General features: G+C 35.8%; 1 protein-coding gene, 1 long non-coding RNA gene and 1 pseudogene across 3 annotated transcripts; 2 read left to right on the top strand and 1 right to left on the bottom strand.

Moving 5' to 3' along the window:
* Positions 1-214,099: 214,099 nt before the first annotated feature.
* Positions 214,100-229,852, top strand: LOC122900227. 2 transcript variants are annotated; one of them, XR_006383203.1, is made up of 3 exons: positions 214,100-214,120; positions 222,184-222,554; positions 229,769-229,852. It is a non-coding gene; the product is annotated as an uncharacterized LOC122900227 (long non-coding RNA). The 2 variants fall into 2 exon arrangements; XR_006383202.1 differs by lacking the exon at positions 214,100-214,120 and having other exon boundaries at positions 221,926-222,285; positions 222,432-222,554.
* A 52,119-nt stretch (positions 229,853-281,971) lies between these two features.
* Positions 281,972-1,123,922, top strand: DPYD (dihydropyrimidine dehydrogenase). The gene is made up of 23 exons (XM_044238740.1): positions 281,972-282,116; positions 323,806-323,916; positions 386,940-387,022; positions 470,215-470,302; positions 496,700-496,861; positions 527,266-527,462; positions 534,451-534,532; positions 548,281-548,368; positions 642,394-642,501; positions 644,530-644,699; positions 664,550-664,760; positions 689,239-689,423; positions 714,945-715,160; positions 774,883-775,047; positions 834,400-834,468; positions 843,615-843,698; positions 893,510-893,630; positions 894,439-894,558; positions 966,677-966,819; positions 1,000,365-1,000,544; positions 1,099,904-1,100,047; positions 1,119,891-1,120,031; positions 1,122,510-1,123,922. Exons 1-23 carry the CDS (start codon positions 282,078-282,080, stop codon positions 1,122,681-1,122,683), a joined length of 3,081 nt encoding a protein of 1,026 aa, XP_044094675.1. The 5' UTR covers positions 281,972-282,077; the 3' UTR covers positions 1,122,684-1,123,922.
* Positions 500,875-501,858, bottom strand: LOC122900226 (annotated as a pseudogene).
* Positions 1,123,923-1,153,433: the final 29,511 nt, after the last annotated feature.

Here is a 1,153,433-nt window from a genome sequence, read left to right as displayed (position 1 = left end):
CAAAAGACCCCAACTAAATCTCTAAAATGTATCTATATCATAGTAAAAGTTATTGGGTTGTAAAACGCTTTAGAATATTTCACAGTAAATAACATTGGTCAAAAAAATGCAGGCAAAAATTCATAATAAAAATCAGACAATTCCCTATAATACCTTTATTTACCAAGTAAAGTAGACACTTGAAACTTGATAAAGGTTGACAAGGAGGAAGGGAAAGAGGTTAAAGCTATCTTTATCACTTGGTGTGTAAGGTGATGGTATTAACACTTTGGGTGATGAATGGGCAATTTTAAGCAAGTTATGAAACTAAGAGTGATGGATACAGATTCTCCATCATTAGGGTATTTGCAGAGACTTTTCAAGAGTTGTGACTTTAAAATTTTTTGATGTGTTTGGATAAAAAAAATGTAAGATGGGAGTATTACTTACATTTCCAATGTTTTTTGAATAAAGCTATAAAGGATGGACCACTTCAAAGAAGTAAAGCTTCTCATCCTATTATCCTCATGGTTAAGGATAATGTTTATCATTCCTTCTAAATATGATTCTATAATGCCTCTTAGTATCAGCAACATCAGAGATGAACATCCTCTTTTTGATATTTGGTTGGTATTCTAATACCTTACACATGATTTTGATGCTCTAGCAACTGTTTTTGAGTTTCAAGTTGAGATTTTTAATGCATATTATGTTTCTAAGAAAAATGTTTTATTGAGTTTGGTGGACATAAATATTAATTTTTCCTATGTTAGCAGAGTCTTAGAAATATATTACGAGATATGTGTAGAGTATGAAATGTGGGTATTAAAAAGTCAGAAGATGTTCTAGTGGGAAAATATGTATTAGAGAGATTTTGTATAGGAAGTGCCTGTAGGTTCAAAATTGAACCACTTCTTTCCACATAATACCACTACGAACTTCTTCTTAGCACCCTCTCCTCTCTGCTTAGACTAACCAAGGAGCCCTCTAGCTGTTCTCCTTACTTACATCCCTGTCCTCCTTCAGCTTATTACATAAGTAATCCATTGACAGCATAAGTCAAATAGTATTAATTCTCTTTTCAACTTTCTGTAGTGAATTCTATTTTCAAAGTAATAGCCCAAGTCTCTGAAAGTTCCATCTATCTTATACTCCTTTGACCCCCCCCCCTCACTTAACCCACAATGGCCTCATTGCTAGTCTTTGAATGGTCCAAACGTGCTTCTGCCTGAAAACCTTTGGACTTGCTATTGCATTTGCCTGGGTCACTCTTCCGTGGGGTACCAATAGTCCTCGCTACCCCCATTTCTCATTAAAGATCTTTCCCTCAGGCACCTGGGTGGCACAGTCAGTTGAGTGTCTGACTCTTGGCTCCGGCTCTAGTAGTGATCTCAGCACCATGTGTGGGATCGAGCCCCTCACTGGGCTCCACAGTCAGCATGGGACTTGGCTTGAAGCTCGCTCTCTCTGCACACCCCCCAACCACACACACTCTCACTCTCTCTAAATAAATCTTTAAAAATAAATGAAGAGATAAATAAATAACAGCCCTTCCCTGACATTCTGTATTAAAAGTAACAGTCTTCCTTTCACCACACTTTTTCTTTATCCTGTTCATTCTTTTCTTTCTTTCTTTCTTTTTTAAGATTTTATTTATTTATTTGACAGAGAGAGATCACAAGTAGGCACAGAGGCAGGCGGGGGAGGGGGGAGCAGGCTCCCTGCTGAGCAGAGAGCCGATGTGGGACTCAATCCCAGGACCCTGAGATCATGACCTGAGCCAAAGGCAGAGGCTTCAACCCACTGAGCCACCCAGGTGCCCCCTGTTCATTATTTTCAACAGTACTTATCATCACCTGATGTTTACAAAGGAAGACCCTATAAGTTACCACCTCCACTGGGACACTGAGACTGAAAGGGGCTCTATTCATAACTATGCCAAGATTACAAATTCAGTCTCTACTTATTTCTATGAGAATATAAGTTCTAGGAGGGCAAGCACTTGGTCTATTTTACTCACAACTGTACGACAAGATTCTTGAAGTGTCTGACACATAGGAGATGTTTAGCCAATAAATATTTATTAAGTGAATAAATCAATGAATACATGTACTGGTTTGATGTCTACTCTATTTAAAATAGAATCATGAAGAATGATCTGTGAATTTTTTCCCCAGGGAGCATCCTTTCCTCTCCAGATGTCCATGCTTTCTATGGAGAAAATTCAATATGGGAGATTTTTCCTAGGAAACTCAAAACTGGCAGTTTTTACACAAAATAAGGCTGTCAATCTTATTCTAATCTAGAGGAATTTAACTGAGACATCTTAATTTAGAATCTCATTTAAAATGCTAACCCAATATATGCCCATCTTTTAAGTAGGTAAATTGTTATGGTTTTATATAAAGAATTTCTTACAAACTGAGTTTTGTGTTGCATGATTTAGTAAAGGGAAGTGTAATTTTCATGAGACAGTGTTATTTTTCAAACTCTTAGTCCTGTGGCTTAAAATCTAGTATACTATATACTACAGAAGTCAAATCCTTTACTCTACATTTCAGTTTCATAACTGAAAATCATTTTATTTTTAGTGATCCTATAGTCTCCATCAAACAGCTAAACATCAAAAAGCTATTTGCTCTTCTTTATGGTGCACAAAATCCTAACCTGTTCACTCTCTGAAAGTGATGATGGATGAAATTTACTGGATGGATACTAAATGACTGTAGTTCAAACAAGACCATCTTGTTTGTCTGGCATATTCTATTTGGGCAGGAAAAAAAAAAGAAAGAAGGAAAAAAAGAAAAAAGAGAAGACTGAAGTTGAGATGCCTAGATACAATTATAGCAGATTTTAAAAGAATCACTATATTCCTCACCTGGCCTGTGTTTAAATTGAATATTTAATTCCTTTAGTAGCAGAAGTTCATTAACCTTTACTGGACTTTGTGCAGTAATAAGCACAAATCATTGCCATTTCCCCCTCTGATGGTCTGCAATATTTAAAACATAATAGGACATTTTTATAACCAAAGACACTGAGAAAGACAGAACAACACATGTAAACAAGAAATATGATCCTTAATACATTATAGGGTTATTCTATAAAATGTTTTAATCTTAATAAAAGAAACATTTTAAGCTGTACTGACTGAGCAACTATGCTTTTATTTCAGTGTGAAACAAGGCTGAAGTATTACTGTGTATGTATGCATGCTAGGCTCCTTGAGTCTTTGGGATGTCATTTCTAGAAAGAGTTTAAAGTACTAAACAGATGGAGTACAACAAGGTGCATTCATTTAAAAGTGCACACAAATATATGAGAACATCTGCCCAATTTTGTGGAGATCTTCCTGAAGCCCTATAAATCGTCTCTCTTTGTATTTGAGTAGAATACATGTGAATTTTGAAAATTCCACTTAGTACAGAATAGCTTCTTAAAAATGGTTATGGAATTTTATGGGTCTCCTGATATCATCTAAAAATAATGGGAAAGATTATATCCCAATCATTAATTTTGAGGAAAAGACTTGGAGATATCTAATTATAACACAAAGTGACAATAAATATGTTACCACAATATATAATTCTAATTCATATAAACACAAAACATGACAGCTTGTCTTCTGTGGTTTTCCCACTCCTCAATAACACAGCTGCTCCTTTATTAATCCCTATCTTATTTGTTTTTATTAATATTTTTTCCTTTCTAACATCCAATCCATAGTAAATAGTCTAACCTGGAAATATTGGGAATATTAGGAATATTCAAGGAATAGAGACCATAAATTTAACTTGAGAAGATCATTAAAAAGGTTTGTCATAGTGAAAAAAAATCCCTAATATTTAAAATTTGTTCCTTCCCAACTTTAACTTGCATGTGATTTTATATACCTGTGATACTGACACTGGTCCTAATGTTCTATCACCCTTCAGCTAAGGATCTAACCTACGACTGACAAAAGTGTCTACCTCTGAGTTCTCCATCTCATGAAAGAGAATAATTTGACTTCTTGCTGGTCAAGTGGTTAACCCTTTTATTATCCAGTAGATGTAACTGACAGCAATCACACGGTACATCCGGGTTTTCCCTTAGAGAGAATCTGTGAAGTTCAGATTCTCCACAATACACTCTTAAAAACGGACAAGACACACTAATACCTCCAGAATACTAATCATGTTGAAAGAACAGTGATGTCCTTCTATACGTAATTTATTCCTGTACAATATCTGATTCAGTTTTACAGAGAGTCTTAATCTGGAACAACAGTTGTCAAACTGTTTGTAATCCAGCACAAAAATTAATTGCACAGCCCCCCTCTAAAATTTATACATTACATACACAGATTAGTTGTCATCTTAAAAAGCACATTTAAATACAAAATAGGGAGTTTAAAAAGGATGAAATAAAATTTTGTATAAATTAAAATTTATTATTTTCTCTACATATTCATGAACGGAGACTACTTTTACTTAATTTTAGGTGTTATTTGATTAAGAAACCCAAACATCATACTATGTGCTGAGCACCATTTAAAGCTTTCAAATATTAATTCATGTAATTCTCATAACTACCCTGGGAGAAAGGTACCATTACTCCCATTTTACATATATGGAAATTGATATATAGAAGGTTAGATGATGTGCTCAGCATCACAGAGCTAGTAAGCAGTACCACCAAAACTTTAATTCAAGAACAGTCATGACTACTACTCTATTCTTATTAAGAATCATCTACCTCAGGATGCCTGGGTAGCTCAGTCAGTTAAGTGGCTGCCTTCAGCTCAGGTCTTGATTCCACAATCCTGGGATTGGGTGCCACACTGGGCTCCTGCTCAGTGGGGAGCCTGCTTCTCTCTCTGCCTCTGCCTGCCACTCTGCCTACTTGTGATCTCTCTCTCTCCCTCTGACAAAAAAATAAATAAAATCTTAAAAAAAAAAAAGAGTCATCTATCTCAAAAGTCATTTATCATTAAACCAATCCAAAATTCCCAGGTGCCCTAGAGTAAGTGGGTGGCTCAGTCAGTTGAGCACTCAGACCTTGGTTTCAGCTCAGGTCATGATCTCACAGTCATGTCCCTGCCATGCTCTGTGCTCGGTGCAGAGTCTGCCTCAGATTCTCTCTCCCTGTCTCCCTCTCTCAAATAAATAAAATCTTAAAACAAAACAAAACAAAAATCCCCAGGCGCCTTTATGGCCTTTGCCAAAAATCTTTCCATAATTTACATTTCTTTTTTAGAATATATTTTATTTTTACACTCCTTCCTACTCTCTATTGCTTACAAGAACATTAAATTCTCCATGTCTCACTAGAAGTAAGGATCTCCCAAAGCACTGACAAAGTGATTAGTGAGATCTCCAATAGTCAGATTACTACAGGAAAAAGTAGTTGAAGAAAACTCTCCAGTATATCACTGTAAGTATAACCATGGAGACATTCCTTGGTGGGCTGTTCTTAGTATGTGTATTAAGAAGAAACCCAGTGGGCAACATCCTGGGCAGCATCTTTTCATCTTTACTGACTGCTGTTTCTGGAGCAACTTGAGATATTTCTTCTTTCTCTCCAGGATGAACTTGATATTTTACATACAATGGGAAGTCAGACTACTTAGAAAATTACTCTTCTACTCCACTTTTCTAGTAGAAAATATGGCTGTGTGGTTCCAAAAGTGGTTAGATGATGCAGAACAAAACAAACAAAGAAAGAAAACCCTGTTAATCACCATGGGAGTGCTGGGTGTGTGTCCTTCATGTTTGTTCTTTCCTTTGCCTTCATGCTGTGACCGTTGCTTTTTGCTTTTGAGATTATTTCTTTGTCCTTGTGAATTATAAGACTAAGGTGCTTTCAGAAAATAATCTTCTATTGTTCTAAATGTTTCCGTGGTCATCTGCAGGGATCCAGGTTTTAGTTTGAAAGGGTGCTGGCAACACTTCCAAAAGCAAGTGCTTAACCTACTGGGCTCACTTCCCAGTATTTGTACAGGGGACAAATTGGTGAGGTTATGTTGGCCTCCCTAACATAGAGGACACTGGACACAATTCTTTCTCCCATCTCACAACCTCTATTTACTCTCGTGCTGTTTGGAGCCCATTTTAATTTATTACACCTTCTCATCATTTCTACCTCATCCTGAAGACAAATTCCTCTTAGTTTCTAATTGAATATAATCCTAAATTCTTTTGTAAGAAGAATGAGAATGGGATTGAATTGATCATGAGGCATAAACCACTGCTCGGTGGTTCCTTAAATAATTTCTATGGCTTTTCAGTCAAATCCTCTGCCTCTGAATCCTCCCCTCTTTAAGACCTTTATTTATGCTGCTCTTCTTTTTTTTTTTTAAAGATTTTATTTATTTATTTGAGAGAGAGAGACAGTGAGAGAGAGCATGAGCGAGGAGAAGGTCAGAGAGCGAAGCAGACTCCCCATGGAGCTGGGAGCCCGATGTGGGACTCGATCCCGGGACTCCAGGATCACGCCCTGTGCTCTTCTTGACCTATAAAGGGAAAAGAACAGCTCAACGTCATAGAATTATCTGACTCTCATTTGCAGTAAGGAACTATTCTCAGACTTCTCAAAGTTTGTGAATTTTATGAGTTTTAAGTTAACTCATGTGAATGAATTGAGTTTCTCAGGTAAGCAGAGGTCATCTGTTAATCTAAAGGGAGAAAAAAGTCACAAAAGTTTATGCTCCTCCCCTAAGGGAGATTGAGCCTCCTGCTTTCATTTCAGAAACAAGCCAAGAGGGTTGGGAAACTGACAGCCTTAAGAAATTGCCAATAGGTTTCAATATCTCTACTGTTTTCCCTATAGGAATTCAGCAGCAATGGAAATAGTCTGAATAGGCATTGGGCTCAGATCTCTGACTCTGCAAAGAAAGATTCTACAAAGCATGGTCCCCAGATGCCAGACACAGCTTCAGGGAAAGTTGCCTTTGATATGTGCATAACATGGCATGGTGAGAGAAATAATATGAAGTTCACCTTCCATTCCAGACTAACATAATGCAACAATAAGCAATAAACAGAAATGAGTTTTGGAAAGTCCACAGGGAAGGAAGGTTGTCAGGAAGAGATGCTCTGGTTGGCCGTAAAAACTAGCAGGAAAAGAAGGTGACTGCAATGAAATGGAAACAATGGGAATATGTCTCCCTTCCTAAGTCAAAGTTGTCAGGTTTTAAAAGAAGAAGAGCCACAATTTTAAAAGCATCCAAAGCCAGTCCCCAGACATCTGAGCTGGCCAAGTTCTAGTGTATTTTGCCTAGGATGCCATAGGTATAGAGCCTGGGGAGTGCAAGGAGAGTAACTGAAAAACATTTCTCACAATAAGGACATCTTAATGGTATGACTTCCTACATATGAAGCTGGTTTACATGAACAAACTGTCCTTTAACTTACTCATTCAACAAACACTGACAATTTCTAATACATGTGAATCCCTATGCTAGGTGAAGACATGAAGATAAAAAGATAGGGAATCTGTTCTGTCTTCAAGGATCTTATCCTTCAACAGGGAAACTGTTAACACAAAAAAAGTAACAAAAGGCAATGTTGCAAGGAACATGGAAGACTGAGGAAACTGAAGGAGTCAAGTGGACATTCATAGATGATACAGTACCTGTACTGAGACTTTTAAGTATTAGCGGAAATTTGCTTAGTCGCTGAGAAGTGAGACTGCATTTTAGCCAAAGGGACTAACGTGTACCAAAGTACAGAAGGAAGAGGCTGACTGGCCAATCCCAGAACAGGTAAGGAAGACTGGAATTCAGAATGATGGGAAAACAGGCAAAGGACCAAACCTTTGACGGTGTGAAGAAAAGGGGCACTTATCATTTTAGTCCAACTACTGAGTGCTTCCTGCTTTATAATTATTAAAAGTTTTCACATGACTTTGCAGTAAAAATAAATATAAAACTAAAATTAAGGTAGATAGTGACAGACAGATAGATTGATAGACAGAACCCTATTCTGTGGCTTTGATGGTCCCAAGGGGGTTAAAAAAAAGATTATCCTAATCCCTCAGCTTTTCCTGAAACCAATTAGCAATGACAATGCATAAGAATTCAATGACATTGAAGGAAAGGAAACAATAGGAAAAATAATTTCTCAAGCACATGACTTTTATTCATCTAGAAATTATTTTACCCTGAAACTTTTCAAACATATAGAAAAGAAGGAAGTATAATAATAATTCTCCATTTGTAAGCCTCAAAATTTTGCTCCATTGGATGCAGCTGGTTTTTTTTTTAAATTTTTGCTAAGTATTCTAAATTCTAGACCTCCTTTCATTTCACCTATGTACTTCAGTGTAAAACTCTTTAAAAATATGACATTTCTTTAACAATTATGATGCCATTAGCACACCTGAAAAATTCATCAGTTCATCACTGATGAAAATGTCATCATTCAATGTACACTTCATAATTAAATTTCCTGAGTGTTTCAAAAAAATCTCCTAGCCATTGGTTAACTGAATCAAGATTCAAACAAGATGTACCAGTTACCTTTCTTTGCTTTAAAATAAAGCAGTCCCCTGGTCTCTCATAATTATCCAACCCCTTTATTGCTTTATTACAGAAACTTGGCTATTTACCCTGTAGAATGGCTCACATTTTGGATTTATCTATACATTTTTGTCATGTTATTTATGTTTTTATTTTTATTTTCTATTTTTCTTGTAAATGGAAGTTAGTTCTGGAATTTGATTAAATGCAGAGTCAACTTATTCTGTGGTAAAACAGTCCCTCAGTGGTGCTATTCCTCAGGAGATACACACTGACTGGTCCTTCCATACAGGTGACATTCAACTGTCATTCAAAAATTCAGGTGTTAATAGCTGAACTCTCACTGTCAAAGCTCCCCAACAACCTTTCACTTAATTGTCTATTCCACTGGAGACTACTGTCCCAAAGAATTATTTCATTGGGGGTTCCAAGTTTTATGATTTTCTAATTCTTCCATTTATTCACTGGCATTCTTCTGGAGTAAGAAAAAAATAATTATCAGCTGGAGCTATCTGCTTACCCAAAAATATAGTTAGTAGGGTAAAAGTAGAGTAGCGCTTAATTATCAACCACAAATTATCAGAATAAGAACTTAGTACTACTTACTTTTTAAAAAGAGAATCACTTTTAAAAAAAGAGAATCACTAAACATTGTTCATTCAGAAAAAAATATGTGTGTGTGTATACATATGTATATACACACACTCACACACACACACACACACACACACATATAGTTTTCCCTCAGAACACTATGTGAACAGGAAACTTGAGCTTGACTGTTTTCCCTTTCTGTATTTAACACTCCTAAAGGTAAAATTTATGTCTGTTAAACTTGCTCTAAACCAGATTTAGTGGAGTTACATGTGGAAATTAACTCTGAATAAAATTTTAAGGCATCTCATATGATTTTGTCACTAACCAGCAGTACATTCCTAATCACCAGTTTTATCATTCTCTCCCACTCTAGAACTTTAACAATGATATGATTCCATGGAAGAAATCAGCCTCTGGTCCCACCTCCTGTTCACATGAGCTTAGAGGATATGAAAGCCAGAAAATATGCTGGCCTTTTCTTTTCTCCCATTGTAGGAATTGTGAGAAAATGTAAATTTTATAATATATGTATAGGAATTCATAGCATGTGTTCCATACTTAAAGAATTGGCATTGTTAATTTGTGACTCTAATCTAGAAAGCATAAAGATTGCCATACTACAGAAAGAAAGCATTTGAGAGGTTTCAGAGAATAATTTGGGGACCATGCCTCAATTATATTTCTTCCAAATGGTGTCATTAATAATTGGCATTGCTGAGCTCCATTTCTACCTCCCCCCAAAAAAAAAAATCCAATTTGAAAAGCAAGATTATAAATTTCTCTTCCAAAAGATAAGCAATTTTCATCTAGGTACAAAATAGCTACAACTATTTTTTTAAACCTGAATATTAATGTGTTGTGAAAAAAAGCATGAACTCCATAAGCAGATGGATCATCAACAAGGGGATTAAACAGACCTCAAAAGGCTCTCCAAAGAGCCATTAAAAATTGTCAAGGAATCAGAAAATTCCATAGTAAATGACCCAAATGACTTTGAGAGATGAAAAATAAGGAAGCTGAAATAGCAAAATAATAATAGTATTTGCCACTTACATAATAGCTTTCTTGAGAGAATTCTGAAACACTTTGCAAACATTAATCCAGTAATTTTTGTCATTAGTCTACATAGTACTAAGGGGGCCTTTTATGTTATTTCTCACTGAGCACTTGGGGAAACTAAGGTTTAGAAAGACAAAGATAGTGTGACTTAAATTTGCCCATCATGTAGCAAAATATCAATGCCAGAGATAAAGTGCTATCTCAATTTCCATTATAATATTACTAGATGGCACTGAACAAAATTAATTTGTTATGTTAGTAAAGAGAGCAGATATAAAAATATTACCAATAGTTATCTAAAACCTGGGGAATTCATTAATTCAGAGACAAGCATACCGAAGATGCAGACCTGGAGAAAATATGTATTCTTCATTTGGAAAACAGTTTTTGAAATAAAATGATAAAGAGTTACAACTGCACATGTATTTTTTGTTAAAAATTACATTATGTTCTGTTCTAAAATGACACTTAAGATAACAGCTCAATAAAACAGTTAATATAATAAAATTCCAAATGAAAATTAGCTGACTAATAATGGAGGACAAAGTAGGTAACTAAGACAAAATTTCAGGACAGAATCATAGCCTTCTGGTAGTGAATTCACAGCTTCTTTGACACAAACTCAGTTTAATATAAACAGCAAAGCATCTGAGACTCACAAACTGCTGTTGGATGGAAGTAAACCAGGTAAGGAACTCTACAGGGGAGAACAATATAAACCAGCAGTAACAGGGGGAAAATTCCGTTTGTAGTAGGAATTGTAGCAATACCAAAGAGCATCATACACAGAAAGAACAACTGCACAGTAAGGGGAGAGAGGGCATGCTTCCTACCGTTTGTAAAGAATGACAGCTGGGTGAGAGAAAAATCTATGTGCTTTAAATCCTATTCCTAAGAGCTAAGTTCTGTTATGTCTAAGAGGAAATATTATTTCTTACAATGTGCAATTAGTGAATACCATGAACCACATTCTGAAAAAGTTGACTAAATTTGGTGTGAAGTTGGTGTGCCTGACGGGTGGGTAGAAGTGGGTTGGGTGTGTGTGTGCATGTGTGTGTGTGTGTGCACATACTAAAGTGTGGGGTGGGGTGGAGAGAAGAAAGACAGAGTTGATTACTCAACAGAAATACCGAGAAAGCTGGGGCACCGCATCACCACCACCCAATAAAGGGGAGAGAAAATAAACTTCTGAACGAATTGGATATCTTTCAAATAAGGAAAGAAGTAATCACGATGGAAAAATGCCAAGAATTGTTGGGCTTTATTATATTTATTTATAGTTTGGTATTGTTTTTATTGTGAATTGCACACTGAAAATATGTCATAGCTTTACTAAGCCTCGGGACCTTCATCGGTCTATACCTTGGCTCTTAAGCCCCATGGAATATAAGATTTTCCCTTAGGGGACAAAAGCATCCCAGAATACTGGGGATCACTCTCTGACTTTGACAACCCCAGTGCAACACTGTGTGCATTGCCATGGATTATACACATTAGGAAGAATCCAGTTTAATGAGGTCAGGCTTGGAGCTCGCTCATTCCATTAACTTGCAATTCTTTTTTTTCCCTTCTTTTAATTTAGGGGGTGGGGTGGGAGGGAGGTGTTATTTGCAGAAATTGGGCTTAGGAGTCATGAGTTTCTTCTTTCTAATTTTGCAGAATCCACATTAGCTTCTTTTTGAAGGGAAACCCATGCCCCAGTGTCAGATTGCCTGGCTCAACCACATACTAATATGTATTGTATTGGGCTGATGAGACAACTAAATGCATTAAAAAGAAGTAATATATATTCCAGACTCAAAATGGTGCATAGGCCTGAATAAGCACCCAGGAGTATTAAATAATTTTAAGTCACTTCAGAGTCTATGACTGGCTGAGTTGATCAGTGCCTATGCAACACCATTCTCTCTAATCCTGACATCACCAGTTGGAAAGCATGATTCCTTTTGGTTGGAAGGAAAGCTCTGGTCAAAATTCTTATGCGATTTTGGGGCGCCTGGGTGGCTCAGTGGGTTAAGCCTCTGCCTTCGGCCCAGGTCATGATCTCAGGGTCCTGGGATCAAGCCCCGCATCGGGCTCTCTGCTCAGCGGGGAGCCTGCTTCTCCCTCTCTCTCTGCCTGCCTCTCTGCCTACTTGTGATCTCTCTCTGTCAAATAAATAAATAAAATCTTTAAAAAAAAATTCTTATGTGATTTTAGAATCACATAAGGCTTCAACTTTTCAGACTAAAGGAACAAGCAAATGCCTTTGTACTACACACTCATGGTTCCTTGCCCAGCTGCCCTAGGATCCCTTTCACAAGTTCCCTCAGCCCCTCGCCCAACACCACCTTTACTTCAGAGGACTGCCCTGGCACAGAGGAGAAGCATGATGCCTAGAGGTTAGTATTCCCTGCTTCCAGGCTCTTCCCTGTGCCATGTACTTCTCAACAGACCAACTGGTGTGAAAGTACAAAAGTCTTGCTCCTTTGCCTTGTAGGGGACATACTCTCAAACTTTGAGGCATACTCCAGGACTGGGCTGGGAAAAAACCTGCACCTGGTTTGGCTTCTTTCCTTTTCTCTCCTGCTGCCCCAATTTCCTTAATGGTTTCTCTAGAGAAATAAAATGACTTGCACCTCAAGCCTTGGCTCAGGATCACCTGCTAGAAGAACGTGATCTCAGACAGGCTTAATTAGAAATTATCTTGAGAGAAAAATGACAAGAAGGAGAGAAGATAATATATATTCCAGCTTGGGAAAAGTGGAGATTAAAGAGTCATCCGTCCATTAATTCTGTCTTTTATTCCTATTTTGTATAGTTGATTTCCTTTTTCTTGCAAAACTTTCATCAGGGCACAGGTAGAGAGAGGCAGAGGGTAAGAGTGTTAGGATACGCGGTGGTAATTTAGTGGCAGAAAAGAGTTATTCTAATTCCCTTTCCCCTTCCAGAACAGCTGTAGTGGATAATCTAACTGACCTAGGTGATGCAGGGTGAAGGAAGAAAGCACAGGGAGACAGGCCTTAAACACAAAGTTCTGTCCTAAAGGGAGGACTAAGGGTCAGGTCAGAGAAACATGTCCAAATAAGATGCTTAATGACAGAATCTAACATAAGAACTAGCAGTCAAAGAGCAGCGCTAAGGTCAGTCACACAGCCTGAGACTACAGAAAGGAGTAATAATAATTCGGTAAAGGTGAACTAAAGGTGATCTGAAAAAAACGGAGTCAGGGGAGGTAATGGGTTTTTATATATCCCTCATCCTCTGTGGTATGGATACATGAGGTTGGTTTGGAGAAACCCCCCTTCTCCAGAGTGACACAGAGCCAGGTTTTTTTCATGGTCACTTAGCCAAACACTGTAGCATATTCTATTGTTCCTGATTTAGAATATATGTGGTTGTGCCCAAACTCTTATCCTCAATTGCACGTGAAAGGGGGGAGAGTAGATTTATGCAGAGACAGGATTTATGATAAGTTACCTTCAACAGGTGGTTCTGGGTAGGAGGTTCTGGTAGGAGGCACGCTCTTGTTTCCCTTAACATGAGGGCTATGCACAGACTGAGAAGAAAGCATGCTGTCATCATTTCTCAACCTCTCAGACATCCTGAGGTAGGAACATCTGGAACATCTTTTTTTTTTTTTTTTTTAAAACACCCCCTGGTACAATGGAGGTGATGTCAAAAGACTCCACTTAAATAGTCATAGATCTTGCACCCTTGCTCAGGGTGCTTCTAGTACTGGGAAGTCCGGGAAGGAGCAAGGTTCTGGATGGGAGATTAGGTTGGTTGCTATTTGCCATTTCCTAAGTAGCTTGATGGGAAGACTAGCCACATCAACTTTATGAATAAAAGAGGCCGTTACAGTGTCTTTCAAACTTGTTTGACAATTACCCATAGTAGTAACTATATTTGAATCATGACCCAGTAAACAACAAACACACCCCAAAACACACACGCATGTATGTGCACACATACTAAAGCCAAATGTTTCACAAAACTGATACTCTTCCTTATTTTGTATATACAAGCTGATGCTTTCTATTTTATTAAAAAATACTGGTCAAGATTCATTAATTTGATATTACGAGCCTCTCATAATTTGGAAAATATTGCTTTACGACCCAGATGATAAATTCCATCTGGGCATCATTGGTTTTAGGGAAGGACTGGTGGTTGACAGATGGATGCTGAAGTCAAGGTTATTGGATGGTACCTTCCCAAACTGAGGTATAAACTGTAAATCAAAGTCTGAGACAAGAGAGTATAACTGAGATTAAGGATAACACAACGGGTGCTGGGCCCCTCCAGGATGTATCTTTTGTGAAATAGAAAGGGAACAGAAAGGGTTTGAAGACCCTCCTCTATCATGTTTGCCTCTCTCTTGCCTTTCTTGAGTCTCTTATTCCCAAAATATGTTTCTGATTCATCGTATCACTCACTAGTTCTGAGATACCTTGGGTCCTCTTTAATGTAGCCCAGGTATTAGAGGACAGTAGGGAGTGTAAAATGTGAAGGGTGGTTACTGTTTGAATGGATAAGAATGGGATAAAGATGAAAGGTCAAAGTGTCGATTCAGATATGGGAAGGGAAAATTAAAAAAAAAAAAAGGAACATTTTTTGAATAACATCTTTTTTCCACTAAAAATTCTTGTTAGGCATGTTAGTGTGTTTTGAAAGTTATCTCACGATTTTAAAAAAGCTAATTTATAACAAGGAATTATGATAATCACTGGCCAAAATAAAAATCAACTATCACTTTCCCACCTCCTAGGAATCAGTTTGAAAATCTCCTATCTAACTTATCTCTAGTCCTGATGATAGCCAAATCAATTAATGCCCTTTTATCATTAATGACAGGACACAACGTGTTTTTGAAATTATCCTTGGGGTCTTTATTGTCCATACAATGACATATTATAGCAAGCCGCCCTTATGGCCTTTTGCATCAATTATTTAAAATTAAAAAGCCATTAATTCATATATCTGTGCATCTGTAATAGTACTATTTTAAAAGGTGGAGAGTGAGAGAAAATCTGTCAATAAAATCATTGAACCTTTCCAGACTGATATGATTTATATGGAATCATTGCAATTCTATTTAGAGTACTATGATCTCAGTGGCTGGGTATGAGAGGGTTGAATTATTCATGCTTTCCTGGTCAATACACACACACACACACGCACACGCACACACATAGGCACACACACATTAGGAAGTTCTTCATTTTAAGGTTGCTTGCATGGATTTCTGAGTCTGGTTCCTTTTGGAGTGATTTAGAGTCCGTCAGTAACAAGCCACATTCTCTGCACATGGATACCAACAGAGGCTTAAAAATAGGAGCCATGTGCACAGAGCTTCTTGTGCCAACCAACAGATTCTATCTGCATCTGCTACATATGGATTGACAGGAGAGGGGCCAAGTATACGTTGGTGTGAAGCAGCTTGCTGCTTCTGTTTTGAGAAAAGCTCATCATTGTACAAGTCCTGAACAAATTAGCCTTCCAATCACAATGCAAGGATATTGAAATAGGGTGAAAAACCTAGATGTATCAGGCACTTCTTGCCAAATTAGTAGAAGATTAAAGAGGAAAAAAAAATCATTTGAAGACTGATAATTAGTAAGATAGAAAGATGTGAGAGTATGCTCAGATATGTGACTGGACCTTGAATTTTAAAAACAAAACAAAACAAAACAAAACAAAACAAAACTTGTTGCCACTATTGGAAAATAGGTGGGATCAAATGTGTAGAAAATATCAAAATAGTTTTGATTTGCTCTTTGGTTACAAACAAAAGAATTTTGGTTATGTCCTTAGAGCCAAGGTCACAAGGGCAGGTTACATAGAGCTCTGAATCTTGAAGTCATTCATCAGAATTCATTAGGCTAAGGAATTGATGACCCAAGGGAAAATTCATAACAAATAAATACTAAGACTTCAGTTATTGTAGAACAATTGGTATGAAACTACTCTGTAAAATATTAAACCATGTACAGATTTTTCTTCCAGTTACTTTACTATATGAACAATACACATTACAATCTTTTTATTACTATACTACCTTATGTTAAAGGATAACTTAATCATTTCCAAGTGTACAACAAGCAAATTTTAAGTTAAAGAGGGTGTGTGGACAAGACTCTTATTTTCATATCTTCTTGTGTTTCCTGAACAAATGGAAATACTTTTTGTCTTTGTGCAAATGAAAGAGGGGCAGCAGTGGATAAGGTCTGTATCCCATCCATTTTATTTACTTTACTATCATTACCATATGTGTAACCTTTCACTTCATAATCCTTAAGCCTATATTTCTACCAGAGGAGAACACATGTTCTTCAGAACACAAGCACTGAAATATAGCTACTTGCACAACTAGCCTGGCCCCTCAATCATTAACAACACCCACATGAAATTACTGAGTGGCCATTCTGTACCAAGCATTGCGCTAGGCACTGGGCAAACCATGTTGCCTATCTTTTCAGACTTACAGATTGGCATGGGAAGCAAGACAAGAAAACAGAGCAATTGCCATAGGGTGTGGTACCAGGACAGAAGTAAGTACAAGGTGCTCCAGGAGCACATGAGACAGACACTATGCCTGGACTTGGGTGGTCAGAAAAGCTTTCTTGAGAAGAGTGACTGGATTTAAGAGTCCACACGAGGGACACCTGGTTGGGTCAGTAGATAAGCATATGACTTGATCTTGGGGTCACGAGTCCAAGCCCCATGTTGGGTGTAGAACCCACTTTAAAAAAAAAAAATGTCCGCACTAACCCATCCTGGAAAAAATAGGTGAACAGGTGAAAAGAAATCACCATCTAAAGGAACTAGGAAGATGGCCCCTAGTGTGGAATTCATGGGCACATAGGCATGTTTACGGTATAAGCAAGACTTAAGAACATTTGGTTTTCTACTTTGTGGTGGGATTTGCAAAGAGTGTCTGTCTCCCTCCCCCCTCCTTCTCCCTCTCTCTAAGTCTCAACAATCCCAAAGGGATTCGTGAGGAAACTAAGAAGGGATATGAGCACCATGAATTTCTTGTAAGTTCTTCTATGGACACCAGATCTACAGAGTTCTCTATTTTTTCTGCCCCAGAGAGATCTAACAGCTCAGAACCTGAAACATTCCTTGCACTAGTGCACAGCACACACTGCCACTCTTTCAGAATTAATGTAGAACAACAATAGTCATAATTAATAACATATGCTGAGTGTTTAATATATGCCAGGCACTAAGTACTTTATATATCTTATCCATTTTAGCCCTAATAACACTGTACATAGATCCTATTACCATCTTTGTTTTATGAGAAACATGGAAGGGTTATATAATTTTTTCAAGGTCAATCATTGGCAAAGTTATATTTGGCCTCAGATCTCTATTAGTCTGAGCTTTGAAATACTCTTTAGTCTCCAATGCAGTAATATCATATTGCTACTATAATTTTTATCATCGTTACTAGGTGAGTCACCATTTTATCTCACTACAATTCACTTTGGAAAGTTTATGAAATATTTCTATTCAAAAATACAAACGAAGAAGACACTGGCATTTCCCAACAACTTTTTTTTTTTCTCCGAATTTATTTATTTTCAGAAAAACAGTATTCATTATTTTTTCACCACACCCAGTGCTCCATGCAAGCTGTGCCCTCTATAATACCCACCACCTGGTACCCCAACCTCCCACCCCCCCCGCCACTTCAAACCCCTCAGACTGTTTTTCAGAGTCCATAGTCTTTTGTATGTTACCTCTTGGGAAAGTTGCTAATATTGCAGAGTAAAACAACAACAACAACAACCAACTCTCTTGTCTGAGCTAGACGGGATACACACTGTGGCCTTAGTTATTAATTAAATGTTTTAAAACATTATTTATCAGTGTGCTTTTTCACTGTCAGAATGCCTTAGGGCTCCGCACAGCAGGTCCTCCACAGCTTTCAGGGAAGTGCTGCCAAGAGTCTTTGCCCAGTGTTCACGGCTACATTTGTTCATTCTATTACAATATATACTGTGCTTCTTCTAGTGGTTTCACTTTAATCTATGTAGCAATTCGTGCAAAAATATAGATATTTCAGTGTGTAGATAACAAAGGAATTGAGATTATGGGAACTGGAAATTTTCTGTCATTCCTCAAGAAAACAAAATATTTGCATACCTGTTCACTAAAAAGTGTCCAAAGGAAAGTTGAATGAATGCCATTTCCCAACCTCTGCACTTTCTTAAGGATTCAAGGTGCAATTACATATACTCAGTAAAAATATGATGGCGTGAGTTAATATTAGCAGGTGGGCACAATCTCTCATTTCTTCCAGAGTCTGTGTACGTTCCAATAAATATTTCTGAGATAGTGTTTGCTTCTAAAGGTGCCAATACTTTTATTCAATTTACTCCTTTGTGTTGTTAGTGCACTAGTAAGCAAAAGAAATATTGAGCTGGTCAGCCTGCAACATTTTTAGACTAATGAATTATTACTGGAATTTAAGGAACAGAGTGTATATTAACCCCTATCATCTATGAGACCATGTCAGCAAAGAGAAGAGAATCCAGGTCCCACTCTTCTGTCAATCCAAGTAACAAGAAAATGAAGAATCTGAATTAAACAATTTGCAACCTGTCAAAAATTAGCAAGATCAAGCACTTAGACCAAACTGAAAGTTTTTTTGGGGGGGAGGGATTTACTATTATTTTGTAACTGAAAATTGGTTGGGGGGATATAGAAAATGAAGCTTCTTTCTTAGTAGAGGATTCTGGATTGTCAGCATTCCATTAATACAAAGTTTCAATTAAGGTATGCCATAGAAGGATATGATTCCTGTGAACATATAATTTATGGACACATTCTTATTTCCTTATAGAAACATGGTTAAACAAAAACAAACAAACAAACAAACACACAAATAACTATAGCTCTATGCAAGCATTAGCTAATACAAACTAAGAAATGATTAGCCAAACAAAAGCTTCACATGAATGATGAAGTGATTAAACACTAAGAAACTCGACTGAAAATTTAAAGATATTACAGTTAAGGGAAGTCAAGACTGTTGGCCTTTTCATTTAAAATTGCTTCATATGTGATGCTTAACCTAAGTTACTGAAGCTGGGCTTCAGGGCAATGTTAGAGAAACTAAAAAGACTCAGTAGAAAAAGAAATCAACTGAGTCTCTTCTTTTGAATAGTGTGACTGGTGCCTCCATTAGCTTCACACCCTCCCTGCCTCCTTCCTAAAGCTCAAATACACAAAGTGGGAATAGGATTAATAGGACTGTAGAGCTATAAAATATGAAGGTGTGATGAAGTATGCAGGAGATGCCAATAGATCCCCCAATGACAAGACTGAAATGTTCCTCTACATAAGTAATAAACATCATGGTTAAACACTTTTCAGGTTGCTTTTACATATTTTATGTAATTCTGCATCTCCAACATAGCTAGAGTGGATATCATTTAGTATTTACCATGTGACCAATAAGACTGACAACTGTAACTTTGCAAAAGGATTCGTATATACTTAAAAGAATGCCTACTTTTTTTCCATTGTGCCTGGCCAATCTAAATTTAACTTTGCTTCTTTCCTCACTAACAATATTTTCTTATTAAAAGAAAATCCTATTCCCAATAGGCCCTCCCCAGTGGAAAATATGGGTTCATAATGTGAAAGACCACACTTAACATATATAGTAAGTGTACTATTCTTAAAGGAAGTTTCCCACACAACTTGGTCTCTGTCAACAGGCCACAGAAAACAACATAGTGTTAATTAAGTTTAAAAATTCTCCTTCCATTTTAAGACTAATTAGCATATAGCACTTTCATCAGGTTTATTGAAAATGTATACTAGAAAATGTTTCAACGAACACTGCTTCATGGCAAAGAGAACTCCTCCCCCCATAGTAATACATGGATTTAATTAGCTGTTACAGAAGGAACTTAGGATGCTTTAATTCCTATCATTTCTCTTCTATATCATGTTATCAATATCTAGTATTTTACTTTTATTTTGTTTTTAAATTCCTCCTGAGTTAGTCATCATGGCATAGAATTTATTGGGATTTGCTCCCACTACTGCATTGAGAACTGACTATAGGACAGTGGGGAGAAGGAGTCAGGATTGAAATAGGAAGTTAGTGCAAAATGCTGGATCAGAGATGATGATGACATGGGCCAGGATGAAAGCAATGGAGGTGGTCAGATGTACCTGAGTTTGAGATATATTTAAAAGATAGAGCTGATGGGTTTCACTAACTAGATAGGCAGTATTTTAGAAAGAAGCCATTCTTGACCCTGGATAGACAGTATGTTAGAAAGAAGTCAGTCATGATCCAAGGTTATCTGCCTCAGTAAATGGAAGGATGGTGTTAGTCAACTGGGAAAGAGTGAAGATAATAGCGGTGAGGAATTGGGTGATGGGGTGTAGAAGCTGGGAAATGCTAATTTTATGATCTGGTCAATATCTAAAAGGACATGCTGGAAATTTAATTTGGGGAGTAGCTAATATATAGATAGAATTTAAAGCCGTAGTCCAAATGATATTAAAAGGCAACAGCTAGTTGTTGTGGAGAAGAATAATTGGAGACAGTAATTATAAAAATCTGTCAAGGAGTTCTGCTACAAAGGGAGCATTAGATGGAGGTAAATTTAGAGTCAAGGAATTTTTTTTTCAATTACTTGGGAGGTAGGGCGTATTTTATGCTGATGAACATAATTCAATAATTGGGGAAACCAGAAATAAGAATGAGAGAGAATTGAGTCACTGAGAGAAAATGGGATAATGCACATGGGGGCTTAGTCCTGCATAATCACAGAGGAAAGAAAGAGTATATTTATACTCTAGTAGGTAGGTAAATGTAGTCAAGATAGCTTGCACCCAATTCTTCTCATTGCTTCCATTTTCTTACTGAAAATCATCAGCTGAGATATAGGCAAAGGAAGAAGTGTGAGAACAGTTGTGAAGGTACAAAATTGTCCTCCAGAGAACAGGAGAGCAAGTGACAGAATTTGATGGACACCATTTAGGGCCCATTTGAAGTCAGTGGTCATGCATTTGATGTGAGAATAGTCAGCATGATAGGATTTTGTCCAGCTGCAATCAGCTAGACATGCAGAAGCTGAATAGTGAAAAAGATAAATTTAACCATAACTGGGTATTGTCAAGAGCATACAATAAAGCAGGAGGATCATGAAAGATAAAGATTATGGGAAAAAAATTGAGTCTAACCATCCATTTTGAAAATCAGAATATGTAAGAAAAACATTAGGTCTGCAATACATAAGATGAGGATTGAAAGACAATGCAAATATGGTAAGAGCAATGGATTATGGGTTCTGGATGGATTGAAGGATTAGTGCAGCTGAGATACCAGAGGGAACATGGAAGGTTGTAATCAGAGAGTGAGATAACTAAAATTAAGATTATGGGAAGGCTACACCTATCTTAATCAAAAGTTTAATCAAAAGTCTGGGGTACAGGAAGAAAATTCCTAAGGTAAGGTAGAAGACAATTGCATTGAAGAAGACACAATTTAGGAAGAGAGAAGTCAAGGCATTAGAATAATATACTCATGTAATATATTTAAATTCTCTTAGATCAAGAATTAAAAGCTCAGCAGTGTTGTAAAGAGAGAGGTAGAAAGAGTGATCTAGGAACTGAAATCTTCAGAGAATAACAGGAAACAGTTATTGAGTGCTTACATCTATAAAAATACTGACTTGGGGGAAATCGGAGGGGGAGACAAACCATGAGAGACTGTGGACTCTGAGAAACAAACTGAGAGTTTTGGAGGGAATGAAGGTGGAGGGTTGGATGAGCCTGATGGTGGGTATTAAGCAGGTCACGTATTGCATGGAGCACTGGGTGCAGTGCATAAACAATGAATTTTGGAACACACACAAAAAATTAAATTAAATTAAGTTTTAAAAATAAAAATTTTTTAAAAAGCGACTCTTTTAGGGACGCCTGGGTGGCTCAGTTGGTTAAGCAGCTGCCTTCGGCTCAGGTCATGATCCCAGGGTCCTGGGATCGAGTCCCACATCGGGCTCCTTGCTCGGTAGGGAGCCTGCTTCTCCCTCTGCCTCTGCCTGCCTCTCTGTCTGCCTGTGCTCGCCCTCTCGCCCTCTCCCTCTCTGACAAATAAATAAATAAAATCTTTAAAAAAAAAGTGACTCTTTTAGCCTTACATAACTCTGTGAGCTACTACTATTATTATTATTTTTCAAACTAAGAAATTGGGGTGCAAACAACTTAAGCAATTCACTGAAAGTCACACAGCTAATAAGTTGAACTCATATTTGATCCCAAGCTGTCTAGATCCCTAATTATATTCTTAACCACTCTGCTCTAGCTTCACAGAACAAGTGAGGAATGACTCATGTGTTGTGTTAGACTGTAAAAGGGTGGTAGCAGGTGGAATATTTGATGATATGAGATATAAAACTGGGTATATTTAGCACGATGGGAAGAAGACTGGTTTGTGTCAGTGAAGAGCAAACAATCAACTGGTGTTTGATTTCTGCCTGAAAAATTCAAAAGAGAAGAGAAGGGAGTGAAGGAATGAAGGAGAGGTGGCTAAATTGGTCAGAATATTCTCCTGGAGCTTTTCAAGGACATTATGCCTAAATGTTTCTTGTATATCAAATGATGTCCACATGATCTAAGAGAGCTGAGGTCAGGCTGACCTACATCAAACCCCACAGGATCACCCAAAGGGACTCCAAAAGTCATTGAATGAAGAGGCAGAGAACATCATTCATCAATGAGGTTACAAGTGAATGGTTCACAGAATTGGGGGTGGAGGTGAGCGCTCTGATTAATCCACAAAAGTATTCAGGAGAGCAAGCATAAGCTCTAAACATTAGACAGACACAGAGAGAATGAAAGTGCCAGGCAAGTCAGAACTTTCCTGCCTTAGATCCCCTTATCTTCTTCCCTCCAACTTGCTTTCCAGGACACAAAAATCACAGACGAAGGAAGAAAATAAGAAAGGTGCTATGTGATTACACACCTTGAGTCCTGTTTCTTCCAAATACGAGGTACAGTTGTCTCTGCTTCCAGTCCTGCCCCGCTACCATCCATCCTCCTCCCAGTTATAAGAATGAGATTTAGAACTGAAAACACACCACAAGAAACTTAATTCTGGCATTGGCATTTCATTGCACTTAGAATAAAGTTCAAACTCTTTTCTGTGGCCTGTATGGTCCCACATTATTTCACCCCTACATAACTTTCTCCTCTCCTCCTTTCTTAGAATTTGCTAAGCTCTTTTTCCAAGTTAGGCCTTGGCCTATGGTGTCTCCATATGCCTGGAATACTCCAAAAATCTCCATAGAGCTAGTCTTCCATGTCATTTGGTTTCTGAAAGATGTCTCAGAGTGGCTTCCTTTGACCGCTCAGTCTTAAAAAAACTGCTACAACCAGTTATTCAATCTCAGATCTTCCTTCACAGTACGACGACTATTTGAGAAATCTTACTCATTTGTCTTTTGTTATCTCTTCACCTCTGACCAGAATGCTAAAATATATAAAATCAGGGATATTTTCATCTTTTGGAACCATGGGGGCAGAGGGAGAGGGAGAGAGAGAGAATATTAAGCCCACTCTACACACAGTCTGGAGCCTGAGGCAGGGGTTGATCTCATGGCTCTGAGATCAAGACCTGAGCCAAGATCAAGAGTCATACACTTAACCGACTGGGCCACTAGGTGCTCCATGGTTATTTTTATCTTGATTAATATTGCATCCCCAGTACTTGAGCTTTGCCTAGCACACAGTAAGTGTTCAACAGACACTATATAAAATATATTTTTTTTATTTTAAGTATGTTACACTGTATTTAATAATATTTATAATGAAAATTTCTTTATTAGTGCAGAAAACTACCTAAAGGAGCATTACAGAAGGCATGGGAAATAGTCCTTTAGTGAGCAATAGTGTTGAGCAAAATTGGCGAGAAATCACACTTCCGAGGCAATATTTTGACACAATTTGTATCAGTTTATCAGTCAGAGTTCAATCAGAGAAACAAAATGACTATGAACTATGGGACAAGAGATTTATTATAGAAATTATACCTCCCATAATTGTGGAAGGAGTAGGAAAATTAATGCCTAAAAGGGAGAAATAAGCAATCAGACAAGCTGCAAACCAGTTAGTCTGAGAAACCCAAGCATGCCCAGACATGTAAGTGGAACTCAATAGGGAAAGCTGATAGAGAAGTTTCTAACAAATATTTAGGGATTAGCCTGAGGTCCCTACTGGTCCGTAAAGCCAGCAGTTGGCAAGAGAGCTGGATCTGGAACTTACCACCTGTCCTCACTTAGTCTGTCACCACAACTAACCATCACAACCTTCAGACAGCACTGGACACTGTTATCTGTCTACCACGAAATCTCAATGCAAGTACCACTTTTAGCCAGCTCTAACCCACAACCATAAATGAAGGAGATTCTGTGAAGAATAGGCCCAATTTAGCTAAGTGGACAATCGAATTTTATCTCACAGTTAGTTAGAACTTATTTTTACTTGTACATAACCAAAAATAAAGTATCCCCAAACAAATACATTTATTATAAAGGGTAGGTTGGTAGATCGTAAAAGTGAAATGTAGAAAGGCTGGAAATCAGGAACTAGAAAGCCCTCTGACCTTCTCTAATCTGTTTTTCTCCGTGTATCTCCAGTCTTTCTGCAAAAGAAGTACTTTTTCCTTTATGTTGTGGCAAGCTTGGCCCAAGTTTGCCTCATATAGGTAAGCCACATAGAAACCAACAAATCTTTCTTTCTCTGTCATCCTACCTCCCTCTCAATTTCAAATTCTCAGGGAAGCATCTTATTTACCTAGGTTACCTATATACCAGCCACCAATCCAAGCAACTCTGGTCATCCAGGATTCACTGTATAGAACAGAGGCTGGGGGCCGGGAGGTCAGGGGGAATGTGTGTGTGCCTGTGTCAGTTAAGTGTTTGGCTGTTGGTTTTGGCTCAGATCATGATTTCAGGGTCCTGGGATAAAGCCACATGTCAGGCTCTGGCTCAGGAGAGGGTCTGTTTGAGGATTCTCTTCCTCTTCCTCTGTCCCTCCTCCTGTTCTCTTTTTCTCTCAAAATCAATTAATCAATGAATCTTAAAAAAAAGGGCCAGGGACCCATGACTATTTTCATGTAGAAAGAAGAGATAGTACACAGAAAATGACAAACCAAAAAAATGGGATAAGTATCTTCAAAAGGTGTGTGAGCCAAAACAAACTGAGGGTTGCTGGGGGGAGGGGGGTCGGGAGAGGGTGGTAGGGTTATGGACATTGGGGAGGGTGTGTGCTATGGTGAGTGCTGTGAAGTGTGTAAACCTGACGATTCACAGACCTGTACCCCTGGGGCTAATAATACATTATATGTTTATAAAAAAATAAAAAACAATTAAGAAAAGGTGTGTGAGTAGATATTAATATGTAAATATTGGTGTGAATATTGTATCCCTGGGATATATCTGATAAACTACTATGGTTATAAGCCTTTCTGTAATTTTTAATTATAAGTTTCTACTTTATGGCTCATTCCCTCATAAATAAATGGCAATAACAAATAATTATAAATAATTATAGTTAAAGAGAAAAAGCTGAGCTCCAAAAAAAAGTAAATACACCTGGATTCTAAAATGGGATAGAGGGATGAGCAGAGCTGAAGCTATAGGCCAGATCAATTTCTGATTCAGAAATAGACCTGAGACTAGAAGTTTCTGAAGGGCAATGAGTATCAAAAGTGCATGACATTAAGAGAATGACCAGGCTAACTGCTTAAAACCAGTCACTAGGATAGAGCTCTCCTATTCTAAAAAGAAATCTTTAAAAAAAAAAAAATTGCTTTCTGGGTTAGATAGTCCATGAATATGCGGCATAGAGAAGTTGGAGGGCAACCAGAAATATCTCCATGGCAGAATCCATGGAGATTTTTCCATCACAGGTAAAAAAAATATGAATTAATGATGCAAGATCTCCTTCTTAACCAGTGGCCCTCAGGAGGCAGGTCAAAGGAATGGGTACTGGAAAGAGATACAGAGAGGGTAGTGAGGAGTAAAGAAAAAGAGAAGGAATTGCCTATTTAAATGAGCCTAGTACCTGGGTGGCTCAGGCCTTAAGCTTCTGCCTTCAACTCTGGTCATGATCCCTGGGTCCTGGGATGGAGCCCTCCATCAGGCTCCCTGCTCAGAGGGAAGCCTGCTTCTCGCTCTCCCACTCCCCCTGCTTGTGTTCCCTCTCCTGCTTTATCTCTCTCTGTCAAATAAATAAGATTTTAAAAAAATAAAAATAAAAAAATAAATGAGACTAAAACACCACACTATAACACTATTTTGTTTGTAAACAAAAAATGTAATTCTTAGACAGTCAACAAAATTAATGCAAGTAAGAGGAAATAAAAATAATAGAACAGAGTTATAGTTCTTAAAATTAAATAAATAAATAAATGTAGGCATACATCTGCAAAAGAAACAAGGAATTCTGAAATTAGTAAAAGAAAATGATGACCTAAAAATTGATAAATATATGTATTAGCTTTCTATTTCTGAAAAACAGGTTACCACAAATTTATGGCTAAAGACAATACAGATTTATTTTCTCACAGTTCTTGGTGGTCAGAAGGCTAGGCACAGTTTATCTCGGTCCTCTGCTGAGGGTCTCCCTGGTTGGAATCAAAGTGTCAGGCTATGATCTCATCTGAGGTATTGGGGCCTCTTCTAAGTTCATGAAATTGTTGTTAAAATTCCTTTCCATGTGGCTGTAGCTTCTTCAAGGCCATGTGAAGAATTGTTTCTGCTGTTCCCATTTCTGACCTCTAAATTCTCTTTTAAATGCCTCGACTGTTTAGGACAGGCCCACTTATTATAAATTCCTTTTTGATTACCCTACTGTCAATGGACTTCAGAATTTGACTACATCTGCAGAATCTCTTCAACTTTGCCATGCAAGTAAACATAATAATGGGAATAATATTCCATCACTTTTGCCATATTTTATTGATTAGTTACCACCCATACTCAGGAGAAGGAGCTTAGAAAAGGACATAGTGGGGCTCTTGGGTGGTTCAGTGGGCTAAGCCTCTGCCTTCAGTTCAGGTCATGATCTCAAGGTCCTAGGATCAAGCTCTGGATCAGACTCACTGCTCAGCAGGGAGCCTGCTTCCCCCTCTCTCTCTACCTGCTTCTCTGCCTACATGTGATTTCTCTATCAATAAGTAAAATCTTAAAAAAAAAAAGAAAAGAAAAGGACTTAGTCATTGAGGGATATCTTAGAATTCTATCACAATATAAAAATAGATAATTAGAAATTTTGAATATAAAAATAGAGCAATGGTGAGGAGATAAAAAATTTTAAAAATATGGTCTACTATTTGGCCTAGACACAGGAGTAGACAGATGAGGAGAAAACAGGTGAAGTGGACGACAGTGCTGAAGTTTTCATCCAAAATGCAGCACAGATTCAGAAAGTGATTAAAATAACAGCACATGAAAGAGTGGTTAGGAGACATAGAAAATAGAAGAATTCCAACATGAGAGTTCTGTGTTTTTTAAAAAAGTGATAGAGATACAAAATGTGAAGTTTTAAAATAGATGGGCATCTTTCCAAATGGAAAACAGAAATGAAACATTAGTCCTCAAATTTAAAGTGTTCTTCACAAGATAAATGAAAATAATCCCATACCTAAATGCATCAGTGTGAAATGTAGAAACATCAAGGATAAAGAAATAATCTCAATAGCTATCCAAGGGTAAAGACAGATTATGAACAAAAGAATGAAGATTAATCTGACATAATATGTCTCATCAGCAGTAATATATAATAAAGTAATATTGTTAAAGTGATAAAGAAAAATAACTGTCTACTTCACATTTTGAAGCTGGGTTATGAAAAACTTCTCAGACATTCAAAGACAGGAGTTTAAACTATAGATGCACACTGAAAAGCTGTTGAAGTGGCAGTTCCCAAACTTTTTTACATAATGGCCCATTTAAAACATCTTAATAAGTATACACCATATGGGGGTTAAAAACAACAACAACAACAACAACAACAAAAAACAAACAAAAAAACAACCAAGGCTACATTCGGCTGGGAACATGTGGTCCTCAGATAGGGCTTGAAGACTGAGGACATCCATACCACCCAGTGTATTGAGGAACACCAATTTGGAACTCTTACATTTATACATATACATAATCAAAATAAACTGTACCCTGAAAAAAGGAGGAGATATTAAATGGGTAAATAGATTTATCCATGGATAAATTCACACAGAAGAAATAAGCCTATAGCTTATTCCTGGGAGAAAATATTTATAAATCATGCATCTAACAACTCATACACAGAATACACAAATAACTTTTAAAACTCAACAATAAGAAAACAAACACCTCCCCACCCTGCCACCAAATAGGCAAATGGTTGAATATACATTTTCCCAAAGAAAATATATGGATGATAAACAAGCCCATTTTTAAAAAGTTCAAAATTACTAACCATTGAGAAAATACAAATTAAACCAGAATCTGATACTACTACAGTCCAATTGGAATGGCTAAAATTAGAAATAAAGAAGAAAAGGAAGGAAGTGAGGGAGGGAGGGAGCAAGGGAGAAAGACCCAGTCCTGACAAGGATACAGAATGACTGAAATTTCCACATTTTGCAGAATGAAAACAGCCACTCTGGAAACACTGGCAAATTCTTATAAAGTAAAACAAATACTTATCGTTGGTATTTTCCCTAGAGAAATGAAAACATATGTTTCACACAAAAACCTGTTTAAGAATGTTTATAGCAGCATATCTGTAATCACCCCAAACTAGAAACAACCTAAATGTCTTTCACTGGTTTAATGGATAAATTGTGGTACATCCATACAAGGGACTATTACGTGGTGATAAAAATAACAAATTATTGACACATGCAACTACATGGCTGAATCTCAAATACATTACGCCAAGTGAAAGAAATCAGACTCAAAGGTAACATATCAAATGTTTCCATTTCTATGACTTCTCAGAAAAGGAAAAACTGTAGGAATAAAGAACACATCAGTGGTTGCCAGGAATAGAAAGAGAATGAGTACACAGGGGTAACATGAGGAGATTCTTGAGGTTATGGAACTGTTCTGTAGTCTGATTGGGGTGGTAGTTACACAAGTAACTACTGTAAGATACTGTATCTCACATAATGAGATAATGAACAATGTAACATACTGTAACATACATTTTTGTGAGCTGTCAAAGCTCACAAAAACTGTTCAGAAATAATTTTACTTCATGTAAATTAAAAAATACATTTAACAAAAACTGCAGATGAAACAAAGACCTAGATAGTAAAATTGATGCTAAACTTCCAGAAGAAAAAGAAATAGGAGAATATTTTTATGATGTTATGATTCTGATGATTCAATGATTCTAACCCTAAAATTTAATTACATAAAAATTTAGAACTTTCTGCACAAAAGAAAAAATTAAAAGGCAAGTGACTCACTAAAGAAAGGCATTTGCAGTATCTATAAACAAATAAAAGGTTAAAATCCAAAATATTATAAAAAAATACCTGCAAATCAATAAAGAACAGCCAACAGAGAGGAAAAAATGAACAAAAGAAATGAGTAGGCAATTCAATGAAAATGAAAACAACAGTTCATAAACATAAAACTACAGCTATCCCTCTAATTATGAGTTAAATACAATTTAAAGCAAGACACCTTTTTAAAAAAGATTTTATTAAATTCTTTGAGAGAGAGAGAGAGAGCGAGCGGGGGGGAGCACGGCAGAGAGAAAGGGAGAAGCAGACTCCCCTCTGAGCAGGGCATATGATGTGGGGCTCAATCCCAGGACCCTGAGACCATAACCTGAGCCGGGGGCAAATGCTCAACCAACTGAGCCACCCAGGTGCCCCCTAAAACACATTTTTTATATCTTAATAACTAACCATACTTAAGGTATCTGAAAATATGAAATTGTTGGTCAAATAAATGTACAAGCTAGAAATTCCAGTTTTGTGTTTAAGAAAAACCTTCTCTCATATGTACGATGATACACGTATTCATCTAATGAAATATTCCAGTAGTTAAAATAAACTAGTTTTAAATGCATCAATATGTATAAATCTTAAGACCACGATGCTGAGCTAAGTAAGCAAACACCTAAGGATGAAATCGCATATGACAATTCTCTTGGAGAGAGGGAGGGAGGGAAAAAGAGAATTGTTTGTAGATAAATATCTATGCAGATACAGTGTGAAATCATAAATGAGAGTCACTGGCTTACATTTCAGAATAACAGCTACTCTGCAGTTAAAAGGAAGGGACAAAGAACAAGGATTTGAAATGCTTCTGTAGTTTTTTCATTATTTAAGAAATTCTGAAGTAAATTTGGCAAAATGCTAAGATTCATTAAAGTTAGATGAGAGACAGGGGTTATAATATGCTTTAGGATAGATACTTCTTAAAGAAATAACCCTCAGAGCTGGATTTGTGTGTCCTATCTCTAGGCTTGTTATCCTCCACATATCAAGTCAATCTAACCTTTCTGTCAGAGGTACAAAATATAATTCTTGCATCCCAGAGAGCTTATAAGGCCAGTATAAAAAAGAAAGAAAATATTTAACTTCCAATTATATTCATATTTTTAACCTTAGTATATTTTTCAAATTTTGAGTATGTTTGACAATGTCCATCATCGACAGTGAAGAGATCACATACAACATGTGTGGGATGACGTAACAAGTTTACCAAGTGGATTGCTGGTCAAATATTTGGAAACTGCTGCTCTAGGTGGTAATTCTTCAGCTCCAGGGTACAAAAGTACCACTTGATGGGCAGGCTTGTTAAACATTCAGTTCCCTCCAGGAGCTCCCCATTGAAACACCCTGTGGTTCCATTCAGTCAATTTGGAGTTAGATTCTGAATCTACATTTTCAACAAGCACCCCAGATAATTGTGAGGCAGGTTTCAGAGAACCATAGTTGGAAAGCAACTGCTCTAGAACAATACTCTCATAAACAAGTATCACAAGTAAGAAATGTGGCAACTTAATTTCCTTAGATTTCTGCAGTAGAGCAAGCTGTATATGTTCTATATGATTTCAATGACAGAATGTCACATTAGGCCACCTATTTTCCACTTCCACTGACAGCAAGAGAAAAAGATATAGCTTTTAAGATAATTTCCAGACAAAAGCATAGGTTTTCTTTTCCTTTTTTCCCCCATCATGGGGGAAAAAAAAATGAGTGGGACCTCTTCCTCTGTGCATGTTCTTTTCAAATATACCCCATGATCAGAAGTTATAATTGCATTATCTTTATTCCCTCTTAAACTGTATCCCATTGTGAACTTGTTGGGTAGAAGCTAGACAGAAGCAGAGGAAGGAATGCCCCAAGCCAGAGTTCCAAGCCCCTGAAGGGAAATAATATAGATATGAGCTAGATGGAAGGAAGGTGATAAATAAGCTACACATTGAAAGCCCAGGGACACATCCTGACCTATGGCTTCCAAGACCTTGAGGCTGACAAACCAAGAGCCACTAGTACTCTCTTCTACCTCTGCCCCAGGGTAACCCCTAGCCTCATTATAAAGCATTTACATTGCAGGTACCACTCCCACCCCCACCCCACAAAGGAGAAAGGCTCCCATGATGGTTCTAGTACAAACCTTATAGGATCAAACCTTCTTCCTTCCAACCTGTGGGAGGAGTTTCCCCAAATGATTAGAAACAGCCTCCATTAGAGATAACCCCACAGTACCTCCCAGCTCCTCCCAGCCTAGAGGGGTGCAACAAATATCCAATCCCTAAACAATTTAGGACTGGTCCCACAAAACAGAACCTGCCTGCTCTCCCACCTTGAGTGTGTACTTTCTCTTTAATAAACTGCTTTATGCTTGCCACTTTTCTTCTAGTTGTCTTTTTTTTTTTTAAGATTTTATTTATTTATTTGACAGAGAGAAATCACAAGTAGATGGAGAGGCAGGCAGAGAGAGAGAGAGAGAGGGAAGCAGGCTCCCTGCCGAGCAGAGAGCCCGATGCGGGACTCGATCCCAGGACCTTGAGATCATGACCTGAGCCGAAGGCAGCGGCTTAACCCACTGAGCCACCCAGGTGCCCCTTCTTCTAGTTGTCTTTATTCCAATGTGAATCCCCATGTAAATCTTCTCATGGGAAATCCAAGCACTAAGACTCACACAACACAAACTCTCACTGGTAACAAACTTATCTCTGTTGACCTTCACAACAGTTTTTTGAGACACATATCCCCGTCCCACTTTACAGGTAGGGATACAAAGTACCAAGTTACTAGAGACAGAGCAAGAAAGAACACAAACCTCAGCTGACCAGATCTTAAAGGCCTTACACTGCTCCGTGCTCCCCCAACACGTTCAACAGGTGTGAAAAAGTATGAGCACTCTCCCTCCCCAAGGATAGTCCATATCCCTAAGGATGTCCACACAATGTGACAATTCTCCAGAAATCTAAAATTCCTGCATAAAGGGGTTCAAAATGCCAGATTGCATCTTGCAGCTTACTACTTCTAGAACTCTTGGGCATGCCTGGGAAAAACACCTTTTAGATCCCAAATCACAATTATGTTTATTGGGAATTAAGAATGAAGATTTTAGGGACAAAAATCGTTCTCTGAATCCTCAAATCAGCCTACCTCGAATCATATGGTTCATGACCTTGATATTCTTAGGGTTCAGCATGCTCTGTGGGGTAACCCACTGCTGCACTTTGGAGTTTTCACCGTAGAATCTCTGAAGAGGATTAGATCTATGCTTATGGTCCTCTAATTATCACCACATGGGAATTCAGAGAACTAGAGATGTGTTTATTATACCAAGTATTATGACGCTCTTAATCAGGTGAGGTTTTAAAGCAGTTATAAATGCCTGACTAGACAGACTACTTTGCTAAATGCTGAAGAGATCATGGTAAACAACACATAATTTTAAAGAATGTCTTTCAGACTGTTGGTCATGATGAGTTAAAAAGATACCCAACCAGCATCCAGAATCCCTAAATTTTTGACCTATGAATACCTCTGGCTGCTTCTACCTAAAGCAGCAATTGGAGGGGAAATATTGAATAAATGCAGCCCAGATTATTATTACAAATTGTATTATTATTTTTAAAAATATAATACTGGTAAACTTCATTGCTTCATATCTGGTATCTGATTCAAAGTCTGAAAATAATCATACGTTAAAATTGATCCTGAGAGGGATACCTGGGTGGCTCAGTTCGTTATGCATCTGACTCTTGGTTTCGGTTCAGGTTATGGTATCAGTGTTGTGGGGTCAAGCCCTTGTCTGACTGTTAGCACAGAGTCTGCTTGACATTCTCTTTCCTTCCCTTTCTCATTGCTCCTCCCCTATGCGTGCATGTCTCTCTCAATAAATAAGTAAAATCTTAAAAAAAAAAATAACCCTGAGAGGTAAAAAATACATATATGTACGTAAATACATTTATATATATGTGTGTGTATGTATATATATATATATGATACATTATCTATATATAAAGCAAAGTTCTCTCTAATAAGTACTTTACCCTGTGACTTAAGAAGATCTGGACTAAAAGCAGTTATTCTTAAATGCTTCTTCCTATTCTGACATGTACAAAATGGATCATTTTCGCATCCATGTTAAAAATGAATATTTTCTTGTCTTGAATAAGACATAAGTTAAGGAGTTTTGCTGTAATTATACATTTAAAAAATACATATATTTTTATGTACAAAAGAAGTTGAAGACTCCTATTTAATAAAGAAAATCCTAAGTCTTCCAGCTAACTTAAAGCACTTTTGGGGAGAAATATGGAAGGCTCAATTTAAATTTATCAGCATATGTTCTTAAAGCTGTGGAATAAAGTTATAGAATTTATGGGTAACAATGCCCTAATCAAACAAGTAAAGAGCTATCTGCACAGAGACAGAATGTGACTACATAGCTTCATGGTCTTTGAGGGAAAAGAATCTTGCCTTCACCATCAAGCATACATATATACATATGTGTGTGTGTGTGTGTGTGTGTGTGTGTATATATATATATATATATATATATATATATGTAAAGACTTTATTTTTAAGTAATTTCTATACCCAATGTGGGGCTCAAAGTTAAAACCCAAAATCTAAAGTTGCGTGCTATAAATCCAGCCAGGCACCCCAAGCATACATGTATTTTTTCTCAAATGTCATATACATAATAAGACAAACAATATTCTTTTTTTAAAACTTGAGTTCCTCTGGGTCCCTTTTGCTGAATTTCATGGTATTATCACATGCTGTTTTGGATTTGATCATTGGAAGAGAAATTTCTACTGGCAGAGAAATATAAAGTTTTAGAGTTAGGTCATTATGCTTTGTTTAAGCTTATTTTTAAATATGAGCTCTTTCTGGAGGAAAAAAAATGAATTTATTTTATCTAAAATATGCATTTTAAGTGCCAGAAAAGAAAGCAAAGGCAGCAAAAAAGTCAAAATGTATTGTACCTGAGAGAAATTACATCCATGCACTCAGTATAGTTAAGTATATAGATTCTACTACTCATGTTTTCAACAGATTAGTTATTTTGAAATAACAGAGTGTTCATTAAAACTGGGGCAAGGAGAAAAAACAAAGATCAAAGCAGCAAAATGCTTTATAGTTTACAAAGAGTATCTCCGTAACCCAGGGACTTATCTGTTTGGTACAGTCTAGGAGACAGAAGTCCACTTGCTTCCTCGTCTCATTTTTTATTTCTATGCATTGTTGTGTACATCTATCTTCCCTATTGATTTTCATGCTTCTTTGGTGTTGGAACCACATCATACTCATCTGTACACCTGCAATAACACTTAGAAGAGTGATTTGTTGAAAAGCTTATGAATAGTATCATTAAGTTAAAAAAATTAAATGTATTAAATAGAAAACAAAATGGAAGGAAATTTGCTGTAATATTTAAAGTGGAATAGTATAACTGAAACTAGCAGATCTATTATTGGCATTATCTATATTTATGATATAAAAAATGAAATTCAAGTATACCATACAGCTAAAAATTATTCCTGAAGATATTTGCAGATGAAGGGGAGCAACTTTTACCACCCCAAATTATGCCTTTTTGGCATACTAATTATTTTAAACTGGTTACATTTAAGAAACAATACAAAGTAAACCTCTGAAAACTTACTAGGAATTACCCTTTTGTAACAGATTTACATTTCTAAGGGGAATAACCATTTGTAAGGTTGTCTCCTCAGCCATACCAGGAAGAGCTGGACAACCCCAGTCTCTAGAAACTCTTATGAATGAAGAAGGCAAGGACTTAAATCTGCATGGTTGACACCCCTGTCCTTGTTAACTGTTCTCTTCTTGGTAACTGCTCATAACTAATTCTCCACCCCCAACATCTTTTGTCTTCAGCTGAAGGTGGTATTTATGATACAGGCTTTGGCCACTGCTCTGGAGTTACTCAGTTTTCCTTGATGGTTCTCCCCTGTGAATACAGGAGGTACACATGTGCTATATCCAGAGCAGTGAGCATTACAGATGGACACCACAGTCAGGGGGCCAGATTAAAGGAGTCTTTATTAAAAAGCCAGCTGATGCGAGGGGGCTAGCCCTCTCCTAACTCGCATGCAGCCCCGAATGAGCTCAAGGATAGGCTTATAAAGGAATAAACCACATCCTGTTGACAGTTTCTAAGAGTTTTGTCAAGCTCAGTACAGAAGCCAAAAAAAAAAGCTGGGTTAAGCAGATACCTAGGGTAGGGTACTTTTCCTGGAATCATTTTGGGTGGAGTCTTTTGCAGTTTTTCTGTTAAGGTTAGGACAACATGGATGCAATAACATGGCTGTGTTACAAAAATGGCCGCTTTTTACAAAATGGCGTGACTTATGCCAAGTCCATCTTCTAGGTGTCTCACATGTTATTAAACTTTTGTTTTCTCCTGTTCATCTCTCTTACATCAATTTAATTATTAGACCATCCAAAAAACCTAGAAGAAAAGAAGGGAAAACTTTTCTATCACTACACAGTCATAATTTTGGTAGTTTTTTCTTGCTGGCTTTATAACCATATAAATCAATGACAGAAAAAAAATTCTATTTGATAGTTAATGTTTGGCTTTTTGGGCTTGTAAAGATCTAAATATCCTGGGTGTCTTACCCAAAATAGTGTTATTAAATGTTACACAATAAATGGTGATTTTGCTATGTAAATGGACATCTTAAAATATTAAATTATTAAATCATAAGTTGGAAATTTAAATCCCATTTCTTTCACAAACTTGGAAAAGATGCCTTCCTCTATGTTGATGATCACATAAGTTCATATTATATGAGAAGTAGAGTGGGGTAATTTTAAGAGATGCTTTTCGTGTAAGCAATATTTCATGTAAGCATCCAATAAGCATCCAATTTCTCAATATTATTATGGATGCAGAACATGTGCAATGGTGAAGAGGTTCAACAACCTTTTAGATGTTTATGAGAAAGTAGCTACCATTTCTTATGATCTCACTATATGCTACATTGAATGTTTTATGTAAGTATCCATTATCACTTGCATCTTTATATGATCCCTGGAGATAATAATTATCATTCACCATTTTATAGATATGAAAACTGAGATTCAAAGATGTAACATGAATAAACTAAGGGCACATAGTAAATCAAGGATTTGACTTCAAGAGTTGTGCACTTAACCTTCCCAGGCAAAGGCAAAGTTGATGTTTGTTTTTCTGAAATAACTAGAAAATGCAACAGAATATGAGAAAGGGAACAGGCAAAAAACTGAGCACTTTAGATGATATGGGTGGAAATACTAACAAGGGCTTCAGTTACAAATACAGAAACCATACCAAATATAATAAAAAGCACAGCATACTTCTGAAATCTTAAAATTGCTTGCATTGTTCTTGTTTTAACATGGAGTACTAAGTACCAGAAGGCATCAGTGAAGGATGTACTTTTTAATGTGAAGTTAAAATCAAAGTAAACCTGTTATTACTGATCATACCCATCAGTCAGATTGTTTTTTTTTTTCCTTTAATTTTTGGTTTGAGGCTGATACATGAAGATAAATAACATTTAAAATTTGCTCAGTAATGTGGGTTCCTTACAGTGAAATAAAGAAAGCAACAGTAACACTTCCTAATTTGCATTTATTGAAAACTTATTTCTTTGTATTTACTCCTCCAGATATCTAATGAATACCTATATGTTCCTACTAAGTTTTTTGTTTTTTTCTTTACTTTGCACAAACTAACAACTGAAAAGAATGTCCAGAAGGAAGAAGGGAAAAAAATGAGGCACTAATGGATACAGGTTCCTCTATTTCTCAACCCTAATGAATGTTTACCCCGTAGATGTAATGTGTTCCATTATTTAAAAGAAAAAGACAATAAAAGGATTTTTCTGTGCTTTTAACCATTCATGACAATATAGCTTACTTGAGATTTCTTGATTATTTACCTCAATTGACATTTCAATATAACATGAAAATTATATGTATCATTTCCTCATAACATCTTTGGCCCTATTTTCCTGATGAAAAACTACAAAAGTCGGCAGACCTTGGTTCTACCTAACTTCTCTAATCCATGAATTTGCAATTATGTTAAAGTAAAGGACTTTGAAAGTATGTGTTTTCTTGTTGGTTGGCAAACTGGTTAATTAACACATGAACTACAATGGTCATTTGGCATTTACACAGAAAAGGGTTCCATGTTGAGCATTAACACTTATCAGTTATAAATGGTCACTGGTTTCCATTAGAAAAAGTATCACAGGGGCACCTGGGTGGCTCAGTGGGTTAAGCCGCTGCCTTCGGCTCAGGTCATGATCTCAGGGTCCTGGGATCGAGCCCCACATCGGGCTCTCTGCTCAGCAGGGAACCTGCTTCCTCCTCTCTCTCTGCCTGCCTCTCTGCCTGCTTGTGATCTCTGTCTGTCAAATAAATAAATAAAATCTTTAAAAAAAAAAAAAAAAAGAAAAAGAAAAAGTATCACAGTCAATAATAGATTTCATAATGGGCTTGTGAAGGAGAAATCTCAGGAGCAGAAACTGCATATGTATGTAAAATACATTTACATACAATTGTTAAAGGTGGGGGACTTAGAAAATGTAAGCAAACACAGTCACCCCAAAAAGATGAAACAGAACAGTCCATTCTATGTCAGCTTCAAACCATATCAAAGGGAAGCAAGGGGGAAATCTGTAATATGTTATAAAACATAAAAATTGGTGAAGACACCATTGAGGTATTGTGAAAAAGAAACTAAAAAAAATCATTTTACTTGAAAAACACCAATTTTATTGTTTTTAGAATCTGAAGTTCATCCTTTAATTTCTTCTTTAAAAATATCAACTCTTCCTTAAAAATCTCAAATAAGGCTCATGGAATACTATTACTATTACTACTATTAATGCTACTACTATAACTCCTGCTACTGCTACTAGTACCAACACCACTACTACTAGCTCTATTAGAATTACATTATAGCAACCATCTGTTGATTTCTGGTATAACATTTATATTGAGAAAGCAGTAATCTTGGGGTACAGTTACAAATAAAATTTTTGTCTCCCCGTATTTCCATTTCACGCTCATTCTTTGGAACTAGTCCTTTTCCTAAGGAAAAGTTAAACCCACAGAAATCCCCATGGCTTTTCTGATCACTGTAAGATAATAAAAGGACTTTTAAAAATTAAATATTAGTATATTTTAGTTTTCAATTAACTTTCACTTAGGTAACAGGAAGGTCTCAGATCATCAGGAGCTGAGGTGAATAGTTAGGTAGTGTAGAGGCCAAGGGCAGGCCACTCCAATTTGGACCACTTTGACAAGAACGTTATTTTGAGTTAAACACAGTCCAAACCCAGTAGATTCAGAAAAAGATCTTTACCTTCCCCTCAATCACCTGCTTTACCAGGAAAAGAGCTATTACCAGAGATTCCTCTTTGCCAAGAAAAGTTACCTGAAGAGGGCACCTTTGTTTTCCAAACATCTGCTTTTACCTTCCAGCTAATGGTCTTTCTCTCCTTTGTATCCTCAGACCCCTATTCCTCTCTTTAGCTCCTAATAAACATCATGTTGCTTGACTGTCTTTTGAATTCCCATGTGTGTATGGATTTCTATACATACACTATTAAATTTTATTTTCTCCTGTTAATCTGTCTAATGTCAATTTGATTCTAAGTCCAGCTAGAAGGATGCTGAGGGGCTGAGGAAGTGTTCTTCCACAACAGTAGGGAATTATACGCAAGGATTATTTTCTCTTCTATCTCTAACTATTTTACAATTTCTTGGGTCTGTATTTTCTGGCATCAATTTAACTTTTTAAAAATTACTCTATCAAGTTTAACTTACCAAACACAAAGGACTTAATTACCTGTGTTAAATTTTATCTAGCTGTGATTTATAATCCCATGCCAACACCAAGAGAACAAAAGTAATGTATCAAACATAAAACTTACCCCATTTCACAAGGGAGAGATCATCAAACATGACTGATGGTGGCATTTTTATCAAAGGTTTGTATTGTATATCATTGGACTTTCACCATTAACGTATAGTCTTATTTATTTATTTATTTATTTACTTACTTACTTACATACTTATTTTTGGTATAGTCTCATTTAAAATGCAACCTCACCATTTGCACACCCATATGGGTGGTCAGACCTTCTACCTTCTACTTTTCAATCCATAGTGCAAGAACATGATGCCCATGCAAGAGAGTAGTCTTGTTGAGCTGAGCAGGCAGAACTTCAGGGCTGCTAAAATGACTGAAACTTGCAGGGCAGGCCATCAGAGTCAGCCACGGTGGAAAGGAGAACCTCAGAAGTTTGACTGAGGATTTTTCACATCATTGGCTGAGGACTGGGTGTGTTCTTAGCTGAGACCTAAAACAAGGCTATACAAAGTATTAGAGTGGATGCTCTGACACAAAAAACTAAATGGAGATATGGGAATTATGAAGGGATGGGAAAAATGTATAGTTTAGGACCACCCAGGCAGTGATTAAGTCTCACTGGACACTTAGGGCATTCAGCTGAGACATCAAAAAACTATGCCTTAGGATCAAAAGCTGTACCCTGGAGGGAGGGCCATGCCCTAGGATTAAGAAAAAAAATAGACTGAACCTAACACAGTATAAAACTAAGCCTGACAAGATCAAGAGTACCCTAATGATAGTGTAACTGGCTGTGCCAGGACAAAATTTAACAGCAGTTAAAGGAAAATAGCACAATTCAATCTCTCTCCAATATATCATTAATAATGACCAACATACATTTAAAACTTGCTGGATGTGTGAAAAAGAAGGAAAATGGCCCTAAATTAAGGGGAAAAGCACAGTCAATAAAAATAAACCCAGAAGATGACTCAAATGTTAAAATTCACCAAGACTTTAAAACTACTTTTATGGGGGAACCTGGGTGGCTCAGTGGGTTAAGCTTCTGCCTTCAGCTCAGGTCATGATCTCAGCGATCTGGGATTGAGCCCCGCCTGTATCGGGCTCTCTGCTCAGAAGACAGCCTGCTTCCCCCCCTCTCTCTGCCTGCCTCTCTGCCTACTTGTGATCTGTCGCTGTCAAATAAATAAATAAAATCTTTTAAAAAAACCCTACTTTTATGAATACGAACAAGGTCTTAAAAGAAAAGACAGCTATATGAGTAAACAGGTCAGTAATGTAAGCAAAGAAATTTTAGAAATTTTAGAATTGGAAGTATCATATCTGAAATGAAAAACAAAATCAATGGACAAGCTTAATAGCCTATAAATAATTACTGACTTTTAAGCAGATTAAAAGAAGTTATCTAATCTTAATATCATGTTGGAGAAAGATGATAAACAAACAGTTTCAGTAACCTGTGAAATAATACTAAACAATGAACCCAAATCATATAAGTTCAAAGAAAACCACAGCTAGGTGCATCATTGTCAAATGATAAAAAACAGAGATGAAGAACAATCATAAAAGTGGCTAGAGAAGAAAGACATACTATGTACAAGAATAATTATAAATCTATTAGGTAACTTTTTATCAAAAACAATGAAGCCTAAAAGATAATTAAGTGTTACCTTTAAGTTACTGCAAGCAAACCAGATTTCTATATCCAGTGAAAATATTCTTCAAATATGCAGAAGAAATAAAGATATTTTTGGATAAACAAAAGCTTATAGTATTAGTATCTAGGAAAGCTATGCTATAAGAAACACTGGAGAAAGGGAAAAAAGGATACAATATGGAAATCTATACTTATGAAAAGAACAAATAACACAAGCAAAGATAAATATGTAGGTAAATATTTTTAAAACTTTTTATTTCTTTTTTTAAAGAACGAGTTACTATTTAAACAAAACAACATTATAGTGTGTGGTTTAGAATATATGCAGAAATAAAATAGATGACTACTGTAATATAATGGATAGAGAGTATACAGAATATATTTTTGTTAGGTATTTATGTTTTTAATAACTAGTGTAATATTTATTCTGAATACACTGGAGCAGGGTGCCTGGGTGGCTCAGTGGGTTAAAGCCTCTGCCTTCAGCTCAGTCATGATCCCAGGGTCCTGGGATCAAGCCCTGCATCATGCTCTCTGCTCAGCAGGAAGCCTGCTTCCTCCTCTCTCCTCTCTCTGCCTGCCTTTCTGCCTACTTGTGATCTCTGTCAAATAAATAAATAAAATCTTTAAAAATAAATAAATAAATACATACATACATACATACATACATACACTGGAGCAAGTTAAGAATATATATTGTAATGCTTAGAGCAGCCACTGGCTAAAAAGTTTTTAAAAAGGAAACAGACTGCGCAAAAAAAAAAAAAAATCAATTTACACAAAGAACAGGAAAAGATAAAATAGAGGGCACAGCCAGCAAAGACTGACTTAAACCCATAATTATTACTAATTACATTAAATGTAAATGAACTAAACGATTCAATTAAAGTCAGAGATTCTCAGGATGAATTAAAAGTTACTCTATACTTTTTATGAGAGATATACTTTAAACCAACATTTATCACACACCTATAATGTGTGGAGTACTCTGTAAATGCATTTATATCTCCAAAAAAGATAATCATCTTATCACTAGAGGAATATAAAATGTAGAGGAGGTGGGTAAGGGAAGATATCATTTAGAAACACCCGAAGCAACTAAACCAATCAGATCTTTCTTGAATGCAAGACACTGTGTAGTTTTTTAAATTCCCTAGTGACAAATTATATTGAGCATATTTTCATATGAATTTTTTGTCATCTCTGTGTCTTCTCTGGTAATGTTTCTGTTTAGATATTTGCCCATTTTTTAGTTGGGTTGCTTTTTTTGTTTTGTTTTGCTTTGCTTTGCTTTTTACTGTCTAATTTTAAGAATTCTTTGTAATAATTGTTATCTTACTTTTAATAATATTTTGGTTATTACTGGAGAAACTCGCATTAATCATAGCCATCCATTCTTTAATTATATGTTGTTTTTTTGCAGTATTAACTGCTTAATATGATGCACCTACCACCAAGAACCTTTTAGTAGTACTTTCATACATACTAATAATAATTTCATTGCTAATCACCTAATCATGAAGCACCAAACTCCCTGGCCTCTTTAAATAATTTATCACTACTCCACTGAGGAAATACTGCTTAGCCTATATAATTTTGGATGAACTGGTACTTGGATACTGCATATGTCCAGCCAAACTGCCCCAAAAGAAAAGCAGAGAGAATTATGGGTTGTGTCTGGCAGGAGAAATCACAGGAGATTTTTTTTTTCTTATTAAAAAAAAAAATCAAGAAAGAAAAAGGTTCAAAAATGGAGTAGAAGGTTATTCACCAAGTAGCTCTTCAGGCACACATAATCCATATTTTGATGATTTCATATTTTACAATCCCCCCAAAAATGCTTTAAAGTGCTTCACTTTTTATCCACATCCTCATAAATCACTCTTGCTTCAAACTGATAAAAGTGAAGGGGAAAAACACAGCAGTCGTTTTTCTGAAACTTTGCTTCTTTTTTCTAGTCTGTGAGAGACTGTGGGAACGTCTCTAGTCCTCTTTTACAAGGTGTAAGAGGCAGTGTAGCAAAGTTGTTAGGAGTCTAGGCTTTGAGGCAGATTGCTTGGACTCTTCCCAGCTATATGACACTTGAGTATTATAGCCTTGAGAAAATTCCTTAACTTCCTGTATCTCAGTTCCCTGCTCTCTAAGATGGAGATAATGGTATCTACTTCACAGAGCTAATATGAAAAGAAAATTAGTAAACACTTTGTCCTAGGAAGAGAACACCATTCAATAAAAGTAATGGAAATGATTAGTAATGTATTTTATCCTGAAGTGAGGAAGGTCTATCTTGGTCAGGAGTAGACTCACTGAATAAAGCAAATCGCCTAACTAAGGATAGTAGAAAGGTGCTTGATTTGAGGATGTCTTAGTTAAACAGGCAAGAGTTACTAACATCAGCCTTGGAAATGTGGTTTGTGTTGTAAAAGTGAAATTAATGTCCATGTTGGCTTTTATTCACTGGAATAAGCCCCCCACTGACTAACTTTGAAGGAATGATGGTATCAGTTGTTTGTTGGCTTTCAGAAGCATGTTAAATTAAATAAATGATCATTTATTGGTTAAATAAGTTTAAAACCAGTTGTGGTATACTTGTTACCCTGGTTAAATTGTCGTGTTTTTTTTTTCCCCCTATAAGCTTGAGGAATTATTTGTTTTTAACTTAGATGCCATACACATAGTAAGCACTCAATAAACCCAAGTTTCTATTATGTGGGGGATTCTAACATAATTTGGTTAATAATCAACAGATGTGGATAATGCATCTTTAGCACATTTTCCCTTCCAGGTCATGAATTTGCAATTGCATAGGTAGTGTGAAGAGTTTAGAAGCATGACTTATATAGCCTCTTCTGTCTTTCTAGAAAGTACAGGAGTCCTATACATTGATACAGCCACTGTTTCATGCAGAAGCACATGGCAATACAAATGAATGGGTAAGAAAGAGATGAAACACTGGCCTGGCTAAAAATGACTATGGATTAAAACATGTCCTATCACACATTTATGTGATATCCTTTGTATTAACTATAAGAAGAACAAAGAGGTGATTTCCTTTGGATAGTCTCCATATAGAATGTAGTCACTATAGACTTACCCAAAGGAAAGGATTCTGTAAGGTCTGAACCCAAGCTAAAGCTACAGAAAATAGTGTGGCAAAGGTATCAGCTGTGTTAATATGTACAAGATATTGTAAATACTGAATAGTTAATTGATTATTTTATGTACTTAGTATTTAACACTTACTGTAAACTTCATCCTACAAATCACACACAAATTGAGGCTTGCTTTTTCTTTTTTGTTACAGTTCTGCAAGAATACTTGGTATAATTCTTTATTGGTTACAAAGGGGAAAAAGAAACAGAGGGGAGTTTACTAAATCTTTATCATATTCTAAATTCCTTATAGCCCCCTGTACAAACCAAGCACTATTTTTCCTGTTGCTATTCGTTGCACTCAAATATTTAAAGGTATTTTATGTATCTCTTTCAAAAATTTTCATTAATCATCATATAACTAATAAAATGTCCATTGAGATTTCAATTTTTCAAATAATAAGAAAGCTAAAGTCATGTAGATAGTGATGACCTTCTAATAAATACATAAATCTGAAGAGAGTGCAGAATGTTTTTCTCTCAATGCTTTGAGGAAACCTATGATATCATTTTTTTTCTTTGGAAGAACAGTCTCAGAAGAATTTCTTTAAAAATTGGGGGCTTCTATATTGCTCTGCACAATAAGATATGTATAAAATTACAATTCAATATCACAAGTTGTTAGTCATCCAAAAATAATTTAACAAGATTTAAAAAGAAATATCTTGACTCTGCAATACAGCAATTCTAAATAATTTTTCCCATTAACATATGTGTATGTGGTGAGTGATAATGAATGTCTAAGGTGATGAAACATAACTATGATGTAGTGAGGTGTTGTCAAGATTTTTTTTTTAATTTCCAATTAGTGTTTGGAGAGCTTTCACTACAATGTCATCAGCTACAGGCCCGCGTGAAGGCATTTTCACTGCTGACGAAACCAGGAAAATATCATGTCTTTCCAAGACTTACAGAAAGTGAGAAATGTAATGTTGCATGTAGACTTTCTCAGGATGGTAAATGACATTTTAAAAAATTAACTTTTGTTCCATTGACTTTGCATTAACTCTTATAGATCATCACTGTTGCTTATCAGCAAGGTGGGAACTAATGAGAGAAAACATATTTTTTTGTCCCAAATTTAAACTGTTTACTGTGTTATTATATTCGGATTTTGCTAGTGTTACAGATAATCTTTAGCTTGCCCCTAATGAGGAGACAATATGAGGAGTTAGTATCTCATAGGTCATGAACAATTTCTTTCATTTCAGGAGAAGCTAGATTTCATGTGTGTCTCTCTATAGTTCAAAAGCTTGCCTTGTTAATTAAATATTGGTGAGTCCCCAAGTGTTACAGACCACGAACAAGACTTAGAGGAAAAAAAAGTCTTGTATTTACCAAAGGAATAATGACATAACTATTCATATTCTAGTATTTCCCCTTAATACAATAATATTAAGCAAATATATTAAAAAATGATTTTGAGGAAAATCCAATAATTTGGCAAAACATGTCATCTTAATTTTATTTCAGGAAATATCTTTTAATAAGCAAACTGTGGTAAGGTATTTGGATTTATTTCTTAACCTAAAAATCTGAATTCTACCTTCTAATACTATTCAATCTCCATTCCCTTTGCTTCGTAACTTTGGTAAATGTTGAATATCTAAACAGTTTGTTATTCTTTAAGAAAAAAAATATGATTTAATGTTCAACTGGAAAACATTAGCAAAAAAACAGGGACCTCATTAGAATTTTAGATCTAATTTTAAAGGGTACATTCAAGCCTTTCAAGCACTAAGTATTTACAATTGCTTGAATATGCTTAGCACTGAATGGCATGTGAAACACAATCCCTTATTTCTCAGAGTTTACAGAATAGAGAGCAAAAACAAACACATACAGATAAAATAGTTCAGCAATAATGCAAGGCAATATATCCATAATCACCAGCCAGAGAGTATATAAATTTTAAATACCATCACTTTTTCAAGCAGAGTAGAAAGGCAATAAGATAAAACAGGAAGGAAAGTTAAGGGGCTCAAATCACAGGTTTGCTTCTAAGCAGGACTGCCTCTAACTGGGACTAACAATTTTTTCTTGTGTACAATACAGGGGTGCATTTACATAGTTTCTGAGATTCGTTTTAGCTTGACAAATTGATCAATTGGTGCTGGGAGACTTGGAGAAGCTATGTAAAGAATTTAGGATTTCAGCTGAGTCATGAAAGTTGAGAAAAATCTGTTAAGGGACAAGGAATAACTAGAAACGGGAACATGGAACAAAAATGCAACTAAAGCTGAAAATGCCATGGTCCAGATATGGTGACTAGATGGGTTAGAATGAAAATCCATGTGGTTTGATAGACAAAAGCTGTATTATGGAAGATATTAAAGGCCATGAGAAGGGTTTGAACTTTTTCCTAGGCTATACAGAAACATTTAGCAGGGCAGTGATAATATTTCTATCTTGGTAATATTAATCCTACATATTTGGTTGGTTAAAGAGGTAGAAGACCAGGGCATAAATGAGAAGGCAATTGTTCTCTCCGGGACTAGGGTGATAGAAATGAGAATGCATAGGAAACACTGACATCAGAAAATATTGAAGAGAGTGGGAGGTGCTGAAAGTGAAGGAAGAGCCAAATATCCTCCAAGTTTTTGTTTTGTTTTAAGTGTACAAAAGAAAGGTAATACAATTGAAGAAATGGGAAAAAAATTAGCATGGGGAGGCAGGAGTAGGATGGAGTGTTATCAAAAGACCATGAATCTTCGTAGAGTTAACAATCTCTGTCCCCATATGATATACCATTCTAAGAAGTGGCTTGTAAAAAGTTGAATGCCGTCGTTAGGGAGTAATTATGGAAATTCTGAGGAGTCTTGACAAAGGCAGAAGGCCAAACAAGGAGTTATAATATCTTTAGCAAATTTCTGCTTACACATTGAAAAGAGGTCCTTATATACTTCCTTAAACTATGAGAAGAGGTATTTTTCCAGTATAAAACTCATTTTGACAACAATTAACACTGGTAAAGTTCATTAATTTATATCATTCTTTCATGAGCATTTTCACTGTAATAAAAAAAGAATATCAAGTTAAAACTTGGCTCATAGCTAACTACTTACTCTATATAGCATATATTTTGTTAAGCTAAAATAAATCTACATAATTAAGTTTACTAGCAACTTGTGCCATTATATTTTGTCAAAACCAAGAGGTGACATGCAATTAAACTTACTTGGCTTTGTAACTTTTCCTGTTAAAATGGGTCTTTTAAACATGTCACTGGCAACTCTTCTCAGAAAGAGGATTTTGATCTTGTAGAAGCGAATACATACTTGAGAAAATGGTATTTGTTAGCAGAGAATCTTATTACTTTGTCTTAATGAGACTCACTCCATGTTTACTAGGTAGAATTTATTCACTATATGAACATGAATGCAATTATATTCTCTACTTAGGACACTTAAATAATCCCCTTACCCAAGGAAGCTTCTGACTTAGAGATCTTATCATCATGAATGAACAAAATTTTAACACCTGTAATGAAGCTATTATTTCAAATTTTCACGTGGATACCTCAAAGTATAAAAAGAACAGCAAGATTTCAGTAACAAAATATTTTCTATCAGACCTTCTCAACTAAATAGAATAGGTCTTAAGACCTCCTTTCATATCTTTTATTTCTACACAACACCTAAGCACAATTCTTTTTTTTTTTCCAATTTATTTATTTTCAGAAAAACAGTATTCATTATTTTTTCACCACACCCAGTGCTCCATGCAAGCTGTGCCCTCTATAATACCCACCACCTGGTACCCCAACCTCCCACCCCCCCACCACTTCAAACCCCTCAGATTGTTTTTCAGAGTCCATAGTCTCTCATGGTTCATCTCCCCTTCCAATTTACCCCAAAGCACATACCCTCCCCAATGTCCATAACCCTACCCCCCTTCTCCCAACCCCCCTCCCCCCAGCAACCCACAGTTTGTTTCGTGAGATTAAGAGTCACTTATGGTTTGTCTCCCTCCCTATCCCATCTTGTTTCATGGATTCTTCTCCTACCCACTTAAGTCCCCATGTTGCATCACCACTCCCTCATATTAGGGAGATCATATGATATTTGTCTTTCTCCGCTTGACTTATTTCGCTAAGCATGATATGCTCTAGTTCCATCCATGTTGTCGCAAATGGCAAGATTTCGTTTCTTTTGATGGCTGCATAGTATTCCATTGTGTATATATACCACCTCTTCTTGATCCATTCATCTGTTGATGGACATCTAGGTTCTTTCCATAGTTTGGCTATTGTGGACATTGCTGCTATAAACATTCGGGTGCACGTGCCCCTTTGGATCACTACGTTTGTATCTTTAGGGTAAATTCCCAGTAGTGCAATTGCTGGGTCATAGGACAGTTCTATTTTCAACATTTTGAGAAACCTCCATGCTGTTTTCCAGAGGGGTTGCACCAGCTTGCATTCCCACCAACAGTGTAGGAGGGATCCCCTTTCTCCGCATCCTCGCCAGCATCTGTCATTTCCTGACTTGTTGATTTTAGCCATTCTGACTGGTGTGAGGTGATATCTCATTGTGGTTTTGATTTGTATTTCCCTGATGCCGAGTGATATGGAGCACTTTTTCATGTGTCTGTTGGCCATCTGGATGTCTTCTTTGCAGAAACGTCTGTTCATGTCCTCTGCCCATTTCTTGATTGGATTATTTGTTCTTTGGGTGTTGAGTTTGTTAAGTTCTTTATAGATTTTGGACACTAGTCCTTTATCTGATATGTCATTTGCAAATATCTTCTCCCATTCTGTCAGTTGTCTTTTGGTTTTGTTAACTGTTTCCTTTGCCTAAGCACAATTCTAAATACATAGTGGATGCTTGATATTTAATTTGTGAACTGAGAAGTTCTGGAATTTGGTTTTGTTTGTTTTATTTTGTTTTTGGTTTTGTTTTTTTTGTTTTGTTTTGTTTTTTTGTTTTTTTTTTTGACATTGCCCTCTCTATATATCCAGGGCCAAGCAGTGAGTACAACAGTGGGTAAGTAAGTACCAAAGAAATTGATTTTTGCATATGTGAATAAATGAATGAATAATGAATGAATGAACCTTTTCTTCTAAGATTAATCTTTCTATCCTAACTCTGTGTAATAAATATCTTAGCTAAAGAAAATGATTCTAATGGTGGAAATTTTAAGTATTTTTTGCCTATTAATAAGATTTCTACTAGTTGCTCTTCTCATCTTGATATATGGTAATGTCTGAATATAGAATTTAATATCAATCTTGGAATCAAAACACCCCTTCAGAAGTTTGACACCCTGTTTCCCAACTCTTTCCTCATTGCACATACATGACAAATATTCACAAAATAGCTGAAACTAGAGTTAGGGACAAAACTTACATACATTTCCTCCTTATTCCCTACATGTTAATTGGTATCAGCCCTCCAAGGATGAGACTCCAGCAAGATTACTAGTTTATCTGGGGTCCTAAAATGAGCTCCAATCCACAAAACTAATGAGAACACCAGGAATGCATGAATAGGTTGACAGAGCAGGATTAAATATGTCTAATTGCAGGAGGGTCTGTTACCTCCAAAGAGACATAGAGAATACATCTCCTGAAACTCACACCTAGACCTGCTCATTTATTAAGGAATTACTGCGATTCTCTAGCCTCCTAGGCTATGGTCTCACTATCTCACTCAGGAAGGACTGGAGGGAGGGTCAGAGTATCCAGGATTAGAGCTCGATGATAGGACAGATGGAAAATTTTAAAGAGAGCACATCAAAGTTCATCCATTTTTGTCTTCTGGAACAAATCTTTAAGAATTATTACATTGGAAGAAGAAAGAATGTAATGAACTGAAAAAGGCACACATCTAGAAGTACAACAATATAATAATTGCCAAAAATGACTTTCTCTTGCCCAAAGGATGTGCAAGACAATCCACTGGAATGTAAGATAATATGTTAGAATTTCTATTTTTTTTTTAGATAAAAGTAAGAAAAACTATTTTTTAAAGATTTATTTATTTTAGAAAAACAGAGAGAGAAAAAGCATGAGAGGCCAAGGGAGAAGGAGAGAGAATCTTGAGGAGACTCTACACTGAGTGCAGAGCCCAATGTGGGGCTCAATCTCTGGGATCAAATCCCTGGGATCAATCCCTGGGATCAAAACCTGAGCCAAAACCAAGAGTTGGATGCTTAACCATCTGCACCACCCAGGTGCCCCCCCAAAAAACTATATTTTTAGGAATTTTTATTGCACATCTAGATACCGATACCTGCACCAGGGTCATATGTCATCAGCCTTGTATCACACACAATATGCCAACTTGTCCAACATTGGTAACTTTCAGCACACTGTGATTCACTACATTTTAAAGTGATTTATGAGTTACACTGTCTTCTATAATGGATTTTCACAATTACTTGAAATAGGATGGAAACTATACATAAAAATGTTATCTACTACATTTATGTACACTAGATATCTTGAGTCAATGTATTTAAAAGAATCATCAAAATTAAAGGTTATTTATATACTTACCTGAATTAATTTATTCACATCCATCTATCCTCATTACTCTATTTTCATTAACCTACCCTATCTATGTATCTATCTGTGATGCATCTACCTACCTATCTATGAAGGAGTATTATACTTAATGTATAAATGAGGTACACACCCAAAATGTTTGAAGACCATTGCTATAGAAAACAAACAGCACAAACTTTTTCTGCCTCATGCTGATCTTTCCTTTTTTTAAGATTTCATGTATTTATTTTAGAGAGAATGTGTATGAACAGGGGGAGGAACGGGGAGGAGAGGGAGAAAATCTCCAGCAGACTCCATTCTGAGCACAGAGCCTGACCTGGGGCTTGATCCCCCAACCCTGAGATCATGACCTAACTAACTAAAACCAAGAGTTGGACACTCAACTGACTGAGGCACTCCTGATGCTGATCTTTCAAACAAATGAATGGGATCTCTTTTCCTTACTTCAGGAAAGAGTACTGTGATTTCAGTACAGAGAAAGCAATACTTAGCTCCAGGAAAAGTAAGACCATTCAGTGGGCCTAGCAACTATGGGTTAAGTGGAGATAGAGAAAGATAAGACATCTCACAGCTGAGATGGTGAAGATGTTTGTGCTAGGTGATTATGCCAGTAGCATAGAAAGTTACATATAATTATTTATCCATTGCATAATCAACTCACCCAAAATGTACTCATTTTGCTAATCCTTAAAATGTGAAAATGAAGACGATATATCCTTACCTTTAAAATGTTCATGGTCAATAAAGTTTATTCATCTAAATAAAATCATTTTATAATATCAAAATATGTCTATTACCTTAAAACCAAGATAAAAAGTTAAAAAAATAACGATCATTCATTTTGCCTTTTCCTTTGTAAGAAAAATTATACTCATACATACTGTGCTATTTTTGTTAAGGTGCTTGCAAATAGAAGCCTGAGACACTTCTTATTTCATTAGTCAGGAAACAAACATTAAATAACAAAAAAGTACATCATATAATACTTAATAATAGATACTTGAGTTTATAGTACAACATTCAAACTTAGTTATATAAAACAATGAAATTGTGAAACACATTTTTAAACACAAAGTGTAAGAACATCAAACATCAGCTCACAAAAGCAATCACTGCCTATGTTTAATATTATAAATACAGTTAGATTCTCATATGCCTTTTAATATACTTTTGATTCTCAATAGATATTTTAAAGTGTATTTGTCCATGAGTCATGCTTTTCCTAACAAAAGTTATCTGAAGTAAATGGAACAACCATGTTTGACATTTAATTGAAAAAAAAATCAAAATGTCTAATGTTTTGACTATTATTAGAGTATATTGAAATGCACTTTATAATGGAATCTCTAAAAGACACTGATCTGACATTATATATTTTTTTAAGTTTTTATTTATTTATTTGACAGAGAGAGAGAGATCACAAGTAGGCAGAGAAGCAGGTAGAGAGAGAGGGGGAAGCAGGCTCCCTGCTGCACAGAGAGTCCAATGTGGGGCTCGATCCCAGGATGCCAGGATCATGACCTGAGCTGAAGGCAGAGGCTTTAACCCACTGAGCCATCCAGGCGCCCCCTGACATAAAATATTTTATTTTAAAGTCATTTCTTGTTATACACTGAGAAAATTAGGGAATGAGGGAAACTGTCATAAGGATTGATAAAAGTTACTGCAGATGAAAGAAAAAGAAAGAAAAACAGTGGGAAGGAGAGGGGCAGGGAGGTGAGGAGGCAGGAAGGAAAGGGAGGGAGGAGAAAAAGACTATGAATCACTGCACTGTAACATGTTAGATAAGGGATACTTGAATGTAATATTTATTGAGCACTTGCTAAAAAAAAGCCAAACTCTGCAATACAGGCCTTCACCTAAACTGTTGGTTCCATCTTTACTCTATGTCAGAAGTAGGTAAACTTTTCCCCTAGAGGACCAGATGCTAAATATTTTGGTTTATGGTGGCCTGACTACCCCATTCTGCCATTGTGTTATGAAAGCAACCACAGACAATTTATGAAAGATGGGTATGGCTGTTTTCTAACAAAATTGTATTGACAGATATGGAAATTAAATTTTTCACAGCACAAAATGTTCTCCTTTTGATTTTTTTGCCCAACCATTTAATAACATAAAACACAATTAGGTGGCAGGCCATACAAACAAAAGAATCAGGACAAGTTTGTGTCCCAGACCACAATTATTATGTCTTTTCTATGATTTATCTACTGTTAGGATTAAGACATTTTAAGATTTCATCTGTCTGATGAAATGAGGCTATCCTTCCAGAAGTTTACTTGTGTAAGGTATTGAGAAGTCTTATCAGAAGACAATTATCATATGATCCAGACAATTATTATATGATCTCCCTGATATGAGGAAGTGGAGAGGCAACGTGGGGGATTTGGGGGGAAAGGAAAAAAATAAATGAAACAAGATGAGATTGGGAGGGAGACAAACCGTAAGAGACTCTTAATCTCACAAAACAAACTGAGGGTTGCTGGGGGGAGGGGGGTCAGGAGAGGGTGGTGGAGTAATGGACATTGGAGAGGGTATGTGCTATGGTGAAGTGTGTAAACCTGGCAATTCACAGACCTGTACCTCTGGGGATAAAAATACATTATATGTTTATAAAAAAAATAAAAAATTAAAAAAAAAAAAGAAGGAATTTCTCCCAAAGGTTTAAAAAAAAAAAAAGAGTTGGACAGACAAGCTTAGTCTAAGGGTAGAGGGGGAATGGACTTATACGTTATACGTTATAACGTATCTGCTGATATTTGTTCACATAGCTCTGCTTCATAGGTTAACCTCCATGAACTTGGGTTTGAATTCTTAGAGTTTAAGTTTAGATGTTTAGAGAGCTTTTTTTTTTTTTTTTGCATTGAGGAACTCTCTTAGACATTAGAGTGGAAGCAATATCGTTCTGTCGCCTGAGTGGTACACAAAAAGTTAAGGTCAACATTCACCTCTACCGCCATCAAATACCACTATACTTTGGCACTTAAGGACCCTAGAAAGTTCTGGCATTGTTTTGGTCCAACAAAAACAGCAGCCTACAGTGGGTAGGGTTCAGAACAAAGAGGAAGTGGCAGAACAGGCAACAAAGAACAAAAGGGAAGATCTTGCTTACAGCCATAAATGACGGAGAGTCATAAATGATGGAAATTACTGTGGCATAGAAAAACATGAGGACTCCCAAAATAGAGTATAAGGTGAAGAAAGGGGGAGGCACTAGGTATTGGCAATTAGGGCACTAAAAGAAAAAAAGAAGCAGAAAAAACAATGGCTATTATCAAAATAATCCCATTTTTAACTCAAGGTTGCCTAAGGAAATTTGGGATTTCTCACTTAATTTAATCTTTATAATACTCAAAGGAGGACTATGATCTTATTCCTCTTTTTGGCCCAAATGTAACTCTCATAGATAGCAGACCTAAAGGAAATGGCAGTAGTCTAAAGGGAACATATCCTGCCCCACGTTTTTGGTCCATTTTTGGTACAGTTTTTTTTTTTTTTTTAAGATTTTATTTATTTATTTATTTGATGGGGGAGGGGGCAGGAAGCAGGCTCCCCATTTAGCAGAGAGCCTGATGTGGGGCTTGATCCCAGGACCCTGAGATCATGACCTGAGCAGAAGGCAGAGGCTTAACCTACTGAGTCACCCAAGCGCCCTTTGGTATTGTTTTTGCAGGGATTTTTATATATGGAACTAAGTGTATCTGCTCCGAGTATATGCTTGGGATTTTATCATTTTTTTTAACCTAGTTTAATTGAGGAAGTAACAATCTAATAATCTGAACGAAGGTTTGAAGTACTAATTATTATGGAAAAAACCTACTTTCAAGATTGATTCTGATCTCTGTATAAAAACTGTTACAGTATGGGTTGGTTACTGAGCCCTTACAACTCAGTATTTACCTCATCAATAAAACCGTATTTCTTTTTTTTTTTTTTTCCAATTTATTTATTTTCAGAAAAACAGTATTCATTATTTTTTCACCACACCCAGTGCTCCATGCAAGCTGTGCCCTCTATAATACCCACCACCTGGTACCCCAACCTCCCACCCCCCCGCCACTTCAAACCCCTCAGATTGTTTTTCAGAGTCCATAGTCTCTCATGGTTCATCTCCCCTTCCAATTTACCCAAAAGCACATACCCTCCCCAATGTCCATAACCCTACCTCCCTTCTCCCAACCCCCCTCCCCCCAGCAACCCACAGTTTGTTTCGTGAGATTAAGAGTCACTTATGGTTTGTCTCCCTCCCTATCCCATCTTGTTTCATGGATTCTTCTCCTACCCACTTAAGCCCCCATGTTGCATCACTACTTCCTCATATCAGGGAGATCATATGATAGTTGTCTTTCTCCGCTTGACTTATTTCGCTAAGCATGATACACTCTAGTTCCATCCATGTTGTCGCAAATGGCAAGATTTCGTTTCTTTTGATGGCTGCATAGTATTCCATTGTGTATATATACCACCTCTTCTTGATCCATTCATCTGTTGATGGACATCTAGGTTTTTTCCATAGTTTGGCTACTGTGGACATTGCTGCTATAAACATTCGGGTGCACGTGCCCCTTTGGATCACTACGTTTGTATCTTTAGGGTAAATTCCCAGTAGTGCAATTGCTGGGTCATAGGGCAGTTCTATTTTCAACATTTTGAGGAACCTCCATGCTGTTTTCCAGAGTGGTTGCACCAGCTTGCATTCCCACCAACAGTGTAGGAGGGTTCCCCTTTCTCCGCATCCTCGCCAGCATCTGTCATTTCCTGACTTGTTGATTTTAGCCATTCTGACTGGTGTGAGGTGATATCTCATTGTGGTTAATAAAACCGTATTTCTAAACACATTAATAATTGCACTTTGCAATCCATTTTTGGAACTGATTCCCATTGGATCATCATCTTGCATTACCTACCAACACAGAATGCAACACTGCCATCTTTGAAGCTATCACTTGTGGCGGACTTTCATGAACACAGACAGAAGAAAAGTTTCAGAGAATCATTTTTAAATGATTATTGAAGTCATGGAAACAATGCTGAAATGTGTCATTGTTTTCCAAGGTTATGAGTAAATATATTGTTTTCAGGTCTGTAGAGCAGGTTTTAATAGAACCATAACCACAGAGCTTTCTCCTAGTGGTGTGGTGAGGAGCTCCTACGGTGCCCAAATCACTGATCCAAACCCTTATGTGCTTTCCCAGTTTACATCAATCTCCACTGGTGTAGCAATGTCATCTTTGTCCATCCCACTTGATTCTTAGCTTCCTGTATCTGAACTGAAATTTCTAGATCCCAACAATGTAAAATAAAAACAAACAAGAACATTCGTGAGTGATAAAATAATGCAGGCTTAGAGTAAGCCCACTCTTTCTATGATGGAGACCATTCATGTTCATAGATTTTAGTCTGGTGGCTATTAAGATCAATCATTGTTTTCTTTCTACCAAGACCCACTGTGATACTCTCAAAACTCTCTGAATCTGTGGTTAACACATACAATCATGGGATTACAAACCACTTCATCCATAACAAATTTTCAATCAAAAAACACCTAACTTATTAAGTTGCATCTCCAGCTGACTTTGTATTCCATTTTCTTCCTTCATTCAGCTGGAAGCATTCACAAATAGCAAAGTATAATACTTCCCATGTTATGTGTTGCCAGGCAATCAGGGCAGAAATAATTAACACGGAAAGTGGACTGCCAGTATCCTGCTGAATGGCTCTGGAAAGAGTTCAAATATGACAAACATTCTTAGCTGTCCCTTCTGGGACACGTGCTCTGAAATAACAGTTTGAAAGGACAACTGCCAACTCTAGTTTCAAACAGTTTGACAGCACTACAGAATTTCATTCTAAAATCTGACTCAGTTTTTATTTAAAGGAGAATTCATCTATGCACACTATGTCTTTCTGAGCCCCTTCCTAAAAGAGTTTTTCTTGATCTCCTGCCACTCTCTTAAAGTCCAACTGCCTAATGAAGCTAATTCTGAGCCCTAGATCTTTCTATAAATGTAGAATTCACACTGAATTCAAAAGCATACCTGGGTCTGTGAAAGGCCCTGTGCAGGTAGGCCAAGGGGCTCACAGATTTATTAATGCCTGATATCACTTTCTACCTACCTCTGTTCAAAGGAAAACCAAGTTGGAAAGCCAATCAATTCAATAAACACCTTCCCACAGAGAAATCTTCAACCAGAAGTACTTAACACACAAAGCAATGTGATAGATACCTAAGTAATTCTAAGGATTCTAGCTGAATTTATTGCAATTCAGGTCAATGAAGATTTGATGAGTACCCAAGTTAAGTGGTGGAAACTATTGTAAGGACACAGTCAGCCACAACTCACACATAATTTTCATCTAGTAGGAAAGATGGAGATGTAAATGGCTTTTTCAGTGCACTGTGGTAAATGTTAAAATAGAAATCTAGATAGGATGTAGCAGACAGCGAGATCGGGAATTCCTAAGCTGATTCGGTGTAATAGATGCTGGTACTGGAAAGGACTACAGTGACTAACTGGCACAATTCATTTCTAACACAGAACACCACTGGTAAATTGTCACAAACTCTCTGTTTAAATACTTCAGCTGAAAAAAAAAATTCAAGTTCTGGTTCCATTCATTCATTTGTTCATTCTTTCATTCAGTGTTTATTAAATCCTATTATGGATGCTAGGCCTGGAATATGAAAAAAGTAAGACCATGAAGACCCCTGACTTCATGGATAGAATTTATTACTTGGTGTGGAAGACAGATATTTGGTAAACCGTCAGAAGTTTTGGAGTTTACACAAAAGAAGGTCAGCTTTATGTTGCCCCATTCTTGCTATGCCTTTGGGTATGTGTCCTTACTTCTCTTGGCTTTAGCTCCTCATCCATAGCATGAAAGAGGTAGAGAATTCCATTTCTAAGGATCCCTTCCAAAACTAAAGATATTATAATTTCTAGAGACGAGAGCTAACGGCTTTGTGAGGAAATCTGATCTATTTTGAAATCGCTCATCTCTTCTGACAATTTGGTGGAGTGGCAAGAAGATGTACCTTTGGAACCCAAAAGAAATGGTTTAAAAATTGTAACACTACTACTTACTAGCAATGTAACCTTGGGTTAATTTGTAATACCCCTGAGCCTTCCTCTGTAAAGTAGGAATAAGAGACTGAGGTTTGCCACGTTGATTTAAAAAAAAAAAAAAAAAAGAAAGAAAGAAAAAAGTATGCAAAACAAATGGGATAGTGTAGGGGTGAATATAGGTGCAAAAGAATGCTAGTTACCATTCTCTGCATTTCTTTCCATCAGATCAAATTCTCTCTGTCTTTCTCTGTCTCTCTCCCTTTCAGTGAAATTTGGTATTTATTTAATTTGTTAAAAACTGGCATTTACTGAATGCCTACTTACTTGCCAGGCATTGTACTAGGTGATGGGAATACACTAGGGAACAAGATAGTCAATCAACTTCTACTCTCATTAGAAGAAGGAGAAGAAGGAGGATGAGGAGGATGAGGAAGACGAGAAGGAGGGGGGACAGGGAGAAGAAGACAATGCCACCACTGCCTAGTTCTCTCTAGCTGTATACCTTTTCTAAGCTAAAGCTCTTGTGGCCCTGACCTGCTTCTCTGGGGTGCTTGGACTTGGACCAATATCCCTACCGACTGTTAGCCACTTGCTAAGGCTGTGCTCCTACAGCAGCTCTTCCCTAAAAGGGACAGAAGCCTTAAACCTATTTGGAAAGAGATATCAACCCAACCCCTGCCTTATACAATCACAAATAAAACTTGGCTAGCTTTTGTAACCCGGTAACTTAAAATGAACCTGATTGGACAAACTCCCATTATTTGAGTGTATCTCCTTTTGATAATTGATAACTAAAACAGTGTTGCCTCCCTGAGAAATTGAAAAAAAGAAAAAAAATTCTGTCCAAGGACTTAGAATTTTCAAGTCCTTATAGGACTCATATCTGGTCTTTAGTGTCCATCTTTGAAGTTTCTTGTTCCAAAGTTCCATTCCTTCACTTAGTTCTCAACAGACAAAATTATTAGAGCTACCTTTAACTGTTCCAGATCAGCTATCTTCAGTTAAAACATTTTTAAATTCCTGAAAGATTTCTAGGAAAAGTATTTGTCCTGATGGACTCCCTCAAGTTATTTTCAATTACTAAATGGATTTTTTTGACCTGAGATTTAGAATTGGATGTCCCTCTTTCTAAAATACCTCAGGTTATGGGTGTCTTTCTCTATTTTAGAATTTCAAAAGTCTAACTGGCTATCTGAAATTGATTCATCATTTCCCTCTAATGACTTATTTTTTTTAAATTTTTGTTTTATTGTTTGTATGTTTGGGGGGGTTGTTTTTTATTTTAAGAATATCTATGTTGAGTATGTTGGCTACCATTTGAGTCCTTTTCTTCAGGCAATACTATTCCCATTGCTTGTGGATTAATACAAAGAGTTGCTTCCTCCTGCCCCTGTAAACCAGACAATCAGTGAGCAAAGCTGGTCAATGAGCCCTGATGAAGTGTGAGCAGTAAATTCTCTTATCACCATGGCAACCAATATACTCCTTAGACAGTGCCCTATTGGTATCTTGGGAAGAGAGCCTGATGACACATCACTAAGATCTCCCTCCACATTAACCTTGTTGTTTGATTCACAGTCTTTGGGGACACTGACCAACTACAAATTCATAAAACTGTACATATCTAAGCTCTGCATCTTATCTGCAGTGATATCAAAAGAAAATTTACCCTATGTTTCACTGAAGTCAATGTAGGTGATGTACAAATTTATTATTTTAATAATCCTTTACCAAAAAAGGGAAGTGGTTTAGCAGAATTGTTCTTTAAAACCTCAAGCTAGATCTTAGTGTTTTCTTTTCCTAAGGGATCACAGAACATTGGTTTAACTTATATCAGAGTTTTCAGTTTCTGGTTTAATCTTGACATAAGACAGGCTTTCTTTGATTTGATTTAAAGCTTTTCATTCTCTATTTTCCCTGAAATAATCAATATAGTTAGCCCATTTTCCAATTTTACGTAGAAGCTAGTTTTCCATGTCAGGTTCCATGTCAGTGGCTATCTTTGTGTGATATGATCCTCTTAGAATTCTCCATCCCAAGCTTTTAGAAACACAATAATTTGCAAAAGAATTTAGTAGTCTAGTTGTAAGGCTATTTGCTGATTTATATGGGGAAGAGCGCTAATTATCTCTTAATTAACCAATACAGTAAGGTTCTATGCCTTCAATCCATTGTTTCTTAAATGATTAGTTGTCTCCCAAAACCGTATCTGTTTCTGAGACAGTGAGTTTATCCAGGCTCTTCCAAGACATATCCCTACTGGATGCTAAATGCCCCACAGGTCTTGGGAGTTCACATTCTGCATGCACGATAATGTACGAAGTGATACACCTAGCCAAGACTAATGGCTTCTCTACTATAAACCATAGATGGGCATTGGCAGGTTTTCAGCTTTCCACTCAACATTTTTGCCATTTAAGGCAGACTCTCAGCATCACTTGAATGCACTTTTTGCAGTTTACTTTATCATTATGCAATGCCATGTGATTTCATGTCACAGCCAAATAAAGTGAATAATGGAATTTTCGCATTATTACTGGCCACAAACATTAACTCAAAAGTTCTGGAAACTTCACCTGCCTATGGTGGGTGCCAAATGGGTTGGTTTACAATCCCAACTTTAGCTACCATAACTCTTTATTTCTCTGGGGCTGGGATAGCTCATGAATGCTAATGGCATCAATTCTCTTGATATTCCTTTTTTTTTTTTAAGATTTTATTGATTTATTTATTTAGAGAAAGAGCTGGGAAGGGGCAAAGGGAAAAAGGGAGAATCTCAAGCAGACTTTGCACTAAAGCCCACTGCGGGGCTCGATCTCACCACCCTGAAATCACAACCTAAGCTGAAATCAAGAGTCAGCTGCTAAACAGCCACCCAGGCACCCCTTCATGTTCCTTATTCATGGACTCGAGCCATAAGTAGTCACCCTGTCATTGATGGAGAAATCACTTTTCTCCATCAGGTATTCTCTGTGAGAAATCACTTTTCTGTAATATTTTTACCAAGTGTTTCCCAACACTTTAAAAAAACAAACAAAACAAAACAAAACAAAACGAAAACTAATGGTACTAAACAACACTGACTTATTTTCATTCCTCATTCAAGATGCCAACCGATCTCTCGCATTTGACTGACAGCCAAAAGCTCTGTTCCACACTCTGGGTCCAGAAAGGGGAGAAAACCACTCCATCTTGTACATCTCTCCAGACTCTGACCCCACCCCCTGCAAAAGCTTCTACACAAGAACAACTTTTTAAACATTTATTGACCCCATGCATATCAATGAATCTAAGTGGGTGACAGCAGCCCGGAGGATCCTTTAGACACAATTTCATTCTATGTTTCGTCAGGTAGTCCTGCTTAAATGAATGGAAAGTACTCTTTAACAAAAAGGAATTCTGGGGGAGATGGCGAAAGGGACATCAGTTGACCTGTTTTTCCTTCCCAGCCAGGAGGAAGCAGCTTCCTTCCAAAAATAGTTAAGGGACAGAGATACTTGTGTCTGCTCTGAAGATAAGGGTTGCAGCTGGAACCATTACACAGAAATCTCCTGTGACTTAATCACTGTTTAGTGCCGGTCTGCTTCTTTATTCCTAATGAATCCTAGCCTTAGAATTGCAGAAATTCATCCAACAGAAGAGAGGCCTGCACTCATATGTTATTTGCCCATGAGTGAATCACCTTCGATAGAGTCTAAATTCCATAATTTTGCATGATGGATGCTTGAGTGTTTTGTGAGTGGGCCCTGAAAATCAGGTTCCAATTTGGAAACACTGGTAAGGAACCTACAAATGACTATTATGTTACTAACCACACATTTGTATACTTTAAAGCAATCTCAATTACAAGGGATGGCATATGTAGGATAAAGTGAAAACTGGCAAAATGACAAACATGAAGGTTTAAATCACTCAGGATTATATCAGATATCTGAAATAGTGAATTTTCTAGAACAGGGTTGTAGCGATTTCTATGAAATATACCTTAGTAAAGGAGGGTAATTTTCTCACCATCAGAGTATCTGTGGCACTGATGCCCTTGTTTTCAGAACAGAGGATCAACAATCATCCCTCTTAGAATGCTATGAAACTAGCTTTCTTCAAGGCAGATTCCTTTGTTTTCTGATCCCTATTTAAATAAAGGATAGCCAAGTCAAATGGCAACCAGGCAGATGCCATAAATGAGTGGAAATCATAAGGAGAGGAAGACATTCTAGTGAAACTGAGATGAAGTCCTGTCCACTCCAGCCCTTTCAGGATGCATTAAAAAAGAAAAGGTGGGGGGCGGGAGAGAAAGGAAGAGAGGAAAAATGAAAAGAATGAACAGAAATGAAAAAAGGAAGGAGAAGGAGACAACAAAAAGACTGTATGAGCCCAAGTAAGCTCTATTTGGTGGTTGCATCTTAGGGCTGCTGCTAGCTTCCTGTGTGCTATCCCACATGGCAATCAGTGGTCCTGTGTCAAACCCCACTATACCTGTTTGCAACTTTCTAAATGAAATTCATTCATATTTCCTTTTTCTGAGCCAGAGATACTACCTAAGAGACAAATTACATTCATTACATTCATTCATTCATTCATACCTGTGAGCCAAATTTCCATTACTTTCTATTTCTGTAAGAATGTTTTTAGGAAAAATGGTAAAAATAGTGATCAAATAAAACTATTTATAGTTAATCTATAGCTCAGCATCATTTACTCTTTTAATCTCAGAAAATGAACTCCTTCATTATGTGTCTGTGCAAAAGTTTAAGCCATTGATAAATTCAGATTTCTAGATTTACCTTGTCCAGAAAATGTGAATAGTACAGATAAAGCAGTTTGCTAGTAAGTATGGGTTATAGCTGCTAAATTGAAACTTCAGCAACCCTTTACAATAGTAATAGCAAGTCAAACAATTTTTAAAAGCTGAAAAGGGTGAGGACTGTGTTAATGTACTTCCTAATTTGCACATTTCACAGATTTTAACTAGTTATTATAGCTACTGCATGTTTAAATAAATACAGAGAAAGGATGTACTCCAGGAATGGTTATTTGATTTCACAAATAATGTAAGATTCAGATACTGTTTTTCTGTTTCAAAGTTAAGCCTCTTAGAAAATAGTTAAGAATAATGAAATGGTTCAGATGGCAGGATGAATTTTCAAGAAATAAGTGAATCTACCATAAATATTCATAATCATGTTAGGTTCACTTTTTAAACAATTTCCAAGATGTTAGCTTGCTACAGTGTAACTGCTGGTCAAATCAGTGGCATAAAGGTTAGGTTATGTTTCCTTCATTAATGATTTGGCTCAATGCACACAGCAGTATAATGTATTTTATGAGTGAGGGAAATGATATTGGTTTGAGAGGTCTCATGTAACAGTCATATCCTGTCCAAATATAATTTTGAAAACAATCAGAGCCATTATGGCTCATACAGAAAGAAAGATAAAGACAGATAGCTGTATATGGGTTTTTAATAAGTAATTCACCCTGGGTCTTGAAACATCAGATTGCCAAGTAATGTTATTAATGTATAAGCATGTTGGTAAAATCGTGTATTCTTTCCATTGGTTGGCTTTAGATATGTTTCCAATGCAAATATTGTGTAAATGTATTGAATCCAAGTTATGCAAATCAGGAAAGTAATTCATCTTTCAAGAATTTTACTTGATTATTTCACATGCCAAGGAGCATTTTTCTGGCAACAGTCTACTGACTATTTATATCTAACATTTTCCACTGGTGAAATTATGCATCTTTTGCTGAATATTGGATATTAATTGTTTAACATATTGATCACCTCTCAGTCTTTGAGGTTAGTGTCTTGTGAAATTTCTGTATTTGAGTCTCCCATAATGAAAATGTGTGGTAAGAGACTATTGATATTATTGAATTGGTTTTTTGCAGCAAGGAGTATGTATATTCACAGATGAGAACCTAAAGCGAAGACAAAAATAAAATGTCTTATATCCAGAAGGTCTGACCATCAATCATGTTGATGGGAGATTTCAGAGACACTCTTTCCATCTGGCTTGCTCTCCTCTCTTCATGCTTCCTAAGACACATGGGGTCATAGATACAGCTTTTTCCTCATCTTAACACCAACATTCTAGTTTGGAAACTTAAGATGGACATTCTCACATGTAGCGTGTACTCAACATCTACTCTGAGAATCACCTTCAAACACAGAAATACATATATTAATGACCTACATTATTTGTACATGTTAATCATCCTCAAGAAATTGCAAGCATCCTTGAGGACATTTCTCTGTCATATTCATCTCTGATACTTTGTTTCTACCCTGCCTCAACTTAATACGGTCGTTAGTACATAGCTAATAATCATAATGCAGTGACGTTTATTGAGTAATTATTGTGTGCCAAATATTGTTCTGAGGACTTTATGTTATATTTCATTGAATAATTAAAACCACCTTCTGAGGTAAGCACTATTATTAACCCCATTCTACAGAGGAAGATACTGGGGCACTGAAGTTATAGACCCATAGTTAGTAAATACAGAGCCAAGATTTGAAAGCTTGAGTCTAGCCCCTTCACTTTAAGTCAATAAACCTGGCTGTATTCAGTACATTCTAAATATGTTAAAGTATATGATAATAATAATAATAATAATAGCTAAATCTTTTAGCACTTTGTATGTGCCTGGGACTTTTCTAAGACATCTTTCTAATAATTTATATAGTAGCTAAAAACTGCTCAGGTATGGGATAGCCTTGATTTAAATCCCCACTCCACTTTTCACTAATAGTGTGACCGTGTTTACTGCTAGTATTATCCCATTTTGCAGATGAGATATCAAAAAGTTAAGTAAATCAAAATCAAAGTTTGCATTACTTGGTAACATCTTCCAGCTATGATTATTGAACTTAAAGCTGAATCCTTCTCCAGATAAGAGACTCCTAAGTTCTGGAACTAACACATGCCATTTTTGGGAAGCAGAAACTTTTGGAAAGTTTCCTGATTTATTGAGCAGAAAGCTCTTCCTTCTTCCAATTAATTCTAGTTCTAGTCTATTAGACTAGACTAGAACTAATGACCAAGTTTTATGTATTGGAAATGAAAATCCCAGAACCCCCAGCCCAGCTTCCTCACTGAATCCCATAACTTCATTAAAAATATAGCAAAATTGGGGGATGGGGTAACTAGGTGATGAACATAAGAAGGGCATTTGCAGTGATGAGCATTGGGTGTTGTATTCAACTGGTAAATCACTGAATTCTATCTCTGAAACTAATAATACAGTATATGTTAATTAAATTGAATTTAAATTTTAAAAAATATAGCAAAATTAAAAGAATTTATTTTCCACTTCATGATTCTTTAGGTATGTAATGATGGCCCCAGTAGATGTTTATCTTTACCAGGATAAACATCCTTCTTTCTTCAACCACACTTAATGGGAGTCTGACTCCCCCAATGTGTCCTATATTCTATAATTATTTTCTGTTTAGTAATCCTCAGATGACTTACTGTTTTTTTCTCACGCTGAAGCTCTTTAACTTGAATACTCCCTGACTGTGGCTACTGGCCACTATGCCACTATGGTTAGCAACATATATTATCTGCTTCTCTCATGTGTTCTGTTCCTGATTAGGGTCCAAACCAAAAAATGATTTTTACATGGGAGAAAAGTAGGGACTCTCTGATAATGTTTGTGTAGTTTCATGGCTCATCAATCCTGATGGCAGATAATTAAAAAGTTTCACAGTTGAACCATTTACTTCATATACATAAATATATATGGTATGCATATGAATATATATATGCACAAAGAAATACAGTTTAAAGATATGATGACAAGATGCAAACCTGACCTATTTAACAATATTTTTCACATACACCTGTCAACTTCAAGAATCTCTACTTAGTTGTATTAACCACTGGCCACCTCAGTCAATGGATTTTTTTTTTCTGTACGTGGAACTGCCTTTTTTTCTTCTCCTTTTTGGTGGTGCCATCCATTCTGTCTCTTTACCAACAATCATGCAATGAGTTCTACACTATTTTTCAGCCAGTTTCTCTTTAATTAATCTGAAGATTTCATTTCCTATAGTCTTCCCCATGATTAATTTTCAGCTTATTCCACAAACTCGCCATGAGTCAGTTGTGTTACCTGAAATTCATCATTAAAAAATTCATTTTTTTTATTTTGAAGGATTCTCATTTTCAAGAATACTTTACTGAAATGAAAGTTTTTGAGAAAGAAGAAACTCCTTAAAGATTATGCCAGCTGTGAATAAGGTCATAAGATAAGATAGGATAACAGCTTACAAGAAGGTGAAAACAAATATGGCCTGATTCACACCTCTACCTATGATTCTATCATCATCACAAAACAAATAAGAAGCAACCAAAAAAAATTTAAATGTTAATAGAGTCCACCTGCATATGCAATGAATTCTGCTAAATTTATAACAGAATGGATTTAACAGAAGATCTATATATCTTGACTCCTTACAAAGGAACAAAGTTACTAAAATTCTAGGAGAAGTCCATGGATCATGAGGATGGAAGCAGAATTATGTCTTAGTGTCTTGGAGAAATGTGGGATTTACTTGGGACTGAGAAGCATAAGCAGGAGGAGCAACATTTAAAAAAAAATTCAGTAAAATTTAGTTTTCCATTTAGGAAATGAATGAGCACATAATTTGTATATTTTACATGTGCATATTTAAGACTAGGTTTTAAATTTCCAACCATTCACTGCGCAACAGTGAGACAGAGATTATTTGACAGACATGCTAAAGTCTAAAGAAACCAAAGCTGAGGCTGTAAATGCCTGCATAGCTTTCATTTGCTAGGTGCTGTTGCTTTTTTAGGTTTTGTCTCTTTTTGTTTTTTGTTTGTTTTTACAGTGCTCTCAATAGTGGATTATATGATCCAAGAGAGGAGAAAATATCCACCCCAACATGTTATTTGTACTAGTAAAACACTCTCTTGAAATTTCAAATTTGATCACATCACACAAAGAATTCTAGCTTTGAAGGCTCAGTAGGGAGGGATATGGGAAAAAAGAAAAGAAAAGTCATAAAAAAAAAACTTTAAGTTCAATTATTGAAAATAATTAGTACATGAAATCAACACTCATAAATCTCACTAATGTGTTTGTTTATTCACTCATTTAGTCACCAAAGAACTAGTGATTGTCGACCCTGTGCCAAGCACTATTACATACATATCTATATTACAAAAAGCCAACACTACCAAAGTGGTACAATCTTTTTCTTTCTTTAAAGTGTAGTTTCAAGGTTACCTCCCCTGGAAAATGTCACTAACTCTTAAGCACCAACAGTTCAGGTTTCTTGTAATAGCCACGGATCTCTGTCTATATTATTACTACCAAGCGTACTTCCCACCACATGTTGTGATTTATCATAATAACCATATGCACTTAATAGGTCTTTAACAAATGATTAATCACTTTATTTTTAATTTTATTTTTTCAGTGTTCCAAGATTCACTGTTTATGCACCACACCCAGTGCTCCATGCAATACATGCCCTCCTTAATACCCACCACCAGGCTCATCTAACCCTCCTTTCCCTCCTCTCCAAAACCCTGAGTTTGTTTCTCAGAGTCCACAGTCTCTCCTGGTTTATCTCCCCCTCCAATTTCCCCCAACTCACTTCTCCTCTCCATCTCCTAGTGTCCTCCATGTTATTTCTTATGCTCCATAAGTAACCACTTTTGAGCTATGCTAGGCCTTCCATCATATCATACACTAGAACAATAACAACAACAAATGATTTTGCCCCATACGTGGAAGTCTGTTGAGAAATTTCAGAGGAAATATTGATATAAAATATCAAAGCAAGGGGTGTCTGTGTGGCTCAGTCAGTTAAGTGGCTGACTCTTAGTTTCAGCTCAAGGCCATGATCTCGGGGTCCTGGGAATCCCCCCCACTCCCTCCCACGGGGTTCCATGCTCAGTGGGGAGCCTGCCTCAGGATTCTCTCTCCCTCTGCCCCCCTCCCCCTTCTGCCCCCTAATTCACACACTCTCTCTCCCTCTTTCTCTCTCAAATAAATAAATAAACAAATCTTTAAAAAAATATGTATCAAAGCAAGCATTTGTGCTGATTTCTCTCCATGATCAACCTCTTGGGGAAAATTCAATCATTTTTGCTTGTGTGCCCTACAGATGCCCCAACTAGTGTCCTAAATTCTACCTCTTTTTATAGAGACATGTATTCCAAAGGAGATGGGTTCTCACAGGAATGGAGGATGAAGAGACATACGGAGTTTCAACGGCACTTAGACTCAAATAGATGACAAACGGCTTGGAAAAAAGAGAAACACAAACACCTAATTTACCTCTCTCCTGGAGGCATTTAACCCATTATGCAAATGTGAATAACAGACATACATGATCTTAAAAGAGGCAGAACTGCAAGGGTACTCACAGTAATCTCATTCCACTTACATATTCAGGTGCCCATAAAATGCAGAGATCAACTATCTACATATGCCCAGTATGAAGCTAATCCCATAGAGCCAACTAACCATGGCTGACTTTGCAATCATGATTTTACAAAGCTCTTTAGATTTTACTGGCTTAATTTTTTCATGAAATCTAACTTCCCACTGCAGAGCATGACAATTTCCCCCATTCTTTAATTTTCTGGATCTGTCCTTGTGTTACAAGTACACTTATATTACCATAACAACAGATTACAAAACAAAAATTGACTTAGTTTCTTAGCCAACATTATATTCTCTAACAACAAAAAAAATAGTTTCAAGTTGCATAAGGAATTCTAGAATTTTTAAAAAGGATTATAAATGCCTGCATTACTAATAGCAATGTAACAATTATGTTATAAGCACAAGCATAAAGACAAAAAGTAAAATGAAGATTCTAATACTGTCGCTCCAAAATATCATTGCAAATTACTCATTCTACAGATAAAGCAAAATTCTTATGTTCATAATTTTTTAGAGATAAATCCTATCTATGGACTTAGGAAGGAATGGGCTGGAATTTGGTACATCATGAAACATCATAAAGACAGTTCCTCAAGGGTATCTGGTGGTTCAGTCGGTTAAGCATATGCTTTAGACTCAGGTCATGATGTCAGGGTCTTGGGATCAAGCCCTGTTTTGTGCTCCCTGCTCAGCAGGGAGTCTGCTTCTTCCTCTCCCTCTATGCTTCCTTTCATGCTCTCTCCCTCTCTCTCAAATAAATAAACAAAATGTAAAAAAAAAAAAAATTTCCTCATAGTCAGCTCATGTTTCCTTCTTACATCATTCCTCTCTTGCTTATTTTCCACTAAACCAATTTTCCCCTAAAACCAGATCAAATATATCACTAAAAAATTTCTGCTTCTCTTTGTGTCTCCCTCTTTTACACTTACACACATATTACACATACACAGAGGTTTATGAGAATTTGACATCTTGCCCTATGAACAAATGAAGTGATGTTTCTTGTATGGTTCACCATACAGAACAAAATGCAGTTATGGCTTATACTTTTAGATACATAATACTTATGAGAAATCCAGTATAGGACAAAGAGTGGTGTCAAAGTTGGAATAGGGAATGGCATTTATAGTAACTCACCTGCCTAGACAACAAAGTATAGGAACCTGGAATTTGAATTGTACCATTATACCTTGCTACCATTAATATCATCAAACTCAAACTTCTCATTTAGAAATAGGAAAGCTGAAGCCCATAAAGGTTATAGTGTATGACCAAGATGATGATATTTCATTATAGATTGTAGAGATGTGAATTATGCCAGATTCCTTTAGCATAGGATTAATGACAAGCCCTTGAGTCACCGCTTATGGATGGCTAGTCCAAGAGGTGCTGCCTTTTTGGATTCCCATATTATTAGAGATAGTCTTTATATTAGGTTAATATATCTTCCATATTGTCATTGCTAAAGGTGTCACCAGGGTCTCAAAACTCAGGAGGAAAAAAACAAAAACAAAAACAAAAACAAAAAGAATTGCCCTAAGGCAGGCAAATGGTTCAGAACCATGGACAGTCACAAGTTGCTGACCCCATCTACCCTGCACAACCTCTGCCCACCCCCCCACCCCCCACACCCTACCACACCCCCGCCAATGTGGTTCTCCAGGCTGAACAAACACTTAGCAGTTTGCAGTCCATTTGTACTACTATAGGTGGCAACTCAGTAGTCCCAAGAGAGACAAAACCAACAACTGTCAGTGCATGTTAATTCTAAAGATATTCTGAAAAGCAAGATTTTCAATCATCTGGACATTTGTATACTATCTTACTTGCATCTCCATATTTTACATGATAGTCTAAAAGAAAAACATTGACTGTAGTTCCAGAAGAGTATAAAGGTAGCACCAAAAAACATATATCTTTAATTGACACTTCTGTTCTTCACAGAGAAATGGAATTTCTAATTGAAATAATTAAATAATTCCTTTACATTCACTTTACAAGGTCTTTGCAAAGGAGCATTTCAGAACAAACAGCATTGAGCACTTAATTATAAAGTAAAAATATCTGAACCAATTTGTTTAAACTACATATTATATAATCAGATTTAGAAAAACCTACCCCATTCTTTCAGGAGCATATGAGAAACTACTTCATCTTGCCCGTTGGTCCTAGTGGTGATGGTGCAGATTATATTCATGACAGGGCCTGAACCTTGCAAGAAATAAGAGATTTCAGTAATCTTATGCAAGGTCCACAAATCTTGTGCAAAATTCAGCAACAAAAGACAGGCTAGGAGCTATGGTTTTTTTTCTATTTTAGAGACAACACTTTATATATTTAAGTAACAAATACCAGATACAAATGATTCTCTAAACATACAGCTTCAATCATAGTGGGATTGTTATTTCAGTCAATATATCCCTTATTGCTATATATTTGGATGTGCCAGAAAAAATGAAGTCACTGGACATAAGCTTTCTATACAGAAAAAAAAAATCTTCCTTATAATTCTATGCTATATGAATATTGTTACAATAAAAGTTCCTTTTGGTTAACTTAACAAGATATGCTATTTCAGTCTTACAATAACTAAGTGTGCATTCATCCCTATTTAAAAAAAAGTGATTCTATTCATTTTAGAGAAAAAGATTAATTACAATTTATTTGTATTTTATTAATCAACTATTTGGACATTCAACAGTCCATTTACTGCAGTTGAAAAAAAAAAAAGGAGTGCTGAGGAAGTTGAGAATCTACTGCAGGCTTTGGGATATAGTATTAAATGAGGAAGACTGCCTTAATTTCTCTGCCCACTCTGTTTATCCTCTTCAGAGTTACCTAGTCTACCCTAAATCAGAACAAGCTGTAACTGCTAAGTATCCTCCAAACTGCCAATGTCTCCAAGAGCACTCCCTAGTTCCACATCAGCTTGAAAATTCCAGGAGACCTGTGAAAGCATGAGTCGGTTTTTAGGACCAGCTTCGGTTATAACGCACTTTGGAATTTGTCTCCTCTGCAGGAAAACCTTGAACTAACAATTGTTCTCTAGCCAAAGGGGAGATTATTTTTAAGAAGCATAGGGATACTGTCCAATATTTTTCGAAGTTTTGTCTCCACCTGAAGTCAGGATATAGCTTGATTTAACTAAATGTGGGCCTTTTCATTTAGGCATGCCACATGGCACAGATCAACTGTGGCAACTTCATAACATCTTTGTGCTTTCATGTTTTTTCATGAGAACTGATGAACTATTTTATAACCTATGAGTTTCCTCATAGGATGAGTGATAGGTTACAGCAGGAGAAAAAGCTCATGTTTCCTGAATAGTATACATCATCTTCTTTCTTTTCTGCTCAGTAGGAATGATAATGATAACTTTTGTCGATTCTCCTTGTCTTGTATAAATATTCCTTTGTCTTGTATAAATAGTCCTAATTTTTCTATTTGGTGATAATAACCATCCAGTGTGCTAGTGGTACAGTTTCAAAACCATTTTGCTGATGAGAAAACTAAGCATAAGTAAGGCTCAGTGCACAGGCCAAGGTTGATCAACTGGAAAATATGAGTCAGAACTTGATGCTCAATGTAAGAGAGATTTGCACTGTGTACATTCACTCACATATTATCTGTTATATAGTCTTAAACTCATGGGACTGTGCTCAATGATAAGAGTCTCATAACTTTAATTATACAAATATTTTTAAAGGGAGAAATACTGAGCAAATATTCACAGCATGCACTAGTGCAACAATAAAAAATACAATGTAATTTAGTGCTGGGACCTCCCAGGCGTGCTAGCATGTGAATTACATAGCAGTAAACACAAGATCAATTTTGGGATAGCGGGCATATGATGTTAGTGAGAACAAATATGTAGGTTTGATTTCTCACTTGGGCCAGTTGATGTAATTCAAACAAAAGGTGTATTCTACAGCTGCATGACAGTCCCAGTCAGTCAGTTTAAAGATATGTGAGCACAAAGGAATTCAGGTGAGAGAACTGTGTTAGCTCCATGGAGAAGAGGATGGAAGTCAGCCATTCTACAGACCAACTTCCAACTGACAATGTCTTCTTTTGTTTTCTCTAAAAATGTATTGATTATTTTGGTCTGCAGATATTGGAATGATATTACCATGTGGATTTAAGTACTTGAAGATTTTTACTTCTTGAATTCCACGTCCTGAGACTGATAGTGATACAACCAAATTCACACCAGATCGTTTTCCCAATGAATATCAGAATCCCAAAGATGAAATAAGTCATGGTTTATAGCTTGTCTCCGTTATCACCTTTGCATGTTTCTTGAAGATTCACAGTTAAGTTTGACAAAATTTTAGATAAAATCTCTCTAATCATGCAAAGTTAATGCTGGGAGGTTTGGAAAGCAGAAACTGTCACTATTTGTTGACCCTATGTTCATCTTAGTTTCTCAGATAAATTGTGATAATTCATTTATTTCTTCACCCCCTTCAGTTATCTCATTCATGTTTTTGCTCTGAGCCATGCTTACTTATACAGCTTTCATAAGCTATTCTGTCCTGGGCTTTCAAAGAATACCAGAGGTAGTAGGAAAGACTGAGGCCACATTTTTGCATTTGATGAATCAACCATAAAGGTCAGGAGAATACAATACTGGACATTAGGATTACAAGCCTCCTATAAATTTCCAGATTTGTGATTTATTTCTGGTCTTTCTGCAGGGAACTTCTTAAATCTAGTAATTCTTATACTGTTACTTATGTAATTCTTCCTGCTGCTGGATATCAAGGAATCTCAAATCTTTTCAACACCTACCTCATATGAATATATAGGCTTCCTGCTATCTAGAATTAGAAACCGATTTCTAAGATTCTGAGCATCTTCTGAATATGTCACTGTGCTTTGTGGAAATCTGTGCTCAGCTAACTGTACCTGCAGGAAAATCTCCCTGTGTAACAGATATCCTTGACACCATAATCAAATGTCTAAATCCTTTATGCTTTGTAAATGACTGAGCTATCCAGAGAAAATCCCAGATGCTGTCTTTACAAGAATTAGCCTGGACTAATCAACTCGTAGAATCAAGTAGAACCAAAGAAAAAAGAATCAAAGAGTTGTTTTGTTGTTTGTTGTTTGTTTTGTTTTTAAATGCCTACTGCATTGTTCTGTATTCTCGGAGAAATCTGTGCAGTCCTTTATTATCTAAACTTGGCTAATACTAATTTATGATTATATAATTTAGCTCTATTTTTGAAATATAGGATTCATATAAAAATGTTTCCTGAGTAAAGAACATTTGCCTTCCCAAAAGTAAAAAATAGAAATGTTGCTTTTGGCTAGTAAATAAATTTGCTTATTCACGACAGCCACAGCTTCTTTTAAAGCATCACAGTAACATTCCCCAGTTTCTGTTTTAGAATAATGTTTGTTTTTCCCCCCTTTGACACCTCGTACCATGGCTTTATGACACAACAGGGTATGCTTGGTTTGTGTGTTAATATCACAGTTTGAATGCAGTAAGCTATGAATTCAAAAGAGAGAAACTACAAAGGACCAGAAAGCGTACTACTGGTTGAATAAAGCCCATCCTGAAGTGGTAATTCAAGTTTTAGTTTGTCACTTTATTAATGATACTCATTATATTATAGGGTATTATATTACATAAAAAGGAATCATATGCCCCCAACTGTATATGGATAATGCTGTAATTCCATCAAGGCATTCCAGCAATGCTATAAACTACCTCAGCAGAGCTTGAATAGCTTGTTTATTAACACCAGAATCCAAAATGGAATAATAGCTCTGACTTTATATACATTGGGGATACATTATACACCACAATATGCATTTATATCAGCCAGGTAAACTAAATGAACACAATTAAAGTGAAAATGTGCAATGAAATAATCAACCACAGCCTTATAAAGAGAATTACCGCACATCCCTTTGGAGATCCAAATCCCTTCCCATTTCTGTCCATCAAAGAGTCAGGAATGTCAGGAAGAAGGGAAAAAGAGTGTACTTCACCCAAATGGGATAAGACTTGCTAGCTTATTTCCCCAAGTTAGCAATCTAAATGGCTACCGGAACTTACAAGTTTCTGTGCTGCTTAGAGAGAACACCCAGGAGTGTGCTGGGTCTCTGCATGCTTGCAATGATGCAAGGCAGAAGGGCTTGGCACAGTGTGTCTTCATTCCCTTCTGAGGGCCACATACACTTTAATACTTTTCCCATGAAAATCTGAGACAGTTTTACTGCTTTGAAAAATAAATCATAGGACACATTATTAGCAAGGATTGAGAAATAATAGCAAAGCACTTTTTTAGTGTGGTCACAACCTGTGCTTATTACATATGGAAAATGATGGAAATAAAAGCTAACATTTATTGATGATATAGTATGTCCCATACTGAGCCAAGTGCTATATATGCTTCATCGGGCTTACTCCTACAACTCTACGCATAGACACTGTTATTAACACCATTTGCTAGAGGAAGAAACTACTGCTTGCCATGGTCATGTAGCCTGACCAGGATCCCAGTGCTTATAAGCATCAGTCCGGTTTTCTAAGTCAGGCTGGTGTCTGAAACTACGGCACACAACGATACAGAAAATCCATGGGGATAGCATTTCTTCCCCTTTTCCAAGGTAAGGATTTGTACCAGGATAAGGCTGCTAAGCACTTTTATATTTCTACTTATAAGCATCCCCACCCATACTTGAATGGAAGAAAAATTCCTATCATTATGACAATTTTACTTTGTTCCAAGTTCCCAACATTCTTGGTTCTTTGGAGAAGCTATCCCCTGATATCACAACACTGAAAACTCCTTCATGGCATCTTTCTAGAGGTGTCTTAGGGGAAAGATGGGTACTCTCATCCGGAAAATGGGAAAGATTTGGAGTAGAGAAGCAACATTCAGGTGGCAAAGCCCAAGATCTGTGCTGGAATTTCTGAATTATTCAGTAAGATTAACTAAGGTATACAAGGCTTCATCCAAACACACAATGGGCTTTAAGATACACCTTAATTTAAACCAGCTTCAACACTAGTTATATGGCTTTAGGAATATTATTGAATAATTCCAAATCTCAGTTTCCTCATATCGGAACATTATCTACTTCATAATGTTTGTAAGCAACTGATGAATTACTGAACTCTACATCTGAAACTAATGATGTACTATATATCAGCTAATTGAATTTAAATTAGAAATAATAATATCGTACAGGATAAGCTTATAAAGTAACAGTGTATGTCTAGCATGCTAAAACATGCAATTCATTTCATCATACTAATGGAGAGATGTTTATCACAGGAGTGCCTTTTGTGATCTTTTTTGCCCCCCCCCCAAATCAGAGTTATTTCTGCTATATTATGATGTAGAAATTTTAGTGAGGATTCTAAGAGTAAGGATGCAGTCTTATGGACAATGAAAAAACTATAACCTTAGCATGAAGTTTGTTTTGGTGCTCATTTCCTATGGGCAAGAAGTGGATTCTGACATTCTCTTGGTCTTGACCTTGAACCAGCTAGCTGTAAAGTAACACCAGTCTGGACAGTGAGTTTTCCGCTGGTCATCACACAGAAGGAGATGACACACTTAGGAGAAAAGAAGAAGAAAGATGCCAGCAACTTGGAATAGCAAGTTCTATTTTTCTAAACCAGATTACCCATATCAGTACTGTCCAAGAGAAATAGAACAGGAGTCACAAACATGAGCCACATATGTAATTTTAAAATTTTTAGTAGCCACATTAAAAAAAAACAGATTAAATATTTCAATAACACATTTTATTTACCCCCAAATTCAAGACAGTATCATTTCTACATGTGAAATGTATGAAATTTATTGTATGAAAGTTAATGTATGAAATGTATTTAATGTATGAAAGTTATTAATGCAATATTTTATATTCTTTTTTGTATACTGTGTCTTTGAAATTACATCACATCTTTACTCCAGACTAGCCACATTTCAAATGTTCAGTAGTTTCATGTGGCTAGTTGCTACCATATTGGACAGCACAGAAATAGATAAATGTGGTTGCTTACCTCCTCTTTTTGCCAGTAGCCTCTCGTACAATTTAGTTATGGTGGTAGCCTCATCTTGGCCTTGGTCGTAAGGTAACAGCATCCTTACCCACCACCATTCACTGGTTCTGGTTCCTAGCAAGAAAGCAGTGTTCCCTGAGGCCAGTGGGATGCTGCTGATATTCAGTCAAGAAGAAAACCTTCAGGGAAGGTGAATCTCAAAGTACATTATTAGATCTATGGACCACACAACTCCTTCCCATCAAGAGAGTCTCCTTCTACAACTTTCTCAGGTGTTAAGGAGAGAGGAGTCTGTTTTATTATGCTTACATGAAGTATATTTCTGTATAGTATCATTCCATTTTGCATAATAGAAATAATAATCTTCACATAGGGCTATTTACATTCCAAACATTGTTCTATATGCATTGTATATATCAGCTCACTTAAAATATTAATTTATGAACATTTTTCAGATAACAAGCTACAATGAGTTCCAGGAATTGCCCAAGATCCCATAAATTGTGAGACATAGATGTGGAAACTGTACCCTGGCAGTCTGGTTCCTTACCATGGCTTTATTGCCCCAGTGCCTTAGTCACGTGCCCAAATCCCTAATTAACAAGAGTGATAGCAACAACAGCCACGATGCATGCAGTTTTGTAATAAAAACCAGATCTCCTGATCCTCATCAGCCTGGGTTTCTAACAAGCATATTAACTTAAATAAAACCCCAGACCCTTCACCACATCAGCACTTTTGTAAGCAACTCATTCAGTTTAAACGGAATCAGCTTCCTAAATTTCTTTGCATATATTCAAGAAGAACACAGCTGTTACATTTGGAAGATACTTGGCAGTTAATGGACAATTCCATAAAAAAAAAAAAATTGGCTGGGGTGAGATGCCTTTTGTTCCTTTCCTGCTTCAGTTTTTTCCACTGCCTCTCTTATTCCTTTTCTATACTCATGCTGTATGACTTTAAATTTTTGGTAGAACAATTTCAAAGGCTCAGAAACTTTAAAAATATCCTCATTCAAAGTTTTAGAGATCCCCCACATTGGAATGGAGAATAAGTGAGGAGTAAGTAAATGAGAGACTTCCTCCTCCCCAGTATGTTCAATGAGGTCCTGAGAAATTCACCTGCACATCAGCATGCAGTTCCCCCTTCCTTTCCACCCTGCTCCAAATATTCACCACTGCAACTACTGGGAAGGATAGCACGAAAACAGCAACTTTTCATCAACTACCTAATCCTCAGGTTCCCTAGTGCCTATTAGTGCTACTTTTCATCTGGAAAAGAAGTGAACTTAGAATGACAAACCTGATTTAAATGACTGTTACTTATGAATATTATGACGTTAATCAATGAAACATTCTGAGGTTCAGTATGAATTGGCCTCATATGGATAATAACACCAATTTCCCAGTCATTACTAAAATCACATGTGTGATTTTAGTAATCACATGCCAAGCACAGTGCCCGGCACCTTATTAGGCTACTCTTTAAATGATAGCCATTATTAATATGTTAAGGAGAGTAAGGTGAAGCAGCCCTCTCCTATAGATTCTTCTGGTCCCAAACTGATATTTTTAATTTATAGCATTCAGGTACTGTAAAGATACCAAGAAATCAGATCAGGCACCAACTGTGGGGCAGCCCTCCTGGAACATCCCTGCTGAATAGTGACCCTCCCCAATGGCCTTCCAAATTAAGGTAGAAGACAAAGCAGGAAAGGAAATACAAAACCCATGTATCAGAGTCAATTAAGAGTTGAGAGAGTTGCCTGCTACTCCCAGTATTCTTACACTCCTTTCTAAGCAGATGTGCAATTCCTTTTTGTGAGGACCTAAAATAAGTACACTAAGGATACAGAAAACATTCTGTCCTATGGTCCCTTTCCTTCCCCCATACGGTGTGCTAATTGCCTGACACAGCCACACAGCCAAGCAAGCATCTATGCTCTCCAGGCCTATGTGCCTATAAATTATGTCCAGTTCTATCCCAGAACCGCTGAGTCACTGTTGCTGGCCCACACAGGCCTGCCGACCACACACTCCTTTGATAAATGAGAGTAGAAATGATAGAGCTGGGAGCTAGGGGTCATCAACCCTGCTTGAGCAAAAGCAAGAGCAGTGTCCTACTCTCTCTGCTTTGATGACTCACAGGAATAGAGTGGTCATTTAGAGAACTGGGTCCTCCTCCACCAAGCTGAAGAGGTGTGGGGCTGTTGGGTTTCTTGCCTGTGCAGAGTCCTACGAGCTAGTTGCTGACCACTGGGAGAAGAGTTCAGCTGTAGGTCTTTCTCACAATAGATTTCATCCATTCTATAGTCACCCACATTACTGGATGGACACATCAGCATATGCGGCACCAGATGTCTACACCAGAGCATGAAGCCCTGTCAATGAAGTCCTGAGAACTAAAAGGACATAATATTGAGTTCATGTAAAAAATCCAGAATGAGGTATAATACTGTGATTTTCCCCCTATACTTTGCCTTGTGTTCTATATATACCAATTATAAAACCCCTTAATGTAAACCAGAGTAGACTAAATTTTAAAAACCCTTTGTTCATTCAGCAAACACTGATTCAAGATCATCTCTGGAGCAAGGATGAAATAAGACAAGGGTATTTTCTTAGTTTTCCCTGTATTGGTGGAAGTGGATGCCTCTATAAACAAATAGTACGATATGATATGTGCTACAGTGTAAACAACTGCAAACAGCACTGGGTTATTTAGGGAAAGTGTGAACCCTGGCAAATACCACAGATTAAGATAATGGATAATGGAAGAAGAGCCAACAACAAAACCTGAAAAAAGGAACTCCTCAAGAGCCCTACTCCATTTTCAGTGGATCACTTTCCCTTCTACTTCATGGAGAAAATCGAGACCATCGACTTGTCAACCACACACGAAGAAAATCTTAGCTAGATTTACAGACCCTTATCTACCTTCCTCTCATCTCAAAGGATGAGGTGTCCCTCCCACTATGATGACTCCAGTTCTGGCTTCTGCTCTAAGCCCCTCCTGCCTCCTCAGAAATACATTTAAACCAATTACCTCTTCTGTCTTCTCTACTCCAGCCTCTTTCCTAGCATTCTCCCATAGCTTATTAAAAGGCTCGAGATTCTCCTTGAATAAAAAAGCTCTCTCTCAGTGTCACATATTCTTTTCTTCACTGATTTCCACCCAAAATACTCAAAAGTTTAGCCTACCCAGCCAACTTTCTTATCTCTTCAATGAAACTTATCTTCTATCATTACTTTACTGAAAACACTCTTACCAAGTTCAAGTTCACGAATGGCTGCCTAGTTTCAAAAGGCAACGGTCATTTTGCAATCACTGTCTTATTAAATGTCTGTTGCATCTGCCACAATTCAGCATCCACTTCTTAGAATTCTCTATGTCCTTAGTGTCTATGACTTTAAAATTGCTGTGGTTCTCCTCACGCCCCTCTGATGGCATCTTCTCAGTTTTCCTTCCTGGGCTCCTTTCTTCCATCTGCCATTTAAATGTCGATGTTCCCCAAGGATTTGGCTGTGCTTCTAGCTGCCTGGCCTCTGCCTGCTCCTGTCTATTTTCTAAATTCCAGATTTCCAGTTGCATCTGTGAGCTACACAACACCTCTCAACAACTACTTTTATTTTCTGACTAAATTAGCCAGAGTCAGTTCTTGTTGCTAGGAACTGAGAATGGAGAAATCTGGCTTAAAAGCAAAGTCTGGTGAAAAAGAACATGGAACACAGTTATGTAGGAGTACAACAGGAGTAAACTGGAGTGCCACACAAACAAACAAACAAATAAGCACCTCAATAGACATACAGTGCTCAGACCAAGTGACCTGCCACCTTCCTCTGCAGCTGGAGTGTGGTATGCAATGTGGGGCATCACACTTTAAAAAAAAAAAGAAAAGAAAAGAAAGAAAAGAAGAAAGATGTATTAAAAAATGCTACTGGATTCTACAGGAAGAATTATAGTAGGGAGAGGGAATACCAAGATGAATAAGATCACTGACCTTTAGAAGTTTCTCTAGCGGGAAAGAGAAATGTCAGTGCTGTATATAAAAGAAGTGCTGGTGGCACCAATGAGGGGTAGCCAAAGCCGCCTTGAGGAGCAAGAACGGTTAACATTTGGGCTAGATACTGAGTGGTGACTATGATTTCATCAAGAGGGATGCCTGGGCGGCTCAGTGGGTTAAAGCCTCTGCCTTCGGCTCAGGTCATGATCTCAGGGTCCTGGGGTCGAGCCCCACATCGGGCTCTCTGCTCAGCGGGGAGCCTGCTTCCTCCTCTCTCTCTCTGCCTGCCTCTCTGCCTACTTGTGATCTCTCTCTGTCAAATAAATAAATAAAATCTTAAAAAAAAAAAAAAGATTTCATCAAGAGAAGGATGAAAAGGTAACCACCAGGCAGAGTGGATGGCATTCAGAAAACACAGAGCTGAGAGAGGGTCTAGGGTGTAGGGTAAAGTAAACAGAGGTACCCGCAGATGAGAAGAGAGATGAAATGTGGTGTTTGAATAAGAAAGACCAGACTATTAACTCAATCCTTAACCCTTCACAATCTGGATAATGAAAAGTCCAGATACCATACTTTATGGGCAATCAAGTGAAGAAAATGGGTTTGTTTTTATCCTGGGAAAAAGGTATAATGGACACAAAAATCTCTCCACACAGTTGAAGAGCTGTCTTTTGAAAATACAAATAGGCCAACTTTTTGCCTATATGTTTACACAGTTCAAGGAAGAAATTACTAATGATTGGATTGACTCCACAATAGAAGGGACTGTCTTACCAGAGAACTGAGTTCTCTGCCACTTGCTATATTCAAGCTGGTCAGGGAAATTATAATTTGAATTAACTGGTTAAGAATTCTGGTTATATGAACTTTAAGCTTACTACAAATTACAAGATTTCAACTATTTCTCTGCATTATTTTTGTTGCCAACTTATTTATGTTCTTAAGCAACCAGCTTTCCAGTGAAAAACTACTATGTGCATCCTATGGCTCTATCTCTGAAGGTTTGGGTCAATAACAGTAGCCAGGGAAACCTACCAGTCTTCTCTCCTTTAAGGAAACAGTTTTCTTTAGGACTCAGAACAAAACAGACTTCCACTCCAGAGTTTCAGATAAAATCTGACTTCAGCGACTTTTATTTTCATTCCATTTTAATAACCAGCTGCATTCAATTTTGTCATCTCCCATCATTACTTCAACCTTGAAGGAATAACAATACATATATTAATATCTGATTAATAATCGGTTCTTTCATTTCAAAGTAAGTTCCTTTACATCTTCAATGTTTGTCTATATATTCTGACTGGCTCTCTTTCTTACCCAACTTTCTTACCCCAAATTCCTCATTTTCAGAACAGAATCCCCATCTCCATCTTTAACTTTTTGGTGAAATGGTCTTTCAACCAAGTCCACATGATAAATTCTCAAACCTAAATTAATTCTAAATTTCACTTTTATACTCCTGCATATTTATTGTCAAAAAGATTTTTTAAAAAAGTTTTCTTTTCATAACTGCATCAGTTGATGCTACTGGATTTTTTGAGGTTTTCAGTCTTAGCTGAGCTCTCATCATGGTAGTTAATTTTCTTTAGCCAACCAATACTTCCCTCAGTAGATATTCTAAACCTTCTATCTCTTCAAGAGTAAATTCAGTATCTGCCTAGCAGATGATCTTGCCTTGTATTTCATAGGCAGATATGAGGGCATTTAGTAGTCCTCATTTTCTTTCTTCAACCTCTAAAATTATTTACATGCATCTTCATCTTTATCTTTTTTACATTTGACTAAGGCTTTTACTCTAGATTATGCTCTGAATCCCCTCCCATGTCATTTTGTATCTTATAACACTAATTAACACCTTCTTACTCTAACATCTCTTTCCTCTGGACTGAGAAATTCTGGTGATTTTTATTCTCATTTTCTATGGATCACTTAATAAGTTATAGGTCATGTAAAGAATAGATCTGAGGATATAAGGTGACAATTAAGAGACCTTTGTACTAGTTCAGGGAGAGTATAAAGTTACAAACTAGAAAATAGCCATAGTGATGGGGAGGTTGAAAAGTTTCAATAACTAATTAGGAAATAAACTCAGCATTGTGAGTAATATTACTATACATTACAAGAAGCATATTCTGTTACTGCCAACAGAACTTATGGGACCTACTGAAACCACTGATATTTTTTGTCCCAGATACTGCCACCTCCTACAGGATGAATCCTTCCCTATCTTTTCTTCTGAGTCACTGACTTCAGATTTAAAGACCTGGACTAGCACAGCTGATTGGCAAAAACGAGGTCATATACCAGCTTTTGAGCTGCTTGGGAACACTACTGCAGGAAGGCAAGTGTTTGGCATTTGTAGCTTCTGGTTGGAGGACAACTACTCAACACTGGAAGAGAGATCAGATCCCGGAGAGAAAATAAAAATGTGATTTGTACTTGCCACTATAGATTTTTGAACATAAAGGCAAATTTTTCTATCCATCCCTGTTAAGTAAATTTGTCCATCTTTTAGTCCCAATTTTAACATTTTTATCTTTATACACCTTGAATATATTCTAAAATTTGAGTTATCCAACAATTTAGTTATTAAATAAAATCACCTGCCCTAACACAAGCCTCTAGCAAAATTGTACAGAGCAAGAACAAGAACAAAGTTCTGCTAAATAAAGATAAAAATCCTCAAGCTTGAACTTAATCTTAATCAATCCCACTGAGAGAGTGGCTGAATGGGCTATAAAGATGCCTAACTAAGTTATTACCCAGCCATCCCCATTCTCTTATTCTTAAACAAGTATCTAGAACTCTCCTAGATATAGTCGCCAACAACTAAAACTCAGGCGCACCATGTTGGCAATGTTCTCTTGATTTACTGGAATAGTAGTACTATCCAAAAACGGAAGGGGGGGGTTAGATAATTTTAACATGACATTTTTTTTTCTTTTCAGTAAAACAAGGATGGAAAAAAAAAGAAAGAAAGAAAAGATAGGAAAATGCTTCCTAGGGGAAATAGAACATAGGAATAATCCCATAGTAGCTATTCAAGAACACTGAACCCTGAAAAAAAATGGACAATCCACCAACATATAAGCAAGTAGAGACTACATGATCTGATGATCTACCACTTTACCTATTGGCATAAAGTGACATGAAAGAGGATGTGTCAAATAATAAGTGTGACTAGAATCCCTGGAGCAACATGTTCACCAGAAATAATTTCCCCCAAACTTACTGCTTTGAAAACCAACAGGTGTCAAGTAATTCATAACTTCAGAGGGGAACCCAGAACTGCTGGCAAAGGGCCCTATACCTTTAGAATCACAATTTGTCCCAACTGGGGTCCCCTGCAGCTTCAGAACTGGCACACCAGGCGATGGCTCTGTAGCAAAAGGCTTTTTTGAACTGCATTTTTTTCAGCAGTTAAATCTGAGCTGTAACATTTGGCAGGTTTCCTTGCTAACATTTGGCAATAATTGTTTATCAAATGCTAACAAGGAATGCTGCCAAATGTAACAGCTCCGACTGAACCATCTAAAATATAATATTGAGGCAAAAGTCTACAGACATGTGCTCAATCCTTTCTGACTAATCCTAGAAATAGGATCCTGTGCCCGTGGTCATTAGACCATGCTGCACCACAGCAGGGATGCGCAGGGACCAGATTCTCTTTCCTCTGCACGGTGCATTATTTCCCTTGAATTCTAAGGGAGTTCACAAGCGAAGGATGCCTGATAAACACAGAGATGGAAATTTACAACAAGCTAGAGACTACATACATTATAACTTCATCAATTTGGATGCAAATTCACGGGAGATCAATCAGCAAAACCAAGGCTGACTTACCTTTGGTGGGCACACTACTTTTCAATCACACCAGTCCCTCAGCCAGTCCTTGTTATCTCCAAGTTCTCGTGCTTGGGCACATTTGGTTCCTTTCTCCTAGTGCTCAATGCAGTGTGGATCTAACCTTCCTTGTCCTTGCTAATCCAAATCTTTTAAGGGGTAGCTCAAATTCCAACTCCTCTAGGAAGTCTTCCCTATTCCACCTTCCCATTATTCTTTTCCTGCATTCTTGAGCTACTTTTATATTAGACCTTGATTGCCTGAAGCTTTATTGGTCCCTGGATACTCTTCCTCTTTACTGGCACATCCTCCAGACCATTCAGATAACTTACATCCTACCTTCCCCAGCCAGCCTACCGACCCACGGAGGGCTGGATCTGACTGCTTTGTTCTCACAACATTCCTAACATGGAACGGTATAAAATTCTCTAATGATTTTGTGGCTACTCTTAGAGTACAAGTCATAAGAACAAATGCTTTTCAAGTGCTTTGGAAGTCCTCATTTACATTCCGATACCTGATATGCTAACTCTAAAGGATGCTCAACTACTCATCAAAACAGATCTTTTCAGAAACTTTCCCAGGTAATTTAAGCTTATGGGAGCTAAATTTGGGTAGCTGGGTATATTTGAAAAGAATCAAGCTGCTCTTCTTCAGAAGAATTCTAAGATTCAAACTTTTAAACATTCAGTAATCTTTCATTGTTGCTTCACTAGATCTTTGGCATACAAAAATAGGAATGACATTACCCTACTTTTTTGCTGCCCTATTCTCATACCCTCAAAAAGTATGCTTGACAATGTCAACATATTACTTTAATATCTAAAAAATTTAGATGAGGGGTAGAAATAAATCACCCTTTTCTATATGTTTAGCAAAAAAATAAGTAAATAATAAAAATAATTCATTTAAGATCTCCCCTAAGATTTTGGGGGGATATTTCCCACTTAATACAAATACACAATTACATCAGACATCCACACAAAGTGCACATAGTACTACAAGCCAAAAGACTTAGAAGTGAGCTCATGGAGGCAGAACAGCCAGAATAATCAAAATCAAGGATCTCACCTCTACTATAGATCTGTGGCAAAATATTATCAAATGTAGGACTTTGTTACTGCAGAAAAGGTACCCAGATTCTAAGGATCTAGATTCTAAGGGCTTTCCACATAATAGCTAGGAATTATTAGATAATTTCATTAGGTTCCCAGATATATGGAGCCCTCATATTTAAAGTAAGGATATCAATGCCTTCTTTGATTTGTGTCAAAGGCCACTGCCAGATACTCTCCTAGACTCCACATATAAGACCAATGGACCTCTGATTTAGGAAACTCAGTAACACAACAATAAGTAACAAGAGTGATAAGCAGTTAAGACTGATGGACACCAATGATAATTTTTAAATCTTAGGTTTTTCACTTAAAAAGCATACTTCTATTCCAGTCTTAAATCTTGCCCAGGGATAAGAGCAGTTTCCCCTTATCTACATGAAAGGAGACACAGGTTGACTTTTCCAAAGTATTGTTAGAAGTCATCCAGGACTGCCCTGTTGATGCCTGCCCTGTGCTCTCCTCAACCCTAACTCTCCAAGTGAAAGACCTACTATATAAATGGTAGTAACCAGGCAGAAAAGTGAACCTTCACACAAAGGTTTTCAGCCCCATAAAGCACTTAATTTGGGCGAGTCTGGATCATTGCCAGCAGACTGATTCATAAACTTGTCAGGGCTTGGGCCGCCTCACAGGCTACACAGGTGAAATCTTTTTAGTGCCTCTCTGGGCTATGTTTTCCTACCAAACCCACGCAAATCCAGCTGCTGTTCAGGCTGTGGGAAGGCTTTCTGTTGCCTTTCTGACTGAGGAGACTGGAGTTTTTGTTACCCTGAGGACACTTAGGAATTTGCCTTTTTCTGTAAAAAGAGACCATCACAGCTTATACAGTGCCTCTGTTCAGAAGAACACCTCCTCATTATTTTTTCAACAGATGTCTTACTGAAGCATATCTTACTATTTATGTTAGCCTCCTGTAAAACATCTGAGAAAATCCAGAATAACAATGAAAAATGATTGTGTTCACAAAATCAAGTAAATCCAATAATATTTCTGACAGAATTGATTACAATAATGTCAAACGCCCCTCTCCACTCTCTTTGAAAGTTATTTCAAACATAAAGATAATGAAATATGTTGCCTGTCACTTGTAAATTGTGTGCTGAAAGTCTAAAGAGATAATTTAAAGATTTCCAGGTAGAACAACACACTTGCTTTATTTTATTTGTCAAAGAAATATATTAGTTAGGAACTTTCTGCTGTGGAGAGTTGGAAACCTCAAAAGAGGACCAGACATTTAAACGACAGTAGGAGTGTCTTCACGAGTCTCAATTCCTGAATCGTAGAAGCCTCTCTATCTCTGCGGTATCAGTGAACAGGAAACAGAATGGATATTTAGGAGATATTTCCCCCAAATTTGGATTTTCTGTTGTTATAGAGGGATAGCATAACAGTTAAGAGCATGAATGTTCAGGATTAAAAAAAAAACAAACTAGGATCAGATTCCTAACTCCGTCACTCACTAGCTGCAGGACTTGAGAAAGTCACTTAACCTCTTGGAGCTTCCATTTTCTCCTCTGTAAAAAGAGACAATGATAATTGCCTCATGGGTGTGTAAAGTGGATAAAATGTCTGTAATATATGTAAATTACTTTCAGGGGATGCAGCACATAGTAATCGTTCAATAATGATAGCTATTATTGTTGCTGAATGCAGTAGTGGCTATCATTGTCATCAGGTATCTAAACATATGCCTTCAACTCTCTTTTTTGTGTATTTACATTTTATTATTTTAATCTCATAATTACATTATAGTGTCATAGTCCTTCCACTTTGAGTCCTCATTAAATTTTGTGAGGAGGGGCTTATCATCTTGTTTATCTCTTCATTCTCCGTCTTCCTCCCTAACCTCCACACGGCCATGTCTTGATCGTGACCGGCGCCTCAGAACCTAGCACGTAGCTGTCACATAGCAAGGGCACAGTTCACTGCACAGTAGTTAAATAAATGTACCATCATGCTTTTTAGACAGGTGAGGAAACTGAGGCTCTCCTCAATAACGCAACAGTTTGCTTAAAATGGAAGTCATTTCAGTAAGTGGAGGAGCTATGTTCTGAACACGAGTCTTCATTACCAGAGCTCCCATCCACTTCCTGCACCTAAGTTTCTTGTTGAGCCTAGAGCTGTTCTTGGTAGAACTCTGGAAACCTAACCCACGGTCTTCCCTAACAATTCTTCAAAGCATACTTTCCCTCTACAATATTCTTAATGGACTATCAAAGGGGGCAACTTATAAATCTCATTTAGTGGAGTCCTTTCGAACGCCAACCACTGACATTCAAGCAGTTAGGCAATTACTGCTGCTGGATACCCAAAGGTCCAACCTGCATGTTTTCAGTACTTCCATTTCTAGTGAATTTGCCACCAGGGACCATAAAAAGGAAAATAGTGAAATGGTAAAATAAGTGTCTGATGGTTAAATGTCACAATGACAGGTTTCCACAGCTTAATTTTTGTTGGGGGGGAGGAAGAAGGGGTGAAAGGGAATGTTCCTTGAGAAACAGTAGAGAACAGTTAGTAGTTAAGCCAATTTAAGCTTGTATATTTTGCTGTCATCCGTAAAAGCCATTGCCTTGATCTGACTGAGAAGTTATTTTATTGCTTAGCTCTTCTAGATACATCAGATTAGATCTTTATTTTAACAGCTTTACCTCTGGATAATAATAACAGTATATACCTTATAGGGTAAAGTAGGCTCCTCACTGTGAGTACACATGGGTTGTCTTGCTGGATATTTGTAACATTACCACATATGCAGAGGGAGGCATTATTTCCCCTATTTTCAGATGAGATCATTGAAATAAACAAAAGGCTAAGTGATCCTTGAGATCACATAGACTATGATTATAACCAGGTCTGAGGCTGTTACTTGATGGGCATTTTCATCAAATTTGTGCGGGTAGGTTTGGTGTCTCCATTTAAATCCTGACTTAGGGGTGCCTGATGGCTCAGTCGTTAAGTGTCTGCCTTTGGCTCAGGTCATGCTCCCAGAGTCCTGCGATCAAGGCCCTCATCAGGCTCTCTGCTGCTCAGGAAGCCTGCTTCTCCCTCTTCCCCCACCCCCGCTTGTGTTTCCTCTCTCGCTGTGTCTCTCTCTGGCAGAAGAATGAATAAAATCTTCAAAAATAAATAAATAAACAAATAAATAAATAAGTCAGTCAGTCCTGACTTAGTTCTAAGCTATTCCTAATACGTCAGTTGTTTGCTGTTTGTCAAAGAGGAACCAGACACAATGCTGATTTTGTACTAACTTTTTTTTTATTCCCCTGCAGTAAATTCTACACTTAATATCAGAAGACAGGCCGCTTAATATCCTCCTCATGTTTATTTGGGAGTTTCAGTTTTTCTTGCTTTTAATAAAATTCTATAGATTTTTTAAAAGAAAAACACAATGCTGAGAATACTTTAAGGTCAGTCTCCAAATCTGATTAGTATCCCCAAATGAATACTTAGACTTATTTCACAGCCCAGCGTTAATTGTATTTACCTTTTTCAGAGCCAGAGTGTCAACATCACTCAGGTTGTTGATGTGTGGGGTGTGCTGTGAAATCACAATGGACCTTGGGGGGACTGATTAGTATGACCTGCTATTTATTAGGCAGCCACAGAATCTTGACATTGACCAGAACATAGAAAATAATTCCAAAGAAAATAGGTTTCTGGCCCCCGACTAATTAAATATAGGAGGGGGCTTCTTAGATAAATATCTGGTTTATCAGAATATCTACAATTCATAGTCAGAACATAGAATATGATAAGCTTGTGATTTTTTAAAACACCAAAATACAGTCCCTGTGAAATAGAGTTAAGTGGCTCATGTTTATGACAAACAGAATTCTATTCGGATCTCTTTGTTTCGTTCAAAATGAGACCGCACATGTTAACACAACCCTTCCCTTTGTTACTGATACTTTGCTAGGCACTATATGGGGAAACAAGATTAAGGTTAAAAGTCCTGGCCTGAAAGAAATTGCAGTGTCACTGAGGAGAAAACATTGAAACACAAAGTGTCCTCGGCAGATGTGCTCAAGGGAGGATCCGTTTGATGAACAGTCTAGAATTCTGGCTGCTTTGTCCCTGGCCACTCCCCCACCCCTCAACATAGATGCTCAGTATTTCAAGGTACTTTTTGTTAATAAGTCTTGCCTTTCTTGCAGCCTGGAAGTCCCTTAAAGGAACCAACATAATTCTGAGAAAAGATCCTGCATTTTCGATTTGAAAGTTCTAGGGTTAAATCCTGGATTTTCCACCATACGGGCTAAAATATCGGGCAAATTATCTAACTTCTCTGTGCCCAGATTCCTCATATTAAAAAAAAAATAAATGTTGCAAAGGTACCTGTAGGAGAGTGCCCTGCATGATATATGCAAACCACAGGTGCCCACTGAATGTGAATTTCCCTACTTCCTCACATGATACTGTGTTTCTGTAGCCATAAATACTCTGTGCTCTGTATTTGAGGTTGTGGACCCTGCTATGAAGTAGAAGGACAAGAATGCCATTAGGTGTCCATAAGAGTTAAGTGGTAATTTTAACCCAAGGAGGAGGCCCTAATTAGATTAATTTACAGATCTAAATGTAGGCCATTCAGTCAAGATGGTCGATTATTTCAAAAGAAGATTTTCCTTTGCAGAAGGACAGAACCCTACCAGAAAACAAACTCCCTTTCATGTTGTTCTTAGCCAAGAGCAGATGTCTGGCAATATGAAAACAGAGTGGTTATTTTCACAAATGAGATCTTTCTTTCTGCAGGCAGCATTGCAAAACTGACTCTGGCTCCTATCTGAGCCTTGCAGATTCCTATCTGTGCAGTGTTTTGAGCAGTATTCTTGCAGTTGCATTAAAAGGCACCATGACCTCTTTAAGTGTGTGGAGGATCTTCAATGTGCAGTTACAAGGGCCCGGAATTCACTACTCTTAAACAACCAGCAGGCTCCCAACTCTACTCCTTTGGGAAGTCCAATTAGCCTCTGATTATTTGCATATCAGTGTCCCCCTCACCACCCCTTTCAGTCCCATAGCCTTATTCTACTACTGTGAAACATATATTGAGTTTGTCAGGCCATTTTTCCTCCCAATGTTTCACATTAGTATTTATTTGTTAAAGGCTCCAGTTCCACTCTACCCACTTGCTCCTAACGGTAGTGAAGGGTCGTTTTACCTACCATTGAATATATAGTAATTTCAGGTACTTCATTAGTATGCATTATTCAAAACTGCCTTTCTCATTGTTTTGCAGACTGAATTACCTACTGTCTGAGCTGGGGAAAGCAGCTCAAAGGCACCAGCCCTGAGTCACAATCTATAGTGTAGCTCAAGCAAGTTCACCAGCCTCCTTTTCAGACATTGACGGTGACTTCTGGTAGACACAACTCAAGTTCCTTTTTTACCCCTTTCTCTCATTGGGCCCAGCCTTTGGCGCAGTCTGGTTTGTTTAAAGAAGCAACATAGCAGTGAAAGAAATGAAGGAGCTTGTATTATATGGTATTGATAGAAGAATCCAGATAATTTACACCAAAAATCTAAAAGTGAGATAAAACCAATTAACTCTATCCATATTGTATTTCAGTTCAGAGCCCCTCAATTTACAAATCTTGACTAAGTGCCTTGGGCATTACATTTCCTAACCTAATCTCAACTCCTTCGTCTCCCACTGCCTACTTTTCTACTTCTAGGTATAAGTTGCAGAAATGTTTGTATTTTTAAAGCTCTGTGGGTTTCATCTTCAGAAATCTGAAAAAACAAAACACTCTAAGGAGCTGACCCTGACGGTAGAGTTGGTATGTGTAATATGTCACTCTTGTCTAAACATTTTTTTCCTGAATTGTACAACATTCATTTTTTTCTACTGCCGAAGAGCCTAGATTCCATCCTTCTATCCATCCATTCATTCATTCAACAAATAATATCAAAAGCTTAACATATACCAAGCTCTATGCAAGGTTCTCTTATTTTTTCATAGGTTACATTCATTTGGAATAATAAGGCTCTTTTTTTTTTAAGATGCAAATACCAGATACTTGACACAGATAAACTAGTTTCCCCCACTTAAACACTGGTGTGAATTAACTCAATCAGAACACTTTCTGCTAACTTCAGCTTAAATCAGTGAGTGGTACGGATGTCAACTGTGATTACAAAAAAGGGGAGGTGAATTAGGAACACAGAAAACTCTGAAAGGAAAACTTAGCTTGGGACTTAGAGAAAACTAGAATTCAGGGTGAATAAATGAGCATGGAGAAATAAATGAGGCGGGAGAAAGGTAGAAAAAAGAAGAGGCAAAAGAATACCAAAGACAAACTGGCTGTTTAAATACTTTGTCCAACTCTGTGTAAGAAAGAAAGAGAAACCTACCCCCATCATAATGTCCCTCTAATCTTAGTATTTGGATCACAGGTTAGTACTTCTGGGGACATTACTAATTTCTACTAGGGCTAGCCTGGATACCTGATTATTGTTAAATTCACTCATCAGACATTTAATGTGAACTACCTACCATTTTCTTTCTATGAGAAAACACCTTCCCAGTCCAAATAAACACATATGTTATATTTTGGAATCCAACCCATTCCCTAGCTAGACAATCTTGGAAGAAAAATTAAGATTCGCTTGTTCACCTCTTAGACACTAGGCTTGTGAGGATATCAAGACAAGATGTACATGAAGGGCACCCAGAACAATTAATGTATTTGTTACTTAGGGGTTCTTTACAGATTGTTAACCTAAATTGCCATGTAAGAGACAATAATGATTATCAGTGAAGGACAATACATTCGAATTTCTACTTACTACTGTTCATGAATATTACTTGAGTAACACAATTTTAATTTCTAGGTTTCACCTTAGAAACCACAGATAGCATAAATAGGCTGCCAAGCCAGGAGCAAAATTTAGAAAGGAATGGGTAGAAAGTGGTTATAGGACCCTTGAAAATCTTCACCCTCATTAAGGATATAATATGGTCAGGTTTTTGAAGACTGAGAGAGGATTTGTGAGAAGGGTCATTGGTGCACTGTGAGTGGACAGGGAAGGAGTTATATATCCCTCAGCTCAAGCCTGAAGAGAGGGACTAAAGTGTGTGCTCTGATAGGTGTCACCTGGAGTTTGGGAGACACAGTGCTAGAGTAACCTAAGCAAAGAGGCTCAGCTATCAATCAGTCAGAGGTGGTCAGCAGTGATAGATCATATGGGCTCCATACTGCAGCTCTGTTCTACTGTTTACAAGGGCACGGATTCATCAATGTGGGTCAGGTAAGTAAGAGCCAGCCTGGAATCCGTGAAAATATGGCTGAAGAGGACTGTCTGGCAGTGGGGTGCAAGGTAACCCCAACTGGGGTACACTTATGAGGGGCTGATGAGGAAACAGCCGGGCAGAGAAGAATGCATCACGTAAGAGCAAAATTACCCACACCTTACGAAGCAAGATAAGAAGCCACCAGTGGGGTTCTATGAAGAAACTAACAAACAGTCTGTGACAGAAGAACCAGATTTAAACCCCCAATGCCACCTTACTGCAGTATCAGCCAAATAAGACCTCTTTGGCCTCTTCCCTGTCCTCCCTTCCAGAACTCTGACTCTGACAGAATCAAATATAACAACTAGCAAAACAGGAGGAGGTAAGAAAGAGAGGAGAATTCAAAATGCTCTTCTGCAACCAGCCCTTGTGAGGACGAGGAGTACCTCTAACTGTGAATGAAAATAGAAGTTTTGATTATTACACGAGGCCCTAGCCATTTCTGATTATTCAGTGGAGACTGTGTTTGTGACTTAAACTGACTGCAAGGCTTTTTGTTACTATGAGTGAATAAAAAAATCTTTGGACTGCAGGAGTTTTTATTCAGGGTCAGAAGAGGAACTTCTCCCCACTGAATAAATTTTATCAGAGTAGTGGGAGACAAAATAAACTTGCTTTTGATTACATCCCAGGAGTCTTGCTCATTGAACTTATCAGTTATTCTTACTTTTTAAGACAGAGGGAATTGCTTAAGGGAATACATGATGATTCTTCTCAATAACTTATAAACAGACTCTAATTCATAAATTTGCTAATGGTTCTTTCCTGCTAGACATTAACAGAGGGGGGAAAAAAATCTCTGTTTGGTCATTAGCTTTAATTTAGATATAGCCTTAGAGTTACAAGGAACATCTTGAGGACAGCAAATGGCTCTAGACTTTATTAAAACCACACTCCAATGAAATGCTCTTGAAGCAATGCCCATTAGAAATGAATGCTGGAAATATATAAAATGCAATCCTTTCAAAATTTGTCCAACTTTGCTTGCCCTTTTCCTCCCAGCTCATTTGCATCATCTGCCTCTTCTCTGCCTTTACCAATAGCCACCAGGAGACAGGGTCAAAGTAACAACCCTAGGAGTATATTTTTTAATCTCTGATGTTCACCTCCATCACACTGCACCCCAAAAGACTTTTTAAACAAAGGTAGACTAGGGTCTGGCAATGATATGAAGATGACTGAAATCTGCTTTCCCAGGACTACCAATTTTTGAGTGGAATTAGATATTTTATCTTTTTTTATTTTTTTAAAATATTTATTTATTTATTTTTGAGAGAGAGTGAGAGAGAGAGAGAGAGAGAGCGTGACCATGAAGAGGGAAGGGCAGAGGGAAGGAATCTCAAGCAGACTACCTCCTGAGCAATGAGGTCAACATGACGTTCCATCTCAAGACTCTGAGATCATGACCTGAGCCAAAATCAAGAGTTGGATACTTACTCAACTGAGCCACCCAGATGCCCTTAGAGTTAGCTACTTTTTTTTTTTTAAGATTTTTATTTATTTATTTGACAGAGAGTAAGCACAAGCAGGAGGAGTGGCAGGCAAAGCGAGAGGGAGAAGCAGGCTCCTCTCAGAGCAAGGAGCCTTACATGGCTCAGTCCCTGGACTCTGGGATCGTGATCTGAGCCAAAGGCAGATGCTTAACCAGTTGAGCCACCCAGGCGTCCCTGGAGTTATGTACTTTAAAAGTAAATCACTGGAACACCTGGCTTGCTCCATCAGTTAGGCAGCTGCCTTTCAGCTCAGGTCATGATCCCAGGGTCCTGGGATCAAATCCCTCATTGGGCTTCTTGTTCAGCAGGGAGCCTGCCTCTCTGTCTGCCTTCTATTCCCCCTGCTTATGCTCCCTCTCTCTCTCTCTCTGATTAAAAAAAAAAAAAAAAAAAAGCAAATCACTAACAGAAACCAAAGAAATACACAATGGGAGGGGTGCCTGGGTGGCTCAGTGGGTTAAAGTCTCTGCCTTCAGTCAGGTCATGATCCCAGGGTCCTGGAATCGAGCCCCACAGCGGGCTCTCTGCTCAGCAGGGAGCCTGCTTCCCCCCCTCTCTCCACCTCCCTCTCTGTCTACTTGTGATCTCTATCTGTCAAATAAGTAAATAAAATCTTTAAAAAGAAAGAAAGGAAGGAAGGAAGGAAGAAAGACACAATGGGGGCAAAGAAGAGGTGATTAACTCCACTTGGGAAAGTCAGGGAGGTCATCCCAGAAAGGGTCACAATTGGATATTAGTCTCGACAGGTGAGTAAAATGTTCAATAGCCAAAAGCAGGCAGGATGGAATTTTGGGCATTGTGTGAATGGGGCCAGTAAGAAACAGCAAGTAATGACAGGAGCCAAGTCTAGATGGCAGGGATCAGATGAGATGACCTGTGTTGTACATGTTCTTGGGTGGATCCTCTAACCAATAAATAAAAGGGAACCACTGGAGAATTTTCAAGTTACTGGATGTCAGACAGATGGAGGGGAAAAAGTGAACAAAAGAAGTTATGACTACATACATGGACAACATTCAGTCTTTGTCCTGCTCTTCATGAACTAACAGACATGTACATATCAAAACATGTGGACATTCCAGTGAAACTACACAGTAGCACCCACCTGAAGTCTACCTCAAAGAGTATTATTCCAGTTTCTGACTAAAATGTACCAGAAGAAAACTGGGTTTTTGTGCATCACATCTTTAGAAGGACAAATTCTTAAGAGGTAAAAAATATGTTATTGTTTATAGCTCTCATGACCCCAAAAAAAAGTACAGAATTAGAAATATAAAAATGCTGACAACTTTCTGCATGTGATGACAATCTGTTTTAAGTATCTGAGGCAGTCATGGCATGTACTCTTCCTTTTTATGGTGTTTCCTTTAGTCTTGTGTCTCGCCCCATACCTCCTGCATTCAGTATTATTTGTATTTTGCTATTTTGTTTTTGACAATTCTTATCAATAAAGTCAAAATTACATTCTATCTTGAGTTTACAAATTTACTACTTATTCCCATGCCGTTACCTTTTAGAGGCCCAAACACATGGTTTTAAATATTAAAGTGAACATTTATTATTCTTTCATGAAATTCTGAAGAGATTTCTAGGGGAAAACTAAGATGTTTGATTTTATTTTCAAGTTTTCTAAAACTGTGATTGAATTTAGGAATATAAGGAGTTAAATTAAAGGGCGCCAAGGTGGCTCAGTCAGTTAAGCATCCAACTCTTGATTTTGGTTCAGGTCATGGTCTTATGGTCATGAGATCAAGCCTCACACTGGGCTGACGCTGAGTACGGAGCCTGCTTAACATTCTCTCTTCCTCTCCCTTTGTCCCCACCCCCACAAAAAGACAGAAAGAGTTAAATTAAGATAAAGGCAAACTATGATTTTATTACACACCTAGTATGATGAATTATTTATATCTTTAGCTCTAATATATAAAATACTAAAAGGGCATTTTAATCAGTGATCTTTGACAGACTCTTTTCAATAAGAATTTATTATTTATAATTATTTTGACCAAAAAATTTATGTGGATAATAACAGAATAGTTTAGGTGTGCCTGGGTGACTCAGTCCCTTAAGCATAGACTCTTAATTTTGGCTCATGTCATGATCTCAGTGTCACAGAATGAGGCCTGTATCAGACTCTGTGCTAAGTGGGAGTCTGCTGGAAGTTCTCTCTCTCCCTCCCTACCCTTCCCCTCCCCCTGTTTGTGTTCTTTCTTTCTCTAAAATAAATAAATAAGTCCCCCCCCCCAAAAAAAACCCCAAACAGTTTATTCTACTTTATTTATAGCTCAGAGCTCATCCCCTCAGTAGAGAACTTTGTTTTACTTGTGGACAGCACTTTGCCCACTATAATACTTCTTGTGAGTGTAATGATTTGCTGAATCTCTCTCCTTCAAAAAACTACAGGAAGGACGATGTGGTAGACACACACACACTGGAATATTTCACACCCATAAAAACGAATGAAATCTTACCATTTGCTACAACATGAATGGACCTAGAGGGTATAATGCTAAGTGAAATAAGACTGAGAAAGACAAATACCATATTATTTCACTCATATGTGGGATGTAAAAAACAAAGCAAATGAATAAACATAAAAACAAAAAAGCAGAATCAGACCTATAAATACAGAGAACAAATTGATGGTTGCCAGAAGGAATGGGAGTAAGGGAATGGGCAAAATATGGGTAAAGAGGAGCGGGAAATACAGGCTTCCGGTTATGGAATGAATAAGTCATAGGGATAAAAGGCACAGTATAAGGAAGATAGTTAATGACACTGTAATAGTGTTGTATGGTGACAGTGACAGATGGTAACTAGTTACACTTGTGACCACAGCATAATGTACAAAGTTGTCAAGTCACTATGTTGTGCCTGAAACTAATGTAACATTGTGCGTCAATTATACTAAAATAAAAAAATTTTAAAAATATATTAAAGGCATTATAAGGCCAGAAGTCATATCCATCTCATTCATGCCTTTATTTCCATGCTTAGGTCAGTGCCTAATCCAAGATGGGCACTCACTAAATATTAATGAATAGAGAAGAATATTTACTATTTCTTGAAGTAACCTGTTAGTTCTTCGATGACTTTTCACAATACCCACATAAGTCATCACAACATGGAAAAACAAAAAATAAATGCTCTAGATTCAGAAAGAGCTGATGCTTAAATCTAGAATGTGCTATTTATTATACATTGTAAAATCGTGGGCAAGTTAACCTAAAGATCAGTTTCCTTATCTGTGAAATGTGAATAATAGTACAAAGTTCACAGGATGGTTTTGAGGATTTAATCAGATACCCACATAAGACAACTGGTATAGATCTCTAAAAATTCTGATCTAATCTTTTTGTTCTTTGTCAGTTACAAAATGGAAAAAAAAAAGTTTAAAGGGACAGAAATATAAGGGAATAAAGGAATGTGTTAAACATTTCTGTTGAGTGTAGCTTGACATTAGTCTTAAGCTTGAAAATAGGAATTCAAATGGAATCCAATCACTGCCAGGTCTTTTTCCCACACCAACAATCCAGCAATTCTGTCTCTCTCTGCATCATTAATATTTCCCCTTTTAACCCATTATTCTCATCAGTATACAAACCTAGTGACATCCTTTCCTTACATCCCCTTTTTGCTACCAATCCCTACATTCCCTATCTCTCCTCCTCCTTTTCAACACAACTTCTAGAAGGTATTATCTTTTTTGAAATGTCTCCTTTACCAAATTTTTTTAAAAAGATTTTAGTTATTTATTTGACAGAGAGAGAGAGTGCGTGTGTGCATAAGCAGGGGAAATGGCAGGCAGAGGAAGAAGCAGACGCTCTGCTGAGAAAGGAGCCTGACAGGGGACTTGATCCCAGTTCCTGGGATTATGACCTGAGCCGAAGGCTGACGCTTAACAGACTAAGCCATCCAGGCACCTATTCTTTACCAAATCTGATGATCAATTTCAGAGGTCATCTGAGCAATTTATACCCAGCATTTGAAACAACTGATCTCTCTCTCTTGTGCACTAAAAAAAAAAAAAAAAAAGGTGATTCAAATATCAAAATGATTTTTAAGTATATATTTGAAAAATACACACTCCCATTCCTATTCCTATCCATTTCGCTCCATATCCACCCCCCATATAGTAAACGCTTTGGCTGTTTTCTTATATATATTTCCAGTGTTTCTTTATTCATATACAACAGCTATGGATTATATTATTACTTCTTCCCTTTACTATAGAGAAGGTAGCATATCATGTATATTTTCACTCAATAATATAACACGAAATCTTTTCCTATTGGCTATATAGAAAACTTCCTCTTTCTCTTCTAAAACTCCATAATATCCCTTCATGTGCGTGCACTGTAGTTTACATAACCAGCCTCCTATAGATGAATCTTTTGTTATTACATCAAAATGCTTTATTGAATATTCATTATTCATACAAAATTCCATATTAGTTATTCATATGTGATTCCATATTATTGTGTTAAATAATATAGAAGTTCCTGGAAATGGGAGTACTAGGTTGAAGGACAAATACATTTGTAATTTTTGTTGATATTACCAGGTTGCCATCCAATACAGCAGATGAGATATAGTAGTTACATTTTGCATTGCTCTTATCATAAGTCTTTATTGAAAAACTTTCTTCTCTAGCCTTCCAGAAGACAATTCTCTCTCAGTTTTCCTCCTCAGTCACTGCCTAATGATTCTCTTTCTCCTTTGCTAACTTTTTCCTATGGCCCAACCTCTAAATGTTGGCATGCCCATGGTTCAGCTTCAGATTTACTTTCCTCCCTCACCTCATGGGTCCCTAGCTGAGCACTGGCTTATGGACACCAGTATCCAACAGTCTATTGAATACCTCAGAACAGTATCTAATACATATTTCAAATATAAGGCGTCTGGAACCAATTATTGATTTTCCTTCCACACTCAACTCTTCACATGTTACCAAGTGCCAATGCCATTCTTTCAGTTGCTTAGGGAAAACTAGTGAGATCATCTGCAACTCCTCTCTCTGTTAAATATCCTGCAAACTGTCATCAAACCTGTTGGTCATTTTTTTTTTTTTTTTAATAAATACAGAGTGGAGGCTCAGGTCACTTCTATTTACTTCTTTGCATGATCTTACTTTAAGCTACTACCATTTCTGGCCTGATTTTTACTTTAGTCTTTCAAATGATCTCCCTGCTCCACTACTACCAGCCTAGAATATATTCTCAACACAGCAGCAGAAAATGAATCTTTAAAACTTAATCAAGTTGTGGCTCCTCTTTGCTCACATCTCTACAGTAAGTACCATCTCACTCAGAGAAGAATCCAATCCTTTTAATGGCCTACAAAAACCATCAGAAACACCCCCCCCATCTTCATTTATCTCCAACCATATCTCTTATTCCTTCTAACTTACCTGCTTCTGCCTCATCAGCCTTTTTTTCTGCTTAACAAATATAACCTTAGGACCTTTTTACTTTCAGTCTTCTTCTGCTTCAATATTCTCCTTTACCCTTACTTTACCCACTATGATCAGTCAGATGACTTGCTCTACACTTTGTCATTCTCTGCTCTAATATTATCTGAGATTGAGACCACTCTATAGAAATACTTACCCCCACCCTGACACTCTCTATCTCCTTTGTACTATTTCTCATTTCTCCTTAGTATATATCATCTTTATATAGAGATATCTTATTATATGTTTCCCTTATGTAAGCAACATGATAGCTTAGCAGATTTTGTTTTCTCTAATGTAGTATACATAGAATTTGGAACAGTACCTGCCACAGAATATGTGTCCATTGAATACATGTGAAATGAATGCAATACTTCGGAATCCAATTCCCACACAAACTCGCAAGGTAATAAGCATTGACCACTTTCTATAGATGTGGACACTGATACTTAGCAAAGCTAAATAATGGGGTGAAAATCACTGTTGGTAACTAAAAATAATTAAGTTTAAACCTAGGCCTGGTGAATCCAAAACGAAAAGAAAGAAAAAAATGATTATTACTGTGTTTTTTTGTTGTTGTTGTTGTTTTTTTAATTTTTTTTCCAATTTATTTATTTTCAGAAAAACAGTATTCATTATTTTTTCACCACACCCAGTGCTCCATGCAAGCTGTGCCCTCTATAATACCCACCACCTGGTACCCCAACCTCCGACCCCTCCGCCACTTCAAACCCCTCAGATTGTTTTTCAGAGTCCATAGTCTCTCATGGTTCACCACCCCTTCCAATTTACCCAAAAGCACATACCCTCCCCAATGTCCATAACCCTACCCCCCTTCTCCCAACCCCCCTCCCCCCAGCAACCCACAGTTTGTTTCGTGAGATTAAGAGTCACTTATGGTTTGTCTCCCTCCCTATCCCATCTTGTTTCATGGATTCTTCTCCTACCCACTTAAGCCCCCATGTTGCATCACTACTTCCTCATATCAGGGAGATCATATGATAGTTGTCTTTCTCCGCTTGACTTATTTCGCTAAGCATGATACACTCTAGTTCCATCCATGTTGTCGCAAATGGCAAGATTTCGTTTCTTTTGATGGCTGCATAGTATTCCATTGTGTATATATACCACCTCTTCTTGATCCATTCATCTGTTGATGGACATCTAGGTTCTTTCCATAGTTTGGCTACTGTGGACATTGCTGCTATAAACATTCGGGTGCACGTGCCCCTTTGGATCACTACGTTTGTATCTTTAGGGTAAATTCCCAGTAGTGCAATTGCTGGGTCATAGGGCAGTTCTATTTTCAACATTTTGAGGAACCTCCATGCTGTTTTCCAGAGTGGTTGCACCAGCTTGCATTCCCACCAACAGTGTAGGAGGGTTCCCCTTTCTCCGCATCCTCGCCAGCATCTGTCATTTCCTGACTTGTTGGTTTCAGCCATTCTGACTGGTGTGAGGTGATATCTCATTGTGGTTTTGATTTGTATTTCCCTGATGCCGAGTGATATGGAGCACTTAAGAAAAAAATGATTATTAAAAAGGAGTGTAGAGACACCTGGGTGGCTCAGTGGGTTAAGCATCTGTCTTTGGCTCAGGTCATTATCCCAGGGTCCTGGGATAGAGTCCTGCATTGGTCCCTGCTCAGCTTCTCCCTCTGCCCCTGCCCCTACTCATGCTCATGTGTTCTCTCTCTCAAATAATCAAATAAAATCCTTTTAAAAAAGTATATTTCTACCACACCTATGGTGGAGACAACTGTTAACAATTTAATTGTCTTATATTTAGAGAGTGTTTAAATAAATAAATTAAGTATTAACTCGATTGAATTTTATGGATCAATTAAAATGAGAGCTTAAAGACTATGTAGCAACATGGGAAATTCTGATAAATTGGTAAAATTTGCATCTACGCTATGATTTAAAATGACTAAGAAATTAAAATAATTACATTTTAGTCTAGAAGGACTATGAGTGAATTTCTCCTTTTTATTTGGTTTTAGTGATTATACATTTTTTCATAGAAGTTCTAGACATGCATTAAAAGAGAATAGCAAAATCTTTGTTTTAAGTCTGATATAAGGGATGCCTGGGTGACTCAGTTGGTTAAGTGACCAACTCTTGACCTGGCCTAAGTCATGATCTCAGGGTTATAGATCAAGCCCTGTGTCTGGCTGGGCATGGTTAAGATTCTCTTTCCCTGGGATACCTGGGTGGCTCAGATGGTTAAGGGTCTGCCTTCAGCTCAGGTCATGATCTCCAGGTTCTGGGATCAAGCCCCATGTTGAGCTCACAGCTCAGCAGGATGTCTGCTTCTCCCTCCCCCTCTGCCTTTCCCCCTGCTTGGACTCTCTCTCTCTCTCTCAAATGAATAAATAAAATCTTCAAAAAAAAAATTCTCTCTCCCTCTGCTGCCCCGACACCCCCACTCATGCTCTATTAAAAAAAAAAAAAAAAGTCTCGTATAAATACACTTGTACTAGGAAAACATTCTTCTGAAAACGTATCCTTCTGAATAACAATATCTTATGTTAACCTTTATTTAAAAAAAAATGTTGAAATCATAATGTAAACATCACCATACCATTTCATTGCACACACTGATATAGAAAATGTGTTAAAGATATTGGCTTGGGGTTACTTGACAATTAACAACCTTAAATTGTAGATCACACAGTATAAAAATCTTCACCAACCATAATATTATGTAATAATTTCCTTTCATGTCAAAAACAGATTTTTTTTGCCTTCGTGTTATCATTTAAACTATCTTTAATTTGGCATCGTTTTCATCATCCTTTAATAGAATCTTCTATAAAATGTAATATTTCCAAAAATAGAGCTTCAGTTGCTTTTACCTTAATACTCTAAACTTTTCTAAACTAACAACAACAAAAAAATCTAGTTATGTGGAAATTAATGATGATATCTGCTGTAAATCCACAATTTTCTATGTATATCTCTGTTCATATTGTTGTTAAAATATAGCAGAGTACAGATGGTGATAACAAAACTGATATTATCTGACATAAATATATATTTGTCTGACAAATGTGCTATCTCGCTCTGTACTCTATGAAAAAGAGGGATAAACTACAGAGACTTTTAATCCAATCAGCAAATGTTTTTTAGAGTTATTAATCTTTGGTAGAGAATCAAAATATTCAAATATTTAACCCAGTTTGAAATCAGTATGCTTATATCTTCCGAAATGAATCCAAAAAAAAAAAAAAAAAAACTGAGTATAGTGCTACTTTCCCAGAACTTAGTTTTTGAAAGACACATATATTCAACAAACACAAATACCCTAGACAAAAATTGATTATGGCCAAATACTGCCAAACCTGACTATCTTCCTTATTCTGTGTCTCAAATAATAGTGGAAAATAGTAGTAAGGATCAAAATGTAGAAAATGCTTAATTAATTACTATGGTAAAGACTGCCTGAGCACCATTGCTCCATGAAACATCCAAAATAGATGAGGTTCCAGAGAAAACCATGTTTTTCCACATCTCCAATGTCTTTCTTTCCATCTGGTTTCACAATATTCTCTCCCTTCTCACCTGCTGAGGGATTGTGAGAATACATTCATCCCCTCTTTCTCTTATATCTTCAATCTCTTCTTCTCCATGGGCTCCTTCTCATGTGTCTCCAAATATGCATGAGTCTTCCTCATTTAGAAAGCAAAAATAATTTCACTTGACTTTTCTAACTCTTTTAACCTATTAATATATTCCCTCTCACAAATTTTCACAGGAATTGCTTTAATGAAGAAATAGCTAGTGAGATTATGCAGCAGTCCATTTATTCATTATTATATACAACACTGAGCAAGGCAGTAGAATTGTCATGTTCATTAATGTGGTACAGTAAGCCTACCACACCTCTGCCCTTTACTTGCTTCTTTGGAGAACACACCATTCTCATGGTTTCTCCTCACTGAGCTTCCATTAACTCTAAAAATCTCTTGATCTCTTGCTCATTCCTTATCTCTTCAACCACACTTTACTTTCTTTTATGACACTATTGCTACTGGCTATCTTCCTGCCCTTTGGAGTTCTCACTGAAGGTTACTTTCATTGCTCATCTTTCTATAGCTTCATCTACATAAAGATGCCTCTGAAAATCCATTATTTTCTCCTTAGCATTTCCTCTTTTGGAGAAATCCAATCTCACAGTTTCTTATCACAGATTCACTCTACAAACTTCAGAGAGTGTTTACTGTTTTGAATGGGTTGTCCTATGCAATGGGTTCACATGTATGACTAAGGCACTGTGTTCTTGTCCTCAAGGAAATTAGAACTGAATTGGGGAAAAGAAAAAAACAAAAATAAAAACATAAACAGTTATTGAGTTATAGCTAGAGCAATGATCCCAGAAGAGGATTTAAGGGGATATCTGAGTCATAACTGAATAGGAGATAATCAGTGTTTAAACACACATATACATACACATATATAGTATGTAACATATAGTATATGATTGTGTGACATATAATATATAATATGTACATAAGGGCATTCCAGAAAGCAACATGCAGAAGATACAAAGGGAATGAGAGCATGACAGGAAAATTTCTACATCTCTATGAGCAAAGCAGATTTCTTACACAAACTTAAACATTTTCAGTATTTCCTAAGACTCCACTTAATTGCCTTTCTGCAACATTAAACTCAATATGTCTAAACACACTCAAAAGCAATGCTATCTAATATATAATGAAAGCCACGCAGGTAATGTTAAAACATTTAGTATCCATAATTTTAAAGAGTTAAAAGAAGCAGGAAAAATTAATTTTTAAAAACATTTAAGTAAATATATCCAAACATTATATTTTTAATTTGTAATTAATATAAAATTATTAAAGGAATATTTCAAATTATGTAAACCAACTCTTTAAAATCCAGTGTCTATTTTTCAATTATAGCATGTGTCATTTCACACTAGCCACATTTCAAGTGTTCAATAGCCACATGTTTTCAGCATACCCAACTGGATAGCACAGTTCTAACAAAATTAAAACAGTAAAGTACAGGCACATGAATAAACATACAGATGAATGAACCAACAACAATAACAACAACAAGGTACCAAAAAAAATACAAATAGAAATGCCAAATTACTATATTATGAGATGGTATCTCAAATCAGTGATTAAAGATGAAATATTTTAAATGATACTATAACAAGTGGATAAGCATCAAAACACAAATGTTGATCCTCACCAGATAAATTCCAAATGGATCAAAGATACAAATGTAAAAGTAACATCACAGAAGTATTAGAAGAAAATATAGACACATTTCTTTATAAGCTTGGAGGTGTAAGTTCTAATACCGACTCAAAAATCCACAAACCAAGAATAAAAATTAATAAATTATATTTAAAAATGCTCCAGAAATAATTTTAAACACAAGGGATAAAGTCGAGAGAGAAATGTTACCTGGTGTCAGAAACAAAGGACTAATCCCCTTAATAAATAAATACCTTCAAGATACGGAGAAGGATCAGCGATCAGGCAGGAAATTGGGCAAAGGATTTGAATAGATAGTTTTCAAAAATCGGAAAGCAAATCCTTAAATATATGAAAATTTCTTACCTATCATACTAACAAAAATGCAAAAGTGTAATAATACACTCTGTTGTCAACGCTATGGAAAAATAAGTACTCCCATAAACTGCCAGTGAGAATATAAAGTAGTACGTGCCCTCTGGAGGGTATTCTGGCAATAGGCACCAAAATCACTAATGCTTTGTACTCTTTAACTCACTTGGAAATAGATTCAGATATCCTTTCATATGAACAAAATGACAAATATACTAGGATGTTATTGCAGCATTGCTTGTAATAGCCAAAAGTCAGATACGAACTAAGAGTTGTTCAACAGAGAACAGCTAAACAAACTATGGTACATATATACAATAGCACGCTATGCAGCTACTAAAAGCAAATGAACAAACAGAAAGGTTGAACGTCCCTGTACAGAGACATGGTAAGAATTCCAAAACATAACTTAAATAAAAAACTCAATGTGCAGAACAGGCACACATGTATACATACACGTATATGTATTTCCCAAGAGAGCCCTCTTTCTTTCCAAAAATATTACACGTAATGTCTATATACATATACATATGCACAAACATATATGTATATACACATACATAATGTCACCTTCTGTAAAAAAAAAGATGGATTAAAATATATATTTTTATTCATGTATATTTGCATAGAGAAACACTCAAAGTGTGCCCACCTAGAGTGGATAGGAGGGAAAGGGGTGGATGAAGAAGTAGTAGTGATTTTTATTTCTTTGTGAATATATTACCTGTTCACAAAAAGATTTAAAAATGCCAAATGTACATGTAGTTATGTGTGTGTGCGCGCATGTGTGTATGTGTACATACAATCCCTTTTGAGATAACAATAAAATAGAGATCATTTTTGGCAGTCAGGAAACTGTTCTAAGCCTGACTCTTGCAATTAGCTTGCTCCACTGCCTCTAATTTTTATTCTGGAGTCCATTAAAACAAATGAATGTTATACATTTCAACAATGTTATTATAATGATGGTTTAGCATTTTGGATGACTTACAACTTGAGAAATTAGAAATTTTAGAGTAAATTTTAAGGATAGAAATAATGAGAAGGAAGACCAGACGCAGGCAGAAGACATTTGAAAGAGTTGGTGCGAACAAGGGGAGAGAACACTGAAAAAGGAAAAGGGTGTACCTCTCTCAATTCAGATTGGTGACCATGACTCTGCCCAGTTGTGTGGTTTTCTGTGTTTGAGAAAGTACATAGATGAGCTCATTCATTGTTGGACTTGCTAGTCAAAGAAAAAGGACTATAACGGGGAAAGGGAGTATAGGATTTGATGAGAGAGTGGTTGAAGCCTGGGATTAGGAAAAATAAGCTTGGATCATCACTGGGAGTGGACAGTGGAAATCAGAGGGAGTGGACAGTGGAAATCAGAGGAAGTGGTGGGAGTGGACAGTGGAAATCAGAGGTAGTAATGAAGAAGAAAGGAGAGGGCCGATGATGTCACTGAGTGAATGAGGCAAAAAAAAATAAAAGTCAGGATAATGAATAGGGTATGGAAAATTTTCTTCAATGACACATCATTTAGAATGAGTTTCCCATTCTTCAAGTTTCTATGCTTTTTATATTTTATACTCCAAAGTCAGGCTTAGTTTTGCTGTCTCAGCCTTTTTTGCTGCTCAACTTCCTTGATCCAAATCCTCGTTCTACCACTGTTTACCTATGAGGCACTGGAAAAGCTATTGCAGTTTTTGTGCTTCAGTCACTCCATCCAGAACAGAGAGAATACAGGGATAGCCCTGATGAAGTTTGTTATCATCTTTATTATTGTGAACCGAGGACTATCAAATAATTAAATATGACAGAATGCTTTCTTACTGGCTTTGAGACCAATTCTGATTTCAGAGCTGTAATGTAAAAAAAAAATGCACATCTTAGATTTAATTCTTACTGAGTTTAGGTGGTTTCTTCACCATGGAATGTAGGCCTTCCAAATTAATATTTTTTAGACCAAATTAAAAATTTACTATAACAAAACTATAATCTGTTAATGTTCATTACCACATCCCTCTCAGAAATTACTCCAAAACAGTAAAATAAATTGGTCAAAATGTATTCACCCTGAAAGGAGGGACAAGATATTTCATGGCCTCTTCAGACAATACTCACTGATAAATGTTTCCAGTAGCACAATTACCAATTACAATGTGTCCTGTTTTCTTTATATTTAACAATTATAGCTTATTGTGCTCATTTACTTATGATCCTTTATTTATGACACTACAAAATTAGGGATAATAATGTTAATATCCCCAAATCAAAAGACTGTATATAAAAGAAAAAGGATAAGAATCTGAAGTCAAGCTTTTCTGTATTCTTATCCCACCTCTGTTATTTTCTGTCTGCATGAATTTGGATAAATTACTAACCTTAATCCTCAGTTTTGTGATATGTAAAATGGGCATATAGTACTATTTAAAAGAACTGTTGTAGGATTAAATAACATTTTTGTCTATTAGGCACATAACCACATTAGGCTTAAATATTTTTCCCTAACCACCTACATTGTTTTCTGCCCTGGCATCTCTAACAGCATAAGATTAAATAACAAGGGAAAATTTAGAAGAGTTTGGACCTATTAAAAAACAACCCTACAGTTACTGAGATTATTCTCCACCACCCCCCTCAACACACACATTATTTAGTCACTTCCTCTTTTCTAAATATTCCATTAAAAACAGTCTTTTTCTCTTTAGTTTATGATTGATTATCTGGGAGAAGGCCGGTAATGTTCTTTGTGAATAATGCCACATATTGAATTGAGAGCAAAATAGCTGAAAACAGTCTGAGGCAGTTGTAGTTGGCACACAAATCAATTATAGATCATCATTTAACAGAAACCAAAATACAGACACTCACTAGAGAACCAGTTTTGCCCTCAACCTCTTCCTGAAAGAACTGAGAAATACATATTTATAAAATTGTCAACCTACCCCACTGACTTGTAGTAAGGGGAAAAAAACACTTTGAAATATTAATATCACTATCATTTTTAGTCAGAAAAGGGCTGTCTTATGGTATGTGACCATAGGAGTTACAGAAACTAAATTCTCTACACCTTAAAGTATCATTTCATATTAAATACAGATGCAAGAGAATGGTAAGAACTTTTGGCACATATGCTAACAAAGGTCACAAAAAAGTACGGTGGTGGGTAGGGATCAATGCTTGTCATCTTTGGGTGGGTGCCTCTTTGAAATAAGACTTTGCTGTTCCTTTAAGCAAAAGGTACAGTTGATTTCTCTGCCTGGTTATATATGGATGGGCCTTGTGACTCGCCCTGACCAATAAAATGTGGTGGGCATTATGCTAGGGAAGTTCCAAGTCTATGTTTCAAGAGAACTTGAAGCTTCCATTGTCACCTCCTTGGAAACCAAATGACACCATGTTTACTGAAGAAGCCTGAGCTAGCCTTCTTGAAAATTATAGACAACAAAGAGAGAAGAGCCTTGTCAGCCACAGCAGGTGTGAAGGAGACCATCTTGGTTCACTTAGACCATTAAGCCTCTATCTTATTGTATTCACATGAGTAACTTCAATTGAGACCCCCCCACTCCCCTGAAAAGTTACCCAGCTGATTCCAACTAAAATTTCTGATCAAGAGAAATAAGAGCAAATAAAATGATTATTTTAAGCTACTAAGGTTTTTGGTCCGGTTTTGTTTTTTGCGAGGAAAAAAGAGACATATTTTATTAACTCTCAAAAAAGTTCTTCAGAAGATTAATATGTAATATATTAAACAGTAAATATATTATTAAAAATTGAGACCTTGGGGCCCACAGAAAACCAGACTATAAATACCAAAATCTGTTGGCTTCTATTGTTCTGGTTTATCACCTATAACTTGTTCTACCTCTTCTACTTCTGCTGAGCATGTTTTGAATTCCATTTCTCAGAGTAATGTTGGACCAGGGCAGCTAGTAAAGAACCTTGGCATGTCAGCTATACAGCAGCCTACTCCGGTCCTCCAGAGATCGTCACTTCTCCTTCTCACAGAGCTGACCATATTCTAATCTCTAACAATTTCTTATTGTTGCCATAACTTCATGTTTGGTTTTGCTTCCTGAACCTAATTCTCCTGGAGATGTTTCTTCAGAAACAAGATGCAAAAAATCCAAAACTCTTGCATAAATATCTGGCTTCATTATATTCCAGCCTACATCTTCACTTTCATTTGTGAAAGCCATGAAATAGGAGCTAAAGAAGATATACCTTTGGCTCCTTTAATCCTCAATATCTGCTTTGTCAGGAGGAAGTAAAATGCCACAGGTAGTGTGGGAAAATCCATGGTCCTTGTCTCTAAAATTGGTTTTCTTCTTGGGATTTGGGGTATTTTATGCTTGAACAAACACGTAGTTCCAGCTAACTGGTGTTCAATCATTGCCTTGGAGAAACAGAAATTGAAACTGAATGACCATATATTTTACTTATATCACTGTTGTATAAATATATAGATAAAGACATAGATATAGATCTCAATCACTTGGTGACTTAATCTTTATACATGATGTTAAGAGGCTGTTTCTTGGTGGTATCAAATTTATCATTGTGACAATATCACTAGCATAGCTCTACAGCAGTAGCCATGGCTTCTTCCCTAAGCCACCACCATATGAAATAATTTGTTATACAGCATTAGATACCTAATATACCCATGAAGAAGGAGTCAGCATATTGTACAGCAAAGAATATTGAAAAGAAAGAAGGTAATCTGGGTTTAAGTCCTGGTTGCACCATAGATTAGGCATGGGAAATTGGATGAAACTTTTCACCTCTTCAGACCACAATTTCCCCCTGCGCAAACAGAGATTGCGTTGGACAATCTTTTAAGTCACCTCAGCTATAAAGTTGATGCTTCTAAGTTACTGTAGCTGACAGCAGTTGTAGATCCAAATTAACCGAAGCTTTGATTTCGGATTTTTGCTCACAACTATCTAGAAAGCTCAGGTTCTCATCTGCTAAAGGAAGATGGCATCTGTTCTCTCTCTGAGAACAATGATTCTGCCAAAAGTCGTTGAGATAGTTTTCCTTTACAAACTGAATAAATGCAATATGACCAGGTGACTAGCATTGGCCTGTGTGTACAAAACTTAAACAGGAATGTACAGAACCTTTTAAACTTCTCCCTATTTCAAAGCAAAATTATTTTAAACAATCCTTAGCCATGGCAATAAATTGTTTAGTAAAGGAATCTACAGAAATACAGAAATATTAGACAGAAAATACCATAGCAAGTTTTCATAGTTCCCATTTCCTTATGTTCTCATATTATTTTAGGTAGCAAGAATTCAAAATGACACTTTGCGTCTTATCCAAAATTCAGTTCAACTGTAGACATCATTGAATCTACTTGTTTAATAGGTGGCTAAATGTTAGTCACGTTTTTTACTGTAAATATTTCTCAGACAAAACATTTGTAATTAGTTTCAGAAAAGGCCATGGCATCAGTGAAAGTGCCCTTTATCTGGAGTCACATATCCAGAGTTGAGTCTCAAATCTCTCAGCTGTGTGACCCTGGGCAAACAATTAACCTCTCTGAGCTGCAGTTTCCTGTTCCATAAAAAAGCAATGATGATACCTGACCTGACTACTTCACAAGGATATTGTAAAGATCAAATCAAAGGATTTAGTGGAAAGGTTTTTATAATGGTCTATTGTTAATATCCAAAGGAAAGGAAAAGTAAGGGGCCTAGACAATTCTCAAACCAAGGCAATGCCTGAAAATCTGCTGTATAGCCATAAAGCTATAAGGTTTGGGATAGAAATGAGTAATACCAGAAGTAGACTTTGTATTTTCATTTTTATGACCATTTTTGTTTGTTAATTGATTTTTTTCCTCATTTTCATTTCTCTGCCCTTTTGCTTCTTATACCATGTGGCCTTCTTATTCATGTGTTGAGTAATTCACCTTACTCGTGTGTTGAGTAATGAACATTTACTGAACACCTAGCGCACAAGGAAGGCAGAGATGGTCAAGATCTGATTCCCAGCTCAAGGAGCTCACATTCAAATGGAATGCACACGAGCAGTAAGTCATCTCAAGGCAATGAAATACAGGAATAATGAAAATATGGCCAAGATGCTAACAGAGCAGATAGGAATAACTACTATATTTTCCAGGGGCAGAGAAACACACTGGAACAGTCCCTCAAAGTGAGCAGTATATGAGCTGTATCTTGAAAGATGAGAAGAATTTTTCAAGGTAGACAAGGAACATTAGAGGTAAACTGTAAGATCCCAGTATATGCTAAGAACTGTAATTAATGGTGATAAAAATTACAATTTTAAGAGCTAACATCGACCAAGCATTTGTTATGTGCTATGGAATTTAGACTTTATATTTCAAAGGAAAGGGAAAACAATTTTTCCTACTATTTAGAGTATTTCCCATACCAAATCCTCAATTCTTATTTTTTTTAATTTACATATCTTTTGCCAAATTAATGCCACTGTTGGCACCTTGGTACCATGATGCCCTCCAATAAAAATTTACCTCAAGGCTATGCATTTAGCAATTTTTAAACTGCACCTTTCAGTTTAACGAAAAAGAGAAAATTATTAATTATTAACAACTATAAGTTATAATAACTTAACAATACATTTTAGGTGTCTAGTCTTTCTGTTTATAAGGCATCTCAAATAAAAATTGCAAATAAGATGTTAGCTATTGGAACCATTACCGATTTAACTTGGTCTTTCTCTGACATAGTGAAAGGGTAATATTTATCACACTAAGTATATATTATAATCTTCTGTTGATAGTAAAAGATCAAAGATTACCTTGCATCAAACAGAATTATGATGCCATAACATTTTATCTTGTTACAGCTGATATCAATCACTAGGTGACAGTGAGCTGCAGAACAGATTTTTCAGTCAATATCCCTGACATGCTCAAACATCTGAAATACAGCAACCAACTTATTTGTGCTTTGGTTGTGAAAGTAAAAAGGTAGCATAAACAAATAAGGGGCTGATTGTTAATACAAAACATGCTGCTAAATAACACTTGGTTTCTGAGCACCTAGCTAGTACTCTGACCTAGAACCTCATCAATAAAGAAAAATCAGTGTCAATAAAAGAGAAAGTGGGGCATTGTTTTAAATGGGGCTATAAGAATGGTAACATCTTCGATCACAAGATTAGGGCAAAGAACCCCTCCTGATGTAACTCTCTGGAGACACATATATTCCCACTCTTTCATCAAAGAGCTATACTAGGCTCTGAATAAAGTCACAAATCTCCCAAGCAAATCCTCTTTCTCAGAAAGGGTCACAGCCTCTCTCCTACAGCTATTTTGAGTTATAACAGTGCTTGTTCAATGGCTAATCTGGGCCAAATATTCCCCTTTCTTGTGATTTTGTAACTGCAGAAGACTTTTCCTCCCTTCTCATTATGTTGATGGTTTTGCCTTTTAGAGAAAGATAGAGCAGGGCCCTTGAGTTTTTTTGTAATGTTCAGTGTGCACTCAATGTTAGCAAATACTTAAGCTATAGAAAGGAAAACACTGTAGTTGTAAAATCTTTGATTATCTTCATATGTAAATTTTATAGACCACTGATCCATGTAAAAAACTCAAGACTATATTGATTCCTTTGTCATACCTGCTTCTTTCTTAATAATTTTTTTAAAACAGAAAGACAGAATTTTTAAAAAGCACTTTATTATAAATCCAAAACTAACCATTCTAAGGCCTGACTGGATAGTAAAATATTTAGCATTTGGAAATTGTTATATCATTTACCTTAAAAATAATAGTTGCCTACCCCATGAATCAAAATCATTTGCCTGAAAATTTTTCTCTTTTTACCTATGTCAAGATGCTCATATACTACATCATAGAGAAATATTCCCAAACTTACACAGAAAAACCTTCCCAAACTTGCAAAATTATTGGATAGGGGCATTCATTTTCATGCAAACTATATGCATATTCATATAAAACAGTCTGAAAAATGTATCAGATATAATTAGCATGTTTATGAATCTATTTGCTCTGCTATTAAGTAACAAATTTGTAGTAACCATGGCAACTGCAACATCACGGGCACAAGTTCTATTTTTGTAATATGAGTACCTTTCTTAAAGCAACATTCATGCTCAGACTCTACATTTTCAAAATATTAAAAGAAGAGTTTTTAGAACATTTCATTTTTCATTATGTAAGGGCACATTTTATATTTTCAGTTTACTTTAAATTAAAATCAGTTTCTTTTTTGTTGTATGATGTCTATGTGTGTGTTTGCCAAAAATAATATTTAAGTGTAAAGGAAAAAACATGAGATATTAGGGGCATGTTAATACCTATGTTTGTAGGATTGTTATCTTTTTTTTTTCATTTTTAAGGATTGCTACTTTTAAAATTCCATTTCATTTGAAGCACTAAAAGCTTATTCATTTTCCATGGTTTTTTTTAAATGTAAGTCATATATAGATTTCCCATTTGATTTTTATTTAGATTTTTTCTTCAGTCTTAGTCATTATGTTTTATCAAAATCTAAGTAGTAACATTCCTACACAATCAGTTTGGGGAGATGTTTTGGTTAATGCTTTTGTTAGAAGAAATTAGTTGAACTATTACTTGTTCTTATCATCTGAGGTGCCATCACTTATAGACACATCACCCTGGGCATTTTATGTAACCTTCCCAAACCTCACTTTGCTTCCCTGTAAAAGAGAGATAATAATAATACCAACACTACAGGATTATTGAGAAGGTAAAATCAGAAAATGCCAGTATAGTGCACATACTTTCCTATTTCTTTTAAAATTGTAATTCTACATTCAAGTGTATTTTATTCTGAAAATCAAATCTAATGCTGAACTAAACAGTTTCAAATAATACAAACCCTACAAATATCTGATTTCTGTATTTTCTCAAAAAGTGGCAGAAGTAAAATGGATGTTTGAGGAATTGGGGTAAAAAGACTGGATAAAGGAAGCAACTCTCTATGGGGGGTTGGGGGCGGTGCCTGGGTGGCTGAATGGGCTAAACCTCTGCCTTGGCTCAGGTCATGATCTCAGGGTCTTGGTATTGAGCCCAGCATTGGGCTCTCTGCTCTGCGAGGCATTTGCTTCTCCCTCTCCCTTTGCCCCTTCCCACACCTGTCTCTACCTCTCTCTCAAATAAATAAAATAAAATAATTCTGGTGTGGGTTTGAGACCTAAATCAGTTTCTCACTAAGCCTTTTTTCTCTCAACTGTGAATGGGAATAAAACTATCTATTTCTTTGGATTTTTACATGTATAAATGTTATATAAAGCAGGCATCATACTCTATGACATAATAATAGTCAACAACCCCACTTCATTTTAAATAGCATTGACCTGAAGAAGTAAACAGATAGCTTTAGAGAAGCTGAGAGGTTCAATTTGGCCTCTCAGCTGTATGTTTGAAAAGAGAAGAAAAAAAAAAACTGTAAGGGAATTTCACTAACAAACTCTGGTTGAACTAGGACTTAACTGATTAAGAGTGGCTTTAGTCTGAGCAGGAAAGGTACACTGTGGTCCGGAGGGAAAGACTTGACTCATCCTGCAAAGGGGCTGAGTCTAACTAGAAGGAAGACCGTGAAGACAAACTCAAAAGGCAAGCAGGCCAGTGATATGGAACCTGGGCTGGCCAGGGAATGGAGAAGCCAGGAAAGGGAGAGTGAGCCTGCAAATCCGTGATGTTCTTCATTTACCTGTATGGTCAACACTACACTAACTATTCAAACAAAAAAGTGCAGCCCTATTCTAGCACACCTTCCTCTCTTCTAACTTCCTTCATAGATAGTACTTACCACATTGGAACATGCTACATAATCTACTTATTTATCATTCTTAGATATTATCTGTCTCTACCAGCTAAGATATAAATTCTAGACCGCTGTGTCTTCAATGCCTGTTGGACACTGAGAAAATATCTGTTCAATGAATAAAGATTTGGCATCGTACTTGGCACAGAGTAGACATACGATAAAGATTACTTGTTATAACTGCTATGCTTTTTCTTTCTATTTGTTTTTTTCTCAAATTGTGTAAAATCAGGATCTTCCTAAAGCTACTGATAATGGGAATAAGGAAGATATACCTCCATCCTTTTTAGGAAAAAGAACCTAAATTTGGTTAGATCAATTACCTAAAAAAAATAATAATAAACATAAATACTACTCTCATCTTCAAAAAAAAACTATACTCTATGGCATACTGGCCACAAATTAATCCATTAGATTATTCAGTTAAATGAATTTAGTTGTTAAATAAAAATTATAACAAATATCTGAACTGGATGATAATTTGCTAAAATGAGTCTCATATTAACCTGTGGATTTCATACACATTTTTATCTCTTTAAGACATGTCGTTATTCATAAAAATAATTTGAAAAGTCTATCTCTTCTGCTGTATAATAATCCCAAGGCTGAGTTGCCACTTGAGAGTAGCTGCACATTTTAACTGATTTGTTATCATTTAGAAATTTAGGAAGAAAATTAATGATGATGGTAAGTATAAGTAATAATCTTTCTCACCAATGCAGTAGACATAAATTCACTCTACTCAAAGTCAGCATTTGTCAAACTGACCTACCTTGTCTTATGTTCTGGTTATATTTCAGAGGCATAGAAACAGTAGTAATTTGCTGAGCAATAATGTAGTTAGGGATGAACTAAACAGGACCTAACAATCTTCCTGATGACAGAAGGAAGGTACAGACTGTGACAGAAAGGGGAAGGAGCACTCCCTATATCTTATGAAGAACTGGAAAAGCGATTGTGTGGTAGGGCACATCCCTAACAGTTGGTGACAAAATCCAAATTAGATAAACCATTCGGTTGTATTTTAGCAGACTCCTTATGGGAAATTTAGAAAGGAAAATTTTAGGGGTACCTGGGTGGCTCAGTTAGTTAAGCATCTGCCTTTGGGCTCAGGTCATGATCTCAGGGTTCTGGGATCAAGCCCTGCATCAGGCTCCTTGCTCAGTGAGGAGCCTGCTTCTCCCTCTCCTTTTGGCCCTCTTACCCACTTATGCACTCTCTCTCTCAAATAAATAAATAAAATATTTAAAAAAATAAAAAAGAAAATTTCACTCTCGTTTTATATACTACAGACAATGAGGAAAATCTGGAAGCTTGCAGAACTATTTCAGTTGTCTCAACAGATTTGTACATTGGCTAGAAACTATGCATCATGATGTTTGAAAAAGATTCTGTTTAGTTATGCTGTACAGTCAACTCCTCTAATAAAAATATTTGAAATGCATCATGTCTCCACTTAATGTTTATTCATTCCTTCTAGAGAAAATATCTTGTTAGGGGTAAATTAGAAAATAACAGTATACATTGTGAACAATTAGCAGTTTCAAAGATAATGTTAACCAATGAATAATCAAAGCACAAAGGATTTTACAGACAGGTAGAAAAATTGGCTTTAATTCCTTCTCATGCTGTGGTGAAGACTGTTGCCACAATTTCCACCCCAGTAGTATCATAGGTAGGTCCAGCTATACTCATTTCCTACCCTCTCTTCTTCCTTGCCTTTAGATGGAGCTTCATGACTTTTCCTCTCTGACAGAATGTAAGCAAAAGTTATTGCTCTGTGTAAGTTATACCACTTCCAAGCCTGGCCCATAAATCTCTCCAAAACACACCTCTGGGTTCTTCCCTCCATCCCATGGGTAGGAATGATGATGATTTCAAGTATCAAGCATTTAAGATGGTATTGCTATCAACCTGGGTCCTCTAATTATATTTATTCCTTCAACAAATATGTACTGAGTGCTTCAGATGGGCTAGGTACTCTATGGTTCTAACAATTTATGTAATTTAGTTCATTAATTAACAAAAATAATTTAAATATTTCAATAAATTTCAATAAATAAATTCAATAAACCATGCCCTCCAAAAAATTTATAACTATTTAACTGAGAAATAAGTGATGTAATTTAAATTGGAGTGTGAAAGATATGAAACTGTCTCTATAATATAATTCTTATTTTGTTTGATGTTATAAGGGTTGTAGAGGGTCTCTCAAACACCTACTTGCTTCCACAGCAGAGGTTCAAAATCTAAAAACGACCTGTTCTAGACCCACTTGTAGTTGGGTCCTCACACGTGATGTGGATTCCTCTTTGATCTGATGGAGTTATACAGAAAGCAAGAGAGAGGCACGGTACGAGGCACCCATTCAGGTTGTGGGTGTTGATCAGGGTAGTAGCAAACGATGCCACAACCAGCAGTCATGAGGAAAGCTTTCTAATCTGCAGTTTCCTGATGACGGCAGACAGAACAGTCTTCTTGGTTCTGCTGTGGTATTATGTCATTTCTGAAAGCTTAGACTTGAGACTATTTTTACAACCCTCCAAAAATTGTGATCTACCTATTTTATATAGTAAAGTAGTTTGTGCTTAAAACTACATAAAATGGTGCATGTGTGTGCATGTGTGTGTGTGTGTGTGTGTACATTGGTATTTCTGAATCCTTAAAGGTTTCTTAAAAAAATTTCTGAGTCTGATTCATTGATCCCTACAATTATTATTATTTTGATCACATACAAAAAACTGATTCTCCCCAAATATTTTAACTTCAGATTTAATGTCCTAGTTGCTCCTGAGATTTTTGTTTAGCCATATTTTAATCTTACGATTTTGATAATATGGAATCACTGAAATTTTAACTTCTCTGAAAATGCTGTTACATAAAGTATTTATATTCACATTAGCTACGCTCCAAAAACATGTGACTAGATGTTTTTATGATTCTTAACAAAAAGCATTAATATAAATTGTAAACTCCAAAGATCAGGGCTGGTGTTGGTCCAGTAGAGTCATATTGATTGAACGTTCTAAAATAACAATTTTAATTTTTAAAAAATCTCATGTTTTTCTAAAAACAAAATATTCCAGAAACTGTTCAAACTATATATTTAGACACTATATGTGTATAGAGTTTCTGTACCAAAACATATTAGTATTAAACAGACATTTTTAATGCTTACATCATTTATGGTTGGGGTACCTGGGGGGCTCAGTCGGTTATGTGACCAGCTCTTGATTTTGGCTCAGGTCAGAATCTCAGGGTCATGGGACTGAGCCCAGCTTCGGCCTCCATGGTCAGCTGGGAGTCTGCTTGGGATTCTCCCTCTCCCTCTGTTCCGTCCCCCACCCAGGACCCGGCTCATGCACATGCATGTACACACTCTCTCTCTCAAATAAATAAATAAATCTTTAAAAAAAAAATGAGACAATGTATTGGCTTTCCTAGTACCATCATACATACTTCTTAACTTTAATAATTGGAAATTGATAGACCCTCAAAAAAGTAAACAGTAATAATAATATTGATGATGATGATGGTGATAATGATCAATTCCTTTTAAATAAAACACAAAACCTCTGAACGGCCTCTACTTCCAAACTTTCTACGATGGGCTTAAAAGAACTGACGTATAGGGAAAAAAGTTACATAATTCATGACTATATAAAATATTATTTAACTAAAGTTACTTTTATCCCATATACACCTATTACAGTAATCCTGTCATTTGTATAATCAATGCATATGAATTGTCTACTCTGAAGCTGTCATTTTGCCCTTTGCAGGTTATGTAGTGGTGCAGAGGACAGACACAGACTCATGGAGCTGGCAGGCTAGAGGGTGAGCCAAACAATAAAAAGATAACAGATAAATATCTACTTGCAAGCTCAAAAAATGTAGACAAGGTGCTGGGATAAAAGGTAACGGGCCCAAATCTACTTAGACAGGATGGCCAGGAAGGGCTCCAGGGGGACTTATCAAACTAGCAGTAGTCTGGGGGATGCACAGGAGCCAACCATACAAATACGCAAGGAAACCCCGTGAAAGGAATTGGTCTTGTGAAGATCCTCAAGTAAGAATGAGTTAATTTGAAGTGTTTAAAGAAATAAAATGTTATTAAATTAAATTAGAGCATAACAAATTATTATGTATACATAATTATATGTACATACAGTATGAAATACTAAGTCATAATACAATTGACCATGAGGTAAAATTCCTCCCCACTCCAAAATGCTAAACTTGCATGGAGAATGTAATTTTACTTTTCCTTTGTCCATATGTTTATTTGATAGGTGAGATAATCATGAAGTTAAAAACAAAACAAACATAAGATCTCATTAATTTCTCATGAATTTGTACATGTTGTCTGTCTATAGGGGAGTGGTGGTAGTGGGGAAAGCTGAGGGTCTTACTATTCTCCCTCACTGCAGGACCCAAGGAGAACAGAGAAGCTTCCCAGGCAAAAAGTGTGGTGCATTGCGCTCTGTGGTACACTGCTCTTAAAACTTCCATGGAGGACACAACACTTTTTTTTTTTCAATTTATTTATTTTCAGAAAAACAGTATTCATTATTTTTTCACCACACCCAGTGCTCCATGCAATCCGTGCCCTCTATAATACCCACCACCTGGTACCCCAACCTCCCACACCCCTGCCACTTCAAACCCCTCAGATTGTTTTTCAGAGTCCATAGTCTCTCATAGTTCACCTCCCCTTCCAATTTACCCAAATTCCCTTCTCTCTAACGCCCCTTGTCCTCCATGCTATTTGTAGCATGGAGGACACAACACTTTTGCTTCCATTTTCTTTCTTTCTTCCTTCCTTTCCTCCTTCCTTCCCTTCCTTTCTGTCCTTTCCTCCTTTCTTTCTAAGATTTTAGGTTTTCAAGATTTTATTTATTTATTTATTTATTTAGAGATAGTGTGTGTGTGAGCCAGGGGAGGGAGAAAGGGAGAGAGAGAATCTCATGAATCTCAAGCAGACTCTGTGCTGAGCTCAGAACTCAACATGAGGCTCAATCTCACAACCCCGAGATATTGACCTGAGCTAGAATCAACAAAGATAACACAGTCATGACTAACTCCATGTGCCCTGACGGAGAATAGGAAATGTATATTGAACAGCACTGATTAAGTCTGAATAATGGCAGAGGGAAAGAGGAGGGATGGGAGAGAAAAAGGGCAGGGGAGTGAATGATTATGATATTGTCATGAAAAACTCAAAATAAACATTCAATTCAAAATAAAACATTAGGTTTTTCCATTTAAGGGGAAATACGTAGCTTTGAAATGGGATGAATAAACACAAATCTACAATCTTACAAATTATCAAATTCTCTAAAGGTTGATATTTTAATTTCATTGTGAATTAGCTGATTTTCTTCTTAACTCTTTCTTCTTGAACTATGTAACTTCAGATCTAAAGAACCAGCGAATAAAGGCTGTTATCACCTGGATAATATACCGCCTTTCTTAATGACTTTCAATCTACTTCCACTATGCTCTTTTGAGGGAAGACAAGGTCATACTCCTTGTCACTAGTTTTTAGTAATTACCCAAATATTTTAAACATTTTGTTAACATTGCACAAATATTTTGCAATGTGTAACTATCTACCTTCTACCTATCTACCTTCAACAGAGTTTTATTCTCTTCCTTCAATATTCCATTCCTTTGCTTTGATCAGAACTGCTCAGGAATAGAAGAGGGTCACTGATCCTTTGGGAATGTTTGTGAAGTATGCCCTTTATGGCTCAGTCAGGTCTGATCTGGCTGCCGGCTCTGACAGGACGTGAAGTCCCATAAGTGGCTCTCAGTCCAGGTTCCCTTGCCTAGGACTCATTTCCTGTGTCTATCACTATTGTTTGCCCATCTCATCAACTGTGATGTGACTACCTTTTACTCAAACATTCTTTAATGTATATACAAATATGTGTGTATATGTATGTATATGTATGCCTATATAATCCATGCAATTATAATTCATTTAGTTAACATAGTCTACATGAATTTAAAATAGAATGTAATATCTAATTTTTTTGCCATGATGGAAATGTGTTTTTCAAAAAACCTTTGTTGAATTTAATTGACTTGTTACAACTTTTGTGTTTCCTAAAATAGAAATGCCTTTTTCTATAGTACCTTACTATGCATACTGTTCTGTTGCTTTCTTTTATAATTTAAAAAACATATCACATGTGTAATTCAGGGGATTGAGATCAGTCAAGCAATCTGTGACAAGTTGCTCTTTATCTCCTCTTTAAGAAAGCTTCCAGTAATAATTCCTGATGCATTCCAAAAAAAGCCAAATATATCACAAGAGCACAAGAAGAATTCTGGTTCCTATATGATAATGCAGCCATGTAAATCTTCAATTTTTCACACTATGTCCAAATGCCCATATATGCCAACAAAGAGAGTAAGTTAAACCATTCAAAACTCAGGCCTATAGAATAACTAGGATACAAGGAATACGACACATTTTAAATTCTGTGTTGGTACAGAAATAAATACCCAAATCTAGCAGAGGTAGCTTCTGAGCCTACCTCATGCACAAGCCACATAGACGACAAAAAAGAAAGATGCATGAGCTTTTAGATGTAGAATACAGATAAAACAACCCCAGAAAGAGAATGTCTAACCTGGAAATGAGGAACTATAAAAACAAATCTGAGATCTGCTACATCAGAGTACCACCCACTGGGAAACCAAAAGGAAAGATGTAAAGTGCCTAATACTAGAAGTAGTACCCTTGGGAAAGCACCATTTCTGGCAAGAAAATGGTTGGAGGGTAGGAGGTAAGAGAAAATAAGGAAGCAAGAAATGTAAGTTAATAGCTTAACAAACAAGAGTCACAAAATCAAAAAACATGATCATCTACTTCCCCAAGAGGGAAAAAAAAAACCAAGATTAAAGAAAATTAGTATCACCATATCAAAAGAAGGAAGTACTCTTGAACTAAGAAACCCCAAAAGCCACCCAAATGTATGCTCTTCGTATGCAATAAAATTTATTTCTGGTCTAAGAAAATCAAACACATTTAAAATTTTTAAAAAGGTAATGTCAAACAACAACATTCACACATGACTACTATACAAGGAAAATAGAAAATGCACATGAAAATATTTTGGTTTATGTTCTCCTTAACAAAACTACAATAAAACAGAAGGAAACCGAATTAAATATCCTTAAACAAGAATTTACATATTTATTACATATTTTATTAAAACTTAAGTCATATTTTATAAACTTCAAATCAGAAACAGACAAAATATTATAAAGAATAAGTGAGAATTGACAAACTGAAAGAAATGTATTTCTGAAAAGATAAAAATCATCGTCTTAGAAATAAAGACTAATTAAAGATGCTCAAGGGAGAACAGATTCAACAACAAAAACAGATTATAAAGGATATTGGAAAAATGCAAGCATAGAACTATGTCAATAAAAACAAAATAAAGCAGAACATAATCAGAGAAAACATCATTAATATATAAAATAGATATAGGCATCTAACAGAAATAGTTTGATCCCCTGGGGGGATGGGAATGGAATATAATATATAACATTATCAAAGAAAAACACCTGGGGAAAAAAAAAGACTTGACTCCCATTTTAAAAGGGTTTACTCTGTACCTGGGAAAACAAATGAAAATAAATTCTAATAAAACTAGTACATTTTAGACTTTACATTTTAAAGGTAAAGAAAAACACTCTAAGCCTAGGATACACATACACACATCTATATATAAATACACACACACCTATATAGCTTTCTCTATAAAAAAATAGATAAGCAGATGAAGGTGAGTGTTAATAAAATGTTAATAATCAATGAACCAAGGAGAAGGATATATGGATGTCCACTGATGTTCTTTCAAATTCTCTGTGGGACTAATTTTTTAAAAAATAAAAAAGAGAAAAATCACTAGTAACAAAAAAGGAAAAGGTAATGAACACATTTTTTACATAAATAATTTACTAATTTCCTACATAATATCATTATTTTAATGGTTGTACAGAATTCTTCTAAGGATTGTTACACTGTTGCTTTTTTAACCAATTGCTGGCAAAAAAAAAAAAGTAGCGAGCCTGGGGCACCTCAGTGGCTTAGTCAGTTAAGCATCTGACTCTTGATTTCAGCTCAAGTCATGGTCTTGGGGTCAAGGGGTTGAGCTCTGTGTTGGGCTCTGTGCTGGAAGCAGAACCTACCTGGGATTCTCCTCCATCCCCCTGCGCCTTTCCCTTCACTGTGCATGCCACACAGTCTCTAATAATTTTTTTAAAAAGAAAGTACTGAGACTGACTTTTAAAACAATTCCAGAAAAGGAGCATCTGGGTGGCTCAGTCGGTTAAATATTTGCTTTCTGCTTGGGTCATAATCCCAGGGTCCTGGAATCGAGCCCCACATGGGGCTCTTTGCTCAGCCAGAGACTACTTCTCCCTCTCCCTCTGTCTGCCACCCCCACCCCTGCTTGAGCTCTCTCTTTCTCTGTCGAATAAATAAATAAAACCTTAAAAAAAAAAAAGTATCCAGACACCTAAAAAACGTTTTCACAATACCAACATGAATAAACTGAAAATATGATGTTCTTGAAAGAGGAAATGATATTTGCTATATAAATTTCAGTTTGTTTAAAAGAATAAATAAGAAAAAGAAAAAAAGTTAGGAAAAAGAGAAAACATACCACTTTATAGTCATGCCCAAAAAAGCAAAACAAAAGGTACAACTATGGACATATCTGCAAGGATACCACCACTTCCTCTCAGCTTTTCTTTCTTTCCTTTTCTTTTCTTTTTCCTACACAAGTAGGTCAGTGTGGGTAGTCGACTGACTGACTGACACAACACTTAGGAAAATCTACCACAGAAATATTCAGTGATTACAGAATATATATATTCAGTGATTACAGAATATATGAGCCCTTCTTCATACAACATACATTTTTAGGGAACAAATATATACCTATAAGCTATAACATAGGTGTCATAGTCATGCACCTAAGTTTCTGTAATATAGTTAATGCAGACATGTGCATAATAGCTATTAACTAGGTAAAGTGTGATATATGACATAATAGCAGCAGAGAAAGTGCTGTGCAACATAATACAGAGAAGATAGTGGCTGCCCCAAACATTGCAGAGAACGCTAGGGAACAGTGATGGGAATGGTTTCATAGATGAGGTGAGCCTGTGGGCATGTCTGAAGTGTGAGAAGGGCTTTCCTGGAGTATTTGAGAAAATTTCTACAGTCAGTAAAAAAATAAATAAAAAAAAAAATAAAGTCTCCTAGGCCTTTGAGAATTTGTGGGTGGGTGCAGGACACCATGTATGGCAGCAAATATCCAGGACCTCATCATAAAAAAATATTTATTGAGCATCCATGATGATGAACCTTGACTGACATGCTCAGATTTAAAAATTTGTCCTTAGGAGACACAGAGCATTGAAGGCTTTGAAGCCGCATGTAATGGCAACATGATGGTCACACAGGTGGTTACGCAGAAGATAAGGACCTGGTCTCAGTTCAACATCAGATGTCATATCCTGCCTTCATTTCATACACTTGATACACCTAACCAGTGTATCTCTCACACTTGTGGCCACATGGTTACTGCTTTAAAAATGCACTCCTGGGTATTTACCCCAAAGATACAGATGTCGTGAAAAGAAGGGCCATCTGTACCCCAATGTTTATAGCAGCAATGGCCACAGTCGCCAAACTATGGAAAGAACCAAGATGCCCTTCAACGGATGAATGGATAAGGAAGATGTGGTCCATATACACTATGGAGTATTATGCCTCCATCAGAAAGGACGAATATCCAACTTTTGTAGCAACATGGACGGGACTGGAAGAGATTATGCTGAGTGAAATCAGTCAAGCAGAGAGAGTCAATTATCATATGGTTTCACTCATTTGTGGAGCATAACCAATAGCATGGAGGACAAGGGGCGTTAGAGAGTAGTAGGGAATTTGGGTAAATTGGAAGGGGAGGTGAACCATGAGAGACTATGGACTCTGAAAAACAGTCTGAGGGGTTTGAAGTGGCGGGGGGGTGGGAGGTTGGGGTACCAGGTGGTGGGCATTATAGAGGGCACAGCTTGCATGGAGCACTGGGTGTGGTGAAAAAATAATGAATACTGTTTTTCTGAAAATAAATAAATTGGGGGAAAAAAAAAAAAAAAAAACTCATTCCTGATTCAAAGTTGTAACTTTTGGGCACCTGGGTGGCTCAGTCGGTTAAGCGTCTGCCTTCGGTTTGGGTCATGATCCTGGGGTTGTGGGATCAAGCCCCATATAAGGTTTCCTCCTTAGCCAGGAGCCTGCTTCTCTCTCTCTCTCTCTCTCTCTCTGTGTCAAATAAATGATCAAAATCTTTAAAAAAAAGTTGTAACTTTTCTTTTTCTTAAGACAATTATCCTTTTGGACACCCAAGTTTTTTCAGAGCAGTCAGATGGCTGCCACACTGTAACAATGATAGAAGAATCAGCCCAAAGCTCTCACACTAAATATACAAAAGAATGATGAATAAATAGTTTCCTAAATAGCCAGGTGTTAGTATAGTACAGATTATCTATCACAGAGATATATAAATGACTCAGTTATTCATTTTTCTTTTCTTCTGCATGTTTCGATGTAGAATCAGTTCAATTCAAAGGTTTCTCCAGGCTTCTAAACATTCTTGATAAGCCTGGCAAAGGCACTTACTTAGTCTTATACTTCTTTGCCCCTTTCACTCACAGGGATGAAGACGGTGTACTACATCAATAATCATGACTTTATTGGAAGTAAATGTGATTTTCTGGGTCTTCTGGAAAGTATCGTACATTCAGTTGCTGTGTTTACATGATTTCAATTTGAAACCAACCTTTGAATGAATATCCTTTGGTTGAATTGCTTTTAGTGTAGGCCTCATTTGATTTAGGCAGGAAAAGAAAAATCATGTACTAAAAGAGCCAAATTTCCTGCACACAAAAGTAGAGATGTTACACTATTCCTCCCAAGAATGAAGTGCTAAGGTGCGACAATGGGTCAAGACTGTGGACACCTGGCTTATAGTCTCAATTCTATCACATTCATTCATGCATTCACTCATTCATTCAATAAATATTAAGCTTCCTATGTGGCAACAAGTACTGTCCTACGTTGAAAAGAAAAAAAATGACACTGACCTTGGGAAAAGAATAAAACTTACTTGGATTCGTCCTTCTCTCTCTCTCTCTCACACACACACACACACTTCTATGTCTATCTGCAGTCATAAATTAAAATGGTCTGAGGAACCAAGTAAGAGAATGTGTGGAACAAGGATGACCTATGGTAATGATGGTGAGGGGACACGCTGTATGGACAATCTACACCCCACCTAAAAGGTTCCATTTTTCATTTTTCACAATAAATTATATTGGAGAGAAATCACATTGTGGAGGACCCTCTTTGGAGGGCCTCCAGTTTCCTACCCTTAAACTATATGATTTCTAGGACATTCTCTAGTCCTCACAACCCTTTCATACTTTAAAATGAATGAATAAGTGAGTAAATGCACAAATAAATCAGTTTCTTTCATTTTCTAGATGCCCTTCATCAAATTCAAATTTTGGCAGGAGTATCTTACTCTGAAGGTTTTTTCTATCAGAATGAAAAGCAAACTTGGAGAAAGTGTAAAAGTGGAAAGGAAAAGGCACCAAAGATACCCCACTTTGCAAGTTTGGTTTAGGCTGTACCCCACCCTATCACTTTCACACTCAGTCTAAACCCAGAAGTACACTTTTTTTTTTTTTTTTAGTATTTTATTTATTTATTTGACAGAGAGAGATCACAAGTAGGCAGAGAGGCAGGCAGAGAGAGAGGAGGAAGCAGGCTCCCTGCAGAGCAGAGAGCCCAATGCAGGGCTTGATCCCAGGACCCTGGGATCATGACCTGAGCTGAAGGCTGAGGTTTTAACCTATGAGCCACTCAGGCGCCCCCAGAAGTACCTTTTTAATCACACTAAGATCTATGATATAGATTTGGTGCTAAAGAAGACACACTTTACAGCCTGTGAATTATGAAGTACAGTGCCTAGTGCATGGTAAGTGCTCAGCGGTAGCCACATAGCAACATATGAAGGCCCTTGCCTTGTAATTCAGAATTGGGTTTGAGACCGGGTTCAACTTTTTACTAGATGGGTGGCCTCCAACCAAGGCATTCAGTCTCCATCCCCTCAGATAAATCAGATAAGTCTCCATACCCTCAGAGTTGCTCCACGTGGGGTTGCTACAAAAGGCAACAAGATGTGTCAGGTATTCAGCACAACACCCGGCACTTAGCAAGAACTGAAGAAACACTGGCCATGTTGTCTGCATTCATGAAGGCACTGCTCATTTTAAAAAAAATACTCATTTATCTTTTTGGAAATTGATAAAATGGAAGCACATTATTGAAAACAGTATAAAAATTAGTCTAAAAGAAAGAAGACTTATATATCACTTGTAAAAATTATTACACATTGAATGGCTCTATGAAGAGTTAAATCAATGTTTTATCTTTCATAAGCCTAGTGAAAACCAAATGGCACAAGAATCAATATGAAACTTAAAAAAATTTTTTTTTTTCAGACAGAAAATCTACGTCTATAGTCAAGCACATTTTACACATCAGTGAAAGTTCCAATCAATATTTCTGAAACTTGTTGGCTGGCATAGATTTTCTTTGTAGTTGGAAAATTGTATCCAGTTAAATTGTGAAATGTTTAAACAATGGGACAGAAGAGCTGGTGTAAAAGTAGATAATATTTTAAAACTTTGTCATTAAAAAAAAAAAAAACTTTGTCATTAGCCAAAGTCCTTAATCTTTTTAAAGATTTTATTTATTTATTTATTTATTTATTTATTTATTTATTTATTTTAGAGAGAGTACATTCACACACACACACATACACACTTGTGCCTGCATGCGAGTGGGGGGAAGGGGTGGAAGTGGAGGGAGAGGGGAAGAGAGAATCTCAAGCAGACTGGGTGCTGAGTTAGGAGCCTGCCATAGAGGATTGTCCTCACAAGCCTGAGATCCAGACCTGAGCCGAGATCAAGACCTGAGCCGAAACCAAAAGCCGGAACCTCAACCGACGGAGCCATCCAGACGCCCCCAACAAAGTCCTTAATTTTGGGTCTTATCTGAATCTAGGGAAATGAATTTGGTTCTTTTAAGTCCTATTTGAGTGTATTCAGCATTTACATTCTATTCATTTCCTTGAAATCAAAAAAGAACATTTTACATGTATATGTGTGTGAAGGCTTATTAATCAACAAATAAGCATTGTATCACCGTTACTTTATTACAAGCTCTATTTAAAACATGAATTCTGTATTTGCACATTGTTCTTTCATTATTTACTTCTGCATTTTAAAGTTTGGTTAAGACAAAGCAAGATGCTAGGGTATTCCTTGGAGCTGAAGCTTATTATGATGATACAAGGAAGCCACTCCCTCTCTCCTCCACTCACATCCACACCAATCATTTCTGTGCCTCAAAGCAATTTTACACAAGTAGCATCTCTTCAACATACTATTTACCTGAACCTTAAAACTAAATACTGACAGTAAAAATAACCCCTCAACTTTAAAAAAGGAAAATCTTGGAGGTGCCATAATGCTAAGGGGATATCTCATCTCACCTTGGAATTTATTTAACTTTATTTTGACATGCCTCTTTTCAAAGTGGAATGCATTTCTAACATTCTTTGGCAATATTCTAAGCAAATGACTTTATTTCAATTATATAAACCATAAATAAACAGAAATAAAAGAGATGAATGAGCATTGGTACAAGTGAGTGACAGTTGTTAACTACAATTTTCCTTTATTGAAAACCCTCTCTTTGACTTTTGTTCCATTAAGGCTATATCCTAATTATCTCAGTTTCATTCTGCCATTAATAACCTTATTTTCTTGGAAGTAGTACTGATGGATGAGTTTTAAATCGTACTTTCACAGTAAGGCAGAATACAATCAAGGGGTTCCCCTATATAGTTTGTGGGAATACATGTGGAATGATCGCATTTCCTAAATGGTCTTGCAAATCAGACTTCAGCCAAATGTAGTACTCCATTATAAGGGACAGGGGAAAAAATTGAATGTTGGAGTTCAAATTCATATAATAATTAGAAGGGACATTTATTTCAAAATGTGGAGAACTTGACAGTAAGAAAATGACAGAAATTCAGCTCCACGGTGAATTATAAATGTCAAATTACTGGTATGCATGTAAAAAAGTATGTAGCTATTAGAAACCAGACTCTGCATTCATGTGCGGTGCTTCTGCCTTTATCATCTTCTTATATTCCTCTAAGGTGTTCTGTCATTCACTGTCAAATTTTCAGTATAAGATTATAAGACATATGTCAGATCAGTGTCCAAAGCTTTCCAGGTTCTGGACACACCAATGCAGCCCCATATTTTACACAATATTAAGTATATTAAATGGGAAAAGCTGCTCAGTTATTAGAAGTCAGTTACAGAGTGTACTCTAGCATGTGATATCATCTACTCTGAGGAATGCAAAGTGCAGGGGAGGGGGAGAGAGTGTGATTCTATATTGTGTGTGGACTCATGATGCTGTCAGAGTGTCAGCAGGATGAACAATGAAAAGGATGTTAACTAAATTTTGATGTGCAAGAACATGTGTTTAATTTGCAAGATGCTTTGTTTAATTAAAAGGTAAATACCATTTACAATTCCTCTTGCAGACAAATTTAGAGCAGCAACAACACCTACAGAGTGTTCAAATTGCCGGCAGAATTTCTTGGATGCATTTGATCAATTAAAAGGGTACACATTTGGGGAAAAATAATTATTTTTTCCATTTGTTTTCAAATAGAAATGGCTTTATTTTCTATAAACAGATTATTCCTAGAGTTTAATGCCTAGCTAAGTATGGATTTTGAGAACTATAACATTATATACCTAGTGCAGAGAAAATAAACCCGAGGGCTAAAAGTTCCTCTTGTCATTCAACCTCCACTTCAAAAGAGATTTTTTTTCCCTTCCTCTCTTCCTTCCCTACACTTCCCTTCCTTCCTCTTTTTGGTCTTGCTGGTTTTCCTTCTGCAGAGAACAGGCTCCAAAAGCTGTATGGTTCTCAAAGACCCTTCCACCCTTCCAAAAAGACAACCTTAATCAAGTCATTAGGGAGCTCCAACATAATTGTTCCATAAGTTCACTTGGATCTTATAGCAGATCGAAAAGATTTCAGGTCTCATGTTCTCCTTTTTTAAGATTTGCTATTTTTTTCAGTGATCATGGAAGGGACTACGCTGCTGCTTCTTCACCTGGCCTGCAGTCAGAAAGAAAATGGGAGGAGATTCAGATTTCTTTCCTTATAACTTCTAATCTCAGTACTACAGGTAGTATTTTTTAACCATTTGTGTACAACACAATACTTGCTGTGGTTGTACTTTGGTTTCAGTTATACCTGGAGGCAGGAAATAGATCAGTGACTCTCCCGAGGATCCGACTTAATCATATCCTTGGTTGATACTGTTAAAAAACAAAGTAAATTTAAAGATCTACTTGGCTTCATTCAATAATTCCTGGACCAGACCGAATCCCATCTAGCAAGTAGAAAGGGGGCTATAAAAAATGGAAGGGTTTATAGATAGAAGGGGGAGAAAAGAAAAGAAAAGGGAAAAAAGGAAAAGAAAGGAAAAAAAAATCTAGCAATGAGTGGATTGCTTCAGGTGAGGTAACCTTATTGTGGGGGATGGAAGGGATCTGTCAGAGAGATCACCTCACTGGCTCTGACCAGGTAATTCCAGACTGTGCGGTTAAAGTAACATTCTTGGGAGGGGATGAAATTGCAATTAGGATAGGCAGTAAGTCTTGGTTTGCTGACTTGGGGCTTAGGACAAGAGACTCCATTGTGGATCTGCTCTCTCTTCTTTAACATTACCAAGCATGACATCCAAGCAACATGAAAGAGAAATTCTGCAAGAGTTCCTCAACAGTTCACAATACAGTGAACTGGATCTGGGAGACCCCAGTTATGGAATTGCCATCCACTAGTTCACGTCAGCCAGGCTGGCCTATCATGTGAAGACCAAAACGTGAAAAAGCCAACTATTATATTACGTTATTAATATACTATACCATTATACTATATTATTAACTATATTGTAACTGATATATTATTGCTTTATTGGCTCTCAGAACAAAATAGAAACTAAATTGACAGAAAAGAGTGCAAAAGAAACTTCAGTGGGTAAATGTACTTTTCCCCCTTTCATTATCAGACAAAACACTCCTCTCCCTGCCCTGTTCCCTACCTCTTAATTAACTAAAAATGTCCTTCTGAATATCTACCAAAAAGGAACTTCATTTCATTTCTGTTTAAAAATATAACCTTGTTTAAAAAAAAAAAATGCCCCTCACTAGACATATATGTGAATATAAGACACCTGGCCTTTGGTCCTCATTGTTCAAACTTTGACAAGCTAAAATTCAGAACAGAAAGACAGCAAGGGAGGGATTTTAGGAAGCTGGTATACCCTAATCATTTGGTAAGTTTTTCTTTTCAATGTCCAGTGTGTGTTTTGTTTGTAATGTCCAGTTCTGTTTTCTGGAAAAAAACTGTTGTTGATGAATCTCCCAAGAGTTAAACCCAGGATTCTAGAGGATTGAACTTTTTGTATCTTTCCCTTCCCAGCTATTCCATAGTCGGGAGGAGGGGACTACTATATATAATATTCTAAAAGAGGAAAGTCAAGTTAATCACAAAAACCAATTATAATAGACCCTGAGGCTTCTGCCTTAAATTCTTGCGCTAGTGCTCTCCTGGCCTTTTGGTTCGTCTGCCAGGACAATCGAATACACATATGAAAATACGTCATTTTAAAAAACATCTTGTTGAATAATTTCCTCTTTAATCTCTTTATTATTTCTTTATTCCAGCTCCTGCTTGAGTCTATGTCTTCTCACAGGAACATAACCCCCAATCATGAAAAGACTCTGGGACAGAGTTATCCGTGACCCATGAATGGATCACCCAAGGGGATCCTGCTTAGCTGGTGAAGGTCTGCTTTATTCATATACTAATTTACCACCAATGATTTCACTATTTAGCATTAAGGGTTCCCCCAAATTCCTTTAACAGGAGATGTAGAAGAACATTAGCCTGCTTTTGTCTGCTTTGTACAATATAATACATTAAGGGCAGTTTTTAAGAAAAATATCTTTATAAAATGTCCTTATAACTATTTTAAGACCAGCATTTGATTTTGTTCGCCACTAGATTATAAATTCAAAAAATTAAGGCCTTTTCCTGGATTGTTTTTCTTTTACCTTTATTGAAGTCCTAATGCCTGAACAGTTGCCAAGTTCATGGCAATAACTAGTTTGTCAAATGAGTGCCTGAATCTCTGACAATCAAATAAAGAAGGAACATGGTCTTAGACTTTAAATACAAAAAGTCTGGGTTCTGGGTTCTCACTCTCCCCCTAACTGGATGAGTGACCTTGAAAATTCTGTATCACCTCTTAAGACAACAATTTATCCACCAGTAAAATAAAAGGATTAGATTAGGGAATTTCAAAAAGCCCTGCAAGTCTAAAAATCTGTGAAAATACAAATTCACACAGACAAGTAAGCTTCATTATATAACATAATAGTTCCAAACTGGTATTGATATTAAGAGTTTTAATGAGAGGTGGGAGGAAGAAAATTCGAACTTGACATTAACAATCATATTCAACTAAATTAAACCTTTGGAAAAATCACAGATCCCCAACATGACAGGAGGCCATGTGGCCAAATAATCTGCACACGAATGACCGAGAAAGCCGAGGCAGACGGGCCGCGGTCCAATCAGTGACTTACGGCAGTTCATCTGGCTTTGGCTGGTGCTTTGAGCCAAACTGAAAATGGAGGAACCTTAAGACCATTTTATGAAGCACATTCTGTACCTGAGCTAACTTTACAACACAGAGTAAATCAGTTCTACACAGTATACTTCAGGGCATTGTCAGTACGTGTTAAAATGTGGATGCCGGTCAAAAATCTCTTGCCAATTAATATCATATAATTTTTTTGCCTGTTAAAGTGGTCACTCCAGAGAGTTGTTTTGACATCTTTACTGTAACCATTCACAGAGCAAAAAAGAAATATATGAATGGAGATGAAAAGCACCAAAACCTTGTGAGTGTTCAAGTCTTCCATGAACAAAAGCTAGCAGAAATGTAATATGGAATGACTTTCCTAAGCCAGGGTAGGATAGGTCTTGGGGGTGGAGAATACTAAAATTGCACTGAGACAGGCCTTTCAGATATCTTTTTAACTGCTTTAACTGCTTTTCAAGTAAAGCTGATGTAGTTATTTTAGTCTTTTGCCATTTTTATGTCATTTAATTCACCACTGAGAATAGCATTATTTCAACATTTGCATCCTTTCAGTATAAAAAGGTATTCACAATTAATGTGAAAGAAATTTCTCACTGAGAAATGCGAGCTCTGAGCTATTAATGATTTACTGTTTAGTGTTTCAGATAAAAACAAACAAAACAAAAAACCAAGAATCTTTCTGTGTTTGGGCAGTGTAGTTAAGCAGAATGGATACAGGAGTTAGATTCAAAAAAATCTGGTTTTAAGACCTGGCTATGCACGTCACGCTATGGTAGCTCAGTCAATTCATTCTCTCAGTTCTCTCATCTGTGAAATGGGGATAGGGAAGGCATTTTTCAGAACAAATACACCAAATGTTCTCTCTCCAGAAAAGATTACCTTTGTTTTTTGCTATGAAAGGCTAAAACTCAGACCAAAAATATTACTTTATTACCAGCCTGAATTTAATATAATGAGCATGATCTCTCAAGATAACTCTTCTAGTGCCTGAGTTCAGATCCTTGCTCTTCTGGTTGCCACCTGTTGTCACTTTGGTCAAGTAAATAAAACTTCTAAGCCTTACTTCCCTGTTCTATAAAAAGAGAAGCTTATATTACATTATCCATAGGACTACAGTGAGAATTCATTAAGATAATGAAGGTGAAGGCTGCAGTACCTATGAGTTTTGTTATTATAGCTGCTGTTGTTATCTTTGGAAGAGTTCTAATTCTATGACCAGCTCAGATCTCCTGGACTGGTGGATACAGAAGAGAGAGATCAGCTCTCACTCCCTAACAGCCTCATTCCCTTCCTTTCACAAATTAGGAGGTCAAATATTGCCATCCATCTGAATATACTGAATAAGAAAACAGACATCATTTTTAAAAACTCTCCTAAATTTTACCTACTATAAACTAATCTCAGGGGCAGTCCAAATCCTTTAGTTTGTTTCTCCAGAATGAGTGTGTGAAGAAAACAGAAGCAAATGGCACTGACCCTTTACTGGACCTATAGTTATTATACGCTTGAACTTATAAAATAATTTTTTTTTAGCTATGCTCCTTCTCCAAAGACAGTAAACATCCAGAGGCAACAGACATTACTGAAAGTCACAATAATAAGATATTATGCCCATCTCTAACTCAAGGTTGCCTGAATAGAATGAAACATTGTGATTTCTAATAACCTTTACCTAAGCACAGAAAAACCTGCCACTCAAGCACATAGCCAATTTCAAGGTTAAACTAATTTCAGAAAGCCATACAGAACTAACTCATAAATTGTCTAGATAAATAAAACAATCTCTTCTCCCGTTGTCTGGTGAAGAACGGGCGCAGGACACAGGAAACCCAGCAGAAATGGCTGTATCTCTCTCTCTTCCTTCTCAGTAGGGGGATGAAAACTTTTCTTCTGGCCATGCTAGGACTTGAGACTGAAAGTAGGACTCACGTCCAGGTATGCGAGAGATGACTAAACTAAGGGGTATCTTCCTTCCTCTTCTCTCCCCTTTGCAATCCAGTTATTGCTGTAGCCTACAACCTGAAGTATTAGTAAACATTTGCTCCAACGGCTAATGAAATGCTTCCAGAAACATGCACATCAGTAGCCCTCTTCCGGATTGGTAAGTGTGGGTTTGCTTCAGTGGTGTGTGTGTGTGTGTGTGAGTGTATGTGAGTGTGTGTGTGTGTGTGTAAGAGAGAGTATATGTATGTTTGATCCTCATGCTTGCAAAACGTGCTTTCAGAAGCAGCCATGATTTCGTTTTTGGGGGGTGGCCCCTTTGTCTCCCCCAAACCTCAGCCCAGAGGACCAGAGGGGGGTCAGAGAGGGGCGTGGGAAAGGCTGGACTCACACTTACCTCGGAGCAGTCCACAGGTGAGAGTGGCTTTTGGCGCTTTGTTTGATTTGGTTTTCTGTTTCTTTGGACACGCCCCCGCGCTGGGGGCGCCGGACCGTCGAGGTGGGTCAGGGCGGGGCCGCGGCCGCCGGGCGGAGGAAACCTGGAGCGGGGTCGCCGTGCCTGCCGCGTCTGGCCAGCAGGGGGCTCCTTCGCTCTGCCTAAAACCGCGCTTCTGCCGGCTTGGCGGGCTCAGCCCGCAGGGCCCGAGATCTGAGGTGGGTGGTGCATCTGGAGAGGGGAGGAAGGCAAGGGCTCGAGCAAGACCAACAGGGGTGAGCCACATAGTGGGTTTCCCCGAAAGCTCGCGGAGCCTTCTTGGAGCTGCTTAGGACTTGACAAATCCTGGAGAAGTCGAGGGTTTTCAGGAACTGGGTCCGAGGCACCGCCTTGCTCCGGCTCCCGAGTCCCGCGGCGCCGTCTGGCTCCGGCCTCGGCCCAGGTTGCCTTTGGCCCGGGGCAGCCTTCCTCGCGAGAGTGTTAGGGGGCGAGCCGAGGTCGCTGGCGGGGGGTGCGAGAAGGGCGGCGACTCTCCACGCCCTCTCCCCCGCGCAGACCGCATCTAGCGCTTCTGGGGCTGCAGAGCGCGGGCCGGCTTGGCCAAGGGAGGCAACGCTTCCTCTACGGTGGTCCTGAACCACACCTTCCATCTGCGGTCCAGGCTGGAGGCGGCTTTCGCTCCCTCGCTCGCCCTGAGGAGGCCCGGTCCGGGCCGGCGCTGGCGGGATGCGGCTGCTGAAACTAGAGTCGAGGTGGCTAAACGGAGCCCTGGCTCTGCTTCGGGGCGTCCGAGGAAAGTGAGCCGAGCCCGGGCCCGGGGCGGCTGGCCTTGCTCCGCGATGGCGCACCGGGCCTGGCGACTGGCGCGCTTCCCCTCACCGAACGAGAGTTTAGCCCCGAGGCCCGCCCGCGAGAACTGGCCTCTGGAGGGCTTCGGGACCCTCTCTCAAAATAACGCGAGCGCTGGGACCTGCCTCTAGATCAGGAAGATACTGTATCTTTCTAAAGGGTCCCTCAGATCTTAGTTGTTTTCATCTGCAGTAGTAGTGATGGCCTTCAATTTGTATAAAGTTACCATCTCTCCCCCAAATCCCCCCATACCCATACACCGCACTCCACCACCGCCCCACCACTCCCAGTGCATTTGCATTTGAAAACCACTGGAAACAAGCTCTTTCGGGATGAACCTACACACACACACACACACACACACGCGCGCGCGCGCGCGCGCGCGCGCGCAAGCACGCAAGCAAGCGCGTGCCCGCCAAGTGGAAACTGAGTTGAGTCATAGGATGCATATGAATAAGATTGCCTGGTCTTTCGCTTCTGAGGACAAAAATGTCTAATAACTCAGGATTCCGGCAATAACAGAACATTACAAGGTACCTAGAAGCCTATTCGGGATCTTTTAGAAGCAATTAAAACAATAGCGGCGATAGTAAGAGGAACGAGAGTATGCTTTTCAGGGCACCTGCAGGCAATCTGCTGTTTAGTACTTGGGGAGAACTAAAAAAAAAAAAAAAGTTTTCCTTGATTCAGACCTACAGGTCAAATAACACCATCTCTCTTTTCTGGACACTAATTAAAAGCAACTCTGTGGATAAGCATTTGATAGGTATTTGAATCAAAATAGTTGAAATGTTCTGACTCAATAGCAATGTGTTTTTCTCTATAGTCATATGTAATCATACCATATATATATAATATATATAATTTTCAAAGAGGTGAATTTTATTTCCTTTAAAAATGTACACTCGAAGACAACTAGAAATGTCAGCTGCAAGCAACCAGTCACTACTCTGGCTACAACAAGTTGTGCAATTAATAGTCCAACAGCCTAGTCCAAAGCTTCTCTTTGCTTAGAGCAAGAGTGTTAATGAACTGCAGAGGCAAAGATCTTAATTTAGAGATGTAAAGTCTTTTTGAAATTTAACAACAAGCTTTTAAAATGTAATAAAACAATGATAGGCAATCAGGTTTTCATTGGTTGGTTGGTTAGTTGGTTTTGTTTTTGGGTTTGTTTAAAATGTGATATAGTCATCCCCAATTTCTATCCCATGTTTCTATTCTGAAAGATCTGGGAAAAGCATCAGTAGTTCTGGGGTGGGGAATCCCCCAAGAAAGCCCTGAGTCTTGCCACTATCGTTTATTTAAGTCTTTTGTGAGCATATCAGGTAGCCCCGAGATAACAGAAGGCATTTTACGTTTCTAACTACTTCAGCACATGTGGAAATAATACTTCTAACATTTGGGTAAAATTCTTATTGAACGTTTATTTGGCATTAGAATTGATGCTATTTTGCATAACGATATCCTATTGTTCGATGAGATATATATTTAAATAATAGGTATATAACATTGCAGGGTTTTTTATAACTCAGTGTGAATAAAGATATCATGAATTAGAAAATATAAAGGAATCTTTCCACAAACCTTCTGAAATCATTCCCATAAGCCTGCTCCACTTTCTAATACTGTGGAAGAGTTGATGTAATTTAATTTCTATTTTGTCAACAATAAATTTATATCATCTTGGCAAGTTTCTTTGTTTGGAAAGGTTGATTGTAGAAAAGGAGGATGGGATGGCAGGAAGATGAAGGTTTAAATAATGTTTCATTTTATAATCCAGAAAAACAGTGTAATTGTCCCTATCTTATTAGCAGTAGGAAGAATCCAAATGAGTTTGATTTGAATGTTCATCACTGAGTCTACAAAGAGCACACTGACATCAAGTAATAAACTGTCCCAGATTATTTCTTTATTATTAAGAAGTCAAAATTCCAGTTCTGTTACATTCATTTTTTAATTGCCCTGGACCTTGTGTAAAAAAGATCTGAGAAGATGAAGAAACTATATTAAGTGCATCAAGGTATTACCTGTGTGACAATAAAGTATCCACAGGTCTGTTCCACTCAGCAAAAGTCTCAGAAGGAAAATTAAAATTGCCTATCTTTAAATCTTATTTTTTTGTAAACTTACTTGATGTTTCTAAATCAATAGTTCATAATGCAAACAACTTAAAGTTAAAAAAAAAAGTTGACCCTACTTAAATATTGGGAGAGGACAAACATGACTACCATAAATTTCCAGAGGACTTGGCCAAATTCTGCCTGCACTTTCAGCCTAACCTGCAGGGGGCAATAGCTTGACACGAATGACAACAAAGGAGGCTGAGCTATTAGTCTTGGATTTCTGACTATGACCCTGGAATGTTGTGTAGGTTGGAAAGAGTGCTTAATTAATGTATATGGAAACAAAAGATCAGGTAAATTGTTTGATTTGTCTTCCAGCTATATTTTTAAATTAATCTAATTCATAACTGCTGGGGTTTTTTTCTTAAAGAGATTATTGAAGTTTCACTAGCCAAATTCAGCTATCTCAAGAATTATCCTAAACACTAATTGTTTACTATGAAATACATAATTTATGTTCTCAAAAAAAGGGAGCAAAACCAAAATGAACACAGTTTTCAATGTTCAGATAGGTGACAAAATTAGAGGAAATATGGAATATTTAGATATATATATATATACACAATGAAAGAATGTCACATGTAGATAATAAACTCAATATGCTCTTTTTTTAGTCTTAAAATTACAACAGGGTGGGTGACATCACACTATTGCTTGCAGTATATTTTCTGTCCACATAAAAAACATCAATTTTGAAAACTGGTTTATATTTAAATATCATGATGGGCAACTAATAAGTGATTTTTTTATTTCCATAATTTTCATTACAGATAGACTTGAATTTATTGGCTATTGATAACCTACAATCTCCCTCCCCTGTCCCATATCTTGACTCCTTCCCCAATCCTTATACCTCCCCCATCAGCTGATCAGGAGACTGGAAACAGACCAAAAAAGGGGTTTGGCTGGAGAGAATGATTGTAGAATTAAAAAAGAAAACTCTGCTCACTGCAATCACACTTAACATTCATTATGTCAGTTTTCAATAATGCAAAATGTCTTGCCCAAGAGGCATCCTGATTTCAAGAAGTCAAAAGGGTACCTGGCATTAAACAGCCTTGAGTCAATCCTGGTGGGATTAACTGGGCTGAGTTTCTATAAACTGCACATGCTATGGATCTACTTTGATCACAGTAAGGAAAAAAATGATAATAGTTTTTTTTTTTTTTTTTTTTAAGAATTGCTGCACAGGAATGTTCCGTTTCTTTTATATAGTAGAGTTTAATCTTGATAAAAACCTTTTAAACCATCCTTTTCCCTCCACTATGGTAAAGATATGGTATCTATTTTTGCTTTTCTTTAAAGAAAGAAGATGGGAATTGCTTATACCGAGAAAGAAAATTTTATTCTCCAACACCCCCCCTCCCATTCTACTAAACCGTTTTAGTCGACATATGTTTGTTATCAGAGAGAGGTGCTGTGAACACACAGCCATTTTCTTAGCAGCTTTTTGACTGTATGTTACCATAGTCCCACAAGGCATTGGTCCTTTCCCATTGGGAAGTCATGAATAAGAGACTATGAAGCTTGCACGTCAGATCTTCCTCAATTAATCCACCATTAGCATGTTTGGGATCCACTACTGGATGGTTAACAGCAGCTTTTGTAACTGTATGCCGACCATACCCAATTATGCTCTGCTAAAAATGAACTCTTTGCAGACCAACCCTCTCGGGCTGTCAGTGTTTTCCGTTTTCCTATTTTAACGTTTGTGTATAGTGGCAGGCGACAGATGGTGTAGATCAGATCGATTTGATTGCATTAGATGATTTTTTTTTTCCCTTTCCCCACTCCTTTCTGGAAGCTCGCATCAGCTGAAGGCTATCGCCTGGGACTCCTTGGAAGCGTGAGCAAGCCGCCACCACGCGAAGGCACTGGGGCACAGCCAGCGCGAGGCACCAAGGTCCCTTCCCAGGGCTTGTTAACACTGTAACCCGGCACTCGGAGGGAAGCAGCTCCCACTGCCCAGAGCCTACCTCACCGCTCATCAGATGACTCTGGCTTCTACACACGGTTGGAGTCCCGCTTGAAACCTGGATTTAGAGGGTAAGCACTTCAATCGAGATGGATTTGTGACAGTTACTTTGCTATACCGCAAGACAAATCTCAGCAAACGTAAAGGATGTAGGATGTGTGAAAGAGGGAGACTATGTTTACATCGATAAATGTGTTTCTTTTTGTCTGAGAAGGAGAGTATTATTCAGTAAGGATGTGTATAGTGTTTTTCCATTGATTGTAAGAGTCGACTACCATCCTCCTCCCGATTTTTTCCCTCTCCTTGGTGTTTCCCCCTTTCTACTTGAGAGGGAAGGAGAGAGGAAGAGGGAGGGAGGCAAGGGGGAGGGGGAGAGAGAGAGAAGCATTTCTGCTTTGGCTTAATTGGCTTATTTCCTCAAACCGATTGCTTTGTCGCGTTTCTTTATGTATATTTGGTTGCAAATTACCAAGCGTTTAACTGGGATGGGTGTTGGAGTGTGGGGGACAGGGTGGGAAAGTAGTGGGGACTGGCAGTCAGTCGCGGTGGCCTTGGGAGATCAAAAGGTGCTAAAAACCCCTGCCCGCAAAACACACCTCTGGTTATTGGGGAGCTAGAGAAATGTAGATTCTAATAAACATGGCTTGCAGGAGTCGATGAACAAAGGTACTTAATGCGGACCTAAGCCCCGGTTGCTATTGCTCCGCTAGCGGTATCTAAATATTCAAAAGCAAAGTGTAAGTTGATCAACAAACGCCCTGATGGTATTGGGCTTTTTCCCTTTTCTGTTTTTGTGTGGAGGGTGGAGAAGGGAGGAGGGTGGATGGGTGGGGGAAATCCGACAGCTTAAGGAGGTTTGAATTGAATATGCACCCAGCGGCAGTGGTCTCGTAGGAAATGGTGTTCTCGTAAGTCAGGCTGCCCCGCTGAAGCACGAGAGAGCTTTGGTTAGAGCTCAGAGCGTCAGTTCTGCTGCGAGTGCTGCCGGCAGTCGGCCCGGGCTGAGCTGTCCACTCGTCCAGGTGCTGAAGCTGGTGAAACACTTGGGTAGGTAGAGAAAGGGCTGGCAGTGGTTACTTGGATAAAAAGAAAACGTATCAACTACGTTGTTCTAGTTTCTTAAAGCGTGTGAATCTGTGGGTCAGTGTGTGCATGTATTTTATTTCAATTGTAAGGAAGCAAAACTAAAGGAGATTACTCAGGAAGCACTGAAAATCTGTGTGGGTATTTATGCTGTGATTATGATATGCCATGTATTGCTGTGTATGTATGTACTGTGTGTGTGTGTGTGTGTGTGGTGTATATATGTTTTAGTAATCCTTTTTAATTCAAAAGGAATGCTCCATTTAGTAAATCAAAATCTATCTGGATAATATGTTTTCCTTTTAACGTTAGTTGAGATTCAAATGGAAGAGTTCAGGAGCAAATGTACACTTTGCTCATAGACTATTGCATTACTTTCCCTAAGGGCTTTTGTTTCTAGGAGTTCAAGCTGAAGAGAACCTGTCAGCTTTCTCTCTCTCTCTCTCTCTCTCTCTCTGTGTGTGTGTGTGTGTGTGTGTTTGGTTGTAGCACCCCCAGAGAAAAGCTCCACTTTATAGCTATGTTAGATAATGACAGAAAATAGTGCTTATTTATTTGTTTAATTGGCATCTGTCTTTTTGTGAAAGGTGTACTTAAGAGTCATCTGAAAATACCATAAAATAGGCTATTAACTGGACAATACTGCTTTTTTGAGTTATCTTAAGCATCAGGTATTATATATAAAACAACTGATAATAAAACCTAGAATTCATGTTGATTTTTCTATTTGTAATGTGTTAGGAAAATGATGAGTTGGTGTGTCTGGAGAAGTAATATATTTAAAGAAAAAAATTATAAGAGCAAGCACAAACTAAGTGCCTTAAATTGCAACCAGGTCAGTTAGATATGAGTTGGGGTAGTGGGAGAGATTCTGTTATATAATTACTCCTTGATGAAGAGCTATTTGCACTTACATAATTTAAGGAATCATAATGTCTATTGCCATGTTTCCATATCCCCTCCCTATTTCACTCACATGGATGTTCTTCCATATATTTGAGAGTAAAGGGAAAAGCAAATAGAGAACTTTCTAATGGAGCTACAACATGTCTTGGGTAGTGACGTTGCACTTGTTCATTTTATTTAGTGAACAATAAACCCTTATTATCAGAATATTCACTGCAGGATCTTAAGACAAAGCTTTTACAGTAAGAGCCATATTGATCATCAAAGAATCTCTCTCTGAAAGCCAAAATTACAGTCACTTTACAAATGAGTTTTTATTTTTTTTTTTGTTTTTTTTCCCCTTAAAACAATTTTTATGAAGACAGAGCTTCAAAGGCTTTCCTATAGAGGTGTTCACAGCAACTGCACAGCAATGCATTTATATTGTATATTAAAAAGGTGGGCTATGGAATTACACATTGTGGTACTACAAAACGATGCCTACCTAAATCATATAAACTCTACCAGCTTGTCAACTCAGTGAGTTCTGATACTATGGAAAATGAGTTTAATTATTTTGTGCTTTGAAGCTTTTTTTTTTTTACTTTAAAAATCATTATGTTGTATAGCTGTAAGGCCTTCAAGGGAGAGATGCCTATTTTTGTAGATCTATAAGTATTTGATTTCAAGTAGTAAATTGAATGAGTGTTTATTTTCTGTGATCTTGGGCTTGAGAAAATGCATTTCCAAAACACACTGCTGAAAATTTCACCCATGCATGACCCTATCTTTATTTGAGCCTCACTTCTTCTTAAAGCCGTCTAGGCAAATACATTTGTAATATTTGTGTGCTTAACTATGCATGTCTCTTACAGGGCTCTCTTGCTGCCATGACACTCAATCAAAGCACCTAGAGTGGGCTGGCCGAGACCAGAGCGGGTACCAAGCAGAACAAGTACAGAGGAAGGCACTGAGAGAGCACCAGGTAAACTAAAGGTTACTTGTCACGCCCACCCTATGCCCAAAGAGCCTTCCCACATCCTCCTTCCTCACTGGGAAGAGAGCACTCTTCTCCTTCTGTGTTAAGTGCTTGGTTTTGTGATTTGTCTTTCAGAACTGGAAATAAAGCAGCCATTTGGATTTGGGCAGGAAGCAGCAGAGCACAGCTTTGGATCCTTCTTTAGGGAAATCGAGTTATGGATTTATGGTCCCGGTCAAGCTCAGCCCAGCCCCAGCCAGGGGCGGGCTCAGCAGCAAGAGTTCTGGTGGCGGCGGCGGCAGAAGCAGCGGCAGCAGTAGCAGCGGCAGCAGCAGCTTGGTCCTCTGACTCTCTTCGGTGACGGGTATTCTTGGGTGGATAATACGGATTACGTTGTTATTGCTTAAGAATACGCGTAGTCGAGGAGAGTACCAGCGGCAGGCGGGCAGCGGCCGCCCCTTCCAGCCCACCAGCTGGCCTCTAAACGCCTGTGGTTGCCAAGGTAGCACTTTTTTGATCTTTTCCTTTCCTCGTTGTTTTCGCTCTGGGTCGCGTGTTCCTTGATTAGAAGGCACACCCCACCAGAAAGGCTCTGCGCGCCCTGCCTCTGGTGACTGGGGCTGTAGAATGGGTCCGCGCCGGGGCGCGGGGGTCGAGGAGGAGGGGAGGGGCGGGGAAAGGATGGGGGTCTGCTCAGCGGAGCCTGCGCGGAGTTTCGGCGTCCCCGGCCTGCTCGCTTCCTCTCTTCGCCGGGGTGTGGCTTGGGGGAGAGACGGGGACTGAGCGAGTCTCTAAAGTTGAGAATGACTGAAAGGCCTTGAGCAGTTTGGCAGCGTCGCGAGTGAGGAGCAGGAGCTCGACAGAGGGTCGCAAGGGGCTGCCTCCGCAGAAAGGGCGTGTCCGTGGGCGAAGGTGCCCCCGCAAGCTGCGGAAGCTCGTGACTTCGCGAATCCCGGCCCGGGGCGGTGCCGGAGCCCCACCCCCCGGCGGTGCCACTGCGCAGCTAGACGTGGCGGCCGGGGCTGGGAAGGGGGCGGGGGACAGGGGCCTGGGTCCCCGCGGAACTTCCAGATTGGTAGTGTGTGGCGGGTCTCCTCAGGGACCCATACTTTCTTTTCGGATTCTCCGCGAAGGGGTGGAGAAACAGAATGGAAACCGGATTGGTTGCGGTGTGGCACAGAACTGGAACCTTCCTGAAAGTGGTTGGGGCAGGCAGTGACTGTTCAGTCGTCCAGTTTCTTTAGGACACCTCTTCAGCGCTGTCTTCCCTGCCTCTGCTTTTAGGACGAGTCTCAAACACCAACAAACCCAAGGCATGTTCCCCCTCTCAGATCTGCTGCGAAGGGACGAGAGGAAGAGCGAGCCTTTCCCTTTTTCTACTTGCAGTTTTGTTTGTTTGTTTCAAATCTTAATGGACGATAAAACCATACGGATTTGTCCCCTCCTAGTGAAGAACAAGCAACCACCCACGACCCCCTCGAGCACACCCAGACACTCCTGTGGACAGTCGGATGTAGCAGGAGTTGATACGTCCAAGATGGAGCTTGGAGAGATGATCCACCATAAAAGAGGAGGAAGGTCAAGAAGGCTGGAGCGCTCAGCTCTTGCCGGCGGCGGACCACGCAGCTCTGCAACTCTCCTTTTCCTCTTGCAAGACGCCAGGGCCCGCCCGGTAGTGGCGCTTCAAAGGTGGGAGGAGAAAATGCTGGGGACAAGAATGCACAGACGACCAGAAGGTTCCAGTAGGGTCAGCAAGAACCTGCTGGGACTCTAAAACCAGGTTTCCTCCCTGCGTGGTGCCTCGGTTGTGCACAGGCTGCGAAGACTGAATTCCTGAGAAGTGGAAGCTGCGGGAGAAAACAAACACACAAAAACAACAAAATGGGAAGCCTGCGACGCTCTCCCTCGCGGCGTTCCCAGACCAGCTCTAAGCTGAGCTATGCCCCAGACACCTCTTCTCTTTGGAGGACGCCTTTCCCGGGAGCGAAGTACTTGTACTACCCGCACTGAGATCTTGCTCCACAGGGGCAGCTCTGAACCCTGGAGAGCGAGGTGCCTCGAAGGAGGCAGGCGCGCTCTCATGCTTTCCCATCTAGAGCTTTGCTTTTCTTCCAGTACGTTGGATTCCTAGTGAGGGGTGCACTACGCCACTCCTCTCCTGTCCCTATTTCCACTACACCGGGTCTGATCCCTCAGTTACTCTCAGGGTGTCTACACTCACAGCTTTTGCGCTCAGGGAGGGTTGTTTGCAAGGAAAATGCGTGGGGACCTTCCGAGAAGCTCCCAGGGCAAGTCCCTTTTAAGAATGAGTTGAAGTAGAAGAGAAAAGCACAAATGATACCTCTGCACTCGACATTCTACAACTAGCAAGAGAATATGTAACTACTGTTCTTTCCTTCTTTGTTCCTTGAATTACCCTCTTTCTCTAGGGATCCACCAGTTGGTGATTAAGGGCTTGTTATGTATTTAACAAAATTCAATATGTCTGCTGGTGGCATTGTTTTATTGGGAAAGTAGGAAAGTAGAGAGAGCTACATAATCTAGTAACTAGGTGATCTTTGGAAAGTTGGCCTCATGCTGCTGGTTGACTAAATAAGTATGTAAGATTTGAAAGGTAGAAAGGGAGCTGGGGGCCTAGTGATAGAGTTTGCCAGAAATGAAAAATAATACTCTGGCATTCGTTGAGAGATTTGAGGAAGAACTTTTTAAAATAAACGATTTTATTCAGTTCTTGGACACTGGTACTTTAATTTATGATTGCAATTGCTTCATAAATGAATAATAATTGTTAGAATGGAATAATTGTAAATCCGAGTAATGAAATCTAAATGGTCAACAAAAAGTATTTGATTTTCTTGGTTCAGGTGGTTTAAATATTTATCTCATTGCTTTCTTTCCTTTGCAGAATTATATTCGTATAAAAGTTTCCATTAGGTGTCAGTCTGACTGAGCTGGTTCCTATTTAAATTGAAAAAAAAAAAAAAAAAAGACAACAACAACTCTGTGTGTGTGTGTGTGTGTGTGTGTGTGGTGTTTTTTGTTTTGTATTTAACTAGATAGGGCCTTTTTAGATAAGGGGGTGGAGAGAACCCAAAACTTTATTCAACTGAAATTGCTGTAGTTGTTTTATTATAGACAACCTGTTTTCCTCAGAACATAGAATTTTAAATTATATCACTACTAGCCAGTTATTGTTTTTGCCCTGTCAGTATTCATAGACAGGATTAAAGAAGTACGAAATGATTGAGTTTTTTTTCATACTAGATCCAGGTGATTTTAAGGAATTAAAATTACTGCATTTTTTCATTTAATGTCCAAATACAAGACGGCGATGCAACCTTTTTCTAAAATTTGTTTTGCTTTACAAAAGGGACAGAATTTCTACCTGAGAAAAGGATATAGATACAGCTTAGACTATTGTTTGACAGTAACACAGGGCTCCTTGGGGGGGGGGATGGTAGAAAACTTATGAAAATTCCCTTTGTTACTACTATTTTTACTTTAGTTAAGTCTACATAAGTACTCACATTTTATGAACACAGTTTAATGACTTATAGATGGAAGATTTTAGGTTTCCCATTGAGATTTGTATAATGTCTATGAACACTCACGTTTATACTGTGATATTCATTAGTAGGTGTAAGAAACATCATCTTGGTTGATGGTTTACTACTGACTCTCAGGTAAGGAGTTTGATGGAAACTGCGTTTTACAAAGATTTTACTAATTTTATTCTTTGTGTCTGTGAATTGTGTTCTTGTATTTTTGCTTGAACAGAACTCCAGGGAGTGGTGATATTCATGATTAGAGATCCGCTGAGGATCATGACAGCCTCTATGTAAATATAAAAACTATATATATATATTAGACAGATGATTCTGACCAAGGTCATTTTCAAAGAGATAATCATGTTTTGGAGCCAGGATTTTCCCCCAAGTCCACTGCTTGTTTTAGGATGATATGGTTCTTGTAGTCACAACAGGGCCAATCTAGAACCAGCACAGACCTGTCAATGAATGTCCAGGTAAAGGAGAGTAATGATGAAATAGCATTTCGATGGACAGAAAATTCCATAACCCATATAATCATTTTTTCTTCTTATATTGCATATCAGTAATGGTAAATTTTCAAATATAAAAATAGACTTTTGTGTGTGTGTAGGTGGAGGTGCTGAATATATTGAGGAATATTTTGTGTTTTTATGTAGGACATAAGAGAAAGCCTAAGAAAACAGAAGACAGTGTAAGAGCATCACAGTTTTTCATCAACTTTTTAATACTGTACAGTTTTAGCTATCATGATACCATAGGAATGACAGAATGATGATCTTACAGTGTTAGTAGAGTTATCTACATATTTGACTGACTATTTGAAAGTAAATCTATTTTGGCAAAAACATTTTTAATTAAAAAACATTAATGTCAGAATACTTCAAAACTTTTATTATTGAAGTTAGCTGTTACATTATCAGTAGTTATGTATCTATAAAGTAAATGCTAATTAGGTTTTAAACAAAAAGTTTTATAGTGTAATTTTTCTAAAAGATATTTTGAGATTTTTCCCTTGATACCAATATTTAAATGACTTACAGTTCTTAAATTTCAATCTACAAAATACTCTGTGTGAATGTATAAGCTTTTTAACTGAGAAGACATTGCAACTCATCCAAAAAGCTACCAGCTAAAAAATATATTGTGAGTTCTAAGTTTCTTGAAACATGTTTAGTACTTAGTGATTAGCTGAGTTTGGTGAGTGCAACTTAAGAACAGAACATTGTATCTCTAATATTTGTATTGTTGTCCAGATTATAACTATGTGACTACATAAATCTTTTGAGGGCTAAATTCTATTATATTCTAGTTAATAATGAGAGCTAAGTAAGACAATCTGATCTTCAAAATCAACAAAAAGTATTTTATTAGCTCTGTAAGTACGAAGACAATAATTTTCACTTTCTGGTTTGTGGAAATGCCCTTTGAGGCTCAGTGATATGCCACACTATCTGCAAATTTACATACATGCCACCTAAACTAGAACCAAAAGTTAAAATAAAGCAAAACAACACGGGATAACTATAAATTTTAAAACTTTCAAATAATGATTTTAAATAAGGCTTACCATATTTATTAGCTTCAAATCAATACCAAATCTCAGTTAAATTTCAAACTGTAAACACACATATTGCTCTAATCTATACACTAATACTGTGTTCTTGTTAAAATACAGTTTATATCATAATACACTTTTTTGTTGACAAATTATATTACAATAGTGGCATGATTGCCAAACTTGAAAATAGCGGCTATTTTAAAACTTGAATAAAATATATGCTCTAAGAGACACAGTTTCTAAAAAAATATTTTTGTAACAATAATATAATTTAATGGGTAAATTGATATTCATGCAATTTTTTAAAAATTTTTGTTTAATACATAAAACTAATTGTTTGAGGTCTTTTTTTTAAAGATTTCATTTATTTATTTGACAGACAGAGATCACAAGCAGGCGGAGAGGCAGGCAGAGAGAGGGAAGCAGGCTCCTTGCTGAGCAGAGAGCCTGATGCAGGGCTCGATCCCAGGACCCTGGGATCATGACCTGAGCCGAAGGCAGAGGCTTTAACCCACTGAGCCAGCCAGGCACCCCTTGAGGTCTGTTTTTATCTTTGTGAATAAAATGTGGCCAATTTCATGGATTGGTTCAAACAGGTCCCAAGATAAACTAAAGTTACTTATTTCAGATTTCAAGATAGTTTCTGTATATTTACCAAACATTACATTCGTTTTTGGACTCTAAGAAGAATGGATGAATGAATAAATGAATGTCGTAACTGATGTCCTATCAGAAGCATGCATGCAAAATTTTTTTCCTTTATAACAGCAATGTATTAGGGTAAGACAAGCATTCTGGATTGTTTTATGCATAACCATAGGGGAATTAAATTTAAGAATGGTTACTTTATGGGTCCAGTTTCATGCACAATTTGTTTTCATAACTTTTGTTTTGTTTTTTTTTTAAACAGGCTATGGAAGTGTTTATAAAGACAAAGCAAATTAGAGAATTGAGGCAGTTATGGAAAAACCTCAAATCTCATTTTTCTTTCAATTATAGGATACTTAAGGTAAAAAGGACTTTGGGATAAAAGCTAGAAAATCTGATTTTGAGTACAGGTTCAGTTGTGAACTATGACAACAGACTAATCATAGAGCTTGCCTGGCCCTCAGTGTCTCATCACAGCAAGGAGGGCTAGGTTTATATTCTCTCAAAGCCCTTCCACCTCCTATGGACTCCATTTCAAAGGAAGCCGTTCTGAGGGTGGGAAGGGGCTGAATTCTTCTCTATATTTTATATACAGATGATGTGCATATCAATACCACAACTAAGCAAGCAGCTTTAAAAAAGACAAAATCAAATGCATTCACCAACATATTTGTCTTGATATCAAATAGGAAATTGGTCTTTAAGATTTTTACTTAACTTTTTAAAACATGAAATACATGGAAATATTTTTGCCACTTCTTCATCATTCGGTTTTCATTTGAAGTTTTAGTAGGAAGGAAAAACCCCAAAGAATGAGTTATAGATTCATCCTAGTGTGTTATTGTGGGAATATATGTGTAAGACATCTGAGGCTCCCCGAACTAGGGATCAACCTCAGAAACTTTTCAGCCTAAAGAGATCAAATCACAAATAACTCTTTCCAAGTCAAAGTATATAATTGTAGTCGGTAAAGAATAAACACTGGGACTTTTAAAATATTTTAGTCTGTGTGCAAATGTTTATGCTGGTAAATTTAATTACAATTGTTAAAGAAGTGGAAAATTACTATTTTTTTCATTTTTCTGAAAAAAGAAGAGGGACTGATATCTGTCTAGGATATTTAATTCAGAAACAGCATAGTAGTGGTATAGCCTTTTAAAATACCTGATCCAGTGTCTGGCACAGGAGAGGTGTTCAAAAATATTTATTAATTTAGTAAAAGCAATTGTATTCTTTCAGGACATCTTTATACAGAATTTTACATCCTCCCCCCCCACCTTGCTTAATGTCCTTTAAAAAGTAGCTATTACATAAAATGGCTGAAATGCATACATTTTAAGTTTAATTTAACATTAATATAAATTATAATTCTCAAATTGGTGTACGGATAGTGCAGTTATTCTTTGTTCATATAGAAAACTTACTTTCTCTGACTTTCAGATATAACTCCTAAATAGTTGAAGAACCTATGAGAACATTTTAATAGTATTTTTTTTTGGAACTGTAAGTAACTGTTTAATCTGGAATTGTTTTATTCCATGTGAATTCTGATGTAAATATGTTACCTGATATATTCTATTTACTATTATATGTATAAATACATATGAATTATATGTATAAGTACATATAATTCACAAATTTTTAAACAAATAATTGAAATTCACTTTATCAGTATAATTATAATGATTGATATATTTTCAATGATAAGAACTGTACAATATTTTTTCCAATAGTTATTAGCAAAGAAAATTTAAGTTACAAGCAAAGTTAAATTATAGTTTTATTTGAAAGGTGTGACTGTCCTGTTCCAAGTATAGTATATACAAGTTGATTTTTTAACCACAAAATAATATTCCTGTTCTCTAAAAATTAAAATAACATGGTCTGTCAGCTATAACTTTTTTCAGATAATTTACATAATGTTTCTTGCACAGTTTAAGATGAATATGACACATTATGGCCATTTAGGACTTTGAGAATAGGTTCAGTACAAATTCTATAAAGTTTTCAAAAGCATTTGATTTGAAATAGATTTCTGGTGGTGGGAATGTGAAGTTTGGAAACCATTTACTTATATTTTTATTAAAATGTCTCCTATTCCTTTCTGTTGCTGGATGTGGTTGTCCAAAACAACTTTGGGAGTGTTTAATACTAGCTATTAGGACAGGTCAAAATAGGAGGATTCTTTACCCCGAAGAAAAGAGGTTTTTGTTAGTTTTGGCTGCTATATTAAAAATCAGGGTTGATGCTAAATTTCTGAGACAGTTTCACATTTAGATCTGACAATTTGTGCAGATAACAATTGACTTTGACAAGAGACAAGGGACAGTGATAGCAAGTAACAATATTAAGGATGTGGTCTGTGGAGAGGATTGTGCAGTTTTGGTGATGTGTTAAAGAAACAATAATGAAATTATTGGTGGCTATTTTACTGGCAGATCTAGTAGCTTGCGATAGGAAGTTGACAATTATTGACTTTATATAGTGTATTTCTATAGTAGGAATTCTTTCATAGTATTCAAAAGTCCTTGCTTTTTTTTCTTTTTCTTTCTTTTCTTTCTTTCTTTCTTTCTTTTTTTTTTTTTAATATATCAGAAGTCATGCTCCGGTATAGAGCTATGAATCAATCAAAATAGAAATAGTGTCCATGTAAAATAGGCCTAATTTATAGGTAGAACATTGAAAAAGGCATGGAATCTGGATGTTTCACGTCAAAGAAAAGATCATCAGTCTTGAAAAGACAAACTTACGGAAAATTAAGCCTAAGGGACACATAGCTTAAAAGAGAGAGCCTTTTGATCCATTTTTCTATGGAAAAAAGATACGTGTTATATTTGAGACTGTGCTTTAGAAATAAAGTAACCTCAGGGAATTTATTTAAGACTGTATTAGCACTATTTCTCTGACTATAAAATACAGAGTTCAGTTTTTCCTACTCACTGCAATTGATTAAGATTTTAGGGATGAGGGCTGTTTGTTAATTAGTTGTGGTAAAGATACAGAAGAGATGGACGTGCCTGTTCATCTCTGGATTGGCCTGTGTCTCCAAAGGCACAGCATTTCCAATTGATCATTTCTTTTTTCTTTTCTTTTCTTTTCATTTATTTTCTTTTGATAGAATTATTTTCCAGTCTATTATTCACATAGAATACAAAATTTCATGAGTCTTAGATAAGCCCATAGTAAATTCAGATGATATTTAGTTGTTATGTTAATTTTCTATCTCAGACTCAGTTATTTGGTGTATGGTCCTACATCCATGTTTTATACATGGTATTTTCACAATACAGAGAATCTAAGTAACTTCCCTATGGATACCCAAATATTTGGAACCCATTTTCTGAGTCCGTTTTGGAAGTTTTCTTTCTAATACATCACACTAAGACTTCAATATTGAGGTTTTTTTGCAACTCTACTCTTCCTGGTATCTGGCAATAATTCTCTTATTCCTCTTACTAGTCAGTGATTCATCTGACTTAACCTTTTTCAAGCTTAAATATTATATATACAGATGTGAACATGCCAATAGATTCCAGAGGTGTATAGTGTGCTTATTCATTTTTTTTTCAAAATCTAGGAAGATTTTATAGGCCAAATTAATATTAGTGTAGAAACAAATAGCAGTCATAATTACAGGAATAAGTTGATATTTTACCCAAGTTGCAAATATTTTTGTAAAACAAAGGAAATGTTTATCTCAATTAAACCAACTCAATTTAGTAAGCTTCCAAATGAAAGTACTGGCACTGAGAATGGCATGACAAGTACTTGTCATGTAGTATATTCGATGGAAAATTAAAAATAAGGTTAGCAAATGCTGACCCAGTGATGTTCGCACATCAAAGAACATAAATCACATATTAATATACAAATAAATTATATTTACTCTTTTATTCCATTTTCAAATATTCAAAAACTGTCTTGTGGAATAAAGAAAGACAGACTGACTATTGGCTCAGAGAAAAATCAAAACAAGATTCTCAATTTCACTAAACCCTAGTCCACTGCTGGTGTGCTATTTATGCAACTAGCATGGTGGTCCTCCATGGCCACATCTGGGTTAAGTGTAGTGTTAACCATTTGGGAGGCTGAGAGAGTGGTTTTTTGCAGTGGTCACCTAACCTATCAATCAAAGAAACATACCTCTTATACATGAAGGGCTACTGCTCCCAAATCAGACCCTATCACGGCATACGAGTTCACTTGAAAAAATGGTGTAAGTAACTTTCATCATTTTAAAATTCACCAAGATAGAAAGTTATCTCTTATCCCCTTCAAGAGTTTTCCTTTTTTTATTAACTATAAACACTATAATCATAAAGTAGTTACATCCACTGTTTTTCTCAATTTTTAAGAGCAAAATGTAGATATAACTGTAAGGTGGATAGAAATAAGAGGAGAGGGAGGGGTGGGAAAGAGAGAGGGAGAGAGAGAGAGAGAGAGAGAGCTTCTGTTCTACTTTGTTGCTGAATTGAAGGTAATATCGTGGCAAAACTGACTCTGAGAAGCAATACTTAAAATAATCAACATTTTGTCCAAGGAAAGATGTTTTAAGGATTCATATAATTTGGTCAAGAACAGAAGGCTTTAAAATTTGTGAAGAATAGATCTTAATCCTCAAACCAGCTAATTAAGCTTCTTCTGTACAGCATACAGTTTAAGTTAACAGTAATTAATATAGCCAGCTTGGACCCTCAGGAAGCTAAAGCCAGCAAGTGCTTTTCGGTTCACTCGAGAGGATGCGGTTTGATTGCCGGCGCCAGTAAACAGGTTGGGAATTGTCAACATTGTAATTAGCAGCAAGTTTCTGGATTCTCAGCTTGCCAGACTAGTGGGCTGATGCTTGGAGCATTTGCCCCAGGGGGGAGAGGGAAAAACAAAGGAAGGGAATCTGAGCAACCTTGCAATGCTCTGCCAGCATATGCCACTGGACCAGTGTTTTTCTTGGCAAAGGTCTATTTTAAGACATCTAGCAGTGGTTTCCACAAAATATGAAACTCACCATAGCAACCAAAATGGCAAGCGTCTCAAAGAACCTTTCCTTGATTGGATATCAGATCAAACTGTGTTCCGAGCTATATAGCCTTATGGGCCGTGTGTGCTGTATCTGCACAATGTGGTTATTAACAGCATGATTAAAAGGGTTAAAATCTGTTTTGGCAGCGATCCTGAAATACTCTGCTGAAACGACGTCAAGAGAATAAGGTTATGCAAACCTTATTAACCCTTCATATAGTACAAATAGAAAGGAAATGTCAACCTGAGTACCACCAAGAATCCAATCTTCAGTACTTAAGTGATCATTTAAATGTAGTTTCCTAATGCAAAGCCACGGGATCCTTGTGGAGAAAGTTTGTCATAGATTTGAAATCCGAACATCATTTGTAGTGCTTCTAAGACTAAGGACTAATAAAGTTTATGGGTAATTTATAACCCAACTGAACAAAAATTAGGCTAGCTTTTGGAATCTACTTGATAAAAGTTCGTCTGTGTGTGTGTGTGTGTAAAATTTCACTGATCTTCTAGCAGAACATGACCTGAAATAAATTACATATATATTCTGAGTAGTTACATGATAAGTACCAAATCCACCTACCTTGTGACAAAAGCATAATAACAAACGCTTTTACTTTTTCTTTAAAGCAACTCTGCAGTAAATTACTTTTACCTTCCACTTGAAAAAGGTCAAGGTTGCTGAGCATTGCTAAAATACACATATTAATTTCTCCCAAATAAAAAAGCCTGGAATCATATCAGGGATATTCTTACTGTCACTTTCTACATTTGCCAAAATATGAGGAGGAGGTTTCAAAGAGATAAACAGGATGTAGAAGCAAACAAAATAGCTTTCTTTACTGTAAAAAAAAAAAAAAAGCGTTCTTAAATGGATCAACCTGCTATATTAAGCAATTGCCATATGTGGCCATTTCTGCCAGTGGATTATCAAAAGTACCCAAGAAATGGCTGCGTAGATTTGGCACCCAGGTGTCTGGTGTTGCATTTAGCGGACTCTTTTGTGGGGAGAAGGATTACTCATATTTGTTGGAGAGAGTGCCGTTCTCTAATCCTCCTCCACAACAGAATCCTTGTTGGAGTGAACCAGCAACACGATTCTTATCCACTCTCCTCTAGACTCTGAGGAATTCTCCACAATTATTTATTATTTTCAGTGGAATTAGATGCCTACAGGTGGCCTCATAATGTGCCTCCAGGCATACAACCTGCTGTAAATTTTTCAGTTACATTAACTCAGCAGTATGTTGTCTTATAACAACAGTTCATTCAGTTTATGAGAAAAGGGAGAAGGAAGTAGAAAGGCAGTCTTTCGTGTTAAGCACCACTGCAGTTCTGTTCCACCCTGTTCTTTCTTTGACATTAGTAAAGGATATTTTCCAGAAGCGACGCTGCTGGCTTGTTAGTGTGGGCTGCGCATCTTTACAGAATCAGATGGGGCTGGGGGGAGACACAGGCAGCAGGCCTCCGTACAGAGTCTCAGGGACTGGCAGAGTGGGTGTCAATTAAAAACAGATGCAGAGCAATACTTTTCTTTTTCTTTTCCTTTTCTTTTTTCTTAAGGCCTTAAATGACTTCTGTTATTAAAGTGTTTTGTCTGTAGTGGTTTTCATATTGTGTTAGAAAAAAATTAGTTCAGCTCTATCAGGACATTTGGGTTTATCAGGTCCTTCTGCAATTTCTCCCCTACCACTCATCCTATATACTGTAATGTTTTTCTTGGCCTTTTGGGTTACCATTCAGTGAGAGAAGGAGGGGACTCCGTAACTTTTTTGTCATTGGGTTTCACGCTCATCCTGGCTTTATATTGATGCAATTGTCATTCAAGGTATGCAGATAATTACCCCTGTATATTTTGGGGTATAATTCTCAGAACTGATGGAAAACCGCAAATAATATCTGGGTTAATATACTTTAGGGGTAGAAATTAGATTAACATTTTAGGGGCAATACACAGGTCTATTTAAATCTCAGAAGTCCTAGTATGAGGTTATAAAGCCACTTTTCACAGTCATAAACAGAACAAAATCTGCCTCCTACCATTCTAGTCTCATTAAACCTGTAGCTTATACTACAAGTAACGATAATGTGCACAGTTTAACTATATATTTTATGTGTACAAAGTCATATCTATATTATTAAAAACAAAACTTTTTAAAATGTAGAAACACGTTCTTATTTTAATGCCTGTAGCAGAGACATGGGCAAAATTAGTAACCCAAAGTCAATTTGACACTAACCAAGTTACCTACCCCAATCCAAGGATATTGAGACCATTTTGGCTTTCATTTTATAACATCTGATGAACATGCTGAGATCAAGCAGCTTATATATTCAAGAGCTAGGATGTCTTTCAGAATAAATCAATAAATATACATTATGCATGTACTACTCATGTGGTATTCAGGTCTCCCAACATTTATTAAGTGCCTAATGTGTACCGGGAATTCTTCTCAATGTTGGAGTTATATTGCCCTGAAAGCGTTCGCGCCCTATAGGACAGGCCACAATCCAGGTTCTTATGAGCTCTCTGGGGAATTCAGAAGAATGTAAAGCAATATCCTCCTTCCAAGTAACTTCTAGTTTGTGGTTAATAGAGCAAATATGAGATAGTGTAAAAGCAAATGTTGCTACAAGCCATCACTGTTATCTCTGTTCACAAAAAGACCCTTACAGATCACAGATAATAATAAAGTTCTCTATAGAAATGGTTTTACTCGTATTTTCCCTCCTGAGTATAGACAATCTTTAACAACTTAATAGATCAAGGAAACACCTGATAGGAAAAGAATAAAATACACATATTTTCATCTCCAAGCAAGTTACTCTGTTAATATCCCCAAGTCATTGTAATGCATTTATAATTACACGAAACTATATCATCCTAGCAAAAATTGCTAATGTGTCTATGGTTATCATAAAATTTATTTTAGTAACTGTAAGAGGATAGTGAATGCATCTGATTCCCTAATCCATTAATAATAATAGGTTCCAGATTCCCTAAATGTCTTTTGAGAACTTGATGATCGCTTTATCAAAGAACGTGCTAAAAGTGCTATGCTCAGGATTTCAAAATGTGGTCCCTGATCAGTAGCCTCAGCCTTCCCTGGGGACTTGTGAGAAATGCAGATTCTCAGATGGCATCACAGGTCCACCAACTCAAAAACCCTGGAGCTGGGGCTCCTAACCTGTCTTTTAACAAGCCTCATTCGGATGCCTGCTGGAGTTTGAGAATCACTGCTTTCTACTGATTTTTAAAAAATCACAATTAAAGAGGTTCTGAGTTTAACACGGATCCAAATCACTTAGGTTCTGTTGTAGATTTAGAGTAACAAGTTTTTATTAATTGTTAATTTTAGCAGATATTTTAAATTAAAAATCAGGACTTTGCTTACCGGACTGGCAAATTCTATAACATTTTGGGAAACATTTTAAAGTACCAAATATTCTACTTTACTTGGAGTTTTATTTATATAGAACTTAGGTAGTACTCTTATTACTATTATATAATACTCTTACTAGTACTCTTATTGCTAATAGTTTTATACTTATGATCATATATATTGAGTATATATGACTTAAACTCTTCTTTTGGTTTAAGTTATTATTGTTGTGTTGGTATTATTATTATTAGGTGTAATATTATTATTATTATTCCAATAGCTGCCCAAATTTTACTCTGGTATTAAATTATGTCCCATTTTAGAAGCAAGGACAAACAGTTCCTTTGTACAGAAGGCATAAAACCAGAACTTTGGATCTTGTCTCTGTGTGTGTGTGTGTGTGTGTGTGTGTGTGTGTGTGTGATGTGACTGTCCCAAGGATCATCGTTACAATGTTCTCATTCATCTATGCCACAAGGAATTCTTAAATTCTCACGTAAGGGAAGGACCTGACCAAATTCTTTGAGCATTTACAAAATGGTCCAGTAATACCGTAGTATAAGTTTCCTAAATGTGTGTATTGGAACTATATTTAATAAAAATCTGCTCGCAACTTAGATTACTATAGGATGGTAAAAATGAATGTTATTGGTTAAATAATTAGATTATATCATTTGTCATTATGCCAGCTGAAGACTGTTTCACAGAGTTGTAATATGTTCTTAGTTTATCAGACCACAGCTTTCTATTCAAGCTTTCACGGAAACGTTAGACATTCAAAAGCTGAAATGTTTAAAATGCAGCTCCAAAGGGCAGCAAATTGTTTCTTGTTTACGCTTTTAATTTCAAATTTTAAAAACGTGACTATTAAACCATATCACTCTGGATTGTAAGGGCTAGAATGGTCCTCTGATACATAAGAGCTGCCTTTTGTATTTAATGCAGAAAATAATCTTAACCACCTTCGATTTAGTGTTAAAGTAACTCACTGACAATATAACCAGGATTTTTCTCAGTCTTGATTATACATGCTTGCTTATGTTAAAACATAAATTAATCACATACATTATAGGATGTCAGAATATATAAGGAAGTATTAATAGTAATAATAATATTTCTCAGTAAAGATACAACATTTACTAATATGTAAAGAGAGAAGGTGATGGCCTGATGTTCAAAAAATTTCTTGATGGAGAATGTGTGTAACGTTAAATAATAAATTAGGTAGTATTTTACTTTATAACTTTAATGCATTAATGTATTTTGTAAGATTCTATTTTCTCTAATATTTTTTTAGAGCTGTTCCATTACTTGACAGAATAATAGGACTTTCCCTCTCTAAAAATATATTCTGAATATAAGCATAGAACTGTAAGTCCATTTTAGAATATGACTTTTATTTTTCCACAATAGGGATGAGCAACAACACTGTCCAGACTTAATCGCGAACATTAAGAGAGTCTCGGTGGTGGAACAATTTATGCACACCCTGTTTTGATAGAATGATTGACAAGAGACATGCAAGAAATCCAAGTTCTTTCTTGTGGAGGAAAAAAAAAAGTCCATTATTTTGACAGTTAACATTTTAAGATTAAGGACTTCAGATTAACCAGAAAAGAAAATGAAATCATTTTAGTAGGACTGTAGTTTGATGGATTTAGTCATTAAATTAAGTAGACACTAATTTAATGCTTAGTACTTCAAACTTCAAATGGAGTTCTGACTGCAAAAAGGATGCAAAATAAGTACCAAATGGTTTATATTGGCAGAGAAGATACTTAAAATTCATAAATATCAAAATAGCTTATTTTTCCTTTTATATTTTTATTAAATGTTTCATTTTATTATTGATTCTAGTTCTTACAATGTACAGTGGATTCCGACGTATTCAGTAATTATATTGCTGATGTTTCATGTCCTTTTTTTTTTTTAAATGTAATCTATCTGCCCAACGTGGGGTGAACTCATGACCCCAAACCAAGAGTTGCATGCTCTACTGACTGAGCCAGCCAGGCACCCCCACATATTCTTTTTTTATGTAACAGATGTTAAATTTTTTAAAAAAGATTTTATTTATTTATTTGAAAGAAGAGAGAAAGAGAGAAAGCATGAGTGCAGGGAGGAGCAGAGGGAGAGAGAGAAGCAGGCTCCCCACTGAGCAGGGATCCAGATGTGGGATTCCATCCCAGGACCCAAAGAACATAACTGAACTGAGGGCAGACGCTTAACCGATTGAGCCACCCAGGTGCCCTTGAAACATTTTATAAAGGAAAAGTCAGTTTGAAAAAATTGTGTTAAATCATTATAATCTTTTACAAATGAGTATATAGATTTATTGTTTACTCTTATCTCCTTTGGCTTATTGGGGGCCTATATTGCTGATGAGCTTATCATTAACTTAATATATATTAGTTTGTTGATAGCTGGAAAAATTACCAGATGTGAGATTATTAATTATCAGCAACAAAATATTAGTTGCTTAACAGCTCTCTTCTAGAATGGTTTTGAAGTATTCTGCAAAACTGGTGTAATTACATCTCTTGACCATTTTATTTGCAGACTGATACTTTATACTACTTACAGAGTTTTTCAATATGCTTATAAAAGCAGATCTATGAGGGAAATTGTAAACAACTATTCAACTAAAAATGTTTTATTTTATAGTTTCTGAACTCTAATTTTAAATAATGCAAGTTTTAAAGTTTATAGTAAATGAAATTTCACATTTATTAAAAAACTAAGTATTTAATCTATTTGTTACAAATTACTGTACAAAAATAAATAGTGGATTATATTAGGAACTATTACTAGGGTATTTATTTATAATAGGGATCTGTTGTAATTATAATGATAAGGTAACTATACATTTATAAAGTATTATTAAGACTATCTTTAAAATGATTTTAATTTTTATATACTGGTTTCTGGCATAGAGTTCACAGTCTTCCTAAATCCTGATTTTTTTTCCTACTAAAACTTTCAAATAGTATTTATATATCATACATTTTATTTTAAAAAAGAAAACTTGAAATGTTTGGTCATGTAGAAAAAGATAATTGGAAAAGGTTATTAAGGTAATAAAAGTGAAAGCACACGTTAGGTATTAAGTCTAGGTATTAAAGTTAGCATACTAAAATGGGAAATATTAGGTGTAATGTTTGTTAAATCAAAGTATTTCGATTACCCTTCTTTTCTGTCATTTCTTTTTGATTTATATGAAAGTTTTTTTTTTTTTAATGCTATGACTACCACACCACTAAGTATCTGGCAAGATTATAATTTTAGCACTTACTTCAAATTACATGAAAATAGTATCCAAAAATGCCATACTGCAAGTAGGTCTATTTTCTTGGATCAAAATAGATTGTTGTACATTATAAATGATACTCCCTGATGTTTTTATAATGATTCACGAAACCATGGGGTTGACATTTTAGCTCAAAGATTTTCATAAAATGCTGATAAAACAGGAAAACTAATTGCAAAGTACTTCTAGCTATCATGATAAAGCAAGATATTGAATCCTTTCCTACTACTATGCTATTTGAAATGCTTTAAAAAATCAACAAATATAATTGAAAATATCTTTTACAGCTAAATTAATGGGGACTAGTTGTTACAAATCAAAGTTAGGCCACGATAAAACACCATCACATGGTAATTTTACATCTCTTAGGAAAACATAATCACTTACAGGATGTCCACTCTTCAGGGTGACTCAGTGTCTCGGCCTACAGTAGAAACAATTATAAAATATAATGACTTATCATTTACATCCTTTTTAAATTATGATCTATTTTTCTTCAAAGAAACTGTAGATGAAATTTGAAATTTGAAATTCTATTCTCATTCACTAACTTTTATCCTAGTTTATCTTTTTCTTAGTCTATACAAAGGAATCCCACATACCTTATAGTCCTTTCATATACATTAGTTGAATTTATTTAGAAACATTTAAAAATGTAAAATAACATTTTAAATAATATTCACATGTTAATTATATTGGTTTATTTGAAAACTAGGCTTATTGTGTCAAGAAAGGCACTAGTTATTTTTAATCAAGAGATAAAAATCCAGTTTGACTTAGAAGATTCTAAAATGATTTCTCAAAATGATATTTGGTACATGGTGATTACTGCTTTTATGTTCTTCTCTTTAACTTTATGTTGTTTATCAGCAGAAAGAACACTTATGGTAAAAATCTGTTTACAGAAATTTGTTTTAAAAGAATTAGCTTCATTTTGAATTCTTTCCATGTTTTAGTAGGAAGGGTATTTATATGAATTTTGTTTTTCACACTTATTATAATACAAAATTACACTGATTTAAGTAATAAAGTTTATATTCAGAAAAGATATTTTCTTTGTTTTTTTTTTTTAATTTTGCATTACACGTATTTTGCTTACTGTGGCCAGACCCATATGGGTATAGAAATTAATTCTTTTATAAAAGTGCATTAAATGTTAAGATGTAAGTTCCCCTAGTAGTTTTTTTTCAAAATTATTTATGTATCCTTAAATGTTGTGCATATCTATGTTATATGTATCTCTGTATTTAATTTACACTTTATTTATGAGGATTATTGTGTTTCCAACCTGTCTTTACTATGATTATTATAGTTCCCCCAAGGTTTCTGACCAAAAAATTAATCTGTCCATGTGAATTTCTTGGTATAGCAAATTAAAAATTTTATCTACAAATAGAGATAGATGGAAGTACACCTACTTAGTGTTTAATATGGTCTCAGTTTCTGTGAATTTCATGCTCACTTATCCTCTTCATCTCTTTTTGCAAGTGGCCACTTCGTCATATGTTTTAACTGTAAGAGGATGAAAAACTTGAAAAGTGCCCACCATCAGCATAAAGTGAGGCATTTTAAGCTCCACTGTGCAAAATGAAAGTATAATATTCACTGCAGAGAAGACTTAGAATTCTATTATCCTGTCACTTACACCTAAAGGCACTTCGAATTCTAGAATAGGTTAAACAAAGGAAATTTGGAATGGATTCTCTTTAAAATTTTGCGATTTTGAAATCCTGAAGCTTGAGGACTATTGAATATTTTCAGTCATATTCCAGACAATACACGGATGGAGGACCATTTGTGATGTAATTAGCTATAAATATCAAGATATGTGAGCATTAAAAAAAGAAGAAGAAGAAGAAGAAGAAGAAGCTGATTTTGTGATTTCACTTGTATCCCAGCCACCAAAAGTGGGCTAACGCATGCAACTAACTTCTCAGTTCTGGAAGACAATGCAGATCTGATTCTGGCCCTGAATTCGGGATTTCCTCTTGAAGTCAAAACTAGGTTTATGCTATCCAGAAGGGTCAGGACCAAAATAGGTAGTGATGATGGAAACAGTATCTCTGGGCTCACTCTTGACATCCTCCAATACTCCCGGGTATGATCTGATCTGTAACTGAACCTCACAGCGTGAAATGTTTCCCCACAGTCCTGGTCCCGGTCCTGATGGATTCCGGGTCCAGGTATAGGAAGAGAGACTGTCTTTGTATCAATGATAGAATTGTTTGCAGAGTTCAGTGCTGGAAGAGACTTAAATGGTCCTTTGGTACAATTCCTCTTATTTTAAATGTGAGAAACTCAGCTTTAGAGATCTGACAACTTATACTCTTAATATGACAGTATTTTCTTCAGTGAAAGTCCTTCTGATAGTAATAATAAAATTTTGCAAAGTCATGGATCACCTCCAGATCAACACACATGTGGTTTGGCCTCTCAAGTATTTTTCATTATCATCACCTTTATTATTCCAAAAGTGACCATTATTCAAAAATACTTCTTCCTCACATACATAGCTTATCCCTAATTTTCCCATTCTGTACTCAGTCACTGAATAGTCTTATGAAACATTTAATTTATAGATTATTTCAATGACTTTTTGAAGTAAAAGTATCAAACATAAAATGACCCACAAACATTAGATTCTTTTCTGCATTATGAAAGATACAGGCAGGAAGGACAACTCTATGTTCAGTTGTTACTGCTAATATTTATTTTACCATTAAACATAACTGATCTTCACATTCAGTGAATCTTCTCATTGACATTCACATGATGGCACAATGTCCTCCTTTTCCGTGTAAATCTGATTATCGGGCTGCTCCTGCTGTCATTTTGCACACAAAACTTCTATTCCATTTCAACAACAATCCTATTTACACAAGGACCTCAGGGTTGAACATTGAGAGTACCTAACCATTACTGAATATTGAATCATTCTCTCCACATAAAATTGCAAATGTGGTCTGAGAGCCAATTTCCAGATTACCTTGGTTGAGTAGTACTAATTACTTCTAAACTGGGTGCAGCCACGGTCTGCCAAACCAATGCTGGATTCTTCCAACGTCAGGCGAGCTCTGCCCACCAAGTGATGATTTCCTATTGTAGGATGCTAGTAAGATTACTCATGCTTGTAGTAATGATTTAACTACAAAAATAATGCCAATCACAAATAATCATAATAGTAATATATACATTTCATTTGAATGCCTACCAGGTAGCATTGTATACGGTACCTATTAGCTCTTTTCATTCATTTCTGAAAACGATCTTACGTGTCAGTTATTATTATTGACATTTTATAAATAAGAAAACTGAGTTTCACAAGGATTGTCCCATGCCCAAAGTCACACAGCTGATAAGTACAGGAACCCAAGTCTACTTTAATATTTTTTTTTTAAGATTTTTTTATTTATTTATTTGACAGAGAGAGATTACAAGTAGGCAGACAGGCAGGCAGAGAGAGAGAGAGGAGGAAGCAGGCTCCCTGCAGAGTAGAGAGCCCAATGCGGGACTCGATCCCAGGACCCTGAGATCATGACCTGAGCCGAAGGCAGCGGCTTAACCCACTGAGCCACCCAGGCGCCCCCAAGTCTACTTTATATTAAAGCCCTTGCTCACGTCTTCCCACCACACTGCCATGTCTGTGTCTTCCTGAAACGACCAGCAAAAATGAGTGTAATGCCTGAGAAGATCAGTTTGGGCACTGGTAGAACTGGGCTCTCTTCCTGCTTCTGCCACCAGCTGTAATGTAATCTTATATGGGTACTTGTGTGTCATTTTCTTCATCTGTCAAATTAGGTGATATAACTAGCTTAAGCCTTCTGTGGTTTTAGGTAAACTCGGAGAAGTTTTCTTTTCCCTTTTCCTTTTTTATTTTTTTAGAAAGAAAATTTAAAAAAATTATTCAAAGTAATAATACCATTGAACAATATTTCTCTGGTATTTCCCAGGTTCTCATCTGATTCATGGCTTCAATCACAGAACAGAATCCTTGTTGATATACAAAGAAGGCCACATTCTGACCAGATCAGTGAAGCATGGAGAAAGATATGAAATTGACTTATCGTGGGTCAGACTCTTACAAAATTTGAATTTAGCATCATGCATTTATTATGCTGCATATATAAAAAAATTAAATGAATGATGTGAAGTAAGGTGGGAATACAGTACAAATATAAAGAATATTTATAGTATGTGTGATGAAGCATAAAAATACATTTATCTCCCTCAAAAAGCAAAATGTTGGATATATTCATAAGAAACACCTTAGGCTATATCAAGAACACTATACTTAAGTACTTAAATGCATTTACATACTATTCATGTAAATATATTGGCCTAACCAAAGCAGCTCTAGGGATTCATGATAAGCTGTGAAAATTGTCTATAAAAGATAAGTGAATGACCCTTTAAAATAGAATAAAAATTAATTATAGTACACCAGCAATTTTAGACACATATACATACCATTTTGAAATCTGTGCTTTTGAAATGTTAGCCGTTCCTTATGTAGTTCTCATAGTGATGCATCCATATCACATATACAGTTTCCTAAACATATTGTATTTTTCTTAGAACATCAAACATTATGTCCTATGTCAATTTTGTAATATTTTGAAAGAACAAAATATGGTATAGTAAGCTGACATATTTTCCTTCGTTGAAATATTCTTTTGTGTGTAAACTCTTTACAGATTTTTCTCACCATTTTCTCCTTTTCTAAAGTTGACAAAAATGTAAATGATGGCAAAGTGAAAAGAATTATCATTTCTTTCAGCAGTTATTACTGTGTGTTTTCCTATAGCTATTGCATAAATATTGTCATAATTCCACAATTTTTGTATTAAAAATAATAATAAATAATTGCTTCACATAATCTGTGAGTCCCTAGGACACCCTCTTGGAATAAATGATTTTCACACACATGTTATAGTGTGTGAAAATCACTTAAGGTGATTTTGAGCTAGTAGGAATTTTGCCCAAAAAAGATGTTAAATTTGATTTCACTCATTAATGTATTCAGTGTGTATTTACTGAACTCCTACTGTGTGCCGGGTACTATGCAAGTTGCTGAAGCTATATTGCTAAGAAATACAAAGTTTAATGCCTATGCGAAGCTTCCCGCATGATCTGAGAGACCAATAAACAATTAAGTCAATAAAGAAAAAAATAATCATAAATTATGAAAACTTCCACAGAAAAAATTAATGCGTTGAGGAGACAGAGATTAACTGAGGGAGGCCAATTTGGATAAGGTGAAATGGGGCTATTACTGAGATCCTGATAGACAAAAATGAAACCAATCTTTGATGAAGTGCTCTAAGCAAAGGCATTGTTAAGTGCATAGACATTGATACATATCAAAATATTTTAGCAATATACTCTCCAGTTTGTCCTTCAGTTTCACTAATTAGTATGAGTCTCAGGAAGATCTCTGCTCTCTGCACAAAGATTTGCTGAAGAGATAGGCTTTTTTGAAAAGTTGTAGTAATTTGGAAAAATAAATAAATTACTCCTAAGAAACAACTTTAAGAGTGAGAATGGGTGAAATACTTAACACTTAAAATATTATTCTTTAGTAGATATTGTGTTTTTAAGAAATTAGTATCTCAGAGCAATGATCTGTGCTTGGATCTTCTATTTATAATAGTCGGTGAGAATGATAAATGTGTGTTTATTGAATATAACTTAACTTAATAGATTTTTGTCCTTAGAGTAATAACTACTTCTTATGTATGAATGCATTTGATTCCCAAAATACACACCATATTTGGGGAAGACAGAAAAACTAAAAATTCCCTGTCAAAAACATCTATAAATATTTCACATGAACTCATCATTTTGAGAAAAAATACATGGCCAATTTCAAAAATTAATTTGATAAGGATTCATCTTACTATATTATACATAGGTGCTAAAGAGTTTTTTATTTTGTTTTGAAATATTTACATTATACCACAAACAAATGAATTAAATAATATCTTATAAAACTATTATGGATGTTTTAATGAAAATTAATTTTAATAAATTTTACATACAAACTTATGATAATGATGACATATCTATATAACACCACAACAAATTAATGAACAGTAAAGGAAAAATCTATTAAATTGGTTTTTTGTACAAAATGTAAGGATCTGCCTTTTTAATGGTTACTTTGAAATTTTTTTAGGTCCAAATGTTCTTAACCAACTAATATAAAGTGACAAAAAATTGAACACAAAATTGAATGACTACACTCACTAACTGTACATTTTTAAAGTCATATGATAATGCTGCCAGATTTTGAATAGAAATTTTAAACTTTTAGTTTGATTTTAAGTAAAACTAGTGTGTTTTATAAAGCTTTCGCCAAGTTCAGTACTTGGAGTAGGCATCATTCAGTCTTCTAATTATTTCTGACAATTCTAATTCTCATTTAAGTACAACTCTAAAACACAGACATCAGTTAAATGTCATTTTTCAATCAATTTTGAAATAAACTTAAGAGTTTAATAGGTAGCTAACACATCTCTTCTGAGATAAAAGTAACAGAATCCAAATCTATTTTGAAGAAGGTAGATCCTAGAGCAAGCATTTTGCAAAACTTGGAGATATCAAGAATTTGTTAGTAAGGTCATAAAATAAGACATGCAGTAATGTAATATGAAGGCTAAAGCTTTATCTAAAAGGAAAGCTACATTCTGGTCTCATGTTAAGTGTTATAAAATTAAACCTTATACAAGGAATGAATAGACACCAGGTAAGAATCATGAACATCTTTTCCATTTTTACATAAGAAGGAATAATTTTAAGACAGAGGGAATAAATAATTCAGAGACATTTTATACATGTATTACATAGATGAGGTAAATTGAAAATTATGTTCCAATTTCAGTTAGGGTTTGCATTTTGAGGTTTTTAGCCAGCAGGAAATATTTTCACTTATAAAACAAATGATGTCATTGAACATACTTCAATAAATTTTGTGTGAAAGATAAAATAAAGCATGTATTTATGTGCAGATAGTGATTCAGGAAAACATGAAGATGTATTAATCTAGAATCCACTTGGCAGAGTTAGTGTCCTATTTCCTTATGAATCCCTTCTGGTGCCAATCACATTTTACTGTAATTATTGGTTCACATGCCTTCCTTCTCCTAAGAGCTCCCTGAGTACACAGTGGTCCCTCACCAAATTACCTGTTATCTTTCCTGAATCTCTGGTAGGTACTCAATAAGTGTGAAAGGAAAGGATAAATGAATGAGAAGAGAGAATGGGAAAAGAGATAAAATTAAAACCAGCATGAAGCATAAAGTGAGAAACAGGGGAGAAAACCACCTTTTTTACTCCGTCCTACTTAGAAAACCATGGAGAAATGGAGGATGTTAAATGATAAATTATGAAACTATACATTTTTAGTGTTCCAAAATTTACTAAGGATTTGGCTTATTTTGATAGGAAAGCACAAAGGGAGTTTGCTAAACTATAATCTCCTTCAGGCAAGTTTATATTTACACAAAGATATTCAACATATTTTCCTCACATCTTTACAGTATGGTTTTCTATCATATCTTCATGGTATCTATCATTAGGATCTGATCCCATTTTTCATTGATTGATTCTTATAGCTCTGTTAGGCTGCCTCATTGTTCTGCGGAAATTTAATCTCATATGCTTTCTTATTTTAATAGTTGTCCTTCAAACCACCAAGATGATCTGTATGTAAGGATGCTGTTTCCACTCAAATGTCATCTTAGACAGTATAGAAGGGTAAAAATAGAAACAATTTTAGATAACCAACACTATAAATGTAGCCATCTGCTTCTCAGAAAGATATGGATGTGTTTTCTTGTTTCTTATCTTTAACCAATCCAAAAGATTTCATTCCTAAAATCTAAGATTGTGGTATTTCTCCAAACAAATTTTCTGGTATTTTATGACTAGATTATTAACTTGTGAACACCCTGGATGAACCTTAAACAACCCGTCAAATATTGCTGATGGATACCTTATAGAATGATCCAGCAGCCATATGGAGACCTGATGGACAATCAAGCTACCATTTTCCAGATTGAGAAAGCAATCAAAATGGGGAAAATGGGAAGAGTACCACACCAGATGGTACTCCAGCTGAACTATACAAGTGTGGGTACACAGCAAATAGTGAATACTTGCACCACTTGTTCAAAACCATATGGACAAGAAAGATAGATGTAGATATTTGAGGGACACCTATTTCTTAAGAGGAAAAAGAGGATAAATGAGGGTACTAAAAGCTACTACTGTGTTAACTGACAGGAAGTTGCTGATTTAAATTCTGTTAAATTCTGTGTTATCTAAAATAATTTACTTTGGGTTATGATAATCATAACAATGTCCTAGAACTTCAAAAAAGTATCCTTTATGAAATAATAGGATAAAAATAGTTTAGAGAATATGTTGAAATGCATTAAGTTAATTTTAAGTGAATTTTTATTTTTTTCAGATCAAAGTTAATAAAAATGCAAAGACTCTAAATCTCAGGTGTTACATGTTATTTCTTTATAATAGGTATAAAACCCCATACTTGATAATATTTGAGGTCACAGTTTCTGGTTAAAATTTCAATGGAACAAAGTAACATAAAACAAACAAAAAATATCGAAAGGCCTAATATTTAGAATTTATTTAGTTTGTAATATTAGATTACACATAATCCTGTCATTGAGAAGAAAATTTAATCTAATAAAAGCCTATAGTGAAGCTTTTTTCTCTTCTTTTACAAAAAATATAGCGGGTGGTTTACTTGCTATTTATCACAGGAAGTCTGGGACAATCTCTGACAAAGCAAGGGATTATACTCTTGCATGGTTTTGACCTCTGAAATATGTGTCAATGCCAAGTTCACTAATTGTGCACCCAGCACAATATCAGAATAAAAATCAGAAAGCTCGGCCAAAAAACAGACCCCCTGATGTACAAAATAAATATACGTGTAAAGAGATATGTTTTGATTTTACTTTATGTTAGTTACTTTTCCCGCTAAGAATTTTATTATGAAGCTACTTGGAATGTTTACTATAAATGATGCATGATAACTGAACCAATGAGACTGTTTAAACCTATGCTGACTTTTGCAGAATATTTTAGCATGCAATGCTATACTTATCTCATCTACACTGGGGTAGAATACAAGCCAAGGAAACAGATAGAAGGCTTCTAAAGGTAATTTTAGAGATAGTATCTTAGAAACATATATATGGTAGTTCAGATGCTATGCAAATAACTGAAGTTCCACATCTAAGTTTGCAGGGAAGAGAGAAGTCAGAAATACGTTCTCCTACAAACATAATTGTCAACATTCTTAAAACCAGCACTCTTAAACTGATTATAAGTAAACATTTCAAATGCCACAGTCCTAAAATTTATTAATTTATTTTTAAACTGAGTTTACTTCTGGATGCCTGGGTTGTTCAGTTGGTTAAGCGACTGCCTTCAGCTCAGGTCATGATCCAGGAGCCCCAGGATCAAGTTGCTCGTTGGGCTCCCTGCTCAGCAGGGAGTCTGCTTCTCCCTCTGACCTTCTCCCCTCTCATGCTCTCTCTCTCTCTCTCTCTCTCTCTCATTCTCTCACGTATATAAATAAAATCTTTAAAAAAGTAAACTGAGTCTACTTCAATTTTAATGGCATTATTATTAATTATTATCATATGGAAATTGGAACATTTTCTATGTGCCGGCACAGTGCTTAGTTTGAATGGATTGTCTTATTTAATTCTCACAAGCACCTGTGAGATAGCCACTCTTCCCTTCCATTTTATGGGTAGAAAACTGGCACAGATAGGTTAAGGAATTTGCCCAAGAGAAAACATTAGAAATGTGAGAGCAGGCTTTAAAAAAAGCATTACAACTGAAAAGTCCTTTCTGGACTTTATCATCATGCTATGCTTCTTGCCTTGGAATAATCTACCCAAAACATTGTGGTGCTCATATATTTTTAATATTCATTCATTCTTTCATTCATTTTTTAATTGAAGTATATTTAACATACAATATTATATAAGTTTCAGGTGTATCATTCAACATTTACATACATTGCAAAGTGATCACCAGGATAAATCTAACTATACCATCTGTCACCCTACAAAGTTGTTACATATTATTAACTATATTCTCTATGTTGTACATTGTACCCCCTGTCTTTTTTTAAATTTTATAACTGGAAGTTTGTAACTTTTAATCCCCTTTCCCTATTTTGTCCATCTTCTCATGCCCCTTCCTCCTGGCAACCATCAGTTTGTTCTCTGTATTTATGAATTTGTTACTGTTTTGTGTGTTCATTTGTTTTAATTTATAGTGAAATCCTATGGTATTTATCTTTCTTTATCTGACTTATTTCACTTAGCATCATACCCTTAAGATTTATCCATATTGTCATAAATTTATTATTTAGAAATGAAGAAAATTTACAATATCTAAAAGGAATTTTGTCTTATTTCATAAGAGGCATTAAGATTTATTTGCTTTTTGATGATACTTGATACAGCTGATTTTTCCCCCTAAGGCTTGGCAAAAATTAATATGCTAAGAATTCTTGATATATGTAAATCATTTTGCCAATTCAATAAAAAGTTAACTTTACTGTTATTTTTACTGATCGATACACTCCTAAGGTATTTTAACCTTCGTATACAGTCTTTCTTTGTAGGAAAAATATTGATAATGCCTAGGTCTATATGAATAACTCATAAGATCTTGAAATCTTACTTCAAGCATCTGAGCCAGTGGATGTCATGAGAATTAATCAAAATATTGGCAGTCATGAATATGTAAAAAAATAACACTCTATGTTCTATGTTTAAATGGGCAACATCACTTATTCAAATAGTAACACTTCCCTTTCACCTGAAGAGCTAAATCTCAGCTATGAATGAAAAAGGGATATATAGATTGGCTCTGATAAAATTGATATTTTTTGCTAGTGAGATATTATTACACTGATGAACTAAAAAAATCAACTTAAAACTATACCATCAAGGAGTATACTTCTTTTTTTTTTTCATTTATGGTATCTATTTTAAGTTGAACATTTGAAAAAGAGGAAACCAGTCTTATGTCATACCTATTTTTTTATGGAGATGTCATAAGACTGATGCATTCACTCCACGTCTCTCCTTGTGACTGTGTGTATATCTGCAGTTGTCATTCATGAAAGCAATTAAGGCACAGGTGTTAGACACTATTCCTGCTTCATAATCTTACAGCCAATTCATTTGCTGCAAGTAAAGTTATGTAATGGATGTGTTTAATGTGATAGCTCTCTCCTTATTTCCCCCACTCTCTCCCCCTCTTTCCCTTCTTCCTCCCTCCCTTTCCCATTCTCTCTCTACACTCTCTCTTTCCCCCTGTGTGTCTTGAGCTTTTACTATGCATGGACAACTATTTTTCAAGATAACATAGGGGTGAAAATTCTTAACATGTTCTGTGTTTATTATAAGTAACAGTCCAATTTCCCTAACCTATGAAGACCAAAAGACTGCTTCCCTGAGCAACATTTTTATTTCCACTCCTCTATTACAAGTTCTATAAAATTAACCTGTTGGTAACATAAATAACATGCTCTAAATTATTCTTAACATCTATTTTCTTTATGATTAACAAATAAATATCTTTGTGGCGTTTGATTGCTCTGTCAGGTGGTATATAAATACTAAACACTTGCTATTTATACTACTTATAAAGAATATGAATACATACAGCCAACATCTGCTGGCTTCAGGGAGATATACTTTGAAAAAATCTGAAACATATACTCATATTTGGAAGGATTCTTATATTTTCATAATTGCATATTTCCCAGTTTCAGGAATTCAAATTCAATGACTATTTCAGATATCTAGTTAAAAAAAAATGTCCCTCATTCTGTTGTGATGTGGATTTTAAATAAATGACCGTTGACTTCTCATAATGGAACTTATTTTTTCAAAACAAAGAGAAGACAACATTTCAGTATTTTTAAGCAACTTAGAGATTTTAAAATTATGTATATGTACATATACTTTTTTAAAAAAATGTGATAACAACAGTTAACATAAGACCTATGCTAACATATTCATGAGTGTGAAATACAATATTGGCAATTATACACCCAGTGTTGTCAAGCAGATTGCTAGAACCTATTTATCTTGCACAACTGAAACTTTATAACCACTGAATATATATTCCTTATTTCTCCCTATCCCCAGTTCCTGGAAACCACCATTCTATTCCTACTTCTGTGAGTCTCACTATTTTAGATGATTCATGCAAGTGGAATCATGCAGTACCTGTGCCACTGTGGCTAGCTTATTTCGCTTAGCATAATATTGAGGTTCATCCATGTTTGTTGCATATTGTAAGATTTCCTTCTTTGGGAAGAGTAAACAATATTCCACTGTAGGTATAAACCACATTTTCCTTACCTATTCATCCATCCATGGACATTTAGGTTGCTCCACATGTTAGTTATTGTGTATAGTGTTGCCATGGGCATGAACATATTAGTAGCTTTTGGTCATCCTGATTTCAGTTCTTTGGTATAAGTGCTCAAAAATGGAATTGCTGGGTCCTGTAGGAAGTCTATTGGTCCTGTTGGAAGTTCTATTTTTAATTTTTTGAGGAACCTCCATACTGTTTTCCATGGTAGCTGCATGATTTTGCATTCCCACTTACAGTGCACAAGGGTTTCAATTTCTCCATATCCTCACCAACACTCATCTTTTGTTTATTTTGTTTTTGCTTTGCTTTGTTTTTGTTTTCTTGAGAATAGTCATCCTAATAGGTGAGTGGTGGCTTTGATTTATATTTCCCTGATGATCACTGAGGTTGAATATCTTTTCATATACAGATTGGCCATCTGTAAGTCTTTCTCAGAGAATTGTTTAAGTCCCCAACTCTTTTTTTAAAAATTGAGTTATTAGATTTTTTTTTTTGCTATGGAATTGTAGTCATTTCCTACATATTTTGGAAATTAATCTCTTATCAGATGTATGGCTTGCAAATATGTCCTTCCATTCCATAGGTTGCTTGTTCATTCTGTTGACTGTTGTTCCCTAGACTACACACACAACACACATACACACACACACACACACACACACACACACACAAACCAAAACCAAAAAGCATTAGCACTAAATAAACTAATTTACTAAAGTTGCAGGATACAAAATCAACATACGAAAATCAGTTGTGTTTCTATACTCTCGTAAAGAACTACCTGTAAATGATATTAGGAAAGCAGTCCCTTTATGAAATCATTATAATAAAATACGTAAGAATAAACTTAACTAAAAAAAAACTTAACTAAAGAGATGAAAGACATGTAGACTGAAAACTACAAACATTGATGATGAAAGAAATTAAACATGAACAAACAGAAAACTATCCCATGTCCATGAGCTGGAAGACTTAATATTGTTAAAATGTTCACACTACCCAAAGCTATCTCAGTGCAATCCCTATCAAAATCCCAATGTTAGTTAGTTAGTTAGTTTGTTTTTACAGAAATAGAGAAAACAATGATAAATCCTAGGGAACCATAAAGGGCCCAAATAGCCAAAACAATCTGGGGAATGATTAAAAAAGCCAAAGGCATCACACTTCCTGATTTCAAAATACTTTAAAAAGCTACAGAATGGTACTGGCATAAAGATGGACATACAGACCAAAGATACAGAGAAGAGCTCAGAAATAAATCCATACATATCCAAGGAACTAATCGTTGACAAGGGTACTGAGAACACATAATGGAAAAAAGGACAATTTTTAATAATTGTGCTAGAAAAGAATGGTTATCCATATCCACAAGAAGGAAAATGGATCCTTACCTTATACCATACAAAAAAAAAACCCAACTCAAAATGGACTATACACTTAAATGTAATACGCCTAACTGTAAAACTCCTAGAAAAACACAGAGGAAAAGCTTCATGACATTGTTCTTGGCAATGATTTCATGGATTGGACACCAAAAGCACAGGCAACAAAAGGAAAAAAAAAAAGACAAGTGGGACTACATAAAACAGTATGTGTATATTCTTCATATATATATGTATCTATATATTGTTAGTGTACATTCTCATATACGTTCTTTAAACAATATAATTTAACCTAGAGTTATGGAGCATCAGTACTATATTCATGCCTGAAGTTTGGCAAGCATTTAAAATAATATAAAATCAAATTATATTCTTAAATATTTTAGAAGTACATGACTTACATTGCTAGAATTGGGAAAATAGATCTTTTCTCTTACTGTATAATCAAATAAAATAGCTACCTTTTTTATTAAGTTGGAGTAATTAACTACAAATATATAGTATGTGATATTAATAATTAGTAGCCTAGTTATAACAACCAGATCACTTTTCCTATTAATATGATTCAAATATTTTCCCACAATCTGAGTTAAGCATTTCTAGAACATTTAGACATGTACAAATATAAATTATACAATATCATTCCATTGGAAAAGAAATGCACATTTCTTGGGAATTTCAGGTGGAACTTCACCAAATTGGAAATAAGTATAAATGTCTTGTTTTGTTATGAGTTTGTATTTTCATTTATTTCATAATGGAGAAGTCCTGGAAAAAGGTAAAGTTTTATAAGAATAGGGCTTCTAGTCCAGAAAATCTTGCTAAGGAGATTATAGTCTTGACTATATTGCAAGAGTAATTTATGACATAACCTCCCTCAAAAATATTTTTATCTAGATTCTGTAAAATCACTCAATTGGGGTTGAAAGTTAACTTTTAACATGCATGATTATTTCTTAATCCTACAAGTATATGAGGCTTTATGAGGTATATGAGGTTTACTCAGAAAAACTTTAAGAAACTGATGGGACAGTTTCAGGACCAGGAATGGATATGGAGAGCATTATTGATCTCTCCAGCCTATGCGTCTATCCTCAAGTTCAGGATTGTTTAACATGTTTAACACTCTAAGTAATTTATGCATTGAAATAGTCACGGAAGCACAGATGAATCACAGGTATGCTCGCTTGCTACCAACACTTACACGTGCATTCTTTCATTCATTCAGCAAGTTCTTATTGAGAACTATTCCCTGGTCTAGGAACTCTGGATCCAACTACATACAAAGTTCATGCCATCATGCAGGCTTTAATGTAAATAAGTAATAAACATATAGTAATAACTCCTCTGGTAAAGAAATAAAGCAGAATAAGGAGATAGAAATTACAGATTAAGGAGTACTGCAGGATATTTTTTCAGAGAACTGACTGAAATAAAAGAATTCACCATGTAATGTTCTGGGGAGAAGCATTCCAGAAGGAAAAAGAGCAAGTGCAAAGGCCTTGGATATAAACATGTTTGGTGTGTTCAAGGATTTGATTCATCAGATACCATATTCTTCAACCCCATGTCTTGGTACTTACTTTTTCCGTTACCTAGAATGCTCTTCCTTTCTCAGCCTCCTATTATCCAATATTAAAACACAGCGTCATCTCTACCACACATTCATTAGGCCTTCATACTGGCCCAAATGCTGTCTTTCTCTGCTCTCCTAGCACTTACACAAACCTCTCACTAATAATTTTTCAAATCTTGCCTTTTTCTGTTCTTGTGTTTATCTTGCCTACTTGACTATGAGTGCCTCAAAAGCAAGGATTTTCTTTAATGAATTTTGGTTGTCCTAGGGTCTAGGACTCTGTTCAGGATGTCACAGCACTCAATGATGAAAGATGAAAATTGGTGGTTATAAAATAATGTTATATAATCTATTTTTCTTTCCTCAGATTACAATTGGAAAATCTTGGTTTAAATCACATCCTCAGGCAAAAAACAAATAATTAGGTTCATTTTTTGGAGATGCTGTCATTACAGAAGATTCCCAATCTTAAAAATCAGCACTTTTCTGGGAAAATTATTTTTAAAAAATCCTGAAAAGAGCCCACACAAAATTAAGTAATCCTTTGTAAATAAAACAATGTGTTAAAGACTGTTTTGTATCAATAGACTGCAAATTACACTAAATGGCATAAACATATATATGCATTTTTTCCCTCAAACCTAGGGAAGCATAAATATAAATTTTTAAAGGAGAATCAAAAGACTTGAGCCATTCCAGGTTGAATCCTTGCTTCATCAGATTTTCATAATTAGAGTAATTATCAAACTAGGAAATAATTTGTCTGGAACTGTTATTTCTATTATTTAATATTATAATAAGCAAACATGTAAGAACACTACAATCATTACAAAGTTAAGTCAGCAGCCCAGGTAATAATTTCTCTTTTGACAGCACAGACATTACTAGGATTACATACATGGTTGAATTTTTTAATTTATGCATTTCTTAAAAATATTTCATTTGCATTTTTAAGAAGTTTGAAACATTTTTGGGTTATCCTAAATGTTTTATTTCCTCTGGATTTGAAACACATCTGGTAGGATCATTTTGACAAAGTACTGCCTGATAGGCCCAGGCTCAAACCCAATCATATGGTCACTGAACAAATGGCCACCATATTTCTTAGATTTGTTGCAAGTTTATCCTCCAGTGCAGTTGCTCTTTCCTCATTAGGCAGTGCCCTGTCAGCTCTCAATTAACTGCACATTTATACTCTATGCTGAATACTGCTGCCTCCAGCTTTTCTTAAAAACATCCAGGACAGTGTCTACCTCACCTCCTCATATCATTCTCCCTGATGGGCAGTTTCCTCCATCAAACTTTATCAGAAATTATATGAATCTTTATGCTTCTGGCACTTTGAAATGCACTGCACATACCCACTAATGAAAAACAAACAAACAAACAAACATGGCTTAACCCCTCATTCAGCTAAAGATTGAGGGATGGCAGGTGTTGCCAGAGTGGAGACAAGCGCACAAATGGATAATCTTATACAATAGAAAACATCTGACTGAGTGCTGGGTAGACTCAGGAAAAGATGCTCAACTCTCCTTGGCAAAGTTTCCTGGAGAAATTACCACCTGATCTGAATCTGGAGTGAAAATAGCTTTAGGCATAGAGAAAAAAAGACATATGCAAAAATACAGCAGAGTGAAAAGGAATGTGAATAATTAGAGGAACATATGACCAGAAAGAGAAGCCTTTAAATCTTGAGGGGAAAGAGTACCTCTGGAAGGAAACTTATTTGATACAATGCTTTGTTTTCCCATAATCTGAGTAAATAGGCTTTCAATGAATATTTTCTGATTTGACTGAAGATTAGACTGGCAAACTCAAGGCTGTGCATTGTTAAAGAGAATTGCTATTAAAAAACATACCAAAAAAAAAAAAAAACATACCAAAAGGACAGGGGACCCCTGAGATTTTTAATTTTTGAAATCTTAAGTTTCTACATTTGCAAACATAGAAACACTGATAGAGTTGGCCTATTTCAGCTGCAACGTCCTTTCCCCAGAAGTTAATCCTTTTATTTTTGTCTCTCTGAGTGCCTCTTTTCTTTGAAGACCAAAATTTTTTTTTAAAGATTTTATTTATTTATTTGACAGACAGAGATCACAAGTAGGCAGAGGCAGGCGGAGAGAGAGGAGAAAAGAGGAAGGAGGCTCCTCACTGAGCAGAGAGCCCGATGCGGGGCTCAATCCCAGGACCCTGGGATCATGACCTGAGCCGAAGGCAGAGGCTTTAATCCACTGAGCCACCCAGGCACCCTGAAGACCAAATTTTATTTCCACACACACACACATACACACGCAGACACACAAGTTGCATGTGCCTGCGTGTGTGTGTTTTAACCATACCAAGAGAAATGCTTTGTATACAGAGATGGTTGGAGAACAGACCGCAGTGATACCCAGTGAGTGGCTCAACTCACTTTCTAGCTAAGTTACCAGAGTTGAAAAGAAAATAATTCAAATGTTCAGCTTCAAAAAATGATCACAGTTCTTAAATGTCATAAACTTTTGGGCTAGTTTGTGAATGGTCCAATCTCAATTGGTAAATAAATGGTAAGGTGCCTATATAGGTGCCAAGTCTTACATTTCCAGAATCTTCCTAGGTATTGTTTCTGTTACCTACTAGGCAAAATTATTAAGTCTCTCAGTTGTAAGGACTGCTGCAGCAGGAAGAAAACTCTTGAATCAGTCAGTTGTGCTCCTTTTTGAGCTACCCTTGTCTATACTTTCATTAGGGTAAATATCCTAAAATTGACTTAATTGCAATACCTAAAGGCAAGTTTGCAGTATGTGAAAGTGCTTTGGAAAAAAATGAAGTGCTCTAATATTAGCAGGTCTGCCGAAAGATGAGTGACACATCAAAGAGATTTGAGCTGTTTTTTCCATGATAACATCCTCCTAAATAAAATCAGTTCTTTAATATATATACCCTGCTCTAAGCTTCGGTAAAGCCCCAGGAATAGAAATTTAGTGTTACATTTATTAGCCAACACAAATAATTAGATCTTGACATAGTTATTTATTTTATTCTTTTCTCAAGAGGAAACTTCCTTCAAGGCCCTACAGAACAGTAAGGACTTAGAATAGCTGGAAGTACTGTAACCTACTAGACCATTTTAATAACACTATCAGCATCATGACTCCATAGAAACACTAGAAAACAAAGAATTATAAAATGTGATGAACTAAAATGTTTGCTCATTTACGTTTTGTTCACATTATTGTTTTTAATTACAAGTGATATACAGATTTAAAACCAGTATCTAGAGAATCTAGAGACCAGTATCTAGAGAATAAAAAGAAAATTGATTCCCGCCTTCCCCCGCTCCTACTCCCTGTCTTTCTTATAGACAATGGGCATTAAAAATTGCATTTAAGGGGCGCCTGGGTGGCTCAGTGAGTTAAGCCGCTGCCTTCGGCTCAGGTCATGATCTCAGGGTCCTGGGATGGAGCCCCGCATCAGGCTCTCTGCTCAGCAGGGGGCCTGCTTCCTCCTGTCTCTCTCTGCCTGCCTCTCTGCCTACTTGTGATCTCTCTCTGTCAAATAAATAAATAAAATCTTTAAAAAAAATTGCATTTAATTGTGGATATCATTAAATGGTATCCACATAGCCATTGAAATAATATCTGGCTTCTGGATTTGATTTCATACTCATCGTGGACTGCCTGAATTCCATGCCGCTTACTGATTTGCCTTTAACCGGTAGGCTAAAATTCAAGTCTTTTTTTCTCCAGAGTCAAACTGGTATGAGTTCACACGAAATGTGGGAATTTTCTATTTACATCATTTCTTGGGAGTCTTAGCAGGCCCTGTGACTAGGAGTTTGTATCTTTAACATATGCACTTAAGAAGAAGTGACTTTTTCCTCATTGCAACATATGACGCATTATTAAAAATAACAGTTTTATTGTTAACTCTTCAGATTTCCAGGCCAGTCTTCTAGGGTTACAACTGTCAACAGGGGACAGGCAGGTACGGTAAATGTGTTAAATGGGTCTGCCGGGGGCCGTGATGCACTGCAACGTACAGGTCCTGTGTCGAGGGAACAGCTGCTGTTCACTTCTAGCCAATCGTCACCATGTGAGAATCTGAGCCCAGTGTTGTCAGAGCTTCCAAATTTTCAACAGAAGCGGAAAACCCAGAGACTCATGTAAAAAAAAAAAAAAACAAATACCCTGGTGTTTAAATACTGGCTTAAATTTTTTTTAAAAAATTACAAGACAAACAACATTTGTGGGCCAAGCTCAGTCCACTGGCAGTCAGCTTACCATCGCTGCCACCCATCTATAATCACAACTTTGTTCTTTTTATCCACTGATTAATTTATAATTCACGTGTTTGAGCATTGATCCAAATGTGTCTAGGGGTGGTCTCAATAATCTGGATCAACACATTTCCATTTTTGTCAGCTATTTGCCGATGCTGCTCAGTTTCCGTGATAAAAAACAATTTGCCCTACTTACCTTGGTTTGTGGAGACATGTTTTACTTTTCTTTTAAATCCTAACTCATTGAAATATTCATATAAAATCTTGATTGTGTAAATAACCCCTTAAGAAGCCGATGATGAATGCAGTGATAAGTCAGGTACAGTTCCTAACAAGCTTGCTCTCCAACATGAAGAGAAATCAACATTTTCTAAGGAATTGAACGCGTCATTATCTCAACTCAGTGTTTTTCAAGCTTTGTTCCATGGAACCTAAAGGGTTTGGCGTTCCTGAGAAGCCACATTATACAGATTAACTGCAGGCTGTCATTTGAAATGTGGATATTGCTTGAAAACAAAAAGTTTGAGAATATTTGTTCATCAGATTATAAAATTTAAAATTTGATCTGTAAGGAAAGGGGCCTTATCTTCAGACCAGCGGATTCCTTGCTGTCCACAGAAGTGTTTCAGAGGATCCATGAGCTACCCAACATGGAAAGAATCTGCAAATGGCATTTTTATTACTTTTATAATATTCTCCAAGGATCTGGTGAGCCCACATAGGCTATTTAGAATAAATGAGTAATGTTTAAGATGGATTTGAAGTTAGAGCTACATAAATGATTCATTTGGAACTAATTGCAAACTTCTTAAGCCTCAGTTTGTTCATCTGTAAAACAGGGGTAAAACAGCATCTATCTCATTGTGTTGTGTGAAGTCTAATTAGAGACAAGCAAATAGAAGGGGCACAGCACAACACCTTCCACATACTATGCACTCCATAAATTACTTCTGTCGCTGTCCTTGTTATTGTTGCTTAACAAACTGAAACACATAGGGAAAACTACAAGAAATTAATATACTATTTGTAAACAAGGTGATGCAGATGCATAGGGGGAAGAACTATTTTTTCTTGGATGAGTCAGTGTAGACTTCCAGAAGATGTGCCATTTGATCTAGGCCTTAAAGATGAGTAAGAGTCTGGCCAAGAGACAAGGTGGGCAAAAATCTTTCCAAACTGGGGGCCAGAAACGGTGTAGGTAAGACATCAAATATTTACAGGGATTGGAAAGCTCAGTGAGAGTTGACAAGGTTGCGTGACTTACTCAATAAGGGCCGGGAGAGAAGAGGCAGGAAATGAGACTGGAGAAGTAACCTGGAGATAAAATATCCTGGGGAGTATGATTTGTAAGCATTATAAAGTCAATGAAAATCTTTAATAGGGCAATACGATCAAATTTTTAAAAATATTTTATTTATATATTTGACAGAGAGAGAGATCACAAGTAAGCAGAGAGGCAGGCAGAGAGAAGAGGGAAGCAGGCTCTCCGCTGAGCAGAGAGCACCATGTGGAGCTCCATCCCAGGACCCCAAGATCATGACCTGAGCCGAAGTAAGAGGGTTAACCCACTGAGTCACCCAGGTGCCCCACGATCAAAGTTTTAAAGGAGGATAATTCTTATGGTGTTGTCTGGGATAAATTAAAGTAAAAAATGTTAACCTATATTTGTATGCATTTAATATATGCTAGGGATTGTTTTACACAATGATTTTCTCAATGAACCTAAAATGTTCAGATTATCACTTCATGTCATATGTGGCAAAACTGAAGCTTCAAGCGGTTCACTATCCAGGAGCACTAACTAGCCAGTGGTGCAGCTGTGCTTTTAGTCAATTTGAAAGATTACAACCCCTCTTTTTAATTTCCACTGGTCTGTGTGGTTGGGAAATAGGATATGAAATCTATTGCCATTCGTCCAGATGAGAGGTGATATAGGCCTGAAATAAGAAAGTGGCAATGAGGATTGATATTCAGAAGGCATTTCTGAGAAGAATGAGATGTAAAAAAACAAAACAAAAATCAGATTCAATATAAAAAGACAAAACAGAATGCACTAGTAAAAGATCATTTAGAGGTTATAAGATGGGAAAGTATTAACACAAGTGGAAACATTCATGACTAAGAATCTAGTAGAGGAACAATAATTTTTTTTTTTGTATAAAGGAGCATTGTCACAGAGAAAATTTAGAGTATGGCACAATGGGTTTTAAGTGCCTCAAGGACATCCAAAGAGAGATCCATATGGAATTGGATATAGAGCTGTGGATGAGAATTGTCAGGGCTGGCCAGTTCATACTACGGTCGAATTCCTGAGGATCAGGGAGATCATTCAGGTAAAAGGTGGGGAGAAGGGAGGCACTGATATCCATTTGGAATGATATGTTTCATGGTTTCCTCACTCATTAAAGATCAAGGTCGTCAGGACAGTGTCTTTGTTGCCTGCACTTTTGAATCCTTCAGATATTTTTACAGTACAATACACATAGTAAATAGTTCATAAAGTTTCTTTGAGTAAATAAATGAAAAGGACATCGAAAAATAGAATCTAAAGAAAGGGGCCCAGAAAGGAAGTTGAGAAAGACTGGTGATGGGATGAAAAGAGGAGAATGAAAGCCAAAGGAGAAGGGTATTTCAAAACAGAGAGATGCATCACAGGGCTGGAAATGCATCAGACGGGACTTAAAATAGGCCACTGGGTTTCAGAATAGGAGAACACTGGAAAATGTGTTTCGTATTCTAAACTTATCACTGAAACTAATCACTGGGATTTTGGAATACATCCTTTCATGAGTTGGGAGTCAATCGGGATAAGGCACGTTTCTAAACCCACAATTTAGCAACAAAACTTGTAGTACAGATCTAGTGTAAAAGACTAACAAGCAATTAACTGTACCTGGGTTTCATTACAGGTGTCCCAATTTAAAGTGCTTCCTGCTGATAGGGGAGCCTAAGTGTCTATTAAATGGAAAAAAATGAAATAAAATATATCTCTATTGTGATTCTTTAACAATTAGGATCCCCCAAGAATACATTGATTTGCTTAACTACTTAAAAATTTGGGAGTCAGTTAACATCTTCTCACACTGAAAAACACACTGAGAATGCAAATACACATAAATAAAAGGAGAGACAATTCTTGGGAAAAAAAGCAGATGTCTTGATATTACTGCTTTTATGTTTCATGCTTTCAGGATTTATATCTTTCCATGACAAGCAAATAACCACTTAAAAACTCAGTCTAGTAAGAATCAGTATGTTGTCCCTGGAAAATTAAAGACTCATAAATATGTTATGCATTTGTGTAACTCAAATATTTTCATTATTCTTCCTAATCAGGTGGACTTTTTGGATAATAAATATTCAGACATACTCAATTATGTATTATATGCTGTTATAATATTTCATTGAATACTCTGAGACTAAAGCATTTAGAGACTAACGACACTAAAACTGAATAATAATTACATTGAATAATACTGTTTTATTTTTTAAAAAATAATGTTAAAAAGGAAAAGCAAGTGTAGCCCTCTTCACAAAAATCAGGATATATGTCCCCTAGGGTTTGGATACGTAACAATACTTAACAATTTTATTTAGATAATAATTTATAAAGTCCAGAAATAACCATGATTCTTTTTTTTTTTTTTTAAAGCCCACAAGAGAATCTGACACCTCTGAGTTACTGAGCAATCATTGATCAAGAACTAGCACAGCCTCTTAAAGCCCGTAATAGCTAACGGGAAGTATAGCTATAGGCTATAGAGTTAGGGATTTAAAAATGTCAAGCAGCACTAATAATTCATGCATCCTGGGACCATAAAGCCAGCAGCATGTCAATAATAATGACATGCTCTTTGGAAAACAGGTAAAATTAACATGCTAGAGTTTTAAGAGAATATTACAGAACTTTGGTGAAAGAAATAATTTTCTCTGGCATATGAGGTTGCTGATTTGGGTTCTATATGTTGCTGCTACTTATATACCTCCTAGATATGTATCCCAAATACAGACTACACATACTGTCAGTTGACAGTCAGGGCCTGACATGACATAATAGCAAGGTGTGTAGGCAATAAAAACAAAGGCACAAGATAAGTATCAATACCTGAACAAGTAAGGTGTACTAGAGGATACAAGTGCCTTCACATACATGAAATATTTAAGAAAAGAGACGACAGAATAATGAAGGATACCTTTAGGAAGCGTACTGTTCTGTTAAAATTTACAGAGATTTGTTATTTTTATTATTTCAAGATAGCATATTTTAGAAGCCACACTTAGAAGCAAGACTTCAATCAGATGTTTAAAAAGCTTCTAGGCTCTTTAGAAATTCTTGGGGGTTTTTTTTGTGTTTTTTTTTTTTTTCTCTTCTCCCATGGTTTTCACTTTTGAAAGATGCTTTAAGAAAACAGCTGCATTTGAAGGGGAAGGGAGTACCGGACACAAGAGAAAAGGGAAATTGTGTTTTATTGAACGATTTTTTTATTACCACTCTGGGAAACAAAAAAAGTGACTATGGCTATCAAATAACTCTCCCTCAAAAAAATCTTTAGATCAATCTTTAATGAGAAAGAAAGGAAAAAAAATCACCCAGGTCTTGTTTTATGCACACAATTCTATATCTTTTTCTAACACGTCAATATTCTCATGGTTCTTAAATTTAGCATTTGAATTAAATACCCAAGAGCCTTGAATGACATTCACCCCCCCATTAAAAGATATATAGATCAATTATATGGCATTGATGAAATCCTTGATATGATTTGTGACCCTTTAACTAACGACATTTCCTCTAAAGTGACAAAATCACAAACAAAACATAAAAAAAGAACGCCTCATTACAAAGGAACCCGCCATACATTATTTAAATCTTTCCCTCTGAGAGAGCAAGAGCTAGAATGCATACTGAGTAACTGCTACTCAACATGAAATGATTCTTTTTCATGGAACTCAGAGCACTGATTTCTGACTGGTCATTATGAGAAAAACAAATACCATCTGCAAATAATAATTAGAATGTAATATTATTTAAGCTTCTGAAAGAACATAAAATATGTATATAGAAGCTCTAAAGCTAATAAAAATAGAATGTAGATTACTTCAAAGCATATCACATTTGTATTCCTCGACTCATAATAAAATGAAACAATGTTAAATCCACTTTCTTAAGTCCTATTAAAAAATCTCTCAGTTGAATCAAGAATGGTTCAGCTCACTAGAAGTTACAGCCCGGCTTAGGAAAATTGCATTTTACTGCTCTTCTATTGATTTTTAGCAAATTTAAAACTGTCACTATCTGCTGATTCTGCTTATCTTTGAATATAAAATGTCCATAGTATTTACATAGCATTGAAAAATTACTGTTTCAATATATTGTATTTTTAATGCAACTCTCTTTTTGTGGTTTATATAGCTAGCTGGCTACCAAGAGGACACTTTGATGAGCTCCTCCTTTGTAGCATACGATGAAGTCTCCTATTTTTCTTTAATCAGCAATGGCATTTTGACTGAAAAATAAAACAATTTCTCATTTCCTTCCTTTTCCCTCCCTCCCCCCTTTAAAAAAAATGATCAGTATTTCAGTTGCTTTGCATTTGTAGTTTTTAATAAAACTCAGTACTGGGTAGTTCAATTTTTTAAAATTATTTTCGAACAAACACAAATCTTCAAATTAGCTAAAACAAAGATATGAAAGTTCTTAGCTCGCTGTTGAAAATTCTACCAAAAATGAATATATCACTTGGTTCCTGCTATCCATAAAACCACGTATATAAAGTACATATAAAATTCAAGTTACAAGGCATTTGTTGAATGCTAGTCCCATCAATTATGCTTTATTTCCCTATGATTGTGCAAATGATCTGTTCAGAAGATGAGTTTGGGGGATCTTTAAATATCTTGGTAAACAATTAATGAACATCAATCAATATAAAATCCAATTTTTTTCTAACTCCTGTTGAATGTGAGTTTTTTCCTAAAATAGACATTATCAAACAAAAGCTATAGATTCGGGCGCCTGGGTGGCTCAGTGGACTAAGCCGCTGCCTTGGGCTCAGGTCATGATCTCAGGGTCCTGGGATCGAGTCCCACGTTGGGCTCTCTGCTCAGCAGGGAGCCTGCTTCCCTTCCTTTCTCTCTGCCTGCCTCTCTGCCTACTTGTGATCTCTCTCTGTCAAATAAATAAATAAAATCTTTAAAAAAAAATAAAAAAAACCCAACAAAAAACAAAAAGCTATAGATTCAATTGCTAAGCATCCATTAAAAATGTAGTAGCCTCATGTGATAAAAGTCATATCACTACGGCAAAAACAAAATTTGCATTCTTCATGCAAATTCATCATGATTGTCTCTCAATACAGTAACACAACTACAGAGGCATATCACTTATTTTATCGTAATCATGAAAACATATATTATGGGGTTATTTTTTTAGGTACATGTAAAATTTTCCAGTTTTCTGAGGCTTGAATTTAACTAAAAACCACAGCATTCTGCCTACTATTTGAACTTACTTTACTCTGGAAATTTAAAAATTATGCTAATCAAGATAAATTTAATTTTTGTTGGTTGGGTTGTACACTGACAAAATATTTGAGAGAGCAGGCACACGCATGAAGAGTGGGGGGTTGGGGTTGGGAGGGGCAGAGGTAGAAGCCGACTCACTGCTGAGCAGAGAGCCCCATGCCAGGCTCAATTCCAGCACCCTGAGATCATGACCTGAGCCAAAGGCAGACGTTTAATAGAGGAAGCCACAGAGGCGGCCCTGTTTTGTATTGTTTTAAATGTGAAATCTTTCAGGACCCACTGCAGACTTGAATTTTTGACATAGCTATCAGTTAGGGAAGAAACCGGGATGAAGGGGGAGGGAGTCAGGGTTCATTAAATGCCTATCATTTATTCATTCATTCCGCATGCTTTTCAACTTGTTCTTATTATGCATGGCACACTGTGCTACGGTGTGCCTGGAGCCCATCAAACTTCATACACATTAATTCAATTCAATTCATTCACAAACATTTTCCATACCTATATTTATTCAATAAAAAAGTGCTAAAATAAAGGCTAGCTGTGGTGTTCCACATGAACAAAAATCATCTGATAGCACCACTGTGTTCCATAGACTTCTGTTACTGAGACAGAATTGAAAAGTTATGCATAATTCCAAGTTATTCTTTTCCTATGACCATTTTTCTGTTCCTTTAGTTACCAGTTTAGGGGCAATATGACAAAACACAGTACGAAGTGTCTTCTTATTAGTACGAAGACAAAGATCCTTTAATAACTCTAAGATTTGGCTTTGATATATGCTAAGTGAAATTAAGAAACTCCAGTTAGTTACTAAACATTAATGATTCAAGTTCTCCAAAGTCAATATTGTTTGTAAAAAAGGCACTTGAGGTATACATTGAAATCATCTTCACAGGAAAAAAAATAATTTTATAGTATTTTGGCAAGTTATAAAAGTCTTGTTCTGTATGATTTTATATTGTTTCTTAGTTACTATTTTCACACCTTCTTTGTGATTTTAGAAAAATTCTCAACTTACTATTATTGTTCTAACACTTGACAAAAGGGAAGTATTGGGAATTTTATTATGCAATAAGCCAATTATTGATAATAATTTTATAAACCAAGTTATCAAATGTATCCCATCTGGTCACCCATGATAAGTAATAGAACTGTTCAATATATGGGGATGATCCGATAGTGTTTTTTGTGGCCACACAGGGCCACACCAGCAGATGAAGGATATTCTTCTTCTCCACTACCAAGAGCGGAGTCCATTTTTAAAATAAGATTTTTGTGATTATAAAAATAATTTCGGGACGCCTGGGTGGCTCAGTTGGTTGGACGACTGCCTTCGGCTCAGGGCGTGATCCTGGAGTTCCGGGATCGAGTCCCACATCGGGCTCCCAGCTCCATGGGGAGTCTGCTTCTCTCTCTGACCTTCTCCTTGCTCATGTTCTCTCTCACTGTCTCTCTCTCAAATAAATAAATAAAATCTTTAAAAAAAAATAATTTCATCTAATTTTATGCAATTTTGAGAATGAAGAAAAGTATAAAGAAAATTGAAAGAACAGACAAGTTATTTCATCACCTCTTTGAAGGTTGTTACCCACTTTAAATATAGTTAGATCAAAAGCTGCAGAAATAGGTGCAAATACAGATATGCACACCCATGCAGATATAATGATTCATAAATGTGTTTCTTTTTTAACAGTTGTTTTTTCAATTGTCAGTTTTCATTGTTTCAACACATTTCCCATATTGTAAATAATCTTACAGATAATTATTAGCAATCTCTCTTCCCCATATAGTGTATTATAATATATTTACCCAGTTCCATTTTATTGGATGTTTAATTTCAATGAAATATTTATTTTAATATTACAAACAACATTGTCATAAACACCTCTCAATACAACTTTTGATCAGTATTCTAGTTTTTCTTTATGATAGATCTCCAGAAATAGAATTCATTGCTTCAAATGATACAAATATTTAAAAGATCTTGATGCATTTTATAAAATTGATTTTTAAAGGGACTATCAATTCATTTCTACTGTCTCTGTTTTAGAGTGTTGATCCCACTGTATTTATATCATTTGTGTTTTCTAATTTCAGTAAAGTGTTGCTAATTTGGCAATTGGGAAGTGGTATCATATGTTATTTAGATGTGTATCAACCATTAGCTAAAGAGTAAGCCAGACTGCATTAAAAATATGGGCTCACAGCAGATGGTGGGGTCATGCAGGTGATCTGCTCTGGCTAGAATTTCTCACTAATAAAGGTATGTAATTGGTCTTCCAAGAGAAGCTTGGGGCCAGACAACTATGGGAATTTTACTGGGTAGTTTTTGAACTTGACCTCCAAACAAATAACCTCTCCTGGGGCAGAAAGAAAAGAATTTCCCAAACCCATAGATCAGGATAGCACCCCCTTTGTCTTCATATTTTTATTTATTTAAAAAAACATTTTATTTATTCATTTTTAGAGAAAGAGCAAGGGGAGGGGCAGAGGAGGTGAAACAGGTACAGGCAGACTATGTACGGAGCATGGAGCTCTATGCTAGGCTCCTTCCCAGGACCCTGAGTTCTTGACCTGAGCCAAAGTCAAGAATCGAATGCCCAACCGAGGGAGCCACGCAGGCACCCCCTTTCTTCATACTTTTAAAATATGGGTTTCATGTTAAAATGTCCTCATAAATCCATAAATGGAGAAAATTCTTCAGCATGCAACCAGAGACAGAATTTATCCATTAATACAACAGCAAAGCTTTTAAATGCAATAGAATTAGTTACTCTGCAAAACAGTATTCAATAAAAATAGAAGTTTTCTGTGTAGCTATTGAATGATTTAGAAGGAATTTCATGTGATTGTCTAAAAACAACAAAGTCATCTATAACTTTACTTTGTTTTATATAGCTTTATATACAGAAACTGGCAAGAACATCTAACTGTATCACTAATGACCAAGTTAGGAAATTATTTTGACTTTTCCACTTTCTAATGAATGCAGTTCACTAATTATATTTGTCCATATTTGGGGCAATCAGAATCAACTAAATGGGTGAACAGAGCTACACTTATGAAATAAAATTTTGTTATTTAATCCAAACTTACCTTAAAAAATCATTTAAACTAATTCCATATGATGCCAAAATGAATTCACTCAAATTGGTTACTGAATTTTAAAGAAAACTTTAGACCTGCCAAATTCATAGAAAAGGTAGTATTTGTAATTAACTGAAATTTCAATCAAGAATCTATAAGAAACAGAAAAATAGTAATGTTTTTTGATAGAAAATATGTTCACTTGTAAGGATCATAACTCAGAAGTGAACATATCAACTCAAAATGGTAAAATGGCTTAATAAGAAACATTAGTTGAGAGTGTTCTAGAAATAAATTTAACTATCATGGAAATTTATTTACAAGTGAAAGTTTTCTTGTGTGGGCATATGGAAATCTTTTCTCTAAACAGAACTTTAGAGGTTAAAAATGGAGAAAATAACATTCTCACCCAAATAATATCTGGATGGCATAGCTGGTTAAGCTTCTGACTCTTGGTTTCAGCTCAGTCATCATCTCAGGGTCATGAGACTGAGCCCCAGGTCTGGCGCCAAGCTTGGCAGGGAGTCCACTTTAGACTCTCTCCCTCTCTGCCCCTCTGGCTTGTGATCTCTCTCTCGCTCTTTAATAAATAAGTGAATCTTTAAAAAAAAGAAAGAAAGACAAAGGAAAATAAAGGTTCTCCTCAAAATATACTAGTGCTCAGGATTTATTTAATTATCAGTTTGGAGGGACATCTGGGTGGCTCAGTTGGTTGAGAACTGGACTCTTCTTGGTCCATGAGCTCAGATCATGAACTTGGGGTTGTGAGACTGAACCTCTCATCAGCTCTGTGCTGGGTATGGAGTCAACTTCAGGGTTTTTTTCTCTCTTCCTTTTCCTTGTTCTCCCTCACTCTCACATGTGCACTTATTCTCTTTCTCTCTCTCTAAAATAAATAAATAAAAATATTTCTAAAAAGAACATTAATTATCATTTTGGAAAAATCTGAGAGGAAGGACTTTCTAGATAATAAGTGACATAGCATGACCTCACCTTGTTTCTCTGAATGCTATAGAATAATGATAGTGTGCAGTGTTTAATAATTTCTAGACATTTGTACCATGTTTATATCAATTCAATGTTTGCAATAAAGCTCTAATAAACAGTGAATATATTGGGTAAATTTAATACATGATATGTGTTGAGGATCATCAGAAATCTTATGTTATAAACAGCTGGTATAGTTTCACGTGTTGTGCATTTCAAAATGAAAAAATGGATCTGTCCTATCCAATAAAGATGAGAAGAACCCCATTGTTTCAAAACATATGTTGAAACCAACAGTTTCTCCAAAACTTCCCAGGAGTATGACAAACTTCAAATATACTTCAGTAAGTTCCTCAGAAAGAATTTGATGTTGAACAGTCTTAAGTCATTTCAAGTACAAGAGCTGCCATTAAGAGGTCTGAGACAAATAGTTACAGACTGGGTATTTTTCTGTAATTGTGATCCAATTTCACACTGGTTTTAAGGTCACAAAAGCTCAGAGGGTATTCCTGATACATGATCTCATTCTTCATCGGATGAGACCAGCCCTCATGAGTACATGTTGCAATGAGACTATCTTTAAAATTGAAGAGATTGTTAGGGAAGTAGGAGCAGGATAATGTGTCAGGAAATATACAAAGGATTATTAATAAAGCACAATGAACATAAGAATCAATTACTTAAGTGTCACAGGTTACCAACATCATAATGATGACATACAACTTCTTTCAGCCTTCAGTTACGTTTTTAAAAGCTTTGGAAAGAAATACAATTGACCCAATCTATCATGGATAGACAGACTCATGATCCTTTTCCTCTGCAAAGCAAGGAAAACTTTTTTTTTTTTAATTTTCCACTATTGGACACTTTTCCAAAGTTTAAGGGCTGTAGAACAAGTGGAATAGCTTTTATTTTATAGTTGTGTCAACATTACCCAATCATAGTTATAGAGCTGGTTATTCTTTAACTTCTCTTACACTCTTGGGAACCTCTGCCCTCCAAGACATAAAAAGAGAAAATGAAGTTGCATTGTAGTAGAAGAGATTAAAGCTACATATAACAATTTCTAGACAGAAAGAATTGTTAAATTTTGAACACAGTAAGAGAAATTGATAAGTCTCTGCCTCTCCCACCTCCTCTCTTTTCCTCTCTTCTCTCCTTCTTACCTCATTAATCATCTTAAAGACATTTCTCTCTAAAGTTAAACTGCTTGGCAAGCTTGATCCCTTTTTACATGAGATTTAGTTAGATGAAAACATTATATTTTAGATTATAAAATAAAAGTTTAAAATAAATCAAGTTACCTAGTATGCCCCCTTAGTCTTTCTCCTCAAACCGTCAATAATTACCTCAGGAACAATTGCTTAGAAATTCAGTTTGTGACTTAGAACTCTCAATTTTTTGTTGAGAAATTTCAGGAAAAAAAGAAGAACCCAAGTCACCATGAAAAGATTCACATTTGCTAATTGCATTTACTGGAGACATAAAGCTCAAATATGTAGTTCTCATCCTCTTCATCACGAGGGACATGAAAACAATCTCAATAGAAAGGTGAGATACAAAATACAGAAATATCTCTTGCTAAAATTTGGGTTCAAGCAAACAAGCCAACAAAGGAGAATGTAGTTTTAGTTTTGTTTTTTAATGTTACCACTTCTTTCATATCAAATCCAGAGCTTCCCAACTGGTATGTCGATACACCCCAATGTGTGCAAATGGGCTGTGTGTGTGCCAGCATAGTGATGCCTACAAACCTCAGGGCTTCTGGGTTTGGGCCTGGGGCCCAGACCTTCCCTAGCTTTCAATCTCTGCTGGAAGAAGCCTTCTATTTTTTTTTTCACTCCAGTGTGCGATACAAATGCTATTTTCAATGAGTGTTATAATGTGGAAAAATTTGAGAAACCCTGCTGTATAATATACATGGTAGATGGCGGTGTCAGTGGTAGTATTGGGAATTATTCTAATTACAATGATAAATACATAAATGTAAGCTTATAAAAAATCCATGGAAAGAAGAGAGATACCTTTTTTTTTAAATTTACCAAATTAATAACTATATTTTTATGTGATGCAGTCCTCTTTAAAAGATCCCAGGGAAACGTGAACAGTGAAGGAATTTATTAAAAGCTTTAACTCTCTTACAACATGGTGATTAGTAAAAATCTCCCTCATTCTGATAAGTACAACAAAAAAGGATATTTATTTTGATATCCTAGTTTTCTTTAATTGCACCATTCCATGGACATATAGACCAGTTCTGAGAAAGCCCATTTTCTCCATGTCTTATTTTTAAAACTATAAATGAAATTTTAAGAAGTCTCCAAGTTAAGCTAGTTCATTTGCTTTACCGGGGCTCTAATGTGTAGGTAAGAGTTTATGTTTCTTAATTCCCATGTAGTGACTTGTATATTTTTTTCTGAACTTTGGAAATACATCTACAAAAATCACCAAAACATTCCCGGCTCTTGTTGAAAATTCTTCCATTTTCCAAAGCATCTCCACCTACACAACTGTTTTGCTCAAACACAACAAACAAACAAAACTGTTTATTATTTTGTTTTCAGTTTTTGTATGTGCAGAGTTCTACTCTTAAACTGAACTTATTTCAGTATGGTCTTTTATTGTCCTTAGATTTGATTTAGTAGACTTTGCTTTTGAAAGAATTTCCTTGTGAAATGTAGCAATTTGATTGTATGCATGTGCCATAATCTTTTTTTCCAATTTATTTATTTTCAGAAAAACATTATTCATTATTTTTTCACCACACCCAGTGCTCCATGCAAGCCGTGCCCTCTATAATACCCACCACCTGGTACCCCAACCTCCCACCCCCCCGCCACTTCAAACCCCTCAGATTGATTTTCAGAGTCCATAGTCTCTCATGGTTCACCTCCCCTTCCAATTTACCCAAATTCCCTACTCCTCTATAACGCCCCTTGTCCTCCATGCTATTTGTTATGCTCCACAAATAAGTGAAACCATATGATAATCTTTTTTTTTTTTTACATATGGGAGTAATACTGGAGAGAAATGAAATACCAAGAAATCTAAGCCTTGACTACCACATAGGATTAAAAACAAAAATGTAGATTAGAAAACATCACCTGCCTCAGGGCCATCATTTTAACTCACCACATTTCATATAAACATTAGGTGTATTAAGAAGCTGACGATGTCTGAAAACACTTCCATTACCACAAGTATACATTTACAAGTCATAGGCATTACAAACCTCTGTTTCTTAACATCCCATAAACTGCAGATAAATTACACAGAAATTTTAATGTATAGATTTTAAGTGCCAGTCACTATATTATTGTATTTTATATGTCATTTAATTTCACAGCTTGTGCAATAGGATCTATTCTCCTTACTTTCCTCTCCTACCTTGTACAGCTTGAAATATGCATAGGATTATCAAAGTGAGGAGAAAAATGCCAAGTTCAAAAGATAAAAATATCTTTAAAATGAGTTAAGAGACAATGAAATAATCCATTGCCCCAAAGACTATAATAGAGTAGGTACATTAAATTCTATTCTTAATAATTAAGTAACAGTAGTAGTATTTCCTACAGAAGAGGGCTAGGTTCAGTTCTATTTCTTGTGTTATATCCCTAATTAAATTGAGTATTTCAGCACGTGGTTGAAATCTAAACAGACCAGAGTCAATGCTCTTTCAAGAGAACGTTCATAAAATTCAACTTTCTTAAAAGATTTCTCTCAGAGGAAAGGCAAAATCTTAATGATTGAGGTCCCAAGGGTCCAGCTCTATCACCACAGACAATAATACAGTAGATGTCAATGTCAAGGTTTAAAATCCAGAGTGATGAATACCCATGGTTAAGGACAGGGTTTTAAGTAAAGGATTCATAATTATTCCATGTAACTGTACCCTATACCTGACATGTAGATTGTGGTATATGGAAATAGATCTAGCATGATTGCTATAATCAGTGTTTGTAAAATACATTATAAATGGATGCATGATTTTCCACACAATCCCAATAGTTCTTACCATTCTAGGAGAGCTCCAGAGGTCGAAAAGTATTTGGTTTAACCTTTTACCAACCATTTTCTAGCAAAATATAGAAGTCTTAGATAAAATAATTTTTTGTGCTTCCTGTAACATACATAAAATGTAAATGTCTGTTTACTAGTCTGTACACTTAATTCCTGTATTGGTTGAGACAATAAACTATTAAAATGGGGGGAAAAGGTAAAAATAAAAAATACAATGCATTTCCACTTAAAATGATAGGATGCTTAGTGGTCAGAGACTCAGGGGTTGGCCTAGAATGAATTTTTCATCAGGATGTAAATAGGTTCCAAAAGGTAAGAAATAGTGTCTGATTATCTGAACTCAACCATTGTACCTTCAGAGGACATAGGAACCCATGTGAAGTTTCCAGTCAGACTAAAAACACCTGGACACTCAGTTTTGACAAGGATACTGATGGCTCTTTGGGGATAATCATTTTCAACTTGCCTAAGAGCCAAGTCACTATGAAAATAATGCTTAACTGGAGAGTTCTGGAGACAAGCATACAAGTTGGGACACATTTGCAGAAAGAACATTGAGACCGTGTGTGTTATTATTCCTATATCGCCAACACCTGCAATTATACCTCATACATATTGGGTATGTAGGTAACTAGTACAGATGAGTCAAAACAAGTCATATTAGTACATACATAACTAGTACATTGATTAGTACATACTGGTCAAAACTCTCTATATCTGGCAATACTTGGATACAATCATTTGTCCCCAAACTCCTATCTGCATTCAGGTAAATCTCAAATCAATTACCTGAAATCTACACATGTAAAAACTGTGATCTCCACCAGAATCAAGTACCTTAAACATCATGGACGTGAATGAATTTAGGGTCATAAACTCCCAGCTTCCCACATTGAGTAGGCATCGTGTATCTAGATATTAACTGTTGCTCTAAGATCTTTCCCAAACCTGTCTAAACATGAGAATCATTTAGTGTAATTATTTTTATAAAAACAAAGGTTCTCAAGTTTCCTTTGTAAATTCAGACTCCAGAAATCTTTATTTTAAAAACAAACTTCAGATCATTTTTATGAACAGGCAAGTGTGTGAAAAGCTTTCCTAAAACATCCATCCCCATTTTCAGACAGCTCCATTAGAAACTTCTATGAACGAACTAACCTGTCCAAATTTTGGCACAAATGATCTACAATAGCCATCTTCATTTATTCAGTCATGCAGCGCTTATTCAATGATATTTAATGAGCACCATATGTGAGGCACCTGGGGGAAATGAAAAGAAGGGGCTTCACACATATTCCTGGAACTCCTGGTAAGATAACATCAGAATCTAGATTCACTGTGGAGTGATGGGCAGTCACTGAAGGGTTCGGAAGCATGAGTGTGACATAATCAGATTTGAGTGTTGAAAATATCACTCTGGGAGTAAAGTTAGACATAGAATGGAGTGGTAATATTTGATTATGTCAAGTAAGTAGTAAGAAGGCTATTCCTACAGCCAACCAAGAGAGGATGAGAATATGCACCAGGTATTATGCTGAGCAAAATAAGTCAATCAGAGAAAGACAATTATCAGTGATCTCTCTGACATGAGGAACCTGAGAGGCAAGGTGGGGAGTCGTGGGGGGGGCAGTGAGGGAAAAAAATTAAACAAGATGGGATCAGGATGAAGACAAACCATAAGAGACTCTTAATTTTAGAAAAAAAACTGAGGGGTTCTGGGGGGTTGGAGGGGAGGGATAGGGTGGCTGGGTTATGGATGTTGGGGAGGGTATGTGCACTGGTGAGTGCTGTGAATGTGTAAGACTGATGATTCACAGACCCGTTCCCCTGAAGCAAATAATACATTATGTTAAAAAAAAAAAAAAAGAATATGCACCAGGACAAAGGCAATCCAGACAGAGACAAGGATGGCATAGGATTGTTTCAACCAATTTTAGCAAACAGAAATAGTAGACAAAGACAAGAAAACACACTGAAAGTCATATTTATTAAAAAATAAGTGGATATTAACAAGCATCAAACATTGATAAATCATGCCATTCACCAAAAATTAAGTACTTAAAAACTTTGTGGCCAGGTTGGAGATACAATAAAAACCCCTATTCTCAGGCATCAACTTTCAGCAAGAGAATCACAATTATATAGAAACAATTATAATAACACAATATTTAAAAGAAGGGCTATAATGATATTATTAGAAAGTATCATCCCATTAGGAAGGAGGAGATACATTTAATGTTTTAGAGAATATATATGTGAGAACAAAATAAGTAAATATTCCCTTCAAAAATAGTCATTTCTTGCATAGTCTTCTGTTAATTAAGGAATCATTTTAAACATTTATCTATAGTCCATTCTCTTTGAAAAGGAGTGATGGGTGGCTGGGTCAATATTACTGGTCACAATAGATGAGATGAGGCATACAACTCCAACAGTAAAATTAAATCCAAAAAAGCACAGAAGACTTCCCAGAATATTATTTACAAAAATCAGTATGTTGTGAATCAAACTTCAATTTAAAATTGCTTTTCCATATTACTCTATTGAGGCTTTCTACTTAATGAGATGTCTGGCAGGGAAGATTTGGGGAACATTTATCCAAAATGCCAGAACTGCTTTCCACTTTGCTAAAATGCTAGCAAGAAGCTTTGAAAGTGGCAACACGTTTGCGAGACATCATTGTCAAACTTCCCCTAAAGGAATAATGTGAATAGATAGTTAAGAGAGCCGTGAATCAGATTGTCAATGCCCGGCTTATGCTATTGAGTTTCTGCAAACATGTTCCTAATTTTGCAGTCACTTCTCCAATTTAGGAATGAATTCCACTTTTCGAATTATTTTTTTACAAATGTTTAATCCCACATGACCCTTGATTCTATCATTCTATTACTCATCCTACTCCTGGATAATATGTACATAAGGAATGAAACCAATTTAAAGATTACCAGTCCAATACAAAAGTAAATAATAATTATAATAGGGACGTCTGGGTGGCTCAGTTGGTTAAACGGCTGCTTTCGGCTCAGTCATGATCCCAGCGTCCTGGGATCGAGTCCCACATCGGGCTCCTTGCTCGGCAGGGAGCCTGCTTCTTCCTCTGTCTCTGCCTGCCATTCTGTCTGCCTGTGCTTGCTCTCTCTCCCTCTCTCTCTCTGACAAATAAATAAAATCTTTAAAAATAATAATAATAATAAAAATTGTTTGTCAACAATCAGAATGCATTCAAGTTGAATTGTCTGCGAGATTGGATTATCCAGTGGGCTACGTGATCTCTCAGTGACTCTATATATCGGTGTGATAGATCTGCTACATTGTATTGGTGCTAATTTATTTACACATTCATATCATTTCCCTTTCTGATAAAAGTATCAGATCATTTACCTTTCTGATAAAAGTATGTGTTTTTGGTTGGGATTTGCTATGTAGTTTCATCTTTTATCTACAGAAATATTTGGCACAAAATTTAGGCTCTCAATAATTGTATAAAGGATGGCTAGTTGATTTCCTAAATGAATCAGTGAGATTCTTTTCTGTTTGATTGTTTGTGTTGGGCCTATGCGCTTTCATTTACATTAGTTTTTAAATTTGGGGGTTGATGAAAGATTTGATTTGAAATTCTTTAAACTTCGATATGAACTGAAATCCATAATGTAATAAATACTGAATTAGATGCTTTTCCATTCTAAATAAATGAACAGATATATTCTCACAATATTGATTTTTTTTAAAGATAATATTTATCTGAGCACTTTCACACTCTCAGGATATTTTTTTTCGAACAGGAATAAAAAAGTTACCAGCTATAAGCTTGAGAACTATCATGAAAAAAAAAAAACTATCATGAAAAAAATAGTAAAAAAAAAGAATAGTAACCTAGAAAAATATATGAAGGTAAGAAAAATAACAGTCACTGAGACTTCCAGAAATAATACAATTATTCAGTAATCCCTTTCCAGTATTCATCCATTTGTTCAACTGCATTGTCTTCCAATGTTCTCTAAAGTGTAATTAGGTAAATACTTAGCATTCTCATAATAATAATAATAATTAAAAAAAGGTATTCTGCCACTCAGAGAAAATAAACAATCTAACAAGGGAATGAATACTAAAGAAAAGAATAGTCAAATCACATCTAAGGGGAGAATGAGCATAAAAGAAGCAAATAACATAACTAAGATATCAGAATATAAATCAGTGAAGACATAATTGTACTTTAATCTATAAATAAGACAATGGCTCAAGATAATTTGTACTGCCTCCCCATGATCTCTATTATCATTTACAGTGAAAACAGTGCCATATGAAATGCTGTTATTTGTATATGAAGATGGTGCTGTGACCCATCAGCAACAAAACTACAAAACTGCTTTGTTTTTAGAGTAGGAAAGGGTTGGCAATAAATTCATCCACACACTCTCATCTGGTCCTCTTGTGAGCAATGGTGTACATTGGCAAGTTGAAGTTACAGCTGCAGTCAGTGAGCCCAGAACAAAACAAAACAAAACAAAAACCCAGTGAGTGAAAAATCAATCAGATTGTAATTAGTGCATAGGGGAGATTGAATACCCTAACCTGACATATTAGCCCCAAGTTCTGACCAACTAAGCTTAACTATCCATATGGTGTCAAAAAATGCATCTATATTTAATCCAGTGTTTAAAAAATGGTATTGTGATACCTTGATGAATTTCAAAAAGCATCCCCAATTCTTCCTCACTGTACATACTTCAGCATGTGTATTATAATAGAGCACCAGGCATCACTTAACACTAGAACTATGAGAAAATAAGAGGAAAATGCTTAATATGTCTCAACCTTTTTTGATGGGAAAACACAACCCAAGTAATATTTTGAGTGGTTGACTCCTATGGGCCAGCCCAATTACTGGCTGGTGAGTTTGATGTCCCCACAAAATAAAAAAAGCAAATTTTTTTACTGAATGCCTCTGGTGGAAAAAGGTATCTTTAAATGATAAAAACATAATCCAGCACAGGTCTTATAGCCAAACATGAAGAGGAACTGTCACTGATATTCAAAAACTACCCTGTGCCACTACCCTATCCCAGTTCCTTTTATAAGGATTTTGATTCTAACAACAGAATTACATGGTAGGTATTATCCTCATTTTCTAGATAAGAATCTAAATCTTGGGGTAAAAAACTTATCCAGGGTCAAAAATCATGAAGCCTTCAGAAGATGAATCAAAGAGTTTCTCCAAACTCCATGATTGTTTTTACATGGAGATGATATAAATATAACCAACCAACTTACTAAGATTCATATAAGTTGTATTATTTATATTTTCCAGTGGATATAACTAATTGACCTAAAAACCCAAGTGGAGAACATGGATTTCAGATGACAATAATCTGTGACCGAGAGCTTTATAGACATGGGACATACTGACAGAGATGATCTATTATTTATTTATTTATTTATTTATTTATTTATGTATTTCTTACTTACTTACTTACTTATTTATTTAGTTCAATCTTAAAGACTTTGCTAGACTGGCAGAATTCCTGGGTAGTCACAGGATTCCAGTGATTCTAATGTTTTAAGAGATGATTATAACACAGAAACTAAACATCTTTGATGGTAGAAATAAAAGCATTTCTTTGATTAATTTATCCAAGGCTTTCTAAAATGCTATTATCAAAGTGGTTTATCAAGACCCTGATTAAGATAGACAACCCAGTATCTCTCATATTAAACCATGCTCCAAGTCCAATCAAAGCAATTCTAATGTTCTCTGTGAGGGTCTTGTGTCTGAACAAACTTGGAAATATTATTTTATTTTCAAGTTCAGTGGCAACTCAGCAAATGTAAAGCTACATATTACATACCTATATATGTACATGCAAACTTCCAATCATTGATAAGAATTGTGTGCAAATGAATCACAGAGAAACAATCATTTCAAAAAGTTATTGGGAGTTGGGTTAAAGTTTTTTCCTTGGTACTGTCATGATCTCCAATGAATTCTATTGTTAACACTTACCATGTTGTATTGTAAATGCCTTTTTCTGCAACTAGAGTATGAGCTTTGTAAGGTCAGAGCCTGTCTTTCCTCTATGACCCAGTGTATGAACGTAGTTCTGGCATTCACTGATCACTTATTGAATGAGTAAATGAATAATTTAAAGTGAAATATGAAATTACATAATGGCATCATTGGTTATAATCCATGTTTGCATCTGTGGATGGATCTGGTTTCTTCCTACGCATCCTCGAATGCTTGAAAATACTTCACTTCATCCAGGCACAAATTTTATAGAAGAAAGTTGTGCTTAATCATGTATAGATGAAATAGAATTATTACTCAAAAGCAACAGGAGCCACCTATAGTGCCTGTGACAGAAGCTGAAAGGGGTTGACTTTCCTTGAATTCTAAGCAATTGTTGCATGCTGGTCCCTGGACAATAATATAAAGCTGGTAAAGTTTGTATTTAAGATGACCTTCACCCTTCATTTTTTGAACTTCTTTGACCTTTTGCCTCTGTTCCCATACATCCAGAGCCTTTGGGATGTGCTCTGACTGTCAAGACTCTGATGTTGTGGAAAAAAGCATCAGCTTTGCCTCTATGAGAACTAGGCAACTGGCTTGGGTGTAAGTTCATTTCTCTGGCACATAGTACCCACAGTGTAAATTTAGAATCATAATAATCTTCCTTGGAGAGGAAGGGTTTAGGCCCCTGTGAAAGAATGCAAGTGAGAATGCTCTGCAAACTATGAAACATTAAATAGATATTTGATGTTATAGCAAACATCCTTAAAATTGAAGAACTTCTAATGTCCTCTTTGGTCTGAAGTATCCATGACCTAAATAACTTCATTCTCTCTTCTCTCCAAATTCCTATCTCTCAGTACAATTGTTGGGACTGAAAATCTGATTGTTGCCTACATTTATCCACTTTAAGCTAAAGTGCCCAATAAACACGAAACCACCTTAATTTGTTAATATTTTTAGACAAGGTATTGTAAATCCAGTTATTCTGGAGGCTGCTGGGATGAGTCCTTTTCTGTCTAATTTGACTGCTAATTCCTACTCTAATAAACACAGGGGTTAGAAAAGGTGGCATCCCAGAAAGAAAAGGCTATTCATCTCAATTGTAAGGCTCCAATACATGAAGGATGGTAATTTAATTTCCTGGAATTTGCTCATCTGAAAGTTTAATTAACAGAAACCAAGACACTAAAATAGTTTTGTATCAAATATATAGAATAGCGGTACTTAACTACTAGATGACTTATGTTTCCATAGTGATTGTTAAAATTATATTTATAAAAGAAACCAAGTGTAACCATTTTAGCAATTCTGTAAAGGCATAGTCTAAGAGGTAAAATTAAAGTTAAAAAAAATGAGACCATTTATAATGGGTCGTTATGACTCTGAATAATGATGATTATTGGTTCTGCTTAATAAAACTGTCATCTAACACAAAATAGATATTAAGCTAAATTACATTACATTATCATTCTATCACGTTACAAAATTCAATGCAAAGCCTTTAAGAAATAAATCCACAAGAAAACAGGCCCAATATTAACCTCTTCTACCCATTTCCAAATGGTTTTAATTAATAAAGGAAACTGTATGAAGAATTAAAACAAAACACAGGTATGCTGTAAAATGCTTTTTCCTAGAGCAAACAACAAAGCATTCATTATCTGCATATTTCTTAAATGCTCTAGCTTTGGTATGATACTTGATGAAACCAGGATCAGCTTTTCTCACACTTTTCTCCTATTATTCAGCTTTTGCTTCTTCACTCCAAGGTGATTCTTTCCTGTCAGTCTCCACTGCCCCCTCTGCTGACTACCTCACATAAAGGAATCTGGTTTATCTATCACTACCTATCACTCCTAAAGCTGATTGCACTCAGGAATGCTTCTCTCAAGGTGCTTCCTGAGCTTTCAGGATAAAAATCATGCAAGTTATGGAAATAAGATTTCTAGATCTTTTCCAGGGCCTATTGGATCAGAAACTCCATGGGGTAGTAGGTTTGTGAATCTGCATTTTAATGTTCGCCCAAGGTATTTATACATATCTCTGGTTTGTGAATCCTTGTACCTGAACTACTGATAAGCAGTAAAGATGCTAGGGGGTATGCTACTGTTAGGTTTAATACTCAGTTGGTTTGCATTTAATTCATTACTGAAAACATTTACTGGAGATATATAATTCGTCTGGCTGTTTGCTAGGTACGAGGGCTACTAAAATAATGACCCATCTTTTTTCTCATTCATCTTGTAGCATAATCACAGGATTTTCCTTTCTGGAAATACAATCTCAATATTATAGTATTATTTCTTCCAGACTTAGTATAGAATCCTGGGTTCCCTGATTCCACAAGTATAAGTCAAAAAAAGAGCTTTCAAATAAAGCAAGATAGTCATTGAAATAAAACAGTAATAGATAGTATATAAAGTAGATTATGCATAGATGAAGAAAAAAAATGACTAGGAAGATTGAAGTGTGCAAAATGTAGCACAGAAAGAGAAAGAAAATAAAGATATAAAAGAGAATTTAAGAGACGTGGAGAAAGCAAAATCGAGAAGCTCTGACATATGTTGAATAAGAATTCTAGTAACAAAGAATGGTGTTTATAGGGTAGAGGAAATATTTGAAATGATGGCTGAAAAATTTCTTATACTGAAAAAGTGATGAGTCTTCATATCAAAAAGTTAGATAAAAATGAAATAAATTATACCTGGTTGTTTTGCAGAAGGATTGCAGAACATCAGGGGACAAAGGGATAATCTTGGAATCAACTAGAGCTAAAAGAGAAATACTCTTCATACACAAAGGAAGAGTCAGACTGACTTTATCAGCTTTAAGAGAGACCAGAAGACACTAGGGTACAACTTCAAAGTGTTGAGAAAATAACATTCAAAGTAAAGTTAATCATTTAAGAGAGAGAGGATAATAAAAAGCTTAAGGACATACAATGACACATAGTTTCTGACCCTCACTTGGAAGAAATACTGAATTGAAGGACATACTTCATTAAGAAATAAATGAATCCATAAAGAAGGAATATGATTCAGGAAGAAACAGGGTGCAATAAGTTGCTAAGATATATTGTTAAATCTAACTAGAAATGACAATCATATTAGAAACACAATTTTTTATTGTTTAAATAAAAAACTAGAACTAAATTATGGATAATGCAAATCTCTCTTGACAAGAGATTTATAAAAATGGATTGTCAACAGGCAATTTTATAGCTTAAATTAATTTGAGGAGATATCAAGAGGCACTTGAATTAACATTAAATGTGTAATCAAAATCAGTTTATTTTCCTTTATATCATTAATTTAATAGCAACTTAAACTCTAGATTTTAAAACAGATTTTTCTTTTACCAGTTTCCCCTAAAAAGACTGTTTTGTTTAAAGCAACAGTCAATTTTGTTATGGTAGTTTTGAACACATGAAATATGTCAATTATGCAACTGTAGAATGATTAACTCTTTACAAACAATTAAGGCCCTGTTTACAAAATAAAAATACTTATCAGAGAGAGTCTACTTTTTTCTTTTCTTTTCTTTTTTTTTTTTTTTTTGAGAGTCTACTTTTTTAATGTTGTACCCATCAGCCACTGTTACGGTACTATAGGCATACCTTGCTTTATTGTGTTTTGCAGATATCACAGTTTTTACAGTTTGAAGGTCTGTGGCACCCTTGTGTTGAGCAAGTCTCTTGGCACCATTTTTCCAAAAGCATTAGCTCACTTGGCATTTCTGGGTCAAATTTTAGTAATTCTTGCAATATTTCAAACTTTTAAAAAAATATTTATTATGAGGCTCTTTGGTCAGTGGTTTTTGACATTATCATTGTAATTGGGGGCACCACGATCTGTGCCCATATAAGATGCAGAACTTAATCAATAAACATTTAATGTACTCTCGACTGTTCCATCTGATGCACTGGTCCCCCATCTTTGTTAGCTTGGGCCTCCCTGTTCCCGGAGACACACAATATTGAAATTAGGTGAAATGATAACCTTACAGTGAATGCCTCTAACATTCAAATCAAAGGAAAAATTGTGTGTATCTCAAATCAAAGGCTAGCAATGATTAAGTGTAGGGACGAAGACATATCAAAAGCTGAGACAGACCAAAAACTAGGCCTCTTACGCCTGTTAGCCGAGTTGTGAATGCGAAAGAAAAGTGTTAGAAGGAAATCAAAAGCTTTACTTTGGTGAATACTCAAATGATAAGATAGCAAAACAATCTATTGCTGTGATGGAGAAAGTTGTAGTGATCTGGATAGAAGATCAAACCAGCCACAACATTCCCTTCAGCCAAAACCTAATCCAGAGCCAGGCCCTCACTCTCTTTACTTCCGTGAAGGCTGAGAGGTGAGGAGGCTGCAGGAGAAAAGCTGGAAGCTCGTAGCAAGACGTTGGTTTGTGAGATTTAAGGAAAGAAGCCGTCTTCATAAAATAAAAGTGCAAGGGGAAGCAGCAGGTGCTGATGGAGAAGCTGCATGCAAGTTATCCCAGAGATATAGCTCAGATCATTAGTGAGGTTGGCTACACTCAACAACAGATTTTCAATGTAGATTAACCAGTCTTCTAATGGAAGAAAATGCTATGTAGGATTTTTATAGCTAGAGAGAAGTCAATGCCTGGCTTCAAAACTTCAAGGGACTGGTTGACTCTCTTGTTTGGGGCTAGTGCAGCTGGTAACTTTAAGCTGAAGCCAATGCTTACTGACCACTCCAAAAATCCTAGGACCCTCAAGAATTATGCTAAATCCATTCTGGCTGTGCTCATAAATGGAATAACAAAGCCTGGATGACAGCATGTTCTGTTTACAACATGGCTTACTGAATATTTTAAGCCCATTGTTGAGACCTCCTGCTCAGGAGAAAAAAAATATATTCCTTTCAAAATATTCATATTTTGCAACTGGTCATCCAAGAACTCTGATGGAGATGTACAATAGAATTAATATCATTTTTATGCCGGCTAACACAACATTTATTCTGCAGCCCATGTCAAGGAATAATTTCAACTTTCAAGTCTTCCTATTTAAGAAACATATTTTGCAAGGCTATAGCTGCCACAGATATTGATTCCTCTGATGGCCCTGGGCAAAGTCAATTGAAAACCTTCTGGAAAAGATCTACCATTCTACATGCCATTAAGAATGTTCATGATCCATGGGAAGAGGTCACAGTATCAACATGAACAGGAGTCTGGAAGCAGTTGATCCCAGCCCTCATGGGTAACTTGGGGGGCTCAGGACTCCAGTGGAGGCAGGAAGAGCATATGTGGACTAGAAGCTGCAGGGGAGCCTGAACATGTGACTGGATGGCTGCGATCTCCCGATCAAACTTTCACAGCTGTGGGGCTGCTTCTTATGGATGAGCACAGACAGTGGTTTCCCGAGCTGGACTCTACCCCTGTTGAAGATGCTGTGAAGATAGTTGAAATGACAACAGAGGATTTAGAATATGACACACACTTAGTTGATAAAGCAGAGGCAGTGTTTGACAGGACGAACTTCAATTTTAAAAGAAGTACTGCTGTGGGTAAAATGCTATCAAGCAGCATTGCATGCTACAGAGAAATTATTTGTGAAATGAAGAGTAAATGTGTGCATCAAACTTTATTGCTTAATTTAAGAAATTGTCTCAGCCACCCCAGCTTCCAGCAGCCACCACGCTGGTCAGTGAGCAGCCAACCACACTGAGGCAAAACCCTCTGCCAGCAAAAAGATTATGACTCACCAAAAGCTCAGATGATGGTTAACGTTTTTTAGCAAGAAAATATTTTAAATTAAGGAATGTACATTTTTTGTAAAGATATAATGCTATTGCACACTTAATAAATCACAATACAGTATAAACATAACTTTTTTCTTAAAAACATCACTTTCCTATGGGTTGGGAAACCAAAGCGTTCATTTGACTTGCCCTATTGTGATATTCATGTTATTGAGGTGGTCGGGAACCAAACCAGCAATATCTCGGAGGTGTATTTGTTTTGACAGTGAAGTGGCCATTGTGGCAGATAAAGAGCAACTTGTTTATTATATAATTTAGGGGATTTCTTATGGAGCCAGATTGGTGTGCTCTCATTTATACTGTGGCTATACATAAATATATACATATATATTATACATTTATATGTATCATTTCAATTTTTTCCCTTAGTATAGAGTTTTCCCCTAAATTGAAAATAGTAACAATGACAAAAAATTTTGAGTAAAAGTTTTCAGTAAAGTCAAAGAAGTAAATTATGTTTTTCCTCTCTACGAGACGTTTGGCTCTGCTAAAAATAGAGCTACCCTATGATCCAACAATTGCACTACTGGATATTTACCCCAAAGATATAGACAAACTGAAAAGAAAAGGCACATTACCCCAATGTTCATAGCAGCAGTGTCCACAACAGCCAAACTGTGGAAGGAGCCAAGATGCCCTTTAACAGATGAATGGATAAAGAAGATGTTGTTCATATATACAACAAAATATTACTGAGGCATCAGAAAGGATGCATAGGCACTGTTTGCATCAACATGCATGTAACTGGAGGAGATTAGGCTATGTGAAATAAGTCAAGCAAAGAAAGACAATTATCATATGGTTTCACTCAGATGTGGAACATAAGGAATAGCGCAGAGGACCACAGGGGAAGGGAGGGAAAACTGAATCGGAAGAAATCAGAGAGGGGGACAAACCACGAGAGACTCTGGACTCCGGGAACCTAATTGAGGGTTACAGAAGGGAGAGGGGTGGGGAGTCGGGGTAACTGGGTGATGGGTGTTAAATTAAGGAGGGCAGGTGTGGTGATGAGCACTGGGTGTTATATGCAACTAGTGAATCGTTGAACACTGCATCAAAAACTAGTATGTACTGTATGCTGGCTAATTAAACATAATAATAAAAATTATCTAAATTCAAATACATACATACATACATATATCTTCTCACCCACAATAGAAGTGGGGGGGTCTCTTTAAGAGGACACCCAGGAAATAAATATGAACTTACACATTTAAAGAGAAATTTGAAGGATGCTCTCAGTTCAGTATTTAATTAAAAAGAAAATTGTTAGCAATGCTGACATCATACATTGTCAACATACATGAGGAGTTATCAAGCACTTGATCAGTTCACTTAGGGAAAAAAGAAATAGTTATTCAATTCACTGACAAAATAATTAATCGAATCATTTTGGTGTGGGTAATATTCTTTCAACTCTTTTTGTGTAGGAGGTGTGAAAATAAACTGCTGCTTGATTCAAATTTTCTTTGTTATGCTAACTGGTACAGAAATACAATTTTTAGTCTGTTTTTTTTTTCTAGATTTTTTTTCCTTACTACATTTCCTTATAATGAAGAAAATGATCTCTTATTTTTCTCTACAATTAATGGGTACATTCTTCTCTCAGACTCCCTAATCTTATATGCGTGATAAGCAACTCTCTGGTGATGTGACCATGACTTCCATTCTCCATTGCAGGGTGTGATTATGAAACATGAAGATAGAAATGTCCCTTTTATCCCTCCTGCTGCTACATTTGAAGTTTTTTTTTTTTCCTGCACAGTTAAGAGGCTAGAAATACACCAAAAGTGCCAACTTAATGAAAAGAAAACTATGAAAATACAAACATTCTACACATAAATATTCAAATTCAGAAACAAAAGAAAAATCTCCTTTTAATAGATAAAACTGAAGAAAATAGGTCAATAGAGACATTGGGGCCATATGGAATCATTCTTGCAGTACTCCAAATACATTAAGTACTCTTAATACATCTAAGATGATCTATGATGAAGAAAAGAATCTAAAGAAAGAAAAAAATAAATTGCGGGAAACTTTAATGTGTTATAGTTTTATGTGGAAGTAAAAAGCCAAATGGGAAAAGAATTGATAAATGTTGGAAGAAAGAGAACATGAAGAAATAGAGAATGGGCAAAAGGAAGCCATGGTAATAAAAAAGGCATGGTTCAGTTCTATCTATCTATCTATCTATTTATTTTTGCCTTGTCTCAATTCACCAAACCTAGGCATTCATATTTTTTTTACAAATTAATGATTGCTATAAATCTCAAAAAGTCATTTTCTTCAGATTTGCAATGTTGCTTACCATTTATTTCCTTGTTAAATTGTGTACTTGTGCAGCGTATGCTCCAATATGAACTTCAGGGTCTGTGTACTACCGTATTCATTTTTTTAAAAAAAATTCTGATACTACAATCAACTGGTTGATTATTCACTAATATTTGTTTGAAAGAAGTTAATAGTGTAACTTGGCAGGATACATGAAGCCTGGAAAGTATTCTAAATGCATTAATAAGAAAAAACTGCATGGATTTAAAAACTTTACCACTTAGAGATTGCCTTCTATACCTAAGCACTTTATTACTTACTCTTATATTGAGAGAATAAGAGAAAAGAGATTAAATTGTAGGCACTGGATGTAATGATAAGGAAGTTTTCTTACTTAAATTGTTCATCTTTATTTTACAGAGATAGATACTCATTTATTTTAGGTGATTTAAGGGTGGTCCTTCCTGGAGACTTATTCAGGTCAATTTCAAGCTAATAATTCTGTATCTGACAGGTTCTCAGATACTTTTACTTAATAGCAGATTTTCTAAACAATGATGTAGTCAAAATCATAAAAGCACAAAGTCACACAAAAAAATCTGTACAGCTTGATTTCTAGGTCTTATAGTCAGCACAGCATTTTGTCTAATTGAAACCACACAGATACCCATTACTTACTAACATGGTCTGTCTTTGTAATAATTTTGTAGTAAACTGCTTCCCTATATACACCTCAAATTTCTGATTTAGTGTATTATTGAAACACTCATTTTTCTTATCTCTATACGGACAGACTAAACTGGACCACAGTAAATGGTTGCGTAGGTTGCTCACTGCACAACTCTAGAGGAGCTGTTCACATTGTAGACTTTGCAGATTTAAGTATTATAACAATTTTCTGCAGGCAGTTTAGTACCATGTTCCAATACAATTAGTTCATTATGACAAATTACCTACAGGTGGACACGAAGTGTCTCGAGGAAGGGCTCCTTTTTCATATTGCACAAAAATGCCCTTTCAGGTCTGATTGTCTAGTGACTGGAACATAGAAAACCCTGGGGAAAATTTCATGTTCAATGAAGATAATCCAAGTAACAAGGGATTTAACAACAATAATAACTAGACTTTACTATATATGTATAATATTACAACTATTCCTCATTTGCACAAGTAAATATAAAAGTACTACCTATTTCCAAAAAATGTTTGCTAGCTGTAGCATTCAATCAATGTTAAGTGATTATTTTCATTAGTCTGAATATAAACAAGTCTTAAGTGAAATATGTCTACTTTAATAATAAAGTAATTTATTATTTGAAGATATTTTTATACCCATCTTTACTATTTGTATTAATGAACCTCTTGGTTAAATGTAAACTTCATCCTTAACTTTAATTTTCCATTATGGTGAATTTCTGAAGTCACCAAGTTTAATTTGCTATTACCTGGGCAGAGTATTTGATGATATGGTTGATTATTATAAGGAAATTGAGGTTTTTATGGTGGCAAACTCCCACATAACTAGATGTCTCACTTAATAATAGGTTGGGAGAAAGATTACAATGCAGATAATCAAGTTTTAAAAATAAATTACATTTGCTTTCACAGAGGAGTTCAGAGATTAAATCTGGGTCATCATTAACAAGCACTTGGTGGAGTTCCTGGTTAGTTTGTTTTTTTATAATGAACTAGCATTAGGTACTTCAATATACTAGAAACAAGTCTTATAAGTAGGAGTGAGAGAAGGCAGATGGAGCAACATATAAAGTGAGGGGTCATTAATTGTTGGTATTAAAGAAAAAAAGGAGTTCAGAGTGACTCTGTTTGGTGTGATGATAGCATTCACCAAAGCAAGCTATTCAAGAATAATAGGTTGAGGACGTAATAATGAGTTGAGCCATCTATGGAACATTTGGGTGTCTAGTAGAGTTGGATATATAGGTCCGGAGCTCAAGAAATTGGGAACAAAGAAAGAGATTTAACCATCATGAGAGGCACTATAGAGTAATCAACATCATCACCATCAACATCAGCAACAACTATTAAAGTACTTTCAAAATGCTGGTATTGTTCTAAGTGTCCTACATATGTTATCCCAGTTAACACCCACATAAACCCTGCAGGACAGGCATAATAACTCCCATTTTATGAATTAGAAACTGAGGCATAGATCTGTTAAATGGTTTACCTCTGGTCACATGGCTCCCAGCTAAACAGGATTCAAACCCTGACAGTTGACTTCTAAACACCACACTCAATATAAACCATTATGGGCACCCAGACTTCCAACCTTTCCTTTCCCATCTATGAGCTGTGTGACTTAAGTCATGTTACCTACCCATCCTCTGCCTCAGTTTCCTTATTTTCACAATGAGGGATAATAATACTACCTGTCTCCAGGGAGTGCTTAGTATATAGTAGCATTCAATTGATGTTAAGTCATTATTTTTACTAGCCTATCAATCAATGTTGAAACAATGGTGGAAAAGGAGATTGCCTGTGTGAATGTGAGGTTTGAGAAAACAGAAAGATCATTGATTCTTTAAGGGGTGGTGGGGTCCAGAACAGAATCTGGAAGCCTAGTCCAGTGCAGGGTGTGTGTGGGTATGGGTGTGTGTTCCACTCCATCACAGAAAGCACTGCTTGGTTCTAAGAGGACAAAATGGAAGAGAAGCCAAACAAAAAGGCTGGTATCCCATCCAAATATAAGGTCCATGTAGAGAGACTGAGCCAAGAAAAATGAAAAGATTCAATTTAAATGGTTAGTGGGCAAAACTTGGAGAAGTTTCTAAAGCAGGTTGCTGGGCTTTCTAGGATGCCTATGACCTGGATGGTTGACCAGAAGATAGCTCTTGAAGACAGTGGTCTTTCATGAGCTAAGTTTGGAGACAATAGCCAAAAGAGTAGGAAGGAATGAGGATGAAGCATCGTCACAGAGCTAAGGGAGGAGAAAGATGATGTGGTCTTTATGGGGAATTGGGAAGTTTGGGTTCTCTGTAGCATCATCAGTTAATCCCTGTAACAGTTTCATGAGAGACGTACTTCACTTATCCACATTATTTTTTATAGTTTAGAAAAATTAGTCAGCAATAATTGCCAATACCTTGCCTAGGGTCACATAGCTAGTGTGAATGCCAGAGCTGGCTTTTGAACTCAGGCAGTCTGGCTCAAGTCCATGCTTGTAACCATCTGTTACATATTCCTTATTTCCATCTGGTTTCTTTCTTTCTTTCTTTTTAAAGTAAGCTCTATGCCCAGTGTGGGGCTTGAGCTCACCACCCCAAGATCAAGAGTTGCACAAAGGCATTCTCCTTATTCCCATCTGCTTATTCTTTCAAGTGGCTCACTTTATTACATCCCTTCTATGTATCTGAAGAAAAATAACCTCTGTATGTGATTTCTGCTCCTCTTCTTTTATGCCCCAAAAGTCTGGATGCGGGAAAGGGAGTGGCGCGTTTTTTGGGTTTTAAAGAAAAATTTTTTTTTCCCCAAGAATAGAATCCTCTCTATTTCCCTGAGGGCTTTAGGCTTTTTTGTAACCAGTTACAGAAAGAAAAAAAGAAAAGAAAAGGAAAAACAAAGTAAATATTTTTTTCTGCTTTTACCTCTATATTATCCTGAAATATTGACAGTTTTGGAGCAAAGTTAGGGTAGAGAAGGGAGGAAAGTGGCAAAGGAGGAATTTGTTAACAACAACAAAAAAAATTGGTGGGGCGCCTGGGTGGCTCAGTGGGTTACAGCCTCTGCCTTTGGCTTGGATCATGATCCCAAGGTCCTGGGATCGAACCCTGCATCGGGTTCTCTGCTTGGCGGAGAGCCTGCTTCTCCCCGCACCCCACTGCTTGCCTCTCTGCCTACTTGTGATCTCTGTCAAATAAATAAATAAAATCTTAAAAAAAAAAAAGAAAGAAAGAAAGAAAAAAAAATTGGTTAGTACCTCAAAACTAGTTAATGAATTATTGAGTCATCAATGGTGTTATTAAAAAACATTCAATTACTTTCTATAACAAAAAAGGCTAGTTAAACTATACTGATTGGCTGTTTGATGATATGTAAGACATAAAAAGTATTTCCAAACATACATTGTATCTGTATTTAAAGAGAGAGCAAGACAAAATAATAAGAACATTAAAAAACTCAAAAGTCATAAAGTCATTTATACCCTTTCCCTCTTTAAAGGGTAGTTAAAGGATTCAAGACTCCAGAATAAGCTCGAAGTTCTTACCAAAGGGCCCAATGACTCCAAAGATAATTGATACTCTTAATGATCACATAAGATACATTGAAGATCAATCAATTCTGGAATTTAAAATAGCCTGATAAGAAACCACTTCTGTATGAATTAAAATTGCAACTATAAACAACCCCAAATAACTGAATATTAAAGTTGGCTGCATGAATAGATGACTGCATGAACAGAATAAAAAGCCCAGCAGAAATTATGATTGTTGGCTTTCTGATCTTATAACATGGTTTGCTTTCTAATCTGATACTCTTTTTTAACACTCTAATCTCAGGTAGCTTGTATATAGATTTTAAAAGTCTATTTTTCTACTAAAATCAATTTTTTATGTGTATTTTCAATTAGCTGTTAAGTATCAAATTCTGATGCTAGAGACAGTGAAAGGACTCATTTGGGTGGATTTGATTGTTGGGGTAAATATAGTATGTGAAAATTAATCTTAAACTATATTCAAAAATTCAAGTTTCCCAGCCTACACTTACTCTCTAGCTCAAAAGTTTTTAACTTAGGGTATACTTCAAATTGCCTGGGGAATGTTTAAAAATACCATTTAGTCAATCCTGCCCAGGAAATTTAAATCAGAATCTCTGGAGGTAGAGCATTAGTGTTTCTCAAAAATCTTTTCAGTGATTCCAGCATGCATCCAAGAACCATAACTCTAGTCTTTTTCATTAGCTTTGATCTTAAGAGAATTGTATTGGTTGTCTGAAATGACAGACTTTCTGGGATTAGGAAATGGTGGGAAACAGCTACTTCATTTATTTATTCATTCACCATGAAAACATGTTTTTTTTTTAAATTAATTTATTTATTTGACAGAGATCACAAGTAGGCAGAAAGGCAGGCAGAGAGAGAGGAAGGGAAGCAGGCTCCCTGCTGAACAGAGAGCCCGACGTGGGGCTCGATCCCAGGACCCTGGGACCATGACCCGAGCCGAAGGCCAAGGTATCAACCCACTGAGCCACCCAGGCGCCCCTGAAAACATGTATTGATCTTAGAATAAAGTATTGTGTGAAGGTCTCGGTGACCAAAATACAAATAACACAAAGCACTGGTTCTCAAGCAACTTATAGTCCACTATAAGGGTGAAAAGATGGGAACGGGGTGTATCTGAAAAGATACAGAATAAAAAATAAGGCTAGACAAGGATGGTTTGCCAAAGAGTGGTGGTTACTAAAAGAAAAATTAAAAAGGTGTACCTGGGTGGCTCAGTTGGTTAAGTGTCTGCCTTTGGCTCAGGTCATGATCCCAAGGTCCTGGGATGGAGCCCCTTGTGTTGTCTTCAGACACCCTGCTCAGTGGGGAGTCTGCCATTCCCCCCTGCTTGTCCTCTCTCTCTCTCTCTCTCAAATAAATACATAAAATATTAAAAAAAGAATTCTCATTAAAAAATCATTGGAGACTGAACATTATCAGTTATGTTTTGCAAGAAGAAAGCGGATATGGAGAGTTGAGTTATATAATTATTTTGATATTTTAGATCAAAGTTAAATGAGAGATTCAAGGCAAAAATGAGAATCCAGCAGGAAGAACACATGTTAGGAATGTTACGGAGGCAAAATCCACACATTTTGTAAGCTCAAGACATGTGGTGAGGAGGGTGGCGTGGGTAATCACACCCAAGTCCAATATTTAAGCCTGGGTTTCTGGAATTATGATCCAGCTACCCGAGAAATGGAAAGGTGTGTGAGGGGCAAGACAGATGCTTTTGGACATGTTGGATCTGAGGTGCTGGAGGGATGTCAGGCTGATGTCCAGCAGGCACAGGGAATAAGAGATACTGGTTTGGGAGAAAGCCTCATAGAGATTGACATAGGGGGAGGTAAGAGCTACATTGGAGAGAATGCTGGGAAAGGAAAGAAAGCAAGCTGCTCCTTAGGGAATCCCTGAATGCCAGGACAAAAAAAATAAATAAATAAAAAGGAGGGAGTCAGAAAACTGAGTTAAGAGACTCAAGGAACCCAAGAGAAATAATTTTTAAGGTGAGAGTGATTAATATCAAAAAGGTGATTCAGAATGAATTCTGAGACGAGGCCGTAAGTTCGATCACCAGTCTTGCTAACAAAAAGTTTGGACACAGGAAACCAAGCTGAAAGTTGTTGAGAAGTACATGTGTGATGAACAGCAAAGCAAGGAATACTGACTATTCTTTGATGAAATCAAATCTTTAAAAGAAAAATACAACTTTTTCTTCATATTATATAAGGATGTGTTTTTTTTTTAAATTGTAGGAATAAGTTTAATTGCTTCTTTGCAGAGGAATTTATGGAAGGGAGAGATTTTAAGTGAAAAGAATAAAAGTAGCAGAGAAGCTAGATAGCTGACTAAAAAAAATCACTTGATTACCATGATCTTCTTGCCACATTTTCCTTAATAGAGGCCTTGAATCAGATCAACTAGTATAGCTTAATTAATATTGAACTTCCATTGGACAGACAACTAATAGTAAGATAAAATGGTAAGACTGCTGCTATGGGTTGCACATTGTTAAAAAATAATAAAAAAAGTCAAAATTAAATATTCTGTACATTTTGAATACTGACATTTACGAGCACATTACAAAGCGAAATGCAAAAAAACCCCATAAATTAAGAAATGTAAATATTAAACATCATTTTAACAAATTATTTATAGATCCAATTAATAAAAGTAAAATATTATTAAAATAAACAAACATACTAGAAAAAATGAAGAAAATTTATTTTTTAAAGCAAACTGAAAGCAAAATTATATTATAATATTATTTGGTTTTATAAATTTGTAATCTTAAGAGACAAAGCTTCATTCAATCCATTTTATTGTAATTTTTCTAATTGACCAATAAACTCTTTCCTTATCTACATGGTCGGGGAAAAGCGCAGGGGAAGTTATAAGCTATTTCTACACATTTTTCCTCTGATTTTTTCATATTCAAATAATTCTAGTTCTTGTTTGGTAATTTGAGAATCTTTATTACCTCTTTGTTTTCAGGAATTGTAGTTTTTAAAATTAAATGCGGTATAGTTTCTATTAGTCTTTTTTAAACTATTCCAGTTTATCTTAACATCTTTTATTTTATGTACTTGAAGACTTTTTACAAAGATTTTACTTACTTATATTAGAGAGAGATTGAGAGAGAGAGAGAGAAAGAGAACATGAGCAGGGGAAGGGAGGAGATACGGAGAAGCAGACACTCCCCACTGAGCAGGGAGCCTGGCACATGGGGCTTAACCCCAGGACCCTGGGATCGTGATCCTAGTCAAAGGTAATGCTTAACCAACTGAGCCACCCAGGCACCCATGTACGTATAGGTTTTTATACAGTCACCTCTTTCACTTTTGATACTGTCTCATGTAGAAGACATCAGAGTAGGACTATTTCTGCAGTACGAATTTGAAGCACCCTGATGTATTAGGTTATTATGATAGGCAATGACCATTTGAGAATTGCAGACCATTTTCTTGGTTAATCCTTTTTGTATAACTTGAACAATTAAATTATTGGTTTTATTCTTCCAGTGTAAAAATCTCAGAATAAAAAATAAAACAATGTTACACAAACAAAATTACTAGTACCTTGATACTTTAAATTAGGATCATACAGCTGAATTCTGAAACACAATAAACTCACTAAATTACATTTCTAACAGTATCATAGTTGTTATGTCTTAAAAAAAAACGGCATTCAACGAGGTGGACTTTTCTAAGTGAGGCACTATGTGTAAAATAATTCAGATTAACGCAATGCTCTGTAATATTCTGTAATCTAATTATTATGAGCCTACCATAAAGTAGTAAAATTCCTTAGGTTATACAGGTGCTCTTTAGGGGAAGTGATTTCTTGCCACTTAGTTTTTGTTTTGTTTTGTTCTTAACATCAGACTGAGATGCCAAATGTCCATAGGAAAGTATATAATATTTTAATAATTGTGTTTTTATTACTTGAACTACTTATGAAATTTAAAATAAATTATCATTTAATTTATTGTGTTTTATTTGAAGAAAATTCTTTATTTTGCATTTATAACATTTGCATTTAACATTAACAGTAAATGATATTAATGTAAGAGCAATTCTAATTCAAGAGTCCCCTTTTTCTTTTTAATTAATTAATTAATGATTAAATAATGTTGAGAGAGTGAGGTTGGGGAGGGACAGGGGTAGAGGGAGAGAGAATCTTAAGCAAGTCCCATGCCTAGCATGGAAACTGATGCAGGGCTAGATCTCACAACACGGATATCATGATCTGAGTGAAATCAAGAGGTTTAACTGATTGAGCTACCCAGGAACCCTTCAAGAGTCCCCTTCTAATAATTTAATATCATGTGTTAGATGGGGAAAACTATAAAAAAATTAAGATTGTATATTACACTTTTTAGTTTTCAAGGCATTTATTTTGTTTCTAATTTCATTTATTTTCTGATAGCTACCACACATATACATAGATGTTTTGATTCCATACTTCTGCTTAAAAATTTTGTTCTGTCTAGGATAACTGAGTCTGTCCTTTCCATCTTTTCAAATCTCATCCATTCTTCAAGATACTGAACAAATCCTACCTGCTCTATAAATTTTCTCATCATCATAGCATGAATTCCTCTGTCCTTCCTTTGAATACCTTGTCTTTAACATTTGTATTATTTGTTTATTAAACATGTCCTTCCTCCGCATAGTTCTTAGAATGTTTCACTGCTTAAATATTTTCATTTATGTTTTATACCCAATGAAATAAATTATAAAATTATTATTTTTAAAACTACTTTATTTTTAAATAAATCCCTACACCTTACATGGGCCTTGAACTTAAAACTCCAAGATCAAGTGTTATATGCTCTACCGAGTAGCCAGGTGTTCCTAAATTGAAAAATTATTAAGAACAGAGTGCTTGCTGGGCGCCTGGGTGGCTCAGTGGGTTAAGCCGCTGCCTTCGGCTCAGGTCATGATCTCGGGGTCCTGGGATCGAGTCCCGCATCGGGTTCTCTGCTCAGCAGGGATCCTGCTTCCCTCTCTCTCTCTACCTGCCTCTCCATCTACTTGTGATTTCTCCCTGTCAAATAAATAAATAAAATCTTTAAAAAAAAAAAAAAAAAAAAGAACAGAGTGCTTCCTGAGTAAATCTGTATCGATTTGATGTCTAATTGTCTTTTGCAAAATCCAGCAAATACGACATAAATAACATATACAACATAAACAAACAATAAAATCTACATGATTGTATCTTATATTTCATATGGGAAAGTATGTATATATATCATATGTGAATGTATACATATGTATGTATATAATTGTGTATACTTGTATATAGATACTTTAACAACAGTGAAATATAGTAACTTAATTCTGATTAGCCTGTGAGAACTTCCCAAAATTCACTCTCCTGTATTATCTCATGACTTTTAATAACTTGGGAAGGTTAGTGACAGACATTATACTCCTTGTTTTGTTTAGGAGAAAACTGATATTCAGAGAATAATAACTCAACTGTAAAGATTTGATCATTATTACTTAGAATTAATCAGGGGAGCACCACAACTAGAATCTAGGAGACTTCTAATCCAGTGCCACTCAAACTATGTTTAGTGAAAGATCAGTTTCACACTCACTCCCATTCTGTCACCAACTATTATTTTTTAATAATAGAGTATAAATGAATTCTCTGAAAAAATATACAAAACACAAATCCATTTAAAAAAACTACTCGATTTAACAGCCATCAAATGACTTCAACAAATAACTTTAAGTTTTGAAATGGTTATCTTCAATGTGCTTATCATTTTGGATGGAGAACAAATAACACAGGGACCATCTCCAGTCTCTGGACCACACTTTGAGTATTGTCTCTGTCAATCATGACATACCCCTTCTAGGAGAATTATCCTCATCCAGAACATCTGCCACCTAAGTGGCCCTGTTGACTCAGAAGTGATCTCTGCCATCCACCATTTACAGCTGATTGGACTGAGACCAAAGAATGCTTGGCCAGAAAACTATGAACTCTGGCCAGGCTTGAAAAGATGAGCTGGACCCAGGAGTTTTTTTGTCTCTGTATTTAGGTCTAATAAGTAAAGAAAGGATTTTCTGTTACAGTCCAAAGTTTTGTACATGCTTAAAATATGAGCTAGCAGAAACTCTGAGTAAGCTTTGCAAGGTGGTTTGGGGCACTAAAGAAACTGGAAGATAGGAACTCTAGCTGAGTCATATTAATAGCAGCTCACTAAAGATTCAAAAACTGCTGATGCTGAGGCACAGAAAGCTGCCATAACTCCGGAATTACCTTTCAACTCCAATATCCCATAGCCCCAGGCTTTAAGTAGCATTTTCTTTCAATGTCCCAAGATACATATACCATACTTCTTGCAATGTACATATATATCCTAACTGGCATAAATGGGTCTCTGAATTATTCACGAAACTTAGTTTATTGAAGACAGAGTGCAAAGCTTTTTCCATTATACCTCATAAGCTTATGCCAGGAACAACAGATGTCACATTTGAAAGACAAGTTGGTAGTGTGTCCATCTCTAACTGATTTTCAGTCTGCAGTGAGACTTGTAAGCAAAACTGGGCTGATCTGGTGGAACTCTGGTAAATATCCACTCCTTCCTACCTACATAACTACTTCTCAGTTTCTTTGTTTCCAACATAATCCTGAAATATATTAATTACAATATTTTCCATAGTTAATTATATGGAGGGAATTCCTTCAAACGTCTATCAAATTACTTCAGTCATGGAGAAACTTTATTAGCTCACCTGCTCTTTGTATGGACTTCAATTTGCAGAGCTTTTTGGAACCAGGACCGCTGATCTAATGGACCAGACATGTGCTTTCAGTGTGTATGAATCCAGATACATATTATGTGTTAGTGGTTTCTGGAATCCTCCCAGAAATAAAGGTGCAGGTTTGAGATTGAGTGCACAGTGATTCTCAAAACATGTTTTACTGCCCTGATGCTTTTTTTTAATGAACATGTTCAGATTATTTTTATCTCTTTAGTTATATTATAACATACCTGGTTTGTAGTAAAGAAGTATCTTTTAGTATAAAAATGGAAGCATAACTTCTTTTATTATTCTCCAGTATATTTCAGATTTTAAATTGAATGGTTTATGTCAGAGGTTAACAATATGGGGTCTTAGATTAAAACAAGCCCTGTGTAATCTTATTGAGCCAGTAGGTCACAAAAATAAGAGAAAATGTGTTTGAATCACAGGAGAGAAGGGATGTTGGATGGATCTGTGAAATATTTCATGTTGTAGTATCAGCTGATTGATAGCAGTGATTCTCAGAAGGGTTCCAATATTATGCCTTTTAAAAGCTGGAGATTAGTGCAACCATGGTGAACAACACAACACTCTGGCAAAGAAAAAGGGTCAGGGCTGGCAAAATGTGGCAGGTGTCAAAATAAAAGGTTAGGCTCTGTGCCTGGGGACCCATCTGTCAGATATAAGTATGATAAGCAATTAATGTATTTATTTACATTGCTCATGAAAAACCATGTATTCCATAAAAGTGGTCAATTTAAATACCTTCCACTGTTCGCTAGAAATTAGAATATAAAAATAAAATGTTCAAGACAAAAAGTAAAGTATAATAATGAAATGGTTTGTTTCTATAAATAAGTAAAGGTTTGAAGAATTCTAGTAGTCTGCATTGAAGGATTAAATCCATTAAATATAACATTTTAACAACAGAGTGGTGATATTAAGGATCTACAAAATCAATGTTTATTTTGCAGGATAATTTTGGTAGCATTCCTTGTAAGTTCAGGATGCTTTATACTCCTTAGTCTAGATTTCATAATCGAATAATGCAACGAAGCCCAGAAAAATTATGAGGGAATAGAAATTTAGAAATCTAATGTATGTCTTACATTTTCTTTAAATGTTTTGTTCACAACCTTGTCATTATTAGAGCTTTCATTTGCACTTTGTGACTAATCCCGACTCCTCTTTATTTATTATTTATTTAGCTTTCTCACTACTTCTGCTTTCCAATCTGTTTAAACTAGATTATGTTTATATTTAACATTCATCAGTGAGACTTTTTTTACAGATAAAATACATTATAACTTTCAAATCATAATCATAAGCTTTTAAAATGTTACTTTATTTCACTGGTCAGTAAAAATCTAACCCAGAATATGAGTAAAACCAGACTTACTAAAATTTTATGGATAAACTGACCTCCCCCCATATTTTTCCCTGAATAAAGTTAAAGCTCTCAATTATGTTTTAGTAAGTGAAACTCACACCTTATGGTAATACCAAAATTTGAAGAGAAACAACATGTAAGTCTATACTGTAAAATGTTATACGGAGGGAAAATTCAAGTTCCTTCATTGTAGGTAGGGGGAGAAATGCCAATATGACTATGTTATTGCAAGTTGCACATCCTGTCTGCTAAGTGATGAAATTAAACAAGCAAAGCCACTGGAATAGTAAAGAGAATCATTTGGCTTTGGAAAGAACAGAGGTATTATGTTCAATAGATTTATTTTCTTTTTGTTGAAGCAATGTATATGCCATCAGTATGTTCCATTTATTGGAAAGGTACTGGTTAAACTTTAAGTCATTGATTCTTCTCCCCAGAATTCCCTTCTAGCTCTGATATCATTAGAGTCTTAAACTATCTGCTATTTTTACTATCAAACTTGGCTTCCCATGGTATAACAGCAATGTTAGAGTAGGAGTTGAGGAAGGAAATCTAAATTAAAAAAAGATACAAACTTTAAACTTTGTTTTATGTTCCATTTAATGGTCTGATATATGATTTACAAATTATGTTTGAAATTTAATTATAATTAACTGTTACTTAAAGTCAAATTAATTCATGGCTTTATTTCCTGATTGAATTCAATGTATTTCCTACTGCCAATTTTATTTCATTTGAACCTCAATCATCTAAGTTAGCTCTGTTTCTTATCTATTTACTTTCATTTGATTGAATGCCCTTGAAGAAAATGTATCAGGCCAAAAAAAATAATATATATATAATTCCTTATTTGCCATTCTATACAACTCTTCAAGATCCTAGGATATGCTACATAATAAAAATAATAACTTCAACAGAAAGTCAAGATGTCACTGAATTTTGCCAGAGAGACACAAGAATAATACATCAAACAGAAGGTAAGATTTTTGTTTTACTTCTTGACAGTGAGAATTATTTATTTTAAGTTATTTCTTTCAAAGCATATATAGGAAGAAAATATACATCGGGGTTCATATTTATAAAAAGAAAAATAAACTTAATTTTTACTTTTATTTTTCTACAGAAGTATATGAGAACAATTTTGCTGGGTATATATTTACTTCAATTCAACCATTTGGAGAAATAATGAAAATTCTGATGAGTTTTAAAACTCATAGTACAAATATGCATTGAACTATCACCACAGGTATGCTTTCATAAATTTCATCTTCTCAATCAGATATAAATTTATACCAATTTGCAATTTTTTTTTTTTTTTACTCTTTGAAAGCTCAATACATATAAGATTACTTGGGAAAATAAATGTTCTCATTTGTCATTTTTTCAATATTTGGTAATGGTAAATGGTATTCAAGATTACCTTAATTATTTTTAACAAATGATGAAAATTCTTAGTATAAAATCTGTTATGTGAATAAAATACCCCAGTACAATTTAATTTCATACTCTGAAAAAACTATTACTTTCAAAAGTTCTATCATTCCCAACTTTTTTTTTTTTTTTTTTTGAGAGAGAGCGAGAGAGCACAAGCATGAGGGGAGAAGAGAGGGAGAGAGATTCTTAAGCTGGCTCCATACCTAGTGTGGAGCTGGATGCAGGGCTTGATGTCATGACCCTGAGATCATGACCTGAGCTGAAATCTAGAGTTAGACACTTAGCCAAATGAGCTACCCAGGCACACCCTATTGTTTCCAAATTTTTAAGATGTGTTTCCATCAGACAGAAAATTGTTTTTCATCACATAAAATAATATTGGGTCTCACCCATTCTCAAGACATCATTCCTATCCCCATCTCAGGCTCTCTATGTTTGTTTCTACTACAGTTATTTTTAAAAAAATAGATTAACCATTCATGCAAAACAAGGTAGGTGTTATGATTTTGCTCATATACAGATAAAGATACTCTGGTACAGAGAGTTTAAATAATTTGTACAATATGAACCCACTTTATTTTGGTAATTTGACTTCTATCCATCTATTTACTTCCTCAAACAAGGAATGCCAAAATGTTGAAGAAATAAAGAGCAGAAGTGTGAAAGTTATGCCATAAGAGAAGAAGAAAAGAACTATGAAAATAAAAATAAAATAAAGTAAGAAGAAGCCATCTGAAGTAGCAAAGGAGTTTGTTGGGGGCCAAGAATAAAGATTTTAAGATAAAAAGTAGTAGCAGAATATGAATAAAATCCAACACTGGCAAAAATTCTGAAAGGTTAGGATGGAAATGGAAGACCAATGTAAATGGTGAGGCATGAAGCATAGCTTTTCTTGTCCTCTCACATATGCTTATTGAAAAATTCTGAGAGAACAGTCCCTGCATTCGGTTCTCAAAGGGAACAGAGATGAATCTATGTTTGTGGCATTATAGATGTTACTGACATCTATGATTTTTGTGATTTGTCAGGTGATTAGCCATTATTATCTGATGGCTTAGAGAATGGACTTTTGTAGGCAACCAGGAACAGAGATTCTGGCTCTCCAGCTTATTAGGATTTTGTTCTTGGCAGTGGCATGCTAGAGGCACCTCCTACAGGCTGCTGATTATATGTATCTTTTCCATCTCTTCCCAGTATCATGTTCAATGACATCACACACTGGTAGTTTAAAATCAGTCAAATTGAAATTACTTATATCCCCCAAACTGGCAAACACTATAGATATAGTCCTTATTCCTCATGTGCTGGCGTACCAGTACAGCACTGGACCTTGAGTGAATTTCCTAACCTTCTTGAACCTTAGGGTTTTTTTCATCCAAAAAGAAAAAAAAAATAGATATGACATGTCTTCTTAGAATTCTGCAGACCTTTCAATGGATGATATATTTCATATGGTGCTTGATACCTAGTAAGCATCAATAACAGTAGCACTCTAGTTATTTAATTCAGCTTATCACACAGAACATCGAACAATTCTGCCTTTTCAACACACTAGAAAGCATTTCAATGAGTTCATTAAAATTCTAGGAGAGAAGGATTTGTAGAAATTATTTTACTGACTTTACAGATGAAATGGTTTCCCTTACATAAGATTTTTGTAAAGAAGATAAACAATTACTAATACTTGCATAGTAATTTCTTCTATATGGTTAGTTTAGAAAACTTCTGTTTCCTATAGTAACTCATATATAAAAGCTGAAGGGCATCTCTTGGGGTTTTAACCCACTGTTCTCTGAATTAGATTAAATGCATGGCTTCGGTTATTCAACCTTCTTGATAAGTTAATACAAAGACTGATTCTGGCTATACACCCCACTGTTTAGAAAGCTCAAACAAAATTCTGAGCCAGAGGCCACTGTATCTATCAAAATGACAGGCAGTATGTATGCCTTGAAACTTTAAAGGCAGGCATTGCAGGAAATAAGGAATCTAAGAAAGGATTAACCAGTCTAGAGATAACCCTGCTTAGTTGCCTTTGCTAATAGTTCTCTCATCTAGATATTCTTTGATGTGGATTATTTATTCTTAAGATTGTTGTTTCATTTCTCTGTCCTTGGAATATAATTCTTCAGCCAATTTTATTTTTTATTATTTATTTATTTACATATTTCTGAGCTGGCTCCATGCCCAGCATAGGTCTTGAATTCATGACTTGAGAACAAGAGTTGCATGTTCCACTGACTAAGCTAGTCAGGCACTCCTATAAAATTTTAAAACAAGTTATACATGTACATTTTCTACTATACTTCACAAAGCATGTCTTTAAGGTATTTTAAAATTCATTTAACTATTTTGTAGTAGGAAAAAAACAACTGAAATTGAACTGAATTCTAATATTCTCTCTTATTCCAAAGACATGGTAGATTTTTTTTTTGCAAAGATGACTAAAATAATTTGTCCTATCTCTGTATATATATACCTTTGCAGTATGACTTTGCTTTTCCTCTCACCATAGGTGAGCTACATTTTCTCTACTCTTTCAGTGTAGGCTGTGCCAAGTGGCTTGCTTTGGTCAAAGCAAAGATGATGAAAGCAGAGGTTTGAAAAGCATTTGCACATTAGGGTTTGCTGTTTTTGCTGCCCTGAGACCACTATGAACAGCTTGAACTAGCTTTCTGGAGAATGAGACCACATGGGGTAGAATAAGCTCTACTAGCTAAGGACAACTAGACCAAGCAAGCTGCCAAACACCAGACACATGAAAAGCCCATTCTAGATGTTTCAGCCTTGGATGACCTATCTGCTAACTGGACAACCAACTTATTATCTCACAAAATTATAAGCAAAAATGGAATAGTTGTTGTTTTAAGTTAGGGGTCTGCCAATCTACAGCCTAAGGGCCAAATTCAGAACATCACATATTTTTGAAAATCAAATTTTACTGGGACATGGCCAAACTCATTTGCTTATGTACTGTCTCCTCTTACACACTATAATGAAAGAGTTGAGTAGCTGCAACAGAAACTGTATGGCCTACAAAGCCTAAAATATTTCCTATCTATCTTCCCCTTTATAGAAAAAGTTTGCTGATCCTGTTTTTTAAGGCACTAAGTTTGGGGGTGGTTTGTTAAGTAACAGTAGAAAAAGAGCACAGATGTATTTTCAAAAAAGGGATATGCCTCATTTCTTATTAAACTAATAAAGTCCTATGCTCATAAAAAAATACATTTTGGGGAGGGTCAATTATTTCTTTTATGGCAAAAAGCAATACTTCCAGTTTGCATTTCTAAAGTACTGTTACGAAGATTTTAGTTGTACACCAATATCTGATATTCTCCTTTTCCAGAGTAATACATTGAGCTGGGAATGTAGCCACTCAGAGATTATACTTATGAGTTCTATTCTCAGTTATGTACGACCACAGGCCAACGTTTCCTCCTGCAGACTACTAATAGAAGTGATGTGGACTACCATTTTGTGGAGTTTCTTTATGCTCCCATTCTCCTTCCCACTAACCGGAACTTACAGCAAACTGATTTATCATGGAGACAGGTAGCATGTCCTAGAGAATGGAGGAGTACACAATCAAGAGAACTTTAGTCACTTAAAAACCATGTGGAGTAGAGCCACCTTCCAACTTGGCCCATTCATCTTAGACTATTAACATGAGAGAGAAATGAACTTGAAAATTCCATAAGCCACTGAATAATTCTTAGGTTTTTGTTTTGTTTTGTTTTGGCGGCAGGTTACTCTTATTCTAACTAATACAATACTCTTACATAATATACTTGGCACCAAAATGATTTAGTTGGTAAACACTGGATCTTGGGTCAAAAACTCGAGGACACTTTGAAAGACTTTGCCCCAATTTTCTGAACTGGCCAGAGGCTAGTCACTTACAGTAACTGTGATATTGTTTCCCCAGATAAAAACATACAACTCTAGATAGGCTAAGCAGGAATTTTGGAAACTGGCCTTTCTAATTTCTACTTCTACCATGGAAGAGGGCCACAATAACTGGTGATTGCCCTAGGCATGTGTCATTTTAGTCCCAAGAAATGTTTACATACCAACATAGTGCCTTTGGAAATATCATGGGAAATAGTCAAGGTGAGTTTTTGGTACTTGGAGAGCTAGGGATGGTTCTCCCTTGAAAAGATGCATAATTTCATTTTGAGATTAGAAGAATTAGAAGAAAATTAGAAGAAAAAATTAGAAGAAAATCGGGGATGATTTTAGTTACATCTTGAATATATACTCAATGATGGCAGACAGTAAGGCTCAGGTTTTAGTGTATACGAAAGGAACTTGTTAGGAATGTAGATTTCAATTAGCTCTCTTCCTCTCCTCATACTTCCAGAGATTATTGATATATCCTCCTAGAGATTATGAAAGTATCCTCCTCATACTCCCTAAATCATAGGTCTAGTGGTGGATATCTCCATATTTATATAGTACCCTGAGTGAGTCTAAGATAGGAGGTCAGTGACTCTTTGAGAAACCAGCAGAAATTAAATTCCAATATTAAGACTCAGTTCCAGGAACTGGAACTCGATGTGGCAAATAAATTCTAGAGAATAAGAGTTATATCAAATATCCCAAAGAAGTATTTTATGAATGATTTTGTTGAAAAACTAATAAGGAAGAACTACCAAACACACCAGTGAAAATGAAATTGGCCCATTTTCCCTGTGAACCTCTTATTCAGTGTTCAGTGTCCAGTTTAAGAGTTTAAAATTCCTTTGGAAGTTATATGAGGTGCTTTCATCATACTTCATAATTTCTGGATCAGAGTATCTGGATCAGAGCACATTAAGTTTAGATATCCGATTGTATGTCTCCTCTACTAGATTACATGTTCTGTAAGGAAAAAAAAATGTTTCTTTCGTGCTCACCAGCATATCCACAGCTTATTAGGATGCCAAGAATATGCAAAAGACTTATCTAATACTTATGGAAGGAATAAATCTCTGAATGGAAAAATAGCTAGTTGGTTTTACGAACAGAGGAAATGGACACGAAGAGCAAGGAGACCAGATGAAAATAGCCTAAAAAATGTGTCAAACATATAATGACTTAAGCAATATAGATCTAACAGAGGTAGGTTCAGGAGGTAGTGTTGGGTCATGTCCCCTTGAGGGCATTCTAGTTTGGAAAAAGGAGTAGATTTTAGTGCAGAGCTGAGGATCAGAGATAAAAAGCCCTTATTCAGACCAGTCTCCCTGCAAGGACTATATTTAGCTTTGGGGAAGGGACTTTGAACCATTTTGATTTTCTGTTCTGTCATTCTTCTATTTTATTAAATATTCTTTTGGATAACATTGAGGATAATGTGCTTGTGAGAAATGGGGCTGCTGTTTCGATTTCCCAGCTATCAGATAAGTGATGTCCTAGATAGTAGGATCCAAACTTGAACAATTAGAAGCACAACTGAAATGTAGAATCTAAAAAAGTCAAACTATAGACATACAGAGTTAGAATGATGGTTGTCAAGGTGGGATGGTGGAGGAAATGGGGAGGTTGGTCAACAGGCACAAAATTTAAGTTATAAGTTGAGTAAGTTCTAGGGATCTAATTTACAGCATGGTAACTACAGTGAATAATACCATATTGTATACTTGAAATTTGCTAATGGAGGAGGTCTTAAGTGTTCTCACTACAAACAATAACAACATAAACTATGTGAGATGATATGTTAGTTTAATTGCAGTAATCATTTCACAATGTATATGTATAATCATCACATTATATATCTTAAACCATATACAATTTTTATTTGTCAAATTATACCTTAATAAAGCTGGGGTGGGGAATATAACTGACTTAAAAAATAAACCATCTCTCCAGATTATGTTTCTGACACAATTGTTTAACATTTAACTAAAATATATTATTTGTCTGCTCAAAACTCAGGTTTTAAAGTACTGTGTATTCTAAAAGTAAAAGAGAAAGAAATGAAAGACATTAATACATTAGAGGAGAAAACGGCAGAAGCTTGTGAAAAAGGTACAAATGCAGGCTGAAGTCATTTAACCTCTCCTCTACCCGGATCTCATTAGTAAAATTAGGAGGCAAGATGAAATAATTTATAAGGTTGCTATTAGCTTTAAAATTTTTAAGAGTTCAGAGCCTTTAAAAACATGGTGTCTTCAGCAAAAAATACCACGCAAAATTTTTTTTCAATATTCCCTTTTACCTATAATGGAAACAAGTTAAAAATAATAGGCCTAATGTTCACAAATCCATTAAATATTCACTACTTACTCTCTTGATGACCATTCTGATTCGATACACGGCATGTATAAATCATCAATATTTTCAAAATTCAAGAGTGTACATGAAGGAATTTTTCAGCTTCTGTGATGGCTTTGAACTAAAGTATAATATATCTTCTTGTTTGTGCAATGTTTTTATGCTTATCATTTGTCAGTAAGCCTAAGAATTTAAGTACAATATTATATATACATGCTAAGAGCTTAGTTTGTCATTCTAATTTCCCTCTTGAATTGCAAATGGCATAACTTCTCTAGGGTTCCCCCATTTATTTTTAAAATGTTGGTATCCAGGTAACAACCCAAAAAAGGAACTTCTTCAAACCATGTGATATGCTAACACTGAAAATAAAATGAATTATTTCCCTTGAGGGAAATGTTATTAAGGATAAAGAGGAGGCAGGTAAATAAACAGATAGATTGATAGTAGGTAGGTACATTTGTTTTTAGATAAATAATGTGCTAATACTATTTTATAGCTTTACATATTTTTCTTATTTTAATTCTATGTCCTTGCTAGTATTTTTCTTTTTTCAATAAAAAATTACCATTTATTTTCTTCTTAATGCTGTCTTTTTTGTATTTTCTGTGAATACTTCCTAAATATTCATAGAATAGTTCTCTGTACTAGATGTTATACAGTAAATATTTCCTGATTGATTAATCTTTTCAATGCTGCTTCCAATACCTCCTTCCCATCCTCAATGTAACAGTGTCATGTACCTTAACAGCCTTCCACCCCCACTTCTTCTAGGGGCATGTGATGTAATTGTGGCCAATGAGACACAAGCCAACATCTTCTAGATTTTTTCCACTCTTCAGACGAAAGGAAGAGATGTCTTTCATCCAACCTTTGAACAGTCTTACGAGAAGCTGTTTGAAGCTGCTGTAGCCATCTTGTAAGGCTGGAGAGAATATCAGACATTCTAAGGAAGACAGAGAAGACAATCTCTGAACCAACCCTGTACCACCCTACTTTTATTTAAAGTTCTTGATATGTGACATAATAAATTTTCCTTATTGTTTAAACCACTTTTAGTTGGGTCTTCTGTTTCTTGCAGCTGAAATTGATACACTCATGTTTATTTCCCATCTCCATGTACATAAACACCATGTTCTTATAGAGCCTACCCAGTCTGAAATCTTAGATAAGCATAAAATAACACAACAGCACAGTTTCCTTTGAGAAAGAAACAGGTCACAGGTGTAAGCCTACTCCAATTATATAATAATTATATAATAAGCACCACACTAATTATATAATAATAAGAGCAACAGCTTACAATTATTGAGCACTTTCAATGAATAAAAAAGGACAATGTGCTACAACCTTCACATACATTAATCTTCACAACAAATCTCTAAATTGGGGAATAGCATTATCCCTACTGTTAAAAATGCAGAAAAGGTAGCAAAGGGATTCTAAGTAACCTGCCAAGATCCTACATCTAATAAATGAATCAACTCAAGGAATGACTGGAATGAGCCAGTGATCATTAGGCTATCTCTTAATGCTTGTGTGTATTTCAGATACAGTCTATATAAGGACCCTTGACGGCATGTAGGAATAAAAGAAACAGACTAGCACATCATCTTGGTGTTCTCTTAGCTTGTCACTTAGAGCTTGTGAATGGACTACACTAACATCTGCAGGTATAAGGAAGATACATAGCACTGTATATATAGCACCTGCAATTAAAGAAGAACATTAAAATGACATCTAGCAAGACTGATATTCTTCTACACTGAGAAAATTTTACATGTTCACTGGTGGTTTCAAAGTTATAGACATCACTTAAGACAATTAGATAAAACATGCCATATTTCCCTGGACATACTATACATCCTTTCTATTAAAAAAAAAAAAGGTGAATTAAAAAGTAAACCATTAGCCAAAGTTTATTATTTTAAAAATTACTATCATCTTGATTTTGAGAATATAGGAGGCTCAGAATAATAAAGCATGACATATTTTGATATTTTTTGAATAGACCAAAACTCAAGATCTAGAGTGAATAAAATTAGGTAATGAAATTATTAAAACTTCTTTTCCAAAATTTTATCAATAATTATGGTCTACTTAATAGACATGATCTTTAAAACTAACTTTATAATTTTAAGCATTATTTTGTTATGTAGTATTTGATATGCAAAATTGATATATAAAATTTGATATATATCAATAATAATATTTGATAATAAAAATCATATCAATCAAAATAAAATAGTCATGAACATTTTGGGCAGCACAATACACAGAATATTATGCATATCACTGAGGCAGTACCTATGTTTTTCTCCAACCCCTACCCCCTTACCAATCCCCAAAGGTAACCAAAATCCTGAATGGTGGTTTCACTGTTACTTTGCTTTTTCAAATAGTTTCTACTATACATGTATCTCTAGAACTTAAACTTTATAATTTTGAGCTCACATAATAGGAGTTTTATAACGTCCACATGTGGTCGGTAACGTGGTTTTCTCACTCAAGGCTATGTTTCTTAGATTCATGATATTGCATGTAGCTGCAATCTGTTCATTTTCATGACTACATAATATTTCACTGGGTTCCTATACAATAATGTTCTAATTCAGTCACTTCCAAAATATATTGTTTTTTTCCAGTTTTTTAAAAAAATTATTATTAGTAATATATTACTTGTGTATTCAAATTCTATTTTTAAAATTTCTTTCAACTTAATGTATCATCAATTTAAAGAGGTGAATGGAAGTCTCTCACTATGATTGTGGATTTGTCACTTTGTTTCAGCCATTTTTGCTGTATATATTTTGAGAATGTTTTATTAGGTGCACACAACTTAAGAATTATGAAATATTTCTGATGAATGTGTTTTTATCATTACATATTTAGTCATTATATTCCTAATTGTACTATTTTATTCATTAAAGTTTATCTTCTCAGTTTTTTAACAGGTTTTTAAATTAATGTTTGCCTGCTATATATGTTTTTATACTTTTTTCAATTTTCCCTTACCTTATATTTACTGGTGGTCCCTTAGTGGAGGGGATCTAAAAATGTCTTCTTTGCTGATGTTTAGTCCATGTCTTAAATATACTTGTTTAGAAAACAGACTTTGAGGCGAAAGCTCATGTGTTACAGCTTTCTTAGGAATGCAATCCCAGAGAAGCAGGAGTGAAGAGAAAACTGAGGCTAATAAGACCTCTATCCTGAGCTGGTCATAGCTCTATATCACAGTTGACTGTTCCTTGTTGCAGGGAATCTCCAGAGGGACTATATGAAACTGTTTCAACTTGAAATAGTCTACTGGGGGGAAGGAAAGGCAAACAATTTATTTGCTGGCTCCTTCTGATTACTATTTTTTGTTGGTGATATAGCCTGCTCTATATAGTATTAACAACCCAAATTTCTGGGTTGTGTTAGCTGGCCCTCTGGTAGATGCTGGTGAAGCCAGAGCCTCTGGGCATCCAGTGCAGCCAATAGGTTGATGGAGTGTTTTGATGTCAGTTGGTGCAAAGTGTGGAAGCACCTAAATGTGGTGATGGAGATGGAGGTATCCAGGACGTCACAACTGTGGAAGGTGCACGTATTTGCTAGAGCCGCTCTCCTTCCACTCCATCACTAGAGAGGCAAGTGGCTGAGGCATAGGTGGTTTCATGCAGACATAGGTGGTTTTATGCAGAACTCAGGTAGTGCATAAATTGAGCCCAGTACAGTCCATCTCTGCAATATATGGATCTGCTTGCAGTCAATCGCATGTGAGTGTAAGTGCCCATACATTTTCTCTCAAAGCTGGAGTGCAAGTCCAGTCTGTTTAGTAGGTGGCGGATTGTAGGAAACTAAAAGACTGTAGTACAGAGTTTTAGCAGATCATAGTTACAGCCCTCACTGCTTCAGCTGGTCCAGTATTGTAATTAAAGGATTTAAGGAATAAAAAGTTCAGTGAGAAAATAATAGAAGTTCAGACAGAAGAGAAAATGGCATTATGCTAGGTTAAGAATACTAAAACTTTTAAGAATCCAGAAGTTGTATAAGCTCTAGGTTTTTTTTTCTTATTTTCATCCCCCTCCCACTAATCAGATGTCAAATATTTTTCACATATTATGGAATTAAACTTCTTAAACATTTGCCCCCAATAAATACTTTTAGAATGAATATATATATGAATATATATTCATATATATGTATTTTAAGATTTTATTTATTTATTTGACAGAGAGAGAAAGAACAAGCAGGGGGAGCAGCAGAGGGAGAGGGAGAAGCAGGCTCCCTGCTGAGCAGAGAGCCTGATATGGGACTCAATCCCAGAACCCTAGGATCATGACCTGAGCTGAAGGAAGACACTTAACCCGACTGAGCCACCCAGGCACCTGAAAAAACATATTTTTAAGCCTCTCCTAAATGTAGTGAGAATAGATTTGTTGTGTAATTTCTAAAATTGGTTCTTCTTATGAGTGGTCTGTCATGAAGCAAAATGTCAATTAGAAAATGAAGTTTTTCACGTATGTACTTGAAACTCTGAGGGCGCTATAAGTTAAGCCAATATAATAAGTGAAAAAAACAAACAGAAAGCTAATTGTTCTATACTCTATATACTTAATACAAAAATTCCTCTGAAATGTCAATGAAAAGGGTTTTGGGATATAGCTCAATATTGTAAGAGAGAAAAGGACAAATATATTTTAAAATAGGCTTAGTGGAAGGGGGATGGGAATAGCATTTTACGACAAGGAGAAAGTCTACATGTAAATGTAGACTACATGTGGAAATAAAACTTCAGAAGGAACAGAGAGAATAAGGAAATAAAAGAAGGGGATAAAAGAAGCAAAGCCATTGGAAAATTTTGTAGTTTCTGGGATACTTTGATAAACATTTTAAAGCTATCATAAGGGCAAGGTACAGTATTCTATGAAGAGGAATTTCAACTCTGTGAACCTTCTCCCAAGGTAGAGTATCTGAAAACATACTAATTATGTTGGTAATAAATATATGCCCAGGAGGATAGCAGGAGAGAAATAAGAGTTACAATTAATTTTCATCAATGTGGAAAAACTATTGGTGGTAAAAAAAAAAAAAAGTGTTAGGGCAATTAGATATATAGTGTTCATGCAATCAGTGTGGTTCTTTTCTGTTTGCTAGTTTTCTGCCTGCTTCTCTGACACCTTATAGATCCCCTTTCTGGCTGAGGGGCTCTGAGGGCTATGCCTAGGTTGGAGTTCTCTGAAATAGGTCACAGGGGTAAGGTGAAAGTCATCACAGCTTGTAGAATACAGAGAAGAGAAAGATTAGAAAGTCAATAACAAAGGGTAAGTCTGGGATTAACCAAAACATTCTATTAATACCTACATTGGAGGAAGATGGGTTGAGATGCTGAAACTGGGGCCAAGGTTACAGACAAGGAACCTGTGCCCTAGCTGGTGAGGCTCTGAGAGCATTCCTAAAATCACTGAACTGGGAGAATTTATCTTAGCTCTGCAGGGTAGCAGCCCTTCAAACATCACCAAATCCTTAAATTATTTTTTAAAGGATTTTATTATTTTCCACTTCTCTTAATGATAAAAGAAAAAAAAAAGTCATTTCAATGATTTTTCTAATCTATGCATCCTGACACCTCTCCAATCTTTGCCTGTAGCCTCATCATCTCTTCTGAAGTAACATCAATTTCCATATTTCCATTTAGGCACCTTAAAAGTAATTTAAAGGTAAACTCTCTAATATCTTAGAGCCCAAACTTCTTCATCTTCTTGTTTAAAATCAGAAGCTTTTAATACCACCATCTACCAAATATTCCAAAGTATAATTATTCTTCACTATTTCCTTACTTTCATGGTCCCTGTATTTAGTTGACCACCAATTATACTTCATGAATATCTCTCAGATCTTTTACCACCATTCCAGCATTCAGGCTTATCTCAATTCCTAGCTATATTTTGTCTTTAATATTAAAATTGTCTCCATACCTAGTCTTTCTTCCCTCTAATTCAGTATCTGTATGAGTGTTGTCCTTCTGTAATACCAACACGACTGTATCAAATTCTGCCATGATGATTTATCATTTCCTCTCTGTAGGATAACTGAGGGTAAAGAATCATTTAAATAGCATGGGTAATACTAAATTGTATGAATTATATGAATATACTACAACTGATTTACTCATTCTACTATTTTTAAAAAAATTTTATTTATTATTTTTATTTATTTGACAGAGATAGAGAGCAACACAGCAAGAGAGGGAACACAAGAGGGGGTGAGAGGTGGGAAAGGGAGAAGCAGGCTTCCAACTGAGCAGGAAGCCTGATGCAGGCTCGATCCCAGGACCCTGGGATCATGACCTGAGTCAAAGGCAGATGCTTAATGAGTAGGTGCCCCTACTCATTCTACTACTGATGAATATTTGAATTGTGTCCAACTTTTGTCTAAAGTGAATAGCGAGCTGTGATCATTAGAACATATGTATACATGTCATTAAAAACAATGAGGGATCACCTCACATCTGTTAGAATGAGTATCATCAAAAAGACAAGAGATAAGGGTTGTCAAAAATGTGGAGAAATTGAAACCTTGTGCACTGTTAGTGGGAATGTAAACTAGTAGAGCCATTATGGAAAACAATACAGATGTTCCTCAAAAAATTAAAAACAAAAACAAAAACTATCATGTGATTCAGCAATTGCACTTCTGGGTATATAGCCAAAGGAAGTGAAAACAGTCTTGAAGAGATATCTGTACTCTCCTGTCATCACAGCATTATTTACAGAAGTCAAGATATGGAAACAATCTAAGTGTCTGCAGATGGATTGATAAAGAAGAGGTGGAGCACACACATACACACACACACACCCCAGATATTATTATATACACACACAATGGAATATATAACACACATACACACACAATGAGATATTATTAAGCCACAAGACAGAAGGAAATCACTTTTCCATGTGGATATTCAATGGAACCAGTATCCCTTATCCGCCACTGCCCTGGAGTCATCTTTGCCATATGTAAATCAGCCAATTTAGTGTGAGTCTGTTTCTGGATTCTCCTCTGTTCCTTTGGTCTATTTGTCTATTATTTTGCCATTCTGTCTTCAGTTTCTAAAGCTTTACAATAATACATGCTAACTGATGTAGGAAGTTTTTCCATTTTATTCTTCTACAATATTACCTTGATTTTTCCTGGATCTTTGTATATCTATATAGATTTTAGAATCAGCTAATAAATTTCCAGCAGAAAACAAACAAACAAACAAATACCTAAAAAAAAACAAAAGAAACAGAAATAAAAACAAAAAACACCTTCTTCTGGGATTATGACTGGGAAAGCATTTAATCTGCAGATCAGTTTGGGGAGAATGGCCATTTTACACACTATTATTTCTTCCACTTCCTACACATATTAACTTTCATTTATTAAGGTGTTTAGTTTCTCTCAACAAAGTTTTGCAGTTTTCAAGATACAGAATCTACCCATATTTTGTTAGATTTATTTCTGGATCTTTTGTTTTATGCTATTATAAAAGTTACCTTTAAATTTTTATTTCATATTTTCTTGAGCTGGTATACAGGTGTACAACAGATCTTTGGTATATTGATCTTGCATGTAGTGATCCTGATAGATTAACTCATGCATTTAACAATTTGCCTACAAATTCTCTTGGATTTACTATATATATAATTATATTGCTTATAAATAATGATGGCCTTATTTCTTCCTATAATATCCTTATACTTTCCTTTATTTCTTCATGTCTTTCTGTACTGACTGGGAAATCCAGCCACCCTGTCTTATCCCCAATCTTTGAGGGAAGCTTTAAACAATTCACCATTAACTATGATATTTGTAGATACTGTACCAGAATTACCCATCCATTTCTTGCTTACTAAAACTTTTTTCCATTAATGGTATTTAATTTTTCTTTATCTATTTATATGATTATGTATTTTTTCCATTAATGTCAATTATACTGATTTTTTAAAAATTTAATTGGAGCATAGTTGACACCCAATGTTACATTAGTTTCAGATGTACAACATAGTGATTCCACAACTCTATGCATTACGCTATGTTCACCACAAGTTTAGCCACCATCTATCATCACATAGCTATTATAATTCCATTGACTATGCTGAATTTTTTTTTTTTGCCATGACTTATTCATTCCATAACTGGAAACCTGTATATCCCATCCCCTTCACCCATTTTACCCATCCCCCAATGCCCTTTTTTTTGATAATCATGTTTGTTCTCTGTATTTATAGGTCTGATTCCTTTATTAATTTCTTTATATTCAATATATAACTGAAATAATGTGTTATTTTCTTTCTCTAATATATTTAACTTAGCATAATAACCTCTAGGTTCATGTATCTTGTCACAAATGGCAGGATCTCTTCCATCCAAATTTTGTATCCACTAATCATTAGATTAGAGAAATTCAAATTTCAGAGGTGCCACGGTGGCTGTCTGTTAAACATGCAACTCTTGATTTTGGCTCAGGTCATGATCTCAGGGTCATTAGATTGAGCCCCATGTCAGGGTCCGCACTGGGTGTGGGGTCTGGTTAAGATTCTCTCTCTCCTATGTGACCAACCAAAGGAAGTAAATAATATAAATTATAGTATATCCATATAATAGAATGCTTTTCAATCATCAAAATTCTGTTGAGGATGAAATGACCATGAGAAGTTCATGATATAATAATTGAAAAAATGCTTAATGCCAGGTAATCTTTTTGTGTAGATATGTGTATATATTTATACAGACCAGGAAAATACAAATAATAAAGTTTAAGTCATATTGTACTTTTAAATTTTTTTCTTTTGTGTTAATTTTTCCAACTTTTTTTTTTAAAGATTTTATTTATTTATTTGACAGAGAGAGATCACAAGTAGGCAGAGAGAGAGAGGACGAAGCAGGCTCCCTGCTGAGCAGAGAGCCCGATGCGGGACTCGATCCCAGGACCCCGAGATCATGACCTGAGCCGAAGGCAGCGGTTCAACCCACCCAGGCGCCCAATTTTTCCACCTTTTAAAAATGATTTTGTATTCTTCTTTAAAAATTTTTAATTGTTTTATTAACATATAATGTATTATTAGCCCCAGGGTATAGGTCTGTGAATCACCAGGCTTACAGACTTCACAACACTCACCATAGCACATACCTTCCCCAATGTCCATAACCCTACCACCCCCTCTCTATCCCTTTCCCCTCAGCAACCCTCAGTTTGTTTTGTAAGATTACGAGTCTCTTATGGTTTGTCTTCCTCCCAATCCCATCTTGTTTATTTATTCTTTTCCTATCCCCTAAGCCCCCCATGTTGCCTCTCAACTTCCTCATATCAGGGAGATCATATGATAATTGTCTTTCTCTGATTGACTTATTTCGCTAAGCACAATACCCTCTAGTTACATCCACATCGTCTCAAATGGCAAGATTTCATTTTATTGATGGTTTCACAGTGTCCCATTGTATATATATACCACATCTTCTTTTCTTTATCCATTCATCTGTTGATGGACATCTAGGAGACTATATGTCGAAAACCCAAAAGACTCCACTCCAAATCTGCTGAACTTGTACAGGAATTCAGTAGAGTGTCAGGATATAAAATCAGGGCACAGAAATCAGTTGCATTTCTTTACATCAACAACAAGACAGAAGAAAGAGAAATTAAGGAGTAAATCCCATTTACAATTGCACCCAAAACCATAAGATACCTAGGAATAAATCTAACCAAAGAGGCAAAGAACCTATACTCAGAAAACTATAAAGTACTCATGAAAGAAAGTGAGGAAGACACAAAGAAATGGATATATGTTCCATGCTCATGGATTAGAAGAAAAAATATTGTGGAAATGTCTATGCTACCTAAAGCAATCTACACATTTAATGCAATCCCTATCAAAATCCCATCCATTTTTTTCAAAGAAATGGAACAAATAATCCTAAAATTTATATGGAACCAGAAAAGACCTCGAATAGCCAGAGGAATATTTGAAAAAGAAAGCCAAAGTTGATGGCACCACAATTCCAGACTTCAAGCTCTATTACAAAGCTGTCATCATCAAGACAGTATGGTACTGGCACAAAAGCAGACACATAGATCAGTGGAAGAGAATAGAGAGCCCAGAAATAGACCCTCAACTCTATGGTCAACTAATCTTCAACAAAGCAGGAAAGAACGTCCAATGGAAAAAAGACAGTCTCCTCAACAAATGGTGTAGGCAAAATTGGACAGCCACATGCTGAAAAATGAAACTGGACCATTTCCTTATACCACACACAAAAATAGACTCAAAATGGACGAAGGACCTCAATGTGAGAAAGGAATCCATCAAAATCCTTGAGGATTTTGGCAGCAAGCTCTTCGACCTCAGCTGCAGCTGAGGTCGTTGACAAAGGCAAGGAAGGAAGGGCAAAAATGAACTATTGGGACTTCATCAAGATCAAAAGCTTTTGCACAGCAAAGGAAACAGTCAACAACACCAAAAAACAACTGACAGAATGGGAGAAGATATTCACAAACGACATATCAGATAAAGGGCTAGTATCCAAAATTTATAAAGAACTTATCAAACTCAACACCCAAAGAACAAATAATCCAATCAAGAAATGGGCAGATGACATGAACAGACATTTCTGCAAAGAAGACATCCAGATGGCCAATAGACACATGAAAAAGTGCTCCACATAACTTGGCATCAGGGCAATACAAATCAAAACCAGAAAGAGATACCACCTGACACCAGTCAGAATGGCTAAAATTAACAAATCAGGAAATGACAGAGGCTGGTGAGGATGCAGAGAAAGGGGAACCCTCCTACACTATTGGTGGGAATGCAAGCTGGTGTAACCACTCTGGAAAACAGCATGGCGGTTCCTCAAAAAGTTGAAAATAGAGCTACCCTATGACCCAGCAATTACACTATTGGGTATTTCCCTTGAAGATACAAATATAGTGAACTGAAAGGGCATGTGCACCCGAATGTTTATAGCAGCAATGTCCACAATAGCCAAACTACGGAAAGAAACTAGATGTATTCTTTTTTTAAATTTATGTTGTTAGTCACTGTATAGTACATAATTAGTTTTTGATGTAGTATTCAGTGATTTATTAGTTAAGTATAACATCCAGTGCTCATCACAGCCCGTGCTCTCCTCAATACCCATCACTCTGTTACCCCCTCTTCCCACCTTCCTTCCTTCTGAAACCCTCACATTGTTTCTTAGAGTCTATAGTCTCTCGTGATTCATCTCCCTCTCTGATTTCTCCCCCTTTGGATTTCCCTCCCTTCCCCATGTTCCTCCGTGCTATTGCTTATGTTCCACATATGAGTGAAACCATATAATAATTGTCTTTCTCTGCTTGACTTAGTTCACTTAACATCGCTCTTTGAATTGTTTTGTTCTATATTTCAATATTCTATATTCTGAAGAAAAAACCTGGAGCTAAATTGTTATGTATGTCTTATTCAATTCCTAGCATGCTTTGTGAGAGAGCATACTGATTACTGAAACTTTTGATACCTGTTGACAAATTGGCCTCCAGAAAACTCATTCCAATTTACATTTTCATTGGTGGTAAAAGAGAAACTTTATGAGGCACCTGGGCAGCTTAGTCTATTAAGTGCCTGCTTTCGGCTCAGGTCATGATCCTGGGATTGAGTTCCGCATTGGGTCCCCTGCTAGGAAGCCTGCTTTCTCCCTCTCCTGTTTCCCCAGCTTGTGCATGTGCACACTCTCTGGCAAATAAATAAATCAAATCTTTATTTTTAAAAAAAGTGTATTTTTTTTCTCTCTTCCTCTCCCTCTGCCTTTCCCCTTGCTAAAAAAAGAAAATAAAATTCAAATCAAAACCATAATGAGATTTCACCTTATACTTGTTAGAATGGCTCAAATAAAAAAGGCTTGGAATGGAAAGTGTTGGAAGGGATGTGGACAAAAAAGCTCATGCACTTTGGTAGGAATGCAAATTCTTGGAGCCACTGTAGAAAACAGTATGGAAGGTCCTCAAAAAATTAAACATAGAAATACCATATGATCCAATAATTCCACTACTAGTTATTTACCTAAAGCAAACAAAAATACTAATTCAAAAAGATATATGCACCCCTATGTTTATTGTAGCATTATTTTCAAAAGCCAAGATATGGAAGCAACACAAGTGTCCATCAATATATTGATTCATTTTTGATTGCTAAAACACCATTATAGTTCATGGAATAAAATGGTCCCATTTCGATAAAGCACACTTTTTGGTGCAGGATTTTTTCATCTGTCTCGCTAAAGAGATTTTGTATGATTTTGATTTTTGTAAGATTATATTCAGATTTTGGTAACAAGGGAAAGCAGATTTCATAAAATGCATATGAAATGTAACCTCTGGTTCTTTTGTTTTTGTTGTTTTAACCTTCTAGAAGTCTGTGTGTAGAATTTGTGTTATTTTCTTCATAAATACTTGGAAGATACACTTGTGAAATCAACTTGACACTATGCTTCTTTGTGTAAAATTTTAAATAATGGATTCAATTTTTAAAATATTTAATTATTCAATATTCTATTTATTCTCCTGACAACTTTGACAAATTTTGTTTTTCAAGGTATTCATCCCTTTTATCTAAATTGTCAAACACACTTGTTTAAGGTCATTAAAAATATCCATTATTAATAGTTTTAAATATCAGTAGGTCCTAAAGTGATGTCTCCATCTCTGTTCCTGATATTGGTAAGTTAATGTTCTCTTTTTCTTAAATTGATCAGGCCTAAGGGGGGTTATCGATTTTATAATTCAAAAAACAAACAAACAACTCCACACTTTGTTAAATTTCACTGCTCCGTGTTTGCTTTCTATTTCATTTATGTCTACTTTCATTTTTATTATTTGATTCAATCTACATTTTTGCATTTAATGTGCTGTTACTTTTCTAGTTTCTTGAGATGGAAAGTTAGATACTGATTTTCACCCTTTTTTTTCTTTTTTAATATAAGATTTTAAAGCTATAAATCGTCTTTAGGGAACCTTCCTTTAGCTCTATTTCAAAAGTTTTCATAGGCTGTACTGTTATTTAGTTCATAAAACTTTCTAAGTTCCACTGTGATTTTTGTCATTCAACCATGCATTATCAAAAAGTACATTGTTTAATTTCCAAAAGTTGAAGATCTCCTAGTAATCTATGTTATCATTTTATAGTTCAGCAGTGGCTTTGGGCCTATACTCTGTATTATTGAATTATCTGAAATTTTTATTTTTATGAATATTTTATATTACTCTGGAACTTATTAAGATGAGTTTGAGAAGATTATTCAACACATATTTAAAGATAATGTATTTTCTATCATAATTGTACATACTGTTCAATTTCTGCCAATAAATTATAGTGTTGTCCATTTCTGTAGTCTTATAATTTATTTTTGTCTATTCTATCAGCTATGCATATTAATGAATTAAACTCTCACATGTTTTGTTTTCTTCTTTTTACTTGTCAATCTTTGCTTAGCTTGTTTTTTTGCTCATTTTCATTTCTTCCTCCTTCCCTCCTTTCTTTCCTTCCTTCTTTCCTTTCTTCCATCCATCCATCTATCCACCCAACTATCAATATCCATGGATATATATATACATATATATAAAATTTGTAGGAATTCTTCAAGCCTCCAAGTCTAGTTTGTCTTATTTTAATATAAGGCCTACCTTCCTTTTGAATAATGTTTTTATGATACATCTTTTCATATCCTTTTATTATTTGTGTTCTTATATGTAAGGTGTACTTCTTTTTTTTTTTTAAAGATTTTATTTATTTATTTGACAGACAGAGATCACAAGCAGACAGAGAGGCAGGCAGAGAGAGAGAGGGGAGGAAGCAGGCTCCCCGCTGAGCAGAGAGACCGATGTGGGGCTCGATCCCAGGACCCTGGGATCATGACCTGAGCCGAAGGCAGTGGCTTAACACACTGAGCCACCCAGGCGCCCCTGTAAGGTGTACTTCTAATGAGCAATATAGTTGTCTTATTTTTTGAACTTTTAGTTAGAATATTTAATCCTTTTATATTTAGTGTAATTATTGATATTGATAGGTATTATACCATTACTTGTCTAAATAACCCATTTGTTTTATAATTTTATGTCCTTTTTTACCTTCTTTAGGATCAATTATTTCTTATTATTTTACTTCTCCACTATTATATTCCCCACTATTTTTTTATGATTGCCATAGTTATTAAAATATACATCCTTGACCATAAATTATTATTTTTTCACTGCTGAGACATGCAAGGATCTTGGAATGGTTTGTCTCAATTTATTCCACTCTCTCTTTTTGTGCTATTATTTGTGCTCAGCTCTACTAAAGTATAATTGACAAAACTGTAAGATACTTAAAGTGTGTAACACTATGATTTTATAGACCTATATACTGTAAAAGAATTATCTTGAGTTTATTATTCTGTTATTATTATGCATTTAATTATATATACATTATACAGACCTCAGACGTTAGTATTATTATGTAATACCAATATTCATTTATATTTACTCATATATTTAACTTTTCCTTTCTTAATTATTTTTTTCCTTTTGATTATTTTCCTTCTGTCTGAAGACCTCTGTTTAGATTTTGATATGTGTCAGTTTTGGTTTAACTATGCTAGCAACAATTCTCTCTGTCCATATTTATCTGAAAACCTGTATTCATCTTAGTTTTTGGAGGATATTTTCTTAGGAGACAGAATTCCTTTCTAGCACTTGGGATATCATTTCATTGCCTTCTGGTTTTATTGTTTTTTTATTGTTTCTTTTAAGAATGCACTATTAATCTTGCTGCTCATTCAAGGCAACGTTTCTATTACCTTGACTGTTTTTATAGTTTTATTTTTGTTTTTAAATTTAGTCAGTTTTACTATGGTGTGTCTGGGTGTGAGGTGTGGATTGGCTTGTATATTGCCTACTCAAGTTTGGAAGAACTTCTGAACTGGATAGTGGATCTTCTCCTTATTTCTCTGAAAATTTTGGTCACTATGTATTCAAATAGTTTTGCTTCCTTGTTCTCTCTGCTCTTTTTATGAGATCCAAATACATGTACATTAGATCTTTTCACTGTCATACATTTCTTTTAGGCTTTCTGGATTTCCAATTTTTCTGTGCTTCAGGTGCATAATTTCATTAACTCATTTTGCAGTTTGTTATCCTCAATGCTGCTGTGCCAAATCTGCTATTTACCCCTCTTTAAAGTTTAAAGTTGTCAATTTGCTATTTTATTTTTCAGTTCTAAAATTCACATTTATTTTACATAATATAATTTGTTGGTGAAATTCTCAGTATTTTCACCTATTTTCCTCACCTTTACCTCTACTTATTTTAATATATTAACCATATTTACTTTAAAGTTCTTGTCTATAATTTCTCTTATATTTATCATGTTATTCTTTCCTTTTTTCTCAGTTTTAACCCTGTTTTTTTTTAATTCAAGTAGTTTTGTCTTTTTGCATGCCTAGTAATTTATAATTGAATGTCACCATATGATATCATCATCTGTGCACCTTCAGAAATTGGCAAATAGCCTGTGGGGAAAATTTGCCATGTACAAATGTCAGTTTTCAGCCCATCCCTTCCCACTAGGATCTTAACCCCACAGGTGTAAATTTCACCTTTATTATACTGGAAGCCTGCCAAAGGCTCTCCTATTTTTATTGTTCCTAATTTCATTCTGCACAAGGAAAGTCTGGATTTTAATTTCCTTTCCTGATCCCAGCATTGGCCAATACACTCAGGGAAAAAAAAAAAAAAAAAAAATATATATATATATATATATATATATATATATATCATCGGTCTATGAGCTGATGGCATATATTTATATATATATATTTTTATATATATACATATATATATATATTTTTTTTTTTAAAGCAATTTTAGGTTTACAGAAAAGTTAGGCAGGGAATGTGCAGAGGTCATATGTATATTTTAATCTCCTTTTATTGTTCTCAACAGGTCTACTGCAAGATACTCAATCATACCAACAAGTGGATATACCTCTTAAGTGGTATTTCTTGAAAGGATCAATACACTAATAAAGGAACATTAACTTAATATCTACATATAAGTCTCTAAGTTGTAAATAATTATGTATTTAAATAAAAAGATAGGAGAAATATTTTCAGCAAATATAAAAAAAAGAGTTCATTATACCAAGAGCTCATAGAGGTTGATATTAGAAAAATACCTCAATAAGTAGATGGACAAACTTTATAAAAGTTTTAATGTGAAGGCAGCTTTAGTTGGTTAACACTTAAGAATTTGCTAAACTGACTATTTATAAAAAAACACAAATGAAAATTAGTATTTTTTTGCCCATTAAGTCAGTTCAAATTACTTCTAGGTATGACTTCCTAGGTATTAGACCCTAATCCTTAATGCTGGCTGTTAGCTGGATTTTCCTTTAAACTGAAAAATGATGGGGGCTCCTGGGTGGCTCAGTTGGTTAAGGGCCTGACTCTTGATTTTGGCTCAGGTCAGGATCTCAGTGTTGTGAGATTGAGGCCTGCTTCAGGTTCTGTGCTGGATGGGAGCCTGCTTAAGATTCTCTTTCTTCCCTTCCCTTTGATCCTCCCCTGTACTCCCCCTCCCCCCACTAAAAAAACAGAAAAACAAAAAAACCTGAAAAATGATGTCATCAAATCCTGGCACTACCACTGGCCTTACCACAAAAATTAACACCATCCTAAAATTCCTGCTGCTTGGCTCCAGCCCACCAGTTTACACTTAGAAATTATTAACTCAGACCAAATCAAGCCTGTATCTGTCAAATCCTTTTCTTTTTTTTTTTTTCCAATTTATTTATTTTCAGAAAAACAGTATTCATTATTTTTTCACCACACCCAGTGCTCCATGCAAGCCGTGCCCTCTATAATACCCACCACCTGGTACCCCAACCTCCCACCCCCCCCCCCCCGCCACTTCAAACCCCTCAGACTGTTTTTCAGAGTCCATAGTCTCTCATGGTTCACCTCCCCTTCCAATTTACCCAAATTCCCTACTCCTCTCTAACGCCCCTTGTCCTCCATGCTATTTGTTATGCTCCACAAATAAGTGAAACCATATGATAATTGACTCTCTCTGCTTGACTTATTTCACTCAGCATAATCTCTTCCAGTCCCGTCCATGTTGCTACAAAAGTTGGGTATTCATCCTTTCTGATGGAGGCATAATACTCCATAGTGTATATGGACCACATCTTCCTTATCCATTCATCCGTTGAAGGGCATTTGGTTCTTTCCATAGTTTGGCGACTGTGGCCATTGCTGCTATAAACATTGGGGTACAGATGTCAAATCCTTTTCAACTATGATTTGGTTTGCTCACCACCCTCCTCAGTATTTAAGCTATTATCAGAAGAATCCCTTCCCATTCCTGATTGTCTTCCCCTTCCATGCCAAAGTCCTATTATTCCTAATATTAAAGTATATATGGACTATAATGATATCAATCATTTGTATGATAGTGGTAAAATTGGCAATTTTAAACATCATTAGTGTCAGAGCAAACTAGTAAGCTACATTAGAAAAGCAGAAAAATATAATGAAAGCAACTAAATGTTCAAAAATAAGAAAATCCTTAGGGAAATTATCAATTGCTATATTTTTATACGATCAACAGTTTAGTGCACGTACTATTTTAAATGGCTTACAAAAAATATTTGGAACATCATGGGTAAAATAAATACATAGAAAAAAAAGCAAAGAAAACTTCAAATGTTTAGAGAAAATACAATCAGAGACATGATTAGTTATAAACATTCAAGGGTTTTATAGGGTTCTGGAGAAAAACTAGTCTCTGCTCTTTGAGCTTCCTACCAGGCAAAGAGGAGAGTTGATTATGATACAAGTGTCTGAATGACTAAAACAAACAATCAAACAAAACAAAAAAAGTTGACTAGGAGCAATATGGTTTGTCCTGAGACCTGAGAGAAAACTCTGCCTTAGGTAAGTTCCCTCCCATCTACACGAAATATTAAAAAAAAATATTTTGACCAGCAAACTGCTTTTTCAAAAAAGGTCTATACAAAGGCCCAATATTTAAAACAATAAACTAGATTAAATGGACCTGCATATATATATATATATATATATATATATATATATATATATATAAAATTTCCTCAGCAAAGAAAAGCCAGGAAGAACAAAAAGGAAAGACATCACCTTCGAAGTGAAGCCGACTAGGAGAGACACCTGCTAAATCATTTATATCATGAGACTGAGCAAACCACTAACCTCTTTGAATCTCAGTTTCCTTAGCTTTGAAATGTAGTAATCCTTCCTTAAACGATTATAAAGCTTAAATAAAATGAGAAAAAGTATGTAAAACACCTGGTACATGGAATGTCCTACAAAAATAATGATTTCCTTCCTGCTTCTCTGCTTTTGGTGATTCACATTTCCAACATCTTAAATTGATTTTGTTATTATAACAGATTTATATATTAAATACTCTATAGACAAGGGCTCTTTGGGTGTGTGTGGGGGGAAGGGCCTATTAACTAATTAAAATTAAGATCCTGGTATTGTGTCAGGTGTGCTGCTAGGCATTGTACTAAGTGAAGAGATGATGATACGTGCTTTTTCTTTTTTTAAAGATTTTATTTTTCTTAAAATAAACACCCAGTGTGGGACTCAAACTCACAACCCTGAGATCAAGAGTTGCATGCTCTACAAACTGAGCTAGCCGGATGCTCCAGTATATGCTTATGATTACTAATCTCCCTTTATATCTGTGATTACAGTCTCTCTTTCATACATAATGTAAAGGACTTGCATCTTTTTGTGTTGGCTTGCATTTTCTGTAGCTTATCTCTTTTAATGATCTTTGGAAGAGCCAGCATTTACATTTATTTATCATTCTATGTTTTTTCTCATTTATAAATTATTAATCTACCATTTTATTAATTCTTCTATGCTTTTCTTACACTCATTTGAAAGAGTTATTTCTAGCTTCTCCACTTGAATGATTAATTCATATATTTTCATTCTTTCTTGTTTAATATAAAATCACTACATTTAAGCATTAAATTTTCTTCTGAGTATAGATTTGGCAGCATCCCACCAGTTTTAAACCTTCTGTAATTATAGTTATGATTTCATCTTTTATCTGAGTAAAGAGAATTTTTCCTCTTAAATAGGCCAAAGCTGGCAGCTACCCCAGGACCCCCAAATTTGTTATTTCCTTCTTATGAAGTAATATAATATTTAGTTGAGCACATGGTCTCCAATCTGAAGACTACTATTTCTTAGTCACTCCTGAGGCTAGGTGTTGCTGTGTGACTTAGTTCAACCAGGAATTGTGATGGAATGGTGAAGTGATGCTAATTTTTACTCTGAAAATGAGTATGTTTTCTTCTCAATGTCTGGAATACAAACACAAAGGAGAGAGGATCTGGTACAGTGTAGAAGCCACAGGTTGGGGTGTGTAGAATAAACAAATAGAAGATGGCTGGGTCCTGGACTTCGAGGAGCTACTCTATCTACCCTGATGGCTTATGACAGAATTGTTTGTGAGACAGAGACAAAAACCAACAGAAAACCCCCCAACTTCTATCTCATTCAATAACTGTTATTTTGAGACTCTGCATCAATGAGGATAATTATAAATTTTTATATAATTTAATAATTTTTAGTATCTTTGGATCATTATCAAAGTTTAAAGAATGCACGATTTCTGACTGGAATGTATTGAGATATTTTTAGGTACCTACTAAGTATCAAGTTTTGTAAATCCTGTATTGTTAGTTTTGTAAATATTCTTGTATTTTGTTAGTATTCAAAGATATATGATTATGTATGTATGTATAAGTTTTGCATATATTTATATTTGTATATTATTCAATCTGTCTCAGTAATCATGTTACCACTTCCCATATTATGCTCTATAAATACTACTTTTTAATAGGTTCACCTCAAAATAAAAAGTTTAATGGTCCCTATATTCCCTGCTTCCTGTCTTTATTGTAGAGGTTAATAACACAGACTCTGGGACCAGGTTATTTGAATCCTAGATCCCCCAGCTTATAGGCAGGCTGTGTGAATTTGGGCAATTTATTTAATCTCACTTTTCTTCAGTTTACATGCTAGTGAAATAGGAAAATAATAGCACTTATCTCATAGGAGTGTTATAAGGATTATAAGATGAATATGTATTGAACACCTTCAACAGTGCCTAACAGAGAGCAAGCATTTTAAAAAAGATCTATGTATTTGATACATTGCTTAATATTGATTATTCTAGCACTTTGCAAACTTGACTGTGGAATACTTTGGTTATAGCCAGGGGAAGAAAATGTCTTTCATGGAATACTGGTTTTGAAATATTGAACTAGATTATTCAGATCTACTGAATATGGCAAATTCTTCATCTTACCATGGGGGTACATGAATGCAGTTTGAAAGGTCTGTGAAACTCTCAAAATTGATATGGGCTTTTGGTATAAATGCATATATACATATATTTCTATGGAAAAGATCTACAGAGTTAATCTTATTCTCAAATTCCCCATCTGCATTTTTTTTAAGATTTTATTTATTTGTCAGGGATAGAGGGAGAGAGAGCGAGTGAGCACAGCTTGACAGAGAGGCAGGCAGAGACAGAGGGAGAAGCAGGCTCCCTGCCAAGCAAGGAGCCCGATGTGGGACTCGATCCCAGGATGCTGGGATCATGACCTGAGCTGAAGGCAGCTGCTTAACCAACTGAGCCACCCAGGTGTCCCTCCATCTGCATTTTATACTTAACCAAAACATCAAATTAAAAATAGTACAAGTCACTTTCTACTGTTTTATTGTACTTCTCTTTCTTGCGGACTGTTTTAGGTTTATTTTCTATGTTATCGTTAAGCTCTTGTCTTTTGTGTTTCTTTTTAATATTTTTTATTATTTATTTTGTAGAACATGTTTAAAAATTCTTTTTTGTTGAAGCACAGTTGACGTACAATATTATATTAGTTTCAGGTGTACAACATAGTAATTTGACAGCTATACATATTATAAAATCACCACCACTATGTCTAGTTACCATTTGTCATTACACAAAGTTATTACAATATTATTGGCTATATTCCCTATGCTGTACTTTACTTCCCTGTGACTTAGGTAATTTATTTTATTATTTTTTGTTGTTTTTGTTTTACCTTATGAGAAGTTAGATGTTTTATTTTTTTCTCTTATCCAGAATATGAAAACACTGGTGGCTTAGCAGTTTGCAAACATGTTGAACCAGGTATTCTTTTTTTCCCCCCAAATTTTTACTTAAATTCGAACATCTGAATATTAACATATAGTGTACTGTTAGTTTCAGGAGTAGAATTTAGTATTCATCACTTCATCATTAAGCTTTTTGAAGTATCAATAGATTTATTTTTCTTTTAATACAATTTTTAATGTCTTTAAATTTTCTTATTTTAACTCATTTCTTTTTTAATGTCTTTAAATTTTCTTATTTTAACTCATTTCTTTACCATTTCATCTGAACATTGTCTCTCTAAATGACTTTCTCCTTCTGTTTTATAAAAAGCAATGATTCTTGCATAATTGTATTGAATGCTAATTGTTTTCTAATATTTCTTTTTGGATCCCACAGCAAATCATCATCAGGAAAAAGAAAAAAAAGAAACTTTTTTTTTTTTTTTAAATGTAGGCTCCATGCCAAGCATGGAGTCCAGTGCAGGGCTTGAACTCACAACCCAGAGAACAAGACTTGAGCTGAGATCAAGAGCTGAATGAACCACCCAGGTGCCCTAGAAACAAAGTCTTTATACCAGGGTATCTAGATGCTGTTTCCTTTCCAGTTTTTTGAATTATCATACACTCAGATTTGGTCGTTATTTATTCTTTTTTTTTTTTTGGTAAAGATTTTATTTATTCGAGAGAGAGAGAGAGAGAGAGTGAGAGAGAGCAGAAAGCCTGATGAGAGGCTGGACAAGGGTCTGGATCCCAGGACTCTGGGATCATGACCTGAGCAGAAGGCAGACTCTTATGCAACTGAACCACCCAGGCACTCCTGTTTTTCTCATTCTTAAACAAGATAATACCTAACCCCACTTCAGATGAGTCAGTTTAAATGGTGAGTAAAATTTCTTGTTCCAGCACGTTTCCCAACAGTGCTTTTGAATAACTTTTTCAGATATAAAGCTGATGGAGAGGATATGTATTTTTCACACATTTCTTAATTTTTAGCAGATTTTGCCTACTAATCCTTATTTTAGAGAAAATCCTTTTATACCCACAACTGAGACTCTAATACTTCACACTAATGCAAATATCTTTGTATAAAATATAATCAAAATAACTCAGTGTACTAGGTTGGCATTACTCTGAGACACATACTGGACAATGGTATTAAAAGAATAAAAGTTTATCGCCTGGGTGGCTCAGTGGGTTAAGGCCTCTGCCTTCGGCTCAGGTCATGATCCCAGAGTCCTGGGATCGAGCCCCAGGTCAGGCTCTCTGCTTCACAGGGAGCCTGCTTCCTCCTCTATCTCTGCCTGCCTCTCTGCCTACTTGTGATCTCTGTCTGTCAAATAAATAAATAAAAACTTTAAGAAAAAAAAGTTTATTGGATATATCATTTGCAAGTATCCTCTCCCATTCAGTAGGTTATGTTGTTTTGTTAATGGTTTTCTTTGCTGTGCAAAAACTTTTGTATTTTGAAGTAATTCCAACAGTTTGTATTTGCTTTTGTTTCCCTTGCCTTAGGAGACCTATCTAGAAAAATGTTGCTACAGCCAATGTCAGAGACATTACTGCCTGTGCTCCCTTCTAGGATATTTACGGTTTCAGTCTTGATTCCATTTTGAATATTTTTGTGTATGGTATTAGAAAGTGGTCTAGCTTCATTCTTTTGCATGTTGCTGTCCAGTTTTTCTGGCACCATTTATTGAAGAGACTGTCTTTTTCCCATTATATCTGCTTGCCTTCATTATCACAGATTAATTACCATATAATCATGGGTTTATTTCTGGGATTTATATTTTGTTTCATTGATCTATGTGTCTATTTTTGTGCCACTACCATGCTTTTTTGATTATTACAGCTTTGTAGTGTATCTTTAAATCTAGGATTGTTGATACCTCCCATTTTGTTCTTTCTCAGAATTGCTTTGGCTATCCAGGGTCTTCTATGATTCCATACAAATTTTAGTATTATTTGTTCTATTCCTGTGAAAGGTGTTATTGGTATTTTGACAGGGATTGCATTGAATCTGCAGATTGCTTTGGGTACTATGGACATTTCAACAATAAAAATATCTCTAATCCATTATCATTGAATATATTTCCATTTGTCTGTGTCATCTTTAATTTCTTTCATCAGTAGTTAATATGTAAAATATAGTAAAAACTTAAAAACTCAATACCAAACAAATAAAAAACACAAACAATCTTATTTAAAAAATGGACAGAGGGCCTGAATAGACATTTTTCCAAAGACATATAAATGGCTAATAGATACATGACAAGATGATTAACATCACTAATCATCAGACAAATGTAAATCAAAACCACAGTGAGATATTATCTTACACCAGTTAGAATGGCTAAAATAAAAATGACAAGGAATAACAAGTGCTGGTGAGGATGTAGAGGAAAAGGAAACCTTATGTACTGTTGGTGGGAATGAAAATTGGTATAGCTCCTGTGGAAAACAGGGAAGAGGTTCCTCAAAAACTTAAAAATAAAATTACCATATGATCCAATAATTCCACTATAATATACTACCCCTGTGTTTATTGTAGCATTATTTACAATAGCCAAATTATGAAAGCAACTTAAGTGTCCATCAGTAAACAAATGGATAAAGAAAAGCCACTGCACACGTACACGCATGCACATACACGAATAGTACATAGCCATGAAAAAACACGAGATTGTGCCATTTCAGACAACATGGATGGAGCCAGAGGATATTATACTAAATGAAAGAAGTCAGAAAGACAAATAACATATGATTCCATTCATATGTGGAATTTTTTAAAAAAATATTTTAATGTATTCATTTGAGAAAGGGAGAGAGAGAGAGAGAGAAAGAACATGAGCAGTGAGGAGGAGCAGAGGGAAAAGCAAACTCTGCTGAGCAGAGGGCCCAATGCAGGGCTCGATCCCAGGACTACAGGATCACGATCTGAACTGAAGGCAGATGCCTGACTGACTAAGCCACTCACGCACCCCTCATAAGTAGAATCTAAATAACAACAATAACAACAACAAAACAAATAAAAGGTAGAAGCAGAGGTATAAATACAGAGAAAAAACTGATGGTTGCCACAGGAGAGGATGATGGGGGTTCAGCAAAATAGGTGAAGGGAAGGAGACACAGGCTTCTAGATATGAAATGAATAAGTCAAAGGGATAAAAGGCATTGTGTAAGGGGTGCAGTCAGTGATACTGTAGTAGTGATTTAATGAGACAAACTGTAGCTATACTTGTGATGAGCACAGCACAATGTATAAACTTGTCAAATAAGTAAGTTGTTCACCTGAAACTAATGTAATGTTGTGTGACAACTGTACTCAAAAGCAATCAATCAATCAATTAGTAGACTCTGAGTAAGCAAATTATCCTTCTTAATGTAGGTGGGCTGCACCCAATCAGGTGAAGGTCTTAAAAGAAAAAGACTGAGGTTCCCCAAAGGGGAAAAATTCTAACTCAAGTTGCAAAATAAATTCTAACTCAAGTTGCTTTCCAGGCCTCCATCCTGCTGGCTTGCCCTGTAGATTTTGAACTTGCCAGCTTCTACAATCTTGTGTGCCAAATTCTTTAAATAAATCTCTATTCATACATACATACACAAATAGAATAAAATAAAATAAATTCAGTTATTTGAAAAGAAGATAAAATTTTAGGTAATAGTCCTCATAAATATAGATGTAAGATCTGTAACAAATCATAATCACTAACATCTTTACTTTTTTGTCTATCCTAATATTCATTTGATTGCATTGTATATTTATTTCAATCTCTGCAATATCATCTGCCTCCTGTTTTCCATTCTTTCTGTTACTGCCCTGGTTCAGATTCTTAATGCCTATCACCTGGATTACTATAGTAACTTTCCAACTTGTCCCTCCACCTTCACTTCATTTTCACTGCTCTCCACTAGGGTTTTCTTTCTAAATCCAGTATCTCATAATGTAACCCCAGGATTTGAGTGTTGAAAGACATTTAATAGTTTCACAGGTTTATGTAATATGATTAAGTACCTCTTGTCCCAACATTTGAAATTCTCCATTACTATGGTCAATCATTTTTAGACTTTTATACCATTATACACATTGTATGCTCACTCAGGGAAACTCTATAATCCTGCTCTATCTTACCAAAGCTAATACCTTTACTACACTGTTCCTTCCACATGAAATCTTAGCCTATTAAAATCTTATTTCTTTTTTTCCAGTTTTGATCTCTCCACCTTTTATGTTCCCACGCTACTTGTTTTTTTTTTGTTTTGTTTTGTTTTTAATGAAGATTTTATTTACGTAACAGACAGAAAAAGAGAGAGAGGGGGCGGGGGAGAAAGCAAGCACAAGTAGTGGGAACAGCTGGTAGGGGAGAATCAGGGCTGAGCAAGGGGCCCGATGGGGGTCTCAATGTGGGGCTGGATGCCAGGAGCCTCGGATCTTGACCTGAGCCAAAGGCAGCTGCTTAACCAACTGAGCCACCCAGGCACTCCCTATGCTACTTGTTTTTAACACTTACCACATCCCACCTTACATACATATAGTACTTATTTTTTGTTATACATATTTGGAACATGGCAGGTGATATGGGATATTCTTTTCATTCCAAGGGTGTTTCCGGCTTTCTAATAAGACTGTAACATGTATGAAACTTGTCTGCTAATTCTCTGTCTTCTCATCCTTTAACATCGTATTGTATATACATATATGTGAGGTTATCAGTAAATACTTGATAATGGTATCCAATAGATTTAGTGGTAGATTAGAATAAAGCCTGAAATGCCTGTCCCTTCTTCCAGATGCCAGCCTCATTTGGAAACATCTGAGCTTGTTTCTCTGCTTCTATTTAGCAGCATCTTTTAAACTGAAACTAAGTCACACATGTCAAAATGTGTGGATTTTCTGCATCTTTGGTTCTGTAATTTTCTTGTCCAATGAATAATAAAAGTATATTTTCACACTTTTGGTTAATTCATGGCTATCCTTACGTACATTCCTATTCATCTTTGATTCTCTTTCTTCTCATCCTACTCAAACTTTACTGTAAACATTGCCTCTTCTATACAGTGGAAGAACTTCCTTAATGTGTAGAACTTGGTAAATGCTGATTTTGAATATTTTTCAATATTTGAATATTTAAGAACATTTCTCATTTAGTATATACACACCTTTGGAACTGATACTTCTACTCAGCCACAAGAAGTGCCATTTATTTTTCCATTTATTGCATGATGCAACGCACAATACTAACCCAAATATATACCCTACTCTTTAACACAGAGAAAACTCATTTTAGCATAATTTCTTATGCTGCTTTCAATTTGAATGGGTACAGCTCAAGAAATACTCTTCTAAATATTTCATTTAAAATCTAGACACTTTAAAAACTTAAAAAATCTAGACACTTTTATTGTTCAAGTTCATATATATATATATAAACATATATATTTTTAAAATTTTAAAGATTTACTCATTTATTTGAAAAAGAGAGAGAGAGGGAGCATAGGGGGCAGGGTCAGAAGGAGAGAGAGAATCTCAAATGGACTCCCCACTGAGCTTGGAGCCTGACCTGTGCCTTGATATCTCAACCCTGAGATCATGACCTGAGCCAAGATCAAGAGTCAGATGCTTAACTGAGTGAGACACCCAGGTGCTCTGATCAGGTTTATATTTTTAAATGTAAGTTTAAAAAGCATTAAGATTGGGGCACCTGGGTATCTCAGTGGGTTAAAGCCTCTGCCTTCGGCTCAGGTCATGATCCCAGGGTTCTGGGACCAAGTCCCGCATCTGGCACTGCTTCCCTTCCTCTCTCTCTGCCTGCCTCTCTGCCTAGTTGTGATCTCTGACAAATAAAATAAAATCTTAAAAAAAAAAAAAAGACACTAAGATCAAAGCATTTGATACATACACAAAAATAGTCCCTAATACTTCCTAGGAATCAGGTATCTGTACAATAGAAATAGAAATATTGAGTCGAAATGTTATAAATCACAAACTTGTTTCACAAGATCACCAAACATGGCATTAATGTTCATATCTCCTTGCTGTGGATAATCCATAAGACTGAAAAATAAACCATAATTTTCATTAATTTTAAATAAGGAACAGCTCAGAAGATTTATAATTAGAGTGCATATTTGCATCTAGTATTACTTTTTAAAAAGTATTTATTGAGCTTCTACTATGTGCCAAGCATTATGTAGCAGAGGATGAGTGTTCTCTTAGCAAAAGATACCAACATTTCATATCCATTTTAAAGAGAATACTTTAGTGAAAAAATGTAATCAATAATTTGTCTCCCAACCTCAGAAAAATTAAGTTGTCTCTGTTTCCAAATACCCAATTGGAGAGTTTCCAACTTCCCTACACTTCTATTGTATTATGAATAATGTTTCTAGCTCACTAATTTTGCTGCTAATCAAACCCGGAAAAGAGATTCTTTATACTTTCAGATATGCTTTGAAAAACAACAACAACAACAAAAAAACCCTCCCAACATATGCATAAGGGAATTAAAAGTTCATTAGTATACAGTTTTTTAAATGTTAGATTCATGGCTCATTATGTTACCTTAGAGATAAAAATATAATTTTACACTTATATGATCGCAAAAAGAATTAGAATTAACAACTAATTATGAGCTTTAATTTTTGAAATTAATCTACAGGCATCTCTAATTTAAATATTTCAAATAAAAAGCTACCTTTAATATTTTATCACAAACAATACTTAAAACTTAAATTAGATCCATTTAGAGTTATGCTTTCCAAAAATATGCAGCATTTTGAGATTTTTAAGAAATTCCATATTTTATAGTATAGATTCTAAAAGAGATAAACCTAAAAATACACGCAGACTTTGTAGTTTAGAAATTTTTACCACACTTCTTAACCAATTCAATCTTTTATTCAGTTAAAATTTGTGGGAGATGAACCATGAGAGACTATGGACTCTGAAAAACAATCTGAGGGGTTTGAAGTGGCAGGGGGGTGGGAGGTTGGGGTACCAGGTGGTGGGTATTATAGAGGGCATGGCTTGCATGGAGCACTGGGTGTGGTGAAAAAATAATGAATACTGTTTTTCTGAAAATAAATAAATTGGAAAAAAAAATTTGTGGCTATGTATTTCAATGGGATACAGATTATCTGTAATCCAGTGATACGATGTAACATTCTAAAACACAGAAACGCATGACACATCAATTCTGGCCATGAGTGAATGCCTCATGTTGTTTTTACAGGTCACTAAAGCCTAAACTAGCTTGAGACAAATCCAGGAAATTCTACTAATTACAAAGCCTTCTAGAAAGCTTTACCTAATTTGGAAAAGCTTTCACCAATTTCTACAAAGTTGTACATGATATAATGCAATATAATATAATATAATAAATCTCCAGGTTGTGTGTGAGAAAAAATACTAACCCAGCCCATCCTCCTAGGAATATAAATTGGTATTAAGTCTAGTCATAACTGAATACTAAGCATGAGGCCTACCCGTTGAATAGTACTTGCATACAAACAAATTCTTTGGTTATAAAAAGTTTACAAAAGCAATAAATTTCAAGAAGATATTGGTCTCTCAGTTCCTGTGATATTTTCTATATAGCTGCAAATAATATGAAGGTATGAATAATACGAATAGGTATGTATTGGTGTAAGATATCCTGAAGTATTTTGGACTAGACTGAGAATTAAAGAGGATATTTTTAATTTCATTTTTCATCCTGACTCCATTATTCTTTAGTGCCTAGCTCATTATTTTTTTTCTTGAACATCTTTTCTCATCTTAAAAAGAAAAATTCACATTTATTTTAGTGACATTTAAATATGTATGAAAATGCTCTGCTGTTTAATACCAGTCAAAATATGAAGAATCTTGTCCAGAATAAGAGACGAAAAAGGGACAAACACATATATACACATACATGCACAGTAGAGGGAATAAGGGAAGTTGCTATAAACAAAATTGTTCCATGATATTTAAGCTATGATAAAACAGCCCAGGATGATCACCAAAGATGTATGATCAAGAACTGCCTTTTTGATCAAGAAGATATGATAGCCTGTGGGGCTCCTGGGTGGCTCAGTTGGTTAAGTGAGCAACTCTTGATTTCAGCTCAGATCATGATCTCAAGATGGAGAGATGGAGCCCTACATCAGGCTCTGTACTCAGCACAGTCTGCTTGAGACTCTCCACCTCCCTTTGAGCCTCTCCTCACTTACATACTCTCTCTTTCTAAAATAAAAGAAATAAAATCTTTTAAAAAAGAAGATATGATAGTCTAATTATTTTTATTATGGCGTTACATGAAAGTATTTGACAAAACTGCAAAAGGAGAGGACTTATTGACATCTTTTATAAATATTTTGTATTTCTATTTTTAACAAAGCAAAACAAAAAAGAAACAAACAAACAAAACCCTCTTCTGCTGAAAATATTGGATGCCAGTAAAAATTTTTTTCATGATTTTGTCAAATCTTTTCCTATTCTTCTCTGTCCTGGGAACTACTGCTAAATTTGTAAGTCTAAAACATAGCCTAATCAAGTAATTTCTTTGCTAAGTTACCTTTGAGTTATTTTTAAAAAACCCTCCTCACCCATTCAGTGTGATTAAAAACCAAATCCTTATGTGCCCTTCTAACATGGCAGCTTCTCCCCTGCTGTACTTCTGAGCATGTCACACCTCATTTAGAATGTCTGTCTTGTTCTTCTATGCCTGGCTCATTCCAAGTCTTTCCTTCCAATCAGTTCCTGATACTAAAGTGGTTTGCATCTTTCTTGAATCATTCAGGCAGGTCCAAATTTCTCCCTTGCCTGAATTACTGCAATAATTGGAAATTATACCTTGAAGGACTGCATGTGATGATACAGGTAAAACCCAGTAAATTAGTGTGTTTCAAATATTCATTTTTAAGTTACTTAATAGAAGTTGAAAATCAAAAAAAATATTGAAGTATAATTGACAGCAGAAGTAAAAAATTACTTGCCCACAAAATTATTAAATATAATTAATATACTCCATGCTATATTTTAGATCATTAGAAATGTAGCTGAAATATACTACTGATAAAAATATAACTTTCAAAAATTCCTGTGAAAAGATGTACACCATACTCTAGCTCAAAAACTAGGAGTCATTATTATAAGGTATCTGAAAAAGCCAAATTCATAGAATTTAAGTGGAATGGTGGTTGCCAGAAAGTGGGGGAGGAGGAAATGGGGAATTAATAATCAATAGGCATAAAGTTTTAGTTAATCAAGATTAATAAGTTCTAGGGATCTGTTATATGACGTTGTACCCCTATGGTCAACCAGACTGTATTGTATCATTAACATTTAACAATTTTTTGAGAAACTAGATCTCAGGTTAAGTGTTTTTACCACAGTAATATATATTTAAAAAAAAAAGAAATAAAAAAAATAGAAAAAAATAGAAATCAATCTATTCTTTGTACCTCCCTGACAAACTGCAGCCCAAGAGACTCAGTACGTATTTTTTTTTTCCTGGGTATTCATTGCTTCAAAAATAAATACCCCAAAATAGTTGTTTCAAGTCAAATTACTGACTTGAAACAACTATTTTATTTCCTTGCAAGTTGGCAGTCTGAGCTGGGCTCAGCTTCTGATTCTTCTGCTCGACATACTGCCTGTCACTCCTACAGGTAAATTCAGCTCACTACTCAGGTAGTAAGGAAGTGGAAAGGGCTAGGCATCTATCTCTTTCCACATAGTCTCAGGGCTTCTCACTCTCCTTTGTACTTCTTCATATGGTCTTTCTAGAAGCATGGTTGAATTTCCCGTCTGGAGGCTCAAGATTCCTAAGAGTGCAAAAGTGGAAGCTGCCAGACATTTTAAGGCTGAGGTCTGGAACTGGCACAGTGTCATATCAGGCATATTCTTTTGGTTAAACACATCATTGCTCCATTCCGGATTCAAGGAAAGAGGATTGCACAAGAGGATGAATACCAGAAGACTGACTCATCAGGAACCACGAATGGAACAGACCACTACATGGCTTAATCACTACTTATTGAGTTGGCTGCTACTGATAGAGAACATGATATTTTCACCTCTACTCACTAAAATAAAATGAATTTAATACTCTACTAACAGGAAAAATTCAAGTATATCTGAATTAAACACTTTAGTACATACAGAACATGACCTGGTTGTTCTTTTAACAAAGTTCTACTTCTCTACAACTTAAGCTGTCATTCCTATCAATGGGACATAAGTTAAAAAGTTCTATTCCTGATTTATAATGTTGAATACATTAGCAAAATACTAAGACCTCTAAAACTAATGTTTCACATAGTGTGAATAAACTTGCAAAGTACTGGCTTTTTTCCTCTAACCATGTGTTCAATTTAAAGTTGGAGTTGAGTAGGGGGATGGGGTAAGTGGGTGATGGACATTAAGGACGGCACATGATGCGATGAGCACTGGGTGCTATATGCAACTGATGAATTATTTAACACTACATCTGAAACTAATGATGTACTATATGTTGTCTAATTGAATTTAAATTAAAAAAATAAAGTTGGCTTCAATTTTGGGAGCACATGGGTGGTTCAGTCTGTTGAGTTCTGACTCTTGATTTCAGCTCAAGTAGGGATTTCAGGGTTCTGAGATCGAGCCCAGCATGGAGCCTACTTAAGATTCCCTCTCCTCCTCCTTTTGTCCCTACCCCTACCCCACCTGCACACACTCTCTCTCCAAAAATAAAATAAAATGAAATAAAGTTGGCTTCAGTTTCATAATTTGGAGTGTCTTGAGAAACTAATTTGTTAGCATCACATAGGAAAAAAACAACTTACTAAAGTATCCCAAATAATGAGCCTGCTACGTTAATATTTAAAGATGCTACAATTATTTGTAATGTTTTAACCACAATGCAAATATTAGTACTACAGTTTATAATAAAAAACTTCAGAGTAAAGTGGGAATTTGAACTCCCTTTTTTAAACATCACCCTCTCCACATCTTTATGCAGGAAAAGTGCTAGTTGGCATCTTTTGATTGTAAAAATCAGACATTCATTTAGGTAATCTAAATAATATTTGGTAGTCAATATGAAGACACAAAATGCAAAGATGGAAAATAAGAATCTCAAAAAACTCAGAACTCGTTATGTAGAGGTACAAAGATGATTTAAGATGGAAGACAATTCTAGAAAGGAGATGTTACCACCTTTCAGTCCCAGAAAGTTGTCAAGTTAGCCAGTATTTCCCTTCCATGTTGGCTTTTATCACCTGCAAATTTTGAACCTTACTCTTTACTTTTCTATCTCTTGGTTTCTGCTGACTCATACGTCTGGCAATTATTTTCACCTAAGATGTTCAGTGATATTTGAGATCAGGCATTTTTTAATTGTGCAAGGACTCCTTCACACATTGCACAATATTGCTTGGGCCACAGACCCTAAATGCCTATAGCACACACTGGTTATTGTGACAACCAAAGCACCCCATTACTTTGGCAAACTCCCCTAGAGAGTGATATCTCTCCTCCCCACACTCAAGGAACAACTAACTACATAGGGCAATTTGAGCTTTCTGCCTCCTCTCTGGTTAACAAATGGCTAGCTTTCATAATATGGAACAGGTAGGCCTTGTTCCACAAATACCAGTTGCTATTCATATCACATGTCTTTGATTAAATAAAAATAAAGAAACTAAAGCTTTAACACATAATCTAACAACAGTGCTTCTAAGTATTTACCAAAATGACTTGAAAACTATGCTCCTATAAAAATCTACACATAGAAGATACGAAAAGATGACTGAAGTCATTATATATTAAAGAAATGCCAATCAAAACCCTGATAAGATAACCACTTTATAGCCATTAGATGACTGTAATTTAAAAAATGGACAATTAAAAGTACTGGTGAGGATGCAGAGAAATCACAAATTTCACATATTCCTGGCAGGAATCTAAAATGGCACAAGTGTTCCTCAAAGAGTCAAAGATAGAGCTACCATAGGATCCAGAAACTCCACTCCTAGGTATATATACCCAAGATAAATGGAAACATTTATTCATACAAAAACTGCACATAGATGTTTATAGCAACACTATTCTTAGTAGCCAAAAAGCGGAAAAAACCCAAATGTCCATTAAGTGACAAAGACATAAACAAAGCATGATATACCCATATAATAGAATATTATTCAAATATAAAGAGGAATTAGTATTCATACATGCTACAACATGGATGCATTTTGAAAAAATTGTAAGTTAAAGAAGTCAGACACAAAAGATAAAATGTCTGGGGTGCCTGGGTGGCTCAGTGGGTTAAAGCCTCTGCTTCGGTTCAGGTCATGATCCCAGGGTCCTGGGATCGAGTCTCACATCGGGCTCTCTGCTCACTTGGGAGCCTGCTTCCTCCTCTCTCTCTGCCTGCCTCTCTGCCTACTTGTGATCTCTGTCAAATAAATAAATAAAATCTTAAAAAAAAAAAAAAAGGATAAAATGTCTGAGTCCATTTATATGAAATGTCCAGATAGACAAAGACATAAAGACAGAACGTAGATTAGTGGTTGCCAGTGGCTGAGAGCAAGAGAGATTAGGGAATAAATGTCAATGGGTATAGCATTTCATTTTGGGATGCTGGAATTAGTGGTGTTGGTTGCCCAGCATTGCGTGTACTTAAAAATACCTAAAAAGAAAAAAAAAATATGTATTTTTATTTTTTAATTTTTTTTTAAAGATTTTATTTATTAATTTGACAGAGAGAAATCACAAGTAGACAGAGAGGCAGGCAGAGAGAGAGAGAGAGGGAAGCAGGCTCCCTGCCGAGCAGAGAGCCCGACGCGGGACTCGATCCCAGGACCCTGAGATCATGACCCGAGCCGAAGGCAGCGGCCCAACCCACTGAGCCACCCAGGCGCCCGATACATTTTATGGTATGTGAATTATACCTAAATAAGATTTTTTAAGATAAAGCCAAAAATCAATTTTGCACATGACTGTTTATACAGACTTCATAATCACCAAAGCTGGAAGCAATCAAGATGTCTTTCCGTAGATGAAAGGTTAAACAAGCTGTGGTATATGTATGTAACAGAATACTATTTGGTGATAGAAACAAGTGAGCTACGAGCCATGCAAAAATATGTATGAATCTTACATGCATATTACTAAGTGGAAAATGCCAGCCTGAAAAGGCTACATACTATATGATTCCATTTATATGATATTCTGAAAAAGGCAAAACAATACAGTTGGTAAAAAGGTCAACAGTTACCAAGGGTTCCAGAAGAGGAAACGTTTCAATAGACAAAATACAGGAGGTATTTCAGGTCAATTAAACTTTTCTGTATCCTAATAGTGAGTACATAATGCATTTGTCAAAACCCATAGGACTTTGTAGCAAAAATAGTAAACTTTAATATATGTAAGTTAAAAAGACATCATTTAAGAAATCAAGGGATATCAGGAGGGAATGCAAACTATGACAAAAGAATCTAACTGTATTATAAATACAAGAAATAAGCACACCAAAGGGAGTAGGGGAACAGGTGCTAGCAAAAGCAAAATTGGAAATTAGTAGTCTGTAAAGCAAAAGGCAAAAGTAACTATACATAAACATTGCAGTATATTTGGTAAAGTTGCTTCCTATAGGGTTTTGGGGTAACAATTCTGGTACTGTCATACATACATACTGACATACAGACATACAGACATACATACTGACACTGAATAAGTAAGTAAAGATGATGACAGCCAGGTTTCTTACTTTGGAAATAGGATGTTACAGAGAAAATCAAGTGGAGAGGGTTAGAGAATGATTGAGTTGGTAATGGATTAGAGATAGATTTTTTTTTTTTTTTTTAAAGATTTTATTTATTTATTTGAGAGAGAGAGACAGTGAGAGAGCATGAGCGAGGAGAAGGTCAGAGAGCGAAGCAGACTCCCCATGGAGCTGGGAGCCTGATGTGGGACTCGATCCCGGGACTCCAGGATCACGCCCTGAGCCGGAGGCAGTCGTCCAACCAACTGCACCACCCAGGCGTCCCTGGATTAGAGATAGAAACAGGAGTAGGAACTCATATTTAGCTTGATCTAGGCACAGATGAATACATAGAAAAATATTCATGGAGATTTACATATACAAGGGTTAGTAGACACACACATATTTTTTTGCTCTAGTTGCTGAGAAAACCTAGAAACAATGATACTCCACTAGCAATAAGCCCACCTGGTATACCAATCTTGGTCTCTAATACCATTCTCCAATAAAAGGGAGGGATCCTTGGAGCAATGACTGCTTCCAGAATTGGTGCAGGGAATATATGCATCTCGAACATCTTGTAGTGCCAGAAAGTAAGAACATGCTAAACATATACATACACACTGTTATGAATTGAATGCTGTGTCCCCCAAAATTCATATATTGAATCCCTAAATCCTCAATGTGATAACATCTGTAGATAGAGACTTTGAGAGATGATCAGGTTCAGAAGATGGTGGGGCCCCCATGATGGGATTTGTGTCTTATAAGGAAAGGAAGAGAGAGGAGCTTATGAGTGCTCCCTCCCTCTCTATCCCAACCTTTCTCTCTCATAGTCTCTCAATCTCTTTGTCTCTCCACCATGTAAAGATATAGGAAGCCTGGAAAATAGCTCTTTAGAAACACACTGATGGGGCTTCCAGGAACCAGATGAAGGGAAGGAGGAAATGATATTTACGGCTAATAAGTCACCTTTACCCAGTGACAGATAAAAGCTATAACCAACTGACAAATGAACAAATAACAACAACCCCTTGTCCCACCACCACCATTTCTAAAAATACACAATTAAATTTTATTTGGAACATCGGAGCCTCTAAGTAAAATTCTAAGGTTGAGAATATGATTGGATCACATATTATTACAGGAGAATTTTGGCTCCATGATCCCAACTAAACATGGACAGTCAGGTATTATAAGATAACATAGTTGCATGGTGCTGAATGTGACTACCTTACACAGAAGTAACCAGTCATGAGGACTTAGCCAGCAGGTTATAGAATAATATTTTGATAAACTGGTAAGTATTTTTCTTCTCTTCTTCTCTTGCCCTCCTTTTTTTTTTTTTTTTTTTTTTTTGCCTTCCCTCTATTCGTTTGGTGTGATTATAGCCTCAGATAAGGGTTACTAAACAGAACATGAGTAAAAAGAGTTACATTTTAGCTTTTTCATTCCAAAGCTGATATCCAAGAACAAGGTTATGCTATATCTTAAGATTTGGGATAAAATGTGATCCATCAATTTCTATATTGCTCATCTTCCTATCAAGGATAAAAATTAGTCACTGCCAGGTTTCTGGGAAAAGAACCTGATCCCTACATGTTTCATAACTCCTAACCCTCATCCCAGCTCTAACAAATTTCTAGTGTGGCCAGAGTTGCAGAATAATGTGTTCCCTGTGCCCCAGGGAAGAGAGAGCAGGATGCTCTGGAAGGCTTGTCTTCAGGAAAGAGAAGCAATCTGTACTTACATGTGTGGACCAAGAACAAAACAGATGATGGCCATGTCATTGTTCTTCACACAGAAAAGTGAAAATGACTGAAGAGCAGGTTTCTACACCCTCGTACTGAGACTTTGGCACTTTATCAACTCCCTAGAATTTAGAAGCAACTCTGGGAGAGAGGGAGAAGCAGCTTTATACTGGCTGATATTTTTATTTTTCCATTTGGCCAGTTAAGGATTCAAAATAAAAATTAAGTTCTAATTAGAGAATTAAGTGATATTTCTGGTGAATGTAACTGAGTCTAAAGTCTGGTTAATAACTACTACATTTTTATCAACACTTGAAAAAAGGAAAGGATGCCTTTCTTTCTTTCTTTTCTTTTCTTTTTTTTTTTTTTTAAGGTTTTATTTATTTATTTGAGAGAGAGACACGACAGTGAGAGAGAGCATTAGAGACAGAAACAGAGGGAGAAGCAGACTCCCCATGGAGCTGGAAGCCCGATGAGGGACTCAATCCCGGGACTCCAGGATCATGACCTGAGCCAAAGGCAGTTGTCCAACCAACTGAGCCACCCAGCTTCCCGAAAGGATGCCTTTCTTAATAACCATAACTTTGAGAAGTCACTGTAAATATAAAGTGAGAAGAGTTATATTAAAGGAAGAAATTGAGAAAGACTAGTTATATAAAATATTCCATGTGTTTCCTTACAGTCCTTATCCCCTTTGCAATTAGGCAGGGTGATGTAACTTTTTCTGGCCATTGGGCTATGAGTGAAAATGATATGTGTCATTTCTAGTTTAAGTGGTTAACTGCTCAGATGAAAACTCCCTGTACCTTTCATTTTTTTTTTTTTTCCCTGTACCTTTCAAATTTGATGAAGTAACTGAGGAGGTCACACGCTCCAGAAGGTGCTATCAAAAGAAAGTGGAATTTCTGGAATCTAGGTCCTAGTTACTATATGGAGCAGAGAGGCTCCCTGTCAACCCAAATACGGTATGTAGTATGAGTAAAGATTTATATTTCTGAAATTTCTGGAGTAATTTGTTATTGTAGCAGAGCCTAACCTATACTTACCAATATATTATTGAATACCCCACATTTAGAATAACATGAATCTATTAAATATCATATTTTGTGTTATGTAAAATAAAGCCAGAGTACAAATTCAGGTTATTAAAATAATATCAATTGTGTGAATTCACATAGATTAAAGCACTGATGGCAGAATTATGAGTATTTTATATTTCCTCCTTTACATTTTGTTCTATAATTTTCTTATCACAGATTCAGAAAAAAATAAAATGTGAGTAAAAAATGATCATATATCCCTCAAAACTTAAGAAAACTGAGATATATATTATATATAGTATTGGCTACTGTAATAGGAAGTAGGACATATATTTTTTTTCTTTCAAATTGAAACTGAGATTTGCTGGGGCACAAATCTCTGAATTTCTTTAACTTCTCATTATTAAAATATCAATCTGAAGCTTCAAGTACTTGTTGAGTATTTATTCAGTGGTCAGTAATATGTTATATGTTTTTAAAGATAAAAAAATAATGAGTTAATGGATTATTATACTCAACAAAATCTTACCTGGTGATGAAGACTTAGATAAGCAAGAATTGATATACAATGGCACAGAAATACAACTCTCCTTCTTCATTCTACTATATATGGATATATATATATATATATACACACACATATAGTAAATGCAGTACCTGGCATAAAGTCATCTCTCAATAAACGGTAGCTCTTTATTACTCAGTCCTACCCTGTAGTGTTACTCATGGAAAAAAACATACATATTCAAGATTTGGGGAACTGAGCAAAGTCATAAGGCTAAATTAATTCATAATATACTTGATAAACAGTATTAAATGTACTAAGTACCCCAGCAAACACATGGAACTAATAAATATGGGAAAAAAGACTATGAAAGGTAATCAGTCGCTATCTAGTTTTCCAACTAGGAATTCTCAGAATGTACCTTTTGATCTTACCTTCTTCTTCACACTTTTTATCCACTTCCTCTTTGATCTACTTTATCATATCAAATGAATGTCGATTTCTCTGGTTTTATTTAGGCTTTGTTGTACCCTTCATGGTTTAGGATAGATAGTACAGCAAATCATGGTAGGCAATGGCAAATTAAGGACAGAAAAAAAAAGTTGTCAAGGGAAGTGTTTTTAGGGTAAGAAGCCAGGTGAGATTTTGGAGTAAGAAGCAGAATATGACTCCATGGGATATGGTTAATTAACTATAGTGGAAACTGGGGAAGGAGAAAATGAAGAGAGACTGAGAATAGAGGAGTTTAACAAGAGTTAGAGGAATGGGGACATTTATTCTCCTATCTAGAATAGTGTTACTCACACTGGTAATCCATTTACTATCAGGTAACTGGATACCAAGCAAGGTCAGGGATGAGAAAAAGGTACTAATCACAGGGATTACTGAGAGAAGTAACATGGAGAGGGAGAAGGAATGAGTCGAATGACTTGAAAGGCTAGATTTGGCATAGAGAAAAATGGGCAACAATCCATATGGGAGCCACAGCATGAGAAAAGGAAGATTGAGGTAAAAGCAGACTGATTTGCTTTTGGGGTAATGAGGATTTTGCCCTAACCCTGTCCCTATTAGTCCTTCGGTTCTCCTTTAGGGTTGTCAATACCAGGGCATTTGAGAAAGACAGGAATAGCTATTTTATGACAAATGGACCTGACCACAAAGAAATGAGTTTGAGAGCACTGGCATAGCACGCATATGCTACAAACAACCGTCTTCAGCCGGTAAGCCACCCAACTGTGCCAGACTCAAACGAATGACCTTGGGGTGAAAGGTTCTATTACCACATTTCTGATCACCAAGGCTTTTCATGTTTCCTAAACTCTTTTCCTTAATATTCTACAGTGTGTTTATTTTCATGGCTATAAACTCGTACTCAGATTTGCAGTGATATTTACTACTAAATTGCAGAGTATTTTAACTGATGTTAGTTCAAATCAATTCTGGGGAAACTTTTCAGGCAAGGGAATTGCAAGCTAGCTGGTTGACATTGGAGGTCAAATACTCCAGGGTATGGGTCTCAAATCACTTAATTCTTCACAGCAAATTAGAAATGGGACTCCAGCTGGTGCTAAAGAATAAGACAGACTTGCTGTATAAGGACAAGCTGCTGCTTGGATTTCGAGTCTTTATATTCCTAAAATAAAAAATTTGAAACTCATTTTCCCTCCCCCAATCTCATTCTTTCAGAGTAAAAGCTTTCTTAACAACAGCAAAAATCTGGCCACCTGATTTCAATACATAAATCTTGCCAAGGTATAAAAATAAAATACGATTTAAGCAGCAACCTGTAATCTCCTGTTGACGACCAGCTGTGCCTCCTATTAGTATTAATGGAAGTTACACAGGCATAATAAGAAGGAGGGGAAAATGCCACCTTATGCTTTTTGCACACCTTAACATTTTTACAGCAAGTCTGATTACAAGGGTTTACTTGAGCGGCAATTAAACACTGATTGATTACTAAGTACAATTTGTATTCCAGGCAACATGCAAATGGCAATGAAATTCTCAGATAGGGAATGGAATAAATTCTTCTCACATCAGAGAGAGAATCACATTTTTTAAACAGCAAGTGTTTTCTTATATGAAGAAAAGAGGTTCACTCTAAGTTTTTTTTATAATATATTTTTATCCAAAGACAATAAGCCTTGATTCATTTTAGAAAGAATAAATGATATGATTTCTGCAAATTGTACTTTCCACTTCACCTTCAGACTACAATACTCTTTCCATGATGACAAACTATATGGACGGAAAGCATAATATTCAGTCACAAATACACTGACTTTGGCTCTAGTCACAGCTATAAACAATATGTTTTTTTCATCATATTTTGGCATTGCAGAAATAATGTGGATTTTAAACTGAAAGTGAAGTGAAAGGTTGATTTATTAAATGTCTATCAGGTGCCAGACACTATTCTAGGTACAGGCAATACAGTAGAGAATAAAAAAGTTAACAGTCCTTGATCACAGTACTTATGATCTGGAAGGAGACAATAAACAAATATACAAATACAGATATAATGCCAGTGTGTATGCAGCAGAGGAAAATATTTAGGAGAAAGAGAAAGAAGATGACATGTACGTGTGTCTATGCATGTTCAGGAGAAAATGATGGAACAAGAGAATTTAGAGCTTTCCATTTGCTGTTCCCTATGTGCAGAATTTCCTGATCCAACATTGTTGAATGGTCACCTGGTCTGTATCATGCTGGTGTTAATCCAAGGACAAAGAATAGAAAGAGCTGAGAATTTGGTATATTGGACAAATGGTTAAGAACTGAGTGGCTAAAGTGACATGAAATGGAGAAGAAAGGGAGGAGATGAAATTGAAGACATAGTGACGTTCAGAATATTATGATTTAAAGATGGTTTTAACCAGCCATCTACTTGCTATCTGTATGTTAAGGGATACATTATAAGTGTGATCTACCTTGGAATCTGCATTCTTCCTGAAAACTGGCTGATGTATCACTGTTTCCACTTCTTGACAACAGAATGAAAAGAGAAACTACAGTTAATGATCTTATAAACAGAGGTGTTTAAAAAGAAAAGCCAGGGGCACCTGGGTGGCTCAGTGGGTTAAAGCCTCTGCCTTCAGTTCAGGTCATGATCCCAGGGTCCTAGGATGGAGCCCCGCATCGGGCTCCGCACTCCGTGGGGGCGGGGAGCTTGCTTCCTTTCCCCCCTCTCTGCCTGCCTCTCTGCCTACCTGTGATCTCTGTCAAATAAGTAAATGAAGTCCTAAAAAAAAAAAAAAAAAGCCAGGAATTGTTACTGTTTAATGTATTGTTGTAAATAGCAGAGAAGCTGGAAGAAAAGTAAAGAAAGAGTGATATCTATAAAATAAAAAAATTAGAAAAGACTATTGAGATCATATTGTCCAGCAGCTTGCCTTTCTTAGGCAGGGATACACGGTTGTTTATGCTCTTTTTGTAGATTTCCAGATATAAATACTTAATATTTCCCTTAGTAGTCCATGCTCTATTTTATTACTTTGACATAGAGGTTGTTTTCTTTTATCTAATTAAACTATCTCATGATTTATTAAGCCCATTTCCTGATCTGATGCCAAAATAGAAAACAACTGCTTACTATTTCTATTTAAAAACTTATTTAAATATGAAAAATTATTCAAACTAGCTTTATCTTCTCCATGTTAAATGATATCAAATTCTCTCATCTTTCTCTATTTTTATCACTTTAGGCACATTTTTCTTATTTTGATAACAACCTATTTAAAAATATGAATTACTACTTCTATCGATGCATCATGAGTTGTTTAGAAATTCACGTTATATGTTTAGCAATTTAGCTTAGTTCAAATGATGGGAGAAAGATGGAATAGTATTTAATCATTATATTTGCATGAAAGTCTTTAATACAGCTCATAATCTAGGCATGGATTTACTATATGTATCAACCATAAATATATATATATATATGTAATTGGTATAGTCATATATGTTACTTATATGTACTCATATATATGAAATGTTTCATACTGTAGCACAGAAAAGCCACGATATAAATGATATGATTTCCCAAACATCAGGATTATTATGGGTCAGAGACAGAATAAAATAGAACAGAATAGAATAGAATATGATAGAGAGAGAGAGAGAGAGAGAAAAGCAAAGGCAGACAGACAGAAAGACTCTGCAGGGGAACATAGGCACTATTACTCCAATTCAAGATGGAAGGTATACTGAGTGAAAGAGTCCTGAGCAGGATCAGCTACCTAGAAACGTTATGAAAATATACAGTTAATCTTACTACGCCCATAGGAACTTTAAAAGTTAGTATAGGGGGGACACCTGGGTGGCTCAGTTGGTTAAGCAGCTGCCTTCGGCTCAGGTCATGATCCCAGCGTCCTGGGATCGAGTCCCACATCAGGCTCCTTGCTCAGCAGGGAGCCTGCTTCTCCCTCTGCCTCTCTCTGCCATTCTGTCTGCCTGTGCTCGCTCTCTCCCCCTCTCTCTCTCTGATAAATAAATAAAATCTTTAAAAAAAAAAAAAAGTTAGTATAGGGATGCCTGGGTGGCTCAGTTGGTTAAGCATCTGCCTTTGACTCAGGTCATGATCCCAGGGTCCTGGGATGGAGCCCCTTGTCGGGCTTTCTGCTTGGCTGAGAGCCTGCTTCTCCTCCTCCCACTGCCTGCTGCTCTGCCTGTTTGTGCACTCTCTCTCTGTCAAATAAATAAAATCTTTAAAAAAAAACTATCATTCTCTATGAATAAAACCAAAATTGCACTTTAAACAACAATGCATTCAAAACAAACAAAATCCACTAATTTCTAGTATTGTATTAATAATTCCTTCAAAAAATCAGTTATCACAAATTCCAGCAAATTCATAAGCACTAGTTTCTCCACGTTTAAATTCAGATTATGATGATGATTAAGTCAGAAATAGGTGTAATGTCCTAGGCATACAATTGATGATCAATAAAGAGAGGTATTTTATTAGCTCTAAGTAAAATTAATGATTAAGCATGCATGGTTCAACAGAGTACGTAATACAGCAATCAATGATAGTTAAGGCTAGTACAGATGGGAAGGTGGCTCTGTCCATATACTCTAGTCATTCATTATCCGGCAACAACAAGTGTGGGCCAGGAAAATCTTTCCCTAAAACAATAGTGGATGCCAAGATCCTAACTGCTCAATACAATCTCTCAGAAAGAAACATTTGGTGGCCTTTAAATAGAAAGTATGATGCCAAAAGAATGCTTTCGGTTCCATATTTTTTAATCTACAAATTGCAAATAGTTGTGTTGAAAAATGTTTATTGACTGAAAGATGTATTATATTCTTTAGGGGACCAAAATCAATCCTGAAATATGCTAATGTTGTTATATCCTAAAGGTGGTGCTGATGGGGACAAAAAATATCATAAAGCCCTTAAGAAACAAACTTTTGTGTGTGTGACACAGATGGCTGGAATAAATTATGGGGCTCAATAAAAAGCAGTTCAATTTAGTTTTAAAATCCATTTGGACATTTATCAAAGATCACATTGTGAAATGTATTTGTGCTACTTGGAAGAGTCATACTAATCAGCATCCCCCCTTCTTGCACCCTACCCCACCTTCCAAAAAAAGGAAAAGAAGAAAAAAACTAATGGCAGTTCTTTCAACTGAAGCCTAAAACAAGATTCTTGAAATGTATGAGTTCAGTGATGACAATAAATTGAGTAACTTATTGAAAAAGTATACTGGGTGGTAATATATGGATATACATACACACAGACACACATCACATCCAATGGCACAGACATGTAACGTATTAATCCTTCTAAAAGAATGTTAAATGGTTATTCTGCCTAAGATACAAACTACCAAAAATGCATTCTCTTGCACTCTGTAAATCGGATGCAAATATTTAAAAAAAGACATGATAAGGGCACTTCGGTGGCTCCAGTTAGTTAAGTGTCTGCCTGGGGCTCAGGTCATGACCCTGAGGTCCTGGGAGCCAGCCCCACATTGGGCTCCCTGCTCAGTAGGGAGTCTGCTTCTCTCTCTTCCTTTGCCCCTCCCTCTCCTACTACCCCTCCCCCAGATTATGCTCATGCAGGTTTCCTCTCTTTCTCTTTCTCTCTCAAAATAAATATATAAAATCTTTTTTTTATAAAGATATGATAACATTTTCAATAGATGGAGAAGATAATGCTCAGAATTCTTGAAAAAATAAAATTAATAAGACTCTATGTTTAAGACATGAAATAAGGAAATGTAAAATATTTTCAAATTTATTGAAAATATTCTAAGTACTTTAGATGGATGATTATACTTATCCTATATTGCTAAGTGAGCTTCCAAGACAAGAATAAGAGCAGAAAATATGCTGCAGAGTAAGTCTCTAGCTTAGAGTTTCTCTGATTGGCATACATGATAAATTTCAATTTTTAAACATCAAAAGATGCACTAGAGCAAGTACCACTGGGTAAGTACACAAGCAGACTGATTTTTTTAGTTCACTTGTTCATTCGATCAACATATATTAGAGCACACTTACTTATTTCCAGATATTATATAAGCTGAAGGGTTCAAAGATTAATAAGACATCGTCTTTGCCCTTGAATAATTCTTTCTGATGGGGAGAAAGACACATAAATGTATAATATTCAATATTAAATGCTAATATAGATGTATGAAAAAATGGTAAGGGTACTATAACCTACTAGCTGTTCCATGCATTCATCCAAAATACTTGTTGAGCATATACAGTGTGCCAAGCACTGGTCCCGACTGGGAATCCAACAGTGAATAAAACAACCTAATAGAATTAACATTTTAAAAAATAGATTTCCATAGGAAAATGTAGGCAATGAACAAATACATAATTAAAACAAACAGAATGTTGGTTTATATTAAGTGCTGTAAAGAAAAATAAAGCAGGAAGGTGGAAATAGTGAATGTGAGAAATGCACGTGACAGTGCATTTAAACTTGGTGGTCACAGAAGAACTTACCAAAGAGGTCAACTTTATGTCAGTGCTTGAACCTGATGAGAAGCTAGCCATCAAAATATCTGTAGAATATCGCAGGCAGAGGGAACAAGAAGTGGAAAAGCCTGTGTGGATGGAGTTGGAGAAAACAGAGACACCACGAATTAGAAGGAGAGAAAACAAGCAGCTACATTATTGATGCCCGTAGGCCACTAAGTAGAATTTTTTTTATTGAGTGAAGTGGGAAGCCTTGGTAAGTTTGGAGCAAGACAGACAGGCTTACTGTTTTACAGGGTAAATAAATCAATACATTCAAATGATTATTTTGTGAGAGACATTCTTCAAACACTCAGATTATTTTGTCTAGTGAGATAAAGCTTAAGTAGTTCTCACTATTTGCCCGCTTCTGTACCTTAAAAAATTTTACCTAGGACTATGAGAATATTAATATTTCTATTTACCAGTTTCAATAATGCTTAAAGACTTTCAAACCGGTAATGTGATGACATTAGTAATAATTTTCCTTTAATGGACTGTAGAACATTATAGATAATTTTGGTATATTTTCATATAAAATACTTCATATGTAAACTACAGAGTGCCTGACATGGGCCAAGCACCATAGTACAAATAATAAAGGCCTTACATGCATATATACACATTTAAATTTATAAAAGGTAAATGTGTTTCTGTATTTGCTTATAATACAATGGAGTTTTAAAAGTAATTTTTACGTTTTCCTATAATTAACTGAAACATGATTGTGACTTGTCCATATATAATTAGACCCTATAATCTCATATGCTCTTGGATATACTATCAGTATCATCCCCTGATGTTAATATTCCCCCTCGATTGATACAATTGAATTGTATGAATTCAATAGTTATTAATCAGTTATCTTTTATAGGACATTTATGTTGTTACATTTTTTATTTTTGCATAAAGAACTTTGGATTGAGCCATACTTTTAGGTTAATTTTGCATACAGCATAATCGTTCTCTCTTAAGATGACAATATCAGAAATAAAGTTGTTGGGTCAAAGAAAATGCACATGTTTAAATGTTTGGCTATATATTGCTAAACTGCTCTACCTATATATTGTATCAAGTTTTTGCTCATTATAGAATCTTACGTACCCATTAATTTTCTTACAACTTAATCACTCCTTAAAATATTTTTTGCCAGCCTAATAGGTGAGAAATCATGTCATTAAATTGTTTTTTTTTTTTTTTAATCAACCACTTGTATTCTAAAAGGGAATCCATTCTAGCATGTAGGATAAAAGGGTAAGGCATACTCAAACCACCAAGAGCCTTACAGTCTAGGGAAGGTGGCAATCATAGAAACAAACTACAGAACAAGAACAGCATGCCATTCATTATTCAGATGATTAAAAATGGATCATCATAGTTTTATGTTGGAAAACAGAAATAGAGACGCTGATCGAGACAGAAATCCTTCTGGGGTGCAGGTTTTTCTTTCCAGACTGATTAAAAACACAGGGCTCTGCTTCGTAAGTATAACAAAATACTAAATAACAATGGCATTAATATATGGTAGAAAATTCACTATTTTGGTTTCCAGTGACAATGATTACCACCCTGGTAGGCATATGGAAGAAGTAACTGATCCTATCCCCAGAAATCACTAGCTTGGTTGATTTTAAAACACTCACCCATGTGAATATATGAATATGCATTATACAAACGTTACAATCAGAGTGATACTTCAAAAATACGTATTTGATCATGTCATTCCTCGGCTTAAAAAAAAAAAAATCCATGGTTTCCCACTTCTTCTAGGATAAAGTTCAAAATCCTGAACTAAGGCTAAAATACCACATGGCAACACTCTGGGTCATTCTCCCCATACCTGTCTCCACTCCACCTATCAGAACCTCTTTTTCCTTCTACCAGGACACCTCAGCCTTGGAGCCTTTGCACAGGTGACTTTCTTGCCTGGAATGCTTTTGATCTCTTCCTTTTTGTCTTAACTTTGTCTCTCAGATCTTAGCAGCAAGGGCAATTACTTAAGAAGTCCTTCACTGATTTCCCAGGTCCCTCTGCTATAACAGTCCTCTCTTTTATGTTGATACTGTTATACACAGTAAATATTATATTACTGTGTGATTACTTGACAAATGTTCACCTCATCTAAATCATCTGCAAGCTGCATGAGCACAGAGTTCACTTATATTTTGCTCACCATGGTATCTTTAGTTTTTGTTATTGTAACTAGTGCATATTGGGCACACAGTTGTTTGTGATATTAATAAATGGATGAACAAATACAGAAATATGTCAGCACACTGAAATAAATAAGACTTTATTATGGGAGTCAATTTTTCTATATTCAGACATGTGGATAATTAAGTACATTTTACCTGAGATATATTCTATCAGTTAAACCATATACAGTGGTGAAAATGCAGCTTAGGTCCCTTAAGTAGTGGACTATGAGAAAGAAATGTACATGCAGGAAGTTTCTTGGGAAGGGCTGTCTCAAGGAGGACTTCTGGAGGTGGGAAATGAAGCAGGATGGATAGAAGGAGAAGCTGAACTCTATTGCAATTTCAACAAAAGTCTCAGATGATCCCTCAAGGGACCTCTAAAGTTGAGATGACCCCTCAAAGATGTCTTGAATAGAGGCAAGTGCCAAGCATTTATAGCCCTGCATCAGTGGATTATTGGATAATCCACTGGTATCATTGGATACCTGCTACCCTGGGCAGAGACATGATCCTTAGGTGAATGTCTCTTTAGCCAGAGGCATTTTCCAAAGAGGGACCTAACAGAGAGTTATCAACCACCAACACCCCCAGCAGTTGTGGGAATTTGTATCTCAGCTCTGAGTGGATTGGGCAGAAGGATGGGGATATGTGAGGCACAGCACTGGCATCCAATATAGATGACCAAAAGGAATAACTGTGAATAATTTATATCAAGGTTCTATCTCAATCCCAAATACAGATGTGCTCGAAATTACAAAAGAATAAAATTCCAGCAAGAAAACAAACTGATGGCTTTAAATGACAGTTGCTAGAATTATGGTAACTTTTGATGTTGAGAGAAAAGTCCAAAGAAAAGTCTTCAAGGTAATAAGGTAATATTCATTCTAGAGGATATTTTTTCCCTACTTTAAGTCAGATAACTCTATCAACCTCCTATTCACACTGCATTTTACCCAAAGTCATGCATGGTGAATCATGAGCCAATGATGCTTTTCTAGAATATGAGAATATATCTTTAAATTTTTAATATTTAACTAACATTCCATGGCATTTTACAAAATATAATCACATACATTTAACATTTAATTCTTATAATAACCCCATTTGGTTAGACCACTTACTCAAAAATCACTATATGACAGTATGTGTTTTGAACTAGTGGCTTAAATTTTGTAATAACAAGGGCAATGTCTGTAATATATAGTGAGGTATCACTCATGCCTATCACAGTGCCTGAAACAGCACTCAATAAACAATCATTGAATAAACTTCTGACAGGGATTTGTAGTTTCTGTGTTAGCTGTGCTTTTTTATGGCATTTTGATCGATATGCATATATGTAGCACCCATGTGTATTATGTGTGTATGGTTATAAAGGATACATGGTATATCTAGTTGAATAAATTATACCAAGTTTATTCCATATAATATGAACTAACATATACATACATTATGGTCTCTTTGAGTAGGAATACTAGAGATTTTTGACCCAGCTGATTTTTAATCATTATCTTGGTCAGTTTGGATAGGAGTTAATCTGGCCTTAAAAAAATCAGATAGGGGGACGCCTGGGTGGCTCAGTTGGTTAAGCGGCAGCATCCTGGGATCGAGTCCCACATCGGGCTCCTTGCTCAGAGGGGAGCCTGCTTCTCCCTCTGCCTCTGCTGCCACTCTGCTTGCCTGTGCACGCTCTCTCTCTCTCTCTCTTTCTCTCTCTGGCAAATAAATAAATAAAATCTTTAAAAAAAATCAGATAGGTAAGATAAGTCTCACGATTAAAGTCTCACTTTTTGGGGGGAAAACACCCTCCGTGGAGTGTCTGGGAAAAAAAAAAAACTGCTTAATGTTAGACTACAGGGGAAAAAATAAAACATATGGAAATCTGCATTTTTATTGTGTTTCTAAATTTGTGGTATTGTATAACTTTTCAGATATGAAAGATGATTCATAAGCTTTCATTCTGATTATGGTAATAATAATCATCATAATAATATTCATTCGTGTAATGTAAACTATTAGGCTGAAATGCATTTTGGTGAATTTGTACACTATTAGATGAGCTGTCTCTCCAAAGTCTACAAAAAAATTAATGTGTAACACCTGATATTTGACTGTGCTTCCAGATGGAGGGACAGCTTGACAAATGCCATCATAATTTACAACTTTTTAAAAAGTGTGGTGTGAATGCATTTGCAGTAAGCTTTAAACAGCTTGGATTACTTACAGGTACAACTGTTTAATGTGGAATTTCAATGGATTTAAAGTATTATTAGATTCAATCACTGATCACAGAATATAGGTGTGGCATGTGAGCAACGTGATTAAATCCTTGAATTACATATCTTAGTACCATGTACATCTCTTTGGTGAGGTCAGGGGGGATTGTAAAATAGCATTTGAATTTTATATTTGATTATTGAGTGCACTGAAGAAGCTCTTACCCTAGAAAGACAGCATATTTTGAACTTATCCTATGGTGGTTTAGGAGAATAATCATCACAAAAGGCGAATATGGAAATACAGTATCTAACTCTTAAGGATAATGTGGACACTTGTATCCATATAAAACTAAAATATGGATTGCTAACTGATAAGATTTGTAGTAGAGTGCAGTCTAAAAGAGCATCTAAGTCTCTATCTCTGGTGGTTAGAAATTTGACTATTGAAGCTCTCTGGTTAAATTGAAGAAGGAACCATGTACATTATAATTAAATACATCGTTCACATATTTATGTTATGTAGGTATATGCGCATATACCCTTTTTCTCTCCTCCATATATGTGTATGTATGCACATATATATGTGTGTATATGATAAGTACTATTATATACCACTTTAAAGTATTATTAAACATATATAATACATATATAGCTCATATTATATTCATTCAAAAGACTTCATTTAAAGAAGTCTTCCCAAACCACATATTATATATGAGCTATATATGTATTATATATGTTTAATAATACTTTAAAGTATATATAATATATATTATATATTTATATAAATATACAAAGTATATATAATATGAGCTATATATGTATTATATATATTATATAATACATTATATAATACAATAGCTCATATATATTACATATAAAGGATATAGATGGCTTTGGAGGTAGGTAAGGTATAGCTGAGGGAAGAGGCAGGAACATTTTACTTTGGAACATTACTTCATGGAAAGGAAAGTAGTTAGTGTGACACATTTTAAGTATAAATTCTTTGATAGATATTGTGATTTACTTTTCAGGAATAAGTGGGATGTTGAGAAAAATACATGGTAAGGTGAAACTAAAGCTTCTGAAATGAACTGCTTAATGCATAAACCACTTTCAGGATCTATTGTGTTCATTCAATCAGCAAGTGTTCTTGGTCTCTTATGCTGTAGTCCTGGGCTGGGAGCTGATTATCTGGTAGACAACCAAGTCAGACATGAGCCTCTCTTCCTGGAGCTTACATTCTACATGGAAGAGAGTTATTAAAGAAGTCACACTGAAATAAATATGCAAATAATATTTGATAGGGCTATGACAAAAAAACCCACAGGTGTTAAAAAAAAGAGAACAACAGAGAAAGGGTGAGTCTAATCTTGTTGATTGGATGGGTCAGGGAAGCCTTCTTTGAGACCTAAAGGATGAATAGAATGGAAAGAATCCTCCAAGTGGAGGACATGTGCAAAGGGAAGAGAAATGGTTGGAAGAAGGGAAGGTTACTTTGTGGTGGAACTTACTGAGTCATGGAAAGAATGGCCGTAGGCAAGGCTGGAGAAGGGTAGGGAGGTTATTAAGAGATCACTTAGGGGGTGCCTGGGTGGCTCAGTGGGTTAAGCAGCTGCCTTCGGCTCAGGTCATGATCTCAGGGTCCTGGGATCAAGTCCCGCGTCAGCAGGGAGCCTGCTTCCTCCTCTCTCTCTCTCCCTGCCTCTCTGCCTACTTGTGATCTCTCTGTGTCAAAATAAATAAATAAAATCTTTAAAAAAAAAAAAAAAAGAGGTCACTTAGGAGTCTGTGTTTTCTTCTGACTGCAGTGCAAACCACTGATAGATTTAAACAGTCCGTGTGTGTGTGTGTGTGTGTACAATACAAGTCAATTAATACTTTTAAAAACTCAGTCTTGAGTGGAGAAGGAAAAGACTAGAAGCTGGAATACCAATAGCTTGGGCCTTGGTGGATGTGTTGAAGATGGAGAGATGAACAAATATTCCTTAGGAGGCTGAACCTTAAGAGCTTGGGGTTGGATAAAATGTGGGAGAAAACATGATTCTAAGGCTTCTATAGTTTTTTTTTTTTTTTTTTTTTAGTAATACTATTTGATTTAAGAAAATGCACCCATTCTTTATCTAGTAAATTCCAGGTTCTGCAAGGTAATCTAATGGTTCATTTAAAGAAGTCTTCCCAAACCACTCAAGGTGGTGCGCACCCACACCCTAGCTATTCTGTCCCTTTCCTCTTTTATCTTCCAAGCAGGCAACACTGTTTCTTACTATTTTGCTTACTTGTTTACTCCGAGTATACTTTCCATGAGAGTGATGTATTTCCTGAAGACAGATTATATCCAGAGTATCTAAGGCGGTATTGGGTACACTGAAAATGTTCAATAAATATTTGTTGAATGAAATGATGAACAAACTAATGAAAGAATACGATATGAAGGAAATACCTAAATCCAAGGTTCTTGCAATTAGCCAAGAGGATTAAGAAGTCTGATAAAAGCCTCACTAGAAGTAAGCAGGTAGTGTTTGGGAGAAGAGGGTACGATTTATCTATCTCACCAGGAGAACTGAAGGAAGTCTGAAAACATATACTCAAAGATGAATATTTTTTTGGATTGAGAACGTCCCTAAACGAGAATCACTCCCCTCTCCACAGCAAGCTCTGCAACAAAACATAAAGCACTCTTCAAAAGAATAGCCCTTAGAAAGGATTGTCCTGCAAAAATACAACCTTGATTCTGTACCACCTACATCGCTTACTACTTGCCACTTCTGGCTGTAGAAATTTTGCTAGCCTCCCTCCCTCAGCCCCTCTGTAACCCTGCCCCCGCTCTCACGCCCCGGGCTTTGGCCACTCTCATTAGACCCACGCCCTTGCCTTCTCCTGCCTATTTGCTGGATGAATGGAGGAACGTTTGTTTACTACCTCATCCCTGATGAGTTCCAGAAGATACAGCGGCCCATAAGCCAATGTTTCTGCACCTCGCGGGGTTCGTGCGGAAGGAAAGAAAAGGAGCGATTTGTTACTTAGAGCACCAACTGCTTTTACCTTTCGTCCTGTGGGTCTCTCCCATCTGGCCCCCGCCTATCAAGCTCAGGCTTTAACAGTTTAGAGAGCATAGGTCAGTCCCGGGAGCACGCGCTCCCTCCTTCCCTTCCAGCCGCGGGTGGAAGAAAAACAAGCCTCCAGCTTGGGGGATGGGCCGGGCTCCTTTCCCCGTGGCTCCGCGGGGCAGTGCGGAGCGCCGAGAGGCGCGGGGCCGAGCCCGCAGCCCCGCCCCGGGGGTGGGGCCTCCCGACGCCCGCCCCGCCCCCTCGCCGCCGACCCTCTGCTTCCTATTTACTCTGTCGCTACGGCTGGCGGTCACTTCGCTCTCTGACTAGAGCCGGAGGACGCTAGGAGGGTCTGTCACTAGGAGACTTGAGGCTGTGAACACTGCCATGGCCCCCGTGCTTAGCAAGGACGCGGCGGACATCGAGGTACCCACTGCGCGCGGGGTCTCGTGGGGCGGGAGGGAGGCCCAGCTGGCGGGTGCGGGGGAGGGCGCCGGGGTCGCTCGGGAAAGAGGAGGAGACGCGGGAAACTTTGCCTTCGCGGGAGGTCTGCGGGGCGGGTGGCGGGGCAGGGAGCCAGAGCCCAGCGTGGGCTGCGGGGGAGAGAAGTGGAGGGGTCCCGCGACTGGAGGGGGTACCGTTTGGGTTGGGACCTGGGTTTACTTTGGAGGGGATTAAGGAAACCTGTCGTGTCCTGCCCGGAATGGCATGACTTAGAGGCACAAGAGTTCAGTGAGGCGGAGTCTGGAGGATAGGAGCTCCCATTTCCCTTCGACACTTACCTTTTCTCGCCTCCCACCCCTCACCCCCTGCTTGCGTTTCCTGGCACCTGTCTGCTGCCCCCACCTCAACAGATGAATCCTGAATAATGGCAAAGGTGGAGCATAGAAATAAAGGAGATCTGTGTGTCAGCTATTCTAGCAGTCCCCGCTGGCCAGTGTTGCTTATGAAATTATTTAACACAGGAACGGAACAAAGTATTGAGAACATGAAAAATGCAGTGCTGTCAGAAAAACAGAAACGAGCTGTATTTTTCTCTCTTTTCAACGTTTTTTGATTCCCTCTTGCACTGTTTTTGTAAAATGTCATCTTTCTTCCTGTGAATAAGGTCCTACCTGGAGTGACATGACCATTTCCTTTAAATTCAACCTAAGATCTTTATGTATGAAATGAGAAGGATTTAATTATAAACAGCGATTTTAGACATACTAATCCAGCTCAGCATTTGTGAGCTAAGATAAACTGCTTCTTATTTTTTTGTCATGTTATAAGCCTTTTTATTTTTGAGTCTCCCCTTGCTGATAAAATGTGTGTATGTGTATATGTGTATATTTTCTCTTTTTTTTCTAAATGACACAATTTTTCTCTAGTCAGTTCTTTTCAGTGGCTTAAGTAAAAGTTTAAAACCACCTGTTTGCAGAACAGCTGCTTTTGCCACATTTCCCTCTGTCATTGATTGAAGTAACTTTGTGTTCTCTTTGGGAGATAGTGAGTAGTAGTGTTTTCTCCCCACTGCATTCATTGGTTTGGGAAAAATCCATTTTAATAAAAAGTCAAATTACATTGTAGTGATCTGTTTGTTTAATTTATTTGTGGTTTCTTTGGTGGATAGTTTACTATTTCGAAAATATTGATGGATAAGATATATTTGACCCAATATTTATTTAGTGTGTTTAGGGTAGAAGATACTTGATTTATGTCATGGTCCTTTTTGGTCCTTACTTTGACTTAACCAAATCCTTTCCTTTCCTTTCTCTTTTCTTTTCTTTTTCTTTTTCTTTTCTTTTTTTTTTTTTTTAAACTAGCTAAATAGCAAACTTGACAGCATTCAGACAGTACTGATTTTAAAGAATAGAGTGTCAGAGGGCAGGTGGCTTTTGGCTTTTAGAATGGTGTGTAATTTGCTTAACTGATTTCTTTCTCTGTATTTCTCCTGCAGTTGTCTTTGAAATCAGTTCTTAACCAGATAACTCTAAGGAAAAGATGCCAGTAAAACATTAAATGAGTGGCTTAGTTTTGTATGTGTTTGAACCAAGACTGTTTAAAAAATCCAAACCTTCTCATTCACCTCAATCTTAATCTAATCTTAATCTAGAGGATTAATCTGTATGATATTACTTATAATCTAGAATGGTGGTATCTAAAGTTTTTCAGCTTTTATGTAGTTCATATATGCAACACATTTTAATCAGTAATATCTTTCATTATACATAGTACCTTCCTTTTCTCTCAAAGTAATACCCGTGACTCATGAGCTAGAGTACCATGAGAGAGCGTGAAATTAATCATTAAAATATAATGCAGTGAGGAAAAATACTTTAAGCCTAAAGGAACACAATCAAGCATAGAGGTCTCAGTTGATCCTATTGATTCACCAAAGTTCATTTTTGTTTGAAGAATCAGAATGAATTATGAAAGCTCAGTTTTCTATTAAATTTGAATGCATACATTGGATTTGCCTTCCTTGAATGAATTCATTAATACCATTGTCTAGAGATTGATCTGTGACCATTGCTCTAGTCTCAAGTACATAGAGTAATCTTAAAAAAAAAACAGTATGAAACAAAGTACATATTCACTTGATAAATGTGAAAGGAACAGAAGGTGATGTTGACAAGCTTCTATAATAGTGATTTAATTTTCCCCATAAGCTACCTACAAAATCTCAGGTTTCAGTGAAGCAGCCAAGAAATATCTTTGTTTCTGAGGAAAAAAGTTACTGAGATATACAAAGTTGCTTTGTGTGTTCACACCATAATTTCTAGCCTCAATTACATATTACATCAGGGCTTGAAGGATTGGGAACATGAAAAAAATCAGAACGTCACCAAATCCCAAAACTGGAATATTTCAGGCTGGAAGATAGGCGTAACAATGATGCATTAGTAAGTAAGTAATATATTAGACAATAAAACCTCACTCATGTACCCAAAAATTGTCATTGTAGTAATTGTAGAAGCTGCATGAGAAGCGAAGGTTTGGGGGTTGCTTGGGTGACTCAGTCGGTTAAGCATCTGCCTTTGGCTCAGGTCACGATCCTGGGGTCCTGGGATCTAGTCCTGCATCCAGGCTCCAGCAGGGCTCCCTGCTCAGCTGGGAGTCTGCTTCTCACACTCCCTCTGACCCTGCCCCTTGTCCTGCTCTCCTATGCACATGCCTGTTTTTTTCTCTCTCAAATGAATAGATAAAAAATCTTAAAAAAAAAAAAAATTAAGGTTTTTGCTTTTGTACTTGCTTTTTTGTTTGTTGGTTGGTTTGTTTTTTCTGTTCATTTTTTTCCCCTGACATATTGATGTGATTGAAACCACAGGATCTGGAGCGAAGTGTCTGGGGTTGAGGTCTAATTTAACTCTTTTTAGCTATGTGATTCTAGGCAAGTTATTTAGTTTCTCTGAGTCACATTTGTATAATCTGTTAAATAAAATCACAATAGAAAAGACAAAGAATGTCACAAATTGACATCTTGTTAGGAAAAAGGACAAATGTTAAACAAATAAGAATATGAAAAAATACCTTGGGAAAATTACTGACCATGAATAATTAGCATTCTAAAGTTCATTAATAGTAGCTATATACTTTAAAAGTCATTGTATTTTATGGAATTAGTTTTTGGATAAAGCTGAATTTTGTCTAGGTGATTTGAATAACAATTCTCCTTAGAAGGTTTCAAAGAATATTGATACCCAATGTTGATCACTTTCCTTGACTTCATCATTAGCTTCATAGTATTTCATTTAGTTTGAATTGATAACCAGTATAATATCAATATCTCCCCATTTAAAAGCAAGTAAGAATGATTCTGGAAGAATGGACTGTGTTCAACGTCTTGTTCCTCTCCACTGATGTGGATCATTGAGAATAGACTATGAAAGAATAGTTAAAGAAAAATGTATATAGCCACAGGAGGCCTTTAGTTTTTTAAATAACAGTAATTTTGGTAAATATTTACAGCCAAACTAAATTGCTACCTACCACTCTAATGCTTTCCCAATCACAAGTCAAGGTCCATTCCTTGAATTACCAGTTAGCGAGTATTAAAGGGTATAAACTCATTTCACATTTACCCTCAATCAAAAAAGGATTTCAGTCTGTTGTACAGAATCACAGTGCATTTCAAGTCAAATAGAAATAGTTTCTGAATTACTTATACTCTGGCTTCCATTTGAGAAGATAATTGAGAAGTTTTTGTTTATTAAGAAAATAAACTCATAAAATGGTGGATTTGTAAAATGGGAAAATAAAGGAAACAACTTGGAGAAAGTTCATTTTAAGGAGCATTTTCAAAAAAGGGAAGGTGTGGGTTAAGAATTAATTGGTAGAGAAGGAGCAAGGTATTTCAGAGTACCCTTTATCATAACTGCTTTTGTATCGGGGGGTAGGGAGGGTGGTGGATCCAAAGGAGAGAATAAAGATTCAACTTTGCAGAAGTTACAGTTATTTATTTAAAATTTTAATGTTTTTTATTCAGTGTATAAGTGACAGTTTTTTCTTGTCTCCTTTCTTTTATTGATTGGGCACCACTAATCTATGGGAATGCTATCTTGACTTGCTAAGGCTTTTAAATTTTTTTTAATTTAACTTTAAGCCTGTTTTATGAGTTTGAGTTGTTAAAAATTGCTTGTCCTCTGTTCTGTGGACCATATTTAAAGTATTTCTCTTTCTAAGGAATTTATCTTGGCAGTAAAAATGTGTCTCATTATGTGATTAGGGAAGTTACTTCATTCCAAATGATAGCTCCTTGCAGTTTTAAGGTACATTTACCTATGTAAGCATGGCCATATCTATATTTTAGTACATTAAAAAAAAATCTACCACATGCACACTGATTCAGTGACCAATTTTAGAAGTTTAATTAAAAACTGTGAGATTAATGACTAATGATTAATCTTTCACTAGGGAAATTTTTACATTGGATCTGCTTAATCTTAATCATAGCGGATACTCTTGTCCGATTGCTTAATTGTAAAAATGTGCTGGAATTCGGTAACCTTCTTTTTGACATTCTGGAAGAAAAATTCAGTTTTGGAAGGCTGAACATTTGCAGTAAGGAATTGATAAGAATGTGAAAGACATGTAGAATGATTTTTTTTTTTTTTTTTTAGATCTCTCCTGGGCACACAGAAAAAATACTGAGATAATTGGATAATCTTTGAGGAGTGTCTTCCATTAACTATTTGAATACAGCATTTTACCAAACAGGGAACAACTCAAGAACTAAAAAATAGACTTTTTTTTTTTTTTTAGATCTCTCCTGGGCACACAGAAAAAATACTGAGATAATTGGATAATCTTTGAGGAGTGTCTTCCATTAACTATTTGAATACAGCATTTTACCAAACAGGGAACAACTCAAGAACTAAAAAATAGACTTTCCAGTAAGGTAAACTTATCTGGCCACTGTGGGAGAATTTTTAATAAGCATACACTTAAGTTCTAAAATTAAAAACACTAAAATTAAAGATAACAAGACTGAAAAAGTTATAAAATAATCTGACAAAGAAAATCTGATACTTGTTATAATCCAGACTTCAGCGTGGTGATAGCGGATATTGAAAAATAGAATTGGTCATTTTTTGTGTTTTTTTTGTTTTTCTTTCTTAGATTTAGGTCTATAATGACAAATATGTGGTAGAAACCTTCAGTCCTTAAAACTGTAAGAAAAATTCTATGTCATTTATACCTTGCCTTAATTCAAAAATAATTAGTAAGGCATTCTAAGATTACAAATTTATCTGTAGTCAGAATTTTGATTTTCAAATGTGACATGTTTACCTTCTGAGTTTCATTTGCTCTTAATCCTCTATATCAAAACAGAAGATATTTTTTGGCCTCAAACATCAATAGTGTGGATGTTCACTGATATCCTGGAGCCAATTATACTACTGAGATAACTCTTAATAGGATTATATATTTCCTGTGGTTTATAATTATTACTTCTTCCATTGCTTGACATTAAAATGTTATGCTGGTTGAGGTGAACTCAATGTACTTTTATTTTAGAATGTTCACCACAGATATCTATTTATTGATATTAGGAAGTCAGTAATTTTGTATACAGTTATTTCTTTTGTATTTCAGAAAATCAAGCCCTAGTTCATGGTTTAAAAAGAAAGCATCATATTAAAACAGGCCCGGGTTCTAATGCTGGCTTCTTGGTTTTTGTTTGTTTGTTTGTTTTTGTGATTGTGGTCAAGTTCTTTCCTGGACTATCATTTCTTCCTCTGTCAATTGGATTTAAGCTTAATTACGTCATGCAATAGCTATAATGATTAATTAGTGTCCCCTATACAACCAGTGCCTCAGACAGCATGTGTTACATAACGTGTATGTTTTTTAAATGGCAGTACTTCTTTTAAATATCACTACTGCATGTATCATGTGTATTGTGTAAGCATCATTTGGCTGGAATTTTATTCAACTCCAGAAATTAAATAGTGGTATCAAAGTCTGTTAAAATATGTAAGGGAGGGGGCTAATGAAGATAAAAAGAATTATGATGAGAGCTCATTACAGATTCAGGAATGCCGCAGATATGTTTTATAAGAAAGTTCCTGAATTTTATTTGTCAATATTACCAATGAGGAGGGGGGGTTTCTGAAATTCAGATTAATTAAAAAGACCCACTTCATTTTCTATTTCTATTTAAAAAATATCTTTAATGCCCTCTGTATTGCTAACCTTCTAATGTAAATGGAGGAAGATTCAAAGGAAGTATGTGGCATAGGTTTTGTTTATACATGGGATTATCCACATCTAATACACTAGGGAATAAGATTCAAATCCAGGGCTGACCCCCCTGATCCTTACTATTTTACTGCAGTATACATATGGATTCGTTTTTTAGTGTTTTTCTGGGTTGTTTTTGAGACCATGTCAGGACCAGTCCATTGGTGAAAATTATTTCTTGGTATTCTCAACTATATTTAGAAGGGTTTAGTATTACCCTTTGTTGAAAAAGTATTTCTGCACAATTACTTAAAACAAAACAAAACAAAACAACTCAGATATCTCTTCATACAAACTGGATTAAACTTATAATTTCTCTAAGTATACTTGCTTGAAAGACGTCCCCCGCCCCAACTTCTAAGCATCCTTGCACATACTGTACGTTCGTGAAAACTTTTTCACTGCCTAGGAAGTAAACAGTTGGAGATCAACCTATTGTGCACCAGGAAATATAAAGTGTGCTTTTTCTGAAAGATGACTCAAATATTAAACTTTTTTTATACTAGGTTATGGTAATTTTATTTCTTTGAGAATTTCAGCTTGGTTGTATAATAGCATTCTTACTATCCTCTACCTCTATCATAATAATTAAAGAGACAATCTGTGTTCCTACCTCCCAGGTGCTTGGAAATTGATATTATGAGTGCTTATGAATGTCCCCTTGAGGCATTGCTGACTGGGCCACTTTGAAGAAAAATCTCTTCATCAATAATGAAGCCCTGAGGGCCACTTCTCAGGGGACCCACACAAAATTACATGTCAACTCCAGGCCTGATTTATACAGATGGTGCTCATGGATGGAGCCCTGACTGCACTTCCCCTCCTCCCATATCTTATTACCCACCACTCTGCTGATCCTCCCCACTTCCCCCACCCCTTACACTTCTCTCTCCAAACTTCATTCCCTAATTTTCAACTTGTTTTGCCCACCCACAACTGACTTGCCTAAGTAGATCTTTTATTTAATCTTTGTGAAATCCTTTGAATGATACTGAAAATCGACTATAGCAGCATGTTAAAAATTTAAAATGTTAGTATGTCTAATGTAAATGCCGTGTGAAAATCTTCAGCAAAGCAATAGAACAGAATCTGTATTCACTGTATGTTAATTAATGCAAGTATTCTAGGATAGGATAGGGGACAGGCCTGGAAATATGTTTGCTCTACGTGTTGGATCCCTTGCTCTCTGATGTTGTGGAAATCTTCAACCACTGTGAAGTTTGCTGACTTCTCAATGAGTTTGTAATTGATCAGTCTTTTAAGGTTGGTTTGTAATAAAATATGGCAGTGGTGAAATTGTTTGAAATGTGACCTGCTGAGTGATCCTGTTAAGGGAATGCAGACATGGTGTTGTCATAGCTACTCTATTTTACATGTTAGGTGGGATTAAGTATACCATCTGTACCTATTATATGGAATTGGTATACTTACCTGTTTTTTTTTTTTTTTTTACAATTCACCTATTTATTTTATTTTTTTTTTTTTACTTTTTAAATTTAATTTAATTTTATTTTTTTTATTTTTTTTCCAATTTATTTATTTTCAGAAAAACAGTATTCATTATTTTTTCACCACACCCAGTGCTCCATGCAAGCTGTGCCCTCTATAATACCCACCACCTGGTACCCCAACCTCCCCCCCCCCCCCGCCACTTCAAACCCCTCAGATTGTTTTTCAGAGTCCATAGTCTCTCATGGTTCATCTCCCCTTCCAATTTACCCAAAAGCACATACCCTCCCCAATGTCCATAACCCTACCCCCCTTCTCCCAACCCCCCTCCCCCCAGCAACCCACAGTTTGTTTCATGAGATTAAGAGTCACTTATCGTTTGTCTCCCTCCTTATCCCATCTTGTTTCATGGATTCTTCTCCTACCCACTTAAGCTCCCATGTTGCATCACTACTCCCTCATATCAGGGAGATCATATGATATTTGTCTTTCTCCGCTTGACTTATTTCGCTAAGCATGATACGCTCTAGTTCCATCCATGTTGTCGCAAATGGCAAGATTTCGTTTCTTTTGATGGCTGCATAGTATTCCATTGTGTATATATACCACCTCTTCTTGATCCATTCATCTGTTGATGGACATCTAGGTTCTTTCCATAGTTTGGCTATTGTGGACATTGCTGCTATAAACATTCGGGTGCACGTGCCCCTTTGGATCACTACGTTTGTATCTTTAGGGTAAATACCCAGTAGTGCAATTGCTGGGTCATAGGGCAGTTCTATTTTCAACATTTTGAGGAACCTCCATGCTGTTTTCCAGAGTGGTTGCACCAGCTTGCATTCCCACCAACAGTGTAGGAGGGTTCCCCTTTCTCCGCATCCTCGCCAGCATCTGTCATTTCCTGACTTGTTGATTTTAGCCATTCTGACTGGTGTGAGGTGATATCTCATTGTGGTTTTGATTTGTATTTCCCTGATGCCGAGTGATATGGAGCACTTTTTCATGTGTCTGTTGGCCATCTGGATGTCTTCTTTGCAGAAACGTCTGTTCATGTCCTCTGCCCATTTCTTGATTGGATTATTTGTTCTTTGGGTGTTGAGTTTGTTAAGTTCTTTATAGATTTTGGACACTAGTCCTTTATCTGATATGTTGTTTGCAAATATCTTCTCCCATTACTTACCTGTTTTTTAAACTTTCTTCCTGCTTGCCTTCTTTTTCTTTTCCGATCAAACGAATGATTTTTTTTTTTTTTTAGATCTCTCCTGGGCACACAGAAAAAGTCCAATCCTTTTACATACGATGGAGTTCTGTGAGGTGATCTGTAATTCATAAATTCATATTTTGTATCTCTTGGATGATTTTGTCTTTAACTAGAAATTATGATCAGAGATTCTAAAAAGGAGTTAGGAATCTTTTAGTGCTTCTCCAGTGTGTTTGTAGATTGATAACTGTCAGTGAAAGCCAGAGTATTAAATCCTTGGGTTTCTAGCCCGTAGGGGATTCAGGTTACCTTTCTCTGACTCCTTGTATCACAGTGACCTCAAAGCTTTGGGGACTTTCAGATATTCCTACATGACAAATATTGGGGAGTACTGGAGTAGAATGCTTAAAATTCTCATGCTTCAAAGAAAGCTATTCAGTTCTTCTCACAGATCCCTAGGGTTAAATAAACTATGGCAGCTTTCATAACAAGATGCTTTTGGGGGGGAAGGTTAACTTTTATACATTTTTTTTTCATTCTTCTGATTTAATTTTTAAAGTTGTTTTTCATGATCATTACAGGAAAAAAAATGCCAAAAGTGAAAAGTAGACCCCAAATGTACATAGTCACACCACCCAAAACAGCCTTGCTAAATAATTTAGTGTTTTTCTTTCCTATGCATAAGGAATAGTTTTTTCCTATTTTCCCTAAACTAAAGAACTATTTTTCCTAAACAGTTTTTATCAGATTGAGTTTTATATTTGCTTCCTTCTCCAATCAGAACTATTTCCCCTGATTCATACTACTTTTAAAATAGTTTTAAATAGCACCGTGATATTCCATGGCGTGAAGATACCAAAACTTATGCAGAACTCTCCTTTATGATCAGAAATTTACTTTGTTTTAGTTGTTTATAATAATGCTTCAGTATTTCTTTTCTTAAGACATTTTGCTTAAAATACATTGGAAAGGGTTGGCTTCATTGATATATAGTGCATAGTGCATTTCAGTTTGCCTTTTCCATCTACCTACATGATGCAAATGAACTAAAGTGTTTTTTTAAAAAAGTGTTTTGGAAAGGACAAAAGGGTCTATTATTGGGTGCAAAGACAGGACAAAATGCATTTGGAACCAATTACTCATTTGCTGCATCCCCCCATCACTTTCAAGGTTACAGAACACACAGGCTTCTAACTACACTTTCCTTTGATGTGGGTGTGACTTCATTTGGACTCAGTGCTTATTTGATGCTTCATTCTAGATTATGGCTTGACTGCCTGACTTTTCCATATTTTCTTCTTCCGAGGAGAACAGGAAGAGTAAAGCTGGGTTTCAGGTTGTTATTTTAAGTGGATAAATCTCAGGTTTTTATCTTCAGTGAATAAATATAACAACAACTGCAAATGTTCCAGTGTGTGAACAAAATAGAAGCTTTTATATTGTACCTGCCACCCTGTGCCCCTCCCTCTCCTTAAGCCACTCTAGCAGACCAGATTTTCGAAGTATTCTTTTACCCTAGGCCTTTGTATTAGACATATAATGTGGGGTGTGTGTGTGTGTGTGTGTCCATGCACGATTTTTCTTTTTCTTTTCTTTATGTACTCAAGAAGAGAAAGAAAGTGGTGACTGGCTTAATTTGGATTTGTTTGGTTAATTTGAAAATGTTTTCCACATTTTAAAATAATTTGGGTTTTCTTTTTTAAAAATTTTACTTTAATAGGATTTTAGTGTAAGAATAAAATTAAAGAAAAATAAAATAAATACAAATAAGAAAAATATAACCATCTCTGAATAAAGTGACTTTAGAGGGAACACACTTCAACTAATAAAAGCCATGTATGAAAAATCCTCAGTTAGCATCACAGTCAGTGGTGAAGAATTGAAAGCTTTCCTTTAAAATGAGGAACACGTCAGAGATGACTCTCTCTTACCACTTTTATTGAAGTCCTACCTGCAGCAACCAGATGGAAAAAAAGAAAAGGTACCAAATTGGTAAGTAAGAAGTAAAACTGTTATTATATGCAGATGACATGATACTAAATATAGAAAGCCCAGAAAACTCTTAGAATAAATTCATCTAGTGAAGGTGCAGGATACAAAATTAATACACTGAAATCTGTTATGTTTCAATATACTAATAATGAAGTAGCAGAAGGAGAAATTAAGGAAACAATCCCATAAAAAAATTAAATTTAACCAAGGAGATGAATGATCTACATTCTGAAAGCTATAAGACACTGATGAAGGAAATTGAAGATGGCACAAATAAGTAGACCATGTTCATGGTTTGGAAGAATTAATATTGTTAAGATGTTTATATTACCCAAAGCAATCTACAGATTCAGTATAATCTCTATCAAGATACCAGTAATATTTTTCACAGAACTTGAACAAATAATCATAAAATTTGTATGGAACCACAAAATGTCCTGAAGCAATTTTGAGAAAAAAGAAAAATAAAGCTGGAGGTATCACAATTCTAGGTTTCAAGCTATACTACATAGCTATAATAATCAAAGCAGTTTGACATAAAAATAGACACATAGATCAAACAAAGAGAATAGAGAGCCCAGAAGTAAACCCCATTTATATGTTCAATTAATCTATGACAAAAAGAGGCAAGAATACAAAATGGGGATAAGATAGTCTCTCCAATAAATGGTGATGATAAAACTGGACTCAATATGTAGAAGAATGAAACTGGACCACTTTCCATCACCATACAGAAAAATAAACTCAAAATGGGTTATAGATCTAAATACAGGACCTGAAACCCTAAAATTCTTTTTTTTTTTTTTTGTAAAGATTTTATGTATTTGAGAGAGCATGAGAGAGAGTGAAAGAGAGAGAGCGAGTGAACTTGAGTCAGGATAACGGCAGAGAGAGAGGCAGAAGCAACTTCTCTGCTGAAAGGGAGCTTGACACAGGGTCTTGATCCCAGGACCTTGGGATCATGACCTGGAAGGCAGATGCCTGAGCCACCCAGGCAATCCCTAAAACCATAAAATTCTTAAAAGAAAACATAGGCAGTAATCACTTGGGCATTGGCCTTAGCAATATTTTTCTGGATCTGTCTTTTCAATAAAGGGAAATAAAAGTAAAAATAAGCAATTGGGGGCTACATTAAACTAAAAAAAAGCTTTTGCACAGCAAAGGAAACCATTAACAAGATGAGAAAACAAACTACTGATCAGAAGAAGATATTTGCAAATGTTATATTCAATAAGAGGTTAATATCCAGAATATATAAAGAACTCATATAACTGAAAACCAAAAATATAAATAATCAAATTAAAAATGGGCAGGTGCGCCTGGATAGCTTATTGAGTTGAGCATCCAACTCTTGATTTTAGCTCAGGTCATGATCTTGGGGTTCTGGGATTGAGCCTCAGGTCAGAGTCTGTGCTTAGGAGGGAGTCTGTTTGAAGATTCCCTCTGCTCCTACCTCTGCTTACACATGTACGCATGTGTGTGTGTGTCTCTCTCTCTAAGGTAAATAAATCTTCAATAAAAATAAAAATGGGCAGAGGACCTAAATATTCATTTCCCCAGAGAAGACATACAGATGGCCAACAGTTAGATGAAAAGATACTCAGTATTACTAATCATCAGGAAAATGCAAGTCAAAACTACATTGAGCTATCAGAAAAACTTGAATAACTCACATCAGTCAGAGTATCTAGTGTCAAAAAGACAAAAAATAAGTATTGGTGAGAATGTGGAGAAAAGGGAACCCATATGTGCTGTTGGTGGTAAATTGGTGCAGCCTCAAAAAATTAAAAATTGAAATCTTGTGTGGTTCAGTAAGTCCACTTTGAGAATTTATCCAAAGAAAATGAAAACACTAACATGAAAGTATATATGCATCCCTATGTTCACTGCAGCATTAATTATAATAGCCAAAACATAGAAGCAATCTAAGTGTCTATCAACAGTTGAATGGATCAAGAATACTACTTAGCTGTACAAAATAATTAAATCTTGCCATTTGCAGCAACATGGATAGACTTAGTGGGCATTATGCTAAGTGAATAAGTCAGACTGAAAAAGACAAATACCATTTGACTTCACTTATATGTGGATTCAAGAAGACAAGACAAATGAACAAAAACCAGAAATAGACCCATAAATAGAGCAAACTAGTGGCTGAGGGGGCCCGGAGAATAGGGGATAGGCACAATAGGCGAAGGAGATTAAGAGGTACAAACTTCCAATTATAAAATCAATTAGTCATAAGGAGGAAAAAGTACAGACTAGGGAATATAGTCACTAATATTGTAATAACCTTGTATGGTGACAAATGGTAAATACACTCATGGTGAGCATTTCGTAATGTACATAACTGTTGAATCACTATGCTGTACATCTGAAACTCATGATACTGTAAGTCAGTTAAACTTCAATAATAAATGAAGTACACATATGTACAAAAGAAAAGTAGAAATAAAACAGATTTTAAGAAAATTAGATGCTAATTAATTATAAAATCACAACAAAATCAATACTCCTTTGGAAACATATAAACCACTAAAATTAACTTCAGGTAAATTCAGAATTAGCAATGGACTAGTAGGCTTGTTCTATTACAGTATTTATTATAATATAATATGTAATGGAACATTACTATTTATTGTATTTAAAATGGACTTGTAGCCCAGATTGGTTAAGAATGTATACTCTGGAATTAAAGTGTTAATGTTCATTGTATCCTAGTGTGCCACATTTTCGTTTTTGACATTGGCAAGTAACTTAACTTTCCGTGTTTTAATTTCCTCATCTGTCCAGTGGAGACAGTGATAGTACCTCTATCATCGGATAGTTGTATGGTTGAAGGAAATACTACATATTCATCATTTTTAATAGTGTCAACATAGAGCAAATACACAGTTAACATTAAATATTAAAATACTGATGTTGCTGGGTGAACTGGCGAGACCCCTAGCCCTGAGGCCTTGATCCAGTCTATCCCAAAGATGTCCCTGAATGCTCTCTATCTCCTCATGAGAATTCAAGGACAGACACAACACTGAATGAGAGACACATGTGGGGAAAGCATTAAGAGAGAAGTATGCTCTCAAGATGTGAGAACATGCAGTGGAGTGAGAGAGAGCTGTGGGCCCAGAGGTTTGGGTTTCATTTTTTACTGATGGTTGTTAACAAGGGGGTGGAATATTCATTATTTAGGGTGGGGATTTCCTGGAAGCAGGGTTTAGCCTTTCCTTCCTTATTTTGCTTGGCTTTCTGTCCTGCTTTGTCAGCCATCTTGGGCCTGTCCACTTTGATCCAGTTTCTTGTGACTTTGTTTTGGAGTGCTGCCAGGATAGGCCTCTGACTTTCCCAATAGCTGACCATGACTTTTTGTGGGCCTCCAGGCATCATGTTAGAGTCTAACTGCCTCTAATACTGATAATGTCTACCGATTGTCTTTTTGACTCCAGTGACCTATGTCTTTGATAATAATGAGGTTTTAATCTTTTAAATACAGAAATTTATTTTTTTCTTCTATGTATTAAGAAATATTATTAATTTCTTACTATGTGCTAGAAACTAGTCCAGATTTTTGGAAGCATACCTGCAAACAAGATAGAAAAGATTTCTGTTCTCAGTAAAATTGCAATGCAGTATGAAAATAAAGGACAGTAAAAATTTCAAAGTGTATCATAATTACAGATAGTATCATGAAATTTTGTAAAAGTAAACCACAATAATATGATGCAGAATGACTGGTGGGGCCTCCTTTATTTGGGATAGTCAGAGAAGGCCTCCTTGTGGAGGTGACATTTCAACTTAAACCTTAAACTTATGAGAAAGAGTCTGCCGTGGCTTTTGAGGAACAAAGAAAGAAAATTAAAGAGGCTGGAGTAGACTTAATCTGAGGGTCAAAAAGAAATAACAGGTGTATGAGATACAGGTGTTGTATTTAATGACATTAAGTTTTAAATCCTAATAGATACCAAAGTAAAGAAATTAAATAGGCCACTGGAAATGAGTATCTGAAGGTTAGTAATGAAATCCTATTTAGAGATGGATAGTGGGGGATTATTGATACAAAAATGGTGTTTAAAATCCTGGGACTGAGTAAAATCACTTAGAGACAGTGTAGCTAGACAAAAAGTTGGTGATTTAGGCATTTAGAAGAAGAAAAAGTAGCTAGGAGTCTGTGGTATTACAGAATACAAAGGAGGAGGAAGATGGTGGTATTGTCAATTCTTTATTGCTGTTGAGAGGGAAGAGGAGGGCATGAAAGTCTCGTAATTTGGTGGTATGGAGAAATTGTGAATTTAATAATAGCTATTGGAAAAAGAAGTCCAGTTGGAACAGATTGAGAAGGGAACAGGAGATAAAAAAGTGAAATAGTGATACTAGAAAACTAGTTCAGCTCCACAGTGGAACACAGAAAGTGGGACGTAGCTGGAGGGGGAGAATAGAGCATGCACATATGCTAATGAAAGAGATCCAATAGAAGGAGACACCATTGTTAAAAGACACAGAAGGGGTAATTATTTGTATAAAGGGATTCTTTTGGTATTTGTATAAAGGGATTCTTTTAGTGAGATGGAATAGGATTGATAAATTTAAGCATTAAGAGTCAGATGAATGGCAGAGAGGTGCCAAAGTGGGTGTTCCCATCTGATGGTTTTTAGTTTCTCAATAAGAGTGTGAGGCAAAATCATTAACTGAGGGTAAGAGGAAAACAACATGTAAATCTGAAAAATAGATGAAAGTATGAATAAACTTTCTGGAAAGTGGAAGTATGAAAATAATAAGGAACTATAGTAAGATTATTAGGCATTGTGTATTTTCCATTTGAAATTTGTTAAGAATTTAGCATGAATGTGATTGTGGGTTCTTCCAGCCATTTTTAATTGCTTGGGTTCAGACAAAGAGTAATTAATTTAGTTAAGATTTGTCTGGATAATTATGTCGGTGTGAGAGAGGGGCAGAAAATTAAGGGTGTCAGGAAGAATTCATAGTGGTGAATCATGGAATCTAATGTGATGGAATTCAGGATAGTAGGGAAAAATGAATCACGAGAATACCAGAGGTGATGTGCTCAATGGGATGGTGGTCTTAATAAGAATTGTTGGAAGGTATAAGAGTATGAAAGAGGAAGAAGTAGAGATTAGAATGGTGTGTTTGAAATAAAGCTTTTGGAGATGGTGTGATAATTAGTAATAAAAAGGTCAAGAACATAACCAAGGGGGATTGTGCCTTTGGTGATATGCAAGGAAAAATCAATTGGTGGTGAGATCTTAGAGTAAGCGGCAGATGCTGGATGATTCAAATGACTATTGAAACTAAGACTGCTGTAAGAGTGGTGGGGTGTGAAAGAGAACTTGATTTAAATTCTCACTGCATTTGGACAGGGTGGTGGGGTGATCAAGGAGTTGGTAGATGACAGAAGAACAGATATAAGGAGTAGAACACAGAGGAAAGATGATGTGAAGATACCTGAGGAAAGACAGTCATGTGGTGAGAGGCAGAGCTTGGAGAAATGTATCTGCAAGCCAAGGAATGACAGGGATTGCCAGAAGACAATGGAACCTTGAAGTGACAATGAAGGGGTCTATCCTGTAGGTTTCAGGGGGCATATGGCTGAGTTGACACCTTGATTTCATACTTGTATCTTCCAAAACTGGAAGATAATAAATTCTTGTTGTTTTAAAGGGCACTTAATTTGTGTTTTTTTTTTTTGTTTTGTTTTGTTTTGTTTGTTTGTTTGTTTTTATGGTAGCCCTAACATGCAGATAAATACAAATTTTGTTTTAAAGGTTTATTTCTTTTAGAGAGAAAGAGACCATGAAGGGGAAGAGTGGGACAGAGAGAGGGGTGGAGAGAATCAGACTCCTGGCTGAGCAGGGGGGCCCATGAGGTTTAATACCAGGACCTCAAAGTCATGACCTGAACTGAAACCAAGAGTCAGATGCTTAACCAACTCAGCCACAGGCACCCCTGCAAATAAATACAGTTTTCATATGAATTGCCAAGAAGCTGGGGTATTTGTGGAAGGAAGAAAGGGATGGAGGGAAGATACTTTAGATGTAAGGGTAGTGAGGCTGGTGATATCTAACATTTGTAAGGGAAAAGATCTTTATTGCATTCAAATTCATAATTTAAGAAAGTAATTAAGGTTAAATGTCGTATTTTAAAGAGTTCTAAATATGCTGTTAGAGTCCTAATTGTGCCACTTTTTACCTTTGTGGACTAAAGCTAATTTCCCTATCTATGAAATGGAGATCTTGACTTTTCCTAACTACCTTGTAGTGTTTTGTTTATAACAAATGAATTAAGAATAAATGCAAGTGCAGGCTGCTATTAATCATAATGTTGTTTGACTTATAGACATGCACAATTCATGTATGAGAGGAAAATATGTTTATTTATCAAATATGGCAATGAACCACATACATAACTTTTAAAATCCCATTAAATAAATAAATATTTTTTTCACCAAATCTTAAGTTACCAACAAAGTATACCTTCATTCAATTTTATAAGTAATTATTAAGTACTTGCTATATATTCTGCCCTACATTCAGTACTTGTGGGGACTGGCTAGAAAGATAAATGTGTCTCTCCTAAATGAGCTTATGATACTAGAATGGAAGATGAGGCAAATTCACAAATAACTATAAATCAAGATAGAAAGTAAAAAGTGCTTTGGGGTGATGGTCCAGAGTTATGGTGTTAGAATTAAAGTCTGCATGTTATAAATTCACATTCATACAACTTAATCATTTATTTTTACATTCTCTGATGTTTAATAAATGATAGTAAAGAAATTTGTGTAACTTTTGTTGCAATCTCCTCCCACCTTCACTCTGATCTCCGGTAATTCAAGGACCAAAAAAAAAAGAGTTAGGTGTCTATTTTTAGAGACAGGGCGTAAAGGGCTGCGCTGGCTGATACAGGTCAAGTGTAAGACAGGTATAAATATAGGAGCTGGCAGAGTTAGATTAAAAAGGGGTGAATGTGGGTCTGTGCACTTACATTTTTTTTCCCCTGTTGCTTTACTTATGAACATGTTTCCAGTCTTACAAAGATGCATTATTTTCAGAAATATTGAAACCAAGAGCATAGAAAGGTTAAATGGTTTGATTAAAGTCAGTAGTGAATTGGAAACTAAAACCCATGAATATAAGCTCAATTTTACATTGCTGTTTATTCACACATTAAAATACATGACAAGAAAACGAGGAATCAAAGAAGTATAGGAATGGGAAGTCCTTCAAATGTTATTTCATTTCTGCACTCCCCCTAGTAGGTATTCAGAAAATTTCTCAATAAGATAGTTTATAATGGGTTCTTCAAGGAGTCCTTCACTTGTATAAATGAAGCAAGGTGTGAATGACTTCTAATCCACAAACCAGATGGTTGTAGGGGAGGGAGCTGATGAAATATCATCAATCACTTCTCAATATGATGTTGACTGACCAGTTTTGCCCTTTTCCAGGTTACTTTGACCTCTGACAGGACAGATTATTTGTTGGGGAAATTAGGAAAAAGAAATAGGCACAGTGGACTAGAAGGCTGGAGTTGGTTTGGGGAAAAAGAAAAATATATATATATATATTTTTTTTTTCTTCTGTAGTTCCTCTATATTTGGGTATGTGTGATAAAACGTTGGTTCACTGGACTCCTAGACTGAAAGACTTTTTTTTTTTTTTTTGTATTCTACTTTATAACAATAATAATGTCACTGTAAAGACAACCAGTTTATATTTGAGGATTAAAAAATGTAATTAAAGGTTGTATCTATGGCTAATTTATATTAGCTTAACCCTTGCCTCTTTTGGATCTTTAGGACTGTGCAATTTTGAATTAATTATGGTACACGGTGAGTATTTAGAGGTACACATTGTGTAATCATAATTTGCAGTACTATGTTCAACATAAAGCAGTTTAGTTCTCAATCTGAAAATTAAATAGGAGAATCTATATAATTATTTAATTTGATAGTTTAAAAATAGTATACCTGCATAATAAATGTGGCTTAAAAATATAGTGTTTGATGTTTGATAACTCGTTTTTTTGAGTCCATTTTTCTGGGGAAATTTAACTACATTAACTGGTCATAAGAGTTCTTCTGTTATTACTCAAGCTCACCAGTGCCTTTTAATATCCATGGAAACTACTTTAGATTGACATGGAGTTTTGAGTTCCTTCCATTATTAAGGTGTTATTGCTGCAACATTATGATTTACTTACTGCCCAGTGAATCTTGTGGATAATCTCTGAATTATCCCATTGTTTTAGTAATGACATCTTTAAGTGTTACTGAATTTTTATCAGGATAATGAATACACTCACACAAAATTAAAAAAAATAAATTAAGAAGAGCTTTTAAAGAAAAGCAAGGCACCTTTTACTATTCTTACCAGTGACATACTGGTAAGCAACAATTAGGGGTGGGGGAAAAGGGAGTGAAGAGTAGGGAAGCCTTGATTTGTAGTATTTGTTGATTACCATGGGGTAAATACCTCTTCTGTGGCAGATTTTATTTATTTATTTATTTAAAAGGTTTTATTTATTTATTTGACAGAGGGAAAGTGATCACAAGTAGGCAGAGAGGCAGGCAAAGAGAGAGGGGGAAGCAGGCTCCCTGCCTAGCAGAGATCCCGATGTAGGGCTCGATCCCAGGACCCTGAGATCATGACCTGAGCAGAAGGCAGAGGCCTAACCCACTGAACCACCCAGGTGCCCCCTGTGGCAGTTTTAAGCCCTAAAAATGTGGAGTTTGGAAGAGGTTAACTATCAGTTTTCTAGAGCCCATTGGAGCTGGGTCTAGTACACCATTGACTTTTCTGTACCCCTTCCCATCTTCTCCCAGCTCTTTTTTAAGAGGCAACACTTTTAGCTATTTCTGTTTTTAATTTCCCTGCTAGTATGATTCCAATTTGTATTTATCAGATTTTTGGATATTTTCCTTTTTGTGTTTGGGATTTGCCTAGCAGTTTTGGAAAAAGTACATTTTTTTAAAAGGCCACTTGAAGTTTAAGATTTAAAACACTAGATATTTGGATATCTGGGTTCCTCTACTATAATTTAAATGACCAAATAACAAATGGGCTTAAAAATGAAAAACAATGAATTATAAGATAATACCAAGAAAAGTTTTCCGAGGAATAATTTTAGAAAATGTTATTGATCTTAAACATATTGCTACGTTAATAAAAGAATTAATAAACATAAGATATTTCCACAGCCTTGCCTATGTTATTGTTTTGCTACATTAATATATTTTGCCTGTTTCAAGATTCTGGTTGTAACAGAAGAATGGTGTAAGAAACACCATTTAGATTCCTTTTTAAGGTTATCAAATGCTTCCTGTAGTTCCATAAGGCATATTTTTAGGATGCTTAAATTTCACTTTAATTAAAACTTTTTTTTTTACTCTTTCCAATTAAAATGTTATATTCATTGTAACAAATTTTAAGCTAAAAGAAATCTAAAATACTACTTTTTTTGGATATTGTTAAACAGACTGTAGCTAGTTCTTTGAGTTATTTCACTTTGTAGTAAATACTGCAGGAGATCTGGTAATCATGTAGCCTTTGCTTCCTTAAATGTTAGTAAGTGTGTAAATGGCACATATGTTGCTCAAAATCAATCCTGTTAAGTAATTATGTGGCAAACTTGTTAATTTCCATCACAGAAAGTCTTCCATTAAGTTAAATTATCTTCTATACCAACACAATAACCTTAATTACCACCTAATATCTATCATCCTTGAGAAAAATGTTTGTACCTTTGAAGAAGTTTAAGTGCCCACAAGGCTTATACAAAGTATGGACCTATATAGTGATGGGAAGTGCCTTTTATCAAACACCTGGAAGTTATTAAAGTTATTTAGATAGAAATAGGGAATAATAGCTAATTATTTCCTAGTGGTGTGCCCTATTTAAGGAAAAGTCTTGAAAGGTAAATTGTTCTGTTTATTATGCTCCTTTTACAAAATATTCTGTGAATAAAATAATAAATCTCTCTAGGAGCTGAATGCTACTAATTTGATGAAATTATTACTCATTGCACAGCAATGTAACTCTGCTTAAAATTTATTTTCTTTCTTTTTTTAAAAGATTTTATTTATTCATTTGACAGAGAGAGATCACAAGTAGACAGAGAGAGGGGGGAAGCAGACTCCCTCCTGAGCAGAGACCGCCCCCACCCCCACCATGTGGGGCTTGATCCCAGGACCCTGAGATCATGACCTGAGCTGAAGGCAGAGGCTTAACCCACTGAGCCACTCTGGTACCCTTAAAATTTATTTTCAGTATGAATCTGTAAAATGACAGCTGAAGAACAAGAAGCTTTGTATCGAAAGTTATAGTGATAATTTACTCATCTTGAGATGAAGAGTATTTCAATGCAATGGAAAACTTTTAATGCTTAAAGAATTATTTTAAATATAGGGATCATATAATCTTTTGTGTGGAAATAAGAAAAATCTAGCTTTATCCAGTAAATCTAAAACACTGAACTTCTGACCTATTATGCCTCCCTCTCTGCTCTTGGTATTTATACATCTCCTGGTTCTTGCTCTATTTCTATTTTTAGATATGGTTTCCAATACGAAGTAGGGTCAGAAGTGATGTAAAATAGTGGACAATTCAAAATATTTGGGAGAACTTTTGTAGTAGTATTTTGCATGAGAGCAGTAATATAATGGAGTCAGGAGACTTTGTCCTGATCTTTACTGTCTTTTATTTATGTTGTCCTTTCACTGTATGAGGTCCATCCATAAAAGATTCTACTATCCTAAGGAGGGGCAGTTCAATTCATTGCGAGCATCCTTTATATTATGCCTCATACAAGCTACTGAAGATACTGCGATGAGTCATAGCCCGTCATTATACTCAATAAGCTCAAAGTCTAGTGGAAAAATCGCGAACATAAAGAGAAAATTTTAGACTGTGTGGATTTCATTTGGAATACATGATCTAATAATGTATGTAAAAACATTTTGTACATTTTAAGTGTCAAGCATGTAATTTCTGTTAAAATGGAAGTAGTGTTATTTGGCATTTCTGAGTTGTAAACTGTGTTTTTTGTACCAGAGCATCTGTGATTTCTTCATAATTAGGGGAAAATCTTAGCTTTTCAGATAACATGTCTGGACTTAATTCAAATCCAACAATTGAAACAGGGTATATTTCACTGTCAATTTTTTTTAGTGTATATATCATTTGCAAATGACATCAGTATTTAAGTGATATGCCAAAAAGAATTGAACATTTTTTTCCTAAGCTAGTTCTCAATCCCAACTTTTTTTTTTCTGTGATTACCAATTATAGTCATCAGTGTTTCTTGTAATCACCAAATTGTTGACAAGGGAGGTACATTTATTTTTCTGTATCTTTACAACCTATATTTATTGTCATCAAGTCCTGCTAGAGCTTCCTTAAAATATTTCTAAGATTTGCTTATTTTTCTTCATTTAAATCAGCAACACATAACCAATGTGTATCAGACAGATTGTTAGATGCTATGGCTAATAGATGATAGATTTGTCTTTAAGGCTGACTCAGTTCAGGTCTTGTTTACACTGTATGTCCCAAATGCAAAACTGATTTCAGTATTTACAATGAATATACAGCAGTCCTTGAGTCATATACATTAAAATAAATATGAAGCTATTATTATTGCTGCCCTTGGAAGAAGTATAGAGTAGTGACTAACAATATAAAACCTGAAGCCAACAAATGTGGATTAGAATCTGTCCCTTCTTCAATCTTCTCATGATTTTGTTTTGTCTGTATACTGGCAGTAATAATACTAATGACATCATAGGGTTATTGTGATGGTCAACCTGAAAAACATCGAGAAGAGTGTTTTGCCTACTGGAAGCCCTTATTCAACATCAGCTATTATAAACAGGCATCCAGTACAAGAACATTAGAAAAATATGTCTAAATATTTTTGTATTTTTTTTGAATGAGAGATATTATACAGTTTTGAGAAAAAGGAGTTAAACTGTCTTCTTGTTTGGAATATGTATAAGGCTGAGAACAAATCTTCAAATTAAGTCCGAGAATATTGATAGAGATGGGTATATCTTGAGAGCACAGAAGTGTGTTATCTAGTACAGCCCGGTAGAAGGGGCTGTACACAGTTTTTTGGTAGTGTGGATTGAAGGAAGGGAGTTGTGTACAGAGGGTAGTTATGGAAAGTTTCCAGAAAATAGTTTATAAAGGAACATGGGGTAAATTTTTATTCACATCATTGTGCCACGTTGTAAAAAATTCATGTCAGTTAAAGTGGAGAAAGCTATTAGCAGTCAAAAATGAATCACTTTTTTTTTAATGCTGGCACAACAAAATTTCCATTGATCATTTTTTGAAATGAGTAATTTTTGGTTTAGGATTTTTGACATTTTGATGGATTTCAAGAAAAATACTAACTTATGCTGATGTGAGTTCTCATTTGTCTTTTAAGTACATAAGCCAAATGCTTTCATTTTGACATTTATATACACTCTGGCTCTGAATGTTCTCCCTTGTTGATTGGACTATCAGTGCTCCCCACACCCAGTCGGCTATTGGGCACTATAAGAACCAGATTATGAGGCATTTAAGAGAAAAAAAAGGAAATTGGCTTAAAGAAGGCAGTAATTTATTTCTTCTGATGTGAAGAAGTCTAGAGATATGTGGTATAGGGCATGTGGCACCTTTTTCTTGTCAAATAGGTATCTCTCTTTTTATCCTGATATCCTCAAGTCCATCCCATTGTTCAAGTTGGAAGCCAGAGCTCCAAAAGAAAGAAGTAAGCAGAAATGTGCATTCCTCCTTTTAATGAGACTTCCCATAGGATCCAGACTTACGAATGTATCTTACTGGCTGGCACTTAGTTGAATATAAAACTGAGTAGAGATATCACTTTATTGCCATTTTGAGAACTTTTCTATATTTTTGTCTCGGTTCTTTACAAAGTTAAGTTCTATGGGAAGAAGTGGCCATTAAAATATGGTACTCATGTCTTTACTTCCACTTCTACTCGAGACAGAGTAATAGGGCATGGATTTACATTTTGTTTCCGGGGTTTCCCGGGCCACTCTCAGGGTCTTAACTCACTAGAAGTACTCAAAGAACTCACAATTTCTTATATTCATTTTATAGTTTATTGCAATGAAAGGATCAATTCAGGTCAACAAAGAGAAAAGCACAGGTCAAAATCTAGAAGAAACAGGCCCAAGCTTATGTGTATTCTCTCTTATGGTATTATATGGGACATGCTTAATTCCTTCAGCAACAATGTATGACAGCATGAATGGAGTATTCCAACCAGGAAGACTCACCTAAGCATTAGTATCCAGGGTTTTTACTGGGCATTAGTTATATAGGTGTATAGTGCTACATGACTGACGTCAGTTACTTGAGCTTTAGACTACCAGTGAAAAATCAGATGTTCATGTGATTAAACTTTCTAGTCAGCTGGTAGAGCATGGTCCAAGGCCTCAGGCACATAAAAGCACATTTGTCAGATAGAATGTTCCCAGGAGTGGATCAAAGGCCACTTCTGAAATAGGAATGTGCAGGAGTTGAGCAACTCAGGCCTATTGAATTAACCATTTTCTGCATACATTTCTGCCTGAAACAATGAAAAAGAAATGAATATAGAAAACAGTAGTTTTCAAGACATTAGCTATCAGATGACCAAAAATATACTGATCCCTGTGAGATGCAAAACAAATGAGGAGTGCCCTAGTATGTCCCCAGAACACTTTCTTGAGTTTATAGGCTTCATCTTGGGAAATGGAACTCTTACGGAGCCTGCTGGACTTCTTCAGTTCAGAGGACAGAGTTGAGAATCTGGGGAGAACAAGGCAGCTAGAGTTTGTAGAACATAATAATAGGAGAGAGCTGCTCAGGGAGAGACCTAGAGATCTGCACAAGTTTCCCCATGACTTTTTCCAGAGTAATGGTCAGTCCATGCATGTGAGAAAAATGACCCAAAGTTAGGTAGAGAAAAATCTGAGATAACTCAAAGGAAGAGTACCTGACATTCACACTGGTCTGCTCCCAGGGAGTATCTGCTCCCACCAGACTGGAAATCTTCATGATTCCCGGGACACTGGGTTCTCAGAAATTTCTTGACTCAGCAGTGGACAATAATTAGCCCTAGATCAAATACTGCCCAAGTATCTCCTCACAAGTCTTAAAGCAAAACCTGAAAAGATCAAACTGTCCCTGTATAACCCAACCATGTATTAGACAAAACTCAAGAGTATTTATAGGAATACAACAACGTTTCCCACCCATGAAGGCAAAATCTATAATACATGGCGTCCAGTTAAAGGTTACCAGCCATCTTTGAAAAGAAATAAAAATAATCTGGATAAAAATCAACAAACTGAACCAAATTAAAACTGACAAAATTGACACAGATATTAGAATTAGCAGAGTACATTAACAATTATGACTCTATTCTAAATGTTCAAAAAATTAAATGGAGATGTAGAAGATAGAGGAGCCAAATTGAACTTTTAGAAATGCAACTACAATGTCTTAAGAATCCACTGGATAAGATTAAAAAAAAAACAGATTAGATATAGAAGAAAAGATAGCAAACATGAAGATGTAGCAATAGTAGTTATCCAAAATGAAACAAACACAGAGAGAAGAGTAAGAGTATCAGTGAGCTGTGGGACAACTTCAAGTCACTTAATATCCATGTAAATGGAATTTCCCAAGGAGAGTAGAGGTAGAGGGGTGGGAAGACAGAAGACACATTTGAAAAATAAATCCATTTTAGATTCAAGAAGACCAAGGAAGTTCAAGCAGAGGAAACAAAGAAAACACCAAGGAACGTCATAATCAAACAGCTCAAAGCCAGTGGTAAAGTGGAAATTTTCAAAACAAGAAGGGGGGAAAAAAAAGCACACTAGGTATGAACAAAAATAAGGCAAAAACAAATTTCTTTTTGGAAATAATGCAAGTGAAAAGACAACAGAGTAACATATTTGAAATACTAGGAAGAAAAAAAACCAAAACACAAAAACTCTCCACCTAGAATTCTATACTAGTGAAATTAGCATTCAGAAACCAAGATGGGGTATGTGGGTGGCTCAGTCGGTTAACTGCCTGACTCTTGATTTCCACTCAGGTCATGATCTCAGGGTGCTGAGATCAAGCCCTTTGTGGGACTTAGTGCTCCACACACAGTCTGCTTAAGATTTTCTACATTTCTCTCTGCCCCTCCCCACGGGGCTCATGCACACTTTCTCAAAACAAAACAAAACAAAACAAAAAAGCAAAGGTGATGAAAGACTTTCAGAATTTGAAAGAAGTTATCAACAGCAGACCTGCACTCTAAGAAATGTTAGAGGAAGTCATGTCTTTTAGACAGAAGGGGATGATACCAGGTGGAAATACGAATTTACACCAAGAATACAAAACTGCAAAAATGGTAACTACATGGGTAACTGTATGATTTTTACTTATTATTTAAATCTCACCAGAAGGCAATTTACTATTCAAATAATGAATACCTGTAGCATGTCTATAACATATAAAAGTAAAATGCAACATGGATAAACCTTGAAACATTATGCTAAATTAAAAAAAATAAGTATGAAAGACCACATTCTGTGTGATTCTGTTTATATGAATAAGATGGCCAGGAGGTACAGGAAAATGTGCTCAACATCTCTAATCAGTGAGATGCAAGTTAAACTACAATGAGATATTACCTCATATTTCTTAGGATAGCTATTATCAAAAAGACAAGATAACAAATGTTGGTGAACATGTGGAGAAAAGGGAACCTTTGCACGCTGTTGGTGGGAATGTAAGTCAGAACAGCCATCGTGAAGGTGTATGGAGGTTCCTAAAAAGTTAAAAGTGGAACTACTGGTTGACCCAGAAATCCCAGTTCCTAGGTATATTTCTAAAGGATAGGAATCAGTATCTGAAAACATAACTGCACACCCATGTTCACTGCAGCACTATTTTTAATAGCCAAGATACAGGTATAACTCAAGAGTCTATCAATGGATGAATGGTTAAAGAAAGGCACACACATTCACACACACACACACACACACACACACAGAGAGAAGAATATTATTTAGCTGGAAAAAGAAGGAAATGCTATCATCTGAGACAATGCGGATGAATCTGGAGGACATTCTTCTAAGAGATATAAGCTAGGCAAAGAAAGACAAAGAACTGCATGATATCACTTACACGTAGAATTCACTGAAGTTGAACTCCTGGAAGCTGAGAGTAAGATGGTGGTTTACAGGGGTTGGAGGTGAAGGAAATGGAGAGATGATGGTCAAAGAGTATAAAGTTTCAATAATACAGTATGACTATGTACTGTATGGTGGCTATAGTTAGTAATACTATATTTTATACTTGAAATAAATATAATTTTTATTTTATTTATATAAAATATATAAATTTATAAAATTTATAATAATAATAATTATATTATATAAATATAATAATTTATTAATTATAACTCAATAAACTTGGGAAAAGAGAACCAACAAATGTATAGAGTCATAGTAGATTAATGGTTGCCTGAAGCTGGGAGTTTGGGAGAGTGGGAAATGACTGCTTATGGGAGTGAATTTGGGGGGCCATTGATGAAATGCCCTAAAATGTATTATGATGCCAATGGCACAAATAAAATATACTAAAAGCCATTGAATTATACACTTTAAATGGGTAAATTATGTGGTGAATTATATCTCAATTAAAGCTATTATAAAAATCACTTGAGGGGCACCTGGGTTACTCAGTCAGTTAAGCTTCCAACTCTTGATTGTGGCTCAGGTCATTGAGCCCCACTTTGGGCTCTATTCTGGGTGGGGAGCCTGCTTGGGATTCTCTCTCCCTCTGCCTCTCTGTCCCTCTCTCTACCTGTACTTAAAAAATTAAAAAAAAAAAAAGGCAACAAATATGAAAAAAAAGTAAAATGTATAACAACATAAGCACAAAGGGAAGTATTGGGCAGTGTGGTCATCATCAAAGACTTGGCAAGAGCATTAACAATAGTGATAGAAACAGAGACTTGCAATGAAGATCCAATGGGTAGCTAAATATTTCTCTTTTTGTCCCTCTTAGATTGGAAATACACGTGTCCTTAGAATGTTAATGCCCTTTTCCTATTTATTAGCACTTTTTTGTTTTCTTATTAATTTATGTAAGCCTTATATAAAAGGGACAAAAACTTTGTCATTTTTCTTTGACAGATTTGATTGATATATTTAGTTCAGTGACTGTTTGGAATAGGATTTCTGAATTACGATGGGCAATCAAATGTTGATATTTAAAATCCATTCCAATTCAAATATATTAAATATATTAAATCTGCAAAAATGGTAACTACAGAAGACCCAAAGTAGATGAGAAGAGCTAATTTTAATTCATCCTTGGAAGGAAACCAGTTTAGGTCAGGTAGTATTTAATTATAAATGCAGATTAGGAGAAGGGGCATAATTTCTTTATATCTTGCTTTAGGTTTAAATTTAGATTATTTAAAATGAGATATGGACTCTGAAAAACAGTCTGAGGGGTTTGAAGTGGCGGGGGGGTGGGAGGTTGGGGTACCAGGTGGTGGGTATTATAGAGGGCACAGCTTGCATGGAGCACTGGGTGTGGTGAAAAAATAATGAATACTGTTTTTCTGAAAATAAATAAATTGGGAAAAAAAAAATTAAAAAAAAAAATAAATAAATAAATAAAATAAAATGAGATATTGATGCCCCTAAGTTGGAATTGCTAGTTCATGTTTGTTAAAGAATTAAAGTATCTTGAGCTGATTTCATACTGAATATTTTCCACTACCTAATACTAATTTTTTTAACATTTTATTTTTTTCAGTGTTCCAAAATTTCATTTTTTATGCACCATACCCAGTGCTCCATGCAATATATGCCCTCCTTAATTCCCACCACCAGGCTCACCCCCCCACCTCCTCCCCTCCAGAACCCTCAGTTTGTTTATCAGAGTTCACAGTCTCTCATGGTTTGTCTCCCCCTCCAATTTCCCCCAACTCACTTCTCCCAGTGTCCTCTGTGTTATTCCTTATGCTCCACAAGTAAGTGAAACCATATTATAATTGACTCTCACTGCTTGACTTATTTCACTCAGCATAATCTCCTCCAGTCCCATCCATGTTGATAAAAAAGTTGGGCATTCATCCTTTCTGATGGAGGCATAATACTCCATTGTATATATGGACCATATATATCATTATTATCCATTCATCTGTTGAAGGGCATCTTGGCTCTTTCCATAGTTTGGCAACTGTGGTCATTGCTGCTATGAACATTGGGGTACAAATGACCCTTCTTTTCACTACATCTGTATCTTTGGGGTGAGTACCCAGTAGTGCAATTGCAGGGTCATAGGGAAGCTCTATTTTTAATTTTTTAAAGAATCTCCACACTGTTTTCCAAAGTGGCTGCACCAACTTGCATTCCCACCAACAGTGTAAGAGAGTTCCCCTTTCTCCACATCCTCTCCAACATAATACTACTAATTTTTAAATGGAGACTATTCTCAGTAGGCACTCAAAGAGCATTAATTAAGGATACAAGATATCACTTACTAATTAAGAGAACATAAGTGGCTTTAATAGTAATTACATACATGGATTTTATATTATTTTAAAATATTATTTAGTATACAAAGTTGTGTCTAATAGAATTGATTTTATTTCAGATATAGATTTTATTTCTACTCTTTTTAAAAATTTTTCATTACACCAACAATATTTGTACATATCATTAAAAATCTTCAGACGTGATTTTTAGTAGGTATATATATTAAGCTCTATGCAGACTCTGTAGGTATAGGTATACTCTACTGTAGACAGACTATAATTTAACATTTCTCTTTCTGCTAGGTATTTTCCAGCTTTTTAATGTTGCAAATAACATCGTAGTTTCTCTTAGTGGAGATTTCTTAAAGAATCTCCTTTTATTTTAAAGATTGCATATACACCTTTAAGAAAATAAATAGGAGCGCCTGAGTTGAAGCCTCCGCCTTCAGCTCAGGTCATGATCCCAGGGTTCTGGGATCCAGCCCCACATCAGGCTCTCTGGGCGGCAGGGAGCCTGCTTCCCCTCCTTCTCTCTCTGCCTGCCTCTCTGCCTGCTTGTGATCTCTGTCTGTCAAATAAATAAAAATCTTAATAATTAAAAAAAGAAAATAAATAAATCCTTTAAATTTAGCCTTTCCTAGATTCACCTTCTGAGTTCACAGCACCTTGTGGTATTCTGTGAATATACTGAAACCACTTTATTTTTACTTTATCCTGTCTGCTGCCTCCAGTGGTCTGCAGCTTCTTTGTTGTAGGGGCCATGCCTGTCTCATGTTGGCGGTATCTATGTTGCATAATAAAATCCAAAATTTTGTCCTGAGAACATGTGAAGAGCAGATAACAACAAGTAATTCATTTGTTTTCTTGTCAGAACTTGTTGCTGACTTTATATTACCACAGATTTCAAGGTTCAGTTCAAAGTGTTTCACTGCTGTTTCAGCAAGTGAGGTGCATGATTAAACCTTTCAGTGAAAGGGAGGAAAACACTGACTTCCCATTTTGGAGAAGTTAATGATTATATGGCTTAAAATTTGTGTAACTGCTGACAAGTACTGAATGGTGTTCTCTTTGTCCTCTGCAATAGATTGAACACAAAGAAGAAAACAGAATTCTATTTGACTTGGCAGCATTAAAATCCTTCTATTCTCCAGTGGAAGTTTCTTGCTGCTTTTTGGTATTATTGTTTTGCTAAGAAAAATATTCCATTAACAATTGTTTTTTTTTGCAAATTTTTACTAGTGAACTTTCCTTGGCTTACAGGAGGCTATATTAAATATATCCTCACTTTTGAGGGGTTTAGTGACTATTTTGATGGGAGAGGGCATATGTATTAATATTTACTTAATATCATATCCTTATGTACCATGAATGACAGTGGCATTAGAGTCTATAGAAGTTTATGGATACAATCTAAATAGGGGAAAGGACAGTGCTTCTTAAATTTTAGAGAAAATAGTTGTTAGTACTTAAGAAAAGTTAACATCTAAATTAACATAAAGTAGGTGTATTCTAGACCTAGATACAGAGTGATGTGAGCAGAGATATGGACGTAGGAGTATACATAGACTCAATAAACTACACATAGGGGAGGGACACCTGGGTGGCTCTGTATGTTAAGCACCCCACTCTTGATCTCAGCTCAGGTCTTGATATCAGAATTGTGAGTTCGAGCCTTGTGTTGGGCTCCTCGCTGGGTATGGAGCCTACTTAAAATACAACAACAACAATAAAAAGCATACACATAGGTGAGGTGGAGTTGTGTTAGAGTGGTAAGTGGATATGAGACTGAATAGTAAGGTGATAGTTTTTATTGGTGTTGTATATGTAATGGGGAGCCATTTAAGCTTTGTGTGCATCCACGCACACATGTATTTATATGTGTGTATGGACTGTTATATAAGAAAGAGGTGAAAGCACAGACTTGAGGTGAATGGTTTATCTAGGAGAGTACTATTATATTATAGTCCAAGCATTCTGTGTAAGGATCTGCAGTACGTTGGAGAAATAGAAAGTACTAAAGACAGGCCAAATGTGACCTACATTGACTGGTGTTATGTAGGTTTATGGAACAAAAGAAGTAGTATAGATTGACACAGTATAAAGTCCATTTTACTAGAGAAGTGATGGTATTGACAGGAGTCAAATGGAGTTAAAAAGTTGAGGGGGTAGACAATACATTGTTTTTTTGGTATTAAGAAATCGAGATGATGATAGAACATGGAAGTGGTTTATTTGGTATCCAGTGAAGTGGATGGCTGTAGATCTAGGCAGAGATCTCAGGGTTTAGAATATAGATATAAAGCTCAGATGTAGAAAGGTATTCATTAGTAGAAGGTATGTAGTAGAGGTCCAAGATCCTTTCATTATGATCAAGAGGGGATGTAGAAATTACAAAAATAAAAATAGTGAATAGAAAGAGTGATCTTAATACTATGAGGTCAGGACCAAAGCAATGAGTTTCTCGTTAGAGGAGTGAATTAACAATATTGAATGCTGTGCAGAAGTCATGGAGAGTTGAGAATTAAACTAAAACTTAAATAATACAAGTGTTTTCACATGTTTTATTTTCTTGATTATAGTCCAACTTCCTAACTCACCATTCTTTGTTCCACCTTATCCTTCTTAAAAGAGAAAGTATATTATGATAATCCTTCATACTAATGAGTTAAAAAATTTCATAGATCATTAAAAAATCATTTTAGTTCTTGTTTCTGATATAAATCACTTGATAGTGCATATATGTTTCCTTTTTGCTTTTACCCATATAAAGGGCAACTAGTCAATCCTTGATTTATTACATTTTTGTGAACCTGAAAATCATGGTACCTGCTCAGTTTAAATTTTTTTTAAATTAAAACTCAATTGGGCAAGATCCTACTTCCTTATTTCTTCTTAAGTTTTGTTTTTCCAGCTTTTCGATTTGCTGGTCACTATTGCTTTACCTTTGGCATGCTGGTATATACTTAAACCTGTCTTGATCTAAAATGACCCTTGGTCTTGTAAACACAGATCTTTTGAAAACCAGTGTTTGTTATCCACAGAAGTTAATGGATTAAAGGTAAATCATGGTAGTTTTTTATATTATTTAAAAAGACTCTCTAAGACGGATTTTACTTTGAGACAATTTCTGTAAAGCAAGTTTTAGGATAAAATAATTATTCTTGAGTAAAAGAAGCATGAATTCCAGAATATGAACTGTCATATTTACCCGGTGAACTTTTGCATTTTTTATGATAATATAATAATCCTTATCAATTTTCTCCCTTCATAATATTATCTTGGATTTCTGTATATTGATTCATATATATCCATATATATATACACATATATATATACAGATATGTGTGTGTGTGTATATATATTCAGTTCTTGCCAACATAAGATGCTATTTTAGCATGGATTTTCATAGTTATGCCTTTTCTAAATATTGGTTTTCATTTAGATATATAATGCATGGATATTTTATAACATATTAAATAGTTTATGATTACAGAAGTGAAATTTTTAAAGAAAATTTCTGTATTATAGGTTTTTATCTTTTTTTTCTATTTTTTTATATCATTTGGTGTTTGAATATGATACTTGATTTTCAATTTTGTAATGAAAATATATGGAGTATATAAATTAGTATCTAAGTTATTAATGTTTGCTACTCTTATGACTTAAAGAGTAAAAAGAGGATACATAATGGCTATTGTTAATTTCTTTTTTTTCTTTTTATTTTCTTTCTTATTTTATTATTTTTATTTTTTCTTTGTTTTTATTTTATTTTTAAAATTTATGTAATGCCATATCATACTGCTTTTGTTTTTTGAAATTTCTTCTTTTTTCTTATTGAAGTATAGTTGACATCTACTGTTACATTAGTTTCAGGTCTACAGCATATGATTCTCTGAGTCTATATGTTTTGCTGTGCTCACCACAAGTGTAGCTCCCATCAGCACTATTATAATACCATTGACTGTATTCCCTATGCTGTACCTTTTCATCCCTGTGACTTAAATTGTTCATAACTGAGAGCTTGTGTCTTCCGCTCTCCTTCGTCCATTTTGCCTGTCCTTCCTGTGCCCCACCAAAGTCTCTTCTTGATAAAATAAAGGTATAAACTCAATGTGGTACTGTTTATAATCTTAAGATAAGTCTATCTTGTAAGTTAATTCCCAGTATTTACAGATTTGCACGGATCTACAGAAAATAGAAAATTTTCCATGATGATTATGGACTAAGTATCTGTGTTGGTGCACCTGGGTGGCTCAGTCCATTAAGCATCTGCCTTTGGCTCAGGTGATGATCCCAGGCTCTTGGGATTGGGCCCTGCATAGGGTTACCTGTTCAGTGGGGCACCTGCTTCTCCCTTTTCCTCTGCTGCTCCCCCTGCTTGTACTCTCTCTGCCAAATAAATAAATAAAATCTTAAAATAAAAATTTTGTGTGTTGAAGCCTTAACATTCAATCCATATTATTTGGAGATTGGGCCTTTGGGAGGTAATTAGGTTAGATGGGGCCCTGAGGGTGGGCCCTCACATTGAGATTAGTGCCTTTATAAGGAAAGACTCAAGAGAGCTCTCTGTCTTTCTGTGCCCTGTGTGGACAAAGAGAGTAGGTGACTTTCTGCAAACCAGGGAGAAGTGGTCTCTTACTAGTAACAGAATAGGTCAGCACCTGCTTGGAACTCCCAGCCTCCAGAATTGTGAAAAAGAAATGTCTTTTGTTCAACTTACTCAGTCTAGAGATTCCCCACTCCCCCTTTTTTTTCTTTTAAGAGAGAGAGTGCACATACCAACAGGGTGGGGGTGGGGTTGGAACAAGGGGCAGCGGGAGAGGGAGAGAGAGATAGATAATCTTAAGCAGGTTCCATGCCCAGTGCAGAGCTCCATCTCATGACACAGATCAGGACCTGAACCAAAATCAGGAGTCTGACACTTAACTATCTGAGCCTCTGAGCCACCCAGGTACCCCTCTGTGACATTCTTTATTTTTTTTAAAAGACTCTATCCATTTATTTGACAGACAGAGATCTACAAGTAGGCAGAGAGGCAAGGGAGAGAGAGAGAGAGAGGAGGAAACAGGCTTCCCACTGAGCAGAGAGCCTGATGCGGGGCTCGATTCCAGGACCCTGGGATCATACCTGAGCCGAAGGCAGAGGCTTCAACCCACTGAGCCACCCAGGCACCCCTGTGACATTCTTTTATAGCAGCCCAAGCTGACTAATATAGCGTCTAAGCCAGAATCAGTCACCACTGTGGCATGCTCTGTTTTGTATTAGGAATTGTCAGATTAATATCAGATGTGTAAGTAATTGTTCCTGTGTTTGAGTTCTCAGTTTTTTCTGAAAGACAATAAAAAGGCATTTATTATACATAAAGAACACTGAGGTGCATGGTGTATGGTGTGTATTTTATAAGCAAAGGAGAGTCACATACTGGGCCTTGAAATGCAGGCAACAACTTCATGTAGCTGACCTTTCCTCATTTAGTTAAAGAGGACATGATGAATGGGATGTTTTAAGATGCTTAAACTATTTTATTTGTGTTAACTATTTGTTTAGTAGAAATGAATCAGATTCCCTAGGCAAAAGGACTAGCATTCTGAAGGGGCTCATTCATTTCCAGTTGATGAGTTTTTTGATGTTTTATAAATTCATCACTTTTGGTCTGACCTTTCTCTGGAAGGAATTGTAATGTGAATTCACCTAAACATGTTTAGAACAAAGGTCCATGGGTTATATACTGTTGTATGTATTATAAAATGATATCTGCATTTCTATTTATGTGTAGTGGATTTTAAAAATCTATATTTGAATTTCATGACCCTTCCCCACTGCCATTTTAATTTGTGAAGAGCTTATTGCATTTTCAGGCAGTCTCCCTTTGAAATTGTAGGCTTAGGGCACAGATAAGTTCAGGACCAATGATTTGGTTTCACCTGGATACAACTCTATTTTTTTCTTACTATCTCATTTATAGTTAACTTTTCACCTGTTTCCTTTATCTTTTTCTATACTCCTGTACTTAAGGAAAATGATTCCCTTGTATATATTCAAAATTGGCAGTATAGGAATATGAATATACTTTGGGTGAATGGAACCTAAAATTTAGTTCTGTCACATACTAACTGACAACAGGAATTAAGCATTTATAGCATACACCTTCTAGACATTTTTATGTATCATCTTATTTATTTTTATTTATTTATTTTTTAATTTAAATTCAATTAGCCAGCACATAGTACATCATTAGATTTGGTGTAGTGTTCAATTATTCACTAGTTGCATGTAACACCCAGTGCTCATCAGATCACATCCCCTCCTTAGTGCCCATTACCCAGTTACCCCATTCCCCTGTGTATCATTTTATTTAATCCTCAAAAGAACCCTCTGAGAAGGAGGGTACATTCCTAATCACCATTTTATTGTTGAAGAAGTACAGGGATTGAGAGTTTAAATACCCAGCAAAAATAGTAGAGCTAAAACCTAAACCCAAATTTAAGTTCAGATGTTATGTATATTGCTTAGTGAATACTTAATAAAATGAAAGTTTTAAGATTCAGAACTATCATAAACTCCTTCATTGATTATTTATTTACTACAGTGACTTAGACATTTGCATATAGGGAAAATTGGCCTTTGTGTAGAGCTGGTAAATGAAAAAAAAAAAAGAAAAAAGATCAAAGAAAGTTACTTCAGAAGGTACTTCAACCTAAGGGAAAAGAAGTCTAGAGGTTGGCCAAAGAATAGAAGTGCATTAAATGATAATAATAGTAATTAAGAAAATCTGAGAGTCCCTGACCGGGAATGATTAGCATGGATTTCCAAGCTTTTCAGACTTCAGACTAATTTATATCTTGATTGTTGGTATAGGATGCAAAATGAAGCTGCGTTCTCTCTACTTCTGCTTGCAACCCAGTAGGAGAGTGAATCATTATTAGGTCTGAGCTTATCCAAGAACCAAAGGTGCCTTTGTGAATTCCTAAAGATACTTAAACTCATACTACACTTTGACTAATGATGGACATGGGAAAGGGGGGTATAATTGGTCGAGATCAGGGCTTGTAAGCAAGAGGCTGTTAAGCGAGTAAGTAATGTAAAGTTCAGATCTTCATTGATCAACATTCATTAGATTGATGCCTGGATGAAGGAACAAATACTGAACAAAAGTATCAGTCAATAGATAATTCCATTTTCCTTTTAGTTAAGAATATTTATCGAGAAAGAAATGATAGCACAATAAAATGTTTTATTGAAATGAAGATACTTATGTCCAGTTATGAAAAAAATGAGAAAAACGTGGTTTTTATTCTTTTTTTTTTAATTTTTATCTGATGGAATGGGAAGTAGGAGACAACTTATGGAAGACCCAGAAGAAGCCATCAAAGACAAAATTTAAGCATAATCTAAATAAGCTAAAATCGAATTTACCAAGTTCAGCCTCTAAATCTAAAATGTCAGTATGTGTGTAACATGTTAATGGCTCAGGATTACAGTGGTGGCCAGGAATGAAGAGGAAACATTTGTTTATAATTTAAAATACAGAGGATGAGGAAAGCTTAATGATGCATTATGTTTAGATAACTGATATTGTGATATAAAACAAAGCCACATTTTTAGAAAGAGGACATTTTGGCCGACTGGCTTCTTGTGGTGGGAATTCAAGCTCTCAAATAATACTGCAGTTCCAGTATTTTTATTCTAATTCTTAATGCTTTTGTGAACTGAGGCCTCCTTTTTGTGCCCTTTATGCGAGTAAAGAAAGAGTCTCCTCAAATGCGAAATTTTAGCTTGTATGTTGTGGCATTCTTCACAACACTTCCCAGAATAGTGTTGATAGACAACACAGTGACAACACATAAACCTGATTTGCTCTCACATATAAATCTGTGTCTGGATCATATTCTATCATTTCTTAAACTAAATGGTATAAGGAGAATTTCTCAGATTCTGGTTTTTGTTTTCTGTTTGTTTGTTTTGCTTCTAGAATCACCAGTACATTTTTATTGTTTTACTGAAGATGATTGGGAAAGCCAAAGGCCAAATTCTTTGTAGGGGAGAAAATCCCCTCTATCAGTAATAAGCCTTATATCTGAAAGGGTTAACAGGCCTTTCAAAGTGCTGAATTTATTGGGAGAGTGGACTCTGCAACCCTGATAGGATCTGGCTTTGGTCATTTCTTAGGAAGAATGCAATTCAGAACTCTCCTATATTATTCTGCCAGCTATTTAGTTATTGATGATATTGACTTTTAATTTTAAAATGCCTTGCTTTAGAAATTGTTTTTAACAGCCCTCATCCACTTATATCTTGAATTTTTATGTAATATCACTTTTCATTTGGGATATTAAGTCAAATTCTTGGTAACTATTCTCCATAATCCAATTTATTTTTACCCAAGATCCATTGAATTCAACTCACTGCCTTTTCGTAAAAGGTTAACCCAATATTTCATGTTATGTTATACTTTCTACTTATGCTATGTAAAAGAAAAGTTACTGTGATAAGTAGCCAATAAATTGCATTCAGAATGTTTATTCTCAAAAATTACATTACTATGCTGACATAGATAAACATAATCATTTATCACAATATGGATTGTGAAGTAAAAGCTAAAATAAATGGAACCATCTTGCCTGTTACCCAGGATTTTTTTTCCTTTAAATGTTTGTCACAATATCTACCTGTAAAAAATGTCATCTTTGTATTCATCAGCTTGAATTAATGTATGAGATTAGTAATGGCTCAAGGTTAAATAATGACAAAAAACACATTTATTTTATAATAAGAAAGTATTTTTAACTTTTTTGTATAAAAATGATGTTATATTTTCTAGTATTGGCTCTTATTAATATGTTGTTTTATCATTATTTCATCATAAGGAATGAATCATTTAAAACCATAAAACTAATAGCTCTACTTGATGTTTGTTGTCCAGAAAACCTAGACATCTAAATTGGTAGATTTTGAAGAAATTTCATGTCTGTCATATATAGGAATTGCTAAAAATAATCTTCATTTATATTGGGCTAATAAATTAAGTCCCAGTGATGTTTATTAGAGTGAATATAGTACACAGTGAAATCTGCTGAACGTAGAATTTAGTGACTATTTATTTGATAACAGCTTTATTGAGGTATAATTCACATACTGTACAATTCACTCACACAAAGTATAGAATACAAAAGTTGTTCGTCTATTCATAGAGTTGTGTTGCCATCCCCACCCTCAGTTTCATCACCCAAAAGGAAACCAAGTACCCTTTGTCAGTTTCTCCATTTCCCCCTAGTTCTCCCTTCCCTGGCAAGCAGTCTGTTTTCTGTTTCTGTATATTTACCTACTCTGGACATTTTATATAAATGAAATCATATAATATGTGCTATTTTATAACTGGGTTCTCTCAGCTTAATGTTAACTATGTTCATCTATGTTGTTTGTGAATTTCCCAGATTTCTTTCATTATTGATATTTGATTCCATTCTATTATGGTTGGAGAACTACTTTGTATGGTTTTAAAAATTTATTGAGGCTTGTTTTATGGTTTAGGTTATGGTCCATCCTAGAGAATGTTTTGTGTATACCTGAGAAAAATGTGCATTCTGCTGTTGTTGGGTAGAATGTACTATATAGATAAAGTTTTTTGTGTGTGTGTTGAATTTGACACCTGCTCCCTCTGGAGGGGCTTTCTGTTGTCGGCTTTTTTTCTTGTGTGGATCACATAATCCTGTTTCTTTGAATGTCTTATAATTTTTTTTTTATCAGAAAGTAAACATTTTAGATAAAACACTATATTCTGGATATTAACCACCTCCTCTCAAAGATGGGCCTTGTTGGTGTTTGCCTATTTGTTTAGTGACTTGATGGACTATTTTGGGGAAGTCTCTTTCCCCTAAGGTGTGAACTTCTGATTGTACTTGCATAGGATGAAGTCTTGAGCTTGTGTACAATTACTCTGGGATACTAGTGGTTTTATCAGGGCTCTATATGCCTTTTCTCCTTTTGTTGTTGTTTTGTTTTTGCTGTTCAACTGCTCACCTCTGTTGGTATTACACCTAGCTCTTGGTTTTCATTGATTGTTGGCTGATTGTTCTATTATTTTTGACAGTGCTCTGGGATATAGATTGTTCCACAGTGTAAGTCAATTAAATTTGGGCCCCTTGCAGGGATAGTTTTTGAAGTGAGTCTTTGAGGTTTCTTGTGACCTTAGGGGAGCTGTTCTTAACCATTTCTTTTTGTGGTTCTCTGTGGTAAACTATCTGCTTTATGATTTAGTTGATTGCTCTCATGAAGCTATCACCCTCCTCTTGTTTGCCATGAAACTATTTATTGTTTTGGGAGTAACCATAGCTTGAACTTTCCTACATACTGATTCTAATAAGGTCAGTTCCTTATGGCATGCTTCTTGTGCTGTGAAAAGTCTCTAAGCCACAGCTACAGAGCTAGGAGTGGTTTTCGTGGCCTGTTTCTTTCAGATTGACACTCTTGCTGTATGTGTAGAGTATGAGTATGGGCAGTAGCTTCTGATCTCAGTTTGCTTCTCCTGGTATATTAATTCCAAATAGTGAGCAAGTTGAGATGAGGGTGATCAGGACCCCTGCGTTATTGGTATGCTGTTCCTCAGGTAGAGCCTCTGTTCTATGAATGGGAGCAGGGTGAAGCAAGGTAGCTCCTGACATCTCAGCTGCACTTTGTGGAGTTTAGTAGCTGCATAATGGATGGGGAGAAGGGTGTGAGTGGGAGGAGTTGGGGGTGAGAAATACTAATAGTCTGCCCTTCTCTGAGACATACCACAATTGGAAGCTGGGGCAGATGGACCCTTGTGTTCTTGGCTGCACTCTCTTGAGGTGGAATTTCTGTCATGCTGAGAGGGGAGCATGAGGGGTGGGGTGGACAGGTCATGCAATATACCTTCACTATTACCAAGTTTTAGTAGGTTTTTCTTGAAATAACTGTTTCTTCAATTGCTATTTGACTTTAGCACGATTTCTGGAGATTTTAAAGGGCTCTTATTTTTGCTAATTTTTATCAGTATGTTTGTTTTGCTGGGGAATTGATCTGCAGAGGTCTTCATACCACCCCATTCTAGAAGATCTCTAGTGGTTTTCTTTTAAATGCTTGCTTAAGACAGGACTTTGAGGGGCACCTGGGTGGCTCAGTGGGTTAAAGCCTCTGCCTTCAGCTCAGGTATGATCCCAGGGTCCTGGGATTGAGCCCCACATTGGGCTCCCTGCTCAGAAGGGAGCCTGCTTCCCCCCTCTCTCTGCCTGCCTCTCTGACTACTTGTGATCTCTGTCTGTCAAATAAATAAATAAAATCTTAAAAAAAAAAGATAGGGCTTTGAAATTCATTCTTTATTGAGTTATTCAGGTGCCATTTAATGTATTTGCACATGTGGTTAAAAAGGTTTTGTCTTCTACTTTTATGCTTCACAAAGTCACAGTAAAATATAGACTTTATTTTTGGATGAATTTGAATATAAGCTTAATAATGAGAAGAACTTATGTTCTAAGTCAGTACCTTCTGCATTTTAATTATGAGATCTCAAGTGGGTAACCTAAACACCATGAATTTATTTGATCATCCAAAATTTTGAGATAGTAGCTATTATTAAGTTAAATTGGGTACTGCATGTGAAAGCAGTTTGTAAATTCTAAAAACTTAAAATGGAGAGTACTGTTATTACAAGTTTAAATGAAATCTCCATCTTTTCTGATCTCATTCTCATGTAAATTCTATGAATAAAATTTATCTTAAGAAGTCTTTAGTATAGTTTGTGTGACTTTTAATTTTTTTCATATTATGATCAATATTCTTATAAAATCAACAAGTATATTGCCTAGTAAATGATTACTTTAGATAAGCTTATTGTGGAATTATAATAGCAGAAGGAGAAAACATTTTTAGTATGTCTTTGAGGTGTGTGGGGAAATCCTTAAATTTTTTTTTTAAAGATTTTATTTATTTATCTGACAAACAGAGATCACAGGTAGGCAGAGAGAGAGAGAGAGAGAGGAGGAAGCAGGCTCCCCGCTGAGCAGAGAGCCTGATGCAGGGCTCCATCCCAGGACCCCGGGATCATGACCTGAGCCGAAGGCAGAGGCTTTATTTAACCCACTGAGCCACCCAGGCGCCCCCTTAAATTTTCATTTTTTTTAAATGCTGCCAATATATATGATTATACATTGTTTTTGCTGTCTTCAGAGTATCCTGGCTTTAAATCCTCGAACACAAACTCATGCAACGCTGCGTTCCACTTCAGCCAAGAAAGTAGACAAGAAACATTGGAAAAGAAATCCTGATAAAAACTGCACTGTAAGTACAACTGGTAGATGATTTCACACTGAAAATGATCTCATCTTATATATTATAGGACCAGATTCTACATATACCTTGAAATACAATTAAATATGTGTAAAGTACAGCTATAATTTTTTTCATATTTTAAATACTTTATATTTAAAAAATCTCAAAAATGTCTTTTATTCCTTAAAAATCTGTTGAAACATTTAAAAAATTATATGGATTTAGTGTGGTGCCAAAATTAATTTTCTTAAAACTCTATAAGATTTCTTTTTAAATTGTTTTGTAAAATCAAAAACACAAGAAACAATGTGTTGGCAAGAATGTGGAGAAAAAGGAACCCTCTTGCACTGTTGGTAGAAGTGCAGACTAGTACAGGCACTGTGAAGAGTATGGAGGTTTCTGAAGCAAAGAATAATGGAATTATTATAGATCCAGTAACTCCACTACTGTGTATTTACCCAAAGAATATGAAAACACTAATTTGAAAAGATACATACACCCCTATGTTTATTGCAACATTATTTACAATAGCCAAACTATGGAGAAAGCCCAAGTGTCTGTTGATAGATGAATGGATAAAGGGAATGTGGTGTATATAAACAATGGAGTATTTATTATTCAACCCTAAAAAAGAATGAAATCTTGCCATTTGCAATGACATGGTGAGAGCTAGAGAGTATAATGCTAAGCGACATAAGTCAGTTGGAAAAAGACAAATGCCATGTGATCTCACTCATATGTGGAATTTAAGAAACAAAACAAACAAGCAAAGGAAAAAAGGGCAAACCAAAAACCAGACTCTTAACTTTTGAAAACAAACTGATGGTTCCCAGATGGGAGATTGATGGGTGGGGAGGAGGTAAAATAGGTGATGCAGATTAAAGAGTATATTTATAATGAAAAAGGCTTAATTAAAACCTTTAAAAATTGTTTTGTATAATAACACAAGGACACGGTAGAGTTCCCATATTACAGATATAGTTCAACTGAAGAAGAATACATTGGTATATACAGACTGTTGTAGGATAATGCCTTTGGGGAATATATTAACAGTATTTGGTGGACACTGTGAACAATGAATATTTCAAAGTGAGGTACAGGAGCAAAAATGTCTGAGATTACTGGTGGCTGAAATGTTATTTAGCTGATCCTATGAGGTTAACATGAGTCTGGCACTTGGAAGCCATACATGGGGATTAAGTACAACCTTGAAGGCAGTGTTTAAAATACCATTTTAGGGGGTATACATTTTTAAATTAGGAAAGTGATTTCCTTTTTACCCAATTTCTCAAAATTAATTTCCCCCAAATTAATTTTCTTAGGTCAGTTAGTGAAACAATTAATAGCATAAGTTTATTTGCATTGGCCTTTTTAGTACTTTGCTTATACTGTCTAATGTAATGATTGTAGTTTATTTTTTATGTACTTCTTTCTTCCTTACATATTAACTCTTTGATGATGGAAATTGAACTATGTGTACAGATGTGTATGTATGTATTCATGTGATTTTTAAATTTTTTTTTGGTCACTGGGCACTCAGCAAAGGTTTTTAAATGAAAAAAGGAAATAGAAATACAAAGAGACAATGTGACTTGAGGTGATAACACAGCCTCTTAGTAGCAAACCTGAATTTGGAGTTCACTTTTTTTTGTACCATTTGGGTGAGTTTTGCTTTCCACCATGTGGTCTCTGAAAGGAGACTAGTGTGATCCAAATTAGATCATTAGATCAAGTAAGAGACTGACTCTATGGCATGATCATTTTTTTTTAAGATTGTATTTATTCATAAGGTTTATAAGGTTTATTCTTATATAAATATAAGATTTATTTATATGTAAGGACAGACAGAGATCGCAAGTAGGCAGATAGGCAGGCAGAGAGAGAGGAAGGGAAGCAAGTTCCCTGCTGAGCAGAGAGCCTGATGTGGGGCTTGATCCCAAGATTCTGGGATCATGACCTGAGCCGAAGGCAGATGCTTAACCCACTGAGCCACCCAGGCACCCCTCTAAGGCATGATCTTTTATTATGATGTGACTAAAGAAGTCATGTAAATTTTAAATTTAGAAAGCCCTCAAAGATTATTAAGTCTAAATCATTTTAAAGGTATGAGAACTCTGATCCAGAAAAATTATATGACTTCTTCTCTAAGGTCGCATTTATATATTATTAAGCTATGTATGGTAAACATATGTTTATACATATGTATACATGTATACATACATACATACATACAATACATGTATGTATGTATTGAGAAACCTTTATTGAGAAAGAATAAGGTTTTATTGAGAAAGAGAGGCTTTCTTTGTTATCATCTTTATTACTTTTATGAAAATTAGCATTTTGTTCTAAAATATTAAGCTGTAAACTGTTTCATTTTACCATATGTGTGTACATACAAATAATATATAATATTACATATAAATATATGTTATTTTTTATTTTTATAAATATAAAAAACAAAAATGTATAAAAATATAAAAGTATTTCATTTTTATATTTTATTTTATGTTATTATTTATATAATATATAAATATAAACTTTATATATATGTATATAAATTATTGGCAAAGATGCAGTGAGGTGGGTTTTCTCCATTCAGTATATACTGGCACAAATTCTGAGAAAAGCAGTTTGACAGTATCTTTGACAATATTCATTAACACCTGTGTTTAGTTTGCTAGGGCTGCCATAACAAAGTACCATTAATTGGTGGCCTAAAGAACAGAAATTATCAATGTTCTGGAGGCTAGAAATCTGAGAGGGTTGTTTTCTTCTGAGGCTTTTCTGCTGCTTTTTCCTTGTGTATTCATGTGGTCTTTTTCTCTGTATGTCCCTATGTCCAAATTTCCTCTAATAATGACACTAGTCATATTAGATTAGGGTCCTGCCTAATGATCTCGTTTTATTCAGTTACCTCTGAAAAGACTGTCTCCAAATACACTTACACTGTGAGGTACTGGAGGTTAGGACTCCAACATATGAATTTGTGGGGGACATAATTACATCCATAACAGTATCTTTAAATTATCACTTACAACCCAATAATTCATCTTCTAGTAAACTATTCTAAACAAAGAATTAGGAATGCAGGTAAAGAAATAAGTGGAAAGAAACTTATCCCTATGTTATTTATTTGGTAGAGAAAAATGTGGGAGAAAACCCACTGAATTGCATCCAGTGAGTTGTGGTTAAATAAATTAGGGCAGGTCCATTCAGTGGAAAATTGTGCAATTGTGGAAATTATTTTAAAATAATAATCTGGGGACGCCTGGGTGGCTCAGTTGGTTGGACGACTGCCTTCGGCTCAGGGCGTGATCCTGGAGTTCCGGGATCGAGTCCCACATAGGGCTCCCAGCTCCATGGGGAGTCTGCTTCGCTCTCTGACCTTCTCCTCGCTCATGCTCTCTCTCACTGTCTCTCTCTCTCAAATAAATAAATAAAATCTTTAAAAAAAAATAAAAAATAAAATAAAATAATAATCTGGAAAAATACAATCTATATTACAAGGAAAAGGCATGAACATTATATTTAAGAATGGTTGTGTGCAGTTATACACACACACACACACACACACACACATACACACACACCAAGCCACACAGAAAAAGAAAATATAATGGAATGTTAATAGTGATTAGCTTTGTTTTGTTAGTACTTCTGTTTGCTTCAAGTTTTCTATGATAAGCAAGTATTAGTGGAAAATCATCTAATCATCTCAATTTGTAAGATCAGTTTTATTGGTCTGAGTTTATACCATTTTGAAAATTCTATTTGACACACTTGTATTAAAAAAGAGCAGTGAAATTCATACCCAAAGTGGAACGATAGAGCTAGGTTTGAAAGTTATCCTCAGTGAAGTTGAAGAATGTAATTCCTTTCCTTTTCATTAGTATGCTCTTTGTGTTTGCATGAAGAATTGATTAAAAGTATAACCAAAAGATTAGATTTATATTTTAATTTGTAAAGTTTCATACTTGTGTTTTATAATCACTCATCAAAATTAAAAAACCTTATGTGTATATAAAGCAAACATAAGACTTTGAAAGGTAGAGAGAAGGCCACCTACCTAGAGAAATGCAACCTAAAGAATGAAACAGTAGTGAGTTCCCGGGTTCCTTTTTTCTGCATTTATCCCAGTCTTGGTAAGGAGTGCTCAGCTGGGTCAGTCAGTAGAGCATCTGACTCTTGATCTTGGGATCATTCATTGAAGCCCCACATTGGGTGTAGAGCTTACTTAAATTAATTAATTAATTAAATTTAAAAGTAAAAATAAATCAAACATGTGTTTTGGGAAAAAAATAGAAATAGTAAAATAGATAAATAAAATGAAAAAATATCCCAGTCTTGGAGCTAAAGAAATTGGAGAACCGGCAGTGATAACTGTGTGTGCATGAATGCACACACCCACCCACCTGCCCCTATGCCCCCAAACACACACACACAAGTCCGAGCAAAACTCCGCTCTCTCTAACTAAAATAACAGGGAAGGAACAGTCTAGCAAGACCAAAAACCTTCAGATAGTAATTTCTCTATTCTAGCCAAACACAGCAAGAAAAACTATGAACCAAATACCTGGCCTGGGTGGAAAGATTAGGGAGCCAGTACTTTGATCCCCATTAGCTAGCTAGTAATCGAGTGGGTCCATATCTCCACTCACCTGTGTCATGTCAGTGGAGAGACCATTGGACTTCTGCTACTATCCAGAGGAAGAGAAGAAAGAGGGAAGGGCTCAAAAATACTAGAAAGGAAATAAAGGGTAAAAATTTCCAAATTTGGCAGGAAATTTAAACCTATAGATTCAAAAACCCGAGTGAAACCCAAAGAAATCTATAGCAAGATATGTCATAATTCAGCTTCCAAAAACTAAAGACAAAGACAATATCCTGAAGGAGGTCAGCCTATTCACTTCAAGGCGGGGACAAGAACTCTTGTGGGCTATTATGTTCCTGAGCCTTGCCCAGTTGCTCTGGCTATGACTAGACCATATCACTGACTGCATCCTTGCTCTGCAGGTTTCCCTCCTTCCCACCCTGCTTTACCCCTCTTATCCTTCTTCTGAGTAGGACTTACCATAAATCACCTGTACGCAAATCCCTGTCTCAAATTATGCTTTTAGGGAAAATCAATTAAAATTGCTAGACAAACAGTCAAATCTTGGGGTATTAATGAGCAGCGCTTGATACAAAAAGTCTCCTTCTCCTTCCTAAAATATTTTCTTTCTCTTCGATTGCAGGACATCAGACTCCTTTATTAAGCATTTCCTTGGCTTCTTTGTTCATCTTTTCACCCCTGAATATTAGAGTGCCCAAAGCTTAGATCATTCTCTCTCTTTTCGAGGCTCATTATGTTGGTGATCTCATTTTTTCTCTTCACTTTAAATGCTGTCTATATCCAGACTCTTATCACCTCTCACCACCTTCACCACTACCAACCTTTCTAAGCCCGTACCATTATCTCTCATCTGGTTTGTTTCAATAGCCTTGAAACAGTTTCTGTGCTTACGCCTTTCCTGGTAGAATCTTGTCTTAATACACATGAGAAATCCTTTTAAAATTCCTGTGCTCAGAATCTTTTAGTGGTTTTTCAGCTCACATGGAGTTTACACCATTTCCTTTGAACAGTTGTCACCTCAGCAAGACCTTCTCCAGCCACTTTATTTAGAACTCTTAAGACTGCCCCATTCTGAGCTCTCTTTAGACTTCTCTGCCTAATTTTTCTTCTAGCGCTTATTACTGATATACTCTGTTTTTCACTCACTAATTTATTTTTTGTCTTTTTCCACTGGAATATAAAGTCCAAGAGGGCAGTGATTTTTGTGTTTTGTTCATTGTGTGTTCTGTTTCATAATCTGTGTTCCCAGTTTCTAGAACAGCTGGTGCTCACTAAATATCTGTTGAAAGAATGCATGAATGAATATGACCATTCTTTTATGTATTCCTTATATATTAGACATAAGAATCACATTTTTCTTGTATAGTGCTGTACAGTTTCCAGAGTACCTTTGCATATTACATTTGGTTTTTACCACGATGTGAATGGACAACTCAGATTTGTCTCCTTGTTTTATGGATGAGGCTGAAAATGCTAAATGATTTACTTAAGCTTTTTGAAATCACTTAGTGTTGCAGCCAGATCTAGAATTCAGGTCATCTGTATCTAGTGCATCTTTTTCAGGATATCACCTAGCTTCTTTAGGAAAGACAAGTAAGAATATTAGAAAATAGAATCATCAAAGTAAGAAAAATATGGGTTGTAGTGGTTGTCCAATTTTTTTTTTAACCAATAATCTTATATCACTTCTGAAGATAGCCAAAGAGATCATTTTCATCTAACTTGCTGACCACCAAATACAAAGGTGTTATTTATCTATGTTTATTTTGTTTCATTTTCTAATGATTTTGCTTTGGCTTTACAATTTTGTTTTGATTTAGTTCAGATGATCACTGACTTATCACTCTTTACATATGTGCATCAGGGTTGTGGGTTGTGTTTCTTTGAATTCCCAGGGAAGAAGTTTTTCCTTGAGATTGCATAGTTTTCTGTCCCTATATTGCCTTTCTTTTAAAGAAGTCCATTTGGTCCTAAAAACAACCATATTTCAGGCCCTGTACTGAATGGCACTTAGAGATGAATAAATTACAAATTATAGTCTAAAATTGTCTATTAAAATAGATGTAGGTTTAGTTTTGGTGAACAATCTTTTTAAAAAAATTATTTTATTTTATTTTATTTTATTTTTTAGAGATTTTACTTATTTATCTGACAGACAGAGATCACAAGTAGGCAGAGAGAGAGAGAGGAGGAATCAGGCTCCCTGCTGAGCAGAGAGCTTGATGCGGGGCTTGATTCCAGGACCCTGGGATCATGACCTGAGCTGAAGGCAGAGGCTTTAACCCATTGAGCCACCCAGGTGCCCCAATAAACAAATTTATAGGGTTCTTAGAAGACAGGCATCTGTTTGACCTGTAAAAGAGCACTGCGAATGGAAATTCTGATTTTTTTTTTTTTTAACCCAGGAATTTCTTCCCTTGGCAGTTTGATATCATTCTAGTACTAATTGGAATTCTGAATTCAGTAGGGGATTTAAACTGGCAAATGTGTTTATACTGGTTAATGAAGCACGGAGCAGTTATTTCCAGTATTTTTTAAGCAGGTGTTCTATAACTGCTGTTTATTTTTGCCATTTTAAAAAATGTTGAACTGTCCTAATTGCATAAATATTTTGCACTCATTTTCCATTAACAATTTTTGAAGATCCGAAAATGTTACGAATCAGAAAACTGCTTGAGAATAAAAAGGGAAGGCAGTTAAAGACAGCCAGTTATTAGACATCCTGTCCAGGATTCCGCTATTGAGTGGTAGAATCAGAGGTTGCACTCATGCAGTCTGGCACCAGAACTTTTTAAGTAAAACTATGTAAAAATTACTCACTGACTTTTTTTTTTCATTCTAAGAAATGACCACAGTAATATATAGGTTTTCATAAATTGTTACTGTTTTCCTGTGCAAGGATCACAATCTTGTCACTATTTTTGTTTGTTTTGTATACGTTGCCTTTTGATAATGGGCCAACCATTGTGTCACTTTTCACAGTGGAATGAAGATGGATTTGACATAGACCTTGCCAAGAAGTTCTCACATTCTTTTTGAAATGTCAATAAATAACAATAGTACTCTTTCTTTTTTTTTTTAATTTTTTAAAAACATTTTATTTATTTATTTGACAGGAGAGATCACAGGTAGGCAGAGAGGCAAGCAGAGAGAGAGGAAGAAGCAGGCTCCCTGCTGAGCAGAGAGCCCAACGTGGGGCTTGATCCCAGGACCCTGGGATCATGACCTGAGCCGAAGGCAGAGGCTTTAACCTACTGAGCCACCCAGGCGCCCCCAATAGTACTCTTTCAAAGGAAGAACCATGAAGGAGTTTTAATTATCACTGTGATTCGGTCAAATTTGCCTTTGGCTGAATTTGTCTAACTTTCATAATAGAAGATGGATTTAACAAGGAAGATGGGAGGCAAGATTCAGATTATTGTAGAAGGCTAGTAGACAAAAGAAGACAGCGCAGTGGGTGAGTAGGAGAGTGGATAAACTTGAATATATTTAGGACGTGTCTCAGTCTGCTTGGGCTACAATAGCAAAAATATAAAACTGGTGGCTTAAACAACAGACATTTAATTCCCACACTTCTGTATTCTGGGAGGTCCAACCTCAGAGCACTGGCAGATTTGGTGTCTGGTGAGGGCCTGCTTCCAGGTTGATAGATGACTCATATAGCAAATGGGATGAGAGAGCTTTTTGGGGTCCCTTTTATAAGGGCACTAATCCCATTCATGTGGTCTTCACCTTCATGACCTAATCACCTCTAATATGCCCCATCTCTTCATATCATCACACTGAGGGGTTATAACTTCAATATATGAATTCTGGGTGGGGGGAACACAAACCTTCAGTTGATAACAGGAGGTAAAATAAATATGACTTGTGAGTTTACTTTATATGTGCATTTAGTTGTTTATAAGATAAATTGAGACAGAAATCACGAGTTCAGTTTGTGATCTTTTGTTTCTTGTAATATCCCTTGTGGTAGCTCAGTAAAACGATTCAGGAAAGGAGATGAAGAATTTTCAGTCATCAGAGTATATATGGGTATAAAGGCCTGCATATAGAGTTATCCAGGTAGAGTGTGGAGAGTGGGAAGAGTTTGAATCTTAGATCTTTGAGACTTTGGGTATGGTTAGAGAGAAACAAGTGAGGCACTGACTTGAGGTACAAAATAAAAGGGGCATCAAAAGACTTTGTAAGCAAGACAAGTAATACCAAAACATATAAAACATGTATATAGGAGCGTACCTCTTTACTTTTGCCTCAAGCTCTGGTGTGGCTTAGCATGACGCTGAAAAACATGATGACAAGAGCAGTGGAGATGAGAATTTAGTTAACTAGCACCATGTGGGATGAGATTCGAGAGCCATGAAAGAATCATGAGAGAGTTCCTACAAAGAAGGATAGGTCAATGTGTTTTCTCTCTAATACATGATTTCCAAATGTGGTGGTTTTTTATATTTTGGAAATTATCCTTATGGTTTACTTTGTGTGCCAGGGTCCATTTTTTTTTTTTTTCTCAAGCTTACATGACTATTAAGGGACAAAACCCACATAGTTAATATAGTCATCACTTAACCTTATTTAGAAAGAAAAGTGGAATCATTCTTGCTTCGATAACCAGCTACCTGGCTCTGTTAAACTTGACATAAAATGCAGGTCCCAGTGTTGATACATGGAAAATTCACAATATGAATTTTTTTTTAAACTCCAAAGTTAAACGAATTTTTGACCAGATTCACAGTAAGAAAGCAGTCCCTGTTCAACCCTCACCTCTTCTTATACCATATTTTGAAACAACTTCTTAAGCTTGAGCTTGCATTCCTGATTGCTGACAATAGCAATCTTCCAAAAATAGACCCAGTGCCTAAAGGAGCTTCTGAAATAAAATAAAATAAAATAAAATAACCAAAACCAAGTTTCTTTACCATTTAATGCCTTCTTCAATAGGTAAAAAAATGCATTGTTTATATAGAGAATACAAGTATCAGACTAGAAACTCAGGCATATAGGAAATATAATCTCCTTTCTTTTTTTTTTTCAATTTACTTATTTTTAGAAAAACAGTATTCATTATTTTTTCACCACACCCAGTGCTCCATGCAATCCGTGCCCTCTATAATACCCACCACCTGGTACCCCAACCTCCCACCCCCCCCCCGCCACTTCAAACCCCTCAGATTGTTTTTCAGAGTCCATAGTCTCTCATGGTTCACCTCCCTATCCAATTTACCCCAACTCCCTTCTCCTCTCTAACACCCCTTGTCCTCCATGCTATTTGTTATACTCCACAAATAAGTGAAACCATATGATAATTGACTCTCTCTGCTTGACTTATTTCACTCAGGATAATCTCTTCCAGTCCCGTCCATGTTGCTACAAAAGTTGGGTATTCATCATTTCTGATGGAGGCATAATACTCCATAGTGTATATGGACCACATCTTCCTTATCCACTCGTCCATTGAAGGGCATCTTGGTTCTTTCCATAGTTTGGCGACCGTGGCCATTGCTGCTATAAACATTGGGGTACAGAGAGGCAACCCACGGAATGGGAGAAGATATTTGCAAATGACAGTACAGACAAAGGGTTGATATCCAGGATCTATAATGAACTCCTCAAACTCAACACACACGAAACAGGCAAACACATCAAAAAATGGGCAGAAGATATGAACAGACACTTCTCCAATCAAGACATACAAATGGCTATCAGACACATGAAAAAATGTCATCATTAGCCCTCAGGGAGATTCAAATTAAAACCACATTGAGATATCACCTTACACCAGTTAGAATGGCCAAAATTAACAAAACAGGAAACAGCATGTGTTGGAGAGGATGTGGAGAAAGGGGAACCCTCTTACACTGTTGGTGGGAATGCAAGTTGGTGCAGCCTCTTTGGAGAACTGTGTGGAGATTCCTCAAGAAATTAAAAATAGAGCTTCCCTATGACCCTGCAATTGCACTCCTGGGTATTTACCCCAAAGACACAGATGTCATGAAAAGAAGGGCCATCTGTACCCCAATGTTTATAATCTCCTTTCTTTTTCTGTAACCAAACTGAGTTTTTGTTTTGAGCTTTTTCAGAGTAGAAATTTAGTCATTGTCACTTTCAGGATTTTTGTCCCTGCTGGTCTCCTTGCCCCTCCTTAGTACTCTGGGCTAACATCTGACTTCCATGGAATTCGGTGACAAGTGTGGTAGATGAGGTAAGCCCAGCTGATTCTTCATTATGTATTTCCATTAATAGCCAGTCATGGGGGATGTGGAGTCATCCTTCATTCCCTTTCACCAGATCCGTTTCTGTTCCCCACCTCTGTGCTACTTTTAAGTCACTCTTGAATGCATGACAGTTACTTCTAATATTCCACTCAATACTGGGGCTCAGGAAACTTCACTGTCTAGTCACCTCCTCCCAGGGCTTCATCATAGCTTCTCTAGCTCATGATCTCCAAGTACCTTTACCATCCCCCTATGTCTAACCTGAGTTGCTAAGCAATGATCCTTTTTTTCTGGGATTTACCAAAATTTCTGGGCCCTCCCCTTTTCAATCTTGCCTTTCCATTCTTAAAATATTTATATAGTTTATATGAAAAGGTAAGAGTGGAGATAAAAATTCACTTTTAACTCATCACACATTTCCTTCTAAATCCATTGTCAACCATTCAAATTCTTTCAGAGTCCTTGAAAAGCTGACTTCCAACATCTTAAGTCTCAGAAAAACTCTCTTTATCCCATTGATTTCAGTAGTTTTATCTTTTTCTTCAAGAAATGAAAACCGTTGGCCTCACTGCCTAATGTGCACATTTTAGGAGGAAGAGAAATTATGGTAAAACTTTCCTATCCCATGAAGTCTGATTTTGAATTTGGATTTAACAGAATTGATGATTATCTCCCATTCTCCATCCAGCAGGTTCTCAAATGAGGTCAGTCGAGGGTGGGAGAGAGGGTGGAGTAAGTTTCTATTTTGGGTCAGAGAAAGTAAGAAAGATGGGTTAAGACAGGCACATGGGGCACTTGGGTGTTTTGGTTGTTGGAGCACTGGACTCTTGTTTTCAGCTCAGGTCATGATCTCAGTGTCTCAAAATCAAGCCCATGTTAGGCTTAGTGGGGAGTCTGCTTGAGACTCTCTCTAAAATAAATAAAAATTAAAGAAAAAAAAAAGACAGGTAAGGCCATTTAAAATCCCATGTTGGGAAACTTAGATGGTATTTGCAAGACTCTGAAAGTGAGTACCTCCTTAAATTTTGTGCCATTGATGCCTCACTTTCCTCACTGTAATACTGACCCAGAAAACAGCTGCAAATCAAAGGACTTGTATTGCTCTGGAGGTACCAGCAGGACCTAGGGATGTTCCCATGAATGCTTAAACTTGGGTCGCAACTGGCAACCAGCAATAGAGACTCAGATGGCTTTGGATGGCACAGGTAGCCCCAGAATTCCAGGCTGGCTAACTGAGTGGGCTTGTCCGGTCATTACCTTAACTTCAGAGTAAAGCTACCACACATTGTGTATTACTGGATTTTTTTGGAACCATTAATCTGATAGGTACCGGTTTACCATTTATAAGAACAGTTATCCTGCTACATGCATTGAGAACATTGTAATGAATTAGAAAAAAAAAAGTTTATTTTTGGATAAGTATATTTTAAGTGATCTTTATTGGGCAATCTTTTCCATACTTCTAAGAGAGGTTAGAAGTTATCATTATATAAATTTAGTAATTAATTTTATGTGTGTTAGAATAGACATTAATTTGAAGAAACTATTTGATTCTTTAAAGAAAATACAAATTTAAAGTTTAGCAGAGGGAAAAATATATGGTGACTGTGATTAACTAAAAATCCTCTGTCAAAGAGTATAAACATTTAAGTAGAAGAGGAATTCTGAGCCTAAAATCTTGGCTGGTGGTCATTTAGACATATGTAGACTTCGTAATTTTGGAATTAGTGTGGGATCTTTTGACACATAACCAGTATTTATTTTAAAATAATAACTTATATTACTCATGGGAAGTCTTAAAATCTAGTTATGAATTCAAAAGGAGAATTTTGAGCCATTTCCATTTCTTTAAGAATATGAAGTATACCCTGAATCAGTAATTAAAATATGAAATATTGATTAATTTTTATTGTCTGTATATGAGATATGAACTCTTAAAAGCATTTTCTGAATATTTTTGGACATTAATCCGATGGCTGGAAATAAGTTACTTTTCATAGCAGTGAGGCCTCTTAAAGAATTAAAGTGTCACATTTTTCTATATTCCAACACTACTATAGAGCAGTTATTCTGCCTAATTTTAGGAATTACATAATATAAATATTTGCATAGAACCTGCCTTGTTCAGTTCCATTAATTACAAAATTAATGGCAGACCTACATACTATATGCCTGCCACTGTGAAAAGTGGTGGGGAAAGGGACAAACACTTTTCTTGCCCTGACAACTTACAGTCTTTTTCACAGGCATTAAAGTCATTCACAATCAGGCCTTGCAGGTGTAGTTAACGATGGGAATTACAGCTGTGGAATCTGGTCTCAGTATTCAAGGTTGACCTCCCTGAGAAACCAGAATTTAATATGAAAATACAGATGGAGGAGGAAGACAACAAGAAGCGGGATCCCACTAGAATGGAAAACATATACTGGAAAGATTGAGATGAGAGAGCATACTGAACCCAGGTCCTGAAACGGCTTCAGTACTGCATGGCAGAAGTGTAATGTGAAAATATGTACCAAGTAGTGAGAAGAGATCAGCAAAGACTAGTACATGTAACAATAACACTGATAGCGATGAAGATTATATTAATAATTATATTTATTGAGAAGTTCTGTAGTCTGGTGATTTCATTATAAGAAGTGCATGTCATCAGGTTAGGAAAGCACAGTCTTTGCGGCATGCTGTAATTTAGTTTTGTCACATATTAGGTTCTCTCTGTGTGTGTATGTGTTTTCTTGGTGCTTCATTCTATGCTAGTATTGTCAGAGCTTTATTATTCAGGCAGAAATATGTAATAAAATGTTAATTGACTAAAAAGAAGAAAAGTGTTAACTCTTGATTTCCTGAGGCTGTTACGAGAGAGCTTTGCTTTAATTATTTATTTCACACTGATCACAACTTTCTCCATATCCATGTGACACACAAATTAAACTCGTTTGTAATTGTCAGCCATCAGCTCTGTTACTTTTATTTTGCTCTTCTTTGTTTGAAATTTTATAATGGTTAAGTGATGGTTCTTTTTCTTTTTCTTTTTCTTTTTTCTTTAACCCACTGAGCCACCCACGTGCTCCTTCTTTTTCTTTTTTTTTAAACTAACTTTATTGTTGATTAGGATGGAGTGTAGTTATCTAGTCAGGGTTTAAGTTGAAATGGAAAAAACTTTGGGCTAAGTGTAAGGTGTGTTTCTTCAGCTTTGTTAGCAAAAGAAAGAAAACGTTCCTTTTAAAGTGAGCTACCTTACTTTTGAGGTGTTTTTTTTTTTTTTTTAGAAGACAGTGGAACCAAAAAGAATGACCTATCAGCAGAATGATTGGTTAAGAGTGAACTCCAGAGACAAATTAATTGGTTTCAGTGATTGGTTCTGCCATTTACTAGCTGTAATATCCAGGGTAAATTCCTTGATCTTCCTGCCTCCATTTCCTCTTCTGGAAAATGAGGATACTAATAGAATCTACCTGATACACTTGCTATTGGAATTAAATGTCTCAATTTGCATAGTATCCTTAGAACTGTGCCTGGTATATATACTCCTCAACAAGTGTTATTGAATCTAATTATTAGCACTGAAACATTGATGCTCCCTGGTCTGCTTCTGTTACTACAGATGTAGGTCCATTATGACAGTGGACACAGAACAGCATAACTAAATATGGAAAGAACATGGAGAGGTAAGGAACAGGAAGATATTAAGAATGATAAAGAAAAACAGAACATTTCCTATATTGCCCAAAAATATCCTGGCTGCAAATTGTGTGTGTGTTGGAGGAGTGTGTGTAAGAGACAGACAGAAAGAGGGAGAAACAGAAAAAGACATCGCTTTTTTGAACCCTAATAAATGCATAAAGTAGGAATGACTTACCTTTCTGCGAAAAAAATTGTTTTTAAACCACATTTTTCTTTCTCCAAAAATCCTTCAGCATGATGCTTTAGGCTTGCCCAGTTTCATCGGTCTATATGGGCCTGTATTGAAATGGGAACTCTAACCCTAGCTGATTCTTCCTAGGTGAGTCACTAACCTAAGATGTGCCCCTGTCTTAGAATGACTTGAGAATGAGATATTTTCTCTCAATATTTGACAAGGAAGTTTCTCTTTGGAGATGTCATGCATATGGATTGCATATTAGTCTATGGCTATTGAGAAGGGATTCAAAAGATCTGGAACCAAACTGATTTGTTTATACAGAAATTCTTTGGATAGTCATAATATTAAACTGGAATTGTATGATGTATTGTAGGTCAATAAGTACTATATAATAAAGCAGATGTGTGTTAAGACTATGTCTATAAAAACAGAATATGTATATTTTAAAAGATATTAATGAAGCATATTACTGTATTTGCAAATAAGAAGTATCTTTGCATATGGGAAAATAGAATGCTCTGAACAAAAGAAATCAGCTAAATTGTCTTTAGAGCCTAATAGTATATTTTACCTTTGCAAAACATTTATTTGGTGCTCATAGCAAATAAATATGCGGGTTTTGCTGTTTTCCGAATGGGCATACAATGGCAGCTGTCTTTCTAATCGTTCCCCTATTCAAACACTAATCGGTGGAACCTACGTAGAATGCTAGACGACTGAATAGGTAGACAATGGCAGCAGCGTTTTTAATCACAGTTCTATTCAGGCACTAATCGGAGTGATGATTAAGGGACATTAGAGGGAGCACTTTGACATCTGATCCTTTGAACTGATGTCTGTGCAGGCTGCACTCCACAGAGCTCACTTGGCCAGACTGATTTCCTTAAATAAAGTGCTGTGATTTGCAATGTAGGAAATATTACATTAGAGCCTATTGAAATGATTAGGAATTGAGGAGCTTTTCTTTCAGTAGGGGTTTGGTGTATGCTGTATACTTACAAAACTCAGAACATTAATGTTTCATACATTACGCTGAGTATCAGGGACCATTGAAAAATCGCATGAAAAAGATTCTCTTGTAGTCACACACTCAAAATTGAATATGAATGGAAATATGGAACTCTGCTGTCATAGTCCTCAATTATGGAAGTTTATGAATTTAAAAATATTTGGATTTTCATATAACCCAATCAAGAATCAGCACATCCTAACTGCACTGCATTTCTTATTTTCTTTAAAGCAGAATATTTTTAGTGTTCTGTCTCTTGAGTTGCATTAACAACCAAAAAAAAAAAAAAGAAAAATGTGTTACACCCTCTCTGCATTGGTCATGCTTTGGATTCAGTAGTTTTTAATAAGACAGAATGTAATTTTTCTCTTTTTTTCTTTCAGAATTTTTAATATCAATTAGAAATTGTCTGCCCCCTCAAACTGACAGATGTGTAGGTATGGGTTCTTGAAGCTATGTTTGTACCACCTGACTCAGCCCTCAAATCAGGTGGCCTGAATCTGATTGAGAAACTGACCAAAGCCAGGAGAAGCAGAATGTCCCTGAAATCAGAAGTGGGGGGGGACACGGGGTGGGGTAAGAGATTTTATTTCATTCTGAACTGTTTGAGCAGGAAACAAAACATTTGAAACCTGGGTGTTGCATGGTGGACATTTTCCACCTTCCATATGTATTTTAAAATGTTAGTCTGAAGAAAGAGTAGAGGCAGATGTAGACAAAAAAATCTGCCTGGGTTACACATGGCTTTTTATGGGGAAAATTTTGCAACTTTGGGGAAAGTTTTGCAACTTTGTGTTTTGTGAGATATTCTTATATCCAGATATAGTCTCCTTTTTTTTTTTTTTTTTGGCTTAAACTATCTAAAGCTGGTTTTATATATAGACAACCAAAAAAATCCCAAGAAGAATAGTGGCATATTTCAAATTCTAATGATTTAGGGGGAAAAAAAAGTGATTTTAGGGAATATGGTAAAATTATAACTAAATAGGAAAAGAAAAATGGAGTGAGGAATAAGAATAGTTAAATTTTATATTGTGTGAGATAGTAGAATGTAATATAATCAGCCTGTGCTTGAGACAGAATGCATGGGCGCAAATCATGTCTCTGCATTTACTAACTTGACCTTGGGTACAGTTCTTCACCTCTGTCAGCTAGCTTCAGTTTCCTTTAATAAAAAATGGAAATAATAATAATTATAATGACCTAATTAAATTATTCTGGGGATTAAATGAGGTAATGATTTTAGAGAAGGCATAATACAAGGCTTGGCACATAGTAAATGCTCACTAAATGGAATTATATTATTTTTTCTTGAATATGGGAAATGTCTCATGGTTCAGATGAAAAAGCATTTGTCTAAGATTTCTTTGAAGAATTTTACATCACTTAGTAATAATTTTTGAATATTAAAAGTTATGTAAAGTAATACTACATTTATTTATTTTAAGTGTGATTTTTTTTTTTTTTCAAATGTGATACTGTTGTTTTTAGTATTTGGAAGACAAATCCAGCTTCATATAGTTATGTGAATTTCATGATTAAATAAGACTCTTTATCATAGGGCCACTTAGTCTTTTTTTATTCTATAAGAAACAAAACTTTGGGGTGTCTGAGTGGCTCAGTGGGTTAAAGCCTCTGCCTTCAGCTCGGGTCGTGGTCTCAGGGTCCTGGGATCGAGCCCCACATCAGGCTCTCTGCTCGGCAGGGAGCCTGCTTCCCTCTCTCTCTCTCTCTTTCTGCCTGCTTCTCTGCCTACTTGTGATCTCTGTCTGTCAAATAAATAAATTAAAAATCTTTAAAAAAAACTACAGATACAGTATTTTTAGCTTATTTTCATGTCATGAAATAATTGTAGTTGGTTACTTTGGATTCCTTCAATTTTTTTTTTTTTTTTTCCTCCTTGGCTCCAATACGAATGCAGGTAGTATTTATGGTAAGTTTTTGCCCTTACTGTCTGTTGGTTTATCTGTTTTTAATCACTTTGTTTTTAGGTTTATTATGTTTTCTGTTAAATAATCTCTCATGTTTTTGAGAATTGAAATTCTCATAATTTTTACCTATCTCCATGTCTTTATTTTTATCTCTAGCTCATATATCTACATGACTTTTCAGTGATACTTTCTGGCTTTAAAGCTAGAAATATTATAAACTACAAATCAACAAGCACTTGCCTGGGTTACACATGGCTTTTTATGGGGAAAGTTTTGCAACTTTGGGGAAAGTTGCAAATCATTTCCTCCACAGCACTACTTAGGAAAGTTTGACAGTGTTGCTATTTTTCTTGCACATAAATAGAATAAACTTTTTAGACTATTGGTATATTTTGGTTTAATAAGGGAGGATATATAAAAAGGGATTAAAAGAAATAGGGCCTGCGGGTCCAGCAAGGAAAACAGGTTTGAGTGTGGAATATGCATGGTATTTGGAGGAGGCAAAGAACAAAGATAATTCAGGTTTAAGGAGGGATTCATGTTTGAGAGCAATACAAAAAGGGTTTTGGAAGGAATGGTATAGATGAAAATGTCTAGAAGAGAAAATAGATTCAGATTGTGAAAAAGTTAAATACACTTGAGGGATTTGGAATCTTTTTCTTAGGGCAATAAACTCATGATTTTGACTAGGATTTTATCATCATAAAAGTAGTATTTTAGATTTAATGAATAATCTTTTTTTTTTTTTTTTTTGAACCAACTGGTTTGTTAGGAGCATTGGCAAAGGTGAAATATCTGGGAAAAGAGAGAGTGGATTAAGGATTCTTCAGACCTAGTGAAAATTATTTAGGAAAAGTCTAGAAAATACAGCTGTGGTGCTACCTTGGCCTATTGTTCTCCCAGCTGGCATAGTTTCTGGCACATAGTAAGCATTCAAAGATATAGCTGTTATTTTTGTTCTTGGTAGATTTTATTATTATTGTTGCTATTTTTGTTGTTATTATTGTTCTTATTTAGACATCTAATGATAGAGAATTTTTTGGTTCAGTTGTTGACAATCATACCTTCTGTGGTTTTAGCTGCATCAGAATTACCTCTAGGTTAATATTAAAAAGGAAGCAGGCAGAAGAGAAGGTAACTTCACCTCTATCTAGAAACAAGCTGAAAGAATTTACCAGGCCTCAGACTTTTGGATATATTGGACAAGTTATCTGCTTGGTAGGTTTAGGCTTTATCAGATGTGCTAAATTTTTGTTTCTTTGTTTGTTTTACATTAAATATCTTACCCTTTCTCACAGGTTTTTCACTGCAAGTGTTCTTTTGAATACTCCTACTTATCATCCATAAAGCAACATTATTTCTTCTGGATACATTCATCTTATACCTTCCTTTTTTTTTTTTTTAATTTATTTATTTATTTGAGAGAGAGAAACAGAGCATGAGTATGAGCAAGAGTGGGGGCCAGAGGGAGAAGGAGAGAGAATTCCAAGAAGACTCTGCACTGAATGTGGAGCCTGACATGAGGCACCATCTCATGACTCTGAGATAATGACCTGAGCCAAAATGAAAAATCAGACACCTAACCGGCTCTTCAACCTAGACACCCCCATCTTATTTTCTTAGAAAATAGTTCATAGTACACATTCTCCAGCACTGAAACGTTGTTTTCCTTGTTAATGAATGCTATTATAGGTACCCTGGTTTTAATCATTTGAATGATAAATATTATGAATCAGTTGAACAAATATTTAATCCCCTAGAGAGAGAAATGAATGGAAGTGTGGAAATGGTGGACTTTCAGTCTTCCTTTCATTTATTTAGCAAACTGAGCATGGACCTGATGATAAAGAGATGAAGAACAAAGAAGAGCAAAACATAAATATAAGATTCTAAAGATAAATTTTAAAAAGATGAATTCTAAAACATCGGACAATGGTGGACATCCTATAAATAGTTGTTAAATAAATAACTGGATAATTACAGAACAGTCACCTTTGCCAAGAGAGAATGAATGGGTTCCTGGAGAAGATGAGCAGAAATTCGAATTTTGAAGGTGCAACAGAACTTTAACAGCGTGGTAAAGAGAAGCCGAAAAGGAGGTATCAACAGGCAGTTGAACATGAACAGCCTCACAGATTTATAAAGCAGTGTCGTATATTCAACAAACTGTGTATAGTGTCATGTTAATAGAATAGACAGGATAATAAAGACCAGCTTATGGTCTTCATAAGACCAGCTTATGAAGACCTTTAAATATATGCCGCTATGTACCCTTTGACAGAAGAAATCAAATAGCACTTATTTAATTTTCACAATAATTTAGTGATGTAAGTACCAAAGTTATCCTTATTTTAAAGATATAGGTACAGGGGATCAGAGTTATTTAATTTCTTGTTCAAGTCATATAGCTAGTAAATAAAATATTAACATCTGTGGTTGAAATTGGGCATCTGCAAGTCCTAGCATACTTAAGAATTTGTGAAAATATATTTATATTTTTATTTCTTTCAAGAGGAAATTAAACATTTGGAATATTTTTTGTACTAAACTGCAATAAGGTAAGAACAGTGCTGCATTACTTTTTTTTTTTTTTTTTTAGTTGACATTTTCATTACCAAGGTATCATCTGGGTTTTCCTAAAATTCAAATCAAGTGTTTCCAAAGAAACTTACTTTTAGCACAGCCATCAGAATACATTAGCAGCTTGATGTGTCTGACAGAAAATTGTTTCAACCTAATAATGTTATTGTATCGTCCCAAGGACAATAATTTGAAAAATAAAAATATTTCAAATTTAATTAAAAATAGAAACAAAGATATTTTAATAATGGGAATCAGCCTCTAGAAAGTTACATGTAAAAAAAGTCAGTAAAGTTGAATAGTATTACAGAGTGCTGAAATGCTGAAAATGGTAATGTTGATGAAAGAAAATGTTTTTCCTACTAAGACTTGTGTTGTATTTGAGTTTCACCGGCCCTTTAACTTTGCCATTCTGTCTGTTAACACACAGCGGCATCAGGCTAGGACTAAGAACATGTATGCAAAGAAATCATTTGAAAATGTCATAAATGTAACATTGAGATAGCAATTCTAGCTTGTGTTTATAGAACAGAAAATGACGTTCATAGAAATTAAAGTATTTTGGTACATGGAAGAGTTACTTTCCTCATTATAAAGTAGTAAAGTGGCACATTGAAACCCATTTTAGCAAGAACCAATCAGATCTATTTGTTTCAGAAATACTTCACCAACTTATTAGTGAGAACCAACTGGCTATCAATACCCAAATCCCACAGTGCAGTCTTTGTATCCTTTTTTTTTTTTTAAGATTTTATTTATTTATTATTAGAGTACATGCAAAAGAGAGACAGAGAGAGCAGGAACAGGGTCAGAGATAGAGAAGCAGACTCCCCACTGAGCAGGGAGCCCCCAGGAGCCTGGATGTAGGGCTTGATTCTAGGACTTCAGGATCATGACCTGAGCCAAAAGATGCTTAACAGACTGAGCTACCCAGGTACGCCAGTAGTCTTTGTATCTTGGCATCACTTTTAGGAACAAGTCTCCCTAAATCTCATTAATCTCATTCTGAGTTTAATGATTCCATAGTAGTGTTCCCTAGCACTCCGGTGTTAGTTTGCAGATTATTTCTCTTGTATCATAATCCTCCACTGACGGGGCTCCCTCACCAGACTAAACATTCCTCTTATACACCATAAATTATTGGTGTATAACCCAGAGCTTGATATATAGTAGATAGTCACTCTCCATTTATTGATTTAATTAATGAGTTATACTTAAACCAACTCTTCAGAAACTTTCATGCTGTTAGTTATGTACAGTTTTAAAAAATCTTGATTCAGTGAACTCCTTGGGCATTTTCATACTTAAGTTTCTGAACAAGGGGAGTCACTGAAAAGAATAATTAATATTTACTGCCAAATGTGGGCATATATGATGAGCAGCAACCTCCGTGAAGTTGGTGAGTACTACCTGAAGGCTCATTTTTATCTTATCCAATTTTGATATGTATTACACTACACATGGCCTAGGGTTTAGATTAGAATATTATTTGAATAAAAGTATTTAGTAAATGTCCTAACCTGTGTCAGCAGCCATAATTTATTTAACATTTTTCTTTCAAAAAATGTTTTACACGTCTTGAGTTATTTTCATGATATAATTTTATTAGAAGGTATGAAGGATATCATCAGATAATAAGAGATTATCAGATAATGTACAGTAGTCAAGGGACTTGTCTAACATTGAATAATTAGCATAATTAGGTATTTTTCCATTTTCCAGTATTGTTTTGCTTTCTGAAACTCTTTACCAAAAAAATAAACAAACAAACAAACAAACAAAAAACCACCACAAAACACCAAAAAGCCCAGAGTAATAAACCAGTCCACATGGAGACAAATCTATCTTATCCTTGCCCCCCGCCAATCAAAAAAGATCCTTTGGATGAATTCTGATCTTTAGAGAGGGCAAAGTTACTTTCAGAAGAAGCCAGAGAATGGAAAAGGGAAAGGGAGCAAATTTGTTAAACAGGATGAAATGTTAGAAAATGCTAATGTGTGTATGAAACAAATATTAAAAGTAAAAGATGAAACTTCTAGTTGAACACAAGCAAACAATGAGACTGGGTTATTGCTCTTGAAGAAGATGGATAGTGGGAATTTCTAATTTTGAATAATGAATGCTTTGGAAAAATGAAGACTTCTTAGAAGATGAAACAAAAGTCATTTTGAAGATATTGAGTTACTCATTTAAAAACTCGTACTGAAAAAAAGACATGTATACTAACTGAAGGTGAAAGGATTGATGTACTTTAAGCTCATATCAAAAATCTTTGAACTGATAAAGTTTCATTGCAGTTAGAAAAGACATACATACAAAAAGGGAGAGGGAAAAGACTCAGTGGAAAGTTAAACTCCTTCCAGAATGGAACCAAAAAGAAAAAAAAGAAAAAAAAAAAAGAAAAAAGAAAAGAAAAGAAATGCATTTTCACAAAGTATGCAGTTGAAAGTGAATTTATTCCATAAAATAGAGGGAGATCTTTCCAACATACCTCAAAAGATCAGTTATGTATGTGAAGAGATGGGCACATAAAATTATAGCCAGAAGTTTTTCAGAAATGTTATTTGAAAAAAATAATTGCCTATTATCAAAGTCATTTTATTTCCCATGAGAGGAAAAACCCATAATTGATTGAGAGCTTTGTTGGCTGAGAGAAACACTAGCATAAAAATCCCAAGTCCCTACACATTAGACCAACTATTAAGGATTTAAATATCCTGGAAAGGTTTCTGACATCATTGGTGATCCAAGGAGGTCATTTAGCTGAGACCCAGGAGACTGCCTGGAATGCTCTGGATGAACAGATCTCTGGGGAGGGAGGAACATCAAGGTCTGATGCTGTACAGATGCCGTGCTTTGTCCAGTATGGACCAGATGCCACCTTCCCCCAGCCCAGGGTTAGAGCTACAGGAATAGTGTTCTTCCAGCAGGCCAACTCTCTCCTCACATAGTGTGTCTTCCACAAGAGCAGAACTGAGCTTTTCCTGGTGCTCCTTATTCAAGGAAATATCTGACTTTCAGGGAGCTCAACTCTCCTACCTAATGTTGATTTGTTGGTCTAAACTCTGGTGGTCTGAGTCTATCCTATCCTTCAGTCAGAGGAGTCAGATAAAGGTACTGAGCAGAGAAACTCTTGACTTCCCCCCAATTCTGTAAAGTAAAGATGAACCTCCTAAAGAATTCACTCCCCTGAAGGACTTTCCTCGCCCAGTGCATTCTGCCTGAAAGTTGCAATACTAAGTACTGGATTTTGTTCAGATCACGCAGTCTGAAAACAGAAGTAAGCCAATTTCCTAGTTGATCCCACTTTCCAGTGAGTCAGCTTTTGAAGATCCAGAACCATAGCAAGATGCTTTTCTCTCTCTTTCTACTAAATTGATATGATTTTTCCCCTTTTTAATTTTTTCCTTTTACTGTCAATTTATTATACAGTGGTTCAAATTAAAGTTTCGTAGGATTATAGTCTATAGGAAGATGTTTCATGCCTGTATATTATTTAAATGTGAATTTTATAGGGTGCCTGAGTGACTCAGTTGATTAAGCATCAGACTCTTGGTTTCAGCTCAGGTCATGATCTCAGGGTTATGAGATTGAGCCCTATGTCAGGCTCCATACCGGACATGGAGCCTGCTTAAAATTCTTTCTCTCCTTCTCCCCTTGTAAATAAAACGAACAAACAAACAAACAAATAAATGCGAATCTTGTAAGTAGTAAGTGTGAATCTTACAGGTAGGCCTTAGGGAAAGAAAAGTAGACATCACTGTCTAGTTTAAATGATCAAATCTGCACTACTGTCAAAACAGTTTTAATACTAGTCATAATATATACTTAATGAATATATACATGAAATCTTTAATCCCAAATGCAGAATATATTTGACAAATATTATATAGCAATCATTCTTAACTTTGATTCAACATAACGTGCCATATTATAGTTCTGTGAATTTGCAGTGGTCTACCTCTAATGTTTGATTTTGTTTTTCTAATTTTTACTTGATTTTTTTTCCCAAATACATTCATTTTTTTTACTGGTAATTTTTAATCTTCCCCCCCTTATTGATTCATATATTTCTTTGTTTTTGAAGATATCAAGAAAAATTTTTAATCACTGTTTTATTCTTCAGCTTTATATCTTTTTACTATTACCCACATGACAGTAGGTAGTACTTTGTAAACCAAAAAATAAGTAAGTTAAAAGAAAATACTCTTTATGACACTGTTGTACTGTCTACTCTTTTTAACATAGGACACTAATAAGGATTTCTTCCCTTTCTGTCTCTTTTATACACCTTTCCTTCTTGTGTTTCTATTCATTGGTAAATACTAGCAAAGATATAAATAACAAAAATATGTTCCACCATTGATACCATTCTTGTGACAATTTAACCTCCTCCCCAATTTTTGTCTGGTAGATTAAATGAGATACATCCTAGATTTTCAGCATTATGGGTGATAGTAGAAATTCTAAGTATTTTATGAGATCACATTTTATTTATTTTATTTTTTTAAAGATTTATTTATTTGACACACAGAGAGAGATCACAAATAGGCAGAGAGGCAGGCAGAGAGAGTGGGGGAAGCAGGCTCCCTGCTGAGCAGAGAGCCCGATACGGGGCTCGAGACCCAGTAGCCTAATGGATAAGGCATCAGCCTCCGATACGGGGCTCGATCCCAGGACCCTGAGATCATGACCTGAGCCGAAGGCAGAGGCTTAACCCACTGAGCCACCCAGGCGCCACTGAGATCACATTTTAAAACATCTTAGTTACTCCTAAAAACAATTATAAGGAGATGTACAAGCATGTTATGTCAAAAGTATGAAAGAAAAGAACAAACAAAAAAATTAAACTTAATATAGGACAAGACATAAGGAACTTTTATTAAACAATAAAATAAAACAGGTATCTATAATACAAACCAATACACAAAGAGAGTTATACACAAAATAAATAAAAATGTTTATGTAAATTCTAGTAAATGTGGAACATATTATTTTATAACCACTGACATCCTCAGTGCACAACAGTAATGCAAATGGCTAACTAGGAACTGAATTTCGCAACTGAAACAGCAAACAGAGTCAGTTAACAAAATTGGGTATGAGTAGACTATTTTTTAAAGAAGACTATTTAATCTAAGACATGACCAACAAACAGATAATAAAATTATAGCTCCTACCCCCAAGGATCACACAAGGTGGATCTTTGGAAAGAAAACACTACTCTAAAAATATTTAGTGATAGAAAAGAAAATGTTGGGTCTTTTCAGACAAGAAAACCTACATTGTAAAAAAGGGCTTCACAAGGAGATAAGGGTAGTATATATATATATTTAAAAGCTGACATGTTTTTTGAGATAAAATGGAGCTAAATAAGGCGAGGGTGGGGTGAGGAAAAGAATAATGGGGAAGTTACTTACAGAAAAGTAAAATGCAGTAATAGAAATAAAAATCTCCTTTGAATGCCTCAGACAACAGGACTGACACTACAGATAGAAAAACAAATTTGCTAATATCAAAGATCAATTTGATATTATTTCTCAAAGTATACCACGAAGAAATAAATGTAAAATAAACTAAGAGAAAATAATATACATTATTTTCTGTATTCTAGTAAGGGGAAATCCAATCTGTGCAGATGGAGATCTACGGAGAGTGAAACAGAACAAATAAGGCAGAAACAGTAAGGGAGTATAGCGAAAGAGGGTGCTCCTCAGCTGGGGGAAAAAAAAAACATTTCCTATAATTGAAAAGATATGATTTTTTTATGCAAAATTAGTGGGAAAATTTCATAGCCATAATTTCATAAAAAATTAAATAAATGAATTCAATAACTGTAAAATAAAAGTGTGATAAATTCAACCTAATTAAAATTAAGAACATCTGTTCAACAGAACATAAAAAGGATGTAAACATAAGCCACAGATTGAAAGAAGGTATCTATAATACATATAACTAACAAGTTATTTCATTGATGATATACAAAATACTCTTTCATATTATAAGAAAAAGACAGTCCAACAGAACAATTGACAAAAGACGTGAAGAGGCATGGACAGATGAGGAAACATGCATGGCCTTATACATGAAATGATAGTCAAATTCATTAGATTCTTCCCTCAGAAATAACCAGGGAAAAGGCAAATTAAGAATGTATCACGAGGGACACCTGGGTGGCTAAGTGGGTTAAGCCTCTGCCTTCGGCTCAGGTCATGATCTCAGGGTTCTGTGCTCGAGCCCCACATCAGGCTCTCTGCTCAGCGGGGAGCCTTCTTCCTCCTCTTGCTCTGCCTGCCTCTCTGCCTACTTGTGATCTCTATCTGTCAAATAAATAAATAAAATCTTTAAAAAAAAAAAAAAGCTGCCTCTTCAGAGTCCATCTGATGTAACTTCCTTGTCCAGTTACCTCCTCTCACTTACCTTCTACTTTATATTCACCATAGTTTATTTACAGTACCAAAAATTAAAACTTTTTTATTGTTCATCTTCCCTAACTAGAATCACCATGTGGTCCATCCTCTTTAAAGAGAGATCTGATAATAGTATTTAAACATTGTAACTGAAAGGTTTAAATTTAATATATACCAACATGATATTCCACATGATACTTTACTTTGGGTTGTTCTTAGGACTTTAAAAGGAAACAACTTACCAGACACCAATTAAGAAATAATATTTTACTGTTAATTCAAAAAAGCAATTATTCTATAGGGTTTTTCACTACCATGTGTCCTATGAGAAAATGGTAACAAGTATTAGAAGTATAAGTACAGGAAAAATATTATTTGGATAAAAGTACCTGTTGTTCCCTTGAGCATTTATTAGGCAAAGTATAACAAAAAGAAACTTTTAAAAATAAGAAAACTTCATGCTTAAAGACCCATCCAAGTTATAATTACTTTTTTTATCTTGATGTATTACTTAAGAGATAATGATTTTGAAAAGCAAGAATGATAGTAAAAAAAGTGAATGACATAACATAACATCATTATGATGTTAGTCATTAGGATAAAATGTAATGTGGTATATTGTGAGGACATGTAGTAGAGAGATATGAGCTAGGCTACACATTCAGGGACAGTTTCCTTTCATAAGGAATTATTATATGATCATCAGAATATGAGAAAATTAAATACACACATTTGCATCTACACAGGATCTGTAAAGAAGGAAGGGAAACAGCAGTTACATTATTTTGGAGGTTATGAATTGGCAGACCCTCCCTGAAGGAAATTTGTCAGCATTCATTGTTTGAACTAGCAATTCAACTTCTAGGAAGCTAACCTATAGAATCATTCAGATAAGTACGAAAGAAGGCAGATTCAAGGAGCGTCACTACAGTATTGTTTGTAATGATAGTGAACTGAAAAGTACTAAAAGTCCTTAAAAATGATTAAATACATAATTACTTATGTATAAATGGAATATCATACAGCCATTAAAGTTGAAGTAGATCAATATGTGCTGCCCAGTAACTAGTTAGATTCTGTTTTATATGTAACAACTAACAGTAGACAGTTCTAAAAGTCTGTAACCTGATGAGCAATCCAATATGACATCAAGTTACAGTGTTACAGATAATTATTTATAATACTAAGTTTCTGGAGGGCAATCAATAAACAAAGTAAACTCCCAAAGTGGAATAAAAGGCAAATAATTAAGGCATGGAACACAATAATCTAGATCTGTTCAGAAAGAACTTCTCTTTAGGGTCCTAGTAAAACATTAAGGTGTCATTAGTCTAAAGTGAATTTGTATAAAGCTCTGGAGTATGGGAATAGACTAATCTGTAGTTAGTGGGAAAGGCAGATTCTAGATTCATTAAATGTTTTTAAGTACCTAATAAATGCTAGAAACATGGTAAGTGAAGGGACTTATGGTATTGTTTGGGGAGAGAGCCAAATAAATAAGCAATATTAATACAATGCAGCTATTTTAGTGTAATAAAATTTACTTATTTGTGAATTTTTGTCTCTCCCTCGACTAAAATGGAAGTTCCATGTAGAAAAGATTTTTGCCCATTTAGTATTATTCCAAATGCTTGTAGCAGTGACTGGGAATTAATAAGTCCTCAATACAGATTAGTTGATTAAATGAAGAAAGGGAGGGAGAAGAAGGGAAGGTAGAAAGGAGGGTAGATGGGCTACATTAGAGGTAGATTCAGGGTGATGGGGCTTTGGGAGTAATCACATGTTTTCCAGAAGCTATGAAACCTTGGCTAAGACCTGAAGGACAGGGTTGGATTTAGTGGATGTATTTGGATTGTGTGAGGTTGCTTCTGTTCCTAGGTCAAATGGGAGATGGCTGAAAGGGAAGTAGAAATGATTTCTATGAAAATATTTGTTATTTTGCAATTAATTTTCCTGTGGGCTATACAAGGTGAAGATGTCCAGTAGATAGATAGATAGATAGATAGGTAGACAGAACTATATATAGTTTCTAGTAAAAAAATGATCAGAAATATGTTCAGTGGGTTTTGCAATGCAGAGGCTATTTGTGACCCTGATGAGAACAATTTCATTGAAGCAAAGGGAATGGAAACTAGTTTGTGGTGGGTTTAGGAACAAATAGAAATGAGCACTTGGCATTTCCAGAGTATGGGCAGTGTTTTTGAGATCTGATTCTGGGTGAGTGCTGGAGATGTAACTGGTTACCTCTATGAATGTCTCTAGTTGTCATACATACATACTTCAACTGATTTTTTTTTTGAAGGAACAAACCTACATTATGTGTTTGCATGTGGAAGAGGAAGTATTACTGTAGAAATAGAGGAAAAATATATACTCCATTGTACATAAACTTCTTCCATAAGCTTTTAGATATTTTCACTAGGAGCTTTGAGAATCCAACAATATAAGATTACTTACTGACACTGTTTGGCAATGAGAAAGATTTGCCTGCCTATTATTTGGATTTGAAAGGAAAAGAAAAATAAACAGCTTAAACAAGCAGAGTAGTCTTGTTCACTGAACCACATCAAATGCATTTAATTTTTCTCACCACAGGTGTACAATCTTGTATATACTTTGTACTTTTGGCTGTTTTAGGACACTGTGAAAATAGGGAAATATTTTTGAGGATATTTGAAAATCATTTATTTCAAAGAACATGAAACATTGAAACCTAAAATTCATGATTTATTGATTACTGGGTACTCATTCATTTATATAATGGAAAATTACCATAGAATTTCCACCACTCCCATTTTCTTATTCTTTTTGTGTTTCAATTCTAACGAATCCTCCTTCACTCTCTGATTATCTATATTCTTTCATTATCTATATATATATATCAAAATATATTCTCAGTAAATATTTGTTGAGAGTTAATAATGAATTTTTATATATTATAGCATTAAGAGATAGATTTCAAATGAGCATAAGAATCAATAATATATTTACTTTGTTATATTTAAATTTATTATGAAAGTAACTCAGAAGCATCCACCTATCCCACATAAATATAAGGACATTGCTTTTACTTTTAAAGTTACCTTCAAAATTACAAACTATCTGACAATTTTATAATGTGATAATTGGCACACTACTTTTTAAGCTTGTTTTACACTTAAATAACAATATTTGGGAATATGTAATTGGGAGAACTATATACAGGGAAGCTAACAAGACACCTTTGGAGCTATTCTGGTTGAACCATGGCCAAAATATGTCTGCCTGGTACTCCAGGTTTTGTCTTTATGTGTTTATATATAATGACATATTTATATTATGTTTATTTATATATAAATAGTTTTATTTACATAAATTTACTTATATGATATAAAGAAATTAACTAATTCATTCACCAAGCCATATATATATATATACTGCAAATTCTCCTTGGTACTTCAGTGTGACATGCAAATATTATCATTATCTGTGCCATGGTATTCTAAAACGAAAGAAAAGAAAAAGGTCAAGAAGTACTATACTAAATAATTTCTCAATTTGTAATGATGAGAAAACAGGCATATCTTTTCAGTAAAATCAGCGGTGCTCTCATTAGCTAGATTTTCCCATTTATAAAATTTTACCTAAAAATACGTTGTGAATCTCACAATTTTATAAAATGTCCACGTTTTAAGTATATCTGAGTAAGAAACATTATTACTGATTTCATTTGGGCACCGTAAAAAAGCACAGTATTCTCCGTACAAGTCTTTTATACAGAAGGACTATCTGTATATTTTTCTTCTTATGACCTAAAACAGTCTTTTCAGTCAAAAGCCTTAATGGCAGCTATACACACACACACACACACACACACACACACACACACACACATATATATATTTATTTTACATTTTATATGGCAGCTATATTTTAATATTTACTTATAGAACTTGAGGTCATTTTCCTCACTAAAAGATACTTTAGATGGTATCCTAAAAGAGAAAATCAGGCATTCTATTGCAGTCTTTTCTATTGAATCCCTTGGGGGGCTAAACACTTTTAACTTCAGTCTACCTCAATATTGATACAACCTGAAATAAACAGTGTTCTAAGAAGTAAGTGAATTAAAAAACAAACAAACATTAAATGTGAACTTCCTTTTTTTTTTTTTTGAAGATTTTATTTATTTATTTATTTGACAGAGAGATCACAAGTAGGCACAGAGAGAGAAAGAGTGGAGAGAGAGAGAGAGAGGAGGAAGCAGGCTCCCTGCCAAGTAGAGAGCCCGATGCAGGACTCTATCCCAGAACTCTGAGATCATGACCTGAGCCGAAGGCAGAGGCCCAACCCACGGAGCCACCCAGGCGCCCTGTGAACTTCAATTCTGATACATGTATGCATGTATGACTATATTTACTTTTTTTTTTTCCAGTAGATGTGTGAGAGTGGCACGGTCTGGCCTCTAGAATCTTTGTTTCATTAATTCGCTTGTTCCTGACAAGTGTTTGTCTCAGCCCTGAGAATATAATGAAGAAGAGCAACAGAGCTACTGCCCTCAAGAAACTTGCATTCTAGAAAGGGACAAAGGCAATAAAAAAATTTAAGTGAGCAAATATAGAGATGATAAATGCTATAAAGGAAAAAAAAAAACCCCACAAGTATAGTTAAAGATAATGAGGAATGCTGGGTGATGTTATATGACTTTGGGAGTCAAGAAAGATCTTGCCAGTTATATAGCATAGGAGTAGAGTAAGAGAATATGCTTTGCCAGATATCTGGGAGAAGAATATTCCAGACAGAAAGAAAAGACAGTGCAAATGCCATGATACAGGAAGCTTTGGAATTTGTTTTTGAAAAATCAAGAAGCCTGGACTTCTGGTTTGTAGTTTCACATGTAAAGAGCTTGGAAGTTGCCACCCTGCATGACCAGGCTGAAAAATCAACAACTCTTCTTGGATCAGTATGAGAGAAAGGGACCCAGAGCAAACCCCTTTCTTTCCTCAGTATTGGAGAGAAAAACAGGGGCATACAGTGAATCACAGCTTACTGGAGTGAAGACTCATGAGAGGAAACTGCATAGAAACTAGTGCCAGAGAGGGAAACCTGATGTGTAATTGACAAATTGCTGGAGGCTTAGTGTGGACAGATCTGAAAGTAAAAATCTCAAGGGAAACCCAGTCATAGGGAGGCCTTTGCACAGCAAAGGAAATCATCAACAGAATGAAAGGGTTCAACCTATGGAATGGTAGAAAATACTTGTAAACCACCTATCCAGTAAGGGGTTAATATGCAAAATATACCAAACTCTTACCAAAAAGCACCCAAAATAATCTAATTTAAAATAAGTGAAGATTTTGAAATTTTTCTAAAGGTATAAAAATGGCCAACATATACATGAAAAGTGATTAATACCACTAATCATCAGGGAAATACAAATCAAAACCATAATAAGATATCAGCTCACATTTATTTGTAAGGACATTTATTATTAAAAAGATAAAAGATTAAAAATGCTGGAAAGGATGTAGAGAAAAGACAAAAGATGCCTAGCTTTCAGCCTATCTTGGCTTTTGACATACTTTCCTCACTAAGCTTAATCATTTCTAGTTTTTTACTTAAAGGAGAGACATGTAAGTGTTCCTTCCACTTGAACACTTAGAGGCCATTGGCTTCTTGACCAATTGACCCAATTTCAGTATTGTTTTGTCTGAGGGACTAGAGAGGCCTGAGGATGAGAGAAACAGGAAGAATGGTTGGTCAGGTGGAGTGGTCAGAACATACGCAACATGTATGGATTAAGCTCTCTCCCTTATATGGGTGTAGTTCATGCTCCCCCAAAACAGTTGTCAATAGTAACATCAGAGATCACTGATGACAGATTACCATAACAAATATTGTAACAATGAAGAAGTTTGAAATGTTGCAAGAATTTTCAAAATGTGACACAGAGACACAAAGTGAGCAAAAGCATTTGGAAAAATGGCACCAATAGAGTTGCTCAATGCAGGGTTGCCACAGACTTTCACTTTGTTATAACTTCTAATGCAATATCTGTAAAGTACAGTAAAGAATAATAAAATGAGATATGCCTGTACCTTCTTTTGATTAAGAATATCAAATAAAGGGCAACAGAAATCATACACACACACACACACACACACACACACACATACACATACATACATGTATGGGGATTAGACAAATAATTTGTGTTTCAAAAGTATAATTTGTTGGAGATTTATTATAATTTTTAAATCTAAATTAAAATCTTCTATTTTTTATGTTACTATAGAAATGGCTACTTCCATTGTCAAGTATTTTCTTCTTTAGCATCATTGCTTTGTCAACTGATAAAACAGTGATAAAAACTTAGGAAAGATGTTAGATAAAGTTCTCTTCCACTCTGTGATTTCCATAAAATGTATTGTTTTGTTTTATTCCATGAACTATTGGAAAAAAAAGACAGTAGATTTTCTTTTTCATTAGCAAATTGGTATAGAATCATGGGAGATAAATTGTACAAAAGAACATGTATTGAAAAAATCATCATTGATTTGATTTTTAATATATCATTTATAGAAGAACAGATGGTAGAGTTATAGTTTTAAGCAATGAAATAAAAAATCACCTAGCCTGATGGTTTTAGTACACAATTTGCATGATCAAATTAAGTTAAAAAAATTAGGAGACTTAATTCTATAGATGACATTATTGGTAGTTTTATTTTCCCTCTGATCTTATGTATTTCTTATCTCTCATGATTGCACAGCACCCTTCACATTATTCCTCTTTTTATTTTCCTTCCTATTCAGTCACTCCAGTATTCTAAGGCTAATTTTTTAGAGATTTAAAACCAGATTCTGGTGTGAAAATCCATTTATGTTAAAGAATTCACATGAAATAAAAGGACTATTGAATCAAAGCACAAAACAGTTCATTAAGATGTATTGTGGAAGTGAATAATGTCCTAATAAATAATTTGAGACTTCATTTTCATAACTAAGAATCTAGTTAAGCATATCTTAATTTATTTCCTTAATTAATACCTACTTTGGAAGTTAAGTAAGATAAAGGTGGAAATTTAACCTGTATTTTACTATTTGTAAAAGAGGTGCAAAATATTCTATACCAGTTGTAATCGTGCATGACTTTAATCAGATATTTGGAGACCTATTTCAATTGCCTGCAGTGTTAGCTATTCAAACTGAAAGTATTCTGTAAGATTCTCTTATAACTTGAGAACCAGATGACTCATTTCCCTTAGACAGCTCGGCTTGTGCAATTTTAGCTGTGGAGAATGAGCTGTCCATTACTCTTTATCACCATTCTCTGCTGAATGCGTTTGCTCTTTCTTCCTTTCCATTGCTTGTGTTTGTTTATCTAATTTGGATTATTAGCATGCCATAATGGTCTATAATTTTTCCTCCTCAGTCATTTACTTCTCAGGCAGGAAATTTCTCAGTGCTCCTGAGGACAACAAACATGTGATATTTTGTTTTTGTTAAAGGAAAGTCACAAAATAAAAAGTTTGGAAGAGACTCATGCCTTTAGGAAGAGCTTTATTCAAACATTGCTTTAGAATGTTTGCCTGTGCTTTTTCCTATAAATATGTGTAAAAGGAAATACAGTGATCCTGGTGATAAATTCCAGGCATAGCAATCCTTAAATTCATCAAGTTTATTTCTTACCTTTTTAATATAATTATTACAGTGCTTTAGAAATTATGAAAGATAACTCAGTTCTTATTTGTGGAACACTTAGAGTGTGGGGCGGGTCCTTGAACTAAACTTAATAAGGTTCAAATCTAGATTGTCAGTTTCTACTGAGGAAACTGTAGGCAAATTATTTAACCTCTCTGCTTCTGTTTACTCATCTGAAAAAAATATGAATATAGTAATGGTTCTCTTATAGGGCTGTTGTAAGGTTTATAAGAGTTATGACATAAGAAGCTCGTAGAACAATTCCTGGTATAGAGCAAGATTTCTGTTAGTGTTAGCTATCAAAGGATTTTTGATAGTGTAGAGTATTTTAGGAAGTATAGATAGATGGAACAGAGAATCATGAAATCATTTGAAATCTTACCACTGAGAAATAAGTCACTGACATTTTGAAGTGTGTTGTTTCAGTCTTAGTCTGTGCCTCTATATTTTTATGAGAAATGAGATTATAGCATACATCTTAGTTTGTAACCTCATGTAGTTCACTTAAAATAGTATGTAAATTTCCTGAGTAATCATATATCATACTACATACTATTTAAATGCCTTTAGCATCACAACAATGTGATAATTATATATCCAGTACTTTAGAACTGAACATGATGTTTTCATACAGGATTAATCGATTGATTAATTGATTGATTGATTTAGCTATGGTCAGCAATGTCTCCATTGTGATATTGTTATAATGGCCATCATTTTACATATTTAAATTTTTAAGATTATTTTCTTAAGACATGTAAAACATTTATTTTTCATTTTAACCTTCAGTTCTTAGTTATACTTCAAAGAATACCAAAATTGATCCCATTTTAAATGTTTGGAAACATATGACTCATAACTGCATAATACACAGAAAAAGTTCTTCATCTTTCTTTGTTGTTTTCTTCGAAAAACTCTTGATGTTTATGGGAGCATCTCCAGAACAAACTTAGCCCTCAAGATGCTGACCAATGGTGAGATACTAGTTGCTATTAATTATACAACACATTTTTCTTTTATAAAATAACACTAAATCGTATCTAATTAAGCAGAATTATATAGTCACTTTATATATTATAGATTGACATTAGTATTCTTAAAATAGGTAATTTAAATCTATATTATATGCATGTATATTTTGAATGTTCATATAGTAATGGACTCTGATATATACATGGTATATGCATGTAAAAGAAAACTTTTAGTGTATCTGCTGCTACATAATCTGCAATTAATGTAATTGCATTTTGTTATTACAGCCCAACCTCCCATATCCTCTATGGTGATACTTTTTACATCATCTTAAAGGATGAATTGTTTTGGATTTATTTTATTTATTGAATGTGACATTTCAGGAGAATAGTTACTTATAATCTCTAAAAGTTCTTAAATAGAAATTATATTTTCTCATTGTTAAACAAAGTAGATATACTAAAATTTTCCATTGATAGGACTATTTCAAAAATATTTTAAAAAAGCTGTTTTCATCTCAGTTTCCTATTGTTGTATCTTTTCTGTAGATTTTACTATTTATCAGTATAAATAATCTTGTGCTTTGCATTTTCCTGGCCCATCCATTTATTTTTTAAAATCATTTGGTATAGAGATGTATTATTATTATTATTGTTATTTGATTCTGAGACTCTTTGGCTCTAAGTATAGAAGTCTAACCACTTGACATTTGCATTTGTATGCTATCTCAGTCCCTACCCCATCCACCCTCATCATGTTTACTTTTTACTGAAATTTTCATTTTTGTCTCTTGATTAATAAGTCATACTTGATTTGATTCTATAACTGTACAATATTAAATTTTTAACATATTTGAATTAATTGACTTCTCTACTGTAGTTGATAAATATCAGAATCAATAAATGGAGTCAGGCTGTTTTGAGTCCCTTCATTTAATCTGATAAATTTAGCATGCTTTTATTTCCTGCCTAATAATCCCTTCTGTAAGGATAAGCTTGTTTAAGGTCTGTTTCATTTTTTAGGTTGCTTTGAAATTTCTCTTTTAAGAATAATTTTAGGGCACCTGGGTGACTCAAGTCCTTAAGCCTCTGCATTCGGCTCAGGTCATGATCCCAGGGTCCTTGGATCCACTCAAGCATCAGGCTCCCTGCTCAGCAGGAAGCCAGCTTCTCTCTCCCACTCCCTCTGCTTATATTCCCTCTCTCGCTGTCTCTCTCTCTCTCTCTCTCTCTCTGTCAAATAAATAAATGAATAAAACCTAAAAAAAAAGAAAAGAAAAATTTTAAATATTTTCACTAGGCTTCTTATGTATGTTAAAAATAATTGTAATACTTCAGATTTCTAAGTTTTTTAATAACTTTATTCATTTACCTTTTTTATACTACATCTTCTCTCTACTTAAGAATTAAAACAAATTGAAAGATTTCTTTCTGAATAGTTATTTGAGATTTTTTTGTAAAAATTTAATTCTTAGTTTTCAACAATCACTGTATCCCCCAAGTATTTTGTTGTTCCTGGAAGTAATATAACTTATTTTGAAGAAAAAATATACAGTTCAGTGTCAAACACATTGTGTGACATAGCATAGTTCCAAATTCTAGCAGTCAATTGGAAATAGAAGACTGACTTTAAGTGAGTGATCAGCAGGGCAAGTTAGGTTTTACAGTGAAGAACTAAAAATGATAGCTAAGGGGATTATTTTCCCAAAAATCTCCTTTATTCTTCTTACTTAGTTCTACAAACCAAAAAGCAGTATATCTCATACTGTTTGTTTAAGAAGTTTAATATTAACACACATGAATAAGAAAGAGAATAGAGAGTATAGTGCGATGTTTTTTCTATGCTTTTAAGACAATTATGCAATAACTATTGCCCCCATAAAGGTTTCATGTTGTGATTTGAATAAATTACAAAATTTTATCATGATTTTGTTTAAGATTCTATAAGATCTGGACCCTGTCCACCTCTCCTATTTTATTTTCTACTTTTATATACTTTATTTATCATGCTTTAGGCACACTGACCTTCTTACTTTTCTTAGGATTAGCCAAGTTCAAGGCCATCTCAGGGTCTTTGCAATTCCTTTTCTCTCTACTGTGACCTTAGAAGGGCCTTCCCTGACCATTCTGTTTTTGTACTAGACCTCCATCTCCCTCACTATCACATTATCCTCCTTTCTTTCCTCAAAGTATTTAGTATTTAACTGTCTGAAGCTATCAATGTTAAATATTGACATTTGAAATGTGTATGTTTACCATATCTCAGATAAATATTTTAAGTAGATATTTGTATTAACTTTCCCCTTCATAAGAAGGCATCCTTTTCTCAAAAGAAGACAGAGAACTATAATACTTAGAATAAACTCTATAAGTCTTTTTAATTTATATCTAGTAAATCTATACAAATCAAATTCAGAGAAGTGATTTATGTATACGTATATTATGGAGTGTCTATTTCAAAGTATTGCTTCTTAGTTAATAAATATTTGCCTTCTGAAGGAAAGAAATGTGGTTATTATTTAATCTAGTTATTACTAGATTATTATTAAACAAGATCAGCCTGATTATGTGATATAACAAGTGTTTAAAAAAAAATCAAGTTTACATTTTCAACTTCGCCGGGGGAAATAAAAGTTCTCTTGTAGCCAATATCATATTGTTCATTGGGGATTGTGAGAAACCTCCATAGACAGTGGATATGGCCAGACAATGAAGTAAGTCTAAGCCATAATATAATGGTATATGGATATTTTTTACTCTGTTTTATTTTGTCTTAAAATTATATTCAGTTTACATGTAATCAAATTATGCTGAGGAAAATTATGATAAAATCCTGATGAATATACTGAAGAGAAACATATAATTTGCCATGAGGAAAATAGCTTCTGCCACTCAATGTATATGTTCTAGTGATTTAGAGTGTCATTCTGATTCCTAAGAATATCTAGACTGGGGGTTGAGGAGGGACTTACTGCTATACTGAGAAGCTGTAAAGCAGTATTTGGTTGATTATGTACAAAATTGGTTAAATGCATAGGACAGGTTGTCCAGTTTTGAGCTCCATTAATAAAAAAGGAAGTTGAGAACCTGAAGTGGATTCCTGAGATAAGCACATGTATAAATTGAGAGTTAAAAACAAATCAGAATGATGAAGCAAAGGATTGGATTGTTCAGGCTCAAGACTAGAAGAGTGGGGAGTTAATAACAGTCTTTAAGGATGAAGGGTTCTTACAAAAGAAAGATGACTAGCTGTTTTTCATCTCTAGTGAGTATAGAACAAGAGGATGGGATTTAACAAATATTTATTGAACATCTCCATTGAGTGCAGAACAAGAGGATGAGAAGCATAAGGGCTTTAGATTAGAACTGAAGAATATCCTAAGAGTGAAGGTTTTAATTCCTTGAGAGGTTGTGAATTTTGTTTTTTGGAAGTCTCTTAAACAATATAGATTTTCACTTCGTAACTCTGCCAATAGGCAGTAGTGTCAATTCAACAAACATTTATTGCATTCTTAAAGCCCCCTCCAGTTCAGTGATCTTAGTAATCTGTCAATGAATGGAATTCTGAGCAGATTTTTGCGGAACTAGCCAAAATGTAAGCTATATAAGATAATAATATTTATAATTATGTTAATTATGATTATAATAATTTAATTAAAAGAATGGAAGTAAAGGGTATTAATACCAGCACTTAGTAGAGAATCATTACACAAAGTTAAGTAGCTATATGAATTTCAGGGCATATATAAATGTTTGTAATATATGTATATGTCATATGTTTTTACTGCTTAATTGGTACAGTAAGATATTTGGATTATTCAATACATTATATAGATGTTTTCTCATAGGAATAAATATTAGTGAGAGAAGAAATCATCTTGAATTGCAGTGTAGTGGGATTTTCCTTAAAAATGTCCATTTGAGGGCACCTGGGTGGCTCAGTGGGTTAAAGCCTCTGCCTTCGGCTCAGGTCATAATACCAGGGTCCTGGGATTGAGTTCCGCATTGGCCTCTCTGCTCACCAGGGAGCCTGCTTCACTTCCTCTCTCTCTCTGCCTGCCTCTCTGCCTGCTTGTGATCACTGTCTGTCAAATAAATAAATAAAAATCTTTAAAAAAAATGTCCATTTGAAAATTAAGCTCTATAATAGTTTTTTCTTCTTTGTAATTTTAAAGCATTCATTGACAATTTAATTTTCTTACTCTTGTTATTCTATTAATGATTGCAGCCAATGTTTAATTATTCTAACAAGGATAGCAAGAAAGTACCCAGTTTATCAAGTTGAAACATTTAATATGTTTAATAGAAATATTTCTTTATATACTACTAATGATCATTAAAAAGTGAAATTAAGATACACTTATCTTCCCCTGTGAAGCAGGTCAGTTAAGAACAATCAATAAGGCAGTGCTTACCAAAGGAGCTACTGACTACCAGAGAACGTCTGAGACTTTAGTCCACAAGGGATAATGTCTATGAAGTTTTTCCTTTGTTTAATTTTAATATTAATGAAAATTTTGTATTCTACATATCATATGGTTTTTATTCATTCATTGAACACCTAGTATGGGTCAGTCACTGTTTAATACCCTGGGGTCACAACCCTGACAAAATAGAGGAAAATTGCTTCTCTTGTGGAGATTGCATTCTAGCCTGATTAATGACAAAATAAGTAAAATATATGATGTACCAAATTAGTTTAAGATCTATTCGTTTGATTAAAATATCTGAATTGCTCATGCTGAAGAACAAACAATAATCCCCTCACCCCCAGCTACTCCTTTTCAGTAGCCAGTAGGATACTGTTTCAATAATCCTATCAGCGGATTATTGAAACCTATCCAATCACCAGAAACTGATTTAAATTAAGAAGTACTTATGTCATATATTCATTTCAGGAATGCAGTGATTATTGTTCTTTCTTTAGCCTTTACCATTGGACTTGGCACACAGTCCTGTGGGGAGAGATGCCTTTTACACTGCTTACTAAGTACATCCAGATAATCACTAATAAGAGATATCCAGAATCAAGTCACGGAGGCAGTGCAGTGCAATATTTCCAGGATGTGTTGATGGAAATTTTGATAAGTATATTTTTTTGATGACAAGTTAAGCCACTTGTGGTTTATGATGGGATGAAAGGGTCACTAATCTTTTGGTCAATCTTCTCTTGTCTCTGTGATAATCTCATAAAAGGACCAGTTCAGAGAATAATGATGACTGATAATGCCATTAATTTAAAAACTGATACTGTAATTTCCATCACATGTAAATTATCTCAGCCTTGCAATCTACATAATCAACTCTCTCCATTCAGTTTTCAAAATGCATTTTTGTTGCAGCATTTTGGTTACATAAATATACCATTTTCCTTATAATTTTGAGTCATTTCCAAACTTGTAAGAATATTTAAATAGGTCAGATTTGCCAATCTCTACATTAGGGGGAGCAATATATTTAAGTTGATTTACTTAATTTCAGTTTTTAATCTCTGACAGAGCATCATTTTTCCTTCATGAAGAAAACCTCTTGGACAAACACTTCCTCCAGTGAAGTGCAGCAGAGAACTTTATGCACATTCCTGTCTGTTTCATTAAACATTTACTAAAAATACAGTTATTGATACTTCAGACTTAAAAAAAAAAGTGTTTTGCCATTAACACCTACCAAGAAAAAAGGTCAAATTTTTGGAGACAAGTTATAATTTGAGAATGGGGCTATAGCTCCTTGAGTATTCAGAAGGTGATATGACCTAGATGCAGGTGAATCCTTTTATAATTCTGCCTTTCATGAATTTGACATCACTGTGCACAGGAGTTCATTCATTTTTTTTTTTTTTAGTTAATACAATTTTATTTAATAATGAAAAGGAAATAAAAGGAAAAAAACTTAAAATGCTTACTGAATTCTTCATTTTTTTTTTTTAAGTGTGTTCCACACCCAACATGGAGCCCAATGTGGGGCTTTAATTCATGACCCACAGACTGAAACCTGAGCTGAGATCAAGAGTTGGACACTTAGGGGTGTCTGGCTGGTTCACTGGGCTAAAGCCTCTGCCTTTGGCTCGGGTCCTGGTTTCAGGATCCTGGGATCTAGCCCCTCATCGGGCTCTCTGCTCTACAGGGAGTCTGTTTCCCCCTCCCTCTCTGCCTGTCACTCTGCTTACTTGTGATCTCTGTCTGTCAAATAAATAAATAAAATCTTTTTTAAAAAAAGAGTTGGACACTTAAATGACTGAACTACACAGGTGTCCCTCTTCATTGATTATTTGAACTTCATTTATTTAGGAAATGAACACATGACAAATAGTAGAATAAGAAGGATAAAAATGGCAAATAGGGAAAATTAGTGATGTTCATGCTTTCATACAAGAAAAATACAGTATCTGGTTACCCTCTCATTTCAACCAGTTATTCAGATGTCATTTGAATGTATTAAGTTTTATGGTTTAGACATATAAATAAATAACAACCCATATTCTGCTGGGATGCTTCTTTTTGATCCAAACATAATTCATCCAGAATACTACAAGACTGGGCTTCAAAAATTTAGTCTTACTTCATTAGACAAGTAGAGAGGGATTCTCTTTTTATTTTCTTTGTTCTAAATTGTTTTAACCATTCACTTTATAATTTTTAAAACATTATTGTTTCTTTCATAAGTTACTTAATTCTATAAATTTTTGTCTAAAATCAATCTTACCTCCATCTCACAGATTTTTATGTCATTTTTTGGCTATTGTTCTTGGCATACGTTAAAAACAAACTAACAAGGGAAGATTTTGTGGCAAAATGTACCCTAACAAGTCAAATAGAAACAGTTGGAGAAGATATTTGCAAATGACATATCTGATGAAGGGTTAGTATCCAAAATCTATAAAGAACTTGTTAAACTCAACACCCAAAAAACAAGTAACCCAGTAAGAAATGGGCAGAAGACATGAAAAGACGTTTTTCCAAAGAAAACATACAGTTGGTGAACAGACATGAAAAGATGCTCAACATCACTGATTCATCAGGGAAATGCAAATCAAAGCTGCAATGAACTATCTCCTCACACTAGTCAGGATGGCTAAAATTAACAAGAGATGTTGGTGAGGATGTAGAAAAGAGGAACCCTCTAATACCACAAACTGGTACAAGCCCTCTGGAAAACAGTATGGAGGTTCCTCAAAAAGTTAAAATTATAACTACCCTACTATCCAGCAATGGTACTACTAGTTATTTCCCAAAGGACACAAAAATGCAAATTTGAAGGGTTACATGCATCCTAATATTATAGCAGCATTATCAACAATAGATAAGCTGTAGAAAGAGCCCAAGTGTCCACCGGCTGATGAGCAGATAAAAAAGAGATACACACACACACACTTATACATATCTCTCTCTATATATATATATGTATACACACACACACACACACACACACACACACACAATGGAATATTTCTCAACCATTGAAAGAATGAAATCTTGCCACTTGCAACTGTGGTTGGAGCAAGTGTGTATTATGCAAAGCAAAATAAGTCAGAGAGAGACAAATACCATATTATTTCACTCATAATGTAGAATGTAAGAAACAAAATAGATGTACATAAGGGAAGGGGGAAGAAAGGGAGGCAAAACACAAGTGACTCTTAACTATAGAGAACAGACTGAGGGTTGTTGGAGGGGAGGTACAGGGAATGGGCTAAATGGGTGATAGGTATTAAGAAGGCATTTGTTGTGATGAGCACTGGGTGTTTTATGTAGTTGATGAATCACTAACTTTACTCATGAAACCTATAGTGCACTGTATGTTAATTGAATATAAATAAAAACTTGAAACAAAAAACAACAAAAAAGAAACAATTGTGTGGGAATATATTTATGATGTAAATGATTAAAAGTATGAATAGGAAATATCTAAAAAACTATAAACAGCCAATAAATCTCAAATATGATCAACCTCATTAGTAGCCAGAGAATTCTAGAATGTTTTTCAGTCTCAAATTGGCAAATGTGTAGGAGATTACTAATATCCAACACTAACAAAGTTTCGGGTCACTATGCACTTTAATACTTTGCTAGTGTGTTTTGAATTGGTACAAACTTTTGGTGAATTAGCTAGTTTGTATGCTACAATGAAAAAAAATATTTCCACTATGAAGAATTTTTCTCACAATAAGAAAAACTACCATCCATGGACAATGGTATATATATTATAGCATTATTCATAACAAAATGTTATGTTAAAAGTACATTTTTAGGAGCACCTGGATGGCTCAATTGGTTAAGCATCTGTTTTCAGCTCAGGTCATGAACTCAGGGTTCTAGGATCCAGACCTACTTTGGGCTTCTGCTCAGCAGCAGGTCTGCTTCTTCCTCTCCCTCTCTGATCTCTCTCACTCTCTCAAATGAATAAATAAAAATATTTAAAAAAATAAATAAAAGAAATAATTTAAAAAGTACATTTTTATCATTAAATTCTTAAAATATGGAATTTAAACTGTTTTGGGGGTTTTAGACATATTTATTGGTGAAATATCCATGTATTTATGTTATGAGGAAAAAAATGTGCTGGCTTTTTTTAAAAGTTCATCCCTCAGAAAAAGTTACACACGCACACACAGCGTAACATAAAGCTTGTGTTTATGTGAGCATGGAAATCTGTGTAGAAAGACAGTAATTGTGCTTAAAATGGTTAGCACAGAGAAGTGAAATTAGAAACTGGGGAATGAGATGATAAATTTTTATATAATTGTATTTTTTTCCTAATTTTGGAAGGACATGTATTTTGTAATTGACCATGTATTTTGTAATTGACCATCTATTAAATAAAATTTGAAATTAAAGAAAAACTAAACTTAAAAATGCTTATTCAGGGGTACCTGGCTGGCTCAGTTGGTAGAGTACAGGACTCTTGGGGTCATGAGTTCAGGCCCTACACTGGGCATAGAACTCACTTAAAAATAAATAAATAAACATTTTAAAAATGCTAGTTTGTTCATAATATGCAGTATTTTCAGCATATAATTTTTATTAGGAGTGTACTGTAAGAGAAGTGAAACTTGATGAGTGTATTACTAAAACATTTTTAAGGAAGTTATGGAAAATGTTGATGTATTTTGTAGGAGAGAGTTTTGTCTGTTAATTAGTTTAACCAGAAAGGAAAGAAGTCTGATTTCTAAGGCTACGAACTTACTTCTCAGAAAATCGGTGTACAAGGATCTGATGAAGTCACTGATTCTAGCTCCTATACTCTTTTTTTTTTGGGCTAGCAATGCTTCTGTTAACTTGTGTGACTTCAAGGTTTATAATGTTAAATTTAGTAATAATACTCAGTTTCCGTTATTTATCAATTAGCTTAATTCACATGGACACACAAATTTATATATATATCTGGGATTTTTTTTTTTTTCCATTCTGAGATTTCATGGAAAGGACACAATACTGAGTAACATGAAAATGTGTCTCTATTAACTGTAGTTGACAGGTGATATTTCAAAACGTTTTTTTCCCTAAAATCTTTTTCATGAAACTGGTGTTCCAGGGAAGGACACCCTTTTTCCATTTGTTTCTTTAGTTCTTTTCTTTGTTTTTGAATGTGCTTATACATTTTTAAAAACTATTACATCCAACGATTCTGATCAGTTACAGCATGAAAGCAGAGAACTGGAATTATCTTTGCTAATTCTAAAATCCTTGATACAGAGAGAAACATTCCAAATAAAATGCTTCTGGGTATAGCTAACTAAATATAAAGACCACTGTCTATGGCTTTGGTTTTTATTCTGATTACTGAACTTATATCAGAATTTCATCTTTTGGTCTCACCTGTTTAGTCAGAGAAAAATCAAAACACACTTATAATTTATGATTATCAAGAAGAGGAGATAATTTATTTTTAATTTCATACCTTTTGAAATAAAAGTCATATTTTTATTAGAAAAAAATCGTATCTTGGCAGATGTTAAATAACTTGATACGTATTTCAGAAACACAGATATTATTTCATGTGCCTCTGGCATTGAAATGCATAGTAAATATATCTTAAAATTTCTACTCAAATCTATACTTCTGTATGACTACTATCTGCCATGTCAGATTTTTACCTAATCAATATTTTTTAAAAAATTGTCACATCACATTCAAGTGTTTAGTTTCTTAGAATGGAGAGTTCATGAACACTGAATTTATACCTTCCATATTGATCTACTTATTATTGATACTTAAAATTTTAGAACTGAAATAATTTATTCTGGAGAATATGAATTATTTAATCAGTTCCAAACTTTTGAAATAACTGGTGTTTCAGAAGCCAGAAACAAAAATTATAATAGGAGTTTAGACTATAATATATTGCTGTAAGGATAATCATTAAGGGAAAACACAGCTGACATTTTCTGATTTATGCACACAATCAGAGATGGAGTCCAAGGACTGTGACATAATTATCTTCATGCTAACAATTTTTGTAAATCTCTTGACAGAATTTTTGCTAATTTTAAAATGCCTTCTGAAGATTAGCACTTAAAATTGTTGGGGAAAATAGCACAATTTATTAGCAAGGGTATAATTGTAAACCTTCTAAATACTCATTGTGAATATCATTTAGACAGTAACTCCTGCTTTAGCAGCTGGTATATAAGACACCAGTTTATGGAATCTTGAAACAACAGAGAGTGGAATCTAATTAAAGAGGATTACATGCCAAAGAAAAATTATTAAAAACAGACTAATAGACAATTGTTATGAATTTAGAAGTCTCTGCCAACTTCTCTTTTTCATACAAATTTATGTAAGTAACTGTCAAGTAAAAGCCTTTCCCCCTCCCAAACCAAATGGATGTTACAAAGCTTTATGTTTTGCAACTTAACAATGATGGCATTCCTGAATTTTAAGTTTACTCAAGAACTTAAATAATCCTAGTATTCTTTTCTCACAATGTTAAATATACCTGTGATTTAAAAGATAAATGATTAAAAGTACTATTTTAGGTTTTGTTGTTTGTTTGGTATCTAATATCAAGCATTCCACAACTGCATATAGGGAATTATGTATTAGACATATTTTTCCTTTTTTAACAAAAACCAGTTTATCAATTTAGGTACGGTTAATGGAGGTTTATATTGAATTGACTTGCCTATTTTTCTTTGTAATGTACATTTAAAATTTGTGGTACACTAAAGATAGTTTAAATATCAGTATCTTAATCTACTGAATTCCTTCTCCCTATTTGAATTGACTCACTTGCTTTGAACTCAAAGGGGTTTTGTTTCAAATCAGAGAACTAAAATAACTTAAAATGATACATAGGAAGCTTCTAATTATTTTTATTTTTAAACAGAATATCAAAATAAGTGGTCCTTCTCAGTCCTAGAGAAAAGACTATGGTCATGTCTGTCGTGTCTAGCTTTACATTGTACACAGCCTGCACAATATTGTTGCAATACGTCCTGCATTGCATTTACAAAGCTATATAGTCTAAGTGGACTTTTGTAAATTTTGGCTAAATTAAACATACTGAAAATTAATTGTTAAACACAGAGAATAATGTGTTTCCTACGTAATAAACACATGAACACCTTGGGTTCAGTTAATGAGATATTTGTGTGACATTTTTGTGTAATATTCCTAACAGTATTCCTTTATATGAAAAACTTCTATCTGAAATTGTCTTTGAGATATAGGGAAAATACTGCTGTTGCCCAGTGAGGTAATATTGAAATTATTTTTACTATGTACTCCTTCACCCCTGACTCCAAAGTTTTCCTCGTCTGTTTAGAAGGCACCTATGCTAGAATCTGCCCACTTTCTCAGAGAGAGATCCCTCAAGGACAAGGGATTGTTTTAAATTTAAAGCCTTCAGATTATATCAAATTTTTAATCTAGAATAGGTTCAGGATCCTATCAGAGTAGAAAAACCTATGGTTTTCTAGTGGTAATAATTCAGTGATATAATTAATACTGATGTTAGTGAAGGCATTAGTAAATATATATTTTTTAAAGTGTCCATATGTCAAATAGCTGTTGGATCATGGTAGTTGATGACCATTTCAATATGGATTGCTCAGTGATGGCATCTATTCTTCTGTATGATAATAAATCAGCCACTACATGAAGTGTTTGGTACTGTGAATTTGTTAGTATTAAAAAAATGAATTTAATTTTCTGTTTTGGTACAAGGACTTTTTACAGAAACAAATTCATAAACATATCATCTGTGAAGACTTACCTTTTGGGAAAGCTTTGATCTTCTTGCAATTAGTATTCTCATAGTAGCCTCACTTAATATAGCGGGGCACAAAATATCCACCAGAAGGACATTTGAAGGTACATGAAGTCCTCTCATTCATTTGAAGATCGTAACAAGGAACTGCCAGCAGGGAGCTAACTTGTGCTGCTAACGCTGGTTTGTACCCACCCCAGTGCTAAAGAAGTGTCTAAATGTGAGTGCACACAGATAAGCTTAGGAGACAGATAAAATGATCAAAACTTCCATTCCTTCTGTAGCTTTCTGTCAGTCTTCCACTGTTTCACTGAATGTAGCAAGTTGAGTTTGGCTAATAGGTTTTTGCCATTCATCAAAAATACATATACAAACATACTATTTTTGTAGGTATCATAAAGCTGAACTAGAACAAGAAGGCTGGAAATGACTAGAAATTGAAGCTAAGTCTGAGAAAATGATACAAATATAGATTATGATTTACAATACAACTTTCTCCCCCACTCTTCTTATTTTTTTTTTTTAAGATTTTATTTATTTATCTGACAGACAGAGGTCACAGGTAGGCAGAGAGGCAGGCAGAGAGAGAGGGGAGGAAGCAGGTTCCCTGCCCAGCAGAGAGCCCGATGTGGGGCTCGATCCCAAGACCCTGGGACCATGACCCGAGCCGAAGGCAAAGGCTCTAACCCACTGAGCCACCCAGGTGCCCCCACTCTTCTTATTTTTAGCACATTTTATACAAGACCAGTGCTCTAACCCCTGAGCTATGGAGCCTATTTTTAGCACATTTTATAAACACCAGCAGTTTCTGGCATTTTCAGGGTGGTTTTTTTTGTTTGTTTGTTTCATTGCTTTTTTCTTTCTATAGTAACAATTTGTAAAATACTTATTTGGAAGTCCTTGTTTTCTTGGTATATTTGATTTGCAAATAATTTTTTGATTTATTTTTCACTAGAAAGAACATTTGAGTATAACTTATAAGTATATATAGGTAACATTATCTTAAAGAGTTTCAGAGGTTCAATGGCAGATCAAGATTTGTTTTGGGTTAACTCCACCAAAATTTTTATGAGGAGGGCATAACTCTAGAATGATAGGAAAAGACAAGTTATAAATCTTAACAGCAATAAATAAATAAATAAATAAATCTTAACAAGGGCAGTGTCTATTTAAGCCAAGTGTTATTACTGGTATGGACCCATCTGTGTGGAATGCAAGAATATTCTATGCAGTCTTTCTGAAGTAAAACTTTTTAAAGATTTCTGATTACTTTTTATTAGAATTTATGCTCACTAAGCAGCACTTGATTTTTACTTGTCATTCCATAGTGGATTTCCTAAAAGTTAAATTTCACTGATCGTGTTATCACTATAGCCTGCTCCTTCTAACAGTTTCATGTAATAACTGAATGCATTTCCACTCTAGTTTTTATATCTGTTTCTACTAACTTGGTTAGTGTGGGACAGAACAGGAAAGGCAGACTCATCGTCAGGGACTGACAAAATTATTTGTTAGTTTGTATGACTGAAGAACCAAAGTTGGACCATGATGTTGTCATCAAGAAAAGGCTACAGTGGAATGTCCTTGAAAAGAAAGATAGCTACTTTCACTGACTTAACTTTTTACTTCTAATTGAAGTGAGCATCTGATTCATGTATGACAAAATGCATGTAGAAGTTTCTAGAACATCCACCCAACAAACCTTTAATAGTTAACTACTATGTGGAAGTACAGTAGTAAAATAAAACACAAATACCTCTTTCTTTCATGGAGCTTACAGTCAGTATTTAAAACATACCATAATATAATATGTTAAGTATAAAAGATGTTATGAAGAATAATTAAAAAGTAGGACAAAGGAGCAGAGAGTGAGTGAGTGTGGGTTCGTTTTTAGAAAATGGTTAGGGAGAATGTTTCTAAGGAAGTGACATTTAAACAGAGACCTGAATGAGATGAGAGAGTAAGCCATGTGAATGAATTTTGTGGGGGAAGACCATTTCAGGCACTGGGGACAGCAAATGTAAAGGAGAAAGGGTGGTTTTGTGCTAAAGAAGCAGCACTGTGACTAAGGGAAATTGAGCATAGGAAGCCTGGTAGCAAATGAGATTGGTCGGATCATAAAAAACATGAAGGTGAACAAACTTCCTTATTGAAATAGTATATTTTTATTATTTAAATTCCTCTTTGAAAGCCTTTCTCTTGGGGCGCATGGGTGGCTCAGTGGGTTAATGCCTCTGCCTTCAGCTCAGGTCATGATCCCAGGGTCCTGGGATCTAGCCCCCTATCAAGCCCCCTTTTGGGCTCTCTGCTTGGCAGGGTGCCTACCCCCCCCCCCAACTGCCTCTCTGCCTACTTGTAATCTCTGTCAAATAAATAAATAAAATCTTAAAAAAAAAAAAAAAAGAAAGCCTTCCTCTTGTCAAGATTAAGTGTATAAGTAAATAATAACATCTTCCAAGAAGCAAATACTAAGGTGATTTGTGTGATTTGAGATTGGCAGTATTTGGCACATAGTTACTCCACAATATTTGTTGAAGGAATGATACTGTGATTCATTTGATTTTCCTATAAACCATGTGAGACTGAATCAAAACATAACCATGCATTATGTAAAGAACTGTGTGGTAATTTAAAAAAAAATCCTTAATCTCAAATTTTTGTCAGCCTTCCTTAGATACAAAGAACAACTATCATATGATCTCCCTGATATGAGGAAGTGGTGATGCAACATGGGGGCTTAAGTGGGTAGGAGAAGAATCCATGAAACAAGGTGGGATAGGGAGGGAGACAAACCATAAGTGACTCTTAATCTCACGAAACAAACTGTGGGTTGCTGGGGGGAGGGGGGTTGGGAGAAGGGGGGTAGGGTTATGGACATTGGGGAGGGTATGTGCTTTTGGGTAAATTGGAAGGGGAGATGAACCATGAGAGACTATGGACTCTGAAAAACAATCTGAGGGGTTTGAAGTGGCGGGGGGTGGGAGGTTGGGGTACCAGGTGGTGGGTATTATAGAGGGCACAGCTTGCATGGAGCACTGGGTGTGGTGAAAAAATAATGAATACTGTTTTTCTGAAAATAAATAAATTGGAAAAAAAAAAGAATTAATGATCAACAGATAGGATTCTGCAGCACAATTCTTTCTATTTTGGCTTACTTGGGAAAGTACTAAAAGATCACTTAAATCTTACCATGAATGAAAGTTAAAATATTAACATATTTCAAAGTAAATGTAACTAATATACATTTTGATTTAGACTTTGAACCTGGAAGACTTTGAATCTAGAAATGGGATTTATTCTATCCATTTAAAAATGTATTTCTTCTTTAGCAGGGCACCTGGGTGACTCAGTGGGTAAAGCCTCTGCCTTCGGCTCAGGTCATGATCCCAGGGTCCTGGGATGGATCCCCGCATCGGGCTCTCTGCTCATCAGGGAGCCTGCTTCCCCCTCTCTATCTGCCTGCCTCTCTGCCTACTTGTGATCTCTCTCTCTGTCAAATAAATAAATAATGTCTTTAAAAAAATGTATTTCTTGTTTAGAATATATTTCCACATACGTGATCTCTTTTAATTTATCCTCACAATAGTCCTTTAAGTGGGTATTATTACTTTTATCATTTTCATTGATAACTTTATTCCATGAGGGAATATTTCCAGATTGAGATGTTAAGCATTTTCCTAAGAACACATAGCAATTTAATTGCAAACCCAGAACTTAAAAACAGATTTCCTGTCTCTATAGCCCCTACCTCTCCTACTATATTATATTCCATTTCACTGTGACTCAAGATTCTCCTAGACAGGGCCTGATTGTAACTGGCCACCATTAGTGAAATGACATTAGCTAAATATGATTATGTCTTAATGTTCCCTGAAAGGATTAAACTAGTTAAGGCATACCAAAGGGAAAAGTAATTATCTATTGAAATATGAATCTCTTGATTAGAACTGGAAATTATATATTGGTATTAGAATGTTCATCTAGAATTTTTAAAGATCTGCATATAATCATTTCTTATAAACAATTTCAGTGGGGCTGGTTTTACTGGAAGAATGAGTTCACCTAATTTACTTATTCTTTACATGACCTTAGACCTTGGGAATTTCCAGCTATGTAAGAAACATACGCACTGGTTTACCTTACTGTCTAAAGAAAACTATTAAATTGATCAATGTCAAATCAGCGTAGAATTGTAGTAGTAGCTTAGAGTATGCTATTTAAATTCTTCAGATTTGAAAATGTGTCTGTTATTGCTTCCATAAAATTTGTGCCCACCCTGGTGAAAATTCCCTGTTGGTCCTTCAAAATATAAAATGCTGCAGACCTTCACCCGTCTGAGATTTACAATGATCATTAATGCATGATTAATATGTGCAATGATTCCCCCACTTGACATGGAACATACATGCCTGATAAAAGATAACCTATTGAATTGAAATTCCATTTTTTAAAAAAATGAGGATTGTTTGTTTGTTTGTTTTTAACTTTGGTATCCCCAGTGACTAGCATAGTATGTGGCATATTAGATTCTAAGTAAGTAACTGAATGAATGAATAAGTGATGACTGGCTTTCATTTCTACCTTGGTAACAGAATTGGCTTTTGCATTATATTCTTTTTTTTTTTTAAAGATTTTATTTATTTGACAGAGAGGGGACACAAGCAGGGGGAGTGGGAGAAGGAGAAGCAAGCTTCCTGCTGAGCAGGGAATACAATGAGGCGCTCTAACCCAGGACCCTGTGATTATGACCTGAGCTGAAGGCAGATGCTTAATGAACGAGCCACCTAGGCACCCTGCATCATATTCTTAATAGTTGTTTAAAAGCTTGCACTTAAACGTCACTATCAAACTCTAACAGAAATTTGCCAACTAGTGTACCGATTGCTTCTCAGGATACTTGGACAACTAATTATTATGTAACTTTCATTTTTATGTCATCTGGGTTCATTGAAAAAATGTATTTCTTGATATTAAAATTTGGTGAACAGAGACATAGGGCCATAGATGGTTTTTAGGGGATTCAGTGACTCCCTAAAATGGTATACAGCATGTGGGGTGTGTGTGTGTTTAATTTTATAAGATGAAAGGATCGTGATTTTTATTATATTCTAATAAGTATCTTATGGCCAAAAAGTTAAAAATCTTTTCTTTTCATAGGTTTGTATTTATTTTATTTTATTATTCAGAAGATTTAGGTGGAAAACATGAAGAATGCACATTTTTTTATCTCACTTTATAAATGTGATCCCTTGGAATTATGATGGGTGATATTCCTCCTCTTTAGTTTTTTCCTCTTCTTCCATCATTTATTTAAAAGTTTCTATTCAATGTATTAAGTGATTTACATATCTCATTTTTTTTTGTTCTTTTATTATAGTGTTGGAATAGGATCCATAGGCAGAAAGAACTCCACTGGGATTGTGAAGAGTGACTGATCACTTATTTTTTAGTTAGTGGGGGTTAGGGACAATCTCAAGGAATTTGGAAGCAATACTTCTAGGACCTTGAGAGGCTAGCTACTGTTAAGAAAAAGTCATTATTGTTGTCTAGTAAAACATTAGTCATGGAACCCTTCAGATGTCTATCAGTGGGCCATGTGTTTGAGGGATGATTGCTATCATATATCATTGGGGTGGTGGGGGGAAGAGATGTTTGTGGTTATCAGAGCAGAATAACACTAACCAGAGCAAAGCTGTAGTGGCAAAACATTAAAGGAAGTCCTTGAGGTTGCTCTATGTAGTGATACAATCTATATGTCTCAGGAATCTTGCCTGGAGACTATGAGCTGCAGCAAAGTCTGGCCTTTGTTCCTTTCCCCCATGAACAACTTTGATCCTTAAATCTTTAAGGTTGCTGGGAGTGGAAGGTCTCATCTTCTGTAACTTCTTTCGGCTGAATAGGGGCATAGAGATATCCCTCCAGCCCTAGAAGGTAAGGAAGTATAGTTCACTTAGTATAAACTGAGTTAAGTGTCCTGTTGGAGGAAAGTAGCTAGTAGTCAGGCAGTGACACTGAAGGATGAGCCAGTTCTACTATTTCAGCTTCTTTTCCCCCCTTAATCTAGAAAAATTTGAACCATTTCAAAGATGTTCAGAAGTAATAAACTTACAGACATCTCTGCTCCAAGGAGAATTAATTCCTCTGTCTGTTCCATATTCTCACTGTACTGTGATCAAATTGGGGGACTTATTGACCATTATATCCCTGGTGCTTAGCATGATGCCTAATATACAGTAGAATTTTCAAGAATTCTAAATTGAAATTTAATTGACTAATGAACTTTTATGATTTAGTAATTCCAAGACTTATATTTTAGTAGCTATGCCATCAACTCTCTATGACCTTAATAATACAGAAGTTTCTTCATTTATTACACTTAGTCTTCTAATTTTTAAAATTTAGGTTAGTATGTAAATTTTAGATCCAACCTATTTAGTGTTAGTTATTGTGATTATTTCATAAAGGAAATGCAGTCCTATAAAAGTTAAGTCACATGATAACATAATTTTTTTTTAAATTGAATAATGTAATTTGCTAACTTTATGCTTATTTCCAGCTCCATCTAGCATATGAATCAGTAGATATTTGGTTGAATTTGTTATTGTTTGGTATAATTTAAGCAAAGATAACTCAATAATCTTATTTAAATTTTTTAACATTCAGAAATCTCCTTGTATATTATTTTACTACCATCTTGCTATTGATATTCTATTTGTTTGTTTTATTATACTTTTATATAACCCTTAAAACAGATGAAATATAAAACACTATAAAATCTATCACAGTTGAATCTCTAGACCTTCCTTCAACCCATGGGAATTCATTTGGCAGAAAGCCACCAAAACCAGTTCTTTTTGATGCTTAGTTTCTAGTTTCTGCTTTAATTGCTGCCAAAATCTGAGCACTTGGGGATTTAATTGCTCATTATATTTGTCACAGTGGTGTCACAGACCCAAATAAAGACTGTTGCATGAAAAATATTTATGGGTATTAATGTGGCCTAAACATGTGTATATTGGATTCCTTTTTTTTTTTTTTAACATTGTAGAGTATAGCATGTCAGAAATAAAACAATTCTTTAAGAATTTGGGCCCCACTTTACTAATAAATTATTATTATCCATCCAGTCCAGTATCTAACCAACACCTAGGGGAGGACCTATTCAGAACTTTTTTATATTCGTTTTATTCAGTTTACTATTTTGAAGCAATTTCTAGGGGATTTAAGTCTGGCTCTGAGGATAGACCAGTTGGGTTACAATCTCTGTGTCCCTTACTAGTTATATGATCTTGGGCAAGTTATCTTAGTCTCCCTGCACCTGTTTCCTCATTTATAAAATATGAATCACTATGTTGTTGTGAAGAGTATATGGGCAAAGTTCCTAGAAAAGTGTCTAACACAGAGAAAGCCCTCAGTGTTTGCTAGTTACCATAATTCAACTTTATATGCCAAAAAACTAAGAAGTTTAGCATAGTTGTTGATATGAATTTCCAGTTTCCTTCTAATTAAGTAGGGATAACCTTTGCCTGCTGTAGCAAACAGCATGCCTGGTCAGCACTAAATCTAGTATTTCTCATGTCCTTCCCTTTTTACTGTGTTCCCACTTGCTTGTTCCATAGCCGTAGGCTAGTAGTCTGCTTCTTGTTCCAGTCTTTTATTACTAATCACTTATTTTTCTTGTTCTTGTGCTTGCTAATCTGAGGAGTAGTTTGTTTATTCATTTTGTGTGTTCCCTTTTCCCTTTTACTTACTCTCTGCCTTTCCCATCTTTCTTTCCTATAAAGCACAATGTGTCTGCTGTGATGGTTGCAATTACCTTGAGCAAAGAAAATTATTAAGCACTTGAAAAGTAGGAAAGGCAAGTCATCACCATGGCCAAGGTTATTTTTTTTTAGAATAGTTGGGAAGTTTTTGTATCCTGGAAATTAAGTCCCCTATGTCTTTCTTATGCCTAAAATTGTCTTCTGGGATAGTCCTATAGTACAATATAGAATCCCCTAGAATGAATAACATATTAAGTATTTGTTGCATAAAAATAAATTTATAATTTTTCTCAGATTCATACACATGTGAACTAGGCCAAGAATAGATTTTGACTGGACATTGGCTCCACTTAACTTATAGTTGTCCCTAACGTTAGGGAAATGTTATTAGTGAATAGAACACTAAGTCTGTTTTCCTCTCACCCAATGGATTTGATGTTTAGTTTTATTTATGGGTAGGATGAAGAGATAAAGGTGTTAGCTGCTTGAGATGTTTCTCTCATTATGGTAAAAGAATAGCATTTGTTTGAATTAGAGTTAAACTCATATATCTCTTCTCTCAAACATTGTTCCTGAAGAAAAAAAAATTGGATTTGATTTCCATTTCAGGACATTGAAGTATTTTGGGGGAAGCTAACATACCATTAAATGCTTACAGGGTTGGCTGGCCGGCCTGCCTGCCTTCCTTCCTTCCTTCCTTCCTTCTTTCCTCCTTTTTCATTCTGTTGGGTACAATAAGCTTTGTGCAGGCTCAGGGAGTGTGAAACATGGAGCCTTCTTTCCTTTTCTTTTAGTCAACATGATACTCATTTTGGGTTCCCACTCTACCTCATAGCAAAACATGTAATTTTAAACACGTCCAGATAAAATCTCTGCTCTAGGGGCACCTGGGTGGCTCAGTGAGTTAAAGCCTCTGCCTTTGGCTCAGGTCATGATCCCAGGGTCCTGGGATCAAGCCCCTTATCGGGCTCTCTGCTCAGTGGGGAGCCTGCTTCCTCATCTCTCTCTGCCTGCCTCTTTGCCCACTTGTGATCTCTCTCCTGTCAAATAAATAAACAAAATCTTTAAAAAAAAAAAATCACTGCTGGGGGCGCCTGGGTGGCTCAGTGGGTTGAGCCGCTGCCTTCGGCTCAGGTCATGTTCTCGGGGTCCTGGGATCGAGTCCCGCATCGGGCTCTCTGCTCTGCAGGGAGCCTGCTTCCTCCTCTCTCTCTCTCTGCCTGCCTCTCTGCCTACTTGTGATCTCTCTCTGTCAAATAAATAAATAAAATCTTTAAAAAAAAATCACTGCTGAAGTTAAGCGTTTCTGTCATTGAAATGAAGAAATACTTATAGATGCTCAAGAATACTCTTTGTTCTGAGAACTTATCCTTAATTTCTGGAGCCACAGTGAGTTTGCTGGGTCCACTTCAGGGCTCCCTGTTCAACTTTCCTCTTTCTTCTGCCTCAGGAGAATGTTCTCATTTCCTATCCCTGTGCCCAGAAAAACTAGATAGTCAAATAGTCTTTCACTTCTATGGTTTATGCTCAGGATGAGCCTTAAAGAACTCAAAATCCAATAATTTTTCATTTTTTAATGTCTTTCATTAGCTTATCCTACTGCAACTATGGAGGCTAAGATAAAGTTTAAAATTATGAAGAGGAGGGAAGTCATGAAGGATTTCAGGGTCAAAAGACAAAACAAGCAATTTATTTCTTCTTTATGTTCTCAATTCACTGCATAGAAAAGGAGGCAAATGCATTTAATAGCATCTATATCTGTGTGAGATTCCAAAAACATGTATTTTTGAAAATATGAATCTGAAAAAAATAAAAATTTCCTTAAGAATCATGTTTTTTAAAAGGTTATCTATACTTGGATTTTACTGTAATATGAACTTTTCCAACATTGATTAGATTAACATTCATTTTTTGGAAGGATCTATAAATTGTAAGAAATAATAAAAGCTTATTTTTTATTTTTGTTTATTGTATTTATTACACAGCTTTTCCCAGGGGACTTCTGACATGGATATTGGGATGACAAGAGGCTTTCGTGGACTTCATCTGTGTTTGCTTTTGATTCTAAGCTGCTGTTACACTGTTGTAGTGGGCTGCCTTAAATATTTGTTATCTGTGACTTTCTTTTGCCATGAGCATTATTGCTCTAGTCTAGGGAGTAACATTAAATGGCTAAACTGAGATCTTAAAATTCTCTCTTAATTACAGTAGTGCAATTAGCAGGCCCTTCCATCAGTTTTAACAATTAAATCTCACATTTCCTATAACATTGTGGGTCTTAAAGACAGTACCCTAATTCAATACACTTGTTTTTAAATAAAGAGATTCAGATACAGTGTTTGATTTTGTTAATCCCTATTGGTAAATGCAAAGTGTAGAATATTTTGAGCCATACAAAACAAATATATCCTGTCAGGGGACAGATTTATTTCTATGAAATGACTCCATTTAGCAAAAATGTGTGTGTGTGTGTGTGTGTGTGTGTATGCGCGTGCGCTTGTGTCTATATATTTAAAATTAGCGATTTATTACCAATATGCCCATAGCAATTAAATAGAAATATCTATTCTCACGTCTGATTTAGAAACCATCTGTGAGAGGCATCAAATAAATGTAGGTGCTGTTTTTCATATCTAAAATCAAGTAGTAAATTTTGAAAAAAAGAAGGGTTATGAAACCTTCTGCTTTAAGATTTAAACATGTCTATTAGCAGTAATTCACCTAAATTGTTAGAGTTGGCAAACCTAGTTGCAGAGGAAAGTAAGTAAGATTATATGATGAAAGAGAAAATATGCATTGTTTTCTATTAATGGTTGAACTGGAGGAGTGAAGGAAATTAGAATCAGAAATCTTGAATTTGAGTATCGACTTTACCATAGAATACAATAGTCAAATACTTGGAGTGCATTTTAAGTGAAAACAATTTGAATTACATGGGAATAATCTCAGTCAATGAACATTTGTTTTTCTTTTTGAAATATTTCTAACCTTTTAATTAATTTTCAACCATATATTCCTGTCCTGTGTTTAAAATATCATGAGCAGGGGTGCCTGTGTGGCTCAGTGGGTTAAAGCCTCTGCCTTCAGCTCAGGTCATGGTCTCAGGGTCCTGGGATCGAGCCCCACATAGGGCTCTCTGCTTGGCGGGGAGCCTGCTTCCCCCCCACCCCCCGCCTGCCTCTCTGACTACTCGTGATCTCTCCCTCTGTCAAATAAATAAAATCTTAAAAAGAAGAAAAAAATATCATTAGCAAACCAAATAAAAAAGAAGTTGGCTGAATAAATAACACCACATAGAGGCACTGGAATATTATGTAACTTTAAAAATTGCATTGTGAGATGTGTTTAGAATTATGGATAGATACTATTCACATATTAAGTTTAATTATATGAAGGTTAAAAATAGTGCATTCCAAATACCAGATAACTATTAGTTGTGCTTGGGTCTTTTTAGGTATTCATTTACTCCAAAAGGCATTATTTGAATAGTAGTTGTTAATAGTAAGCTATGTTGTAGGTTGCATGTAGCAAATGGATGTTACTGAATTTATTACATGACTTTTTTTTTATTACTTTGTGTACATTGTAAAAGTAAAGAAAACTGATGATTAGAAATTTCCTAGACAATTTGAAATAAATGAAAACTTTCATGAACTCACTGGTACACAATTAGTGGAGGAAAAATCTTAATAAATTGCCTATTTAATAGAAATGTTAAGAAATACTGAAACGATCCTGTTTTACATTAAACTTCTTTTATTGTTAACATTTATTTTATTGTAGTGTATTAAGAAAGCAGCATAGTCAACATAATATGTACAGATATTTCCAAAAGCTTTAAAAATTTTATTTGTTTCTGAATTATTTTGAAATCAAAAGAAATATAAAGCCACAACTCAACTTTGAAAAACATTGGTAATTGTAATTTTAGAGAAGTGCCCTTGTTTATTCAACATCCTCTGGTAATCTGAATTACTTATTTCATTTCAAATAAGGGTGAGTTAGACTTTGTTATAGGAATTGGTTGTTTCATACAGAATTTTAATAAACAATAAAATGTTATTCTATGATTATTAGTTGATAGTTAATATTTACTGTGTTGGATACTTTGAACTTCCTTATATGCACTTTTACATTCAAATTGTAGTGATATGTGATAGCATTATGATTTCCTAACCAGAATTCAAACTCTCTCCTAAAAAATTTTTATTGTATTATAATTACACATGGAAAAATCGAATGTTAGTACTCAGTTCCATGAATTTTCATAAAATGAATTAAACAGTGCTGTAGAAGACCCTCTTGTGTCTCCTGTAGTCACTATTTTGATTAGCTTTGCCTGTTTTTACAATAACTTCACGGAGATGTATTTACATACCATAGAGTTCACTTTTATGTATATTCACATATTTTTATTCACATATTTTCATATGCTCATATTCACATATTTTACATGCACAGAGTTGTGCATCTATCACCACTAATTCCAGAACACTTTTATCTCCCCCAAAAGAAACCTCATTATCATTAGCACTCATTCCCCCACTTTCTTCAGTCTTTGGCAACCACTGATCTCCTTACTATCTCTGTGTATGTGCCTGTACTGGATGTTTTATAGAAATGGAATTATACAGGGGCACCTGGGTGTCTCAGTGGGTTAAGCCTCTGCCTTCTCCTCAGGTCATGATCTCTGGATCTTGGGATCGAGCCCCGCATCAGGCTCTCTGCTGAGCAGAGAGCCTGCTTCCTCCTCTCTCTCTCTGCCTACCTCTCTGCCTACTTGTGATCTCTGTCAAATAAATAGATAAAATCTTTTAAAAAGGAAAAATAAAAGAAATGGAATTATACAGTGTGGCCTTTTATATCTGGCTTTTTCACTTGGCATATTTTTAAGTCTCATCTATGTTGTAGTATATGGCAGAACTTTATATTGCACAATAATATTCTGTTACATCATTATACTGCATTTATCATGTTATCAACTTTCTGAGGTTTGGATTTTTTTTCCTATTTTTTGTCTGTTATAAATGACGACAAAAATATGTATACATGGATGTATGGTGCCTTTCATTTCCATTCTTATACCAATACCACAATGTCTGGATTACTTTAGTTTTAGTATCAGTTTTGAAGTCAGGAATTCCTTTATGAGTCTTTCAACTTTGCACTTCTGTTTTTAAGAATTTTTTGACTATTCTGGTCCCTTGTGTTTTTGTATGAATCTTAAGATCAGCTTGTCAAAATCTGCAACAAAATGTCAGCTGGGATTTTGACAGGAATTGCACTGAATCTTTAGATAACTTTAGGACATAGCACCATTTTAACAATCTTAAACCTTATAATCCATGAACATGGGATGTCTTTCCATTTATTTTTGTCTTCTTTAATTTTTTTCTTGATATGTTGTGCTTTTCAGTGCACAAGTCATATGCTTCTTTGTTTAATTTATTCAGAAACATTTATTCTTTTTTATTCTCATATAAGTGGAGGTTTTTTTTTCATTTTTTGGTTTATCTTTGTAACTTTATCTGTTTTGAACTTTATATAAGTGGAATAATTTTGTTATGTGTTCTTTCTCTTTTGTGTGTCACATATTTTGCTCAATATTATGTATGTGAAATGTATCCATGCACTCCATGTAGTTGTAGTGTGCTCATTGCTATATAGTTTACCATTGTATTACTATATAATGATCTATTTATATATTCCACCTTGATGTACATTTGACTTGTTTCAGGTTTTGGCTGTCTTGAATAATGTTACTAGTAACATTTTTGTACATGAATTTAGGTGAACATTTTATAAATCTATTCTGGGTATATTCCTAGGCATGAGTTCAGCTTCTAAAGTACTTCAAAGAGCCTTACAAAGTGATTGTAACATTTTACAGTTCCAGTGGCAGTGCTTCACTTGCTTTCTATACTAAAAAAGCAATTTGTATGATCTATATTTTAGTCATTTTCACAGTGTGTAGTGATAATTCCATTGATGTTGAACATGTTTGTTTGTTTTTGATTAGTAATTTTGGACATTCTTTTGTATATAGTGTTTATATAAGTCTTTTGCCCTATTTTTTATTGAACTATTTGTCTTTTTTATATTTATTTGTAGGAATTATTTATTTATTATAGGTATAAGTATTTAAAATAGTGTTAAACTGGCCTAAGTATAGAAAATTGAGTACTGGCTCATAATGGAATCCAGAAATAGAACATATATATACTGCGACTTACTTTATGGAAAAGATTAATTACAGTGGGGAAATGATGGTACTTTAAATAATTAGTATTGATTTAATTACCTATATGGTGTGATTCCCTATTTCACATCATATACAGATATCAGTCCCAGAGAACTGAACATCTAAATGTGAAATCTAAAATAATAAAATTTTATAAAAAAAATAGGAAAGTATTCATAACCTTGAAGAAGTCAAGTATTTCTTTAAAAGGCAATAATTATTAACCACAAATTTAAGTAATAATAACTTTGACCTCATTAAAAATAAATTTTCTTTGTGAAAAGACACTATTAAAAAATTGAAAAGATAAGACATATAGCAGAAGGAGATATTTGCAAAAAAAAAAAAGGAGACATTTGCAATTTATATATCCAAAATAGGACTGTTATTCAGAATTCAAATTATTTTAGATATTTTGGTAATTTTCACCATTTTCACTGTAAAAACATGCTAATGTGTTAAAAATCTTTGCTCTAATTTGACTGCTTTAAAAAAAGCAAGATAAAAATAGTGGTCTATATATTTCAGTAGATTTTAAATGAGTTAATTGTTATAAATTGGAAATTACTAATCTAAATTCTGTAATTTTCTAAAAACAGTATTTTTAGTTAAAATTTAAAATGGAAGGAATGCATTCATATTTAACGTTTTAGCTTATTAAATTAGCTAAAAGCTGAATCTAATTATTTTATTACCTAAATGCCCCTAAATTCTATATAAAATCTAATATGCCAAAAGATTCATGGATACATTTTTAGTTTAAAACTTAATTCTATACTATGTTATGTTTTCAGAACTTATTTGGGTCATGTAACATTTAGTTTTATATATAAAAATGTAGTTAAGATTGTAATAAAAAATAAAAATTGTTAGAAAAATCAGTCCAGTAATGCTGAAAACCTGATATAATGTCACATAATTTTAAAGAATTGAACTTATTTATTTTTAAACATACCTATGTATAAAATATATATTTATTTTTAAACATATCTGTATACATGTATTTATAAATATCATACATAAAATTGTTATTTAAAGATCACACTCTAAAATTTTGGTTGCAAATGTTGGAACTTTTATAATTATACCTGGGCTGTATCTTTCCATGTCAGTAACTGCTAATTTTTTTAGAACTAGTTATTTATACTATATAGTTTGTCATGATTTCAAACTTACTTTTATTGACTTTCTCTTTTGAATTCAAACTGGTTTTGATATGCTTGAGATCATTTTAGAGAACTAATTTTTAAACCTCAAAGCTTTAGGGGTTGTTCTGATTTTATATAAAATGAATTTATTCTATTTACCCCATTTTGAAAAATTGACAAAAAGACTTCTGTGATAGCTGTATCATAAGACATTTTTATTTTGTTACTGTTGAATTCACACTGTCAATTTTAATGAATCCCACCCAATTAAAGTGGTGTGCATATTTTTCATGAGTCCATAATCAATATAATCAAGTATATTTTTACATAATTGCATAGATATAATTTTATCTCAGGATGTTGGAGGATTAATGTGTTTTTTTAATATGTTGCAGAAATGCGAGAAGCTGGAGAATAATTTTGATGACATCAAGCACACGACTCTTGGTGAGCGAGGAGCTCTCCGAGAAGCAATGAGGTAAGTCTGGGTCACCATAGCAACAGTCACAGATGTGGTAAAGAAAAAGTCATTCTTCATTATTGGGGGAACAAATGAGTTCATTGCCACCATTCAGCTCTGTTCTCTAAGGTATTAATTTGTCAGTGGAGAGACTTCCCTTGAGGCTGTACTTTGGTTTTGAAGCTGCATAAATGTTAAGCCTCAGTGCACAGTAAAAAATGTAAATGTTTAATTTGTTACTTAAAATGCTTAAGGGGTGTCTTGTTTTATATTTATACTAAACTGTGTGATTGAATGGAAATATTGTTCATCTAAATTCTGCCTGAATATAAAAAAATAAACAGTACAATGGTGGTTAAACTGAGTAGTATTTTCTCCTAATTAATATTTAATTTAAAAAGAGGTACTTAAAATTTCATATTCTATTAGATTTTATAGGATTATATCATAGTGTTTTTAAACCGATTTATATTTTCACACTTTTATAAAGCATATGGATTAACTTTTTTCAAATATAGTAAGCTTGTTTTTTTTTCCACTTTTTAACATTACTATTCTAAATATTTCTCTGAAATCTTCCCAAACTTGATACCTTTTAAAGAACTTTTAGGAAGCTATCTTTAAATCCATCTTTTACTCGATATGAAATATGTGTGAGGAATAAAACTCATCATCCTCAGAGCTAGAAAACAACAAATGAGATTAATCTTAAAAGTTCTGAGCTAAACATTTCAGTGGGATAGTTTCTGTTATATTTGTATAGAAATAGTGTATTTACTTCTATTTAGTCTGAGAAACTATAATTGATTTTTAAAATATATCTCTTCCTATAATTTTTTTTTTTAGGATCTTAAAGTTAAAAATAATTTAAAAATAAGAGAAAGTATAAACCTATGAGGCTTCCTAGAAGGGTAGCTTGGGTACAATTTTGTTATTGCTAGGACACAGTTACCATATACTTTAGTTTAGAAGCTGCTCTCATTTAGTAACCTTCCTTTTACCGTGCAAGCAGCAGGGGAAAGTAATTAAATTTAATAGAAGCTGCCCTCATTTTGAAGCCACTTCTATTTAAAACCACAGGGGGAGGTAATTAAATTTAATGGAAACAGTAGCTTCTACACAAAGATACATGGTACTTCTGTATAGATGATTATGATGTCACAAAAAGAGGAATAATATATTACTAGTACTGAGAATTACCAGCTGGAGCAAGTGAGCCTATTTTATTGTTAATGTCTTTACTAATAAAAAAAAAGAGGGAAAAATAGAACTGAGTATACAATAGAGAATTTGCACCTATAAAATGCAATCAGACATTCACAGAAGTTTTTGAAAAATAGTAATAAATTAAAAATAAGGTATAAAATAGATTGTAAAAAAAAGCCAGTGTAGAAATTATGAATGAATTCCTGTTTTTCAACAGTCTTTATCCTGTATCCAAAACTACCACAGTTATAAGTTGAAGACATCGTTTTTGTACATGTTTGTTACAATGATTTTGAATATATTAAGTGTCCACCACAATATTTATCTAGGAAACTACATTTACTCTCTGCATCTTTTTATATGTATGCAGTTTGAAGTAAACATATAGGCACACAGGAAGACAAAGAGAATGCCAGCTCTGAAGCTCTGAATAAAAGAAGTGAATCCCTAAAATATAGAAGGAATTACAGAGAAGCAATGTGAATGAAATGGATGTGACTGAGGGAAATATAATGAACAAGGAAGGGACATGTAATTAGTATAGAAAATTGGTTAGCAAGGAAAACCAAACTGAGTTATGGGAGTACTGTGTACAAAGAGATTATTCTGCCAAATTTGGTAATACTTATATTTTAGAAAATGCCAGGATAATCTGCTTTTTAAAAAGTGGAGATGAACTAATAAGAAAAACAAGTATTACCTTGTTGGAGTAAGCTTTCAGTCTCTCATGCTATCAGATGAAGCAGTATTCTAGATAATTTAAATTAGCTTTTAATTATATGGTTGTACAATGTACTTTGTTTACATAAGCTGCGTTTTTGACACATACACACATATCCATAGTGTTTAGATTCACTAAACACGAATAATTCAGTAACCAAAGTATTCAACAATTTAGTATACTGTGGGCCTGCCACTTTTGTTTTTGCTTCTGTTTTTTGCCTTTAGGAAATGTAGCAGGAGCTCATTCTTTTATATGTAAGATTATAGAAGCATAGGGTAAAAAGTCGTGATGCTCTGTGACTAAGAATAAGAGGAGAATGCATAAAAGGGCAAAAATTACTTGTTCTCTCATCTGTGATCAATTTTTGCCTTATATGAAGGGTGTTTGGATCACAGAAAACTATGGAGAGGGTGAGAAATTTGATGTAGGCCTTCCAAGACAGCCAGTATTACAGGTAGAGGGGATAGAGTTGAGCAGTCATAGAGGCCTGCAGGTGCAAGGTGTACATCGGGAACAGTTAGTAGCTGATGTAAAGCAAAATTTTTCAAGCTCTTTTAGACATACGTTTCCCTACAAAACTCACATAGGCAGAATGTTTGAATCGGTAACTTGTCTCCTTATAGGTCAAGAATCCTTGGGTGGAAATGAAGCAGTGTGAAGTTGGCAAAGGTGATAGGAGCAATTCAGAAGCTCAGTGTGCAAGAAGGGACAGTGGGAGACTGCTGTGAATAATTTGCTGAAATCCTCAGCATTGGGGCTGTCCTTAGAAGGCTGGCTGGAAACGTGTTCGTTACTATATTCTGGAGGCCAGTTACCTAGAATCTAGCTTGCTGTGATAAAGGATAAAGAATATAAATTATGTCAAGAAGTCAAGTTTTTATGGAAGGGGGTGACAGAACTAAATATAAAATTAGAATTTTGTAGAATTCTAATGGAGAAGTTACAGTGCAGGGATAGGTAACAGTCTTTCATTTATTTAATAAATGTTTATTGGGTTTTTGTAGTATACCAGGTGACAAGAATATAGAAATGAGCAAGAGACAATTCCTGCCCTCAAGTAGCTAATAGTTGAGTGGAGGAGACAGGTATAAAAATCAAATACTTGATGTAAAGACTCAAAGTTCCAGTCTTGAATCCTTTCTTTGGTTCTCCGTATTTCATGATATCTTTGGTCTTGGTCCATGACATGGCCTAGCTTAGCTCTGGGAACATTCTCTTCTCTTGGAAGCTTAGCCTCTGCAGCAGCCCGTGGGTGGCTCTGGACACCTGCAGTGATGTTCTTGTCTTGAGTGTGTCTAGCCTGGAGAAGCTAGAACAGAAGAGGACAGAATCTGAAGATTGATATTTTTTGAGTGCTGTGTTTGGGCACTGTCACCAAGTTAGATATCCCTTCCTGTTTATTAAAGTTCTACCATTTTTTATGAACATAGAACAGGAAAGAGGATTCTGTTCTTGCTTGGTTCTCTGTCATCTTATCCAATCTCTCTTCATAGCCAGTCTTTGCCATGAATTCTTGAAAGTGTTCTTTTCTCAGTATCCCAGCTCATGAATCATTTTAGGCCCCTCCCATGCTTCCCTCTGATTCCAGATACGAGGACCTGGAGCCAGAATCTTAAAACACAAGATGCTACAACCTACTCTGGAATGTACTGGCTAAAAATAGCCAGATACCTGATCAGGTTTTAGCTAACCCTAGAATGGGAAGAAAAATAATTTAAAAGTTTGTGTTTGCAGCAGAATAGAGGGCACAGTGGAGGGGATAAGAGAGCTAGAGAAATCAGTGACCTCACTAAGATAAAGGTGGAATGGTGTAGAGATCAACAGAGCAGGGACATATTTTTGAGAAATATAGAAATATTTAGAATGTAGATCTGATGAGACTTTGGCTTAGCTTCAGTAAATCATAACTCTGACTTAATCTGTGCTACTCTATTTAAAACCTTTTAAAGTATCCTTACCCTTTTTGAATAAATTATAGCTTATTTGTGTGCCCAACTTGAAAGTAAATTCCATGAGAGTAGGAAGATTGCTATTTTGCCCTTGTTTGTTTTTAGGCTCATCATAGTATTAGCGTATAATAGTGCTCAATAATTATTTGTTGAATTCTTGATAAAGATAAAGATAAGGAGAATCACTAAGGGCAAGTCAAATGTTTTTATTTTGAAAATTTGGATATACATTAATATCTATAGAGAAAAGAGGATTAAAGAAGAGTATCTTGGTTTTCAGATGAATTTGGGATGGCTATGGCAAACTCATGTAAATTTGCGATAAGCAGAGGAAAAATATAATTCTACAACTCAAGAAAAATACTGGTGGTTGATGTGCACATTTGGGACTTGTTAAATATCTTGATTCTTGTAGCCATAGGAAAGGATATGATTTCCAAGAATAGGACATCAAATCAGACAGGAGGAGAGTCTAACCAGATGCCTTAGAAATTATTGGGCTTAGGAAAATGTGTGTCACAAAGAAACATATTTTGAGATTTAAAAATTATAAATAACTTTCTCCAGCAGAGTAAGTTGGAACTGTAAAATGGTGTGCCTAAGAAAAAAAGGGTGGGCGTCATTTCTGGCCAGTGTTCTGTGGCTCCTGGAGATATCCAGAGCAGTGCTGCACAGTAGAACTTTCTGTGAACTGGAGTAGAATGGTCTTTAGTAGAAATGTTCTGTCTGTGTTTTTTTTAGCATGATTGCCCCTGGCCACCCATGGCTCCTAGGCACCTGAATTATGGCTATTGTAATTAAAGAACTGAATATTTAATTTTATTTAACTTTTATTGATCTTAATGTAAATAGTTTTATGCAGTTAGAGGCTGTGGTTTGGACAGCACCCTGCAGGGATATGTTTGAGTTGCTAACCTGATGTTCGTCTATCTCTCACCAGTGGGATTCTCATCAGTGGAGTGAGTGGCTAGGGTAAGGACAAAACCATGTTCACACACATCACACATATACATCACACACTGGCTTTCAAAAAAAATGAAGGGTACAGGATAGATTCATTACATGGTAATGGTTGTAAAACCAAAATTAACAACAATGACTTGATATGGAGAAGGTAAGTGACTATTATTCTTTAAGAGTATTAACATCAAGACCACTCTATAAATTAATAAAATAACTTAGTAATGTGGTCAGATTTAAGATAAAGATGGAAATTTATGAGGTTTTCTATGTATTACCCATAACCAGTTAGTGGTTGCAATGCACGATCCTGTGATTTTATTATATTTATAAGGTACCCTGAATCATTCAGGACATGCTGAATCACTGAGTAGGTGGTATAAGAGGTGGTTGTTTTGTTATTTGGAAAAAAGAAATCATTTTACATGTTCACCTCACAGGTGCCAAAGGATGTTTCATGTATATTAAAGAGCTAAGTAAAATAAATGAAACAGCCAAAGTCTACTAGACATGGAAGAGACTTTTTTTTTTTTTTGGAGGTTTGAATGGAGAAAGAGATGATAAGCTAAAAAGTAGTTGAAGAAATCACTAAGCTTTGCCTGCATTAAAAAAGCTTCTGTATGTAGAAAGAAATCATGAAATTAAAAGACAACATCAGTGTAGTATATTGCTGTGTGTTTAAAAGATTCAGAAAGATTAGGAGCTCAGTGGATAATTGGCAAAGTATGATTAAGAAATCTTTGAAAATATTCAACTGTAACAGCCAACAAAATATAAGTTATGTAAAAAATGTACTAATTTCTTGATTACTGACATTACTGCAGTTCAGGGGAGAGATTTTTGAGTCCTAGCACTGGAATAGCAAGACAGCCATTTCTCATTCTCAGAGCTCAAGAAGAGTGGAAATGATTGCTGCATTTAAGGAAAGGATTGCACCAATAAGTACGAAAGCCTTAAAACAAACATACCCTTTCCACATTAATTTAACTTCCTGAAATAGATTATACAGAAGGCTTAGAAATTATGGACAATCTGAATCTGTTTCTCAAATTATTAGACCATAACAGCAAACAAATTGAACAGAACCTAGTAATATACTATTAAGGAGACAAGGAGAGATGAGTATTATATATGTAATACATATGACTTATATTTTTATACACATGCATATGATTTTATATTTACATATAGATATATAAAGTTAAATATATTTATAATATAGATTTAACATGTTTTATATTTAACATGTTAATATATTTATAAAATATATTTAACATATGTTATATATACACAGTGGTAAATTGTGGCATATTTAATTCTATCTAGATATTAAAAATGATCTTTACCACAGTGTTTTTAGTAACACAGGAATCCTCATGTTAAAATGTTCACTGAAAAATGCCAGGAAACAAAATTGCATGTAGAACATTATCTCCACTGAATATAAAGAATGCAGAGGAAGAAGATGAGATTAAAATGTAGTAAAATAGCTATTATATTTAGGTGATGGGCGAACAGATACTTTTTTCAGGCTTATAATTTTCTGTTCTAAATTTTCTATAATGGAAGCATATTATGAATGATTTGAAAAATAATGAAGTAAGAAATGGAGAAATGGAAAGAATAAAATATGAATACTAGGATAAGTGGTAAAAATCAAATTTTAGACTCCAACTGTGATTTTAGGTAAATTAATCTTTTTTAGTCTTACTTTTTTATAAAATAGGATTAAAAACTTAATAGGATTGATATGAAAAACAACAATAATGTAGGAGAGGATGCTTTGTAATTTATGAAACATTAATAAAATGAAGGTATAAAGTATTATCTTTGTATACATTATTTGCATTTAATGGTGTTATACTGATTATTTCTAAGAATTTACATATGTCATACATAATGGAATTGCCTGGAAAACTTCAGTGTAGCCTTCGAATGTAGAATACCAGAGGGAATATTTCTTGTCTAACTTATGCAGAGTTTACTATAGTTCCATAGCTGTGTAGAAATATTGTATAGGATTTCTAAAAATGATGACATAAGAAAAAACATTTTAAAGACAGGAAAAACTGCATCTCTGGTTTAAATCTCTGTCTTTTGTATGATACTAGGGAATTTAGAGGTAAAATTCACAACTTCTTTTCATTATATTTTTTTTCCATATTGCTGCCAGTTCAACCTTCTTATCATTGCCAAAGTGATCTGATTTCTGTATTATCATATTTTGCCCCTTTCTTAGACCCTGTAATAAATTCTAAACATCGAGGGTGAAACGTGGAACCTTTTTAATATTGTGTCTCTCTGTCCCCCTTCCAGTTCCAGAGGCAATAGTGGGACATGTTTAGTACATATGTGAAATTGGAAGGTAATTCAGTTGAATAACTTGAGAAGAGGGAGGGTCAAATTCTGAAAAAGGAATGGTACATATAGTTCATTAAGAAGAAAAGTAAAAATATGGTATGAAGTTTTTAGATAAAGACTTAATACATAAAAATAGAGATTGGTCAGATTTATGGTTATACCTCTATGGCAAGAATATAAATTATATTTTTGGAATATGAGCATTGCTAATAAGGGGTCAGTATTTTAATTGCAGAGCCAAACCTATTCAGTGACACCATTTATATTTAGATTTTTATTATTAGAGATGAACTTCCAGGATATACATGAAATTTATTCTTCCTTTTTGCTTGTCTTCGTCACGTGTTAGGAATTCTGTCACTAGATGGTGATGTTGAGTTGCACAGTTTATGTTTCTGGCTTTTTTTCTGGTGTGTGTAATAGTAATTGTAGATGGGCCATAAACACAGCCGTTTATACAGAGTTAAAGTATAACTATATAAGCTTGGAAAATAGTTTTAAGAGATACAACCACATTCTAAATATTATTTAAGTCAAAAGGTTAACATTGCTTTAATGTGCTTTTTTCCTTCAGACTCATTAGACTTTGGGAGGTGGGAGACATACAAATAAACTTTTCATTCAAGGCTCAGGTCTTAAGGAGAGATCCAGTGACATTTAAAAAGAAGTATTTTCCAGTTTTTCTCTTCTATACGTGTTAGTCTAAAAAGTACATCTTTAATTTCACTTCTCTGTTAATATCCAGTGGTAATGGGACTGTTTACCAACTGAACTAAGGGTTGTGTTACTCCTGGTACCTAGCTGTCTATTGTTACATTAATGTTTTAGTTATATTAAGATTGCATCCCTTACTAAACATAATGGTTAAACTACACTGATACTTCTTTAAGTAGTACCTCTACATGAACTGTGTAAAAACTGTTTCTATGAGTAGTTTTGTCTATCTGAATAAGATTTGAAGATAAGAATATTAACATTATCCTACTTAATCTTATTTTTATAGATAAATTTGTATGTATGCCTATATTATATATGTGTAAATGGGTATGTTTGTATATGTAAATGTGTACTTTCTATCTCTCTGTTTAAATCTTCCTTCCAAGTCAAGGAAATCTTGCAGTATTTTGAATTTGGAGATTCCTGTGCTTTTTAGACATATCTCTTAGGATTACAAAGACTTATGTACAAGAGGGTTCAATGAAATTCTTTTATGACAGCAAAGAAGGAAAAGGGGAGGAGAAGACAACCTAAATATTTATGAATAGTGAGTTGGATAATTTTAAAAATGAATGTAGGGCATGAAAAAAATTGAAATGTCATTGAGGTAAACTATAAGGTGAGAAAGTATTAACAAAATACTTATAGCAACATCATCAGGTTTTTAAGTAGTATGGACAGTAAATACAATTTTTTCAAAATTCTGGATGCATTACATAATGTTATCAATGATTATAGATGACAACATCTGATACATATTTTTGGCTTTCAAAGTTTTTAAAAATAAACACTATAATCATAAATGCCATGTATATTTGCATATTTGTGTTCGTTTTTTAACTATATGAAAAGTTTGACCTGTGAGATTAGATTCAGAAGCAATGTTTAGTTTTCTGTTTCAATCAGATTTCTTGATCCTTCATAATTACATTTCTCCAAGTCCTTTTTCACTAATGGGTTCAGCAAGTATCTCTCTTGAAGGTAACCCTCCTCAACTAGGTCAGCAAATTATAAGAGTATCTTCTTGTTCTTCTATGCAGAGGAGACTATCTTGTCTTTATCATCTCTTACACAAAGAGGGACATATTCCACAATGCCCAAAGTAAGTTCCTACATTTGGTCATCTAACATATGCAAGTGACAGCCAAGCTGTGAATATCTTAAGATTTTGTGAAATCTAAACACAAAAGTATGCTATCACTTTTTCTAGATAATGATGATATGACTACTCTAATAAATATAGTACTGGAATACAGCTTAGAAAATGTTGGTTAGGCATTAGGGAAATGATTAATTACTTAAAAAATATGAAATTAATTCAATTTGGTTATATATTCTGTGTAACTAAGTTTATGCAGTTTGTGTAATATGAGTCTATGTGTATATATATACATAGACTCATTTGACACACAAATACATATGGGTACAAACAAACATACATTTGGTATCATCTATTTATAGCATAAATTATGAATGTTCCTTTCACTCACTTTAGAGGCGAAAGAAAGCAAGATTTGTCATTTAATTTTTGATGGACCAAAGATATTTTAATTTTTTCACTATTCATGGGAAATAGGAGAAAAGTCCTGTATTAATTCGCAGTCATGTTTATTAGTAAAATTAAATATATGCTTAGCATTAATACCTCTGAATTATTTATGGATTTGGTGGTGATTGATATATATGAATTTGGAACTATGTTGATTTACAAATCTTTTTCTCTACTTTGAATTTTAATTAGAACTTGAATATGAGAAATATTGATAATGTACCTATCAATGATAATTTTTTTAAAACAATAGCGCAAATGAAATCAGGCATACGTTCATTTAATTATATGCTTATAAAATGCATTATCATGTTTATTAATCTAAATATTCATTCACTCATTTAACCTGGTACCTGCTATGTATTAGACACCATTAAAAAGGAGTATTTATAGAAGAAAATCAAATTAAAATGATAACTACCATTTTATGACAACTCAGTAGCTTTAAATGATAGACCAGAAAAGAAAATATAAGTCATTGGTAAATTGGATGTTTATCTTTACTATGGACTCTGAAAAACAATCTGAGGGGTTTGAAGTGGCAGGGGGGTGGGAGGTTGGGGTACCAGGTGGTGGGTATTAGAGAGGGCACGGCTTGCATGGAGCACTGGGTGTGGTGAAAAAATAATGAATACTGTTTTTCTGAAAATAAATAAATTGAAAAAAAAAAACAACAACAAATTAGCAGCAGTATACATAAATAGAATTTAGCCATGCTAACAAGAAAATTTCATTTTCCCCTTAGTAGTTTAAGATTGTGTATTAAGGACTAGAAAGGAAGGGATACAGCTTTTGTTTTGCTACCAAAGAAAAGTGCAGAGCTAAGTCTTACTCTAGAATGCTTATCATTTTAGATACAGACTTTGAATGAGCAGCTAATAGCTAAAATTATTTAGGAGATAAAAATTGGTACTGTGAGGATTAGCTTTAATTTTAAGTATCCATAATTGAAGTGCCACATTATGATTTTAATGTTATGATAATCTTGTTAACAAGCTGTTGTGTATATACTATCATATTTTAATGTAGTTGCAAAGCTTAAGTAAACCATAAAGTAAATTGCTTTTTGAATCAGGCTTTTACAAGTGGAAAATTAGTGGTTTACATGTTTTGAATACATATTTTGTAATTATGCTTGGCATTTTCCACAACTTAAGAAGAATAATAGAATAGGTTTATAGATAATACATTATTGTTCATAACACATTGGCATATTTTGTTATTGCCCATTCTAATTAGCTTGGGTTTATTCCACATGTACTATAAAATAATAACTGATTCTGTTTCTTTTTCTGTATAGTCTTCTCTTCTGGAAGATAGACATTGTAGTTTAGTTATGCTATTTCTCATTTCTCATATATTAGCACATTGCTTTTAACAGAAAATTAATACCTTTTCTTGTCTTGTATCTGTATAGGTTATTATGACATACACTGAATCACATCCATTGGGGGTGTTTGTGTTTATTTGTCTTTGGGGAAGGAAAAATGTGTCCAATGCTAATAATTGGTGAAGATAGCTAGTAAGTTAGATACATTTTTTTCTAAATTTCTTGCTTCAGTTGACAAATACAAAGCATGGCAATTTGATAGTCTAAAACAGAAATAAACAAACTTCTGGGGTGCCTGGGTGGCTAAGCCTGACTCTTGGTTTCAGCTTACATCATGATCTCAGGGACCTGGGATGGAGCCCCCCAAGGCAGGCTCTGTGCTCAGCGGGGAATCTACTTGAGAATTCTCTCTCTCTCTTTCTCTGCCCCTACCCCCTGCTCTTCTCTCCTTCTCTCAAATAAACAAAATATTTTTTTTAGAAGGAAGAAACAAACTTCTATATAAAAGTCCATATAGTAAATTCTTCCCTCTTTCTGGTTCATACAGTCTCTGTTGTAGTTATTCAGCTACGCTGATGTAGTGTAAAACCAGCCACATAGACAATATGTGAACTAATATTCACTGCATTGGTGTGGTACACTGGTGCATTGCTGGTTGCATTGGTATGGCTGTGTTCTAATAAAATGTTACAGAAACAGGCAGCCAGGTGGATTTATCCCGTGGGTCATCACTTATTGACCTCTGGTTAAGAGCAGATTTGACATAAATCAATTAAAATAAATATCAGGGGTGCCAGGGTGGCTCAGTCAGTTAAGAGTCTGCCTTTGGCTTGGTTCATGATCTCGGGGTCTTGGGATGGAGCCCTGCCCACCAGGGAGTCTGCTTCTCCTTCTCTCTGCTCATGCTCTCTCTCTGTGTCTCTCTCAAATAAATAAATAAAATCTTAATAAAATAAATTTCAAAAAATAATTCAGTAAATATATTATGAATCTGATTGTCTCTGATAGATTAATACTGAGAAATAGTACAAAGCTCTTCCAATTTTATTAACAAAGATGACTACAGAACATTAATGAGTGTCATTATTTCCCAATTTCTGAGTCATTCCTTGAAATTGAGTAAGTTGCTCTACCTAGATTACTCATTCAAGTATATAAGCATAATTCACAGATAAATCACCCATTGCCATTGTAAAATCACCAATACACAACCAATATGAGGTCTTAATTTCAATGCCACTGAATCAATTAGCATTAATTTGCTATGTTTATGGTTTAGAGTTAAAATGTGGACTAACCACTCAAGAACTGTCTACATTATGAAAGAGTATAATGTTACTCTTCAATTTGGCACTAATTTGCCACAGTGTGGTACCTATAAAAATGCAACATTGTGATATCTTAGTTTGTTAATCATTCACAAATATGTGGAGAATCAAGGCTGTCTACTAAAGTTACATATATAATATCTTATATTTATTGGAAATATTGTGATGTGTTCCATAAGTCATTATTTTAACTCCTTTATAATGTTTTATACCCATGGAACTAGATAAGGAACTGCCTTCATTTCAAAAATTTAACCAATCTATATTTAATAAATCTGTAAATTATAAATAGTGATTTTTCTTCTAGTCCACAAAGAATTTTTTTTGTATTAAATGAGATGTCATATGGGATACTCTGAGCTCTTTTTAAGAAGTGCTCTTGATGTTTAAATTTCAGTCATCTTAATGTTTTCCAAAGAGCATCCGAAGAAAATTAATTTAATTTAGTACATTTTCTAACTTTTAGCCCTATAGTTCTCTCCCACTAACTTACAGCTCTATTGTTCTCTCCCATTTTAAGGACCAATATTTTGGAATGCAAATAGAAGAAATAATAGCCATTTTATTTTGAAATCTTCCATAATATCAGCTTTCATCAAGTTTTAGTACAAATAGGTGTTTGTCACTGGACTACAGAAGTAATACTTTTAATGGATATCATTGCTGTTTACAGACCAATTATCTTGCCAGTATCTTCCTCTATCTTTCAGGAGACTTTAGAAAAACTTTTTTCATTTTTATTTTTATTATTATTTTTTTAAGATGGGAAAGAAAAATGATTTACAATAAGGTTAAATTACTTACTGGTGTTATATTTGTCATTGTCATATTTCCCCCCCATATTTCATTTTTCCTTCATCCTCTTAGAAGTTACTTATAATTTCATATTCTGTGAGAGAATATTGCTTGAGACATTTCTCACCCAGGGGTAAGAATTGTGTTGAAATTTAAACAGTTTGGATGAAAAAGCTGTTTTGGAGTTCAGATTTTTTCTTTTTAAGAGACCAAAACAAGTATAAGATTTTCTTTCAATGAAAAGAAAAGACTTTCTGGTTTTGACACATAATTACAATTAAATGACTAAATATGAGTAAAATATATTAACAATTCACTTTTTCTTTTTCAGTTTTTATTTAAATTCCAGTTAGTTAAATATAGTGTAGTATTAGTTGCAGGTGTAGAATTTAGTGATTCATCACTTATGTAAAATATCCAGTGCTCTTCATAAGTGTGCCTCTTAATACCCATCATCAATTTATCCTATCAACCAACCCAACCATCCTCCAACAATCCTCAGTTTATTCTTTATAGTTAAGAGTCTGTTTTATGGTTTGTCACATGGCTTGAATAAAAGAGACAAACCACAAATAGTTTAAAAAGCATTAGATGCCAGTTTGAACCAGCCACTACCATTAATTAAAATCTGAGAATCATTCTTTGAGTTGGATCATTCCATCAAAATGAAGATCAACTATTACTTGGTGTTAGTAGAAGTTTTATACTGCAATTCATATTTATTCAAGATTATTCTACTCATCTGAAATCTTAGAGAATTGATGTTCTTTCACTTCTTCTACCAAACATCTGCATGGTTTTAAGGGCCATAACAAATATATTCATCACATGATTTTTCTATAGATGAGACAGTTATTTCAGAAAGATATCTATATCAATTCTAATAAATTCTATTTGTAACCTATAACTATAAGCAAACTATGATCTTTCTAGATATATTTAAATTATTAAATACCTCTTATTATTTATATTTATTATAATTTATATTATTTTATCATTTTGTCTGATTATATATAACCACAAATGCAGTTTAAATGTGATGATACATGGAACCTTGAATGCACACTGGAATCATCTTGGGGAAGAAGGGACTTTTTAAAGTATAGTATAAGTAGGTATGGTAATATACCTTAAGAAAGCAGTATACCTTAAGTATTTATACCAACCCTAGTACCTAAGCCAAACTCCTAATTAAGTGAAATTGTGTGTGTGTTGGGGGGGGGGTGCTTAGAGCTAGTATTTTTAAAGCATCCCAGGTAATTTCAGAATGCAGCCAAGTTTGAGGACTACACTTCCATTTGGTCTCCATGAAGGCTGTTCTGCACACAGCAGTAAGAAACATCTTATGTATTTATCAGATCATGTTTCTTCTTCATTCAGAACGCCTCAGTGACTTCCTACCTCACTTGGAGTAAGAAGAAAAATTCCAACAACATCCTATGTAATCTGGATCTTCTCCATCTCCTTGACCTTATATTTTAAGACTCAATGTCTCACTTACTTACATTTAGCCACAGTAGCCTAAATACTTAGAAATTATACAATACATTTCAAAACAACCATGAAACAGAGACGAAATCACAGGGATATTAAAAATATATATATTTGGAGCTGAGTGATAGTGAAAATAATACATCAAAATTTTACAGATGCAATTAAAACAGAATTTAGAGAAAAGTTTACAGTCACTTTTGACAGTAGTTTTACAGCTGATTATAAGACTAACTGTCCTTACCATTTTTACTGTAATTAAAATTATGGATCTATGTCATTATTTTAAATAATAAAAAGATTTAAAAACCCAAATATAAAAAAATGTTTTACCTAATAGGATAAGGAGTAAGATGAGACAGTACACTATTAACATTCTATTTTAATACCTTGCTAGAATCCTAGCTAATGCAATAAGATAATGAAAGGAAATAAAAGGTTTACTAATTGGGAAGGGAGAAATAGAACTATATTTGTTTACAGATGACATGATTGTTTATTTAGAAAATCTGAAAAAATGATGAAAAAAAAACCATTGGAATTCACAAGGAATTATATTAAGGTTGTAAGAGAAAAGGTTAATATACAAAAGTCAGTTTTTCTAATATCAGTAATGAATAGTTGGACTTTGAAAGAAAAAAAATAGCATTTACATTAGCAACCAACAAAATAAAATATGTAGACCTAAATCTAGTAAAATATGTATAAGGTCCATAGGAAGAAAACCATGAAACTCTAATGAATGAAGTAGAAAGGAAGAAGGAAGGGATGGAGGGAGGGAGGGAAAGGAAGGGAAGGAGGACGGAAGGAATGCAGGAAGGTAGATAGATAGATAGGTATCCCATGTTCCTAGATAGGAAGACTCTGTTGTTCAGATGTCAGTTCCTTCCAACTGTGTCTTCATATTCAACATAATCTGAATCAAAATCCCAGCAAGAGGGGCACCTGGGTGGCTCAGTCAGTTAAGCATCTGCCTTCAGCTCAGGTCATGATCCTAGGGTCTTGGGATCTAACCCCACAATGGGGTCCCTGCTTGGCAGGGAGCTTGCTTCTCCCTCTCCCTCTGCCTGCCATTCCACCTGCTTGTGCTGTCTCTCTCTCTCTCTTTCTCTTTCTGTTAAATAAATAAATGAAATCTAGAAAAAAATTAAAAAATCCTAACAAGATATTTTTGGTTATGGGCAAACTGATTCTACAATTAATGTGGAAGGTAAAAGACTCAGAATAGGAAATACCATATTGAAGGAGAAGTATAAAATCAGAGGACTGGCACTACTCTACTTTAAGACATTCTATAAAGCTACAATAATCAAGATGGTATATTGGCTAAAGAATAGACAACTCAATGGAACAGAATAGATTTTTCACATATAGACCCACGCAAATGTAGTCAACTGATCTTTGATACAGGAGCAAAGACAATACAACAGAGAGGGGATAATCTTTCTGGAAATAGGGCTAGAAAAATGATACATGCAAAAAATAAAATCTAAATAGACCTTATACCTTGCACAAAATTAACTCAAAATGGATCATAGACTTAAATGTTAATTGAAAAACTAGAAAATTCCCAGAAGACAATATAAGAGAAAACCTGCATGATTTTGAGTTAGCAGTGCCTTTTAGATACAATAGCAAAGCATGGTTCATGAAAGAAAGATTGATAATCTGCACCTTATTAAAATAATAAAAAGAACTAACTCTTTCTGAAAGACACTGTCAATAGAATGAGAAGACAAGCCACATATTAGGAAAAGAAGAATTTTCAAAAAGATATTTTGATAAAGGACAGTTACTCAAAATATACACTGAACTATTAAAATTTGATGATAAGAAAACAACCTGATTGAAAAATGGGCAAAAGATCTGAATATACAACTCACCAAAGAAGATACACAGATGGAAAATAAGCATGAGGAAAGATGATGAATATCATACATAACTTGGGAGTGTCAAATTAATACGTGAGGTACCATTATACCTGTTAGAATTCATGAGTTTCAGAAAGTGAAAACACTTTGTCAGCATTTGCTGACAAAGAGGTGGAACAGAAGGATCTCTCATTCTCTGCTGATGAGACAGCAAAATAGTACAGCCACTTGGGAGGTAGTCTGACAGTTTTATAGAAAACCAAACATAGTCTTACTATATGATCCAGCAATTGCACTAAATATCTACCCAAATGAATTGAAACTTCCTCATGAAGACCTGTGCATGGATATTTATTGTAACTTTATTCATAATTGCAAAAGTTGGAAGGAACCGAGTTCTTCTTCAGTGGCTGGATGGACAAATAAACCATGGTACATATAGACAATGGCATCTTATTCAGCACTAAAGAGAAGTGAGTTATTACACCATGCAAAAACAGAGGTAACTTAAATGTGCATCATTAAATGAAAGAAGCCCATCTTAAGGCTATAAACTATATGATTCTAATTACGTGACATTCTTGAAAAGGCAAAACTATTGAGACAGAAGATCAGGAGTTGTCAAGAGTTTGGGAAGAGGGGTGAATTTTTGGAGCACGGGATTTTAAGGCAGAGAAACTGTTCTGTATGATACTATAATGGTAGATACATGTCTTTATATATTTGTCAGAATTCATAAAATTTTTATTGTAAACTTATATAAACTGTGGACTTCGGTTGATAAAATGTGTTAAACTTTTAAAGGCTGACTTTTATCCAGCATATAGTTTATTTTTGGTGAATGTTTCATTTAGACTTGGTAGGAATATTTATTCTACAGTTGTTGGATGTAGTGTCCTATAAATATCAATGAAAGGTTGTTGATAATCTTATTTATATCTTTTTTTTTTTTCTTTTTTTTTTTTTTTTCCTCCCAATTTATTTATTTTCAGAAAAACAGTATTCATTATTTTTTCACCACACCCAGTGCTCCATGCAAGCCGTGCCCTCTATAATACCCACCACCTGGTACCCCAACCTCCCACCCCCCCGCCACTTCAAACCCCTCAGATTGTTTTTCAGAGTCCATAGTCTCTCATGGTTCACCTCCCCTTCCAATTTACCCAAATTCCCTACTCCTCTCTTTTATATCTTTAGTATCTGTGCTGATTTTTGTTTACTTTAGTATTTATTTTTTCTGAGAGGAGGTTATTAAAGCCTTCAACAATGATTTGAGATTTGTCCATTTTCTCCTTTCGGTTCTAACATGTCTCATTTCATTCTCATTTACCCCTCCCCTGCCCCTCTTCTGTCTGCTTTTAGAATCATTCAGTCCCCCTCTTTAAGCTTCCTATGTATGTCCAGTATGGAAACAGACGTGTGTATGTCTTCTTAAGTTTCCAATTACAATACCTCTTTCTTCATCCCAATAATCACTAAAAGTTCTGCTGATTTCTCCTCAGCTCATTTTGAGAATGTTCTCCCCTCTCAGAAACTTTAGTTTGTGTAGTTTTCTTTGCTTTCTCAGCTCTCTGATGTCTCTAAAAACATGATGTTTGTGGTTTGTCTAGCTTTTCCTGGTTTTTGGCAATGGGAGCATTGATTGGCATTCTGTGACCTACTACATGCTGCCTAGAAGTTGACATTTCTGTTTGTCTTCCTTAACACATTGTTTGGGTAATGAGTTATGTCCTGAGTAAATATAAGCAATTACATGTCATTATAATTTTAAGGAAAAACAGATATCTTATTTATTTATTCATTTCAAGCAGAATATTTAATCCACTGCCCCCTTCCCCACCATCATTTTTTCTAAAATAAAAAACTCTTAATCTCACGAAACAAACTGTGGGTTGCTGGGGGGAGGGGGGTTGGGAGAAGGGGGGTAGGGTTATGGACATTGGGGAGGGTATGTGCTTTTGGGTAAATTGGAAGGGGAGATGAACCATGAGAGACTATGGACTCTGAAAAACAATCTGAGGGGTTTGAAGTGGCGGGGGGGGTGGGAGGTTGGGGTACCAGGTGGTGGGTATTATAGAGGGCACAGCTTGCATGGAGCACTGGATGTGGTGAAAAAATAATGAATACTGTTTTTCTGAAAATAACAACAAAAAAAAAAAAGGCACATAGGAAGTTTTCTTCCCTGGTCCTCTTCTCACAGCTTCCATGCCTTTAATGATATAATCTACTTCTTTTGCCTTTATCCACAGTCTGTATATTAAGGTCTCCAAATCTGTATCACCTGCCACATTATTCTGTTGAACCCCAGAGCCATGGTTCTAAGGCTTATTTGATCTTTTGAATGTTCCTGAAGAACCTCAACCTCAACTGCTCAAAACCAAAATTTATTTTCTTTACTTTTCAACTGGCTCCTACAGTCCCAGGGTTCTAATTTTGGCTCTGTTACTAGGACTATCTGTAATTTTTAGTAATCTCCTTAACCTCTATGAATGCTGGTTTTCAAAACACTTTTCAATTTATATTTCATTTAAATGAATCAAAATAGAACAAGGTTATTGCTTATTTTAAGACATTTTATTAAGGGTCTAATTAGTATTTACCTTTTTTTCAAAACAAAAATATTGTATGTTCAGGTTACAACCTCACATGCAAGTGAAGTAATTCATACTTTGAAAAGAATTTATTGGTCAAGTTAAACAAGGAAAGTTTAAGGATAACTTGGTCCTGTCAACTCAATTCAATGCTCAGAAGTATAGGTTTAAAAATCCTAAGAGACAAAACTAAATTAGTTTCAATGGAGTCTTTTATATGACCATTTAAGCACTTACTTTTCCTGAAGTATCTGTTTTTACAACTGAAATATGCAACCTGTTGTCTTCTAATTTCTTTAATTCCATCTTCTTTTCTCAGGAGAGAGTTCTGTATCATTAAGTATGCTATACCTGGGTGAACCCAATCAAATGACAGACTTCAGTGTAGAAAAATAAATATCAGTGAGATTCTGTAGGGATAGATAATGTCAAAGATACATTTAGGAGGTGTCTAATTAAAGTTTTATGAAATAAATGCATTGATTTATTTTCCCTAATGAATTTGTATAGCATGTTAAAACCTCACAAATAGTTTCAGGGCAGAGTTTTAGGACATGGTACAATAGGATATAATTTGCAAAATTATGTTTAATTTCTTTCCATTTTTTATTATCGTAATATTCACAATGGTGTGATTCCTAAAGAAATCATATGTGTTTTTATGTGAAATAAAATCTTTTGGTATCTTTACAAGCTGATCCTCAGTTAATCCTGATAATACTTAAGGAATAGGTGTTATTTATATGAAACTCCAAATTGGATATTATATCCCATTATATATAGTCCCCCCTCAAAGATGTCTGCATTCAATGAGAATTAAGATGAAAAATGACATTTAATATTAACAAATTTTCTTTTTCTAAGTAAGATGTGATAGGACTTTTTATTACCACTAGAAATTTTATTGCTACTTAGCACAATTGTTCATAAAGCTACCACAGCTTAAAAAACATTTGAATGAATTTTATTACTTCAGTGACAAAATAACTTCATTAAAAGTTATTTTCACTTTAAAGATGGTCTTAACATGTGGCATCCAGGGGGAAATGAGGTGGAGTTTTCAAGTATTTTCTAAAGATTACTTATAATTCTTCAATGAAGATATTAACACCTTCATAAAAGTGTTTTTTAAAATCTTGACAAGATTAACCATGGAATACATGATAATATATAAGCAGTGTTAAATATAACTCTAAATGACAGTCTCCACATATAAATTTCAAAGCTACTTTGTATAGAAGGCTATATTTTTGGGACATGCTTTATTTAGTAATCAAAATGTAAAAAACAACAACTTGGTAATCTTTAAATAGTAAGATATATGCTGCTATCATTTAAAAAAATTCAAAGAAGGCACAGCTTTTTTTTTCCAATTTATTTATTTTCAGAAAAACAGTATTCATTATTTTTTCACCACACCCAGTGCTCCATGCAAGCCGTGCCCTCTATAATACCCACCACCTGGTACCCCAACCTCCCACCCCCCCGCCACTTCAAACCTCTCACAGTTTTGTTTTGTTTTTCTAGAATGCTTTCCATCTCTCTGTTTTTGGGTAGTTTTATTTATAGATATTTATATATAAATATGTGAGCCCATAATTTCATTGTCAAAAATATATATTCAATCATATTATTAGGAGCAGTTGCCCTCATTATAAGTAATTATAAAACCCCTATAAAAGATTAATGTCTTTTAAGGGTTTTTTGATCATACTATTTTTAGCCTGAATATAAAATGATAATTCAGAAATTCTTATGTTGTCTATAAAGGAAGAACATGAAAGAAGATTATTTTAGTAACTCAGTGATATAAAGAAGAGTATTTCTTGTAAGGTAGTCCTATTACAAAATAGTAAAACAGGAACAAAACACAATAAACTATTTTTTCTATTTGTTTCAGTAAGTTTAGCACAGCAGGAACTGTGGCATTCCTCCTGGCTGGTGTGTCAAATCTGCGGTTTGAAATGTAACTGCAAATGAGAATTATTTTAAAGACATCATATATAAACTAATAACCTTAGCCATATAAATGAGATAATTATATAGCATTTAATATATGTAATTGCTTTTATTAAAATAATTTCATACCTTTGGTTTGAGAAAATAATGTGTTTATTTGAAACGATTAATAAACTTGTATGTTGAAGATAGTTAAGAACAAAACTTTGAATCATTTAAATGCTGCTTTTGCCCATATCAGCTTTTCTTTTTCTTTTTCTTTTCTTTTTTCTTCTTCTTTTTTTTTTTTTTGCATATGTCTTTTTACTTGACTGTCTTCTTGAGCCAGTTCAGTTCAGGAAAAAATGCTACTGGTGGTATAAATTAAACAACAAAAATGAGTATGCCAAAAATTGATATATGATCCAGTAGAATTTTTGAAAAGTAGCCTGAAATCATTTTAGGGTTAGACTTGGGACTATAGCATAAGAGGAAAAACATGTCCACTATATAGGTTTGTAGAAATTTAAAACATACATATTTTTAATGCTAAGAGGTCTAGTTTTCAGAAATGCCAGCCAAGGCAAGAAGGATAAGTAGAAGAGCTGAAACAAGTGCAGAAGAGAATAAAATTCCAGAAGTCAGGGTATCAGAAAGTGTTGACACCCTGAATATATATACCTGAAACAATATACCTGGTATTTTTGATACCAGAAATTTCTGAGGGAACGTACGTGGGACGTCCAAAGGACAAGTGTACTTCGAGTAGTAGAAATTACTTCTCACTCAGTGGTGCCTTGTCTTTTTTTTTTTTTTTTTTTTTTTTTTGGCAAGCTCGGGGTTCTTACTGCAGCAGTAATAGCCCTCTGCCTGTGTGAGAACATAGTTGACGGTTCGTGATAGCATGGCACAGTGTACAGTCTGTAAATGGGGAGGCTAAAATGGTTTAGACAGAAACTTTTAGTCTTGCCCTCTGACATCTTGGTGGTTTTTATTCAGGCAGAAGAAGGATTTGTCTTAATTAAGGCTTATACTCATATGTTCATAATTAAATAGTTTTAAAAGCTTGAAAGAACTCACTAAGAGCCAACTGACAAAATTGTGCTGTATCCAACTACAAATTTATCTGGAACATGTTTCACTGCCAAGCTTTTGGAATGTGTAGTCTGAACAGTGTGACTCTATGCCTTTACCTCCCAGTCATACCTCAGCCCACCACAATCTGGCTTCTTTGCATCTCTTTTTCTATTAGGCATAGTGCCCTTCACAAAGTAAAAGCTCAGTTGACATACTGATGTATTTTGATATGATTTATTTTGTTATCTATCATTTATATCCTGCTTCTAAAAGAAATTAAAAGGGGATCTGCTTGTGTGAAGGTAAGATACTACTAGTCAAATAATAAAATAAATCATATTTATCACTTATTGCAAAGTAAACAATTAAGAAAAGGAGTAAGAGGGGCACCTGGGTGGCTCAGTTGGTTAAGCCGCTGCCTTCGGCTCGGGTCATGATCTCAGGGTCCTGGGATCGAGTCCCACATGGGCTCTCTGCTCAGCAGGGAGCCTGCTTCCTCCTCTCTCTCTCTCTGCCTCCCTCTCTGCCTACTTGTGATCTCTCTCTGTCAAATAAATAAAATCTTTAAAAAAAAAAAAAGAAAAGGAGTAAGAAAATATAAAAAAACCTCGTAGGCAGTGGGTAGTTATTGTACATGACTGAAAATTCAATAAGAGAACTGGAGGCAAACCATAAAAAAAGTTTCACAGAACATAAGAAAAAAAGAAATAAAAGAGACAAAGTGTCCTTTGCATTTGCTGTTCCTTTTGCCTGTATATATTGACATGACTTACTTCGTCTCAGTCTTCATTGCTTGCAAACGTTACCTTCCTAGAAGGTCTTCCTTGGCTACTATCTAAAAGTAATCCAACTTATATCATCATCATTTCTTGTCCATCTTTCCTATTTTTTTTTCCTGAGAACCCATAACTAATTTACTATATATGTTTCTTGTTTATAATCCTTAATGTATCTTTCTCAGTAGAATGAAGCTCCGTGAGGGCAGAAAGTTGTGTGTGTTTGTTCACTCTGTATCTCAAGCATGGAGAACTGCTCCTGGAACATGGCCAAGTGCTTAGTAAGCATTTGTTGATGAGTGAATGGATGAATAGATTTAATAATTATATTTGACACACAGCCCGAAGATAAGGACAGAGATGGTTTGTGGTGTGGGAATCTGAGAATGCTGGACAAATTAGATAGGTCTGGAGATGTAGTTAAAGGCATGGAACTAAATGTGAAATGAAACAAATAAAAGAGCAGAGTAGAATCTTAAAGAACTCCAATATTTAAAAATCGTTTATGGTGCCTGGGTTGCTCAGTTGGTTAAGCGTCTGCCTTCAGCTGAAGTCATGATCCCAGAGTCCTGAGGTGGAGCCCACATCATGCAAGGGGCTCCCTGCTCAGCAGGAAGCCTGCTTCTTATCTTTCTCTGCATGGTGCTCCCCCTGCTTGTGTGCTGTCTTCTCTCTGTCAAATAAGTAAAATATTAAGAAACAAAACCCAAAAAACCAAGAACAAGGAAAGAAACCAAAACCAGTCATTTAGGAAAAGAATGGGAAAACTCTGGAGAATGGCCAAATAGGCAACAAGAAAAAGGATTTTTTTAAAAATTCAAGTATAATAACATACAGAGTTATAGTAGTTTTAGGTACACATTATAATATAATAATTGAACAATTCTATACCTTTCTCAGTGCTCATCACCATAACAGTACTCTTAATCCCTTTTATCTATTTCATCCATCCCTTTTATCTGCCATTCTATTTAAAAATAGAATATTTTTAAGGTGAAAGAATTTTTTTAAAAGATTTTATTTATTTATTTGACAGAGATCACAAGTAGGCAGAGAGGCAGGCCGGGGTTGGCGGCGGGGGGTGGGGGGGTGGGAAGCAGGCTTCCCCTGAGCAGAGAGCCCGAGGTGGGGCTTGATCCCAGGACCCTGGGATCATGACCCGAGCCAAAGGCAGAGGCTTTAACCCATTGAGCAACCCAGGCACCCTGAAAGTGAAATAATTTTTTCAGAAGCGGAGTAGCTGACTTTATTGAATGCTTCCGAAGGATCAGGTAAGAGGATATCTGAATAAATATTCTCTAGAATAAATGGCATGGACATAATTAGTGACATAAGCCATATCCATGGGAAAACAGGAGCTGAAACTCGATTGGAATAGATGATGCATTGTATGAATAAATTAATGGACAGGAAGGAAATGGGGACAGTCAGTACAGACAACAAACTTCTTTTGACTTTCTGGCTATGCATAGGAGGAAGGAGATGTACGATTTGGGGAGCCATGTTACCGGATTGGCGTGACCAGAAATATTTAGATGCTAATAAGATAAGTTCTAGGAAGTAAAAGAAGAGGTAAAAATTGAAAGCATGTGACTTTAGAGAAGGTAGAAGGTAGATTCTAGCTCCATCTGTGGGGATTCCACTTTGACAGGAAGAGGACCAGAAACACCATTTTGTTACGAGGCAGGAGAAAAGACAGTGACCCATCTTTAGAAACAGATTTAGAGAAGTGGTAGCAGCACTGTTAGGGAACACCACCTAAAGGCTTTTATTTTGTCATAAAAATAGAAAGGAAGGCAATCTGCTGAAGATGAAGGAATGGAATAGGAATGACTTGGAAATCAGAAGGAAAGATGAAAGTTTTAAATAGTTGCTCTGAAGAATGGAATAGTGGGAGATTGACTAAAGAAATGTGTTTCCTTGATAGGGAGTCATGAGAGCTCAGTTAATCAGTGACCCTGGCTATATCATGATGATATTTTTCTTGTATTTATGTATAGCTTTCTCTGTGAACATGGGTGTTTTCATTTAGAATATGAATTTTCTAAAAAAGTCAGGATGGAAAAACTAAGTAACAAGGGGTTTCACATTTTTACAAAAAGATATTTGAAATGATTAGAAATAGAGCTTAAGTCAAGTAAAAATTGGGACAAACTAAATGGATAAAGAAAAATTGGAAGAATCAATAATAATAATAGTAACAATCATCATCATCATCATTATTATTATTAATTACTTACCATGCCAAAAACTCATCTAAATACTTAACATTTGTTTATGCATTTAATTCTTATGACAATCCTGTGATGTAGGTATTATTACTTAAATGTAAGATGTTATTATTTATTTATTTATTTATTTATTTATTTTATTTGACAGAGTTAGAGAGATCACAAGTAGGCAGAGAGGAAGGCAGAGAGAGAGGGGGAAGCAGGCTACCTGCTGAGCAGAGAGCCCAATGCGGACTCAATCCCAGAATCCTGGGATCATGACCTGGGCCGAAGGCAGAGGCTTAACCCACTGAGCCACCCAGGTGCCCCTTAAGATGTTACTCTTACATTAATTTTGCAGTAAAGAGAACCGTACCTAAGATTATACAGGTAATAAATAACAGATCAGCACTTGGAACCATTAGATAGTATAAGTTCTGATGTCTTCAATTTAACCACTTTGGAGCAGAATATAGCAGAAGTCTTAAAGAGCATGAAGACTAGTACTAATCGGGAAATTGCATGAGCAAAGTGGGAGGCTAAGAGATCCACATTGGAAACATGGGATATTTGAGTTAGTAAATTTAAAAGGAATACCCTTTAGACTGACAACAAGGTTCTAGTCTTGGCATGTGAACTTGTATTTTTTTTCTTGCTTTCCTCCAATAGAATGATTCCACCCTGCAGGTATAAATTACTTTATTCACACTTACTGAATATTATATTTCTTATGTATCATTTTTGAAACATAGGAGTTTTGATAAGTCATTGGGACCCTAGTGATTTGTTATAGATTTTTAAGAAACTGGATTAAAGTATACTCAGTGCAAACTCCATGGGAGAGCATCTTGAGGTAACAATCTGAAGAAATGGGTCAGACTGGGATAAAGACCAAAATCATAGAGTAGCAACACATGTTTATTTCACGTTCTGATGGATCACAGAGTTTGTGTTTCACCTTTGTTATTTCAGATAACTAGCATGGACTTTCAGAAGGTGATTTTTTTTTTCTTTTTTTAGGATGAGATCTTATTCATGCACTTAGAAATTTGCCTCTGGAAATTACTGTCATATAATCAGTAACTTCCTTAAAAATTTGCTGAGTGATTACACAGTTCAGGGACATGTTATATTGCAAGGCAAGGTAATCAGTAGAGTTTCCTAAGAAGTACTCAAGTTCGGGGCACCTGGGTGGCTCAATGGGTTAAGCATCTGCCTTTGGCTCAGGGCATGATCCCAGGGTTCTGGGATGGAGCCCTGCACCGGGTTCCCTGCTCAATGGGGAGTCTGCTTCTCTCCTACCCCTCCTCCCTGCTCCTTCTCTCTATCTCAAATAAATAAATAAAAATTAAAAAAAAAAGTACTCAAGTTATTCAGACACACAAACCATGTTATTCTTCGTGATAAAATGTGACTAATCATTATATAAATCCTCTGTGTCTCCATGTTGCTTTCCATGGGTGAGGGGAAGGTACCAGTGTGGTATTGTACATGGAGTTCCTGGCCTATCCTGACAGGGGAACAAGCTTGGCATGTTTGAGGACTCTGAAAAAGGAAATGTGAATGTAGCTTCATGGAGAAAGATGAATTCTGAGGCAAGATAGGGTCTGTTGGTTATGGAAAGGAGTATGGAGTATGAATTTCATTTTAACAGCAATAAGAAGCAGGTAGAAACTTATAATCTCTATCTTTTTATAGATAGAAAATTATGATTCAAAAATTTTAATATTTTATAGATGGGAGCTCTTAAATGACAAAGCTGAAACACACTTTTCTCTGACAGTTAAGTATTTTTTTTAAAAATATTTCCTCTAGTTCCTGGTATATAGTAAACAACTTAGCAAAGGTTTTTGAATATGTATGAGCTACATTAAATGGCAGATAAAAAATTTAATCACTGAAATATATCTAATAAGCACCTTGAAACTGTTTATTTAATAAATAGTAACATAAATGTTTATTGTGATCTCTTTTTTTCAATACTATGCAAATACTTTGCATGGATTATCTTGTTTCTTTTTAACAACAATCCCATGAGGTAGGTATTATTATTATTTTTTTATTATGTTAGTCACCATACAGTACTTCATTAGTTTTTGATGTATTATTATTATACCCATTTTATGTATCAAGAAACTGAAATATAAATGGGCTAAGAAACTTGTTTGTGGTCATATACCAAGTAAGTTATAAATTCATAATAGCAAAAATATTTATGCATTTTATTGTCACAGAGAATTCTGTTAAATCAGAATTTATTGGCCTAGTTTGTAGTTTAGTAATTAAAGTAAAATAAAATAATATCTTTTAATTCTCATTTTCAGTGATCTTTTCTAAGAAAATTGCAGAGAGAATATCCAGAAATCTAAATTAAGAAAATAATCCTGGAGAAGTAGATGACAGAGCAGAGGACTCTAAATATAAAGTTAGAACTATGTCCTTATTGGGAATATGCTCAAATAAGAATTTTGAAAATACTTTTTCTTATTCATCAACTATTTAAACTTTCTTATTCATCAACTATTTAAAGCCTACTATGTGCCAGGTTCTTGGAGGATAAAAAGGATTGGTGGATAGGAGCTAACTGAGATCAGTAGCTACCTGGCTGTGATTTAACTCTTCTTCTAAACTTGTCAGAACCTAATAATCCCCAAGGTTAGTTGTTTTAGTTGACAGGAATCTATGATATGACAAATAAAACAGCTTCTAGGGATGCTTGGGTAGCTCACTTAGTTAAGCAGCTATCTTTGGCTCAGGTCATGATCCCAGATTCCTGGGATCAAGTCCCAGGTTGGGCTCCTTGGTCATTGGGGAGCCTGCTTCTCTCTCTGCCTGCAGCTTTCCTAACTTGTGCTTGCTCTCTCTGTGACAAATAAATAAAATCTTAAAAAAAAAAACAAAACTCCTAGTAACTATTAACCTTGCATTACATGTATAAGGGAAATATTACTCATCAAAAGCTTATCATAAATCTTAAGAGGCAGTCATTACTCTAGGTATGGTTTGATCATTTCAAAAGCAAAAATATTTGTAAAAAGACTTACTGAATTCTGAAGAGTTCATGTCTGAATTTTGTCTGAAAAATGACAAAATAGTGTCAGTATTATGATGCTTGGTTTAGCATAGACACATAAATATTAGCTAATTAAGCAGTATGTCCAGCCAATTCATTATCATCCCGGAATGATGTGCAGCCTGGCTAGTATCATGAAAGAAGAGGTGAGGAGAAGCTCACCTCTGCCTCTAGGCTGTTTAACCAGAGAAAGCCTGGGATACATGGCTTCTTAAATGCACTCTTATATTTCAGGATTTCTTATGATGTCATATAATTATGCTCTTCCATCTTAGTGTATGCTCTTTTGAATATTTCATGTTGAAAAAGAAAAAAGTAGAAACCTAAGTTATTATCCTTTTGGCCAAATGTTCAACTTTTCTTTCTGTGACTTTGAAGGTAGTAGACTGCAGATATAACAGATTTTCCCTCTCAAATGAATTTCCTTAAACAAAGTTGTTTTTAAAATATACCTGGCATCTTTGTTTATAGCTGAAGTTTGCCTAGCTTTCAACTACATGCATGGTTTTCATTGAAGTGTGTATGTGTATGTGTGTGTGTGTGACTTCTAATGGCATAGTAATAATTTCAGGCGAAGGAAAAAAAGAGAGTGGAAGAAATATATTACATTTTTGTACTTTCTTCTTGAATTTTTCTTTAAATATAGGAAGGCCCTATTGCTAAATATAAGCTGGTAATTTGGTCATTACTTGCTATTCATTTGAACTACTACCGTCAACAGATAATGGACAGTGAACAGAAAGAACTCTTTCGGTAAGCCATGTAGTTTTTCCAAGGGTGATTGCTATGCTATGTGTATTTAGATGGAAGCTTTTCCCTATATAATCAGCTTGCTGCTGCCCATTTTACTGCCAAACATTCCTTCTCTGTGATAGCATAATACTGTTACCAAGGGAACAGCTTATGGCCGACACTTACAGTAGTGCCACAAATTAATTTCACAGTTATCAGGATATAGGGCGATAACACTAACGTGGGCTACTGTGAAATTACCATTGTTCCCATGGAGTTACAGTGTAATTATTACTTTCATAGTAACTAAGCAAATAATTCATATTACTACTGTTGGATGTTTGTTTTCTCTTCTGTTTCTCTGTCTCACCCTTTGTCTTGTCCTTTTCCTTCCAGTGTTGCCCTCTTTTGTTGATTCAGAATCTCTCTGACACCTTTTTTACAAGTTATGATATAGAGGAATATTTTATATTGGCATTAAGAAAGGATTTCAGTGGCTTGAGGTGAGGACTTACCATTTATGTAAGTTGTGTTCATAATTAGGATGTTTACTTACATTAAAAATATATAAAGACTAAAATATAGATTTTCCTGGTATTTTGAAAGGATATATTCAATTTGTAATGAGTGTGGAATGAGAAATTAGAATCTTATTTTCATAGAGAATTAGACCCATGTGTTGAATAGACGGATCCATTTAATGTGATTGAAAGCACTGAAGAAAAACGAATGTTGTCTGACTTCCTTAATTAGCTATGTGATTTGACATAAGCCAGACAACTTCCTTAAGCCTCAATACTTCCATCTATAAAATGGGGTTGATAATATCTACCTAACAGAATTGATAAGTAGGTTTGATTAAAAGAGATATGGGTGAGAGTGAATTTTAATCCATACAGTACAATAAAATTTTAAGATGTTATCATCATTGCCGTATCTTTAATGGGAGCATCTGTTGATGAAATACTGCTCTTGTTAGTTAGGAGAAGTTTCTAGGGAGACTTTGAAATAAGAATAATAACATTGGGAAGGATCAGTTTTCATTATGTTTTATTAGAATAAGATGTACTATTTCATTATGTCTAAAGTAAAAGAAAATGAGACATATAATCATTACATGTAACAATAATTTTTAATAATTCTTCAGAACTTTTATACCATATTGAGCATCATGTATGTGTTTAAAAGTTAAGCATTGAAACATAAAATAATGACAAAGAAGTGTGTATAATATGCTTATTATTAAAATAACAATGATGAATGTGTATGAAATTATAATTGTTTATTATGTCAAAAGGAAGTCACTGTGATAAAGATAGAAGTAGAGAAATGAAAGTCAAATTTATGTAGGAAAATCTCTTCTGATTACTGTAATTTACAATATGGCCTTCATTTTTTATTCTACTTAATTCCCTTTTAAATCTATTTTATATATTATATTATTAGGATACACATACAACTTGGAATTAACATTTTTCATTAAATGTTTCATAGTTGGTTATATATTTATTATTCCAACACTGTAAATTACATACCTCTAGCATTTTGAAAATTGATGCATGATAGAATAAAATAATTTGATGAAATTTGTTGTAGGTAGATCCATTTTTTGAATGAATGAATGAATAATGATGAGTAAGTAGTAAGCTGCCTCTAGGTGCTTAATACCTTTTTAGGAAAGATAGAAAATTACAAATAGGAAATTTTTTCTCCCCTATATTTTTCTGGTAACCATTTTGAAGTTACCCAACACTGATAACTTACATAAAGAAGTTGAGTTTAACTAAGCTTTCTGCTTATCTCATTAATCATTATTTTCTAATATTGTTTTAATGACACTTATGGATAGAGTGACATTATGGATGCCTGGTTTTATTATTGGTAAAATGGAGATGCTGCTAAGGCACTCTGAGAACTAGGTTAGGAAATGCTATATAAGTAAAGTATTTGGCACAATGGAGGTGTAATGCAGTCTATGAAGTTCAGGAGCTGTATTTTTCTCTTTTTTCTCTTCAGAAGATAGACAGTCATAGGACTAAATTGGTGTCAGGGAAGTACCTATGATTAAGGTCTTCTTACAGTACAGTCCTACTGGCTGTCTATTGGGCATAAATAAACAGTTGTTAATTGAAGTATCTTCACTTCATTCTGCATTATGACTCTGCATAAGAGAGGTTATGGGGGACACCTGGGTGGCTCAGGCAGTTGAGTGTCTGCCTTTGGCTCGGATCATGATACCAGGGTCCTGGGATGGAGCCCTGCATCAGCTTCTGTTCAGCAGGGAGCCTGCTTCTCCCTCTGCCAATTTTCCCTCTGCCTGCTGCACCCCTGCTTATGCAGTCGTGCGCGCTCTCACTCTCTCTGACAAATAAATAAATAAATAAATAAAATCTTAAAAAAAAGAGGTTATGAATACTGTGCTTTCTCAAATAACAGAATTGAGAAGGTTCTGTTTTTTTTTTAATCTTTTCCCATTATTGACTTCTCTGTATTCCTATTTCCTTGTCTTTCCTCACAATTTAACAAAAAAGAAAGAACTAAGAAAATATTGGTGTAGCTAAGTGTTCAAGTACACAAATTTCAGCAATCAGAATAGCTTTAGACAAGTCTATAAAAATACTTATTTTCTTCTTGTCCACAAATGTGGTATTCGAATGAGATGAATTAGCTTAGTCTATTCACTATCATTTAAACATTCTTTTTTCTCAAAAGAAAGGGGATTTTAAAGTAGCAAAAAGAACTCTACCTGGAGCCAAATGACTCATGTACAGACCATGATGTAGGTACGAGACTTAAGCATGGTTTTTCCATAAGGTTTCTGCATTATCGCAAATGCAAATTTCTCACTACTTCAAAAATGTTTAGCACAGCTATCCTATAAATATAGGCTAGACCATAAACCTTGTTACAGTATTGCTAAAGCTAAAGTAGTGAAAGCAGATTATTATGGTTTCCAAGTTAAGTAGAGGTTTCAGTGGCTTTAGTTTTATAAAAAATGTTTTCCCTCCTGAATCATAAAGTGAATCTAGCAGTTCTTAACTGGGGGAGTGGGTGTTATTATTCCTCAGGGGACATGTGGGAAGTGTGAGGAAGCGTTTTTTGTTGTCACAATAATGGTTTTGTGCTTTGACATTTAATAGGAGGGGATCAGAGATATCAGATATCCCACAAAAAGGAAGAGCTGTTCCTTATAAAATGTGAATGTTGCCTCTTGGGAAACTGTGGGTATAACTGATCTATTGTATTGAATATTTATATTATATATTAAACTTTTATTTAGACACACTGTGGATGAACCAACTGCCTATTTCCTGACAGAATGTATAAACGCTAATAAGCTAAAATATATTTATAAAATACATTACAATAATTTAATAGGTAAAAGGCTATTTTTTGATAGCAGCTTTTATGAAAATAAAGATGTGATAATTGTAGATGGCATTAAATTTATCTGTTAATTTTCTTTTTCTAATTGAATATTTTGAACTCAACAGACTGTCCTCTGTAGTAATTCTGCTTTTTCCAATTTAAGTGACCTTACATGAGCCTAGTCTTTTGAAGAATTCTAAAGAAGAGTAAAGAGAAGATGCAAAGATACTAATAAGTAGTATCAAAATGATAGGAGAACACAGAAAATAATCACACTGTTTTTCATTTTTCCAACATATGTTATCCACGTTTTACAGAAAAATAGAATGTATCCAGGCACTTTCTCTGAAACAAGTGTCAAAAAAGTAAGAGAGCCATATAAATCACATTGTTGCAGAATATTCTATGCCCTCCATGGAAACATAGTATTTTTTTGTTGTTGTTGTTTGAAATGCATAGATTCTGTGGAAAATCCATTCTCTTCAGGGTACCCTGATGCAGAATCCCTCTGGGCATTGTACCATCCCTTCCAATATGTTTAAGAAAGAACTTTTAGAGACAAAAATGTTAGTATCATTGCTTTCCTTCTTATTCAAGCAGCAACTTTCCTGTGTAAAATGTATAATTGTGAAGTTGGCTGAGTCTAGGAGTAGTGTCTATTTTGAGCTTCAATCAACTTTGAGACAGATTTATCACTTTTTCCATCATCAGAAAAAGTCACTTTAGAAATATTAGTTAGCAGTACAGAAATTACTGAAGGTTTCCTGAGAGAGGTGGATGAAAGATTTACAGCATAGGTTCCAACTTCCTGTTAATGTAAATCCTGAGTAGCCTTGTCCCTTCTCTGAAACTGCCCCCTTCTCCCACACACACCCTCATGTGTTGCCAATATGGTTCTTTTATGATCTTTGCCTGATTCTCTTTCTTGTAATCTGGAAGGCCTTCCTCCTTTATTTTTTGAAACCATCCCTCTCTGTGTCTATGAGAGATTTAAAGAGGTATGTACATTAATAATTTTATGTTGAAGCTTTCTTCCTTATAACTAGCTGAGATCAGCTGTACTCAAGAGACTGAGTCTGTTGATTTGGGGAAAGGAGTTGAGTGATTCGGGGACATGGAGTCCTTTGGGATGTATCTGAGAAGACATATTTGTGTTATTCCTCATTTTGTTATTCAAATATTGCTTTTCTGGGGAATTGAGAAAATTGTGAAGTAGCAAAAGGAACTCAGGCCAGCATGAGATCCCATGGGCTGAGAAAGAAGTGTGGGAGGTGAGAGAAAAGCGGAGAAAAAGAAATGGGACTATTTAAAATTTTGCTTAACATCTATAATTAAAAAAAATATGATTTATTTTTCTGGGAAGAAAAGCCCAAAATTCATATTCATAAGCTATTTTCCCAGAAATTAAACTACTAGAATTTACTGTGCACATTTGTATATTTTAGTGACTAATAGTAAGCATGCGAATAATAACTTATCATTATGTTTTACAAAAGAAAGAAATACTGTTCAATGACTGATGCCCCCAGTATAGTCAGAAGCCATATTGCTAAACTATATCTCAGGTAAAGCAATTCTGAGGGAGGTTCAGCGTATATTGCTCAGTTACATTGGTTTCTGAATTGTAACATGCAGATAGTATATTAAAATTTAATACTAAAAAAGAGCAGATTAATTGTAATATTTCAAGTTGGGGCTTTTATATGAACCTTTGCACATTCTGGATCACTGTGAATTTATTACTGAATGAGAGTACCTATGTGTACCACCAGTGCAGGCCATCTCTTGTAATAATTACGGTGAGTCATACTCAGCCGCAGGATTTTATGTTCAACTTGAGAATTGAGCTTATGTTTTTGCTTTTGCACTCTGCTTCAGTCCTAGGTGAGAATTCAAGGAAGTTGGTATTGGCTTTTTGTCCTTCATTAGCTGATTATTCTTGGAAAAATCAGGTGGCATTCTGTATGCCTATGTGCTTCATGATCCCTTTTTTCTTTTTAACAGTTATCCAGTGCTGCATTAAAAAAAAATAATAATAAACAACCACTCTAAAACTTAGCAGCCTAAAACATCAGTTTACTGTTTCTTGTGTTTAATCGGACTGGACTCCATGGATCGTTCTTCTGCTGGTATTGCTTGGGCTCACTCATGTGGTGGCAGTCATGTGGGAGCTCAGCTAGTGATAGAGTGACCAACATGGTCTTACTCGTATGGCTGGCAGTTGCTGCTAGCTATTGGCTGAGGTGCCTTTGTTGTCCTCCGAAACACCTCTCATCTTCTGGTAGGCTACACTAGTATCTCATAGTTTAACACTTGGATTCTGAAAGAGCCGAAGTGAGAGCCATTAGGCCTTTTAACGCCTGGGCTCAGAAAACGCCTGGGCTCAGTATCACTTCTGCCACCATTTTGCTTCTTAGCAGAAGTCACACAAGTGGTCCATATTAAGTGGAAGCAGATTCCATCTCTTAGTAGGAAAAGCGGCATGCACACGTGGAGATGAGAGGAATTGTTGATTCCCCCTGAATAAAACTTACCATGTATCACCAAGATAGTAATTGTTACATTGTATTGCTATTATTATTTCAACCTAGTAATTGTGTGTTTCCTGCCTACAGTGTAATTTTCCTAGAGGAAGATTTATTATTTGTCTCTCAGGTGTGTCCACAGTTGACCAGTAGTGGTCAATGGCAGAGTGGATTCCGTGCAGACACTGTTGATAATGGTAATATCAGTATTAATATACATTTACAGTTTAACACTTGCATATAAATCTCTCTTTTTAAAACGATTTTATTTATTTCAGAGAGAGAGAGAGCATGATCAGGGGTAGAGAGGGGCAGAGAGAGTAGGAGAACTTCCTGCTGAGAAGGAAATCCAAGGAGGGTTTTAATCCTAGGACCCTGTATCATAACTTGGGCTGAAGACAGATGCTTAACCAACTAAGCCACCCAGAGACCCCAACATATAAATATTGTTTATTTTCAGAAAAGAACATTTTTGAGAATTATTAACTATATTTTACTATAGCTTTACTTAACAGAATCCAATTAGTTCAGATTTTCTTCTAAACTTAGCTTTTTTTTTTTTTTTTAAATGGAAGGCATCGTAAAAATTTCAGAAGGATCATTATTTTGGATTTTGTATCTTAGACTTGTACTCTTTGCCAAGAGTTGTTCTTTAAAGTGTTTGCTAGTTCTCTGCCCAAGGGTAAGTTGAATATTGTAAATAGAGTTGTTTCTTCTTCATGTATTACAGAGTAGCAGGGGGAGCCTTGCCATGGGATACTGCCACTATTCTAAAAGAAGACTAGAAATGCAGGTTGACAATTTAAGTTAGCAGTTATGGTATAGCATCTTGAAACTTCTTTCTTCTTAAATATTGTCATTATGATCTATTTCACTATTTAGGATAAAAGCCTAACTTTAATTTACTTTAGATAAAGGTACAGTTATGACTTATTAAGTTATGCTTTCAAATATTTTCACTGCCCATATGAAGTGTCCCACTGGGAGGTCTGTGAAATGAGAGGACAGGCTTGATTTTCTTCCTGAATTTAGGTATTATTTGTGTGCATACATAACGCGAAATTTTTTGGTAGTCTTTTCTGTAATTGAACCCAATGTTCAATTTTCTCATTACTATTGTATGGAGAATAGAAGGCAGCATGAATATTTTAAGGACTGTTCTTGGTTCACAGTGACCTGTGTATTTTTTCCCCCAAAGCCAGGGAAATAAAGCATAAAATATGAAGCTGTGATTAAGTAGTCTCGAAGTTAGGACCTTCTGTGCAAAAAGAGAACAATTTATACAATTTACACACGTAACAAGCAGTTAGGGTAGCATTAGCTTTTATTTCCACCTCAGTTCTTGCAGGTATATGCTATATTTTAGCAAAATTTACCTATGCAAGTTTTTGCTATTTTTAAAGCAAGCAAAATAAGTGATAACTGCTTGTTGCCAAGATAGCGTAAATTAACTCATTGGCCTCAGGATGTGTAAATTAATAGCAGCCCTCCGAAATCACACTCTTCAGCCTAAAAAGAGTGCTACTCTTTAGGTGTAAACTTCAGGTGTCTATTCTAAGTTTCATTCAGAGAAGAGCTAATAAAATGACTAATGCTAACATCTTCTCAGGTAGGGCCCTGATCCTATGTGAGCATATTTCTAGGATGAGGAGGATGAATATTTAATGGATGTTCCCTTGGTATAAAATAAGATAATCTCTGACAGATGGTGGTTTTAAATGAGCACACTACAATAATTCAGAGTGGACTGGGCACTTTTATCTTTATGCCTTATAAAAATAATCATTTACAAGGGTGATGTCTTTTGTGTAGAAATTAATGCTAATTATAATTCATAAATGTACACATTTTCATATATCACCCTTTGTTTTTCACCTGCATGTTAAAAGAAGGCATGTATTTCTTTAGAAATATCACTTAATGTTTTTTAAGTACCAACCACCATGTTTCATAAGATTAGTGAAGTAATAGTTACTAATTAGCATGTTTTTAAAAGAAAAGGGAATGCTTTTTTTAAATGATTGTCTTTGTTCTTTTTAGAGTAAAAAAAAGTAAATGCCATTTTCTGTGATTGTCTTAAATTGAGCATTTTGGAAGAAATCCTGAGGTTTTTGTTTTGTTTTGTTTTGTTTTAAACTTGGTTGAGGCATATTGTTGACCTAAGATTTAAAGGCCAAATTGGGCTCACATTAGTAAGGCAGCAGTGACCTATAAAGAAAGGTTATCTTTCTCTTTCAATTAGCATAAAGACCTATTAATAAACACAGAGATATCTGATGTGCTTGCAGGTTATTGCATATTTAGGTTCTCTTCATGTTTAGAGAATTGCTATAAAAGCATATGGCATGAAAGCTGTTGATAGATGGGTGCCATTGCCTGAATGAAAGCTATGAATCACAAATGTGTAAAATGCTTTTCTTCCATTTGTAAAATACTATTCTAAATATGTATTCAAATTCAGTAATATACATCTCATAAAACAATGGCCCACATTACTTCATGCCATACTAGTAGAGGAAATGTGTGTTCTATCTGTGGTATGTAGTCAAAAAGATAAATTTTGACCTTTCTCAAATTCAGTAAAATCCTTTTAAAATATGCTAAATGTTATCAAAACAACCAATGAAATATGTATATATTCAGTAAATTAAATGGTTAATGGAATTCATGGTGTTTGAAGCTTGCTGGAAAGGCAAGTACATTTTTTTTCCTTCTTTCTACAAATTAAAGTCTGAATTAGATATAGTCTCATTTAATGAAAATCTCATTCTCATTAAACAATGAAAATTTAACAAATACATTTATATTTACTAAAATCAGAACACCATGAAATTATAATATATCTTTTACAAATAGCTTCTTGCCGTTCTTACTTTTAAGCATGGTTGTACAATAGTTCCTGACATAGAAGTTACCAAGACAAGGATTATTTTCCCAGTTTCTATTTGTTATTAAAATTCCTTTGAGCACATGTGTTGTTGTTTTGTTTTTTGTTTTTTATGTATTGGCTGCCTTTGTTTGTGTGTGTTTAACACTACAAAAAATGGGGACATTAAGAAGTTGAGAAAAACCATTAATATCTCATAAAACTGCCACTGTGGATAGCGTATGTCAGTCTAGTCAGGTGGCTATATGAATCCCTCATTTTTTTTTTTTTTTCAGAGAAATAGTTAGAAAGGACATTCTAAAAGGTAAGCAGAGGGAGGAGCAGTATTTGAATGTAGACCATCTATGAGAGAGAGCACTTCACTATTGCCCTTATCGGTAATAGGAAATATAATGTGCTTTGTTCTTCCTCAGCAAGTGAATAGCCCTATTGTATTACATGAGAACCACCCAAAATACATTTTGTACTCCATTTCTTTCTTTTTTATTTTTCTACTCCCTTTCTTGAGGACAGCAGTTTAACCTTCAAAATTGTCTATATTTACATTTTGTTAATAAAATACTTAGAGACAAGTAAATGCTTTTGTTCTGTATGTCCTTCTCCTGTAAAGGGCTACCTCATATATGCTCTGGATCTCTTTGCCAGGGAGTCTTCATTACTAAGTAGATATCTTTCAACATTTAGCATTAAAAGCTGAAAAATTGTTTTTATTTACATTGTAAGATTAATTAAAAAAAAAAGGAAAAATGTAACTTATACCTAAGGAAAAACTACTGCTTGGAGAAATACTGATCACTGGGAATTGAGATGTCTGTAGTTTTGCTTTTATTTATTATCCCTCTCATATTAAACATTTTAAATCTCTTGAGAATAGAAATTCAAATGAGATCAAGTATTGCATATCAGATTGGTTATACCATAATGTGACTCTTGTCTCTTGCGTATTCTTTTTACTATTACTAACAATAACAAAAATGTAAAAGGCTAATAATGTCATTGTTGTATCATTTCTGCTGCTTAAGCCACAATATGTGTATTGTTTACTCTGAACTTGCTTCTCTTGAGATACCATCTGTTGCCATGGGAAACATAATTTTATTAGAAGTATGAGGGATTGTGTGGTGAAGCTGATGCTTCGTATTTCTATAATACAGGGTCAGGCTTGGGATTTAGGATACAAGTGCTGATCTTGAGAGCTTTCCACTGTATAAGTTGTCGTTTGAATCTGTTCTTTTCTCTTTCCCCAGCTTTGTGACTCCCAATAAATGATGTCTTCTTATTCTTGCCCTAAAGTAAAATAGTGTAGATTCTTCCCTCATTTATAAAGATCATTTCTAGAGTAACAGCCCCTTCCTCTCACTCCCAGCCCAATAAAGAAGGAACATCTGATTTTCAATGGTCTGAGTCAGTTTGTATGAAAATATTATTTTTAAATAGGATGATCGATACATATCCATAAAAAATTGGGCCATGGAGTTCCTTATATTGTAGAAGAGGCTAGTCATTTATAGTTATGACTATCAAAAAATTATTTCATCAAAATTAATACTTTGTATTATATTTTATGTTCAAAAGCCTTGATTCTGTAAGAAATAAGAAGGGAACATTTGAGAGATGGATAACACAAGAACTGTAAAAATTAGCATTTTGTGCTTCTCCTCTAACCTAACCCTCCCCCACATTCTTAGAATTCTCCAGTGCCTGCCACATTGTTGCACATTTCTCTAGGATTGTACCTTCATTATGTTGTCTCACATTTTATACTTTTAAGTTATAAAGAACCATAGCAACACCCTGATGGTACTGCCAGTTCAGGAAATATTTTCTCAGCCTTGATTCATACGGATAAATGCAGAAAAGGAGTTTTGAGCATTTGTTGTTTCACAAATGTAGCAAAGAAAAAATAGTTTACTCTTTATAAATGACTGAAGGCAGTTAATTTTGTTAATGACTGATTGGATGTATGTACAGTAGTAGCTATGATTCTGTGACCTATTTCTTTTTTTTTTTTTTAAGATTTTATTCATTTGACACACAGAGAGAGATCAGAAGTAGGCAAAGAGGCAGGCAGAGAGAGAGGGGGAAGCGGGCTCCCCGCTGAGCAGAGAGCCCGATATGGGGCTCCATCCTAGGACCCCAAGATCATGACCCAAGCTTAAGGCAGAGGTCTCACCCACTGAGCCAGCCAGGCATCCCCTGTGACCTATTTCTGAGTGGTCCCTTTTCCCCTACTGGTCTTGCCTTTGCAAAATTTCCACTTTCTGTGCTTTTGTTGGCAGTTCAAAATGTAAATCAGAATTGAATAAAATTAGAGTGCAGCTTAGTAGGGTGGAAAGAAAAGTAGTGTCTCTGGCAATATCCTCAGCAAATGGGTAGTTCCCAATGCAGGTATTCCACCTATAGATAATCAAAAGACCTCTGTGTGGTAGGCTTCCATTCTTCAGGAATGAGGAGACTGCTAGAGATGAGGACCTTCCATTGGGCAAGTGCCAAAGAAAGGTACTGTGGTCGTTGTCTATTGTATTTTTTTTTTAGAAGGTTTTAGTTTTTTTTAAGATTTTATTTATTTACTTGAGAGAGAGAGAGAATGAGAGAGAGAGCATGAGAAGGGGGAGGGTCAGAGGGAGAAGCAGACTCCCTGCTGAGCAGGGGGCCTGATGTGGGATTCCATCCAGGAACTCCAGGATCATGACCTGAGCCAAAAGCAGTTGCTTAACCAGCTGAGCCACCCAGGCACCCCAATTGTATTGTCAACCACTACAACCATCTGGTGCCACAGAAGGAAATGGGATGGTGGTCAAGCCACCAGTTAAAAAGCAGAGATTACAGAAGTAGCAGAGTTGCAAGTTTATCTCCCACAATGAATTACGTAACTCGTAGTTACCAGGTAGTATGAACAGTGAGTGCCTTCTACATGAACCTTCTTTATCTGCAGTGGCTTAGTGGTACATGTGTTAGTGTAAGAGGATTAGGAAGAGAGAAAACAGAAAGTAGTGGCTGAGTCTCCAACCTCGACAACTTGAATTCAACCTTTCTGTCCTTTCATGATTCCCTTACACCACATACAAAAGACCATCTTTAAGTATTTAACTTTTCTGCCTAAAAGCTTTATTAGGGAATAAGAGACTAAGGTGACATGGGTTAGACCGAAACATGAATTAGTCCTCTCACTCTCCATATGATCTTAGGCAGCTCACTCAACCTTTATGAGGCTCAGTTTTCTTATCTGTAGTGTGGGTATAGAAGATACCGATTTTTCGTGGATATTGAATTAAAATAATGTTATATAATTATGAGCATTTGAATACTGGACAATATTATTGATAAAATATTTAGCATTTATTAACCACAACTGATGTGTTTTTATGGTATAAAAATGAGGTTGACTTGTTAAAATAATTTATATAACTCTTAGGCTTTCTTTAGAAGGAAACAGTTTTGCCATTATGAACCTATTAGTGGTCTATACCAGAGTTGTGGTAACAATGTTACAGATGCTCACAGGAACTCCGTGATCTTTACCATACCATCATACTCTAAGGAGACTATTTATGACATGGTTCAGGTTCTTGATATAAATCATTCTCTTTCAGAATTCATAGGGTATTTTTCCTGCCTTGCTTTAAACAAGATTCCAGCTGTAAAATAAATACTTAATGATGTTGAAAGGATGGCTCCATATAAATAAAAATGCATGGTATATATTGTGAGTACTCAACAAATGTTTTTATATAGGTACACAAAAATGGATGAACAAATTAACAGTTCCCAGTGGCACCTCAGGAATAGTAAAGCTTGAACTCTGAATATAAAATAATTATATATGTCCAGTTTTCTGAAGAGCCCTTTGTGGTTTCAAAATTATAAGTACTATTCAGTACCACAAATATAAAACAAAATCACTAGCTTCTGATCCTTGTGTATATTCACATTTAAAAATTATGGTGAGTTCATATAATGGATAGAAATAGAAGTCTATAATAGAGGTTAACAGGTAGATGTTTAGCCATACCAGCACAGCCAGGACTATTATATCATACATGATACAGCTTGTGTCCTGATTTTCTGTGGCTGTGTACTCTAGGCAGGGTGCAGTTAACTGTTGTGAGAGATGGCTAGTCATGCTGTAGTCATAGTCATTTTGGACAGTACTAAGCTTCTAAAATGATTCCTTTTGTTTCTTCACTCTGATATTATGTTAAAAATGTAATCATATACCCATTATCTTTACCTTTGTTGTATCCTCTTAAAGATGTGTTATTGTCTTTACCTGAAATAGCATCAAGCATCTTTAGTTTTCTTAAAATGCCAGTGAAATTATTCTGAAAATTGAGCATCCAAGTACTTAAAGCTGAACATAACAGAGATCTATGCAATACGATTTATAGTAATTCTTCATTTGCAATTTGACAAGTTGCATGTTTCCATCTGGCTTCTTTTCAGTTAAGAAAAGGGACAGAATGGGATTTTGTGGAGTACTACTTGCTTGGTAGAACTTAGAATATACCTCCTTCTGAGTTGACAGCTGTTGCAGTATGTTCAAGAAGTATCCATGATTTCTTCCCTGTGGCGTCACCAGGTGCTGCAGTGCCTAGAGGAGTTAAACGTGGCACTAACTTTTACAGATGTCTTCATTGTCATCCACATGTAAGAACTCTATTGATTAAAACTTTGGGCAAACAGCAAATCAGTAATTAAACTAAACAACATGTTATTGTGCATGGATTCCTTTTTTACTTTTATTTGTTTATAAAGTTTAAACAAAAATGGAAGACTGTAGTGAATTGCCAACTTTTTTTTAAAACTACAGTGCCAATATGTTTATGTTCTATGTTTAGTTCCTTAGTTTCTAATTTTCATGATTTAACTTCAACTGAGCATTTCATTGAAATATTTCTGTTAATAATTCTCTTTGTTCAAAAAGAGCATGAGGGTGATTATAAAAGTACAGCACAATAAGTTAATACTGATTTTCTTTGTTTCTAAGACATCTCTGATTTAAAAGCTGCTTTTTCAGGAGAACGCTACTGCACTAAATGTAATTATAAAATAGAACTTGATTTCAGAAACTTTACTGAAATAAAAATGTAGAAATATAAGTAGCATCTATATGTGAAATAATAAGTATGAGATATCTCTAATCATTATCTCTAATCATTAGACTAATTATGCAAGGAAGGTATCTTTAGCCTGAATTTGTAAATGGTTAATCTGCAATTAGTCAGGGCTCTACAGCTAGTTAAAGTTAGAGCTGGGTTTGGTTGCTCAGCTTCTAAAATCCATATGATTTCTACAATACCAAGTATATACATAAATATGAAAGTAAATGGTACTATCAGGTCAAAGTGGAAATAATGCAGAAAAATAAGATGTAGCCAAGAGTGATAGCAGATTACAAAATACATACAATAACTTCCTATATACTTGATAGATATGAACTATAAATTCCTCTATAAGTACCTTAACAGCTAATACAAAAAGGGAAACAGAACCTATTACAAGCATGAATACTGAATCCATCGAGCAAAATAAACCAGCTACTGGGTAAAAGTTTCATGTTTTCTGGTACAATAAAAATATCTACTGCGGACACTCAGGAAGAGGGTTCTATATAAATAGGTACTTTATTTTGTAGTACTAGTAAGTAGTAATATTTTTAAGTGGTATTTAATTGAGTTTATTGTGAATTTCGCATAATAATGAATCTATTCAGGTATACAATCTTTTCTTTCATGTCCCTTTTCCCTATACTTTCTTGTATTCTGAACCATTGCATTTTTTATATCTTTTGAGTATATGTATGAAATATTATAGATCCAATAAGGGGCAAATACTTTTGTTACAATCTCTAGAACTATAACTGGAAAATAGATTCAAAATTTTCGTTTTATAGGCAGCATATTATCAGTTGTATCCCGGCCTCTTGGGTTTTAAAAATGCTTATATAATGTCATAGAAATCATTGTGTTATTCAAAAATCTAAAAAAAATATTCTCTTAAATGAATTACATTTCTTTCAGACTGCTTTCAGTAGAGCTAATAATTTTGTTTATTTATTTTTAAGTAAGATAATTTCTGTAAGTCATGTCATATTCCTGGTGGGAGTTTATTTTTAAAACATGTTTTTCTGAACATTAAGATATAAAAAGAATTGTCATAAGGTGGCAGTATGTTTCAATGATAACCATCAGTATAGAAAGAATGCTTGTTACACCAAGTGGCTCCTTAGCCAATGTTGAGCTGTGTATAAAAATTCACTGTACATAAGTGTGTGTGGTTTTTTCTTTCTTTCTTTCTTTTTTTTTTTTGAGGAAAATTGAGCAGCTATTTCTTAGAAAATATATGGAAAATTATCAAAGATACTGCTCTTGAATTTTACAATTACTAACTTCAAAGATTGTTAGGGAATAGATTTAGTAATTATTCAGTGCTATATAAAGGGCAACTTCTCCTTCATTGCATTTATGCCAATATGCAGTTGCATAGCAGTGAAAATGAATGCTTTCTGCTGTAATCATTGAAATGTTTTAGTGAGAAGTGATAACTAAGTTAACATGTTTTTAAAAATATAAATTTTAGGATATAGTCATTTTGTATGTTAAGTATAATTATAATTTTCATTTCAGTGATGTTGAATACAGGATTTTTAGGACATGGTTTAATAAATGGCATTTGTCTGTAGAGAAGTGATAGAAAGAATTTAAGCTTTTTAATGAATTGGACTAAGTTTAATTTCCTGTCTTCCCACTCATTAGCTTTGAGACATTGAGCCTGTTACTTTGCCTCTGAGATTTTTCTTCTTATTAGTAATTTGGAGATAGTAATAATGCTTCCCAAATAATGCCACTGAAAGTTTAAATTAGATGATGTTGTTGATGGGCTTACTAAACTTTGAGATATCTTGTTAATTACTATTAGAACCACTGAAACTAATCCTATTTATTTCTAAATATTTTCTGATGTGACCTTACTTTGTGATAAGAATTTGAGGTTTGTCACATTTATTTGTCACATTATTATGATATGGTACATAATTACTACTTAACCATGCAGCCAAGCTAGAACAATAGAAACACAAAAACAAGTCTCTCTCATCAGCAATTAGATATCAGTGCTTAAGCATTTGTCACTCCCTACCATTGTTATGAGCATGAGGGAGGTTACTAGGACATACAGGACATGATCTCTGTCCTTAAATACCATGCCATTTGGCTAGTAAAAAAAAAACTAGAAAAGAAATTGGAAGACCTGTGTTTTAGCCTCCCTCTGACATTAGCTAGCTTTGCAGTCTTGAATAAGTCTCTACAGTTCTGTTTTCTTATTGGTAAATTGAACTTGATAATCTGTAAGGTCCCTTCTGGCACTTCTATCCTGAGAACATTTCATACTATGAATTTGCAAATAATTAGGCAATAAATTGCATGCTAGTGAGTGAACATGCAGTAGATGTTCAAAGAGAGGACAGATTAGTGTGGGCTTGGTTATTTGGAATACCATTGGCACTGTTTTCAAAGGACATACTTAGAGTTGCTCGTAAGCAAAAGGAAAGACATTTTCATGACCAAATCAGTTTTTCTATCTCATAAGTAAAAAGCATAAATACATTACATTAAAAAAGCCTGGTATATTTTATTTTTAAAATATGATTAATGTTTTAAATAATCTGAGTAAATTAATCATTTTGGATATTCATGACCAGCTGTTAGGTGGCAAATAATGAGTATCAGGAAAGAAAGATATACAAATAAGTAATTATTAATTGTAGTTATTAGTGACTTAATCATGGTAAATAATATCCTTTACATGGCATTTTAGATAATTTTCTTAAAACTATATAATATCTGTCAAAAAGCTTGAATATTGCCTTATTTCAAATTCATACATGCAGGTTTTTCTAGCCTTTGTGTATTCTTAAGGAGATACACCAAAAATGTCGTATCTTCCAAAAACAGTGACTACTAAGTCTGATGGATGATCTAGTAGTCTTGAAGAAATATGTACTAAGTGTACATCAAAAGGAATTCTCCTAAGAAAACTTTCATCAGGTTTTATCTTTTTGCTGTGCCTCAGATTTATATCATAAAGACTTCCCGGGACTGAGGGAAGAAATTACTTTGCTGCTCATACACATTTGTTGTTAACCTCACACCTGTGTTAAGGAGTATCAGTTCTTTTGTGCCTTTCTATAACCACATGAAACACAATCCACTCGTGTTCCTATCCCTACCATTCCTCCTTCCTCTTTCTACATACAGTCAAATCTTGAAAATCCTTGAGAAATCAGACTGGAAATCTGGGAAAATTAATCAAGTCTTAGGACCTTCCTTTGAAAGGTAGGCCCAAGATAAAGGTTTGGTCATGTGAAGCAGATGAACCCTGGTAGCAGTGCTTGTAACAGTTATGCATTATCTTCTGATATCCTGGAACATATTAAAAAAAAAAAAAACTTTACTATAAGTACATAGACATGCACTTACCTTAGCAGAAGTTTGGGACCTCAACACGGTCAGGAAGGTGTGACTTCTTTGGAGGGGAAAAAGGCAAAATACAGGTTGAAATAAGGCAAGGGAAAGAGGTAAGACAGAATTGCTAAGAATCTAAACACAAACCCAACTTTGAAGGCAATAATAGGTAAAATTAGGGCTAAAGAAAATAAGTGATAAGAAGAAGAAATTTGATCAGCTTTTAACACTGCAGATGAAAATGATAAAGTGTAAAATAGTGTGAGATAAAATCAATATTAAGAACAAAATGATGACCCATTATTTGTTTTCAGAGATTTATTCAGAAAATATTTGTATTCTGTCTCTACTAGTTTTAATTCAGTTCTCTAGGGACACAGCAATGAACAAAGCAAAAATTGTACCTGCTTTCAGAGAGCTGAGAGCCTATGGATGGAGGTTATAAGGATGGGAACATAGGGATATAAAATATGTAATAGGATGATAGCGTTTTTGAGTAAAAACAAAGAATTAAGGGAGTAGAGAGTAGGGAAACAAATAGATTTGCCCCCAAAAGAAAACAAAATAAGTGGACTGAAACAATAATGAAAAACACAATAGAACAATATTTTCTTTACTTAAATATGTAGCTTGAAACAATTTTTTTCTGTTTTACTATTGTCAAATTATTGTGTTACAATAATTAAGAAAATTTCTGCCAATATCCAGGCTAAAGAAATAAACTGATTTTAAATCAGTTAGCTTCATACATCTTTTCAGTTCCATATGTCAGAGGACAATGGAGAAATTCTGTATGTGGAATTTAAAAAAAAAATAAAGGAACAATATATTGTGATCTAGAAGTTTTATATACAGCCAAGATGTTTATGTATGGGGAAGATAGAAAGATTTTCATGGACACTTAAGTGTTCAGAAAACATACCATTTGTCTAATCTATTAGGAAAAAAAACTGGGAAATATTTTTCAATGGAATGAAAAAAATTGAGATATCAAGAGTGACATTTAAAATATCCTTTGTATGAAACAATGTAAAAGACATATACCCTTTTTTTTCAAATATTCTTTAAAGAATAGACTATAATGTAAGCATGTCAGTATAATGATGATAATCTACGTATAAAATCCCAGACTATGACAATGAAGAATGAATAATTATGGAGTAGGGAAATGTAGGCAAGTAAATACGTACTAAATTTCTTGCATCAAAGTCAAATATTCTAACTGACCATGAGAAAAATATGTTGATTCATGCTTACCAAGAAAACAACTAAAAAATTAAAAGCAGAATATGTGCCCTGTAAAACACTGTAGAGACAAAAAAAATTAAAGAAACATGTTATATACCAATGAATATTGCAGTGATATTTGTAATGAGAAAGCTATTAGAATTGGAATGGTATCTTGATAGAAATCCAATAGTAGGGGGCAGTTTGATAGAAGTAGGCAAGTCAGTAAAAATTAGTTATCAAAAAAATTTTTTTCAATGATCATTCCATCTAGGAGCTGCTTTTTGAAAAGACAAGTCAATTATTTACCTAGAGCAAACCAAATGGATAAATGGATAAAACTAAATGATATAAAATATAAATTCAGAATAGTAAGAATAAGGATATTATGGAATGTATCCATAGATTCAGAAAAATTATTATAACTTTATAGAACTCTAGACTCCTATATTTTGAAATCTGAGTATTTAGGAAAATATAAACAAATTAGAAAATGTGCATGAATTATATCAAGTCAGTAAATTAGAATGTGGAGAGTTAGGAAGGGGAAAAAAAGATACAAAAATTAAAAAAAAAAAAAAAAAGGGAAAATGAAAAGAAAATTGCCTATAGGGGCTCCTGGGTGGCTCAGTCATTAAGCTCCTGCCTTGGGCTCAGATCATGATCCTGGGATCCTGCAATCAAGCCCCAGCATCAGGCTCCCTGCTAGGCAGGAAGCCTGCTTCTTCTTCTCCCACTCCCCCTGCTTGTGTTCTCTCTTGCCCTGTGACTCATTCTGTCAAAGAGAGAAATAAAATCTTTTAAAAAATACATAAATAAATAATAAATAATAAAATTGCCTATAAAAACTGTATTACTTTTAGGACAAAAACACTAAGGTTTAAAGTTTCAAGTCCACTATGTTATTTATTTATTTCTTAAGGTGTATTATGAAAATAAGTTAAAAAGAAATTATATATTCATAATTATAATCTGCTTAATTAATTTAATTCAATTAATAATAATATAATTATCATGCTATACTAATACATAATAGCTATAATTATAATTATATATTCATCATTAAGATCTGAATTCCAGTTTAGATTCTACCACTTGCTGGCTCAGTTGCCCCGTGTGTTAAATGAGTTAATAATTGTATCAGGCTCCCAGGCTAGGTGTAGGAACACAAAAGTTGCTGTATTAAAGAACCTTGCAGGGTGTTTGGCATGTGGTAAAAACTCAAATATATGTTCTACAAGGATTGTTTAAGATAGAATAAAACCTTTTATTTTATTGTTTTGGAAATTAAAAGTTAATAAAAAAACCGATTTAAACTTTTTGGCTCTTGGGGCACCTGGGTGGCTCAGATGATTAAGCACTGTCTTCAGCTCAGATCATGATCCCAGGGTCCTGGGATCGAGTTCTGCATTGGGCTCCCTGTTCAGCTGGGAGCTTTCTGCTCCCTCTGCCTCTGCCTCTCTCTCCCTGTCTCTAATGAATTAAAAAAAAAAAAAAGTCTTTAAATTTTTTAGCTGTTTAATTAGGTTACTGTTTGTTTGTTGGTTGGTTTTTTTCAAAGAGGGCAGGGAGGGGCAGAGGGAGAGAGGGAGAGAGAATCTTAAGCAGGCTTAGTGCCCAGCTTGAAACCTGACACAGGCCTCCATCTCACCAGCGCAAGATCATGACCTGAGCCAAAATCAAGAGTTGAATGCTTAACTGACCGAGGCACCCAGGCGCCCCTAGATTATTGATTTTCTGTTCTCTTAGGAGAAGTAAGTTTATTCTCTAAGTGAGTCTCCGTCCCAGGTCCTGAAAAATCATCCTTACAGGGCTCCCCTATTCAGAGAGTTCCATGCTCTTCAGAAAACCTGTCTTCTCATCCTTTCTTATACCTGTAGTAGAATAAATACTTCTATTTTGAGTTTACTTATTTCACCTTGCATTTATAGTTTTAGACGCCCCCTGCCCCCAGGATCTTTGTCCTCATACAGAGGCTTTTTTTTTTTTATTCTTATCATCAATTCCCCTTTCTCCACTGCTTGCCAGTTTTCCTCCATCCAAAATTATGTGTGATATACTTAAGGGAAATGCTTTAGCTTGACTTTGCTGTCCTCCCTAGTTACTGTCTGATCTTTCTTTCACAAGGCAGACTCTTTTGAACAAATCTGCATGTGGAAACTCTGTATCTAATTCTTTATCAAATACTTCTTAACAACTTTTTGGTTTTCTGCAGACAAGAGGTAGAATGCTGTTGTTATTAACTGTGAGCAAGCTGTGTAATTAATTTATCTTCTATTAAGAGGCAGGAGGTACAATTTCTGGTTTGTGTAAGGTCAGATGTGGATCCATCTTGTCCATTGCTGTATCCCCAGGACTTTATACAGCATCTGGGAAGGTTGTGTAGACATGTCAATTTGTTGTATTTATTGCATATAGAGGGCTCTTGACAAAGTCTTCTCTTTTCCTTCCATTTTTTTATATCCACTGATGAGAATTAGAAAGTGTGACAGTGAGTGGTATAGAGAGAGGTGAAACAATTTGGAAGAACATCATTGGGTAGAAAGATTAGAGAGCATTAGTTAATAAGTATTTATTATTTATTTTTTTGCAAAGTAGTATGAAGAATACGAAAGGAATATATAAAAACTATTTACCTTTTACTTATTTTTATATTTGACTTTGTAAGCTTTTTTCTTATTTTTTTTTAAAGATTTTATTTATTTATTTGACAGAGAGAGATCACAAGCAGGCAGGGAGACTGGCAGAGAGAGAGGAGGAAGCAGGCTCCCTGCTGAACAGAGAGTCCAATGCAGGGCTCAGTCCCAGGACTCTGAGATCATGACCTGAGCCGAAGGTAGCGGCTTAACCCACTGAGCCACCCAGGCGCCCCAGCTTTTTTCTTATTAATAAATAGAAATAAATTGAGGATAAGAAAGGATTATGTGGCAGTTAATATTGGAAAGCATTTTGTGAGATAAAATGAAAGATACTGTTTAAAATGGTGAGACTATGTCATCAAGCACAGAAGCTATCATTTTCCTTCTCTTATTCAATACACATGAGCATTATTGGTATTTAGAAAATATTAGAGGTAATGTACTGCTTATTTATCGTTTTGGGAAGGGAAATTGGAGGCATTGTTAATCTCCAAATGTAGTACCTATAACTAGTTTTTTTGTTTTTTTTTTAATTTTTTATTTTTTATACACATATATTTTTATCCCCAGGGGTACAGGTCTGGAATTGCCAGGTTTACACACTTCACAGCACTCACCAAAGCACATACCCTCCCCAATGTCCATAACCCCACCCCCCTTCTCCCAACCTCCCTCCCCCCAGCAACCCCTATAACTAGTTTTAATGGAGACTAACACCATTTATCTGTTTTCGGTCAGATATAAGGGAATATGATGTCACATAAAATATTTCTTTTCAAAACTGTACTATAATTTGGGCCTCTGTCAGAAAGCTCTCAGACAAATATAATATCTGTCTTAGTTACTCAAAACAGTATTTTCTTATATAAGGTGTTAGCCACTACAGTTACCTTCAAATTTCAGTGTCTTTTTGTTGACATGTACAATGTTAATTATGCAAATGCATATAATTTTATATTCCAACTTGGAATATGTTCATACTTATAGAAAAAAATACATGCAAAAGTTTTATTTTTGTTAAGACTGGGTTTTGTTACGGAATTATTTTACTAATTTACTTGTTTATATAACTTGAATCATAACATTTTATCTTTTCCTAATAGCTAAAGTCAATATACATACTCATATATTATAGTCCTATAAAACAAATGTGTTTTTTCAGTAACTAATAGACTTTTATTAATCAACTGTTGGGAATGTAGAGTCATACTGATAATAATGTTCATGTAAAAATAACTAGGGCGTATGATCTCTGAACTCAGGCAGCTTGCCGTTTAGTTATAGAAGTACAGCATGATGTGTTCATGAGCAGTGACCCTCTGCATGTGCATTTCCTCCTGCCAAAATGCTCTGCCCCCACCAGATCTTCTGGTGCCTGGCTTTTTAATATCATTCAGGCTTCGTTCAAATTTGAACTCCTGAGGGAAGTCCCAGTTATGTAATCTAAATGATACCTGCTCCTATTAATCAATCACTGTTTTTTGTTTGTTTATTTTAAAGCAGTTATCAGAAGCTAAAATCATAGTGATCATTAACTTGTTTACTGATATATTATGTCCTTCCCAGCCTCTACTTCCAGCCCAAATGGAAGCTCCAAAGTTCTTCCTAATGTCTCCTATTTTCTGTTTTATTTCCCTAGACACTGTGTCCTTATAAGTTATGGAGAAAAATCAGGCTTACACATCTTTTAAGCACTGTCCCATTTGGAATATGCAGTTAATATGTTGCAGAAATTTGAGAATACATGTATTTATATTTTTATGGCTAAGAAACATTTCTGAACTAAGTGCACATTTGACTTCAAAATATTTTCCACAGAATATTTTGAGAGCTAATTTTGAGATCTTATCCCACACTTTGAAAAATGTTTTTAAAAAACATGTAAAAAAACTTTTTTCTAATCCAAAAAAATGGAATGATTTAGCATTCATAATTGTTCCATAATTGTTTAAAACTAACACATCAATACTTAATGACAAATGTTTTACATATGGTATGTTGAGTGTTCTTTTATAATTCAGATATATTATGGAGATTATTCAATGCATGAAGAATGTTCAGAAAGTTGAGTTTTTTTAAGGTAAAGAAACCTATTACAACTTAGTTGAAAATTGCCGTTCCATTGCTTTAGAAAAATGTGTATAATTTTATGGAGCTCTTGTATTCTTTGACCATGAAAATTGTTATATCAGAGAAAACTTCATTTCTTCCAAAAAAAATTTTCTGTTCCTGCAGAATTGTACTAGTAAATGGAAATCATGGCAAGACCAGTAATTTCTAGATCATTTGTAAGAATCTGGGACATTCTTTCAATAGAGAGATGAACAGCTATAGAAAGCCCTCTCTAAGGTATACCTTAGTAAATTTTTTTTTGTAATTTCATATGAAAACTGAACAGAGTTTTCATTTTTAAAAAGTATTGCTTTCTTTTTTTTATTTGGAAGGATTCTATGATATGTTAGGGTTAATATTATAAGTATAATTTTATTTCACATCTCTTTTATTGCTATAATATGACAAATATTGATTGTATCTTAAAGTTACATTCACAAAATTTATTTGGCTATATTTGAATGAGCTCTCATTTAACCTTCTCTTAAGTGGTAGACTGATAGCGAGTTTTCTCATGAGGAAAGATACATTTTTTAAAAGTATTTTTATTTTATTTTATTTTTATTTTTGAAAAGATTTATTTATTTATTTGAGAGAGATAGCAAGCACAGGGGTGTGGGCAGAGAGAGAAGGAGAGAGAGAATCCCAAGCAGATACTGTGCTGAGTGAGGAGCCCGACACAGGGCCAGCTTTCAGGACCCTGAGATCACAACCTGAGCCGAAATCAAGAGTAGGACACCTACCCAATTACGCCATCCAGGCATCCCAAAAAGATGCATTTTAAAATAAATATTTGTGATTTTGACGGTCCTGCATGCATAAAAAGTAGTTTTACTTACAGCAAAAAATATTGGGCATTATTCCTCTTGTAGTAGGAGTTTAGCTTATAATTGAATTATTCCAATTTTTATATGACAATAACTGCTCAACTATCTGAACTACAAAGAAAGTGATTAAGTTTAAGGTCACTAAGGTCACTTAAGGTCACTAAATTTTTAATGTGAAAGGATACTTGAAATTTTTATATTATCATCACAGATCTTAATGTCTTTTAAAATGCAAATAAAAAGGATGAATGAATTTCTTTTACTGTCAGTCTCTATTCGTGTGAAATTCTTGCCTATAGAAAGATGTTTGGCAATGCTTACACAAAAAGAACATTTAGAATCAGTTAACATTGAGATAAATGCTGATAAGAGCACATTCAAGACAAAAGTACATGTTTTCTGATTCCCAGGCTCATAGCTTCATTATAGTAATTTTTTATTATTATTATGTTGAATACACATGTAGGTATATAGCAGATTTTAGAAAACTATAGATTATATGTCTCCTTGCATTAAAAATCTAGATTTTTTTTTTAACACGAAAGGCTGCTCAAGAAGTTCCATGGTTAGAGATTATGTACATATTTGAGAGAGTACTTTTCACATTCCCGAAATTTACAAGGAACTGATCACTCGTTCTCTGCGTTGTCTCCTTTTTAAGTCAAGCCATTATGAACTTATTAATGGAACATTTAAGTAAAAATCAGAGAGTTTTCTGTTGTAAATAGTGAGTTTTCTCTTAACTTTGTCAAATCTCATCCTCTCCTTAGTGCATTGGCAGGAAAAGCAAAGACCCAACAAGAAAGAATCTAAAATGATCATCTGGTTCTGGCCCTACTTAAAGAGGAGACTATTGATATTAATTCTAGAATTGTTGAAGATTTAGTTGTCATTTAGTTTGCCATTGAAATTTGTAGAGATTTATTGTTGTATCAGTTAGCTATTACTGTATGACAAGCCAGTGGTTAAACAGAGGTTAAAACAATAGCATTTATTATTTTTCATGAACATACCTACGCATCCTGTTAGGGCTAAGTTGTGCAGTCAAGATGATTTTCACTAAACTCTTTTCACATGCTTAAGGTTGGCTGCCTATAGGGTGGCCTGGGACTTTTACCACTGGCTCTCCTCCCTGTGGTTACTCTTATACTAACTCCATTGAGCTAGTTAGGAGTTGTTCAAATAGGAGTGGCAGGTTTCTAAGAGAGGGAGCATAATTATGCATGCAAGGTCTCTTGAGGCCTAGGTTCACAACTGGCACATCTTTTGCCACATTCTCTTGGCCACATCAGTTCACAACATCAACTTAAATTAAAAGAGTAGGGAAATAGACTCTACTGGTTTTTTTTTTCCTTAATTTTAAAATTAAATTAAATTTTTTAATTAGAGGACGTCAAAGTCACATTGTAAAAGGTGTAGACACAGGGAGGGGTAAAGATGGGCCCATTTTTGTCACCAGTCTATTAGAGCCCACTTATGGCCTCAGTAACATATATCTCTCAAAAGCAAAATTATGGTAACTCCTAACCCAGCGCTGCCAGAGGTTTCATCCCATGCTAGCATTAGGTTCATTCCAGGATTTCAGAAACGAATAAAATTCTTATGTGACTCCTCAGATGAAGCTCCAAAAGGTGGAAAATGAGAGGCTCCAAGCAGTCACTGGTTTATAGTAATTCTAAAATTATGCTGGAAAAGTATTACCAATTCCATCAATTTCAAAAATAGGGAATGTTCTTTGATTAGCTTTTGGCTCTTCTTCCTGGAGTAACTTTCTAATCCATTGCTTCCCATGGCCCCCTCTGGTTTCTGTGATGCCTTTCCTAGTCGGTTGCTCTTCTTGACTACTTCTGAAGAAATGGTCCATTATGGCATATATGTAGTTTTCTTAAACTTATTCCTGCCCATAAAAAGTCATTCTGACCACAGAATGTTTTTCAGTTTGAACAATTTAAGCCACTTTTATTATAAGTTGGTGGCTTTTACCTATGTAACTTACTATAAAATGTTGTGGGCTTTCTCTGTCTGGTTATAGACTAATCTGCTGTGAAAGCTAAATCACAATCGTTTTTGAGAAATGCTTCTCCTTCTGCACTTAACTTGTTGCTGTTTTGTATTTGACATCCTTGAGACCACACCTTAAAGATTTCCAGATGTTCCCATCCTTTTTTTTTCTGCTCCCACTGGACACCACTTCATTCTTTTAGAACTCTTAGCAAAGGGTCTTACAGCTGCAGCTTTGATCTGAGTCCCTGGACATCATTTTGCTTTGAAAATCTTTCGCCAGCCGGGCAAACTAGTGACAAGAAACAATTTTATTTTCCAATTTTGCCAATTTTATTTTCCTTGCCTTCTCTATTTACCCTCTAAACTTGCCAAATAGATAATGTTTTTCTTGACTCTTTATCAACATACCTGATCACATGCAGTAAAATCAATTGACATTCTGAATATATCACCCAAAAAATCATCTTACCAAAGTCCATAGATTCATTAGGTTTATCAGTTTGTTTTAAATTTACCATAAGAAACAGTTTTACATTTGCTGCTACATAACACAGGTCACCATTTTTTCCAGGACTACTAATGATTTTTCCATAGTAATCCCATGACTTTTCCCAGACTTTACTAATAATTTACTTGCTATTTTTCTAGCTTTTGCACCAATTACCAACTTCTGCCCAACACCTTACTATAGACCCAGTGACACATAATTTTAGATATTTGTTATGATAGCACTATATTTCTAGGCATAGTTTTTCTATCAAATAGCTGCCGTCACATACCAAATCCCTTTTAGCTCATTGGTTTAGAATAATATATTGATTAATCACATCCATTTTTCTCACCAGGTGTCAGTACCTCCCTAAGAGTAAGGCTGACCATGCCACAGCCCACATGAGAGGTGTGAGGTGTTGAGTAGAGATAGAATTTGGAATTCTTCAGGTAAATACATGATATTGACTGCTAGAGCTGTTTTTCCTCCACAGTTGGTTGTGTGCCCTCTAAGCTTGCACCTTGCATCACTTAGATATTCCACCTTAGTGCAATGGGCCGTGATTATAGTGGCCTAATGGCCTATCTGTAGCCAAAGCCCATAGAAATGTATTAAGCACAAATTTTTGAAAACACTTTGCTGACATATATTAAATACTCAAGCAGTGAAATATAAACTGAAAAAGCATTTTCTTCCTGCAAACTCTATAAAGATCACCCATACCAAGTTTAATGACAGATACAGTACTTGAAACCAAAAGCGGAGAATCTCATCAGAGTGAAAATTAAGTATTAGAGAACATTTAAATTTGTGAATGGTAGGAAACAAAGCATTTAAACTGTCAAACTTTAGAAAGGATGTTTCTTTTTTTTTTTTTTTTAAGATTTATTTATTTTAGAGAGAGAGAGCGAGTGTGTGTGCATGCAGGGGTGGGGAGGAACAGAGAGAGTAAGAGAGTTCCAAGCAGACTCCCCACTGAGCAGGGAGCCTGACACAGGCTCCATCTCATGACCTGGAGATAATGACCTGAGCTGAAGTCAAAAGTCTGATGTTTACTTGAATGAGCCACTCAGGTGCCCCAAGGATGATTCTTTTTAATGTTTCTGGACAGGGGAATATCATTATAAAATGAATATGTAAAGAAGATTGGCTTCGTTGGTAAGCTAAGCTGAAGAAGCAGACACAAATGTGTTACACACAAATTAGTCAAAGTATGTGTAAGCATAACATCTCATTGATTTTTCATTCATTATCCATCCAATCATTCATTCGTTCAACCAGCATTTGTTGAGTGTGTAAACTGTTGGGCACTGTACAAAGAATGTGACTATAATGAATTAGAATTTATATTGCTTTCAAAAATTTTTCAGTCTGTAAGAATAGAGGACACTGTATAATAAACTTATAAAATAAATCTTACACATAAAAGATAAGATATTCATAAGCCAGCATTGTAAGTCAAAATAAAATAAGTAGTTATTCTTAGGAAAAATAGTCTGTCTCTCTTTTCTTTTTCTCTTTCTTCCTTTTTTCCTTTCTTTCTCTCTCTCTCTCTTCCTCTATTTGAGAATTGTTAACAAACAATGTTATACAGTTTCAGGCATACAACTTAGTGATTTGAAAGTTTAAAATATTGTTCCATGTTCACCACAAGTATAACTACCATCTGTCCCTTTACATCACTGTTATAGTATCGTTGACTGTATTCCTTATGCTTTGCTTTTTATTCCCATGGGTTGCTCATTCCATGACTGGAGACTTGTATCTCCCCTGCCCTTCACCCATTTTGCCCACACCCCACTTCTCTCCCCTTTGGTAACCATCAGTTTGTTCTCCATATGTGTAGTTCTGGTTCTGCTTTTTATTTGTTTATTCTTTTTTTAAGATTCCACTTAAGAGTTAAAATCCTATGATATTTGTCTGTCTTTGTCTTATTTCACTTGTCATAATATCGTCTAGGTCCACCCATGTTGTCTCAAATGGCATGAACTTATCCTTTTTTATGGCTGCATAATATTCGTGTGTGTATGTGTATGTGTGCAGTTCATTTTTAAAATCCATTTGTCTATTAATAGGTTGCCTCCCTATCTTGGTTATTATAAATAGTGCTACAATAAACATAGGGGAGCATATAGATGTATCTTTTCAAGTTAGTATTTTTGTTTCCCTGGGTAAATACCAGTAGTGGACTTACTGGATCATGTGGTATTTGTATTTTCTTAGGAGTGGGGAGGCAAGAAGGGGCAGAAGGAGGGAGAGAAAGAGAGAGAAAGAGAGAGAGAGAGAGATTGAGATTGATTGAGAATGCAGGACTTGATCTCACAACCCTAAGATCATGACCTGAGCTGAAATCAAGAATCAGACCCTTCACCGGGTCTGAGCCACCGACCGAGCTACCAAGCATCCCATGGATCAAAATGGTAATTCTGTTTTTGTTTAGAGAAAACGCCATCCTGTTTTCCATGGTGACCGTACCAATTTACATTCCCAAGCAACCAAACTTACATTACAAATTTACATTACAACCACAAAAAGTTTCCTTTTTCTCTGCATTCTTACCAGCACTTTTATTTCTTGTCTTTTTTATTTTAGCCATTTTAACTGGCATGAAGTGATATTTCATTGTGGTTTTGATTTTTATTTCCCTAATGGTAAGTGATGTTGAGCAGCTTGTCATGTGTCTGTGGGCTATCTGTATTTCTTCTTTGCAAAAATATCTGTTCTTGTTCTCTGCTCAAGATTTAATTGGGTTTTGCGGGCTCTTTGTTGTTGAGTTGTATTAAGTACTTTATATATTTTGGATATTAACTCCTTACCAGGTATATCATTTGCAAATATCTTCTCCCATTTAGTAGGTTGCCTTTCTGGTTTGTTGATGGTTTTTTTTTGTTGTTGTTGTTGTTTTTTAGGTTTATTTGTTTTGTTTTGTTTTTTCTATGCAAAAGCTTTTTTATTTTGATGTAGTCCCAAGATTTTGTTTTTACTTTTGTTTCCTTTGCTTTTGAAGTCCGATCTAGAAAAATGTTGCTATGGCTAGTTTCATAGCACTTTTTGATGCTATGACTAGTTTCAGATGCTATGACTAGTTTCAGATGCTATGACTAGTTTCAGAGCACTGCCTGTGCTCTCTTCTAGTATTTTTATGGTTTCAGGTCTCACATTTAGGTCTTTAATCCATTTTGAGTTTATTTTCACTTTGATAAAAGAAAGTGGTCCAGTTTCCTTCCTTTGCATGTAGCTGTCCAGTTTTCTCAGACTCATTTATTGAAAAGACTGTCTTTTTCTCATTGTATATTCTCACCTCCTTTTTCATAGATTAATTGACCATATAAGCATGAGGGGTTTTGTTTTTTGTTTTTGTTTGCTTGTTTGTTTGTTTTCTGGACTATTTGTTCTCTTCCATTGATCTATTTGTTTTTGTGCCACCTAATTACTATAGCTTTGTAGTATATCTTTTTTTTTTCTTTTTTTTTCAATTTATTTATTTTCAGAAAAACAGTATTCATTATTTTTTCACCACACCCAGTGCTCCATGCAATCCGTGCCCTCTATAATACCCACCACCTGGTACCCCAACCTCCCACCCCCCCCGCCACTTCAAACCCCTCAGATTGTTTTTCAGAGTCCATAGTCTCTTGTGGTTCACCTCCCCTTCCAATTTACCCCAACTCCCTTCTCCTCTCTAACACCCCTTGTCCTCCATGCTATTTGTTATGCTCCACAAATAAGTGAAACCATATGATAATTGATTCTCTCTGCTTGACTTATTTCACTCAGCATAATCTCTTCCAGTCCCATCCATGTTGTTACAAAAGTTGGGTATTCATCCTTTCTGATGGAGGCATAATACTCCATAGTGTATATGGACCACATCTTCCTTATCCATTCGTCCGTTGAAGGGCATCTTGGTTCTTTCCACAGTTTGGTGACCGTGGCCGTTCCTGCTATAAACATTGGGGTACAGATGGCCCTTCTTTTCACGACATCTGTATCTTTGGGGTAAATACCCAGGAGTGCAATTGCAGGGTCATAGGGAAGCTCTATTTTTAATTTCTTGAGGAATCTCCACGCTGTTCTCCAAAGAGGCTGCACCAACTTGCATTCCCACCAACAGTGTAAGAGGGTTCCCCTTTCTCCACATCCTCTCCAACACATGTTGTTTCCTGTTTTGTTAATTTTGGCCATTCTAACTGGTGTAAGGTGATATCTCAATGTGGTTTTAATTTGAATTTCCCTGAGGGCTAATGATGAACATATTTTCATGTGTCTGATAGCCATATGTATGTCCTGATTGGAGAAGTGTCTGTTCATATCTTCTGCCCATTTTTTGATATGTTTGCCTGTTTTGTGTGTGTTGAGTTTGAGGGACTTCATCAAAATCAAAAGCTTCTGCACAGCAAAGGAAACAGTCAAAAAAACAGAGGCAACCCACAGAATGGGAGAAGATATTTGCAAATGACAGTACAGACAAAAGGTTGATATCCAGGATCTATAATGTAGTATATCTTGAAATCGAGAATTGTGATACCTCCTGCTTTTTATTTTTTTCTTTCTTTCTAAGACTGTCTTAGCTGTTGGAAATCTTTTTCTTGTTCCATACAAATTTTAGGATTATTTGTTCTGTTTTGTGAAAAATTCTATTGGTAAATGGGTAAGGATTGCTTTGACTTTGTAGATCGCTTTGGGTAGTATGGTCATTTTAACAATATTAATTCTTCTAACCCATTATCATGGAATAGCTTTCCATTTGTTTGTGTTGTTTTCAGTCGGTTTTGTCAGTGTTTTATAGTTTTCAGAGCAGAAATCTTTCACCCTCTAGATTGAATTTATTCCTAGGTTTTTATCCTTTTTCGTGCACTTGTAAATGGGATTGTTTTCTTAATTTCTCTTTCTGCTACTTCATTATTAGTGTATGGAAAAACTACTGGTTTCTGTGTATTAATTTTGTATCCTGCAACTTCACTGAATTAATTTAATACTTCTAGCAGGGTTTTTGTTTTGTTTTGTTTGGTGTTGTTTGATTTTTGGTAGACTCTTTAGGATTTTCCATGTACAATGTCATGTTGTCTGCAAATAGTGACCACTTATCTTCTTATTTTCCAATATGGATTCTTCTTGTTTCTTTTTTTGTATGGTTGTTATGGCTAGGATTTCCAGTCTTATGCTGAATAAAAGTGGTGAGAGTGGACATCGCTGTCTTGTTCCTAATCCTAATAGGAAAGCTCTGTTTTTCATCAAGTATAATATTAGCTCTGGGTTTTTCATATATGACTCTTATTATGCGAGGTATATCCTTCCAAACCCAGTTTGTTGAGAGTTTTTATCATGAAAAAACATAGAATTTTGTCAGATGCTTTTTCTGTATCTGTTGAGATGATCATGGGATTTTTACCCTCCATTGTTATCATGTTGATTTGCAAATATTAAACCAAACTTGCATCCCTGGAATAAACACTACTTGATCCAGGTGAATGTTCCTTGTACTGCATTGTTAAATGTGGTTTGCTAATATTTGTTGAGGATTTTTGCCTCTATGTTCATAGGGATGTTGGCCTGTAGTTCTCTTTTTTGGGGTGTCTTTGTCTTGTTTTGGTATCAGAGTAATGCTGGCCTAGTAAATGTTTTTGGAATCATTCCTCCCTCTTCTATTTTTTGCAGTAGTATGAGGAGAATAGGCCTTAACTCTTCTTTAAAACTTTGTAGAATTCACCTTTAAGTCCATCTGATCCTACGTTTTTATTTTTAGGTTGGTTTTTTTTTTTTTATTGATTCAATTTTGTTACTCATAGTCAGTCTGTTCAGATTTTCTATTTCTTCCTAATTTAGTTTTAGAAGATTGCTGTTCTAGAAATGTATCCATTTCTTTAGGTTGTCCAATTTGTTGTCATATATTTTTAGTAGTGTTCTCTTATAATCCTTTATATTTCTGTGGTATCAGTTGTTACTTCTCTTTTGTTTCTGATTTTATTTATTTTATTCATTAAAAAGATTTTCTTGGTGACTCTGGCTAAGAGTTTATCAATTTTATTTATCTTTTCAAAAGAATCAGTTCTTGGATTCATGTCATGCTAGAATCTTGTACATTTAAGTGTAAGATATATCTTTGTTTGTAAGTTTTTTTTTTCCTTTCTCTAGTCTCTAATTTTTTCTTTTCTTTATTTCTGTACTCTTCTTTCTTGATTCGCTGTTACTTTTTATTTTCTTATTCCCCCCTTTTTTTCTTAATCTATTCTTTTTTTCCTTTTTTTAATTCTGTTTTATGACCTCTTCTTTTCAGTTTCCCATTCTTCTTCCTCTCCCCCTTTCTCATTCTTTCTATCTAACCTGAAAAGGTTGTCAGCAGTGTTGTCCTTTTATTTTTTAACATAATGATTATATCTTATTTTATGTTCATTTTAAATTGATGAAATATGTAATAGATACTCATACAAACAATTATGAATTGACTAGAAAAATGTCAAATCCTTGAAGATGTTTTTGCACATGATAAATGCATGCTAATTAGACTGGTATGAATCTTTACTTTTAGAAAAAATAAGATTCATAATAGATATTTGGATAAATATTGAGGACCTTAACATCCTATTTGGATTTGAAAGTTTTCATTACAAGTTCCTTGAAATAAATCAAAGTAGCCAAATTAATAAATCATAATAACTTAAAATATGCATTACCTTTTATGTGATGTATTCTGCTCCTATGCAAAAACCTTTTAGTTAAAAGCAAGATTATTCAAGTCAGTTCAACAAATTTGAACTCCTACTATGTGTGAGAAACTATGCTAGGGAAAGGAATATGTTATTGGATATGATAGATCCTTTTTCTTTCCTTTTCTGATTGAGTTCAGAGATAGGATAGGTTTAAGGAACATAGTAAGTAATACTGGTGGAAGAGGTATATTGGATATATTTTTGCCAGAAAGAAGAAAGCTAGAGGGAATGATAGAAGAACAAAAGAGGAAGAGAAGTATACAGATAATTTTGAGAGTCCATATTGTGCAGCGTGAAGAAGAAATAGTTGCATTTAGGGGCAGTGTGTGGAAGATAAATTAGACTGTAGCTACACTAATTTTTTTACCTAGCATTTATTAAAGTTTTGCTGTTAATTGGGTACTGTGCTAGATATAGATTTATACAGAGAAGAGGAAAAGCAGGCACTCCTCTGAAAGTATTTTACAAACTAGTAAAGGAGATAGTTGTGCAAATAAATTAATTTAACCAAATATAGAAACAGACAAAGGTAAGACACAATGAAGGAATTGTATTTTCTTTCTTAGGAAAGTTAGAGAATGAATTTTTTGCTGGGTGTTGTTAATGGGGATAAGGAAATAACATTTATCGAGCACTTACTGTATTACAAGACACTCTGCTAGACTCTGTGGATATCTAATGTCCTTGGTTCTTATATAATTCTGTGCAGTAGGGGTTTTTCATTCTACTTATACAGGTTAAGAAAGTGAGGCTCATAGTAGTTGTCACTTGTTACATAATTAATTAATAGGAAAGACAGGATTTGAACCCAGATCCATTTGACTTTAAGATAGTGTTATTGTTACCATATTTCAGGAGTCTGTGCTTGATTTGACAGTTACTGAAAAAGAGTATGACAGACATGCTTAAAACAAATGGGGGAATGGGGCGCCTGGGTGGCTCAGTGGGTTAAAGCTTCTGCTTTCAGTTCAGGTCATGATCCCAGGGTTCTGGGATTGAGTCCCGCATTGGGCTCTCTGCTCAGCAGGGAACCTGCTTCTCCCTTCCTCTCTCTCTGCCTGCCTCTCTGCCTACTTGTGATCTCTGTCTGTCAAATAAATAAATATAATCTTTAAAAAAAAGCAAATGGGGGACATCCACTCATTTCAAAAAGGGGTAATATCCTGGGCAGTAAATAATAACAAGGCTCTGTGTTAGGTAGATTGGAAGGAAAGAATGTAGACAGGAATAAATATAGATAAAGAATCTGAGGCCAAGGAGGAATGACAGAGAGAAAACTAAAGTTTTTTTGGTTTCTTTTTTTCCTATAATATTTTAAAATATGGAAACTAACTTAGTGAAGTCAGAGAATAGCTGGGGGAAAATGGGTTTCTCCATTCTTTCTGTTACCTATTTGTTCATTACCTCGTCATCCTTTGGCAGGAATGTGACAGTAGCCTGTTGTTCATTCTGTGTATTGCCACTAGAATTGAGTGTCTGAGGACACTGAAGAGTATACCTTTTTATGACTCCCTGAATAGTAACCTTTTGATGACTTCCCATTATCCATTATACAATGATGTGTAAACTCCCTCATCCCAGAATATAAATGTTAATCTCTGTCACTTTGTGCTATATTTTGTATGAATTCCCAGTGCCATATTATAATTCACTAAATTTCTATGTCCTGTCTAGAATGTATGCTATGATATTTTCTTTTTTAGTGACAAAATTTTCTACTTCCAAAATTTCTATTTTGTTCTTTTATTATCCTATCATTTTTCTTTCATTTTGCTTATTTTTGATACATACATATTTGTTTTGCTTTTAAGGGACAGTAGCCACTCCTTTATTTTATTTTATTATGAGGGTTATAAACATAGTAACTTTAAGGAAATTTTCAGATTATTATTTTCACTTTGTAATAATTTGAGTTCCTGATTACTAGAGCTCTCTTAATGTGAATTTTCCTTGTTTTTTAGAAATTTTGTGTATTTTTTAACATGAGTGATTTCTGTGCACATTTACTTTACTCTTGTTGTCTCCCTGCCCCATATAGCAATTAATTCCATGGTTACCTCAATATGGATCTTAGTGTCTTGATCTAGAATCATGTCTTATATTAGTAGCTCTGGGTGTAATCCCATGTAATATTGTGTTGATGTATCTGTGGAAACCACAGGAGGGATGGCTTGACCCATGTCTGAGATTCAAGTCTGTGTTGTCTCCCTCCTGTCTCTCTGTAGCATAGAGCTTTATGTAAGTCTTTATGTAAGTTAGCACATCAGTATTGTCCTAGCCCCTTACATGTGCAAAGGTAGTACCATTCATCCAACCCATGATTTTAAGCAGAGAGTCTTATTCCAATCTTCTGCTTCAGGTTGGGCACTTTTGGTCTCAATTATACCAAAATAGTCAGGTGTAGACTGTGTATGCTTACTTCAGAATCTGGAGGCCATCAGGCCTGTTGCTTCAGTTCTGCTTGCTACTGTCTGGTCTATTGAGGTATTTTGTGTGTGTGTGTGCGTGTATGTATGTGTGTCTGTATGTTTTGAAATTAAGATAATTTCAAATCAAAATTTTACAATTTTATCCAAAATTCTTAGAGGACTACTAAAGTTTAGTTTTAATTCTGATTAGAATTCTGTGCCTCATTCCTTGTTCCCCAGCTATTCTCTGTCAGGTACCTATTATCCTAATTCTTCTGATGACGTGAGATATTCGTCGAATACATCTGAGTACATCATGTACTTTTATGTTCCCATGCCTTTCTCATTCTGCTTCTTCCACCTGAATACACCCTTTTATTCTGTTCTGTCAAAGTCATTATTTTTTAAGACCCAAATCAGAAGGCACTTTTCATGAGACACTTACTTCCCTTGATTCTTCTCACTATGAAGTTGTCATTCCATCTTTTTTGCCGATGAAGCATTTTGTGCGTTCTATAATTAATAGAAGGTATTATATCATATGCACCCATGGTTGAGTGTTTAAATACCTGGTGCCCAACATTATGGTTATTGTATGAAGTTATAGGTCACATTCTCTTGTATTCATCGTGAAACCTTGGTGTTTAATATGGTGTTTGTCACATAACAGGTATATAGAAAATGCCTGATAAATAAATACATACTTACCACTAAATCAAATGGGTTAGTCATCTCTTTTCTTAATATCATCTCAGTTAAGGATTGTGAGCTTAATACCCCCCATATATACACACACACAGATATATATATATATATATATATATATATATATAGTAGAAGGTGACAAGACAATATAAAATTTGTGTATCTTACAAATATTCATCTAAAACAACATCTTTATAAGTATGTAGTCCTTTCTATGTAATAATAAACAAAAATATAGTTCATTACCTGTCTTATAGTATACCAATCTTAGTTTGGATAAATGCAAGTTTCCACTGTTATATGATTTGATGGCTAGAGGGAAGAAAAATTCCAGACAGTTACGAGGTTAAGAAGAAGCCATATGGATAAATTTGTTAGATTAAGAGCAAATAGACATAACATTAGAAGGCATTGAAGAGGTCATTGAAGATTCAAAATCTGAACTATAGCAATTTTCAAAAGCATAGACTAGAAACAAGGAGAGCCAGGACAGCATGAATAAAAAAACCTGACCTAATGAGTAGTCAGCATATACCCTAGAGTTTTAGGGCCTTAGGAAATGTTAGTGAAATATTTCTGAATACCAGTCCAGCAAAGGTTTGCGTCTTTGGGATTTAGTAATGCTGGGTTATGGGTAGGAGAGTAAATAAGCATAACATAAACCAAAAGTCTTAGCTCCAGAGAGATGTACTATAGATAAGGTGTTGGGGGTGGGGTACGTATGAACGCTATCAGACAGAATGTACAGGTGAATAAATAAGTGCATTCTGAATAGCTGGTTGTGTTTCAGCACTTCCTGTATGTCTCATGATTCTAAAATAAGTATTATCTCATTCCCCAGCTGGAGAAAGTGAGATATAGAAAGATTAGATGGCTTCTTTCAATCCCTACAACCTCCTAGTGGTGATGACAAGATATAAACTTGTGTTTTCTGACTCCACCCAGTGTTCTTTTGATTATTTTGTGGTACACTTTCTAGAAAGGAGCTTGATGTTTCCTTTGCTGGATGGTAAAATGGCATGATGCAGGTAGAAATAAATGGAAATTTCTTACTGTAGTGTAGGTACAGGAGGTCAGTTCCTAACATTTAAAAATGGAGTTAAATGCTTTCTTAAGAACTTTAATCCAAAATTAAGTCAGACTCCCAAGAAATACAGAGTGGAGAAATTGGAACATTCTATATCCTCATCATTTAATGTAGCTGAACATTTTGGACCTGAACACAGTTGCCAAATATTTTACAATTTTTATTGCTGTGGGTGGATTTTTTTCAAGTTCTTTGTTTCTTTTTAAAATAAAAATATCCAGGGCACCTGGGTGGCTCAGTTGTTAAGCATCTGCCTTCGGCTCAGATCATGATCCCAACGTCCTGGGATCGAGCCCCACATTGGGCTCCCTGCTCAGCAGGAAGTCTGCTTCTCCCTCTCCCACCCCCCTGCTTGTGTTCCCTCTCTTACTGTCTCTCTCTCTGTGTCAAATAAATAAAATCTTTAAAAATAAACAAATAAATAAATAAAATAAAATAAAAATATCCATACTGCTTATGAAATTTTAAGAGAGGTCTCACTCTAAGTCTCAATCTATGTTCTATTTATTGAAAGTTTTTCTCATTCAAAGAAAATATTCAGAGTTTAAAGTTTTGGCGATTCTTAACATTGACTTTCCCTCTGAAAACTGAACGTGGTTCTTACTGTTTTTTTATAAGGTTTTTATTCTCATAATCTTGTAACATTTCAGAAACATGTGAAGAAGACATCAGACCATGGGTCTTTTGTGTTAGAAGGCACTATAAAAACTACCAAACAATAAGAAAAGTGAGGCCTAATCAGGTTAATGATTTGTTCAAGGTTGTATAATTTGACAATAACAGAGTAGGAGCCAGAAAGCACTCTTTTCTCAATGCTTTTTCAGTGTAGAGGGTTGGTTATGTATTAGATTCTTGAATGTATCTTTATTTTTACTTTATTTTTAGGTATTTTTGTCACATGACTGAATCTCTTGTGTGATGGGAGATGTCTTTAAATGAGATAATCAGGGCAGGTGTTCTCTTGTACTTGGGCAGTGTGTATTATGGGACTTCAGTAGTGCAGACCAAAAAAAAAAATAGATTAGGACCAAGCTTCTTCTTTGGATATTCATTTGGTAAGGCTGTGTGGAAGACAATCATTTTTTCTTCCTAAAGAAAAAATCCTTTGGAAGCAGATGTATGTAAGATGCATGTTTTTCAAGTTAGCTGATCATAAATACTTTATATACTGTATTTAGTGCTGAATTATAGCTCTCTAAATTACTTTTAAGTATATAAAAAGGGGAAAGTCTTAACAAGGCAAAAATATTTCTGTTTGTAGTAAAGGGAAGCAAATTACCTTGTAAAGATCTTAATTTTCCCAAGATAGGAATAATACAATGCTCAAAATTCAAGCTAGTGCGTAGTCCTCCTCTAATTATTATTATTACTCATTTACTTATTCAACTGGCATTTGTTGAGCACCTGATCTAGCTAGCTGCTGGAAGTACCAGGACTAAATCAGCAGTATCCCTGCCCTTGTCAACCACCCTCCCCATTACTCTCCTGCTCCGGGCACCAGGACCTTCCTTCAAAGCCTCCAACCTGCTGAGCCTCCTGCCATGTCATGGCATTTGCACATCTGTTTCCTCTGCCTCCTCCTTTCTCTTCTCACTCTAGGTGATTCCTACTCATCCTTGAGATGGTGGGAAGAATTTCCCAGATCCCCTGATCCCATTGTTCTGTACTATCATAATTCATCTTTGTTTGCAGTAAAATGTTTGTCAGTTTGTTCAACCCTAAGCCTACTGAGGAAGTATCTGTGGTCTGTTTTACTAGCCATTATTTTCTCTTGGCCTTGCACCTAACAGGCACTCAACGGATATTTGTTGACTGAATGAATGTCCTCGTGAGACCCATCAGCTATTTGTGGATACAGTTTATTTAAAAAATAATTGTAATAAAATGTGAAAAATGTGGGGATATGAAGAAGTAAATTAATAATCTTTAAGAAGTGAGAGGAGGTAATTGGAAGACTTCTCAAGAGGAAATGATACCTGTGTTAGAGCCTGAAGGATACCCAGAAATTTGTTAGATGGGAAGTATGAGTTAGGAGTTATGCATTTTGTATTGAAGGAGAAGCAAGAGCAAAGGCAGGAAAATGGGAAGAATATAACATGTTTAACTGAAAATACTGCTTTTGTATTAGTATTACCAAAATCAATACTGTACTGTCGTCTTATATATAGAACTTTAACACCACCTCTTCAATAAAAAAGGATTTATGCACCCACTATGCTGGGAGAACAGATTAATATCTTCCTAGCTTGCAAAGCAATTTCCTCTCAGTGGGATTGTTCTGAAAAGTTCACCTTAAAAAAATATCAAGAAGGGAACAGGCGGGACAATTCACAGCTTGAATGAAAATGTGGTACATAAAGAAAAATTTATTCTCCAAAATTATTTTTTTAAACAAGTTTCTTTTCTTTCTCCTTTTGTATACTTAAAGTTGAAAACTTAAGTGTGTCTTATGAAATGCATTCATGTCCTAGAAGAATATTCATTTTAGATGTGGGAAATAAAGGAGGCAAAAAATTAAACCTCTATCAGAGACCTTCCCTTGACAAAGGGAGATTCATTTGCCTCCTTGCTGCTCTCATCACCCTGGGTTCTAATACCTCTTTTCATTGTTGACATGTAAGTTTGCCTACACTAACTACCCAAATGTGAAATTCGTTACTGAAACAGTCTCATCAAAACTATTAATACTAACTAAAGAAGGCATCACTTGGAGAAATGAGGTAACAATTGCAAAGTTATTGCTAAGTGTAACTCATCATGCTAGTGATGTATCCATGGAGATCACTTCATGCTTGGCTTTATGGTGTGACTGCTCACTTCATTATGGATGCAGTAGCACTTACAGCTTACATATTTTATCCCTCATGTCCTCTCCTGGTTACACTTTTTTTTTCCCCCAAAATGATACCACTTCACTTCCATATTCTACAAGGTCCCTTGAATTGACTTGGAAGATATTTTTCAGAATGTTTCCTATGTTTTTCATTTATTGAGAAGCTACTATAGGCATGCATCATTGGTATTCTTCATAATTATCTCAGTAATTATTATTTTATAATTTCACCATAAAACTGTCCTTCCCAGTAACTACCGAAAAACAGTGCTCATTTATTCCATTGTATTCTCCATTGTTTTTGGGTAATAATACATACAATTTACAGTGATTTACATTATTGAGCATTTACTATATGGCAGGCGCTAAGTGTTTTATGTTAATTTATTTAACATTCCTTATAATGGTATGGTGTCTAGCCTGTAATTAGCAACTTATGGGAGGACTGGGGACACAAAGAATTTAATTAACTTTCCTAAAATAACAAAGCTCATAAATGATAGAGCTGCCTTTAATTCCAGAAGCCATCATACTACATTATCTCTTACAGTATTATTTTGTGATAGGTACCTAGTGGAAGGTGTATGAATGAAAGAAAAGAGATCAGTTAAAGAAGAGATGATCTGTTTGAAAGAAAAGAGATCAGTTAAAGAAGAGATGATCTGTTTGTGGTCAAGGCAAATCTAGTAGCTGGGCAGAGAGTCTCTGCCACTTTCAGTAGATAGTAATAGATACTTCCAGTTTCTCACGTATCTTCCTCAAACCCTGTATTACTGGGCCTTCCCTTAAGAGACACATATACACACCAGCACACAGACACACACACAGCCTGAAGAAACAAATCCATTTATTATGTTTTTATATTATATTGGCGTTGAAGATAGAGAATGAACAGATGGTGCCTCTGAACTTAGGGCAAGTATGAACATCTCTTAATCTCTCCATTACCCCACCTTCACATCACAAGAATGTACATTCATGTGTCTGACTTATTCACTGTGAGACTCTCCAAGGCACAACCCATATCTTCCTCATTTTGGTATCTATACCATCTAGTGAAATACCCAGCAAATAACAAGTACTCTGTAGATATTTGTTGAGTGAGGAAGGAGGAAAGGGAGGAAAGAACAAAAAAAAAAAAAAGAAAGAAAGAAAGAAAGAAAATTCCACAGACCATGAACACGTTTAAATTCACTGAAATTCTTCATTGAGCTTTCCTAAATTTAATGGTATATGTAACATAATACCATGACAACATTGTCAGTGTTATAATGAGAAGCACAGTCAATGGAATTTTCCCATTTTTATAGAAATATATATTATTTGCCCCTAGCTTTTCTATTTTCCTGTTTTTACACTTTAAATCATGTTAAGCTGTAGGCAGCTAATTTTGATGACTATGTTCAAGATATTATTTCTGAACATTGTGTCTTTTGGCCTTTAGGCTAAGTTTTTTTAGACTAAATTTTATAAAAATATTCTGATAATTATCAGGCCATTGTCACATTAGTTCATTTCCCATGCCATTCCGTTGCCTGAAACTTTGGTCCACCTTAAGATATGAATTAAATTGAGAAGATTAAACATTTATATCCTTATCTGTTTTTCTCCCATGTTCATTAACTTCCTGAAATTTCTGCATACTCTTCATGTGCAATGGTCAGCATTGCATTTTAGGCATAAACTCCTAAGAACTGAAATAATGTTTAAATCCCTTTATATAGAGCCTAGTATGAAGTAACAGTGGTCTGTAAAACAGTTTTACTTTTTGCCACAATATATATAATGTTCCAAGTGTTATAGAGTGACATAATTATTTTGGGCTTGGTCATGATTGTAGATGTCAAATATGTTTTTATATGTCAAATATGTTTTTATTTTATGTATTATTTTATGTATTACGTATGTGTGATATTTCTCCAGAATGTTTCTGATTGCTTTTATTTTGTCTTTCTGGTATTTCTATTAGAAGTTTCTGGTGTTTCTATTAGAAACACTGATTTCTTGATAGGTGATTTATCTGTAAGAAAATGCTTTGTAAAGAGTAACATGATCATGGGTCTCCCGAGTGGCTCAATGGGTTAAGCCTCTTCAGCTCAGGTCATGATCTCAGGGTCCTGGGATCAAGCCCCACATCAGGCTCTCTGCTCAGCAGGGAGCCTGCTTCCCCCTCTCTCTCTCTCTCTCTCTGCCTGCCTCTCTGCCTACTTGTGATCTCTCTCTCTCTCTCTGTGTCAAATACATAAATAAAATATTAAAAAAAAAAAAAAGAAAGAAAGAAAAACATGATCAGAGCACCTGGGTGGCTCAGTCGTTAGGTGTCTCCCTTTGGCTCAGGTCATGAACCCGGGGTCCTGGGATGGACCCCTGCATCAGGCTCCTTGCTCAGCGGGAAGCCTGCATCTCCCTCTCCCACTCCTTCTGCTTGTGTTCCTGTTCTCACTATTCTTCTCTGTCAAATTAATAAATAAAATCTTAAAAAAAAAAAGAATAACATGATCTGCAAGTATTATTGCTAGGCATTTTGTAAAGTAAATGAGGAATTTGTTAGATTGTGTTTTAAGGCAGCTGTTTATGGATTAAATTACATAATAATGACTATAACATGCATGGCTTTTATCAGAAACTCTTTACATCGGAAACTCTTTCTCAGAAATGAAATGAAATGATGATACCCATAGGCTGGGCTTTGGGGAAAGTCAGACCTGTGTAAGAGTCCTGACTCTGGATTTCACAAACTGGGAGGCAAGCCCTGACCATTTTCATACACTATTAAGATTTTAGAATGAAGTAAAAGAGAAAACTGGCAATCACCCTTAGAAGATTTTTATTAACTTCTTAATGATCACCAATATTACAAAAAATAGGAAAAAAAGATTTCAAACCTGAAACAGAGAAGGAAATTTTGTCCCTTAGTATTTTTATCTTTAAAATGAGAATAACAACAGTACCTACTCCATGGGGTTTTTAGAAAGATATAGTGATTTAATATTTATATCTACCTTATTGAGTGATTATGGAGATGAAATGAGTTAATTTTAAAAAATGTATAAAATAGAGCTAGCATATAGTTACTCTTACATAAGTATTTACTCAATAAATTAAACCAAATATAAACATTTTTTCACTAAAGGTGTATATTATTTACATAAGTTTGAAGAACAGTTATTTAAAAATGTATTTTTTCTAAACATTAACGGCAGTAACTGGAGTATTACCAAAATTTTGGCTGTCTTTTTCATCCAATTTCAAATTAATCTGTTTCCAAGCAAACCAACAGCAAAGAACAAGGAACCTAACCATTTTCTCACTGGAAGAGGAAATCTAAGAGACACCAGGAAAGTGAATCAGCATTGCATTTCAATGTGATAATTGTTTTGATAAAGGAACCCACAGGTTGTTCTGGGAGATCAGAATGGCAAGAACCAGGGAGCTCCATGAGAGTCACCTGAACTGAATTCTGAAGTAAGCTTGAAGTGTAGTTTTTGAGGCAGGGAAAGAACATACTAGAATGCATAGAGGTTGAAAAATGACTCATGTGCTCACAGAACAACAGAGTTCTAGAGTGGGGCAAATGTTGCAGCTGAAACAGTAGGAATAAAGTGGGCAGGTGCCAGTGCTTACAGATCATTTTGTGAGAAACTTTCCCTTCAGGCAGGAAGATGTCATGATCTTTAAAGAAAACAAAACAAAACAAAACAAAAACCTTGTGGAAAATGCATTTTTCTTTTACTTAGGGTAATCAGCATAGATTTTGATTAGGAATGCATATGTAAATTTAATTTAAATGTGTGCAGGGGTGTGTTTACTTTTTCACTTTTTGAAAAGGGGAAGTGGCATCTTTTTTATGGAGGAAAACATTTACATAAATTTGTGTCGGATCCACACATGAAACTGAATAGTTCCAACAGGAAGAAAATCCTGATCTGGCTGTTGCTTTCCAAATCTGTTCTTCCAGCACCTGAAATATTAGTCACTGTTATACTTATAAAGAAGAAAAAAGAAGTCTAGACAAATCTCTTTTGCATGAAGTAAGTCCAGTATACTTTTTTTTTTTTTAAGATTTTATTTATTATTTGATAGAGAGAGATCACAAGTAGGCAGAAAGGCAGGCAGAGAGAGGAGGAAGCAGGCTCCTCGCCGAGCAGAGAGCCCGATGCGGAACTCGATCCCAGGACCCTGAGATTATGACCTGAGCCGAAGGCAGCGGCTTAACCCACTGAGCCACCTAGGCGCCCCAGTCCAGTATACTTTTATGTCACCATCTTCCAGTAAGTTTCAGTAAACCCTTCCCTTCACCAGCACAAACTTAGAATGTAGTGGCTTTTTAATAAGTAACTTAGAGTTGAATTACTCCTACTATGCTCTGATATCTAGTTAGCTAAGATTTGGATAAATTTGGTTCTAAATTCTATCATTAGTGAATGATATAGTATAATTTTAAGGCCAGATATTTTCTTCCACAGTTGTTTTAATGACATAATGGATCCCTTCAGCTCTGTGCTGTCCCTCACCCATTATTTATTTGACAAAACTTGACCCTTTGTTCTTTTTACTTTTCTGAACTACCAGATACTCAGAAGTGTATCCCGTTGTTAAAACTCTTATTAAAACTTTTACCTGGATCTTTTTCATAAGATTTATGGAGTTTTCAGGTACAGGAAAGAGAATATGGGAGCATCATGGGTTTGTTTTTGCCTGATTTGATTCAAATGACCAAAGTAAAAAAAAATAAAATTACACAGGATATTGTAATTTTAGTTGTCAGTCAACATCAAAGTATGTTAATTTTTCTATTACATGTTATCCTTGCCCATTGCAAAAAAAAAAATTTAATGCAGTATAACATTGTATAAAGTTAAATCTATCTCAGATATTAGCCCACTATGCTTAAGTAGGTTTACATATTTACACAGATATTTTTTCATAATCAACATATCACATAAATCTAGAAATCATATAATAAATAGCCTATTTTATGCATTGATGAAACCATTGGACTTTGTTTCTCTTTTATATCTTTATTAGAATTCAGACAGAACTGTGTCAGTATTGTTATTATTGTTATATTATTCTGAAATTGCCTTCAAATAAGTCGTAAAATATATGGTATTTTCCCTTTTGGAATTTACTGAAAGGTTTACTTTTAGAGCATCTATGACTAATATATATTACCTTTTTGGTTATGTTTGTATAGGGGCTTCACTGATATTCATTTAAACATACAAGAAGTGTTTTAAAATTTGAGAAGGTTATTTGCACAGCATCTGGATATGTTATAAAGAATAATGTCTTTTTTCTAAGAAGCCTTAAAGATCCTCAATATAAATGAAAGAGTTCATGACACTAGTGGGGAAATGGTCCAGGTGAAATAAGATTATTGAGTAGCAGGAAAGCTATAATAAAAACTGTCAGTACTGTCACCCAGTTCCCTTTAAGGTCTGTAAAGGATCAAAGGTATATTGAGAATCATCTTACAGTTGTTTGGAATGGGAGGGGAACCACAGTTGTGGTGAGCAACAATATGCTGCTTTCAAAAAAATACCTACAGCTTGTTGTAGTTAAATTAAAAATGGTATGTTGGACTATAAAATGTGTTGGGAGACTTGGGTTTTTGAAAATGGCTACATGCTAACTAAAGTGTAACTGTATTATGGATATATGTAGTCACATGTATATAAACTTACTCAAATTAAAGTGACATATAAATCAGGTAGTTTATTAATTATAAATTGCTACTTAAGGAAAGATCATATTGCAAGGGGAAAGTGCTGCCCTACCCTGGAGGATAAGAAATTATTTGTTACCACCTCACCAAATGGCAGCAGCTGAAAAGAAGAAAGGAGAGCTTTTGGGTTTCAGCTTGGCTTAGAGGAGGGGAAGGTGCAACTGTCTTTGGTAGCCCCAAATCCAGGTTCATTCAACACCTGCTGCCTCCACCATGCTGCCCAAATTCTACCCCAGTGAACCGTAGGTACACCAATGGGGAAGTCAGTGCCAGGTCTGTGCTGGTCTTGAAGATCGGCCCCTTAGTCTGTCTCCAAAAAACTGGTGATGACATTGCCAAGGGAACCAGTGATTGGAAGAGTCCGGGGATTATAGTGATACTGGCCATTCCAAAAGACAGGCGTGTTTTTTTTTTTTTTTATTTATTTAAGTTCAATTAGCCAACATATAGTACATCATTAGTTTTAGATACAGTATTCAGTGATTCATCAGTTGCATATAACACCCAGTGTTCATTACATCACCCAGATTTTAAGTGGTACTTTTTGCTTCAACTCTGATTATCAAAGCCCTCAAGGAAACAACAAGAGACAGAAAGAAGCAGAAAAATATTTAAGAACAGTGGAAATAATCACTTTTGATGATACCGTCAATGTTGCCTGACAGATGCGGCACCAGTCTTTAGCCAGAGAACCCTCTGGAACCATTAAAGAGATCCTGTGGGCTGCTGTGTTGATGGCTGATGTCCTCCATGACCTCATAAATGACAGCAGTAGTGGCGTGGTGGAACACCCAGCTATTTACAAACCACAAAGGAAAATATTTCAATAAAGGTTCATTTGACAACACCCCCCTCCAAAAAAAAAAAAAAAAAAAAAAGGAAAGAAAGAAAGAAAAAGAAAAGAGGAACTGAGAAATATGCCTAACACAGGCACTGGTACTAGGAGGTAATGTATGAAGCAGGAATGAAGGAAATCATCTTTTATATCACATAGATTCTCATATTTAATGATTTGCATTCCTTAGTTTGCACAACCATAAGTTATACCTTTAATAAAGATATAGCCATTTTTAGGGACGCCTGGGTGGCTCAGTTGGTTGAGCAGCTGCCTTCGGCTCAGGTCATGGTCCCAGGGTCCTGGGATTGAGTCCCACATCAGGCTCCTTGCTCGGCGGGGCTTCCCCCTCTGCCTCTGCCTGCCATTCTGTCTGCCTGTGCTCGCTCTCTCTCCCTCTCTCTCTCTGATAAATAAATAAAATCTTTAAAAAAAAATAAAGATATAGCCATTTTTAAACTTTGCAGTATATATATATATAATATAAATATATAATATATATAAATATATATTTTTTTAAGATTTTATTTATTTATTGGCAGAGAAAAAGTGCAAGCAGGGGTTGCTGGAGAGAGAGAGCAGACTCGGGAGATCCCAAGACCTTGAGATCATGACCTGATCCAAAGGCAGGCACTTAACCAAGTGAGCCACCCAGGCGCCTCAAACTTTGCAGTGTATTGTTGCAGTATATTGTTGTGGCATCTTCTCTTGAAAGTAAGAGAAGAATCTAAGTTTGTGAGCAGCATCCTCAGATACCACAATTTACTCTCTTTGTGTAGTAAAATAGGACAGTATGTTTAGAATTTTTCAGAAGGTGACATGCCCGAAGTTTTTATGGAAATATTTTATTTGCTGTAAGGACAAGATGTACATGAGTTTGTGGCTTCTTATGCTGTTGAGGTTTTTAGAGCATACTTATTTTTTTAAATAAAAATGTGTTTAAAAACCATCTAATACAACTGGCTATTCCAAGGTTATTTAAAATGGAATAAAATCAGCCTCCTAATTTTAGAAATTAGTGCCTCAGTGACTTCTGAGGTTATATAAGCCTTTGAAATCTTGTGACAATTTTTTCGTCTTGACTCGAGAAACTTCTCCTTGAGGAGACTTTTTACTCTCTTTTCTTAAACTAAAATTGGACTCCAGGAGAGAGGATACTGTAGCCTTTTTCTAGCTGTGACTTCTAAACTGCTTTTTTCTCAGTCTTCAAATTACTCTGGCAAGGAGGCAGTGATGTTGCGAAGAGATAAGGTCAGTAGAACATCACCTTTTAAAACTCTAACCTGTCTTCGTACGTGAATGGGATAGTCCTGGGTGTAAGATGGTAAATATGTTCTAGTAGTTTCCTCAGCTGCCCTGGTCACTGGTCTTATTATGCTTCTGGGAGATTTCTGGACCCTCAGTATTCTCCATGTGTGAAGTGGAGATAAAAGCCTTCTTACTAATTTTTAAGAACCAGTTATAGATGAAAATAAAAAATGAGTATCAAAATGTAACGTAAGTCCTTCCATTCAATTCAAAGTAGGCAAAAAATGTAAAACATACTTTTTTAGCCATTTGTTTCTGAGAAAACCAGTAATTCTCTGGTATAGAGTACAGAAAGATTGTAGAAATGTTTTTAACTATGTTTTATTTCCAGACTCATGACCATGATCGTTCAACAAGATATTTTGAGTATCAGTTATATGAATTGTGTACTGTTTTAAATTTTGTTTGTTTTGAATTATTTTGAAGTACCCACATATGAATGGAAATTTCTAGTAGATAAATAGCTCTATTTAAAAATTCTGTTTTGGCATTAACCTATAAATTCAAATAAATATTAAAAGTCTTAAAACATGAACATCATTGGTTCACCATCACCAAGGCAGAATGGTGCACAGCATTAAAAATTCAGTTATTTTTCACAATGTTGCCATAGTTTCCCAGCCCAGCAAAATAGAAGCTGGGCCAAGATGCATGTTAGGAATATTCAAAATTAGTGCCAAATACCCCAGAGCTAGTAAGAATCTGTTGAGTAATCAGAGAAGCGCAATCAGAAAGAATATAGGAAAGGCTATTAATTGAATATTGAGAGAAGTGGAGAGAATTATTAGAATCTGGGAATTGCTCTTGACTGTTTAATGTATCAGAACATTTTATTAGTCTCATCATGTTTTAAAGATACCAACCATCTTTCTTGGTTGTTTCTGTTATGATGGGGTCTGGTATAAGGATTGCAAGCTGTGGAACTCAAACTTGCATTACACACTTCTAACATCCCATTTCCTTCTTCCTTTCTTTTTTAAAAATTAACATATATTATTTGGTTCAAGGGTACAGGTCTGTGAATCATCAGTCTTATATAATTCACAGCACTCACCATAGCACTTTTTTTTTTTAAAAGATTTTATTTATTTGAGAGAGAGAGAGAGACAGAGACAGAGATAGAGCATGAGCGGGGAGGAGAGGGAGAAGCGGGCTCCCAGCTGAGCAAGGAGCCTGATGCAGGGCATGACCTAAGATGAAGGCAGATGCTTAACCAAGTGAGTCACCCAAGTGCCCTTAGGCCCCCATTTCTTGATTTACGTACCTTCCATTCAATTCTGTGGAAATACTGCCAAATTGGGGTAGAATATTAGTCTGTGTATTTACTTATACTGGTGATTATAGGGTAGGGGAGTTAGATCCTATTACCCCTCTGCTACATTTCAGTTAATTAGACCTTCCAGAGGAAGGTACTAAACATGAAAGTTCTGAAGCAATACAACATCAATATTAGGAAAATATCTTGTTTTGTTTCCATGTAAATACTAACTTGCCCAATTTGATTACATCTAGACTAATACAGATTATACATAGCCTGATCAAACATTGCTAACTTGATTGAACCAAAGTCTAACAAAAGACCAAAAACAATGCAATATGATGTTTTAATGTTTTCATATAGATTTTGTGTGATTTTTTTTTAACTGAGGAAGAAATTGTTATTTAAACTTATGGATTGGAAAATTCTTTAACAAGCATAGGTTACAATTCGAACTGCTCTGGATGCTTAACAATAAAAGCACGCATCTGTTTTCAGATGCGTGAAGAATGAAATGCTGTTCATTTCATGACTTACTATAATTTTTTCAGGTGTTACGCTATAGAGTAAAACTGTCCAGCCTCACTAATATTTGGAAAGAGGAATCATGGCTCTCTTTCCCTGGAGAAAGATCTGTATATCTCTAATAGTTTTTGTCCCTTAAATAGCAGTACTAAAATTTTCATACATTTTTTATGGTCATGCTGAATCATGAAGGATTAACATTATTAAGGATTCTGTATTTGCTTTTAATGAAATCCATTGTTATGCCCTCTATTAAACGTGGAAATGAAAAAAGTTTATCACTAGTAAAAAATCTAAGGTGTTTCATTGCTTAAAAAATAATCTAATATTCTGCTTTTAGTATAAATATAATTATTTCAGGATTAAAATATTACATAATTGTTTATCTGAATTAACTTTTGGCTCTTACAATGCATTTAAAAATAAACTGCATTATAACAGAGTAACTTTGAAACATAAAAGGGGAATTAAACAAATGAAGATAAAAACAAGCACAATTTAAATGTTACTTCTAAGGAAAAATTTATGTAGAACTGTGGTTTACAATAATTGTTGACATATTCCCCTAAGTACTGTGTCTGTGATTTTTCATGGTATCAATCATTTAAAGCAATTTAGGTAATAACATTCTGACATGCATTTCTGCAATTTTATTTACACCATTTGCCTACATCATTGTAATGCAGTACCTTTCTGATTTGGTACAGTAAATGCACTCTGTAATATCTATTATGTCATGGTCAAAGGATAATTTATTGTCAAATAGAAAAATAGGTCAACACTAATGTCACTTGATGATCAACCCTCTCCCCCCACAAGTTTAATAAAACATCTCACCAGTATGCATTCCAGTGCAGTGGTTGATATTTTATTAGGACTACCTGGCTATAGCAGTAGTGTAATTACTGAGCTGTCAGAGTGATAAGTGGGATTAATGGCAGCCTGATGCACTTTAGTCTGCAGAGCGCTTAGAGAATTGCAAGATGGTATTATTATCAGAGTCTGCCCATTCTGGCATATTCATGGCACCAAAGGAAAAAAAAAAAAGAATGCTACAATTCAGGTTTGCATTGCCCTGCCTCATTAACATCTGACATTTCCAACAGCTGTTATTTGTGAACTAGCTCAATAATAAAAAGGGACTTATTTGGTAAAGAGGCTTAATAACCACAACTAAAAATCCTTACATTGTCAGTGCTGTTAAGTGAATCTGTTTATGTTGAATTTAAGATTTCTCTAGAAGAACAGGGAAATACACTATGCATTAATTTGGCTCATTCATATCTGCTGACAATATGACTTTATTTTTTAATTGCCTTATTATTCAAGCTGGGTATTAGAAAAAAGAAAAGCAGAAAACTTGTGACTTCATTAAGGATGAGCAGAATCTATATATCTATATGGTATATATATATACACATATACAGATATACATACACACATATGTATATATAGACATAAATATATACACACACATACACATATGAAACAAATAAGTACATTTGTTGCTTTATTACTGGGAATTTCCAAATATTTTTAAAACTGTTGAAGTGACATTTTTAATAAATTAGAAGTTATTTAACATGGCATATTATTTGCTAATTTTTTAGCTATTTTATTTTATCACCTCAGAGGAAATCATTTCAGATCACTAATAATGTTCAACATATTTATCCATGTGGAGATAACACATATAATATCACCTCATTTCAACATCATAGACCAAATTGACCATGCATTATGTTCTGTTGCACTGTTGTGCAGTGTATGCTGCTAACTGTACTTTTAAGAAGTTCTTTTTGAACTCAGTGACAGTGTGTTAGGAGAAAAAAATCATGAGTATGAGAAGATAGGAATTCAGCTAAATGATAGATGTGAATCTAACAATGGCATTTAGAGGAATGATAGGGGAGAGGTTTAATGACTACATTTCAGGGAGGACAATTGATTATGAAAAGCCTTCGGTACTCATTGTGTAAAATTTAATTTAGAGAGAAGGCTAAGGGCACAAACCAGAGAAAAGAGATCAGATTTAAAAACAAGATATTAATTAGGTGCTGAGAAATTGGTTCAGACAATGAAGAGGACTCTCCTACTCACAAAAGAATGACAAGGAGACTGGTATTGTTTTCTCAAAGGAAATGAAGCAAGGTCTTTACACATGGAAGTAGATAGAAAATGAGCTAGCTAGTCACCTTTGTCACTGAGCAGTGTAGGATTCATTCTTAATGAAATTCTTGGAGAATTCTGGTCTTCTGACAAATGTGACAATGGTATACTTTAAGTTTTAGATCTCCAGCCTAATTCTTCTCTACTCCTGTTGTCACTGTGTGTCTGACCAACCTGGATTAGTTTACGTACCTTGTCATGTTCTCCAGGCCTGGGCACATATTGGGTCATTATCTTGAGTGACCTTGCACTCCAAATCCCACCCTTTCCACTTCCCTAAGGCCCATTCATTCTTCAATGTTCTGTTTGAGTAGTACTCTTCCCAAAGAGCTTTGCCTGCCTCTCTCCCTCCAGCACTACCATTCCTCTTAAATGCTCCCTTCCAATAATATTTTCACCCAAATTCACATTGACAATGACAGTTGCCTTTTATACATGTCAGCTTCCTCCAAACCGCAAAATACATGAGAGCAGGACTTGTGTCTTGTTTATCAATTTTATATCCTCATATCCCAGGTTCCGCCATGTAGTAGGGGCTCATTAGATATTTATTAAATGAATAAATAAATAAATAACACACATTGATATGAAAATTAAGGACCATTCTAGCCTGCAGTTTCAGTCCTGATGTAGTAATTACAGAATTGTGATTCTTGCTGTGTAGATCCAACCATATATATCAGAATCACCTCAAAGACTCCCCCCCCAAATACAGATTCTCAGGCCAATAACTCGGACTCAGGAGGGGTTTCCCTGTGGAAACTGTGATATTTATCAAGCTGATTCTTAGGCACACTAAAGTTTGATCATATCTCTGGTTGGTTCCCCAGGAAGCAGATTTTGAAATGAGATTAGTATGCAGGAAGTTTATTAGAAGGTCAATATTTTTACATAAGTGAAGGATTCAGGATTGGACAGCCAGCCATAATAAAGGCTGCAGTGGTGGGGAGGATGTGGAGAAAGGGGAACCCTCTTACACTATTGGTGGGAATGCAAGTTGGTGCAGCCACTCTAGAAAACAGTGTGGAGATTCCTTAAGAAATTAAAAATAGAGCTTCCCTATGACCCTGCAATTGCACTACAGGGTATTTACCCCAAAGATACAGATGTAGTGAAAAGAAGGGCCGTCTGTACCCTAATGTTCATGGCAGCAATGGCCACAGTTGCCAAATTGTGGAAAGAACCAAGATTTTCTTCAACAGACTAATAGATAAGGAAGATGTGGTCCATATATACTATGGAGTATTTTGCCTCCATCAGAAAGGATGAATATCCAACTTTTATATCAACATGGACGGGACTGGAAGAAATTATGTTGAGTGAAATAAGTCAAGTGGAGAGTCAATTATCATATGGTTTCATTTGTGGAGCATAAGGAATAACACAGGGGACACTGGGAGATGGAGAGAAGAAGTGAGTTGAGCGAAATTGGAGGGGGAGAAAAACCATGAGAGACTATGGACTCTGAGAAATAAACTGAGGGTTTTGGAGGGGATGAGGGTGGGGTGTTGGGTGAGCCTGGTGGTGGGTATTAAGGAGGGCACGTAGAGCATGGAGCACTGGGTGTGGTGCATAAACAATGAATTTTGGAACACTGAAAGAAGAAAAAATAAAGGCTGCAGTGGGTCTTTGCAGACTTGTTCCCCAAGTCTGGGCAAGGGTACTGGGCCTCTAACCTCTTCATTGACCTGCAATTGGAAGCAGGCGGCCATTGGAAAGGGGACATGACCTTGGTTGAGCCTGTTCTTTTTGGCTGAAGGTACAGCAGCAGGGGAATAAATGCTTCATTCTGGAATGGGGTGGATTTGAACTATGCATGAAGGATGTACTACAAAGACCAGTGACCATGTGAATAGTTTGTAGGTTAAAAATCACAAGAAAGTTGGAGGGAGGGAGAACTGATGGGAGGTAAAGAAAGAGGGAGAGAGGAAAGGTGGGAGACAAAGTGGGAGAGATGACGGAAGGAAAAAAGGAAGTTACAAGTGGTAAAATGAGAGAGACTTTGCTTGTTTGCTTTGTATTTTTATAATAATTGTGGCATAAAGGCATACACAACTTTTATCTTAAAAGACTGTATTCTCTAAGTTCTGCTCAGTTTAGGAGAGATCAAAATAAGACTGGGTTAGTAAAAGAATAAATGATGTATCTTAAATAAGTGTGGTTCTCTTAATCTCTAGGAGGAACACAGAAAGGATGGGCAGTTAGCCCGAGTGGTGGTATTTTATACATCTCAGGAGGTGTACAAAAAACGAAACACAGATGTTCTTTGTTTCTTGCTTAAAAAAAGATTCTGTATCTAAAAAATAGCACTATTTTATTTGTCCTTACTAGAGGCTAACTCTGAATGGGTATCAGATAAAGATTATATAGAGTATTACCTCAGTTACCTTAGAGTTTCTTTAATCTGGTCATTTTTTTCCTTAGGTGCCTGAAATGTGCAGATGCCCCCTGTCAGAAGAGCTGTCCCACCAATCTAGATATCAAATCATTCATCACAAGTATTGCAAACAAGGTAAATTCAGATTTAGCTCTGCAAATGAAAATAACAGCGCTGATCTTGGTATCTATGACTTGTGATTAAAGCATAAAGCTTGTCTTAGTAAATTGGGTTAGGCTATTAAAGATATGATTTCTAGAGGCATGTAAAAATGCAGTACATTTTGTTAATTAATCTCTCCCAAGTTGTGATATAATTATTACAAAAATGCATATTCATTGTTTATTGATTTAAAAATTAGTTTTTGTTAAAATTAATGATTTTTAAATCCAAGACACTCCCTGAATAGATTGACTGTAGCTTAAGCTTGCTAAATGCTTATAGATAGGAACTGTCATTGATTAGCAAAATGCTTTCCAAATTTGTGAAATATTTTTGTTTCAAAATGTGTTTTGGTATTAAGTCTGGCACTTTCCCTGTTGCTAAAATTCAGTTAATTTGTTTAAGATATGGAATAAATCATAAAGACTAGATAGAGTTATAACCAAAAAACCCCCAAGACTAAAAAATACAAAACAGGCTTTTATGAGCATGAGTAGAACAGAAGGAATTTTAATATATTTTTTTAAACCAGTGTGAAACTAAGCCTAGTTTTTCATTCACTAAGTGAATGTTTGATTGATTGAATAATTAATTAATAGTATCTTTCAGTTGTGAAATCAGTATTGTGAGCTCATAGCCAAGTGTTTGATGCTTTAGCAGATGGACAAAAGCTGAAGGAAGTCTTTCCTAAAGGATGTAGAGAATCCTTCTTTTCAGTGTTTGACACTTACGTTCTAAAATGCTATACAAATCCAATAAGTACTCCTTCACCAACCAGCTACCTTTTTTTTAAAGATCATTTCTCAATGTCAGTTATTCAAAAAAATATTTCAGGGGAAAATGGTACATTTATATAGTTTTAGGATTTCAAAAGAATTAATGTTATTACTTAGGTATATGTTATGGTATTAATCTACATGGATATATTAATTATATTTAATATATTGTTATTTATAAATATATTTATTTTTTAAATTTTTAGATTAACCACTTATTGGGAACCCAGGGAAAATTATTTATGAAAGAAAGACAGCATCTGTCTTACAAGGTTGTGGTATAAATGAAATGATACTTGTGTGTGACCATCCCCAACATAGTGATTATTTAACAAATATCTTGTTGATGTGGAATTATTAATTTCCCTCTACATTCAGTATGGTGCATATTATACAAGGGATTACTATTTTTGCAGCTGGTATTATTTATTGAGTAGCTGCTATGTACCAAACACAGTGACATGTATTGGGTTTCTGTTATGGCCCTGCCTTGTAGAAGTTCATAATTTGTGAGCAGAAATGGATACATTAAGAAAAAAAAAAAAAAAAAAAGGGACGCCTGGGTGGCTCAGTTGGTTAAGCAGCTGCCTTCGGCTCAGGTCCTGATCCAAGCGTCCTGGGATCGAGTCCCACATCGGGCTCCTTGCTCTGCAGGGAGCCTGCTTCTCTGTCTGTCTCTGCCTGCCATTCTGTCTGCCTGTGCTCGCTCTCTCTCCGACAAATAAAAAAAAAAAATCTTAAAAAAAAAAAAAAAAAAAGACACCCTAACCATATTGAATGTGGCTGATGCTGCAGTCTATGCAATCCAGGAAGAGTATTCCGCATGGGCAAAGGCAGCCATATGAGTGTGTACATGACAAGTTTGGGCAAATGTAGTAACTCCAGTGTGGCTAGGGTAGGGCCTAGATTACAGAAAACAGAGTGATGGAAAAGAGACAAGGCCATTAGACTGGGATTCAGTTGTGAAAATATTGTCATTCTATGCTCAATATTTGAGACTTAATCCCATCCATAGAAGATCACCAATTTCTTTATATTTGTTTTATAATTAAGAAGATGAATTCTAGGAAGGGATCTCATTTATTAACTTTATGGTAATCCCAAACATCTATCATCACAAGACCTTTGTCTTATATGTGAAAATAATTCATTATGTGAAATCTTATTTGTTTACTAATGGCTTCATAGGAATGGGATGAAACCAAATGTCCAAAGTTTGAAGTCTGAAGTGTTTTGACTAAAATTATTTCCATGCTTGACTTCATGCATGAGGAGATATTACAGTTATAATCCATCTTAGCTAAATGTTCCCTAGATATTCCAAAGTTCACTAGTGATATTAGGATTCTGCTTAGTGTATACCCCATTCATTCAAGGTCTATACAAATTTATAGGAAAAAATAAAAGACCTGAAGGGAATAATGGTATTCTTTGAGAAGTTTATAAAATGTCTAAGCAAATCAGAATCACCTCTATTTTAGGAAAACTTTGTTTCATTAATTTGTCTGTATTCCTTACTGCCTAATGAAGCGATTTGCTTAGCTATTTTTGTTTAAACAGATTTTTATTTGAAGAGAAGATATTTGGAGACTTTTAATTGAAAATGTGATCTAAAAAAAAAAAAAAGAAAATGTGATCTTTTGCCAGGCATTTAGGGAACTCTATCATTAAATAGTGTTTTGTTGAAGAACACTGAAGTAATCATAAAAGGTCAGAGATTCTTGTTCTTTAAAGCCTGCAGGTTTTTAGATATTTACCAGCTGTGTACAATGTAGGCTGTCCCACATTGCTCTGCCAGTGGACCTCAACTCAGGAGGGGGATTCTTTCCAGGTTGAGAGGGTAATTGAATCGCCAGACTCAATGAGCCTTGTGCCTCTTTGAGAAAAGGATGTCACTTGTATTGTATTGTGTTAGGTTTCTGTGATTCAGGGAGTTTAGGCCAATAGTTCCATTCTTTATTTTCTTACAAACTGGATTACAGCTCTAGTTTTCAAAGGTACACTCAATTCTATTGTACCCCCTCAGTCAGTTTTTCTCTGTTTCGTTCATGCAGGCTGTTGTTTGCAATTGTATCTCTCAATCGGAAGTACACGTTTCAGAGTCATCAAACTGTGAATACTGGGTTCTATTTCCTGATCGCTTTCCTTTGGGGGAAAAAAAATACAGTATATCAGAATGAGTGAGACCAATCTATAAATATAGCGAAAAAGAATGACTTTTTTAAAATGTTCCTTCATTTTGTGATACTTTATTTTAAACAATGGAGTTGCTTTCTCTTTTCAGACATTTCCGTCAAATTGTAAAGACTTGATTTTTCCACTGATTTGTATATTGTATAGAATCTGTGTGCCCAGATTTGCATGGCTTTTATACCTAGATAAATAAACTTAATAATACATATTAGAGGAAAGCTGACTAAATGATGCAATGGAAAAAACAAAACAAAACAAAACTCTTCTTTATGATAGATCCCCATGGAAAGTATGAGTAGAAGTCAGGGAAGGAACAGATGTCACCAGCAGAATTCATTTGATAACTATGGGCAACAATATTTTTATTTAAAAGAAGTCATCTCAATATATGTGCATGTGTATATGTGTGTGTACACATGCACACACACATGCATATTCCTGACACAAGTGTTAGAAAGCAGAAGCGTAATCAGTAGTTTTACTTCATCCTCCTTTGGGGTTTGCTTTTCAGTTATAATGGCTAAGTGGTTTAATACCGTTATCAAGTAAAATGTTGATCATTTCCAGAATAATTTCCTGAAAACATAGCTCTAATTATATCACTGCTTTGTTCAAAAAATGTCAGTGGCTTCCCAGTGCCTAGAAATCAGTGTCCAAATACATAGCCTATTATGTAAGCCTATTGAGCTTTTCCCCACTATCATGACAGAGAAATTAGGAGATGAAAAAAAAAATTAGGACACCCACAAATTACTTCCCATTAGTATTTGAAAATATGATTATTTTAGATATGTAAAATAAAAAGGTAGTGATAAGGTTTCTTTAAGTGTGCAAGGCTAGTTTCCTCACTTGTTTTGCTAAACAAGAACTATGAGCACCTTTGTCCTAAGAGGACTGTTGGAAACTTACTTACACGCTGCCATAAAATGATGCTCAAGAGAACACAGTTTTAAAACACAGAGTTTTAAAAACTCTGTTATGCTTTTAGAGGGCAAACAATTAGAGCTGAATATGCCATTTGGCTTAAATAAATAGTTCTGAATTCATGTGTTAATTTCATTTACAGTTGAGATGCCAGTATTTGAGTAATGTGAAAAATGTATTTTTCTAGGACTGAGTGAATTCAAATTTTTACAACTCCTTTATGGTATGGGTCTGTGTCATTTAGGATGTTAATTTGAGTGGGTCTTCTGGTAGGGAGTAAAGTACTATATATCCAATGATCTCATCCCTAAGTCAGAAAATACTGTTTTATGTATATTAATCTTAGTTTTTTAAAACTTATAAGATAATATTGTTATGCTTTATTAGTCTATGTGAATAAAGCTAATCCAATATTAGTCTATATTTCTTCCAATATTAGTCTATATTGGATTAGCTTTATTCACATTTTTGCCAATTTTCTTCATTTTTTTTCCTTTTTTTTCATTTTGGAATTGCCATGGGAAAGTGGTTTAGTTTTGCTTATACTGATACTATTGGAAAATTAGCAGAAACCTAATTAATGCTTATTTGAGTGTTACATGTCTTTGGAGGGGGGCTGGGTTTTTTTTTTTTTTTGGTTTGTTTTTGTTTTTTTTTAAGATTTTATTTATTTATTTATTTTTATTTGACAGAGAGAGAGATCTCAAGTAGGCAGAGGGGCATGCAGAGAGAGAGGGGGAAGCCCGATGCGGGCTCGATGTGGGGCTCGATCCCAGGAACCTAAGACCATGACCAGAGCCAAAGGCAAAGGCTTAACCTACTGAGCCACTCAGTGCCGGAGGGGGTTGTTTTAAAGAACTTTTTATCTTTAGTGTTCCACTAAACAGTGATTTATCTATGTTTGGATTTCTTTCTTTCCTTCTTTCTTTTTTTTTTTAAGATTTTATTTATTTATTTAAGAAAGTGACTGAGAGAGTACATGAGCACGGGGAAAGGGAGGAGAGGGAGAAACAGTCTCTTGCTGAGCAGGGAGCCCAACATGGGCTTGATCCCAGGACCCCGGGATCATGAGGTAAGCCGAAGACAGACTCTTAACTGACTAAGACACTCAAATCTACGTTTGGATTTCTTTTTGTTTATCCTGCTTACTTTTCACTGTAGTTGTTGAATCTGTGCACTAATGACTTTCATCATTTGGGGGAATTTCTCATTGCCTCTCTATCATCTCCTTATGGAACTCTTAATTAGACATATGTTAAACCTTTTTACTTTATTCTCCATAACTTAACTTATCTTTTATGGTTCCTTTCCTTTTCTCTTCCTTCCTTTCTTCCTTCCTTTCTTTCTTTCCTCTGCTTTTCCTTAAAGTTTGTAGAAATTTTGGGGAGAATGCAATGAATACATTTTTCCTTACAAGGGTTTTGTATCGGTTATGTTCTTGGAGGACAATATTCTCCTGGTTTACTTACCAAATGCCTTTAGGGTGATTACACTTATTTTTCTTTCTTACTGCCTTGTCATTTTCAGTCTTGGACATGGCAGCTCAAGAATACATTCAGATGACTTTTTAAAAATACTTTAGCTATAATTTTACCTTTTAAAATCTAATCTAACAGCAGATAATTATTTCTTAATACATTTATAAAAGTATAATAATTACTAAAGATTTAATGGGTAGTCTAGATTGATTGAAACCCGGATTGACAAATACTGAAATAGTAATTGGGAAGCTATATGGAAGAAAGAAACTTTTTTTTTTTTTGGAAGAAAGAAACTTTTGAAGAATAAGACAAAAAGTTTTGCCACATCAGATCTTAAACTCACTGTAAAGCTTCTATAATCAACATGTACTGTTGGTACAAGAATACACATTTTCTGGAGCAGATGAAAGTCTGTAAAGAGGATGAAGTAAGTAAGAGAGCATAATATGTAATGAAGAGTGCATTTCAGTTTAGTGGAAAATGATGGGTTTTTTAAAAAATCGTTCAGGTATAACTTTGAATTTACTTTTATAACCCCTCATTAGGGGCTGCCGGGTGGTTCAGTGGGTTAAGCCTCTGCCTTCGGCTCAGTCATGATCTCGGGGTCCTGGGATCCAGTGACACATCAGGCTCTCTGCTTGGCAGGGAGCCTGCTCCCCCCAACCCCACTTGCTTCTCTGCCTACTTGTGATCTCTGTCTCTCAAATAGATAAATAAAATCTTTTAAAATAATTTGGAAGCTATAAATTATGTGAGAACAAATTTTAATGCACACATTTTTAAATAAAAGCTAATGCAACTTGAAATGATTTTTTTTTTTTTTTACTATCCATTAACATCTATTATCAAAGTGTTCCTGGGTATTTAAATAATAACTAATCCAGCATGCACATAGGCAAAGGTCATAAACATTACATAAGAGGTAATGCAAATGACTAATTACCATATTAGAGATGTCTTAGTTCAGTATTAGCCAGAGATATATATATCAAAAGATGGGACACCACTTTCCTCTCATCAGATTGTTGAAGTTAAGAAGTTTAATAACCTCTTATGCTCTTCATCTGGAAGAAAACAATAAGTGTCACATAGTAGAAATTTATTTGTAAATTACAAATATATATACCATTGTGCCAATGTGCTTTATTATGTGCTCTTCCTAGAAAAATAAAAATGCTACCATGTAATGGTATATGTACACTACATTTTATTGTAGCAGTTGTAGCATCATTTGAAGTGGCAGATACCTGAAACAACTATAGTGCCCATCATTATAAAAACTGCTAAGTCTATTTATATTATTTATTATATGTTGTATATTACTTATTATTTATATTTTTATTACTTATTATATTTTAATATTTATGTTATGGAATGTTGTGAGGTTATTCTTAAAAATATATTATTATTTATTGACCTAGAGGGGAATCGCTATTAAGCGAAAAATATAAGTTGCATATTAAAATGAATAACATATTATCTTTACAAAAAATCTGATTTATATCTGAGGAAATATGGCATAGAACGATATAATTTAACTTTAGTTTCCTCATTTGGTTGAGGTAAAGGAGGGGTGAAAAGAAGTTAACATTTTTCTTAGAAAAATGAGCATGTACTTCTACAATGAGTATGTATATTTTTCTACAATGAGTATGTATTTTTTTAAGTGAACATAATTAAGTTAAAGTCACTAGTAGCATGATATAATAAAGCAGAGAGGTTACAGAGTAGCATGTGACAGACCGTATTCTAAGTTGGTTTTTCTTTTTTTTTTTCCCTTTGGTGTAAAGAGTGAAAGATCCAGACTTTCTCTTTTTTCTCTAAATGACTAATAATTTCAAATCTGCTTAATAATATATTTTTCCACTGTCCTAAAATGCCACATTTATCATATATTTAATTCTATATTTATTTAGGTATATTTTCAAATGCTGTATTTGTCCTACCAATCTATATATCTTTGACAGGACCAAGGTGTTTTAATTACTATACTGTGTAGTATACTTTATCATCGATTAAAGCCATTTCCCTGATATTATATTTATTTTCAGAATTTCCTAACTTTTGCTGCTTATATGAAAAAAAGCTCTACAAAATAACTATTGAACACTGTGTTCAGACTATAATAAAATAACAATTTAAAATTATTAATGAAAATGAAAATGTATGTCCATTTAGCCTCATTCATTTATCAGTTGATATAACATTAACTGCATAAACCAAAATTCAGTCGTTAATTTTAATATATGACTTCCTAGTGTTGAATCTGGCAAACGATAGGGTACTAAATTTACTAGTGTTAAAACACTGGAATATTATTTTCAAAATGTCCCATCTTCTTTAATGTATTCTGCTGAAAAAGATAAATGGATGTTACATTGTCTATTGAATCATTAATGCCTATGCAAAAATCTATCTTGTTTCTGTTTTGCAATATATATCTTCAGGCCTTTAAAGGTTACATTTTTACTTTTAATCACAGCTAATAGAATGTGTAATAGTAACTTCTTTTCTTCATATATGTTTCAAAAGTTGAACATTTAGTTCTGGAAAACCTTCTGTAACTCAAAGCACTGTTAGTCAATTTATTACAAAACCTAAGTGATATAAAACCTAAAAATAATGTCCGTTTAACTAACTGATAGAAGATTTTCATTATACAACTTAAGCCAATTTTATAAGAAACAAGTAATACCACATTGTTTGTGGTTGTATGTTACGTATGGACATATTTAAACATATGTCTTTGTTAATATTTTTTAGAACTTAAATTATTTAGAAAAACAGAATCTAGTTTTATGTATGTATGTGAAAATTAAACTGGAGTCATAATTTTTTACTTCAGTATAATCAAGACAAATGAAAATCTGTATAGACACATAGGATACTGTTTAGAATATTTTGTTGTTGTTGTTGTTGTTAAATATTTTATTTATTTATTTGACAGACAGAGATCACAAGTAGGCAGAGAGGCAGGCAGAGGGAGAGGAAGGGAAGCAGGCTCCCTGCTGAGCAGAGAGCCAAAGCAGGGCTAGATCCCAGGACCCAGGGATCAGGATTGGAGCCAAAGGCAGAGGATCCAACCCACTGAGCCACCCAGGTACCCCCTAGAATATTTTTTAATATTAACAGGTAAAAATAAATGTAACGGAATTTGGATGAATGGCATTTTCATTTATCTAGCTAGCTATCTTGTTGGTTAGAAAGGTAATTTAAAACCCATCAGGCTAAGTAATTTATCCCAGATCCCATAAATACTTGATAGAATAAATAAATTTCTTGATTTTTTTCTGGTGTGCTATTGTCCACATAACACTACATAATCTATATGAATAATTTATGTATATAATGAGTCATTATTAAACTATAAAGTTTATATAATATAAATGTAAAATATGTATGTAAAAAAGAAAATATAAGTCATAAAATATAGAGGATATTATATTTATATATACATATAAACAACATATTTTCCTTTTTTTAAAAATTTTATTTATGTATTTGACAGACAGAGATCACAAGTAGGCAGAGAAGCAGGCGGGTGCTGGGGAATTTAAGTTCTAAAAAATATTAACAAAGGCATATGTTTAAATATGTCCATACATAACATACAACCACAAACAATGTGGTATTACTTGTTTCTTATAAAATTGGCTTAAGTTGTATAATGAAAATAATACAACTCTCTGCTGAGCAGAGAGTTAACTCATGACCTGAGGTGAAGGCAGAGGCTTTAACCCACTGAGCCACCCAGGTGTCCCAAGCAACATATTTTCTACCATGACAATTTTGTAAGTGCTATCAATATTTAAATGGTGGGTAAAATTTATAACAGTATTTTTTAAAAAAATTTTATTTAATTTTTTTAAACTGTAAGACTTTTTAATTTAAATTTTTTGAAGTTCTTAAAATTTTTTATTTAAATTCATTTGCTAACATATACTGTATTATTATTTTCAGGGGTAGAATTTAGTGGTTCATCAATTGCGTATAACACCCAATCCTCATTATATAAAATGCCCCCCACCCAGATGCCCTTCACCTGATTATCATATCCTCCCAACTTCCTCCCCTCCAGCAACAGTAAACTTCATCTTAAGGAAATTTGGGATTACTTTTCTAAAAATTGGCAAAGTGAAAAATTTAGGTAAATTATTATCAAAACTAGTTTTGCTTTTAAAAGTAGTAATGGGTTTAAATTAATGTACTCAGAATGGAGAGTTTTCTGGTAAGTACCCATTGTACAAATAGTGGCTGGCTGCTGGTTTTACGAGCTACAATATAATAATGCAGTATGGTAGACACTGCAGCACCCTGTCAATTAAGAAATCTCACATTCTTGTCAGTGAAGAACAAATTCTCACAAAATAATCAGATGTTATTTTGTTTGAAAAGAAGAAAATAGAAGTGTTATAGTCTAGTTCTAATAACATAAATAATGAAATTTTGTCTTTATTACTAATTGTCTTATACATGCAACTTTTTTGCAGCAGTCAGTGGATTTGTTGTTTTAAATCTTATTTGCGATAAGGTTATTCAGTTATTTTTCTTCATATAGTTTTTGCTTCTTTTTTGCTATCTTTCTTATTGTGCTTCCTAATATGAATTTTCTTTAATAAACTTTAAAATCTTAAACTCTCAGGATTAACATTATAAGAAAAAAAATTATTTTTAAAGATTTTATTTATTTATTTTGCAGAGATCACAGGTAGTCAGAGAGGCAGGCAGAGAGAGAGAGGGGGAAGCAGGCTCCCCGCTGAGCAGAGAGCCCGATGCAGGGCTCAATCCCAGGACCCTGTGATCATGACCTGAGCTGAAGGCAGAGGCTTAACCACTGACCCACCCAGGTGCCCCAAGAAAAAAATTTGTAGCCAGAAAAAGCCTAGGGGGAATGTGATGCTGACTTAAATTTGTTAAATCTGTTCTGTGCTGTATAATGTATTAGGCATGCTGTCTGTGTCAAGTTTCCTAGTTCAGCATCTCAAGGTCATATTAAAAAAAAATTGTTTTCTACAAGAATAATTTTTTTTTAAAGATTTTATTTATTTATTTGACAGAGAGAGACCACAAGTAGGCAGAGAGGCAGGCAGAGAGAGAGAGGAGGAAGCAGGCTCCCCGCTGAGCAGAAAGCCCGATGCGGGACTCTATCCCAGGACCCTGAGATCATGACCCGAGCCGAAGGCAGCGGCTTAACCCACTGAGCCACCCAGGCGCCCTTACACATTCATAGTTCTAAAAGTCTAATCATATTGTGCAAAACTTTTCTAAAATTTAGTGTGTCTGAGTTTTGAAGGGAGGGTTTTCTGAGTAAAACCAGGCAAACATATTCTGTATCCATTTGTCCCCAGAAGAGTGAGTACTGTGAGGGCAGGAGTTTTTGTGTGTCCTGTGAATGATAGGTTCCCACTCTCCTTTGCCAAATGTTTGAAGACCAGTGGGTTGTTTACTGAGAGATGGTGATAGCTTGACGGTGTTCCCTATGCCTTTATTTTCTATATGTGCTATTAGGGACATTTATATTAAATTAATGTACATTAATTTAATGCACACTCACCATTAGACCCTCACCATTAGACAGCTCAGTCTAGAAGTATAAGTGGTGTTAATTCACCCTTCTCACACTTGCAAACTTATTGAACTTTCCCAAGTATTTTTTTAAATGTAGCAGATTGAAGTTTATCTTGGAAGGGTGCTTCCATCTGTGAAAACTCTCATTGGAAAAAGCAAGAACACTTTAAAATAAATTCACCAGCTGTTTTGATAATGTTGTGGTGATATGAAGGCCTGAATATGATTGGACTATTGGTTAAATTCGTTATAACATATGAGACGTTAGCTGGCTTGTGAGATTTTCATGTTTCTTGATAATGACTTTAAAACCATTAAATTGTATAGAGATGACACTAATGCAATTTCAAGTTACAACTTTAAAAATAAAAAGCAAAGAATAAAAGTTAAAGTTGTCTTAGAATTAACCCACATGGAAATGGCACATATTGTAGCTTCGAACAAGCTTTTAAAAATCCCATTGAGTAATAGAAAATTCAACACCTGCAAAATACGGGTAAGTTAATGGACTAGGGAACATTCAGTGCATGTTCTTTTGTGTTGATATAAAAAAAACAAATATATCAAACCACTTGTGTTTTAGATTTTTGCATAAGGAAGGAGTAAGAGTCCCATAAAACAAATATGTGCACAAAAGATCAGATATTTAATTTTTATTCCTCCTAACATGACTTGGTACATTTTTCTTCACACAATTGAAGACTAAAATACTTGTGAATGATTGAATAACCTGAAGAAACCAAGTGAAGTGATTGTGTATTTTCTAGAAGGAGACTACTGGGGTGTCTTTAAAGTACCCTTCTAAATTTAAATTTTATAGCCTTTGCTTTTAGAAAGGTTTAAAAGCTCACAGAATAGGAGTTAAACCTCTTGTTTAGAAGGAGAACTCAAGAAATCTCTCCACTTACTATGAGAGAAAAAAAATTGATATGGATCTTGACAGTCTTGATGAGAACAGTTGAGGAGGTGTTCCCTTTCTAATAGGTTTCTGAATGTCTTTGACTCTGAGTACCCAGCTTCCTACACAGTAAACTATCATTTCTTCAGAGTTATTTGTGAGAGGTAGAGTGCAAAGGTGATTTCTGAATCATTGATGTTGGCTCAGACCATTTTCAAAACCATTTTTGTGTATTCTGTGATACATGCTGATGCATTCCTTTTTTTTATGTATCATTGTGTCTTCTTCACTTTTCCTGTTTTTCCACTCTATTTCTGAGAGTTTCCACAACATTTATACAGTAATCTTCACAATTAGTCCTTTAATACTAGCACCTTTCTATGGAAAAGCTTCAGTTAGATACTAAACCCTTAGACTGGAAGTCAAATTTCTCCATAATTTGTTCCAAGCACATTAAAAATATATCTTCTAGTCATCATTTCCTAAGTGAATCAGTGAACATCTCTAGCCAGTTGGCCAAGTCATTATGCCAAGACATATTCTGAAGTTTCTTGATTTTTTACTCGTGTCAGTCCAGGATAACTCAGATGCCGTTTCTTCTCATCTCTTAGTCCTGTCACTTCAGAAACATTTTGATTACCACACATTTGAAGCAGATTCTGAACCTCATTCTGAAGTGACTTTTCACTCTGATGCCAAAATGTCTTGATGTCAGGGAGGTTTCCTCCCCTCCTTTCCTTTCCCTTCCCTTCATTTCTCTTCCCCTCCCTTATCCTTCCCTTCCTTTTTTTAAGTCCATCGAGCTTTTATTTAAGAAACATTCAGTAATTTTAGCTAATTTTTTGAAGTACTTTTTTAAAAAAAAGTTATGGTCTCCTACAATTTTATTTTGGTGTAAGAGTTATACTAGGAATCATGAGATTATTGAATAAAACTAGAGAGTTTTATTGTCAGTAATATATTGTGATATATCAGACCTTATAGTTTGACAACTATAGCAAATCATGAACCATAAGTGTAATTCTAAATGGTTTTTTTTTTAAACATGTATTTATTTCTTATGTCATCTTTTTAGGTACAATTTTGAAACTCAATTTGTGGGTCATAAGATAATCAGTATTCTTGTGGAAAGATCCTTAATTGTTTAATTAGATTATATTTCTATGCTACTCCCCTCCCCCAAATATCCTGAAAAGTAATCTACAATTGACATTTTTTTCCTCATGATGGAATTTTATGTTACAAGAAGTCTTCTAATTATGTAATTAGGTCATTTAGGCAGTGTGTCAGTCATTAAATATTTTTTAATCAGTCATGTCAGATGTTACTATGCTATCAAGTAAGAGGAGGAAAGAATAGTGACAGTGACTTTGAGATTTTCTCTAGCAACTGTTAAATGCTTAGTTGCAGGTGCTGAGCAAGGGGATCAATGGGCTTAAGCAGGAACAAAGGATGTTTCCTAAGGAATAGACTGGTAATTTAGTTAGTAATTGTTCATTATGAATGTTATTAAGTAAAATTATTCAAAAACAGAAAATAAGGCCAAGGAGATAAGGCTGTATCTGTTTACTGTTATACTAAATGAACATTTTTAAAATAAATGCATGGTGACACTTAAGCATTATTTAATTTTGAAGGAAAAAAGAACCATTGATTGACTATCTATTCAATATTAACTAAAAGTTTAGATTGTGAGTACAATATCCATTCATGGTAAAACCCTCAACAAGTATATTTAGAGGGAACATACCTCAACATATTAAAGACCTTGTGTGAAAAACCCACAGCTGGCATCATACTCAATGGAGAAAAACTGATAACTTCTCCCTTAAGGTTAGGAACAAGGCAAGGAGTCCACTCTTACCACTTTCATTCAACATAGTACTGGAAGTCATAGCCACAGATATCAGACAAGAAAAACGAATAAAGGCATTGCATTGGTAAGAAAGAAGTCAAACTTTCACTATTTGCAGATTACATGATAGTATATATAGAAAGCTCTAAACACTCCACCAAAAAACTACTAGAACTGATAAATGAATCCAGTAAAGTCAAAGGAGACAAATTTAATATACAGAAATCCATTGCATTTCTGTACACTAATAATGAAGAACAGTAGACAAATTAGGAAAAACTCCCATTTATAATTACACCAAAAATAATAAAATGCCTAGGCATAAACTTAATCAAATCAAGGGGGTGAAAAACCTATAATCTGAAAGCTATAAAACATTGGTGAAAGAAACTGGATGACACAAACAAATGGAAAGACATTATACGCTCTTGGATTGGAAGAAGAAATGTTGTTAAAATGCCTTTACTACCCAAAACAATATACAAATTTAATGTAATCCCTATTAAAATACCAACAGCACTTTTCATAGAACTAGAACAAACAATCCAAAATTTGTATGGGATCCCAAAGACCCCAAATAACCAAAGCAGTCTTGAGAAAGAACGAAGCTGGAGGTATCACATTTCAGTATTGTAAGTTATGTTACAAAGATGTATTTTTTAAATGTAAAGTTTTTTTTTTAAATTCCAGTTAACTAATGTACAATGTAATATTAGTTTCAGGTGTACAATTTAGTGATTCAGCACTTCCATACAACACCTGGTGCTCATCACAAGTGTACTCTTTAATCCCCATCACCAATTTAACCCATGTCCCCACCAACTCCCTTCTGGTAACCATCAGTTTATTCTTTATAATTAAGAGTCTGTTTCTTGGTTTGCTGCTCTCTCTCTCTCTCTTAATTCTTTGCTAGTGTGTTTCTTAAATTCCACATGTGAGTGAAATCATATGTATTTGTATCTCTCCAACTGACTTAGTTCACTTAACATAATACTCTCTAGCCAGATGAGTGATGATGAGCATCATTTCATGTGTCTGTTGGCCATCTAGATATAATTGGAAAAAATTTCTCTTCATGTATTTTGTGCATTTTTTAATTGGATTATTCATTTTTGGGGGGTGTTGAGATTTATAAATTCTTTACAGATTTTGGATACTAACCCTTTATCAGATAATGCCATTTGCAAATATCTTCTCTCATTCTGTAGGTTGCCTTTTAGTTTTGTTGATTAATTCCTTCTGTGCAGAAGCTTTTATTTTGCTAAAGTCCTGATAGTTTATTTTTTGTTTTGTTTTCCTTGACTCATGAGACCTATCTAGTAAGAACTTGGTATGGCCGATGTTAAAGAGGTTACTGCTGTATACTCCTCTAAGGTTTTAATGGTTTCATGTCTCATTTTTAGATCTTTCCTCTGCTTTGAATTTATTTTTGTATATGCTGTAAAAAGTGGTCCAGTTTCTTTCTTTCTTTCTTTCTTTCTTTCAAAGATTTAATTTATTTGACAGAGAGAAAGAGAGAGTGCAAGCAGGGGGAGGAGCAGAGGGAGAGGGTGAAGTAGGCTCCCCATTGAGCAGAGAGCCTCACACAGGGGTCCATCCTGGAACCCTGGATTGTGATGTGAGCTGAAGGCAGATAGATGCTTCACCAACTGAGCCACCCAGGCACCTCTGGTCCAGTTTCATTCTTCTGCATGTTGCTGCCCAGTTTTCCCAACACCATTTGTTGAAGAGACTTTTTTTTTCCCCCCATTGGATATTCTTTCATCAAAGATTAATTGACCATGTAACTGTGGGTTTATTACGGGGTTTTCTATACTGTTCTATTGATCTCTGTGTCTTTTTTTTTTTTTTTTGGTGCCAGTACCATATTGTCTTGATCGCTACAGCTTTCTGTTATAGTTTGATGTCCAGAATTGTGATGACTGCAGCTTTGCTTTCCTTTTTCAAGATTGCTTTGGCTCTTCAGGTTCTTTTGTGGTCCCATACAATTTTTTTTCAATGTTATGTTAGTCACCATATAGTACATCATTAATTTTTGATGTAGTGTTCCAAGACTCATTGTTTATGTATGATATCCAGCGCCCCATGCAATACATGCCCTCCTCAGTACCTGTCACCAGGCAAACCCATCTCCTCCCCCAACTAAAATCCGCAGTTTGTTTCTCAAAGTCTGCAGTCTCTCATGGTTTGTCTCCCCCTCCATTTCCCCCCCTTCATTTTTCTCTTCCTTCTCCTAATGTCCTACATGCTATTCCTTATGTTCCACAAGTAAGTGAAACCATATGATAATTGACTTCCTCTGCTTGATTTATTTCACATGTCATAATCTCAGCCAGTCCCATCCATGTTGATGCAAAAGTTGGGTATCCATCATTTCTAATGGCTGAGTAATATTACATTGTGTTTATAGATCACATCTTCTTTATCCATTTGTCTATTGAAGGGCATCTTGGCTCTTTCCACAGTTTGGCTATTGTTGACATTGCTCCTATGAACATTGGGGTACATATGGTCCTTCTTTTCACTACATCTGTATCTTTGTGGTAAATACCCAGTGGTGCAATTGCAGGGTATAGGGTAGTTTTCTTTTTTTAATTTTTTGAGGAACCTCCACACTGTTTTCCAAAGTGGCTGCCCCAACTTGCATTTCCACCAACAGTGTGAGAGGATTCCCCTTTCTCCGCATCATCTCCAACATTTGTTGTTTCTTGCCTTGTTAATTGTTGCCATTCTAACTGGTATAAGGGGGTATCTCAATGTGGTTTTGATTTGAATCTCCCTGATTGCTAAGGATAATGAACATTCTTTCATGTGTCTGTTAACCCTTTGTATGTCTTCATTGGAGAAGCATCTGTTCATGTCTTCTGCCCATTTTTTGACTTGATTGTCTGTTTTTTGGGTGTTGAGTTTGAGAAGTTCTTCATAGATCTTGGATATCTGTCCTTTGTCTGTAGTGTCATTTGCAAATATCTTCTCCCATTCTGTGGTTGCCTCTTTGTTTTGTTGACTGTTTCCTCTGCTGTGGAGAAGCTTTTTATCTTGATGAAGTCCCAAAAATTCATTTTCTCATATTGGCCACAACATCTTCTTTCAAAACATGTCTCCAAGGTTTCATACAAATTTTAAGACTATTTTTCCTTGCTCTGTGAAAAATGTTGGTGGTATTTTGATAGGGATTGCATTAAATGTATAGATTACTTTTGGTAGTATAGACATTTTAACAATATTATTCCAATCCATGAGCATGGAATGTTTTTCCATTTTTTTGTGTCATCTTCAGTTTTTTTCATCATGTTTTTTTTAATTTTCAAAGTACAGATCTTTTACCTCTTTGGTTAGGTTTATCCCTAGATATCTTAAGGTTTTTGGTGCAATTGTAAATGGGATTGATTCCTTGGTTTCTCTTTGTGCCGCTTCATTACTGGTGTGTAGAAAAGCAACAGATTTCTGTACAATGATTTTTATATCTTGCAACATTACTGAATTCTGTATCAGTTCTAACAATTTTTTGGTGGAGTCTTTTGGGTTTTCTTTATGAGTATCATGTCATTACAAACTATGAAAGTTTGACTTTTTCCTTGCCAAGTTGGATGCCTTTTATTTCTTTTTGTTGTCTTGATTGCTGAGGCTAAGAATTCAGTACTATGTTAAATGATGGTGGTGGGGATGGACATACCTGTCTTGTTCCTGACCATCTATGAGAAAAACTCTCAGTTTTTCCCAGTCCAGGATGATTTTTTTTTTTCATATAAGGCCTTTATTATGTTGAGATATTCCCTCTAACTCTACTTTGTTGATGGTTTTAATTGTGAATGAATGTTTTATCTTGTCAAATCCTTTTTCCGAATCTATAGAAAAGAACATATGGTTGTTGTGCTTTTTTTTTTTTATTAATGTAGAGTATTATGTGAATTTATTTGCAAATATTGAGCATCCTTGCACCCCAGGAATAAATTGCACTTGATCGTGGTGAATGGTTCTCTTAATGTACTGTCAGATTTTATTTACTAGTTGTTTTATTGAGAATTTTTGTGTATGTGTCCATTAGGGATATTGGCCTATAATTCTCTTTTTTAGTAGAGTCTTTGTCTGGTTTTGGAATTAGGGTAGTGCTAGCCTCATAGAATGAATTTGGCAGTTTTGTTCCATTTTTATTTTTTGAAATAGTTTAAGAAGAATAGGTATTAACTCTTCTTTAAGTGTGTAGCTGACCTCCCCTGTGAAGCTATCCGGCCCTGGACTCTTGTTTGTTGGAAGATTTTTTGATTACTGAATCAGTTTCTTTGCTGGTTATTGATATGTTTAAGTTTTCTATTCCTTCCTATTTCAGTTTTTGTATTTTATATGTTTTGTCCATTTCTTCTAGGTATGTCCAATTTGTTGGACATACAGATATTCATAATATTCCTTATGATTGTTTGTATTTCTGTGATGTTGGTTGATATTTCTCCTCTCTCATTTCAGATTTATTTAATTAGAACTTTCTCTTTTCTTCTTGATAAATCTGGCTAGGGGGTTTATCAATTTTATTTATTTATTTATTTTTTCAAAAAAACAACTCTTGGTCTCATTGATCTATTCTCTATTATTTTTGTTGTTGTCTTTAGTTTGTTTGTTTTTTAGTTTTTGTATCATTTATTTATGCCCTGATCTTCAATATTTCCCTTCTGCTGTCCTTGAGCTTCATTTGTTGCCTTTTTCTAGCTCTTTTGAATGCAAGGTTAATTTGTTTATTGAGATTTTTCTTGCTTCTTGAGGTAGGTTTGTATTGCTCTATACTCTTAGAATTGCTATTAATTGCATCCCAAAGGTTTTGGACCATTGTGTCTTATTTCCATGTATTTTATTTTTTATTTTTTCTTCGATTTTCTGGTTAAGCTGTTCATTGTTTAGTAGCATATTTTTTAACCTCGCTTAAGCATGTTGTGGTCTTTCCAAATTTTTTCTTGTAGTTGACTTCATGTTTCTTTGTGTTGTGATCAGAAAATTTGCATGGGGGGCCCCTGGGTGGCTCATTCAGTTAGGCCTTTGACTTTTGATTTTGGCCTAGGTCATGATCTCAGTTTCATGAAATTGAGCCCCACATCAGGTTCTGTGCTGCACATGGAGTCTGCTTAAGATTCTCTTTTTCCCCCTTCCTCTCTCTCTCCCGGACTCTGGTCACCCAATCCCTTTATTCCCCTCTCGCATCTTTTTCAAAAAGAAAGAAAGAAAAGAAAATATTCATTGTATGATCTCGATATCTTTGTATTTCTTAAGGTCTGATTTGTGACCTATTGTGTGATCTATTCTGGAAAATGTTCCATATGCACTTGAAGAGAATATGTGTTCTGTTGCTTTAGGATAAAATGTTCTGAATAGATCTGTTAAATCCATCTGGTCTAGTTTGTCATTCAAAGCCATTGTTTCCTGGTTGATTTTCTGCTCAGATGCTCTGTGCATTGATATAAGTGAGGTGTTAAAGTCCCCTACTCTTATTGTATTATTAACAATGAGTTCTTTTATGTTTGTTATTAATTGTTTTATATATTTGGGTGCTCCCATCTGGGGGCATAAATATTTATAATTTTTAGATCTTCTTGGACATGTAACTTCTTTGTATATGTTGGAGACTAAGTCCTTATCAAATACATCTGTTGCAGATATTTTCTTCCATTCAGTAGGTTTTCTTTTAGTTTTGTTGTTTCCTTTGCTGTGCAAAAACTTTAAATTAGAGGTAGGTCCATTAGTTTATTTTTGCTGTTTTTTTCCCTTGCTTCAGGGGACATATCTAAAAAGATGTTATTAGGGCTGATGTCAGAGAAATTATTTCCTATGTTCATTTCTATGATTTTTATGGTTTTCAGGTCTCACATTCAGGTCCTTAATCCCTTTTGAGCTTATTTTTGTGTATGGTGTAAGAAAATGGTCCTGTTTCATTCCTTTGCACATGGCTGTCCAGTTTTCCTAACCCCATTTGTTGAACAGCCTTTCTTTTTCTCATATGTTCTTGCCACCTTTGTTGAAGATTCCTTGACCATATAATTGTGGGTTTATCTCTTTCTTTTTTTTTCCTGTTCCTTTCTTCTTTGTGTTTATTTTTTTGCCACTACCATACTGTTTTGATTACTGCAGCTTTTTCTCCTGAGGCAAGGGAAGCAATCTTAATCCAGTGTTATTGAAATATTTCTTTATTAAATTCCCCGTATAATTTCCCATCCTGTATATGTACTTTTAAAAATATAACACCTTTATTGAGATAAAATTCATATTCCATACAGTTGGCCAGTGGAAAATGTACTATTCATTGATGGTGAGTATATGTTCAGAAGTGCACCCCTAAGCACAATCAAATTGAGCATATGCTTATCATCCCAAAAAGACATTGTAAACCCCCTTAACAGCCAATTTCCAGTTTTTCTCAGACTCCCAGGCATAGGCAACTACCAATCTACTTCCTGCTTCTTTACTTTTGCCTGTTCTGGATATTTTCATTAAATGAAAACAAAATCTGTGGTCTTTTGTGAATGGTTTCTTTCACTTAGCATAATGTTTTCAAAGTTTAACTATGTTATAGCACATATCATTACTTATTTTTATTCCACGTTTTTAGCGGTTCATCAGAGATGGGCATTTAGGTTATTTCTACATTTTAGCTGCTAGGGGTACACTGCTTTGAACATTAATGTATGAGGTTATACATGGACATATGTTGTAAATTTTCTTGGGTGTATACTAAAGAGTGGAATTGCTGAATCATATGGTAACTCTGTTTTTATCCTTGTGAGCAACTGCCAAACTATTTTTCAAAGTACTGACACCATTTTTCAATCCCATAAGCAACATATGATTGTTCCAGTTTTTCCACATCCTTGTCAACATTTTTTATTGTATGTCTTTTTTTTTACATAAAAATTATTTATTTAAAACACTTGAAAAAATTTTTCTTCACATTTTTCTTTTTTTTTTAAGTTTTTATTTAAATTCTAGTTGGTTAATATACAGTATAATATTGGTTTCAGGAATAGAATCTTGGTGATTCATATAAGAATCATAAAAGATCTTACATTTAAGATCCAGTGCTCATCTCAATAAGTACCCTCCGCAATACCTATCACTCATTTAGCCTCTCTTCTGCCCACTACCCCTCCTTCAACCCTCAGTCTGTTTTCTATAATCAAGAGTTTCTTATGGTTTGTTCTCTTTCTTTCTTTTTCCTCTTTCCCCTTTATCTGTTTTGTTTCTTTCCTTAAAAGCTGTTCTATTTCTTAAATTCCACATATGAGTGAAATCATATGGTATCTGCCTTTCACTGACTGACTTATTTCACTCAGTGTAATACACTCTGGATCCATCCACATCATTGCAAATGAGAAGATTTCATTCTTTTTGACGTCTAAATAATATTTCATTGTATATATTGTTATGTCTCTTTCAGTGTAGCCAGCCAAATAGGTTAAGAAGTGGTATCTCATTTTGACTAGCATTTCTTTGATAGCTAATAATGTTTAGCCATACTTCTTATGCATATTGGCCATTTGTATATTTTGGAGAAATGTTCATACCAATCCATTGTTCATTTTTTGATTGTCTTCTTATTAGTGAGTTTTAAGTCTTCATATATTTTAGATGAAAATTTCTTATCAGGGGCACCTGGGTGGCTCAGTGGGTTAAAGCCTCTGCCTTCGGCTCAAGTCATGATCCTAGGGTCCTGGGATCAAGCCCCACATTGGGCCCTCTGCTCAACAGGGAGCCTGCTTCTTCTTCTCTCTCTCTCTCTGCCAGCCTCTCTGCCTGCTTGTGGTCTCTGTCAAATAAATAAATAAAATCTTCCAAAAAAAATTTCTTACCATATGTGACTTTTTTCCTGTTCTGTTGGTTGCCTTTTAACTTTCTTGATGGTGTTTCTTGTAGCACAAAAGTTTTTAATTCTTATGAAATCCAGTTCATCTCTTTTTGTGTGTGTCATTGCTTGTGCTTTTGTTTTTATGGCTAAAAACCATTGCCTAATCAAGGTCTTAAAGATTTATTCCTATATCATCTTCTAAGAGTTTTATAGATTTATCTCTAACATTTAGATCTATAATCTATTGTTAGTTAATCTTTATGTGTGCTGTGAAATAAAGATCAACTCCATTCTTTTGCTTATGGATATTCAGTTATCACATCATTTCTTAAGAATATTCTTTCTTTATAGAATTGTCTTGGAACCCTTGTCAGAAAATCAATTGAACATAAAGATAAGGTTTCTATCTAGACTGTCAATTCTGTTCTATTGGTCTGTATCTGTGTTATTATGCCAGTACCACACCATCTTGATTACTGTTGCTTCATAATAAGTTCTGACATCAGGAAATGTGACTCCTCCAGCTTTGATCTTATTTTTCACAGCTGTTTTGCCTATTCTGGTTCTGGGTCTTTTGGTTTCTCATATGAATTTTGGAGTCAGTATGCCAGTTTTTGTAAAGATATCTGCTATGATTTTTGATAGGGATTGCACTGAAGCTGTAGATAAATTTGGGGAGTAACATTATCCTAATAATAAGCCTTCTAATTCATAATCATGGGCTGTCTTTCCATTTATCTAGGTTTTCTTTAGTTTCACTCAGCAGTGGTCTGTTTTCAGAACCTATGTTTGACACATTTTTGGTAAATATAGTTTAAATAATTTGTATTTTGATCCTCTTAGAATTATTTTTTATTTCATTTTTGTTTTGTTCATTGTTTCATACATTGTGTGTAGATATAAAATTGATTGTTTTATATTGATTGATCTCATGTTCAGCATGCTGGCTACAGTGATTATTAGTACTATATTAGTCAGGGTTCTTCATAAAATATGTATATATATAAAATATAATGTATAACATAGGTATATAATATTAATATATTATATATATTTATATATTTTACAGATTAATATATATATATATAAACATATAATATAAACTATATGTATATGTATACTGATGTCCAAACTCAACCAGGCAGGTTCCAAATTTTCTTCCTGTCACCTTATCTTGTGCTATTCAGTTCTTCAGTGGTTGGATGTTGTCCACCCAGTTGAGTGATAATTGGGGAAGGCAGTCTATTTTGGTGAGTCCACCAAATTAAAAACCAATCTCATATGGAAATACCTTCTTACACCCATCCCAAAATAATGTTTAATGTGGACATCCCATGGCACAGTCAAGTTGATACATAAAATTAAGCATTATTTTGCAAATAGTTTTTTACTGGATTTTAGGATTTTTTATATACAAGATCACTTCTTCTATAAGTAGAAATAGTTTTACTTCTTACTTTGCAATTTGAATAGCTTTTGCTTCTTTTGTTTGCCACATTATTTGGATAAAACTGCCAGTATTGTGCTGGATAGATGTGCATCCTTATATTTTCCTGATGCTAAGGTTGGAAGGATTCAGTTTTCAGCGTAAAGTAAGAGGTCAGCTGTGGTTTTTAAATAAATATTCTTTATTAACCTCTTAAATGAATTAGTGGCTCTTTGTGGCCTGTTGTGAGTTTTTATCATGAGAGGTATTGGATTTTGTCAGATGTTTTTCTGCATTTTTTGAGATTATTGTGTAAATTTGTGTCCTTTATTCTATTGATGCAGTGTACTATATTAATTCATTTAGGGGATATTAAACCAACCCTGCATTCCTGAGATAAATTCCATATGTATATTTTAGAAGTATTTGTGAAGAATTGGTATTAATTGTTAAATACTTTGAAGAATTCAGCATTTAAGCCATTTCAGCCTCAAATCTTCCTTGAATCACTTTTACTATCTTAATGATTCCTTATTTGATGATTCTTATACATTAATGAGTCAAGTAAAATCTTTGATACATGTTCTTTCTCTCTATGTAAGGAAATCCTGTCTTATCTTTTGGGGAAGTGTACTTTGACAGCATGGTGCTTTACTGTTGTCCCTTATCAGTGACATTAACAAAGACTATCCCAAAGACAATGGCAAATATGACCAAATTTGAGGGAAAAAAAACAGATTAATCTTTAGTTAAGATAAAAAAGACTTTGCCTTATAATAACTTTTCATTGACTTGATGGAACGATTAAAATTAAGGGAAAGGGGTGCCTGGGTGGCTCAGTGGGTTAAAGCCTCTGCCTTTGGCTCAGGTCATGATTCCAGAGTCCTGGGATCAAGCCCTGCATTGGGCTCTCTGCTCAGCAGGGAGCCTGCTTCCCCTTTTCTCTCTGCCTGCCTCTCTGCCCACTTGTGATCTCTGTCAAATGAATAAAATAAAATCTTAAAAAAATAAAAATTAAAAAAAAAGAAACTAAGGGAAATATACAAAAAACTCATCTAATAGGGATGGCTGTGTGGCTCAGTTGATAAAGCATTTGCTTCCTGCTCAGGTCCTGAAGTCAAGTCCCACATTGGACTCCCTGCTCAGCAGGGAGCCTGCTTCTTCTTCTCCCTCTGCATGCTGCTCCCCCTGCTTGTGCTTTTTCTTTCTCTGACAAGTAAATAAAATCTTGGGGAAAAATCTATTAAGATATAAAGTGTAATTAATGAGCTAGCTACATGCTGTCCAATTTATACTGAAAAGAGCTGTGTGTGTGTTTTACATCAAGATACATATTATATATGAAAGATAATGTTGTAACTAGATTTTATAACCTATTTAGTACTTAACAGTATTCTTTAGTATTAGAGTATATCTTGGTCCTTATGAGTATGTGGTCATATATATGGCTTTGAATCCTGGCTCTGCCACTTTATATGCTCTATGATCCTTTGGCAAATTATGTATCCTTCCTACCCCAGTTTCCTTATTTATAAGTTGAATTTAATAACACATTCCTATTATGTATTCAGAAAATATGTAGTGAAGAACCATTCTTACATGTTAGACATTATTGTTGGTTGCTAAGAAGACCCATTGAATAAGATAAATACTGTTAAAGCACCATGAATACTATACAAAATAATACTATACATGAATACTATATAAAAACCATGCATTAAGATCTATTTTTAAGTGTTTTATTCAGTTATGGAATGCCAGTTTGATTATTTTTAAATAGATCACAGTATTATGGTTATATATTGAATTGGTTAATCTATTTTGTCTATTTTTTTCCTAAATCTTCATGAAGTTTTTTAAAATCTTTTTCTGTTAACTCCAATTTCTGTATCAGACCTATGGGTCTGCTTGATTGATTCATTTTTTTCACTGACTATCAGGCATTTAATCTGTCTCATCTTATGCTTAGAAATTTTTGATTGGGTGCTGGACCAATTTATATAAGATGATTGATGGTAAAGATTAAATAAAAGCCTAGCAAACTTCTGGTAATGTATCAACGAGTCGAGAAATAGTTAAGGTTATTTCTGTTGTTTATTACCATCAGTATTCTATAATGTCTAGGAATTTGTATTTATGATCATAGTCATGGAAGCAATGTATGTGTTGTCAAAGATCTTCAAAAGTATTGTAAACAAAAACTAAAGGAGAAATTAATACATTAGTTTCATACCACTAACTATATTCTGCCATATCTTCTTTAAAACATATTTTTATAGCAGTTTTGTATTTACAGAAAAGTTGTGAAGATAGTACAGAGAATCCCTATATAGACCTGTAAATTATTTTCTCTACTATTAATAACTGACATTACTATAGCACATTTATTACAATTAATGAAACATTATTTCTGTTTTATTACTAACTAAAGTCTGTGATTTCTTCAGATTTCCTTAGTTTTTACCTAGTACCTTTTTTCCTTATCTAGGATCCTGTCCAGAATAGCATAGGACATTTAGTTGTCATATTTCCTTAGGGTTTTCTTGAGTTTTATATATTCTCAAAATTATCTGTATTTTTTATGTACTTGACAGTTTTGAGGAGTAGTGGTCAAGTACACTTCTTACTTTTGATTAGAGAAAAAAATACTCCCCAAATATTCAAGTTAGTCATTCTTAGTCAATAATGATAGGATTGTACAATGTTTGAACAGGTTTGGTTCTAAAAACTCTTGATAAAGTGAGTAGGATTTTAAGTTATTCTATATAAATCAAATGTATGAAAGGAAATAATGAGAGATGAGCTTGACAAGGTCTCATCCAAGAGTAGTGGTTAGTTTCATCTGCTTATTTGCTTAATAGTATGTGATTGAAGAATTAGATAATCAACACAAAGTGTCATATATAGCCTCTCTGGACAAGCCAGATGAGAAAAAGGGAAAGAGGATCCTAGATGCTTTTAATTTAGTTAAATGAAAGATAACTTGAGTTTAACCTTTTTTTTTTTTTTTAACATTTTAAGATTTAAATTTGTTCAGTCTACCTAACTTACCTAGTTAAAAATGAAAAGAATAATTCTTGTCAGGGTATAGTTAGATGCTTTGTGAAAGAAAGCTATTTACAGAACATTTATACTTTAAATTTTGATTTTCCAAATTTGATTAATTGTTTATTTATTAATATACCATATATTGAATAATCCTGCATGTCAGGTTCTCTGCTAGTTATTATTTGATGTTTTCTGATGGTAAACATTATTTTAACCTCTGTATTTTATACATGACTTAATCTTCAACTTAATCTATCACCTAAGAGATTACTTAATAGAGAACTCAGTCTATTACCTGATAGAAAATTGGGTCACATTTTGAATGTTTAAGGTGCATTGTTACATAATAAAATTTTATTTTATTTTATTTTTGTAGAACTATTATGGAGCTGCCAAGATGATTTTTTCTGACAACCCACTTGGTCTGACCTGTGGAATGGTATGTCCAACTTCTGATCTTTGTGTAGGTGGATGCAATTTGTATGCCACTGAAGAGGGACCAATTAATATTGGTGGATTGCAGCAGTTTGCTACTGAGGTATGTAAGCTGTACATATTGCTTTTTTTTTGTCCACCCCTAAAGCACAAAAATCTTAGAATGACTTTAATTCTTGGTGCTCTTTTGATATCTAGCATTTTTTTTTTTAAGATTTTATTTATTTATTTGACAGAGAAAGATTACAAGTAGGCAGAGAGGCAGGCAGAGAGAGAGGAGGAAGCAGGCTCCCTGCCGAGCAGAGAGCCCAATGCGGGACTCGATCCCAGGACCCTGAGATCATGACCCGAGCCGAAGGCAGCGGCCCAACCCACTGAGCCACCCAGGCGCCCCGATATCTAGCATTTTTAATGTAATACACAGCTAACATGTGTTTTATGCCATAAATAATATTTTTATTCAACAAGGGTTATAAAAATTAAACTTCATTAAACCCTATGTCAAATTAATTGCAGTTCCAGAAAGTCATTAAAATATTCTGAGTGAAAGTTATGTAAATTAGAGGTTCTAAAGAAAAATGTATTCATTAACTATACATTGGAGAGTGACAAGAGGACCCCATTATAAAAAGGCTATCGTGCCTGATTCTTTTTCCTGAAATTCTCTTTGACTTTTACAGCTTGAAATAATATGTCAGCATTATTTTGTGGGTTTTTTTTATTAATAGACGTTAGAGAATTTTCAAAACCCCTAACTGAATAATATTCTTTAAAATTACATTTTATAAACTTTTAGATTAGGAGCATGTGTATTATTTGGATACAAATTATAATAAAACAAAAGCTTTTAATCTCACTATTTTGATTCATAGCTTTCTCTTTTATGAATCCTTCGTCAGTAACTGATTCTCTGGGACATCTCATGCTCTCTGATGTGCCCTCTTTGGAATCAACTACCAAGTTATTTTCTGTGTATCATTTAAATGATCAACTTATATCAAGGTTACAGTAGATTGTATAATCCTTGTGGTCCATTTGGCTAGAAGGCCAAATTAAATGCCTGTCAACACTAGGTTTTTACTTAATGACTTCCCTGTCTGATTTTGTCAACTGAAACACAATGTATTCTTTCCTTTTAAGACCCTTCCCATAACATCCCTCAAGATTAAGTCTCACTTTGCTGTTAGTAATAAATCAAGGTTATTCCTTCTCTGCTCTCTGACAAGTTAATTCTAAGCAAGGCCTCCTAGGAATGAGAAAATAGAAACAATTTGATGTTGTACATTGTCGCAATCAATTATTGGAATTAATTTGTTTTCTTACTAAATTCAAAGTTGCATTAGGCTTACCTAAACATTGCAAGGTATGATCTTTATACCCTGGGAAAATCCTTAGTTGATGGAGATTAACTTGAACTCTTCCGTATCTTTTTTTAGGGACTCATTGTTTCTTTATTATAGCAGGGCAAGTTTGCACAGATGTAGTAAGTGAAAGGGCATACAATATGTGTATGAACTAACACTGCATTTTAAAACAAAATGACTTAAAATAGTATTATTACTTTGTCGGTGTCCTGGATGACAGACACCATTCCTCTGAGAACTCTCACTTGTTGTTGATTTAAATTGAGGTACAATTGACAAACACTATTATAATGGTTTCAGTTGTAAAACACTAATTCAGCATTTCTATACATTGTGAAATGGTAGTTATAAGTCTAGTTACAACCTGTCACCATACAAAGTTAATGCAATATTATTGACTTTATTTCTCAAGCTGTACATCACATCTCAGTGACTTATTTATTTTATAACTAGAAGTTTTTACTTCTTAATCCCCTTCACCTATCCCCTGCTCAGCACCCCATTGCTCTGGCAATCACCAGTGTCTTCTCTGTATCTGTAAGTCTGGGTTTTGTTTCATTATGTTTGTTCTGTTTTTTAAATTCCACATGTAAGTGAAATCATTTGGTATATGTCTTTCTCCATCTCACTTATTTAAGTTGGCATCATATTCTCAAGGTCCATCCTTGTTGTAGGAAATAACAAGATTTCATCCTTTTGTATTCCTAAGTAGTGTTCCATTGTGTATACATGTTACAGTTTCTTTATCCACTAACCTGTTGATGGTTAGCTTCCATATCTTGGCTGTTATAAATAATGCTGAAATGAATATGTGTGCATTTCTTTTAGAGTTAGTATTTTAATTTTCTTTGGAAAAATACCCAGTAGTTGAATTGCTTGATCATATGGTAGCCTTAGTTTTTTAGTTTTTTAAGGAACCTCCATAATGTTTTCACAGTGCGCCAATTTATATTTCCACTAACAGTGCACAAGAATTACCTTTTCTATATCTCCTTGCTGATACTTTTTTTTTTTTTTGATAAAGGAAATTCTAGCAGGTGTAAGGTGATATCTAATTGTGGCTGATTTTCATTTTATTCTTGATTAGTGATACTGAACACCTTTTTGTGTTTATTGACCATCTGTATGTCTTCTTTGGAGAAAAATGTCTATTCAGATCCTCTGCTTAATTTTTTAACTGGATTATTTGGGTTTTTGTTGTTGTTATTGAGTTATCGAACTCAGTGTATATTCTTTATATGTTGTGTTCTTTATGTAATTTTGATATTAGTCCCCCTTTGGATATATGATTTACAAATATTTTTCTCCCACGTAATAGGTTGCTTTTTCATTTCATTGATTTTTTTTTTCTGTGCAGCTTTTTAGTCTAGTGTAGTTCCATTTGCCCATAGATTTACTTTATTTTTCTTTTGTTTCCTTTGTCTTTCGAGTCAAATCTAAAAAAACCATTGTGAATATTAATGTCAAACAGCCTGCCAACTATGTTTTCTTCTAGCAGTTTTATGGTTTTCGGTCTTACATTCAAGCATTTAATCCATGTTGAGTTTATGTTTTGTGTATGGCATAAGAAAATGGTCCAGTTTCATTCTTTTGTGTGTAGATGTCCAGTTTTCCCAGCACGTTTTATTGAAGAGACTGTCTCTTCCCCATTGTATATTCTTGCCTCCTTTATCATAAATTAATTGACTTTGTATGTGGTTTATTTGGGGGCTCTGTATTATGTTCTGTTGATAATATGTGTCAACAGAATATTGTTGATATATGTGTCTGGATTCATACCAATAGCATTTTGTTTTTATTGCTATAGCTTTATAGTATAGTTTGAAGTCAAGGAGTGTGATACTTCTGGCTTTCAACCTATTTCTTAAGTTTTTTTTGCTATTTGAGGTCTTTTGTGGTTTTGTATTAATTTTAGAATTATTTGTTCTAGTTTTGTGAAAAATACCATTGGAGTTTTAATAGAGATTGCACTGAGTCTCTAGATTGCTTTGGATAATATGGAGAATATTTAACAATATTAATTCTTCCAATTCATGAACAAGGATGTCTTTTTGTTTGTGTCTTCTTCAATTTCTTTCATTGATGTCTTACTATTTTCAATGTACAGGTGTTTCATCTCCTTGGTTAAATTTATTTTTAGGTATCTTATTCTTTTTGGTGGGATTGTGAATAGGATTGTTTTCTTCATTTCTTTTTCTGATAATTTGTTGTTGGTTTATATAAACAACAGATTTTTTCTATATTAATTTTGTGTCTTAGAACTTCATTGAATTCACTTGTTAGTTCTAACAGTTTTTTGTTGGAATCTTTAGGGTTTTCTATACATAGTATCACATATTCTACAAATAGTAACAGTTGTAGTTTTTTCTTTCCAGTTTGGATGCTTTTTATTTATCTTTTTTTTTTTTTTAAAGACACATTTATTCAGCGTCATGATCAGACTATTACATTTAGCAATCAACAGCATGGGTGCAAAAAAAAAAAAAAAATCTACATTAAAACCCTTTGTTGGAATGCTTTACACTTTCCACAGAACAGAAACTAAAATAACCTGTTATAGAATTAGCCACAAATACAGTCCTTGAGTTTTTTTGCCCATACACATGAGTATTGTCTAAAACATGTCTTCTTTGTAGCAGCTAGGCCCTGCCACCACTGTGCTTGGCTGAGTTCACAAATCTGTTGTAACCTGTAGCTTCCCTGTCACTGCTCTGGCTCTCCTCTCCTGCTAAGCTTTGTTTCCTGGCAGTAATTAAAACCTTCTGCCATTGCCATAGCTGCTGCTGCTGCTGGAACCACCATAGCCACCTTGGTTTCATGGTTTGGCGAAGTATTGGCCTCCACCACCATAAGGGCCAGAGCTTCTGCCTCCAAAATTGCCTCCTTTCATGGGTCCAAAATTTGAGGATTGATTGTTGTAATTGCCAAAATCATTATAGCTTCCGCCACCTCCAAAGTTGCTTCCATCATTACCAAATCCGTTATAGGCATCCCCACTGCCACCATATCCACCACCACTTCGACTGCCACCAAAGCCACCTCAACCACTGAAGTTTCCTCCGCGACCAAAGTTGTCATTCCCAACGAAACCACCTCCACGACCACCACCAAAGTTTCCAGAACCACTTCAACCTCTTTGGCTGGATGAAGCACTAGCCATCTCTTGCTTAGAGAGTGCTTTCCTTACTTCACAGTTGTGGCCATTCACAGTATGGTATTTTTGAATGACAATCTTGTCTACAGAATCATGGTCATCAAATGTTACAAAAACAAAACCCCTCTTTTTGCCACTGCCTCGGTCAGTCATGATCTCAATCACTTCGATTTTCCCATACTGTTCGAAATAATCTCTTAGATGATGTTCTTCAGTGTCTTCTTTAATGCCACCAACAAAAATCTTTTTCACAGTTAAGTGGGCACCAGGTCTTTGAGAATCTTCTCTTGAGACAGCCCTCTTTGGTTCCACAACTCTTCCATCTACCTTGTGTGGCCTTGCATTCATGGCTGCATCCACCTCCTCCACAGTGGCATATGTGACAAACCCAAAGCCTCTGGAGTGCTTGGTGTTCGGATCTCTCATTACCACACAGTCCGTAAGTGTTCCCCATTGCTCAAAATGGCTCCTCAGACTCTCATCGGTTGTTTCAAAGCTCAGACCTCCGATGAAGAGCTTCCGCAGCTGTTCAGGCTCTTTGGGAGACTCTGACTTAGACATGAGGGCGGTGGGAGGGGAGACTTTAACGATGCTTACTCGGCGGCGTCCATGGGCAGAAAGCTTTTTATTTATCTTTATTGCCTTATTTTTGAATAGGATTTCCAATATTAAGTTTGATAAAAGTGGGGAGAGTGAGCATTCTTGCTTTGTTCCTGATCTTAGAGAAAAAGCTTTTAGGTTTATAACATTAAGTATGATGTTATCTATAGGCTTGTCATATAAGATCTTTATTATGTTGAGGTGCATTCCTTCTATACTGACTTTGTTGAGAGTTTTTGCCATAAATGAATACAGGATTTTATCAAATAATTTGTTTGAATTTATTGAGATAATCATATGACTTTTATCTTTCAGTTTGTAAATGTGATGTATTTCTTTGATTGATTTGTGGATGTTGAACCATCCTTGCATTTCTGGAATAAATCCCGCTAGATCATGATGCATGATCCTTTTAATGTATAGTTGAATTCAGTTTGCCAGTATTTTGTTAAGGATATTTACATCTAAGCTCATTATGGAAATGCCCTGTAATGTTTTTTTTTTGTGTGTATATCCTTGTCTAGGTTGGGTATCAGGGTAATGGCCATCTCCTAAAATGAGTTTGGAAGTGTTTTCTTCTCTTTAATTTTCTGGGAAGAGATTAGGGAAGATATGTATTAAAGATTTGAATGTTTTGTAGAATTAACCAGTTAAGCTATCCAGTGCTGAATTTTGTTTGTGCCAAGGTTTCTGATTTCTGACTCAATCTCCTTACTAGTAATTAGTCTATTCAGATTTTCTGTTTCTTCATGATTCAGTCTTAAAAGATTGTTAAGTTTCTATGAATTTATCCATTTCTTCTAGTTTGTCTGTTTTATTGGCATACAGTTGTTCAAAGTAGTCTCTCAGGATCTTTTGTTTCTATGGCATCAGTTGAAACTTCTCTTTCATTTCTGATTTTATTTATTTATACTCATCTGCGTGAGTCTAGATAAAGGCTTGTCAGTTTTGTCTGTCTTTTCAAAAAATCAGATCTAGTTTCATTGATCTTTTCTATTGCCTTTTTAAAGTTTCTATTTCATTTAATTCTACTCTGATCTTTATTATTTCCCTCCTTCCAATAACTGTGGGTTTTGTTTGTTCTGACTTTTGTAGTTTCTTTAGAAATAAAATTAAATTGTCAGTTAGAGATTTTTCTTCTTTCTGAGGTAGTTCTGTATTGTCATGAACTTCCTTCTTAAAACCACTTTTGAGGCATCTCATAAATTTTGGTATGTTGTGTTTCTGTTTTCATTTGCTCTAGGTATTTTTTAAAATTTCTTTCTGTTTTTTCTATGACCCAGTAGTTTTTTGGTATCATGTTGTTTAATTCCCATGTACTTGTATTTTTTCCAGTTTTCTTCTTATAATTGATTTCAAATTTCATACCATTGTGGTTTAAAAAGATGTGTAATGTAATTTCAGTCTTCCTTAATCTATTGAGACTTATTTTGTGGCCTAGTGTGATGAATCCTGAAGAATGTCCCATGTGCATTTGAGAAGATTGTGTATTTTGCTGCTTTTGGATGTAGTATTTTATAGATATCTACCAATTAAGTCAGTCTGGTCTAATATATCACTTAAGATTAATGTTTCCCTATTGTTTTTCTATTTAGATGATCTATCTGTTGTTGTAAGTGGTGTGTTAAAGTATCCTATTATTATTTTATTGCTATAGATTTCTCTTTTTAGGACTGTTAATGCTTGTTTTATATATTTTTGTGCTTCTATGTTGGAAACATATATATCTATAAATGTTATGTCTTTTTGCTGGTTTAACACCTTTCTTATTGTGTAGTACCCATCTTTGTCTTTTATTACAGTCTTTGTTTTAACGTCTCTTTTTTTTCTGGTATGACTATAGCTATACCAGCTTTCTTTTTATTTATATGGAATATCTTTTTTTATACTTTCACTTTTAGTCCATGTGTCCTTCCTTCTGAAGTGACGTAGGCAGTATAAGAAGGTGTCTTGTTTTTTACCCAATCATCCACTTTATGTCTTTTGATTGGAGAATTTAATCCACTTACATTGAAAGTGTTTTTAATAGGTGTGTACTATAGCTGTTTATTTTGTTAATTGTTTTTGTAAGATTGCTTACATATTTCCTCTCTGTATCTATTTTCTACTCTTTCTCTCCTTTGTGGTTTGTTGATTTCCTTTAATGTTATCTTTAGATTACTTCCTCACCTTATCTTCTTTTGTTTGTTTTACTCTACATTTTTGATTTGCAGTTATTTTAATGTTCACATATATCACCTTATGTATATTACAATTATTTAAAGTTGATAGCAAAGTAAGTTTGAACACATTCCAAAACTCTACAGTTTTACTCTCCCCAGTACATTTATATTTTTATTGTCACATTTTACATTTTTTATTTTGTGTATTAATTAATTATTGTACTTTTAAAATTTTGCTTCTTTCATGTTTTAATCATAGTAGATATATAAGTGGTCACTCTACTACCTTTAATATATGTACTTTTTCCAGTGAGATTTTTTACTTTTGTATGTTTTCCTATTATTAGTTAGTGTCATTTTTTTTCAGCTTGAAGATGTTCCTTTAACATGTCTTATAAGGCTAGTTTAATAATATTGAGGTTTTTTTTTAGCTTTTGTTTGTATAAACAACTCTTTATCTCTTTCTCTCTCTCTCTCTCTCTCTGTCAATTCTGAATGATAACCTTGCTGGGTAAAGTATTCTTGGTTAGACGTTTTTCTTTTTATGACTTTGAATTTCATATCACTTCTTTTTGGCCTGCAAAGTTTCTGCTGAGAAATAGCCTTATGGGATTTTATTTGTATGTTGCAATTTGATTTTTTTTTTCCTCTTGCTATTTTTAAGATTTTCTATTTTTCTTTTAACTTTCCATATTTTAATTATACTGTTTCTTGGCATGGCTCTCTTTGGGTTTACCTGAACTAGAAATCTCTGGGCTTCTTGGGCCTAAATGTCTTTTAGGGAATGGTTCAGCTATTATTTCTTCAAATAAATTATCTGCTCCTTTCTCTCTCTTTTCTTTTTCTACCAATGCCTTCACCTCTAGGGAGCGTTTCCATTGTTCCTTGTCTTTCTAGCAGGTATTTTTAGATTAGGAAATAAATTTCTTCACCTATGGTAGACATGCTTTTCAAACTGCTGTTTTTTCATTGGGTTTCAGGGTCAGTCAGACTGCAAGTGAGTCCTTTAAAAGAGAAATCTCAATTTTCTATATGATTTTAGGTCCCTTGGATTTTAGCCCCTCTCGTTTTCTAATTTAGATGTTGGGGTTCATCTCTTTGGTGCAGATCCCAGGGGTTAGGATACTTGATTTGGGACACCAACTCTTCACTCTTCCAGGGGCAAGCACTAAACTGGTGAGATCCCTCCCTACCGTGTATTACTGACCCAGTAGTAGGTTTTTTATTTTGACCATATCTACTTCTTCTACCTTTCTCAATATGGTCCTTTTACTCTTTGTTGTGGAGAGTTAGTTCATGTAGTACTTTGATTTTTTTTTTTTCCCAGAGGAAAATAATTCATATTTAAATTTAGATTTGGTGTGGGGCACCTGGGTGGCTCAGTGGCACCTGAAGGCTCTACCTTCAGCTCAGGTCGTGATCTTGGGGTCCTGGAATCGAGCCCCGCATCAGACTCTCTGCTTAGTGGGGAGCCTGCTTCCCCCTCTCTCTCCCTACTTGTGATCTCTCTCTGCCTGCCTCTCTGCCTAATTGTGATCTCTCTCTCTTTCTCTCTGTCAAATAAATAAATAAATAAATAAATAAAATCTTTTTTTTTAAATAAATAAATAAATTTTTTTATTATTTTTATTTTATTTTTTTTATTTTATTTTATTTTATTTTTTATTTTAATTTATTTAAATTATTTTAAATAAATAAATAAATTTTTTTAAAATTTAAATGTGCTGTGTCCCTGGGAAGAGGTGAGTTCACGATCTTTCTATTCCACCATCTTGCAAAAGTCCTCCTTTCCAACTCTCACGTGGTTTTAATGAACTGTTTCCACCTCTTCCCAAAGCAGTTTTTTGTTTGTTTGTTTGTTTTGTTTTGCTGTGTGCGTGTGTGTGTGTGTGTGCGTGCGTGCGCACTTGTGCGCTTTGATTTTGTTTTTTAATTTAAGGCAGAGCATAGTTTAGGATGGTATTAAATGCATTGTAAATGAATTGTGGAATTTAAAATGTGAGTGTATCTTACTTTTATATTTCAATTATACTTTATAAAACAGTGACTTCAAATATAACTCAAATTATAAATAAGTCTTGTAATGGAACCGTGAGGAAAAGCTCTCTTTTTTTTAAGAAGACCTCTTAGGGCAAGATACTTTAAAAAGTTTTGTTATTTAAAAGTCAGTGGATGGTTTACTTAAACTTTCTCAACTGTCAGTGTTGTTACAAAGATAAGCAAAAGACAATATATTAATTGACTGCAAGTGAAAAGAGAAAGCACAATGTGCAGAATACCATTATTATTTCAAACTACTAAACTATTGATACTTAAATTGAAGCAGAATATGATGCAAATAATTTTATTTATTTTGGTTGTTTGATAAAACAATGATTGATTTTTGACCTTTAAAGAAATACAAATCTATTTTTCAACCAAATTAAGGAAAGGTTAGGAAAGCAGAGTAAAATAGTGTGATATTTTTCAAAATTGCCTTTCCTGTAATTTATAAATGATTTTTTAAATAACAACTTTGTAGTTTGCCATTATTGGTTAAATCCATACCTTTTACTTTTCTATTTGAACATGGGCATATGGAACATAGAGATTGTAGTAGAAAACAAATAAATCACACAAAGAATAGCCTGCAGTATAATCAGGAGACCAGCTGCTTTTTTGTTGTTGTTGTTCTATCTTGTCGTTATTATTCAATCCTTTACTATCCCCCCATCTGTAGTGACCTTGCTTCAGACATTTTTGTGTGCCTATGAAAACAGGTAGGCTATGGGGTGATTCTGACATTAGGAGGCAGTTTTTCCTAGTTCAGTTAGATATAATAATATTGCCTCAATAAAATAACTTGAAAATAATAGTTTGGTATGGATTCTCTTTTCAGTCTCATGAGGATTTTAAAATTTTTCTACACAAATATGGCCCTTGAAAATTTTATTTTGAAATGTGTTTGTATATGTAATTGAATTTTTAAGAAATCATTACCTTTATCCATGTATAGACCAAGAAGACTTACATCATTTCTCAAATTTAAGGAATTGTTATAAAAGGAGAATGAAAGGAGAACACATCTTCCTACTATCTTCTAAAGTTTGAAAAATAAACTGTAACTACATACTTAGATGTGTGTTAAATCAGTTCCCTTCTGCTAATGTTAACTAGTTATGCAGGCAATTTAAAGAAACCAAAATTAAAAGGTCAGGATTCTGAAGTTTGACTTTAAATGTTAAGACGAATGAGGGCCGTAAGATCACTACTTAAAATTGCTGCCTCAGTTATGAACTTTTAGAAATACATTAGATTATGAAGTTGTTATCTAAAAACATTATTTGGTTTTCACAGTCAACATTCTATGAGATTATCTTAATACTTATTAAATGTACTGTTTTATGAGGTATATACTTCTTAACACTGCAATTTCAGTTTTGTTTTTATACTTTTAGTTAAGAATGGAATTGATAAATGGAATCCTAGATTAACTCAGGTGACCCACTGAGGACAGAATTACTCTTTAGATTTTTTTCTTTTTTTTTTACTGTATCTCTCAGCACATTTCTTATTTCACTTTTCTTTTGCTATAACCCAGTTCTTGTCTCACCGTCATACATTATTTATATACTATCATATACTATTTGTTTTTATTTCTATATTTTACTGATTAGACACAATTCAAATCAAATTGATGAGTGCTAATAATACAATAACAAATACAGTAATGCAATTCCAATAGCCTACTTTAAGAGATACCTTACACTCGTTTAAGTAACATCAAGATTTATATTTTGCTTGAATACAATAAATATTTTGAAGAACTGTGAATAGAGGAGGAGCACAATTACTCAAGTTAATTGTGATTTAATAGGACAAATATTATTTTTGTCATATCTTCATTTTGAACATGGAGGTCACCAAAAGCCTTAAACTTTTGCCTTCTACAAGCGTAAGTGAGGAGAATATAGAAATATGTATACTATTATATAATAGAGTATTGCATGTTCTCTCTCAGGTAATGTATTTTTGTGGTACATTTTATCTATCAAATAGAAAAGTAGAGACAAAAAAAGAGTAAGTGTAATTCTCAAATTAAAGCCATTGTCAAAGAAATGTACATAAACTGTAATATTAGATATACTCTGTGTGTTATGTTGGTTGTTTTAAAGTAACATAAAATGACTGCGATACTTCGAAGAGTAAGCAAGGACATTATTAATAATTAATTCAGTGCAGCAGGCACAAACCAGGATTATCGCAGGCAGACTGACTTGTATGAACATCTAGTGTAGTAAGTTCCTACTGGGTAAGGATTCAGTTAATCAAACAAACATTGATTGAAAATTGATTAGAATTAAGTTTTGTTTTAGGCTGTTTCTGAACTATAGGTCTTGAGAAACTATAACACCTTTCAAGAAATAATACAAGCCAACAACTAAAATTTTGTTGCAAACTTGAAAATACATATTGTATTTGCGTTAGCATCCTTGGACTGATAATTCAGTCTTCATTTATTTTTGTCACTTGGTTTTGGAGGTGATTAGACCTTTGTATGATGGAAAGGATCAGGCAAGGGAAAATGTAGAGTTACAAAAACACACCATACTTATATAGCACTTCAGTGCATTTTTGTGATATCTCACTTTAAAATGTTGATAAACCACCCTTGAGACATGTAAACTAGGTAATGTTTTTCCCATTAGGAAAAACATTTCCCATGAGGAAACTAAGGATCAAAGTGATTAAAAAATAGTTAACATTAAACAAACTTCTGTTGCACTGGGCTGTATTAGGTACTTCACTTAGCACTTGCTAACCTTGAAAATAACCCTTCAGGTAAATGTGATCATGTCCATTCTTTGCAGCAAGGAGCTACATGGAATTAAATTCCTCAAGTTCACATCTAGTAACAGCAAATCTAGAATACAAAGCTAGTGCTTTAATTTCCATCATTTCACAAATTCTCACTTGCCCCAGATATTGTTGTAAGTCATCAATGCAAACTCACTCTAAACCCAGGTTTTCTGGCTGCATGTTCACAAAACTGTACTTTGTTGGTTTATATTTACCTTAGTCACTGTACACAACTCACAAAATGAGGTTTTTGTGTGATATGAATCAACTATATTAAAATAGGTGTTTTTTTTTAATTTTTTAAAAGATCTTATTTATTTATTTGAGAGAAAGAGTGAGCAAGAGAGCAGTGAGTGGGGATGGGGGTAGACAGAGGGAGAAGGAGTAGCAGACTCTCTGCTGAGTGGGGAGCCTGATCAGTGGGGCTTCATGTGGGGCTTCATGTCGGATTCTGTCTCAGGACCCTGGGATCACTCTCCAAGCTGAAGGCAGATGCTTAACTAACTGAGCCAACCAGGTTCCCCTTAAAATAGGTTGTTAAGATGAGTGCCTGTTTTATTTGTTTTCTTTGTTTATGTATGTTACTAAAAACCTTTTATTTTCTTGTTATTTCATTTTTCTGGCTAGTGAAGGATTATTGTAGATCCAGGACCCAGAGTTTGTGGAGCCTAAGATGATAAACTTTGGGTTCCTTCTATGAAAAATTATAAGAAGCACTACTATAAAATTTAAATAGAGAGCTTTGAAAGGGGCCTATTCTATGAAGGGCCCTGAAGCTCAAGATTATATCTAAAGTTTTATTTTATTTTGGAGAGCCTAAGGCTGATTTGATGGTAGCTGGCCAATAAGTAAATTTAGGAAAGAGTCTAGCACATTTATGATACAATTTGGTAAAGTGGTCAATAAAATCTATCAGTTAACATAGCTAATCTAAAATGAAGATAAACTACCATGATAATGAATAATAATCAATATTTATGGTTAATCCCTTGTGCAGGTCATTTATAAATAGAATATGGATTAGAGAATAGTAATTAGATTAATGATACTTCACACTTGCCTTTTTGTCCCAAACTTGAATTGCCTTTGAATAAAATTTCTCTATCCTTCTCCTATTTATTTCCAGTATTACTAGTAGTTTGTGAATACTGTTTGTACAAAAATTATATTTGTAGGAGAAATAAGATGTACATGAATAAAATACATTACACATTAATAAATCAGTAATTTGTACTCTGGTGAAATGTTGCTCTCAGGGATGCAGATACAAGTAGTATCTGTTAAGGCTTGATTTGTGTCTCTCCTTTTGGTCTTAATGCAGTAGTTAATATAAAATAATAATGTCTTGCTAGATTTCACTGAATATCTGACATTCTTCTACAAAAAGCTTTAGAAATCTATTAAAAATACTCAGTGCTGGCACAATGCTTGATAATAAAAATGTAGGATTGGATAAATTGCTAGATGATTTTCATCACAATATTAATTTATTTTAAAACTATTTGTTACCATCTAGAGCTTTAAGACATAAGAATATATTTCTGAGATTTGGGGGTAATAAATTTGAAATTTGCCAAAATTGTATACTTGTTAAGATTATTTGCTACAACTTTTTTCCCCTAAATTTGTTTTTTTTTTTAAAGATTTTATTTGTTTATTTGACAGACAGAGATTACAAGTAGACAGAGAGGCAGGCAGAGAGAGAGAGAGAGGGAAGCAGGCTCCCTGCTGAGCAGAGAGACTGATGTGGGACTCGATCCCAGGACCCTGGGATCATGACCTGAGCCGAAGGCAGTGGCTTAACCCACTGAGCCACCCAGGCGCCCCTAAATTTGTTTTTTAAGTTCAATATATATACTTCTCCAGGCTGCTTATAGTTTAGAATGATGTAGTTTTATTGGTTTGAGTTTTAACACTTAAAAATATGTATTTTCACAAATATACTTGACAAATTATAAAGTAGTAGCAACAAGTGATATTGTACCAATATAGATCACTTGTAAGAGGTGTGAGTTAAGATTTAAACCACATATTTTACTCCAAAGTATAATGATAAATGAAATACAATAAGCATATAATAAAAGTTAAGAGCTGAAATTAAAAAAAGGAATATAAATACCTTTCGGGGCCAGAAGTGTAGAAACTTTCAACAGTGAACAAGGGACTTCGGTTTCTCACTGCTAGGCTATGCATAAGCAGTCAGGAGCTGCTGGGGAATTTTAGTGGTGTAGGTACTGAGTACCCAAACATTATGAGGGATAGAAAACAAGACTCACCTACCCCTGGTAGAAAGTTAAAAAAGTAGGTGCAATACTTTGCAGGGCGGGGCCTTATATGAAGCTTCAGAGAGAAGTAGTGACAGCTGTGCCCCAGTGGTTTAAGCATGTGCTTAATGGCACAGTAACTTGTTTCTGTAATATGTCTAAGTATTGCCTGGGGACTGGAGCTCTGGGCTTCCAGTAAGAAACCTGGTTGGGTAGTTGGGGAGAGGAGAGAGAAAGGGGAGAAAGAAGGCTTGCTGGGTGGATGTCACTACATACTTGATATAAGGAAAAAGAGAGCAAGTGCCACGACAGAAAAATTCCATTTAGATGAAGTCAGAAAGTTCAGAAGTACATTAGAAGAGTGAATGCTCCCAGTGATAATCAAGACTCAAACCAGAGATGATGACTGTATCCTAATGAAGCACAAATACTACCATAATCAGGATTTTAAATAAATAAGCATAAAACAATAGCCCTGAAAATAAGATAAAATTATGTATAAAAAACCAATGAGTTTTGTATGAAAAATAGTTGATTAGAAATATTCAGTGAAATTAAAATATCAGTAAAAAATTTTTAAAGTGGTTATAGACACAGATAAAATTTGGTGAACTAAAAAAAAAAAAAATCCGAGAAATTTGCAAGGGTGTAGTAAAAAGATATAAAGAAAGGAAAAGTATAACGGAGAAGTTAAGAAGCTTAGAGGCTCCAGTATACATATTAAGAGTTCCTGAAATAGAGATTGGCAAAGCAGTCTTAAAGCAGTTATGTTAGAATTTTCTAAAAAGAAAAAAATTTGGGGCACCTGGGTGGCTCAGTGGGTTAAGCCTCTGCCTTCAACTCAGGTCATGATCTCAGGATCCTGGGATCGAGCCCCACATCGGGCTCCCTGCCCAGCGGGGAGCCTGCTTTCGCCCTCTCTGCGCCTGCATCTCTGCCTCTGCCTCTCTGCCTAATTGTGATCCCTCTGTCAAATAAATAAATATATATATTAAAAAAAAAAAAAAGGAAAAATTTAAGTCCATCACCTACACCCATGGTTGCAATAATGTGAAATACTGAGATCACAAAAGAATCAAAGCTTCCAGAAAATTATTAAAAAGATCACTTTAAAACCAAATGACAATTGAATGGACCCCACACTTCTCATCATCATTAATAGATGTGAGAAACAAAGGACACATTATTTTTAAAGGTCTAAGATAGGACATTAATAGAAATACTTCTCATGCATTTTAAATCTAAGGTGGCTTATTATTTACCTTGTTATTTATAGAGAACTACTAAAAATGAGTTAAGTATGAATGAAAGGAACCTGGAATAAAAGAGAGTCAACAAACAATGAGCAAAGAAACCAGAAAAATGTGGTGGTAAATATAATTAGTGAGTGTAAAGTAATTATTAAAAACTCACTTTGGAGTGCCAAAAATAAAAACAGAAATAAATTTTATATAATATTGACAAGGAAGGCATTTGAGGTGGAGATGGGGAGTATAGTCGGTAGTTAAGTGTCCTAAGTGTCTTCAGTGTTGGGAGGATAAGGGAGTACTCAATAAATTGAGAGTATGTTTTTAAAAACATTGAAATATTGATGTTAAAAATTTAAAACTAATCACAAAAATATGGAAATACAGTCTGTAACTTTCACGCAATCGTAGAAACAGAGGTAGGTATGGAGAAAACAATCCAGTTTCGAGGAAAGCAAAACTAAAACCCAGACGAGAGAGAAGCAAAGAAAAAGCAGAGTAAATAGGAAACATAGAAGAGATAGTAGAAACACATCCAAATATATAATTAACCACAATAATTTGCATTTATTAAATTTTTTATGGAAACATATGTGACTAGTATCGATTTAAAATAAATACTGTGAACAGCTGTGTGATGTTTAGAAAAGAACAACCTTAGCAGAAAGTTGGTTGAAAAAAGATAAGCTATATAAACACTAACTATAAGGAAAGTTAATGCAGTGTTATTAATACTAACATAAGTAGAATTTGGGGGGGGAATATTAATAAAACTAAAGAGAAAAATAATCAAAAAATGAATAAATGTCTTAAAGGATATAACATTCATAAACTGTTTATGTGTTGCAACACAGCTTTACCCAAAATTAGTAAGGTTTTTATTTGAATAAGGTTCATTAGATTGATTTAATACATCAAAAGTTTCCTGTATTTCCCTAATATAAAGTAAATATGACCTTTTCATACACTTGTGTAACGTTTATCAAAATTGACCATGTACTAGGTCAGAACAGTTACATATAATTTCCAATGAGTATATATGACTGTGCTTTTTCTATTACCTAACTAAATTAGAAATAAAAAATAAAAATATTATAAAAATGAAACAGTAACAATAACAAATTTTTGTGTGGGAATTAAAAAAAAAACACACTTATAAATGATTGATGGGTTAAAGAGGTTATCATAATAAGAATTACACAATATTTAGACCTGAAGGAAAATTTCTGTTGGCAACATCTGAAATGCAGCCAAAGTCATTTTTATGTGAAAATTTATTGTGTTAAGTGTGTGTAACAGGAAAGATAAAGCAATGTCTATCTTACGGAACTAGTAAGAGAGCAAAGGGAGTGGGGATGGGTGTGGTGGTGATGATAGTGGTGGTAAATTTCAAAAAAGAAGAGAAGAAATGAAAATTATAGAAAAATAATGAAACAACATAAAAGCAAAAATAAAGATGATCTACAAAACAGCTGGCCCTTTGAAAATAGTTTAGTAAATGCTTGTATGGCATATCATATAACAACCAATGCATTTTAGTTATGACTGCCTTCTAATTACTGTTGTTTTATTACTTTCTTAATCTGCTTACAAGTAGCTTTGGCACTATAGTTAATCATTATGGCTGTTTCCCCCAAATCTCCTAAATACCGAATATTCAACTGAAGCAGATAGGACTGGGGAGGGTCTCTTAAGTCTACCATGTCACCACCACTTCCTTTGGCCTCTCTGCTAGCCTCTCGTCTCCAACAAGCAGAAATGCGGTTTGCTTGGTCCCTGGCAGCTTTATTCCAACTCGAACTTTGAACACACATCTGAGTGACTGACTAGGTACTAAGCAGGGTCTGGGTGCAAAGGATAGAGTGATGAACAAGATAGGAATGATACTAGCCCTTGGAGAACTTACTTCCTGGTAAGAAAAACCGACAGTTAAGCAAGCGAATTACAATGAAGAGACTGCACCATGGGAGCCAGTATCTAGGAGACCTAGTAGATAGCCTAACAAGGACTGAAAGTTGAGCTGAGAAAGTGAAATTTAAACCAGGTCCTGAAAGGTGTTCATCAAATGCAGCAAAATTAAGAATAGGAGTGTATTCCAGGCACAGAGAATAGCATGAGCAAATCCTGAAGGCAAAAGAGTTCATGTGCTGGTTAATATGAACCTGCATATGGTTTTGGATCAGTAAGGTTGCTCATAGCTGAACTACATACATATGTTTTCAAATTGTATTTGGTCAACTTCAACCATTTAATTCAATGGCAGCCTCCAATCCCAAATATAACATACATTATATTTATAATAAAAATAAGAACTGTAATATAAGAATAATAACTTAGGTGTCAGTTCCATTGTCTATAAAATGAGCAATCTTACCTAACTTTGAAGACTGTTAGAACTGGAGATATAAATGTTAAACACCTAAGAGAGTGCCTTATAAAGAGAAGGCATTAATTTCAGGAGTTTTTCATCATTGATTCATTCGGTCTTCACAATAAACTGCTGAAGTAATTAGTACTTTCTTAATTTTAGAGCTGACATTTAGAGAGATGAAGTCATCTCCAAGATAACATGTAACTTTTTTTTTTTTTTTGGTTTAAAGATTTGTCTTAGGCATTATCTTTCCTTCTTTCTAAGTAAGTTTTCTTTCTCACAGGCTCACAGAGTACCATATGTAAAAATGAAGCCTGCATGGGAAAGGTTGATTGTAATAATTTTTCTGTATTTAAGACATGTGAATACTCTCTTACCTAGAGAGCTATTTAGTAGTGGATCTTTGTTTTATTTATACTGGTTTCCAGTGCATAAAGGGCATGTAAAGATATTTACTGAATTAAGGTGGAAATTGAATGAAACAGAGTAATCTGATCTTAAAGTAGAAAGTATTTTGACCATGCCAGAAATGTTTCACAATAAGATTTATTTTAATAAGAAAACATGAGATAAGATCTTTAGGAGTTACTAATATATTAATAATTTTGGTAACTGAAAAGTTGACATGACATGGAGTTTTTCTTTTTTCCCATATATTTGAAACAAAGTTCCTACTTTTGGTGTCCCTTGTTTAATGTGAGTAGACTAAGAATTTTTCTTCTCAAAGGATGGCTGCAGTGAATAGTATGTACTCAGTATTTCCTTTCACTTCTTTTACAAAAGGAAGCAGATTACAAAGAAAATTACATAGAAGCCTCTCTTGGAAAGCATGTAATTTGAAGTAACTTACTTTGGATGCACAAATAGCAATCTTTCTTTATTTAAAACATTCAAAAGTTAACCGGACTGACATATTGCTAATAAATAACTCAAGGAAACTGAAACCAACAAGATAAAAATCTGTAACTTTTATTAAGGTTTTCCTTAGACCTTCACTGATAAAATAGTATTTCTTAGAAATTACCCGAAGTTTTGTTTTATTTCATAATGAAAGCAAGTTAAATGCTCACAAAAATATAAACTTTTTATGAGGGCACAGAATACAACTACTGTCACACAATTCATCCTTCAATTATGGAAGTATCCCAAAATTTCCAAGAATATTTTATCTGTTTTCATTTTGCCATAGTTTAATTTTGCTGTTACTTGGTTAATAAGAATATATGGAGTAATTGAGGAAGAATTATAGCTACCAAACATTTATTTCTATTTTCATTTTGTGCCATTTTACAAAGTTAGAAGGATTAAAATGAGGAAGAGTTACTGTCCAATCAGAATTAGTAAATATTCTTGCATTTGCCATGTTATGTCCTTTTTCACTGAGAGAGCACTACATAATTAGAAAATTATTATCTTTCTTTCTCAAGTATGTGAGGAGGCTTAGGGGTACATCTCATGGTCTCTGTGTCTGAAACTTCTCATTTTTATAGTCAAGATAATCTCTCCATTGCTTCAAAACAATGTGAAAATTATGGACGAAATGCTAGTAAAGTCAAGTCAGTTTGGAGTTAGGAAAGAAATACACTTTTCAGGGGAGTGAAAAGTCAGAAATCACAGATGATTTATGCAAGGAAATCCTCTTTTAAAAAGTTCCTCAAGAAGAACAAACACAAATAACTGTCCTTCTGTATCAATGAACAAGAACTATATTCCCTTGGTTACTGTTACTCATTTGTTGAGAACTATCATATGAGTTCAGCAATTTTGAAATCCATCCAAATCTTATTGGATGCCTGCTCTGTGGTGGAATTTTCCTATGCCCTGGGATTACAGATGGGAGGGGAAAAAAAAAAAAAAAACAACTGTGATTACTGCGTAGCATATAGGGAAAGTCAGATTGCAAGCTATGCTAAGTGAAAAAAAAAAAAAAATGTGAAATCCCTAACAAAGTATGTAGAAGATGGGCAGTGATCCATTACTGGTATCTAAACATAATTTCAACAGCAGTAAACCTAGTAATCAGCCCCTAACTAGCTCCTTTAGGGCTAGTTGAAAGCCTTTTTTGTTGTTTTTATATAACACGGTGGTTGTTTCATTTTAGGGTTCTATAAATGTTTGTTATATGCTACTGATGGAAAGTAAAATAATCCACAGACGCCAGGGTGGCTCAGTTGGTTAAGCAACTGCTATCCGCTCAGGTCATGATCCTGGAGTCCTGGGATTGAGTCCCACATAGGGCTCCTTGCTCCGGGGGAGAGTCTGTTTCTCCATTTGTCCTGTCCCCTCTCAAGCTCTCTCTCTCTCAATCTCTCTCTCTCTCAACTAAATAAATGAAACATCTTAAAAAAAGAAGAAGAAGAAGAAGAAGAGAAACTAAATAACCTTAAAATACTCTAACTGCATTAGTAGGAAAAGGAACACTTTTAAAAGGATAGAAATATAAATTATTTTGGTTGAGTATAAGATCATGTTTCTCTTGATGCAGCTAACACCTCAATTTCTCAAGTTGCAGAAAAGAATACAGGGAAACCAAATGGTGTAGTGCAGTGTTTTTCAAAGGCTTCCTTAACAGTGTTGGTTTGTAAGTTTAATTTATTAAGTATAACCATCTTTTGTTAATTGACTATATTAAGTATGTTAGACTTACAAAAGATAAATTCATGTAATAGTTTTTTTTTCAGTTACGTATTTCCTGTTGAAAACTGTATGTGCATAATGATATCTTATTGAAAATCCCTATAAAAATTTGACCATAACAGTAAGAGTTCAGGCTCTGGAGTAGAATGGTCTTGGTATAAAATCCTTACCTGTGAAAGTGGCTTCCACATCTGAGAACTGGAAATAATAATTGTACCATTATAACAGAATTGTGAAGACTAAATGAGATCACATATATAGTGTCTTAGTATAAAGCCTGACACATGGTATGTGCTCAGTGTATACCAGCCTTACTATTGTGGGGAAATACATATTGAGCATACTTTCCATGCATCTTTAGATACTTGAATCACTCCCTTGTGATATTGATTAACCTATTTGTTTCCATTATTAACTTGTTTTGGCACTTGAATCTTCTGTTTAGAAAAATATTCTCTTAGAGAGTTTAACAGTGGAATGACAGCTAAAGTTTGTTTTAAAGAATGCGATCTTTCTCACCTTAAGAGTTTAATTGTCTTGCATTAAGTTTTTGTTGTATTATGAAACAATAGGAATTATACTCCAAGAAAATCTATTAGGAAATGTTCTTTTGATATTGTAACAAGTAGACTTAATATAGTATTTATATATCAATTATTTGTAATTTTGAGTTACATTTATTTGAAAACTGATCTGGTTTAAAATATGCTTTATTACTTAAATTTTAGAGATTTGTTTTAATTGACTGAATTTCAGGACAAAATTCATTCATGCTCTTTAGTCAATAGTCTAAATTATTTCTTCCACTAGTACTATCTATGGATAGGTAGTCTTAAGAAAAAAAGTCACAAGATTTGTTATTGTAAACATAGTTCATCATTAACTTTATTAGATCTATTAATTACTTTTATAAAACAACAATTTTAGATGTATGAATAATTGATTCACATCTCTTAGGTTTATAAAGTACTTAGGTATATATCAGCAGCCCCCCAAATGTTTATGTAGCTATTTACTTGACTTCCTAGCAATTTTTAAAAAACATTCTGCAATAATCAAGCAATATTCATGAGAGTGTATTATGTACATATGAAATTGTTCATTTTGTGTATTTCAGTTGAAAATGAGTTGAACACTGCTGTTTTATTTATAAAGACTGGTTTATTTATTTGAGAGAGAAAGATTGAAAGTGAGCGATGAGTAGGGGGATGCAGACGGAGAAAATCTCAAGCAGATCCCCACTGAGTGCAGAGCCCCACACAGGGCTCAATCCAAGACTGAGACATGACCTGAGCCAAGATGAAGAGTCAGATGTGAACTGGCTGAGCCGCCGAGGCACCTAGAACACCACTGTTTTAAAAGCATAGAAGGAAAAAAAAAAAAAACAAAACAAGCATAGAAGGCCACTTAGTCATTCTGGTCTTGAGGAAGTTGGCAAGTATAGCTAATATATCTCAAAGTTTGTGCTTGATGATACAACTTTGCCAGCGGTTTAAAAAAGAATTATATGAATGCACACATATTTTCTGAGTCCAATAATGTGATGAAGGCAGTTAGGACCAGCTCTTGAGAAGGTGAGCTGGTTGTTAAATACAACCATCATGAAAAATTAAAAATTAAGTGATGTAACATTATAATCATATATATCATATTAAAAAGAAATGTAACAAATACTAAAACTCATTGCTTCATAATTATTTCATTTTTATCTTCATTGTGCTCTTGAGGTCATGTCTATTATATGTTAGAAATGTTGGAAATGTTCTATAATACATTAATCACTAACCACATACAGTTATTGAGTACTTGAAAAATGGCTATTATTAAGAACTAAATTTTTATTTTTATTTAATTATAATGAATTTAAATATAAATTTGATTAGTCACATGTGACTAGTGGCTACCATGTTGGACAGTAAGTGTTCTGCCTTATGGAGTTTGAACATGAGGTGAATTAGGAAGTAACTTTTGCTATGTGACGAAGAACTTTTCTAAGTGCTTTACATGAGTTAACTGGTTTAATCCTCGTAGTAACCTATGAGATAGATAATACTAACCCCACTTTCAATACCATGCACCATGAGAAAGATGGACATCAAGACTTGACCCCAAGCAGTGTCATTTTAAAGTCAGACTTCTAAAAAAACAAACTACTGTTCTTTGTGATAAAATTCACAAAATTTTGTTCACTTGTTTCATTAGAAACTATCAAGGTTGATACAGCCTTTTACAAAGCCAAGGGAGAAAATCCAGTGCAATAAAAAGGTACTTAAAAAGAATAAAACATAACAGGAAAAAGAATAATTCATTCATAGATTAGTGTATTGAGAAAGGTAGTGTATGGTGTATTTATTAACCAGCTCACGAGCTCATGAGTGTGGGGTTGCCCATTTCAGAAGCTGATCATAGTACATGTCTTTGGTGTTACACGAGTTGAGAAGTATGCTTGCTCTCATTCCCTCCATCCCCTGAAAACTTACAACTCTGTGTTGACAGTAGCAGAGTTTCACTAGATATATCTATTTGGTTCAATATTTGACAGTTTTCTTTTTTCTCTTTTATTTTTTAAAGATTTTATTTATTTATTTGAGAGAGAGAGAGAGCGCTCACAAGCAGGCAGAGGGCAGAGGGAGAGGGAGAAGCAGACTCCCCGCTGAGCAGGGAGCCTGATGCTGGGCTCTATCCCAGGACCCCGGGATCATGACCTAAGCTGAAGGCCGATGCCCAACCGATTGAGCCACCCAGGTGCCCCGTATATTTGACAGCTTTTAAAAGAACACTTAAAGCTTCATTGAAAAATAATTAAAATGTCCTTAGGAGCATTTGTATGTATTCTGTATTATTGAATAATTACTACTTTATTTGCATACCATTGGATAGAATTTGTCAGGTATGTTCAGTGTCTCAAAACTAAGCTATCTCTTGCTTCTTGGTGAGTGAGACAAGAAAGACATTTCAAAAATCCTATTTGATTGTCACAGCTTACTTTCAGATTTAAAATAAACTTTTTGGCCTTTAAAGTCCTAAGTAATCACATTAAACTCTCTTTTGTTATGTAAGGTATCAGCAGTAAATGATTCTTTTAAGAAAACTTGTGTTTTCTACTTCTAAAATTTGTTAAAATGAAATATCAATTTATAAATGCTACTATATTTTTTGTTATAATTTTTAAATTTTCATTTCAGCTGGCATACACTTCCATACCAGCCAGTTCTCATCAAACGAGTGCACTCCTTAATCCCCATCACCTATTTAAACCATCCCCTACCCACTACCCATCTGGTAACCATCAGTTTGTTCTCTATAATTAAAAGTCTGTTTCTTGGTTTGTCTTTCTCTTATTTTCTTTTTTTTTTTTTTTAATTTTATTTATTTATTTGTCAGAGAGAGAGGGAGAGAGAGTGAGCACAGGCAGACAGAGAGTCAGGCAGAGGCAGAGGGAGAAGCAGGCTCCCTGCCGAGCAAGGAGCCCGATGTGGGACTCGATCCCAGGACGCTGGGATCGTGACCTGAGCCGAAGGCAGCTGCTTAACCAACTGAGCCACCCAGGCGTCCCTCTTATTTTCTTCTTTTGACTGTTTGTCTTGTTTCTTAAATTCCACAAGAGTGAAATCATACGGCATTTGTCTTTCTCTGACTTAATTCACTAATCATCATTTGTCTTTAGCTCCATCTGCATCATTGCAAAGGGCAAGAGTTCAGTCTTTTTTTATGGCTAAATTAATATATATACATATATGTATGTATGTGTACGTACACACACACACACATACATATACATGTACACATACATACCACATCTTTATCCATTCATCAATTGATGGATTCATGGGCTGGTTCGATATCTTGGCTACTGTAAATAATATTGCTATCAATATTGGGGTACATGTAATCCTTTGAATTAATTTTCTTGTATTCATTGGGTAAATACCCAGTAGTGTGATTGCTTGATCATAAGGTAGTTCTGTTTTTAACTTTGTTTTTCGTTTAAGATTTTGTTTTTGTGTATTTGTCAGAGGAAGAGAGAGAGAGAGAGAGAGCGCGTGCGCACAGGCAGGCAGAGTGGCAGGCAGAGGCAGAGGGAGAAGCAGGTGTCCTGCCGAGCAAGGAGTTCAATGTGGGACTCGATCCCAGGACAGTAGGATCATGACCAGAGCCGAATCCATTTCTTCTGGATTGTCCAATTTGTTGTCACATAGTTTTTCAGAATATTTTCTTATGATTGTTTGTATTTCTGTGGTTTTGGTTATTTTTCTCTCTCGTTTTTGATTTTATTTATTTGAGCACCCTTTCTTTTTTCTTGATAAGTCTTGCTAGAAGTTTACCAATTTTATTGACTTTTTTTCCCTAAGAGCCAGGTCCTGGTTTCATTGATCTGTTCTAGTTTGTTTTTAGTTTCTACAACATTTGTCTCTGCTCTGTACTTTATTATTTTCTTCCTTCTGCTGGTTTGTGGTTTTGTTTCTTATTCTTTTTCTAGCTCCTTTAGGTGCAAGGTTAGGTTGTTTGAGATTTTTCTTGCTTCTTGAGGTAGGCCTGTATTGCTATAAACTTCCCTCTTATAAAAGCTTTTGCTTCATCCTGGAGATTCTGAACCATTGTGTTTTTATTTTCATTTGTTTCCATGTGTATTTTTAATTTCTTCTTTTATTTCCCGGCTGGCCCATTCTTTATTTAGTGGCATGTTATTTAACTTCCATGTATTTGTGGTCTTTACAGGTTTTTTCTTGTGGTTGACTTCGGTTCATAGCATTTTGGTTAAAAAAGATGCATGGGATGGCTTCAGTTTTCTTGAATTTGTTGAGACTTTTTCTGTGGTCTAATATGTGATCTCTTCTGGAGAATGTTCCATTTGCATTTGAAGAGAATGTGTATTCCGCTGTATTCAGGTGGAATGCTCTGAGTATTATCTGTTAAATCCATCTGTTCCAGCATGTCATTGGAAGCTGTTTTTTCCTTGCTAATTTTCTACTTAGATGATCTGTCCATTAATGTTGAGTAGGGTGTTCTTGTTGGATTGCCCCCTTTATTGTTATATAGTGTTCTTTTTTGTCTCTTATTACAGTCTTTGTTTTAAAGTTTATTTTGTTCAAAATGAGTATTCCTGCTTTGGGTTTCTTTTGACATCCATTGGATAATAGATATTTCTCCATCCCCTCACTTTCAATCTGCCAGTGTTTTTAGGTCTAAAATGAGTCTCTTGTAGAGAGCATATAGTGTCTACAAGGCACTATCGTATACTGTGTGTGTGTGTGTGATTTTTTTTTTAATCCATTCTTTCACCTTATGTCTTTTGATTGGACCATTTAGTTCATTTAATGCTAGTAAATGGTAATAAATTTTAACATAGGAAAGTTCTTAACTCTTCACAAAGCTATGAATACTGAACTAAATAAGAAAGATTAGCATTTATTCAATTCCCTTATGAAATAGCTATAGCTCTCCCTGGTCATGTTAAAGTTTTGTTTTAAATATTGATTTGTGAAAAGTATATGAAATCTTATTTTGTGAAAACATAATAGACCATACATTTCTATTAATGATTCATTAAAATAATTTATTAATTTTGAATTAGAATTTCATTCTTTTTCAGCTTGTTAAAAAGAAATGATAGGTAAAAAGATGTGTTGATTCAAAATAATATGAGAGAAAAATCTTTGCTATTTGGATAGTAAAGGAAGGAGAAACAAGATACATCTGTAATTTGTAAAACCCTAAGTTTTTCTGGAAATTAGAAATATTTATAATACTTAGAATAATTAATGATTAGAAATTAGAAATATTACTAATTTAAACTCATTAATATGTACACTCTCTTCTATATAAATACACTAAAAATTAGAAGATGAAATAAAATATGATGTTTGCTTTTAAAGCTCTTATAGTTTTAGGAAAGTACCTGATAAGTGAACCAGTAAAATATGATAAAGTAATAAGACAAAAAGGACAAAATGGTGTGGGGACATTTGTGAGGGCCATTTAGCTTAGACTACATTATTAGGTCATGTAGTACTTGTTGATAGTAATCTCTTTAATTTTTTAAAGATATTTATTTATTTATTTGAGAGAGTGGGAAAGAAAGGTGGGGGTAAGGGGCAGAAGGAAAGGGAGAGAGAATCTTGTGCAGACTCCATGCTGAGCATGGAGCCTAACACTGAGCATGGAGCCTAACTTGGAACTTGATCTCACCACCCTGAGATCATGACCTGAGCCAAAACCAAGAGTTGGACACTTAAATGACAGCACTACCCAAACACCTCATCTCTAATTTTTAAATGAGATATTTGGATACTCCTTAAATATTTTGAATGCCTTTACTTCATTTTGAGTAGTTGGTGATGTATAGGGTAGAATTTCAAGAAAAACATCAAGTCCTATCTCCCTGATTCCTTACTCCCAAGGAAAACTACCTTTGCTTGAGCTACCTATTAAATGCAAATAACCTTGTGAGGTAATCTATTAAATTTTACATAATTAACCTTTAATATGTATATTTATTCATAGGCCACTTCTACTGACAGTCAAGTTTTGATGAGAAGAAAATAGTGAGAAAATACTGAACTGTTTCTCTTTATAGATTTTGAAATTGTTATTAGGTGCCTGTAACTTTAAAATTGGAAAATCTTGCTGACAGATTGACATTTTTATTATAATTTAACTTTAGTAATGCATTTTTGCCTGAAAGTCTAATTTGTCAGATACTGGTGGTATACCTATACCAGCTTTCTTTTGGTTAGTATTTGCATAGAATAACTTCTTTCATCCTTTATACCTTTTTGTGTCCTTATGCTCAAGGTTTATAACTTTTATAATCTTAATCTTTATTTGCAGTTTTAATCCACTTACATTAATGTAACTATTCACATGTGTGTATTTATATTCATTATCTTACTACTTGTTTTCTACTCTTCTACTCTACCCCTCCACCCAATTATTGCATTTTCTGTCTTTTTTTTCTTTCTTTTGTATTAATAATTTTTAAAATTCTGCTTTCCCCTCAAGAACTGAGCTATTTAAGATTCTTTCACTATTCCTTTAGTAGTTACTGTAGACATAAAACATGCATCCTAAATTTATTACAGCCTATTCAGTATTAGTATTTTTACCACTTCGTAGGCAATGCTATGATCCAGTGCACTTTGACTCAATTTAACCTCTGATACTTTTTATCATGCATTTCAGTTTTCATTTATAACTCCATCTGACATTATTACTTCTATAGTCTATATATAGTCTATATACTTTCCTTTATATTTACCCACATATTTATCATTCTCAGTGCCCTTTATGTCTTCCTGTATTTCTGTGTTTCTTTTTTTTTTTTGTCTGATTATTTCTGTGTTTCTATCTGTGATATGCTTTCTTCCTGAAGATCTTCCTCTAATACTCTTCAGTCTGTCTTTTATTGTTGCCAACAGATAATCCTTGCAAATGTCTTTATTTGCCTTTGCATTTGAAGGGTATTCTCCTTTTTTTTTTTTTTTTAAGATTTTATTTAATTATTTGACAAGAGATCACAGCAGGAAGAGAGGTGGGGGAGAGGGGCGGGGAGCAGGCTCCCTGCTGAGCAGAGAGCCCCATGCAGGGCTCAATCCCAGGACCCTGAGACCATGACCTGAGCTGAAGGCAGAGGCTTAACCCACTGAACCACCTAGGCACCCAGATATTTTCCTTCTAGATAGAATTTCAGGGAGAAGATATTTTCTTTCACTGCTCCAAAAAAAAAAATACCATTTCATTGTCTTCTGTCTTTCATCAGTTCTTTTGAGAGGAAAGATTTTAGCCCTTTTTTTGTTGCTTGTTGACAGTATTGTGTCTTTTTGGCGGTGAGGGGAATTGTTTTCAATGCTTTCCTTTTCTTTGTTTCATAACAATTTTACTGAGATCTTCATGAGTTTCTCTATATCTACCTTTTTAAAGGTTTTAGAACTTCTTGCTTTTATGTCTTTTATTAGTTTGGAGAAGTTCTTTGTTTCTCTTTAAGTATCGCTAGCTATTGTCTCATTTTCTCTCCTCTGTTTTAATGATCCCAATTACGTATATATTAGCTCTGTATATGTTGTCTTTTTTTCTCATGTTTGTTTGCTGTTATTTTTTGTTATTTTCTTTCTATATTTTCCTTCTGGTTTGCTTTTCATTCTTTGGTCTAGATAGTTATTACTGACCCATTTTTAATTTGCCTGCCCTTTTCTGTTCCCCTGTCCCATCTGTTGTTAAATACATGTGTTTAGGTGGGTTTTTACCCCCTTTTAATTTTCACTTTTTTTTTTCTTCTTCAATTTCTTTTATTTATTTATTTATTTTTTAACAAATTCCAGTTTCCTGGTAAAGTTCACATTCTGTCTCTCTTTCTCTCTTTTTTAAAGGTTTTATTAATTTATTTGAGAGATGGAAAGAGAACACAAGTAGGCAGAGCAGCAGGCAGAGGGAGAGGGAGAAGTAGGCTCTCCACTGAGCAGGGAGCCTGATGTGGGGCTCGATCCCAGAACCCTGGGATCATGTCCTAAGCCAGAGGCAGCTGTTCAACCAACTGAGCCACGCTGGCGTCCCTAAAGTTCACATTCTTAGTATGTAGCTTTTGAACATATTAATCCTTGTTATTTTAAAATCTGTATTTGGTAACTAAAGTTACTGGATTTTATATGCATCTCTATCTCTTTCTCTTTTTTTCTTTTTATTTCTAAGCAGTTTTTAATTCTTAGTTGTTGGTAAGCCAAGGCTTTTTTTTTTTTTTTTTTAACCCAAAATTAGGCCTTGTCTATGAAAATTTGTAAAGACTATGGTTAACTTAGTATCCTTCACAGAAGGTCCAAAAGGTCCATCTTATCATTGCGTAAATAAATGCAGTGTGGACTAATCACTAATCACTTTCATTCACAGGACTGAGATGATTCAGGCTGCTTTTCTACCTCTGGTTTGTCCCACTTGTAGAGAGTAGCTTTCCAAGAGTTTCAGCTGACTGTTTGCCAAGTTCTCCCTTCTTTAGCTATTATTATACTTGTTTTTTTTTCCTCTGGATCATCAGAGTACAGCAAGTTCCTCTCTTCTTTACAGAGATTTTCTATTTAGATTCCTAACCTTTTACTCACTCATGCAGTTAAAGAATTAAGCTTACTTTTCTGCACTTTCTTCTGTTTCTGATTTCTGGTCTCTTACATTCCCCAAACCCTGTGTCTCTATAGCTCTAGGAGATTGCCAAAATCTCTTTCTGTCTCTTCTGAGCTGTTGTCCTGTACAAGAGTCCCATTACTTCAGGTAGCTCCCCAGTGCTTCCAAAACATTCTTAAAACTTGTCCTTTAAAAGCTAACCTATCATAATCAAAAGCAAATGTCAACAAATTATTTACTGAATGTTTTCTATGTGCCAGGTTAGTGCTAACTGCTGATAGTACAATGGTAACATGATGTAAAACTACCTAAAGCATTATAAGTTGTGTGTGTGTGTGTGTGTGTGTGTATGTTTATAAATGATATATTCTCTGAGTCAACGAACAACTGTTCTGCTGACAAACATGGAAACATGACACATAAACATTGGTAAGTGGTTATGTTGGAGGCATATAACATACACTGTAGAATCTCAGAGAAGGAGCACTTAAATTGGCCTGCAGAGAGGTGTAAGTAAAATGAGCCAAAAATGCTTCCCGGAGGAGGTGCGACCCTGGAAAGGAATTCCAAAGATTGAGAAAGTGTCAAGTATAGGATGTCCTTTACTTGACCCAATAGAGCTTCTAATTATAACATACTAATACTGAAAATGTACTCCCTATTTCTATTTAAAGCATTAATGCATTTGAAACATTAAAATGTGTTTGAGGATATAAAAGTTAGTTTACAGTTTTTAACCATGGCAATTGATTTCTTCACAGGTGTTCAAAGCAATGAATATCACACAAATTCGGAATCCTTCTCTCCCTCCTCCGGAAGAAATGCCTGAAGCCTATTCTGCAAAGATTGCTCTTTTTGGTGCTGGGCCTGCAAGTATAAGTTGTGCTTCCTTTTTGGCTCGATTAGGCTACTCTGACATCACTATCTTTGAAAAGCAAGAATATGTTGGTGGTTTAAGGTAATGCCTACATTTTTTTCATGTTTATAGTATCTAAAGTGATGGCACAAAATAATTATGAATATTGTTAGTTTATGATCATATAGGAGCTTCAAGCTCACAGATGGTATTTTAAATGTTCTTTTTCCAAATGCTCAATTTTTATTTCATTATTCATATTAAATTTACAGTTGGTGTTAAGCAATGTTTATTTTGAAAATTTCCCTATCTAGTTCTGTGAATTTAAAATAAATCTCAGCAAAATATTTTATGGATGGAGGAATCAGTCATATAAAAATGCATTTCATCTCTGTGAATCTGTCCTTTAATGGAGATACATCTGAAAGTTATAGGAATTAGATATGGGGCGCCTGGATGGCTCAGCTCCTTCGGCTCAGGTCATGATACCAGGGTCCTGGGATCGAGCCTTGCATCGGGCTCCCTGCTCAGTGGGGAGCCTGCTTCCTCCTCTCTCTTTCTCTCTCTCTGTCTCTGCCTACTTGTGATCTCTGTCTGTCAAATAAATAAATAAAATCTTTAAAAAAAATTATATCAGTCTACTAAAATTGTTCCATTTTAATGTACATTTATACAGTTTTCCTTACGAATATTCTATATTTAATCAGCATCATTGTTGTAAATCAGTAATCAGTCATAGTCTTTAGTCCCATGAAAATTCATTCATTGAAATGAAAAATATTTATTTTGTATTAGTGACTTTCAGATATTCAAACCACATTTAGCAATTGGATGGAGAGGAGGTGCCTGGGTGGCTCAGCTGATTAATCGTTTGACTTGATTTGGCTCAGGTTATGATCTCAGGATCCTGAGATCAAGCCCCACCTTGTGCTCTACACTCAGCAGGGACTCTGCTTGAGATTCTTTCTCTCTCTCTCTCCCTCTCTCCCCTGTACTTTCTCTCTAAAATAAATAAATACATATTTAAAAAAGGGAATTGGGTGGAGAAGTTTGCTTTATGTAAAGTAAATAGAACTCCATAGTGAACATATATTATTTTTGTGATTAGAATGAAATAAAATTTATAATAAGTAGGTAATGGATATAGCTTAAAACATTTGATGTAAAAATGAGAAAGGATTTTGGTGGGAAGTTAATAATATTACTTAATCTATTGTTATTTTTCATGAATATGTCATCTTGCATCAGAAAATTATGAATACTAAAATACTATCATTTGGCATATCTGTTGTACTTAACATTTAAATGTAATGGCTACTGAACTATTCTCAAAGTAAGTGTATCATATTTAAACTTCATAAGGAATACATTTAATCAAATTATGACCAAATGTGCTTATGTTTTTTATATTTTACGAAACCTACAAATTTGTGTCAATAATGATAAAATTTCAATATTGTTTAGATGATTATATGCTAAACCCAAGATAAGCTTTGCATTAATATAAAACTATTTGACTGAATTATCAAGCCAAGGTATCATATAATAGGGAAACCTGTTAAAGAGGTTCTGAAGCATAAACTGAAGAAAAAAATAACCTGATTGTCAAGAAATAATTATTTTTTCTGACGTTTCACCACTATGACTATTAAGGGATTATGCATGTCTTATAAATTTTTTTATTTATTCCTGGAATGTAAATACCTAATACATTATTTTGCTGGGATGATTTAGACTATCTTTTTAATAGTGTTTTACCATAGCTTTATTAATTAGGAAAAACATAATCTATTAGCAACATATGTATAAGCATTGTACATTTTTTTTCAATTATACACATCAATGAATATGTGAGCTAATTTAAAAAATATGAACTTAATTGTTGTATACCCTAGTAGTCTAGGGAAAAATCTTTTTGCCCCTTAATTGCATTTCCACAGGAAGCCTAAAATGGAACAGGCCCTGTTTGTGAATTATTCTGTGTGGACAATTTTGGTATATTATTATAGTTGCTAGCATCTCCATCTCCCTGTACCTCAAATGCAGAATGGACATTTCTAAATCGTATAAACTAACACTAAACTTGTGTATTTTTATGTATTTGCTGAACACTTTTTAGTGGGACAGATTCTCCTGGATTAATGGCCAAACATTTTTAAAAATTCTTTTTTGATTTATTTTCTTTCCTTTGCCTTTGAACATTCCCAGTGTCTAGGGACAGTATGAAACGTTGAATCAGCCTCGTTTGGACTGTCCCTTGGAAGACGCATTATGTGCCACTGTTACGGATTATAAAAACTGACACTGGAATTTAGCCAGCATTGCAACTACAACCTTTTCCTGTTAATTTATTTTCTCACTTACAGATGCCTCTCATTCTCTTGTATCTTCAAAGTGGCTAAAAAAGATTAAATTAGCTTTGTATTTGAAATCAATTGCTTAAAGAGGTGATGTCAAGTTTTATCTTTCTTTCTCCTTTGCATCCAAACAGATTCTTTTATCCCTGGTGAATTAGTATCACAACCACTTTTAAAAAAAAAAAATCACTAAAGTTGGTGAAAGATAGCAAGGACTTAATCCCTATTGCATTGAACATGATTGATTTTTTTGACGTGGCAACAATATTAAATTAATCAGTAGTTTTGCTTTCCTCCCACTGTGGCTTTTTTTTTTCAGGACATGAGTTTAAAAAGGTTAAAGCCCTTGATATTATGGTAACAAAGAGAAATAAAGACGGTATTAACAGACCGTAAGTGTGCATGCATAAATATATACTTTTGATTTTGTATTTTCCTTATAAAAATTAATATACATGAACTATGACATTTTTGTAATGTCAGAGCAGTGGTTTCCTTTGCTTTAGTTATTTCAAACATTTTCACTATGTCTGTTGCATATCACATTAGTTCACTCACAATAACGAAAAATGGGATTTAGGTGAAATAGTTATAACAATAGGAAATATTTTAAGAAAATATGTGATGTAACACAAATTTAAAGTGTGGTACCTGTACCATAAGACACAGAAGCAAAGCTCTATTAAAGTATAAGAATTGTGAGTTGAAAAGAATGGGAGTTGTTACAGGTTAATCCCACTCACTTGAAAGAAACATGAACATGGAATAAAGTTTTTGTTTTGTTTCATTTGGGCAGTGGTTGTTTTAGTGTTTCTGACACTCCACTGACAGTACTAAAGGATTTTTGGTTGCCACAAGAATAGTTTCTTCAACACTTTAGATTGTTAGAAGAGCACAGATAGAGGAATATAAGTTTGTTTTCGTAAGCACAACAAACTTGGGGAGTAATCCTTCCAATGAAATTCTGTATTCCATTCTTTTATATCCTTTTTCTTACCATGTAGTCTTGCCAGTGATCTCATTTACTCTCCTTGTTTCAGTTATCACTTACATGCAAATTATTTAAAAATCTGTATCTGTCCTAACCCCTCTCTCTGTCCTGGCCATACATTCACATCCTGGACATCTCTTCATAAACTTCATCATACCAATATTGCTCCTCTTCCTGAGTTTATTCTCTCAGTGGATAGCATCATCAAGACATAAGGGAATTATTTGCACTACTCTTCAGTATCCTGGCAATTTATGTTTTGTGAATACTTTTTAAAATGCCCTTTACCCCTTTCACCTCTATGCCCCTAACATCTCACCACTACAGTATAGATTCCAAATGGTTCTCTTTGCTTCCTGATTTGTCTTTTTCAAATTCATTTTTCTTGTAATTTTTCAAATCTGATTATATCAGTCTTCAATTTGAAATCTCTCAGTAGCCCCTCGTAATCTAGGAGACAGTGCATCTAGTTTGGCACAGAAAGCCATGACCTGACATTACATACCTTTTCCCTCCCTCCTGTCCTTCCTTCCTTCCATCCCCCCTTCCATATTTATTGATCTTCTATGTGGTGGTAATTATCTCAGGCACTAGAGCTCAAAAGTAGACAAAACAAAGTTCTTGTTCTCATAGGGCTTACACTCTAGTGATAGGAGGTAGACAATAACAAACAGTAAACCAAATATAGAATATTTCAGGTGATGATAATTGCATTAGGTTTTTTTTTTCTTTTAAACATAGAATATGTCAGGTGAGGATAAATGCATTAGTTTTCCTTTTTTCTTTTCCTTTTAAATAAATGCATTAGTGTTTTTTTTTTCCTTTTCTTTCAGTTTATTGATGTGTATCTAGCACATTTGATGCCTGGAATAGATTTTTTTTAAAAATATGTTTATTGCCTAGTCTATGCAGTAAAGTTATTTTCAGAAATAATCATGTAATAATCAGTAATAAAAATTAGTTTGGTTCATTCTTATAAAAAAGACATTAACAATTGAAATAATTTCAATATTAAAGATATAGTTCACATGGTTTCACTATTTTAATTTTAATTTGAAACAAAAACTCCTCATAGTTGGCCAAGATTAAAGAGTTGAAGTAATTCATATTGTGTCATGTCTATCATTTTATCAATTCAAATCAACTGTTTAAACATTAGAATGTAATAGTGAGGGGTGGAGACACAGGCCACTTATGGGCAGTTGGAATAAGGAATGCTTATAACTGAACCAGCCTGTGCCAGTGGCCACTATTTAGTTGGAATTTCCCACATTAACTTCCCTGTAGATCTCAATGTTTACTGAAGGATGGATAATAAAAATGGGACAATTTAAAGCATATACACATGTTACTAGAACTCTACAGCAACCAGAGTGATTATTTAGAATTTAGATCTACCAAAGATTTTTGGTAGACTGACTTTAGACTATCAGTGACATTGTTGAGAGCAGCTTATGGTGAAAATACAAAACAGGTGTATTTTAATCAGTCTTATAACTATTTTAAATTGTCTAAATCAGTACACCCACTTATGGCATGCACCTGGGTTTGGAATTATGCTGGTAAGGGAATAGAGATGATGGGATTTGGGGCTTGAGCAACCCATAAAATGGAATTGTCTGAGGACCAGTGTTAGGATGGAGGACCCAAAGTTTAGTTTGGGGCATGATAAATCTGAGAGAACTATTAGACATCCAAGTGAACCTGAAGGTCTAGAATTTAGGTCTGAGGATAAAAATGTGAAATTTATTACATGTAGATGACATTTAAAGCTCTGAGACAAAGAGGAACTCATCTAGTAATCAGAGAATCTGACTGCAGAGCTGTGATGTTACTGCTAGAGCCTCCTGACACTCCTCTGCTTCATTTGCCATTCCCTGAACACAGTATGCATGCTCTTGTCCTCCTCCCCTTTCTGTTCCTCCTCCTTGTCATTTTCTTTGTCCTCGGATGCCTTCCCTCTTTTCCACTTAACTGAAAGTTGATCATTTATCACATTTCACCTACCGGATTATCTCATCCCATAATAAGCCTCCCCTCCTTTGAAACACTGTTGTTCACATTGATATTCTACATTTGTCAAATAGTTCTGTGTATGTGTATAATCTCCCTTCTCTCTGCTGACCTCATCCATTGGTGAATAAAATGTGTCACAATTACAACTGCCCATATTCCCCTGTAATACCCTACAAAGCCCCCTCTTTGGTGCCCAGAGCATTATGATGACTTTGACGTAGTATGGCTAGGGTCCACAAGTCAGCTTAAGAGATTTTTATCTTTGACCTAGGCCCAAATTTACTCTTAATTATAATCTTATGTCCTAATTAGATGGAAAGCTCCTTTAGTGTAGGGCATTGATTTTTATACCGTTTAATATGTTGCATTTTCTATAGCACTGAGCATGGTATCTTGCTAATTGTTTTATGTATGAAAAGTAATTGAACAGTTAAGTTCTTAAGTCACCAAAGAATGAAAAATCTGCAAGCACTTTAGAAGACTTAGAACTGAATGATCTGTCAGGTTCATCTTCAATAATTATTTATTTATTTTACAAATTTATCTCCATAATCCCTGGATATATCTCTTTCATTGCATGTACTACATTCTGTTGTAATTATCTGTTTATGTAACTTTACCCCAGGAGAGTATATCGAAAGTGGGAATTTGGTAAAATTCACCATCAAGTCCCTGTAGCTAATGCCTGTGTCTGGCTCTCTATAAATGCTTATTGAATAAGTAGATAACTGAATAAATGAATTACTATATGTTCATGAACATAAATAGTCTTCTAATTGCTACAAAACATGAAGAGTTATTTGCCCTTAACTCTGATAATCTATAAACTATTATAGTATTAAAATGATTATATTTTAGGACTCATTTTTTTAAGTGCAAACAGCAAGCGCTACTATTACATAGGATTACTTTTTAATGACTGTATCCTTTGGGACACCTACTGCTTTAATAGAAGAAGATTGGTTTACTATAAAAAGTGTTCTATGGATCACACGGAACCAATCCCATAATATCGAAACAGCATAGTAACACAAAGTTTAGATTTGAATTTGAACAAGCTTGTGGTGTATTTGTGAAATATATATGTATATAGGTATATATATATATATATATATATATATATATATATATACATATATTAAACACTAAAAATAAATTTCAGCTAATTTTTGTGGTTTTTAAAAATATTTTATTTATTTATTTGACAGAGAGATCACAAGTAGGCAGAGAGGCAGGCAGAGAGATAGGGGGAAGCAGCTTCCCCGCTGAGCAGAGAGCCCGATATGGGACTTGATCCCAGGACCTTGAGATCATGACCAGAGCCAAAGGCAGTGGCTTAACCCACTGAGCCATGCAGGCGCCTCTAATTTTTGTGTTTTTAAGCTTTTGTCTTTTTAGGAATTCATAGGATTATTGGTAGAGAATTCAACAAAATACTTTAATAAATTTTAAAGTGTTGGAATTGCTTTTGACCAATTGTTTTGACCAATTTGTTTTCCATTGTTTATATTTATTTACATATCATTTGCTACTATATCTACTGTTGTTCATATAATATTGTGTCATGTGTGTAAAATTTGGATGTTCTCACACTTATGTGATGTGAACATACTCTTAAAAAAGGTGTTTGTTCCTTTAATACTGATCAGTATAAACATGTTGCATTTTTTAAAGATTAGTGATTTTTTCCACAAATGCTTCTTTTACTTTTCTTTTTTTTCCCCAGTATTTCTGAAATCCCTCAGTTTCGGCTATCATATGATGCAGTGAATTTTGAGATTGAGCTTATGAAGGACCTTGGTGTAAAGGTAAATGAAAAATATAACACATGTATATTGCTCAAAGAGAAAGGAATAAGCTCTACACTAAAGATTAACAGCAAAATGTCACACATTTTAGGAGAGAACAATTAAAAGCTACACCAGGCAGAATCAGAAAGATGCTTCTCCTTGCTTAGGGCATTTGTCTGTCTACTGTCTGAATGCCACTAGCCTGGAAAAGGGCAATCAATAGTTCTCATCTGGCACGCCTGCATGTGATTAATTGTCTGTAAGAAACAAATTCCTAAATTGCTTTAGGGGTTCACTGCAGCTAATAGAAGGATTCGTTTCTTTAATCACATTTTTTTTCATGCAAGTTGTATGCACTCTGAAATATTTGTATTTCACAATTTGGACCATAATTTCTTAGAGAGGTTTATTTTATTTATTATATGCATCATGTCAGTAGTGTTAATGTGATAGTCCTTTCTTAACATAAGCAGCAAATCAGTGTGGTAGAAAGCAACAGCTTTGTGTTTTTCATTGTTTTGTGAAATAAATGTTATTCTTTTAAAGGTGGCCAGAAGTTAACATTTATACTTTCAGAATTTGTCTGTAGATATTCCTATTCCTTTCTATGAATTAGGAATATTAAACTCTGGCTCTTCACTTGAACATATTGCTATTTTGGTTTCAAAAATGTTAATTATATACCATAGATATACACAGTACATTAATAAAGTACTGTGGTTTACATAATACATTCTGTAAGTGCATGCAAAAGATATTTTGAAAAGTGATTAACAAACTTGTGGCTCTTGCATTTAGAAATAAAAACTAAAATAATCAAAAGGGTTTAAACACTCAAAACAAATTTTGTGCTTTTGCACTTTTAATTACATTTTGTTTGGCAGTGGCTGGGATAAAGCATTTACACATAATCACTAAACAAAAAACCTTATAACAAGTAAGTACACAGAACAACTGTGCACAAGTTTATGAAAGCTTGGCATTCAAAAATAGTGTTCAAAATAGATCATTTAAGGATGATTATTTGATTTTTTAAAATATATTCTGGAAAGTTCTTTAAATGTCTTTCATTCTGAATACAAGTGCCTACCTAAATCTCATTAAATAAGGAAAGTATTTATTGGGACTCAAACTAATATATTAAGTGTAAACTAATATACTGGGTGTTAGTACCAATTGAAGATGAATCAGAAATTAATTTAAAGCACTTCTAAATTTATCTTATAAGTAATTGCAAAATCACATTCAATTTTTGCAGTACCAGATATATTGCATAAATTAGGGCATACCCATTACTCTCATTAGGAAACCCATCAAGGACATAGTAGTAGCGAATGTACTAAGTGCCAGAAAAATACACATTTTAGCTTTAGTCATGCAACTTTCTAATTTTATAGTCAGATAACTAGGACAAAGTCAATTAGTATCCCTAGATTTGGTCCATATCTGTTCAAAGGTAACAGTGTGTACTACCATTTGTGTAAAATAGAAACTTATCTGCTTATATATGCAGAGAATATCTCTAGAAAGAGAAGAATCTGAGAGCATAAATTTGCTTTTGGGAAGGTGTGGAAAGAACTTACAACCATTTTGAACATTTGGTTTTTAAACCTTGTGAATTTATCATATTATCAAGAAAAATTAGAACCTAAATTAAAGAGAAGGTTAATATTATCTTGTCCACCTTTCAGGTTGTTTTAAGATGAGAAAGAGAGATGTTAAAACTTGCTTTGTAAAAATTGAGTTATATGTATAATTACTAGGAGAGACAGCAATGAGATTCCTTTTTCGCTTTGAGGACTTGCAGGATAGGACACTTGCAGCTTTTATGACTTATAAATTTCAGCCATAAGAAGATATGTATTTTTTTAAAAAGTCTAAACTTATTACCTCCTTTTCCTCCTCACCAGATTCTTCTTAACATTCCTTCTGTTTCTGCTTCTCAACTAACATTTTATATTTTTAAGTCAACAATAATTTCCTGGCAATGAAGTGAATTTTGCTCTGGGTCCATACTGTTTGATTCCTGCACAGCATATGGCATATCCTCATGTATGTGTGTACGTGTGTGTATGTGTCTGTCTGTCTGTATAGATGTATGTATGCATGTGTTTCTGGCTTTCAAGGTCTAGCATTATCTTGGTGTTCAGTTTTTCTTTCTAATAGGTTTGTTGCATTTATTCAAGAGATAATAACTGAGAATTTACTTTTGCGAAGTGGTATGATTACTATTCTAAAACCATCCATTCAAACTCCAGTTCTATATTCTTTTTTTTTTTTTTAAAGATTTATTTATCTTAGAGGGGAAAAGAGAGTGAGAGAGCATGAATGGGCAGTTGGGGCAGGGGACAGGGCGAAAATCCCAAGCAGAATCCCAACTGAGCTTAAAGCCTGATGTGAGTGAGGCTCAGTGCCTCAACCCTGAGATCATGGCCTGAGCCAACACCAAGAGTCAAGGGTTGCCTGGGTGGCTCAGCGGGTTAAACCCTCTGCCTTTGGTTCAGGTTATGATCCCAGGGTCCTGGGATCAAGCCCCACATTGGGCTCTCTGCTTAGGAGGGAGACTGCTTCCCCCTCTCTCTCTGCCTGCCTCTCTGCCTACTTGTGACCTCTGTCAAATAAATAAATAAAATCTTAAAAAAAAAAAAAAAGAGTTGGATGCTTAACCGACTGAACCACCCAGGAGCCCCAAACTCTAGTTCTATATTCTTAGTAGTTTAATGAGTACATCTATCATCCAAATAACATAAACTCATCATACACAAAGCCAAGTTTAAAATCATCTTTACTCCCGGGGGCGCCTGGGTGGCTCAGTGGGTTAAAGCCTCTGCCTTCGGCTCAGGTCATGATCCCAGGGTCCTGGGATCGAGCCCCGCGTGGGGCTCTCTGCTCTGTGGGGAGCCTGCTAACTCCTCTCTCTCTCTCTCTCTGCCTGCCTCTCTGCCTACTTGTGATCTCTGTCTGTCAAATAAATAAAATCTTTAAAAAAAAAAAATCATCTTTACTCCCGAATCTTAAATTTCCTTTTGAATAGTTTCAATTTATTCATATCTAATACCTTGACAGATTGATTCTTCTTAATTTTAAATTTTTACATTTTTCCTGTCAGATATTGTCACAAGAAAATAATGAGAATTTTATTTGCTCTCTATTTGTACATTATATATTGTATATTTTTTCTTTTACATTTTTTATATGTCATTTTTTCTTCTACTATTTCTTTGGCTGGAATCTCTAGTATGTTAGAAAAGAGTGTTAATACAAGGCATCTTTTTTTGTCTTTGAGATAACATTTTTAATTATATTGAACAGACTTTATTTTTCTAGACCTAGAATATTAAAATTTTATTGGGGAAGGGGTGTGAAATTTTTTTTTAAAAGATTTTATTTATTTATCTGACAGACAGAGATCACAAGTAGGCAGAGAGGCAGGCAGAGAGAGAAGAGGAAGCAGGCTCCCGGCTGAGCAGAGAGCCCGACGCGGGGCTCAATCCCAGGACCCTGAGATCATGACCTGAGCCGAAGGCAGAGGCTTAACCCACTGAGCCACCCAGGCACCCCAGGGTGTGAAATTTTTTAAAGGCCATTTTAAATACATTAAACATTAAATGTTCAGTTAATGTATTGAATTATATAAACCTTTGCATTCTGGAATGTATCCACTTTTGCATTGTTTTATTATATCTGTACATATACATTTGCTCTGTTAGTCTTTTTAAATATTTTCTATTTCCTATATTTATTTACGTAACGGGTATGAAAATGGGAAATAGGCAGAGGATAGTCAAATACCATTGATGTCCTTGCATAGTTTCAAATATACTGTTTCATTTATTTATGTTTGTTATCTTTGTGAGTTTTGGTAATAAAATTATGGTAACCTTATAAAAATAAATTTCTCAGCATTTCATTATTTCCTTATTGGTAAGAATATTGTTTTGAGATGAGACTTAACTATTTTACTAACTTTGAAAATTTTGTCACTCTGACCTCAAAGCCTTTTTATGAGAGATGGAACTTTTACCTTTTAAAAAAAATGTTTTAAATTTCACTAATTTAACTAATTTATATACCAAGTGTGGGGCTCAAACTCACAACCCCGAGATCAAGAGCCCCGTGCTCCACTGACTGGTCCAGCCAGGTGCCCCTGACTTTTTATTTTTAATGGTTATTAGTCTTTTCATGTATTTCATTTTCATATCAATTTGGCCAATATGTATTTTCCTAGAAAAAAATTGTTTCACTGAGACTTTTGGAATAAGTAGCACAGATTTAAATACATTATCCTCTATGCAATAAAAATATCTCATCTATGTCTCTGATAATCTCCTCTGTATCCCATCCCTGTCTCATTTCTAAACTTCTACATTATATTTTCTTAAGTTTTTTCTTGAAAAGAGTAGGTAGTAGTTTCTGTAGTTAATATATGCTTTAAAAGAACCACCTCTAGGGCGCCTGGGTGGCTCAGTGGGTTAAGCCTCTGCCTTTGTTCAGGTCGTGATCTCAGGGTCCTGGGATCGAGTCTCGTGTCGGGCTTTCTGCTCAGCGGGGTACCTGCTTCCCAACCCCCTTTCTCTTTGCCTGCTGCTCTGACTTCTTGTGATCTCTCTCTCTGTCAAATAAATAAATAAAATCTAAAAAAAAATAAAAAAGAACCACCTCTCAGTTTTATGTGTTCTTATTCTCTAATTGCTGACTTTATTAATTCTTTCTTCCTGCTATCCTTACATTTATTTGTGTTTTAATGTTTTGTATACTTACTTTTCTTTTTTCTGGGTTGAATAATGAAATGATTTTTAATTATTAATTTCTTTTTTAATAAACCCTTCTCAGTATCTCTATAGTTTCATTAATATTATTATTGTTATTTTTCTTGAATAATTGTAGTTTTGTTTTTTCCTTTTGCACAGAATTGCTTAGGGTAATATTTTTATCTGTTCATATATTCTTGTGATAGAATTCAAATTTTTGTTTTTTATTTTACTTAGGAGCAGAATACACAACTTTTAATTTCTCAAGTATACTCAGCTTATTTTGCTTCAAAGGATCTAGTATAATAAAATTGTTTATTCTTTAGAAGAAATAGCATCTTAGCTGTATTTTTATAAAACTTCTTTATTTTATATAAACATTTATAAACATTTATATTATTTTTAACCCTAGTAGAGTTTTACAAACCCTCTTATGATATTCATGTCAGTGTCACTAACTTTTAGATTAGATACTGTTTTTTTATATGTTTTGCAATTCAGAAAATATGTGGATATAAATACTTTTGTTTCAATCTTTACACTATTTCTAATGACTTCATTATTAAAAGCTAAAAAATGTAAATCTGCTTAAATATTTTTTTATTTTTTCTAGCTATTTTTATATTTGACATTTCTCAAAATATTTTGATAGAATTTAATTAAAGTTAATTTGTAATTACTAGGTATGTCTTCTGCTTCATAATTTGAGTAAAAATATCTGAGATCTTGTTTGTGATAACCTCTCTACAGCATCTTCTTTCTTATTATAGTTATGTGAAGAATTTCTATTATTATAGAATGTTATTGGAAAATAATATAATATCATAACTCTACTGGAAGGAGAGAAATGTATCAATACCTACAAAATAATTTTTGTGTCTAAAGAAGGCAAATACTATTTTTAAAATTTTTCCATTTGATCTCCTATCTTAGGGATTCTGGAAATATTTTATCTTTAGCTAAATAGTCTATCACAATGTGAAGATCATATATATTATTATCTGTATTTTTATTTTACTTTATTACTTTTTTTAAATTTTATTTTATTTTTTTAGTGTTCCAAGATTATTGTTTATGAACCACGCCCAGTGCTCCATGCAATACGTGCCCTCCTTAATACTCACCACCAGGCTCACCCAACCCCTGACCTGCATCCCCTCCAAAACCCTCAGTTTGTTTCTCAGAGTCCACAGTTGCTCCTGATTCATCTTCCCCGCTCTGATTTCCCACAATTACTTTTCCTTTCCTTCTCCTAATGCCCTCTGTTATTCCTAAAGCAAGTAAGTGAAACCATATGATAACTTACTTTCTCTGCTTATTTCACTCAGCATAATCTCCTCCAGTCCTGTCCATTTTGATACAGAAGTTGGGCATTCATCCTTTCTGATGGAGACATAATATTCCATTGTATATATGGACCATATCTTCTTGATCCATTCATCTGTTGAAGGACATCTTGACTCTTTCCACAGTTTGGCAATTATGGACATTACCGCTGTGAATATTGGGGTATATATGGCCCTTCTTTTCACTACATCTGTATCTTTGGGGTAAATACCCAGTAGTGCAATTGCAGGGTCATAGGGAAGCCCTATTTTTAATTTCTTAAGGAATTTCCACACTGTTTTCCAAAGTGGCTGTACCCATTTGCATTCCCAACAACAGTGCAGGAAGGTTCCCCTTTCTCCACATCTTCTCCAGCACATGTTGTTTACTATCCTGTTAATTTTGGCCACTCTAACTGATGTAAGGTAGTATCTCAATGTGGTTTTGATTTGAATCTCCCTGATGGCTAATGATGATGAACATTTTTTCATGTGTCTGTTAGCCATTTGTATGTCTTCTTTGGAGAAGTGTCTGTTCATGTCTTCTGCCCATTTTTCGACATGAATATCTGTGTTTTGAGTGTTGACTTTGAGGAGTTCTTTATAGATCTTCGATATTACCCTTTGTAGCGTCATTTGCGAATATCTTCTCCATTCCATGGGTTGCCTTTTTGTTTTGTTTACTCTTTCCTTTGCCGTGGAGAAGGTTTTGATCTTGATGAAGTCCCAAAAGTTCATTTTCGCTTTTGTTTCCTTTGCCTTTGGAGACATGTCTTGAAAGAAGTTGCTGTGGCCGATGTCAAAGAGGTTACTGCCTATGTTCTTCTCTAGGATTTTGATGGATTCCTGCCTCACACTGAGGTCTTTTATCCATTTCGAGAGTTTGTCTTTGTGTATGGTATAAAAGAATGGTTGAGTTTCATTCTTCTACACGTTGGTGTCCAATTTTCCCAGCACCAAATACTGAAGAGACTGTCTCTTTTCCACTGTATATTTTTTCCTGCTTTGTTGAAGATTATTTGACCATAAAGTTGCAGGTCCATATCTGGGCTCTCTACTCTGTGCCACTGTTTTATCTGTCTGTTTTTGTGCCACCATGCTGTCTTGGTGATCACAGCTATGTAATAAAACTTGAAATCAGGCAACGTGATGCCCCCAGTTTTGTTTTCCTTTTTCAACATTTCCTTAGCAATGCGGGGTCTCTTCTGGCTCCATACAAATTTTAGGATTCTTTGCTCCAGCACTTTGAAAAATGCCAGTGTAATTTTGATTAGGATAGCATTGAAAGTATGGATTGCTCTGGGCATTATAAACATTTTAACAATGTTTATTCTTCCGATTCATGAGCATGGAATGCTTTTCCATCTTTTTGTGTCTTCTTCAATTTTATTCATGAGTGTTCTGTAGTTCCGCAAGTATAGATCCTTTCCTCTTAGGTTAGGTTTATTCCCAGGTATCTTGTGGTTCTTGGTGCTACAGTAAATGGAATCGATTCTCTAATTTCCTTTTCTATATTTTCTTTGTTACTGTATATGAAAGCAAGTGATTTCTGTGCATTGATTTTGTATCCTGGCACATTACTGAATTGCTGTATGAGTTCTAGTAGTTTGGGGGCGGAGTCTTTTGGGTTTTCCATATAAAATATCATGTCATCTGCAAAGAGAGAGAGAGTTTGACTACTTCTTTGCCAATTCGAATACCTTTTATTCTTTTTGTTGTCTGATTGCTCTTGCCAGGACTTCTAGTACGATGCTGAACGATAGTGGTGAGAGTGGGCATCCTTGCCGTTTTCCTGATTTGAATGGAAAGGCTGTCAGTTTTTCCCCTTTGAGAATGATATTTGCAATGGGTTTTTTATAGACAGATTTTATGAAGTTGAGGAATATTCCCTTTATCCCTATACTTCGAAGAGTTTTAATCAGGAACGGACGCTGTATCTTGTCAAACGCTTTTTCTGCATCAATTGAGAGGATCATGTTCTTCTTCTTTCTTCTCTTACTGATTTGTTCTATCACACTGATTGATTTTTGAATCTTGAACCACACTTGCATCCCATGGATAAATCCCACCTGGTCATGGTGGATAATCTTTTTAATGTACTGTTGGATCCTATTAACTCGGATCTTACTGAGAATCATCTTGGCATCCATATTCATCAGTGATATTGGTCTGAAATTCTCCTTTTTGATGGGGTCTTTGCCTGATTTGTGGATCAGGGTAGTGCTTGTCATAGAAAGAGTCTGGAAGTTTTCTTTCTGATTCAATTTTTTGAAACAGCTTCGGGTGAATAGGTATTATTTCTTCTTTGAATGTTTGGTAGAATTTCCCAGGGAATCTGTCAGGTCCTGGGCTCTTCTTTTTTGGGAGGTTTTGATCACTGCTTCAATCTCATTACTAGATATTGGTCTATTCAGGTTGTCAGTTTCTTCCTGTTTCAGTCTTGGAAGTTTATAGGTTTCCAAGAATGCATCCACTTTTTCTAGGTTGGTTAACTTATTGGCATATAACTGTGATAATAATTTCTGATGATTGTTTCTATGTCCTTGGTATTATCATGATCTCTCCCCTTTCATTCATAATTTTATTAATTTGGGCCCTCTTTCTTTTCTTTTGGATTAGTTTTGCCACTGGTTCATCGATCTTATTGATTCTTTCAAAGATCCATCTTCTAGTTTCTACCATATCCCTACTTTCTAACTCATTGATTTCTGCTCTAATCTTGATTATTTCCCTTCTTTTGTGTGGGGTTGGCTTAATTTGTTGTTGATTTTCCAGTTCTTTAAGGTATAAAGAGAGTTGGTGTTTTCGGGATTTTTCAGGTTTTTTGAGTGAGGCTTGGATGGCTATATAGTTCCCCCTTAGGACTGCCCAAGTCCTAAGTTTTGAACAGATGTGTCTTCATTTTCTTTGTCATTGGTTTCCAGAAATTGTTTAAGTTCTTTTTTGACTTCCTGGTTCATCCAAACACTCTTCAGCAGGAACGTCTTTAGCTTCCAAGTGTTTGAATTCCTTCCAAACTTTTTCTTGTGGTTGAGCTCCAGTTTCAAAGCATTGTGGTCTGAGAATATGCAGGGAATAATCTCAGTTTTGAGATTGAGCCCTAATTTGTGACCCAGTATGTGCTCTATTCTGGAGAAGAATGAATATTCTGTTGTTTTAGGGTGGAATGTTCTGTATATATCTATGAGGTTCACCTGGTCCAGTGTGTCATTCAAAGCTCTTGTTTCTTTATTGATTTTCTGCTTGGACAATCTGTTACTGAGAGTGGCATGTTAAGATCCCCTACAATTAATGTATTGATAGCAATATGACCCTTTATTTTGATTAACAGTTGGCTTATGTACCTGGCTGCTCCCATATTGGGGGCATAAATATTTACAATTGTTAGGTCTTCTTGATGAATAGACCCTTTATGAATGATATAGTGTCCTTCTGTATCTCTGACTACAGTCTTCAGCTTAAAATCTAATTTTTATGGTATGAGAATTGCTACCCCAGCTTTCTTTTGAGATCTGTTGGCATGAAAGATCATTCTCCATCGCTTCACTTCCAGTCTGGATGTATCTTTAGGTTCCAAATGTGTCTCTTATAGAAATATAGATGGGTCCTGTCGTTGCATCCACTCTGCAAACTCGTGCCGTTTTATGGGAGCATTTATCTGTATTTTTAATAATGGGTCTCACACATTTTCTTTGAAGAAAGAATTATATTCCAAAACAAAGTTGTAAACCTTTATCTCCATTAAAAATATTATTATTATATATATATGAAGGCATATTATGGATATGTAAAGGAAGTTCCATGAAGTCCCAAAGGGGATCTTAGATGGAAATTTGGCTCAGGGCTTACTATATTTAGCCCTTAAATTTGAATAGTAATAATTCTTATCCTGAGCTTGAAGTAGAGTGAATTTATTCTGAATTTAGCTACAAAGCTTGAGTACTCAGCCCCGTATTACTAAAGCCACTAGAGAAAGGTACATTATATGTTGTAATCCATGTTTAAGAAAAATCAAGATAAACTATTACATATATAGAAGTACATAGGACTAAAAGGAACAAAAACAGAAACAAAATGCTCAGCATGTGGCATTTTTCTAATATCATATCTATTTAACAAATAATATTACGATTTCATAGTCTATCAGCCACAGGAATGTTTTCGGTAGTTGTAGTTGTCTTGTAATAATAGCTTTAGTTACATGTTACACATTTCATCTCAGTTTATTCCCAAGGCATAAGGTAAACAGAATTTTAACTTTTTTTTGTCAAAGAGTCTTTTCCCTTGTTCTTTCTGACTGAGATTTAGTTACTGATTAAATGACTAGGAGTCCGAGGCTTTTAGAAAAGAGAAATTTGACTAGATTCCCACCACAGGCAGAGAAAAGTACTGGGGCCTATCATTTCACTGAATATTATTATTATTGCTGTCTCATTTCCATCAGGGAGCTGCTACCCAATGGCTATTATCCGTCTTTCTCACAGTGTCTGTCCACAGTATAGTGAAGTCTTCCTGGTCCCAGTTCCAATATATTAACACCAAGAGTCAAGTGACTTGTCTTTCCAGTTTTCAGTACACTGAAGTATAATTCAGCTGTATTTTTTCTTCCCAGTTGCATAGTATTGCCTACTAAGGTGGAAATGGGCTGCAGAAATATGAAATATCTGTATTTCTTTCCTGTACATTATGAACTCAGACATGTTCACTCTACTAGAGTGGAAGGATTGGGATGTCTTTGTTTATGTTTGATAAGTCACGTGGTGCCAATACTAAACTAAACTGCACACACACACACCACCTCAGGGAGGATAGGGGTCTTTAGTGAATCTTTCTGCTGAAGCAGTAGATAAACTAAACCTAAAGTCAGGGATTCTGAGGATCACTTCCATGAATTAAGCCATCAGCGGGGCATTCCACAGCTCAACTTTGGAGATGGCGGTTTTACTCTTTTTGCTAAAACTTTATTTAGAATGTTTGGACCTAGAGTTTTCTTTTATGTCTTGCTTTTATTATATATTGGTTTTAAGGTTATTTATTTAATAAAATAAACAGTAAAACTTTCTATCTCTACAATGAGAAGTAGTTTAATAAAAGAAAAATCTTCTTTAAAAATTTAGAATAAATTGTAATTCAGAAACTTTGGTATTAGGTACATTTAGTAGTGTTTAATTCTAATATTAAACACTAATATTAACACCCTCTGCAGTTAGTGTTTAGTTCTAATATAAATACACACTATTAGATACTATAAAGCACCTTTAATAGTATGTGCTTACTTGATGTTTTAATTTGTTCTGTAATATTTGATATGTTCCAGAGTTGTGAATGTTAGTTATTAATCTCACTTTGTCCTCTCCTTATAAACTTCCAGACATTTATTCTATCTCCCAATATAAAAGTAGATTCGTATTTTAGGAGAACAAGATGGCCCTGTATGACACAATCCCAAAGATCTTCTTCTCCTACTTTCTCTTTGTGTTCTTTGCTTTGCCCTTTATATTCCAGAAACACTACATTTCCAGTAGGTCTAAACATGTAATCTGTTTTTCTATGCCTTTGAAGATGGTGCCACTTCTTTCATTCTCTTTTTACCTCAGAAACATAAGATCACAGTTGTTACTCATGCTGGCTCTGTAGTTAGACTATAGATGCAATCTTGATAAATGTTGCCTAAGCCCTCTTGCTCCTTAGTATCATCATCTGTAAAATGAGGATACCAACACTACTTCACAAGGCTAATTATAAGGATTAAATGAGTCCATATATGAGGTATTTAGAAGAAAGCCTTGCACTTAGTTAAGTACTCTGTACCAGGTATTTTAGATTATTGTTTCATGGGTAAAGTTTGTTCTTACTCTGTGATTCAGTTTCGAGGCTTTTGTTTTTAAGAACATGCTATCTTCAGAACCCAGAGAAGCCTACCAGGTGTTATGCCTCCTTCTCTATAGTGGTAAGTGAGAATAAAATTGTAACAAAATATTTTACTTTAGGAAGCCTATACTGTCACACACCTGACAAGTGGACATCTCAACTTTAATCCAGTGACTAGTCCTTGATCTTCTTAGGAGTCATTGTCTGCCCTCTCAGTGCATGTGTCTTAACAAAGTCTCCAACATACTAGCCACCTCTTGCTCATGCTGTCCGATACACCCGGTGTTCTCAGTGTAATGGATCACTGTGATGTTCTGTGGGATGGACAGATAATTTCAGATTACATATATTATTACAGCAGAGAGTCGGCATATTCCTGAGGCAAAACTATAAATGAATATTCTTATCTTTCCCCTGTGAATGTGAACTCTTTCTGATTCCTTTTTCTCAGAAGCAGGATGGAAAAGGATACCCCATGCAGTGTACCTGTGGCCTTATTAATCTGCTTTAGCAATAATACCACATCCGTCACAGAAACTGCAATCAGGGGTGCTCTTTGGTTGCGCCTGCAGTAGTTTACAGTTATTCTTCAGGAATCATCTGGTCTCAGTAGGAGCCAGCCTGGTGAATTACAGAGAAATATAACATGGGCCACCACCATCTCTCCTCATCCTCCCCATCCCCAGGATATGGTGGTGTGTTTGATTTACTCTCTCGACTGGGATTTCAAAAGTTCTCTGGCCTTCCCAATTATTGTAGCTGTTATAGCTCTTACTGCACAGACCAGCAAGCGACCCAATGTGGGGATTACTTCAACTGACAAGTATAGCAATTTTGCTTATGCAGTTGAATACTGGGGGAATGATCAGTCCCTAGGGCTATGATCTCAGTGGTCCCACAGGGAGCCAGAATTTTACTAGGGTCCATTTTTTACCTTTTCCTTGTAGTTCCCCACTCTTGCATCTCTAGGTATAAATATCAGTGAAGAATCCGTGTCCCATGTCCTTGAAGCATGTGATTATTTGCCCTTTCTCCAACTTACAGTCACCTGGGTAAATGGTCATAGTTCCCTTTGGAGAGGGACTAAGGGAATCATTACAGTATTAATGTGACAGGATGTTGCAGGGTCCTTCTTCCTGGGGACGTGGCCACCCTCTGCAGTTAGTAGGTTCCAGATCTGAAAATCGGCTCTTGTCTGGGAACTGAACAAAGAATCATGACTTTTAATAATGGTGTCTACCCTCTGCCTTCCAACTCTATTCATCTTCCCTAGACAGTGTCCTCTGTCAAAATTCTATCTATTATTTTAAAAATCCCTGTTAAAATCCTTCTACCTCTATTTATTTTCATTCTGTGAACTCAGCCATAACGAATCTCTCTGTCCTCTTGAATTCCTGCAGACATGTGCTGATCACACTTTGTTTTATATTATATTTATTTATGTACATCTTTTGCACAGATCTTCATTATACATTGAGGCAGAAACTGTGACTCATTTATCACTTTATTGTTTAAAGTGTCCCACATAGTACCTTGAACACACTAATCAAGCTATGAAAGTTTACTGACTTGATTTTAAATACACTAGCTTTTCTTCTGCTACTTCATTAAAACGCAAAACTGCATTTAGTCCTTAAGCAAGACATGTTAGTGTTCTACTTATATACCATTTTGTATATGTAAGCCTATATACTAGAAGACAAAAATATATCTACATGTATATGGAATTTTTTATATATCAAGTTTCTGTTCTTTTTGATGTTAGAGTTTTAATTAATCAAATGCCAAAACATCATTATTCAAACATTTTTTCTTATAGATAATTTGTGGCAAAAGCCTTTCAGCAAATGAAATAACTCTTAGCACTTTGAAAGAAGAAGGGTATAAAGCTGCTTTCATTGGAATAGGTGAGTAGCTTGCTTTTAAATATTTTTTCTTTGTAATTTTTAAAAAATTTCTTGACGGTGTCCAGAATAACTGCCTGCAGACATTTCCACAATAAAAGTTACATCTGTTTGGAGAACAGACAGGAATGAGTGGCTAAAGAAAGTTTTCTATTTATAACTGTGTTGTCTCACCTTCACTGTGGGTAGACAGTGCCAAGACCATTTTTAAACTTCCCCTTCTCTCCCTATGCCATCATTACCAGTGAACATCTCTAAAACACAAGATGTTCTTCAGTCATGCTATGGAAGCTCAGAATTTGGGCTTAATGATGTCTAGATGCTGTGGCTTTCTCTTTATGATAAAACCAATTGGCCAAATAGATAATAAAGGACAGAATTGGCTTGGGTTTTGTTTGTTCTATTCATCTTTTCCCAAAATTTCCTAAAGAATTTTCATATTTAGATGAATTTTAAAGATGCTCAATTATACTTCGGAAGGTCACATGGACAATGTAGAGCTGCTAAGACACTTCACGTGTACCATAGCTGCCTGTTTTGTCTGCGTGTTACACAGAGCTTGAGTGGTCTCCCTCTTTCTCCATTCACTTATTGTTTCATGGAAAGATCAGAGAGAGCAAAGAGTTGATTTAACTTAGTCTGTCTCATGAACTCTGTATTCATTCTTTCCTGTCCCCATACCGGGGACCATTATGGCATACAAACTGAACAAGTCCATCCTCTTGTCTTCCAGCTTGTCTTTGCTTCAGTTCACATTCCTTAAATGTGAATAGCTAAATAATAAAGCTACATGCAATGAAAGTTGTTCCACTTCTTTGAGTGATCTCACACTGGATAGCATTTGTTTTGGGACTGTCCTTACTCAGATCATATCTAGAGTGAAATTATCAGGAATGCTTCTTAGTTCACTAAATTTTTCTTAACAAGATGCCATGTGTTCTCTTACTAGATAATTGCTACCAAGTCTAAGACGATCTCTGTCCCTCTGTTTATATAGATGAAAAGTTATGGAGAGGAGAATAAATTTTTACTGTAGCTTCTAGCTTCTAAATGTCTGTAACGAACCTCCTTCCCTTTGGGAACCTGAGTCATCACCATTTCTCTATATTATCTTCATTCAAATACAGTAATCACTGTGTAGATCAAGAATAGGGAGAAAAGGTCTGATATTTTCATAGGTTTCATTTTTAAAGGCACTATGCCAACTTTGGTTTTACTTTCAACGTATGTTTTTGTATGGTGAATTAAGATACAAGAAGTAACATAAAGAAATAAGTCAGGCACCTCTGAAGTATATTCTACTAATACCAGCAATTTTCGATCAGTAAGTTGCTGTTACTTTCAATAAGTACAGGTTCAAAGACACTTTGTGAATAATGAATGGAAAATTTAGTGAGGCAATAGGTATGAAATTTTGGTGATGTTTTCAAAATAGCTATTTATAATTCACCATTGTGGTTTTCTACAGCAGTTGTATAAAAAAGATAGGTTTTCCATTGATGGGATAGTATATGTTAATGCAGTTTTGTGATCTCTAGAAATGTTGTTTACAAAGAATCTCTGTATTGGAGAGATTAAGTGCCAAGTAAATACATTGAAATATCTCCAAATTAATTGCATAATCAGATTATAATAAAAATTTGAAACAATTAAGTGGTTTACCGGTCCGAGTGGTTTTAGCTGTAGAAATATCTTCCATCTGTTAGAATCAATAATGTTTTAATTTTTTTTTAATTTCATTCCATTAAATCTCCTTACATATGTTATTTGATAATGCCACATCCGTTCACAATACTCCATTTCACTCTGCACTGAGGTGTGAATTCTGCATTTAAAATGTGGAGTCCTTTCATATTTATGTTGCTGTGCATTTTCACGCTGGGAAGTGAATCTTTTGACATTTTGGTGTAGTGATGTGTAGAATGCAGTTATGTTCTATTTCAGTATTTTATATGAAATATATACAAGAAAGTTTCATCTTGTCAAAGAAAAAAAAAAAAAAGCTCTTGTCTATAGAAGACAAGTAGCGTTACCTCCAGGAATTGTTTATTTGACACTCTTGATTGCCGAGTTGGGAATTTATGACCTTTCTATTACCATATAACTGCCTATTACTTGGACAGCCTCACATCCTTACATGCTTTTGTTCATTAACCATGCTTCTATATTGTAATTAAACTTCACTCACTTCATCTACCTTTTTCCACTCAGTTTGGAGAAGTCAATTTTGGAATAAGACTTCTACATTATTTAGTATGTGGATTTGGCCACTTTTAGAAAGGAAAATGTGGTTCAAACAAGATATATGTTTTGTCTCTCTCATCTAACAGTGTGAACCATCCTCAATGCTTGACTTCCATCTTTGGTCAATAGATAAGCCACTCTGCCCACATTCCTAACAAAAATGGGAAGTAAGGAAGAGAGCTCTTTTCCTTTTAAGTTTATGACCCAGAAGTTGCACATATCAGTTTTGTTTTAATCTCACAGTCCACAGCCTGGTCACATAAACATGCCTAGCAGCAGAGGATGCTGGGAAATATAGTCTCTAGCTGGGTGGACATATGCCTTCATTAAACTTCTATTACTATAGGGAAGGGAATGTGTGATCAAAGTAGAGATTGAAAAGAAATAAATGTCTCTATGCCAAATGTGTGCATCATCATTGGTATTTGACACTTGGATTCCTTATTCAGGGAGCTTAGTAAAGCACTGAATAGCAAAGAATTCATTCTTAGAACTTAATGCTTACATATTGTTTGCATAGGTCACTTAATGAAAATGGAGAATTTTCTCTTTCTGTAGTCGTAAATACTATTTATAGATCATCTATATTCATAAATATTGTCCATTCTATGTTAGTTTGTCTGAAAGAAAAAAAAGCCTTTTTTGTGTTAAATAAGACTTATGAAGGACAGCTTGATAAATTAATTGCATTAACAAAAATATATTCTCATGTTTCCTGATTTTTTTTTTTTTAAGATTTTATTTATTTATTTGACAGACAGAGATCACAAGTAGGCAGAGCGGCAGGCAGAGAGAGAGGACGGGAAGCAGGCTCCCACTGAGCAGAGAGCCAGACGCAGGGCTAGATCCCTGGACGCTGGGATCATGACACAAGCCAAAGGCAGAGGCTTTTACCCACTGAGCCACCCAGGCGCCCAATCTTGTTTCCTGATTTTTAACAATACGTATGATATTGCTGGTGAAAGTTGCTCACTTTCAGGTTTTTCCCTAACTAATGCTAAGAGAGCCCATTAAAGAAATCATCACATTGAATATATACCATTGTGAGACTTACGTTGCTTTACCCATGACAGCTTTAGTTTCTTCTAAGTGAAACAAAGATAAGTGATAGGAAGCTTTGTATCTTTTTCTAACCGGAATGAGTTGTTTTGAGACAATTGGGATTTCTTAAAAGGCTAATTTTTTTTTTAAATAAAAGCACTTGCAGAGTGTGTTACTATAAATGTTGAGAAATAAGTTAGAACATCTACTGTGCAAGGCTTTTTCAAACTATTTGGTCGTTCTCTTTGGTTGGTATTGAAATCTATATAATGGATTCCAAATATTGTTCCTTTTTTAATTTTACAAAAATAAACACAAAAAATAGAAAATATCTAAGTATGTTGCTTATTGTTAGGGTAAGTGTTAATTTGTGAAAAATGTTTTCAGTTTGGTGTGTATTTGTTTTGGGTGTGTGTGCTTGCACATCTACACTGCATATTACCAAAAAAATGTATTTTTTAAATGTAGCTTTAATAGTTAGTGTTTAAAAGCCACTGATTTATGTTGTAAAGATCCTGAGATACTAATTGCCTTTTTCCCATACCATGCCCAACACTTATCAATAAGTAATTGATGAGTGATATATGTAGGTATTTAATAACTGCAGTATTCTAGGCACTGTGGTAAAGATTAAAAATACAGAGAAATCAAATTCAGTTTTTAGCTTAATTTTAATTCAATCATGAAAATTATAAGAGATTCAAACAGAACAATAGTATCATACAATTTGAGGGGTGTGATGTAGTCAGAGTGGGCTGGACATAAGTATAATTTTTTCTTTTTCTTTTTTAAAGTTCTTTGGGTGATTTATTCTAGAGTCAGATTTTAGAATATCTGATGACTTAGAATTTAGATGACTGAAGAGTTGACTCTTTAGCCTTTGCTTCAGAGAAGCCCATGTTCTTTCCCTTTTCCAATAATTTACCTCTGGTATTAGCAGAAAACATGGCAGTGGTGAAAAGATTAAACAACATATAAGGGAAGGATCATCCACTAATACACCCTCAGATAAATGGGAAAACTTTGTATATTCTTCTGATGAGGTTTATTGATTTTTGGGTTTTTTTTTTATTTTTTTCCTGAATTTTTTTTCCCTGAATTTTTGATTTTAATACTTGGAAGAGGATTACAGAGGAAATAGCAGTAAAATCCATTATTGCAGTCACAATAGACACAAAGGGAGCAGGAACCTCAGGAAGATTTTATAGAGATAATCACTGTCTCACCACCAAATGCTTAAATCTGTATCTATTCCAAAGATTTCTCTTAAACTCACTTTTCACTATACCATTCCCCACCCTTACTGATACTGGACAACTGCTGTAGCCTCCTAACTAGTTTCCCCAGACATCATTATCCTTACAACAGAAATAGTGATCTTTCTAAAATGAGAGGTCGTGATGCCATTCCCTCATTAAACCCTCTCTCCTTTGCCATAGCTTCCTATTTCCTTTGGGGTAGAGGAAAATAAGACTTTCAAGGCTGCTCATGATTTGGACAACATTGAGCTTATGTCTCCAGTCACTTTAAGTGTTAAATTGTGTGTTTCAGCCATCTTGAACTGTTTTCAGTTTTACCTCATCTAAAAATTTTTTTCTCAATATTTGGACATGGTATTGCCTGGACCTACAACTGTCATTTTCTTATTTCAGTTGTTAGCCTACATGTTCTTTTTTCTACTTCAAATAGTACTCTTCTAATGATCTAACCCTACCCTCACTCTTTAGTCTGGATAAATGAAGCTACTTCCTTACCCTAATTCTCACACCACTGTGTTTTTGTTCCCTATCTGAATGTCCAGACTAGACTATATACTTTATTATAGCACTTCCCTGTGACTAGTTATATGTTTGTTTTAGTCATTAGAAGTCAAATTCTTGCAGGCTGAATATTCTTTCTGGTTTGTCATTAGATCTGCAGTCCTACAAAACAGTCTGCCACATACTAGAAACTCTATAAGTATTTTTTTAATTATTGATTTTTAATGCAACTCTTTTAACTGTTTGCCAAAATAAATTGATAGGATATTGAAACATGTTGGCAATTTGGGGGGGTACTACAATATTTGGCCAAACCTAGGAAAAAGTAGATATTACATTATTATAGAACTGATATTGTACTATAAATGAACTAAGTAGGATTAGTAACACTGATGGTAGTGATATTGGTAGTAGTAGTAGTAATAGCTAAAATACTGCATGCCCAATTCTTTTTTTTTTCTTTCAACTTTTAATATAATCCATGCCATTAACTCTTAAAATGGCCCTTAAGTGGATAAGAAAATAAAGATTAAGAAAGCTTTAAGGAAACTAGGAAATGCAACTAAAGCATGGAAAATGGGTTTTATAGAGAAGGTAGGGAAAATGTAACAAATGCAAACATCCATATTTGAACAGCAAAAGCTGTTACAGACACAATGATTGAAGGCCAGCAACTTATCCGATGACACCTGCCTACGCTGAGTTGTCCAATTTAAGGATCATGAACATGAGGACTGCATACTCTTGAAGAATTATTCTTTATATTTAGCCTCACTTTTCTTACTGTTACTACCAGTTGGCTTTTTTCCCCAGTTACCTTAAGAAAATATTTTTTAAATATGATGAGTCTCAAATATTTTAACAGCTGAAGAAGAGATAATTACAATTAAGAAAGTCCATTGAGAAACTGTGGTATTAAATTTGCTACATTGTGGCCTTTAGTTAAATCTCTTGTGCCTTCTTAGAGCCAGAATTCTTCTCTGTAAAAGTTATTCTTAATTAGCTTCTTAATCAGGAGTTTCTAAATTATACACAATCATGTATACTTTCTATTTATTTAGCAGAAAATGGAATAAGGTTTTTAGACCACAGTCTTCTGTCCACAGATTAAAAACTGAAGTTGTTTAGGGATTGTGCACAATTATAGTAGATTATTTTAAAGTAATAAAACTAATTTAATTTTTAAGCCAAAAAAAGGGGCATGATTTTGACAGTCCACTTTTTAAAAAAATTTGTAATATTGTCTAATCTAGTGTCACTTATAAGTACTCAGGTATAATTGTGAGATGGCTCCCAAGAATTCAAAAATGAGGGAAATGGAATTCCAACTGAGAGTCCATTAAATCATCATTTAATGAGTTCAAGCAAAGCCCCCAGAAGGAGATAAAATAGATGTAGGGTAATTATTCTTTGATCATATTAACATATCTATAGGAACTGCATCTTGTTCTGCAGAAGCAGGTAATAAGGACTGGCCAATTTTGCAAGTATAGAAAGGAAAAAAAATCTGAGGAAATATTGGTGGTATCTCTTTAAACACACCTGAATAAATGGACCTGGAGTTCTTGGAGCCCATATCATGAAGATAAACAGATAAGTTGCTTTGCTTTAAAATGTCCTTGTTCTGATTCCAAGTTCACTAAGTTGGCACTGATTCCGGAACAGTTTGATTATATTAGGAGACAATGCTAATCATGTCAGGCAGAGTAATCCTGGTCCCCATGGTGGTTATCTCTGTTGCTCAAAATAATTTTGCTTCTCTTAGGAATATGGTACTCTAACATGATGAACTTTCCAAACCAGGTAACACTTCTTAAAAACAAGTTGTAACTGTCTCAAATATTTTTAGTGGCTGTCACTGCTTTCAGAATAAGTCCAATTTTCTTTGTATGACTTTCAACAAGCTATAATAGCTGTCCAAATCTACCCCTTTAGCCTTAAATCTACTACTATATAGATCTTGCTTGCCACCAAATATCTGGATATCCCTCAAAAGTAACCTGTACTCTTCTATCATTATATCTTGGCTCATAGTTTTGACTACACTGAGAAAATTTTTTAGTCTGTCTCCATATGGTAAAGTCAATACTTACAATATTCATCTCAAATGCCACTTCTTACATAAGACAGTCATACTCATCCTGCAAAGATAAATGTTTATTCTGTGTTCATATATAGCAAAATGTTTTCTACGTCATTTATAGAACTGAATATAGTTTTCCTTTTATTATTTTTGGTTGTGTGCATATACCCACACCCTTGCCCCACACACAAGCACAGTATATTAAAAGCCTTTGAGTGCAGGGATTAGATTAGTTTTTTAAAATTGTTGTATTTTACAGGTTAGCCCATTTTGTAACATGAATATAGTATTACATCAGTAACATTTTTTGAAGTAAAATAATTGGAAGAATAAAAAGGAAAAAACAACAAAGGAAGAAGTGAAAAACAATGTAATAATTTCTTGGGAAGTTTCAAACTATTTGATCATTTAGCTCTTTTTTTTAAAGTCATCTATCCTTCCAAGTATCTTCTTTTTTCTTTTTTTTTTAAGATTTCATTTATTTATTTGACAGAGATCACAAGTAGGAAGAGAGACAGGCAGCGGAGTTGTGGGGGGAGGGGATGCAGCAGGCTCCCTGCTGAGCAAAGAGCCTGATTCAAGGCTCCATCCCAGGACCCTGGGATCATGACCTGAGCTGAAGGTAGAGGCTTTAACCCACTAAGCAACCAAGGTGCCCCTCCAGGTATCTTCTTATAGCTTTCTTGCGCTCGCTCTCTCTCCTTTTTTTTTTTTTTTTTAACAAAATACAAAAGACATATTCATGGTTTTGATTACTTACTCAAAGACAACGAATTAAATTCTAAATATTACAGTTCATGTCGTTCTTACACTTATATCTTATCATTGTATTAAATAGTATACTTCTGTGCTGAATATTAGGTATTATCTTTGAGCATTTTGGTAAAGGTAATGTTATTTGCTCTAGGGTATTTAATAAGCATTGTATGATGAAAATGGTGGTATAAGAAAATCCTTTTATTTCCCCCCTGCTCGTAGAATTCCTGGAATATTGTAGATTTTCCTAAATATCAATTTTATTATTGATTTAATTAACTGAAATATTCTATTTCTCCCATTTAACAGTAAAAAAGGATATAATTCATTTAGCCAAGAGGATTATTTTAAAATATTCTATATGCCATATTTTAAATTAAACATTTGTATGAATGTAAATTTTATTTTAAATTATTGAACATTTTTATCCTCTGAATTTTTTTTTTTAAAGACTTTTATTTATTTATTTGACAGAGAGAGAGAGAGAGACTGAGAGAGAGGAAATACAAGCAGGGGGAGTGGGAGAGGGAGAAATAGGTTTCCCACTGAGCAGGGAGCCTGATTCATGCCTCCATCCTAGGACCCTGGGATCATGACTTGAGCCTAAGACAGATGCTTAATGAATGAGCCACCCAGGTGCTTCTGGGTTTCTTTTGATGGAGACATGGAGGGATTATTACATATATATGTATATATATGTAATATGTGTGTATATAAATATATATTTTTTTCATGGCATGAAAATATATTTCACTTATATTAGTTATTTAAAGAAGGAGGGAAAAACTTTTTTTTTTCTTTTTTTTTTTCATTTTCATTGTTCAAGCACTACCAAGTAGTGCTTTTTCCCAAGTAGTTCCCAATAACTTGATCAACTCTTGAAGAGCAAGCAATTGAAAAGGTGGTTCAGTTGGTTAAGCATCTGCCTTCAGCTTAGGTCATGATCCTGGGTCCTGAGATCCATTCCTGCATCTGGCTCCTTTCTCTCTCTCTCAAATAAAATCTTAAAAAAAAAAAAAAAAAGAGTTGCAAAATTATTGAACTAACCAAAACGTTTTCTTTCAACTGCTGCTTATGGTTCCTGGTTACCTTTTTTTTTTTTTTCCCCTTCATGGGTGAAAAATGTCATTTGAACTTGGAAGGGGATATTGTTGAACATACACTGTGGGCATCGTGTTGGGTTCTTTTTTTTTTTTTTTTCCCACAAATGTAGTAATCATCATGTATATCTTAAGTTGTCCTCTGGAAGTAAAATGTTGATGTTGAAGAATAAACTTTGAGATACTTAACAAAATTATAAGTCACTGGGATAGTGGTTTTGTCATACAAGAATCAAGGAACATCACAATATACAAACTCTTTCCCACAAGTCCCCAATTCAATGAAGTTGAATCTGGAATTCATGACATTCAATACATATGTATGATATGTTAGTGGTTTTTAATTAGAGCTAGGAGACATACCACTAGATACCTTTGTTCATGCTATAAACTGTACAACCCTGCTTATCTTACACTTTTACAAATCACTATATGCAAAATCTGGTAAAATTAGGGCCCACATTACACACAAGGAAAGAGGGACTAATAAGAGAGGCATGAAAAATGGTATGGAAATGGCAGAAGTTGATGCAAATTAGAAGAAATTAGGTATATTTCCACATATGCTTCAGATTTCCATCTACCAGTAATCTTTCCAAAGAATAGAAATGAGAAAATTTGCAGGCTAATTTGTGCATCTTATTTATCACTTATTTCATATTTATATAGGTTGGGCTATACTATCTTTGGCTAAGTAGCATTAGATCAAATTCAATAATATTATTTTCATTGACATTTAAATAACACTTTCTTTGACATGAGATACTTAAAAACAGTATGTTTTAAAGGAAGATGATTGCTTTTAAGAGGAGACTTCATTAAGACATTTTAAGTAATAAATCTGTTTTAGAAGAAATTCAATTAAAATTTATATCAAATCAGGTTTTCACCAACCCTGCCTTTGAACTTTTTAAGGGGCGTCTAGTGAATTCATATTGTCCTAAATTCCCAAGGCTGTATTGTATGACACAGATTTACTTAAATGAGTAAATAGAAATCAATGGGATAGAGCCTAGTTTGGTTATCCTTTCTCAATTGTTAAACTCATATATCTTGGCAATATTATTTAAATTATATAAGAATTAAAAATGGGGAAAGAATACTATAATCATAATTAATTTACATTATCAACTCAAATAACATAACCTTTTAAAGTAAATTATTAACTGTAGTTACTATTGACATTTAAGAAAAAATTTAAAAAATTTTTTGATTTATTTATTTCCTTATCTCCAAATACATAAGAAATCTTGATGTGTTTTCATCTTCTGATTAACCATGCAGTGCCACCTGGTGTGCAGATGGAAAGAATATTACACATCAGAGGCTCTGTTCACACCCACCCTCCCAAACATAAACTTAGATGGCAGAAAGTTAACAGATGTTCACTTTGCTAGTGTTATGGAGATAAATTGCACATAAATCTCTTAATTCATAAATTAAATTTGGAGAAGAAGATATTGGTATCTGGATGAATCAAAGATTATGTGAATATGTCCAGTTTAGTGGAAGAAAGTCATACTTTATTGGAAAATAGCTTTCTTTGATCTCTAAGTTCCTATTTTGTGTTTCTACACTTTATTTTCTTGTGTATACAATATTTGTGTTTGTTGAGCCTTAGTATCTCCATTTCACTGATAAATCTGTCAGTGCTCAAATAGAATGTTTCTTTTAATTTAACCACTGACTGATCATATTTTAACATATATTGTTATACTTCTACCATGTATTTGTCTCTGGCTGTTTTCTAGGGATAATAGTTTGCAAAATAAATTTAAAAGGCTATTATTTATTTAGAAAAACAATGAAATACTTTTATGCAACTAATAAATACAAATTTTGTATATGCAAATATAATAAATACAGTTACTTAATTTCTTAGAGTATTGGCTAAATTTTTTGCATAAATTAATTCTCACAGTGTAATATCAGATTGATATTGGTGATATCTCCATTTCCTGTGTGTATAAATTGTGTCGAGAGATGTTAAGTAATAGGCTCAGAGTACAACCTGGATAAATTGAGGTACATCTGAAACCAAAATGATACTCTTATCCAGTCCTCTAAATTGGTGTTACTTATAAATAATTATTTTTTCTCAATTTATATATTTCCTTTATAAAATTCATTTTTTTAAATTGTGATAAAATACACATAAAGTTACTATCTTAACCATTTTTTAAGTGTACACTTAGGGCATTAAGTACATTCATGTTTAATTAATAGAATTGATAAATCCCCAGCCAGATTTATCCCCCCAAAATTTAAATAAATAAAGGAGAAGAGACCCAAGTAAATAAAATCATGAATGAGAGGAGATATCACAACTAACACCACAGAAATGCAAACAATGATAAGAGAATATTATGAAAAATTATATGCCAATAAATTGGGCAATCTGAAGAAATGGATACATTCTTAGACACATATAAGCTATAAAAACTGAAACAGGAAGAAATAGAAAGTATGAAGACCCATAACCAGAAAAGAAATTGAGTCAGCAGTCAAAAATCTCCAAAAAAGCAAAAGTCCAGGGCCAGTTTCTCAAGGCAATTCTACGTTTAGAGAAGAGTTAATACATATTCTTCTCAAACAGCTCCAAAAAATAGAAATGGAAGGAAAACTTCCAAACTCATTCTACAAAACCAACATTACCTTGATTCCAAAACAAAACAAAGGCCCCACTACACTGAAGAATTATAGACCAATATCTCTGATGAACATGGATGCAAAAATTCTCAATGAGATACCAGCAAATCTAATCCAACAGTATGTTAAAAGAATTATTCACCACAATCAACTGGGATTTATTCCTGGGCTGCAGGGGTGGTTTAATATTTGCAAATCAATCAACATGATACACCACATAAATAAAAGAAAGGATAAGAACTATAGGATCCTCTCAGTAGATGCAAAAGAAAGAAAGAAAGAAAATAAGAAATTGACAAAGTGCAGCATCCATTCTTGATTAAAAAAAAAAACCTGAACAAAGTAGGGATAAATGGAATGTTTATCAACATCATAAAGGCCATTTATGACAGACCCACAGCTAATATCATCCTCAATGTGGAAAAACTGATAGATTTTCCTCTACAGTCTGGAACAAGACAGGGATGTCCACTCTCACCACTATTATTTAACATAGTATAAGAAGTCCTACCCTCAGCAATCAGATGACAAAAAGAAATAAAAGGCATCCAGATTGGTTAGGAAGAAGTCAAACTTTCACTATTTGCAGACGGCATGATACTCTATGTAGAAAACCCAAAAGACTACCAAAAAACTGTCAAAACTGATACAGAAATTCAGTAAAGTCATGGGATACAAAAATCAATGTACAGAAATCTGTTGCATTTCCATATACCAATAATGAAACAGCAGAAAATGAAATCAAGGAATTCATCTTAATTTATACCCAATTGTACCAAAAGCCATAAAGATACCTGGAGTAAACCTAACCAAAGAGTTTGTAAAAGACCTGTAATTCCAAAAACTATAGAACACTTGATGAAGAAATTGAAGATGACACAAAGAAATGGATAAACATTCCATGCTCATAGATTGGCAGAACAAATATTGTTAAGTTAGCTATAGTACCGAAAGAAATCCACATTTAATGCAATCTCTATCAAAATGCCACCAGAATTTTTCACAGAGTGAAAAAGAACAATCTTAAAATTTGTATGGAACCACCAAAGACCCCTAAAAGCCAAAGCAGGCCTGATAAAGAAAGCAAAACCTGAAGCATCACAATTCCAGATTTCAAGCTATATTACAAAGCTGTAATCATCAAAACAGTAAGGGACTGACAGAAAAACAGACACATAGAACAGTGTGATCCCATCAGAATCCTAGAGGAGAACACAGGCAGTAACCTCTTCGACCTCAGCTGCAACAACTTCTTACTAGACATGGCTCTGAAGGCAAGGGAAACAAAAGCAAAGATGAACCATTGGGACTTCATCAATGTAAAAAGCATAACAGAAGAAACAATCAACAAAACTAAATGGGAGAAGATATTTGCAAATGACATATCTGATAAAGGGTTAGTATCCAAAGTCTATAAAGAAGTTACCAAACCCAACATCCATAAATAAAATAATCAAGATAGAAGTGGGCAGAAGACATAAAGAGACATTTTACCATGGAAGACATACAGATGGCTAACAGACACATGAGAAAATGCTCAGTATCCCTCACCATCAGGGAAATATAAGTCAAAACTATGATAAGATGCCCGCACACCAGTCAGAATGGCTAAAATTAACAACACAGGAATCAAGAAATGTTGGCATGGATAAGAACGGGGAACCCTCTAACACCCTTTGTGGGAATGCAAAATGGTGCAGCCACTCTGGAAGATAGTATGGAGGTTCCTGAAAAAGTTAAAAATAGAACTACCTTATGATCCAGCAATTGCACTACTAGGTATTTACCCAAAGGATACCAAAATGGTGATGCAGAGACACATAAGCACCCTGAGGTTTATACCACCATTATCAACAATAGCTAAATTATGGAAAAAGCCCAAATGTTCAATCGACTGATGAATGGATAAAGTAGCGATGATACATGATATCTGTCTCACACACACACGTAATAGAATATTATTCAGTCATAAATAAAGAATGAAATCTTGCCTTTTGCAATGCTGTGGATGGAGTTAGAGTGTATTATGCTAAGCAAAATAAGTCAGAGAAAGACAAATGCCATATGATTTTATTATATGTGGAATTTAAGAAACAAAACAGATGAACATAGGGAAATTAAGAAAAAAAGAGAGAGAATGAGACAAACCATAAGAGACTATTAATTGGGCGTGCCTGGGTGACTCATTTGGTTAAGCAGCTGCCTTCGGCTCAGGGGCTCAGGTGGTGATCCCAGGGTCCTGGGATCCAGCCCCGCATGGGGCTTCCTGCTCAGTGGAGAGCCTGTTTATCCTGCTGTTCTGCCTTCTTGAGCTCTCTTTCTATCTTTCGGCCAAATAAATAAATAAATAAAATCTTTAAAAAAGGGGAAAAAAAGAGACTACTAACTATAGAAAAGAAACTGAAGGTTGCTGGACGGAAGGTTGGCAGGGAATGGGCCAAATGGGTGATGGGTATTAAGGAGGGCACTTGTGGTGGTGAGTATCAAGTGTTATATATAAGTGATGAGTCACTGAATTCTACCCCTGAAACCAATATTACACTATATTTAATGAACTAGAATTTAAGTAAAAACTTGAAACAAATAAATAAAATCCTCTTTCATTAGGAAAAAAGGGGTTTTCTTCCTGATGTTATGCCTATATTATTTTTTAAAAATATTTATTTATTTTAGAAAAAGAAAGAGAGCATGTGCACCATGAGTAGGAGGAGGGGCAGAGAAAGAGAATCTTTAAGCAATCTGCCCACTGAGCAGGAGCCCAGTTTGAGGCTTGGTACAGGGCTTTATCCCCTGACCCAGGAGATCATAACCTGAGCCTGACATTTAACTGACTGAGCCACCCAGGTGCCCCTGCTTATATTGTTTTTTTTTAAAAACATTACTAACAAGTAAACTTGCTGTTTTTGTTTAGTTCTTAGTTGCAACTTTTTATCCTTTTAAAGTAATTCAGGAAATAAGTACATACTTAATTTCACAGAGAAAAAAACAAGAACATATCCAAGATTAAAATCATAGACGGAATTAAGAACTGAAATTAGTTTTCTATGAAGTGATTGACAGTTCTAAAGGTATAATCTTAGAAATTACGATTAACGCTAGTTTTGTGTCTTCTCATCAGTTTTTGATAAGTTAAGAATAAAGGAAACATACACATACATAACACAATAAAAATCTGCTTCTAGGATAGGACTTGATCTATGAAATCTTTGTACCTTTCCCTTCTACTTTATTTATTTCTCTCTCTCAAGTTTTTATTATAAATTCTAACAAGTAGCACCTACCAACTCAGCCAGGAAGTAACAAAGAGCCATTCAGGCCATAGTTCCTCTTATTCTGTGTGCTCAGGGAAGTAAACTGGTCATTATTTTGGCATATCCTTAAATTTGTCTGCAAGTGTATCCATCATTTCAGTGTAAAAGATAAATGTTTGTTACGTAGCAAAGTTTATTAAAGACCATAGAAAAAGTATTATTGATAAATGATTTGATACATTCAACTAAATACTAAGTAGGAAAAAATGTGGATATTGAGTAGAATTTGTAATTTTCTTAATTTTAAGGATAGATCAGGTAGAAGTGCAATTTTCTGTACCAAGTGATAGAGCAAACATGTTTCAGTTCAGTATCTGTTTGACACACTGTAAAAATATATTGAATTCAGGAATGATCAGTTCAATATTGTTCTTTCTGACTTAAACTGGATTCAAGCTTGCCTTTATGGTACTTTGAAAAATGTTAAGAAAAACAATAAAAACCAGGGTGTTAACCAAGATTAATAATGAAAAATACTATTATCATTTTTTGAAAGTATAACTAGTTATTATACTAATTACAGTTGATAATTGAGCTTTATGGAAGCTAAGGTGCTGCCCCTCTTGCTGTCAAAAATCCCTGTATAACTTTGACTTCTCTAAAACTTAAGTACTAATAGTCTGTTTTTGACCAGAAGCCTAACCAATAACATGAGCAGTCTGTTAACACATACTTTTATACAGGTACTGTATTCTTATAAACAAAGTAAGTTAGAAAAAAGAAAATGTTATTAAAGAAAACCATAAGGAAAAGAAAATATGTTTATAGTCCTGTACTGTATTTATTGAAAAAAAAAATCCATGTTTAACTGGACTCATGCAGTTCAAACCCACATTGTTCATGGGCCAACTGTACTAAAACAAGAATATTTTAAGTATGCAAACTGAAGTTATTTTGTAAAGAACATCACCCTAACATAATCAAATAAATTATTCGAATTGTTCATATGTATTTATGTAAATGTTCCTCTGCTACTGACTTTAGATATATTGATTAATAGAATACTCCAGGGAAAGTTGAATCGATTTTATGTGTCTTTTTTCCCCTTCTGAAGCATTTTTGGTAGCTATTGACCAGAATTTCTGGTAGGAATATTCTGGGCTATAATATGGGATCCTATGAATTAGAGAAGAGTGACTAAATCTCCAATGATTGGTCCAACAGTGAGCTTTCCTATTAAAATGGTACATATTGTAACAGGTTTGGCCCTAAAATGATTTTATGTTCCTCTCAGACTGTTTTTCTGGTGCACCAGAGTGGCTCAGTCGGTTAAGCATCTGCTTTCGGCTCAAGTCATGATCCTGGGTCCTGGAATCAAGCCCTGCATCTGGCTCCCTGCTTGACAGAGAGCCTGCTTAGTCCACTCCTCCCAGCTCCTGCTTTTCTTGCTATCTCTCTCTTTCTCAAATAAATAAATAAAACCTAAAAAACAAAACAAACAAACAAACAAAAAAACCACCTGGTTATCCATTATATTTAAATGTGTTCTTTTCCCCCCTCATATTTGTGTGTTTGTGTGTAGGGGTGTATGCATATTATGCTTATATATATGTTATGAACCCATCCCTCTTGGTTCTTGGAATTTGGGGGGTTTTGTTTGTTTTGTTTTCTGATCTTCCGGCCTTTTGCTACTTTCAGTCAACTTTCTGAGAAAAGGAAACTTGAGGAGAATAAAGTGAGAAAAGAGTTAAAATTGTTAAGGCAACATTTTCATCGCATGGCTCTTTTTTTTTTCTTTCCTATAGAAGGAGAGTAAGAAAGCTCGCTTATAGATTTTAAAGTTTCCTAATACAGCTCAGAACAATACACAAAATAAGGTAGAGATTTTAAAAAAATTTGACTCAACATTATATTAAACATTATATATAATATATGTCATATATATTGAACAATTAATTAAGCATTATATTCATTTTTAATAGTTTAGCACACATAGCTGTATATTTTTAAATTATGCCCATACAACCTTAAAATGGTATTGGAAAAATCTAATATTTGTGAGTTGTCTTTACAATCCAAGTCTGGCATCACTGACAAAATATTAACAGACATATGTTTAAGGTATTAACAAACATAAATGACTTTCATTCTCATAATTTTTTACAATGCTAATGCTTTTACCCCCATTATTCTTTATATACTCACTCATTCAGTAAATACCAAGTTCCTGGTAAGTGACTAATATGTCCTTGCTATCAAGAAGCTTACAATTTTGAGGGAAGATAGACACACAAATATTTCCTACTTGTCACCTGGTTAACTATTTCCCACAGTATGTAACACAGCAGCATAGCATCTGAACTTTCTATTCACATACTTATATGCACTTCTGCTAACTCATCCTACACTCTCAGCCTCTGTAGGAAAAAGACAAATGAAGGGGGCAGAAGATGAAGCGTGCACTGAGATATGGGGACTATCGTATGTGACAGCTCCATAGAGTTGCAGAAGCTTTTACTGCCAGGGATGTGTGCTAGTCAGTAGGACCCAACAAATACAACAGAAATAGATTCCACAGATGTTGCATGGTATACACATGAATTTAGTTGAATTAGTATGTTTCCTATTTACTGTGGAGAATGAAGGATTTCGACACGAGATGTCAGAGATTAGGGAGGTTCGTTCAGTGGTGCTATGAAAATGGGTTGGAGAAGGACAAGACCAGGTCTTGGGAGATTTTATGTGTGGCTATTACAATAATTCAGATTAAAGAAAGTTGAGAATCTGGAATAGGGCTGAGAACAAGAAATACAATGAGTAGGTCTGAGCATCCGATTAAATATAGTAGGTGAAGATTAGAAATAAGCAACAAAGCAGGTTGAGAATTTAAGGAATGTCTTCAGCACTCCTTTTGACCAATTAGATGGATGGTGATGACAATTTACCAATGGAAAAATGAGTGGAAGATTATGGATTCTGATTTTACCTTTTTTGTTTGGGATTTTTTGTGATATCCTAGTGGAAAAATCCAGTAAACCCTCAGGAATACTGGGATAGGTATGGAAATCAGCCCAGAAGTTTGTGGGTAGGAGATGTATAGTTGCTGTATGCTCTAGTAGAAAAATTATGAGCCTTGAAGTCAGTCAAATTCAGTCAGTATCTCATCATTTATGGTTATTGGGAGTAGTAGAAATAATATAAAATAATTTTTCACTGAATTGGCATATGGTAAGATTTTTTTAAATGGCAGTCATTGATTTTATCAGCTTATAGGTATTTTTTAAACACTTTTTTAAAGATTTTATTTATTTATTTGACAGAGATCACAGGCAGAGAGGCAGGCAGGGAGAGAGGAAGGGAAGCAGGCTCTCTGCTGAGCAGAGAGCCGGATGTGGGGCTAGATCCCAGGACTCTGGGATCATGACCTGAGCTGAAGGCAGAGGCTTTAACCCACTAAGCAACCCAGGCGCCCCAGGTTATAGGTATTACATGAAGTCGTAGCATTGGTGAGATCATGTAGTCATTCTTCATATCCACCCTCGGTAACATGAGTAAACTAAATCCCAGTGAAATTCTGTCACTTGTCATGTTCACTGAGTGTGATATTCAGACATACTAGAATGAATATGTTCTAAATCTGTCTATAGATATTATTTCAACATGACTTACTCATATTGTATAATGTTATTATCACATCCTTTATTTTAACATAGTATATGTATATAACTCTTTGGGTTTAGAGAAATCTTTTGTAGAAACAGAGAAAAAGTAAAGTAGCCCATATGAGGGGCTGAACTTCTTTAGCATAATGTTTTACTATGAACTCTTGGTGTGCAAAGCCAATATTTTTTTTTTTAAGATTTTATTTATTTATCAGAGAGAGAGGGAGAGAGAGCGAGCACAGGCAGACAGAATGGCAGGCAGAGGCAGAGGGAGAAACAGGCTCCCCGCTGAGCAAGGAGCCCGATGTGGGACTCGATCCCAGGACGCTGGGATCATGACCCGAGCTGAAGGCAGCTGCTCAACCAACTGAGCCACCCAGGGGTCCCTGCAAAGCCAGTATTTTTGAAAACCATTGAACCTGGTTATTATTTACTAAGGTGTGGACTTCAAAATACTAGATATTTGTGTTAAATAAGTTTGGAATACTAAATGAGTACACGAAAATAAACCTTTCAAAAGAAAATGTGGTATAATAAATATATATTTAGAAGGGATACTTGGGGAAGAAAATCTTCTACTTTAAAAAATATTATCTTGGGACTCTTAAAAAGGCAAATTTCCTTAATAAGAATTAATATAATATATAGTTTACAAAAGTGACAGGATTTTTTCCCATAGAGATATGTTAATCATATAAAGTGAGATGTAAATTTATCCCTTTTCCTCAGTAACCAATGACTTTCTTCTGCAAATAATAATAATGATAATCAGTTTTGCCACAATTTCTTTCTTTCTAAGTTTGTGTCTTCCTTAAAGCATTGTTCCAGGCTTTCTATATATTTTATCACCATAAGTATATGTCATAACACATTTAAAAATTCTCTTAATTTTACGACTATTAAATAGGACTCAGAAATTAACTTTTTGCCACCATCATAGTTAAATATTTTATTCCCCTGTTGTCTGATAAGAAAATGTGTGTTATGCATTAGGGAAACATAAAATCAGTCCTCACAGATTCTATGTTTCTATAATGCTGAATAATTGAACATATGATCTGCAGTAACTATTGATTGGTACAAAAAATAAAAAGGGGGAAGGTGGAAATTTTTAGGCAAGCCTTTGGTTTTAGGATTTATGTTTCCCTTTGTAACAAATGACTTTGTAATAGTGAGTTGCATTAAATTCCACTTAATACTTATTACTACATGTATAATATATGTTAGATTAAATAAACAGAACTTTTCAAACATTGGATATTGTTATGCTAAATTATCCACCCCCGACCATTGTAACTTTTTATAATTCTGTAATAATATATAATGTTATTAACCAATGGCATTCATTAAATGTGCTCAATTTTTAAAATTACACTGATTTTTATTTCTATTAAAGAAAAACTAATTCTCTAACAATGCTCCAACCTGCTATTACAACCACTTACCTTTTAGCTGAGAAGTGATATACACTTTTCTTACTGAATTGGCTTTTGTGGAGAGTTCCTTTTTATTTATGATGGGATGCTAAAGGGACTCTGGGATCCTTTGGGAATTCTTATTGTGCTCCTGGTCATTCCACCCACCATGAGTGGCATGACACTGAACAGTTAAACATGGGCTTTTATCATAGATGTGAGCTTTCCTCACATGGTTACAATGGAAATGAACAAAAGTCCCGAGCCAAGTCATTCAGGACATTGTAAATATCTATTAATCAGGCTAGTGAATGTTTCATGATTACTTTATGAGGATTATTTTGAAATGCAGCTTTATTTCAGGGTCCTGAATTTAAGTTGTGGGAGGTACCCTTGTTGAGCCTTTTGAAAGAGCATTAAAAGCTTTATCAGAACCTTGATAAGCTTGAGAAAAATAAGAAGAAACAATTATTCTAGCAAGTATACTCTGTGCTTCTTAGAGTTTTTCTTTCTTATTTTTTTTTTTAAAGATTTTATTTATTTATTTGTCAGGGATAGAGGGAGAGAGAGCAAGCGAGCACAGGCAGACAGAGAGACAGGCAGAGGCCGAGGGAGAAGCAGGCTCCCTGCTGAGCAAGGAACCCAATGTGGGACTCGATCCCAGGACGCTGGGATCATGACCTGAAGGCAGCCGCTTAACCAACTGAGCCACCCAGACGTCCCTTCTTAGAGTTTTTCTTATCGTAATGCAAATAAATCACACTTACTAGAACATCTGTCACATTGTAAATATCAAATTTGGCATTTAGCCATCAATGCCTGAGAGTTTTGCCAATATTTTTTGCAAACATACTATGTGTTAGGGACTTTGCACACTTGATCTCATTGAATCTCGTTCAAACTACACTATAATCCCAGAGAATATGTATTAATTGCCCCATTTTGATGCTGGAGAAGCAGTACCAGGTGTGGGTAAGTGGCTTGCCTAAAGTCACCAAAGTTCTCAAGAAATCCAAACCTTGTAGTTTTCCACCATTCCAAAGCACCCAATACAATAGTCATGGGGAAATAAGGAGTGGTATAATGGTTTAAGGGATGAGGAGAGGTGAGAAAGTTGTATTGTTTTTATAGAGAAATATGGAAACATTTTATGGCAAGGTAAAGAAGAAAATGGAAAACAGAAGTTTGAAATTGTATTTAAGGGGGCAAAAGGGGAAGAACAACAGGAGACTAGAAAAGAAGAAAAGAGGTAGATGTGTTAGTTTTTTGACAGTTGTTAGGATACTTTTTCCCTCATTGATAGAGAAATAAAATTTGGTGAAGATGGAAAGAATTCCAAGGTGGAACATGTTAGCCAAGTGAGTTTCACTTTGCTTTTCAGAGAAGAGGAGAGAGAGGGTTAAAGGGAGAATAATAGCTCCTCTCCAGGAATACACGCAACAGCAAATGTTAAGTGGGGAGAAGAAACTGCAAAACAAAGTAGAAAAATACAGACAAAGAACATTAAATTGTTACTTAACTTAATTTTACATTTATATTAGGTCTTAATACCAGTTTACTTTTATGGGGTAGAAGGAAGAAAAGAATAAAATAAAGCATTTTATTATAATGGAGGAACAAATAGGGATGATATATTTATTGAACATTGGTTTTATTGTTTATTTATAATTAAAACAAAGTAAATAGTTCTTGAACTTCTTACAATGAAATTAGTGATTATTTATTTAATGGATATTCTAGGAAACTTCCAACATTATTATCCCTTTAAGGATATGAAAATAAAACCAACACACAAAGCTGGTTTGAGCCAGTTTGCTCAACTATAAATTATACATAGGTTACAATTAATTGCTTTAAAAAGGAGTTAATTTTATCAGGTCATTAAATAACCTCATTATTAAATTATTATGACAAACATATTATTTGAAAAAATATTGGAGCAGTAGCATTATCACAAATTATTAGTCCTTAGCAACAACTTATGTTTTGCTTAAGTGTAGTGATGGAATCAGCCACTATGCCATTAGAGAATATTATTATTAGGAAAAATATAGGGCATTTTATAAGTTGAAGATTGAAGATAGATTCATCTTTAAGCATGTTATGCTGTGTTACCAGAGCTTTGTACTCTGGGCTTGTGTGAAAATTGGATAAGTATAAGAATATACAATATTCATATATGGTGATGTGGGAATGGAAGAAATGAAGGTGAATGAGAAGAAAGACACAAGAGAGCAAAATAAATACACATAAAATTCAGTGAAGGGCAACCTAATTTAGCATTCATTCAAAACTTGAGTTCTTATAATATGTGCATATATTTAAGTTTTAAATATTCTAGGTCAATGAGATAAGATTAAAAACAGCAAGTTGAGAAGTCTTATTTACTGATTTGAAGAATGAGGTAATTCATTTTGAGCTAAGTCTTTAGGCCAAAATTTTAGTCAAAGGAAAAATGTGGGTTCTGATTTCTGCCAGACTTAATTAGCCATATGTTAAAGAACAATAGTTCAATATATGTAGTGTGGAAAATACTTCTCATTATGGATTGATCTTTTTAAACTGTAACTATTCCAACTATTCAGAGCAACACAGAAAACCAAAGAATTAACATCACTGAATATGTGGAGCAGATACCACCCACATACCCATGTACAAATTGTATTTTGTAATATAAAAGTGATCATTGGATTCTTTTCCTTAAATTTCCAGAGTGCCAATTTACAAGCAGCCTCTTGGGACATATCTAATTATATCAAAATTATATATTCATTCTGCAAATATTTACCATGATCTGTGCTAGGAGTAAAAGCCTTCTAGATCTTTAAAACTCCCAGTGATCTTTAAAATCCCCAGTCTTGGGGTGCCTGGGTGGCTCAGTCAGTTAAGCTGCTGCCTTTGGCTCAGGTCATGATCCCAGGGTCCTGGGATCGAGTCCCAAGTCAGGCTCCTTGCTCGTCAGAGAGCCTGCCTCTCTCCCCACCTCTGCCTGCTTGTGTGCTCATTCTCCACCTCTCTCTCTCTCTCTCTCTCTCTCTCTCTCTGATAAATAAATAAAATCTTTAAAAAGATAAAAAAATAAAATCCCCAGTCTAATCACCACCTGGGTTTAAAATTATAAAGGCAGTGAAGAATAGGAGCAGGGCGTTCCAGGTTAGACTTAAACTTAATCCCATTTCTGTCCCTTACTAAACCTGTGCCCTTGACTAAGTTATTTCAACTCGTGTTTAGGTTTCCTTATTTTTTAGGTAGAGATGGTAATTAAAAGTGGGGTTCACTATGATGATTATCACACTGCTTGGTGCCAAAGGCTTAGTGGTTGTTAGAGTCATTTTCATTGAAATTATGGATTACCCTTAGAAGAAATCTTTGTGTTTATTAAATGGTTTAAAGAAAAACTTTTATATAAGAAAACAAAAAAAAATTAATATTTGAGAAATAAATTGTACTTCACCGAAATTAAAAACATGGGATCTTTAAATGAAATGGCAAGTCATACAATGGGGGAAAAATACACATACACACTTGACAAAACTAGTTATGTAGTTTCAAAACATGCAAAGGGTTTTTTTTTTTTTAAACAATATATAAGACAGTCCAATTTTCAAAATGGGGCAGAAGGTTGAAACAGGCAGATGAATATAGAGGAATAATTAATAAGCACTTGAAAAGATGCTCAGCATCATTAGTCATTAGAGAAATGCAAATTAAAACCACAGTGAAACCACTTCACACCCACTAGAATAACCAGAATTAAAAAGACTAATAATACCAAAGGTTGGCAAGGGTATGTATGAAGCAACTGGAACTTTCACGCATTGCTGGTCCAAGTGTAAAATGTACTTTGGAAACAGTTTAGTACTTTTTTGTATAGTTAAACATACAGCTACACTGCAGTGAATACCACTGTTAGATATTTAACCAAAAGAAATAAAAATGTTAACTGTAATGAGTCCTACGTCAATGTTCCTATTAGCCCAAAACAAAAAAAGACAAACAAGCAAACAAAAAGTCAATCAGCAGATAAATGGATTAAACACATTTTGGCGTACTCACTGAATAGAATACTACTCAGCAACAAAAGGGAATGAACTACTGAAACATGAAACAACATGGTTCAATCTTCACAGACATTTTGTTGAAAAAATGAAGTCATAGGTACTGCTTGTTAAGCATTTAGTGACAGGGAAAACAAAAAACATTTTCCTTGACTTCATGAAGACCCAAGGCTCCCTAGGTGCAAAGTAACATAATTACAACACAGTGTGGTAATGTATGTAGTGATTGAGAGATCCCCAGAGCTTTGTGAATGCACAGTCCAGATGCCGAATGCTAACCATGACCCTGATGAATTTAAGTGTAAGAATGTTTATTAGGGTAGGGAAGGAGGGTCATGGAAACTTACTAGAGAGAGTGGCACCTTTACAGAGTTGAAGGATCATTAAGAGTTATCAGGAAAAGAGAAGTTGGAGGGATAGGGTTATTACTGGTGGAGGGCTCAAGAGAACAATTTTTCAGTGAACTAGCATGATCACTCCTGAGTAGTTTAGTATTTCTGTCGTGCATGAGTCTCTGATGAGTTGAGTCTCTGAGCTGGAGAGTTAATCAGATCGTGGAAGTCCTATCTAGGATGCTAAAGACCTTGGGCTGCTACTCTGTTGAATATGAAAACTGACTGAAAGGTTTCAAGCAGCGATGTCTTGCTAGATAGGGTATGAACATAAGAATAACAAGACTGGACATGTTGAGACAGCTGGAGAGCTGTTATAGAATGCAGATAAGAGACGATTAGAGCTTGAACTTCCACAGGGAATGAATTAAATAAGTAGTACTTAAGTCTAAGTGCTTAGGTCTTTTTCCTTATGATTTAAAATCAGTAATCTTAATCAAAAATTGGAAAATAAATGACCACTTAATAAGTAGCTATTGGAAATATACAGTATTTCGCCCCTTAATTCCTGTAGCTTAGGATTTTAATGTTGTATTAATCTTTGTGTACATAGGATAAAACCTAACATTATCATAAAGTCAAAATCATTATTTTCAACCAAATAAAGCTATATTGTCCCAGTGTTGGCATTACTAAAATAATATACTTTGATCAGCATTTGCAGATTACATAAGATTATTTCTTATAATTAGTTTCAAAGCATTTTCTCATATTTATCTCCTTGAATATTAAACTCATTAGGAAATGTATATTTAGATATGTAGAGAAGATTAATTTATAAAACTAAAAGTAAACATAACAACTAATTGAAATGCTTAATAGAGCATTAACAAGAATTAACTTCTGGTATAACCAAACAAAATGTTTTCGTGATTTGTTCTTGTGGTTTATTTGATGCAAACTGCAGGCATGGGTTGCAGAATAAAAGTAACAGAATCTTATGACTAGAAACAAGCAATTGAGTAACTTTTAAGTGTGGTCTTACAGGAATATTTCAACAATTAGTTGCCTTAATTTTTTTTTTTTCATGTGAAATTCAGAGGCATAAACTTTGTCTGTTTTAATAATTATTCAGGAACAAGTCTAATTAACCAATTTTTATAGTTAGATAAGGATGGTCTCAGAAGAATTTAGGAAGCAACTAGTCATCAGTATTCTCCATTAGTTGTATAATTAATATATTTGTAATTGGAATATATTATTGATGTTAAATTACCAGTTTTTTGTTACCTCTCATGGGAGTAAAATGTGGTATGAACCAGTTTTTCTGGATACCTGTTGTTCCTTTATTAGAGAACCATCTTTTAGCTGATGTATCTGTGACCACAAAAAGATGAGTAGTTGTTGATTTATATGTGATATATTAAAAATGAAACCAGGTTCTTAGTAATGGTGATAGGGTGTGATATCTTTCATTGACAGGAGCCCCTAACACTGTCAAAAAATAATTTGGTTTTATATTACATTTGTCTAAATAAAAGACTGACAAGTGTAAGTCATAAGAGTGAGGCAACCCATGCACAAGACTACATGTTAGAATTTAGAAATTTAAAAATGCAAATTTTAATAGTCTCAAGAATTTTTAGTAAATAAATATCTACAGGAAGCCACAGCCGTTTTTGTTTACCCTGTATCTTGCTTGCTGGTGTGCTAACTGAATAGTGAGGCTGCTAAAGAATATATTTATGCAACAGGACTTAAGAAATTGCAGTTGAGGGACGCCTGGGTGGCGCAGTTGGTTGGACGACTGCCTCCGGCTCAGGGCGTGATCCTGGAGTCCCGGGATCGAGTCCCACATCAGGCTCCCAGCTCCATGGGGAGTCTGCTTCGCTCTCTGACCTTCTCCTCGCTCATGCTCTCTCTCACTGTCTCTCTCTCTCAAATAAATAAATAAAATCTTAAAAAAAAAAAAAAAAAAGAAATTGCAGTTGAACTTGAAATCAAGCTCAAGTTCATTTCTGGAATGTAGACCAAAGAAAGAAAAGTCACACCTACAAATAAATTTTCTGGTTCTATTCAGTCTTTTGAAAAGAAAATAGAAAAGTTCCTAAGCATTAGCACAAAATAAGATATGGGTATTCTTATTTTTTTGTAATTATAATTAGTTCAGTGAGACTTCAATTTGAAAATGTCAGGCTGAATACAAGTATATCCTTCTATCCTGTCCTGAATTGCCACTAAAATGAAAGAAGCAGGATTTTTCAAATGCCGTAAGCTTAAAAGAAAAAAGAACAAGACAGAAAACAATAAAATGTCGGAAGCTGAAAAGCAGATGGCTCTATGAGATTGGGACTAAGCAGCCCCAAGAATCTGAATTCTGAACTGGACCCAAGAAGTACCATGATTTACACTACTGAGTCTACTTCACGTTTCAGGATTAGTAATACCAGGTAGCTGTGGGAGTAGGAGTAAAGGAGAGGATCTGTCAAATTTCTGGTAAGAAGCAGCTATATCCCTTCATTCCCTTGTCCACGTTGAATAGCTCAAGAACCCCTTTGTTCAGCAGAGAGAGTTACCCAGTGCCTGGACTGGAGGACACAAGGCAGAAGGATACCCTGGTGAGAAAAAGGGGATTCAGTGAATTCTTGCATGCTACAAGCTGAGAAAATTATTCTCCCTTGTCTCACCTGGCTTGTAGAGCAGCCGCTTTGCAGGTACAATATGACAGTTGGGCATGGCTGTTTGCTGCATAATATGAGTTGTTATGACTCACAAGGAGATCAATAACTAATGTAAAGTGGTACATTTAGAATAAGAAAAATGGAAATATGAAAAAGCCAGAGCCCAAGAGATGTTGCAATTTTGAAAAGTCCTTAACAATCTTCTTCTAAGCTGTCGTTCTTTCAGAAAAAAATGATATTCTTAAGCAGTTATTTTTCATTAAAAATAAAAGAGAAAACTGTGTCCTTGCTTTGAGTTTCCTAGGCATGCAAATCCCCTTTTTAGCTATATTCCCCCCCAAATGATGAAAGTTAAATGACTCAAAAGAAATGCTTTAAAAGCCAGTATTTCTATTAATTGGCTCACTATACAGGATAACACAAGTTCATTCAAATTTGTATTGAATATGTACAATCTTTAGAGTTTTTGTTTCCTCAGGTAGGGGAAGATGCCAGTACTTTGTGTATTCATGTGTGTGTTACAGTCATTTGATTTCTTCTCCTATACAAAGACTGGTTTTAAGTAATTAAGTTCCAAATGTTTTCTTTTCCGTGACCAAGCTGAATTTTGGATATCAACTTGGTTAAGCAAAAACAAAACAAAACTGAGAAAGTCCATGAGATAACCTCTCTTACTTTGGAGCTGGGATGGTTGGATGAGTTTTAGCAGGCAACACTCAGAGTAACTCACAAAAAAGCATCTTCTGAGAGCTAGAACAGCAGTCACAAATCAGTCTCGCTCTGTTTGAGGCTTAACAAAGTAGTGGAGATAAGCTTCAGAGAGACCATATCTCAGCCTGAAAGGAAAAAGAGACACATACTTTTTGTGTGTGTGTGAAAAAATTGTGCAGTTATTTTAAAAATGAAATCCATGACACTTCATTGTGGATTCACATAGGATTTTATTTTCAAAATGCCTCATTACAATACTAATTGCCAAGATTTTTTAAGGAAATACACAGGTTCAAGTATATTTGTATATATTCAAGTAGGTAATAATACATAGAAACATATCCCTTTTATGATATTCCCTATTTGATTTTGATTATTCTTTAAGCTTTTTTTAAAATTGTCATTTAATGGTATGTTTTCATTTCTTTTCCTAAAAGATATTTTTGACAAATAGGACAAGTTACTCATCAGATTATTATTCTAAAAATATACATTTGCTGCTTAGGTCAAATAATACTTACTAGAGATTCTGTGTAAAAAAGTTATATCCAGTAAGTTATCTCATGTAGTGTTGAAAATTATATGGAAATATAGTTATTTGATTATAATTCCCTAAACTTTTTATGAATATTATAAGGCCACATAAAGAAATATGTCTTTTGTAAAATAACTATTACACATTATTTATTATATTGGTCAGTAAATTTTATGTATTGATTGGCATTATGAAATTCCTTAAAAGAATTTTGTGTCACAAAAATAGTTTGTCTCTCCTGATAACATGGTATTGTTTATTTCATCAGATATTGATAGTTATGTAATTTGTAATAATTTTATTTTAACTCCATTACCTGGAAACTCAGAGTTAATTTTGGTGTTCAGTAATTGTAATTATTCAACTATTAGATTACCTCAAATACCTTATAAAAACAGAAGAGTTATATATTATAGGGACATAATGTGTTATGCATTGGCCCTACACAAATTTGTGAATGGCATGTTTACTTATCCCATTAATTCTTTAGGTGTTGGGTTAGTTGAAGGAAGATGGATGTTTTGAACTATAGATGACACCATAGTAAGTTATTGTTTGTTTGTTTGTTTGTTTGTTTGTTTTAAAGATTTTTTATTTATTTATTTGACAGACAGAGATCACAAGTAGGCAGAGAGGCAGGCAGAGAGAGAGGAGGAAGCAGGCTCTCCGCAGAGCAGAGAGCCCAATGCGGGCCTCGATCCCAGGACCCTGGGACCATGACCCGAGCCGAAAGCAGAGGCTTTAACCCACTGAGCCAATAATCATCTAGAGCCTACACACAATATTGATTATTTCTAGACATTAAGTTCAGACATAAATTGAAGTCTTATTCTGATTTTTCTCCTTCAGGCTCTTTAAGCTCTTTCATTTCCAATTTCACAACTATAAGCTTGTTATTTAACATAAAAACAACTCATTATACTTATCCTTAGTTAAATGCATGTGTGTGGAAAGAATAAAATTCTAGCATTATCACTTATTTAGAAATGATACAAAACTATTTCAAATCCTTTCCTATAAAGGGGGATGGGGAATGATCTCATGAAACTATAAGGACAACATACCAAGGTACAAATAAGAAAATGAAATTCTGACCACTGAAGTCTTATTTATTTCCATTATTTTATTCAATTATGTCATATTTTTTAAAGTTTTATTTGAGAGCAAGAGGAAGAGAGCATGAGTGGGGAGAGGGGCCAAGGCAGAGGGAGAAGCAGACTCTCCACTGACAGGCCTGATGTGGTGGGTCTCAATCCCAGGACCCTAAGATCATGACCTGACCTGAAGTCAGACACTTAACTGCTTGAGCCACTGAGACGCCCCTGTTGTACTTTTAACAATTATTACTGGTCTTGGCACTATACTAGTCACTGGAGATTATTCAGTGGTTAACTTAAGTATATTCTCTTACCAGAGAAGCTCATCAATTTTTAAGGAAAAAATAATTACCATACTAAAGTAAAAAGGGAAAAACAGAAAAGATGCCTAATGACCATCTTGAGGGCTGAGACTTTAACCTGGTATGTTGGGAGTTTGTTAGACAAAAGAGTTGAAGAATTGAAGCTAGTCCATTAGTGGCAGATAAAATGTGCCCACCATAACACAGAGGTTTGAGAGAACAGAGTGAATTTGAAAACTGACAAATATGGCATGGCCTCTTCCTAAAATGCATGCTGACAGATGAGAAAGTAACTGACAGCAGATAGGGCATGAGGGTAGGGCATGAATAAACTGTTATATGTCATACACATGAAGTTAAGACATTTATGGAATGTGGATATATCCCAGAGGCAGTGAATGGGCATCTGAATTTCTGGATTGATGTCATCAATGTATTGCTTTGGCACCCAGGCTCAGGAATGTCACCATACAAAAACTGCAATGGTACTTCCTCTGCCCTCAAACTAATATTCTTTAGGGTTAGTTGAGACCTGACTGAAATACTTTTCACATAGCTTTTCTTATCAACTTTGAATCCCTCAGATGTTGATCTGGAAAATGAACTTGCAAAAAATCACATAATTTGTATTATAAATGCACTGACAAGGGGGCCATATCAACATTTACAGCTTTCACTGCCATACCTTAATGGGAAAAGATTTATGAATAATCACTAATGATATAAATTCATAATGATGAAATGAAATATTTATAAAGCATTTTCTTTATATTTAATTGCATGGTAATCTCCAGTTCATTAATTCATTATAAGATCAGTTTTGAAGTCATTGTTGGCTTTGAGTTATCATTGTTCAGGATTTGTTAGTCAAAGAGGATGAGTAACATGAAACTGTTTGTTTTTTAAGTTTAAACAGCTTTATTGAGTTATAATTGACATACTGCATGATTCATTCATTAAGAGTGTATAGCAGTGATTTTTAGTATATTTGTGGATATGCATGGCCATCACTACTGTGTTCATCATTACTGAAACTGTTTTTGGAGAGAAAATGAAAGTGCTGAAATACTTTTTTGTAGTATCTATATTATTGGGCTATTTTTAGGGCAGTGAAGAAATACAGTTTATATCAGTTGTCTTTTCTTTAGTTCATAGGATGTTCTAGGGTGTCTTTAGTCATCTGTGAAATCTCGTATTATAAGTTGATTCATTTTCTGTATTTCCTTAGAGAGGAAAAAATTATGAAAGATTTTACAGTTGTCTCAAATTTTGTTCCAGTTTCATTTTGTGGGCTTCAAAATTAATATGGATAGACAGATTGTCTTTCATTGTCTTCTGAAATGATTTAAATCGCTTAAGCTAAATTTTAAAATAGGATATCACTTCACCTGTGTTCTAGAAATTTGATGTGTTAGATATATTCATAGAAACACAACTTACATTATGGATTTATTATTTTTGTGGATCTAATTTTAAATGGATATTATGACTGCATTTATTTGCCATTTTAGACATACAGTTTGATTTAGCTCAGGATTAAGGAATGTAGAATTTAAAAAAATATAATACCATTTAGGATTTCCACTATAAAATCTATTACACTGTAGGAGGTTTTACATTTCTAAAATGCAAGCAGTAAGTACTATGGGGTCAGGGACTAACCAGTGAATGAAAGTCAGAACTCAAAATGAAGTGCCTTTTCTGTTTAACATTGGGCACTGATAGAAACTGATAATGTTTGATTAATGAACGGCAGCCTTGCAGCGGGTGAAAACATCTGCAAAAAGTGATTTATTATTTCAAAGGTATTGGGAGCTTGTGGTATCTTGCAGATTTAAGTATGTGTGCCTGAATAAAATAAATGAGATGCAACATGTGAAAAATGAAAACACATTACTTGTAAAGGATGTGTCACAAGCAGGGTATTTTTGTTCAAGTACACTTTGTCATGGGGACTTTTAATGCTGTTCTGAATACAAATCATTTAACTGGTTCATAAAATCGCCTCAGTTGGAATTCTTGCATCTATCATCCAAGACATAAATGAGGGTTAAACTTAATGTGGTGTAACATCCCCTAAATGTTCAAATTTTGCATCATATACAACTATTAAAATTGCACATATGTTTTATGTATAAAGATGAATAAATTGTGGGTACTTAAAACAATGGTCCCCAAACAGAAATAAGGTTTAAAGTCTTCAGGGTCTTAATTGAATGCTCATCAGATACTCAGAGTTGAGGATTTTCATGCAACTATTATGGTTAGACATTTGGATAATCTATCATTTTATGATTGAACAATTTTTAGTTAGGTGACATGTTATATGATAAATAATAGAGTGCAATGAAGGAATTGGTGCTATTTTAGGTACTGCTATCGGAGCTGTAATTATTGTGTGTGTATGTGTGTGCATGCATGTATACACATACCTTGAATCATTCCTGTTGCTTAGTTGAAAATTGTACCCTTTCTCTAAATTTAGTTACATTGTATTTCATATATACTAGAGAAGTATTTATAGAAAATAAGATTTTAAATTCTTTCAAGGTACTAATGGGTTATACCTAACGGAAAACAATGTGAAAATGAAACTGGAACAGTCTGTAGGAGAGTCATGCCATCAAGACTACTAATTCCTTCTTTTGTGGTTTATGAGATGTATCCACTTGTTTAACTTACTCCTAAAAGGCACTTTTGCAAATTTGGGTGTTGTAACTATGAAGAACCTATGCTTCAGATCAATAGGATGAAAAAAAAGTTACCATCATGAGCAAACTAAGTTCTATGAAGAAAAACACGTTTGTTTGTTTTTTTGAGAACATTATGGAAATTTATAATTGCATATATAATTTTAAATAAATTAGAAACTGAATTGGGTCAAGGTTTCAGCATCCCTTTCAACCATGATAGCCTTAGGACTGAGCATAAAATAAATCCTTATTAAATGTTTTGTTGAATGATTGAATAGATGAAGGGATTAGTAAAGGAAATACTACTCACAGCAACTTTACTCAGCCATTTAACAGTATTGAGGAGCCTGCTTTCTGCCAGGCAGTGTGTTGGGTCTGGAAATATAATGTTGGAGAGAACAGGCATAGTCCTGGCTCTCAAGGAGCTCCTAGGCTATGGGAAACTAGTATTAAATCTATCACATAACATTTGATATGAAATATCAATGAAACATTTTGAAAAGTGATACAGAAATACAAGGGTCTTGGAGGCTACCTTCCAAGGGGTTCTCCCCTGAGTGGGAAAAAAAAGGAGAAATCATGCTAGCTGAGGTTGAAGAGAATAAAGAAAGGAGGTGAGGGCAGGGATGCTAGAAAATTGGGCTGGGAAGGAAAATGATCAGATTTGCATTTTAAAGGAATCACTTTGTCAAATGTGTGAAGAAAGTGAGAATGTGAGAAAGTCACTTAAGAGACTTTAGTAATAAGAACAGAAAATGGTGACATTGATTCTGCTCTTCCCAAGAATACAAATCTTTGCCTATTATGATATCTTTACCTGCTCCCCCCCGCCCCACCACCGCACGTGTCTTACTTTTTTCTGTTCCCTGAGAGTGGTCATGACCTAAAAGTAAGGGGTCTTTTGTCACTCCTTTTTGATACTCCCTATTCCCCCTTTTATATTTTGCTCATAATTATTTATTAAATCTTAACTACCACTTAAACTACCACTTAAACACAATGGTATTTGTCAGGCAATAAGACAGTACCAATAGATGTTCTTATATTTTGAGCTTATTTTTAAAATTTGTCTCCACTGAAATGTCAAAAAATTTTGATGCCATTGTTTTACTGCCAAATGATATATGTGATTAATAATGTGATCAGATTTAAATGCTTTATTTCCAATGACAGAATCTTTCAAAATAGGAAAATAAACATTATATTTTAAGTAATATTCATGTACAGACAAGATTATAAGTAGAATAAGAAATATGATGAAGATTTAATAACATTCATAGAAAGAATTTCTATAATCTTTCTAATTTCTAAAATTTACTAACCTTCACTGTCAGGAATATTTTCCTTATCTCTTTTGCTATCTTATAAATCAGTTTTTAAGTGGAAATAGGCATGATCATCTTGAGAGCTCCTTATGTAGCTGAAAGTCTTCATTAAATTGACTTCTCCAGGCTGAATAATTACAGTTCCAATTAATTAAAGACTAAAAATTGCTTCCTCAATTAAACTGAAATATGTAGGCAAACATATGAAAATACAAACCTTCTAGATTTAGGAGTTTTCTTAGAACTCCTTGCTAAGATGTCAAATATTAATATAGCCTAACCTCCTTAACATCAAAGAACATATAGAGATATGTTCTTCTTCCTAATTATGTAGATATAACATATGTAAAACAAAATTAAGATCCAGGGCATACTTAGTTGGAATCTAATAAGAATTCAGAAAAAATATAGGACACTGGTTTCTGGTTATCTCTGTCTTTAAACTGAATCTACAACCCTAGACTGATAGCATTCTTCCCAGGTTCCAAACACAAGGTTGTTGATATGAGGATGAAAAGAAATGGCACATGTGAGAACTTTAATAATTATATCAGGCTATAACCCTTATAAATATTAAATTGTTGGAGCTGAGATTGATTCTCAGTTTTCATCTCCCATAAAACTGAATGCAGCTTCAGGACCATGGTTATAAGTAAACTCCATGTCCTTACTTGAATTTTTCACAAGACAATTTGAATACCAGGGCACCTGGGTGACTAGTCAGTTAAGCATCTTCCTGGGATTAGGTCATGATCCAGAGTCCCTGGGTCTAGCCCTGCATCAGACTCTCTGCTCAGAGGAGAGCCTGCTTCTCCCTCTGCCCTTCACCCTGCTCTGCTCTCTCTTACTCTCTCTTTCTCTCTCAAATAAATGAATAAAATCTTTAAAAGAAAAGAAAATTTGAACATCAACCAAAGACTCCTAAAGATTACTTTTCCCCTAGGTTTTGTACTTTCAATTTAGCATTGCGGGGGCATTTTGTAGGCTAGCTGTGGGGACAGAAGGTAGTACTTGGTGATTTATACAGTTAGAAGCTAATTGTCAGTATTGAGAGTTATTGATAGTGGATGAAAATTTAACAGTTTACACTTCTCTTTTTTTTATTTTTTAAAAGATTTTATTTATTTATTTGATGTACAGAGAGAGAGACACTGAGAAAGGGAACAGAAGTAGAGGGAGTGGGAGAGGGAGAAGCAGGCTTCCTGATGAGCAGGGAGCCTCAAGCGGAGCTCTATCCCAGGACCGTGGGACCATGACCTGAGTCAAAGGCAGATGCTTAATGACTGAGCCACCCGGGCATCCCAAGTTTACACTTTTAGTAGGATTCCTATCTTAGGAAAGCATCTCAGGGTAAGAAAGGAAAGACACACAATTTAGGTTATTTTTTAATGTATGAGAGAAATTAATGCATGCAAAATGATACCTGTATGCTTTTAAAGGACACAGTTTAGATTCTGGGCAGTAAATATTACATTATTTTCTCATGGTTCTAAGGGTTGGCAATTTGTTCTGGGCTGAGCTGGAAGCTCTGCTACCCCATGGTGTTGGATGTTCTTACATGCATTGGAATCAGTTGGGGGTTACTTATGGGCTGGAGTCCCAGGATATCAGGCCTCAGTTGGGAAAACTGGATCTTTTTCTCTACTTCTGGTATCTCTTTTAACATGTATCTATGTCATCCTTAAGGAGGCTAGCCTATGCTTATTCACAGGTAGCCTTGTACCAAAAGAAGGAATGTATATGTTTCAAGTCCTCTTCAAACAAAGGCCTAGTCACCTCATTATGTTGGTCATGGCAATTCACCAAATAATACCAGATTCAAGCGAAGCAGAGTAATAGATACTCCTCAAATCTTTTTTTTTTTTTTTTAAGAGATACTCCTCAAATCTTGAGAGAAATGGCAAAGTCCATCTGCAAAAGGAAATACATACAAGGATGGGACAGATTCTTATGACCTTCTATGTAAACACTTTACAAAAATCGTGCATTTTATCAAGGAAAAGTAGATTTTTTTTCAGATGGTGTCTCTTTAAAAACAATTTTCCTGGGGCGCCTGGGTGGCTCAGTGGGTTAAAGGCTCTGCCTTCGACTCAGGTCATGATCCCAGGGTCCTGGGATCTAGCCCCACATCAGGCTGTCTGCTCAGCAGGGAGCCTGCTTCCCTTCCTCTCTCTGCCTGCCTCTCTGCCTACTGTGATCTCTGTCTGCCAAATAAATAAATAAAACCTTAAAAAAAAAAAACAAAAGAAAACAAAACAAAACAAAAAAACCCCACAATTTCCCTACATGGAAATTTTCTTAAAAGAAAATTGTTCTGTAAAAATTCTCATCTGATAAAAAGAGATAGCAGAGGTATTAGAAGATAGAGGAAGGGCAGTTAAGTATTCTCTAAACTGAGAAGACATTTTGAACCCAAAAAGCGAAGCAAGCCACTCCATACCATTTACACGGAGTTTTATTCAGGGCATCTTATGCAACAGAGAGTATCAGGCGGACAAAGATCCGGGCATCTCACAGCTATTCTCTGCAAAGTCTGGGCCTTAATCCACAGATATTGTAGAGTGAGAAGTTGTGCATTGTGGTGAGGTCAAGAGTTAAACATTTGAAAGACTTTTTGGCACCATCTGTGTGCCAGAGAGGAGGGAGGGGGGACCTCCTGGCAATGTCTGTGTGCCAGAGGGGAGTGTGGGGAAGAGACTCTTATCTCTGCTAGTTACACAAACAACTTTAGGGAGGATAAGAAGAAGCCTTCCTGCATTCTGTTCAGGGCATACATCCACCTCAGAGGGACTTGCAATGCCTAGTTCCCAGGGGAGTCATTTAGTGCACATGAACAAGATGCTGGGCCAAAAATGGAATTAGTCATCAGCACTCCTACAGGAGTTATATGCTTATACATAGTTTCAAACACTCTTGTATTCCAAATGATTGTGATTGAAGATTTCAGAGCCATTGTGCCTGCTTTTAAAACCCAGATTTGTTATTGAGCAAGTTGCTCTATGACTGTTTCAGTCTTCCAAACTTCAAGTCTGAAAAATAATGTAATTATATCATAAGATCATAGAGAGGATTAAATGATTTGATACTGATAAAATGCTTAGAATACCAGTACTTGGCATAAAAGAAATCCTTAATGTGTGTTAGCTATTATTATATCATATTCCTGGTCTTTAATAGTGAATAAAACTATGTGTCCTTATGGTATAAATCAATGTAATCTCTAGTTCTAATTCTGCTTCTACCTGCTCTCTCTTTATATGAGTACTTTCTTACAGTAATTATGTTCTAAACTTCATTCTCAAAACACTAAACTTACCCATAATCATAGAACAGAAAATAAAAGTTTATTCCCCAAGTATCTGGGTTCCTGTTAAACGCAAGACTTAACTATTGAGATGATCCACAGACACCAAATTGCTTTTAAATCCCAGCTCCCTAATTTCTCTTTTTATTATGTTAACATAGTTCTGGCCCAATTTTACCTTAGTTAGTTTTAGATCAGTTTGCCTAGAAAGCCTCAGACACTCACTCTAAACTGCAGACCAATTTCCTATCTCCAGCCTATCTAAGACTGGATTTTTGAATGATGGCTGGAACTTGATTGAATCCATAATGAATCCCTTCACCTAGATTTTTTACCTCTATTACTGCAAGACCAAAAATATCCTGATAGCCTCAAACTATCACCTAGTTATACTTGTACTTAAATCCAGAGCTGATATTCAGTGGTCTGGTTATGATTGCAAGGTTTCTTTTAACAGTTACTTTCTACATTTCTATGAGGCCATACTCAAGGTGAGAGATAAAGAAAATTTGATTTGGTAGTTGCAGTAGAAATGAAGATGCGAAGATGAATGGAAAAGAAAGGACAGAGTTGAATCATCAGTAATCAAAAATCAAAGGCTTAAGTAGGAAAAAAGATAGAGGAGATTTTGAGGAGATTTTTGTTTTGGTAATTCCTTAATGCACAAATTTTGGTTATGATGTAGTACGTGATACGGTAATGATTTTAATATTTTATTAGGAGAAACTTCAAATATAGAATTATTTTATGTCTTTATTCTCAGAATTTTTATTATTATACAAAGATACTATACAGATATAATATGACCTGATAACAAGTAGTTTGAAATAATCTTTCTTTGGCTCATTCAGAGAAATTATAAAGATGTAGCATTGAATGCAGTTCTGCTCAGTGTTTTATTTTATATTGTAATACCTAAAATTTTAATCTTTGAAAATATGTAATATTAGACTTAAAGTTATCTGCCTTTAGTAAGGTACCCATGCTATATTGGTATATATTATATTAGAATAAGAGCTGTATATTATATTGTTTTGCTGTTTTCTTCATGGTCCTCTACATGGTATTTCTCCAGGGAAATTGTCTTCCATTTCTAATCAGATAAATATTTGGGCTTTTTACTTATACCCCATCATTTTGGGCTACCAAATATAAGATTTACTTTACTTAAAATAAAAAATTTAAAATCATGCTAAAATTTAAAATTAATTTTCTTTCTTTGTGAAATGGTCACCAAAATGTTTGAATTTGTATTTTCTAGTAAGTTACTTCTTATCTCTCCTTAAAGACAACAACAGTAGTAGCAAAATCATTCAAAATTATTTCTTACCAAAAAATCAGAAAATAAATTTTTAAAAAAAGGTAGAAACAAAGCTGGTATACTCCAAAGTAAATTTGAGACTGCTAAAAGCTGCTTAAATCAGATAAAAACTATAGGGGAGAAAGTAGAAACAAATATTATAGAGTCTTAGGAAGCCAATAGGTGGTAATCTCAGCATACTACTTTGCCCTGCTTGGCATGAATAAGTATGAAAGCTGGGATGAACAAGTAGAAAAGGGAAACAAACAAAAAACTTTCCAGTACTTTATTCAGAAAAACAGAGCAGATGAAACTACTCAAGGGTCCAACACAAAAAACCATATTTGCAGGAAGTAGTCAATCTATGTGTTGGCAAAATAGAGGACCTTTGGGTCATCGATCTTGGAAAGCTGCCTTCTCTGTGCCACTCATTATAACAAACTGTCTCCAGGAACATCCTGTAAATAACCAATCTGAACAAATTCAACTCTGATTAGTGATAAGATAGTATTGTGGCATTAAAATAAGAATACTGTAAGAAAAACTGTGGACAAAAGCAACTAGGTTTAGCAACAGATGAATTACACTCCCCAGGGGGGAAAAATATATGGCAATCAGAATTTTAAAATGATGAATAAATACTTTGCTATTTATTTAAAACCAGAAAACTTAATGCAGTATTGTCTATATAAGTAAAAGCCATAAAGCCTAAATGCCAGAACTGAGGCAGGAAAATAGGAGCTGGAAAATGAGTTGGCAAGATGTAAGAAAGATGTATAGAAAAACCAATACATTTACCAAAATAAAGACAAATTGGAAAGCCTGAAAATTAATAAAGATTAAAAACAAAACAAAACACTGCAATGGACATCTAATATGGAAATTGGAAAAGTGAAAAAAATTTTTAAAGGGAAAGAATAGAAAGATAAAATGGTAACTATTGGGAACGTTCAAAAGAGATCTAGCATACATATAATTGGAGTTCCTTGGAAGGCGTCTCTCCTTCTAATGGAACAGAAGAAATATTTGAAGCAATATTTCAATACAAAATCTACTCATGAAATAAAAGATTGGAAATTGGAAAAAAAAAAAAAGATTTGAAAGTCCTGCCAGGAAAAATTGCTCTGGAATGCATTAGAATATGAAATATCCTAGGAAAATTACTAGATTTTTAAGAATAAATATTTCTTTGAATATATAGGAGCAAATATCAGGCCACATTTAAGACAGAAGATATTAGATTGGCTTCATACTTCTTCTCAACAGCATCAACAGAAAACACTGAAGCAACACTTATAAGATAATCAAGGAAAGAAAATATGAACTAATTTTTTATATTCAGCTAAACTGTCTCTAAGGTATAAGGCCACAGACAATTTTTTACATTCATGAATTCAAGAAATTTGTTTCCAGAAGACCATTCTTGATGAAACTATTAGAGAACAAACTTCTGTCAATTAGAGAAGATGCTTCTGCCAGAAGCGTTCACACTGCACGTTTATAACTGAACAATTAAGTCTAAAGCAAATGTGGTGATTATGGTGACAGACTATAATGTGAATGCTGCATGCTCTGATAATGCCAAAATGATAATAACAACAGAATTGAGGAAGTGAAACAAATGTGGAGCTTTATCTTCAGAAGTATAGGCACTTGGAATAGTGTAATGGAAAAAACAACAACAACAACAACATAATAACAGAAATAATATTGACTAAAAGCCAGTGGTAGAAAATGGATGTTAGAGGGAGAAATCTTATCATTTTTTTTTAATTAGGGACTGTATATTCTATCTAAAAAATTAGCAAATTGGGGGTATTAGATTATGTGTGTAAAACTATAAAAAGAAATATGCACTTAAGGTTTTTAAAAAACAGTGGACCAAGTGGGAAAATGTGAAAAAACTAGATAAAAGAGCATGAAATAGTATGACTGACCTGGCCAAATATATTGGCCATATCATTAAAAGCACAAAACAAAAACAAATCCTTGAGATTATATCTTAAATCAAGACCCAATTCTTTGGTATATTCAACAGGTAGATCTCAAACAAAATGATTTGGAAAGGCTGAAATAAAAGGATGGTAATGTTACACCAGGTAAATTGAGTTCAGAGAGCCTTAGGGTTGGTGAACATGTGGAGATGCAGGAAAAATGGCCACATGGAGAAGGCATGCAAGCCCTGTACCCTTCCCACATACCCTTACCCTTTGCATCTCTTCAGCTGGCTGTTCTGGCGTTATATCTTTTTATAATAAATCGGTGATGAAACAAGTGTTATCTCTGAGTTCTGTAGACTCATCCTCCGAGGAGGTCCTGGGAACCTCTGATTTATAGTCAGTTAGTCAGAAGTCTAAGTGATAATCTGGACTTGTGACTGGTATCTGAAACCAAAGAAGGGAGTCCTTGGAACCTCCAATCTATAGTTGGCCAGTCAGAAGCAAAGATAACAGCCAAAGTGGGGCAGGGAGGGCAGAGTTTAGGACTGAAGCCTTAACAAATCTGATGTTATCTCTGGGTACATAGTGTCAGGATTAAGGTGGGTGCTTTAGCATTATTTAATGTTGTTGAGGGGACCTCCACCACCCCTTGCCAATGTTGGATCTGGGTAGGGTAGAATAGCATGTTTCACAGATAAGGGAATAAAAAGGGCCCTTGAACAGTTAGAAAATGCTAAACTTCACTCATAATAAAAGAAATGCAAACACTCCACTGAGTCACCATTTTATTTATCAGACTGGCAGATTGTTGATAAAGCTGTAAGAAAACAGACACTCTCATACAAAGCTTATGTAAAACCTTCATTTCCACTTCGGGAAATTATTTTACACACATGAAGTGATGAGTCTTCTAGCTTATTAACTGCACCATTGTTTGTAGTAGCAAAGTAATGGAAACAACCTAAATGTCCAGCAAGAGACTAACTAATAAACTGAAAAATAAATTCTGGTATATTTACACAATAGAATACTAGGAAGTTTTAAAAAATATTGAAGAAGATCTTTGTATCCTGATGAGAAAAATCTCTGAGATGGAAGAAGAAAAGTTAGTATAAAACAGTAAATGCTGTCATTTGTACAAAAAAAGGGGGCAATATGAATAATTCTTTGTGTATGCATTAAAAAAATCATACATACAATGTTAGCCAAAAAACTCAAAAGAGGAAAGACAACAACAAAGGGAGATTTGTCACAATATGTCTTTCTATATCTTATCTTTGAATATATGAATGTATTGCATATTCCAAAATGTAATTTAGAAATATTTTTCTTTTATTGGGTGCCTCGGTGATTCAGTCACTGAAGCGTCTGCCTTCGACTCAGGTCATGATCCTGGGGTCCCGGGATAGAGTCCCAAGTTGGGCTCCCTGCTCAGTGGGGAGTTTGCTTCCTTGTCTCCCTCTGTCTCTCTTCCTGCTCATGCTCTCTTTTCCTGTCTCTCAAATAAATAAGTAAAATCTTTTTTTTTTTTAATTGCTTAAAAAATATTTTCCTTTAAAAACATGTGGTTTTACTTTGGAGTGCGTTACCATCTGATGTATATACAAAAATATTGGCAACACATAGAGCCCTGATAACTGAGGGTAGAAGGCAATGAGAAGAATTTTTAACATGACCTTTTCATAGTTACAGAAAATTACTTTGTTTTTTGTTACATCTTAGGAATGGAGACGCTTGGGATGTTCTAGTTAAAATTCTCCCTTTTTACAGGTATAGAGGACCAATAAATAATCAATAAATATGTTGGCTGCTATTCTCAGTGGTAGTCTTCTTTGCAGAAAGCCACCACAGTTAGCTCAAGTAAAGGGTGATTCGTAGAGAATACGGAAGTGAAATGTTGCCGGATTTTATGGGAACTGAGAAGCTTCAGGAATAGAAGTGAAGTTCTTTATTCCTTGGTGGCCAAACTGCTTTTATATTTGAACTTTCACTTTTTTGGTCCTGCTGTCTCCATCCCCGGCCATTCCCTGCACTTTTGCATGTAATTATTGCACATGTCTCCAAAAGGAGTCTTTAACTCTCTGCAAAGCAAGTTTCACCCCCATTCCCCCATTGCTGACTGCAGATAGGATCTGAGTGGGTCGGTCAGTGGTTTAAGTCTGATTAGGCATTCATCCCCTATCCAATCAGTTGTGTCCAAAGGAAGGATCATTTGTTTTGTCTCCAGTATAAGAAGGGGCAGACTAAGCAGTGCCTTGTGCCTTTTACCTGCCATCTGGTGTCGACCAGGCAGTCATACCCTTTATCCAAGAAAGACAGGGAAGCTAAAATTCACTTTTCACGTATAAAAGGAGAAGTGAAGCATGGGCTTCATAATAAGCACTTTTTGTTAGACGGCCTGTTGCTGGGATCTATGGCTTGAAGGGGATTGACCCCTTAAAGTCAAAGCAGGCAATAATAAACAATATATTTAAACTAACTTTCAGACCTTAACAGCTAGAGCGACAGAGTCAAGTCTTGAGTCCTGCTTCTCTGCTCTCACTGTATTGGCCTCTGTGACTTTTCTGTAAAAGTGACCATTTTATTCACCAGGGGAAAATTTTCATGATGCATGGCTTCATGTGGAAGGGCAGGAGCCACAAAGCAGAGGCGAGTGTTGCAAATGTATGCTTTGTCCTACTCTTCCTGTGGGTCAGAGAACCTCTTGCACTGGTTAGGCCCTGTGATGCAGCTAGTGCAATTAGAACCTCAGATCAACTTCTAACAGAAAAGCAAGATGTAAATAAAAATGCCTCTGCAAGGGGCTGAAGGTTATACTAAAAATTTAAATGTGACAAGGGGACTTAGAAAAAATCCTGCTTAGGAGTTCTTTTTCCTTAAAAACAAGTCGGAGAATTTGTACTCTTTAAATTCTGCAAGTCACTATGTAACTGGACTTTATTTATATATATTCAAATATTTTGATGAGTTGTCAGCTAAATATGCAGACTAGATAAAGGGATATATATATATTGACAACTTATAGCCCTGAGTTACTTTTGCTTTGATAGTTAACTCCTTTATTTGTGTTATAAAAATATAGTTTCCATCCCTATGTTTCAATTAGGTTGAGTAGCAAAAGAACCAGCTTTCACATGACCGTTGACCTTATCAGTGTCACTCAGAAATCACGCTGACTTGCATAGGAATTTGAAGCATTGTCTAGTGATGCGTATATGAGCTTAAGGATCTAATTTGGTCATTTTTTTTTAATGGATCTTAAGTCTCCAGTGGGCTTCTTAAATTAACAATGAGATAATTGGAATCAATGTCATAGCTGAAAATCTTATTTCTTTGTTTACTTACCAATTATATAAAATTAAATACACACACATACACCACTGAAACTCAAGAATCCAGCTTCACGAATGGTTTGTAAGACTGCTGTCTTGTTTTTAATAAGACCATTGACTATGTGATATAGCACACCACTTCAATGATCATTAAAAAGATTTTTTTTTAACTTTCAGAAAACTCAGCTTTCTTATTTATACTTTTTTAAAATGCTCAGTGCTTACGATTTCTTTTTTTCCAGAATTTACATAATAGGTAAGAAAAGACATTATGGGAAGAAGCAGCGAAATATACATGCATAAAATAATGGTTACTATTGAGTACAACACAGTAATTTTGCTTAGTGTCTGACTCATGGGGTTATAGACAACAGAAGGTAATAGAGTAGTATTTTTAATTTAATACACGTACATTTATTTTATGATAATGGCATTGTCAATAAGGGGTGAGTCATGAGCATTTACTAAATGTTTATATATATATAATATATGATGTCTTTTGAAATCATTATAGCAATCCAAGAATAGACAGTCTTATCATCATGTTATAAATGGGAAGAAAATTAAATTATTTTAAAACTTTCTTTGAGCCGCACAATTAAATGGTGAGAGCTGGTCCATAGCAATCCAGTATCCATATTCTTTCAGCCTCATCCACTGCCTGCAGATAAGATTTGCCTTACTACATTGGCAATTGAATAGCATAATCCAAGAGCTATTCTCTGGAGAAAAATATGTGCTTAACGCTTCAAAAGTATATATTGAATTCGTTATGATATCGTCTCCCAATATCAAAGTTATCCTTCATACAGTATCAAGAGCTTTATACTTAATTCTTTAATTTTCTCAGCTGCTTAGCCCATATCATCAATAATAAAGATTTGGTAAGCATGTGGCTGGTCTTCTATTAGAAACTAGCTTCTCTTAGGTGATTTAGCAATCTGCAGCAAATACCCACACATGCAAAAACATGCCCGTTTTACTGTGTCACACATAGCTTCTTAGGACATAGTTCTCAATGGAAGGAAAGTGGGAGTATAATTTAAAGGTGTAGGGACCTACCACATCTGTGTTCTCCTCTTCCCCAAATCCTGATTCACTAGTCAGGGGGTCAGGAGAAAGTGTGTGCATTTTGGGAAGAAGTTATCCATCTAATTCTTATCTATAACTCTGCCTTCTGCATAAAAACCACATCTTGTTCTAGATATTTAGACCAAGGAAGAAAGCTTTTTCTGGAACACTGTTAGTATTTAGTGTTATGTGAGGTATCTGTGCTTTGAGTGAACACTAAGGGCTCATGAGGCAAGTTCAGAGAGATGATGCCAGGCACTAAAAAATTGTTATGTTTAAATAGAATACATTCCAAGTATAGGGGACACTGTTAACAAAGCTGCTTGCTTTTTCTGTGCTATACCATGCTTTCAAGTCAGTTTTTAATAGTAGAATTTCACAAACTTCATGATTGAGGTTAGTATTTCATGGAGATACTTGGATAGAATATGGGAAAGAGATATGTATCAAAGCCCTGAAAAAATTAATGGAAAACATAGTGGACATCATCGTCCTTAAAGTTTCTTTTGCCTGGCCAGCAACCTTCCTGGAATCAAGTGTAAGCCACTCTTTCATTGGTTTCATTTTTTTTTTTTTCTTTCTTTCATTGGTTCAGACAAAAACCTACTTTTCTATTCTCTCTTTTCACTTTTTTCCTTTTCTTCTCTTCTTTTCTTTCCTTTTCTACTCCTCTTCCTCCTCCCCCTCCCCCTCCACCTCCTCATCCTTCTCCATCTCCCTCCCCTCCCCCTCAGTCTCTTCCTCTTCTTTCTTCCTTTTTTTCTTTCTTTTCTTTTATTTCTTTCTTTCTTTTTTTTTTTTTTTTGGACTTTAAACAAAAAGCAAATCCTCACCTGGTCTTAGGCAAATCCCTTTAGCCCTTTGTCTTATTTTCTGTGTTCTTGCCAACTTTAGGACCCTTTGTGTTGTTAGAAAGGAAGAACATTTCCTTTACCTTCTTAGGTTTGTGACTGTGGCCTATAAATTAAATTGACAGAAGAAAGATTTATGGGAGAAAATAAGTTTATTTGTAAACATATGGGAGCCAGCAAAAGAAGCAGCTAGCTCAATAAATGGCTGTAGTTAGAAGCTAACTTAATGGGGGGAAAGAAAGGGAAGAGAAAAGGCATCTATGGGAAAAATAAGTAGATTTCTTTAGGAAAGCAATAAGGTTTTAAGAGGATAAACCACAGATAAGTTTGTAATTATGTTTGTTTTTGTATGTATTGGTGGTCTTTCTGATTTATTTATGGCCATGAGGTGAATTTACAATAGTTTTGCTCTCTATTTTTCCCTGGCTGTAGAAACCACTCCAAAGACAGAATTTATGGCTGCCTGATTTCCCAGAAGTTTCTGCTTTTAGTCAGATAGGGAAAACTGCCAGAGGACATCTTTCTTTATCTGCTGAATCTGAAATTTTTTTGGCTTAAAATAATCTTTATACCACCTTTGGAGCTCCAAGAGGGTCCTCACAATGTGAATGGTACTCATTGGCACTTTGCAGTATAGTGGGCTGTCCCTCCATACATATGGGGTTTTTTACTGACCTTGAGTAGGTGTGTCAAGATATTTCACAGGACAGACAATGCCCTCACCCAAAAGGAGTTCTCATGCCTGGTATAAAGATAATGAGAATCTGAAAATTCCACTTGTTACAGAAACCAAAGAATTCAAACTCTACAAGGGAGTCATTGAAGTCCTTTGAGTAAAAAAATAACATTTGGAAAGCAATGGTTATTTATCTTAAGAGCAAAGGAAAAGTTGGATTAGGAGAAGCAGAACTTTGTTGTTGATAATGATGATGATAAAAATGATAATTTATATGTCTTCACTTGCCCATGTCCCCTTTCATATAAAAGTAATTACTATAAGTAATCCCAAAAGTATTATTGTCAGACACCAAGAACTTTAAATGTTACTCCTAAATTGTCAGTTTTATTTGGAGTAGTGTTATTTTTTTAACCTGTATTTTATAGAAAGAGAGAGAACATGAAATTAGAAAGGTCAAGAGACTTACCTAATGTCACACAGCTGTAAGTGCTGGAAGCAAGGTTCCGCCATATATGCTTGACTATAATCCATGAGAGAGGGACAGAGACCTGAAAAAGCATAGGGCCCATAGGCATGGAAAGGCAAATGGAGAGGATGAAAGAGATCAATATTATGACTTGATTGGTTGATAGTAGTACTTATTACTTGTATATTAGTAGTATTACATAATACTTATTATTAGTATTATTAGTATTACATATAATATACTGATATTATAACTTTGATGATTGGCTTACCAAATACCTAATGCTTGGAATAAGGAAGTGGGACTAAATACATGAATGATGCTAAAGGAACTTGGCTTACTATTTATTTTGATAGAAATTGAGGGAATCAGAGGAGAATCTAGTTTATAGGAAAGGTGACAATTTCAACATTAGACATGTTGAATTGAGTTAATGGTATCAGTATCTTTTCTTTTAAATTCTTTGACTATTTATTTATTTACTTACTTTAGAGAGAGAGAGAGAGAGAGAGACAGCAGGTGTGCACACCTGCGTGAGCAGGGGAGGGGTAGAGGGAGAGAGAGAGGGAATCCTAAGCAGGCTTCTCCCTCAGCACAGAGCCAAACACGGGTGTGGATTTTATAACCCTGAGATCATGACCTGAGCCAAAGTCAAGAGCTGGATGCTCAACCGACTGAGCCACCCAGGTGCCCCCACCTTTGACATTTATTTTTAAATATTTTTTATTTATACAATATATACCCTGAGGATACATATTTCTTGTCCTTGAGGAATTCCAGGCTAGTTGATTAAGAAACATGTAAGGACTTATTTATAAACTGTCCCTGCACCCCTTCCCCCAGGGGATATACTTGGAGACAAGTCCAGGAAACCAGCTTCAGGTAACAAAGCCCAGATACAAAGGTGGGTTAGGCCAGGTGGAGACATCCGATCAGTGGTGGGGAAGCATACTGTCTCCCTGGTTACCAAGGAGTATGGGCCCCGCCTTTTGGGCACCAATCCCAATCAAGGTATAATAGACTGGTTCAAATATCTACTAGGGTAAATTGTAACTCAGTTGGTCACCTAGCATCACTGTGGAGTTGCCTGTGTGTGTTACAATCTCATTGGCCACCTGTGTGTGGCCAGGCCCTACCGCATGGCCTTTGCCCTTAAAAGCTAGTCTGTGAAACAGAGAAGGGTCGCCCTCTCTTGTAAGAGGTGCGGCCCTGAACATTCGGTTAGATTCTTGATGCTTGGCGCGAAATAAAGCTTTGCTTGACCTTCGCTTTGTATCAGTCTCGCTCCTTTAATCACGGACCCATTATTGGGGCATAACAAAACATATTCATGTATTTAATAGCTAGAGATAACTTCAAGGCAGTTTGTAGGCAAATCCATTCCTTGGGCGGGAACTGCACTGGTGGTCTTAACCTGAGGTTGCCAATTATGTGGTTCACATATAATCCCATAGAGGCAGAGCTGAAGAAGTAAGCAATGTACCTCCCACACGATCATCTGCGCTCAGGCCATTCCTAGCACTTGGGCAGAATTGTCATTCTAGAAACAGAACATTAATCAAGGAAGATGTTGCAGACCTGGGAAGCATTCTCAGGCCTTCGGGGAAAGGAATTTCAGGCTTCTAAATGGGAGAGAAGATGTGGGTTCCTGGTAGGTCCATACCTAACCTCCAGGGAACTCCTCTCCCTGTGGAATAGAGCCAAAGAATTGCCTCAGCAGTGTCTTCTGAAGTCCAAGCCTTTTGAAGACTAGAGCAAGGGGCCCAGGTAGTCCGGGCCTAAAGGCATTCTATCCATTCTAGCCTCTTTCTTCAAAGCATTGTTTTCCTCAACAGTATCTCTTCTGGGGCTTTGTGCCTCTTCACGTTTTTGAACACTCCATCTAAGTAAACAGAGCATGGACTGAACACATTCTTTCTCTCTGGTTATTTGCATTTTAAGCCCTTTATCTCTAGCTATAGATTGAAAGGCTTTGTCTCCAGTTAAAGGAATTGCAGGCAATTGCAAAGAGATGGAGGAGATTAGATTTGGTCCTGAGGGGCTTCTCTTTGTCCCTAAAAATCCTCCTATTGTCAGTTGTACTACAACCAGACATGAATAGGCTTTGTTCTGAAACTATTCTATAAGCTTTGTGGAAACACGTGTGTCCTCTTTGGCCACCAGTATTCAATACTGTAAAATGCTTACTGTTTTTTTTCAAATCATGCTTCTCTCTCTTTCCATTTTATGCTTGGAATCTTTCCTATCTTCTACCTGCTTGCTCCTGTTTGGTTTTTTTCTTTTTCTCTTCTGCCTGATGGATGAGTTCTTCAGTATCATAGCCAGTTATCTCTTCGGCATCTTCACAGCCAGAGTTATCTTTTTACTTGTTTTTCTATTTTATTGATTATATTGTATTTCCATTATTTTATATAATTTCCCCTCGAATCTGTGGTTTTATATCTAATTTCCCTCTTTTTGTGTCATAAATCAGTGGTTTAAGAAATGCCTATATATCATTTTCCATGTTGAACATCATGGACATGCTCAGTATAATGTTTTCATTAAAATTTTTTTAAAAATTAATTTTTGTGAATTCATGGCTTGTGTATTGATTTAATTGGTTTTCTTTCATAGCATTAGAATCCTTTACATAATTTAAGTTTTTTTCAGGCTTATTTTAAATAGGATTCAAAAAATTTATCTTGGTTTTACTTCCCCCTTTATCCTCATCTGTATCTAGTTTTGCAGTTTGCTCACCTGTTCCTCTAGGTCTCTTATCCAGTCTTGAATCAAATCTTTGAATGGGATCAGAATATGTCACTCAAAAATATGACATGTTGGCATAAAGATCATTTTGAATTGAAAGGAACTGAGAATCATAGTTTTAGCAAGAGTTCTTTTCTCTCCCTTTATCTGGCAAATAACAGAGCTTAAATTTCCTTTTGTGAATGTGCCTCTCCCATCCCCCACTCCCAACAAGGATGTATAACACTTAACACCAGAGAAGGGATTCAACACATAAATAGACCCTACTAAAATCACCTTATCTTCCTTTATTTTCCCCATATATTTCCTAGTCACTTTACCATAATTTATCCTTCCTTGAAGACTAAACCCCTTTTCCTTTGTCAAAACAGTGCATAAGCCCCCAAGTCTAACTACTTCCTTGAGTTTCACTTCTTTTCTGTGAACTCCTGTGCTTGTAAATGTTAATAAGAATTTTATGGCTTTTTTTCCTTGTTGATTTATCTTCTGTTAGTTTAATTCACAGTCCCCTAATTACTGAATTTAAGAGCATAGAAGAAAAACTTTTCCTCCTTACATCTTAATGTGTTTGAGGGCTTTGTCCCATAGTGATCTAATACCTGATGTGGCTGATGTTTTGGTCTGATCAATAGTGAAGAAGCTTGTCTATGCTCAGCTTTCTTCTCTAGGCCCACATTGTAAGCTGTCATAGTTCTAGTCAGACAGTTGGCAACAGATCTGGCCTCTTTTCCCTGGTGGGTTAGCCCTACTCCAGGCTCGGGCTTTCAGGGGAAACTTGGTTATCTCATCTCACTTTTAGTCCTCTTATAGAGGGTTTCATTTTGCTTGCTATTTTGCATTTCTGTCTCATTTTCTGATCCAAGATAATCTTTATCTTATAGTTGATACCAAGTCTTTTCTTTTTTTTTTCTTTTTTAATGTAACTTATTATTGATATATCCCATCTTGACCCAAAATTCTTATAAACATGTTTTACTTCACATTTTAGAATTATCTTTCAGATCTCTCAACTATTATTATTATTATTATTATTATTAAATTTTTATTTATTTATTTTGTGGAGGCTCCAGTTCAAAAGCATGTAATTAGCAAGGAAACCAAAAGAAGCTGTGTAGTTTGAACAAATTTGATAGTGTTAAAAAAGCATATCTGTCATTTTATGTTAGAATTACCTGTATTTTTGAAACTTGGAAAGAAGTCAGGGACATTTTTCTTAGCAATGTGCACATTACCTATATCCTTAGGCTTTGAAGACCAAACTAAAATTAACCATCCATTGCAAAAATGTTGACTTTCCTGAAACAATTTTGAATATTTTACCTTAAAAAAAAAATAGCCCATCCTCAAACCTAGTTATATAGTTCATATAGATAAAAATACCTATGTGTATATTAAAAATTCTGAGACTATTGTTCTGACTAAGGATAGTGAGCAGTTGTTTCAGTAAAGACCACACCACCCAACATTTTTTACGAGTTGAACTTGTGAAACTCTTAGGTAGGATTGGGGCCTTTATTTTGTTTAAAAGTTTTTCAGTGAGAGTCAAACGTGAATGATAAATTGCAATGGTTAGATGTGATTATTATTCCAAGAGATTTTTTTTTTTCACATATTGTGGTCTTAAAATATTTTGTTAATCTCATTCATGTCCTGCTTTTGAGCAGGTTTGGTTGTATATCTGTATATCTAGAGTAGTATGACTAATTATCTCTACATACATTTATCATTAAATAAACCTCACAGGAGACAGCAAGATTGTTTACTTAAGCAGTGTAATACTAGGGATGGTAGATAGCTCTAGAACACAGGATTACTTTGCCAGAATGGCACTATTTATTAAGCTATGATAACGCTAATGTTCCTCTTTGATGTATAGCATGTGTGACTTCAGCTGAACTTGTAGAGAGCCTTAAGGATGTTTCATTGAACATTTAGTATGGCAGCCAGCCAGAATACATTTAGCCTAAGCCCAGATGACGGGCTGGTAATGAGGTAGTGATTGATGACCACAGCTTCCTTATGAAAACCTGCTTGATATGCTGGGGGGAAATGCATTGCCAGCTCTTTTCATTCCCTCCCTGTTATATCAGTTATTTTTACTGTGGAAGAAGTTACATGGGCTTGTGCTTGCACACTCTTGGCGTTACTTTTAGGTTACAATTGGGTGGCAGTATGGAATTTTAGAAGTCCAGTCCTGTGGCTATATTTATGTATAATTCAAATATCACTTTCAAAGGGGTCTTTAAAAATCATTTTTAAAAACTCTTGTGTTATCTGTAAAATGCTCTAATACTCTTATTTTGCATCTTTTTAATGTTATGGTTTTTCTGACTCTTTTATCCTTACTGTATTATAAAGCTCTCTTTACAAATTTCTCTTTCTCCTCTCATAACTTTAAATAGCAGATATTTGTCCAAAATTGCAAAATGTATTTCAAGAAAATCCTGTTTTCAAATCTTTTACCTTTTGTCTATATGTGTATCCTTTTTCTTCAATAAACGTAGAAAAATTATTAATTTGTGTCTATTTTTGTTCATGAAACTCTTTTGGCTTAGTTCTGAATAGAATGTGCCTCAGAAGCACTTTTTTTTTTTTTTGTCCATCTCTTTATTGCTTTATGCATTTGCTCTCTTACTCTTTGTCAACATAAATCATGTCTCAGATTGGTTTCACATAAGCGCTTATGATTACAAAATGCCACTTGCTAAAATGACCACTTTGGTTGCCTACTGACCTGGGACAAGGTGGAGCAAGGCCCAAGACTGACATTTCACCCTTAATAAATCTTGCTTGTTGAAATGCCAGCAACAAATAGGATTTGCTGAGATTGACAAGAGAAAATAAACTATGCTTTAAGCTGGTTTGATCATGGCTGGCTGGGCTTTCAGTTTCACTGGTCAGAAGAGGATTTGTGCCCTCTTGTGCATTGCAGCCATTATTCCTCTGGGCTTGGGGAGACCAGAAGAATATCCCAAACTCCCTGATCCCAATCCCATCATTGCAGTGGCTCAGACAGTGATAGTTTGAAGCAATTGGGAAATTCTCCTGGGATCACCATAACCTCCATTAGGTGTTGTATCAACCACATGAGAATTGGTCAGCTGCTCTCAGAGGCCCGTTACTTACTTAATTTTTTGGTACTGGTTTAACTACCTCTGTTTTTTCAATTATTTCAGTTATTAGAGAACCTGGAAAGAAACACATTGAAACCACAAGAGTACTGGTGTCCATTGAGGTTGGGCTTATCTCTTGAAACTTATTTTCAGGCTTTGTAAAGGGCAGGAAGTTGTATTACCACTGTAGTTCTTTACTTTGCTGCCATTAAAAAAAAAAAAAATGTAGCAAAATCAGTGTTGTACCAAAGTGAAAGGCTCATGCCTTCCTATTATAGAATTTATCTTTTATTAATAAGTTGCTTACCACTATTATCACCAAACCATACTTTCTTACTGGAGATAAAGAAACTTGTTATTTACTGGGGAAAGTTTCTGGTAGCAAAAACTTGACCTGAAATGAATTATTTACAAGTTTAGAAGAAAGAGTTGCTAAGTCAATGCTGCAGCTGAGAAATAAGCCAACACTTTCTCCAAAACAGCTTGAAGCTGACAAAACACTAAGCTCCAAGGTCCTAGAGAAGCAGCGGTTCAGGGTCTTGTTAGCTTCAAGCTACAGGAGAGACAATACTGGCAGAATGCTCAGAGGAAGGAATGAGCCCCGCAAGAGGAGGATGTGAGGGGAGCTAGAAATAGAATGACTGAGAAGTCATGAAGAAATAGAGCAACACTAAATTAGAACATAAGAGATGGTGAAGCATATAGAGTATTTGAAGGAGTTTGAGAAGTAAACAACAAAACAACAAAAGTAAATGGTTAAAAGGGAAAATGGGAAATGGAATAAAACAAACTTGGAGAATCTGAGAACAAAATATTTCCTTTAAATGTTAAGTAAGTATAAGAACATTACATTTGATTTACATTGATAGCATATTTGTCTTACTCAATTTTCACTGGCCTGGGGTATAGATTTTATTATCCCCATTTTACAGGTGAATAAAAATTTAAAAGATTCGTATAAGTCGTAGTGTTGTCTAGATCCTAATTTCTAAAACCATTCATAGAATTTGCTGAATATATTGGTCTAGGACAAGGATTGCTAACATTTTAAATACATTTTTGTCTCTTAAGGGGAATAGAACACTATTTTAAAAAGGATTATCAGAAATGGCCTCTTTGAGGAAAGTCATTTGAGTAATTGAATTATGTGAGGGTGTCAGTCATGCTGGCTTTACTGCATTTCATAAAATATCGCTGCATCAAACTGAAGTATAGGGCCAGTATGTGAAATGACAGTGGAAAGGTAGGATGTACCCAGAGAAGTAGTGCTGCTTTGAGCAGCCGCCAAACTATGAATGATGCCCTCTAAGTGCCCCAGTTTCCTGACCCCTGGGTCAGATAGCTCTGAGGCATGTGTCCTGCATTGGCTCCCAGAATCCCTAGCAGGACTGAGCTCATTACCCATGGTGTTAACTTGCTTCTAAACACTCTTTGGCTGCTTTCTTCCCTTCTCTGTCTCACCTCCTCATTTCAAAACCTATGCTTCCTGGAATCTTCTCCCAAATAGACTATTGCCTTTTTTGGGGGAGGGGGGGTGTCTCAGGTTCTGCCCAAACTAAGATGGTGATAGCAATGTAAATGGTAAGAACTTGTCGGATCCAGTGTATAATTCAGAGGTGGAGCTGATAGCATTTATTGCTTGATTAGTTATGGGGTGGGAGGAAAACAGAACAGCAAATATATCAATGATTTATATTTTTTTAAAGATAACCATTAACTTAAAAGGAACAGCAATAATATCTAATGTGTGTGAGAGTTTATTAATTGCCAGTCACTCTTCTAATCCTATTTACATGCTAAGTCCAATTAGTTATGCCTAGATCCACCTCATTGTGATTCCCAGCTGAAAATTCATTCCAGGCTCTTCGGTTAGCATGTAGAGGCTGGGATTTGAACCCAGGTGTCTAGTTTCTAAGTCTGAGCACATAACCACTATGCTCTTTTGCATAGACAGTACCTGAGCCATAAAACAGCACAGCTGTGCATTAGGATTTACTAGGCCTATTTGCATAATGAAATGATAGTTCTGAATTTTTCTTCTTCTAAGCTTCTCCACCACCACCACCCCCCGCCCACCCACATAAAGCATTTTGTAAGTCTAAGTAGGATTTGGCTATCATTTCACAAATCATGGCTTTTCTCATCTCATAAAAATTATGAAGAAGTATTATTATTATCATTATTGTTATTATTGGCAAGATTTCTAAGTGGTACTGCATTTCCTATAATTAACTGTTATTTAATACAATTGTTTGAGAATATTGCTATGTGCTTGATTACAGGACCTAAAACAGCAGGCAAAACATATATGATGCCAAAGGCATTTTTCTCTTATTACTTGCTGATTTTCAAATGACAATTTATTAATTTCTGAGAATATTTTCTCTTTGGAATACACAATAAGAATCACTGTGCATACTGGCTGATATCTAGGGATGGAATATGTATTACTCAAGGTTTTAGTTGCTTTAAAATTGACATATAGAGAGGAGTGATGAGTACACATAGAGAGCTAGCTAAAGTAGAATGTGGAAATAGGTTCTTAAAGCAAAAACCCATCTGGACCTAGAAGGTAGATGTAGGATATTAGATCGCTGGGTTAGTAGGATGGGTAAACCCAGGAAATAAGAGCTCATTGGGTATTTGGTCCATAAAAGTAGCCAAGATTTCAAGACTCTCCCTTTCCTTTTTCTTCTGTATCCAGGCAGTTTTCACATCTGTAGGCAGAAGGGTTTACTTCTAAATGCCTCTAAAATGGGTCTCTTTCTTTTCATTCTTTGGTCAAGGCATTTTTCTCTTAGATGCTAGATAGTTACAACTCCACTTGCAAAAAGATTTCTCAGGATAGCATTCAAAAAGTTTAGCATGGCTCAAATGGTCTTTATTATTTTGCCTTTTTGAATCTAATAGTATTATAATTATTTTATTTGCATATATTATTTACACTATGTATACACATAAAGTATACTTATATAATAAAATGTTATTAGCAATGAAATGTTGCTAATGTTCAGTCCCCCTAGGGTCATCTAAGATGGGGAAATGTTCCAAAGAGTGTAGGGAATGAGTATGAGTGTTCTTTAGAGAACTTTGGAGGAACTTGGAGGGTTGCTGGCCCTGGAGCATAACTGGCACCCAAATGCAGTGTTATAACTAGGAAGGCAAAAGGGTCATAAATTCTTTGATACCTAGAATCAAGAAATTGAAGAGTAAGAAGGTGATCTGGAGAAAATAACTGAAACAATAGGACTTACCACAGGCTGGATCCTCATGTTCTCAGTTTACATTAGATCAAGGGGTAATTTGGCAGGTAACAGCAATTAACTTACTTGGAAGAGATAATTGAACACTTTATGAAAGTGATAATATTTATCAAATTATTATTGTTAATATTTACATATAAGTGTGTCATTGATCCTGAAAGGATTGTGCTGTAAATTAAAGTATGTGGTCTTTGAATCCAAATCTTGGATCTGGGGGTATAGCTCAGTGGTAGAGCATTTGACTGCAAATCTTGGATCTGCCACTTAGTAAAATGTTTTACCTTGGAAAAGTGTTTCAACCCATTTAAGGTCCAGTTTTCTCTTAAATAACCCTAAAGTAATAATATATTTCACCAGGATGCTATGGGAATTGAATATTAGGTCATCTAGAAAATACCTGGCACATAAGATGCATCTCAAGAATTATAGTTTCCTTCCAGTCTCTTCCCTTTCTGTCCTTTCGTTTTGACAGTTGTCAAGGTAATACAAAAGAATATGCTAAGACTTGACCCTTTTTATCTGTATAATTAGGCAAATACTAACAAGTGATATCAGGTTAACATTGCTTTAGAAGACTGTTGTTTATGTTGGGAAATCTGTACTTCACATTTAGAAACTGTACACTGAAATAGAAATGTGAGAGAAAATATGAACCCGTTTTCGGTTAGGCAGAGGGTTTTGTAGGAGTTTGTAAGTCTTTGATGATTTCTTTTCTTTCCTTTTGGAGTAACTAATTGTAGGCATTGGAAGTATTCATTTCCAAATTAAATTGAGATTAAAATCTTCTTAAACTGAAGTACTTTAAGTAGCTGGGTATTTGCTTGAGTTTTTCCATTACTTTAATAATTGTTTTCTCATATAAGTTATGTTGGTGTCATTGACATTTAAAAATAATTACACTTTGAGTAGAGCTTAAAATGTTTTTTTTTCCTTTGATCTTTTTCAACAAACATTAATGAAGCACTGACAAAAGCAAGAGACTCTGGGCTTGGCACTTTGGGAAATATGAATTCATTTATTTAACAAATATTTATGTATTTTCTGCATGTTGCAGGATCACAGATAAAGTGATGAATAAGAAATTGTCTCAGATTGACTTTGTACATAAGCTAATAGGGCAGGAGTCAAGAGGCCAAACTTTCTTATCATTTTTTCAAGGACCCCAAGAGGACAGTGGTTTATTTGTGTTAAGGGATTAACCATCTGCCATAGCCCACATAAACTCCATTCTTCATTTTTTAAGGGATGTCACATCTACAAACTAGATTGCAAAACTTTGAAATTTAGTATTATTGCTTTGTCCCTGTATTAGGTAGCCAAGGTTGCCATAACAAAGTACCACAGAGTAGTGGCTTAAACAACAGAAGTTCAATCTTCGTGGCTAGAAGTCCGAGATTAAGGTGTTAACAGGACTGGTTCCTTCTGAGGCCTCTCTCCATAGCTTGTAGATGGCTTTCTTCTCGTATCTTCACATGATCTTTCCTCTGTATGCCTTTGTGTCTTAATTTTCTCTTCTTACAGGGATGCCAGTCTTCATGGGTTAGGGCCCAAACCAATGACCTTAACTCATGACTTCTCTCCAAATACAGTCACCTTCTGAGGTACTGGGGTTAAGATTTCAACATACGAACTTGAGGAGACATACCTTAGCCCGTTACAATTACCATTCTGTATATCATGTACAGTTAGTCTGTCAACATTTTTATATCCTCCTTTTCTTCTGTCATGTCAGCTATTACTCTAATCCAGATGCTTAATAAATGGCAGTATTAGCTCTTATAGACAGTCACACTATCTCAGAATTTCTTCTTTCTTTTCATCCTTCCAACTAGAATTGTCTTCCTTAACAGTTTTGTTTGTTTGTTTTTTTCATTGTATTATAGCCCTGATCAAAACCTCCTCATCAAAATGCCTGTGTTGCCCATGGCTGAATTTATGATGTCTTGGTAACAACTGAACACTCTGTTTCCAAATTTATCTCTGATTATTCTGCAGTGAATCATCTCTACTCTACATTGATATTCTTTTCACTTTCTGTAATAGACCATCTTTAACAGCTTTCATTAATCTACTTTGCTAAAGTGGTGTTACACCATGTTTTTTCACTATAAATAAGTTTTGGCCAATTAAGTTTAATTAATCTTTATTTTTATTTTTTTCTTTTCAATGTTTCAGAATTCATTGTTTATGCACCACACTCAGTGCTCTATGCAATACATGCCCTCCATAATACCCAGCACCAAGCTCACCCACCCTCCCACCCTCTCCAGAACCCTCCGTTTGTTTCTCAGAGTCCACAGTCTCTCATGGTTCATCTCCCCCGTCCAGTTTCCCTCAACTCACTTCTCTTCATCTTCCCATGTCCTCCATGTTATCCTTATGCTCCACCAATAAGCGAAACCATATGATAATTGACTCTCTCTGTTTGACTTATTTCACTCAGCATAATCTCTTCCAGTCCCGTTCATGTTGTTTCAAAAGTTGGGTTTCATCCTTTCTGATGGAGGCATAATACTCCCGAATATATGTGGACCATGTATTCTTTATCCATTCATATGTTGAAGGGCATTTCGGTTCTTTCCACAGTTTGGCGACTATGGCCATTGCTGCTATAAACATTGGGGTACAGATGGCCCTTCTTTTCACTACATCTGTATCTTTGGGGTAAATACCCAGTAGTGCAATTACAGGGTCATAGGGAAGCTCTATTTTTAATTTCTTAAGGAATCTCCACACCATTTTTCTTTTCTTTTTTTTTTTTTAAAGATTTTATTTATTTATTTGAGAGAGAGACAGTGAGAGAGAGCATGAGTAAGGAGAAGGTCAGAGAGAGAAGCAGACTCCCCGTGGAGCTGGGAGCCCGATGCGGGACTTAATCTCAGGACTCTGGGATCATGACCTGAGCTGAAGGCAGTCGTCCAACCAACTGAGCCACCCAGGCGTCCCTCCACACCATTTTTCAGAGTGGCTGCACCAACTTACATTCCCACCAACTGTGTAAGAGGGTTCCCCTTTCTTCACATCCTCTCCAACACTTGTTTTTTACTGTTCGGTTAATTTTGGCCATTCTAACTGGTGTTAGGTGGTATCTCAATGTGGTTTTATTTTGAATCTCCCTGATGGCTAGTGGTGATGAACATTTTTCCATGTGTCTGTTAGCCATTTGTATGTATTCTTTGGAGAAGTGTCTGTTCATGTCTTCTGCCTGTTTTCTGACATGATTATCTGTTTTGTGTGTGTTGAGTTTTAGGAGTTCATTATAGATCTTAGGTATCAGCCCTTTGTCTGTAGTGTCATTTACGAATATCTTTTCCCATTCTGTGGGCTGCCTCCTTGTTTTGTTGACTGTTTTCTTTGCTGTGCAGAAGGTTTTGATCTTGAAGAAGTCCCAAAAGTTCATTTTTGCTTTTGGAGACATAGCTTTTAAGAAGTTGCTGTGGCCAATGTTGAAGAGGTTACTGCCTATATTCTCCTCTAGGATTCTGATAGATTCCTGCCTCATATCTCATAATGAGGTCTTTTATTGATTTTGAGTTTATCTTGTGTATGGTGTAAGAGAATGGTCGAGTTTCATTCTTCTACACATAGCTGTCCAGTTTTTCCAGCACCATTTATTGAAGAGACTGTCTTTTTTCCACTGGATATTTTTTCCTGCTTTATTGAAGATTATTTGACCATAAAGCTGAGGGTCCATATCTGGGTTCTCTATTCTGTTCCACTGGTCTATGTGTCTGTTTTTGTGCCAGTACCATGCTGTCTTGGTGATCACAGCTTTGTAGTAAAGCTTGAAATCAGGCAACGTGATGTCCCCAGTTCTGTTTCTCTTTTTCAGCATCTCCTTAGCAATGTGGGGAGTCTCTTCTGGTTCCATACAAATTTTAAGATTGTTTGCTTCAGCTCTTTGAAAAATGCTGGTGGAATTTTTATTGGAATGGCACCGAAAGTATAGATTGCTCTAGACAGTATAGACATTGTAACAATGTTTATTCTTCTGATCCATAGAGCATGGAATGGTCTTCCATCTTTTTGTGTCTTCTTCAGTTTTATTCATGAGTGTTCTGTAGTTCTTCGAGTACAGATCCTTTACCTCTTTGGTTAGGTTTATTCCCAGGTATCTTAGGGTTCTTGGTGCTACCGTAAATGGAATCGATTCTCTAATTTCCCTTTCTGTATTTTCACTGTTAGTGTATAAGAAAGCAAGATTTCTGTGCATTGATTTTGTATCCTGCCACATTACTGAATTGCTGTATGAGTTCTAGTAGTTTAGGGGTTGGAGTCTTTTGGGTTTTCCATATAAAGTATCATGTCATCTGCAAAGAGAGAGAGTTTGACTTTTTCTTTGCCAATTTGAAGACCTTTTATTTCTTTTTGTTATCTGATTGTTGTTGCTAGGACTTCTGATACTATGTTGAATAAGAGTGGTGAGAGTGGGCATCCTTGTCGTGTTCCTGATCTCAAAGGGAAGGCTGTCAGATTTTCCCCATTGAGGATGAGATTTGATGTGGGTTTTTCATAGATAGATTTTATGAAATTGAGGAATATTCCCTCTATCCCTATATTTTGAAAAGTTTTAATCAGGAACGGAATGCTGTATCTTGTTAAATGCTTTCTCTGCATCAATTGAGAGGACCATGTGGTTCTTCTCTCTTCTCTTATTGATTTGTTCTATCACATTGATTGATTTGTGAATGTTGAACCACGCTTGCATCCCGTGGATAAATCCCACCTGGTCATGGTGGATAATCTTCTTAATGTGCTGTTGGATCCTATTAGCTAAGATCTTGTTGAGAATCTTCACATCCATATTCATCAGTGATATGGGTCTGAAATTCTCTTTTAGGTGGGATCTTTGCATGGTTTGGGGATCAAGGTAATGTTGGCTTCACAGAAAGAGTCTGGAAGTTTTCCTTCTGCTTCAGTTTTTTGAAATAGCTCAGGAGAATAGGTATCATTTCTTCTTTTAATGTTTGGTAGAATTCCCCAGGGAATCTGTCAGGTCCTGGGCTCTTGTTTTTTGGGAGGTTTTTGATCACTGCTTCAATCTCATTACTAGATATTGGTCTCTTCAGGTTGTCAGTTTCAGTCTTGGAAGTTTATAGGCTTCCAGGAATGCAACTATTTCTTCTAGGTTGCTTAACTTATTGGCATATAAATGTTGATAATAATTTCTGATGATTGTTGGGACGCCTGGGTGGCTCAGTGGGTTAAGCCTCTGCCTTCGGCTCAGGTCACGATCCCAGGGTCCTGGGATTGAGTCCCTCATTGGGTTCTCTGCTCGTCAGGGAGCCTGCTTCCCCCGCTCTCTCTCTCTCTCTCTGCCTGCCTTTCTGCCTATTTGTGATCTCTTTCTGTCAAATAAATGAATAAAATATTTTTTAAAAATAATAATACTTTCTGATGATTGTTTGTATTTCCTTGGTGTTAGTTGTGATCTCTCCCTTTTCATTCATAATTTTATTAATTTGGGTCCTCTCTCTTTTCTTTTGCATTAGTTTGGCCAACGGTTTATTGATCTTACTGATTCTATCAAAAAACCAGCTTCTAGTTTCGTTGATGCATTCTTCTACATCCTTACTTGCTATGTCATTGATCTCTGCTCTATTCTTTCTTATTTCCTTTCTTGTGTGTAAGGTTGGCTTAATTTGCTGTTGATTCTCCGGTTCTTTAAGGTGTAAAGAGAGCTGGTATATTCTGTATTTTTCCATTTTTTTGAGGGAGGTTTGGATGGCTCTGTATTTCCCCCTTAGGACCATCTTTGCTGTATCCCACAGGTTTTGGACCAAAGTGTCTTCATTCTCATTGGTTCCATGAATTGTTTAAGTTCTTCTTTGATTTCCTGGTTGATTCAACATTCTTAAGCAAAGTCATCTTTAGCTTCCAGGTGTTTGAATTCCTTACAAACTTTTTCTTGTGGTTGAGTTCCAATTTCCCTAAAGCATTGTGGTCTGAGAATATGCAGGGCATAATCTCAATCTTTTGTTATCAGTTGAGTCCTGATTTATGACCCAGTATGTGGTCTATTCTGGAGAACATTCCATGTGCACTTGAGAAGAATGAGTATTCTGTTGTTTTAGGGTGGAATGTTCTGTTTATATCTATGAGGTCCATCTGGTCCCATGTGTCATTCAATGCTCTTGTCTCTTTATTGATTTTTTGCTTGGATTATCTGTCTGTTACTGAAAGTGGCAGCATTTTAAGATCTCCTACTATTAATGTATTCATATTAATATGACTCTTTATCTTGATTAACAGTTGTCTTATGTAGGTGGCTGCTCCCGTATTGGAGGCATAAATATTTACAATTGTTAGATCTTCTTGGTGGATAGACCCTTTAGGAATGATGTAGTGTCTTTCTTTATCTCTAAGTTTAATTAATCTTAAGAGAGTGATATATAGATGGCTGTCAATAAACCATGAGATATTGTTAGTAAGAAATCTAAATCAGAATGGGTGTGGACACACCAATGCATAGCAGAACTTGAAGATTCTATCTGATGTATGCCTTGAGATAGTGATGTAGCCAACTCTCCCTGGAATCTGACATCCAAGGTAGTGATTCTAGAGTTCTTATGTTTTTCTCCACTTACACTAGGGGATTTTGTCAAACTGTAAAATTAAGTAAAAACACATGACTAAAAACAGATTTCATAGCATTCAGTCTTTTTTGTATTTAGAATCAGTCATGACAATCACAGATGTTTGAATTTAACTTCCTTGAATCTATTTTTCAACATGAGAAAAAGTTGTCAAACAGTATAAGCACAAATGCCACTGACAATATTTAAGAAGATGTTAAGCCCATAAAATAATGTTGCCATATGAAAAATACTTATTTTAAAAAGTTACCTCCAGATTTCCTGGAAACCAAGTGAAATTAGAAAGTTTGTATATATTGTAAAGATATACATAATACAAAGACTAAGGAAGGACACCAAAACTTTTCAAAGAGATAAGAAACATACTGCTGAATTGTTGATGATAATCATGTTGTAAAAATAGAATTGATGGTTCTAACATTCACATTAGTTAGCTTCTATTGCATTGATTAAAACATGAGTAGAGATTGAATATATGCAATACATTTTTAAAAAAATGAATTATTCTTTTAAGATTCTTGACAGTCTAAACAATTAAGTACAATATTATGCTTTATTCCAATTTCGTGGAAGGTAGTAAACTTGTTATGTTTACATACTACCAAATGCTAATGGCAACTGAATCACACAGAACACTGTATTTTATCTTGTCAACCAGCATATCCGTTTTGATCATAAAGTAGTTGTAAGTTTGACATAAGATGCCTAAATATAATTTAATTCAAATTGTCTAAAATATGAATAATTTGGGGGGTATCTCTAGCAATTCTAAAAGAAAGGAAAATATGTTGACTACACTTGACTTGAAATCAGACAATTGTTACATTTCAATAGAACATTAGATTTTATAAATTACCAATCTGCTTGAAATAAAATAATAAAACTTTGTCAAAGTATATAATACTTATAACAACCCAGTGATGTGTGCTGTATTATCCCCAGTTACAGTCTAAAGTATATCATACACCAAATATAAATGAAGTAAAAATAATGAATATAAAAATATCCTCATAGAGGTTATTTACTAGTATTGCAGAACTGAGGCACAGAACTACATCTTTTGATGTTTCCAGTTACTATTATTTCTTCTCTTTTGCACTGCCTTGTGATATGATCTGGTTTATTGACAGAAGCTAAGTGTAGATTGATAAGCAAGGAATTCTGTGCTTTAGGCTGAACTGTGCTCCTCACGAGGACAGTGATGGTGCTGTGGTTGAAAGCAATGGTTCTAAAGCTATCTAGATTCAAATCCTCTATTTACTTCTGAAGCAAAAGGCTAACCTGGGTTCAAATTTTGTGTGATCTATAGCAGTGCTGTTGGTAGTATACCCATATATTGTTTACAGTTCCTGTACTCGTTGTCCCTATTCTGTAAGGACATAGCCCACACTCTGAGAGTGTGTGTTAAAAACCTTTATAGTAACTTATTAGAGTAATTTCATGTCTGATGAATCAAATAATAAAATAACCAGGGCATGCATTTGTATGCTTGCTTGTTTTTACAATTCATGGCTCTAATAATTAACTTTGTATTGTTTTATACAAATAATTTTTTAAATGGATTAGAATTAAAGAAGACTAGTCCTAGGGTGTCTGGGTGGCTCAGTGGGTTAAGCAGCTAACTCTTGGTTTCAGCTCAGGTATCATCTGAGGGTCATGGGGTGGAGCCCAGTGCCCTGCGTCAGGCTCTATGCTCAGCAGGGAGTCTGCTTCAGGATTCTGCTTGAGAATTCTCTCCCTCTTCCTGTACCCTCCTCCCCATTCTCTCTCTCTCTCTCAAATAAATAAATAAATCTTTTTTTTTTAAAGATTTTATTTATTTATTTGACAGAGAGTAATCACAAGTAGACGGAGAGGCAGGCAGAGAGAGAGAGAGGGAAGCAGGCTCCCTGCTGAGCAGAGAGCCCGATGCGGGACTCGATCCCAGGACCCTGAGATCATGACCTGAGCCGAAGGCAGCGGCTTAACCCACTGAGCCACCCAGGCACCCAATAAATCTTTTTTTTTTTTAAAAAAGGACTTTTCTCTCACCACAGAGAGTTTGGGAAACATTGATATAGGACAATGCTTTAATTTCCTCATCAGTAAAATGGGATATAAAGTAGAGCAGGGTAATGACTTTATACTAATCAAGTGACAGCATTCAAAAGAGTCACATGTAACATTTCAGAAATTCTTTTTCTATATACTTGCCCATTTGCCTGTTTTATGTAGCTGTCAGGCCTAAAGTAAATCTTACAGTTTTTTTTGTTTGTTTTTGTTTTTGTTTTGTAATGGAATCGATGTGGCTGGGGAGAAAGAAACTGGGAAACTACTTGGAAACCAGATTTTTTTTTTTAATTTTATTGTTATTATTATTTTTGAGAGAGAGCGAGAATGCACACACACAGACAGGAAGTGGGGTGGGGGAATAGGGAGAGGGAGAATCTTAAGCAGGCTCCATGCCCACTGCAGAGCCCTACACGGGGCTCCATGCAGGGCTCAGTGGGGGACTTGATCGCAGCCCTGAGATCATGACCTGAGACAAAATCAAGAGTTTGTCACTTAGCCAACTGAGCCACCCAAGCACCATGATCTAAAAGTCTTACTACACTATGTGTGACTTATGTTTCAGGTGGACCAAGGGGCAAAAACTAAGAGATGTTTTCAAGAGAAGGCTTCTTTAGACTTATTCCTTTTTTTCATAAAGTTTATCCTTACCTCAAGATGAAAATTTTTGGTTTACTAGTGCTTCTCAACTTTAATGTACATATGAATCCCCTGGAGATCAATCTGCTTCCAGATCTAACTCAGTGGGTCTGGTGTTGGGGTCTGAGGTTTTGCATTTCTCAAAATCTCCTGCATGATGTAGATGCTGCAGAGAAGTGAGGATTTTACAAATCTTATTTCTCAGCTACATCCTCTCAACTAGTACCTGGCAGTGAAACCACTCAGAGAAAAAAATCTCCCTGCAAATATTCTATAGTTTTCCCTAGATCATAGGACACATTTTATCCTCAGCCTGGCCTCCTCATCGATACTGGTATTTTTCAGTGGTCATGGAGAACCACCCAAAGCCAAAGATCTAGCAAAGCTAAGGGTTTAGGACCTCTACTGTAAACCTAACTTTGTTTACAGTTAAGTTTTTTTTTTTTTTCTTTAATGCTAACTTACAAATGTAACAAGTTGACAGGTCTGATACAGTCACCATTATCTTAGTTATCTATCACCCTGCAAAAATACATTTGCCTGAAATCACTAGCCCATTGCCAATTAATTTTGTTTTAGTATGGATTGGTTTAGTGTTTTATATAGTAGTTTCCAAACGGACTTCTTTGGAGTCTTGGTCTTGTGTTTCTGGTGAAGAAAACATGGGGTTATAAACATGTACACTGTGTGTTTTTTTCTCATACTTAAGTCGTCTTAGTATGTAGGAATTGGGTCTTTGGATCATTTATGAGAGAAAGAAAGGTGGAAAAAGAAAGAAAGAAAAGTCAGGGGGGAGAAAGAAAGAAAGGAAAGAGAGAGGGAGGGAAAGAAGGAAGGAAGGAATAGAGAGGAAGAAAGAGAGAAAGAAGAAAAAATATTTTCATAGCCTTAACTTTAAAATAAATCTCTGCTTTAATGAACTCGGGAATTTCAATGCAGCAGTAGAATATTCATTCTCTGGGCTTTCTTTTTGTCCATAGCATTAAATATTGAAATGAAAAATTATAATTATTGTTTAGTATTGTACAGATCATTCATCTAGGATATATATTTTTTCTTTTTTTATATGAATTAGTTATCTACTTACTGAAGAGTGTCTCCTCTTCAGTAAGCAGTCAAGTAATTTGAGCTGATATATGCATAGATATAATTATTAATATTTGTGATTCATAGATTTATAATATTGCCATACTTGGAAATTTTGATTTTAGGACCACATTCAAGTTATTTGTATGAATAAAAAAGTGAATAATATGTAAGTGTCTGTCATTTTTGTATTGTCCGAGGTAATCCTATCTTGTCTCAAAAGATAATATTTTGAATAAGAATTTTCTTCTTAGTTTAATTTTCAGTCTCATTATCCTAAAATTACATTTTGATCCTTAGATATTAAGAAAAAAAGGTGATTCATTCACATATGTAGGAATCTTTCTTTTATGATGCTGAGAAAAACTGGAAAATGGGTGAACAGCTAAATTTACTATTTCTTCTTTGGGATAATATTGATTGAATAACATGTATTAGGCAGAAGGAATACAGTGTAAAGACCAATAGACTGAAACACTGGTTATAAGAATAATAAAGGGGGAAATACAGAGTAGGAATCTGATATTTCAGTTTCGGGTTGGGGGCATTGGTCTGTAAATCTTCTGAGAGTAGTTGATTTATCATTTACTTCTTAAAGACAAGGTCAGAGATAGCCAGGGAAAGGAGGAAGAGAAAGGAGGAAGGAGGACCATTCTAATCACAGGGAATCAGTAATGCATGGAGTCATGAGAGGGAATGCAGTATTTAGGGCACTACACAATGAGATTCAAATCGGTCTATCATAAGTGAAGTGTGTTAAAGGAATGAGAGAGTTAAGACGAGTTCAGATAACAAAGAATCTTATGTTCAATGCTAAGGAGTTAAACACTGGGGTATCCCTAATCAGTGATAATGGTGAATTTTCTATTTCAGAAAAATTTCTCTGCTGGTTTGGTGGGGGAATGATTCCAGGTATTCTAGAAACAGGAAGGTCCATTTGGGAGGTTATTCTTGTTAGCTAGGATAGAAATGATCAGGGCTTGAACTGGGATTGAGAATGTTGACCTCAGAAATTAAGTGAAAAGAAGAGAACTTTGTGATTTAATAGAAATGAGGATGAAGAGGGAGATGCGTAGGAGGATGATTCCTAGTTTTCTACATATCTGGTAAGCTGAATAGTGGTGTTTATGTCACACTACATATATATTTTTTTCTGCACATGAGGCCTGGATTCAATTCAACATTGGTTACTATAGAATCTCAGCACTCAGCACCGTGTCTGGCTCATAGTAGAAGCTCTATAAATATATTTTGAATGAATGATAATCTTACTGTTCATAAAAAGTGAATGTCTTTTAAGAGTACATTTGGGAAGGAAAACAATGGATAACATTTTGGACATGTTGAATCTGATGTGTTTCTAACTGGTGGGAAATGCTCAGTAAGTACTTAGATGTTTGGATATATGGATTTATTTAAAAAAAAAAAAACAGGAATCATGGCTTAGTCATCTTTTTTTTAATCTGCCAAAGCAGTAATATAAGTCTCTAAATGTGTGTTAACTTGAATCATAGTAAGCAGCAATATTCAAATAATATTTCAGACTTTATCAGTCTAAACTAGCTAATTTAAGCATATATTAAAAATTAGAAATGGCTCTATATTTTTAGAAACCAGAAATCTTAACCATTTATTCATTAATGAAACCTTGGGTTGTTTCCATATCTTATCTATTATGAACAATGCCATAGGGAACATAGGAGTGAACGTATGACTTCATGATACTGATATTATTTCTTTTGGATATATACCCAGAAATGGGATTCCTGGATCATATAGTAGTTCTATTTTTTTTTTTTTTTGAGCAAACTTCATGCAGTTTTCCATAATGACTATATAAATTTATATTCTCATTAGTAGCATAGAAGGATTACTAAAGAAAATGTTATATATATATCTATATGTAAATATACATATATATTGTATATAATAGAATATTATTGAGCCGTAAAAAGAAGGAAATCCTGACATTTACAACAACATGGATGAACCTAAGGGACATTATGTTAAGTCAAATAAGCCAGACACAGAAAAACAAATACTATATGATTTTACTTATACAGTTCTTCCTAGACTTATGATGGGGTTCTATATGAATAAACACATCATAAGTTGAAAATACTGTTAAGTAAAATGTGCATCTAACCTACTGAACACCTTAGCCTGCAAGTGGGCAAAATCATCTAACACAAAGCTTATTTTATAGTAAAGTGTTGGGTGTCTCATGTGATTTATCAAATACTATACTGGAAGTGAAAAGACAGAATGGCTATGTGACATGGACGGAACTAGAGCGTATCATGCTTAGCGAAATAAGTCAAGCAGAGAAAAACAACTATCATATGGCTATGTGGATATAGAATGATTCTAAGTATGTCAGTTGTTTGCCCTTGTGATCTTGTGGCTGAGTGGGACCTGTGGCCCATTGCCACTGCCCAGCATTATGAGAAGATATCATATAGCATATTGCTAGCCTGGGAAAAAAAATCAAAATTCAAAATCTGAAGTGCAGTTTCTACTGAAGCCATATTACTCTGGACTGTCATAAAGTGGAAAAACCGTTAAGTCAAACGAATGGTTCTAAGTCAGGTGTCATCTGTATGTGGCATCCAAAAAAACTGAACTCATACAACCAGAGAGTAGCATGGTGGTTACAAGGGAATCAGGGGTGGGGGAAATGGAGAGATGTTGATCAAAGAGTACAAACCTTCAGTGATAAGATGAATGAGTTCTGGGAATCTAATAAAAGAAGAAATAAGACAGAAATAAGGTGGCTCTGATTGTGGAAAGGGCATGGGAGTTTGAATTAGAAGATCTCCAGGTATTAGTTTTGCCTAACTAGATTTTACTAGCTAAAAATAGTTTTTTCCTAGGCCTCTGCATTAGAAAAACCTTCAGTCCTTCCTCCTTTGTATGGAAAAACCTAGTTTTCCACTTCTTGTGTTCTTCCTGTATATCTCCTTTACTACTCACACAAACACAACACTTCTGGTACCAAATGTGTGGGTTTGTTTTTGTTTTGTTTTGTTTTGTTGTTTTGTTTTCCTCACACCAAGAAATTCTCTGCAACATCAGCCAGGTGTCCTATGATTTAACTCAATTATGAGTTACCTACCTAGAGATAGCATCAGATCTCACAGGTTAAGGACTCAGTTCCATAAGACTGATCCCACCCTACTTCAGATGCCAGTTTCAAGTAGTAGGTCCCCAGGTTGTTACCCTAACAACCTACAACCTACAACCTACATCTAATTGTAGGACTTATCTACAAATCAGAGTTTCCCACCACCATCTTCTCAGGTTTGATTAATTTGCTAGAGTTGCTCACAGCATTTAGGGGAACACTTACTTGCATTTACCAGTATATTAAAGGATATGGTAAAGGATACAGATGAACAATCAGGTGAAGAGATACATAGGACAATGTCTGATAGAGTCCCAAGTGTAGGAGCTCCTGTTCCTATGGAGTTGAGGTGTATTACCATCCTGGTACGTGGATGTGTTCATGCACCTGGAAGCTCTCTGAACCCTGTACCTTTGGGATTTTAATGGAGACTTCAACATGCAAGCATCATGGATCATTAACTCCATTTTTAGCCTTTCTCCCTTCTCAAGAGAAGGAAGGCTGGAAATTCCAGGCTTCTAATCATGCCCTGGTCTTTCTTGTGACCAGCCCCCATCCAGGAGCTCACCCAAAGTTATCTCATTAGAACAAAAGGTACTTCTATCACTGAGGAAATTACAAGGGTTTTAGAAACCAGAGCCAGATTAGAACAAAAGATGCTCCTAGTTCTCTTACCATAGGAAATTACAAGGGGAAGTTTCTGTGATTGATTTTACTCTCTGAGAATTACAGGGGATGACCTTACTGTGTTCAAATGTAATTTACTACAATATCTACTATAGTAACTCTTGAGCTACTGAAAACATAGAGTAGACATACTTAGATTATCAGGCAGACACACTGATCTTAGATTAATTCTTCTAGCACCAATTATGTATTCCTTATAATTCCCTAGTACCTACCCATCCTTTTTTTTTTTTTTTAAATGAAATCTCCTGGAGTTATCCCAATTTAAGTGTGAAATATGTTTCTTGTTCAATGCATCCTGTTAAAAACCTTTTTTAAAAAAACTTAAATCAACCTTAAAGATTTGACTCATTTAAAAACACTTAAGTTTTATATCACTTATTTCAGTGCCATGAGTCAAACTATGTGGGTGATGTATAAAACTTCCATTTATCTATTATTTGAATATCAACCCCATGAGAGATACCTCTGGGTTTACTACTAAGGTCTAACCCTCTCTGGCTCTTCATGAGACAGATAGAGAGAAGGATGATCTAATAACTAAAATTCAAAAGAATGATCTAGTAACTAAAATTCAAAATACAATAATGTTGTATGCATATACAGATAATATAGTGTAGCTAAACTTTCATGGTGCTGGTAGTTCCTGGCTCTGTGATATTCTCTGTATTTCAAGGAATTTAGGTTCTTTCTCTTTTCTATACTTTTTCCTTTACTCAGTAGTGGTGTTGGTTGACATGTAATGATACCCACTGTTATTTATCATATTTCTGTATCATGTCTTTTTTTTTAAATAGAGAGCATGAGAGAGAGCATGAGCAGGGGGAAGGGGCAGAAGGAGAGGGAGAAGCAGACTCCCTGCTGAACAGGGAGCCCCGTGCGGGACTCCATCCCAGGACCTCAGGATCATGACCTGAGCCAAAGGTGGACACTTATGTATCATGTCTTTTGTGCATAAAATTCACTCATTGTATATGTTTATATTTATATCCTGACTCTTTTCAGTTGTAATTTTAATTAGTGAATATATATATTAGGTAAGTGGACAAATTTAGACATATACGGCAATTAGACAATGGAATCAGACATTTTGGACAGTCTCACCAGCACATATCATCATTTCTTCTCCTCTGTTCTTTTCTCATTTCCCACCTACCTCTGACATCATGGGATCTCTCCTCCAGCTGACTCATCCCTTACTTTAACCTGCAACATAGTGAGAAACATTGATCATATTTGCCTTAGACTATTTAAAGAGAAATGGCTTATAATCCAAATTTCTAGATACAGCATCTAAATGTTATCTACCATTATGTGGTTGAAGCCATCTAATTGTTTATGTAAAACAGATGATGAGCATTGTGTTAACATGAATAATCATAAAAAATTTATTCAAGATTTTAGTGACATGCCTACTCTTTCCTAATCATTTTCAGAGAGGTATGATTGATTTCTCTGAGCACACTGAACGAGGAGCTTGTCCCCTTGAATTACCAAGACATAAAATATTTTTTTCTTAGGAAAGAGAGTTTTCAGACTTAAACTACTGACAACTGAAATTATACTTAGTGCAAATAAACTTTATGTTTAATTAATATATGATTTAAACAAATTTAGAAAAATTTTCCCATAAGAGAACAATGCCTATCATATCCAGCTACTTAATAGATATTTGTTGAAAGGAGGGAGTAATCAAAGAAAGGGGAGAAAAAAGGAGGGGAAGAGGGAGAAAGGGAGGAAAAATATCTGCCTGACTTGGCTTTAATCTTTTGATTTTAACATTTCACATTTTCAAATAGTAGTGGAGACCTGATTCATAACATTCACTAGATTGTTCAATACTCTACGCTAATCGATAAAAATGTGTCAAAATTAGATACAAGACTCTAAATGGAAAAACATTCATATGGTGTTGTCTTGCCCTTGATTGTTTCCATATTTCAGAGAAGTACATGCTTATAGAAAGGAAGCGTGAGGTTAATTACAACCTTGTTGAGCACCGAGGGTGGGTGGATGGTAGTGGGTAGAGAAAATAACCCTATTGCCATGGCATGATTTGTCCTGGGGTTTTGGAAGATATTTTTCATATAATCAGTAAAGCTAAAATTAAAGATATATTAAAGCCCAAATTAAAGATATAATTTGCTGCTTAATAAATGATGTACATTTTATAACTTCATTAAGGTTGCTACTTCCCTTAATTTTTGTAGACCATGAGATTTTTCAGTGAGGTGCATATTAACTGCAGAGATAATAATGTTTCTATATGTTAATAATTTTAAATGAAAAACACTTGAGCTATTTTCCAGCCACATGGGAAGCATCATTTACATCCTTAAAGGCTTATTTTACCATTAACCCCTTCATTTGGGTAGAGTGGATAGCCATATGTAAAGTATTAATTCTTTTTACATTAGTGCTAATAGCAAGTATTTTAGACCCACTGGTGTGAGAGGATTAAAAGCCACAGCATTAGGCATGCACCAACATTTCTGAGATTAATCCTTGTTAGAGAAACCTAGCGGGAACATATAACTTGATTTTCTGTTTATTGATCATATGCTGCTTGTTTCTTTTATCATGTGAAATGAAACTTTGTGGAGACAATATCATATTGCATTAATATGCTGAACTTAAACAACACAACACTGGATTAAATTGGTCTGTGTTACCCTTTCTGCTTGTATTACCACTTACTATAAATGCAGATTTTAGGGTTAGATCTGTAGAGATGGTATATATCCTAAATATTCAGCATGATGACCCAAATAATAGGTAAGCCATTTATGCTTTTTCAAGTCAGAAAGTCATATTAACAACAAAGCTCTGGGGTGGTGGCTCAGATGGTTACGTGTCTGCCTTCAGCTCAGGTCATGATCCTGGGGTCCTGGGATCAAGCCCCACATTGGGCTCCCTGCTTTGGAAGGAGCCTGCTTCTTCCTCTCTCCCTCTGGTGTCCCCCCTGCTTGTGCTCTCTTACTCTCTTTGTGAAATAAATAAATAAAAATTAAAAAAAAAAAAAAAGCTCTGGGAATATTTACTTGTATTTATTAGAAGGGGTGAATAGGGTTTCTGTGAATAATATATGCATTCTGAGATTTCATTATATATTTTGAAGGGGAAAGAGTAATATTTCTGTGTCTTTTCATTTCTCTGTTATTCCCACCCCCCAACCCATCCCACCCAACCCTATCTTGGTTGCCATGTTAGCTTAGAAAATATTTCCTGGCCTCTTATCCTGATTTTCACTTTAATTTGTCTGGATCCCAGGAGTGGCATTCAAATATTGGCTAACTAGCAGAGCATTAGGCACAGACCAATCAGGAGGTACATCAGCTATAAATGACTTGGTGGTAAATGACTTGATTGTGTGGCAGAAACTTAGCCTGGCGTGGTGGTTGGCTTATCTTAATTTATCTGGATATCTTAACCACCTTGGATAATGGCAGCCAATGGATTCTTAGTGATTTCTATACTAAAAGAAAGTTAAGAGAGAATGGGAGATAAAGGTTGAAAAGGGGAGACCATTGTACGTAAGGCAATTGTATCTGCTGATTCTTGTGAGTGGTTTTGAGCTGTTAAAGGCACCCATGTAAGTCAGTTGTCTTACTTTTTCATAAAGTTTATTATTAAGAAATAAAATATACACTTACACATACGTATACAGATATATGGTTACATATAGATCTTTCCTACATACCTGTAGTTAAGTTGGTGAACTTAAGTTGGTGTGTATATATATATTATGAATATATTATATATATTATACATTGTAATCTATATATAACATATAAATATATATATATAGTATACACACATGTACACACATATGCAAAGTTTGTCCTCAGTTAACACATGAGTTGGGTCTCCCAAAGTTTTACAAATGGGCATTTACAATAGTAAATTTATAATATTTTTTGTCAGATTGTATAACATTTTTAAGATATCTAAAAACAATTGTTTTTAGTTCTATAAAAGCTTCCCTGAGCAGGGAAAACATCATCAAGTCATCAAGAAAAAGAGTTTTATTTTGCTCTGAATTCCCATCTCTCTCCCTCTTCCTGCCCCTTGTTGATCTGTGCCAGCTCTGGACTCCGAATCTCATGTTCTTCCACTTGGCTCTGGGAGTCTTTTTCTTGAACATGGTAATTAGATTTATCCTTCTCACCACTTGACTAGGTCTGATATTCACCCATTTCTTTACCATTTAAGATGTTGCCACAATCTCGGTTTCTTTCTAAATTTAGCATGGCATTACCCATGGGAAAAAATGAATGGCTGCTGGTATTACCCTTATAGAACAGCTCATTAAAACTGATCAACTTTGAGTGTATACAGAATAGGATTGGACTGGATTGGCACACTGGATAAGTTTAAATGTTACTATGTTTTCAAATTAATATATGTGTTTTGACTATTTGATTAATATTAATTTTGAGACAGACTAATATAAATTTCCATTACCAAAATTCATAGAGAAACAGATTCCATTTTTAATTCACTTCTGTTGGCAGAAGCAGTCATTGTTCTTAAAATAAAAATGTCAAAGTGATTCCCATCTCTCTGTTTTCTTGCTTTCTTTTCAGAAACTTTTAAACCAATCAAATTTTCACAGCCTACATTAAATATTTAAAAATCTAATGATAGAACAAATCACCCCTGCCTGGTTAAAATCACCATCCTCTGTTCTATTGGTTTTAGAGTACCACTACCAAATTTGGGCTTTTCGAATTGGGAATCTATTACATAATTAATAAACAAAGATAAGACAGCCCTTGTGAAAGGAATATATATATGTTTTACATTTTCACTGGACATTGATTTCTGTGTTGGAGGAAACAAGACAAATGTACTTTTTGCCAGGAGTTCATATAAAACCTCAAGTTACCTGTTTCATTTCAATTTTTTTAGTCTAGTATGCATTTTACTTATAAATGTGTGCTCTGAGCTGATGCCTGATTGATCCACTCTTATTTTTTCTCTGACCTGAAGCACAGCATTTATCCATCCACCATACATCTATCCAGTTCTTTGTCCCTTCCTTTAGTAAACATTTAACTGACCATTGCTTATATGTAGCTGCCATTATGATTGGCACTCTATGTAATTTCATTTGATCCTCACAGCAGTCTTCCAAGACAAACCCTAGTATTTTAATTTTGCAATTAAGAAGGCTAATGCCCAAAAGTTAAACAACTTGTCAACACCATATTGTTAAGAGTTTCCGGCTCATCTTTGTTTCCTAGCGTAGACCTTGCAACAGAGAGAGCACTTAATGCTTATAATTGAATGAATAAGTGAAGTAGAATACATTTTACTACAGCTAACACTTATTTAGTGCGTATTAAGTGCTATAAACATATCTGTGCTTTCTGTATATTCTTTCATTTCCTCACTACAAAAGCTCCAGTAAGCTCCACGCTATTAGTTACCTTCATCTGTTTTATAGATGAGGGACCTGTGGAAAAGGTGGTTAGTGTGCTCAAGATCATATAGCAGAGTCAGGTATTTCGGCAGTGGCTCTGGAGTCTATGGCTCTGCCACCAGTTTATCACTGTACTTGATGCATTGTGAATGCTCCAAACTGTTTGCTACAATGATGGTAATGATGATGCAGAGTGGGAAATTTTGTCTGATGTACTGAGAAAGCTATTTTGTAATAATTACAAAATTTTCAAATTACAGTTACATGGATTCTCTTTAAATCCCTAGAACCACGTCATATTCATTTGCTTTTAACAACAAAATATCCTTTTTTATCTTTATAGAAAAATAAGAGTATATCTGCTTTATATGTAAGTGATTATCATACACACACACACACACACACACACACACATCATATATATACAGAGAGAGAGGGAAAAGGAGGGAGGGAGAGGGGAGGAAAATGGGTATAGTAGAGATACAAAACTAATGCTTAAACTGGTGTGTCTTCTCTTTCTCCCATCAAAGTCATTTTGCATTTTTAAAACCCCCCCAAAGTGCCAGTGTACCTGGATTTATGGTTTGGAAACTACTAATCATGATTTTAATAAGCGATGCATTCTTTTAAGTGCTTAAAAATAAAGGTCACATGAAGATGCTGGGCACAAAGTTACAATCTTTACAAAGAAATTTGAGGTGGACAAGGTAACCTCACCTTAAATCACATAGCAATAAAACAAACCGATCTGGAGTCTCTCTCCTTAGTCAGGTGACCGTATGCCCTCAAAGATAGCTTTGCTTTTTAACCCATTATATACACATTTTTCAGTATTTCATTCTGTCAGTAGAGGACCCTGAAAGCAGTGAGGGTAATGAAGAGGAATGATAGTTTAGATATATCCTTTCCTGGAATGCCAGTTGAATTGAATCTTTCATTCCCACTGCAGACATACAAATCTATAATCTCCTTTCAAGATGAATCCAGAATCAGGAGTCTGCATTCTTTTATTCTTGGTCAGGAGATTAAAATTGATCACAGGCCACACAAGGGAGTCAGCTGTAGTATCACAGCTCAATGTGGTTAACGAGGACAGCGCTTGCCTTCTGTTCTCCTTAACTGTGCACTTACAAGTCACAAATATTATTGATTTCAGGGGTCATCCGAGGCTGTGGGGAGGTTGTGTGACTTGACAATATTTTGCTGTTTTTAGGGGATAAGAGCTATGAGTCCTGAGAGCAACTGGGACAAGTATAGTTTAAATTGGGCAAATGAAGATTTATACTTTTTGAGCTGGCAAAGTCCTTCATGTAGAAATAATGAATGAAAATTTGAGAGTTGATTTAGCATAGGTCAAATGACTTACAATGAAAGAAGGAAAATAACGCTTTAATTATTACCCTTTCACCCAAATGAATTGATGATAGGTTTGTCATTGTAGATCTGTGCTTTAAACAAATGAATAGTGCTTAGAAGATCCTTTTACAAGACATCATTTAAATTTAAGTAGGCATAGTTTACCTAAAATCATTTGAAACTGTAGTGTAGGTGGGATGATATGTGAGTCATTACCTACTAATCTTTAAAGCATTTTTTTTTCCTTTCTGGTGAATAAAACTAATAACATTCAGAAAATTAAAGGTGCCACAGATCATTGTATGCTAAATTTTCAAAGACTAGGTTCAAGCTTCTCTTATTTTTCTCTAATAATAAAGATTATATACTACCCTGAATATATATTTTATGTAATGGTAGAAGAAACACTTTATTTCAAACTTTTTATTAGATTAAATTTGCACTTACTAATTATGAGATTTTAGAAAACTTATTTTACTGCCTTCAACCTCCGTTTGCTCATCTTTAAATGGTCATAAAGGTGTCTAGCTGATAGAGTTGTCATGAGGCTCAAATATAAAAGAAATGTTTTTAAGTAAAACACTCTACAAATGTAAACTCTTAAAATATTTATTATTACTGAGCCTGCACTTAAGACAGTTGGCTGTAGAAAGATCTTCTGAAATACATTTTCTTTCTTTTTCCTTATAATCTATAGAACACAATGGCACGATAGCAAGTTAAGGTTATGAAAGAGTCCATTCGGACTACTATGTGAAACTTATTGGACTAGATTAAATTACTGATACTGATAGTTTATATGCATTGTGCTCTAAGAAGCAGAATTCAAACAGCTTAGCATCAGGATACTGTTTTAAAAAATATGAAAATAATTATTAGAAATGGCTCTAAAACCATATATTGGAATAGAAATCATGTGTTCAGAAACTGAAATATATATAATATATGTGATTTTATATATATATATCATATGTATCATATTTATATATATTTTTATATATGTATGGTGTGTGTGTGTGTGTGTGTGTGTGTGCGTGTGCATAGTGGGTGTGTATACATGTACACACACCAAAGCATTGACTACTGTCCTTAAACCAAAGGTGTTTGGGATAGAATACATTGATTTTTTTTTTTTTTCCTTAAGTAGGCTCCTTACCCAGCATGGAGCCCAATGTGGGGCTCAAACTCAGGACCCTGAGATTGAGACCCAAGCTGAGACCAAGAGTCAGACACTTATCTAACTGAGCACACAGGCACTTCAACTCCATTTTTTTTTTAAGATTTTATTTATTTATTTGACAGATAGAGATGACAAGCAGGCAGAGAGGCAGGCAGAGAGAGAGGAGGAAGCAGGCTCCCTGCTGAGCAGAGAGCCTGATGCGGGGCTTGATCCCAGGATCCTGAGATCATGACCTGAGCCGAAGGCAGCGGCTTAACCCACTGAGCCACCCAGGTGCCCCACAACTCCATTTTTTTTTTTTAAATTTTTTAAATTTTTGTTGATTTTTTTTTTAAAGTGTGAGATTTTTATTGATACTGTCAATATATATGCTCTATCCACTATGGTTAGAGTGCTATAGGTGTTTTTGAATATAATTTAATTTTTGAATTTGTATATAGTGTATAGTTCATAGGAAATTTAAGTAATTTCCAAAGAGCAACAAGAGTCTCCATTTGATCTCCCTGATTAAGCCACCATCTGCTACTACTATAGTTTCTTCATCTAATAATAGGAAAAGAGATGAGACCATTTGCCTATATAATGGGCTCCAATTATGATGAAAATAATTTTAATTATTATTAATTAAATTTCTCATGTCTGTATAATACTTCATGATTCAAGAGTCCTTCAAACAGCAACAAGCTTAATTTTACAGAGGAGGAAACTAAGGCATAGAGAGGTAGGCTGATTTGCTATGGATCACACAGCTAGTAGGTGAGGAAATTGAGAGCAAACCTAAGTATTCCTTTCTTGGTCATGCATTTCACCTGCCTGGGAGTATTTGGTTTTGTCTCAGAGGTCAAAAAATTTGTTGCAGGGTGAACCCACATGAATGTGCATTTTTGCAGAATTTCCAAACCCAGTGGAGGCAGAACAGTACTTCCCTAATCCAAAGCTTCAGTTTTAAGAGAAACCCTTCTAAAAATTGTTTAATCAAATATTATATAAGCTAAGTTAGATCCATGTTGTATTATCCACACACAACTTAATGTGGAGTTGTCATTATTGACTAATTCTTTCTTTTTGAAATATTCTGTTGTGAATATATTCTCCATTAATACTGATTCCTAGGAGGACATGTGGTATATTCCTCCTCTAGCAAAATCTCTCTTCCTATACTTCAGTTGCATTACCACTAGAAAATTTGCAGTGTGGGTATCAGCATAGGATTTATCCTGTTGCCTCTCCTGATTTGCCTAGTTTAATTAAATTGATTCTCATAGTTGCAATGTATTTATTTTTATTTTGTTATTTTTTTTAAAGATTTTATTTATTTGACAGAGAGAGATCACAAGTAGGCAGCGGCAGGTGGGGGAGGGCAGGATCCCTGCTGAGCAGAGAGCCCAATACAGGGCTCGATCCCAGGACCCTGAGATCATGACCCAAACTGAAGGCAGAGGCTTAACCCACTGAGCCACCCAGATGCCCCTATTTTGTTATTTTTGTTCTATTTTACATTCCCTCTCAATAAATCTACTTTAGTTATATTATTTCTAAAATTAATTGTAGGTCAGTAGCCTTGCATTATACTTGAAATTCAAGGATGAGTCCTTAAAAAAAAAAATACTCTTTCGAACATCTGTTTCTCTGTGCTTTGTAGTATATATTTTTATATACCAGATAATTTTTAAAAATTTTATGTATTCTGTAGACAAGAAAGTTTGAACTCATACCTCTCTTCTCCTGGCTTCCAGCATACCACTTTCTCCTGGATCACTTTTTAACTGATATACCCTCAATCTGTTTGGGTTCTTCTTCCTCCTTCCTTCTCTAAGTGTTGGTTATGTTATCTAGGGCTCTGTTCTTAGCTTTCTTTTCTGTTTACTGTATACACTTCACTCTAGGATTAGCTTATTAGCATTCATGACTTCTAGTGCAATTATTTTGCTCATAATTTTCAAATCTGTTTGTCCAGACCAGATTTCTCCCATGAGCTGCAGGCATGAAGTTTTACCTGTTTATTACTTAAAGGACAACTCTCTTGGATGTCCCACATTCCATTACAGTATATCCAAATGGAACAACATTATTCCCCTAAGACCTGTTCCTCCTCTAGTCTCCTGGGTTAGTCAAGCACACCACTCTTGAGGTACCCACCAAAACAGAAAAGTAAGACTTACTTTACCCCCATCTTTCCCTCTAAATCCTAAAACTACTAGGGACCAAAGTCTAAGAAATTAACTCCTAAATATCTCTGGGGTGTGTTTTTATTCTCCTGTATCCCCACTGTCAGTATTTCAGTGTGAGTCCTCTTCTTCTCCCTTTAAAGTTAGTGTAATAGAAGAGAGTAAAAACATACCTCTAGGAAATCCAGAGTCACATTTTCAAATGCCATATACATATTTTCTTTGAAGTATAGAATTTCATTCAAAATCTGCATTTCATTCCTCAGTATCTCCATATTTGTACTAATACAAACACCATAATTTAAATTGGTTATCTTTGAGTGTAATTCTTGCTCTGGAAGGGTAAACTGTGTTTATACTGAAGTTTTGGACCCTCCCTGCAAGGCTATGCTAATGGAGATGACTAGCAATCCAGGTTGAGGAGAACAAATGTTCCTTTCTTATCTAGATTTATGCAGCATCCCCTACATGGTCTACTCCCATCATTCTCACTGCATTTTAATCGATTCCACATGCTACTACCAATTTGTCCTCCTTGATATACAAAGCTGATTATATAATTTCCCTGCGATATCTTCTCAACATCAAATCTAGATTCCTTGGTGTGACTTGCATGGTTCTTAATGGTCTAGTGTCCGTCCGTCTGTCAGATTTTAAATTTTGCCATTCCCTGTCCCCTCCTATCTGCTCCCCTGATCCCTAGTCTAGTCAGAGGGACATCTTACCCTTTAATGCCTTTGTATATGTCACTCATTATTACCTTCCCCCACCTTTTTTTAACCACTGGAAATGTTCATCTTTCAAGACTTAGATTGAGCATCCTTGTCTCTTTTCAGGTGAAATGTGCTTTATATGTGCTTCTGTGCACTTACCTACGTATTCCTCTATCATAGTGTGTACCTTGCTTTATTCTAAGTTTTTGATTGCATGTTCTTCTCCCATTTGATTGGAAACTGTTCATCTATGTATCCCTAACACCTAATATGTAAGGTAGCACATAGTAGACATTCAATAAATATTAATGAATGAGTAGTTAAATGAAACATCAAAGATTTCTATTTCTATATCTCAATCACAATTAAAAATCACAGCTGGTGGGATGCCTGGGTGGCTCAGTTGGTTAAGTGGCTGCCTTCGGCTCAGGTCATAATCCCAGTGTCTGGGGATCGAGTCCCACATCAGGCTCCTTGCTCAGCAAGGCTCAGCAAGGAGCCTGCTTCTCCCTCTGCCTCTGCCTACCACTCTTTCTGCCACTCTCTCTGCCTGTGCTCACTCTCTCTCTCTCTCTGACAAATAAATAAATAAAACCTTAAAAAAAAAAATCACAGCTGGTATCCAAATCTAAAAATTGATCGTAAGAGACCATGGGTTTGTTTGGCTTTTTTATGTAACAAAAATTTCAGAACTCGATATTCAAAAAAGAATACATTGAACCTGCCAAATTTTACATCATGGGTTACCAATATTTAAGAAATGTCAGTTGGCACTAAGTTTCAAATGTTATATATAGTTTTGTTGCTGTTATGGTTGTTGTAATGGTGTTGTATATTAAAATTATGTTAAGTATCAAGGAAGGTACAAGTATGAAAATAATGGGATTTTAAAGTTTGAAATACGTGAAATCCATTTTATTTATTAGCCTTTGCCATATGTCAGTCACTGTGCTAAGCAATTACCATATTATTGAGATACGTTACCTCAATTAATCTCCCTATAAGGCAGGTTTTATAGATAAAGAAATTGAGACTTAAAATAACTGTGATTATGCAAGGTTACTTGGCTAATGCATAAAGGAGTAATGATATGAACATAGTTATCTTTGATGTTAAAACCATTACTTTTACACCAGGCCCAACATACTTCTAGATTCTTGTATACAGTGGTATTCATTCATGGTGTATAATGATTGTCAAATATGGATAATTACATTGCATTTTGGCATTTACAGTCACACTCTGGGCATTTGGAATAGCATTTGGATAAATAGTACAGTGTAACTGATTTAATCTTGGTGAATGTGATTCTTTAACCACTTTTGAGTCACTTAGAGAATGTAATGAAAGTATAGACCCTCTGCACACATACACAGTAAAATGATATTGAAGGGGTTCAGAATGGGCCTCCCCAAAAATGTCATTTTGGGATGTGGATTACTTTGGGCTGAAGTCAGTCAAAGCCCAAAAAACTCAGGAAGAGCTTTTATTTCCTATTAACTACCTAAAAGAAATTAGAGGACCTAGTCCAAAAAGAGAACTGTCACCAGAAATAACTACAAAGAACATACGCTAGCTCTTGGGGGAAACTTGGCAGGACTTGGAGATCAAAATCTTCTCTATGTCCCATTGTCTCTGTAGAATAGGACATAGCAAACATTTGTTTACTAAACATTTGCTCTTCCCATCATCCTATAAAATTGTCTTTCTTTCCATTGCAGTTTCAGTCCCCTGTACCTTTCACAGTTAGCTCAGGATGGCATATAAGCCTCAATTGCTTGACTTCCTGTGGGTTTCATATTCTTCTGGGAGGGGTTTCCAATATGTATGTGATTAAGATTGTTTTTCTCCTGTTAATCCATCTTATGTTAATTTAGTGAATTAGGTCAGCTAGAACTAGAAAGGCAAAGGAAAAATTTTTCCTTCCCTATAATACATACACAAAAATGTACTTTTTTGAATGTATTGGTTTTCTTGAGAAACTCAGGCAATGTTCAGAACTCCATTTCTAGGTTATCTCCATATTTTGTGGATGAACAAACTGAAGTTTAAGGTTAACCACATGTTTCTGAACTGATTGACTATTTCTATCCACCAAGAATGTCTTTTGGAGAGTAATTACTTTATGGAATTTCCTGAATTCCTAGAAAAGTATTCTAATTTTGAGACTCTTACTCAGCAACATGTTGTAAACACAAAATAGAGTAAAAGCATATTTAAGGATGGAAATAATTTATACTTTTCTTACATCATACACATTTCTTGAAAAAGATGTATTGAGATAAGTATTTTCTTGTGAAATTTACAGAATTACAGTAGTGATTCAGAGTAAGATAAATGAATTTGCACAGAAACGTATTACTTGTGTTTAAAAGGAAAATGCATAATTAAAGTGGAATGACTCTGAGGTGTATTATTGCAAGATAAAAGAATTATATAGTAATAGAATCAGTATGTGTGATTGTGAATTGCATATTCTACTTGTAAAATTAAGTTGCTTCAGCAAGATAGAGCTATACTATCCTTACTTATCCACATAACAGTTCTATAAAGAAATATATTTTTGTAAGGCTTTTCATTTTAGAGGTGAAAAAACTGTGGTTTAACATCTTGGGCATGAACTTCGACCTAATAGCTGGTAAGTTATAGGATTAGGAGTCCATTCAAGGTCTTCTACTTGGGACCCACACAGCATTACATTGTTCCACAGACCTGCCTGGGGAGAATTGCAGAGACCCAAAAACCTAGTTCCAGCAGCTGAGTCACCAAGCACATTTAGTGTGTGGTCTTTATTTTAAAGCCTGCCATTTGCTTCCTCAGGCTTGCATTGTTCCACTTTGCAGAGCTATGAAGGCCAGAGCGTACTTGGGTGACTCAAAATGATTCTTAGCTTTCATTTCAGTTTTAATCCATGACCCTGGCTCTTACATTATGTTTCACTTCATTTTATTCTGGTAATATAGCAATGATTTGTTTGGCTTTAAAGGAAACAGTTTAACTGCATCATCTAAATGCATGTTATGTTAAAAATTATTAAAGTTTTCGATAGAGAATACCTTGGCCTCACAATATAGTTGTAAATTCACTAGAACAATTACAAATAAAGAGGCTACTGGTGCCTGTACTTAAGAATTTATTTGAATAAAAAAAATGTAGAAGTGCAATTTTATAAAGACCTTTGAGAAAGTAACTAACAGAATACAATGAATGTGCTGTACCTTTACTGGTGATTAACACATTAGTAATACTTTTGAGATTACATTTTTAAAGGGTCTTCTCCCTTCTACAGAATGTGTGTTTATGGTGGCAGCTTTAATGCTATTTCCTGCTGTGCAGTTCAATAGAGTATGTTTTTAGGTGGTTGGTTGAGGGTTTTTTTCCGTTATGTATGTCGATGGAGATAAGTGTTTTAATTACTTTTTTAATGTCTGTGCTTTTGTATTTTTCTCCTCTCTTCCCTTTTATTTCCTGCTGTTGAGATTACTGCCTCATCTCCACAGCAGGTGGCTGTTGCAAATTTGTTTTCTTTGTAAGCCTGGTAGATTTATTTTGTAATATAACTGTTCCTTTTTAGTATTTTATTATTAATGATTTCTTTACTTTGGAATATAGTATACTTACATAGTCCTAAATAGTAATTTCTTAACACATCTAAGAATTCCAATCATTAAGGAAAAAACCTTTGCCCGAGGCATATTGTTTGAAGTTTTTCTTTTCTTTTCGTTCTTTTTTTTTTTTTTTTTTTTTGCTTACTCTTACTTCATGATGTGAAGATTAAAATTTAAGGAAATTGTTTTATAGCAAGAGCCAAATGCGAGTGAGAAACGGAGAAAAGAGAAGGGAAGGAAATAAAGAGTAAGAGGCCCAAGAGATAAAGCACACTTTAATAAATAATACCAGAAATCAAAGTGATAGGTAGAATTTTGTGACAGAAATAGGAAATTACATTAATATATCTTTTCTAGAAGAGAGTTTTTTTTTTCTTTTCAGCGTAACAGTATTCATTGTTTTTGCACCACACCCAGTGCTCCATGCAATCCGTGCCCTCTATAATACCCACCACCTGGTACCCCAACCTCCCAACCCCCGCCCCTTCAGAACCCTCAGATTGTTTTTCAGAGTCCATAGTCTCTCATGGTTCACCTCCCCTTCCAATTTCCCTCAACTCCCTTCTCCTCTCCATCTCCCCTTGTCCTCCATGCTATTTGTTATGCTCCACAAATAAGTGAAACCATATGATAATTGACTCTCTCTCTGCTTGACTTATTTCACTCAGCATAATCTCTTCCAGTCCTGTCCATGTTGCTACAAAAGTTGGGTATTCGTCCTTTCTGATGGAGGCATAATACTCCATAGTGTATATGGACCACATCTTCCTTATCCATTCGTCCGTTGAAGGCATCTTGGTTCTTTCCACAGTTTGGTGACCATGGCCATTGCTGCTATGAACATTGGGGTCCAGATGGCCCTTCTTTTCACTACATCTGTATCTTTGGGGTCTACGGCCATAACACCCTGAACGCGCCCGATCTCGTCTCATCTGTATCTTTGGGGTAAATACCCAATAGTGCAATGGCAGGGCCATAAGGAAGTAGAAGAGAGTTTTGTTTTTGTTTTTTTTTTAAAGATTTTTATTTATTTATTTGACAGGCAGAGATCACAAGTAGGCTGAGAGGCAGGCAGAGAGAGAGAAGGAGGAAGCAGGCTTCCCACTGAGCAGAGAGCCCGACGCAGGGCTCGATCCCAGGACCCTGGGATCATGACCTGAGCCAAAGGCAGAGGCTTTAACCCACTGAGCCACCCAGGCGCCCCTAGAAGAGAGTTTTTAGGGAGATCTTGTTTGTATTAAAATTAAATTTTAATTACTAAAATAATTTCTACTAATTATAAGACAACTGGGATATCACAGAAGTATAAAGAAAAATACTTAATCTTTTTTTTTTTTTGTCCAATATTTTGTTGGTTTTCTTGTTTCATAGGTCCCATTATATAAAAAGAACAGTAGTTAAGATGGATCCTGAGTATAGGGAATTATATTTGTCAGGAAAGTAAAACACATTGAAGGATATTTTGTCCATTTTTGAATTCTTCGGCATTATTTTATCAATTAAAATAGTCTCTCTTCTCTATTTTATTCCAAATATATAAAGAGAACAAAAAATATGAGACCAAAATGCACAGTGAACCATAATCACATTTTGTTATATGAAATTGCTGAATATTTTATGACAGGTTAAAAAGTTCTCTAGAAAAATTTTAACTACTTAAAATCGGTTTATTTCATATGTTTTGCACTTGTGAACACATTGCTTTCTTAATATATTTATGTTGTTTTTCACCCATAAATACTACTCTGAGTTGGAGCCTAGTATTCAGTTCTAATGCAAAGTTATATTTATTGATCTCATTGGTGTGATAGAACTTGTACATGTCTTCTACGTGAAATCATAAAAACCAACTGAAGTATGTCCAAATAGCATAGTAGGAAGTATCATCTTTGGTTCTTTCATTCTCTTCTCCAGTGCTTTTTGAAATTTACTGTTTTGAACGTAAATACAAAAAAGACCATAATCTAGCATCATATTTTCAAAATTGTATGAGTGCTCAGTACTTCTCTTGATTCTGGATTTCATTGTCTGTTACATGTGTCCGTATAGAAAAATAACTTATATAATGGGAAAAAATATGATTTGAGATGGTGACTTCATGCATAGCATTTTTTTTTAAAGTCTTCATCTTGTTAAGTGCTAACCGTTGTGTGATACACATGATTAAGGCATGTGGTCACATTGAGAAAGAAACTAGACAGCAGTTACATGAAACAGATGTTTAATGGGGATTTGAAAAATCAATGAAATGAACACTATTGTGATGCATGGTGATCTGATTTCATATGTGTTATATTGAATCACTCCATTCTTTCTGAATTCAGTCTGAACTAAATCTATTTACAGTGGGGCATTGGGGAAAAGATGGGGAGTTTTATTGAGGAAGGAAGCACAATGGGCCATCATTGATCTGTTCTCTTTCTAGTCAATATATAGATCCTAGAGTGATAACCCATATGGCACTGTTGTCTCTGGGAAATATATAAATCCTTTGAGTCATGTAAGTGATCTTTAAGTGCAGATGAAAAACTTTATAATCCATTGTGGAATTCTGGAATACTTGGGTCCTTGAAAGGAGTGTTTGACTTCCATGGTATAATCCCAGCACTTTGGGCTTGATATAAGACTAGTTTACCTTTTCTAATAAGTGTAGACACATCCAGATACAAATGTATATCCATAAATACATGTATTTATCACTTTATTCCTACATTCACATCTTACATGTAGTCATTTAAGTGTCTTTTTTATGATTAATTGCAATAGCTTCTATATTTGGAAGTATTTACTGTGAATCTTTTTACCCCATGAGTCTTTATTTTCCATGGTTTTTATACTTGGCCTAAGACAGTAAGAATGACTAAGATTTCAGTGGTGTTTTAGATTGACCAGAGTGCTTTAATGTATATTTTTCTACCTAATTTTGAGAACAAATCTATACATCAGTAGGGTCATTTTCATTCTAAAATCAAGGAATTTGAGAGCCATCATATTAAGTAATTAAATCCAAATATAGCTAGAAAGGGGAAGTAATGAAACTAGAACCCAATTCTTCCGACTCCTAGGTCAGTGCTCTTGGAGGCTTGATGTTACTCTAACTGCTCCCATTTGAATGCCAAATTAAACATGAGAGGGTCTGGGGCGCCTGGTTGGCTCAGTGGGTTAAAGCCTCTGCCTTCGGCTCAGGTCATGATCTCAGGGTCCTGGGATCAAGCCCCACATCGGGCTCTCTGCTCAGCGGGGAGCCTGCTTCCCTTCCTTTCTATCTGCCTGCTTCTCTGCCTACTTGTGATCTGTCTGTCAAATAAATAAATAAAATCTTAAGAAAAAAAAAAATGAGAGGGTCTTAATCTTGCTAATTTCCTGGTCCATTGTAGTCTATACAATGAATGAGGTCAGAATACCCTGGTTTGGCTACTGTCTTTTATTCTAGCCAAGGTTGCTACATTTTATGGACTCTGATACCAATCTGCCTAACACTGACCACTTAAATGCATAGTAATATTAATTGTGCATATCATGGATTAGGTGAACCTTTAATTTATGTCTGTACAAGTGTATCACTTTATTATATAAAAACAAAAGCTTTTTTTAGGGAGAAGATGCAAATAAAAGGAACCATTTCACATCTCTGCAAAGAGCTTCACATTTGTATTCATTTTATTCTCCTAACAATACTATGATGAGGCTGCTGCTGCCCAGAAAGAGTAATTTACTGGCCCAAGGTCATAGTAGCTAGTAAGTGCTAAAACTGGAATTTTAATGCAGGAAGTCTGACTTTAGAGGTTTTGCTCTTATTCACATACTCTCTTTACCAGTAATGATAGAAATAAGTCAATTGGCATTAAGATTTTTTTTAAAGGTTTAATAAACAGAAATAAAGAAAAGCAGTGTTTACACAGGGACATTTCTCTTACGAAGACATGGATGGATCGCTGTGGTGGATAGCTTGGTGCCCCTCAGTGAGAGTTTTTTTTAATGAATCCATGTGTAATCTGCACATTTTAGTGTTCTTCCTCATGCAGCGCCATTCCCCAGAGGAGACTTAGGAAATGAGGACTGCGAGCACACAACATGTTTCCTTCTGTGAGAAGAAAGTGAAATCTCAGATACAAAAGTACTTGGAAAAGCGAAAAACTTAGGACATTTGCCATCAGACGCATTTTGCTATTTTCAGCCACTGGTGAATAGTGACATAATCAGTGGAATTTTGTCTGCTAACATCTTCTTACCGACAGAGCAAGAATTGACAAACCTGTAGAGGATTTGGTATGCTCTCGACCCATTTCTATAATCCTGTTTCTGTAAGCCACATTCCTTTGCCAGGAACTTGGGGCAGTCTCTCAGTGTTCTGTCTATGTCTGTGGGATTCGTGAGGCATCTGGTCACTGTCTTTCCCATGACAGCTTAGCTGTCATTCAAGTGGATGTCATCAAGAATGAGAGGCATCACATGAATGCTTGCTCCCTTCAATTAACACCAAATAAGTGAGCCAGTGAAGTAACACAGGCGGATATTATAAAATCTGGGGAATTCTTAAACATGTCCTGCCATACCTGTGAGAACCCAGCCTTAAAAGCTTAGTTCTCTTCTATTACTTACTAGATGATAACATGAAACAGAGTATTTAATATCCTATTAATGTTAACTGAAGTTGTGCAGAACTTAACATGAACACAAAAATTTATTATATACACTGCTCTTATGTATTCTGTAGTTGTTCCAGAGAGAGGTGCTTTGGAAACACAGCAGAGATACATATTTCAAAGACTATCAAATATTGAAAAATAACTAGCAGATACCCAAGAGGAATACAGTTAAGAAGGAAAACAATTCAAAAATGAATTGTACTAGAGAAAATAATCACAAAACAAAGATACAGCCTAGAGAAGCAACCTGTCTTTTCTCTATCACTGGGTTGGAACCTGGCCACAGACACATTCTCTGTTGTGTGCGTGTCTTTGGCCTCACAGTGAAACATTTAATGCATATCTGTTAAGTGATTTAGGTATCACTTGTTAAGTAACATCACATTATAACAGGGCTCAGTGATGACATTGTATATTTAAAAAGGCAGCATTTTGAAGTTAATGCATAGACTCTATAACCAGAATGTCCAGATTAGAAATTGGTACTGCTACTTACTTGTTCTCTGACTGTTTGCAAAGTTACTTAAGCTCTTTGTGTCTCAGTTTCTTCATATCTAAAATGCAGAAAATAATGTTCTTTGTTTCACAGGATTGTTTTGAGAATTAAATGAGTTAATATGTAAAAACCATCTATATGCCAGGCATCTAGAACAGTGACTATAATCTAAATAATCTAAATCTAAAATCTAAATGTAAATAATCTAAATCTAAAAAAATAAAATATGCGGGGCGCCTGGGTGGCTCAGTGGGTTAAGCCGCTGCCTTCGGCTCGGGTCATGATCTCAGGGTCCTGGGATCGAGTCCCACATGGGGCTCTCTGCTTGGTGGGGAGCCTGCTTCTCTCTCTCTCTCTCTCTCTGCCAGCCTCTCTACCTACCTGTGATCTCTCTCTGTCAAATAAATAAATAAAATCTTAAAAAAAATATAGTAAATTATACTTTCTGTGATATAAGCAGAATTTTATTTATTTATTTTAGTAGAAGCTGAAATTTTTCATTTTGCAATAGTTCTTAAGGTGGTGTTCCTTTTAATAAGTATATGCTAAAACACCGAAAACTTCAATAACTATTCTAGAGGAACAAAGAAACTCTCTGGCCTTCTTGAAAGACAGAGAACATTGTACCTCTACTAAGCTGAGCTGTTTTGTTTGTCAAATCTTTGTCAATTCTTCTTTATTCATAAACCTCCTTCTTCCCACTGAAAGGTGAATTAAAAAGTCATTTCAGTGTCATTTTGAAATCATTCTGATAGAGACACATACCTTATTTATTAATATGCCACCTACTCTCGCGGAAATCTTCCTTTGATAGATGGGTATTTGCAAGTTTCATTATCTCTCATATTTCACTTAAGATTGCTTCATTTTTCTTTTTTTGTAACACTTTGTTTAAATTTGCTAAGGTTTAATACTTTAAACTCTATTCTTTCCTTGCCATAAGATGTGAAATTTGGGAGAATTGATAAACTACAGAATAAATAAATCTATCTTAATATTAATAGTTAATGTTTAGTGAGCGTTCATTATGTTTTAAGTCTCAATGCTTAATATAGATGGTTGGATGGATGGATAGATGGATGGATAAATACGTAGATAAATTCCTTTAAATCTCACATTAGTGAGAGGTGTGTAATTGTTGTCCTTAGCGGAATTATTAGGAGATCTATAGATACAGATACATCATATTATAGAATTTATTTCAAGGAGTTGGCTTATGTAATTGTGGAAATTGGCAAATTTGAAATCTGTGGTCTGGGCCAGCAGGCAATATTTCTTCTTCCTCCGGGAAACTTCAGTTTTATTCTTAAGGCCTTTCCACTGGTTGGATGAGGCCTACGCACATGATCAAGGCAGTCTCCTTTACTTAAAGTCAACTGATTATAGATGTTAACCATATTTATAAAATGCCTTCATAGCAATATGTAGATTAGTCCTTGACCAGATCATCTGATAGTCTAGCTAAGTACATGTAATTACTGGCACTCCCAAAAGATCACAGAGATGGTAAATGAGAGAGGAAGACCTCACACCAGAGTCTGGCTAATGATAAAGGTCCTGCTCTTAATCACCCCACAGAATCATGGTTAGCAGACTCTAGGGCACTTTTGCAGCTGGGCCAGACTACCAAACATTCTGTGAGGAGGTCTTCAGATGCATTGCCCTAGGTCATAAGGGATGACCTGCCACCCAAGTCAGGGAGAAGACTTCCCCGACCTTGGGACCTTAAAAGGATGTGTGCCCTGGGGTGTGGCTAAAGAGGCTGCAAGAATGAATAACACATGGATCCTGCCCCGTTTCTGGCTCATTGTTTCTCTCATTAAGCCATTATCCATAAGTCAGAACATCTAACTGGTGCCCTCCTGAATATTTACAGAAAGAATCTGATCCAGTAAATGTTAAATTCATTAGAGTGATAAATGCAGAATGGGGTAAAAGTGCAGGAAATTCAGTTGTCCTTGTCAGTCTCTTGATCCAAGTGAAAAAATGAATTTAAAGTTTACCAAAGCTTTTTTCTTGTGAAATAATCCTTGCAGGATAGGAAAAGTCTTCCCCGTGGATCCAGTGGTATATTCAGTAAGAATGCCATGCATTTCTTTAGAAACATTTCAGCTGTAGGTCTATAGAAAATAATCACAATGTAAATTTCTCTCTGTCTTAATCATGGCAAGTATTGAAAAAAGCTCAGACTAAGAGTTAGTAAAGGGAGGATATTAGACTCTATTGACAGTAAATGCAGAACTTTTATCTGCCACGTACATTTTCTGTGCTTTGTTTTTGATCTTCTTTAAGGATTTTTGTTTACCATATCTCCTTGAAATTGCACAGCACTCCATGTTGTTTTTCTTGTGTATGTGTGTGTTTACAGGAAAATGAAGTGCTATAGAACATATGCTATCTCTATAATATAGTAATATATGTAAGAGGGGAGACAGGGTCCTTATTTAAATTTCAAAATGGTGTGTGTGTGTGTTGGTTAGACTAATCAGATGTACCTAAAACTATAGTCATCTTTTAAAGCTTTCAAGAAAAATTGTTTTGTTATTAGAGTCTTCAAGTACATACTCCACTATTTTTATGTAACCGTAACCATTCCCTATCCTAGTCTTTCTAAAAGAATTATATAAATAACCACACATTTATGTAATAGTTTCCATGTTATAAATATACCCAAGGAGTAATCCTTTGTGTTAGAAAATGAGGAAACAGTCTTATTTCATTTATAAAGAAGCCAAAGCACGGTATGTTAACTAACTGGAATTTAAGAAAAGCTTTAAAAAAAAAAAAAAGCCACCAAAGCAAAGTAAATCAAATGACTTGCCTACCTTCCTAGATAAATAAAATAATTTTAATGACAAGTGATCTTAAACTAATAATCTATGAGCAAAGGGCAAATCCTTGGGAGGAAGCAATGCTGGACAGGGAAGAAAAATGTTTGAATTAATTTGAAGGATCAAAGCAGTCTGTTGCTGGTTATACACTCACTCAATCCACAGACCCCTTCAGCTTTCAGATGAGATAGGGTACCTACCTTATCATACATAAGAAAGTCATTCTTAGGCCATCCTTATTACTTTAGGTATCCACCAACATACTCATTGCTTTTCATTTACAATAAAATGAAATCCTACATCTCTAGAATAACCCAGAGCTTGGGGAAGTAAATAAAGTTAAACTATAAATATTCCCCTGTGTTTATGGATCTGAGATGAGTTAATTCTATACTTTTCTATGGTAGGGTGATTGCTGTCAGATTTGCTTTGTTTATACTTTGAAAAAAAAATAGTCTGCTATTCATTTTCTTTTCAAAGGAAGTTAGTTCCTAATTATATGGTTGATGAATGCTTATTGTAGAAAATTTGGAAAATAAAGAAATAATGAAAAAATACATTATCCACAGTCCCACCACCAGAAATGATCACCATTCAAATTTTATGAAACTTGAGTCAAACTATATAGTTTTGTATCCTGCTAGTTCATTTCAGACTATATTTTGACTACAGTTCAATTCCCATATTTTTCAAATATTCATTTTAGTGCCTGCTTTGTGGTCTTTTTTTTTTTTTTGCCTTGTGTTCTGTTGCCTTTTTCTTTTTCAAAGTAAGCTCACTCATTTTATTGGCATTCTGGTTTTCCTTCATTCTCTCTCTCTCTCTCTCTCTTTGCACTGACTATTTATGCACATTAAGTCTTTATTTGCATGTTTTAGTGTTCCCTTAGTATAGATTCAAAACTATTTTCTAGAAATCGAGCACCAATACGTATTTGCACCAAAGAGTATGAGAAGTCCCATTTTCACCCTTGCCATATAGTCTAATTTTCTTAAATTTTTTTACTTTACTTCTTAATAGGCAGGAAATAATATTTCATTGTTTTAAATTATAGTTCCTAAATTACTAATGTATTTAAAGTTTTGGTGCTTAGAAGCTGTTTGTATTTTTCATTATCCCTATTTGATTATCCATTCTTTTATTGTTAAAATAATGCTCCAATTAATCAAATAGCTGATTTTTTGTGTTAAAATACATCTTTTCTTCCAAGTTTTTTTTTCTTTAAATGATCTGTCATATTCAGGACTAGATACATATATATCCATATTGTGTTTAGTTTTTAATTTGTGATTATTTTTTATATTTAGTACTCTAATACTCTAGAAATTTATTTTTATTTATGTCATGAGGAAATAATATAACCTGATTTTCCCTTAAACACTAAATGTACGTGTATTGTGTGTATCCATGTTTCTGTATATACCCATATGTGTACTTGAATGGATGATTTATGGTGTGTGCTTAGTTATATAGTAAAGGTATACACTGAGGTCTGTCACAATGTATTATATATATTTTTATGTTGGTTTGCTTACAGATTTTTTTTTCCTCTCAGAACCACATTATTTTCATGATCTCAGCTTTCTACTTTTTAAAAATATAGAGTAGGAAAAGCCGCCTTCTTCTGCTAACGAGATTTTATAAATTTTTGTTACTTAGGTTTGCCAGACCCCAATAAAAACCATATCTTCAAAGACCTGACCCAGAACCATGGATTTTACACATCCAAAGACTTTTTGCCACTTGTGGCCAAAAGCAGTAAAGCAGGTAAAACATTGTTTTGTATTCCTACTGTTGCCTATGTTGTTTATTTATTATAAATTTATGTTAAATCTAGGCTCAGGGGGACACTGTTCAAATCTCAAATCATTTTTGCTACAGCAATATAAAGTTTAAAACAAGTATGATGTAATCATTTTTCAGGATCATCCATTTGTTTTAATCTTCCAATCAAATATCATCATAAGGATTTTTTTCCATTCTGTCATATAGAGGTCTACACTGCATGATGTAAAGTTTCTTCAAAGGAAGAGTCTTAAACAAATATTGGAAGATGTTCTTTTTTTTTTTAAAGATTTTATTTATTTGACAGAGAGGGAGAGTACAAGCAGGCGAGCAGCAGGCAGAGGGAGAGGGAGAAGCAGACTCCCTGCGGAGCAGGGAGCCTGAAGACATGGGGCTCCATCAAGGACCCTGGGATCATGACCTGAACCCAAGGCAGATGCTCAATCGACTGAGCCATGCAGGTGCCCCAGCTGGGAGATGTTCTTAAAAGAAATGGCAGGAATGTCAGTTTAGGAACTATTTTATATTTTATATGTATATATAATGTAAATATATATATATATGTATATATACAATGTAAATATATATACACAAATATACATATATATGTATATATTAATTTTAAAGTAGGACACATTTTCACATACCTTTCAGCATTTGTGTCTAAGCAGGCAGAAAGAGTTTCTTGCTGAACAGCAGATATATGAAGCTAAAGGAAAACACTGATAGACACCCTAATATGTGGTCTCTATGTAATATCACTACATGCAGCCTGAGGAGCAACCAGAAGCTTAAACCAGTCCTGTGCTTTGGTTGGATGAGAGTCAGTCTTAGTAATAAAGAAACTATAATATATTCTCTACACAGATCATCTAAATCCTTTAGACATATATTTTTAAAGTCTTAAAGTTCAGCTATTCTAACATCTAATTGCATGTGAAAAGATAAAACCTTACATTTTTATCCTACAATTTAAAAAGATAAGAAACTTTATTAGGTCATTCTGCAGAAGTTTACAGCTAAACACATGTAGACCATGTCCACCTTCCTCCTCCCAGGAGAAGGGGATGCTTCTGTACCTGCAGCCCTTTCTAAAGAAGGTCATAGTACATGTCTTTTTGAGAATTACAGAAGGCCAATTACATAATCCCAAATGTACTCTTCCAAGCAGGATGATTACACTTATTGAGATTATAGGCCTATGCTGCCCGTGGTGCCATTTCATTTATAGTAATTTATCTTCTCAATAGTTTTACTAAATCAGATAACACAGCAATACCTGACACATACAGAACCTGCATCTTACTTTTTTACGAGAATCTTCATATGGATATCAAGTCTTCATATATATGTCCTTGAGAAATGGACATGTAGAAAGTCCTGTTTCTTCTATAGCTCTATTTTACAAACAAAACCAGGGAAAAACTATAAAGGAAAGAAAGTTCATTTTAACTATTTCAAGAAAATACTTGTTAAAAATTCTTCAGTTACATAGAAAGCACTTATTCAGTGTGTAAATTTTCAAAATTTCCTAAATATAGTATATAGCAAGGCTATACATTAGAAATCCTAGAAAATAATATCTAAGTAAAATATTTTCATGAAATGCTGTCAATTATGTTAACCCAGATGATAAAGATCATTTTTTTCCTTCTAACAAACAGAATTTAATGACACTAAGTTAAAAATACATAGCATGACTTTGACAAAGCATGTTTTAATTGATTGATTCCAGTTTGTTAGTACCTAAGCTATTCAAAATGTGTTGTAGCGATCCTTCTAGAAGAAAAAAGAAGTTAAAGGTACTGACTATGAAATTACATATATGAGCATATTTTTAAAATGGGAATAAAACTGTCTTTCAATGAAGCAGAATAATTTGATAGTGACACTCCATCCTCAGCAACTGCAAGATGCAATTTTACACTGCTTTGAGTACAAGTATCTTTTGAGCTGTCATGCAGAAATGGTTTCTCTACTTGAAAATGGGGTTTTCCTTTCATCATTCAGGAATGTGTGCCTGTCACTCTCCATTGCCATCGATACGGGGAGTCGTGATTGTACTCGGAGCTGGAGACACTGCTTTCGACTGTGCGACATCCGCTTTATGTTGTGGAGCCCGCCGTGTGTCCGTCGTCTTCAGAAAAGGCTTTGTTAATATAAGAGCTGTCCCCGAGGAGGTAAAATGGAATCATCAGAAAATAGGGAGTTGTAATGCAACAGATTTTAGGACATGAAACTGTTAATGTGCAGTCTCCTAGCTCAGTCATCAGAATGTTCTTGAAATTATGAAATGCAAATTTAAAAAATTTCTGGGCGACCCATGGTTTTTTTTTCCCCCCTAATTCAGACATTCAAAGTAAAAAAGTTATTTTATAATACTTTATTGGATAAAATGAGAAATTTATCTTTGTCGATATTAAGTGCTTCTTTTTCTTAGCGTTAGTATCTTTGAAATGTATTGTATTTACCTAGTAACAGTGGAATGTGCTAAGTTGTCATTTCTGAACAATAGGGATTCATCACAAAATGTAGGATATTAGGAGAATGTGGTAATTAAAGACAACTGGAATCTCTATAAGCCATGTTTACAAGCTGCATTCAAAGTCATATGCCTGAGTTATACTTTAAGTCAGTTCATTCTGTGGTGAAACCAATAGAACAAAGAGATTGCCATTTATTATTTTTTTAAGAGCCTCAGGTAAGCATTATTTAGAATTAATAATGAGTTACCTTACTAAAAATGACAGATTTAAAATGATTTCATTCTTTCAAGTGACTGGTGATGAATCTTTGTTGAGGCATCCACTGGATACTGTACCATGGACTTCTCAAATTTTAATGCTATTAGAGGAAGATAATGTCTTATAAAGGATATTAGTTCTAAGAACAAGAACAAAACATATTTATAGAAAGGCAAATTATTAATTTTATCCAAATCAGTATTATGAATATGATTTGCTTTAGAATGCCTTAATATATTTGGAGTCTCGATACCAGGTAAGAATTATAACTATAGTCAGTAGGTAATTTGTCACATGTAGATTAACTACATTACAGATTAATCTTACTAAAATATTAGAGTCACCACTGGTTCATGGCTGCGTTTCAGATGTCAACTTTATTCTCTGGGTTTTCTTTTATCTATTATACCCATTCAGACTTTTTTTTTCCAAAATCCAAGGTGGGCATGGTCATACCATCTGGAGAGGTTTTTTTCTAGAGTGAAATCTATAGTATCAGTTAGTATAATTTCATTATGTTGCAAATAAAAAGAAAACATCCATCCTGGAATTAAATGACTTTCCTAAGATAAAAGGAGGACAAGAGCTAATTTTATTCACCTGTATATCTCCATGCATATCACAGAGCCTCAGCAAAGAATAGAAAGTTGGCACATTTGTTTTGAACTAAATATTTTAAATCTTGTTCTTCTGATTCCAAAATCAAAAAGTTTTTATTATAAAAGCTGCACCTTGAGAGTTGGAAGGGAAGATGTCCCCACATGGAAATGGCAAGTTACTTTATACTTTATCTTATAGTCATCTTCCATTAACAGTGGTAACTGGAAGTGAGTGATGACTGTTTCTTCCACCCTCAGTAGAACACAGACACAAAAGGAGATCAGGTTATTACTTGTGAGGGTAGAGGTAGACATTTGTTACTTATTTATTGATTTATTGATTTAATCAACCTACACATATTGAGCACCCATTATGTACCAGCCATTGTCTTGGCAATTTTAATACAATTTTAATACAGCTTGTACTTACTGAGGGAAGACACTTGTTGGTCAAACTATCACATAAATAGTGTATTGAAAGGTTATTAGTGCTATGGAGAAAAGTTAATGAATGTAGAAGTATAAGGCATGTGTATTTGGGGTGAGGGTATGGTAGAAGAAGTGGTAGGATTTGCCTTTGTAAATGAGATAGCCCAGAAAGGCCTCTATAAGGTGACTTTGGGGCAGACAAATGAAGAAGTGAGGGAATGTAGAGATCGGGGCAAGGCAATTAAAGAAGGCTGTTAAATGTCTGGGAATATAAAAAACATAAGTCAGTGTGACTGGAACAGTGTAAGAGAGGACAGTTTGTGGCACACTAGGTGAGGTCTTGTAGGCATTTAGCTTTTGGTGTGAGAGAGGATGCCACTGAACTGTTTTGAGCAGAGAAGCACCAAGATCTGAATTAATTTTTAAAAGGACTGCTCTGTTGAAAGTTGACTAAAGAGGTTTTGGTCAGAAGAAGGGAGGCTATCTGGGGCTAACTGGAAGAGTAGGCCATTAGTTAGTGGACTGGCTTACAAAATGCAAAAGATCAGAGTCCAGTCACAGCTGGCCCTAAGGCCCTAAGGGCTGAGCCATGGTTTGCAAACTGTTGAAAAACAACGGGTCTGTGGAACAACAGGTCACCCAATTGCAGTACAGCTTAGTAGAACTAAGGTGGATCTGGGGCCTAATTAAAACCATGAAAACAAATGGGTGTTTATTATTGGCTTACAGGGAACCACATTTTTTATATGATCTTCAAACTACTTGCCTGTAAGGTCCATAAGAACAGGGGCCATGGTCAGCTCTCTTGGTTCCTTTGTTTCTTCCCCCAGCCTAGCACAGTGGGGCCACATATAAAGTGTTCAGCAAAGAATTGTGAAATGAATGTTTTTTGGAGGGAATTGGCATCAGGGCCTCTGACATTAAGAGAACTAATACTTTTGGGGTGCCTGAGTGGCTCAGTTGGTTGAGGGCCGGGCTCTTTATTTTGGCTCAGGTCAGGATCTCAGGGTTGTGAAATAGAGCCCAGTAAGGGGCTCTGCACTTAGCAGGGAGTCTGCTTGAGATTCTCTTTTCACCTCTTCCCCTTTCTCCTTACCCCTCCCGCTCCCCCCAGAATAAACTAACAAAATCTTTTTCTTTTTAAGATTTTTATTTATTTATTTGTGAGAGAGAGAGAGCACACAAGCAGGCAAGGTGGCAGGCTGAGGTGGAGAGAAAAGCAGGCTCCCTATCGAGCAAGGAGCCTCAATCCCAGGACCCTGGGGTCAAGACCTGAGCAGAAAGCAGCGGCTTAACTAACTGAGCCATCCAGGCGTCCCTAATAAAATCTTAAAACAACAACTAATACTTTCCAGGTTAGACCAGGGTTAGAATAATAGGCTTTTGAAAGTTCATTTGGTAATTTTAGGCAAAATTCCTCAGCATGAGAGAAGAAATAATATGTAATGCATTATCAGAATATGCATAGATTTTAGGGCTGGGTTATTGACCAGTGCCTGTGCTCTTTTTAGAATTCAGGGCTTTCAGAATTACCAGAGGTTCTGGTATTAATGCCTCATGTCTGTTACTTGGTTTTGGTACATCAGAAGAGGGCCCATGACATGGCAATGCTAAGTTATGAACCTGTCAGGAGGAAGTTCAGTACTTCAAGACAGGATTTTGGGAGAATATACTCTAGAAAAAAATTATAACCAACATGAAAAATTTAATGTTGTGCCCAGTTTCTTTGTCTTTCTCCTATTCCTCCCATGCTTTCTGATCCCAAAACACTCATACTATAACTACGGTTGGTTTCTTTAAAGTCAATGAAGGATGACAAAAATGGATATTTAGGGTTTTTCTCACATGCGTGTGTTGTTTAATGGGGTTAGCCTCTTGGGTGGAATTTGGGAATAACGTGATTTTTTTGTTGTTGGTTAAGGTCCTTACTGTTAAGCATGTCAGTGTGCCTATATGCAAAGCTTCGGTCTAATTCTCAGATGGTTTTAGAGGATGGGGAATGCAGAACGGTATAAAGTTCTCTCATCTTTTTGTGGCAAATATGAGTTATTATAAAAGCCAGTTACATTTAACATCATGTGGTTAGTAACCAAGCACAGTGCGATTGGATCTGGAAGTGCTTTAATCTGCTTAACTTGGAGGCAGTGCCCAATAGATTCAGCAGTGACACCCACATCCCATTCTTCCAATGCAGATGTTCTCAAACTTTAGTATGCATCAGAATCACCTGGAGGGCTTGTTAAACACAGCTTGCTGGGCCTTGGTCCCAGAGTTTCTGACTCAGCAGGTCTGGGAGGGGCCTGAGAATTTGCATTTTTAACAGGTTTCCTGGTGATGCCAAGACTGCTGATCCACTGCTCTTACATATCATCAGTGTCGTTTCCAGCTGTCTAATTAGAGCTGGAAGCAGTGTGCTGTTCGGGGGCACTTTCCATCTTAGTTAAGAAAGCATTAATGCTACGGGATACAGGTTTGATGAAACGAAGATATTGAGGCATCATCAGCATATTGATGTAATTCTGATTCCAAATGTCTTTCAGTCTCCCTGGTGGCCTCACACACATGCTAAATAGGATGCTACTGACAAACTAGTGCTTCTCAGCTGCGGGTCCTCAGGGAAACCAGCCAATCACTCAGCACTAGCCTCTAAGAAGATGAGGGGAAATCTGTTAATAATTCCCTCCAGTACTTTCTGCAAGCTTAAATAGGTGAGATTAAATTTCACAGGATAACAGAATCCCCCAAAATGCTGGTATTAAAAGCTGTTGACAGATCAGATAGAACTGCAAGAATGCTTTAGGCAGTCGGGAATCCCTAAAAGGAGGCGTGAAGGTCAGGACTCAACAGACCTGCTTGAGTAGATAAATTTAAAAGATAAGGTTGGTGAAGGACTTTGTAGTTCTTATTAATTATTACTGAGAAGAATATGGTACAAAATTATTTTAACAGTACCATCTCACCCACAAATTTTAAGAATCTGTTGTTCATGTATTTAATTTCCCAATATTAGCAAAAATATGATCGATCTTTTATTCTGCCGTGGTTTAAATGGGCTCTTTAGAGCACTCTCTAGTGCCCTTTGGCTTCCCCCTATTCATTTGCCAAAATATTAACTGATTTACCTTTGATGTGTCTTTTTCCCCATATTTGAGCTATTCAGAGGGTCAGTTGTTTTGATAATTGATGCTACTTTACTATTTTAATAATAAAAATAACAGCATCAGATTGCCTAGTTCGGTTAGTTGAAAATTTCTTTGTTACTGCAATGCTGAAATAATACATCTTCTTTTCTTTTTTTGAAATAATAGATTTTCATGTGAAAGAATGTGCCTTTTTGTTGACTCCTTCTGATACCGTATAGCATACCCCATAATAGATCTCTATGTGGTCAATCTATAGGCCTCCTCTCAGACATTTATATCAAATGATGTTTAAGGGGGTGCCTGGGTGACACCCGGTTAAGCGTCTGCCTTCAGCTCAGATCATGATGCCAGGGTCCTGGGATCGAGGCCCAGGTCGGGCTCCCTGCTCAGTGGAGAGTCGGCTTCTCCCTCTGCCCCTCCCCTGCTCATGTGCTCTCTCTCTTGCTTTCTCTCGCTCTCAAATAAATAAAATCTGAAAAACAAGCAAACAAATGATCTTTGAGCTACATCCATTGATACTTTGATTACCTACATCTTGCTGGCTAAACATTGATTTTCTTACCAGTAAGTAATGCTTTCTAGTTTTTATTTAATTATAAGAAATATGAACCTGGGACTGTTTTTAGAAAATAACCTCTATATGCTGACACAATTAATTTTACTTACTAAGGTTGATGCTTATAGGAGCTCTTCAACAATTTGGCACCTGCACATCATTTAAGTTGGTATTCTTCACAGAAAGTAATCAGATTCAGTTAGCATGATTGGCAATATGAAGATACCTGCACATAAACAAATAAATAAACACACACAATTGCCCTCAGCCTACAGTAAATTGGTGGCAGCTAGGGGCTCCCCTGGTACTAAGATATTAAATATATCTTGAATACTTTAATGATGGCATGGGAATGATGTTCCATGAATCTAAGCGTGCTTCCATTTTTGAAAAATATGAAAAGTATGAAAATTCAGTGTCATATGAGAAAGTAAAATGGAACAGTTGAAAAGCTTTTAACTAAACATTGTTTGAGAAGTTGGTTCTAAGTTATAAACCCTAATCTGAGAATGCCCATCTATAAAATTACTGCTGTAATTTTATGGTTCTGAAAGCTTTTTATATGCCCCAAATTCTATATTTTGAACACTGAGAGAAAAATATGTGAATGATGTGGAATCTGGACAGGAGGTCTATGTCTCCTCAGAGAATAACAGCAACTCTGTACTGAAAAACTTGACCCTATCTAGAAATACTACTCTTGAAGCAAGTTGCAGTTAATGTATCCCTAGTCTATTGGTAGGTAAAATCTGCTGCATTCAAGACATGATATCAAAAAAACTGACAGCTGAAGTTGTCAGAATTCTACCCTGAATGCAGTAATTCAGGTGGCGAGTAGGACCCAAAACAAACCAACCAACCAACCTATAAATAGTGCAGGAGCCAACAAAAGCCCATGCTCATCCAAGATTATATACTTAAAAGGCTTAACTGTTTTCAATAATTCCTAGAGGAGGGAGGTGCCTGGGTGGCTCAGATGGTTAAGCATCTGTCTTCAGCTGAGGTCATGATCTCAGGGCCCTGGAATCGAGTCCTGCGTCAGGCTCCCTACTCAGGGGGACATCTGCTTTTCCCTGTGCCCCTCCCCCTGCTTGTGCATGCGTGCGCTCTCTCTCTCTCTCTCTGTCAAATGAATAAATAAAATTTACACAAAATAATTCCTAGGGGAGGATGGTAACTACATTATGTTGACAAGGAATAGCTATAGAGCTGAAAACTACATCTCTTTTAAAAAGGTTTAATAATCATTTATGAACCATATGTATATATGTATGTATTTATATGCATCGAGATGTGTGTAGATACATATGTAAACATAAATTCATTATCAGTGAACATTTATGTTGTTATTAAGTCACTATCAAGCTTTATTACATGGCAATGTGTTATTACTTTATTAACGTTTATGTGAAAGCTAGAGGGCTTTCTTCCATTAGTAATAGTCCTCTCAGTTTTTCAATGTCTTCTTTTCTTGTCTTATACATTGAAAATATTAAAAAGTAACTATAAAATAGTTATAAAATGCATAACTTTAAAAATATGCATGTTGGTCAGGCACAAAATCCAAGAGATAAAAAGAAAACATACATGAATTAATATAAAAACAAATAAATATTACTTTTAAACCATTTAAATCATTTAATCATTTCTTTTTCTTTTAAAAAGGTGAACTCATCCTTCAAGGCCTGCTCCAAATGTCATTTTTTTCTTCGACAGCTTCCTTAGTCTCCCTCCTGTGAGATCTTATAGCTCTTTATGCTTCCTGTATAGTAGCACTTGTCACATAGGAAAGTTATTACTTTATACTCACCTCATATATTAGAATGCAACTCCTTCAGATGGATTGGTTCATTCAACTTATATCTGATTCAAAGTATAGAATGATGTTTGATCCAAAGCATCAAATCAGTGAATTGTGTGGAATAGTATTTTCTGGGCATTGAAAGCCTATAGGAAGACTTTACATGAAAATGAAATACTCAAAATATATAATTTATACATATATACATACACCTCAAAATTACTACTGATAACTTTTTTTTTTTTTTAAGATTTTATTTATTTATTTGACAGAGAGAGATCACAAGCAGGCAGAGAGGCAGGCAGAGAGAGAGGAGGAAGCAGGCTCCCTGCTGAGCAGAGAGCCCGATGCGGGCCTCGATCCCAGGACCCTGAGATCATGACCTGAGCCGAAGGCAGCGGCTTAACCCACTGAGCCACCCAGGAGCCCAACTACTGATAACTTTTAAATAAGTAATTAGTTTTCAAGTTTTAAAATATACCATGTTACAATATTAACCTAACATTAAAAGTAGATTGAATAAAAATCATCATTCCTGGTCTTCAGTGTTTTAAAAGATAGCTACAGAATTTTTAAAAAAGAAAGAAAAAAACTATAACCAATAATATAAAAGGTAAAAAATTAATAAACATTTATAGATATAAATAAACTCAGGATTAGAAATAAGAGACCATCCTTGTTTGGCCAGATTTATATAAAGAGGGATTTCAAGATTGAAGAAAGATCCTGAAAAGTTATGCAGAAGAAAATTTTGTGAGATACTCTGATAGCACCCGGGAATGCTTGACTGCAGAAAGGTCTAAGATGAGAAATGTAAGAGTTAGTCAGATTTAAGGAAATTTTGTCAATCATGAGTAATATTAAAAATAGACTCTCCTTGGGGCACCTGGGTGGCTCAGTCAGTTAAACATCTGCCTTGGGCTCAGGTCATAATCTTGGGGTCCTGGTATCCAGCCCTGAGTCAGGCTCCCTGGTCAGCAGGAAATCAACTTCTCCTTCTGCCCCTCTGCCCTCTCATGCTTTTTCATATTCTCTCTCTCTCTCTCTCTCTCTCTCTCTCTCCCCTTCTCTCTAACAAATAAAATTTTTAAAAAATAAAACAAAAATGCATTCTCGTTAGAAAAAAATGTATTTTGTGATGCTTGTACAAAAGCATTTAACCCCCTAAATTATCCCATGAATTGTGTTTCTGGTTTTTGAAGCTCAGTAGTATCACAATAAAATAGTTAAGGGGCAGCTGTATCCACTGCATTGTACAACTCTTACATGGAAAAATATTTCTTTCAGCTCAGGATTCTTCAATTTTAAAAGCTTAAGTGTTCTACTGTATCTCTAGTTTCTAACTCATTGATCTCTGCTCTAATCTTAATTATTTTCCTTCTTGTGCATGGGGTTGGCTTAATTTGTTGTTGATTTTCCAGTTTTTTAAGGTGTAAAAAGAGTTAGTGTATAGTTTTTTAGTTTTATAGGCTTGAATGGCTATGTATTTTCCCCCTTAGGACCGCCTTTGCTATATCACATATATTTTGGACCGATGTGTCTTCATTCTCATTGGTTTCCATGAATTGTTTAAATTCTTCTTTGATTTCCTGGCTGATCCAAACATTCTTGAGCAGGATGGTGTTTAGCTTCCAAGTGTTTGAATTCCTTCCAAACTGAGTTCCAGTTTCAAAGCATTGAGGTCTGAGAATATGCAGGGAATAGTCTCAATCTTTTGGTATCAGCTGAGCCCTGTTTTGTGACCCAGTATGTGGTCTATTCAGGAGAAGGTTCCATGTGCCCTTGAGAAGAACCAGTATTCTGTTGTTTTAGGGTGGAATGTTCTGTATATATCTATGAGGTCCATGTGGTCCAATGTGTCATTCAAAACTCTTGTTTCTTTGTTGATCTTCTGCTTTGCTGATCTATTACTGAGGGTGATGTGTTAAGATCCCCTACAATTGATGTATTCATATCAATATGACTCTTTATTTTTTTTAACAGCTGGCTTATGTAGTTGGCTGCTGCCAAATTGGGGATATAAATATTTACAATTGTTAGACCTCCTTGGTGGATAGACCCTTTAAGAATGGTGTAGTATCCTTCTGTATCTCTGACTAAAGTCTTTAGCTTAAAATCTAATCTATCTGATATGAGAATTGATACACCAGAGACCCACTAGCATGAAAGATGTTTCTCTATCCCTTCACTTTCAGTCTGGATGTATCTGTAGGTTCAAAATGTGTCTCTTGTACATAGCATATAATTGAGTCCTGTCATTGTATCCAGTCTGCAACCCTGGGCCATTTTATGAGAGTATTTGGGCCATTCACATTGAGAGTGATTATTGAAAAACAAGTTTTTATTGACATCATGTTGCCAGTGATGTCCTTATTTCTAGAAGCTGGTTCTTTGAAAGAATCAATAAGATTGATAAGCCACTGTTCAAACTAATCCAAAAGAAAGAAAAAGAACCCAAATTAATGAAATTATGAATGAAATGGGAGAAATCATGACTAACACCAAGGAAATATAAACAATCATCAGAAATTATTATCAACAGTTATATGCCAATAAGTTAAGCAACCTAGAAGAAATGGTTGCATTCCTGGAAACCTATAAGCTTCCAAGACTGAAATTGACAACCTGAAGAGACCAATATCTAGTAACGAGATTGAAGCAGTGATCAAAAACCTCCCAAAAAACAAGAGCCCAGGACCTGACAGATTCCCTGGGGAATTCTACCAAACATTAAAAGAAGAAATGATACCTATTCTCCTGAGCTATTTCAAAAAACTGAAGCAGAAGGAAAACTTCCAGACTCTTTCTGTGAAGCCAACATTACCTTGATCCCCAAACCATGCAAAGATCCCACCTAAAAGGAGAATTTCAGACCCATATCCCTGATGAATATGGATGCGAAGATTCTCAACAAGATCTTAGCTAATAGGATCCAACAGCACATTAAGAAGATTATCCACCATGACCAGGTGGGATTTATCCACGGGATGCAAGCGTGGTTCAACATTCACAAATCAATCAATGTGATAGAACAAATCAATAAGAGAAGAGAGAAGAACCACATGGTCCTCTCAATTGATGCAGAGAAAGCATTTAACAAGATACAGCATTCCGTTCCTGATTAAAACTTTTCAAAATATAGGGATAGAGGGAATATTCCTCAATTTCATAAAATCTATCTATGAAAAACCCACATCAAATCTCATCCTCAATGGGGAAAATCTGACAGCCTTCCCTTTGAGATCAGGAACACGACAAGGATGCCCACTCTCACCACTCTTGTTCAACATAGTATCAGAAGTCCTAGCAACAACAATCAGATAACAAAAAGAAATAAAAGGTCTTCAAATTGGCAAAGAAAAAGTCAAACTCTCTCTCTTTGCAGATGACATGATACTTTATATGGAAAACCCAAAAGACTCCAACCCCTAAACTACTAGAACTCATACAGCAATTCAGTAATGTGGCAGGATACAAAATCAATGCACAGAAATCTTGCTTTCTTATATACTAACAATGAAAATTGTTAGTAACTAACAGAAAGGGAAATTAGAGAATCGATTCCATTTTACTGTAGCACCAAGAACTGTAAGATACCTGGGAATAAACCTAACCAAAGAGGTAAAGGATCTGTACTCGAAGAACTACAGAACACTCATGAATAAAATTGAAGAAGACACAAAAGGATGGAAGACCATTTCATGCTCTATGGATCAGAAGAATAAACATTGTTATGATATCTATACTGTCTAGAGCAATCTATACTTTCAGTGCCATTCCGATCAAAATTCCACCAGCATTTTTCAAAGAGCTGGAGCAAACAATCTTAAAACTTGTATGGAACCAGAAGAGACCCCGCATTGCTAAGGAGATGCTGAAAAAGAGAAACAGAACTGGGGACATCACATTGCCTGATTTCAAGCTTTACTACAAAGCTGTGATCACCAAGACAGCATGGTACTGGCACAAAAACAGACACATAGACCAGTGGAACAGAATAGAGAACCCAAATATGGACCCTCAACTTTATGGTCAAATAATCTTCAACAAAGCAGGAAAAAATATCCAGTGAAAAAAAGACAGTCTCTTCAATAAATGGTGCTGTGAAACTTGGACAACTATGTATAGAAGAATGAAATTCAACTATTCTCTTACACCATACACAAAGATAAATTCAAAATGGATAAAAGACATCAGTATGAGGCAGGAATCTATCACAACCCTACAGGAAAACATAGTAACTTCTTCGACATTGGCCACAGGAACTTCTTTCAAGATATGTCTCCAAAAGCAAAGGAAACAAAAGCAGAAATTAACTTTGGGACTTCATCAAGATCAAAAGCTTCTGCACAGCAAAGGAAACGGTCAATAAAACAAAGAGGCAGCCCACGGAATGGGAGAAGATATTCGCAAACAATACCACAGACAAAGGGCTGATATCCAGGATCTATAAAGAACTCCTTAAGCTCAACACCCAAAAAACAGATAATCATGTCAGAAAATGGGCAGAAGACATGAACAGACAATTTTCCAAAGAAGACAGACAAAGGGCTAACAGACACATGAAAAAGTGTTCACTGTCATTAGCCATCAGGGACATTCAAATCAAAACCACATTGAGATAACGCCTTATATCAGTTCGAATGGCCAAAATTAATAGGAGAGGAAACAACAAGTGTTGGAGAGGATGTGGAGAAAGGGGAACCCTCATACACTGTTGGTGAGAATGCAAATTGGTGCAGCCACTTTGGAAAACAGTGTGGAGGCTCCTTAAAAAATTAAAAATAGAGCTTCTCTATGACCCTGTAATTGCGTATTTACCCCCAAAGATACAGATGTAGTGAAAAGAAGGGCCATCTGTAACCCAATATTCATAGCAACAATGTTCACAATCGCCAAACTGTGGAAAAATCCAAAATGCTCTTCGATAGACAAATGGATAAAGATATGGTCTATATATGTAATGAAATATTACACCGCCATCAGAAAGGATGAATACCCAACTTTTGTATCAACATAGATGGGACTGGAGGAGATTATGCTGAGTGAAATAAGTCAAGCAGAGAAAGTCATTTATCATATGGCTTCACTTACTTGTGAAGCATAAGGAATATTAGGAGAAGGAAAGAAAAATGAATTGGAGTAAATTGGAGAGGGAAATGAAGCATGAGAGACTGTGGACTCTGAGAAACAAACTGAGGGTTTTGAAGGGCAGGGGGTGGGGGGATGGGTGAGCCTCATGGTGAATATTAAGGAAGGCACGTATTGCGTAGAGCACTGGGTGTGGTTCATAAACAATGAATCTTGGAACAGTGAAAAATAATGACTACATACATACATACGTGCATACATACAAAATAACGAGCTTAAGGTGGGAAAAAAACCCCAAAGCCTATAATATCATAGTACATACTAAAAGGAACCTCAACTTGTGGTCTCAGCAAACTTGTTTTGCTAAAGAAAAGAATAACTGCAGAATTCGCTTCAATAGTCTAGAAATTAGTAAACATATCAGAATTGTTCTGATTTTACCGCTGTCTGTGAGTCTATACAAACTAAAAAGTATAAAAGAGGTTAAGAACTATTTAGTAAATTAAGGAAGATGAGCTCTAGAGTGGGCAGGCAGAATTCACTGCCTCTTTCTTGAGTTTTCTTCATCTCCTTGGTAACCAGATTCACTAGAAGATTGGATCGTGAGATCAGACTCATACCGAGAAAGAAAACCTGCATCAAGCTTTCTTAACAAATAAAATATAAATATAAAAATATGTTTATAAAATATATAAATATATAAAATATATAAATATATATTTTATAAAATATATAAAAATATTTTATATAAAAATATAAATAAACATGAAGTATAGGGTAAATGAGAGGTGCAGGACCACCAACACGGTTTCTCAGGTCCCACCTTGGTGTATCAAGATGCACTTTAACCCAGATTAATTTGGGGGTTTCTAAGTAACATCAGTAGTCTCATCACTTACACAAAAGGAAGCTAATTCAACTATAAAATATCTCCAGTATATACTCAGTTGCATAGTTTATATACTCTTTAAGAGATCCTTACCCAATAAGTCCAGTTCCCAGGTTTTCTTGTTTTGTTTTGTTTTTTACCATAGCTATCCTAGACTAGCAGGTATATTTTGCTAAAAGCATGCCACAGATAAGGGTTCTCCTACTTTTGAATGCTGATTGATAATCTGTTTCCCAATAGCATGTTCACAAGGGGATTTAACCAGGTGTCTTTCCTTCTTTCTTTGTTGAAATAAACTCCTTTACCTTCCTACATCTTTCCTCACCTAAGGGAAATAATCTATTGTATACTATAATTTCCCAGTAACTAATTCCTTTCCAGTAATTACTTCCTACTCATCCTTCAAGGTTAGTTCATACAGTACGTTTTCTAGGCTTCTCTTTCTTGACCTGCTCTGCTGCTGGACAGAATGCCTTTTTATATGCCATTGGTGCACACTGTGTTTATATGTGTTATCTCTGAATTTGATTGCTGATTTGCCTGCCTCTGTGAACGTTTTGAAAGCAGGGAATGTTTTATTAGCTATAGAACCTAGCACCATTTTTTTTTTTTTTACACAAAGGTCTTAATAAATCTTTGGTAAATTTATAGATGAGTGGAACTCTTATTGTATGGTTATGAATGTTTGTGGGATATGCAATAATTTCGCAGTGATGAAGTAAAAGCTAATATTTTTCGGGATTATCACTGACCAAAACAGACTACCAAACAACTTTAATTTGAAATCCTATCTCTTAGGTCCTCATGTTCATATAGAATTGACAAGTTGTTAAATACCTAGCTATTTAAGGGTAATCTTTACAAAGAATATTGTTTCTTCATATTATTTCTCAAACTTTATATATTAGAATTTAATGTATGCTGGGTTTGAGTTCTCATTATAGTTTATAACCTATGCTTACTTTGCCTATATGCAATCTAAAAATGAGTTGACATCATGCTTTTAATTATAGTAAATTAAGTTGTTTCATAATTTCCACAGTATGATGCCTGTAATATTAATCAGACCAAATCATCACATTACATAAAGTTAATCATTAAAATGATCATCATTACTGCATGCAATAGCACTCTATTTTTATTTCACTCAGCATCAACCACGTATCTTCCCTGAATATGGAGATAAAATCAAAGCTAAGAAGGTTCTTCTTAACTTTCCTTATATGGTATGAAAAGAAAGTAACAACTTGGTTTATTGAGCCTCCAAAATAGAACCTTATAGATGTTTCTCCTTCATTCCCTTGGGTAATTATTGGTGAAGATAAGGATGAGAGGTTTGTATGTTTGCTTCATGTACCACTTGTCCCTCATGAGAACACATACCATCAAACAAACAAACAAATATGTGTGCCATGAACAGAAATATTATGTACCAAAACTACAGAGTTGCTGATTATTAGCGATCATTAACAAACATAGATATTAAAAATCACTAACACTGACATCTGTGAACAGAAGGCTCATTAAACAGTAAAATTTTTTTTTTAAGATTTTATTTATTTATTTGAGAGAGATTTATTGAGAGAGATCACAAGCAGGCAGAGAGGCAGGCAGAGAGAGAAGAGGAAGCAGGCTCCCTGCTGAGCAAAGAGCCAGATGTGGGGCTGGATCCCAGGACTCCGAGTTCATGACCTGAGCCGAAGGCAGCGGCTTAACCCGCTGAGCCACCCAGGCGCCCCTAAACAGTAAAATATTAAGACTCACTGTGTGAGGTTAGACCGCTGGTCAGTCTGGCCCACCAATTTGTCATGGCAGTGTAACTGACAGCTGAGAAAGAACATCACTTACTTCGTATTTCAACCTCACAACATTGGATGCTGTGGTCAGGTAGCATGTCATTTGCATACCCAGTGTTAACGTGCTTTGTGATGTGTATTTAGTAGTCATTGACTCCATATACTACTAGTTGATTGTCCTTTCATTAACTTGAATGCCCTCTGGGTTTTCATATTAGTCATTCATCTTGGTAAACAAAATGTTATTCAGAGTCTACTGCGTGCTCGTCATTTTGATAGGGCTAAAATTCACTTGATGTCCTTCCATGTGGCATATTGGCTAGAGTATATGCTGATTTGCCAGGCATCTTTTTGACCATTCATTGGCTTATATTCATCATTTGTTAAATATTTTAATATCACTCCTCAACCCTGGGGATAGCAAATTAAATAAGATATTCTTTCTGTATTTAAAGAGTTTTGTGAAGGAATTTACTGTCTAAGAAGTAAATTTATTTAAATTCTATCTTTATTTTTCACTTTTGTATCTTGAGTTATATATTCTATGTCTCAATTATCCACTTTAGTCTATCACTTGGTTCCTGTATTTCATGATTTTACTGTACTTCTGAACTTAGAATAGGAAGCTTGAATGTCTTCTTCCCACTGAGGGCAGCCTTTTTTTTTTTTCCCAAAGATTTTATTTATTTATTTGACAGAGAGAGTGAGCACAAATCGGCAGAGAGAGAGGGGGGAAGCAGGCTCCCTGCTGAGCAGAGAGCCCAGTGCCAGGCCCTGAAACCAGGACCTGAGCTGAAGGCAGAAACTTAACCCACTGAGCCCCCCTGGTGCCCTGAGGGCAGCCTTTATCAGGCCAACCCCTTGACCTTTAATTTGCCTTAGACTACATCCTTTCCTAGTCTAATTAACCTTGTTTTGAGATTCCCTAACCAGTACCAAAGTCTCATTCTTTCAAATATATAGAGTTGCTCTCTTTGGACATTAATGAATATCACCCAGGATTTTTGTCTAGCCATATCAGGATTTTAGCTAAGCTTTGTCATCTCTTAATATATCTTTGGTTTCTCTGAACATTAGTTTCTCTTCTAAGCGAAGAAATAGTGCTTCGTCCTACATGGGATTAGTTGTGAGGACAGCAGGCAGCAGCGTGCCTGAAGTTGGGTGCCAAAGCTGTAAGTCATAATACCCAGCATGTAACTAGGTTTTTGACCCACAATAAGGAAAAAATGTTAGTTTAAGTCTTAATATTAAAAAAAATAACTAATATATAAGTATCATAATATGTCTTCTGTCTGAAAGTTAAAATGAGCCATATGTAAAGCAGTTAAAAGAATACCTGTTATCATGGCTCCTGGGTGGCTTGTTCCATTAAGCTTCGACTCTCAATTTGTGGCTCATGTCATGATCTCAGAATCCTGAGATTAACCTTCTGTCGGGCTCTGTGCTAGGCATGGAGCCTGCTTTAGATTTTCTCTCTCTCTCTCCCTTTGCCCCTCCCCTGACTTATCTCTCTCTCAAAAAAAAAAAAAAAAGAAAGAAAAAAAAATGTCTGCTATGTAAGTATCCATTATTGTTATTTTTGTCTTGTTAGATTTCTTAAATAGTGAAAGTAAACTCCTCTGTTGTCCACAAATAACTCAAAGGATATTTCATTTGACACATGACTTTACTTATTTTGAATTCTCGTTTTCCTAATATTTCCTTGTTGACTGAGATAAATCTTATCATCTCAAAAAAAAAATCATTATCATCTCAGCTCTCCTTTTCCCAATATAATATGAATACTTTCCAAGTAAATACATATGTTAAAGTGATATCTTCCTATCTTTCCCTTAAAAGTTTTTCCATCTCTTGCATAAAATGAAAAATAGCTACTTAATAGCAAAATAGCAAGAAGTGGTATGATTTATGTCTGCTGCCCAATCGCCTAGTCTAACATGTTTTAGGTAGTATAGAACATATCGAGTTTCAAAAGTAGAATTTCAGAGTAATCTTTGTGGGAGCCACTGTTCACCCTCTCAGCTTCTGTGCACTATCACATAGTTGGCACAAATACAAGCTACCTAGTGCATATGGAAAATTATAATGTGAACTGAGGAAATACTAAAATCGGTTTCTTCATGTTCATAATGGCATGTAGTTTTTAGGCTCTCAAAAGTAAGAATACAACTAAAGCATGTTCAAGCAATAAATCATTGATAATCATTGCTTTAAAAGTTTTGATTTGCTTGCAATGCCCAATTTGGTTTTAATTCAATGCCAAATTTGCCAAAAAACGTATATGAGATGACCAACACAGAGTAGTAGATACTATCTAAGTATTAATAGAGCAAAAAGTAAAACGGGACAAAGTAGACCCTAAATGACTCTGAGACATTCTCCCAATATGTGCAGCATAGCTCAGGATTTTATTTCTGCCCTTCACAGGAAAGAGTACTATTATAAATATGCATCATGTATTGATTTATTCAAACCATAAACATTTGTCATTGTTATTCAATCAAGTTTGGCATTATCATTAAAATTTAGCATCACTTGACATTTTTGAAACACAATACACTGGTTTATATTGATGAGTTACAAGGCGCTAGATAAGGTAACGCAAATGTGACAGAAGTGATACAGAAACATATCTTATGTACAAGCCATATTTAGTTTGTAATTAGAACTGTTCGAAGACTAGTTTGCCTTCTACAAATCATACATTTTATTTTTTGGAAAATTAAAAAGGCATCTGAGGTTCTTTGGCCTTTTTTTCTTAACCTTGTTCTTGGGCCACCTTTCTATTAGAAGCATAAGCCCAGTGCTAAGTGGTATTGAATAGTTTGAAGCATGATTGAGAGGAGAAATTAATTCAGAAAATTGCAACTACAAATAAATAATATTTACTTACTTGCACCTTCCATATGTTAAATTCTGCTTTAGGTGCTTTACATTTCTAAATTGCTTTAAGTAACCCCATATACCAAGTAATTAGGTATTATCCCCATTTTACATATAAGGATCCTCAAGATCAGAGAGATTTTTTTAGAGACTATCTCAAGTAAGCAGTGGAAGCTGGTTTCAAACCTGATTCAATTCCACTTACCTGTGTAAACAATTTTGAGATCTATTGTTTTGTATATTTACTACCCATGACATACCAATATCTAGTATTTTTTATATCAGTAATTTCTTAGTTTTCCAAATTTTAAGGCTTTAAGGCCAGTATTCAAAACATACCTTAAATAAGACATAGACTGAATAGTTTCATGCCAATATATAGTAATGACCAGTGTTCCTCAGGTTTTTTTAAAGATTTTATTTATTTGAGACAGAGAGAGCACAAGGGGTCAGAAGGAGAAGCAGACTCCTCTGCCTAACAGGGAGCCTGACTTGGGGTTCAATCCCAGAACCCTGGGATCATGACCTGAGCCGAAGACAGACTCTTAACCAACTGAGCCACCCAGGTGCCCCATGTTTTTGTTTTTGTTTTTTAAATTATCCCTCTAGGAGCCTTTTTAAACTTTTTTTCCTAGTTAACCGCCCCCCCCCACACACAAACACACTGTAATTTTAATACTCCCGATATCATGTGTATCTGTTTATGTACTACTGCTCTTATGGGGCAGGGTGCCACAAATTATTATGACATCAAAGATTCTTTCCTTCCTTAAGAATCCGTTTTTGCTCCCTTATGGGTGATATTACTCTCATTGAGAACGTATGGTATAGATGCATGCATGGTGTAGACCAACCAACTAAGTTCAGAGCTAGTCAGCTATAGTCTGGTAAGACAGTGGTTCACAAATTGTCATTTCTAAACCAAAGCATGCCATCACATAGGAATTTGTTAGAAATGCAGATCCTCATGCCTTATCCAATCCTATAGAACTAGAAATTCTGAGGGTGGGTCCATGCAGTCTGTTTTAACAAGCCCTTTAGGTGATTCTGATGCATGCCAAAGTTTGGAACCACTAATTATGGACAAAGTGTTGAGAGGTGGGTTTATGGCTTGATCACAAGATTGAGCAGGTCAATTTATGACTCAGTTTTTTCATCTTGATGTTGCCCAGACAACTCCTGGTTTGGAGCTTACACATATGACTTTCTCAACCTCATTTGTCAGGGCCCTACTAAGAACCCACCTGTCTTCCATGAGGGAGGGAAAGAATGAGACTTGATACCCACTTCAGCCTCTCCGGTAGTACATTTAAAAAAAAAAACAAAAAACTACTCAACATACTACGTAGGGTTATATTGACAAAGGCCTGGATTCCCCAAAAAATAGTAAATGGAAAAATGAACAGATATGTAAGTATTAACATTCTGTCTTGATAGACATCCCATTATGAGAATAAAAACGAAAACGAGGGTGTTCCACATATGAGGTAAAAGATGTGGAAGAACTGGGAGTTTGTCAAGGACACGCTCATTTCTCTTTCTTAAATTTCTCATTTGCCTTTTTATGAAAGTAAGATTAAAATGTTATTTATTTCTTGATTCCACAGTTTCTCAGTCTTCTTTTTTCTACCTACCATTTTAATCACGTACTTGCCAAGATTGGCTCACCCACTTTATTAACTTATTTCCAGTTTAGCTAATGCAACCCATTAATAATCAGAAATATCTATTTTCATACGTAGCATGATTTAAAAGAGAACTTCTACTACAGAAGTGAAAGCATATGGAAAACCGGGCTGCTAGAGCCAAAACCTTACATGCCACCAACCATAGAGCAGGCAGTCCAGAGAACTTGAGAAATATCTTGTGATGCCATGCTCTTTAAACTTCCATGTGACAACTCCAATTGATGGAAGACTCCCCTGAGTCAGTGATTTGCAAAATGTAAATAGCTGATAACCAACCTCAGCTTTGATGAAAGAAAAGGTTTCATCTTGGTTTAACCGTCATAAGCTGTAGAGTGCATAATTGAATTAAAAATCAAACATTCAATACAGAAGAAACATTTTCAAGTTTTTCTCTGTTCTGTTTTGTTTTAGGTGGAACTTGCCAAGGAAAAAAGGTGTGAATTCTTGCCTTTTCTGTCTCCACGGAAGGTTATATTGAAAGAAGGGAGAATTGTCGCCATGCAGTTTGTTCGAACAGAGCAAGATGAAGCGGGAAGCTGGCATGAACATGAAGATGAGATAGTCACTCTGAAAGCCAATGTGGTCATCAGTGCCTTTGGTTCAGTTCTGAGCGATCCTACAGGTAGAGTGTCAGGAGCTGAAATGTGTTAGCAATTGTCTGTTATTTTAGTGCCATAATAGTTTCCAGTTTTCAGGGAATTGTTTTTCACTTTAACATTCATTTTCTTCTTCTAATATAAAATCCAAGCAATCTTGATTTAAAAGGCTTAGAAATGGCATTTAACGCTTATACAGAATTATTTTTACAGTGGTGGGAATTGAAAATAACATTAATCTTTCTCGTAAACTGATAATCAAAATACATATTCTATTTTGCGGTAACGTTTGCCTATTTCCTCTAAGAGTGGCTTTTTCTTCAATTAGACATTGAGTAAGAAAGTGTGACAGAGAAGGTACCTGGGTGGCTCAGTGGGTTAAAGCCTCTGCCTTTGTCTCAGGTCATAATCTCAGGGTCCTGGGATGGAATCCCATATCAGGCTCTCTGCTCAGCATGAAGCCTGCTTCCTCCTCTCTCTATCTCTCTCTCTGCCTGCCTCTCTGCCTACTTGTGTTCTCTGTCAAATAAATAAAATCTTAAAAAAAAAAAAAAAGAAAAGAAAATGTGACAGAGAAGTTATAACAACCAATCATCAATGATTCAGACAAATTAAGACCAAATGAATAGGCAAAAATAGAATTCAGGTGTACTGCTATCTTCATGCCAGACCATCACTAGAAAAATCAAAATAATCAAATTAGAAAGTTTGAACTCCTCTCATTTCATCTGGATGGCATAAATGGACTTGCTATGGAAGAACAAAATGCTTTAAAAAAAAGTATAATAAGAAAGGGAAGGGAAATGTCTTATGTAGTATTCCAACTGAGTAATAAGTCAGTCAATTAAGGAGGGGGTAGTGTATTTTCACTACACTCAGTGTTTTTGTGGGTCACTGTAGATGAAAGCTTAGGTATTTATGCATCTTCATTTTGCAAATTCTTTACCTTTTAATACACATTGTTGAAATGGTGATTAACTCTTTTATTTACTGAAAGGAAAATAAAAGGCATTTCTCCAAGTCAGAGATTCACTGTGAATAGTAATAACAAAAAATCGAGACCTGACAATTTCTATGACTCCCTACTATATCCGTGCTAAAATTACATTTTGTGTCTAAAATAAAATTATAATCTGTGTCTGAAAAATCAAATGTGCATAAGTAAAAAATTCAGCCAGTCATCAGGATATTTTATCTGCAGGACATCAAACATCTTGATATTTGGAAACATCCAGATGTTTAATGTCATCAAGATAAATGTTTTCAAATAGCTGGATGATGGCCTGAATTTGTCACTTTTCATCTAGATGTTTATGTAATATGTAGACACAGTCACAGTTTGGTTTGTTTATTCATTAACTGGGTTCAGGAAGAAAAAAAAAAGAAAAATACATAAATTGCATTCTATCATCTAAAAAATCATACTGTTCTTATTACTTGGCACATCACCTGAAGCTGAGTAAAAAGTTGAATCATATTTAACTAGCAATTAAATCACCTGTTGATGATTCACTTATCAAGGACTAATTTAGCTTGCCCATCGAAATTTATGTTTCACAACTGACATCTCTAATATTAAGAAAAATGTATTTTTTCCCAAAAAAACCTAAGTAGATGTGACTCAGATCATATAAAACAGCTTTTGCAAAACTTGGGCTCATTTGCATGAAAAATGAAAGATATAACTTAGTATTTAAAATATGAAATTCAAGAAAGTTTGATCTAGTCATGTTTATTTGACAAAGTCATTCCAGATTGTATTTATGTATTCTACTTGTGCATGTTTCTTCCAGGGTTTCACATGTACTACTCGTATTCATCTAGACAAGTAAAGGGAAAACGGCCTGCACTTTCCTCTTTTTCCCTTCTCCTCTTGTCTTGAAATAACAGATGCTTGAAAAAATTATCGTTAAATAGAATTATTTGCTTTTCCAGGGCCTTTCAATGTTTGCATTAATAAGAAACTACTTTCCAAGCAAGAGGGGTGCTGGAAAAGCTGGAAGGTGAAATAGCATTCATGCCACTCTTTCCCTCTAGAAGTTTTCAGTACTGTTTTTTGAGTGGAAAACATCAAAGGGAGGAAGGGAATCAATAATTGTTAGAATTTTACCAAGAAGATCTTACCCAAATGGCATTTAAAATTTTTGTTAAAATTTCAAAGTCAGCAAGTTTTCATATGGACACGCATATTAGTTATAGTGAAAATCAGTTTATAGGAAGCAAGTTGTCCATTCAGGTAAGAAGAGAAACTGTTCATGTCTCCTCTTCTACCTTAAATCTTATTCCATCTTGATACCTGTGTGATGCGATTTATGTGTGACACTATTGTGAGCATCACACATGTGATACTATGTGATTTAATATATTATCTATAACACCTTTCTTAAACTGTTGACCTGCCTTTCCACCCCTCTTCCCTCTTTCCCAGCCTCACTTTGCACAGGCTTCTATGAACTGCATGCCTAACTATATGACATTTTCTCAGTCCTCATTCCATTTTCTGCATTTGACAATGTTAAATATTTCTTTCTATTTGAAATGCTCTCTCTAAGTCACTTAACCTTTCTGAGCCTTAGCTTCTTCCTCCATAAAAAAACAAGCATAATAAAACCTTCTCCCCTTACCTTTCAGGACTGTTGTCAGAATTAAAATGAAGTAACGTGAAAGTGCTTTGGAAATGTAACACATTATTATTGTTTATGACACTCTGTTTTCTTGTTTTTTTTTTTTCTTTTAACTATTCCTCTTCTGAGCCTATCACTGAATACTTTTCTCCCTCTAGCTTATTACTTTTTAGTGCTCTCCCAAGTTCAGACTTCACCTATTATCTCTTAATACATTTAATCCTTCAGTGTACCAATCACCTCATCAATTCATTTATTATTCATACACACATTCATTCCTATAAGAAAGACTTAATAAACAACTTCTGTGTGCCAGGTTGAGGCTAGACTTACAGTAGACACTATTTCACTTCTGTGTAACTAGGTTCAAAATCTCTCTCTCCACTCTGTGTCTCAGAAGACATTTCATCCTTTCTTGTATGACCTGTGTGTAACAAACATTTACTCAGCATCTCATGGATACCCGGTACTAAGTTGTATTCTGGAGAGTACTAAGATGAATGAGCTATTCCTTCTACTTAAAAACCTCACAGACTGGGGCATGGGTCAGACTTTTAAACAAATAATTGTTTTACCAAGTGAGAAATAATATATTTAGAGACATGTACAAAGTAAGGAAGGATCACCTCATGAGGTTTCCCTAAGGCAGATTGCGCCTCAACTTTGCTGTTATTTAAATGGTACTGTAGTTCTCCCATCGCTAATGTTCAAGATGTTTTCCCAGATTCAGATATCTAATTCCAGTTTTCTTTTCATTACATTCGCCAGTGTTACTGTACAGCCTGCATACTGTAGGATGAAGCTCTTTGCACTTGAGAACTTCAGCAAGTGGCTCTATATATACTATGAACCCAGCTTTATTTCCCTTTCTTCCCTGTAGGAGTCCTCCCAATATCTTCACACAGGTGGATTCCATACTGGTTATTCAGAAAGTCCTCGCTGAATGCATTATATAAATATAAATATATGCTGAAGAATTCAAGGCATGAAATAAACTTGACAGAGAAAGTATGGTGATAACATTTTCTCAGCATTCTCTGATTATAGTATTTTAAATGAAAATACTTGTAGCATCTCAGTTATATCAATAACATATATTTATAAAAGTAACCTAAATTGGGAAATTTCAAGGAAATTAAATTTTTAATATCAGGGTTTTTTTCCCCTTGTACACACCATGTTACTTTTGCAAGTTCTTAATTTGTGAGTCTCACAAAAAATATAAAATAACTTTACTTAGTATTAAGCACCCAATATATCTGTAATAAATCCTTCCTGTTGTAAAAATGGTGAAAGCCTCAAAGTTTATAGAAAAGTATATCAAATTTATAAAACAAATATGGATAATATCCTTGGATTATAGTTGCTAATTATTTCATTGCTAATGAGGCTAATAACATATATGAGTGATCATCATTATTTTATCTAATTCTATTTTATTTCTATTTCATTTTTTGGGTTGTAGCAGTGAGTGGTAAATAGGAACAAAAGACTCTATTCCACATCCCTCTGCATGGAATATATATGTGCTTATTAGGAACACAATTTAATTGAATCCTTCATTAACTACTGTCCCAAATTCTAAAGGCAGTGTGGTGTTTGATTTCTAATTTGATTGCGACAATAAAGTCTCAGCCTTATTTGATATCTTTCCTGTGAAAAACTAAGAGTGGTTCTACCTTTTAAAAATTCTCATCCATTTGCTCTAAGTATGTAAGATTCCAAATCACATTAAATCGGGATTTTATTGTTCAAGACTGATTTTAAAGTCTGTCAGCAAATTAATCACAAGCTACCTCTACTGGCATTTCTAGTCCACAAACATTGCCCTTCAGTGGAAATTTAAAAACCTTTATATATTTCAACAATAGGTATTTTGGGATACATGAAGTCTCCTCTTCTGCTAAACACCAATGTCAAAGTTTATTGAATTGAATGTTCTCTTATTTTGTTTGTTTGGACAGTCTCAGGTTTAAGAGACTCCTTGATTATTCTAAGTTTATCTTCTCTTCTCTTTTTGCTTGGAACCAAATGGCCATTTGTGGAAGTGTGCATATCTTTTCTGTTAGTTTCGAGCTGATGAGGATAATTGTTAGCATTTTCATCAATCTCACAGCTTCATTTTTCCAGTGGAGTTAATAATAACAGTTGGCCTTTTCCTCACCTTCCAGCAGATCTAGGTGACGTAATTTTATGTGGCTTTGAATATGCTTCCAGACAACTGAAGAAAGGCATTCTAGCCCTTGCCATGACCTCTGTGCCCCTTCTATACACTGCATTCAACCATCCTCTCATTTTTTGAAATGTTGACTTTAAAAAGAGCTGTATGCTTTGATCTTCTAGAATTTATTGCAATTTATCTTCCAGTTAGATTGTAAACCCCCAATACATAAAAACTGTACCTTTATAGTAAGTTGGAGTCCCAAGAGTAGCCAACATATTAGTGTGCCTATAGTAGATGGATAATATATAGTTGTGTAATGGACTTGATCCATGTTAAGTTACTAATTTTTTACACCTATTTGTCATTTCTTCCCACTATGTGGCCAGTTTGGTTTATTTATTTTTTTATTTTTTATTTTATTTTTTTTTTAAAGATTTTATTTATTTTTTGACAGAGATCACAAGTAGATGGAGAGGCAGGCAGAGAGAGAGAGAGAGAGAGATTGAGAGGCTCCCCGCTGAGCAGAGAGCCCCATGCGGGACTCGATCCCAGGACCCTGAGATCATGACCTGAGCCGAAGGCAACGGCTTAACCCACTGAGCCACCCAGGCGCCCTATTTATTTTTTTAGAAAATAGAAAAGTTAGATACAGTTCTGTTTTCTTATTGTTATTGATTTTTTTTTCTGTTTTGGCATAAATTTTTGCATTCCTTATAATCCAATATATACTATACCTAATTAGAGGCTGTCTGGTATAGCAGCTCAGAGCATGGGTTCTGGAGCCAGGCTGCACAGCTGGGAACCTGGCTCCCTTAGTCTCTTTGTACTTCATGGTCCCGATCTTTTAAGGAGGGTTGATTATAGTATCTACCTTCTCAAGTTATTTTAAGAACAAATGAATGATATATGTAAAGCACTTAAATATCTGTCTGGCATATGGTAAGCATCTCCTAGATGTTACTATCCTTACATAACAAAGCATATTTTAATAATTAAATTGCATTATATTATGTCCTTGTGATAGTATGAATGTTGTCTAGGAATAAAAGCATTTGAAAATCAAGACTTCATCTGGGAACGTACAGGTTCTGTGGACATGTCTTTGTAAATAAGTAAAGAATGTGCTTTTACATTTATGATCTTTTAAATATGAAAAAGTTTCGTATATTTGGTTAGTTTTTTGCAGAAAAAGATTATATAGACTGTAACTGTATCATACATTTTAAAATGTTTTATTATCAATTCTGATGTTTTTCATACTATCAAAGGGAATGAAATCTTTCAGTTAATTTTTAGTAGTAGTTAGAAATCTCCATTTTGAGTTTCTGCAAATCATTTTTTTTGAAGATTTATTTATTAATTTTAAAGAGAGAGAAAACACAAACAGGAGGGGCTGGGAGTGGGAGAAAGGATCTCAAGCCAACTCTGGGCTGAGTACAGAGCCCAACCTGGAACTCTATCTCCCTCAGGATCCTGACCTGATCCTGACCGGAGCCAAAATGAAGGGTCAGACACTTAACTGACTATACTACCCAGGTGCCCCGAAATCAGGTATATAAAGAGAAAAGGATTTTTTAATAACTTCTTTTCCTCTTAAAAAGGGTGAAATTGGGCCAGGTTTTCATTTGTTTAAATTTTTGATGGATCTCTGTTTCTTTTAAGGAGAGGGAAAAGCACTTTTGAGAATACTAAGTTGGAGTTTTAAGTGCTTGAAAATTAGGGGATGATATAATTAAGATTAAAAGTCTGTGTTTCTGGAAGGGAGACATAGGATGAATGGTGGCAATAAAGCTGACTCAGAATAGTGCTACATGGCACTGCTCTGGAGAGCAAATGACAAAGTGAACTCTCCTGGTATAGCAAGGAATGTGTGGCCCTTCTTCTAGGAAAGGAGTTTATCTACTTCACCGAGTGCCTACATTTTCTTTCTGTTCAGGTTGCTAGAAATAACAAGAAAACACAAAGCCTTCTTTAGTTCTTTCTGGATCTTCAGTGAAACCCTCAGAAACCAACTGCCTTGATATCATTAATTGAAATTAGTTTCATAAAGGGAGTGTTTTGGGGGGGAAAGGATTTTAAAATCACTTACCAGTTCTTTTTATTGGAAAACTCTAATAAAAGTTTTTTAAAACCTCATGGGGGGCGGGTGCTGGGCGGCTCAGTGGGTTAAAGCCTCTGCCTTCGGCTCGGGTCATGGTCCCAGGGTGCTGGGATGGAGCACCGCATGGGGCTCTCTGTTCAGCAGGGAGCCTGCTTCCTCCTCTCTCTCTGCCTGCCTCTCTGCCTACTTGTGATCTCTGACTGTCAAATAAATAAATAAATCTTAAAAAAAAAAACAACCTCATGGGAGTAAATCAAAGGTTCTGCCAATACCAGCTTCTAGTGTAGCTTTGATTCACTTGCCCCTGTACTGAGAAGAAGTGCAGGCCATGGGTTAATGTGCCCTATTCTGGCCTAAGTCAGAGCTAGAAATTGCCAGTTAGGCAAGAAATGGTGTGCACGAGACCCTGACAGTGCAGACTTTCAGGAATTTTTCAAATGTGTCCATTTGTCCTCAGTTACTTATGTGTTAAAGCAAACCTAGGGAAAAGTTTTTTAAGTGAGCACTGGGTGAGCCTGGTAATAATGATTATCTGTGCTTTAAGACATAGCATCAATATGCTTTGCTTGTTTTATTCCTTATTATGGTAATTCACTGAGAGAGTTGGAAACACTATGCCATTTTAATAACTCCCCCTCCCTTTTAAACTAGTGTTTCCACTTTTCAAACAAGGAAACATCTCTTGCAGAAGCTACTGGTTGCACTTAGAGATTGAGCAAATTTTCTTTGAACAATTGTCTACTCTTTGTGGCCTCCAGCTTACAAAATTCCTCTTCTCCCTTACCAAAGATAAAGAGGAGGGGAGAGGAATGGGTACCAGGTTGAGACTATGCCATAATTGGTCAAATTTTCACTGTTGTATGCATTTTTTTTTTTTAAATAAACGGAAATACTGGCAACAAAGTTCCAGGGAGCAGACTGTGGAGTACTGGACTTCATTAGAGACAGGAGAACTTTTTGGTTGACAGCACAAATGTCAGAGTAAGGGGCTTACTGAATAACAGAACTGAGAATGGATGAGATAGAATTGAGAACTAAAACTGGCAGTCCAGTGTAACTTACTGGACATGTTATAGCACAGTAACTCGCATGGGACTTTTCTTTCTACTTCTAAACGTGCTGGGAGGGACTTCAAAAATCTTATATTCTGCTGCCTTCATTTCGCAGGCGTATTTGTTTAACTAATAACCACTGATAGCCTGCTATTCTAGGTGCTGAGCTTAGGTTCTTGGGATAAAGTGCTGAAAAGGCCAATGCAAACATTGTCTCCAGGAATGCAGTTTAACAGGGGAGAGAAACAATGAAGATAAACTGTGCTAGAGGGAAGCACAGAATACAGTCTGAGGGTTCAGGGAAGCTTCCTAGAGGAAGTGGGTTATAACTTAAACTTTGAGGGGTATGTGGGAGTTTACAGGTGGAATGGGGGTGGGAAGGGAGGGAGCCCCAGGGAGATTATGCAACTAGCTCAACAGCACACTGTTAGATTAAGCAGTCATTTTACAGTCATCTTAAAAAGCTATATATATATATAAAAAATCATGTCTTTTTGAAAGTTGTCATCAGCCTACTTATTTCATGCATGTTCTCATCTTTATAAATGAAGGTCTGAATTTTCCATTTTTATTCCTAAAATTGAGCTTTTTATTTTATGATTTTTACCACTCATTCTCTCATGATTCATCATGCAGCAAATATTTCTTAATGTCCAACTATGTTATATGCACTGGCCAGGTGCTAGGAATACAAATAGGAGTAAAAGAGAGTCTTTGCACTTCAGGGATCCATGGGCTAATGGAAGAAACAGGCACATACATGCATACATTGTAACACAATGTGCTAATTTTGAGATCACATTTGGACTGGGTTTTAGAACTTCAGTAGGAGTAACCCTGTTAGAGGGAATATCATACACAAAAATGTAAGCTGACAAATGGTTTCATGTGACCAGGCAATGGTGAGAAATTCTGTTTAGCTAGAGCAGATGATGTGTGATAAAATAAGGGTGGGACATGGGTAAGGGATAGGATGGCAGGAAATTTGGCTACAAGCTTATGTAGACTCCAGAGACTTATATGCTAAACTAGGGATTTTGAATTGTATTCTATAGACATCCGTAACAAATGGAAGTTTTAGATATGGGGGAGATCTTTATTGTTAAGGAGATAATACTGTTAACTGCTTGGATCTTTTTTTTTTTAATATTTTATTTATTTATTTGACAGACAGAGATCACAAGTAGGCAGAGAGGCAGGCAGAGAGAGAGAGGAGGAAGCAGGCTCCCTGCCGAGCAGAGAGCCGATGTGGGGCTTGATCCCAGGACCCTGGGATCATGACCTGAGCCGAAGGCAGAGGCTTTAACCCACTGAGCCACCCAGGCGCCCCAACTGCTTGGATCTTGCACCATTTGTGTATTCTTCAAATAATTGGGAATTAGAAACCATGAAATCATCTTTGAGGTGGTTCATATCAGAAGGCAAATGTGTTTTCTAGTATTGAGCACCTGAATTAGGCAGTTATTCACTCAGTCATGGGTGTGATCCCACAGTGTAGATCCCCTAATGGGAAGGTGCCCCAGTAGGATTGTTGGTACTAGGGAAGGGGGAGAACCTGTGCCCAAAGGGGCAGCTCCTGAAACTATATGAATGACAGAAGTGAGTTATGTATGGCTAATTTCTCCTTCCAAATTCACAAATTATGATTACTAATTTCAGCTTTTTGAGGACTGGTAAGATACAGAGACACCACAATTGTTATAAAAATGATTGTTTCCCTACATGGAAAGAGGCATCAGGAGTATGGAAGAAGCATGTTACTCCACCACAGGTGCAGTAATGTTAAAAAAAAAAAAAAATGGCCTGGAATTAAGATAGAATAGTATCAACAAAACCAATTAAAAGATGGTGTTAGTTTAAGTGGCTTCTGATTAAGGTTCAAGTAGGTGGATCTCCAGAAGAACATTCAGGACAAGACCTATTTCTTTTTTTTTTTTTTTTTTTAATTTTTAATTTTTTTTTTAAGATTTTATTTATTTTGACAGAGAGAGAGATCACAAGTAGGGAGAGAGGCAGGCAGAGAGAGAGAGAGAGGAGGAAGCAGGCTCCCCTCGGAGCAGAGAGCCTGACGTGGGGCTCGATCCCAGGATCCTGGGATCATGACCTGAGCCGAAGGCAGAGGCTTTAACCCACTGAGCCACCCAGGCGCCCCAGGACAAGACATATTTCTTAAATAGAAGAATCATGATTTGGTCATCTGTTTGATTAAAAAGCTTGCATGTGGAGTATCTAGCATGGTAATTTGATGAGATGTTCTTAATGCTGAGAGCGTTCAGGAACACAGCAGATGGAACAGATCTGAGTGAAACAGTGACTTGTTGCATTTGGATTTCCTCACCCGTTCAGCTGGAAAAGGGACTAGAACTCAGGAAATAGAGAATGATTGAAAAATAGACATTGGGAATTATTATATATCATTTGTCTTGTTTTTTTACTGTCACAACCCAGTACCTAGAACAGGGCTATTCATCGATTGACTTGAAGAATGAAAGCTATCATAGCCTTCGGTTGGATAACATCCTCTTAAAAGTATAAGAGAGGATATGTGGTATTTCTTCTGGAATTCCAGAAATATCTCACCTACCACATTATGAAGGGGAAAAGTCAATTTGTTACTGCTGCTTTTCAGGTGGTAAATTATCTTAAGGAAGATATGCTGTCAAGCCTCCTTTATTCCATGATTCTGAACCTTTGCTCTCTTACTGATATGTGTGGTTCTTGACACTACCATTTCATTTTATAAAGCCTAATAATAAGGCATTAATATCTCCTTTGTAATATTTGATCTTATCATGAGAATGAACTCTTTTTAATATTCCCTGTATACAGTCTTGCTTTTAACTATATTTTGGGCAAGAACCGTTCTTAGGAACCCAAAGGTAGAACTGTACATGTTTTCTTCAAAATTGCCCTAATTATCAGATACTTTAATGGCTGGAAGTGAGGATAAAGTGGTGGAATCTATGCAAGTACTGGCATTTCTGCAGAATAACCAACCAAAATAATGGAATCTTTGCAGAGTTTTTCTTTGGAATTATTTTAAAAGGGTGGAGGTGATGGGGAAGGAGGTCAGACTGATAACAGTGTTAAAAGTGGTTTGGAATCAAAATCACATCACTTACAACTGCCTTAGACATCCATTTGAAGTACAACATGATATTTCTGTAATTATTTTACTTCCCTCTAATAACTGCATAGGAATAGGTTTGTTTCCCCAGTGAATAGCTCTGTTCAGAGCCTTCCCTTATCTTTATTTTCCAGGTTTCACTAGTGGTTGATATCATATGCATTCTTACAGGGAGACAGTGGATAAATCAGTAGTTTTCCATCAAATCAAAGATTACATTCAAGAGGTAGAGCAGTGGCATGAAACAACTTTTGCTGGGGAAAGAAAGTAGAAAATGGAAAAATAACATAATTGTTTCAGAGAACAGAAATCACAAGACATAGACGATGTTATTCAACATTTAGTGAATGTAATAGATGTCCGGGGCTTTTCTGACCATGGCCAATTATATTTGTCTTTTAAATGCTAGTTAGCTATTATATACTTAAAGTTTATTCTAAAACCTAATATTCATGTGAAGTATTAAACTACACTAAGCTGCTACACAATGTGAAATCAAGATGTAAAATTTAGTTAAATTATAAAGTAATGATGTATATTTTATACCAATATACTTAGTAATAGGTATTTTGTTTTGCAGATTGTTTTGTTATTGGTTACTTTGCATTTGTATTTTTGGCTAACAGCACAAAATAAAAATAACAATATACCTAATTTAAGATAGTCTTTGGTTAGGTAAGTCATTGACCCGCAAAAGTTGGTGTTTTTTTTTTTTTTTTTATAATTTTTTTTCCTCCAATTTATTTATTTTCAGAAAAACAGTATTCATTATTTTTTCATCACACCCAGTGCTCCATGCAAGCCGTGCCCTCTATAATACCCACCACCTGGTACCCCAACCTCCCACCCCCCAGACCCGCAAAAGTTTTAATTGTATCAATTAGAAAATTACATTGGATCATATTTAATATCTATCTTCCAAAAATGGAAGCTACTCAATTCAAATGGACTATATATGTAATTTATTAGGTGTCCCAAATGTGCAGGCTTTGCTGGAGGAGAAAGCCAGCATTAATATTAGTATCCATTCAGAGGTCCCACCCAACATTTATAGAGACTAATGCCAACCTTTTTTTTCATGTTAGCCATACTTACATTTTGTAATTATGAATCTCTCTAAAGTGTTTTCAAAGGACCTTTATTTACTAGCCATTTGTTCTTATATGTGAATGAATGAAAGAGTGTCAAGCATATTATGCACTATATGCTTGACAAATATCCAGTGATTATCCAAGTCCTCTGAAAAGTGTATTGACAAATCACTTGATTTAATATGTCCCCGTTATTTTCCCCTGTATTTGTACACTGCTACCTATGAACTTCTACCTCCTTAGTATTGAGGCATTATTCTCATACGTTAGAATCTAAAATTAGCCCCCTTCACCCATGGTGGGATTGAAACCAAATACCTCAATTTAATTTTGATACCCTTTTAATATCCCCTCCTACATACTCATGGGACCTTATTTCCCATTCTTTCGTTCTGTATTTGCTAAGTATATTCGTTTCTGTATTAGGTCCTCTACATTGTCCCTGTCTACTGGAGCTTTCAGTCTAATAGAGAGAGAAAAATATACCTAAATAAAAATGCCATTAGATAGATAGTGACACAAGGAGAAATAGATAACCTGTTAGTGTAACACTCAAGGTGGAGAGATGACTTTCAGCTTTAAGAATCAAAGAAGGTTTTATGGAAGCAATGGCATTTGTAGAGATGAGGATTGGGGAGGACTTAAGAGAGCAGAAATAGGGAAAGCACATTTTAGCACAGTGAACAGTTAGATATGTACACAGAATGGTCACTTTGGCCAGATCATAATGAGTTGCTGTAAAGGGGGAAAATATATTGTTGCTAACTTACAACTTGGTTTTAATGTTAGGCTAAGGTATCTGAATTTTACTCAGAAGTTGGTGGATACTAGAAGTCTAAAGGAGCATGCTGATTAAATATGTTTTCCTCATACACAGAGGGAAGATAGAAATACGTGTGTCTGTTTTGGCTCCTGTTCTTCTCCTACTTCTCTCTGTATATCTTATATATTCTAAATTATATTGACAGTAGGACTTTAGGGTAGTTTATTAATATTTTAAAGATTTTATTTATTTATTTATTTATTTGACAGAGAGAGATCACAAGTAGGCAGAGAGGCAGGCAGAGAGAGAGGAGGAAACAGGCTCCCCGCTGAGCAGAGAGCCCGATGCGGGACTCGATCCCAGGACCCCGAGATCATGACCCGAGCCAAAGGCAACGGCTTAACCCACTGAGCCACTCAGGCGCCCAGTTTATTCATATTTTAATCCAAAGTACCCAGCACAGTCCCAAGCGTTCACTGAATAAATGGATGAATGGATGAAAAAATGAAGAGATGGATGAATATTAGGATGACCATGTTGGGAAGGACCAGAATAGAATGAAATGACTGTTTTATTCAGAATGTCCCTACAGAAAATCCATAGTAAAGACAAAAGCATATGAAAGTGGTATTTATATCAAGGTCAGCAAGTCTCCCTTCTGTTGAGGGAATCATCAGATGCTGGACACACTCACTTGCATTGAAAAGATAGCCTCCTGACTGGTCATTTTGCTTTTTTCCTCACTTCTATATAATCCTACCAATATCAAACAGAAATTATACCATGTCACTCCCCTATTCCAAACCCTGCAGTGGTTTCCTCCTTTATTTAGAATATAGTTCTTCTCAGAACTTATAAAGGCCTCCTTGATGAAGCCCCTACTTCTCCCTCAGACCCCTCTCACCTCTTTGCTTGCTTCCTTTCATCTGCATAAGGCCTCCCTTCCTCCTGCTTGCTTCACCCTAATGCTTCCACAGTGCTTCCCTCTGCCTGCAGTGATCTGCCTCGAGATCTTCACACGCTGGCCTATTCTTAGCCTTCCTGTTTTAGCTCAGATGTCATCTCATTAAAGAACCCTCCATGACCCTCCATCTCCCTAGATCTAAAGCACTTCTCCCCCCTTCTTACTCCCCTCAGTATAACACCCTCTTCCATTAGTCCTCTTCATAACCATCTTCACTATCATCAGTTCACTTACTTTTTGCTTTCTGTCTCCTACCTTCTGCCAACTGAAATGTATACCCCACAAGGACAGATCCCTTATTACAGTTTACTATAGTATCTACAGCAAGATTTAGTACATGGTAGACAATCAAACAGTTGCTCATTGAATGGATGAATGCAAGCTAGGACCTTAATTTTTTCCTATGCAATCGTGATTAAACTCCGGAAAGAATATCCTGTGTGTACTGCCTTGCTGTCTTTGCCAGATCCTCTGTCCTTAGCCCCTTTAACTGCCTTTTGTTTTCATCATTCACCTCATATTCCATCTTATACTGCTCACTGACCTTCCAATCACCAAACTTAGTTACCTACCTTACATTTCTCTTGTATTTTACGTCTTGAAATTATCCTTCTTGGTTTTTGTGGCTCAGAAATGCCTTGAGTCTCACAAAATGCTGACGATTCCCCCTCTGGCTTTAATTCAGGTTGTGCTTGCTGCCACTTTGAAAACTAACTGGTTGACTCTTACCTGGATTTATGTTTTTGATTAACTTTATCCATCATTGTGACTATATCTAATCCCAAAGTACAGAGCTCTCCTGAGTTCTAGGTGTATACCTATCTCCAAATGTCCCTGAAGACCTCCAGGCTTTTATAGTTGGTACCTCTGTAGCTAATTTGTAGTTAGGTTCAAACCCTAATACTGTGACTTGGGTCACTTACCTCACTCTCCGTTTCCTCAACTGTAAAACTGAAATAACATCTATTCTGTGTGCATTCAAAGAAACCATATATATATATTGCCTAGGTCTGAGCCAGCCACGTGTTCATGGAGGCATTCTCAATAAATGTTTGTCATTATTATCATTGTGAATGCATAACCTTCGCCAATACCAAAGGTGTTTCTTGACTGCATGGTAATACCACTCATGTTCATATAAAGAAGTTGTATTTTTGAATTATGCATTTAGTTATGTATTAAAATTGTTTAAAATATATTCTACTATATGTTTTAAGTTTGCATTGAAGTATGCCTACAGCCGATTGACAAGGGAAAAAAAGTCGTAAGATGGATATCAAAAAATAACATTAATGAGCTGCTAAAGCTAAAATTACAGGAACTTATGAAATTGGTTAAACATAAAAACCATTAAACTGTTTACTGAAGCTTCACAGATATACTGCAGCTAATGAGCATTTCTGCTATTTAAATAAGCCCAAATTGAACACACATTACATGGATACATAATTAGTCATGGCAGTCAAACACACATAGACTTACTTTTAAAGCTCTATTTAGGGAATCTTTTCCATTTGATTTATTTTGTTAATTAAAATATTTTTCAGTATTCACTTATATTTTAATAATATTGTTTTCACCAGTAGTATAATTTACTACCAGCTTTCTGTTTGTTTTTATTTATGCTTTAAATGCAGCAAATGGGGATTTTATATTAAACATTTTTCTTAATCCCTTTCTTTAATTATTTATATCACTTGATGGTATCATTCAGCATTTTAAAAGGTTCTTTCACTGGGAAGTATATATAAAATATATCAGTAGCCTTTCTACTTTTTTCCACTGACTCCTAATTATCAAGAAGTATTAAGCACCCAAATGTGCATAGAATTATGATGATTATGGTCCAAATCAGATTAAAGGATGATCTATTCCTTCCAGGAGTTTGTAATCTTAAGTAGATGGTATCATTGAATATAAATAAGCAAATCAAAGTACGGCATTTGGGAATCCAACAGAGAATTTGAAAACAATCCCCATATATTTCCTTCAAGGACACTGACCTCCTTGTGGAGATCTCTCCCAGATAAAATGAAATCAAATCTTCAAGGAGTTTAGAGTTTTAAGTAGATGAAATTATTGCAGAGAAATAAGCAAATCAAGGTGAAGTGCTTGGACAGTTTTAATTCTTAATTGATTAGTTGGTCAGTTTAGGAAATGAGAATAGGACTCCCTGTAGAATACAAGTAAAACAAAAGGAGTTGCTACAGGCTATTATTGACATCCTTTTTTTTTTTTTTTTTTTTTTAACTTGGGGAGCCTAAGCTTAGTCTACTCATGGAGGGGAGGAATATTAAATCAGTACTTCCCCACTGCCTGAATTCTACAAGCATATATAAACTGAATATTATTTAACTGTAGCAGTAGGGAAATTGAATAGTTAAATCAATCAAAAGAAATAACCAAATGCCTATTGTTTCCTAGTCAGTGTGTTTGTCACTAAAGAAGTTTTTCTTTTTTTTAGAAACTTTTTTTTTTTAAAAAAAGGAAAATATTTGGATTTCCTCTCTACAGTGAGCTATCTGTAATTGTGGAAATATGATCTACAAGAAAAATAATCAAGACAGGACAATGTGAGTGCTGAATAAATGGAATGGACAACTATTACATTTTTCATCGAGTTCCTCTCTTACCAGTTTGTGCTAGATGCTGGGGAAGGAGCAGATATGGTCCCTAAACTCAAGGAATGGTGGAGGCAAAGTAACTAGAATGAAGTCACATAGTGGCTAGGTTAACAGAAAGTGGTTGTGGTTAATTTAACAAAGTAGGAAAAGAAAAGTTTCCTTAGGAAGAGTTGACCTAAAGGCTATTATCTGTAAAGCTGGTCAAGATTAGAGTTCTTCGCTGTCTCTCTACACCCCCTCTGCTTCATTTTAATTACTCTGATGGCTCCCAGTTTTGAAACTTTAGAAGACTATTTTTTGGCCCATTCCTGGCTTCTTGTTCCTATACCAAAGGTCAATTGCAAGGAGGTTTTTGGAGTCAGAAATAACTGGATTCAAAAAAGAGCTGTGCCACCCCTTGGCTATATTTAAGATGATAATACCTACCTTAAAGAATTATTTTGTGCTCTAAATGAGACTATTATATGGGAATATACAGCATCATACCTGCCTCATACAAGGGATCAATAAATGTTCATTGTTTTTCTTAATGTTCTTCATTAGGTGAAGAGATATAAATGAGATGTAAGAGGTAACTAGGAGAGTTTCCTTTGCATGAATTGTCAGAATATGGTAACTGACTGGAGGTTGAAATCAATGGAGAGAAGAGTCAAAGATTATGCCAAGATTTTTAAGATTGATTTCTGTGTCCTTTGAGAAAGGAGAATAGGAAAAAGGTGAAGAGTGATCATGGAGGTAGGTGGAAAATCAGAAACTGTGGTGTCTTTGAAGCCAAGCAAAGGGACATTTAAGAGGAGGAAGTGATCATCTGTTCAGTGCTGCTAAGAAATGGAGGAAGGCAGTACCACCGTTAGGGTGAGACAAGTGAGGTGCCCACCTGCACTTGAGCCTGAGGTTCTGAGCCTGGGGACCTTCTTAAGTTTTATTCTTCAGGTACCTTTCTCACCTCATCCTGGCCTGGTCCTAAAACAAGGTAGTCACTGAGGAGAGTCACTGGATGTGGCAACTAGAGCTAATTAATCATCTTAGTGAAAAGAGTTTTAGTGAAGTTTTTGGAGGCAAGTGGAATGGTTTAAAAATAAAAAATACTGTACATGTATGTACATGCTTATGAGAAATAATTTAGAGAGAGTGGCAAATAATAGAATATGTAATCTAGAGAGCAAAATGCCTACTAAGTAAGAGGAAAAGATCCTAGGGTTCATGTGGAGGAACTGACCTTTGATAAGAGGGAGAGTTCTATAATTATTATAAATAAGAAGGAAGAAAAGGCACCTGGGTGGCTCAGTCAGTTAATCATCAACCTTTTGATTTCCATTCACGTCATGATCATAGGGTTGTGAGATCCAGCCTCACATTGAGCCCCATGTGGGGCTCTGTATCCGTGTTGGGCATGGAGCCTGCTTAAGATTCTCCCACTCCCTCTCCTTCTGCCCCTCTTCCCCACACCTGGCTCTCTTAAAAAAAAAAAAGGAGAGAAAGAGTGGACACAGTTCCAGTAGGTTTATAGTTTGGACAATGGGCTCCCATATAATGGATTCAATGTTCTTTATGAAATATAAGAGAAGGCCTTCTCCTACAGTGAGGGCAAGGAAAAGGAGCTTGGTTGATCAAAAGTTTGAGGAGAAGAGAAAAGGTATAAATGGCTCTCACAATGAGTAAAAGATATGTATGAAAGAGCAAGCTTACAAGCTTACTAGTATCAGTCATGAAATAGCGAAAGCCGGATGGAGAAGCTTGTAAGCTGAGTTTTGGATTTAGTAATTGGAAGGGACAGTGCAGTGTCCACACTGGAATCTCGAATAGGCAGCTAAAAGAGCCAGGACAAAAGAGCTTGAAGTTGTGACTGAAGTCATTTTCATAGAGATGATATTAAAAACACATGACTCAATCAGAGAAGAAGAATGAGATAAGGAAGAGCCCAAGCCCAAGACGGACAGTTTAAAGATAAGAAGAGCCTGAATAGAGTAGCATTGTGCAAATCAAAGAAAGAGATCAAAATGAATGTGATATAAATATCAGATGCTACCGGAAGGCAGAAGGGAGGAGGACTGAGGTCACAGAGTTTAGGGACCATTGAAGATCATATTTCCATTAGAGGGACAGCCTGGAAGGAATAATTGGGTGGTGAAGAAGGTAGGTAGTCAGGGGAAATGACTCTAAAATTAGGTAAAGGGGGAGGTTAGAATAAGAAAAGAGAACCATGCCAAAACTAACGTTTTTCAAAATAGATGAGAGGAGAGCGGAAATATGGGAAATACAATATTCTAAAGAGAGTTAGAGATGTTTGAGGTCCTGGCGGAGTGAGAAGGTGCAGAATCAACGTTAACATTTGAGGGTTTTACAGTAGGACAATGATGAATCTTCACTGTGGGTTCCATTGTGTCTGTGAATGGACTGCATACTGATTCCAGTACTTAGGCAGAAGGGAGACGTGAAGAAAAGCTCATGCATGCAGACTTGATATTGTGAGTAGAAAGCATTCTCTGGGCCTCTCCCTTCCTTACCCCAGGTTATTTTATTGAAGCAGAACTCTGATATCCTGGCCCTGTAATTAGAATTCATTTGCTCTTGGTGAGATTTTGCTTTCAGCTCTGAATTACTGAGATTATCTCCTCAGCTCGCCTTTTTGTTTCATTGTGCTTTGGTCCTATTGGCTAATAGGTTATGCAAAATTAAACAACAAGCATATAGATGAATCCATCCATGTTTTCAAGATATCATTTTATTATAAATGCTGAAATTTTTTAGCCCCCCCATTGTTTTACAGCATTGCAAGCACTCCAAAGAATACTAATAATCCTTCTTCATTATGATTTCTGTTGTATTGTTTTATTGTTTATGCAGAATTAACTTATATTTATGTACTAAAATATAACATTCTTGACATCTTTTTATAAATACTGAGAAATATACTTGTCATATGCTCGTGGGTTTCTCTTCTATGTATATGACAGCACAGCTACATCAGTTTAATTGACCTTGGCAATCTGCATCTGCTAGTGATGTGTCCCTGAGGGACGGTTTCTGCAATTTTAAGCTGTGGCTTATTGAAGAACTTGTGTGTCACAATACAATTAAGTCTATATAAAAAAATCATTTCATGCATAACATTAAATTGACTAAAAGTTCTTATTTCAAAACCATTTCTTGTTTTAAAGCCACCTCAGAGTGTCTTTGTTTTTTAAATAAGCTCATTTGAACATAGTAGTAATTAAAGCAGAAAATTAACATAAATCTTGAATGTTTGGTATGAATTAAGGATGTTTTCGTTCTTTTTAAAGACTGCATAAAATTCCAGGCACCATATCACTTAACACATTTCTCTCCCATTTGCAGAATAATATAGGCTGTGAATAAGCATGTTTTAGGGTTCTTTTTCAAGTTCTTTTTCTGTTCAACTGTGGAGCCACTGGGACATATGCTGCAGCCTCCATCAAGATGCAACCTCATGGAAATCTGTGGGAAAAGTGCGCATATCATAACAGAAAATCCCTCTCCCCTCACTCCCGTTATTTTATAAACAAGGAAGAAAAAATACAATCCTTCTATTAATATTCATTTAACACTTCATAGGAAATGGCAAGCAGTTATTTGGTTTGCAAATGTAAATATACATTTTTCATCCACTTATGCTTTCACTCCTTCCAAGCTAGATAAAGTCAGAACAGAAGATGTGCTTCTGAGATTTATTTTCATTGTATTTCAAGTTAAATCTATCAGCAGAGATGTAAGGGAGCTGTGAGGAGTTCATAGAAGTATAGTTATAATGATGAGGAGGATGAAAGTCTTCCTCATAAGAAGCAGCTAAATAAATGAACTTCTTTCTGACAAATTATGCATAAAATACATAGGGATTTTTTTTCACCGTATCCTCAATTTGAGTTCTAAATTGAATACTTTGAAGCTTACAAAATATGGTTAGATAATAGGAATTACTATATCTCAAGAGTCATTGAAATCATGAAAGGTGTTATTTGGATTCGTAATCTGAGCCAAAATTTCAATAAATTAATGGATTATCTCCCTCTTCCTTTATGTCTATTTTATTATAAATTTTGGAATTTATGTATATACAAATATACAGATGGATGCATATAGATCATACACTTAAATACAGAGCCCGCTGTGCCAACAGGGAAATTATCCTAGTCATTTGATATTCAAGTTGTAATGAACAGTCATTCTTGCATTAGCTCCTTAATGCCACTGATAGAAAGCTTTTTTTTTTTTTTTACCTACTGTAGCATTTCTTTTATAATCATATAAGTTGTCTATATTCTATTTTGCCAAAAATCCCTTGTAGATATTGACAAATCAACATATGGATTTTTTTTTAAGATTTTATTTATTTATTTGACAGAGAGAGGGAGATCACAAGTAGGCAGAGAAGCAGGCAGAGAGAGAGGGGGAAGCAGGCTCCCTGCTGAGCAGAGAGCCCGATGCAGGGCTCGATCCCAGGACCCTGAGATCATGACCTGAGACAAAGGCAGAGGCTTAACCCGCTGAGCCTTTCAGGTGCCCCAATCAACATATGGATATTAAAGTGGAAACAAATGATCTCTATTTTGAGTGATGTAAGCTTTTCTGTAATGTATTAATAACATCATAACCTACTGCTTGACCTCGTTTTTTCTACTTATTTTTAAAATGAAACTATGGACATGCTAGACTTGAAGTCTTCTAAAAAGATTAGGGAGAAAATTGAGTAGAGAGTTTTTAAAAGGGGACTGAGATAATTTTCAATACGAGAGAAAAATCCTTTTTTGGAACACAGTGTCAGAGAGTTGTTTGATTATTAGTGAAGTTAGCTGGATATTACAAATGATAAAATAATTAAAACAGTTAATATTCACATCCAAGACTTCAAGGATAAATGAATCAAATATTGAGGAAAGAGTATATTTTCAAAAGTAAACATAAGTATGTATGAATGTTTGAGACATAGACTCATACAATGCATACATCATGGAAAGACCCATGAATGAAATAGTGCTTTTGAATTCACAAATAAATGCTTCTAGGATGGCTTACGGTGTTGGTGCTAAATATTTTAAGAAAAGCAAGATTTACTTAATAAACTTACAGAAACAACTCCTGACTACTTATTGACCAAGTTAGTGATGGAGCTCTAATATTAAAGTAAATCACACTATGTACCTTTTTAAGTCACAAGGAATTATAACGCATATTACTTAAAGAACTTCCCTTTCATTCGGCAGGCATTTAGTCAGCACCTGGTGTGTATAATGCACTGTACTCAAGGGTTAATTCAAGTTTTGTGAGGACTGAAGCTTATTAATAATTTGAGGTCTCCTTTATTAAAAAAAAAAAAAAAAAAGAAAAAGGATTACAAATTCAAATTTAGGCACAGGGCCTTAAAAGAGGACCATGCAAGTGAGAGACCCTGAAGCTTAAGCTTTAAAAACTTCACAGTATATATGTCTTTGACTGTAATAGCTGCTATGGGAAATCAAAGATAACTAAGGCATAATCCCTACCTTGCTCAAGCTTAGAGTGAAATCTGTCCTAACCTTCAAGGATACTCCTGTTAAAAAAAAAAAAAAAGTGAAGAATATATATAAAAGGGTTTGATCTCCTGGTGAAATAATTTTGGATTCCTTCTCATTTAAAAATCTTTATTTCAGTTCTCTATATAGAACAAAGGCATATCAAAGTCTTGGACAAATAAGGTCATTTCTTACAGGAGAATTATTTTTTATTCACTCTATCTCACATTATATAAACCATTCAATGGTGGTGTGTTCCAGTTACCATTATTATTGTAATAGGTTGAATTGATAAGCCATGCTCACTATTGACTTTTTTGCAACTCAAGTAACTGTCAACAGATGGTGGTGATGATCTGTTAAGCGTTGGAGAAAAATGATAAAGGTATCTTTTCATGTGACCTTTAAAGACATTAGAAAGATCTTCTCAAAATGCCGTTCTGCATTGAAAATAATTACATGAATATTTAATTTTACTCTCAACGAAAGGTGAAATCACATCAGAGATATTATCACTATCAGATTTTTAAAATAAAAACCTGAGCACAATAACATTACCCCATCTGTTCATTCATTCATTCATTCATTCATTCATTTATCCATTCACTCATGCATTTACTTGAGTGTCTCCTATGCTGCAACTATTGTAGTAGGCTTTGTGGTACAGTGGCCAGCAGCATGGACACATTGCTATTCTCATGGAACCTACAGTCTTGTGGGGAGCAGATAATCAACAGTAATTCTGTAAATAGTTTTCTAAAATTCTAATATTCTGCAGATAGAAAACTACAAAGGTTTATTTTTATGTCTTGCTTTTCTATTATTGTTTAGAAGAAATGGTTTTAGGATCAGAATTTTTTTTTTTTTACATTTGGTGGTTTTATTTTAAACTTGACTCATTAATTTATTTAAGAAATAACTTTTGTGTTCCAAAAATTTACAATCTATTTATATTCTCTTTTGAATGAAAGTAAAGAATAGCACCGAAAGTCTGTCCCAAGATGCTGTATTTAAAATTCATGACATGAATACCTGGAGAGAGCATTTAATCTGGAACACTGGCTCAGCTTGCTCCATTATAGATGGTGCTACTATCTTTATGCCCTTCTTCTCTTGATGAACCCTTTTGGTAACTTTCATCTTTGACCTCTTCCAGTTATTAGAATTATGTGTGTACTCAAGGATATTTCTTTAAATATTTTTCTTAAAGGAACTCAAAATCTTTCTTGTCCCATAACACATTTAGATTCATTATAACATGACAAATAATTTAAATTTTTTTTACAAAGCAATATGCACAAAGAACCAATGGTAGTGTGTGCATTTGTTGATTTTTATAAAATAGAATCTGATAGCTAATGTAGCTGTATTCTGGGTCCACTGAATTGCTTAACATTAGGTGCAAATAATTTGGTTAAAATGTAGAAGATTTTATAGCAGCAATGTCTATAATAGCCAAACTATGGAAAGAACCTAGATGTCCATCAAAAGATGAATGGATAAAGAAGATGTGGTATATATACACAATGAATACTATGCAGCCATCAAAAGAAATGAAATCTTGCCATTTGCAACGATGTGGATGGAACTAGAGGGTATCATGCTTAGTGAAATAAGTCAATTGGAGAAAGACAACTATCATATGATCTCCCTGATATGAGGAAGTGGAGATGCAACATGGGGAGGTTAAGAGGGTAGGAGAAGAATAAATGAAAGAAGATGGGATTGGGAGGGAGACAAACCATAAGTGACTCTTAATCTCACGAAACAAACTGTGGGTTGCTGGGGGGAGGGGGGTTGGGAGAAGGAGGGTGGGGTTATGGACAATTGGGGAGGGTATGTGCTATGGTGAGTATTGTGAAGTGTGTAACCTGGCGATTTACCCCTGGGGATAAAGATATATGTTTATAAAAATTTTTTTTAAATTTTTTTAAAAAGTAGAAGATTTTGTCTTGTTTTATTTATAAAATTTCTTATTGTGAAGGGAAGAGACTGGCCATTGACCCAAATTCACAGTATAACTTTTACCTGTTACACACAGGAACAAGTTTAGGATTGTATGAGTAATATCATATTCATAAAAATAATGGTGTGGACAAAGAAATTTTTAGAAAATTCATTTTATGTTCATTTAAAGAGATTTAAATGGATTTTATACACATTAAAATATTTGAAAGGATGTGCTTCCCTTCTTTTTGGATCTGTACTTTCTAGACAATAAATACTAGATCTGATATATTGCCCAAATCTGTAATCTTTAAAATCTACATGTGAGGTATACTTTGCATTGATTAAGTCAGTATGCTTTAGATGTATTGTTAACTCAGGTATTTCATTAACTTTCCATTTTTATGGTTCATTAATAACAGTTGTTTGAATCCCGAGAACAATAATTAAGTCATAATTTTTCTTAATTTTCAAATTATTGTTACGTGATGCACTGATTAGTCATTGCCTCTTGTCTTTCATTTTTTTTTCTTCCAGTAAAAGAAGCCTTGAGCCCTCTAAAATTTAACAGATGGAATCTCCCAGAAGTAGATCCAGAAACTATGCAAACCAGTGAACCATGGGTGTTTGCAGGTGGTGATATTGTTGGTGTGGCTAATACTACAGTGGAATCAGTGAATGATGGAAAGCAAGCTTCTTGGTACATCCACAAATATATACAGGTGGGCATTTGTCATCACTTTTAGCCATTTTTTTCCAATGGATATATACTTCTTCATTTATTTTTTCTATGCATTCATATGAGCATTTATATATGGTAATATATGACATATACCTATACATATATCTGCTTGGACAAAATTTTTTTAACATGGACTGGATAGCACAACTGCTTAACTGATTGAAGATTCAGTGTGCATTTCTATAGGGAAATCCCATGAAGTTATTAGTTCTGCTGTGTTCAAAATATTTATCAATGACTTAAAGACATAGATAATACATTTATCAAATCTGAATGGTACACAATGTGATAGCAGATAAGATCTATATTCCTAATGATCTTACACAGTCCAGAAAACTATGTTGTCTGACCATTTGAATGAGATGGATTCCTATCCATTTCCCCAATTATATGCACCTAATTGAAAAGAAAACAAATATTTTTTAAATTTTGATTGTAATTTTTTCACTCTTTAATATTATGAAACAAACGCAGAATATAAAAATGATAAAATATAAAGTTGAACATACTCTTACAGTAACTGGGTGGTTATGGGGAAGAAAAAAGCCATAATTACTACATCTCAGTTGTCTACTTTTTGACAAAATGCTTTGTTTTCTTCTTGCTCTGTAATTGGATTAAATGTAGATATAGTGTTCTCCTTTATACAAAATGTTTCTGGAAAGGTTTACTCTTATAAATACAATTCTTCTTTCTTTCCTATTTGGGAAAGACTCTATTCATAACATGCTGTCTGCCTTTCTTTCAATTTCTTTTGTTTGTTTCCCACACACTGACAAAATTCACTTTGCCTTTAATGTCTCCCTGAATATTTCTCTTCCTCTTTGCCATGACCATTTAGTCTTTACGGTTGTCCTCATATCCTTTTTCTGTAACCTATGCAGGACTTCTTACTACCAGGTACAGCCTGGACTTGGTACTGATTGTATCATATTTTTTATGTTCAATTCCCTGACCTAATCCCACCTCAGCCCAGCATCTCTGAGGAGTGGGGCTTGGGTTGTTGTGGTCTGGGTTGTAGCTGGTTTCTAAGGTCTCTAAAAATGGGTGTAAACCAGCTTACAGGTCATGCATAGAGGTAAAAATGTGATTTAGGAAACAACATTGTGTGGAGATGACAAATCTAAAATTAAGAATGCTGTCCAAATCAGTCCTAAGTCCAAAGGGATGAGACTTAGGGAAAAAAGGGAAAAGGAATGCAGTTTTAACAGGCAGAAACCTGGGAACCCAAGAGAGCAAAAGCTGGTAGTAGCTTCTGCTCCAGTCTTTGTCACACCTATATTTTGGAGAGTCTCCATAGCCTCCAAGATACACAGTGGAGAGGTTCAGCTGCCCAAGATGGACGCCTGATTTGGCTCCTCTTGCTCATTCTGTTGCAAAAATTATCACCCTGTATTTCTTTTTTTTTTTTTTTTTAAGATTTTATTTATTTATTTGACAGAAGGAGAGCACAAGTAGGCAGAGAGGCAAGCGTGGGGGGAGCAGTCCCCCCCACTCTCCCCCAGCAGAGAGCCCGATAGGGGGCTTGATCCCGATAGCAGAGGCTTTAACCCACTGAGACACCCAGGTGCCCCTCACCCTGTATTTCTATCTCCTCATTTTACTCTTCTTGTCACAGCACTCTCAATAGTCCCAGTTGTCCCTCTGTATAACTCCCTCATCTGTATTTCCATCTCTGTTCTTCCGTGATCCAGCTGTCTGCTGATAATCTTCACATGTGTGTCTCATTATATTTCAGATTTACTGGACATCACTTGGTTACCTACATTTCTACTTCACTGCTATTAAACTAAACATACTCTCCCAAATCTGTTCCACCTCCAATATTTAACATTTCTGATACCCAGCTTCAAAGCCTCTAAATCAGTGTTCATTATACATCTAATTACTGACTTCTAGATTACTTAAGACTAATACAGTTTTCAAATTCCATTTTGAAACCAAAATAGGCCTCACAGCTTTTTATTTTACTGTGTAATGGCATTAAAGCAAGCACTTGAATACATGAAATTATAACAAATACTCTATTATATATACAAGAAATAATAAAGTTTGATGAGAAAAGTAGAAAACAATATAATCTCAGAATAAGCTACTTCTTAAAATATAGGTGAAAAATTTATACTAGTGTGTTTATGCATACATATTTTTCTCATTATAAGATAATACTGTTGTACACATCTTTACTTATGAACTATTTATTTAAATTTTATTCTCTTTCTCTCTCTCTCTCTCTCATGTATACTCTTTCATATACTTCCGTTAATTTGCTTGCTTTTTTGTGCTGAATACAATTTTTGGTTGACCATACATCTCACTTACCATTCTGTTAACTTCTTGAAGAAATGAGACTAGAATCAGGAGATAGGAGAAAAGGCCCTTGTGCGAGGCCAGATGACACCTAGTGAATGCATAAATTCAGTCTGCAAGAGTAAAAATGGTGGGAAGTCAGAGATACTGAACAGATCTGAAAAGTAAAATTGAATGAGGGACAGTGGAAAATGGCATGTGTTAATGTTTTTTCTAAAGATTTAAATCCATTTATAGCTTTTAGATTAAAGTACTTAGAGAATATTTACTGTATTTGTGATGATTGTGATTTTGTCCTACTTCATAGTTATCATTCGAGAGGATTCCTAAGGGTGTTTTTCTTTTGACTTTACTTTTATCTTCTACATCCCTGAATCTAATAAATGTGTACTGAAAAAAAAAATGAGAAATCATTTTATTTAGCTTCCACTTACTCATAAAAGGAAAGAAACAGAATTTTAGGTATGATGAAAAAGAAAAGTGTGCATGCTTTAAAATACATATTGCTAGGAATGATAGTGTTTGAAATATAAAATTAAAAAAATTCCTGACCAGTAAGAGTTTTGGTTTTGGCTGAAAGCTTTGGACTTGTCAAACAAAGTATTGAATTGCATTTTAAAGATGGAGTAGAAATGGAAAGCAGGTAAAATCTCTGTCAAGTAAAATCAACACTTCCACCTTCCTGCCTGTTGGTTGCAAAGTGCTAAGCAGTGATAAGACTAAAAAGGAACATATAGACAAAGTGAAATTTTTCTCTCTCCACACTGTCATTAACTTAGCTCTGGTCTCTTTTGCCTCTTAAAATTGCCTCCACTTCTTCCGTTTGTCAAATCCAAGGAACCTATACTGCAGCCAGAGTCATCCTTCAGGAGTAAAAGTCTGATCCTCATTTTTTCATGTAAAACCTTTCAAAGGCTCCTCTTTGCACTCAAGATAAAACCTGATCTCCTGGGCTTGTGATGCTAACTTGCATTTCCCCTAGCACACCAAGACCTCTGAATCTGGGACTTTTCCCTACTCCCCTCATTTCTTCTGTTTCTATCCTACTTGTCCTTCAGGTCTTTCTTCCTCCTCCCCTTCCAAGAACATGTTCTTCCTGTGTGCTCTGTGGCACCCTGTTTCCCTGACGGAAGCCTGCTTACTGATCTGTCTCTGCAAAGCCATTTGCCATGCTTGTGTATTGTTATGCCCTCAAATTAGTGTATTCATCTATATTTATTAAATAGGAAAAATATGTAGAATGAGATAATTCATTGTAAAGGAATTTAAAGAGGAGTTAAGAAAATGAATGATTTTGTTATATAAGTTCATTAACACTGTAAATAAATAACGTTTCCTTCAAATGCAACATCCATTAAGAAAAATTTCATAATGCCTAAAGTGTATTCATGAGTGAAGGTTTATCACTGCTTGTCTTGTGTTTTACATTAGTTTTGGGGGAAATGGGACACTAGATAGTGTACTTTAAAAATGATTTAATACACACATTATAGTATTAATTCATGCATGCAATCACTGCAATTGGATATTTTGAATTTATTTGTAATACGCTTTTTCAGACTCATGTGATTATTTAAAGATACCCCTGTTGGGATTTCAGTAATTCTCATAGTTGTCTGAAGAGAGCTTCACTTAGATTTCATTAGTTAACTTGATCAGTTACCATTTATTGAGTACCAGCTGTTGAGCCCAAGATACTTGACTTTGGGAGAGTATTGAAGTGAATAAATGAGGAGAGGTAAAACACAGCAGTTAGAAATTTGGCCTCTGAATTAAACAGACCTGATTTCAAACTATGTGACTTGAGGGCTTACTTTGTCACTTCAGGACATGGTCTTTTCAAGGGTAAATAAACTATTTATTAATAAATGAGCAATAATAATTAGAGATATTAAAATGGTATTAGAGGACATTTACAAAATAGGACATTTCGAAGGGAAAGCATAGTTTCGGATTTTAACAGACAAAGATTCAAAGAGGCTATTGCTGGTAATTATGAAAGCATTTTATTTAGTCATTTGTTACTTCATTCATATACATCACCTAGCTATCCCTGGAGTCATTCATGCATGGATTCATTCATTCATTCATTCAGTAAATAATTTTTTAAAAAACATTGCTGTCATCTTTAGATAGTACTAATCTGTAGGTTTACAAATGTGAATTAAAACATAAAACTTGCCATTAATAATCTCACAGTCTGGTAGAAAAGACAGTGGTATGAACATACATCTAATACAATATTATAAACTTGGTAATAAAAAATGTAAAGGCACAGGGTAGCATGAAAGAGATAATGATTGATTTTATCTGGATGTGGGTATCAATCAGGATGTGGAGTCAGCAAAGGCTTCCCAAAATCCAGACACAAAGAGGGAGGATAAGAAAAACAGTGATTTGAATTGGTGGAACTTAAAGGGGCCTGCTGGCTAAGATTGTAGAGCTTGCTTACTGCCCAGGGGCACCGAGATAAGGGTCCTAGCTGGCTGAAATCCTGACCAAGCTCCGCTCCCGGAACAGTGGTATCTTTGGTTGTGCCGCTTCAATTCAGAGGAGGGACTGCCTTCTTGAATTGTCACAAAGGTGCTTTCTGCTTGCGCTATAAGACTTACACCTGTGCAGTGGCTTCTTTCAATTTCACCAAAAGGCATTCTGAGTTTGTGCAGGCCCTGAACATAGAGAATATGTAGGAAAAATGGGAGAAAAGATCTGTGATTATACTGGGGTTAGGATATGATAAGAATACCTGGTTTATGATTTTAATTTGGGGTGTATAATGAAGCAGAAATGTGATAGGAGTTGTTTGCATAAGAAGTGATAGTGTCATATCTTGTATTAATATAGAGAGAAACATTTCCCAATTTGTTAACATTTCCCTCCTTAAAATTCTTTATTTTATTTTATTATTTTTAAAAGATTTTGTTTGAGAGAGAGAGAGAGAGAGTGAAAGAGAGCATGAGTGGAGGGGGGCAGGGGAGAGGGAGACGCAGGTTCCCCACTGAGCAGGAATCCAGATGGATGTAGGCCTGGGCTTGATCCCAGGACCCTAAGATCATGACCTGAGCTGAAGGCAGCTGCTTAACAGACTGAGCCACTGAGGCATCTTTAAAAATCTTTATTTAGTTGTGCTATTAAATGATCCCATATGACTTCACCATTGTTATTTATATTACTATGATGTTAGTAGGAGTTGAGGCATATTTGAATTATTTTCTTCTGCTTGAATAAGAATTACTGAGTATCTAAAATGATTTTGAGTGTACCCAAAGAAAGAGTACGTAACTGAAAGAATGATTGTTGAATTCTATTGAATTTAAAATTTGTTGCACTTTCACTTGCATCTTTCCAGTGGATTTATTTATTTATTTAGCCAATGTGCATGTCTTTGTCTTTGTGTGCATGTCTGTATGCGTGTGTGCGTGTATGTGGACAGACAAAAAGTTCTGTACTAGGAAGAAAAGAAATTAACTACATGAACCCATCAACCTTTCTTCAAAAGTTGCTTTTTAGCAATGTGTAAATGCAAAGATTACCCATGTGACATAGAGAACAGACATATAATAAAATCGAAAGCTAATCTTACTACAACCAATAAATTCTAAAGTAGTCCAAGAGCAGAGATCAGTGTTGACTAGAATTATTGGAAAAGACTCATGAAAAAAGTGCTTCCTGATTTTTACCCTCCTTGGACATACCTGTTATATTTACTGTCATTGTAATAACAGCTACTATTTGTTTAGCTTCTGTTATATATTGTGTAGGTTTTGGTTACAATGGGTATCATTATCTTTATATTTTTATTTCCTTAAAGATTTAGTTTATTTATTTCACAGAGAGAGAGGGAGAGAGAGAGGGAAAGCCAGGGGAGGGAGGGGCAGAGGGAGAGAGAGAGAGAATCTCAAGCAGACTCCACCCTGAGCTTAGAGCCCAACAGTGGGGCTGGATCTCGACCCTGTCATAATGACCTGAGCCAAAATCAAGAGTTGAAAGCTTAACTGACTGAGCCACCCAGATACCCCCATGGGTATCCTTATCTTTATTTCATAGCTCTTAAAAATAAAGTCTCAATCGTTAAAGTAGACTGTTCTAGGTTAAGTATCCTCTTGGTCTCAAAGCCAGGATTTGAACATATATATGTCTATTTGTTATTTTCCCCTGTATTGAACTACTTTCCTAATATTTTTCAACTCTGGTTTCTTGTTCTTGCTAATCATCTGCAGGCCTAGACATCTTCCCCCACAGTATGTGTTAATTTAAAAATAAAATAATGCATTAGAACTCTGCCTAAGAGTCCCTCTGTAGTTGAAATTGAAATCAGAAGATTGTGATTGGAGACTGTAGCTTATGTATAACTTAGTTCTGGTTAAAAATACACCTTAACCAGAATGATTAAGTGACTAGAAAAGTTCTAAGATTATTCCACATCTCCTAACTTCCAGGGAAATAAAATAGAGGGATAATTAGCTCAATTAATATAATTAAAGACCTAAATTTAATTGTTAATTGAGGATAAAGAAGAGGCACTTTAATTACATAGGTAAATCCAGACATTCATTAACAATAAGTTGGTTAAATCCAGAACATTCATTTAAAAAACAGAGGAATATAAAAAAGTGCTCTTAGTCTAGGAAACAAAAATCAATAATTAGTTGATTAATCTGAAAAAGTTAAAATGGGGAGTTACAAAAAGGATATACATGTATATTAAACATGTCATTTCATTTTAAAAACCATAGGTATGTTCTCTTCATTTTTCTTAAAAAGAAAAAAAAAGCAGAGTCAAGTTCTTTTTAATCTTATGGTTAGAGTTCTATCATGTTTCTTGTGTAAACCTGTTTATAACATGCTGCCTACAACTTCTGGTTTTGTTTTCTAAAGTGGAGCTATACTTTCAACAAACAAAGAGAAATTTCCTGGATTTTTGTAGGATTGCCTGTCAGTCATTTCATTTGTTTAACCCACATCTAATTTCATAGCAACTTCTTTTTTAGCAACTCACCTTTATCATAGCTTTTGAAAATATTCAATTTAGTTTTCACAGACTCAACCCCCTTTCTTTTCACATTCATAGAGCTCTTCAATTTATACAATTTTGATTTACATTTATAACCAACACAAATGGGGTGAGGACCATACAACTGATTCCGTAAGCACAGAACTCAGGGGGGAGGGTAGAAAGTTCATAGACACACAGGTACCCTCCTCATAACAGAGACTCAGCACTGCTTGTCCTTCCTTTGTACCTCACAGAGGAACAGGAGGGAAGATATTATTAGTCTAGTGAGTCTGTTAGGTGCAACCAGCTTGTTAAGGGAAACCATATGATGCCCAATGTCCTTCTGTACCAAAGATAAGTCTTAATACAAAATATATTTACAAAATGGTATATTGACAAAAATGTCAGTAATGTACCAAAATACAATTGTTTAGAAAATTGAGCACTTTGTTTTAGTATTAACGTAGAAACACATTTTGTCACAAAAATGTAGAGGAAAAAAGACTATGTGTTATCTCACTGTGCTATGTCCTCCATTAAGAGAAAACTTGTAAATGGAATATAGGCTAAATGCTTCTAAGCTCTGATCCTAGATAAGAAACTCCTTTTTTTTTGAAGTCATCATGTTAGTTCTGAGAAGATGATCTTACCAACATGAGACATTTTGTCAAATAAAATTGGTCCAAGTATATGAAAATTATCATCTGTAAACCCGTGGATTTGATTACATCATTAGAGTATCCTCCATGTCATTATTCTGTGATTCAGAATTCTATGTTAAATTTACTATCTTTTAGATGCAACACTGAAACACCACAGTATTTATAACTAGTAGTGGAAGGGATCAAGTAAACTTACATGTTTCCGCAAGAGAAGCACTTGCAGTGTTGTGAAGATAAATATTGAGGGGCAAAAGACAAGAGTTATTAGTGGAAGGATAAATATGGAAAGGATAGGTAGGGATAGAAATTCAAATAAAGGAGAGGAATTATATAAGGAGTCTTCAAATATAGACAGGAAATGAAAAGGAAAAGAAGACCTCCTTTCTTTCAAGTAGAATTCTTTCTGTGAAATTCAAACACGATGAGAAACTGCAGAGGATAGGAAAGGAGGCATTGGAACATTAAACATATTGAAAAAAAAAAGTTTTGGTTGCTGTGTTTACAAGTGAGTTTAGGAGTCACTGAACTGGGGTTGAATGGTTACACAGTACTGTTTATTCACTGCCACCATTTGGGGTCAGCTTTCAGCAAGAACAAAAAGTTACTTTTTTTTTTCATTTTTGTTTCATTTCGGTGGTTCTACTACATACATGAGTTTGCCTACCTGCATCTTTCCAAATGATATTCTTTTTGTGTCTTCCTCAAAATTTATCCTTTATTAAACATGGTATATTCCTATAATAAGTATCCATGTTAAGGGTTTGATTATTTTGATACTATTTGGATTATTTTAGTTATGAATCTGTGTTATTCTTTCCAACTTGTCATCCCCCTCAAAACAAATTCTTGTGGCAGAATTATCTTAGAACATATACACAAGATATACACATAAATATTCTGCCATCTTACTGGGTCTAAAATGTCTTTCTTAACCCTGTAAGATCACAGAGTGCAAGTGTCTTTTAAGATTTAGCTTTTTACAGTGTTTTCCAGGTCTACAGTGAAGCTTATATGATATTTTAATGAAGGTCGTAGTGAAGTTCTCTAATAGTTAATGTGGTTCTACTGAGTTGTATATAGTGTATGGGTACATTTTGAAATAGGAGTTTGCAAAGTTCGTCAAAACTATTACAAATTCCTTGCATTGATGGCCTACTTTTCTCTTGCTTGAGGTTTTTGTGTGTTTTCTTTTGGTTCGATTGAGGCTCAAAAGAATCAGTAGTTGTTGAGGGGACTAGGTATCTCAGGGGATTGGTAATGAGATACAGAGCCTTTAACCTCTTGGTCACTAGTTCAAATCTGCCCCAGGTCAAGAGTGACAGAAAGTCATTATCATCTGATGACAGTTCAATAGGCTATGTGAAATGAATTTGTGATTTCAGTACCCAGTGGAGAGAGATTCATGCCATAGTCTCACCATTGAGTGAGGACAAGATGGTGGTTGTGATTTTAGTCTGAAGAGAAAGGAGTCCAGTCATATCTAAGTATTCCATTTTTTGGAGCTAAGACTTTTTTGGTGGATTTGTTGATGGAATGGCATAGGGAAGCAAGGCTTGCCCTTGTATTGGTTTGTGATCTGAGGCCATGAGGTGCACATCTCTAGGAATCCCTGTCTGTCATTGTTGCTGATGAGGTACAATTCGGCATCACTAAACTGACTTCTAAAAAGTTATTTCCGTCCCAGATGCTGATTAATTCAAGACTGAAAGTGACATCATTCATGTCTCCTGTTTCTTTAGTGCCCTTCTGCATACACTTTTTAAATGTTTCATTTTTCCCTTTTAATCATATTATTAATTTTATCTACATTTGGACATACGACTGAACATTTAGAGAGGCCTATTCATTCTTGTCAATCTTTCACATGAGAAATACTGAGTTAACAAACAAGAATAGAAAATTGTAAGGTCACTTTGAAGATGGGGAATTAAAAACTGAGCGCAGTGTGAAAGGATCATTGCTATAAAGCTAATTGAATTATGTGCGTTCATATCAATAAATGAAATCTTTCACCTTCTGCCACTTTTAGGGTTGAAGATTATGTGAGGGATTTTGTCTTTCTAATATCTTTCGTGAACAGTCAGGTTATTAAAACTTTTTGATATGGGGATCTCTTTTAAAGGAATTACCTTTCTAAAGAGGACAAAGGCATATGTTTATACTTGAAAGATTTTTAAGATCACAGCATTGTCTTCATAATAGAATATTTACATTTTTATTTTATAGCAGGTTCACTGATTTTCAAAAAGAGCCCACGTTGTTGGATTGTAAGGATTTTAAAGCTATCTCTGGTAATTTTTATATGCGAAAATCAAATCTAAAGAATGATAGCCTCTGTGTCTCATATTAAAGATTATTGCTCGGTACAAAGATGAGCATTTGCTGAAAATGTAACAGTCTGGGATTTTAGAAAATAAACTTGGAGGAACTTATCTATGCCCAAGTCTCCGTTGCTTAGAAGAACTTCAGTGCCAACTTTGAAGACACTTGTTATCATTATCATTGCTTAAAATATCATTTTAATTTCACATCTTCAAAGGCATTCTTTTGCCCTGAAATATTCCAGTGGTTTCTACAATATCTGAAGAACTATGATTTGAGAATTAGAAATTTAAATTGCCCAGGCTTAATATTAGAGCATTTCCGTTACCCTTTGCAGGTTTTGAGGCAGCTTATTCGACCTTACAGTCTCACCAGGAAGCTAATGGGAAAGCCTTGCAGCAATCTTCACAGGAAAGTTTCCAAATGTCAAGTGTCATCTTTCCAGCTGTTAGATGAATGGGTAGCCAAGAGGCATTTATTTGGGTGTGCAGCCCCTGTGAAATCTGGGTGAGGCAAGAGAAAAGGCTATAATTTGGTGGTTAGTTTACCAGTATTGGTATAGTTGCAGATCTCTTTGCCAGGCAAAGGACTCCATTTTGTGGTTTAATGATTGACAGCCAACTGCAGTGTTCCTGCACTTAGAGAATAAAAATGTCTTAAAAAAAAAAAAAAAGAGGCATCATCGATATGTCATACTAATTTTTGAATCCTTCACTGCTTCAGATAAAAACAATCTAATCGACAGAGCTGGCTTCTTCTTTTCTAAACCCCTCTCCAACTGAGAGGAGGTAAGGCTTTTCAAATGACAACTGTATTAAAATCCTGAGACCTATTGAAAAAGTGTCCTTCAGTTTAAGATATATGGCAAACTCTTTAATTCCTATGTTAAAAGAAGATTGATATGAATCATTGGCCACTGTCAGGTTGAAAAACAATGAATATCAATAAAAAGACACTTTTAAATCATAATGGATTCAGTTTGAGATAGTGATAGACTCCAAAAAATAATATTGAAGTATGTCATGGGTAAATGCTGTTTCCATGCTAAGTTTTTCCACTTGGTCAGGATCACCGCATTGAAATGACTTCAGCCCAATTTCTCTTTGGTAAACTATGCCTTCAGACTGAACTAGAATCGGAAGTGCATGTGATCTCATTTTTATCCCTTCCAGTGAGAAGTAGTGAAGTTAAATTGCTTATAGTCACTGAAAAATGAAGTTTGTTTATAAGCATACGATAAACCCCATAGACTATCTGTAGAGTTTGCCTCTTTGATGGTAGAGTCATGTTAATTTTTGACGAATTCCCTAGCTAAATATTTCAAAATAATTATTACGGATCAGAAGCTTGACTTTTTTTTTCTACTGAAATTTGTTTGTAAAATGGCATAGCTTTTTGTGTATGAAGGGGGATTTACTATTTGTAACGTCTATATGTTATAAAAGGAAATCAGGAGAAAAAATGAGGAATGAGCCTATATCCAATGGAGCTATGAAAACAAAACTATCTAGTTGGTGATAGGGAAAGAAAATACCATGACTAATAAGGGATTTTAATGCCTTTTATTGACTTTATATAGGGTTCCAAACCTTTATTAAATGGCAGCGTTTGACCTGAAAAGTAATTTAAAATGAAATTGTCTCCATAAAGGCAGAATATATCCTTACCAATACAGCAGTAGATTGCTACTTCAGGCAGATAGCGCCAGATTAGAATGGTTAGAAAAAATAACTGAAAAATCTGATCCATGCCGTACTGAACCTGACCTCCGTGGGTGCTAAGGGAGTATGAAAGAAATTAGCCACTGCTAAGTCACTTGGTCTAAACGGTCTATAGGTGTTACGAATTCCATGCCAAATCTCCAACCTTGATACCTGGGGCTGCGTGGAGCTCCTGAAAATATCACAGTAGAACAAAGCACTGAAAATCTTTAGCTTGCTGGTGGAGATTTAAATACAAAAATTTTCTTCAGAACTTTGTTCTTCTACATTCAATGATTTAGTAAATTTGAGTCTTATATAAATTATAAAGGACTAAATTGAAAATATCTAGATACAGGTGATATAATGAAAGCCTGAAGGTCAGGAGATCTAGGTTCAAAGCCTGACTTAATTATTCATTAATTCTGCCTTTGGACCTTTGGGAATGTCACATTGCCTTTTGGTTATCTCACTTATGGCACAGTATAGTCACAGAGGTGGAGTTTTCAGCTCAAGGACTAAAAATGTTTAAAATCTCAAATGCATTATCTTGATCCTCACTATCTTTATCCATATAAAAGACAAAATTAGTTTTTTATGCTTCTGAAACCCTAATTATATATGTTAAAAATAAAGAATTTAATTTATCAAATACCTATGATATGCTGATTATCTTTTTTAGAGGCTTAACATTCACATCGTACTCAAAATTATGCCTGCCAGAGTAAATATTTTTCCCCCGGTTTAACAAATTAGAAAACATATGCTAAATTTTGTTGAGAGGGCTATGGCCTTGGAAATATTTGACTCAACCACTTAAATATGGGTCAGAAAGCTGAGGAATATCCCAACACGTGCCCCCTTAATGCCTATCACTGGGCTAACCCATCTCCCCACCTCCTCCCCTCTGAACCCTCAGATTGTTTCCCGGAGTCCATAGTCTCTCATGGTTCTTCTCCCCTTCTGATTTCCTCCCCTTCAGTTTTCCCTTCCTTCCTCTAATGTCCTCCATGCTATTCCTTATGTTCGAAAAATGAATCACACAACACTATGTCAGAAACTAATGATGTACTGTATGGTGACTAACGTAACATAATAAAAAATAAATAAAATAAAATAGTGAAAATAGAAAATTGTTTAAGCTATAATAAATATAATAATAATAATAATAATAATAATAAATTGTTTAAGCTCCCAGGGCCTTAGTGTCCAAACTTATCGATAAAGTGTTGATAAAATGATTTAAAAAAAAAAAAAAAGAAGAAAAGAAAGAAAGCTGAGGAACAGATTTTAAAAGAGTCAATTCAACTCACAGAAAAATTCACTCAGGAGAAGAGAACCATAATAGAATTCTCTGAAAGGGATTTAAAATAAATATGTTAAAGACCCCCAAAGAGATAAAGACAGCAATAGCATCCATAGAAAAGAAGAGGAGAAATATAATGCCTTTGTTAAAGTGCTGATGGTATGGCCTGCTAGGGCTAGAACCCAGGTTTTTCCATTCTTAGCCCTACTGTTGTCAGTAATCATCCTGCTCCTTCCTCACCATGTCCTGTGGTTGAGCTTCAGTTGAGCATATAGAAGGCAGAACATATGGAAGGTAAGTCCCTCCCAATCATCAGAGAACTCTGTGCCAGAGTCAGGATGAGAACAATGACACTAGACTTTTCTAGTCCATACAGCTAGTCCTCAGAATGATCTTACTTCATTTTCGGATCCCTTCGCAGGCATTATATGATCACTATATGCCAGACACATCCCATGGGAATGTAATCTTCAAAGTAACTCTTTGTCAGTTTTGTTTTCTAGTGTTTCTGTGCCTAGAACAATGCCTACCTGATAGTAGGTGGTTGACCAATAAAATGCCTACCGTGTGGCAGGCACTTGATACTATGACTGAAAAATTGAATGTACTGAAGAAATATTTTAAATTATGGGGCACATGAAGCAGACCATACAAATTCACATGGCTCAAACAGGTGGTGGGGTACAGTTATCATGTAAAGAGTGGACAAAAATGAGCATACCCGCGCATTATAATTTTTCTCCTGTGATCCTCACTGCCATCCTTTACAATAAGTGTTTTAGCGGTGAGACAAAAGAGTTTCAAAGTGGCCTAACTGACCTGTTTCAGGTTCAAAAATAACATCTGAGTGACTGTATTAGTTTTTCCCTGTGTCCCATCCTTACCTTAGCCTATTTTAGCGACTTTCCCTCCCAGAAATACAAGGGTTAATAGGTTAACACAAAAGCAGTATTGCCTGGTAGGTTGTTGACTTACAATTTTGAGCTTTTTATTCCAAGTCTTAATATTTAACATTGCTGTTGTCACCTTTCTTAAATGTCAGCTTCTTTTATTTACCTTCATCACTCTCACCTTGATCATGCCGACTTCTTTGTGCTACATGGATTTGCTGTCAGCACCACCCTGTGCTGGTCACCAGGCTTTTCTTACAGTAGTCATTGACATCTTGTCAGCAGTGTCACCACCTTTGGCCCCAGGCCTGTGAATATGGCAATTGTTACCTTATTGATTGACACTTTTGAAAATTTGTCAACATGTTATTCATGATTGGGGGGGGGCGCTTCGCTAACTTCCAAACCACTTCTTAAAGTTAATTCACTAGTTTATCCTTTTACCAAACCCTTTGGGTTTTATGACATGGGGCCTCTGTGTAATAGTCTATGTGATATTTTCTTAATTAATGATAATATAATTAGTAGAAGGTAAAAGAAACCAATGTTATTGCAGTAGCTCAGTTGATAAATTAAAACCATTCATTTTAAAGTCAGAGTGTATACTAAAGTTGCTATATGCATGACTCTGCTCACATCCTTCTCACATCTGCTCACATCTCACATCTTATTTTATTAAAGAAGCCTCCTTGGGCACAATGGAAACTTGTGTCCCTCTAGCCACACTACTGCCCAACCCACGTATAGTCTGCATTCTGTTTCTGAGGAGAAGCCACTTGAAAACACACTATTTTGGGTTCCTGGACCCAATTGCAGTATATGTGACATGAGTTCCCCATGCCACAAAGCAATACTTGGGACACCAGTTGGGTATTCTACAATTTAACTCAATTCCAACACTATGTACCTTGAAATAGGATCCCACAGGGAACCACCATTCGGTAGATTGTCCTACCTTCTGCCTTCCCCTGCCACTTCACATGCCCAGGTTACCACCTGTGTTTTTAACCAACAAGCTGTAGACTGAAGATTCCAATGACCCCTTCCAACACAGGATGCCAGTCCTAAATCCAGGTTGTTATCTGTACTTCTGACCAGCTGGCTATAGATCAGAGGTTCCTCTGACTGCCTCCTTGGGTTCAGTTTTTGCTAGAAAGGCTCACAGAACTCGGAGAAGCATTGTACTTAACTAGCTCACTGGTTTATTATAAAAGGATATAATTTGGGAGCAGCTGGGTGGAAGAGATGCATAGGACAAGTATGGAGAAAGGGTGCAGAGCTTCCATGCCCTCTCCAGGTGCACCTTTCTCCCCTATCTCCACCTGTATACCAACCTGGAAGTACTCTGAACCCTGTCCTTTGTTGTTGTTCCTTTGTTTGTTTTTGTTTTTGTTTTATAGAGGCTTTATTACATAGTCACAATTGATTAAATTTTGATTCAACCTCCAGACACTATCAAATCCCTAGAGGTTAGGGGGTCAACGGGATGGGTCAGAAAGTTCCAACCCTAGAACCATGTAGTGGATTTTCCTGACAACTGGCCCCCATTCTTAGGTGCTTTCGTCTATTAACATAAAAAAAAAAACAAAAACCACCTTCATTGCTCTCATCACTGGGGAAATTCTGAGGGTTTTAGGAGTTAGAAACAGGATGACAACCAAATAAAATGACAAAATAATGACCAAATAAAATGACAACCAAATAAATGGAATTAGAAGAATAAAAAAAGGAGATGCCAGGAAGAGAAAATAGCAACTGCAAACACCCATGGAAAGACAGAGTTTAGTGGATGTCATATGTGACTGATAGGTGCATTAACATTGATAATGGCATAAGGTCAATTTGGATAGGGGAACAGGAACCACTTCCTGAATGATCTTGTAGGTTATAATAGTTTGAATACTAATGGGGTGCCTGGGTGGCTCAGGGGTTAAAGCCTCTGCCTTCAGCTCAGGTCATGATCCCAGGGTACTGGATCCAGCCCAGCATTGGGCTCTCTGTTCAGCAGGGAGCTGGCTTACTCTTCCCCTCTCTCTGCCTGCCTCTCTGCCTACTTGTGATCTCTGTCTGTCAAATAAATAAATAAGATCTTTAAAAAAAAATAGCTTGAATATTAACAAAATGCAATGAGAAGTGAATGAAAAGTTTTTAAAAATCAAATTTGTGTTTTTAAAAGGCTCTGGTGCAATGTAAAGAGTAGATTCTAGCAGGAGGCAAGGAAAATGGAAAAAAAACCAGTAAGAAATAATCCCAATGAGATAATGATGGGAATGAGTATAGATAGAAGTATATGGACTCATATATTTTGAAGATAAGAGTCATTAGATTTGCTGTGGAAGAAAAATGGGGAATGAAAGAAAAGAAGTATCAAGAATAATACACAGATTTTTGGCTTAAGATGAATGAATGGTAGTGTCATAAAGTAAGTGGAGAAAACTGGGGGAGGAATAGTTTTTTTGCTGAAGAGGAGGAATTTTTGTATGATACTACCTTAGGTTGCTTAAGAGCTGGTAGTTGGAGATGGAGATAAAGTTTAGATGAAGAAAAAGATCACATGGATTTGAGTTAATGTTTAATTTTGTAGCCTAATTCTGCACTCAGGTTACAGGTATCTTATTAAGAGCAATATGACTATAATCCTTTAAAGAAGTGAACAAAATGGGATTATTATTTTTAGAAACTTTTCTGTAGCCTCATATCTTTTCTAAAATTTTCATTACAAATAGTAATTTCTCAAAATGGAGAAATGAAATCTGATTTTATGTCATAATTGTAATCACTCTACCTAGGCCTTTCCACCATGGAAGCAGCTAATCCAAATTAATTTCTGCTTTGCAAGTTTTTCTCCTCAATAGATATTTCTTCAAAGGGCAAAGTAACTGACCTGGAGTTAATTAATGCATAAAACCAGCCTATGAATTAATCTAGTCCTAAGTAGCTATATAATGTTATTTATTCTTTGCCTTAAAATAATCTCAGAATAGATGATTCTAGAGCAGCTGTACCTTAAGATAGGGAACATTGTAGTTATATCACAATGAAATATAAATAAAATGAGTAAGTGAAAGCTGTTTGATGATTTTAAATTGGATGGAACATAGTGGTAGTTATTTTCTCTTCTTCAATCAAATATAACACTACCAATAGTCTTGCTTTTAGCAAAGATTTTTTTTGTTTTGTTTTTTAATTTTAATTCTAGTAAAACAAATTAGGGAAAAATGCAATTGGGATACATAATTACAATGTGATTTTCTTTTCCTCAACAACATAACCATTATATATGCAAATTTCTCTGTGTATAATTCCATGACCCAGCCAGGTATAGTAGGAGACTACCAGTGATGAAGAGTAATAATGTAATAATAAAATAATAGGCCATTATACTTTAAGATTGTATTTGTTTTTATTTCCATTCTGAAATGAAAGGCAGCATACTTGATTATCTTATCAATATCTGAATGGAATATACTTTTTATTTATGACAATAGATTTTTCCTTGTGTGTGTACATGTGTTGCATTTGTTCAATCAAACAATTGTGAATAATTTTCAGATCAGTTTCCAATTTGGAGAACATTAGTGCTTCAGAAGAATATTGTTTATGTAAATAAGAAGAATTTGATATAACGTAGACTGTGTAAGCTTTGAATTCAAGTTTCACTCTATTACTTATTGGCTTCGTATCCTTGAAGAAGTTGTTTATTTTCTTTGAATGTCATTTCCCTCATTTTCAGTAAGAGAATAATGCCTAATTTGAAGAGTTGTGATTATAAGGAGAGAGTAAGTACAAAACACTTCTCACTGGGTCTGACATAAGTATTCTTTACAAGTAGACAAGCATCTTATTGATTCTGAGAATAAACTAAGTGTCCTGTTTTTACAGTAGGCCTTAATATTTGGACAATATAATGATGGCTGTCAGAATCGTGACTTTATAAGCAAATAAAAGTCCCCATATGGGCACTTTGTAGAGTATCTGCCCACCTTATAATAATACTTTATTCTCTTGAACAGGCCCTTGATAGCCATTTATTTTAATAAAGTAGACATGTAATGCAATCATGACCAAACCTGAATTTCTCACTTGAGAATTGGGAATTAAAGGGAGCTTTGGCATGGCTAAAGAAACATTTCTCAGCCTTGGATTCACAGTTCAATTCCTTGAAGTGAGTTCGAAAACTACTATTCCTTGAGCCATACTCTAAGCAATTCTGATGTAATTAGTTGGAGTCTATCTAACCAAGACTCTTTTAAAACTCTTCTAATGTTTTTAATATGTAGAGTTAGAAGTGACTGGGCTAGACCTATAGAATAGCAACCATTCTGCATAAAGAATCAGAGGAAGCCAGTTGGCAGAGATGGAAGACTAAACTAGAAGCATGTAGAAGAGTACAAAGAGGGAGAGGCAGATTATATGGCTTTCCATGAGGGTTAGCTGCATCCCTGAGTTTCATGAGATGCTTCTGTACCCTTGCTCTTAGCAGCTGCCTGAGGCTAGTCTCTAGTGCTTGCAATCAAATCCAATCTAAGCTGGAAGTTAAAAATCATGTGAGGCAGGGGCGCCTGGGTGGCTCAGTTGGTTAAGCAGCTGCCTTTGGCTCAGGTCATGATCCCAGCGTCCTGGGATCGAGTCCCACATCGGGCTCTTTGCTCGGCAGGGAGCCTGCTTCTCCCTCTGCCTCTGTCTGCCATTCTGAGTCTCCCCCTCTCTCTCTCTGATAAATTAAAAAAAAAAAAAAAATCATGTGAGGCAGAAAAATGTTTCATTTTCAACAGGATCTTGGCAAAATTGTGAGGTCAGTAAATGTTTATGTCACTTTATGTGCCTGATATAGAATGTATACATTTATATTATTAACTTAATTGCCTGGTGTAGTTATTTACCATTGCATTAAATAATTCTTTTTAGTGCCTTTGCTAAACTCAACAGTCTTCCAATGGTAAGAGTTGAAAGTTACTCTAGAATCATAGAATAATGGAATATATATCTGGAAAGCATTTGATGATAATTTCATGTAAGTTGATTATCATCTTACTGGGGGACTAATGTAAAAAAGAGACTAGGTAAAGGTCACTAGTCTAATGTATTCAACTAATATTTTGAGCATCTTTCTGCCGTGTCTTATGCTAGGTGCTTAAATTAAATTAGGAGGAGACACATATATGGAAACAAATGAGTACAGAGTATGATAAGAGAACAACTTTGTTTGTGGATAGCCAGGCAAGTTTCATAGTGAAGATGACAACAGGACTGACTCTTGAAGATTGGTTGCAGCTTTCAAAGCAGAAAAGCCAGTCAGGAAAGGACATTTTAGAAGGGGGAAAAAAAAAAAAAGTCAAAATGCATAGGTATATTAATGATACTGTTTTGTTTGAGAAATTATAAGTAGTTTAATAAATGGAAGCATAAAATGTTGTGATGGAGTGGAAGTAGATGAGATAAGAAAGGCTAAAAGAGGAGACTAGAAAGTGTGGGGAGTGGGAAGAGCCCAGATCACAGCTGGAGTTATATAATGAATGCTAAGGAGCTGGTACTATATTCTGCAGGTAGTGAAGAACCTTGAAGGATTTTGTAGATGGAAATGCAATGAGAAAATTTAAGTGTAACCCATATAAATTTGGGACCTCTCATGGTTTATGCATGCCATGCAGATAATTTTTTATGTGGAATTTTAAATAACTAAAATCTTCACTCAAATCTCCCCTTAAAAAATTCCTAGAGGGAAAAAGCAAACTTACTAAAAAAGTCATCTTTAGACATCTCTCTCGTTTACAATGCCTCTTAACGTCTGACAATGACTTCTGTAGAAGAAATGTCACTTTTTACCTTTATACTGTAAAAATCTGCTCAACATCTCACTTTTCCTTAATCTCTATTTTTACCTCCCCCTCTCTGTCTTTCTCTCAATTCTTTATCACTTTACCCTCTTTTTTTTTTTTTTAAAGATTTTATTTATTTGTCAGAGAGAGAGAGAGAGGGAGAGCAAGCACAGGCAGACAGAGTGGCAGGCAGAGGCAGAGGGAGAAGCAGGCTCCCTGCAGAGCAAGGAGCCCGATGTGGGACTCGATCCCAGGACGCTGGGATCATGACCTGAGCCGAAGGCAGCTGCTTAACCAACTGAGGCACCCAGGTGTCCCCACTTTACCCTCTTTTAATTCTATAGGTTTTTTTCCTTTGGCATTTCCATTAAGTATATTTTGAAAAACCAAAGAAACCGTGGTAATGTCCGGATTATAAGATAGTCCGTGTTTTAGAAAGAGAAAGGATGAAGGAAATCACATAAATTCGAGTGCTTGCATTTAACCCTTTCAATTATGTTAGGACAGTTCTCAATTTCAGAACATAAAAGGCAAATGAGATATTCAACAAAGGACAATTAAAGTGTCAAAAAGCCTGGGGAAAAAGGAGATTTGGAAAGAATGTAATAGTTATTTAAAACATATCTGAAGATGACATGTGGAAAAGTGATTTTATTTACCTTTGTCTCTAAGAGGGCGGAGTTGCCTTTAAGGGTATTTTATATACATGTATATGTGTATATGTGTGTATATATAGTACGTAATACATACATATTTACATATATTTCTAATTCTAATGGAGATGCTGATTTTTTTTCACTTTTTTAAATTTAAAAAAAATTTTTTTTAAAGATTTTGTTTATTTATTTGACAGAGAGAGAGAGAGACAGTGAGAGAGGGAACACAAGCAGGGGAGTAAGAGAGGGAAAGGTAGAAACAGGCTTCCCGGGAAGCAGGGAGCCGGATGTGGGGCTTGATCCCAGGGTCCCGGGATCATGACCTGAGCCGAAAGCAGAGGCTTAACAACTGAGCCACCCAAGTGCCCCTTAAATTTTTTTTTTTTTAAAGATTTTATTTATTTATTTGACAGACAGAGATCACAAGTAGGCAGAGAGGCAGTCAGAGAGTGAGAGAGGAGGAAGCAGGCTCCCTGCCGAGCAGAGAGTCCAATGCGGGGCTTGAGCCCAGGACCCTGGGATCATGACCTGAGCTGAAGGCAGAGGCTTTAACCCACTGAGCCACCCAGGAGCCCCTCACTTACTGATTTTAATAAGGTATGATCACTGCCCTCAAGAAGCTTGTGTTTTTTTGAAGAGAAAATCAACATGCACCGTTTGATGACTGTTTGATGACTACCGAGGTACAGGCATATTTTAAATTGCAACGTAGCAGAGATGACAGTAAGATATGTTAGACAAGGGAATGGAATGCATTAAGGAAATGCCCCAGGAAGCATATACTTGAGTAAATGAACTGAGTTTGGAAAGATGAATAGTCATTTGATGGGTGAAGAAAGACTTGGGTTATATGTTAGGCCAGTGGAAATACATAAAATAATTCATGGAGACATGTAGCAGTGTGATGAACTAGCCTTAGTTTTAATTCTGTGTGTCGTTGGTTGGTTGGTAGCTTTATTTGCATTCTTCTGTTTGTGAGCTCCAGAGACCTGTCTGTTTTGTTCATCTCTGTAACCTCAAGTTCTCAATAAATATGTGAACAAAAATAGTTCTATATGAATGTTAAGAATTGTGTCTGAGTTCATGGGCCCCACATTATGCCAGCAGCCAGTATAAGCCGTGAAAAGAAATTTGAATTTGGCTTCCTGAAGATGTGGATAAGTTTTAGCATATTAGTAATTAAGCATATAACCAGATATTTTCAGTGTAATCAGTGAATTGAAATAATGTTATTTTTTATGCCCTAGGAGTAGTCAAGATAAAACTATTTATCTATAGTGGCCAGGGAGTGCTTCAGATTGGGAAATTTTATAGTAGGTGAAGAGAGATGAGATGGGAAAAGGTACAGAGGCAGGATGGCACAGAGTATTTCTGAGGAAGAAGGACTCAAACATTTGATTTCTGAGAGATGGCTTAAGGTGGTGGGAGGAAAACTGACCAAGAAAATAGAAAAAATACACACTTTATTCTGGCTCTGCCACTAGCTGAATAACTTACAGGTACTCACTTAACCTCCTTTACCCTTAGTTTTTTCTTCATAAAGTAAAGCTTCTAAGGTTGATTATCTCTTTGATTATTCTAGTTCTAAATGTTTTTAAGTTTATGTGTAATATTAAATATAGCTGAAAGGGTTGATTTGGGGCAGACAATCTGTGAAGGAAGCTAAAGAGCATCTATTTACCTCGATCTTCACTTACTGGTTTTTCATTGATTCTTTTATAAAACTATTTTAGTATACCTTTGATTCAGTTTGTCTCATATAAATTAATTTATGTTCACTATTGAAAGTATAAAAGGTAAAATGAGCAAAAATCTAGAAATTAAAGGTCATCCCAGTCCCACCTAGTTCAGATAAGACTAGTTACATACTGATATTCACTCTTTATGACAGATGGTAGAGAGACGTATAGCAATAGATGTAATAACATATACTATTGTAATAAATATATATATTACATATTTATTTGCTTCCTTATTTTTTACTGAAAACTTTTGGACTTACAAATAATGTTAACCCACTATTTTTTCACTTAGTACAGGATAAACACTCTTTCATGTCAGTTTATTTTTTTTTCTTGTTCAGTTTCTGTATTAGTCTGATGTCAGTATAACATTCCTTTTTACAATGGTATTATTGGGGAACTGATTTTCATTGTTCAACATTTAGGTTGTTTCCTTCTTTCTTTTTTCTTTTTTAAATTAAGTTTTTTTATTTTAATACCAGTATAGTTAACATAATCTAGGCTGTTTCTGACAGCTGTTATTTACTAACACTAGTGGATGATTGGAAAAATAGTATTGTCTGAAATTGAAAATCTGGATGACATATTCTTTAAAAGAGAATATGAGATACAATTTGAAGCAGTTGAGTTTGAATTAACAGCAAAGCATCCATATCCAAAGGTCTTGAAGTCTCTTGGAAATCTGAGTTTGAAGGTTATGAATGGGATTTGAGAGGAATTAGCCTCATGGTGAGAGCTGAAATTTGAAATGCTGAAGTTGTCTGAGCAAGGGTACAGAGGGGAACAGGCTTTTAAACTTCAGAAAAGGAAGCATACACTGGGCAAGAGTAAATTACCAGGTTGGACAAACTGGGTTGTTGTAGCACCACACTGTGGTAAAAAGTCTCAAAGACAAAACAAAACAAAACAAAAGCCTTGTCTGGGCACTAGGAAGAACAGCTGCCTATTACAAGTAAATATTTTAGATTATATCATATATGCATACACATCAATAGTATTTTTGTCAATAAAAGAAATACATATTTTATAAGAAGCTGTACTTCTCATTTAAAAGAGTTTTATATGTATGTTTACTTTTTGTTAGTTATTTGCTTTGGCTTGTTTGTTTTATATTTTTGTTTTGACACTTAAGGAAAATCTTGCGAAGTTTGTCCACGTCATTCCGTTTTTAGTATTAAGGCAGCAACCTTCTTAAGAATTTCAGGGCAGCGCCTTATTTATTTTAAACTATGTAAGTTAAGAAATGCATGTTGAACTGTACATCTCTATCTGCCTCCTTGGACTGTTGCCTGATGCCATACAGCTAAGATTATAACAAATTCATCTGTAAGATTGAGAGATTAGATATTTCAGTACAAATCCTTTGAAAGAGAAGAAAACTAGCAGTGTCATTCATCTCACCTAAATAAGAATATGGAACCATGTGAATATCTGCTATTAGCATCAGGCACAAACTTGCCTGAAATATCTAAGATTCCTCAGATACGAAAAGTACATCTTGATTTTTTCCCAGTGTTGACCAGTCCATACTGTCTGGAAAGTCTTCCTTAGTCTAACCTAAATTTGCCTGATTAATTTAAACCATGATTACACGCTGAGAAAAATCACATCAAAGGTGTATTTCCCCTCATGTACCTGTACAAATTCACACACACACACACACACACACACACACACACACAGATCAAATTAACGTATTCCCTATATTATACATTATACCTTTTGTCTTTGCTAATCATTTTAATAGTATTACAGTTCCACATGAGGAAAGGAGAAGTTGTATTCACAACCGGATTGACCGATATTCAGAAATGTGCCTGGAAACCCAGAACATTCCTGGCAGAAGATGCCTGCTGTAGTTGTACTTTGATGTGATCAAGCACCTCTTTGTAGGTGCAAGAAACATGTTAGTCTTTCAATTGACAAGTTTGATGCCTTTTTACATATTAAGTGAACTTTACTTTGCATTATAAATGGTGGAAGTCCAGAAATAATTTGTATGCAAGTCATGGCAATTTTTATCTGCATAAGACACACTCCTGTAAAATTAAAGTTATGCTCAAACAACTTTTCCTTTGAGTGATGGTTCACAAGGGAAAGGAGTTCTTACTTTGGTATTAACTAGCCCTATCCATTCAGTTTGGCTTGGAAAATTCATCCTTTTTTATATCTGCCAGTATTATTTGTCTTTCAGAGATAAACAGAGAGAAAGAGAAGGAGGGAAAAGGAAAGAGACAGAGACACTTTATGAACTAAAGTCCTGATGAGATCGTTAATAACCCTCCCAGTCAGGAAGAGACATTTAGCAAGTACCTACCCTCTTCAGTGTGCCATGCACTTTGCATACGTGTTTTCGTAATGCAAGGTAACATTATACAGTGTTCCTTTAACAAAGGTAATTTCCCAGTTTTGAGAGGTGAAGACATTAACTGTTTTGGTACCAGTTTGGGTTCTAAAAAAGAAACTCTCCTCCTGCACATGAGTACATTCCCCACTTTCCAAATTAGATGTCTTCCTGTGGCTTATGATCTCCTACCTTTTCCAGTACTCCTGGGAGGTTGGAAATTAGGCACCCAGCATTCCTGCTGCTGTACTGAAAATGGTTGAGGAGAAAAAGACATGGACATATTAGGTGGCTTTCCTAAAATCTCATAAACAGACGTGAGACTACTGGAAATTGAATTTGGGCCTCCTGACTTGCTGTTGCCCATATTTCTGAGCACTAAAGACATCTTCCAAAAATTAAGTACAAAAGGGCTGGTTTATGGGACCAGGGAGATAAATTCTGAAACTTTTCCCTTTTGTGTTTGAATCTCCGTATGTTTTAAATAGAGTTTTTTGTTTGCTTATTTAATTGATTTTATTTCTGTTAATACTCTCTATATTGCCTTTTAAATTAGAAAAAGGTGGTAAAAAGGTGGTATTATATGAATTTGGGTGACTGCTAACTGATTTTTTTTTGCCAGTTTTCATCATTGTAAACACACCGATGTAATCTATATTAATTTGAATGGTGTGTTGAAGTGATTTTTGTCAAAGAGTCTATGGAAAAATCAGATCTGATGCAAGAACAGTTATTGACTGTTTGTTTTTTACAGTCGCAATATGGAGCTTCGGTTTCTGCCAAACCCGAACTGCCCCTCTTTTACACTCCTATTGACCTGGTGGACATCAGTGTGGAAATGGCTGGACTGAAGTTTATAAATCCTTTTGGTCTTGCTAGTGCAACTCCAGCCACCAGTACATCAATGATTCGAAGAGCTTTTGAAGCTGGATGGGGTTTTGCCCTGACCAAAACTTTCTCTCTTGATAAGGTAAGAAAATATTTATGAGGTCATGTTTAAATGTCTATAATGCATTTTAATTAGAGCAGAGATATTATGATATCACAATTTTTCTGACCAAGAAATAATAGTTACTCAACTAGAGGACAAGACCTATTAGTCCAGGCTAATTTTTTCTCTTACCCATCTTTCTGTCCCGTGGAAGGCCATGAATTTCCCATTTTGTTTTATCTAGGAAGCATCAAAATATATATATATATATATTACAAAAATGGCTATTTCGTGTGATAATCACAAACTCATGATTTTTTATTTTGGCACTAATTATTTTGTGATTTCTGGATGTGTGTGGATGAGGACATCTGTCCGAACTGAAGGTTGGAGAGACTATGAATTTGGTTTGTACATATTCCTGGCACACAAGTTAGGTCAAAAAGAATCACTCTGTGTACCTCATTTGTGCTGGTAATAAGATTCTTCTTGAATTTTTAAATATAGAAAGATTTTCAAAGTACATATACCTGAGTTTAATTTGGCACGATGACTTTGTACTCACACTGTAAGTGGACATACTCAGTAGAAAATAAAGTACGTATTATGGTTGAGATTGATTCTTTAAGGTATACAAAACATATAAATTCATGTTTTTAAAGTAGTATGAAATATACAGTAGAAGGTTGCATCCTTATATGGTTTTGAATTAGAAAAGCAGAGCAGAATTTAACATTCTTAGATCCTTTATTGATAAAATTTTAAATGCTAAATCTATCAATGTATTTAGTACTAACTAACTGGTAGTTAGTAATAATTAATGAATAAGAATGTGTGAATCTAGTGACTGAGAAAACTGTATCATTATTTAAATCAGCCTTATCCGTAGGCAAAGAAAATAATAGAAAACAAATATGCCCCATTAAGCACATTCTCTCCTTCTTTCTCCTCTTACTAGGATCAATAGCTAGCATTAGTATGGCTAAAACATTACGGCTGTCTTATTCTGACAGCTTTACAAGATGCTATGTGTAACTGTGATGAAGAAAATCTAGAGAATCCTCAAAAGTTAGAAAAACTGGGGCATAAAAAATTTCATAAATGTTTTTATGTTTAAATAACTAAAGAGAGGTTCTTTTTCAAATACTTTGGTTAAATAAAGTGTAAAGATAAACAGAACTTACTGGATACAGCTTTAGAATATCATTAATCAATTATTTACAGCTTTGTAGAATATTGATAGTACATTTGTCTTTGTTTCAATTCATCCTTTAAGAATAACTTGGAAGCTGTAATCAAATGTTTAATCCATTGAGAAAAACTGAGTCTCCAATACCATCTAATGACTACATTATAGTTACTCTTTTTTAAAAATTTTATATGTAAACAGAAATAGGTAGCTAATCAGGTACAAGTAAAGAACTGTAGGGAAAAAAAAGGTGTTTGCTTTGAATTTGCTATTTGCTTGCAAAAAATTGAATTCTGATTAATCAGAGACATTTGTCTTTACTCTGTTGGTGACATGCATTGATTTGTGATGCTGTCTCTTTCAGTAACCTAGGAGCAGTTGCCTTTATTAGGATCACCAGCAAAAATAAATGTGGAAGCTAACTTCCTTCTAAACCTCCAATTTGAATTTAATCTATCAATTCACAAGTCTGTGATGCTGGTTCAAAGAGAGAGTAAGGAACAAATGCAAATTAAATTTGGCATATAAAACATTATGTTGGGGGCTTTAGGAAGCTCTCTGTTACTTGCTTTGATGGTGGGTAGAACACAATATTTGTACAAAGACTATTTTAAATGTATTTTTACAGATTATAATGACATAAATAATGATGCCACCTTGGGCTTATATAATGTCATTTTCAAAAACAATTGTTTCCCATACATGTTTTTGCAAAATAGTCAGTTTGCTTCATAGAGATCTAGGGTTTTGTTTTGTTTTGTTTTCCTATGTTGTCCCTAATTAGTGATTAAACCTGTTGTGAATGTGAAATTGTCTTATGAGCGTCTGATGAAATGTTGTAACATACAACTCAGTGGGTAGAAACACGTTTTCCCAGCCTCCTACTAAAGACTATATGTACTATACATTTGTGTGACATTATAGTATCTAATTTAGATTAGCCTTATTATAATTTATTATGCCAAATCAAGAATCTACTTAAAATGTATTAAAATTCAGAATCTTGACATTTGAAATTTGGATGCTCTTAATATGACAAAGGTTATTCTATGGAGTTTTGTTATCATATGAAATATTAATATTTCACAGTACAGTTTTGATGAAGTACAATTTTCCGAGACTGCATATGATAAAGAAATTAAATGCTTACCAAGGGAGTTCAGTAAAAATTAGAGCCCTGCCTGAACATCTGCTGGAAATTTTATTATCCTGTCCTACTGACAGGGTGGCTCCCTTGTTGTTTTTCTAGATTGACAGCTGAATATTGCACTGATTTCTGCAGCAAATATGTTTAGGTGAACTTTGTTTCCCTTTTTTTTTTTATTTTTTTGGGAGTTCGGAACATGCTTTTGATTTTCATCCTATACTTTTTTTTATACTCTTGACATTTGTAGATGCCAGATTGAGGTCTAATATGCTGTAGCAACGATAGACCATTGACTTACACTGAAATGCCAGTTGATATCTCAGTAAACAGAAATATTATTATTCCTTACTGTGCAGTCTGTATAAAAGCTGTATGTGGTTTCTTTAGGGAGGCAAATGATCAGATTTTTAATGTCAAGTATAAAAAGATCTGTGTTTGCTTTTGTATTAAATAACATCAAAGAGGGCTTTTATTAATTATATTCTTCCTTCCCAAATCAGTCTTCCCTGAAATGTCCCAAAATACATAGATTGCCTTTCTTGAGACTCTCTTTATGTATTATAAAGATGATATTTAAAATACCATCATAAAATGAAATGAAAATATAATTAAAATTATTTTTACATATAAATATATACTGCGTTCATGTTTAAATTTTAAAAAGTGGGAGAGAAATAAGTGTCAAGCTTAATTAAAGCTAAACATCATGACAAACCAGAGAGATGCTATGTTTAATTGGTAATATTAAAAATTATTTAGACTGCACATTAAAGAACCTCCTCACCAATGTCCATTGAGAGGAAATAGATAAAAATATTTTATTTTTGGAAATTATATCATAAATTTTGTTCTCTCAGGCATCTACATATTATATACTGCAAATGTGTAATCTGTGACTGCAAGTTGCATATATCTTTGTCACTACATAGGTAAACTCAGAAGTGTTTGCTATTATTCCAAATCAGATTCAAACTTAAGCAGAAATTCACTTCATTTATAAGGTATATGGTATAGATATTAGATTTTTAGTGAGAAAATATCTTGATTGCATATATTTTGTTTTAATATTTTTAGTGAGAAAATATCTTGATTGCATATATTTTGTTTTAATAAGTATCAGATGACTAGACAAAGAGGTGCACATATACAGATTCTCTCAACATAAAATGCCAAAAACTGAAAACTGAGAAATATTTAAGGTTCTTCATTATTTCTTTGGAATCAAATATTGATAGTGGCTTTTTCCATAAAATACAACCTTATACCACATAACATAATGCTTAGTGTACAGGAAGAGTTTGATAAATGTTTCATAAATATTCGCTGGATAAATGAGTCAATAAATGAATAAATAGATTTTTGGCAAAAACATATTGAGTTCCTTTTTTTTCAGTCATATGAACAGACAGTTAACACATAAAAAATTGACTGTTCTGAGTATTGATCTCAATCAAGGGAGAAAAGGCCAATTTAAAATTTTCATATCCCATGTTGCTTTCTGTGGTGCATCTATACATGTCTGAAAATGAAAATGTCAGTGGAGTTTTTAAATGAATGGGTAGTGTTTTAAGACTTGAGAGTCTTTAAACTATAGAGAATTTTTGAGAAAACAATATGTATTGCACAATTTTAGGAAGGGAAATAAAAATCATTTGGCCAACTATCTAAGCTTATGTGTCAATAGCTATGACAGGGTAAATGTAACTTGTTTTGGAGTGGCTTTAATAACAAGAAATATGCTAGATCTTTAAGGCAATGCAGCTTCTTATAGCTATGGATAACCCTATTTTAGGAATATCTTTTTTTATTGACCCCAAATTGGCCTTTCTTGAATGTTCCATCCATGTTTTATAGTTCTGCCCTCAGAGACACCATGCAATAAGTTAGTCTAGCTTATTAACATAAATGAATTGTTGATTTTTAAATATGGTAGGTTTTTTTGTTTTGTTGTTTTGTTTTGTTTTGTTTTTCTAAGTGAATATACACCCGAGAGAAGGGCTGACAAGTGTGGAGAGGCAGTGATGTCTAGTGAAAACAACTTTCGCCTGGGAGAATCCAGTCTCTGTCCAAAGCTGCTTCTAAGGCTCTACCTTGCACAAGTTATTTAGTAATGTACATTGTTGTTGTTAGAATGATCATTACTATACACATAATTAACTACCATTTGTTAAGTGCGTAGAAAGTGTAGACATTGCCAAATGTTTTTTGGAAGTGGTAAGATAGTATTTAAAAAAATTTTTTTCATATGAAATAAAAGAGTGAGAAAGTTAAACCAATTGCCCAGGACTTAGAACAACAATTATTTATCTGCTCACAGTCACATACTGAGTTCACATGGGCAGTTCTTCTGCTTCACAAGGTGTCACTTGGACTCATTCATGCATTTTCAGTTAGTTGGAGGGATGCCCGGGTACTGGCAAGATGGCCTCATTCATACATATGGACCCTCAACTGGAGTTACTGTAATTGCTCAGATTGCTGAGTCTCTCTCTCCATTACTTTATTATCTCTCTTGCCTTGTTGGGGGTAAGACAGTGTTCCTTGAGTAGGACCCCATCCTGCTCCCTGGTAATGGTTCCACAGTTCATTTTTCCTATCCACTGTTGGCTCGGTTCTCAGGGCTCTGATTCTACCCTCTGAGTTTTGTTCTGTTTTAGTTAAGAAATGGCCAGTGTTGGCCATTCTTGGCAGTTGAGTATCTTTTTCAACCTATTAGTTGCCGTGGAAAGTTAAGAACCCCTATTATCTTTATTTCAATTGCCCCCTGTAGTCCTAGTTCTTAATCATGTCATCAGAAAACTTTCTTAAAAACTCTTTGAATCTATTAAGGGCTGACTACATACCCTAAAGCCACATTCATAATCCTTTTTGAGATAGATTTTTATCCATTTTGGGTATGTCTTCTTGCTGTGATTCAATGTTTTTAAGATTCTTAGAATCAATATTGTCTATCTGAGAAAATCAACTAGGACCTGCTTTAAATCTTTCTAAAATCTTAACAAAGGATCACAAAGCAACACTCTTGATGTGATCTTTACCTGAAGGTCATTTCTTACTTTGAAAACCTCTTCCTTTCAGGGTAGAAAAAATACTAAGAATAATTTTACTTTCTAACACAGCAAGTCCTGGGCCCTTTCGCTTTGCTAAGTTTGCTTAGCAAATTAAATATATCCTTTTTTAGCTAATTTCTCTCTTACAGTACCTTACTATTCTTGAGTAGAAACATTCAACTGACACTTGCAGTGTTTTGTCTAGATATTTCTTTAGTCAGATCCACACATACATTATGTACATTTTCCATCTTCTGAATTATCACCAGAGATATTCTTGCCAATTGTTCTGTCACTACATAATACAGGCCACCCTTTCCCAGTCTCCAATAACAATTTTCACACTGCATTTCAAGCCTCCACTAACAGTTTGTTCACCATTTTTCCAGCCTTTACTAACAGCTGACTCTTGATTCTCCAAGAGAGGTCTCTGCCCCCCTCTCATTTCGAAAGCCAATGCCACATGTTTTAGATTCTGTTATGTTAGCAAACATAACCAGTTTCAGTATTACTTGTCTCTTGCTGTATATCAAAGCACAATTTAGTAGTTTAAAACAATAAGTAATCTGCTCTTGGTTCTATAGGTTGGCAGTCTGGTCAGGGTGCAGCTGTGTGGGCTTGACTTTGACCCATGTGACATTAGCTGTTCTTACTCATGCATTTGCAGTGAGTTGACAGACTTGGTGGCTGGTGGTGCTTGATGGCTTTATTCATGTGTTTAGGACCTCAGCTGGCATAACTGGGCCTAGATCTCCATATGGTCTCATCTTCAAAGAGACTGCATGGAGCTTGTTCACAAAGTGGCCATATTCTAAAAATGCAAGAGTGGAAATGATGAGTCTGAGACTCTGAATTTGTGCAATATAATTTCCACCCTCCTTCTGTTGGTTAGAGCAAGTCACTAGTCCAGATCAGGATTTGGGAACATGGAAATTGTTCCTCCGATCCAAAAGCTGACATCCTCGGCAGCAGGATTGAACCAAGGTCTATTTGATACAAATCCAGATGCTTTCCTGTATATCACATTTTCTAATTTATCCTCTCCAAATCTTCTTATTTTATGTCTGAATTGAAGGCAGTTTGACTTCATCAGTGTTTGGCAGAGACGTGGGGTTCAACTGAGCAAGTATACTGAAGGTTTTCTATCCCCTACCTCTCAAGCAGAGCAGCACCCATGATTTTATTTCTTTTTTGGTTTTATGTATAGTGTCATGGAGAGAGACTTTTGATTTATAATATTCTGGGAGTGATGAATCACTAAATACTACACCTGAAATGAATACTATATTGTATGTTAACTAACTAAATTTAATAAAAACTTGAAAAAGAAAAAAAAATAATAAAATCCTTCTGGAAATCCACTGTCTATCCATTGTCCAAAGCCAGTCTCCTTCTGTGCCAATTTTCTTTAGGCACACTGGCCATCTTTGTACTCCTCCAACATGGCAGTGTCCTCCTTCTCTTAGGCCGTTTTGCTAGTGTCTGCTCACTTTGGAGTGCTATGCCCTCAGATCTTTAAACCTAGAGCTCTTGCTTCTCATTCAGTTCTCAAATCAAAACTTACCTCATCAGAGAAGTCTGTGCTGACTGTCCAAAACTCAGTCTTCCTGTGTCATGTTTCCCTGGCTGATTTTGTATTTTTTCTTCACTGCACTTACCACCATATGAAATTATCATTTTCTCGATCATGTATTTGTTTACTTGTTTATTTTTCTATTTTGACCATTCAAAGTAAGGTTTACATAAGAGGGATGTTGTCTTTCTTGCTCACTACTGTATGCCCAGTGCCAAGAACTATGTCTGGCAGATAGGAAGGATGCAATACATACTTGTTAGATGAATGAATAATTATAGGATTCTAATTTGAACCACAATTCCACATGACAGCTCTTCAGTTACTTGGAGACAGCTCTCATGTCCTATCAACAAGCCTTTTCTTTTCCTTTTCTAAATAGTCCTGTTTTCCTTTCTATAATAAGGTTTGCAGACTTTTTACCATGTAGGTTGTCTGTTCTCCCATGTGGATTTCAGGAACCTTGTTTCGATCCACATTATCTTAATTGAGAGGAAGTTGCCTACATTTGCACAAATTGCTATAGCACCTATCAACCAGACAAGAATTCAGGAATAACGTTGTCAGGACTATAAATGCTAAAAATAATATCTGGAGCTGTTAAGAAAAATTTCACAAAAATGTTACGTAATAATATTTTAGAGCTCAGTTAATTCTCTTTGGATTACAATACGAAAGACTATAATTTACTCTTGTAACTCATTCAAAAGGCCTTATTAGAAATAAAGATCTGAATCTTTTTAAACATTAAGTCAAACTGATTTATTTTATTGTTATTGAGTTTCTGTATTACATTATTATGAAAGTCTATGAAACAATAAATAAACAACTGTCCAGTGCATTATTTTCTCTGTTATAGTCCTAGCTTCAAATTTGGTGCATAATTAACTTCTATTTATCGTGTGGTATTTTTCTCATGGTATATACTTATGCATTAACTAAGAAGTTATAATTATTTAAACAAATTCAATGTAAACTTCTCATCTGGGAGACTTTTAACATTTTAAAACCATAAGTGATTCCCATGTACTAATAGTTTGATTCTCACCTGGTTAGGTTCTTTAATTGTTATTTAGTTTTATTGTATTGAAATTATTAAAATTGACTCATCCTCAAATTATAAAGAATGGGTTTATTAAAAGGCTACAGTTCACATGTAATAGTCCTATGGGAGATTTCATCCAAATGCTCACTTCAAGACTATTTAGCAGGCTTTTCTATGAAGAAACAGTGATCTCACCAACAGTAAAAGAACATGTGTATCCTTGCATGCCCATTTGTGTCTACACTTGCAATATTGAAACTAAATCTTGCAAGTTAGAATCTAATTAAAAATATTCCACATCTTTCCCCAAGGTTCTAAACTAATCATTGTTTTCATCCATGCCATGTATGCCAGACCTAGTTTGTTCAATAGAAAATATAGATTATGATGTTTCCAAACACAGGCTAATGCATGTACTTCTAATATTAACTATAAATACTTTAATTGTAGCCAAAGTAATGTTTTTAACCAGGTACATTATTAAAGTTATTTAAATTGCTCCCAATCTTTTTTACCTTTTACTTCATAACTGGGCTAGTTGACTAGGAAGCAGAGCAGTCAATTTTCCAATATAATTACGTCTTCACTTCTTTTCCATTTCAGGCTGTGATTTCACACTTGTTAATTAGTTAATCATTTTGTAGAGTGGACAAGGTGAGACTCAAATAGACTTTTTAATAATATAAATTGATGTGCACAGTTTTGATTTGGGTTAGCATGTAGAGGAACCAAACCTGTACTGGAAAATACTTTTCAACTTTGGGGGTTTTATTTGTTTTTGTTTTGTTTTGTTTTAAAGTAAATCATATCAGGTTGATGGAAAATCCTTGTAATTATGGCTAACAGAAATTTTCATAAAATACAGTCCTGCTAATTGAGAGAGTGATTTTACACTTTTCCTGTCTTACGTAATTCTTTTGCAGGTTTTTAATTTAACTAAGTCAACAATATCCATATTCTGACTTTGTTTGGATGATTTAGTCTTGGTTGAAATTAAATGGCTTGAATTCCATAATACACTCCTTGCCTCTGTATTTTCTTCATTGATTTTTAAAAAGATTTTAGCTATTACTACATAAAGATATTCTTTATCCTTCACTAAAATACTTGAAATATAAAACCAGTGATTACCTCACTGTCAAGTTTTTATTAAAGACATACCTACATTGTCCATTTTGTTTTAAGACTTACTCAGTTTTAAACTGCAATTCTCTCCATACTCCTTCCTCTTACATGACTCGCAGTTGGCTTCATATTCAATCAGCACTGTTTCTAAAATGAAGTGCCATTAGATGCTTAAGGAAGTGACTGCTTTTTAGAGAAATATTCAGGCAAGCTTCCTTTTCATATGCCAGTTATCTTTAGTTGCTGGACTTCTCCATTTGCTACTTAAGTAAACTTCAGCTAAGTCCACTGCTCTTTTTATCCTACTCTGTTTACTCATTTGTAAGTTTCTTCCATGGTATCCCACATATTTGGAACAATGTATCATTCCTCTTCTGCCAGTTCACCCTCAAAGTTAAAATTTATCTAAAAGTATCATCAAGTGTCACTTTTAGGTATATGGTCTAGACTAGATGTATTCTGAGAGCTGTTGCTAATGTCCTTTCTATACCCTCTTTTTTATCTCATTCACTCGACACATATTTGTTAGGTGCTGATCATTCATATAGTGTGTGTGTGTGTGTGTGTGTGTGTGTGTGTGTGTGCTCTAGAAAACTTGAACTCTATTTCAGAGCATACACCAAAAGACTGAATATTGACATAAGGCAACAGAGATTCTTAGACTAAAAATGTTACTTAATAAGCAGTATTTTCCTCCTTTTTTTTTCATCTCTAAGAGGTTTTTTTTTTAATTAAAACTCTGTATTGGATATGCACAGTGAGGGTGGAAGCCACCTCAGTATATAATTCCATACTTAGATTATAACTACAAGATGAATTGGAAAAATGTAGAGGGCAGACAATATGATATATCTGATAAAAGTTACAAGGACTATTTGGAAAAGAAGAAGAAATCAAATTATCATTACTAGTAAGGTGATCCTTGCATGGTTTTAGACAGTTCATCAGAATCATAAAATTATGTCTTTGGTCCAGTCTGTCCTGTTCCTTGTGTTTCCTCCAATTGTTATAAAGAAAAATGACTTCATATTTGAGCTTCATCTTTATTCTAGGCAGAATGGATAGCACATGGCCATTCATGGTCATGAGAGTGCCATGCATATTTAAGATTCAGCAGCTAAATCTTAGGTAAGATTCAGCATATGTATCACAAGGTAGTGTAAGTAGCTGGATAGACTATGGGAAAGGTCTGTTAGGCTAGGAATTCAAATGTGTTTGTATAGACAACAGGGAACCTGAAGAGGTTTTAAGCAAAGTAATTACTTAATTCAGTTTGGAATTTGCTGTGAATCATAATGTAACTCCTGTTCACCATTTTTAGTAATATCTTTTACATTTTCTCACACAGTCTCTCTTATCTGATTAAACCAGTCTAATCACTAGGTTTATTATGTTTGTGTCCTCTATACCTTAATTTTGCATTTTTCCTCCTAAAATAATTTCTTCTTTTACTCAAATATTAAAAAGTCATTGATGATCCAGTGGTTGTTGACCAATGGTTATCTTCTTCTCAGTCTCTTAGCTTTTATAAAATTTTGTTCAGTTGATATAAGATAGAATGAATTCTTTATGTATTCGTTTATTTTTCTCCTTCTTGAATATAAACCCCTGGAAGGCAGGTCCTGTGACCTTCAGGCTTTGCAAATGAAGGAACTGGAAAATACATGGTAATTGACTCTTTTCCTAGTCTAATCAGTAACACAGATGTGTTTTGGAATGTAGTGCATTGTTTAGCAATACTGTGAATATTAAATTGGCAAATATCACTATTTCATGATGAACAATTTCACTTTTTTGGATAAATATAATTTTGGACAGCTATAATATTCTTCTTTAGGAGACATATTTTTAGGCTCTTTTTTCTTGGGTGTTGCCATAGGTTCTTCAAAAATTTCTCCCACCCTATGGCTCTCCCCTATGGCTCTTTTGAATCTCTGGTTATAACTTATTTCCTACACAACTCTTAGGAGCCCTTGAGTTATTTACCTTATTTTTTTATCCCCCCTGCTGAGACCTCTTTGCTTTTTCAGGGTCCCTACTGAAAAGACCTTAGAGTGACCTCACATTAACTTATTTTATATGGGTCCCTTAACTGGTCCACAGGAAAATTTTACATTTGCTTTGCCATGAAAAATCCTAGGAATGCAGGCTAGTCAAAATATATTTGCATCTCTTTTAACTCGTTTTTTCAACAGCAGATAACCCATGCTTTACCATTTAGATGTATCAAAGAGTACTGTACACTACACTCTCCCCTTCCAGAAGGAAAAATAAATTGCAGGGAATACATATTGAGTATTCTCAGGGTCTCTCTTTTAACCCCTCTCTTGTGGCTTGGGGTTACCAAAGAGGCTGAAAACACAGAATTAGTATGATCCAAAGAAATCATCTTAAAATCTCCAGTATCCCCAACTTTTGTATCCTTATTGAAGGAGAAGTGTATAAGAGCTCTCTAAGCAGATTTTTGTCATGTACTTGAATACTTCTTCAAGGGGAACATTTATTTTTTTGTAATTTATTTCAGTTCCTCTTAAGATCTCAGCCAAAATCCACATTTTGATACTGTTATATTACTAACATCTGTCAAACTTTAATTATTGACATTAATTGCATTACGGCCCATTATAAAAATTTCTTAAATTTTACAAAATTTACTCATACTCAGATTTTTTTTTCTGGATTTTGTGGGTAGCATTTAATTGATCGCTGAGGTTCCATTTAACATAACATCAGAATTGTTTTAGTCTAGGTTTCCCACTAACCAGTTGCCAAGATGGGATTAAATGTGCAAGAATTTTATTAGGTGAAATATGCATGAAAACAAATATTGAGGAAGGTATAGAAACCTGGGAGAGTCATAAGGCAGTAATATAAGTCTGGCTGCAGGTGAAGGAGAGAGGAAGGGAGGTGGAAGGGAAGCATCCTAGAGTGGCTTACATCTAAGGAAGTTTCAGTGAAGTCTTTGAGAAGTCCTCAGATCTCAGGAATGAGCCTGCTTTAGTCTCTCTGTCCTGTTCAGTTATTGGCTGAGTCATGGTGCAGTACAATGCAGGAATGGATCTCACAGCAGAAGAGCTGGGCCCTTGCTCAGTTATATTCCCTGTAGATGGAGTTCTGTGAAGTTGCCAAAAGGATACTTGGATTTTCTGTCACAGCCAGCGTTAAGGTAAGCAGCATAAGGTAACCATACATTCAGTGTATAGTTTTTCAGAAGGTGAATAAACAAACATTGCATTGTATTTTGAAATCTTCTCTTGATCAATACAAGAAATGTTATGGCACCAAAGTTAAAATGAATTTACACAAAGAAAAGGATGTATTAAAAGAGAAAAATGAGATTGCATGCAGAAGGCTGGAGGGTTTTTTGTTTTTTTGGGTTTTTTTAAAGATTTTTATTTGTTTATTTCACAGACAGAGATAGGCAGAGAGGCAGGCAGAGAGAGAGGGAAGCAGGCTCTCGCTGAGCAGAGAGCCGATGCGGGGCTCGATCCCAGGACCCTGGGATCATGACCTGAGCCAAAGGCAGAGGCTTTAACCCACTGAACCACCCAGGTGCCCCTGGAGGGGTTATTTTAATCCTAAATTCTCAGTTGTGGTTTTCACAGCAAATCACAGTAGTTATTATTCAAGTATTACAGCCGTTTCTCTTTATTTGGAAGAAAGTGTTGAGGGTCATCTCTTTCCTAAGTAATATGACTGTCAATAAATTACTTAACTTCTCTAAACCTCAGCATACTCACTAATAATTTAAAACAACACCTGCCTTCCCTTTCTTAATTTTAGCAATAACTCAGTTGGAATTTTTTAAAAATACAAGATGTAAAAATGATTTGTAACATGTAAAACACTGTATCAATAAAAATATTGTTACCATAATCTGCATACAAAATTTAAACACAAATAGTTATGTAATCATTTATTAAAGCACATAAAATCATCAAATTTTGCCCCTCTCATTTAAGGATTCTTTCTCAGCGGTACACCCACATCCAAGTCCCCATCATTTCTCACTGAATACTTTTCCAGTCTCCTGCAAGAGCCTCCCTGCTTGCACTCTGGTCTGGTCCTACATTGCAGCCTCCAGACCATGGCCTGGATGTTCTTTTACAACATAAATCATATCGTGTCCCTCCTTTGCTTAAAATATTCCAGCAGCTTCCCATAGCCTTTCAAATAAGATCCAAAATCCTGTATAATCACTTTATCATCTGGCTCTTGCCTATCTCTCAGACCTCATCTCATTCTACTTCACCTTGTACCAATTAAGCTAGAGCCATAATGGCCTTTTCTGGGTTGCTCCAATAAGTCAACCTCATTCTCACCTTCGCTAACTGTTCTCCTTGCCCAGAATTTTCAGACCCTTATATTCAAAAAGAAAAAAAAAAGAGAGAGAGAGAGAAAATTACTGCTAATGGAAACGTGTAAATAACATAGGAATTTGTAACAAGTAGTTTATTCTTATAGCAGTTGGCCAGATATCGGGAAATGTAGATGCCAACTAACCAATTAAACTACGAAGGGATGGCCATGTATTCTTCCTTTCTCTTCCTTTCCACTAATAGGAGATTTTATGACTTTTAAATCATTCAGTAAAATTTATCTTCTTTAGTATTTCTAGAAAGAAAAAAGGTGCAGAATTGTTCTTCCTTCTAGCTGTTGGGATCTCATTAGTTACCAATCATAAAATCTTCAGAAAATGGGAAGTAGCTTATAGGGATCAGAAATTTCACTGCAAAGAGCAACGGATGTTATGCGACATACACATGGACTCAGCGTAGTTTTTAAAAATGCTTTTTCATGAAAAATTAATAAGTGTTAATGTAAATGTTAAAACACCCAAGTTGTGATTCCTGGTGTCTGGCCGTCTTCATATTTCACTGAAAGAAAATGAGAAAATGCTGCTCTATCCTAGAATACCTCAGTGTAGGTGGGATTTGTGTCTGTACCTGCTATTAACATTAATGGGATTTAATCAAATAGGGCTGATACACACATATCAGAAAAGTCACTCAAATATTATAGGCATAGCCAGTCATGGAACGTAATTCATAGTACACACAATGAAAAGTGTTTTATGTAAAAACATGAAATAAAACTTACTAAGAAGTTGACTTTATAACCATTTTTGGAGTGGGTACTTAAAATATCTTTAATATTGGACTTCCTGTATTAAATAAAAGACAGGTTTATAAAGAGCTCAATAATTGGACAGGCTACATATTGATTTTTTTCCTTAGTTATATAATACTACCCACTTCTCCATCCAGAGCTATGTCGTTCCGGGTTGAAGAGTGCTAGAAACATGGTCGCTGTTGTGTATTGGAATGTGGAGAGACAGAAAGGCTGTCACAGCAGTCAATAAGATCTGAGAGGTGTTGACTAATTGCCTGCTAATTACACAGTAAATTGTCTAATTAAGCTGATGGTTAATTAGGGTACGCTTGCACAGCAGTCTTGTGGAATTTGTGTCTGATGTCTGGGAAGCAGCTTGTATAATTGGCAAACTGGTAAGGACTGGCAGAGAACATGACTGGAAAGCTCACTGCCAGTGGATGACAGAATAAGGATTTAGTGGAAACAAAAGGGTTGTCATTTTTATACTGAAGGTTTTGTTTCAGTTCTGCAGCTATTCTGCAGTGAGCAATTGACAAATACATCTGAAGCCTAAATTACGTGAGTAAAGGAAGGCTTAAAATGTGCTTCAACATGTAAAATATGCTGCTTCCTTGCCCCGTATCAGCTCTGATACACTATATCACATTATATTACTATACACATTGCGTTTTTGCAGTTCCTCTTTTTAACATATGTTATTTGCTGTTCATGTGCAAAAAAATTTAAAAAATCCCCTGCATCTAAGGGAAAAATTATCTCTTTTATGAAAAAATGAAAAGATGACAAATACGACTGTAATAGACAACTGAAATAAGAACTTTGGGCTCATTATTTTTTAATTTATTCATCACTAAGAACCATAAAGTATTAGACATAAGACAGATATGTTTGGATAATACTTTAAAGAAATAAAACAATTAATTAATTAATTATTTTAAAGCAAGAGAGAACGCGCCACATGGGGAGGGGCAGAGGGGAAGGGGCAGAGAGAGAATCTAAAACAGGATCCATGCCCAGTGCCGAGGCTAATGCAGAGATCTGTCTCACAACCCTGAGACCATGACCTAAACTGAAATCTACAGTCAGATGCTTAACCAACTGAGCCACCCAGGCACCCCAAGACATTTTATTTTTAATTAGAAAATCTCAATTTTGTCATTTATATGATTTTATCATGCAACTAGCTTTTGCTTATAATTTAGTAAAATGTAAAAAAACAGACTATTTCAATATTGTATTAAATGTTTTTCACTTCTGAGTGGATATGAATTACCTGCAAATTTGAGTGCCTTTAAAACTAGAAGTTCCAGGGGTTAGTTTTCCTGCTATTATTATTCTTTATAGCTGAGGAAGTTTAACTTCTATTTCAGAAGTTATCTATGATTGAAATACGTGCAGATTCTCTCTGTAAGTAAACTAATCCCTTACAACTGAATTTAGGTACACATACATGTCGCCTCTTTGTAAGGGACCCGATACAAATGATCACTTCTATTACCACTTACCACCCAGATTTCAGCATTTTTGTGGATTATAGGTTGTAGTTGAAATGAAAGGTTACAGGTGCACAATAAATCTTGGATTTGTACTTTTGTGTTAAGAAAGCAAGAGAAAATTCTGAACATTTCAAAGCTAGATATCTAAAAGATAAGAAGGCCTTAAATGAAATTATGATATCAGATTTTTTTCTGCTTTCTTAGCGAATAAAATATATGTCTGCCTATGATTGGGTGGATATGTATATATTTTTTCTCACTGTTTTCCATGGACAATTTGAAGTTCTGTATCTACTATGTTTTGAAATAGAAAGAAAGAAATACATACTATGTGCTCTCTAAAATGTCTTTGAATTAGCATTAACTTTGGAGAGATATGCATGGTAAATGAAAATATTTACTATTTGAGAAGAAAAGGTGTTTTTCAACCTGTTTTAAAGCAATATTTTAAAATATTAAATCACAGATATAAAAATGATGTAAAATAAAAGTACTCTTTATTTCAAGAATAAAGAAAAAATCACATTCATTCTATGTGGAGTCTTAGGTTATGAAGTCTTTATAAAGAAATTATGCAAGATAGAAGCAAAGTGAGTTTACCAAAGGGAATACAAGGCTAAACATTGAAATTGCTTATTTAAAGATATATCTCTTGAGGGGGAAAATCAGATGGAGGTCATTGTTGCAACTTCAACCATTCTATATTTTGATCTACTCAGTTTTTCATTTTATTCCTCAGGGAGATAACATGAAAAGTATATTTATTATAAGTGATGAAAGCTTGCATAAAAAGAAATCAAGTAGATCTATCATTGTAATTAAAGTTTTAAGGAAGAATTTTTATAAGACACAAGCTTAAAAATTCCTCCTTTATGTTTACATATAAATTTCAATGTTTTTTTCTATTAAAATCTAAATGATTTCCATTAATATACAGCTATCAAAAGAATATGTTCTACATGTCATGAGATCATATAATCCTCTGTTAAGAACTTCTTATAATACTCTAAATTAGCATATATGTGTTTATTTATATTTATATATACACATGTACCTAACATATGTATATATGTGTTATGTAATCAGTTTATTTTTTTCAATTCCTTAGAAAATTTTATACCTATAATTTAAAACATGAAAAATAAAGAAATAACAATAATTAGTAACCTTAGCCAAAACCTGATTCTGAAACTCTTTTGTTTTCTTTTATAATTTTGATACCATAAAGTTCACTCTTTTAAAATATGTAACTTTTGCCATTATTATCTAGTTAATTTCAGAGTGTTTCTATCACTCCTGAAAAGAAACCCATATCTATTAGCAGTCACTCCCCATTCTCCACATCCCCTAGCCCCTGGAGACCACTAATGTACATTCTGTCTCCATGGATTTGCCTATTTTGGACATTTTGTAAAAATGCAGTCATACAATATGTGACCTGTATTATTATTATGCCAATATTATGCCAAGTAATATAATACTGGAAAATAGATTGAGTCTAAGAGGAATCCTGAGCCATGCCTCTAGGAAGAAGAGGGACATGGTGTGACGGAGTAGCATGTACAAAGTTAAGCAGAGAGGGAAAGCCCAGTGGAAGTGGGTGTTTAGCTTAACTAGAAGGATGATGTAATGAGAAGAGGGAAAATTAGGCTAGAACCAGATAATAAAGGGCCTTGTTTGTTCATTGAGAAGAGTTTAGACTTCATCTTAAAGGATAACAAATGGACATTATGCTGAGAATGATAAGACAGGCTTGGATGTCCTTTTGAGAAAGGTTTCTCTGATGGCAGGGTATACAGTATTTAGCAAATAACCACATAAAAAGAGTGGGAGAGGATCCAAGTATTCATTCTACAAGTGTTTCATAACAAACTACTCTATTTCCAGACACTATGCTCAGGCACTGAGGTTAGTGTGGACAAATGGCAATGTTGTGGTTCATACAGATAAAAATATACTAAGGAAGAAACACTGTTGTCTCCAGGTTGGGGCCGGAGTAAGGTGAACCTGTTTGAAATGTATAAAGGAGACTCAAGTACCAGCTTTGATGTTTGATTTCATGAAGATAGAGATGGGAAGGGAGAAGGCATGACTCCAGGATCTCCAGCTTGGCAGCTGCTTATGGTTCTTCCATTCACAAAGAAAGTGAATATAGGAGGTGAAAAACATGATTCTGCTGTTCTGTGCCATTCACTGAAGCAGAACTTTTCAATATCAAAAGAAAACTGTCAATGGGTACTTTTATTCTCCAACTATAATTACTTCAAATATTTGGAAAGAAAAGGTCACCCTAATAGAGGAACTGCAGTTATTAAAATTGAACTGAAAATGTTAATAATTTCTCAGATGAGATATAAGCACTAATGTAGAGTTCCAAAGTTTGAACTCAATTTAATTATTCTAAAATTAGATCTAAAACTAACATCTAAAGGGGAAAAGTTAACAGAACAGGATGTTAAATCAATATGATTAATTAACTTGATATAAATAACTTGAGTATTGCTATGTTTATCTGTAAATCATTTATCATGATACCAGCTGTAAAAGAAAATCTTAATAATAATGATAATGATGTGTGTCATCCTCCCACTCAGCAGAGGTGTCATGACAAATTGTTAACAAACTGTCTTACAGCACTTCACAGACTCAAATGCTAATGTACTAATAACATAATCAATAATAATAAATTCAACAATAGAACAAATAATTTCGATGCAAGCTTCAAAAGGCAAATTTATTAAAACTTTGAGTTCACATGTGAACTCTCTGTCTCTCCCCCTCACTCTTCCCCCACTCCCTCTCCTCCTTCTGTCCCCCACACCATCCTCTTTCTTTCTCTCTTTCCCTCCCCTTCTTTCTCAAGAAGGGTATTGATCATTTCCATAGAATAAGTTGCCCAATCCAGAACAGTACATAAATATGTATCTTCCATCCTCACGCTGACTTTCATTACTCAAGACCTCATTTATCCTCACTTAGAACACTGCATGAACCTCTTAAAAGGCCTGATTTCTGTGTATCTACTGACAGAAATCAATGTACTTATTTGCAACCAAATTTATCTCCCTAAAGTATATTTGGACATGTCTCTTCACGGTCTACCTATAGGACAAAGTTCACACTCCTTAGTGTGTCACACAAGGCACACAATATTTTCTTTTTTTTTTTTAGAGATTTTATTTATTTATTTGACAGAGAGAAATCACAAGTAGGCAGAGAGGCAGGCAGAGAGAGAGGAGGAAGGAGGCTCCCTGCTGAGCAGAGAGCCCAATGTGGGGCTCGATCCCAGCACCCTGAGATCACGACCTGAGCCAAAGGCAGAGGCCCAACCCACTGAGCCACCCAGGTGCCCCACAACACAATATTTTCTTAACCTTCATTTCATCTATACCTTTTCACAAAAAGACTTAGTAACAGAGGGCTAAGATTTTTTAAATGTAAGTATCCCCTCAGTAGCCTAATGATGTTTCTTGGACCCCACATGTTCTTGTTGTTATATGGTCTCCAGACCATCCTTGGACACGTGAAGTTCTGGCTGCTCAAGAAAAACCTTCATAAGGGGAGTCTGCATGTTCATGGCAGATGCTGTCCATGTTCTGCCTCCCACCAGCACGTGTTTATGCGGGATGCTCCCGTCTGAAGAGCCTTTCCCACGTCTGACCTATCTGGCACTTCTCTTGCTATCGTGAGTCATTATAGATGTGACCCTCTTTGAAGAATTTCTCTTCCCTTTAAACTATGTTCCCATATACCTTTGAAGTTCTAGAACTTCCTGCTTTAATAGGAGGGAGACAAAAATTGCAGCTCTGTCCCTAACACACCATTATGTAGCCTTGTAAAATGGAGTGGGCGAACCAACTATTCGCTCCCTTCTGTTCTGCCATGCTACATGCTTCATTAGAACATTTTAATTTTTCTTTAGAATCACTTGAGTACCAGATCCATCTCCCTCTAAAAAATATTAGCACTGGGTATTTATTGTTTAAATAGTACATTTCAGTCATTCTGAAAACATATAATGTACCCTTCCTCTTTTACTCCCAGTAACTCACTGTGTGAGATGTCACAATCCCTACTGCATGGATAAACTGAGGCTTAACGATTTCCGAATTCCCTTGTTTTTTTTTTTTTTTTTTGTGTGTGTGTGTGTCCCCTACAGTCATAGATAGTTCAGTGCCACAAAGACAGCAGACACTCAGCAAATACTGAGTTTCTCTCTTTGATTTCATATTGGGGTTTTGTATCCTTCTAGATGAAAATGTGGTATGATCTATCATATGATAAAAATTGATCGGAAGGGACGCCTGGGTGGCTCAGTTGGTTGGACGACTGCCTTCGGCTCAGGGCGTGATCCTGGAGTCCCGGGATCGAGTCCCACATCAGGCTCCCAGCTCCATGGGGAGTCTGCTTCGCTCTCTGACCTTCTCCTCGCTCATGCTCTCTCTCACTGTCTCTCTCTCTCAAATAAATAAATAAAATCTTTAAAAAAAAAATTGATCGGAAGTGTTCTTTTGCCATCATTTGGCTACAGGTTGAATTTAAGTAGCTGCAGGCTTTCAGGAAAGAAATGAGAAACCTGTTATAAGATGGACTATGGGCCTTCTTATGGACCCTATTTTCTGGGACAAGCTTTCTCCCTCATAAGTCCACAGCTCTTGGTCATGTTTCACTATTCACTGATTATGATTGTTTTGTTGGTTTTATTTCCCTGGCCTACCTTCTGGGAAGAACGTTTCACATCTCATGAGTGACACCTGATTTGGGATGAATATGATTTTACTCCAGAATTCACCCACTTTACTAGCAAGATTGTATGCCAGGTAAAGCAGATTCAAATCCAGAACCCCCAGAGAGAAGGAGATGACCCTGAACTCACCCCTTCATCTCTTAAAAATTTAAACACTATAGATAATTTGACAGGCAATGAAAGTTTCTTCTGAATTGAACTCCTCTGGGCCCTGGATTTCCATGGCTTCCTTCACTACTTGTGTTTTAGTACAGTGATATGAATATGAAAATCCTTGGTACTAGGGGATTATCTTCTCCCCAGTGTTCTGTGCAATATTTTAAAGGTGTCCCGACATCATAGACTATGCTGAAATAATACAGTCTACTTGATATTACATTCTGTATTCATATTTACTATAAAATGTCTTGCTCCAGCACATTCCTTAACTTCCTATAGAGAAGGATATAATGTACAACAGAGAAGTGCATTTTTTAGAAACACTGAAATGAAAGTTGTTGATTTTAAAAGACATTTTGTCACAGATGAGTGAGGGAGAAAGAGATCAAACCAGCAGGTCTAGCCAATCCAAGGTTTCATTCATGCATCTCTTCTGCTTAGTGCTTTCCCCTTCGGTATCATTAGCATTTTCATTTCGAAAAATGACAGTCTGCCGTGGAAGCAGTAAAAATGTTCAACCTGTGGTTTAAATTATTGATTTTTTAGAATATTGAAGCAGTATTTCAAATGGATTTTGTTAGAGATACTTCTGGGTGGGGGGTTTCAAAGGTAATTTGATATCCAAAACCTGTATATTTCAAAGACTTTCCATTCTTTGAATTTCTTTAGAATCTGGTTGATTGGATAAAAATGTTTATTGTCTTCGGGATTGTAAGTAGCAGATCATTGCTGCTTGAACTTGAAACATATATCTGCAGACTGTGCTCTTCATGATTTATGGTGTATGTTCAGACTGTGATCAACTGGCAAAATAAATCTTCATTTGGCAACAAAAGCTGATTTTAAAGGGAAGGAAAACATGCTATGATTTACATGCATAGAAGGTCAGTAGTCCAATTGGTAGCTAATTTGTTGTAAAAAAGCATGCAAGGTGTGGTTCTAGAAGAAGAGATTTTAATGAAGCTACTCAAATTTTTTATGCTAATAGGGAGTAGAGTGTGGCTTCAGTGATTTTCCTTAAAATCTTTTTAAGTCTCTCACCACAGTCAACACTCACATATGAACAGAAAATGTTTTGACAAGGAGCAGGATTACTGACTGCTGTGTGATGCTGTGCAGGTAGTTTGCTATTCGCAGCATGTTTCTACTTATGGAAAAAAGCTACTTAAAAAATTACATTATATCAAAATGACTTGATCTGCAATCATTCTAGTAGTCGAAGACCTGTTGAAGTCAATGAGGGCTTGGAGTGCAAATTTAGGACTGTATCGAGCTTAATATGTGGAGGATTGCATCATATCTTGTGATGTCAAGTATCACACAGCAATGGGATGGCACACATTGAAAATAAAACCTGATATTCTCTCTTTGACGAGTGTAAATGAATTAAAAACACTGTATCAGAAGAGATCTTTTTGAGGCATTGGGATATAAAGGGAAGTCTGCTACTAAATACATCAGATGTATCCGTAGCTGTGAATGTTCTAACCAGCTTAAAAAATGCCTTCCCAATGGCAGTACTACCATGAAAGCAGGTTGGAGAATCTGCTGATGGTGCTACTTTTGGGGGGAAAATGCTTAATCTGAGGGAGTAAAACCCGAAGAGCAAATATTTTTGTAGAGCTTCCTTCCTCTAAAAACTGTACAGTTGAAAATATGACCAAAACAATTTATATATTATTATGACATAAACCGTCTGATTTAATCTTCATGCCAGAACTTAGAAATAAAAATTTTACATTTTTCATATTGCTTAATAATATAACAATTAAGAAAACAAGAGTCCCAGCAAAGTAAGTAAATTACTCAGGGTCACACAGCTATTAAATAGTGAAGCTGGAGTTCTTGCTCAGGTTTATATAACTCCAGAAGCAATGGTTTTCTACTATACAACATGCCTCCCATTAGTCTTTAACCCACTGAGCCACTCAGGTGCCCCGTCCTTTTAGTCTTTAAAAATAACATCAGTAGCAGTTAAAAAAGAAAATAAAGATATAGAAGAGTTGTGAGCCCTCATAGTTACACAGTATTTGTGATATTTAATTCCAGACTTACGTCTGGTCTCTTCCCCCATCCATTAAGTGCTTACCTGATTGAAAACAATTCCTATAAAAAAAAAAAAAAAAGAAAACAATTCCTATGTGTTTAGGTCTCAGGTGCTGTATGTGAATTAACTCACTAAATCTCCACAAAAATTTTATGCAGTATATATTAATATTAATCTCGTTAAATAGAGGAGGACATGAGACATCGAAAGGTTGCTCTAATGAAACCATTAGTAAGTGGTAAAGCAGGTGAGATATCTACCTAAGGAATTGTTGTGAATATTCAGTGAAGTAGTGAAGGTACATAAATTATCAATACTTTATGGGAAGGAAATTGAGTGACAGAAGGGTAAGTGGCTTGTCCAACCAATATCACATGGCAGTCAGTTTTGCATAATGATAAAGTAATAGATATATGTCTTGGTATTTAGCAAGTTATTAAAGTGCAGGCTTAGAGGAAGAATCACTTATTTGTTGAACAATGAACTAATAATTAAAGCCTAGTTCTCCAGTTTGGTAGGGGATTTTGTGTAAGTTATTTCAATTCTAAGTTTTAGTCTCTTTGTAAAATTGTTGTAATGGAATATTTGTAACTGTAATTTACTGAGTTTGCCCATATGTCAAGTACTTTTAAAGCATATGATACGAGTAAAATCTAAACAAGCATTTAGGACATAATAATTGCTCACCAAAGGCTAACATCATTAATGTATTTTTTCATTATCATTATATTAGGAGAGGATTAGCTTTTTGAGGAACATACATCATGTTTTCCAGAATGACTGAACCAATGTACATTCCCACAAACAGTTCACAAGGGTACCCTTTTCTCTGTAACCTCACTAACACTTGTTATTTCTTGTCTTCCTGATTCTAGTCATTCTGACTGGCATGAGGCAATCTCTCATTGTGGTCTTGATTTGTATTTCCCTGATAATGAGTGATACTGAGCATTTTATCATGTGTCTGTTGGCTATCTGTATTACTTCTTTAGAAAAATGTCTAATCAATTGGATTATTTCTGGAGGGTTTTTGGTACTGAGTTGTATAAATTCTTTGTATATTTTGGATATTACCTCATCAGATGATTTGCAAATATATTTTCCTATTCAATAGGTTGCCTTTTTGGTTTTTTGTTTTGTTTTGTTTTGTTTTTGTTTCCTTCACTGTGCAAAAGCTTTTTCTATTTGGTATAGTCACAGTATTTTATTTTTGCTTTTGTTTCCCTTGCTTTTGGAATCAGATCTAGAAAAATGTTGCTCAAGCCAATATTATAAAAATTACTCAGTATGTTCTAAGATTTTTATGGTTTCATGTCTCACATTCAGGTCTTTAGACCATTAAGCTTTTTAATTTGATGTAGTTTTAATTCGTTATTTTTTTTTATTTTGTTTCACTTCCCTGGGAAAACATATCTACAAAAATATTGCTAAAGTTGATGTCCAAGAGACTGCTGTATACCTTTTTAAGAGTTTTATAGTATCAGCTCTTAAATTTATATCTTTAATCCATTCTGAGTTTATTTTTATGTATGGTATAAGAAAGTGATCTAGTTTCATTCTTTGCATTACCTGTCCAGTTTTCCCAACACTATTGAGGAGATTTTCTTTTTCCCATAGTATATTTGTGCTTCTTAGATCATAGATTCATTGACCATGTAAGTGTGGGTTTACATCTGGGCTCTTAACTCTGTTCCATTGATCTATGTTTCTATTTTGGTGCCAGTACCATGCTGTTTTGATTACTATATACTTGTAGTATAATTTGAAATCAAGGATTGTGATACCTCCAACTTTTTTTTTTTTTTAAGAATTTATTTATTTATTTGACAGAGAGAGATCACAAGTAGGCAGAGAGGCAGGTAGAGAGAGAGGAGGAAGCAGGCTCCCTGCTGAGCGGAGAGCCCGATGCGGGACTCAATCCCAGGACCCTGAGATCATGACCTGAGCCGAAGGCAGAGGCTTAACCCACTGAGCCACCCAGGTGCCCCTCCAACTTTTTTTTTTTTTTTTTTTAAGATTTTATGTATTCATTAGAGAGAGAGAGAGAGTGCATACAAGCAGGGGGAGAGGCAGAGGGAGGAGGAGAAGAGGGAGAGCAGACTCCCCACTGAGCTGGGAGCCTGACATGGGGCTTGATCCCTGGATCTAGAGATCATGATCTGAGTCGAAGGTAGACAGTTAATCATCTTAGCCACCCAGGTGACCCTCCAGCTTTTTAGTTCTCTGAAGACTGTGTTTATTAGGGTCTTTTGTTTATCCATGCAGATATTAGTTCTGTGAAATATACTATTGGCGTTTTGTCCGAGATTGCATTAAATATGCAGATTGATTTGTGAATATGGACATTTTAATGATAGTAATTCCCCCACTCCAATGACATGTTCTATGTTTCCATTTATTTATGTCATCTATAATTTCCTTCATCAATGTCATATAGTTTTCAGCATATAGTTTTTTCACTTCTTTGATTAAATTTATTCCTAGGCATTTTATTCTTTTTGATGTGATTATAAATGAGGTTGTTTTCTTAATTCCCCATTCTGCTATTTAATTATTAGTGTGTAGAAACACAACAGATTTCTATAGATTGATTTTGATCCCATAATTTTGCTAAACTCTTTTATTAGTTCTTACAGTGTTTTGGTGGAGACTTTGCGGTTATAGTATGTAGGATCATAGCATCTGCAAGTAATGACAGCTTTGCTTCCTTAGCAATTTGGATTCATTTTACTTCTTTTTTCTTGTCTGATGGCTAGGATATCCAGTACCTTGTTGAATGGCAGTGGTGAGAGTGGACATCCTTGTCTTGTTCCTGATCTTAGGGGAATTATTTGTAGATTTATCATTATGTTAAAGCATGTTTTCTCTATACACACTTTGTTGAGAATTTTTACCATGAAGGATGTTGCATTTTGTCACATGTTTTTCTACATCTATTTGAGATGATCACATGATGTTTATCCTTCATTTTGTTAGTGGGGGGTATCATGTTGATAGATTTATGCGTATTTAACCATCCTTGCATCCCTAAATAAATCCCACTTAATTGTGGTGAATGATCCTTCTAATGTATTTTTGAGTTTAGCTTGCTAAAATTTTGTTGAGGATTTTTGACCTATGTTCATCAGGGATATTGCTCTGTAATTTCCACTTTTTGTAGTGTCTTTGGTTTTGTATTAGGGTAATGCTGGCCTTATAGAACGAATATGGAAGCTTTCCTTCCTCTTCTCTTTCTTAGAATAGTTTGAGAAAGATAGGTATTAACTCTTCTTTAAATGTTTGGTAGCAGGGCACCTGGGTCTCCCAGTCAGTTAAATGATTATCTTCAGCTCAGGTCACAATCCTAGGGTCCTGAGATCGAGTCCCACATCTGGCTTCCTGCAGAGAGCCTGCTTTTCCCTCTCCCTCTGCCACTCCCCCTGCTTTGTGTTCTTTCTCTCTTTAAAATAAATAAATTTTTTAAAAGTCTTTATAAAATAAATAAATAAATACATGTTTGGTAGAATTCACCTGTGAAGCCATCTGGTCCTGGACTTTTGTCTGTTGGGAATTTCTAACTGCTTCAATTTCATTGCTAGTAATTGGTCTGTTCAAATTTTCTATTTCTTCCTGATTCAGTTTTTGAAAGTTATATATTTCTAGGAGCTTATCCATTTTTTCTAAGTAATCCAATTTATTAGTATATAATTTTTTGTTGTAATGGCATAGTTTTATGGTTTTTTTTTTTTGCATTTCTGTACTATCAGTTGTAACTTTGCTTTCATTTCTGATTTTAGTTATTTTAGCTACCACTTTTTTTTTCTTGATTAGTCTAGCTAATGATGTATCAATTTTGTTTATCTTTTTAAAGAATCATTGTCTCATTGATCTTTTCTATTACTTTTTAGTCTTCATTTTATTTCCACTCTGATCTTTATTATTTTCTTACTTCTATTGATTTTGGGGTTTCTTCTTTTTTTAGTTCATTTAGGTGTGAAGCTAGATTTTTTATTTGAGATTTTTTTCTGTTTGATGAGCTATGACTGTATTGCTATAAACTTCCCTCTTGGGGCACCTGGGTGGCTCAGTGGGTTAAGCCTCTTCCCTCGGCTCAGGTTGTGATCTCAGGGTCCTGGGATCAAGCCCTGCATCTGGCTCTCTGCTTGGCATGGACCCTGCTTCCCACTCTCTGCCTGTCTCTATCCCTACTTGTGATCTGTCAAATAAATAAGTAAAATCTTAAAAAAAAAAATGAAAACAAAATAAACCTTCCCTTTTAGAAGTGCTTTTACTATGTCTCAAAGATTTTGAACTGTAGTGTTTCTCTCTTTCTTTTTCTTTTTAAGATTCTATTTATTTAAGAGAGAGTGAGCTAGAGAGAGAGCACAAGCTAGGGGGGAAGGGAGGCAGAGGGAGAAGCAGACTCCGCACTAAGCAGGGATCCTGACATGGGGCTCAATCTTAGTACTCTGGGATCATGACCTGAGCTGAAGGCAGACATTAATCAACTGAGCCACCCAGACAGGCACTCCTATAGTGTTTCTTTTTTTATTTCTCCAAGTATTTTTTTAATTTCCTTTTTGATTTCTTCTTTGACCCATTAGTTGTTTAATAACATGTTATTTAGCCTCCTTTTCTTCTAGTTTCTTCTAGTTTTTCTTTTCATGTAATTGATTTCCAGTTTCATACCATTGTAGTCAGAAAAGACACTTGATATAATTTCAGTCTTCTTATATTTATTGAGACTTATTTTGTGGCTTAATATGATGCATCCTGGAGAATGTTTAATGTGCACTTGAAAAAAGTGTATTCTGCTGTTTTGGGATGCAATGACTCTATATATCTGTTAAGTCTCTCTGATGTAATGTGTTGTTCCAAGCTATTGTTTCCTTATTGGTTTTCTGTCTGTCTGAATGATTTATTCATAGATGTAAGTAAGGAATTAAAGTCCCCTAATATTTTTGTATTATTGCCAATTTCTCCCTTTATGTCTTTTAATACTGCTTTATATATTTAGGTGTTCCCTTATTGGGTGCATAGATATTATAATTGTTATATCCTCTTGCTGGACTAATCCTTTCATCATTATATAAACATCTTTTTAATCCTTTTTTGTCTCTTATTAAAGTCTACACTATGTGATATGAGTATTGCTACTTCAGCTTTTTTTTTTTTTGCCTCCTTTTGGATGGTATGTTTTTTCCATCCCTTTAATTTTAATTTGTATGTCCTTATGTCTGTGGTGGGTCTCTTGTAGGCTGCATTATAAATGGATCCTGTTTTTTTTTTTTTTTTAAATCCAGTCACCTTATGTCTTTTGATTGGAACATTTAGACCATTTATAAATAAAACCATTTTTGACAGGTATATACTTCTTGCTATTTTGTTAATTATTTTTAGGTTGTTTTGTAGTTACTCTCTGTTCCTTTCTTCTTCTCTTGCTCTTTTTCCATGTAGTTTGATGACTTTCTTTAGTGTTGTGGTTAGATTCCTTCCTCTTTATGTTTATGTATCTATTATAGGTTTTTGGTTAATGATTACCATTGAATGCATATATGACACACTATATTGTATAGCAGTCTATGTTGACTTGGTGGTCTCTTAATTTCAAGCACACTATATAAGTACTAAATGTTACTTCCTTCTTTATGTTTTATGTATGTGATGTCATATTTTTTTTAATTTTTCTTTAAATTTCAGTTAGCTAACAGTGGAATATTAGTTTCAGGTGTACAATATAGTGATTCAGCACTTCCATACATCACCCAAGGAATGATGTCATATTTTACACCTTTTTATTTTGTATATTCTTTGACTAGTATCTGTATATATACTGATTTTACTACCTTCGTGTTTTTTTTCTCACATGATTGATTTACAACCTTTACTATATATTTGCTTTTACCTGTGAATTTTTTTCCTTTTTTATAATTTTCTTATTTCTAGTTGAAGCCTTTTCTTTCCACTTAAATAATTCCATTTAATATTTCTTATAAGTCTGATTTAGCAGTGAAGAACTCCTTTAACTTTTGTTTCTTTAGGAAACTCTTTATACCTCCTTCAGTTATGAATGATAACCTTAATGGGCTATTAAGTATATTTGGTGCAGATTTTTTTTATCCTTTCCTTTCAGCTTTTTAAATATATTATGCCACTCCCTTGAGGCTTTAAATTTTCTGCTGAAAAATCAACTAATGACCATATGGGGTTTCCCTTACATAACTGCTTTCCTCTTGTTACTTTTTTTCTTTTTTTAAAGATTTTATTTATTTTTTTGACATCGAGAGATGGCAGAGAGGCAGGTGGGGCAGGAGGGGAAGCAGGCTCCCCGCTGAGCAAAGAGCCTGATGTGGGGCTTGATCCCAGGACCCTGGGATGATGACCTGAGCCGAAGGCAGAGGCTTTAACCACTGAGCCACCCAGGCACCCCTTCTCTTGTTACTTTTAAGATATTCCCTTTACCTTTAATTTTTGCCATCTTAATTATTATGTGTGTTGGTGTAGACCTCCTTGGGTTCATCTTATTTGAGATTCTCTGTGACTCTTGGATCAGGATATATATTTTCTTCCTCAGGTTAGGGAAGCTTTCAGCTATTATTTCTTTAAATAAGTTTTCATCATTTTCCCTTTCTTCTGAGATACCTAAAATGTTAATGTTTTTATACCTGATGATGGCTCAGAGTTCCCTTAACCAAATCTCAGTTTTTATTATTCTTTTCTCTTTTTGCTCTTCAGCTTGGTGGCTTTCTGTTACTCCACCATCCAGATTGCTGATCCATCTTCCACATCTGTTTAACTGCTGTTTATTTCATCTAGTGTATTCATTTCAGTCATTGTATTCTTCAGCTCTGACTGAATCTCTTTTATTTTTTCCATCTGTTTGTGAAGTTCTCACTGAGTTTCTTCGCTCTTTCCTTAAGTCCCATGAGTGTCTTTGTGACTATTACTTTGAACACTTTATCAAGCATATTGCTTATCTCTGTTTCATTTTATTCTTTTTCTGTTGTTTTGTCTTTTTCTTTCACTTGTCATCTTCTCGGGCCATCTTCTTGTCTTCTCATTTGTCTAAATCTCTGGGTTTGTTTCTGTGTATTACATAGACCAGCTACATCTTCTAGTCTTGAAAGTAGTAGCCTTGTGTAGAAGGGATCCAGTGGCGCTTTGTACCACAATACTTGTTGGTCATAAGAACCAGGAACTCCAAGGCTATCACCCGTAAGGGTTGCATGCTCCCTCTTGTTGTGGCAGAGCTGTGACTGCTGTGGGTACAATGGTGGGCTGGACTTGCCCCCTGTGTGGTTGGCTGTGAGGCTCAGTTGCAGCTGTTGTGGATGTGCTGGTGGGCAGTGCTTGTTCCACACACTACTGACCTAAAGACCTCACTACATGCTTGATGGCATGTGGGGCTGGCCCTTAGCCTGGCTGTCTCCAGTAAAGCATTACACATACTGCAGGCACACTGTTGGGCAGGAATTGATTCCCCCTCCTTAGGGCAGAAGTCATCTTTTGAGGAGCACCAGTCCTGGTTGTGGTTGCCCACCAGATGCAGTGGTGTGAGAGCTGCTTTGGAGGGGATGTGCCAACGGGAGCAGGTTGGGTGGGGCAAGCATCAGGGTAACACTGGAACCAACTTCTTCCAGATTCCTGTTAATGAAGATATTTTGACCTCCTCCCTTGTCTCTTGAGTGCTCTTAATGGCTTCTAGAATGGTGAATCCTTTCCAAGTTTTCAATTTACTTTGCCAAGACCCATCAGAGGAATCAACATCTATAGCATCTATAGCTTTATAAAGATTTATTTATTTATTTTAGAGTGAGGGTTGTCATGTGAGAAGGTGACAGGGACAGAAATAGAGGGAGAGAAGCAGACTCCTGGCTGAGTACAGAGCCCAACCCAGGGTTAAATCTCATGACCCTGAGATAATGACCTAAGCTGAAATCAAGAGTCTGATGCTTAACCAGCTTAGCCACACAGGTGCCCCAATCCTAAGATATTTTAGAGATAAAATAAGCAATCCACATACAGTGGTCCCCTCCCTTGTATTCCAAGACCCCCAGTGGATGCCTGAAACCACAGATAGTACAAAACCCCAAATATACTATGCTTTTCCTATACATATATAGGTATCATAAAGTTTAATTTATGAATTAAGCACAGTAAGAAATTAATAGCAATAACTAATAATGGAATAGAGCAATTATGACAATTATACCAGAAAAAAGTTATGTGAATGTGGTTTATCTGTCTCTCTCAAAATATCTTATTGTGCTGTATTCTTCTTCTTGTGATGATGTGAGATGATAAAACACCTCCATGATGAGAAGAAACGAAGTGAATGACATAAGCAATGTGATACAGTGTAAGGCTACTATTAACCCCTGTCGTTATTTTGGAAGGAGGATCATCTTCTCTGACCATGGGGTAACTGAAACTATAGAAGCAAAAACTTGAATAAGGGGGGACTATTTAAAAAGGGAGAATCTTAATAAATACATAAATAAATAAATAAATAAATAAATAAATAAAAAGGGAGAATCTTAAAAAGCAACCTTGGGAATTAGAAGACATTATCTTTAAAAAAGATCTAAGGAATATTGTTTTTAATAATGAATTCTGCGCTAACCAAAGTATCAATCAGAAATGAAGGAAGAGTAGCGCATTTGCTTCCCATTAGCCCTTTCTCAGGAAGCTACTGAAGAAGATGCTGCACCAAACAAGGAAATAAATGAAGGGAGCCAATGCTGGTCTTAGTCAGAAGGAATTTCTGGTAGGACTGCAAAGGAAAATTCCAAGATGAGAGGTGAATTTCTGGGAAGAATTTCTCAGGAAAGAAATGAAGCTGCTCAGTTATCTGATAAATTTGACTTTGTAAGAAATCAGATCATGAGCCCTTTATGGAGTTACTATGGCATGTGGAGACTCTCAGACTGTGATTCAGGAAAAGCCAAGTAAATGAAGAAAGAACATTTAACCTGGGTGGGAGTGGGAGGAGAGAATAGTACAAGAAAAGAAAGGGAAAGATTGCAGACCACTGTTACTGCAAGGAACCAATATTTACATAGCTACAAACATAAAATTGTTGATTGTAGATTTAACTGAAAATGTCTTCAGATGTGTTGGGAGGTTGGTGGAGAATAAATGTGTGGGAGAGGTTATACAAAGGACTAAAACCTTAACTTCCGTAATTGGAAGAGGTGACGTCAATGGTTGGCAGGGGATTTTCTCTGTGGTACCAATCAACACAGAAATGTAGACTTTTTCCTTCAGTTGCTACTCATGTCGCGAGAACTGAATTTACTATCTCTGATTCCTCAATATTAACAGTAAAATTCTTCCCTGTCATCACTAATGAAACTGGTCTGCAAAGATCCTTTATTTATCCAAACCAGTTTTTTAGCCATATGTGCCTAATCTGGCTCAACCCTTACTAAAAACAAAACAAAACAAAAACAAAAAGCCACCACCAACAAAAAACACACACAATGGAATTGAAGTGTGTATTTTCTATTAGAGTACTCACATGGAAACAGTATCTTTGCCTCAAGTTCTTCACCCTAAATAATCTAATGATGCCAGTCAATACTTATAGAATTGTAGCAATCTTAAACTCTAATGGAGAAAGAAAAATATAGGTGTCTGTGATGTGTGCATTGATTTTAGCAGTTCATCCTTAGTGGAAAATGTAATTGAATATGTGTTCAGGTGGATAACACCACTTTAAAGGAGGAATAAGACAGTTTAATGCAATGGGAAGAACTGGATACATCCACATATTAAATAACTGTATAGTTCACTGATTGACAGTAAATCTTTGTATCTGGAATATATATTCCCCTGAACCCCTTTCTCAACGATGGTATTGTGTTTCTTCAATTGTTGTCAAGTTGACATGTAATATACCTTTTATAACTTTTAACGTGATAGACCTTTTATTCCTCCTGCTCCCCATGGGGAAAACGAATGCTTCTGCTTTAGTAAATGCAATGTGGGGAAAAGTACTTTCAGTGCAGTAATGATTTATAATCCACCCTCAGTGCTCTGTATCATTCTCTAGGAATATGTGTGACTGTGCGTGTATCTAAACATATCTCTGTGTGTGAATGAAAATACATTCAAAGAGAGGGAGAAGTAGAACTCATAGAGTTTTATAAGAGCCACTGGTAATTTAAAATATTTGTTAGGTAAAAATCAGTGTCAGTGCAGGTATCCATGAAATGAAACAATAAAAGGAACCATAGCTTTTTCTTTAAGAGATAGTTTTAACTCCATCAAGGTTTTAAGGTTCCAATAAAATAGTTATATTGGAACATGTGATTTTATTGATCTATTTATTGTCTATCGCTTATAGTAGAATGTAAGTTCCATGAAGGCAAGTATATCATTGATATTATTCACTCATTTTTAAAAAAAATAGCTGCATAGTTCTTATACAATGGATTAGATATGGCACTGTTTATCTAACTCTTTCTTTCTTGATGCACATTTGGATTTTAGGAATTTTTGCTACTAAAAAATGTGCCTACTGGTCCTTGTACTATTACTTCTTCCTATACTAGATGCTTAAAAAGGGAATGGTAGTTCAGAAGTGTAGTTGACCCTTGCATAATTCAAGGGACTGGGGGGACGCCAACCCACACAGTAAAAATCCACGTATGACTTTTGACTCCCCTAAAATTTACTACTAATAGACTGCTATTGATGGAAGAAGTCTCACCGATAACAGAAAAATAGTTTAAGACATATTTCGAGTGTTATATGTGTTGTATACTGTATTCTTACAATAAAATAAGCTAGAGGAAAGATGTTATTAAGAAGATCATAAGGAAGAAAAGTTCAGTTAGAGTACTGTATGTGGATCTACTGAAAAACATCCATGTATAAGAGGACCTGCACTGTTCGAATCCATGCTGTTCAAGGGTCAACTGTATATATATTATTTAATTTGAAAAACACTGAAGATTAGTTTCCAAAAATGTACTAGTAGTTCACACATTCAGTAACGTAAAAGCATCCATCCTCACTACCACCTCCAACACTGTTTATTATTCCTCTTTTAAACTGTTTCCATCTTGTAAAATCCGATGAGCAAAAAAGGTATCCCTTTGTTCTGTTTTCCTGACTGCTAGTAAAGTTGCACACTTCTTCACGTTGTTATTTCTTTTTCTTCTATAAAATGACTGCCCATCCTTTGACTATTTTTCTCCCCCACCAACCTTATTGGGGAAGAATTGACAAATATTGACTGTTTTTCATTTGGGTCAATTGCCTGTAACATTTGAGGAACATTTCTGCATATAAAGGATAGTAATCTTTAACATACTGATTTTTATATCATATTTTCTTTTAGCCTACTTTTTATAACTTTTTTAAAAGCAAAGTTTGCCTTTAGCAAAGTAATATGTACACTAGGTTAAACATCAAATAATACTAAAAGTACGTTCATGAAATTCATTTGTCCCCTATCTCACCTTTTCACACTTTCTGGTTTTGTTCTTGCAAAGCAACTACTTTCAGTTCTTACCACATTTTAGGTTTTTTAAATCCATCCTTCTAAATAAGGTATTTACATTGCAATTTTTTAAAGCTAGGTATCTCCCATTGTCGTCTTGTTATAATTCTTAAGGTTTTAGTTCTTGATTAATGTTTATCTTACTATCTATGTAAATATTATTCATTGTTGACCTGAGGCAAGTACAATGGTTATATTTCCTTTGTCTTACAAATATTCATTTTTTTAAAAAAATTTTTTATTTTTAAAAACATATAATATATTTTTATCCCCAGGGGTACAGGTCTGTAAATTGCCCAGTTTACACACTTCACAGCAACAAATATTCATTTTACATGGACTTAATAATTGCATCTTAGAAACTTTTTTTAATAAAACTATCATTAATTTTTAAGTATATTTTACCTGATTTTTTACATGTATATATATATAAGTACTTTTCTCCACAGAGTTCCAAAAGCTCAGTCAGTTTTATTCTGTCTTCTGCAGATCAACTTCTCTTGTTCTAATCTAGACTCATATATCTGAGTCTTCAGATTACTGTATGCTACTCTCCATGTTTCCTGAATCCTGTTTCTTTCTTTCTTGTTTTGAGCTCTTATTTTCCTAAAACTGAGCCTCCAGAAACTTTATCAGAAAGAGTGTATAGTCAGTGTATTTTTAGAATTTTTGCAGATATAAATTTTGTAGCTTAAAAATAATTTCTCTTCAAAAATTTGAAGGCATTATTTCTTGCTTTCTAGAGTTTAAATGGTGCTATTTAGAAATGTTTTTCAGGCAGAAAGAAATAGAAGAAAAGCAAGAAGTTGCAATATGTATATCAGGGAAGCAAAGCTTTTTCAGAAATTCTCAGATTGTTTTTCACTGGCCAGATGATGGCCTCCCCTGGGTGGAAAGGATTTTAAAGAGGCAAGTCTTAAATTGCGTACATTGTCCCCTAGAAAACGTCAGGATTCTGTTAGTAAGAGCAAAAACAGAATTTGATTTTATTTATACTTTACAGAATTCTATATAAGAAAAATACCAAAGACCTGTTATAATAATATTATATATGACTCATTCAGATTAAGCAAAAAATTAGGGAATATATTCATAATGATAAAATTACATATCTGTATGCATTTTCTACATTATATACCAGCATGACACTTTGTACCTAAATATGAATAACAAACACATGTCTCATCTCTGTCATTTATTTTGATGTCATTTATTAATTTTAATGGATAAGAACTGATACAGAGTAATTACCCTCTAAATTGCTGCTAAGTGAATGAATAAGTACAATAAAAATATCTAATATACAATAAGTAGGAGTAATATTAATCTGTACATTGTTTTAAGGATAGTTGACTTCATACCTACACACTAATTAAAGAATATCAAATTCCAGAAGTTACTAGACAGAGTCCCCAGAAATTTAAAATGTGAAATATGTCTGCCAGTACTCCTGATCTTTATCTAATTTTAAATATATCTTTGGTATGTTTTCATATATTTAGCCTAACGTTGAGAATGTGTAGAAGTTGGCTATATTAGTATTTGCACTTCACTATGTTAATGTTCATATTTGCTCAGAAAATGAAATGATTACGCTTCCATTCTTTTTCACTAAATTGCATTGTTCATCATTAGAAGAAGAATTCATTATAACTTGGAATTTGTCATGTGAGTTACTGATGATCAATATTTATTTATTGATTGATTTATTGATTGATTTTAATAATTTTTTATTTTTTATAAACATGTATTTTTATCCCCAGGGGTAGAGGTCTGTGAATCACCAGATTTACACACTTCACAGCACTCACCAAAGCACATACCCTCCCCAATGTCCATAACCCCACCCCCCTTCTCCCAACCCCCCTCCCCCCAGCAGCCCTCAGTTTGTTTTGTGAGATTAAGAGTCACTTATGGTTTGTCTCCCTCCCAATCCCATCTTGTTTCATTTATTCTTCTCCTACCCACTTAAGCCCCCATATTACATCACCACTTCCTCATATCAGGGAGATCATATGATAGTTGTCTTTCTCCGCTTGACTTATTTCACTAAGCATGATACGCTCTAGTTCCATCCATGTTGTCGCAAATGGCAAGATTTCATTTCTTTTGATGGCTGCATAGTATTCCATTGTGTATATATACCACCTCTTCTTGATCCATTCATCTGTTGATGGACATCTAGGTTCTTTCCATAGTTTGGCTATTGTGGACATTGCTGCTATAAACATTCGGGTGCACGTGCCCCTTTGGATCACTACGTTTGAATCTTTAGGGTAAATACACAGTAGTGCAATTGCTGGGTCATAGGGCAGTTCTATTTTCAACATTTTGAGGAACCTCCATGCTGTTTTCCAGAGTGGTTGCACCAGCTTGCATTCCCACCAACAGTGTAGGAGGTTTCCCCTTTCTCCGCATCCGTGCCAGCATCTGTCATTTCCTGACTTGTTGATTTTAGCCATTCTGACTGGTGTGAGGTGATATCTCATTGAGGTTTTGATTTGTATTTCCCTGATGCCGAGTGATATGGAGCACTTTTTCATGTGTCTGTTGGCCATCTGGATGTCTTCTTTGCAGAAATGTCTGTTCATGTCCTCTGCCCATTTCTTGATTGGATTATTTGTTCTTTGGGTGTTGAGTTTGCTAAGTTCTTTATAGATTTTGGACACTAGTCCTTTATCTGATATGTTGTTTGCAAATATCTTCTCCCATTCTGTCAGTTGTCTTTTGATTTTGTTAACTGTTTCCTTTGCTGTGCAAAAGCTTTTGATCTTGATGAAATCCCAATAGTTCATTTTTGCCCTTGCTTCCCTTGCCTTTGGCGCTGTTCCTAGGAAGATGTTGCAGCGGCTGAGGTCGAAGAGGTTGCTGCCTGTGTTCTCCTCAAGGATTTTGATGGATTCCTTTCTCACATTGAGGCCCTTCATCCATTTTGAGTCTATTTTTGTGTGTGGTGTAAGGAAATGGTCCAATTTCATTTTTCTGCATGTGGCTGTCCAATTTTCCCAACACCATTTATTGAAGAGGCTGTCTTTTTTCCATTGGACATTCTTTCCTGCTTTGTCGAAGATTAGTTGACCATAGAGTTGAGGGTCTATTTTTGGGCTCTCTATTCTGTTCCATTGGTCTATGTGTCTGTTTTTGTGCCAATACCATGCTGTCTTGATGATGACAGCTTTGTAATAGAGCTTGAAGTCCGGAATTGTGATGCCACCAACTTTGGCTTTCTTTTTCAATATTCCTTTGGCTATTCGAGGTATTTTCTGGTTCCATATAAATTTTAGGATTATTTGTTCCATTTCTTTGAAAAAGATGGATGGTACTTTGATAGGAATTGCATTAAATGTGTAGATTGCTTTAGGTAGCATAGACATTTTCACAATATTTATTCTTCCAATCCAGGAGCATGGAACATTTTTCCATTTCTTTGTGTCTTCCTCAATTTCTTTCATGAGTACTTTATAGTTTTCTGAGTATAGATTCTGTGTCTCTTTGGTTAGGTTTATTCCTAGGTATCTTATGGTTTTGGGTGCAATTGTAAATGGGATTGACTCCTTAATTTCTCTTTCTTCTGTCTTGTTGTTGGTGTAGAGAAATGCAACTGATTTCTGTGCATTGATTTTATATCCTGACACTTTACTGAATTCCTATACAAGTTCTAGCAGTTTTGGAGTGGAGTCTTTTGGGTTTTCCACATAGAGTATCATATCATCTGCGAAGAGTGATAGTTTGACTTCTTCTTTGCCGATTTGGATGCCTTTAATTTCCTTTTGTTGTCTGATTGCTGAGGCTAGAACTTCTAGTACTATGTTGAATAGCAGTGGTGATAATGAACATCCCTGCCATGTTCCTGACCTTAGCGGAAAAGCTTTCAGTTTTTCTCCATTGAGAATGATATTTGCGGTGGGTTTTTCATAGATGGCTTTGATGATATTGAGGTATGTGCCCTCTATCCCTACACTTTGAAGAGTTTTGATCAGGAAGGGATGCTGTACTTTGTCAAATGCTTTTTCAGCATCTATTGAGAGTATCATATGATTCTTGTTCTTTCTTTTATTGATGTGTTATATCACATTGTATCACATTGACTGATTTGCGGATGTAATAAATCCCTGGAATAAATCCCACTTGGTCGTGGTGAATAATCCTTTTAATGTACTGTTGAATCCTATTGATTAGTATTTTGGTGAGAATTTTCGCATCTGTGTTCATCAAGGATATTGGTCTATAGCTCTCTTTTTTGACGGGATCCTTGTCTGGTTTTGGGATCAAGGTGATGTTGGCCTCATAAAATGAGTTTGGAAGTTTTCCTTCCATTTCTATTTTTTGGAACAGTTTCAGGAGAATAGGAATTGGTTCTTCTTTAAATGTTTGGTAGAATTCCCCTGGGAAGCCGTCTGGCCCTGGGCTTTTGTTTGTTTGGAGATTTTTAATGACTGTTTCAATCTCCTTACTGGTTATGGGTCTGTTCAGGCTTTCTATTTCTTCCTGGTTCAGTTGTGGTAGTTTATATGTTTCTAGGAATGCATCCATTTCTTCCAGATTGTCAAATTTGTTGGCATAGGGTTGCTCATAGTATGTTCTTATAATAGTTTGTATTTCTTTGGTGTTAGTTGTGATCTCTCCTCTTTCATTCATGATTTTATTTATTTGGGTCCTTTCTCTTTTCTTTTTGATAAGTCTGGCTAGGGGTTTATCAATTTTATTAATTCTTTCAAAGAACCAGCTCCTAGTTTCGTTGATTTGTTCTATTGTTTTTTTGGTTTCTATTTCATTGATTTCTGCTCTGATCTTTATGATTTCTCTTCTCCTGCTAGGCTTTGGGTTTCTTTCTTGTTCTTTCTCCAGCTCCTTTAGGTGTAGGGTTAGGTTATGAACCTGAGACCTTTCTTGTTTCTTGAGAAAGGCTTGTACTGCTATATATTTTCCTCTCAGGACTGCCTTTGTTGTGTCCCACAGATTTTGAACCGTTGTGTTTTCATTATCATTTGTTTCCATGATTTTTTTCAATTCTTCTTTAATTTCCCGGTTGACCCATTCATTCTTTAGAAGGATGCTGTTTAGTCTCCATGTATTTGGGTTCTTTCCAAACTTCCTCTTGTGGTTGAGTTCTAGCTTCAGAGCATTGTGGTCTGAAAATATGTAGGGAATGATCCCAATCTTTTGATACCGGTTGAGTCTTGATTTAGGACCGAGGATGTGATCTATTCTGGAGAATGTTCCATGTGCACTAGAAAAGAATGTATATTCTGTTGCTTTGGGATGAAATGTTCTGAATATATCTGTGATGTCCATCTGGTCCAATGTGTTGTTTAAAGCCTTTATTTCCTTGTTGATCTTTTGCTTGGATGATCTGTCCATTTCAGTGAGGGGGGGTGTTAAAGTCCCCTACTATTATTGTATTATTGTTGATGTGTTTCTTTGATTTGTTATTAATTGGTTTATATAGTTGGCTGCTCCCATGTTGGGGGCATAGACGTTGAAAATTGTTAGATCTTCTTGTTGGACAGACCCTTTGAATATGGTAAAGTGTCCTTCCTCATCTCTTATTATAGTCTTTGGCTTAAAATCTAATTGATCTGGTATAAGGATGGCCACTCCTGCTTTCTTCTCATGTCCATTAGCATGGTAAATTCTTTTCCACCCCCTCACTTTAAATCTGGAGGTGTCTTCGGGCTTAAAATGAGTTTCTTATAGACAACATATAGATGGGTTTTGTTTTTTTATCCATTCTGATACCCTGTGTCTTTTGATTGGGGCATTTAGCCCATTAACATTCAGGGTAACTATTGAGAGAGATGAATTTAGTGCCATTGTATTGCCTGTAAGGTGACTGTTACTGTATATGGTCTCTGTTCCTTTCTGATCTACCAGAGAGGCTCTCTCTTTGCTTAGAGGACCCCTTTCAGTATTTCCTGTAGAGCTGGTTTGGTGTTTGCAAATTCTTTCAGTTTTTGTTTGTCCTGGAAGCTTTTAATCTCTCCTTCTATTTTCAGTGATAGCCTAGCTGGATATAGTATTCTTGGCTGCATGTTTTTCTCATTTAGGGCTCTGAAAATATCATGCCAGCTCTTTCTGGCCTGTCAGGTCTCTGTGGATAAGTCAATTGCCAATCTAATATTTTTACCATTGTATGTTACAGACTTCTTTTCCCAGGCTGCTTTCAGGATTTTCTCTTTGTCAGTAAGACTTGTAAATTTTACTATTAGGTGACGGGGTGTGGGCCTATTCTTATTGATTTTGAGGGGCGTTCTCTGAACCTCCTGAATTTGGATGCTCGTTCCCTTTGCTATATTGGGGAAATTCTCCCCAATAATTCTCTCCATTATACCTTCTGCTCCCCTCTCTCTTTCTTCTTCTTCTGGAATCCCAATTATTCTAATGTTGTTTCGTCTTATGGTGTCACTTATCTCTCGAATTCTCCCCTCGTGGTCCAGTAGCTGTTTGTCCCTCTTTTGCTCAGCTTCTTTATTCTCTGTCATTTGGTCTTCTGTATCGCTAATTCTTTCTTCTGCCTCATTTATCCTAGCAGTGAGAGCCTCCATTTTTTATTGCACCTTATTAATAGCTTTTTGGGTTTCAACTTGGTTAGATTTTAGTTCTTTTATTTCTCCAGAAAGGGCTTTTATATCTCCTGAGAAGGTTTCTCTAATATCTTACATGCCTTTTTCGAGCCCGGCTAGAACCTTGAGAATTATCATTCTGAATTCTAGATCTGACATATTACCAATGTCTGTATTGATTAGGTCCCTAGCCTTCAGTACTGCCTCTTGTTCTTTTTTTTGTGGTGAATTTTTCCACTTTGTTATTTTGTCCAGATAAGAGTATATGAAGGAGCAAGTAAAATACTAAAAGGGTGGCAACAACCCCAGGGAAATATGCTTTAACCAAATCAGAAGAGATCCCAAATCGTGAGGGGGGAGAAAGGGGATAAAAAGAGGTTCAAAAAAAAGAAAGAAAGAAAAAAAAGGAATTAAAAAAAGAAAACGAATAAAGAAAAGTATGAAAAAGAAAAAATATATATATTAGCTAAACTAGTTAAAAATGTTAAAAATGAAAAGGGTAAAAGTTAAAAAAATTTTTAAAAGTTTAAAAAAAAAATTTAAAAATTTAAAAATTTAGCAAAATAAGAGAAAAAAAATGAAAAAGAAAAAAATTACTTTAACTGCAAGACTAAAAAATCACAGGGAGAATGCCATGAGTTCCGTGCTTTGCTTTCTCCTCCTCTGGAATGCTGCTGCTCTCCTTGGTATTGAAACTGCACTCCTTGGTAGGTGAACTTGGTCTTGGCTGGATTTTTTGTTGATCTTCTTGGGGAGGGGCCTGGTGTAGTGATTCTCAAGGGTCTTTGCCCCAGGCGGTATTGCACCGCCCTTACCAGGGGCCGGGCTGAGTAATCCGCTCGGGTTTGCTTTCAGGAGCTTTTGTTCCCTGAGCACTTTCCGTAGAGTTCCGGAGGACGGGAATACAAATGGCGGCCTCCTGGTCTCCGGCCCAGAGGAGCCAAGAGCCCGGGGCCCCACTCCTCAGTGCGCCCTCAGAGAACAGCACCCAGTAGCTCCCGTCTGCCTGACCTCTGGCTGCGCTCTGAGCTCACCCAGCCTGTGACCGGTTCAAGGTAACCCCGAGCTGCGAGCTTACTGTTGGCTCTGTCTCTGTAGCCGGCTTTCCCGTTCCAATACCCGCAAGCTCTGCAACACTCAGACACCCCCGATCCTTCTGTGACCCTGCGGGACCTGAGGCCACGTTGACCCCGCGTGGGCTTCGCCCCGGTTTAGCCTCTGGAGCGATGTCCCTCAGCGGAACAGACTTTTAAAAGTCCCGATTTTGTGCTCCGTTGCTCCACCGCTTGCTGGGAGCCGGCCCCTCCCCCCGGGGTCTATCTTCCCGTTGCTTTGCATTCACTTCTCTGCCAGTCCTACCTTTCAGAAAGTGGTTGTTTTTCTGTTTCCAGAATTGCTGTTCTTCTTCTCTTCGATCTGCCAATGGATTTGCAGGTGTTTGCAGTCTTTAGATAAGCTATCTAGCTGATCTCCTGCTAGCTGAAGTAGTCTCAGCCTGCTACTTCTCCGCCATCTTGACTCCTCCCCTCCGATGATCAATATTTAATATCTGTTCAAAAATTCAGTGTCATTTTTTAAGTTTTATTGAGGTATAGTTGGTATACAAAAATTTGCATACACTTAATATATACATCTTGATGAGTCTGGACATATGTATTTACTCATTCTATCACCACAACCAGGATACTAACATTTTCTTTATCCCCCAAGATTTCCTTGTGTTCTTTTGTGGATTTTGTTTTGTTTTGTTTTGTTTTTGGTAAGAACACTTAACATGAGATCTCTCCACTTAATGTATTTTGAAGTGCGCAATACCATATTGTTTTAATTATAGGTGAAATTTTGTACAGATCTCTAAAACGTACCCATCTTACAGAACAGAAACTTTAGAGCCATCACTAATAAACAAGGAAATGTGGATCAAAATCACCATTAAATATCACCTCATACCTGATAGTTGGACTGTTATAAAACAAACACACACACACTCTAGTCATAAGTGTTGGTAAGGTTGTGGAGAAACTGGAACCCTTATATTGTATTGGTGGGAATATAGCATGGTATAACTACTGTGAGAGATATTATGGAGGTTCCTCAAAAATTTAAATAGAGCTGCTATGTGATCCAGTAATCCCACTTCTGGATATATATCCAAAAGAATTGAAATGAGAATCTCAACGTTTTAAACAAGGCTCTCTGTACCTTTGTGTTCATTGCAGCATTATTTGCAATAGCCAAGATATGGAGATGACCCGTATGTCCATTGACAGATGAATGGATAAGGAAATTGTGTTACATATCTATGTAATGAAATATTATTCAGCTATAAAAAGTGAAGGAAGTCCTGCCATTTGTAACAACATGGATGAACCTAGGGAACATTATGCTAAGTGAAATAAGCCAATCACAGGAGGACATATCCTGCATAATTCCACTTACATAAAGTATCTAAGATAGTCAAACTCATAGGGAATTGCTTTTCAAAAATTCAGTATCAGTGAATTGGAGAATATTTTATTTTCTTCTTTTTCTAAGGCTATTTGGATAAAAGTTGGGATTTGTGATAAAATTTCTAAACCCTTCTCTTTTTTAAAAGTGATGTTTATTAAAAATAGGGTATCACACAAATACAAAATATCAGCTGAATATGGATTTATAGGCTTAATTCCATTACTAGTAATTAATACACTTGACAGTAGGTATGTCAGTCTCATTTTGATTGCAACAACTTAAGTTGAAGTGAAAAATATAAGGGGATGCCCCACAGATCCCAAAGACATGAAGGCAGTTGTTTAAGGAAGAAAATACAATAAAAAATTGAAACCATATCTGGACTCTCTGAAATTATTGCCGCTGAATCAATCTAAAGTTTTGTGTGTAGCTTTTGTAACCAAATAGATGAAGGAGAGAAGAGGGGGTTATTGGGAAAGAAGTGCTGCATTGATTATCCAATAGGTGTCTACTACACTATTCTCAAATACTTTAGTTAAGAAGAACTCTAGAGACAAATGATTGCCTCTTTAAATAGCTTTGGATGTTAGAAAGTACTGAAATACTTTTGAATAGTTTTTAATTATTGTGCAGGTTACCCCATCTTAAGGTGATTCAGAAAATGCCTAAACTTCCTCTGTATGACTGTCCTTCAGATAAGTGATAAAAGCTTTTATGTATCACTTGTTTTAGTTTATCAAGCTAAATATGCTTATTTCTTTTAACTGTTCCTTATATGATGTAACTTGAAGTTTCTTAACCTTTTCTGTTCTGTTTTTTTCCAATGAAAATGTTCTCATTTGCCCAAAACTGGAGGTAGTAATCTGTACAGCTCTGAAAAGGGTGGGAATCACATTTCTTTTCCTAATACTACTTTACTACTAATATATGCACTAAATTTTTGTGTAGCCTCCTTTGCTTTTCAAGCCGTATTTTATATATATATATATATATATATATATATATATATATATATCTTTCCATCATTTATTTGTAAAAATAATGCACATGACCTGGCTGGGGGTAGAGCCCTTTTGTATGATATTAGAAAGCATTTTCCATGTGAATAAGCATTTAGTTAAGCACCAGTTCTGATTTCTATTCTCCATCCTATCTAAGGTAGCAATCAGATCCCTTGCTTGCTATGGTTACCTTACCTTGCTAAGATCCTAGGTACCTGGGATCTTCCAGATTTCTCTGCATATTAAGTTTGTAACCACTTTTTAAAAATAAGGTTTTGAAATTCATCCAATTACAAAACTGATCCAAGAAATTTTAATCCAATTATAAGATCTCAATATGGTATTGTGATTAGTATCTCCAGTCTAAGTCGTTAACCCTTAGTAGAATTTAATTTTGTTATACAAAGTTATCCATATGCTGATGAATGAATTTCAAAATTTTCTTCTCTATAACTAGTATTGAACAGTGGTGTTTATAACTATCATTTTATTTTTGCTACCATAAAATCAGTCATAATACCATTACAAACAAACAAACAAACAACAACAACAACAACAAAAAACCCTCAACCAGGACCAAAAAGATTTGTGAGAAAATAGTGACATTTTATTTATCTGTTCTTTGTCTTTTCAATTTTATCTTCCCCTAGAGCTATTTTAGCAGAGAAGTTGTACTTCTGTAGGCCTGCAGTGTGTAAATTACTCATTCTTTAGCCTTTGGTAGTCAGAGAACCATGAGGTTTTATTACATTTAAATTTATCACATAAAAGGCTTCTGGAAATCTATGATGTTTGTGTAACCCTCACCTAAACTTGAAAATAATTTTATATAGTGCTATGAAACATTACAGATATTACCACTGCATTTTGTTCCTAATGAGGTTGATATATTAAAAGGCAATTCACTTATACCATTTTTGTAAAAACAATTCCTGCTGATAAACATTAGTACTGACTATCCACAAAGGGCCAAAAGGACCATGGAGCCAGCTCCAATTGATTTTGGAGATTTCTGAAAGCTTGTCAAGAAACATCATCCTTTTTAAAAAATATTTTGAACTCTCTTTCTATATAAATTTTATTTTATAATCAGTTGTTGCATATTGGCCAGTTTACTTTTTATTGCTACTTTTTGTCAGATAGCTTAAGTGTTTTAAGCTCTACTAAACTTTAAGAAAAAAAGAATCACTTTTGACTTCCTATTTTACCCTTAAAGTTTAGTAGGAAAATCAGTATGGTACTTTACCTCATCCTCTGTAGTCATCCTTGGCTTTCCTCTTTAATCTCCTCCTTCACATTTGGGATAAATGTTCTGTGAATTTGGATCACTGGCCAAATCTGGCCTCCAGCCCATTTTTTGTACAGCCTATGAGCTAACATTGCTTTTTACATTTTTTTAATAGTTGGGGGAAAAAAATCAACAGAAGAATAATACATGTGACTTGTGAACATTATGTGAAATTCATATAAGTAGCAGTAAAAATATAAACAGCTGTTCAGTACATAACCTATAAAATTCAAATTTGATTTTCCATAAATAAATTTTCATTGGAACACAGACATTCTTATTTGTTACATTTTGTCTATGACTGCTTTCTTACAACAGTGACAGAGTTCAGTAGTTGAGTGATAGATATCATATTACCTGCAAACCATGAAATATTCACTGTTTGACTCTTTACAATAGAAGTTTAATTTTACTGACCACTGCCCTAGACAAATTCCTAATCTATGTAAGGCAAAATTTTCTCTCTGGACAGATACTACTTTTTGCACTCCAGACATATCTTTTTCAATACCCTCCTGTCCACTGTGGGTGGGTTCAGAGGTCTCTAAAGCAATAGGTAAGAATGTATGAAAATATCTATTAATATTATGTTTATCTCTTTTTTCTGATTTCTTTTTTTGTAAATGTTTTACTTGGAGATGCATGGTCCAATGTTGCTTTTATTGATGGATATATTATCAAAAAATTTTGGAGACATATATGTCATAATCTGTTTTCTATAAAATGTAAGTGTCCTGCAGGATATTAATTGGTAGTACATGAAAAAAGTTTTAGAATTCAACAGGTTTGTGAGAAACTGGGTTATAGACAGGTCAGTCTAGTACTGGATCCCTCAAGGCCTTTAGGATGTTGAGATACATTGTGAGTCACCAAGAGAAGCTGTCTCCTCGATGGTTTCCCCAAGTGGTCTGGTCACAGAACTCCCTATTCATGCCCAAATAGCTCAGCAAATACCACTGAAATGTTCTCTTATTTCATAGGCTGTTGAAGAATGTTAACTTTCATTGTATATGTGGAATCACAGATGATAATTATAAAGCACTATATAAATGTAAGCTGTCATTAGAGATACTTTTATCAATCTTGACACCCAGACAAGCATTTAAGTGACTAAATTAATTGCCACTTACAGGTATTTATTACTGTGTTATTCCTAATTAATTAATTAATTTTGAATACACTTAAAGTGAAAATGTGATTCCAACCCAAAGGAAAATTGACCATGGCATTGTTTCTTCTTACCATCTAAAGATCTCCAAGGCTACTGTAGTAAGTTAGTGGTAGAGTTTCAAATCAGTATTTTAAGCCAATGATCAGAAGATTTTGATTGTAACATCTCTATCAGGAACAAATTTATTTTCAGGTTAACCATAAGAATGTTTATTTTATGGTTATATCCAGCATTTCCATATGCCCACATCATTTTTGTTATGATTTTTATAAGGTCCTATTTAGCCAGAGCAGCTCCATCCTGACCCTGCCCGCCCCCACTCCCGGGAACTTACTTAAAACTTAAAAAACAAGTCCTGGAAACCAGTCCCAAGTAACAAAGCCCAAATACAATGGGTCAGGCCAGGTGGAGGTATCCAATCGGTGGGGGCGCATACTGTCTCCCTAGCTACCAAGAAGTGTGGGCCCCACCCTTTGGGTGCCAATTCTGACCAAGGTGATAGGCTAGTTCAAATATCTACTATAGGGCAAGTTGTAATTCAATTGGTCACTTATGTGTGACCTAGCAGGACTGTGCAGCTTTCTCTGTGTTACAATCTCATTGGCCACCTGTGCGTGGCCAGGCCCAATCACATGGCCTTTGCCCTTAAAAGCTAGTCTGTAAGGCAGAGGCGGCCCTGGACAGTCCAGTTTGATTCTTGATGCTTGGCGTGAAATAAAGCTTTGCTTGACCTTCTCTTTGTTATCAGTCTTGTTCCTTTGACCATGGACCCAACAATTTTAATTATACCATTTTCAGAATTAATAGCTATCATGATTAAAGTAATTCATTAAGTAATTTAAATGGTAAAATTCTACATTTCATAATGTCTTTTGAAGGATGAATAGATAAGAATGTATATTATCTCAGAGGACTGGGTCTGAACGAATTGACAGTTCTACTTACAGTTTTTCTTAACCCTCTTAGGGTCCCTGGCTGGGTCTGAAAATTAAACTGACAAAGACAGATTCACAGGAGAAAAGCATACACATTTTATTGAATTTTTACATGTACATGGGAGGCTTCACAAGAGAATGAAGACCTGAGATGACCAGAGCAGGAACCTGTTACACCTTTTAGACAAAGAAACAATGCATTTGGGAAGAAGTGACAAGACAGAGGGATTTAGGTTAAGGAGAGTAAATGGTAAAGAAGTAACTAAGAAGATAAGGATGTGTTTAACAAGGTTTGTCTCCACAGATTTCTTGGCCCTAAACTCCCCATCTCTAGTGATAAGAATGTCTTCCCTCCTTCTGCTACAGGAAGAGTATTTTTCACAGGGGCATTTTAAGACCTGTGTCAGAGACATAGGGCCAGAGTGTAAGCTCAGAGTAACTTTCCTGCCTCTACCACTTTTAAAAATTCCTTCAGTTTAAGATCTTTAATATGCCAAGATGCCAATTTTGGGGATAGCATATCCTGAATCCTACCCAATGCATAGACTTTGCCATTTAATTTTCCTTTCTACAGTAAAGCCTAAAAAGTGGTTCTGATAATTAAAATAGAGTCCTATTACAAATAACACATTCTGAAGTCCAGAATGCTGAGTTTCATTGTTTGCTTGGTTATTTTTTTTTTTTAATCTGATTTGTAAAATCTTTCCCTATGTAGCCATACTGATCACCTTTAAATGTAACATGATTATACCCATCAAACTAAAAAAAATTAAGTCAAATAAAATAAAAATTGAAAAAACTTTAGAGGACAAAGACAGGAAGTTTTTCAAATGTCCTTCAGGTTACTTGTTTGCATTTCCTCAAAAGAGACTGTTGCAAGGCATTTTGGAGTTTACAATAGCTTTGGAAGAATTTATTGTTCCAAGGCTAATTTTAACCTGTGACAAAGATTGCTTTTTTATTCAGTTGAATGTGATACCCAGTAATTGTTTGTCAAGGCTAAGTGCAGTAGGACATAATACATTCTTTAAATGGAGTTTTATAATTATAATATAAGCATCTTTATGGCCTAATATATGAAAGAATGCTATTGGGTAAAGGTGTTAGAATTATAAACTTCATTATTTAGAATTTAAACTTCATTATTTCAATTTCTAATTGAAACTTTCTAATTATTTCATAATTAAAATTTAAACTTCATTATTTCAATTATTAAATCTCATGGCTGCTTAACTTACATTTAGGGGAGTATGACACTATTTGCTCAAATGAATGATTTTTTGTTAACTGAATGGTTTTGCAGATCTTGGCAGAAATAAACTTTTTTTTTCCTCCCTCATACTGCATTTTCCCATTTTGGTCATTAGGGTATTGGTGGGGAAGATTACCTAAAACAGCCAAGTGTATGTGTTACCTGAAGTAATTTTGATGAATTTGAGATTACCCCTAAATCATAAATTTGTGTCATAGGCCAAAAAGATTTCAGGTCCTAAGGCTTCCATTCTGAGATGTTTTGATTTGTAGGTTTTATAGATAAATTACTTTTGTTATCCTAATGAGTATCAGCTAAAAGTGGTGTAAGACGAAAGAATAGTTTAGATGTACATCTTAAGAAATAAAATGAACACCTTTTTTCACATTTCACACAAAAGGAGAAACCTAAGGTATTCCCGTACCTTTGACACAGTGTACCCCTACTCAAATATAGCCCTGTCTCTTACCTCTAGAGGTCATGATGGTGTGGTTTTGGAATATAGGTAAGGTTCATTAGGGTGAGGTCCAGAGCCAATGACCAAGATAGAATTCTTGAGATGTCTTTGGTGCAAAATGGTGGTTTTATTAAAGCACAGTGACATGACCAGTGGGCAGAAAGGCTGCTGCACTGAGGTGTGAGTGGTGACTGATTATATACTATGGGATTGGGGGCGGTAAGGAAATGGGGAAGTTTTCAACTTTCATATGCTAAAGAGGACTGATCTACAAGATATCAGATGCCTTGTCATTGTCAGGTTAAGGGTATTTTCCCCTCTAGCAAGGTATTATCATTAAGGCAGTTGGGAGATTTCTGGAATTTCTGTCACACAAATCCTACCCAGGAGAGGGGATAGGATAGAAGTTGCAGAGTGTCAGATCAATGCTTTGTTTTCAGCCAGGCTTCTGCTCCCTCATCAATGACTTAGATTTTGTCATCATCGTTTTCTTGCTTTTGTATATGTTTTAAGGAAAAAGAAAATTACCCAGAGCAGGTCCCGAAGATCTCTAACAATAAGCTAGAGATAACCAGAATTCCTACTGGGAGCAAGAGATAACCAGCTGCTTCTGCTTCTGTTAACAGGCTTCCTGCCACAGGCTCCCTGCATACTGCTCCTGCCTAAGGCAGCCCCGCGCACCCCCCTCCCTGTTTAAACCTACCAGCAGACAGCCTAGCCCTTGGAAACTGACTGCCTGCGGTCCCCTATAAAACCCCATAACCCTGAGACCCCAGGCCCAGAACTTTGAGTGGGAGCCCTTCTGGGTCTGCCAGCACACGTAAAAGAAATCTGAGTTCTCCCATTTCTTTGAGTGTCACTTGGTGTCTCTCCAGTCTGATTTTCATTTTTACCACAACATTACCACATATATATCTCTAAATAGTATGCTGTTCAGTTTTGCCTGTTCTTATATTTCATTTAATATAATCATACAGCTTACATTTTTTTGCAGCTTGATTTATTCTTATTATTCTTTCAATATTTTGTTTTTCACATACATCCTAGTAGAATCAGCATTAACTCATTCATTTTTCTCTGCTGTCTACTATTTGCTCATCTTTCCTTTTGTTTAAAAAATGTAATTATTTTATCCTCATTCTTGAATTATGATTATGAAGTTATGCAGTTCTCAGTTAACATTCCTTCCCTTTTTTCATTTTTTAATTATTATTTTTTATTTTTTTATTTGAGCATTCCTTCTTTAGAGAAAATATTTTACTCTCTTCTGACTTCCATTGGCACTGTCAGGAAATTCACTATCAATCTGCTTTTCCTCTGTAGGTAATCTTTTCTTTATCTGGCTACTTAAGTTTTCCGTCTGTTTTTGGTATTTTATTTGCAATTAAAAAAATCTTTTTCCTTGAGTTTGTCCTTTTCCCTGAATTTGAAGATTGGGGTGTCTCATTAATTCTACTAAATCTCTAACAATATCTCTTGAACTATTGCCTCTCTCAAGACTCCCCATTATCTTTGCTGGGAGCCCCAGTTAGATTTCTCCTTCCATTCTCACTCTATTTTCCATGCCTCTCAACCTCCGTATCGTGTTTTGCATTCCATTTAATCTTCCCACACATATCAAGTGGACTAATTCCCTTCAGCTAAGTCCAATCTCTTGTTTACCCCAAACTATTAAAGTTCTGTTTTCCCAATTTGTACTATATGTATTTTTTTTTAATTTCTAGAAATTCCTTTTGCTTCTATTTTAAATTTTCATGTTGTTTTGAGTTTCTTATTCTTTGATTATACATTCAAGTCCCTCTTTTATTTTTCAAACATATTAACATTCATATTCTATATCTTACAATGTCAGCATCTGTATTCTTCTGTGGATCTGATTTTGTAGCTTTTTCTTCCTACTGGCTCTTACTTATGATATTTTTTTTCTCATTTGTTTAGCAGAATTCTTCTGTTACGAGTCCACTTTCCATGGAAATTTATTTATGAGAATTTCTTGATACCTGGGGTAAAAATCCCTCCAGAGACAGTTTGAGATTATTTCTCCTAGTTATCTGTGGATACCATAACCAGGAGCCACCTCTAAACCAAATTTTCAACTTGAAGTTTTGCAGCCCACACAAATTTGAAATCGTAAGGGAGACTTCTTTTCTTTTTCATCCATAATTAAGGCTAAAATGGACATTTACCCCACCATTGTCCTCTGGTTGTTTCCTGGTTCACAAATTAAGATCTTTGCTTTTTGTTTATCCTACCTTATGGTTAGGCCCTGACTTTTTCTGCTCTCTCAGGTGTGTATAAGCCATTAGAAATCAGGCTCTTGGGGCACCTGTGTGGATCAGTGGGTTAAAGCCTCTGCCTTCAGCTCAGGTCATGATCCCAGGGTCCTGGGATCAAGCCCCACATCGGGCTCTCTGCTCAGTGGGGAGCCTGCATTCCCCCCACGCCCCACCGCCTCTCTACCTACTTGTGATCTCTGTCTGTCAAATAAATAAATAAAATCTTAAAAAAGAGAGAGAGATAAAGATATCAGGCTCTTGGCCACCAGGGACACCAGCAGAAACATTGAGAGCAGATACCACCTTACAGGTTAGTTTCTCCTTATGAATCTCTGTTTTGTCATTTTTTATCCTGAAGTGATTCCCTTATTTTGATACCAGTTCAGTTGTTCCTCTTTTGTTTTTTTTCATATCCCAGTCCCATATGTTTAAATGTACTATACTGTGAGAGATTTTTGGTCAATATCTTGTTAACCATACTGCAGAAATGAAAAACTCATGTCTGATGCTTTTAGATGCTTCCTTCCTTAAATAAGAGCCATTTCATTTACAGTGGCTTCTAGAGTAAAACTAGAGAATTTATACAAGTTTGATAAAAAGTAAAGTTTTTTAAAAATATTTATCATTTTCAATGAAAAAAAAATTCTGCTTTAATACTTGAAGGTGATTAATAATTATTAAAACTGACTCATGCTTACACCTTCACAGCTGCTGTTCTAGGCCTTAAAAGATTTCTTCAAAGCATATCACATGATCATCTTATAAGCAGGCCAGCAGAAATTTCTAAGTTAATTACAGTTTGGCAGAGTGTATCCAAAACCTCTTATCTGAACAGTGAACCCAATAATTTAATCAGTCTGTCTGTTGATTAATCACGTTCTAATCCATCTGATATCAGCTCTGAAAAAGCTCTTCATCTGTTCCTTGTAAAACTTATCTCTGTGAATGCACAGCTGCTGTGAGCTATTGGTATTAATAACTTGAATAGGAGACAGAACACAATGGATTCCCCAAGCCTGCAGAAAAAAGTTAGAACTCCTTAAAACAGTCATTCAGGACTCTCTAATCTGACCCAACTCTCCAATCTTCCCAACCTCATTTCCTGTTGCTTTCTCAGCTTCAGCCCACGTACTGGTTAAGGCCAGGTGCTGAACTCTTCCTGAAGCATGAATAAATATGTATTTATCAAATACCTGTGTCAGATGTGTACTGTTTCACTTACCATCCTACAACCTCTCTGTCGTATAGTGAAGTGTATAGTGAAGCCGCTTTGACAGATGAGAAAGTCAAAGAGCAAAACAAATTACTTTCTGGTGTCCTGTTTACAAAGTTATAAGCTCTTTGAAAAAGGGCTCGAGGAAAGACAAAAGACTACACAAAGTGTGACTGAATATTTTGCTCATATGACATAAATAAAATTTAAAAAGTTCATCTCCATGCTTGAGCGGTGTGAAATACCAAATCTTCTAGACTATGTTTGACACTAAGAGGTGGGGGACGTTTGATCCAAAGTGAGCACTAGAGAGTGTGTGAGTAGAAGTCCTTCTCTGACATACAGGAGATATTCAATATATTCAGCTTCTATTCATTGTTCCATTCTTTAAGCCTAATCAGGTTATAAATAGTTTTTGCAGTCATTCTAGAACAGACTGTGTTGTTTGTTTTTCCTTTTACTTCTGTTCTCTTACTCTTCACACACAGGGTATCCATCCTGTCAGTTCAGTCCAATATGAGACTGAGACTGATGAGTGTACGGCAGGCTGTCTGTGTGGACAGTCTTCAGCGCACCAACGTACTGGAATCCCCAAATTCCCAACGTAACCTAAAATGTGAAAGGATTTTTAAAGAGTTCTTACAATTTTGATCTTGAAAGGTTTCGGGCCACAGGAATAGGAAATGGGTTGTCAGAGTTTCATTTCATTACATGATAATAATTTTGTCCATTTTGCTCCACTTTCCTAGTTAATTATACTTTCTCAGTGTCCATATAATATTTTCTTCTAAGTTTTCTAAGGTGAATGGTGCAAAAACTAGTCCTGGTGTGGATTCTTTAAGACTCCTTTACAACTATTTGCTTAGCTCTCAATTACTCCATCTTTGTTTATATGAACATATATAAGAATCTTAATTTATTCTACCCTGCTAGATATAGTTAATTAGACAAGGGGTGAATATCAAACCAAAATTAAGCCCATTAGAGTCTGTGCCACTGGGGAAAAATTGGGCCTGAGAGATTATAAGGTTTGAATGTGACTATACCTATACCTTCTAACCTGGAACCTGCCAGGGGCCTATGGTTCTATCATATGAACTTGAATTCTAACAGAGGAAGCCCTCTATAGAGAGAGGGAAGAATGAAGAGCAATGCAAATAGAAGCAGAGAAAAGAGACAGAGAAACATTTTGAAATGGATTTCCTTCCTGTTATGGGAATTATTCCTTTTCCTTAAACTAAATACCACATTCCACTTTTGGAAAGAAAAAAAAAAAAACTTGTTTAAGTTGACTTGTTTTTCTTGCAATGAAAATTAGTGCTAATTGGTATCACCTGCATCAAATGTTAAGCGGTCACTAATATTATTCATATCACATAAATGCACCTGAATTCTAGTCTCATGTCTAATGCTCACTAGCGCTGGGCACAAGTGGACAAGTCCTTTTAATTTCTCTAAGTCCCAGTTTTAGTATTAGCACAGTGATGAAAGAATCATGAAGATCAAGTAAAATGATGTATGTGAAAGATCTGTACTATAAAAATCTAAATTGTTATTTTTTATATAATCTCAATGTCACTACTTCTCTGATAATTTATCTTATATTTCTAAATAACACCCATACTCTTGGTTGCTATGTTTTCCATGTGGGTAGACAGATTTTAAAGTTCCTTATGACAAAGGGGTAAATTTTGTCACAATTTCAGGTTTTTGAGTGCTATCTTTATGTAAGACACTGGGATGGAAAAATTGATGTATTAAGAACAAATTCTCATCCTACCCATTCCACACCCCACCCCAAAACAACCAAGTAGAGACTATTCTGACCATTATAACATGTATTTTGGGGAGTAATCAAATATTAATATACTTAGTTCATGAAGAAAATAAAATGTTAGAGAGTTCTTTCATAATAGTGGAGTTGCACTGGAAACTGGGCCACTGTTGAATTTTATTTTACTTTTTGCTATTCCCAGGGTAGCTGTATGCCAGATTTATAATGATAGAACTATATTATGTAACAGGATATTTGTTGTTAGATTTATTTGCAAAATGATTCTCCTCTACCCTGAAATAACGTATAGATAAATCCCAGTTATACAGAAAGCGGTATATTTTAGAAGACGGTTTGTCATGCAATACATTTAATTTTTGAAATTCTAGCTTACAAAACTAATTAATTAAAAGATATGTTTGCCAAAATCAACCAGTTGACAGCAGAATTTTGGAAATTAGAAAAAGGAAAACTTACCCTAAGATTTAAATGACAGATTTTCAGGTAAACCAATATAATTTTCTCTGTAGCTCTTAACAATATGCACTATGATACCACAAAATTCGTTAAACAGATTTCTCATTTTACCAATGTGTTTTTGCAGTTCAGGAGTAAAACTTCTTTAAAATTACATATAATTTTAGAATCATATTTATTCTATTGAGTTTTTAGAATTCATATTTATGTAATTACTACAAGTAATTATTAATACTTTTAGAATCATCCTTGCTCCACCACCCCCAGTTCTCCACTAGCATCCACTCTCCTGAATTATTTTTAATTATTCCCTTACTTTTATTTGGTCACATAAGTACTTTTCACTAAACGGTGTGCTGTGTTGTTTTGTTTGTTTTAGGTATCATATTCTATTTATTTTTCCATAGCTTGCTCTTTTCACTCAACAAATTCTAAGTTAATCTGTTGTGGTACAGGAGCTGTGGCTCACTCTGAAAATTTTATTTTTTCATTTTCATTGAACTTTTGGGGGACCCAGTTCTTTTCCTAGCCTCTTACCAAGACATCTCTGCAAAGTTTCTTTTTCTGTTCACTGGGGCCATTGTGACTATCTTGATCCAGTGGTAACCATGGAAACACGATAGGGATTTTTTTAGTATAAGAGAGGTCAAGTAACTGAACTTAAACAAGCAAATATAATCAGCCTGTTTACCATTTAAATCTCTTTACTAATGCTGAAAAATCACTAGCATCACTTCAAATGTTAAGAGGTCACTGACGCTCGATTTTATAATGGTACTTACAATATCACATAAAGCAGAGGTATCACCTAACATTTCCCTATCTATAAACATCAATTTAAAAAAATACATTGTTAACTCACTGAAGATTAGAACTATGGTAATTCATCTTCTTTGTTATAGAGAATGAACTCACTTGTTCTAAATATTCTGAATATGTTTATTTTGTTATATTAACTCCCTTAAGCAATGCTAATATAATTTAGCTATTAAATATTAAAGCAAAATATTATCTTATAAAATCATGCTCAAATTCTAGTATTCCCAGGTCAAAAGCTTTAGTAAGTTATTGCCCAATTATTGAAGCTCTAACTCTATAATCATATAACCCAGGATAATTGGTTGTATCCATTTTCATTCATCTTCCACTTAATTTAACAATTCTAAGAAGTCTTAAGTCAGTGGAGAAGGTTTTTTTGACAAAGTAGAAAATATGAATGAATTTGGGAAAGAAAACCTAGAATAAAATTTCTATTACTGATTCATCACTGGGTGACAGTCTTGGAATCTGTGCACTTTTGTTGAATTTGGAATATGTTGAATTTTTAAATTGCTAGGATGGCAACAATCGAGTCACTGATAGTTGACAAGCTCTACACAGTAGGCATATGTAGTTTCGGCAGTTGTTCAGAATCTTTTTTTTTGCTTGAGTTAAGGAAAGAGAAAACTGACCTGTTCAGAGAAACACTGCCTCTCATAAATTAACATAAAGGAATAAGCAAGCCCTATTATAAAGTAGATGAAATTTCCCCTTGTTTCGCCTTGCACTTCCTGTTTAATCTTTGTTAAAGAGATATTGAAAATTCTCCTTTGGTATATTTAGAGTTTAATACCAGATTATGGAAGAGAAAAATAAAACAACCCTAACAATAAAATTACTCCTACGTCACAGTAAACAAAGGGAAAATCTCTAATGGCAAAATTTTAGGTTTTAAGTTACCACTAAAGTGGGGCATTTTCAGAAAGAAGCATTTGCTTGACTGTACTCCAATTAAATCTTGTCAATTTATTGACCCTTTGGCTGTTGTGAGTTGTTGACCTAATTATTATGAGGAGGGTTACTGTGAAAAAGCATATGGCTTAGAATTACTGGACCATAGAGATTTTCCTTACTCAGTATAGGTGCAGTTCTTCCACTCGGTCTTCTTTATTTTATGATATTTAAAAAATCCTAAGCATACTGTGGGAAGATGTGAGCCCAGCCTAGTAGGGTGTGGACACAAGATGCAAAAACAGTTGGTTAAGATCCTAATGGGTTCATTGGCTAATAAATCCCCTAGGTAGTCATGGACCAGGTTAGGAATTCACATCCACCTGATCTAGAAAAGCCCTAGAGCGGATTATGTTTGATGAGGCAATGGTATTTAGATCCTAGAGATTGGATAACCCAGAAAGTTAGGGTCAACAATCAGGGAGATCTTCGAAGTTTCAGGGTGATGAAGTTCAAGCATGCTTCCTGTCATTGAGGCTCTGCAGTAGGCTGAGATGGCTGAGATGGGGAGAGGTGGAGTAATGGACAATCTGTGTCAAGCACACTACTTCCAGGATGTAGCTGTATTTGGTAGTAGGGAGCTATTCAGGGAAGAGGTCCCTGAGCTATCAGGGGAAACAAGGAAAGTCCCCAGTTCTAGAGTAACAGACTAGTAGGAAAGGATCTAAGCAAAGAACGAATTCCTGAAATTTGAATACAATTCCAATCCCACATGTCTGTTCAGCAACAGAGTAAAGCCAGCAATAAATCCTGTATAGTTCCCATCCCTCAGGACAAGACCCATTCTAGTGCCTAGAATTTTGCTCTAGGCTTCTTTAAAAAACATTATTTGAGCACCTACGAAAGGCCAGGCTAGAAGCTGGGCATGTAATACCAAAGATAGTGTCTTCTTCCATACCTTACATTCTCATGGAAGGTTCAGACCAGAATATAGACAGTAACAATGCAGGATGTTAAGAATGCCAATTGGGGATGGTATATATTGCTATGATGGCATAAGTCAGAGCAACTTATTAAGACTTGATGATGTTGGAGAGATCAACATGTTTCTCAAGGGACTGACGTTGAAGCCAAGACCTGAAGAATGGGCGAGAACAGGGATGCTGCCAACATTAATCCATTTCATCCAGTAAACTGGAGGTATCACTAAATTATATAATGGTCATTTAAAATAGGTGCCCCTTCCTTTGTGGAGCTACTCAGTGCCAAGACTCCTGAGTTGGTGAACTGAACTTTCCTTGGCCAAGTTTTCCTATGCAGAGCACAACCTGTGGCCTAGAATTGATTTATCTAGGTGAAAGGCTTTTAGAGTAGGGGATAAAGCAGAGGGAATGAGGACCTCAAGGCTTAAAAGGTATGGCTCTTGAAAATTGGAGTATAGAGGAAAACCAGTTTTACTTGTTGCTAGAATTGTCTCCTCTGCCCATGATTGCAAGAGAGTACCGACCTGGGGGAGCTGCACAGAAGCCACCTGCTGGGTTGCAGGGCACATATTGAAGCATTTGCCAAGACAGAAATTTGACCCACCAGGCTTGAGCTTCCTGCAGCGACTCTACTTGTCATTTTATCCATTATAAGATTGTGGAACACTGTTTCACAATAGCAAATCAAAGTAAGGCTGTGGTGTTGCCCACAATTACAATAGAAGTGGAATGGCTTAATTAGTAAAACATTAACTGGCAGGATTCCTATAAGTAAAAATGTACATATTTAAGGAGGCTTATTGTAACATTTATACCATTTATTTTATAATATACTAATTCGAATGTAAAAGTGAATGTAAATTACCAGAAATTAACATGCGATGTGAAGAAAAGTCCTTTCATCCTCTGCAACTGTAGCATTTGGCAGATTCAGGAATAAATAATCTTTTGTGGCAAGGGTATGCCTTATCAAACATATGCAGATCAGCACTAATTAATGCTAATTAAGGTTTCCTGTCTATCTAGTTGGAAAAACGTCCAAATGTTATGAAATCCAGTTAGTATGCCTATTACGCTAATTGTTTTATATGGGGTGGTTCTTAATTAAAATATGTAAATTGACCTTAATTGCTATATACTAATGGGGGTTCATGTTATCTCACTAAAAGTGACAAGATGGTGAGGAGGGGTACTTAAATGACTAATTCTGATAAATCCTTAACTAAATGACCTTTGCTCAAAATTAATTTTAATTGGAAGTTGGCTAAAGAAACATTTTTCTTCTTTGTTTCTTTCTAGTTTTTAGTAATGTAAGAATGTTACTCTTCTTTGTTAATACAGCTTTAGAAGCAGTTGTGCATTGTTAATTACACTTAACAAGCAAGTTAATTTGACTGTTTACTGTTTATAGTTATCAGGAAGTTATTGATATCCTCATTTCAGTCTGGGGAGAAGTGAATTCTCATTGAATGTGTATTTATAGTTAGAATCCTATAGGTAAGTTGGCCAACCCAGTTAGTTTGTTAGAGTATGTGTTGAAGTTTGATGAGCCAGTAGTATTAATGTGTACTCCTTGGCTGATTTACATTGCAATTGCTTTTTAAAAAAATATTTTTCTTTACAAAACATTAGCTTTTATTGGAGTTAAAAATCTCATTGAAGGTATTTGCATTAAATAGACTGAAATGATATTCTTACATTTTACTTACCAGGTTTTTATTTATTATTTAATTGCAAACAAATTAAAATATGTATGCCCCAAACCAGTGTAAATTAATTTACATATTTTACTTATTTTTTTTTTTTACTATGCTAACCTTGCAAGTACAGGAAGTAATTTAAATAAAACTAACAAATATTTTACGCTTTCATCTGGAAGTAGTTTATGTTCACATGTAATTTAATAAGTCCTTCTGTAAAAATGTGAGAAAGGACTTAGTAAAATATTGTCATATGGAAAAGAGCAAAGAATAAGGATTGTCGTTTTTCTTTGTCAAAAGGAGACCCAATATCTTTACTCTTTTATCAGGACATCGTGACAAATGTTTCACCTAGAATTATTCGGGGGACTACCTCTGGCCCTCTGTATGGCCCTGGACAAAGCTCCTTCCTGAATATTGAGCTCATCAGTGAAAAAACGGCTGCATATTGGTGTCAAAGTGTCACTGAACTAAAAGCTGACTTTCCAGACAATGTAAGTGTGATTTAACGTCTAAAACAAAAGAATTGGCATAAGTTGGTGAATGTTTATTTAAACATCCAATTCATAGGCTTATAAATATTAATGTGTATAATATATTTTATTAAAGAATCTGCCAGTTGCTTTGCTGATGCATAGAAAGATAAAAAAGAAAGAAAAGCTCAAGAACTCATAAAAATCTGCACAATGTGAGGCTTTGTTATAAATGGGTGCCATGCAGATGGAAGAAGTATCTACATAAGCAGGAGGAAGAGAAATGAAATACTCATTTTATTGAGTTGATTTTCACTGGATGTGGCTAGTATTTATGAAGGTGATGACCTTAGGAAGAAATTGCAGACTATAAATCATTTTAAATATAAATCTGAGGCAGAAGCAGAGTATCTGCGCATATAGTGTATTTATGTTTTTTCAGTGGGAAATAATTCACCAAATAATTTTAATACTTTTATACTAAATGAGTCACTATTTTTTATAAAACCCTTTCTTTAAAAGTACTGTATATAAAGATTACATATATTTCATTTCTTTATGGATTTTTATATGTTGCCAGTAGTTTTTTAACCTATAGATGGTATTTTCTCTTCAATAGATGGTTACAGTTGTTCTTGATGTCATTCATTCATTTTTTTCTCCCCTCCCCTCACTTCAGTGCACATATGCATATACGTGCATGTGCACATACACACACACACACATACACACATTCCCTCTCTCCATCTTATTTTCTGTCTCAGAGCTGGTGATGAATGGAGGTTGAGGTTTGAGCCATGTGTGTCTTTATTTGTAGAAAAGATTCAAAGACAAATTGGAATGGTTTAAGTATCTTAATGATAAATGTTTTAAAATCTAATGAAAATCTAATGAAAATTGTTTTCCCACAAACTGGTAAATTAGAAAACCTTACAAAGGGACTTTTGCTATCATACTGTTGTCTAACCCATCAAGTTTTGTTTTTCTTTTTTCTGTTTTAGAAAGTCCTAATTGTTTCAAGGTTTTCCTATATTGAAACAAAATTTAGACACTTAGAATATAATTAATCTTCCCCAAGTCAAACCTTCGGATATGAAGGGAACTATGAAGACCCATATGAAACCTATAGCTTCCGTTCATTAGGAATTTTTCACTTTCTGAAAATGATGTTGCAAATCATCTCTGTGTTCACATAATACAATCAACTCTAATAACAGGTTGAGCTGTTTGTTTTTTAAAGGACCCAAATTTCGTGGGAAGTTTTTCTCAGAACGACTAGGACAAAAAGTGGGTCAATCATAAGAAGAATCATACACACACACACACATACACATGCACACACGTATATATATATTTATTATATATACACACAATTATTATTGTGTATATTATTATATATACATGCATTACATATATACACATATTTATATATATTTTATTTTATTATATATATATCTATATATACTTTTTAAAAGATTTTATTTATTTATTTGTCAGAGAGAGAGAGAACACAAGTAGGGGGAGTGGCAAGGAGAAGATTGAGAGGTTGAAGCAGGCTCCCAGCTGAGCAAGGAGCCCAATGTGGGGATTGATCCAGGACCCTGGAATCATGACCTGAGCTGAAGGCAAATGCTTAACCAACTGAGCCACCCAGGCATTCCTATAAATAAATTTTTAAACATGGTCTGCAGGTTTGAGTATTATACCAGGTACTGAACATGCAGTGACATAATACCAATCACAATAAGTTTGAGTTCTTATAAGATTAAATTGTACTCGGTACTGTTACAACTGCCTTATATATTTTAACACTCATTCTTTAAACAATATTTTTTTTTTTTTAAAGATTTTATTTATTCACTTGACAGAGATCTCAAGTAGGCAGAGAGGCAATCAGAGACAGGAGGAAGCAGGCTCCCCACCTGCGGAGAGCCCGACGTAAGGCTCGATCCCAGGACCCTGGGATCATGACCCGAGCTGAAGGCAGAGGCCCCAACCCACTGAGCCACCCAGGCGCCCCTCTTTAAACAATCTTATTATTATTACTTACTTATTACTTACTATTACTTTCCCTATTTCACAGAGAGGAAACTGAGAGGAAACACAGAAGTTAAGTAGCATGCCCAGAGTTACACAGCTAATACAGTGTTCCCCACTCACCCACAGTTACAGTTTCTGTGGTTTTAGTTACCAGTAGTCAAGCCATGGTCCGAAAGCAGGTGATCCTCCTTCTGATGTATTGTTTGGAAAGTCAGTAGCTGCTTAAAGCTCTGTCACAGTGCTTATGTCTTTCACCTCACTTCATCTCCTCACATAGACACTGTCCTCTCACATCATCACGAAGAGTGAAGACAGTACAATACAGTATTTTGAGAGAGAGAGAAAGATCACATTCTCACAACTTTTACTAGAGTATGCCGTTATAATTGTTCTATTTTATCATTAGTTATTATTGTTAATCTCTTGTTGTGCCTAATTTATAAATTAAATCTTTATCGTCGGTATGTACGTATAGGAAAAAGCACAGTATTTAGAGGTTTTAGTGCTACCCATGGTTTCACGTAGCCACTGGAGGTCTTGGAACATATTCCCCATGGATCAGGTTAGGATTATTATATACAGTGAAACCAGAATTTGAACTTGAAACTTGCTTTTAGCATCTGTGCTCCTTTCTAACGATAGTATTCTCTAATGTACCTACTATAGTGTCATTTCAGGCCTTTAAAATTTCAATATGACTTTTAATGCAGCATAAGAATAGTATGAAATATAATTTTCCCCAAATATTGCTCCTATGGGTATCTGAAAAAAATTTTTTTTTTCCCTGGAAGAGAACTCCTACCAATGGCTTAAGTTCTGTCTACCCTCTTCTGGGCAGGAGTGAGATGTTAAATAATGGCCTCCAAGAAATGACAGTAAGTAGACAAGAAAGCTGAGATGAAACCTTCGCTTTGTGATTCCACAGCCAGGAAGAAGAGGCACATTTAAATGTTCTTTTCAATTTCCCTGGAAACAATTTTCTTCTCCTATAATGCTTTTTCTTCAGAGGAAACAATGCTTGCATTTCTTGTTTCTAATTCTTTCACCATTTAGATTATATTCATTATTCTTTTTCTATATTCTTAGAACTAATTTCTAACATTTTTATTCCCCATATCAAAGATAACATTTTAAATACAATTAAAATGGCATTCCCATTTGAACCCATGGAAATAATGTGTTGCACCTAGATATTGCCATGCTGAGAGTAGAATATCCCCCACTGTTTTGGAATTACTCTGATGCCAAACCCAATGAGCTGAATGAAAGAAGGTGACCCTTCATTTTCCAAGTTTAATTATCACTCTCACTGGAGTTTTCCCACATCATTCTCAAGTGCGTGGCTGCCACCTTTAATGACAGGGATCAGATAATTCAACCCACTGTGGCAGCTTCTAAGCAAGGGCTAACTTTTGAAAAAGAAATTATTCTGGAGGTTGTGGAGAAGGGATGTAGGTCAGCTGATATCAGCAGCTAGTATCTCTCTTTCCAGAGAGAACAGGCACCAGTTGACCATGAACTTGAGGAGACAGCTGGAAGAACATCTTGAATATAAAGAGATCCTGAAATATATTGTAAGGGCTTGTTTCTTAACTATCACAGAGTTCCACCAAAGCCTACACTTATACTAGACTTCTGCCCAGCTTTCAAGGTTTCCTTTTATTTATCTGTGAATTAAATTTGGCACACTGATCATTGTAGTGACAATTATTACTAAGAGGGTTTTTTTTTTTGTTCCTAAGCTGAGATTTTGCAATGCTTATTATGAAATGTACTGTATAATTAGGGCTTACAGAAATCAATTTTAAGTGAATCCTTTCATTCTCACTGCAAAAGCCTTAGAAACCATATATTTTAGACTTTGAAAAAAAATTTTTACCAAAAAAAAAAAAAAAAACCATGCTGCATTTTGTCTGAATGCACTGAATTAGCAAACAAAGACTGACATTTTCTATCATTTGTGGCAGCTAAAGTAAGAGTTAGGCAAAAGATAGGGATTCAGCAGTAAATTAGCTGGTGAAGATAGAAAAGGGAGTGATGGCTTTGTTAGAGAAATTAATAAAGGAAGAACAATTGATATGTAAATATACTTCTATTACAATACACCTCATTCTGCTGAAACCCTTTCTCAGTTCATTACTGGGAAATCAGCATTATGCACATTAAGTTCAAAATTTATTTCAAAGAAGTTGTTCTTCATCAGCATTCCCGAAAGCACTTTCTTGACCAATAGCCTCTAAATACAGAGTTCTTAACTCTCCATGTGTGCGTGTGTGCCATGGACTCCTTATACACCCTTGTGAAACCTAACGGCCTTTCTTCAGAATGTTTTTGAATGTGTAAAACCCAATTTGGTAGTTTGCAAAGGATTCCCATTGTTGTAAAATAGAATGCTCAACTCATTTTTTTTTTAAGATTTTATTCATTTATTTGACAGACAGAGATCACAAGTAGGTGGAGAGGCAGGCAGAGAGAGAGAGGAGGAAGCAGGCTCCCTGCTGAGCAGAGAGCCCAATGTGGGGCTCGATCCCAGGACCCTGGGATCATGACCTGAGCCGAAGGCAGAGGCCCTAACCCACTGAGCCACCCAGGTGCCCCTGCTCAACTCATTTTAAAGAATACCTTATAGTAATGCATGTTCCTCTTTAATAAGTCACTAGAAATACAGCCTGGTGGCAGTCTAATAATTATTAGATTACTAATAGTTATTAGGGTACTGTAATTTTGACATATAATGGTGACTGTCAGTGACATGGTGAGATATCTGTGACAATTGTGTGATTTTCCATGGCTTCTGTCAGTGCAAAGTTAGAGGTATTGATAGCACTACTGTGGTTTGTTGTATACAGGAGGAAATGCTAAATTTCAGCAGAGGTTAGTGAAAATAAATGTCTAAGTTTTTCCCATCCAAATTCATGAATTTCCTGCATTCTATCAAGAATTCTATGTACCTCAGATAAAGAACCTTTGTCCAGTGGTTCTCAGTTCTGCGTGCATATTAGAATCGCTTGGGAAGCTTCAGAAAAGGTATTTATGGTTAGACCCTGTTCTAGTTCAGTCATTTCAGAAATTCTGGCACGGGTACAATGAGTATAACTCTGTGTATGTGTGTGCACGCTTGGCATGTGTGTGTAGGTGGTGCGTGTGTGTATTTTTTTTTAAGATTTTATTTGTTTATTTGACAGACATAGATCACAAGTAGACAGAGAGGCAGAGAGAGAGAGAGAGAGAGAGGGAAGCAGGCTCCCTGCTGAGCAGAGAGCTGGATGTGGGACTTGACCTCAGGACCCTGAGATCATGACCCGAGCCGAAGGCAGCGGCCTAACCCACTGAGCCACCCAGGTGCCCACGTGTGTGTATTTTTTACAAAGTCCGTTGATTAATTTTACTGTGTATAAAACTAGCATCATTCATAACCCTTGACATATATCATTAAATATTTATTAAAGTCCTGTATCAGAACTTGAGAGCCATTTATAGGTGCTAGGAACCGTGGGCTTCATATATCTGTGAAGCAGAGTTTTTCCTCAGTTTCTGGATGAGGAAACTGACTTTTCAAAACATGACATTGCACAGGGCACTGTGTCACACAGCTAGTAAGTGAACTCACTGGAACTGAAAATCTTCCCCTTACACCTAGAAGAGGTATTTAACTTGGCTCTAAAGAACCTGCAGAATTAAGAGTAATGTTATTTCAGTTCCCTTACCCACCCACTCAGATGGGTCAATTATATTGAGCTCTCTTAACCACAGACTCTCAAAGAGAAAATAAAATCTTTTTTATTGGACAAAGAAAGAAGTCTGTCATCAGCCAACCATTATTTTGTCATTAGTCCCAGCACGGGACATTTTATAGCTCAATATATACTGCTTTGCAGGGATGTAGCTGATTTTAGAAAACAAGGTCAGTGACACAATGTGGACCTTGGTTTGAACTGTTACCTAGTCCCATCTTAAGTTCTGTATTTGAAAATAGGGAGTCAAGAGATTCAGGTGGATCTATGGATCCCCTAAGCAAGGAAGATGCTCACTGCTTATTCAGTCGATGTTCATCACCCCATAACTCCTGCAGTCTTCCTACGGCACCATGAAGCCTGACTCAGCAGGAGCAGGCTTTCTTTTCTTTGGATTATTCATAATTAAGTCTTACTCATTAGAAATAAGGGGATTTGGGGGCGCCTGGGTGGCTCAGTCATTAAGCGACTGCCTTCAGCTCAAGTCATGATCCCAGGGCCCTGGGATCAAGCCCCGCATCAGACTCCCTGCTCCACGGGGAGCCTGCTTCTCCCTCTCCCACTCCCCCTGCTTATGTTCCCTCTCTCACTGTGTCTCTCTCTGTCAATAAAATGAATAAAATCTTAAAAAAAAAAAAAAGAAGGGGATTTTGTTATCCCCCTCTCAATCTATTTAGAAAAATAAAATTTAGTAACAGATAACACTATAATATATATGTTGTCAGGCCAACAATGATCCGTACAGAGTTGTTATTTTTGCTTTATTTTTTTTTTTATTAAACCATTGCTTTCTTATCACAGACCTTATAAACCATAAAAATGACCTTGGCCCTTTCCCCCTCATATCCTGAAGAGGATAGTCACCAACAGAAATGTAAGCATCCCTGCACTGGAGCAATTCCTCCTTTGCTCCCTCTGGAATTTTTTAAGCTTCTCAAGTCTCTATTTCTGTCAATTTCTACACATTCCCATGTTGATTTATTTTAAATAAATTAGGAAACTGCTAGAGCAGTTATTGAAGGGAAGGTTAGTATATCCCTAGGAAACTCCTTCCTTCTTTCCACCATGAATTCTAGAGGACATAGATCCCAACTTCCCTTCTTTGCTAAAATCCAGAACAGTTATCTGATGACATTACTTTAATGATTTTTTAAAAAAAGATATATCTAGTCTACAAAAAAATAAAAATGAATCATAATAGTAATGGAAATTTTAAGTTAGGGTGGATGGAGGTAATCTAATCCATATCCAGTTACCCTAACAAATACCTATTTTCATTTTCCTAGATGTGATAGAGTCAAAAGCTAAAAGCATAAGTTTTAAGTCAGAATGGATTTGAATTTCAACTTGTCTTCTGACTTGCTATTTATTGGCACTCTCAACCTCAACTTCCTCATTTGTGCAATGACAATAACTATTCTCAGAGGTTGTACAAATTAAATGAGATATTATATGTAATATGTTTGGTGTAATATAGTTATTCACCACTATAAATTACTTTGCATAGGATACCTTTATGCATTTAGCTTTTATTCCTACTTAATATAATAATTGGTTTCCATAAAATATTCTGAAAGAGGGATTTGGTAGGTCAAAGGTAACTGCCTATTTATAGTTCTTGAAGTATATTGGCAGTTGATTTTCAAAGCATTTTTCAACAATTCATATAAAAGTCACTATTATAGAAATAACTACCAACTAAAAAATTAAAAACTAACTCACTAAATATGCTTTTTAATGATTCTTCTGAACTTGAGTTTATTATATGTCATATAGAATTTAAAGTATGATTCTTTGTTCAGTGTTGTATTCATTATACTTCTGTGCTTTAATATCATTCATTCTTTTGACTTAGTTACCAATTAAAACAAGACTTAAATAATGAGTTATTTTCTTAGCATCAGCATAGAAACAAAGAAAATTTAAAATATGTTTAGTTCTACAAAGCAAGAGTAGCCAAAATAAACCAGAATACATAATGTAGCTCATAGTTCTCTGATTCATTTCTGGCTCCATGTAGCCAAGTTGTTTTTTTGTTTGTTTGTTTGTTTTAGTTTTTGTTTTTGAGATAAAATATTCCTAGTTCCTTAAAAGAAAACATTAGCTACAGTTTAGATGGAGTAATAGGCACTAGATTTACCATCCCAACTGAGACAGCAACATAAAAGAAAACTTATAAAATATATGAAACAACAGTTTTTAAGATCTGGAATATCAGTCAATAAAGATAGTAGTCACTGAGAGATGGAAAACTAAGGAACTGAGCTCTACCTTTGCTCAAGAAGGTTTCCAGGCCACATTGCAAGGAGGAGAACCCAGGTATCTCTCTGAGTTGAGACAGAACTCTCCAGAAAGACCAAGGTGGGTAGGATTCACAAGAGAGAACACCAGAAAGCAGAGAGCTACATACAGAGAACTCTTTAGAGCCCTGCAGAATGTCTCTATTGAGTATTCAGCAGAATGAAGATTAGCTCATGCAAGTGAGTGAATTAGGGGGGACTATAGAAAGAACTTTCTGAATGGATTAGAGGGACAAGTAGTCAGTTCTCAAATGCATCTGGGAATAATGACTCTTCCTGCTAGCCAGACTAGAAAACCCTGTGATTCAAAATTAGCCTTAGGCTGAGGAGCACTGCTTTAGTCATGCCCAACAAACTTTTTTTTTTTTTTTTAAAGATTTTATTTATTTATCAGAGAGAGAGAGAGGAGAGAGAGCGAGCACAGGCGGACAGAATGGCAGACAGAGGCAGAGGGAGAAGCAGGCTTCCTGCTGAGCAAGGAGCCCGATGTGGGACTCGATCCCAGGACGCTGGGATCATGACCTGAGCCGAAGGCAGCTGCTTAACCAACTGAGCCACCCAGGCGTCCCATGCCCAACAAACTTTAAAAGCAAGACCTGAAAGGATCAAAATATCTCCAAGTGACTTGACTGAAGCTCAGAATAAAATTAAAGGATATAGGAATACAAAATATCTAGGACCAAATAAGATAAAGTTCACAGTGTTTGGTATTCAATTAAAAATTACCTATCAATGGGGCACCTGGGTGGCTCAGTGGGTTAAGCCTCTGCCTTTGGCCCCCATGGGCCTCTCTGCACAGCAGGGAGCCTGCTTCCCCCTCTCTTTCTGCCTGCCTCTCTGCCTACTTGTGATCTCTGTCTGTCAAGTAAATAAATAAAATCTTTAAAAAAGATTACCTATCAGAGAGGAAGACAAACCATGAAAGACTCTTAACTGTGGGAAACAAACTGAGGGTTGCTGGAGGGAAGGTAAGTTGGGGGATGGGGTAACGAGGTGATGGGCATAAGAAGGGCACATTACGTGATGAGCAGTGGGTGTTATACACGACTGATGAATTGTTGAATATTACATCTGAAACTAATGATGTACTATGTGTTGGTTAATTGAATTTAAATTTAAAAAAATTACCAATCATGTAAGAAAGTAGGAAAATACAACCCCAAATAAGAGGAAAATCAATGAAAAATGTGCCAGAACTGATGGGATGTTAAAATTAGCATGCAAATGTATTAAAGTATCATTACAACTATATTCCATGTGTTCAAAAACTAAGAGAAGGAACATAGATAAAAAACAAACAAACAAACCCCCACTAAAACAGACTTCTAAAATGAAAACTACAATGAATAAGATGAAAAATACACTGGTAGTTATTAACAGCATGTTAGGCACTGCAGAAAAAATGATTAGTCAACTTGAAAATGTAGCAATAAAAACTAAAGTAGAATGCATGCAGGGGTGGGGGGGTGTTGGGGAGTGGGGAGTATACATACTGTTAGTGAGCTAGGGACAACTTCAAGTGGCCTCATATGTACTGGAATTTTCAAAGTTTGAAGAAAATAATGGCCCCAGTTTTCCCAGTTTTACATAAAGCTACAAACCTTCCCATTTAACAAACAAACAAACAAGAAACTTGAGTTCCGGGTATAAGGAGCATGAAGAAAATTACACCAAGGAGTATATCATAATCAAATTAATCAAATCAGTGACAAAGAGAAAATTTTAAAAGTGAAGACAGAAAGCATGTTCCATATGGAAGAATAAATATAAAGGTTATTGTTTTGATTTGTTGTCAGAAACAATACAAGCTAGAAGACAACTTTCAAGTGCTGAAAGAAAAAAATGACAACTGTTCATCTAGATTTCAAAATTCAGCACCATATCTTTCAAAAATCAGATGAAGGGAGCCTGTGTGGCTCAGTTGGTTGAGCGGCTGCCTTTGGCTCAGGTCATAATCCCAGAGTCCCAGGACTGAGTCCCACATCGGGCTCCCAGCTCCAAGAGGAGTCTGCTTCTCCCTCTGACCTTCTTCCCTCTCATGCACTCTCTTGCTCTCTCTCTCTCTCTCTCTCTCTCAAATAAATAAATCTTAAAAAAAAATACAGATGAAATGCATTCTTTTTCAACCACAAAAAGACCAAAAGAATTCATCACTGAGATTGACACCACAGGAAATATTTTTTTAAATGTTTTAGGTAGAAAGTAAAATGATGCTAGGTTGAAATGTGGACCTACACAAAGGAATGAAGACTGCCAGAATTTGTAACTATAAAATTAATTTAATTCATGTTAGAAGAGAATTGGTTGCTTAAACGAAAATATAAAACAGTCTGTGGTTTATAAAATATATTAAGGTAAGATATATGATAATCGTACAAAAGTTGTGAGGAAGAAATGAAAGTATACTACTGTAAGCTTCTAACTCCTTATGTAAACTTTTTTTATCACTTGGAGATAGACTGGTGACTTCAAGATGTATGCTCTGAACTCTAAATAACCAATAAAGTAATGCAGGAGAATTATGTTAAAAAGCTAACAATATGCTGGAGGGAGGGGGGTTTGGAGAAGGGGGGTAGGGTTATGGACATTCGGGAGGGTATGTGCTTTTGGGTAAATTGGAAGGGGTGGTGTACCATGAGAGACTATGGACTCTGAAAAACAATCTGAGGGGTTTGAAGTGGCGGAGGGGTGGGAGGTTGGGGTACCAGGTGGTGGGTATTATAGAGGGCACGGCTTGCATGGAGCACTGGGTGTGGTGAAAAAATAATGAATACTGTTTTTCTGAAAATAAATAAATTGGGAAAAAAAAGCTAACAATAGCTAAAAAGCTAAAAAGCAACGTTAGAGATATAAAATAGAATCATACAGAGTACCAAAAGAAGGCAGAAAAAGAGAGAAGGCCTATAAAAAAGAGACAATGCAGATAGAAACCCTATAGTAAGGTGATAGAGTTAAACCTAACTATATCAATAATCACATTAAATGTAAGTGGTCTAAACATCCCTCATTAAAAGGCAGAGATTTTCAGATTGGATGGAAAAGCATGACTCAACTATATGTACTGCTTACCAATATAATAAAATAAAATTTGAATATGAAGACACAAATAGAAAATTGAATCAATGGAGAAAGATATATCATTATAACTCTAATAAAAAAATCTTGTAATATTAATAGCAGACAAAATAGATATCAAAGCAAAGATTATTACCAGGGACAAAAAGAATCATTTTATAATGATGAAATGGTCAGTCCATCCAGAAATGATAACAGTCCTAAGGTTTATGCACTTAGTAACAAGATTTTATGATACATGAAGCAAAAACTGATAGAACAGGAAGGAACAATAGCAAAACTCAGAATAACTTGATCCTAATACCTACCAGTAAATAATTAATAAAACAATGGAGTGAGGTTGTTCAGAATTTGAAAAATGATGTCAACTTATCTAATTGACATTTATTGGACATGTCGCCCATAGCAACAGAATACACAGTCTTTACAAATATATCCATACCATTTACTAAAATAAGCTATATTCTGTGCAATAAAAGAAATGTTAATAATTTTTAAAAGTTCAGTTCATCTAAGGTATGTATTCTGACCACAACAGGGATGTATTTGGAAAATCCCCAGAATATTTAAAAAATAAATAATACATCTAAATTACCTTTGAATAAAGGGAAAAATCATAAGAGAGATTGAAATTATTTTGAATTGAATAAAAATTAAAGTATTGAATATTAAAATTTTTGGTATGTCATAAAAACATTACAAGTAGGGAAATTTATTGCATCAAACACATATAATCAGAAGTGAAGAAAGTTCTCAAATTAATTATTGCAACTTCCATCTCTCCATACTAGAAAAAGAAGAACAAACTAAACTCAAAGTAAATAAAATAAGGATATAATGAAGATCAGTGGAGGAAACTGATAAGATAGCAAGAAAGACAATAGAGAATATCAAGGAGAGTAAAGCTTTGCAAAAGTCATTGCAAGAATAACTGAAATTGATAAAACAGCCAGATTGATGAAGGTAAAAGGAGAGAAGAAACACAAATTATCAGTATAGGAAATGAGAGAAGTAGCACCACTGCAGGTTCTATGCATATTAGAAGAAAAACTATAGAATATTATCAATAATTTTATGCAAATAAACTGGTCCATGAAAGACAGAAATTATTAAAACTTAGTCGAGAAACAATAGATAATATTAAAGAAATTGAATTTATAGTTCCAAACATTTATATGAAGAAAACTGCAGGCCCAGATGGCTTCATGGGTAGATTCTACCAACAATTTATGAAAAAATAATGCCAATTCTACACACACTCATTCAGAAAAGTAAAACAGAGGAAATACTTCCCAACTAAATCTTTGGTACGAACACCCTAGTATCATAACTTGACAAAGACAGGACAGGAAAAGTATAGACCATTGTCCTTCATGAACATAGATGAAAAAGTTCTAAACAAATTTTAACAAATATAACCCAATAATATATAAAGATTATTAATATATTATGACTAAATGATGTCTGTCCCAAGAATTCCAAGTAGGTTTAACATTTCAGACTATTGTAATTCACAGAAATGACAAACTAAATAAAAGCAACAATGACAACAACAATATAAATTATATAATTATCTCCATAAACCAAACAAAAAAAATTTTAAGAAATCTAAAAATCTGTTTCTAATTTAAAAGAAATTTCACCAAACTAAGAATAGAAGGGAAATTCCTTAACTTAGTGAAAGCATTAAAAACAAATAAAAAAACCAAAGGTAATATCACAGTTGATGGCGAAAGACTGAACATTTCTTTCTAAGAGAAATAAGATAAGGGTATCTGTTCTCACCACTACTATTCTGCATTGTGTTAAAGTTTCTGTTCTGTTAAGTAAGAGAATGACAGTAATAACAAAAAAAGACAAGCAGATTTCAAAGGAAGAAGTAAAACTGTTTTTCATTCACAGATGACATGATTGTTTATGTAGAAAATGTGATTAAATGTACCAGTAAAACCACTTTATTTACAAAAGCAGGCAACTAGCTTACAGGCTGTTGTTTTTGGATTTGATTTTTTTAAAAGAAAGATTTTATTTATCTATTTGATAGAGAGAAAGAGAGAGAGGGAGAGCACAAGCAGGGGGTGTGGCAGGCAGAGGGAGAAGCAGACTCCCTGATGAGCAGGGAGCCTGACATGGGGTTCAATCCCAAGACCCTGGAATCATGACTTGAGCCAAAGGCAGACGCCTAACCGACTGAGCTACCTATGTGCCCTCAGATTTGATTTTTTAAAAAATATTGCATTAAAATCATGTTTATCTTCATTGTACTCTCTTAAATTTTTACCCCAGGAGAACGCCTAACTCACCTCATCCTGGACATGGCCTGTTAAAATACTACTTTAAATAATAAATGAGTTTATTGGCAAGGTTACAAGACCTATGATCAATTTATAAAAATCAATCAAACCTTTTTTAAAGCTTTTTTTTATTTATCAGATAAAGATCACAAGTAGGCAGAGAGGCCAGCAGAGAGAGGGGGGGAAGCAGGCTCAATCCCAAGACCCTGGGATCATGACCTGAGCTGAAGGAAGAGGCTTTAACCCACTGAGCCACCCAGACACCCCCAATCAAACTTTTTATATGCTAGCAATAGACAATTGGAAACTAAAATAAATATATTAATATATCAATAACTAAAATAAATATATTAATATATCAATATATAAAATAAATATATTAATATTAATATATCAATATCCCCATGAAATACGGATAAATCTGACAAAGATGTGAAAGACATGAACTCTGAAAACTACAAAATATTGCTGATAGAAATCAAAGATGACCTAAATAAATGGGAGGCTATACTGTGTTCAATGGTTGGAAGAGTTCGTATTGTTAAGATGTCAAGTATCCCCATACTGATGTAAAGATAAAATGCAATCCTAATCAAAATGTTAGCTTGAGGAGCGCCTCAAGTGGGTTAAAGCCTCTGCCTTTGTCTCGGGTCATGATCCCAGGGTCCTGGGATCGAGCCCCATATCCGGCTCTCTGCTCAGCGGGGAGCCTGCTTCATCCGCTCTCTCTTTCTGCCTGCCTCTCTGCCTACTTGTGATCTCTGTCTGTCAAATACATAAATAAAAATCTTTTTAAAAAAAATGTTAGCTTGATTTTTTTTGGTGGGATTTCACAAGCTGATTTTGAAATTCCTATGGAATTTATAATAGCCAAAATCATTTAAAAAGAACCAATTTGGAAGTCTAAAAATCTCTCTTTTCAAGACTTATTTTAAAACTATAGGAATCAAGATAGGGTGATACTGGCATAAAAATAAATATACAAATAGACTAATGGAGAATAAGAAGCCCCAGAACAACTCACACATTAGTTGTATGAGCAATTGATTTTTGACTATGCTGCAAAAAGGAAATCCAGTGTACAAATTAGTCTTTTCAACAAATGATGCTGGTAAAATTGGGTATCTGTATTCAAAAACAGTATATGTTGACTCATATCTGTCATGATATATAAAAATTAATTCAAAGTAGTCATAGACCTAAACGAAAAACCTAACACTATAAAACTTCATAAAGAAAATATCGGAGAAAGTTCTTGTCACCTTAGGTTAGGCAAACATTTCTTAGATACGTACCAAAAGCACAGTGCTTCAAAGAAAAAAAAAATGATATGATTAGAATGTTTTGCTCTTTTAAACCTATTGTTAAGAAAGTGAAAATATAAACCAGAATAAAAGAAGATATATCATATATTTGATGAAGGACTTATATCCAGAATATTCTTTTAGTCCAGAATATTTAAAGAACTTTCAAAACCCATAGTAAGAAAGGAAATAATCCTCCTCACTTTGAGCAAAAAAATTTGAGCAGATACTTCACCAAGGCAGATTAGGAATGATAAATACGCAAATAAAAATGTGCTCAACATCATTAGTCATTATAAAAAAGCAAATTAAAACCACAGTGAAATATACACCTATTAGAATGTCTAATTTTTTTTTTTTTTAATTTGACAGAGAGAGATCACAAGTAGGTAGAGAGGCAAGCAGAGTGAGGGGGGAAGCAGGCTTGCTGCTGAGCAGAGAGCCCGATGTGGGGCTCGATCCCAGGATCCTGGGATCAAGACCTGAGCTGAAGGCAGAGGCTTTAACCCACTGAGCCACCCAGGTGCCCCAGAATGTCTAAAATTTAATGTTAGCGAGGATATATGCAGCTACAAGACTCCTATACGTGGGGCATGATAAACACGTTAATCATCTTGATTGTGATGGTTTCAAAGTAAATACACCTGCTTTAAATATGTACAATTTATTTTATGTTATACGTTATAACATATAAAGAATTGTACATATATAACATATGCAATTTATGTATACATAACATATGGAATTATATATAGTTTATATAACATACTACATATAACATATATAGAATATGTATATCATATGTAAAGTTATATAGTTATATGCCAATAAATCTGTTTTAAAATAGGTTCAATTTAAAATTATAATGCCACTTTTCATGGATTGTTTCCTGGTAATTAATTCTGAGTTTAGTTGGATGGGTAAACTCCTGTCACTGAGCTCTTCAATCCCTACCCCATTGTCTGAGCCACCAGGCAATTATTATCCTCCACAAAATTGTGGCTTTCTGGTATAGTTTTCTGGGTAACATTCACTTTGATATTGACTCATGGGAATTAACAGGTTAAAATGACCTTATGCTGTTTTAAGAAAAAAAAGAAATGTTGGGTCAATTTTTGAGCTTCTGCTTTGTGGGAGATTAAAATCCTAGCCATTCATGTCTTTCAGTAAGGGAAAAATCAGAAGAAAATTTATCAAAGCTTTTTACATAGTCACATTTTACAAGCATTAACTGACTACAACATACTTTTTCTCAAACTCCCCTTTACTTTGTAATTTGTCAGGCTGCCTTTTGGGTAACACTAGTCTCCTCCATACGAAAGTATGGCATGGAACACACTGAACCATGCAGAAAGAGACCCCAGGGATGGTGATGATGAATTGAGTTTAAACTCTTTTTTTGGTATAAACTAGCTCATGAGAGAGTCAATGGAAACAATTTATAAGTTACACATGTTTGCTACGTAACTGTAACCGGACCATGTCTTAAAATGAAACCAAGTCCATACTCAAAACAGCTGGAGTTTCATTCAGTGGGCTCACTTAGTTAATACCAATTTGATAATCTCTCATCCTTTCTAATGTTTTTGTGGAGAACTGAACTCAAATGTATTCTTCTAAAATATTTGGGAAACCAGGAGAAAGAGAAAGGATAAAGTAAAAACTTCTACTCTCCTCCCCTTGCTCCTGCAAATCCCTAAAATATATTTTTTTTTTATTTAAAGATTCCGTTTAGGGGCATCTGGGTGGCTCAGTTAGTTAAGCAACTGCCTTTGGCTCAAGTCATAATCCTGGGGTCCTGGAATTGAGCCCCACATCGGACTGCATGCTCCTTAGGGAGCCTGCTTCTCCCTCTTCCTGTTCCTGCTGCTCCCCTTACTTGTGCTTTCTCTCTCTGTCTCTGTCTCTCTCTGTCAAATAAATAAATAAATAACCTTTAAAAATATAATAAATAAATAAAAGGCCTATTTAAAAACATCTTAGAAAAAAAGCACCACTGTTTTATGAGAGGCTTAAAAGTAGGAGGTAGTATAAGATACTGCAATTATATGTGTTGGATTTACTTTGTCAAAAACTACTTATCCTATTTTACTTTTGGGAGGGGGGATGGGAGCTTGCTGGTAGACAACATTTTTCCCCCAGGTTCTTTTTTTGCCACTAGGTATTTTATTCTTTTACATTGCACCCTACAGGGAATATTCCAGAGATTTATTTTTCGGAAGGAACTATTTTCATATTTTCCTCTTAGGTCTTTTAAGACATTTACTTGAAAGTATTCTCTTTATTCTTTAAGATAGTTAAACAAACAAAAACTTAGCAGTGCTGTTTTAAAGGTTTGTACACTGATATAATGACTGTTTTTCATTTTTAGCCATTATTTATGGTTGGTTAGTTGATTCATTTAAGCAGAATTTGAGGCTGTATCTGAGACCCACAAATAAGATCTAATTAATTAAAACCAGCTAAAAGGAGAATAGTCACAGAAGCCTTGGACAACTAATTTAATCACCAGGCAAACCAATCATTCCTACAAGTGAAGTAAACTTTGATAAAACAAACATGTACAATGAACACTCCAAATGATTGAAAATTGTATTCTGTGGGATTTGTCTTCATTTTAAGAACCAAAGTTATGAAAATATACATTAGATAGAGGGCCATTTTAGTAGGAATAATACATATTTATAGGCAACTTGCAATTATCCATTTCAGTAACAGGGAAGAAATTCAGCAATAAGGATATGTTATTTTTACCAGTATCTTCTAGTTTTATACCAACAGTGCATTTCATAATTGTGTTAGAGATAAAAGCAAAGATTTAAAAAAGAAAAGAGAAGAACAAAAGAAAAAGAAAAAAATCTTTTGGCAATGAGCCTTTTCCCAAGGCAAACCCCAAATCTCAAGGGAAGTATAAGAAGCAAGAAGTGAAAAAGAGACTTTAGGAAATGAAGACATAATAAGTCACTAATTTTGTATAGCCATTTGTAGAACACATCCAACATAGCTGGATGAAGGTAGTAATTTGTAAGTGGTAGAATTTCTGTTATGTTCAGATGTTATGTTATCTGTTATGTTCAGATAACAAAACATCTGATGTGTACACACAATAGAAAATTAATATTTCTTAAAAGTCAAGCTTTAGAGATTTTCTTCCCCTTCTGGTGGAGGTGCTAATGAGCAGAGAAATGGTAAAGGTAATCAGCCAGAGGGACGAGAAGAATCAAAGACCTAGATAATTCACAAACTGGAAAATGAGCTCCTAACTAATCAGGACTGGATTGTAAATAGGATAGAAAGAATTTATGCATCCCTGGTATTGGCCTGAATAGCATTTGTACCCAATCCAAGAAAAGTATGTGTGAATTTCACAGTTAGCTATTTTTTCTCCCTTTGAGATTTTTTCCTGAACTAATTATCCATTGTGTACATGAAGCAAAGAAATAACTTACCATTAAAGTCATTTTTGAGGTGGATATTTCACTTCGCATGTTGTTAAAATGCCTAGAGCATTAATAAGGAATGAGTTAACTTTATTAATATAGCTTCTTTGGGGAGTTTCTGATCTATATACTGATCACCCAAAAGGAAATTTTGTATAATATTTTATTCATGCAAAATTTAGGGAAGTAACTAGATTGACTAATCTTTCCATAATAAAAAATTTAATTTAACTTTGTGCTGCTTTTTGCATTTTAATTTCTTCATAATATGTCCTTTAAAATCCCCAATATTAAAATGATCAGTGACTGTTTGTGGTTGATTTAGTTTAAATTGTAAATTTAGTTACGGCTCTGGGGTTACAAGGTACTGGGGAAGGTGCCTTAATATAGGAAGTGAACACATTTAAAGACTGGAAAAGCTATGTGTACAATCAGATTTTTAATGAGTTGTTGGAGACAGCATAGAAATCAAACAAACAATGACATATAGCACTACATAGCAGTAATTCTTAGTGTTAGCTACACTGTAATTGCACCTCAAATACTTTACATTTCATATACTTTCATACCCACTACTTAACTCCAGGATTTTATGTCATGTCTTTTCTTTTCTTTTTTTTTTTTAAGATTTTATTTATTTACTTGACAGAGAGCAATCACAAGTAGGCAGAGAGATAGGCAGGGAGAGAGGGGGAAGCAGACTCCCTGCTGAGCAGAGAGCCCGGGGGCTCCATCCCAGGACCCTGAGATCATGACCTGAGCCCAAGGCAGAGGCTTAACTCACTGAGCCACCCAGGCGCCCCTTGTGTCATGTCTTGATACAGAGTTGTTGCCTTTGTCTCTGCTTAACACCTTTTGCGAACTTCTCAGCTCAAACTCAAAAAGCCAGAATAAATGCAGTATGGTTAGATTGTGACTTTGAAATTCAGGCAGGACTTCTGCTTCTCCTTCAAAGGTAGAAAACCAGAACCTGCCACTCTCAACCTAACAAGCAGAACAAGTCAGATAAACTGCAAAATGAAGTTTTTAAAAACCTCGCAGGGGGGTGCCTGTGTGGCTCAGTCAATAAAACGTCAGACTTTCAGCTGATGTCATGATCTCAGGGTCCTGGGATCAAGCCCCTTGTCAGCAGGTTCTTTGCTCAGTGAGGGCTCTGCTTGTCCCTCTGCCCCTCCCCCGTACTTGTACACTCTTTCTCTCTCTCAACTAAATAAATAAAATCTTGAAAAGAAGAAAAAAAAGAAAAACTAGCAAAGATCTGAGAATGCAAATTAACCTACATGAGCTAAATTCCAGAGAATGGTTAAGTTTTTTTGGGGGGAGAAGAAACACATGACTGCTTTGCTCATGTGTTTGCTCAAGACACATAAGTGGTCTGATGTGTGAAAATATAAGGAGCCCAGACACAGACCTTGTCAGTCTTTGGCAACCAAGTCTTTCCCATGTTACTTCTTTGAGTAGCCTACCAGTTGTGGGCTAAGGCAGCCTAAGCGAGAGAGAGCTGCTCTAAGGTAGGTACAGTCTTCTCCAATTACAGATCAGAACCCCGCTGAAGGCTTGGGTTGCAAGACATTCTAGGCCTTCACCCATGCGCTGCAGTGGCTCTTTTGAAGGTTTAAGGAAGGAAGGCTCAGCAGAAAGATACTCTGAAGCACAGAAAGCCTGTGTGGACTGCAGAGCCAAGAGAACGCCTTAGCAACACAAAAAACTGACAGCTGGTCTGTAAGCAGCAAAAGATATATCCGATGGTTTGGAAAGTTGGTGGCTGGCCTAATCGTAATAAAGAGGCCCTGGAGGCTTTCTGAGGCTCAGTTCCCAAGTCCTACTGAAAAGAAGAGTTCTGATTCAGCCATCAAAACGTTTGAAGCCAGTGGAAAGCTGAATCTAAGTAAAACCACAACAAAGCCCAGACTCAACAACAGATTTCATCAACTCAGTCTCCTACATTAGCAGCCTGATAATAGAAATGATGCACTCTTTTCTGGGGAGAATTATTGTTTAGGTAAATCTCTACTGTTCTTTTTTGGTACGGGGAGGACCAGAGGGAGAGAGAATCTTAAACAGGCTCCACGCCCAGCCTGGAGCCCAAAGTGGGGCTCTCTCTCACAACCCTGAGATCATGTCCTGAACCAAAATCAAGAGGCAGACACTTAACTGACTGAATTACCCGGGCATTCTTCTATTGTTCTTTTGTACAAGCTATCTGGCATACAATAAAAAACTATAAGACATGAAAAAAAGAAAAAGACAATGTGACCCAGCATCAAGATTAGGTTTTCTTGTAGGTTGTCTATAGAGCCGATCCAGAGATAGAATTGAAATGATCAGATAGAGACTTTAAAATTACCATGATAAAAGCAAAAAGAAAATCCAATGGAAGAGCATTCATGAAAAGATACAGAATTTTATCAGAGTTGTAAAGTGTTAGAAATATCCAAATGGAAATAAATGAAGAATACTGTGTCAGAAATGAAAAATTAATGGGATAGGCTTTATGGGAGCCTGGATATGGCAGAGGGAAGAATCAGTGAAGTTGAAAGAATAATAGATGTTGCGCAAACTGAAGAATCAAAAAAATACATGTCATAGTGTTTATGATCTGTGGGACAGTATCAAATGCTCTATAATTGATGTAATTCAATTTTATAAAAAATAAAGAGATTTGGACATTAATTATTAAATCAAATGGTATCATCTTACAGTGGCCTTCCTTGACCATCATGTGGAAGGCAGTCTCCTATCCCAGACCCCAATAATACTCTTTACTTTTGAAAGTATCTATTTTTATTTTATTCTACCAATATTTTTCATTAATTTTTTATTTTTATTAAAATATAATGTATTTTTGGCCCCAGGGGTACAGGTCCGTGAATCATCAGGCTTACACACTTCACAGCACTCACCATAGCGCATACCCAATGTCCAAACCCAACCACCCTCTCCCTACACCCCTCCCCCTGGCAACCCTCAGTTTGTTTTGTGAGATTAAGAGTCTCTTATGGTTTGTCTCCCTCCCGATCCCATCTTGTTTCATTTTTTCTTTCGCTAACCCCCAACCGCTCCACGTTGCCTCTCAAACTCCTCATATCAGGGAGATCATATGATAATTGTCTTTCTCTGATTGACTTATTTCACTCAGCGTAATACCCTCTAATTCTATCCACGTCATTGCAAATGACAAGATTTCATTTCTTTTGATGGCTGCATAGTATCCCATTATACATATATTCCACCTCTTCTTTATCCATTCATCTGTTGATGAACATCTTGGTTCTTTCCATAGTTTAGCTATTGTGGACATTACTGCTATGAACATTTGGGTGCACGTGCTCCTTTGAATACATTTGTATGTTTAGGGTAAATACCCAGTAGTGTGATTGCTGGGTCGTAGGGTAGCTCTGTTTTCAATTTTTTGGGGAACCTCCATGCTGTTTTCCAGAGAGGTTGCACCAGCTTGCATTCACACCAACAGTGTAAGAGGGTTCCCCTTTCTCCACATCCTCTCCAACATCTGTCATTTCCTGACTTGTAAATTTTAGCCATTCTGACTGGTGTGAGTGGTATCTCATTGTGGTTTTGATTTGTATTTCCTTGATGCTGAGTGATGTGGAGCACCTTTACATTTATCTGTTGGCCATCTGGATATATTCTTTGCAGAAATGTCTGTTCATGTCCTCTGCCCATTTCTTGATTGGATTATTTGTTCTTTGGGTGTTAAGTTTGATTAGTTCTTTATAGATTTTGGATACTAGCCTTTTATCTGATATGTTGTTTGCAAATATCTTCTCCCATTCCATCAGTTGTCTTTTGGTTTTGTTGACTGTTTCCTTTCCTGTGTAAAAGCTTTTGATCTTGATGAAGTTCCAATAGTTCACTTTGCTCTTGCTTCCCTTGCCTTTGGCAATGTTCTAGGAAGAAGTTGCTGTGACTGAGTATTTTAGTATTTTAGTGAGAATTTTTGCATCTGTGTTCATCAAGGATATTGGTCTGTAATTCTCTTTTTTGATGGGGTCTTTATCTGGTTTTGGGATCAAGGCAATGCTGGCCTCATAAAATGAGTTTGGAAGTTTTTCTTTCATTTCTATTTTTTGGAACAGTTTCAGGAGAATAGGAATTAATTCTTCTTTAAATGCTTCGTAGAATTCCTCTGGGAAGCCATCTGGCCCTGGGCTCTTGTTTGTTAGGAGATTTTTGAGAAAAAAAAATTTTTTTAAATTTAATTAACTTTGCGAGTCTAAAGAATCATGGGGAGAAAGCCATGAATTCCATACTTTGCTTTCCTCTCTTCTGGAATTCCGTTGTTCTCCTTGATCAGTGAGCTTGGTCTTGGCTGGATGTTCTTGCTGATCTTCTTGGGGAAGGGTCTGTTGTAGTGATTCTCAAGTGTCTTTGCCCAAGGTGGAATTGCACTGCCCTTGCCAGGGGCCAGCCTAAGTAATCTGCTCATGTTCGCTCTTGGGAGCTTTTGTTCCCTGAATGCTTTCCATAGAGCTCTGGAGGATGGGAATGAAAATGGCACCCTCCCAGTCTCTGGCCCAGAGGAGTCGAGAGCTTGGGGCCCCACTCCTCAGTGCACCCTCAGAAAAAAGCGCTCAATCACTCCCATCTCCCTGGTCTCTGGCCGTTCTCCGAGCTCACCCAGGCTGTGCCGAGCATTTCTGTCACTGGCACACAGTCCCGTTTGTAGTCTCCAAACGCAGCAGATTCCTGCCACTCTGCTCTTCTGGTGGGTCTCCCCAGATCTGCCACTTGTGGAGTCCCTGCTCAAAGAGCAGTGGTCTGACTGTGCCACGGATCACAGTTTAAGGTAACCCCAAGTTGAGAGCTCACTCCTTGGATCCATCTCTGTAGCCTGCTTCCCTGCTCTAATACCTGCGAGCTCTGCTACACTCAGACACCCCTAATCCTTCTGTGACCCCGCAGGACCTGAGACCACATTGTCCTCATGAGGGCTCCATCCCTGCTTAGCCTCTGGAATAATGTCCCTCAGTGGAGCAGACTTTTAAAAGTTCTGATTATGTGCTCTGTTGCTCCACTGCTTGCTGGGAGCTAGCCCCTCCCTTCGCGGTCTATCTTCCCATTGCTTCAGAGTCACTTCTCCACACATCCTACCTTTCAGAAAGTGGTTAATTTTCTGTTTCTAATTGCTGCTCTTCTCTTTGATCTCTTGTTGGATTTGTAGGTGTTTGGAATGGTTTGATAACTATCTAACTAAGCTCCTGCAACCTGGTGTTATCTTAGTCTGCTACTCTTCTGCCATCTTGACTCCTCCCTCTATATTACCAATATTTTTTTAATATATACTAAGTATTAGACACTATTTTAGAACAAAGTACTGAACTAGAAAAACAGGGTCTCCTTTCTCATGAAACTTATTCCTTCTCTAGAGTATAAGTTTCATCATATTAGATATCTTTTTAATTTTTTCTCTTTTGTTCCCAAATCTCAACCTCCTAGAATGGTAGCTAATGCATAGTAGGAGCTCAATTAGTAGATCTTTTTTTTTCCAATTAATATTTCTTAGGAAAAGTGAATGAATGAGTTTTTCTAGGGATCAGTTCTAGTTCTTACATTCCATTTTACATTGTCTTTCCCAAGATTATCTAGCAAAAACTCCTAAGCCTTTTCTGCTATGTATTTTTTCTCTTAGACTCACAGGCTCCACTTTTTCTACATTCTGAAAAGGCTTGATTCACCTATAGGCAATTTTTATGGATATAAAAAGGTAGCTAGATGGTAGATAGATGTAAACTAAAACTTTGATAAGGGGAACCATTAACCAATGTTAATATACATTGAACTTCTATCAATGTATATTATCACTGTCTTGTCATCCTATCATGTAGGTCTTTGTTCCCTGAAGACAGTGGTCTTGGTGTTCATATGACTATGCCCTATGCCCAGCCCAGTTCAATGGCTTCTCTTTCATATACATTATAACATTTATTAAATTTTATATAGAAGTGGACATTTCTTAAAATTTTCAATAATCTATAAAAATCAGCAACATAAATAAAGGACACTTGTCATAAAAGATTGTGTTTTTTTTTAAGGCAACTGTCAGAATACTTTGTTTAAATTATTATTCTTATTTAAAATCCATGTCCCCTAGGCCATGCTGGCTGAGTCTAGGAAACAGACAACCAAATCTGTCAAAGTCTATCAGTAATTGATCACATAGAATATATCAAATCACACATTAGAATTCCCCAAGGGCAGTATTTGATGTGAATAGTTCTAACCGAAGAACTTCTATGCAACTCCTGATTTTCTGATTTATATTAAAATTTACTCCCAATTATCACTAGAACAGCCTTCAGAGGGAAATCTGATATTAGTAGAAAAAACTGGAGTTGCCATTTTTTAGCATTCTCAATAAACATAACAGTATTCTTAATCAGAGTCCTTGAATGCCAGAGTATCTTTGAATCATTAATTATCAGCATCATCTGGCTCAATCTGTTTGTTTATTAAGGAAAAAAATGAAGGTTAGAGATATTTGTCCCAAAGTTATGCAAATTAACATTCAGTTTGTCCACATTTATTAAGGACTCCATGCCTCTTTTTCTAGATCTACATTTTTGGTTATTGCTATTCTCCCTTTTCCTTCTCCTGCCATCAAATAAAACACACCGAAGAGAATAGCATTAAAGCTCAGGTGCACATCCTTTAGAATTATATGTTGCAGATATCTATTAATCAGAGTATAATAATTAATGATGACTAAATTCGTTAGTAATAACTATCCTTCATGTGCCAGTTGCGATGCTGAGTAACAGACACACTTGATCGCTAAGACTCATCACAATTTTAAATGGAAGGTATTATTTTCCTCACTTTACAAATGTGGAAAACTAATCCTAAAAACTAAAAAGTAACTTACCCAAGATAAAAACACGTGAAGGGGCAAAGCCAGGAATCAAACTCCAAAGTTTTTAGTCTCTCCAGTAGAAAACAGTCACCTGTGACAGTATCTATGTAATCATACCTTCTGACCCAAAAAAGCATAAAGCAAAAAAATGAAGAAGAAAGGGGAAGGAAAAAAGGAATAAATTGCAACCTATGATAACCATTTCTTTCTATTTAGGATTAAGGCAGACAAATTTATGCTAACTTTATTTTTTATATAAAGATATTTTAACAATATGTTACTGCTTTACTAAAAATTTGAGGATACAAGTTCATTACATAAAATAGAAAATGAAATTATGTGAAATAAAATGTTATAAAGCATATTCATCTTTCCAATCATACTCACAGTACAATTTTATTGTCTTCATTAATTCAAATTTGCTAAAATGTATATCATGTTACACGATTAATACTTTGAGCTAAACATTTAACATTTCACTGCATAGTTATAAAAGCTTCATGATAATTTGTATTAATTCTATCAAAATCCAAATTTATGTCTCATATCCAGTTCTAAAAATGCACTCTTTTACCACTTAACGCTTTTAAATTTTCCTGAGATGATGTTTTATTGTCATTTGCATCCTTGTAAAATTTTCTAAATGCTTTAAAAATTGTAATACCTTTCTTACCCAATATTAACAAAGCAAGTCATTTTCTCAATTCAAATTAATACAGCAGTTTTATCATAACCATATGCACATTTTGAAAAGAAATTTTCCTTATTGGTACTCACATGATAAATTTAAAAACACCTACACACCCTGAAAAAAAAAATTAAGGGCTCATTAGACTTTAAACATGTTTATTTTCAAATTACATGAATTATTTATTTGTGTAAGAGATGTTATTAAGTTACTCTTTTGAAGACCTCAGATAGAGTTTGTTGTTTTGCTTTTAGTTGTTGTTTCTTGGCTGGTCAATTGGACTTTTCATTCTTAGCTACGTATTAGCACATAATCCCCTGGTTACTTATAAGTAATGAGCTCAAACTCTGAAACCTCTCTTGAACAAAATCTGCCGTCCTACCTCCACTGCTTCCATCTTATTAGTTTTGTTATACAGTGCCTGGTACATTATAATCACATAAATAATTATTTTGTGACTATTAACTTTTGGAGTGTTTTTTGTTCATTTTTCATGTTCAGAATTCAAAGAACTGGCTTTCTCTCCAAAAGAATTTCAAGCAACTAGATCATGGACTAGGAAGGCCATGGTTGGCTGGGGGAAGGGAAGGATGGATATGGGGGAACATCATGGAGATAAGGGAATAAATGAATAAAAGCTGGGCCAGGGTCTGGGAGACCTACAGCCTTTCACAGTTCTGTTGCCAACTAAATGGACTTGGGCAAGTCCATCCTATATGGACTTGGGTAAGCCCATCCTAAACAAATTTTATCAGGCTGTGGCTCTGAAAATGCTACATTTCTGACAATGATTTGATTAAATGGATCTCTCCCCATGGCTGAGATATCACTTTTGTAATATGTAACTTACATTGCAGTAGTATTTTTGCAGTAGGTATTGAATAGTAGAAGAAAAAGCTTTCACATTTTAACTGAACCATAAATACTTAGTCATTTCTTTAGGCATCTTTGAATTGCACATAAGAGAAGCCAGTGGGATCTCTAGCTCAGAAAATATATGAGATCATTCCAGAGGTGAATACATACTATTTTCTATTCCCTACTCCATTTTAGTCATATGTAATGAAATGGTTTGATGGGAGCAACATAGAAAATTACTGAGAATTTTTATATTCTGAGGTTCTTTGACTATTGGCTGAGTGGGCAAAGGGGCAGGATTAATATCTATTTCTGGAAAAAAAAATTTGAGACAGAGGTACATTTTCAGAGAGAGATTTTTTTTCTTCTTGCTTCATTGGGCAAGAAAGCTTTATCTTGTCTGTGAGGTTAACTATGGGAACAGACCACTGCTGGGAGCTGGGGAACACACTGCAGAAAGAGGAAGGGAGAGAATGGTTTGTTAGTTTCCTGGCTAGACAGGTCACATTGTACTTGGGGCATGAAGATGAGGGTAAGAGTTTTAAATCAGCTGTGAAATTATTTTGGTACCTAGTGTAGAGTGAAGGATTGGGGTTATGTTTTCTTAGTAATTTCCTAGAATAGACAAACAGGAGTTTTGTATTATAGCTTGTTCGTGATGAAGGTATAGCTCTTTGGGCACACAGAAATGTCAGTCATTTGGCCAAGCAGAAATAGGAATTGTTTTATGTTAGGTCTTGAGGTAATAATGAGGGGCGGGGGTAAGGTCATTTTTGTCTAATTCTCAATGCTTGCAATATCAGAAAGCTTTTCTTTCAGATGGATATACTGACAATTAGATAATTAATTTAAAAAACAAGCAAATACAGAACAAATCCTTGGCTCTCTGCCTCTCCTTTTGTGCCATAGTGTCCAAAGTCAGTGGTTGTTAATAAGAATTTTCTCAAAGAACATGTTTGAAGATTAAATATGAAATAATGCAGGATCAAAAAAATTAATTTGCATATTCTATGCTGCATTAATGATAAAGTCCTACTACCAAGTCTGAATCTGAAATTGCCCATGTCATAGGCATTTGCAGGAACATTTATAAAACAAAAGCCTAAATAATCTTAAATGGCCTGAATATGGACAGGTACTCATTTATTTGCACCCCTTATGTTGTCGTAAGAGTCCTACACCATTGCTGCAGATTAATTCCCTCTAATCAGTTATCACCTGCTAGGACTTAAATTTGCTCTTTCCTAGAGGAAATTCCTTCTATTTACTCTTCCCTCTGAAACCTGTATCCTTTTGACATTTCCTGATAACCTTAATACTTTTCCTGGATTCTTAGTATCTACCTCCATAAAATATCTATTTCCTCTGAAAAAAGGGAACGTTCTTCAAACCTCTCTCAAACTGAAGTCATTTTTTTTCCCATTCTGCCTGCCTCCCTTTGCCCTCCCCACCCGTACATATCCATGTATCTGTTCTTAAGCCAGTAGTTGCATCCAGCACCCTTTTGGATTCCCATTTCCACTTCTAGATATGTAGTAAATTATGCCCTGCCATTGAGCCATATGCCATGAAATTTAGCCGCACTCTTCCTGTCCTACAACCACATGTAGGTCTTTGCTCTGCATTGCCTTCTCTTCTTATTTCTCACCTCCACATATCCATGAGAACTTTATCATATGACTTTTGATCTTTATCTACAATCATCCTAGGCAACTGTAACATCAATCCTTATGGTTTTTGTTACCACGTCTTGACTTTTTATCCCCTGGTTACTTATGCCATCATGTCTCACTAGTTTTCTTCCATAGATAGCTTCCGGCCTTATTTTCCCAAGTAGAAATCCTACCTCTACCATCTTGAAAGCTGAGATCCTGTTATCCTGACTAAAGCCCCTGCTTTCTGTCTCCCCACCACATGTGCTTTTTGAGTCTCCATGAGCTCTTGCCTCTTAATTCCTCTCTGTTCTCTCCAACTCTCAGCCCACTCCTGGTTCTACAACCCTTGTTTTATAGCCCATATTCAATAAACACTAATTACAATTAATGCTTTTAATTTTGAAAAAATAGTGAAAATTATAAAAAACATCATAACAAACATCTATGTGCACTACTCAGAGGTAACATGTTACAATTTTTTATGTTTGCTTTACTAGGTTCTTTGAAAAGAACTCAGAAGATATAGATTTATTTTTTAGTGAACTACAACCAGTATGTGTATGTATGAAACTGTGCATTTAAAGTGCAGTCAAGGAAAGAAAGTTGTGAAAAAGGGAATAATTAAAAGAATTCTGTCAAATGTTCAAGAAAGAATGTTTTTAGGATCTTATGCAGAAGGATTTGACCAGAGTGGGGGGATTGGAATGAAGCCATTGCACGCTTGGATGACGTCTGTTTTGTAAAATGCCATATACACTTTTATCTACACTGAAGTTTATCTGTAATGTAGAAGTACAACCACATATGAAATTACTAATCATAGACATCTGTTTCTATAAAATGTCTTTTCTAAATTTTCCTCTGGAGTAACAGAGAGTTGGATCATTTCAGGAGATTACAGTCTTCAAAAAGTTGTCATAAAAGGAGAGTAGAAATTTCTAATTTTTTCTTTTCTTCTGATATATTTATAGTTTTGATAATAAATATTCCTGGCTAATATTTAATTAATAAGACAATACAATAATTCTGCTGTCTACTTTGATAATTGTTTTTATAGAATTCTCATGTTACCCTGGAATATCTTGATTTGCCTAATTGTGTTCTACCAAAAGGTTCTAAATAGGCAAATCATCAGTTTAATAAAGAAATCAGCTTAATAATCTATTGTATTGTATTGTATTGTTGTAAGGAGGAGACCAGTTATTTTGCATTTGTTTTTCTTAAGTTGAAATATTTGGGTAACATCTAGTTATCCTGCTGGTTTTAATCTATAGTTAATAAAACAAAATTAATTATGTATGCCAAATGAACACATATTTATTGTCTGGGGATTTTTAATTAATGAAAACATTCTCCAAAAAATTTTGTCAATTTTTTATAATATACTACCTTAGTTATCACATACCCTAAATCTCCAAGGCAGACTCATTTTCTATGTAATTTATATTCAATAAATGTGATTCTATTGTCACAACCTTATATATTTTTAAACACAAAAATACTTCAAATCTGAAAAACCAAATTGGTTAGTCAATGCATTTGGAACACATTAGAGTGAAGGTCTTATGGGAAGTTCCAATGGCCAGCCTGGAACTCTTAATTGTTCAGGCTTGTATGTTATAGAAATCTCTAAGAAAGATTTATCCTTCAATGAAACCGCATTTGGAAAAGGGTTTTGTTCACTGTGGGCATTAAAATCTAGAACACAGGCCCACTAGATCATATATTAAAATTAGTGTCTGGAGAAGGGGAAGAAGGCTCTTTAGAATTGATCTTATGAAGGTGGTAGAAAGATCCTGTCAGAATTATAAGCCCAAACTCTGTAATGAGTGTTATAGAGAATTTCATTGTAAATATTTGCATGAAAAATAATAAAAGGTATATATAGTACTATAACCAATTTCCATTTTCTCTGTACTATGATTCTGGTGAACAGTTTTAACCTGTGTGGCCAAAGAATTCTTCTCTCAGAGTCTGGCAGCTCTTGTTTCCTAACTAGGTTTCTCTTTCTTTCTTTTTTTTTTTTTTTCTTTTTTAGTGGTTTTGTTCTGTTTTTTAAATTGTTTTGTTTTGTTTTTTTAAAGATTTTATTTATTTATTTGAAAGAGAGAGATCACAAGCAGGCAGAGAGGCAGGCAGAGAGAGAGAGAAGGAAGCAGGCTCCCCGCCGAGCAGAGAGCCCGATGCAGGGCTCGATCCCAGGACCCTGAGACCATGACCTGAGCCCAAGGCAGTGGCTCAACCCACCAAGCCACCCAGGCACCCCTAGGTTTCTCTTTCTTATCTGTAGCTTATCTTTGGTTTTTTTGGCCAAGAGTATTCTAACTTCTCAGTTGTTACCTCTACTCCTGTAGACACATTTCCATCCTGCTTCCATCCAGCACTGTCATGGCTGTTTCTGCATGAACCACCCTCACAGAAGTTCTGGAGCTTTCCCATGTAACCCCTGAATACCTTTTATTACAAGGACTACTTTTTCACATGTCCTTCTATTAAAAGAGTACCAAGTTTTTCTAGATGTAATTTTCATTAGTTTTATGAGCTTCTCTAGAAGCATTTTCTTCTAATTGTTTTTGACTATATTTGATTGGAGTTGTATTTTATCATCAGTAGGTAAAAAAATGTAATAATTACTACAATTACAATTGTTACATTATAATTATTATACATTAAGAAAGTTATACACAAAGAAGACAAACAGATTTGACATAGTACTGTGTGTTAAAGAGGTACAAATCTTAGAATCAAAAGGATTAACTGAACTTCTGGTTGTGTATCTGTTTTCATTGCAAGCTTATAGGCTAGGTGTTGCATTCATAGGCTAATAGATAAGAAACAATATTAATATCTTATTTTAAAATGAGTGTCAAATAAGACTTTTTGTGCAAAATGCCTGAAAAGAGAAGAGGACTGGAAAGTAAAGGGCACATTAAGCTGGAGCCTGAAGTGACAGTGCTGTGTTACATTGCAGAGATTCTACAATATGTCAAAGGGTCAGTGATTTAATTGTCTGAATGCATGATTTGGTGAGTCAGTTTAGACTAGAGCAAACCGGACCTGTCACTGAAATCACAATGGGTAAAAATGGACCTATTCAATCTGCCTCTCAATGCTCCAGATTCTTCCTGGTTGTAAATTAGAGCTTCTGGACAATGCATTAACTCGTTCAGGTCACCAGGGTACTATGTCAGCTCAGCGCTCACAATTGCCCATGACCAATTCTGCACTCTTCCCAGCAGGAGGGATGCAATGTCATTTTGTTCTCTCTTCTTTAGGATAATATCAGGTCTGAAAGGAAAGGAACAAAAGAAGTTGCTGCTTTCCTTCCACCCACTCTGCTTAGCCATAATCACACCCCTCCTCCCACTTGGCCAGACTACAAACCAGACAGAAAATGACCTTACAGGATGGATGTGTGGTTACCTACCCACTTGAATAAAATCAAGAATTCAGTTCTGTTTAACTCCATCCTCGAGTCGAATAAAATGGACATACTGCCAGCATAGGAGAGCTAGAGAGTTTTTTAGTCATCCCTAGTGAAATCATCTCAATATGGTTTCTCTTGCTAGGATCAACATTTTACTGTGACTACTGTCTGCTTCTCTGACAGCATCGCTTTTCATTTCCTCCCTTAGTTACTACCATCCAGCAAAACTAGTCTTTCTTTTATGTATTTATACATGACTATTTCTTACTGCCTCTGGGCCTTGGTACGTGATATCCCTTTTACTTGAACTTGGCCATTCATGATGCAACAAATTCCAACCCATCTGTCAGATTCCCACTTGCAGGTCACTTCTGTGAGGAAATATTACCAGAAAGGATGATCTATTTTAAATCCCATTTATTTATTTATTTATTTATATGCTTCTTTATTTAGCATAGCATACTATCTGCAGCACTAATAACTGTTCACAGTCCTACACCATTTTGTTAGGTTCTTTGAATGTTTCTGTTCCCCACCAGACCATAATCTTGAGGTACATATGCTAGCATCACATCTATTTTCTTCCCTATTGTACACCTAGAACTTAGCACAGTTCCTGGCACGTAGCAGATATTTAGTGAATAAAACACCAGAGTCCCACCTCCCTGTCATATGCTCAAGGTCTCTATTCTGACTTGCAGGATCTAAGGGAAATGCCACACACCCAGTAACACCATGGAATTGGAAATGAGAAATCTCAGACCCAGATCTAATTTTTTTTAAAAAAAAGAAAGGATTTATACTTTATTTATTTATCTGTTTGTTTGTTTAGAGCATGAGCAAGGAGGGGCAGAGAGAAGGAAAGAGAAAATCCAAAGTAGATTCCATGCGCAACACAGAGCCCGGCATGGAGCTCAGTCTCACCACCCAGAGATCATGACCTGAACCAAAACCAAGAGTTGGATGCTTCACTGACCGAGCCATCTGCGTGCCCCTAGATCTAAATTAAAATAAAGTTTACTGTATATTATCTCCCCATCAATCTGCTGCCTTCATAGTCTTCTCCCAGGCCATCCTAACACAATCCCTGGTCAGCAGTGGACATATTATCAGAGGAAGTCTCCCAATGTGACATTAACCTCCTCACTCAAAGTTATTTGCCCTTAGAGGCCCTACCAGTCATTTTCACAGACCCTTGGTAAGGACTAAACAATCAAATTGTAAAGTCTCTCTCTTTAATTGTACACTTCATCCTAATGAATGTATTATTTGAAATGTGCATTTTCTAAACTCCACAAACAGTTCCATATCCAAATATTGATACTTGTTAATATAATAATGTAAAATTTAGATTTTTGCTTTTTAAACATTTATTTGTGATACCACTTATAATTAATAGTGAGAGTAATTCTACATTTGCTTTTCCCAGAGCGGGGGAAAAAACAAACAAACCAGGAGTAGGAATGAATCACAATTTCAGGAGTATTTGACTAAGCAGCAGTACTCAGTATTAATACAGATTCTAATCCCTGTTTCTCCTTTTCTGAATCTCCTTACTCCCGTCCTCAGAGGCTAGTACTTCACAGGGCTTACTATTTCATTCTTACTATTTCAGAACCTCGTTTCATATAGAAATTCTTCCTGCCTCTGCTCTCAAAAGTATTCTTTCTATCGCTGCTGCCATGCGTTCTTCAAAGCTGAGGGAGATTCTCCCACCAGAGCTAACAGTTTTGAGAGCATCAGATTGTCACCATGCTCTTTGAATGATGTGTTTCCTTTCCCATGAGGAGTTGCAATTATTTCCCTTGGCATTGTGAAAAGAAGGGCTTGTTTGTCACCTCAGGCCATAGCAAGTGGTCCATACTGATAAGCAGTGTGTCCCCCAAACTATGGCATATATATTTTTCCATCAAATATTTATTACCACTTGTTTCTGTGCTAGACACTCTCACGTGTTCTGGATGATGCCATGAACAATACCTGGACAATGACAGTATCTATCCTCACTTCTCTCGGTTACCCAGAGATTTGGGCAGCCATTTGTTTCTTTTCTTTGGTCAGAAATCTTTAACCTGATATCCTCTAGAGTTTTAGTGTCAAGCCCAAAACCTTTTCACATGTCTCCAGGGAAATCTAGTGGGTTTGCATGCAAATATTCACTCTGAGTCTCTTGGAAATAGGATCTTTGGTGGCTTCAGATGATACATAAACATTCTTGAGCTAACAAAATTAATGACTTAACCTTTACTGAGAGCTCTGTGCTAGACATAGTGCCAAGGGCTTGGCAAAGTTAGAACTCTTCTAACTCTCACAACAACCCTAGGAGGAAGACACTGTGATTATATCCATTTATAACTAAGAAATGTGGAGAAATTCAGAGACTTTGCCATGTATTCACAGCAAATTGGGCTGTGAATACATGCCCCCAGGCTCCGAAGGCTCCCAGACTCACACCTGTGTCATCAGACATCAGAGTCTGTGCTGGATACTGAACAGAAAGATGAATGTGAGCAAGCAACAAACCCAAGTTGTTCATGACTTAAAGCGGGAGATAAGCAAGTAAACAGGTTCAAAAAATTGTGTTCAGGTGAGAAATGCACCATGTCACATAGAGATTGAGAGTACCAAGTGCCTACCTCTGCAGGAAAAGAGTTGGTTAGGACAAGCCTTCCAGAGGAGGGGACTCTTGAGTAGTATCTTGAAGAATGATTAGGAGGTCAACATGTGTGCAGAGGAGGAGCGGGCACTGCTGGCAGACTAATGCAGTCACATACAAGTGTAAGAAAATGTTTTATAGCTGGGAACTGTGAATGGGTTAGGACTGCTTGAATGCTGAATACAAATAGGCAATTTGGGGTAGCAGGCATGGGTAGCATGCGAGATAGTTGGTGAGATGCCCCGAGACCACAGGAGCCCAATTATGAAGGGTCATTTATTCTTGCTCAGGAATTTCAACTTTAGCCTGGAAATCTGAAGAGCTACTGAGATTTTATATGCAGAGAAATGATAGGACCCTCCTTGCATTTTGGAAAGATCCCTGAGTGGTTCTCTAGAAACTTGATGGAAGCAGAGCAAGAATAGAGATAGCAAAACCAGTTAGCAAAGGAGGATATAATAGTTCAGAAACCAAGATGACAGAATAAAAATATCTACATGCTTTAGCATTATGCACAAGACTCTTTTTTTTTTTTTTTTTTACACAGACTTTTTAATTTCCAGCTATGGAAAATTAGAAGGTAGGGTTGACCTTTTCAATTTGCTGCTCATATCTACTCTCCTCCCTTCCATGCAGTGTCTTTACCTAGAAGGCTGACCTACAACAACAGGCCACCTTGTTCTCTTACTTTCAGCTGGGCTCAGTCAGGGGAGACCAGAGAGACCGAAGCAGAAGGGGACCTTTCCCTGCAGACTCATTTTGCGTGTTACTGAAGTCTCAGCCCCTGTGTCCCTCCTCATCTACCTTCAGGTCTTGGGGTGATAAGGGCTCCTTCTTGACTCCTCTCATATCCTGCATTGTCTTTTGTGTTTTTCCTACACAAGCCTACACTTTTGCAAATAGCCCCTTCATTAATCTTACTCAAATTACCCAAATTGGGTGTACCATCTGTTTCTTGCCAGGACTTTGATTAATATAATAGAATATGGGAAAATAGGCATTTTCATACACTGTTAGTGGGATTATCTGTACCCTTTCTACAGAATAATTTGAGCATAGCAATAAAGTTTTTGAATGCATGTGCCTTTTGACACAGAAATCTCTGATTAAGAATTTATTCTAACATATGTGCAGAAAAATGTTTATTATGCTATCATTTAATGGTTTAAAAAATTAGGAAAAATATATCCCCAGAGGCTGGTTTAACGGATACCCAAGATAAGTTTTGGAATTAAGTTGCAGAGCAGTTGTGTATAATATGACCTATTTGGTATAAAAATATATTCTATATAGACAAACTACATTAATAATGGCTATATTTGTGAAAACTGCCTAAAGTCAAATGATAGAGTTGGAAATGGGTTTTTATTCTCCATGTTGCATTTTCTAAACTTTCAATTCTCTAACCTTTAATAAAGGTTATTTTTAATTTAAAAAAATCTTTAAAATGGGAAGATTGATGCCTGTCTTATAAAAATGTTTTGATAATTGAAGTCATAGTATATATTAAGTAGCTCTTTATACCAGGGATGTAGTGGGACGTGAAGCAGGGGATAAATAAGAACAGCCTGAACAAAGGTAGTGGACACAGAAGAGGTGATGAGTTTTCAAATGGTATAGGAATTAGAATTTCCAGAGATGGTGACTGACTATTCAAGTAGCAAGGGTAGCAAAGTCCTCAGTTCTTACTCAAGCAACTGTGTGTGCAGTGGCCTCATTCAGTGAACAGAATGCAGTAGGAGAAAGATCTAAGGAGGGAGTTTATGGGTTTGGTTTTAGATAAATAGATTTCTGGTGTATGGCAGTATCTAGTTGGGTTGCCCAGAAGGCATTTATTTGGACCAGAGCAAATCGAATGAACTCATGACAAATTGGCCCTCTCTTCACACTGGAATAGAATCATCTGGGGTTGGGGAGAGGGGAGTAAGTGTTCAAAATTAGTTGGGAGTTTCAAGAGTTTTTCTAGAATCCCTACTTCCACCTTGAAATTCTTCTCCTTTTTTCAATACCTGCTCTTCTTTTTTCAATCTTAGGAGTTGAAGATGTCCCTGCTTCTTGGCTTCAGCTAAAGTTTGTGTCCACTAATGCAATTTAACCTGCACTAGCAGTCTTAGATACCAAAGCATCTTGGTAATTTAATAATGCAACTGAACTGATTTGTTGCTTTTGACTTGTTACAGTGTATTTTATACTGAGAATATTTTCATTCTTTTCTACTACTATATATTTGATTGATATATTTATATTTGTAATTTTTACTTTTCTTGTCATATTTTCTCATGGGAAAATGTATGACATTTTTAATATAAGGAATTGTCTTATATCTATCTGAATTAGAACTAGAGGCAATTTCAATGCAAAACAGCAAAAGTAAACTGTATTTTGTAGGAAGCTTGCCAGAGCAAATAGCTGAAACAATACCTTTAATCTACTTCTACATCTCTGTGTAATTATTAATACTTTATTCATCTAAAACCTCAGAAACATATTTACATATGGGTTATGCTAAAGAAAAAAAAAGAAAGGAGGAGAAAATATTAAATTATTTACTAACCTCTTCCAAAAAAATTTTTTTAAACAAAGAGATTATAGGTAGTAATGTCAAGATATCCAACATAGCTTGTCTTTATCAAAATAAGGAATCTTTTTATTAAGGCATCCCAGAAAGGGTAGATTTATGGATTGAAGGGAGTATGTTTAATATGTCCATATCCATCTAGATTGACAGTTCCCACAGACATGAATTTCCCCAGAGAGACTGTGTTACTGGTGTCAGTGGATGGCATCATTTACTTCAATGTTCCATTATTAAATTGATAACAAGATAATTCCTCTGCTTCTCAGAGACATGACAGGGTTTACAATGGTTAACACTCTTATTGCATGGGATTTGATGTTCTAGGTAGTTTTTAATAAGAAGCATATTTGTATTTCAATAATGAAAAAATTTGAAGTGAAAACAACATAGTAAAATAAAATCAAAATCAGATGGACCAGACAAGAGAATATATCTATTCAAAGAATATTCTCTTCTTAGAGACAATATAGACAATATAGCTGTATTTAAAAGAAATGTATTTCTTTTATTTCCCTCAACCATTCATCTTACACAATTGTGCTGTTTGGAGACATGTGTTGTAATGTTATTTGTTATTGTATAATGTATTTTACATTATACAATGTAATACAACGTATTGTATAATGTTATTGTATAATGTATAATGTTATTTGTTGAAATTGAAATTTACATATTTGGTTCAGTATTTGTATGTAAGAAATATATGCTAATTTTAGATCATTACAAAGGCAGAGGAACTAGCTAATACTTGTTGAGTGATTTATGTTTATTTCTTAGAAATACAGATACTGAAGTAGAGATGGAGATAGGGTTAGAAATATCAACAGAGACTGAGACAGCAATCTGTTTCTTTAAAGATAAATAGAAATGCTTAAAAAAAAAATAACTCAACAGTTCACTAAGGCAGCATGATTAACCCAGTGTTACAGATAAGGAGACTGAGGCTCACAGACACTAAAAATTTATTCAGGAGATTATGAAACTTACCTATGGTCCACAGCCAGTAAGTGTGGAAGCCCATAGTCCTTTCACTCTACCATTTGACCTCCCTTGTAGAGTTTGGGGAACTATGTTTCTCGTCAGTAGCCAAATAGCTAGCAAGCAGGAGAGTTAGTAAGTAGTCCAGATCCTTCCATACATTGCTTGGAAAATTCAACATTATTGATTAATATCGGTGTGGCTATATTATATTTCAGGATTAATACTGAGAGCCAATGGTATGAAAATATGGGTCAATAAGAAATCCTTTAGGCTGGAGATGAACTCAGAGCCTAATTAAAGAGGCATTTGATGAGCACCTCTAAGTTAGGGATATCTGAGAAGATCTGGATTAATTCTATCATCCCAATATGAATGGAACACTTTCACATTTGTTTAAAATTATTTTGTGTTAGCAGATAGCTTTATAGGACATAAATTCCCTAATAATTTCTAGGTAGAAGTGGGGTTGTTTTTGCTTTTTGTTCTTGTGGGTTTTTTTTTTTTTTCTGTTTCACCAATAATAATGTGATATTTTGACAACTGCTAACTATCACAAGAAGTTCTTCAAGAAAAGTGCTATGCCAGTGGCTTCAGAGTATTCTAGGATCCATCTTAAATGGATCCTAGGAGCTAAAACAAAATAGTATTTTCAAAGTTAAGAATGATTATGGATCAAACTTATGGATAAGATAAATCAGACAACAAAGCTTTACTCAGTGATTCTGGAAGGATCTAGCACTGTCACTCTCTACCACTGTCACTGGATACACTTCCTTCTCCTATTCCAATCTGTAGCTCTACATGAGCCATTGACAAGACAATAAGTTTCTGTACCACAATACATGAGTGAGAAAGTAATTCATGTGAATTTAGTCCTTGTAGGTAAATGGAATGACACAGTTTGAAATCCTTTCAAAGCCGTAAGGAACTAGATTGCCCTCTTTGTTAAGCATCCTATGCTGTGACATGTTTTTCAGGTTCTCAACAAAAACGGATTTAATACCAAAATCTGGCAAAATGAGAACTGAAAAAGTCAATGTTCCTTAAGCATCAGGATTATTGGATTGCTGTTGCTATACTAATCGTTTTCTTCATCTTTTTTATAATAAGATGGTATTGAATAGCTGTCATACCTGCTAATCAGGAGTGTAGCTAATATACGTAAGACACTATACATGGGAAGATAAGGTAGATAAGAAAGACTCCCCACCATCAAAGGAGTATGAATCTGCTGGGAAGATAGACAAACAGATAAAATAACAATTAACTAAAAAATACATTACTTCAGGGGTGCCTGGATGGCTCAGTGGGTTAAAGTCTCTGTTTTCGGTTCAGGTCATGATGCCAGCCAGGGTCCTGGGGTCGAGCCCCGCGTTGGGCTCTCTGCTCAGCAGGGAGCCTGCTTCCTCCTTTCTCTCTCTCTCTCTCTCTTAAAAAAAAAATACATCATAAAATCCATATCTTTACATGCTGTACATGTCACAGGAGTAAACACACATACACATACTTATGCACATGTGCTTGTTAATATATCACAGAGAAGGGGTACAGGGATGTCAAGATAAACATCATCAGTGTTAAGATATGCATGACTCCATATTATTGATAAGTATCTCATTTAAATGTGGAAAACTCAGGATGCTTAGTAGTTTTTATGATTTTGAATAAACTCTTGTTTCCAGGGTGGAGTGTGTGGAAAACTCAACTGATTAAATTAGAATCAATCAATCACTGCTTTGACACTTGCTTCAGTAAGGAAGTCCTGGAAAAATATGTAGATTAATAGTTTTTCCATCTTTTTGCCTCAAAAATCTCCTGGAGTTTGTTTTTTCCTCTTAAAGAATGTTTTCCTTCTTCCTAGGAATGGAAATGTTCCTTAAAAAAAAAATGATTCTTTAGACTGGCCTAAAAAAAGATTCATTGACAAAATTATTTAAGATAAATTGACCAGTTGAAGAAGCTGACCCTTTAAACCAGACCAGAAGTCGAGGCGGACAATAGAAATGATTCAGTACAGCTTTCTGTTAGCAAACTTAGTAAGATATAGGTTGTGGACTAAAATCCTTCACACATAGAATGACTTGACTCTTAGAAATTTTATAGTTACAACATATTGGAGAGTAAGAAATGGAGTAGGGTAGAGTAATTTTATATGTGAAGAAAAACACTATTAAGGTACAAGTAGTTTTAGGTGAACATCTTGTGCTGCTAGTTAGAAAGTCAAGTTCATTTTCCTCTATGGGTCCCTTCTGATGTACATCAGAAAAATGGTGCTATGAAACTGACACCATGCCGAAACTCTACATGTCCTTTAACACATGAAATGTGGTCACTAATTTGCTTTGAATGAATTTTTCCTGGCATTTCTTAGAGACTAAGTATAAGATAGAGAGAGCATCCCATATAATGAGCTTCATAGCACCTATAGCATATTTGCTATGGAATTTTGATATAGTGAGTCCTTTACCAGAAATTGCTTGTGCACTCAACCAAGGCTGGTAACCAAGTGATAGATTAATTGTAGTGCATTACAATTTGAAAAGAAGGACTTTGCCTAGTAAGGACAAAAATTTAAGGTAAAATTTGTATACTAAAATTTTTTTCTTCCAATTTATAGGATTCCTAATGTGTGTGTGTGTCTGTGTGGTGGTCCTTGTGTATGTCTGTGTCTGTATCTTTGCGTTTTGGCTGAGTAATTTGGGCTTATAGGTGGCTGTTTCATTGTAGAGTTACGGGGTAGTTAATTGAGGAGAAAATGTATTATGTGTATGTGTGTATATAATCCAAATATGTTTTCTGTGTATACGTATGTATATATTATTCTCATAAATAATTTGGAGGAATATATTATACTTTTAGCAGATGTGTAAATCTCTCTGGCTTGGCTGAATAATTTTTACTGAGAAATAATACTCCAAGTTATTTAAATATATTTTAAAAGGGATTGCTTAGCCTGATTCAGGAGGCATACCTAACAGTACCTTGAGAGGGGAAAGGAAAGGAAAGGAGAGGAGAGGAGAGGAGGACTCTTGACAGTAACCACCTACTATATTATGAATTCTTCCTAAAGAAAGAGCAGTAATCCATATCACTCTGAAAGTATTCCAAAGGAAACGCTTTATGCTATACTAGAGCACAGAAAGTTTTTTACTAAGAAGATGGATTAGGTGAGCAGGAGGACTCCTACATTTGTATCTCTCTTCATGTCTGTCCCTCATTGAATACCTTTGTCTCAAGAAGGAACAGCATGGTGCCAAAAGAAGCTTCCCCTGGGCCTTTACAATCTGTATTCATTCTTTTATTTAGTAAAAATGTAAGAGGTCTTTCTTTTGCTTTTATACTTTTTGTTCCAAACACAAGGCCAGGAACCATTTGCCCTTTGTTCTTGGTAGTTGAAAAATGTAGCATATGGTAAACCTTTTCACTGAATAGGCATTCACGATCATGCATGTGAAAATGCATTAGAAGAATTTATGAGACATGTGGGGACATGGGCTGCATCTGAGACTAAAATCCTCATCACAAGCTTTTATAGGATTTTACTATGATGACTTGATGGTGGGGGAGGGAAGGATTCTTCTCTTTTCCTTCGTTAAATGATAGGACAATTGGCGGTGGTTGTGAATTATTCAAAAGGTTCTGAACCAGACTTTGTCTTTTAAATTGAATTATTCTAGAGGCTGTTCTTTGCCTTAATTGTAAGTAATTAAAATAATCATTGCTATAGTTTTTATAATATGTCTTGAAAATACATAGAAAACATTTAAAAAGAAAGCATTTGATGACCCAAAATTGCAGGCTTATACCTTTTCCTCAACTCTTGTGTTTATCTGTATGCAATAATTCCTAAGACAAATGTATGCTTATAAATTTATTTTTTAAAGAAACTTTCAATTTGGCAAATCTTACAGATAGTAGGAAAAATGTATAATCTACCCTTGATTTGGAGGACTACAAACCCCAGCCATACAATTACTTGGTTTTAAAAGGCTACTTTTCTCCTATGTATTTTGAAAGTTTCCAAGATCATGTAAATTATATGTGGGAGACAGGAGGAAGAGATTACAAAACAAACACCTCATTGTTGTTCCTTAAAAACAGTACTGATATCCACATCAGTGCATTCACAAGCAAGCCAGAAAGGATGAACAATGAGAAAAAGGAAGATTTAAGAGAAAAAAAAAAACTTTCTTATTTTTAAACTTGCAATATATTGTGAAAAACATCAAATTTTAAACTCTGCAAAGATCCTTCAGAGTTTGCTGTGCATTAGAATTGCTAATGCATTGATTAGAGACAAAAGTGACATTCGCCCAGCATTTGAAATAGCTAATACTGGAATTAAAAAAATTTATGAAATGACTAACTAGAGCAAAGAAATTTGGGGATTTTTTTCCCAATGTGATTAATGAGGTGTATACACTTTGCATGCCTTGCAAATATTAGTGCGTAGGTATTATCTTAGAAGTATATACGTAGGCTTGAATACCATTTCTTGATTTTAATTAGGTTACATTGCCTTTTGAGTATCTTCATTTAACAGGTAATGTGAATTTAACAGGGACTTTGTTGTACACTCTGTTTTATTTTTATAGTATGCAAATAAGGACCAAATGCCAACACATTCATTATTCTGTATAAAGTTTATACCAGAAAGGTTCCAATCACTTTGAAAAAGGTCCTGTCATTATTTCTATTGTAAATCAGTATGCCAAGCTTCTGAGAAGGAACATTTTGAACCGAAATATGGAGTGTAGAGGAAATCCTAAGATGTTTACAAAGTGTATGAATTATCTTTGGTTGATTCTTAAGTGTCAACAGCATATTAAGGCAAGGGAATCATTTATCAATATTCAGTAATACAATGAATGTTTTATTAATGGAGTATTATTAATCATTATCCTGAAAAACAAAACATGTTAGAGGTTTTGCTTCTGTTGCTGTTCATTGAGGTGCCCATTGTTGGCAGATGTGGCAGCTTAAAATGGAGGAGGTGGAATCATATGAGTCCATACATAGCTCCCCGTACGGAAAAGCCAGATGAAGGTGAGGGAATCAGGTGGGGAGTGGGGGGATGGGACACTTTGAACAGGGAGAAGGAGAGAAGAAAAAAAGTGAAAATGGGATCATTTGTGTAAGAAGAGTACACAGCATCATTAGTTTATTCATTCAGCCAACTTTCCCTCCTTCTCTGCTGAAGAAGGTGGCCTCAGGGGGAGAAAAGGTGATGAGTGAATATTTACAGAAGTGCCTAGCCAAACCTAGCCAAACCACAGGTGCAATGGAAATACTTAGGTCTCTAAGTATTGTATGTATGTATGTATGTAAGTATGTAAGAATAGGTATGTATGTAAGTATGTAAGAAAGGCTTACAGCTTTGTGGTTTAGAATGCATGCCCTTTAGACCTCTCAGGTAAAGGGCATGATTCTTAACTCCTGCCCCACTTCCCCAACCCTTCCTCCCCCAACATTGAGCAGCTGGTCCCAGTATGCTCTCTATCCTTAACATGGCGTCTCTTTTGAATAGTGATCCTCTTTGGATCTGTCAAATCAGGGATATATATCCATGTTTGGGGATCACACTTCTTAGAATTTTTTCTGGGTAAATAAGTTTAATCTCAGTTCTGATAAAGCAGTGTGAGCCAAGAAACATAATTTAATAAAAAGGTATCCTAGATATTAGTGAATTTCCTAGCATTTTAGTGAAATGTAAGAAATTCTTACATATCTGTAAAATGTGAATCTGTCTATAAAATTTCATTCAATGGATCCATTCCTTTTTTAAAAATATGTTAATTTACAAATATAAAATGCCTACAATGTGACACTATGGAAAGATCAAAGGAGCATATAAAGATGCTTTCTACCCTTTCCAAGGACATATTTTTAAAAGTCTTATCTGTGGTGTTTAAAACCAAAGTATTACACTACTTCAAAATGTCATTGTTTGCACTCTAAATTGTAGAAAATGGCAAATCTGAATATGACATTATTTTTAGTCATATAAATTATCATCAGATTTCATTGAAAATATTTAATGTCAAATAATATATAATGCCATGTTATTCTCAGAATAACCACTATGAAATAAGTGTGGCAGACCAAATCACCCCCATTTTATAGATCAGGCAGCTGATGCAGAAAGACAAATAATATGTTAGTATTCAATTATTCATTTCACAAGTAGGGGGTATCTACAACATGCTGGTACTGTTTTGGATCCAAAACAACAGTTCTTACTCTAGTGGAGTTTACATTCCAGCTGAGGGGGAGAAAGACATTAAATATAGTAAATAAGAAAATGATAGAAAGTGCAGTGGCAAAGAAAATAGGGCTAGGAAGGGATGGTTTGCAATCTTAAATAAGAGAGTCACTGAGGCAATGCCATTTGAACAGAGACTAGAAGCAAGTATGGGAGAGTGCCTGTGGATGTCTGGGAAGGAATATGTGGTATTGAGGAAACAGCCAGGGCACAGTCTTCCAATGGACTACAGCACGTTCCACAGTGAATTGAATTTAAGCCGTCCTGCAGAATTTCTGGAAAATAGTAACATATATTTGGAAAAGAGCAAATTGTGTATTTTTAGAAGTCCTTGACTTCTTAAAAGCATTGCATTTAACAAACATATATTGCACATCAAGTATGTTATTTATTTCTTCATTCAACAAATATTTTGCAAGTCCCTAAAAGGTGTCAAGTACTTTGGTACACAGAACAGGCAGTCCCAGCCCACAAGAGAGATATATGCTGAGATAGAAGACCCAGCCTCTGTCCTCCAGAAGCTTACCATCCAGTACTTAAGTCACAATACCACTAACTCACACAACAGAATTATCTAATTGAATGTGCATTAAACATGCAATCATAGTTAATGAGAGCAAAAGAGCTACAACTCATAAAATAATTACAATAACACTTAGTATTTACATAAAATTTTCATTTGGGAATTTAAAGTCTTTACAGAGAATGTTTCAATAATCTTTACAACACCCATGTGCTATATGTATGGTCTTAGATGAAATGCCCAAACTATTTAATGCAGCGCATCATTCCATGTAATTATCGAGAGTCTTCATTACTTTCTTTTTAACCTTTTTTTTTTCAAATTCCCTATATTACATGTTAGCACTGTATTAGTTATTAGCCTTATTAATTTATAAAAGCAGTTCATTAAATGCTGATTTGTTATAGCCTCTAAATAGAAAAAGTTTTAAATTGGAATATAGATACTTCAGAACATTTTTCAAATCAGCCCTTTTATGTGCCTTTGAAAGGCTGTATTCCTGAATGAACCACATTAAAACAGGCAGTGTTTCATGACCTTTTAAGTAGAAGCAAAATGAAATCTCATACACAGTTTTATGTAGGAAACACACCTTTTGTGTGTGTGTACAGTGAATTCAAATCTCATGGTTTCAGTTGACTTACTGCAACCTCAGTGAAGGGTCAACAGTGATAGAACAACTCAAATCCAGTTAATCATCTTAGATTAAAATCAGTGACAAAATCATGCTATCAAGTCAGTAAATGGCTTACAAATATAAAAATATGTGGTAGTCATAGCAGTTTCATATATGTGTTTATTATCCATGATTGCAGCAAATAGAATAATCTTGATAGGGGTGAACCAGAAAATTTTTTAGAACTAATGTTAAGGGGCGCCTGGGTGGCTCAGTGGGTTAAAGCCTCTGCCTTCGGCTCAGGTCATGATCTCAGGGTCCTGGGATCGAGTCCCACATCGGGCTCTCTGCTCCGCAGGGAGCCTGCTTCCTCCTCTCTCTCTGCCTGCCTCTCTGCCTACTTGCGGTCTCTGTCTGTCAAATAAATAAACAAAATATTAAAAAAAAAAAAACTAATATTAAGGGGCACCTGGGTGGCTCAGTGGGTTAAGCCGCTGCCTTCGGCTCAGGTCATGATCTCAGGGTCCTGGGATCGAGTCCCGCATCGGGCTCTCTGCTCAGCACGGAGCCTGCTTTCCTTCCTCTCTCTCTACCTGCCTCTCTGCTTCCTTGTGATCTCTATCTGTCAAATGAATAAATAAAATCTTTAAAAAAAATAAATAAAACTAATGTTAATAAAAGGCCATCCCTTCTTCTATAGCTATTTCATATAAAGTACATTAGGTGTAATGTAATGCTGAACCAAATGATAGGATAGCAAAGGTGAATAAAAATTAGCATGTTCTTCCACTGAATGCTGTAAGAGAAGACACTGGTATAAATAAACACACATCTGTGATGCACCACGGCAGGAACTAGAGTAGAGGTAGGTGCATTGCAAATACCCAATAAAAAATACCTGGTGATCTATCTCTGAGATCATTGAGATGGTATGATAGAAATTAGCTCTGACTTAGACTTTGAAGAATGAATAGGAGATATACTGTCAGAAGAATAGGGTGAGACTCTTAAGAAGAAAGACCAGCATGAGGGATGCCCCAGAAGGACATCTGCTGAGCAGTGTAAACAGGGGGCTGAGTTTGGTGTGTCAGGATATACGACTGCAGTGGATTTGGGGCAAGGTTATAAAGGGCCTGCGCTACCCTCTCTTCATTCCTTAACACGTTTAAGTTCTTAGGAAACAGTGAATCACTCATTAGGTCTTGCTCGCTTGGTCTTCCCTCTGACGTTGTGATTTCCTAGGCAATTCCATCTGCCTATCAAGCTTAGATGGTATTCATATAGTTACACTGAAATCATGCATTGGCCAAGAACATCAAAATAAGTTCAGCCTCTGAGAATGAAAGTAATAAACACTGTCATGGATTGAATGAAATCCACCATGTGTAAAAATAAACCCACAGGTTTTCTATAAATGTGTGATTAAGGAACATAGAAAAATTATTCAGAGAAAAAATATTATAGCCAGACAATTAAAGACTTGAATTTACTCTTATTAGCTGAACAACCATGAGTATTTATTTAACCTCTCAAAATTGTTTTTCTCTTCTCTGTAAAGTGGGACTGATAATTTCTATATTGTCATCAGGCTTGGTACCTGCAAGTACATAGCTTGTGCTTCACCCCAAATTTAGTGGATAGAGCTGCCATTAATTTAGTTCAGAATTCTGTGTGTTAACAGTTTGGACTGGGCGAAGCTGGATGGTTCTTCTTGTCTCGGCTTATGTCACATTATCTGTAGTCATCTTCCAGGTGGTCTATGGGCGGGCTGGTCTTAGGTGGCCTCAGCTGGATGGCTCATCCCTGTTCCATGTGCTCTGGTCCTATAGCAGGCAGGGCCAGCTTGATCCCATAGCTAGGCAGGATTTCAGCAGAGTAAGCAGAAGAGGACAAGACCTCTTCAAGCCTTGGCTTGGCACTTGCATGACATTAGTTCTGCCATGTTCTGTATATCAAAACAAGTCATGAAGCCAATCCAAATTCCAAGGATGGGTAAATAAATCCCCACTTGATGGCTAGCTGCATAGTGACATTGCAAAGGAACATGAATACAGGGAGAGGGACACTGTTTTTTTCCCCCCAAATACTCTACCACAAGAGGGTTTTGGATACAAAATCAACTGTAATCTCTAGTGTAAATTGAAAGGATAGGAAATCAATATGATACAGTCTTAATGTAGTAGAGAGGAAGTTGGAGGCAAAAGACCTGAACTTAATCCTTGCTTCTGTTATTGATTAACTTGACCCTGGTAAAATAAATGATCTGTACTCATTATTCTCAGCATAAAGTTTTCTAAATTCAAAATTATTGCATGGAATAAATGAGATAATGTGTGGGGAAATGTGCATTAAGTGTACATATATAAGTATATATAATGGATTACTATTCTTTGATATAAAATATACTTTATAAGAGATTTCCAAAGCTCTTACCTTATACCACCTATCTATCCTTTTCATTATCTCTGTAGAATGTAGAAATTTATTTACATTTAGATACTGGGATTGGTAATAAAAATGTGCATTACTTAGAATTCCATTTCTCAGCTACCTTTGCCAGTATTCCTTTGAAGCAAATATTTATCGAATCCTTCTATGTACAAGGTATAATCTTAGCTGCTAGAAATATAGAGGATGAAAAATGCCCTGTCCCCCAAAACTTCAGTCATCTTTTGAAAAACACACAAACAACAATTTAATGCAATATGACAGAAATGCAAAGGATGCTGTGGGATCTCAGAAGAGGGACATATTCAGGTGGGAAGGGTACACAGGAACGGCTTCCTAGAGAAGGTAATGTTCAAATGAGAAGTACAAATGTACTGGGTAGAATAATCTGAAATTCAGATCCAAATGCCCAGCTGGTTGGATACCATTGTTTTAGACACTTGCCTGGATAGGTATGATTCATTCATACCTATGCATCAGCTCCATTCCCCATGAAGTATATCCATTCATCTCCCCAACACTAAATTGAACCACTTGAGATTTCTTAGACTGTATTCCTTAAACATGGCATCCCAAGCCTTTGCTTGTGTTGCTCACTCCACTTAGAGTATTCTTGCCTCTTATATTTCTAGTCAATTTCCAATAAACACCCATGGATGATTTCTGAATCTAGTTAAGAGTTGCTTTTCTAGGATATCTTTCCTGATTTACACAGGTATAAATAATCACCATTCCTTTCTGCTCTCATTATATCCTGGTTCATACACTATAATTATTTTTGTATCAATTTACATATGTCTACTTTATTATACCATATGCTGCTAGAGCACAGGGACCATTCCTTATTCATTCAGACAAAAGGAATAGACATATGGTCAGGAGAATGCAGAATACATGTTACATACAGAAAGAACAGTAATTCAGTGTGGTTGGAGTAAAAGTAACATTGTGGTCTTGTATAACCTATTATAGAATTGGACTTTATCCTGAATTTGGAGTTGAAAAAGGAGAGTGATATGATCAGGTTTGTGTCTTTAGAAGGATTTGCCAGATGGCATAGGCTGAAAAGAAAGATAGGGAGAGTAATAAGGAAGCTACTTCAATAATCCAGGGGAACAGTGGTGAAGATCTTAACTAAGACAAGTCATGATGAAGAGTCAGAAATACTTAGATTATTGGGAGGTAAACTAGAGCAGTGCTTCTCAAACTTCCTTGTGCATTATAATTACCTGGAGATCTTTTAAAGGCTTTGATACCTGGGCCTAACTACGTAAAAATGATCTGAGAATCCTTAGGATTATTACTGTTATTATTAATGTTATTATAATTATTATTGTTATTATTCTCCAGGATATTTCACAGTTTAGCTACCTTAGTGGACTAGAGTACTTGGTGTAGGCAATGAGAAAGGAAGAGAGAAAATAAATCTCCTACTTTTCTAACTTGGTGGGGGTGGAGTATATTTAACATGAAGAAATAAGCAAATTCAGGGCAGAGAAGTATAGTTGCTTTGGGGCAAATTGAATCTATGTAGGGGTTAGAAGGTAGTTGGATATGCTATCCTTGAACTTGGGAGAAAGATAAGATGTTGGAGGTGTACGCTTTATAAATTTTCTACATATAGATGTTATCTGAAATCATGGTGATTGTGATGTTTGAGAAGGTGTATAAAGTGATACTAAAAAAGGAATATGAGTAGAACCTGGGGGCATCATCATGTAAAAGGCGGCCAGAGGTAGAAGAGCCTGAGAAGGTATAACAAAAATACAAGGGAAGTATCTCCAAAGCTCACATGGAGGAGGGATTCAGCAAGCTGGAGTGGTTCACTGTCTAAGTGCTGAGAGAGTTCTAGTAAAGATTTGGATGGAAAGTATCTAATATATTTGCCAAGGTCACTGGTGACCTTGGGGGGATGAGTTCCTAGAAACAATAGGGACAGAAACTAGATAAAATATATAAAGAAGTGATCAAAGGGAGAGCAATAAGCAGCCATTATTGTAGTTCCTGAGTAGTCCAGTGTTTTGTTTTGCTTTTCCTATTCTAGTGGAAACATTTGATTTTCTATGGAAACTATGTGCATATTTGTTTAACTGAAATTTGATTTTTCTGTGTTAGGAATAGTTGTTATCAACAACACATTTCTTAGTCCCAAAATAAACAAAGAAAATGATGAATTTTTAAATAATATAAAAAGACAACTTTAAGAATATTCTTCTTTCTGCCAACATTAAATAAGTAGTACCCACATAAAATTTAAAGAACTTACGAATTTCACTTTTTTTTTTTTTAAAAGATTTTATTTATTTATTTGACAGACAGAGATCACAAGTAGGCAGAGAGGCAGGCAGAGAGAGAGAGGAGGAAGCAGGCTTCCTGCTGAGCAGAGAGCCCGATGCGGGACTCGATCCCAGGACCCCGAGATCATGACCTGAGCCGAAGGCAGCGGCCTAACCCACTGAGCGACCCAGGCGCCCACGAATTTCACTTTTAATGTCCTATTCTCAATGTGTACATTTTAGGAAAACTGTACCAATCTCACTTTTGCTATATTTGTACTAGAGTATAAGGAACAGTTAAAATTTGAATGTTGTACAATTAATTAATATTTAATAAACATTTTCATAGCTTAAATATCTTTGAAAATCACACATCCCATGCTGTTTTTCCTCCTGAATATAATCCCAGTAGTGTTAAGGGATAAAACTGTTAGATTGTTTGACAAAACCTAACTCAGCTACTTGTAATTTACAGTTGTTCACCTTTGTCACTTCACAGTTTTTCCCTACTAAAAAATTTAAGTTGTCTTGAAACTGAATTGTTGACTGGATTTCCAATGTAGTTCATAGTATAGTTACAGAATACCAAAACAGTGTTGCCAACATATGTGGGTTTTTTTTTAAGATTTTATTTATTTATTTGAGAGAGAGAGAGAGAACGCGTGAGCAGGGGGCAGAGGGAGAACAAGGCTCCCTGCCAAACAGGGAGCTTGACATAGGGCTCAATTTCAGGATGCTGGGATCGTGACCCAAGCTGAAGGCAGGCACTTAACTGCCTGAGCCACCAGGCGCCCCATCCAACATATGTGTTTTCAGCATACACTTTAAGTAAATGGGAGTTTGGGGAGATAGCCAGCTTTAACCAATCTGAAGTTTTATGTTGTTCTTCACCTTAATTTCTGATGTGCACACTTTATTATAATTCAGCTTGAAAAAAATGCTTAATAAAATCAGTTCATTTTTTCCATAAGAGTAATTTTAAAGAATAATTTAATAATGAATGATGGACCTTTAATTTAAAAGTTAGGAAGGAAAAAAAAAAGAAAAATAAATAAAAGGAAGGAAGACAATAGAAGCCATTTAATACTGTTTTTTGTCTCGCCTTTTTTTTTTTTTCAGAATAAGTGCCCTGTTTTTTACTCTTGAGGCATTTTTCTAAGAGAAACTGCAAAATTTGAGTCATAAATTATTATAGTTGGTATTTCATATGCTTTAGAACATTAATGTCTCATAGCAATTAGATGTCTACACAAAGAGTACACATTTTATTTTCAGTAATCAGGAATCAAAATGAAAGTCAAGATAATTAAAAATGCAATTTAAAAATATTCTGTGTAAAGCAGAATTACATATAAGAATGCCCTTTCATGGGAACACATCACATTTTTAATGACCAAAGCACCAAAAACCAGTCTTGATAAGATGGGTCTCAATTATAAAACATTCTGTAAAACAGGGGCTCTGATCTGTGTTGCAGTATTCTAAATCATAATATCCTTCTGCTTTTACTAATTACTAATTACTATCTCCCTTTCCAAAAATATTGCTAATCCTGATTAATGACATGTGTTTTCATGGACTAGGAATCTTACCATGAGCTTTTGGTAAATTTGCTTTCCCATTTTCTTGGATGGCAACTTCAGTACTGCCACCTCTCCCCCAGATTTCTAAACCTCGCTCCCCCATTATCCTTCCTGTCTAGAGACCTCATCTACTATTTAAGAAAATGTAAACACCAGGAAAGATAATTTCACCGTTTCTACACCAAATCCATAAACTGAGGTGTATCCATACCTATTTTTTCTTCCTACTCATCTCTTCCACTCCATTAAACCGGAAATAGTGCGTCTATGCCTGTCAACGGTCACTTCCTCTATTTACGTGACGGATTCATCACCACCTTTTGCCTTCTCAACAGATTCTTCCTCTTTTCCAGATCATTCCAACAAGCATAAAAACATACTCACATATGGCCTATTAAAAAAACCATCTCTCACTAGACCTCCCATAACTCTTCATCCTCTGCCCCATTTATCTTTTAGCCATCCACCCAACTCTTGGGAGGGTTATGTGTTATCACTTCTCTCCAGTTCATATTCTGTTCACGCAGACGATTCCAGTCTGACTGCTGTCCCCCTGCTTCACTGAAGCCCGTCTTGTAAAAGTTACCAGTGGTTTCTGTATTGCCAAATCACATGGTCAATTCTCTGTTCTCTTATGCAGACTCTCAGAAGTATCACCAGAATGGATTACTTTTATACTTTTTGGAACACTTCCCCCTCTTGGCATTGTGACATCAAATTCTCAGGTGGCATATCTTCCCTCAGAAGTTACCTAACCAGGTAGCTTTAAATACCATTATATGTCGAAGTTTCTGAAAAGTACACCCTAAAGAGGGTACTCTTTGGGGAATTCTAGATTCATGTATACAGTGGTACAATTTACGTCCTCACTAATGATGCTTACTAGACATTTTATGTTAATATATTAAAATAAAACTTCTTAATACTCCCCCACTAGTTATTTTCATAGGCCTTCTTTCATCTCAATAACCTAGGAGTCATCCTTCATCTTTCCTTTTCTCTCATCTCCTGAATCTGACCAGTGACCAGTCTTATTGATTGGTTCCAGCTCAGGACCATCCACTTCTCTGCCTCTCCATGTCTATGATGCAAGGAGCTTTATTTCAACCTAACTTGTCTTGGCTTTCATTCTAAAACACCTTCACTCCATTCCCTCTAAGTTAGTGAAAAGCATCTTTTGCAAATGCAGATCAGATTATTTTATCACTCTCCTTTAAATCTTTCACTGGCCTCTGTTGCACCTGTAATAAAACCTAAACTCCCAAAGGGTTCAGCTCCCAGAGATATGACTTCTGCCTGCTTTTCTCACTTTCTCTTATATTCTTCTTGCCCTAGCATGAAACTCCATTCACATGGCCTTCGATTTTTCTTAAATATGCTATGTTCATTCCCACCTCAGTATCTTTGCTCAGGTACTTTCCTCTACTTAGAATGCCAGTTGTCACCCAATCCTCCATCCCATTCTTCTGCATAAGGTACCTTCTTATCTTTCATGACTCAACTTACAGAGCCCTTTACAGACCATTGTCTGATATGGCACTATGCACCCTCATGATGTCTTCTATTATGCCTTCCTTTTTTTTTTTTTCTTTAAGACTTTATTTATTTATTTGACAAACAGAGATCACAAGTAGGCAGAAAGGCAGGCAGAGAGAGAGGAGGAAGCAGGCTCCCCGCTGAGCAGAGAGCCCGATGTGGGCTCGATGCCAGGACCCTGGGACCATGACCTGAGCCAAAGGCAGAGGCTTTAACCAACTGAGCCACGCAGGTGCCCCCAATTATGCCTTCCTAACAATAATCTTGACTTGGAAAGAGTCCCAATAATTGTGTGTGTGTGTGTGTGTTTAACTTGTTATGATTATTTTCCCTTCCTAAAACGTAAGTTTCAGGAAAGTAGGGATTTGGGGGGATTTTGTTTGTTTGTTTGTTTATCACTTTTGAGTTAAAACAGTTTCAGGTATATAGTACAAGAAACACTTGTTGAATGTTCAATAGAAAAGACTCTAAGTCCATGTCTTAAACTCCTATGTATGTCATTTGCTACCTACCTCATAGTACATGCTCAGTATGCTTATTAATTGACTAAATGACGTTGTTTGAATCTCCAACTGGACTGTATATCATAAAATGTAGGATATTGTTCAAAACTACATAGCATTTGGCTTTTACATATGAACTCTTCCAATAATTTTTAAAATATGAGTTATAAAAAATGGAGCACCGGAGCACCTGCATGGTGCAGTCATTTGAGCGTCCACCTCTTGGTTTCAGCTCAGGTCATGATCTCAGGGTCATGAGATCGAGCCCTGTGTTGGGCTCCGTGTTCAGTGCAGAGTCTGCTTGAGATTCTCTCTACCTCTCCCTCTGCCCCTCCCACTTGTGCTCCTCACCTCTCTCTAAAATAAGCCAGTAAATCTTTAAAAATGGAGCACTAAAATGGTATAATTTACGTTAAATATAGGCAAAAGTTACTCAATTTAAAAAGAAATTTCTCTGGATATTTATTTCTAGTAATATTGCATGATGTTTCACAGTACAAAATCTGTCAATCCTCTTTTTTCATAGGAAAAGAAACCCAGTTCTTGACTAAAAACGAAGCACAATAGAACACTGAAGGACTTTTTAATTATCAAAGAAAGATTAAATCATGCCCAGTATCCAGATTTTAGTGTTTAATATCTAATTTCCTGACTCTTCTAAAAAGCTTAATGTCTTTTTTTTCCTTTTTTTTAAGATTTTATTTATTTTTTTTTTAATTTTTATTTTTTTTCAATTTATTTATTTTCAGAAAAACAGTATTCATTATTTTTTCACCACACCCAGTGCTCCATGCAAGCCGTGCCCTCTATAATACCCACCACCTGGTACCCCAACCTCCCACCCCCCCGCCACTTCAAACCCCTCAGATTGTTTTTCAGAGTCCATAGTTTCTCATGGTTCACCTCCCCTTCCAATTTACCCAAATTCCCTACATTAAAGCTTAATGTCTTTTAATAAAGAATCAAGTGATTTGGGGGTCATCTTTATTCCAGTGAAATAGAATGTCACCACATATTTTCCCCAAATATCCCTTGTTTTTAGATTAAGGATATTTAAACTACGAAGATAATTTAGCATTTTAAAAATAATGTATAAAGTTATTTTTTCCCTTAAATATATTTGACTATCAAAAAAAAAAAAAAAAATAAGGCTTACCGGGGTGCCTGGGTGGCTCAGTGGGTTAAAGCCTCTGCCTTCGGCTCGGGTCATGGTCTCAGGGTCCTGGGATCGAGCCCCGCATCAGGCTCTCTGCTCATTGGGGAGCCTGCTTCCCCCTCCCTCTCTGCCTACCTGTGATCTCTCTCTCCTTGTTCAATAAATAAATAAAATCTTAAAAAAAAAAAGTCTTAGGAAGTTATTTCAAAAGTGCTAATTTAAGTTTTGCATGTAATAGTTGTCAAGATGCTATGTGAAAGAAACCAAAACAGAACGTGAATTTTCTTAAGCCAGAAGTGGTATTAATTTACACATACAGACACGTTAGTGGTACACCTGGCTTAACAGTGGCCATGGCATGGGTCTCTTCCCATCACGCATTCTCTACGCTCCTGTCTCTGCTTTATTTTTCCCTAGTGCAACTAGCTTTGGGTGGAGGTGGCAGGGTGGGTGAAGTGAGGAGTCAGTCAGTGGTCACCAGTTGCTCTGAACACACTTCATTCCAGTTTAGGAACCAAAGAGGGAAAGAATCATTTTCCTTCCCAGCTCCTGGACGGGACTTTGGTGAGAGCAGAGTAGCTGCTCACTATGATTAGCCCTATTGGTGGTACTTCATCAGTCTGGGGGACAAGAATGTGGAGTCTGTTTCGATGAGGAAAGAAGAGCAGGCTGGCTTTCAGGCTGAGCTTGTCTGCTTAGAGCACACAAATAAAACCAACCTCTGCTTCACATCATGTTTCTTTCCCACGTGTGGTCACCCCTATTCAGTGACAGGCCACCCACTATCATACTCAGTCACTGCCTTCCCAGGCATTTGGTGGCACCAATACTCTTGATGTTCAGGAGAATTCTCTAGGTAATATTTATTTCTCAAGCCCAATGTGGCTTCTCATGATCTTTAGGACTTATAGGGCAAATGATGAGTTTAACCAATGCTAATGGCTATTTAGTAAAGTGGGACCAGGTTAGACACTAGTTGAGAGCATATAGTATATCTTGTTGTCAGTGCTAGTAAACATTAGTTCCCTGGCTGCGGATTTCTTTGATCAGCCTATCTGCTTAGCTGGGTCCTGCCCACTAGAACCATCTCCCCTGTTGTCCCCCATGGCTGCCCAAGAGTGGCACTGGAGTGGAGGACATTGTGCTGATTTCATACCCACTTCTTATTTGTATGGAAATGTGAACTTGGGGATTACTTTGTCATCACTGGAGGCGTGTTTAGTTTTAATTTCTGTTTTTTGTCTTATCTTGATTTAAGTAATAAAACTCCCTAAAAACCGTGGTCTGTTGTTTGTCACTTTAACCATAGAAGAACTGGTATCTAAGGCTAAAATCTTTTTTTTTATTTTCTATCTTTGGATCTAACCCTGCCTTTAATGTTTTAGCATCAAGCTTGGGGACTCCACCCATTTCCTAAGTCTTTGTATTAATTTTTTTTTCAAGATTTTTATTTATTTGACAGAGAGAAAGCATAAGCAGGGGAGTGGCAGGCAGAGGGAGAGGGAGAAACAGGTTCCCCACTAAGCAGGGAGCCCAGATGTGGGGCTCAATCCCAGGACTCTGGGATCATGAACTGAGCTGAAGACAGATGTTTTACTAAGTGAGCCATCCAGGTACCTGTTTTAACTGTTTTGTTTTTAAAATTTGTTTTGTTTTTCTTTGACCTTGAAGCCACTGAAGACAATAGGAATCTGTCCCACCTGCCCCCAGTAGATTTTCCTCTCAAATGGAGTTCCTTATTTTTTCATGCAAGGGATATTCACCATGTATTAGTTTGGTCGTGGAAGATCTGGTGTACCCTGTGGTATTTCTCACTGGTCTGTTTCAAACTTGGGAATGGGGCAGAGTATCCCTGAGATTGCAGATCCTGTGGAAAGGGCAGAAAGATCATCCCTTAACCGAAGGTTAATTTATGCTGGTGACCCTTTTTTAGTTTGCAAATGGACAAGCGTGGAATTTGACTCCCCCACGCCCTTTCTTTTAGTCACTAGAGAAAAGGCCATGGATCATTATTACATTTTTCTACAAATTCTTAGGAGCTGCATTCCCATTAGACACAAATGTTGAATCCTGAACTCGTCCCCAAATAATTAGGCATTCTCAGTTTTCCTATTTGTTCATCATTTACTTTCTTCCCTTTTTTCCCCCTCTCCAAAGAGGAATCTATCTGATCCTGGTTTTTTATTTCTCATCATTGTCCCACCTTTTCTGACTCATGTTCTGAGATTTCTCTCTATCCCTCAGATTCAGACTCAGATCTTTTGGTTCCTCTCTTTTGGTTGCTCCTTCTAGACACAAGTCCTGTGTATTTTAACATCTGACCCTTTTTCCCATCACCAAGACCAACACCCACATTAGCCTTGCTCACTGTTCAATCTGACTCATAGTAATTGTTTGCCAACAGTTTTCATTAGCTGTTTATTTTTCCCTTCTCTGACTCATGATATTCATTTTTGCTTCCTTCTAAAAGGTGAGCTGATAAAACAACTCCCTAAACCTTTGGCAACCTCCTTCATTTATTCACTCAGTCTTATTGTGTGCCAAACACTGTGCTGGTTACTGTAGATAAGATGATGAATGACGCAGAGCAGTTCCAGCTCCCAAGGAGATGATAGTCTCTTAGGAGAGAAAAAATTAACTCAGTGTTACAGACAAGCTCGTTGTCTTTTTGGTTTTCAGAACTCTCTCCAAAATGATCACAACGTATTTTCTGTTTCTCTTAATCAAATGCATTCATCCAACTTTTCCAACATACCTTTGTTTTGTTTTGTTTTCTACACATAAGTAAAAAAAGCTGCATGTGGTGAGAGCATAAGGACTCTTTTTTTTTTTTTTTTAAAGATTTTATTTATTTATTTGACAGAGAGAAGTCACAAGTAGATGGAGAGGCAGGCAGAGAGAGAGAGAGAAGCAGGCTCCCTGCTGAGCAGAGAGCACGATTCGGGACTCGATCCCAGGACCCTGAGATCATGACCTGAGCCGAAGGCAGCGGCTTAACCCACTGAGCCACCCAGACGCCCCGAGCATAAGGACTCTTATGCTGGACTCTTCCACTAGAATCTGTGACTTTAGGCTTGGCACAAACTCTTCCTGTCTCAATCTCAGTCTTTAAATATTAATAATAAAAAAATTGCTGATGTGTATTAATTACTTATTTGGGGCCAGCAAAATCTAGTGGTTAAAAGCAAGACTCTCAGTCAAATTGCCTGGGTCTGAGTCTTGGCTCTGCTTCTTAGTAGTTATGTGACTTTTTCATCACAGTGCCTCAGCACCTTCATCTGTGAAATGGGAGGACTAATATCGGGAATGATTAAGTAAGTGAAGTAAAAACCGTTAAAACAGTACCTAGCTCATCATAAGAACTATATAGGTTTTTAGTAATTTCTGTTATTATTTTTCTGAATGAGTAGTACAATTATCCATATTTAACCAATGAAGAAACTGAATAATTTGCCTGGGGCCACACAGTAAGTGATAGAGTCAGAGTTCTAATCTGGACATTCCAGCTTTGGAGCAGGTAGTAGTAACTACTACTCTGTATAGCCTCTATTACAGACTTACTGTAATACTATAGTTAAATAATCAACACTTAACCAAGTTTAAAAATATAATGCACTATGAATATGTAAGGTATTATTATCTGTGCTGTAATAAGATATGATTGAAGAAGACACTAATTTATTTCTTTTCCATATCCTGAAACTTTTAGCTATACCAGTAATTATATTAATGAAGATTTCCATGTCATTGTATAATTCAGACAACCCTTTCACATACACAAATTTATTTAATTCCCACTATCACTTGCTGAGGTTGGCAAAGTCAGTATCATTATCTCCATTTTAAAAATGAGAATGCTGGGGATCAGAAAAGTAACTTACATAAGAATTCAAAGGTAATAAAGTGCATAAACAATGAATTTTGGAACACTGACAATAAAATTTATTTTAATTTAATTTAAAAAAAGAACACATAAAAAATAAGTGATAGTATTTACACAATTAAAAGTTGGTATACAACTCATGATAGAATAGAGTGATATTAATCAATGTATTTTAATGTATTATGATTGTGATGCCAAACTAAAACGATTTTCAGTAAAATTTGGACTTAGAATAGAGATTCCATTATTTATGAAGAATAATCGGTCTTTAATATAAACAATGATACTACATCATAATTTTGTAATATAATAAATATCACTGTAATAGTAATCATATTACAGTATATAAATATATCAAAGTAACACAAGTATACACATTAAATTTAAACAATGTATTATGTGTCAAATTTGTTCAATAAAACATTCAAAAATTTTAAAAAATTCAAAGATAATAAATGAGAAAGTCTCTAACATAAGTCTGAGGCCTTGAATCTTACCCTTTGCCTCACCGTAATACACTGCTGTTTTTAAATAATTTGTCTTTCAACAGATCAAAAACTAATTTTTATGATACAGTTTACCATTATAAACATATGTGTGTAAATATGAATATACCCTTATGTGCAAAAGCACCCTTACGTGCAACTATTGGAACTGACATTCTTTGCTTTTTTTTTTTCTTGAAGATTGTGATTGCTAGCATCATGTGCAGTTACAGCAAGAATGACTGGATGGAACTCTCCAAAATGGCTGAGGTAATGATTTCTTTAGTATATATTTGTTTTATTTCTTCTCTTCCATTTTTATTAGTTTTAAATAAAGACCTGCCATGAAAAATAGCCCCGTAGAAGTAAAATTGAATGGAAAATGGTAACTTAAAGCACTTCTATTATAATTTGTTTACCCTGTGTTTTCATTAAAATGATGGAAATGTAAATTTAAAAGGAATCTATTCTATAAAAGTGGTCCCTTGGATTTCACACACTACCTAAAAGTCCTTTACTCCTGGAATCCATATACTCTTTATTTGCATATTAAGCAAACTGTATATTATGATGGATGCCATGATAAAATTTAATTCTACCTTTGAGAGTGTAACAGGATCTTACCTTGCCTTTAGGCAAACTAGTTTGACAGCAAGAAGAAATTTTGAATATAAAACTCTTGAATATTTAAAATATAAAATGTTCATTTAATACTATTCTAGTTTGAATACAGACATGCATAAAATGGTAGGACAGAATGCTCCGGAATGGAACACTAGTCAGCAGGTTTTCCATAATATAAATTGAATCTTGCATAAATGCAAACAACTAACCATGTGCCTCAAATTTGTATTTCAAATAGAAAAATACATACTTAAATTTGTACACTTATGTCCATCACACTGTCATGAAAAATCTTCTAGACAGCTTTAGCTGAGTTTTCTTAAAAACCTCTCAGAGTTGTAGAAGACTATATCTAACAATAGTTATATACTAATGACTCTTCATTATAAAATATTATAAAGGCTTCTCTGGTGTTCAAAAATTATACATTTTATTTGTCTATCTTAAAACTGCAAGGGAAAAAAATGACTTCTGGCACTTAAGGGGGTAAAATTAAACATGGCCAGTAATTGGCTTCATGATCTTTGGTGCCGAGGTCACTTTACACGTGTATTTACCTAATTTGCCATGAAATTTTCCACAGAACTTGTGCTTGGCATGAGCTTTGCCAATTTTAAGCTGATGATGATGAATGGCTTTATCACGCTGCTTACCTTTCTGCCTTTCTGTAGAATAAAATACTTTAAAATAAATATTTTCTTCAGTAATGAGCATCAACTTTTAAATAACTGCATTTTACTTTTAAAAACTTTAATGAGTAACATACTAACCCACTTAAGGATACCTTTCACATTTCTCACATTTTGTATCTATTTCTTGAATTTCAGTTTTATTTAATATCATTTTCTAAGTACGGGTAGCAAAAAAAAAGAACGAAAAAGGACAACAAAAATGAAAGGAAAGAAAAAAGGAGAAAAGAAGGGAAATTTTTTTATTTTATTTATTTTTTTAAAGATTTTATTTATTTCACAGAGAGAGACACAGTGAGAGAGGGAACACAAGCAGGGTCAGTCGGAGAGAAGCAGGCTTCCCACAGATAATGACCTGAGCCCAAGGCAGAGGCTTAAGGACTTAGCTACCCAGGCATCCCGGGGAGAAATCATTCTTTTTTATTTAAAAAATATATATATATATATATATTTTTTAATTCTTTTTTCTTTAAAAAGAAAAAGTTATACATTTAACCAGTCCGTAGAATCTTTTCCCAGGAAAGCAGTCTACATATCAAGAAGGTCAATCTATAGATAATGTCAATTTAAAAAAATCTTCACTATAATCTTAAAAATAGGGGCTGTCCCAGGGCCTATCACCTGAAGGAGCTCTCCTCAGGCCTCCACGTTCCACTGGAGGGCAACAATAGGTAGCAGAATTCATCTTAGCTCCTGTGGTAGGTTCTAGGTACGCAGTAGCACTTTGTAGAGTCAGTAGTTGGTTTTGTCTTTCTGAATGCATGCTTCAGAACAGATTAAAACAGGTTATTTTTACAATGAAAGAGTCCACATTAGGGGCACCGAAACAGGGGTGAGGAGCTCAGTGGGTTAAAGCCTCTGCCTTTGGCTCAGGTCGTGATCTCAGGGTCCTGGGATCGAGCCCCATATCGGGCTCTCTGCTCAGCAGGGACCCTGCTTCCCCCTTTCTCTGTCTCTCTCTGCCTGCCTCTCTGCCTACTTGTGATCTCTGTCTGTCAAATAAATAAATAAAATCTTTAACAAAAAAAAAAAAAAAAAGAAAGAAAGAAAAAAAGTAAGAGCCCATATTAAAAGAAACCAAGAAAAACAAAAGTATTCAAGCCAAAGTCACTGTACCACTTACAATGTACATTTCTTCGGGGGTTGTGCTAACGGGTGGTAAGAAATCAGAGATGTCACACCAGCGGTTCTAGCACCAGTTTTAAGTTCAGCAAATGACTTAATGTGATGATGAATAGACTTTAAATTCATGAAGTTCCTCTCCTTGTCATAGATTGATTTTTGAATTATGTGATAGGGAACTGAGGAAATCTGTTATGAGCTCTTTACTGTTATATCTGAAAACAGAAATGACACGTGTACCAGCAGGACAGATCCAGATCCCTACCGCAACACGGAAAAGTAAAGACAGAGAAACTGTGTCAGAACAAAAATTTGCATAAGAACAATCATTATTATTTGTTTATTTTGCAAGTGGCTACCACTGTATTTTACTATTCTGAATAAACATTTAAGACCATGTGAGCGAGGTTAAAAAAAAATAGAAACTAGGTACATTCTTAAAATATGGTAAATTCAACTGAATGCTGTTTTTTAAATGTCTATCCAGTGTATCTTCTTTATCATGTGCATATTTTTTAGAAAGTTTTGTTTTCTTCTAGAAATAGAACCATACTGAACCAACCCTTCGTTTTCACTCTAACCCAGGAATGACCACACTTTTTTTTTTTTTTTAAGATTTTATTTATTTATTTGACAGAGAGAGATCACAAGTAGGCAGAGAGACAAGCAGAGGGGGACGGGGGGAAGCATGCTCCCTGCTGAGCAGAGAGCCCCATGTGGCACTCGATCCCAGGACCCTGAGATCATGAACTGAGCCGAAGATAGAGGCTTAACCTGCGGAGCCACCCAGGCGCCCCAAATGACCACACTTTTAATGTCATCTTTTACGCATTTTTCGACCTGGTTTGAATTTGTTGTTTTATAAACACCAGGAAAAAGAAGTGGCCTCTGGAAAAGTTTTTACAGTTTAGTGTCAAATCAGTAGCATTATAGGGTCTGTTCAATTTTTAGTATCTGATCACAGGATTTCTTCCTTTTCTGGGTCATAGATAACCTATTCCAATTCCACACAAAGGAAGATCTATGAAGCACCTACTGCGTGCATGGTTTCTTGCCAAAAAACAAAGGTGAATAAGATATAGCCTCAGCTGTATCAAACAGTACCATTTAAAAAGATTGGAAAGACACCAAACTGAACCATACTGAACACTCACAATATCAGGTCTTGCGTAGATTGGAGCTCATTTTAATAGATCTCAGAGCCATTTCTTGCTTAATGTACATTAGCTTAGAAGACATAGCCCGTGTCAAAGTTCACGTGAAGATGCTTGATTGAAGGCTACCACCCCAGAGCAGTATGAGTGGGAAGAAAAGGGAAATGGGACAGGAAGAAGGGAAAGCAGAGCCTGTGTGGTACATGACAGAGCTGGCTCCCACTTCCCAAGGAAATGGAGCTGATGGCTCAGTCACATGGGACAGAGAGTGCCGCGTGGAATCATCCTGCCTCTCAACAGTTGAGATGAGAAGAAGGGTGAGAGATGCACCTACTGCTTCCTTTCTGTCTACTTACTTGGACTGGTCAAATTTCACACCCCAGAGCTGTCCTTTCCTCCACACTTCTGGAGGGTTATGTATCCTGCCCCTTTGGGGGCCGCTGCTAAGGAAGTGAAATGCCACACCGTGTTGTGAAGTGTTTCCTGTGTGCTGTTTCTTGTGAGATGTTGTGAGATCTAAACCCAGAATGGAGGGGAAAAGTCTGAGCCCCCTGGTCAGGGCTGGCTGGCCATTGGCATTCCTGGAGCTGTCACTGGGACTAGTATGCTGGTGGCTGTGGCAAAGTGCAGCTTTCATGCTGAGGGAGCTGTGAGAGCTGGCAATATAGGAGTTGCCAGGACAGCCACAGGGACTGACATCCCTTTTTAAGCTGGTGACCAAAGTTTGTGTGGCAAGGAAGGCCATCAAATTCGAAGCAGTGTATACATTGAATGTGTCTCCATAGGTATCGCTGCCACCCTAATCCCAGTTGAACTGAGACAGCGCCACTCATCTCCTTGCTCTCAGTCCCTTCAAAATCTTCACACTATTTCTCCTAAGAGGTGAAATCCTTAACTTGACCTGGAATTACTACATAGTCTGGCCTCTGCCTGCCTCCCCAGTGCCATCCTCAGTTTGCTGTCCATGTTCGACACCCACTGGTCTTTTGTTACTCCTCTGACATGCTCCCAACTGAGAGCCTTTGCTGTTCCTTTGGCCTGGAATTTTCTCTCTTGCTCACCGTATGTTCTCTCTTTCTCAACTCTGAGTGCCCTGACTAGTGGGTTAAATCCTCTGTCTTGCTCCTTCTGAGCTCCTGTCCTCAGAAGCCAATTTACCATTAAAACTAGTGAAACATAAGCTTCAGGGCCCTTACTTGCCCAAGTCACTTCTAGGGCCCTGTACCTAAATTTTGTATTTGTAATTTTTTAAAAAGTTTTTATTTATTTTTTTGACAGAGAGAGAGATCACAAGTAGGCAGAGAGGCAGGCAGAGAGAGAGAGAGGAGGACACAGTCTCCTTGCTGAGCAGAGAGCCCGATGCGGGGCTCAATCCCAGGACCCTGAGATCATGACCTGAGCCGAAGGCAGAGGCTTTAACCCACTGAGCCACCCAGGCACCCTGTGTTTGTACTTTTAATTAATTTTTTTCTTAAGGAAGTTTTCCCAGTTTGTTTAAGCTTCAGGTTCCCCAGAATCTCAGTGTCCCTCTGCCTGTTCTTTTCCTTTGTGACATTTAATGAAGTAATAAGCAATGGTGTCATTAGCTCTTTAACATCTGTCCTGCTTATTACAAAGCAAGCTCCTTGGGGGTGGAGACTCCTGACTGGTTTACTGCTTAATCTCCAATCCAAGCATAGGGTTTTGCTTACCAGTGGGTACCTGTCAAATATTTGTTGAAGTAAAATAAGGGTACGGAGTTGGTGTCCTGACATGTGACCAAGGAAAAGGAAGCAATTACAGGATGAATGAGAAGCATGGTACTTCATTTGGCACCCATGAGCTTGAGGTGATTAAGATACAAAGTAGAAGATTTTAAGTCAGGGATCTGAGGAAGGATTGCCAAAGGTCTGACCGTGATTGGTAGGATGACACAAGGAAGGTTCAGTGGAAAGACAGGTATCAAAACCAGGTGACCACACCATTCCTAGCAGAGGGACCAAACAAACCACTTAAAAGCCAGGTTCTTACCATTTTTTTAACCTGAATTTGGGCTAGCAGTGTGTTGTGAAATTGAATTGATGTTAGAGTTAGGAGATCTCAAGTAGGCTGAAGTAGAAAGTAGACAGGTACATTACAGAAATGTGTTGCAGCAGGTGGATATAAGTCCCTGCAGAGTGACAGTTAGCAGGACAGGATGGAATCGAAAGGTGGACTCCTCCTTGCATACAACAGATAGTCACTGACTTAGAATTCATGGAGCCCAGGCCCGTTCAGGGTTAATCTGTGCCAAATCCAATTCAGAGTGGTTTAAGATCACAAACTTGTGTCTCTAGTTTTGGGTAGTTGAGACTAGATGACAGTGTTGCTATGTAGAAAGTCAACATTGCACATTTTATATTCTTTTAACAGATGAAATTAAGAGAATATTCAAGAAGTGTACCTTTTGTGTTCCACTGAGGGAGCACCATCCTGACCCTTTGGGGCTTTGATGCTTTTTGCCAGTCCCCACCACCCATGGACACCTTCATTCCTACCTGGGCCCTGATGTACTACAGCAAGCCGCCCTCTATGTGGACATCCATCCTATTGTTCTTGGGCTCTGATACCCCATGCCGGGCTCTCATGGCTCCTTCTATATCCTCTTAGTCAGCTGCCTTTGTGTGTCCTACCCAATGACTTTAAAACTACATGATCAGGGAGGAAGGGAGGAGTAAGAAAGGGAGAAGAGGAAGAACTTTGTTATCTGATTTTGTTGTATATATCGTACAAAGGTTTGTGATTTTGCTACCTTAGTTTTTCTGAGAGTTTTTATTAAGTGACTCAGAGAATTTTAGAAACTACACTGCTATCACTATTCTGATAATTACTAAGTATTGTTTTTTTTTCCCTTTTCTTTCTCCCTCCCCCACTGAAGTATAAATAATTACTTTTTTTTTTTTATTACTTTAAATCCTTTTACAGATGAAGACTGGGGAAGGGCAGGCTGGAGATTGTCATTGGATGGCTGTATGATTGGTAGATGGATGGATGGATGTAAAGACAGACAGAGAAACCCTAGTTAGACAGTAATAGCTTATACTTGCATAATATTTACTAGAGTCTATTGGCACTGTTCTAAGTCATTCACTTTTATTAAGCTGATTTATAGCTTACCAAACAACGTACAAGTTACTTCGATGGTTTTCCACTTTTTGGAGACAAGGAAGATGAAGCGAAGGAAAGTCAAATAATATGCCCAACACCACACAGGTAGTATGTAGTAAAAGTGGGATTCAAACCCATGAAATCTGCCTCCAGAGTTCTGGCTATTAACAGAGACATTCTCCTTCATATAAATAAATGGGTGATAAGTAGATAATGTATGAAATTAGAAACAGCAGATTTTCTATGTCATGGCCTTCTCTAGATTACTTTATTGTGTAATCATTTAGGTGAGGTAGAATAAACTCTGGGCTAAGTGAGTAAACTAAAAAGCTGTGACTAACAGGAGTCAGAATGCATGCCCAGTTTCAGTTAATTTAACATTTCATGCTAATTCAGCAATTAAGGCTTTTTGAATGCATATAGTTGCTTGAAAATGGAATTAACTGCCTTTTAAGGTGGTGTACATCCTGTGAGGAGAATATTCAAGCAGAGGCCAAATGAATATTCTCTGTCTCTTGGTGTCAACTTGAGTAGGATTATCTCAGTTTTGAGATAATCAAAGGCTTTTTCAGATGTGTTTGGTGGGTCGATGTTTGTAGATGTATATAATGCTGGAGAAATATTTATTAATTAGTCACTGAAGAGCCTTTAAGGGGGATAAGTGGTTTTATGAGATTTTAATTTTACTTTAAGTTTAGAAGCTTTAAGGATGTCAAATGTTATGTCTTTAACACACTGTACCAACTCCAGCCTTGTAATTAGTGATTTCTAATAAGTTTTGATATTAAGAATACAGGCTCTGGACTCAGAATGCTTGGTTTCAAGACCCCACTCTCATTTACAAGATGTGAAATATTAACCAAGTCCCTTGAACTCTTTGTAACCTCTATTTTGTCATTTATAAAATGGGAATAAATTTATATCCCACTACAAAGAGCCTAGTAAAGTATCTGGCATATCGTAAGTACTCAATAATATTAATAACTCAATAAATGTTAGTTATTATCATCTACTATCATGGCTAATTGTAAGCTTCAACTTACATTTTAAGAAAGATGTATAATGTATATATGTTTACAGATGCCCCTTAAAGTTTATCTAATCCAAAATGTTACTGAACTGATTTCTGTTAATTATTGAATTCCAGCTAAAGAAACAGGTCTAAAGGAAATATTTGAAATAACTAAGAGTAAGAAAATGGGAAATACTTTATATAATTGCAATGTACAATCTTTTAATTGAGCTGATAATTCCCACATGACATGGTTTTTAGATAGGTTCTATTATATACAGTTTATACTTGAGTAGTTGGAAACAAAGATTAACTAACTTCCTAAAGCATCCCCTATTCCTTAGCAGATCTGGGATTAGAACCCAGGCTGTGCTTTGTTCATGCCTACCACTAAATCAGCAGGGAAAAAAAAAAGTGGCATGATTCATGGTAATATTCAGATAATATGGAGCATTTTAAAACTGAATTAGGGAATCAAAATCCATAATGAAAACCATATTAGAAAATAAGCTCAATAATCAAATGAACTTTCACAAATATGCAAAAGAAAAAACAGACTCACTAATGAATAGGATTGGGAAGATTGTCAACCGAAGAATAGCTAACTAGAATTCTTCAATTTGTTGAGATCCTACTTAAAATTTATAAAGCAGGAAAAAATGGGCTAAAATCTTGATCAGGAAAAAAAGCAAGCCCTTGAAGAAACAGCTGTTGGCCTAAAGTAAGATTTGTGGTACACTTACAAAGTAACGAACTCTATTTTTAAGTGATGCGACAGACTTGTTTAATGTTACAGAAACAGACTCAAGCTTCTAGTTGACCTTACTTAATAAGAAATTGTGGCATTGGGGAAATTCTAGAAATTAGGTAAAATAATATACAAACGTGACTCATTTATAGTTTATCCTGCATCCCTCCAGTTACCATATTAAACTATTAAAAAAGCATTTTGCTTGTTTTTGAGAGTTTTTCACAGAAGACTGGTCACAAATTCTATGATTCTTCATGTAATGTAAGAATACTTCGAATGAACTGTTGTGTTCAATTTTGCAGGACTCATTTGTATATTAATGAATTAATGAGCTAAATTAGAAGGAATCCTATTTAATTATTAAAGACAAAATTGTCTGCACTTCATGTTTCTTATCATGAACTTATTTCTAATGCATTACAATTGATTCTCAGTTCAAAACATTTAAAATTTTACTTGTATGCATTCCACGTAGCCTACTCCATTTTGCGTTGCACTATGACTTCCATACCAATTGTCCAGAATGGTAAGATTTGTTTTTATAAAAATAGAAGCTGTGTAGGGAAGACTAAGTGTGATGTCAAACAGATCTGGGTTAAAATCTCTGCTGTGTTCTTAATATACCAGGTTTGTCATGAACTATGTGCTTAGGTTTCCTTGTCTGCAAAATTTGTGTCCTGCTAATCCAAGGACTATGAGAATCAGAGATAATAAGTATAAAGCACATAGAGCACTTAGCAGCACCGAAGAAATATTTGCTGTTGTTATCATTGTTATTGTTACAGACACTCTCATTTGAGAGTCATAACTCACCTCACGAGATAGCTATAAGGTTAAATTTAACAAATGTGACCTATGTTCAGTTACTAATGGCAAAAGTGTTTCGGGACACAAATAAAGCTTTGCCTTTTCTTGCATTTTCCTTCCATGTCCTCAAGGCTTCTGGAGCAGATGCCCTGGAGTTAAATTTATCGTGTCCACATGGCATGGGAGAAAGAGGAATGGGCCTGGCTTGCGGGCAGGTAAGGACCTCAACAGCTGCCATTGTGTATTTCTGGGGGACAAGAACATATCCCCGTATGGATAGGAACTGTACCTTAGGCCACAAGATGTGTGGATCAGATAACTGGCTTGAAACTTCCAGGTCTGCATTGTTTAAATATTTAGTGCTTAAAAAGTGGAAAATGAGGGAAACTGAAATTACAGCAACTGTTTAGTTTTATTGAGGAAAATATCACATTATGTGCTTGACAGGAAGTAATATCATAACAAATAGTTTTTAAAAGCACTGAAGCAGAATTAGCTGATTTCAAATGCAATGTTCTTTATTCATTCCTGATGCTGATCCAGTTTCCCTGGAGCAATATACTGTACAAAATGCATTGTTCGTAGTGATTTTGTAGTAAATGGGGCACAGCATAAATTGCATTTTACATTTTTTAGCATATGATCATTATTCCCTAACTGTGTTTTGGGAGTTGCAAAAAGACTTTGATGCTATTTTTATTTTGGGATACAATAAATGGAAACTTCATGCTAAAATACTTTCAAAAACCTAATGAATAAAATGTGGAAATATATGTTAATGTGTAGAAAATACTGCATCTTTATGTAACTAGGATACAGTGTTGTATGTTAAGGAGCAATGTAAAAGCTTCATGCTAAAAAGGTGAGTGTTTTGCATCTAATTTGGCTTTTAAGCCCAGAGGGAAATGGTGTGAATTAAATAATATGAAATGTTGTCATTTATGACAAATTTTCTAGTCCTGGAAAGTTTACTTTTGTCTTGACATCTGGCACAGGGTCTTGTACATAGTAGGTGTTCAATTCTTTTTTTTTTTTTCTTTTTTCCAAATCCTTGGATTATTTGAATTAAACTCAGAGGCCAGAGACCCTTCATTTGGAAGGGCAAAAATTTCTGCTTATTCAAATGAACCTAGGTTGCTATTTTCATATTAGCATTCAGGGAGGATTTTAAAGTACCTTGTAAATATTTAATTAACATTCAGAATAGATTTGTGACTTAGGTAGAAACCATTCTCATGTAGTAGCGGGAGAAGGCCTAGTCAAGTGTTTTTCAAGTATATCCTCTGTTCCACTCACAACAGGTTACACAGAGGATCAGTCAGTGTGGTGACAGACCAAGCCTTGGTTGACAGTATGTCAACATGTGTACCTTGACTGAAATGAGGAAGGCTTCTAAAATCACAGCTGGAACAGGGCCTGAGGTAGTCAAGGTTCTCTCTTTATAACCCTTGCACAGTGTCTGAAACTTAGACCCAAGATATTTTTTTAGTTAAGTGGATAAAAACAGCTATGGAAACATTTAGATCTGTTGACTAATGTTTTAAAGAAGGATACATTTTAATATGTATTTCTTGCCACAGAAATGACAATTATTCTGAAAATGTTGCCCAACCTTGAGCTTATTTTTTTAGAGTGAGCTTTGACTCTGTGAACACATCTGAACTTACCCAGCTGTTAAGTGTCTTAGGTATATCCTCTCCAGAGAGTTATTTAGCTACATAAATTTTTGCATAGCCTTTGGCTGAATGAGGATACCAAGCAGTAAAATTTTGCAGTAGAGTTAGTATTAAGATTTCTAAAACTCTTGGAGAACATATGTTCCAAAAACCATGATACCTTAGGCTGAAGGAAACTTGAGAACATTGCTGCTTTACTTGTTATAATTTCTAAAACCGAAACCAGTTCTTATCAGCCACATTTAGAAATTTTCTTTTGAATTATATTCTCGTTTAAGTCATAGAATTGAAAAATAAAACAAATGTAGTCGTGTTTGCTCCAACATATTTTAAATGATTACTCTGCCTCAGGACACAGGAATGTGTTCAATATTTTAAATGGAGGGCAGGAAGAATATTAGTTCATTAAAAAAAAACTTTACTGTAAATCTGACTCTTTAGAGTAGACATAGATATATCTGGGTCTTATTCATCTTTCCCTTTACTTCCTTTTTTTTTTTTTTTTTTTCAATTTCTCTACCTCCCGTTTCCATTGCCTCTTCCTTTCTCTTTGAGCTTCATAGTCTTGAATACTTGTAAGCTGCTGGGATGGGAAATTTGTACTCAGTGTGGGGAACTGTGAAGCCATTCCAGTTCCTCTTCCCCATTGCAGTGGGATCCCACGTTCCATCTCTTGGAAAGTCCGTGTGTGCAGAGCACAGAGCTGTGAGCATCGCCAGAGTCTGATAAGTGTTTGCTTCATGAATGAAACAAACTGACATTAGTTCCATGCCTAGAGCATTTATCTATTGGAAACACTCTCTTGTACTTTTTCCACTGGTGTTTCTAGAAATCATCATAATTTTAGCTCCTTAAGAAGAGGCAGAGTATCACAGTATGGTACAGTTTCCTTTCTAAACATGTTTTTTCCACCGTTATGTCATATATTTTCTCACCAATATTTCATAAGGGAAAAATACTGCCTTTGTATCTAAGTCATTCTATATTAACTACATATGTATATATTTAAATATATATTTAGATATTTAAACTCTCTATGAATGTACCTGTAAGTGACCAAATATTGTGAAATTTTTGAACAGAGAAGGCTATAACCTCTACTCCACAATATATAGAAATCATATATTTATGGAATTTGTAGAAATAAAGAAAATCTCAAGCTGACCTTGGGAATTTGTATTGTATATTTCCTACGAAGTGAAATGGAAAATCCCTGATTACTTTGATGCTCAAGCGAAAGTTAAAATATTCTCTAGCTTTAGTTGTGTACACTCCGAAGAGTTGGAGGTATATTACAACGTGGAAAAAAAAATTAGTTTTCTTGTCCTCACAATCACCCTCTGAATAGGTTGAGTTTTTATCCTACTGTACAAGAACAACAATAAAATAAAAACAAAAACAAACAAAACAGCAACAAAAACTCCATGCTTCCCAGGTCACAAGTCTGGTCAGCAGTTGCCAAGGCCTGAACTTTCATTAGCATGGAAGCCTGAATATAGATAAGTAGATAAGTCACCGAGAATAGTTCTTAATAAATTGGTATTCTAGCATAAGCGTTAAATATTATTATTATTAACTGAAAGTACAGTACAGGACTAAGTTATCTCTAAAGTCTCTTGTAGTTCTAAATTTACATTTCTCTAAATATATGAAAACACAAGCAAGGGGTGCCTGGATGGCTCAGTTGATTGGGATTCTGCCTTTGGCTCACATCATGATGGGATCCAGCCCTACATCGGGCTCCCTGTTCAGTGGGGAGCCTCCTTTCCCTTTTCCATTCCCCCTGCTTGTGCTCTCTCTCTCTTTATCTCTCTGTCAAAAAAATAAAAATAAAATCCTTAAACACACACACACACACATCTACTTAGTAGATGTTACATCTCTCTGAATAAGGGAGCCTCCCCAATGTCTTAACATTCAGATTTAAAGTTGTCCTTGTGGGGCACCTGGGTGGCTCAGTCGGTTAAGCAGCTGCCTTTGGCTAAGGTCATGATCCCAGGGTCCTGGGATTGAGCCCCACATTGGGCTCCCTACTCAGCGGAGAGCCTTCTTCCTCTCCCTCTGCCTGCCACTTTGCCTACTGGTGCTCCCCCCACCCTCTCTCTATCAAATAAGTAAAATCTTAAAAAAAAAAAAATTGTCTTCATGCAGTCTGTGTGAGCCAAATTCCTGTGCTGGCATATTACTTTAAAAATATAATTAAACTATAGTCAATTCTATAAAGTTCAGATAAAATGTCACCTCTTGGAGGTCTTCTCCTTTTCCTAAATATGTATTCTGATGGCACTGGGTGAATAACCCTCTTTTGTCCTTGAATAATTGACCATTTTTAATTTCATCCTGCAGAAGTTCTAATGTGAATTCAGGCAAGAGTTGAAGAAACTCGAATAGCTTTCTGTTGTTGTTGTTGTGTTTATCTTGTTTCTGAAATTATTACCAATATTTCAAAAATAGGTGGATTTGAAAGGAAGATCCTATTTCTTTCTCTCTTGAATTATGGAAGATACGGCTATGGTGGCCTGCATTACCATGCAGCAGTGAGGAGCTAGAGCTTAAATGCTCTCCTTTAACACTCTATGTGGTTCATGCAAATAGCAGCAAACGTTTGACCGAGGGTAAATGCTTGTTCCCAAACTTGGATTTGATCCGTACGTGCCTCTCCAATTCCACCCTTAAATATCCAAACCAACCCTTCCCAGAATTTTTGCCTACTTTCTAGGTTCCTGACATTGAAGAGTCTCTAAGCTGCCTTCTTTAGCCAGCAGTGCCGTTAATTCTTAGACCCTCTATCAGCTACGAAAAGAAAAAGGAGTTGATGGAGATTGTGGATGGAAGGTATGGGCTAAGATGCCTTGTCTTCCCACCTTCCTGTTTTATCATCCACAAGGCAAAAAGGAAGAGCGAGAGGCAGTGTGCTCCTCAGGATGCTGCAGTACTAGTTCTAAGCCCTCTTGAAATGATTTTTTTTTTTCTGCCATCAGAAAACAGGAAGTTTTAAAGCTTTTTCTTATCTTTCACACAAATTGTTTACTTTTTTGTCTTGTGTCAATGATGTGACATAGTGAAGTACTGATTTCTAGAACTGAGAGTAACCTGAAGGATTTTCCAGTTTGACCCCCTTATTCACAGGAAAGGAATCAGGGACTGGGAAGATACTTAATTTGTCTTCTCCTGAAGAAAGCAACCAGCAAGGTCCATAACCTCTGATGCCCTTGTCACTGACCCGCATCTGGCGCTCCATTCAGTATTTCCTCCAGGTCATTTCGGTGTATCCAAATCTCTAGTTAAGCTGAATAAGCCAGTATAGTGCCCTGGGAACTCCTGACTCCTGACTCCATACCTTTCTGCCTAGAATTCACAACTTTTCAACTGAAATTATCCAAATAGAAATCACCTGTCTAATTCTATTTTAAATGACATCTAATCTATTAACTGAGTATATCTTATCAGTCAACCAAGCTTTCCATGAGAAAGAAAAAAGAATATATTGTACATGAACAAGTTTAAAGGTGGAAACTAGAAGTACACTCTTGTTAGAATCTCTGGAGACCTAGAGATTGAATCACACTGTCAATGAATTTGAATTTCTTTGCCTAACAATTTTAAGACACTACAAAGATCTTATTTCCCTGGCCTTTACAGGATTCCCATTTTTTGGTAGTTTGGATGCCTTCCTTGTAGCTGTGATTGCCATAGAACATACACCTATTTCAGTAAGGATGCTTTTAGATGGAAAATTCCAAAATGATAGTGTAATCAGAGGGAAGACTACTCTAGCTTCTCATTTAAAACAATGTCCTAAAGAAAGATGGCAGTGCCACGGTTATTACCTGGTAAGTTGCTCTCTCACAGCCCCCTCATTGATTTACGCACATCTTCTGCATAGAATTTCTAAACACTGAAATGCTTAACTCAAACAGTCTTAACATTAATTTCATCATCAGGAAATACATATGCAGTCCTGCTTTCATGGTGATCCAGCTAAGTAAGAACAAACAGATATAAAGTGGTAAATCTTAAAATGTTTACTGATCTTAAATAATTATTGACTTAAATTAAGATCACCCAAACAACACTTCGGTATTTCCCTCATGATCTGTTCTATGTCCAATTTAATTTACACAAACTCTGTATGCCTATTAAAAAAAGAGAGAGAAGGGCTTTGTTTTTATTACAACATGCCAACATTTTTCATAAAACATTAACCACAGATTATTACTCTTACCCTTGCCAGGGAGCAGACGTCTGTCAGCAGAAAGAGAATCCAAAACTAAGTGTGAAGACCACATTGCCCCAGATGTGTTAGCATCTCCCTTGGGAAATAAAATCTTCCTCCAGCAGCTGGGTTAACAGACCCCCATCTCATATGTAATACAGGGTCCATGAACAATGACCACAATCTGCCTGGATCAGGTCCCCATAAGATGTTTGTGCATGAGACAGTATAAAAGATACGGGTTTTAAAGCCAACATAACTGAAAATTCATAGTACTACCTATATTTCCCAGAGGAATGAAATTCAGGAACTCAGGAGGATAAGATACCCCAAAGACTAGAGAAAAGAATATGGGAGCCCTATCAGTAGTATAATACTGCTGAAGCTACAGTGACCTCCCTGGACTCTTTTTGAGGACCTCAAGGGGAGGGATCACTGCTGAGTTAGATTTTTTTTGATACTGGTCTGGTACATGCCCATGAGATGTCCTCTGTTTCAGGTTCTTGATTTCCTCATACTCCTTTTAATTCCAGCCCCTATAAAATACATGTATGACAAAGTGCCACATCATCCTGAAAGTGATGTTATTCTTGCTCTACTTAGCATGGATGAATATAACTTAAGGTTCGGGAGTTGGAACTAAGGTCTGTAGGTTGAATGGATAAATATGGGATAGCCTAGGTTGGCTTCAGTGGATTGAGTCCCTGAAACATCACATTCACAGGTTTGGAAATCATTATGTCACAAAGTAACATCATTTCATGGAGAGCTATGACAAATGACTGCATGATATAAGCTTCTGCAAAAGATCACTGAAAGTGATCTGATATTCTCCATATACATTCAAAATATCCTATTCTCTTATTTTCCTTGCAGCATTATAATTTTAGAAGTGCTTTAAAATAAATTATCAACTTGTTTGTGAGAAAAAGTATCTCTGATCAAACAAATATTTTCTTTATGCTGTATTCTGTTGCCCAACCTTTATTTGAGCTTGATTCTCAACCATTTGCATAGACATGGGTGCTTAAATAAGTATATAACTACAGGAAATCTGTAAGAGGCATTTCTGTAACTGCCAATATTTCGCCTTAAGCTGATTCTCTATGAGTTTTCAGTTTAAGTTATTAATGTTGGTTAGTGATATAAAATGATTGCTTCCTCTCAAAAATTTTAAATTTTCAGCAGAAAGCAGTGCCATTTAAATAATACCAGTTGTAGGTGGGGGGAGTAATCACATAAATGTCTAGGACAACAATCATGTGGCAGTTTTTAAAAATTACATGTAGTACAAATAAGTGGATCATTGGTGAGTGGTTATGGGAAAAACATTTTAAATGTGTGTATCTTTTTTTAACTTAGTGTGGCTTTTATTGTACTCATCACTTGTTGTATTCCCAAAATATAACAGCAGTAGTATTTTAAAGTGTTTTTTTTTTTTAAATCACCCTCAAACGATCACATCATAGTGACTTTGAGAAGCATAGCAGAGTTTTCTATATGCCTGCTGACTTATAGCATAAAGATAAACCAAAAATGCCTTTGATCCAAAGAGAGAGACACAGGAGTAGAGTAGGGAGAGGCTATGATCTTATCAATGGTACCATGGAGAGTTTGCATAGCATAATGTCACACAGAATAACAGGCATTAGCAGTGCAGAGTAGAAACAACATTGGAAACCAGAATTGCTGGCAGTGAAATGAAGGGTCTAGTCACGGATCCAACTAGTCTAGAATATTTGGAAAAACTGGAAAATAAGACTGAGTCATTTATTAAAAGGCACAAAAGACTCAGGAGTAAAGGACACTGCATATTAGGCTAAAAAACCAAGATTGGACCAAAACCTAGTAAGCGCTTGGAAGCTGAGAGATTCAGAGGCAGCCGAGTTTACAGTAAGGCAAGAGAAAGGATAATGAGTAAGACAAATCAACGAAAGGCATAAGAGCCACCACTTTCAAGAAGACCTTAAAATTAAGGCAACTTGTGCCTCAGCTATAATGTTTTTATACATTTCCCACTGGGATAGAAGCAGCCTTTTAGAGTACAATCACTTTAAAGCTTTGAGCTGGGAGAAGGTGAGCAATGTCAGGAAGGAAGCATGTGGGTTTGCCTGACTACTGAAGGAAATAGTGCCCCCCCCCCAAAAAAAAGTAAGTCAAGGGAAGTAGATTTATTAAAATCATGACATTTTTACAATCCAGGAGTCTTGATTCAAGATGGAAGACTCTAGGGCTTTTGTTAACTATCATTTAGCAGCCCCATTCCCAGAGAACTATTACTCCCCCGCCAGATACACAAGAGATGGTACTTACTGATAATAATAGATTTTATACAAATATGAAGTCTGTCTTGTTGATTACATTGAAGAAATCTTAATGACAGTCATGTTTTATGGCTAACTTTGTTTTTGTTCCTTCACCAAAAAAAAACACTTCAGTAAGTTGCATTATGATTAATAAATATAGGCTCTACAAAAAAAGCTTTGTTTAAGGAGATAATAATGTAAAGCATGAGAATCAATTTTAGATACTTTGAGATGTTCTGAATGTCTTTCTTTCCTCATGTTATCTGTTGTTTATGTTTTCTAGTTGGAGTGTTTTCTCTCCCTATCTGTTGTTACTGAGTGTACTCAGTTGTAAAAGTCCTCATAGATCAAGTGGCAAAATCAGTTCTACTTAATGTATGTTAATGACTCATCAGAGAGTAGCATACAGATTTTTTCTCTTATTTGTGAAACTTTCAGCTGTTTTTCAAATGAATGGAGACTCTATTGCCAGTTTTTGTTCATCAATGTTTTTTTTCCTTGACAATACCTGAGATCATATGGCAACATAGTAGGCATGTCATTCCTGTTTCTCCTATAAACATGTTTTTCAAATGTGGAGAACTTAGTACACGAAGGAACAATCGAATCCCTTCATTTCTCCTGTCTTGTTCTCTATTCCTCTATCCCATGTTCACTCTTGATTCTCTTTCTACATTCTGTCACCTCAGTCTCAAACTTTCGGAGAACAGACTTTCTATTTAGGAGACAAAGGCTATACAGAGCCCAGAGTATTCATTGTGCTCCCCAAATCATCAAATACTTCTCTACTTTTATTCATTCAGCAAGTATTTAGGATTTCTACTATGTACCAAGAATTGTATGAAAAGCTGAGAGTATAATAATGAGCAAAAGCAGATGTGTTTTCTGTTCTCAGGGATCTTCCCATTAGTAGAGTAGACATATATTGCACAAATAACCCCACAAACAATAAAGTACAACTGGCATAGTACCATGAAGTAGTGGTCCTTGATATGTGAAAAACATATAATGTGAAATTTCTGGACTACTTGGAAGGGTAAGGAACGACTTTATAAGAAAATGATGTTACAGGCGCCTGGGTGGCTCAGTGGGTTAAGCCGCTGCCTTCGGCTCAGGTCATGATCTCGGGGTCTTGGGATCGAGTCCCGCATCGGGCTCTCTGCTCAGCCTGCCTCTCCATCTACTTGTGATTTCTCTCTGTCAAATAAATAAATAAAATCTTTAAAAAAAAATTAAAAAAGAAAATGATGTTACATCTGATAACTGAAGTATTTAGAGAATTTTTAACTAAGTGGAATGATTGGGGTGGGTTAGAGCATTCCAGGCCATGGGAACAGCATGAGCAAAAGCCCTGTGGTTGAAACAAGGCATATTGAAGGGCAAAAGAAGAATAGGGTGCTTAAAGCACACACGTGTGGCACAAGATGATGCTGGAAAAGGGAAAATAGAGGTCAGACTATATAGAAGCCCCTAAGTCATGCCTTGTTAAGCCTTTTGATCCTATCCCAACAGACAGCAGTGGGAGGTTATAAAAAGGTTTGGGGTGTGTGTGTGTGTGTGTGTGTGTGTGTAAGCCTGTGCATGTGTTTGGTGGGTGAGATGGTGACAATGTGGGGTGATACGATTGTGTTTTCATTTTAAAGAAGAGAATTAGAGGAGCATGAGAATGGACCTACAAAGGCTGTCTGGAATAACTAGGCAGTTGTTCATGTAAAATATAATGGAGGTTTACAGCTTAGCTTAGAGAAGTGATTGTAGAGAAGGAGAAATAGATATGCCAGAGATAAGGAGTCTATCGAATAGCATTTGAGGATGGGTTGGGTATGAATTTTGAAGGAAAAACGAGTAGCAAGATAGTTCTTAGCTTTCTTTTGTATGCAGATGGAGGAATTCTGGTATTATGAACTGAGACAGATGTATTAACTGACATAACTGATGGTATGAAGTTGAAATTGACTTCATGATTGTCTGGATCCAGGAAAGCAGATCTCCTTAGCATTCTTACTCTCTCTTACTTCCTCTTCTTTGCTCCATGGTTTAGTGAATGACTCATTCTTCCCCATGACAGATAAGCATTTTTAAACCATCTAATGACCTAGTCTCAGATAAATTTATGGTTCCTCATTCCAGTTCCCAGGGGTTCTTCACCTTTCCACCCCGAGAGCATTTTCTGATATCTGTGATTCTGGTATTTTCTGTATACTCTCTCCAATCCCCACTATTAAGCCCTTAGCAAAAACTTTCTTGTAAATGAATCCATCCTTATTTTAAACAAGTAAAAGCTTACCCATAAAACATCTTGACTATTAAACATATCACTCTCTCATAGAGAAGATGGATAAAGTGAATAAAGTAGGATAAAGTGAAATACAATTTTCCCAGTATATAATAAATAAGGAATTATATTTTTGAGATGGCAACAATACAAGTATAGTTACTATGATATGGATATATCCCAAGAGAATAAATTCATAGATTATAAAAATTGTATTTGTTCACTTAGTATGTCTTGTATCCCAAGCCTTGTGCTAGCTGTTTCCACCCGTGGGATCATACCCACTCCTCAGTCAACTTTGAAGGGGAAGATAAAACATATTCCATATTTACAGACAGAGGACCTGAGGTGGAGTGACTTGCTCCACATTGAATCCCCAAGGATTAATATTATTATGGTACCTGGTAGGTTCCATAAATAATTTTTGGACAGATTAATGAAGGTTTCAATGAATGAATAATTGAATTAAGTCTTCATACAAAATGTGGTGTGTGTGTGTGTGTGTGTGTGTGTGCGCGTGCCGTTGGCAATGAGAAGATCCTGAGCAGAGTGGTTTATGAATATGACTCAGGATAGCAGTTCTTGTTTTTTTTAAGTTAAGATTTGTATTTCAAGTCATTTTACTTTTCTCTAAAACAGTGTCAATACATTGCTCTGGTTTTTGGTCATCCTTCCGCCTCAATCGTGTTAGGTGTCATGTGTCTGATTTCTCCAGTTTGTGTCTCAGATCCATTCTAAATATGTTTATCCAGAGGTACATACTACTCACTTACACATATTATTTACAGTTCCCTGTGCCCTGGACAGGAGTCTGTCTCCTTTTCAAATACTCTGTCTTTGGAACTTAGTAATCTTTTGTTTTTGTTGTTGTTATCGTTGTTAAGAATGAACATTTTTTACACGTTATTGGAGGAGTTTGGAGGACAAAAGACATCAAAGTGGCTGACTCTGTTTTTTTTTTTTTTTCAAACTTGCTATCTATCCTATGTAAACAAGGCCACTATCTGGGGTTGAAAAGAGAGAAAGAAAATAAACTTCCTTAGCCTGGCCTCCAGGAAATTAAGAACTTTATTTTCACCTGTTTCCATTCCCAGTTGTGAATTACAAATGCTCCCTGAATGTTGCCTCATACATTATGTGAGAGCAGATATGATCCTGCTGTGCTACTTGCTAGGCTCTGATACAAGGTCTAACTCCTGTAATCCTCACAACTCTATGATTTATTTACTATTATTACACCCATTTTATAGATGGGAGAACCTAGAGACAGAAGGAATAAGTAGTGTGACAGGTCGCACAGCAAGCAAATGACCACCTCAGTATTCAAATCCTGGCCTCTAGCTCAAGAGCCTGTGCTCCTAACCTTGGGCACCGCTTCCTCTCCAGAAAGAAAATTCCTGGCTTTACTAAGCACACAAATTATTACATATCTTAATGATACATCTCTCTTTGAAAATAGTGCTGTTTGTGGGAGTAATGGAAGCTCCTCTGGATAAATACTACTGAAAAGACTAGTTTCCTCAAAATAATTGGTAAAAATAATTTTTTTAACTACCTTTATTTTTATGTGTTACTAATTTTTTCTGTGTCTAAATTCAGTTTGAAAGGGAAACCCTAATGTTTCTTTCTTTCTTTCTTTTTTTTTCAATTTCCGGGCATGATTAAAACCTAGTGCAGTTTCACAGTCATGAATGTTAATTGTCAATGTCTGTTTTTATTTTTAAAAATCATTTTTTTGCTGTTTAAATTTGACACCACCCCTCCCATAAAGGAGACAGTCTGTGGTATCAGGCATTAAGAAACTACTCCCGCTAGTTGGTGATTATTTGGGAGCAGCTGAAGAGGGGTAAAGAACCCCCACAGAAGTGCCCAAGAGAGAATTCACCCCTTCTTCAAAGGGTGGAGAGCACTAAGTAGGCAGAACGCCGTCCAGCCCCATGCGTGGTTCTGCCCTCGCCTGCCATTCCACAGCCCTGCCCCTTTACAAAGGGTAGATCATTAAGCCATCCAGCGGTGGGGAGTATTTTCGTATAGCTGTTGCCCTTTATAACAGCCTGGCAGTGAGTGACCATAATAAATTATGCACTGCTCTGTGAGACTGTGACACAATGCACTGCCGGAACAGCAGGGGTGTTAGAAAATCCATTATTTGAAATTTTTGTTTCTTTTTCTTACTAGATTCCATGCTGTTCTTTTCCTGTCATCTTGTTCCTTTTTTTCCTATCTATTGTTTTGAGGGTTTTGTGTCTGACAGTTCTTTTCTGCTGCTGGTTTTGTCCTTTTTGTTACCTTGTTTCTGCTTTCGTGGGCTCTCCCACCCCCCCTCCCTTGGTCTTGTGTGTTGTGAGCCTCATTCTCCTTTTCTGTCATGCAGTCATTTGCTTTACTTTTCTTTCTCTTTCTGCCTTATTGTCTCATATAATGCAGAAAAACAAATTCTCTTTTTGTCGGCATTCTTTTACATGGTGTTATGTGGTTGTCATTTTCCCTTCAGGATAGATGCACTTTACTGTATGTACTATTCATTTTGGTTCCAAGAATCCAAAACACATGTCCAGAGGAGTGCCAAGGCTGATGGCAATAAAACACAATCAAAGCAACCAGGAGAATAGTTCTCTGGGAACAGCGCAGACCTATTTCTTCCCTGTAGATCAAGTCACAGAATCTGTAAGTTTTGTTCCTAATTTTAGATTATTCAATCTCTTTCTCCTTCTCCGAGTAGATTTAGTCCAACATGGCAATTGTTTTGACACTCTTTCTTGCAAAGCTACCTACTCGCTCTTTCTGTAATTGTTTTTCTGTTGATGAACACAGTCTGAAAAGCTAATTCTGGTAGCTGGAACACTCACTGATTCAGTTAATCCATCAGTCATTAATTGAGCAGCTATACTGTGTCAGGGATGGTGCAGGTGCTGTGGACATTGAACACCATCAGTTTTGTTCTTTTTACATTCTTTATTTGCTCATGTCCCTTATCCCTAACTTCTTTCTGTGGACACGTCACATACTGTCATTTGTCATCCTGCCTTCTCCACTTTCTCTTCATTGACTCCTTTGGAACTAACATTTCTTATATGTAGATTTATTTTCAAAGAACTTATGATTTTTCTACCTAAATTCAGTGGATTTAGAAATGATTGGATTAGAAAGCCCAAATCTTCTTGGCAGTGAACACCTGAGAATGTGCCAGATTCTTCAAACCAATTTTTGTGTTGCAGTTAAAAAATAAATAAATAAACAGAAATGGTAACCTGACCTCTGATGCGGCTATCTATTTTTATAATATTGGCAGTAGCTGAATTTAATTATGCCAGTATATGTACTTATTAAGTATCAGTGAATTAAATAAACAACTACAATTAAGTTCTTCGTTTCACAGTACCTAGTTCCTTTTTCCTTTTAAATGTTTTTCTCTCTATTTGCTTTTACATGCTTACTTGTCATTTTGTAAACTTACTATCTTCTAACCCGTTTCTTCTGAATCACCACCGATATTCAGTTTGGTCTACCTCTGTTGTGTTTTTATATTTCATCTCTCTTTCTCTCTCTCTCTCTCTCTCTTTTTTTTTTTTTTTTACTGTGTTTTATTCCAGGGTTATGATTAACTTCTGCTGTAGTTGTTATTTGATTGATTGATTGATTGATTGATTTTTTTAGAGAAAGAGTGAGGAGCAGAGGGACCGGAAGAGAGAGAATCTTAAACAGGCTCCACTCCCACTGTGGAGTATGACATAGGCTCCATCTCACGAACTTGAGATCATGACCTGAGCTGAAATCAAGAATCAGATGCTTAACCCACTGAGCCCCCCAAGTGCCCCTGTAGTTGTTATTTTAAATACGAATTGCTATGATAGCTCAAAAAAGTTAGCTTATTGTTTTCTATAGCTGAAATGATTTCTTCTGTCTCTGTACTGGTTTCCTTTATAGTAATCTCTTTACCTTTCCTCGTGTCTCCAAATTTTCAGCTAAGTGTTTTCATATTTTCTTTATTCTATACTTTCTTTTTCTCTTTCTTGCCACTTTGAATTCTATCCCTTAACTTTTTCTGTATCAGTTTCCCCCCCTCCTTTTTAAGAAACACTAGTCCCTTTAACATCACTCTGCAAATGCATGGGTATGACTTCTCTGATTTTGTTATTTATTAATTGGCCTTTCAGAGAAAACTCCCGAATATGTAATATAGTCCATTCTATGCACCCACAACAAGTCAGTTGTCCTGTTAGCTTCCAGATGCAGTGAAATGCTCATATTAGAGTCTCATGTAATTCACACTTCCAGTTTTTAATTATTTTCTTCATAGTTGGGAGAAAGTAGAAGGGGGGGCAGATAGGAAGAGCTATGAAATAGTTATACAGTATTAATGAAATAGTTATGAAGAGCTATGAAATAATAAAAGAAAAGGGAGACAAAAGACTGAAAGTAAATAAGTGAATTTGATATTTAGGACACTTGCATCCCTAAAGGATGTTGTGGGGAAAATACTTTTGGTGGCGGGATACAAGATGAGAAGATCAGGAACCTCTCACAGGTTCATTCCTATGGGCCAGGCCTGTTACAGCTAATTCCACCAAACATCCCTGGCTTTTGCATGAAGTGCATCCAGTTCACCCTGCAGAATTTCATCCATGTCATTACTAAATGGCTTTGCCTTGACAAGGTGATGTTGCTAGTTTGCATGCCTTTGATATCATGCTCTAATTGTTAAAATTAACAGTATTAGTCTCTTTTGAATCAGCTATTGCATTTTTTATTAGCCAGATTCCACTTATGACTTGAACACTTCAGTGATAATATTTTGAAATCAGTATATAAAATAATCTGAAATAATTTTGTCATACCCTTTTATTTTTATTCTGATTTTGTGACCTCTAGTCATGTTAATAAGTGAAACTCAGTTCTTCCTGTGCCTTGACTAGTGCCAATTTTAGTTTATTTTTAATGATTTTTTAAATTTTTTAATAAACATATAATGCATTATTAGCCCCAGGGGTACAGGTCTGTGAATTGCCAGGTTTACACACTTCACAGCACGCACCTTAGCACATACCCTCCCACTAGTGCCAATTTAAAACATCTTTAAAAACAGCCCCTCTAAAAATAAGCTATTAATTTATCAGTTAATTTATTTTACTGACCCCTCTACTCAAAACTTTTTTAGATAACCTTGGATTTGTCAAAAGGGATAGCTGCCTACTAAAGTAGCCCAGTTTTATATATAGATGACCAAATATAAAAATATTACGGGCAACCCACACTCCATATAAATTGTGAACATAAAAAGGAGGAAAGTAGATCAATTTGGAGGGCTAGATTATTAAATATATATATATATATTATTAAATACAACATTACACACACACACACACATGGCTGAATATAGTACTAATCTTCAATTTAAGAAGCTTTTGAGTCTGGCATTTTGGACTAAATCTAATGACTTGAGTATTTAATTCCTTCCTTCTCACCACCAGTAGCCTAGCCAGTATCATGATAGAGTTTAATTTTACTTAGTTAAAAAGGTTTCAGTATCCTTGTGGCTTTCTTTTTATTTGGTCACCCTCCCCAGTCCTTCTCACCTCTCTCTCTCCAGCCCTCAGTAACGGGTGGTTCTCAGGTCTGAGACTCCTTTCACCTCACTGAATTGTAATTTTTCTTCCCATATTTAACTTTACCTTTTTCTTCAATGATATTTTTCTTCTCTTTTTCTAACCTGGAATTTTTCTTGTTTGAATCTGCCTTATGGTTTCTGATTCTCTTAGAATCATCACTACTGTTTCTGATAAGAATTTGCAGGATTGGCTTATATTCCTAACAATAAATAGCTCTCATTTTTTGAGAGTTTATTATACTTGTTAGGTAGATTATATTATTTAATTCTCAGTCAACCCTCTGAGCTACTACTAACATTATCCCTATTTTTGCAGATAAAGAAACCAAAGCATAGAAAGGTTAAGTAACTTGTTCAAAATCCTACAGGCAGGAAATGGCCAAGCCAGTACTCAGGGTCAGAGTATCTGACTGCAAGCTTGCACCCTTTACCATTACTTTATAGCTCCTCTTGTAAAGTGATGCCAGGCTACGTTATTTTGCTTTATTTTTTATTTTTTATTTTTTTTGAAGATTTTATTTATTTATTTGACAGGCAGAGATCACAAGTAGGCAGAGAGGCAGGCAGAGAGAGAGAGGAGAAAGCAGGCTCCCCAAAGAGCAGAGAGCCTGATGTGGGGCTCGATCCCAGGACCCTGGGATCATGACCTGAGCCGAAGGCAGAGGCTTTAACCCACCAAGCCACCCAGGCGCCCCCGTTAATTTGCTTTTAATCTTGATGTAAGAATCGGTGATTTCCCTACTGTATCTTTCTTCATTATTAATTCTAATGAGATTAGCCATAGCTATAGTGTGGAGTAGGAGGAGTGGAGAAGATTGAATCCCATAGTGTTAACATTTTGGTCCACATTCTCCTTGCCGTACTTTCTTGGCTTCCTTCTGGCCACCACCATGAGAGATTACATGTGAAAGTAATTCTTGACCTATCTCCGTTATTGGAGTAAACACTTTCTAAAGGCAAGGTCTATATCATCTTTTTCACATCCTTCACATTGCCTTGTAAATGAGTAGTGTCCAGATAAAGGGCCACAATTATAAACCCTGGCAGATGGCCATCCTCAGGTGCTTCTGCTGTTCAGTGCTCCTGTTTTGTGTTTTCCCTCATATTATAGGAGAAAAAAAGGCAAAGCATACCCTTCTTTGGTGTAGGTTGAGTAGAGACATGTTAAAGCCTTTCCCAAGTGGTCTGTTTTGCAAGAACTTTCTTCAGTTTTACACATTTTTATTTTCCTCATTCACTGGAATAGAGTATGCAGGAGGAAGCAGAGTGACTTGGCTAAGCAGTTAACTGTTTATTTGGTAGAACCCAACAATCACATATACTTGAAAAGGTTTTGTAGAATTTTTAATAAATACTCCGAAAGAGCTTATGTTTTTATTTTGAATTACAATTTGACAACATTTAATCCCTTGTTATTGCTTTGTCAGACTTTTAATTGAATTATTCAAAACATGAAACAAAAGGAAAGAATTGTACATAGCACAGTAATATGAGCAAAACTACCAGAGTGCTGAGAATTATTAAAGAGGACATTATGTTTGTTAATCGGGCATTTAATTTTGCTTCTGTTTGTTGATGGAAAACATCCTCTTGGAAAGGATTTTTTTCAGAAATCTTAATTGTGACAATGCCTTCTTAACATCCATGAATATACTGTACTGCAAAAGCTGTTTGAAACCAAATTAGTCAAAAAGATTCCTAATTTCCATTTTAACTCTAGGATGGCTGACCAGCATTCTGGTCAGATGGGTCATTAGTACACAGGAAAAAGCAGACCTTCCAGAAGTGCCTTAAGAAACGAAAAGTGCTTGGAGCAAAGATTTTAAACTATTAGAAACTGTAGCAAAAAAAAAAAAAAAAAAGAAAAAGAAAAAGAATACTCTCTTGACTCTTACTATAAGGCAGACATAACCTTTGGACTGAAATGTCAGTTTTAGAAAGGAAATTGCGGGCCACTCTCACTCCTACATATTGATATGAAACACCAAAAAATGTTAACATGTTGAGTCCAGCAATGTGTAGAAAAGGTGAACACGGCATGACCATGTGGGCTTACTTCAGTAAAGCAAGGTTGATATAAACAACCCCCCCCAAATAAATTAATGTAGATCATTACATAAACAGGTCTATAAGTCTTAACCAGGGAAATAAATGAAAACAAGTTTCACATGTATCAATGTGTATTGTATGTATATATATATATATATACATATATAGAAGCAGTTGAATTTTTGTTCAATAATAATATATAAATATGTATAGTTATGCCTACATAAACATGGGTAGAGAATGAAAAGGATGCACATTAATGCTCCTAGTGGATAAAAATTCTAAGTTTAGGAAGGGGGAATTTTATTCCTTATTTTGTACAATTGTCTAAATAGGAACAATTGTTAATTATTATGTTTTGAAATATAACTATCTCAATAAGTCAGGTTTTAAAAGGACAGTTTTATGTTTGAGTGCACAGGATGTGACTCTGTAGTTAAAATAATTTCACCACCATTATTGTGATTATGCTAGGGAATGCTATTATGTGGCATTAACTGAGGCCCAAATGCTAGTCTGTCTACCCAAAGAATAAACCAGGTATATATGAAATTCTATTGCCCCATTTCCAAAATTCCTTAGAATAGTAATTAACAAGTACAGGTTAACTTTTGGGAAGAGTATTGGTTTTTGTTTTGTTTTTGGTTTTTTTTTTTAAAGAAATAATGACCAAAAATAAATTGTCCTAAACTCATTTACTCAATCTAGGATTCCTTCCTATGAAACAATACAAAAATGTCTAGTTTCCATCCAAAGAGAAGTATAATTTTATAGTGCTCTATAAATATTTAATAATAATATTTAATCAATAATTAAAATTATTGAAGTAATTTTTAAAAATAAGATGCTTGTTAAAAAATATTAATAGTGGCCACAGAACATGAAATTGCATTGAACATTCACTAAAAGGACAAATAGGTAGTGGATCATGATACAAATATAACCAACTTGAAATTCTAAAGACTTGTAGACTTTTTAAATTTGCCATTGCTTTTGTGAAGATTTATAATATCTTACCAGCTATTATCTGCCTATTTATTATAGTAAAGGGATTTTGTTCTTTCACACCTGCCCATGAGAGAAAGCCATTTGTAGCTTCAGCACTCATATATTAAAGAAGTTGTATGCTTTCTTTTAAAATTTCTCATGGAAGACATAAACCTAATCAAACCTTTCTCCCCTCTAGCTGGTAACCTCTGCATGAACTAAAGGGTTGAAATATTGTTTAATCATGCTACATACCACTTTTTACAGTTATGAGAAACATTATTTTGCTGCGGTGGAAGCAACAAAACAAAATGTTTTTACTCCGTGCAAGGAGAAATATATTTTTAAATTATTTATTATTTTAAATGGCATGATTTCTTATGAAACTACATTTCCCTCTTCTATATTTCAAATATTACTTCTGGGAAAAGGGCACATTTTTACAGTGATGATAATATACATGTAATCTGGGGAACGCAGACCCTCATACTGACTTGTGACTCAGAGAGAAACAATGTGCTAATTTCAGTTGGCAATCTTTACTTGATTCCTTCAGTCCAAACTCAACTATTATTAACCTTTGTTTGTGACAATTGAAGAGAATAATGGTTGAATTTAGGGCCTTTAATGTCACATTGAAATCAATAGCTGTAAATGGTAGTTGCCACAGTTCTAACTGATCTGTCACATTCAAACAAAAGAAGGCCTTTCTCAGTTCATAGAAGATAGCTGAAACAATTAAACACACAAACACACGCAGGAATCTCAGAAGACCTTTATAACATTGAGGAAATGTACTGATTCTTGGGATTTGTGCACGGTTTTTGTGGGGTTTTGTTGTTATCTTTTCTTTTCTTTCTTGCTTGTTTGTTTTAATGGTGTTTTTAAAAATACCTGAAACTGTAAGTCAAACATAGGACAGTTAGCAGACTTCATCTAGACCTCAAAAACTGGTTTCTGTCATAAAAATAAATTGAATTGTCTCACTTGGTGTGGTGGTGATAGTGGTGGTGGTGGCGTGGGGGGAGGGGCTGATGATAAGCCCCTTCATGAGCAGAAATTACAAAGGCCTCCAAATAAAAACAGCTCAAAACCCTTAGAGCCAGAGTTCTGCCTGCTTCTGACAACCCTCTTATCAGGACTTCAACTCCCACCATAAACCCATCTTTTAGACTTCTGCACATTCATCAGTGTTAAACTTTCAGTGCTCAGCTTTGACCTTGTCTTTACCTTTCTTATTTTTCTGGACATTTTGTGGATGCAAATTAAGAGATTTCAGCTCATGCTCCCACACAAGACTTTGATAAGCTTATTTGCCAGCTCTGAACCTGAACCTGGTTATAATCACCTGCACATTGATTAATTCTATTAAGAACATAAGTCTACTTCTGCTTAGCATTGTTAAGTTGTATGGAGTAATAAGAATGTTTCAGGGCTTTATCAGAAAGAAAAAGCTTTAGTAATTTTTTCCCATATAATAATAACAGGTCTCCAAATTTTATTAAGGCATACTATGAAAAATTCTTATTCACTGAAATGCCATTCCAACCGTCCTTTGAAAAATTAAATTAGTTGTTCTTGGAAGTAGAAACTAGAAAGATTTGATACTACAAGAGTATAAGAGATTAAAAAGAAGAAAGTAGATCATGTTTTTAACTTGCCTGGGCAAAAGTACTATTTTTTTTCTCTGCTTATAATTATATAAGATGATTTTTTTAGACTTAACATTCACCAAAATTATTAGTTTAAGGATCCATGCATGACTTAAAAAAAATTTGACTTCTCAGAAATAAATTCATTTATTCAAGAGGAAATATGCCTTTTCTCCACATTCTTTCTTCCCACAAGACTATGAGATTCCAAATTTGTTAAATCAACCCCCCGGGGACAAAAAATCAATAGTGTGGTGGGTAAACTGGGTCTATGGGAAAACCAACCTTTGATGTGTATGTAACAACTGCTGGTTTCTGTGGTATAAATTCTTTATCATACGCAGTTTTAAGCTACAACCTGATGTTACTAAATGTAGAGCCGTCTCCAGCCCACCACTAGAATGGTTAGGCTTCACCTGTGGAAATTTAACTTCTAGGGCCCATCTTAGCACTGCTAGAAACCTAAGGGCAGAAAAATGGCATGTCAGTCTTCATGAAGGAGAGAAATATGAAGTGATACTGGCTGACCGAAATACCAGCTGTTCATATTAGATCATCATGCTTACCTGCTTTGAAATAAAGGAAACAAGAACCATTAATTTTGTAGGTAAAACTGAAACATTTTTAAGGTAAATTTCACCTTTTTAAATGCTAAGGCAGAGAGTCAAAATGTTCACCTTTAATAGAGGGGTCTATGTTCAGTGAAAGGATCTGGGAATTTGAAAGTCCTGTGGTTTCCTTGGTATATCCTATACTCAACAGATCTTTTTTTCTTACATTTTGCTATTCTGGAAAAAAGAAGGGCTAATGAGAAAAATCTAACTTGTCAAGGCTTGTTGCATAGATACATAAATCTCCGAATATATGTTGAAAACCAATTTGTGGTCTTTGCAATTTAACATGAGATAATTGAAGGTGTCTGTATAAATCCAATATACATGTCTGCATAACTATCTGGACACAAAAACAGAAAGAGAATGTTGAATTAGTTGGCTATTTTTTTTTTTTTTGGAAGACCCACTAGCTTATGCCAATTGAAGCAAATTTTTGACTTGAGCCAAACTACAGGAATGGTAGTATAGCTGATTCAGGAAGGGTGAAGACAGCCCGATGCCTCAGCACCTTCTCTGCGTACTGAACCAGTTTTCTCTGTAACTCACCTTTATTGTCACTGTCCTGCAAATATCATCAGTGGACAAAGGAATATGACAGTCATCTATTGGGGGTTAATGCATAGATTTATTGGATTCTAGTCAAAGAACCCACTGAATAAAACCACTATGTGGGGAAAACTGCTGAGCTGTTCTTGTGGCCAATCATATGTCCAGAGTATTTACATGGGTATATGAGAAAAATACATGTTCTGTGTGTGCTCTGTAGTTCTATTAAGTCAAGTTTGTTAATTGTGTCATTCAAATTATCTATATCCTCTCTTATTTTTCAGTCTGGTCAATTAGTCAGAATCTAAAACAGATCTATTAAAATCTCCAATTATCATTGTTTTTATATATTTTCCCATCTGTGTCCTAGAGTTATAAGCCTTAGACTAAACCTTAAAGTTACATTATATGCCTTATCTTGCTTGCTATATAGTATATGCATTTAGTTTGGGAAACCATACATGTTATCATCATATAATATCATTATTTACCTTCATAATACTTTGGGTCTGGATTTGCAGACTTAACACTAAATTGCCATCCCTCCAATATTTTTTTTCCTATTTTAGCTATTTGATTTTTTTTAAACCAAGTTATATTTTTAAAAATTTTGATAGGCAATTCAGCGTATGCACACATACAGTGGTAACTAATCTGCTTGATTCATTATTTTATATTATTTTGTGTTTACTATTTATTTTCTTTGTTGGTTCCTCCCCCCCTTATTTCTTGTCTTTGTTTTTGTTTTTCTTTTTACTACAGTATGGAATTTTATTCTTCTGTTCACAATGATATATAAAGCAATATGACTCAATTAGTATTTCAAGTTCAATAATGATAAGTCCCTAATAAGACAGCCAATTAACTCCTAACTCCTGAACACCTCTTTCCTCTAATTCTTTTGGAGGCTCCTTGACAAATTCCTGCCATCCTCTCTCTACTTTCTTCCCTCCACAATTTCTGGGTTTTACTGAGTAGGTGAAAAAATTTAGTTGTAGGTTTTTATAGATATATAGATAGATTATGTGTGTAATATATATTTAATTTTAAGACCTTGTATTGGAATTTATATTTTAAGTTTTAGTTATAGAACCATCATCCTATAAATTAAAACAAGTTGCTTAATATTGTATATTTTACTGTTCTTCTTCCCTCTTCTCAGAAATGAGAGATTTGCTTCTGATTGAATTTTCATGAGGTTGGGAGTACTTCCTTGAGTATTTTCTTCAGATAAGATATCAGTACATGGGTGGCATATTTTCTGAATCCTTGAATGTTGAAAACCATTGTGCTTTCCCTTAACATTTGAGTATTATATTAGCTGGTATAAAGATTCTTGGATCATAGTCCTTTTCTTTTAATAGTATAGTCAGATAATCTTTCTTTTGTAAGAAAACTATGTTTTGTTCTGGGTAGAAGAAAGAATTTTTTCATTAGCATTGGAGGTCAGACATTTCCTCTGATTATGTCTAGGTGTGTGGCTTTTTTCTAAAATTAATCCTGTCTGAGTCTTAGTGAGCACATTCAGTCAGAAGGCACAAGTCTTTCTTTGACTCGGAGAATTTTTATTCTATTATTTCCTTGACTATTGCTTCTATTCCATGATCAATTTTTCCCCATCTGGAACTCCTCTTTTTTGCATATCATGTCACCTAAATCTTCTTCTACATCTCTTATTTTATTGCTAATTTTCTTTTCCCACTCCTTTTCATTTGAACATCCAGACAACTAATTCAGTTCTCAGCAGTGTCTACTCTATTTTTCCATTCTTCTATTTGATTTTAGAACTCTGAAAATCACTGTTGTCCATTCAAGTAATTATTATTTTTATTTTCTAATTACATCTCCTTGAGAATACTCATTACATTTAAATTAACACTCTCCTCTAACTCATTCATTAGCTCTTTCGTAATAGTAGGCACCTGGTCAGCCTGACCTCCTTCCCACAACCTACAGAGACCATGAAATAGGTAGTAATTTTTCTTTAACTTCCACGTAATGCAGGTTTTGTCACACAAGAACAGGTCAGGATTTGAGGTTCTCCTCAGCAGTAGTACAGTGAACCATTGTGGATGATACAGTGGTTTCATCTAGGAAGCTAGATATAAACAACATAACGAATACTTCAACCAACATAAACGAATCACTTCACTGGAAAGGGTGTGAGACCCATTGCTAAGACTCCATTGGTGCAAGTGGGAGAAAGTCCATTCCTCCCCAAATCTGCATACTTGGAACAATTTATCTCTTTCTTTCACCACCCTCCAACCCTTCCAGACTGCTTGCCTTAGCAGGATTAGGTAGCCTCCCAGCGGGTCCTATGAAACATTGGCAGATATGCTCTTTTTGCACGATTGGAGCTCTGCTGGCTTATGTTGGCTGAGCCTTCGCCAGTGGCCAAGGAGTCTGTTGCATTAACTTCAGACCTGCTGGGACCCCTGCTCTTCTCACTGCCCTAAGGTGAATGAAGCCTTATGCTTGTTCTCTCCTCTCAGAACCCAAAGCTTTGGAGGTACTAGTTGGCTTATGTAGATGTGGAGTTATTCTGGCAACTTCCTATCTTCCCAGAATCCATTTACACTATTTTAAATGTTGCCATCAAGTGTAAAGATTTAATCTTACACTATTTTTCATTTTCACCTTTATTTTGTTTGGGTTATTTCTATCAAATCTAATTTTCCCCATTGTCTCACTCAACATATCTTTGGGGTTAAAATGGCAGGTCAAAGCAATGAGATTATAGTCTCCTGCTACTTCATCTACAAAATTCTATAACATATGGACTGCATAATGATAGACATACTTAATAAGTGATAAGGAAGGAACTGCCCATTTAGAAAAGGAAAAAGAGAGAATCAAGATATAGCTGCTGGTGGTACCATATAGACCATCTGCTGCTTGCAGGCTTCATGGTAACTCACTTCCCATGAAGTAAACCAAATTTTTTATTTAACCAATCTGGCTGCCGTAGGGTCAGCTTTTGCTGCTGGGGGCCTAGCTTTTGTCCAGTGTTGACACAGTCAAGCCCATTAACATAGTTAAGCAATGTTTAGATATTAAACAACCCCATGCCATCCTCCCAGACTTAGAGGTCTTTGCCAATAGAGCTTCTTTAAAATCCTACTGAGCTTATTGCTAATTTCATTTGGGTACTCTTATAGCTAGAAACCAATTACAAAAAATGTGTGAGTCATGAGTCTTCCATTTAAACCTGCCTTTTTTGTCTCTTAACAAAAAGCCTAGGAGTTCGGCCCATCATCTAAGATGTCTTTTGAAGGTCTTTGTCTTAGAACAGTGAGAGACAGTACAGCTCTGTCCTGGGAGACCTAAATGAATGGATACATTGTACTACAGAGTTGGGTTTATGTGTGGTGATTAGGAAGGGGGTAATTAGTATTTTACTTTAGACAGTGAGTACAAAAGTGGTTTTGGTAGAGCCCTTGGGAATTCTGCTTCCTCATTGCTCCAACTCTCCTGGAAATAGCTCCTTCTAGTGAGCAGTCTCTTTTAACCTCAACATCAGAAGAGCCCATCCTCCTTCCCAAGACAGCCTCTTCTGCTAACGCTCTTAACCCCAGTCCTGTCTACTTCTTCAATGTCTTTCTCTCTTTTCCACCATTCATATTTTTCATTTCTCTCTTTTTATGATCCCTAACTGTTCTTCTACATGCATGACAAATATCTTGTGATAAACCTGGCTCAAATCCTACTGCCTTCTCTGTACACCTGTCCATTTTTCATCATCCTTTCACTTCCATTCATGTAGAAACTGTCTTCACTTCTTCACCATTCATACTGTCAAATTTCCTGTGTCTCATGTTTTTCCCAGCCTTGTCAGAAATGTCACCAGTAACATTTTCACGGTCTTCTGTCCTCTCATCTCCTGCCCAGAATTTGACCTTAATTACAATCTTTCCTTGAAATTATTTCCCATCTCTTTAAAAATTGTACTCTTCTTCTTCATTTCCCAGTTCTCTGAGCACTTGTTTCCCCCTTTTTTCTGATCCATTTTCATCTTGTTCCTGAGTTGGGACTAGGACTCAGGTTTCCTGGCTCCTGGTTAAATTCTCTTTGCTTGACAGTATTTAAATATGTTGCCACACTCGTTCATTCTGCAAATACTTATGGAGCCCACTAGGTATAGACACCATCAAGTTTAATTACTGGTGGTTTTAGTATACTTGGTTTCTTAAATAATTTGTGTGATTATTTTTAAAACACTGCTGCAAAATTTTTAACATTTGATTTGAACTGATTGATACTGCTTCCACCTGTTCACGAACAAGCTTTGAATAGTTTACAAGATGTGATTTAAGAAGCTCTATGTAAAGGCTTAATTGCTCAAATCTGCCTTTTCTACTATGTGCCACAATATCTGAATTATCCCCCATTATTGAGTCATTCTCTGAGGTGGAGACATTGTTACATTTTTTTTTTCTGGAGTTCTTTTTGAAAATGGGAATGGTCTTTGTAATAAAAAATCATTAAGCTGTTTGTAACCTAATAAATTATGAAACCAGTTTCCTTAAAAATGGAGTCAGTGAGATCTAGGACAGGACATATGGCACCGAGAAAAGAAAATAGCCTGTGGGGGCGCCTGGGTGGTTCAGTGGGTTAAGCCGCTGCCTTCGGCTCAGGTCATGATCTCAGGGTCCTGGGATCAAGTCCCGCATCGGGCTCTCTGCTCAGCGGGGAGCCTGCTTCCCTCTCTCTCTCTCTGCCTGCCTCTCCATCTACTTGTGATTTCTCTCTGTCAAATAAATAAATAAAATCTTAAAAAAAAAAAAAAAGTTTTAAAAAGAAAATAGCCTGTGGGAGTTAAAGGAGGTCTGGTGATGGATCCTGGTGATGAAGGTAGAGAAATGGAAGAATAAAGAAAGTTAGAAAGAGTAAGTTGAGTTGTGTCTTGTCTCAAAGGGCATGTGGGTTACTTTTAGGATTGCAACAATTTTGTGCTCTTGTACTCTCTGCTGTTATATTAAATGTAAGAAATTTAGAGTAATCCTTGGTCCTACCTGTTGACTTGGCCTGTCTAGGAGGTAATGCAGAGAGGATTGTGGAGACCCAGTGGAGTCAGGGAGAGCTGTAGTAAATGGAACAGGTTCTTCGGTAGTGACATCTCTACAATCAATACAATTAATATGGTGACATATTCCCTTAATTTAAGGAGAAATGTACACTTATCCCAAAGAGAAACAAATGTGCTATCATATCTAAACAGGTAACTATCTTCAACCCATATTTTAAATAATTGCTAAAAAATAATTGATAAAACTTCTCCCTCAATAATTTCTGAAGGTTTGAATCACCTGTGAAGGTCTTTTAAAGAGATACATGGATTCCTTTTCCCTGAGATTCTTCAGGAATTTGGGGCCCTAGGCATTTGTGTGCATGTGTGCGTGCCTTTCTGTGTACGTGTGTGTGTTTAATTCCACAAGTGATTCTAATGCACAGCCAGTGTTGAGAAGAACTAAGCTGGAAATATGATAAGCTGAGCTTGATTAGATAAACTGCAACCATGGAAAGAAGAGGGGAGGCTCTGCTTACTTGTTAGGAAGCAACTTCTAATTAAATTGAGGAAGCAGCCTCTACAAAAGCTGACAGCAAAGCTTCCTATACCTGCTGCAAAGGAAAACATGATGAAAAACAAAGGAGCTGCCCTCTCTAGAAGCTTATCAACAGAAACAGGCAACCTGCCTTTCTTTAAAAACCTACAGTTGGCTCTGATTTCTTCCCACCCCTGCGCAGAACCTTCATGTTACAACATTTACATATTCTTGCTTTCCCCACTATACACCAGGCTTTCTTCTTCCCTGTAGTGCTTTTGTTCATGGCTCAGATTTCCTTCCAACATCTGCCCAGTCAAGCCTATTTGTTCTCCAAAGATGGGTTCAAATCTCTCTATTGATCACTGGGGCCCAAAATGACCTTTCCCTTCTCTATGTGCTGTGTACCTGTCATATAGCTTGTAAGTGACAGAGCCAGGAAAACATAAGTTTTCCTTATGCTGATCCCAATCCCATATTCTTTTCATCATGCTATGCATGCTGCCTCCCCTACCCCATACCACCCTGAACTATGATTACTTGGTCCTTTGCTTCCCTCCTAGACTATAAGCTAGTTATGGCCACAGACCATATAATATGCACATTAGCAATTCCATAATGTCTGCCATAGTTTTTAAAAACGAGTCAAACAATGACCAAGCAGCAGGAATTAGCAGCAGCTGGGGGCATAACTTTAACCTTGGCACATGCTAGCACTCAGACATCTGGAGAAGTTCCAGTTCTTAAAGCATCGTAAGTCCTAAGTGTCTAGTCATTAAACAGTCAAATTTAGCAATACCTAGCAGGAAAACTCTGCATCTTCAAAAAAAAAAAAAAAAAAAAAGGTGGGGGGGAGAGTTCCCTAATAAGCTGAATAAGCCAATTTTAGCGATTACTGAAGAATTAACAAGAAATTGTAGGGGAAAAGTAAATCTACAAGCGCTGAGACTTAGATATTAATGAGGGATATGTCCCAAGACCTTCTCAAATCCCTAAGTATCACTATAATATATAATTTTCCTCATAAAAGGCAGTAAAGTATAACTGAAATATTTAAATGATCCCTGTAGACCCCTAATGATTCTATAGAAATGGAACTACAGTCATTTATAATGCTATTAACATAAATTCTGAATTGAGCACTGGCTGAAACATTTTCAAACATCACTTTTTCTTGTTTCCCATATAGAGCATATGGTGTGCTCGTTTTTGTCTGAGTCACCACCGAATTTATCCAGAACTTCTATTTCCTAAGATGCATCAATTTTTAAAAGCTTTTTCACTTTTTCTTAATTTCCATAATGAGAGTTAGCCATTAGCTTTCTACAGGGGTCACTTTACATACACAGAAGTTTTTTGATCAAAGTTCAAAAAATTATTTTGTACTTCTTAGATAAGAAAAAAAGAAGAAGAAGGAAAAGACTTCACTGCAAGGTAGGTAGGTGTTTGCTAGAAAAGCTCTTGAAGGCTTAGCTCATTCTTAGCCAAGTGACTCACTCACACCACCCTTACTCTATGATCCACATTTCTTATAAAATTATGTATTAATACGTGTACTATGGAATCATTCACAAATTGTTGAAACAGCAAATATTTACTGTATTATGTAGTTGTCTTCTTTATTTCTTCTTTTGTTTTTTAGTATATCCATCAGTAATAAAGAATTTAATCATCCACTGTTCATTTACAATTTATTTGCACAGAGCGTATAATTTGTGTTATTACCTGTACAATGCAAGGAACCCAGTAAATGGTAAATATTTAGTCTCTGTCACGTGATGCAGTGCCACCATCATCTGTTGATAACTATTCTGAATTGTGTTCATGCTCAAGCATGAAGACATTTGGGTTGGAGCAAATGAGGCTGCTTTCTGCCTTCGGCTCGGGGCGTGATCCTGGAGTCCCGGGATCGAGTCCCACATCGGGCTCCCGGCTCCATGGGGAGTCTGCTTCGCTCTCTGACCTTCTCCTCGCTCATGCTCTCTCTCACTGTCTCTCTCTCTCAAATAAATAAATAAAATCTTTGGAAAAAAAAAAAAAAGAAAGAGAACCAAGCAAAATGGTCAGACTATCAAAGACAGAATTCCTAGTTCAAAATGTACCGATAGTGGTGCTATTTTTCAGTCTTACTTTGGTATTAGTGGTACCACTAATGAGTTAGTATATTAACTATGAGTGTATGTATGTATATTTTTACATACCTGTGTATATACATATATATGCATACACATACACACATATGTGTATATCTTCAGTAAAAACTGCATGCATGAGAAATTCCAAGTAATTTTATTTTGTATATGTTAATTTCTATTTAGCTGTTTAAAATTTTTTTTGGAGCCTTCTGGCCCTTTAGAGGAAATCGGTTATAAAATGGAAACAGGAGAACTGCCTCAAAGACCTCAGGTACAGACAGGATGTGCCTTCATTTTAAAGAGGCAGCTCAGACCGCAGAGCTCCAGATAGCAGAGCTAGGTAAGAGGGGCATATGTCTCTGGACAGTTGATGGAGGCCCAGAAACACCAAGTGCGTTCTCCGTGTTCCTAGGTACACAGTAAGAAGATAATTAACAATGCTTATCTCAGAAGCATCTCAGATGCAAAAAAGGGACCTGGAAATACAAAACTTGAAGATGAGAGAAATAAAGCATTCTTTCTACTAATGTAAAAGTTCCTAGATAATAGATAGATAGTAACAAGAATAGTCCATTAGTACTGTGGAGTTGTATTTCCCTGAATTCTTGCTCTAGCATAAGCATTTTATAGCTTTAAGTAGAAATTTAATCAAAGTTATTTTCTTAATGAAAGCGCAGACATTCAATTAATCTTATATTATCCTATATCTCTGTCTGAAAAAGAAAAACTACCCATTATTCTTAAGCCACTCTAAACAGATGGCACTATTATTTAATTTGTAACAAAAACCAAATGCCATAGTGATTTGGAGGAGTTAATTCAATTTCTTTAGTCTAGTCTTCTTTAGCCTGCCTGCCTGCCTGCCTGCCTTTGTGAAGAAACTGTATCTAGCCACAGCCCACTTGAACATGAGTGCAAACATTTGCAGTTTTAACTCTTGGTGAATGACCTCATCTAAAAATTTAGCAATATACGGTTCTGCAAGAAATTTGAGTCATGCAGTGTGCTTGGTGTAAGCGAATTGCCTGGCTAAGAATTAGCCTAACTTTTACAAACTTTCTATCAGTTTCTTGCATCTCAGTTTCCCATTACTGGGTCATATATATGTGTGTGTGTGTGTGTGTGTGTGTGTGTGTGTATATATATATATATATATAAAACTGGATAATAGAAACAGGTAATGATCCTATAAAACATATCATCATAGCATTTTCTTTGGAGTCACATCTTATCTAAAGCAATAAATATTTAGTCGATGATTAATACATCTATTGTGCCTATTGTGTTCGGGAATTATGCTTACCTCTATGGATGGTATTGCATGATGAAAAAAATATATGGCCCCTGTCCTCGAGCAACTCAAAATCTAGAAGCAAAGAAAAAAACTTAACTACATGAAATGAAAATAATTTTAAGCCACTTGTGTGTTTTAAGCCAACACACAAACGAAGTGATGTGTGTTGGTCAAAGAATTTACATAGAGTTAATGTGGCTTCCTCAGGTTCACTTAAACAACCCATCTCTAGTATACTACACCCACCCCTCAGTCAAACTGACTTTCTTTCTTTTTTTCTTTCTTTCTCCTCTTACCCTGCTGTATATTTTTATTACCTACTTGAAATTGTATTACATATTTATTCATTTTTCCTTATTGTATTTTCTACTTGAATGAGAACTCCATGAGAATAGTAACTTTTTCTTATTTACTGTTAAAACTCCAGCAGCTAAGGGAGTAGTTGAATAAACATTTGTTGAATGAATGAATGAGTGAGTGAGTCTCATCAAATAAGGAAAAGATCATTGAGGACAGGTTGTGCAACATGTGGCCTGCTACTTATGAAAATAAGATGAATATGGCTGATGATGCCCTATTACTTACCATGGCACAGATTTAAATTATTATACAAATTCAGATCTTTCGTAAGCAACAACTATGACAATGAACACAAGAATAAAATGATATAAAAGAAAATAGACTGATCATTTTTACAGTTTCTTCAGAGCTACTTCTAACTCATTGCCATGGAATTCACCCTGATTTCTTTTATTGCCAAGAAAATCAGCATTTATTTTTATGGCTTTGTTTTATATTACATCAAGATGAATTAGTGTTTAATTTCAAACAGTTGTCTATTCCCTAATAAAGAAGAAACATAAATAAAATGTTCCTTGTATATTAAGATTTTATAAGATAAATAATAAAAATCATACTGAAGTTTGGATTTCAAATTTTCAAAAAGTCTAAATACAATGTATTGGTGTTGGTATTATAAAAGTTATGGAAGTATCATAGAAATAAAAATATCAAAACTCACAAATACAGCATAAGACATTATGGTAGTCATTCTTTCTTTGTGTTATTTGTGTTTTAATTGTAGAATAAGATATTTATCTAGTGTGCCATTTACGCATGGTGACTCAAAAATATTTTATACCCTTACCCTTTAGTAGCCAGCAAAATGCTCATCAAGCATCACTTTAAGCCAGGATTAAATACTGGAAATAAACAAGGTTAAAAGTGTACATTTGTAACCCTGATTACATCCAAAGAGACATACACTTTATTTTGAATGTGCTTATAATATAAATGACTAAAATAGATAATTCAAGTTACTGACATAATCATAAAAATGAACTTATGCAGGATTCAAACTGGTAGCAATTCCATATCCTAAAATATATTCTGGTTAATGCTCATTCCTATTCATTCAGTCTTAACAAAATTCACATTTACAACTATACTTCTTTTCCCTTCTTCTTTAATAGCTGTTTTTAGGCTCTTTTTTTTAAAATATTTTATTTACTTATTTGAGAGAGAGACAGTGAGGGAGAGTATGAGCGAGAAGAAAGTCAGAGGGAGAAGCAGACTCCCTGTGGAGCTGGGAGCCTGATGCGGGACTCCATCCCAAGACTCCAGGATCATGACCTGAGCTGAAGGCAGTTGCTTAACCAACTGAGCCACCCAGGCACCCTATTTTTAGGCTCTTAAGTTCAGCCTACCAAATTGCCCCCAAATCTAGGAAGTAACATTTAGAAGTTGTCTTTTATTCACTTTAGGAAACATTTTCTTTAATTTATCACACTTTAAAACAAATTGCCAACTTTAGCTAAATATGAAACAAAACAAACACATAAACTAAACAACCCTAGTATGAAGAACAGATACAATAAAAATAACTTGAAATTCACAAATGATAACTTTTTCCTGCAATAATTGTGACATAATCACAGTAAAATTTCAGCAAACTTTAAATGAATTAATAAATTAATAAATTAATAAATATATAATTTATTTATATATTATTTATATAATATATAATAAATATATAATTTTCATATGATTATCAAGAAATTACATTATGGATGCTTTATAAAAGCAAATATGTATTTTATGTAATCTGGCCATTTTTTTTTCTACTTAGTAGTATATAGGTTCTGTTATCTTTTCTAAGTAATGTGTCTCTGGAAAGGTATAACTGTACTGATATTTTTCAAAAAATTTGTATCCTATGATCCAGTTATATAATAAATAATATCCATTTGTTCATTTATTTAGTAAAGTTCCATGGAACAGTGAAAACAGAAATATGTATGAAATCTTAAGTAAATTTAAATGAGCAAATCATTTCTCTCAAGGGCTGGAGCAAATGTGTATGATTTGAGTGGGGAAGGATATTGTGGATGAAGGGAATAATATAATAAATTCTGGTAAAACAGTTACGCATAAGTGGGCCAGTATGACTGTTCTAATATTCTACAGTGACTGATTTTGATTGCATGTCACAGTTTATATGTATAATATAGATTATTGTCTACTTCTTTATTATTTAGAAACAAGTATGGCTACAGTGTAATAACATTATCATTTTATTCCTTATTAAGGATCTCTATAGTGTAGAAGGTTCAAGAAAATCCCATTTTGAATAATATTGGCTTATGTTAAACCTCCTGGGGGGATCAGTTATACATGTGCTATCTGAGGAAGATCTTATCTATGAGTGAGGCTCATGATCTCACCTGTGGGAGCTCTATGCTTTGGAGAGAGCCGAGGGGACGGTAAAGGCTGATTGTTGAACTGGAAATGGTCTCTGGTCTATTTTGTGTCAATGACAGACTCAATCCTGTCTCTTGCCCCCATAATAACATACAGCAGCATATGTTTCCACTAGTGCCAGGCCCAGGGCTCTTGACTACCAAGGTAGTTGTATCTTCTTAATGCCTTTTTTTGTTGGTTTGCTTTAAAAAAAAAATTACATTTTACCCATAAAAACAGCACCTAGGAATAATAGCAAGGGCATTTTGAGCACCAATTGCCAGAAGAGATTTAACCCAATGTTATTTATAATTAAACCTGGAAATAATTTCAAAGTGAAAAAATTAGGAAATGGGTAAAATAGTACATATCTATACAATGAAATACTTTATAAATTAAAATGGAATTTTTAAAGAAGTCTAATGACATTGGGAATGCACGTGATATAATATACAAATGAAGGATATAAAACTGAAAAAAAAGAAGCAAATATTGAAGGAAGTGTATGCTTACGCAAAGAAAATAGAAGGAAATAATCCTTTTTAATAGTGCCGTTTGGTTGTTTTATTATGAGTAATTTTAATTTTTCTTCTTTATTCAGTAATTTTGCAAAATGATTTATTGAAAAGTATTCCATAATAATTATGATATATTTTTATAATTGGGAAAAGAATTCTTAAAAATAACATTTGAAGAAAGATTTATTATAAGGATATTAGATAAATTATATAACATGGTGTTCTTTTTCCCTTCCAAGGTAAAACAAAAATATCGATTTTAATATGTACCAGGATGGGAAAGAGACTTCTGTGAATCTGTTGATTTCAAATACTGTGAGAAGCAAGGTCTATCGTATTCTTCAATAGGGATGATTTGTTTTTTCTTTTTCTTTCTTTTTTAAAACTAAGTTCAGTTAATTAACATATGCCATATTATTGATTTGAGAGGTAGAGGTCTGTGATTCATCAGTCTTATAGAATACCCAGTGCTCATTTAATCACATGGCTTCCTTTATGTCCATCACCCAACTGCCCCATCCCTCCACCCTGCCTCCCCTCCAGCAACCCTCAGTTTGTTTCCTATGATTAAGAGTCTCTTATGGTTTGTCTCCCTCTCTGGTTTCATCTTGTTTTATTTTTTCGTCTCTTCCCCTATGATCCTCTGTTTTGTTTCTTAAATTCCACAATTAAGTGATATCATATGATAATTGTCTTTCTCTAATTGACTTACTCAACTTAGCACAATATCCTCTAGTTTCATCCATGTCATTGCAAATGGCAAGATTTCATTTTTTTTTGATGGCTGATTAATATTACATTTTATACACACACACACCCCCCACATCTTCTTTATCCATTCATCTTTTGGTGGACATCTGGGTTCTTTCCATAGTTTGGCTATTGTGGACATTGCTGCTATAAACATTAGGGTGCAGGAGCCTCTTCAGATCATTACATTTGTATCACTGGGGTAAATACTTAGTAGTGCAAATGCTGGGTTGTGGGTAGCTCTAATTTTTAATTTTGGAGGAAACTCCATACTGTTTTCTGGAGTGGCTGCACCAGCTTGCATTTCTACCAACAGTGTAGGAGGTTCCCCTTCTTCACTAAGGACAAATTGACATAAAATACAAAACTAGAATAATGTAAGCACAATTAAGTTAGTATTGTGAGAGCACTTGGTAAATCACTGAGTATATGTTAGTAGATTTATATGACCTAAATAACTTCTTTGGGTTCTGCTGTGCTTATAGGTTCAGTTGCAGATTTATTTAACAAAGTTCATTCTTTAAGGCTCCGATTGTTATTGACTCTCCATTGTAAGAATTCAGAAATATTGTTTAAGCTACAACCAATTCCTTTAAAAATTTCAGTCTCTTCACTGTCACATATAAGCACTACTTCATAAAATAGCAAATAATCTGTTTTACTGTCAATTAGCTATAATTGTGGTAACTATAAAATGGTAATTACTTAACATATATTTGTTGCCTACACCTTGTTGTGTCAAGCAGAGTTCTCAGTTCTGGTAGTTCCAGTTAATTTTATTGTTCATTTTCTTTGGCTTTATGTGTCTGTAAATATTAACTTCTTAATCCATTACAATCTTCCTTCCATCCCTATTATGTCTGGCAATATGTACTCATATATTGCCAGTGACTCTAACTAGTATAATCTATTGCCTACATTTTAGTTCTCTTCCTGTTTGATTTCTTTGTGGTATTTTGTATCAAGATCTATATCTACATCTCTTTTATCTAAGTTTCTCTTTTCCCTTGTATTTTTCCTGATTGGTCTCTTTTTTTCTTTGACCATTTCAGAGATTTCTACACTTAGTACTAATGATCTCAAGGTGTAAGTCCTTTGCTTTGTATCCTTTCACCCATTCACAAGACTCCAACCACCATCTGCATGTGAACAACTCCTAAAATATATACTTCTAAAATCTGTCTTAAGATCCAGATTCCTGTTAGCTTTCAACCAGATTCTTTCAGCTAGATGTCCTAAAGAACCTCAAACTCAATATATCTGAAGCTCATTCGTCATTTCTCCCAAAACTCGGCTTCTCTTGTATTTCCTCACTCGGTTGATGAAATTACTATCCCCCAACAATGTCAAAGCACAGAATTATTCTTGATTTTCATTCCCCAACTCCAGTTTCTTTTAGTCTTGAAAATTTTTATATTCTTCCTTAAAATGATATTCCAGTCTCCTTGAAGTTCTTGATTTATACTTGTACTCCTTTTCTTTAGTCCCTTCTCTTTCACCTGGGTCTTCTTGCTTGCACAGCCTTATCCTACTTACCCCACAGACATATATGAAATTATGTTTCTAAAACATGGATCTAAACATATGGTCTCCCTTGTTTTCTCCTGCCTAAAGGAGAAGGCACAGAATCTTTAGGAAGCTGACCCAAAACTCTAACTGAACCATTTAGCTGTGTCTCCTGCCTGCTCCTTTCATAGGTAATAATTTTTTTTCTATTTTCCATCATGCCATGCATTCCCATTTTTTAGTCTTTTCCTATGTATTCCTCATTCACATATTGTTTCACGGACCCTCCTCTAGACTGTGTCATTTTGAGGATCTTTTAGGATTTCAAACTGTAAACACCTTCACTATTATCTCCCCCTTCCTACATATACACAAGTAGACACACATTAGAAGCAAATAAAAGTAATCATGCCACCATTAAGTTTCCATTCACTTTGTATTCAAGTAAAGCAAAATGTTTGAGGTTATCGTTATGTCTGTTTCTTATACCAGAATGAAACTATTCATACAGCCTTCATGGTTAGTTGCAGGGTGATTGCAAATGTTCAGTTAAAGGCATCAGTCCAGATTCAATAGCTTTTGGTCACCCTACAAATCCCTTACTTATCAGAGAAAGGATAAAGTAATAAGGAATATGTATGTCATGTTTGTGATATCAGCTGTTGCATGTTAAAATCTGGGTACTTTAGTAACTGAAAGGGTATGTATAAAGTCATCTTTGTAATGCTGGATGCTGCCTTTGCCCATCATCTAAAACCTGATTAGGTGCTGCTGCATCTAGTTGTTAATTACAGAACCCAATAAAATTCACCCCGGTATGCTTGTTTCTAAATGGGGGAGAAAAATGGCAAAATTTTAAACTCTCTAAATTTAGCAGTCCTTTGGGTACTTTACATTTGTTGAATATTGCAAAAGTAAACACCCATCTGTTTATAGTACTAATATGATTCTGTATACCAAGCAGTTTGAAGATTTTTCCCCCATGCAAGCTTCATCAGCTGTTTTATCAACAGTGTAGGCTTCAGGCAGTTTTGTAAAGTTGAGTTGGGATAAATGAAAGATCCTTGTCGAATTGGTAATCATGCAGGTATTCAGAGGGAAAGGGGAGATCATATTTTAATTTAATTTCAGTGCCTCAAGATATTTTTTCTTATGGGCTATGTTACCATTCTCTGTTTACATATCCAACTTTTAGGAAATCATAGCTACTCTTAATACATTTCAAATCAAGCTTTTCTAGTTCTGGGTGATCTATATATATTTATCACTTCGTTCTGCAAGGGTCTCTTGAATTATGAGAACTCGTTCATTGTGTCAGATTCAAATGCTAAATGATTTATACTCTCCTGTAATTCCCATGTTTCATGGAAAGTTTCAGTTTAATGATTAGGTGCTAAATAAAAATTGGTGTTTTCTTACTATACATGTTAAGGGCTATCATACCTTTCTAAAGGAAAGTGGTTAGAGATAGCATGTCGTATGCAAATTTCCATAAAAGCTTGTATCCTAGCTACCTGTACCACAATTCACTGGACCAGCTATAACCTGAGCAGGACAAAAAAAAAAAAAAAAAAAAGACCACCAAAAAAGAGGCTCAGTAAAAAGAGGTCAGCAGCCATCAGGAAGTGTGATGCTGTAAGTTGGGCAATAAGGTCACTCTGTAGTGGATAGTGGCTGACTGTACAATTTAGCACTCTTAATTGCAATCAACAGAAACATACTGGCTACCAGAAGTGAAAAAATGATTTATCAGTGGGATATAAGACGTCTTAGATAATCAGGGAAGGCAGGAACAGTAGGCTTTGAAAAGGGACTTAAATCAAAGGGGTGCAGACAATGGTGAACTAGAATTGTCCAGTTTAAATGCAGCCTCTACCGGTGCTGATATCTCCCACTACTGCCATTGTTGGATACTATCAGGAGACACAGTGCCATACACCACCACAAGTCAACTTTAACACCTTTTCTGATTGTCAGATTTTAAAATTTTTGGTGGGAACTTCAGTTGGCCACACCTAAATCATACACTTGTTTTTTGGTTGCCAGAGAGTAGAGAGAGAAAAACTGTCTCTTCAATGGATTACATAGTGAGGATAGTTTCTGTGTCCCGCCAATACTTCATACAAAAATATGAATTTCCCACAAAATAGGAAGGGTATGAAATAGGAAGGACAGCCAAAAAAAAAAAAAAAATAGAATTATTCCGTTTGTATTGCCTCTTCTCGTCTGTGGGCTTGATTTTGAAACATATAGCTTCCATAGTAGATGTTAGAAAAATTGAATTAGGATCACCTGGGTGGCTTAGTGATTAAGTGTCTGCCTTCCACTCAGGTCATGATTCTAGCATCTTGGGATCCAGCTCCCTGCTTAGCGGAGAGCCTGCTTTTCCCCTCTCCAGTCCCCCAGCACACCCCCTGCTTGTGTTCCTCTCTCACTGTCTCTCTGTTAAATAAATAAGTAAAATCTTTAAAAAAAAAAAAAAAGAAGAAGAAGAAGAATTGGAGAACCAAAAAGGCAATATATATATTTATGCACACACACATATATGTTGTATATATATGTGTGCATGCATATATATATATATATATAGATATATATATCTATATATATATATGAAGTGATTAGGAGTGGAAATGGAGGGCCACCTGGGTGACTGAGTCGGTTAATCATCCCACTCTTGATTTCAGCTCAGATCATGATCTTGGGTCATGGGATGGAAGCCTGACATGGGATCCAACCCTCCCCTCCTCTCACTGGTGGGGAGTCTATTTGAGCCTCTTTCCCTCTGCCCTCCTCCCTCTCATTCACTGCACAAGGATGAACATTCTCTCTCTCTCAAATAAATAAATCTTAAAAAAAAAAAAAAGAAAAGTAGAAATGGTAACATGCTGAGAAATAAAAGCAGATTTATTACTACCGAAGTTTCTAATCCTTAAAGCAACTCTTAAACAATAAGAAAGTAAGAGCGGCTCTTAGTCACTGGCTTCCCTGATGAGTCACCAGAGCTGCCTTGTATGCTTTAAGATAACAAAAGGCATCCCAAACCCTAGAAGCCTGGCTTTTCCTTTACCCAAAATACTTCGCTTACTTTCTGACATCTCCATGTACATTTGTTATAACGCCCTGGCAATGGGGGGTTATCTTCTCATGGTTCCTTTTCTCAACACCAGAAAAACTTTTAAAATTGAGAACCCCCTTAAACACACACACACACACACACACACACACATATCTTAAAACCATGTACTCTTATAAATAAATATATTGGTAATGATTAAGTTAGGTTCAGATTGCTCAAAATTTTGGGTAAATCTAGTTTATATCAAGAGTTTATAAATACCACACTTGCAAAGGTCATGTTTAGTATCTTCCCCATCCCATATTTTCGCACAGAGACTTTTCAGTAAAGTCACCCCCCTTTTAGTATCTCCAAATCCTTTCCAGCTCAAAGAGGGAAATCAGTCCACAGAGCTGGCAAAACAAACAAAGGCCTAGATATTTCTTTCTAGCTCCTACAGCAGCCGTAGGAAGAAATCCCTCAAGGAGCTGTACCAACTTGTTATGGATGAGTTCCCCTTAGCTGAAACCATTCATTGCCAAGGGATTGAGGTTTTCTCCACTACATTATTTAAAATTGCCTCAGCAGTAATTCCTTCTTGCTTAGATTTCATAAAGTTCCCAGGACAGAAACAGAACTTCCCTAGACTCTCTTCATCCTAAATGTATCAGCATTGTGGGTGCTTCAGGGCAGAAGGCTGTTTACACTAGCCTCCTCCCTGCGCAGTTAATCATTCACACCAATATGGGATTATAAAGATAGTGAGGTTTTGTGCTTGTGGTTGTTTCCAACTCCAGCATTGGAAAACATGGGCTAAGTGAGTAGACCAACAGATGTATAAAATATCAATTGTTACACTGTTTACACTAATGCTTTGCATTACGAAAACAAATGACAAGCTGCCTGAAGTCTGCAAAGAATAAAAGCTCCTTGTTATACACTTAAATACTCACTTGCCCTTATCTAAAATGAATTCATACACAGTAGTCCAAGCGACTGCCTGCACTTCATTCCCTGAGGAAGTCTTTTTAGCGTGCTCTGAGCAGTGATTGGGAGGCCAGCAGAGTTTCGGTTTGGTTCAGCTGGTCCACAATTTTGAACTCCTACTGGTGGTATCCGCAAAGGATAGGCATAGCCCATTTCTCCATATATTAAGATTTTACAGGTTGCATTGTATAACCTCATTAATAAACAAACTGGGAACAACACTTTTTGTGTGATACTAGTCTTTGAATTCACAGATAAATAGTAACTCACATATGAGGGAAGATGAAGGTCTTCTGGCGGGAGCTTAGTATAAATAATTCTAAAAAGAATAAGCTATTCTCAAAAATATTTTAAGGATTTTTAGTAAATAATCTTTAATAAAAAGGATTTTAAAGTATCTTAATTTCTTTATACTATGGCCTGTGTATGGTTTTCAAAAAGTATTTGTTTGCCTGTGAAGATAGGCCTGTGGAGTCTGTGTCAATCTCGATTTGGTGGAAAAAGAGCATAATAAAAACTAAGACAAGGGAAATGGAGATGAAAATGTCCAGCAGAAACAAAGGAAAATCACCGTGAAGCCTCAATGTGATCAGCAAGTCCTGGTTCAAGGATGGATGTAAACAGGGCACCTGCTGGTCAGTTCAGGCAGGTGTCGAGACTCAAAGAGGTCTAATCCAGAGGGAAATGGGCAAGGGATAAAATACAGAAATAAAGAACGCAGGCAAATAGGATGGATTATGAAAGCAAAAGCATTTAGAATATAGTATTAGAGACCCAACACACCTAGAAGAAATTTCCAGATGACCTCTTCATGTTGTTATTAAGGAGGCTGTCATTAATTGGCTTTATCAACAAGAGACATGAGACTAGGGTAAGTATTAGGATATACACTGACTTCACTGGCCATACTCCCTTGCTGAGTAGACCAGTTTTCAGACACAAAGATAGGAACTTCTTTATCCGTGGACTTCTGCACAATCATTTTCAATGGCTCGTATTCACAGCGGTGACTCTTTCAGCAGGTTCTGAAAGTAGATGCTTAAACTCTTTAAGAATATTCTGAACTATCTCTAGACAAAAGACACTCATCATTGTCCAGGAGAAAAAATTAGACCTGCATCTTGGCCATTGTTGGCTGTACTAATCTTGACTCTTTCAAGGAAAATTGGAATTAAGAGATTTTCTTGGATTCAGGTTAACTTCCTTGAGTTTCTCTCAATGAGATACCCTGGGGTATTTAGACAAATTTATTTTTCTTCCTTCACTTTCTCAGAATATAGCCTAATCCTATCACATGGAGACTTCCAAACCCAAGTAGGTCTTTGCTGTATTATTTGAGGCCTCCAGGGATCAGAGACATAGATGTCGTTGGGAAGGTGAAAAGGCTTATTGAGGAATGCCTAAGGAAAGGGGAGGAAATAGGACTGGACAAGGGGAACAGACAGACTCTGATGGAGATACGAGAAAAATTTTTGCCAGCCCAATGAGGGCTTAAGGGCAAAGATCACTGTTAGAGGAATCTTGCATTGGATAGAAATGGCTAAACCCTTGTACCACAACTTTGCTGTCACAGGGTAGGGACTCCTCAAGAGGAGCCTGACCTCAGCTGAGGCTGACCTGAAGGTATAAGCAATTTGAGGATGTCTGCTTACCGCACTGTTGTGGTGGGGCTTGAGTCTTCTCAAGCCGGAGGATCTGAGTGGTGCATGTCTGTATGTCTGTGACTTTGTGCTTCTTCGTGTATTGGATAAAAACACTTCGATTCTCAAAAACTTCACTCCTTAACTTAATCTGAGCTCAGCTTCTTCTTCCTCTCATCCGACTCCCCCTCCCCTTCCTTCAACTCCTCTTCTTCCTTCTTCTTTCCTTGGTATAATATGGGATTTCTGAAAGAGAGACACGAGACATTTATATCATGAGACAGCAATAGTGCTATGAGGAAGTCTTCCTATGACAGGCACTACTAGAATAGTACACGGAGCTGGGCAGGAAATGTTCACAGACCCATTTTGGGGGGCAAGTATATTTTATCCAACTTCATTACCATGTCAGGTAAGACAGTGGATTCTAGTTTGGATTAGCTGATAAGATGAAGATAATTTGAGGACATCTGAATCTGATTCTGTGGGGAAAATTGTGAGTGGGGGAGGGAGGTTTGAAATTTGAAAAGTTTCAAGAACTGACCTCCACCATCAGCACTGCCAATTGAGAGTAAAGAAGTGAACTCATGGAGAGGTAGCTAGAGAATCAGAGGGACTTCAGAGAGGATAAAAAGAATGACTCAAAGAGTATCTGGCCATCAAGTATTGTCTAAACAGTGCATAACAATTCTTGTCCATTTGTTTCTGAGACTAAGTTTACGGTAATAGGAACTCTGACACTAAAAATGTCAGAGAAATGGTATACCAAGGAAACACTGTCTGCAAGGAGGAAAACACTATATAAACTATGTAACAGGAAATGTTATTTAAAGGAATAAAAAAGGAATGCAAGTTCCCTTTAGCTGGCAAAAATATGAGCTGATTCCGCCACCAGTCCCCAAGGACCAAAGACTGGGAACTGAGGTAGGGTTAGGGGCACAAATTCGAGAGAAAACTGAGTACCCTAAGGATTCAGGCAGAAAGGGCCTGGGACCTCAGGAAGGTCTTCATGAACTGCCAGGCCACAGGAGGGGACAGATGACCTCTAAAGCACTTTAACCCATGAGAGAAAGCATCAGAAGACTTTCCAAATACTCACCGGCTGGTGGGGCAAGAACTTATATCTCCAGCTTATTGTGGCTCAGTGGAAGAGAAGAAGCAAATGTTTCTTGGTCAATGTGGAAAGCTGGCATACATCTAGGAATTCTTCATTTTTAAAAATTCAGCACAGTATTTATTATCTTTAGTCTCTCAGACACTGTGTTAGGGAACCAGGATACAAGTGTAGGATACATCCCTTAAAAGACTAATAGTCTAGCTGAGAGGGAAAAAAAATCAAAACAAACCATAAGGGGCGCCTGGGTGGCTCAGTGGGTTAAGCCATTGCCTTCGGCTCAGGTCATCATCTCAGGGTCCTGGGATCGAGTCCCGCATCGGGCTCTCTGCTCAGCAGGGAGCCTGCTTCCCTTCCTCTCTCTCTGCCTGCCTCTCTGCCTACTTGTGATCTCTCTCTGTCAAATAAATAAATAAAATTTTAAAAAGAAAAAAAAAACCATAAATGCGTGATGATTAAATACTATAATAAAGGAAGGAATAAGGAAATGTTATGGAAGTATTTAAAAGTCAGTCCTTTACTTATTCATCCTGTTCTGAGGTAGGATGGGAGGGTTGGTCATGGACAACTACCCTGAAAGTGTTCATCCAAGGGACAAAAGGATAAGGACACTCTGGGCGAGGAGACAGGGAGAAAGAGAGGCTGAGGTGAGAAACAGAATGGAGAAGGTTGTAGTGCCTGGGGAGGAGAGAACACAAAAGCAGTTCCATGTCATCTTCAAATTAAGGCACAGAGGAAGTAGAGAAGAAAGAATATATATAACATATAAAATTTTTCATACATTGCAGATGTATATACTTACAACATTTTGTTTTTCACATTTGATGTTTGTTATATGCATTATCCCCTTGGATCATAAAGTTTGATTTGTTTTGTTTTGAAGAGTAGGATAGTGTATTCTACACTATAAAATCACCATTGTCTAACATAAGGCATAATGCCTAAAAGAGTTATTTATTAGGTTATCCTGGACCCAATAATTTTACAGTCTATTTTCTTTTGAGAAAATTGAAATAAGAAAGCCCATGTTAATTTATGCAGTGTGAGCTCTATCAATTCAACGGTATTTTTGGAGCCTACTGTGTGCCAACCCTTTGCTATGTGCTCTGAAATAATCTGAAATGAGAGAGCATTATTAAGATATCCTTTTTTATACTAAACATCCCACATGTAGTTCATGTATGTGTCTGATGTTCTATTTTCTAATAGACTGTGCCTTCCTTGTTCCACTCCTCTGAGTCTCCAGCACAGACAAGTTCAATGCCTTGTGGTCAAGGAATATTTGTTGAAAAAATAGAACCCACATTGCCTAGAATACCACCAGCATTCATTTTTAATTTATATTTAAATACCCTTTGAATTGTTTCTCTTTGTACATTTTATAAGAAATTTGTGGCTGTATGATTTACCTTTAATAAAAAGAACACATTTAGGTGTAGAGTTTGATGTGTTTCGGCAGATGTCTACATCTGTGTAAACATTACTACAATCCAGTTACACAATGTTTCCATTACACTCAAAAATTCTCTTATGCCTCTTCCCACTTAATCACTCCGTTACCCCAGCTAATCTCAGCAACCACTGCTCTGCTTTCATTAGCATCGTGTGTGTGTGTGTGTTTGTGATTTCATAGAAATAAACCTACAGCATTTAAACTCTTGTGTACTTCTTTAGCTGAACATAATTTTTTTAATTGATCCCAAATTGTTGCAAGATCCAGTAGATGCTTTTCTCTTTATCACTGAATAATATTCCAGATATGTTACTGTTTGTTTATTCATTCACATATTAGTGAATATTTGGGTCATTTCCAATTTGGATTTTTTTTTTGAAAGAGTTGCTCTGAATGTTCATGTACAAGTCTTTGTGTAGATATATGTTTTCATGTCTCTTAGATATATAAATAAAAGGGAGATTGGTGGGTGGATTGGTAAGTGCATGTTTACCTTTTTAGGAAACTACCAGGTGATGTTCCAAGGTGACTGTATCATCGTTAGCATTCTTAAATCAGGAAAACCAACTTCAAAAGAGCACATGCTAAACCATAAGTTAATTTAGAACATTCCCATTCTTTGCGTTTACTAACAATTCTACCTGAAGTAGTTAACTCTTTCTGTTCTATTTTATTGACATGGAAGGATAAATACATCACGTTTGCCTATTATTCTGAAGCTACATTTAGTCTTACAAGTATAAATGAAGCCTTTGTAGTTCTGGCTTACAATTGATGGCTGAATTTCACTTTAGGGAGCAATTTTGCTAAAGAAGATGATGGTTTAGGACATGATAATGGGAAAGAAAATTAAGAAGGTGAAATAGGTACTCAGATTGATCTTCTGGGCCCTGGTTCTCTCTGTCAGAGAAGTGGACATAATAAAAAATGCTAGCTACTTCCTGGCATTCATGTGAATTAAGACTTAGGAGTTCCTTAGTGGAAAACATTTATTGCTGGTAAAATTTTTCAGTGGATTCATTGAAATGCCACCTTCTAAGAAAGCCATTTTGAAAAGAACTGTATGGAGTGAAAATTACCAGGTAAATTGGAGAGAAATGTTTCTTAAAGGCAAAAATTTCACTTGTAATTTAGCTTATCAAGAAATTCTCACAGCCTCATTCTCTAATGCTTGTTCTTTTGTGCAGGGCATGAAACCAATGAGATTTGATGCCCTAGGAAATTGGTGGAAATGCCTGTCCTACAATGGAGAGGTCATCCTAGGGTCTCAGACGCAGCAGGTTATATCATTTTCAGAACCCCTTTAATATGTAACTAGAGACATACTAGTTACTAGATTAATGTATTATCTTATAGTCCAGATAGAAAAGTACATTTAAAAAAAAATTTAAGCTTTAAGTGTACTAGAGTTAGAAATTGTTATCTTATGGCCCAGATAGAAAATAAAGCTTTATTTATTTATTTATTTTTATGTTTTGAAGATTTTATTTATTTATTTAACAGTGAGAGACACAGCGAGAGAGGGAACACAAGCAGGGGCAGCAGAAGGAGAAGCGGGCTCCCCATTGAGCAGGGAGCCCTATGTGGGGCTCCATCCCAGGTCATGACCTGAGCCAAAGGCAGATGCTTAATGACTGAGCCAGCCAGGCGCCCCCAAAATATGGCTTTACAAACAGTTTTGGACAGTCGAAACTACTGTAGCCAATAATCATTAAGAGCTACATTTTCTAGTTTCTGTTGTTATTGTTTGGTTTTCATAGAGATCGATTCCAAGTGTATTAATTGCAGGCAGACACAGAGAGTCTGCCCATTACAGTTGTCAGAGAGACCAAAATTGTGTCTGGCTCACTTTCATCTTCTTGTCAGCACCTCGCAGGTCTGGTCTAGTAGCTTCCCCTCAACGCAGTACTCTCCAGACCACCATGTGGTTCCCTAGCCCCATCACTCACGCCTTTAAGTGTTTCAGCAATTTCTTGCTTATCTTATCACACAGGGCAGAGAAACTCACTCAGTTGTCTCAGAGTTTTCTTTGGTGATCACATGAATAACAAAAAGGTTAACAGGTGTTTAACATGTTGCTTTACAAAGAAGTATACACACCACACACACACAGTTGCTATGGGAGAGATCGCAAATCATGGTCAGAGATAGGCATTATTAATACCTGTAGGAAGAGCCAATAAAGACTTTAAGATCTAGGTAGACTTTGTGAGTCACACACTTTAAGAGTCTTGTTAAGCTGTTTGGGTTTTTTTCCCATCATTACCCACTCTTTTTTTTTTTTTTTTCCAGAATTATCCCAGATTTGTAAGGAAGTCTTGGATTTCATGCTTTTAGATATTATTTGTCATAAAATTTACTCTGCGTTGCGACACCTTTGGTGGCTCAGTCAGTTATCTCTGCCTTCAGCACAGGTCATAATCTCAGGGTTCTGGAATGGGGCCTTGAGTCTGGCTCCCTGCACAGTGGGGAGTCTGCTTCTCCCTCTGTTGCTCCCCCCTGCTCATAATATCTCCCTCTCTCTCTCAAATAAATAAATAAAATCTTTTCAAAAATAAAAAAAGTATACTCAGGTTTTTCTTAAACGTACGCATAGTCTGTATTGTGATGAATCTGTAAAGAAATCAATGGAAAATACTGAGTTCTTATTTATTCTTCTCTAAACTACTTTTTGAGTGTTTATAATGCTTTATGCCTAGAAATAGAAAAGCAGTCCAGAATTGTTTGGTTTTATTTACTTTTTGTTGGTGTGGTTAATGTTAAAGTGTCAATTTGTCAGAAATAATAATACCTTTGTGTATTTCCCATCTTGAAGATTTGGAAGGGGGAGGCATTAGGAATTGTCTAAAATTTATTTGTTTCTGTAAGATTTTAAAAATTGGCTTTCATGGGTGACACCATCTGATGCTATCACTAGGAAATTCTTAAGGCCAAGTTGCAGAAACACTATTAATTGCTTTTAGATCTCAAACATTAATATCAAAAGTGTGAGGAAACCAGGAAAGTGTGAATAGTTTCAGAGTGTCCTTTGATTTTCCAAAGTATACAGATCCATTTTATCATGTTACTAGCCTCACCACATTTCTGGTTGTGTTAGAATATTCCCTATTATGTCTGTCAAGCAAAACTTTACAATTTAAAGAATAGTCATTAATTTTACAATAATATTAGTCAGAGGTTTTTTTTTTTTAAATTCCCAGGTAATCAAATTCTGTTTCAGCTAGGTATAAAGATTAGTTAGCAAGTGGCTTGGCTGAGTATGAAGATGAGAAAAAAATATTATCTGAACACCAGGAAGTTTACCCCCAGAAGTATAGGGTGGTCAAATCATGGCATCTCAAAATAAAGACAGATGATTCAAGTAAATATTATATATTTATTTATTTATTTATTTTTATTTTTTTTTTCAAAAACTTAAAACCTTTGAGCAAATTCCAAATTGTTAAACAACATGTAAAGGACATTCACTTAAAGTAGTCAACTGGTAAGAGTGAACAGAAAAAAGTGTGATAAATGTTCAAAGTAAATTATTAAGACATGGTCGTCAATAGTATCGAAAGCCACTTAGAAGCCTATATCAGATTATTAGTGTTTACTCTATTGGAACCAAATCCTATTTTGTATGTGTTTCAGTAATTCTTATCAGGCTACCTTCCACGTATTATGCAATTCAAGTGATCTTTAAATTATTGTCAAATTCTATCTTAAAGAGAGCTTTCACAAAGGACATGCAATTCATATCATCTAGAGTTACTGTCATTTCTAGGCTAAGTCCCATGGAAATTCATAACTTAAAAATGAAAGTCACAAAGATGCAACTGCCTTCATAATGCCAATGCAGCGGTTATAAATATTTCATGAACATTGCATGGGCAGGGGCAGATCTCCATTTTCATGAGTTAGAATTTGTACAGCTAAGTCTCCAGATTTTACTATTCATAATGCACAGTATGCCCTGTAGAGCATTCCATATAGTGCTTTTTTAATATTTATGTTTAATGAAGAAATTACTGTTCTGAAAAGAGAACAAACCAAATCAAAGATTTTTTTGTTAAAATTATAAGCTTGCTGAATAGAGATGGTAACAATCAACAGAATTTACCTCATTGCTGTATCTTAGCACTTAAACGCACAACTTTTAGAGTAATACAGGATGACAGATCAAGACACATTAAACGTAAGTGAAAAGGTTCTTTCTAAAGGTTATAACATTAGAAATCTCATCTTAAAAGAATTTGAAAGGTTAAAATGCAAAGAGCAACTTTCTTACATATAAAAATATTAATTACAAATGATATACTTGCCTGCTGTTTCATAGTTTAAATATATGTCTGTATTTTTCTGGGTTTTTCTTTTATTCAAAAAACATTTTAACTTGCTAAGATAATATTACCAAGTTCAATAATGAATTGCTATTGCATATTTTAAGGTAATTTATCAAAGTGCATTATCAGTACCTGTCAGAATAAATTTTGTACTAAAAGTAATAAAAAAAAAAGGACTATTGTATGTGTTGAAATCAAAGAACATTGCTACAGCTAAGTTATTTTCAATGGAAAGGATAGGTGATTGCCTTCTAAATGATACTTGTCCCATGAGAAAATAGAAGCCTGAAAAATCACAGGAAACAGGCACAGGAAAATGTCTATTCCTTGCTTTTAAAGATGAGCATTTGATATTTTATTTCATTTTTGTCATTTTGATCAATCCTTTCAAGTAGATGAATGTTGAAAAGTGCTTCGCAGATCTTAATAACATTAACAAAAGTAAACTAAGTTACTGATCAGCTCATGTATAATCCAAGGCTGAATTATTCCATATTAGCATACACTATATATCATAATTAGATTGATTAGTAAGTCATGGATTTTCTTTTGAACACACTTTATCAAGACTGTGTCTTCTAATAATGGAAACAACAGGCTTCAGATAGAATATAATCCACCCAGGAATCAGCAGCTTAAGTATTTTTTATTAGATTTAAGCCAATGAGGTTGCTGGAAATTCTGTAATATTTACCAAAAATACCACCAGAAGTTTATGCTTTACTCCCAGTATTATTTAACTGGTAGTAGAAAACAGTTTCTTCCATTTGGTTCTTCGTAATTTTATTTTCCAAAGGCTCCCTTGAGGAATTTAACCTTTATGTGATGAATTTGCAGTTCACTGGAAGTGTGTTAACCTTAGTTCCCTAATGAGTCTAGGTGTAATACTGAGGCGGAATTGAGAAATATATCATGTAGCTCATTGTCAAGTTGGATTTGTCTTGCACATATCCAGCTTTGCTGTTGTTCCAGTACACATTTTGATCACAATTCTTTAATTATGTTCTATATTTAACTGACCTATTTGAACAGGATCCAGAGCTGGTACGGAACATCTGTCGCTGGGTGAGGCAAGCTGTTCAGATTCCTTTCTTTGCCAAGTTGACCCCAAATGTCACTGATATCGCAAGCATCGCAAGAGCTGCAAAGGAAGGTAAGAACTAAACTTGTGTTGGTTTTCTAGTCACTGAACTATTGGCCTGAAGTATGTGCCATTCCAAAGTATATCTTTAATTACAAATATATGTGTATATCTTTGTTTAGAGTTTAGGAAAAGTACTAAATTGAGCACTTGATCTCACAAATGCAGTAGGTTCACACCTGGACTCGAGCTAGTAAATGGAGTCTAAACAAGGATGTTTATAATCTTTCTTGAATCTTTCTTGCTTTGCGCACAAAAGATTATGAAACAAAACCGTGATCACAGTGACCCACTCCAGAATAAATGACGTCGTAATGTAACAATCCAATAGTAGCATTTGAACCTTTAATGAAGTACAAAACAAAAAGATACCACCTTCCACAATATGAAATTTCTTGTTAGTTCCCTTTGTATTTGATAGTATACTGCCTTAAACGTATGCCCAATAAATATCTATTAAACACATAAATCATGCAGGCAGTGAATGCTTTTATAAATCATACATGCCACGCCCTATCCAATGGAAATTGCATCTTGATTTGCAAAGGTATTGAAAACTACCTGGGAAGTAACACCAATTACAAAATATTTGGCATCTATAAATCTGTATAATAAATGGAAAAATGAATTGATGGGAATTAAAAATGTTTATGTCTAGCATTTTAAGCAAAATGGTAGGAGTAAAATTAGTAAAGTCACTTGAGGGAAGGAAATGTTCTCAAGGGAAAGAGTGTGTTCCTGGGTCGTGTGGGCTTGAATGGCTTTTGACCATCCTCCCTTTTAAAAAAACCTCAGGTAAATGATGAAGTGTTTCTCATAGGTGGTGCAGATGGAGTTACAGCCACCAACACTGTCTCAGGCCTAATGGGATTAAGAGCCGATGGCACGCCTTGGCCCGCAGTGGGCTTTGGAAAGCGGACTACCTACGGAGGAGTGTCTGGTAGGTGTTGCCCTCTCTTTGCAATTTGCTTTCTTGAAGGTTGCTAAAAAATCAGAAGTCATGTTGCAAGCAAGTATATCATGTCTTTTTGATCCCTAATTCTGATAACTAATTGCTAGTCCAAATTCCTAATAATTATGACAGATGGAACATACTGAGTGTGAAGGCTCAAGTGACTGATGGCCAAAGATGAGAGAATACCAAGATAGGGTTGTGTGTAAATTTGATTCTCTCATGGTCTGCGGTCTCTTCAGAATTTCTCATTGTCACAAATGTCTTGTCACTTACTAGCAAGAGCTAATACCAGTGCCATCGCAGAGAAAAACATAAGCACTCTGATGATCATATCTTTTTCAGAGTCTGAATTTGTTTCACTTTTCCTAGAATTTTGAAATGTACCTTCTTCAAAAAACCTTGCTTTCATTACTGTCCCAGATGAATTCTTAAAACTGCATTTGTGGCATCAGCTGAGAAGACATTTCAGACCTCACACCTTTGCATATCTTTTCTCATCATCAAACACTTACATATAAAACAGAAACAGAAGTTTTAATCCCAGTGTGTCGGTTCAGTATCTTTGCCCTGTGCACTCTGTTGCTGTGACAACATGAACTTGGTCTTGCAAAGACAATGCTGTAAGGTTCTTGACTGTACTGGTATGGGGATTAGTCTCCTTGGTGATAGAGACAGTGGTAAATATACATAATATAGCAGTGTCCCACTGTTCGAGAAAAGCATTGCTGAATCAGACCAAAATATGCTTTTGGAAGAGGCCGGGTAGACACAAATAAAACACTATCCATGCTGAGGTATTATATTTTGAGAGCATGAAGTGTGGTCTATGAGCCATGATTTTTTTAAAAATTATATTCTGCTGGTAATTGAATGCCATTCCCATCCCCGCAATGTCAGAAAGAGGAAAGCTGACGAGAAGCACCTGCACAGGGTCCAGACACAACTCTCTTTTATCAGGAGCTATCAAAGAGAGCCTTAAATATTATTGTAATGCAGAATAACGTGGACTGCGTTAGCATGTGCCGCAGAAAGAGAGTCAAGAGACTCCAGAGTTGGGCTGTAACATGCACTATGTTTTCTGTCAGCCCATTTCAATTTTTCCAGCCTGCCATGTTGACAGCAAGAGAATAAAGGAGGTCACAGAGGGTGCTGAACATTAAAAATTAATAAAAGAACTATTGCAGTAGTATTTTATATAAGTAACACCATTCACGTTTTCTCATTTAAGCTGCAATTTCTGAATATTCTCCCATACTATAACTCAGTCTAATAAAACTACAAAATTACAGCATTAGAAAAAGTCTTTTGTGTTGTAGTCTTTAAGCATACACACACTGGAAATTATAGTGCTACCTGAAAACAAGTTCAGCTATACCTCAGGGCCTGTTAACATTTCCATGAAACTCTATTTCTAAGATTTATAAATTCATATATAAATATTCACTTGGGCTATAAGCTCAGCTAAGCCTGGGTGGAACTTTCATTTTAAACCACAAAAAGTCCCTAACATTTTTAAGGGCTTGTACCTCATTTCTAATAGGTTCTATATTAAGTCCCTTCACATTAAACAGTCTGTTTTGAAAACAGCCTCTCTCCATATTGACAAAACTGATAGAATTTTTCTCCTTTAAAGCAGTGTTGGCTTTAATTTAAAGGTAATAGAATCTGAAAAGCAGTTTAAACAGGCAATAATAATATATCTGAGGACAGAAGCAAGTTCTATAACAAAGTACCTTCAGAGTGAGTTATAACAAAACCTAGCCTACTGTGTTAAATAATAATGGCTGCAAATTTTAGGACTGGTGGAAATATCAAAATGGCTAAATACCATTCCTACCTTTATCAAACATGGCTGTCAAGACTTCAAATGCTGCTTCAGTGTAGAATATCATACAAAATATGCCACTTATTTTCACAAGATTAAAACAATTACCATAATGCAGTGCTAATATTTTCCGAAGTATTCTCTCAGAGCACTGGAATGTCTGCTTTTAGAAGAGCAACTTGAGGGGTGCCTGAATGGCTCAGTGGGTTAAGCCTCTGCCTCTGGCTCAGGTCATGATCTCAGGGACTTGGGATGGAGCCCTGCATTGGGCTTTCTGCTCAGCAGGGAACCTGTTTCCCCTTTCCCTCTGCCTGCTCCTCTGCCTATTGTGATCTCTGTCTGTCAAATAAATAAATAAAACCTTATAAAAAAAAAAAAAGAAAGAAGAGCAGCTTGAATTGCAGATTTTTTTTTCTTTCTTTTTTTTTTTTAAGGGAAAGCTGAAAAGTCTTCAGTTTTGGATAGCCACCTGAAATACACTACATATTTTCCATTGCGAGGCAGGAGTGTTTTTCTCCTTTAATATTGTCCAACTCTCTATTCAGTCTTTATTATTTTTTTCTCAGAGTAAGATTGTTGCTGTTTGACATGAAGGTTTTGTTTTGTGTAAATGGGGAAATAATGAGATACTTGGGGTACTACACATGCTATAGAAAAATGGTCACATTCTGTAATGTCTGTCTAAAACACATTAGCTAATAAGGAGCAGTGACTAGCGTAGTGAAGACAGAACCTCACCCAAGGAATGTCGGTTGGATTATTTCAAACATGATTAGTCTGGATTCTAGAGTACTTTAAAGCAATGGTTTTCAAACTTTGTTTCCCAACTCATGAATGTACTATGGAGCCAAGTTAAAGAACTATAGTCAACAGTTTAAAAAAATCAAATAGAACAGAAAAAAAAAGTCTGAATGCTTTGCACACAGATGGGATAAACATTGGTCAAACTTTTTTTTTTTCAGTTATACAGATAATACACACACGTACATGTGTGTATTTCTATACTGGGTCATGATGTAAAATGAGTTTTTATTATGGTTAACTTCAAAAATTTGGAAAGCTACTGATTAGAGGGAGGTCTCTTTATTTAATAAAAGAAGTCACTAAGCCTCTGGAAGTCATTAAACAAGGTTACTTCTATTTGTTGCAGTTTAAAATTTTTTATCAGGAGCAAGAGTCTGATTCCAAGGTCTCATCCTCAGCTTTGTTATTTTAGAAACTGCCTTGTTCTGACTCCCCTATAGGTGATTAGAATCTGGGAGCAGGGGTTGGAGGGAACAAAACCTATGAAGCAAATTCATAATAGAATGATTTATAAACCTGAATTTCAATTCCAGAAATACCTTGCAAGACTCTTGCTCTATGAGTCCATTAAAGGTTGAATTATAAAATTAAAAGTGATTTCATAGTGAGAACAGTATCAAAAGAAAGTTTAGTCAGTGTGCATAAGGAAAACTTTCATGAAATGGAGATGGCTATTTAAGCTCTGCACCATACAAACACATCTGTCTAAATTACCGACTCTGGATTCCCTACTTTTCTTTGGGCCATAGAGACTTTATACTGCAAGTTGTTACCACCTCACTTTCCTTTTTTCTAAAATCTGTGCGGAAAACTTTTTTTTTTTTTTTTAATATCAAACAACAGTTAGTTCATATGTCACCAAACAGTTGAGCAGGGTATTGTTTTGTTTTGCTTTATTTTGTTTTGTTTCTGGCAGTGGGCGTTCTGTGCCTTCATTTATTTCACCAGAAGAACCACTGGTCTCATCAGTAACATTATTTACGATCCCCATCCTTGTGTGAATTGCTGATGATTTTTCCTAGCTTCAGTTCACTTCTTTTTTTTTTTCTTGTTTTAGTTTCAAATTTTGACATTTTTCCTGGCCTTATCCACAAATAATGAAGGAATGTTAAGATAGCCCTTAAGTCCGTGATTACTATCACCTAGGTAAATGGTGTCATCCAGCTGTGGTGTGACATTTTCACAGTCTTCCCTGTGGATAAGGTTCTTTAAGACATGGTTAAGAATGAGTCCTTCATGACATAACCAAAGATACATCTTTCCTGCAAATGACTTTGTGAGGATGGTATTTATTAATTTGTAGCTGCTTTAGGAGAAACAATAATCAAGTATTTTTCAGTGAGGTGAACTCACTTGAAGGAATTATTCCTTGTTGTGTTTTAAGTGCTTCTTTCTATTGATGGGGGATGGGCATATTTTTTAGGTTTGTTACGTAATTCCATTATTCTGTATATATTTTGTTTGTTGTTACAAACAAGCACACACACATACCCACACATAGGGAAAAGATATGAAATTTCTCTGCAGAAGGCACTTTGAAACCATGGGGGATGCTTTAGGTTTCATTAATTCACTTCCTACAAGCTTGGAAAATTAAGTCATTGTTTTACATTATTTTATTTACTACATTTGTTCTATCTACCCAAAAAGGAAATTCTTGTTCTCAATTTCAATTTTGGATGGCTTTTTGAAATAATTGTCTGTACCAACCTGCTTAGTTAAAACAATAGAACACATTTTATTTGAAAGTAATACCTATAAATTCTAATACTGATTTCTGAATAATTTATCAAAGTTGGCCTTCAAGATTTGATCTCTGTTTCAGGAACCCAAACTTACTAATTAGTTACATATAGGATATTACAGTTTTAAGAGATGGTTGTGTATTTCTTAACAAATGACAATGGCATACTCCATAAATGCCCTTACATTCTCAAATAAATAATGGATGATTTGAAATCCAGCTACTTGGACTCTTTGTCACTGAACTCTGGGTTCTTATAGTTACAAACATCACATCCTAAAGGTGTTTTATTGTGAAACCAACGAGGGAAACAGCAATAAAAGAAGGTGTAAGTTAGAAATTTGCTAATAATTTGTAATTCTATGCCAGTGTATGGGTTAGAAGTGGGTTCAAAGTTGTATAGCTCAGAAAACTTGCACAAACATGAACCAACATAATGACTTAACATAATCTTAACTCTATACTACATTTTTAAGAGGCAAGATTATCAGGACCGTACAGTGACTTAGCAGCATTGAGCTCAAGTACTGGGCATCACATGAATGCAAATGCAATGTAACCCATTCCAGTCATGAACTTAAACCTATTTTGATGTATTTATTAGTTTATTTTTGTAAAATGAGGAAGATGACAAAACGCATAGTAGATTGAAAGCCCAAAAGTTATAATTTGCTTTGAATAGCTGTTACACACATGCAAGCAACTGAAGATCTGGGCAAGATGGCTCTAAGTTCTTACACCATACATTACAATTATATCATAAAATGCAGTATTGATATTTTTTTATGGGGAGTAGTTGTTAATGGGTTGGACTTTTTTTTATTGCCAATCACATAATTACTGATGCATAAAATCCTTTTAGAAAAACACGCCAACTCACTGTCATAAAATTTCAACTATCTATTGTAACCACCTTTATCAATAGGAGCTTAGATTTTAATCCTGAAATGTCTAAAATAACCTGAAAGATAAAGGTAACATTTAAATGAATAAAAAAAGCACTGATAAATTATGCCAAAAAGAATAATTAAAAGAACCTTTCACTTTATACTCACTCATCTATTTTCTTTTGTGTGTGTGTGTGTACAAAATTCAAAAAGAATATAGTCTATTATCTACATAAATATTCTGAGGCCATCACAAGTTTAACTGATCAAATTATTAAAGACCTTGTTATATAAATATATGTACGATATTTGCAGAACAGTCAAAGTAGGCATATCAAATAAAGATGCTGAATTACAATTTTCATTATAAATTATCAGTTTGGTTGAGGGAAGCTCCCCATTAGAACTATTCTCATTTAAATCATGCTCATTTGAATATATTCATGTACACATTGACAAAGAATCCCCCTTTGCATTATATTGCCTTTCCTGGAGCCCGAATTTCACACTGTTTGGCTGTCGTTGGTCTGTGCAGGAGATCAGAGCCCTAATAATAGATTTTTGACGGTGAGCTCGCCTGCTACCTGCCCTACACAAATCCTCACTGTTCATGTTTGCTTCATGGCAACAAAGCAGACAGAAGGAAAATGCCAAGTGCTGAGTTTGAGGTACAGCCTTGCCTTGGCTTGACATTTCAGCAGAATAGCAGTTTATGAGATGCATAATTTTTCATCTGGGACTCAGCTGCCATATTCATAGACGCTTACAGCTCATCGACGGACTGGAGCAAGGGCGAAGGTTTAAAGCATAGATCAAGGTCTACATCCTTTCCTTAGGTATTTTAAAATAACTATTGTCCTGCAGATAGATGGTAAAATCAGAACGTATTTAAGAACCAACACATTCATGGCCACGTGGATATTATATATGTTTTTTTTTATTCAAAATTAGGAAAATAATGTCTGTATGAAAATAATGTCTGTATTAGGAGGTGAAAATATTCACCTCCTAAGAGAATATTCGATAGACTTTGTAAACCAAAGGACTCTGACAAGCATATTAAGAAAACTTACCTTTGCAGCAGTGGTAATGAATTATTAAATTTCTTTCCTCTGTGTGTGTGTGTGTGTGTGTGTTTTCCATAAAGAATGACTTGAAGCTTGAAATTAATCAAAAAATGTTCTATTATGAAAGTAAAACTAAGGAGTATTGTGTCACTGTTTGAGCTTGAATTTAAATATTCACAGATTCATGCATATCTACTGTACTAAAAAATCAGTGTAGGTACACGTCAGTGACTGTTTAATTTAGAACTACACATCTCTGTAAGCTTCAGAAACAGTTCACCATGTCACAGTCTCATACAGAACAATGGTACAGTACGTTGGATTAATTAAAGAAGCCTTGCAGAGAACTGAGTTCTCAGTATGTCAAGATTTCAGTTTTATGTTAAATATTTTCTAAAGGCCAGACCCTTAAATCTCAGGGGCTGTACCAAGCAGTGAGCTGTGAATTTAACCATAGGCTAACTGCTAATGATAAGGAAAAGAGTCCTAGTTGAGGCAGCTGTAATACAGTCATTGGATTAGGCTATCAATCACTCAGCTCCCTAAGGAAAAAGGGAAGAAGACCAAACAGTGAAAAGGGAAATTAGGAAAGGAGGGCATGACTAGAATGAGATTCCTCACCATCCTTATCCATTCGTTGGCTTAAATCCCTAAGCATTAGACCAAACTCTCCAGCATTGCTCAGACTATAAAGCCAACACGTTTATCCCTAACATCGAGAGAAGTATCAAAATGTCATTGGCTCTCCGTAGCTGAAGATCTTAAAACCTGCGGGAAGCAAATGCCTGATTACATAATCAAAATTAGATTAACCCTGAATTTTTGGACTTAAGATTTATGTATATTATTTTATGCATAAGGATTTATGTATGTTAGCAAGGAAAATATTCTTATTTAACTTCTAATTTGGAGACAGTTTTAACATACGGAAGCCCCGTTGTGAGCTGAGATTCCAGTAGATCAGTGGTTTTCAAACTTCGGTGTGCCCCAGACCCTGGAGGACTCATTAGAATACAGATTGCTGGGCTCCTTCCTGAGAGGTCTGGGAGGGCCTCAGAATCCTCACTGAACAGTAGATGAAGGAAGGTTAGTGTTGTTGAGCATTTTGAATTGAGATCTTATCTCCAAAATAGTGTCAAAGGATTAAATCAGTGGTAAAACTCGAGAATCTTGGTATTTCATACATACATTTAGAATCTCTGCCCACAGCTAAGTATCTGAAACAAATAATAGTAAACAGGATCAGAATTCATTCTTAAGAAAAGTACTAGAAGAGGTTCCTTGGTGGCTCACACAGTTAAGGGTCTGCCTTGGGCTCAGGTCATGATCCCAGCGTCCTGGCATTGAGCCCCACATCAGAGCTCCCTGCTCAGCAGAGAGTCTGCTTCTCCTTCCTCTGCTTCTCCCTCCTCTGCTTCTCCCCCTACTTGTCCCCTATTGTGCTCTCTCTCTCTCTAACAAATAAATAAACAAAATCTTTAAAAAAGAGAGAGAGGGAAGTAAGAAGAGAATTTGAGGGGTTAGGATAGAAAGAATATGTCACTCCATTTAAAATGAAATGTTTCCAGTTATAAAATAAGTAAGTCATGGAGATGAAAAGTACAGCATAGGGAATATATTCAGCAATATCGTAATAACATTATATAGTGACAGATGGTGAGTACACTTATGGTGGTGAGCATTGAGTAATACATAGAGTTGTCAAATCACTGTTGTACCTCTGAAACTAATATAACATCGTATAGCAACTATACTTCAATAATAAAAAAAATTTAAGGATTAATTGTTGAATACAAACCATTGTTATGCAAAGATAATCCATTCTAAGTGCCAGTAAGTAGTCCTTTGCAAAGGAAACAGGTGTCAGAGGCAGGTAAGGGTAAAATTAAGCTCAAGATTGTGCAATACCATGTTTTTCTTTTTGATTTTGTGTAGATACTAACATATTGAATAGTAACAGTTCTCTCCCTGAAAAAGCACCCACATATCAATAAACGTAGTTATTTCCTCAGACTTAAACTGTAGGAGGAATAGTATTGATAGCCTCTTGCTTTTCTCTCTTCCTTTATGTTTTGCCTGTTATCACCATACAGCTGCATCCTTTTTATCAGTAGAAGGGAAGGGATAACCAAGGTCGTGAGGAGAAGCTGTTTGAATGCAGTATCCTTCCCGTTAACACAGTTACACTATGCACTGAGAGTCTTCCAAAGTCGTGTCTGTAGACTGTGGGTATTGATACTCTTTGTCAATCGTGGAAGCTTCCAGCAGTTTTCCTAGTTGAAAGAGGGTCCTGGTGTACAGCTCCAACAATCTAGTACCATCTGAATCCCTGAGAGCATATTATACCCCAAATTTTAAAAGGTCTGTAAGTGTGGGGCATAGGGCATCCTCAAGAGACCGTCACAGTATCTGATGCTCAAAGGTACAGACTGTCCAGATGATAGAGGACGGATGATAAAAGAAGGATCGTAAGAGAAGGTAAAGGAATCTGATCAGGGCAGCTTAACTTCACTCACCAGGCTTTCGTAGCATCTAATACTTTGACTCAATGTGTGTAAGGATTCTACACATTATTTTAGTTTTCTTCAAATTTGTATGCCCACAAATGGCCCACATTAAAAAATTATATAAACTGGGGCTCCTGGGTGGCTCAGTCATGAAGCATCTGCTTTCAGCTCAGGTCATGATCCAGGGTCCTGGGATCGAGTCTCTCCGGGCTCCCTGCTTGGCCAGAGGCCTGCTTCTCCCTCTCCCACTCCCTCTACTTGTTTTCCTTTCATGCTGTGTCTCTGTCTCTGTCAAATAAATAAATAAAATCTTTAAAAAACATATATATAGAAACTATGTACTCCTCAACCATTTTCAGCCACCCTTACAAATTTAGCTGTAAGTTTAAGTGATAATAAAAGACATAATCTCCCACATTCTGCAGATATTAATTCTTAAGATGAAACGGCTACACCATTTTTTTAAATAAACCTAATAGAGTCTCAATAAACAGTGATTTTATACTCAACATAACTCATTTAAAAATACATAAACAGACTTGAAATATTTGGAAATTTTACATAATTTTTTCCAGTCAACTTCCTCACCAGATTTTTTGCTGTGTTCATCTATTTTTAAGTTTGAACATTTCTTATGGATTGCCCTATAGAATTTCTCTTTAACAAAATATATGCCTACAATATGACATTTACATTTTTAAAATTCCTGGGCTAAGGCTTTAATGATAATTTTTCTTCTGTATTGTTCTAAGTGACAATTTATACTTTGTCATAATAATATAAATATGTTATAAATAGTGATAATTATTCAACATAAAAGTAAATTTTACTGGAACTACACTTCTTTTAATTTTTTTTTAAAGATTTTATTTATTTATTTGACAGACAGAGATCACAAGTGGGCAGAGAGGCAGGCAGAGAGAGAGAGGGGGGGAAGCAGGCTCCCCGCTGAGCAGAGAGCCCAACGTGGGGCTTGATCCCAGGACCCTAAGATCATAACCTGAGCTGAAGGCAGTGGCTTAACCCACTAAGCCACCCAGGCGCCCCCGGAACTACACTTCTTAATGAGGAAAATATGGCTTCTTAAAAACAATTAGATCATATATTTACTATTCATCCACATTTTTCCTAAAAATATCAGAGTTGGCATTATTCTATTCTATTATTATTTTTTTAGATATGAATATTAAAAATCCTTTTTCATCTAAATAATTAAAGGGGACTACAAAGAGTTTTATTATAGTCACTTAACCCAAATCTTTGAACATCTTCTGCATTACAAGTTAAGCATAATTAGGCAATTTGATGAGCTCCTCTTTCAGTTTTGTTGAAGAAGTAATTTGGAAGTCACCTGACTTTAAAAAATATTTGTTACCCAATCATATATCAGTTCTTTAAAATGAATACCAATAGTTTGAATCATCATTTTGTTTGATGCTCCAGTGTTTTTATTCTTGAGCAATATGTCATTATAAAATTTGAGATCTGGGGCACTTGGGTGGCTCAGTGGGTTAAAGCCTCTGCTTTCAGCTCAGGTCATGATCCCAGGAATCTGGGATCAAGCCCCACATCAGGCTCTCTGCTCAGCAGGGAGTCTGCTTCCTCCTCTCTCTCTCTCTCTCTCTCTCTCTGCCTGCCTCTCTGCCTACTTGTGATCTCTGTCTGTCAAATAAATAAATAAAATCTTTAAAAAAATAAATAAAATTTGAGGTCATTGAGAGGTAAGCTTTTTTCCAAGGTAGAAAGGACTGTTAAGACATAGGAGTTGGGAATAGGAGAACTAGCATGATATTTTGACTGTACTCTTTTTCTCAGGCATGTAAAATTTAAGATATAATACCTATTGAAATCAAGGATCTAGAAAATGATTCCCTATGATTAATTCACTCCATAGGAAGGGCAACACTATGTTTACATCCTTCTTTGAGAAACCACTAGCTTATTTCATCTAATCTTCACACAACTTTATGCTAACAAAGCAATACCTTGGTTTTCCTTTTTATATCAATTTGACCATATTTCTTAAAACCGCACCAGTAAAATTAAGAACATTTTCATGAGTGGGGTAATAAATCTCAGTATATAAGTTAATATGTGCTAGTGGTAGCATTTGAAATTTTATATTGGCAGGCATTTGTGTTATTGGCAAAATCAGTCAGCATTTCTGCACTCCTCAGCGCTGGCTATTCAGGGAATAGGTAGCAACATCATGGGAATATCAAGGTGTTTGAATAATATGATCTTTATTTGCCCAGCACCATAATGAACACTTTATATGCATTCTTATATAAATAACTCTATGATGCAGACATCACTGGCCCCATTTTATAGCTTTAGAAACTCAAACTCCAGATGGTTAAGCAACTTGCCAAAGTTTACATAGCCAGGACATGTCATAGTTTGGATTCAAACTCAGATCTGTCTCCAAAGATGAATTGCTAGGCATTTTCATGAATGTCTTAATCCAGTATCTTCCATGATAAGTCTCTTTCTACATGTAATACACTCATTAAATTCTAAGAGGCTATGAATGTCATTTACTAATGCAACATTTATACTATCTGGATTTGAAAATCTATGAATGTCCTCTTCTGTGGCCATTGTCAAAATCATGGCCTTATTATCTGTATCACTCCATCACCATATTGGAAAATTGAGCAAGTAGGTGAATTAGAGAAAAAGTCTTTAATTCCTTCCAAAAAAACAAAACAAAACAAAAATGACAGGAAGCATTCAGGCATTATTCTTAAAGTGTAAACATGCAACGTTTGCTTGAAGTGAAGCTGTCATCAATATAGCAATAAATAACCTTATTTCTTAGTGACTTAGATAAACTGTGTGAGGGCTTATCCAACTGTGATACTGAGAAAAAACTTTGGGTGTCCTTTTTAATTTCTTCTTTCTAATCTTCAGTCAGTTACAAATGACCATGTGTTCCTGCAACTGTCTCACCTTCTTTTTGGACAGATCCATCTTTTTCCCCAGCAGCAGTATCATCTCCTTTATAATTTCAACTGAGCTTGCAAAAAGCACCACTAAGTGATTCACAGATGCTACTTTTTCATTAGGTGGGGAGAGAGAAGGACATTTTGAAGGTGGTGAGGTGAGAAAGAAATTGGACCAAAAAACTTGTGAAGCCCCTTCTGAAAGGGGAAAAAAGGGGGGGAACTGCACCATTTCTCATTTTCCCTCATTTAAAACAAAACAAGATAGAATATAAATAAAATAAAATAAAATAAAATAAGAAGATGAAACTCTTTTAGTACACATCTGGCGTGATATGATATGAAGAATTTTAATCTGTATAAATTAATTTGAAAAGTATATAGATCAGAAGTCAAAGAGTTAAAGGAATGCTTCTAAGTTGCCGTCAGTTCATTTAACACATGTGGTTAATAACAGACCTGTTTGGATTATAAACTTCTTAAAAGCAGGAGCCATTCCTGCTTCTTTATGATTTCCTCCAAGGCCCAGGAAAGGCATAGGCGCATTGTAGACTTAAAAAAGACACACCATTTGATCCTTAATATTCTGCTATGTGTAACTGAGAGGCTTTTGGGAAATGACTGCCTCTTAATTTCTGACATCCATCTTGACTTGCTGATGAGCTTTTGGTAACTGAGTAAGAAGTTTTAACTAACAGAATATAGGCCATCTTACGATATATTCAAAGATCTGAAAGGAAAAAAAAATTGCAGCCAAGAATACTCTATTTCGCAAGGCTATCATTCAAAATAGAAGGAGAAAGAGTTTCCCAGACAAACAAAAGTTAAAGGAATTTATGACCACTAAGCCAGCCCTACAAGCCATGTTAAAGGGGACTCTCAGTGAAAAGGAAAGACCATAAGCAAGAGGTAGTGAAAGTAGGAAGCATAGAAGCAATAAAAATAAGTATATCTGTAAAAATCAGTCAAGGGACTTACAAAATAAAGCAGTGTAAAGTATGACACCATATGCCTAAAATGTCAGGAGGAGAGGAGTAAAGAATGGGTTTAAACTTAAGCAACCATCAACTTAATATAGACTGCTATATACAGCAGATGTTATATAAAACTGAATAGTAGCCACGAATCAAAAACCAATAATAGATATGCAAAAAAATAAAGAGAAAGGAATCCAAATATATCACTAAAAAAAAGCCAACTAAGCATGACAGAAGAGAGCAAAAGAAGAAAGAAATGGAGAAAAACTATAAAAACAACCTTAAAACAAATAACAAAATGGCAGTAAATATATATCTATCAGTAATTACTTTGAATGTAAATGGACTAAGTGCTCCAATCAAAAGCATAGGATGACAGAATGAGTAAAAAAACAAGACCTCTCTCTATGCTGCCTACAAGAGACTCATTTCAAACCTAAAGATGCTGGAAGACTGAAAGTGAATGGATGGAAAAGCATTTATCATTCAAATGAATGTGAAAAGAAAGCCAAGGTAGCAACACTTATATTGGACATAATAGACTTTAAACAAAGACTGTAATAAGAAACAAAGAAGGACACTATATCATTAAGGGGATAGTCCAAAAAAAAAAAAAAAAAGATAACAATTGTAAATATTTATGCACCAAGCATAGGAGAAACCAAGTACTTAGAACAGTTAATAATAAACATAAAGGAATTAATCAATAGTATATAATAATAATAGGGAGTTTAATACCCACTCACATTGATAGATCATCCAAACAGAAAATCTACAAGGAAATAGTGGCTTTGAATGACACACTAGAACAGATAGATTTAACAGATAGATTCAGAACATTCCATCCAAAAACAGCAGAATAAACATTCTTTTCAGATGTACATGGAACATTCTCTAGAACAGATCACATATTACACCACAAATAAGTCCCAACAAATTCAAAAAGATCGAAGTCATATCATGCAGATTTTCTTTTTTTTTTTTTTTTAAGATTTTATTTATTTATTTGACAGAGATCACAAGTAGGCAGAGAGGCAGGCAGAGAGAGAGAGAGGAGGAAGCAGGCTCTCCGCGGAGCAGACAGCTCGATGTGGGGAGACAGCTCGATGTGGGGCTCGATCCCAGGACCCTGGGATCATGACCTGAGCCGAAGGCAGAGGCTTTAACCCACGGAGCAACCCAGGCGCCCCTCATGCAGCTTTTCTGACTGCAGTGCTGTGAAACTAGAAATCAACTACAAAGAAAAAATATGAAAATGGTTTAAGTAACATGCTACTAAAAAATGAATGGGTCAACCAGGAAGTCAAGGAGGAAATCAAAAAGCACATGGAGACAAATGAAGATGAAAGCACAACAGTCCAAAATCTTTATGATGCAGCAAAAGTAGTTTGAAGAGGTAAGCTCATATCAATACAGGCCTACTTCAAGAAGCAGGAAAATTTTCAAATTAACAACCTAACCTTACACCTAAAGGAGCTAAAAAAAGAACAAACAAAACCTAAAACCAATAGAAGGAAGGAATTAGTAAAGATTAGGCCAGAAAAAAATGAAATAGAAACTAAAACAAAAACAATAGAACCATCAATGAAACCAGGAGGTTGTTCTTTAAAAAGATAAAAAAAAAATTGATAAACCTTTAGCTAGACTTTCAAAAAGAGAGAGGGAGAGAGAGATAACCCAAACAAAATTAGAAATGAAAGAGGAGAAATAATAACTAGCACTGCAGAAATATAAACAATTATAAAAGAATATTATGAAAAATTATATGTAAACATAGTGAACAACCTAGAAGAAATGGATAAATTCCTAGAAGCATATAACCTCCCAAAACCAAGTCAGGAAGAAAGAAAATCTGAACAGACCAATCACTAACAATAGAATTGAAGCAGTCATCAAAAAACTTCCAACAAACAGTTCAGGACCAGTTAGCTTCATAGGTAAATTCTACGAACATTCAAGGAAGAGTTAATACCTGTTCTTCTCAAAGTATAACAAAAAATAGAGGAAGGAAAACCCAAATTCATTCTGTAAGGCTGGCATTATCCTGATACCAAAACCACATAAAGACACTACAAAAAAAGAGAACTACAGGCCAGTAAGCTTATGAACATAGATGCAAAAATCCTCAACAAAGTATTAGCAAACCAAATCCAGTAATACATTAAAAACATCATTCACCATAGTCAAGTGAGATATATTCCCAGGATACAAATGTGCACAAATCAATCAACATGATACAGCACATCAATAAGAGAAAAGATAAAAGCTATATAATCATTTCAGTAGACACAGTAAAAGCATTTGAAAAAGTGCAACATCCATTTATGATGAAAACCATCAAAAAGTAGGTTTACCGGGAACAAAAATCAACATAATAAAAGCCATAGGTGATAAGCCCACGCTAATATCACCTTCAATGGGGAAAAACTGAGAGCTTTCCCCCTAAAGTCATGAACAAGACAAGGACATCCACTCTCACCACTTATATATTCAGTGCAGCACTAGAAGTTCTAGCCACAGAAATCAGAGAAGAAAAAGGAATAAAAGCCATCCATATTGACAAGGAAAACATAAAACTTTCACTATTCACAGATGACATGATACTATATATAGAAAACCCTATAGATTCCACCAAAAACCTACTAGAACTGATAAATGAATTTGGTAAGGTTGCAGGATACAAAATTAAGATACAGAGATCCATTGCATTTCTATACACTAATAATGAAGCAATAGAAAGAGAAGGTAGGAAAGCAATCCCATTTATAATTACACCAAAAATGATAAACTACTTAGGAATAAACCTAACCAAAGAGATGTACTCTGAAAATTATGAAATATCAATGAAAGAAATTGAAGACAATGCCTGCAAACAGAAATATCGATGCTCATGGATTGGAAGAACAAAAATTGTTAAAATGTCCATACTACCCAAAGCAATCTTCAGATCTAATGAAGTCCTTATTAGAATACCAACAGCATTTTTCACAGAACTAGAACAGACAGTCCTAAAATGTATATGGAATAGTCAAAATAGTCTTGAAAATGAAAAAGCAAAGCTTGATTTGTATTACAAATCAATCACACTCCAGATTTCAAGTTTTACTCCAAAGCTGTAATAATCAAAACAGTATGGTACTGGCACAGAGACACATAGAGCAATGGAACACAATAGAAAACCCAGAAATAAACCCTCATTAATCTTTGACAAAGGAGGAAAGAGTAAACCATGTGAAAAAGACAGTCTCTTCAACAAGTGGTGTTGGGAAAACTATACTGCTACATGCAAAAGAACAAAATTGGACCACTTTCTAACACCATACATAAAAATAAATTCAAAGAAAATCCTAAATGTGAGATGTGAAACCTTAAAATTCTAGAAGAGAGCACAGGCAGTACTTACATTGGCTGTAGCGATATTTTTCTAGGTTTGTCTCCTTAGGCTAGGGAAACAAAAGCAAAAATAAACTGTTGGGACTAGATCAAAATAAAAGTTTTCTGTACAGCAAAGAACACTTTCAAGGAAATTATAAGGCAACCTACTGAATGGAAGAAGAGATTTGCAAATGACATATCTGATAGAGGTTTAGTATTAAAAATATATAAAGAACTGATACAACTCAATACCACCAAACCAACTAATCCAATTTAAAAATGGGCAGAAGACATGAACAGAGGTTTTTCCCAAAAAAAAAAAAAGACATGCAGATGGCCAACAGACACATGAAAAGATGCTCAACATCACTCATAATTGGGGAAATGGAAATAAAAACTACAATGAGATATCACTTCACACCTGTCAGAACGGCTATAATCAAAAACACAGGAAACAAGTGTTGGTAAGGATGTGGAGAAAAAAGAACCCACCTGCACTGTTAGTGGGAATGCAAACAGGTGCAGCCACTGTGGAAAACAGTATAGAGATGTCTCAAAAAATTAAAAATAGAATTACCCTATGATCCAGTAATCACACTACTGGGTATTACCCAATAAATACAAAAACACAAATTCAAAGGGATACATGCACCCCTATGTTTATTGCAGCATTATTTACAATAGCCAAACTAAGGAAGCAGCCCAAGTGTCCATCAATAGATGAAAGGATACAGAAGATGTGGGATGTGTGTATGTGTGGGGGGAATATTTAGCCATAAACAGAATGAAATCTTGCCATTTGCACCAACATGGATGGAGCTAGAGAGTATTATGCTAAGCAAAATAAGTCATCCAGAAAGACAAATGCCATATGATTTCACTCACATGTGGAATTTAAGAAACAAAACAAATGAACGAAGGGGAAGAAAGAGGGATAGATAAACACCAAAAAACAGACTTACTGCAGAGAACAAATAGGTGGTTACCAGAGGGGAGGTGGGTGGGAACATGGGTGAAATAGGTGAAGGGACTTAAGAGTACATTTGTTGTGATGGAGTAATGTGTAGAATTGTTGAATGACTAGAACTAATATAAACCATACTGTATGTTTACTCTACTGGAATTGAAATTAAGTATTTAATAAAAAAGAATATAGGCCATCTTACTAGGTACTAGATGCTAAGAGTTTTTAATGCATTATTTTATTTAATCATTACAACAACCTGTGGTTACAATTATTTTGCTATTTTACTGAAAAAGAAACTGACGTATGTACAGAGAAGTCAAGTAATTCTATAATGTCACACAGCTTATATCCAGATGTATTGGGATTCTTGCTATCTGGCCCTTAATATTATGAACTTAACCACTATGGTACAGTTACTTCCCCACCCCTGTTCATTCTGTATTAATTTACTCTATTATGCTCTTGTAATATCCTCAGCATACTGTGGGATGAAAATATCTAGAGACCCACTTTTGTATTTCTTAAACAAAAATATTAGACTAAAAATAATCTATGAATATAGCACTAAGATTAATCACTGTTTAAAAAAAATTCACAGGAGAGTGCTGTGAATTGTGTAAGACTGATGAATCACAGACCTGTATCCCCGAAATAAGTAATATATTATACGTTAATAAAAAAAATTTGAAAAATTCACAACAAGTCACAATTACACTGTAAGTGGTCTAGTAAACCTTTCGGTATTCCTATTAACCTCTGGGTTTCATGCATTTCTCATATTAATATACTAAGAAATAGCACAAAGAAATGTATGTACTAATAGAAGTGACTTGGGCTAACAATAATAGTTTGAGTGAAATATCTTTTGCCTTAGCCTGTCTAGCTCGCTAAAGCCTTGTTTTAATAGCAAGTTTATAGTAAATGAGAATATGGTGACTTCTTTGTTGAAATTGTGTGTGTGTGTGTGTGTGTATTTATATTTGTTCCTTATAAATTATTCTAAATCATTCCCAAAGGCTTTTCTTTAGTTTTACCATTTTTATAGGTTTGTGATGTAGTAGGGATCACCAAGGTCTTTAGTGTGATAATAGTCACCTAAGGAGATTATTGAAATAGCTGATCCTGGGCTCAGAGAGTATCTAATTTGGTAGATCAGAGATGAGACCAGGATTGTATATAATGTTTTTTGTTTTAAGAATCTCAGAGGATTCTGATACCCATTGATCTTTAATCTTCGGTTCCCATCTTAAGGTGGAAGAGAAAATTCTAATCTGGGGAATGCCACCATTACAAAATACAGTTTATATAATAAAAATTTGAGATTTTTATTTGAGAATGAAATGAACCAATTTATCTTTTATAGGTAAATGTATTCAGTGATCATTCTCGTTTTAGTAGTTGAAATGTAGTAACTTAGATTTTAAATGTTAGACCCTCAGGTGGACTCTCTAAAATCCTCACTAAAATATATGAAGATATAAGGAGTGCCACCAATTCAAAGAAACCACAAAATGCTTACTTCATGTTTAGTCGGTTGTCATGACTTATCAAGCAATTTTCACTAACTTTCTATTTCATGCTCTTTATTGATGGGCATTAAACTTTGGGTGATGGGATATATCATTAAAAGCTCTTCGTGGGGCCCTGTCTGCTGCGTACTAGACTCTAGATTTTGGCTCAAGTCATGATCTCAGGGTTGTGGGATCAGCCCCACCTCGGGCTCCATGCTCAGTGGAGTCTGCTGGGGATTCTCTCTCTCTCTCTTCCTCTCTCTCTGCCCTTCCTCTCTCTCCCAAATAAATAAAGTTAAAAAAAAAAATAGCTTTTCGTTGCCACTCCTAGTTCCTGACCAGGTATTTTTGAGAATGTGTATATAACTGAATATATCAAAAGAGCTGTTATTATAAGAATATTTTTGATAAGTGGTCCAGTTTCTTTTTCCTACACCAGGAGTAGATGAAAACAGAGCCAAGAAGCACTTAAACACTTTTATACCTGTTTTAAGGCAAGCAGAATTGCTATTGTTCCATTGCCACAGGATGGACTCTAGAATGAATGAAGACTTTATATCTTTCTTTCTCTGTGAGGGTTAGCAAGGGGTAGCTAGAGGCAATGCCTAATGTTTAAGAGCTCTAATCCTCATAAGCTAAGATCTTCAAGTAAAATTAGAGACTCCAAGATTCCTAGTACCTGTTCCCTGGGAATTATGTAATTTTACATGTATTCTATCTGTACAGAGTGTCAGATCAAAGCAAGGAGAAAAAGATAAAATTTTCCCACTTTAATCTCACAAAGTCCCATGGTCTGCTAGATTCTGCCAATTTGGCTTTGAAATGTGAACATGAACATTATATCTACCTTCAGGCCTGAAGAGGGGATTTGCCCAACCAAGCAGACATTAAAAGTAAGGGGCAATTCACACTGGACTGAGATGAGAAGATACAGAATGGATAGGGAAATGGTGGGAAAAAAAAAAAGGAAAGAAAAAGAAAAGAAAGAAAAAAGAGAAAAAGAAAAGCAGTGAAGAAGCAAAAACCAGTAGCACAAATAAAATCCACATTGCTGTTGTGACAGAGCAAAACTGAAACCGTGGAAACTTGAATCAGTGTTGCAAAAGATAGCCTTAAGAATCTCTCCAAAAATATACAGAAAAAGGACAGAGCAATTAATATCATGAAAGGGAAAGTGATGGACATATATAGACAACCCAAAAAGGAATTCATGATGAAGGTAGCAGGATAGGAGTGGGGCAGCACATAATAAAAGAAAAAATAGTAACACCTAGCATTACAGAACACTTACCATGTTATCAGTCACTATTTTAGCTCACTTCCTATAACTTAACTGCTTTAATAGGCATTTTCCTTATGTTAATTAATAATGAAAGGCATAGGTTTTAAAACATTTTTAACTTTACTGAATTGAAATGAAATTCAATTAGAAGTAGTGACTGATCACAAGAACAACAGAACTTTACCTAGTACATTCTACAAAATATTTTGAATTATAAGATGATATAGATAAAACTAGGCTAGCCACAGATATAGTCTCAGCAACACTAAATTCCAAAAGGAAACAGAGTGGTACATATTTTTAGGAGAAAGGGTGATCACACATCCAAGTTGATAATTAGTGTGTCATTTCAGGATGAAAATTCTCAGATATACAGGGGCTCAGAAAATACAACATATTCTTTAAAAATATTATTGAAGATATATGTACTAAATAACTGAGTAATAAATTACAGCAGTGGTTTTCAAATTATGGTATCTGGACCAGCAGCAAGCATCACCTGGGAACTTATTAGAAGCACAAACTTTTCAGGGCCAACCCCAGACTTACTAAATCAGAAACTATATAATGTGCAGCCCAGCAGTCTGTTTTAACAAGCCCTCCAGGTGATTCTGATGCATGCAAAAGTATGAGAACCACTGTATTAAATTAATGGATTCAAGAATTAGAAGGCATTCCATAAATGTTAAGCTTTTTAAAAACAAATTAACTTTATATTTATGCCAGAATTATTAGAAATTGAGTTTTAAAACTGAATGTCTATGTTAAAAATTAATCCCTGAAAAAGAAGTCACAAATATTAACAAAATTTTAAAATGGAATCATTTACATTTAAATCCTAGATTCTTTTAATAAAGAGCACTTTATAAGAAACACCAAAAGTCAGTGAGTAGGGGATTCAGGTGTACAAAATTTCTTATCCTAAATAGGAGATTTTTTTTTTTAAGTTTCACTCTTGACTTAGATAATTTTCAAAAATATGTTGAAACAGCCTTTTGAGGAACTTAAGGATAAGTATTATTTAAAGAATAAAAATTATAAAAGGATATATACTATATACTTTTTTATAATTCTCTATCTTTTTATGGTCATAGGAGTGTTATAATTATGACACGCTTTCTTTTCTGATGCTGGTAATTGGTGCATTCTTTCTTTCTTACTTTTTTCTTTGATTGGTCTCATTAGAAGTTACTGATTTTATTGATATTTTCAAAGAACCACCTTTGGCTGTCTGATTTTCTCTGGCTTTTGTTCATTTTCTTTTTTCATTTCTTACCTCTATTGTTTCTTTTTTTCCACTTGTTTTATATTTAATTTGCTCCTCTTTCCAGATTCTTAGAATGAAAAGTAGACATATAGATTATTGACTTAGGCCTTTTCTTTTTTCTTTTCTCTTTTTCAATTTGAAAGAGTCATTTATTAATTGACTCGATTTCAAAAATAATCATGGTAAATACCTTGTTCATTCTTCTAATAAATCTATTGATCTGGTCTTCACTGTTGTTAACATCTCCAACTTCAACAAAATGGGTGGTCTTTCTCCTCATTCCTCCTTGAGGAAAAGATAATTTGAAGGGCCATAAAAAGTTGTGTTCTTTCTTAATATATATGCATAAAGCTGTAAATTTCCATCCAAGTATTGTTTTAAGCATAACCTACAAATCAATTATTTATTATGTTTGTGACCTGCTACTACTCATTCAAATGTAAACTTCCCAAGAACAGAGTTGCCTTGCTTTTTCACTCACTGTTACATCCTCTGTTGCTAGAATAGTAGCTGGCACATAATAGGTGCTGAATAAACATTGCTGAATGAATGAATTTTCAAAATTGGGGCCTGACATAAAGAATGGTTATCTCATAATACAATGTGGACATAATCTTTTTGAAAGTTGTGGTGAGCAGGATAGTGGTTCCAGGCATAGACCTGTGAATTAATGCATTTTGAAACTGGAAAACTTAACATTTGTCTGCCTGAGTTTTCTCATCTGTATAACAGGAATATGAGTAATACCTACTAAAGAGAGCTTTTTTAATGCTTATGCAAAATGAGAGATGACGTAGGAAATCTGGGTAATAGTTATGTAGTGCTTCCTCTATGCCCACATTACAAAAATAGTCCCAGAATATTTCTATAATGGAAAAGTCATTATGAAGTTAGCCCACTGAAAGTTGATTTTTTTAAAAAGCATGAAATGAAACTTACGAATCTGAATATATAGTAATTGCTAAGAAATTAAATTCAATAATATATGAAAATCATTGTCCAACTTGACCAAAGAAGGGTACTCCAGGAGTGTGAGGATGACTTAATATTATGAATATTATTTATGTAATATCATCAGCATTATTATTTAGTATTGTTCTGGAAGTCACATGTAACATGAAAGAAAAGGCCCAAGTTTTTGGAAAATATACTTAGTTATCTGGATATGTTCTGCTTATAGACCTAAGAAATATAAAACAAAACATTAAAGCTCAGAATGAAAGAAAGTCTAGCATAGTGCAATGACAATGGTGGCGCTAAGATCTCGTAACAGTGACTTCCTATCAAAGGGCCCCTGAGTACCCGACACTAAGCTAACCTTTACAAGAATCATTTAGGAAAATTGTATTAAATTTTTCAGACAGCAGCGCATGAACTATGCAGCAAACATACGAACTTAAGTTGCTTTCCTATACTCACACAATTGAGTACACAATTGTGTACTCACACAAGCAACAATGAAAAGCACAAATATCCATCCTTAACAAACAATATATGGGACTGAAAGAAACAACCTAATGTAGCATAGAAAAACAGCTTTGAATAAATGACAAAACATATAGTATGTTCTTATAGTAAAAGACTCATTATTATAAATATGACATTTATTTTAAACTAAGTTGTATTTTAATACGATTATAAAATTACAGTAAGTTTTTTTTTCCCCAGGACATACAAACCATTTTTAAGTTTAGAAGAAAGAATAAACAGGCAAAAAAATTAAGTAGTTTTTTTTTCAACCAGAAGAAAGGTGAAAAAGATATATACAGCCAACAATTCAAAGTAATTTCGAAATTATGCTAATTAAAAGATGTTTGCTGGTACACAAATCAACAGACAAACCAAGGAAGAGAATAGAGAACCCTGAAATAAACTCTGTATTCCAAAGAACATAACATATTATAAAAGAAGGCTCTCTAGTGAATTGGGAAAAGATGTTTTGTGAATGAATCAATATATTAACTGTTCAGGGAAAAAAAGATCTAAGTGTACCCTTTCCCCATAATATATAACAAAATAAATTATATATTAAAAACTTAAAGAACTACTCTACTAAACTATTAAATAAAAAAGAAAGATGGATATTTATGCTATTTGAAAATGGAAAAGAAGGGCGCCTGGGTGGCTCAGTGGGTTAAAGCCTCTGCCTTTGGCTCAAGTCATGATCCCAGGGCCCTGGGATCAAGCCCCAAATGGGGCTCTCTGCTCAGCAGGGAGCCTGCTTCCCTTCCTCTCTCTCTCCCTGCCTGCCTCTCTGCCATTTGTGATCTCTGTCTGTCAAACAAATAAATAAAATCTTTAAAAAAAAAAGAAAAGAAAATGGAAAAGATAAGCTTTCTGAAAGAGAAAAATATCACAGTTAAGATGTTCAATGTATCTGCATGTAACTTTTAAATTACTATATATAAAAAAAATAAGCAAAGTTAAAAGATGAATGTAAAACTGTTTTCATAAGATAATAATGAAGTTGCATCAGAACCAAGGTACAAGTTATCTCATTACGAGAATACCATATAATGTACTACTTATATCCGAAACAAAAGATTCGCAATCAGTATACTAACACAACTGAGTTGGCTTTCTTATGACATCCCTCAGTTAATAGCACAATATTAAGGGTTAAGTCAATAAAAGCATCTCTTTGCTGATCTGGCTTATCATACAGGTAGATTTTTTTTTTCCCAATTTATTTATTTTCAGAAAAACAGTATTCATTATTTTTTCACCACACCCAGTGCTCCATGCAAGCCGTGCCCTCTATAATACCCACCACCTGGTACCCCAACCTCCCACCCCCCCACCACTTCAAACCCCTCAGATTGTTTTTCAGAGTCCATAGTCTCTCATGGTTCACCTCCCCTTCCAATTTACCCAAAAGAACATACCCTCCCCAATGTCCATAACCCTACCCGCCTTCTCCCAACCCCCCTCCCCCCAGCAACCCACAGTTTGTTTCATGAGATTAAGAGTCACTTATGGTTTGTCTCCCTCCCTATCCCATCTTGATTCATGGATTCTTCTCCTACCCACTTAAGCCCCCATGTTGCATCACCACTTCCTCATATCAGGGAGATCATATGATAGTTGTCTTTCTCCACTTGACTTATTTTGCTAAGCATGATCTAGTTCCATCCATGTTGTCGCAAATGGCAAGATTTCGTTTCTTTTGATGGCTGCATAGTATTCCATTCATACAGGTAGATTTTTAAAGCTCTTTGAGAAAGGGTGGAAAATCAACAATAACTACAAGGAAAACACTCTTAAAACTGTTTGCAGAGACATGTAAAATAAAGCAGGGGTAAGCTTTGTTTTGAGTATCAAATTGGTAAAATATTTTAAAAGTAATATTTAATCCAAAAGATGGTGGTGAAGTAGACTTTTATACTCCTTATTGATAGAATTATAATTTGATCTACCTTAGACAACAACAACAAAAATATGCCCTCTATGTCTGTTGTCAGGGATATCCCTTGACTTACTGCTTATGTTGGAGTCTCTATTTCTGGATCCCATATATTCCTTATTCTTGGTATAGCTTTCTGATCCAAGCTTGAGACACAAACATTCTGAGAAGTAGCAGTAAAATTATCAGTTCATACATATTTGAAAATATCTTTATTCTATCTTTATGTGTAATAATTTGTGTATAAAACTCTACATTAAAATTGTTATTAGGGGTGCCTGGGTGGCTCAGTGGGTTAAAGCCTCTGCCTTTGGCTCAGGTCATGATCCCAGGGTCCTGGGGTCCCTGTTCAGCAGGAAACCTGCTTCTTCCTCCCTCTCTCTCTACCTGCTTCTCTGCCTACTTGTGATCTCTATCTGTTAAATAAATAAAAATCTTTTTAAAAAATTGTTTTTAAAAAACATTTTAGATCATTTTCTAATTTATTCTATCAGTTGTTGAGAGATTTCCTCCTAATTGGTATTTGCTAAAGAGTTATATTTATACATATTTTCCCCCTTTAGATCCTTTTAGTAGTATCTATTGTTGTTCTTGGTGATCTGGTTTTCAAAACAAGGATTTCCCTTAATTGATTATTGAGTTCTCAGCTCTTTTCCATCTGGAAATGTATACCTTTAACAAATTTTCTTTTTTTTTCTTTTTAATTTTTTTAATTTTTTTTAACAAATTTTCTGATGTTATTTTGTTTGCTTCTTTATTTTTTCCCCATTCTTTTTAAAAGTTATTCTTTGCTCTAATTTTTTTTTGTTTCAATCTTTTTTTTTTTTAAGATTTTATTTATTTATTTGACAGAGAGAGATCACAAGTAGACAGAGAGGCAGGCAGAGAGGGAGGGAAGCAGGCTCCCCGCTGAGCAGAGAGCCCGATGCGGGACTCGATCCCAGGACCCAGAGATCATGACCCGAGCCGAAGGCAGCGGCTTAACCCACTGAGCCACCCAGGCGCCCTTGTTTCAATCTTATTGTTCTGTCTTTTGGGAGATTTATTATTGTTTCTTCTGAGAATTTTTTTTATACCATGTTCAGCCATCTAACTTTTTATTGGCTGTTGTATTTTCTTTCTTTCTTTTTTTTTTTTAAAGAATTGTTCACTTTAGAGAAGAGAGAGAGCATGTGGCAGGGAGGGGCAGAATGACAGAATGTCAGGCAGACTCCTTACTCTTACGACCCATGAGATCTTGACCTGGGCTAAAATCAAGAGTTGGACACCTAACCAACAGAGCCACCCAGGTGCCCTGGTTGTTACATTTTCTTACAATTCTGTCTTGTTTTCCAATAGTTTCTTTATGATGGCTTCATGATCTTTTAAATGCAATTCATTGTCTTACACTTTCTAAAGCTATTACTTATTTTTGTTCTCATCTTTCAGTTTTCCTTCTTTTTAATTTATTCTCTGTTTCCTCTGACTTATTTATTTTGATGATTTAGTTTGGGTTCTCTGCTTCACACAGGAGTCCTTCCAAAAGGTCTGGGGATTTGGGGCTCTTCTTCTCTGCTCAGTTTCAAATGTGAGACACTAAGAAGCTGATTGAAAGCTCAGAGTATGTGAGTGCATTTATCTGCTAAAGATTTTAAACGTAGGGTGGTTAAATGGTAAGCTGTACTTTTTCCCAGGCTCACAAATTTGAGTATCTTGAAATCTTTTCTCTGGGAGTAAGTATTTTCTCAGAAGAAGAATCATCATGTCTTCTATCATGTGAGCACCTGTCTTCCTATGTAAAAGGGATGGAGGGTGAGGTGGTGTCAGTGTTAATATGCAGACTTTCATTTTATGACCATACTTTTCATCATCATCTCAAACACAGCCTTCCACTAGTTTTTGTATCCAGTGTATCTTTGCTACATTTCTTCCATGAAAATAAATCTTTGGTCTTTAGTGAACCACTAAAAACCCGACTGCAGAGTGAGAGAGGGGACCTCCTTCCTGGTCCAGTCGCCTCCACATACCAATCTTCAAACAATGTTCCTATTTTCAGTCCCTTGTGATCCCTGACTCCCCCCATCCTGCTGTGTTCCAAGGTCCCTTTGCCTTTTTGGGAGTTCTACATGGGGAATATTCATGGGTCTCTGCTAAGTCAGTTACTCCTTCTCAGTCCATTTTCCATCCTCCAATCCACAATCCACTTTCACTTTCAAGTTTCTCATCCACTGTTGATGCCTTCCTCACCCCCTTTGTCTTCAGACACTTTTGCTTATTTTCTTTTAATATTTACTTACTGTCTGTCATCCAAGTGGAGTTTTCAGCAAGGAGTGTATAGGTGTGATAAATCTGCAATATGTAACCAAAATATGTGTTACATTTAGTATAAATGAAAAACAATACTTTGACACATTTCAATATAAGAGCCTTGATAATTTAGAGATTCAACATGTTATATATTAAAAGTAACTTCTTGCCATTCATAAATTCAAGTTCAGTGTCCATGAAGAGCTATGGAAAAAGTATTTTTTATGAAATACCATTGCCTTAGGGTGTAATATAAATGCATGTATAGGTGTGTGTTTGTGTGTCTGTGTGTACACATGTACACACAATTAAAAATGATAAGCTAATAGTATATCTCCTTATGCAAGGAAAATATTTTCTGCACTATCAGAATTCAGGATTTGAGATTTCTCTAGCCCTTTGCATCATTGCCACATGACAGGAAACATTGCTTCTGTCTTAAATGATGCCTTCTTTCCAATTATACACTTCAAATTAACCTCATTTGGTTGTCCTCATTTTCCTCTACACACTTTTGAAACTTTTTGAAGGGAGCAACAGCAGGAAGTCTGCTTGGGGGTTTGTAATACCACCAGGTAATTCAGCATAATTGGAGCATTGGTCTGTGACTTTCTAAATCTAGGCATTGAGTTAAGAACACTGAGGAACATTTAACTAGTAGAGCTTAGTCATGGGCTAGCATATTATCAACAACAATTGCATATCTCTTTCCTTCTCCACTCACATTCTTGAGTTTCTGACAGTCCTGCTCTAAATTATAGTGTGATAAAGGGCAGTCAGGTAATGTATATAACTTTTAAAATTTGGAGCCCCCAAGAGCACTTCTCTGTCATAGACTGACACATTACTTTTGGCTTTTCTGGTGCTTTCTTATCAGAGATGAAGTCCCAAAGTAGGTAAACTTTTGTTGACATTACTGCTCATTAGGTGTTGTTGAAGACAAAAGAGGGAACATCTCTGAATACGTATAATGTGAAGATGTAACTGAAGAGAAATTAATAGTTTGTCGTTGTTGTTGTTGTTTTAATTTTGATCTTGGCATTCCTGGAACGGGCTGAATCATGAGATGAATGACCTTGAGCACTTACATGGCACATTAGAGTTAGTTATATAAAGGTGAGCAAGGCGACCACAGACAAAATATGTAAATCAGCACCACCAAAGAAAACAGGTTAAAGATAGTGCCTTACGGTGGAAAATGTGACGGCAAACTATTACCCATGAATGTTCAGTTAAATTACGGAGAAAAGATTAGTGGATTGGAGACAAACTGACCATGATCTTGATTAAGATACATATGAATGCTAAACAGATCCATTACTTAAAATCAGTTATTCAAATATATTTAATTTAGTATTTCATTAAAAATTTATCAATTGAGGGATGCCTGGGTGGCTCACCCCTCAAAGCAGCTGGGTTATGATTTTGGCTCAGGTCATGGGAGTGAGCCCCGCATCAGACCCCATTCTCAGTGGGGAGTCTGCTTGAGATTCTCTCTTCCTCTCCCTCTGCCCTTCCCCCTGTTCACACACAGACTCTCCCTCTCTAAATAAATAAATAGATCTTTAAAAAGTGTATATTTATCAACTGAATATCCAGTACGTCTTTGCTATTTTCAGTACAACTGAACAAAGTAGATAAACACTCAGCCATTTATGGAGGGAAATGTTCTAATAGAGGAGATAGGAACTAAATAACTAAATATACCTAATAAAAATAATAATAAGTTATATAAAGAAAATGTTGGGTAAGGGACAAGGGAGGAATGTGATCACTGGTTTAGTAATTTCAGTCAAGAAATTCCTGAATGAAGTGTGGGCATGAGTCATACCTATCCCTGCAGAAGGAAGCTATGCACAGGCTCTGTGATGGCAGAATGCTCAGGACCAGCAATGATGAGGTCATATGAAGTAAGATGAACAGAAAAGAGAGTGGTTGGTCATGAGCTTAGAAGGGTAACCAGAGGTCACGTAACCCTGTATGGATTTTGGATTTTATGCTAATTTTTAAAATAGTCGTAGGATCTGACTTCTGTTTTTAAACGAAAGGTCAAATGTGTGTGGCAGACAGATTATAAGGCATGAGAATGGAGACAGGGTGATCATTCTGAAGGCTAATGTGGGAATCCAGGCAAGAAATGATGTTGGCTTTGTCAGTGTTGTAGCATGGAGGCAGTGGAGGGGTGTGAATGTTGTGTTCAGAGTGTGTTTTGTAAGTAACTCAATGGGGTTGGCTGGTGAATTGAATGTTGGAAATGAGAGGAAGAGAGATTACAGATGACCACAAGTAGCTTGGGCAAGCATCTGAATGAACAGTGGTGCCCTTTAAAGTGACGGGGAACCCTGGAGAAGAACTATGGGGCAGGGAAGTCAGAGCAAGATCAGTAGTTCATTTTTGGATGTGTCATGTTCTCTGTCTATTAGAAGTAGATGTGAGGATGTACAGTCACTGGCTGGATATTTGATTCTGAAGCTCAGGGGAAAGGAACTGCTTAATGCATAAATCATACATCTGTACAGCAAACAGCACATGATATTTGAAAGTCATGGCACCCAATGAGATAAACTGGGCATTACATACAGATAAAGAAAAGAAGGGATCCAACGATTACTTCAGCACTTTGTGATCACAAAGGGTAGGAGGATCCAGCAAAGGAAACTGAGGAGGAAGATTAGGAGATGGTATAATATGGAAAGCGCACTACAGTAGCAATGCCCATATATGTGAGCTGAGAAAAGAAGATGCTAACTCACCATGGAGACTAAGTGATGGTTTTCTGGAAGAAATAATGATTGAGATAAATCTTCAAGGTTTTAGGCTTATAAATAATTGGCAAACTATACTATCAACCTATCTAGAGTCCAAATCTTGTCCTTTTTGGGTAGTGTACATAACTCAAGTAATACTTCCAAATTTCCTAGTATTCTTCCAGATATTTTCCAACTTTCACATACTTGCCCAACCCAGCGTGGCAAATGTCTATAAGTATTGTGTAGAATTTATAGGTAAGGAAATAAGGTTAACAGATCTGTCTAAAGGCAGATAGGATCCTGCTAAGTGAGAGAATTGAAAGTAGATCCCTTACCCTCTGAATTCTAGTTCCCTATTCTTTTCACTCCACCACTCACAGATTCCTGTCATTAGAGCTACTTTTCCATATTCTTTTTTTTTTATTAAGATTTTATTTATTCATTTGATAGAGATTACAAGTAGTCAGAGAGGCAGGTAGAGAGAGAGGAGGAAGAAGGTTCCCCGCCGAGCAGAGAGCCCGACAATGTGGGGCTTAATCCTAGGACCCTGAGACCATGACCTGAGCTGAAGGCAGAGGCTTTAACCCACTGAGCCACCCAGGTGGCCCTCCATATTCTCTTCAAGATGAGGATCAGTGTTTTCCTTAACATTCCTCAAACCACTTTGGAAACCCATCCCCCCGGAGTGCACGCAGCCTGTACCTTTCTTTGTCATGCCTGTATGGTATTCTATTAACTTCTTGCCTGTCTTCCTTAGACTGTGAACTTCAGGAGAGAAGGAACTTTCCTGCCATTTAATCTGTGCTATTCCCACATGCTAGGATATAGTGCTCATCAGGTCATTCCTCACCCCCTGGACTTTTCTAGTGTAGCAGCACTTAGTAAATGCTCAGTGAATCTTTTCAGCCATTATTAATGGTTTCGATTTTAATGAGTATATATACTTTGGTTCATACTGTTCTAAATTCCTTGTCCTTTGGTGTATGTATTTGAGCTAATGTTTGGTTTATTTAAAGTTTATTCTTTATTCTTCAAAGTCTAAGCTTCTAAAGTAAAGATTACTTTAACTTTATGATGTATAAAGTATCCTGTGGGCAAAATGGGCATCAAATAATAATTCACAGGCTATGATGATAATAATTTAGAGTCTTGTACTTCCTTTAGATAGATATGTTCTTCCACTTTACCCCTAAAATTCAACAGGAAAATTGAAAAGGTGGCTTGTGAACTTGTTATTGTATATATGTTTCATTAAACATTATCTTATTCCCAGAATATCATTACTAAATAATTTTGCTCCTGAATTGTACAGACATTGAGAAATTTGGGGGCTGCAGGCTTTCGAATAATGCAAATGACATCTATCAGACAAGCAAGACACCTGCATTTTAAAATGTGTGAATTCATGCAAGAAAGAGAATGGGATTGAGAGAGCTGGATAAATGTCTTACAAAAAAGCAATAAACACAGAAATCCTCCAGGAAAACTGGTGCAGTAATTTAATCACATACCAACAATATCTATATTCCTAGATAAATGCAAAAGACCTTCCAATTTATAAATAGTTTACCACCTTCTCCGGACCTCTCCAGCACTTCGAAAGCCTTGGCTGGTAAACACACAAAAACCAAGATTTACTACTTAAAGGTTTAACTGTCAATTTGCAGTCACTGTGGAGGTAATTATACCATATTGAAAGTGATAACTTAGGAGGGGGTAATTCAGTTAGAGTATAGATGAATATTAGTGTTTCCTTTTAGCATAGTTTATAAATTTTTGCATTCCTTTTTTTGTGGGGGGAGGATTTCAGTGGTCTCAAGATACAGTTTTCCCTTTGGCCTTGTTGGGCCCATTGCAAACTATATTTTGAAAGCCTTGGACAGGTTAGAAAATTCCATTTCTAAGATTTATCTCTTTGCCGTGGACTGTTAGCTAATTTGCCTTAAAACTGAATTTAATTCTGAAAATTGTACATCAGGAAATGAAAATATAGTCACCTACAGGCTGTTTCTTGAAATAATATTTCGTGTTTATTGAAAGGAAATATGTCCACGTTTCTGTCTTTTTGATTTTGTGGATATCACATGTAAAGTGTCCTTTATTTCCTATTCTCCCAAGTAACTTTAGGGTTGAGAGTTTTGCACATTGATTTCAGCTCAAATATAACTTTTCAGTTAATTGGCATTCTCCTCTAAAGCCCATGAGGAAAGTGCAATTTGTTTATTTTTTTAAACTTTATTTAATTTTCATTGTTTATGCACCCCACCCAGTGCTCCATGCAATACGTGGCCTCCATAATAACACAACGGAAAATAAAAACTAGTGATAAGCCACATGCTACTTACTTGATCTCAGAGACACTTTATAATCAGAAAGTTCAAGGTGCTGGTTGTTAAATATTTTAGAGAAATTATCCCCATAAGTCTGGTCAGAGAGATAGCTTGTAGTATCTTCTCCTCAGTCAAAAAAAAAGGTTGAAATGGGTAAAGATCACTATATCATTAATCTACTTAAAGATTAACCTTTTAAATAGCCAAGATTTGTAACATGCTTGCTCTTATTCAAATCTCACTTGTGTTCAGCACCATGGAAAGTTTTATGATTGAATATATATAATTATAGTATATGAAGATTTAAAAATAACTCAAGGGATTGAACAAAGTTTTCCAGTAATTAATCATTAATGAAGATCTTAAGTCTGTGCTTTAAATACAGACAAAACTAGTTATAATGATCTCATTAGTGCCTTATTAAGGTTATCTATTTTAGTATTTGTCAGGAGAATTCAGATGGAAATGAACTCCTTAACATATTTAGAAAGGGTTGTTGATCATTTACTCAGATAAAAGACATACCGTGGCTGATTAATTGTTGTGTAAATAAAGATTCCAGCTAGAAGCAACAGAAGAGCTTCTAGCTAAATGTAGCCCTTTCAAAAAAATAAGCGTCCTTGCCTGTGCTTGTAGCCCTGTTTTTGTTTGTTTTTACTAGTTTAACCAAGAAATAATTTTAAAATGTAGTGAAAGTTGGAGAAAAAGTAGAGGAAAAAAGTAAACATGACTCTGAGTCGTGATTTCCTAGAAATTGGCTGTGTCACATCGAATGGAAACCTTTCACAGGTGTTCAAAACCTGGGTTTTTTAAGAGAGAAAAATGTGTTTGTTTGCCTTTGACAAAATCTGTTGCCCTAAGTTCAAATTGCAGGAAAAAAAAAAGTTTGTTGTTTTGATTTTGGAGTTTTGTTTTGTTTTGGAAAAATGCTCACAATTATCTCAGGGTGTTAGTTTGCTCTTGAAAAGGAACACTGTGATAGAAGGGCAAAGGAAGCTAAGGTTATTGATATAAATATACTTCAGAGAGAAGAACACAGTGAATGTTAAATCATAAGGGAGCATGCTCGAGATCAATTATTCAAGGTGTGGAAGTCTTTCCATTCAAATGGTTTACCCAGTGGGAGAATGGAGAATACAGATATTTGGGGGATGTGGTGAACAGACAATAAATTGAAAACAGTCTGTGTATTTATGCCCTAGTAGCTAGTTCTGCACATTGTTTTAATCTGAGCTAATATAATTGGTGCTTTTGTAGGGCTTTCAAAATATGGTATCAGCAGAGTGTGGATAATATGCAGATTTCTTGAAAAACATTGAATTTAAAATGACAGTCTCTTTGATTTGTATTACAATTTAACCTTCAACATACATTACCTCTTCTAAGATCTTCAGGGGAGGCTATGATAAGTATTACCAGATCTTACTGATCTCAGAAGCCTAAAAAAACCCTGCTTGCCTGATGCTTCTCTTAGCTGGTCTTTTTCTTCTGACCCTCCTCATCCCACCCCCATTTTATTTCAGACTGGGAACATTGAAATAAACTCCTACCTGGTTTTTTTTACTTCATTTCTCTCTCATCTCCTGTCTATTCTCTATGCTATACTCAATTTTCTCTAAATTTCAAACTCCTATGTGCACAAATTCACCCCAACCACCTCTCCAGCTGTTTTCCCTGCCTGCTCCCCTTGGAGACCCAGCTGGACTCTAGGCTCAGGGAACCACTCTCCTCTGCTGTGCACCAGGCTTCTTCTCTCTGGCTTTTCCGGTGCCTGGGGAGATCCCAGTTTTCCTCCCATACGCAAGCATATCTTCTCTGTGAACCCTCTGGAAAAATTAGATGTTCCCTTCAACGGCTTCCACACACTCTCAGGGTCCTTCTGTCAAAGGACTTGCCATTTGTGTGGTTATTATTTGTTTACATCTTTGCCTCTTATGAGTCTGGAAGTTCTTTCAGCCCAGAAATGCTCTGTAAGTCATTAAAAAAAAAAAAAAAAAAAAAAAAAAAAAACCTCATTAGCAAAGTCCCTGGGATATAGTACTAGGTGCTTAATAAATACTTGGGGAACCAACACAGGAGAAAGAACAGAAATCTTCCTGACTAAAGTTGCTCAAAATGTATAAAAGAGTTTATGACAGAACTTTGGTAACTAACTTGCTTCAAAAATATTCAGCATAGGCAGGGTTGGTTCTTGAAGAACTGAACTAGACAAAATTTATCTTTCTTTGTCCCTTGCACTTTTACTTCCTCTTAGAGGACAGATTCCAAGAGTCCTGCCTTTCCGTAGTTGAACCAAACATTTATTGCCCAAGCTCACTCTAAGGTAGTGATTGCTTGTATTCTATTTTTGGCCTCACACTCGCAGCAGAATTTAACTGTTCTATGTTTTGTCTCCTCACAACCTTCATAGTCCAAGTCCATGTGAACAAGAAATGGTATAAATGGCATAGCTAATTAACTCCCACAGATAATGTTATATTTTTTAATTAGATTCTTCTGGAGATCTATGATGTAACCCATAGGAGTAGTTAGAATAAGAGGAATGTTAGCACTTGGTTCAGATATGCAAGGAGGCAGATTTGGGGAAGGAGAAGGGTCAAGGAGTACAGCGTTTACAGATAGTATCCTGCAGTACTGATGCCTTTTTGTTTGTTTGTTTGTTTTATAAATTAATTTATTTATTTTCAGAAAAACAGTATTCATTATTTTTTCACCACACCCAGTGCTCCATGCAATCCGTGCCCTCCATAATACCCACCACCCGGTACCCCAACCTCCCACCCCCCCGGCATTTCAAACCCCTCAGATTGTTTTTTGGAGTCCATAGTCTCTCATGGTTCACCTCCCCTTCCAATTTACCCAAATTCCCTACTCCTCTCTAACGCCCCTTGTCCTCCATGCTATTTGTTATGCTCCACAAATAAGTGAAACCATATGATAATTGACTCTCTCTGCTTGACTTATTTCACTCCGCATAATCTCTTCCAGTCCCGTCCATGTTGCTACAAAAGTTGGGTATTCATCCTTTCTGATGGAGGCATAATACTCCACAGTGTATATGGACCACATCTTCCTTATCCATTCGTCCGTTGAAGGGCATCTGGGTTCTTTCCATAGTTTGGCGACCGTGGCCATTGCTGCTATAAACATTGGGGTACAGATGGCCCTTCTTTTCACAACATCTGTATCTTTGGGGTAAATACCCAGGAGTGTAATTGCAGGGTCATAGGGAAGTTCTATTTTTAATTTCTTGAGGAATCTCCACACTGTTCTCCAAAGAGGCTGCACCAACTTGCATTCCCACCAACAGTGTAAGGGGATTCCCCTTTCTCCACATCCTCTCCAACACATGTTGTTTCCTGTTTTGTTAATTTTGGCCATTCTAACTGGTGAAGGTGATATCTCAATGTGGTTTTAATTTGAATCCCCCTGAGGGCTAATGATGATGAACATTTTTTCATGTGTCTGATAGCCATTTGTATGTCTTGATTGGAGAAGTGTCTGTTCATATCTTCTGCCCATTTTTTGATATGTTTGCCTGATGCCTTTTAACACTGTAGTGGAACAGATCCTTTCTTCAGGAAAGCTAAACCCTTTCTCCCATTGTTTATGAATTCAGACTCCTAACGGGAGATTGTTAGGTTGTTTAGTGATTTCTGTTGTCTCCCTGCCTACTTTTCTCCCTGCTTCTTTCCTTTACAAATACTGAGTGTCTATGTATGACAGACAATCTGTTGGAGTAAAGTAGTGAAGAAACATATATGACCCTGGACCTTGAGGTGCTTATAACCTAGTAAAGGAATAACTCTTAAACATAGTAGATAATAGCAACTGTGCTAAGTGGTATGAAGAGAACTACCAATTAGATGAACATATATCTCCAGTATTTCAGTGTAATATCCACAGAGTTAGTGTTATTGACCAGTTTATTTTATTTTTTTTCTATTATTATGTTATGTTAGTCACCATGGAGTACATCATTAGTTTTTGATTTAGTGTTCCATGATTCATTGTTTGCGTATAACACCCAGTCTTCCATGCAATATATGCCCTGCTTAATACCCATCATCGGGCTCACCCATTCCCCCCACCACCTCCTATAAAACCCTCAGTTTGTTTCTTGGGAGTCCATAGTCTCTCATGGTTCATCTTTACCTCCGATGTCCCTGCTTCATTTTTTCCTTCCTCCTCCTAATGTCCTCCATGCTATTCCTTATGTTCCACAAATAAGTGAAGCCATATGATAATTGACTTTCTCTGCTTGCCTCATTTCACTTAGTATAATCTTCTCCAGTCCCATCCATGTTGATGCAAAAGTTGGGTATTCATCCTTTCTGATGGCTGCGTAATATTCCATTGTGTATATTGACCCCATCTTCTTTACCCATTCATCTGTCAGAGGGCATCTCAGCTCTTTCCACAGTTTGGCTATTGAGGACATTGCTGCTATGAATATTGGGGTGCAAGTGGCCTTTCTTTTCACTACATCTGTATCTTTGGGGTAAATACCCAGTAGTGCAATTAACCTTTTGAGGAAGCTTCACACTGTTTTCCAAAGAGGCTACACCAATTTGCCTTCCCACCAACGGTGTAAGAGGGTTCTCCTTTCTCCACAACCTCTCCAATATTTGTTGTTTCTTGCCTTGCCAATTTTTGCCATTCTAACTGGTGTAAGGTGGTATCTCAGTGTAGTTTTGATTTGAATCACTGTGATGGCTAATGATGATAAACATTTTTCTGTGTGTCTGTTAGCCATTTGTATGTCTTCTTTTGAGACATGTCTGTTCATGTCTTCTGCCCATTTTTTGACTTGATTATTTGTTTTTTGGGTCTTGAGTTTGACAAGTTCTTTGCAGATCTTGGATATTAGCCCTTTGTCTGTAGTGTCATTTGCAAATATCTTCTCCTATTCCGTGGGTTGCCTTTTTCTTTTGTTGACTGTTTCTGTTGCTGTGCAGAAGCTTTTTATTTTGATGAGGTCCTAAAAGTTCATTTTTGCTTTTGTTTCCCTTGTCTTTGGAGATGTATCTTGAAAGAAGTTGCTGTGGCTGATGTGGAAGAGGTTACTGCCTATGTTCTCCTCTAGGATTTTGATAGATTCCTGCCTCACATTGAAGTCTTTCATCGATTATGAGTTTATCTTTGTGTATGGGATAAGGGAATGGTTGAGTTTCATTCTTTTATACATAGCTGTCCAATTTTCCCAGCACCATCTATTGAAGAGACTGTCTTTTTTCCACTGTATATTTTTCCTGCTTTGCCAAAGGTTATTTGATCATAGAGTTGAGGGTCCATATGTGGGCTCTCTGTTCTATTCCACTGGCCTATGAGTCTGGTTATGTGCCAGTATCATGCTGTCTTGGTGATCACAGCTTTGCAATATAGCTTGAAATCAGGCAACGTAATGCCCCCAGCTTTATTTTTCTTTTTTGACATTTCCTTGGCAATTTGGGGTCATTTCTGGTTCCATAAAAGTTTTTGGATTGTTTGTTCCAGCACTCTGAAAAATGCCCTTGGTATTTTGATCGGGATGGCATTAAACATATAGATTGCTCTAGGCAGCATAGACATTTTAACAATGTTTATTGTTTTGATCCATGAGCATGGAATGTTTTTCCTTTTTTTTTTTTTTTTTTGTCTTGTTCAGTTTCCTTCATAAGTGTTCTGTAGTTCCTAGCATGTAGATCCTTTACCTCTTTGGTTAGGTTTATTCCAAGGTATCTTGTGGTTTTTGGTGTATTGTAAATGGAATCGATTCTTCAATTTCGCTTTCTACAGTTACATTGTTAGTATGTAAGAAAGGAACTGATTTCTGTGCATTGATTTTGTATCCTGCCACATTGCTGAATTGCTTTATGAGTTGTAATAATTTGAGGGTGTTGTCTTTTGGGGTTTCCACATAAAGTATCATGTCATCTGTAAAGAGAGAGAGAGTTTGACTTCTTCTTTGCCAATTTGAATAACTTTTATTTCTTTTTATTGTGATTGCTGTTGCTAGGACTTCTGGTACTATGTTAAACAATGGTGTCAAGAATGGGTATCCCTGTCATGTTTCTGATCTTAAGAAAAAGGGTCTCAGCTTTTCCCCATTGAGAATTATATTCACTGAGGAATTTTCATAGATGGATTTTATGAAATTGAGGAATGTTTCCTCTCTCCCTATACTCTAAAGAATTTTAATCAGGAAAGGATGCTGTATTTCATCAAATGCTTTTTCTGCATAAGAGGACCATGTGGTTCTTTTTTTTTTTTTTAAGGATTTTATTTATTTGACAGAGAGAAACATAGCAAGAGAGGGAACACAAGCAGGAGCAGTGGGAGAAGGGGAGGGAGAAGCAGGCTTTCTGCTGAGCAAAGAGCCCAATGTGGGGCTCAATCCTGGGAGCCTGGGATCATGACCTGAGCTGAAGGCAGCTGCTCAATGACAGCCACCCAGGCACCAGGACCATGTGGTTCTGGTCTCTTCTCTTATTTATGTGTTCTATCACATTGATTGATTTGTGAATGTTGAACCACCCTTGGATCCCAGGGATAAATTCCACCTGGTCATGGTGGATAATCCTTTTAATGTACTGTTTAATCCTATAAGCTAGAATCTTATTGAGAATTTTGGCATCCATATTCATCAGGGATATTGGTCTGTAATTCTCCTTTTTGGTTGGGTTTTTGTCTAGTTTTGGGATCAAGGTAATGCCGGCCTCATAAAAAATAGTTTGCGGGGTTGGGGGGTGCCTGGGTGACTCAGTGGGTTAAAGCCTCTGCCTTCGGCTCAGGTCATGATCCCAGAGTACTGGGATCCAGCCCCGCATCGGGCTCTCTGCTCAGTTGGGAGCCTGCCTCCCTTCCTCTCTCTCTGCCTGCCTCTCTGCCTACCTGTGGTCTCTCTCTGTCAAATGAATAAATAAAATCTTTAAAAAAAAATAGTTTGGAAGTTTTCTTTCCATTTCTATTTTTTGAAACAACTTCAGGGGAATAAGTATTATTTCTTCTTTGAATGTGGAATTGGTGAAATTCCCCAGGGAATTCATTAGGTCATGGGCTCTTATTTTCTGGGAGGTGTTTGATCACTGCTTCAGTCTCATTACTGGTTATTGGTATATTCAGATTGTCAGTTTCTTCCTGTTTCAGTCTTGGTAGTTTATAGGTGTCCAGGAATGAAACCATTTCCTCCATGTTGCTTAATTTATTGGCATAAAGCTGTTGATAATAATGTCTGATAATTGTTTTTATTTCCTTGGTGTTTGTCATGATCTCTCCTCTGTCATTCATAATTTTATTAATTTGGGTCCTTTCTCTTTTCTTTTGGATAAGTCTGGCCAGTGATTTATCAGTCTTATTTATTCTTTCAAAGAACTAGCTTCTACTTTCATTGATGTGTTCTACTGTATTTCTGGTTTCTAATTCATTGATCTCTGCTCTAATCTTAATTATTTCCCTTCTTGTGTATGGGTTAGGTTTAATTTGTTGTTGATTCTCCAGATCTTTAAGGTATAAAAACAGTTTGTGTATTCAGGAGTTTTCTATTTTTTTGATTGAGGCTTGGATGGCTATATATTTCCCCCTTAGAACCACCTTTGCCATATACCATAGGTTTTGGACCAATGTGTCTTCATTCTCATTGGTTTTCATGAATTCTTTACATTCTTCTTTGATTTCCTGGTTGACCCATTATTGAGCAGGATGGCCTTTAGCTTCCAAGTAAACACTAGTTTGTAGGTCCTTCATATACTACACTTTTGTGGATTGAGTGTCCGATAATGGCAGTTCATGTCCAAATACAAGGTGCCTTTGATTATAAGACAGCCCTCTATTTTCCAGTGGGAAGATTGAGAAAAAACAGTTTTCAGCCAATTTGAATGAATAAATGTTATGAACGTGAAGGCAGTTTTTAAACAGCTACTAATATTTAATATCTTAATTTCTTTTATTTATTTATTGTTATTAATTTATTTTTATTTAAATTCAATTTAATTAACATGTACTGTATTATTAGTTTCAGAGGTAGAACTTAGTGATTCATCAATTGCATACAACACCCAGTGCTCATTACATCACGTGCCCTCCTTAATGCCTGAGAACCAGTTACCCCATCCTCTACCCACCTCCCCTCCAGCAACCCTCAGTTTGTTTCCTGGGTTTAAGAGTCTCTATGGTTCACCTGTCTCTGTTTTTATCTTTTTTTTTAAAAAAATTTTTAATTAAATTCAATTAATTAACATGAAATGTATTATTGATTTCAGAGGTACAGGCCTGTGATTCATCAGTCTTATATAATGCCCATGTTCATTACCTCATATGCCCTCCTTAATGTCCATCACCCTGTTACCCCATCCCTCCATCAACCTTTCCTCTAGCAACTCTCAGTTTGTTTCCTATAGTTAAGAATTGCTTATGGTTTGTTTCCCTCTCTGTTTTCATCTTATTTTTCTTTCTCTTCCCCTCTGTTCATCTGTTTTGTGTCTTAAAGTCCACATGAGTGAATCATATATTTGTCTTTCTCTGACTGACATATTTCACTTAGCATGATACCCTCTAGTTCTATCCGTGTCATTGAAAATGGCAAGATTTCATTCTTTTTGATGGCTACATCTTCTTTATCCATTCATCTGTCAATGGACATCTGGGGTTTTTCCATAGTTTGGCTATTGTGGACATTGCTACTATAAACAGTGGGGTACATGTGCCTCTTCAGATCACTACATTTGTATCATTGGGGTAAATACTTAGTAGAGAAATTGTTGGATCAGAGGGTAGTTCTTTTTTTAATTTTTTGAGGAAACTCCATACTGTTTTTCAGAATGCTTTTACCAGTTTGCATTCCAACCAACCGTGTGAGAGAATTTCCCTTTCTCTGCATCCTCGCCAACATCTATTGTTTCCTGAGTTGTTAATTTTATTTGAGATAATACAGCTTGTGAAAGCATATATGATTCTGTCAGTGAAAATTTTATATCACGCTACAAATGCCAATTCACCACAATTTTGGACTTTTTTTCCTTATTAATCAAAGAAGAATATATTCATGATTTTGACAACTTTTAAATTTTAAATGGATTTTTATTCTAATAGCCAGCCTTTTCAGTTGTGAGGTCATTTCCCATTATACGGGAATAATTGTTAAACCAGTTTTAGATTTATTTACCTAATTATTTAAAAGAATTCTATCAGATAATTACCTAAGTACCCAAAATATCATAGGAAGTAGTTTTATTTAAAATATAAATTTATTGGGAGAATACTATAATTGAAAGACTTTAAGATCTTGACTATATGGTGACTCTCCTTTCAGAGGGATAATTTTTAGGAGTTACAGTTCATCTTAAGTTTGAGTATTTATAGCTCATTTTGAGTGAATTATTCAGCTACAGACTGAATTACGTCTGCCCCAAAATTCACATGATGAAGCCCTAGCCCCCAATGCTTTTAGAGATAGGACCTATGAGGAGGTAATAAAAGTTAAATGAGGTCATAAAGGTGGTGCCCTTCTAAGAAGAGATAGGGGAGCTCTCTCTCTGTGTTAGGACATAAAAGACTTCTAACTGAAATCTAAAGAGAGCCCTTCCAAGGAACTGAATCACCTGGCACCTTGATCTTGAATTTCTCAGTCTCCAGAGCTATGAAAAATAAATTCCTATTGTTTAGGCCTATTGAGGCCACCCAGCCCATGGCATTTTTTACCCCCAGTGGCATTTTGTTATGGCAGCCCAAGCTGTTTAATACAATAAATAAATAGCATTACAGCTGGCAGGTATTCATGGTAAAAAGCAAGCATCAGTGGAAAGACATAAAATGTTCCTCCTTTCTCTGCATAGGTATAGTACCCTTGGATGGCAGAAATTACATTCACACATTGGTCCTGTTCAAGGCTGGGAAAAGGGAAGAGATTTAGGCAGTGAGTGACAAGGCCACCAGTAGTATCATAAGTAGTGCTCATACCACATCTTCCCACATTATAATAATCTCAGACTCCATGGAGTTGACACATCTAAATTGTTATCTAAACAAACTACTATTTTTTACCTGGATAATAGAGGAACATAAAAAAGAAGATAGAAATCACCAGTTAAATCTGTCATCTGGGTCTAATCCCTATTCACCTTTAGTATATGTGTGTGCGTGCATACACAAAAAATTTATATTTTATCATCATGGAAAAACACTGAGTATTCATTTTTATTCTCATTCTTTTTCACTTAAAATTATACCATCATAAGTATTTTGTCATGCCATTAGAAATTCTTCATGATTGTTAATTATAATAGTTGCATAACATGCCTAGGTTTCCTAGAATATCTTTAAAAAGCACACAAATTCGAAGTTATCATTAGCCCCTGAGAGATCTAGCCTTTGGGGGCAGCTGGAGCTGTTGACAAGTATATTCTTCTTGAGGGGCTAATGGCGGCTATTCCCAAGGAAAGCTGACTGCTGAGTCAGGTCTCTGCTTGGTGTCATCATTGCCCTAGGCATAAATTTTGAGCTACCCCAACAGCTAGTAGGGTTCCTGTGCTCTGCTAACTACACTGCCAGAAAAGCCAAATGATGTGCCCCCATGTGGTACTCAGAGCTTCCTTGCTTTCATGTTTCTTCTCTCATTTAATTCTCTGAAGAATCATGGTGAACATTTCAAGAGAACCAAGATTCAGAGAAGAGAGATGATTGTCCACGTACACTCACTTAATGAGGGTCAGAATAAAAGAACTCTCATGTGATTTAAGAACAATACTCTCCCACTAACAATAGAGCTTCTCCTTAGTAGCTTAGCAGAAAGCACACAGCTGAAAAAAGAATATACCACCTGATCTTTCAGACTAGCTATAGAGTTTTGTGAAGTTGGATTCTAACTCTACACTTCCTCAAAACTGACAGACACGAAATCAGATCTTAAGCCTTCTTATCCTCACCAAAATTGAAGAATGAGCTGGAATATAATCCTCAGCAACCTACAACTTCAGGCTGCCTTGAAGGCTTATCCCAGATCAAAGAGAAAAAATTGTGTTCCCAACTCCCGTACTCTCTTTTTAAATCAGCATTTGGGCTAAGATGCTGAGCTCTTCAGGAACTTTCTGCTGTGGGTCAGATAAATTACTCTGACCTAAATAAGATTCTTGTTTCTCACTAGTCTGCGAAAGGGAGGGACAGAACTAGATGATGTAGCATTCATTTGAAATATTCACATAAGATATGAAGAAAATTACAAACCCACCAGAGGTCACTTGACAAGGTATAATGGAGTATTGAATTGAATTCCATGGGAAGACCAAAGATCCAGTTACCCTGAACTGCAGGCCACAGTAATATTTATTTGGGTATTGGGTAGCCCTCCTAGATTCTGCCTTCATGTTCCCTAAGCACTCTCTCTTTGATGCAAAGCGTTCTTCTCCTAACAGCTGAGCTTTCTAAGCAGAATTGCACTATTTTTCATTCCCTGGCTGGTATTTTCCCTTGACATGCTAAGCCAAGTGGATGTTGCTGCCTAGGGACATTTATTAATACCCTTCTGAACTCAGAGGAATGGCTCATACAGATTTTATAGCACAGTATCTCTCTGAAATTCATATTCTATTAAAATTATTATGAGCTAATACTTGGAAAACTTAGATTAAGTTCTTTATTTCTGGATATCTCCATCTTTTATCTAAAAAATCTGATAATTGGTAATAACTTTATTCAATAGTACTATTTGTCTAAATTCATAGGACTTAGAAGTAATTTTACTTTTACTCAGGGCACAATATATAACTTTTCCTCAATAAAAATGTTATAGAATACATTTGATATGGAATGTTTAATTTATAAAATTCTGGATAGAGGAATCAAATTTACACTACAATAAAGAAATGGGGTTTTCTTAGAAAATTGATCATTTAAGGGGAGATTAACAAAATGTTCTGACTTCTGAATAGATAGGTTCCATGTTTGAAACTGAGCAAGTCAGTAGGAGACCTAGAATAATTAAAGAAAAATTATGTTTAAAAGTTTAATGAGAAGGTTAAATATTGTGTTTATCTCATAATAGCATTAATATAAACAACCTACGCTACATAACAGAAAATAGATATGAGGTTGTTTATACATCATAGTGACACAAATTCTGTTACATTCAGATCCCCAGAGATAGGCTTGAGAAAGACAAATGTTATTCTTAAAACAATTTTTGTAGGATATATTATATCTGGATGTTAAAGAGAATGATTCAATTATATATCCATTAAAAACATAACTTATAAGAGAGCCTACCATATGCCAGGTACTGTTCTAGACTTCTGAGCATAGAGCAATGAGCAGGATTGGAGGTGAGGGCAGGGAGATAAATAAGAATAATCTCAGATACTTCTGATGGTTGTGAAAATAGCAAAACTAGGTGATATCATTGTGATAGAAGAAGAAAGGAGTGGAACTTTAGACTGGAGCTCAGGTGAGTGTTTTGGAGAAATGACATTTGAGCTGAGACTTGTATGATAAAAATATGCCTGTCATGCAATAATATCAGTACTTAGAGGGCCAGAGAGTGGGAAAGGGTATGCAAAGGATCTACTACCATGATGTGGAAATTTTAGAAAGTTTACATTCTTTTTATTTCTTTAAAGATTTTATTTATTTATTTGACAGACAGAGATCACAAGAAGGCAGAGAGGCAGGCAGAGAGAAAGGAAGGGAAGCCAAGCAGAGAGCCAGAAGCAGGGCTCCATCCCAGGACCCTGAGATGAAGGCCTGAGCTGAAGGCAGGGGCTTTAACCCACTGAGCCACCCAGGCGCCCCAGAAACTTTACATTCTAATGAGGCCAGAGTGTGATGAACAATGGCAAGATTAGGATAATGTACTTATAATTAGGACTCCCAGCATCTGATAAGGCAGGGTCCAAGGGTGGAAGAGATAATGAGTAAAAACCGGTTGTCCCTTATTATCCATAGTGGGGAAACTGAAGTGGTTTTCTAAGAATAGACAAGGCAAAATATAACTGAAAACTATGGCTTTGTCTTTTCCATTACTAATTGTTGACATATGCTAGAAGGTAACAATTCTCTAAAAATAGAAACATTTTTAGGTCCAGAAGTGTCAGCATTTTGTATCTAGGCTTTGCCTTGATCAGGAAATCTCCGATATGTTGATAGAGCACCCTGGTTGTTATCAGTAGACCCAGGTTCAAGTCCTGATTTGAATATATGTTAGCTTTGTGGTGTTGCATTGTGCTCACTTGATCCATCTGAGCCTTGTTTCTTATATGTAAAATTATGATTATTATCATATTGTGAAGGCCAGTTGACATTTAGGAAGTTTAAGTTAGGAACAATGATGGGAAATTTTCTCACTACATAGAAGTTTAAATAGAATTTAAGAGCATACCTTGTACATTTGTCTTACCTTAGTAAAACAAGTATGATAAATCAAAACTGGTACCGTTTCAATGAATCGCTGACGTTTCCAATTCAGAAATGTATAGACTGAGAAGAGAAATTTGCCATTGATGTATTAAAAAATCAGAATTACCAGTCACAGCTATCTGTAGCTAACCAAAAATAGCTGGATCGTGGTTCTGGTTCTTCTGGTGGTTTCAGCCCAGCCTCATTGACTCATTGTCAGTCCAATTTCATCTTTAGCCTTTATTTTGGATAAAAAACTAAGGTTGGTAAAATCAAGGGCATGTTCAGTTGTGTTATAAGGTCTTGAGATGTATGAAAATTTTGATCACCAAGTGAAAGGGATAATTTTTCAATTATGAGATACATGTTTAACATTTTGTTTTTGTTTTTATTTTTGTCATCTTCATCATACCCAGTCTCATAGAGTGCTTTGTCAGGCTCAATAAAAAGGTAGACGTACATTTCTAATCCATCTCTATTAAGCCAGAAAAGCCAGAAGGCAATGAGAAATGTATTTAGACAAAGATATTATTTTTCATATCATTTTATTCTTTTTTTTTTAAAGATTTTATTTATTTGTCAGAGAGAGAGAGGGAGAGAGAGCGAGCACAGGCAGACAGAATGGCAGGCAGAGGCAGAAGCAGGCTCCCTGCCGAGCAAGGAGCCCGACGTGGGACTCGATCCCAGGAAGCTGGGATCATGACCTGAGCCGAAGGCAGCTGCTTAACCAACTGAGCCACCCAGGCGTCCCTCATATCATTTTATTCTTAATCAGCATTGAGTGTATAGGTTTTCTTCATCATAAGATTGGTCCTCACTGCATTTTCTTACTTGTAAAGAAAAGTGGTTACAGAAACTTTTAACAAAACCTCAGAGCATCATTGTAGCAGAAGATTCTAAGTGTAGAGTTATGAAACTTGCAGACTATTTGTTTTTAAGTTTATGGGAATCATTACCCATCATCTCTTCTGTATTACATTTATTTCTGAATACAGATTAACATTTTTTCCAAAATTTTTTTCAATATTATAATCATGGTAGAGAAATGGTTATTTCAAACCTCTGATAAAAACCTTACAGTGATTTCATATGACAGAATTTTATCTGGGTTTCAAGAAATCCTAATAACAGCATTTACAATTCTTCTATGCAATTTCTCCTCTTCTTGTTACTATAGAAGTATGGAAAACATGTTCCTGCTTTAAAAAGCTAAAAGAAAAAAAAAATCAGCAGTTTAATCTGAGTGTTAGGAAAAGGATCACAAATCCTGCTATGGTATTTTGTATTTAAGCTAGTTTCTATAAAGGCCCCTGACATGCCCCCTGGGAGCTAAATATTGACAAGCATGCTTTGGCAATCAAGATCAAGCTTGTTGAATTAACACAGCTCAAGTCTTTTGACACTATAACCCAAGATTGAGAACTCTTATCTTACCCCATTTATTTTGGCTTTATAGGTGATACTGTACACTTGAATTAGGGATTTTCACTGTATCTTAAATGCTGCAACTGTGGATTAATTTGATTTCAGAATATACTACTCCTTATCATGTTCACAGTGGAAATTATAAATGAAGTGTAACATCCATTGTTTTCTTTCTCAGCATGGATCTAGAATAAAACTGACTATATACCTAAGGCTGATATTATCTTTTCTACCAGAAAATGTCTTATAATTTCTACCTCCTAAAAGGCAAAAAGAAACAAGAATGTTATTGTCCTTTATGTATTTTCCAGGTAAAAGGAAATGTATCCCCACATTGCTAGTTCTTTAGAGGCTTTAATAAAAAGTTAAGACAAAATATAAATCATAAAAAAAGATTATTTTTCATCATGACTCCTGAAACTCACATGGCAATCTTCCAATGACAATAGTATTTTTAAAAATTAAAATTAATTGGGTTTAGGTTTTAGAGCAAAATATAACCCTTTTCAGTCTATCAGGAAGTTGAGGAATGAATTCTATAAGTAACTAGAAATAAGGACAAGGCTTGTAGAGGTGGTAAGAAGTAGCATTCATTGAGGTCTCACAGCCTCTGTGTGGAGCATTTTCATGCAGTTTCTTATTCCATTCTGCGAGGTAGGTACTTTCATTGTCCCAGTTTAACATATAAAGAAACAGACTCAAGAAAGGTTTAGGAACGTGTCTGCTCATGCTCAGTGTTTCCTAAAACTTGCTCTTACTTTCTTTCCTGTGGCTATACCCACAATTGAGGTAGTCACTAGATATTTCCTCCACCCTTAAAGAACCCAAACTACGGAAGAAGAGGCATACATGTATTTCTATCATTAAAGGTGATTTTCTCCTAGTACTAGAGGGAGCAAAAAGGGGGGAATGTGGTGTTGCAGATGATCTGGAAGGGTCCCCAGAGGTTACAGTATTTTGTATGGGCCTTCAAGGATGAATAGGAGAAGAAGGTGAAGAACATTTAAGGCCTTGAGAATAGGAAGAATGATGACACAGGTGTGAATACATGGCAGAGAAACTGCCATTAGTTCAGTGTTTCGGGGGTTACTGGATGGAGGCCACATGAATGATGCAAAGAATTTACTGAATTTAAAGATCAGAACTATACTTACCAGCAGATGACCTCTGTATCTTCACTGTGAACTGAAGATAATACCCCAAATGAGGCCTCCCAGAGCTATTATGAGGATCAAGGAGAAAAATGCAAGCCAATTGCCCTATCTGGTCCTGCTTCTCAATTCTAAGAATACCATTTTATTTTCTCCAGTAAATTCATACCCATCGTAACCTTCAGAAGTAACTCTGGTGCGCCTGGTTGGCTCAGTTGGTTAAGCGGCTACTTTCAGCTCAGGTCATGATTTGGAGTTCCAGGATCTAGTCCCACATTGGGCTCCTGGCTCAGTGGGGAATCTGGTTCTCCCTCTCACCCTTCCCCCTCTCATCCTTTCTCTCCCTCTCTCTCTCTCTCTCTCTCTCAAATAAAGAAATGAATAAAACCTAAAAAAAAAAAAAAAAGCAACTCTGGAGCTACTTTATGAAACTAATTTATTTAAATAAAAGAGCCATTTGGCACAATTTCCCTTCTAATTTCCCTCCTTCCTGTGGCAAGATAGGTGAGAGATACAAGCTGGCTCTTTGCTGTTATGTATGTTCTTCTTTTATCTCTTTTTCAGAGAGGGTTGTCATAACTTGATCCCCACTAGTAAGTGCCATTTGGTGCTAAATCTTCCCATATTTGTGCAGTTGGTTTTCTAAAATAATTTTGAACTGTGATTTCAAATACATATGTTAATAATAAAGTATAATCATAAGGATGATATACATAAAGTCAAAATAGTCCATCACAGTGCCCAACATGGAGAAGCACCCTCTTAGTACCCCTTCCCTTTCTCTCCCTTCACCTTTGTATTAACACCCCCTTCAAAATCCATTGAGTGCTATACAAGAAGAAAACACTGTGCATTTTGTAAAGGGCCTGCTAAACTTCACAGTCATTCTAGACTAACTCTCCACCATCTAGCAACAACAACCATCTAGTTATAATACATCCTGCATCTCAGTAACTGTTTCACAAGTTGTCTACTCACGGTGAAGACTTTTCTCCTTGTTCCTTAAAAGCAATATATGTGTTCTCAGTTATAAGCCTTCTTTCAAAACATTCTGAAGTTGGGAACACCTGAGATCCACTTATCTGATTTTGTTCTTTTGATGATCACCTTCTTCAAGTATGTCTGAAACTCACCCACTCCCTGAATTCCTCTGGAACTGTCCACTATGTTTCTCAGACTTTTATATATGTTACATGATATAGTTATGTAGTCTACAGACCCTCTCTCCAGCAAAATATAATTCCATTTGGGTTAGGGACCTAATTTCTCTATGTATCTGACACAAAATGAAGTTTTGCTTTTGAAAATGAAAAGCATCATGGCTTTTTCTTTTTTTTGTTTTTACCAAACTGCACACACAATAAAGTGTGTGTGTATTTTATATATATATATATATATATATATATGTGTGTGTGTGTGTGTGTGTGTGTGTGTACATATATACATATATACACATAGCTATTTCATAAGTTGCTTAAACATTTTAACTTCAGGGTAATTTGTGTCACAAATATCTTTACGTTGAGTTCATATTTTTGCTAATTAAACTAAATGCAATTAAAATGCTCTCAAACCAAACTTTTCATAATTCTTTAAATGGGGGTATCTTTACATTATATGATCTAGTGCCACCACACCTATCATAAATACTTTCATATAGTTTTTAATATATTTCTATATCTTATTTCTTATGTCAGTAAAGAGCACTGCTGTATAAGTGTGCTCACAAAAGAGATACAGAAATCTTAAAAACCAAATATTTAGAAATTGATGTAACTAGTTATAAAACCATAATTATATAAGAGAATGTTCTTTTATAACAAGAAGTCTTTACATCTGTCATCCGGTGTTTTAATGCCTATAGTACTTATTAGCTATTTCTGTTATTACCATTCTACAAGCAGCTGCCGTTCTTGAAACTGATTGATGTTTAGGAATAAAGTACATTTATTACATGTTGCCAACTGCAGAGGAGCAATCTTATAACCTACAGCATTTTTTGAGAAGTGATGATACCTTGTATTTCTGGAACTAATCTCTGCTAAAGCAAGTAAAAGGGTGAGAACATAATACTTTTTTTCCCTGTGAAGACCTTTCCTTGCATTATATACCATTCAACTTACAAAATGATTATAGTGTTTGATTTGCCAAGAATGATAGTGGTGCAAGGTAACTTTATATGTATTAGAAATACGTGTACATACCCATCTGTACATGCCGGGTTGTGTATCATTTACCTATTTTGGTCTGGCTAGCCTACCTTGAACAGAGATGAGGGAAGGAGGAGGAGAGAAAATAAGATTTAAAATTCTTGTTGACTTTTAATGTGAGCAAAAATGAATGATGTTAATATAATGGTTTTACTATTTCACTACTTCTTCCAAACTACTGTTTCATAGTCGTCCATCACTGTTCGTGGAAGTTCTTGCCTTCATTTTACCACCTTGGCTTTGTACACTGGCTTTGCCTCAGTTTTGCCACCTGATCCTCATCTACTGACCTTAAGTCACTAACTACCTTGATTGACTGCTTTGGTTCACTGGTCTTTCTATCACTCAGCTTCTGCCATCATCATTAAGAGATAATTGCAGAAATATTTAAAGATCTACCTAGCACATAGTAAGGTCATGAATGTTAACCTTCATCATTACCATCATCCTCATCATCAGAAACTTCATAATCCATGCTGCTATATTTCCATCAATTTCCAAAACTATTTTTCAGATGTGGTAACTACTATTTGTGTGACTCCTATACTATATCAAAGCATTTTCAGAATTTTATTTGATTCTTACAACAACTTTATGAGATAGGTGTTGTTAGCTTTGTTTTTCGATTGAGTAAAATCCAGTTCACAGTTGCTATTAAAAGAGGAAAGCAGAATTTATACCAAGGTTTTATGACTCTTGAAGGCCCTACGTGGTTTTTTCAGTTGGACAGCATTTTAGAAGACACTTTCCAGTAGTCAACACTGTCTCAACCTTTTCAGATCTAGGCTATTGTACATAAATAAGACATTTACAGAATACCAGTTATACAGGACACTATGTTCGGCAAAGCTAAATGTAAATAATGGGCTATATTCTATCTTCTTAAGTAGCTCAGATATTTTCCACCTAGATAACCTCAGGTGCTTGCCCAAAGTCAAATGTATTATCCTCTACAAACCTTACAAATCATTATAGTTAATGACATTAACCTCTGAGCCTTCTTGATACCTCCCACCCTCTTACTCTGCACATCTAATTAACGACAAGTTTCTGTTGAATCTAGCTCTGAATGTGTCTGAACCTTTTAACCTCATTTCTTATCTCTGCAGTCTTGACTTCATCTGAGACCTTATACTTGCCTAGGCCTAGTAGGTCCTTGCTATGCCAGCAGATGTTCTGGGGCAAAAGTAGAATGAGATGTGGGTCACAAAGTTACCGCCATATTTTCTACCCAGAATTGTCCCCTTCTTGTCTTTCCTAATTTGTCCTTTACTTTTAGGACTTGTTACACACCTGATTTTCCATTTATTTCCCAATCTTTTTTCTTTTGCTCATACAGTTCTGTGATTCCTATCCCTGCCTTCTAAAATGCTGTTTATCCTTTAAGACTTAGCTCATCATCTTCTGTTAAAGGCGACCCAACCAAAAAGTATATTGCACCTTCCTCTGAGCTGTGATGGTCACTTGCCTAGGTTTTATTGAAGCCATTAGCAGGTATTAAAATAAATTATATCACTACCTCTAAACATAGTAGCTGCTTTATAGTTAGCATTCAATAAATGCCTATTGATTTAATAGATGAAAATACTTGAATACTTTAAATGTAAAGATTAAATTCATTAATTCAGATTTTATTTTCCAATTGATTGTATAGAACTTCCCTTAAATTGAAAATAAGCTAGAAAAATATTCATACTCATAATATATATATAAACATATATATATGTATATATATACATATATATATATATGAAACTTCACTCTTAATAATAATCCTTAAATCTCAGGTCTCATTTATTAGAAGATAGATAGAAGATAAAAGATAGATCTCATTAATTTAATATAGGTGATATATGATAATTATCTAAATTATATTGTTTGAAGTAATTTGTATTCTAATAACAAAATATCAGATACAGAAATTTTACAATTCTATGAATACATATTTTAATATTATCCAACCTATTACTTGAAAAAATTCTGTGCCTCTTCTTTGTTTAGTACATTTAACAATTTTGCCACACTTCAGTTTCCTCTTTTGAAATGCCAAATATCCCTATAATTAATTATCTCAGAGTTTTCCTTTTCGTTATAATATGTTAAAAGTATGTTCTTCATACGTCAAAGTGGCCTCAGTCTCCTACTTTTTACCAGTTTTTGGCCTTGAGATTACCAAAGGGGTTGGTTGCTGTTATTGGATTGAATGTTTGTGTCCTCCCAAAATTTGTATATTGAGATCCCAACACCCAGTGTTGCGGTATGTGCAGGTGGGGCCTTGGGTAGGTAATTAGGTCATGAAGGTAGAGCCGTGGTGGATGGAAATAGTGATCTCATAAAAGAGACCCCTGAAAGAGCTTTGGAATATCAAGTAGACTGCTACTGGGTTTTCTTGAAAATGGAAACATTTACCAGAATTTTTGTCAGAAGGCCACAGGGACACCCTGGAGGGAATTTACTCGCTATTAAACATTCTCATTTTAATTGTGAACATTCGTCCTTTTTAGGAAAATAAAATCTTAAAATAGGCAAAAGTGAAAGAATGCATAATCAACTGTCATTTACAATCGGTCAATACTAATTTCATGTAGAAACATCACTAACACTTTTTATTTGGTGATTTTGTTTACAAAGGAAAGAAATTTTCACCCATATGGGCTGATCCTGCCTGGAAAATGAAGTGAGGAATTTGACAACTTCTCAACTTGACACAACTTCTAGAGTCCTTGACAAAATAGTCTGCTATTCTATTTCTAAAAGGACTGCAGCCTAGCACAGGGAGGGACCGTGGAGACTCTGGGGCTAACTGCTTGGGTTAAAATCCTGGTGCCACTACTTACCAGTTCCCCTTACACAAGTTACTCAGGCATCCTATACATCAGTTTTCTCATCTGGAAAAAAATGGCAGAAATAAGAGTACCTATCTCTCTCAGTTGTTTTGGGGATTTAATTCGTTAATATTTGTACAGCACTTAGAACAGAGCTAAGTGTGTAAGAAGTGCTGTGTAAGCACATGCACTCATCGTGCTTACGAAACTTGGACTTTATTCCTAGAAGCTTTTGTTTCCTAATGAGTTTGGGTTACATTAGGCTCTTCACATAAACGGAGACATAAGATAAAATGTGTGTTTTCTTTGTAGAAATACCCCAACCAGCACATTTCATTTGCAGTTTGATGCTCAGGTATGCCCTGACGCCTCACAGTTGGTTAAGATAATGGTGACATCTAAACGGAGCCACAGTAGGTGGTGTGGACAAGGAGCTTACCACAGCCACAGAGCTTTCACCAGGTGTGAAGCCTCAACCTCCCCGTCATACCTTCTGATCCAGCCTCCCCAAACCAAGTACTCTAGCATCACAACTTCTATTCTATCCTCTGTGTCTTGGCCTCTTGACATAATCTTAGCAAATGGAATCCTTCCTTTTTGTCTGAGTGAGCCTTCTGAAGTAGAAAGTGTTGAAATAAATGGGTTATGACATGTATGGTGTTGAAATAAACGTTTATTTTAACACTTCATAAGTCATGAGCCATTTATTTTAACACTTTGCACTTGAAGTGTTTAAATAATAGGTTTTATACAGGGATGTGTCATCTACTCTGTTTAATGTAAAAGTGAATATGTAAATATATCCATCTATCTAATCTAGATTTTAAACCCTTTGACTGCCAAAACAGCCATGTTGCCATAGTTTCTGGAGTAACCCGAAATTAAATTTTCTACTCTTTCTTTTTCAGTTGATACGTGATTTGATAAAACATAAGGTGAATGGACATCACTCTATTAATAGAGAAATGGTTAAATACATCTTTTTCTCCCCCAAAACCTGAAGAAATGTCAGCAAAGACTAGAGCTGACAGTGAAATAAATGCTTTCATAACTAGAACAACTTTCACTAGAAAGTAGCAGGATCTTTTCTTTACTTTTTAGGACTCATAATAGCTTGTTTACAAGGCTGTTTTTGAGCACTCTTACAAATCTATAACTTAGTAGAGTGCCTGGAACCGTATTCATATAAACAGAAATACATACTAACTTTTTGAAGCAAGGTAGTGTGAAAAGCAGCACTCATTGAGTGAACTCATCTAAAGTCTTCCAGTTACTAATACAAAGGCAAGATATTTTGCCATTTTTGACATTGAAAAGTAATAGCTTTGGGGATTTTTATGAGATTTAAATGAAATAAGTAAAAACCTTAATAGATTTCTGTGCACATGTTAGGCAGTTCAATAAAATATAGCTATTATATTTGCTATTATTTCTTAATAAGAAATGACAATTAATAAAAATAACTATAGGGGCGCCTGGGTGGCTCTGTGGGTTAAGCCACTGCCTTTGGCTCAGGTCATGATCTCAGGGTCCTGGGATCGAGCCCCACATTGGGCTCTCTGCTCAGCAGGGAGCCTGCTTCCCCCTCTCTCTGCCTACTTGTGATCTCCATCTGTCAAATAAATAAATAAAATCTTTAAAAAAATAAAAAAATAAAAATAACTCTAAATGCCATGTTGAAAAACCATTAATATTCACAAGTTTGTTACTGTGTTTATATAATATTTTTTAATATAATGTTTTTAAATAATATAGACAAATGGATATTCTCATAAAAACAGGAAGAATCCAAGTGTTGTATAAAGAGTAATTTTTTTTAAATAAACTTTTTGTTTTGGAATGATTTTAGATTTATAAAAAAAGTCAAAAGGATAGTACATAGAGTTTCCACATACCCCTCACCCAATTTCTCCTATTTTTAATTATGAGAAGTATTTTAATTTAAGAAGTTACAAAGTAGTATCATGTGGTAGGAAGTATTTATGCCAAAACCTTTAGTTTAAAGGCTAATGAAGACTGACAGGAAGTGGAGGGAACTAACGAGAGGGTAGGAGACCAAGAAGTGCATAGAGGGAAGAAGCCAGAGGAAGGCACATTGACTAAAGGGCAGAGTTTAGAAAAACATTAGTTCACAGGAAGACTTGTCATTTCCTGTATATAAAGCAGCTCCCTCCTGGGTGTTGTATGTAAGTGATGAATCACCAAATTCTACTCCTGAAACTTACATTGTATTGTATATTAACTAACTGGAATTTAAATAAAAACTTGAAACTGGAAATAAATAAATAAATAAAGCGGATCTCTGACAAACCTAAATCTGTTGAAGGAGTTAATTGAGACATGAGAGGGCAAATGTTAGCTTTTGCTTTCAGGTACTAGCAAAACTTTTAAGGAATAATTAAAATCCTGGTAGTAAGATTGCTCTAGAAAGAATACAAATACTGGCATTCATTTTCCATTTTCCATTTGACATTTTCTAATGTCTATAAATGCTATTGATTTCAAATTCCAAATTATTTCACTTCTGAACATGCCTTGTAGAATTATTACAATGCTGTTTGTGTGGACTTGTAATTATTGATTGCAACATTATACTCTCCATAAATGTGCCATTGTGAATAATTAAACTTGTTAGCATTTTGTTTGCCTACAGTCTTTAGAGTGCTAGCCCTTTTTGGCAATCACAAATATGTTTCTCTAGTTCAGTTTGTGCTAGATATGGGACATATTTCATTTTTCCTGAAACTTTTTAATACTTTGCCATTTTTAAATTTCAAATTTCAAGAGCTGCCCTATAACAGTTCCGCGTCTAGCACATAAGAACTCTGGGAGTCTTATGATTTGTATTCTGGAGTTTATAAATAAATGGTCTTCTAGAATGTAAACAGGAGACCTTTTTTTAAAGCCACTTACTGCCTGTGAGCATGCCATTTCTCACACCTTCATTCTTATTGCCTAGGGTAAAACAAATATTAGTGTTAGAAAAAAGATATACATTGTGACTGCTGGCCCTATTTACACCCGTTGCAGATATACTTGAAAAGATTTGAAAGACTGGTATAGTCTAATATGATTTCTGTCAGCTTCTACACAATTACAAAGAGTCTCTGAGCTCTGTTGAGAAAACAGTATATAGCAGTTCTGGCAAAGGTTACTAAAAAAATCTATCCCCTTGAGGCATGGAAACCATGTTCTAGTCATGCCTCTGTAACTGAATTTAGCACATCTGCGAAGCCCAGTGCTCAATTCTGAATGGCCCAATGATATTTGGAATCATTATGCACAATTTAAGCATTTGGATGATGAAACACTTATGGCAACAATATAAATTGAAAGAGCGTCTATGAATGAGGAAAAACATATGCATCACATTTCTGCTTAGATATGTGCATTACATACTGACTGTATATCCTTTAGCCACCAAGTTGGTCCTGATAATAGGCTGTCTCCTTTTCATGCATGCAGAAGTTAGCTAAATGCCATTTGGCAAGGAGTTGAATCATCCAGGGTTGCACTCTTGCCAATTCAGCCTAAATATCCATGCCAATTGACAAAGTAACGACCTTGATTTGACAAGAGCTTGAAATTTCATCAGAAAAGATAAAAGATTGGAAAAGTAACAAATAGAGAGAGGATATTTCATTGCAAACCCATCACAGACTTGACGTAAACTATAAGCCAAATACTTTTTAAAGATTCAGCTGGGAAGATAAGTTTATGATTACAAGGTTTTAATAGGAATAACACCCTCGAGTGCTTGCTTTCTTGTTTTGGAGAGGTAAAGATATACTCAAATAGCAATTTGGGCATAAAGTGCAGAAACAGAAACTCCCATTATGTGTTAACAATATTTGTGATCAGTCGATGACATTTTTGAAATTTGGCTCTGGGGTCTTACTTAGTACAACAGTCAGCAAAGGGCCAAACTGCCTTTGTGGCTTCCTGGATCTGTGCCTTTCTACAGAGTGGTGCTTAGCGCGCCTGCCTAATTCAGGAGTTGTGATTTAGATCTGTGGTCTAGCCATGATACCTGTCTTTATATTTGCATCATTTTTTTTTATTACTCCATGTGTCCTATTCTTAACAATTAGTGACTTATCCCTGACTCTGTGTGTGTGTGTGTGTGTGTGTGTGTGTACATCCTTGCATGTGATACATGTGGCTTCTTTTAAAGCATTGCTCTCAAGAAAATTTCATGGAAATTACAAACATTGGAAAGGCCAACACCACCATAAATGACTTTTATGAGGTATTGCAGATGATGATCTTTAGTCCCATTTCCCTTTAAAATACAAGATTCACTTTCTCACAGGTTTAGCTTATATCTGCAAATGGGAAAGTGCTCTCATATTTTATAATCTGAACCTTTGAATGATCTGATCATTCAGAGATTTCTTAGAAGTGGATCCAAATAGGAAATGCTCACTTTTGTCATGGACTTTTTTTTGCTACTTCTTACATGTATTTACATATTTTTTAATTTCTCGAATGAAGTATATTTTACATATAATACAATGCGTAGGTATTAAGTGTTTGTCTAAAGTAGCTCTGAAAATTGTATGCATCTGTAGTAACTACAATCTGAAACAGGATCTTGAATACGTGGGTGCACACATACGCATGCATTTGGCTTCATTTGTTCAACATAGTTGTTTGTTTTTGTTTTGTTTTGTTTTGTTTTTATCCATCTGTATTGTTGTAGGTACCAGTTAGTGAGTTTTTTATATTGCTGGTAGTTTTCATTAAATTAACTGACCAAAAGCTGTATTTCCACTCTCTATTGATGAACCTTTGGATGGTTTCTAGTTTTGAGGCTGCTATAAAGTAAGGGTGCTGTGAACATTTTTGTGCATACAATTTTTTCACCTTGTTTTCGTCCTTCCTGAGTGAAAATCTAGGAATGAATTTGCTGAATCATAGGCTAGATGTATGCTGAATTTTTAAAGAAATTTTCCAACAATTATCCACAGTGTTTTTATAATTTATGCTCTTATCGACAATGTATGAAAGTTTCACTTTTCCCACATCCTTGTCAGTTTTATCAGTCTTCTTGATTTCTTTTAAAGATTATATTTATTTATTTGAGAGAGAGAGAAGGAGAGAGAGAACACAAGTGTGTGTGGGAGAGGTGTAGAGGGAGAAATAGACTCCCCACTGAGCAGGTTTTCCTACCTGGGCTCATCCCAAGACTGGTCCCAAAAAACAATCCCTGGGATCATGACCTGAGCCAAAGGCAGATGCTCAACTTACAGAGCCTCCAGGTGCTCCAGTTTTCTTGATTTTTCTAATGGCTGTGAGATGGTGTGACTTTTCATGTATTCACTGCCCCTTTGTATGTTGCCTTTTTTGAAATTTCTGCTCAAGTTTTGCCCATTTGAACTGAGTTATTCATCTTGTAATTATTATTTTATAGGAGTTCTTTATACATTTTAGATATGAGTTCTTTCTCAAATAAATGTGTATAAATATAGTATTTTTTCTATAAAAAGAAGCTTTGGCTTCTTTATTAATTTTGGTTAAAGCCCAGTTTATCAATTTTTTAAAAATTTTAGTTAGCGCTTTTAATGTCCTTTCCAAGAAATCATTGCCTAACTCAAGTTTACAAAGATAGTGTCCTATTTTTTATTTCCTAAGAACTTTATAGTTTTGGGTTTCACGTTTAGATTTTCAATCCAGCTTGAATCTTAAAAAGAAAATTTTTTTGTATGAAGTGACGTGGCAGTCAAGATTTTTTTTTCTTCTTACAAATATCTATCCTAGCACCATTTGTTAAAATGACTTTTCTTTCCCCCACTCAACTGACTTGGTAACTTGGTCAAAAATCAATTGACCTTTATATATGTGTGGACTATTTCTGAACTTCATCCTGTTCTATATTCTTAAACTATTGTCTCGATACTGTAGATTTATAGCAAGTCCTGATATGTAAAAGTGTCCTTGAATTCTGTTTTCTTTTTCATGATTGTTTTAGTTTATTCTAGGTTGTTTGTATTTCCATATAAATTTTACAGTCAGCTTAGGTTCTTCATCTAAAGCTTACTGGAAATGTGATTTGGGTTTTGTTGACTCTGTAGGTCAATTTGGAGAAATTTTACATCTTAACAGCATTGAACCTTCCAGCCTATGAATGTATCTCTTCTTTTTCTTAAACATCTTTGATTTTTGTCAGAAATATTTTATAGTTTTTGGTGTAGAGATGTTACATATCTTTCACAGCTTCATTCTTATTTGTTACTTTTTTGTGCCGTTGTAAAGTTAAATTTTAATTTTCTGACTGCTCATGCTAGTGTATAGAAAAAGATAAGAGTACATAGTACATAGGGAATATGTAAAGCATACAGAGAAAGATAATGTTCAACCAACAAGCATGATATTAGCTCTACGCTTTTGGTTAGATACCCTTTGTCAGAGATTGATCTCTTTTATTCCTGTTTGCTGAGAGTATTCATTATGGATAGATTTTGAATTTTCTTAAGTGCACATTCTGCAGTCTTTAGAAATGCTAACATGTCTCTTCACGTTTTTTTCTTTTATTTAATGTTAATATGGCAAAACACATTAATTGATTTCCAAATGTTAAGCCATCCTCCCATTCCTGGCATAAGCTCCGTTGATTACAATGCTTTGCTCCTTTTATATATTGCTATACTCATTTTTCTTAAATTTTATTATAAAGATATTTTAATAAATACAGGATATTGGCCAATAATGAAGGATAATGGCCAATAATGTTATTTTCTTTTAGTATATTTGTCAGGATTTGGTATCAGGATCATGTTAGCCTCATAAAATGAGTTGGGATTTGTTTCTTCTATCTTCTGCAAGTTTATATAAGACTGGTATTATTTCTTCCTTGAATTTGATAGAATATACCAGTGAAGCCATCTAGGCCTGCAGTTTGCTTGATAAAAATGCTTTTTTATTATGAATTCAATTTCTGTAAGAGTTATGGGGCTATTTTTTATTTTGATTTTCTGGGTTTTGTTGTTAGTTTGGTTAGTTGTGTTTTGCTTGGAATTTGTCCATTTCATTTCAGTTATTGAATTTATTACATAAAGTTGTTCTTGTTGTTCTCATTATATTTTTATTGTTTTTAGAATCTGTATTAAGCACTTGGTGTGTTCTTGTCACTGTGTTACCTGCTTTATACAGATGACTTGATTTTACCTGGTTTTATATAGGTCCATTAAAAGTGCTTTCTTACTCCATAGTTACCCACATAGAGATTGAGTTCTAACCACTCATTTGCCTGAGGAGTGTTTTAATTTACCGTTCAAAGCCCCAAATATAGGGGAGGTTTCCAGACTGAGGCATATCCTCATGATGTAGGGGCCCAGGAGAGCTCCTTTAGGGAATACTTTAGGAGATCCTTTCTGAAGTAATGTAGTGTTAAAATCTTTTCCCTTTCCTTATTGCTTGATCATGCAGTCTATTTTATACATGCTACAGATTCCTACAATATCTGTGATGTTTATTAAAAGTATAAATGCATCTATAATAGTGCAAATTACAGGACTGGCTGCACTTGTTGAATACAAAATGGAGTAGAACTTGTATTCTTTTTCATTACATGAGTCCTCTACACCATGAAAAAGAAATCTTACTATTTTAGTCCTAACCCTTGTCTCCTCTGACAGATAAAAATCCTATTACTTTTTTAATCAAACTAGAAAGGTCCTTATAATCTATAGAAAGGCTATAGCCAGGGACATGTACATAGAGTTTATATTCTTCTTAGTTTTCCCTAATAATTTTTTTATTACCAATAAAATAAATCTAGACTTACTTCATACTATAATATCTTTTATTCAAGACACTGTTGAAATTCACCCCCCCTTTTTTTTTTCTTATGCCATATCAGTATTTTAAAAAGCCTTTTTAAAAGAAAGTATCGTGGTTATAGCTAGGGGGTGAGGGAAGGGCTGTTCCCTCTGTTCACCAGGCAACCCTTCTCCCTATCTAAATGCTTTGTATACCATTTCCCAAACTGCAAGGCCACTTTAGTTTTGCTATTAATGTGTTTCATGAACGTGATTTGTTCAGGAGTATATCTGCAACTTTGCTCACCTTGTCCCCAACTCCTGCAGGGTTTGAAATAGCCTAGTTCTCAACCCCAGACCCACCCAGACTATCTTTCAGGAGCCCAGTTGAAGTCCTGCATGTGCCATAAAGCCTTCCTGGACCTCTTTAGTTAGTCTTTCACTCATCCTGTCCTATGACTCTTCTGCCCCCCGCCCCCAATCAGGCCGAGGATATCCATTGATCATGTTTTTATCTCCTCTGCTCAGCCTCATAAGCTCACTGAGAGGAGGCACCTCTCTTGCTGCTTTTTTGCAACTGGTTATGATAAATAATTTTGACTGAAAATGATTTCTCATTTTTTGTCCTATTGAAATTTAGGAAGAAATTTTATTGTTGAGTAATTAAGGGAGCAATTACTAATCAGTAGAGCAAATATGAATGGGCAGATCCCCTCCTTTGCAAAGTGCCCAGGCAGTCCATAGAAAGCATTGGTTCTCAGGGTTCAGATAGGGTCCAGCTGGAGATGTCTTTGTCCACATTACTACCTTTGAAGAGAACAAAACCTTATTGCCTGCTGTACAGCCTGGGTTTCAGCAGACTCTGAGGAATGCAGCCTGATCACAGGGCACAGAGATTTACACATGTAATTCATTGTCAAGTGAAAAGAGAATGTATTCCCAAGAATGAAAGCAAAGGTTTTACAGTAAGGCAAGTGCTACCATGGACACCCTGGCCAGGGAACCACCCACAGAGTGAAAAGAGTACAGAATTTCAGAGAGAAAAGAATTCATGGATTTCCAAAGAAAGAAATAATATGATCCTAGTGGATGCAGAAACTTTTTTTTTTTTAATGTCTTCGGAAAAATGCTCACTTCGGAATGATTCTGGATTCTCCATGGGTAAAATGTAGTTCTGGTCATCAGCGTTAGCATCGTCATTATAATATTTCTCTTCCTCTTCCTCCCCCTCAGATAACCATTTTGAGTAGACATAGACCGGGGAGATTTTTATCTGGTATGATAACATTTGCCCTGCACATCCCATAGGCAGAATTCCATGAGAAATGTTTATGTTCACCAAATCTATCATGGTTCTGAGTTTCTTGGCTAAGGAAATATGTGTATTTCTAAAAATAGTCCATATATTTGTATTTGTAGGTAAACTCATTATATTTATATGCTAAAAGCACAGCCAGAAGTACTTATTTGGGAAGGACTGAGGCATATGGTAATTTGGAAATAAAGAAAAGCCCTCAAATTCAAATGTAGCGTTGAATTTTACTGTCCTATTACATCCTGATTGTTTTATTGTTGTAATACATTATTTTACCACACACCCCTGCCTCATACAATTTAGTCTCTTTGAGCCTGAATTTCCTCATCTGTACAATGGGGATAATGCCTCTGTGACTTACTGTGAGGATATACATAATGTATGAATAATATAGCAAGTAGTACTCATTAGACTCTCAGATTATTTCGTTTTAGCCATAAAATGATATCACCATTGGCTTTGAATTCTAATTCCCTTTTATCATATGAAAGGCAACAGCTTAAAAATTATGAAAGCCTCAAAGAGTTTTGTCACTGGCAACTCAGAAACATTGTCTGCCCCCTCTTAGTGGAATAGAGAGCTGAATTGCAAGGAAGAACTCTGGCCCATTTTAAATGTTAAATACCAGCTGAGATCTAAAAAACCATTTGCAGTTTTTCATGATATGTCAGCTTTGAAAATTTGCACCATTTTGTAAGCAAAAACATACTTAAACATTTTAAAATGAAAGTAAGAAAAATTCCCTGCTTGTTTTCTCCCGTGTGGAGGTTACTGAACAAATAATATGATGAGTGTATTTTACGCATAGATTCATATGATTTTAATTTACACACACCCATTACACGAATCAATTTACAGAACTCTCCATTCTTATTTCCGAAGAGAGTGCATATGTTGCAGCATCTACTGTGAAAACTAAACCAAGTTGGAAATACCAATAATGTACTTATTTCATTAACGTTTTTTCTTCTGGCTGTGTGTCTCTTCTTTGTGTAAACATGTCTGCACACTGGATTTGTTTCTAAATCTGAATGTCCTCACTGGCCATATTGAAGAATGTGCTTACTGTACTGTTTCATTAAACTGCTGTGTTATCGGGTAATTGTTTAAACATAATGCCATAGGACTATCAAAAGGAAAGGTGAACTAATGGCATTTGCAAATGTCAGGGATTATCTTAACACTTTTATTATAGTTTATAAAAAAGTAGGTTCAGGGCATTTCATGGCAATTATTTCTACAGAAATTGGTTATTTAAATAAATTGCTAATTATCTGAAGATGACAGTATTGAAAATGCTACTAATGAGTTGTTTAATAAGTGTAGCTTGTGGTGGCCACCTACAGGTTGAAAATAGAAAGAACATATAGACTAATTATGCCTAGCTATCACATATGAATGCCATATATTTTTCCCTCGAGTATCAGATTTAAAGACATTTATCTCTTCATGCCATTCTTTTAGTTCTTCATAGGTTATGGTTTTAGTCTAAATCAATTTCACTTTGCTTTCATAATTATCTTTGTGCTGTAATTCATGCATATAATATAATCATCCAAACTGAGATACTTTTAGACTGAAAGAAGATGCTACTTATAATTACATCAGGTAATTACAAATAAATACAGGTATAATAAACTGGGACTTTTCGGGCAAACTGGTTCATATGGTCGCTCTAGTTATAACAATGAGTTACTACCCAAGAAAGCCTGACACTAATTCCTAGCCAACATTTAATATAATGCTAATATTCTTGGTTTTCTCATACTTGGACAGTATATCTTTATGAGCTACAAAATCAGTGACTACTCTTTCTGTAACTTAATTCAGATCCAAACATTTAAAATAAGGAAGAAGGGATGCCTGCGTGGCTTAGTTGGTTAAGCACCTGCCTGGGGCTCAGATCATGATCCCAGGGTTTTGGGATTGAGCCCTGCATCCGGCTCTGGGCTCAGTGGGAAGCCTGCTTCTCCCTCTCCCTCTGTCCTCCCCCCTACTTGTGCTCTCTCTCTCTGTCTCAAATAAATAAGTAAAATCTTTAATAAAATAAAATAATATAAGGAATAAGTATAACATTATGGCTAAGAGCATGATATTGGCAATCAGGTTGACCTACATTCAAATACTGAACCCACGCTTTCTACTGAGTGATCTCTTGAGGGTGAGATATTTATTTCTGCTAAGTCTTGTTTATACATCTATAAAAATGGAGACCAAAAAAATCTATGGTAATGTCATTGACACAATGTATACAAAAAACACTTAAGAAAATCCCTGGCAATTAAAAAGCACTTAAAAGAAGAGTCTCTATATTGAGTGTGATTGTATTTAATGTTAAAATTTTATTTTAACTTGTATCTGGTTCTTTCTAAGTTAGCTTCATCACGGGTATCTATTAGAAAGCACAGAGCATGTAAAATTTCTCCTAAACTACCATGAGAAAGTTCATAGTGTCCTTGAATTTTGAATTCGAAGATATCGTCTAATCTAATATTTGCTATAGTAGAGAGGTCATTTTATTGTATTCTACCTGCCAAGTATCCATCTAGGTTCAAGGAATAAGGACGTCCCAGTATAACTACTTGTGCTGCTGGATTTGCAAAAAATTGATGAAATCATGGTAATAATAAAACTATTTGGGGCTCCTGGGTGGCTCAGTCATTAAGTGTCTACCTTCAGCTCAGATCATGATCCCAGGATCCTGGGATCGAGCCTTACCTGGGGCTCCCTGCTCAGTGGGAAGCCTGCTTCTCCCTCTCCCACTCCCCTGCTTGTGTTTCCTCTCTCACTGTGTCTCTCTCTGTCAAATAAATAGATAAAATTTAAAAAAAAATTAATGTGTGCTTAAGCATTAGTTCTAGTTATCTTTTAAGAAAAGCATAGATGAAACCTTTTCTCTATGGTTACCTTCAATATTTGAAGACAACTATTGGGATTCCTTTCAGCCATTTCATACACTGTGGTGTGTGTATGTTTGTGTGTGTATGTGTAGGCAGGGAGAGATCGTTATGTTCTGGATATATTCTGAGTTTGTTAATATTTTGCTTAAAATGCTGGATAAAGGACTAAGTTTACTCTCTTGAATATGCAAAGTATAGAATCATTGCACATCCTCTCTATAAAAGTTGCACAACAGAAAATCTGATAGTGCGTATTTCTCTATTGTAACTTTTTGGAGCATTGTAAAAACTAGTCACTTTTTATTGCAGAAGTAAATTATAAACACTTTTTATCTAAAGGAATCAAATATGGAAGTTTAGATATCAACCTGAGACTTCTTCAGCACCATCCCCAGAGTTAACTGTTAATAGTTTAAAACTCAACATTCTATGCATTTACATGCCATGTACTAAATGTAATCATACTTTTTTTAACCAAAAATGGGACCACATCATATATATTATTTTGCTACTTGTTATTAACATTTCAGCATTTGTACTAGAGATACTTCCATGTTAGTTTTCCTTTTTTCTATTTATTTGTTTTTTTTAAAAAAAGATTTAATTTATGAGAGAGAATGGGAGAAGACAGGCATAGGGAGAGAATCAAGTAGACTTCCCTCTCAGTGTGGAGCCTGATGCATGTGTGAGGGAGTGCTTTGATCCCACGATCCTATGAGATCATGACCTGAACTGAAACCAAGAGTTGGACACTAAACCGACTGAGCAATCCAGTTGCCCTATCCATGTTAGTTTTAAAAATGTTCTAGGATATTGGCTGCCTAGGTGGCTCAGTCAGTTAAGCATCTACCTTCTGCTCTGGTCATGATCCCAGGGTCCTGGGATCGAGAGCAGGTTCCTCTGCTTCTCCCTCTCCCTCAGCCCCTCCCCCTTGCTTGTGCTTTGAAAGAAATAAAATCTTTTGTAAAAATTTCTAGGATATTGTATGTAGATGAACTATATTTAATAGCATAAACTATTGGTGATAATTTATGTTGTTTTCACTATTTTGCTATGAAAAGAAATACTTCAAGGAAGATCTTTGTACATGTAACTTTGTGTCTATGTACTAATGGAATGGATTCCTCAAACTGGAGTTTCTGGATGAAAATACATATACATTTAGATATTGCCATTGTCTTATAAATCTAATAAAGATTCATTTATACAAATACATGCATTTATAATCATAGACTCAAAGTATTTTTTTACAAATGGAATGACATATGAATTACAAGCAAATCTCCAAATTTGAGATCTAAGAGGTTAATTAACACCCCTTAAGTATTAAGTGTTTATCCCCACATGTTTGTAGCTGAATGTTTATTTTTCTGCTTAATTTTCTCTAGCTTTGACAGTAATATTAGCCTATGTATACTAGAAACCAGGCAGTATGCCAAATGTTTTTGGTGAATTCTATCATTTAATTCTCCTCAGTTGGCTCTGATATTGTTATTAATGACCCTGTTTCACAGATAGGGAAAACGGATGCTTTAGGAAGTTAAGGAGTTTGCTCAAAGTCATACTTATATGAAGTACGCGAGCTGAGACTTACACCTCATTGGTTGGATGTTAGAACCTATGCTCTTAGCACTAGGCCATTGGCCATACTGATACTGGTTTTCTTGGGCAAAGACAATATGAAGATGATGTTCTTCATAAATGCTGCACTGTCATTTCTCAGTAACAGCTGAAGAGTACAGCCTTTCATGTCATAGAGACTTGGTGTTTGATTTCAGTCTATCCCTTTTAAACTGTGTGACATCAAACAGTTTATTTATTCAGTTTGAGCTTCCCTTTCTTCATATACGAAATAGAGATGACAGCATCTACCTTCACAGCATCGTGAGGGTTACATTGCACAATCTGTATGAGTCCTCAACCTCAGGTCTGGCCCGTGGAAGTTACCCCGTGAACGGGTGCTCCTAATTCTTCCACTACCGGCAGCTGATACTTTCAGAAAGGAAAATGGTCCCCTCTTTGATGAATTGTCTTAATTCTTTTGCTTTAAGATAAAATGCTTGGCACATGCTAGGTACCAAGTGACTGAATGTGAATTGACTATGAACATACTGAATATGTTATGAAGAAAATAAATATAGCCACAAAGGTATAAAGACTTAGGAAAAAATTCTTGAAATAGTCAACTGAAATTAAAACATTTTCCTAAGGTAATTTTCATTTTTTCCAATAAAAGTAAAATAACAACAACATAAAACAATTGATTTTCTTTCCCCCATTTCTTCTCTTTAAATTTCATATCTCTACATATAACCCTGGATCCTTTTAGTACTTCAATTTCTGGTTGAATTATGCTAATTTTCTCACAGGGCTTTAATCCATGTGTAAAGCTGTATTTTTAACTAGCTATGTTCACATATTTATCAGTATATTAGGTTCATTAACATATTAAGCTTGTTTTAGTAAAGCATAAATTTTTTGGTGCTTGACTTAGGTGTATTTTAGTATTTTATAAAATCAGTTTCTCAACTCCTAAATCCTTGAAATTCTTGATTTGTTAATATTTTCTTTCTTCTCGATGATGTTAAAATTATTAACAATTAGGTAGGCAAAGTTCAATTTCTAATGAATTTATTATCTACTTAATTCCTTATATTTTAATTAATGTAAGCAAATTAAAAGTACATTTTCTTTTTGTATACACAGTAAGCACAAGTGAGTATTATAACCCACTTTCTGTTTTATTGCCAGCTAGGGCTATTATCAGGGAGTTTATTGTGGACTTAGCTCTAACAATTAATTGTGCAACAGTAGCTGTCCTAGGAGTCAAATGATTAGGGAAAAAACAAACAGAATTAAACTCAATTATTCAAAATTCCAGTTATCCAAAATTAGCATATGTTCCACACTGTCTTGCCCATTAAAAATTCCTTTCTCTTCAAGGATTTAGTCATGCAGAGTAAAGCTCTACCTCCTTTTCACCAATAAACTTGAGTTCTGAAGCTGTCATTAAAATCCTGTATATTGGTTTAGTGCTTGGACCTTTGGATTCTCAAAAAAAAAGAATTTTTTTTTAATATATTGATTTTTGCCTCTGAGATTTTTGCCTTTGGAGTCAGTGCAAGTAATCTTATCAACCACGTTATGACACTGCTGAATGAGAGCTGTTAGGAGAGGGGGAAAGGACAGTGGATGTGTGGTCCTTGTAAGGTTTCAGGGGATATCGAGTTCTACCATCAGAGGCATCATGCTTTTTTTTCTCTATTAAAAAAAATGGTTTAATAGCATTACTAAATACACAGCAGAACCACAACAGGCACTGTCAAAGTAAACTGAATAAATGCTCCCCCTGAAATCAATTGTCCTTGTGGATAGTACAGATCAGAATAGCAAACACCTGTATAGTTTTTATCCTGTGCTAGCCCTTTATATATATTAAATCACTTAATCCTCAAAAAAAAAAAAACCCTGTGAAGTTGTGATTGTAATTTTATTATTTTAATGTTGAAAAAAATGGAGGTACATGAAATTAAGAAATTTTTACAAAGTCACACAGCTTGCTGGTGGTGGAACTAGAATTTTAGCCTAAACTGTTGGCCCTGTTGTGTCTCTGATGCTGTCCAATTGCTTTCTTTCTAAAATTCATATTAATAGTATTTATAAAATGTATATGTTTAAATGACTATGAATTTTTCCTAATGGAACATCTATACAGAATAAATAATTGGATTCATATTATTTGCCTTAAAACCACCTTCTAAAATCACAGGGACTAGTATTTTGGGTATCTGCATTGGTGACAAGGTCACAAATTGATTAAATGGGATCGCTCTTGAAAGATTCTCAGCTTTAGTACAATTTTTTTTAAAGGTATAGGTGCTTAATAGACATTTCTCAGACAGATGGACAGATGATTGGACAAATGAGGCCTGCATAAGGAAACTGATTAAGTCATAATACCTTAATATTTACATATCAGTACATAACACTATTGTTAATGGTAGCATTTAAAAATTGTTGAAGTGATATTGGCAAGTGATGGTATCATCTTCTTAGGAAAAAACCTCATCCAAATCAGATTGATTAACTTTTAATTAAAAAATCTCTGACTTATAAAATTTTTTCTTCTAGAATAGGAATCAATCCAAAAATGTTCTGTGAAGTTTCTTCAGAGAATATCTATGACTTCAGCATATTAATTGGCATTTTAAGTTGTAACCCTAAGGAAGGCCTAGACTGATTAGATGTCAAAAGTTACATTTCAGTCTAGTCTACCAGCTTTTCTAGTAGGCTGCTTTTGAACCAATCAGACTCCTGGTAGCAGTGTTGGGGCTGCACTTCATTTTTTGTTTGTTTGTTTGTTTGATTGGTTGGTTGTTCAAACCTTCAGCTTGTTTTGAAATTTGGGAATTCAGAATGGCATGACCTTGATTGGAGCATTCCACACAGCTGGAACAGAATGGCTTGATATAACTGAATTTCCCATTAGGCATCAGGCTCATCTGGTCATCCCATGTGGATGAGGGCTTAATTTAAATTGCATGTTGCCTATGAGTTCACTTAAGCTTATAGGATTTCAATTTCTTGATTTTTAAACCTTGTCATTTTCTTATAGATGGAGTCCATATTCAATGCCGTAAGCCTCTCAAACTGGCTTCTTCCTCCCTGGTCTTTGGTCTAAAATCGTTAATTACTACAGAAGTGACAAAATCGTAAAAAGTCCTTATCTGATAGCTTCTGTGATCCTGGAAATATTTATGTGTTTTAATTGACACATGTACAACTCTGTATAGTATAGATATATGTGTTTTACTTATACTGAAACTTTTATTTTTATCTTGAACCTTTTATTTCTTCATCCCTGTAATTTTAAAACTAAAAAGAAATTTCTATATAACAATTTAGAAAGATCCTTTTATATACTTTCAAAAGATTTCCTTCCAGAAACCTTTCATGGTAGATAAAAGTCATTTTTAAAACCTATTCCCTATAAAAATGCTCTCCGAGAACAGGTAGATTATATTTCATATTAAACCAGTTGAGTCACAAAGAAAACTAATCAAATGGAATTCATAATGGAAATAAAAACTGAATTTACTATAACCCAGTAACAGAAGGACCCATTTCTTCATTTTTGGATCACATTTCCTGAGAGAACATAATTACTCTTAATTTTTAAGAAGATACCTTTATTAGTTTGAAAGGTTTTCATGTTCATTAAGTAGATTAGAAAGTTTTAGGAAAGAAAGAAAAACATGAAATAGAAAATGTCTTATTGACCTAATTGAACATTTTCAAATGCCACTGAGGATTTGCTGGTGTTTTTTAACACCTGTGTAATAATGTTGCCCTTTAAATGTAACTGGTTAAATTTTCAAAGCTGTGTTCTGGGATCTTGCCATTTGATGTCCATTAATATCAATTGGGATATGTGGCCAAATCCCTGTGTACCACTTTGAAATTTTATTCCTTAGTATTAATGATAGTCTTCTAACAGTGCAGTTAGAAATAAATTATTTATCTGCTTAGCTCAAATTTCTTTAACTCTCTAGGGTCAACTAAATAAGAAAAAAAAAAAAAAGGAATCCCAGTGTTTACTACTTCAAAGTAACATGTATATAAAGAAGACATCAGCTTAGTATGTATTGAACGTATCTGTTATATTATGCAAATAGATATATGTCAATCCAAAAGATTTATTTAAATTACAGATGTCCTTTAAAATGCTTTTCTTTAACTTTTATTCTTACTCAGATTTCTATTTAGTACAGCTAAAGATTTGTACATTTAAATGTGTATGTAGGTGTTGGTGTGGGTGTACATTCTTGTTATGCATTCTTCTGGCTTTTACCTTCTCTACCTTATCAGACAGATGAAGAAGTCACAGATAAACACTTTGAAGTAGAAATAGGATCTTGATGTTCAGTTTCTAATTCACCCTAACTTACTGCCTTGTATTTCAGTGTCCATTATGGAATTCTGAAGTGTCAGCCTTGAACATTCTTGACTAAGAAACATTAATATCTAGAGGAGGATTTTAAGGTGTGGGAGCAATAGGAACAGATATTTCCACAAACATTTTTGGTGTTAAATGCAAAAGCATGAGTTACACATAAATTTAATATCATCAGAAATGGATATGAACAAGATAAAAAGAAATCCACTAATTTTAAGGAAAATTCTTTGTGCTTCCTCAGGGGGAGTCCTCCCATAAATACATATTGATAATGCTGGTCTTGAAGACGCTTGTGGTGGTAGAGGTAATGATTAAAGTACTCACCACATGAGGCTGATTTTACCAGTTGCTTATTTGTGTTTTTGAGGCAATGCCAAATAGAACTATTTTTAGTTCAGAAAATACCTTTAAAGAACAATGACTTGTGAATCTGCACCAGAAATACCAAATTATATTCCCGTATGATGAAAGCATTAATTTACTTTGGATATGTTAACCCTTGAGAGTTGAAAGCATCTTTAATACAATATAATCATTTAAAAAATGACCCCCAAATGTTCTGTCCATCTACGAAGTTTTCATTATGATTAGGGAATAATATATTTGTAATGCCTGGTTGAGTGAAGTATAAAAATTAAGCACATACTCTTTAATTACTGAATTCGAGTAAATTGTCCTTACTTTGGTGGAAACCTAATGTATGAAAAATTCGATTAGGCTCACTATATTTCATCAAATTGCAAGTAATGCATGTAAAAAGCAATATGGAATCTGTAAGTTCATCAGCACCTTGCTTGTTTTCACAGTATCTCTATTCACACCAGCTGCTTTATACTTAGTGGAAACATAACAGAGCTGTATGTCTATTTATGCACTGTATGTGATTGTTTTTCTTTTTCAAAATCTGCTGTTCCTTGTTCTTTTTAAAACAGATGCTTGAGCGTTCCATATAATCTTTTACACATTACTGTATATCAAATTGTATTATGTATGTATTTTATGCAGGAGTTCTGAAGTTGCTATATCCACTTGCATAACACGTTTGCTTGCAATAATAGCATCAAAATTCTTTAAATACACATCCATTTACAAATTAACATACTTTAAAACATGGCAATGTATATGTATCACACATACACACACGCATATCTTAAGTAACAATAAAGAAAATTGACTTTTGTCTAGTATAGCACACCATTGCATATAATGATTATAAGGCAGTATGTTTAAATGGTCAATATGCTAACCATTGATTATTCTCATTTTCTGTAGGCACAGCAATCAGACCCATTGCTTTGAGAGCTGTGACCTCTATTGCTCGTGCCTTGCCTGGATTTCCCATTTTGGCCACTGGTGGAATCGACTCAGCTGAGAGTGGTCTTCAGTTTCTCCACAGCGGAGCCTCGGTCCTCCAGGTAGTACCTGTATTTTCCCCTTCAAAAAGCTCCATCTAATACATCTAGTGTAAATTATGTGACAACAAATATATTCTTGTAGGATCTCCTGAGAAAGAGACAGTGTGGGATTAAAATGGTAGCTCTCATTAAGTTCCTATTATGAGTTGAGAACATACTTGAGGTTTATTTTCTGTCCTAGTTAGGGCTTACAAGCCCTCTATCTTGTAAAAATTTATTTGCTTACCTCCATGTTTCCAAAAGAAATGAAATTAGAGAACAAAATGCATACTCTAGAACTGGGAAGAAGAACAAATACATGAAGACATCTGGGTAAAAGTAAAATTTTGTTTGAGAAATAAAATGAAAAGCCAATACACAAAACCTATGCCATAATGTACTGGGAGGATTACCAAATTTGACTAAACTTCCTGGCAGTCAAAGCAAGGAAATTATTGGTTTCATAGCTTTTGAAATATAAATATAAATTGATTATTCAACTTCTTGTGATACAGAGCTGAGAGATATTCTTCCAGTACTGTCATAAAGGGATACTTTGAGATGTAGTACATTATACTCTTAATAGCATTCCTACCGATAATCTTTACTTATTACTTATATACTTGCTTGTTATTATGTTTCTCAGCAAAGGCCCAGTACATTGCCTTGGCACATTATAGCATAAACATTTCTCTGAGGCCAGATATGCAGATTTGGATGGTCTGGCTTGACCCAGGGATAAACTTTTTCATATGATGACTAGACTGTTACTTCCAAATGGAATATTTCAATGAAAATTATAATAACTGAAATTTAATGGGCTCAAGAGCAAAATGGAGAAAACAGAAGAAAGAATCAGTGAAGTAGAAGACAGAGCAATAGGATTTAACCAATCTGAACAACACAGAGGAAAAAGACTGAAAAAATGAGCAGAGCTTCAGAGAAGTGTGAGACTATAACAAAAGATCAAACATTCAGAGGAGAGGTCACAGAAGGAAAAGATGACAAAGAAATAATGTTTGAAAACCTCCCAACCTTTTTGCAAAAGAGAAAAATCCTATAGATTTAAGAAGTTGAATGAACCTCAAATATGATATATCTAAAAAAATCCATACTGGGGCACCCAGTTGACTTAGTACGTTAAGCTTCTGCCTTCAGCTCAGGTCATAATACTAGGGGCCTGAGATTGAGCCCCACATGGGGCTCCCCGCTCAGCGGGGAGACTGCTTCTCCCTTTCCTTCTGCCTGCCACTCACCCTGCTTGTGCTCTCTCTCTTTTTTTCTCTCCATCAAATAAATAAATAAAATCTTAAAAAAAAAAAAAAAAAAGAAATCCATACCAAAACACATCATAGTCAAACTTCTGAAAACTAAAGATAAAAAAGGACCTTGGAAGCAAGAAAAAAAAAAACCACACACATTTTACCTGGAAGGAGCAAATAGTTTTAATGGAAATAGATTTCTCACCAGAAAGTGTAAAAATCCAGGAATTGGGACAATATTTTTCAATTGTTGAAGGAAAAGAACTATCAACCTAGAACCTTCTATCCTTCAGGAATGAAGGAGAAAGCAACACATTCTTGACAGAAGAAAAGCTAGAAGAATTTGTTGCCAGGAGACCAGAACTAAAAGAATGGCTAAAGGAAGTTCCTTAGAAAGGAAATGTTAAAGAAAGTATCTTGAGACATCAGGAAGGAAGGAATAAAGAACAAGGAACAACAACGTCAAGAAATATCTGAGGATAAATCTAGGCTTGAGTATCACCTGAATTTACATTCATGAACAAGGAGAAATGTAGGGACTGGAAGATATGAGTGGGTTGTGAGTAGGTCCCAGAAAAGATGCTTGCTCATTTCCCAACATGTGATTTTTGGCAGGTCATAGATGGGGGTGAAGACTGTTAAGACTAACAAGTGTTGCTTTTAGCTCTGCTATAGATAGTCTTTATACACCTACCTGAGAGTGAAATAGTTTTATCATGCTTCACTTTATTGTACTTTATAGATATTGCATTTTTTACAAATTGAAGGTTTTTGAGGGTGCTTGGGTGGCTCATTGGTTAAGCGTCTGACTTCAGCTCAGGTCATAATTCCAGGGTCCTAGGATTGAGCCCCACGTTGGGCTCCTTGCTCAGTGGAAAATCTGCTTCTCCCTCTGCTCCTTCCTCTGCTTGTGCATTTTTTCTCTCTCTCCTACTCTCTCTCAAATAAATAAATAAAATCTTTAAAAAACAACAACAACAATGAATTGAAGGTTTGTGGCAACACTGCCTCAGTCCACTGTCACCATTTTTCCAAAAACATTTGCTCACTTTGTGTCTTTGTGGCACATTTTGGTAATTCTCGCAGTATTTCATATTTTAAAAATTATTATATCTGTTATGATGATCTAGGATCAGTAATTATGACTTACTAAAAGCTTAGGTTCTTATTAGCATTTATTAGTAATAAACTCTATAAAGTACGTACTTTTTAAGACATAATGCTATTGCACACTTAATACAGTAGAGTATAAACACAACTTTTATATGCACTGAGAAACCAAAAACATTTATTTGACTTACTTTAATGCATTATTTGCTTTATCGTGGTGGTCTGGAACCGAATCCACAATATCTTTGAAGTTTGCCTGTGCTTTGATCGACATTTCGTGAGGCTTGGAGGATGAAAGGAATGTAGCCAGTCCCATGACTAGTGCTGGAGCTGGAGCTCAGACAGCAGCAGGTTTCACAACTGTGAAGCCAGTGCTCTTCCAATGGCTCATGTTGCCTGACCCCTCCTAGAACCTCTAAGGTGAGAATATCAGCAATAGGTAGATCTTCCCTACCTACTCAAGGCTTACATATTCAGGCTACAGCTTCTTCCTTACAGAAAGGGTGCAAAGAAGAGAAGAAATGTGAAAATATAAAAAATAAGTCAACGTGCGTTCCAAGAAGAGGTGTACTTGGTGTGTGGACCATAGTATGTGAATATATGTAGAATACCATGTGTCCTTATAGAAATGTGTATGTGTGGTTAAAATAATCATTCATGTTGTGGTTTCTGCTTAGCCCTATTTTGGATCAAGAAGTAGAGAATCACTCACAGTTCCTTAAGAAAATGTAGTCAGTTGTATTCTCTGAATCAGGGGACCCTGGAACAAGAACTTTAAAAACCAGTGGGGCAGTTCTCAGGAGAAATCTCCTCCGTCTCTCTTTTATGGTCTATGTGATTTCTCCCTCAGAGGAATCTAGAGTTCCAGTCACTCCCTCTCTCTTCATAGCCTCCTCCTTGCTTCTGCCTCCTCTCAACTTTTGCCTGCCACATGACACCTGGGCCCCCTCTACATGGTGGTTTTCAGCTCCAACTTCCAAGTGAAATGCTTCATAGGCTTAATATCTCTTAGCTCAGATTTCAAAAGAGGAAATTTGTTTTGCTCAATTATCTTTTCATGCCAAGCCCCATCTTAAAACACTAGTCATCCAGTGTATTGACTGCTTGGTAGATAGCAGAAACACACTAAGTATTTGTTGAATTAATTTGTTAAATGAATGTGTTGGAGTTGAGCTTTTGTTTGTTTGTTTGTTTGTTTGTTTGTTAAAACCTGATTGTGAAGAGGAGATGAAAGGGTTAACGTGGTCTAGGTGGTGGTTGCCCAAGGACTTGCCCTTCTGTTCCAGCTAGGAACTGCAGGGAAACTTTCCAGCTATGTAAGATATTGGTTCCCAAATGATATGGTTAAAAATGTGAAGTTCCACACATAGGCTTCTACTGGTAGAAGATTACAGATTATGTATCAATTCCACACCATTAGCTTGAATCAGAGTTTTATTTAGCCGGAACATATTTTTAGACCAATTTTAACTGAAGTCTGAACTGAACTAAAATCAGTATTAAGATACGCTTGGGATGATTATGAGAGGGGAAAACCCTTGAATTTAGAATTCTGGCTTCCCATTTAAATGAGGTGGAGAATGTGCAGTATTTTTGTGTCTCTTCCATAGTAACCGAATTTCACCCCGTTCTGTTCCCTTGGCCTTTCTAGTCCTGGGTTAATCTAACCTTTCATTTTCTATGCTTCTGGGCTTCTGAATATTATTAGAGAAATTCAGGTAACTCTGCCAATTGGATTTACTGCAAATTCACAGTGTTTAATGTCAGCTGGGCCTTGGGTGCTAGTCAGCATCTGTTTTTATTTATCTTTATAAAAAAAGAAAATCCACATCAGATTCTCCCCAGTAGTTAGTTCATATTTTTTTCATATACCTCAAGGTAGATTACCCTCCATCATCACCCTCCCTTTCTCTGATACCATTTGTTTTCTGGCTCTTATCACCCAATTCTATACCCTTCTCTGGTTCTATAATATTTCTCTTGAAGAGCTCATCCACTTATATATCTTTGGGCGGAGTACTGTCAAATCTACCTTTTCAATTATTTCCAATCAGAAGTAAAGTACATACTGACAAAATGCATTTTTGCAAGATATGATCAGACAAATGAAATGTATTAAGTATCAGGGTGGCGCTGATACATTGGGGTGTAGAAAGAGAAGTAGTGGGTACAGAAATAGTGACATAAATATTTTGATCCTGATCTTCTTGATACACATACATAGACTGCGTAAATAGGTGAGTTCACTCTTGGAATAAGGATTTAGTCAGTAGTTTCAAATGCCATTTTAAATGAGTCAGACCTTCTATGTGACTTTAGAGAAAGTACTGACATTTCAAAATGGAAAGCTAAAATATTTTCATAGTTGGGTAAGTGCAATAGAACATGCCTTTCTTGTTAATCACAATGCATCACAGAGAATCATACATACATTTGTTCATTCAAAAAGTATTTATTGAGGACCTACTATATGCCTGGTATTGTTTTAGGAATTTGGAATTCTTCTGGGAATAGAACAGGCAGAAGTCCATTCATTACCTCTGGGGCTTACATTTTAGTGAGGGAAGAAACATAGTATATAATAAATATGAACTGTAAGTATATTTGGTATGTAAGATGGTAAGCGTTATGAAAGAAAAAGAGGCTTTATTGAAAAGGTAGCACTTATATGAATAATTGGGGATGGTGAATCAGGGAAGGAAAATAGTTATGTCGTAGCATCACTTGCTTAAATTTTTAATTGAGAGCTATCTGAAATATAAAAATTACAAGATATTGGAGGTCATCTTGCAGTTTATAGATAGAAATGCCTTTTATGGTTTCAGGTTGCATTTAACGGGTAATTTTTGAAGTCTTCTTGCCATTTCTAGGAATGTATCATTTCTCTGTGGCACTGTTTATTTCTATTATCTTATTCTGTAACTTGCTTTGACAAGGATGTTAACATTTCAGTGCTGAAACATCCAATAACTCTCCCTTCAAAATGCTTCAGTGGATGTTGAAAAGAAAAACTAAGGAATTAGTTAGAGAGTAATTTTGGTTCCAGATCATTTCCCTAGTATATTTTTGGAGTGAAAATGACTATTACAACAGAACCAGATGTAGAACTGTGGCCAAGAAATAAGGTTCAAAACCAATTATAGGTTTGTGTTCTTGTGTAACTGCTCTTATAACTTTGTCAGTCAACTAAACTGACTTCTAATTTATTTATGCAAACTCCAGTGTATTTGAAATATGATTTTTGTTCTTACTTGATAGGCTTTCATTAGTTAGAATATGAAATTTAGAGCTCTAAAAAGGACAGATGAAAATTATTAGTAGATTTCAACTACTGAAATTTATAAATACCTCCTTGTTAAATTATGTTCTCAAACTCTTCGTGGACTCTTAAGGTCTTAAAAATCTTTTGGGGGTTACTCTGAGGAAAAGAAGTTGACTTCTGGCTGCCAATTGTTTATTCATGAAGAGGATAGTAAATAAATAACTTGTATAATTGCCCTTTAACATAGTTTGAAGAGAGGACTTTAATAAATTAAAACTGGCTTTTTTTGTTGTTGTTATTATTTTTTTTACAGTTAATTTTAGTTTTTTGAACCCCAGACCTACCTTCCTGGTGAGCCCAAATCTCTTTCCTCTGATTTAAGTACTAGATTGAAGTTTCTGTTAATGAAAAAACTACATAGAGATTTTCTGTTGCAAACAAACCCCAGACTGAGTCAGTTGCTTTTAGGGAAAGGTTTCAGCAGAAAATGTTCAATCTCCTCCATTGGATATAGATAGAGAATATAAGAACAACACTACCCTTTTTTTTTTTTTTCACTGAATGACTTTGGGTGTCTGTAGTTTAATTTAATGATATTGCCATTACAATTTAATCTGTCAAGGACTTTGACTCAGGACATCACAAATTATAGAAAGCCATCCGTTCATTCATGTACAATTATGACCTGTGCCTTCACTGAGATTGTACAGGTGGGTATTCTTAATCCCATTTCTTTTGTTGGGGTTTGTCACTGACTTAATAGAAAATCCTGAAATACAACAGGAAGAGGGAGCTCAGTGGGCATTTACTGTGAAGAGTCACAGTCATGTGATAGATACTCACTAAACATGGATGACCAAATCAATCCTTAACAATAATCAAGCTGCTTTAATGGAACTAGTCCAAGATAAATTTTTTTTAATGTGGAATTTTTAATATGACCAGGTAATGTATTATTTTACTAAAACTAGGGAAAAAGAAGTAATTGAAGCAGATAATGACACTGTTTCCTCATGAGAGCAGATGCATTACCGCCATTTTCTTGTGGTCATAACACCCAGGAAGACTTTGGTGCTTCAGCTCTATTGATGGAGGGGTCTTGAGGTGATAAAAATTTAGCACACTATACTCTTAATTTTTATTGGGTAGGTGGGCAAGAGCTATTCAATGATTTCCTATTTTTTTCTTCCACCTTCATTCACTTTAAAGTCAGGCTGTGATATGTGAAGGAAGAATAGTTGATGCCATTCAAAGTTATTTTAAATGGCATTGGAACTGTTTCACATATTAGAAAAATAGACATATTTTTCTTTCCACTATGCAGTTTCTTGTTTCCTAGCTTTAATGAGTATTTCATGTGCAATTTTAAGAACAATATGCAAGTGGATATTAAAAAAATTAGGAACTCTGTATCCTCAGAGTAATATATAAGAAAAAATATGCTCTTAGTATCCCTTCAGTGAAATTCCAATTACCGTGTCAATTATTACATTAATTTAAATTACTTTAATGGATGGCTACTTTTAATGGAAGAGGTTTTAATTTTTGAAAAGCATCCTGATTTCAGTGCAACAATGTTGTTTATAAGCAAATAAAGGAAATTAAATGGAAACCTGTTAGGCCTTTGAATGATTATACACTCTCCACTGGATAGAAAGATTAATATCTAAATTTAATGAAAATTAATTGAAATTAAGTCTAGTTTTTTTGAAAGACAGTTTTACCATAAGAAAAAGTAACAGTAACACACAATGACTGTTTTTTGTGAGAAAATAACCATGTGTTAACCAAGATGTTTGCAGATATAGCCATATGAAATTTCTAATCTTGTGTAAACTTCTTTGGCCAAAGTTTTTTTCCTGACTGACTCGATCCTTTATGTTGTCTGCCCCCTTATGCACTGTATGCAAAGATATAGTAAACTACTAGTTACATTTCTTCATCAAAAAAAACTTCATATTCCTGACCAAAGTTTTAAACTGCTATTTATCCTTTTGTGAGTTAAAAAAAAAAAATCCCAGTTGTATAGATATTCTTATGTTACATATTATTTTCCAAACATTATGTTTTCTTTGTTGCTTTTCTTTCAACCTTTCAAATTTATCAGTATCATTGGAAATGAGTTGTGATTGGATGTAACTGATTTTTTAATAACCATCCCATTGCTTGTCCATCCAGATGACTGTTAGAAATAGTCATTTTGGGAGGTAATGTATTTTGAATACCATTGGTAACTACTTTTCATACTTTGAGAGTGGATTTGATTTCCTGTAGACAAAACTAAAGACAGCCAAGTTGAGTGAACAAAGTTGGCTTTTGAATTGAGAGATACATAGTCATGGGTCTCTTTTTCTGGCAATTAATAAACAGTTCAAAGAGAGGTGTTAACAAAATTCTGAGCAATGCCAACATCTACCAAGGTGATTATTTTGAAAAAGCCACACTCAATTGGATATGTATTATTGTATATTTGTTTAAAAATCTACTTCAATATTGTATAGACTCTCTACTAAGTTAGGGTTCAGAATTCAGACTGTATAAAGATTTAGAAAGATCTATGCTATAGCAAGTTTATGGTAAAGAATATTAATGATCTAATGAATATTACCTTCTGTTTTTGAAAAAGTCTCTTCCAGTTACTAATTCATTTGACTCTTACAAAGCTGTAGGCCTATCAGTAAGCCTTTTAAACCCCATTTTACACATTTGCAAGTTGGCAATTTCCTTGAGTTTATTTCATCATTTAGCTAACTCAGTAGGATTAGAAACCATGTTTCCTGATTTCTGCTCCATCATTTGTCTCTGCATCCCCCACCATCCATGTTACTGTGCTTAAGAAACATGCTAGCAGAGTAAAAGAGAAACTCATCATAAACATGTGAATGCTCACTCTGTCCTCGACTTATTAACAGATGATTCATTCTCAATCCTTATACTACACCTGTGCAGAGTTTACCCCAATCTTACATTTTACAGGCGAACTCCTTGTTCTTTGTTAAATAATTGTTTTCATCATGATAAGTGTAGTCTTCAATCGCCATCACCCATTTCACTCATTCCCTCCACTCCCCCTGCCCCCGATAACCATAAGTTTGTTCTCTGTAGTTAAAAGTCTGATTTTTGGTTTGTCTTTCTCTCTTTTTCCTTTGCTCACTTGTTTTGTTTCTTAAATTCCATATATGAGTGAAATCATAGGGCATTCGTCTTTCTCTAACTGACATTTTGCTTAACATTATACTCTCTAGTTCTACCCATGTGTTGCAGATGGCCAGATTTCATCTTTTTATGGCTGAATAATATCCCATTGTATGTATATACCTCTTCTTAAACCATTCATCTATTGATGGATACTTGGGCTGCTTCCCTGGTTTGGTTATTATAAAAAATGCTGCAATAAACAAAGGGATGCATGTATCCCTTTGAATTAGTGTTTTTTTGTATTTTGGGGTAAATACCCAGTAGTGTAATTATTGGATCATAGAGTAGCTCCATTTTTAATTTTTTGAGGAATGTCCGTACTGTTTTCCACAGTGGCTGCCCAGTTTGCATTCCCACCAACACTACAAGAGGGTTCTTTTTTCGCCACATCGTTACCAACATTTGTTTCTTATATTTTTGATTTTAGCAATTCTGACAGCTGTGAGGTGACATCTCATTGTAGTTTGTTTTTTATTTTAATTCCAGATAGTTAACATAAACTCTTATATTAGTTTCAGAATACAGTATGGTGATTCAGAAATTCCATATTCTCTTTGTAGTTTTAATTTGCATTTCCCTGATGATGAGTGATGTTGAACATCTTTTCATGGTCTGTTCTCCATCTCTATGTCTTCTTTGGAGAAATAGATTTCATGTCTTCACGTTTTTTACTGTGTTATTTGTTTTTTTGGATTTTGAGTTGTATCAATTCTTTATATATTTTGAATACTAATGGATATGTCATTTGCAAATGTCTTTTCCCTTCAGTAGGTTGTCTTTTAGTCTTATTGATTGTTTTCTTCACTGTGTGGAAACTTTTTATTTTGATGTAATCCCAATAGTTTATTTTTGCTTGCATTTCCCTTGCCTCAGGAGACATAGTTAGAAAAACATTGCTATGACCAATGTCAGAGAACTTACTGCCAGTGTTCTGCTTAAGGATTTTTATAGTTGCAGGTCCCACATTTACTCTTTGCTAAATAATTTATCTCTGAATCCTTCAGAATCCTTTGAATTCTGATAAATTTCCACATGCTGAGCAAAGGACATTCTCAGTTTTCTAAAGACTGGGAACCCAGGAGTTTCTGCGTTCTGTTTTGGGACAATCTAAAAATCCACATTCTTAAGTAACATGAAATATGGAGGCAGAGTAACTTACAAAGTAGATTCAGCACAAGCAAATGATATATGCATGAATGTATGCAATATGAGATGACAAAGTTGATTAATGACAAATATAAGAGTAATCCTAGGGTGTAGAAACATAATTATATACTTTAAATGGGGATGACCCAAAATAAATAAATAAATAAATGGGGATGACCATGGAAGAGAGAAAATTTTGTGGAAAAATTATAGAGGGGTTTACTTAACAATAAGGTCAATACAAACAGCACAGTGATATAGCTTCTCCCCAAAAGCTTATATGAACTTGGTTGCATCTGAAATAGGATATCTAGACTAGAAAAAGGTAAATGATGTCCCCATAGAAGAACTCTCTTCAGATGACATCTTCATTCATCACATGACGGGTACCCACAATTTGCCAGGCATGGTTTTAGCCATGAAAAAATCAAGGATGTTCTCAGACAACGGAGAATGCTCTCAGCAACTTCACATGCTGTAACCTTCTTCCAAGGGTGATAAGATAATCAAGTCCAGGGGCGTCTGGGTGGCTCAGTGGGTTAAAGCCTCTGCCTTGGGCTCAGGTCATAATCCTAGGGTCCTGGGATCAAGCCCCACATCGGGCTCTCTGCTCAGCAGGGAGCCTGCTTCCCTTCTTCTCTCTGTCTGCCTCTGCCTGTCTGTAATCTCTGTCTGCCAAATAAATAAATAAAATCTTAAAAAAAAAAGATAAAAGTCTGGAGAACAGTGTCCTTCTAGCAAAAGGAAGAGCAAGAACATACATACAAAGTTCGTATGATGTTAGGGTGAGAGCAGTTTTGCCCTGTTTCAGGACTGGCAAGAGGCACAGCAGATTTAAGGATGGTAGGAGATAAAGGTGCATAGGCTGTGGTGAATCTCATAGGGCACTGTAGGCCATGATATTTAGATGATTTTTTATGTTTAATGGAAAACTATTGAAGAGTGACAGTCTTTATGATCCCACAGGCTGACACCACACCCCTTTTCCCTCTATCTCCTCAGATCCAGGAGCAAATAAATGCCCAATTGGCCCTTTCCACATTGTACTTCCATGGTATTTTGTTCACTTCCTAAGGAATGGTTTTTATCTTCCCAAGATTTCAGTTCCTTCTTCTTCTAAGAATACTGGCAGCCTCTTTCATCCTTGGTTAGTTGCCTTGCAGATAGTTTTTTTGATTATTCCCAAGGACACTGGTCCCCAAAATGTGACTTTATCAATACAAACCAATCGCTTCTAGAGGAAACTTATTTCAGAGTTCCTGTTTTGTTAATGGTAGAACATCATCATCAACTTTCTACACTAAAAGACTATTAAATATTAATCTAAAAATCAGACCAACACAAATCCATTTCTAGAAATGTTCAGTTCTATCATATACTTCATATATATGAATTTTTTCCACAAGGATTCATATTAGAATAGATTGTCTGTGCCATTCTGAGTTTTCTCTTGCAAGAAAAGAATAAAAATCCAGGCCACGAAAAGACATTTCACAGTTGATTCCTCATAAATACCTACCTCCCTACGAGTTTCTAATGAGGACTTTCAATTTTGTGCCCCAGTATTTTGCTTTATAGGTACTGTCCCACTTCCTTATCACTTTTCTTAGTTTCATTTTTGAAATGACACTGAATTATTAGCTTATTATAATAATGATGTTCCTGAGTTATGGCCACTCTTCTTTTTAAATGACTCTGTCTGCCTTATACTTACTATCCTTATTTTAATGGGAACAAAGCAGATTTAGATATTTTTCCAAGCTATTTTAAGACTGGTTCCTTTGAATTTTGAATACATTTTTATGTTTGGGATCCCAGCAGTTTTGTTTGTTTGTTTTTTTATAATCATAACAAACCAAACCTTAAAAACTTTTATTCTCCTGACACCTACATACATGTGTGTCCAAGTTTCATGTAAATCTTATAGTAAGCCTCATGCTTGGTCATAATCCCCACAATATATTCACAACAAACTAGGTTCTCTGGAGTTACTTTCTTCTGGAAAGATCCAGACATCATTTTAGTTGTAGTGCATTCTGATTTTACTCTAGTTTTCCTCTTTTTTTTTTTTCCCCTCTTTTTCTTCCTGTTTAGATACTCCTGATTTTCTTCCTAGCTCATTTCTAGTGGAGAGATTTTGTTCTGATTTCTAACCATCTTCAAAGATTAGAAACTGTGAAGGTTAATTTGTTCGCTTTCTGATCTTGATGTGGGATGTGTCTAAGGCTGTGAGAGAGTAGAACAGAGAAGGGAGGGAGACTCTGCTAGAAATAGCTGCACCACAGAATGCCTGGGGCTCTGAACCACACCGGTAACTGATCCTCTTGAGAAGGACTTGAGAAAGTCTAGTGGTATCTCTTCTTACTAAGGTACAATGGAAGCTCACTAGTCTGCCATATCATAGCCTAATTCACAGCTTTGGTTTTGCTGATCTTGCAACCTGAGGTTCTCAACATCCTTGTTCTTACACTTTTACTTAATAAACCCTATTGTTGGTTCCTAGCATTTTTCAAAAACCTCAGTTCTTTCTAGTTTTGAATATTCTCAACAGTATTGTGTGCCATTCTTATATATCCAGATGTGGTTGTCTTGCCATGTATAGTGTAGTAGTTAAGAAGAGGAACTCTGAAATTCTGCCAGTCGTTTGCTCAACTGTCAGCCCCACCATTTAATGGCTTGATAAGTTTGAACTAATTATTTAATTTCTGTAAATTTTTGTGTATTCATCTATAAAATGGAAGTTATGATAGCTATCTCATTGGGTTGTTATAAGGAAGAAGTGATATTTAATATGTTGAAGGGAATACCACAAATGAGAGTCCTAGTACTGGAGTGTCTCCTTCTTGCTCCAGCCTCCCTGGCTCAGCTGCTTTCTCGCCATCCATCAATGCCTGACACATCAGGGAGACTTCAGAACCCTGGTTCAGCTCTTAAGGTTCACTGTGAAATGAATATCAACTGTGATTGTATCTGTCTCTAATTATAAAATCCTAGAAAAAAAAGAATAATAGGATTATGTAATTTCAGTCAAGCAATTGACATTTATTAAGGGCTTCTTTGGTGCAGATGATAATGATTTACTGAAAAATAAAGAATAAGCAAACAATTTGAGTGCACATTTATGTTTGCAGTATTAATTGTGAGTCTTGATGCAAATAATGTTTGTGAAAGAAATTATAGTAAAATATAGTTTCGAAAATCAGTGATAATTTAAGGTTTATGAGAAGTTGTAAAGGCAATTACTGTCAGGAAATCTTTTTAGTTCAATGACTCCTAACTCCCAATTCAGAAACCAGCCTTAGGCCAGATGACCTGTCTAGCCTAGGAGTATAATCAAGTTTAACATTGAAAAACAAGCTTACGATTAGTTCCCACAGATAGAATTAATATCACTTAAGAGTTTGACACAACATGAGGAAAGATAAACTTTGTCAGAAATATTCTGTGCAGATAAATATTTACTGGATTGTTGCATCTTCCTTTCACACTTACACTCTTTAAAAAAATCTTTAGGGGCATCTGGGTGGCACAGTTCATTAAGTGTCTGCCTTAGGCTCAGGTCATGATCTCAGGATCCTGGAATCAAGCCCTGTGTTGTGCTCCCTGCTCAGTGGGGAGTCTGCTTCTCCCTCGCTGCCTCTCCCCCCACCTTGTGTGTGCCTATGTGCATGTGTACTGCTCTTTCTCTCTCTCAAATAATGAATAAAATCTTTTAAAAAATCATCTTTGAAACCAGCTGTTTATTTATATGTGAAAAGTTTGTTCTAGGAAAGAAAATCTTACCATCATTGCTCCTGAAGAATATGCTTTTAGGGGAAATTTTGAATGTTTTGTTGCAGACTACTCAACAAATTACTATTTCAGATAGAGGACCAAATGGTTCTCTGTTTTATCTAAGTGGAAAAAAATCATTCAAGAACTTGGCTTTCTAGAAATACATATCTGTGCATCATGTATGTATTTTATGGCATCAAAGTTATAGTTCAGTAGATTTCTAAAAGGCTTTTGAGACAGAGACATGAATTTTTACAGATTCTAATTACAAGTTAGAAGTCATCTCACTGTGGGAAATTAAAAATGGAGATAATTAGGGAAAATTCCAGTTGAAAGAAAAATGCATTATGGAAAAAGCAATAAAAGCACAAAAAAATAGGAAAGTAAAATCCCTTCTCAGTAGCTTCTGTGATTCAATTGTAGATCAATAGTGTGTAGTTAATGCATTACCAGGAGAGCATTAATTTGCAATTACCACAGGTGATCTGATCCTCTGTGTTCTGTCCATTGACACAAATGACCTTTTGTTGAAAGAGATTCTGCAGTCATTATTTTAAATAGAGCAACAGAAAAGCAAAAGGAAAGTATAGGTCACTTTCAGGCATAAGTGTCTTACATTACACAAAGTGGAAACCTTTGTAGTGTAGCCCCGAATAGTCACGTTATGGAGTATAATGAGCCTGAGCACAGATATGTCTGTTTGCATACAGGAGGGATATAACATGCACTGTATGGTGGTGGGTAAATATGATTCAAGGCAAAGCTACAAATGACCTGAATTAAGTGTAAAATAAAGTAGACCTTTGATAAACCTCTACAAATAAGGGAAGATTGAGAGAAGTTGGTTCAATGAAATGGGTGTTTTGTAATGCTTTGTTTCGATGCAAGCTGGGTCGCCTTGGAGGTGGAGAGTCTGATGCCCCAACAATGACACATTCTTGAAAGAAAGCAGACCTCGGCTCTCTAGAGACCATATTCCAATCATAAACAATGTGGCAGGGACCCCTGTGGCCCTGTCCAGAGTCTGCTACACAAGCAGTGAATTGCCAGCTAAGTACAGGAAGCCTGACAGGACTGCATCTTACTGATACATGCTTCAACACAAATGAAAATGCATCAAGTTGCTTGGAGGGGCAGTGCTGCTCTTTAGATCTGTGACCTCGGCTTTATGAGATATGTGACCTTTGTATACTTCAGGTTTCTTTTCTGAAAATTAGGGTTTCATAGGATAGTTGTGAGGATTAAATGTTATCACCTGTAAAGCATTTCAAACAGTACCTGTAACACAGTACCCAGAGATGTTAGATATTAATTATCATCATCATCATCATCATAATCATCATCATCATCCTCCGCTAGGATTTTTATTCATTGACATAGAATTTTCAAACAAAATTTACACCCCCCTATTCTAGCTTTGGACTAGCATGTGTCTTGGCTCAGGCTGACTGAAACCAGAACCCAAGGAAAGGGCTGAGTGCTAATGTTTTGTTGGAAGGTAAAATCAGTAAAGTCTGCCATAGCTAGAGTAAGAGGAAATAGAAGAGACAGACAAAGATGGGATTTGAATACAAGGTCATGCATTACTGGGTAGTCCACTGCTTCGCAAGCTGCAAGAGAGCCAGTTAGTTGGCCACATGGTACATCTCCGGTGAGACTAGATAGAAAATAGTGCCTCAGGATGATGCATTATAGGAAAAGGGAAAGAAAATTTGTCCACCATTACTTTCAGCCTTCCTTCTCCCATTGGTTTGAGTTCATCCTTCTGGATCTGATTATCCTGTAAAAGCCTGCTCCCACAACCTGCTGTATGGCTCTTTCTGGCACTTCATACAGGATCCAGATCTTTTCTATGTGTCTGGTTATCTAGCCTTTAGACTCATAATGACAGATAACTTATTATCTTATAAGTTATCTAGTTAAAATTATAGGTAAATTCTGTCTCATACTGTGAAAAACCTACCTCCATATATCTTTTATTCATTGTCCCTACGTCTTTTTAAAGCTAGAGAGAAGAATATATCCATGTTATTTTTATAAAAGCATAGAATTTCAGAAATGAATAAAACCTTGTTAGTGCAGAGAGTTAAATATTATATTTATATTATCCTTATTATCTCTGTTTATGTCTATTCGTAATAACCAGGTAAGTGAAAATACCAGAAATTTTATAATAATTTTATAATAATATTATTCTTAGTATGCTACAACCTAGGTTGCTTCATTCCCAGAATGAGACAGAAGTCTAAGAAGGTGAGTGATCTCAAAAATTGGCTTGTGATAGAGAATTAAATGGGTACCCCAGGACTTCCTGAAACCTGGAGAAATTAGGACAACAATGACCTCAACATATAGAAGAGAACCCTGTGTGTATCTGAAAATTCAGGAGAAGTGCTCTGAGAAGCTTTCATAATGTTCTTTAAATATTGAATAGCATGTAAGCAAAACATCTTTTAAAGTTATTAATCAGAACTATATCTGACAAGCAGATGGGACTTGTGCCTCTCTAGAGAAGTATCTAAAGTGGTCATTGTGGTGATTTGAGAAGGGGGTGTACTATCCTTGGGCTGCCTCTCCATTCATTCCTTGGTCAGAAGCAGCAGTGATCCATTAATCATCCAAATAAGCAAAAGGAAAAAGTGACTAAGAAACAAATAAACGGAGTGAAGAAAAAAGGAGAAAGAAGGTCCTTACTTGTCAAGTAATTGAGAACAGAATGAAACTTTATAAGGGAAAATGACTTGTTTATAGAACTTTCAGTTTTTTCATGGATAGATACATTTTATTAATAAATGAAATCACTATTTAAATCAGTCTAATTCCCAGTTTTAACTGAAGTTGCCTTGTAGGTCATTCTGGCCAGTTGGAATATTACCCATTCTAATTATTTGTGGGATCTGTAGTTTTTTTATAATAGATTTTTATAGATTTTGTAGATTTTATAGCACCTGGCATTCTAGTGCCTGGACGCCTAGTGTCTGGACACCAAGTGATACCTAGCTTAGTCCAACACATATAAGGAACTAATAATTAAGAAAATATAAACAGCTTCTCAAAGCTAAAATGTAATCCAGATCCAGGCTACAAGTACATTATAACTTTGGAAATGATAATACCAAAACTGTTATAATGGCTAATGCTTACATAGAATCTACTACAGGCCAAGTACTTTGTAAGCTAATAATTATATTTGTTTATTTATCCTCCATTAATCCTATAAGAAAGATATTAGTATTGCCCCTCTCCTGTAACCAAGAATGTTAAGTTATAAGATGATAAATGGCAAAGCTGTGATCTAAACTCAGACAGTTTGGCCTAGCATCTGATTTTAACTATACTGACATTTTGCCCACTAGAATGACTATTATCAACAGACAGACAGTGATAAGTGCTGGTGAGGATGGGGAGAGACTGGAATCCTTTTGTGTTGCTTGTGGAATTGCAAAGTGATACAACTACTTTGGAAAACAGTTTGGCAGTTCCTTAAGAAGTTAAACATAAATTTACCATACAATCCAGAAATTTCATTCCTGGGTATCTACCCAAGATAAGTAAAAACATGTCCATAAAAAGTCTTGAACACAGTCATGCAACATTGTTCCTAATACCCCAAACTGAAGACAATACAGATCCCCATCAGCTGATGAGTGGATAAACAAAATATGGTACATGTAGTTCATACATACAATGCGGCAGTATTCAGCAATAAAATGGACTGTTACCATAATAACATAGATTGCCTTAGCATGTGTAAAAAACATGATGCTAAGTGAAAACAAGCAGATACAAAATACTAATATTTGTATCGTATAATTCCATTTATATGAAGTGATGAGAAGTGGCAAATCTAGGAAGATAGAAGACAGATCAATAGTTGCCTGCAACTTGGAGTCTGAGAGAGTGGCTGTAAAAGGCACAGGGAACTTTGGGGTGATGGTGATATTTTATTTTTTTTAAATATTTTATTTATTTGAGAGGGCAGAGATAGTGAGAGAGAGCACAAGCAGGAAGAAGGAAAAGAAGCAGACTCCCTGCTGAGCAGGGAGCCTGATGGGGGGCTCAATCCCAGGACCATGGGATCTTGACCTGAGCTGAAGGTAGACGCTTAACCAACTGAGCCACCCAGGTGCCCTAATGGAAATACTTAAAACAGGGTTGTGGTGATCATTTCACAACTCTATATATTTACTAAAAATCATTGACTTGCATACTTATAATAGATAAATTTTATGGTATTAAATTATGTCTTAATAATGCTGCTTAAAAAAAAACCCACATAATTAGAGATAGCTTACATACTGCATGTAACAAAATTATTTAATATGAAAATTTGAAATTTGGATTGAGGGATTCATAGTGAAAAACCTGAAGGGTAATGGTGCTTAACAGTTGTTTCTTTTTTTTTTTTAATCTGTCTCTTCAATCTTACTGAAAATGACATAATACCTTTTATAAGGATCCATTAATATTTATAGTATTACTAGTATCTCAAATGTAATCAAATTAAATAAATGTTTATGAACCCTGCCTAATTTAAAAGTAAGCACATTCAAATAAGTCTCCCTGATTAAGGCATCCTTGGTAGAGGCCTTCCTGGATTTCAAATGTGTTTTATGCATTTAAGTATTAAAATTAGACTATTTTCTTACAAATAAACATTGATCATACTTGGTATACATGCTTATATCTGATATAAGTATTTTAATTTTTAAAATTACATATCATTTAGGAAGAATTAAATAGACCAGAGGGAGATTGGCTTTGATGGTATCAACAACTAACATCTGTTGAGAACTTCATTCATGAGGTTCAATATTATCAAGCCGTATTATGTAATGGTCATAATGTCCATTTATTATTGCATTAATGGTTATTGAGTGTCTAATAGATACAGGCACAATAGTGAGAAAGCAACATGTAAGAAAAATGTCAAATAGTGATAAGTGCTATGCAGAGAATGTAAATTAGCAAATGTGTTAGTGACTGGCTGGCTGGAGAAGTTCTTTGGAGAGGTGGTATTTAAGCAGGGAACTGTATAAGATTCACCCAGCCAAGTGAAAATAGGGAAAAGAGCATTACAGACAGACAGGGAAAAACCCTGACCGAAAAAACGAAGGCATGAATGGTAAAATAAAAGGCATGCCTTTGGGGGAGGGGGGACATGCTCAGAAAAGGCCATTGTGGCTACAGCAGAGTGGGTGTGAGTAAGAGAGGTAAGCAGGGACCATATCATGTAGTACTTTATACCAGGTGTTCCTATTTTCTTTCAAAGCAAGGTAAGACATTATTGGTTTTAAGCAGTGGTGAGATATCATCTAATTTATATTTTAAAATAATTATTCTAGCTGTCGTATGGTTAATGAATCCAGGGATGGCTGATAGTAAAAGATGGAAACTGTGGCAATAGTCCAGGTGAGAGCTGATGATGGACTTGAATAACAAAAAGCAGTGGATGTGGAAAGAATGGATAGATTCTCAATGGAGATTCGAAGTAGTGCAACAAGGCAACTGAGAGATTACAGTTTTCTGAGCCAGAAAAATAAAGGAATGAGGAATGATTTTTAGCTTGTGGACTATTGGAGAAATAGGTTTCAGGAAGTGGGGAAATTAAGAATGCTCTTCTGGCCACAGTCAGGATGCCCAGGAGACACCACTGGGGATGTCAAGTGGGCAGTTGCCCTCCTTTTTTCCTATCCTATTTTCCAGTGCTCGCTTCGGCAGCACATATACTATCCTATTTTCCAGAGATGTACCAAGGCTTCAGAGGCACCTATCACCTAATGCTGTTAAATGAATGCATGTCTTCCCCCCCATTCCTTCCCGCTTCATATGAATGCCTCACAGTGACTAGAAGAACCCAGCACAAAGTAGATAGATACATGGATACGTGCTTGTGAGTAGATGCTGAGAGATGACTGGGTGGATGTCTAGATCCATGAACATTTAGAAAGAGACAGTAAGCATCTGCGTATTGAATATTTCAGAGGCCAATTTCATTTATCTCTTATCATTCTCAGATACATATTCCTGAAGCTGAGCTTAAGAGGATCATGAGTGTTAAAGGAAAAGATTACAAGAAGTACAATTCCCATCAAGTGCAGATGTTCAAATAAAGTAAATAAAAAGTCTAGAAAATATTTGCCTTCAAAGGAAAAAAACTTAAATTTATTAATCTTTAAAAACACTTTTGTCCTTTTCCCTAACCCATTTTCTTCAAACATCCAGGAAATACTGCTTTTCTGATGTGGTCAGATTTCTCACACGTTCAATGTTTTTATGACTGATGAATCTCTGAAAACTCAAACCAGATTCTCCTCGTTGAAATATACATATTTCTAGTTAAATACCTCCTTACTCTGCTCACTGATCACACCCCACAAAATCTGAGGAGAGAAAGACAATGATTGCTGTTGGCTTCTTTTATGTAAGTGGGCAGATCTGAACCAAGAGGACGTAAGGACTTCTGGAATTAAAAATTTGGGCATGCAAATATAAACCTTCATTATCCTCAAATCAATTATGCTGTGTTTGTAAGACAAAAGAAACTAATATACCCAAGGATCTAAATATCAAACTTCTGTTTCAGAGAGCTGGCTTAATCCCACAGTGATAGACATGTCAGATATTATAATATTTAGCATATTTCCTCATGTGGAAAATGATAGGATTTCAGTTGTCATGCTTTAAGGGCATGAGCCATAATCTCATTATCATCTCCCTAAATCAATCACTACATCCTGGATATTAACTCTGTCCTAATGACACCAGATGCAGTAATGCATATGAGGTGAGAGACAAGTTCTGTGACTCATCATTGGGCCCAAAAACAGTGATGCAAACTAAAAATCAGCTTAATCACTGGGGAATTCAATACGGCCAAATACAGCGTGCACTGCACATGCCTGGTCTTACAGAACTAAATTAAGGATAATGTTACATATTCATAGTGCCTGATGTCTCTCAAACACACAAGATAAATGTGAGTAATATAGAGAATTTTTAAAAAATCAGTTCTGTGGCATTTTAAAGGATTATATAATTAGCTAATGTTCCTTTTAACAACCTCAGAATATAAGCAACAGTTTAATTTACCATGTGACATGTTTTAGACAAGACTGAAGGGTAAAACAGATAAAGTTCACTTACCTGCATTTACCTTATTTATCTGTTCTTTCATTCATATTCATATTCTAACTCATATTCAATAATTCATTTAGAGCCTATAGTATATTGATTTGTGGGGAGGGGGACAGTAATCAGATTTTAGTTTATGCTCTCGAAATATGACAAGTGACATTCTGTCATTTTTTGTTTGTAACAGTCTATCTTGTATGTTCATCTGTGTGTCATAGGCCAGTTGTTTACAACATAGAAATGATCATTTTAGTCCAGGGGCTCAGCTAGTAACTTATCTGAGAAACTAGTTAATATGGGGAGAGAACTCAAAAGGCACTAGTTTCACATGAAGACGTATAATTAAGAACTTGAACAGTTATTTCTTTCCCCTCTGAATGAGACCCATTGTGTCACACATCCCCTGAGAGAGACTTCCTGGTAAATAGCACTTCATAATTCTTATCTCATTTGGTCCTCACAACAGCTTTTCAAGGAAGGTTTATTCTGACAAATCTAAAACGAACAGTATAACCCCAGGCTTTTGCAGTCAGAAGTTTTGTTTGATAATCGAATTTGAAAAGAACCAGAGGACTGGGTTATAAATTAGTATCTGCAGAATGAAAGAATAAATGAATGAGTGGGTAATTTTTGAGTAATAGAGAAAGACTTTTTTGAAGAAATGATGTCTTAAAATTGCTCTCTAATGATAAAATCCAGAACGATCTATTAAATACTTCTGGCTATATATCTCTAGCAAATAGAGAAGGCCTTTCCCGGGAAGATGAGGCAATTTTACAGGACATATATTAGAGGAGAGCAAATTATTTTAAATGCCAGTGTTTGCACAAATCTGTTCTGTAGTAAATTTGATTATTTACCTTGATCTTCTTAGGGTAAGTTGATGAATTTCTGAACTTTAAATTTAAATTATGAACTTGAAATAATTAAAGATAGAGAAAGAATTCTTTAAAATGAAAATGTCAGTTCAGATCCAAGGAGACACTAGATTTACCTGGGTATATGATGCAGAAATTAAAACATTAAATAAGAGAATCCAGACACACAACAAGAATAGAGACCTTTCCCTTAAACTTTTCCTGGCTCTGTTTTATCTTCCTTCAGTGTAGCTAGAATCTAGATTGCTGTATATGAAAACTTCAATATATGTACAGACATGTGAAAAGGAGTAGTTTAGAACATCATATACACTGGACATGAGTTCAATCTTTGTTAAACAAATGTCTTCATAGAGTTCTGAATTATATAGTTCTTCAGTTCTTTTTAAAGGGGACTTCCAGGAGAGAAGAATCAAATGGTGGCTGCTGTCAAGATTCAGGTATCCAGGGGTACCTGGGTGGCTCAGTCATTAAGTGTCTGCTTTCAACGCAGTCATGGTCCCAGGGTCCTGGGTTTGAGCACTGCATCAGACTCCCTGCTCAACCGGAAGATTGCTTCTCCCTTGCCCACCCACCCCCGCCCCCGCTTGCATACCCTCTCTTGCTGTGTCTCTCTCTGCCAAACAAATAAATAAAATATTAAAAAAAAAGATTCAGGTATCCAAACTGGAAATATAAGATAAGCAGTAAGCCATATATAAACTCTGTCAAGTTTGGCTGTAACAAATAGTACTCTGAGTATCAAGAAGAATGCTGAAGTAGATCTACCTCTCTCTATCCTGGAAAGGACACTGGTAAACCCCCAAAATAGTTAAGTAATAATGCAAAGGTATTCATGTTTAATGGTGCAATAGGGGCATAGACTTTAAAAGCAGTAGAAGTTGAGATAAAAGTATTTTATTGTGGGTTGGTGTGAATTCTGAATTATGATAAATTTGTATAAGTAGAGGGAGATGAAAATATATCATTGACAGGAAATTAAAGAGTTTTGCTTGTCCTTGGATGGTATAATATATCATTAATTCATTCATTCATTTATTAATTTGAACAAATCATTTACCAGGCACAGATCTTTATGTGCTAAACACAGTGAGAGTGCCATGATGAACAAAACAGATACAATCTGTACCCTTTTACTGTGTCTTTGAAAGCTGGAGAATGAGGTCTATATTGGAATCCTTACATGTATTTTAGGTATGTTCTAAGTAGTTATATATCTTTGTATTTGATATATTCCTCACAAGAATTCTATTTTGGATAGATAGAAAGATAGATACATAGATAGATAGATAAATAAGATAGGAAGACATATGTTTGTATATAAATTATATATATATATGTATGTATGTATGTATGTATGTATATTTATTCCTGTTTTCACAGGAGAGCCAGGTGCCTTTGTAGTGGTTTAAAAAAAAAAAAAAGGGCAAGATTAGCTGCTATAAGAATGGATCCTAGGGACAGATTGATCCAGGACTTGAACCCTTGTTCTGCTGTTTATTAGCCATTTGGTGTTAGGGCCCTTTATCTCTGACCCTCTGTTTACCCATCTGCTAAACTGAAGAAAATAATAATACTCTGTGGTGTTATTGTGAGGTTTAAGTATGATGCTACATTGCACATATTTAGCACAGTGCCTGGAAAGTAAAAACACCAAGTGAATTTCAGTCAGAGGAATTTGGGTAAAGCATTAAGAAATGACAGTTACGAAAGAACAGACTGAGAAGTATGTAAAGTACATAAAAATCTTTCTCCGCTTGACTTCCCTTAAGGGTGTTTCTGTCTAGCTTACAGGATTCAGATTTTGGGCAGTCCTTTACCCTTCTTACCCTTCTTGAGTTTTTCATATGCCAAAAGATACTTGGAGGTCAAGAGGGAGAACACTTTAAACCTAGGATCCTCTGGATCAGGTTAGGTCTCTGAGATCCCAAATCCACACATAAACAATAAAAGCCCTGTGACTCCAACCCAATGAGCTGAGGCCTGCGTAAGTACCTGAAGGAGTGAATGTTAAACCAAACAAGAAGTGACCGAGCATTCTAGAATGTGTTCCTTGAGGGTAAGTCAAAATCTCCCTCCAATCTAGAGAGGGGAAAATCCCTTTAATAAGTAAGGGACTCAGGGATGCAGGTTTATTCAGGACAGTTTTAGTGTATGCTCACTGTCCTGGTATTTTCATTAACAGTTTCCCTCTTACTCTCAAGTGTCTGGATGGTAAATTATGCAGTCACCTCTAAGCATCCTTCTAAAACCCTCTGCCTAGATTGCTAGTCTTTGTCATCTTTCTTCAGGTTAATCGTCACACTCACAAATCATAACATATGTGCCCTTCTAGTGAGAAATGCGCAAATAAAAGTGTTTATATGGTCATTACACTCATTCATATCTAACCATATTGCACCAACCCAGCTTTGGAGGCTGAAAGGCAGACATTTTTTTAATTATTTCAATAACATTTTATTTATTCACTGCAGGTTAATTATTTATATCGGAAATGTGTCATTACATGTACCGAGAATTTTTTAACTAGAATAGACTGCATTTGGTCAGTTTCAAAATGTGATAGCAATTTATGCTAACATTGTACAATTCTTCAACTAGTGCCAGTGACAACATCAGTAGTACATAAGATAGCAGTGTCTCCAATATTTTTCATAAAGCAACTCATAAAAAGATAATACAATAACAGGCATTTTATTTTTAGGTTCTTGGTCTTCGCTAATTAAAAGCAAAACTAAAACAAACAAAAAGTAAAAAATCAGAACCTAGCATACAATTTATTTCCCTGTTTTTTCCATGTAATCACAAACTTCATAAGCCTCATATTTTCCACTTGTGTAGTAAAGAAATTATGAGCACGTTTTTAATTTTTTTTTAAATCTCCTTTTAAAAAATTCAAACCTTTGACTTTGCTTCTCCAGCTCTCCAAAGGTATGCACTGTGCTTTCAGTATATGAATTGGAAGTAAGTTTTGTTTTTGTTGTTTTCTGTAGCCCTTAATTCATAAATAGATGATTCACTCTCAGTCATCTGAACTTTGTCTAACTTTCGTGTCCCAGTCTGTATTGGCAACTCAATCAAGATCATGGACTCACTGATAATAGCCACACACTATGCTCACAAATTTGTGTATTTATCAATGATAGATTAACCATAAAATCAACTACTGAACTGTGAGTGCTTTAAGAGGCAGACAGTGTGATTTGAGGTCCTCTTTCCATGTTAACATTCTCATTTCAGACGGATAATCCCCATTTCTTGGAATGTTGAGTGTCTGCTTATGTTGTTGAGTAACCACGTGGCTTTATCTGTCTTCAGAGTCCAGAAAATAATTCCCATGGGTGAATTTGCTCAGTAGACTTTTCCTCTCTAGGCATTACGACTTATTCTATCCTCCCAACCCCACTTGGTTATTTTAGTAAATGATATTGTAAGTCAGATTTTGCCAGCTGTGTTGACACTGCTGAAAAAGAGAGATTGCCTTAAATTATGGATTTTAGTCCTCTGACAGCCATTGTTTGGATATTCAGTTTCCTCTTCTTGCCCCACTTTTATCATGGGAGGTGCTGAGCTTGCACGATGCCACACGCGAACCCTGACACCACCACCTGTGTTACTACAGAATAATTGAAAATTACGGTGCTAACTGATGCGGCCCCACAGCAGTAGCCTCAGATAAAGAGACTCCATCGTAGAAGAAAAATGCCCCTTCTCCTGAGGCAGAGTGGCCGAGCTTCCCCAGACTGTAACCGCAGCCCCTCCCCAAAGACTGGGCTGCATAGGGGAGCCCGGTGTGCGGAGGGCTCCAGATCTCGCCCGAGTCTTTTATACTTCCATTTGTGTCTGTGGGGAAGCGGGGCCGTCAACAGCGACATCTTTGAAGACGCAGGACAGCAGTCCCCACTCTTTGGCCCTCTGGGTTGTGCCTGACTCACCCATTTTATCTCTGTCCCTTCATAAAAGGCAGAGAGAGGGGCTGTGTCTCTGTGTGGTTCTTTTTCATTATGATTTCTTGGTTCAGGTCATCACTGAGATCTGAATCCAGTTGAAGCTGACTTTGCAAAGGGCAGCCACAAGGAAGGGGACAGAGGCGATCTCGCCTGCAGGGCACAGCATATCCCTTTGACTCCTCAGCGTAGGCTGTCCCCAGTCAAGTTGTATCATGAACAAAGACGGTAGAGAAGATCAGCCCCACCATGTTCTGAATAACAGTCAGGTGGGTGGCCCATCTATGCCACACTGGAGAAAATGCTTAGAGAACTGACACTTAGATTCCATATTCCAATTGGCAAAATTGGTTTGGATCCCAGTACCAAATCTGTTGGAAACATTTTATTCTCTCTAGCCCATCTTCAGCTGAATTTGGGTTAAGAAATTAATCAGATACAGAATGACCACAGATAGGACATTTAAAAATAACCTTTCAAACACCATAGGATTCCTTCTTGACTGGGGGACAAGGGGTTATACATATACATAGAATTTGTCAGAGAATATATAACTTAAAAGACCAGATAAGAGGATAAGTAATGTGATTGACAATGAAGTATAGGATATACAAAACAAGCTAAGTGACTTCTCTACCTTTAGCATTTATCAGTGAGTAGCAATTAAAGGACAACATTAAAATGTGATTAATAAGCAGAAGTGCTTATTCGCTTTTTTTTTTTTAACCTGAACCCTTAAAAAAAACAACATCTGTGGGACTATTGTGTTGTTCTTTTTTTTCCCCAGCCCAATTTGGTATGGTCAGAACCTAGAAAACCGAACTGAAAGCCAGGTTTCTTGATAGCATGGTATTTGGACAGCTATTTTACTTAGTGATCCTGTACAGGTTAGTAGCAAAGCTGAAATAAGCTCTCTCCTTTTGGGGGAAACAAGATGGTATTTTGCTGGATGCTAGAATTTTATCACTTTGGGGAAAGAAAAAAAAAAAAAAAAAAAAAGAGCTGCTTGAGAGACCTAAGAGTATAAAAGCATTTGAGATCTCAGAAGGAGTTTAAATCAATGCGCTGCCGCAGTTACAGAGCAGATGAAAGAACCTGCTGTCTCAATTGCCAGGAAACTACTTAGAAACTCTCACTTTGATTTCTTCACGGAGTCTGTTACATTACTGCTAAATACAATATATAGGGACATCGCGACTTTGATGTTGTACACCTTCAACAAATGGAAACTAATATGATAGAACAACTAAGATTGGTGGTTTTATGTGGATATACAAATATATACCCGTCTGGTTCCTTATGCACTATGTATCTCCGGGGGCATCTTTCCACCTATAGCTTTATAAAATTATAATTTTGGTGTTTTATTCATGAGTTCTAGTAAGTGCCATGTTTATGTAGCACCAAAAACTCATAGGAAGATATTGTTATTCTGAATTATTACCTTAACAATATGTATTGTACAGCAGTTTCAAAATTATAATGTGGTTTCATATGTCTGCTTAGAAGTACTGGACAGAAATCAACTCAGTGAGGGATGACTGATTCGGTGCCTTTAGAACATCTGATGTTTTTGCTCAGTGGGTGTGGACAGATGAAATTAGAAACTGCGTTTCCATCCAACAACAGCAGAGGTCTGTTTTCCAGTTTTCGTCATCAACTGTTTTCCAATTTTCAAGTGATCGCCCCATTATTAAAATCCTGGCATTTAAAAAATCTGTGGATTTCTGCCATAAATTCATTAATAATAAATTTGAAATCATTTTTAGTAATGTGCTTCTTCTTATGGAAATTACAAATATGTGCTTCTTTAATTCTGTGAAACATCAAATTTAAGATTGTGAAACTTACAGAAGGGAGAAGCTCTTAAGGATCTTCTGACTTCTAAAGATCTTCATTACACTGTTGGCTCTACCACCTACTAATCTTTTGAGTTGGGGCAAAGCATTCAATGTTTGGTTTTGATTTCCTCGCTTACTAAACACTTACTGGCACCTTCTCTGACCAAGGAAGATGATACTGGGGAGGCAGTGCTATACTGGAGAGAGCTTCAGGCCAGATGGGGAGACCAGCATCGCCTCTAACTAGCTGTGTGACCACAGATAGATCATTTAGCCTTTCTGGATTCCTAATCTGTGAAATAAGTAGGCTGGTCTGAAAACATTCTAGATTCCCTTGTGCCTTATTTGTTGGCATGCTTTGAAAACTATAAATCACTATGTAAATATTTCTGAATTTTTGATAACATTCTTTGAAAACTATAAAGGACCAGATAAAATATTGCAGGTGTTTTACATTGTTGAAGCAGTTTAATGCTTTATCAAAATAAATTAGTAAGGGGAGTGCATTGGATTTTTTTTTTCTTTTTCTGGGAACTCTTTAGGAATTGGATGGGTAATCCTTCTTATTCAATCTTTTATCTACAGACTGTGTTCATAGAAATACTCGTGAACTTTTTTTAAAAAAATTTTATTTTGTTATGTTAGTCACCATACAGTCACTCATTAGTTTTTGATATAGTGTTCCAAGATTCATTGTTTATGCACCATACATAATGCTCCATGAAATACACATCATCCTTAATACCCATCGCCAGGCTCACCCGTCCCCCTGTTCCTCTCCCATCTAAAACCCTCACTTTGTTTCTCAGAATCCACAGTCTTTAATGGTTTGTCTCTCCGTCTGATTTCCCGCCCTTTATTTTTCCCTTCCTTCTCCTAATGTCCTCTGTGCTATTCCTTATATTCCAGAAGTAAGTGAAACCATATGATAATTGACTTTCTCTGCTTGACTTATTTCACTCAGCATAATTTCCTCCAGTCCCATCCATGTTGATGGCAAAAGCTGGTATTCATCATGTCTGATGGCTGAGTAATATTCCATCGTATATATGGACCATATCTTCTTTATCCATTCATCTGTTGAAGGGCATCTCAGCTCTTTCCACAGTTTGGCTATTGTGGACATTACTGTTATGAACTTTGGGGTGCATATGGCCCTTCTTGAACTTCTTCCAGCTACACGAGACTCTGTTACTAGTATAGTTTGGAATGTGATAAACACTGCAGAGAAATTTCCTTTTTTACTTAAATCCAGGTACCCTCCAATACTCCTTTTACTAATAAACTTATAGCAACTTAAGGGCTACTTTGGATTCAATCAGAAACATATATTTTACTTGCGTATAGCCTGGTGGCACATATTTCTAAGACCTGGAGTGTAGTTTTTCCACCTATGTGATAAGAAATGAAAAGCGGTAGTTAATGATCGTGAATTCTTCTGTATTGCATCTGGTAGTTTAAGATTCCTATTTAAGAACCTTGTTACATTTTGAAATATCGTATGAGAGATTGCTGCTCTATTACACAAAGACCTGGGCCAGTCTATGGTGTTCTGATTCTGTAGAACTCTTCCTTGCCAAATTATTTACCTGGGATTAATATTGGTAATCCAATTTGGATTCAATTTGCTATCTTCCTAGTAAATTGTCTTTTACATTTCAAGGAAGTTGTTTTTTTTTCTTTCTAGGCAAAGTTGGCCTTTTCTTTCCATTTTGGGCTTGAAGACACCTTCAGCTTTAAATTACCCAATAATAACTATGTGGTTTAGTACAATTCCTGTCCTTTCTGAGCTTTGTAATTTCCACAGCACTGCCACCTACATAATACAGTTTGATCCCCACAACAAGAAATTAGGTATTATCATGCACTTTTTTTCAGATTGGGAGGTGGGAGAGGGAGACTCAAGCCTGATTAGCCCCAGTCACAGCGGCTGAATGACAGAGCGGGGTCTCGGACATGGTTTCTGGCAACCAGACCAGAACTTTTTTTGAGATCTCTACTTACCACAAATAAACACAATGTCCACAACCTTCTTTTATTGCATTAGACCAAAAAAGTATTAGGCTTAAAAAATTCTGTCTCGCCTAATTCATGCTCTAATGATTTATTCATGTTACAAAATTTATTTTTGTGCCAATCTAGCTTACTAAGTACTAACTACTATTTTAAGGTTTAAGCATGTTGCCTTTTAGTTTCCTATGCACTATTCCCATTTTTAAGTAAAGAAAGTTGCTCATACTTATGCAACTATGATGTAGTTTAAACCTGATTCTGCTTGACTTCTGTATGCATGCTCTTAGCCTCTGGGCTATAGGACTTGATATGGCATAAAAAAACCCACTAGATTGGACTTGAAGAAATAGTTTTTCAAATTCAAGCTCTTACCATTTTTGTAAAAAGATTTTATTTATTTATTTGACAGAGAGAGAGAGATCAGAAGTAGGCAGAGAGGCAGGCAGAGAGAGAGGGAGAAGCAGGCTCCCTGCCAAGCAGAGAGCCTGATGCGGGACTCGATCCCAGGACCCTGAGATCATGACCTGAGCCAAAGGCAGAGGCTTAACCCACTGAGCCACCCAGGCGCCCCAAGCTCTTACCATTTTTAAAGGAAAAGCATTATCCTCTCTCCTGATTAACTTGCAGGTTTGTTCTGAGTACTGAAAGAAATGATGTAGGTAAAGGAGATTTTTTTAAGATGTAAATCCACCATAAATAGGTAATTTACTGTTAATGTGCTTAATCTCACTTAATGAGAAATAATGAGAAAGGAACAACACCCCACAACCCTCTGTCACCTTGCAGGTGTTTGCACACTCACTTTGCATAGGCAGGCTTTTACTAAATGTGCCTGCCTAAACCAAGAATTCAGGGCACTGTGTCAGACCTCTGGAGGAGGCTCTTCAGTGGCAATAGGAACTTCATGACACTCCTCCACTTCTGCTACACAGGCGGCCACCTACTCAGGCCCTGCATGGGGCTGATCCTGCTGAGAATCCAGGGGCCCCTATTTAAAGCAGCTCACTATAGGGATATTCACGCTTATGGAAATAATTAATGGTGGCAATGATCCTTATAACGGCACCTGATATCCTGCTGGGAAGAAAGATAAACCAGCCTTCACCAAAAAGAACTTACAAATTATACTGAGCAAACATGTTAACACCTATTAAGGGTCCTAATCAGAGCTGTTAAACAAACAAAGAGATGTCATATAAAATATACCCATTTAGGAATAGCAGCTACATGTTTGGAGTTTTAAAAGGCGCCATTTACCTTGAAGATAGAGATAAAGGCCTCTGTGGAGTGTAAAGGTTAGGCAAGAACAAGATACCTTTCTGAGCAAATCCGTTCTCTGAGCATCAGATCCAATGGCCGGAGCTCTGTTCCCAAAGCTGTGCTTGCATCCTAAGATTTATTTTGGGTCTTATTACTATTTCATCAGAAAATTACTCGTCTCTCAGATGGGACTTATTATTATTAATAAGTAGTGCTTCTTTAAAGGCCATGAATATGTTGGTACAGTGTGATGGTAAAAATCAAGAAATTGTTAGTTGTAAGAAATTCACTTTGCAGACAACATTTCAGGTTAAGATAAGATTCATCCCTACTGGTGCTTCAGATCTTGCTACTCCGAGGGTGGCCCAGCAGCATCAGTACCACTTGGGAGCTTGTCACAAATACAGGATCCTGGGTCTCATTCCAAACCTGTGGCAACAGAATCTGCATTTCAATAAGATCCTCAGATAATTTATGTATATTGAAAGTTTAAAAGAAAATATCAGCATGCAGAGTTCCTACGATCAGGCGTGTTCTGTCAGGAAAATTAACAAGTTTAATCTTATCAGAAAGTAGAAATTAAATTACTCATTTTAGGAAGGTATACAAATAGTCTGGCATTTGCCTTACAATGAAACGTACCTGAAGTGATCCCTTTAAACACCTATGTCTGATGGCGGCTTCCAGTGTTTCCAGCATAGCACACCATCCCAGCCATGTTCAGTCGCCATGTTGTAGTCTCTTCTCCCTCTTGAGGTTTTATTTCCCTTCACCTACTCAGAATAGCTCCCTAATATGTGACACAGTAACACTTTAGGATGGGAACGTGGGAGAGGGTAGGAAGGAGGTAGTCTTCCCAGTCTTGAGGCCCACCACGTTCTTCCATAGTTAAAAATACACCAAGCAAGTCTATGTTAACTTACTTCAATTAAAAAATAATGAAATGAAATGAAATGAAATATAAAATGAAATACATCGAGTCTGCTCTTAACCACTCCAGCACCATGGAGCTTAGTCTACCATATACAAATTGTGCCATGTTTGTGGATTAAGAGAATTAGAGGCTTTTGTGTCTTCTCATTGGACAACTCAGGATAAATGAGATTTAACATTACCATTCATATGCTACAAAGTATCTAGATACCTTTTAGCAAGCAAGTTTTTACAACAATCATGAACATCCCATAAAGAACATGATATGGTGTGTTTTCAAAATTTGATGTCTTATGGTCATATGGGGAACTATTTTAAGACTAGAGTAAAATTATACCATAAGCATGTACTACAAAAAATTGGAATCTCCTTGTGAACGAAGAAGGTAAAGTAAGGCATCAGTTGACTTACAGTTTAAAAAAATCCTGTGGAGGAAATTATAATGATGTTTTTCATCATTGTTCTTAAAAAAATCAACTCTCAGTAAGTTTTAAGAGGCCTAATTAATACTCAAATTGTTCTTCCTAAGAAACAATTTTTTAATGTAATATAATGTGCTTCATAGAAAATATTCTTCTCTGTATTTATTCAGTTCTCTTCTCTACATTGTAGTAACATACAGCACTTCAGAATAGGGAATGAAGGATTTTTTGTTCCTGCTTTTGGAGGTGCCTTTGGTAATAATTAACCTAGAAGTGTTTTTCTAAATCCATTAAATTCAAGCTCTAACTCAAAGTCCAACACAGACTTTCAAGTTTATTTTTATTGGAAGCATCCTAGTTTTTCAGATTCAGCCTTCCTTTACTCTGGAATTTTTTAAATTCTTTATTTTCTAACATATGGTCACTCAAATTAAAATACCTCTTCTAAATTATCCAGGCACTTCACATAGATTTATTAAGAGCAGAATAAGTGACAAACACTGTACTCAACACTGGGGTTAATATGGTGACCAAGATAAGTAACAGGTTCTTCCCTCCTGAAGCTTCAGCCTGTTTGGGGAGTGAGCTGTACATCAAATGCAATAGTTATAAGGAAAAAAATGTAGTAGTAATTGAAGGCCTTAACCTATTCTGGGCTCTCTGAGGCCTCCTCAAAGAAATTATATTTACCATGATAAGGGAAAGGGCCAGTAGTCAACCATGGGTAGAAGGGAAAAATTTTCTAGACAGCAAGATTTTATGAAAAAGTCTTAAGGCAAAGAAAGAACATGGCAGATGTGAGGAAGAGAGCAAAGACCTGGTGATTGGAACATAGTGAACAAAAAGAAGAACACCAGTAGACAAAGATGAAAAGGGAGACAGGGGTCAGTGGTGTTCGAGTTAGTGATGAACAGTGTTCCAGCCTTGGCATGACCACCTCTGGGCATGAGAACTACCTCCCGGCAGTACATCCCAAAGGACAGAAAACGAGAGAGTTAAAAGGTTGTTTCTTATGCTATGCTACATTGGATTCTTTGTAAATCCAACTGACTGGATCTGATTTTTTACAGCTGTACTAAGGTTTGCCTAATGTACAGTGAACTGCATATCTAACGTGTCCAATCTGGCCATTTTTGAAATACATGTATACCTGTGAGGCCATCACCACATCGAGTTGATGGAAGTAGTCGCTGTCCCTGGAAGTTTCCTTGTGCCTCTTTATAACCCCTCCCTCCCCACCACTCCCATCCCCACAAAATGATTGGTATGCCGTGCTTAGAACAGTGCCTGGAACGTAAATCGCTTTTCTTGAATAGATGCAAAGTGAGTCCATTTGGAGAATTAGCTCTTAGATTGACATTTGGTTGATTGCTCCATCTTTTCTAGGTATGCAGTGCTGTTCAGAATCAGGATTTCACTGTCATCCAAGACTACTGCACTGGCCTCAGAGCCCTGCTGTATCTGAAAAGCATTGAAGAACTACAAGACTGGGATGGGCAGAGTCCAGCTACCGTGAGTCACCAGAAAGGGAAACCAGTTCCCCCTATTGCGGAACTCATGGGAAAGGTATGGGCTCACTTCTCCTCTGGTCCTTAAGAACTCTACCTCGGGTGCTTTCTACATCAGGTCTTGTTTTCCTTCCCACTATCTCATTAACAGAGGAAACACAGTGCCTTTTGGATGTTATTTCTGTAGTGGAATCGTTCTGAAGGAGGCTTGATTACAGCTATATGATAGGTCTGTGAGTTACATTTTTATAAAACCAATATAACACAAGGTCATGTAAAGGAAAAAAGATTGAAGTTTGTAGTGTGAAGTGCCTCCAGATTCTTGCTTACTGTGGTGATGACTGGCATTCTCTCCAGTGGGAGGCTGGGGATTTCTTTATTCTTTAACAAGCTCTGGAAATTATAACATTACCTTTTTATTTTCAAGACAATCAAATCACTGGAGCCCTGAATAATATGATGAAGTTTTTAAAATTAAAATCTAATCAGTATCTTTTGTAACTGCTTCCCCTATGTGGTTAAACCTGGGCTCAAAAGGTTATGTCCCAACTTTCTCACTAACTGCTATTTTCAGAGAAATATATACTACATTTACATTTTGTATAATATAGTGATTTTAGCAAATCTTCTCTAAAACAACATTCAGCATTTTGCCTTTGTATTTCCTTTGTGTTATTCTAAATAGACAACCATTGTCAGAAGACGTTTCTTGAGTCCTGAATGAGGGGAGGAAAAAATTATAATTCTTAGTCTTTTCAGCCTGTCACTACATCAATAATTAACATTAAAAAAAGAAAGGCAAGTATAAAAAGATTCTTTAAGGAAGCATTTAATAATTCAAATGAATCTTAACTTGAAACAGGTCACATGAAAAAGAATGGAAAACAAAAACCCTGGATACCCTGCTTTGGATGGCAGGAGTAGAGACTGAAAGAATGAGAGAAACGTCATATAACTGACTTGGATTTGGCTACTTCTAATGCAAACTATGACTCCCCTCCCAGGTAGCCAAAAACAAAGGCTTCTTGAAAAATAATGTACATGATTGCAAGTCCAGTAATGAGAAACAAAAGGGAGAAAGAAAGAAAATCTTACAGTGCGCATTCCTAGAAAATATCGTGATGAATGACTCCATGAGTGGCAATCAAACAGAAAAGAGAGTGGGTGGCATTAATATTTATAATATTGTAATTAGCAAGACTGTGCCTAAGCAGCATTATTAATGTAACTAATCATATTATCATAAACTGAGTCTGCAGTATTTAGACAGTGAGTGCTCTTGCCTTTATCAATGACCATCCATATCTGGAGGTTGTTCACAGCGTAAAAAAAAAAAAAAAAAATTTTTCTTACAAATAACTTTACACTCATTCAGTGTAAATATCCCAAGTAAATTGGTTCTGACACAGTAGTTTTGATGGTTTATGACCATTCCATAAAAGCATCGTCTCAAATTCGAGCGGTCACCGTGTAAGCTGAAATGTTAAGTAGGCACATTGCACTGTGCTGTTTTGTCTTTAAAGGACTTCCACACTCATCTCAAAACTTACATATTCAAATAAAAGATGAATAATGGTGGAGACACTTGTGTCAATGACATAAGTGGAAATTGATTTTCTGATAGATGGAATCTAGATTCTGACTTTTTTTTTTTTTTTTGGTGAGCCCAGACTTCATCAAAATCGTGTCATTTTCAGCATTATCATTTTAAAAAGGTTGTTTTTTTTCCACATAGATTTTGCCTGTGTGATTATATTAGCGATTCAGTGCTCAACCCCAAGTTGAGGAACTAGCAGTTGGTCTGGTTGTAGAGATATGCTCCTGGATACCCCAGTGTGGGCTGATGTGTTCAAAACAACAGGGGATGGTCCCCTTGAGCTTAATGTCCCTAACAGTGAATCAAAGCACACTGGATCCAGGGTACGGGGTGGGGGCGGGGGGCTTCCTAACTGTTCCTTCATGGTGCTGCCAGTGTGGGGCGCCTATCTTCGAAGACAGCTGGGATTGTTCTCTCATTAGCTGAAGAATAGGATGCCGTTCTTTACAGTGTTTTCATGTTACAGGGGAAACAAGATAGTGTAGACCCTTTTCAGAAGGACCTGCTAGAAGTAGCTGGCTTCTTTAGGCAGGAAAAGATTTGTTTGGAAAGTACAATTGCGACTCTACTTAATCTTTCACTCAGAGGTCAGGCTAGAATAAATTAGAGTAGAAATTTAGAAGAAACCAATTACAGTACAGTGTTTGAAGATGGAGAGAAATGAGATGTTAGCTATGGAAACAAGGATTTGGCCAAATTAGTTGTGTTATCTTTTAATTAATTAGTATCTTTAATATACTCTCCCTTTGCATACCCTCACTTATTAATTCTTGAAACTTCCCAAGCGATGTTTCTTTAGGTGGCTTTGAAAAGGCAAGAAGTCAGGCATTTATAGTTTGCTCTGCTCTTATGGTGCAAGGTGTATAAATCTGTACCTGCAAACCTGAGAGCAGACCCCATACGAAGAGCAGTCACCAGCTTTGCACACCACAGAGCAGTGGGTCTCAAACTGCTGGTGCTTAAAAACCATGTGGCACACTTGTGAAAAATGCAGATTCTCTGACCCCACTCCCAGAGGTGCTGACTCAGTGGATCAGAGGTGGGTCCGGGAACCCATCTTGTCACATGGTAGTTCTGATGGACAGATCCAAGGACACACATTGCCAAAAGTAACAAAGAAGAGAATAGCAACAGAATAGCGTTAGAGACTGAGAAGTGAGCTGTGAGCACAACACAAGCTTTTCTCAGTGGAGGAAGCCGGCACTAAATGATGTTGAGCTAGAGAAGAAGTGAAATAGAAAATCAGGCAAGGAAGTCCAGAGAAGCAGTGAACTAAGCTCTGAATGGCCAGTGCTCTGAAAGTACCTGATGAGGAAACTGAGGCAGGGAATTAGTGCAGCAGTTAGGTCCAAGGCAAAAAGAATCATGAGGGCAGAGATGTTTTGCCATCAAAGATGGAACATCCTCAGTCCATGCAGACAGTCAGCAGTAAGGAAATCTGGGATGGTAAGGAAGCAGAGGCTATTCCCAGGATCTTCGGAAAGGGGGGGTCTCTGAAGCAGAGTGCCCACTTGGTTTATACTCGGTAATCTCAAGGCCTCCTTCCCCCTGGTGACAATCTAGGCAGCTCAGTGAAAGTGAAGTGGTCATTTGCCACACACGGGACAGAGGTTCCTAGCAGAGACCAAAGTCAGACTGGTGGGTTTGCATGATGTTTTGTTACTTAACTAGGTGAGCAAGTTGGACAAGTTAATTAATCTCTCCAAATCTCTTTCTAAAACTATCAAATGAAGATAATCACAATCTAAGTCCAGAGTCCCTCATTAATAATTCTGAAATCAAAAAGTCCTGAAACCAGGTGTTTCATTTGGCAGCAAAGATGACCTGAACTGATATGAGACTATTACTAATTTTTATTTAATTCTTTCTAGAGTGAACATTTACGTGTTTACTGCAGAGAGACTAATGTGTTTGATTCCAGGTTGCTAACCCACATCTTGCTGGGGTATTAAGTAAAATGTGGCACACTCACCATTTTACTTTTCTAAAGCACCCCCTGAAAATTCTGAATTCCGAGCTGTATTTGGCCCCAAGGGTTTTGGTTAAGGGGTTGTGAAGAATATTTAATTGAGACTATCACTGCAAGTATAACTTTATCCACAAATTCTTCTTTAGAGTTGGAGGCAAAATATCTATTTTAGTGATATCAGAAAATGAGATATTAGTATTTGGAATTTTTAGATGTGGCAAATCACAGTATGTTGAGATTATTTGCTTGGGAAATATGAAAGAAATTGGATGCTCCAAAATTAGAACAGAAATTTCGCAATCAAAAAGCATGGAAGGAAATGATTTCACCTTTTTTTTTTTTTTTTTTTTGGTGCTTAAGAGGAGAGTAGGATTCCTAAACAAGAGCCCTCGAAAGGGAAACAGTACAGGCCAAAACTACTGATTGGTTGGGATCTGCATGCATTTTCACTTTCTGTTTCCTATATCTGGAATGTCTTTTCTGCTCACTGAAGAGAAATTCGCAAGAACCTCCTTCTCTTTGAGTTATTCTTTGAGCTCTACACCAGAATTAATTTCTCCTTTCCTTCAGCCTTAGTTGTAACACGTATCACACAGCATTTGGATTTTTAAATGTCTTTTTCCTCTACTAGACAGCAGGCCCACTTCCCAATTCCTTCGACACCTACTGATACACAGTAAGGACTCAGTAAATGCCGCTTATGTCAATGAATGACAAATGAACTCTCTAAGAAAACAGCGAAGTGGTAGCAGTAAAAGCCAGTAGTCATTTGCCTTGCCAAGCCATTGCTTCCCCCATCGCAGCAGAAATGAAATGAGTGTAAGAAGGAAAAAGTCCTATTTCATGTGTGAGCCTAGTTTTGTAAAATGAGATGGAAAGAAGTCAGAGTGGAGTGAGGTGGGCAGGTGAACAACATTTATTCCTTCTTAACTTAGCAAAATACCTCGAGTCTAAGCTTCTTGAGGACTCAGACCACATACTGTGTGCCCGGGTCTGCCACGACATGTACCACTAGGAGCAGTGGCATGGTAGCTGAGTTGCTGAATAAATATATTGATCCATCACTTATTTATTGTAAGATGTACTGTAAATGTCACTTCCTTTGTGAAGTCATCTACGACCCTCTTCTCTGTCTGGGAAAATTGAGTCTCTCATTTCTCAACTGGTATTGCAGTTATTATATTACCTTCTGGTTATATGTCTTCTTGTTCATCACCGAAGTTATTATGAGCATCTTGAAAACAGAGACGATGTCGTATTTATACTTGAGTTTTCAAGCACCTAGTACAATGCTGCATGGTTATAGGATTAAACTGCACAAACTATCTGCAGTGTCCTTATTTGGAAGGAAAAAAGAAAGGCAATTTATTACTAAAATTCCAGCCAGTCCCTTTCAAGAATAGGAGAGATTGTAGAAAGAAACAACAAATATGCCAGATTACTTTCAGTAGGTATTAAAACATGGTGAAATATACATCAGTGCTTTAACCAGTGAATATAGTCTGTGCTCATTAAAAAGCTTTCATTAGGATAAAATCAGGAAAACTGTCAATGTGTTTGTATAGCACCCCTTAAAATAAGGCTTTATTTTGATGACAGAAACAAAAATATGTACATCCATTTGACCAGATACATCATTCTCATGTCATTTTAAAGCCACAAGTGATGTGATTTTATAAAACTATTGCTCTCTGATTGTAATATTTTATTTTTTTAGTATTTTATTTCTTTACTTGACAGAGAGAGAATGGGCACAAGGAGGGGGAGCAGCAGGCAGAAGGAGAGGGGAAAGTAGGCTCCCCATAGAGCAGAGAGCCTGACGTGGGGCTTGATCCCAGGACCTCGTGATCATGACCTGAGCCTAAGGCAAACACTTAATTGACTGAACCACCCAAGTGCCCCCTGGTTGCGCTATTTTATATGTAAATGTCTAACCATCTATTTATTTTTTTCTGACATGTTATCCAACACAGAGAACAAAGAACTGTCCAAAAGGACCATATGACGTCATGAGCATGACCATTACTAGAGGCCTAATAACCCCAGTCTTAGAGGCAAAAGAGCACTAGTACCTCCTCTTCACAACTTTAAAAGCTTTCTATCTTCCATGCTATTTATTTTTTCATGCTTTTCATTTTTCCGAATTGAGATACAATTTGCAGAAAGAAAAATGCACAGGTCTTAAATGAACCATTTGTTGAGTTTTGACAAAAGCATACATCCATGCAATCCTCACTTCTGTCAAGATAGCAAACATTACCAACATCTCAGAAGACTTCCTTCTGCCCCTTCCCAGTCATTATCTCTCCCACCTCTCCACCAGCAGAAGTAAAGGTAATTTAGTTTATATCATCATAGATTAGTTTGTTCATCTTCTGTAGCGTCATATAATTAGAATTCTAGAAGATGTATGTTTTTGTGTGTGTGGTTAGTTTCACTCAGCACAGTGGTTTGGAGATTCATCCCTGTTGTTGTGGGTGTCCAGTAACTCATTTCTTTTTGTTGGTGAATAATATTCCATTGAATAAATATATCATAATTTGGCTATTCATTCAAAATGCCATTTGAGCTGTTTTCACTTTTCCAGTATTGTAAGTATGTTCAAAATAAGCATTCAGACATAACTGTTTTTGTGAATACCTATTTTCATTTCTCTTGACTAAGACATAGGAGTGTAGTGTCTCGGTCCTAAAGGGATGTAAGAGCTTTAGAAGAAGTTTGCCAACAGATTTCATAGTGGTTGTACCATTTTATACTCCTGCCAACTGCATGGGTGGGTGTTTCAGTTCTTTCACACTCCAGCCAACATTTGGCATTCTCTGCCTTCTCCGTTTGAACCATTATATGGACATTATATGTCCACTGGTATTTCATTGTGATTTGAATTTCCATTTTCTTGAAAACTAATGATATTAAACACTTCCTTATTTTTTTTTATTGGCCATCCATATACCTTTTCTGTTAAGTACTTATTCAAATCTTTTGCCTGCTTAAAAATTAGGTTTATTTTTTTACTGAATTTTCTTTACCTATTCCAGGTTCAAGTCTTTAGATGCAGAAAAAGCATTTAACAAAAATTCAACATCCATTCATACTAAAAACCCAGTTATAGAAGGTAACATGCTCAGTCTGATAAAGGATATGTATAAAAAATTATACAACATAAATCATATTTAAATGGCGAATAAATAAACTTACTTTTCTAAGATCCAGAACTAGGCTGGCATGTCCACTTTCATCACTTCTATCCAGTATTGTACTGGAGGTCCTAACTAGTGTAGTGAAGACCTGAAATAAATGGCATCCAGATTGGAAACCTACTAAAACTGTCATTTGCAGATGGTAATATTGAATACATCAAAAATCCTCAAAAAACTGTAAAAACACCATTGAAAATCAGTAAGTGAATTTTCAAAGTTTCATGATATGAAGACAATATACAAAGTCAGTCGTATTTCTAGATGAACAATAGAAACAATGAACAACCAGAAAATTAAATTTTAAAATTCCATTTACAATAGCATTTAAAAACCATGAAATACTTAGCAACAAATTAAAATGTATGCAATATCCACACACTGAAAACTATAAGGGATTGCTGAGAAAAAAATAATGAGAAAAAAAATCAATGGAGAGATAGGTTCTCTCCAAATTAATCTGTAGATATATAGCACAATCCCATTCAAAATCCCGACACATGTTTTTGTAGAAGCTGACAAGCTGATTCTAAAATTTTCATTGGTATTTAAAAGAGCTAGAATAACCAATATGGTCTAGAAAAAGAACAAAGTTAGAGGATTTGAACTATCTGCCTTCAAGTTTTTCTATAAACCTACAGTCATCAAACAAGCATGTTTTAGTGTCAGGATAGACAAATAGATCAATGGAACAGATAGAAAATCCAGAAATAGACCCACACACATATACTCAATTGATTTTTCACAAAGGTGCCAAAGCAATTCAGTGGAAAAAGGAAAGTCCTTTCAATAAACGGTGCTAAAATTAATGGAACCTCGTATTTTCCTCACACAGGACACAGAGTAGTTTTAAATACATCATAGATATAAAAGTATAAAAATTTTAAAGAAAACATAAGTAAATAGCTTCATTATCTTAGGATGAGGAAAAATTTCTTAGATAGGATGCCAAAAGCACTAACCAACAGGAAAAAAAAAATTGATAACATTTCATCAAGATTAACTTCTGGCCATCAAAAGACACAGTTAAATAAATGAAAATTCAAGTCACAGAATGAGAGAAAATATTCATAGTATTTACATCTCACAAAGAACTTGTGAATACATAGTATTTACATCTCACAAAGAACTTGTGAACAGAGTAAATGTATATATAATACTTAAAAAATGTAAACTGGAATAATATGAAATAATTTAATTTCATCAGAAGTATCTGGAGATCTTAAAATAAAAAGTCCATGATGAGGAACACACCTGTAGGCTCTTGCAACTAACCCTCATCCATCTATGATAACATTTTTTTTTCTCTTTTCTCTGATACAACTTGCAGAACTAGCTCAGAAAAGAGGGAGTGAGGGAGATGAAAGCCACTTTCCTTCAAGTTTATCTTATAGGCCTGTGATTCTCGTCCATGTTATTTTTTCCCAGTGCAGCTTTGAGTCACTGTGGTTATTCTTTTTGAGGCTTTCAGTTGGGTACTTTATATTATTAGAAAACTTCTGGGATGCCTGGGTGGCTCAGTTGGTTAAGCAGCTGCCTTCGGCTCAGGTCATAATCCCAGCGTCCTGGGATGGAGTCCCACATCGGGCTCCTTGCTCGGCAGGGAGCCTGCTTCTCCCTCTGCCTCTGCCTGCCTCTCTGTCTGCCTGTGCTCGCTCTCTCTCCCTCTCTCTCTGACAAATAAATAAATAAAATCTTTAAAAAAAAAAAAAAGAAAGAAAACTTCCAGATGACATTCTGCATTTCTATCAGTTACGTGGGTACTGATTGAAACAGGAAGCAGTATTATTAAGATCTTTTTCTTTGACTAGCCAGGTTGTGTGGGGATAAATATTTTTATTGATGGAGCTCACTTCATAAGACATGTCAAAAAACAAACAAACAAACAAAAAACAAACAAAAACAAAAGCACCAGTTCCTGGGGGTTCAAATTCAAGAATTACCAGATCAGAGTCTACTGCATAGATATTATGGGGACTTAATTGCATCTCTAAATATCATTAGATGGTTTGAGTAGGATCTTAGGTAGAATGCTGAAATGCCAAGTGTCCTTTAACAATAGGGTAGACACCTGTTTGTAAATGGTGATTAGTCCCACTTAGAAGGAAAAAAAAATGTTGAATAAGATTTGATAGTCCCTTCTTGTAGTTCTGAGGGTCTCATCACACAGAAGTCCGCGTGCTGTAGTGAAAAGAGCACAGTGTTAGAGTCTAGTAGGTCTAGAATCCAGGCTTAATGGCTTCCTTCTAGGTGAACCTGGGCCAGCTTACTGAATCACACAATCCTCTATTCCTGTACTGGCAAATTGAGATAATGATATCAGTTTCACCAGTACTTTGTGAGGATTAGAAATCACATATATGAAGTGCATAACACATAGCAAGCAGACATTCAGCACATGCCCATTATTGTTATTGTTCACTCTAAAATATATGATGGAGAGGTAGCTACAGAGCCACACAGATACATAAATAGAACACAAGTAGACATAGAGAAATATTGGGGTAATTTGTATATGTGATACATACACGTTATTTGTATAGTTTCTTTTGACTGTTTACTGATAACATGATTTTGCTAGCTTACTTTGGTTTGATCTGGTCAAAAGCTTGCATCTTTGTCCTTTGAAACACTCCCTTTTACCAAAAAAAAAAAAAAGCTTCTAAAAATTCATAAGTGTTCACTTTCCAGGTAAAATTTGTTAATTTGGAGTTTGGGCAGTAAAATAGCATGAGTGGTTCTTCCCTGTCCTAAAATAGGTAGAAGGGCCAAGTCTATTACTGTTGCCAAATCCCAGTAGCAATACCAGAATTTAAAGTGAACCATTAGGGGATATGCTGGTAGGAGTCTCTCATGTTGTAGAATGAGATAGTTTTGCATTTCTTATAGCCAAAATAGTTTGTGCCGCTATCAGCCTTCTCATAATGGTCTCTCTCCCATCTCTGGGGTAAGTGGGTCTATTTCACAGGGCAACTCCACAATCAGTTGGTAGTGGTGGCTGGCAGCAATATATAGAAGAAGGCTGTGATCCAAAGCCAAGTCCAGCAGAGTTGTGTGATCAGGTGGCAATGCCCCCATCCGCATGCACACAGGACAAGACCTGACAGGATATAGCTTCTCACTTCCCTGAGTGTGGCGCACTGACCACTTGCCCACTGGCCAATCTAGGAATTGCACAGCACTGAGTTTTGCAGTCTTCGTAACCACTGCAGCTGCTTCTTTGCAATCCTCTACTGTATGTCTGAAATAAAGTGTAAACCAAACATTTTTACTGTTCTGCATCATCCCACCATGCTTTGCTTCATCCATCATGCTTTTAAAAATCATGATTTCTTATTTCTCCTCACTCATAAACAGGTATCTAATTGCCAAGCACAAATGTGATTATTCTTTTGTCACTTTCATGAAAATATGCAGTTAAGTGTAATTCCTCATATTCCATCAAATATACTACTTTAATCAGAATGCACCTTATTGATATTAATTATACACATAGAACTTGTGTAAAAGTACTTTCCATCTTCAACACACTTAGCCACATTAATTTTGACGTTACTTTTACACCAGGAAAAAAGAAAACTTAGGATTTTTCTTGTTCTGGGTAGGGATTGAGGATTTATAAAGAAAGCATTACTATAAGCATGTAAAATGAAATTTGAATTCAAATACTACCCTCGAACCCATCCCCTACACTTCCTCCTAAGAACTCTACAAAATCAGTGCACATTTATTGCAAACCAGTTAGCTTTGTTCCTAATCCTGATTTTATGGAGTAAGGCAAAATATCTCTGGTGTAATGCTGAGCAATGCCCTTGAGATTCTCCCTGAGAAAAAATATATATTTGTTTTATCTCTGTTTAAGCTCATCTGCCCACTTGAATAAAGGGAGCATTAGATAAAAGATAAAATTTTCTGCTAATTAAAGGGGTCAAAGAGTCATTTTGATAATGTAAAGAGTCAACAGAAATTCTTTTTTTTTTTTTTAAAGATTTTATTTATTTATTTGACAGAGAGAGATCACAAGTAGGCAGAGAGGCAGGCAGAGAGAGAGGAGGAAGCAGGCTCCCCGCTGAGCAGAGAGCCCCATGCGGGACTCGATCCCAGGACCCTGAGATCATGACCTGAGCCGAAGGCAGCAGCTTAACCCACTGAGCCACCCAGGCGCCCCAAGAGTCAACAGAAATTCTAATTAAGTCAGCTTTATGCCAATTTGTCCTAAGATTTGAGGGAAAAAAAAATTAAGTGTCTACATTTTGAAATTAAAATCTGGATCTGATTTACCCCCCAAAATAAATAAATAAATAAATTTTAAAAACATAATAAGTTAGTTGGTGTTGTTGTTTGTTTTAGCTTTCAAATTATACAGATCATAACTGCTATTGAAGAGATTTACCAAAACCTTAGAAGCCTAGGAAGGATAGGCCAAGATATCTTTAATTGCACTGAATGATTATCAGTCTTGTATTTAGCCAAATCAGTTAATATATCCAGATGAAATATCCATCCCCTTTCCTCTTCTCCTTAGAAACATGATCACTCTGTTAGGTTGCCCATAATCAATCTAGTTAACCACCTAATATCTCAATCTCAACATATTTTGTGTTGTTTAGCTACTAGAAGTGATTTTATTACATGACTCAGATCCATACCCTATAATAGTGTGTGCTTTGTGGTCACAGGTGACACTTAGAAAAGTGTTTGAGATGTGACTACAGCCTACACAGAAAAATGTGCTAATGCTGCTCATAGAATCCTTTGGTTTGCAGCTTCAGGCACCTTTGTAAAGTTGCCTCATTGATGGAAATGCCTTGAAGACCTCACTCCCAGTCCCTCATGCCTGCTGGCCGATGTGCTATAGATTGTTCATGGCAAACACCATCAAGATTATGCCTTTTGAAGATTTGTTACTATACCTCTTTAAAGCATTTTTCTTGTCTTCTCTGCTTATCAGTTTCATCCCATGTCATCTCAAACTATAGAACCTTCTCTAGATCCTTTTCTGGCAGTTAATTTCAGCATGCACCCAGGCCATCTGAGCTGTACAGTGTCAAACATCAAACTAGTGATCTTTCAGAACCTAAATATAGCCAAGTCTTTGTTTCCATTTAAAATAGATCCTGTGTGAAACTTATGGCAGTAAACATAGCATTTGTGGTAATCCAGGCCTCCTAGGAAGATAATTCAGTACACTCTATACAGTCTTTATTGAGATACAGAAGAAGGCTGCTTTAAAGATTCTCTTACTCTGTTCATGTGTTTGGTGATGGTGGTAGGCATTGGTGGTGTCCACTAACATCTTCTGTTTCCGTAGGAGAAGCAAATTCCTTGCCTCTTGGCTATTGCATGTGACTGGGTGACTTGCTTTAGTTAATGAAATGTGAGTGAAGTATGGTATGTGATTCTGAGTGGAAACATGGAAGCTGGCACTCGATTCTCCATATTTGCTTCCCTTGCCTCAGTGAACACCACAGTCTCATGTTGAGAAGGTGGCAACATAAAATGGATGACCTAGTTTCTGAGGCACCACTTCTAGGACATCTGAGATAGCAGACTTTTTGTGACTGAGAGACCAACTTTTACTGTGTTAAGTCACAGAGATTTGGGAGTTGATTGTTACCACAATACTATCAGCTGCTAAGTATTACACAGAGTTCCATATAACTTGTACCTGCCACCAGAGGCACTGATGGCTACAGAAGTAACCCTTTGAAAAATTATAAAATGGAAATGCTCATCTTTAGCGATCTTCACCTTCCTTTCTGCGTGTGGTTCCACATGCTGGAAACCAATTCCATAATGCAGTTTTCCATTATGTCACTCCAACCCGTGTCCAATTTCTCTCGTGGTAGCAGAGAGCCTTTCTTTCTAAACCATACAGTGAAAACATTTATTCTGATATCCAACAGCCAGGCTAATCCAACAGAGGAAACAGAGCATAGCATGTACCTTACATAACATCTTTCTTGTTAGTAATAAGGACTTGAGCACCTTATGTGCTTTCTCTTAGCCACCATTTTCTCATTCAAAAACTTGGGATAATAGTATATATCTCATAGGATTGTTGAGAAAAACAAGTCTAAATTTCTTCTGAAAGAAAAGTTGGGTTCTAGAAAATGTCATCTCCACTCACTGTCTCTCATTCCTTACTGGTTTTTCTATCTTCAACCCATCAAAATTAGATCTCTACCTATCTCCACTCCCCAAATCACAAGAACTGCTCTTGCTGAAGTTGTCAGTGATTTAGTTCTCACCAGTAGTTTCCAAGTCTTTACTAGGTGTTGTTATATTCTACAGTTGACCACTCCTTCATATTTGAAATTTCTTCTTTGATTTTTAAATACTCTTTTGTTCCTGGTTCCTCCTTTACTTTTTTCAAGCAGACAGTTGTTAGCACCTAGCATGTGCCAGGCATCGTGGAGGCAAATATTAATAATAATGTAACTGCCCTCCCTTAAAAGGATCACAGACTACTGTGGAATTAGACAACTTAAGAGTTATTTATAACATAGTGTTAATTACAGTGATAGATATGCACAGGATAGTAGGGGTGGTGGGGTGTTTGAGAACATTTTCCAGACCAGTCTGAAACTTAAGATCTAGTAAGTGTAGGAAGAATACCTCAGGCTAAGGCAGAAAGCATGGCAAAGTCCTGGACATAAATAACATTTCTGTGTGTGGAGACAACCATCTTGGACTTGATCTTTAGAACCCCTCCTCTCTTTTTTTTGGCCCTTAAATACTAATATTTCCCCTATTCATGGCTCTCATGTTACTATATGTGCTTCTCAGACCCATGAAGCCAATTTTACTCTCCTTGTTGTCATCATCCACATTCGTGCTCTCACCAAAGACCTCCCTCTGGACCCTACACACCCATCTCTTCAGCTTTCTGGTGGACTTTGCCATGCAATAGCCCTGCTCAGTGCTCTTCCTGCAACCTAGGGATAAAACAACAGTAGTGATTATCCATGACAATTATATAAGCACTTTATAATTTACAAAGCACTTTGGCATACATTATCTCACCAGCTGCTTCCTTAATGTAATAGCAGCAGTGGGCAAAAAATCGTGTCACTGCCAACAGCGCTTTTCTGACCTTGGTCTCCTAGCCCCACCTACTAAAAACATGAGAGCAGCTGGATGGGAGCTGATTAGAGGCTGGAAGCTGACCTTGTCTGGGGACTAGGGGAGTATGACAGCAGCAGTTGCCACCTCCACCTTCTCCATCTCCGTAGGGGCGATAGAGCAATCCAGAGGTTTCGTGGCAAAACGTGGGAGGCTGCATGGAGCAACCAGGCTTCTCGTGAGCTGCCTCAGTGCAGGCTGAAGGTGGCAGGCATCAGCTTGTGGGAGGTTAAGCGCTTATCCACTCTCCCCCACTTTTCTGATTTCTTATTTCTTACATGCATTAACTATCATTTTGAAAGTTTCAGTGGGTTAATTAAATTCTTCTAGTGTTGATGCTAAGAAAGCTGAAACATTTTCAACTGAGATTGACACTACTCAAGACATCGGCTTCACTGATGTTTGTTCAGCAACACTCCAATATGTCACAGGATTGCTGAAAGAACATCTGAGAGCTATAATGAGCTAAAAGTCAAGTACAGGGGAAAATGTGTTCCAGACTGCTGCAGATGTTCTCAAATCAAATCATATTTCTGTGAAATGCCATATAGAATATTCAGCAATTGAAGGATGCAACATGAAAGGACAGTTCAATTGATTTGCACTGTTTTAAAGTTTTATTTAGACTAAATTATATGAAATCTGGTGGCTTTTTTTTTTTCACTTTGAATCAATTAATAAGAGATGCTCTTGATCCTAATGAGCTTCAAGGATAATATTCTTGTGCTAACAGGAATGTATTAACTGGTTAGGGAGGAGTCAAAACCTAGAAAGGGGGGCAGTGGAATAAGGAAAACAAATTAGAGTCTAAGGACAGACATTCCATAGCCCCACTTTCTTGCCTTTATTCCTCCTTTATCCCCTTGGCACCCAAATTGAGCAAACCTCTGTTTAATTCACCAATATCCTGATAAACCTGTGTTTACCACTGTGTTGATAGTGGTTCATTCTCTTCCTCCTGGGCAACCTAAAGGAAGCTTAGCAGGAGCAGGTCAAGGAAATATTTTGACAGATGCATCTTTTGTTGTTACCAGCTTATATTCATCACATAGGCGGCCTTGCAGTTCACCATAGTTTGGATAGTCTGGCCTATGATTAGGGGTGATACTGTCCTAAGTGAAGGGTAGCACAAGGTAAGAACCAATAAACCCGGTAAGAAAAAACATAGAAAATGGTTAAGTGACATTAGAAAGTGCGGTAAGACAGCACAATGAGGTACCACCCCACAACCTGTATAATGGCCAAAATTTAAAAAGATTGACAATATCAAATGTTGGCAAGAATACGGAGCAACTAGAACTCTTGTTCTTTGCCAGTGGGAATATAAAATGCTACCATGACTTGGCAAAATTCAACATTTTCTTATAAAAAAGCCCAACAGTTCCATTCTCAGGTATTTATCCAAGAGAAACAAGAACACATTTCCATAACATTTGAAATAGATGAATTTTTAAAACAGTATGTTAAGGGAAGGAAGCCAGACACAAAAGAATACTTACCAACTCATACCATTTATGTGAAGTTTAAGGGTAGGAAGAAAAAAAATTATATCATTAGAAATTACAACAGTGGTCCATATCTAACAGAGTAGAGAGCCCAGATATGGACCCTCAACTCTATGGTCAAATAATCTTCAACAAAGCAGGAAAAAATATACAGTGGAAAAAAGACAGTCTCTTCAATAATGGTGCTGGGAAAATTGAACAGCTATGTACAGAAGAATGAAACTCAACCGTTCTCTTACACCATAAACAAAGATAAACTTGAAATGGATAAAAGACCTCAACATGAGGCAGGAATCTATCAGAATCATAGAGGAGAACATAGGCAGTAACCTCTTCGACATCAGCCACAGCAACTTCTTTCAAGACATGTCCCCAAGGGCAAAGGAAACAAAAGCAAAAATGAACTTTTGGGACTTCATCAAGATCGAAAACTTCTGCGCAACAAAGGAAACAGTCAACAAAGCAAAGAGGCAACCCTCGGAATGGGAAAAGATATCTGCAAGTGACACTACAGACAAAGGGCTGATATCCAAGATCTATAAAGAACTCCTAAAGCTCAACACACACAAACCAGATAATCATGTCAGAAAATGGACAGAAGACATGAACAGACTCTTCTCCAAAGAAGACATACAAATGGCTAACAGACACATGAAAAAATATTCATCATCATTAGCTATCAGAGAGACTCAAATCAAAACCACATTGAGATACCACCTTATACTAGTTAGAATGGCCAAAATCAACAAGACAGTAAACAAGTGTTGGAGAGGATGTGGAGAAAGGGGAACACTCTTACACTGTTGGTGGGAATGCAAATTGGTGCAGCCACTTTGGAAAACAGTGTGGAGATTCCTTAAGAAATTAAAAGTAGAGCTAGAGCTATGACCCTGCAATTGCACTACTGGGTATTTACCCCAAATATACTGATGTAGTGATAAGAAGAGTCGTCTGTATCTCAATGTTCATAGCAGCAATGGCCCCAGTCACCAAACTGTAGAAAGAACCAAGATTCCCTTCAACTGGACGAATGGATAAAGAAGATATGGTCCATATATACTACGGAGTATTATGCCTTCATCAGAAAGGACGAAAACCCAACTTTTGTATCAACATGGACAGGACTGGAGGAGATAGATTATGCTGAGTGAAATAAGTCAAGCAGAGAAAGTCAGTTATCATATGGTTTCACTTACTTGTGGAGTATAAGGAATAATACAGAGGGCATTGGGAGATGGAGAGAAGTAATTTGGGGGAGTTTGGAGCAGCGGGTGAGCCATGAGAGACTGTGGACTCTAAGAAACAAACTGAGGGTTTGGGAGGGGAGAGGGGTGGGGGGTTGGGTGAGCCTGGTGGTGGGTATTATGGAGAGCACATATTGCATGGAGCACTGGGTGTGATACATAAACAATGAATTCTGGAACACACACACAAAAAATTTAATTTAAAAAATTTAAAAAAGAAAAGAAATTACAACAGTGGTAAGTAGAGCTTAACCGGAATAAAATACAAGGGAACTTTCCAGAGTGGTAGATATGTCCTATACCTTGGTTGGGGTGACAGTTTCATGGGTAGATCTATTTGTCCAAATTCCTCCAACTGTGTGCTTGCAGTCTGTGTAGCTGTACTGTGTGTGTATGTATAAATATACCAATTAAATTAATTTTATTTTTTAAAGCATACATCAAACTCTGACAGAAATTAGAGGACAAGCATTCAGCAATACTTTTAGGGACAAAGTGAGACATGTCATATAGGAAATACTAAAGACATTTTTTTTATGTCCAAATTACTTTTAATCAGGTAGCCTTTGGGAACTAAAAATCTTATGAATTTAACCACTGGAAGAGAATAACTGGTACCTTGATAAAAATCTTGGCTGGAAACCAGCTTAAAGAAAATGGATGGCTGGGGGCATAAACAAATGTATTTTCCTCTGCCAAGTTGCGGGCAGCTGGATGTGGAATTGAAGTAGTTTAGGCCTTGCGCATCAGGGAGACTGGCTGGGACTTAGAAATCAAGAAGGGGAACATCTGGCTTCTTGAGAAATGACAAAGGTAAGGGAGGTGGCATCACAATGCAAATGAGAAGCTGCTTCTTAAAGATGGAAATTTTGATTAGGTCCTTTGGTAGGCCTTCAGCTTGCTTTGCTTTGTAGGATCAGCCAGTGCCTGCAGCCTCTGTTAACAAAAGCTAGCCTTGCCTAAGGCCACAGCTCCCAGAACAGAACCCTAAGTTGATTGCTGATAGGGTGTTGCATTGTAGGTCTAGGTGTTTTTACCCTACTGGTCTGCCTACCCTTATGCAAACAAACCCAGTGGGGCATTTGTCTGGAAGCCTTAAGTCACATACATTTCTAATGCTTTAACATATGCACTGACATTTTCTCTTGCAATAGCTCTCTTATTATTTGGTAATAACATTACAACTATGGAAATAAAGGCAAACTCTCTAGGCTGAGTTTCCATTCACTCAGGTACATTTTGTTCATTTTCTGAGGCACTACTATTGCAAAGTTGTAAAGACTCCAAAACTATATTTTGATTCTGGTATTTTTTTTCCTTCAAGTTTCTGCTTTTTACTTTCTATTACCTAAGATGCATTTCCTACAAAATTATGGCTGGAAACAAATATCACATATCTTTTTTGAACTCACATAATTTTTGTGAAAGATTTGATTTTTGGTACCAATTGAATTTATTTTACATATCTCTGCCTAGCGTAAAACTTTGAGTTTGGATTTTAATCTAGTCATTCAACAAATATTGAGTATATGTTGCATGCCAGGCATTTTGATAGATAATTGAGATTGAGTGATGAATAAAGATAAACCCTTTTTCACTGAGGGACAGTCAACTGCAAAAATCATGGTACTAAAAAATCATGCTTTACACAATCATGTATGCTTATACATGTATACATACATTTACGTGTGTGCCTGCGTGTGTGTTTGTGTGTGTGTGTTTCCCCATTTTACAAAGATAGAAACGGGCTTAAAGAGGTTTCATTATTGCAGTGGAAACAGGATACAAACCCCATTCTGTTTATTGCAAAAACTGTGCCCTTAACTACTTAACTACTCTTCATCTCAACATAACTGCTATTATGATATCAGATTTATGGAAGCTAAAGGGAACAAGTGTTCTTCTCAACCTGGGGCATCAGGAGCAAGTATAAAGGGACAAATGAACTGTGTCTTGAGGGATGAAACAGTATAAGTTTTATGTAAATGTCCTCATTAATTCCAATCTATAAGCAAATGGCTGTGACCAAGTGATCACTTGTAAAAATTGCTACATTTTTATTTACGGTGGTAAAAGAGTTATAAAATCTATTAAGTAATTAATCCCATTCCCTGATAGGGCACAGGTTTCATTCTTAGTTTGTGCTTTTGGGAGCTGTTGTTGTCTTTTAGCATAAATCCCATCAAATCTTTGTGAGTTTTGCCTTTACATTTCCTTCATCTGTGACGGGAAGAGTCTATTAACAACCCTGGCACCTTCCATTAAAGTCTACAACTTCCAACTGCCAGGAAGGGATAATGAAGTGATAAATTTAATTTGCTACCAAAATATGTAAGGCAGAGATATCTAAGTGAATTTATAGCATTAGCTATGTCTTTCCTCTTAGCATTAACAGAAGTTTTATGGCAGGTTATCAGAACCAGTGCAAAAAGAACAAATATATATGACTTTCCATACACAGAAGTCAGATCTGTAACTCTGTATCAAATCATTTCTTTCCCTCTTCTTCTTAGCATTTCTAGGTTCATCAGAACTTAATACAACAAGTTTCAAATATTTTTTTACTTGGAGAATGTAAAAAAAACAAAAAACTGTTAACCAGATGAAGAAACACTTTTTACTCATTAATAAAGGTCCTCTGAGGTTTATAAAATATGTATCCCCTTCTCATGCCCCTGCTAGACTCTAAGGGCTACCAAAGAAAGTAACAACACCGTCCATGTGGGATCAATGAGGGTGCTTCAGATTCTATGGGACACAAATCTACTTTCCCCTCATTCTTTAACTCTGTGCCAAGGTTGTAAAAATGATTCTTTAATTTAAAAACTTGCGTATATATTTCCACTTCAAGAATTCCTTTTTTCCAGTGAACTTTAGCTCACAGGATCTCATCTTCCCACGTCTTGGCATTGGGATTGTTCGTGGATTGCAGGGGGCCACGGGTGCACCCATCGAATGCAGAGCCAGGATAAGTTTTGCTTCTACCATTCAGTGATGCAAGTGTCCCTCTTGTGAAACAGACAGAGCTATCAGATTCAGTTCTTCACTTCAAGGTTAGGTGCCCGAAGAAATGTAGAATTGATCACTAAGATATGATAATAAAAAACAAGGTACATTCAAAGGGCTGTGATGTTATACTCTTTCGAGGGCTTTTTATGTCATCTGCTTGAATCCTTGCAACAATTCATATCAGGTTTGAATCACTATTCTCTTTTTCCTGTTGAGAGAAGACAAACTTGGGAAGGTTAGGAAAGTTGTTCAAGTTCCCTTGCTGGTAGGAGCAGAGGCAACATTCTATCCCAGGTCTATATGTTCACAAAACCTGCACGCTTGCCTCCTACACTTCACTGCCTCCACTTATTATCCTGTGCAGAGGATCATTGGTTCTGAGGCTTTAGATTTGATTCTTGGTTGACAGATAGCAGATTAAGATTCTATTAATCTTTGGGCAAGAATGTTGAACTTTCCACCTTTCTTGCAATGACCTGTGGCAGTCGATTGTACTCGGAATTACACGAAACCTGCTTGCTCACTTGCATTCGGGGGACTCAGGATGAATCAGTGTTTTTGCAGGCATGTCACCCCCTTTCCTCAGGCCCTTCGCCACTGGCATCAAGAGCATTTAGATGCATTGCCATCCCGCTAGCTGGGCTGATCCTCCCCACACACTCCTCGCACTCTGTTTCTCGGCGAAGGTCGTGGGCTTGTCTCTTCTTCCTTCTGTTCCGTCCCTTTATTCTGGTTTACTTGAGTTTTAGCTCCTGTACAACAAATCCAGTTTGGGTTATGAATTCATGTATTTATTTATATGCATAAATTTCCCCCACCAGTTACCTTAATGAGCCCAGCCCTTCTGGTCTGCTGATTTATGTCTTTGAAAGTGAGATAAAGAGAGCCAGAGAGTAATGGAGAAGAGCATGAGGAGAAGCCTGGATCCCAAGGTCTGCATTGTGCTCCCGCCAACTGCTTCGTCCTCCCCCGCATTGGGCCTCCCCTTTAGCAGCTGCAGGGTCTATCTAGATGTGTGTGGATGTCTGGCTGTATGCCCAGCCAAAGTTTTGATGTCTTGTTCTTCTCTTAAGTCACCCCAGTTTCATATAAAATCAGCCATGTAGGCAGAACTAGGTATTCAAACGGACTTTAGATTCTTCTATGTAAAGTAGCCTCCTCTGGGCGTCTAGTGGCCTTTACTGCCCAGGGTCCCAGGCAGTGGTTTATACTTAATGGCAAGCAAATCCCTAGGTACACCTGCCAAGGATGTTAGAGCTCTTTGTTGCTATCCAGGCAAAGCTTCCATTCATACAGTACTTGTAATATAAACATCGTGGTGTATGCAGGTCTGTAGAGAACCAAAAGCAAACCTGTAAGTGGTATCTGAAAGTATTCTAGCTCTGGATATGGGTACTCTCCCCTGACTTAAAATGCTTGTATATTTCCTGTATATACTCCTCTGTGTTCCCCTCTGGAAGTTTCTAGAGCATACCTAGCCTCACAATCTTGGGCCAAAGAAAAATTCCCAGAACAGTTATTTAAATTTTTTCCACTGTTTAGTTTTTATTGAGTGTCATAAGGTACAACATGCCAGAACTGTGGTGGGGTGAGGTGAGGAAGTGGCGGCAGTTGGGTGTGGAGTGGAGAGCTCCAAGGTTGACTTAGAGGAGATGTTGGTGTAGTGAGTATATAAAGTCAAATGACAGTCCAAGCCAGAGCACAGTTGTGCAGAGGGTTATATCCCCAGTCAACATCAGAATGTATTTTTGAAGTTTTCATTTGTGATACCAAATAGATACAGAATGTAGGTTAAAACAGTATAATCTCTGTGAGTGATGATTACTTGCTATAAGGTGAGAAGAGTGTATTACAAGAGGAAAGTGGCAGTGCTTCAAGATTTAACCCAATTCATTAAAAAAAAGCATATATCTGATCATTACCACAGGCATCTGTAAGCACATCTTTATATTAATGGTATTTCCCCCAAATGTTTTGCCTTCAAAAGAAGTGGATGCTTCATCTGAGACAGAATTGTAGTACAGATGCCAATATGTACACATTTTGAGTTGGAAAGAACAGTAAATTATGGATAATACTGTTCCCATCAGCAAATATTGACTCTTTAGAGCTACCAAATGAAAGTTGTGGTGATTAGACCATTCCTTAGAAGAGTTAATTTCGAATTGTAAAATGTTTACTGGTGACAACAAAGTTGGCAGAACTGTTCAACTCCTATTTTCTTTCCATTTTTTTTCCCCACTAAAATGAATAATCTCAATCTGGAAAGAGAAGAACACAAATCACTACATCAGAACTGAAGCCCTAGCTCTCTGTGCATTAATTTAGTCAGATAATACTTAGCCACTTCAGATTCAAGTCTCCAGCGCCAGACAAATGTCAAAACCCAGCTACTGGTCATCTCTGAGAAACCATCACACATAGGGGAAATGCCAAAACCTTGAAAATGCATTGATTTTACTGAAGGGAAAAAGTGTGACTTCTGAAAATTTCTGAATGTTGAAGTTGAATGTGGTAGGGGAATCTAGGTAGGGGACCTAGAAAATATTAAACTCATTGCTTTAAAAACATATAATTATAAAAAAGGTAAAGGAAACCCTGTTCCTTTGGCAGTAGGATTTGTCTAAAACAATGCACATGGGCAGGTGGCGAGGGGAATGAAAACCCAATCTAAACAATTCATGCCAAATGAACCCAATTTCCTTTTGATGCATTTCTAGGCAATAGATAACAATTGCTAACTTTCTCTTGGCTTTTACTAAATACCATGTGCTGGGCTTAAGTTTCCTCATCGAACTCTTAGAGCAACCTGTGATATTAAGTCTTAGGGATATACCTACTCTTCGGATGAGAAAAACGGAGCAAGGCTAGCACATCATTGAGCTGGAATTTGGACCCAAAGAGTAAATCAGAACCCGAGCCCCAGACCGTTCCACATCCTTCTGAAAAGCACAAGGAGCTGTGGCTGACACAGTGTACCTTGATTTCCAGAGGACGTCTGACAGCTGACTGCGCTAGCCTGTTGGATGCTGTGAGGAAGACAATCACAGAGTTAGATAGGTATTAGGCCTCATAATATTCTCATTTCCCTACAAAAAGCTCAACTCGCTGTTTGGGACATACCACACTTAGAAAAAGAGTTCATGTTCTTAGTCCCTCAGATTTACAATTAGAATCTATGGATATGTGATATCCACTGTAGAAATCTGTCACCCAAACTTGAAAACATTACTCCATCAGGATATGATAATTAATTAAAGTAATATATTTATGAATAGTCAATGAGAGTACGGCCCCTCTGAAAAAAAAAGGCCTAGAATTTTTCCAGAGACTAGTAATATGAAAAGCTATAAACTTGAACACTTTAGGTTTAGCTAAGTTAAAATGCGGGATGTGGCTCAGTCAGCCCCACGTCAGGCTCTCTGCTCCATGGGAAGTCTGCTTCTCCCTCTCCCTCTCCCTCTGCCTGCTTGGACACATGTGTTCTCTCTCTCTCAAAAAAATACATAAAATCTTAAAAAAATAAAATGCAGCATGTTTAGTCATTAGAAACTGTAATATACCTTTATATTATAATATGAAAAGGCTTGCTTTGCTAAACAAATCGTTAGTAGAAACATATTTCAAGAAACTGTTTAACCTACTTAAGATAATCAACAGCTTTCGAGTATGCTATCAAAATTCATGTAAAACCAACAATGAATGTGCTATTTTAAATGAGCATTGGGTAGCAATTCCTTCCAGTGGATGTACCTGAAAATGGGTTTCTTTCCTAATAATCTATAAATCAGACTGAGTCAAAAGAACCCTTCACATAATTCATCCAAATTAACTGTAGACTTTCACAGAATAGAGAAAGCACCATATTCCCTGTGGATATAATTTGATCTCTGTTATATAGTCATTGTCTCATTCTATCTGCTACCAGAAATCTTTCATTAGTTACTTGCTGATCTTACTCTAGAGGCTTGAAGTAATTATGTCCAAGAATTGTACAGTGTCAAAACATGGTGACTTATAGGAAATGGCGCTTTAATTTTTTAAATCTAATACTAGGACACTAAATAAACCCAGGGAGTATATAAATATCAAGTTGATATTCCACAGAAGTATATATTGTGCTCTTCCTGTGACCAAATGATTTTAACTTTTAATCTGTTCTAAAACTTTTGTTAAAAATAGACTTCCCATTGGACATCTTGTGAAATTAAAAAAATAAAAGATTTTCCAGTATAAAGCCTTAATGTATAAATCTGTTCATAAACAGCCTCATCTGAAGCATAATTCTATATTTTTATAAATCCAAACTTTTGCTATCAGAAATCTTTCCATTTCCTAATTTTGCACAAATATACCCTACAAAGTGATTGAAAACATTGTGGTAATAAAAATAAAATATAAGAAAACTTTCCAAAGCATTCAAATAATACAATGCCTAAATAATATTCCTGTACCTGCATTAAATTCTGAGTTTTTAAACTTTTTAAAACACAAGTTTTGGTCCATACAGCAAATCTCTGGATTTTCTTTCTTATGTCTGGAGAGTTCTCAACTCAAACTGTAAATTCTGGCAGGTAGTTTCTGCTCCCTATGAACTGAGAGAAGAGGGAAGTTTGGAAGGAGCAGGTACCTGGGTTGGTCAGCTGTCAAGAGCCGAGCTTACAAGTAAACCACCAATCATCATAAGGAAACCCTCAAAGGAAAGGGAACATTTTCCCATTTACACGAGGCGTCAGTTTTACCTTTGTAATCTGCCGCTTTTTCTTAAGACGTGAACTCTATGGATCAGAAGGAAGTGAATATTGTCAGCTTGTTCCTTCCCCCCTTGTTTGGGGTCATCCCACCTTCTTCTGCTCTTGTTCACCAGACTCAGTATATGATGCGTCTGTTTGGCTGTTGTCTTTCCATTTGGAGAATCATTTTTTACATGGTATAGACGTCATGTCGAATGAAAAAAGGAGGAGGACACCTCTGTAGCTTCCAAATACATTGCTGGTTATTGGCGGGCTTAGGAAAACCCTCAGATCCTTCATGATTGCAGGTGCTTTCGGAAGGCGAGAGTTCTTCTTTATAAAGAGTCTTAATTTATTGGAGTACTCGTATTTCATAGGCTTGTGTCAGTGTGGTAGAATAACGGTGGGTTGCCCCCACAGAGTTTCCAGGCTGTTTTCTGTGACTGAGCTTCTAACATTAAAAATGAAAGAATTCAAAGATAGTGCTGTATTATATAGTCTGGCTGTTTCAGACATTCCCTGCAGCTGTGTAGAAAAGATGCTTTATTTAAGGAAAAATCCTTGGAGAAATTAATTGATATGAGCCAGAAGTTGTTCAGCCAATTTAATCACTAATCTGCTGTTGTTTCTAAATTGCATGAGGTACAGAAGGAAGCCTGCCTGCCTCCAAAGCAGCCAATTCAAGAGATGAACACAGGACGGAATTTAGACCAACTATATGTTAAAATGCCTGCTTGAAATTAAGCAGGCTTTGCTTGGGGTGGGGGTGAGGGAGAGACTGGCCAAGTTGTTAAACATGCTAATTTACTTCTGAGGGCATTTTGCCAAATTAACTAAAGCTATCCTGAAGCTATTTGAAGAATTAACTGGAAAACAAACAGTGACCAAGTCCAAATTTTTATTTTCAAAATTTGTTATGAACTGGGCTTTGAAAAAAAAAAAATGAAAGCAGTAATTAAAGTAAGGCTTTTATTTAGATATCACATTACCGAATCCCAGTAATACTGTGGTCTCTTGTGGATACATTAAACAATTTGGGTGGTAGCTTTCCAGCTCTTATTGATTCTATGTGTAAGGCTGACGTGTTCTTTCTGAAAGTCAGATACTCTGTAGGTGACAATAAGGGAAAATTCAAGTACCAATGAAATTATAATTGAGTTTAATCCTTGGAAACTAGAGGGGGCCTTACAGGAGGAGGTAAATCTCACACAATCTTTCTATTCTAGTTAAGGAGTTAGCTTATCTCTCAGAATCATACACCCCGCTACTTGGCCTTCAAAGTTCTGCCAGACTCTCCAATCAAACATTTGTCAGGTGGTATAATAAAGAGGCATCATTTTAACTCTCTTACCAATATTATAGAGAAGATACAGAGTGTTAGTGCAGTTGAGGATGTATGGCTAACATTCTATTATGAGTAGCTTAAAGAGAACCTTCTATCTCGCATTTCCAGTGTGACTTCCCAGTCACCCTATTCTAGTATTCTGAATGGATAAAGGAGAATAACTGTCTTTGTTGTAATTTTTTCTTTTTTGCCTATTTTTGTAAAATAATTTTCTGTTTTAATTTCATATCTTTTAAATAGAAATTCTACCAAATCATCTTGGAAAGTCCAGCACCCTACTGTATAGTAATTGTGGGGAAATTGGTTAAATATGCAACATTATAAATATTAAAATATTGGTTATCACAGTAACTCTTGACCAAAGTAATAAAATGTCACTTCTTCTCCAACTAATGGTATCAGTTAGAAATAGTATCCTTGGCCTGTCTCCAGGATAAAAGGCTAGAAGAAAGGGAGGGGAGAGGAAGAAAATGAAAGGAAATCTTAGTTATATAAGTGGCAGAGCAACTGAATAATATTATTTTTGTTTAATTACCTCATGGATAAGTTCAGTCTATACTTCTATTTAACATTCTAGCAGTAGATTTAAAAGGAACAGAATGCATCTCAAGTTCCTTTTTTAATATTTCCCCTTTTTCCATATCTTCCTTGCTACAGTTTTCTCTAAATGTATTACGAATTTAGAGTCCCAAATCTTTTTACCTTCTTGCCCTCTGCATAATATTAAAATGTTATAAACCTTTGAAATTCATCTATAGTTTTTCTTTGTGTTTTTTTTTTTTTATTTGACAGAGAGGGGGAGATCACAAGTAGGCAGAGGGGCAGGCAGAGAGAGCCGGGGAAGCAGACTCCCCACTGAGCAGAGAGCCAGATGCAGGACTCCATCCAGGACCTTGAGATCATGACCTGGGCCGAAGGTAGAGGCTGAACCCACTGAGCCACCCAGGCGCCCCACATCTATAGTTTTTATTCAGCTTAAGCTTCGCAGGATTTTTTGAGTATTATAAATGCACATGCCTTACCAAATGTGGAAAATATTGTTATTATTTCTTTTTCTTTTTAAGATTTATTTATTTATGTGAGTGCAAAAGCCCACACAGTGGGGGTGGGGGAGGGGCAGATGGAAAGTCCCCAAGCTGGCTCTGCATGGGGGCTGGATCCCAGGACCCCGAGATCAGGACCTGAGCTAAAACCAAGAGTCACTGGTTAACTGTCTGAGCCGCCCAGGCTCCCCAGTTATTATTTCTTTAAATAATTGTGATCTGTTCTTTTTTTCTCTTTCCTTGGACCCCAGTTAAATGTCCATTAGACTTTTTGATATTGTTCCACAGGTCTCTAAGCAAAAGAGCTTTTTTCCCCAATTGTTTATTTTTCAGACTGGATAATTTCTATTGCTCTCCCTTCAAGTTTACAAAGTTTTCTTCTGTTACCATCTCCATTATGCCATTATAAACCTACTCAATGAAGTTTTTACTTCAGATACCACATTTTACAGCTTTAGAATGAATGTTTTTCTTATTCACTTTCAAAGCTTTCCTTTTTTTGCCAGGTTTCTTATCATTCACTATCAGGCGTATTTCTCCTTCTATCCTGAGCATAGCTGCCTTAAAATCCACGACCTTTGGTTCTAACACCTGGATCATCTCAGGACTGATTGCCATTGGTTGCTCTTTCTCTTGAGAATTGTCACAACTTCCTGCTTTTTCATATGGCTGGTGATTTTTTGTTGTATCCGAACTGTGTCAGTAACACATTAGAGCAAGACCCTGGACCCTATTATTTGCTACCTAGTACTGATTTCTGTTGTTTTAGCAAACAGTTAACTTCTCAGTGCAAACCCCAAACTGTCCCCTCTGTGCTTAGAAGCAACTGAAATATCTTTTCAGTTACTTCAGCCTCAGCTGGGCTGCTTGCAGTCTGCCAAGCACGAACGTAGCTCTAGCGCAGTAGTCAGCCAGAGAGTACATATGCTAAATCCAGTATGCTCCCTCTGTAGCTTTCCCCCTTCCTAGATGCGCCCACCCCCACCCCCAAGTTTGCTTTGATGGCGTAAGACTGCATTTCTCTTTGAATTTTTACCTCTCTGCTTGGTACCCCCGGGCCTGTCCTTGGGCAGAAGAATGGTGTCTTTCCCTTCTTCTGAGTGTCAACAGTTCAGTGTCTTTGGATGGCTTCTATCTGTGTGCCTGGTGACTCTATCTGCAGGAGAAGTCCAACACAAGGTCCCCTGCCATTACGAGAGGGGGAGCTCTCTACAAATCATCTGTCATAAATAAGGAACATGAAGACTCCTCAAAGAAAAAACATTCACTGACGCATTAAACTCTCTGAAATTGCAAATTTGTACAATTTGAAGACTTCAATGTTTTCTGCTGCTGTTGTTTTTAAATTCTCATCCCATGTACTGCCATCTCTAAATCAGAGCAATGAATTCAGTGGTTGTGAGCAACTTGACATGATTTGTAGAAGCACAAAAGGCCCTGGGGGAATTGGACTTGGTATTGCTCACTTTTAAGCTAATAAAGAGAAAACCCTACAATCAAATGCAGTGAAGGGTATAATTGGTGCAATACTGCTTGCTATCAGTGTACTTTTCAGGGTCATTTTTGTTAACTGCAGAATGAAGTAAAACATTTTTAAGCACCCAGGACTTCAATAAGAATATATATGGTTACCCTGAGCAGTCAAGTCCAAATACGTGATGTCTGATGATTACAGAAGCACCTATTCAACACTGCTCATTGTAAAGAATCTTATTCTCTAGTTGCAGATATACATCACCTGAAATCAAGCCATGTCTAGAAAATATATCACTTTTAGCTCCATGTACCATTAAGGGTGAATAAAAGTGTCAAAAGTAAAGGAGAGCTTGTACACATATTACAGGTATGGGAATGCTTGTACAACTTGAAAATATATCCATCAAGAGGTGTGGGCAGTTTTCACAGAAAGTGAAATATTTCAGAAGTGTTACTCCAACCTGTGCCATGGAATACATATTTCCTGAGTCTGGAGAGATTCCAAACCTCCTTTTTTACTGTCTCATATGCTTTAGCTGACTATAATCATTGCTCCTTCAAATCAGTCACCATGGAAATGAGAGGACTTTGCTGTCCTCTATAGAGAACTGACTTAATAATAGGAAACCACGGATAGGGATAACCAGGACTTTGTGTTACTTTGGGGTCAGTAATAAACCTTATCTCATCTGAGGAATAAAATTCCACATAAGTAGGTAAGTCTTCACAATCAGCAAAAGGCAAAATGATGGTAATACACTGAAAAGGGGTCTCTAAAGTTGTATGAATGGACAGAAAAGTTGAAATGTGTTTGGATATAAGCAAATACAAGGTAATATAGATTAGTATCAAGAAGGATTTGAAAAGAACCATTAAGCATTTTCTTACCCAAGAACAGAACCGTAGTCTGAAGAAGGGAAAGTCAAGTTATAATCCTCTCTTAGTTCATATTTAGAAGTGAGATCCTTTCCCTAAGCCGAAGTCAAAGAAATTCATTCATTTCAAATAGCCACCGCTTCAAGAAAATTCCATATATAAAAACATGAACATTTTCCTTAAAACTTCATCTGAACCCAATTAGGTTATTTATGTTGTTTGTATGAACTGGAATTGTCTAGATGAGTGCTGCTGGGAGCATGGTGTCCAAATCAGCAACGTCAGCATCATCTAGAGCTTGTTTGAAATGTACAGTCTCAGGTCCAACCCCAGATCTGTTGAGATCTGTCTGCATTTCAGCAAGATCCCTGGGTCACTGATATGTATATTATAGTTTAAGCACTCCTGGGATACATACTACAGTAAAATCTCAATACCAGAAGCACCTCTTTTGTCTTATTTAGTGATGTCATTGGAAAGCGAGGTCAAAAGAACATTCAGGAAATGTGTAGATGGTTATGACTTGGGAGGTCCTTTTACTTCTCAGAAAAAGATAACTCACACAAAAGAATCTAAAGAGGTTACAAAGAAGAAAGAAGAAATGAAATGAAACCTGGGCAAATGTAAGATATGAATCCGTGAAATAATAATGCCAAATAAGACACTTAATAGACACAATTTAGAAAGCAGTATTATCAAGAGACCTGGAGCTGGGATGAAAGTGAAGAACAAATTATAGTAAAATCAGGCTTTCAGTGTATTAGGATAATAAAAACAACTAATGCAATTTGGGGCCTCCTACCCAGAGACAAATCATGGAAGAGGCAGATAATGTTTCTTTTTTAATGACTCGGGTGAAAATTCAAAGAGAATATTTGGACACAAAAGCAGAAAAGCACAGGCTTCATACAGGATCCAGAGAACAACAGGTTATAAAATTTGAGAGCTACAAAGAAGTCTGAGTAGTTTAAACGATGATTCCAAGGTAAGACATCTGGCAACATGTGGAAATAGGAATTGTGAAAGCCTTTGTTTTAGGAAGCATGAAACCTGAAGCACAGTAGTGAAGTCAAGCATAAAAAATAAGTCCCAAATATTAATACACATCCCACATATTTAAGAGTACCTGGTCCCAGTCTACATGCTCAGCTACTCAGGCTAGACGAGCATCTCCCCCAAGACAAGATAACCAGTTGCTGCTAATGCCCCCCTCCATTCCCTGGTCTTGAGAAAAGCTCAGCCTAATATTCTGGCTTGCTCCACTTCTACGTGTGACACAAGCAAAATGCTAACTTAACCAGGATGAGGCTACCTACTGTGTAAATTATCTAAGTACATATTCTTTTTTTTTTTTTTTAAAGATTTTATTTATTTACTTGACAGAGAGAGATCACAAGCAGGCAGAGAGGCAGGCAGAGAGAGAGAGGAGGAAGCAGGCTCCCTGCTGAGCAGAGAGCCCGATGCGGGCCTCGATCCCAGGACCCTGAGATCATGACCTGAGCCGAAGGCAGTGGCTTAACCCACTGAGCCACCCAGGCGCCCCTAAGTACATATTCTTAATGTAGTCCTCACCATGTCCTGTGCCATACAGCCTGGCCTAAACTCACCTGTCATCCTCTATCACCACCTTGTGTGTAGGTACAGTAGTGATGGGAGAGGAGTGTGGCTGTTACCTTCTTTTCCCACATCTGGATGGAAATCCTGTTTTGGATGACAATTCTTCTCATTAGGCTCTGGACTAGTTTTATAACAGCAGAAATGCAAAAAACCCAGAAAATGAAAATATTGGGGGTTTTCTAAGCTATCACCAGATTAAGCTACAGAACATGCTTCAGGTTCATCCTACAAAAGAGTACCTCTACTCTATGAAAATCAGTGGTTAGAGCACAAATAAATAAATTGCTTATCACAAAAGATTTTCTCACATTTCAGAAGGCTTCTCCATAGGGTTCCTTTTTTTTTTTTTTTTTAAATGAACTCCTCTAGTGTTTTTAAGTGTTTTACAGATCGTTAAGTACATGGCAGAGGGGCAATGAGAAGGGATTTCTAAATTTAATGAACTAGGAAGCACTCAAATTGAGGGCAGTTAAATATAAGACAAGTTATATTTAAAATTCTGTTTTATCAGTGGGAAAATAACAATAAAAATCATTTCAATATAAACTTGAGAAACGGTATCCATTTCTCATGCTATACCTGAGAGAGTAACAACTTTGACCAAAAAAGGATACTATTAATACCATACAGATAGTTATATATAAATACATTATATATTATATATATGTCAATGTCTCATATGTATGCCTATGTGTATATATTATGTAAGTACAATATATAAATATCTATTATAATATACAATATATAGATAGATATCTATTAAATATGGGTATCTATGTACATGTGATATCACACCATAATTTAATAGATATATTGATAGATATTAAATGTTCATCTGAATATGTGCAAATAGGTGTATATGTGAATCAGTCAACACCTAACAAAGTGGAAGCATCATTTAAACTTCCTACCTTTACATTTTACACCTAAATTTAACACTGACATTGACCTTGAAAATCTCATTCTGAATAAAATGTAACCCAATCGTACATTCACTCCCAGCTCTTAAACTCATAAATCTCATTTAGAGATGGTATAGGCCAGGAAATAAATCAGCCACATCCCTGGAAACTTTGGCCGAAACTGCATAGTATATTTTTCCATAGAAGTATTTAAAATGTTTCCTAGATGTATAATAAGTGCTTACAAAGTTAGTAGAAGGAATTTCTTGAAAATACCAATATAAATATTCTCAATTGCATTTTAATAGGAAGCCAAGAAGTCATGATAATTAATACTTTATCCATAAAATTACATTGGTCTAGAAAACATTTTTAAGTAACTGTAGTATTAATATAATCACCTTTTGATAGTGAAAGGCTGAAGAGGACTTAGTAAATAATACTGGACAGATTCAGATAATATACTATTATAAAACTTATTCATTAATTAAGTTTTTCTATTAAGTTCTTTCATGGCATAGTAGAATATGTTAGACTGTTTTTAATCTAAAATGCATTTTAGAGCCCCTGGGTGGCTCAGTTGGGCAGGGGCTGCCTTCTGCTCAGGTCATGATCCCAGGGTCCTGGGATGGAGTCTGCATCAGGCTTCCTGCTCAGCAGGGAGTCTGTTTCTTCCTCCGCCCCTCCCCCGACTCGTGCTTGTGCTCTCTCAATGTGTCTATCTCTTTCTCTTCTCTCTCTCTTGCAAAATTAAAGAGAATCTTTTATTTTTTTAATTTAAATGCATTTTATGTCTCTAATATTTGTTAAACACAGAACTGTAAAATAGGAAGAACAGGAACCTGAAGATCTGAATTCTGACTCTCCTATTAGTTGATTGCATGGTCACAGATAATGTTTCTAAGCCTAGTTTTCTCATCTAGATAGTGTAGGTAATTAAATCTTACCCTGCTGATTTCACAGAACTGTTATAAAGAATCAAAATATATTATATATGTATATATACATATATGTATAATATGCACACAGATATGTATATACATATGTATATATAGTACATTTTGATATGTGTATATATATATATCATATATATATAATAAAAACCTCCTAAATGCAGTAAGGAGCTATATAAGTATTTTAATATTTTCAATAGTGTTCAAGTTATAAAAGGAATACATTTCACAGAAGAATATTATAAAAATATATTGATTTTTCATTTTGAGCATAAGATAGCTAGATTTGATATCAATATTCATTTTCCATATTCATACTGATTTAGCTTTGCTGTTTATCTTTTAACAAGAAGGCTTAATCGGAACATAGTTTTTTCCATAGACTTTATTACTTTATTGAAGTTAGTAATTATACTTCTAGTTTTTCCAGACGAACAACAAAAACAGTTGAACATAGTACAATGAATATTGTTATGAAAAACATTTGTCATAATAATGAATTAGAATCCCAGGAAGATGCAATAAACTTCATTTGTCTGTAGTTTCTTATGAGCAGCCTTAGTTCTGTTTGAAGCCAAAGAACAAGGTGGCTAGTGAAAAATACCTAATAGCTCATTCTTCTGAAATAGAATAGAAAATATAAAAGAGAAGACCCTAGAAAGAATTATTACATTTCAGCTCATACAGAAGCCACGAAAGCAGATGATGTTGGAATGTACTTAGTTCTGCGGTCCTGTTTTGTATAAGAGAAATAAATATTAATAAATACTCATTATCCTAAGAAAATAGCTTTTTCATGGGTATAGAACAGAACCTAGTCTCCCCTCAAAAATGTCTGAGTGAGGATGTTTTATTTCTGGTTGCCCAAGCAAATTATATCTTAATTTCATCAAAAGAATAATAATAAGAAAAATGTCTTTGAGCACTGGAGTGGCTCATTCATTCATTCACTCATTCAGTTGACAAATCCAGTCATTCAACAAATATCTATCATTAAGCACCAATTATAAGCTAGGCAGTATGCTAAACTGGGTTCTCAGAGGTTACAGTGAGGTAATGGAGAGAACTGTTTCAATTTTTTTTTTTTTGTAAATTACAATTTCTGATAACTAGCATGAAAGAGAAAAAGGCATGCTTCCGAGAATAATGTGGAATGTGTAGCCACTTTAGTTTTGGTGTTGGGAAAGGGCTCTTTGAGGGAGTGACATTTGAAATGAGATCTGAGGCCTGAGAAGGAACCAGGGAACAGCATTCCACTGGGAGGGAACAGCATCTGTGAATGTGTACAATAAACTGAAAGAAGGCCTGTATGGCCAAAGTTAGAGGGAAAGGTAAAGATTAGAAAAGTTGACAGTGGCTACATCATGTAGAGCCTATTTGCCATGATGAAGAATTTAGATTAAATTAAGCATGCAAAGGGAAGCTGTCAAAATGGTTTTGCACAGAAACAATGGTATTATCCAGATTTCATTTTAAATACATCTTTTTGCTGCTATGTGAAAATAGATAGGGAAATTGCAAAATCAAAACCAAAGAGATAATTAGGAGATTCTTATCCAGCCCAGCTTCATGGGTGCATGACCTATCAAGTCTCACAAGACTTCCTTTTCCAAAAGGGTTCTGCTCTTCGTTTAATGCTCTGCTGACTCCATCTTGAAGTTCTTAATAATTTGTAAACAAGGGGCCTTAATTTTGCCTGGGACTCCTAAATTATTTAACTGGGTGCTGACTGCTACAGATATCTAGTTGCAAGATGATGTTGCTGTACACTAGGATGATGGTGCTGGGGTGGAGAAAGGTGATCTCTGTTTTGCAGATGAAATACAATTAGAATCCAGTATCAGATTGCCATCAATATGAACTTTAGGCTTGGGCCATGTAGAACATTCTAATTGTTTGTGCAACCTTAACTTACAGAATCAATACATGTCCCATCCATTTAATAAACACTAGTTTTCAAAAGATAACTATTTTTGTCATCCTTATGTTAGTACATCTGCATATCATTTATCTATGATACAGTGAACTCTAAAGAGTGTCAAACATTTAGATTTATCTTTCCATTTCACTAATACCTGTTGAGTCCAAAGCGCCAAAGCATATGAAAGACTGTGCTGTGAACTTAGAGTGATGCATTGTTATCAATTAAGAATTTGGAATTTAGGGGCACCTGGGTAGCTCAGTTAGTTAAACATCTGACTTTGGCTCAGGTCCTGGGGTCCAGATCTCAGGGTCCTAGGATCAAGCCCCATGCCAGGCTCCACGCTTAGTGGAGAGTCTGTTTCTTCCTCTACCTCAGCCCCTCCCCTGGCTTGTGCTCTCTCTCTCATAAATAAATAAATAAATAAATAAATAAATAAATAAAATCTTTTTATTTTTAATTTATTTGTTTTGTTATTTTTTTAAAGATTTTATTTATTTTTTTGACAGACAGAGATCACAAGTAGGCAGAGAAGCAGGCAGAGAGAGAGGAGGAAGCAGGCTCCCCGCTGAGCAGAGAACCTAATGCGGGGCTTGATCCCAGACCCCTGGGATCATGACCTGAGCTGAAAGCAGAGGCTTTAACATACTGAGCCACCCAGGCGCCTCCATGATCTTTTTAAAAAATAAAAATAAAGTGTTGGGCAAAATAAGTCAAGCGGAGAAAGACAACTATCATATGATCTCCCTGATATGAGGGAGTGGTGATGCAACATGGGGGCCTAAGTGGGTAGGAGAAGAATCCATGAAACAAGATGGGATAGGGAGGGAGACAAACCAGAAGTGACTCTTAATCTCACGAAACAAACTGTGGGTTGCTGGGGGGAGGGGGGTTGGGAGAAGGGGGGGTAGGGTTATGGACATTGGGGAGGGTATGTGCTTTTGGGTAAATTGGAAGGGGAGATGAACCATGAGAGACTATGGACTCTGAAAAACAATCTGAGGGGTTTGAAGTGGCGGGGGGGTGGGAGGTTGGGGTACCAGGTGGTGGGTATTATAGAGGGCACGGCTTGCATGGAGCACTGGGTGTGGTGAAAAAATAATCAATACTGTTTTTCTGAAAATAAATAATTTGGAAAAAAAAAAAAAGAGCTGGATGTTCAACCGACTGGGCCACCCAGGCACCCTCCAACTCATCATTTTAAAACTGATAAATAGGGGCGCCTGGGTGGCTCAGTGGGTTAAGCCGCTGCCTTCAGCTCAGGTCATGATCTCGGGGTCCTGGGATTGAGCCCCACATCGGGCTCCTTGCTCAGCGGGGAGCCTGCTTCTCTCTCTGCCTCTGCCTGCTTGTGATCTCTGTCTCTCTCTCTCTCTGTCAAATAAATAAATAAAACCTTTAAAAAAAAATAAAATAAATTAAAAAAAATAAAACTGAAAAAAAAAATAAAGTGTTGGCTAACTGAACACAATAGAATAAAAAAATAAAAATAAAATAAAGAATTTGTAATTTAGTTGAAAGGTGAAACTCAATAGCTATAGCACAAGGAAGAGTATACAGGAATAACAAAGAGGAGGCAAAAGCAATGTACTGTAAGGGAATGCATCTGTTCAGAAGGATCATTAGAAGTTGTATCCAGTGCTCTGCTTATTTAACAGGAGTTCAGTGCTTTTTGTCATGACATCAGAATGTGGAATGACATTATTGTGACATTTCATTTTAATTAAAACCAGGTAATTTCAGAGATTTCATAGGAGATATCTTCCAAAAAGTAGTAAGCCAATAAGATCTCCGATCTTATTGAAGATTCCATGTAAAAGATAAATAATATTGGGGCACCTGAATGGCTCAGTAGGTTAAAAAACTGAAGCTTGATTTCGGCTCAAGTCATGATCTCCAGGTCCTGGGATGTAGTCCCCCAGCGGGCTCTGCATTCAGTGGGGAGTCTGCTTGTTCCTCTCCCACTGCTCCTCCCCCTGTTCTCTAAATAAATAAATGAATAAATAAATAAAATTAATATATATATAAAAGTCAAATATTATTGAGGTCTCTAGGGGAAAAAAATTCAAAACATCTCTCTGTATTCCATATGAAATAGGGTAGAACTCTAAGTAAAATAATTCTTAGTAGTCATCATTAGAGTTGAAAAATAAACCCAGAATTTTGACCAATAGATAGAAAGCTAATAGAGTTAAGAGATAAATGAAGGCATTCTGGTTACTGTACAGCCAGATCTGTCTTAAGTTTAACAAGCTACACAAACTGCAGGCAAATGTGGGTATTTTCTGTATAGTATGATGCTCTCGCCAGAGAAAAGCCGAGTTTGTTGACCAGCATTCAAAGAGAATGTTCCAGAGGAGAACACACACACATGTACCCCCCCAAACAGAAGACTCTTAGGCAGTGGAAGGATGTATCAGTGCCCCAGAGACTGGGGCAGTCTCTGGCTCTAAAGAGCCTCTCGCACTAAAGAGTTTCCCTTGTCATGCATCACAGCCTTAAGACCCCAGACATTACATCCCAGGACATTTGTTACACTTTCAGACTTCGATGATTCGACCGTGGGCGTAACTTCTACCTTGTATCTCCTGAGATAAACTCAAGGCTCTGGTTTGCCCTGCACTTACCTTCTTTTTCAAACCTGCACCTGTAGGATAAAGTAGTTATGTCCTCCAGGTGCTCACTTTTAAACATTAAGAAAAAAGAAAATGGCTACTAGCTTAGGCCATACCAAGGCATATCAGTGGACTCATTGTCTTGGCCCTGGACATTCTCAAAGTAGAGCCCTAAATTTATCACCTGCTCTTCACTCATTGAGCCTGAGACATTACACCGAAGAACACAGAAGACAGGAAGAGAAGATGAACTGGTGGGTCGAAGACATGGAAGACATTGAGAAGATGTGATATAACCTGGGAAATAGGTCTAAGTGTTCTAGTAGGACTATTTCTAGTAGAAAAGGATAGGAGCACTTGAGCAGCCCCATCTAGCCACTGAAATATCAGTATCCCCATGTCAGCTTTCAGGAGCTCTCTCTTACTCTTTATAGGCCTTCTCCTTCTACCTTCTCCCTCTCCAGCCCTCCTCTGTGTCACAGCCAATTTACTCTCCTAAACTCATTTTCCTGTTCAGAGCCTTCAATGACACTACTTGATCAACAAACGTAAGGACATCTTTCAGCTGACATTTGAGGCTTTGTAATGCCACTGGAGCCTATTTTACCAATCTTATTTTTGTTATTCCTCTGCACTTACATTACCTCAGGGTCAAGTGGTCCCTAAATGTGCCCCGCTCCTTTTTCTTATGAGCTCAACATCTTGGCTTCTGACATTCAAATAATTCTTCTGACTCCATCCTCCCTGTCCAGTGAAATTCTACTGATTGTTGAAGGAATTAGTCAGTACCTACTCCAAGGGATTTTTGTTTATTTTCCCCCATCAGGTTGGATATTTCTCTCCTCTGAACTAAGAGATCATCTAGCTCACACCTATTTTAACATATACTATGTTATATACCATCTTGATACCTGTCTTTAACCATCTTTCTGACCCCATCCCTGGTTATAAACACCTCAAGGACCACACTTTTATATCTCTCATTTCCTCGTAGTGCATACTGATCATAAAACAAAGATTTAATAATGGATGGCTAGAAAAGAGTAGAAGAGTGGATTCTTCTCCCTATTCTGAAATTGTCCTCCACAATCATTATAATTCTAGTCAGACCTTATGGAAAGCCCATTGAGTTAAGGCAAAGCAAAAAAATCAAAAACAAAGTAAGACAAAAAGACCACAAAACAAAACAAAATAAAACCCACCCCAAATCTTTGATACGGAGTGCCTAAAATAATAGAATACATTCTACTGCCTTAGGTCGTGGTAAGCTTCTTTTGTATTTGCCAATCCAAGAACCAATGATTTGGATAATCATATAGGCCCGTTTGCCCGTATCAGACCTGGTGTTCATGCCTGTAATTTTTGATACCCCTCTCCCTTTCATTCTCAGAAGAGTTCTGGTTTAAATGATAAATTATAAGGTCACTCTCCCTAAAGACTATTTTCATTGACAGGTGAGATGACTCACCTTACATACCATTATTGTATTAGTTTTCTTAAACAAGGTAATAATAGAAGTAAGATGGGTTACCATCCCATCTATTTCTTCTCAAAACTTCAGGTGAGTCTAAAAAGCAAACCGACTGATAGATAAAAAAGGAAGAAAAGAGAAAACAGAACAATACAGAACAACAACAACAACAACAAAGCCCCCACGCTAAGCCATTTGAAGTAGGAAAGGATAAAACATACGGCTCAGTATCATTGGGAGAGATTTTCTTATCCTCCTTTTTTTCTTTTGTCTCCAAGGAATTCTTCATTAGACTCAATTTAAGCCTTGAGTTTGAGGTTTTGTATTCTCAGTTGGTAAGCACACCTATTAAAAAGCAATGTATTCACATTAACTCCCTGGCACCAGCAGGCTCTGTGTATTCACCGCTAGCAGTGGACATCATGCCAGGAGAACCTGACTCCTGGTGCAAAAGGATTAAAAAAAAAAAAAAAAAAATCAAGCAATGCCAAAAACAACAACAAAAAAAAAACAAAAAACAAACAACAACAACAACAAAACCCCACATCATTTTTTTCTGTACTCTGTGGTTTGTTTTGCTTAGGAAAACGGCCTGGTTTTACCCTGCAGCACGCATTCATTACAGTGATCTTTGACTGGCAGATGCAGAGTAATAGGATGCATATTTTAGTGCTTATTATAATACCCTGTCCAAAAACAACTTGACAAATTTGTGATTTCGACAATATCTCATTTTGCTGGCTGCAGTGCTCTGTGATTGTCTGGCCCACGTGGCTTCCAGATTATGCATACCACCAATACTTCTCATTAAAATGGCCACAGTTCACCAGTTTCGGTAGCTTGGAACGAACTTGGAATGAATTATTATACAACAAAGAGGCTGCTGTCATGCAGAACAAAAGACAAGCAAAAGAGAGCTTTGGCTTAATGAGGCTAAGTGAGTGTCTCTCCTGCATCACAGCTACTTGACGGCCTTTGAGCATGGATTTTTTTCTCCACAGGCCAAAACCTTTGGTCTATTATTTTGTGTTTATGCACCTTGAGGCTAATATACATTTTAATATGCTGCACATGGAGAAAAAAAAAATCAGCCATTAGATTAGAACATGTGCACTCCCTGTTAAATTAATGACAACCGAACATAGAGATAAATTTAGGTTTTCATATTTAATTATAGCACACTGCAGTACGTTTAGCAAGGATAAGTTGCACTATTATTATGCTTCATTTTTTTGACATCTTCTCCTATTAATGGTGCACACTTGCCCCCCACCACCACTGACACCCTGTGCCATGCTAACATCTCTCTACATATCATCATCTCCTCAGTATCATCCAATCTTAGCTACCACATTGAAAGGTATCCTCTTTTATTGGTTGAATGTAGTGAGAGAACTAACACTATTTTGGTGCCTCCATGGAATGAAGAAGAATGTGATTTGTAAGAAGGTGATAACTCATTTAAGAATATATCAGTTGTTACCCATCCTTGCTGCATCAGATTAGAGTGATGGACACAAGTTCTCTGTCTTTCTGATCTACCAAAGGCACAACGCAGAGAATCTGACTCTGAATAGTTGTCTTACTATGACTTAGATGACCTGTTTGTACAGAAGTAATCACAACAGTCTTCCAATAATCCTGTTACTCTTTGGGACTTCTCTCCAATAATTTTAATTTATTTATTACAGAAATGAGAACACTTATATCTTGCACTATAAAAAGTGCAAGTTGTAGGGTAATAAATATCCAGTGGTCTTCAAAAAAAATAACAAGGACAAAAGGAAAGATTATGAATATTGCTGTTCATTCTTTCAAGGCCACCAGAGCAAGAACAGATTGTTAATACAACAGAAATGTAGAAATGGACTTTTCATGAGAATGACCTGATAACTTCTAGTTCTTTCTGTTTGGGGGCTGTGACTTTACTTTTCCCTGATTGAGTGTAATTGTTCCCTGTTACATGTGGAACATATAGTTTAGTTTACCTCATCTACCAGTTAATAGAGTTCCAGTTGGTTACCCACAATGTAAAAATTCTTCTTCTATCCTTAAGTAAAGCAGGAAAAAAAAGGATTTACCCATGTATCTGCATTAAGGAAACACACCTATTTTTCTTTTGCTTTGAAGTCACATGAATTAGCAAAAGCCTCAAAGTCAGAGAATATTTTTTCGTGGTCTGAGAGTCAATATTCATCCCTGGGGCTATCCTGAGACAACCTTTTATTGGAAAATTGTTTCATGGCAATACATATTGGGGTCTATGACCAGAGAAGCCTAGCAGGGTAATAATTATCATGTAAGGAATGTCTGTAACTGGGGAAAAGCCTACACCAGGGAATCCCTCAGCAAGTCCTGGTGGATAACTCTTCTTGGTAACACAGAAAAGCAGCCACTATGTGTTTATTAAGAATAATTCTCTTTGCCCAAAGTCTGGGAGGGTGAAATTTACAAGAGAACATATAAGAAATGGCCTTACAAAAATGAGTTGTGAAATTCATTTTTAGAATGCCTTTTGATTTAAAATTTTACTTATCTCAGAAACTAAAATGGTGAGGTAATGAATAGCTGCGTAGCCCGGTAATATGGAATGGTAAGAGTTTCCTATGATTAAAAAGAACTGTATTTTTATCTCTGAATTCTTGCCAAGCTTAAATTCTAAGAAAGCCCTTATGGAATATAGATAAAGATTGTATTTACTATTTTATAGATGCTGACAATGAGTCATTGGATGGAAGTGTCTATCTAATTGGCATAGTCACTGGAAAATACTAAAATTCCTTACTCAAGAGTCTTCATTCAGGGCACCTGGGTGGCTCAGTAAATTAAGTATCTGCCTTTGGCTCAGGTCATGGTCCTGGAGTCCTGGGACTGAGTCTTGAATCAGACTGCTTAGCAGGGAGTCCACTTCTCCCTCTGACCCTCACCCTGCTTGTGCTTTCTCTCTCTCTCTCTCCTTTTCTCTCCTAAATAAATAAAATCTTTAAAAAGGGGGTGGGGAAGGAGTCTCCATTCATCCCTGAGGTTTATTTCCACCCAAGGACAAGGGGTTCAGACTTCTCAATCAGTAGTAGTTAGTGGCTATGAAATCACATTCCTAGGTTTATTCACTTTGTAGTTCAAAGAATTTATGCTAACTGGTCAAGAGTGCTCAGTCCCAAATACCCTGGCCATTAGACATTCCAGTGTATTTAAAGCAGATGCTGAAATATTCCAATCCTTACATATCTCTTCTACCAAGAAGGATTTCAAAAATACACCTTGTTGCAAACATCCCTGGTAGAAAGAAAGAAAGTAATTTCTTAAATAAATCTAACACTTAGAAAATAATATATACTGGCCCTAGAAAATACTCATATTATTAACTCAGAAAAAAGGCAAGAAACCAAATTATATATAAATATAATTCCAGTTTTGTTAAAAAAAATATATGTGTATGTGGACAAAAAAAAAACACTATAATGACATCCAGATATTAACAGGCATTTCTGAGCAGACATTCTGGGTACTTTGGGTTTCCTTCTTTTTCTCTGTATTTCCTCAATTTCTTATAATGAACATATATTTTTATATTGTGAGAAAGACTAAAAATGAAAGTAACTTTCAAAAGTTTTGTATGAGTCTCTAAAGAATATTGATCAAATATTTCATCAAAATAGCCCCGGAAGAGCCAAATTTAAAAGAATCAAGACTATTCAAGTGTCAAAAAGTAAAACCAAGAAATGCATAAGGAACTAGCATGATTTAGTTTGTGGAATAAATTAAAATTAACTAACAATGAAAGGCTGAGAAAAAAAATGCTAGTTGCATTTTTAAGAATGGTATTATCTAAAACTTTGAAAGGAAATAAGTTTCCTAAGTCCACTACTGAGGATGAGAAATAACTGAACGTAAAGAAGTTAAACCTGACAAATGGTAAAGTCCTACTGAAGATAGATTTATTTATCCTCAATGTGAACTGTGACTATTTTTTACCAAACAGTCCAGTGTTCTTGGAGTGCAAGTTGATTTGAAGAACTAGTTAATCTAACCTGATTGCATTCCAATTTATTTTAATTTCCATCAATATCTAAGTTCCTATCTCCTCTGCATTACATAGGGATAGTTCTCAAGATATAAAATTTTAGGGTTTCCAAATATAATTATTCTGCTTCTGAACAGCCAGAAAGGAATCAAAGGGAGCTCTCTGACCTGCCATTTGACTCAAGAGTCCCTGAGTCATTTTTTTCACCTTTACTGAAGTACAGTTGACAAAATTGGAAGGTATTTAAAATGTACAATATGATAATTTGGTATATGTAGACATTATAAATGGTTCCCACCATTGAGTTAATTAACACATGCCTCACCTACATATTTACCTTTTTTGTTTTTGTGAAAACATTTTTAAGTTCTACTCTCTTAGCAAATTTCAATTATACAATAGTTTTATCAGCCTGAGTCACCATGTTATATATTAGATCCTCACACCTTGTTTATCTTATAATTGAAAGTTTGTGCCCTTTTATCAACCTTTCTTTACTTCCCAGCCCCCAGCCCCTCACAGTCAATTTTCTGTTGTTTTTCTATAAGTTCAACTTTTCCTTTTTCCTTTTTCTTTTATACCTCTTTTCTGTTTTTTGTTTTGTTTTGTTTTGTTTAATGTCACAAATAAGTGATACCATGCAGTATTTGTCTTTCTCTGTCTGGCTTATTTCACTTAGCATAATGCTTTCTGGGTTCATCACAAGTGACAGGATTTCCTTCCTTTTTAAATCTGAATGATATTCTATCATATATATAATGTATATATAAATATCATATATATACATATTGATTGATTGATTCATTGATTCATTCATTCATTTTTGGTCCATTCATCTGTTGACAGGCTCTTAGGTTGTTTCTATATTTTGCTACTGTGAATAATGTAGCAACGAACATGGAGGTACATGGATCTGTTCGAGTGGTCCCGAGTAGGTCTTGAATATAGGTTTAGAGTAGGAGTTTTGGTAGGAACTACTGGATATATACTGCAATTATTTGGCAAAGGAGTCAATGACTGTCACTTGCCCCAGCATATGTTCCTCAAAGGGAATTCAGTTTACATAGCACAGAAACCTCTGATCATGTATAGTCATTTTTCACTCAACTAAGATAACTATTAAGTCCCTATTCTCTGCCAGAAACTGTTCTAGACACTTAGGATACATCAATGAAAAAAAAAATCCCAATCTTGCAGAACTTATATTGAGTAAGGAAACTTAAAAATGAATAATAATGACAAGGGATGACAGTATTTTAGGTGACAGGGCTATGTAAGATGGAAAAGTGAAGCAAGCAAAGGAGTCAAAAGTATGGGGGCTAGGAAACAGGTTGTCATGTAAGTGTTGGGAGGGGCGGTGAGTGCAGACTCAATTGAGAAGGCGACATGTAAGGACAGATATAAAAGGAACGAGGAGTAAGTCATGCAGATGTCTGTGAGAAGAGATTTTTTGGTAGAAGGAACAGTGGGTGCAAAAGCTCTAAGGAACAACAAGGACCAGTGTGTGGGAGTAGAATGGGTAAGGGAAGTGAGAGTAGTGGTAATGAAGGCAGGGAGCTAATGCCAGGTGAAGCAAGGGTGTCCATCCTCACACCCTAATGTGGCTCCCTTCTAACTCAAGAAGCTGTCGGCCGTTTCCTGTGCACCTCCATCCAGTTTTCTCCCAAGATTCCCAGTTCAGTCTTACATGCATTTAACAGTCTTTCCTTATGTGCCAGAAACTGCTAGAAAAATGCAACGGTGATCTTGTAAGAAGCCAGATCACCATAGTACTCCCCATTCTACCTTATTTTGGATTATAACAAAAATATGTGAAAGTACAGTGTGTACTCAGAAGAGAACTTTCCCTACCCTTGCGATGTCTGCAAACTTGTAAGACATAAAGTCCATTCTCAGCTCGTACTTACATTCAGCTTTGTAGTATAACCCCAAATGGAATTACTTGATTATTGGGAAAAAATACATACTGCAGGTTATTGACTGAGCTGTACCTTCAGAATAAGCCAGAAACATCCTTACTCTCTCTCAAACCCACTAGGTTCCTCTTCTTGCCTTTGGTTAAAACTGTGGGCCCATCTCACTCAGGGCTTTTCTTGTCACTTTCAGATGGTGAACACTCTCGGGTAGTGAAGAGTCCAGCCAGGAAACTTCTAGCTCTCCTTCTATTTACATACTCTGCTTTAACCTGCACTCCACCCTTAAATCCTCTACCAGCAGTAGGGAAGAGGTTAGCCATGCTTAGGTCTTCTGTGATGTTCTCACCTCCGTCTTGTACGCCGCCTCTCCTCTTCTCAGTATCAACTCTAACTCCTCCAGTGTGCTGGGATCGGAGGAACATACAGGCTAAAAGACATGGGTTTGGTATTGATGCCAACCTGGCAGGGCAGGGATACCTTTGAGGGATCTTCAGAGAATGATTCCCTTTGCAGTCTGTAGCCCTGGTGATAACCTCTTCCCGTGTGTCAACATTTTCAGCCCACAGTCAGTCTCTAACTGAGATCACTTCTCCTTGGCAAGACTTTGAAGATAATTCTATCACAGCAGACTTCCTCAGTGTCCCCACAGTGAGCACAGAGCACAGAGTCCCCAACCACTGAGGTAGCAAAGCTTACTAATGCTTACTTACTACTAATGCAGATCCCCCACTAGCGGGGAACCCAAAGAGTCAAATGCTAATATATAGATCTTTCTAGGCAATAGTCAGTAATCAGTCTTCTTATTTTCACCATCCTGCAGCTATCTACCCCAAAACCTAGGGGCATGTCCAGGTCCTATTTGCCAAAATCACGTTTAATAATCAGTAGCTATCCCATGAAAGCAGATTTTTGTAAGTAGCAAATGTATAGCCCCATAGTCAAATATGTCAGTTGCTTCTTTGGACAAGCACCTCATTCTTGAGTTATTTTCTAGAGGCCCTGTCACTTGGCTTGACATCACACAGATTCTATAAGAGAGGGGAGAGAAAAGTATAGCACTTTTTCTAGGTGTAAAATAAAATATCTTTTCTACAGTTTCTTCTCTCAGTCTCTCCTTAGAGCTAGGCTAGGTTTAGGTGATGGGGGAAGATCCCAGACCTGCAGAAGAAGTTTCAGTCATATCTTACCACGTCCTGCCCAATCCTCTTTAGAAAGAAGGCAATTTGCCAATATTTCATTCCTCTTTGGGGCCTCGTCTAAGACTAAGAAACATCTCATAACATCCTAATACAATAGTGCTATTAAGTTTGTTTTCAATCTCTGCCTTTGCTTTTAATCTGTTGTTTTATAAACATAAAAAAAAATCTTTCCAGGCTAAAAATATCAGGTAGTATGGTAATAACTTTCGACTAAGGATATAGTGATGCTTCAGTTGGTTAAACCCAAATTATAAGAAGTTTTAAGTACTAGAAGTCCAAGATTTTTTAAATCCATGAATAGAACCAAGTCTTTGGGTTTGGCACTGTTTCATTGTTCTATTGCATATCTAGAAGTTGTATTTTTAGGATTTTCATAATGTTTTGATTTTTCTTTAAAAGATTCATCTGTGAAACCACATTGGGAATAAATATTTTTATTTTCATGACTTGTATCTCAAAAGAATGACAAGTAATATGCAGTTTTCTAACAATTCCATTTACTTGATCCAGTTGTAATTTGGGAAGATCCTACTGTAGCATCAGAAATGAAGGGGAAGCATCTAAGTAACCAGGACTGGCATGGATCAGAACAGGACCAACAGAATTCCAAGATTTCCAGTTTGGAAATCCCAGGAAATCAATCTACATTTTGAATAATACCCATGAATCCACCAAGCTTAAAGAGAAATATATAATGGTGGCAGATTTCTTATTCTTCAGAAGGACCACTGAAGTGACAGATTGACAAGTTCCTGAAAAAAAAGTTAAAGGGAATCACCTTGGTGTTTTATTCAACGACTAATGTGATATTTCTGCTCACAGTTCTTTGTTATGAGAGTCGAATGTGCCATGTACGACAAGTCAGCCGTGTGACTAGTATCCGTGAAAGCTGGTCTCTGCTGCCACATAATAACCTACAACCGATCATAAAGCCAGACGAACTCTTGGTTCTCTAAATCCCTGGAAAATGAATTTCCTTAATTAGCAGACACCAACTTGAGTGACTCCCCCAGAGACTCCCAATTAACTAAGCTTCTAGAATAGCGTCATTAATACTTCCCTATTATTAGTTTATATATATATGTATATATACATATATCATATATATATAATTTTTTTCAACAAAAATTCTCAACACTTTGTCGCCCAAAACCAATCCTATGTGAATATTTCCTGGGAGTAAAATGTGAAAGAATGAAAATAATGCAGTTTATTAAGTGAGTAGAAGCAACACACAACCCAACTGCTCACCGGCTCAGGAGCTCACCAGATTCTATTTCCTGTTTTCAGTTACTTCTGTTTATACTCCTAACCGGATGAACTCACCATGCCCCCTACTGCTTAGGAGCAATACTGCCACAGTGTAGCACAACACAACACATCCTGGTATTCTCCAGAGATTTATTTCTGGCCATATGCTATCTTTCAGAATGCTTGTTGAACAATGTTGTTTGAGTCCCCTTGGTCACCAATGCCAGGATAAATCTGCGGAGTCATGCTGGCAGGAGAAATGGCCTCCAATCAGTGACAACAAACAAGTTCCTTATTACTGACCCTGCCATCTGTCTCAGTTTCCACATGCCACACTCACATAGGAACAGGTTTCCGCCGGGCCACATTCAGTGTGCAGCCAACATCTACCAGCAGGGTCAGCATGAATATCCAGATTGCCACTGTGCTTAGTCCCCAACCTAGCTAACATCCTTCATCCAGACTGGAGAGTGGTTGGTGGATGCTGAAAAAAAAATGTTTGAGAGACCCACTGCCAATAAGAAACGTGTTCCACCAACGGTTTGGAGCAGGGATGTATACACAGTGGAATCATTAGTCTCTCTTTTTGGCAAAGGCAAGATGTAGGTGTTACCCACTTTGGTGAAGGTGTGTAGCGGTCAAGGCCACTCCGCTTGTACGTGGTAAATATAAAAGAAGGGTTACCCAGTACATTAAATACTAGCTCTTTAAAAAATATACAGAATAGCCAAACATATGCCCAAGATGAAGTCATTTCCTAACGGCTCATTTTGAAGAGGGAGATGATCCTATGTGTTCCGGCATTGTAGTCTCAACACAAATCAGTGTACCTGTGCTTGCAGCATATCTTGAGTTCTCAAAGTATCACATTTGGTGACAAGAATGAAAAAGACAGTGCTCTCAAACCAGCCATCCTAAAGTAAGGGTGCCAAGAGCACATTATGGAAAAACTGATCGAGCTATAGAGCCGATGAAATGTCTGCAAAGAAGCACAATGAGAGAAATTGTCTTTTCCTGTTAATACCATATGAGAAAGCTTACAGAAAAGTTGTTCTGTTAAGTGTTTGTGTTATTAAAACCTGCTCCCCCATCTGGAATTTTATGCTACACAATGTACTAAATAGTCGAGCTTCAAGAGAAATGATAAATCTGGAAGAATTACATTACTACCCAAAGTATCGGTCATTGTACAGTGATTTAAAATTTAACAACCACATTAAACACCAAGCTGAATCAATAGTAATATTTTCAGTCTCTCGAAAGCAGATGACTGAACATGCTGCAAGCATTCTGGGGCTGTGTGGCATGGTGTTCACTGGGACATGCATCAGTGAGGCTGGCATCCCAGTATAATCAGCTCTGGGGAGCCACTAGACTCAGCATTTTCAGAAGAATCTGGCCCACAGCTAGTCTCCAGCTACACAAGACTCACAAGCAAGACACAGTACTGTGGTACCCACACCGAACAGTGAATCTGATTCAAATTGAACTATTTAGTTGGCCTTTGCCATATCATTCCTTAGTCTTCATCAGAAAAAATGACAGGTTGTTACCTGTAGCAAATACCACGGTTATGGAAAGAGGAGATTTGTTGGCTGAGACTTTTTCTCCGATTTATGTCACTTTGAGAAATTATCCTGTTGGTTGTCCATTTTAGCTATCCTTTCTAATCCAATATCATCTAACATGCTGTTCTTAACCAGTTTTGTGGATGGCATAAAAGAAAAAGAAAGGAAGGAAGGAAGGAAAAGAAAGACAGGAAGGAAGAAAGGAAGAATGGATGAATCCAGTTGCTTTTGGTACATATTTACCTTCTTATCATAAATTCGCATTCCTACATTTTTTCCAAGAAAGTCTTTGATTGTGGCACCTTATTTTCACTGACATTCCTTTGGGAAGGTGCAGACTATTCTTCCCCGACTTATCCAAATACATGGTGTTCTCCTGTGTTCTAGCCCTATTTGTGACTTTTCAGCCCTGAAGCATGGAGTATGAATTCCAGTTTTGATGGCAGGACGTTTCTAGGAAAAAGATCTAAGGGGGTAGGAATTAAGATTTCTGTTAGAGAATTATTAGGGTAAATCAGTCTGGCTTGGGAGAAGAAATCACCTTGTGTATCGAAGAAGGAAAGCATGTCAGTGTTTGCACACTAATGGATCTGTAAGGCAGTACACACAGTGAATGAGAGCTCAACTGAATCCTGGTGCTAAGCGTGGGGCCTGCTGTTCATTTTCTTGCCTGTAAAGCTGGGAAAATAATAATACTTGCCTCAACAGGTTATTGTAAAGATTATATGAAATAATGAAACATGCTTAGCATGGAGCCTGAAACAGAGAGTGCTTAGGATTTTGTTATTTCTCTCATAATTCCTAGCACTTTTAAAACAGGGGTTTATGAATAGAGATTCTGATTAGGGTCATGTTGGATTTCCAGCCTTGGAAATTATTCAGGTCATTCTTATTGTGTGGATGCATACAGAAACTGAGTAAATGGATTGACCTTCGGTGCCATGGCTGGATAATGGGAAGCCTTAGTTCCAGTCTTGACTTTTTAATGATTTAACATGTTACCTTTGCAAATGATATTAACTCTCTGGACCTTGTTTTCCAAATCTCAGAAATGAGGGAACTAGGCTCTATCAAAGTCCCTTCTAAGGAAAAACGGTGATCCTGAATATCCTCTCCCTTCCCATATAGAAAGTAGCCACACGGCATTGCGTGGTAATTTGAAAATAACAGAAAGCCTCTCTTAGCTCAATTTCCTGCTATTAGCATCATTTTAAATTAAAATCTATCACTAAAATCCTCTCTGGTCACCTTTTAAAAGACATCCATCAATCAGTCAAGTTTTTCATTGGGTACCTCTAAGTGAGGGGTAAAGATGGTACAAAACAAGAAATCCTCTCTTGTGATGAGACCTTGAAATTCACTTGGAAGAAAAGAAGTTACCACTATTTTTTTTTAAATCAACATTTAGTAAGAGTCAGAGGAGGAACACAGAAAATAACTATTTCATTCATGCACATATATGCCTTTTTTTGTACATATATGCCTTTTAAAACAGCTTACAGATTTAAGGCATTTAGGACAATACAGTTTTCTAAATTTAAAAGAAATGGGGAATCACTTAAGAAGTAAGAAAAACTTGTATCAGAAACCAAAGATAAACTATACTGTGAAAACAAGACATCAAATTTAGCTCTAAACTTATTGGTAGTGAAGAAACTAAAGAACCCCTTGGGCTTTACAACCTTTGTGGTCTGAGAAAAGATTGCTGTCTAGGTTTGTCTTAAGAGACAACATTTGGAAGTGCCTGGTTGGCTCAGTAGGCTCAGGTCATGATCCCAGGGTCCTGGGATGGAACCCAGCATTGGGCTCCCCACTCAATTGGAAGCCTATTTCTCCCTCTCCCTCTCCCTCTGCCTGCTATTTCCCCTGCTTGTGTTCTCTGCGCTCTCTCTCTCTCTCTCTCTCTCTCTCTTTCTCTATCAAATAAATAAATAAAATCTTTTAAAAAAAGATAACATTTTTTCTTGGCACCAAATACTAGGAAAATGTTATTGCTTGGATCTATATTCAAGAAGACTTTATTAATAGAATGTGCAATGTCTATAGTTATTGCTTTGCAAAAGATACGAAAAAAGATCCTTCAGATAACTATACCATGTCAGTTCTTAGTGGAACCCGAGGATCAGCTAAATCAACTCAATAGAAGTATGTCTGAGCAAAGCCAAGTAAATAATTTCCAGGAATTTTTCTTCTGGGTAACCAAATTTAATGCTTAGAGAAACCAAATCAATGATGGAATGGTTACCCTTTAGTCTGACTTTTTAAAAATATCAGTCATCTCAGACACTTTTTTTTTTTAAGATTTTATTTATTTATTTGACAGATCACAAGCAGGCAGAGAGACAGGCAGAGAGAGAGAGGAGGAAGCAGGCTCCCCGCTGAGCAGAGAGCCCATTGCGGGGCTCTATCCCAGGACCCTGGGATCATGACCTGAGCCTACTGAGCCAACCAGGCACTTCCAAATGTTGTCTCTTAAGACAAACCAGAGAGAGAGAGAGGGAAGCAGGCTCCCCGTTGAGCAGAGAGCCTGATGCGGGACTCAATCCCAGGACCCTGAGATCATGACCTTAGCCGAAGGCAGAGGCTTAACCCACTGAGCCACCCAGGTGCCCCTCGGGGACACTTTTTAAATTTAAAAAAAAAAAAAAGTAAAATCCTGCCTAGAAGGAATAACCAAGTAGATACTGTTCACCTTTGTGTAAATTGTTTTACAAGATTCTTTACCATTTTATTCCCAACGCTGGGATACTGTTAGCAGCATCCTACTTCCTCAAGAGTAGGTAAGTGACAAAGGCAATACTGACATACTTCATCATTAGTTCTAGGGCTACTTGGAAAAAACAAGGTCCTACATGCCCTAACAGAGGTGGGTAGAGCCTTCTGAAAGTACGCAGTAAAATTTCTCTGCTAAATAGCCAATCACTAACTTCAGAAACTCATGTCAAACTGGGAAATCCAAATAGCGAACATCTACTTAAGCTGTATAATTTAGCCCAATGGTAAACTTCTCTAAAAAGCCTTTGTTGACACACTTCACGGTCTTCCTCCAAAATTAGGTAGAATAATACAAATATTCATTTAACCCCCGTAACAACATCAGGAGACAATGACTTATTCTTGCCATTTTGCATATGAGGAAAGTAGTGCTTGAGGAGGTAAAGAAATTTGCCCTGTCCAGCCTATGATAGCCAAACTCTCCAATCTGTCGGTAGCAGACGAGAGAATTGCACTCAGGCAGTCTGGCTTTGGAATTCAGCCTCACAAATAATTTGTGATGATATGAAACTCAGTCTTATTTTGAACTGGATGCTTACCAAAGGGGAAAAAAAAAACATGTACACTCAGACTTAATGAAAACGGTTATTTTCATTTTAGAGATAGAATAATAGCTCCAACAATTGAATGTGATATTCTTCCCATTTCTTGAAAATTTAGGATCAGCTCAGAGCCAGTTCTATAAAGTCCCAGCTTGGTCAGAAGTCATTACCTAGAAGATAAATTATTATCAGTGAAGTGTTATTTCCCATTTTCTCCATTAATGTAATTAGAATATAATTTTAAATAAAAATAGTATCTAGGGGCACCTGGGTGGCTCAGTGGGTTAAGCCGCTGCCTTCAGCTCAGGTCATGATCTCAGGGTCCTGGGATCGAGTCCCGCATCAGGCTCTCTGCTCAACGGGGAGCCTGCTTCCCTCTCTCTCTCTCTGCCTGCCTCTCCATCTACTTGTGATTTCTCTCTGTCAAATAAATACATAAAATCTTTTAAAAAAATAGTATCTAATGTGTATAATAATTCAATATATATCATAGAAGATTTCATACAAAACAGTGGGGAAAGGATTCTTTTTCCTGTTTTGTTGAGAAATAATTGATATACATCAGTATACAAGCTTAAGGTATACAACATAATTGTTTGATTTATACATGCCTTGTGAAATGATTTTTGCAAAATGTTCAACTAACATCCATCATCTCGTATAGATACAATATTTTTTTATTTTTATTTATTTTTTTTTAAGATTTTATTTATTTATTTGACAGAGGGAGATCACAAGTAGGCAGAGAGGCAGGCAGAGAGAGAGGAGGAAGCAGGCTCCCCGCTGAGCAGAGAGCCTGATGCGGGACTCGATCCCAGGACCCTGAGATCATGACCCGAGCCGAAGGCAGTGGTCTAACCCACTGAGCCACCCAGGCACCCGATACAATATTTTTTTAAGATTTTATTTATTTATTTGACAGAGAGAGAGACAGAGAGAGAGAGGGAACACAGGCAGGGGGAGTGGGAGAGAGAGAAAGAGGCTCCCCGCGGAGCAGGGAGACCAATGAGGGGCTCTTTCCCAGGACCCTGGGATCATGACCTGAGTCAAAGGCTGACGCTTAACAGTTGAGCCACCCAGGCGCCCCAGATACACCATTTTTTAAAAAGAAAGAAGAAGAAAAGAAAAAAACATTCTCTCCTTGTAACAAGAACTTTTACAATTTAAGCTCTTAACAACTTCCCTGTATATCGAACAGCAGTGTTAGCTATAGTCATCATGTTGTACATCATATCCCTAGAACTTATCTATCTTCTAACTAGAAGTTTGTACCTCTCAGCCACCATCCTCTAATTCTTCCTCCCCTAACCCTCTGCCTCCGGTAACCACATGTCTGACCTGATCTCTTTCTTGGTTTTGTGATTTATTTTTTTTTTTGCCTTTTTATTAGATCCCACATATAAGTAAGATCAGACAGTATTTGTGTTTCTCTGTCTGACTTATTTCACTTAGCATAATGCTTTCAAGGTCCATTCATGTTGTTGTAAATGGTAGGATTTCCTCATTTTTTTTTTATAGCTGAATAATACTCTACCACATCTATGTATACCAAACTTCTTTACCCATTCATCTATTTATAAGACACTTAGGTTGGTTCCCTGTCTTGGCTATCATCAATAATGCTGTTATGAGGACAAGGTGCAGTTATCTCTGCAAGGTAGTGTTTTTGCTTTTTTTGGACACATTTCCATAAGTGGAATTGCTGCATCATGTGATGGTTCTTTTGTTTTTGTTTTGTTTTGTTTTTGTTTTTTTTTTGAGGAAACTTCATACTGTTTTCCATAGTAAACATAGTTAACTGTATCAGTTTACAATCCCACCAGCAGTGCATTAAGGATTCCCTCTTGTCCAAATCCAGTCCAGCTATTGTTATCTCTTGCCTTTTTGGCGATGGCCATTCTAACAGGAATGAGGTGATATCTCATTGTAGTTTTGATTTGCATTTCTCTAGTGACTATAATTGTTGAACAACTTTTCATGTACCTTTTGCCCTTTTGTGTATCTTCTTGGGAAAAATGTCTATTCAGGTCCTTTGCCCATTTTTTTTAAAATTTGGGTGTTTACGGTTTTGCTATTGAGCTGTATGAGTTCTTCCTATATTTTAGATATTAACCCCTTATCCGATAGATAGTTCGTGGATATTTCTCCTACTCTGTAGGTTGTCTTCTCATTTTGTTGATGGTTTCTTTTACTGTACAGAAGGTTTCTTTTAGTTTGAGGTAGTCCCATTGATTTATTTTTGTTGTTGTTGTTGCTTGTGTTTTAGGTGTCATGTCCAAAAAATCTATTACTAAAGTCCATGCCAAGGAGATTTATTCCTATGTTTTCTTCTAGAATTTTTGTGTTCTCAGTCTTAAATTTAAGTCTGTCTTTGATTTTTCAGGCAATTTTTGTGAGTAGAGTAAGATAAAGGTCTTTTACATAAAGGTATCTAATTTTCCCACCACCATTTGTTGAAGAGAATGTCTTTTTTTCTGTTGAATGTTCTTGGCTCCATTTTCAAATATTAGGTGACCGTAAAATATTGGATTTATTTCTGAGCTGTTCATTCTGTTCTACTGGTTCATGTGCCTATTTTTATGTGGATACCACATTGTTTTGCTACTCTAGCTTTAGAGAATAGTTTGAAATCAGGAATTGTGATGCCCTCAGCTTTGTTCTTTCTCAGCATTGCTTTGGCTATCCTGAAGAAAGATCTTCTTTCCTACTTCTGTAAATATTGCAGTTGGAATGTTGATAGAGATTGCATTGAATCCATGGATGGCTTTTAGAAGTATTGACCTTTAAACAATATTGATTCTTCCAACCTATGACCATGGGACATCTTTCCACTTATTTGAGTCTTCAATTTTTTTCATCAGCATCTTGTAAATTTCAGAGCAGAGATCTTTTACCAGCTTGGTTTAATGTATTGCTAAGTGTTTTATTGTTTTTGATGTTATTGTAAATGGGACCATTTTCTTTATCTCCTTTTTTAGATAATTCATTATTAGTGGATAGAAATGCTACTGATTTTTGTATGCTAATTTTGCTTCCTACAACTTGACGGAGTTTTTTCATTTGATCTAACAGGGTTTTGTTTTGTTTTTGTTTTGGATTATTTCATTCTCCTGGATTCTAACAGGAGTCCTTAGGATTATCTATTTATAAAATCATGTCATCTGCCAGTAGAGATAACTGTATTCTTCCTTTCCAATTCTGAAGCCTTTTATTTATTTTTCTTGCCTGACTGCTCTGGCTAAGACCTCCAGTACTATGTTGAAAAGGAGTGGTGAGAGTGGGCACCTTGTCATGTTACTCATCTTAGAGGAAAAATGTTAAGCCATTTTGCCTTGTATGTTATCTGTAGGCCTGTCATATATAGCCTTTATTATGCTAAGGTACATTTCTTCTATACTTAATTTATTGAGTTTTCATCAGGAACAAATATTGAATTTTATCAAATGCTTTTTCTGCATCTAGTGAGGTGATGTGTGGGTTTTTTCTTTCATTCCACTGATGTCGTATATAATGGTAATTGGTTTGGTTATATTGAACCGTCTTTGCATTCCAAGGATAAATCCCATTTGATCATGGTGATTGATCCTTTTAATGTGCTTCTGAATTTGACCTGCTTGTATTTTATTGAGAAGTTTTACATAGATGTTCATCTGGGATATTGGTCTGTGGTGTTTGTTTCCTATAATCTGTTTCTGGCTTTGGTATCAGCACTGCTGGCTTTATGAAATAACTTTGGAAGCATTCCTTTCTCTTTAAACTTTTAGAAGAGTTTGAGAAGGATTGGCATTAATTCTTTAAATGTTTGATAAAATTCATTAGTGAAGCCAACATGTCCTGGGCTTTTCTTCTTTGAAAAAGTTTTGATTACTGATTCAGTCTCCTTATTAGCAATTGATCCACTCAGATTTTCTATTTTTTTTTTTCAGGATTCAGTTTTTATGGTTTGTGTTTTTCTAAGAATTTTTCTATTTTTTCTACATCATGCAGTTTGTTGTTCCTAGTAGCCTCTTATAATTCTTTGCATTTCTCTGGTATTCATTGTAATGTCTCCTTTTTTATCATTTTGTTGACTTGGGTATTCTTTTTCCTTGGTTTGTATATCTAAATGTTTATGAATTTTAGCACATGATATAATGAGCACTGGGTATTATATATGACTGATGAACCACTTAACTCTGCATCTGAAACTAATAATACATTGTGTTAAGTAATTGAATTTAAATTAAAAAATAAAAAGAAATAAAGATTTATCAATTTTATTTATCTTTTCAAAGAAACAATGTTTAGTTTAGTTAATCTTTTCAGTTGTTTTCCTGTTTTCTATTTCATTTATTTCTCCTCTAATCTTTATTGTTAATTTCCTAATGCCAATTCTGGGCTCAGTTTTCTTCTTTCTTTCCTAGATCCTTAAGGCATAGGGTTAGGCTGCCTTTTTGAAATCTTTCTTTTTCTTAATGAAGGTATTTACTGCCACTAAGAACTTCCCTCTTAGAACTGCTTTTGCTGCATTTCATAAATTCTGCTGTTTTGTGTTTCCATTTTCATATGTTTCAATATACTTTTTGACTTCCCTTGATTTAATTACTAATTTGCTCTATTGTTTGTTGAGTAGAGTGCTGTTTAATTTTTATGTATTAGTGTATGTATTAGTGAATCCTTCTTGCTCTTGATTTTTCTTTTAAGGCCATTGTGATCGGAGAAGAGATTTCAATCTTTAAAATTTGCTAAAACTTGCTTTGTAACCTAACCTAAGGGTTATCCTAGAAAATGTTCCATGTACACTTGTTCAGTGTTCCACATACACTTGTTCCATGTTCCACTTGAAAAGAATGAGTATTCTATTCTGCTGGTTGGATAGAATACTCTGTATATTTCTGTTGGGTCTATAGTGTTGCTCAGATGTGCCATTTCCTTAATGTTTCTCTATCTGGACAATCTGTTCATTGTTGAGAAGGAATATTAAAGACCTTAACTCTTACTGTGTTGTGGTTTATTTCTCCTTTTAGCTCTATTAGTTTTTGGTTAATATACTCAGGAACTCCAATGTTGGGTGTTCTGGTTCAGTTCCCTGGTTTGGCAGGACGGAGGCTGTATCATCATTATGTGTTTATTAATGAGCAGGACTAAGAATTAGTTTTCCTACCAGGTGCAGTGAGAGAAATAGCTCTAAGGCTGGTAAAGCTCTTTGTTGTCTTAACACTGGCTTGCTATGACAATCATGGGCTCTTCCTGCCCTTCTCTTGACTCTACACTGGGCCACATAGCTTACAGCCAGCCCTTCTGGTGAGATAGGACCAGGAACCACAGTGGGTAGGCAGATCTTTGTCTGGCTTTCTTGCCTGGGAGGAAAGGAGTGGGACTGCTCACAACTTTCAATTTCCCAGACAGGCTCTTTGATTTGGAGGGGCTAGGAGGTACCCTGAGCCTTGGCTATAAATTAATCCCCGTCTGTGTGTCCATGTCCTGAACTGGCTTTGCTCTTGTGACACTCAGCTCTGTTTGCCCAGTTCTCAACTCAAGTATTGCTGGGCTATGCAGCTTCTAGGGCTTCCCACTCTTTCCTCTGGTCAGATGTGGCCAGGAAATGGTCTCCATAGCAGGTGGAGCTATGATTCAGCTCCTTGCCTGGCTGGGGGCAAACCAGGCTCGAGGGCTGGCATAACTCCTTGTTTGAGGATTTGAATCAAACAGATCTGCACCCTGCCAACTTCCCTGGTCAGAGAGCATCACTGACTTAGTTCTGCAGATGAGCAAAACTGCTGACTGCAATTACTACTTGGGCACTGCAGGTATGAGTTTGGTTTGCCAAGATCCATACACTGGTTGTTGGATGCCTCTCCTTTCTCCGTCATGGTCAGATTTCCAGTGTTGAGACCCACAGATTCCCTGCAACCCCGGGTGAGATCAGAGTAGAGACTCCCACAAAGCAATCTGAGAAATGCTGATTGTCCTTTCTGGATTCTCTTTTCCCACTGGAGGAGCTGAAGTCTCAAGGGGCACCTCTCCACATGTACTGTGCTGGCCTGGGGAAGGGACAATGTGTGGTCAATGTGTACCTGCTTCTCTAACCCTTCTAATACCATCTGTTTTGGTCTCTGTTGTACAGAGAGGTGTTCTAGCCTTACCCCCATGCCCTTGGATTCTTGCAGTGGTGTCTTATTCTTGAATAGTCAGTTGTTATTTGTTCTTCTTGTGAGTGGCAGCAATGTCAGGCACAACATATATCATCATCTTGGTGATATTACCCCTGAGAGGACTTTTTAAATTAAAATGTAGTATATGATAATGCATAGCAATTACAGAGAAAAATTAACCTCATACCATACACCAAAACAAATTTCAAAAGGGTGAAATAGTTAAGTATAAAAACAAACTAAAGAATAGGTAGAAGAAATTAAACTAAATATTTATCAAACTTCAGTAGATAATCAATTTTTTAAAAAGCAACAGAAAGGAAAATGATACCAACAAATAGATCTCTCTGCATGTTAGATATAAACCTTAAAGAAATCTATAAGGAATTAAAACTATAATATCATTATAGGTTATCATTAACAAAAAGTAATATAAAAATTAAATAAAGGCTGAGAATTATGAAATCTATTTATTTATGTAAATATAAATTATAAATTATATACTTAGCTGCCTAAATTTTAAAACCTGTGTACATAATATATAGCCCAAATTTGAAAAGGCCAGCAACACATTTAGGGAAAGTTTAATAAATGTGACAGAGTTAATGTTTTTATTTAATAAGAGATTAAATTAAAAATTTTTTAAAATATCTTGACATCTCTATAGTCAGTTCACAAACAAGAAACACAACTAATAAAGAACAGAAAAAACTGCAAGCCCACTGGTTTTTGAAAACTTTATTTTAAAGGAAAAATAAGGTCTCGTTTTGAGATCACATAATAAACAAAAAAATACAGTTATGTACATTAAGAATATCAAGTATTGGTTTGGAACTGGTGATCTCATACATATTGATGAGTGTGGAAATGGCTTTAACTCTTTGGAAAAGAAATCCTATAATCAAAGCCTTTAAATTAATTCTAAGGAAATATTCCAAACTATATTTTTCAAAGGCGCACACAAAAGTTCACTTCATCATTATTTAATAATCAAACAGTACTAACTGTAAAAACTTGGAAGCAGTATAGAGAAAAGTTGATTAAATTATGGTACATTATTGGATAGAATATTTCAATTTCTAGGCAGCTATCTGGCACACTCCACATGATAAAATGCAAAATGAGCAAACATATTTTAAGAGTCATTTTACATCATGATGACTTGCACATGAAAAAGATGGAAGGAGGACCCATAAGAATGATAAGAATTTTGAGCATGCTGGGTTTATGTGTGACTTCTTTTACTTTTCTTCATGTGTCAAATTTTTCTGTATTACTATTTTACCTTTATAATTGAAAAATATAGAGACAAAATTCCGTATGGAATATATGAAATAAGAAATATGAAGCTGTGAATATTTCCTCCATCTTATTCATTTCCTATCCTAGTAAACTCTCCTACAGCCAAGTAAATGAATGTGGAATAGATTAGAGGAATGATAGAGCATTTTATATATCTATAAGGGCATTTCTCTATCACTTAAGGGAAAAAATTCTTAACATTATAAATTTTTATTATTAATAACAGTTTTTGTATTGAAGTAACCTCAGTCATGAAGTTCCTGTTGATGGAAGCATTTAGCAGCAATTTGACTAACTGACCTAAGAATGCTGAGCTGTAAAAAAGTCCAGTGAGGATAATGAAGGGATTATGTTTTTGTGTGTGCCTTTAAATATCTTTTTTTTTTTTACAAAACACCTTTCCTCAGCTTCTTTCTACGTGTCCCTCCCAATTTTGTTGTGTTCACTTTTAATAGCACAATAACCATGAAGGTCACGGAAATATTTTCAAACGTGTTTTATATTGTAGGCACCTTAGCAACCATATATCTTCATTTAAAAGGGATTTAGGCAAAGGAAACTAAGTGACAAAAAAATTGTCCTTATGTAAAAAAGTATGATAAGATAACTTTAGAAACTAAAATTATTCGGTCTTAAATGATCTTTCCTCATTGCTAGTCCACCTGAGCATAACATGAAAAGGTTGTTCATGGCTTTCCTTTGTGTTAGGCCTGGATCTCTTGGCTTGCTGTGGTCTTATTTGTCAGGATTGTGTACTTTTACATTCTCAGTAGGAGCATCTTGATTTCACCTCGGTATTGAGTCATCTGTGATCAGGTCATGAAGACTGACATTTATACTCAGGTTTCTTCAGATCCTATGAACATTCACACACACACAAATAGTTGTCTCTTCAGCTTCCACTGCACTTGACCTTCTCAGTGTATTTCACTTGTCTTGCTCTGACATATAGCAGGGACCAGCAATCTATGCTCCTTGCCCTTCTTCTTGTGCACATCCCATAACACTAACCTTTCTCAGGTGGAGCTAAGAGAGATATTGATGTTCTTTTTTGCGACTGCTGTCTAACAGAGTTAGTTTATAAAGTGGTGTCTGGATATTATTACATGCATAAAAAGTACCATTCTCTTTCAAATCCTCCGTATGAGAACTATAGTAGGGGAAAATACTGCACATGTTGCCTCAGTTTCTACCTGAGGTTATGAAGTATGAGCCCACTAAGAACAATCAGTGAGTGGGCGCCTGGGTGGCTCAGTCATTGAGCGACTTCCTTCAGCTCAGGTCATGATCCCAGGGTGCTGGGATTGAGCCCTGCATCAGGCTTCCTGCTCAGCTTCTCCCTCACCCACTCCTCCTGCTTGTGTTTCCTCTCTCACTTTCTCTCTCTGTCAAATAAATAAATAAAATCTTTTAAAAAATCAAAAAGGATCAGTGAAAACCAATAATAATGAATACCATTATTGTGTTCAAGTTTGACCAAAAGCCTATGTGGGTTCCTTCAAGTGACTGTTTACATCTGACCTATAGCCATTTTAAACTGGGACTTTTCAGTACTTTGAAATTCTTTGGATTTAAACAGGAGACCCTGAGTAGCTTCTATGTACAAAGCACTATTTTATGTACTTTATATGAAATAGAAATTACTAGAATATTTATACCCAAAACTTTTTCATGTTTAAAACTTCAACAATTTTCAGTAAAAATGTAATAACTGGCTAAGTAGATGATAGATAGATAGAAAAAGAAATCAGAGGGTAGATATTAAGACAAGAAGAATAAAATAAAGAGGGAATGGAGTTAGTAGTATATATCAGTAGTTCTATATACTCTAATATAAGAAGGTTGAAAATAAGACTGAGCTGCCTAATAACTAATATAAAAAGTGGAGTAGTCCTATATGCAATTCACAGGACCTACAGGTATAAACCAGTGGAAGAGAAGCACATCTTTTCCTGGTAAGAATCCCTCAAGAAATGTCTAATATCTACTTACAGAGAAGATGTATTCTAAAGCTGTAACTCTGATACAAATGTAATAGTGGGTTTCATAGCACAGTACTTGGTACTTCGTTGTTGATGGTGACAAGAATTTTACAAATGGCCATCCAGTTATGTAGATCTCTGAAGCTTAAATTTAGAGCACCTAGAAATAAAATGTAGAGAATCCAGAAAAATGAAGTCTTCAGACCCTTCTTAAATACTTTATTTTCAAGTCTGAGTTTGACCATCGCTGAGTGGCAGCCAGCACAGGAGTACCCTATCTGACCTCTAGTGAAGTTTCCCCGTGTTGCCAAGCATGGAAGATTCACGCCTTTTTTTTTTTTCTTTTAATAGAATATCTACAGGAAAGACTATACATTTAGAAATGTGAGGATTTTGACCAGAAGAAAGCTCAGGAGTAGAGCCAGTATTTTGTGCAAAGATAATTCTGGGTTTACTTAAAACTTACTATCAAATGAGTAATGGAGATGCTGACGAAGACTTAAAGATGCAACTTACAGTCACTGGGTACTACAGAAGCTGAAATTGCCAACTATAATAAAAAGTGGAGTAAAAATGCTACAGTGGGGATGCAGTCACAGTAGTATCTCAGGGCAGGGAAGGGGGGTTGTTGCCAAATGGAGAAATCCAGGAATACATACAAGAGCCAATGAGCCACAATTTGACAGGAGACCCGTATTTCAAAGGGCCAAGAAGTTCTAGAGGATTCGAGGGTAAGCAGAGTGTACAGAAGACCATTAGTTCATCCAAAGACGCTGACACGAAGGGTGTGTAGAGCAGTGTGGAGGGGGACAAGGCTGCAGAGGTGAACTAGGTTGAGATGGTGAAGGGATGTTAGCTATAAGCAAACAATATGGGACTTACTAGACAGGACAGAAAGGGTTTATTTATTTAATGGCTATTTAAGACTTTCTTAAAGGCATCATGATCTTGTGGATGGCATGTTGGAGGGTAATTTGAGTGAGAAAGTCTACAGTCAGACTATACGGATTAAGAAATTATGGGAAAAGGCCATGCAAGAAAAGGTCAAGGCTGAAGGTAGGGAAGAGGAACGAAGAGGAAGGGCGGATGCGGGTGGAAGAGAACAGAGAGGAGAAATGCCTGCGCTACACTTGATCACCAACTAGGGAGCAAAAAAAAAAAAAAGGGTAGAGATCATGCTAAGGTTTTCAGTCTATGTCTGTGTGATTAGGTCCGTGATTGTGACAAGGAAGACAAATAAGAGGTATATATGGGAGCAGCTGGAAATCTGAATAGAGCTGAAGCACTGAAGCATTTTAAGAACATAGCAGGATCTTGCAGAACCAGGAACTATAGACTTTTAAGAATGCTTGTGGAAGGACAAGTTCCCCCAAGGAGCGCGGTTGGTAACTCTGTCCTGGGCAAAGTCTGGTGGGCTCCAAGGGGAGAGGACAATACCATTGTATTTGGCATCCCACCTCCGTTCACACTCTAAATTCTCTCTTTCCTAACAGATATTACTCTACAGCAGACAGAATTAATATTTTTTTAGGAACTATTGACTTTAGTCTTCAGCAGGGGAAAAAAAAAAAAAAACACACACACACCTAAAAGCATCAAAGTTGGCATAGTACGTTCCCAGACTTGTATCTCTTGCTGAAGCAGAAGGGCTCTGAGGCAGGTCGCGAGAGCCTGATATACTGCAGTGTTCCTGCCACACAGGCAGACAGCAATCCCTCCCCAGGTCCCGTAAGAGCACTTTACATTTTCTTCCCATCTTTCAGCTCATAAACATGTTTCTCTTCAGAACACACACCATATGCCATTGGAAAGGAGTTGTAAAGTTTTATAGATATATTTGAGAGTATTATAAGAGTATAATAAAGCAAAAATAATGCAAAGGAATGGGAATTATTGAACAATGGAATTAAAATATCAGGCACGGATAACTCTAAGCACATTCAGCTTCTGTTTGTTTGTGCAAATCATAAAACCCAGAACTCTTGTTTAGTTCAAAGATTTGAAGCCTTTGAGTTGGGCTTTAAAAAGGAAATCAGCAGTGGCTGTACTTTATTGAAAGCTTAGAGGCCAGTCATCAGTAAATGAGAGCTTATTATCTCAAATACCATATATATATGAGGCTCTGTGTTTTTTGAGATGAGAAAAAAAATTTGTTTACTCCTTTGGGATTTTTCTACAGGCGTCCCTTTTTCTGAAGGGATTAACTACATTTATTTGATTAGCATTTATGGAGTGTCTGTGCCAGTGAGAGTGGCTGAGGATGTAGAATACAAAAGATAATTTTTATTACCAAGGAACATGTATTCCAACTTGTACCAACCTTCATTTATTCATTCATTCCTTTATTCATTAAGCATCACTGAGTACATAGTACTGTGTGCTTGGTTCGTGCAAGATTAGCAATACTTACAAGGCTTAGTATTGCAGGTTCTAATGGCATGTGTGGGGTTGGCTTCGTTTGATACACTTTTTCTATAATCCAAGAGGATATCTAAAGGAGTTCGGTCGTGAGTTGGTTTAAAAAAAGAAAGACAACAGAGAGGCGTGCAAGATAAGGAAATGACTCTAAAAATGGAAAATTGGAGGTTGGGGTCTCAAAAGGACTAGAAAAATGTGTAGCAGGTAAATTGAAATTGGATGGATGCCAGTAGGAAAGTACAGTAGAGGCCAATTATTGGGATTTTGAACCTGATGTGAGTAATAAAGCTTAATGAGGATGGGGAAAATGGTTGGACAATGACCTTTTTAGCAGCCTTCAAGTTGAGCTTTTTAGAAGAATCATTTAGTATGTCATAAAATAATTTTTTTAAAAAAGAAAACTAGTAAGGGATGAGAGGTGTTTCTATAGCTTTGTAGGAAAAAAGAGTTACATGCAGAAATATTGTGTAGGAAGATGAAGCAAGGCTCAGACATGGCAATGAGAGATTCATCGCTCTGCTCATAATCATCAGTAGTATCCTGTGTCTACCAAAAATCTAATCCTGCAACCTAGTATTCAAGGCTCTCCACTGCTGAGACCCAGGCTCCTTTTCAGTATACCATCAACAGTTCTACAATTTGTCACAAATCCTGAGCTCCAGTCAAGCTTTTGTCTATGGGTTCTATATTTTCTGTTTTCCTTTCTTCTTTTTACACCTTATCTTGTGGCTTAGAATGTCTTTTCTCTTCATGCCGTGCTGTCCAGACTCTACACATGCATTAAGGCCTTTTTCCTATTTAAGAAGACCTGTCTTGTCTCTCCAATCACGTATATTATTTCCCTTCCATGACACCATTTTCTACTTTGATGATCATGTTCTTTATGTCTGTTGTCCCTTTTCTGTTAGACTGTAAACACCTTGACAGCAACACTCAGGTATGACCTTTCTAGAAGTTCTTTCCACAGTCTTGCAGAGTGCCTTGTACATAAACAAAACCCAGAAATATTGGTCGAATGAGTCAGTGACTGTCCAGGCAGAGCAAGGCAGAAAAGTCCCAAAGAAAACATAGGATTTGAAGGTACTATTCCAAGGTACTATTTTTCAGGGATTTAAAAAGAACTGAAATGGGAAAATCATGTGCAGAAAGCACATAAAAAAATACAGTTTTTATTACCCATTCATTCATTTATTTACTCAACAAATGCATTTAAGCACCTCTATATGAGAGGCATTCCTTTCAGGAATAGCCCAGAGGGGAATTCAGGTCCTGACATAATGGAATAAATGCTAGGAATGGGTTAACCCCAGGTGTTACGGAAGGAAGTACACGTTAGCAGGGAGTGCTTCCCAGAGATGACAATCTCAAAGTTGAGACCTGGAGAAGTAGTAGGAATATGCCATATTAAGACCAGAGGGAAGGGGGTTGCCTTGGTGACTCAGATGGTTAAGCATTCATGATTGCAAGGTCTTGGGATCAAGCCCTGAGTTGTCAGGCCTCCTGCTCAGCAGGGAGTCAGTTTCTCCCTCTCCTTCTGCCCTTCTGCTCACTTGTGCGCTCACTCTCTCTCTCAAATAAATAAAATCTGAAGAAAAAAAAAAAGAATAGAGGCAAGGTAGATAAGACCCAGAGAACAGCATGTGCACAGACTATGAAGCATGAAATGTTATGGAGCACTTGGGGACTGCAAGGAGTTTAGTTTGGTTGGAGATGAAGTGTGGGCAAGTGGAAGAAGCGGCCAGGGAGGCAAGCCAAAGCAAGTACTTGAGAGCTTTCAAAAAGACATTTAAATGGAAATGTCTTAAAAGCTATAGATGATAAAAATTATTAGGATGGAATCAAGATTGTCCAAGTTCTACTGAAGGGTATTTATCTGATACTCATATTTAGAAGTTACAATCTAAAGACACGATATCCCAAGCTAAAGCAATTGGGAACTTTGTGCTGAAAGTGAAGAAATGACCATTGCCCCTCAATTTTTCCAGCTGTTTATCATTTAATACCATATCTGTTCAGATGACAGCCAAAGAACAGTTCTTTTGTCTCATCTATACAGTAAGTTTCACTCATTTTTATCCTGAATATTGAGAATCTATGACAAGTTGGACAAGAGCAAAACTAAAGTTGATCATTGAACTATTATGTCCTAAAGGGATTGATAAGCCATTAATAGTCCCTCCAAAAGAATGATATATATTATTTACTTATGAAACTGAATTAACTATTTCCAAGCATATTAAAGGCACCCATTTATATAAAAATAAGTTATTGCTTATCATAGTTTATTCTGGCCTGTTTAGTAAACTGAGTCTCTTAAACCCCAGGCCTATGCAAATATTTAGCATAGTTCTAATAATTCAATCTACTCGAACGTTATAAAACTAGAATTTTTCTTTGACAACTGGTAGGTAGTCTGAGTTTTTTTTGAAATCTGCTTAATTTTCTATAACAAGTAAGATGCTTTGTCTAAGTGATTAGAGAATCAGAATGCCTAAGATGTGATACATTTTTGGTTGGTTGGTTTGTTAAAACAAAATTTTGTCATGTAACTAAGGCAGTTTTTTCAAAAAGGTATTCATCAACACAGAATAGGAGACATAGTCATATGTAGTCAGTTTCCATTCACCTTACACAGGCAAACAAACAAACAAAAAACTATTTCTTTCTCACTAGTTAGTTCATTGTTATTGTTACAAATAATCCTTTGTAAAATATTCCAAAATTAAGGTTAAAACAAAATTATACAAGTTGTGGTTTTACATTACTAACTCATTTCCTCCAAATGTTATTCAGGTGAGGTTAGAGTTACTCTTTCATGCACTGTAGAAAAGTTAAATACTCTCTACCTTCCTATGTGAGGCCCCACAGGTTTTTAGAGAGCATGTATGGTCCCACAGTCAGAAGATTAAAGGAGTAAGTGGCTTTCCTAAATTCACAAGGCAAAGGCCACCTCACTAATCACTAAGAGATGATCAGAAAAACAATTATCTGTGCGGATGCACAAATATTTGAAGCAGGAGAGTGGGAACAGATCACCCAGGGTGTTCAAAGATGCAGGCAAATTTTAGTAGCATCTAACTTCTCTTGGTGAACTTATATTCATTGAAATCAAATATTTTATCCCTGTATCTGGAGGGATAAACTCCAAATGGACCATGGCAGCCATATTTTTTCATCGTTGGTAGACAATGAAGCATGTTGAAGGAAATAATATAAAATGCAAACCACAAAATCTTAGGTGGACACTGACCTCTTGAATCTGTGCTTGGAATAAATCTAGTTCTTTGGTTTCCCAGCACTGTCCCTTGGGAAATTGTGCCTCTCTGTGTATTTAAAATTACTCAGAAAAGTTACTAAAATTGCCTTGTTAAAGCATTGTGACCCAGTTAACATGACTTTTTGCCTTTTCTCATAACAAAGTATTAAGAGAAATAAATAACCTAAAGATTAGGAGTATTATTTTATTAGGGACTAAAAGCTAGTCAATCTATTGATACATTAAAATTCCAGAAATCTATGCTATTTGGAGCAAAGCAGGGGAGCCATTTGCTTTGCAAAGTGATAAAGAAGAAGTTCATTATGAAGATTTCCTCTGGTTTCTATACATCAGGCTTTGTCATTCCAAACCATAAATCCACCAATTGATTTCACACAGAACTCAAGAATGCATGATACTTCTTCCAAAGTTTTTAATGAAACAAAATCAGAGCAAAAGCAAAATCCAAGCAACTCCATCATGATTTATAATGCGGGCTGGAACTTCACAAGTGGCAGACCGAACTTGTCAGGGACCCATATCTGTTCTTGCACATCGGCCCAAATCACCTAGGCTACCTCTCTATGCTGTGGGGCTCGAACCTGCACCATCCTGACAACTGGGGAAAGGTGTCTGTCCAAACACAGCTGAAGTGGCGAAAGAGAGAAGAGGATGCTTAGGGTATTGTAATGAAGCTTTCAAAAAATCTGTTAAAGATTAGATAGAAAAGACAAAAATTAAGGAAAGATGAATGAAGGAATAAAAACACAAAAGTAAATGTTGCTATGCATTCATGTATGTTTTCTTGGCCAATAAATGCTCTCATCCATCCATTTTTAAAGCATCTGAATTGTTGATTCTCTTGCATTCGAAGGGCCAATAAAGAAAAATTTCATAAGTAAGCTAGTATATAAATGTGATGTCAAGGAGTATATACATTTTTCTTCATATATTTACTTTGCTTATCGGATTTAGAAAATAAGAGAGTCCTCTGGGCTATTGAAGGTACTATATTTCAAACCCTATTCAATTGAGTTTTTACTGGTTTTCCTAAACTCATTGGAAAGTACCAATTTCAGAGGATAATAAAGGACCAAGTCTCGATGAACTGGTCAAACCCCAGCCTCAATATTAGAAGCAGAATTTATTAGAAAAATAAATTTTAACTACAGGAAGTGTGGTAAACGCTTTGTGTGTATATCTTTGTACTGACTGGTACGTAAAGCATCAGTGTCTAAGATATAAAAATACCCAATTTTCAGAATTCAAGTGTGGACCTATAATGTTATTGTTAGCATTAAAATTTTCAGTCTCTAGTTCATCAACTGAAAACTGAAGTTATAGCTTTAAAACATAAATAATTGTGTCAGGACCATGTTTCACTATATCCTGGCCACATGGTAGTTAACTTCGACTTTCAAGATAACAGAGGCTGGACTAATTAGATCCAAATATAGAAGAAAAATATCTGAGGGAATAGGCCACCTTGTATTTAATTTGACTAATCAGAGCGGTTACAACCAAGGACTAAAAAGTCCATCAGAGGCACCTGGGTGACTCAGTCAGTTAAGCAGCTGCCCTCAGCTCAGGGGTCCTGGGATCGAGCCTCGCATCAGATTCCTTGCTCAGTGAGGAGCCTGCTCCTTCCTCTCCCTCTGCTGCTCCCCATACTTGCACTCTCTCACACTGTCTCTTCGTCAAATAAATTCTAAAAAAAATCTTTAAAATCAAAAGTCAATCAATGGCATAAAAGAGTCCCAAAATGATGATCCACTAGTCTCTACGGTAGTCATACTCTTCTGAGGTCAAAGTATGGATTTTATTGTCAGTTTTCAGAAATATAAAGAGAGCAAAGATAGCTAAGAGCTACTTTTTTAAAACTGAAGGATTGAATGAGTTAAATAAGGAAAGATGAAAGCAGTGGGATTTCTAGAGAATAGTATTTCAGCAAAATTTCCTTGCTTACTCTCATCAAGCTGACTTTTGGTAATGCCATATGATCATTCTCTGTGCCCACAGAGGATAATATCAAATAAAGTTGATTCTAATGAAGGTTAAAAAGCTTGCTTTGGAAAGAAGGAAGAATTCCTTAATCAGTCAGAATACTCGAAAGATTGATGAGCCAAGTTGCAAAATCTCTGTCCGGGAGGTCTTTTGAAAAGCAAGTACATGACCCTATTCTGGAATTTTCAACTTTTATCTCTTAATAATTGGAAATCAGATGAATTTCATAGTTCTTAAGTTTTATAGTCCAGTACTTATAAATATTTATTTACTTGACTATTTATATTCACTAACACCACTGTTACTCCCACAGAAACAAAATAAAACATATTTCCTAAAGCGTAGACTTCTGAAGGAATCTGTCCTCTCCTTACTAGCTATAGGTATTTCCCACATAAAATAATATGACCTGTTAAACCCAATCTCCAATATGATTAGCCACCTATGATTTTAGAATTATGTCACTTTTAACCTTCCTTCTAGAAAGCATGTCTGTAAGGTAAGTGGACTACATGAGGCTGATTGCTTTTTCTCCCGTGCGTCCTGCTTCTCTTGACACCACTCCCCATGCTTTTAACTCCGTTTATCTCATCTCTGCTGCTGAAAGCATTGTCTTTCAAGATTCAAGATAGTATATGCTATGTCCTGCTTTGGACTGAAAACATATAAACTAACCTCCCTAGATCATAATCTACCTGAAGGCATAGGCCAGAGTGCTGTCTCCCCTGGGGTGCCTGGCTAGGTACCCATGCCATCATGGCCCTCGCTCAATTACTCTACCTGACGTAGGCTGAACTGGTAGCTGAAGGCTTGCGTCCAACTCAAACCAGCTAGATGTGTCTCTGCAACACCCAAGTCCGCAGCTCTATTTACAAGCCCACACTTCGGCTAATTTCTTGTCCTGGGTTTGGAGTTGCGCTTCCTCTCTTAACACCAAACTCAAGGGTTCTCAGAGTAATAGGTAGTTTTCTTTTTCTTTTTCTTTTCAAAGATTTTATTTACTTATTCTAGAGAGAGAAAGAGACAGGAGAGAGGAAGAGGAGCAGAAGAAGACAAGCAGACTCCATGCTGAGCACAGAGCCCAATAGCAGCGCCAGATCTCACCACCCTGAGATCATGACCTGAGCCGAAATCAAGAGTCAGACAATTAACTGACTAAGCCACCAGGCGCCCCTTTGAGCAATAGGTGTTCTTCTTCCCAAACAAAGTCATTATGTAGATTGGCCTCTCTGATCAGAACCGCTCTACATGAAGCCATAGTTCTGGGGTGCAATCCTGCCATTTCCACACACAAGATGTGTGACCTCATAACATTTCTTGGGGAAACATATGTATTGAGCACCTACCCTGTGTCAAACACTGTGCCACGAGGATAATTTAGTGAACAAATTGTCATTTACATTTTCCTGGGGATGGAGATGGACAATAAACAAAGTAAATACATTATAAAGTAAGGGTGAAAATCAGAAGTGCTAAACAGGAAAAATGAAGGCGTGGAAGGAGTGCAGGGACGGCAGGGACGTGGCAGGAGGCAGGAAAAAATTTTCGATTTAAACAGGATGGGTAGGCAAGGCGATATTTGAATGAAGACTTTCAGAAACAATTCCTTTGACATGAGCTTCCTGCTGAAAAGGCAGCAGATTCACCTCCCTTGTGGGAATCTTCCGCACCCTTCCCACCGTGGCACTGTTTGCTGGATGGTATTGATCTGGCCTCCCTCTCCTGTGAAAGCACAGTGCCCAAAGCAGGGTAAGGCTCTGTCTGCAGGTTATTCTCAAGTTCTGAAATACAGAGAGAAAAGAGTGAAACCAGAGAGTCATTTTTTGGTGCACTGACAGAAAACACCCTGATGTTCATTACTTAGAACTCTCCTCAGGGATTAAGCATGATTAAATAGCCCCGGTTTACTAAAAATGACCAGGTTTCACCACCAGATACACACGCCACACACTTGGCATCCCATTTTTGTAGTGTTTCACAAGCATCTTTAGCAAAGCTAACAATGGAGGCCCAGATTTCTTTCTCCCTAGAGACGCTACACATTTCTCCAACTTGCTGTGTTCACATTGATTTCAAAAGGAGCTTTGCACTCACAAGAAAAACACGGAGGGCTTAGCGTGTGACCCATGGTTTTTACAGCCACACTATTAAAAAAAGGGAAGAAACTCAAAGCATTTTCACATTTCCACATTGACAGGAATTGGCTGTTTTGACAAGGGAAAGTCATGGCATAGGATTTTTTAGATAAATTAACAGAATGAAAGTGCTAAATTAAAATTGCAACATTGATTTCCTTTTTAGCTCAGCTGTGCATTATATAAAAGGGTCAGAGGAAGGATTTATTATGGGCGATGAGTCTCTGTCGTCCACTAAGAGAGACCAGTGTATAAAATAAAGTTGTCCATTTCAGACACCCTTTGTCTCCAAGGAAAGCTGTCTAGGAGGCCCACGGGTGGCAGAGGCACTGAAAGGAAATGGAAATTGATAATCGGTCCTGTTAGGCTGATTCTCTGCATGTTCAATTCATATCCTTTTGAAAAGAAGAGATTAAGATGAAACCTCATTGAGGAATACACATTTCGAAGAAAATAGAAACAAAGGTTCTGCAAGGCTATTTCAGTTGGTGTCAAATGTGAGAACAAGGCGACACAAACTTATATGAAGAAAGGGCATTAACAAAATCCCCAGACAAAGGAGAAGCTAATAGCAAATATATGCAGCCGCCTTTGTGGATGCTCACAGGAGAAGTGGTACAACTTGATTTACAAAGGACCTGGATAATTATTTGTTACTTGGAGCCAACCCTGCTTCTCCCTCTGCAGAGGGCAGGCACTGACCATCTGCGTGTCTTAGTTTTGCTTTTGTGCGGCTGAGAATTAGCCACATTTTTGTGTCTGGTAAGCTTTGCATGAAGAGATGTTTGAAGCACTGGCTTTGTTTTGTTTTAAATCTTTAAACTGTTCCCTCGGCTTCAGTCAGAGGATTATTGCACATCTAACCACAAATAAATTGAAATATCAGCTCCAGAGAGCGCATGTTGCTCCCTGACGGAATAATGGACGGCAGGTGGTAGAGGGTTTTGTTTTCAGAAAAGCACAGGAGGCTAGAAGTGACAAGAGGGATTCTGAGAGAGGGCTGAAACTGTCAGGATGGAGTCGTGGGGGTCAGTAGTTCCTGAGCTGACCTTTTTAAACAAACCCTGAGACGACCTTTTACTGCGTCCTCACAGCGGTGGAGCATTCATGCCAGAAAGGTTGCCCCTCCCTCTAGATATTGAGAGTTTGAACAAAAAGCATATTTTCTATGATAGGGCCCGTGTCCAACGCTTCACTCACAGGGTAGCCTGACACTCCCTCTCCTGTCAGCCCGTGACACGCGATCCTAACTGCTCACCTACTCCAGCACACACACGAGCTTCGAGCTCTCCCTTAACACCTTTCTGCCGCCTTTGATATCATCTTCCTGTCAGATCAGGGAAGTCGAGGGACTCGGCAGCCGCGCGGGACACCCCGTGGGCTGATTTCCATGTCATTGCCCTGAATGGTGTTCTAGCGCAGAGGTGTGACACGGAACTCTTACTTGACTTTTGAGGACTCGGACGCTGAAGGGCTGAGGTGTGTTGTCGGTGGCACAAAATGCACTACTTAGTGTTTGTGAGCCAGAGTTATAGAGGGCACGGGCAAGGCTTTCTTCTCAAATACTGTTCTCTCTGGCATCTGGCAGCCAAAAATAATGCACCGAGTGTGCTTCCTACTGAAGGCTCTTTGTTCAAAACTGCCCATATCTGAAGGTGACAACCAGTTGTCTCCAAGGCCTGTGAAAAACAATGAGGGGTTTTTTTTTTGCCTTCATCACTAAAAAATATTCTGTTACTCATCCTCCTGTTGAAAATGTTTTATGTGATGATAGAGTCTGTCTTCTGTTCTGAGATGTCCGTTATGGGAGCTGTGCTCCTTGCTCAGGTGAACATGCAGATCTGGGGGTCATCCTCGGGTCTGGGATCCCAAAGCCGTGCACCTCAATTTAGAAACTCCTTTTCCATTTGCAACTAGCCCAGTCATTTTCTCACTAAATTTCCATCTTCAAGTGACCTGGTCTAAACCACTGAAATGTAAATCATTAAAAACAAACAAACAAACATGCTTTTTAAAAGTTTTGGAACAAATTTAAGTAACTATAGAACTTAAAATTTGATTTTTTTTTCAGTTTGGCTCTACGTATTTCTCTCATCTTTTGAGTAAATAACAAAAGAGAAATTTAGTGAAAGATTCCCTTGGAAAAGACCCAATTTTTGAATCTGGCAGGAAAAAAAAAATGATGTAAATCAAGACCTAGAACCTTCATCTCCTGATCTTCTGTTTCCAGACTTGGTACCCTTTTCTTTTCTTTGCTCTTTCCTTTTCTTTTCTTTCTTTTTTGAGACTCTTTTCAATGGACATCACTATTTCCTGGTACTCAAGCAATCAGAGAAATTCAATAATATAGCTCATTATTGCTGGACCTAATTTTTTTTTTTTTAAAGATTTTATTTATTTATTTGAGAGAGAGAGAGACAGTGAGAGAGAGCACGAGCGAGGAGAAGGTCAGAGAGCGAAGCAGACTCCCCATGGAGCCGGGAGCCCGATGCGGGACTCGATCCAGGGACTCGAGGATCACGCCCTGAGCCGAAGGCAGTCGTCCAACCAACTGAGCCACCCAGGCGTCCCGCTGGACCTAATTTTTAATGTCTTCCCCATCTCTGCCCCTTTACAGAAGCCAAGAAATGCAGATTGTTTTGTATAATCATCTATTATTTCCTACACATGTATATTTAAGAGGTCTATACGCTGGGAAGCCAAAGTTTCTGGCTTGAAAAAAAAAATGTTAAAAAGAAAAAGAAAAAGAAATGGAAAAATCACCCAGGCAGAAGGTTAAGGGCAGGGGGAAATAGAAGGGAAAAGAAAGAAGGCATTTTCACAATAGAACCTGAAGATTATAAAGAAAGCTCAGGATGCCAAGAGAAAGGAAGGTCAGCCTGGACTGGGAGGAGATGCAGCAGATCCCCCAGCAGCATCTCCTTTTCCTGGTTGTCAGCAAGGTCTGTTTAGGAATAACCACAAAGATAATAGAAAAGGAAGAATAAAACTTTAATAAGTGAAATTTGAAAAGAAAAGACCAATGAATGGAAAAAACTACCATTAGAGCTCAAAAAAGGAGCAGTAAGAATATATTCTGTAGAAGAACGAAAAAAGAACTGTAACCTCAGGTACAATCAGGGGTGCCTGGGTGGCACAGTCACTTAGTCTGCCTTCCGCTCAAGGTCATGATCTCAGTGTCCTGGGATCCAGCTCGGGGTTGATCTCCCTCCCCCTCTGCCTCTCCCCACCACTTGTGGTCTCTCTGTCGTTCAAATCAATCAATCAGTCTTTAGGGGGGAAAATACTATATAACCAGTAATCATCCATAGAATTAGAAAACAAATTTTTAAATTTACCATTCAGAAGATCTTAGGAGCAGGTAGTTCTGCCACTGAATGGCTGATAGTTTTGTCAGAGTTTCTATGCTATTTAAATAATTCCAGCTTTTAAAAAGATAAAGAACACACGCCCTCCACATCAAAAACTAATGATGTACTGTATGGTGACTAACATAACATAATAAAAATAAATAGATAAGAAGATATAGAAAATTCCCTAATAAACTTATGAGCCTTAATCAACTTTACTACCCAAAACCAGATAATACTAGAGTAAAAAAATAGAGATCATTTTCTACTTACGAATAAAGATGCAAAATTGTAAACCAAGCAATATTAAAAATTAAATCTTTGATGTTATAATGAAACTAAAAGCTCCACTCTGTAGGTTCATATAATGGATTAAGTCTGTCTTCTGATCTTCTCTTTATTAACTTGATAGAATGTGGATAAACCCCAGGATGTAGTAGGTTGAATCAGCATATGAGAAAGATGATAACAGTGCTTGACCTAGCTTCCTCTAGGTGTCCTCTGCAATTATACAGCAATAATAAAGCTTTCACCTATGATTCTGAAGTAATCTTTTAGGGAAGATTGTTCAGGAAAAAAGGCTTTGTTCATCCATACATTCATATACACAGTACTTGAAAGCATCAAATAAATGAGTAACTCTTGACGATGATTAGGCATTCAATCAATAAAGGTTTTATTTGGGAAACCTGTAGTGTTAGCACATTCAACCTGTCATTATGCTTTTTATCCTGGGGGGACTTGAGGTTCTTATTCAAGCGTCTGCTAGGGTAGATATTAGAAGACACTAACCAAAATCAGTAGTTCATCTTCACTACAAAACATTGCAGGAAAGAGACTGTATACAGAAATGAAATCTATGATAAAAGCTACCCATTTCTCTCATTTTACACTGACTAGATAGATAGATAGATAGATAGAGATATCCTAAAATCCTAAAATGGTGTCTTGGTAAGACATACCATAGCCACCCTTTAGAAGGTATCCCAGATGCGCTGAGTTTGGGTCTTCTCCCTGAATAGTGAGTCAGCGAGAGGGATCAATGCCTAAAAACTTGTTGGTGCTCAGTAAACATTGTTTTAACTTAATTGAATCACTCAGACAGAAGATTATCCAGGCTTCCAAATCACTTTATTTCTCCTCTCCATATACAAACGTATGTACAACTTAAGCTACTGATTTAAAAATCATTAGATAGTGCTGTCTACTCTATTAGCTTAAATGAATGTACCTTATCTTTAGGACTATATTTGGAAAAATGTTTAAGCCTCAAGATCAGGGCACTAGGGTGGCTCAGCTGGTTAAATGTCTGACTCTTGATTTTGGCTCAGGTCATGAGATCAAGACCCACATCGAGCTCCAAGTGTAGGCAATAATCTTGAGCATGGAGCCAGCTTAAGATTCTCTCTCTCCCTCTTCCTCTGCCCCTCCCCCTCCCTCTCAAATACATACATACATACATACATAATTTTTAAGCCTCAAGACCCCCAGTAATGTAGAGTACAGAATTCGATAACCACCCTAAAGACATGCTGACAGAAGTAATGCTTTACCTAAAGAGAGGCTTCCAGAACTGTCTGTTAGAGCCTAAGCATTCACGGACAACACGATACCAGTTCTCATTCACACAGTTTTACTCTTCAGGCAGCCCTTTATCATTGGTCAGCTTCAACCAGTACCCACTCTGTAGGAAAGCACATGGGGCACGAGATTTGCCAGCGCTTTAAGTTGCTTACTGTTTTCTCTTCTTAAATGAAATGTTGTACCGAACCAGGCTTTACCCATGACAGGCCAGCAACATGAAATTCTATCGTGCCGCTTTCCAGTCTTCTCCTTCTGACTCAGCATCTTCTCTCTGGCTTCATCATACACAGAAAGATTCCATGGAGAAAGGCTAATTGCATAGGGGTCTTATATTTTAAATTGGTCAAACAAAGAAGTGGTGCCTACCACTCTCCTTTTAAAAAAGCTGAACATCTTTTTCATATAGTCCTGCAGCTTCTGGGTTCAGGGGGCCTGTGTATCAATCTTGCAGGAAACTGACCTTGCATACATTCACACCTGCCAGATGTGATTATGGTTCCGCTTCCAGTTTGCAGATGTTCTCTTCACATCCAGCTGGTGTGAGGTGGGATCAACTAGCAGGTGAAAGATGGGCATATCAAGCACCCAGCATGGACATTCACCATCTGGGAAGTTATCGGGGATGTAAACTTAAATACGTCATCTTGATGAAGTCCATGCTGTCTGAATAGGACTCCAAACCACATTAATGCAGAGCAATAAGGTGACTCCGTATAGAGACCTGGTAACTTCTCCTTCACAAGCAAGGTAAATTCTGTCAAGAAAAGTGTATTCCAGGGAGAAGGTTGGTACGAAGCATGTGTGCCATGTGCTGACTGTATTGCTGGAGCAGGAGATCTCAGCTTAGTTATGAGCAGTGCATTTGGGAAACTAGAAGGCAGCTGTGTCTTTGGGGAAGCACATGGAGGACAAGTTATCACATCACCTGTGAATGTCTTCTCTTCACCATCAGATCATTTGCATACAGAGCTAGACATGCTCCAGAATGGGTTCATAATGTGGACTCCAAAGAAATTTAGTGATCTGTGTCATTAAACTGTTCTGTCTTCTGAATACAGCTCCCCAGCCCTGGTTTTCTCCCGCTAAACAGGGGCTGATGAGTCTGGCCTTGAAAGACTGTCAGGAGGAGGAGGTCGGATAATGCAAATCACTCACATCAATGCCCATTTTTAAATGCTTGTAAAGTAGATATTACCTTTATGGGTCTTAAAAGCTTATAAAATCGCAGCTTTCATTCTCTCTCACCAACTGTTGTTTACAGATCTTCTAACTCCCTTACTGACAACTTATTTTTCCAACGTCAGCTTATTTGCCGCTACCACCTCTAATCTATATATAGTCTTTGTTTCATATTTTTACAATCTGGTTTCATTATTCTAGTGAAGTTTCTCCCATACTCACTGACTTCTGCTTAAAAGGACTGGCCTACAAAATATCTCACCAGCCCATCAAAAATGTTCTTATTTAATCCACAAATGGACCAGTCGGAACTCGGTGTGAGGGTAACACTTAGGACTATAGCCCTTCTCAGCTCTGTTCATTCTGTCTGGAAGTGCAGATGATACTTGCCACCAAATATCTTTCTAGAGATGCAGTATTTTTAGGCTCAGGCATATTCAGAAATCTACAGTTGTTTGGGTAGATCAGCTTTGGAGGGGCAAAGTTTTATTCTGTGTATTTGCATATGAATATTTTCATGTGTATATCTATCTAAATGTATATCTTCTTAGAGAAATATAAATGAGAAATAACTCACTCTTATAAAAACTAGCATTAGAGTTTTAATTCTTGGAAAGTTCACATTACAGTTTAATTATTTGAGGTACATTAATTTACCACCACTCCATATAGGATGGAAATTTAGTCATATCTTCAGAAATAAAAATCTGTAATGTAAATATATAGAATGGTAAAGTGACTGAACATTTCTGATTTAATATATACTGAACCATATTTTAGAATTAGACAGGAGGTCTGCTTAAAGTATTTCTGTCTGTGTAGCCATTACATGTGTACTCTCCCACAGCTTAGATTCATTTGTTAGCTACCGTTCTAAATTATAATTGGAAGATCCTATTAAAAAACAACAATAAGGGTGCCTGGGGGGCTCAGTCAGTTAAGCATCCGACTCATTCTGTTCTGGTGTTGATCTCAGGGTCTTGAGATGTGCTTGAGAGTCCCTCTGCCCTACCCTTGCCCATGAGCGTGTGTGCTCTCTCTCTCTAAAATAAATAAAAATTTAATAAGATATTATAAAATAACAACAGGATAATGATTTGGGCCATAATAGTAATTATGATTTTATTCCCATGAGATTTTTATAATATTTCCCATTAGTGTGCCTTTTAAGACAATATTTATTTTAAGGATGCCTGGGTAGCTTAGTCGGTTAAGTATCTGACTCTTGATTTCGGCTCAGTTTGTGATCCCATGGATCCTGGGATGGAACCCCATGTCAGGCTCCATACTCAGTGGAGAGTCTGCTTGAAAGGTTCTCTCCCCTTGCCTCCCCCCCCACCCTTTTTCTCCCCCTCTCTCTCTCAAATAAATAAATAAATAAATATTTTTCCCCAAAAAAATCTGTTTTAATAACAGTTTTCTTTTCTTTTTTTTTTTTTTTTAAGATTTTATGTATTTATTTGTCAGAGAGAAATCACAAGTAGATGGAGAGGCAGGCAGAGAGAGAGGGAAGCAGGCTCCCTGCCGAGCAGAGAGCCCGATGCGGGACTCGATCCCAGGACCCGGAGATCATGACCTGAGCCGAAGGCAGCGGCTTAACCCACTGAGTCACCCAGGTGCCCGCTAATAACAGTTTTCTGATTATACAAGTAAATGTGCTTACTGCAGAAAATTAGCAAAATACAAAAGTATAAAAAACATCATCTCTAGGGACACGTGGGTGGTTCAGTTGGTTAAGCATTAGCCCTCGGCTCAGGCCATGATCCTGGGGTCCTGGGATGGAACCCCACGTCAGGCTTCCTACTAAGCTGGGAATTGGCTTCTCCCTCTCCCTCTGCACCCCACCTCCCCACTTGTTCTTTCTCTTTCTCTCAAATAAATAAATTCTTGAAAAAAAATCATCTCTAATCTCACTATGAACAGATCCTAATTGTGTATGCACGATTATATATGTATATGTATACATATACACATATATATACACATATACATATATATACACATACATACATATACATGTATATGTATACATATAAAAACAATAATTCATAATACTGCATATACTGCTCTAATTCCTTCTCTGTCCAAAGAATATATATGTAAGAGTTTTATATATTTCTTATAAAACCCTGAAATATGATTTTCTTTTTAGTGGCCATGTAGGATTTTGAGAAATTAATGTCAATTTATCCAATCTGCTATTTTGAAATTTTTAAATAATAAAATCAAAATCCATTTTGATGAAAAACCAGAGAACTTAACTGCAGCCAGTTCTGGTCCTCAAGAATTTTTCTCTCAAACAGGAAATACCAGACTATATGAAAGAAGTCCGAGCAGGGGACGACCCCAAATCCAGTACCCTGCCTTAATTCTGTGTGTTGACACAAAACATTGATGAAGGCAAGCAGGAAGTGAGGCTCCCCAGATTATCATATGTGTAATAGAATTCAGACCATTGTATAACAAGTAATGGCTGCTTTAGCCATAACTCAAAGACATCCCCTTTATTCTAGGGTCTTTTTTTCAATAATGAATAAATTGCATTTAAATTATAAACTTAGAAAGGAGAAGTAAAAGGATTACTGAGTGAGAGAGATGAAGAAAAGCAGTAAATCCTATGTGATCAGAAGGATAAGTTTCCCAGTTCATCCAACACAAGAGATGGATTAATTACAATGTCTCTGAAGTGGGGGACAATTTTGGCAGTAATTTGTATTTAAGTAATCCATTAGTGCCATTTTATACATAATCCCATCATTGGATGACTAACAAGAATATATGGTATTTGCTTATGATTTTATAGATTCTAATAAAATATGACATTATCTCTTTGAATCATTCTTATTCAGGGAAAACCTACTTTCCTAGGACTTGGCTGATGTAACCCACAGCAACCATTTAATGGCATAATGATTCTGTATCTTTTGACATTGTCTGTGCATCTTTCTCTCTGTGGTTCATTCTGTCCTAGAAAAAGTATCTCTAAGGAGCAGTGCTTGGATTAACCCCTGGACAGTGATCAACAGAAATTTTTCCTAGAAATAACTAAGTCTGTCAACTGCTCAGGTATTTAGTTCATGGAGAGACCATCATACAGGAATCCAAGAGGTAAATTGTGCTCTTAAAAAATAGACAAAAAAAAAAATAGTCAAACATTATGGTTTTCTTTGAAGGAACAGTGTTATTTATGATATTTTCTCCTAGAAATCACCTTCGAAGACATAAATACAAATACATATTTTATATATTCTTCAGTTTAAAAAATTGGCATTATCTATTATAGAGAACATATGGGAAGAATGGAATTCAAAAAACAACGGACATCTATCTCAGAAGCATTTAGATCTAGACTCAATCCCAATCAGAAATATATAGTAACTACCCCTCCCTGCCTTTTTCCTTCAAATATTCACATTGTTTTTTGGGATAAAGCTGGAAGTAGAACATTGTTTATTCCCTGATTTTGTCTGACAATAATTTTGTTGTTGTTTTATACTTCTAAAATTTGGACTTTTATTTACAAATAGGATTTTAGGAATGTTGATGTAATTTTCACATAACATTGCTCTCAGAATAATGAGATAGCACATTATAGCTACTGACAGTGATGAGAAAGAAACTTAGAAATGAACCAGTCAGCATTTGAGGAACATAATGCATTTCATCCATTCTAAGACATGAACTTTTTTCGGGGTGTCTTACAATTAACTTCTCTTTAACAGACTGAATGTTTAGAAGTTTTAGTAATATTTTGAAAAATTTATTTTGCTTATATTTTTCTTCTTACTATATGGATAAAAGCAATGTATGATAACATCTTAAATGTGATGAAATACAATATTGTGTTTTGTAGTAGATAAAGATAAAATTATTCACTGTTTGGGGAGTACTTGTAACTGACATTCTAATTCATCAACATAGACTTTCTCCCAAACTCCACTAGGTAGAGAAAAACAAATTGTCTTGGAAAGTTATTTCACAAAAAATTCAAAATTTCATCCTCATTCTGTTCAGAAAGTCGCTTTCTGAAATCTAACTAATGGGGCATTGGGCCAGAGTGGATTAATGAATTCCATAGATAATCCCTCAAAACTCAATTTATTCATTGAATTCAGTTCTTTCTCTACTAAATGTACTCCCAAAGGTTGATGGGTAACCAGATTAATTAATTTGTTACATATCCTTACTCTTCCTTTCTGATAGTCAACAATGAATAAAATCCAAAGTCAGAGAGAAGAAGCAGCACAAAGATAATCCCTAATCTGAATAACCACTTCTGGACAGCAGAGAGCCTACTAGGCTTTAAGTCTTTCTGTAGAATTCAAAATATTGGATCCAAGGATAGATGCCTTACATGTATTTATATGTGTGTGTGTGTGTGTATGTGTGTGTACACAGAGTAAGCACGCATATATTTAATTACATAGTCATGTGTATTTAAAAGGCTTTGGCCATAATGTTCTAAAACCACTATCAAGAAGGCGAGAATGCACATGTTAACATTTCTTTCTGGGTTAATAGAGATGAGGGGAAAAGTTATTGGGGTTTGCAAATTTATTTTAAATAAATTCTTTTAAAATACCCACTGACCTACATTTATTGAAAGAAAAACAGTCAACTACAATTGTAATTGTTATCCTGTCAAGTATTTATTAATAGACAGGCGGCTGTCATCTTTGTTAAAATGCTCTAAGTTGACAGAATTTCATTTACATAAATGGGTGGAAAATCCGTTTCTTACTTGTCCAACAAACTGGAGACAAAGTGCCTGCCAATGTTTTAATTTCTTTTTCATGTTCTGGTTAGAGAGTGAGAAGAATGCTTTCACTCCACAGTGTCATGAATATGATAATCTATGGAAATCACAGAAAGCAGGTACTTAAGTTAAGCATATACTGTACTATGGGAATCCCTGATGAATTCGAGTCTATTCTGTTTAGAGAAGATGTTGTTGCCTGTGAAATGACAGACTGCCAGATGTTCCTGAAGTCGCACGGTAATGGGCTCAGATCGTAGCATCTTTCCCCAGCCCCCACAGATGACAGCATTTACTTTAGGCTACGGAATGGTCTTGCTTTCATTCTTTAAGAACTCATGTTTACATTTACTTTGCAACTATCAAATCTTCATTTTCTTAATTTTACTTATTTCAACATGTGGAGCATAAAATTATATAACTATGTGAGTAATCCTTACTTTATAGAGTGTATGCAGTCTAAATGTGATATAAGCAATTCTCCATCGTGTAAAACATGCTTAAGCCATTGATTTACCTTATAAAAGCTGGAAAAGGGGATTTACACGAGGGAGAGGGAATGTTTACTTTAGCATATTAAGCACATAGAAAAATGTGCTAAAGCAAAGTTAATACTAGAAAGAAAACTATAATGTGTTGCGAGGATTTCTATAATAATATGATGTGGATGATAAAGACTAACTTGGAATAAGTGCCTACTGTTTACCAAGCTCTGGCTTCATTGTATACATTTTATGTAAGTTATATAATCCTTACTACAACCTTATGAAATGTTATTCCCATTTTATGAATGAGGCACCTGAAATCTTATAAAGGTAAAACAAAATTTGACCAGGTTAAATAGTATATAATGGAACCAAGATTGAAAGCCAACATGAAGGACTGCACTGTTTATCCTATATATACTACTAACCATACATCTGTTCATTTGAGAATGTATAATGGGCCAGGTATTGTTCAAAGTTCTAGGGGAACATCACTAAACAAAATTTATGAACATCCTATTTGGTAGCTTGTATCTTCTACAAAGGATGGAGATATAAAGTAAAGGAATAAAAAATATGATCATTATCAAAAGGAAGATATACAGAGTATAATTTAGAGGACCTCCTTTCCATATAAAGGCCCTAAGACTTTTGAAGAACAGCAAAAAGTACACGAGTGTGGTTGCAAGGTAGCAAATTAAGAGGAGAGTGGTTAAAAAATAAAATTGGGGGTGCCTGGGTGGCTCAGGGGGTTAAGCCTCTGCCTTCGGCTCAGGTCATGATCTCAGGGTCCTGGGATAGAGCCCCGCATCGGGATCTCTGCTCTGTAGGGAGACTGCTTCCTCCTCTCTCTCTCTCTGCCTGCCTCTCTGCTTACTTATGATCTCTCTCTGCCAAATAAATAAAATCTTTTAAAAAAATAAAATTAAAAAAAAATAAAATTGAAGGAGAAGGTAGGAGCCAGATAAGCCTGCAGTCAGTGCAAAGCTTTTAGATTTTATTTTAAGTATTTTGGGAAATCACTGGAGAGTTTTAAGCAGAGGAGTGACATGTTCTCGTTTCTATTTAAGACAATTGCTCTGGCTACTATGTGGAGAATACATTATAGCGAGTCAAAAGAGAAAGTAGACAGATCAGTTAGGAAGCTACTGACTGCAGTGTTCTTGGTGAGAGATATTGGAGACTTGGACTAGACCCATATCAATGGAGATGGTGGGAAGTGGAGAGAATTAGGTTGTTTTGAGTGTAGTTTTGCTGAAGGAGTTGTTCTAGAGGGGAGAATACAGGGAAAAATAAATCCAGAATAGCCCTAGGTTTTGGGCTTGAGCAAATGGGTCAGCAGTCATTTCATTAACTGAGATAGGGAAGATTGAGGGAAGAATGTTCGGAGGGAAATAACAAAGGATCTGTTTAAGACACGTTAAGTTTGAGATCACTCTACATATAATTAAATGTTAATTAAGTTATTGGATATAAGAGTCTGGAGCTCAGTATAAAGAACAGAACTGGAACTCTAAATCTGAAAGCCATAGCTTAAATGATATTTAAAGCCATAGGATCAGATCACTTGGAAAGGGTCACTGGCAGAGGGGGAAAAAAGAGCATCTAGGACTGAGACTTGGATGTTCCAACCTATGGGTTTCAGAGAAAAAGAAAAGAAAGAAAAATTACGGAGAAACAGAAGTGAGGTAGAAAAAAAAAAAGTAGTACAGTGTTTTAGGAAGGAGGGAGGGGGTCATCCTGATTGAATGCTGCTGAGGCAGAAACTAAAATGAGCACGAAAGTGTGGCCATCCAATCTGCAAAATAAAGGTTGTCTTTGGCCCCATCACCACAGCATTTCTGTGTCTGGGAATGGAGGACCAACTCCAGGACCAAGTAACTGAGGAAGTGAATGGGTGGTGAGGCTGGGAGATCAGACACTGCAATTGCCAGGGCTTCAGGCAGGTTTGAAGGGAAATAGGCAAATGAGGAAGCCTGGAAGTGGCTGCAGAGACAGAGTTCTTTTATTCGTTTTGTGTATTTGTTTTGAGGAGGGGAGGGATTAAAGCACATTTGTATGTTCACAGAAATAATAAGAAAATGAGAGTGAATCATGGGATGGTCAGAGATAAAAGTTAAAGAAGCCGATTTCTTCAGGTGATCAAACATATGCAAGACAGAGCCCTCGGTGGATCCTGTAAAAGCAAGGGCACCTCCCATCATAACAGAAGAAAAGATGAAGGTTGATAATACAGATAAGGGGGATTTACAAAATGCAGAATAGAAATACTACTTCAGTATTTTTACCTGATAATGTGAGGGCAGGTCCTCAATTGAGAAGGAAAAGGAGTGGCAGTTCAAGCTTTAGAAGCAAGACGAGGATGCAAAAAAATGTCACGCGGTAGAGAGAGGAAGCTGAAGAGCAATCGGTAGTAACACAGTGAGGCTTGTCGGCCCTTGCCCTTCTGCGTGCTCACTTGTGATTACAGTCACGAGGTTGTGGGGGGAGCAGTCATACTCTGTAGCCATCTTCGGTTTTCAACTGGAAATACGAAATGATGGGATGATTGAGATAATACGGGCAAAAATTTTGCCTGGTGGATACAAGAAAGGGTTAGAGGTTGTTGTCTGATAGGACTTGACCTTAAATGATCAGATAAATGTGTATCATTGAAAACTGTGGCACACATTGTATATGTTTAAAGGATTATATATGTTTAATTCCATTCCATTACAAACTACCATAAACTCCCTGAGGATAGACATCATCTCTGTTTTGGCCCCTGTTATGTCTTCTTCTTTTTTTTTTTTTTAAAGATTTTATTTATTTATTTGACAGAGAGAGATCACAAGTAGGCAGAGAGGCAGGCAGAGAGAGAGGAGGAAGCAGGTTCCCTGCTGAGCAGAGAGCCCGATGCGGGACTCGATCCCAGGCCGAAGGCAGCGGCCTAACCCACTGAGCCACCCAGGTGCCCCCCCCCCTTTTTTTTAAAATGATTTTATTTATTTATTTGACACAGAGGGAGAGATCACAAGTAGGCAGAGAGGCAGGTACAGAGAGAGAGAGGAGGAAACAGGCTCTCTACTGAGCAGAGAGCCCGATGCGGAGCTCGATCCCAGGACTCTGGGATCATGACCTGAGCCGAAAGCAGAGGCTTAACCCCCTGAGCCACCCAGGCGCCCCCTATTATGTCTTCTTATTAGCTCTTACCCTTGGTATCTTCTCCTAAAACACAGGCCATACAGTAATTTTAGGTGACAGGGCAGCCAAACAGCTCAGAATGGACACTGGCACTCAATTTAAAGAAGATGTATGGCTTGGAGGTGAGAGACCTAGGTTTGGTTGTGCCCTACCATTACCGTTATGTGGCACTGGGCTTTGTGTGCTTGCCACATTGGTGGCCCTTAGGTTTCATCAATATTATGATAATTCCATTATTGTAAAAATTAAATGGATAATATACACAAATAATTTCTATAGCTGGAAGTACCATCACTGTGTTATTCAGTTTTAGAATTTGGTCCTAATGACTCTAGGGACATGTGATGTTCATCCACTGGCTGATAGCTGATGAAGCTCAGAAAATTATGTACAGATTATTCTTCTCCAGCCTAATGGCAGGTCTCTCTGACTACTGTTTTCATTTTGTGGTATTAGCCTTTGCCAAACATGAGGTTCATCTTTATAATAGACTCAAGAGCAGGAAGGTCTGAAGACGAGCAGTGTGGCCTACATGGCCGTAGGGCCTACACGAAACACACAGATGTCAAGTGAATTATTGTTTCTGGAAGCTTAATGTTTAATGCAATGATTGCCTAGATTTACAAACGTTCAATGTATAAAATAATGGGTTTTTAAGAACTCTGGCTTACAAATTCTTTTGTTGTTTAATTTTTTTTGTTGTTTCTGTTTGACTTGGTTGTTTGATTTTTATGAACAGGAGAGTGAAATAATTGGTCATTTTTATTTTCTTGATAGAATACTTTAAGCAAAGAATCAGGAAAATACAAAGAAATTATTTGTGTTGTGCTCTACACCGTTGAATATAAATTAATTTCTTGGAACTATACCTTACAATACCTTATTACTCCAAATCTGTCAGGCTATAGAGGATGTTTTACAATTTAAAGCAAATGTTATTATCAGGGATTGGTTTAAGTAATATTTTGGATGAGGCCAAAAATTAGTTGTTTGGTCATTAAGCATTAGATGATTCTCATTCTTGCCAAGCCTTGTGCATAGAGATAACCTGTCTGGATGTTTTATATGAAAAGTGTTCAGTTATCAGCATTAAGCTGTGACTACACACAGGTTGTTGTGTGTAGTCACAACATTGAGGTTATTGAAATTTCTTGTCAGTATAGCTTTCTGTTGGTGTTAATCCCTCATTCATTCATCAAATAGTTAATTAAGTAGTTGACAACTATGTACAAAGAACTAAGGTGAAGATAAAACATTTTCAAAAAGTACCCTGTCCTCAAAATGTTTATGATCTACTCAGAAAAATAGAGATGCATAAATAATCATAGTATCATTTAGATAGTAATGAAAAAGAAAAAGAGAGGAAAATCCAAAATCTGTGGGGCAATGATTGCCTTCAGTAATGACCCAGGTACAGAGATGAATTTTATCTTATGGATGTTTGCTACTATCTCCATGTCTGCATGCAAAAAGCTGTGGTTTATGGAGAATTTTGCCACACATACAAAAGATTCTGTCCCGTGTTAAATACATCCTACTAAATTTCTTTCCTTTCAACTAAAAACTTGGACTTCCTTTTATTTTCTCTCCAATATAAATCTCCTGCTTAGCATAGAAGCCCTAAAAATTGACTTTCATCAAAGTGATGATCATTTTTTCCAATATGTCCTGAACTGTAACTCCAAATAGGGTTTTTGATTGGATCAAAATGTGGTATTTTATGCCCTATACCACACTTTCAGGTAAAAAAGCTTAAAGCAGTCATCCCGGTGTTTCTGTGTAGGGAAAATATTAAGTATCATATTGAATAAATATGGAAAAGATTGATTAATCTTCCACTCTTGCCCCAAACATAGCCTGACCCTGGAATGCTCTTTTCATATTTATAGCAGTCCCATTTTCCTCATCACCCCATTTTTCTGTTTTTCTTTGCTTCTATCCCATTGTATGAGGTAATTTTTATTCCATTTTCCCTCATTGGTTTTTGCCCTTGACATTCTATGCAATATTTGGCCATGAAAGCAGTAGCATTTTGAAGGTGGATTTCCAAAGCAAATTATTTCATCCAAAGTTCTCCAAAGGCACTGGAAGGACTATAGCTTAGGAAGTCTTTCTTTATGTGAGGCTAATATTTTGTGACACTTTTATAATGCAGAATACTCACTTCATCTTTACATTGTAAAGATGTTAAAAAAAATTGTACACAAATACAAATCACATTCACTGTAATAAAATAACACTTTGCTTCTGTACTGCTTTATAGTTTTCAAAATGGTAAAAGCTGTGTTTTAATAATCTATTAGTGCCTTCCTATTTCAAACAGTCGTTTTGAAGAGCAAGGCAGAATGGACATTGCTATCTCCATTTTACGCAGGTGAAAACCAAGGTCCACATAGGGCAAGTGACTTGTCTTAGAGACCAAGTATCTTGGTCTCTGAGCCCCAAATCCAGTGATCCCTCTGTATTGCACTGCTTCAGTAAAAGTTTCCATTTTCTCTCATCCTGTAACATCCTGTAACTTTGCATATCAAATGCAACCACATGTGTGTCTATGTTTTATTCTTACTGACTTGGCAATTTCATGTCTGGTATCACTTATATCCACTTCTAATATTCACGTGGTTCATTTGTATAGAACGTATCCAGGTGAGTTGTAACTATAAACTAAACTGTATAAAGATAATTACGGTGCGGTGCAGCATTGGTGGTGAATGAATTTCTCAATGTATACAGGTTATATTAGCCTTCATTTTAAAAACTATTTTATTTATCTTAATTATTTATACAGGTTTTATTATTTCATAATTAGAAAATCTTTGGTTGTACCTTCCACCAGTAAAGCCTAGAACAGTTTATGAACTCATCCAACCTTGGGAGTTTGATAAACATTGTCCATATTATTCATACTTCCAGTTTCAAAAGACTTGAAATGTTCTGTAAATAGAAGGAAAAGAGTTATAATTTGTGACTCAGTCAAGTATTTCATCCATAAACTGTGGATGTGATGTGGTTAAGACTATGGATGTGATGCCACCTGGTCATAAACTCTGAGGATTTCTTTCTTTCCTTTTTTTTTTTTTCTTTAAGATTTTATTTATTTATTTGACAGACAGAGATCACAAGTAGGCAGAGAGGCAGGCAGAAAGAGAGAGGAGGAAGCAGGCTTTCCACGGAGCAGACAGCCCGATGCGGGGCTCGATCCCAGGACCCCGGGATCATGACTTGAGCCGAAGGCAGAGGCTTTAATCCACTGAGCCACCCAGGCGCCCCCCCCCTTTTTGAAGATTTATCTATTTATTTGAGAGAGAGAGAGAGAGAGAGAGCAGGTGGGGAGAGAGAGAGGGAGAGAGAGAGAGAGAGAATCTTAAGCAGACTCCCCACTGAGTGCAGAGTCCAATGCGGAGCTTGATTCCACAAGCCCAAGATTATGACCTGAACTGCAATCGAGTTGGATGCCTAACTGACCAAGCCACCCAGGCATCCTGTAAACCCTGAGGATTTCTAACTGTGAATTTGAAAACAAAACAAAACATTGCTAGAAGTTGCATAAATTATCTGGTCTGACCCCCTCATTTTACAGATGAGAAAACTGAGACCCAAAGGAGTCACTAGCTCCCATGGGTCACAAGATGAGGGGATATCAAGGCTAAGAACACAACCCCATCTTCTAACTCTCAAGTGCTCTTTCCAATATTACCTCCCACGGAAAGAAGCCTCCCATGGGGGCATTACTTCTTGAGAATGAAGTATATTAAATTCACATTTGGCTGCTAATCATTTTCTCAGCAGCTCTATGGTATTTCATTAACTGCTGCATGTAACACTCTGGCCTTTCACCTGTATTAACTTGAGCTCATTAAACTTGAGGCCAATAATAAACAGGACTGAACTAATACAGATATTTTGCATGGTATGTGTTCAGCATTTTTTTAAACAGTATACTGTATGAAACACTTTTTCCCCCCATAGTTTGTGGAATGAGTAAAAATGGGAAGGGTAGATTTCAAAGAATGGATTATATGTGTAGTATGTGTCTTTATATCAATCAAAAATATATTGTACACTTGTCTAATACAGAGCTTTGTAAACACTATAAAGAAACGTGAGCGACAGCATAGCACCGGGTCTGGCATCTGGCGGACTGGGATGTGAATCCTAGCTCTGCCATTTGTTAACACCGAGAGCTGGAGCAGGTTGCTTAGCCTTTCTGAAACTGTGATCTGGTCTGCAGCAGGGACGAGGATAATACCCACTTCATAGGGTTGCAATAAAGAACGGATAATGTCCTCCCGTGCTTTGCAGAGGGCCTGGTGTACAGCAAAGCTCAGTTAATGTGCTGATTTTGATGAAGATGGTGCTGACAATGCATTTCCTTCCCTCGTCGAACTTATAATCACCTCCCACCCCAGCTGTTGTCGAGGAGGCTGATGTTCCTCGAGTCTTCTCCCCACCTCATCATTACTACAGAATATAAGCAAGGGTCCTCCAGAGTGCCAGGAAAGAAAAACTAATCCCAGCTTCCCCACAGCGTGAATTCCCGTTCCTTTTGACTGAGAAGGAACTCTTCTGCAAATTGTAACCTCTGCGGCCATCGGTCAACCACAAGCTCTTGTGTGATTTTGATAGCATTTGAGATTCTGACTGAGCAGGGGATGGTGAGAGAGGAGGGGTCATTTGCAGAAAGAGGCAGCAAAGAGAGAGGTCCATCATGATGAGAAGGATTCTGTGTCACAGAGAGTGAAAACTGGGTGGTGTCAGGCAAAAATCACTGAGACTAGGGGTGAAGCAGTCCATGGGCAGTGTGGGGGTGAAGATCGATGGAAGGCTGTTGGAGTTGAGGTGGGTAGTCAATGTATGTTCTCTATTTTCCAGAGTACCATAGACTTTTGAAAAAAACAAACCAAAAAATCTCGTAGGCCATCTATGTCACTTTTATGCTTCTACCAAAATCTCATCTCCATCATGCTGGATCATTATCTTCTTTCTGCCACAAACATCCTCACTCCCTCAACCCACCCTTCTTTCTGCCACCGAAGGCATCCAATCGCATATTTTCAAATAACTGGTGTTTCCCTATACCCTGAAGAACAAATATCCAAGCTGCTTTGCCCGGAATTCAGAGCCCTCCCTAAATTTCCCAGCTTTACCCCTGTTATTCCCCAGTCACGTACTATATTGTACTATATTTTAGCTCTGTAAGAATGAGTTTATCCTGTTTTTTTTTTTCTCATTCCTTTCCTCATCATTCCTTTATCTGTCTCATCTCTTTTCAGCACCACATAGTATTTCTCCCTTTTATAACCCTTTGTCACAGTTTAAATTCCCCTTTCCCTAGACATCTCCCTTAATCTCTTAGTTGGAATTAAGTGCTCATTTGGGTCAGAGTTACATCAAACTGTTTGTACATCTCTTCCTCTCCTTATCCTATTCTTCCTGAAAACTGCCTATGGAACCAATGTCAGCTGAAATCAGCCAGGCCGTCCTTCTGGAAATTGCTGTAAAATCCCTGGAGATTATGTTCTCTAGGTCACTTCCGGCTATAAATTCTCCTTCTTGCCGAGTTCTGCATCTCCCTCAATCTTACTTCTTGTTGGTTCCTATTCTTTGAGCTATATGCCCACCCAACCATGAAACTCAAGCCTATTTTTGCTGATTTTCTTCCAAATTTCTCTCTAAGGCATATAAGTACGTAGGAGACTTATTTAAGTTTTAAGGGTCAGAGAAGAGGATTTCAATTGCAGCAACGCAAACAGCTTAAAATTGAATATGAGCTCTTCCTCTTTTTTAAAGTCCCCCAGCCCTCATACTACCAGGCTCTGCTCCCGTTCTGTCCCTTCCCTCTTCCTTCGCTTTTTGCTCTTTCTTTTTCTCTCTCTCTCCTCTCTCTTCTCCCCCTGTTTCAGAATTTTGCCTTCCTCAGGCACAGTGGTTTGGCCATCTCATTGTTTTTGTTCCTCCTAAATCATGCACAAGGCTTCATCTCCCAAACTCCAAGCTAAAGGTATTGTTTTGGGGAGAGGGTTAACGTGGGAATTTATTTATATTTTTATCTTTTTTAATTTAAATTCAGTTAGCCAACGTAGTTTAAGATGTAGTGTTCAACAGTTCGTCAGTTGTGTAAAACCCCCAGTGCTCATCACATCACGTGCCCTCCTTAATGCCCATCATCCAGTTACCCATCCCCCAATCCACCTCCCCTCCAAGAACTCTCAGATTGTTTCCTATAGTTAAGAGTCTCTCATGTTTTTTCTCCCTCTCTGATAACTTCCCATTCTGTTTTCCCTCCCTTCCCCTATGGTCCTCTGCACTATTTCTTATATTCCACATATGAGTGAAACCATATGATAATTGTTTTTCTCTAATTGACTTATTTTGCTCAGCATAATACCCTCCAGTTCCATCCATGTCGATGTAAATGATAAGTATCCATCCTTTCTGATGGCTGAGTAATATTCCATTGTATGTATACATGCACACCCACATACACACACACACACCCCACATCTTCCTTATCCATTCATCTGTCAATGGACATCTGAGTTCTTTCCACATTTGGCTACTGTGGACATTGCTGATATGAACCCTGTAATGAGGGTGCCCCTTCTTTTCACTACATCTGTATCATTGGGGTCAATACCCAGGAGCACAATTGCTGAGTCATTAAGGGTAGCTCTATTCTTAACATCTTGAGGAAACTCCATGCTGTTTCCCAGAGTGGTTGTACCAGCTTGCATTCCCACCAACAGTGTAAGAGGGTTCCCCTTTCTCCACATCCTCACCAACATCTGTTGTTTCCAGGCCTGTTAATTTTAGCCCATCTGACTGCTGTGAGGTGGTATCTCATAAATTTGTTTCTTTAGAGGAACCTGATAGGCATCATTTAAATAATATTTTAGTATAAATAATAATTTTCTCACCTCAGTTTTAAACAATATGAGTCAGTCTTCCTCCCAAAGCCATGTGCTGCTTTTAAAAAGAACCTCCTCCTTCTTGTTTCTGTGGCTCCAGCACCTCCCTCCCCAGTGCTTGACCAAAAGCAGGTCTTCCCTCTGTCATCCTCTTTTAGCATTCTATCAATGTTAGATTTTCTTCTTTTGACCGACATTCTTCCTTACATATGTTCTGATGTGGTTCCCTTCACAGAGGAAACTGCTCGCCCTCTTCTATCTTATTAAACAGAGAGCACTGGGTTAGCAGTCTGCTGGCTCTCCAGCACCTCTTCCAAAGTGCACCCCTTCTCCCTCTGGTGTTTCTTCTACTGGGAGGATTTTCTTCCCCTTTCCTGGCCCTCACACCTCCATCTTCACCATTTGCCAACCTATCCTTCAGAACTTAGCTCAGATGTCAACTCTTCTAAAAAAACACTCTGACCCCTCAGCTTGGGTTAGGTTTGCACTATCATTGCTTATCTAGCACTCTGTGTTACCTGAGCCCCAGCCTTTGTCCTGGAGGACTGCAGATGTGATTAACTATAGGTTCTATAGATTAACTATAGGTTCTCTATAAGGTCACAGATTGTCTTTTATAAATACATCTCAAGTGTCTGGCACTTTGTAAATGTTTTTGAGTTTATGAATCACAGCTCTTATGTATGTATAAGTATGGTGGGTTTTTTACTGCATTTGATTTTAATGTTAAATGGATGTATTCGTTTAAATTCATTTTTTTCTGAAAGTCATGTTTCAGGTTATCTGACATTTCGAAAAACCAGCTGGATTTTTAAAATATATTCAAGATATTCATTCATTCATTTGTTAAGCTTCAAAAATATCTTGTATACCTAGTATCTGCTGGATCAAAAAGTAACTCTCTAGGACCTCAAGCAGGGACCGTGGAGGCATAGACTACCAGGGGAAGGCAGTGTGGGGAGTGCAGGGGTTAAGGTGTGCTCTGGAGCACCGTGAGGGACCCTAACACTGTGGGGAGGGGAGCCAGTTAAGAAGATTACTTACATGCTATGAAAACCAAGCTGAGACTACAATGCCAAATGGGCATGTACCAGATGAAAAAGATTGGCAGGGGCTCGCCTAGCAAAGGGGATGTAATAGCCAACATGGAAATATGGAGCATGGTACACAATGCAATATAAGCAGTTAAGGCTTATGGGAATAAATTGGCAGGCATGCACTTTACAAATATTATTCCATTTAATTCTTATATCAACATCGTGTGTTAGATACTGTCATTCTCATTTCATTGATAAGGAAAATTAGTAGCAGAATGGTTAAGTAATTGGCTCATAGTCACACAGCTAATGAGTGTAAAACTGTGATTTTAATGCAAATTTTACTTCTAAATCAGTACCCTAACCGCTATGCAAATGTTGGCTTTCTACTGTCACTGAGAAGCACGAACTGTCATCGCATTTGACTGACTCAGACATCAGATAGTTTATCGAAAGTTGTACTCTTCAATTTGTCAGATTCAACTAACAGTTGTATTTCATTAATTTCAGGTATTTTGCATGTCTGACTCCTTTGTCCCCATTTATCCACTGGGCACCATGTAGTATTATGAAATATAATTTCCTTTGTCTTTTACTGTTTTCCACTGTCCAAATTTGATAATATCATGAAAAACTGCTTACTGTTATGTTAGTGATTAAGCATTACATGTCAGTTACTCACAGGAAAAATCTGAGTTTCTGAATCTAAGCCATGCTAAAATGGATTTTGAAATAAAAATCAAGATCAAATGTAAGCAGTTCACTACTCTAATAATTCAGAGAAAGGAAGAAGAAAAGTAACTGAATTTGGACAGAACTGAATTGAGACTTCTCACCTCTGTTTCCCTTACGTATGTCATGCTGAGCACACAGTGGTTGAAATTAAGGTATGCTAGAAACACACTCATAGAACCCATGTTCCCAGCCATTGGGGTCCAAACTGTGTATTTTGAGTATCTAAAAAGTATTCCTTTGCCTTTGTGAGTTGTTTTTTTTTTGAAGAGTAACTCTTTTATTTTCTTCATGTTTTAATCTCCAATTAATGGTCATTTAATTGAGATCAAACAGTTTTCCAAGAAGTTTGGTTTATCATTCCTTTAGACAACTGCAATAACCAGAAATATTTAATATATAATTCAAGCTGACAGTACCCTTAATGTATGGCAAGGGATACATAGAAAATGTGTAACAGTGTTAAATGTACACATATCATACAGGGTTTATTTAACCTTTAATGTAGTACAGGACAGTTTCTGATCCAGAGCTAGTGTTTGATACTGTATTTGTTGAATAAATGGCAGAATACAAATAGTATAACTAAGTCATATGTCGACTTTTGTACAAAAAAAAAAGGCAATTCTTGGATATGTGTAAAAAAAAAAAAGGCAATTCTTGGATAGTTGTGAGACATACATCCTTGAACTTATTTCTTTGTCAGTGTATATATTTATACATATACACATGCACAAGTATATTATACACACACATGCACACACAATTTATATATATATATATATATATATTTGGATTTCAGGTTTATATTGAGTATGATATATATATGTAAATATATATTGTACTTAGTGTATATGTGTGATTTTATATATGCATGTGTATACTTATGTAGGTAGATTACACTCAGTATAAACCTGAAATCCTCTTTTAACTTATTACCATTTGACTGTCAAGTAATTACTTTTCTTGTTGTTATTTTTTCAAATCAGATAAGGCAGTATGATTAGGAAAATAGAGTTGATCCATTATAGCACTGTACACCATTGCCATTAGCCAACTTGCTGCCATTCTCATAAAAATTATGCAATTTAAACTGGAAGATACCAGTACCTGCTTCTATTAGAAACAAGAATGCTTTTCTACTTCATAATATGCTCAATTACCTTTAGATTGATCCATGAATAAATTATAATCCAAATGGACTGCTTTACCTTAAAGCTTTGCTGGCTTAAGATATCATTGTTGATTCATTATGTTGTCACTTTTCTATCGGCAATGTAATGCTTTTTATATCTGGATAGAGACAGTTTTAGTGTGAGATACTGTTATCTTTAAATGAGTAGGATTTAGCTTTTCTGGTGAGAACAAATTCATCAATGATGAATCCCTGGAGAAAGTATTGAAACAAAAATCATACCATTTCGGAGCTTTGTTGAGTTCATCAGTTACAAAGCAGCTTTTGATAGTCGTAAAGAACTTTTTTCTTTGTTTAAGAAATATAGCATGATGCTCAAAACCCCTTGCTTTGAGTTACCGCGGGCTACAACTTTTTCTGTAAGAAAATAATGAATGAAGAGGAAAAGCTCCTGCTGCTGGCTCTGTCAGGCTCTGCTGCTTTCCTCCTGCAATAGGAAATCAATTAACTATATGTTCAGGCAGAGATTTGAACTAAATGCTTTATTAATCATCACTGATTGCACACATACACACCAGCCAACTATGCATTTGTCTTCACTCATTCTCAATTTTATTTTGCTTTTTGTTTGTTTGTTTCTTTTCTTTTCTTTTTTTTTTTTTTGGCAAGATCAGAACACAAACGTGTGGCCAAGTGTAGTGTGTGTAAAGGCCGTCGTTTGGTGCAAGAGAGAATTGATTTTTTGTATTTTCAGAAAACTTAACTTTTAAAATATTCAGAACTCAGATATGGTAGAGCCCTCTTAATACGTAATAAAGGAATTTTTAAAGAGATTTTATTTATTTACTTTAGAGAGAGACAGAGACAGCATGAGCAGGGAAAGAAGCAGAGGGAGAAGGAGAGAGAGAATCTCAGACAAACTGCACTGACTAGAGAATCAGATGCATGGGACTAGATCTCCAGACCCCGACCCTGAAATCTTGACCTGAGCCAAAATCAAGACTGTTGCTTAACCAGCTTTGCCACCCAGGCTCCTCTGTAACAAAGTAATTTCTTAAAAAGCACTAAACTTTCTTATACTAATTTGCAGAAAGCAAAATCTATGGCAGCCTTGATGTTTTGGAAGTTGGCACTACATCTGGTCTCTGGGACCTCCATATACCAGTGAGAAGCTACACACAAATGAAACTATTTGACTTGGAGATGAATTGTGGAAGTTTGGGGAGGGCAGTCACTGGTATCATGTGTGAGTTGCTTTCGATTTAAAGAAAAAAAATTGGCAAGAGATTTCCTTCTCTTCCATTGACTGCTCTAACTAACACACAAAGAAAATCCTGTAGGAATCTTTATGTTAAATTGAGAACTCCTCCTTAGGACTAATTAGAAAAGATTATCACATTATAGTCATAGCTCTGTTAGCCATAGAAAGGCAATATAATTTAAATAAGGCAAATGTGGTCAATCACTGCCCAAAAAAAAACACACAAAAAACTACAGAAAATATCAGGATGCTAGATGTCTACTCAGGCTGTGTTCTGTTCAGCATCAAGGGGTTTTCAAATACTATAATTATTATTGCTCTTATTATTATTATAATCACTGAAACTATTTGAAAATACCACAATTTAAACTTAACTATTTTATTTCCTTTTGGATAAAGAATATTCTAAATGGGGAAAAAAAGTCTCCTCTGGTTTATATTTAAAAGAAGGTAGATCAAAAAGTTCGAGGAATGATTTCTTTTGAATAACATTTATAGAACTCTTAGATGGAATCAGAGTGTTGAGTCGGTAAGACTCAGGGAATCGGGATAGTGGTTCGGTGTTTCATTGAGCTTGCCACCATGAGGAATCTGCTAGAGCCAGAGGTCAATTGTTTCAACATTTAATGATTTTTTATAATCTTCAAGAATATAAGTTTAGGATTTAGTGTCCTTGGTATAGAAGCGAAGTGTGGAAAGAGTGATACTTTGACAAGAGTGATGTCATGTGGACATGCCTTTACCATCTTATGAGATGTTATCTGAACCTCATATTATCTGAACTTTGACATCACATATAATCCCTAACACCCTCATCTGCCCCAAGAAAAAGTTATTTAATAAGAGGACATTTCAAACAAGCATTATCTATTCTACATTAAAAGGGCTTGCCTATGTGATAAATGTTGAGGATCTGTTTTATACTCATTTATTTGATGTTTTCTAACAAGACAGCATCACCTATTTTATGGTAAAATAGATACAATATATTCTGTCCCTTCATCTTATCATTTCATATTACTGAAATCATTGCATATTGTAATTTAGGAAAGCATTGAGGTATAGGAATGAAGTATATAGTTCTAGTTTAATTGTATATAAATAATTTGGCATTCATAACATTGCTTCCATTTGCTCAACTTCCTGACATAATTATAGTAAATTGAGAATGGAAGTAACAATCTTAGATATTTCCACATAAATATGTTCTGCTAATATAAATTTTCAGTGACAGTTTGGCTGAATTGGAGTGTGGGTTAAGTTTCACTTACCTACTCTGCTAACATCTCTAAAGGACTAGAGAACTCATTTTCCTGGGACGTTATGCAACCTGGCAGGTGGAGGCCAGTGTTTCAAAACAAGTGTGATTTTTCACCGAAGTATTTGCTAGGTCAGAGATCAGGATGACCTTGGAATGCTGTAGTTTTCCAAGCCTCTATCAGCTAGATAAATAGGCTTTATTTTGTAGGAGAGAGAGAGAGAGAGAAGAAAGGGTGTTTTTGCAGTCTTAGAAAGGAGACCCAGCAATTCCAGGTTATAGGCAGACACAAAACATTTGGAATTTAGTGGTGTTTATCACCAGCTTCATGTGTCAGTAAAAGTGAAGATCAAAGGTTCTAGAAGAGGAGAAGGACAAAAGTGAAGAGGGAATAATTGTGGGATAATGAATAGTATGAGGGCATATTCGTGTTAACTTGAAACCACTTAGCATTTTTCCATTACACCCAGGTATCTTTCTAAATGAACTTTGTAAAGTACAGTTGAATAACCTTGAGATTTAAAGCTCCATGATGTGATTTTGAATACTGATGGAGTTTGTTTAAGCCCTGTGATATTTCCTCTGCTTTTCATTTCTATTTTTGTCTCCTTCATGCAAAATAAAATTTATTTTCTGTACGGAGAAATCAATATTTTTACCATTTTGTTTTTCAGCTACTCCAGTAAATTGCAATCAACATTAGTTACAGTCTTTAAAGAGATGTAGTAAGAATTTGAACACAATAAAATAGAGATACAGATTAGAACTTCGGCAAAGTACCTTTGCTATTGACAAAAGCATTTGTCAGGGACTATGGCTGTGTCTATATTGTGCTAAAAACCTGATGAAGAGGAAAAAAAGCATCAATAGGTTTTACCTTCTGTCTATACGAACCAAACAAATGGTCTAATAGCTACTGTTTTAAGTGAATGGATTTAGTTTACCATTGTGAACTTTATTCCATTTAGAAATGTATTTAATTAACATCTGTGTATTTTTTAAATTTTTATTTTTTTTCAGTGTTCCAAGATTCATTGTTTATGCACCACACCCAGTGCTCCATGCAGTATAGGTCCTCCTTAATACCCACCACCAGATTCACCCAACCCCTCCTCCCCCCGAAACCCTGTTTGTTTCTCAGTGTTCACAGTCTCTCATGGTCTGTCTCCCTCTCCAATTTCCCCCAACTCACTTCTCTCCTTCTCCCAATGTCTGCATATTTAATATGTATATATTTGGCAAAAGTATTGCACTCTTTAATTCTTTTTAATAATTAATGGAATCTGATACCTAATGAGTCTCAAATAAATGAAGACATTGTTACAGTATATAAGAACAATTTCAAAACACACATTTGTTTGTTGATAATACTTATGTAATAATATCCCCACATTTTTCTTTTCTGTGAGCTAACACGCTTTCTTATTTGTGCATTTACCTTTTAGAAACTACCAAGTTTTGGACCTTATCTGGAGCAGCGCAAGGAAATCATAGCAGAGAACAAGATTAGACAGAAAGAACAAAATGCAGCTTTGCCCCCATTTGAGAGGAAGCATTTTATCCCCAAAAAGCCTATACCTACCATCAAGGTAAAAATTAAATTATATATATACTATATTGCTGTGTAAATACACAATATAACTCAAAATAGATTAACTATTTATTTACTGGGTAAGTATATAATTTATTTTGTTTAAAAATATAATAGAAGTTAAAAAAAATCTGTCTATGGTGATAGGGGTTAGCCTCTTTTATCTGCATATTTTATACTTCTTAGAATATAGTCAAGTATGTGTTTCATGGAAATTTCTCTATGTATAAAATGGGCCAGGAAATATTAAGGTGAATTTTTTGTCTTCTCATAGTCATTTTAAAGTTATATCCATATACAATTAAATCTAAGAGATATGTTAGTCATATAATACAACTAAATGATTAATATGCAACAGCATCAATTTGAACAAACTTTGTCTGATGAGTCTCTAGAAAGCCTTATGAATTGGGGAATCAGGAGACTTTGATTTGCTGGGTAATAGCAAGAATCATCATGAAGATGGAATGGTGGATGTGTTATATTTCTTGAGTTTTTTCTTGCATTTTTTATTTTGAAAGAGTGGCAGATTCACATACAGTTAAGAAATAATACAGAAAGGTCTTGTGAACCCTTTACTCAGTTTCCCCAGTGTAACTTCTTCCAAATATCACAACCAGAATAATGACACCGATACAATCTACTGATCTTATTCAGATTTTTGATTTTTTTATTTTTGTGCACATGTCTGTATATGTGCATACATGTGTGTTTACTTCTGTGCAGTCCCACCACACGTGTAGGTTTTTTTCTACCACCACAGTTGAGATACAAGACTTCCATCACTACAAAGATCCTTGGGTTGCCCTGTCATAACCACACCTACCTCCTTCCTGCCCACCTTCCCCAAAATGGAATTGTCTTAATGAGAGAAAAGGGAGGTGTTATAGGACTTATAGAACTCCATTCTCCCTGAAATCACCATCACTTAATGTGGTTTCAGTTACTGAAACTTATTCTTCCCTATTTAATGACAATCTACTTCTGCATTTCCATTTTCTGTTTGAAGCATCAGCTGAAAATCTTGCTCTTAAGACCTCTCAGGGGAGCCTCCCAGAAATTCATCTTTAGCTGTCAACTGGGAACTAGAACCTTCAAAATTCCCTCTGCCTGTGAGAGAAAAAAAGATGTGTCCTATGTCAAAAACAGTGGGGTTTACACTTGCTGTTGCAAAATTTAAGTGATTCAGACTTCTGAAAGGAAATATAGAAGTGGTTGAACACAAATTCTACCAGTATTTCAATACCATAATTCTAAATAAAGTGAACACTTGGGACTTTTAACAGCACAATAGCCCCCAATACCATCTTCCCAGCATTATTTGTTACCGGAAGAATGAACTAGACACTGATGATAAAGAGAAGACCAGATCCTTCAGCTCTTCACAAGCCCTGTGTTTGGCTATAATTATTATATTATTTGAGGTTAAGTGAGCATTGTCCCACTTCCATGTCTCTTCTAAATTAACTTGAATTAAATGTAAGATCTCATCTTTTCCTTACATGTAAAAAATAGAAAGAAAGGTATTATTTATATTTGAAAGAAAAGTGCAAGGTGATTATAAAAGCATTTGACCTTTTCTAGTCTTCTGTTCCTTCAGGGAATATATTGATAACCTAGAAGCAAGACAAAAACAGAACAAAGAAAAAGCCTGCTAGAGTTGAATTCAAGCTGGTCAGTTACTAATCCAAGTAAAATATCAAACTCAGCAGCATTAAATAAACCAAGGAAATGTGAAGTCAGGAAAGTAAATAAACATTTTTTTAAAGTATCAAGGATGGATAAGTCTTATTAAAAATAGTGCAAATTAGGGACGCCTGAGTGGCTCAGTCACTTAAGTATCCAACTCTTGATCTTGGCTTAGATCATGATCTCAGGTTTGTGGGACTGACCCCTGCATCAGGCTCTGCGTTTAGCTAGGAGTCTGCTTCTCCCTCTCCCTCTCCTTCTCCCAGAAAGAATGAAAGAAAGAAAGAAGAAAGAAAGGAAAAGATAAGAAAAGAAAGGAAGGAGAGAAAGTCTTTAAAAACAATGCAAACTTACATTCCTCTCCTCAGCCTCCTCATTTGAGGTTATCCAAATTAAAGTATCCCTGGTGTTTCATTGCATGAGCCTCATGACATTGTAGATACCATCTTCCCAGTATCAAAAACAATAATAGTGCTGATATACTAAAGGACTGCTATGGTAGATTTTCCCAGTGTCTAGTGGATTTTCCACTCCTTTGGCTTCTATCCAGGATGTCATACCCATTCTATCTGTTGGCATTTCTAGGGAGATGGTATGCCCTGTCAAAAAACATAATGGTAGCTGGTAATTTGGGTTTGAATTTTTTGTTTGTTTGACTGGTTTTTGTTTATTTGTTTTCTTGGGGTTAGCATTTTCACTTATAAATAGTTATAAGTACAACTTTCAATTATTAGTGCAATAATGGTTATAAATGCAACTATGTCTTTGGAAAATGAGGAATTACATTTGTTAAAAGAATGACTGCTCACTTTATCTTGCTTTCTATAAGGCTTTCTATAGAGTAGGAGGAGAATATGTTTTAGAGGAAGAAAGAAAATATAGAGATCTCTTCCTGTCTCCACAGAGAACCCCAGTTTCAGATGACTCCTGATTTCTAGATCCATGATGTGTGTGTGTGCATGTATGATTGCATTTGTTAAAAGATTTTATCTATTTATTTGACAGACAGAGATCACAAGTAGGCAGAGAGGCAGGCAGAGAGAGAGAGGGAGAAGCAGATTCCCTGCTGAGCAGAGAACCCCATGCAGGGCTTGATCCCAGGATCCTGAGATCATGACCTGAGCCAAAGGCAGAGACTTTAACCCACTGAGCCACCCAGGTGCCCCATATGATTGCATTTTTAATTAGATCAGTTATCCTTTAATAGACCCATGTTTATTCACATTCTTACCAGAGTAGGAAAGAAAGAAAGAGTAGGAAAGAAAGTTCATCTCCTGGAAGCATGGAAATACATGGCAACGAGTACATCTAATGTGCCTCTGCTGTTCCAAGTGCTATCCATGTTTTATCTCATGTGATCTTCACAATACCTGGGATAGGTACTATCTTTATATTCATTGTCCAGATGAGAAAACTAAGGAAAAGTGAAGATTAAATAATTTAATCAGTCACATAGTCATCAGTGGTAGAATGAAGGATGGAAATGAAATTGGGAATTGCTGGCTTAAAGATACTTGCTGGGCTTGAGATTCAAAAGATTGACTCATAATAGGAGCTATAAAAATTTGGATCCATTCTAGAAAGTGTATGAAATAGATCTAGAGATAGGCCATGGAAGATGAAGACATCAACATGGAATACAAGAACATTTAATAAGGGAATTTTAACACATGGGTTTTGTCACAGTTGTACTACTAATCACTTGATTTGGAGCAACTATCAAGTAAAATGAGACTACTGGACAAAGTTAAATACTTCTCTCCAACATTCCATAGTTTTGTTTGTTTTTTTTCCTAATGTTAAAAGTGCAAAGATTGGTGTAAAAATTACCCATGATCTTATGCAACCAATATGAAAACTTAGATTTATAAAATTCTAGTCATTTTTATATCTAAATATCATATATTAAAATAAACATAAAATATTCTTACATTTGCTACATAAAAACTTCACAATAATTTATATATCACTTTTATATCAAAATAATGGTTTCATAGGATTTTATAATATGAACTTATTATTAACTTTTTAAAAGTAACTTATTAGAGCCTGGAGGGCACTGTGCTGCTCCCAGAGAGAAGGCAGGGAAACAACACAGAGGCAGACAGTGTGGAAACAGTAATCTGAAAAATGCCTGGGACACACAGTGGGGGAGACTATTTGCTTTCCTCAGAGTGCTTCCCTGAGAGCAGCAAGCACAGAGACCCCTCTCTGAGGACAAAGGAGCTAGCTGGTGCCATGGTCTTCCACATCCCCTTAGCATAAACACAGAACTACCTGCAGTAAACAGCACAGGTCCAATGCTGGCTGCCTACCCTGCTTGTACCAGGTCCCATACCCCTGTGCTCTGGCAATACTGCCCATCTTGGACAAGTTTGCCTCAGTCTCAGCATGGCAGGCCCCTTCCCCAGAAGACCAGCAGAAATTCCTATCCATACCCAAACAGAGAATTCTGCTGGGCTTCAGTTCTAATGGAAGTAGTATCAGATCTCATTTAACAAGTAGAATAGGGGCCACTTGGTGGCTCTGTGGATTAAAGCCTCTGCCTTCGGCTCAGGTCATGATCTCAGGGTCCTGGGATCGAGCCCCGCATCGGGCTCTCAGCTCAGCAGGGAGCCTGCTTCCCTTGCTCTCTCTCTGCCTGCCTCTCTGCCTACTTGTGATCTCTGTCAAATAAATAAATAAAATCTTAAAAAAAAAAAAAGAAACAAAAAACAAAAAACAAGCAGAACAGAGCACACCTAGTTACAACTCCCTAACTCTGGCCAAGGACCAAACACTGCCCACTGCAGGCAAGGGAAGGCTCTGCAGAAGACTGGCCTAAAGGATAGAGCCCCCAAAACACAGCTGCAGAGTGCACACAGCACACACCAGAGACACTTCCTGGAGCACCAGGCCCTGGACACCATATGACCTCTTCTTCATAAAGCCATTACTCTCAGGAGCAGGAAACATAATGGGCTTTTCCAACGGACAGAGACTTAGACAAAATGCCAAGATGGAGGAATTCATCCCAAATGAAACAACTAGAGAAGGTAATGGCCAGAGACCTAGTTGAAACAGATATAATATGCCTGGTGGAGATTTAAAACAAAAAATCACAAAGATACTTGCTGGGCTTGAGAAAAGAACAAAAGACTTCAGGGACACCCTTACTGCAGAGGTAAAAGGGTTAAAAAATCAGAAATGAAAAATGCAATAACTGAGATTTAAAACAGACTGAATTCAATGAACACAAAGATGGAAGAAAGAGGGTAATGAATAGGTGATATAAAAGATAAACTAATGAAGCTGAACAGAGGAGAGAAAGAATAATTATGGAACACAAGAATAAACTTGGGGAACTCAGTGACTCCATGGACTGTAATAAGATTTGTATAATAGGAGTCCCAGAAAAAGAAGAGAGAGAAAAGGGAGTAGAAAATTTATTTGAAAAAATGATGGCTGAAAAGTTTACTAACCAGGGGGAAGAAACAGACGTCTCGATCCAGGAGCCACAGAGAGCACCCATCAAGATCAACAAAAGCAGACCAACACCAAGACATATTGTAATTCAATTTGAAAATATAGCAATTAAAAAAAATCTTGAAAGAAGGAGACAGAAGAGAAGAAGTTCCTAACTTACAAGGGAAGACAAAGTTAGCAGCAGATCTCTCCATAGAAACTTGACAGACCAGAAGAAAGTGCCATGACATATTCAATGTGCTGAATGGGAGAAATCTGCAGGGATGCATACTCTATCTAGTAAGGCTATTATTTAGAAAAGAAGGAGAGATAAAGAGTTTCCCAGATAAACAAAAAACTAAAGAAGTTCATGACAACTAAACCACCCCTGCAAGAAATATTAAAGGGGATTCTTGGAGTGCAAAGGAGAGACCAAAAGTGACAAAGACAAGAAAGGAACAGACAAAATCTCCAGAACTAGTGACAAAACAAACAATAAAATAGCACTAAATGCATATCTGTAATTAATTACTCTGGATGTAAATGGACTAAATACTCTAATCAAAAGACATAGGGTGTCAGAATAGATTAAAAAAAAAAAAAACGAAGCACAAAAATAAGACCCATCTATATGCTGCGTATAAGAGATTCATTTTAAACCTAAAAACACCTGCAGATTGAAAGTGAGGGGTGGAGAAATATTTACTATGCAAATGAATGTCAAAAGAAAGCCAGAGTAGCCATACTTCTATCAAACTAGATTTTAAACCAAAGACTGTTAACAAGAGATGAAGAAGAGCAGTATATCATTAAAAAAAAGGGCGTATCCAAGAAGGTCTTGTAAGTATGTATGCTCCCAACATAGGAGCACCCAAATATATAAAGCAATGAATAACAAACATAAAGAAACTCATTGATAATAATACAGCAATAGTAGGGGACTTAAACACTCCACTTATAGCAATGGACAGATTATCTAAGCAGAAAATCAACAAGGAAACAGTGGCTTTGAATAACACATTGGGTCAGATGGACTTAACAGATATACTCAGAACATTTCACTGTAAAACAAAATAAACAAAAATACAGATTCAAAGGGGTACATACACCACAATATTTATAGCAGCATTAACAATAGCCAAATTATGGAAAGAACCCAAATGTCCACTGACTGATGAATGGATAAAGAAAAAGTGGCATATATATACAATGAAATATTACTCAGCCATCACAAAAGGATGAAATTTTGCCATTTTCAATGGTATGGATGGAGCTAGAGAATATTATGCTAAGCAACATAAGTCAGTCAGAGAAAGGCAAATACCATATGATTTTACTCATATGTGGAATTTAAGAAACAAAACAAATGAATGTGGGAGGGAAACAGAGAGGAAAACCAAGAAACAGTTTCTTAACTATAGAGAACAAACTGATGAGGGGAGGTGGGTGGGGAGTATGGGTTATAGGTGATGAGGCTTGAGGAGGGCAGTTATTGTGATGAGAAGTACTGGGGTTTGTATGGACGCGTTAAATCACTATATTCTACAGCTAAAACTAACATTGTACTGTATGTTAACTAAGTGGAATTTAAATAAAAACATGGAGAAAGAAATAAGTAACCCATTGCTAAACCTTTAGGTTGTTTCCAGAATTGTATACAAATAATGCTATTATAATTATCATTGTATCAAAATCTTCGCACAGAGGTCTTATTGTTTTCTCAAGAGAAATCACAGGTGAAATTTTAAGTCTTTAATACATATTGCCAAATTGCTCTGCAGGAAGAGTGTGCAAATTTACATGCCACCAAAAAATACAGGAAGGCCCATTTCTTAGGCACCCATCAACAATGAATTTATGTTTAATTTTAACCAATGTAATAGTCAAAAAAGTGTTTCATTTCTTTTCTTTAATTTTGAATGTTTAAATAGTAGTGAGATTGGCATGTTTTTATAAATTTTTGGACCATTTCTTCTTTTGTGAATTTACTACTCATTCTTTAGACCAGTTTTCTGTTGGAATCTTTATCTTTGCTCATATTTTTTATAAACTTTTTATATATTGCCATTTGTCTCATAATTTGTATTGTCGTGTTTTATACATATGTAGAGCAGCTTTAACTTTATGTAGTTATATCAGGCAAAAGTGTATCTTGTGATTTCTCTCTTTATTTGCTTAGTTTAGCTTTATTCCAGTGTAAGATCATAAATATTCACCCCATCTCATTCTTTTAGAATTTTAGTATTTACATTTGACTAATTAATCTAAACTTTTTGTTGCTTTAAAGTATCAAGTATGGTTATAGACTTTTCCCCCCAAATAGACAATCATCCCAAGATCTCAATATCTGTACTTCCATGTGGCCCCTCATCTTTCAAATTGTGACTCAGTGACAAAATGTATCATAAATTGCATGACTTGCTTTACATTCAAGTTTTTTAACTCTCATAACTGGCTAAATGATAATGATGTCTGTATTCATCTCTCTGTTTCCTAATTTCTGTATCATCTCCTTTTACAATTAATCTAGACTTTTCTTACATGTCATCTCAACTATTCTCTATCACATTCTCTTTTCTATGCTTCAGACTTTTGCAGGCCACTATCTTCTGGATACCTCCAGTCTAAAAAAGGAGCACAAGGGCCATCATACTTAAAACTAAACTGATTATCATTCCAACCAAACTGCTCTCCACCGAGTTGTGCTTCTCAGTGAACATTGAGGACCACTCTCTTTCCTAAGCCAGAAACCTGAAATTCAGCCTAGATTCTATTCTATTGCTTATCCCACTCGTGAATGGGATCAGGGTACATTCACCAATGTCTATCATTTTTATCCCTCATGTCTCCCTCCTCCTCTGTCCTCTCCTTCCAAGGAGACCTTAATACAGTTCTTTACATATTCTTTCACAGAATTTTGAAATATTCTACCACTCCCACCTTCTTTTGTCATTGTTGCCTAATACATTCTCCAACAATTATGGAATATTCTTTCAAAAATGCAAATCTGATTTTTTTAACCCCTTCCTTCAGATTCCCACATCTTAAGGTAAACTCCTCAGCTAACATTCACACCCTTCATATTTTAGCTTGTCTTGGCCTGAGCAGCTTCAATGGAATGGTAATTTGAAGAATTAATGCAGGTTGAGAAAATAAGAACAAGGTTAATGGAATACTCTTTTCTAGACTTGAACTTGATCAGAAGGAAAGTGACAGGAAGATAAAAATAAGGTAGAGGGAAGGGTTGGTTTGTTTATATGTTAGGATAATCAAGGTTTGCATGAGCTTGTCTCCTCTGAGAAAATAGCTAAAGCTATCAGAAAGAGTGTGATTATGGAACCTATATCTGTAGCAAGTAGGTTGAGGACGGAGTTCAGATAATACATTAAGTAATCTGGCATTAGGGAAAGGATATCTCTTATGATTTTCTACCTACTGTGTGCCATGCCATATGCATTTAATGAAACTGAATTTGGACTTACTAGTATCATTTTAGTAAGTAGCCATGTTTAAAGAAAGCAACCATAAGAAGCCTTCACCTATTTTCTTTCACTGAAATACATAGCGAAGTTCATAAGATTTTAACAGATTACCCATATGGTGGATGAGTTTCCTGCATTAAGCATGGAACTGCTCTGTCCCACTGCCTAGGTTCAAATTATGGCACTACCATTTTGTAGTTGCATGAACTTGCCTCAGTTAACTTACCTGTGAGACAGGGAAAATAAAAGTCTTCCTCATGGGGTTATAAATTAGGCAATGTATGAAATGCTTTTAGCCAGCATCAAATATATCCTAAATAAATATTACCTCCTATTAGTTATTATGTCAAGAATGGACAGGTTGAAGGAGATAATAGGTTAAGGTGACTCTCCATTCCCATTTTCTTCAATAAAATTAACTCAAGAATGAAAGTAAGAGTACATAAAGCTCTGGAGGCCAATCAAGTTGGAATTTTTGAAGAAGCCCATATATTTTCCAGGAAATCCTTCTTGCATACGTACCATGAGACAAGCAATGTGGTAAGAATTGGGCATCTATAGTATAATAAATAAAGGAGACACAGCCTCTGTCCTCATGAAGCAGAAACAGACTCGAGAAAGAAACAGATATTAAGCAAAGAATTACACTAATAATATAAAATCATATTTGTGATACAAACTATATGGAAAAATACAGGATGTATGCAGTCTCTTTCATAGGAAGACCTTAATTTAAACCAAAAAAGCAGAGGAGGTCTTCTCTGAGGAACTGGAATTTAGGGAGCCCTATGATCTGGAATGTTTCAGGAGATCCAAAATATGGTCCTGGATTTGGTGGGTGGCCATGGTTATAGAGACAGAGTAAGGGATGAAATTGATGGAGTCATGTTAATTCTCCTTCTAGAACTTGGTGATTCTCATTAGACATTGAGGGACAAGGACCAGTAAGGAGTTCAGAATAAGGAGACCAAAACAATTAGGCTTTCTATGGTCCCACTAAGCGAAATAAAGAAAAGATAATGAGTCAGGATTTGCTCTTTGTGTTTTTAGATTGAATGCCCTTTTTTGATGTAGGATGAAAATTTAGATTTGAGCATGTTGAAATTAAAGAACTCAACCAAATTAGGGACCCATGCTGGAGGATATAAAGGACACTTTGACTACCTACTACATGCTAGACCTAAGATAGAAGCTTCACATCTATTTATAATTTTTACTTAGCCTAATACCCTACATGGGAGAAGGAAGTTCTGGGGAAGCAGATGAGAAGAACCGAGGGGGGAAAAATAGGAGAATAACCAGAAGGAAATGACAATGTGGAGGGGGGAACTAAAACAGAAGGAAATCTTAATGTAGAAGTGTCCACAGGTCTGAAAGCTGCTCATCTTGGCAACAACACCTTGTATTGTTTCCTTTTCTCTTTCACACGTAACCACTGAGATTCCAACCTCTAGTTGGCAAACATTGTCATAGTCACCCTATGTTCACTTTGTCATTCATCCAGCAATCACGAGTGTACACCCACCATGTTCCAACACTGATGTAGTCAGTAGGAATTCAGTAGTGAACAAAATAAAAGCCCTGCTCTCTTGACTCTTACATGTTAGTAAGGAGAAAGAGACAAACGAGTAAACAAGTAAATGCATACCATGTCAGATGGTCTCAGTGCTGGGAAAAAAATATAGCAGGATTAGGAGAATAGGAATTGCTAGGGAGGTTGGTCAGGAGAGGCCTGCCTGATTAAATTGCCTTTGAGTAAACACTTTAAAGAATGGAGGGAATGAATGATATGGATAGATACTTTTGGGGAGTGCATCCCATTCAGAAGCAACAGAAAGTGCAGAGAACCTGTAATAGGAAAGTTTTTGACAGGAAACCATTGAAGGAAGAAAGACATGATCTGATTTAATTTTTCAAAGGATCCTACTGGCTGTAATGTTGATATAAGATCCTACACAGGCAAGGACAGAAGCAGAGAGACTGGTTAGAAGGCTGTTGTAACAACCCAGGCAAGAGATTGGGAGAAGGGAGAATAAATACAAGATAATGTCAGAAGGCCTCGATGCCATTGTTTCAAGTGAAATGATGTGTGTGAAAGTATTGTACACAGCATAGTTCTGTTCCAGTGTGAGGGACCATGGTTTCTGTTATTTTCATACAAGTCCCCATCCCTTGGCCCATTATTTCAGACCCCATCTGGATGGCGTGGCTGGGTGGTTGTTCAGGCCTCATTGAAATGAATAGCCGCATGCCCTTTAAGGGCCATCTCTGTGAGTGTGAATCAGACACTGCTTCTCATGCTTTTGTTGTTTTCCCCCACCACACATACCCAGGCACGCCATGTACTTCCCTCTGTTGCTTTCATTGCTTTTATGTTTTCCCTATGGTGTTTCTTCTGTTCTTGACATACGATTTTTCCTTCTTCCCTTTTTCGTGGAGGGCCTGGATTGTCTGTTTTCATGCTTAATATTTTCTCTGTCCACCCATCTGTTTATTTGAGCTTGTTTCTTCCCTCCTGTCTGCTGGCCTCTTTATAGATTCTTTTGTTCGATAGTTTAAACTCCATGCCACTGCTTTGTTTATCCTCTCAGCTAGCGTAGTATATTATTCCCCATCTGCTATGCAAAGAGCCCCAGTGCCCCACAAAGTTAACTAAGCCCTTCTTGTCTGAACAAGTTTTTCAGTCATGCATTCAAGTTTCTAATCTACCCCATCTTCCCTGGTTAGGAGTGTGACAATATTATTTCTAAGCAAGCTATGCTCAATAGATCTCATCTTTTGTTCTTTTTTCCTTCAAATGCCTCAGATAAGATTTAATGGTCTGTTGCCCCGAAGGTAGGCAGTTTCAATATCAGTCCATCAGTAAGTATTTATTGAGTATTTGCTATGTGACCAGAGCGTGCTAAGGGCCGGGTTTAGATCCAAAGATCTAAACCGTCAAAGGCACAGGAATTTTCCCGATCTCGGTGGAGATGCAGCACTAAAATGTATTTACTATGCACTCACTGCAATCCAGGAACTGTGCTAGAAACTAGGAATACAACATGAATTTTAAAAAGAAAGACATCTATCCTTATGGAGCTCCTAGTCTAGCAAGGGAGAAAGACACATGTTAAAAATTATTTACAGTTCAATCAAATATGTACAAAATGCTCTGGGAACACAGAAGAGTGAAAGGGATTAGTTCTGCCTCGGGTAATTGTGGAAAGCTTCACAGAGATGGTGATATTTAACATGGAGTTTAATAAATTAGTGTTAATTAAGCAGAGAATTAATAATAAAAGCTAATATTTATTGAGTACTTATGAGGTTTCAGGCATGGTTCTACATGCTTGTGAATTGACTCATTTAATTCTCACAGTAACCCTATCAGGTACCTTATTTTTCCTATTTTACTGATTAAGGAATTGATAAGCAGGTTAAATAACTTGCCCAAAGTCACACAGCTAGGAAGACATCAAAACTAAGATTTGATTCCAAAGTCTGGCTCTAGAACCTGGGCCCTGCACTATCTTCTGCATATCTCACAAAAGAAAATAAAAAGAAGGAAGACAGTATTTCAAGCAAGTCAGTATGTTTGAAAAGCGTAGTTTTTATACATGCTGGGAAAGAAATGCAGCCATTTAGACCTTAAATCTAATACACTAATTTAGACCTTAAATCTAATACACCATCCATGGATATCAACCAGGTAGTAGGGTCTGACTGGTAAACCCATCTTTTCTCAGTAGGAATTCATAGAAAGGACCCAACTGAGAGGCAATAATGAGGAAGATAATCCAGTTTTCTTCATCAGTCTTAATGATATAAAAGGGCAAAGGGATGTACTGATTAAGGTGTTGGCCATGTGAGCTAGAGCACCGAGTGGTTATTCCCAGTGTTAGACTAGGACTACAGGGTCCTGCATGCTATCTCTGCCCCCTTGGAAGCTAAAAATAGCCTCAAAGGCCCTCAGTCCTGTATCAGGGATGGTCTGAGGCCCTCAGGTCAACTTGGCACCCAGCTGATTTCCTTTTCAGCAAGCCCATATCTTGACTTCCATTTCGTAGTGAAACAACATTTACATATATATGTGTACATATATATGTATGCATGTATGTGTGTGCATATATGTATATGTGTGTGTGTGTGTGTGTGTATCCCTTTTATGCAGCTGCCAATTTTATGAAAGAAACAGAAATGAAAGGATTCTGAGGAAGAAAACAGTGATCAGAAATAGTGGTGGAAGATTGAGATAAAGGAAGCAAAAGAGGGCTGTCCTCCCACAGTAGGTGTAGAGGTCTCCTTCTGCAAGATGAACCAGGACTTTCTGAAGACGCCCCTGACATTCCACAGGTTCGCTTGTGCTAGAGAAAAGAAACTGAATAGGAGACAGTTTTGTCTCCTCACTGAGAACTGAAGTGACAGTGTGCACATTTGGCCCGGCTAAATGAGAAACGTGCTTTATTCCCAGGCAGCATATAACAGAGATTTGAGAGTCTGCCAAGACTTATAAAGTCCCCCGAATGCTTCCCACTTCTGTTGATATATATGAGAATGAATTCTCATTCTCTTTATGAAGCCAGGAATGTATCTCTAACGTCTTTGAATTTCTGGGTAGGAAAATGAATGGTTTAGGGGCACTAGTGATGTTTTCATCTCTTCTTCCTGCTGCTTCGAGTAAGAGATGGACTGCATCTCATAAGACTGGCAAGACAGTGTTGGCAGGAGACCAGTCAGCCTGATCGAGTGGTTTATTATTTCAATTGAATTGTGAGAGAAAGGAGAAAAGTACTCAGATAAAACTGTAAGACCGTATTAGATACTACAGAGCATAAAAGAGATGGCACAGAAAGAAAAATAGTGGAGGACTATCCCAGCAATTTTCAGAAGATACCAGAGAAATGGGCTGGGGCTACATTAACATTCTCAGTTGTCTTCTATACCAACAAATAGTGATGAAAAAATATTAAACTGAACTTTAAAAGAAATGAACAGAATTTTGTAAATATCATCTCTTACATCTTACGGGGATGTGTTAGGATGTGATTCCTGCCTGGAATACGGCCATGGAAAGGTGTATCTTGTTTGGAATAAACAGGTCTAATGGAAGGGCTGGGGCAGGAGCAGTATATGTCAAAAAGATGTACACATGCACGGAAATCACACACCTGAAGGTGAAGCATGGAGGAAGCAGCTGCAGCAGAGTGAAATGAATGAAATACAGAAATGTTACCCTGGGACTATGTCACAGACCTCATAACCAGATGGTTAATAGGGACAGGCAAGATAGAGGAGTGATGTAAGCCTTTACAGACTGCAGATGAAAATCCCACTCCACTAAAGGCAAAACATCTGAAAAATTATTGAATTGCCTTGTTGTAAACTTAGTCTCACAGAAGAGAGTGAAGCAACGAGGGGTCTGGCTGCATTGGCTTATTTCTGGCTCCTTATAAAAATCTGTTTGGGAGAAGTGGCAGCTTAAAGCATCTTGAAGGAAAGTAACATTCCATATCATCTGTGAGTTCACGAGGCCACAGAAAGGAACTCTGAGCTTGGACGTTCAAGTATCCTCCACCTTTAGTAAATCTCATTTCAGGAAGTTCGGACAAAACAATAGAAAACAATCCCATAGTCAGTGACTCTGACCTGAAGACAGATCACGAAGAATGAGAAGCAGGGTGCCTGGATGGCTCAATCAGTTGACTGTCTGCCTTTGGTCAGGTCGTGATCTCAGGGTCTAAGATCAATTTTAGTGATTCTCAGTGGAGAATCTGCTTCTCCCTCTCACTCTCTCTCTGTGCGTTCTCCCTCTCAAAAATAAATAAAACCTCTTTTAAAAAAGAAGAATGAGAAGCTGTCAAATAGAAATTTGATAACCTAATCACTCAGTTTCCCAATGAGTAAAAAAAGGGTCAAGGATTTAGATAATCAGCAGTCAGTGGTCATATTAGAAAATAAATATTACCAATGATGATCAGAAAAGAGTGGTATCAAGGATTAAGGATATTTGGGAAATACCAAAGCCTCAAATTATCTGAATTTGGAAAAAAATATTAGGGAAAATGAAAATGTATTTTGTCTGTTAAAAGTTAACAAAAGAAAAAAAAAAGGAAAAGGAAATACACCCACTATTTAGGGCAGATGGTATATTGCTAACTTATAATTAGTGAGAACTGTTCAATTCCTATTATCTTTCTAGCATCCACATAGAGAATGCTCTTATAACTGAAAAGGGTAGGGAAAACATATTTGAGAGTTGAAGCCCAAGATACGTAAGGATATAGTAGAAACATATCACATCAGCTTCACTGAATTTAAATCCATATTGCCGGGGCACCTGGGTGGCTCAGTGGGTTAAGGCCTCTGCCTTCAGCTCAGGTCATGATCTTGGGGTCCTGGGATCGAGACCCACATCGGGCTCTCTGCTCAGCGGGGAGCCTGCTTCCTCCTCTCTCTCTGCCTGCCTCTTTGCCTACTTGTGATCTGTCTGTCAAATAAATAAATAAAATCTTAAAAAAAAAATGCTTCCTCTTAAATCCGTAGAGCCTGGCAAGAACTTGCCTCTTTAAAGTCTGAGCTACCTACTTTAAAAGAATATAATAGAGCACAAAACTGTGCTGAGCCAACCAGAGTCGTACCCAGACCTCACTCATCTGTCTCTCCCACTTGTGAGCCCCTCCCACTCTTCTCTCCCCCACTTCAGTTCCCAGATTTTCTCTTGCTTCCTTCCCATCTTTTGGTTTACTTGTTTCTCTCACCTTCCCTGCCAATCTACTACTTTATTTCCAGGCTGGTGCTTTGTCTCTGCCCTCCCTTTCAGCATATTCATGCTGAGTCCTCAGTTATCACAGTTCTACTAAAAGTAAACTCCAGATTTCCTTTTCTCACTGTACAGACCCCCTCCCTGCCTCCTAGCTCAGAGGATATAAAAAATAAATTATATGCTGTATTTTTGAAAGTATCTTTGTATGATATTGCTGTATCACACTGCTGAAAAATCAATGTTGCCTCAGGTTCTTTAGAAAAGGACCTTTTTGGTAGAAGAGACCAGCAAGCCTGAGGTCTGACCCCAGTGAAATTCCCCAAAAGTAATGAGACCTTTGACTTGAGAACATTAATGACGAAAGATGTTATTGAGAATCAGCATAAATTTAGTGAGAACTAACCAAATGATCTCATTTCCTATTTTGATAGGTTTATTAGGAAAGTAGTGAACTTGGAGCAAAAGATAAGATGTGTGACAAATTGGTAATGGTACAAGTAAGGATAAAATTATTAAATAGCTATGTCCAAATAATTTAAATATTGGATCCCTTTCACACACAAGTCACAGAGATTGCCCACAGCACACTGTCCTTGGTCCTGGCCTTTGAGTAGCACTTTTATTCACCCGTTTGGAGAAAGTACGCTGATCAGATGTGTAGCAGACTTCAAGCTAGGAAGAATAGTTAATGTGCCAGACAATAGTCACAAGTTGAAAATACTTCAATCACCAATTTTTAAAAAAAGGCCCAAACTAATAAATTCATACTAAGCATAATAAATTATAATACAACAGGGATGGGACTGGGGCCCCCAATTCCTCACTCTTTGGTCCTAAACTTCATATTAAACAGAAATATTGACTGATCCAGTTTTTAAAAAGTATTTTTGATCATCCCAAAGATATAATTAACTGACGAAGATGTGACTCTTGGATTCTGTGGTCCTTTGCAATGATAATTTTGAGGAAAATTTGTATTTAAATCAGATGTGTCATCTATACTTTAAAGACTTTATTTAGCATCACTTTCTCTATACACATGCACAAATGAACATTTCCAGTAATCAAGGATGGCTATAATCAGGGTGTATATCCACACCCTCCTTGGAAGAATGTAGGCTCCCTAATCTCCACAAATATGTGTCCAAGAAGGACTAGACCAGCCATCTGTCCTTTACTGATTATATGTGTCTTTCAGTGAACTCCACATTCCAGACGACTTCTCAGAGGTATTCATAAGCTGACAGTACTAAGTGGAAGCTTTGGGTTTTAAACAAATGTCCACGTTTTTAGGCACAGAGAATAGTAATTCATTTTCTCTGATACTCTTTCCCAAAATAATTTAAAATGGTTACCATTATTTTAACCTTTTCCAGATTAAAAAACTATACTATCTTAAGAACTACGATAACTTTTTAACACCATGTCCTAATAAGTTTTAGAGGCTAAGAGCACCTTGTTTTATTTAGTTTCTACATTAAACAATAATATTTTAATAAATAACAACAGAAAATCTCTAATACAGAGCAGAAGGCATATTTAATATACACAGAATGTGAACTTGCCTCTTACAATAAAATGTCTTGAAATATACATTGTGTCTTTTGAATAAGCCTTGATGACTGTCTAGGGAGTTTCTTATTTAATCATCATCTGAATATTTTCTGGTGATTTCAGTCAAGCCATGATCTGATTCAGCAAAACAACTGCTTTGACTGATTGATTTCCTGGATTGAAAATATTATTTTCTATCACATATAAATAGCTTTATAGCTACCTCATGGACTTATTGCCTTAACATATTATGAGAGATATTAAGCATGTCCAGATACTTTGACTGTGATTATTTTGTATTTAAAGAAGGGCTTGAATATTTTTATAATTCTCATATTAATAAAACTGTTCAGTAAATCAACAAGTAGCTATTAGGCCATACAACTCTGTGCCTAATATTACACTATTTAGTACATGAATAAATGAACGTATATTTATTTTAACAAATATTTGAGCACCCATTATGTTTCAGTGATCTGCAGGAGCAAGATATGCCACAGGAGACACAAAGATGAATAAAGCCTGCTAGGAAACTGCATATAGGGAGCTAAAAATAGAAAATATCTACAACTTGAAGTAGAATTCACTAAATAGAGAAATAACAGATGAGTCAGCACAGCAGTGCTTATGACCATAGAATTTGAAGTCAGGCAGCACTGACTGAATCCCTGCTTCATCATTTACTTAATTTTGTACCTTAAATCTCATTCACCTCCTCATGTGTTGAAGTTTAAGTAAGACAACGCTTTAAAATCATGGCATTGGTCTAATACATGTAAGAACTCTAAAGCTGTTTGTTATCATTGCTCCTGCATAATAGATAAAATACTATATAGGTCACTGGGGGAATAGAAGAGAAAATGGGGAGGGGAGAAAAACAGGTGGGGGAAAATTGAAGAAATGAAGAAGATAAAGAGACAAAGAGATCACATCTTCAATCTGGTTAGGAAAGGTGGTAGAAGAATTGAGGCCATCTTCATGAAGCAGTGGCACGTGAGATATCTTTGAAGGATGGCGAGGATTTTTCAAAGTGGAGATAAGAAGGAAGGGTATTCTGGACAGAGCATTCAACATAAATTTAGGCACCCGAGGACTCAGCTGACAGATGTGGTTCATTGTGGAGCATGTGTTCAGTCTAACTGAAGCACATGGTATTTGGAAGTGACCAAAAAAAGATATTGTTAGAGAGCCTTAAATGTGAGATAATATGTAATTTAACAGATTTTTGAGAAAGGTAGCAAGAAATTTAGTCTGTACTGTACAGCCTAGATTAGGATGACATTACTTAGGTTGGAGTGGGGAAAGAAAGAATATGAGAATGAGACTTATCATGTGGGCTCTTAACTGCATTAGAAGTAATTAGTCATGGTTACAGACTTAGTAGACATGTAGTAGACACAGAGGATTCAAAAGATATTGCAGATCCAGAACTCACAAGACTTGACCATAGACAGGTGAAATGCTGGAGGAGGGAGAAGTTAGAGTAGACTCAAACTCAAAACCCTACTCTTGTTCACAAGATGAAGGAAATCAGAAAGAAGACCCAGCTTTGTGATGATGATAAGTTTAGTGAGTGGAGAATTCAAGGTACCAATGTCTAGTGACAATGTTCTTCATGCAGCTGACAAATGTAGATCTTGAGATCATGAGAGTGATTTGGAACAGAGATATTAATTTGGATATCAAGTGCCCACCTACAGACTATAGTATAGTTGAAGCTCTATCACCAACACCTGGAAAAGAAAATTGTGAAGACAGTCTTGTAAAGTTTCTATCTTCTTACTCCTTGAGAGATGCACAAATAAACCGTATACAATAATGTAAACTTTGTTTCAGTCTGAAAGCTCCAAGTCACAGCATACTGTCATTTAGAGCTGAAATAGAGAAAAAATAAAAAGGGGGTAATGAAGGTCATAAAAAGAAGAGAAGAAAATAAAATGCTGAAGAGAATACAGGAAGATAGCGTTAAGTAAGAGTCAAACCTCCTTGAATGCAGACCTTGAATTTAAACAAAAAATTCTCTTGTTAAAAGTTAAAAACAAAAGCAGACAATCTTAACAGCATACTAATTTGACAAACATTGTTACATCCTTCTGTTTTTGTTTTATGCAACAAAGTATTTCTTATTGTTGATGAAACGTCTTCTGTGCTTCACATATTAAACACACTTCCAATTAATATGAAGAACAAAGCAATGTGTAAGTGCATGAAAACTCTTCAGGGGTGAATGAAGAAAATCCTAGTTCTTTAAAAGAAAAAGAGCATCTTCTTCTAGATATTAGGTGAACCTAATTAATTAACATAAATTAGAATTTTTAAATAATGAAAAATACTCTTCAACACATGACAGGTGGGTATGCTATCAAAGCACTTTTTTGAAATGAAAATCTAGAATCCAAATGCAGTGATATAAATGCATAGCATTCGCGTTTTTATTCCCCTCATTCCTGGCAATCTAAAGTTTTCTAGTTTAAGTGTATCACCCTTTGTCAGTTTTTATTACTTTTGGATCCTTCAAAGTTCAAAATTGGGGAAAAAAAAAAAAAGGGAGCCACGATCACTGAAAAGGTTTCATTTCTTCATCCACAGAAACAGCTTTAGATCATCTAGTGGAGAACCTAAGGAATGCAATCAATTAAATATTGCGTTTCTAAGCTGGAGATAGACACACACACGTGCACACACGTGCACACACACACACACACACACACACACACAATTTGCCCATCTTTCAGAAGACAAAATTTCAAGCTACAATTATGAAAAGTAGATCTATGAGAACTGTACTCTTGGAAACTTCCTAAGTTACATAATGCAACATTATATTAAAAAAAAAAAAACAACAGAGAAATCTAGACTGATCCTAATTATTTCCATGGCAATGTTTTACAATAAGCCCTGTCAGTCATTCGGTGCCTACCTTGTAGGATGTCATTGGAAAAGCGCTGCAGTACCTTGGAGCCTTTGGTGAACTGAGCAACCTAGAGCAAGTCGTGGCCATGATCGATGAAGAAATGTGTATCAACTGTGGCAAATGCTACATGACCTGTAACGACTCTGGCTACCAGGTAAGGATTCTGCGGTAAGTGGGATGCTGTGAGGCATGTTTCTTCTGGGCTTTCGTAGCAGAAAGCATCTTGTGTTGCTGAGGGCGACCAGATGTGCCCAGTATTACCCCTCAGCAGGGGCTTATCTGTTCTCTCATTCTTTAAGCATGGGAATTTTTTTTCGAAGGAGAGCCGTAACTTGTACTAACTGTGCCACTATCCAGTGAATGGTGTTATTTTAATACCACTGTATCACCCAGAACACTGGAGGGAAAAATCCAACCAGAAAGAGAAATCCACCCAATTATGGGTGTTAGGAAGCATTGGGCTTTAATACAGAGAAGAGGGAAGAGAACTACCACGTATTGCCATGACCCTGAAAGGACTTGAGTCTTTCTACAGCAAGAGAATTCTCTTCCATTCAGTTATTGACTGGGCTTCTACTACAGTAAGAAAGAAAAAAGCACCTTCCTACCAGGGAAAGTGTTGGGACCCAGAATTCCTTTGTGACTGGAGAAGCCAGCAGGTTGTATTCTTATCACATGAAGTGAGCTGTGGGTTCTTCCCAGGGCCTCACCCTTCTGCAGAGAGGCTGCCAGGGGACCACACAGAAGATGCAGGGATTCAGCTGTCTTCAGTCTCAAAACTACAGACTCACGTTATTCTCATTAAACTTTACAAGCTATGAAGAAGTAGAATAAAGTAACACCTTTTGAGACGATTAATGAAATTTTCAGGGTAGATAAAATGGCCCGTTTTTAAGAATTGAAGTTTCTTTAGCTTATGCAGCCTGAAGGAAGGTCCCATATTGCTCGTGGTGGGATTTTGCGTATTCTTCTGACCACCTAATAGAGATATAACAGACATATTTTAACTTTAAAAAACTCTTCCTCTTTGACATTAGTTCCATACCAAATTTTTTTTACCTAGTGTGTCACTTTTTTTTTTTTTTTTTGTAGCTGAAAGGTGTCTCTAACAGTTATTTTGGAAATGCTAATCCCATCACACTCACTTTCGTCTTTCCTCTAATTAACTAATTTGAGATGAGTCAAGAAGTCCTGTCACTAAAATCATAGCGGCAGGACTCTAATAGCTCAAATCTTAAAAGTTATGAATCCTACCTTAGAATTCTAGCCTTGGTAATGTCAGTGAAAAACAAAACAAACCAACCAACCAAAAAAAAAAAAAAAACCATATTAATGAGGAAAATAACAATAATTATACATTTTAAAAGATTTAAAAAGTCCTCCTTTGACTCTTCTGTCTCAAAAAAGATAAAAAATAGAAAATCAAATTCTTCAAACTGAATATAAAATTTTATATGTCTGCAAGTTTATAAAGCATAAAATTTTTAAGATATAGGCATTATTTTATTTTCAGTTGCTTCTTGGATTTCTATTTATAAAAGGGTACATAAGGAAGAGAAATAGTTTTTACTCATTCAAACAGCCATCCAAGATGTTGTTTTATTTTTAAAAAATGGCAACAATTTATGTGGATGAAGTTTCTTATGGTTTGTCATATCTACAGTTCTTATTCAGTTAGAATATGGTTGTTTCCTTGAAGATCAGACTTTTTGTATATTAAGCAGTCTGACATAGTATAATCTAATAAAACTATCTTCATTTTTATGTGCATAAAAGAGGAAAGAATTATAGTTACAAGTAGCTTCAATTGAGAGAGGGCAACTTTTTTAACCAAAAAATTATTTTCAATTGGATTATGACATATTTTATATGACAGAGGATAAAAGTCAGAATCGAGGATTTATTTCATTGAAAATCCTCACACCTCAAAACTGGCACTAAAGCCAACTTTTTTTTTTTTTAAACTCCTGTTTTCTTCTAATTTGAAATCCAAGCAAATACATTCACTGCCTCAGCTGACTGTGACACATTCTCATCCTTGAGAATGAGGCACGTTTGGAGAGAAAGCACCCCAGCATCCTCAGGCAGCAGACACCCCATCCCGATAGGAGGGGAAGGACCTGCGCTCTGCTCAGAACAAAGCAAACGAGAGAGTTACTGTTCTGCAATCTTTTCTTCGGACCACACAAGAAAAATACCTTTAAGGAATTTTAAACAATGTATTTCTTTTTTTTTTTTTTAATTTCTTTTCAGTGTAACAGAATTAATTGTTTATGCACCACACCCAGTGCTCCATGCAATAGTTTCCCTCCATAATACCCACCACCTGGCTCCCACGACCTCCCTCCCCATGCCCCTTCAAAACCCTCAGATTGTTTTTCATAGTCCATAGTCTCTCATGGTTCTTTCTTCTCTGGTTTGTTTTCTTTTTCTTTCTTTTTTTTTTGTTTTTTTTTTTTCCCTCCCCTCTGGCACCTCTGGCAGCTCAACTGTTGCTCTAGCTGACCCCCAGGGCTGGGCATCCTCTGTCCTCTCTGAGTGTCTCTCTATTGCAGTGGAGGAAAACGTTCCTACTAAAATGGTGGCGTCCTTGACCTTTCTGGTCAGTGACAGCAATACCCTTTGTTTGCAGGCTATCCGGTTTGATCCCGACACCCACCTGCCCACCATTACTGACTCCTGCACCGGCTGTACTCTGTGTCTCAGCGTCTGCCCTATTATCGACTGCATCAAAATGGTTTCCAGGACAACACCTTATGAACCAAAGAGAGGCTTGCCCTTGGCTGTGAATAATCTGGTGTGTTAAGGTGATTTGTGAAACTGTTGCTATGAACTTTGAGGCCACCTACCTGTGCCGATCTTTTTAATTGTGACCATTATTTTCAGCTTTTGCTAAATTGAAACAAATAGATAATTTTTAAATTTCTAAATGAAAACTATAAATTTCTAAATAAATTTCCAAATTAAAAAAAAAAAGTCTCCTGCCAGTGACCATTCAATTAATGGTCATAAAATGGAATGATTATTTTGTGAGGATAGTTGTTAAATAACTGAGTAGCCATTAATTGGATATTCACCATTAGCTGTCCATTCTGAAAAATATTAACTTTTTTGTGGCAACTAATGCAATAGTTTCCAAATTGCCCTGTGCTATGCTCTGTCTTTGATTTCTAATTGTAAGTGAAATTAAGTATTTTAGAACAAAGTACCATTTAACTTACAAGAAAATGTTTCCTAGGAAACATTTTATAATTAAAAATTACATTTAATTTTAACACTGTTTCTAAGCAAATGTAATTAGCTCCATAAAGCACAAATGAAGAAAGTCAAATACTTATTTACTGTGACAGGAAAAGAAAACCAAAGAGGGTTTGCAAAACTTTTTTAAGGCCCCTTTGTCAAAATAGCTTCTCTGTGGGAGGCTAGATACTCAAGTGGAAGTATTTGGTAATCATTCGTATCACCCGGCTGGTCCCCACTCATGCCTGAGATGAGTAGTCAAACTCTACCAATGAATCAACATGACATTCTTCTTTAAATATTTAAACTATGTTCGTAACAAAATAAGATATTAGGATGGAGCCCTGGTTAAAGCCACTCTTTTGCTGTGCACAGATCTGCTCTGTCTGCTTCTAATAGTAGCCTTTGTGATTATAGCAATTAATGTTTGAACAAAGCCCAAATTATATGGCAGTGGGTCACGTGCTTCATTATTCAAGAATGAAAAATATAGTATTGGTAATATATATTAAGTGTGCAAAACTAATTTGACTACTCTTTATTTTAGTGTTTCTTTGTTTAATTTTAAAAGTAATCAAATAATAGGAAATATATATTTTCTGTTACTGCCAAATAATATTTTTATATTTCTCTCTTTTCATAATCAGCACATAGCATCACATAAATTCATTTATCTCTTTGTGGCATATTTTAATATGAATCCGTAAGTAGCAAATCTTTAAGTAACAACCTGTGGTATATTTCTATGAAAAATGCAAGATCTAGAAAAATAAAATGTTTGTTTATGCACTTTTAGAAATGCACATTTACCAGAAAATCTTCATGATTGAATGATATCAAATAAAATTTCATAAAGCATTTTAAACAACGTGGTTTCTGGCTGCCTTTCTTGGAAGTACAACATTATGTCAACGATTTAGATTTCGGGGTGAAGTTTTGATTAATCCTATAGTGCATTCCATCCAAATGTATATATGATGCTAGTTCAGATCTAATGAGGGTAATGACAGTACAGTTATTTTAATGTTTCACTTCTAGTCCTTCTTACCCAGGTTGTCCTACTGAATTTAATTCCATTCTGCCAAAATGCGTCTTTCACTGGGCACAGGCCAGATTTCTTGCAAGGGTTCATGGGCAGAGATAAATGAGAAAATGGCAACCGACCATTAAAGGTGCCATCTTCACTATAAGAAAAATCAATGTCACTTAATAGGTATTCCTTAGATAGTTGTAAAATATTAAGGACTCAAATAATAGACTCACTTTTTTGTTCCTTTCATGGTGGGGGCATTTTACCCTTTGCACTTGATAACACCTTAGAGAAGGGGTCAAGTTGTCCAGAAAATAAATTTACCAGCACCATGTGGATACCATCACAATGTATTACCCTCACCTCAATCTGATGAGGGTTTTTCATTCTGGGAGTTTTTTTAAAGTACGTCCCATGCATATATGCCTGAGTCCTCTTCAAGACTCTGATTGCCAGGAAGAAATTCCCTTAACAGAGACTAAAGAAAAGAATAGTTCATGACTTTTGCATCCTTCTCTCAGAAAGAGTGAACGTAGTGCTATGGCTCTTTACTTGAACTACTTTGGGGAACTGCAAGTCACTGGGCTTTTGAGTTAGGCTGTGGCAATCTGTGATTTTACACTAGGATGTTGCTCACACATATTTCTGTTGTGTCCTCTTTCTGCTGTACACAAAGAAGCACTTCTTATCTATGCTGTTTATGGGAAACATACTTTAATCTTACAATGTGTGGCTTGCAGAGAGAAAGAAGAGGGGAAGAATGAAAATTATGTCATTCCATCCCGCAAGAGACCACAAGCCATTGGCCCTAATACACACGTTCCCATGATTCCTTACCTTCAGAAATGAGTGAAGACATAGGATCAGACCAAGGAGTCTGGTTTTGAGCGTTTCCTATATCTAAGAAACTATACTAAATGTGATACATATGTGATAGTTAATTTTATGTGTCAACTTTGCAGGACTATAATACCCAGATACTTGGTCAAGAATTATTCTGGATGTTTCTGGGAGGTGATTTTGGATGAGGCTTACATTTAAACCAGTAAACTCTGAGTTAAGCAATTGCTCTCCATAATGAAGGTGGGCCTCATACTCAGTTGAAGGCCCAGATGGAACAAAAAGCTGACTCCCCTACCTCCTCAGCAAGAGGAAATTATCCAGCATTTGGCCTTTTGGACCTCCTTTGCAACATCAGCTGACCAGACTCCCCTGTCAGATTTTGGCTCATCAAGCCTCCACAATCACATGAACCAATCCCTTAAAGTAAATCTCTTTATACACACACACACACTGTATTGGCTTTGTTTCTCTAAAGAACCCTTTTGAATAATACATATATTATCTTATTTTACTATTAAAATGATCAAAGGTAGATTGTATTGTTTTTTCTTACTTAGCAAAGGAGGACATGGGTGCTTAAAGGGTCCAAGTAATGTGTTACAGGTCACACAGCTAATTAGGTATGTTTCTAAGTGTGTTGGTTATATCTAATAAACCCTCTGTTTTTCCTTGTGTTCATCCAGCCATTCATTCATTTAACAAATATTTATCAAACAACTACCATGTGCCAAGCATGGGTTGGGCTGAGATTGTGAACTCGAAGGATGAAGGTTTCCTAAATTCCACCCACTTACAATCCACAGGGAAGTGGGCATGTCACACATATTACAGAATGGGCGGCCAGTGCTAGGAAAACAATAGAGAAGGGACATCTACAGGCTACTCCTTTGACAAGATAAGTTAAGCCACATTTTTAGCTCATAAAAGCATTTTCTAAACAGGAAACAAGAAGGAAAAGGAAAACAAGGAAAGCACAGAGGTATGAAAAGTCTGGACTATCCAGAAAGCTCTAAGAGCTTGGGGTTAGACAGAACAAAAGGAACATGTGGGATATAAGGCAGAGAGAGAGAGGTTTGAATCATCTTAGAATCCCTCAGGGAATCATAATCAGCATTCTGTCCATTCATTTATTCATTCATTCAAAAACATTAAGTACTTCCCTAATATCAAGCTTGTTGATGGCGATTCAACCATGAACCAGACAGATATGATTCCTGCCTTACTGAGCTTACATCTTAGTAGAGAATACAAAAAGCAAAAATAAATAAACTGCAAATTATGGTAAGTACTTTGGCAATGACAGCAAGGGCCTGGGATAGGGATGAGGAGGACACACACTTACCTCTTCAAAGAGTGGGGCAGGGAAGTCCTAATTCATGGGAAGGAGCAAACCATATAAAGTATACAGAAGAGTGTTCGTGTTCTAGAAAGTAGAAAAGGCTGGTGGAAAGAGCCTGAGTTGAAAATAAACTGACTTATTCAAATTACTAGAAAGATAAATCAAGGAAGGGTAATAGAAGGCAATGCCTAAAATCTGTAGAAACCGTGGACTAGAAGCATAAGCGATTAACCTCAATTTCCTTATCTGTAAAATGGAGAAGACATAGCCTAATATTTAATACATTAGATATAATCATAATTTCTGTTGCTATTATTTATGGACACAGAAATTTTAAACACACTTTAAAGAAATAAAAGTCTACTAACAAAAATCAATGTTTGCTAGATTCAAAATCAGACTGTCATAGTAATGACCAATGATATGACTTCCTAAATTAACTCTCATCATCTGTACCAATCTAGAAAAAGATATTCCATGCAGTTGGAAGATCAAGGTTAAAAAAAAAAAGTAGGATAATCAATTCAAACAAAAATAAGAGACCCAGAAATAAAATTTAACATACATATAAATAAAATTATCTCTATCTATATATAATTATCTCATTATATGTATAGCTGTCTAATTTTACTTCTCAATTCTATGAGCTGGATATAGCAGAAGTATTTTCTTTATTTTTTTTAAAGAGGAAATTTAAAGAAAAGTAGATAAATGACTTACATAAATTGATATATTTAATTAGTATCATATTCAGAAATTAAGCCCAGCTAACTTGATTTTCAGACAATGCTCTCTCTTCTACATCATTCTGCTAAGCAAGTATTCTGTATTTTTCTAAAATATAGATATTTGGAGAAATTCTCCAAGTTATTCACTTTTGGTGGTCTTCGTGTAACAGTAAATGACCTAAAGAAATCCAACAGTAACTGCTGTCAGAAAGGGTTAAGATACTGCCCTTAGAAACAAGCTTATTACCTGGCAGGATCTGATCTACTTTTGTCCTATGAAGTTAATTCAATTAACAGGAAAGCCATTAGACACACTATTATCTACCCAGAGCTGTAACTTTTCCTCTTACCACAAATGCACACAATTCAGCAAACAGCCTGCAGAGTGAAAATTTGGACCAAATCCTTAATGATTCTGTGAGGTTTGTGAAGTCTAGCTCTCTCTTTTATTCATTAATGGGGTAACACTAATATGGTACCCCTTTTATTAATTAACATGGATTTTCTGCTTAAATTTTTTTAAACTACAGATGATGTCTTTAAACTGAAAGGTCGCATTTGGGTTGGAAACATGCCCTGCTGATTCTCCCTTTGTGTGAGCCTTCCATGAACCGATCCGGTGCATTTATAAACTGATACTGGCTATCATTATGTTCATATTTACTTTTCTCCTAATATGCAGCATAGACTGCTGTGCCATAAAGAAGCCGAGTCACTTTGCCGCTGGTAAATGGTCTATAGTGGGGAGTCATATGGGGCAGTGTACCTGTGCAGTTATTTATGTACAGGATGTATATGGTGCTCTTCCCTATGCTGTGTTCTGCATGGACAAACGGCCTTCTGTGTACTCCTGCCTTTCTACTTCCGTGCCTCCTTCATTCAACTGCCATCGATAAATTCAACTTTATAGACTGCTGGCAGGTTTTGAAGATTTGCATTAGTCAGCATGTGGCTCAAGACCTCTTTGCTTACCAATATCTTTTTTTATGTGTTTCCATTGAAAATAAGATCTACCTGTCTATGAATAGTGTGGGTTTATTAATCTTTCTGGCCTTCTATGGTATCTGTCTGCAGGAATCTAGGTATTTGAGCAAGAGAAAATGCCAAACAGACACACACACACACACACACACACACACACACACACACACAGACTTACTGAAAAGTTTGCATCTGCATATTTTTCATGGAGGCATAAGAACCTGGGTGGAAGATAAGAACATTTCAATTCAATTTATGTCTTTAGGTAAGAAATCCAAAAATTCTTATCTACTCTCTTTTAAAAGAGACTCTTTTGAGTGAATCGGGGACAGGAGATTTTAGGGATTTGGGACAGGACTCTGGGAAGGTAATCATGAAATTTTTATGTTCTATTTCTGTTTTGCAACATTTGGGAGAGTACATCTTGCTCCTCCTCCTTACAGGTGGTGATTCTCCAATGGGGCTTCACCAATCTACAGGGCTGGGTGAGGCATGGAATATTTAATAATGAAAGTTCATTTCTTCTTCTGGGACTGAGCATGACCAATTTTTATCACACTGCAAAGTCCTGCCCACAATTATGACCAATGACAATGCCCTCTACTCCAACGTGATTCTGAGATAACCCTTTAAATAAGACCTTTGAACGTTTCCTAAAGACAAGAAGTAGTAGCTTTACATTCTCTTCCACTAAAGAAAGCAGGATAGGTGTCCAAGGACCTGGCAAAGCAAGAACGGCATGGATAAAACATCTACATGAAAGAGAGAAGGGAAAGGATTTAAAACATCCAAAATCTGTGCGCCATCTCCATTTCTCTGAATTTCAAATGTTCATATCTGAGTGCTTATTGAACAGCGGTTACTCAAATATAAACCCTAAATCTTCATGCCCTGAGGTCAGCTCTGTCTCCTCCTTAGCTCCCATCATCTCTTCCTTCCTGTACAATAGCTTCCCCTTTGCATACTGCAAATATTTCATAAACAGGAAACAAAAATCCTCATCATGAAAAAAACATTGATAACAACTACATTAAAGTCAGGAGTTTCTTTCCATCAAAAGACCATTAAGAGAATGAACAAATAAGTCACACAGTGAGAAAGTACATTGGCAATACGTATAACCGACAAAGGACTCAGGTACAAAACACAAAAGCAATTCCCACAAATCAATGAGAAAAAGACTACCAAGAGACCAAATGGATAAAAGACATGAGGAGATACTGCACAGAAAGGGGATATCCAAAGGATGAGTAAATATATGAAAAAGGTGCCTAACTTCGTTAGTCTTCAAGGTGTTGAAAACTGAAACACTATGATTTCAGAATCCAAATCTTGAATAAGATGCAACCTACTGGACTGGAAAAAAATCTGAAAGAATTGTAGCAAATAGAAAATTCTGAAGCTGCCTGGCCCCTAACCAGATTGTGTAATTGAGCAGTTAATAAAATTTAACCTACAAGTTCCATGCTGAGACAAAATGAGAAATGAAATACTCTTAATCTTCATGCATTAGAAAAGATTTATTTATTTAGGAAAGGAAGTTTATTAATGTCTGCATCAAGAGATGTTTTAACGAATGAATGACTGTCAACTTCAGCATGCAGAAGATACCTTCCTTAAAGAAGATGTGTGGGATCATAAACACACCCATGTGGAACATGTCAGGCAGTTAAAATTCTAGATGACTTGCCTGGTACAGCAACAGTAAAGAAAACCCAATACTTGGCATTTATCAAATAATTATTATTAGGGGTGTCTGGATGGCTCAGTCGGTTAAGCATCTAACTCTTGATTTTGGCTCGGGTCATGGTCCCAGGGTTGTGAAATCGAGCCCCACATTGCCTGGGCCCTGCTCAGTGAGGAGTCTGCTTGCGATTCTGTTTCCCTCTCCTTCTGCCCCTTCCCCACTACGGCGTGCTCTCTCTCTCCCTTTCTCTAAGATAAGTAAATAGATCTTTAAAAAAATAATAATTATTATTAAAAAGGTTCAAGTGTCAAGCCTGTCCATATTATCACGAAACTCTCAGCCCTAAATGTATGTCCATTTAGCTTTTGGATCAATTTCATCAGGTGGGAAACCAGAGATTCTTTTAGTGGCAGAGAACTGTGGCTTACGAACCATAGCTCATACCACTTAGAGTATGGTGAGAGACATGGTAGCCCCAAGTCTAACTAGGTGCTGTTACATTGACCCGAGCAAGAAGTTTTGAGAACTTAAGCTAATAAGTGGAGTAAGGGAGGAAGGAATGAACTGTAGAGATCTTCAGCAATAGAGTTGAAAACAACATATATTTATTAAGAACCGGTAGTCTAGCCATTGCATCAAGTCATGAGAAAACACTAGAAATACCCATTTAAATAAAATGTTAACATCCAGTTATGGAAATAGCAATAAAGGCATCCTTAAATCCATCTGGGAAAGACAAGGACACTTCCCAGAGGTATACACCAGGTCAACTGAATCTTGCAGACAGGGGATCTGGTGTATTGGTGTTGAATGTGGATTCTAGAGTCAGACTCCCTATATTTGAATCCTGGCTCTGGCTCTTAACTCTGTCTTCTCGTGGAAGGTACTTGATAATCTAAACCTGCTTTCTTTCTTTCTTTTCTTTTCTTTTTTTTTTTTTTAAGATTTTATTTATTCATTTGAGAGACAGAACACAAGCAGGCGCAGGGGCAGAGAGAGGGGAGAAGCAGACTCCCCAACGAGCTGGGAGCCCAACATGGGGCTCAATCCCAGGACCTGAAGATCATGACCCGAGGCAAAGGCAGACGCCCAACCGTCTGAGCCACCCAAGTGTCCCCCCCTTTTCTAAGTTGTACACAGAATTAGCAAACAGTGGGCCAGTAACAATTAACACTCCACACCTGTCAGCACATGTCAGGGCCTATTCCAAACCCTTCCTCCTGTGCTCCTCTCCATCACGACAATCCTAGGAAGTAGGTGGTCGTGTTCCTGCCAATTTAGAGATGAGGAAACCGAGGCACTGAGCTGTGAAACAGGCTGTACCAGCCTTCCTGCTGGTGGACGGCAGAGCGAAGGTCCGAACACACACAGTCTAGCTCCTGAATCTGTGCCGTTAACAAATAGACCACTGGCAAGAATCAACTTCTCAGCGTCACGGTGAGGTCCCAAGGAGATGGTGTGTGCACAGTGATGAGCATGACGCCTGCAGGTGAAAGATGTTTCATAAATATTAGCTCGGTGATACTGATCTAGTAATATAATATCAAATAGTAATAAACACAAGCTATTTGGAAGGAGCCGCTGCATGGTAAGACCTGCTGGCTGCTGTTACAAAGAGTACAAAGGCAGGAAGGAGGCCCCCATCCTGAGACAGGAGACCAGCCCCTCCATCTCTATCTTCTCTGGTGGCAGATGGCAACAGCGCCCCTGCTCAGGGCTGCCTCCTTAACACAGGAGAGCTGGACAGGAGAGCCAGATTCAGTCCATGGTCATCACTTTCCAAGGACCGGGGATGAGGCAAACCGTGCGCCAGATTTCTCACAGGATGCGGAACTGGAACGATGTCTTCAAAACAAAGTAGTGGCTGAGAGCTCAGGAGTGGAGACAGATTTCCCAGGTTTGAACCTCAGCTCCCCGCTCAGCCGCTTTAGACTTAGGGCAAGTTACCTAATCTCTCTGTGCGTCACTTCCTTTGTGTCTAAAATGGAGAAAAGCGTCGACAGGTCCCGCCAGGCTGTGTGCAGATGAAGAGAGCTGATACACAGGTGCAGCTTGAGTGTTCCACGAACGTGCCCTCTGCTGGGTCCCCCTGCTCTGTCCCACCCTACACTTCTGGCCTGAACCTCTCATCACTTCTAGAACAGTTGTCCCATGAAGTGCTTTTCAAACCTCTTTGTTTTTCCCTTTTGAAGCAGAGAGTTGAAACAACAAAACAAAACTTCTATGGAATTACAATACATAAAACACTCTAATGCCTAAGCATGTGCTGTTCCCTTGTTCTGTATTGTTCTTCATTATCTCACACAAGGACCAAGTTTCTTTCTTCAAAAACTACCTCAAGAAGTTGGGGCCTCCTTTCTGAGGCATCCCCAGAAAGGAGAGTTAATCACTCCCTTCTGGTCATATCTCTTCTCCTTACGCATCGCTTATCAGAACACCAGGTTGCAAGCAACTGACACCTTCGTCTCTGTGTTCCCAGGGCCGGGCTCAGGCCCTGGCATGTAGCAGACTGGGTACACAATAGATTGTTTTTATAACAGTTTTATTGAGATATAATTCACATGACATAAAAGTCAGCCATCAAAATTGTAAAACTCACTGGTTTTTAGAGTATTCACAGAATTATGTCACCATCATCCCCATCAATTTCATCACCCCCAGAAAGAAACCGCATTCCCATGAGCAGTCACTCTGCATTCCTCTCTGCCCCAGCCCCAGGCAAATATTAATCTACTGTCTGTCTATGGATGTACCTATCCTGGATATTTCATAATTGGAATCACATAATATTTGATCCCTTGTGACTGGCTTCTTACACTTAGCATAATGTTCTCAAGGTTCATCTCCACCTCTGATTTCCCCCCCTCACTTGTCCCTTGCCTTTCCTAATGTCCCCCATGCTAATCCTTATGTTCCACAAATAAGTGAACTCATATGATAATTATCTTTTTCTGTTTGACTTATTTCACTGAGCATAATCTCCTCCAGTTCCATCCATGTTGATGCAAATGTTGGGTACATATCCTTTCTGTTGGCTGAATAATATTTCATTGTATATATGGACCACGTCTTCTTTATCTGTTCATCTGTTGAAGGGCATCTCGGCTCCTTTCATAGTTTGGCTATTAAAGACATTGTTGCTATGAATATTGGGGTGCATATGGCCCTTTTTTTCACTACATCTATATCTTTGGGGTAAATACCCAGTAGTGCAATTACTGGGTCATAGGGTAGCTCTATTTTTAACTTTTTGAGGAACCTCCACACTGTTTTCCAAAGTGGCTGCACCAGCTTGCATTGCCACCAACAGTGTAAGAGGGTTTCGAAGCACAACATTTTTTAAATTTTGTTGATGTCCAATTGATCTACTTTTTAATTTGTTGCTAATGTTTTTGGAGTCATATCTAAAAAACTATGCAATGCAAGGTCACAAAATTTACACCTCTATTTTCTTTTAAGATTTTTATATTTTCAGCTTTTACATTTAGGTTTTTTTAAATCTGTCTGAATTAATTTTTTTAGATAGTGTAAAGCAGGAGTCCAACTTAATTCTGTTTCATGTGGATATCTTTTTGTTCCAGAGCTGTTTGTGGAAAAGACCATTTTTCCCTCACCATAAAAATTTGAGTTAAATGACATGCTACCTGGCTCCTCCTTCAGGAAACTCAGTTTGATGACAGAGACTGGTAGGTACACCAGAAAATCACACAACAAAGCAAGGTGAGAGCCTAGAAAAGTACGAGACTTAGCTAGGAATCTCTTCTTCTAGGTTTCTGAACAGAGCCCTGATGTTGAACATAGAGTTACCACAATCAACAGTTCTCTCTTCCTAGGAGATACAGTTAAAAGTGACACCTCCATAATTCCTGAACTTCTGGAGGGCACTAGTCTTTCCCCACATATGCATTTTTCAGCAATTAGTAATCACCAAGAATGAAAGCGCAGAAAAAGGTGGAGAGTCCTCAGTTTTTTTAAAAAGAAAACCTCAAGTATGATAAAAAGAGCTCAGGAAAAAAACAGTAGGTCCCTCTTGAAGTGCAGCTTCTACTATCCTTAGTGATGCCATCCTGGTCCTGTTATGATGGTCCAGTATCCTGGTCCAGTATGATGCCATACTGATCCTGTTACACCAGTCCATTAGTTGTTTTTTTTTTTTTTAGTCCATTAGTTTTTTGTTTTGTTTTTTTAGTCCATTAGTTTTTAACAGAAAGTCACCACATTGCCTTTCCCCTCCTCCTGTCTTGTTCTCCATTGGGAATCTGGGCACCTGGCTTCTCTGCACGTAGGGCTGAAATCATAGGGCTCACTTAGCTGAAAGTCTGTCCAGGGCTGTCACAAAGGCTGTGGCAAAGGACCAGAGATGGAATGGGGCTCTTCAATCCCAGCCTCTTATTTCAGACTCCAAGGCAAGCTCTGGACCTGATATTTCCAAGATGATGAAGACGACTTTGGCATGAAATGACGGCATTCATCAAAATGTTGCCATTAATTTCTCAATTACAGTCAGTGAGTAAAGTTCTAGAACTGATTTTCTTTCCTTAATCTGACACTACATTTGTGGATAGACACAGGTACATCTATGCTATGTTCTAGAACTATGCCTTTCCAATCATGGAAAAAATCTGTATTGTCATTTGTATCCATTGAATAGCATGGAGGTCTAGCAACATAGGATTTTACCCATGAAGATGTAAAATATTCTTTTGTTACCTAAAGAAACAAAGGGGGATTTCTTTCACTTCAACATGTAGCATCCATTCACTGACGATCTGTGGAAGACGTTTTTGCCTCACCAGCACCTGGCTACCTGGCAGAACCCATAAGCAGCTAGGCAAGAAACTTCAGAGTTGCTTCTGGGTCTTTCACATAATTAGCCAGTTTGTAGGCCATCTGGGTTGCGTTGATTTCATCATCACTCTTTCAGTCTGAAGAATTTCTTTGTCTCTCTTCCTTTGGGACTAACATCATTAATAAGTTCTCTCTTACTCTGGGACACCAGCTTCTTTAATGTATCTGGCAGCTCCCTGTCCCCCTGCATCCATCTCATTACGAAGCACCCTAAAGGAGGGAGGTGTTTATATTTGATAATGCTGTCATCAAATTAACAGGCCTCATTAGAAGGAAATTACAGATTTGGGGCTCCCTAATAGAATAAATGCTTAGAAAAACTCATCCAAAGAATCATAAAGGGTACTTCAAGAGAACAATTGCAGTAAGGGCTGAGTTTTAGTGACGTGTGCTCTGGTGGTCAGAAAGGCTGAACTATGGGTATTGTGCTAACCACATGGTACTGGGATCAATTTTAACCTAATTTGAACACCCTCAGACCTCACTAGGCCGTGTGGACCAAAGAGATCACAGTAACATCACAAATTAAATGGCAAAGCTTAATTAACCCTCAGCGGCAAGCCCACCTTTGTCAGCCCTTTTCCGGAAGCCCAGATGTCCCCCAACTTCAAACAGTAATGAAAGGATTAGCAGGAGTCTCCAAGGGGCCATGTACTTCCCCATCGGCCCCCCAACCCCACGTGCCCACACCAGTTGCCATCACTTGAGACCAGATTCACCTTATCTGAGGTGACTCAGCATCTTGTCCACATCGTGCCAGTCCCCAGAGCCACCAAACCTCTCAATACATAAGCTCTACTTTTGGATAAAGAGAATAAAAGCTGCCCCACTCCTTGTATTACCTTCTATTAAAGGGGTTGAATGAAGTGGTCCTAATATTTATGGCACCTGGGGCAAAAGTAAGAATGGAAAGTCCCCATCCCCAACCAAATCTTTTTCTCTGACCCCTTCTCTGACCCTCTCTGTAAGAGGTCTTGGACACATGCCTATGGATACTTCAGTGCAAATGTTCAGCTCAGTGAGGGGAAAAAACCCACCTTCTCTTCCTCTGAAGAGCTTGCCCCTTTGCCTAGGAATGTGCAGATCGCATTCAGGAAGAGGACCTGGAGATTCAGCCCACAAGAGCCCTAGAGGTGCTGTGGAGCTGTTGGGAATTCTGGGTTTGCAAAGCATAGTCTCCAGGGTCTCTACTTGCTAGATAACTCCAATCTCAGCTCAGGCCTAGAGGTGACACCCTCTCACAACAACGTAGCAATGGTACTTAATCATTTGCTGAGTTTTGTTGCAAAGGGAGCTTGCAAGATAATGGCTGCTGTCAGAAACGGGCACTGGTCGGAAGGCCATGACACCCACAACAGTGGCTTCCAGACATTTTTTTTTCCTTACATGAGCTTCTCCCCATGTTCTTAAAGGATAAACAGTTGAAGGCGGAATTACTGTGGTTCAAAGAGGCCAAGAATGGAGGTCCTGTGTCTGCCCTTCTCCTCTCTCCCTCCTTCCCTCCCTCCCTCTCTTCCTTATTCCCTTCCCCTCTCTCCCTCCCTCCCTCCTTCCTGTATTTATGCATTCATTTAACAATCACCCAGTATGTGTTCTAGGCTTGGTGATTTTAACACAAAGACAGACCAAGATCTCTGCTCACAAAGAGTTTATAGTCACTTTTCCAGACCCTAGAGTTCTAAGGGACACATTTTTAAAACCCAGCTACAGAAGAAAGAGCATGGGCACTGACTCTGGATCAGGTCTGAGCTTCTGCCACTGAGCAGCGGCGAGAGCCTGGCTTCAGAAGATTAAGGGATGCTGTAATGGTTACTTCACAGGCTTGTGGTAAGAGCTATGATAACTAATGAAGCAATTAGCATATAATCAACTTCCTTAGATGTCCTTTCTCTTTTCTTTCTCCCCAGTTGGTATTTATTATATGTCTACTCCTAGTCTATCTGGTCCCCCTTAAGACTAAGGGACACATTGGCAGGGTGAGTGACCAGTCAGGAGTGGAGACTGACTCTGGACCAAGTGGTAGTTTTCTGCTGGTATGGAATTCATTCATCTGTCCTGCAAATGACAAAACACATATATCGATGGGAAATGCACAATGAGTGACATAATTGACCCTTATTCCTAATAGTCAGCCAGCCTAAACATCTACCTTGTTATTTACCTGTCCTCCTAACGGGTCTTCTTTACTTCTATTAACCCAATAGCTATTTGCTAATTCCTCTGTGCCAGGAATTAAGTGCTCTTGTGAATAATAACTCATTTAATCCATAGAATTCAGATATGACGCCGCCGCGGTCTGAGAAGTGAGGGCACTTGTCCAAGGTCTCACAGCTAGTCGTTAGCAGCGTGACATTCTGATCTGCTTATCTGGCTCCAGTGTCTGTCCCTCCTAAGCCACCCACCACCTTACGTCCACTGATCATCACGTTTATGCTATTCTTTATTGTTTTTCCTTTTTTTTTTTACATTTTTTTCCAATTTATTTATTTTCAGAAATACAGTATTCATTATTTTTTCACCACACCCAGTGCTCCATGCAAGCCGTGCCCTCTATAATACCCACCACCTGGTACCCCAACCTCCCACACCCCCGCCACTTCAAACCCCTCAGATTGTTTTTCAGAGTCCATAGTCTCTCATGGTTCACCTCCCCTTCCAATTTACCCAAAAGCACATACCCTCCCCAATGTCCATAACCCTACCCCTCTTCTCCCAACCCCCCTCCCCCCAGCAACCCACAGTTTGTTTCGTGAGATTAAGAGTCACTTCTGGTTTGTCTCCCTCCCTATCCCATCTTGATTCATGGATTCTTCTCCTACCCACTTAAGCCCCCGTGTTGCATCATTACTTCCTCATATCAGGGAGATCATATGATAGTTGTCTTTCTCCGCTTGACTTATTTCTCTAAGCATGATACGCTCTAGTTCCATCCATGTTATCGCAAATGGCAAGATTTCGTTTCTTTTGATGGCTGCATAGTATTCCATTGTGTATATATACCACCTCTTCTTTATCCATTCATCTGTTGATGGACAGCTAGGTTCTTTCCATAGTTTGGCTATTGTGGACATTGCTGCTATAAACATTCGGGTGCACGTGCCCCTTTGGATCACTACGTTTGTATCTTTAGGGTAAATTCCCAGTAGTGCAATTGCTGGGTCATAGGGCAGTTCTATTTTCAACATTTTGAGGAACCTCCATGCTGTTTTCCAGAGTGGTTGCACCAGCTTGCATTCCCACCAACAGTGTAGGAGGGTTCCCCTTTCTCCGCATCCTCGCCAGCATCTGTCATTTCCTGACTTGTTGATTTTAGCCATTCTGACTGGTGTGAGGTGATATCTCATTGTGGTTTTGATTTGTATTTCCCTGATGCCGAGTGATATGGAGCACTTTTTCATGTGTCTGTTGGCCATCTGGAAGTCTTCTTTGCAGAAACATCTGTTCATGCTCTCTGCCCATTTCTTGATTGGATTATTTGTTCTTTGGGTGTTGAGTTTGTTAAGTTCTTTATAGATTTTGGACACTAGCCCTTTATCTGATATGTCGTTTGCTATTGTTTTTCTTTTTTAAAATTTATTTATTTATTTGTCAGAGAGAATGAGAGAGTGAGGGGAAGGTGCTGGGGGGAGAGGGAGAATTCCCACGCTGAGTGCAGAGCCTGACGTAGGGCTCAGTCTCACAAGGCTGAGATCAGACCTGAGCAGAAACCAAGAATCAGATGCTTAACCGACTGACCCACACAGCCACCCGTTCCTGCTATTCTTCTTAGAAAGCCTCCCTTTTTCCTCTTCAGTTAGTAAATCCTATATATCTTTAAAGCCTATAGCAAATCTTATCGAGAATGTGCAAATGGCCACAGTGAGGTTAAGAAATGGTTTACTTGGATTAGATAGTGTTAAGTTTTAAAGATTTTATTTGATTATTTGAAAGAGAGAGAATGAGTTCTGGGGGAGGGGCAGAGAGTGGGAGGGAGAGGGAGAACAGCGGACTCCCTGCTGAGCAGAAAACCTGATGCCTCATGAGGGGCTGGATCCCAGGACCCCAGGATCATGACCTGAGTCAAAGGCAGCCGCTTAACTGACTGAGCCACCCAGGCACCGCTAGGACGGCATTAAATTTTTTTAAGTCAACACCTTAAAATACAAATATTTCACATTACCATCCATTTCTAAATTCCTTTGAAATCCACCAGCCCCAGGACCCTCAATTCTAGAGCTGGGCTGGTGTATTTTAGGGGCCAGCCCTGCTGAGACAACCTGTTTTTGTAAATGAAATTTTACCAGAACAAGGCCACACACATTCACTCCTAAATGATCTGGGGCTGCTTTCCTGGACAACAAAGTTGCTTCCTGGAGCGGCAACAGAGTTTCATAGTTAAGTTGTCATCCACAGTATGGCCAGTTTTAAACCCCAAAATGCTTATCATCTGGCACTTTGTGGGAAAAGTGTGCTAGCCCCTGAGCTAAAATTAGAAACAGCTGCCCCTTCAAGTGAGGCTCTCCAGGTGGGCCTTGCCAACCTGCCACTTTCTTCCCCATTCACGGGGTTTTAGAATCCCTCACCCAGTCAGCTGACGACTCTCCCTTTCAACTTTAAGCGAGTCATTCCCCTTTCTGCCCACTGTCAATCAAACCAGCCACATTTCCTTGCCCCGATTTAGTTGCAGAAATGTTTCCTTCCTGTTAAAAGTTTGTGAGTTTTGTCTCCGGAGGGCAGGAACATATTTTCACTTCTTTTGCATGCCCCCAAGGCCTGACACCGCCTGGATCAAACAGGAGACGCTTTAGTTAGTATTTCTATTTGACTAATCGTCGTCAACCTGATGTACCCTAACCTTACAAAAGAATAAAGAATACTAAAATAGATGTTTGGCTTCGAGAAGAAATCCTCCAGGGGAAGATACACATTTTCCACCTGACAGCTGGAGGAGCTCCTGGAGCCTCTCATCGAATCACTGGGCTGCCCCGGGCTGCCCCGGGCTCGCCCCGGCGGCGGCAGGAATCTCAGGGGAGGCCACCGCCCACCCGCACGAAGTCTTCCCGGGGTGGAGGCCTCTGCGGCTGTCTTGAGGGCTTGTTAGTACACACAGCAAGAACTAGAACAACCAAGGGGCCTGGAATCTTCAGCCTTGGGGTTGGCCTATTTTTTTCTCTCTCGGCAAGGAAAGCTAGGGAATAAAGAAGGGAGAGCTGGCGAGACAGCTGGCACGGCATGGGACATCCCTTTCTAATAGTCCAAAGTACCTGGGTGGGTCAGTCACCACCTTCCCTGGCCAAAGACCCTTCTCTCCAGGGTGCTTCAATAATTTCCGCCTATGGTATTATCTCTAGGATTTCATCACTAAATAAACACCCTTTCAGTTTCCCTGCTCCTTCTCTAAAATGCATCAGTCCCAGCATCCATGTCTTGCTTGGGCCTGGAAACCTGAGATCTCTTTAACATGACTTTCTATATCTGCTGTGATTCATGATCATATATAGATTTTTTGGCCTAAAGGTAGTATCTTATTATCCAGATGAGAGGAGAGAAAGAGAAGGCATAACCCCAGAACTCTCCTGAGTATCAACTACTTGCCTAAAAGATGGCCTGTTGGGGCAGGAGCTTTCAAAACCAACCTGAAAGTAAAAGGTTGGTATGAACACAAGTTTCCAATATGCACAGGCTTTAACGAACCAGAAATGTTAGGCTCTTGAGGCCACACTGGGGAGGTCACCCTTCAAATAGATTCTGTGTCTAATTAGTCTCTAAATTTTGACTCCTGGTTTCAAAGAAAAGGCGGGGGGAAGGGGCTGTTTACTCTAAGACAAGAATCCACCACAGTCTGCCATGGCTGTGATCTCGAGCCCAGTGGTCTCCCTTCTCTCTGGGAGTCTACAGGGGCCATGTGGGGAAGAAGGACATCCTCCCAAGGAGCAGGGATCCAGAGGCAGAGTCTCAGGCGGGAAAGGATAGAATACACTGGGTCGGCACACTTTGCTAGAACAACAACAACAACAAATGATGAATAGATATAGTTCATTTTTTAAGATTTTATTTATTTATTTGAAAGAGAGAGAGAAAGAGAAAGTGCATGCACAGGGGTGGTGGGGGGCGCAGAGGGAGAAGCAGACTCCCCAGTGAGCAGGGAGCCCAATGGTGGGACTCAAACCCTGGACTCCAGAATCATGGCCTGAGCCGAAGGCAGTTGTTTAACCAACTGAGCCACCCAGTCACCCCTAAATATAGTTCTTAATCCCTTATCCAGAAAGCTTGGGGCCACACATAGTTCATATAGCAGATTTTTTTTCACATTTTAGGAAAAGATGCATATGCATACCCTGTATATCCTGTACATTCCCAAAAGTCAGGGCTACATTCCATATATTAAGTCACTAGCAGTTTTGGATCACTGTCCTCACTCTAAGGGCATGAAGATGTTGCAATAGACTCACATCGTTATCAGCTCAAATTTCACACCCAAAATGACTCAGATCAGGTTGGTTTTGCTGACTAATGATGTTACCAAAACAAAACAAAATAAAAAACATACCACCCCATAAACACATCTTGGTTTTTGGAGCTTTTTAGGTTACAGCACTGTGAGGAAAAGATCATGGGCCTATAGTGCCAAATAAAACTATGAATGGATTACCACCAACTCTTGACTCATCTTTAGTATTATCTCCGCACAATGGGAAGCACTGCTATGCCCCAGGACCTTGGCTCGGGCTCAAGCAGTCTCTCTTGGCATTCTTTCCCTGCTGGCTGCGGGGCTGAAAGGCTGAGACTGCTTCCTTCCATTCATCACTTGGGACATAAAGATGTTTCTCTCCAGAAGGGCAATGTCACTTCCTGCTCATCCCCAAAGATGAATGCTCAGCGTTTCTCATTTTACAGTTCTTACTGCTAAACATTACAGAGACCAGAGAGGTGTTAACAACAATAATAATAATTGTTTATACTTACTGAGCCCTTACTGTGTGTCATCCATCACCTTAATGGTGTAAATTATTTGATTTAACTTCAGAATAAGTCAATAACATAGATACCTTGATTGTCTTCATTTTATAGATAAGGTTACTGATGCAGTGATAGGTTAATTTACAAACTTAAAATTTCCTGACTTTATTGATGTGATGGGAATGTTGCAACTGGATGAGATACTGGATCTCAGCTTGTTGGTTTTTAATTGTTGATAGATTGTACATTATTCCTTCTTCCCTCCAAGAACTTCTTCTTCAATCCTTAGGATTTTAGAGACCATTGTGGCAGAAGAGTAGAAGCCACCTTTACCCCAAGTGGATAATTGATTTCTTCCAGGGCTTTCTGACTGTGAAAAATGTTGTTCTGCCTTTTAGAGTTTTCTTACACAAAATCTAAACCAGCCCAAGTCCACCGTTGTTTCCAAGACTTTATTGTAATTCCTATCAACTGCTAGTAGAAATGAGAAAACTTGAAGAGGAAGTCTTGCTGTTTTAGGGAACTCCACAATCAGTCATCCTGTAAAAGGACTAAAGGAATGATCACGAGCCAGCCAGGAAGGTTTGGTAAACGTAACAGGGCAATGCGCAGGCCAGATTAAGGGATGACCCCAATTAAACTTAACAAGTAGTTCAGAATTCAACCAATAATTAGATAACTGCCCTGTGCTCCCCAGAAATGTGTTCTTGTCTGGAAAAACTAACGATCACAGCACATGTATTTTCTCTATTATCTGCACTCAAAAAAAGACTATTTTTTCTGTCTCTAAAGCATTACCAGATGAATCAAGGTATATATTTCCACCCACAGGTAGTGATTTACCTTAAAAGCAGAAGTTAAATTAATGTTTGTAAAATGGTTGTAAAACTGATGTTTGTAATGTTTGTAAAATTCAGAGTGAAACTAATGTTTGTAAAAAGTTCCATTCTGTGGAATGCTACCATGAAATTAAAACCAAAGTGCTAAGTGCTTTAGGGGTGCCTGGGTGGCGCTGTTGGTTAAGTGTCTGACTCTTGATTTCCACTCAGAATTGTGAGATCCTGCCCAGTACTAGGCTCCACACTCAGCATGGAGTCTGCTTGAGTTTCTCTCTCCTTCTCTCTCTGCCCCTCCCTGCCCCCAATCTCTCTTTCTCTCTCTCTTGAATAAAATAAATACATTTATTTTTAAAGAGTGCTTTAAACATCAGTCATAAATCCTCAATACTCAAAAATTCTGCTTGCCAATTTTTTTTCTTAAAAAGAAAAAAAAAAAAAAAAGGAGCCCCTGGGTGAGTCAGTTGGTTAAGTGTTTGCTTTTGGCTCAGGTCATGACCCCAGGGTCCTGGGATCAAGTTCTGCATCAGGATCCCTGCTCAGTAGGGAGTCTGCTTCTCCCTCTCTCTCTCTGCCCCTCCCCCTGCTTATGAGCTCTCTCTCTCTCAAATAAATAAATAAGAAATCTGGGAAAAAAAAGAAAAAAGAAAAATATATCTCACTACTAAAACAGTGGTCAGTATTCAATTTTTTTTCTGGACAGCTCCCCACACAAACACATACACTCTAATTATCTTTACTATGTACACATGAGTGACTAGGTCACTAGAGTTTATCATCTGTTGAAAGAGAATTTTCTTTATTCATATGTTGTTGAGACTTCTTGCAATCACCATTTCTATTTTGCCCTTATTAGAAAAAGGTTCAAACACAGTAACCAATGATGATATATCTAATATCTGGGAGTTAATAGTTCACAGGAAATGAGTTAGTAGTACCATGCAGATTAGAGGGCCTGAGGATGAAATCACCCAATTTGATTATACAGATAATGACATTGGTGCCCTAATTCTAATGACTGAGGAATACATAGACAACATCTTTGTAAAAAATGATCACAGTCTTGTTAATAATTAAGATGATATTAACTGACTTGAGATCTGATCTTACCACTTCTAATAAAGAACAAAAGGAGACAGTTCTAGGCAGATGTCTGGGGCTCCGTTTTTTATTTAAAGATGAACTTGCTTGGGAAAAAAATAAATAATAAAAGTGTTTTATTTGCCTGGTCCGTCCCTAGCTCTCCTTTTAGAAGTCATTAGCTCTGCAGAGGCCCCAGAATAAAGCTCAGTTAGGCTACTCCAAACAAACCTTTGTGCTCTAGGTTTTCCTCAGTCTTTTATCAAAGCCTAATTTATTTGAATTGTCTGCACTGGTACCTTTTTTTTTTTTTTTTAAGGGATTTAATTATTTGAGAAAGAGAGTGGGGTGAGGGGAGGGGGCATAAGGGAGAGGGAGAGAGAAGCTCAAGCAGACTTTGCATTGAGCGTGCAGCCTGACATGGATCTCACAATCATGGATCTTACAACCCTGAGACCATGATTAAGCCGAAATCAAGAGTCAGACCCTTCCCCAACTGAGCCACCCAGGTGCCCCTGCACTAGCACCTATTAAAGAAGTAAAACAAACAAAAAACTGTTAACTAAATGGATAACATATCTGAAACAAAGTTTCAGTTATTATCACTCCATCAACACACTTATTTCAAGTACCCAGTAAGTGTGGAGAATCCTGCTAGTCACAGACCATATAGAGGATTCATCCATATGCAGTATTGCTTCTTCCATTTATTCAACTATACATCACTTATTTGCAAGACCTGGATTTCATACACAACTTGGATTCCCAGTGCCAGGCACAGTTCTGCCTGATACGTGGTGGGTGCTCAGTAAATCTTCACTGAATGAATTTAGTCAAATTTTATTGTGCACTGACTATGCCAGACACTGAACCAGATTCCAGGAATGCAAAGAAGAAAGATACAATCAGGAGTTTAACAAGAAGAAAGTGTCACCACTCTCAAGAGCTAGAAAAGTGGTCTGTAAAGATCTCCAAGGGGAAACACGGTAACAGGGATAAATTTGTTTTCATATATATATTTTATTTTTTTCTTTTAACTCTTTCATAAAGAGTAGGAGTTACTCTTATAATCAAAATATAAATATATAATAAATATGTATTTATTATATATTATATAAAAATATAATATTTTTAAATAATTTTAATAATTTAAAATATATTATATTTTATACTATATATAAAATATATTATATTATATATATTTTAATTATAAGAGTAACTCCTACTCATTATGGAAGAGTTAAAAGAATAAAAATCATCAATAATTCTATCAACTCAGAAACTCACTGTGAACATTTTGGTGTGTATTTTTCCAGGTTCTTATCTATGTTTGATAGATGTGTTTATAGGTTTTATTCTTACCAAACATAATCCCATAAATACTTATATTCTTTCAGAAAAACCATTAAGAAAATAAAAAGTCAAACCACAGACAGGGAGAAAATATTATGTAATACTATGTAAATGTTATTTACATTGTAAACATTATCTGCATTTACAAATGTAAACATTATGTATTATTATGTAATATACATACATTTTATGTGTAATAGTCTCATAAAATAGAGAACTTGTTTCCAGAAAAAATTTTTAAATTCCTACAACTCAAGAAAAAGACAAATTAAAAAATCAGTAAAAGATTTGAATGGACACTCACCAAAAAGATATACACATGACCAATAAGAACATGAAAAGAGGCTCAATGTCACGAATAAATAGGTAAATACAAATTAAAACCACAGTGAGGTATCACTACACACCCACTAGAACAGCCAATTTTTTTTAAAAAGGCAATATTAAATTTGGTAAGACTATAAGCAACCAGAATTCTCATGCATTGCTGATGGAAATATAAAATTGTCCGACAACGTTGGAAAACAATTTAGCAGCTTCCTTAAATGTATACTTAGCGGTAACACTGAGCAATTCTACTCTTAGATGTTTATCCAGGAGAAATGAAAGCACATGTCCCTGCAAAGACTTGTACTCGAATGTTCACAGCAGCTCTATTCAGAACAGGCTAAAACTGGAAAGGACCCAAACGTTCATCAACATGTGAATAGATGAACTACCAGATATCAAAGTAGAGTACCACTCGGCAATAAAAATGACAACATACAGGAGTCTCAAAATCATTGTGTACTAGGAAAGAAAAGCTCATCTACAGTGACTGAAGGCAGTTCAGTGGTTGCCTGACACTAGCACTGGCAGTGGCATTGACTGGACTAGGGAAACGAGGGAACCTCAGGGTGATGGACAGTTCTGTATCTTGATCATGAAGATTGTTTCATGGCAGTGTACATTAAAAAAAACTTACCTCACTGTACACTTAAATTGTGTCCATTTTATTTTGTATAAATTATATGTCCATAAAGTCAATTTTAAAAAGGAATCACGTAGAACATATTGCTTTTTCACCTAAAAAGATAGCAACAATCGGGACGCGTGGGTGGCTCAGTGGGTTAAACATCTGCCTTCGACTCAGGTTGTGATCCCAGGGTGCTGGGACCAAGCCCTGCATTGGGCTCCCTGTTCAGAGGAAAGCCTGCTTCTACTTCTCCTTCTCCCTTTGCCTGCAACCCCAGCCTTGCGCTCTGTCTTGCCTGCTCACTCTGTTCTATTTCTCTCTCTCAAATAAATACATAAAATCTCTTAAAAAAAAAAAAAGATAGCAACAACTACTTTCTGTAACAGCAGATGGATATCTTTGACATAGTTTGTAATGGCTTCAAAATATTACATATTGTGGATATGTCACAATTTATTTAACTAAATTATTTGACTGTAGGGCAGTTAAATTTTAACCTTTTTTTTTTTTTTTACCATTACATGTAACACAATGTAGCTCAACTTTGAAAATATGAGTTAAAGTTTAAGTTACAAACTAAGATCATGAAGCAAAAAGAGGCCTTCAAGTCAAAGGAAGAAGCCCTCATAAAATGGCCACAGACGAGAACACATTGCCCCATTCAGAGAGCTCCAAACGGTATTTTGGCCAGAGAGAGTAAGATGTCGGGCATCAAAGGCAATGAGATTGAGGTTGCTAAGGTTCAGATCATGAAGTGCCTTTTAAGGAGATCCTGCCCGTTTGCAACAACATGGATGAAGCTGGAGGACATTGTACTAAGTGAAATAAGCCAGAGACAGAGAAAAACACTTCATGATGTTACTTATAGGTGGAATCTGAAACAGTCATACATAGAAGCAGAGAACGGAACAGTATTTACCAGGGGCATGGAGCTGGGAGAAATGGGGAGATATTGCTCAAAAGATACAGAGTTGCAGTTTTATGGGATGAAAAAGTCGAGAGATCTAATTACAGCCTGACTATAGTTAATGATACCGCACTGTATACCCGAAATTTGCTAAGAGTAGATTTCAGGTGCTCTCACTACAAAAATAAGAACAGATATATTAATTAGCTTGATGGTAGTATTCATCTCTCCATGCATTCGTGCACCAAAACATCATCTCAAACATATATAATTTTGGTACATCTCAAACATATATAATTTTTTATTTTAAAAATAAAGACAGATGAATTTTAAAGAAGAAAGAAGCTGGATTTCTTCCAAAGTAAAGGGAGAATTTCTGAAAGATTTTCAGACAAGTAACACAATTTGATTTGTGTTTTAGAAAGTTCACTTTGACCTCTGGGTGGAGAGGAATGTGGACACTCCTTTGATGATTATAGCAATGCAGGGAAGAAACTATGAGCGCCTGAGGTAAGACCATGCAAGGCTGTGGAAAGGGCAGTTCTCAGGGAGACCTAGGAGGAGGCGGGGTGAGGAAGACCAAGAAATCTAGGACACCTCTCAGGAACCAGAAGGTGGAGAGAAGAGGTTTGTGAAGAAAGAGAAAATATTATCTGGGTCTTCCTCAGATTCTGAAATCCATCTGCGCTCTGGGGTAGAGCCACCGGTGTGATATGTTCAGGAAATTGTAGTGCACTCACTTTCACACAGGCAACATCGATGGGCCTGAAAAACAAATTCCTTCACTTATATTATTATGTTCTTGTGAGTTTTAAAAATTGAATTATTTTTTTGCTGTTGCATTACTGTTGTTGCACACAGTGATGCTGTTATCTCAAATATGATACATTCCTACTGACTGGCTAGGTAATAATGTGTTTGATAATTACTCTGATAGTCCATTTGAACATATTTTATTTTTTACAATTTCTACTCAGTATGGGTTTTTATTTTTTGCAGGAGTGTATGTTTACTTTCCAGATCCCCTTTTCAGATTGAGCATAGGTAAAGTTCCTTTATAAGGTTTATAATGTGCAAACATATATTCCTTCTTATGCTATTGGTCTATTTATTGGATTAACTAGAAGGATTTGATGTGAAAGCTTAGGATGATATTGAAAACACCTCACTTCTATTGTAGCTAAGAAAATCAGCTTTAGAACTAGAGAGACCTTGTATTGGGCATTATGGATAGACCTTTAGCTTTTTTATCACAGCTGTTCTTTGTTACCATGACAACAGAATTAACCATTTCATTAATATCCCTGAGAAAAGACACATTTATGTATGTCTGACTTCGAATGTGTCTCTGTTCGTATCTCCAGGTCTTTGGCATGTTTATGTGCTTGTTTTTATCCCTCAATATTTTGCTTCATGCTTTTACAAAATATTTAAAGCAAAGCTTTATATTTTCAGCATTAAATTTCTATTGGCTACATTGGTTTGGCTGCTTTCAAATGTCCCCTGAGTGGTGAAACAGGCTTCAGAATCTGAAGCCGGTGAGAGCAATAGGCAAGGAAATTTAATACAAAAGAAAATAGTTACCTGTTATAAGAAAAGTCACTTGTTTGTTTTTTCCTTCTTTTAGACTCCACTTGGTGAAATGGGTGTTACTATAAATACTGAAGAGTAATCCCTCATCAAAATGAGTGAACCAGCTGTTTCTGATGCTGTGGAAAGCAGGTCATGTGCTGATTATGATTGTGAAGAAAGGCAGGAAAACATTTCCTAAGTCAAGTAAAATCCATTATTTTGGAATATAAGACCTGACGAGAATAATTCTGTCCATTCCCCTAAAGCTATGATGATGATGATACAGGTTTCTAGCTACCGTTTTTTTTTTTAGAGGAAAAAAATGTATCTTAATATTGAACTCTCTATAAATATTTCTATTTTTAAAGACCAGTGTAGAAACTCCCCCAATTAAAGCATAAAAGCATCTTGAAGTTGTTAGCTGTTTCCTATTCCTTCACCTTAGTTAAATAAATATAATTATTTCCTTCAGACCTATTACTATTATTAATTTCCACCTTTTCTGAACATCCATGCATTAAGCAAGTTTGCAAAGTGCTTAAAATCCATTAGTTCATCTAATGCCACAAGCCAACAGTGAAGAAGGTACCACTATCCCCATTTCCTAGCTAAGGAAACTGAGACTCCAAGAGAACTCATGCAAGATTTTATAGCTCATAAGTAGGATTTGAATCTTAATCAGTTAGACCTCCAAGCCTGTGCTAGTATCCATTAGGACAAAGTGCCGCCCTTGGCTCTTCGTTTCTGCTCATATAAATATTGTAACAACACTTAAAATATTTACATTCCCTCCAAGGCATTTTGTCCTGGAAAAGGGAAAAAAGTCTAAAGGAATATTATTCGTAATAATTAAGCTCATAAAACAAGAAGGCAGATTTGAACTAGTGACATAAAATCTTTAAAAACCAAGGAAGGTTCTGTGAGGCTAACAATACACATATGAAGAGTCACTGAAATGAAGAAAAATACTTCTTACAGAACACAACGAGGTTTTTGGTTTTTTTTTTCTTTTTTAAACTTTTCTGAGTTTTTCTCTTTTTATGTCACAGCTTTATTGAGCTCTAATTTAAATAACATGAAATTCATCTAAAATGTTCAATTCAATGGTTTTTAATACATCCACAAAATGCGCAACATCAAGGAAGCTGTACCCACTAACAGTCACTCCGTTCTCCCTCTCCACCTCTCTCTCCCCCCATCACCCCTAAACCTAGGAAACCACTAATATACTTTTTTTTTACTAATATAATTTTTATGTTTATGGATTTGCCTGTTCTGAACATTTTATAAACTTGGAATCAGACATTATATAACCTTTTGTTATATTGTCTGACTCCTTTCACTCAGCATAATGTTTTCATGGTTCATCCCTGTTATAATAGGTATCAGTGCTTGGTTTCTTTTTATAACCGAATAATATTCCAGTGTATGGATAAATTGCATTTTGTCCACTGATGGCTTGTTTCCACTTTTCTGCTACTGTGCCAACTATGACTAATACTGCTGTGAACATTTGTGTTCATTTTTTGTGTGGACATATGTTTTCGTTTTTCTCGAGGTTCTGTTTGCTTTTATTTCATTCTTATCTCCCAGAAAGAGAACTCAAACATCCTATACTATAATGACTAAAGACCCCATGGAATTCTAAACTATAATCCACATAAACGTTCTACCTCTACTTTCTGAGTTATGAATTAGAGACAGAGTAATTAGTTCAGATAACATTACTTGGGATTCTTAGTCACTCCAAACTTTTACAAAGATAGTCAACTAATTCTTTTCTAAGTAAGAATGATTATTTGCTGAGTTCTTTAAAACCCTAAATTTAAAAAGCATAAGATATTTGCATTTGCAATAAATAAATAAAATAAGCATTTGCATAAAATAAAACTTATTATTAAAGTCTCAGAAATAATCCATATGTCTTATTTACTTATCAAATATGCATTCTGGAAACATGACTTCTTTAATGGAACTAAATACTTGGAAATATAAGACGAAAAGATGAAGAAGAAGGAGAAAAAGAAGGAGGAGGAAGTGAAGGAGGGAGAGTGTATGCACTCAACTTTTCAATTTTAAGAGCTAATCTTGAGAAGGATTCTCCAACTTGACTCTCTCCCACTAGTGACAAAGTCAAGATCTAACCTTTAACAGACCAAAGGAAGCAGCTCTGACTTCTTTTTCATTTAGTTATAGGATTTTGTTAATTAAGAGATCAGAAGGTTTTGTAATTAGAAGTAAGCACATCATTTATTTTTTGAAAGAGAAACCCTATAGGTTTTTCCGACGGGTGGGCTGTTTTATCGCATGGAAAAGGAGAGTTTATCTTCAGTCCGAGTTGTATTAAGAACCACGAAAATCATCCTTTCCTAAAGCACAAGGAGTCCAAAGGAAGCTACGAGTGAATTCTTGGTATTTCTAAATGATGACTGTGGGTCCCAAGCATAGTATCCATTTCAGAATCCAACAGACATTGCATCAGCTAATAAGGTAGATGAGGTTTTTAACAGTTGCTTCTCATCTCTGCACAAGAGGGCAGCCTTTCACCAAAACCAAGGAAACACTTGGGCAGGACTTTTTGTTAATTTGTATAGAGACCCCTCCAATCATAGAACTTCCAAGGAGAAGAGCGTCTGTAATGCAAAGAATAAAGAAAATAGGAGAAAGTTAATACCATGTACTGTCAATCCCCAATATCTGCCCATCTAGATCACTATACCAGAGTTTGCAGCTTCAGCGACGTTTTACCTTTGTTGTTATCTAATTGTTTGAATTTCTTAAACTGCTGTGGACAACTACAAACTTCTAAAATTAATGCTAGGGATAAATTTTTGTTGTTGTTGTTTTTTAACTGCTCCTGAAATCAATTTGCTCACCCTTAAAGGACAGGATTTTTTTTCTGTATCTCACATGGGTGTTTTCATTCTCTTATGGTTATCCATAATCAGATTTCAAGGCTTTAGAATCAAATCGCCAAATTAATTTGAAATGAGTAATAATTCATATTGGGACAATTATAAATTTAAATTATAGAATACAGTTGAAGAGATTTACCAAGAAATTAAGAGAAGCCAAAAGAAAGTTGCTATAAAGCCCACACTTTCAAAATAATTAACCACGCTTGACAGGAAATACGTGATTTAAATGTATTATGATAGCACTCAAAATGCTATTAAAAACAGGGTTAAAGTTAATTTGTCACACAGGAAGGTAAATGTAACTATCTTTAGGTCTAAAGTTTTGCAGTAATATTTTCATGCGTACAAACTAACCACAGCTCTTTTTTTTTTCTTTTTAAGTTTATGGAATTTTCAACTAAATATTTCACAGGAAATTACTGTCTCCAAGAATATAAAGGTTTTTATATGAAGGATGCTGATCAGTTGTTCTCCATGGATACAGAGAAGCAAACAAGCAGAAATTGGTTTAATAAAGCAGAAGAGATTTCAATTGGACACAAGGCAGAACTTCTTGACTATCATTGTGATAAAGAAAAATTGGGGAAATCTTTTCAATAATTTTTTGAAGATAACTGTCAAAAAACATTCAGTGAAATGGATAGGAGATGTCTTTACTTTTATTACTTATACTTACAAAACTGAGGACTAGAGAGGGAAATTAAAATATACCTTATGTTATTTCCACCATTTTATTTTATTTCTCAACAAAGGAGTCATTTCATACTAATTAATCATCTAATAAGGTAAACAAGCATTTCAATCTCTGTCAGGTTTCATTTTGTAAATAGATACAAGCATATTTTCCGTATAGACCCAGTTAAGAATTCGGCAACATCTGACTTTCCTTTTCCTCTAGATAACATTTACTTGGGTTGGGGGGAGAGGAATAAAAAAGATAGCCAACATGAAAATGGTCTTTTATTCTCACTTGCTCAACAAATTTTATTAAATCGAGAACTCTTAAAATGTAGGGATAGCAGATGCCAAGCACACTGTTCAGCACAAAGTAGAATCTCAGTATAGGTTTACTGGACTACGTCTGCAGAATTACATCTCCATAAATTGCATTTCTTTTCTGTATCATTAGAGAATCAAAATCTAAGCGCTATTATCATCTTCCTAGATCACAGCAGAACTGGAGACAAGTTAAAGCTAATCTAGACAGAGCTCAAACTAAACAGCTTGACGGTTAGTAAAGCCCTTTCCTAATCCATGCAAACCTGTACTACTTTCAATTCACTTTTCAGCAAACCATACTAGCCAAATACTTGCAGCGTCTTACTTTACTGTGAGCAAACGTCATTCAACAATTAAGATTTATCTAACACCTACTATGTACAAGATACTGTGCCAGGTGCTAAGCACATAGCCGTAAACACAGGGTAGGCACAATTCCTGTCCTCCTGGAGCTTACATTCTAGAAAATGCAAGCAAGTCAAGTTGGCAATGAAACATTTAATCACAGTTGCTCTAAGTGCTACAAAGAGGTCCAGGTATTATGAAAGAATATAACGGTTTGGGTCAGGGGTGACCGCAGAACCTATTAGTGGTAGAGGAAAGGAAATCACATGATAGATTTGGTTTATACTGAGAATCAATTTTATAAACTGAGCCCCGAAGGATGGGAAGGAGAAGCTACATGGGGAACTAGGGGACATATTGGGGGTGGGGGGGTATGGGAGGATTGTGTTTTAAGTAGGATGGAAGGGAATATGCAAAGACCTAAGTCAGGAGGGAAAGGCATGGCACCACAGACAGAAGAAAATTAAGCCGAAGTGGAAAACCATGGAGAAGGAGGGGAAGTTTCTCAACCTTACCAAAAAATAAAAAAATAAAAAAATAAAAAAAAACGAGAAGGGCCACATTGGGTACTACCTGCTGGCGCGAGGTTAACTCCCCTTGGTCTCTCCCTATTCAGTACCCAAACTACGCTTTGCCATTCCCCCAACAACTGATTTTTACACGCCCACCATCTTCCTAACCACTTGTCAGTTTCTGCTCTCTAGTAAGGTGATGTATACCCCAGTGCAGTTGTTTCTATGGAACTTACTTGCCTATGGAAGCATCCCTTTGAGGATTTAATCATAACGTGGAACATTCTCTATCAGAGCAATGCTGAAATAGGAGGCATAAATGGTGCATAATTCTTGAAAAGACCATTGTAGGCTTGGGTCTTTATAACAAAATAAAAGCTCCATATTAAACTATAAGGCATTACACTTCTGTAAAATAAATTAAATAAACGGCCAGCAGGGGTG

The sequence above is a fragment of the Neovison vison genome, chromosome 2, assembly GCF_020171115.1.
Source record: "Neovison vison isolate M4711 chromosome 2, ASM_NN_V1, whole genome shotgun sequence".
Taxonomy (NCBI): domain Eukaryota; kingdom Metazoa; phylum Chordata; class Mammalia; order Carnivora; family Mustelidae; genus Neogale; species Neogale vison.
Note: the sequence above shows the minus strand (reverse complement) of the source record. Positions and strands in the feature narration are given on the sequence as shown.

What these genes read in the sequence shown, in the direction of transcription:
- DPYD (XM_044238740.1), top strand. Translation starts at nt 282,078, where the DNA reads ATGGCCCCCGTGCTTAGCAAGGACGCGGCGGACATCGAG. An exon ending in TCACAAGTATTGCAAACAAG is followed by an intron (nt 470,303 to 496,699) that starts GTAAATTCAGAT and finishes TTATTTTTGTAG; the next exon opens with AACTATTATGGAGCTGCCAA. An exon ending in TTGCGGAACTCATGGGAAAG is followed by an intron (nt 1,000,545 to 1,099,903) that starts GTATGGGCTCAC and finishes TTTACCTTTTAG; the next exon opens with AAACTACCAAGTTTTGGACC.